At 54.2% G+C, this 929,505-nt stretch overlaps 291 protein-coding genes across 291 annotated transcripts; 145 read left to right on the top strand and 146 right to left on the bottom strand.

The window, feature by feature from the left end:
- Positions 1–1,333: 1,333 nt before the first annotated feature.
- On the bottom strand, positions 1,334–2,883 carry MRS44_001326 (uncharacterized protein; the record flags this gene model as incomplete). The annotated part of the gene is made up of 4 exons (XM_046270455.1): positions 1,334–1,429; positions 1,486–2,330; positions 2,398–2,572; positions 2,635–2,883. 4 exons carry the CDS (start codon positions 2,881–2,883, stop codon positions 1,334–1,336), a joined length of 1,365 nt encoding a protein of 454 aa, XP_046138412.1.
- Positions 2,884–3,434: 551 nt separating this feature from the next.
- MRS44_001325 (uncharacterized protein) lies at positions 3,435–5,556 on the top strand (the record flags this gene model as incomplete). Its single annotated transcript, XM_065623649.1, has 4 exons — positions 3,435–3,443; positions 3,487–3,570; positions 3,689–4,375; positions 4,429–5,556. The coding sequence occupies 4 exons, from the start codon at positions 3,435–3,437 to the stop codon at positions 5,554–5,556; spliced, it is 1,908 nt and encodes a 635-aa protein (XP_065480087.1).
- A 1,011-nt stretch (positions 5,557–6,567) lies between these two features.
- Positions 6,568–7,987, top strand: MRS44_001324 (uncharacterized protein; the record flags this gene model as incomplete). Its single annotated transcript, XM_065623648.1, has 7 exons — positions 6,568–6,631; positions 6,737–6,774; positions 6,854–6,895; positions 6,963–7,210; positions 7,286–7,463; positions 7,519–7,773; positions 7,877–7,987. 7 exons carry the CDS (start codon positions 6,568–6,570, stop codon positions 7,985–7,987), a joined length of 936 nt encoding a protein of 311 aa, XP_065480086.1.
- A 966-nt stretch (positions 7,988–8,953) lies between these two features.
- On the top strand, positions 8,954–16,209 carry MRS44_001323 (uncharacterized protein; the record flags this gene model as incomplete). Its single annotated transcript, XM_065623647.1, has 4 exons — positions 8,954–9,051; positions 9,110–11,210; positions 11,255–14,498; positions 14,567–16,209. 4 exons carry the CDS (start codon positions 8,954–8,956, stop codon positions 16,207–16,209), a joined length of 7,086 nt encoding a protein of 2,361 aa, XP_065480085.1.
- Positions 16,210–16,892: 683 nt separating this feature from the next.
- On the top strand, positions 16,893–17,222 carry MRS44_001322 (uncharacterized protein; the record flags this gene model as incomplete). Its single annotated transcript, XM_046267398.2, has 2 exons — positions 16,893–16,997; positions 17,052–17,222. 2 exons carry the CDS (start codon positions 16,893–16,895, stop codon positions 17,220–17,222), a joined length of 276 nt encoding a protein of 91 aa, XP_046138416.1.
- A 220-nt stretch (positions 17,223–17,442) lies between these two features.
- On the bottom strand, positions 17,443–18,998 carry MRS44_001321 (uncharacterized protein; the record flags this gene model as incomplete). Its single annotated transcript, XM_065623646.1, has 2 exons — positions 17,443–17,675; positions 17,723–18,998. The coding sequence occupies 2 exons, from the start codon at positions 18,996–18,998 to the stop codon at positions 17,443–17,445; spliced, it is 1,509 nt and encodes a 502-aa protein (XP_065480084.1).
- Positions 18,999–19,847: 849 nt separating this feature from the next.
- MRS44_001320 (uncharacterized protein) lies at positions 19,848–20,069 on the top strand (the record flags this gene model as incomplete). Its single annotated transcript, XM_065623645.1, has 1 exon — positions 19,848–20,069. The coding sequence occupies one exon, from the start codon at positions 19,848–19,850 to the stop codon at positions 20,067–20,069; it is 222 nt and encodes a 73-aa protein (XP_065480083.1).
- An 828-nt stretch (positions 20,070–20,897) lies between these two features.
- Positions 20,898–25,709, bottom strand: MRS44_001319 (uncharacterized protein; the record flags this gene model as incomplete). The annotated part of the gene is made up of 8 exons (XM_046267399.2): positions 20,898–21,077; positions 21,126–21,701; positions 21,754–22,198; positions 22,557–22,639; positions 22,699–24,476; positions 24,531–24,740; positions 24,796–25,123; positions 25,239–25,709. 8 exons carry the CDS (start codon positions 25,707–25,709, stop codon positions 20,898–20,900), a joined length of 4,071 nt encoding a protein of 1,356 aa, XP_046138420.2.
- A 3,220-nt stretch (positions 25,710–28,929) lies between these two features.
- Positions 28,930–29,418, top strand: MRS44_001318 (uncharacterized protein; the record flags this gene model as incomplete). The annotated part of the gene is made up of 1 exon (XM_065623644.1): positions 28,930–29,418. The coding sequence occupies one exon, from the start codon at positions 28,930–28,932 to the stop codon at positions 29,416–29,418; it is 489 nt and encodes a 162-aa protein (XP_065480082.1).
- Positions 29,419–30,538: 1,120 nt separating this feature from the next.
- Positions 30,539–31,849, top strand: MRS44_001317 (uncharacterized protein; the record flags this gene model as incomplete). Its single annotated transcript, XM_046267400.2, has 1 exon — positions 30,539–31,849. One exon carries the CDS (start codon positions 30,539–30,541, stop codon positions 31,847–31,849), a length of 1,311 nt encoding a protein of 436 aa, XP_046138421.1.
- Positions 31,850–32,076: 227 nt separating this feature from the next.
- Positions 32,077–32,842, bottom strand: MRS44_001316 (uncharacterized protein; the record flags this gene model as incomplete). Its single annotated transcript, XM_046267401.2, has 2 exons — positions 32,077–32,596; positions 32,652–32,842. The coding sequence occupies 2 exons, from the start codon at positions 32,840–32,842 to the stop codon at positions 32,077–32,079; spliced, it is 711 nt and encodes a 236-aa protein (XP_046138422.1).
- A 447-nt stretch (positions 32,843–33,289) lies between these two features.
- On the top strand, positions 33,290–34,280 carry MRS44_001315 (uncharacterized protein; the record flags this gene model as incomplete). Its single annotated transcript, XM_046270544.1, has 2 exons — positions 33,290–34,090; positions 34,152–34,280. 2 exons carry the CDS (start codon positions 33,290–33,292, stop codon positions 34,278–34,280), a joined length of 930 nt encoding a protein of 309 aa, XP_046138423.1.
- Positions 34,281–37,171: 2,891 nt separating this feature from the next.
- On the bottom strand, positions 37,172–37,561 carry MRS44_001314 (uncharacterized protein; the record flags this gene model as incomplete). Its single annotated transcript, XM_065623643.1, has 1 exon — positions 37,172–37,561. The coding sequence occupies one exon, from the start codon at positions 37,559–37,561 to the stop codon at positions 37,172–37,174; it is 390 nt and encodes a 129-aa protein (XP_065480081.1).
- A 3,257-nt stretch (positions 37,562–40,818) lies between these two features.
- MRS44_001313 (uncharacterized protein) lies at positions 40,819–43,623 on the top strand (the record flags this gene model as incomplete). The annotated part of the gene is made up of 2 exons (XM_065623642.1): positions 40,819–42,947; positions 43,002–43,623. 2 exons carry the CDS (start codon positions 40,819–40,821, stop codon positions 43,621–43,623), a joined length of 2,751 nt encoding a protein of 916 aa, XP_065480080.1.
- Positions 43,624–44,703: 1,080 nt separating this feature from the next.
- Positions 44,704–45,625, top strand: MRS44_001312 (uncharacterized protein; the record flags this gene model as incomplete). The annotated part of the gene is made up of 3 exons (XM_065623641.1): positions 44,704–44,909; positions 44,967–45,095; positions 45,145–45,625. The coding sequence occupies 3 exons, from the start codon at positions 44,704–44,706 to the stop codon at positions 45,623–45,625; spliced, it is 816 nt and encodes a 271-aa protein (XP_065480079.1).
- A 470-nt stretch (positions 45,626–46,095) lies between these two features.
- On the top strand, positions 46,096–47,028 carry MRS44_001311 (60S ribosomal protein eL15; the record flags this gene model as incomplete). The annotated part of the gene is made up of 3 exons (XM_046270448.1): positions 46,096–46,182; positions 46,454–46,610; positions 46,661–47,028. 3 exons carry the CDS (start codon positions 46,096–46,098, stop codon positions 47,026–47,028), a joined length of 612 nt encoding a protein of 203 aa, XP_046138427.1.
- A 2,022-nt stretch (positions 47,029–49,050) lies between these two features.
- On the bottom strand, positions 49,051–53,661 carry MRS44_001310 (uncharacterized protein; the record flags this gene model as incomplete). Its single annotated transcript, XM_065623640.1, has 5 exons — positions 49,051–50,504; positions 50,557–51,761; positions 51,805–52,053; positions 52,665–53,113; positions 53,410–53,661. The coding sequence occupies 5 exons, from the start codon at positions 53,659–53,661 to the stop codon at positions 49,051–49,053; spliced, it is 3,609 nt and encodes a 1,202-aa protein (XP_065480078.1).
- Positions 53,662–60,145: 6,484 nt separating this feature from the next.
- MRS44_001309 (uncharacterized protein) lies at positions 60,146–63,785 on the top strand (the record flags this gene model as incomplete). Its single annotated transcript, XM_046267403.2, has 4 exons — positions 60,146–60,272; positions 60,326–60,338; positions 60,404–60,505; positions 60,557–63,785. The coding sequence occupies 4 exons, from the start codon at positions 60,146–60,148 to the stop codon at positions 63,783–63,785; spliced, it is 3,471 nt and encodes a 1,156-aa protein (XP_046138429.1).
- Positions 63,786–64,028: 243 nt separating this feature from the next.
- On the bottom strand, positions 64,029–65,346 carry MRS44_001308 (uncharacterized protein; the record flags this gene model as incomplete). Its single annotated transcript, XM_065623639.1, has 2 exons — positions 64,029–64,997; positions 65,050–65,346. 2 exons carry the CDS (start codon positions 65,344–65,346, stop codon positions 64,029–64,031), a joined length of 1,266 nt encoding a protein of 421 aa, XP_065480077.1.
- A 2,592-nt stretch (positions 65,347–67,938) lies between these two features.
- On the top strand, positions 67,939–69,204 carry MRS44_001307 (uncharacterized protein; the record flags this gene model as incomplete). The annotated part of the gene is made up of 2 exons (XM_046267405.2): positions 67,939–68,366; positions 68,424–69,204. 2 exons carry the CDS (start codon positions 67,939–67,941, stop codon positions 69,202–69,204), a joined length of 1,209 nt encoding a protein of 402 aa, XP_046138432.1.
- A 973-nt stretch (positions 69,205–70,177) lies between these two features.
- On the bottom strand, positions 70,178–71,495 carry MRS44_001306 (uncharacterized protein; the record flags this gene model as incomplete). Its single annotated transcript, XM_046279884.2, has 5 exons — positions 70,178–70,527; positions 70,583–70,650; positions 70,713–71,089; positions 71,149–71,253; positions 71,319–71,495. 5 exons carry the CDS (start codon positions 71,493–71,495, stop codon positions 70,178–70,180), a joined length of 1,077 nt encoding a protein of 358 aa, XP_046138433.1.
- Positions 71,496–72,709: 1,214 nt separating this feature from the next.
- MRS44_001305 (uncharacterized protein) lies at positions 72,710–73,767 on the top strand (the record flags this gene model as incomplete). Its single annotated transcript, XM_046274938.2, has 3 exons — positions 72,710–72,764; positions 72,814–73,403; positions 73,459–73,767. The coding sequence occupies 3 exons, from the start codon at positions 72,710–72,712 to the stop codon at positions 73,765–73,767; spliced, it is 954 nt and encodes a 317-aa protein (XP_046138434.1).
- A 685-nt stretch (positions 73,768–74,452) lies between these two features.
- On the top strand, positions 74,453–77,207 carry MRS44_001304 (uncharacterized protein; the record flags this gene model as incomplete). The annotated part of the gene is made up of 3 exons (XM_065623638.1): positions 74,453–74,744; positions 74,800–75,045; positions 75,109–77,207. The coding sequence occupies 3 exons, from the start codon at positions 74,453–74,455 to the stop codon at positions 77,205–77,207; spliced, it is 2,637 nt and encodes an 878-aa protein (XP_065480076.1).
- Positions 77,208–78,174: 967 nt separating this feature from the next.
- MRS44_001303 (uncharacterized protein) lies at positions 78,175–78,789 on the top strand (the record flags this gene model as incomplete). Its single annotated transcript, XM_046274940.2, has 1 exon — positions 78,175–78,789. One exon carries the CDS (start codon positions 78,175–78,177, stop codon positions 78,787–78,789), a length of 615 nt encoding a protein of 204 aa, XP_046138436.1.
- A 587-nt stretch (positions 78,790–79,376) lies between these two features.
- On the bottom strand, positions 79,377–81,599 carry MRS44_001302 (uncharacterized protein; the record flags this gene model as incomplete). The annotated part of the gene is made up of 3 exons (XM_046274941.2): positions 79,377–80,600; positions 80,801–81,476; positions 81,532–81,599. The coding sequence occupies 3 exons, from the start codon at positions 81,597–81,599 to the stop codon at positions 79,377–79,379; spliced, it is 1,968 nt and encodes a 655-aa protein (XP_046138437.1).
- Positions 81,600–84,428: 2,829 nt separating this feature from the next.
- Positions 84,429–85,256, bottom strand: MRS44_001301 (uncharacterized protein; the record flags this gene model as incomplete). The annotated part of the gene is made up of 1 exon (XM_065623637.1): positions 84,429–85,256. One exon carries the CDS (start codon positions 85,254–85,256, stop codon positions 84,429–84,431), a length of 828 nt encoding a protein of 275 aa, XP_065480075.1.
- A 606-nt stretch (positions 85,257–85,862) lies between these two features.
- Positions 85,863–88,091, bottom strand: MRS44_001300 (uncharacterized protein; the record flags this gene model as incomplete). The annotated part of the gene is made up of 7 exons (XM_065623636.1): positions 85,863–86,087; positions 86,138–86,598; positions 86,655–86,712; positions 86,766–86,804; positions 86,853–87,328; positions 87,396–87,778; positions 87,829–88,091. 7 exons carry the CDS (start codon positions 88,089–88,091, stop codon positions 85,863–85,865), a joined length of 1,905 nt encoding a protein of 634 aa, XP_065480074.1.
- Positions 88,092–91,887: 3,796 nt separating this feature from the next.
- On the top strand, positions 91,888–94,565 carry MRS44_001299 (uncharacterized protein; the record flags this gene model as incomplete). The annotated part of the gene is made up of 3 exons (XM_046267406.2): positions 91,888–92,323; positions 92,373–94,355; positions 94,411–94,565. The coding sequence occupies 3 exons, from the start codon at positions 91,888–91,890 to the stop codon at positions 94,563–94,565; spliced, it is 2,574 nt and encodes an 857-aa protein (XP_046138439.2).
- A 782-nt stretch (positions 94,566–95,347) lies between these two features.
- Positions 95,348–99,336, bottom strand: MRS44_001298 (uncharacterized protein; the record flags this gene model as incomplete). The annotated part of the gene is made up of 6 exons (XM_065623635.1): positions 95,348–95,469; positions 95,539–97,307; positions 97,382–97,619; positions 97,793–97,817; positions 98,319–98,901; positions 99,185–99,336. 6 exons carry the CDS (start codon positions 99,334–99,336, stop codon positions 95,348–95,350), a joined length of 2,889 nt encoding a protein of 962 aa, XP_065480073.1.
- Positions 99,337–99,605: 269 nt separating this feature from the next.
- MRS44_001297 (uncharacterized protein) lies at positions 99,606–100,874 on the top strand (the record flags this gene model as incomplete). The annotated part of the gene is made up of 2 exons (XM_065623634.1): positions 99,606–100,379; positions 100,461–100,874. The coding sequence occupies 2 exons, from the start codon at positions 99,606–99,608 to the stop codon at positions 100,872–100,874; spliced, it is 1,188 nt and encodes a 395-aa protein (XP_065480072.1).
- Positions 100,875–101,200: 326 nt separating this feature from the next.
- Positions 101,201–103,306, top strand: MRS44_001296 (uncharacterized protein; the record flags this gene model as incomplete). Its single annotated transcript, XM_065623633.1, has 2 exons — positions 101,201–102,043; positions 102,101–103,306. The coding sequence occupies 2 exons, from the start codon at positions 101,201–101,203 to the stop codon at positions 103,304–103,306; spliced, it is 2,049 nt and encodes a 682-aa protein (XP_065480071.1).
- Positions 103,307–103,716: 410 nt separating this feature from the next.
- Positions 103,717–104,751, top strand: MRS44_001295 (uncharacterized protein; the record flags this gene model as incomplete). Its single annotated transcript, XM_046267407.2, has 1 exon — positions 103,717–104,751. One exon carries the CDS (start codon positions 103,717–103,719, stop codon positions 104,749–104,751), a length of 1,035 nt encoding a protein of 344 aa, XP_046138444.1.
- Positions 104,752–104,962: 211 nt separating this feature from the next.
- Positions 104,963–107,730, bottom strand: MRS44_001294 (uncharacterized protein; the record flags this gene model as incomplete). Its single annotated transcript, XM_046267409.2, has 4 exons — positions 104,963–105,264; positions 105,317–107,064; positions 107,117–107,560; positions 107,639–107,730. The coding sequence occupies 4 exons, from the start codon at positions 107,728–107,730 to the stop codon at positions 104,963–104,965; spliced, it is 2,586 nt and encodes an 861-aa protein (XP_046138445.2).
- A 915-nt stretch (positions 107,731–108,645) lies between these two features.
- MRS44_001293 (uncharacterized protein) lies at positions 108,646–109,788 on the top strand (the record flags this gene model as incomplete). Its single annotated transcript, XM_046267410.2, has 6 exons — positions 108,646–108,709; positions 108,771–108,813; positions 108,865–108,905; positions 108,979–109,130; positions 109,178–109,303; positions 109,363–109,788. 6 exons carry the CDS (start codon positions 108,646–108,648, stop codon positions 109,786–109,788), a joined length of 852 nt encoding a protein of 283 aa, XP_046138446.2.
- Positions 109,789–110,124: 336 nt separating this feature from the next.
- On the bottom strand, positions 110,125–112,941 carry MRS44_001292 (uncharacterized protein; the record flags this gene model as incomplete). The annotated part of the gene is made up of 3 exons (XM_046267408.2): positions 110,125–111,114; positions 111,168–111,409; positions 111,462–112,941. The coding sequence occupies 3 exons, from the start codon at positions 112,939–112,941 to the stop codon at positions 110,125–110,127; spliced, it is 2,712 nt and encodes a 903-aa protein (XP_046138447.1).
- Positions 112,942–116,912: 3,971 nt separating this feature from the next.
- On the bottom strand, positions 116,913–118,988 carry MRS44_001291 (uncharacterized protein; the record flags this gene model as incomplete). Its single annotated transcript, XM_065623632.1, has 3 exons — positions 116,913–118,150; positions 118,194–118,807; positions 118,870–118,988. The coding sequence occupies 3 exons, from the start codon at positions 118,986–118,988 to the stop codon at positions 116,913–116,915; spliced, it is 1,971 nt and encodes a 656-aa protein (XP_065480070.1).
- Positions 118,989–119,739: 751 nt separating this feature from the next.
- On the top strand, positions 119,740–120,348 carry MRS44_001290 (uncharacterized protein; the record flags this gene model as incomplete). Its single annotated transcript, XM_046282575.2, has 1 exon — positions 119,740–120,348. The coding sequence occupies one exon, from the start codon at positions 119,740–119,742 to the stop codon at positions 120,346–120,348; it is 609 nt and encodes a 202-aa protein (XP_046138449.2).
- Positions 120,349–122,439: 2,091 nt separating this feature from the next.
- Positions 122,440–124,432, bottom strand: MRS44_001289 (uncharacterized protein; the record flags this gene model as incomplete). The annotated part of the gene is made up of 3 exons (XM_065623631.1): positions 122,440–123,969; positions 124,017–124,222; positions 124,270–124,432. The coding sequence occupies 3 exons, from the start codon at positions 124,430–124,432 to the stop codon at positions 122,440–122,442; spliced, it is 1,899 nt and encodes a 632-aa protein (XP_065480069.1).
- A 1,223-nt stretch (positions 124,433–125,655) lies between these two features.
- Positions 125,656–126,504, top strand: MRS44_001288 (uncharacterized protein; the record flags this gene model as incomplete). Its single annotated transcript, XM_046282576.2, has 1 exon — positions 125,656–126,504. One exon carries the CDS (start codon positions 125,656–125,658, stop codon positions 126,502–126,504), a length of 849 nt encoding a protein of 282 aa, XP_046138451.1.
- A 446-nt stretch (positions 126,505–126,950) lies between these two features.
- On the bottom strand, positions 126,951–128,625 carry MRS44_001287 (uncharacterized protein; the record flags this gene model as incomplete). The annotated part of the gene is made up of 2 exons (XM_046267413.2): positions 126,951–128,168; positions 128,227–128,625. 2 exons carry the CDS (start codon positions 128,623–128,625, stop codon positions 126,951–126,953), a joined length of 1,617 nt encoding a protein of 538 aa, XP_046138452.2.
- A 694-nt stretch (positions 128,626–129,319) lies between these two features.
- Positions 129,320–130,465, bottom strand: MRS44_001286 (uncharacterized protein; the record flags this gene model as incomplete). Its single annotated transcript, XM_046274942.2, has 1 exon — positions 129,320–130,465. The coding sequence occupies one exon, from the start codon at positions 130,463–130,465 to the stop codon at positions 129,320–129,322; it is 1,146 nt and encodes a 381-aa protein (XP_046138453.2).
- A 77-nt stretch (positions 130,466–130,542) lies between these two features.
- Positions 130,543–131,669, top strand: MRS44_001285 (uncharacterized protein; the record flags this gene model as incomplete). The annotated part of the gene is made up of 4 exons (XM_065623630.1): positions 130,543–130,606; positions 130,670–130,875; positions 130,936–131,092; positions 131,161–131,669. The coding sequence occupies 4 exons, from the start codon at positions 130,543–130,545 to the stop codon at positions 131,667–131,669; spliced, it is 936 nt and encodes a 311-aa protein (XP_065480068.1).
- Positions 131,670–132,015: 346 nt separating this feature from the next.
- On the bottom strand, positions 132,016–135,130 carry MRS44_001284 (uncharacterized protein; the record flags this gene model as incomplete). Its single annotated transcript, XM_065623629.1, has 5 exons — positions 132,016–132,177; positions 132,228–132,406; positions 132,469–134,190; positions 134,243–134,577; positions 134,634–135,130. 5 exons carry the CDS (start codon positions 135,128–135,130, stop codon positions 132,016–132,018), a joined length of 2,895 nt encoding a protein of 964 aa, XP_065480067.1.
- A 1,153-nt stretch (positions 135,131–136,283) lies between these two features.
- MRS44_001283 (uncharacterized protein) lies at positions 136,284–137,386 on the top strand (the record flags this gene model as incomplete). The annotated part of the gene is made up of 2 exons (XM_046278197.2): positions 136,284–136,508; positions 136,565–137,386. The coding sequence occupies 2 exons, from the start codon at positions 136,284–136,286 to the stop codon at positions 137,384–137,386; spliced, it is 1,047 nt and encodes a 348-aa protein (XP_046138456.1).
- A 151-nt stretch (positions 137,387–137,537) lies between these two features.
- On the bottom strand, positions 137,538–138,272 carry MRS44_001282 (uncharacterized protein; the record flags this gene model as incomplete). Its single annotated transcript, XM_046274943.2, has 3 exons — positions 137,538–137,760; positions 137,810–137,937; positions 138,018–138,272. The coding sequence occupies 3 exons, from the start codon at positions 138,270–138,272 to the stop codon at positions 137,538–137,540; spliced, it is 606 nt and encodes a 201-aa protein (XP_046138457.1).
- An 8,244-nt stretch (positions 138,273–146,516) lies between these two features.
- MRS44_001281 (uncharacterized protein) lies at positions 146,517–146,777 on the top strand (the record flags this gene model as incomplete). Its single annotated transcript, XM_065623628.1, has 1 exon — positions 146,517–146,777. The coding sequence occupies one exon, from the start codon at positions 146,517–146,519 to the stop codon at positions 146,775–146,777; it is 261 nt and encodes an 86-aa protein (XP_065480066.1).
- A 5,261-nt stretch (positions 146,778–152,038) lies between these two features.
- Positions 152,039–153,482, bottom strand: MRS44_001280 (uncharacterized protein; the record flags this gene model as incomplete). Its single annotated transcript, XM_065623627.1, has 4 exons — positions 152,039–152,075; positions 152,135–152,910; positions 153,290–153,382; positions 153,471–153,482. The coding sequence occupies 4 exons, from the start codon at positions 153,480–153,482 to the stop codon at positions 152,039–152,041; spliced, it is 918 nt and encodes a 305-aa protein (XP_065480065.1).
- Positions 153,483–154,352: 870 nt separating this feature from the next.
- Positions 154,353–156,309, bottom strand: MRS44_001279 (uncharacterized protein; the record flags this gene model as incomplete). Its single annotated transcript, XM_046278198.2, has 2 exons — positions 154,353–155,023; positions 155,073–156,309. The coding sequence occupies 2 exons, from the start codon at positions 156,307–156,309 to the stop codon at positions 154,353–154,355; spliced, it is 1,908 nt and encodes a 635-aa protein (XP_046138463.2).
- A 617-nt stretch (positions 156,310–156,926) lies between these two features.
- Positions 156,927–159,790, top strand: MRS44_001278 (uncharacterized protein; the record flags this gene model as incomplete). Its single annotated transcript, XM_046274944.2, has 4 exons — positions 156,927–157,079; positions 157,132–157,229; positions 157,506–158,637; positions 158,690–159,790. The coding sequence occupies 4 exons, from the start codon at positions 156,927–156,929 to the stop codon at positions 159,788–159,790; spliced, it is 2,484 nt and encodes an 827-aa protein (XP_046138464.2).
- Positions 159,791–160,027: 237 nt separating this feature from the next.
- MRS44_001277 (uncharacterized protein) lies at positions 160,028–165,559 on the bottom strand (the record flags this gene model as incomplete). Its single annotated transcript, XM_046274945.2, has 7 exons — positions 160,028–160,200; positions 160,254–160,433; positions 160,484–162,493; positions 162,542–162,620; positions 162,684–162,921; positions 163,688–165,026; positions 165,127–165,559. 7 exons carry the CDS (start codon positions 165,557–165,559, stop codon positions 160,028–160,030), a joined length of 4,452 nt encoding a protein of 1,483 aa, XP_046138465.2.
- A 4,481-nt stretch (positions 165,560–170,040) lies between these two features.
- On the bottom strand, positions 170,041–172,218 carry MRS44_001276 (uncharacterized protein; the record flags this gene model as incomplete). The annotated part of the gene is made up of 3 exons (XM_046267420.2): positions 170,041–170,108; positions 170,164–170,984; positions 171,038–172,218. The coding sequence occupies 3 exons, from the start codon at positions 172,216–172,218 to the stop codon at positions 170,041–170,043; spliced, it is 2,070 nt and encodes a 689-aa protein (XP_046138469.1).
- An 839-nt stretch (positions 172,219–173,057) lies between these two features.
- Positions 173,058–174,254, bottom strand: MRS44_001275 (uncharacterized protein; the record flags this gene model as incomplete). Its single annotated transcript, XM_065623626.1, has 3 exons — positions 173,058–173,667; positions 173,720–173,958; positions 174,015–174,254. 3 exons carry the CDS (start codon positions 174,252–174,254, stop codon positions 173,058–173,060), a joined length of 1,089 nt encoding a protein of 362 aa, XP_065480064.1.
- A 2,599-nt stretch (positions 174,255–176,853) lies between these two features.
- MRS44_001274 (uncharacterized protein) lies at positions 176,854–180,373 on the top strand (the record flags this gene model as incomplete). The annotated part of the gene is made up of 8 exons (XM_065623625.1): positions 176,854–176,944; positions 177,047–177,085; positions 177,144–177,261; positions 177,315–177,411; positions 177,531–178,158; positions 178,214–178,673; positions 178,731–179,975; positions 180,034–180,373. The coding sequence occupies 8 exons, from the start codon at positions 176,854–176,856 to the stop codon at positions 180,371–180,373; spliced, it is 3,018 nt and encodes a 1,005-aa protein (XP_065480063.1).
- Positions 180,374–181,042: 669 nt separating this feature from the next.
- MRS44_001273 (uncharacterized protein) lies at positions 181,043–182,084 on the bottom strand (the record flags this gene model as incomplete). Its single annotated transcript, XM_046274946.2, has 4 exons — positions 181,043–181,156; positions 181,218–181,310; positions 181,444–181,755; positions 181,920–182,084. 4 exons carry the CDS (start codon positions 182,082–182,084, stop codon positions 181,043–181,045), a joined length of 684 nt encoding a protein of 227 aa, XP_046138472.2.
- Positions 182,085–182,553: 469 nt separating this feature from the next.
- On the bottom strand, positions 182,554–183,516 carry MRS44_001272 (uncharacterized protein; the record flags this gene model as incomplete). Its single annotated transcript, XM_065623624.1, has 4 exons — positions 182,554–182,795; positions 182,843–182,976; positions 183,030–183,123; positions 183,183–183,516. 4 exons carry the CDS (start codon positions 183,514–183,516, stop codon positions 182,554–182,556), a joined length of 804 nt encoding a protein of 267 aa, XP_065480062.1.
- An 860-nt stretch (positions 183,517–184,376) lies between these two features.
- MRS44_001271 (uncharacterized protein) lies at positions 184,377–186,135 on the bottom strand (the record flags this gene model as incomplete). Its single annotated transcript, XM_065623623.1, has 3 exons — positions 184,377–185,861; positions 185,924–186,025; positions 186,082–186,135. The coding sequence occupies 3 exons, from the start codon at positions 186,133–186,135 to the stop codon at positions 184,377–184,379; spliced, it is 1,641 nt and encodes a 546-aa protein (XP_065480061.1).
- Positions 186,136–186,910: 775 nt separating this feature from the next.
- Positions 186,911–187,594, bottom strand: MRS44_001270 (uncharacterized protein; the record flags this gene model as incomplete). Its single annotated transcript, XM_065623622.1, has 3 exons — positions 186,911–186,932; positions 186,993–187,133; positions 187,446–187,594. 3 exons carry the CDS (start codon positions 187,592–187,594, stop codon positions 186,911–186,913), a joined length of 312 nt encoding a protein of 103 aa, XP_065480060.1.
- Positions 187,595–188,301: 707 nt separating this feature from the next.
- Positions 188,302–189,213, top strand: MRS44_001269 (uncharacterized protein; the record flags this gene model as incomplete). The annotated part of the gene is made up of 3 exons (XM_046267425.2): positions 188,302–188,544; positions 188,595–188,798; positions 188,851–189,213. The coding sequence occupies 3 exons, from the start codon at positions 188,302–188,304 to the stop codon at positions 189,211–189,213; spliced, it is 810 nt and encodes a 269-aa protein (XP_046138476.1).
- Positions 189,214–190,279: 1,066 nt separating this feature from the next.
- On the bottom strand, positions 190,280–191,082 carry MRS44_001268 (uncharacterized protein; the record flags this gene model as incomplete). The annotated part of the gene is made up of 2 exons (XM_046273437.2): positions 190,280–190,723; positions 190,780–191,082. The coding sequence occupies 2 exons, from the start codon at positions 191,080–191,082 to the stop codon at positions 190,280–190,282; spliced, it is 747 nt and encodes a 248-aa protein (XP_046138477.2).
- Positions 191,083–191,603: 521 nt separating this feature from the next.
- Positions 191,604–192,996, top strand: MRS44_001267 (uncharacterized protein; the record flags this gene model as incomplete). The annotated part of the gene is made up of 3 exons (XM_046274948.2): positions 191,604–191,785; positions 191,842–191,924; positions 191,990–192,996. 3 exons carry the CDS (start codon positions 191,604–191,606, stop codon positions 192,994–192,996), a joined length of 1,272 nt encoding a protein of 423 aa, XP_046138478.1.
- Positions 192,997–193,378: 382 nt separating this feature from the next.
- On the bottom strand, positions 193,379–197,812 carry MRS44_001266 (uncharacterized protein; the record flags this gene model as incomplete). Its single annotated transcript, XM_046274949.2, has 1 exon — positions 193,379–197,812. One exon carries the CDS (start codon positions 197,810–197,812, stop codon positions 193,379–193,381), a length of 4,434 nt encoding a protein of 1,477 aa, XP_046138479.2.
- A 722-nt stretch (positions 197,813–198,534) lies between these two features.
- On the top strand, positions 198,535–199,674 carry MRS44_001265 (uncharacterized protein; the record flags this gene model as incomplete). Its single annotated transcript, XM_046267427.2, has 3 exons — positions 198,535–198,704; positions 198,758–199,494; positions 199,547–199,674. The coding sequence occupies 3 exons, from the start codon at positions 198,535–198,537 to the stop codon at positions 199,672–199,674; spliced, it is 1,035 nt and encodes a 344-aa protein (XP_046138480.1).
- Positions 199,675–200,067: 393 nt separating this feature from the next.
- Positions 200,068–202,661, bottom strand: MRS44_001264 (uncharacterized protein; the record flags this gene model as incomplete). The annotated part of the gene is made up of 8 exons (XM_065623621.1): positions 200,068–201,300; positions 201,347–201,808; positions 201,866–201,938; positions 201,999–202,099; positions 202,212–202,277; positions 202,324–202,391; positions 202,444–202,563; positions 202,631–202,661. 8 exons carry the CDS (start codon positions 202,659–202,661, stop codon positions 200,068–200,070), a joined length of 2,154 nt encoding a protein of 717 aa, XP_065480059.1.
- Positions 202,662–203,302: 641 nt separating this feature from the next.
- Positions 203,303–203,720, bottom strand: MRS44_001263 (uncharacterized protein; the record flags this gene model as incomplete). Its single annotated transcript, XM_046274950.2, has 3 exons — positions 203,303–203,374; positions 203,444–203,558; positions 203,689–203,720. 3 exons carry the CDS (start codon positions 203,718–203,720, stop codon positions 203,303–203,305), a joined length of 219 nt encoding a protein of 72 aa, XP_046138482.1.
- A 613-nt stretch (positions 203,721–204,333) lies between these two features.
- Positions 204,334–206,425, top strand: MRS44_001262 (uncharacterized protein; the record flags this gene model as incomplete). The annotated part of the gene is made up of 4 exons (XM_065623620.1): positions 204,334–204,913; positions 204,964–205,153; positions 205,200–205,792; positions 205,833–206,425. The coding sequence occupies 4 exons, from the start codon at positions 204,334–204,336 to the stop codon at positions 206,423–206,425; spliced, it is 1,956 nt and encodes a 651-aa protein (XP_065480058.1).
- A 159-nt stretch (positions 206,426–206,584) lies between these two features.
- Positions 206,585–207,532, bottom strand: MRS44_001261 (uncharacterized protein; the record flags this gene model as incomplete). Its single annotated transcript, XM_046274951.2, has 1 exon — positions 206,585–207,532. The coding sequence occupies one exon, from the start codon at positions 207,530–207,532 to the stop codon at positions 206,585–206,587; it is 948 nt and encodes a 315-aa protein (XP_046138484.1).
- Positions 207,533–208,258: 726 nt separating this feature from the next.
- MRS44_001260 (uncharacterized protein) lies at positions 208,259–209,833 on the bottom strand (the record flags this gene model as incomplete). The annotated part of the gene is made up of 4 exons (XM_065623619.1): positions 208,259–208,596; positions 208,658–209,162; positions 209,209–209,481; positions 209,531–209,833. 4 exons carry the CDS (start codon positions 209,831–209,833, stop codon positions 208,259–208,261), a joined length of 1,419 nt encoding a protein of 472 aa, XP_065480057.1.
- Positions 209,834–210,706: 873 nt separating this feature from the next.
- MRS44_001259 (uncharacterized protein) lies at positions 210,707–211,198 on the top strand (the record flags this gene model as incomplete). The annotated part of the gene is made up of 1 exon (XM_065623618.1): positions 210,707–211,198. The coding sequence occupies one exon, from the start codon at positions 210,707–210,709 to the stop codon at positions 211,196–211,198; it is 492 nt and encodes a 163-aa protein (XP_065480056.1).
- A 3,015-nt stretch (positions 211,199–214,213) lies between these two features.
- Positions 214,214–215,377, top strand: MRS44_001258 (uncharacterized protein; the record flags this gene model as incomplete). Its single annotated transcript, XM_046267428.2, has 1 exon — positions 214,214–215,377. One exon carries the CDS (start codon positions 214,214–214,216, stop codon positions 215,375–215,377), a length of 1,164 nt encoding a protein of 387 aa, XP_046138486.1.
- Positions 215,378–216,418: 1,041 nt separating this feature from the next.
- Positions 216,419–218,153, bottom strand: MRS44_001257 (uncharacterized protein; the record flags this gene model as incomplete). The annotated part of the gene is made up of 9 exons (XM_046267429.2): positions 216,419–216,951; positions 217,001–217,071; positions 217,119–217,227; positions 217,279–217,406; positions 217,464–217,573; positions 217,627–217,656; positions 217,709–217,851; positions 217,922–217,975; positions 218,030–218,153. The coding sequence occupies 9 exons, from the start codon at positions 218,151–218,153 to the stop codon at positions 216,419–216,421; spliced, it is 1,302 nt and encodes a 433-aa protein (XP_046138487.2).
- Positions 218,154–222,179: 4,026 nt separating this feature from the next.
- MRS44_001256 (uncharacterized protein) lies at positions 222,180–223,863 on the bottom strand (the record flags this gene model as incomplete). The annotated part of the gene is made up of 3 exons (XM_046282578.2): positions 222,180–222,543; positions 222,604–223,556; positions 223,624–223,863. 3 exons carry the CDS (start codon positions 223,861–223,863, stop codon positions 222,180–222,182), a joined length of 1,557 nt encoding a protein of 518 aa, XP_046138488.1.
- A 1,795-nt stretch (positions 223,864–225,658) lies between these two features.
- On the top strand, positions 225,659–227,127 carry MRS44_001255 (uncharacterized protein; the record flags this gene model as incomplete). The annotated part of the gene is made up of 4 exons (XM_046267430.2): positions 225,659–225,741; positions 225,800–225,833; positions 225,890–225,924; positions 225,984–227,127. 4 exons carry the CDS (start codon positions 225,659–225,661, stop codon positions 227,125–227,127), a joined length of 1,296 nt encoding a protein of 431 aa, XP_046138489.2.
- Positions 227,128–229,229: 2,102 nt separating this feature from the next.
- Positions 229,230–230,508, bottom strand: MRS44_001254 (uncharacterized protein; the record flags this gene model as incomplete). The annotated part of the gene is made up of 2 exons (XM_046267431.2): positions 229,230–229,718; positions 230,269–230,508. 2 exons carry the CDS (start codon positions 230,506–230,508, stop codon positions 229,230–229,232), a joined length of 729 nt encoding a protein of 242 aa, XP_046138491.1.
- A 4,509-nt stretch (positions 230,509–235,017) lies between these two features.
- MRS44_001253 (uncharacterized protein) lies at positions 235,018–235,726 on the top strand (the record flags this gene model as incomplete). Its single annotated transcript, XM_065623617.1, has 2 exons — positions 235,018–235,243; positions 235,299–235,726. The coding sequence occupies 2 exons, from the start codon at positions 235,018–235,020 to the stop codon at positions 235,724–235,726; spliced, it is 654 nt and encodes a 217-aa protein (XP_065480055.1).
- Positions 235,727–240,232: 4,506 nt separating this feature from the next.
- On the top strand, positions 240,233–242,607 carry MRS44_001252 (uncharacterized protein; the record flags this gene model as incomplete). Its single annotated transcript, XM_046267433.2, has 3 exons — positions 240,233–240,255; positions 241,305–241,886; positions 241,965–242,607. The coding sequence occupies 3 exons, from the start codon at positions 240,233–240,235 to the stop codon at positions 242,605–242,607; spliced, it is 1,248 nt and encodes a 415-aa protein (XP_046138494.2).
- Positions 242,608–243,593: 986 nt separating this feature from the next.
- On the bottom strand, positions 243,594–244,796 carry MRS44_001251 (uncharacterized protein; the record flags this gene model as incomplete). Its single annotated transcript, XM_065623616.1, has 3 exons — positions 243,594–243,626; positions 243,693–244,377; positions 244,765–244,796. 3 exons carry the CDS (start codon positions 244,794–244,796, stop codon positions 243,594–243,596), a joined length of 750 nt encoding a protein of 249 aa, XP_065480054.1.
- Positions 244,797–246,115: 1,319 nt separating this feature from the next.
- Positions 246,116–247,411, bottom strand: MRS44_001250 (uncharacterized protein; the record flags this gene model as incomplete). Its single annotated transcript, XM_046270472.2, has 3 exons — positions 246,116–246,798; positions 246,856–247,293; positions 247,351–247,411. 3 exons carry the CDS (start codon positions 247,409–247,411, stop codon positions 246,116–246,118), a joined length of 1,182 nt encoding a protein of 393 aa, XP_046138496.2.
- Positions 247,412–248,365: 954 nt separating this feature from the next.
- MRS44_001249 (uncharacterized protein) lies at positions 248,366–249,323 on the top strand (the record flags this gene model as incomplete). The annotated part of the gene is made up of 2 exons (XM_046267435.2): positions 248,366–248,605; positions 248,661–249,323. The coding sequence occupies 2 exons, from the start codon at positions 248,366–248,368 to the stop codon at positions 249,321–249,323; spliced, it is 903 nt and encodes a 300-aa protein (XP_046138497.1).
- Positions 249,324–250,051: 728 nt separating this feature from the next.
- MRS44_001248 (uncharacterized protein) lies at positions 250,052–250,965 on the top strand (the record flags this gene model as incomplete). Its single annotated transcript, XM_046280660.2, has 2 exons — positions 250,052–250,109; positions 250,166–250,965. 2 exons carry the CDS (start codon positions 250,052–250,054, stop codon positions 250,963–250,965), a joined length of 858 nt encoding a protein of 285 aa, XP_046138498.2.
- Positions 250,966–251,355: 390 nt separating this feature from the next.
- On the bottom strand, positions 251,356–252,504 carry MRS44_001247 (uncharacterized protein; the record flags this gene model as incomplete). Its single annotated transcript, XM_046274953.2, has 2 exons — positions 251,356–252,186; positions 252,292–252,504. 2 exons carry the CDS (start codon positions 252,502–252,504, stop codon positions 251,356–251,358), a joined length of 1,044 nt encoding a protein of 347 aa, XP_046138499.2.
- Positions 252,505–253,442: 938 nt separating this feature from the next.
- On the top strand, positions 253,443–260,248 carry MRS44_001246 (uncharacterized protein; the record flags this gene model as incomplete). Its single annotated transcript, XM_046274954.2, has 2 exons — positions 253,443–257,939; positions 257,993–260,248. The coding sequence occupies 2 exons, from the start codon at positions 253,443–253,445 to the stop codon at positions 260,246–260,248; spliced, it is 6,753 nt and encodes a 2,250-aa protein (XP_046138500.2).
- A 451-nt stretch (positions 260,249–260,699) lies between these two features.
- On the top strand, positions 260,700–261,104 carry MRS44_001245 (uncharacterized protein; the record flags this gene model as incomplete). Its single annotated transcript, XM_046274955.2, has 3 exons — positions 260,700–260,765; positions 260,814–260,876; positions 260,952–261,104. 3 exons carry the CDS (start codon positions 260,700–260,702, stop codon positions 261,102–261,104), a joined length of 282 nt encoding a protein of 93 aa, XP_046138501.2.
- A 633-nt stretch (positions 261,105–261,737) lies between these two features.
- On the bottom strand, positions 261,738–264,918 carry MRS44_001244 (uncharacterized protein; the record flags this gene model as incomplete). The annotated part of the gene is made up of 11 exons (XM_065623615.1): positions 261,738–261,988; positions 262,037–262,492; positions 262,600–262,776; positions 262,826–262,952; positions 263,019–263,176; positions 263,233–263,328; positions 263,377–263,459; positions 263,518–263,966; positions 264,009–264,526; positions 264,698–264,769; positions 264,840–264,918. 11 exons carry the CDS (start codon positions 264,916–264,918, stop codon positions 261,738–261,740), a joined length of 2,466 nt encoding a protein of 821 aa, XP_065480053.1.
- Positions 264,919–266,346: 1,428 nt separating this feature from the next.
- On the bottom strand, positions 266,347–269,672 carry MRS44_001243 (uncharacterized protein; the record flags this gene model as incomplete). The annotated part of the gene is made up of 5 exons (XM_046274956.2): positions 266,347–266,662; positions 266,718–269,330; positions 269,383–269,424; positions 269,472–269,523; positions 269,573–269,672. 5 exons carry the CDS (start codon positions 269,670–269,672, stop codon positions 266,347–266,349), a joined length of 3,123 nt encoding a protein of 1,040 aa, XP_046138503.2.
- Positions 269,673–269,998: 326 nt separating this feature from the next.
- MRS44_001242 (mitochondrial 54S ribosomal protein uL16m) lies at positions 269,999–270,865 on the top strand (the record flags this gene model as incomplete). Its single annotated transcript, XM_046274957.2, has 3 exons — positions 269,999–270,430; positions 270,483–270,624; positions 270,681–270,865. 3 exons carry the CDS (start codon positions 269,999–270,001, stop codon positions 270,863–270,865), a joined length of 759 nt encoding a protein of 252 aa, XP_046138504.2.
- Positions 270,866–271,265: 400 nt separating this feature from the next.
- On the top strand, positions 271,266–272,442 carry MRS44_001241 (uncharacterized protein; the record flags this gene model as incomplete). The annotated part of the gene is made up of 3 exons (XM_046267436.2): positions 271,266–271,352; positions 271,409–272,031; positions 272,094–272,442. The coding sequence occupies 3 exons, from the start codon at positions 271,266–271,268 to the stop codon at positions 272,440–272,442; spliced, it is 1,059 nt and encodes a 352-aa protein (XP_046138505.1).
- Positions 272,443–276,612: 4,170 nt separating this feature from the next.
- Positions 276,613–279,078, top strand: MRS44_001240 (uncharacterized protein; the record flags this gene model as incomplete). Its single annotated transcript, XM_065623614.1, has 4 exons — positions 276,613–276,805; positions 276,868–276,891; positions 277,132–278,960; positions 279,016–279,078. 4 exons carry the CDS (start codon positions 276,613–276,615, stop codon positions 279,076–279,078), a joined length of 2,109 nt encoding a protein of 702 aa, XP_065480052.1.
- Positions 279,079–280,586: 1,508 nt separating this feature from the next.
- On the top strand, positions 280,587–282,231 carry MRS44_001239 (uncharacterized protein; the record flags this gene model as incomplete). Its single annotated transcript, XM_065623613.1, has 3 exons — positions 280,587–280,725; positions 280,794–281,010; positions 281,070–282,231. The coding sequence occupies 3 exons, from the start codon at positions 280,587–280,589 to the stop codon at positions 282,229–282,231; spliced, it is 1,518 nt and encodes a 505-aa protein (XP_065480051.1).
- Positions 282,232–282,879: 648 nt separating this feature from the next.
- Positions 282,880–283,364, bottom strand: MRS44_001238 (uncharacterized protein; the record flags this gene model as incomplete). The annotated part of the gene is made up of 2 exons (XM_065623612.1): positions 282,880–283,174; positions 283,228–283,364. The coding sequence occupies 2 exons, from the start codon at positions 283,362–283,364 to the stop codon at positions 282,880–282,882; spliced, it is 432 nt and encodes a 143-aa protein (XP_065480050.1).
- Positions 283,365–283,832: 468 nt separating this feature from the next.
- MRS44_001237 (uncharacterized protein) lies at positions 283,833–287,975 on the top strand (the record flags this gene model as incomplete). The annotated part of the gene is made up of 11 exons (XM_046282600.2): positions 283,833–284,079; positions 284,138–284,568; positions 284,822–284,870; positions 285,304–285,440; positions 285,527–285,608; positions 285,690–285,905; positions 285,961–286,096; positions 286,148–286,415; positions 286,473–287,048; positions 287,098–287,761; positions 287,821–287,975. 11 exons carry the CDS (start codon positions 283,833–283,835, stop codon positions 287,973–287,975), a joined length of 2,961 nt encoding a protein of 986 aa, XP_046139143.2.
- Positions 287,976–293,170: 5,195 nt separating this feature from the next.
- MRS44_001236 (uncharacterized protein) lies at positions 293,171–295,735 on the top strand (the record flags this gene model as incomplete). Its single annotated transcript, XM_046267693.2, has 2 exons — positions 293,171–294,520; positions 294,581–295,735. The coding sequence occupies 2 exons, from the start codon at positions 293,171–293,173 to the stop codon at positions 295,733–295,735; spliced, it is 2,505 nt and encodes an 834-aa protein (XP_046139141.1).
- A 2,308-nt stretch (positions 295,736–298,043) lies between these two features.
- MRS44_001235 (uncharacterized protein) lies at positions 298,044–299,931 on the bottom strand (the record flags this gene model as incomplete). Its single annotated transcript, XM_046267694.2, has 2 exons — positions 298,044–299,710; positions 299,772–299,931. 2 exons carry the CDS (start codon positions 299,929–299,931, stop codon positions 298,044–298,046), a joined length of 1,827 nt encoding a protein of 608 aa, XP_046139139.1.
- Positions 299,932–300,668: 737 nt separating this feature from the next.
- MRS44_001234 (uncharacterized protein) lies at positions 300,669–300,980 on the bottom strand (the record flags this gene model as incomplete). The annotated part of the gene is made up of 1 exon (XM_065623611.1): positions 300,669–300,980. One exon carries the CDS (start codon positions 300,978–300,980, stop codon positions 300,669–300,671), a length of 312 nt encoding a protein of 103 aa, XP_065480049.1.
- Positions 300,981–302,181: 1,201 nt separating this feature from the next.
- MRS44_001233 (uncharacterized protein) lies at positions 302,182–305,419 on the top strand (the record flags this gene model as incomplete). Its single annotated transcript, XM_065623610.1, has 3 exons — positions 302,182–302,208; positions 302,352–302,710; positions 302,764–305,419. The coding sequence occupies 3 exons, from the start codon at positions 302,182–302,184 to the stop codon at positions 305,417–305,419; spliced, it is 3,042 nt and encodes a 1,013-aa protein (XP_065480048.1).
- Positions 305,420–307,622: 2,203 nt separating this feature from the next.
- MRS44_001232 (uncharacterized protein) lies at positions 307,623–309,431 on the bottom strand (the record flags this gene model as incomplete). The annotated part of the gene is made up of 2 exons (XM_046267692.2): positions 307,623–308,646; positions 308,701–309,431. 2 exons carry the CDS (start codon positions 309,429–309,431, stop codon positions 307,623–307,625), a joined length of 1,755 nt encoding a protein of 584 aa, XP_046139136.1.
- Positions 309,432–314,347: 4,916 nt separating this feature from the next.
- On the top strand, positions 314,348–314,770 carry MRS44_001231 (uncharacterized protein; the record flags this gene model as incomplete). The annotated part of the gene is made up of 1 exon (XM_065623609.1): positions 314,348–314,770. One exon carries the CDS (start codon positions 314,348–314,350, stop codon positions 314,768–314,770), a length of 423 nt encoding a protein of 140 aa, XP_065480047.1.
- Positions 314,771–320,712: 5,942 nt separating this feature from the next.
- Positions 320,713–321,693, top strand: MRS44_001230 (uncharacterized protein; the record flags this gene model as incomplete). The annotated part of the gene is made up of 2 exons (XM_065623608.1): positions 320,713–320,938; positions 321,203–321,693. 2 exons carry the CDS (start codon positions 320,713–320,715, stop codon positions 321,691–321,693), a joined length of 717 nt encoding a protein of 238 aa, XP_065480046.1.
- Positions 321,694–322,163: 470 nt separating this feature from the next.
- MRS44_001229 (uncharacterized protein) lies at positions 322,164–323,854 on the bottom strand (the record flags this gene model as incomplete). The annotated part of the gene is made up of 6 exons (XM_065623607.1): positions 322,164–322,682; positions 322,745–323,163; positions 323,214–323,282; positions 323,349–323,450; positions 323,506–323,779; positions 323,849–323,854. The coding sequence occupies 6 exons, from the start codon at positions 323,852–323,854 to the stop codon at positions 322,164–322,166; spliced, it is 1,389 nt and encodes a 462-aa protein (XP_065480045.1).
- Positions 323,855–324,155: 301 nt separating this feature from the next.
- MRS44_001228 (uncharacterized protein) lies at positions 324,156–325,230 on the top strand (the record flags this gene model as incomplete). Its single annotated transcript, XM_046280721.1, has 3 exons — positions 324,156–324,251; positions 324,305–324,567; positions 324,627–325,230. The coding sequence occupies 3 exons, from the start codon at positions 324,156–324,158 to the stop codon at positions 325,228–325,230; spliced, it is 963 nt and encodes a 320-aa protein (XP_046139133.1).
- A 67-nt stretch (positions 325,231–325,297) lies between these two features.
- Positions 325,298–326,384, bottom strand: MRS44_001227 (uncharacterized protein; the record flags this gene model as incomplete). Its single annotated transcript, XM_046267689.2, has 3 exons — positions 325,298–325,773; positions 325,824–326,232; positions 326,286–326,384. 3 exons carry the CDS (start codon positions 326,382–326,384, stop codon positions 325,298–325,300), a joined length of 984 nt encoding a protein of 327 aa, XP_046139132.1.
- Positions 326,385–327,042: 658 nt separating this feature from the next.
- MRS44_001226 (uncharacterized protein) lies at positions 327,043–329,643 on the top strand (the record flags this gene model as incomplete). The annotated part of the gene is made up of 2 exons (XM_046273479.1): positions 327,043–327,241; positions 327,308–329,643. The coding sequence occupies 2 exons, from the start codon at positions 327,043–327,045 to the stop codon at positions 329,641–329,643; spliced, it is 2,535 nt and encodes an 844-aa protein (XP_046139131.1).
- A 156-nt stretch (positions 329,644–329,799) lies between these two features.
- MRS44_001225 (uncharacterized protein) lies at positions 329,800–333,659 on the bottom strand (the record flags this gene model as incomplete). Its single annotated transcript, XM_065623606.1, has 6 exons — positions 329,800–330,427; positions 330,475–330,799; positions 330,855–330,957; positions 331,011–331,089; positions 331,471–332,940; positions 332,989–333,659. The coding sequence occupies 6 exons, from the start codon at positions 333,657–333,659 to the stop codon at positions 329,800–329,802; spliced, it is 3,276 nt and encodes a 1,091-aa protein (XP_065480044.1).
- Positions 333,660–334,818: 1,159 nt separating this feature from the next.
- On the top strand, positions 334,819–337,736 carry MRS44_001224 (uncharacterized protein; the record flags this gene model as incomplete). Its single annotated transcript, XM_046270546.2, has 4 exons — positions 334,819–334,931; positions 334,992–335,111; positions 335,477–336,560; positions 336,690–337,736. 4 exons carry the CDS (start codon positions 334,819–334,821, stop codon positions 337,734–337,736), a joined length of 2,364 nt encoding a protein of 787 aa, XP_046139128.2.
- A 983-nt stretch (positions 337,737–338,719) lies between these two features.
- On the bottom strand, positions 338,720–339,010 carry MRS44_001223 (uncharacterized protein; the record flags this gene model as incomplete). The annotated part of the gene is made up of 1 exon (XM_065623605.1): positions 338,720–339,010. One exon carries the CDS (start codon positions 339,008–339,010, stop codon positions 338,720–338,722), a length of 291 nt encoding a protein of 96 aa, XP_065480043.1.
- A 732-nt stretch (positions 339,011–339,742) lies between these two features.
- MRS44_001222 (40S ribosomal eS28 domain-containing protein) lies at positions 339,743–340,129 on the bottom strand (the record flags this gene model as incomplete). The annotated part of the gene is made up of 3 exons (XM_046280719.2): positions 339,743–339,804; positions 339,894–339,977; positions 340,069–340,129. 3 exons carry the CDS (start codon positions 340,127–340,129, stop codon positions 339,743–339,745), a joined length of 207 nt encoding a protein of 68 aa, XP_046139126.2.
- A 465-nt stretch (positions 340,130–340,594) lies between these two features.
- On the bottom strand, positions 340,595–342,675 carry MRS44_001221 (uncharacterized protein; the record flags this gene model as incomplete). The annotated part of the gene is made up of 4 exons (XM_046275100.2): positions 340,595–341,770; positions 341,822–341,881; positions 341,933–342,014; positions 342,449–342,675. The coding sequence occupies 4 exons, from the start codon at positions 342,673–342,675 to the stop codon at positions 340,595–340,597; spliced, it is 1,545 nt and encodes a 514-aa protein (XP_046139125.2).
- Positions 342,676–342,717: 42 nt separating this feature from the next.
- MRS44_001220 (uncharacterized protein) lies at positions 342,718–344,417 on the top strand (the record flags this gene model as incomplete). Its single annotated transcript, XM_046279894.2, has 2 exons — positions 342,718–343,273; positions 343,324–344,417. The coding sequence occupies 2 exons, from the start codon at positions 342,718–342,720 to the stop codon at positions 344,415–344,417; spliced, it is 1,650 nt and encodes a 549-aa protein (XP_046139124.1).
- A 224-nt stretch (positions 344,418–344,641) lies between these two features.
- MRS44_001219 (uncharacterized protein) lies at positions 344,642–346,581 on the bottom strand (the record flags this gene model as incomplete). Its single annotated transcript, XM_046270489.1, has 5 exons — positions 344,642–345,146; positions 345,198–345,536; positions 345,593–345,995; positions 346,049–346,316; positions 346,381–346,581. The coding sequence occupies 5 exons, from the start codon at positions 346,579–346,581 to the stop codon at positions 344,642–344,644; spliced, it is 1,716 nt and encodes a 571-aa protein (XP_046139123.1).
- A 3,475-nt stretch (positions 346,582–350,056) lies between these two features.
- On the top strand, positions 350,057–357,107 carry MRS44_001218 (uncharacterized protein; the record flags this gene model as incomplete). Its single annotated transcript, XM_046278230.2, has 4 exons — positions 350,057–350,445; positions 350,601–351,291; positions 351,480–356,822; positions 356,874–357,107. 4 exons carry the CDS (start codon positions 350,057–350,059, stop codon positions 357,105–357,107), a joined length of 6,657 nt encoding a protein of 2,218 aa, XP_046139122.2.
- A 586-nt stretch (positions 357,108–357,693) lies between these two features.
- MRS44_001217 (uncharacterized protein) lies at positions 357,694–359,475 on the bottom strand (the record flags this gene model as incomplete). Its single annotated transcript, XM_046272537.2, has 3 exons — positions 357,694–358,883; positions 358,940–359,389; positions 359,463–359,475. The coding sequence occupies 3 exons, from the start codon at positions 359,473–359,475 to the stop codon at positions 357,694–357,696; spliced, it is 1,653 nt and encodes a 550-aa protein (XP_046139121.1).
- Positions 359,476–359,974: 499 nt separating this feature from the next.
- On the top strand, positions 359,975–360,416 carry MRS44_001216 (uncharacterized protein; the record flags this gene model as incomplete). Its single annotated transcript, XM_046275099.2, has 4 exons — positions 359,975–360,002; positions 360,061–360,120; positions 360,175–360,282; positions 360,361–360,416. The coding sequence occupies 4 exons, from the start codon at positions 359,975–359,977 to the stop codon at positions 360,414–360,416; spliced, it is 252 nt and encodes an 83-aa protein (XP_046139120.1).
- A 765-nt stretch (positions 360,417–361,181) lies between these two features.
- On the bottom strand, positions 361,182–363,703 carry MRS44_001215 (uncharacterized protein; the record flags this gene model as incomplete). The annotated part of the gene is made up of 5 exons (XM_065623604.1): positions 361,182–361,931; positions 362,009–363,212; positions 363,265–363,278; positions 363,374–363,517; positions 363,665–363,703. The coding sequence occupies 5 exons, from the start codon at positions 363,701–363,703 to the stop codon at positions 361,182–361,184; spliced, it is 2,151 nt and encodes a 716-aa protein (XP_065480042.1).
- Positions 363,704–368,463: 4,760 nt separating this feature from the next.
- MRS44_001214 (uncharacterized protein) lies at positions 368,464–369,937 on the bottom strand (the record flags this gene model as incomplete). Its single annotated transcript, XM_065623603.1, has 3 exons — positions 368,464–368,535; positions 368,608–369,408; positions 369,458–369,937. 3 exons carry the CDS (start codon positions 369,935–369,937, stop codon positions 368,464–368,466), a joined length of 1,353 nt encoding a protein of 450 aa, XP_065480041.1.
- A 1,088-nt stretch (positions 369,938–371,025) lies between these two features.
- On the top strand, positions 371,026–371,572 carry MRS44_001213 (uncharacterized protein; the record flags this gene model as incomplete). Its single annotated transcript, XM_046283853.2, has 2 exons — positions 371,026–371,100; positions 371,147–371,572. The coding sequence occupies 2 exons, from the start codon at positions 371,026–371,028 to the stop codon at positions 371,570–371,572; spliced, it is 501 nt and encodes a 166-aa protein (XP_046139116.1).
- Positions 371,573–371,952: 380 nt separating this feature from the next.
- Positions 371,953–372,607, bottom strand: MRS44_001212 (uncharacterized protein; the record flags this gene model as incomplete). The annotated part of the gene is made up of 2 exons (XM_046267680.2): positions 371,953–372,459; positions 372,554–372,607. The coding sequence occupies 2 exons, from the start codon at positions 372,605–372,607 to the stop codon at positions 371,953–371,955; spliced, it is 561 nt and encodes a 186-aa protein (XP_046139115.1).
- Positions 372,608–374,542: 1,935 nt separating this feature from the next.
- MRS44_001211 (uncharacterized protein) lies at positions 374,543–375,840 on the bottom strand (the record flags this gene model as incomplete). Its single annotated transcript, XM_046267681.2, has 3 exons — positions 374,543–375,167; positions 375,240–375,540; positions 375,639–375,840. 3 exons carry the CDS (start codon positions 375,838–375,840, stop codon positions 374,543–374,545), a joined length of 1,128 nt encoding a protein of 375 aa, XP_046139114.1.
- Positions 375,841–376,443: 603 nt separating this feature from the next.
- Positions 376,444–377,191, bottom strand: MRS44_001210 (uncharacterized protein; the record flags this gene model as incomplete). The annotated part of the gene is made up of 3 exons (XM_065623602.1): positions 376,444–376,732; positions 376,856–377,137; positions 377,181–377,191. The coding sequence occupies 3 exons, from the start codon at positions 377,189–377,191 to the stop codon at positions 376,444–376,446; spliced, it is 582 nt and encodes a 193-aa protein (XP_065480040.1).
- Positions 377,192–380,264: 3,073 nt separating this feature from the next.
- On the bottom strand, positions 380,265–380,991 carry MRS44_001209 (uncharacterized protein; the record flags this gene model as incomplete). The annotated part of the gene is made up of 2 exons (XM_065623600.1): positions 380,265–380,616; positions 380,786–380,991. 2 exons carry the CDS (start codon positions 380,989–380,991, stop codon positions 380,265–380,267), a joined length of 558 nt encoding a protein of 185 aa, XP_065480039.1.
- Positions 380,992–381,177: 186 nt separating this feature from the next.
- MRS44_001208 (uncharacterized protein) lies at positions 381,178–382,190 on the bottom strand (the record flags this gene model as incomplete). The annotated part of the gene is made up of 3 exons (XM_065623599.1): positions 381,178–381,569; positions 381,673–382,124; positions 382,162–382,190. The coding sequence occupies 3 exons, from the start codon at positions 382,188–382,190 to the stop codon at positions 381,178–381,180; spliced, it is 873 nt and encodes a 290-aa protein (XP_065480038.1).
- Positions 382,191–383,271: 1,081 nt separating this feature from the next.
- MRS44_001207 (uncharacterized protein) lies at positions 383,272–384,734 on the bottom strand (the record flags this gene model as incomplete). The annotated part of the gene is made up of 4 exons (XM_046267679.2): positions 383,272–383,853; positions 383,909–384,039; positions 384,093–384,386; positions 384,452–384,734. 4 exons carry the CDS (start codon positions 384,732–384,734, stop codon positions 383,272–383,274), a joined length of 1,290 nt encoding a protein of 429 aa, XP_046139112.1.
- Positions 384,735–387,329: 2,595 nt separating this feature from the next.
- MRS44_001206 (uncharacterized protein) lies at positions 387,330–389,346 on the bottom strand (the record flags this gene model as incomplete). Its single annotated transcript, XM_046267678.2, has 2 exons — positions 387,330–388,987; positions 389,052–389,346. 2 exons carry the CDS (start codon positions 389,344–389,346, stop codon positions 387,330–387,332), a joined length of 1,953 nt encoding a protein of 650 aa, XP_046139111.1.
- A 1,382-nt stretch (positions 389,347–390,728) lies between these two features.
- MRS44_001205 (uncharacterized protein) lies at positions 390,729–391,310 on the bottom strand (the record flags this gene model as incomplete). Its single annotated transcript, XM_046280718.1, has 2 exons — positions 390,729–390,988; positions 391,172–391,310. The coding sequence occupies 2 exons, from the start codon at positions 391,308–391,310 to the stop codon at positions 390,729–390,731; spliced, it is 399 nt and encodes a 132-aa protein (XP_046139110.1).
- Positions 391,311–391,807: 497 nt separating this feature from the next.
- On the bottom strand, positions 391,808–393,949 carry MRS44_001204 (uncharacterized protein; the record flags this gene model as incomplete). Its single annotated transcript, XM_046273478.2, has 5 exons — positions 391,808–392,070; positions 392,407–392,537; positions 393,092–393,507; positions 393,558–393,616; positions 393,670–393,949. The coding sequence occupies 5 exons, from the start codon at positions 393,947–393,949 to the stop codon at positions 391,808–391,810; spliced, it is 1,149 nt and encodes a 382-aa protein (XP_046139109.2).
- Positions 393,950–394,986: 1,037 nt separating this feature from the next.
- On the bottom strand, positions 394,987–396,059 carry MRS44_001203 (uncharacterized protein; the record flags this gene model as incomplete). The annotated part of the gene is made up of 3 exons (XM_065623598.1): positions 394,987–395,305; positions 395,358–395,820; positions 395,954–396,059. The coding sequence occupies 3 exons, from the start codon at positions 396,057–396,059 to the stop codon at positions 394,987–394,989; spliced, it is 888 nt and encodes a 295-aa protein (XP_065480037.1).
- A 331-nt stretch (positions 396,060–396,390) lies between these two features.
- Positions 396,391–396,766, top strand: MRS44_001202 (uncharacterized protein; the record flags this gene model as incomplete). The annotated part of the gene is made up of 2 exons (XM_065623597.1): positions 396,391–396,591; positions 396,641–396,766. The coding sequence occupies 2 exons, from the start codon at positions 396,391–396,393 to the stop codon at positions 396,764–396,766; spliced, it is 327 nt and encodes a 108-aa protein (XP_065480036.1).
- A 269-nt stretch (positions 396,767–397,035) lies between these two features.
- Positions 397,036–398,125, bottom strand: MRS44_001201 (uncharacterized protein; the record flags this gene model as incomplete). The annotated part of the gene is made up of 5 exons (XM_065623596.1): positions 397,036–397,277; positions 397,333–397,600; positions 397,650–397,675; positions 397,732–397,824; positions 397,876–398,125. The coding sequence occupies 5 exons, from the start codon at positions 398,123–398,125 to the stop codon at positions 397,036–397,038; spliced, it is 879 nt and encodes a 292-aa protein (XP_065480035.1).
- A 750-nt stretch (positions 398,126–398,875) lies between these two features.
- Positions 398,876–399,546, bottom strand: MRS44_001200 (uncharacterized protein; the record flags this gene model as incomplete). Its single annotated transcript, XM_046280717.1, has 4 exons — positions 398,876–398,891; positions 398,945–399,114; positions 399,165–399,245; positions 399,298–399,546. The coding sequence occupies 4 exons, from the start codon at positions 399,544–399,546 to the stop codon at positions 398,876–398,878; spliced, it is 516 nt and encodes a 171-aa protein (XP_046139107.1).
- A 2,005-nt stretch (positions 399,547–401,551) lies between these two features.
- MRS44_001199 (uncharacterized protein) lies at positions 401,552–402,295 on the top strand (the record flags this gene model as incomplete). The annotated part of the gene is made up of 3 exons (XM_046273477.1): positions 401,552–401,584; positions 401,681–401,764; positions 401,840–402,295. The coding sequence occupies 3 exons, from the start codon at positions 401,552–401,554 to the stop codon at positions 402,293–402,295; spliced, it is 573 nt and encodes a 190-aa protein (XP_046139106.1).
- A 1,391-nt stretch (positions 402,296–403,686) lies between these two features.
- On the bottom strand, positions 403,687–405,675 carry MRS44_001198 (uncharacterized protein; the record flags this gene model as incomplete). Its single annotated transcript, XM_046267677.2, has 1 exon — positions 403,687–405,675. One exon carries the CDS (start codon positions 405,673–405,675, stop codon positions 403,687–403,689), a length of 1,989 nt encoding a protein of 662 aa, XP_046139105.1.
- A 2,869-nt stretch (positions 405,676–408,544) lies between these two features.
- On the top strand, positions 408,545–412,208 carry MRS44_001197 (uncharacterized protein; the record flags this gene model as incomplete). The annotated part of the gene is made up of 3 exons (XM_046267676.2): positions 408,545–408,887; positions 408,985–412,043; positions 412,101–412,208. The coding sequence occupies 3 exons, from the start codon at positions 408,545–408,547 to the stop codon at positions 412,206–412,208; spliced, it is 3,510 nt and encodes a 1,169-aa protein (XP_046139104.1).
- Positions 412,209–413,529: 1,321 nt separating this feature from the next.
- MRS44_001196 (uncharacterized protein) lies at positions 413,530–415,621 on the bottom strand (the record flags this gene model as incomplete). The annotated part of the gene is made up of 4 exons (XM_046267675.2): positions 413,530–413,817; positions 413,865–415,305; positions 415,360–415,484; positions 415,538–415,621. The coding sequence occupies 4 exons, from the start codon at positions 415,619–415,621 to the stop codon at positions 413,530–413,532; spliced, it is 1,938 nt and encodes a 645-aa protein (XP_046139103.1).
- A 702-nt stretch (positions 415,622–416,323) lies between these two features.
- MRS44_001195 (uncharacterized protein) lies at positions 416,324–417,119 on the top strand (the record flags this gene model as incomplete). The annotated part of the gene is made up of 3 exons (XM_065623594.1): positions 416,324–416,455; positions 416,493–416,789; positions 416,844–417,119. 3 exons carry the CDS (start codon positions 416,324–416,326, stop codon positions 417,117–417,119), a joined length of 705 nt encoding a protein of 234 aa, XP_065480034.1.
- Positions 417,120–417,608: 489 nt separating this feature from the next.
- Positions 417,609–418,775, bottom strand: MRS44_001194 (uncharacterized protein; the record flags this gene model as incomplete). The annotated part of the gene is made up of 2 exons (XM_065623593.1): positions 417,609–418,120; positions 418,619–418,775. The coding sequence occupies 2 exons, from the start codon at positions 418,773–418,775 to the stop codon at positions 417,609–417,611; spliced, it is 669 nt and encodes a 222-aa protein (XP_065480033.1).
- Positions 418,776–419,222: 447 nt separating this feature from the next.
- MRS44_001193 (uncharacterized protein) lies at positions 419,223–421,635 on the bottom strand (the record flags this gene model as incomplete). Its single annotated transcript, XM_046272019.2, has 7 exons — positions 419,223–420,341; positions 420,394–420,667; positions 420,716–420,855; positions 420,905–421,139; positions 421,192–421,265; positions 421,314–421,526; positions 421,585–421,635. 7 exons carry the CDS (start codon positions 421,633–421,635, stop codon positions 419,223–419,225), a joined length of 2,106 nt encoding a protein of 701 aa, XP_046139099.1.
- Positions 421,636–422,426: 791 nt separating this feature from the next.
- On the bottom strand, positions 422,427–424,460 carry MRS44_001192 (uncharacterized protein; the record flags this gene model as incomplete). Its single annotated transcript, XM_046267671.2, has 5 exons — positions 422,427–422,927; positions 422,978–423,178; positions 423,237–423,567; positions 423,618–424,143; positions 424,292–424,460. The coding sequence occupies 5 exons, from the start codon at positions 424,458–424,460 to the stop codon at positions 422,427–422,429; spliced, it is 1,728 nt and encodes a 575-aa protein (XP_046139098.1).
- A 791-nt stretch (positions 424,461–425,251) lies between these two features.
- On the bottom strand, positions 425,252–431,926 carry MRS44_001191 (uncharacterized protein; the record flags this gene model as incomplete). The annotated part of the gene is made up of 1 exon (XM_046279331.1): positions 425,252–431,926. The coding sequence occupies one exon, from the start codon at positions 431,924–431,926 to the stop codon at positions 425,252–425,254; it is 6,675 nt and encodes a 2,224-aa protein (XP_046139097.1).
- Positions 431,927–432,536: 610 nt separating this feature from the next.
- MRS44_001190 (uncharacterized protein) lies at positions 432,537–434,096 on the top strand (the record flags this gene model as incomplete). Its single annotated transcript, XM_046275098.2, has 1 exon — positions 432,537–434,096. The coding sequence occupies one exon, from the start codon at positions 432,537–432,539 to the stop codon at positions 434,094–434,096; it is 1,560 nt and encodes a 519-aa protein (XP_046139096.1).
- Positions 434,097–434,205: 109 nt separating this feature from the next.
- Positions 434,206–435,502, bottom strand: MRS44_001189 (uncharacterized protein; the record flags this gene model as incomplete). Its single annotated transcript, XM_046275097.2, has 4 exons — positions 434,206–434,370; positions 434,418–435,206; positions 435,257–435,335; positions 435,387–435,502. The coding sequence occupies 4 exons, from the start codon at positions 435,500–435,502 to the stop codon at positions 434,206–434,208; spliced, it is 1,149 nt and encodes a 382-aa protein (XP_046139095.1).
- Positions 435,503–436,856: 1,354 nt separating this feature from the next.
- On the top strand, positions 436,857–438,664 carry MRS44_001188 (uncharacterized protein; the record flags this gene model as incomplete). Its single annotated transcript, XM_065623592.1, has 8 exons — positions 436,857–436,886; positions 436,975–437,008; positions 437,068–437,162; positions 437,223–437,244; positions 437,294–437,390; positions 437,449–437,668; positions 437,718–438,589; positions 438,649–438,664. 8 exons carry the CDS (start codon positions 436,857–436,859, stop codon positions 438,662–438,664), a joined length of 1,386 nt encoding a protein of 461 aa, XP_065480032.1.
- A 549-nt stretch (positions 438,665–439,213) lies between these two features.
- Positions 439,214–439,969, bottom strand: MRS44_001187 (uncharacterized protein; the record flags this gene model as incomplete). The annotated part of the gene is made up of 1 exon (XM_046280716.1): positions 439,214–439,969. The coding sequence occupies one exon, from the start codon at positions 439,967–439,969 to the stop codon at positions 439,214–439,216; it is 756 nt and encodes a 251-aa protein (XP_046139093.1).
- A 1,971-nt stretch (positions 439,970–441,940) lies between these two features.
- Positions 441,941–442,520, bottom strand: MRS44_001186 (uncharacterized protein; the record flags this gene model as incomplete). Its single annotated transcript, XM_065623591.1, has 3 exons — positions 441,941–442,031; positions 442,073–442,308; positions 442,377–442,520. The coding sequence occupies 3 exons, from the start codon at positions 442,518–442,520 to the stop codon at positions 441,941–441,943; spliced, it is 471 nt and encodes a 156-aa protein (XP_065480031.1).
- Positions 442,521–444,036: 1,516 nt separating this feature from the next.
- MRS44_001185 (uncharacterized protein) lies at positions 444,037–444,546 on the top strand (the record flags this gene model as incomplete). Its single annotated transcript, XM_046267669.2, has 1 exon — positions 444,037–444,546. The coding sequence occupies one exon, from the start codon at positions 444,037–444,039 to the stop codon at positions 444,544–444,546; it is 510 nt and encodes a 169-aa protein (XP_046139092.1).
- A 2,215-nt stretch (positions 444,547–446,761) lies between these two features.
- MRS44_001184 (uncharacterized protein) lies at positions 446,762–448,432 on the top strand (the record flags this gene model as incomplete). Its single annotated transcript, XM_046275096.2, has 2 exons — positions 446,762–447,205; positions 447,266–448,432. 2 exons carry the CDS (start codon positions 446,762–446,764, stop codon positions 448,430–448,432), a joined length of 1,611 nt encoding a protein of 536 aa, XP_046139091.1.
- A 2,823-nt stretch (positions 448,433–451,255) lies between these two features.
- On the top strand, positions 451,256–454,904 carry MRS44_001183 (uncharacterized protein; the record flags this gene model as incomplete). The annotated part of the gene is made up of 4 exons (XM_046280715.1): positions 451,256–451,630; positions 451,686–452,382; positions 452,441–454,404; positions 454,458–454,904. The coding sequence occupies 4 exons, from the start codon at positions 451,256–451,258 to the stop codon at positions 454,902–454,904; spliced, it is 3,483 nt and encodes a 1,160-aa protein (XP_046139090.1).
- A 1,013-nt stretch (positions 454,905–455,917) lies between these two features.
- Positions 455,918–457,101, bottom strand: MRS44_001182 (uncharacterized protein; the record flags this gene model as incomplete). Its single annotated transcript, XM_046272536.2, has 2 exons — positions 455,918–456,559; positions 456,616–457,101. 2 exons carry the CDS (start codon positions 457,099–457,101, stop codon positions 455,918–455,920), a joined length of 1,128 nt encoding a protein of 375 aa, XP_046139089.1.
- Positions 457,102–457,753: 652 nt separating this feature from the next.
- MRS44_001181 (uncharacterized protein) lies at positions 457,754–459,139 on the top strand (the record flags this gene model as incomplete). The annotated part of the gene is made up of 1 exon (XM_046275095.2): positions 457,754–459,139. One exon carries the CDS (start codon positions 457,754–457,756, stop codon positions 459,137–459,139), a length of 1,386 nt encoding a protein of 461 aa, XP_046139088.1.
- Positions 459,140–459,592: 453 nt separating this feature from the next.
- MRS44_001180 (uncharacterized protein) lies at positions 459,593–460,544 on the bottom strand (the record flags this gene model as incomplete). Its single annotated transcript, XM_046275094.2, has 2 exons — positions 459,593–460,003; positions 460,065–460,544. The coding sequence occupies 2 exons, from the start codon at positions 460,542–460,544 to the stop codon at positions 459,593–459,595; spliced, it is 891 nt and encodes a 296-aa protein (XP_046139087.1).
- Positions 460,545–461,128: 584 nt separating this feature from the next.
- On the top strand, positions 461,129–462,022 carry MRS44_001179 (uncharacterized protein; the record flags this gene model as incomplete). Its single annotated transcript, XM_046275093.2, has 3 exons — positions 461,129–461,158; positions 461,214–461,361; positions 461,415–462,022. The coding sequence occupies 3 exons, from the start codon at positions 461,129–461,131 to the stop codon at positions 462,020–462,022; spliced, it is 786 nt and encodes a 261-aa protein (XP_046139086.1).
- Positions 462,023–462,748: 726 nt separating this feature from the next.
- On the bottom strand, positions 462,749–465,707 carry MRS44_001178 (uncharacterized protein; the record flags this gene model as incomplete). Its single annotated transcript, XM_065623590.1, has 5 exons — positions 462,749–464,540; positions 464,673–464,904; positions 465,061–465,131; positions 465,189–465,327; positions 465,368–465,707. The coding sequence occupies 5 exons, from the start codon at positions 465,705–465,707 to the stop codon at positions 462,749–462,751; spliced, it is 2,574 nt and encodes an 857-aa protein (XP_065480030.1).
- A 3,157-nt stretch (positions 465,708–468,864) lies between these two features.
- On the bottom strand, positions 468,865–470,226 carry MRS44_001177 (uncharacterized protein; the record flags this gene model as incomplete). Its single annotated transcript, XM_046267668.2, has 4 exons — positions 468,865–468,985; positions 469,061–469,517; positions 469,573–469,959; positions 470,016–470,226. 4 exons carry the CDS (start codon positions 470,224–470,226, stop codon positions 468,865–468,867), a joined length of 1,176 nt encoding a protein of 391 aa, XP_046139083.1.
- A 932-nt stretch (positions 470,227–471,158) lies between these two features.
- On the bottom strand, positions 471,159–472,542 carry MRS44_001176 (uncharacterized protein; the record flags this gene model as incomplete). Its single annotated transcript, XM_065623589.1, has 2 exons — positions 471,159–472,102; positions 472,509–472,542. 2 exons carry the CDS (start codon positions 472,540–472,542, stop codon positions 471,159–471,161), a joined length of 978 nt encoding a protein of 325 aa, XP_065480029.1.
- Positions 472,543–473,963: 1,421 nt separating this feature from the next.
- Positions 473,964–478,677, top strand: MRS44_001175 (uncharacterized protein; the record flags this gene model as incomplete). Its single annotated transcript, XM_065623588.1, has 9 exons — positions 473,964–474,628; positions 474,680–476,578; positions 476,633–476,702; positions 476,755–477,143; positions 477,198–477,710; positions 478,125–478,229; positions 478,384–478,449; positions 478,511–478,559; positions 478,618–478,677. 9 exons carry the CDS (start codon positions 473,964–473,966, stop codon positions 478,675–478,677), a joined length of 3,816 nt encoding a protein of 1,271 aa, XP_065480028.1.
- Positions 478,678–479,557: 880 nt separating this feature from the next.
- MRS44_001174 (uncharacterized protein) lies at positions 479,558–480,886 on the top strand (the record flags this gene model as incomplete). The annotated part of the gene is made up of 1 exon (XM_065623587.1): positions 479,558–480,886. One exon carries the CDS (start codon positions 479,558–479,560, stop codon positions 480,884–480,886), a length of 1,329 nt encoding a protein of 442 aa, XP_065480027.1.
- Positions 480,887–480,969: 83 nt separating this feature from the next.
- Positions 480,970–486,678, top strand: MRS44_001173 (uncharacterized protein; the record flags this gene model as incomplete). Its single annotated transcript, XM_065623586.1, has 3 exons — positions 480,970–485,756; positions 485,813–486,079; positions 486,390–486,678. 3 exons carry the CDS (start codon positions 480,970–480,972, stop codon positions 486,676–486,678), a joined length of 5,343 nt encoding a protein of 1,780 aa, XP_065480026.1.
- Positions 486,679–486,903: 225 nt separating this feature from the next.
- On the top strand, positions 486,904–488,531 carry MRS44_001172 (uncharacterized protein; the record flags this gene model as incomplete). Its single annotated transcript, XM_046270531.1, has 2 exons — positions 486,904–487,982; positions 488,051–488,531. The coding sequence occupies 2 exons, from the start codon at positions 486,904–486,906 to the stop codon at positions 488,529–488,531; spliced, it is 1,560 nt and encodes a 519-aa protein (XP_046139080.1).
- Positions 488,532–498,344: 9,813 nt separating this feature from the next.
- On the top strand, positions 498,345–499,349 carry MRS44_001171 (uncharacterized protein; the record flags this gene model as incomplete). The annotated part of the gene is made up of 1 exon (XM_046267665.2): positions 498,345–499,349. The coding sequence occupies one exon, from the start codon at positions 498,345–498,347 to the stop codon at positions 499,347–499,349; it is 1,005 nt and encodes a 334-aa protein (XP_046139079.1).
- A 2,104-nt stretch (positions 499,350–501,453) lies between these two features.
- Positions 501,454–502,225, top strand: MRS44_001170 (uncharacterized protein; the record flags this gene model as incomplete). Its single annotated transcript, XM_065623585.1, has 2 exons — positions 501,454–501,652; positions 501,741–502,225. 2 exons carry the CDS (start codon positions 501,454–501,456, stop codon positions 502,223–502,225), a joined length of 684 nt encoding a protein of 227 aa, XP_065480025.1.
- Positions 502,226–502,513: 288 nt separating this feature from the next.
- Positions 502,514–503,895, bottom strand: MRS44_001169 (uncharacterized protein; the record flags this gene model as incomplete). Its single annotated transcript, XM_065623584.1, has 2 exons — positions 502,514–503,353; positions 503,401–503,895. 2 exons carry the CDS (start codon positions 503,893–503,895, stop codon positions 502,514–502,516), a joined length of 1,335 nt encoding a protein of 444 aa, XP_065480024.1.
- A 2,389-nt stretch (positions 503,896–506,284) lies between these two features.
- MRS44_001168 (uncharacterized protein) lies at positions 506,285–508,344 on the top strand (the record flags this gene model as incomplete). The annotated part of the gene is made up of 4 exons (XM_046267663.2): positions 506,285–506,901; positions 506,959–507,459; positions 507,518–507,991; positions 508,044–508,344. The coding sequence occupies 4 exons, from the start codon at positions 506,285–506,287 to the stop codon at positions 508,342–508,344; spliced, it is 1,893 nt and encodes a 630-aa protein (XP_046139076.1).
- Positions 508,345–509,099: 755 nt separating this feature from the next.
- MRS44_001167 (uncharacterized protein) lies at positions 509,100–511,575 on the bottom strand (the record flags this gene model as incomplete). The annotated part of the gene is made up of 4 exons (XM_065623583.1): positions 509,100–509,898; positions 510,221–510,746; positions 510,817–511,313; positions 511,469–511,575. The coding sequence occupies 4 exons, from the start codon at positions 511,573–511,575 to the stop codon at positions 509,100–509,102; spliced, it is 1,929 nt and encodes a 642-aa protein (XP_065480023.1).
- Positions 511,576–512,445: 870 nt separating this feature from the next.
- MRS44_001166 (uncharacterized protein) lies at positions 512,446–514,147 on the top strand (the record flags this gene model as incomplete). The annotated part of the gene is made up of 2 exons (XM_046275092.2): positions 512,446–512,473; positions 512,532–514,147. The coding sequence occupies 2 exons, from the start codon at positions 512,446–512,448 to the stop codon at positions 514,145–514,147; spliced, it is 1,644 nt and encodes a 547-aa protein (XP_046139073.1).
- A 230-nt stretch (positions 514,148–514,377) lies between these two features.
- MRS44_001165 (uncharacterized protein) lies at positions 514,378–517,379 on the bottom strand (the record flags this gene model as incomplete). Its single annotated transcript, XM_046272017.2, has 2 exons — positions 514,378–517,133; positions 517,184–517,379. 2 exons carry the CDS (start codon positions 517,377–517,379, stop codon positions 514,378–514,380), a joined length of 2,952 nt encoding a protein of 983 aa, XP_046139072.2.
- A 9,719-nt stretch (positions 517,380–527,098) lies between these two features.
- On the top strand, positions 527,099–529,494 carry MRS44_001164 (uncharacterized protein; the record flags this gene model as incomplete). The annotated part of the gene is made up of 3 exons (XM_065623582.1): positions 527,099–527,165; positions 527,444–527,524; positions 527,732–529,494. 3 exons carry the CDS (start codon positions 527,099–527,101, stop codon positions 529,492–529,494), a joined length of 1,911 nt encoding a protein of 636 aa, XP_065480022.1.
- Positions 529,495–530,171: 677 nt separating this feature from the next.
- MRS44_001163 (uncharacterized protein) lies at positions 530,172–532,244 on the bottom strand (the record flags this gene model as incomplete). The annotated part of the gene is made up of 6 exons (XM_065623581.1): positions 530,172–530,490; positions 530,794–531,019; positions 531,163–531,549; positions 531,606–531,724; positions 531,781–531,914; positions 531,990–532,244. 6 exons carry the CDS (start codon positions 532,242–532,244, stop codon positions 530,172–530,174), a joined length of 1,440 nt encoding a protein of 479 aa, XP_065480021.1.
- A 1,545-nt stretch (positions 532,245–533,789) lies between these two features.
- On the bottom strand, positions 533,790–534,593 carry MRS44_001162 (uncharacterized protein; the record flags this gene model as incomplete). The annotated part of the gene is made up of 1 exon (XM_046267658.2): positions 533,790–534,593. The coding sequence occupies one exon, from the start codon at positions 534,591–534,593 to the stop codon at positions 533,790–533,792; it is 804 nt and encodes a 267-aa protein (XP_046139067.1).
- A 9,931-nt stretch (positions 534,594–544,524) lies between these two features.
- MRS44_001161 (uncharacterized protein) lies at positions 544,525–546,275 on the bottom strand (the record flags this gene model as incomplete). The annotated part of the gene is made up of 2 exons (XM_065623580.1): positions 544,525–545,565; positions 545,814–546,275. 2 exons carry the CDS (start codon positions 546,273–546,275, stop codon positions 544,525–544,527), a joined length of 1,503 nt encoding a protein of 500 aa, XP_065480020.1.
- Positions 546,276–547,109: 834 nt separating this feature from the next.
- MRS44_001160 (uncharacterized protein) lies at positions 547,110–547,854 on the bottom strand (the record flags this gene model as incomplete). Its single annotated transcript, XM_046267657.2, has 3 exons — positions 547,110–547,520; positions 547,583–547,659; positions 547,728–547,854. The coding sequence occupies 3 exons, from the start codon at positions 547,852–547,854 to the stop codon at positions 547,110–547,112; spliced, it is 615 nt and encodes a 204-aa protein (XP_046139065.1).
- A 4,268-nt stretch (positions 547,855–552,122) lies between these two features.
- MRS44_001159 (uncharacterized protein) lies at positions 552,123–553,815 on the top strand (the record flags this gene model as incomplete). Its single annotated transcript, XM_046267654.2, has 2 exons — positions 552,123–552,387; positions 552,446–553,815. The coding sequence occupies 2 exons, from the start codon at positions 552,123–552,125 to the stop codon at positions 553,813–553,815; spliced, it is 1,635 nt and encodes a 544-aa protein (XP_046139062.1).
- Positions 553,816–554,161: 346 nt separating this feature from the next.
- Positions 554,162–555,436, bottom strand: MRS44_001158 (uncharacterized protein; the record flags this gene model as incomplete). Its single annotated transcript, XM_046267653.2, has 1 exon — positions 554,162–555,436. The coding sequence occupies one exon, from the start codon at positions 555,434–555,436 to the stop codon at positions 554,162–554,164; it is 1,275 nt and encodes a 424-aa protein (XP_046139061.1).
- Positions 555,437–557,996: 2,560 nt separating this feature from the next.
- MRS44_001157 (uncharacterized protein) lies at positions 557,997–559,665 on the bottom strand (the record flags this gene model as incomplete). The annotated part of the gene is made up of 2 exons (XM_046267655.2): positions 557,997–558,854; positions 558,907–559,665. The coding sequence occupies 2 exons, from the start codon at positions 559,663–559,665 to the stop codon at positions 557,997–557,999; spliced, it is 1,617 nt and encodes a 538-aa protein (XP_046139060.1).
- Positions 559,666–561,010: 1,345 nt separating this feature from the next.
- Positions 561,011–562,596, top strand: MRS44_001156 (uncharacterized protein; the record flags this gene model as incomplete). Its single annotated transcript, XM_046270475.1, has 2 exons — positions 561,011–561,079; positions 561,187–562,596. The coding sequence occupies 2 exons, from the start codon at positions 561,011–561,013 to the stop codon at positions 562,594–562,596; spliced, it is 1,479 nt and encodes a 492-aa protein (XP_046139059.1).
- Positions 562,597–563,668: 1,072 nt separating this feature from the next.
- Positions 563,669–564,678, bottom strand: MRS44_001155 (uncharacterized protein; the record flags this gene model as incomplete). Its single annotated transcript, XM_046273474.1, has 2 exons — positions 563,669–564,611; positions 564,665–564,678. 2 exons carry the CDS (start codon positions 564,676–564,678, stop codon positions 563,669–563,671), a joined length of 957 nt encoding a protein of 318 aa, XP_046139058.1.
- Positions 564,679–564,779: 101 nt separating this feature from the next.
- On the bottom strand, positions 564,780–565,115 carry MRS44_001154 (uncharacterized protein; the record flags this gene model as incomplete). Its single annotated transcript, XM_065623578.1, has 1 exon — positions 564,780–565,115. One exon carries the CDS (start codon positions 565,113–565,115, stop codon positions 564,780–564,782), a length of 336 nt encoding a protein of 111 aa, XP_065480019.1.
- A 63-nt stretch (positions 565,116–565,178) lies between these two features.
- Positions 565,179–567,170, top strand: MRS44_001153 (uncharacterized protein; the record flags this gene model as incomplete). The annotated part of the gene is made up of 2 exons (XM_046280713.2): positions 565,179–565,352; positions 565,413–567,170. 2 exons carry the CDS (start codon positions 565,179–565,181, stop codon positions 567,168–567,170), a joined length of 1,932 nt encoding a protein of 643 aa, XP_046139057.2.
- A 6,467-nt stretch (positions 567,171–573,637) lies between these two features.
- Positions 573,638–574,075, top strand: MRS44_001152 (uncharacterized protein; the record flags this gene model as incomplete). Its single annotated transcript, XM_065623577.1, has 1 exon — positions 573,638–574,075. The coding sequence occupies one exon, from the start codon at positions 573,638–573,640 to the stop codon at positions 574,073–574,075; it is 438 nt and encodes a 145-aa protein (XP_065480018.1).
- A 2,587-nt stretch (positions 574,076–576,662) lies between these two features.
- MRS44_001151 (uncharacterized protein) lies at positions 576,663–578,234 on the top strand (the record flags this gene model as incomplete). Its single annotated transcript, XM_065623576.1, has 3 exons — positions 576,663–576,810; positions 576,879–577,847; positions 577,900–578,234. The coding sequence occupies 3 exons, from the start codon at positions 576,663–576,665 to the stop codon at positions 578,232–578,234; spliced, it is 1,452 nt and encodes a 483-aa protein (XP_065480017.1).
- A 1,299-nt stretch (positions 578,235–579,533) lies between these two features.
- MRS44_001150 (uncharacterized protein) lies at positions 579,534–581,074 on the top strand (the record flags this gene model as incomplete). The annotated part of the gene is made up of 4 exons (XM_046270476.2): positions 579,534–580,553; positions 580,610–580,697; positions 580,753–580,948; positions 581,005–581,074. 4 exons carry the CDS (start codon positions 579,534–579,536, stop codon positions 581,072–581,074), a joined length of 1,374 nt encoding a protein of 457 aa, XP_046139054.2.
- A 540-nt stretch (positions 581,075–581,614) lies between these two features.
- MRS44_001149 (uncharacterized protein) lies at positions 581,615–582,157 on the top strand (the record flags this gene model as incomplete). Its single annotated transcript, XM_046273473.2, has 1 exon — positions 581,615–582,157. One exon carries the CDS (start codon positions 581,615–581,617, stop codon positions 582,155–582,157), a length of 543 nt encoding a protein of 180 aa, XP_046139053.2.
- Positions 582,158–582,299: 142 nt separating this feature from the next.
- MRS44_001148 (uncharacterized protein) lies at positions 582,300–583,489 on the bottom strand (the record flags this gene model as incomplete). The annotated part of the gene is made up of 2 exons (XM_046267651.2): positions 582,300–582,497; positions 582,554–583,489. The coding sequence occupies 2 exons, from the start codon at positions 583,487–583,489 to the stop codon at positions 582,300–582,302; spliced, it is 1,134 nt and encodes a 377-aa protein (XP_046139052.1).
- A 2,624-nt stretch (positions 583,490–586,113) lies between these two features.
- MRS44_001147 (uncharacterized protein) lies at positions 586,114–586,434 on the bottom strand (the record flags this gene model as incomplete). The annotated part of the gene is made up of 1 exon (XM_046273472.1): positions 586,114–586,434. One exon carries the CDS (start codon positions 586,432–586,434, stop codon positions 586,114–586,116), a length of 321 nt encoding a protein of 106 aa, XP_046139051.1.
- A 1,002-nt stretch (positions 586,435–587,436) lies between these two features.
- Positions 587,437–588,350, bottom strand: MRS44_001146 (uncharacterized protein; the record flags this gene model as incomplete). The annotated part of the gene is made up of 2 exons (XM_046275090.2): positions 587,437–587,756; positions 587,810–588,350. The coding sequence occupies 2 exons, from the start codon at positions 588,348–588,350 to the stop codon at positions 587,437–587,439; spliced, it is 861 nt and encodes a 286-aa protein (XP_046139050.1).
- A 2,050-nt stretch (positions 588,351–590,400) lies between these two features.
- On the top strand, positions 590,401–591,636 carry MRS44_001145 (uncharacterized protein; the record flags this gene model as incomplete). The annotated part of the gene is made up of 1 exon (XM_046275089.2): positions 590,401–591,636. The coding sequence occupies one exon, from the start codon at positions 590,401–590,403 to the stop codon at positions 591,634–591,636; it is 1,236 nt and encodes a 411-aa protein (XP_046139049.2).
- Positions 591,637–591,902: 266 nt separating this feature from the next.
- MRS44_001144 (uncharacterized protein) lies at positions 591,903–593,612 on the top strand (the record flags this gene model as incomplete). The annotated part of the gene is made up of 3 exons (XM_046275088.2): positions 591,903–592,409; positions 592,465–592,654; positions 592,705–593,612. The coding sequence occupies 3 exons, from the start codon at positions 591,903–591,905 to the stop codon at positions 593,610–593,612; spliced, it is 1,605 nt and encodes a 534-aa protein (XP_046139048.2).
- Positions 593,613–593,982: 370 nt separating this feature from the next.
- Positions 593,983–596,141, top strand: MRS44_001143 (uncharacterized protein; the record flags this gene model as incomplete). The annotated part of the gene is made up of 2 exons (XM_065623574.1): positions 593,983–595,472; positions 595,520–596,141. 2 exons carry the CDS (start codon positions 593,983–593,985, stop codon positions 596,139–596,141), a joined length of 2,112 nt encoding a protein of 703 aa, XP_065480016.1.
- A 986-nt stretch (positions 596,142–597,127) lies between these two features.
- Positions 597,128–601,813, bottom strand: MRS44_001142 (uncharacterized protein; the record flags this gene model as incomplete). The annotated part of the gene is made up of 4 exons (XM_065623573.1): positions 597,128–598,063; positions 598,132–600,043; positions 600,136–601,514; positions 601,775–601,813. 4 exons carry the CDS (start codon positions 601,811–601,813, stop codon positions 597,128–597,130), a joined length of 4,266 nt encoding a protein of 1,421 aa, XP_065480015.1.
- A 3,673-nt stretch (positions 601,814–605,486) lies between these two features.
- Positions 605,487–607,826, bottom strand: MRS44_001141 (uncharacterized protein; the record flags this gene model as incomplete). Its single annotated transcript, XM_065623572.1, has 1 exon — positions 605,487–607,826. One exon carries the CDS (start codon positions 607,824–607,826, stop codon positions 605,487–605,489), a length of 2,340 nt encoding a protein of 779 aa, XP_065480014.1.
- Positions 607,827–608,529: 703 nt separating this feature from the next.
- MRS44_001140 (uncharacterized protein) lies at positions 608,530–609,183 on the top strand (the record flags this gene model as incomplete). The annotated part of the gene is made up of 2 exons (XM_046279328.2): positions 608,530–608,735; positions 608,796–609,183. 2 exons carry the CDS (start codon positions 608,530–608,532, stop codon positions 609,181–609,183), a joined length of 594 nt encoding a protein of 197 aa, XP_046139044.1.
- A 426-nt stretch (positions 609,184–609,609) lies between these two features.
- Positions 609,610–612,466, bottom strand: MRS44_001139 (uncharacterized protein; the record flags this gene model as incomplete). The annotated part of the gene is made up of 2 exons (XM_065623570.1): positions 609,610–612,100; positions 612,219–612,466. The coding sequence occupies 2 exons, from the start codon at positions 612,464–612,466 to the stop codon at positions 609,610–609,612; spliced, it is 2,739 nt and encodes a 912-aa protein (XP_065480013.1).
- A 7,639-nt stretch (positions 612,467–620,105) lies between these two features.
- On the top strand, positions 620,106–622,159 carry MRS44_001138 (uncharacterized protein; the record flags this gene model as incomplete). Its single annotated transcript, XM_046267645.2, has 5 exons — positions 620,106–620,524; positions 620,591–621,259; positions 621,317–621,529; positions 621,595–621,653; positions 621,747–622,159. 5 exons carry the CDS (start codon positions 620,106–620,108, stop codon positions 622,157–622,159), a joined length of 1,773 nt encoding a protein of 590 aa, XP_046139040.1.
- Positions 622,160–622,570: 411 nt separating this feature from the next.
- On the bottom strand, positions 622,571–628,526 carry MRS44_001137 (uncharacterized protein; the record flags this gene model as incomplete). Its single annotated transcript, XM_046267644.2, has 4 exons — positions 622,571–624,052; positions 624,102–626,633; positions 626,680–628,287; positions 628,344–628,526. 4 exons carry the CDS (start codon positions 628,524–628,526, stop codon positions 622,571–622,573), a joined length of 5,805 nt encoding a protein of 1,934 aa, XP_046139039.1.
- A 362-nt stretch (positions 628,527–628,888) lies between these two features.
- MRS44_001136 (uncharacterized protein) lies at positions 628,889–629,734 on the top strand (the record flags this gene model as incomplete). The annotated part of the gene is made up of 2 exons (XM_046275085.2): positions 628,889–628,995; positions 629,047–629,734. 2 exons carry the CDS (start codon positions 628,889–628,891, stop codon positions 629,732–629,734), a joined length of 795 nt encoding a protein of 264 aa, XP_046139038.1.
- An 8,017-nt stretch (positions 629,735–637,751) lies between these two features.
- MRS44_001135 (uncharacterized protein) lies at positions 637,752–639,789 on the top strand (the record flags this gene model as incomplete). The annotated part of the gene is made up of 3 exons (XM_046267642.2): positions 637,752–638,568; positions 638,621–639,138; positions 639,199–639,789. 3 exons carry the CDS (start codon positions 637,752–637,754, stop codon positions 639,787–639,789), a joined length of 1,926 nt encoding a protein of 641 aa, XP_046139035.1.
- A 2,990-nt stretch (positions 639,790–642,779) lies between these two features.
- Positions 642,780–643,921, top strand: MRS44_001134 (uncharacterized protein; the record flags this gene model as incomplete). The annotated part of the gene is made up of 3 exons (XM_065623569.1): positions 642,780–642,960; positions 643,150–643,588; positions 643,630–643,921. The coding sequence occupies 3 exons, from the start codon at positions 642,780–642,782 to the stop codon at positions 643,919–643,921; spliced, it is 912 nt and encodes a 303-aa protein (XP_065480012.1).
- A 624-nt stretch (positions 643,922–644,545) lies between these two features.
- On the top strand, positions 644,546–645,699 carry MRS44_001133 (uncharacterized protein; the record flags this gene model as incomplete). The annotated part of the gene is made up of 3 exons (XM_046279327.2): positions 644,546–644,632; positions 644,686–644,833; positions 644,888–645,699. 3 exons carry the CDS (start codon positions 644,546–644,548, stop codon positions 645,697–645,699), a joined length of 1,047 nt encoding a protein of 348 aa, XP_046139033.1.
- A 465-nt stretch (positions 645,700–646,164) lies between these two features.
- Positions 646,165–649,766, top strand: MRS44_001132 (uncharacterized protein; the record flags this gene model as incomplete). Its single annotated transcript, XM_046275083.2, has 3 exons — positions 646,165–646,798; positions 646,847–648,874; positions 648,925–649,766. The coding sequence occupies 3 exons, from the start codon at positions 646,165–646,167 to the stop codon at positions 649,764–649,766; spliced, it is 3,504 nt and encodes a 1,167-aa protein (XP_046139032.2).
- A 284-nt stretch (positions 649,767–650,050) lies between these two features.
- On the bottom strand, positions 650,051–651,196 carry MRS44_001131 (uncharacterized protein; the record flags this gene model as incomplete). The annotated part of the gene is made up of 3 exons (XM_046275082.2): positions 650,051–650,190; positions 650,246–650,860; positions 650,980–651,196. The coding sequence occupies 3 exons, from the start codon at positions 651,194–651,196 to the stop codon at positions 650,051–650,053; spliced, it is 972 nt and encodes a 323-aa protein (XP_046139031.1).
- A 594-nt stretch (positions 651,197–651,790) lies between these two features.
- MRS44_001130 (uncharacterized protein) lies at positions 651,791–652,666 on the top strand (the record flags this gene model as incomplete). The annotated part of the gene is made up of 3 exons (XM_065623568.1): positions 651,791–651,835; positions 652,062–652,538; positions 652,613–652,666. The coding sequence occupies 3 exons, from the start codon at positions 651,791–651,793 to the stop codon at positions 652,664–652,666; spliced, it is 576 nt and encodes a 191-aa protein (XP_065480011.1).
- Positions 652,667–653,456: 790 nt separating this feature from the next.
- On the bottom strand, positions 653,457–654,735 carry MRS44_001129 (uncharacterized protein; the record flags this gene model as incomplete). Its single annotated transcript, XM_065623566.1, has 2 exons — positions 653,457–653,620; positions 653,682–654,735. 2 exons carry the CDS (start codon positions 654,733–654,735, stop codon positions 653,457–653,459), a joined length of 1,218 nt encoding a protein of 405 aa, XP_065480010.1.
- A 1,684-nt stretch (positions 654,736–656,419) lies between these two features.
- Positions 656,420–658,028, top strand: MRS44_001128 (uncharacterized protein; the record flags this gene model as incomplete). Its single annotated transcript, XM_046275081.2, has 3 exons — positions 656,420–656,717; positions 656,839–657,364; positions 657,413–658,028. The coding sequence occupies 3 exons, from the start codon at positions 656,420–656,422 to the stop codon at positions 658,026–658,028; spliced, it is 1,440 nt and encodes a 479-aa protein (XP_046139028.1).
- A 593-nt stretch (positions 658,029–658,621) lies between these two features.
- MRS44_001127 (uncharacterized protein) lies at positions 658,622–659,934 on the top strand (the record flags this gene model as incomplete). The annotated part of the gene is made up of 2 exons (XM_065623565.1): positions 658,622–659,366; positions 659,411–659,934. The coding sequence occupies 2 exons, from the start codon at positions 658,622–658,624 to the stop codon at positions 659,932–659,934; spliced, it is 1,269 nt and encodes a 422-aa protein (XP_065480009.1).
- A 2,781-nt stretch (positions 659,935–662,715) lies between these two features.
- On the top strand, positions 662,716–664,966 carry MRS44_001126 (uncharacterized protein; the record flags this gene model as incomplete). The annotated part of the gene is made up of 2 exons (XM_046275080.2): positions 662,716–662,890; positions 663,042–664,966. The coding sequence occupies 2 exons, from the start codon at positions 662,716–662,718 to the stop codon at positions 664,964–664,966; spliced, it is 2,100 nt and encodes a 699-aa protein (XP_046139026.1).
- A 491-nt stretch (positions 664,967–665,457) lies between these two features.
- On the bottom strand, positions 665,458–668,101 carry MRS44_001125 (uncharacterized protein; the record flags this gene model as incomplete). Its single annotated transcript, XM_046267639.2, has 2 exons — positions 665,458–666,480; positions 666,536–668,101. The coding sequence occupies 2 exons, from the start codon at positions 668,099–668,101 to the stop codon at positions 665,458–665,460; spliced, it is 2,589 nt and encodes an 862-aa protein (XP_046139025.1).
- Positions 668,102–670,119: 2,018 nt separating this feature from the next.
- MRS44_001124 (uncharacterized protein) lies at positions 670,120–671,893 on the bottom strand (the record flags this gene model as incomplete). Its single annotated transcript, XM_046267638.2, has 4 exons — positions 670,120–670,878; positions 670,930–671,079; positions 671,130–671,762; positions 671,834–671,893. 4 exons carry the CDS (start codon positions 671,891–671,893, stop codon positions 670,120–670,122), a joined length of 1,602 nt encoding a protein of 533 aa, XP_046139024.2.
- Positions 671,894–673,836: 1,943 nt separating this feature from the next.
- On the top strand, positions 673,837–674,502 carry MRS44_001123 (uncharacterized protein; the record flags this gene model as incomplete). The annotated part of the gene is made up of 1 exon (XM_046275079.2): positions 673,837–674,502. The coding sequence occupies one exon, from the start codon at positions 673,837–673,839 to the stop codon at positions 674,500–674,502; it is 666 nt and encodes a 221-aa protein (XP_046139023.1).
- Positions 674,503–675,249: 747 nt separating this feature from the next.
- Positions 675,250–678,888, bottom strand: MRS44_001122 (uncharacterized protein; the record flags this gene model as incomplete). Its single annotated transcript, XM_046267637.2, has 1 exon — positions 675,250–678,888. One exon carries the CDS (start codon positions 678,886–678,888, stop codon positions 675,250–675,252), a length of 3,639 nt encoding a protein of 1,212 aa, XP_046139022.2.
- Positions 678,889–685,665: 6,777 nt separating this feature from the next.
- MRS44_001121 (uncharacterized protein) lies at positions 685,666–688,293 on the top strand (the record flags this gene model as incomplete). Its single annotated transcript, XM_046270458.2, has 5 exons — positions 685,666–686,757; positions 686,805–686,940; positions 686,989–687,185; positions 687,239–687,379; positions 687,427–688,293. The coding sequence occupies 5 exons, from the start codon at positions 685,666–685,668 to the stop codon at positions 688,291–688,293; spliced, it is 2,433 nt and encodes an 810-aa protein (XP_046139020.2).
- Positions 688,294–689,439: 1,146 nt separating this feature from the next.
- MRS44_001120 (uncharacterized protein) lies at positions 689,440–691,281 on the top strand (the record flags this gene model as incomplete). Its single annotated transcript, XM_046267636.2, has 2 exons — positions 689,440–689,673; positions 689,788–691,281. 2 exons carry the CDS (start codon positions 689,440–689,442, stop codon positions 691,279–691,281), a joined length of 1,728 nt encoding a protein of 575 aa, XP_046139019.1.
- A 2,101-nt stretch (positions 691,282–693,382) lies between these two features.
- Positions 693,383–697,261, top strand: MRS44_001119 (uncharacterized protein; the record flags this gene model as incomplete). Its single annotated transcript, XM_065623564.1, has 7 exons — positions 693,383–694,048; positions 694,112–694,653; positions 695,772–695,850; positions 695,930–696,003; positions 696,241–696,618; positions 696,666–696,944; positions 697,015–697,261. The coding sequence occupies 7 exons, from the start codon at positions 693,383–693,385 to the stop codon at positions 697,259–697,261; spliced, it is 2,265 nt and encodes a 754-aa protein (XP_065480008.1).
- A 267-nt stretch (positions 697,262–697,528) lies between these two features.
- Positions 697,529–698,554, bottom strand: MRS44_001118 (uncharacterized protein; the record flags this gene model as incomplete). The annotated part of the gene is made up of 2 exons (XM_065623563.1): positions 697,529–698,200; positions 698,429–698,554. The coding sequence occupies 2 exons, from the start codon at positions 698,552–698,554 to the stop codon at positions 697,529–697,531; spliced, it is 798 nt and encodes a 265-aa protein (XP_065480007.1).
- A 1,023-nt stretch (positions 698,555–699,577) lies between these two features.
- Positions 699,578–702,273, top strand: MRS44_001117 (uncharacterized protein; the record flags this gene model as incomplete). Its single annotated transcript, XM_046275075.2, has 2 exons — positions 699,578–701,413; positions 701,470–702,273. The coding sequence occupies 2 exons, from the start codon at positions 699,578–699,580 to the stop codon at positions 702,271–702,273; spliced, it is 2,640 nt and encodes an 879-aa protein (XP_046139014.1).
- Positions 702,274–702,737: 464 nt separating this feature from the next.
- MRS44_001116 (uncharacterized protein) lies at positions 702,738–703,449 on the bottom strand (the record flags this gene model as incomplete). The annotated part of the gene is made up of 2 exons (XM_065623562.1): positions 702,738–703,385; positions 703,432–703,449. 2 exons carry the CDS (start codon positions 703,447–703,449, stop codon positions 702,738–702,740), a joined length of 666 nt encoding a protein of 221 aa, XP_065480006.1.
- Positions 703,450–703,624: 175 nt separating this feature from the next.
- MRS44_001115 (uncharacterized protein) lies at positions 703,625–704,457 on the top strand (the record flags this gene model as incomplete). Its single annotated transcript, XM_046273469.2, has 2 exons — positions 703,625–703,627; positions 703,678–704,457. 2 exons carry the CDS (start codon positions 703,625–703,627, stop codon positions 704,455–704,457), a joined length of 783 nt encoding a protein of 260 aa, XP_046139012.1.
- A 949-nt stretch (positions 704,458–705,406) lies between these two features.
- On the top strand, positions 705,407–706,902 carry MRS44_001114 (uncharacterized protein; the record flags this gene model as incomplete). Its single annotated transcript, XM_065623561.1, has 6 exons — positions 705,407–705,489; positions 705,554–705,567; positions 705,611–705,681; positions 705,790–705,899; positions 706,044–706,375; positions 706,424–706,902. The coding sequence occupies 6 exons, from the start codon at positions 705,407–705,409 to the stop codon at positions 706,900–706,902; spliced, it is 1,089 nt and encodes a 362-aa protein (XP_065480005.1).
- A 735-nt stretch (positions 706,903–707,637) lies between these two features.
- On the top strand, positions 707,638–709,350 carry MRS44_001113 (uncharacterized protein; the record flags this gene model as incomplete). The annotated part of the gene is made up of 1 exon (XM_046267634.2): positions 707,638–709,350. One exon carries the CDS (start codon positions 707,638–707,640, stop codon positions 709,348–709,350), a length of 1,713 nt encoding a protein of 570 aa, XP_046139010.2.
- Positions 709,351–709,452: 102 nt separating this feature from the next.
- Positions 709,453–710,222, bottom strand: MRS44_001112 (uncharacterized protein; the record flags this gene model as incomplete). Its single annotated transcript, XM_046267633.2, has 2 exons — positions 709,453–710,126; positions 710,192–710,222. The coding sequence occupies 2 exons, from the start codon at positions 710,220–710,222 to the stop codon at positions 709,453–709,455; spliced, it is 705 nt and encodes a 234-aa protein (XP_046139009.1).
- A 478-nt stretch (positions 710,223–710,700) lies between these two features.
- On the top strand, positions 710,701–711,822 carry MRS44_001111 (uncharacterized protein; the record flags this gene model as incomplete). Its single annotated transcript, XM_046267631.2, has 1 exon — positions 710,701–711,822. One exon carries the CDS (start codon positions 710,701–710,703, stop codon positions 711,820–711,822), a length of 1,122 nt encoding a protein of 373 aa, XP_046139008.1.
- A 320-nt stretch (positions 711,823–712,142) lies between these two features.
- Positions 712,143–714,068, bottom strand: MRS44_001110 (uncharacterized protein; the record flags this gene model as incomplete). Its single annotated transcript, XM_046280711.2, has 4 exons — positions 712,143–712,762; positions 712,819–712,907; positions 712,964–713,040; positions 713,535–714,068. The coding sequence occupies 4 exons, from the start codon at positions 714,066–714,068 to the stop codon at positions 712,143–712,145; spliced, it is 1,320 nt and encodes a 439-aa protein (XP_046139007.2).
- A 1,129-nt stretch (positions 714,069–715,197) lies between these two features.
- Positions 715,198–717,279, top strand: MRS44_001109 (uncharacterized protein; the record flags this gene model as incomplete). Its single annotated transcript, XM_065623560.1, has 2 exons — positions 715,198–715,449; positions 715,504–717,279. 2 exons carry the CDS (start codon positions 715,198–715,200, stop codon positions 717,277–717,279), a joined length of 2,028 nt encoding a protein of 675 aa, XP_065480004.1.
- Positions 717,280–718,678: 1,399 nt separating this feature from the next.
- Positions 718,679–719,856, top strand: MRS44_001108 (uncharacterized protein; the record flags this gene model as incomplete). Its single annotated transcript, XM_046283852.2, has 2 exons — positions 718,679–719,480; positions 719,537–719,856. 2 exons carry the CDS (start codon positions 718,679–718,681, stop codon positions 719,854–719,856), a joined length of 1,122 nt encoding a protein of 373 aa, XP_046139004.2.
- Positions 719,857–720,867: 1,011 nt separating this feature from the next.
- MRS44_001107 (uncharacterized protein) lies at positions 720,868–722,744 on the top strand (the record flags this gene model as incomplete). The annotated part of the gene is made up of 3 exons (XM_046280710.2): positions 720,868–721,660; positions 721,713–722,045; positions 722,095–722,744. 3 exons carry the CDS (start codon positions 720,868–720,870, stop codon positions 722,742–722,744), a joined length of 1,776 nt encoding a protein of 591 aa, XP_046139003.2.
- A 638-nt stretch (positions 722,745–723,382) lies between these two features.
- MRS44_001106 (uncharacterized protein) lies at positions 723,383–723,966 on the bottom strand (the record flags this gene model as incomplete). The annotated part of the gene is made up of 3 exons (XM_046267630.2): positions 723,383–723,504; positions 723,560–723,687; positions 723,752–723,966. 3 exons carry the CDS (start codon positions 723,964–723,966, stop codon positions 723,383–723,385), a joined length of 465 nt encoding a protein of 154 aa, XP_046139002.1.
- Positions 723,967–724,497: 531 nt separating this feature from the next.
- Positions 724,498–725,135, top strand: MRS44_001105 (uncharacterized protein; the record flags this gene model as incomplete). Its single annotated transcript, XM_065623559.1, has 4 exons — positions 724,498–724,514; positions 724,560–724,583; positions 724,637–724,759; positions 724,808–725,135. 4 exons carry the CDS (start codon positions 724,498–724,500, stop codon positions 725,133–725,135), a joined length of 492 nt encoding a protein of 163 aa, XP_065480003.1.
- A 142-nt stretch (positions 725,136–725,277) lies between these two features.
- Positions 725,278–726,214, bottom strand: MRS44_001104 (uncharacterized protein; the record flags this gene model as incomplete). The annotated part of the gene is made up of 2 exons (XM_046279326.2): positions 725,278–725,868; positions 725,924–726,214. 2 exons carry the CDS (start codon positions 726,212–726,214, stop codon positions 725,278–725,280), a joined length of 882 nt encoding a protein of 293 aa, XP_046139000.1.
- Positions 726,215–726,695: 481 nt separating this feature from the next.
- MRS44_001103 (uncharacterized protein) lies at positions 726,696–727,899 on the top strand (the record flags this gene model as incomplete). The annotated part of the gene is made up of 3 exons (XM_046275071.2): positions 726,696–726,891; positions 726,944–727,217; positions 727,275–727,899. The coding sequence occupies 3 exons, from the start codon at positions 726,696–726,698 to the stop codon at positions 727,897–727,899; spliced, it is 1,095 nt and encodes a 364-aa protein (XP_046138999.2).
- Positions 727,900–728,107: 208 nt separating this feature from the next.
- MRS44_001102 (uncharacterized protein) lies at positions 728,108–728,949 on the bottom strand (the record flags this gene model as incomplete). Its single annotated transcript, XM_065623558.1, has 3 exons — positions 728,108–728,302; positions 728,358–728,692; positions 728,889–728,949. The coding sequence occupies 3 exons, from the start codon at positions 728,947–728,949 to the stop codon at positions 728,108–728,110; spliced, it is 591 nt and encodes a 196-aa protein (XP_065480002.1).
- A 1,321-nt stretch (positions 728,950–730,270) lies between these two features.
- On the top strand, positions 730,271–735,706 carry MRS44_001101 (uncharacterized protein; the record flags this gene model as incomplete). Its single annotated transcript, XM_046270480.2, has 5 exons — positions 730,271–730,292; positions 730,731–733,733; positions 734,483–734,911; positions 734,981–735,336; positions 735,386–735,706. The coding sequence occupies 5 exons, from the start codon at positions 730,271–730,273 to the stop codon at positions 735,704–735,706; spliced, it is 4,131 nt and encodes a 1,376-aa protein (XP_046138996.2).
- A 644-nt stretch (positions 735,707–736,350) lies between these two features.
- On the top strand, positions 736,351–736,804 carry MRS44_001100 (uncharacterized protein; the record flags this gene model as incomplete). The annotated part of the gene is made up of 4 exons (XM_046267629.2): positions 736,351–736,361; positions 736,447–736,501; positions 736,566–736,648; positions 736,711–736,804. 4 exons carry the CDS (start codon positions 736,351–736,353, stop codon positions 736,802–736,804), a joined length of 243 nt encoding a protein of 80 aa, XP_046138995.1.
- Positions 736,805–737,500: 696 nt separating this feature from the next.
- MRS44_001099 (uncharacterized protein) lies at positions 737,501–738,667 on the bottom strand (the record flags this gene model as incomplete). Its single annotated transcript, XM_046275070.2, has 1 exon — positions 737,501–738,667. One exon carries the CDS (start codon positions 738,665–738,667, stop codon positions 737,501–737,503), a length of 1,167 nt encoding a protein of 388 aa, XP_046138994.1.
- Positions 738,668–739,465: 798 nt separating this feature from the next.
- On the top strand, positions 739,466–740,729 carry MRS44_001098 (uncharacterized protein; the record flags this gene model as incomplete). Its single annotated transcript, XM_046267628.2, has 4 exons — positions 739,466–739,753; positions 739,804–740,083; positions 740,134–740,336; positions 740,391–740,729. 4 exons carry the CDS (start codon positions 739,466–739,468, stop codon positions 740,727–740,729), a joined length of 1,110 nt encoding a protein of 369 aa, XP_046138993.1.
- Positions 740,730–741,334: 605 nt separating this feature from the next.
- On the top strand, positions 741,335–742,144 carry MRS44_001097 (uncharacterized protein; the record flags this gene model as incomplete). Its single annotated transcript, XM_046273468.2, has 1 exon — positions 741,335–742,144. The coding sequence occupies one exon, from the start codon at positions 741,335–741,337 to the stop codon at positions 742,142–742,144; it is 810 nt and encodes a 269-aa protein (XP_046138992.1).
- Positions 742,145–742,664: 520 nt separating this feature from the next.
- Positions 742,665–746,145, top strand: MRS44_001096 (uncharacterized protein; the record flags this gene model as incomplete). Its single annotated transcript, XM_065623555.1, has 6 exons — positions 742,665–742,990; positions 743,493–743,783; positions 743,952–744,315; positions 744,365–744,647; positions 744,699–745,492; positions 745,543–746,145. The coding sequence occupies 6 exons, from the start codon at positions 742,665–742,667 to the stop codon at positions 746,143–746,145; spliced, it is 2,661 nt and encodes an 886-aa protein (XP_065480001.1).
- A 1,843-nt stretch (positions 746,146–747,988) lies between these two features.
- On the top strand, positions 747,989–750,051 carry MRS44_001095 (uncharacterized protein; the record flags this gene model as incomplete). The annotated part of the gene is made up of 3 exons (XM_065623554.1): positions 747,989–748,809; positions 748,872–748,970; positions 749,019–750,051. 3 exons carry the CDS (start codon positions 747,989–747,991, stop codon positions 750,049–750,051), a joined length of 1,953 nt encoding a protein of 650 aa, XP_065480000.1.
- Positions 750,052–750,391: 340 nt separating this feature from the next.
- Positions 750,392–751,389, bottom strand: MRS44_001094 (uncharacterized protein; the record flags this gene model as incomplete). The annotated part of the gene is made up of 3 exons (XM_046267625.2): positions 750,392–750,952; positions 750,999–751,265; positions 751,321–751,389. 3 exons carry the CDS (start codon positions 751,387–751,389, stop codon positions 750,392–750,394), a joined length of 897 nt encoding a protein of 298 aa, XP_046138988.2.
- Positions 751,390–752,142: 753 nt separating this feature from the next.
- Positions 752,143–757,073, bottom strand: MRS44_001093 (uncharacterized protein; the record flags this gene model as incomplete). The annotated part of the gene is made up of 9 exons (XM_065623553.1): positions 752,143–753,990; positions 754,040–754,306; positions 754,372–754,564; positions 754,950–755,035; positions 755,109–755,522; positions 755,578–756,012; positions 756,070–756,625; positions 756,691–756,723; positions 757,060–757,073. The coding sequence occupies 9 exons, from the start codon at positions 757,071–757,073 to the stop codon at positions 752,143–752,145; spliced, it is 3,846 nt and encodes a 1,281-aa protein (XP_065479999.1).
- A 2,678-nt stretch (positions 757,074–759,751) lies between these two features.
- Positions 759,752–760,846, top strand: MRS44_001092 (uncharacterized protein; the record flags this gene model as incomplete). Its single annotated transcript, XM_046275067.2, has 1 exon — positions 759,752–760,846. The coding sequence occupies one exon, from the start codon at positions 759,752–759,754 to the stop codon at positions 760,844–760,846; it is 1,095 nt and encodes a 364-aa protein (XP_046138985.2).
- Positions 760,847–761,392: 546 nt separating this feature from the next.
- On the bottom strand, positions 761,393–763,458 carry MRS44_001091 (uncharacterized protein; the record flags this gene model as incomplete). Its single annotated transcript, XM_046272533.2, has 3 exons — positions 761,393–762,249; positions 762,305–762,608; positions 762,679–763,458. The coding sequence occupies 3 exons, from the start codon at positions 763,456–763,458 to the stop codon at positions 761,393–761,395; spliced, it is 1,941 nt and encodes a 646-aa protein (XP_046138984.1).
- A 3,002-nt stretch (positions 763,459–766,460) lies between these two features.
- MRS44_001090 (uncharacterized protein) lies at positions 766,461–768,875 on the top strand (the record flags this gene model as incomplete). The annotated part of the gene is made up of 8 exons (XM_046275066.2): positions 766,461–766,609; positions 766,667–766,986; positions 767,034–767,480; positions 767,536–767,967; positions 768,017–768,040; positions 768,086–768,268; positions 768,322–768,534; positions 768,604–768,875. 8 exons carry the CDS (start codon positions 766,461–766,463, stop codon positions 768,873–768,875), a joined length of 2,040 nt encoding a protein of 679 aa, XP_046138983.1.
- A 193-nt stretch (positions 768,876–769,068) lies between these two features.
- MRS44_001089 (uncharacterized protein) lies at positions 769,069–771,603 on the bottom strand (the record flags this gene model as incomplete). The annotated part of the gene is made up of 2 exons (XM_046279325.2): positions 769,069–771,470; positions 771,519–771,603. 2 exons carry the CDS (start codon positions 771,601–771,603, stop codon positions 769,069–769,071), a joined length of 2,487 nt encoding a protein of 828 aa, XP_046138982.2.
- A 1,366-nt stretch (positions 771,604–772,969) lies between these two features.
- Positions 772,970–775,691, top strand: MRS44_001088 (uncharacterized protein; the record flags this gene model as incomplete). Its single annotated transcript, XM_065623552.1, has 2 exons — positions 772,970–775,141; positions 775,194–775,691. The coding sequence occupies 2 exons, from the start codon at positions 772,970–772,972 to the stop codon at positions 775,689–775,691; spliced, it is 2,670 nt and encodes an 889-aa protein (XP_065479998.1).
- Positions 775,692–776,166: 475 nt separating this feature from the next.
- On the top strand, positions 776,167–777,376 carry MRS44_001087 (uncharacterized protein; the record flags this gene model as incomplete). The annotated part of the gene is made up of 3 exons (XM_046275065.2): positions 776,167–776,192; positions 776,252–777,299; positions 777,356–777,376. 3 exons carry the CDS (start codon positions 776,167–776,169, stop codon positions 777,374–777,376), a joined length of 1,095 nt encoding a protein of 364 aa, XP_046138980.2.
- A 467-nt stretch (positions 777,377–777,843) lies between these two features.
- Positions 777,844–778,172, bottom strand: MRS44_001086 (uncharacterized protein; the record flags this gene model as incomplete). The annotated part of the gene is made up of 3 exons (XM_046267620.2): positions 777,844–777,871; positions 777,933–778,063; positions 778,116–778,172. 3 exons carry the CDS (start codon positions 778,170–778,172, stop codon positions 777,844–777,846), a joined length of 216 nt encoding a protein of 71 aa, XP_046138979.1.
- Positions 778,173–779,887: 1,715 nt separating this feature from the next.
- Positions 779,888–781,489, bottom strand: MRS44_001085 (uncharacterized protein; the record flags this gene model as incomplete). Its single annotated transcript, XM_046270468.1, has 2 exons — positions 779,888–781,030; positions 781,094–781,489. 2 exons carry the CDS (start codon positions 781,487–781,489, stop codon positions 779,888–779,890), a joined length of 1,539 nt encoding a protein of 512 aa, XP_046138977.1.
- A 528-nt stretch (positions 781,490–782,017) lies between these two features.
- On the top strand, positions 782,018–783,149 carry MRS44_001084 (uncharacterized protein; the record flags this gene model as incomplete). Its single annotated transcript, XM_046283851.2, has 2 exons — positions 782,018–782,298; positions 782,360–783,149. The coding sequence occupies 2 exons, from the start codon at positions 782,018–782,020 to the stop codon at positions 783,147–783,149; spliced, it is 1,071 nt and encodes a 356-aa protein (XP_046138976.2).
- Positions 783,150–783,247: 98 nt separating this feature from the next.
- On the bottom strand, positions 783,248–784,462 carry MRS44_001083 (uncharacterized protein; the record flags this gene model as incomplete). The annotated part of the gene is made up of 1 exon (XM_046275064.2): positions 783,248–784,462. The coding sequence occupies one exon, from the start codon at positions 784,460–784,462 to the stop codon at positions 783,248–783,250; it is 1,215 nt and encodes a 404-aa protein (XP_046138975.1).
- A 276-nt stretch (positions 784,463–784,738) lies between these two features.
- MRS44_001082 (uncharacterized protein) lies at positions 784,739–787,210 on the top strand (the record flags this gene model as incomplete). The annotated part of the gene is made up of 1 exon (XM_046279892.2): positions 784,739–787,210. The coding sequence occupies one exon, from the start codon at positions 784,739–784,741 to the stop codon at positions 787,208–787,210; it is 2,472 nt and encodes an 823-aa protein (XP_046138974.1).
- Positions 787,211–787,563: 353 nt separating this feature from the next.
- MRS44_001081 (uncharacterized protein) lies at positions 787,564–788,303 on the bottom strand (the record flags this gene model as incomplete). Its single annotated transcript, XM_046275063.2, has 2 exons — positions 787,564–787,850; positions 787,907–788,303. The coding sequence occupies 2 exons, from the start codon at positions 788,301–788,303 to the stop codon at positions 787,564–787,566; spliced, it is 684 nt and encodes a 227-aa protein (XP_046138973.1).
- A 78-nt stretch (positions 788,304–788,381) lies between these two features.
- On the bottom strand, positions 788,382–791,186 carry MRS44_001080 (uncharacterized protein; the record flags this gene model as incomplete). The annotated part of the gene is made up of 8 exons (XM_065623551.1): positions 788,382–788,607; positions 788,814–788,932; positions 788,987–789,103; positions 789,152–789,354; positions 789,403–790,258; positions 790,300–790,759; positions 790,814–791,016; positions 791,085–791,186. 8 exons carry the CDS (start codon positions 791,184–791,186, stop codon positions 788,382–788,384), a joined length of 2,286 nt encoding a protein of 761 aa, XP_065479997.1.
- A 1,029-nt stretch (positions 791,187–792,215) lies between these two features.
- MRS44_001079 (uncharacterized protein) lies at positions 792,216–792,762 on the bottom strand (the record flags this gene model as incomplete). The annotated part of the gene is made up of 2 exons (XM_046280709.2): positions 792,216–792,632; positions 792,688–792,762. 2 exons carry the CDS (start codon positions 792,760–792,762, stop codon positions 792,216–792,218), a joined length of 492 nt encoding a protein of 163 aa, XP_046138971.2.
- A 1,139-nt stretch (positions 792,763–793,901) lies between these two features.
- MRS44_001078 (uncharacterized protein) lies at positions 793,902–795,590 on the bottom strand (the record flags this gene model as incomplete). Its single annotated transcript, XM_065623550.1, has 6 exons — positions 793,902–794,235; positions 794,307–794,649; positions 794,714–794,903; positions 794,960–795,124; positions 795,181–795,271; positions 795,328–795,590. 6 exons carry the CDS (start codon positions 795,588–795,590, stop codon positions 793,902–793,904), a joined length of 1,386 nt encoding a protein of 461 aa, XP_065479996.1.
- Positions 795,591–795,810: 220 nt separating this feature from the next.
- Positions 795,811–799,159, top strand: MRS44_001077 (uncharacterized protein; the record flags this gene model as incomplete). The annotated part of the gene is made up of 13 exons (XM_065623549.1): positions 795,811–795,963; positions 796,018–796,090; positions 796,140–796,474; positions 796,529–796,653; positions 796,866–796,980; positions 797,442–797,545; positions 797,644–797,800; positions 797,856–798,004; positions 798,052–798,250; positions 798,398–798,490; positions 798,549–798,702; positions 798,756–798,961; positions 799,025–799,159. 13 exons carry the CDS (start codon positions 795,811–795,813, stop codon positions 799,157–799,159), a joined length of 1,998 nt encoding a protein of 665 aa, XP_065479995.1.
- A 2,785-nt stretch (positions 799,160–801,944) lies between these two features.
- Positions 801,945–803,956, top strand: MRS44_001076 (uncharacterized protein; the record flags this gene model as incomplete). Its single annotated transcript, XM_046275060.2, has 4 exons — positions 801,945–802,126; positions 802,218–802,329; positions 802,465–802,940; positions 802,990–803,956. The coding sequence occupies 4 exons, from the start codon at positions 801,945–801,947 to the stop codon at positions 803,954–803,956; spliced, it is 1,737 nt and encodes a 578-aa protein (XP_046138967.1).
- An 842-nt stretch (positions 803,957–804,798) lies between these two features.
- MRS44_001075 (uncharacterized protein) lies at positions 804,799–806,907 on the bottom strand (the record flags this gene model as incomplete). The annotated part of the gene is made up of 1 exon (XM_046270470.2): positions 804,799–806,907. The coding sequence occupies one exon, from the start codon at positions 806,905–806,907 to the stop codon at positions 804,799–804,801; it is 2,109 nt and encodes a 702-aa protein (XP_046138966.2).
- Positions 806,908–807,432: 525 nt separating this feature from the next.
- MRS44_001074 (uncharacterized protein) lies at positions 807,433–808,518 on the top strand (the record flags this gene model as incomplete). Its single annotated transcript, XM_065623548.1, has 3 exons — positions 807,433–807,626; positions 807,741–807,907; positions 808,217–808,518. 3 exons carry the CDS (start codon positions 807,433–807,435, stop codon positions 808,516–808,518), a joined length of 663 nt encoding a protein of 220 aa, XP_065479994.1.
- A 1,799-nt stretch (positions 808,519–810,317) lies between these two features.
- Positions 810,318–811,190, bottom strand: MRS44_001073 (uncharacterized protein; the record flags this gene model as incomplete). Its single annotated transcript, XM_046267617.2, has 3 exons — positions 810,318–810,722; positions 810,784–810,941; positions 811,001–811,190. 3 exons carry the CDS (start codon positions 811,188–811,190, stop codon positions 810,318–810,320), a joined length of 753 nt encoding a protein of 250 aa, XP_046138965.1.
- Positions 811,191–811,560: 370 nt separating this feature from the next.
- MRS44_001072 (uncharacterized protein) lies at positions 811,561–812,844 on the top strand (the record flags this gene model as incomplete). Its single annotated transcript, XM_046278223.2, has 1 exon — positions 811,561–812,844. One exon carries the CDS (start codon positions 811,561–811,563, stop codon positions 812,842–812,844), a length of 1,284 nt encoding a protein of 427 aa, XP_046138964.2.
- Positions 812,845–813,666: 822 nt separating this feature from the next.
- On the top strand, positions 813,667–818,559 carry MRS44_001071 (uncharacterized protein; the record flags this gene model as incomplete). Its single annotated transcript, XM_065623547.1, has 6 exons — positions 813,667–814,695; positions 814,743–816,581; positions 816,633–817,034; positions 817,083–817,686; positions 817,743–818,062; positions 818,116–818,559. The coding sequence occupies 6 exons, from the start codon at positions 813,667–813,669 to the stop codon at positions 818,557–818,559; spliced, it is 4,638 nt and encodes a 1,545-aa protein (XP_065479993.1).
- Positions 818,560–819,217: 658 nt separating this feature from the next.
- Positions 819,218–820,831, bottom strand: MRS44_001070 (uncharacterized protein; the record flags this gene model as incomplete). Its single annotated transcript, XM_046267616.2, has 1 exon — positions 819,218–820,831. One exon carries the CDS (start codon positions 820,829–820,831, stop codon positions 819,218–819,220), a length of 1,614 nt encoding a protein of 537 aa, XP_046138962.1.
- Positions 820,832–828,224: 7,393 nt separating this feature from the next.
- MRS44_001069 (uncharacterized protein) lies at positions 828,225–829,461 on the bottom strand (the record flags this gene model as incomplete). The annotated part of the gene is made up of 4 exons (XM_065623546.1): positions 828,225–828,356; positions 828,458–829,152; positions 829,290–829,337; positions 829,386–829,461. 4 exons carry the CDS (start codon positions 829,459–829,461, stop codon positions 828,225–828,227), a joined length of 951 nt encoding a protein of 316 aa, XP_065479992.1.
- A 1,656-nt stretch (positions 829,462–831,117) lies between these two features.
- Positions 831,118–833,544, bottom strand: MRS44_001068 (uncharacterized protein; the record flags this gene model as incomplete). The annotated part of the gene is made up of 7 exons (XM_046275058.2): positions 831,118–831,381; positions 831,433–831,953; positions 832,168–832,633; positions 832,695–832,815; positions 832,870–832,926; positions 833,096–833,253; positions 833,473–833,544. 7 exons carry the CDS (start codon positions 833,542–833,544, stop codon positions 831,118–831,120), a joined length of 1,659 nt encoding a protein of 552 aa, XP_046138959.1.
- Positions 833,545–835,230: 1,686 nt separating this feature from the next.
- MRS44_001067 (60S ribosomal protein uL5) lies at positions 835,231–835,872 on the bottom strand (the record flags this gene model as incomplete). Its single annotated transcript, XM_046270521.2, has 3 exons — positions 835,231–835,524; positions 835,583–835,665; positions 835,728–835,872. The coding sequence occupies 3 exons, from the start codon at positions 835,870–835,872 to the stop codon at positions 835,231–835,233; spliced, it is 522 nt and encodes a 173-aa protein (XP_046138957.1).
- Positions 835,873–836,228: 356 nt separating this feature from the next.
- On the top strand, positions 836,229–837,177 carry MRS44_001066 (uncharacterized protein; the record flags this gene model as incomplete). The annotated part of the gene is made up of 6 exons (XM_046280708.2): positions 836,229–836,252; positions 836,326–836,334; positions 836,418–836,489; positions 836,544–836,849; positions 836,908–836,992; positions 837,044–837,177. 6 exons carry the CDS (start codon positions 836,229–836,231, stop codon positions 837,175–837,177), a joined length of 630 nt encoding a protein of 209 aa, XP_046138956.2.
- Positions 837,178–837,657: 480 nt separating this feature from the next.
- Positions 837,658–839,402, top strand: MRS44_001065 (uncharacterized protein; the record flags this gene model as incomplete). Its single annotated transcript, XM_065623545.1, has 3 exons — positions 837,658–838,165; positions 838,213–838,481; positions 838,530–839,402. 3 exons carry the CDS (start codon positions 837,658–837,660, stop codon positions 839,400–839,402), a joined length of 1,650 nt encoding a protein of 549 aa, XP_065479991.1.
- Positions 839,403–839,836: 434 nt separating this feature from the next.
- Positions 839,837–840,693, bottom strand: MRS44_001064 (uncharacterized protein; the record flags this gene model as incomplete). Its single annotated transcript, XM_046275056.2, has 4 exons — positions 839,837–839,914; positions 839,967–840,495; positions 840,544–840,604; positions 840,666–840,693. 4 exons carry the CDS (start codon positions 840,691–840,693, stop codon positions 839,837–839,839), a joined length of 696 nt encoding a protein of 231 aa, XP_046138954.1.
- A 447-nt stretch (positions 840,694–841,140) lies between these two features.
- Positions 841,141–842,745, bottom strand: MRS44_001063 (uncharacterized protein; the record flags this gene model as incomplete). The annotated part of the gene is made up of 2 exons (XM_046275055.2): positions 841,141–842,464; positions 842,546–842,745. 2 exons carry the CDS (start codon positions 842,743–842,745, stop codon positions 841,141–841,143), a joined length of 1,524 nt encoding a protein of 507 aa, XP_046138953.2.
- A 1,294-nt stretch (positions 842,746–844,039) lies between these two features.
- MRS44_001062 (uncharacterized protein) lies at positions 844,040–844,963 on the bottom strand (the record flags this gene model as incomplete). Its single annotated transcript, XM_046267611.2, has 1 exon — positions 844,040–844,963. The coding sequence occupies one exon, from the start codon at positions 844,961–844,963 to the stop codon at positions 844,040–844,042; it is 924 nt and encodes a 307-aa protein (XP_046138952.2).
- Positions 844,964–846,382: 1,419 nt separating this feature from the next.
- Positions 846,383–847,659, bottom strand: MRS44_001061 (uncharacterized protein; the record flags this gene model as incomplete). Its single annotated transcript, XM_065623544.1, has 2 exons — positions 846,383–847,311; positions 847,434–847,659. The coding sequence occupies 2 exons, from the start codon at positions 847,657–847,659 to the stop codon at positions 846,383–846,385; spliced, it is 1,155 nt and encodes a 384-aa protein (XP_065479990.1).
- A 1,134-nt stretch (positions 847,660–848,793) lies between these two features.
- Positions 848,794–849,849, bottom strand: MRS44_001060 (uncharacterized protein; the record flags this gene model as incomplete). The annotated part of the gene is made up of 2 exons (XM_046282598.2): positions 848,794–849,599; positions 849,654–849,849. 2 exons carry the CDS (start codon positions 849,847–849,849, stop codon positions 848,794–848,796), a joined length of 1,002 nt encoding a protein of 333 aa, XP_046138950.2.
- Positions 849,850–850,659: 810 nt separating this feature from the next.
- MRS44_001059 (uncharacterized protein) lies at positions 850,660–852,032 on the top strand (the record flags this gene model as incomplete). The annotated part of the gene is made up of 3 exons (XM_065623543.1): positions 850,660–851,033; positions 851,083–851,209; positions 851,259–852,032. 3 exons carry the CDS (start codon positions 850,660–850,662, stop codon positions 852,030–852,032), a joined length of 1,275 nt encoding a protein of 424 aa, XP_065479989.1.
- A 674-nt stretch (positions 852,033–852,706) lies between these two features.
- Positions 852,707–856,684, top strand: MRS44_001058 (uncharacterized protein; the record flags this gene model as incomplete). The annotated part of the gene is made up of 9 exons (XM_065623542.1): positions 852,707–852,775; positions 852,828–853,579; positions 853,698–853,737; positions 853,791–854,138; positions 854,258–854,446; positions 854,494–854,642; positions 854,694–855,141; positions 855,190–855,621; positions 855,671–856,684. The coding sequence occupies 9 exons, from the start codon at positions 852,707–852,709 to the stop codon at positions 856,682–856,684; spliced, it is 3,441 nt and encodes a 1,146-aa protein (XP_065479988.1).
- Positions 856,685–857,090: 406 nt separating this feature from the next.
- Positions 857,091–857,808, bottom strand: MRS44_001057 (uncharacterized protein; the record flags this gene model as incomplete). Its single annotated transcript, XM_046267609.2, has 2 exons — positions 857,091–857,725; positions 857,805–857,808. 2 exons carry the CDS (start codon positions 857,806–857,808, stop codon positions 857,091–857,093), a joined length of 639 nt encoding a protein of 212 aa, XP_046138947.1.
- Positions 857,809–865,447: 7,639 nt separating this feature from the next.
- Positions 865,448–870,415, top strand: MRS44_001056 (uncharacterized protein; the record flags this gene model as incomplete). The annotated part of the gene is made up of 3 exons (XM_065623541.1): positions 865,448–865,701; positions 866,046–866,264; positions 866,341–870,415. 3 exons carry the CDS (start codon positions 865,448–865,450, stop codon positions 870,413–870,415), a joined length of 4,548 nt encoding a protein of 1,515 aa, XP_065479987.1.
- Positions 870,416–871,206: 791 nt separating this feature from the next.
- On the top strand, positions 871,207–874,011 carry MRS44_001055 (uncharacterized protein; the record flags this gene model as incomplete). Its single annotated transcript, XM_065623540.1, has 2 exons — positions 871,207–872,878; positions 872,930–874,011. The coding sequence occupies 2 exons, from the start codon at positions 871,207–871,209 to the stop codon at positions 874,009–874,011; spliced, it is 2,754 nt and encodes a 917-aa protein (XP_065479986.1).
- Positions 874,012–875,358: 1,347 nt separating this feature from the next.
- MRS44_001054 (uncharacterized protein) lies at positions 875,359–876,243 on the bottom strand (the record flags this gene model as incomplete). The annotated part of the gene is made up of 1 exon (XM_046267608.2): positions 875,359–876,243. The coding sequence occupies one exon, from the start codon at positions 876,241–876,243 to the stop codon at positions 875,359–875,361; it is 885 nt and encodes a 294-aa protein (XP_046138945.1).
- Positions 876,244–880,865: 4,622 nt separating this feature from the next.
- Positions 880,866–883,953, bottom strand: MRS44_001053 (uncharacterized protein; the record flags this gene model as incomplete). Its single annotated transcript, XM_046267607.2, has 4 exons — positions 880,866–881,141; positions 881,426–881,727; positions 882,535–883,767; positions 883,821–883,953. The coding sequence occupies 4 exons, from the start codon at positions 883,951–883,953 to the stop codon at positions 880,866–880,868; spliced, it is 1,944 nt and encodes a 647-aa protein (XP_046138944.2).
- A 455-nt stretch (positions 883,954–884,408) lies between these two features.
- On the bottom strand, positions 884,409–886,918 carry MRS44_001052 (uncharacterized protein; the record flags this gene model as incomplete). Its single annotated transcript, XM_046267606.2, has 2 exons — positions 884,409–885,892; positions 885,946–886,918. The coding sequence occupies 2 exons, from the start codon at positions 886,916–886,918 to the stop codon at positions 884,409–884,411; spliced, it is 2,457 nt and encodes an 818-aa protein (XP_046138943.2).
- Positions 886,919–888,940: 2,022 nt separating this feature from the next.
- On the top strand, positions 888,941–890,506 carry MRS44_001051 (uncharacterized protein; the record flags this gene model as incomplete). The annotated part of the gene is made up of 3 exons (XM_046267605.2): positions 888,941–889,468; positions 889,531–890,327; positions 890,383–890,506. The coding sequence occupies 3 exons, from the start codon at positions 888,941–888,943 to the stop codon at positions 890,504–890,506; spliced, it is 1,449 nt and encodes a 482-aa protein (XP_046138942.1).
- A 1,092-nt stretch (positions 890,507–891,598) lies between these two features.
- MRS44_001050 (uncharacterized protein) lies at positions 891,599–893,092 on the bottom strand (the record flags this gene model as incomplete). The annotated part of the gene is made up of 1 exon (XM_046267604.2): positions 891,599–893,092. The coding sequence occupies one exon, from the start codon at positions 893,090–893,092 to the stop codon at positions 891,599–891,601; it is 1,494 nt and encodes a 497-aa protein (XP_046138941.2).
- A 2,735-nt stretch (positions 893,093–895,827) lies between these two features.
- Positions 895,828–896,598, top strand: MRS44_001049 (uncharacterized protein; the record flags this gene model as incomplete). Its single annotated transcript, XM_046280707.2, has 3 exons — positions 895,828–896,177; positions 896,245–896,488; positions 896,557–896,598. The coding sequence occupies 3 exons, from the start codon at positions 895,828–895,830 to the stop codon at positions 896,596–896,598; spliced, it is 636 nt and encodes a 211-aa protein (XP_046138939.1).
- A 2,983-nt stretch (positions 896,599–899,581) lies between these two features.
- Positions 899,582–901,687, top strand: MRS44_001048 (uncharacterized protein; the record flags this gene model as incomplete). The annotated part of the gene is made up of 3 exons (XM_046267602.2): positions 899,582–900,160; positions 900,263–900,488; positions 900,555–901,687. The coding sequence occupies 3 exons, from the start codon at positions 899,582–899,584 to the stop codon at positions 901,685–901,687; spliced, it is 1,938 nt and encodes a 645-aa protein (XP_046138938.2).
- Positions 901,688–902,500: 813 nt separating this feature from the next.
- Positions 902,501–903,315, top strand: MRS44_001047 (uncharacterized protein; the record flags this gene model as incomplete). Its single annotated transcript, XM_046275053.2, has 2 exons — positions 902,501–903,038; positions 903,095–903,315. The coding sequence occupies 2 exons, from the start codon at positions 902,501–902,503 to the stop codon at positions 903,313–903,315; spliced, it is 759 nt and encodes a 252-aa protein (XP_046138937.2).
- Positions 903,316–903,968: 653 nt separating this feature from the next.
- MRS44_001046 (uncharacterized protein) lies at positions 903,969–905,626 on the top strand (the record flags this gene model as incomplete). Its single annotated transcript, XM_046275052.2, has 4 exons — positions 903,969–904,055; positions 904,196–904,666; positions 904,725–905,367; positions 905,421–905,626. The coding sequence occupies 4 exons, from the start codon at positions 903,969–903,971 to the stop codon at positions 905,624–905,626; spliced, it is 1,407 nt and encodes a 468-aa protein (XP_046138936.1).
- A 947-nt stretch (positions 905,627–906,573) lies between these two features.
- MRS44_001045 (uncharacterized protein) lies at positions 906,574–909,165 on the top strand (the record flags this gene model as incomplete). The annotated part of the gene is made up of 4 exons (XM_065623538.1): positions 906,574–906,655; positions 906,712–907,651; positions 907,708–908,257; positions 908,446–909,165. 4 exons carry the CDS (start codon positions 906,574–906,576, stop codon positions 909,163–909,165), a joined length of 2,292 nt encoding a protein of 763 aa, XP_065479985.1.
- A 226-nt stretch (positions 909,166–909,391) lies between these two features.
- Positions 909,392–911,124, bottom strand: MRS44_001044 (uncharacterized protein; the record flags this gene model as incomplete). The annotated part of the gene is made up of 2 exons (XM_046275051.2): positions 909,392–910,528; positions 910,636–911,124. 2 exons carry the CDS (start codon positions 911,122–911,124, stop codon positions 909,392–909,394), a joined length of 1,626 nt encoding a protein of 541 aa, XP_046138934.1.
- Positions 911,125–912,472: 1,348 nt separating this feature from the next.
- Positions 912,473–913,227, top strand: MRS44_001043 (uncharacterized protein; the record flags this gene model as incomplete). The annotated part of the gene is made up of 3 exons (XM_046280706.2): positions 912,473–913,037; positions 913,088–913,140; positions 913,201–913,227. The coding sequence occupies 3 exons, from the start codon at positions 912,473–912,475 to the stop codon at positions 913,225–913,227; spliced, it is 645 nt and encodes a 214-aa protein (XP_046138933.2).
- Positions 913,228–913,877: 650 nt separating this feature from the next.
- Positions 913,878–915,352, bottom strand: MRS44_001042 (uncharacterized protein; the record flags this gene model as incomplete). Its single annotated transcript, XM_046267601.2, has 2 exons — positions 913,878–914,786; positions 914,840–915,352. 2 exons carry the CDS (start codon positions 915,350–915,352, stop codon positions 913,878–913,880), a joined length of 1,422 nt encoding a protein of 473 aa, XP_046138932.1.
- Positions 915,353–917,220: 1,868 nt separating this feature from the next.
- MRS44_001041 (uncharacterized protein) lies at positions 917,221–918,243 on the top strand (the record flags this gene model as incomplete). Its single annotated transcript, XM_046267599.2, has 2 exons — positions 917,221–917,331; positions 917,383–918,243. 2 exons carry the CDS (start codon positions 917,221–917,223, stop codon positions 918,241–918,243), a joined length of 972 nt encoding a protein of 323 aa, XP_046138931.2.
- A 363-nt stretch (positions 918,244–918,606) lies between these two features.
- Positions 918,607–919,170, top strand: MRS44_001040 (uncharacterized protein; the record flags this gene model as incomplete). Its single annotated transcript, XM_046283849.2, has 2 exons — positions 918,607–918,853; positions 918,917–919,170. The coding sequence occupies 2 exons, from the start codon at positions 918,607–918,609 to the stop codon at positions 919,168–919,170; spliced, it is 501 nt and encodes a 166-aa protein (XP_046138930.2).
- A 209-nt stretch (positions 919,171–919,379) lies between these two features.
- On the bottom strand, positions 919,380–920,693 carry MRS44_001039 (uncharacterized protein; the record flags this gene model as incomplete). The annotated part of the gene is made up of 4 exons (XM_065623537.1): positions 919,380–919,962; positions 920,011–920,341; positions 920,412–920,454; positions 920,640–920,693. 4 exons carry the CDS (start codon positions 920,691–920,693, stop codon positions 919,380–919,382), a joined length of 1,011 nt encoding a protein of 336 aa, XP_065479984.1.
- A 1,109-nt stretch (positions 920,694–921,802) lies between these two features.
- MRS44_001038 (uncharacterized protein) lies at positions 921,803–922,684 on the bottom strand (the record flags this gene model as incomplete). The annotated part of the gene is made up of 2 exons (XM_046270151.2): positions 921,803–922,161; positions 922,213–922,684. 2 exons carry the CDS (start codon positions 922,682–922,684, stop codon positions 921,803–921,805), a joined length of 831 nt encoding a protein of 276 aa, XP_046138928.2.
- A 1,110-nt stretch (positions 922,685–923,794) lies between these two features.
- Positions 923,795–925,879, bottom strand: MRS44_001037 (uncharacterized protein; the record flags this gene model as incomplete). The annotated part of the gene is made up of 5 exons (XM_046267600.2): positions 923,795–924,459; positions 924,517–924,968; positions 925,020–925,486; positions 925,545–925,768; positions 925,831–925,879. 5 exons carry the CDS (start codon positions 925,877–925,879, stop codon positions 923,795–923,797), a joined length of 1,857 nt encoding a protein of 618 aa, XP_046138927.2.
- Positions 925,880–926,839: 960 nt separating this feature from the next.
- MRS44_001036 (uncharacterized protein) lies at positions 926,840–928,993 on the top strand (the record flags this gene model as incomplete). Its single annotated transcript, XM_046275050.2, has 1 exon — positions 926,840–928,993. One exon carries the CDS (start codon positions 926,840–926,842, stop codon positions 928,991–928,993), a length of 2,154 nt encoding a protein of 717 aa, XP_046138926.2.
- Positions 928,994–929,505: the final 512 nt, after the last annotated feature.

Raw genomic sequence — 929,505 nt, 5'->3', positions numbered from 1 at the left:
TGTTGGTACCTACCAGTACGGTACAGTGCTGCGCTGTTACCAGGTAACTAGGTAAGTAGACCACGGCCGCGGACGGGGCTTTTTTTGATGGGGCTAGCGAGAGGAGGAACCGAATAAAGTGCGGTCCACGGTCCCCGGACGAGCTTGTAACAGAGAGTCCGTCTCTTTGTGTGTGTGGCCTGTGAGAGAATGGTAGTGTGCGTGTGTGTGTTTCTGAGAAAGTGTGGGCCTTCATCAACCAGGGTGGCCTTTGCAGCCCTTGTTCAGTCTTCTCTGAGTGTTCCCTCAGAATTCCCTTGACTCTCTACCAGCCAGGGCAGGCCCATCAAGAGCCAATCAGGTGCCTTGCGGAGACGGCGCTCTACAGTGCGAGACCCTCTGTTTGCCCCGGCCCGGCTCGCCGTCCGCCCCTGGTAGTGGTCAGAACAATTAAGGGTCGTCCGCGCGCACTCTAGCAGGGCGTTGCTGGGGCAGTTCTGGGGCGCCTCAGCGCTGAAGGTTTCAGCAGAAATAACACAGTGCCTGCTGGCTGTTTGCACTCGCCTCGCGACCACGAGTTCCCTATTCGGAAATAACCTCTACTACTGGCAGCTGATTCAACGGGCTCGCAGAGCAGACGGGACAAAACATTCACTGCCCATCTGTGGCCGACGTGGTCAGATCAGGACGGCAGAAGAAGCTGCATTCTCGTAATGGCGCAGCAGAGGTGGTACAATCGTCACGCCCCACGAATACGATGCTGACTCTGCAAGTTTGGGCGGTACAAGCCTTGCTCTTGATGAGATGACTGGCCAGGAGCCGATACATCTTCACCGGTTCTAGCTTCGGCCTGAATCTGAATCTGCTCTGCAAGCGTAACTGAAAGTAGGTACCCCAGGTAACCAGGGGAAATGAGGCTGAAAGGTGCATCCGTTTTCAGCCCAACGTACGGGCATTATGCAGGCCTTGTGAATTTGAGGTTGAAACGACAACTCTCATTGTCCAACGACGACCTTGTCGTCAGAGGGGCAAACGGGCCATGAAACAACAAACGCCCACCTCAAATAAACAATCACTGTTGACAATGCCAAGCCGAGGAGCATGCTGCGCATTCGCTGATGCATATCTGCATGTCACTGACACACATACAACGGGCAACTACTGGCCCCGAGTTCACTCATGAACCCGCCCAGTGCCTTCGCCCACCACAGCTCATCAATATGAACCAAGCGCGGACGTATGATGTGGACCAAAAGGATTTCTACTACAAATATTGACAAAGAGGACATCCTCTCCTCCAACTCTTCTAAACTCTGACTGTTGGTACAAGCTTTTCTCTCTCTTGGACCCCTCTCTATACCCGGAGACCAATCTCCTCAGCATAAGGCAGCACGAACAGGTCACCGACAGTGGAGACGGTGGCCTTGCCCTCAAGGAGAGCCTTGGCAGTCTGTAGGCATGAGTGTTAGTCGATATTGCTAGGGGACAAATCTTGGAGAGTCTTACGGTCTTGAGAGCCTCAGCAGAGACACCCTCAATGGCCTTGGCAAGGCTGGCAGAGTCGTAGGGCTTGCCGCTGTTGACGATGCCAGAGCCGGCCTGGACGATGCTGGTTTGTCGGAGCTGGTTGGCGTTCAGGGCGGTGAACTTGGCGTTGGCAACGGCCTTCTTGACATCCTCCTGGCTGACGTTGCCGCTGGCGATGCTCTGGAGAACCTTGACGGTCTCCTCGGCGCCCTTGCGGACGGAGGCGGCGGCACCGGTAAGCTGGATGGCCAAAAGGCCGGCGTCGGAGTAGGTGAGGTTGGAGGTGTTGACCGAGAGGCCAGGGGTGCCGGCGGTGGCCTTGGAGAGGAGGCTGAATCCAGGAGCCCACTTGATGGTGGACTGGCCGCCCAGGAGGGAGGCGAGAACGGCAATCTCAGGCTTGGCAGAGTCGGCGCCAGAGCCGGGGAAAGCAATGACGACGGAGTTTCCGGCGCTGCTGCTCGTTCGCTGCTCACCACCAAAGTACTTGCTGGCCTCGGTCTTGAGGGTCTGGCCGCTTCGGGGGGCCGTGGGGACGTCCTTGAAGAATTGGCCAACCCACTTGGAGAGGGTGTCGGGAGCAGCACCGTCGGCGACGAGGGCGATGTTGGGCTTGGAGTAGACAACGTCGGCGAAGCTGGCAATATACTCCTCGTTCAGGTACTTCTGGTAGGGAGTCGAAGAACTAGGGTAGAGGGAGGAACCGAGACCAGTGTGGAAGGCGATGGCGTGGGCGTTATCGAGGGCAACGGCGGCGGCATCGGCATTGAGAGCGGCCTGCTTGGCGTGGAGGACACGCTCGACATCCTCGTGGAACTCGTGGGCTGGATAGGCGTGTCAACTCGGTCGAAGCAGCAAGGCTGACTACGCAATTGATTTGGTTTCACTCACTGGTGTACTTGGTCAGAGAGATGACCTCAGCCAGAAGCTCGGTGAAGTAAGGCAGATCCTCGCGGAGGAAGCTGGCCTCGACGACAACAGCCTCCCTGGTGTGTGAGGAAGCCAATTGACCACCGAGGAGCTCAGACTCGCGAGTGATGCGGAGGGCAGATCGTCGCTGGGTGTTCTACATGGACCGGGCAAATTAGCTCAACTCGCGGGATTCTTCTAGGTGCCGGGGTTCCTCACCTTGAACGCGAACTCGGCCAGGCCAACAGTCAGACCGGGCAGAGGCTGGTATCGAGTACCGGCCTTGGCCACGACGGCGAGCTTGGTAGTAGGACCGTGGGCATCCCGCGAGGCGACCTTGAGGCCAGTCACATCCGAGGTCTCGTATGATCCGGTCGACGCAGCGGCGGCAAAGGTTCGTCGCTGGACGCGGCAGGAGCGGCGAGCAGCCTGCTGCGCGGTTCGCGCGAGAGTCGATCTCGAGATCATTATGGAGGGTGATGGCGTAGGCAATTGGCAATCCTTCGGCCGTCGGGGTGAAGCAATTGATCTCCAAAAGAAGTGCCTCGTCGAAAAGCTCCCGTCTAATTTTCGGGCTACGGGGAACGAATGAAGATGTCACGTGATTTTCTCCGGTCAGCCAGATTTGCACCCGCGGCATTGGTCCCAGTATCGAATCGTACCTTTTGGGACTGGCTCTGGCGCGCAGCTACAAGGAAAAGACCTCACCCCACCTAGCGTTACCCTCCCTGCCTTAGGCCTACCAGCTTCCGACTTACACCACTCACTGCCTGCAGCCGCAGAAAAATCAACGATCCCATTTGCGCCGCAAAAAAAAAGCATCCCAGCCTTCTCGCCTTGTGCTCTCGTTCACGACCTCGCCTCCCAACCAGCTTTGTTCGCATTGTCAACCGCACAGATACTCAGATCTCGCGCCTACGGGCCGTATCTCTCTCTATAGTGCTCTTTTGCAGATCAATGACGCCCCGGTAGCAACTGTGGCAGCTCTAGAGATAGTGAGAGGATCTCTAGGAGCATCAATGCTCGTAGTCAGTCGAGCCATCATCCCAACCACGCACGCAATATCATCAGCTAACAGGCGCGCCCCGACAGACAAAACACGCTGCTGAGCTTTGTGCTCTCCTAGTCAACGACCTCTATGGCGAACTGCCCTCGGTATGCGATTTTCCCGCCCATATACTGGGATATAAATCTGTCTTTTTACTTGGCGTGAGATCGCGGGGCTGACTCAGTTGTCGCGAACCAGCGTATCCTGATTGCGCTTTTGACCAAGGGCCGCTCGACGATCTCCCAACTGGTCCAACATACGGCCCTTACTCCGCGATTCTTGCGAAATGGTCTCGCCGTTCTAATCCAGCAAAATTTGCTCTACCACCATACCGACCCCGACACCGACGTCACGAGCTACCAGGCCAACGCTGATGCTTGCTACAACCTTGTGCGATCTGGCAAGATTCTGGATATTATCGAGCGCCAATATGGCACCGCAGAACGAGAGCTGGCGCAGACTCTCATGCTTCTAGGTCATGCCCGCATTGCAGACCTTTCCCACGCTTTCGGGTCCCGAGCACCCAAGACCAATGGACAAACGAACGGTGATCATGAGTCACATGATGGACTCATTGAGTCAGAAAGCCACTTGAACTCTGTTCTTGTTCGTCTCATTCGGGCCGAGATTGTCGAAACTGTCCGTCCAGAGAGTTTTCGCAACCCCCAGGATGTGTACCGCGAAATCAAGGACTCTATCACCAAGACGCGACCAGGCGAAAAATCCGTCTTCACAAAGACCCAGGCGCAGGAGGAGATCCAAAAACAATACCGCACCTTTAGAGACCAGCCCCGGGTCCTGAAGCGTCAACTCGACATGAGCAGTGACTTTGGTGGACCCAAGAGACGGAAGCTCACGAACGGGTCGGCGCAAAATGGACATGCGTATGATGATGATGCGCCGCGTTTGAATGTGAGGACCTTCTGCGACAATGAAGTCGTACATTTTAAGCTAACATCTGGCAGCCCAACGTAGTTGTCCGTCTGAATCATTCGAGATGCCTGGTCGAGTTGCGGAACCAGCGCCTGGCCAATTTTGCGGCAGAGATGCTCGGTGAGGTCACCGGTGAAGTCTATCGCACCGTCTTAGACCTCCTATCTGCCGACTTCTCGAGGTGCCAGCCAGATCCTCTGATTGATGAGCTTACCGCCGGTCAACAGACAGCAGTTACAACCGTCGATATCTTTGAACACCTTGACAAATCCGTCAACGTACAGTCTGGAATCGGCAAGACTTCCAAGGACAAGATTGATTCTGAGAGCGCCGAACGAGTTAGGGAGACAGCCCCGGACACAGATGATGACTCTGACGATTCAGATGCTGGCCCTCCAGGCCGCAAAAGGATCTTTGACGCGGACGAGGAGGATGAGTGGGCAGATGACGATGATCAAAATGGCGAAGCCACCAACGGCGAACGGGAGAGCAAGGTTAGATTCGAGGATGCTGCCAACGGCACCGATAGCCGCATCTCTCAGATGCGACGACACCTGTTACTTCTCGCAGAGAGCAAACACCGATTTATCCGCCACTGTGGGACATTCGGTCGCGGTCAGTGGACGGTAGACTTTACCCGGCTGATGACACATCTGCGGGAGACTGAGCTCGACGCCATTATTGAGCAGTCCCATGGCCGCCACGGGCTGCGTCTGACACGCATTCTGCGAGAAAAGGGCAAGCTCGATGAGAAGATGCTTCCATCTGCTGCGCTCATGAAGAAGACGGATGTCCAGGGGAAAATGCTTGCGATGCAGATGGCAGGGATTGTGGATGTTCAGGAAGTGCCTAAGGATAGCAGCCGTCTGGCCAACCGGACCCTGTTCTTCTGGTATTTCGACAAGGAGCGAGCCCAGACTCAGGCCTTGGACGACATCTACAAGGCCATGCTGCGATGCCTGCAGACGCTCCAGGTAGAGCGGCACAATCAGCGGAACATTCTTTCGTTTGTGGAGCGAGAAGACGTCCAGGGCAAGGAGGAGGAGGTCATGACGACGGAGCACTACAACAAGTACAACAAACACTTGGAGGTGCAGAGCAAGCTTCTTGGGCAGGTCATGCGGTTGGATGAATTGGTGTCTGTTCTCCGCGACTATTAAGAGAGTTGGAAAACGACATGGGTGGCTGTTTGGTCTTCAACTTTTGTCGATTGCGCTATCATGGTGACTTGACATGTTGGCGTCGAGGCTTGAATGGTTCATGGGCTCAGCTTGTATTATATGGTATCTGGTCTGTAGTAACTCATAAAAGAATGGTATGTTGCTGGCTTTGCGGCTGCTATGTTATGCGTAATGTGTTTGTGTGTGCTGTGTTTCATCGGGATGTGTCGGCATGAGTCAACATGTATCATGCCAACAATTCAGAGGTGTCCTGTTATTGTTCATGCTATTTGTTGAGAAGATGAGATGAAATGAGCAGGGTTTCATCCCACCAAATTTTGAACATCGTGACGAGGGGTCCGTCAACAGACGCTATTTTCATACATGATTATAATAGAACGACAGGCTTGTAATTGAATTAGGAGACATTGAAACAATGAAGCAATTGGAGATAAAGACATCCATCTCTTGCCATCAAACCACTAGAATTGCTGGTGGTTGTAGGGTACGCAGCTGGCTCTTGTGGTATGAAAGCATTCGTCCATGATTGGCTAGCGCAAAGTGGTCTGAGCAGTGATCTTCAACCTCACCCTTGTGTGCAGTGGCTTGACCTGTGGCTCGTGAGTGGCTCAGGCGTAAAATTTGGCCAGCTCCAAAAATCCGAGCTACTGAAAGTGGGGGGCAAGAAACCCCGCCAATGCAGAAAAAAAAAGCCCATAGCCCACCCACAAGGACGACCATCCCACGCATCCCGTTCCGACGTCGGTAAGTAATTGAGCAGGGGGAAAGGAACCAGCCGCGCGCCGTACACCAGAAAGAGCAAAGTGCAGGTGCCCTGGAGTGGTGGTGGAAAAATTTCCAGTCCCAAGCGGCCAAGCCTTGTCTCGCTCGTCCGTCCCTTTGCCTTGCGACAAAGCTCCCCTCTTTGCTCTCTTCACACCTTTTTCTTGCGATACCCATCGAGTTTTCTGTTCGGCAGTAATTAATTGTTCCTTGCCCTCGTCGTTCATCATGTCTCCTCCCGTTGCTTCTGGTCGTGAGAAGGAGTCCAACTTGGCCCGACTCCTCGGTTCCGGTATGTCCTCCACTGCTGTACCCATTGACACATCCGAGCATTATTTCCAATTGCCTCGGTGCTGCTCAATGCGCGAGTAAACCTCGACTGACAAGACCTGTGCAGGTTCTGCTGGTATCGCTGAGCTTGCCATCTTCCATCCCGTATGCATCCCTCCGCCCGAGATCGAGGCTGCCGACAGCTCCCTCCTACGCCATGTGACACCTGCTAACACCATTAAAGGTCGATACCATTGCGAAGCGATTGATGAGCAACCAGTCTCGTGTAAGGAGCACACCTCAAATTCCGAGTCAACCCGAGGGAACAGTCCATTGACCTGCCATGCCTCCAGGTCGCCAATGCTAGCCAATTGAACCAAGTCATCTTCAAGGACAAGGCCAGCGCAACCGTCGGCAGGAAGTTTGTCTCCCTGTTCCCCGGTCTGGGATACGCCGCTGGCTACAAGGTCCTCCAGCGCATTTACAAGTACGGTGGTCAGCCTGTTGCGCGAGACTTCCTGGGCAAGCACTATGGCGCCGACTTTGAGAATGCCTTCGGCAAGAAGACCGGCAAGGCCATTATGCACTCTACTGCCGGAAGGTATGTCAGCTATCCGAGTTCCCTGGAAATTGGGAATTCAAGAACTAGGAACTCAGACTAAACTGTTTCACCTAGTCTGATCGGTATCGGCGAGATTGTCCTCCTCCCTCTCGATGTTCTCAAGATCAAGCGTCAGACAAACCCCGAGGCCTTCCGCGGCCGCGGTGTTCTGAAGATTGTGGCTGATGAGGGCTTCGGCCTGTACCGTGGCTGGGGTTGGACTGCTGCCCGTAACGCTCCCGGTTCTTTCGCGGTATGTGTTATGCCCTGCAGCCATGAGTAGAGCGAAGATAACTGACCTGTACAAGCTGTTTGGTGGTTCTGCCTTTGCCAAGGAGTACCTCTTCCACCTCGAGGACTACAACAAGGCCAGCTGGTTCCAGAACTTCATTGCCTCGATTGCTGGTGCCTCTGCCTCTCTTGTCGTCTCCGCTCCTCTCGATGTCATCAAGACCCGAATCCAGAACCGCAACTTTGACAACCCCGAGAGTGGCTTCCGAATCCTGGCCAACATGGCCAAGAACGAGGGCCCTTCCAGCTTCTTCAAGGGACTGGTTCCCAAGGTACGTCGGGCAGAGTTGCTTAAACACAACACAAGAAACAGGCCCCCTCCACTGCGGCCCGCCTTCACCCGTTCAAGGCCCGTCTCCACTCTGAAATGTCAAGACGCTAATGGATCTTGTGCTGCAGCTCCTCATGACTGGACCCAAGCTGGTCTTCTCCTTCTGGCTTGCCCAGACCTTGATTCCTGCCTTTGACGCTGCTTTCCGAAAGTAGAGCTGAAGCATATTTGAGGAAAAAGAAAACTTGGGATTTATGTTATAGATACAAAAGCTAGAGATGATCTAGACAGGGCTTACGTATGGATGAGGGAGACGCAAAGGGATGGGAGTTTAGAAGGGACAGGATTTATGTTGGGATGGATTTCTACGATAGACGTACCGGCATGAGGGATCGGGCCTCACTTGATCAGTGAGGCGGACGAAGGCACTCAACTCTGTATAAAATAAAGCGACTTGATTTGATTTGGCACACGTCACACACAGATCTCGTCGTGGGCCGTGACAACTGCCGTCACCAGCAGATACGCAGGATGCAAGCTGGCTCGCTACAGCCGCCAGCAAGGCCATGATCCCTGCGGATTTGGGTCATGATGTATGCTATAGGCCTGGTCGCGCAAGCCGTCCCTCTGTCCGGTGGTGTGATATGCTCTGTTGTGGCCTTTTCATTCGTAGATGATGGGCCGCGCTGGGGCCGGGGTCCGGATGTGCAGCGGCGAGTGGGAAGTTAGTTTGTTTGGCGCGGCGGCTGGTTGCTCAGCAACGGAGACTCCCCGAAACAAAAATAAACCAGGCCACCAAGGTCTGCGACGGCGGACAGACAAAGATGGAGCTGTGGCTTCCTCCAGCACCATTGTAAAAATCAAACTAAACAATGCAACGGGCTCCGAGGCTTTGACTTGATTTACTTTTACTCCGTCCATACCTCGCGCCTTTTATCCCTCTCATTTGCCTACTCTTCTTCCACTATCACCAATACTACTACCTCTCCCGCTCCCGCTACCACTACCGCTACTACCTACCTTAGTCCCAAGGTCCGAGACGTCTCCTCCATCCTCACCCTCATCATCGTCTCCTGCGCACCCAATCTAGCGTGGCTGCGGAGCCGTCCGCATTCTTGCCATCCATACCTTGGACAACTTCATTCCACACACAAGACATTCGCGTCTCCTAGGAGCCAAGCATGCCTTCCTCGGAGCGAGACAGCTCCCGAGAGGGAGACCTCCAGCTGAGACATCAACACTCTGCCTCTTCAGACCACTTCCGGGCGCTGGTCCCAATGTAAGTTCTCTTCTCTGTATACCCTCATGGCTTTCTTGCGCCGGCTGACAGGAAACAGGTGGGATAGCTCTGATCCCGAGCGCTGCCCTCCACCGCTGCCTCTGAACCCGGGATCGCCTCTGTCCTCGCGGGCCGGAACCTCGAGCGCCATCCAGTCGGCTCACGCTGCGCTTAGTGAGCGTGCGCGAGAGAGCGCCATGCCTCACCTCAACAGGAGGCTAAACGATGCCTCGCCTACAAAGAGCAACTCCCACCGCCGTCTACAGTCCTCCTCGGTCAGGGACATCAGTCTCATGATTGAGGGCAACAGCGCCAACAACTCGCCTGCCAGATCACCAGAGCGACCTAGTCGACCAGAGACGCCTTCAAGGTCGCGGGAACCCCCGGTGGACAACCGACCTATCGAGAAGGAGCCGGCACCGTCAAACCCAGGTCCCGGTCCTAGCCTGACACCCATTTTGCGGCCTGCGGTTCGACGGCCACCTCCTCAGAGCATCTTGGGTGAGAACACGCCTCCCCAGTCATCTACGATGCTGGCTCTCCAGAACATGAGCTCCCTATCACCCGCCAAGGAGCCCGAAAACCCGCTCTCCAACATCACAAACGGCTCGTCGGCTCTGGTGAAGCACCCCCAGAACCTTGAGCAGCTCTCGACCCAGATTCTCAGCCTCACCAGCATCGCCACAAATCTCCAGAAGGAGATGTCTCAGCTCAGTCGGCGAAGCAGAGACAATGCTACCGATCTCCTCAGTCTCAAGGAGGCCACCAACACAAGAGATGAGGATATTCGACGGAGCCTCAGAGAGCTCCTTGGTAGTAGTCAGGGTGGTGGCAACGGTGATGGTAACCACCGACTATCTTCCCGAGACCCCTTTGGCGGATATTACCTGGACAACAAGCCACACAACTTGTCTCCCCCTGGCTCCAAGCCATTCCAGCTCCCAAGAATCCCTTCCCCCAAGAGCTTCTCCGACTCGATTGAGAGGGGATCCATTAGCACGCCCTCTCTGGCCGGATCGGAGGCGCCTGCATCTATTGCTCTCCTGGAGAAGATCATTCGGGATATGCCTACAAAGGAGGGACAGGACTCTCTTCTTACTCGCCTGCTGGAAGTATCAAATAAGCTCTCTGGAATGGCGACGTCTCAAAAGCTGGATGAGGTCATTGACCAGGTCAGGGCTCAGTCCGAGCAGGCAATCGTGCTGGGCAACCCACTTGGAAGCCCTGATGCGAGCCGGTCTCGCAACCTAAGCTTTGGCGATGAGCCAAGCCATATGGACCTGATTCCTGGGCAGGCAAGGAGTGCCGTTTCTCAACGTGTTGAACACATCATGAAGAATGAGGCCCGGAGGAACTCTGAACCCGCCAGCCAAAGAGCTAACATCGTCAATGACGACCTCATGGCCATCATTCGTTCCGTCAAGGACAGTGTTGCCCAGGGCGGCGGCCTAACTGCTGAGGTTAAGGCTCTCGTCCGAGAGCTCCGTGGCGAGGTCCTTGGCATGGGCCGTGAGATTGGCCGCAGACTGGAGCAGCAAGCCTCGCGGAGGAACGTCGACGACCACGACAGCCCGAGCAAGGATGAGGTGGCCCGAGTCATAGATGAAGGCCTTGAGCAAATGAAGGACCAGCTTAACCACGTCCTTCGGGAGCACAGGCGCCAGTCTGCGGCCTCGGTCAACACCCAGAAGAGTGCTGTTGACTATCAAGAGATCTATAATGCCATGCGAGCGGCCATCCAAGACAACGAGGCTACCCGCAACAACATGCCCGATCTCAGCCGGGATGATGTCATTGAGGCTGTCAGGGATGCCTGGGAGAACTACAAGCCTGAGATTGAGGTTCAGCAGCTTGGACTTGAGCGTGACGAGGTTTTGGCTTGCCTGAAGGAAGGCCTTAGAGAGTTCGCTCCAGCCCCTGCTGCCACTAGAGACGAGGTTTTTACAGCCGTCGTCGAGGGCCTGAAGCACTTCGTTCCTCCTCAGGTTGAGCAGCCCGAAACTGCGTCAAGGGAGGAGATTATCGACGCGGTCCGTGACTGCTTGGAGGAGTTCGAGTTCCCTGTGGCCCCTGGCAACAATGAGCTCACCCGTGAGGACATGGTCGATGCCGTCAAGGAGGGTCTCCACGACCTGGATCTCAACTCGAGCCGTGCTTTAGTACCTGCCTCTGCGGGCAACGACGATATCACTGATCGTCTCAGAGAGAGATTATGGATTTCCTCCGACACGAGTTCAAGACGATGTCCGATGAAGCAAAGCAGAGCCGAGATACGGAGCAGGTCATTGATGCGACAAAGGACGGCTTCGAGAACCTCCGCAAAGCCATGGAGTCGTATGTTGACCGCGCAGCTGGCGTTGCAAGCCAGGAAGACTTCTTGGATGACCTGTTGAAGTCTCTAGATGACTTCAAGGATGAGGTGGCTGGTCTCGTCGCAAATGCCAACCTCCAGTCTCGCGAGCAACTCCAGACTGAGCTCGAAGGCCTCCGTGACGTGGTCAACTCTTCCATGGTGCCCGCTCTCCCTCCCCAACTTAACAACACTGAGGTCCTCGAGGCTCTGAACACAGGCTTCAACAACCTCCGACAGGAGATCCTCCGTCCCCGGGCTGAGACGAGCGAGATTCTTGACGCCCTCAACGATGGTCTCAACGATCTGCGAGCTGGCATGGACCGCGTCACCAACAAACCCGCCGATTTGACCGCAAATGACGAGATCCTCGACGCTCTCAAGACCGGCCTCGACTCTGTTCGATCCGACATTGACACTCTCCGCGAGAACAACAACGAGACAGCCGTTGCTACTCTCGATGGTCCTCCACAAGCCAACGATGAGCTCCTTGATGCCCTCAAGGCTGGCCTGGGTGCTGTGCGCTCGGATATTGAGGCACTCCGTGATGGTCATGCCGAGAAGGCCATTACGCCAGCTGAGCACAAGGAGAACGACGAGGTTCTCGAAGCGCTGAAGACTGGGCTTGAATCCATTCGCGCTGATATTGAGACAATTCGGGAGACCACCAAGGAGCCTGCCGCTGCTCCTCCCGTGGACAACACCACCAACGATGAGGTCATTGAGGCCCTTAAGAACGGACTTGACTCCCTGCGTGTCGATATTGAAGCCCTCCACAGCAGCCATGAGAAGGCACTCGCCCCCGTTGACAACACGACCAACGACGAGGTCATTGAAGCTCTGAAGAACGGTCTTGACTCTCTCCGGGTTGACATCGAAGCCGTCCGAGACAGCAGCGACAAGGCTGTTGCTCAGGTCGACAACCACACAAGCGATGAGTTCATCGAGGCCCTCAAGAACGGATTGGAGTCTCTCAGGGTCGATATTGAGGCCATCCGGGACAGCAATGAGAGAGCCGTCGCACCTGTGGCACCGGTTGACAACACGACCAATGACGAGGTTATCGAAGCCCTTAAGAATGGCCTCGATTCTCTTCGAGTTGACATTGAGGCGTTGCACAGCAGCCACGAGAAGGCTGTTGCCCCAGTTGACAACACCACCAACGATGAGGTCATTGAAGCCCTCAAGAACGGCCTCGACGCCATCCGCACAGACATTGAGACCCTTCAGGAGAACCACGACAAGGCCCTTGCCCCTGTTGCTGATACCAAGCCCAACGATGAGGTCCTTGATGCCCTCAAGACCGGGCTGGAGTCTCTCCGCTCTGAGATTGAGTCCCTCCGTGACAGCAACGACCGCGCAGTCGCCCCCGTCGATGCTGGCTCCGACGATAAGATTCTGGATGCTCTCAAGTCCGGCCTGGAATCCGTTCGCTCAGACATTGAATCCCTTCGAGATAACAACACCGAGCGTGCTCTCGGACCTGTCCTCAACGACAGGGAACCGCAAGACATCCCATTGCCCCCTGACACCGTGCGACACGATGATATCAGGAACCTCGAGGTCCTCATCACTGAGCTTCGCGTCAAGGTTGAGGCACTCGAGCCCCAGAAGGATGGCGTCCAGAAGGATGATCTGACTCGAATGGAGGAGATGATTCGCAATGTCCAGGATACCGTCGATGACATTGGCTCCCGTGAGATGATGTCCACCCGAGCTATCCCAACAGAGAAGAAGGAGCGGTCTGAGGCCGCCATCATTGGCGATCCTGAAGACGCCGCCACGAAGGAGGATGTTCAAGCCATCGAGACCATCTTGCGAAACACCAAGGGCAAGCTTGATGACCTCATTGACGGTGATCAAGCCGTTCGCAAGGACCACATCGACAACGTTGAGACTCTCCTCCTCGAGACACGTGAGACTATGGGATCCATCACTACTCAGATGGAGACGGTCTCGCGCAAGGAGGAAATCACTGGTCTGGAGACTCTCATTTCCCAGATCACCACCGGCCTTGATGAGCTGAAGGGGCGCCTTGACAAGGAAAGTGAGAACCCTGAAAGGGTTGTCAAGGCTGACGTTGAAACCGTCGAGGCCCTCGCTCTTGAGATCAAGACCGCTCTGGACGGATACATCAACACTGATCTCGCCCTTCTTGCCCGCAAGGAGGACGTATCAGGCCTGGAGGCTCTTGTTGCTCGCAAGGAGGATGTCACCAGCTTGGAAACCGTCGTCAAGGAGTTCCAGGAGAAGCTGGACACCACTGTTGAGGCCCAGACCAAGGCCATCGCAGTTCGCGACGAAGAGACTACCAATGTTGTTGAGCGGGTGAATGAGGTCAAGAACTTCCTCGAGGAGCTTCAAGGAGCCATCAACACCAAGCTCGAGGAGGGAGCCTCTGGTGTCGAGGGCGTCAGCAAGCTTCTGGAAACCATGGGCGAGAAGATTGACAAGAATGAGAATGTCCACCAGGATCTCAAGGACATGCTCGACACCATCAAGAGCGAGTTCGAAGATTCCAAGGCTGTCGTGGCTGGTGTCAAGATCGAGTCCAACGAGAAGCTGCAGGAGACCACCGAGTGCCTGGGCAACAAGATCGACGAGAAGATCGGCGAGCTCATCGCCAAGTATGAGTCTCTTTCGACCCAGCTTGATGAAAGGAGCAAGGTCAGCGAGGCTCGGGATGAGGCCGTTGAGGCGGCTGTCGTTGGCTCCAAGGCCGTCACAGACGAACTCAAGCTTCTCATTGATACTCTTGGCTCGACTGTCACTGATTCCCTTGAGAAGATGGAGGAGGCTTCCAAGACTGTCTTCACCAAGGTGGAGGAGCTCGTGACACGCAATGAAGAGACACACACTGAAGACAAGGCTGAGCATCAACAAACCCGGGACCAGATCTCTCTGGCCTTGTCTGTCGTGGAGGGTCTCAAGGGTGAGGTTACTGAAGGACAGCCTAAGATCATGGAGGCTGTCAAGGACCTCCTCCTTCTCGTCAGCGAGCACTTCGAGCACTCCAAGACATCTGTCACGGACATCCAGGAGAAGCTCGTTGAGAACAAGCCCCCGGAGATCCTCAGCACTCTTCTCCCCCCGAGAAGTACGACAACACCGAGGTCCACGAGAAGCTCAACAACCTCGTGGAGCACATCTACAATGACTCTGAAGTCCGCGAGCGCCTCGACAAGATTATCGAGGAGAAGTACGATGACACCGAAATCCGCGGAAAGCTGGACAAGATCATTGAGGACAAGTATGACGACGCTCAGGTTCATGAGAAGCTTACCACCATCATCGGACACAAGTACGATGATTCGGAGGTCAAGGAGAAGCTTGAGAAGATCATCGCAGACAAGTATGATGATGCTGAAGTGCGGACCAAGCTCGACAAGATTATCGAGGACAAGTACAACGATGCTGAAGTCCGTGAGATGCTCAACGTCATCATTGACCAGAAGTACGACGATGCCGAGGTTCGCGAGAAGCTTGGCTTCATTCTGGATCAAGTCATTGAGAGCAAGTACGATGACACGGCGGTCCGCGAGAAGATCGATTGTGTCATGGATCAAGTTATCCAGCAAAAGTATGACGACAAGGCAGTTCAGGAGAAGCTTGACTTGGTTCTAGACTCCAAGTACGACGACTCTGACGTCAAGGAGAAGCTTGGCCTTCTTATTGACCTCAAGTATGATGACACTGTGGTGCACGAGAAGCTCGACAAACTCGTTGACCACAGCAGCACCACTGACCAGGCCCTCACTCGTCTGGAGACCCTGGACAAGGTTCACGCCTCGGTCGTCCAGACAGCAGCTGACATCTCCGAGTTCCTTTCTGCCCAGAAGCAGCGCATTGAGCAGGCACACGAGGATCACGAGAAGACACTCCGTGAGACCATGGCATCGGTGGAGCGCAAGCTAGCTGAGAAGGACCATGTTGAGGCGTCCGTCAGTAGCTTGCGTGAGGAGGAAGAGAGGCTTCGACAGAGTGTCATGAGCCTGCGAACCGAGCAGGAGAGTCTCATCCGACAGAAGACTCGCCTGACGGGAGACGTCTCCTCGCTCGAGACTGCCCTTCGCGTGCGCAAGGAGGAGCTCTACGATATGGAGTCTCGTGCTGAGAACCTTGAGCGCCGCATCCTTGAGGGTGTCATGGATCACTCTCGAGTACTTCTCATGTCGAAGGCCAACAAGAACAGCGGCGACGCTATGAGCCGCAAGCGAGTCAAGAAGCCTGCCACTGAGACCGACTCTTCCCAGCCTGCCCGCAAGTCGATGGTAAGCATGGCTCTCAACGCCAAGCGAAACCTGGCAGCTCCTGCGCAGACTGGCAGTGCCCGAAGAATCGTCTCGCTCAGCCAGATCAACAACAATGTAGCATCTGGTGGTGTCAAGCGCAGTCAGAGTGTGCGGACACCAATGGGCGGTGGCAAGGCATACCGGAAGAGAAGTTTGGGTGGCCACCTCGACAAGGGTCCAGGCGACAATGATAAGGAGAATGTCGTCGGCCTTGGCGAAGCGGTCGAGGAGTTGGATGAAGCTGATGCCCGAGGTGCAGCACCACAAGCCGAAGAGCCTGGCGCCGGGGACACGACAGTGCTGCACAACGATGAGGCTGGCGACAGCGACAACGAGACGCTGCGAAGGAGCAGCAGGGGGACGGTCGTCACAAACAGTACCGACATGTACACAGAGGGTGATGATTACAGCGAGTACAGTGACGACACGGGGAGCGAGTGGACGGAGAGCGCGGTAGGAACCGACGCAGGGTCCATACAGGATCAGGGTAATGAGGTTGTGGTTTACGGGTCATAGGGGATGAAGGGAAAGATACGGGATGAAGGTACGACGTGATAGAGTCAAGTTGGGATTGATACCTGGTCATGTTTCAAGGGGTTACGAGACTCTTGATGAGGCTTCACGGAGTGTTTTGGCTGGATCAGATTGGGTCTGTTTGTTTGTTTATTCTCGTTGGTAACGTCTCTGCACTTGATTATGGTCGTTTATGGTTTTGGAATGATGGTTTCGTTTAGCATTGCTAGTCATATTTCTTTGATAGGTTACGGTTAAAAGAAATGTATGAATTCAACTCAACTCTTGAGATGCTCTGCTCTGGTCATGGTGTTGCGAAGTCTGGTGGCGGTGGAGATTGTCAAGAGACAGGAGAGGGAATGGGTTCTCCTGGACCAATTGGTCTCTAGTCATTGACTTGTAGTTTCCATCTCATACCAATGAAGCTATACAATCCTGATCAACGCCCTTTGCCTTTTTCATCCATTCCTTCTGGATTCCTTACTCGTCAAGTAGCTTCAAGTTGTTAAAGTGATGCTTTGTTCAAGTAAACAATGCAGCCCCACTATGCACACCCCTTATCTTATCAGAACCCCTCCATGTTTTTGAGGTCGCGTCCTCCGCCATCACGACTTATACCCAAACAACACCCACTAACCACCCAATTTGTCCCTCCTACGACGTGTACCGACCCGTAGAGACTCACCATGGAGCAGGGTGCACCCAGCGGGATTCTCTCCCCGCCAGAGCTCACGCCACTCGAGCAGGAGGTCCTGGACGAGTACGAGCGTCTAGCCGACAACATGAACAAGGTCTGGCACTCGTGCCTCTCTGTAGGACTGGAAACTGATGCTCTTTTTTAACAGCTGGCTACTATTCTCGAACACCTCGCGTCCAATCCTAGCACCGAGATCCTCGATAGCCTGCGCGAACTCGAGCGCAAGACGAGCCTGGCGTTTACCCTCCTCAAAGCGAGTGTGTACAGCATAGTTCTACAGCAAGAGATTGACTGGGGTGATGGCTCGACGGCGCAGTAATGGAACGAGCTTTTCTGGTGGAGGAGATGAAGAGAGTAGGATTGATACCCAGCTACGACGACCAAGAACCGACATTCATAAGATACAAAAAAACAAAAGAGTCATAACCGCGTCAATGTTGCACCACCATTGAGATTTGGCACATATCCCTCTCCATTACAGGCTACAGATACAAAGGTCGTCTTTTAATGGTGATACACGGTTGTTTCATGGGTGGGTTTTAATATACAGCTCCGCCATAGTACACCTTCCGCACGTCCACCAGCTTCTTGCCCCGGCCGATGGCGATCTGCTCCGGGTCGGGCTGGTTCGTCAGCGCCTGGTACGCCGCCTTGACCGAGTTCATGGGGTTCTTGGACCGCGGCATGCGCGCAGCCATGTCGTGGATGCCCGCCGCTCGGCACATTTCGAAGATGCGGTGGGGGACGCGGAGTCCGAAGCCTGGGAGAGGTTCTGTTAGTGAATGTGTTATTAGAAGGAAGCACTGAAAGAAGACATACCTGGAGGTCGGGCCATCAGCTCAACAACGGTACCCGACACCTTGGCCGAGACGTTGCCGTAGATGGTGCGGTTCTCGTACCGGCGGATGGGCTTCATGTTGCGGATGGCCAACATCTGCGCCGTCTCCTCAGCGACACCGGGCTCGGTGGACTTTGCCATGCCGAGACCCAGACGGCCGTTGCCGTTACCGGCAATGGCCACGACCGAGGTGCTGCGGACCTTGCCCAGACGGGTCTGGTTGGCGACCCAGCGGGTGACGAGACCCTTTGTGAGCAGCGAGCGAATCTCCTTCAGGCTCATGCCCGTCAGCCGCTTGATCTCCTGATACTTGCCCGAGTCGTCCTGGCCCTGATCCTCCGGGTCGACGGCGTGCTTGTACAGGCCGTGGACGCCGGGAACCTTGCCCAGGTCGGCGGCCTCGGCCGAGTGGGCCCGGTCAATACCCGCAGGTCCGTCCTCGATGAGCTCAATGCTCGAGGGCTCAACCTCACCCTGGCTGCCGAAGCCGACGATCTTGTCGAGCTCCTGCTTCCAGGCCTCGTCGACAGCCTCATCGGCCTTCATGGCTTGAGCGCGTGTCATAAACTCGGGACCCTTTGAGTTGGCGTCGGGCTCGGGACCGTCCTCCTCGATGATGTAGCGCTTGGCCAACTCCGGATCCCTCTCCATATCCTGGAGCTCCGCCTCGGTCAGGTCTATCAGGTCCTCGCCCTGGCTCTCCTTGACGCGCCGCAGCGCCCGGACCATGGCCCGGGTGAGCTGGTCGCTCGTCTTCTTGTCGGTGATGCTCCTCATCTTCTGGCCATAGTTGTCGATCCACTCGCTGGTGCTGGGCCACTGCACCTCCCTCGGGGTGCCCTCGATCTCGGGCTTGAGGTCGTAGCGGGGGTCGAGCACGGTGTAGTCCTCGATGTACTCGGGCTTGTAGGGGTCGTCACGTAACCGACCCTGGATGACCATGTCCTCGGCGTCGACGGCCTTTTCACCCGCCTCGATGGCCTCCATCTGCTGCTTGGAGTAGTGGCCCTTGAGCAGGTCCTTCTCCTCGGGCGTATACTCGGCAAAGTGCTCCTTCTTGTACTGGTCCATCTTCTCGGGCTTGCTGAGCAGTCCCAGCTCCTCCGCCGTGACATTGCGGAACCTTGACCTCCGCTTCGAGCGGGGAGCAGAGCTATGGAACTGGTGGCATGGGACGGCGGGGAGAGTGGTGGTGGTTGTTCGGGACGAGGCGAGGCACCTGCTGAGGAGGGTGCGCGCCGGTCGTGCGACGCTCATGGCCGGCAGGAGTCGGCGGCAGGCCGAGGTTCCAAGGGGGTATCGTCTTATTCAATTCGTCGAATTGGGGAGCTTTGAGGCGGCGAGAGGACGCTCCGTATCGGCCGTGTCGAGCGCTGTCTTTCCCTCACACGAGCTCGAGGATTTTTTTGGGACCCAGGAATACTCAATTGAGAGTTCCCCTCAAGTGGGCTAGCGTCTCGCGGCTGTAGGGGCCAATCAGTGCTGGCCAATCCTCAGGTCATCCATCCTGCCAAAAGGCCATGGCGATCACGAGAAGAGTCACGTGGGTATTCAAATTCAACTTCATCCCAACTTCAACTGCCCGTCTCAATTCAACGAAACAAGGCTCTTAATTATTGAATTCTTTGAATAACGTCTTTGAACATCTCTTTAATTCAATTACCACCAATTGTTGTCCATTTCATCCAACCAATCACAACCCGCCCTCACATCAGTCGACTCTGCCGCAAGTGTGAAACGTCTCAGTGTGGCTCCAGGGGCCAAAAGCCAAGCGTTAGGGGTCTTTCCACCGTCCTCACCACTCGCTGTGGGCCATTCATTGAACTGGGCCAAATGTGACGCCTGCGCCGTTTCGACAATCGCGACGTGATTTCCCTCCCACTCTTGAGCGCTTCTCTCTTTCTCCCTCTTCCTTCTCCTGTAGCTATACTCATTCCGTTCCTTTCCACAATATTCACTTTATTCACTGCCAACTATTTCTCTTCTTGTTCGTGACTGGCGCACGACACAAACAACTCTCTCTGTACATAATTCCGCGACACCCTTGAGTCAAGCTCGAATCAACCATCCGCGTATCGCAGCAACAACTACAACACAACAGCCCCAATGGGTCAATTCGACTGGTTCTCCGCCATCGGCGCCACGGACGAGGCTGTCGCTGTCCTCAACGATCAACCGATCCTCTTCACCATCCTTCTCGTCGTCCTCGTCGCCGTTATCCTCCAGTGTGTCCTCATCTGGTATATCCACTACGCCACCATGAAGCCCGAGCAGCGCAAGGCCAAGCAGGACAAGAAGGACAAGAAGGCTGCCGCAAGGAAGAAATGAGACAACCATATACGCCATATCGCAACTGCATCATATCGACATCTTGTCACCTCACGACAGGCCCTCGTGCTTGAAAAGGATGTCACTCGGCTCATTCGACACTTATTTCTCCGTCTCGACGACACCTCATTTCACCACCACCTTGGCGCGCCTCTACTACGGGCTTTCATCTAGCTTTATTAATTCGCCTCTATAGAGTATCTATTCTCTTATCTCGAGCTCAAATCACTCCGCCAATTTCGTCCATCCCACATGTCGCCTCCTTGATTTGACGCCTGAAAATCTTCGCCGCCCAGTCTAAATCCCTTCGTTGCCAAAAACCCAATGATCCGCAGTGTGGAAGTTCCCAGGGTCGTAGAATGTATTATCTGCCACCATCACCTCCGTGCCTGGAGGCATCTGCTCCGCTGATACCGCAGAACCCCAATCGTGCATGAGCGGCACCTCAGCAACTTGTCCTCCCATGCCATAGCTACTCTTAGTCCACCCCGGCAGCGTCGAAGACGCCGGATAGCCCTGCATGTTAGCCCATGGCTCGTTGCGAAACTCCACGGCCGCTAGACTTGAACTCCTGCATCCATAACTGGAATTCTCGCTCTTTACCAAGCCTGGTGAATTGTGTATTGCCTCCCAATTCACACTCAGTGTTGGATGCTCCTGGACTTCTCTCTCTGTATTGGTGTATGCCTCTCCCATGCTCCTTTCTGACAACATGGGGGCTAACCGTCCCTGGGTGGTCTCCCGTGAGCTTAGCACTGGTCGTGCTGGTTTCTTGGCTTGCTTCCTTTCCATTGCCGAGGGCACTTCAGTGGTTGCCAAAAGAACATCCTATGCTCGCTTTTCGATCACTTGCACAGTGTCTTCCCACTCATTGTATGGGTTTCTGGAATCGGCGCCATCCCGTTTCATATCCACCACCTTCTGTCTCAGCGCTGGGGACTCGGCATTCTTCATCCGTGCTAAACATGTAGCAATAACCGGTAGTAGCTGAGCACGATCCGATATCTTCTGTTGTCTTGTTAGCATGTTGGATTGTACGCTTCTTGTTGAGCTTACGCTGAGATAGGGCATATGAAAGACACCTGGTGCCAAGTTTGTGAGGCAGTGTGTTGAAGAACGGCCCCAGACTTGGTAGCCCCTATACTTCTTCTCCACGGCTAACATTAGCTGCTCTAGTAGGATATCCACCAGGGATAAGGACTGCAGGGTCTCCAGCACTTTCAAGCAAGCAGCCTCATCATCTCTATCTCTGCACGGTGTATGCTCCTTCCTCTTGTTCTTATTGGGTGGAAAGTTGAGGCTGGACATGAAGTTCTCGATAGCTCGTTGGTCGTCTACCTCGAGTGTAGCCAACAGATCATTCGGTTCGGTGGTTTCTTGACAGCTTCTTCCTTTTAGTTTGCCGGTGTTCCTACGCCTCTTTCTCGGCTTCTTGTCCAGGTCGCGGCTATCTGTAGGCGTTGAAATGCTGATTGGAAGTATTAATGTCCGAAAGGGCGATGTTTGCGCCGTCCGAGGGGCTATCAGGGCCGATGTAAGGTCCGGATGCTGGACTGAGAAAGACAAGAGGCCTGGAAGTGTGGCTACCGAGTCCTTGTTGTGCTCAAGCTGGAGCCCTAGACGATCCCAAACCTAGCAAGCAAGATAAGCCTATGGAGGCGGTGGTGCATGATGAAAAGCATACTGAGCAATGCTGGATTAGATCAATCGTCTTCTGAAGGCGTTCGTTCTCAAGTATCGGGCGGCCATTGACGGCAATGGATATCTCGATGCAGCAGGTACCCGTTCGAGCAATCCAGATATGCGAGCTCTTCACCACCGCTGCAAGCTCATCGATGGTCGTAACTTGGGGCAAGTCGTCGGGCAAGTCGACACAAAGCGATGGCGTTGCTATGAGTTCTAGGTTCGCTTGCTTTGCGTGTACTCGAAGGCTTGGTAATGCGAGCGCGGGTGTCATTGCTGTTAATAGAGAACCTCCACATGGCTGAAAGTTTGAGGCGAAGGCATTTTGAATCGGAGGTTGGAGGGAGACAGATGAAAAGGGCACGTGAGAGCTGGACCTCTGGATTCGATATCGTAATTTGGAAGGTGGTGGTTTATTGTGTAGGTAGGGGGGAAGTGCACCTTTCCTTCCTCAAAATAAGTAATTCGTCTGGGTACGTGTAGGTGCCGTTGGTGGCCACTGAGCTGGTAGGTACTGTAGGTAGATAGGTAGGTAGTATGCAGCGGTTTGCACCCAATTAACCGACTCTGTAAACAATGAATACCTAGGCGATCCTGTGCATGATAGTTCATAGTCGACAATTCTAATATCAAATCCTCCAAAAGGCATGCATGTCGTTGGCTGTGAACCAGAGTCGTCAAGTCCCACAAGTCTATAGTAGATTGCGCCTCCCATAATAGCACCCGTAGATGACGTACGTACATGCTCCAGTAACTCCTTGCGACCAACAATCCAACACGAGACAGGCAGATTATTTCGCAAACCAGGGAAACCCGGACTTCTTCTTGGCCGGTTCGGCAAACCCTCCAGAGGTGCTTTCCACCTGTACACTTCGCTGGTAGATATCCTGTTTGGCTTGGTTAGCGATCCATTGTAGTACAACAGCATCAAACAAAGTCGTCTTACCTCCTCATCTGTTGGCATCCGGCAACCCAGAATCAGTTCCCTCGCTGTGTCATGCTTGGATAGATTTGGGTACGATGTGCCCTGGCTCTTCATGATCGGGAGCAGCACCTCTCCGAGCACCTCAAACTTCTTCCAGTTGATTCGGTCTCCCTCACTGCCCACAAAAGTCTTGCTCCCTTCCTCTGCCGACACCAGATCGCGCCGGTGGAGAGGGATAAAGGGGATGCGTGGAAGGGGCGAGTTCTCCCACGCCAGTCGATATGCAAAATGACTCTTCTGAGTCCCCATCAATATCCCCAACCGCGCAAATCGTTTTTGTACCTCTGGCGGCACCAACGATCTCGTTTGGGTTAATCGATGAATAGCTGTGCCGTTAACTCCAGCTAGGACAGCTGCCAGTCCGTTGTAATTATTCAACTGGCGTAGCTTGAGTGCAATGTTCATAAACTTCTCCAGTATCTGCGCTCGGTGCTTAGCCTTGTCGCGCAGCAGAATCATGTTGGCAACCCATTTGGCAATGTGGTTGAAGTGGCCAATCATCCGGTTGACGTTTCTCAAGCTTTTGCATTTCTCCTTCTGCGCCGTTGACAAGCTGACATGACGCACAAAATCACGAATCCGAATCGACGAGAACATGATCCAGTCAATCCTGGTCAGCTCATCTGCGACATCGTCATCCGGAATATCCATAAATATGTGATACCGGAACTTGTTCATCGGCAAGTTGTCCGTAGGTTCCAGGACGGCTGCCGCTCTTTCATAATCGTCATACGTGTGAAAGTGCACCTGGCTCCCGGCACTGCTGCCACCCGTGGCCAGAGAGATCTCGGAGCTTCCTGACGGTCTTCCGTCCATGTCGGATTCCACTGTCAGCACGCTGACGCCTGAAGACAGCTCAGACATCTCCTTGGATAAGATCTCGCTCGCAAGCTTGTCGCTGGTCTCATCAGAGTTTGCCCAACCCGTGTCGTCATCTTCTACCACGTTGAACTGAAGATTACGCCGCATGTGTTGTGCAGCGATTGAGAAAATCGGCTCCGTGGAAAGATGTCTTATAAACTCCTCAAGATTCCGCCTCGTCTGTGGTCGTGCAAAGTCGCCGGGATATGATGATACCCACTTGGCTACGACTTCAATGATGCGCAGCTGTGTCGCCGTCTTGGAGAGATAATGCGCAGTCTTGTCGTCCCTGACCTTGTCGAGTCGGGTTAAGATGGCAGAAAAGAGTTCGCCGGGGGCAGCAAACTTGCGATATAGACAAAGGAAGACATCCGAGAAGTTACTGTCTGCTCTCGACAGCCTAGGAGCGAGAAGTCGATCGACCAATTCGTCAAATGTGACGCCCGCCATCTTGGCTTGCTTTTCAAGAATATTGTCGTCTGCTCGTTGCAGTATAGGAATGTCGTCCGAGTAGCGATATGATTCAGCGTCCGACTCCTCAACATCCAAGAACGAATCCGTATTGGGCCTGTCCAGCCGTATGCCCGGAGTCCTAAGCATGTTGCCAACTGTTTGCGCCTGACCCGGGTCTCCTAATTCGCGTGCGGAGCCCGGGTTTGGGCTGGTCCCCTGCTGGCCAGCTCTTGGGCTGCGAGAGGCCTGTGCCCGGTAACCGTCGCTAATAGGGGGGTTTGAGAATCCCTTGAGCAGGGAAAAGTCGGAGCTTGCTCTGCTGTGCTTGCTGTGCTGGCTTATTGGGCGTCCAGTGCTGACATCTGGAGCCTCCAGGTTGGCAGCAGACTGGGCTCTTCGGCGCGATACTGTTTCACCGTTTTCTTCTGTATCCATTATTAGAACATGTCTGTCGTATACTCGATCGACTTCGCGCGTACCCCTTCGATGTGCTATAGCAGCCCTCAGAATGGTGTGTAGGCATGTTCTCGCAACATCATAGTTATCTGATGCGATCTTGTATGTAGAAACGCAGGATTTAAAGAGTTGATGGTTTGCCATGGCCTCTGCGTTGACTTGCCACTCTGCCTCCGGCGTCTCGCATTTGCAGGCCACCAAGCTGGCCGGCAGACCAGAATTAGTGAGAGCCGCTAGGGATTGTTTAGCCAGAGTTCTTTATGGGGATGCGGGAGGTATGTATCATACCCAGCGTCTGTGGCAGTTCTCGAACAGACTCATGATTCGTAACATCGTATAGTATAAGGGCGGCGTCGACGCGAGGTACAATATGCCCGTTGATTTGCTTTGGCCATTGTATAGGTTGGCTGGGATTTAGTTCGAAATACTCTAGATCCAGCTCGAGTAGGGTTATGACGTGGGAGATATTGTCGACCAACATGCGAACACTAGAGGCGTTGGAGATGGGTGGTCGGGATAAGCCTAAGACGCGCTGGACAAAGGAGGATTTGCCAACACCGGTGGAACCGATGATGGCAATGTTGAAGCCGGCTTCCATGGCTGTGGGTGGTTGCGACTACAGCGCACCAGATCATGGTCAGTCCCTGGATATCCAAACATTCTCGATTCGATCAAGTTGAACCCCTGCCCCGCGAAAGGCAGGTGGGGCGCATGTTGGAGATGTAACATACCCAGTACGACGAAGGTGTGGCGGTCAGAGACTCTCGACGAGGAGGCGGCCAGTGCTGGCTTGGGTCGTTGTCATCGCTGTCGGGAACGAAATTACTGTCCTCACCGCCGCCGTTAGAATTGGCAGGGTTGGCTGTGTCACCAGCGCCGGCTTTGACAGTTGGGTGAAACTGGTGTTCGTAGTCCTCGTCGTCTAGCGATTGGTAGATAGAGCTCCCGTCCGAGTCGGAGTCGCCGTCCGAGGCGGCAGCGGCATTGACTGCTGGATCGTATGTCTGGAAGAAGGGGTCGTCGACAATTGAACCGACCGAGTCCCGATGGTTGGTACCGGATGGCGAAGGGTCGGAGTCGCTTTCGGCGGTCGGGTAGGAGTCGGCCGGGCTGGCTACGGGGTACGGATGAGAGGAGGGCGAGGTGGCGGCAATGCCTGAAGTCGGGTGAGTATATCGTGAACCAGCATGATCGGGTCGCATGGTCGCAGCTTCAGCGACTGGGCCAGGTGGTGAAGAGGAACATAGGATGGATGCCAACAGGTGGAGAGGACCGAACCCGTGGCGTCTGCGGGGAGGGAGAACTCGTGGAGAGCTAGTGGCTAAAAATTGTCGTAGAGGGGAAAGGAGAGAATGAAGAAGCAGCGGGACAAGAAATGGAAGTTGGGGGAATAACGAGAGAAGACACTAGGGCAAAAGGCTAACGAACGAGGAGGGAGACGAGTTACTGACAAGGCTTGCACTGTGAGGTAGGGATGGATACAGGCACAGTAGGCGAGTCCAGCCAGATGGAGGGAGGACGCGCAGACGCTGGCGAGGGTAGAAGCGCTCTCCCAGCCGCGATGCTTGTGCAACCAGCAACAAAAGAAACAACGGGCAGTATGTCTCACGCAGCAACGGTGGGCAGGCAGATGGGCCTGAAAGCTCAAAATAGGTGGGTAGCACAACGACTGCTGCTGTCGATATGCGCGCTCAGCGCCAGAGCTGGCAAGACCCGAGGCTCAGGACCTTGACAACCTCAAGAGAGGTCTTGAACTTGAAACCTGTTGCTGAGGCTTGGTGTTAGCCCGGCCGCGCTCAACGCGGGCAAAGGCGCTTGCACAACGGGTGTGCATCCCGTCTGCAGGCGCGGGAGTCGTACGTACGTAAGGTACTACCTATCTGTACAGGCGTTGCAAAGGTTATTATGTTTGTTGTCGCGCCGTGGGTTTGCTGCACGTCTGAGGGGCAGGCGGCTCAGGGTCGGGTCGTCAGATTCAGGAGGCGATGGGCGCTGCGATGCGCTGCAATGGGGGGCCCGGCGGCGCGGTCAGGGTGCGGAAGCGGATACCTTGGTCCGAAGGGCTTCGGCTGGTGATTTCAGGTACGCGTCTGAGGAATGAAGCTCAAAGCATCAAGCTCGACGCTGGCAAGTTTATTGCGCAAAATGGCACGAAGAGGGGAAGAGAACCGCGGAATCGGGACGGTCAACGTTTTGGGGGAGGGGGACCTGCCTGGGCCGGCGCCGACGGGACGTTTACGTTGACGTTGGGGGGGTCAGGTTGTTTCCAGTTAAGGAAGTTGGGTTCAAAGCGTCGTCCTGCTCGGCGTTGCTTCGAGGGCTGGTTAATTTGGATGTTAAGATCAACAGCTACCCAACCTGGCAGGATTGAAATTGCAGCTTGAGAATCACAGGTCGTCCTCTCCTTATTGCATCTCATTGTCAGCTGCGTTTATTCGTTTATCCTCCATCTCTGTCACAAGCTCCAATCCTCTGGTTCCAGCCTGTCTGCCCATCACAGTCGGATCCAATCCCAGGCGCTGCGTTGGCGCTCTCGTACCCATTGGCTGGAGCACGCATCGACAACAGGGGCAGGAGGGACCTTGGTGCTCCTTGCCCTGGTTCAAGAAATCGATAGTTGGGAACCGTAGGTAATCTACATCACGATAGGCGGATACATGGCACCACCAAGTGTGCAGTGCGCCCACGCATGGCTTTCACATGGCAACCGCTCGTACACCCCTACCTCGTCCCCCACTCTCGCTTGCGCTTGCACCAAAGATCACGGGGACGTCATGGATGGCTCCATCTCGACTTCTTTGACAAACACCAGGATCCATTTCAGCTGCGTAACTATCCCTCTTCTATCCATGAGACAGGCAGGTCCCCTCTTTTATTTGTCTTCGACACTTTGTTCTCTTGTTGTATGTGTTAACGAGCTCAACCGTCAAGCAATGGCTGACCCTGGTCTAGCTCGCCCTTAAAGAGTAAGCAGCTCATCCTCGGCGCCTCGGGATGATGACGACAAAGAGATCCAAGCTCCCTGGTAGGGCGCTCGTTCCAACAAACCCTTTGGGGGAGACACCAAAGAAGTGCCATGATGCCCTCTGAACCTTCTGTCCCGCACGACCCAAAACTCAAGATGCGCATAACGCTTTGCCCGTGTCCATTCCCGGTAACACGTGGGCATGGCCCGCAACTAACAACCCTGTCGCCAGTCCCCCGAACCCGATCGAGGGGTTGCGCGCACGACAATCTGCAGGTCCCCAACTGCTTTCCTTTGTTCACCTCTTACGAAACTTCCACGATTCCTGAGTGACGGTTAGCGGGCCGAGGCGCACCACCCCTGAGTGCAGTCTTTCCAGGCCTGAAACGCTGTCCAACAGAGCGGTTGATAGATGAGATGCGGCATTCCCAGGGAGCTCACAGCGTCTGGTCTATCGATATGTCAAGTTTGGCATGCCAGTGGCTTGAAGACGATGATCGAGGCCCCCAAACGCTCGGCTGATCGGCGCAGGGCTCGACTTCTGCCTCTCTGTATAGGCTTTTTTGGCTTGTCTGGAACAGTCTTGCCCTTCACAATCGAGGGTCCTCTGCGCGTCTGGACCACCCTCATCTTTTGGCCCCTTGGATCCAAGGGGCACTCGATAACCTCTCTTCCTCCGTCCTGCGATCTCTGCCAACTGCCGTGATTCAGATCCGCCAAACCGCTCAGATGGCAACATGAAATACCGGATAACTCGGCCTGGCTTTCTCAAAGTTTTCAGTCCATCTATCGTGGCGACTCTCATCTACGATCGTCCCCTGGTGCCCGGCTTGTCCACGATATGCTTCATTAGCGCTCTTCCGCTTTCGTATCCCTTGGTGGAGGTCCCAGCGGCGTTGTGATACACTGACTCTTGTGTTGAGCTATCCTCGAGATGGAGCGTCGACCGCCTCTCCCGCATGAAGTTCCCAGATCGTGCGATAAGCACGCGTGTGCGATTCAGGAGTTAGGGTCCGTCCCGGCGAGTTTCAAGGCTTCAACCTCAACAGAGTTTAACCAGCAATGCTTAGGAGCTTGGCTTGAGACTACAGCACTAACTTCGTAGGTCTTCCAAAGCCAGGAAACGACTGAGGGCTACCTTGCCTCTTGAGCACACGACAGCATACTACGTAGTAGACATACGTAGGCGTCTGAACAATGTCAAAGTTGTCATCATCCTGTTGCAGGGCATTCACACCAAGGCGGTTCTCCGGCATAACCATCAAGATAACGCCCGTTTTCTACAGCCACGAGGGTTCACTGTCACTTGACAACGCCAAGGGCAGTTGCCCCTTTGCCCCTTGCCAGGAACTGCACATGTTGAGCAAATGTTCCCCTGGTTCCTGATTTGCTCGGTCGAAGGCAAATATCTCGCATCGAGAGACTTTACGCCAATGACACGAATCCTCCCACAAATCATGCTCAACGCCGGCGCTATCCCCGAGTTCCCGGAGGCGTTCCCCGTCTGTGCCTACTACGACTCGAGGTCGTCAGCAATATGTGGCTTGGCACATTCCCAAGCGCCAAAGCTGGTGCTCCCAAACCGGCAACGCACGAGCCGCTATGTGAGTCCTGTCAGTGTCATGGAGCCCTCCCGCAAGCTGTGGCGCCGCCGATTCGGGGTCGGGCAACTTAAATCACGTCCTGGCGGCACGAACTTGCCCGCAAGAGTCGATACGTGCCAGCCTATGGATAGACTCGCGATCAAGCATGTGTTGGGCGATCCCGTCCCTTATCTTAATGGGCAAAATTACATGCGTTACATCATGGTCAGCTTCTTAAACAATAGTTGCGTATTTAACTACGGATCTTGGGGATTAAGATTCATCATCACTCTTTTGGTGTCGACATGCGAGAACGATGTGAGCCCGCGGGCAAACGGTATTGTTCGAGCGAGAGCCAAGTGACTGCATTGTTTCCTAGGAGAACACATTAAAGAATGGAATTCCGCGGAAGTGATGCCTCCGTGGGCATCAGAACGATGGCCGCTGGTTGTGATTGGACAAGTTCCGGTCATCTCAGTTCTGGCCCCGAGACTGGAATTTCATTTACATATCGACAACAACAACACCATGCCCGATTAGCCACGCTCAGCTGTTGGTGAACTGGCTCACGCCCACCTCATCGTTCCGATACCCTTGCACACCCGGTTGACTCGGCCGACCTTGAGCGATGCAAACGTTGTTGCAGTGGGGGCTTGACTACATTGTCTTGCCGTAGCTCTGGTTGGAGACAACTCCTCGGGTGCCTCATCCGTGTTCCCGGAACGCTGTTCAACGATGCTGGGATCCCGTGTGTCCGCATTTGGAGACTTGAGCAATGTGAGACATGGCCATGTTTCGTCCCACAGAATCCTGACTGAAAGCATCTTCTCCAAGCAGCTGGGTCCATTGTTCGACAGGTTGCCCCAGAGAGAACTGCCCTCCCACGGCGATCAGGGACCCCAGACGGTGCACACGGGGATCATGGCCAGCGGGGGACATAAAACACGAGACTCAGGGAGGTGAGGGCATAGCCAATTCAGTCTCGTGTATTTTGTCCCCCGCTAGCATGGCTACCACGCTGCCATGCCAGAATAACCTCCGGCCGGGCTGCCCCACACATTGCCGTCGGGGCACGAGCCATTGCGCCGTGGCTCTGTTGCGGATCGACGCCGTCTCATCATGGACCACCAGCCGATTTCAGACTTTCCCCCTGCGGGCCAGGCCCGAAAGGCTTTTTGATGCTTTGCCAAGGAAGCATAGTCGTGACCATGGGAAAATCTCGCCTCCCAGGCGAATCCGGAATACATTTATGATGCCAGACTTCCCCTGGACCACAAGGACTTGTTCCCAAGATATTCAGCACACTGCCCTTTCATACTGCAAAGAACAAGGAGCACAACATAGTCACCCTTTCTCGACACAGCTACCTTCGCCGTTCAAGGTAGTCTGGTCAACGCCCCTCCCGTCGCTGTAGTCACAGTGTCATTCCATTCCTCAGGTTCCCACACCCGTACTTCTTCTGAGGGCCCCCAAGTTGCCCAACATGACCACCACAATGCTCTACACAACGGGCGCTTCGATGGACGAGCCAACGAACAGATTTGCCAGCAAGACCAACACCTCGGGTAAGCCCAGGCACAGGCCAAAGAGCATCCAGATTGAGCCCTTCGACCCCAATGAGCTGAGCAAGAAGCTCACCGGTCTCGCTGTTGAACAAGATGGACAGCCATCGCAACAAAATCAACTTCAGGTGCCCATGTCAGCAAATGACATGGGCGAGCCGTCTCCAAGGACTATTCCGGCACAGCAGCCGGCTTCAGCCACGACATCAGCAGCACCCAAGTCTCACAAGGAGAAGAAGAACGACAAACTGAGTACACCTACTCAGGCTGCGCCATCCCGCCGAGGCAGCATCTTTGACCACCTCCGTTTCAGGGGCTCCAACTACACCGACGAAACCGAACGGCAGGAAGAAGAAGATGCCAAGAAGAAGGTCCGTTATCGACATGTGCCACAGGTAGCGGCGCAACAGTTTGCTCGAACAACTACGGTGGAGCCTCTAGCGCAGAAGGCTCAGCCCTCCCCCAAGGGGATGAGACCTGTCCCCGGGCCTCACTCCATGAATAACGGGACCATGTCGCTGCAAGAATACAACAGACAGTACAGACGAGCACAGAGTCTATGCAGCGGTAGGCCATCGGGACCCCCTGGCCGCACAAGGCTAGAGAGTACTGCCGAGGTGGACGAGGAAAACTCGCAGCAGAAGAACCCTCGAATCTCTGTCCAGGGCCAGTTCTGGAATGATTTCAAGGCGGGTGAGTCAGGTCGAAGGATGAGCACTGGCAACATGTGGGGAAGAAGCGATTCCCAACTCCAAGTCCCGTTCCGCAGAGACTCAACTGCCGTCGGGGCCGTCTGCCAGAACAACACAACCTCTGGGAGACGAGGTTCTGCCAGCTCATCGGGCTTCTCAGACGTCTCGTCGGCATTTGCGCGCGATTCTGGCCCAGCTTCGCCCTTCAAGACCGAGTTTGGCGGTGCCAACTCTCCCAACCGGCGAGGATCAGACAACACCAGCGCGGCACCTTCGCGAAGGAGCAGTCTTGCCAACATCGCCAATCCTCAGCGGGCTGCTGAGGTGCACCGTGTGGACTGGTCGCAGAGCGATCAGCCAGTCAAGGTTCGACGAGATTCCAAGTGGGCGGGCCTCAAGCAGCGCAAGGCCAGTGTGAACCAGAAGACCAACAACGAGGAGAAGCTCAGTCCTCCTGGTAATGAAACAGAGGTTCAGGCTCAGCCTTCAACCTCACCAAAATCACCCAAGGCTGGATTTCTGGGACGATTCAAACGTTAGCGAGTGAATGGACATGGGAATGGAAGAGATATGAGATGGATTATACCTGAAGAATAATATGACACCAACCAGGGACACATTGTAACATTATCATCAACTATTCAGACTCAGACCAAGAGACATTTCTTAGCCTTATGCAATTTTAAAACCACGCACTTTCAAGGTGAAATGCAAAGGGGGAGAGATGTCGTCCTTTTGGTCCTGCGGCGTGTAACGCTGATGCCCGCTCAGCGCTTTTCCTGTGCCATTAAGCGTTCGATGAGCTTTGAATCCTCCTGCGCGAGTTGCTGGCGTAGTATGTCGCCAACATCGGCTTCAGCGTTATCGGTGTTCATGAGATGCAGTATCAGCTCCGAGTACTCGCGAATTGCATCGCCCTCCTCGCCATCAGCGCGGCGGGCCTTGCGCAAAGCCTCCTTGCCATTCTGTATTCCTATATCGTGGTTCCAGGTCTCTTTCTTTGGCGGTAGGCCCTTGAGGAGGGAGGCAGGAATGGCAGACTTGGTCTCGCGTGGTGGGAGAGTAGCGGCGTGGATCTGAAGAAGCTGGTCGGGCAGGTGGGGATATTTCTGGAAGAGCTGGCGAAGCTTGTCGGAGGATTCCAGAGCGCGGAAGGGGTTTGAGGGGTCGAATGGTTGTCGCGGTTCTGAGGGTTGCTGCTGCGGTTGGGGTTGCTCGGGTTTGGGCGCGGGTTCGGGGTCGGGTGGATGGTTCTCGCGATGTGTCTTGTTGCAAGCAACGGAGCAACTTGGATGTGTTAGGACTGGTATTGATTGGCATAGGGAAAAGGAAGGAGACTCACTATGGGAGATAGCATCGTGGGCATTTGTACTTGGGCGGGTTCACATTGCACACGCCGCAGAGTGAAGGCTTGGGCGGTGTCGCATCAGAGCCCGTTGTAGCTTCAGGGGCATCTTGAGCTCCAGTGTCCGGCACGGGAGTCTCATTGGTAGGTTGCACAGCCTTATCTGGTTCTTCCTGAGTGGTCGACATGGTCGTAAAAGAGCGCTCAACGTGAAAGCAGATCGGTTGAAAGTGTGATATCAACTTTTGCGATTAGAAGAAAAAAAAAGTGACAAGGCCAAGCTCACGGCCCCGCGCGTCATGGCTTCCGACCCGCGCTCGAACAACGGAGAAAAAGAAAAAGTGTGGTCCGTGCACAAACGGGTCCCCCTCAGCCTGCCCTTGCATCATAGCACGGCAATTACTAATGCTCGGGCCTATCACGGCTTGCACGGCTACACAAGACCGAGGACGGCGGCGAAAACTTGAGAGTCCGAGAACAAGCCAACACCAAACCGCTCTTTTTTCTCTCTTAATTCTCAAAGCAGAGGCATTTGATGAATCCTTCCTATTGATACTTTGGATTGCCCCCCTATAATTCGCTCCTCGTTTCCTTTTCCCTGCCATCATCGTTAGTCCAGCTTCCGGAATTGCGTCATGGCTTCTTCCAGAGCTCCCCGAGTTGTGTCACGGACACTGGCTACCCTCACCCGGTCCGCCACGGAGACGACCTCCCGGACAGCGCCGCGATGGACTCGCCCTCTTAGCACAGTCCGAACCCAGCTTCCTACCGCTACATCCTCTTCCCGCCCTCGGGTACAACTCCGCGCCCGACCGGCGACCGCCCCAGGACTCGCCGGCGTCGGCAGCGGCGTCCGAACCATCTTCATCCAGACTGAGGGCACGCCGAACCCCGACGCCCTCAAGTTTCTGCCAAACCACCGCGTCGTCCCCGAGGGCTTCTCTACGCCCTTTATCGAATACCTCAACCCCCGAGCGACCATCTCCCCGCCGCACCCCTCGCCCCTCGCCGCCAAGCTCATGAACATTGACGGAGTCACCTCCGTCTTCTACGGCGCTGACTTTATCACTGTGACCAAGGCTGGCGATGCCAATTGGGCGCATATCCGACCCGAGATCTTTGCCCTCATCACCGAGGCAATCACATCAGGCGAGACCCTCGTCAACGTCGCTGAGCGTCGTGAGGGCGAGACCCATCCCGAAGCTGAGGAGGACAGCCTGGCATACAATGAGGATGACAGCGAGGTTGTCGGCATGATCAAGGAATTGCTCGAGACGCGCATCCGACCAGCCATCCAGGAGGACGGCGGTGACATTGATTTCCGAGGTTTCGATGACGAAGGATATGTGCACCTGAGGTTGCGAGGCGCATGCCGCACATGCGACTCCAGCACAGTTACCCTCAAGAACGGCATTGAGGGCATGCTAATGCATTATGTGAGTTTTGTTCCCTCTCCTTCATACCACGCCGTAATGGCTCGCTAATACGCCACATCAGATTGAAGAGGTCAAGGGCGTGAAGCAAGTGCTGGATCAAGAGGAGGAGATTGCTCTCAAGGAGTTTGAAAAGTTTGAGGAAAAGCTGAAGCAGCAAAAGGGACAGGGACAGGTGGCTTCGGCAGCATAGATAGCCGGATGATATGAACCCATTGTATCTGTATAGTAGTTTGGCGGGACAACCTCATGATACCCACGTATGCTCATGCCCCTGTTCCCTCCCCCATGTACCATTATTTCATTCCATCGCACGCATCGGTAGATCAAGGCTCACTGGCTTTCTCGATGGATTATGAGACATCAACAGATGGCGCTCCATTCATGTGGTGTTGCTCCTCTCTGGACCGGAGATGGCCAACTCTGCAGCACAGTAGACCTGGGTCATCGTTCACTCATGGCGCCTTGTTAGCCCCTCAAACCTCTGCAAGGATACTGTAGCGGGACTTTGTCCCGTGGCCGGATTCGGAGTAGAGGGTGTGCGAACTTTAAATGCCCCGATAAACAAGGAGCGACCTTCAGACATTCTCCAATTCGACGACGCCAAGCTTTACTGCGGGCTTGCCATTGATGCAGATGTCCTCGGCTGCAGCGCGGCACAGCCACCAACCTGGTGGTTTGTGAGGTCTCGTGCTGGACTCGAAAGGTTCCGATCGTGATGGGGCAGCATTTGCTCTTCGCGATACACCGGCATATGTGCAGGGTAACCGAAATATCCATGTCATGTCTCCAGAGCCAGGAACGTTTCGATGGCATGCGCAAGGCCATCGTGGTCCGCTGCCGTGTCCGGTCCTGAAAGCGCAATAAGATTGGCACGGGCATTGCCGTACCGGACTAACGTCAGATGCTCTGTTCCACCTGAACAGGCGTCGGGGGGATATGGTCAAGATGATAGTGCACATCCTGCTCCCTTGAACCGGTACCCTTGGGTACAAGCCTGTTTCCGTCCTGAGGCTCCACGAAATGAGGAGAAAATCCGGGGTAGCACCCCGCCAGAACCAATGGATTTGAGGTGCAACATCCAATGGATCCATCGCATGGCGGGGACACCTTCACCACGCCCATCCCATCCCAACCCATCCCATGCCGTGGCTGTCGTGATGGCCAGGAAGATGATGGCCGTTTGCCTTGCGCATGCTAAATATCCGAACCCATAGCCTCGTATCGTTTCCCATGGCATCAAGGTTTCGGCTTTTGGACTCTAGTGCTTCATGAGAAGTCCCGCAGTTGGAAATACCTGCCTTCCTCGTGGTTTGCTTGCCTAGAACCAAACAGCACTGACGGTCAACTCAGGTCAATGAATTCTCTGGGGGTTTCTGGGTGCATGCATTTCAGTGACATGCAGGCCCCCAAGGCGGCACTTGATTTCAATTCCCAAGCCCAATGATTGTCGAGGAGGCTGAGACGTTGAGGGGGTACGTGTGTGATATATCCGATCATGGCCCGAATCAACCTCAGGCCTCGGAGGGAGCGGCAAGGGCCTTGTCAGAAACAAGCTGTCTCCAGCGAAAGGTGCGCCGTGCCCGGCGTACCGGCGTCCTGGAGAACGAGTGCCGTCATCTTGCCCACCTTAGCTCAGCAAACACCACCAGGTCCAGGAACCCAGCCATGATGGCGCGTGACGTGCTGCAGCCGCGGTGCAGCTGGTTCTGCAACAATGTCTTCCTCTCGTCCCGACTGACCAAATGCTGTGAGCTGGTGGCGCCCCCTGGCATGGAGGAACAAGGTGGTTTCTTTGACGCTAAGTCGAACCAAGTCTGGTCGAGTGAGATGTTCCTGTCGCATTCATCCGCTGGCCTGCAACTTGCGCCTTGCTAATGTTCTCGGGTTGGGCAGGCATATCCAGTTTGCCGATTTACAGACAGAACGGCACCCGAAACGCCTGGCGGGGAATTGGCTCTTTAGCGCCCGCGACGAGCTGGAGACTCTTGGGGATGGTCGACTGGGCGAGGAGCCGCAGGTGAATGGCCGAAGCGGTCGCGGGGAAGGCTATTGTGCAGCACCAGGCGGGAGAGCAGGGTAATTGAATCTGCACCGTAACCCCAGCATCTGGTGAGAGCGAGTGAGGATCGACGCCTTGGCCAATGCGGGCCACATGGCGTGTCGAATCTGCCATTCCCATGTGCCGAATTGTCATGACCTGGACTTCATACATATTGCTCCAAACGGTTCAACGCTCAGAAGGCTTTGGCGTTGCTTAGCCAATTGAGGATGTTGCCATCGAGATTAGTGAACCAGTCACGGGCCTGAACGAGCTGTCGCGTAGAACTCAATGCTCGGTAAAGCCTGAAGGCATGTCGATACTTTAATGAGAAGACGGCAGTTCCTGGTGGGCGTGAGTTTGATGTTGGGAGGTCCTCTGCCATGGATTCAATTACAGTGTGAATTTGGAGGGTTGGTTACTGTCTGGGAGTGGGCGGGCAACACCCACTGGATCCATCACAGGCAAGTTCCTTCCATCCCTTGAGGTTTGGTGCGCACAGTAAAGTTTATCACATTTACACCCACAAGGAATGAGGCCGGGGTTGGCATTCCCAGACAGCGAAGAGGAGCCAAGACTTGGAGCAGGGTTTCGAACGGTTGTAAGGCTCCCCGAGACCATTCGAGACACTCAGGGATCATCTTTGATCTCGGTAGGGAGCAGGGTTGGATGATATGATGAAAGAGAAGTGCGAACCTGGGACGCAGGGATATTGCTTTTTGTTAATCGCGGCTCTTTATTTCCTCGGACTGAGACTGAACAGATCCATTGCAAGCCCAGCTCCGGAAAGTGATGTGAGGAACTCTGACTGAGAGCTTCCAGCAGATGGGAACTGCGACTTGCACTAGAGTGCGGCGGCGATCCTGATCAGGGAGTCCCTTGGATCGCATCGCTGACCGGCCTATCCCACCTATGGCACGGTCACGGGAGACGCGATCATAGTTCGTCCGGTAAGCTACAACACACGATGACGCCGTTGCCTTTCTGCGCGTCGGATGACAATGAATTCACCGGGGTGCCGAGAGGCATTACCAAAGCCATCATCATGGAGCCCAGTGGCGGCGGGGTCTTGTCCTCGAGTCGAGGTCGAGGTCGCCGGCTCCAGCTCTTCTGTGCCTAGCCCTAGCCCATGCCTCGAGCTGCAATGCCAGCCATGCCTGGTCCCTCCGCATCCCGTCCGGATTCCTCGCCTTTTCCCGCGACTGATTCACCTGATGTGATCCATGGATGCTCTGACGCTGAGCGTTCGGTTGGTCGGGGTCCTGGTGGAGTCGATGAGCTTCTTCCGAGTAGCGCATGTGTGGAGTGTCCAATCCGCTTTCATTGTAACGGCACCAAGCACGGAGCCCTGCAAGGACAGGGAGGGCATCCACCACCTTGAGCCTGGAAGAATCGACTTGTTTGCCTGCTGTGTCCCGGAGGTCGACGTCCATCATCAAGCGGCTACCTACTGTGAGTGGGTGTCCTTCTGTAGCTTCAGGAGCCGCCCATCCCCCCCTTTAACAGACTCTAGTCGCGTCCCCCCTACACAAGAGGTACGCAACGGGCACGAGATGAGGGACGTTGAAGGAAGGACAGCCGCAGAGCCAAGCGTCATAGGCTCCGTCTTTTGCGGGAGCTGTTGTTGATGCGACGAGGACTCGTCCATCCCAGCCCCCATTGAAACTGTGCATCACGAGAGGCGAATGACGCAGCCTCCCAACCTCATCATGTACTGTACTGCGCTGTGCTGCAGTAGCAGTGAAGGCACTCGCAGCACGGACGGCTGCCAATGGCCATCAGCAACTTAAAATTCAGATCATGTTGCTGCCCGTCCATGGTCGTATCAGCGGCCAGGAGAGCAGCACCCAGGACCTGTCAGATAGTTTGCGTTCCAGGAAAGACCTCATGTTTGCGTTGGCCTGCCCTTAACACGTCCAGGGTATGGATGTGTTTCGAGACCTCAATGCGCCCAGTGCGTGTGCCTTGAGCGTCGTGTCAGGGTCCAGGTCTCGCTGGGGGACTGCCAATTGACCTGGGAGAGAGCGCGAGAACCTAGGGCAGTGCGCCTGGGCTTGCACTCTAACTTGTAGTACAGTTACCATGCCTTTTGCCTTTCATGATAGAGCTCTTTTGCATCATCCTCTCACCTTGTTCTAGAGCCTCCAGTGGTCACCAATAATTCGACGCCCGTCGTGACAGTCCAGTTAAGGTAACCCAAGAGAACGTTTGCCGGCTCCTGCCAATCCGCCAGTGCCCTGGCTCTTTCCACTCCGCATCCATCCATCCATCCACCCTTTTTACCTTTGCTTCCATCACTTCCAACAATAACAACACCACCTTGACTGGCCGCCCTCCCCATCGCCGCCATTACCGCCACTTAGTTGACACCATCTTCCAAGAGGGGGTCCCCTCCTCTACATCGTCTGGAAAAGCATATCAAGATCGAGTTCCCCACGCTCATCTTCACGTTCTGCCCGCCCAGAATCGCATCTCGATATCGCGTGCCTTGCGGCCCAACTGTCCTAGCGTCAACTGCCTACCGAGCAGGCGACACAGCATTCGCCCAGCTAGCTCGCTAAGGCAGCTCTCCCCAGATCATCGCCCACTTTCCGAGACCGCCGTCGGTCACGGCTACTGCACCTTGGATGCGCCGACGTGCCTTATTAACCCGCCAGTCTGGATCGTAACCACGTCCTTGGTTTCGCGACGACGTCGGTTGCCCGAGCTCCTGCAAATCAAGCAACAACTTATCCGAGATCTGTCTCTGTCCAGGTACGAGTTTGGTGGCTCTTCCCTTGTTTTGGTGTTTCTCTGGCCTTACCTCTGGCGTCGCCCGTGCTGCAAATCAAGCCATGGTCACCAGAGGTATCGGTACCTTGCTCTAGGGCTCTCCGCTAACGCATCGTTCTCCAGGTTTGGCTGGTAACCGGACTAGGAACAGAGCGTCTTCCACTTTACGTACCCCTCAGTCCCTGATCAGAAGATCAAACTCCCGACCTACGGTGTTCCGACCGCATCTCCTTCTTCCTCGCGGTCCTCTCCACCTCGGCACTCTCCACTGGATTCTGCTGCTCCCGTGCTCCACCTTCTTCTGTTCATCAAAAGGTTGTCACGACTCCATATTCAACCTTTCCCCTCTCTCCAGCCATCCTTTCGCGACGCCGCTCCGACCTACAACTAGGACCCCTCCCCTGCTGCGCCGCCAACCAAATTCACCCATTGGAAGCTCCAGCGCCGCCACCCCAGTACCCGCAGAGGAACGGCAGTATTAGCTAGAGGCCCATACCGCCCGCCGCCAGCCATTTCGACGTGCCTCTTCAGCACCACTTAGAACCTGGTCTCGTGTCGCAACCGCACCTCGACACAACCTGAGCACTTATCGCATCGCATCGCAAAGAGCAGCGGCAGCAGTCAACAAGCAGGAAGCAGTAGCGACACGCGACGCACTGCAACGCTGCCCCGCGACACGCGAAACGAAGTCTCTCCTCATCACGGTCTACTGCCATTTTCATTTACTGTCGTCTTTGTGTGTGCGCAGCGCGACGCTGTCCTCCTCCCCGCCTTCCGACCGTCCAGCAACCACCGCGAACCCTCTCCCCATTCATCTCTCGTGCGTTCCACCTGCCGCTATCCGCGATCAGCCATTTTTTGCCAGTCTATCCCTGGCATTGCTATTGATGCTGTAGTGGTCGACGCAGGTCCAGGACTCAGGAAGCGACTAACCCAGCGACCGCCACCTGTTCGCCACCGTCGACTCTGTCGTCTCTCTCTCGTCTCTCGCCATACGGGCCACCCCTACGAGTGACCAACCCCGCGTCATTCCCTCGGTGTCTGTGGTGTCGGTCTTGCGCGCCTGCTTGCGAGCCTTCTCTCTGACAATGGGCCACGACTAGTTCCCTTTGTCGCCGCAGCACTTGACGCACTCGTCCCTTCTACACCTTTCCGACGTTGATCAAGTCCTACTTGCGAATGGGTGTCAGCCTCACGACTGCATCCGTCACCCTACCTCTCTCGACAACTTGAATCGTCTCCTTGCGCCTTGGGTTAGACGCGCTGGTGTTTAGATATTCTACTCTCTCCGACCACACTAATCGACCACCTGGGCTCGCGCCAGATTCCCCGTTGCATCGACTTGCAGATTTCCACCAGAATCGCCACTCCGCGAAGCCACATCTCCTCAATCCCGGCTGCAGCATCGTTATTATTTTTTTCCTTCGCGTTTCATCTGTTTTCACGAACTAGAATTTGGCACGTGTGACGACATAGCCCATAGACATCCTCGAGATCTGCGTCTCTGGTAAGTGAGCTGGATTTACACCTCCCCATCTTGCTTCTTTATCAGCACACCACTGCCCCATTTCCCTGCCCCCAGATGTTGGTCTGGGTGCGATATTCACTATGACTTACTTGTATGCCATCCATTACTGCGCACTGTTTTGCCCGGCCTGTCACGAGGCCTTTGTTTCCCCACCACCAGAATAACTGCCTAGCAGACCAAATACTCATGGGATCGGACTAATCAGTCATAGCTACGTTTCCATTCTCTTCTGAAAAGAACTCATTATTTCAGCCTCTTACTTCTCCACGGCTCCAGCAACCAGGTCACATCACCACTTCTACCTCTCCATACAGGACTACGTGCCCACAACATCAGCCTTGCAGAAGTTTGGAGGATATCCAGGCAGTTTCATCCTCAGGTTGACAGACAATGAGCTCTGGTTCACTCAAGACAGGCCCGCCGTCGAGACTAGGCCAAGGCTCTCATGCTGCGGCCACGGCCAACAACCAGTCACTACTTCTCGACAAGTTGCATGCTCGAACGTCCACGCCAGATTCAGAAGCTCTCGCTAGCTCAGACGACGAAGGCGACCATCGCCAAGAGTCCGCACACACAGCTACACAGTCCAGCTCTCAACCGCCAAAACCTGTCCGAAGACCTTCGTGGCTGAACGAAACCTCTCAGACCTTAGGCCGTCCTCGCAAAGGATCATTTGCTAGTAGCTCAATGTCGCCCACAGCTTCACATCCCAGCACTCCATCTGCCGAAGCTGGTGCGGGCGCCTGGGGCTCGCACTCAACGTCGTCTGTCATGGGCCGGCCAGCAGGGTCATCCACCTTTCCATGGGGAACTGGAATCTGGAACGCTGAGCGCAAGGACCCTCCCTCGAGACTCAGCGAAGTTCTGCCATCCCCTACATCAACCATGCCTCCAGGAACTGCAGGCAACTCCTTCTTTGGTGGTGACACGCAGACGTCTCCGGTATCGCGGGATTCTGGGCCCAACCCTCAAATCCCTTTTGCGATCCCCCTTCACCCCACACCTAAAACCTACCGGTCTCAGTCGTATTCAGTTGGACAGCTTGATCCCGAGTCAACGGCCGCCCCACCTGCTATGAGCTCCTCGGCTATCTTGGGGCGTGCTCGCCATCCTGTTCTTAGCCATCGACCTTCTCGCCCTAGTATGTTGAGCGAAATGGCCAACGATGGTTCAATGCTCGGGAAAGTGAAGGAAGTAGAGGATGATGACGACGAGAGCCCAAATGAATCGCTGCAGGAATCTTGGCACCAACACCAACCCTCTCAACAAACCTCTGACGCCAAAACCATCGAGATGCTCGCGCGAGAAAACGCAATTCTACGCCAGCAACAAACGCAGTACAATGCACGCATTCGGCCTCGGGCTGTGACCGGATCTGGCTATATGGGAAACGGCTATTCATTGCGAGAGACCGTGCCAGAAGAATCCGATTTTGCCATTGACGAGCTTGATGAAGCAAACGAGGCAGGCGACATGTTGGCCAAACGAGCTCTAAATCGCCGGATGAGTGAATATGGACCGGCATCTATTCGCGCTCCGTTTGGCGTTGATGGCCGAAAGGTTGATAATACCAACCTCAAGAAGGCCCTCTGGTCGACCTCGCTCGGATTCCCTGCCACAGACGTCTCGCAGAGCAGACGACACTCTTTCGCCAACATGCCAACTCGTCAGGGATCTATCAGCTCTATCCCAGACTCTACCTCAGTTCTTGAGCCTTCCGCAACCGAAATGCAGCAATCTCAAGACTTTCCTCCCGGCTACCCCGACGCTTCTGCGTTCGGAGCCGCTGCTCACGGTGAGTGGGAGCGCACACCCCGCAGCCTTATCTTGGACCGCACCCTAACATCCACAATAGCTGGTCAGTACTTCGGCGGAGCTGCGAACGTGGGAAATGCGTACCAGACCGGGTTCCCCAGCCAGTACTCGTCCTATGGCCTCCCTAACCCCTACGCGAACCGCGCGCCATCTCCTCATCGCAATGTGTATAGCATCGCTCAGCCCCGGCACAACCAGCTGCTCCACATCGTCTTGTTCAAATGCGCCAGGGCCGACGTCTTCTACATCCAAGAGGGCACTGGACTCACTGTCAAGCCTGGAGATCTAGTCATAGTTGAAGCTGATCGTGGCACTGACCTTGGGACCGTGGCCAAGGACAACGTCGACTGGCAGACAGCCAAGGAGCTCAAAGAACACTACGCCGAGGAGCAGTACAAGTGGCTTATGATGTACTCCCAGGGTGCCGCTGCTGCGCAAGAGGGAGCTGGAGCTGGTCTTCTTGCCTCTTCCACCGGACTCCAGGGGAGCGCCGTTGGGGGCATGGGACCTCCAAGCCAGCATCATGCTCAAGAGCCAAATGCTGGCGAGCTCCGGCCCAAGCTCATCAAGCGCCTTGCCCAAAGCCATGAGGTGCACGCCTTGCGGGACAAGGAGGGGCAAGAAGCAAAGGCCAAGCGGGTGTGCATGCAGAAGGTCAAGGAGCATGGACTCAACATGGAGATCTTGGATGCTGAATTCCAAATGTGAGTATGGGTGATGGACTTGCCGATGCCGATGTACTGACATGGTTATCATAGGGATTGGAAGAAGTTGACCTTCTACTACTTTGCTGACTCGTACATCAACTTCAACTCTCTCGTTACGGACCTGTTCAAGATCTACAAAACGCGAATCTGGATGTCTGCTATTAACCCAGCCTCTTTCGCCAGCCCAACTCTCGGTATCCAGGCTCCAAGCGGCATTGGCCCTGGTGCTGTGGGAGTTAACCGTGCCACCGGTGGCAGTGATCGACGGCAGAATCAGCAGAACCAGGAGTCGCACCAAGCCACGGCCTTCACGGCTGGGGCTAGAGACAGCCGTGGGTTCCGACCAACATTCAGCCAGCCCTATGGCAACGAAAGCCGCCTTGCTCAGACTCCTGGCTATCCCCCTTCCAACTACCCATACGGGCAGTTCAGTCCGTTTGGCAACCCCAACCCCAGAACCAACGTTCCTTACGGAACAGGAGCTGTCCCGGCCATGGAGGGCTTCCCTGGAGGTCAGGTTCAGCATCCTGCAGACTTTCAGTCTATGCGACAGCGCTTCCCCAACCCGCAGTCTGGGCCGAGTCCTACACCACACTCGCAGGGAGCATCGCCCCTGGCTCCCCAGAATGACTGGGTGGGATCGTTTCAGGGACTCTCGCTCAACACTCATTGATGTGGGACCTTGAAGGTGCTGGACGATGACTTGTCATGTTACTTTCGATTCAATCCCTTGCGCCTCGGGCAGATTCAGGGCCATCCACCGATACATAAGACGTGGGGGGCTAGAGATGCCTTTCGAGATTCAAGACTTAGCCCCAAGTGGTCTACTGGTGTGGCTTTCTTGTGCGTTTTCTACACGCTCGGTCAACCCTTTCGTTTTTGTCATTTTACTCTTTTTTGGGAGGCGTTTGCAGGCACTCACATGCTCTCAATTGGCAAGCTGCCAGGCGAGGGTTGTGATGCTGTCGATTTACTTCGTTTCTGCCGATACTTTACTACTCAGGATCTAGGATCCAACGGCCGTTTTCACGACAGGGAGTAGGGGAAGGGGAAAGACAGATGACAGGCACGCAATGGTTTTTGCTTCACAGGTTGAGATTATAGACAGAGAGATCCATGGCTTTCGCATTCACGGTTGTAACTAATATGCGATCAAAAAGGGACGTGTTTGGGATATAGTTGGGGACCATGTATGACAAAGATTTCCTTTACCTACTTGCTTGCTTCTTCGTCCTATTATCCAGTTTGGGGGGTCTCTTTAGGGGTTCTTGGTTCAGATGCATGAAAATGAGATCTGCTATGTGATAGAGGTTAAAGTGGAAGCCCAGTGCTTGCTTGTATGATGCCATCTACCTGGTGCAGAGCCTTCTTGATCCGTGACAGTGAAGTGGTGATGGGGTTGGACTTGAGTGAAACTGGCTCGTAGGCCTCTGTTGTCGTTATTGACACCCATATGATCGCACAAGGTAGGTAGGTTGTGGTTGTGCGTTGGCGTAGGCAGTGGTGGTAAATGATAGGAGTTGACTCGAGCGCGATGCCAAATCTGTCTGGTCTCTTGCATCTCACAGAGTGGGAAAGAGCAACGAGGCCATACCTTCCCTCTGCGTACCTTCCGCACCACCCCTCCGACCTGCCAGTCCACCACCTGACAAGCACTCAAACCATCAACACAAGACCTTTACCAATCTCAATTCATTTCCAATTCTTCTCTTGCAAACCTCGCTGCTCCGGATTCCCCCTTGCTCGCTTCATCATGCCGCCAAAGACTAGAAAGAGAAAGCCCTCTGCCACCGGTGAGTCCAGCGAATTCCTACACATCACCTTGGCTAAATCGCAAACAGAGAGCAATCACACGGAGGATGTCGCTCCGAAGAAAGCGGCTCGGGCCCCGAGAAAGCCAACTACAGGAACCGCAAAACAAGGAAGGGGCAAGAATGCGGCGAATGGAGCAGCTGAAGGGTCTGTAGTGGTTGATCTGCACCTCGCAGCTGTTTTCGGCTACTAACATGTTCAAAGAAAACTTTCGCTTGACGGCGTCGGCACCTCCAAGAGACGCAAGATTCTCGTCAGCGATGCGAAGAAGCAAATCCAGAACCGAGGGAACGACCTCATCAAGTTCATCAATAACAAAATGAAGACGCGTCCGTGAGTGGTGTCATATTCTTTGCTTGACTAAAAGGCCAACGTGAAGTAGGCCGCAAGTCGAAAAGAACATACTCAAGGAGGAGCTGTCTTCAGAACTCGGGCCTGTTCTGCCCTGGATGAACCCTTCGTCGGCGCCGCAGAAGGGGAGCCCTCAAAGCCTTCCAGAGCTCATGCTCAACACGCTCAACGAGCTTCAGAACACGGTTGAGGGCTATGAGAAGTTGGTCAAGAAAGACACCGGCATCAAGGCGCCAACCTGGATGCACTGGGAGCAGGACGCAAAGGACTTGAACAACTTGGGCCAGCAGGGGCTGAACATGGCGTCCAAAATCGTCAATCATGTCATCATGCCTGATCTACACGCACTGCCAGCCAAACCCGCAGAGAACGCTAGCGACATTGAGAAGCTGGCATGGGAGCTCATTGAGGATGCTATCCCGAAAACACCGGAGGAGACGTGGGGAAAGACGGCGCAAGAGCAGCTGAAGGCATTTACAGGCGTCCTGAAATTGCTCCCCACCACACAATAGATTTACATGATCGGCCTGGTGTATATCCCGGTTCATTGAGAGGAGTTTAGTCAAATCTGGACGGGTACCAATTCATGAGCGGCGTTGAAATTATCCGGTGTTAGACAATAAGGTCGGTGAGTAAAGGCATTTCTCGGTGAGGGTCAATCTTCACCTCGCTGACTCAGCTACACACTGTGCTGGGGCTGAGGGGCAAGTCCTATTGCGCTAGTCTATGTCAGGGCTAGCGTGTCGCTTAACCCACAAACTGTGCCCTCAATTTTTATCCTTCTCTCGAACTTTGTGACATTCGAAATTTCGACACACTCGCCTCTACTAACCACACGGCAGGAATCGTTCGACACAAGCCGGTTTGTGATCCCCTCTCCCCAGCATCAAGGCATTCGTTCTTCCCTCTATCGCTGGAAGCTTCTGCCTTCAATCTGTTCCATTGCTAACGTGTGCTCTCTGCGTCGCCGACAACAGCCAAGATGGGTGCCCTCAAGTACGTCGAAGAGCTTCAGAAGAAGAAGCAGTCGGATGTCATCGCCTTCCTCCTCCGAGTTCGCTGCTGGGAAGTACGTTAAACCAAATCACCAACTCTCTGTGGACGGCGGCGCCCGCTCTCGTTTTCCCTCGTCCTCCTCGCGTATCCGATGGTGTCGAAATTTTTGTGCGTTTTCTCAACAACGGAGGAGAAGAAATTCTTCACCGACAATGGGACACGCACATCAAGATTCGAGACGCATACATCTACGCAGAAGGAGGCCTGGGACGGGAGCGGGGTGTTTATTCACCCCGTCTCTGCTATACACTCGTTGAACGTTTGCTGAGAGTGCATCAATATAGCTCCGTCAATTGAACGTCATCCACCGCGCCTCTCGCCCTACCCGTCTGGACAAGGCTCGCCGTCTCGGATACAAGGCCAAGCAGGGCTATGTTATCTACCGCGTCCGTGTCCGCCGTGGTGGCCGCAAGCGCCCTGCCCCCAAGGGTGCCACCTATGGTCAGTCACCTTCTTTTTGACGGGATGAGACTCTTCTGACACATCAACAGGCAAGCCCACCAACCAGGGTATCAACCAGCTGAAGTACCAGCGATCCCTCAAGGCCACCGCTGAGGAGCGTGTCGGCCGCCGCTGCGCCAACCTCCGAGTCCTCAACTCTTACTGGATCAACCAGGACTCCACCTACAAGTACTACGAGGTCATCCTCGTCGACCCCCAGCACAAGGCCATCCGCATCGACCCCCGCATCAACTGGATCGTCAACCCCGTCCACAAGCACCGCGAGTCCCGCGGCCTCACTGCTACCGGCAAGAAGTCCCGCGGTCTCAACAAGGGCCACCGCTACAACAAGACCCAGGCCGGCCGCAGAAAGACCTGGAAGCGCCACAACACCCTGTCCCTGTGGCGATACCGATAAACGCCCGGCCTTTTACTGCTGGGTGGTGGTACATGCGATTCGGAGGGCGCACACTACACGTTTTCTTCCAAGTGCTGGGTCTGGTTTTGGCATTGCACGCTTGGACTCTGGGGAGTCGGGAACCTTGTTTGGTAGCAAAAAATGGAATCAAAGTAATTCCGATACGATGAAAAATATGGGTTTCCGGCTGGATTTCCTCGTCTGCTTGATACAATGTGCATGTTTATGTTTCGTGATGCTCTGTGAGAAGCTACATGGATAGAAGAACGGAATCGGCCAACTTGAGTCGCCTTGAAGTCTTTCTTCCACAACTTCCTCTGGCCTCCCAGGCGGTGGGTTGGCTTGACTTTTCCACAAAATTGATGTTTCGGTGACTACCTCCATACCTATGCCGACAAGTGGGCCATGGACTCCACGTAAAAGTCTTTCAAGGCTTTCCACATCCAATGGCTTGTCTATTCTGTGACGATGTAGTGGCGGTCTAGAACATCTGTTCAAGCAAGGATGCTGGGCAAGTTAGCTAATTGCATTCCACTCTATCTGTGATCAAGGTGCTATGCCAACTCTCCCCAAGGAGGCGTGTTACGGTGTTTTGATCCAGTTCTCATGCCATTATTTGTTGTTGATGACTGTTAGATTTGTGATTCTAGCCGATGGCCTCTCTTAGAGATGTCACCAAGATGAACAACCAATAACTAATGGAGAGCAAATTCTGCAAGCGAGAAAGATTCAATCAACAATTAATAAATAACCACTCCATCCATGGCAACTGTTGCTGCCCGGCCCTTTAATTCAAAGTCGATCCAAGAACTGCTAGGGCAGGTGTAGGGAATTCCCTCTCTATGGTTTCCCCGGGTGGCCCCATTGACCTAACCTACCCTTCTCCTGGTCCTTCATCCCTTGGCTTCCGTGTCTCATGCCGCGCATGAGTAGTGTACATATATTACTCGGGAGGTATCACTAGCATCATGATAAAAAAAAAAAAAAAGTAAAAGCGAACCCTGGATTCAAAGACCTTGTCTAAATACAGGCGGGGGCAACTTCTTCGTCCTCTGTCTGGCCAGCAAGCTGGCATATCCTCAACCCCGAATGAAAAGCAACCGTAAATTGTCCCTGAAGTCATACAACCCAAACGAAAAAAGTAAAAAACGAGAATACCGCAGATACTGCTTGACCTTTCCCATGGCCCGGTACACCAGTTGTATGGATGGTCCGGGTGAGCTGGAAAGGGGCTGAACCGGAAAGCAGCCAGGATAATCTCGGCATCAAAAAGTTCTCGCCTAATCAGAATATGACCATCTAGGTCCATCGAGGCTGTAGAAGCAGTCCTGTGTCGAAAGGAAAGAGAAGAACACTCAGTGTCTTGTCAAAACCGTACGCGTATATCGTAAACGATCATGCCGAAAGCTTGACGTAAATCGTGAGTGATGCTGATTTCAAGTCCCATATCGCAAGTGATGATGCGTATCGAAATTCCTCGTTCAAAAACATGTGTCGCCCCGGAGTCGAAATTGCAAAGACCTAAGGTAGTGAAAACAAAAAGCTGAAAAGAACCGAGTCGTCTATGCCGAGGTTTGGTTGGTTAGGATCTTACGATCCAAATACATGTACACGCCTGTTGTGATGCTGCTGACGCTCCCGTGCAAGCTGCTATTCCCTCCTCTAGCAGAAGACAAGGTGCCGTTGCTGCAAGACATCTGGCTGTAGTTTGTAGCGCCCTTCTGGTAATGTACACACGAGCAACTCTGCCGCTGCCGTGTCAACCGCTTCGAAGAGATCGCAATGGGCCTGCGCCCTTTTGGCTGTGGTTTTGAGGCGTAGTGAAACAGAGATCAAAAGAAAATCGTCAAATCATGACGGTGCCATGGGTAGCTGCGTATGCATTGGATGCATGCATGTATGCATCCATCTGCACAACACGCCGCCCACTCGACATCCGACGAAAACCATAATGAGCATCATTGTACAATCGGGCCGTACCCTGCCGTGAGTGGCAGACTTGTGGGGGAGTACAAGTCGGGTTTAGAGCCACTGAGGCTCCTCGGCCTCGTTGGCGTTGTTACCGCCAGCTACCTTGCCGTTAGCAGGGCTGGCGCCGCTGCTCGTGTTGTTAGTAGCATTGACAGGAACGCCGGTGTTGCCGCTGCCGTTGATGTTAGCACCGGCATTGACGGCGCTGTTAACAGTCCCGTTGGCTGCCGGGGCCGGCTGGGCAAAGTTGCCAGGAGCTCTCTGTCCGTAGTGAGGCTGCTGGATATGGGCTCCAGCAGCCGGCACCTGGCCGTTCATAGCGGGGTTAGGTGGGTAGCCGGGCATGTTCTGGCGCATACCATGGTTCCCCATGCCGGGCATAGGGCCGTTGGGGACAGTGTTGGGCGGCATCATAGGGCCAGTGGAGGGAATGCCGCGGGTGTGTGAAGGACGGAGAGGGATCTGGCCCTGGGTGTTGTCGGCCGGAGTGACCTGCCCGCTAGAAGCAGCGCTGCCGCGGTTGTCGAAGGCAGAGATCTTAGCTTGAATGCGACGACCGTAGGGAGTGGTCCTGATCTGAGGCAGAATAGGACGGATCGACTCAACAAGGAGGTACTTCTGGTGAGGGGTGGCGTACTCCAGGGCGGTCTGGATGACATAGTTGGCAAACGAGTCGCGGAGCAAGCGTTCCATCTCCTGGTGGCCCAGGAGCTCCTCAACAATCATATCCTTGGAAGGAGCCTGAGCGCATCGAAGGCACTTCTCAATCACGTTGGAGCTGAACTTGTGGCGGGACAGCTGGCTGATGCATCCCTGGAACATACCCACGATGGGCTCGGTGAAAGTAGGCTCGTTCAGGTCGATGATGTACTGGACGACATAGTTGCCAAAGGGGTCCTGGACAAGAACTCGGGCGTGCTCAGTGATGCGTTGGATAAGCCACAGCTTCTGATCGCCGGATGCGTGGTCGATGCAGCGCTGCAGGACGCAGCAGCCATGTCGGTGAGTGCCCACCTCGATACAGTTATGGCCGACCGCGTCAAAGATGAACTGAGCATCAGGGGCGGTGAGTTTGTTCAGACACTTCTGGATGACGTGGTTGCCGTTGAGATCCTGGATGAGTTCGACAACTCGGAAACGGAGCGCCTCGATGATGAGGTGAACCTGCTGAGGAGTGCTCACGTACTCAATCATCTTTTGAAGCGCCCGCGTGCCGTGCTGGTTGAGGGCAATGCGCACCATGTCCTGCGAAGCATTCTGGATCAAGACGGTCCTCTCGTCGTCATTGCAAAACTCAAGGAGCTTTTGGCACAAATAATTACCAAATGGGTCCGTCATGAGCTCGATGACGTGCTGGTTGGTTTCGAGCCAAATCATATGAACCTGCTCAGCGTTGCGCTCTTCAAGTTTCTTCTGAAGGTAGCGGCAACCATGCTGGTCCTTGCACAAGTCATATATCTGGCCAGTAAAGGAGTCCAGAGGCATGTTCTGGTAGCGGGACATGGCTGTAGTGAGAGATTAGCTTGTGTCTTGATGTACTGTCCTAGAAAAACTCACCTTCGTTGTCAAGCTGGCGGCGGTGCTGAATCACACGGGCCTGGCTGTCACGAGGCTGGTTGCCCTGGTTGTAGGGAAGCGAGCTGTAGCCGTTGAAGTTCTGAGGAGGATATATGTTGCCGCCATTGACGCCATTCATGTTCATGTGCTGCATACCATTGGCGATCATGTTGACGTTGTAGGCGCCGGGAGGATGGGCGACACCCTGCTGAGCCCCATAGCCATTGACAGGGTAGAATCCGTTGCCGTTGTTGAAGTTGTTGTTCACGGCAGGGGTACCAGCAGGGGAGGAGACCATCGAGGTGGGAGGAGCGGCGGTGGTAGTGCTAGGACCAAAAGGAGCAGCACTGGCCTGGAGAGCCGACTGAATCGAGGGATAGGTGGTGGCCTGCTCGCGACTCACGGCGACACTTTCAGCCGACAGCTCACGGTTGTGGCCACGGGGGAGGGCGCCAGCAGGGATGCGGCCGAGGCTGGCATTGTGGTTGTGGAAGTGCTGCTGAGCATGATTGTTGGCATTGACGTTGGCGTTGGCGTTGATCATGGACGATGTCGCAGTGCTCTTAACAGTGGGGACATCGTTGGCAGAGAACGAGCTCTGGAGCTTAGGCGGGCTGGCCATGTTCTGATTCGCAGGTGAAGACATGATTGGACCAGTCTCGACTGCGTTCTCCGAGATGTACTTGAGGTCGAGGGAGTGGCGGAACGCGGCAGGTCGACTCTTAAGGCCTGCGAGGTCGTTGACTTGACCTGAACCTCCGTTGATAGAGGACAAGCTCTGCTGAGGTCGGTGACGGTTAACAACACGGCTCCAGCCTCTGGAGGATAAGGATGTCTCGGGGTTTGGAGACGGGGACAGGGCAAGATCTAAGGCGGCCGAGGATGCAGATAGCTGGGCGAAACGGAGTGTGTCAGAAGAGAAGGCAAACGGTGGCAGAGAGGTAGCACTCGGGGGTATTGTGATGGATGCTCGCTTTGATACTTCCGCAAAAAGCTGCGCCTGATGAACAATCAGGGCGCTCAAAATATCGGGAATGAATAAGGGAAGAAGAGGGACAATAGGAGAGGGGCGTAGGGCTTTGTGCATATGCGGGTGAGAAAGGGAAAATGCATGAGGGTGAATTGAAGACAATAGCAAGAGAAGCAGAGGCACAGGTGAAGCAGCACTGGCAGAAAAATGTGGAGCCCGTATGTGAGTCTCGGAGCTGGAGCATGGAGTTGCAAACGCCCCCAGATCAAGACTCTCACCAGACAGCCACCACATCCAATCTGTGCTCCAAGAATAGGCAGAGGCGTGAGAAAAAGAAAATGAGCAGTCTTACAATCTGATCGTCGCGACGAACAAGAGTCGGGAAGTTCTCGTCAGGAGCCGCACCGTGTCCAAGCGCCTTTGGCTCGTCGTCGCCAAAAAGGAACCGAGTCGTGTTGGTCTGATCGAGACCAACGTCGTACAACCCGGTACGCGAGCGAGTCACCGGCATCGAATAGCGGTTGATCCTATCCGGCGAAGACATGGTCAGTTTGCTGGGCCAAATTGAGGAATCCGCGCAAGCTTTCAGCAAAAGATGGGATGGAAACGTTGGAGAATGCCGCAAAATAGCAGCCGAATCTTTCCCAAGAAGGTGAGGTTATATCTCAACGAGATGTGTGAAGAAAGGAGGTAGAGAAGTGTTGAGGGGAGGTGCTGGCACCTATGCGAGATGACGTTTGGTTGAAGGTTAAGGTTGAAGGGGAAGTCGAGAGGAGAAAGTTAGGAGCAGACTCGCACTGATCGAGTTCTTATATCCTCGAATATCGTGGTTGAGAGTGATTCACGGACGACTCAGCGCTTGGAGTCGCAAGGGCCTCCGCTGGGAAACGATGCATATAGTCTCGCGCTTTTAACCCAAGACCAAGTTATCAACGCTACGAATAGCGAAAATCCCAAGGCCAAAGGAAGCCCACTCTCCACCCGAATCATCTCTCATGAAACACGCGCGCTTTGAAGCACGAAACAAGTCTCTCTCACAGGCATTCTAGCCCATGGCAACTTTGAGAGCAACTCCTCGCTTGAGGCAGACGCAAAATCCGAGATACTAAATCACCATGCACGAAAACATATCACTTACGCATTGGTTGACCGGTGGCTACTGGGGTCTTGGCGAACGGCCTCTTCCTTCTCATCGTCGCTGTTCCGCCGCGTAGTCGGCACAGAGCGAGAAGGCATTTGCGTCGTGGTGTCCTCGAATCCGAAACGACCCTGCATGATACCAGACTGAGGAGAGGCAAGTTGCGAGCCGGAGCGGCCAGGGCGGTTAAAGAGACCTGGAGGGGAGGTCAAGCTGGACATCGAGTATCGGCTCGGTCGGGAGAAAATGGAGGGAAACCCAGAGTTATCGCGATATTCGGGTGGTGTGGTGGGCTCAGACTGATGACCGCCCAATCGACCCATCTCTTCTTCCATCTGAGCAAGTTCGATGGCTTCGCGCCGTTGCTGCTGGTCCAGCTTTTGCATTTCTAACTCGAAGCGCCGTCTCTGTTCCCGAATTCGCTCATATTCCATCTTTTTTTTCTCTATCTGATTCTGATATTAGTCAAATGATCCCGGTCTCTGAGCTGATTGATGTCGACGGTCTCGTGTGGTTGGAAGCAAGGACTCGAGGTTCAGGAATCGACTGGATTTGGCAGGCAAACTGGGTCGGGATACGGCGTATGAAAACATACCAATTGCACCTTGTGCATAGTCTACCACAAGACATGTCAGCATTTGCGCTTCTTCCAGCCGAGAGGGCAACGACGCAGCCGCGCGATTCGGGCTCCGGAGAGGATCTCAGAGCGCCTTACGGGCAGCAGAGTCAAGCAAGCATCACTCACGTTGTAATCCTGGCCCGGATCGGGGCCTCGCTGGGGAGAAGCCATGGCGTTCAAGGAAGAGAGTGTAGGGACTCGACCCGAGTCGGTAGTGAAGCGACGAGAAAGGTTGTTTCGATGATCGTGAGCGCCAACGTGGGATGGGACTTGAGGACCGGGCATTCTCGAGGTATTACGAGGAGGTGAGACAAGCGAGTTCATTGGCGAGTCGTTGCTCCTAGGGGACTGTTGGGAGCGGAATCGCAGGTCGTCCATGGCGGGCTAATAGAAACAAGGTGGTACACGCCGAATTGGCAAGCGGTCTCGGTCTATAATACTGCAGACATGAGAGAAACAAAAGAGCATCAGCAAATGCGCTTAGAGGGAGAGTAAGGTAGGTAGAGGAAGAAGCGAAGGCGATGGGACGTTGTTGAGAGGCGGGGTGAACGCGGTCAGTGTGGGTATGGCACTGGGCCTGGGGGACTTGGAGCCGGGCTACTTCAGGTAGGGGGGCCGATGGGCTTCTGGGCTTAGGAGGGACGCCCGGGCTAAAGTCACTGGGTAATAGGCCAGCCGCGGACTCAAAGCAGGGTGTCATGGGTAGGTCGGCGGGTACCTGTGTCGGTCGGTACATTTCCATCCTTGAGCTGGATGGACAATGGACGACGGGTTATGAATGGATGGATGGCTTATGAGCAATGAATGGGGTTTGGGGCCACACGGGCCACTCTTGACGGGGGACGACGACTTCGCACGCAAGGTACGGGAGGTAGGGAATAAAGGATTCGGGATCTGAAGCCTTGGTTGGGGAACATGCAAAGCATAAGGTAAACAGGTACCTCGGAGGCCAGGTCAGGTGGGATTTAGGGGGTGTTGGTGTTCAGGACGATGGCAGAAGCTTTTGGTCTCAAGCTGGAAAGGGTCATGGCTATTCACTCCGTCTCTGTCTCTGTTCGTCGTCTTTCGAGCAAATCGCCTTCTAGTGTCAGGTAGGGCTTGCCAGCGCAAGTCCGTCGGTTGTCTCGCCGTCTCATCGGAGCTAGCTAGCATGGGTGTGGATGCTTGTGTGTGCGTGCGTGTGTGTTGCAGGCATGGATGCGTGTTGTCGTCTACCCGCGTGTGCATCGTCGGCGGCGGCGGTGGGTGGGATGTGCGTAGTTGAAGGCGTCCGTGTCGGAAAGCAACAAGTGCCGCCCTCCCTTCCTTCCTCACCCTTGTGATGGGAAGCAAGACTGACAACGACAAGGAGTTGTAAGACAGAGACAGAGTGGCAGCACAACGACACTATTCCATATGCCAGAGCCAGTGCAGACCTTCTTTCGTCTTGGGGAAGGGGAGTGGAAGGGGATGGAGGTCGGGTTAAGCAGTTCCCCGACCAAGAGACAGGCTGGACAAAAAAGATGAACCAACCTCAAGTAAATCTGGCAGTGAGTGGGCGTAAAGGTCGAGCAGGTGATGACGCAGACACGAAATTGTACACAATCGTACAAGGCCACTCGGGCTTTTCCTAGGTGCTCCGTACACTTGTCTACACGCTTACTCTCTCACAGCGCGCCCTGGAGAGCCAGGAGCGACAAGCTGGTTGGGAGGAAGGGCGAGAAGGGGGACAGATAGCGATGGGGCAGGAGGAGTAAAAGAGAAGAAAAACTTGGCCGAGGCCAGAGGAAAAAGGATGGGATGGGATGGGAAACGCGGGCGGATGTTTGGCGTCGGCGTCAGCGTGGGGAGTTGCGCGTGTTTGTGGGCACCAGCCCAGGGTGCTATGTACTAGCAGGCAGTTGAGGCAAGTCCTTGGCGGGGGACCAGAAACGCAGGGTTCAGACACAGGCCCAGGACATGGCATAAATGGCATGGCATGGAGAAGAGAAATCCAATGCGCCCCAGGAACAGGATACAAAGACCCAGGGGAAGAAAGTGGGAAATGGGATCAGGTCGGCAGCCCGGTCCTAGGCCATGTAGGTCAGGGCAAGGGTTGCTTGGGGAAGCCAAAGTTTCTTTTCTGTGCAGCGAACCTCAGGTCGGTTCCAGGTTCCTTTATGGCTCTGTGCATGTGGTCGATCAGTCCGGTCGCCGCAGCACACGCTGTTCCGCTGGACAATATTGGTACTCTCTTTCACAGGTACCTACACGACGTAGTGCCTCAATAATAAACCGTCAAATGCCACCGACACAAACTCGATGCGTCGTTTAGTTTTTCACAAAAGCATGAGTGCCTCTTTCTTCGTCTTTACTTGCCGTCAACTGATAATAGAAATGGCGCTTGTGGGGTCCAGCGTCGTACCGTCGTCCTTTATTGCAGGCAAACACACGCAGGACAAGACAAGACAAGACACAACTGACTAGAGTGCCCAAAGGCGCCGCGTCCGTGGTCATCGGCGCCCAAAAAGGCCACTAACAAGCCCACTAGTGGGACCAGCACTCAGGCACCGGAAAAAGCAAAAATGCACCATGGGAAGGGAGGAGACATGATGTCCACTCTGAGGCAACGGCCACCAGCTCTCTCAAGCATGATGGATCCATGGATCCCCAAGACTTTTTCCAGAAGCATGAGGGCTCTTTTGGGCGCAAAACTAGGAGGCTCTGCAGTATGGGTCAGATCCTTGCTGCTACTCCTCAGAGTCTTTCTGATATAAAAAGCAGATCGCTTTACCGCCAAACCTCAACTTGCTGCCGGCTCCCACAAGCCCGATCCCGTTCAATACCCTCGACGTGGGTTGTGGGCTAAGCAGAGAGTGGCACGAACCCGACATGCTGAGGGGCCCGCCGCATGCTGTTGAGACATTCACATCAGCTAACAAGCGGCCCGTTCTTGTGAAATGCTGGGTCCGGGCAGCAGTCTGCATGGGCATCCAGACATGGATAACTCCCCTTCCACAGATACTGGTGTTGGGCTGAAGGGCCACCAGCAAAGATTGTAGACACGTCGGAAGCCACCCTGTCCGGCCTGATGCTCACTCGACAGAAGCTATGACGAGAGACAGGCAGCTGGATCGCATCGCACCGTGCGTCGGAGTGCAGGCCGACAACAGCGTGGAGGGTTGCAGGGATTCCTGCATTGGGCCTGTCACGGTCCCTGGCAGCGGCACAGTAGTCTTGTCACCGAGGGCGGGCGCCTGAAGAACCGTCGCTGCGTGGCTTTCGATGGATGTCACCTGTCCGGGGTTGTATCGATTGGAGGGAGAAAGGTCCATGGTCGAAGAATGACCGCAGACGAGGATTTTGCTGAAACAGCCGGAGTTTTCGTTCCTGCTTGTTAGAGTCGCAAGGCTGTGAACTTTTACTGGACAACCAATCTTTGCAGACCTCGGCACCCATAACTATGTTGGTATGGAGGTTGATGCTCCGAATTGAACGGTTGGTCGTTGTAAGACACAACAATGGATGTCTTGTGTGACCTTGCCATCCATGTCGTGTATCGCCTTCTCCTGCAAGAGGAAAGTCCAGCCCTCTCAGCTACCTACCTAGGTATGTACCTTCCCAGCCATTATCGCAACAAGATCGCGCAGCTTTGTCAGCCATCTCGGCTCGGTCTTTAGCTGAAGCCCACCCCCAGCACGCTGTCTCCTCACCATCGAGTGCCCCCCAGATCGCGATAGGACGGGCCTAGGCGCCGGGATAGTGCATGGTCTGGATCGGCAACGCTGGCCCTGCCTGCCTGCCTTGGACGCAATGCAATGGTTCCTCCGCGCATAGCCCGAAAGACCCGTTCCGTCTCTTTAGGCCGGGTAGATGGCGAGATCTTGGGCAGGTAAGGATAACTCTGCGCGCCAGCCGACGAGAATCCTGCCCCAATCGCACCAACCTGTCCAGCCCCTCAGAGTACACGTCAAGCGATCAATATCGTGCCCCCTGGCAAGTCCAGAGACAAGCACACACGCACAACTCTCAAGACTTGGACCGAGCGCATCCCCATCTTCCCAGTCTCCCTCGCTCATTGGTTGGTGTGTCTACTTGGCTGTTCCTACTGCACGTCACCCAAAATCCATATTGAACTGCAGAAGCTAAGCTAACAAGTCCCCAGATTTCCATTTGATGTATCAACCAGGAACGCCAACACGGAAGCTCGCTCAGACATACAGCTGTGACTGTGACTGTGCTGTCTCTGCCTCCAAAGCCGTTGATCTATTACCCGCCTGGCAAGCATCATCGTCTGTCTGGATTGCCACTCCGTCCGTATTCAAGAATAGCTGCCCGTCTGACAGCCAGCCATCCGCCACAAACAATTGACACATGACGATCCATCACCTAATTCGTTCACCGCTCCTGGCAATCCCTCCACGCGGCGCCTTCTGGGCTAAACTCACTTGCCTCTTCAACTATCTTATTGAAAGCGCAAACACCATGGTGGCTGGGCATGGGATCCAAATCTGACGGATCCATGGACCTTTGGCGCTTTCGCATCTCCTGCTAAATCGAAGCAGACAAGGGACAGGTCATTGAACGACCACTGTCTTGGTCCGTGTTGGCTTCGTTCTTCCCTCACATCTCGCGCAGTAGCGCCTCGCGACTATCGCCGACATTCCAGCCAATTGACTTGCATCCTCTCTCCAATGATTGAAGCTTGCGAGACGAGGATTGCTGTGACTCCGCCCGTCGGTCTTGGGCTACAGAGCCTGGTCGTCCCTCGGCCTGATCGGTGCGATATCCACCACCCCGTTATCAATCCCGCCACAGCCCAGGCTGGCGGCTGGGTGCATCAGTTGCATATGGGGTGCGGTTGAGCTAGTTTGGCCACTGCCGGCGGCCATCGGCCTGCCCTGATCCCAGACGTTGTTGCGAATGGCACTACCGCAGCTGCTTGGTAGCTATAACACACATGATATACTCACGACATGATATTGCAGCTCTAGGTTAGAACCCTGCTCCGGCCTAGTAGAGCCGCAAGCTCTTTGGCGATCTCAACTTTGAGCCATCTCCTGCAGCGTCCTCATCCTGAAACATTTCTGGCAAAAAGCCTCATCGAACAACAACTCGGCAGTGGCTTAGTCGACTCCAACAGCACGCGCTCTTTTGTTAACAACCGAGCAAGACCTGACAAGATCCTCCACTTGCTTCCTCTGTCTCCTCTCTGGCTGGTGCCCGCTTCTCTCCCCCTCACTTTCGAAAGAGCTCAACCCTTCACCGACTTTTACTGTCCGCCCCTACGACTGGCCCATCAGGCTAGCCGTGTTGCCGTCCCACCCTACTACGTCGCAGCTTAGGAGTCAGGGTCCGATCAAGTCACGCTAGAGGGGCTCCTTGCCAGCGCCAAGCCAGAGGTTGTTGGTTCGTCCCGCCGTGCCCGCCGTGCAGCCCAAATCTCCTTGGACCCTTACATTCGCGGGCCGCAGCGTGCTCACCTCGTCGTTGACCAGTGTCTGTGTCGGCAACGTGCTGGGAAAGACATGCCAATTCATCTCGCAGGCAGAGAAACAGTGTTCGTTGTTCGAAAGCGCAGCCGCACCGCAGGGCTTGCTTTAGATGTGTGTGCCTTGCAGATGAATATCTGCACACGCTCATAGCTATCCCTGCCGCCCTGGTCAACTCGACATGTGCGAAAACTGAACCCCACGAGCGATGCCGGAGCTATAAGTCACCCCGCGCAGTCCAGAAGGGTCAGACAACTGCGGTTTGTTGGTTGTTGGTTTCTAGTCTATTCAACATATTTCGAGTGACGCTGATGCCTCGAGTGCGACTCGCATGGTTAATTCACTGACTAGATCACCGATCTGGTGTTGATTCTGCCTGAGACGTGCTCGTCACATGGCTACTCATCATGAGCTGCATGATGGTAACCCTCAGACGAGTTCAACTGGTAACCAGGAACCTGTCAAAACTCCTCGAACCACCTTCAAAACGCCACTGGCTCGATGCTCTGCAACCTTTACTTGGCCAGGCAATCTGCAAAACAGTCGACGGGCATTGCATCGTCCCGCACCGGCGAAGTCCTAGCGCGGAGATCCTCCATCGAGCCCTGTTGCGCCATAATGCACAACGTCGCCTACCCTGAAGCCAACCATATCGCTTGGATTTGACGACCTAGGGCCGAATACGGCCAACTGATCATTGATAGTTCTTGGTCCTTGGCATATTTGCGCGTTGGCTTGCGGTGTGTCGTATGTCTTGTTCCTGGGGCTTTCGTCACTGTGGGTTGTGACCCCTTGCGTCTAGATGTATGTCATCCACCCGGAGCCGGGGCAGCCCATCATGTCATGCAGGCTTCGTCCACTCAATGGGTCCTCGTACGGTCCTAGCCGGCATATTTCAAGAGCAGTGAGGGAAATGGCTGGAAAGGTAAAATGGCAAGCATGGGCAGACAGACCTGGATGTAAATGTTAGAATCCATATGGAAGACATTATCTAGCCGCATGGGTAACAACGACTCGCGAGTGTGCGAACCTGGGAGCGATTCGTTGGCGAACGATAGCTCAACAGGTGAATATTATGGCAATTAGGGGAGGATTGGCCGACGCTAGAATTCCTAGGACAACCGAGGAGAAACGCTAATCCAATACGCAAGTAATAAAGCTGGTCCCCGACTATCTCAACTTCCATGCAGACCGACCTAGGGTAGGAGAGTGGGAAGACATACACGTGACCCACTATCTTATCGCTGACGCTCGTCCCCCACCGCGGCGCAACAGAGCAGGACGGCTCCACCTGCGACCGCGGGGCAAGAACTTTTTGCGAAGCTGTCGCGAGCTGCCCGAAAAAAGTAGTCATCGCAACACAATAGCCCGACTCTCCCGCCATAGATGTGTCTCTCGCGGTGACCATCAAGATGCCTTTGGTAGACGATGGATTCGAGGCCCTCCTGGAGCCTTTCTACAATGGAAAGAAGCTCACGGATCCCATCTCCACCAAGGAGGATAAATTCCAGCTTCTACCAGCCTTCCTAAAAGTCAAGGGTAAGCAAGCAGCCTCCATCATGCTTGACGGCAAAGATGCTAACTGATCGCAGGCCTCGTCAAGCAGTAAGTTTTGCATAGAATCAGAATGACCGGCCGCTCCGATCTGCAATTGCTGACACCAGGCGCAGGCACATCGACTCGTACAACTTCTTCGTTGAGCAAGAGATCAAGGATATTGTTCGCGCCAACCGGACCATCCGCAGTGACGTGGACAGCAACTTTTGGCTTGAGTAAGTCCTGGATAGATCGCGATATTGACCTGTACTGACATGGTTTCCTAGATTCACTGATATTAGAGTCGATCGCCCCAGACGGCAGGACTGGCAAGATGCTAAGTCGCACACCGATGTCACTCCTATGGAGTGCCGTCTCCGAGATATGACATACGCCGCACCAATCCTCGTCGATATTCAATACATTCGAGACAAGCAGAGGATCGTGCGAAAGAACGTTCCCCTGGGCCGCATGCCTGTGATGCTGAAGAGCTCCAAGTGCCGACTCGGTGGTGCCACCAATACCCAGATGGAAGAGATGAACGAGTGCCCACTCGATCCGGGCGGTTACTTCATCATCGGCGGCACGGAAAAGGTCATTCTGATCCAGGAGCAACTGAGCAAGAACCGTGTCATTGTCGAAGCGGACGAGAAGAACAACGTTATTTCCGCCTCAGTTACCAGTTCCACCCACGAACGAAAGTCGAAGACCTATGTCACCCTGAAGAAGGACAGGATTCTTCTCACACACAACGTCCTTGTGGAGGGAATTCCCATTGTGATTGTTCTCAAGGCACTTGGTGGAAAATCAGACATGGAGATCATGGAGCTTGTTGCGGGATCCGATGGCAGATACCAAGACGAGTTTCTGGTCAACTTTGACGAGGCGACAAAGGCGGGCATCTTTACACAGCACCAGGCGTTAGAGTACATCGGCGCCAGAGTGAAGATGGGTTCGCGCAAGGGTCAGTTTGGCCCTCAAGTGCGTCGCAACCATGTCGAGGAAGGTCTCGACGCCCTTGCCAACCTTGTTATTGCCCACGTTCCCATCGAGGAGCTCGACTTCTATCCCAAAGCTATCTACGTGGCTATGATGACCCGAAAGGTCCTCATGGCTGCCCACAACCCCAAGCTGGTCGATGACAGAGATTTTGTCGGCAACAAGCGACTTGAGCTTGCTGGTCAGCTTCTTTCTCTCCTCTTTGAAGATTTGTTCAAGCGTTTCACTGTCGAGGTCAAGATGTCGATCGATAAATTCCTCAAGAAGAACAACCGCGCAGTTCCCCTGGATGCTGTTCACATGATTAGCAATCATGCCAACACTATCGGAATAGGAATCAACCGGGCCATCCAAACTGGTAACTGGAGCGTTAAGCGATTCAACATGAACCGAGCTGGTGTGACCCACGTTCTGAGTCGGCTCAGTTATATCGCTGCTCTTGGTATGATGACGAGAATCAGCAGTCAGTTTGAGAAGACGCGAAAGGTCTCAGGTCCTCGTGCGCTCCAACCGTCACAGTGGGGTATGCTGTGCACTTCGGATACCCCTGAAGGAGAAGCCTGCGGTCTGGTCAAGAACTTGGCTTTGATGACCCATATCACCACAAATGTCGAGGAAGGACCCGTGAAGGAGACTATCCTGACGATCGACAAGGAAGTTGAGGCTATCGAGAAATTCTCTGGTTCAATGATGCACCGGGAAGGGAGCTACATCATCCATGTCAATGGTACGCCATTCGCATTGACACGGAATCCGAAGAGGTTCGCGCAAAGGTTCAGAACATTGCGACGAAGAGGCGGTGTTTCTCCCTTCGTGGGCATCAACATCAACACCCACTTCAACGCCATCCATATCGCAACTGATGAAGGTCGAATTTGCCGTCCTTATATCATTGTCAAGAATGGGCAACAGAAGCTGAAGCCAGAGCACCTTCGGCTTCTTCAACTTGGAAAAGTCACTTTTGATGATTTCCTGAGACAGGGCGTCGTCGAGTACCTGGATGTGAACGAGGAGAATGACGCCCTCATCACCATCTACGAAGACCAAGTAACGCAGAGTACCACCCATCTGGAGATTGAGCCATTCACCATCCTGGGTGCAGTTGCAGGACTGATTCCATTCCCCCACCACAACCAATCGCCTCGTAATACTTACCAATGTGCTATGGGTAAACAAGCCATTGGTGCTATCGCCTATAACCAGTTCAACCGAATCGACACTCTACTATACACACTCGTCTATCCTCAACGACCCATGGTTATCTCCAAGACTATCCAGCTCATCGGTTATGATAAACTTCCCGCAGGCCAGAACGCGACTGTGGTCGTCATGTCATACTCTGGATACGATATCGAAGATGCTTTGGTTCTGAACAAGGCATCAATCGACAGAGGATTTGGACGTTGCCAAGTCTTCCGCAAATACACGACCGAGCTACAAAAATACCCCAATGGTCGCCGAGAGCGCATCGGCGATCCCCAAAATGAAGAAGGCAAGGTCAAACAGCGAATCAAGAAGCATGAGGGTCTCGATGATGATGGCCTGGCCATTGTGGGATACAGAATTCACAATGGTGAGGCCATGATCAAGAAGGAAACACCACTTGACCAGACAAGCACCGGTATCGGAATGGATCGAGGACCCAGCGAATACCGCGATTCTTCAGTCTCGTACCGTATTGCCGACCCGGCATACATTGACAAGGTGATGGTATCCCAGACAGAGAAGGACACTACAGTCATCAAGGTCCAGACCAGACAGACTCGTCGTCCAGAGCTTGGAGACAAGTTTTCGTCTCGTCACGGTCAAAAGGGTGTGGTTGGCATCATTGTCGACCAGGAGGACCTGCCCTTCTCTGACAAGGGTCTGACCCCTGATATCATCATGAACCCTCACGGTTTCCCGTCTCGAATGACGGTCGGCAAGCTACTCGAGTGCTTGACGGGCAAGGCTTCCATTATCCATGGCCGCCCCGACTACGGATTTGGTGATGCCTTCCGATCGCACCCGCTTGAGGAGATGAGCAAGGTCCTCGTTGACCACGGGTTCTCGTGGGAGGGCAAGGATTACTTCACATCAGGCGTGACTGGTGAGCCGCTGGAGGCATACATCTTCAACGGCCCCATCTACTATCAGCGCCTGAAGCACATGGTTCAAGACAAGATGCACTCTCGATCCAGAGGTCCCAAGGCCATCCTGACACGTCAGCCCACCGAAGGTCGTTCCCGAGAAGGTGGTCTGCGTCTGGGTGAAATGGAGCGTGATTGTCTGATCGCCTACGGCGCCTCGCAGCTTCTGCTGGAACGACTCATGATCAGCTCGGACGGCACAGAGATTGATATTTGCCAGCAGTGCGGTCTGTTCGGATACAAGGGTTACTGCCATACATGCAAGAGCACGAGGGAGGTGACCAAGATGACGATGCCGTACGCGGCCAAGCTGCTTGTCCAGGAGCTCATCAGCATGAATGTGGGAGTGCGGCTTCAGATGGAGGATGAGTTTCCCCATCCAACGTAGAGGGGAGCTGGGCAGAGTTTTATGCATGAGAAATGGAGTCATGGATCTTTGTATACCTTACAGAAAGCATTCTTATGGGGAAATTTGAAGTATCGATATCTGATTTTATTTTTCCTGGGCCTCGTGTTGGTGTCTATTGTACGTGGTATCCATTGCATCCTGAATGCGCCGCATGTGCCCGTGAACTCCATGGCCACAAGAAGCAAGAAATCCTGGTGACCCCCCTTCCAATTATATCAAAGATTATTGCTTATTCTTGGCCTTCTTAACGTTGACCGACTTCAGCCCCCCCATGGTGACTTCAAACTCGACTGCATTGTCGAGTCCTTGGCCAGTGGGTGCTGTATGTGACGCAAAGACGACCTTCATCCACCTTCGCCATCCCTTTAGAGTGGGCGCCAGCAAGTCACTATCGTCATCTGCGTCTATAGGTGCAGCTTGCCTAGAACGGCCATAGACGGGTCGTTTGAACAAAGCGATGCGACAAGCTATCTGTGTGGACCATACAAGGCCTAGACTGGGCGTTTTGAGTGAGTAAGAGGCATGAGGATCATCGCCCCAGCCAGTGAACCAGCGTTGTTGATGGTCAAGCATCAGAGCAGGCGGAGGAGGGGGGCCGTCCGGGTCCTGTAGAGCGAAGGGGATGGAGGATGAGGGAGTGCTGGGGAGGTTCATGGAGGGAGGCGGAGGCATGCTCCGTGAGGCCAGCGGACTCTCTGGGACGCCGCTGCTTCTAGGGGCATGCTGTCGGAGGGCCGAACTGGAGGAGAAGCGGTCGGCAACCTGGTTGGCTACAACGACGGCAAGGCCATGCCGACGAGCTAGATCGCGGAGGAGGGCACCCAAACGCACGAGCTCAGCGCTGCGAGCGGCCATGTTAGAGCCGTGGGAGCCCTGACGCTCGAACTCTGCACGGTAGTTTGCGGCGACCGAGTCGAGAATGACAACCCCGATGTCGTGGCGAGAGAGGAGGACTGGGACCTGAAATTCCAGGATGTGATCTTGAGTTTCCAAGTCTGGGGTGACGGCGCTGTGGATAGCATCAAGTGAGGGGCGTGCATCTTCATCATACTGCTGGAGGATGGGGTTGGCGTTGAGCATCTGGGCTAGGCGGCTTGTGGCGAGGGCGGCCTCGGTTGAGATGTAGAGAGCCTGGCGGCCGAGTCCGTGAGGTGGAGGAAGCTGAACGGCGAGGCAAAGAGAGAGTAGAGCCTGAAGTCTTGCCGGCGCCGCTCTCACCGGTGATCTCGGTCACGGCACCAACGGGCACGCCTCCGCACAGGGCGGTGTCAAGGCCATGGTCGAGGGTGCTGATGACGCTAGGAGGCGGATCCGGGTCCAGAAGCGGCTGCTGAGGGGTGATGTCGTCGCAGAGGGAAGCCTGGACGGCAGCGATGAGGCGCTTGAGGTCGAGAATAGGTAGCCTGGTCTGCTTGGCGATGTCTGCTGGGTGGAGCGTGAGGAGGTCGGTGGTGGTGAGGGCGTTGTGCTCGATGGTTGGGAGGAGGGCGGCGAAGGGGCGGAGAGGGAAGGAGGGGAGGATCTGGAGGAGGTCTGTCATGAGGATGATGGAGGACGCGTGTGTAAGTGAGAGGAAGAGAGATGGTGAAGTTGGAGATGAAGTCGGTGGCGTGTGGAGCCCACGGAGAGCCTGCACGTCCTCGATCTGAGCCAGATGGAATTAATTATCTGGCAAACTACAGAGAAATTCCTTTTCCAGCTGCTTCCCTATCTCGACGATGCCGGTTGGTGCCGTCGGTTGGGTTGTCCAAGTCTATACGCGTTGGTGTTGAGTTGTGAAAGGCGCGGTTCACGGTGTAGCACTTTCCACTGGCACTTTAGCGTTTGCAAGAGGCAGGCACCCCAGGCGAGTGCCTATTTCAACCACCAATTGCAGCAGCCTGCTCCACTTGACAACCATCCATCTCCAACCATTCACCATCAATCAATCGCTTGATCAGTTTCTAAACACGACGTATTGGAATCGATATCGCCATGGATCATCAATTCAATACTACCGATAGCGCGGGCTAGGGAGACGTGCCGGCCACTGCTGCGTGTAAGTGTTGCCCAGGGAGATTCCGCTTGTCCATACTCATTATCTCTCAGTTTTCATGCTCTTCTTTTCTTTGGTAATCTCCATAGGAGTATCCCTCCTCATATATTTTGGAGATGGCCTTGAAGTACCTCCCGGTACGGACCACCACAGTCAATTTTCTCCCGTTGGTCACAACTGATGTGTGTGTAGCCCGAACACTTGAGTACAAGCTATTCGATATGACGCAGCGTCCGCTATTCAAGTTCATCGAATACGGGTGTGTCGCCATGGTTGCAATTACGATCCCGGTTGTATCACTGGATTCCTTGAAGCTCACGTGGTCGCATATTTGGTTTTTGGTCGGGGGCGCTGTGTTGACACTGTGCATTGGGATCAACGAGCTACGCCGATTTTGTACTCATTTTACGACTATGATTGCCAGGGGGGAGGGTTGCTGAACCGACGACTGACAGGGGGACGGGCACCGATGCCGGTCTGACCAGCGATCTCGAACCACGGGGAGGCGTCAATACTGCCACAAACAACGCTCCTCCATGGGCAGACCTGGAGACGGCCGTTGATGCTCAGGAATGGCATCGGGTCATTGGGAGCTGATGAAGGTTGAGTAACTTGAGTTTAAAACTGATCCATGCTTGGTAGGTAGCCTTTAATTCATAGGGCGTGGGCCCCAGCGTCATGTTTCAACCACGCAGTTGGTTCCACTGTTACACCAGTGCAGCGTCTCCATGATAAACATGATCATGGGTGTCATATATTTTGCGGAAGATAAGAAAGAGCTCATCGATGAGTTGAATCTGAGCAACTCAATGTTGACCATGATTTCACAGGAAAGCTATCGACGTCTCGTGCCTTCAACTGGCGGGATGAACCTAGTCGCAGATGATTGGCTGGGTACCCTAACCAGCCGAAATGGATCTCTCAAGCGGTCCAAGCATTCTTCATCTCTGCAGCCAAGACTTCGATTGTCAATCTTGTCTAGGGCTGACCTCTTGACGCGCGGAGCATTCGACGGCCGATCCATGCTCCAACACCACATGGTAACCTCATCTGAGGCTGAGCTTTCTCACGACGGAGTAACTGCAGCGACAACGACAAAAGGCTGAGGCCTTTGGTGCACCTAGTTTCTTGTGGCATTGATTGGACGGGTATCCATATGCAGGCTCCGCAAACGGGTATATGCTGCAAGGACTGGGAAGCTGAAAGTTGCTGACGAGAGGGATCATGTAAGGCCAGGATGTGCTGGCTACTGTACCTCTCACCCCGGCACTCCCGCCTCCCAGCGGCGTGTCACGGATGATGCAGGCTAGAGAGAGCTGGCGGCTCCTTACAATGTCGTTGTGCTGACGCCCGGCTTGGGTAAGGCGATGGTGGATGAGCTGCAGGGGTTTATTTTCGGACGTGGATGGCTGGCGTAACCTCCAAGGGCACTCTTTGCCCTACGGGGCTAGAGACTCGCAGGTTGGCTTGTTTCGACTGGCCTGGGAGGCTGTGCGTGGCCCACTGGCGGTCCATACATCCATGGGGATGTGGATGTGGATGTGGACGACACCATGGACCATCTTATGTTGTTTCTTCAATTGGTGTCCATCTCTCGGCAACAACTACCCGCTCTGACGTTGGAACAAGCCGAGTAAAGGGATTCGAGGCACGACTATGGCAACAGCCTTTTGCTCTGGCGCTAGCCACAGTGTGGGATCACCTCTGCTCGAGCTGGCACCAAAATTTCTCACCCGTCGAGACAGGCTGACCCTGACCCTGCGTTCTCAAGCCCAATAACGACCAGGGGAACCGGGTGTTTCTGTCCATTGAGCTTCCCGGAAGCCCTTGCCAACCGCACAGCCATATCGTTGGCCCACTCTACTGCTTACCCCGGTGTCTGCATCGGTACAGATGGAACCTGGGAATCTCTCATCACTTTAATTAGCCCTGAAGGTCGAGCAGTGACGACTCAATGTGGAGAATGTCCAGCTATAACTCTCCCATGCCTGCTGGCGGCCGTTGCCTCAGCCCCGTTTCTTCCAGTTCCTCCGCCTGGCTCTTCTTGGTCTGCTTGACTGCTTGTCGAGAGCAGAATTCAAGCCAAACTCGGCGACCATGAAGGCTTCTGAATTCGCTGCCACTATTGTGGCTCTGTCAGTCACCGCCAACGCTAGGCATCTAGCTTACCCAGAGCCTACCAGCATAGTCGCGCTCGCCTTGGACGGCGTGAGCCCAGCGCCCACCACTCCTCCGCAACTTCATGAATTCTTCCGACGAGCCAACCAAGACGACCCCAAGACTGTTCTCGTCGCCCCCGATGCCACCTGTGGCTACATTTCCGGTCGACTCGGTGCTCCGTTTGTCTGCGATGACACGGATAGGCCTTGCATCTTCATCACTCCCGAGGGGAGTCGTTCTGGCGCCATTGCTTGCTGCAACGAGGACGGCTGCGCAACTCGGGCGAGCTGTGTCAATTATGAAGAGTTCTACAGTTCGAGTAAATGTGACGATGGCTGTGCTGTTGACGAGTTCACTCTGAAGTGGTATGACGCCCTTGCACGGCGCTTCTGAGCTACACTGTAAACTGACTGATAATCTAGCACCGAGACTGAAAACCCTTACTGCAATACCATCACGTTTGATGGCGGCATTCAAGATTACTGGTGTAACAGTAAAAACTTTTCAAGTCCCCTCAAAGCTGAGACCACCTACAATTCGCAGAAAAGCAAGGTCACCTACAGCAAGCTTGTCCTAACCGACCCTTCAAGCACCTTTTTTGGTTCTACCGGCACCGACAAGCCCGCCGCCACGGTTACCAATGATGCCGACTCGGACAGCAAGGACGATAAGGAGGTGAACGTAGGAGCAATTGTCGGCGGCGTCGTGGGCGGTGTTGGTGCCATTGGCCTTGCCGGCATCCTTCTCTGGTTTATCCTCCGCCAAAGGGGTAAGAGGCAACCCCCGAACCCTCCAGGTTACCAACCAACTCTCGCCCAGCGGCTCGGTGGCCTTGGGGGCTACAACCAGATACCCCAGGGCGGGGCCGGGTATTACGACAACAAGAATCCCTACGCATTGGGTGGCCAGCAGTATCCCGCCTACCACACCGACCCTAATGCTCCTTACGACCCTCGCCTTTCCTACGCCTCACCGAGCCCCAGCCCTTCCTACCATCAAGTACCGCCTCCTGGGCAGCAATTGCACCCTGACCAGCAGCTACTAGCTCCTGGCTATCAGGGGCCTGTCATCCAAGAAGCTGGGGGTAAGGCCATTATCCCTGAGGTTGGCGGTGACCCCGTGATTCCAGAGGCTGGTGGTAAACCTGTCATCGCTGAAGCAGGTGGGGAGTCTGTCAAGCCAAAAGCCCAGGAGCTGGCATAGAATTCTGGAAAATACTCTGGGTGTTATTTCGGGAGGGCGGCTGGCGTTTGGGATCGGGTACGGGTATTTGCATAATCGTCTGGAGTTGAATAGAGGTGAATCTGCTTGCTTTTCAACGAAATGACCAAGTTCAAGCTGGGGGACATTATGGTTGATCAAAAGATGGGATTGGACGAATGAACGAACCAAGGGTTAACGAGGCCTTGATGACCTATCTATGTAGTTTAGAATATCCATGTTTGATATCATGAACTGTACATACCATGCTAAGACTGTAGTTGACATGGCATCTATTGGCTTGAAAGGCGTCAAGTTGCACATGCACTCTTGCATTAGTTTCTCGCAGTTGTGAGACAGGCCTGTCCCTGTTTTGGAACGGCTGCAAAGGGAAGGGGTCTAGAGCAAAGACTTATTGTCAGGGGGCTAAGTTGAGAAACATTGAGTATATCGCACCTAACACGTGATTCTAATAAATAATATAAACTAACCATAACCCTTCTGCCCAACAGCTCCACTATTGTCTCGGCCCAGGACAACCTCACCCCTTGTGATAGTATACCTCGGCGACTGCGATACGGTTCTACCTTCATAAGGAGTGTAATCAACATTGTTGTGAATGTTCTCATTTCTGACCTGGAACGGCTCAAGGGATGGATACCAGATGACGATATCACCATCCGAGGCTCTGGGATGGACGAGGCCTTCTTGGGATAAGCACTATACAACTTGACCGCGTTCGTACTCACCAACTCCACAAAACTCTGTGGTGTCAGGCGCTGTTCGCTCAGAGCCAGAGATGGACGTGTCTCGATCCCTTGACATCCAATCCGTTGGGTATGTAGCGGAACCTCCCCAGAGGTGCAAGCTTTTGCACGTTGTAGCTACCATTGTCCGAGTGCAGGGCGGGAACACGGATCTCGACAAGCAGGTTACCTTGAATGCCTCTATTTCGCTGCATGCTCTTCCTCTGCTCTCATCTTAATCGTTCCCATTCTCTAGTTTGAGTAACATTCCGCGTGACATGAATAATACGGCTAGTACTGTCATTATCCACATCGTTCACACCATCACTATTGCCATCTCCCGAGTCACTCTTCCTCCCAACTACAGTTGTGTTCAGTTCGTACGCAGCTGAGCGTTGTGGTTTCGCACTATTTCCACCCCCTATCGTGACAAGATCGGATCCGTACATGTTCCCGTGCTCCCCTGTGCTTTGGTCTTTCGAGAGACTCTTGAAGAATTTGCGTAGGGAGGGAAGAGAGCCGGCTAGGATCCCGAGGCTGAGCTCTACGACGGTCCAGAGGATGATGAAGCCAATCTTGTCTGTAAAACGTCAGCGTTGTCGTCAAACACGATTGATCAGCGTGACTGCGCTTACAAAGCTTGTCCGACTTTGCCGCGTAGCTCGGTATATAAGGCATCCGGATGATTGTGGCAATGGAAGCCCTGTTGGCGGCGTTAGTCAACATGTATGAACTTGTCCCGGTACACACCACAGGGGATCTCACAGTACACCCACTCCCAGGATTCCGAATGATAGCAGCTTCAACTTCCTGCGGAGCTGGAGATTCCAGACGATGAATGCTGGCAGGATGGCGACGACCCAGTCCACAAGGATATTTGCAGCCGAGAAGACGTAAGTGGGAATGATGATGACGTCGACAGAGATACACTTCCCCTGTCCGGTCCAGGAGGCTGCAAATGGGCGACACTGGACGAACACAACGATGAATGCCATCACTGACATGGCTATAGCCAGACCCGACATGGCCTGTAGTGGGTATATGTATCGTCGCTTCATGGCAACACGGATCAGGTTGGCGCAGATGCTGACCTTGATGAAGGGCGAGGAGAGGATGTAGAGTAATTGCCAAACGGTGACAGTCTGTCGAAACACTCGTGTCAGTCAAATCATCTGTGGCGTCAACGAATAAGTGTGATTACCTTTGCGCCCTCTACCATGATGGGGATATTGAGCTTGCCGTCGCGAGTCCCTATACCTGTGAAGCATCCATACACGACAGCAGCATTATGCCCCAGGTTGAGCACCTGCAGGGCCGAGCCAAGGTCAGCAAACCGACAACCGTCCATGTATTTTGTGTGGTGTTGCTTACTCCTCCAATATACATCAGATAATCCTCTGGGCCGTTCAGTCTGTGAACAGTCCGAATATACGCTCTCAACAGGAGCATGACTGTGGTGGTGATGGAGAAGATGATGGTGATGACCAGAATGCCAGCGGCGAGGCCCTCAGGGCTGAGCGCACGCCACACCGCCTGCGGATCGTCCATGATGTTGGTGATTGTTGAGAGAATCAGTCAAGACGTCTGTCTGAATTGCAAAGTCAGGGGCATTTTGTCGATAGTGCCGATGCAATGGGCTGAAGTCTTTAATAGAGACTGAATTGGTTTGTAGGATCACGACCCCGGGACATAAGCGTTTCATTGGGATACAGGATGACTCCAGGCGATCGATTCTTGCAACCTTGGGCGGATATTGCATTCATAGGGTAACGCGTTGCGATGGATGCACAAGGCACTGTTCTATCATGCCTCGTACCCGTTCTTTCTTGGTCAAAAGGCTTCACAAGGCCAGGGGGCGAGGGCCTCGGAGCAACTCAATAGAAATAATACAGCTGTAGTACCCGTTCTTTCAACCATGTCTCCCTCCTGGTATGGAGCCCAGGCAAGGACGTGATTTCCCACTTGGTTAATGTCATGTTGATCTCTTTGATATCGAACCACCAAATCCACTTCTGTTTTCAAACTTGAGGTAAATGTCACCTTCATAACCCGGGGCCCCTTTCCAAACCTATCGGAAGTTTGTTTACTCCCCGGGCCCTGCACAGTGGTTGGTTCGTCCAACCTAGGATGAAACAGGTACATGTGTTGGGAGATCTTCTCAGGTAACCCTGCTCTCGCAAGCGAAGTACCCTGTTTAACAGTTTATACTTCTGCTGCACCCTGTACAGCCGTATTTCCGGTCCCAGACCCTTGTAATCGCTTTCTAAAAGCCTCATCTTCAGAACCGTCGTGGAGAATTATTTCGCAGTTACAGGACTCGCTTTCCGAAGCATACACCTGGCTATCCTACACTTTACCTCACTTCCTGAGGGAAAGTAGATGAGAAGCGTCCCTACACTCGCTGCTTCATCCTCAAGGTAGTAAGTGATTTCGAGGGGTTCGAACGCGTCCCGGCGTTTCCATGAACTATGCGAGGCCCGGGGATGAGCCCTTCTCAAGCACAAGGATCACCATCCCTGAGGGCCAGCGTAGTAGTTGCGGTGAGCACGACGACTTGGCAAGGTCAAGGTGAAGCGACGTCTTAATTGCATATCTCTGAGGTCCTGGGTCCCTTTGCGACGGTTTATCACGCCTTGTCGTCTTCCTTATTGTGTTTATTTAACAACCCTGACAATCCCATCCATGCCTTGCGCCAACTTTTCGCTCGTTGCTACCGTAACTCGTCGTTTTCAAATAAACTCATACTTACTTTTTTGGCAAACATGACCACCTGGGAAGTCAAGGGCAAGGTCGCGCTCGTCACTGGGGCCGGGTCAGGTTAGTACCTTTCGTGCCGTCGCCATCGTCAATCGCTGATCATGGCCAGGCCTCAGCCATGCCCTGAGCAAGAGGCTTCTCGAGTCGGGCTGCTCTGTCGTCATGGCAGATCTGAAGCTGCGTCCCGAAGCTCAGGAGACGCTTGACAGCTACCCGCACCCCCCGGCCGAAGCTGGCGGCGCATCTGCCATCTTCCACCAGACTGATCTCTGCGATTGGTCCCAAATCAACTCGTTGTGGGAGACTGCACTGAAGACATTCGGCCATGTCAACCTGCTGGTGAATGGGGCTGGATTATATGAGCCTCCCTTTAGCGACTTCTGGAACCCGCCTGGCATCTCGCCTCTCGCTCAAGATCCTGCTGACGCCCAAGTCGGCATCTACAAGACCTATGCCGTCAACACCATAGCACCCGTGAGGCTGGCACAGATCGCTGTTGAGTACTGGCTTCGGCCCGAGAACCGGCACCTTCAGGGCAACATTCTTTGGCTTGCCAGCATGGCCGGCTACATCCACGGGCTTCTGACCCCTTTCTACTACTCGAGCAAAGCTGCTGTCGTCAGCATCTGCAAATCCTTGGGTTCACTGAACAGGGTTGCGGGTATCCGAAATACGGCTATTTGCCCTGGTGTTGTTGATGTATGTCCGACCTCGCTTTGATATGTCTACAGTGACTGGCTAACCTGCCAACCAGACTCCTATTTTTCACGCTCCCTACAGTCGCGAGAGGGTGCAGGCGGACGACCTTATGCTCACGGTAGATGAGCTGATTGATGTTGCCATGGATGGTATCCAGAGTCCGAAGTATGGCAATGGCAATATCGTCGAGGTCTTTTGCGGAGGCACCCAGGAAGCCCATGAGGTCTGTGTTCGGGATGTGCCGATGGAGGCCGTGTACAACATGGAAGGTCTTGTTGGCCTGGCTGCAGGCACGCACATTATTACCAAGCAGGAACAGTTTGAGAAGCAGTTGGCGGAGAAGGGACTGGAGTTTAAGAACTAGATCTTCTTATTTTCTTACTATTATATCCCTCTCTCTTGCGCTAGGCTAGATTATCTTCTCTTAGGAATAATAGTAAAAATAAAATAAAAGTAATTAAAAAAAGTAATTAAGGTAAATATTACAGTTGCGACTTCTTAGGTCACACAAAGCTAGGTAGGCAAAATGGTTGTTTTGTCCTGAAGCTTGCTAGAGCTAAGATGATGGTAGCCGTGGCGAAAGACAAAGGATTCCTTTGTACTACCCCGCCGAAAGGGCCGGGGCACGTGAACCTGTGGTTGCGCGGGCTCGAACAAAGCCGCGTAACAGTAAAGGCTTATTAATAAAATATTTATAAAAATCTTATATATTGAAAAAGATTGTTTTTTAATATATGTATATATATATATTTGAAATAATTGGGGGAGGAAAGTACTAAAAAGAACCTATTAAATAACCCTATGGTCGAGCTAGATCGGCTTAGTGGGTTGGGTTGTCTGATTTTCTCCGTCATCGACGATGACCTCATTGGCAACCGAGGTAGGAGCTAACAACTGCGAAAGCTCTTTCCGGGTCTGGTCTGCTAGCAAGCCTCCACCAAAACCGGTCGCGTTTCTTTGCTTGGAACCATCGTCCCTGCTTCTCCCTCTTCCTCTTTCTCTCTCCATATTCCCTTCAGCAGCATGCGCGCTTCTGGGATCCAATCGTCATGATCCCTAGTCGAGGCGGCCTTGCGACGGCCGCGCTCCTTGCTGCGCGCCGGTCGCTTCCATCTTCACCACGATCGCTCGGCCTTGGCCTCGTAGCAGCGTCGCATTTCCGGCATTTTGACCAGAATGTGATCCGGCGGCCCGTCAGTCGTGTTTGGGAGAGCACAACAGTCAATCCGGATGCGGCTGCTGTGCCTCCACATGCTTCAGAAGAGGGGGCTGATAAGAGTGGGCATATCGTCACCCACTCCAACGAGTCCATTCTCTTCTTCGACAGTATGATTCTTCCTAGTATAGGCCTAGATATAATGGGCTAGATCAATTGACCGTTCGCTGACTCTCGCAGACATCTTCCCACTCAAGCTCAGCAGTGTACTAAGCCGCCCTTACAAGACGGACTACGAAGTCACCGACCTGCTCAAGCGTTTCGAGACCTCCTCTCTGGGTATCTTGGACCCAATCCGCCTAGTCAAGACAGCCATACCGGAAGACCTACCGATCAAGGTCACAGAAATTCTGCCACGGCTAAAAGATGGAGGCGCATATGTCAAGTTCCGGCACGATGCCAACATAGACCCTGCAGAGATTGAAGGTATGGATGCCAAAAAGCGAGCCTTTGTTTGTGTCACTGGCTAACAACATCCTTTCCGAATAGCTCAGTTAGCCAAGAGCCTCAAGGAGAGGCCTATCAAGCCTTGGTTCAGCCTCTTTCGCCCTGTCAACGCCCGCCTTGTGCAGGGCACTCCATGGCTCGAGGACCTGTATCGCTTTCCGTCAAGCCTCATCAAGGTCGAATTTGTTCCTCCGATCCCTGGAACCGCCCCTGAAGAACTCCCAGAAGAGACCCTTTACACCCTGTTCCGCAAGTACGGCAAGATTGCAGACATTATACCTCAGCCTACCGACTCAAAGGTCACACCTCGCTATGCTCATCTTGGGTTCCCCGTGACAAGGGATGCCATCATGGCTCGCAACTGTATGCATGGCTTCATTGTGAGCGAGGCTCTTGGAGGCGGCAATAGCGGTACCAAGCTTCGATTGTCTTTTGAGAAGCGCGTCAAGGCGCACAGCATCTGGAACTGGCTGACTAGCCATCCCCGTATCGTCATCCCCGTCATCGCTGCCCTGATTGCCGGTCTCTCAGTTCTCATTTTCGACCCTATTCGCGAATTCTTCATCAAGCTCCATGTTCAACACTCACTGGAATTCAAGGATTCCAAGATTTACAAGTGGTTTAAGAAGCAGACTGGCAACTTCGGGTTGATAGGCAAGAAGAAGAGCAATGACGGTCTGAGTGAAGTTTGGAATCATCGACGTGATGCGATTGAAAAGGTTCATGGCTGGCTTGATGAGACATCCGACACATTCATCGTCGTCACTGGGCCCAAGGGCTCGGGCAAGGTCGAAATGGTCATGGAACAGGCTCTGGAAGGCCGCAAGAACGTGCTCAAGCTGGACTGCAGACGGATCGTTGAGGCTAGAGGCGAAGCTGGTACCATCAAGCGACTCGCAGCAGCTGTTGGTTATCGTCCTGTCTTTTCCTGGGCCAATAGCATGAGCAGCATGATCGACCTCGCCGTGCAAAGCACCACGGGTGTCAAGGCAGGCTTTTCGGAAACCCTCGAGTCTCAGCTCAACAAGATTCTGCAGACGACAACTGGCGCCCTCAAGGATGTTGCCGTTTCATCTCGCAACAAGAAGGATAGCGATGCCAAACTGTCAGAGGATGCCTGGCTCGAGGCTCACCCTGAGCGTAGACCCGTCATCGTCGTCGACAACTTTCTCCACAAGGGCGAGGAGAACAGCATCATTTACGACAAGATCGCCGAGTGGGCAGCAACCGTGGTTCAAAACAATGTGGCTCATGTCATCTTCCTGACCACCGACTCGGCCTACTCGAAGCCCCTGGCCAAGGCCTTGCCTGATCGACTCTTCCGTACAGTCTCTTTTGGTGACCTCGCCCCCGATGTTGCCAAGAACTTTGTTCTCAGCCGCCTCAAGGACCAGATCGCTGCTGAGGAGAAGGCGCGCCAGGAAGACGGCGATGATGCTGAGAAGCGCCCGATGCCACGCTTGAACATGATGGAGCTTGACCAGTGTATCGACACGCTGGGTGGCCGGCTCACTGACTTGGAGTTCCTGGCACGTCGTCTCCGGACTGGCCAATCTCCCAAGGAGGCGATGGAGGAGATTGTGTCTGAGACTGCCACTGATATTGTTCGCATGTTCCTCCTGGGCAAGCCCTCTGACATTGAGGGCAAGAAGTTTTCCTCCCAGCAGGCGTGGCATCTCATCAAGTCCCTTGCCCAGAACCCGAACCTACGGTACAACCAGATCCTCCTCTCGGCGCCCTTTTCCTCGGCCGCAGCGGCGGGTGCGACCGACGCAGATGCGGCTATCGACAGCCTAGCCAGCTCAGAGCTCATTGCCGTTCAATCGTATCAGGGCCGACCGATGACCATCACGGCTGGCAAGCCTCTCCACCAAGCCGCCTTCTCAGTGCTTCTCCACGATCGTGTGCTCAAGGCCAAGATGGACTACGACATCCTCAACGACTCGTCCAAGGCTGAGGCCCGTTCCATTGACAAGGTGGAAAATGAGCTGGCGCTGCTCGGCAGCCTACCCCGACAGACAGGCGAGACAGCTGGACGCATCACTTTCCTGCTCCGCAAGCTCGAGGATAGCCAAGCCAAGATTGCCAAGTGGGATAGGGAGATGACCGAGTTGAAGAAGGTCTTGAGCGAGGAGTTTTGATGGGTTTTGTAAAAATATGTCTGATGCCCTCTTTGGAGCCGTCATGATACTCAGCAACAGGGCTTGTAAAGCCAGGTTATTGCTATTTGTAGTTGAGCGCACTCATCTCAATTGAATCACCAGACCATCTCAAGTTACGATATAGAACCCCCTATCCGGGATTTAAAAAGAACATTGTCGATCCATTATTATCGATTCTTTGAGCCGTGCTAGATGTTTAAAGAATCAGCCAGGCTCTCGAGAGCATATAGGTAGTTATTGACAAGGCTTTGACATGTGTTGAATGTTGGTCGTCTGGTCAGAACATACTAGACACGACAATGAAACGGCAAAGCATCCAAACCTCTCAAAAGATATGACTTTTCATAAGCCTATATACATAAAGAGGATAATTAGAAAAGAGTATTGAAGAATATCAATATTTATCAATCTTATTTTATCACTTACACACAATCGCAACGCTCCAGTACTCTCTGACTGAACTCCATCATATATGTGAAGGATCAAGAATCACCAAAATAGTGGAAAGACCAACATCAAGTATTTCAACTCCTTGTCAAATATTAATCTCTTCAGATCAATAATATGTTTCAATTACTCTCCCATCAATCGCGTCCAAAGCAACGTCTACCTTCGTGCAACAAACGTACTCTCTCGGCACCTCGGCAAATCCATTTTCCCGACGCAACATGCGCATCCTGACCACCGCGAAAATCCAATGAGCACCACGAGCGCAAGACGACCTGGACGAGAGACACAAGGAGGGCGCTGATTTCAATTCCATCGGGCAACGTTACCTACGGCAGTCACGAGAAGAGACCTTGTTCATTGGCACGACACGATACAATTGCGACGTGAAACCCCTCCTCAACTGATCAGCCATCGACAGCACGCAAAGTCCAGACTCTGATATCCAACGACATCGACCGAAGCAACCTACCTCACATCTACACACATATCCGTCGCCATGGGCTGGCTATGGTCTTCGTCCAACAAGGACAAGCCGTCCACACCCACTGAACAAGCACCTCCCACCTCAACACCGACACAACAACCTCCAACCTCAACCTCGACATCCTCCACCACAGACCCCGAGATCCAAAAGTTCATCGACCTCTTCGAGTCCGAAAAGAACGCCAAGCCCGAAACCCCCTCACAAAAAGACCAACAGTCTTCATCATTACCGTCATGGCTCACCCTCAAAAAGTCAACACGAGCCACGGCCCCCACCCCCTCCGACATACCCCCCCGCGACGCCCTCTCCGAAGCCCTCCTCCCGACCGACATGTCATGCCGACAAGCCTTTGACCAGGCGTGGGCCTGCAACTCGATGGGCGGCCAGTGGAACGCCGTCTACCGCTACGGCGAGATGCGGTCCTGCAGCGAGCACTGGGACGACTTTTGGTTCTGCATGCGCACAAAGGGTTACTCCCCCGAGATGCGCGAGAAGGCCATCCGGGAGCACTACCGCGCAAAGGAGTTTGTAAAGTACGGCCCGGGCAAGCCTAGCAGTGAGGATGTGTGGGAGAGTCGGGAAGAAAGGGTTCCTGAAGGTTCAACATTCAACCAGCCCATTGAATAATATGGTTCTGCCGCAGCAGCTGGCTTGAGATTCGATCATTGTTGTTACTATATGGAATGAGAACATGAAGGAGATTTACTGTATACTAGAATACTACACTATGGGACAGACATTACGATCAGAGAGTCATGACTATACAATCCACTACATCCAGCCATCTCCCACTTCTGTATGGACAACTCCACAAGGGTCAAGAGAGTCAAAAAGTGTAGCTCTGCCTTCTCAAAGGCCTCTCTGCCTTGACAATAATTCATAGAAAAGACTAAAACCTTTGGTTATCTGGCCAGTACCTAACCTTCGAGGAGGATATCCAGACATGGAAGTTATGTTGTTATTAGACATCACAAGACATCACATTGTTCAAGGGAGAAATCATTCATGAATGTCTTAATTCATCGATTCATTAAAGTACAGTCCTGGGTAAACCACCGAGCTTTTCCCTGTTCATAACCGTGAAATGCAGAAAAACAAAGGCAGAAATCTAATCATCGCATCATCCCTCGATGACCCCTAGCCTCCCGCATCGCACTCCTGGATGCTTGACCATTCTAGAAGTCGAGACTGATGTTGTTGGGGTATCAAAGAATTTAGTCGACCTCCTCGACGGTAGGACCGTCATCGCCACCGTGGCCAGGGGCACCACCAGGGCCGCCAGCACCAGGGAAGCCACCGGGACCGCCAGCGCCGGGCATGCCGCCAGGCATGCCACCCTCGCCGCCGGAGCCGTAGAACTTCATCATGATGGGGTTGGCAATACCCTCAAGCTCCTTCTGGTGCTCCTCGTACTCCTCACGAGTAGCCTGCTGGTTGTCGTCGAGCCACTCAACGACCTTGTCGATCTCGGTCTTGAGCTTGTCCTTGTCGGCAGCCTCAATCTTCTCCTCGACCTTGGGGTCGGAGAGAGTGTTGCGGAGAGAGTACGCGTAGGACTCAAGACCGTTCTTGGCAGCGACACGGCGGCCCTCAGCCTCATCCTCCTCCTTGTACTTCTCGGCATCCGAAAGCATGCGCTCGATATCCTCCTTGGAGAGGCGGCCCTTGTCGTTGGTGATGACAATCTTGTTGGACTTGCCGGTGCCCTTCTCAACGGCGGAGACGTTCATGATACCGTTGGCATCAAGATCGAAGGTGACCTCAATCTGGGGGACACCACGGGGGGCGGGGGGGATACCGGTGAGCTCGAACTTGCCGAGAAGGTTGTTGTCCTTGGTGCGCTGACGCTCACCCTCGTAGACCTGGATGAGGACACCAGGCTGGTTGTCGGAGAAGGTAGAGAAGACCTCGGACTTCTTGGTGGGGATGGTGGTGTTGCGGGGGATGAGCTTGGTCATCATACCACCAGCAGTCTCGATACCGAGGGAAAGAGGGGCGACATCGAGAAGCAGGATCTCGTTGGTGGCCTTGGAAGAAGTGTCACCGGACAGAATGGCGGCCTGGACGGCGGCACCGTAGGCAACAGCCTCATCGGGGTTGATGGACTTGTTGGGCTCCTTTCCGTTGAAGTAGTCGGTGATGAGCTTCTGGACACGGGGGATACGGGTAGATCCACCGACGAGAACGATCTCGTGGACGAGGGACTTGTCGATCTTGGCGTCACCGAGGACACGGTCGACGGGCTGAATGGTGGATCGGAAGAGATCCTGGCAGAGCTCCTCGAAACGGGCTCGGGTGATGGAGGTGTAGAAATCAATACCCTCGAAGAGAGAGTCGATCTCGATGGAGGTCTGAGCGGAAGAAGAAAGAGTTCGCTTGGCACGCTCGCAAGCGGTTCGGAGACGTCGGAGAGCACGGACGTTGGTAGAGAGATCCTTCTGTGAGGGGGGTTAGTATATGTTTTGACAAATCATGACAAAGAATGCGAAGATGTGAGGAAATCAAAGTCCATCATAGGGAAGGTGGGGGCGGGGTAATGGACAGTGATTCACGATTGATTCCAAGGAGTGAAACCATGGAAAAAATCGCAAAAACTCAAAAGGAAAAGAACGGGGATGAGGGAAAGGGAATTACTAACCTTGTGCTTGCGCTTGAACTCGTTCACGAAGTGGTTGACCAGACGGTTATCGAAATCCTCACCACCCAGGTGAGTGTCACCGGCAGTCGACTTGACCTCGAAGATACCCTCCTCAATGGTCAGGAGAGAAACATCGAAGGTACCACCACCGAGATCGAAGATGAGGACGTTGCGCTCACCCTCGATCTTCTTGTCGAGACCGTAGGCGATGGCAGCGGCGGTAGGCTCGTTGATGATTCGGAGAACGTTGAGGCCAGCAATGAGACCGGCATCCTTGGTAGCCTGACGCTGGGAGTCGTTGAAGTAGGCAGGAACGGTAACGACAGCGTTGTTGACGGTCTCACCAAGGTAAGACTCGGCGGTCTCTCGCATCTTGGTGAGGACCATGGAGGAGATCTCCTCAGGAGTGAAGGTCTTCTTCTCGCCCTTGAACTCAACCTCGATGATAGGCTTGCCACCCTTGTCGATGATCTTGAAGGGGAAGTGCTTCATGTCGGCCTGGACCTCAGGGTCGGCGAACTTGCGACCGATCAAACGCTTGGCATCGAAGACAGTGTTCTGGGGGTTCATAGCGACCTGGTTCTTGGCGGCATCACCGATCAGACGCTCGGTGTCGGTGAAACCGACGAAAGAGGGAGTGGTTCGGTTACCCTGGTCGTTGGCGATAATGTCGCATCTGGAGAATGGTTAGAAGCTGTTGATGAAGAAATGATGAAGGGAAAAGAGCTTACCGGTCCTCACGGAAGATACCCACGCAAGAGTACGTGGTACCCAAATCGATACCGACGGCGGGACCCATTTTGTGTGATGTGTGTGAAGATGTGTAATATGCGGAAGAAGAGAGATGAACGCGGGGAGAAAGGAAAAGGAAATCGCAGTTGCTTCAAAGGGGGTGATGGAGGTATTTGAAGACTTGAGAGGGTATCTGAAAGATGTGTTGTTGTGAGAAGAAAATCGGATTGCGGTGCAGCAGTCACAAAAGGTGCTAAATAAAGGCGGGTGCCAAGGTTCGATGCGGTTCTGCGCTGTTCCAAAGGAGCCCACTTCCTCAGAGCTTCTGTGGATGTGCGTCGCTTCTGGGGAGTGCAGGGGGGGTCTACCGCCTTCTGGGCGCTGCTAGGCGTTGCTGGGGGGGGCGTGCAGGGGCGTTTGAGGAACCCTCTAGCAGCTGCGAGCACCTGGCAGATCTGTTGTGCCCCACCAAAAAATGGGAACCTGCGGCGGCGTCTCCTGGACAATGGATGGGGATCTCGCTGGTTTGCTGCTTCTGGGAGATTCTTGAAGCCGCCGGGTGCAATTCGAGCATGTCCACTCGCTTCTCGTTTGTTCCCGCGTCGTCTGTTCGTCGTTTGGCTCGTACGCGGTGCCTGCCTGTGTCTGCCTGTGCTCGTTGATGTCATCCCCCTCCAAAAACCACTACCAAAAACCTTCCCCTCCCGAAAATTCCATCGCGGGGCATCCGAGCCAGGGTTAGCCAAGCTCCAGGTGTCGAATACCTGATCAGCAATGGGGTGCTAGGCTCAGATTCAAGTACACGCTACTTCTGCCCCACCAACGACATCAGGCTGACCGAGAGCTCCCTCATTGACTGCCCCTCCTCGACTGACTCTGCCGCATTGATTTTTTCCTTTGTCGCTCTTCTCTCCCTGTGGTCTAGGCAGAGTCACCGTAGACAGCTTAGACTACGCCGCCATCATCGAGTGTCTAAATTGATCAACCTTTTGTGGCAATGAATAGGAAAATTCTGATATTTTCTGCTATCAAACTGGGCATCCGGCCGGAAGGCGAGGAACTGGACATCGGCTATCTTACGACCTTGATGAAACAGGTTTGAATGCCTTGCTGTCCAACTACCTAAGCTGCTGGCTACCGCTACTTTGAAAATGCAGGCATGCAGGCAGCCAGGCACTCTGAGATGCAGCACACCTATTTTTCCTGCTTCCATTCGGGACTGTCCTCTCTCGGCCTGGCACACCACCCGAGAAGAAAGTCAGACAGAAAAAAACGGGTACGTATCGCTCATGGCTGGATCCTTGCAGGACGGAGTCCATATCAATCAGGCTGATGGAAGGCTTCCATCGGCGTCCTCGCTTGGTCCGTCAGTGCCTCACTGCAACTCGAACTGTCAACAAATGCATGTTTAATCTTTAGAGACCCGTTAGGCCCCTGATTCCATCATCCCTGGGGGTGGGTCCGCCCGTCGATGCTCTTCTCTGGCCATCTTTTCCTTGCCTCCCTCTCCCATGCTGAGAAGCGTCGCATCCTCACCTTCGTGGCGCTTCCATAGCTCTCTGTGGGTTGCTGCCACGGCATCCACTTGGGCTCCAGGGCTGAGGCGTGGCGTAGCCGACCCTGGAGCCATTCGGCGTTTTTCGCTGCTGCCCAATTGAGTGTCCAGGCAACCGACAGTCAGACAATCGATTCGACGAGATGAGGCCCTGCCTGTCTGTTGTGCTTGTTGGTTTGGCAGTCCTGGGTTGGTTGGCTTGTAACTTTTTGGGTTTCACTGCGGCGGCCGCCTCCCTTTCAAGGCACCACCACCAGGTCCACGATCCAGGTACCATACAGCTGGATGGCGTCCATTGGCACTAGGTAGACAACTCGATGCAGTCAAATTCGTGGCCCCAATTGCACTTGCCTCTGCCTTTATCTTTACCATACGTCAATCGCCGTGTACTCTAAGTGGGTTGGAGCCGGCCGTTTCCAAGCAACTGGATTGCCGGTGGGGCCGATGTCGTGATGGTCCGCAAAACGAGGTCGGGATCGTCAACCTGTTTAGCTGCTCCAAACCTACCCTACCCTGAACCTGGAGGCTTCCCAAGTGCCCGCTTTTGGCGAGGTTGGACGAGCGAATGATGCATCATCATGGAACCCATTCTCCATGTCTGCTCATTTTGATGCACGATGAACCTTAGCATGCGCTAGATCGAGATGGCCGGTGGGAGGGAGTCTCTCCATTCAACAGACACCCCTCTGTTCAACGTCACTCAGTTGCCGGTGATGAAGTTAGATAACGCTCACCAATTGATTGGCTGAGCGCCTGGTTTAACCCTCCTCATGTATTCAACGAGATGTTTTCTGGAAACTTTCATGGGATAGGTATGGTATGGTCAGCTCTTAGCAAAACGAGTCCAGTCTTCACGTGAACAAGGTTAGCATCATCAACGACCGCTGCATGACATCTGCCATATCCAATGCTCGACAGCTGTATGAGGATAATGAGACGAATCACTTCCTTCCCACCTTACAGACGTCCGGATTCAAAACTTTGACAAGGAGTTTCGATGGTATCGCCATGTTGCCGACGCTTTGAGCGCCAGTCTGAGTCTCAGACCAGAGGAGCCATGGTGATCACTGCCCCAAGACAAGCCTCTGAGAGGAGGATATTCATCTCTCCCTAACGTCGAATATGTATATATATCTACAAGAGGTCAATATCTTGATCACCAGAGTCGGTGTGGCCGTTAGCTTGCAAGGTCAATATGTGATCATCATTGATACACTCCCGTAAATTGTCTTAGTAAAAAAAAATTCTCTATGTCTATAGCTTGAGCTCAACATGTAATCACCAATAAGCAAACCGCATCTCACGAGCCGACCAGCGTGCCCCAACCCCAGTCTATGTCCCTCAAAGATCTGCTACAAAACCTGACAGGTCCTCTTCCTGAATCATCATCATCTGCTTATGCGCCATCCTCGAACTCGTCTCAGTCGTCGATCCGCCCAGCCACCCGCTCCAGATCTTCTGCATCACATTGTCCGGGCTCATCAGCTTACTACCCTTGACGGCCTCGTCATCTCCCTCGCCCACCGTCAGCAGGAGCCTCTCAATGGTAGGAAATCCATCAACGACGTGCCACAGGCACCCGAAAACCTGGTCGCTCTCCTGGCGCGGATAGCCCAGTTCGGCCAGCATGCAGGCCACGTGCCGTACCCTCCGCGTGTCCTCGCGGCGCAGGAAATACACCATGGGCGAGTTGAAGCCGTACGAGTCGTAAGCCTCCAACTCGCCCGCCAGCCAGACGGCGTCAAGTGCAAAGTTGAACCAGACCCGCGCGGGCGCCGAAACGGGCGTGTCTGAGAGGAGCTTGGAGATGCGCCAGGAAAAGGTGAGCTCGTAGTGCTCCAGCGCGAGATATCGCGACTCGCGGTTGACGTGTAGGAGAACCGGTACTGATCTGCCGTGAGATCGCGAGTCGAGTTCCTTAATTCTCTCACCAAGTCGCTCATCGCGCTGCATACAGCAGACGACGACGATGCGTGGCTGGATGAGGCAGGACCATATCCTCAGGCGCAGCTCAGGAGGGAGCTGCGTGAACTGAGGAAATGCGGTGAGCGAGGAAGGCGATGTCTTCTTGGCATGTGGATGCTCCGAGAGGCCATCATCAAAAGTGCGAAACTCGAGCCAGAATCTGGGGTTCGGGCTCTGCTCCTCGTCAACCTCCATGTCCCTCATGATGGCGGGTTAAAGAGGAGGATAACGTGACTCAATTGGCCTAGAAAGGGTAGTAAACCAATATCGAGCCAGGTCTGATGGGAGACTTCACATTTTTGGCGGGGGTTTGAGATAAAATAGACGCATCGCATTCGCATCCATGTTTTCCCGTAAGGCCCAAGGTCAGGTCATGCGATTATTGCCGGGAATTGGTCCTGGCTAATCATTTGCTGCCACTGCAATACATAGACGGCCCGACGGAACTTGGCGCCCCGTGTTCTTTACTTTATCTAAGGAAACCTTGCTATCTCTGGAGGTTATAAGCTGCATTCCGGGGATATATGCGTGTCATAAGTACGGCAGAGTCAACATGTTGTAACCATCTCTTTGATACAGAGTTGACTCTGAGGCGCCGATCTCGGCACCCTGATAATCAGTGTCACCGCCCATCGTGATAACACGTCTCACGGTTGTCCAAGCAAGCTCCCTGACGCCATTAAACAAACAAAGGGTATATTCTATCTTGCGCTTGAGAAATGTCATGGTCAAACAAATCGCTGTCTAAATACTACGTCAATGCCCAACACGTTAAATCAGCTACCACTCCATCGCCCTCGATAGTATAGTCTAGACTTGCTGGTCACCCCGCTCTCCCGAGCCTGTGCTTCCTGACCATCCTCCGCCATGCGAGCTCTCAAGTCTGTATCCCGCCTTTTCAACTCCAAACTTCTCCTGACCTCTCAGTAGCTTGAGGAGATAAGAACCTTGAACCACGATGTCTGTTGGGCCCTCCGAGCTGGGAGGTCCCTGGCCCAGCTTGACATTACCAAGACAGGCTGCGAATGGGAATGCCTGATAAAAAATTAGCTGACAGTTGAGGACCGAGAGAGATGTAAACTTACTAGTGCGACAAACGGGGTAATGGCAACGAATGCCCACACAACGCCCATCTTGGCATCGTGGATGGCCTGTCCCTTGAGCTCGCTGGATGATGATGATGATGACTGAACTTCGGTAAAGTCGCTGCTGCTCGAGTCGATACCGGAAGTGTTGTTGAAGACAGTCGACATGATGGTCAACCCAATAGTGCCACCAAAAGGAACAGCAACAGACATCAAGCCGATGACCGAAGCACGGAGGTTCCTGAACAGGCCAATTCCATGAAGTGGCGAGGCCATGAATCGCATACCACTACCACAGCCAACAAGAGCCATCATTCCAAAGATGGTGCTGAGCTTATCGGCCCAAATAGCCCAGCCAAGCAGGCCGATACCGATCGCTTCCACAAGAGTTCCCAGGAACACGCAGGGAAAGGTCATGCGGGGCCATCGGTTGCACATGTAAGAGCAGATGTAAACACCAACTATATGAGCGTGAGCAATGAATTCGCAGTATGTTGGGCTACCTGAGGGGACAAACCTCCCAGTCCAGGAACAAAGTACAGGAGCTGTACACCGGCTTTGTCGGGCTCGTAACCCTGTGATATCGTCAGTTTGCTTTTTGCACGAACATAGGCCAAAAACTACATACCCTAACAGCAATGAAGTAGATATTGCAGAAATAGAACACCTATCCAAGTTAGACACGTACACCATACCAGGAAAGACCAGCACTTACTGCGTACATGCCCATTCCCGTGGCACACTCGCAGTAGAAGAGAAGACCAATGTCTCTGTTAGAAATCAAGTCCCAGGGAATCATCGCCCGCTGCCAGGGAAGCTTCTCAGCCATGGTGTTTCCAGGAGCCAAGAGATACTCCCAGTATAGAAAGACACCGGTGCAGATGACTCCAAGAACGAGGGGGACAATCACAGCGGCTGAACCCCAGGGGTAGGTTGCACCACCCCAAGTCATGGCGAGGATGATGAGGCCAAAGCCAAAGATGAACAGGAGCTGACCACCGACATCCACCGTCTTGAGCCTGGCAATGAACTTGGTCCTCCTTCCGGTTTCGGCGGTTTCGTTGAGCTCGGGGATGGGCTGAGGACCGAGAAGCTCTTTTCGTAGGATAAAGAAGATGATGACAAGAGCCACCACGGCAATGGGAAGGTTAATGGCAAAGCACCATCTCCAGTCCGCGTTGGTAAGATATCCTAGCAGTCCATGTCAGTCCCAGCTATCTCCAAAGTGACGCGAAACGACCAGGGAAGAGCAACTTACCACCGATGACAGGGCCAATTGCATAAGAGATGCCACCAACAAGCGCAAAGATGGCCCAGTTTCTGGCGTTCTCCTGTAGCGACACCTTGTCGGCCAGAATGGTACGAACAATAACATTGAGACCAGCTGCTGCAAGACCCTGGAAACCTCGACCAAGTAGAAGAACTGGGAACGCATTGGTAGGGGCGCCTGTACAGAGCGCGCTGCCGATCAGCATGAAGATGACGGCTGCGTTGAGGGAGGCGTTTCGGCCAAATACATCAGCCATCTGTGCCCAGAAGGGAATGAAGGCGGCCGATGTGAGGTTGAATGATGAGACGATCCAGTTTAGTTGTGAGATCTCACTAAAATCTCCAGCAATCCAAGGTAGAGCGCTTGCGATACTAAAAAAGAGGTTAGCATCGTTGGGGTTGCCAGGTGACGGATTGCCTACATTGTCGAGTCAAGGGCTTGAAGGGCAAAGGGTGCCACGAGGCCAAGAATGATCTTCCATCGGTATTTCGTAGCGGCTTTCTCGTCTGCAGCGCAAGTTGGGCATGGCTCATTTGAGGGCTCAGATCCATCGCGGTGAATGCATTGTGGTTGTTTGTTTGTCGTCTGAGGCCGAGTCTCTTGGAGTTCCATGGGTGGTGCGGGTGGCGTTGTTGGCGCTTTATTACGCTGTGACCGAATGGCCTTTTTGACTAACGAGATCATGATGCTTTATTCGTCTGATGAAAGCTAAGATTGAACAATGCTATTAGGGAGAGAAGGTTGAGCGAGAGGAGGTAGTCAAGGGGGCTGAATAGTTGAAGAGTTGGATATGGAGTTTGAGATGGGACGGACTTTAAGAAGCGAGGTAAAACGACTGTATTTATCATAAAGCTCAAAAACAACCTTGTTCATGGATTCATCATCAACGTCCCACAATATCCCCAAGTTGTGGGTTGTTGATTGAAGCTTGGGCAGATCCATTAGCTACTGGGAGGCTGAGGCGCAATTCTCGAACATATCTCGAATGACTTTTCCTATTCTAGAAGACAAACAAAGATTTGAGCCAATGGAAAACCATAGGAACCTCTTTTCAAGGTTGTAATGCGGTCGGATTGACTGTCCGTGTAGGATGCTATGCTCGTAGGGCTGTGAAACGAGGCAGAAGTGGACCTCGAATGGCTTTCCGAAAACGGCATAGCGCCAGTCATTCTCGAATGGAACTCCGAAATAAGTTAGCGCGTCCTTTTGACAGCTCGAATGAGATGCTTATTCTGGAAAAATCTCCTGGCAGTTTTCAATCGTAGACGACGACTCATGGAAATCATCACCATCTCCCTGTCATGGAGCTACGCGATCTTACTCGTTGCGACGTAGATGAGGCCTCCCCAAGCGAAGAACGTGCCGGTATCCGTATGATATTCATCTTCCAGTGCTGGCCGCGTAAGATCACATTACTAGATCATCTACCATCACGACTATCATGTCAAGCAGACTGGGACAAGATCAAACAGGTGGTTTGGCGTCCAGAATACTGCATGGATTTTGCGCGTTGACGAAGCTTGCCGATAATGCCAAGGGAGAGCATGAGCGGCTATGAAGCAAAGAAGTGCACCATACCTGGGTAATTAAAAGCAGATGCTTTGCGGGAAAGGAGCAATTTCCAGTCAAGAATCAGCGAAGTCGGTTGCGAACTGAAGTTAGGGAGGCTGCCATCTTATGTACAAGGTAATGATAGTGGGCCCCGTTCACTTGTCCGAAGCAGACCCATACCGTCCGGCTTTTGTTGAGTGTGGATCGAACCGGGGCCGGATCCGGGCCTCCGGAAGAGGAGCAACAGAGCCGGCCAAGGGCCCAGTTCGGCGGGACGGCTGGAGAACAACGCCGGGGTTTCGGATCAGACAATGACATCATAGAGCACGTGACCAATCACCTGACATCACCGCAAAACCTCGGTTGAAAGCCGAGCTGCAAGATATCCAAGCGCCAGCTGGTGCACGCTTGAAATAGCGTTGCAGAATCAAATTTCCTCGAGATCAAACAAGAGAATCCAGCCCCAGTAATGGAAATTCTTCTACAGATACAATGCTCATGCCGAGAGACGCCCGTTTTGAGGCGACAACAGGGTGCAAGGTCCAAGGTGCAAGCAGGAAGGTGCAAGGCAGGGTTACCCCGCGGGATCCCCCATCTTCCTTCCCCCAATTGCCACGCTGGACGAGCGCCCTCGTCAAGCCAGAATCCAAGAAAAGAAGTAAAAATTTCCCCATGAACAATGTCTCGGCCTTGAGCGTTCGTCCAACAACCTAGCAAATCCTGCAGGCCTTCAATGACACGCCATCCAGTCACCTTTGGAGGATCCAATCCACCCACACACACTGTCTGCTCTCTTCCATGGTGCCCGTCATCGGCCTGCTTTTTTGGTGCCGCTCCCCACTGCGGGAACCACGTTTCGGGGCGCGGCCATGACGAAATGAAGCTGTGGTATCGAAGCTTTTTTGCCTGGCGTCCTTTGGACCGAACCGAGAACGGCCCTGACCGTGGCCGGCCGTCCCAGCCGTTCGCTGTCCGTCCAGCAAGGCACACCCTCCAGGACCGGCTCCGTTGGCCCTCGGGAATGCGAACACTGCCCAGCAGCATGGAGACCAGTACCGCAATGTTATTCCCTGTCAGATCTGAAAGCTCTGCGCTGTTGTCGGTTCCCTGCCTTCCCTTGCCATCTCTCGGCTTGGCTCATTGCCACACACCCTTGATTGTTATCACACCCTCTTGAACAATCCTCGTACAGGACATCAAAGTCTTCATTCCGTCTCGGATAGCACCGGTATCACGGCGGAATTTTCTCGAGCAAGAAGCAACCCGGAGAAATAATCACAAGCCATGATTTTGAGGCCTCTCCGCGTAGAGCTTTACCCAGCGCTCCCGCTTGCGTTGGCCATGTTGGTCGCGAGCAAGTCTAGCCTAGAACACGCCCCGGATCGTCAAACTTGCTACCGGCACCGAAATGTGGCCCAGAGAGTCTGCGATCCCTGGATACTAATCGGCCAGGTATGAATGGGCCAGCGTCAGCCCAGGCGACGAGTGCGACCCATGACGCCGGGGCCGGTCTTCTCCAAGTCCCACTCTAGTTGTCTTGAATTCGCAAGCGACCATCGCGCCCACCCAAACATAGTGACAGCAGGAACGTCCATCAGATCAGATCAGATAACCTTTCAAACTCTGGCCGGCACATGAAAGACATCAGACCATTAGACCGCGGCACTCGACTGCCCCCCGGGCATCTCGAGGGCGCGTGCGCTCAGCAGCAGGAGGACACAAACAGCCACAAGAGAGGGGAAGAGAGACATGGCATTGCCACCTGACGAGACCCCAACTTCGGTAATGCTCTCGCAGCTGATTTCCCCTCATCACAGGCTGAATCGTGGGGTTCGGGGTTCAGCGTTCAGACTGTCATCCCAGGCCGGACACTCTCCGTCATAAGCTGGCCAAAACGCTGGAGAAGCACACCTATCCAGCCAGTTACACGCCGCCCCTCGGCCTCCAACTTGTCGGGAGTGGATCCTGTTCAGACCGTCCCCGGTCCAGGCTTAGGTCGATTGCCTCTGCTCTCCGTCACGGCTCCGAGTCTGGCACCGTTATTGTCAACATCCCGTCGTCCGAAGACAACCTCCAGCTTAGACGGCTTCTGACTGCTGCAAGGCCACTGCTCGGGAGCCTTCCGTGACGGCACAGCGCCCCTCCAACCCGAGCGACACGTTGCGGAGAACCGTTCCTGGCCTCTCAGGTACCTACTTGTCTGCTCTTGGATGCCACCCGTTTGTCCAGGTACATAGCCGGCCAGCCTCGTGCTTCTTTTGATGCCTCGAGTCCCCTGCCCTGTCGCAACCTGCCTCAGACGCTTTGTCCAGTGATACCGTCCCACCGACTCGGCATCAGCTTGTTATTACCGGCTCTCGTCTTGCTCGGGGTTTTCTCGCCTTCTGCATAGCTGTGCGCTGTGGCTCCGTCCCGTCCCCGGTAAGTCTCCGTGCCTGGATCGTTCTACCTCGATACTCCCTGCACCCACGTTCGTTCGGCACTGCTGGCTGTCGGACCTGCGGAGGAGTCTCATCACCTACCGTTTGCCTTGACAGGCCTGCTGGCCCTATCACAGCCGTTGCCTGCCCTCACTCCCCCAGAAGCCATCCCTCTTGCTCGGCTACCCCCAGTTGGGTGCGGAGGGTGTGCGGAGGGTGCGTGGCGGGTCCACTTGACTCTTGTCTAAGTCAGCGAGGTCATGGCCGTTTGCTTTATATCAGAGCCCTGTGCCCTCTCGAGTTGATCCTTTGGACTCTTGTTACCCATCAACCCATCTCTTCCAATACTAGAATGCCCATCGTGTAATGCCAGACTATTTCCTCCAAGAAAACTGTCACTACTTTTACCGCACCGCTCTCCGCGGCCTCAACGTTAGCACAAGCGTGTCACCTCTTTACGCTTAGACTTCGTTTTCTCATCGACTCCTACGACCCTCACAACTGACACCATGACTCAAGTCCGCACCTTCACCCTTCCCCAGCCTCTTGGAGAGAGACTTTCTGAGCCCACTCCCAAGTCGGCACCCATCGACGCCTCGGTTCCTCGTTCTGTCCCTGAGATCCCTGAACTTCCTCAACAACGACGTGACTCGTCCGCCAGACTCAACGGCGATTACAAGCGAGTTCCCATGGCTACCTACAACGAGTCCAAGAAGGAGGGCGGCATCACCTTCTCCGGCCAGGACAAGCTCCCGAAGCTACCCATCCCTGAGCTGGATGCCACCTGCAAGCGATACCTCGAAGCCCTTAAGCCCCTCCAGACGACCCGGGAGCACGCAGAGACCCAGCATGCTGTGAACGAGTTCCTCAAGGGCGATGGCCCTGAGCTGCAGGAGAAGCTGAAGGCTTATGCCCAGGGAAAGACCAGCTACATTGAGCAGTTTTGTATGTACCACTTCCTTCACTCTCTCAAATCATCACTAACACTTGACAGGGTATGATTCCTACCTGAACTACGACAACCCCGTTGTTCTCAACCTCAACCCCTTCTTCCTCCTGGAGGATGATCCGACCCCCGCCCGCAACAACCAGGTCACCCGAGCGGCATCCCTGGTTGTCTCATCCCTCGAGTTTGTTCGAGCCGTCCGTAAGGAGGAGCTTGCCCCAGACAAGATCAAGGGCACCCCCCTGTGCATGTACCAGTTTTCACGACTTTTTGGCACTGCCCGAGTCCCTACCGAGGCCGGTTGCCAGATCGAGCAGGACCCTGAGTCGAAGCACATCGTCGTCATGTGCCATGGCCAATTCTACTGGTTTGATGTGCTGGATGACAACTCAGATCTCATCATGTCTGAGAAGGACATTTCCATCAACCTCCAGACCATCATCGATGATGCCACTCAAATCCCCATTCAGGAGGCTGCAAAGGGTGCCCTGGGTGTTCTGAGCACTGAGAACCGCAAGGTCTGGTCTGGACTTCGAGACGTCCTTACCAGCGAGCCTGATTCCAACAACGCCGACTCTCTCGGTATTGTCGACTCGGCTCTTTTCGTCCTCTGCCTGGACTACACGGAGCCTGCTGATGCTGCTGCTCTGTGCCAGAACATGCTTTGCGGGACCAGTGAGATTGAGAAGGGTGTCCAGATCGGAACTTGCACCAACCGCTGGTACGACAAGCTTCAGATCATTGTCTGCAAGAACGGAAGCGCCGGAATCAACTTTGAGCACACGGGCGTCGACGGCCACACGGTTCTGCGGTTCGCTAGTGACGTTTATACCGACACCATCCTCCGTTTCGCCCGCACTATCAACGGCATGGCCCCTTCGCTCTGGGCCTCATCCAGTCCGGATCCCTCCAAGCGTGACCCTGAGAGCTTTGGCGATGTCAGCGTTACCCCCCGGAAGCTCGAGTGGGACATGATTCCTGAACTCAGCGTCGCCGTACGATTTGCTGAGACTAGGTTGGCCGACTTGATTGAGCAGAACGAGTTCCAGACCCTGGACTTTAGCCACTATGGAAAGAATTTCATCACTTCGATGGGTTTCTCCCCCGATGCCTTTGTCCAGATGGCTTTCCAGGCCGCCTACTACGGTCTGTATGGCCGAGTTGAGTGCACCTACGAGCCGGCCATGACCAAAATGTTCTTGCACGGCCGAACCGAGGCCATCCGAACTGTCTCTCCCGAGGTTGTCGACTTTGTTCAGAGCTTCTGGGCTGAAAACCCGGCCGAGTCCAAGATCGAGGCGCTCAAGAAGGCTTGCCAGAAGCACACTGCCAACACTCGACAGTGCTCCAAGGCTGAGGGTTGCGATCGCCACCTCTATGCCCTCTTCTCTGTGTGGCAGAGGAGCCTGGATGAGGACCTTGACAGCAACTTGAACAGCACAGGTTACTCTAGCCCCGATGGATACTCGGACCGTGTGGGATCGCCCGTCAGCAACGGTTCATTCCCATCTACAGATGGTGTCGAGGTGAAGCCCTCCTCGCGCGAGCGCGGATACAGCACCAACTCTCGTTCGCGGGATCAGAACCCCCTGCCTCTCATGTTTGCCGACTCTGGATGGGACAAGCTGAACAACACCATCATCTCTACGTCCAACTGCGGAAACCCTGCTCTTCGCCAGTTTGGATTCGGTCCTACCTCTGGAGATGGCTTCGGTATTGGATACATTATCAAGGATGATGGACTCGCCATCTGCGTTGCCAGCAAGCATCGCCAGACCAAGCGTTTTGTCGACACCCTCGAGAGCTACCTCCTTGAGATCCGCCGCATCCTGCGCATTAGCAACCGCAAGATGTCTACCGGCAAGGCCAGCCGTGCTCGCGAGGTCGAGGTCGAGAGGCCCAAACCCATCAGCCGAGTTAAGAGCCGTGGACGCCCTATCACCGCCGTTGACAGCCTCCGCTCTGCTACTGGTACAACGTCTCCCACCAACGAGAGCAGTGCCTTTAGTGAGGATGACGAGATGGGTGGATGTAAGTTTCCAAGCCAAATCCTTTGTATACAAATTGTTACTAACAATATTTCCAGATGGTTTCTTTGACGCTGGCATGCTTCTGCAGGCTCTCAAGGCTCGCCACGTGCAGTTTGAGACGACTGCAGAGACGCGGGCTTCGGAGCGGGCGGCGCAGGCACAGGCCCGTCGTCGTGATATTGGAAAGAAGTTGAGGCTGATTGATTACTGAGCATCTTATTACATGACATCGCATTGCATGGTGTTTTCGGAGCACATGTTTTGTCTTTGGACAGGCAGGAAGGGAGCCTGATGAGTGTTTTGTGTGTCTTGGGCGCCTAGGAGCAAGTTTGTCTCTACGAGTTAGAGTACGGCTTTGTTTTTTGGAAATTGCTATTTGAAGTCTGGGTCGGCTGATAAGCTTGGCTACACTTCACCAGAGTAGATGAACTCGAGGTTAACATTTTCAACCATGATGTGGATCTTTAACAGTGACCTATTTGACGTCCTACCTGCATGCATCGTGAACAAGTGTTCCTGAGTTGGTGGCGGGATGAATAGCTGAGTTGGTGTGTTTTGGTGTCTTCAAGATCCGCTCCCTAACTAGAGTGAAGCTGTCATCAGATACCCATCTCAATGTACATCGCTCACACGTCCTGCCTGAATGGATCACCGTTTGTCAATGCCAGCTCAACCTGAACGTGACCGCAAATTCATTACAGCAAGCCCAAGACTTGAATTGCCATGTTTCATGAATGGTATACAACCTAACCGCCCTAACAACACATAAATCGTAACGTCGACCTCTTGTCTGATACGACTCCCTTCGAGGCCAGAATTCAACAATGGCTTGAAACCCTCAAACCCGCACGTCCCGAGGTTACCGACAAAAAAAAAGAGGGATGCCTCCAGTAAGAAAAACTCCTTTTCCCTGAGCAGCCAGACTTGACGGCAACAGGTCCCAGTATATACACGAAACTCCTCCTAGGGGTGACAACACCGTCTCGCACACGATCATGCCATTACGGACAGTTGGGACCGCTCTCCTTCTGTTGGTTGGGATGTCACCTCGCATCCCTGGGAAAAGAAGATGCGAGCGGGCTTGTCGTAGTCGTTTGTTATGCTGTAGTAGTTTCCTGCAAGGGAGTTAGTAACTGGCAGTCTCGACACGACGGAATCAAATCAACACACCTCTTGGTACAAACCACATGCCTCCAGCAGAGAGCCGGAACGAAGCTTCGTTGACGGTGACAAGCACCTTTCCAGAATGCAGAAAGAAGACCATGTGCATCTTGCGTGAGTTCTTTGGGCGCTTATCGGAGCCCGGGGTAGATCGACAATACCAGCACCAATAAACGGCGTCGTGAGCGTCTTGGCGAAACGGAACGTCGTGTCGTGGATGTCCTTAGTCTGAATGGCGTTGCCCGCTATCGCCACACGATCCTCCATGACCTCGACAGGCTCGTCATCGGCCGGGGGGTGTAGCTCGTGCTCCGGCTCCCAAAGAATGACCTCGCCATTGACAACGCCCGGGTTGAGCTCCCAGTCCTCGAGCTCGAGCTCGACCTCTGGAGCACGTTTGGGTCTGCCCTTTGCACGGCCCTTGGCCTTCTTAACGGGCGCCTCCTCTTGAGGTTTGCGGATAACCTCCTTGATGGTGGTCAGAACAAACTTATCCCGGCCTGTCACGCCGTCAAACTCTTCCTCCTCCTGGACAACCTTGTCACCTCTCCACCAGTCCAGAGGCTTGAAAGAGTGGCGGCCAGATCTCGTCGTCCGAACCTCTTCTGCGTCGTGACGAACAGACACAAGGCCTCGCGACTTGGGCATTGGCGGGCCGCGCTGAAGAGCGGCGAACGAAGTCTCACCAGCCTCTTCCGCTGGAGCTTTGCTGCGCGGTGGCCTTCCTTTGGGCCTGCCTGGAGCCTTTGATACAGCCGCCTTGGCTGGTTTTGAAGGCTTGACAGAGGTGGTACGCTGTTTCTTGGCCTGAGGAGCGCTCTCTTCGGGCTCTTGTTCTGAAACCTCATCTTCAGGCTGCTCAACCTCTTCTGGCTCCGGCTCCGGCTCCGGCTCCGCTCTTCGTTTTCTTGATGCTGGGGCTGCTTTGGGTTGCTTGGGCTGAGGTGCAGGCTTGTTCGATTTTCTTCCTTTCTTGGATGCTACAGGTGCGGCCTCTTCCTCGGACTCCTCCTCGACTGGTTCCTCCTCCGGCTCTTGTTGCACAGGCTTAGGCCTTGGGGGTCGTCCACGGCCCTTCTTAGCTGCGACGGGCTGCTTCACGGGAGGTTCGTCTTCTTCTGATGGGGGTTCTGAATGCTCGGGTTCAGGTTCAGGCTCGGGCGACACAGAGTCTCCATGCATGGCCTCGACCATCTGTAGAGACTGCTCCAAAAGATCCATGTTGTCCGACACCTCCTCTTCCTGCTCGGGCTCGTCGGCGTCCTCCGTCTCGTCCGCATCCTCCTCCTCCTCTTCCTCGGGTAGCGAGCCGTTGATTCCATTCGCGCCACCTCGTGGGCGTCCTGAGGACTTGGCTCCGAAGTCGAGTTTTCGCGTCACGGTGGGATCACGCTCCTCGGCAATGGATCGTCGCGTTGGTGACGAGAGGTGTTCTAGGTTTCGATTCCTTCGGGCAGGAGATAGTAATTGTGTCTTTACGGGTGACCGACTGCGAGGAATAGGGTACGGTATGCTTCGCTCCTTAAGCAGGGTTCGCGGACCCGGTCCTGCACCTGTGGTCATGTTAGTCTCTGGTGGTGCCCTTGTGTGCACGGTTGGAGCTGGCGCACTCGTCTCAATGTCCATATCCTCGCTGCCTTGATCGTCGTCGTATTGATCATCATCGTCGTCGTCGTCGTCTTGTTGATTGGCTCCGGAAGGACCCCTCTCTGGCGAGGAGAGTAGGTCATCCAGCGGTTGCATGCCATACTCGTCGCGCTCTCCGGTATCTATCAATTCCACGCCAGTTTTTCTGCAAATGCCAGGTTAGGACTCTAGGATTGACGCGCATGGTGGAAATGTCGAAATTGGCGGGCGCAAACTCACCGACCACGAACGCCGAGCTGGTGGAAAGCTTGCGGCTCGGCAGCCTCGCTGCGCCTGGGGCCACCGCGGGGGGCCATGATTTTTGTGCCGTCGGTGTTCTCTTGTGTTTGTTGGTCTTGAGACTCTGCGTCGTTTGGTCGGTCGCGATGCTGGCGTGTGAGGTCGAAAGTGGGATGCGACGAGAAATACAAGACGCGCCGGGTGACGCGGTTGGTGTTGTTGAAGACCGGGTCGGGAGCTTGGGGCGTGTTTAGAGGGTCCCCAGTTAATGCTCCCGTCGCCCAGTGGAGGCCACACACCGGCACAGTGGGCCAGGTACCTTGAGGTAGTACCACTACCACCACAACAACACACCAATCAACGATTAATACGTCGAATAATAACTTGACAACAACAACAAAGCGAGTATACGTGCCTGCAGATACTTGAATCCTGCCTTGGGATATGATATATAATTCAATTCTAGGCTGAAGCCACCCTGCGCTTTGTTGGACTTGGACGAGACCTTTGCCAAGGCTCTTGATCCACGCCAGGTGTTCAACATTAAATTCAACTGATCATCTATGTCTAGAGCCATGGTGAATCATGAGGCACAAAGACCTGGGGGCGCTGTTGTACTGAACCTTTTGAACAAGAAGCCCATGACAGACACACTTCACCGATTAAGAACCAGTTATAAAGCCTGTATTTTTCAAACCACAAAGTTCGATCCAGTGGCCAAGTATTGCCTCCAAGTGCATGACTTTCTTGTCTATCCAGACAACAACATAGCGCCAATTTCTAACACGGTTCAGTTGAAACATCCATATACATACGCGGCTGCATTTATCGTTACATGCTCATAAACCCACCCCTCAAACAACCTCCTTGTGCACCATAGCTAATTATCCCACGACCGCAGCTTGGTACAATATTCTGAATTCGGCAACCCCCTCACCTCTGTCACAATCCCTTCATCCTCAATCATGTCATCAAACAAGGCCAGATCAGAAGCCTTTTGGCCCCTAACGTCTCGAGCACCCAGCGCATTCATGAGAGCGTGTGGCTCCGTCCACGAAGAACCAAAGTCGACCAGCTGCCCGTTCCGAAAATTGTCTATCCGAATGTCCCTGTTGTACACCTTTTGCCTATTTAGAGCTCTTATGCCTTTGAGTATCCTCTTTGCGCTCTTCTCGTTTACGCCAGAGTCTCCTGGCACAAAGTCCTTGACGATGGCTCTCGGTCGACAACCACCTTCGACCGTTTGCTGAAAGTCAATGTCGACATCGTCCAAGCCTAGGTCGACTCCTCGATCACTTAGTATTCTCTCGTCCGCCTTCTTCAGGAACATGTAGCCATGGCAAGGAACCGCAATTCCAGCCCTCAACTTCCCGCTCCTTATAGCGCCTTCGATTCGACCGTAAGCTCGACACTCGGCAAAAAAAGGGGTCGGTATAGTAAGCTGCAGTGTCCAGAGGCGTGTCTTCACCCAGGAGGGGGCCCCAGTAGTACTCAGAGCTCCAAGGGTCGCAGAATTTGAACTGGCCAGATCAGCAACTTATGTTTTATACAACGAAGCCGTACGTACCACTTTGATAGCATATTGCTTCTTACGTATGATAGCCCGAAATATATAAGCCTCGGCACTGGAGCCGTCACCCCTGTCTTCATCTAGCCTCTCCATCCATTGTATCGGAGATCGATGATGCTGGAACTGGTGTAGTTTCGGTCCCGTACATGGCGGTAGGTCGTTGATGGACGAGGCTTGGGTCTGGGGGCGTTTCCTCGGCATGCTGTGGTATGAACAGGTGTCTGTAACCTCACCAACCGGACAGCTCAACGATAATACCCTCATAGTAATACCCCTTCGATGATCGCTCAGGCTCGATGGCAGCGGCTCCTCCCACCTCTCGGAAACGAGGGAGCATCCGACGTGCATGGCGTGACGCTTCGGCGGCGGGGTCTCGACCAACCATGGGCGTGTATGCTGTCTCATTCAGCTCTCATCACCAACATGCAGCATCCGTGATGGTGTGTGCCGTGGGCCTCATATCAGCTTGACTTCCTAATTTGATGACAGTGTCGGGTATCTCGACCAGCCTCGTCCGCGATTTGCGTCTTTTAAATAGCCCCCTGTCTCGGAATAGTCCTCGACTGGCTGATGTGATCTGTGCTACATTCCACGAGTCGTACGCTCTCGTAGTATTTATACCCCCCCCCCGAACCCTCTTTTACCTTCGACGGAATGGAGTCTCAGCCCTCAGCAACGTCCATCTTTGAAATCCTCACGGCCAAGAACCCCGAAGTTGTTCACCCTGAGCCAGATAGCAAGCCCCTTACAGCTTCCCGCAACTTTCACTGGCCTAAAGAACTTAGACCATGGAAGGAATTCGACTTCAAGACCCTGGAGGCTGTCTTTGCTGGCTCTCTGCTGGATGACGCCCGCCGAACCCGCCGATCTCTGCCAGCTTACCCAACCCTCTTCCCCGAGTCCGATTGTATCGTTACCGACGAGAAGTCAACAACAAGCTTGATCATCAAATGGAACGAGACCATTGTCAATACGGCTCTGATGTCTATTCGAAACGAGTTCCACCCAAGTATTTGGAACTCCAAAACGAGAAAGCACAAGAAGCACGAGGCTGAACCCCAAGTAAACAGCCGGGCGAAGCGCAAACAGCCACCCAGACGCAGCTCACAATCCAATCGTGTGCAGAAACCGAGGAAGCGACACATGTCGGTGAGGCCCGACTCTGGTGCCGTGCATCACGCCTTGTCACCAGACGAGCGTGGGTCTTCAGCCGTCCAGGAGAGATTCCCCAAGGAGTACAAGACGGCATCTAAATGGTGCAGTGAGAAGTTCTTCAGAAGTGGCTTCATCGACAAAAAGGGCCAAATGAAGGAGGCATTGATACAGAAGAATTACTTCATGCCCATCAGGCAGGCCTTTACTTACTGTGTCACCCACGGGTGTCGTTACGGGTGCATCTTGACTTGTGGCGAGGCCTTCATCTTCCGAGTGAGACCGCGGGCAGCTGTTCCGAGTTCGTATTTGCAAGCGCAGTGTTTCTGAAGCAGTTGTAAGCTAATTAGATAAGAGAAAGGAGCCAGTAATAGCCACGAGGCTCTTCGAAGAAGCCTCGTGGATGATGGGCTACTCGAATATGTCTCCATCCCCTGGACGAATCATCACCAAGGCGACCTCGACAGTTACAAAGACCTGACTGTGAACCTGGCACTGTGGTTCGTACACGTTCTCGCGGGGAATTGCTATTGGGTCGACTGGAGGTACTGCCCCCTGACTGCCGAGGAGCCGCAAGTAGGTCGGCTGTCCGAAGCGACCACAGAGCCGAGCTTTGAGTCTCGAGAATCTGACGACGAGTCGGATAGCTCTGAGACTACCGCGCCATTGGGCTACACGCCCATCTCTATGAAGGATGGGGAGTTTTCAGTGGGAGAGGATGCGATTCATTTCTCCTTCTCGGAAAGTCACGACATTACCAAGGAGGCATGATTTGTCTAGCACCGAATTGAGATCAATACACGATATCGAAGCAACAATTCTTTCAAAGCTATGGAGGGTTGGCCAATCCAGATCGTTCATGACGTTGTTCTACTTTGACCCCCCTGGCCCCTGCCTTTACGCAGCTCCTAAGTCTTGTTCCTTCCTCTAAGATACTTGCGCGTTGCTGCTTCCCTATATAAGTCGGAACATGTGATCACAGTCTGCCAGTGTCTATCCAAATCTTGGTATGAGTCCATTTGAGAATCTTCAAGACTTGCCAACCTACCGCATTCTTTTGACGCCAATACGCCTTCATTATCTGTGCTATTATCATTATGTCGGAACCTTCCGAAGACCACTCTCCTCCGTCACCCCTAATTACTCTCCCGTTTGACAGCGAATACCCCAGCTCGTTTCCGACCGTAGAGATCAGGCATTCCAGTTCCGGTTTGTGCGCTACTTGCTCAAACCTACCCCTACAAGCAGTTCTCGGGGGAGCTACACCATCGATCAACCTTCGAATCAAGGTTGCCGACGTTGGAACCTATTACCAGAAGCAGCCGGCCTACCCTCCTTGTGACCTGTGCAGCCTGTTATGTGGCTCGCGCATAGACTCTCCAGAGCTTACCGAGAAACTCAACAACGATCAAGGCGGCGAAGAGCTTGTTGCGTTGAGCTTTCTCCGTCACTGCTACAACACTATCGGCCATGGGACTCCAGCCACTTGTGGCAATGACTCCATCATGTTGACACTCGCGCCATCAGGTTTCCACCGCAGCGACGTCCATCTTCTGCCTTCTGTTCGACAGGCCCTGGAACAAGGTGCAAAGAACAAAGGGTGTCTAGTTGCTCGACGGAGCGATGGTTGTGAGCCACCAGGTATCACGGCCCGGATCGTTAGCCGAGAGTTTGACAGGTTGCTGGCCAGATCATGGGTTACCTATTGTCAACATCACCACAAGCCACTGTGCTCAAGAACTAGCAGGGAAGTTGCAGGGCTTTGCTTGCTGGACTACCATTCGCTTCAAGTGAAGCCAGCTCCAAAACATGCCCCTTACGTCGCTCTGAGCTACGTATGGGGTTCCCCCGAGATGGCAGAATTGCCTTTCAGATTTGGTGGCATCACAAAATTCGGCGACCTGACCTCGCTCCCCTACACCCTTGCTGATGCTATTCGGGTTACTATCAAGTTGGGATTCCGATATCTCTGGATGGATCTGTGCTGCATCGACTAGGATCACGAGGGGGCCAGAGATCATCAGATGGAACAGATGAACCTGATATATCACAACGCAGAACTGACCATTATTGCTGCTGCCAGGAGCAGTGTGGAATACGGGCTGCCGGGAGTGGGAGCGGGATACCGCCCACGGAGCATACAGCAAGTTGTCAAGATTGGCAACATCGAAATAGTGCCAACCATGAGGCATCCTCACGCCGCGATCCAAACGTCAAAATGGTCTAAAAGGGCGTGGCCTTTCCAAGAAGGCATTCTCAGCCGTCGCCGCCTCGTTTTCACCGACGACCAAATGTACTTTGAATGCGACGGTATGAACTGTCATGAGAGCGTCACGAATGTGCCAAAAAGGAACGACCATTGGAGCAACTTGGAATACTGCCAGCAAATTGAGAGCTCGCTGGATCAGCTGCATGCTCCACACAAGCGCGAATTCGACCGCACATTGCGACCTGGAATCCTGGGATGGAACGATAGGCGGCCCTTTGGCCAACCTGTCCGTCCGGGCTCGCATGCCGCCTTTGTGCGGTTCCTGGAAATGATCCAGGTATACTCGGCCAGGGAGCTACCGTGTCCTTCCGACGCCCTCAAGGCATTCGATGGTATCGCCAGCAAGTTTGAAATTCTTTCGGACAGAATCGACCAGATCTGGGGCATTCCTTTCTATTGTAACGAAGAAAGGACCCTGGAGGAGACTTTTGTGGCCGGGCTTGCTTGGAATCACACGGGAAGGGCGGGCTATAGCCTAGAAGAGCTGCCCAGGCCAAGGCACATATTCCCGACTTGGTCGTGGATGAACTGGTACGGCGAGGTCGAGTATCGTGAGCTTGGTCTATACAAAGGCGGATACAAGTCTGCCTTCAAGAGTGCCGTGGCATCTGTTGTCCTGGAAGCCGACGACGGGTCACTGCTCACCCTTTCCGAGTACTTGGAGATTTTCCAGGCTGGAATCAACCGTTCCGACAACCCCAAGGCAGTCCGGTTAGAAGCATGGGTTTTCCCACCATCTGCTTTTGTTGTCGTCGAGGGCTCCCACTTGACGTTGTTTGGGCATCTTACATGTCTACATACATCGATTGCAGATAATCCATTCTACGCAGGTCTGGCGAGTCTGGCCCAGAGGGGTTTGGAGTTTAAAACGGAATGGATATGCATTTATCTGGGCTCTGTCGAGAACAAGAAGATCAGCCTGGTTGTCCGCTAGTCGTGCGACGGCTGGGAGCGGGTTGGTCTGCTCTTTACATGGGCCGACCAAGTAGACCAGTGGTGCGAGAATAACCCTCGGCGGATAGTTCGCCTTTTATGATTAGACATTGGCAAGATAAGCGTCGCCATGGAAGACGTGGAGGCCGATAGCGATGAGATTGGATTGTGTTGTACATGATAGAATTGAAGCGATGTTAGCGGGTTATAGGTACGTACCGATGGAGTGGAGCCAAGGTGCTTAACGCGTCTCGACGCGTCTCGCTCAACTCCAACCTCATCATGATAGCCTAGTACTCAAATAAACTCCTTGATCAGGACACATTCCCATTCACCAATTGACCTTGGTATCAGTTGTGATACCCGCTACTATTGCCCTTGGTGCTCACCGATCCGACTCTACTCTCCATCATGACAAACTCACCATCGACCGACGATGTCCCAATGGACGCCCCCCTGGACGCTCCCATCGACGACACTCCCTCCTCTTTGACCTATATCCCACCCTCAGTTCACACTGAAGCCGCCCTCGCCGGCGCCTCCTTCACCCACGTGGTCGTACCGCCCTCTCTTCTCCCATCCTCCCCCGAGGATCCCGCTTCGGCCGTCCCATGCTGCCTCGGCGTCGACGAGGCCGGCCGCGGTCCCGTCCTTGGCCCCATGGTCTACGGCGTCTTCTTCCTCCCGCTGACCATCTCGGACTCCCTCCTCCGCGACACACACCACTTTGACGACTCCAAGGTCCTCACGCCTGCCGTACGCTCCAAGCTCATGCGCACCATCTGCACCCCTGGCTCTGACCTGCACACCGAGTGCGGGTGGGCTATCAAGGCTCTCTCGGCGAGGGATATCACCGCCGGCATGCTCCATCCTACAACACGTTATAATCTCAACGCCCAGGCCCTGGATGCCACTGTTGAGCTCATCAAGGCTGCCTACGCCGCCGGCGTCAACGTCCAGGAGATTTATGTCGACACCGTCGGACCCCCCGCCGCCCACCAGGCCAAGCTGCAGCGTTTCTTCCCCACAGCAAAGATCACGGTGACAAAGAAGGCCGACAGCTTATTCGCATGCGTCAGTGCTGCTTCAGTATGCGCCAAGGTGACACGCGACGCGACCCTGGAGGTGCTATCCGAAGCAAAGGGCGAGCTCACCGAAGACGGTATGGGCTGGGGATCTGGATACTCGTCTGACAAGCGATGCACCGCGTGGATGAAGAACAGCATGCACCCGTTGTTCGGATGGGGTCATGAGTGCCGGTTTGACTGGGGCACGTCCAAGGATATGCTCGAGGGCAAGGCGAATGGCGTCAAGGTTGAGTGGCCGCTAGAGGATGACGGCGAGACGAGCAGAGTTACAGACTTTTTTACTACGGCTGATAAGGATAACGAGTCATCAGAGCTGGGTAATTGGTTTGGTACACCTGTGGGTTTGGAGGCATTCTAATTGTTTGGATTCATGTTGAAGCGTCGCAAGAGATATACATGGTTGGTAATGTCATGACAAAATAGGGGCGCAATGGAGGGGGTTTTGGTTATCAAGTAGACATTATATCCTGTTTCATTCGCTAATCATGCCCGGGCAAGGTCTAGGTAGTTACACAACTAAACAACAGAAAAAAAGAAGACAATTGACCTTTTTCCCAGGATCAATCACATCAGATATCATCGATGTCGTCGTCCCGCTGCGAAGAGTTGTTATTGACCCTTCTCCCCCGGCTATCCAAGGTGTCCATGCTGATGTTGTCCGTGTCGTTGCGGGCAGGCATGCCAACCGCCTGACGCGCAGTGTCCGAGTTGGTGATGAAGTCGCGAAGCTGCTGCTTGGCAATCTCGACGCCCTGCGTCGCCGCCGCGTTGCCCATCGACATCATAGGGCCAAGGAGGTTGAGCGTGTAAGCCACGTAGGTGCCTCCTGCGAGGACGAGGATGAGAAGGCAGAGGAAGGGGTTGCGTAGAACTGGAGGAATGGTCAGTAAACATCAAGTTGACGAGTAATCGCAGACACGTACCCATAAAGATCTCGTTCCAGCCGAGGGCCAGGAGCAGGCCGTAAAAGTACCACGGAATCTGAGCCACTCCGCCGATGGCTCCACGCTTGGCCTCGACGTAAACTCCGTCGGCCGTCTTCTTGAACCTCACCACGAGATCCTGACGCTTACCCTCGCTGAGAACAGTCATCTCCTCCTCGAGGCTCTTGCCGTCCTCCTCATCGATACCTCCGATGGGTGCCAGATCCTCCTCGTCGCTGGCCTCGACGCCGCTTGGCTGCGGGCCGACAAAGCCAGGGAGGTCGGGTAGGCTGTTCGTCTCGGAGAGTCTGAACTTGGACAGCAGAGGGACGAGGGTGAGTGTCGACTCTCGCGCCTTGGTGTAGATGCCCTCGATGTCATCGGTGGGTCGCCATATCCGTGGCACACCGGCCTCGTCGTATCGGAACTTGTCCTCAAAGTTCTCTCGAAGCTTGAGCAGGATGTTGCCCTCCATCACCTCATCCTCAATCTTCTCGCGGAGAGCAGTCCAGCTCTTTCGGCGTAACCGCCATGTGCCAATCTCGACCTCCTCGTTGGTAGCATCGAAGCTCTTGGCTCGTTCAGCGAAGCGACTCTCGGCCTCCTTGACGATGCCTGTAAAGACGTTCCAGACTCTGTCCCAAAGATCCTTCTCAGTAGGGGGCTTTTCACCCGTCTCCGGCGCGCCTGAGCCGCCTCGGCCACTGCCCAACTTGTTGAACTCGAGGCCGATCGCATCATTCAGTCGGGACTTGACCCATCGCTCAACCCGGGTCGCAAGTCGTCGCATCTCCTCCTTTCGCAGCTTGGCGCTCTCCTCATCCAGCTCCTTCTCAAACAGGGTGAGCTGCGACTCAAAGTTAGTCCAGGCCACGCCCTCAATGAACAGGCTCTGTGTCTCGACGCCAAAGATGTCCAGAGTCTTGCGCTTCTCATTGGCGACAATCTCGGCGAATTCATAGGCACCACCGGCCTTTTGGCCAGCCTTGACCTTGTTGGCAACTGCTTCGCCAAAAGCAGCGACACCGGCCTTGTGAGCCGCTGCTAGTTGTCCTTGGTAGAGAGCCTTGAGTCGAGCGTCAATCTTTCCTTCGAGCTCCTGCCTCTTACGACTATAAACGCCCTTGTGGTAGCGACTCGCTTGCACCTCAAAAGCCTTGATGCACTTCTGGCGAGCCTCGCTTCCAGATACACCGAGGTCGGGTAAGACGGTGGCAACACCCAGCGTCAATGCCTCGGCCTGCTTATCCTCGAGGGGCGCCACAATGAGATCAAAGTCAATCAAGACCTCCCTGGAAATCTCGTCGCAGCGGAACTGGGCCAGAAGCTCCTGCTGGGTGGGTAAATCGAGGTCCTTGTTGTTCACGATCTGATCCCAGATGCCCTCGGCGTAGACGGAAAAACCGTCGGCCGGGATGCGCCGGTGGTACTCGGCGAGAAAGAGGCCGCCCTCGAGCTCTTGATCGCCATGCAAGCCCGGCTTGCCGTGCCGGTGGCCCGCGGTGAACCTTGATCCCAGCTTCTGCACCTCCTCGGTGAACTTGTCGGCCTGCAGGATCTTGTGGGGCAGGGCGGCGAAACCAAAGTCAAAGTAGTCCTCGATCCGAGAGCCCTCGAGGCCTTGGGGCTTGGAGATGGACGACCAGATCTTTGTCAGGTCCTGGATCAGAGTGGTTCGGAGGTTGCCCAGGGGGGTGGTGCCGAGGTGGTCGCGGATGACGAAGAAGAGGAGGGACCTGGGAGTTGATCTAGGCAATGTTAGAGGTGGCACATGCATGCATCACACAGCGTCTAGCTTACTGCTTGTCCTTGAGGAAGAGCTGCAGGTTGACCTCGAAGACAGTCTTGAGCAGCCCCATGTTGGCTCCCTGGTACAAGCCGACCTGATGCTCCCAGATGTTGATGATCAGGACCTCGCTGGTGGCTAGGGCGAACAGGGCGCTCTTGCGCTCAAAGTCCTGGTCCTCGCCGCGCTCTCGGCCGTCGGTGCCCTCGACGTCCATGACGAGGATGTTATCGGCCATCCTGGTGCCGGCGCTCTCCTCGCGCTTGTTCTTGGACATCCAGATGCCCTTGGTGGTCTGGCGGCGCTCCGTCTCGGACATGACGGAGAAGTCGGTGCCGAAGAGGTTGTTGAGCAGGGTCGACTTTCCGGTGGACTGGGAGCCAAAGACGGAGATGAGGTGGTAGTTGAAGCCAGACTCGGCGACCGAGGTGAGCTGGAGGTACTCGTTGAGGTTATCGCTGCGAGGGAGGTGGTCGGTCAGTAAAGGCCAAAGTGGCGGTAGGAGGACCTAGTAAGAGCAGCATTGGGAAGCATACTTGAACTCCTTGTCTTCGTCGATGACCTGGACGCCATGCTCATAGCTTCCGGCGCCTGGCTTCTCGCCGACGGCAGAGAAGTGGCCGTTCATGGTCGCGGTTTGGGTGCGGTTGCGGGATGCGGGTTGTTGGTGTTGTGTGTGGGATGTAGCAGAGATGGAGGGAGAGAGCTTAAACAGCTAATAAGTAAGGACGTGCATCCAGCCGTTGACAAAGCGTGGGAACCCCTTGGCAACGGGAAATAAAGAGGTAAGAAAGGCTGATATGACGAAACTTGTGTTGCACAGACTTGAAGTTGTAGCAACAATGAGGAGATCAAAGAATTTGAGTATCTGTACTGTATGTATTTGTTGGGGCGAATAGTCGGGAAACCCGTCGGACGACCAAAAAGTTGTGACCACCTGGACAAACAAGACGGGACAGATGCAAGATCCTTGTGATGCCGCCAAGGTACGTACCCTCCCCCCTCTGTCCCGCAGCACGTACCTCAAGCAAGCCAGAGCCAGCCCCTTAAAAGGTGGGAGCCCTTTTGCTTCATCCCTGCTCGTATGTGGGTGCTTCTGACCTTTGACCACCAAAAAAAGGCGGTGCGAGGGTCCAGTCGGTACACATCACGCAGCGCAGCGGCCATGCAGTCACTGGCCAGGCCAATTCGCTGTCTCTTTCATGCATGCCTCGGTAGCACACCATGAATTCCACTTCCCAAGTATTCATGGAATGCTGTCACATGTACTTGGCTGTTGCTTTGTCATGCCTTCACATCGGGATCGGTTTATCCGTGCCCCGTCAACCATGCACGGAAAGCCCAGGATCGGTCCGTGTGCCGCTCCTGGAGACCTTGAATATCCGGCCAATCACGGTCCGCCTTCCCTTGGCTGCAACACCCCGCCGAGGGGCACGGCATCTGAGGAGGGGAAGCTCATGAAGGCATCGACAATAGCTCACCATAGCACCAAACTTCTTTACTAGCCGCTGTCGTACTGTCAATCGATTCAATTAAACTCAAAATGTTGATCAAGGAGTCTCACGTCGACGTCCCCACCTCTGCCAATGGCAAGGACAGCACTATGCGTAACTCGAATCTCGCTCAACTAGGTATTCCATGATATGACCAACTGACAGCCATGATTAGGGATCTTTGTCTTTCATCCAACAATTCCCGGATACCCCAATGCGTATGTCTCGTTCTATCTGTTCTTATAGATCTTGGCTAATCTGTATCCTAGACGTTTCCCAGGTGTATGCCTCTTTAGCGAGATTTACCAAGGTACCTATCAACTCTCTAGCATCTCACAAGATAGCTTGACAACCTGCTTGAGCAACAAGTTGACACCCATCAGTAACCGGTCCCGTTGCCCGTTTTGCACGTCAAATCGCCGGCCAAGGCTACATTGTTGCCGCTCCTTCTTCCTACCACGATTTCACCGGTCCGGAACCCCTCAAGTACGACGTTGAAGACACGGACCGCGGCAACAAGTTCAAGATCGAAAAGGTACTACTCTATGAATCAATCCTCGCACAGTATCTAACTGCAAAAAGACCCTCGAGTCCTACGATGCCGACTCATACGCCACTGTTGACCATCTCCTCTCCCTCCCAACCTGCACCGGTCTCATTGGAGCTACGGGAATGTGTCTTGGCGGCCACCTCGCCGTCCGCGCCGCTGTAAGTTACTACCATCGTCCTATCTTTCACATCATGAAATATACTCACACCCAGGCCAGCTCGATCCTCGCATCACTGCTTGCGTCTCCTACTTCGCCACAGACATCCATTCCCGTACCCTTGGTCCCTATGACGCCCCCAACACCTCTTCCACTGCACCCGAAAACAGCAACCACACCCTGGACCTTTTCAACAACTTCAAGGGCGAGGTTGCCATGATCTTTGGTGTCAAGGATACACACGTCCCCGATGCGGGCCGTGACCTTATCCGCGCCAAGCTGCGCGAGGCCGGTGTCGTTACCAGCTTCTACGAGTTCGCCTGGGCCCAGCATGCCTTCATCCGTGATGAACTCAGCAAGGGCCGTTACGACCCAGCCATCACCAAGATCTGCTTCGAGGTCCTGCTTGAACTCTTTGGCCGGGTCCTCAAGACGGATCTGGGAGCCAAGGACGGCAACGTACCCCCTCCTGAGCATGTCTGTTAAGCTGCCTCTCCGTCTCACATTTCATACAGGTGCAGTGTCTTCAGTAACCAGATGAATAAAATAATAATGATCTAATTTCTTAACTTCGTAAAATATGAGCTGCCCGTTGAGCAATCCCATAGTCTGGATTCGTAAAACCAATACTTCCGCCCAATTATTTGTGCGGGTAGCCCAATCTAGGTAATAACGGGATAGCTTGCCCAATGTTTGTTTGTTTCCATGTACACCCAGTTACCAAAATCCAAAAATCCAACCGCGTAGAATAGCGACTCCACATTACCGCCCATACATTTTAATCAGCCGTGACACCTTGCATCTCCTTCACCTCCATGTCCACTAGCGCTGAGGGGCTGGGGGTGGTCCCTGGGGAGGAGGGCCTTGAGGTGGTCCTTGCTGGGACCTGGCGCCTTGCAGGGGGTGCTGGACGTTGGTCTGGATGTGGCTGCTGCTGCTAGCACCTCCCAAGTATGGTTGGTATCCCTGGGAGCCCTGAGATGGACCGGCAGAGAGGTTAGAGTGGTAAGGCGTCGCGCCCATGCCAGTCTCAGCTTCTTCGTCGAAGGGACTATGCATGCTGCGAGGGCTGGGCTGCGTCATCGAAATGCTGGGCCGGGGCGCCGTCTCCAAAGACAGCTGTGGCACGCCCTCGCCAGCCTTGCGGCGACCGCGAGTGCTCTCACGCCTGAGATCAGTGCGGAGGGTCTCAATGTCCCTGGAGCGATGATGATCCTCGTTCGATCCCAGAGTGTGGTTGTCGCTGTTGTCCCAGGCACCAACGCCGGCGGCAGGGGGGCGAGAGTTGAAGTCATGCATGGCCTGCGTCTCGCTCTCCTCGCTGTGCTCTTGCTTGCTTGTAGGCACCATGCGGGCCTCATCCTTGGCCTTGCCTGCATCCGCACGGCTCTTGCTGGCAAATTCATCGGTAACGGCAACAGAGTATGAGGGGTTGGTCGGCCCACCAAGGGGCTCACCGCCACCTCCAGGACCGTTGACAGGCACCTTCTTCAGAGCGAGCGCCAGCGCACACATGAACTTGGAACGACGGCTGCCTCGCACGGAATCGTTGTGCCAGTTGGACTTGTGCGAGATGGTGACATAGAGAAGCAGCTTGTCCAGGTCGCCAACACCACCAACGCTAATGCTGAGGTTAGGCTGGAAGTCGCGAGCATTCTCAGGCTGTCGAACGAATTTCTCCATCTCGGATCGGAGCAGCTCAATGTCCTCGAAAGACGTATCAAAGGAGACGTTAACCTCGATGGTCTCATGCATGGCCTTGCTGCGAGAGATGTTTTCGATCCAGATGTTGTTGAGTTGAATGTTGGGCACCTGAACACTTGGTTAGCATTATTTGTTGCTTCTGGCCGAGTTTAACCACATACCTGAACCGTCTGCATAGTATCGAGGCGGTGGAAAACAGAGTAGAGGAGGGAGATCTTGTTGACAACCATCTTGGTACCACTGATGTCAACGCGGTCACCAACATCATACGGGTGCTTGACGAAAAGGAAAATGCAGGAACCCAGGAACTCCTGAGCCGTGACAGCGAAAATGAAAGAGAGCGAGAGCAGCGTAGTTCCCGCGGTAGTCAGAGTCGCAATGAAACTGCTCTGGAAGAAGGCAACTAAGTAGACGGTCAGTATACTCCCATGTCTCCACGAGTGAGATCGACTTACGGAAAATGAAGACAACAATCAGAAGCACGACGAAAAGGAGAATCTTATCGAAAGCTCGCAGAGCCTGACCGATATCCTTCATACCCTCGGCAATTGCCTTTCTCTCAGTGCCAATCTCAACAACCTTTCGGACCATCTCATCGAGGCTGATGTCGCCGTTATCGTCACCGTCGATCATGTAGAACGCCTCTTCAGCCTCATCCTTGTATGCAGGTCCGAGAACTTCCTGGAAATCCTCCAGAACGAGAGAGTTGTGGTTCTCAACGACATAAGACATCCAGATACGACGACCCATGGCCTCAGAGCTTCGGGTCTTCTCGAGAGCTTCGAGAACAATCGAGTGAGCCGAGTTGGGGTTGAACACGCTCTTGCCAGTAATCTCGGAGGCAATGTTGCCAAAGACAGAGGTAACCTTGTCTCCAATACGGCCAACTTCTCCGATAAGCTTCATAGGGGTGGCGGAACCAGCCCGCTTGTGTCCCTTCTTGCCTCGCAGCATCATCTCAATGCTATCGTTGATGATATAGTCCTCGTCGGCGAATTCTGGGCAGTGCATGGGAAAGAGAGTGCGAGAGGCATCGTAGAGAAGTCCGAGAAGGTGAACCTCGCGCTTAGAGGCCTTGATACGGTTGGCAAAGGATCGCTGGTGGTAAGAAATACCAATGAGCTGGACAATGGCCTTTTCGCCGAGGAAGACAGCCGAGGAGACAAAGAGGGCACCCAGAACGCGACCCATCGTCTGGCACCATGGCACAAACGTGCCGCTCCTGTCCTCATCCCTGTACAGATTCTTGAAGGTGACGTATGAAGCCAGAGCCCAGAAGAAGAAGGAGAATGGCAGGATGAGGTTGCCGAGGACAGTCGCATACTTCCGGGTACCCTTGCTCACAACTCCGGTAAAGAACATGAAGATGGCGGGAAGAAACCAGGCGACGACCTTGGCCACCCAAAGCGAGAGCCACATGATTTCAATCCAGAGGAAGATCTTGAACAGAGGAGGGCCGGGCTTGCCATCGTTATTTCCACCCTTAAATTTGCCAACGGCAAGCCCATTCTTCTCGCCCATGGCGGACAGAACGATGAGCGGAATGGCGAGGAGCAGACCAACAGGCACAACGTAGACGAGGTATCGGGTAACAACGGAGAAGCCGATGATCTTGTTGTACAGTCGGCCCATAGCGTTCAGGGAGGCAGCCTCATCGCCGGTGTTACTACGCGAGAGCTGAGTCTCGCCGTCCTTGCGCCGGCGCCCGCGATGTCCATGGTGATGGCCCGACTTTTCGTTCTCGTGAACAGAGGCGCTGTCGAAGCTGGTAGGGTGAGGCATCTCGGCCTTTCTGTGACCGGTGTTGGAGGCGTTGCTCTTGACCGGCGTGAGTTGGATGCCGTCCGTCATGTCGCGGTTGCTATTACCACCGCCGAGAGGGATGAAGCCCGAGTGTCGCGAGTTGCGAGGGGACAGAGAAGGATGGTGGTTCATGCTGATTTATGTTGGGACTCCAACCAGGGAGTCGGGGGGTAGGACCGAGTTCGAGACGGGAGGTATGCTTGTGGAGGTGATTCGATGTGAGACTCGTGTGGAATTGACTTGTAGAACGTGTCGAGGGTGATGATGAAACCGATAACGTCGGGGGATGTCAGATCGGGTAGTGCTAGGGAAGATGTGAGACGGCGATGGGATATCAAATCCTCAATCGCAACAATCTGCTAGGTATAGGAGAGTTTTGGTGGGAAAGTTATCCGCTGAAGGCTTGCTCCAGGCAGATGATGCCAAACCCAAAGTTGTAGTTGTAGGATATGAGATTCAAAGGAAACAAATGCAGGTGAAAACACTACAACAATCCCATGAGATATTGCCCTCTTTTTTTCCTCTTTTCCAACAAAAGAACGAGGGTGATCTGCCGTCTTCTCCAGCGAAGAACAGGCAAGCAGTTGGAGGATAATGACCTGGTAGGAAACGAGAGGGAATCCAGGAAACAAAAAGAGGAAGAAGCGAGCGATCAAAAGGAGGGGAGGCCGGGGTGGGAGGACCGCGGTTTTAGGGACTGGAACGAATGCTGGTGGAGAAGAAGAAAGAAGAGAACGAGAGAGAGGGAGAGACAAGGACAAGAACAGAACGAACAGACGCAGGTTGACGAAGGAGATTTTCGGGGATCATGGATGAGGTGGAGGTTCCCTGGCGCCTTCCTTGTCGTGGTCCTGCCCCGAGGCTCGTGCTTCATGTGGGATTGTGGGATGTGGCACTGTGCAGTGGGTACCTGAATACGCATGTACCTGCAGAGAGTGTGACTGACTTGCCCAGTGTGTGTGTGTGTCTGTGAGTGCCTGTGAGCGTGAAAGGGGGTTTTCGTACATGTACAGTACGTACCGACGCCATGATGGGTCCAGCGTGGAGAAGGGGGCAATGATCCACAGTCAGCGCGTCCTCTCCAAGGTTTGAGGAGCTCCAGAACGGTTTGGGGCGGCCAGCCACCCATCAGGTTTTTTTTCTTACTTTGTCGGTCCTACCCTCCAGGGGCCTGTCAAGAGCCCTACCAGCTGAAAGAGGATCCGCGCCAGGGCCTTTTTCTTTGCTGGCTTCAGGGGCGTCCCCCCTCCAAATGTCAGCGCTGTCCAGTAATCTCGCGGCGCTGGCAGTGTTTCCAGCGCCGGTCCAGGGGGAGGCGCCGCCCCCCGGCAGCCACTGGCGGCGCCAGCAGATGGAGGGTTTGTTTCACGTCTCCCGATCGGGCTTGAGGTGAGGGCGGCCGCGCGGGAGTAAACAGACGACAGATGCGTGATGGGCTTTTGTTTTGCATCCATGTGCTGATTTTTGTGCTTTACTGCTCATCAGACGGCTAAAACGGATGCATACAGTATACAGAGTTCGCCAAGGATGACTGAGCCGTGGCTGGCTTCATTAAATGACGGTAATGCGTGGCATCCATCTCCATGACAGCTTTGATATTGCACCACCACCAACACCAACAGAGAAAGAGAGCATCCTTCCGTAAACTGTCAAGTCCTGACGAGAATGGAAAAAGAAACGTGGGAATAAAACTGGGGAGGGCGGGGTGTAAACACATCTCAACACGAGGGATTCGCTCTCTGCCTCTCGATCAACCTCTGGACCTCTCGATTCATCCACATCCCGAGAGTCTGAACTCGTCTCCATCTTTTCCGGCCCTCCATCATCCCCCGTAGAGAGCCCCTATCATGGAAAAGATTTGCGTCCAAGATCTAGAGGGGGTCCCTTCTCATCGGCCAACCTCTACAGTACGAGGATGGACAGCGAGGTAGGCGCCATTCTTCATGTCAATCACTTGTGCAACCTGGCGTCACTGTCTTTATCCTATTCGACGACATGTGAGGTCTTCCGTGAACAGAAGCACATGAGCATTTAGTCTCTTTTCTTCTCCCACCCTTCGTGTAACGGCTAGACTCCTCCCTTGTTGTGTCGTTGAAACCACTAAGAAGCACCACCTACATGTGAACGCGCAACCTCCAAGCAGAAAACAAAAGACGAGACGAAACCAACCACTTTCTCTCCATTCGTCAACCTCGACAAATCTAGCGTCAGCGCCACCAGGGGAACTTGACTTTTTTTTTTGTTGTGCAACCACCACCCACCATCACGCCTCCAACAACTGCCGGCCCCGGCACGACGCCTCGTTCTGATCTGATCGGGACAAGGCCCAACGTCTAAGTCGACGACGACGACGATGACGGACACGTTTCCCCATGACGTTTCAAAATGGGTCCTCGGGGCGTTATTGTCTCCCGATGAAAGCAAAACAGAAAGAAAAAAAAATGCCTTGGAAACTAAAAGAATGAAAAAAAGAGGCCCGCCGTGAGTTGCCACCACCGATGAGAAACCAAGCAATTAGCCCCTGCAGGCCTGGTTTTGGTTTGCTGTCCCAACCTCTGATGATCCCATCTCTCCTCCATGTTCACACATTTTTTGCTAGACATGGTTTCCTACATTAGCCTTGGCAAGACGTGTCAGAGAATAACAACACAAAAAAAAAAAAAGGGTTGCGCAAGGATTGGATTGCTGGCTTGCATAGCCCCCCGTTCATCATTTCTCGCAGCCAAGATGTGGAATACCATCCAGCCATGCCGTTGACCCGTGTAGACGACATTAACTCGTCAGGACCCTGATATTATTATAGTCTCATAAATTGTCAGGGCTCCGGTCAGCAGAGATCCAATGCTGTTCCTTGTCTGAAACGATTGCTCACCTCCCCTATGTAGCATTCGATGGCAGCCAAGCTCGTGGCTCGACAGCGATTGCCTTCCTTTCAACAGGGAGCTTGGGGCGGTAATTGACCGCTGATTGAAGGGTGGAGGAACGGGAAGCTCGCCCCGATAGATTGGGTCACGATCTCACTTCAACAACCAACACCTTCTTCAACTTCAACTCTTCATCGTCGTCGTGATCAAACCACCAAGTCTCTTGTACATCCCCAGGGCGCAACAGTCTCACTGTGCATTCTCAACACCTCACCGCTGAACCCCTATTGTCTCTCCTTGTCCTTCCGCCCCGTCCAATCCCATCGGCCAGGGCCCGAACCCAACGACCGCCGATCAACATTGCTCATCCCATCCACCAAAAGAATTGGATCACGCCCTCCTCCTCCTTCTCCGCCCAGACCAGAATGCAACGTGATCTGATCGATCTGATCCTTCCCCCGGAAAATGCTGGCCGTGCTGCAACAACACCCGGGTTGCAGAACCCCACGGCACGCCTCTCATGTCGTATCGTATCGCCTTGAGCGGAACATCTTTTGTAAGTCGGTATGCGCCTACGCGCGCGGCATAAACAAAATGACGTCGAATCCCCTCGTGTTGAGACTTTGTGTGTGGGTGTGGTCGACCAACAGCCCAACTTGGGAATACCGCCATTGCCTGCCTAGTCCAGTTCTGGTCAGTAACCGCCAAACTTGGCCGGCCGCCGGTCCTGGTGTCCTAGCCTATCCCAATCTTTGGCAACTTCGTCACGGGTGGAGAAGCCTTTCTATTGCTGAGCGTTGATCATCCATTCCATCCGTCGGCTCCGGCGCCGGTACAGTATCCGTAGCTCGCGGGCGGTTCAATGACGGAATTCCAGTCCACGTCAACCGCTTCACTTTCCGCTCTCACGACGTCACTGGCCAAGGCCGTCTATTTGGTCTTGGCAAATTGCCTATTTACCGTGAGCAAATAGTTATTATTCACTGCAGAACCGTTCATGAAACTACTGCCAACCAGGCCGTCATCATGACTTCTTCGCTCGTGACGTCACATAAGTTGTCCAACTTGTCTCCATCGTGGGGGTATCTTATTGATCTCCGTTCAACAAAAAGATTGATCCTAGTCCATTCGCCTGCTCCTTTTTTCCGTTCATCCAGGGTATCATAGAGCACAAGCAATGCTTTCCAAATCAAATCATCAAACATATCCAACGCCAATGCCACCGGTCTTTCGCCAAACTCATATGGTATTCTGAGCCCCAGCTGTCAGCCCAACCGTGTCTTTGAGCTCAACTTTGGCCTTGTCGTTCTCATATCCGGCATCGGTGCTATGACTGTCTTCAGGCTCGCCAACGTCGAATTGATATAGAGGTTCCAGCGTCACGTCTCGCTGGAACAAGATCCATCGTCTGATCCACCACGGGAGCGCTTTGGTTACCTGGTACTTCATAAAGACGCGGGTAGGCACCGCAAAGATGTAATCGAGCTCCTCCAGCGTCCGTTGCTTCGTTTCTGGCAGCCAGAGGAAGATCATGATGAGCGCAATAAAGTTGAAGCCCGAGTACAGACCAAAGGCCCCTATCGCGTGCAGCCTGTCGAGCATCAGGGGAAACGTGATGGACAGGACAGCCGCCCAGAATAAGCACGTTGCCACGGCCCATGACATGCCAACTTCACGATGCGATAGAGGAAACACTTCGGCCGAGTATGCATACGGCACTGGGCCCTCGCCGGGTGAGTAAAAGGCCGCAAAGAGGTAAACAAACATGGCCACAAGGCCAAGATGAGCTCCACCTGTTCCAGGAATCAGGGTGCATAGCCCAGCAGCAAGGAGCGTCCATGCCATCTGGGGAAAGGTGAACAGGAGCAGAGACCGTCGTCCAAAGGTGTCAATCGTCCAGACCGCAGGCCAGGCAAAGACGAAGTTGACGAGCCCAAAGCCCATCGAAGCCAGTAGTGCCTGGTTGTCGTTGGCCCCTGATTCCTTAAAAACACTCGTCGAGTAAAACGCGATGATGTTGATGCCGCACATTTGCTGTGCGATCATGACGACGAACGAGGCGAGGGTGGCTCGGCGCACTCGAGGGATCGTGAACAGCTCGATGAAGCGATTTATGTAGTTGCCCTTCTTGATAAATTCGAGTTCGATCTCGAGCTGCGCATGAATGTAGTATAAGTCTCGGGCGGCCTGCACAGGGTGATTGCGTAGGCGAAGCAACGACTGCAAGGCGTCTCTATACCGATTCTTCTTCATGTACCAACGCGGCGACTCGGGGCAGAAGTAGATCAATATCAACAGGGGCACGGCAGGGATGAATGCCGACCCAAGCTGATACCTCCAAGCGTTGTGGCCAATCTTGGTGACGGCCACGTTTGCGCAAGTTCCGAGAAATATGCCAAATGCTGTCCACATCTGCCAGCTCATGACGAAAGCACCTCGGATCGGGGCGGGCGAGTTTTCGGCAGCAAAGATGGGGACTATCATGACACCCGTTAGCCTTTGGACGAAAGAGGAACACACACACCCAGCCCTGAAAGAGGATCTCCTTACCAGTTGACGCCTTGGTTCCCATCCCGATACCAAGGAGTAGACGACATGCAAACAGCTGCTTCCAATTGTTACACAGCGCGCTCCCAAGAACTGGCCAGAGACAGAAGTTGGCCGAGAAGAAGATTGTCCCCCGTCGGCCAAAACGTTGGTTTAGGGGGTCTGATAGCCAGCATCCGAAGAAGGCAGTACCGATGTACGGCGCAGAGTTGACGAGGCCGACGAGGAGCTTATCACGGATGCTGTTGGAGCCAATGTCGAATGCATACGGGAACTCGAGGTTGGCACCGTTTGAGCCCGTCTGATCCCATCCTTGCACGGCAGCGCCGATAGAGCAGGTAGCAACAGTCAGGTATAGGACGAAGGGGACGCGCCACTTGTGGAGGATCTCATTCCTAAGCGCTTCGATCTCGTCGTCGTTGAGCTTCTCGTCGCCCTCAATATCTTCATAGCCAGTGGGATCCTGGGCAACGAGGGCGCCCTGTCGGATGAGATGGCGAAAGTCGTTGAGGTCCTTCCTACGGCAAAAGTCATCGACGTCGGCCATTAACCTTGCCCGGGGGATGCCCCATAAAGGGTTCTTGATCCTTTCCATCCATGTCAGTCAAGTCACTAAGATTCGGCAGAGCCATGTCAAGGTCAGACGTACTTGGCTTCGACATTGGCATGCAGGTTGACATAGGCTTCTGAAGGACGACGGGCGTGCTCAATCATGGAACTGTAAGGGAATTCGTGGGGTGTCCTTGAAAGGCTGGTAGAGGTCAGCATGGTGGTTGTCGGCCACATGTGATCGTCGGACACCTACGCTTGCACATCCTCGTCACCTTGGTTCGGCGCCATTCTGTTTCAAGCCCCCAGTGGGGTATGTCACGAAAAGAAACACCAGGTGAGAATTGACGATCCGAGGCAGAGTCCGGGGAAGGGATCTCGGAAGGGAGAGGCGCTGCCCGACAGTGTTGATGAAGAGAGACTGGGACGGTGTTTTCAAGCGCAGTAATAGTAAGAGAAAGAAGAAACTAGGTCGTAAAAATACTTAAATATCACCTAGGCAAAGGTTGAGCGAACCAGTTCCCGGCGATGTCTCTCGGGCGATCGCCTTGCGGGGATGGAAGATCTGGAGACACACTGAGGCACAGTCAGGGCGGAGGCGGAGTCGGACAACGGCTGCGGCTGGTCTGTGTTTCGGAGAGTGCACCTTGTGTAGCCAACGTCGGTATTACAGACGGCCAAGGGCGGGCATGCAGGAGAAGCGTGTGTGAGAATTGGGCGCAGAGTTGAAGGAGGCGAAGTTGTGTTGTGAGACGAAGAAGTGAAGTTGAAATCGAGGCCGGGGGCGGCGGCAACTTCAGCGCCGGTCCAAGTCGGTGGCGGCACGTCTTTCGGAGGGCATCGGGGAATATCAGCCCTCCAGCACGGTCGACATGGGGAAACCTGGTCCTCCTGGGTTGCGCTGATGTACTGTATGTACGGTATGGCAATGTCTGATGGTGGTGAGAGCGGCGCCGACAACTTTGCGACAATGGCGATCCGGTCGGTTGCGCTTTATTTGACAGCCAGCAGAAATGGTAGAGGCCGAAAAAAAGACAAGGGACTAAGGACCCTAGCAAAACAAGCACGGGAGCAAGACGATCCTGGCAGCTGGGGCCTCGAGGAACCTCTTGAAGTAGTCGACGAGCAGCAGCGAGTGAGTGACAAGTGGGTTGCTTGGGCCTTTTTGTTCAAAGGCTGGCTGCTGCAGGCCTCAAGTCGAGAAGAAGTCAGTCAACCTTACCCCATGGGCCGCCGTCCCAAGGGATCCTCGTCCTTGGAGTGCAGCACCGTAGTGCAGCGCGCCAGCCATGGCCAAGGAATCCGGTCGCCCATCTCCGCATGCGAAAGCTCCCTCGGCTCCAATGGCAGGCCTGTCCTTGGCCCTAAAACTGGGGACCGCCCAGGAGGTGACGGCTGGGATTGGGTTTCATGGTGCAACGCTAGACCATCATCATGGGAACAGTTTGCTTCCTGGACCCGGGGATCTCCCAACGGGACCAGCATCGTGATGGCCATGCTGGACTTGAAAATGGGCCCAATCCCCCCCATCGAGAAGCCTCTCGACCTCCTGGTCTCGTCCTTCTCCAATATGACCTGATCCTGTCTGGCCCGGCTCCCAAATGCACCGTCAAGATGAACGAGAGCCGAGAAACCGGGGCCCCTGTCTCGCTTCCGTCACGTCACGAACTGCCTGACAACCTTTTTTGCAACGGCTCCGTTCAACGTCCCCAGATGTCTGTCATGGGAACGGTCAGACTCTGTCTTCCCCGTCGACTGCCGTTGCCGTTGGGGAGAATGCCATTTTCACGGCGTCCGCTCGATGCGTTTGCTGTTAGTCAAGGACCTGCAGGTCTTTGTACAGCCGCTCCAAACCTGCACCGGGCTTGTGCTCAAGTAATCTTGTTTCCAGGATGTGGCTGTCTCTGGTTCAAGACAGGAGACTCTTTTTGCCAAGACCAGAAACGCCTCGACTGGCGGCATCTCCTCCTTGTTCCCGGACGCCACCAACTTTGAACCCCATCGACACAAATACCAGAGCATGTTTTGTGAGTGGCTGCACGGTGAGTACCCTGATGTTTCTGTCGATTGTTTTCGTGGTTTCTGCAGAGGTTGTTCTTGCGTGGTGAGATATTGCGCCTGATGGATGCCGTGAGAAATGGGCATCTCTGAGCCTTGCTTGTCTCACTCACAAAGACACTGATGCTCCAGTCTCTTGCAGAAGCACTTTGTGATCATCTTGCTCGACGACATCTGCACCGTCACGCAAGACATGCCGTTGGGTCCTCGCCAATGTCATCACCCTCTTCGTCTGACCCCTTGTCTGTTGAGTGATTGGACTAATGGTCCACAACCCATCTTCTTCAAGTGATTGAATGGTCCTCGTCAATGTTTGGAGCTGCGATGAGTGTCGATCAATGTTGGCCGATTCCACCAGCAATCCACAATCGGAATCCTTCAGACATGGCGACCCACGATCGGTCTGTTGTCCCTGCATGGGTGTTTTCGTCTGGGCTGAAGATATTGGGCTCGAACTTTCCACTAGAGTCTCGCATTTTTCGCATTGTGTCGATGGTTTCTCACGCGCCTACGTGGCGCACCCATCAAACATCAAAGACACATCGGTCTGGGGTCAATGAACTCGGAGACGGCGCCGGGGTTCGTGGAACCGCATCACCAACCTGTCGTCCGTGTTAGTGGCCTTGGCTTGGAGCTATCACCGAGCGACGACTCCGACCTCCGCGGTCTGCTTGTCCAGGCCATCTGTAGGAAAGTGACAGCACGTGATGAGAAACCTCCACCCGGGCATTTGAATGCCCTTTCCAATGGAGCCTCAACCTTGTTCTTTCCAATTGTTCTATGAATCAACTGATGCTCAAAATGGCAAATTCCAGACTCTGTAAATATCGAAATTGTCTCCCCAGCCTCATCGTGACTTTATCTCGCGGTAGTCTTAGGGGGCTTGCATAGCCTAACCCTTGGCGCAAGGCAACAGAATTTCCTCCTCCATGAGTGGACATCCCCAGGATCTGTCCCGCCTCCACCACCAACGCCCGCATAACCTCGACAGGCAGTATCTTGCCCCGGACTCATCAGACGCTTTGCCCTTGTCTGTCTCTTCTGCAGATCCAAAAGCCTGGTTTCCCCAGCTTCTCCAGGTTTTCTTCTCCAACTTTGCTCTCCGTTTATTCGGCTGTCCAATCACGAACCCATGTTCAAACACATCCTGCTTTCTGTCTGGCGCTGACGGGAAGGGAGCACACCACCGGTCTCGGGACTCGGGTCTAGTACCGGTTGCGTGTGAATATGCAGTAGTTTCTTCTCGGAGTCGCCGTCAACACCAAGCTAGTATTATTGGCTGTCGGCCCATTTGTCTGGTAATGGATCGGTCCCTGACATCCGACAGACCCGACCAGTTCGCAACCAGTTGGAGCTCCCCTGTCAGAGTTCCATGTTATGGGAACCCAGCACCTTTGCATGTGAGGCTCATCGGACCCATGCTTAATACTTCATATACAATCAGACTCTATCTAACAGTCCGAGACCGGCCCATTGTGTACAGGTTGCAACTTATCTAACCAGCTATGCACCGAGTTGCAACCATGGAATTCACCATATATATCAAGAAGAAAAGAAACACACAAACATACCTCCCAATGCCAAATCAAATAACCATCCCACAATACGGGTATCATACCTTCCGTGAATCCCCTTTTAGTAGATCTGCCACCCTAGTCCGCAGGTCCCAAAGCCTCTTGTCCTTCTTTTGTACCTCGCCGAGGAGACTCTCATACTTGGCCTGCCACTCGCTCACAGACAACGTGCTGGCAGTCCCCTCGGCCGTCCCCATGGGACCATCGTCCCTGCGAGGTCCCTCTCCAATCAGGTCGAGGGGCACTGTCTGTTCCATCTGGTAGACGCCCCGGACGTGGCCAAACCCATACGTCCACTCGCACGCATACCGCATCAGCCCGTTTTCACGACCCATACGACAGATGCGCGTCCTCGCTGCCAGCAGATGTGAGCCTCCGGTGACAGCAGCCAAGTTTATCAAAAAGGCCTCTGGTGATGTAGCCGCCTTGTACATCTCCTCAATGGTGCTATTTGTGATTCCCAGGGCTTCTTGCATTGAACAGCCATACGACGGTCTTCCTTCTGCATCGCAAAACTCCGCCGCCAGACAGCCATGGGTCATGTAGGCAATCACTTGGTCCACGTTAGTCCGATCCTCGGCCCTCTCGAAGTAGAACCGTGGGAGGTTCTTTGGCGCAGGCACCTCGGCCTGTGGTTTGCCTTGCCCTACAGCCTCGTTTGCCGCCTTGGTAAAGTTGGTCGGCGTGGGAGTCTGTTGCGTGGGGTCCGGAGCGGGTAGGTGATTGATTAGTTCCCCATTGATGACTACTGCGGGTGGAGGTGTAGCAAGTCTAACGCTCCCAGGTGGTCGGTCGGGAACTTGTAGAGATATATTAGGCCGAGGAGGTCGTTCTGTCGCTGGTGGCGGTTGCGAGTATGGGGCTGCGGAAACTGGTACGGAGTACTGCGATGCGCCGTCTATGGCGGGAGCTACGCTGACTGGGGTAGATTGGGTGTACACCGGCGCATTGTGTTCGCCCAGGGGAGGTGTAGGAGTTGAGGATGAAAATGGAGGTAACGATGTTTCTATCGGAGTCCGGGTCATTGGAGGCCGGCCCCGCGGCTTAACACCACCGCTGACCACTCCTGGTCGCCAGGCCGAGGACACGTTCTTGGCGCCCCGGCGCTGCGTACCAGGCTTCGGTTTAGAAGGCGTCGCGCCAGACTGCGGTTCCAGCGCGTCGTCCCAGAACGAGTTTCTCGTAGTGGGCGTGACTGCAGATTGCGGCCATCGGAATAGAGGCGTCTGCTGGACCCCTTCGGGATTATTCCAAGGCGCGGCGCCGGGCCCTGCCGACAGGGCACTTGTCAAGCCCGTTCTCAAGTCATCAGTAGCAGATGGCGGTGCGAGAAAGGGCCTTTGGGCTGGTGAAGCGACTGCTTCGTCGTCGGCGGGACGTTTCCGACCTCTTCTGGGTCGTATCTGTGGGAGGAGTGCTCTCAGAGCCATGTCGTCCTCCAGAGCCACGCCATCGCGCATAGGCTGACTGGTTGGATTGGTGTCTGCCGGTATCTTGGTCCAATAGTCATTAGGTATATCCATGAGATACTCGAAAAATGCTTTAACATGCATCGAGTTCATCCATTTCTAGGTCTTGTTAGCTAACATCGGAACCCTGTCTAAGTGGCTCATACCTTTAGTCGCACACCATACTGGGCAATCTTCTGTGCACTCTCCTCCTTGCTCGGGTCAGGAGGCTCAACACCAAGTCTGGTGGTGAGTTCAGTCCAGGTGCGGATCTCATTGTCGTAGAACTTGCGGACAAGCTCATAGACGGCAAAGGTACTGAAAGTCTTGCCGCCGCTGCGTGGCGGATTGCGAAAGGCCTCGCGCAAGGTTACTGTCGGGGTCGAAGGGGTAGTCCCGGGTTACAGTAGAGCATGAAACGGACGTAGGCATCCTCGATGGTGTCGGCGGTGACACGGCGGTCCGGTAGCTCCGGCCTCACGGGGATGTCGGGGGTCGCGACGGAGCCGGGTGCCGAAGGGCCGGGTTGCTGTGACGCGGGTTGAGGCGGAGGAGGGGGAGGGGGGTGATTAGGAGAGGGCATCTTTGTGAGCTCAAGTCATAATCCTAGGCAGTCTTTCTCCTTGCATAGCGGGTTTTGGATAGTTTCACGGGAGTTTGTAAATCGAATGTGAGAGGAGAGGTAGACGAGTTTGAGACATTGAGTGGCCGATGTTGGGGAGGAACTCGGGGCAACACGCGGCGACTGCTTCTGCTTCCGGAGGGAGGATCCTACGTGGGCATTCCTGCAGACGGGACAAGACGAGAACGGCCTCTCTCAGGTCATCAAATCAATTGGCAGCGCGTTGTTGATACTCGCTCAACTTGAACCTTCAAGAGTCTTTGAAGGGGCCAAGTTCGCGTTGCAAATTAGGCCGCGACAGCGTAAACTAAAGTGGGCTAAATTTAGCAATGTGGCCGGGATGCCCGATGTTTCGGGCGCACGGTAATTTTGAAGCAGGTTTCATGTCGCTGTACAGTGCGTGTAGATGTGGTAACTGTGGTTGATCTAGTCAGATTAATTATGTTTTGTCATGTCACTGTGATATGCAGATAATCATATAGAGTCAAGGTAGCGAACTCGGCTTCAAGTGCCTTCCCTACCTACCTAGGCAAATAGGTAGGGAAGTAAGACTTACAACCAACAGATCCATCGTAAGCTCAAACCCGCCAAGAACCAACACCATCGGAATGCTCCACGCTCTCTACGAGCAACCCACTCTCAAGACCAGACAAATTTAAAACCAAATTCTTTAACTTAATTGCGAATCCAATGGATGCTTTGCCGCGTCTATCCCTCGGCAGTTAAACCCACACACATGTACAGTAATCAACAGGCTTTAGTAATCCGCCAACGCCCTTCCAACTGACAAGCACCCTACCACATTGCACCCTTTCCAAATGACGTGCTCAACCGCAGACAGGCTTCATGGCCAGTCTCGGTGCAAGATGCTGAGTGCACCGCATCTTGATTTGAAATCCAATTCTCTTGATGGTGGTGTTTGGGTGCAGTGAGAAAAAGTTATATAAAGGCACAATGAAGCCAGCTTCAATACACATTCATCATTCATCAATTTCAACATCGGCATCACTTACACGGCTTCAATCCATCAGTCATCTCGATCTCATCATATTCTAAGCTCATATCATTGAACCTCGGCAACTTCCTTCTCCAAGATCCGTCCCGCAGATCAGTGTCTTTCACAAGTGGCTTACACACCTCAACACAACCTCTAGAACCTAGCACTTCATCACAAACACCACAGCATGGCCATCTCATCCACCATCCCCCGCGGCGACGTCACCGCAACCCTCAACTACTACCAACCCCCTTCCGACTCCTCAACGCCCTTCAACTACGTCGACCAACCCCCCAAGGGCCAGCCCCAGCGCAACTTCTCCGACAACCCCCAGCCCACCGTCATCCACGATGTTCGCGGCCGTGAGGCCGACTTTCACCTCGACCAAGACGCTTTCCAGGTCATTAGGAATGTCCCTGAGTCCAGTGAAGCCGAGTTTGTCGACGACGATTCTATCAAGGCAAACTACTATCCAGAGGTTGAGCAGCTACTCCTTGATAATGTCCCTGGGTCGAACCGCGTCTTCATTTTTGATCACACCATCCGCCGTCAGAAGCCAGACGCTCATCGAGCTCCCGTAACCCGTGTGCACATCGACCAGACCGCAGCGGCCGTCGCCCAGCGAGTCCGCCGGTATTTCCCCGATGAGGCAGACGACCTTCTCCAGCGTCGATACCGTCTCATCAATGTCTGGCGGCCCCTGAACAAGACTCCCCTCGAAGCGTTCCCCCTGGCCGTGGCGTCCTCTGCCTCGGTTCCGGACAAGGACGTTGTCCCCGTCGAGCACCGGTATCCCGATGGTTATCAAGGCTGGACTGCCGCTATCCATCACAACCCAAACCAGAAGTGGTACTACCTCAGCGGCATGACGGGTAGCGAGAGACTGCTGCTTGAGTGCTTCGACAGCGAATCTCTAAAGCCCGGGTCCAACATCGGTGGCCGTGTTCCTCACACTGCATTCCAGGACCCGAGAACCAGGACTGATGCCGAGGGTCGTGAGAGTATCGAGATCCGAGCCTTGGTATTTGGCCCCTGAACTTGTTAGTTACTCTTGGGCCAATGGCTCATGGTGATGTGGAAGGGATCATGGCATATATTATGATGTAGCGGTTTGCAGTATGCGGAAGTTTGTTTTAGGACATGGGCACACATGTAGTTGATGAAGGGCTTGGTATTTCTATATCTATGTACCGAGGCCATGAATTTTGAGACCTGAATGAAACCAAAACGAGACCTGATATCCGATGTGTGCTTGACCGAGAGCCTTGCCCTTGTTCGAGTCCCCTGACTAAAAGACGTCCCTGCTACCAATCCGAAAAACATTTCAAAGAGAAAACCAAATAAATGCATCAAAGCCATCCTGGATGATTGTTCCTGCCCCGAACGTAATGACGGGTCCAGTCAATGCTGCAACACCTATGCGCCGCGCTCACAATGCTGTAAAAATGACAAGGTCCTTGGACTATGCAACGCAGCCCGAGTTCAGTTCTTGCGTCCCTTGCCGCGGGTGCTGCTGCTCCCCTGTCGGCTCATGGCAACACCTCCGGCGCTGCTCTGGCGGCTCATTGGTGCGGCGGCGCTTGACAGGGCGGCAACGGCGCCGATATGCGCGGGGCTTGGCTGGTCACGGAGGCTACTGACGGTCGGCAGGCCAAGGGCATCCCTGACATGCTCCGGATCCTCTCGGGAGGCGCCGGTGAATGCGACGTAGCGGCCTTCCTGGTAAGGAGTTGAAACGGCCTCGAGAACCCTCCGCAGACCACCCTTGACGTCAAGGTGAGCGCCAGGCTTGTGAGAAGCATCGTATTGCTTGAAGTATCCCATGACGGAGAGATCGGATTGGATGTCGTCGTTGGACAGAGGAACAGGGAAGTTCTGGTCGGCGGAACGGGGGTATGGCTTCAGATACTGCGAAGGGACAAAAGGCGGCATCTTGGGCGGCTCCTGTGCGTGAACGAGATCCAAGTTGCCAATACCCTCGTAGTTGACAACACCCTCAATACCAAGGATCTTTTCATCAATAAAGTTGTGATTGGCGCCACGCCCGCTTCGGGTGGCGTGTGAGACGGAGCGCTCCATGGCAGGGGCCGCAGGCGCAAGATCATCATGGTCGCCATTGGCATCGCCATGGCCAGAGTCGCTGTCATCGGGCGAGCCATTGCCGTTGACCCGGCTGCGGAGAATATATTGATGAGCAGCAACAGCAGCAGTGTTGTAGTTGAGAGACAGCTCTTTGTCAGTAAAGAGCTTGTCGATGCTGTAAACGGGGCCGTTCTGTTTGGCGGCGGCACGAGCCTTCTCAGACTGCCAGAGAGGTGTGGTGTTGTTGGGGTCGAGGGCGCGTCGGATGGGAGCAGGCGAACCGTCGTCATCACCACCGTTTCGCTTCCGCTTCTTGGAATCGGAGTACATGTGCAGGTCGTCGGCATCTTTTCGCAGACGCGTGGCTCGCTTGCCATGGGTGCCGCCGGGGCTTGAAGGATTCGTAAGACTGAACTGATTCGGGTTCAGGAGCAGAGCGTTGGAGTCGTTAATCTCCAAAACTTCCTTCTCCCTGTTCAATCGGTTCTTCTTATGGGTCAGGGTGTTAATGAGGCGATCGCGGAGGGTATTGGCCAGCGCTTCGTGTTCGCGCTTGGCGGTTTCGACCTTGTAGGCGTAGGTGTTCTTGTACTCTTGCAACCTTCGTTCGTAGTCGTTCTGATAGCGCATTCTGTTAGCAGCGGGATCGGCCAAGCGCCTGGCAGTGCGATCTCACCTTGGACAGCGCCAATTGAAAGTCGCGAATTTCAACTAGATCCTCGATCTCGCCGATGTAATCGGAGAAGCGGACTCCAGCCATATCGAGAAGAGGTCGTGCATCTTCAGCGTTGACATCGGGGCCTTGGGTCTCGGCGTATTCTCTCTGGATCTCGGCGATGACCTCGAGCACCCTGGGGTCGTAAGGGTCGAAGCGCTGAACCAGAGTCATGTCAAGCTGGATTTTTTGGAGTTGATCACGAAGAGTCAAGTCTCTTGTACGTGAAAACTTTTCGGTAAGGGTCATGAGTCGCTCTATGAGAGCAAGTCGCTTGCGGTCTCGTTTCGACTGGGAGGCTGAAGGAGGATCAGCTCTGCCGCCGAGGCCGCTGGGGACCACTGCGTCGTTCGCAGCCATTTTGACAAGCAAGCCAGTACGTCAATATGGTATAGACGAGTGTAGAGGTCGTATCGCGATCGTTGGAAAAGAGATACGAGCTGTGGTAAGAGGAAGCTGCTGTTGTCGTAGTGTGCTTGAAAGTGGGAAAGGCTGGGGGAATCCAAGGGTGTGGGATTTTGCCGACTTGGAGAAACAGAAGAGGAAATGATGTAAAGGGTAATTTACAAGACAGACGGAACAGGGCTCAGATTCTCATAGAGCTCGATCCCAATACGGTATTAAACCGAAAAGAGGAGATCAAGAGCAATGAGAGCAAGGCAGGTAAACGGAACGTGCGGATTGAGCGGCTCGTCTGGTATTGTTCATGCTCAAGAGTGGCAGCAACACCAACAGCAGCAGCACCAGCATGACCTCGCTGGGGCCGCCCGTCCAGTGTCCGCTCACCGCCTTCCGAAAGCGGATAATTGGCAGATAGCGCCCGGTCCCGATTTCTCAGGTGGTATCATCCGGGCCGGCGCGCGATTGGCTCAAACTCCTGAGCCCGCTGAAACGGGCAGCTAAGAATAGAGCAGTGTCGCACTGTGACTTACACGGAGCTCACTTGCATCGCAAATTCACCTCTTTCATCTCACCTTGTTGTCTCACGAGCTGCAAGTAGATATTTGGAGAAATGGTTATTATCATTATTTCCCAATCGAGCATTACTCTTCTCTCACAGTCCGCTCCTGAGCTTCTGTAACTGACTAATCAGGCCAAACCCGCCTGGCGACTTTGTGTCCTCCACCACCACGGCCGCATCTCTTGTGACACTCCCTTTGCGCGATCGCGAGGTGGGCTCCGCTTTGCCCTCCTTCTTGGCCGCCTGCTCCATTTCCTTCATCAGATCGCGATGCCTGTCCTCTACCATCTTAGCCAGGCTCTCGATAAACTTGTTCCTGCCCTTCTCCTCTGCCGTGTCCTTCCACACCACTGTGAGCTCCTTGAGCTGCTCAATCTTTTGCGCTGCCTTCTCAATGCCTTGTACAGGGTCCTCAGATTTGTTCAGAAGGTCAGAAATCTCGCCCCGGAGCTTCTTCAACACTTCTTGACCCTTGTCCTCTGAGCTCTGCTGCGCCGATCCAGGTTCCGGTGCTGATACGGACAGGAAGCCTGAGCTCACTGACACCTCGGAAGGTGGGAAAACGAATTCCATGGCGTCGCCAAACGTCTTGATAACCAAGTCGAGGCGAGATCGCACAAGCGTGAGTGTTTGTAGTTGCTTGATAAACTCGGGATCATCCGCGTTTGTTGCCCCTGTGACAGTCCCACCAACAAGGGCCGGTGTTGATGGTGCCGTGCTCTTTTCGTCCTTTGCACTTGCAGCTGCGCTGTTCTTGGCTTCGATAGCTTCCTGCAATCCTTCAGGGACAAACTTGCTGATGTCGTCGTGGAGGGTCTCAGTCATGGTCTCCTGGAGACTCAGCGTCTCGCCCCGTAGCAGCTCCACCTCGTAAGCCAGGCGACTTCCACTCCTCAGAATGTCATCGGTGAGCTGGGTCAAAGTACTGGATAGTCGCGAGGTCTGCGCGTTGAGCTGCGAGATGAGGGCCTGTGCCTGTGTGGACAGCTCGGCGAGGGGTGCGACGTCAGAACCGGACCGGCCAGGGACTGAGCGCTGCTGCAGCGGCGGCAAGGCTGAGTTTAGGAATGTTGCGGGATCAAATGTTGGATCCAGAAAGTCTTGGAGGAATTCGTCGGATGTGTGTGTCGACTTGGGCTGGATCACCGCCTTGGACTTTCGTCGTGAGTGTCCAGATCTGATGGATGAGGCGGCGCTGCTGGTTGCCCGCCGCCGACCAACTTTCAAATCGGAGGCCATTTTTAACAAAGCCCCAGGGTTACAGTGCTTTATTCCCGGTGACCTGGAGACTTGGTGTTTTATCAGTGGTTGACAAGATGAAATTCAAGACCGCCGCGATTCTAGGGATAACACCCTTGGATGAGATGCAGGAGAGCTATGGTGGCCACTTCCATGGCGAATACCTGACCATGAGCCGATGATAATCCGGCGCCCAAACCGCAGCCCACTCCACTTACAACAATGGATCAATCACCACTTTCTCTACTCACCGCGCTCCATCTCTCACTCAGGCTGCGATACTTTTCTGGTCAGGAGAAATGAGCGAGTCACAGGAAGAAATGAAGATCGACCCCTCAAGAGCCCAGGCTCTCGTCTCCCAGCTCAACTCGGTCAAGGACCGCCTCGCTGCTGTGGCGAACGGCCGTAACGTATGCATGGCCCTGGCCCTCAAACTTATCATGATGAACATGTCCTGATGCGTCTTGTAGGTCCGACTTGTTGCTGTCTCAAAGCTGAAGCCGGCGAATGACATTTTGGCCCTCCATAAAGCTCCTACGTCTCACACTCACTTTGGTGAGAACTACGCCCAAGAGCTGACTCAGAAGGCCGCTCTACTTCCAAACACCGTCCAGTGGCACTTCATCGGTGGTCTTCAGTCAGGCATGACATTCCAAATCTATTCAATACACATTCATATACTAACATCGACCCAGGACACTGTAAATCTCTTGCCAAGATCCCCAATCTTTTTTGCGTCTCCAGCGTCGACACCTCAAAGAAGGCCCAACTCCTCAACACGGCCCGCGCCAACCTCCTGGCCTCGCAGCCTGACCTCTCCAAGCTCGGCGTCCACGTCCAGGTCAACACCTCTGGCGAGGAGGCCAAGTCCGGATGTGCTCCCGGCGCTGACACCGTCGCCCTGTGTCGCGAGATTGTCAACACATGCCCCAGCTTGCAGCTGCTTGGCCTCATGACCATCGGCGCCATCGCCCGTAGCAAGGCCACTACCGCCGAGACTGAGAATGAGGACTTCCTGACGCTAAAGGAGCAGCGGGATCTCGTGGCCAGGGAGTTGGGCCTGAGCGAGGAGAGCCTGGAGTTGAGCATGGGTATGAGTGAGGACTTTGAGGGTGCTGTGAGGTTGGGAAGCAGTGAGGTGCGTGTAGGCAGCACCATCTTTGGCCAGCGACCAGCCAAGGCAGATGCCAAGATCAAGGAGTGATGCCCGTAGACTGTTTTAAACCCAAAAATAAAGTTACCGAGTTTCATGCTGGCATAACGGTTTCATTCGATCGATCCAAACGAGAGACTTCATGGTATCAACAAACAACAACTAAATCCTCCCTGCTCAGTCACTCCGCAATCTGGGGCGCCCGCATCCGCATGCACCGACGGTAGAGAGAGCCGTCATGGGGGGCATCGACGCAGGCAACTTTTCGGCCGATAAAGAAATGGCTTGAATTGAGCGCTTCATCCACTCCAACCTTCATGCTAGTTCCCCAACGCCCATATGCTTCATGGTGGTATTAAGACAACTCCGTCCCGGCCAATTATACAGAAGAATGGTATCAGGAAACCATGATGTTGCGGAAAGCGTCCGAAATCTGCTCTCGAGAGGGTGCTTCAAACTCTGGCGACGTCGACACTCCTGCAGAAAGCCGTTCCTGCATATACTTCAACAAAACAGCCGGAACCGAATCATCCGTTGCCCGAATAGTGAGTCGAATCATCTAGAGAGTGGTTAGATCCATATCATGGGCGAAAATGAAGTGTGCCTTACCTGGTTTCCATAGTTTGGCTCCAGTCTCATGAGACAGCCAAACTTGCCCCCTTCAGATGTGTGAAGCACGCTCGCACCGACAACGTTCTTTGGATTGGGGTCCACCATGTCCAACACACGCCATCTGAATCCCTCCACTGTCTTGGAGATGAAGCTCTCTGTGATCTCCCTGCCGCCGCCTTTGCCAGACAATCCAAAGATGCCTTGGGCTTCACGGGGAGCTCCACCAATCTGCTTCCACCTCCTGAAAAGTCCTCCGCAGACAAGTCTGCCGGGTCCATGAATTTGTGGATCGCCACGGGAAGCTTCAGAGTGAGGGCCTGGAGGGCACCAGCCAGGTAGCTGATACGCACTGTAGGGCTCTTCTCAAAGATCTTCTTCGCCTCAAACATGACAACCTGCTGAGACTGTCCGCCTTGGACGATGGTACTGTCAGGGAGGTTCTTAACATCCCAGGTCAGGTTGTTCTTTTCGCTCTCGTCCAAGTCCAAGGTGGTTGTAAACGAGCTCATAGTGGCAGGGGTCTTGTTCTTGAAATATGTGATCAAGCAAGCCATCTGGCCACGATACTCAGACCGGACACCAATCTGAAGTTGTCCGTCCTCGTACAGCACACCATCAGACCTGGCCAGCAGCTTGTTGAACCCAGGCTCCCATCCAGGCGACAAATGAGCAGCACTGGCCAGGTTCGGTGCCTTTAGCATCTTGGGCTCGGATGGCGTAGGTGTGTTCATATCAAGGCCAGCCAGATCGGCCGCGCCGTTGCCATGGCCATTTGCTCCAGACGCGCCTTGGCCATTAGTCTTGCCATTCAGAGACACATTGGAACTAAAGGTCCTCTTAAGAGCTCCAGTTCCCATGCTAAGCTCCCTAGCGTCGGCGTTGGCATCCTTTCCTCCCACCACCCAGGTTCTTCGGTCACTCGTATTAGCATGCTTCTGGTGCAAACGAGACAGAAGTGCGGATTGTCTCTCGGGGAAGGGTGGCATCTCATCGCAGATGGTACGCAGGAGGTCGTCAGTCGGCATGCTTGCAAGAGTCATGTACTCGCAAGCTCTCTGCTGAAGCTCCGAGTCCAGGTTGTGGCTGTGGAACTCGAACACGTGGATGAGCTGAGGCTTGATTTCCGGGAACAGGTTGACGTATTTAATGAAGCATGAGAGAATCATGGCACGAGTGCTCGACGAGCACGCAGTTAGCTTGCTCTGAAGGGCGAGGAACTGTTCAATGGGACTGCAACGAGGCTGGTCGGCAACCAAGTGACCGAACTCTCCCAGGATGTATGCACCAATCTTAACCAGGGTTTCATGACAATGGTCACCCTTGACATACTGCAACGCATTTTGCGCTGCATAGACCTGGAGTTCCTCGTTGTTTGTCACAATCTGGATCACTCGCTGCCACACCTCGTCGCTGACGTGATCTCCGGCCATGGCGATGAGCCGTAGGGAGATGTCGACGTACCACTGCACGTCAGTAGCGTACTTTTCCGTAAGAATGGCGATCTTAAGGACCATTTCTTCTCGGATGGCAAAGTCGGCATTCTGCAGGTAGTGTAGCAGTTCGCCAACAATGACCTGCGCATTCGAGGCATCGCACATGCTGTAGAGCAGATCAAGACCCTTGCGACGGACACTGATATCTCGGTCCTTGAGGGAGCCCAGGATAATTTCTTGGTGCTGCTTGATAGGGTCAAGAGTTTCTGCTCGTGCGGCAAGATGGGTCATGGCCTCCAGGCCAAGATACCTCACGTTGGTTTCCCGGCTCTGGATGAATTTGCCCAGTCTGGTCGAGATTTGCTTCATCAAGCCATGCTCAGTGTCAAGGTGAATGATGAGATTGATGGCTTCGAAAAGAACCGCATTCTGGGCGTTGTTCTGCTGCACATTCTTATTGGTCTCCATAGCCAAGTTCAGGATCTTTTGCAACGACTCTCGGATCATGTCTCGGACGTGGGTATCCTCTGATGATTTGCGTCAGCAACTACATAAAATGCACTTCAACATTTGACATACCTGATGGGGGGAAGTATTGAAGGAGGCGTAGCAGCTTGATCTGCAGCCAGGGGCAAGGAACCTTATAGTAGAGGTAATCCGTCGTGTATTCCCCATCGATAAGGATTCGCTTCAGGCGAGCAGCTGCCTTGGCATATGCTCCCTTGTATTGCTCCAAGTTGTCCTGCGCCAAGGTCATGACGAGCGAGGTCACCGAGAGAGCAACGCCGAGATCGGAATCATCCATCAGGTGGATGATGCGCTCCGCCCACTGAGGGGACACGATGTCTGGGTGCTTGCGATATAGTCGGAGGAGCGTCAATGCAGCCTTCTTCTTGACAAAGGATTTGGAGGTTCTAGTCGGCAATGATCAGTAAGTCTTGTTCAACACGGGTACACCACTGGCGCATACGGAGAGATCAGGAGCCTGTGGACCTCTCCATTGAGAGCTTCACCCATTTCTCGGCTTCCCACGTTGGCAATCGCATGGAGTGCAAGACAATTGAATAGTTCGTTGTGGTCGAGCAGATCTTTGCGAATACTGTTGACGACAAGGTGCAGCAGTTCGTGCTTCTCGTGGAGGAACAAAGTCATGGCCAGATAACCGATCTGCTTCTCAGAGTACTTGTTGGCAGAGATCAGGTTGACAGCCTCGAGATGACCAAAATCGACGTTCCAGCCCAAGATGTAGATGTACAGCAGCTTGCAGACGTATTTCTTCTTATGGTAGCCACTCAGGTTGCCATCCTTGAACTTCTGACGGATATTGGCAAGCTCCTTGTTGATTCGCTTTTCCTCGAGTTCGCGCGCTCTCGCATTTCGAAGATCGGCGATGAACTGGACCAACCCGCGCATGTTCGCATTGCTGCTGCTCGAGCGGCCCAGAAAGCCCGTCCCTGAACTCGACATGATGACAGCTTCTGATGGCGTCCAGAGTGGTAAATTGCGGAAGACCCCTGATTATGGAAGCGGTGCGGCGCGCTGGTGGCTCAGTTGGCCTCGTCCGGCGAAAGAAGCGTAAGATGAAACGAAAAGATCTCCAAAACAGAGTATGGTCGCCTATCGCAGAGATCGCATAGTCGATTCGAGTTGCCCAGACAGCTCAGGCGCTGGACACCGATTGTTCGTCGATGAGATGGATGGGAGATTGCTCGTTGGAGGGGCGAGCTAAGCGGGAGATGCGGATGGGCGGTGCGTGGTGTGGACTAGGTTGGAGTTCAGGTTGCGGAAGGTGCCCCGTGGGCCAGGGAACAAGCGGATGCGTCGGGGGGTTAATCGACGAAGGCTGCGACAGGATGAAGCGGGAGACGTGGAGGCGGGCGAAGCAACTAACGTGAGCGTGACGAGTTTGGCTGAAAGAAAGAAAAATAGGAGAAGTGACAGAGGAGGCGGAAGTGCAGTGGGATTGGAAACGGAGGTCAGGTTGGGTGCGTGTTCTTTCTTGCCCGTTCAGGAGAGCCGTAGGTCATCTCCAGTGAGCGAGCGACTCGGCCGTGCATTGGATGGAGGCCAGTCCAAGCCTAATGGGCTCCTAGGCCTTTAACGAGCCTGTCGTCTTCTTCCTGCACCAACTGCCAGAAAGAGCCTACCACGCGGTCGCGAAAAAAAACTCAGGACACGAGGACGGCTGCGCTCAGTCAAGCCAATAAAGAGTATTCACTTTATAGCCTAATTATGGCCTAAATAAGAGATAAAGATGATAAATGATATCAGAAGTATTTAAATATTTTATTTATTTACTTTTAAAATTTTTCTTGTATTTTATTTATCATATTTATGAACTCTTTTGCGTTAGAAACTCTAGAGTCTTGATTTAGTGTCTCATGGTTTTTTACGACTACCTGCCTACCGTTGGGGTTGGCCTGGTCCGTGCGTCATCCACTTTGGAGCGCAGCCAACTGAAGAGCTCCAAATTCATCATGACTTTGGTTTGTCTATCAAAATTCCACCTGCATACATCCAGACCAACTACATAATCAATCTTTCAATTGTCTGTCACCGTCTGTAGATATACTCTACAGAGCGCTGTGCCATGTCATCATGCGCGTCTTCATTATCCACAATGCGTTGTAGTTTGCGGGCATTGTCACAGCCTGCTAATCTTTGCCGTCCTATCTCAAACCAACGCTTCTACGCCGTTCAAGCCGCGGGTGCTCCCCGCTTCCAAGTCTTCAACCGGCGAACAAAATGGCTTCAAAAGGAGCGTGCTGCCGTCAACCCTGAAGAGAGCCGGGAGGCTGACTACCTCAAGGATGAGGTTGCTATCCGTCTGTCTGAAAGACTCCTTGTAAGCATCACCCTGTGTCGTTAGAGCAGCCCACCCATGTCTAACCTCGGATCCAGGACATCAACCGGCACTTCCCTCGAGTGCTGGATCTTGGTGCAAACTCTTGCAACATTGCGAGGGCTCTGGTCCAGGAGAACCCTGATCCTGATCCCGCAATGCCCGTCTCTCCACCCTTGTCCACGAGGATCGATGAGTTGGTTGCCGCAGATTCATCTCATTCACTACTCTATCGAGATGCCGATCTTGAGTTTAACAAGCAACTCAAGATTACGCGGCAAGTCCTAGACGACGAGGAGACAATTCCATATGAGTCGGGGTCATTCGATCTAGTAATGAGCTCATTGAGTCTTCATTGGATCAACGACTTGCCCGGTGTTCTCACCCAAATCAACAACATCCTCAAGCCCGATTGTCCCTTTATCGGCGCCATGCTTGGAGGTGATACACTGTTTGAACTGCGTACATCACTTCAACTGGCCGAGTCAGAAAGACGTGGCGGCATGTCCCCTCGGGTCTCTCCGCTGGCTGATGTGAGAGACGTGGGCGGCTTGCTTCAGAAAGCCGGCTTCAAGATGTTGACTGTGGATGTCGACGACATTATTGTTGACTATCCCGATACATTTGCTTTGATGCAGGATCTCCAGGCTATGGGAGAAGGCAATGCTATCCTCGGGAGGGAGATGGGGCCTATCCAGCGAGATGTCCTTATTGCCGGTGATGCCATCTACCGCGAACTACATGGTAACCCGGACGGCACTATTCCAGCGACCTTTAGAATCATATATATGATCGGGTGGCATGAGGGCGAGAATCAGCCAAAACCCCTACCTAGGGGTAGCGGCCAGGTCAACTTGAAGGATATCTTGGAGCAAAAGTAGTCCAGATGGGTGGATTGTTGTATATGTACACAACTGTAAAATCAATGGCAAAATCCCGCGCGAGGGTAATTCCGCGCGGTTCGTGATAGTCGGTTTCCTCAGTCTATGGAATTCTCAGCCCGCTCGCCGTCATTGTACATGCCATCCTGCTCTACACCCTGCGCCAGTCCGTCATGGTTCGTCCGATGCAGCCCAGTCCAGCAACCTCGACAACCTTCTCGTGCCAGCTGAGGAGCACACTCATGGCCGTCGTCGCCGGCTCGTTCGCTCCGCCAGGTCGTCCTCCGATCTGAGAGAAGCCTGTGGGCTCAGGCGTGACCTTGTTCGGTGATCGCGAGGCGTTTCCAGGGTGAACCGTGGCCATTCCCTTGTAGCTAAGGACTTTTTAAAACTGATCTCGGTATCTTGGTTAAAACAACATACATGTACTTCATGAGCACGTCCAGGTACTCGGCGCCGCCCTCGGATGCGTAGAGGCTCTTGAGCAGGGGTGACATTTCGCTCGCCTTGATCGACTGGAGAACCTCGATGATAGTATGCAGGTGGGCGTCCTGTTGAAGGACATAAGTTATTAGATCCTGCCCTTCCGGGGAGCTGCCCGTGTCGGTCTGCGGGCTCAAGCTTGACATACCTTAGCGGCATCCGTTCCATTGTAGACAGGTGTATCCAAGCATCCCCTCAAGGCGCCTTCAGCGTCGCCTCCTCTCAGAAGCTGCCGAACCTGACCCGCAAGCTGTCGCACTTCCGCCTCGTCGATCTCGGGCTGTGGGGGGTGGAGGGTCGAGGTGTCGAAGTTGACGCTGGAGTCCTCGTTCAGGGCGTCGATGTTGATGGTGCGCCAGGCATCGCTGAGTGTCGCGCTGGTGTGCTGCTGAATGATTGACATTGTGGGTGGCTTTGTGTGTCTCTCGGGGTGCGGTGGTTGTGTTTGCAGGCTTCACGGAGCTCTGGCGGTATGCTTGGATAGCTGTCGGTGTTGGCGTGTTGAACAGGATGGATGTCCACCTTAGCTGCGTCAGCGATGGCGGGGTGGAGGTGAGGCTGGACAGGTGGCTGAGGTACTTGCCTAATTCGGTGGGGCCCGACAACTGTGGTTCATGTTGGACAATGCAGCCGGTATGCTGGCTTCACTCATGAATGTCAGTAAGTACAGACGTTGGAATTGCCATGTATCTATTTGTCCTGTTGCGTCTTTCCCGGGCTATTTCTTATTTTGACTGGTGTAGTTGGGTTGCAGGTAGGCATGGAAGTGTACCTACTTGGAAGTGTACCTAGGGTTGAGTTGTCTCAGACTTCTCATCTACACGCAGGCGATTATTACAAGAAGTACCCTGCTTCTGAGAGTGATTCACATGGTGAAGTAGAGATGTTTTCCTTTCTCTTTTACGGCCTCTGTCGTAGCAATTGAGGAGAGATTGTGGAAACACAGCTGTCAGTGGACTCCGAAGTACTCTATTACTGGATTTGGGATTCTCCAGGGCGCCAATTGGGGCTTTAATTCACATACAACCAATGCAATAGATCTCTTGTGAAGATATACTGGCTCCAGTACTGTCTCGTAGAAGACGAATGCGTGGGTACGTTCATGCCTTGGTAAACACTTCAATGCAGTTGAAGGACAAGTTCCAACACGTCGATTCTTGACCAGCGCAAGAACCAACTCATACATCACGATCAACATTCAGACAACCGCGAAGAACCACAGCCAAAGAAATTTTGCACATAAACAGCAGAAACACTAGGATTGAAATGTTGGCTATTAGTCCGGCAAACTTGTTCCTCGACAAGCTCAACCATCCCATCTAGTCGCATGTGTTTGCTCAGCTACCCTAGAGGCACACACTGAGAGGATGGTGGCAGGAACGATACCTGATTGTCAGATAAATGCTCCTTCCTGGGCAAGATTTTCAGCGAAGCAAGAAGACCCCAACCATCCTTGGAACTCCAACTTCAAGCATCAAAACTCAGCTCATACATCACTCGATCGACAACAGCCGATGCATGACCAAAAGCAGTATCACACCCCAAGACCTAACAGCCTACCCGGGAGTCTACATCACACTTACACGAAACGGCACGATCCGCGTCAAAGCCCACATCTGTTTTGCTCCAGGACCCGACGCAATGCTACCCATCTGGCGGTTGTTCGGGAGACGCTGTGCCACGCTGCTTCCCCGGACTACGAAATTGCCCCAACGGATAGGGGTCGCATTTCCCTGAGTCAGCAGCCCCGGAGGCTCCAAGGCGAGACCCGGCTCAGTTCGTACCCAGGAAGCTCGACCACGGCGTGTGGCTAATCCGCAGCGTAGATCAGGCACAGGCACCCACAGCATCGACGCCCCAGAGGCTGTTGGGTTCTCTGGGCGTCGAGATCATCTCGATATCGATTATTCCGGGAGGGCGGCGCGGAAGGCATTGGATCCTGCGTCGACCCAAACTTGACTCGTTTGGCTCGGCCCATCGTCCGGGGAGCCCACCCGGCTCGAACGACACACGCGCTCACTCCAGAAAGAACAGCTGGCTTCGCAGATCGTCCTTCCAGAAGGTCCCTTACCTAATTAAGAGGCCTCTCCCTGTCCCCACACAGACGGACCAGGAACAACGGAGTTTATTAGGACGAAAATTTTTAAAATTACCCAGCGGATTCGACACGGAAGCCCTGCGCTCGCGGAAGCGGTTCCCCGGCGACATGAACCCTATCTCAATGGAGCAGCTGGCCTAGCTGGAAGTGCGCTCAAACGGTATTCCAGAGGCTGGTAACGCCAGTGATCCGGGGATGCTAGACCAACGCGATGAAGGATGATGGGCACAGCTACGGACTTGCCTCCATTGAAGATCAACCGACGGCTTTGGTGCCCTTCGTATTGGGTTGATGCCCAGCGCCCAGAGATCGCCACCGAATTCTTACAGAGTCCCGAGCTGCGAACATCCGTGACGCTTCTGCGGGTCAGACACGACGCCCTGTTCCAGCAGCCCCGATCCTGATCTGCAGGACTGTTCGCTGAGGCTTCTGGAAGGCGGCCACAGGAGTTCTGCCCCAGTTGAACCTGGTGGTTGGGCGATGGCTTTGGACCACATGTGTCATGAACCCGATAGGTGGACTTTGATGACAACCCCACCATTTGTGATGCCAAGAAGGGTCCTCATCTCAGCAGCCCGCAGCCTCTGTCTGATACCTACGCCCAGACGATTGTTGTCGCAGAGGCGTTGTACATGGTCGCGCCAGCATTGCCTCCGCGCCTGTCTAAACCGATGCAGAAATTGGAGATACAGACACAACGCTACAAGCACGATCTACAAGCAGCCGGTCTACTTAGCAGAGAAGGCTGCGATAGTGTGATAACGCAAATCGATAGCTCCGAGCTCAGTGACAACAGGATGGTCCGGGCATACGATTACGCCTTCATCCCGAGCCAGTAGGCAACATGCCAGTCTCACCCCAGCACCATCTCCACGAAACGACTCCCGGCATGCCCTCCGGGGCCGGGGGTTTATTGAGACGGTGGGCATTCGGATCTGGCTACAGGGCATCTAACCAAATGGCTTCTTCGACCACGAGATGAGGTTGGGGACGGATCGCAAAGGCCCGTGTGGAACGTCCATGTGGACGACGATGGATTTCTATCACACGATGACCCCTGGGCTGAGAAAGGAACCTTCAGTTGAAGCACATGAAGATGGCACAGCTGGGTAGGCTGACCTCCATGGCGGGTGGAGGCTTGCTGATCTCGGCAAGGATCCAGAGCGTTGGATAACAGAAGTCACATGACATTGAGGTATCACAACAGCATCCGACAGATGAGACCATAGGGCGTTCGCCTTCCCAATCATCTGACGTCGGTTTAAAACGAGACCTCATCGAACCGCCATTGAGAAGCGCCACCTGTGGATGCCATTGACGGGACGATGAGAGGGCTGGATGGAGGTTGGTATCCAACCGAATGGGCGACGCCAACCCCTGTTTCAAAGCCGAACATGGCGCTTGGAAATTGGCTAATGCAGGAACGCCGAAGGTTCAGGGCTTCGATGAGGCACTACGGTCTGCGCAAGCCGCCACAACGTGTGGGCTGCCCGGCCGCGCTAGGGCGCATGTCCTGGGGCCTACCCCTGAAGTTGCAGGACGGGAGTTGTTGGCAGTTCATCCCAATCCATGGTCGTCTCCACAAGATCAAGGCTGCCAAAATTGCCTGGTACGAAACCCAGACCGAAGAGACGTGCTGGAGCAGCTGACGCTTGGGGCCAGGTCCTGGCGCTTGAGCGTTGACCCTTTGTTACAGTGCGCCCCAGCCTCATGCCTACTGCTGGCACAGTACGAAGTATCCTCGCGTGGAGCTTCATGCCGACTGACAGCCTTCTGGAAAGTTTCTATGCAGCCCCTGTTGGTCCACCGCGATGCCCACCGAACAAGGAGTCACGGTTGACCGACGAGCTGGGATGCTACAGAGTATACCTGGAGGGTTCCAGAAGTTCGTCTCGAAGGGAAAAAGAAAGAAAAACGGGGAGCACGTGCCCAACCATTGGTCTGGTCTGCCAATAGAGGTGTTGACAACCAGCAAACGTTGCTCACAGGAGCTTGAAGCCATCAGCCGCCTTTGCACTACTGTCAACGTCAACTGTCAACGTCAACTGTCACACAGTAACGATAGACGCGTGGGGAGTTGAGGCCGGCTCTTTGACAAATGGGACCGATGAAGCAAAGCTTGCACCGGTGCAGAGTTCAAGTTGCGGGACGGCGACCCAGACTTAGGCGAGACCGGCAGTATTCCCGCTGCATGAGGCTGCAGGGTTGGGGTCTCTTGGAAAGGTAGGGTACTCCGAACAACAGGAAGGGATCCCTGGATGTCACTGACCTGACGACGTCTCATTTGGTAGCAGCTGAATGTGAAACAGCTATATTGCCTCGGTCCTCAATACATATTCTTCATCATGTTGAGGAAGCATGAATATGCTTGCTTGCTGATTCAAGCATGAATATATTCCAGGCCATATGGAAGCATTGGCAACGCGGCTCATGTGGCTGTAATCTCATTGGAACTGTGTGCAGACATCTCAAGCGCTGTCATGGCGCCATGTCGTTGATGTCTCAAGACCAGATGGCCCGAGATTCACATTAGATGCCAACTAGGCAGCGAGATAACAGCCCCAAAGGTTCCGCTTCCCTGGGATTCGGTACCGCAAGCGGGGACGCATGGTTACGATCCGAGAAGCGACTGGATGATTCGGCCGAAGAACTACCATGTCTACGATACACGGCAGTTTTTTGTACGAGGGGGGCTGCGGCTACGAATGCGAATACCGCCCTCGCGCCTCTATCCAACATCATTACATGGAATGAAGCGAAACCATGAGTGAATTGGATGTTCGGACAGTCGGGCCTGAATCCTGCGACACTCTGCTACGCAGAGTACGTACATTCAGAAACCGGACAGGGTGGGTAGCGAGGAGTCTCAAACCGGTGATGACAGCAATTCGCCAGTTTGGCCGACTGGGCCATGGCTCAGTTGCCGGTCTGTGTGACACCCACCCGTTCGGGTCAGATGAGGATAACGACCTGAACTCAGAGCTAATCGTGGCTAATTATGGAACATACGAGGGACAGGCTCAGCTAGCAGGCCCTCGCTACAAGGACAGCAAAAGTTGCGAAGGAGCAGCAAGGGCGATTATTCCCCGGCGGTGGGAAGAAACACGGAGAGAACAAGGTTGTGCAAACCACGACAAAGCAGTCTTGGATGCGGTGAATCAAAGCACCACAGGGATGCATGGATGCTGTTTAACTCTCGTTGGTTGAGAGGGAGCGAAGCAAAATGGATGAGTCTATCAACCAAGGTCGGTCAACGATGACGTTTGAATATCAACGGTTGACCTCCAATGATACCCTCAAAGTCCCCGCTTACAAAGGAAGGAGAGAGGAGAAAGGATGGATGGCGTTGCTGCATACAGGGTAACAAAGAGCCGCAGTTCTTTGAACCTCAACTTATGACGATGCCGGCATTTACTAGCGCACACAACAATAACGGCACAACAATAGGACGGCAAAGTCTTGCTTGCTTGTTCTTTCAGGTGAGAGACTATACGCCACCCGCAGATTGGTATACTTGCGGCACAGTGACCTTTACTATACGTGTTACTCTGGTTGGCGCGCAGGGCTTTACCGCATGCGCCCTGACACGTCCTGATCTCATTTTGGGGACGAGATGAGACGAGATATGAGATGAGACATGAGATGTGTGGGGATTTCAAGAACTTTGCTCCTCTGCCGATGCCGGCCGGCATATGTACTCAGTAGGGCCGCCAGCTCGGAGCTGCTGCATGACGGAGGAATTGCAGGCAAAGCAATGTTGCATGCCTGAGCGTTTAGGGCCGAGCCTCTCCTTTGGAGGCAAGGCAGAAGAGCGGTATGCAGCCGCAGGCAAGCCGCATGATGGAACATTCTTCACTGACGCTCTACAGTTGTCACAAATTACAACGGCCGAGAGGAGGGTACGTAGCAGCAACATGGCCTTTACACCACACCACGGGATAAGACAAGGGCAACGGGAGAGGAAACAAGACAAACGCAAGGTTTCAAATGTGATGAATTAAACGAAAGGATGGCGGGTAATTGAGCTGGTGGGATGGACCGGGGGTCATGCTGCTGGGATGCCGTCGCAATCGGGAGCACCAAGAGGACGGAGGACCCTGGCCATACCAGAGAAGCGCCAGAAGGGGCCGAATGGAGTGCTCCGTACCAGGGCTGACGAGGTACCTCACCGACGGGCGGTGCACAGTACGCCGACACGGCTTTGGGTACCGCTGAGGACCTTGGGTCTGGTCTGCCTGACGTCGGTCCCATCTCCCAGTTCCCACCGTCGCGGGTTGGCTTGGCTGGGTGCTGGGCTCGGCCAGTCTGGGGGATCCACCACGGGGCGCCGGGAGTACAGCGGTTTTTTTGGGGCTCATAGCCATCTCGTGGTGCACATGGCGACAAGGACGATGGTGGCTAATAAACAGACGTTGAAAGGAGAGGATGGCGGCAGCTGGGAAGGTCGGCGCAAGGCGAGGAAGGCCAGGCCAGGCCAGGGCCAGAATCACAGGCACACGAGCTTCATCAGTGGCTGCGAGTTGCTGTTCTGGACCTCGACCACACCTCCACACGGGCGAGCTGTCAACGTCACAGGCAACTTACAGTTCAACGTCCTACCTACCTAGAAGGGCAAGTGAGAGAAGACAGTGTTGGCTGCAACGGGAGGTTGCCAAGGAGCAGAGGGTACCCAGAGGGGGAGGGGATCTTTTGGGGGGCGTGGGTGAGCCAGCTGGAGGACGGGTGTGAGGAGCGTTTTGGGAGGTTTGATGGCTAATGAGTTTCCAGCCTCCCGGAGCGACACGCCTTTGCAACAAGTCCCAGCGGCTCCCTACCCCTGTGGCCCGGTGGCCTGGGTGTCCCTGGACGCGAGAGGACGGGCGAGCAGCGCCAGAACAAGGGAGGGAGTGCAGCCGGCGCATGCTTCTGGTGAAGTGCGGATCAGCGCTCCCACGGAGCCCCTGCCCTGGCGACGGAGCACTGCGATCCTTGCCAAACCCACAGACCATGGATCACAGACCGCGAAGTTTGGGCTGGGGCAATATCAGTACGTAGTAGCAGAGAGGACAGCCGAGCAGAGAAGCTCGCTCGGTGCAAGGCAGAGAAGAGCAGGGCAGGTCAGCCACGGGTTACCTCGTGGAGACATGCATCGGCCCTGGAGGGAAAGCCACGAAACATGGTCCGGCCAGGTACCGTACCGTTCTGCTTCCACCCATGGCTCCCTTTTTTCTTTTTGCGCTCTGAGCTTGTTCCTTTTTGTCACGTCCAGGCCCCCCCTTCCTCTTCCCCCAGGTACGCCCCCCAGAACGGACCCCCTAGGCAAATTTCAGCAATTTGGAGTTGATACGGAGCGCCCATAGTGCCGTACCTAGTAACGGGAGCCGTGTGAAGCATGGACATGGGCATGGCATGGACACACACACTCGCCCACACACCCGCCCACACACCCCTCCCCTCCTGGCCTCCTTGGTTCCCTTGGTTGAGATTTTCCCTATTTTCCATCTTGGGTTTGTAGTTGCCATCTGGATGGGTGGTCTGTACAAAAGCGTCTCGTTCCCACGTCCCTCCCTCGGCCCAGAACTTCACTCAACCGACTTCACGTCTCCCTTATTACAGACTCCTTTTTAATCATCCATCCGCCCGCCTCATCCTCTCTTGGTTTTCTCTCCCTCCTCCTCGACTCTGTATCCCTTTGAGAGTGAATCACTTACACAAGCAAACGATAACGACGACCAACGCCTACAAGTCGGAATACACTCAAGACAGTCATCTACTTGAGCTCACTCAACCACTCTACTACTCTGTCACCACCAACACCATCTTACATCACCTCACCTCGCCCACCCCAGGCCAGGTCCAAGTCAAGACACCCCCCGTAATAATCGGGCCCCGTTTGTCTGACCCACCCTCGTTCGACCGCCCGACCGGCGCCACCATTTCCTGCTAGCGATCCGCTTTGTGCAGTGTGTGTGCGTGCGTGCCTTGTGCCTGACTGCGCTTGAGCTGAGAAAGTAGCTGGAGGCTAGCTATTACGGCAACGATCCAGAAAAAAGTTTCCCCTTAACTTATTGGGTTGCTCTACCTCATTTGGGTTGGGCTGTTCTGTTGCGCAAAAAGCATATTCGGACGAACTCCCCCCCTTTCTCTTGAACTCAAAGAGACGCACCTGTCCGCCCATCATCATCTTGCGTCTGCGACATCATCCCTCGCTCGTGTTGCCTCTTTCCAACTCGTCGCATCTCTTCGCTCGCCTCTTGGACGTCGTCTCGTCTGTCCTCTCCAATTATATTGGTATCGCTCGCATCTTGCCCACCATTCGGCTCTCTTGTCGCCTTTCCTTTCCCTGCACTGTCTAGGTCCTCCAATCGCGACCGCATTCGCTGGATACGGCCTACATTGTCTGTCGCACCACGACAAATAATCTTGTGAGTCAGATTCGCTTGCTTGCTTGCCCAAACCGCCTCCCCGTTGCGACGAGCGCATTGACTGCGATTCGTCGTTCTCCCCATCTTTACAACATTCCTCTATATTTATCCCCATCTCCCCCCTCGCCATGTCGTCTCAACCGCAATGACTGACCAGCAACCAGGCACTAGCAACACCACATTCTTTCACTCGTTCTCCCAACAACAGCAACAATGGTTCAAGGATCATCAAGCCCTTGCAACATGGGCCGAGGAGCCTACGACACAACCGGTGTCCCCAAGCCTCCCCCTCGCCCCAAGCCTCACTAAAGAGTCTTCTCGCTTGGATTGTTGGACGAACTCTATGAGTCCCCCCAACTTTATGCGACTGACGACCACGCCAAAGCTGGGCCACGCTGGCGGTTAGGCCTGCCGGCGACGACATGACACCGCACCGCGTTCAACAGACGCGCGCTTCCCCTTTTCCGCCTGTCTTCTCTTCGACCTAAAGCGATATTCCCAACTACGATACCATTTAATCACCTTCTGATGGCTTGGAGCCGCGAGCCGCGCCACTCCTTGCTTTAATGCATTCCGGTATACCCTTTTTTAATACGCATTCCTGTCGAAAAATCATATACACAGCGGCTCGGAGCCATCCCTTGCTTCCCAGCAGCAAGTGGAATTCAAGGGGAGGTTTTTGGGGAAAACGGATACACTCGTCGACATGAGTGTCGACAATTTCTTCTTATTTTCTTTTTGGCTTGGACACTATTCGTACCACACACATCTGGGCTCAGCACGCGGCGTTTGACTATAGACGGGACAAAAATTGGGATTTGTTTTTTTCTTTCCTTTTCCGCCTGGCATCTTTTTCACCGCAACCACACACACTCTCACTCGCACACGCAACAACCCTCGGCTCGAGCCGTCGTCCTCGGTCTCCAAATGGTCTCCCTCGATAGGCAACCCGAACTTTCAGCACCACTCACGTCAAGGGCGTCTTCAGCCGGAATGGAATGCAGATCCAACCGGGATGGGAATGTCCCAGATCGGCCACCGGCGAGACAAGACAAGGGTTGGCGAGCGCAGTACGATCTGGAATTGGGCGACCGAAAGCCAAGCGAAGACAGACTGAGATCGCGAGAGACATGCAGTGAGCAGAAGAAAAGCGAGCGCCTCGAGGGAAGATGTTTTTTATTGGGAGTTTTACTCGACATGGGGATTTGGAAAGGTATTACAAAATGGGAACAGGCTGGGAGAAAAAAAAGTTGCTTTTCGGCACTTGCATATAGACTTGGGGGATCTGTGGTTTTTGCTTTTTCGCTTTCTGCTTTTTTGCTCTGCTCTCTCTTTTCGCAACCCCCTTGCTTGCAGAGGTTCCCCTTTTGGCCTGTATCTCTCGTTTCTTCTTTTCTCTTCCCTTTACTTTTTTTTTTTGACGAATTTTTTATTACTATTGGGTTAGCTGTTTGGCCTTGGATCCCTCGCGGGAGGGCCATCAGCAAAAGGGATTCCTTGCGGTTTCATGTTGGCCGGTATTCCCCTGTACTATTTCTGTATTGGTGTACAAGACTATTGGATGAGGAAGAGGAAAGGGGAAAAGAGAAGTGCTGCTTCAGCGCCGCGCTGAGCTGAGCACTTGGGCTGGATTCAGGACATTGATAGAAGATACCCCCACGCGTTTTTCCCCCTTTCAACCTCTAGACTGTATAGTATCTATAAGACGGAAGACAGCTAGCTACACAGCGCGCAAGGAAAGATAAACGTCCTGGTTTTATGAGATAAACTATAACAAATAATGGATTTACTTCAAGAATAAGCTCCTGTTTCAGCTTTGCGAAAGTGACAAGAATATCACATCTATTTTGAGACCGGAGTCGGCTCGCCGTGTTTGCCTGATTTAGCAATGTCGAGGCGAGATAAATTGAGTGGGGATGGAAATGCTTGGACGACAGAGATTGTTTGCTATGCCTGGAGCCGTGATTTGTGTGACGGGACAAGGGGAGGTGATGACGAGGGCTGGGGAGCCGAGAAAGCTGGGGTACAAATGTTTGCTACGGTTTCTGGGCGAGGATTCAAGTACAGTGTGTAGTGTGTAGCACGAACCCAAGGAACGGGAGGACTCGTTGGTTGTGCTGTGTTGTGGGTACGGGTTGGTCGGGTGCGTGCCCCTTGAATTGGAATGCTTGCTTACGACGAAGTGATGAGAGGGGGAATCACAATTGCATTTAGTGGTGATGACGCTGCGCGCAAATACGAACGAGCGTGAGGAGTCAAGCAAGGTCTAGGCAGAAGCTAATGGTGAAAAGCAATGGAGAAAAGGCAAAATAGAGTTGAGTTGGCCCCTGGTGGATTGGGCCGCAACAGGTAATCTACACAGTTGGTGGTGAAATGAGAGGGTAAATCAACGAGATGAGATAGAGGGCGCGTAATGATGGCCAGGTAACAGACAGATACAGATAGACACTCTCAAATTTCCTTCATGTTTGTTGGGCTTGGATTCATGGTTGGTTATAAGTTAATTTAGCAAAAACAGCCTCGTGCGAAATGATGACACCAGGGGGACGACGAGTCAGTCTTTTTGGTACAGTAGGTATGGAACATGGCAAAGAAGCTGCTGGCTTCGGCGGGCTAGAGCCAGTTTTGGTTGGTGTGGTGGAATTGACTTTCAGGGGGTCACAGGCCATCGATGATGGATGGATGATGACGGCGGCGACGCGGGACTGAATCCGGCGCTGGGTAACCAAGAGGCTCTAGAGGAGAATTGGAGCCTTGGAGCCTTGCGGGAAGGCTTCCATCCAGCGGGTGGGTTCCGGGGTGATGGAAGGATTTGGGTCCAATGGGAAGCTAACTACTCGAAGTTTTTCGCCTGGGGAGGGCTCGAGCTCGTTCGCTCGGGCTTCGGATTGCATCCCCGTTGCGTTGGGCTTTTGAGGCTTGCCCGTTTCATGGCCGTTGATGACGATGAATGTGTCTGTGTGTGAGTGTGGGTGTGGTGACATTACTGATAGAGAATACTACTACACTGTAGCTATGACATGTTTACTTCCATCACGATTACAGTGATGCATATGTAGGTGCTCGGTCAGCATCACCAGTTGGACATTGTGGGCTAATGGCGGTTCATAAACATGCCACTCCCGCTGCGCTTGCACCTCCCATCCCGCGCCCGCGACCTGCGCACGCACACACTTAAAGGAGATGGAGGACGGACCGCTCATTTACAATCTGTCTGTCGTTGGCCGATGCAGGCGGCTCGTGACACCACGTACACGCACGCACGCACAGAAAGGCGGAACAGCCGAGGCTCGTCCGTTTTGTTCGTTCGTTTGCTGATTCCCGCGCGCGAACTCGAACACGGACAGTGAAACACGACGATGAGATGATACGAAATGTCTCTTTTTTTTTTTTTTTTACAGACGGGAAGGGGAAGGGAAGGAAGCGCAATTAACCGCCGAGGCGACGGGACGAGTACTCCCCGAGGTAGGTCGAGGATAAGTCAAGGTAAGAGAGAACAGAGACAACTACCGACACGCCAGAAGCGACGCGGATCGGGTGTGAAGCGAAGCGAGGCAAAAAGAAAAGAAATAACCAAAAGGAATTCAAGAAAGATCCGGCGTCGGTTGGTTCGGCCGTTAAACCGGCCTCGGAGGCACTTGGGAACGGATCACAAGCGACCTGAGCCGCGGATGAGGTTGCACTTGGGGGAGACAATAGAGGAAACTATCAACATGTCTATTGAGAAGACAAGTCCTTTCTTGGCTGAATCAGATATCAGAAAAAATACAAGAAAATTTTTACAAACAATAGCAAAAAGAAGAAGCAATGACAAGGCGGAAACAAAACTATAATCACGATGGCTTTGTTGTCTCAAGCTTCTTTTCTTTTGCCTTTGCCATGAATGGACCTTTTGGGCGGAAAGTTTGGGAAGGCTGAGGATTAAAGTGGGTGTCACAGACAGTGACAAATGACGAGTCTCCTCTAATGACAAGAAAAGGCAGGAGGCAACAAACCCACGGATACTTTACGTACCCAGGCAAGGCGGAATTGGAAAAAGGGACACGCAAAAAAAGCAAAGCTTCTGGAGCCGCGCCAGAAGGAAAAGAATGGAAGCAGCAGCAAAAAAACAACCCCTGGGGGCGGAAATCGGGCCACCTCAGCTAATGCAAGATGTCGCAGTGACAGCTCGCTTTGGCTCCTCCTGAACCTGCATCTGCCCCGGCACGTTACCCCTGGACCTTGACTCTGTCCTTTTTCGCTCTGGTGCGACGCCGGACTAATGCAGGCGGAAAGCCGGGACCGAAGCGTTGGGACTCGAGTGGGGTAGGGGTGTGTGTAGAAAAGAACGAAATTGATCAAAATGGGAGCGGGAATCTTGCATGGACATGGACAAGGGACCCCTAGAGTAGAAGCAAGGGGAGGGGCGTGTAGACTCTTGATGGCTTCAAGGTCAGGGACAAGGTTGGCAAAGAGGTTTAGACGACGACGACCGTGACGGCCAAGGCGAGATTGAGTTGTTGCTGGATCGAGATGGGAGTCTGCTCGACAGAAACACGAGACAATAGGAATTGAGCAAGAGGAACAAAAAAAAAAAACTGTATATTTGTTGAGGATGAAACATTGACAGTCACTTGCTCATACAATGGAAATCTCGGCTCTTGTCAGAGTAGCAGTCACAGGCAAGGCCGTTGAGAGAATACTACCTTACCTAAGGCAATGACTGCTCCATGACGACTCAGGCGAGGCTGCAGCCGAGGCTGATGCCGACGGGGAGGAATCCCAGCCTCTCTTTCCTTCCCTTCCCTGGCACTTGCAGATTTTTTAGTCTTTTTTTACCCAGCAACTCGGGTTTCTCCTTCTTCCTCCCCTAGTCGCCTCGGGGAATAATCAACAGTATCCAGTTTTTTCTTCTTCTGCTTCTTTCGCTTCAACGTTGTAACGCTAACCAACTACCCCTTCCCTTGGAAGAGGAGACTCTTGCCAGCGAAGCAATTGTTTTATTTTGTCAAGCTCAAGCAGGGGACAGACAAAAGAATCTCTGGCGGTGTACGTGCGTCTATCCCATCCCATGATCGGCCCTTTGGGCGTATATGCAATGCGAAGTTTGCTGGCACTATCCACGACGACAGATCTTCATCTCGGCACTTGTTCACCTCTTCTCTATTTCGTTTTCGTAATTAACCTCCCTTGCAGAAAAAAGTTGAGACAAGGGGAACAAGATGCATACTCCCCGCTGTGCATCTAATCTTCAGCCTATACTCCGTGCAGCAAAAGCACACCGCTCTTAGCCAACCCCCCCGGGAGATGTTTGCTATATGCCGTACCCCCCCGGCAGTGCGGCTGTCCCGAGAGGTCGGTACCTAGGGCGGTGAATCTGTCCCGGCAGCTCGGTGCAGCAAGCCCAGCACAGCACGTCTGGTGGATAAGATAATCTCCTCGAGCCGAGTTTCAAAAAAGGTCCTGGACTCTTGGGTCACCGACAAGGCAAACAAGGCAAGGGATAGCATGGCACTTTGTCGAGATGGCCCATTGTATTTCTCTCTACGCTAACTCGCTCGCAAGCGGAAACTGATCCCGTTGGCTGGCCCGGTTCTCTGGGAACGAGCATGGATTTGGGCCCGTCTGTTTGTGTTTGCCTTGGCCAGCGTGACCTTACAGTGCGGTCAAGATGCCTCCTTTTACTGGTCAAGTATGGCGAGCGGTCAACTCGGGGTAAACATCTCTGTTGGCATGTTCTGTCAGCAATCCAGCCGCAACACCATGACATCAAGGGATACTCACGTCCTCCGCTGAAGAGGCATCTCTTTCCGGACCCTCTCCAATCCATCGAGGTCAATCTCGACGAATCCAATCTCTCCCACGGCGCCCTCTTCAGCTGTCCCCTCGGGCACATCTTTGGGGTCGGAAACGACGCCCTTGAGCTTGAGGACGACCCGGCCCCAGGGGTCAGCAACGATGCTCTGCCCCCAACTGGCCCTCTTCTCGTTGTGCCGTCCTACCTGCGCCGCAGCCACCACGTAACTCTGCGTCTCAATGGCTCGCGCTCGCAGCAGCGTCTCCCAGTGCGCGGCACCTGTGCGGAGCGTAAAGGCGCTCGGGTACGTTAGCACCTGCGCGGGACCTCCAGTCCAAGGGCTGCCCGGCCCCGGCTGGGAGAGCAGCAGGCCCGGCTCCGGAAATCGGAGGTCGAAGCAGATGAGGCTCCCGATCCGGCCGACGGGCGAGTCAAACGGCGGGGTGAGTGCGGGGCCGGGCCGCACGGTGGCGCTCTCCCGGAGATTGCCATAGTCAAAGACGTGGAGCTTGTCGTACGACGCCGAGTCGACGACGGCCCCATCGGCTCCGATGTACAGAGCCCGGTTGAGGATGCGGTGCACGGCGGCGCCGGGTTCGGGCTCGGGACGGTGGTGGATGCCCACGTGCACCGCGACGCTGTGCTCCCGCGCCGCATCCTGCAGGCCCTTTACAAAGGGCGATGTCTGCTGCGGCTCGGCGAGTTCGAGAGACGTCTGACCGTCGGGCGCGATGTAGTCGGACGCCTCAGGGAGGAAGAGTACCTGTCATGTATACCGTGTGAGCAAGTGCTCTGATGACAAGAGTGTATCTCGCCGTTGTGGAAGAGCAAGACATGGCAAAGAAAGAAAGAAAAAAAAGGAGAGACATATGGAGGGGGGTTGCTGGTATGTCTTGGAGAAATCGGCCCTTGGCCATGTCTCACGACCCAAGACGAACCGCATCTCGATCAGATGGAGCCCGCCCTTTTCAAAGCGTCTGTGTGAGATCTGATAAAACCTCCCCCTTTTCCCCAGACGTTGATCTCGATCTAGGGATGTCTCTTCTTGGCTGAACACTTGTCTCGCCTCTTTGGACATGTCAACCTCTTATACGTCGACCATGACATTTTCTTCTTCTTCTCCTTGCTCTCTTTTCACTCACCTTGGCTCCTCCACGCGCGGCTTTCGCCACCAGCCTCACACACTGTTCCAGATTCCCCTTGACAGATGCCGTGGAGCAGATCTGGCCGACCGCCTGTGCGATGAGGTCAGCTCTAGTTCATGCCAGCGGGAAAGCAGGGGGGTATCCCCCTTGTCTGTCTTGGATGCAGAAAAAAACTGACCGCAATCGCCATGGTGAGTCTGTGTATTCGAGATGTGAGTTATAACACGAAGGATTTCTTCTGGCTGTCTCCCTTGACACTGCTACTGGCTGAGGGGAGTGTGCCTCCGTGTAACGTTCCTGAGCTGGGCGTTTTTTCGGGGCTTGAACTTGTGGCGGTTCTCTTTAAGGGCGTCAACTTTGCTCACGAGGTCCAAGGGAATGGGCACGCAAGTATCTCAAGTCACTCCTTTCCAAAGTTGATAGAGGAGAGGAAGAGAGGGGAAGCGTGATGCCGCCATAGTCCCACTTTTCCACACAAGACGTGAAGCATTTGTCAGACCAAGAGTAGCCTTCACTCACTCACTCTGTGCTCCCAAGAGAGACTCTCCCTTTTGATCAACTGGAATGTTCTCGTCACGATAGAGAATGCCTCGCCTCAGATCTCTGTGTCAAGAGGTTTCCTCGTTCAATTCTTCCTATCTGACAATCCTCTCTTTCACTGACCTGACTCTACAGGCCTGGCTTGAGCTACTCCTGAGCTTGACTTAAATACCCAAAAGCCCCAAAAGGTACTACAAGAAACAGGCAAGACTGTGCTCCTTGAATGCGCACACATGGCAATGGCCGTCCCATCCTCTCCCAAGATTCCTATAGGCAGACAACATCTCGCAATGAATGCAAAAAGACTGCATTTCCCTGTGCTTTCTTCCTATGCCTCAAAACACAACACAACAAACGCCAGGCTAAGTTGTTAAAACGTCACAAAACAAACTTTGGCGCAGGGTATCTTCCCCAATTCCTCACTCCTCGCCTTGCTTGCGTCTCTCCCCCTTTTCTTCCCTCGGCTTCCTCTGCTGTCCACTTCCATTACTCGCCGCTTTTTTATTCAGCTTAGATGGCTTCACTTGGGATTTGATGCGTCCAAGCGCAGATAGGCCCCCTGCAGTGCCTTGTGCTCACGCCCGTCTCTCTCCAGCACCGAGACCCAATCCCGTAGTTGTATGTTCCTGCCCTTCTCCTTGTCCTCTCGCCATGTTCCGAGTCGGTTGCGTCCTTCCGTCGTCATGGCCATGTTGACCGGTGCCGCCGCTGCTACCGACCCTCCCGCTCCCTTACCAAGTCCGGACGGGTTTCTCGTGGGTGTGCTAGCCCCACTGCCTCCGCGTCCAACGTTCATCCAGTCGTACGTCTTGCCTGTCTTCTTCTTGCCGAAGAGGCCGCCCTTGCCTCCTAGGCCAGCAAAGAGACTGCTCGTCGTGTTCTGACTCTGGTGACTGTCCAGCTCAGCTGCCTTGGCTTGCTGGTTCTTCTTCATCTCCTTCTTGGTCATGGTCTTTTGCGATTCTGGAGCCGTGGTTCCCGGAGTACCGGGAGCCGCGCTGCCTGCACGCGAGGTCGTGCTTCCAGAGTCAGGGATACCGTCCTTGCGCTTTTGTCGCTTTCGCAACCGCGCCTCTTCCCAGTCACGTTCCTGTCGTGCAAGGTCGCGCATCGTAGTCGTCATGTAAGATGAGATCTTTGGTAGCTTGACAGGTGGAGCCCCGTTTGTCAATCCAGCACCGTCGGCAGAGCCTGTATAGTGTGAGCATGAAACTGGCCATGTTACTACGATTATACTCACGCTTCAATGGATTCGTGCCCTCCCCATCCGCACTCTCCACTCCAGCCGCATCTGCGCCGTCAGCTGGCTTCTCGATTGGCTGTAGAGGCTCCGCATTCATCGGCGCAGCGGCTGGTGCCCAGTCTTCAGGCACATCACCGTGAGAAGTCTTCTGCCGGTTCGTCGCCACAACGTGCGCGTCCTCCAAAAGCCCTCTAAGCCTTTGCTTGGATGCAATCGACAGCAATGCCAACTGATCAACCAGGTATGCATCATGAGGAATATAGGAGCCTGTCGTTTGCACTAGAGCAGCGTCCGGACCCTGCGCCGTCTTGATGTTGACCTTGGGGTAAGGAAACTGTTCTGGCAACCTCATCTTTCCCATGGTCTGGCTATTGTTCTTGAGATCTAAGTTGAGAGAGAGATGGTGCTCTCGAGCGATTTTATCCGCTCGTCGGTGAAGCGTTGCCACCATAAGGAACGGGTCACCGATCTCTTGAGTTCGCTGTACAGCAAGTCGCATCGAAGACTCAGACCAAGCTCTCTCTGCTTGCTGGGCAGCGAACTGTTCTTGAGTCTGGTCGGGTGTCGATTGAGCAGGTTGGTTCGCAGGGCCTGCGCCGTAGAAGCTCCCCTTGGCTCCCGGCGGATGGTGGGCGAATCCTGTCCTGGCTTCGTCGAACCCGGTTGAGTAGAGCTCATTCATGTATTGTTCCTCAGCGCGTAGATCAATGCCGGTACCAGCAAGCGAGTCTGTCACGTCGTACTCATAATCTTTTGTCGGGCGCTCGGCAGGCCTCTGTGGCGGCCCCATGGCTCCAGGCCCTTGAGCTGGAGCAACAACGGGAGCCACGGCAGGCGCGGGCACAGGCGTCATCGTCGCGTTTGTGTACTGAGGCATAGGCGGGTGATGCGGTGTTTGAATCGGGGGCGTCGAGTTCGGTCGGGCGTCTGGGAGGTTGAGGCCAGGCGTGGTGTGGCCGTTGGTGTAGGGCGTGGCATAGGGTTGCGGCAAAGCAGGACTATGCGCATACGCAGGAGAATTCGCGGCGGCAGGAGGCGTCCCGGTAGGCCCGGGACTCGCGGCGTAGGGAGATGTAGCGTAAGGCGACTCGGGCTGCGATGGAGGACCGTCGGTTCGGACTCGCTTCTGAGGTGGGAGTGCAAAGCTCGACTGTGACGCGGCGGGCGAGGGCGTGGGCTGTGGGGGAGAGAATGCGCGCGGCGGCACCTGCGCCTGAGGTTGAGGTTGAGCCATGGTCAAGACTCCAGAGCCGAGTGACTGAGGTGCGAGCGGGAGGCGGAAGGAAGCAGAGGTGAGTAGGTGCTAGCTCAGCAGGCAGAGGAGCCTGTCACGTTAGTCGCGACGCCTCCCATTCGACGCGCTCAATCTCGACTGGGCTCTGGGGAAAGTTGGCGATGCGATCGGAAAGAGGCAATTTCGGGTGCACAAGGTAGATCCGCCGGGCCGCGAGATGGGGCTGTTGAGTATCGTCGTGGAGTCGAGATGATGCTTCGCTGGGGGAGGCTATGGAGGAGGAAGCTCTGCCTGCAAAACGAAGGTCGCGTAGTTTTAAAGTCACGTGCACAGAGCAGAGCCTCCCTCCCAACTAGGAAGCCACAAACGGCTAGGCCGGATTTTATCCGCCTGCCGCCTGCCATTGAGCGCGTTAGCCTTTTATGCCCGCGACGCCCGCCTACCTATTCAATTCCAGGCATTCAAGCTTCATCCATCCCTGCCATTGATTGCTATTGTCATTCTTTGTGCATCACGACCCTCTGCATGCACGTGTTGCTCAGGGCCGCTCTGTACTAATATTCTAGTGTTTCCCTGGTCGATGTGACTGGTCGCCAACACCAGGCGCCCGCGCAACAATGGCATCCAAACGAAAGGCATCGGCGATGAACGCGGCGGCGGCGGAGGAGCCCGTAGACCCTTCAGACGAGCTCATGTTCCTCTGTCTGGGAGGCGGTAACGAAGTCGGTCGATCATGTCACATTATCCAGTACAAGGGAAAGACGGTCATGGTAAGCGGTTGAGAGGTCTCGAACAAAGGATCCGTCTAACAGCCATCACCAGCTTGACGCCGGCCAGCACCCTGCGTACGACGGGCTCGCAGCCCTCCCCTTCTATGACGACTTCGATCTCAGCACCGTCGATGTGCTCCTAATCAGCCAGTAAGCCGCCCCCTTCTTCCCACCCGTGCGACGATGTAGGCTGGACAGGGCGAGGGACGACCTTGATGTGATGTGATGGAACGGACAGTACTTGTCCGCGACCTGTATCGTGTTCGTGTGATATCTTCGCTTTATATGCCAGATCAATACAATACAGTCTTTCCCGCTCCCCTACGTCCCTGCTCTTTTCGTCCTTGTGATGCCGTCCTGTCCTGGAATGCCCGTCGTCTACCTGGCCAGAGCAATCCGATGAGGATTACAGCTAACAGGGCATAGTTTTCACGTTGACCATGCGGCTTCATTGCCATATGTACTCGCAAAGACCAACTTCAGAGGACGTGTATTCATGACGCATCCTACCAAGGCCATCTACAAATGGCTTATCCAGGACAGTGTCCGGGTGGGCAACACATCATCAAATCCAACCTCGCAGCCCGTATACACGGAGCAGGACCATCTCAACACGTTCCCGCAGATCGAGGCTATCGACTATCATACAACTCATACCATCTCCTCCATCAGAATCACACCTTACCCAGCAGGCCATGTGCTCGGCGCGGCCATGTTCCTCATCGAGATCGGTGGGCTCAACATCTTCTTCACTGGTGACTACTCGAGAGAGCAGGATCGACATCTGGTTTCGGCAGAGGTTCCTAAGGGCGTCAAGATTGATGTTCTCATCACCGAGTCGACTTATGGCATTGCCTCCCATGTTCCTCGTCTGGAGAGAGAACAGGCCCTCATGAAGTCCATCACAAGCATCCTCAACCGAGGTGGCCGTGTTCTCATGCCCGTTTTCGCCCTGGGACGTGCCCAAGAGCTCCTGTTGATTCTCGACGAGTACTGGGGCAAGCATGCTGACTTCCAAAGATACCCCATCTACTACGCCAGTAACCTGGCGAGGAAGTGTATGCTTGTCTACCAGACTTATGTCGGCGCCATGAACGACAACATCAAGCGTCTCTTCCGTGAGCGCATGGCTGAGGCCGAGGCTTCTGGAGATGGTGCCGGCAAGGGTGGACCTTGGGACTTTAAGTATATTCGCTCTCTGAAGAACCTCGACCGATTCGACGACGTCGGTGGTTGTGTCATGCTTGCCAGTCCTGGTATGCTGCAGAACGGTGTCAGCCGAGAGCTGCTAGAGCGCTGGGCACCTAGCGAGAAGAACGGTGTCATCATTACTGGTTACAGTGTCGAGGGCACCATGGCCAAGCAGATCATGCAGGAACCGGATCAGATCCAGGCCGTCATGTCTCGCAGCATGGCTGGCGCTCGTCGAATGCCTGGAGGCGACGGCGAGAAGGTCCTCATTCCTCGAAGGTGCAGCGTTCAAGAATACTCGTTTGCTGCTCACGTCGACGGTGTCGAGAACCGCGAGTTTATTGAAGAGGTTGCGGCGCCTGTGGTGGTACGTTTGCTCCCCTTTCTACTAAACAGGCACAAGCTAATATCTATCACAGATTCTTGTCCACGGCGAACAACACAACATGATGCGTCTCAAGTCGAAGCTTCTTTCGCTCAACGCAAACAAAACCGTCAAGGTCAAGGTCTACTCTCCTCGCAACTGCGAAGAACTTCGCATCCCCTTCAAGGCCGACAAGACTGCCAAGGTCGTCGGCAAGCTCGCCTCCATCCAGCCGCCCCAGAACATCCACCTTGACCCTGCTACCGCGCCTCCTCTTGTCACTGGAGTGCTTGTGCAGAACGACTTCAAGCTTTCACTCATGGCGCCCGAGGATCTGCGCGAGTATGCTGGTCTCAACACCACTACCATCACCTGCAAACAGCGTCTGACCCTTAGCGCTGCGGGTATTGACCTGGTTAAGTGGGCTCTTGAGGGCACATTCGGTACTATTGAGGAGCTGCCAGAGATGCGTCGTGCCAAGAACGGCACCAACGGGGATGTGACCATCACCGACGGTGAGACTCAGCCGGAGGAGGCAGATGAAGAGGTAGCCAGCCTCGTCGCGGCGTATCTAGTGATGGGTTGCGTTTCTGTACGATACCGCACAAACGGCGAAGTCGAGCTGGAATGGGAGGGCAACATGCTCAACGACGGCATCGCCGACTCTGTCATGGCCGTCCTCTTCTCCGTCGAGAGCTCCCCTGCCGCTGTCAAGCGTTCCTCGGCCAAGCACTCTCACTCGCACGAGCTCCCCGCCGCTAACCCTCACCACTCGGCAACCCCTGAGGAACGTCTCGAGCGTCTGCTGTGGTTCCTCGAGGCCCAGTTCGGCCAGGACAATGTCGCCCCCGTCGCAACACCCAAGCTGCCCCCTACTCCCAAGGAGGAGGCACCCGAGGGCAAGGTTAAGGACGAGGACGCCATGGAGGAGGATGGTGACGAGGATTCGCAGCTCGAGGAGAGACAGCGCAAGGAGATTGAGAGACTGCATAAGATTGGCATCCCCGTGCCCGGAGTATCGATCAAGGTGGATAGATTGACTGCCACGGTGTGGCTGGAGGACCTCGAGGTCGAGTGTAACAACAAAGTCTTTGCCGACAGAGTCAGGGCTGTCGTCGAGCGGGCTGTCGAGGTGACGGCGCCTCTCTGGGGTTGAAATTACGGAACAGCTCCATGGGTGTGTATTTAATGACTACAAGTCATGTAGCAAGCTTCAAGAATTTAAAAGGAACACAGGTCGTTTCGTTGGTTTAGCAGTTATCTAGTCGAACAACAAGGCTCAGGCCAGTATTTCTAACAGTGCACTATGTTACCTATGGTACAATAACAAAACAAAAAAAACCAAGAGTCTACTACTATAACAAATAGTTCACCATTCCTTAACCAGCCCGTATTATCCCAGGTAATCCTTCAACTCCTCCGACTCTTCCAACAGGGTCTGGAACGAGAATGGCGCAAAAGGCCAACCCGCAAACTCGGCAAACTTGGAAAAGGACTCGACCCAAGCAAGACGCAGAGAGTGCAACATGGCACTGGTACCCTCCATACACACCAGAATAGCAATAGCTAGTGATAGGTTAGCAACATGTCTCCAGCGGTCCAAGACGGACACGACTTACTCAGGAAGAACCACATAAAGAAGCAGACAACAATCATGATAACGCCAAGAACACCAGGAGTAGTCAGAGCGGGGCCAAGGGTCATGCTCCAGAGCACAATGCTCAGCTGCTGATGGGCCAGAGACAGAGCCCAGAGACGGAGGTAAGAAGCAGTGTGAGACACACAGTTCAGGCAGAACTCTGCAAGGGGGTTAGTATCGTAACAAACAATTTTCATAACAAAGACTTACCGATAGTGTGGATAACCTGGTGAATCATGACCTCGCTGAACTCAAACTCCTCGTGCTCCTCATCAATGTTCTGGGAGATCATAGCAACCCCCTCACCATCATCGAAGCTGTTGCCGTGACCGTTGCCTTGGGCATCATCATCATCACCATCCAAAGCACTAACTCGGGAAGTCTCTCCTATGCTACGGTAGCCCTTAGCGCGTGCTCGGTTGTGCTCCCATCGAAGGTAGAAAGGCTTAAGGAACAGCAGGATGGGCACCTGGGCGAAGGCCAGCAGCAATAGGATAACTTGCACGGTGGCTTGTCCAGGATACAGCTGCTCATCCAAGGTTCCGGGCTGCAGGAACATGTAAATCAACATGTTCAGCAGACCAGGGGGCTGGCGTCCAGTTCCAAGCCAATCCACGGACCACTTGTACACGATGCAGATGACAAGGTAGCCAAAAATGGACTGGAAGAAAATCATGCCCGGGATAAAGTTGCCCCAGATGTCAATGGGCTTCTTGAAGTGGCGGGCGTTGATGTAGGCGAAGCAGAGAGAGTACGTCATGTGCGCCCAACCGAGAATGATACTCATCTTCATCTTGTAACTGTTGCTGAAGAGAAGATCATTCTCAGTACCGTGCCAAGCATAGTCTAGACCGAAGGGGTAGCGGTGGCCATGCTCGTTCAACACGGCAGTAATAGGAGTCGAGTTAGTGTAGCCCTCGGGCTTCTTGAACTCCCAGGCACTGTCGAAAAGAGTCATCGACTTGGAGAAGACATCGTTGTAGATGAGACCGGTGAAGATGGAGAAGATAGCCATGACCAGAGCAATGTATCGACCGTAGAAGATCATGGCGAAGAGCTCGAAAGTGACCTTCTTGAGCGACTTCTCCCAGTAGATCATAGCAAGAGCAGCCGAAAGCATGATGATGGCGTGGCCGAAGTCACCAAACATGACAGCGAACAGGAAAGGGAAAGTAACAAAGACGGGAATGGCCGGGTTGACTTCCTGGTATGTGGCAGTACCATAGGCGTTGACAATGGTCTGGAAACCCTCAGTGATCTTGTTGGTCTTCAGGTAAGTTGGCGGCGTCTTGTTGGTTTGGATCTTGTTGATGATGGAGGGAACCGAGAGACCAGCCCGGTTCGTGACATCTTGCAGCGTCGTTCTGATCAGGGGAAGATCGTTTGTAGGAACCCAGGCCTCAGCGATGAGGGTTCGGCGGGCGCTGTCGTAGGAGAAGTTGTTAAGGGCACTGTAGACAGCCTTCTCCTTGGCAACGAGAACCATCCAGGCAGACAGAGACTGAGAGATCTGGTTGAGCTCAGCCTGAAGAGTAGCCTGGGTGTTTTGAAGGACGTTCTGGACGTCCTCAAGACGGTTGTTGACCTCGTGGATCTGGTCACGTCGGAGATCACTGTTCTCGTCGACGTTATAGACCTCGGCGCCCATAGACTCCGAAATCTTGCGGATCTTGGCAAGGATCTCCTTGCCGTGGGCGAAGATGACAAAGACGTTCTTGTTGATAGCCTCGTTGTTGGCGGGGTCAATCAGCGGCTCAGGAATCTCAGACTGGTTCATGTACAGGTTGCCACGCAGAGTTCGCCAGAGGATACGCTCAAAAGCGCCAACTCTGTCCCTAGCGATGACACCAGCAACAAAACCAATGTTCATTCCCGAGAAGGATCGCTCGACGTCAGCAGCCCCCTGGTGCTGTTCAACGTCTGAGAGCAGGGGAGCGTCATCGTTGTCGGTTGAGGCGCGAATCTCGTCGACATTGCCGTGGGCACGATCGAAGAAGCTGCCGGCCTCACGCAGAACCCAGCGCCACTCAGTCAAGTCTCCCTCGCGCTTCTTCAGAGTCTCGTAGCTCTCGTTCAGGGCAGAGACTCGCTGCTCGAGCTTCTGGCTTCGCTCAGACAGTTCGTCGATCTCGGAAGTCGAAGGCGAGGCCAGTCGTTCAACGTCGAGGTCGAGTTTTCGAAGGGGGATGCCGATCTTGTCCATCTGAGAGTAAAAGTATCCTGGGGGTTGTTAGGGAGGGTTTTCGTGGATGCCTAGGGATGACGTACGCAGCTGTCGTTCAACATTATCGAGGCGTCGGATCTCCTGGGTGAAAGTGCGCTGAAAGGCACTGACATTCTCATTGAGCTGGATGAAATCAAGATGTTAGATGATGTTCTCGATTGATGAATTGATGGACTCCAAGCTTACGTCGCGGAACTGGCAGAGACCAAGCTCGCCAAGAGCCGTAACGACCTCGCGGCCAATTTCGTTGGAGACATAGAGCTGGACCATGCTCATGTCCGCCGAGCGGAACGGGGTGTCCTGTTTGGGAGCCATGGTGATGCCGCTGAAGCACCAAGGCTTTTGATAGTCGTTGAGTTGGAGCTTGTCAAGGAGCAAGGCACGCTCGGCGCGGTTACGTCGCAACGTTGGTTTGCCACGGGGCCTTGTTGTTCCGGATTACAGGTCACGTGTACTCCACTGCTGTGTGGCATGCACTGCCATACCAGAGCTTGCGCCACTGACCCCTGGATAAGGCCGAAGCTTTCCAGGTCTTTGATAAGGTTGTTTTCAGAGCAATCAGAGATAGGCTGGATAACTAGGGGTGTTCAGATCTGCATAGGTAAATTATAGTCGTTGTCATTTCTATGTCGGAGTTGCTGATTGCATATAGGTCATTATTCTCACTCTGCCGTCGTTACCGTCGGAAGGGGACAAGCTCAACACATGTGATCAAAGCATTACTTGAGTAGTTGTTAAAGGTCAATACCTTTTTTTCTACTTCACTATGCATGAAATACTGCAGTTCTGCTACTCTTTCTTGCAAGTATCTGGTGAGTGGTTCCGTCAGTTGAGACCAGGTTTCGAGACCAAGAAAGCATCGGTGTGGAAACATCTAAACACTCGCTCAACACAAGTTCAACCCACATCAACTGCCAGAACAAATAAGTCAAATTGACCAGCTCGTAAAGTCATTATCTAATTATCCGCGGTTTTTCTCTATCGTCATCTTCATGTGTCAAAAACGCTTTCGCACAAAAATGACTTCAACTTTTACCGCTAATTGTCAACGCTGTACGCCCCGGATATCTGATCAAGATGCAACCAAAACCCAGCCATTCAAATCCGTGCCAGAAAACACCGTCAAATCGAACAGAGTAGAGATCCAAATCGTGATGCTGAACCGCGCATCAGCCTCGGCGGCCGCTTACAGCCGTCGGCCGAACATGAAAGTCCCGTACATGCCTCCGACGTCGGCCTCGGCTACCGGGATCTTCCTCATACCCCAGCTCTCAGCGCCCAGCTTCCACCACCGGGCACCGTTGTCGATGGTAGTGCCGTCCGAGTTCATGCGGACTAGCCAGTAGCGGCTACCAAATTCCTTCGGTGTCCACCCCACCCGTTCAAGGTTCTTCTTCGCCTTGGCCGCTCGTTCGTATGCACGCTCCTCGAGTTCGATAACATGCAGCGGGGCGGACCCTGGGTTCAGCAGCGCACTAGCACTTCCGATGATGGTATCCAGGTCAGAAACATCGAGGTATCGGAGGGAGTGGGGGATCCACTGTCCCTCCTGGTAGAGAAGCTGGTGGATATCTCGGAGATCGAGACCTCGTCCGATGGCAAGCTCCTCCAAGTGCTGGACAAGTGGAGTGAGAAGAGGGATCTGCGAGGGATCCATCCTGCTTCCCTTCAGGCTCAGGGAACGGAGGGAGGTTGGCAGACGAGGCAGAATCGCATCGACATCAGCCTTGCCGAGCAGCAGGTGGCTGCTCGCATTTGTAGCGAGGCTGAGGACGGTGATCGTCTGAATAATAGCAGGGTGCGTTGTAATAAACTTGACAACGACCTCAGAAGACAACTCCCGGCACTTGGCCAGGTTCAGGTGGGTGAGTCTCGCCGTCTCAGGCAGACTCTGTAGCGCCTTGTCAGTCACTCGAGTTCCAGCAAGGTCAAGGTGTGTAGCTTTTTCAAGCCGAGGCAGGATGGCCTCAAAGACGGAGCCCGGCAAGTTCAGGCACTTGTGGAAGGAAACTCGAGTAAGCGTCAGAGAATCGGGCCAGGGCGATGACTGGACCAGGCTCGTAAAGGCGTTCTTGAAGTAGGGAGAGGAGCAGCCACAGAAGTCGACGGCTCGGAGACGGGGCATATCAAAGAACAGCTTCTTGATCACCTCGGGCCCCAAATCCTCATCGATGTACTCCTGGGCCAGAAACTCCTGCAGGTATGGGGTCAGCTCCAGACATTTGAACAAGGTCTCGGTAGTCAGGTTCCGAGTCTGGGCTCTCTCGCTCTGAGTAGAGAAGATGGTGGAAGGGTTAAAGTGGCTAAAGTCAAGCCGCCGCACGATAGAGGCGAGCGCTGGGTACTCGGTAATGGTAGCCAGGAACTTGCGGAAGATTCTCGAGTGGGGGATCGTGATGTGACGGTAGAGAGTGTTGAGCGTCGCGGCGTGGATGGATCGCGAGGTCAAGAGAAGGGCCATCAAATCGGCATTGCGTGGTGTGAGGCCGTTTGGAGGAATCTCGATGACGAGAAGATCGATAATCGCACCTAGGATCGACATGTCAGTGCGCAGGCCCTCTTTAATAACAAGGGGACTGGGGTGCGCGAGGACCCAGGACCCCCAATTCCGGTAGTTGAATTAACTTACCCAGGACTTCGCTGGGGAGACGCTCGAGAGGAGAGGTTCCGGTCTGGTAAGTAGGGTGGGAGACCTTCTGAACGGGAACAGTTGGGGCTGGAGAGCTCCATGTCATGGACAGCTTGTGCAGGTCCTCGCAGCTACGGCTGGCGGCCTTGCCCTTGATGGGGATTTGCTTCCAACCACGGAAGTTATCCGCAGGAAACCAAAACCCATGGAGCCGACTGTGAGGCTGCGTCAGAGGAGCCTGGAACGACGGCTGTGCAATCTCAACGGAGGGTGAGGGTGATTCATCGAATACCTCTTCCGTCCCTTGAGTGTAGGAGGAAATCTTGGACCGTGTAAAGGTCTGCGCGAGGCCGTCGTCGTTCTCCCTCACGGAGGAGAAGGACGAGCGAGCCGTCTTGTCGCTGTTGCTGTTGGGGGAGTCGGGACGAGACATCTTTGCTTTGAGGAGGGCAGAAAGGTCAAAGTGAGGCACCGCGTGGTGCGTAGGGCTCAGCGGGACGGCCATACGAGTCTAAAGACGAGAGGAGAGTGCAATGGCCGACCCTGAAGAGGGCGGGAAAAGAATCAGGACGGGAGCGAGGGTTAGGAATGTGGATGCGTTCGTCGAAGAGCTTCGCCTGTTCTCAGCGAAAATCGTGAGTCCAGCGAAACGAGTCACACGGAGAGTGTTGGTTGGTGGCCAACCCAACGGCTGGCAAAAAGTTGGCGGAGGATAAAAAAGGCTGATAGTTGAGCAACTGCAGTGGCGTAGTATGAGCCACCGGATCCGGAGCCTATACGGTTATGTAAGAGTAAAAGCGAGGACCAAGGCGGGGGGGCCGATGACGAAAGGGTTTGTCGATATCGGAGGGTGAGTTTGATCGGTAGTTGAGAGAGATTCCAAGATGAGGATCTAGGTCTAGGCTTGTAAGAGTCGAAAAATCTTGACAACAGAAAACAAGGGAACAGACGAGGGCGACCAGGCGCATCGGGCTCGGGGCCTGGATATAAAGTGTCACGGAGCTAGAGCCACGACTCCACGAGCCACGAGGGGAGCCACCCCCGGCGGAGGCGAGAGTCACCTTCTGGAGCCTCTGCTGGAGCCCTCATGACGAGGGTAGGGTGTTAGAGGGTCCAAACACCAAAGGCGGGCCTGAGCGACCGACGAGCAAAAAGGAGCGCCACCCGGGGGGCCAGCCACGCCCAGTAGCCAGGGTATTTTGCCAGGGACGTTGGCGAAAAAGCGTGTTGGCATGCACGGGGCATTAGCTCAGGATCGCACAATATTGGGTAATGGAAATCGAGGACTGGATCTTTCGGGGCCGTGACCGTCAGGTGAGCAACACACCACGACCACGGGGAAGGGCTGGAAGGCTTGGAACTGGAACCGATGGGGGAGTGAGAGGAGAGAAGACGAGACGAGACTTGGAAGCACGGCCATCCGTGACAAGGAACCCCCCATGATGATCTATTTCATGGCATGGCAATAGCATGAAAAGACAGACCATACAAGGCCATGAGCCGCCAGCCTGGGCTGTGGATGGTTGAGTCTCCAAAGGCCGTTGCCGCTCAGTTTTCCAGACAAAGAAAAGATTCGACTGACTTCCGCTGGCGCCGGATCGGCCTTGGAGAGGTGGTGGGCAGGCTCCATTGGACGGGACAGGTCAAGATTTGGTAATGGGAACGACGTCGAGGCAAGCCAAGAGAGAAAAAACTCGTCGCCTCCCACAATTGCCCGTCTCTAGTTTTTTGCACTTGGAAACCATCCTAATTCTTGCAGCGAATATCCCAGACGGTCAAATCTCGCTGAGCATCAGGTGCTTTTCTCCCCAGTTGCACCATCAGCCTCACTCTTTGGTTTCGTTCCCTGGTCGTATATACGAAGCAGCACAGCACAGGACAGCAACGACGACGACGACAACAACCTAGACAATTCTCACCCCCCTTGTGCAACACTACTACACTGCACTCCGCCGCGCTCTCCCGCTCCGCTCCCGCCAACTGCGGCTTGTACTGGTCAAATGGCCGATGGCCGATGACGCGACAAGGGTCTCTGTCAACGACACCTCCCCCATCGGAAGCTCATACCGAGACAGAACGACCTTGGTGACATTTCCCCCGTCTTGGTTGCTTGCTCGCACACGCACTCGCTCCTCTGCAGAAGCGTAACGTAACGTAATGGCTGCAGGAAGTAAGTAATGGAAATTCAGAAGCCCCTCATTCATCTCTGATCCAGGCGGGGGTGAGAGGAGGAGAAGCAAGATGCAAGCCCTAGGTCTCTTTTTCATCAGATCCGCCGAGATCCTCGTGACCAGGTACCAAGCCCAAGGCATAATTCCAGCCATGCCATTCGACAATGGCCATCCGGGGGCCGGCGCTGTCACTTTGTTTGACCACCGTGTCTGTATTTTTGGAGAGTTGAGGCAGCCCTGAAAGCTTATACAAGAACCAAATCACCATGACGGATAACGGCTGGCCGAGGCATAGCAACCTGCAGAGAGGCTGCTGTAATATGCAAGGCCTCAATCAACTGCATACAGGAGAGCGTCTTCATCGCATCCCGCGCTCCAGCCACGCCGAATTCACCGGCTTACTCAACTCGCCCCGATCATGATCAGCGCCGCAATGCCGAGTCCCATGAGCAACACCATTACAAACTCCGTCCTAGCCGCCGGACATGACGGGAAGGACAGTAGAACAAGTAGAACAACGGGAGAAATGAGTAAACAGAATCACGGCCCCCTCTTTTTTTCCTTCGAGGACCGGCAGCGAAGCCGGTCCCTTGAAGAGCTAGGACCCCCAGATTCCCCAAAGGGGTTGTTTTCGAGTCAATCACCAACCGTCATCTCGCTCCCGGTGGGCGATATCGCTACCGGCACCCCGTTTCGTCCGGCCCTAGTTTGCAAGCGCCAGCTCGAGCTTAAACACGCCAGGCCGAGACCGACACACGGCGAAACGACACCGACTCCAGCCGCCGAGGAGTAGTAAAAAAAGAAGGCGAAGCAAAGCCGGCCGCCGGGGGCGCCGCTAACACTAACACAGGCGAGACGGCACTCATTACTGATGGGCGGAGTTTGAGAGGATTCTGCCTGCTCCCTCCCATCCACCCAAACCTGTCATTGTGCGATAATACTCCGGAAGGCCATCATGCATAGACAAGCAGGACAAAGGAGAGAGATGCTGCGAGAGCTGGGACCTCTACCATACGATATCCCATAGTACGACTCGCATCCCGAAACGGCGCATCTAACATGCGATTCAGCATCCAGCACGTGCCCCATATAGTGCCTGGCTTAGGTTGACCAGCAAACCCGGCTTCTCCCTACTTACGGTGTGCTGTAAATTGGATTCGCAGGGTCGAGTTTGCTTCTTTGGGTGATACTGGGGGATGTGCAGCGCCTCATCTGCTAGAGCGAGCGCTCGCTAGGTCGCTTCACCGTGAAGTTAACCCCCTGGGGGCAGGGCGGTTTGATGACGCCGAGCACCGTGACCACATGACCTCGACTTCGTGACCCGGCTGGAATAGGGGGGCCGTTGCCATCATTTGCGAAACTCGGTGCCACGATGTTGAGACCAGACGAACCCCCGACGTCGAACGCCGCAGGCACAGCCAGCTTTACTACAGCACAGCAGGTTGAGAGAGACCTGAAGTGATAACGTGAGCTTCCGCGCCAGCGGCTCCGGAGCGCGGCCCTCGCGCAAGCGCCGTGCAACAACCCGCACCCCCCGGACCCTATCACCAAAGGCCAGGCCAGGGCAGAAAAAAGCATCGACCATTGACAACGAGCCAGAACCATTTTTACCCCGGATTTTCCAAAACGTCATAGGCTGCCTTCTTGCTGCTTTTTCTAGACTTGTCACTTCCCTTTTTTCGCCTCCCCGAATCTCGCACACACACAGTCACACTCACACATACAGCAACGCCCTCTCCGAACTTCCGGGGTTCAGCTTTCTTCTCCGCTCCGTGTGACATGCTTTTGCTTCTAGCCTCTTGTCCTGGAACGTCCCTCACCTTAGCTTCCAACCTTAGCTTAGTTCTCTCTGTTCTACCCGTTTCTCCTCTTTCTCAACAAGACGCAGGGCCCAGATGTACATGGGGCCCCTCAACAACCTAGGTAAGTGCAGGAACCAGAGACAAACCGTCCGAGCTCTCGCATCACGGCTACGCACCTCCCGGAGCCCAGAAATCTTAGCACAAACCTCCCGCTGCCACAGCTTCGAATCGCCATCGTCTCGTTGGCCAATGCCTCTCGTCTTCCCCTTTCTCCTCCGGACGCCCAGCCCCAGAACTCGGGTCTCATTACCTAACACTTTGCTCTTAGCGGCCCAGGCTTTGGTTCTCGTGACACTCAAGACCCCTCCCTCGAATTCGTGTCAAGCTCCGACGGCCCGCTACTACAACACCACAACACAGCAAACAACCACACAACAACAAATTTGAGCATCGTGACTTTTTGTTTTTTCTTCCTTTCCACCTCTCATCCCTCACTAATACCATTTCGAACATGCGCCTCTATTGGCTAGATCCAATGGTGCCTTCATCTCGTAAGGACCCTCCTCATTTCCCCCGCATTTCGGTAAACCCGTGTATGATCAACCATTGGCATCTCCACGCTCGACCATACCGCTTTCTATAGAACAGACAACGAATCATCGACACATCCTCCTTCATACCTCCTCGCATTCAGAGAAAAAGTCGACAAGATGAAACTCCGCCGAACCCTCTGCCCGGCCGGCTGAACATGCCAAATCAAGACGGGTGCTGTATGGCCGCGTCCGCCTCCCGCCCAAAAAAAGAAACGCCGTTGTGTGCTTGTAGTACCTATACATGGATCCATTCTACCGGCTGTGTAATCCATTCCAGAACCAATCGTCGATCCCTCGACGAGGCCATCGTGACTTGTCCGTGACTCATGGTGCTGGGCGTCGCCTGACCTACCGGCTGTTCGTCTTCTTGCCTCCCATTTTGAGGCGCTCCTTGCAGTCTTCGCAATACCATTTTGCTACACTCCATTAGCCATCTATTCATCCGGTACAAACGTGCACTCGGCAACTCACCTTTGGATCCTGGTGCGACCTTGAGTCCAACACACTCGAGGTGGAACCACTCACGCGGACATTCATCCGCATCGCACGCTACCATCTCACCGTAACTGACACCATTGCAATAGCAATACGTCGGCTCGTCTACATCAATGTCTGCGTCATCCTCGTCGCCCTGCATGCTGCTATTTGTGTCTTCGTCTGCCAACTGAGCAACCGCTGCGTGGATCGTGGGAGCCACCTTCTTCTGGCTCTTCTTGGCACCGGCTGCGTCATTGTTTCTCGACGACCGCGACCGCGATTGAGCCGCTTCCTGGAATGTCGCCAATGCCGGTGTTGACGGCTTGCTGGCCCTTCCACTCTTGGTTGTGACTGTAACGCTCTGCGGCGCTGGTGGTACCGATTCGCTCTTACGTTCATTCTCGTCCGTCTTGGTCTCCTTCTTGTTGCTGGTCGTCGTCGGTGGCGGAGCAGGAGCAGCAACCTCTGTCCGCTCGGTGTCTTTCTTGGAGCTTTCCGTCTTGATAGGCACGCTGGGTTCCTTGACAGCGTTTGTATCAGCACCGTTTCGAGGCCAATTGGTTGGCTGTGTCCCAGGATCCGGCGTGCCAGCAGGCTTCCCGTTAGGCTTGTTAGACGCTGATGACGTCGGTCGCGCCTTGGTAGTTTCAACATTTGCGGATTGTATTGAGTTTTGACGTGCGCGCGTTGGGGCTGGGTTTGGCGTAACCACGGGCGCTGGCGAAGCTCGAACAGGAGCAATCTTCGGCTCGGGAAGCTCTGTGATGACGGGCGACGAATTGACTGATGGTGACATGCCGGCGACTCCATTCTTACTGAAATCACGGCGTTAGATTCTGGCATGGTAGTGGGGATGGATAGAACATACCTCTTCTTAGACTGGCCGCTCCCTGAGGGAAGCGCCTTTCTCTTCTTGGGCGCTTCAGGAGCAGGCGTTGCCCTCGGACTTGCGGTCTTCGGCTTTGGTACAGCGGTCCCGAAGACGGTGCTCATGGCGCGTTCCGTTGTCGCGGCCCCGTTGGTTGTCTTTTCCACCTTGCGTCGTTTCTGAGGCGGGTTGCCGTTGTTGGCTGCTGCCGTAGAGATGCCCAGGCCAACATTGGCGCTCTCGGCTGTCTTGCGAGACTTGGCCGTCTTCTTGGTACTCTCGGCCTTGTGTTTACCGTCGTGATCGTCCGCTTCGGAGTCGTGGTGGGCATTATGATTAGCGTGATTGTTGTGGTTTCTCGAGTTCTTCTTGGCCTGCACGGCTTGCTTTCGGGCATCGCTTCTAGCGGCTGCCTCTTCGGCCAAAGCCTGTGCTGCAGCAGAGATGGCTGCGGCGCCATCGCGCCGTGTACGATCAACATGTGATCTCGCGAGGCGATTCTCAGGATACGCCCAGTGGGTATCGCTTCCCCATTTGGCCTCGTCGCTGAATTCGTTCTCTAGATGTGGCCAGACGTCTTCGATACGAGCAAGCTGGGCCTGCAGCGCCTCGTTGGCAGTTGATATAACGTGGTTCTTTTCTTCGAGCGACACCAGCATTTCTTGGATCTTGACGGCGGTCTGGCGGAAGAGGTGGCGGCGAGGAAGGTTGGAGGGGTCAAAGACCAGGTCCTTGTGGGATTCGTCGACCGACGGTATGGGTTGGAGGGCGTTGTTGATTGCGATGCCGCTCGAGCTGTTCTGGGCGCTCATGGGCGCGGAGGCTGGGGCAATTCCGCTCGAGGCCTCATTGTTCGTGCGTGGCTCGGGGAGGGGAGCATTAGCGGCGGCGGCGACAAGTCGAAAGAGCTGCTCCTCGGGCGCAAAAAGTTTGGCATCGACTTCCTTGAGAAGAGTGAAATGGCGAACCAGCTCCTTGGGGAGGGCGGTGACGCAGTCGGCGAAGTGGGTGATCGCTGGGAAGATGTCGATGGGCTGGTCGCCGCCGCCGATCGAGTCTCTACCAGCACCAGAGCGACCCATAGTCGCGGTGCTTCGAGAAGGGTTCGTCCGAGCCTGGCGGACTGGCTGCGACCGGCGTTGCGACAGGCTCTCCGCCGGAGACGCCTTGGCCGACTTCATCGTGGGCGACGCGGGTAGGATGCGAGGATTGAGGCGACGGGGTCTACCAGCTCAAGCGGCGGGACGGACTGGCTGGCGACAGAAAGATTGGGTATGTGCCTGGTGCGAAGGCGACGAGATGGAGTAACGAGGTGAGTAACAGTTAAATCGACCAGATGTAAAAAGAGGTTAGGTCATTATGTGTCAAATGCCATATGAGGGGAATATGAGCTTGGGAAGAAGAGACGCGAAAGTGCAGATCTTGTTTTCCATTTGAAGGCTTCAGAAAGCGAATGCCGCGGCGGGAGTCCAAGAGCAAGTACGACAGGCAGGTACCTCTGTCTGCACTGGCACCCCCCGACTCACAGGTCCACGTCGGCCTCAGGCGCCAGGCGCCCCAACCAGGGCCTCAGCTGCACCACGCGGGCGCTGCAAATCCGGAGAAACCACCTCCCGACCTCGGATGTTTTTTTCTTATCTGATAAGGGTGCGCGTGGACAGGAATATCGTCATAGGCTCGAAACCAACCAGCTCTTCAGGTCAGTTGAGTGAGGTGTGTGAATTGTCCCGTCAGCCCAGTAATTGGATGGGTAAAAGGCTCATGTGTGATTTTCTTCCAGACAACATGTTCTTCCAACTAGCGATATTCTTGAATGTGCAGTGTATTGCAATATATTGCATCTCATCGCAGACCTAATACCCATCTCAGAGCACCCCAAACTGCATAGCTATATAGACACACAAAAGGTCTCAATCCCGCGCCAGAAAACCAAAAGACTCTGCCATAAATAGATGAAAAAGAAAGGGATTTTGTTTCCATGAACCTCGGGGTATCACTACTTCCAGTCTATCGAAACACATCATGCCGTAACAGTTACCGCCCGGACCGGCGCCTCTTCGCGGTCCTTCTGCTTCTGCCGCCACTGCCACTCCAACAAGATCCAGATGAAGTCGTGGAGATCAAAGTCGGGCCACAGAGTATCAATGAAAAAGATCTGGGTGTCCTGGTGGCACTGCCAGAGCATAAAGTCGCTGAGGCGTTCCACTCCACTGGTTCGAACAAAGATATCTAGAGGGGGGTCGCTTGCTGTGTACATGTGCTTGTCGAGCGTCTCGGCTGTGATCGTCTCGGGGTTTGGCAGCCCAGAGAGGCTGGCTGCGCTGTTTCTCGCCCTGATGCGAGGTGGGGGTGAGTCTGGGTGCAGTGTGGGCGATGACGAATCCCCATCACTGTCTTTCTTGGCATCATCGCCATCCAAGGGCTCCGAGTCCTCGGGCAGAACATCGGGGATCGTGGGCAGACCTTCGCGACCGTCCAGCTGGCGCGACAGGATCTTTTGCCTAATACGAGAAGGGGAGAATGGGGTGCTTCGGGGAGGAGTGGGAGCAAGGAACTCTTGCACTGTTGATCTGACTGCGGTGGTCATCTCAGCTCTCGATGTGTAGGGGAAGCAAATGTTCAATACGGCCCTGTCCATGCGTTAGTTCTCATTCAATGCTTCCTTGAAGATGCAAAACCAACTTGTTGTTGTGCTTGGTTCTCGCGACAGCCTTGTCAACAACCTCCAAAACATCGGCTCGAATCATATCGCGCTGGCCCAGGACGCGGACACGGGCACCGTAACGATCGAGAATGTGACCGTAGTTGGTCAACTGTTCCAGTTTGACCTTGGCCAGCTGCATAAGGCCTTCGACCTCGTATTTCGGGCGGTTATAGTTCTCGATACTGAAGGCATAAACCGTGACAACTTTCACGCCGCACTTGTAGCAAATCTCCATAATCTAAGTACACCCGGTTAGTATTCGCACAAGAGTACCGGACAGGTGGTACATGCCCTAGCCAGGGCCTCAAATCCATGATGATGACCCTCCACCGTCTCCATTCGGTGGCTTCGAGCATACCGCCGGTTTCCGTCCATCTCGAAGGACACATGTTGGGGGATAGGGCCTTGCTTCAGGGCGCCGATGAGAAGCTCGCGAAGCTGGCGCATAGCCCATTCTCCGGGAGGAGACTCAATGATGACTTTCCGGAGAAATGAAGATATAGCGTCGGACATGATGGAGATGGTTGTATTATCGAGGTCTGTGGTTGGTGTACGGGGTATTGAAAAGGGAAAAAAAATTGGTCGAGATGGCGAACGTGTCGTGTGGACGGTCGGTTGGTAAGAGCGCGACTCTAAAGTTGGACGAGAAGGGATAAATATTATGCAAAGTCGAAATAGTTATGGAATCAAAGTCGCATGGCTGATGGGAATCTCGAAAACTGAAACAGGGAAACAAACGATTGTCGGAGGCGAAGATCAGAGACGTGACGACGAGTGTTGACAAGTAAGCCACGAAGCTATAGTGGCGGAGCTGGCATCTGACGATGGGGATGGGGCTTGTTGAGGCGAGGCGTTAAGCACTGGAACACTCAGATGGAAAGAACGGCGACGTTGCCTTAGCTTTTTGTGCCTGGCACTGGAGGGCGGGAGCTTGGCGCAAGGGTGAGCCCGGGCCAATAAGCACGCTGCGCAACAACCTATCGTCATTATCTTGGAGCAACCGAGGCGTTATGACGACGGCTGGATCTCGGCGTCCTGGGCAAGCAGCTGAGCTACGAGGCCAGAAGGAGCTTTGATGCAATCGATTGTGGTGAGATTCGAGCAAGGATCGGGGTGTTTGACGAGGGTGTGACCTCGAGCTGCTGGCTATATGAGGATCCAGTGGCTCGATGTTGGTACAATCCCTACCAGGGGCTCGTGAGAGACCTCACTCACAGCGACCAATCCATTTGGCATTACCTGGGGAAATATATATCTCCTGAGGCATTGCTTTTCGCGTTTGACATGTGAATTGGATGTTGCCGGGTCAGTTTGTTGTCCTGGAACCTGGCTTTATCGATGTGAGGTTCGGTAAGCCTCTATCCGTGGATCCACGTTGGATCCATGCCACCAAGAGACCAGCCAAGCATGGCTGAATGAAATTGGTCGGATATCGCATTGAAAGGTTTCCGACATTCACTTTCGAGATTTTCCCATAACTTGATCGTACAGCCGTATTGGGTATTTAGTGTCTGATTGCGCCACTTGGTGACGACAACGAGTTGCTCGGTTTGAGAAGCTATACAAGCATCATCCTCGTTCAGCCATTGGAATGTAGAGAAGCCAGGACTACCTGGCAGTAGTTCATCGCATTCCGACAATCCAGTGACGAACGAAGGAGGCGTGTTCTTTTGCCCTTCTTTTTGCCTTCGAAGAGTGGATGAGCATGGGCTCCATATTGGGTGTCTACGGTGTCCATCCCCGGCAATTCGGGGTTGCAGGGTAGTTGTCCTGGTTCTGAAGACTCGAGTGATACCAAGTTCCAGCTGACCATCCAATCCGCAATCCATATGTAGGAGTCCTCATCGAGGTTTCATGCAAAGCCCATGGTATGGTGGCAGGTGGAAATTGATGAATATTTAAACCCGGTTGCTGGGCGGGTTAAGGGAAGAGCTTGAGGTCAATTCGTCACTAACAACCCGTTACTCTCTGCTCAATTAGAGGCAATAGACCAGACAGGATGCTGCGCCAGGCACCGTTGGACTGGCCGTTGGAAATACTACCACAAAGAGAATGGTCAAGGTCGAGTTTTTCTCAAACTTGTGAGACGGTAAGGTCCCGAACCTTGATCGAGACCACCAACACCCGGCTCTCTCAACGCTCGAAGACGTCATTGCTGCAACGAAAGCCGCAGCTGTTTTAGCGCAATCCAAGTCTGAAAACGCCACAACAATTCGGCCGGGGAGGCTGGAGCCGCTGTCGCTCACCGGTATGCGCAAACCGTCTCCAGAGCAAGTGCTTCATAACTCTCGTGTAAGCTGCTGTGTAATGCCGTCTAAGGCAACAGTAATGTTCCCACACATGGAGCGTTCCAGCGGAGACTTGGCCCCGGACAACCATTCATGTTGACCGTTTCCTGTCGTTTCCTCTGGCCTGCAGTTGGTCCTGGGCTCGCCGAGGGGCCACCGATGATGGTGTTCTTGGTGGAGTTTGAGAGCCATGTCCATGACTAGCCGTTTGTTGCCCAAGTGTTGCCATCGATGTCACTCTGCTGCAAGCATTGCTATCCAGAGACATGAACCCATGTATCCAGTAGCATCAAAGCGCGCTGCAGCCGAGAGGACACAGCGGCCGCCGTTCTCATCGGCCAGCTCAACCGTGATGCGCCATTCGTCAGCAGCCATGTGCTATCGTAGAAAAAAAGTAGAGCACCGAGACCAACAACAAACCAGGAACAAAGAGGGAAGCTACACGCCTGGTTGAGACCGGAGCTGCTAGCTCAAGCCTCAGGCACAACCGCGACAGGACTGTCATGTTCGGGTCCTACCCACCATCGTCGATCCCGTCTTGTCTCGCCCTCGTTGAAAGTTGTTTTTCCCTCCTCTCTCCTCTCTTCCTCCTTTCTTCTCTATCCTTCTCTCTCCTCCTGGGAAGCTTCACCTAACGACATCATCTCACGACTCGTCATCTTGCCCCTACTTTGCTCCTTCCCCTCTTCTCTCCCCCCACTCGTTCCAATTGATCTCATCCTCCCCCACCTAAGCAATCGTTGCTACCCCTCGCCGATCGTCGCCTGCGTCGCCCGCGTCGCCCGTGCTTGGAGCTCTCGTCAAGCAAAGCTTCAGATTGCGCCATGGTTGTTCATGACGGCCACGAGTACCTCACTGAGGAAGAGAGACGCCTCAAGGAGGATCGCGACCGTACCAAGTACTGGAAGAAATGGGGTCCTTACGTTGCTGAGAGACAGTGGGCGACAGGCATGTGACAAACGCGGCACACCCTGGCTCATACCGCCCATGATAAGCCAATTGCTAACCAACCCACAGTCCGAGAGGATTACAGCCCTGATGGAGATGCCTGGAGCCGTACGTGCAGCTTCACAAACCTTGAATATCACCGCCACTCTCTAACATATTGCGCTAGACTTCCCTCACGACCATGCCCGATCGCGAGCTTTTCGATGGGGTGAAGATGGCATTGCTGGTGTCTGCGACACTCACGGCTACCAAAACATTGGATTTAGCTTCTGGAATGAGGAAGAGTTCGTCTAATGACACCAATTAACCTGCGTCATGAGTGCTGACAAGTTTTTAGCGACTTTCTCAAGGAACGTCTCTTTGGCCTCTCCAACCCACAGGGCAACCACGGAGAAAGTGTCAAGGAAGCCCATTTCCACGTCGATAACACTCCAGTCAGTTTTCAGCTCAAGCCTCAATAGTTATCCCCCAGTGACCTCATGCTAACTCGCTCCGCAGACCGTAATAACCCCCCAGACTCGAGACCCACTATCATACTGACTTGCCATGATAGCATTCGTACATGAAGTTTCTCTACAAGTACCCGCAGAAAAAGTTCCCCTACAAAGACCTGATCGACGAGAACGCCCGCAGAGGAAAGGAAGACAAGGAGTACCAGATTATCGACACTGGTGTGTTTGACGAGGATAGGTACTGGGACATCTTCATCGAAACCGCCAAAGAAACCGACGACCCCGATGAGATCCTGTTTCGAGTTACCGCGTGGAACCGAGGCCCCGACCCTGCGCCGCTTCACATCATTCCTCAAGTGTGGTTCCGCAACACTTGGAGCTGGGGTCGAGAGCCCGAGGACAAGAAGCCTTCGATTAAATCCGTCGACGAGAACGCCGCCAAGTCCAACCACTGGAGCCTGGGAGAGCGTTACTTCCTTTGCTCCCCATCACCTGGTGTTGGCTCGAGCGGTGACGATGTGATGCCCCAGTTCATGTTCACCGAGAACGATACGAATTTCAAGGCTCTGTACGATCAGGAGAATAAACAGCCGTATTTGAAGGATGCTTTCCACAGGTACATTGTCGATGGCGAGAAGGATGCCGTCAATCCTGCCAAGACTGGTACCAAATGCGCTGCTTGGTTCAACTTTAATGAGGACGGTGGTGTCAATCCCGGCGAATGTGCTGGTAAGTACTTTGGCGCATGGAGCTTCGAAGGCTATTTGGCTAAGCTATACTTTAGTCGTTCGTTTCCGCTTCACAAGAAGAGACGATACCTACCTGGACGAGGAAGAGTTCGACGATGTGATCGAGAGCCGCAGGGAAGAGGCGGACGAGTTCTACTACAGACTCAGTCCTCTTCCCATGGCAGACGACTTGCGAAACATCCAAAGACAGGCCTTCTCTGGCATGATGTGGACCAAGCAGCACTATCATTTCATCTGGGACCATTGGGCGAACGGTGATCCGACGATGCCTCCTCCCCCGGCTTCGCGGAAAGACATCAGAAACTCAGCGTGGAAGCACATGCATTGCGACGACATTCTGTCAATGCCTGACTCATGGGAGTATCCCTTCTTTGCTGCGTGGGACAGCGCCTTTCACTGCATCCCGCTGGCCATGATCGACCCCGATTTTGCCAAGAAGCAGCTTGACTTGTTCACCCGAGAGTGGTACTGTCACCCCAACGGACAGCTTCCGGCGTAAGTTGACCCTTGCTTGTAAATGTTCCGGAGATGGTTACTGAAGTCATCTGTTAGTTACGAGTGGAACTTTGGCGATGTGAACCCCCCAGTGCACGCCTGGGCCACATTTAGAACTTTCAAGATCGAGCGGAAGATGTATGGCCGCCAGGATCTTGACTTCCTGGAGCGTGTGTTCCAGAAGCTCCTCCTTAACTTCACCTGGTGGGTGAACCGTAAGGATGCCGACGGCAAGAATGTGTTTGAAGGAGGCTTCCTGGGCCTTGACAACATTGGCTTGTTCAACCGATCTGAGCCCTTGCCCACCGGAGGTGTCCTTGAGCAGGCTGACAGCACAGGATGGATGGCTTTCTACTGTCTGTCCATGCTCAACATTGCACTCGAGCTGGCCAAGCACCGACGCATCTATGAGGACATTGCATCCAAGTTCTTTGAGCACTTCATCTTCATTAGTGATGCGATGACCTTCCGAACAGGCCACAAGGATGAAAAATCTCTTTGGAACGAGGAGGATGGCTTCTACTATGATGCCATCTCTTGGGGCGGCCCCTGGATCCAGCAGCTGCCCGTTCGATCGCTCGTGGGCCTGATCCCACTGTATGCGACCATCACTCTGGAGCCAGAGCTGATTAACAGGCTCCCGTCATTCAAGAAGCGGGTAGACTGGTTCATTGAAAACCGATGCGATCTGGCTGAACGAAACATGGCCAGTATTCGGAAGCGAGGAAAGGGGAACAGAATCTTGCTGTCCATTGTTAGCAAGGACAGGCTGGAGAAGATCCTTAAGCGAATGCTCGATGAAGATGAATTCTTCAGCGACCACGGCATCCGATCCCTTTCCAAGTTCCACAAGGAGAACCCCTTCTCGATGGATGTCAACGGACAGAAGTTCTGTGTCGGATACGTGCCAGGAGATTCCGACAGCGGTCTGTTTGGCGGCAACAGCAACTGGAGAGGCCCTATCTGGCTTTGCGTCAACTTCTTGCTGGTTGAGTCCCTGCAGCGCTTCTTCCTGTTTTACGGACCCGACTTCCAGGTTGAATGTCCGACGGGCAGTGGTGACTACATGCATCTGGGCAAGGTGTCTGAAGAGATTCAGCACCGCCTGCAGCATCTGTTCGCCCGTACGGATGATGGTAGGCGCAGCATCAACGGTGGCGATGACCGTCTCGACTTTGATGAGCACTGGAAGGATTACCTCTGGTTCCACGAGTTCTTTGACGGCGACACTGGACGAGGCCTGGGCGCTACCCACCAATGTGGCTGGACCGGTCTGATTGCTCGAATGATCCATGATACTGGGTATGTTATGTTGAACAAGACTTGTCAAGTATGTGTCAGATTGCTAACCAAGATATAGTGTCAACTGCCGTCTTCCTCACACTCCTCGTACACCATCTATCGCCATGAGCCACTACTTTGATGACGTTTTCCATCGAAGTGTCGGCGTTCCTCACCACGGTGGCATGCCTCGCATCAGGCGCTCATCGACAGCTCGCTCCATCGGTGCTCGTAGTGATTTTGATGATGATGCTCGCTCCATGACCAACTCTATTCACCACGATGACCCAGAGCGAGCCAAGGAACGGTCCGAGGCGGATGCTCACATGCATAGCTATGTTTCGGACCAGCTCGAGAGGTACAAGGATGAGAGAACTCAGGGCTATGAGCACGACGACGAGTACGAAACGAAGGCATAGAGAGCATAGGTAACTGCTGCAATGGGCAGATAGACGGCGCTATTAAGAGAAGGAAGGCATAGGGCGTTCTAAAAAGCATGACCTTGGGAGGATGTCGTGTAGGACTGGTAGAAATTCGTTTGTAGTCGGCGGTTTAGAAATGTTATCCAGCATTGAAATGAAAGTCTGTTCTTATGTGAGACTGTGATTTCTAAGAGCATCATGATGTCTCTTTTTGAGTCGTTTTTACAGTTCGACCCAAACGCTTTAAAAACTGTGAATCGTCGTCTCGCTGCATAATACCTCCTTGACGTTGTGAGCTTATGATGGAGCTCCTCAAGGGTGCTCGTACTTCCGCTAATTCCGACCAGACCTCGGATGAGTTTCCAGAACAACAGATCACATCACGAACTTTGAACAGGTCAATTGGGGAATTGCATTTATTGCACGCCCTATTCACACCCTCCTACACTATTCTTTCCATCGACACACTCTTCCCCTCCCATCCGGAGACGTAAATAAAAGTCGGAGGAGGTCGGAAAGAGGGGAAGCCCAGAAGCCGGCGGGCAACACGGGAGGGGGGAGGGTGAGAGAGAGAGTTGCCCGGCCGGTGAACGCCCAAACGAGACGACGAGATGGGCTTAAAGGAGACAACTAAACAGCTTTGTTTAACACTATGAGGGGGTGGTTTTACAGGGAGTCGGTCAGGAGCTTGTTCATCTTGGCGATGCGGGCCGAGACGCTGAGGTCGATGGTTCGGTCTCCGATCTCGACGACGAGTCCGCCAACAATGTCGGGGTTGACCTGGGTGAGGTTAGTTGTTAGGGGGCCTGGGTGGCATATCGAGGTCCAATTGGTGACGTACAGAGTTGGTGACCTTGAGCTTCTGGCCCTGGCTGATGTAGGCCGACTTGGAGACGGCAGACTCCAATCGGTTGAGGGTTCGCTTGTCGAGAGGCTAGAGCCGACGTCAGCTCAATGTTCCATCAATCCATCCATGAGTCCATCAATTGGCGTCGTATTCCCGATATAAGCCGATTGCTATTGCTCCCTCGGAGCTCCCCTCCCTCTCATCCAATATCCAAACGTACCTGGGCGCTGGTGACGGTGACCTCGACCTCGCCGCGGGCGGCAGAGATGATGGTGGCGAACTTGTCGCAGACGCCGGGCAGGAGGCCCAGTCGGTTGTTCTCGGCGAGGGTCTCGAGGAAGTTCTTGACGGTCTCGTTGCCGGAGCCGGCCTTCTTGGCGAGCTCCTCAATGATGGCCTTCTTGTCGGCCTCGGTCAGGGTAGGGGCCGAGAGGATGGCGGCCAGCTTGGCGTCCTTCTCGAAGAGGGCGCCGAGGTTGGAGAGGGCAGCGGCGGTGGGATCGAGGCTCGAGGTCTTGACGGCGGCAGTGTACTAAATTGACGCAAAAAAAATTCTTGTCAGCGACGGCGCGATCCATTGGCCCGGCCGGGGACGCATCGCGGGGCATCACGATGCCAATTGGGTTCGGAGGAGACGTTGTCGACCGGTGACGACCCCCGCGAGGCCCGGGGAGGGGGAGTGGTGTTGCTGTTTACCAGAGCAGTGGCATAGGTGCCATCGACGCCGAAGACGGACACGGGGGGCTTGACCTCGCTGGTAGCCGCGGCGGCGAAGGATCGGACGGGGACGGCGACGCGGAGAGCAGCGGCGCGCTGGGGAGCAGCGGCCCGGACGGTGCGGAGGACTTGTCGCGAGAACATGGCGGCGGGTGAGGGCGAGGTCGATGGAATTGGGGTCAAGGGAGTGATGGAGTTTCGGGTCGTCGAGCTCGATAACTTGGAGGTTGTTGCTTCTCGGCAATTTTCGGGCGTTGGATGCCTGGGCGGGTGTCAGGCATCCACTTTCGATTACATAACACGACTTGGTATTCTTGGCTTGACACCTTCAAGACACTAACAACAAACAAAGCAAAGAAGATGATTGCACAAAAGACACTTTCTTCCTGTAGCGATTCAGGTTCCATACCTGAAACTGTGTTCATCAGAGGAAGGCTCCTTTTATCAAGGACAAACCGTCATCTAAACTCGTGCCCTCTACTCTGATCATGATCGTACAACTTAAACAGCTCCCTAGCCCCTCCGAGTCCTAAACCGAACGCCCAAAAACTCCTGGATGCTAACCTTGACACACTCACGCAAATACCCGGCCCGTCTAGCGATCAAGCTTCTCCTAGTCGCTCTTCAACATGCTGTCCACCAGGTCTCCAAGGGGGCCCCAGTAGTCCCTCCCACTCGCCAAGCTGTGCTCGTCCACAAAGAGCACGTACTGCTTGAAGCTCGTGTTGAGGTGAGGCTCCAGACCCAGCTCGCGGATCACGGGGTAGTGGTGGCAGTAGATGTGCGCGTAGACACGGTACATGCGCTTGAAGATCTGGCGGACCAGCGCCGGGAATGACTTGGGGAACGGGACGCCTGGTGATGTTAGTGATGTAGTCAATAAAGGACACAATTGTAGCTACCAATCTTGCTGGGCAGGACCTGTTCGTTGTCAATGTTGGACTGCACCCATGTCATGAGCTGCTCAATGTATGCTGGAGCTGGCATCTTGGTTGGGCGCTTGTAGTTTTCGTTGTCCTGCCAGAGGTACTCGAACCTGCATGCAATCAGCTTCTGCAATGGTGTTATACCCGTGAAGGGCAGTCGTACTCGTCGGTGGCCTTCATCTCGGGGCATGACTGCGGCGAGCAAAACTCGGTGATGGCTCCGTAGAGAAGGTTGATCTGGTTGTAAAAGTCCACCACTAACAGTTCCTCATTAGCCCGCCATCTCGATGTAGGGCGCATGCTCGTCCAAACTCACTGTTGACAGCCAACCACTCGTTCTCGTCCTCGCCCTCTGGGAGCTTGACAACCTTGCGCAGGCTGCCGCCGCCTAGAGTCACCTCTGCATACTGCCGAAGCTGGTAACTAGCCGATCCACCCTTGCCCACGCGTGGGCGGAACTGGTTCCTCGTCCGTTGGTTCCTATCGATGACGGTCTCCGAGTCAGCAATCGTCACTTCGGCCACCACAGCCGGCGGTACGGGGTCTGAGGCGATGGAGACGGGGATGATGGTCGTCTCCATCTGGTGCATCGTCGACGGGGACTTGGGGCTCAGGTAGCGGAACATGTTGGCGGTGTGCGGCGAAGCCATGACGATGGATGGTTCATTCGATGGGTACTACTAACACGGTGGTCAAGAAAGCTTGAGCCATGGCGGGCAATCGACGACCGAGTCGAGGTTTTGGAGAGATGCGATGCTGCTGCTGCTGCTGCTTCTGCTTCATTCCAGCGGTTAGCGGGGCAATCGGCGTGACATTCAAGACGACGAGGGGAGGCGAACAAGGTGGGCAGAGGCTGATGAGACAAAGGGGCTTTTGTCTCGTCTCTTTTATGTACGTATATGCAGGAGTATGACTGCTGGAGGTTTTGAGTTTCGCGTCGGTGTTCGAAGAGGCTGAATATCAAAGGCGGGCGGAACGATAATGATGGCGTAGGTAGTGGAGGGAAGAGGTTTGGGTCGCCAGCCGTTGTTTACCCCATTTCCTGATTGGTGCCGTTGCTACGGAGCTCATACCCCACCACCGTCATACCTCAGGGTGTCAACCCGGTAAATCAATCTGGAGAACGGTTGTTTACTCTCGGTTTTATTGAAATAATCAACAGGGGGCATGTTTCTGTTGGGTTGGATGGTCACATTGAACAAGGCTGTGCTTTAAAGCAATTAGGCTGGAGTGGCTACACGAGCAAAGTAGTGCTGGAGATGCAACTTGGATGGAGATGCCTCTAAGACAGCACCGAGGCTGCATTATTACCGCTTTAACAACCGCTATTAAAAATCAGAGATACATACAAGAGTTTTTATGCTCGTTCTTTGATCGCCTTGACTCTGCTGGCCCATAGATCCCGAGAATTAGCACTGAATCGGGCAGAAGCCTATGGACACCCTCCATCACATCTGGCCGAGCCTGGGTTGAGCAAGCATTCCGTTTAATCAAGTATAGACCCTCACCATTACCATCTGCCTCTATGACCCCTTCCCCTTCCCCTTCCCCGCCCTCGGCCACCTCCTCGGCCTCTACCATGACCGGAGCCTCTGCCCCCGCCAAACGAGCGTCTCTCTGACTCGGCAGGGCCTTGTGCTCTTCTTTCTTGCCTCTCCTCCTGGCTCGCGTTCCATTTGTTGGTGATTCCGAGCAGCTCGCAGAAAGCAACAGTTTGCGGGCTGGTATATTCCTCCGGCTGCTCGTCGACGATTTCTGGGGCCCCGGCGACATATGGTGGAGCGGTGATCTCAAAGTTGTACGGCACGTCTAGCTTGCCCAGCTTGACGATGTTGTCTTCCACCCATTTTTGTTCAGCTTCGATGAGCGGTAGGTACTGCTCTTCGCCCAAATCAGGCGGTGTCTGAGCGTTTCGATCTCCAATGACAAGAGAATCGTGAAAGGCGCGAGTGATTGCAAGCCATTCTGGATCATACTGCAGTCGGTAACGAGGTGATTCCTTGGCTGGAGGATACTCAGAGCTCGTCTCCGATTTGAAGGGCTGAATCTCGCAGAGCTGCAGGAAGTGTCGTCCGGGCAAGCACTTGTCTAGAGCAAGGAACCGGACCTGCTTGTTGGTGATGCTAGGGGGCACTGGTTGGCCTGGTGTCTTCTTTGGCTGCGGACGAGCAAAAGATGCAGGGAGTTGTGCCCTCAACTCCTCAGATACCGCATTGGACTCTTCCGCCACCTCCTTCTCTTTGGGCTCACTCTCCTTGGTCTCCTGCTTTGCCTCTGGTTTGGCCTCATCCCCATCATCGTCGTCCAAGTCCAAGTCGATCTCGTCAGGATTCGTTTCCGCAGCCGCTACAGGCTCAGAAGCAGTTGGTTCCTTGCTTGGCTCTGGTGCAGGCACCTCTGAATCTTCATAGGTCTTGAGAGCACCGAACTTGACGTGCAGATGGGCAGAGAACCAGTAGGGCGGTCGTAGGCGGTCCATGACGTACTCTGCGGCGACACTTCCGAGGGTGCCATCTTTTGATTCTTGGCGGAAATCCCGCTTCTTCCTGAACAACCACTCCTGGTCACCATGCTTCTCGATAGCGCGCGGCCAATCGTGACTGAGACCGACATCCACCTGCGTCCGCACCTGTAGGAGTTTGCGAACATCAAACTCGCGGACATGGTACCATGACTTAACATCGTCTTGGTTAAAGGGAAGCCGCTCGTGGTGCGGCTTGCGGTAGTCAAAGCCCTTCCAGATGCCAGAGAGACCAGCAATGCGCAGTGGACCGAGACGCAAGACGTTGGCGGCGCCCAGATAGTAAATGTTGGGCGCGACCCAGCCACCGTAGTAGAGCTCCCATAGATGCGAGCTGGCTTCATGGTTGCCAGCAATGAATATGGTCAGGTAAGGAGCCTTGCATTCTCCAGAGTAGTACTTGGGAAAGTCTCCGAGCTGGCGATACTTGACAGGACAAGACATGATGCTCAAATCTGCAGCATTCCGAACAGTCTGTGGTGAGTGGTGAGCATGTGCCTAGAGAGTACCGGGATCAATAGTGAGAGCCAAAATACCTGAAAGTCGCCTCCGATAATGAGGACATCAACGCCATCCCACCTGCGATGCTTGCACGACTCGGCGACGGAGGCGTAGATAGCATCGAGTGTACCGTGGCCCTTGGAGCTGGTCAATGTTCATCCCGGTTAACAAATGAATCATCAAGAGCACTCACGCAGCCTTCAACCGCAACACGGACGCCCTGCGTCTCGAATGTGTTGGCGGACATTTTGCGTTTTCTGAAGTATTTGGAGTTGGGAACTTGCGAGCTAGCGGTCACACAGAGAAGTCTTCGATTTACGGCAGAACGGTCGCTGGCAACGTGACACCAAGCCAACCTTCCGAAAGAGAAATTGCCTCTAAATTTACATGCCATGTGCTTGACAGTAAAACTGATTAGGCATTAAAGACCAAGCTGGAGGAAGAATGGAGAGAACTAGTGGCAGAGAGGCTTTACCGACCAATAGAACAGATTTAGATGCCATAGGTACGCACTGGACTCTCTACACACACGAGATCACAGGGATGGCACATCCTCCATGATACAATATGTAGGTAGATATCACGGAATTACGACAAAATCAGAGTCACGTCAAAGAAATGTTGCCCTTCAGAAAAAGCGAAAGCTCAATGCGTCAACTGAGTCACGCAGAGTGAGAGGGATACTTCCATCTTCCATCTCTAATAGACGTTCGACCCACGGAGGAGTAGAAGAGAAGAACGCATATGCTGAAATGGGATTGTGTCACGCCTGTGTTGCCTTGGGTGAGTCTTCAAAGCATGTCTTGAATGTGAGTTCATCATCATTATTCGTAATAGCATCGATATTGCTTCTCGAATGTGCCGCAGGATCTCGTCCGTAGTGTAGCAAAGTCATCTGTATCCTTACCCAACTCCCCAACTCCGAAATTGTAGCCCTGGCCAACAATGCGAGGTGCAGATGTGTAGAGCAAAGAAAAAGGTAGAAAAGTCAAGTCCGCAGAATCTGACGTGAAGAAAATTCTTCACTTCAAGCTCATGTTTGCCCTAGCCGAAATTAGTATCAATGCATCCCACTGGAGCAGTGCGCACGGCTGGGCTGCATACTGGTCCAGGCCCAGGTAATCTGCTGCGGCCAACAGCTCAAGGCAGAGCTCGACCGGGATGTCCATGTCGGGAACATCCTCGCTGTCGCGGTAACGGTACCAGTAGTGGAAGTACTCGACGACCTTGTCCAATACCATGGCGCTGCGATTCCACCATTCATCAGCGTCTTGCTCTTCCAGTTCAGCATGCAGCCAGCAAAAGATGAGCGCAGATGAGGCCGGGTGCGGTTGTGGTCAGGTCAAGTGTAGTGAGCAATCAGCCAGCCCGACCGAGAAATATCTCAATCGTTCTGTCAGGAACGTGTCGTGAATTTTGTCATCAATCCACAGAGCAAGCCATGGCCACGGTGAGGCCATCCAAGGACTCGGGAAGACCGGGGTTGGAAGAGGCGGTTGAACAAACATGGCCAGCACGTTGATGGCATCGACCTACCTCATCTCTTGGAAGACGCACCGGGCATCTTGAGCCTCGGCGAACTGACTCCTCACGTCGAGCATGCCTTTGATGATGGGGCTGACGAGGGCGGCCTTGCGCAGGACGACAAACTCGAAGCCATCGCCAGAGACGAGGGTGATGTACTTGCTGGGCTCTGGAAAGTCCATGCTGACGGTTGTCCTGAGATGTTGCCGGTAGTTGTGATGTGGAAGGAAAAGAAAGAAGAAGCCCCTTGCAGAAGGATTTGTGAGAGAAGTGCATTTACGAGAACCCATCTGGACGAATCACGGGCGCGATAAGCCCCAGCCACATGGGAAATTTTTCGGTTGGGCACGTGCACGGGCCTCGACTCTCTTCTCGTCACTCTGACATCCGATGCTAGTGGAAAGTTTGGCGCTGCTTCAGCTTTCCGCAGTTGCCCCGTCAACATGTTTACTCGGGTAACTTGGGGCGCAACAAAGCCACACTTGAGACTTGACTCCCATAGTCCTTCCGCTCGTTTGACCTGCGCAGCCAGTCCAAACTTGCAGCAGACATCACATCTCCAACTCACCACAACTCAACTCGAGCATCCGCGATCCTCAAGAGCTGTTTTGCCTCTCAGTCGCCCTCGTCTAAAGGTCATCCATCACCTTATCATACACATCTCTACATCTCACGTTTATCTCATCGGTCGATTCCCTTCCACCCCGCATCGCTACGACGAACACAGCCGATTCTACTCTTGTATCCTGCTTCTGCAGCCTTTCTGCGCAGACGAGACGACGCACATCGTCTGGCCGACTTTTTCAATCTCCGCCGACCAGGCCACGAGGTTGACGGCTGAGACAAATCTCCACCGCCAACCCTCTGAGTGACCGCCTTGCGCCCAAGCATGGCATCATCCTACTATCGCAACTCTTACTACGACACCCTCGAGCAGCCCCGACGTCAACAGCGCACCCGCTCCAGCGAGGGCACCGTCAGCACCACTATGAGCTCGTCGACGGGCCGCGAGTCGGCAGCGACTCACGTCACAGAGGCTCCCACCTACTCCAAGAAGATTGTGGTTGTCGGCGATGGTGGTTGCGGCAAGACCTGTCTTCTTATCAGTTACAGCCAAGGGTATTTCCCAGAGGTAAGCGACACCTTCTCGTTCGCCTCAAAACGAATGCTGACCGCTCCTAGAAATATGTGCCGACCGTCTTTGAGAACTACATCACCTATCCTATCCATCCGCCCACCGGTAAGACGGTGGAACTTGCATTGTGGGATACTGCAGGCCAAGAAGAATATGACCGTCTCCGACCGCTCTCATACCCCGAGACCGACCTCATCTTTGTATGCTTTGCCATTGACTGCCCCAACTCGATAGACAATGTGCTCGATAAGGTAAGAATCCCCTCTCTTGGAGGTCAGTAGAGTACTAACCATGTCTTCGCAGTGGTACCCCGAGGTTCTGCACTTCTGCCCATACACGCCGCTTGTTCTGGTCGGACTCAAGTCAGATCTCCGCTACAAGAAGACATGTATCGACATGCTCAAGACCCAAGGACTTACGCCAGTCACTACCGAGCAGGGTATGGCTGTCGCCAAGAAGATGGGTGCGCAGTACATGGAGTGCAGCAGCAAGGAGATGCGCGGAGTCGACGAGATCTTTGAGCAGGCCATTCTTACTGTCGTGGCCAATGACCGGAAAACCCTTGAGGCTTCAGCAGTGGCTTCGAGCTCTGCCAACGAGGGGAGGTCATCACTTCCCGGGGCGGGACCCGTTAAGAGGAAGAAGAGAAAGTGTCAATTCCTCTAAGGCGTCCACAGCCTGAGATGATTGTTTTGGATTGAGGAGCTTTTCCGACTCGAGACTGTCCTTCAGTTCTTGGTCTCACCTCTCCTGGGGAGAGGGGGGTCAAGCGCAATAGAGAGGAGGCAGCAGAGCGGGACGGCATTAAAAGAGTTGTAATGACCATCGCATGAACAGTGTTTCTTATAACGATTGCACTTTATGTTATCTTTTTCCTTTTTTTGTTTTATCACTGTTCAACATCGACAGAAGATCCTACGAGGGAATGAGCCGAGGAGGTGAACCGGCAGAGATTATTGGGAAGCGCTCCCTCGATCATCTGGGGATCGCCTCGGAGGTATAAGGGACACACAGAGTGGTGTTCAGATGGATGATGGTTTGGCATGGCACGGCACGCAACGCATTGGGATTATGGAGTGATTTAGAAGATCAAGGATGGAGGGAGGACAACAATCGGGCTATTTCTTTGTACTGGGGCGGCATCTGGGCAGAGCACTTTCTAGATGCCTCTACAACTTGTTGATGGTCTTTTTTTTTCTTGTTTGTAGTATGGCACTGTTCACTCGATAGGGTTGTTGGGGTAGGGTTTTTGAAAACATCTTTAAAAGCAGCTTGTGCGTGCGTGTGTGTGTGTGTGCGCGCGCGTATCTATATCTCATTGTGAGGTGTGTGGTGAGGCAAGGTTTATGTTATATCATGAAGCATCTCAATGGCAAGACATACTTGTGTGGACTAGAATGAGCAAGACACTCTCGACATCTTCATTGGGTGGGTATATCCTAGAGAGTCCGAGATCAAAGTTGGTACAGCCAAATCCCCCAAGGTCATTTCATGCAAGAAATAGTAGCGGCTTCCCTCCAGTCCGCCCCGGACCCCGCTCGCCTGTGTTATACACATCTTCTTTATGTACAAGGTCCCAGCTCTTGTAAACTTTTTCTTTTGTCCCAGCATCTTTTAACCGTCATCATGAGAGGAGCATTCATTATACACTGTGAGCCAACGCCGACCGATAACCCTTTAATAGTACACGCAATTGCGGCCCGGGAAGGATCCCCCCGGGCATTAGAGTAGTTTAGTTGTTCTTGACGACACCGACCTTGGCGGCGCGCAGCACCCGGCCGTTGAGCTTGAAGCCCTTCTGCTGGACAAAGAAGACGGTGTTGTCCTCCTTGTCGGGCTGGGGGGCCATGAAGGTAGCCTCCTGCTCGTTGGGGTTGAACTTGTCGCCCTCGGGGTTGAGGCGCTCGAGGCCGTGCTTCTTGAGGGTGCTCATGAGGATGTCCTCGGTCATCTTGAGGCCCTCGTACAGGTTGGCGAGGTCCTGGAGGTGCTCGGGCTTCTCATCGACGTTGAGCTTTTCCTGGGGGACCATGCCCAGGGCGCGGTCCAAGTTGTCGACGCTGTCGACGAGATCCTTGGCGAACTTTTGGATGGCAAAGTCGCGGGCCGTCTTGACCTCACGCTGGGTGCGCTCTTGAAGGTTGCGGAAGTCGGCGACGGTGCGCAGGCACTTGTCCTGGTGTATAGTTAGTATATGTGAGGGATTGTGTGGATTGTCAATGGGTCACTAACCTTCCAGTCTCGGGCCTCGGTCTCTTTGGCCTCGAGGGCCTTCTTCAGCTCGGCAACAGAGTCGGCCTCGCCATTGGCGCTCTTCTCCTCCTTCTTGGTCTCCGTCTTGGCCTCCTCGGCAGGCTTTGCAGAGTCAGACTCCTTCGCATCGCTGTACCATCTTGACACGGCGGGCTGGGCGGCTCTGAGGGTGAAGGCGGGCGCCGACTGGAATTGCGACTGGATGAAGGGCCGAGGGGCGGCGGCGGCGCGGGGAGCGGCGCGAAGGGCTCGGGAGGAAGCAGTGACGACCTGGCGAAACATTGTGAATGAATTAGAGGAAGGGGGTGAATATATGGGAGTGAAGAGAGATTGGAGGTGGGAGAAGAGAATTGAAGCTGGTGGGCTTATGTAGCGGCTGTATGATCAGGAAGTTGAGATCCCCTCCACTCCGAGTTAGGACTGAAATTTTAAGCTGTCGGCATGATCCAGAGGCTGGCGCCGGCTGCGCTGCCGGGGAAGCTTCCAGCATTGGAGGGCAAGGTACGTAGCGGCGGATCAACGAAAGCCCGCCAGAGCTCATGCCCCGCTGGAGTTGGCCAATAACCTCTCATGACAACTAGCAAGGGCCCACCTTTTGCTGGCCTACGTCGTGCTCTGGCAACCTGGAGGCACGGAAGGCTAGCTATTGCTTCAGTGTGTCTGCCTCATCCAACGAAACAAGCACCATCTCGACGACAACCATTCCACCCTCATCAACGCCTTAACGCTTGCCAACTGCCCTCGCCGCCCACCCATCACCACCTACGAACACCCCTCCGACACGCGCAACTACTCCCTTCACAATGGCGGCGGCCGAATCGGCGAGGGTCCAGGAAGCACAGAAGCTCGCCAAGTCAGACCCGAGGAAGGCTGAGGCCATCTACAAGGAAATCATCTCCCAGGCCCCCAGCGCCACATCCGATGCTGCCACCCGCGAGTACGAGACGGCCTTGATTAGCCTGGGCGAGCTGTACCGGGACGAGAAGTGCGCGCTGCCTGTCAATATTCTCTATTGCTGTCCCCCACTAACGCCAACGACAGGAAGACGCAGGAGCTTGTGGATCTAGTCAAGGAGAGTCGATCAGTATTCTCTTCCTTTGCCAAGGCCAAGTCGGCAAAGCTGGGTATGCCTTCATATTGAGAGCGCTTGCGCTTACCCCCATATCCCCCAGCTAACACGGTGACGTAGTTCGCCAACTGCTCGACCTCTTCAAGGAAATCCCCAACAGCACCGATATCGAGATCGCTGTCACCAAGGACTGCATAGAATGGGCCACCGCCGAGCGCCGCGCCTTCCAGCGCCAGGACCTCGAGGCCCGCCTCGTCGCCCTGCAGATGGCCAAGCAGTCCTACTATGAAGCCCTCGGCCTCATCAACGGCCTCCTCCGCGAGCTCAAGCGCCTCGACGACAAGCTCCGCCTCGTCGAGGTCCAACTCCTAGAGTCGAGGGTCTACCACGCCCTCGGCAACATCCCCAAGGCCCGCGCCGCCTTGACCAGCGCACGCACGAGCGCTGCTAGTGTCTATACCCCCCCGCTGCTGCAGGCCAACCTCGACATGCAGAGCGGTATGCTCCACGCCGAGGACAAGGACTTCAACACTGCCTTTTCCTACTTTATCGAGGCCCTCGATGGATACCACACCCAAGACGAGGGCCCCAAGGCTCAAGCTGCCCTCCAGTACATGCTTCTCTGCAAGATCATGCTTAACCTCGTCGACGACGTCAACAACCTCATGACCTCGAAGCAAGCCCTCAAGTACGCCGGCAAGAACCTTGAGGCCATGAAGGCCATCGCCCGCGCTCACTCAAATCGGTCACTCGAGGAGTATGAGCGTGCCCTCTCTTCTTACCGCTACGAACTGGGAAGCGACGCCTTTATCCGTAACCACCTCCGCCGCCTCTACGATGCTATGCTCGAGCAGAACCTTATCAAGGTCATCGAGCCCTTCTCGCGCGTCGAGATCGACCACATCGCCAAGATGGTTGGCCTCGACACTCAGCAGGTGGAGCGAAAACTGTCGCAGATGATCCTCGACAAGGTCATCATCGGCGTCCTGGATCAGGGTGCTGGCTGCCTCATCATCTTTGACGAGACGCAGCGGGATGAGTCGTACGACGCGGCTCTGGCCACTATTGAGAAGCTGAGCAACGTGGTGGATGTATTGTACACGAACCAGGCGTCCATGCTGGAATAGAGGGGATGGGCTGGGCTATCTGGGGCGGCCGGAGTCCGCCGCGCATCTGTATGTAATATGTCACACAGTAGATCAGGCGTTTCAAGAGGGAACAGAATCGTCTATGCTGAGCTTTTTTTTTTTTTCATCGCTGCGTCATTGTTCATGTGCTTTGTACTGCTATGTCTAACTTTCATATCCTAAATAACGGTGTTTTTGTAAAAAGGGGTATGTGGCGATGTGTGTGCGCGTGGGTAGGCGTGTAACCAACAATTGCAATGCAATCAATGCTTGAACGATACAAATTGGTATCTCCTCCAAAGGACAACTCATCGAAACGCCTCATGCATGCTAGACCAGCTAATTCCCATACTTTCATAAAACTCGATTCCAAAAAAAATCTTCAGTGAAACATGACTCGTGATGACGGTCTGTCGACGACGCCTTGGCTTCTCCTCTCCTCGCCGAGGATCAGGGCGAACAGCCTCTTTGCCAAAGAGGCCTCGTCCCAGCCGCCGACTTCGGCCTTGAAGGCGTCGACGCAGTCGAGGTGCCAGCGCTCCAGCGTCATGGATTCGCCCTGGCTCTTGACCGTCTTGCCCAGGAACTTGTCTGAGCGGCGCTCGTAGTTGGTGCGGTAAGGCCCCTGGCGGCGGAGCTGGAGCAGCTCGTCCAGGAAAAGCCAGTGCTGCCGTGTCCAGACGGTCTTGGACAGCGGTTGGGGCTGTTGTTGTTTTGCAACGGGTGAGGCGTCGGACATGGAGACGTCAGAAGCCACGGCGTTCTCCTTGTTGGCATTCTGCCGGGGTGGTGGTCTCAGACGTGGACGCTGAGCTGTGTTGCTAGACTGCGATGCTGCAGACGAATTGGACAGTCTGCGTTGCTGTCGAGCTTTGGCCTGCTCGACAGGAGAGAGAACGCTGCTAGTGAACTCGACCACACGGCCGGGTGTGTGTGGTTTCAGGGGAGAGCGCAGACTAGACTTGGTTGGGGACGCGTTCTTAGGTGGGAGGGGTCTGAGAAGGGGTCGAGATGGCTCAGGGGAGTCCTCGCTGGCATTGGAAGTCTCTTGCTGCCACCTCTGGATGTCGGCATGAGAGAGCTGCATCCTTGGCGGAGTGGGCGCGCTATTAGTTGGTGCAACAGCTTGGGTTGAAGTTTTGAAGAAGGACTGGCTCGGCTGTCTTCGTTGAGGTGTGAAGTTCCTCTTCTGTGGCACCGAGGGCATCTCGTGCTCTTCAAGCTCTTCAGGTTCTGACTGCCCCTCAGTCCCCTCCTGCTCCGTAGAAGCCCCTTGTGATTCTGCTTCCTCTTCTTGCCGCCTTGATACTGGCTGCGGAGCGCGGACAGGAGAGAAGAAACCAGCCCGAGGCCCTGCTCGAGGCTGTAATTCCTGCTGTGGCAACTGTGGAAACATGGAACTTGTTGGCAGGGTGGGTTCTGCTTCCACCGGTTCGGGCTCGGCTGGTCGGGATACAGGCTTCTTGGCTGACAGAAATTTCTCGGCTAGCATCCCTGGGATAGCCGCTGGTGAAGAGAAGAAGGTAGAAAGGTCGAAGCGACTAGCCTTGACTGCAGATTCCGGGGCCCTGTTCTGCTGCTGCTGGGTGTTGCCCTTCTGAGAGAGAAGTGAGTATTCCTCTGCTTGAGCTGGCTCCGGCACAGCGTCCTCTGTGGCATCAGCGTCTGATGCTTCCGCGTCTGCTCCCTCCTCTACCACCTCCTCTGCCTCCACCTCTTCGTTGGCTTCTTCTGTGACTTCCTGAACGTTCCTTTGGGCAACTGGTTGTATCTCACGCTGTGCCTCACGACTTGTACGTTTCGTCCAGGGGCTAGGTAGGGTGCTCCGCCTAGTAGTGGGAGCCTCGGCCGTCTTCTCCCTGGAGTGTTGGCGAGCCGCGCGAGGAGACGACCGCTGTGCTTCGAACTCCCAAATATCCATATCGTCACCATCCTGTTCAGGCTCCTCATCTGCCTCGTCCGTTGCGCCATCTAGTTGGCCTCGATCGATAGCTGGGCTCTTTGCCTTCCCAACTGTCGATCGAGCAAAGGCCTCAAGCGGAACATCGCCACGAAGATTTGCGCTAATAGGGCCCTCGTTCTCCACCCAACTCATTCCATCCTCACTGCGAGGCTGGAAACGGAGAGAGCTTGCCGTAGACTCCCGAGATGATCTCCGTGACCGCCGTGGTGAAGGATCACCGCCACTTCTCTCAAGCGCTTCCATAAAGCTAGCTTGACCAGTGTGTCTGGTGTCCGTACCAAAGGGATCCTCGTATGCCTCGTTGGCCGGGGGTATTTGAGTAACTGCTGGGAAGGCAACGGATCTCCCAGGGCTGGCGCTCAGACGTCGGATCGACTGCGTTTCCCGGGGTCCCAGCTCTCTGCTCACAGAGCTCCTGAAGGGGCTCCGCAGGTGTTGCTCACGTGTCTCTGGCGAGGGAGGATCCGATGTCACGCTTTGCAACGCCCGTCCTGCTCGCACGATAGGGGAGAGTGTAGGCCGTAGCACCTTCTCCGATACTGCTTCTGGAAGAAGTGACTGGGGATCCTGAAGAGGAGACGTCATCTGGTTGAGTGGCGTAACCTCAGGCTGACGGGCGTCGTTAGGTACAAATAAAGCTGTTGGCCGCGGCTCGTTGATATCCGGTAATTCCTCGTCCTCTTCCGGCTCGTTATCCTCCTGCATCTCTTCAGCAGGTTCATCCACGACAGCGTCCTCGATATCTTCGTCGACGACTTCCTCCACAATTTCCGGAACAATCTGGACTTGGCTGGCCGAGGATTGCCCGGACGATGGAGCAGCTGGAGAAGAGCCTCGAGGGGATGTAGATGTGGCCGAGGTTCCCGACATGTGTATCGATTTTTCGGCATGATCCTCTTGAGCATCAAGTTGCGGTGGGGTATCGTCAGGGGTAGGGAGACGTCCAGCGTCCGATCGAGAGACGACACTTCCATTGGAAGCTACCGGGGGGTCTCTCTGCCCTTCCTGTTCTTGTTCCTGTTCCTGTTCCTCCTCTTGTTCTGGCTGTTGTTGTTGCTCTTGCTCTGCGTGCTCTTGTTCTTCCTCCTCTTCAACTGGCTGGGGAGGCTGCTCATCCTCCATTTCCACATCTTCATCTTCCAACAATGTCTCATCCACAACATTTCTTCGAGGTCGTCGTGGCGTCGCAGCTTCAAGTACAGCATCAGGAATTTCGGAAAATGAGTCATCATACAAATTCGACTCTTCGTGATCTGGGGGGGCCGACGATCTTTGCCCCCCAGAAGTAATAGGGGAGTCATGCTCTTCAGGTGCCTCTAGTGCCGCATCCGCATTCTCTCTCGCATTCAGCTCCAATACTTGGCGCCGTAAGGGTGTAGATCCCATCCTCCGAGGGCTTCGAAGCCACCTTGGGGACATGTTGCGATTCGGCGAAAAAGTCAGGGGAGGACGAATGCTGGGTTTTCTAGGTTCTTCTCGGGGTGGAGAGGAGGCAGGCTCAGCTGGCTTGGGGGCTTCAGCGGATTCCGCCTCCGTGTTAGGCCTGTCCCGCTCTTGCAAGGATTGGCGTAGAGATTCAAGGGTGTTATTGATGATCATGCTCGTTTCTTCGCCAATATCGTTCTCAGGGACTTCCTGGACGGAGCTGCGCAAGTTTGCCTGGAGCGATGGAAGAGAGTCCATGAAAATCATGCTAAAGTCTTCGCCAGCCGCAATGGTGTCGTTATTCATAGGTTGAATTTCGCTTTCAGGCTCGTCTGCGGAAGAGACATCGCTGCCAGCAGGTGGAAGGTATCCGTAGTCTCCAAAATCCGAAGTATCGGCCTCTTGTTCATGGTCAGGGCTTGAGGGCGCAGGCTCTCTTTGAGCTATTCGACTTGAAGGCCGTGGGGTTGGTTCGTCGTCCAGTGTTGCCATCCAAATATCCGAATCAGGCTCCGAATGCGGCAGAGCCGTATTATCGTTCTGGGCGGTATTGTTCTGGGCTTGAGTTGCTTGCAACCCTTCAGCTTCTGAAGGCGTGATGATCAGAGTCATCTCATTGTCAACTTGAGAGTCGTCGCCCCGAAGAGAGGGAAGCGCAGGAGCTTCATTCATCACTTCCGCCACTTCTTCAGGACCAAGTTCTTGCCGTCTTCTTTCGATATCATCAGCTCCTCCATCCACGTCAGTTCCCAGCTCGCTGGGTGGTTCAGCAGGTCGATTCTTGGGCGGTCGACCTCTTCTCTTTGTTCCTGGCGTGCGGCCTGCGTTGGACCCTGCCGTCTCGTTCCCCGTCTCCGTACCCTTCGATAATCGCGGTCGCCTTGGTGTTTTCTTGATTGGAGTTCCCGACTTTCTCTTGGTGCCTGCGCCGGGCAGAGGTGTTCCATTTGTTTTCCTCGGCCGGCCCCTCCTCCTCGGGGTCGCGTTTGGGTCAGCCATCTCCTCCTCAATGGCCTTCTTCAAAGGCACAGTCGTCGTGGTCGCCATCTCTCTCCGCCTGGACATTGGCAACAAAGGACTCGAAGTCTGGAACAGTTTTCGTCGCGCGCTTCCCGGGCCGGCCGTCGCGCTTGGCTCCTCCGTCTCGACCGTCACCAATAGCTTCTGGGGGGCTCGATCGTCGCCGACCTCGAGCTCAAACATCTGCTTCCTGGGCGAGGTGCCCAGGGTGGAAAACCGGCTGGACCGTTGGCTGCTGCGGGGAACGCGGCGCGTTGATGAAGGCAGGACCACGCTCGTATCGATGGTGTCGTTGAGCGGATCAGGCGACGACATGATGTCCGCGCTGGGCGTGGCGATGTTGGCAACCGAGTGCCAGCGGACTTGGAAGGCTTCGGACTCGAGACCGGACTTTCTGCGCCGTGGCATTGACGAGCAGTGGTAGAATTACTCAAAACAATCATGGATGGGTGGGATATGCCAGATACCGCGACGCTGGGCTGAAGGTGGTTAAACCCGCGGTGTGGGTGTGCGACTTGCAAGGATGAAGCGTGTGTGGCGGTCGATTTGTTTACTTAGACCTGGATGGGGCCTAGCGCGGGCACCGCGTCCGCACTTTTTGTTTCTCCTTGGCTCCGAGTTTGGAGATCCTCAGATCCCGAGTTTTGGTCGTTTAAAGTGGCTCTCCTGACAATGCCTTCATCAGGTTTAGCGCGACACGGTAAAGAGCTGGGCTTGCCGACCGGGTCTTCCCCACGTCACATGCCGGTCCAACCAACAGAAGTGGAGGGGAAGGAGGAGGTGACTTCATTTTCAGATGCGGAACATTGGCCGATTCCAGCTAAGGTTACTCGGTATCATGTCCCGACCTCGGTATTTTTAGGGGCACGGCTCCTCCTCGAGTCAAGTTGACCAGACGCCGATCCCGAGATAGACGCTCTTAAGCCAGGCAGGCCCTTAAACCAGGCTTAGGTAGGCATGCGCATGTTCTTGACTGGGTTTTAAGTCGAGCACGGCCCCGCGAAACCATCCCCTTCCCCAGGTTTTTATAAGTTCCCCAATTCCCCTTCACTTGACTCGCCTCCCACGCATTGAAGCTCAAGCCTCTTCCTGTCTGTCGCTGCTCGCTTAAGCATACCCCGACGTGCATCATGTCCGACAACGCCGACAAGGAGACCACCCCCCAGGTCGAGATACCTGAAAAGGTCGAGATCACGCCCGCAAAGGTCATCGTCACTGAGAAGGCGCCCATTCCCCAGAACGACAATGTCGCCCACGCCCTCGCCGGCGCTGGTGGTGGTCTTCTGTCCATGGTCCTGACGTAGGGCTAGTCCCCAGTGTCGCATCGCGATCGCTAGCTGACGAGTATTCAAGGTACCCACTCATCACCCTCTCCACGCGCGCCCAGGTCGAGTCCAAGAAGGCCGAGAGCAAGTTCAGCGAGGCCGTTGGCAACATCATCGCCCGCGAGGGTATCTCGGGCCTCTACTCCGGTATCAACTCGGCCCTCTTCGGCATCAGCATCACCAACTTTGTCTACTACTACTGGTATGAATGGACCCGCACCTTCTTTGAGAAGGCCGCTGCCAAGGCCGGCCGCGCCGGTGCGAAGCTCACCACGGTCGAGTCCATGATCGCCGGAGCCATCGCCGGGTCGGCCACCGTCATCATCACCAACCCCATCTGGGTCGTCAACACCCGGGTCACCACCCGCCAGCAGGAGAAGAAGAAGGACGACGTCGAGGCCGGTGCCGAGGCCAAGCCTTCCAAGCCCCCCAGCACCATCGGCACTCTGCTGCAGCTCCTCAAGAACGAGGGCCCCCAGGCTCTCTTTGCCGGCGTCATTCCGGCCCTGGTCCTCGTCATTAACCCCATTCTTCAGTACACTCTCTTTGAGCAGCTGAAGAACACGGTGGAGAAGCGCCGCAAGGTTACCCCTACTATCGCCTTCTTCCTTGGTGCTCTGGGCAAGCTGTTTGCGACCACCATCACCTACCCCTACATCACTGTCAAGAGTCAGATGCACGTTCAGAGCGAGGGCAAGAAGGAGGGCTCTTTTGCCGCTCTCCGCCGCATTGTAAGCGAGAGTGGTTACTCTGGTCTCTACAGAGGTCAGTATCTATATCCATACTTACACGGAATGGCATGCTAACAGAGAAACAGGCATTGGCCCCAAGGTCACCCAGAGCGTGCTGACTGCCGCCCTGCTCTTCGCCTTCAAGGATGTGCTATATGAGCAGACCGTCCGACTTCGCATGGCCGGGGCTGCTCGACGACGTGTTGCGGCTTAAGCGATGCTTCACAATCCCAGTTAGCTCAGGCGCGGGTCCCACCTCGACTATCTCGCAGACCCAGTCTTGAGGGCAGACCAATCGCCTTGATACCGATATCTCGGCAGCCAATACATTTGCGGTGAGAATGGAATTGGCATATCAACAGATTTTGACACGATGAAACCGGCGTTTCTTTTGTTTACTTCCTTGATTTACAGCCATTCGAATACGTATTCGAATCTATTGTCAAGTCTATAACAGGGATGGAGGACGGATGGATGGATGGATGGAAGAGGAGGCAAACTCTCATTTGGATACCCAAATGTACAACTATACCTGTGAACGCACTCTAGATTTAGCCTCATTTTATCCTTTGAATTATCATTTATCCTCTTAGGCCTCTCCCACCTCCTAGGTAGGGATTATCCGAGGCACGATCCACCAGTCGTGATAAGATTTATCCGGCGTCGGCACCTCGGCCTTGATCTTCAGTTCACCAGTTTCCTGCTCCCTCTTAACGGCCTTTTGCAGTGCCGAGATCGCTATTCCCGTCGCGATGCAGGCCTTGAGGGCATTCTTCTTGGACCCGACCCACCGGTCGTGGGAGCCTACAGAGAACGAATCCTCAGGCGTGAACTTGGACAGCACCTCGAAGCCCTTCTTAGCACCTGCGAGGGCCTTTTCTGCGTATTCGAGGATCTCCGGAGTCGTTACCTCGGGCTGCGATGTTCCTTGAGTGAATTCGTCAAAGCTGGGGAGCGTTGGCAGGCCAATGGCGGCAAACGGCCGCATTCGGAGGTCGTACCGAAGCTCGTCGTTGCTATAAGGTCTTGGGGGCACCTTGACGAGCTTCAGCCGGGTAAGAACGGTGTAGAGGCAAGACAGGGCGTCCGACAGTTCCCATGTCACGGCAGAGTCGAGCAGCATCAGCCGGATGAAGGCCAGTGATCGCTCGAGCTGGCGGTCGACGGCTGGGTTCGGGTGCTGGGAGGCTGCTCGGGACTCCTCCGCCCTCCGGATGACAAACGACTTGATCCTCTCCGTGTGCTGGACCCTCCACTTAGCAAGGTAGTTCAGGTACCAATACATGCCAGCGAGTTCGTCTGGCTGGTAGACCTCCAGCTCAAAGCCCAGTTGCACGATCCATTCCATCAGACGCATCTTGTACAGATATGTCCATGATGAAAGCGGAAGTGAGTACGTTTCCATTGGGATGCCCATGCCTGTTGATTGCCTCATCGGCCGTTCCTTGACCTTGACTTGGATGATCTGGTCAATCTCCTCAGCATCTGCCTGGAGATTCTCCCAGTCCCGGATGATGTGACAGAGCGTGCGTCGTACACGGCATCGGTTCTGGCAGAATGTCCGCAGTACATCCAGGAAGGGCTGTGCTGCTCTCTGACGGAAGAGCTCCATCTGCTCGGCCATGACGAAGCGTGGGTCCTGAGGAAACTCGATCTCATCGTTGGCACGGTCAAGCTGAAGGCTTGCCGGCATAGACACGGTAGCAAAGTCATCATCCATGATCTGGCGGATGCTCATGGAACCCAAAACTTCCATCTCGTTAAACAGGAACGTCTGCAGCAGAGTCCGCACGTATACCAGTGGCTGGGGCTTCTTGGCCTGGAAGGTTGACACGAATGTCTGTCTATTATTAGCATTAACCTCCTGAGATGGGAATGCTTGTTACCTGAAGACTCTGGGAGTCGCTGTAATGAAGCACGTCGATCAACTGAGCACCATCCTTGAACAGCCTCAACAAATGACCAAAAGCATCGTCAAACTCCAGCTTCACGATGGGCCTCGGAGGCATGGTACTAGCAAGCTTGCGTTGCAGCTTGGCGCTAAAGGCTTCGTCGACGGGCCGTCCTAGTGAGTGAGATGACTTGATGCTCGGAAGTAGTTGCAGGGCCTCCAGCCACGGCTTCCTAGCGACATCGGGTTCCCTCATGTGCTGGGGGCATTGGGTCGCATCCAGGAATAAGGATCTCAGCTGTAGCCGACGGTCAAGGGCTTCTCGAATGTCATCACTGACTTCCTCACCCAATGTGGCTAGCAGACTCCTCGCTTCTTGGATGGCTTGCTGGACAGCCTGTGGCTGTATCTCGGCAAGCAGGGTCCTGTTGTACGTGTTTGTGACAAAGTCTTCCTCCTATATACAGTGTCAGGACGATCTTGACCTTGAGTCCGGTGCAGTGATGATACTCACCTCATAGTAATGTTCAGACCTAATCCTTTCGTTCACGTAACCACAGGCCTTCAGTAGGCCAAGGCAATAAGCCCTGAGAATCTCAAGCATACTGGACCTGCTTGGGGAATCATTTGGCGCATTTCGGACAAACCGGGCTTCTCCCACACTGATTGGCGTTGGCATCAGGAGGGCCTCGGCGTAGACGCTGGTGAACAGAGTTTGTGAGAGGGGATATCCGAGGTGCCATGCCATCTAGGGAAATGAGCACAAGTTCAGTTATCAAATAGTGAGAAACACTCGCCTCGTGGCAGAGAAGCTGATCTATGACCCCCAGCACCTCCTCCGGGAGCAGCGGCCGACTGACATCATACAGCTCTTCAAGATCATCGGCTGACTTGACACAACCGCTGTCCATTTTGGGATCCATGATCTATGCCTGTGAGCCTCACCATGAGCCACAGCTTTCAGAATCATACCTCGAGAGCCGCGACGGACTCAAAAAGCGTAAAGAAGCCATCCTTGACGAGATCGCCGGGTGCGAGAGCTGCCAGTGTCAATCGCGGGGTTCACCACAGAAGCACGAGACCACGACCTACTCTGAACAGCCTGAGCGAACTTTTCGGTAATGTCAACGGCGAGGATGCCCTCGGTCTTGATATCAGGCGGCGGCGGAGGCGGCGGATCATATTCCTGGCCCAGCGATAGTCTCGCGATATCTGGGCCTCACAGTCAGACTTTTTGACGGGGTCATCACCATCTCCCATCCATCTTTTGGGTACCCACCGTCCGGGATCCCGATACCGAAGTCGGCCATGTCGACGGTTTAACGTGACGTCCGCCGCATCAAAAGGGATGGGGGTATTATCGCACGAGCGGGCGTGCGAGGGTGAAAGAAAAAGGGCAGGAATTATTAGAGAGTGAAGTTAGGCAAGGGAGCAAGATGATGGTTCAGATGGTTTAGGTTCCACTGCTCCCGTCTCTTTTGGGAGCCCAAAAAGTCACCAGATGGCAGATGAGATCGACATTCACAAATGAGCGAGAATGGCGATTGTGGTGAAATCGGTCAAGGTAAAATGAATGGTCAAGTTCTACTGTCATGAAATCTGATTGTTGACGATATGGGTTTTGTGGAGAGGCACCTGTTTTCCTCGGCGGTAGCCGGGTAGCCTCGAGTTGCGTCCCGCCGAGCATCACCAGTGTAGCAGTCGAGACGGGCACAACATACAGTCACCAGCAATTTTCCCTTGGGGTCCGTCAATTGCAGTCGTAGTCTTTTTTGGTTGATTGATAACATTGCAGCAATCGTTATTGATACAGTGGCACTAGGTGCATGCAATTGGTTGCCCTCCCCGTGAGCAGGCTGAGCTGCTCTGTTCCATCTCGTCTTGGGCCGAGCAACCCCTCGGGCGCCACGCTCCCATTATCCACGCGCAATCATCCATAAGTCGATCTGCTTTAAGCAGCGTTCTCGGCGGCGTTGGCGGCGTTGGCAGCGGCCAGGTTCTGGGCCTCACCCTGCTTGCCGTTCTGTTGAGGTAATTAACCCGTCAGTTTTCCATGTCCAGACGGTTCCGCATCGCCGGGAGGTCGCCTTACCTGCCACTTGGCGAATCGCAGGTCCATCTCGCCTCGTCGCTCGGCAGCGATTCTCTTATCCTCCTTCAAGCTTCGGCGGACGACGCGGGCGGCGACGGCCAGGTAGCGGTTGTAGCTATTCGGAAAAAGGGTTTCTGTTAGCTCTCTCGGTCTCGGGGCTCGGACACGGTCGGTCGGGGGAGTGAGAAAATCGACAGGACAGGTCCAATGGTCGAATCGGCAGGGCGAGGGGTCAATTGACGTACGTAAGGCCAGCGGCTTTCCACGCAGCAGTCATTTTGGCGGTGTTGAAGGTTGATTGGGGGGAGATGGGGATTTTGGTAGTTGGTGATGGCTGAATCTTTGCTCCGAATTACCGGTCGACGGCTGAGCTAGGATTTGTAGCCTCAGGCATCCACACACCCACCCGCTTGCAGCCGCAGCCGGTAAACAACCGGAGGAGCGTTCGTTCACGTGACTCGGCCGGCACTTGGACGGAATGAGCCGCGCATCCTTGATTCATCCCCATATGCACGCGTATCAATAAGCAGAAGCGATTCTCTCAAAGAGACAACCATGATGACCAATGCCTTAGTCAAGATAGAATCGGGTCTCGATAAGCTTAAACAAGAGGTGCCTTTATTCTGCCACGATGACGATTGTGCATCTTGACCGGCTGGGGGCGCCCAATGGGCCGCCAGACACACCATCAAAAGCCAATGATAGCGGCATCAACTTGCCAGGGGCCAACACGACGGCGGCCGCCCTACATCTGTAATTTGGGGTCAGCGACGAGAATCCTTGTCTTGTTTTTGCAGACTCTTATTTCTTTCTCGTCGCGCCCTCTTGTTGTCTTTTTCTGATTTTGCAAGCGTGAATTGTCTTGTTTTCCCTTGTCCGACGGTATCGCCATGTCCTCTAAGCCCTCCGCGAGACGGCGCCAGCCGCAGAGGTTCGCTCTGCCCAATGGCAAGGAAGTGATCGTGTCCCTGCCCGAAGATTACGACAACCTGCGCAAGAAGTACGGCAGCCAGGACGAGATACAGGTCGAAGTCGTCCTCCACGGTTCGACAGAGCACTGCAACTATCTCAGAGAGACTCGAGATCATCACGAGGGTCGTCGAGCCAAGCTGCGGGAGCGGCATGGCCCGGCCTTCGACGAGTGGGAAGACGTGCAGAGCCAGCTGGACACGTTCAACAGCGAACTGGACCGGCTCTCTACCAACACCAACGGTCTGAGCGCCAACTTCAACAAGTTTGGCTATGGTGCTGAACTGCGAACCTACACTGATGATGAGACTCCAGATTTGGATACGTCCACGTCGGATACAGTCTCCATCGCCTCGAGCTGGAGCCAAGCCCGGCTGGGAGAGACCACCAAGCTCTTCAAGAAGCCCGTGGTGAAGCAATGGTTTCACAAAGGCTTGCTATGGCGCGCTTCAGAAAACACAGAAATTATGGCTATCGAGCTGTTCTTTGACCTACTCTACGGTAATTCCCCGAATCTCACAGTACAACATCAGCTTCTAATATGTCAATAGTCGGCATCATTCACATCAACGGCGAACATGTCTGGGCTGAACCGACCGGCAAGGAATTGCTCCGCTTCGCAATCACCTTTATTATGTCGTGGAAGATCTGGGCCGATGTCACTTTGGTCTTGAGTTGGTTCGAAACCGACGACGTCTTGACTCGATTGGAAATTCTATTCGAGATTGCCTGTCTCTTAGGGTATGTTGATTGAGCCTTGGAAAGAAGAATAATCTAACTTGTCAAGATTCACCACCAACATGACGTACGCCTTTTACGACAACGAGGAACACAACACGTATACGATGCTGGTGTCTTTCTATCTAGCGGCGAGATTCAGAACCTTGGTTCACTACCTGGCCACTGGCTTCCTCCTGCCCATGATCCGAGGTGTCATGATCTGCGAAGCCATCAACGTCTTGATACCCTCCGTCCTGTGGATCGCCAGTATTCACGTCGAGATGCCCTCAAGGCTTGGCCTCATCTGGGTGGCCCTCGCCCTCGACATGTGGGGTCAGAGCATCATCACCGGGCTCTTCCGGTATGGAAGAATGGCTGGTGAGAAGAGCGGCATTGGCAAGTTCCTCGCCAAGGTCTTTGAGTTTTATCCCGCCGTCAACATTGAGCATCGAGTGGAACGCACCAATGCCTTTGTGTCACTGGTGTTTGGATACTCGGTTGTGGGCGTCATGTTCCAGAGCTATGGAGGTTATCACGTCAACTCATTCTTGGGAAAGGCCGTGCTTGGACTCGTCCAGGCATTTGTCTTTAACTGGATTTATTTCGATGTTGATGGCAGCAACATTGACATACATGCTATCAGACGTTCTATCGTTTCGGGTAAGTGCTTTCTATTCATTTTCAAACTATCAACTAACAGCAAAAGCCACCGTCTGGAACTATGCTCATCTTCCATTCATCATGGGTTACATCCTTGCCTCTGCTGGACTATCCAAGTTGGTCCTGGCAACAGACGCAGGCGGCGCCAATGCCGAGCAATTGTCGGAGCACTACTCTCACCGTGCAGAGGATGAAGTCGCCAACGGTATTCGATTCTTCTATTGCCACGGCCTTGCTATTGCGCTACTCTTCATGGGAGTCATCGCCTACTGCCACGAGCATCGCAAGCCAGCAACCCTTCGCTGGAGCAAGAATACCCGCCTAGCCAACCGTTTCGCCGTCTGCATCGTCATGTTCCTGCTACCCCTGGCCAAGAGCCTCAACTCGCTCAACCTCATCTCCATCACACTCGGTCTGACCGTCTGGGTCCTGCTGGTAGAGCTGTTTGGCAAGTCGTGCCGCAACGACCCCTTTATCGGCGAGAAGAAGGGATGCAGGGTGCGATACTCATGCAAGTGCAGCAAGAAGGCCTTTGAGAAGGCAAATGTTGATGAGAAGCGGGAGGTGTCCGTTGCTGAGGTTCTTGAGCTTGGCCCTAGGGAGAAGACTGCAGTTGCAGACGTGCAGGACTGAGTACACACGAGGAGACCATGATATCCGAGAACTTGAGTAATTATGCATATAACAGACTATATCTATAAAAGTCAAAGCAGTTCCCCCATTCTATAGATAATACACAAACATAAGAAATACATGGGTATCAACATCATCACATCCTTCACCGCTAACCCTTCAGGGACCACCAGAAGCACCTCCCATGATGACCATGGTCTGATGCATCCTCCTCCTGTCAACCTCCTTCTTCATCATCGACACGCAGCTCGCCACGGCCAACAGCTCCATCTGCTCCGCCTCTCCCTTCCGGTCCGCCCACTCCCGCAGGTCCAGTATCAATCGGCCTCCGTTGCCTGCAGTGCTCCTCCGGGTGCCTGGGGTCCGAAGTCCAGCGCTGCGGACAAACTGCGCGACTCTCATGCGGCGCTCCTCCTGCTTTCCTCCCTCAAGGGCGACGTTGGTCACCCGGTCCAGGACGAGTAGGCAATCGACTTCCTCGCCGACAGAAGATTGTGCTGCTCGGCGTTCAGCACGGCTGCTGTACCGCCATTCAAAGGTGCCGAGGTGAGTTCGCATGACGACGCTGCGTGTCAGACATCCCTTGCAGCTGAGCTCAAACTCTTCATCGTGGTCGTCCTCACCCGCACCGCCGAGAAGGCGGATCTTGGGTGGCTTGCCAGGGCCGAATCGATACGTGGTGGTGCAGATAGGCGTCTGGGCTGGGTCGTCTGGGCGTGCGAGGAAACAGGATCCCGAGTTGCGCGCCGGCCGGATAGAAACGTACTCTGCCTGCTCAAGCTCGCCCGTGGGGTTCACGCCAAAGACGTAGATAGGATCCGGACGCGGGGGCAGAGGGAAAGCGATGAGTGCAAAGCCAGGGGCTTCAATCTGGAGAAGCTTTGATGGGTGAAAACCGGATGGGTCTCTGGCAGATGAGCTAGAGCCACCGTTTTCGTAGGTGGTTGTGTATCTTGGGAGGGACTCTGCTGATGAAGATGCCGGAGAAAGCTGGGCAAGTTCATAGCCTTCGGTGGCCTCGTAGTCCGGAGGGAGGGTGGAGTGTCCCGTGGATCGCCGGTGGAGGCCAGAGGCCGGGGCCGAGATGGTCTCGATTGTTGTTGTCATTGTGTAGAAGTCCCGGTATGATACACTGAGGGTTGCTTTGGTGTTGTTGAAAATAGGTGTTTTTGTCTGTGTAGGAGGTTCTCGTAGTTGAAATGACTTATACTTGATGTGTTGTTGTTGACTGACAACTCAACTCGTAAAAGCCAAGGCAAAGGCCATCTATATATCCTCAAACCCCCACCATCGTATCCCTCGCACAAAACCCCATCGCCACAGAGCAATCACAAAACCCGAAGAATACGATGGCACCTCCGACACCACAGCCCAGGGCATATCGTCGGGCATCCTTCAGCCCTGTGTGTCACGGTGATCCTCATTGGTCCCCGTCATGATCCACGCCCCGCTTCTAATCTCGATGCGTGGAATACGATGAGTGCGAGATCTACGGAGTGGGGCCGTGCTGAGGCGGTGCCATCCCGGTGGGAATGGCTTCCATCGTGGCGGCGCAGTAGATGAGTGCCCGACTACTGTGGGAGTCAGGTGATTGTCAGGCATAGTCACACCTTAATGCCAAATGAATGATTGGTTAAACGAGTTATACGGGCTATACGCTCGTGGGATATGTTATTGGTAAATTCGAAAATATCCAACAATACATGATCATCTCCCTCATGGAAACATCCATTCCCAGGGATCCATCATCCAAAGCGCCACGCTCACAAGTCCAAATGTATCGACAGTCTGGCATATGCCCTCAGCCTCTTGTACTTCCTCCTCTTCCCTTCCTTACGGAATTCTACCAAGGCAGGTGATGTCGCGATCCAGCTGCTCCTCAATCCACATGGGCCACTGATTGTAGATCTGGTGCTCATAGTCGATGTGTGCGTTGATATACTTGAGCCAGCGCGCAAAGCCTGGGTCAATGTCGGGCTCCATGTCGCGCTCCGAGTACTTGACCGCCACCTGCTTCTCCTGCCCCGTTATAGGGGTCATGATCTCGTTGATTGCAATCCAGTGCGAATGAAGCAGCATGATGACCTGGTTATCTGGGTTGATGAGGGCTTCGAACGTGTCGTGGGGGAGCATCATCCACCAGCCGTACTGTCTCGTGTATGCTTTGTAGGCTGCGGGAACCAAAAGTCAGATCCATGCTTGGATATCACGGTAGGGGTAACAAGAACTCACCATCCCACGAATTGAGATAGAGCTGCTCAAGAATGTTAACCAGGTGCTGGTGGTATTCTATCTCCACCTGCTCTTTGCACAGCGGCTTCAGATTCACGACCGCCTCCATGGCGGAATCGACGTAGCCCTTTTGGATCAGCGGCAGGCCCTCCATGAGTGGCTCGAGGAGTGCGTCCTGCTCTTGCTCCGGCATATTTTGGAACAGAGGTTTGATTCCTCGGAACATCATCTGCATGCCCACGACCATGATGCCTCGAATAAACGTCAAAAACTCGGCAAGTCCATCCTCGAGGCTGACGGATTGGAACGTTAGAGCGAAACAGGTTGCTATCATGGCATTCGCCTCTTCGGACTCAATAGGCGCTCTGGATGTCTCTGAGAGGCGCTTCTTTATGGCTCTGATCGCCTTGACGCGGTGGCTCATGGCGGCTGTGACGATGCTGGAGTCAGTCTTGATGAGTTGAGACGCTGAGAATCCCAGAATGGCATGCATAAGAAACTCGTGCTGCGGTTGTCAGAGACGAAAGCGTAGTTGATTGAGGGATGCATACGTTGTGCGCAATGCATGGTATCTCGTGCGTCCAGATCTCTTCCTGCTTTAGGGGTGGTGCGGGTAGCATTGTGTTAGGAAGTGCTGGAAGAAGCGCATGTCCTGTAAGCTGAAAAGCGGGATTTGGTGATGCGGCTGGCGGCATGTCAGCGATGGATGACAGTTTCGGGGACCTAGACAAGCATACTTGGTGTGTGATCTGTGGCATAGCAGGGTACTCGCACTTGAGGCCAGTCTTGGTGCAATGGCCACATGCAGGGCGCGTCTCCTGGCACTGGGCATGGTTAGGTCCAGTCGAAGCAACCATGACACGCGAGATATACCTTGATACGCCTCCTCTTGCAGTTGTAGCATCCCCGACGACTCTTGGTGTGGCCTCTCCGCTCCAGCCTCTGCTTCTGAGCCGGCTGCCGCCTCGCTACCTCTGTGCTAGCGTTGGATGCACTCTGGGCATCAGAGCTCGGCGGGGTGGCCTTTCCGGACGAGTCTGACAGCCCCGTGTTGGTCTGTTCTTGGGCATTGTCGCCAAAGTTGATTTCGTCAGCCTGGAGAAAGGCGCTGTAGTCGATGTAGGGCTGGCCGTTGAACGACAGCATATCCGGGGAGAACTCCTGGGACATGTCCATGGTGGTCGGTCAGGGTGATGGGAGGAACTGTGGCTGAAGCTATCGCAGCTCTGACAAGCTGTCTAGGTGGACGAGAGAGGGGTTCAAGTATATCTCGAGGGAGTTGGTTTCGCTCTCTATCGTCCTCGTTGCTTCTTTACTCCCGCCGACTGACAAATTTGAAGAAGCCAAGTTTTGAACGGGCGAGAGATTGCAGATGTACATACAAAGAGGGCTTCCCAGTGCCGAGACAGAAGAACATGACACCATGATGCGAATCAGGATATCGCGTCGTCACGTGTGGGAGCCCGGTTTGACGATCCCCTCAGGACATGCGAGACAGATGGTGGTGGCTTAGCAGTTGGGTTTTACGCCCAGCTGCGGTTGCTCTTGTTGATTAGGTAGTAGTTTAATTGAATCGAGTGCTCCCATCGCCGTCAACCTGGTCACGTCAAGTCATTCCTCGGTGACAGTGGTGGCAGTGGCAGTGTTGCCCCTCAGGTTGAGCGGGTTGGCGGGTCATCAATCCGCCGCCTCTCGCGGCATCATTCCCTTTTAGGGATATCTGGCCTTGGCGAGCATGGCCCGTGGACTAACCTTAACCCGACGAAGAGTGTTCGGTCAGTCTGAATAGCCGTGGTGTGGGTGGACGAGCAGGCAGCATTATAACATGAGTCCAATAACGGTTCAAGGTGACATGGACTTTCTGAGCTCCGCCTTGGATGGAGTAATAAAGTGCAGCATGAATTGCGCCGTGCCGTTTGATCCGCTGCGAGTTGCCGTCGGTGGCTGAGCAGCCTATCGTTCGGTCGGCGCAATTCTGTAAAGACGTTAACAACCCTTAATTTAACTCGGCATGCTCTTTGCCGTTGACGACCTTGTTCCGACGTTAAAATGGTTCCGAAAACGGCCTCTTTAAAGTCTGATGTCATGGGTTGTCGACTCTTCACCACCCTCTCTTTGACTGGCTCCGATCGGCTCGACTGTGAAACAAACAAGCGCGCGCCTGGGACTCCCCAAAAGTCAACCGTCACGGGCGCTTCAGTTTCCATCTCAAGTCCGGCGCTTGGATTTTCCAACGATCCCCGCGCCGATCATGAACCGTTGGTCCTTTCTAAACTTAGAAGCCTCGTGGTTGCTCAAACAGCTGTTTTCGTTCTCCTTTTGTCGAGTTGGGACGGGTCATGGCCCAAAGGGCAATTGTCAGCTGCTGCTCTTGGTCTTGTTTTACAAGTCCATGCTAACGCCAGCGTCTGTACACCCTCAAGCGAGGATCCGGCGCCAAGCAGACCTCTGAATCAGAATGACGAGAACCCAAAGCGCCGCAAACGGAAGATGGTTGTCTCATGGCCATCCCCTATCCCCTTGTCGTGCTGGACCAAATAACTCCGAGTGGTGATTCAGACACGCTTACCCTACAGTACATGGCCAGATCCTGTGGGCTCATTGCCGCCCAGGACAAAGGGGGCAGCCTCTGTTTTGCAATTCGTTCTCTGGTCTAGAGACTGTCCTTCGAGTCCTGGCACAATAACAATACAAGCGGTTGTGGCCTGCTCACAGTATCAGGTTGGCCTATGGCTCGAGTGTGTCTGTGATACGCTCTGACCCGACATGCCTTACACAGATTGTCGTATGGTATGACCAATGATTCAAGTAAGCATCTGCATGTAAGTTTGAAACACTGGGGGGCGAATAGAAACGTGCCACTGCCCGCAGTCAACGGCACGGAATGCAGATAACCTTGTGCTGACATACACACGGGTAGGTCAAACTGTGATGCTCAACCGTCTGCGATATCAATAAGACGGATGGCATTGTGCCTCATCGAACCCACCACATCGTTGAGGTAACCAACATCGACCATGCAGCCCCAATGGGAGATTCCAGGTCCGATGGCGCTATATGGTGCTGACATATGATCATCCAAGCTGGGTTGGACCCCATATCCCCGTGCCAGCATGAATCCGGTCTGACGAGGCAACCAGGGCACCCAGATGGTAATTACGGCCTCACCGTTCACAGGGCCAGCCAGGATCCGAGACGGTATCTCTGCAAGGCAGCACGTGTGGCCCTGAATCAACGGAGCCAGGTGGTCAAATCTCACAGGAGTGCAATGCTGGCTTGCACAGACCTCAGCGTTGTCAAGACGTGAACTGCACTAGGACCGGCACCAGATGAACGCTGATTGCACCACGTAAGCATTCTGCAACCATGCGCATTGCCAAGAAGGGGGAGGGAGACCATTGACCAAGATCAGACCGGGACGGACAGACCAGCCAGCCAGCTTCTTTGACCTGCCAATGTCAGTGCTGGACCAATTGCATGCACCATCTGATCTCAAGCTTTGTTGCATCTCCCACAAAGACACACAAAGAGGGTTTGCAGATACATGCCAGAGATAGATCACGGCAGTCACATTGTCTGTCCTCGTGGCATGGTAGGATGACTGTGGAGAGCAAGACCTCGATCCCACCTTCGCATTCCTTTCAGAGGCCAAGCTTTTTCCCAAAGCGCTCTCACATCTTGCCCATCCGGCGGAAATCAGAAGAATCCGATCCGGCACCCTGGTTTGAACTGACAACTTGACAGGGGAGGGGAGAGGGACGCGCGGAACAGCTGGGAAGAGGGCTCCTTGGCGGGCGGGAGTAATTTCGGTTGCTGTTTCACATGGCGGATGCTAAGCAAGAATCGGAATAGTAGCCGACGTGGCCCTTGGACGTGGTTCCCGAGAGGTTGGGATCAGAGAAGAAGCCAAGACTTTTAGTTTTTGTTCCGTTGCGAGTTGTTTGCTTGTGTGTGTGTGCTTGCTTGCTTTGCATCTGATCATGAAAATTTCATCCGGTGAGAGGTTTTTTTGTTATCTGTGGCCGTCATAGGACGCAAATCGTGCATGTCGTGGTGCGATGTCGTTGGAATGCCCAGGAGCCAGAAGCAAGGTTTATTGACTTTGGCTTGTCGATAGCCTCTGGACGCGCATTGCTGCTGCTCAGATCAGCTCTGCTCAGCTCAGCCCTGGCCAAACCCTTCGCGGTCTTGGCCGATGGATACGACAAAGATCCTCGCCCAGAGCCCGCCCCGATGGCGTTCTGGAACCCGGCAATGCTGGACTGAGTGCCGGGGTTCACTGTAAACGAGTTGGTGATTCTCGCGGCCGCCCGCTAGATTTCCAAATAGCGTGTGCACGTCGGTGGAGGATCGCCGAGTCAGGCATGGGCTCTATCAGTCACTACCGATCGGTGAAGCAATCGTGGGCGGTGTCTAGCGAGGACACTAGAATGATGCCTTCTTCCGTCGATTGGGCCGCCAGCTGTTTGTTTCCTCCCACCTTCTGTTCTGTTCCTGCAGAGGGACCTGCAGTAGACTCAAAGAAGGGAAGGCGAGCAGCGATAAAAATGGCGCTTCCCTGCCCGTCGTTTCAGTTTCGCCCTGGAAACACGCCGTGAGTGGTCGCATCACCGATTCGCCGAGACTGCCACGTTGGCCCATGTTTTCTGGGTCGTGGGTCGAGCGCTGAGGTTGTTCCCTTTGAGGTTGAACACGACCAATCGGAAGCCCTGATCATGTGCCCTGTCCGGATGAGGTGTGTGTGCCCCTGGCAGAAAAGGCTTGACTGCCCTGGCGTTCCTGGCGTTCCTGGCGTTAGCCATCGGGCACCCACCAGAACCCACTGCAGTTCAGCGCCAGGACCGCACACACTAGCCAATGAGGATGCAGAAGTGCACCAAGACTTTAACCTGAACCCGCTAGAGGCGCCCCAAACCCGTCCCCTGCAGTGGAGGCTCTTGGGGCCCTTGGATGCCACTGCGGGGCACTTCCAAGTCCGGGAGAGACCCCAGCGGTGCCGTCGTATAGGAAAGTGACCTGTCTCAGGTGGAAGGAGCAGGTATCTTTTTGCTGTTCTCAACGTGGGCTAGTACATTTCATCCCACCTCGCAACTTGTACTCGCTCCCCTCCGCTGCGACCCTCACGCCTCGGCGAGGAGACTCCTTGTTCAAAAACCCTCCAGTTCCCCCGTTTCAATTACACTCCCTTCCCCTTTCTCTCCCTCATCGTTTTGTGTTGTTTTCAAGCCTCGACTTTGTCGTTTGCCCTTCCTTATTTACGCAGCTCCGCTGTCAGCTCTCCCTCCGCGTCTTTGAAAGACTGCTATCCTCTCTCTTCGGCCGTGCCGACATCTCTCACCTCGATCTTCGTCGTTCACTGTTGCTGTGTTGCCCTCATCACGTCTCGTCTCTGTGACTGTGATCCAACCACTACATACAACCTCGAATATCTGTTTCATTCATTGATTATCGGCACTGATCACAGCGTCTGACATTCTACGGCATAAGCAAGATACAAGAAAAGCACATATCAACCCACCCACACCCATCCTTCACCACCAACAAACAATCGTCAACATGATCGGCAACAAGCTCACTCTTCTCACTGCCACCGCCGCTCTCCTTGAGCCGGCTCTCGGCCTCAACGTCCACCGTCACCACCACCAGCACGTCCAGAAGCGTGCCGAGTGGATCACTGCCACCATCGACGGCCAGGTTGTCTCTTGGGAGAACAACTACTTCGGCCCTGTCTCTCAGGCTCCTGCCGCCCCCGCTCCCGCCGCTGCTGCTCCCACTCAGGTCGCTGAGAAGCCCGCCGAGAAGCAGGTTGAGGCTCCCGCCCCTGTCGCCGTCCAGCCTACCACCCTCGCCCAGGTCGCCAAGCCTGCCAAGGTCTCCCAGGCCCCCAAGAAGGCCGTCTTCAAGGAGGAAGCCCAGCCCGCTGCTACCACCACTGCTGCTGCTGCCGCCGCCCCCAAGAAGGCCACCACCAACACCAAGACCACTTCCCAGTCCAGCGGCGGCTCCGTTGGCTTCTCTCACAAGCGTGGTATTGCCTACAACGATGTCGACCTGGCCAACACCTTCGCCTCCAACTGCCAGAACTGTGGCTGGGCTTACAACTGGGGTCCTTCCTCTGGTGGCATTAAGGGTGTGAACTACATCCCCACTCTCTGGGGTGATGCCGACGACAAGGTCAAGTACTTCGAGGACAACATCGATGAGTGCCTCTCCAACGGCGCCAAGGCCATCTTCAGCTTCAACGAGCCCGACAACGGTGGTCAGGCCAACATGGAGCCCGCCCGCGCTGCTGCCTCCCACGTCAAGCTTCTCAACGGCTACTCTGGCAAGGCTCTGATCGGTGCTCCTTCCATCAGCAACAGCGGTCTTCCCGGTGAGGGTATTGCCTGGCTCAAGAGCTGGGTCTCTGCTTGCGAGTCTGCCGGCTGCAAGTACGACTTCTGCAACGTCCACTGGTACTCCGAGGTTGAGTACGGTGAGACCCTGTTCGAGCACCTCAAGGCTGCCCACGAGACCTGCGGTGGCAAGCCCATCTGGCTCACCGAGTTCGCCCCCACTGGTTCTGATGACGCTATTGCTGGCTGGCTGGAGGAGGCTATCCCCCGACTTGAGTCCCTCGAGTACCTCGACGCCTACTCCTACTTCATGGTTTCCCAGGGCATGCTCATGACCTCTGCGTCTGAGCTCAGCTCCTACGGCAAGGTGTACGCCTCGGCCTAAGCGACCACGGTCCAGGGCGCAAGGCCCCAAAGTTCGTCTTACTTCTTGTACACTCGCTAGGGAATACCCTCAACATTCAGCGCAGGCATTTTGGGAAATTGGTGGAAAACTCGGTCAAGGATGGCGCACGTCGACTTCTTCTGTACATATGTTGGCAATCTAACCTCATTGTGTGGGTTTGCCTACTTTATTTACCGGCACTCGGGATTCTAAAAAAAGGCTTTTTCAAAAACATGGTCACTTTATTTTTCGTACTCTGAAAGATAAAAAAAGGGATGCCCGATTTCATATTATAGACGCCACCCGCAGTTTGATAGACTTTATAGCACGCAGATACCCTCTTCGAGCTACGATGACAATGAATAGCGATTTGACTGCTTAGACTCTTGGTTCCTACGGTTGCGAACGTGACAATCTGAGTAATGACGCATTCCAAGACAACGTGGTGTGTCGCTATCCCCAGATGCGGCGTTGTTTCCCGTCGTTGTGGGTCACACGATCTGAGACGGTGGCACACACAAAGGCTGATCTCGGGGTGTCTTGGCCTTGTGTCTTGTCCAATGCGAATCATGAACGACACAAGAGTCTGAGACTTTGCTTGGCAGACTGACTCAGTGCCCGGCGTTCCAGAGTGGCCCCTGGTGATGTCACACGCTACCCGCCACGCTATGCTATGTCCGCATTCCTGTCAACGTGACGACTCGTGGCTGGGCTGAAGCTTCGTTTAGGATCGTGAATCTTCGTCAACATTGGTTGGGTATATACTGCGACTTGGCAACACTCAAGTCCTCCCCCCACATTCTCCTTGCTCATATCCCATCCTCTTTTCGGGCCGGACGTCTAATAACTCCCCCGTGGTATCCAACTATTATTACATTACTCAAAATCATGTGCCATCTAATGGCCCCGGATGCATCATGGCTTGTAAAACAACTCCTCTAGCTACCCATGCTCCTCTAAACAACCCACCAACGCCACAAGCAAGTAGCATGCCCAATACATCCTTCCCCATTTTACTTTTGAATTCAACATGTCGATTCATCAACCGTCAGATAAAGATTTCGTATGATGATGATTGCTGTGATGGCTTTTGTGGTTGCTGCTACCACCTGTGATGTGTGTCCGAGGAGGTTCGGCAATCTCGACGTGGTTGATGGCGAAACTCGCTGGTCGTGGTGGATACCCATATATCGATTCGTCGTCCTCAAGTCTCATGCCATTTCCGTCTCTCCGCTCCACCTCGAGTCCGAAGCCACTGCTCGGTTGGCTCTGGCGATGAATGGTGGTCGTGACTACTACGCCGCCGTTCGTTCCCGGGTGGATCTTGGCCAGTTCAGATCCGGGGCTATCAGACGAGGAGCGAGCGGTGGCTGAGGCGACAAGCGAGACCTCGGCGTCGGTGCCATGTGGTGAGTTAGGGGCGTGAGGGGCGTGTACGGGGTCGAGGGGGTGCGCCATAGACGGCCGTCTAGCGTGAAGACTTCCGTCGACGGCAGCGGCAGAGGTAGGCTGGCTCGAGGAACCAGCATTGTCGCGAGAGGTGACCCATTGGATGACAATGGCAGAGAAGAGGACTGGCTCTGTTAGCACCGTCCTTTTTGGAAGGTTACCATGTAAACATACTGTCACTATTACAGCACATAAGGCACACCCAACCGGGCTCGCCATCAAGAACCATCAAAACAGTGAGATTGCTATGAGATGTCAGCATGCAGTCCCCGAGATCCAAGTGCATACATACACAATACTGCTGAGCAAGGTACAGCAAGCACCAACGAAGGTGCGGAAGGCGACATTGCGGAGGCGGGCGTTGGCAGTGGTTCTGGGTAGGTTTTTGTAGGAGTAAAGGTCTAGAAACGTTAGGAAGCTGTTTCTTGAATACGGCCTCTTGCATTGCTTACTCTTGAGAGGAATGAGGAAGAGAAAGGTGAGGTAAACATTAACCACGGCATCAAAGGTGATGAGAGGGATCATGGAGATGCTCTGCATGCCAATAACGCATTCTCCGTTGACGATTTTCGCAATACGGCTGGGAAACGAATTTGTTAGTCGTGACAACCCGGCCAATGCCAAAAACAAAACCTACAAGATGAAGTTGAGAATGACCACAACTGTGTAGCCGCCAAGCATGCCAAACATGTTGAACAAGTAAAGTTTCGACTTCATCCTTCGTACTGTTGAGCTTCGAATGATGTACTGGTAGTTGTTAGACACAATCCCCTTCCACGGCTTGGCCTGTTGCCACTTACTGCTTTCTCGACGAGGAAAACGTAGATGAGCTTCATCAAAGTTAGCGGATGACGAGTCCCCAAGGCACTCGAGTCGGCTTACAATCTTTGTCGTTACATAGCAAACCAAACAGAGTAAGATGGCGCCATGGCAGATGTTGTAATTGGTGTTGACGCCAAAGACTTGTTGGAGCATGGCTGTGGCAAAGACGAAGCAGTATGAATCGATGTAGATAGCGAAGACAACTATTTGATGTCGGTCAGTATCAGTTCTTCCCCCATCCCAATGCCAAAACGATGACCATGATGGACTTACTCCACACAACAAAGGGTAACCTTCGCCATGACTTGACGGCAAGGAACCGTTGAGCTGTTTCTGTGAGTTAGTCTTCCGGTGTTGATAATGTGGCGATCAAAGACTGACAGAGAAAGGCCGATAAGGCGGTGACGGCGGCGAGAGTAACGATAATCGACATGGTATCGCCGCCTATGGGCACCTTCTTGGGCACATGGGCCTCGCGAGGCCCTAACGATGGAGTCGGAGCCATGTTGGACGGTGTTGAGGGATAGGGTCTGAAAAACCAAGGTCCAGCACGATACTCGACAGAGGCGGAAACATGTAGTTACCGCATGGACAGTGTAGGTGTGATATTAATAGGAAGGGCAAAGAGGGTTTCTCAGAATTCCTTGAAGGCGACCCGGCCGAAAAGTGGGAGTTTTCGAGCTGTGCCAAGCAATTCCGGGGAGAGCAGACAAGAATGGAGAGGATGGAGATCGGAGCAACGGGGATGAAGAAAGAGAAGTAACCAAGAGGCCAAAGTATAAAAGGTGGCGACTAAGGGAATATAACAGGATGCTAAGAGTGTGAGAGAGGTCGATGTGTCGGGGCTTCAGAGGGCAACCCGTAGCCTTGGGCCAGATTCCGTACCAAGTGTGGCTCTGCACAATGCCCAGACTCTGTAGAGGTTCTCGGCGTGTAACGAAATGGGGCAGAACAGCAGCTAAGGGACTCAGAGGACGCAATGAGGATCAAGCGCAGGGTGGCCAAGAGTCGGCGGCAAGGAGAAACAGAGGCTTGAGCAAGAGGGAGAAACCAATGGGCTCAAGTACGAGGAACCTCAGCAGCGCAGTGCCGTTGGAGGGTGACGTGAATAATAGAGTTGGAGTGGCGCGTGGTTATTCCTTGGGCCACTGATGGAAGTGGACGGCTGGAGGGGACCACAACGGACGGCGGGAGTCGATCGGGGACAGTGTGGGTACGTAGCTGGAATGAGATGGTGGAGGATCCAGTCGAACTCGAGAGTTTGTGTCGTTGGGCTCGGTCAATGGGCAATCTGTGGTGTTTTGTGGTCCTGGCGGCGATCTTGAAGTAGGTACGTGAGTCGAGTTTATATTGCCAAGTGGTTTAGGTCCAGAGATGGAGAAGCGGATGCAAGGGGAAAACGAGAAGCGAACAAGACGCCAAGTAGATCGAGGGACGGAAGGAGTCTTATGGACAAGTGCGGGCCTGTTCCTGGATGTCGAGGGGCAAAGAAACCAGAGCCACGGGTCCGGGAGTTGGATATCGAGAAATGTCTTGGTGTTTTTGGAGGGGAAACCACATCGACATCCGTTGGAGCAAGCCGGCCGTGTTTTCTTTTTGAAGATTGCCGGGCCTCACCTCTCTTGTCCTGCCCCTCACGACCCCGACGCCGCCTCTTCCATCATTAGATAAAAGCCTCCTCCTCCATGTTGATCATCCCGTCCCCCTCCCGTGCGGCATGGCTTCTGCACATCTGGAACAGACCCGATGAGGGAGGTGGCCGATTCGCAATAACCGGCGAGTAACAGCGTTGCAGAGCATCGGTAACTCAGACTCGAGGCTGGGCGCCACCAACACAAGACAGATGCGTTTGACGGTGAATTGGGTGCAGGTCTGCAGGAAGCACAAGCAGGCGCACACGGACAGTGGGCGTCGTCGTGGTCACTTCTCTGATTGTGTCAGTTGCAAGGCTTGGCACATGTATGGGAATTCGTGAGCGGGCGTCGTGGCGGAGACTTGGTGTATACCGCCTTTCAGCAGTCACTTGACCCCGGCTTTCCACAGTCTCCAGCAGCAAGATCATGTCCAAGAGACATTTTCAGCTCTGGTTTATTATACGAATTTCGTATTCCTCCGAAGCTCTGCACTGTCTGTTGATGGTGGTTGGGACCCCTATTCTCAATGCCATGTGCTCGGCCTCATCCCGTCCCCTCCAAACGTTTCTATTTCGCCTCACAGCCATCTGCCGCAATGCCCGTCATCGCACGCATAAGAAGATCTCAGCGACAACGCACAGCATCACCTCTGGACACTCGACCAACCAGATAACAACAGGTTTATGCTCATGGGGGAGGAGCCCACCTTTCAGACTGGCCGTTCCCACTCACGTCCCGTAGCTCTGAACCTTGAGCCGTCACCGTTGGCCTGGATCTGCCTCCCGCCTGGAATAAACCCCACGCTAGGGCTCCCGCTAGCACGAGGGAGCATGATCCGCTCCCAACACTGTTGCTTGTGTCGTGGCCCACTGCCAGATCGTCCCGCCTACCGGCTCGATGGTCCTCGAATCTGCCGAAGCCAAGATGAGAAGGAGGGGGAAGGAGGAGGACGGTGTAGAGAGGGCTCCGGAAACTTAAGCGCCAACGTCGACTAGCATATCACTCTGTCGACATGTCAGACCTCTCTCTCTCTGCCTGTTTCTCTGGTTGGGGGCAGAGCTGCCCAGAAATCGGGTTCTAGGACAAGAAACCATTGGCCCGTGGCTGCGGAATCACGGATAAGCAGGTTGTGCGATCGTCAATGCGCAGAAGCTTGACGGCGTCCGTGGTTCGTCGAGATGGGTTCCTTCTGCCGGAGGGCTACGTCGAGGGATGTCACTGCGCGTCTGCGTGCCGCTGAAAGTCAGAGCTCTTGCAGCTCTGGTGAGTGCCTCCCTCTCAGCTCTCCTCCTCCTCCTCACCTCCATCAAAGATCCCCCTCCTATGTTTGGACGCCCTCTACTAATCAACCTGCTCCTCTAACGTGCAACCTGCCATCTCACCCCCAAACTTCCTTCTGGTAGTGTTCCATCCACGTGCATCATCCCCCCCATTCTGCTGTTCCGGGGATCTTGGCGGAGATGCCTGCAGGTGACGTTCAAGCCCACTGGTTCAACAGCTCGCCGTGGCATCTCCAGATTCGTCGCCCGTCCCTCCTTCACCGACCAGAAAGCCAGAGCTGCAGCCCTGTCTCACCTCGTCACCCCCGGAACCAGCGCCCGTTTCCCCCCAAAGCTTACTTGACCGTACCTTGCCCCTGCTTCTCTCCTGCTGTGACACATGAACGCCCAATATCCCGGCAGGCATCTCCAAAGAGAGGGCAAGCTCTGAAACAGACCTGCAATGCAACACTCGACGGCTGAAGCTGCGTGGAATACAGATCTTAACCTGTGATCCCTAACGCCTCCAGATTCTCCCCGCGTCTCCCATACCGACAGCCACAGCGCCATCTTCACTGGCCTACATACCAGACGAGGTTTTGACAGCCTGCACATCCAAACGGTCAAGTTCTGTAGCATAACTGAAGGCGTCAAGCCCCAGCTACACTCTATTGCCTCGGGTGCCATCGTCGATCTGCGGGATATCTGCTTCTCTGCACGTCAAGACCAACAAAGAAAAAAAAGGCCTCATCTGCAAGTAACAATGATACCCAGGATACCTTCAACCGTCCCGCACGGTTCCCTCGGACGGGACTTCCGTTGCCTACTCCAAATCGTCTCGCACGAAACTATTGATCGCCGCTGACGGGTGGGAAGCTGTTGGCACGTCGATCACCAAGAAGCCGGTCCTGCGCTGGTGCAACCTTTTTCAATTTGCATACGCAATTTGATGCACTATCGCCGATTTTCACCATGGCTGACTCGAGTTGATAGATGATGGACCCTGGCTGGCAAATGTGAGGTTAGGCCCTGGCATCCCAAATGCGCATCGCTCGAAACGGGTTTGTTGTATCTCCATCCATCATTGTGCGCCATGTCACACGCTATTGCCTCTGTTTCCCATGATATTGACCTTCGAGTCAATCTCGGCATTGACCGCAACGGCACTTTTCGATGGCGACGTACCTGATGTCATCCAGGGTCGCCCATATGAGGGCGCCCGCGTAAGTGTATATCATTCGAGTGATCGTGTATATGCTACACTGTTTTTTTCAAACCAGTTTCCAGCTGTGACCGTCAATCATGATGCTTGGGATCGCCACTCGGCCGAGTGCAAACCCTCATTTCGTGTATCCCCTTGTAACGCCGTGCCATGCTTGCCAAATTGTCCAATCCAGAATCAAGAGCCTTCCCCCCTGCCCATCCCGACGCCGAACCTCAAGTGCTTCTCTGACCCGTGGTCGCTTGCTTGAATATCCCTTCCCCATGGAAACCTGAGGCTTCCCGTTTTCATTGTCGATCATCCACGAGCTGCACGTTCCAGTCACGTTTCTTAGGCGTGGCTATCCGTGGCCACGCGATCAGATCCCCTCACTCGGCACGCTGCATCTCCGAGTGCACCCTGGCCCCTTCGAGGCATCAACCCTGGCTATCACGATCCTCACCGGACTGGGCGCGAGTACGGATGCGGAATCTCTCCTTTAGCTTGGTTGCGAATCGTGCGCTTTGGCCTCGAGACTCGCCATCTACGGCTTCTGTTGTCTGCTGCCGCTCAGCTTCATTCGTCTCCGCCCGCATCTGCCGTAGTGCGTCAATCTGCTCCTCCACCGTCCCCTCTCGAAGCCGGTTAATGTCAAAGATCCGTGATAACCGGTTGCGATGGGATGCTAGAGAGGCATCGTTCTCCGCACCCTCGAGGGCAAGCGGCGGGGGTAGTGCACTGGTGTCCCCAGTAGCTTCATTTTGACCTTCATGGCCCTTGCCGGGGCGTAGATCATAACGGCTGTGGAATGGGTCAGCATCTAGGGCCATTGTTCGGGATATTCCAAAGGCTCCAACTTACCAGAGTGGGCACGTGCCGGACACGTTGATCAGCCAAGGGTCGATGCATGCAGGATGGAACTGATGCTGGCAGGGTAAGACTCTAACGTCTTCGCCAACCTTGAAGTCTTCTGTGCAGATGGAGCAACCCAGATGATCGTCATCCTTGCCCTCGGCATCTTCGGGTGATGATGCGGCTCTGGCCCCGGCCGAAACAGGCTCGTTATCAGCGCCTACTACCGGTGCTGCATCAGATCGCCGAGTCTCACTTAGGCGCGAAGCGGTCCGCTGCGTTGCTCCATCGTTTCCTTCAGTAGGTTCTAGCTCTAGTTCAGGATCCGGTTTTGCTGGTGTCTGGTTCCCAAATTTCACAATGGGGATGGTGTCGAGGACAGCCCTGGCAAGTCCCTTGGCTCGGCTCTGACGAGGTCGGCCACCAAGCGCACCTCGCGGACCATATCTTTCAGGGTATCGATGGGCTCTTATTGCGCCTGTCGCGATAATAGCGAGAAACAGGACAGTGATGAGGCCGGTAATGCTGTACAGAACACTCATGGCGACTGCGTTATTGTTCTTGCCTGAGTCCTCATCTGCCTGGGCATTGTCGTCGGTGGTGTTGCCCGTGATGGAAACTCTAACGCTCTCTCCGCGGCTACGGTTGAGATAGTTTAGCGCCTGCATGGCCTCTCCGCCATCGGCCATCGACAGGATGCTGGTGTATTCGAGATCGCCGGTATGGCTGATTGAACACCAGGTGTAACTTGTGGAGTAGAGCACGATGGCTCTGATGTGAGGCTTGGTGGTCATCAATTGGTACAGCATCTTTTCGGGTTGGATGTATGAGTCGTCTTTGGGTTCGTCGCAGGATAGGTACGCCACGTCGGATGTCTCGTTGATCTTGTTATAGTTGGACTGGTCTGCCGCAATCATGTCGCCGTTGATCCGAATGACCTTGATGTTCCTGTCAGCACCATTCTTTAATCATAGTCGCAGTCGACAGACGTTGTCGTCATCGTCATGTCGGCCGGGGCAAATGACGTACATCAATAACCACGCCGGTTGTATCGTTCAAGCCCAAGTTCGGGGTGAGGGGAATAACAGCGAACTGGAGTCCTGGATTCGTCGACAGGGACAGCTGCATGCCGCGAGGCTTTGCCCATTCGGGAACCTCGCTTTCGGCGGTGGTGGTGACATCTTGCTGGGCGGAGACGGAGACGGCGGTAAGGGCGAGGAAGAGGAAGGATAGTTTCCTGGCGATGCCAGGAACCATGAAGGGCCTCATGGTGGGTGATGGGTGGTCGGGTTGGCGATGGATGTCGAGTTGAGGTTGAAAACAACACAACGGGTGATGGTGGTGGTAGCTGAGGATGAGGCTAAAAGCGGGAACCGGGATCTGGTAGTGAGGCGACTTCGGAAGTCGAGGAATGGACCAGGATGCGGCGGAAAGTCAGGTAGAAGGGACACGACCTGTCAGGTGGACAGAGACGGCATCTCGATGGAGGAAGAAGAGAGCGCAACTGGCTCTGGCGTTGGCAGCGAGCGACGGGCGATGTTTGCGCGTTTGGTGGTCGGGCGTTGGAAGATGCAGAGGGAGAGAGAATTCGCCTGAAGATGGATCCCAACCGTCGTCACTCACTCACTTTGGCCATCCATCCTTCAAACATGGAGCTCCCCTTCCCGTGATGGGCATGGCTGGTTCCAAGTTGCGGGCGCTGACGGAGGGTCCGGGAGGGTAAAGGCTCCGCTCCGACTTGCAGTCCGTCACGAGCCAGCCAGTCGCAGGAGAGGGCAGTCGCGGTACGAACCAACCTTGGAAGGACGTGCCAGCGAAGACGACGCACTGAACGCTTGGCGCTCTCGGCTCGACCATCTGTCAAGCCCAGACTTTAACCACTGTCAAGACTATTGAAGGAGTTATTTTTATTGCAAAATTTGGTATTTTTCTTTCATTCTTTTTATGTAAATTATAGATTTATTTCTTTCATCTCGTCTGCATCTTCATTCACCGTCTCTCCTCGCCAAGACGTCCCAACTCATCCCGAGGAGAAGCTACATTTAAAGTGTCAGCCAAGGTCTGGGCGGATAGTCGGCAGCCAATTGCTCGGGTCGCGTGAGCGCTTGGGCTCTGATACGCAAATGATTGCTAACGCCAAGCCTGGGCTCTGCAACACGAGCTGAGCTACCCTGCACCAGATCCTGGAAATCATGATATCGATGAGAAGGACTGGAATTGCAACATGTGTTTGGTATGCTGCGTCCTTGACCTTTGGAGCAGTGGTTCCTTGGCAAATCTATTGGATGGGAATGTCGAAATGAATTGGTCAGGGGATAGCATCATCGAGTTAGTTAGGGTACCTAGGTCGCCTTAGTATAGCATGTTCTTAATACCCCGGAAAGTCGTCTTAGGAAAAATTACGAGTAATAACCCACAAACACAGCACCAGCAACATGCTTCTCGGGGTAGATATACAACGAATTTCCATATGACATAGTACTTGACACAGGCAAGTCTAAACTGGTAAAACACATCCCATTTAATTAGTAACTGGTCTCGCTTTAGTTCGGATAATGACGGGTTATCAGGAGGATTTCAGTTGTTCTCCATTGTCGGCACAAAGAACAGACAATGATGCCGTACCCTCAACATGGTTAATCGGCTCCAGATCTGCCCTCCGCTTCATACCCGCCGGCAGCTCGGGCACAGCTTAAACAGTGAATGCTAATGCACTCATCATCGTCGGGAAAAGCACCAGGTGCCTCTTCCGCCAATGCGGATATGAACAACAACTGGCATTGGTTCATCAATGTAGTATCCCAAGATAGACCAATGGCTGCATCTACACTCTAGGCGGGAACTGAATCAAGGTCCGGTTCGTTCCTGGGCTGTTCTCTAGGATGTCACATCAAAAATCCCATAAGTAACAGTGAACGAAGCCATAATGGAGTTGTAGCCTTCACTACTTCCGGTCACGTAACCTCCCCTGGCTTTACATGATAACATAGTCAAGATAGTCTCCAACGCCATCATAACACCGGTTAGCTCGACGCCAGCTCGAAAAGGCATATCGTCGTGCAATATGACTTTAATTTCAAATAGTAGACCCCCGAGGGAACTCCCACGGCCGGCACAGAGGGTGGCCAAGCAGCCCCAAGACGTCTGGTAAGCCTCAACACCCATCGCCAGCATGATAATAGGTGTTGACTGACCCTAACTTCAGGTCCATGATCAACAATGCCGCCGCACAGTCACCCGTAAGAATATAAATAAGCACTCTTGATGTTGTTTTCCTTGGCTGAACCTTTCCCAGGTCCAACCTGTCGTCAACATGGGACAGGGCTTCTTGTATGTTACCCCGTGCCATTGAAACCCAAGTACAAGGCCTGGTTAACTTGAGCTGATAGTGGCTATAACCCCCCTGAATTCATATTAAATGCTGCCAAGAATGCTCTTGATCGAGTCGACGCCAATCAATACTCTCCAGCCAAGGGCCGACAAAGCCTCAGGAACGCAATCGCCTCGCACTACTTCAAGAGCCTGGAGCGAGAGCTCAACCCAGACACCGAGGTAGTTATCACCACTGGCGCAAACGAAGGCATACTCAGCGCCTTTATGGCATTCGTCGAAGAAGGGGACGAGGTGATTGTGTTTGAACCGTACTTTGATCAGTACATCAGCAATATCCGCATGGCTGGCGGCGTCGTTCGATATGTGCCCCTGAGCCCCCCAGCAGACGGGGACACGGCGACCTCGTCTTCAGGGGATTGGAAGCTGGACATGGAGAAGCTGAAGACTACATTCAGCTCAAAGACACGGATGCTGGTGCTCAACTCCCCCCATAATCCTGTGGGAAAAGTCTTCTCAACTGAAGAGCTGAGCGCCATCGGCAAGCTGTGCGTCGAGCACAACACCATCATCATCGCCGACGATGTCTACGACAGCTTGACTTATGTGCCAGCAAAGCGCATAGCCACACTCTCCCCCGAGATTTGGAGCCTCACCCTCACGGTGGGCTCCGCGGGCAAGACTTTTTACGCCACGGGTTGGAGGATAGGATTCCTCATCGGTCCGGAACATCTAGTCAAGTACGTCACTGCGGCACACATGCGGATTTGCTATTCGAGCCCTAGCCCATTACAGGAGGCCTGCGCGTCGGGATACCAGCTGGCTGAGGAGATGGGATTCTGGGAGAAGTCGCGGGACGAAATGCAGGGCAAGATTAAACGCTTCGTCCAGGTCCTCGACGAGCTGGGCCTGCCATACACAGACCCTCAGGGGGGCTACTTTGTTCTTGTCAACTTTTCAAGGCTCAAGTTCCCGGAGGGCTATGGGTTCCCTAGCAGTGTTGTATCTCGGCCGCGAGATTTCAAGCTGAGCTGGTTTCTCATCACGGAGCTTGGGTTGGCAGCGATCCCGCCGAGTGAGTTCTACCTCCTAGAGAACTCGCATGTAGCCGAGAACTTCTTGCGATTTGCCATCTGTAAGGAGGACGGTGTTCTTGAGGATGCCAAGGAGAGACTTAGAGGGTTGAAGAAGTATCTTGTATAAGTCCTAGTAAAGTTTAGTCTATAGTCGCCCTTGATATAAAGCTTGGCACTAGTTCCGTTGCCTCATATGGATGACTTTACTCCATGAGAGTGTCTTGTTCAAAGTGCCCATCACAGGCCTCTGACTACCAACGCTGGTAGAAGACGGATAACTCAGGGGCATGAGAAACAAAGCGCTCTACCTTCTAACCACCTCTGGAGCGAAACCGCTCGGCCCTGGCGTTGAGAGAACTAACGTCAGTTGAATTCCAGTTCATCACAATAGAGTTGCGCCACATCTCGTGGGTTCCCGTCGCCTAAAATAGCCAGGAAGAGTCAAGAACGTGAAGTTAAATATGAGTTAGTGACGGCCAAGGCTTATCCTCGATACCCCTGGATGAGTCTAAACTTGGAATCTTGACTCGCATCGGCAACATGGGGTCTCTTCTTCGAGTCACGGCTTGTGCTGAGGTCTACTAAGCATGCCAATATCTATCTATATGCGCAACTATTGAAACTGTAATTATCCTTTTGACTCGCGAATGTGAGAGTGAGAGTGGGATATGAAACAAGGACTAGCTCGAACTATGGACTTATGCTTGGTTAGGATAGCTGACAGCCCGGGAGTGATAGCACGTGTATGTGTTGAAGCCTGGTAACAAGACACAGCCGAGCAACTGGCCATGTTTACAACCCTCAACCAACATAGCCCCTTTCATGTCAGCTCACCATCCAGCTCAACTCGTCAACAAACCGACTAGCCGTCCAACACCAGGTTTCCCCTGTTGTCCGGAGGGCTTATACCTCCAGAAACAGAGCCTCGGCTCCGGCCGAATGACTGCAGCAACAGTCCGCCTCGAAATCTGACCGGCTGCAGCCAGCAGCAACGCCCGCGTCCCGGGCTTGAACGGCTGGGGAGGATGGACGATGGTATGTCATTGCTGCATGAATTTCCTCGGTCCGCCGTGCACTTTTGCCCCGGCACTACACACGACAATGAAAAGGTTCCTGCAATGAACTGCTGACGAAAACTGCATAGCCAACGCAGCTCACACACACTATCTGACTGTGTCCTCAGTTTTGTGCTGGATATCTCGCAGCAGCATGCAAGGCGACACACACACACACACACACACACACCAAGAAACCGGGAAACCCCTCCCCCCTCCTTTTTTCCTCTGCAAGCCTCCTCCTCGGGTAACCATGCATCTCCCGTTTCCCCAGAGTCTCAGCAGCCGGGCGTCCAGTTTCCCATGCCTCGGCAATCCCTGAGACCTTTTTTTTTTCTTACTCTACCCCAAATGTCCCGAGAAACAAATGCGGAGTTGCCCGAAAAGCCTCGTCCCCGGCACATGAACCTGGGGTAGACAAGGGCCTTACGCCCATCGCAGCCAGCGCGCCCATGGCCACGCAACTCGACAACCGTAATGCCAAACACGACGGCGTAAATTCGACCACGACCTACATCTCCCCCATAGACAATTACAAGTACCCCAGTGACTCTTCGCTGTTGTTGAAATAAAGTTGCCCAGGGCCTTTCCGTCCCCTGAAGCCGTTGCTGCAAGAATTCACGGATCGGGAATCATGACCCCAGGGTGCTTTACCAAGACGGGAAAAAGGTGCAGGAAAAAAAAGGGCCCCGGGGAGAAGAAAGAGGGAGAAGTAGAGAATAAACGCACGACAGATCTCTCGCAGGGGGCGAAAGATCTACTTCTAACAAGTCTAGAAGCTCGGGGCATGTGTTTCACAAGGAAAGATCCGATGCGTGAAACTCGAGTCCATCGTGTTTGCTTGCGTTGAAGATCGTGGGGTCGTGATGGTGAGTGGAGCTGAGAGATACTATCACCAGTAACTCGGGTCAAACAATGCTCGACGACACAGCAAATACATCAAAGTAAACATAAACAAATCACTGATATCATAGAGATCAACGGGCGTAATTGTCTAGTCTATTTTTATTGGCCATACCTCACTGCCCCGAGCCTTGACGTGAACTTCATGTAGTCGTACCAGGCCTGTTGATGGACGCTGTGTGAACAAGTCTCGCAACGCACAAATGCGAACCAACAAGAACGCAGCCTGCAGAGAGCTTATCGACATGTTCGTCCTCTCATCCCACCATGTCTAGATCTCCTCCATGTCCTCCAAATCATCCAGAGCCGGGAAATCACCAACCTCTACCCGCTCCGGCCTCACAAAGACACCATGCTTTAGCTCCGACGGCTCACCCCAGTAGCGAGTTCCCCCGATGCTCCCGTCGTTCTTGCCCACGGGCTCATCCAGCTCGACAGCGACCCAGGCACCGAGACCGCCGGGGATCTCCTTGACCTCGCCCACGTACTGGATGATGCCGCGCCGGGTGTCTTCACCGCCCACGCGGCAGCGTCGGCCCACCGCGATGCCGCGTGTGGCAATCTCGCGGTCGAGCGCGTCCAGCTTGGCCTGCTCGTGACTGGGGGCGCTGGGGTCGAATCGGCCCAGCTTCTGGTTCTTCTTCCACGCCAGGACAGAGTCCGTCTTCTTCTCGTACTCCTCCTCGGGCATGACATACTTGTCGACGCCCGTGGTGTCGTTCAAGTTGATCCGGGCGGCCGCAGGACGTGTGTCAATCACCTGCCAGGTCAATCCCTGTCAGCCCTATCTTGAACTACTTGCAAAGATGCTGCCATGGCACCATCACGGGCCCTCTCCTGTGTTGCTAGACGGGGGCTGAGGATGGGGAACTCGTCAGGTATGTCAGGTCCCTGAGCGCACGTACGCACGCAGGCAGCTCAACTCCCACCGCCTCTCTCGCTGCCGCACCGTCATGGCTCGCTCGCTGGCTCACCGTCCTCAGCCGCCCACTTCACTTGCACGCCCCCCTCCACCCCTGGAAGGGCCAGCACAGCAAAGCACAGCAAAGCACAGCAAAGCACAGCAAAGCACAGCGCGTTGACCCGGAGTGGAAGCCGTCGGAATCCGAGGATGGCGGCGATCTTCAAGTCAAGCGGACGGGGGCGAGAAATTTTCGGGCAGCCAGCGGGTTCTGTAGTTCACGCATGACATCTCATCCCGAAAGCAAAAAGGAAAAAACAGAGACAGAGGGTGAAGGAGGTTGCAAAGCAAAGCGAAGCAAAGCAAAGACAGAGTGCGGCTGACAAATGAGGGCCGTGCTTTGACTTACATGAAGTTCGGCATATGGGGCCAAGGGAAAGTTGGACAGGTGGGTGTCGTCCTCGTTAGGCGCCTCGACGGCGATGGCCTCTGCGCCGGCCGTAGGCTTGAGGGACAGACGCTGGCACGAAGGCGGGATGCCCGTCACCGTCTCGAGCTTGGTCTTGAGCTGCGAGATAGACCATGATGGTGTAATGCGGCGCTCCGATTGCGCGTACTCGGAGATGACAACCAGCGGGACGTCGGCCATGGCTGCTGTGACTGACTGACTGACTGATGGATGGATGGATGGATGGACGGATGATGAGTGATTCTGGCGGTCAAGATCCCGATTATCGCGAGACGCCTGCGCCGCAAAAAAAATAAAATAAAAATAAAACAGTACGGATACCCGAGACAGGCCTGCAAGGTAGGTAGGGTATGAGCTTGCCGGGGCAGATCAGACTAGGGCGATGGATGCGAGACTCGTGTCGTGTGTTGGAGTTTCCAGGGAGAAAAGGCTGGCAAGAGTTGGAGCCTCGCTGGTGTTGTTGGATGAGGACAACCAGACTGATCGAGTGTGGTGGGGTTGCGATTATGCAGTCCAGGGTTTTCCAGCAGCAGAGCCCAGCTTAGCTACAAGGCTAAAGGGAAACGTGGAGGCATCATGGGAAAAGAAGCAATTCGACCTCAAATCCGCACAAATGGGGTCGAGACCTCGCGGCTGACGTACGTACAGTGCAGTACGGCACACGCGCGCACGCATCGCATCCACCTTAGCTTAGGTCTGGCTTATTATGCATCATTTTTTCCTGGGGGTGAACTCTTGAGGCGTTGTCGATAGCTCCAACATCCTTGGTTATGGAGCATCAAGACCCAGAAACTAGCGCGAACCGGATTACCCGCATGTTGAACACGTCTCTCAGCCGAGCATGCCGCCTGTTGATAGGCTGAGGCTGGAGTTTGACCTGCCGCCTGTCTTTAGTCCTGTGCTCTAGCTGTATCGTCAGCAGCAAAAGCAACAACAAGAGATTTGTTGCCGGCCCCTTGTCGGTTGTTCTGTTCTCGTCCATCGCGAGCTGCCATCTCAGCCTTGGCGAGGTCCTGGCAACTCGACGAGATCTGCCGCCGACTGCAATCTCCCGGACATTGTCAGGACCGAATCCTAAGAGTATGGGACTGTGGATGCCATATTGCCACCATCAATCTGCTGCCAGCTGCTGGTGCAGCCATGTCGCCCCTCGCCTTGTCTCGCATCGCCTCGTCATCAAGCCTTGTTTGACAGCGACCCTTGGCCAACTGCCGTTCCCGTTCCTTTTGCCTGGCTATGAGTGTGGGGAATGATCAACTCTGCATCTCAAGCCACTGACAGAGTTGCATTGATCGCTCGCCATATCTCGGTCGTTTGCTGGGGCCAATTCCAAAAGCCGCATCCCGGCTGTCTCTGTTGCTTGTTGCCCTTGCCCATGCCCATGCCTCATTCGCCAGCCAGCCATCCCGCCCGGCAGCAGCAGCAACAGCAGCGCAAACGATCCTTCCTCCGTGCCACAGTGGCTATTTGAAACAGAAAGAGGATGCTTCCATCATAGGATTCCCCTGTCTGATCCGGAAGTCCTGCTGCCAAGGGGCCCCCGAAACCGAAACGTGGAGAGCCACCCGCTGTAGCTATTACACAGATGTCTCGGGAACGTGCTCCGCAACGGGCGGGATGGATCTAGACAAAAGTGTCAAGCTGACTGAAAAACACTCATCCCTGGCAGCACCACGCGTTTGTAATCCTCTGGTTGCCACCAGGTCAAACCCAAGGCCGGGCTGAGTTGTCAGGCCTTGCTTGGTTTTGGTCTCGCCGTCGACTCGTTCGGCCCTGTTTCGTTCGCTGCTGAGGGTCCTCGCTCTCTAGGTAGGTAGTTGCGGCGGCGACCTTGTCAACCCCATCCATCTCCCGCTTGTTCGAGCCCGTTCCTTGCATTCCACCCTACCATATCCGTGTATAGATCAATCTACGCTCCATCAACTCTAGTCCTATACAATCTCGTCGCCCTTGACCGGCCCGGTCAAGTTTCACGCCGGCGATTGGTCCGGTTGGCGTTTGTCTGTCTGCCTGTCCGTCTCGTCGCGCGCGGACCCGTCCGCCTGGGAGCACGGAAGGGGAACCACCATATCGAACTGCAGCCTCTTGGCGGACCGACGCCAGATTTCGCGCATCATGTATGTTGCGCTGGGCATGCCATCAACCATAACTTATTAGTACACATATACGCACCTAGTCGTCTGGGAATAGTCGACCGACGGGGTTCCACCACCGCTGCTGCAAGCTGCCCGCCTGCCCGCCGCTCGCCTCTTTCTGCTGCTCTCCCGCGGTACCGTAGCGACTCACTTACATGCCATGTCTCCATACCAATGCTGCGCAGCAGTAGCAGCAGCAGCAGCAGCAGCAATGGCAACCGCTGCTGCATCAGCCAAGCCAAGCAACAACAAACAGGCACATGCCTGGTGTCACAAGAAAAGGTGGATGCGCGGCTCGCGGCCGTCGGGAAAACGTGGGTTGGGCGGCAGTCCTGATTATCCTGGTCGGCATCATCCCTGGTCTGCCCTCCAGTCCTTTGATTCCCCGGCTCCGGGTCCGGTTCGACCTTTGATGTGATGCCCACGGTCTTTCTCACATCACATCAACAGAGACACCAAGTGCTGGGTGGGTAGAGACGGGACAACACAGCGCTTCCTCGGCCCCATTGTTGATGCAACGATGCAATCGTCCTCCTGCAATTCTGGGTCAAGGCATCAACTGTCTCTCCTTTTCGCTCCAGTCGATCGAACCGGTTGCTGCTCGCAGTTGTCTTAAGCTTATTGCCAAGCAACCCGATGCTCTATGTCGAGTATTGCTGCGCATGCTTTCCTAGAGGTTGGATACCCGTTCCGTTGTGAGAGGAGCTCAGATCATCTCCATGGCAGATAGGGCTGACGGCGCCTTACGGAAACAAACGCGGTAACAACAAGCCTTGGGTGAGATGCCCCATGAGTTGCACTAGGATCTGGTTCTCGACCGGAATAGGAAGCCAAGGCTACTTGTGCAAACAGATGGGGGTTGACGGGATGAAACGCCTTGGCCGACATCCTCTGCAGGCCCCTCCTGACACGTCACAAACCACCCGCCGGGGGGTTCGCAGCAAGCCCAAAACCAACGGGGGCTGTTTGATTTTTTTCTTTCTCTGGCCTTCTTTGCTCCTTTGTCCGCCATCGATCTTGCCAACTTGCTTCAAGTCAAGGCCGGCCCGGTTGCAACGTGTGTCTGCATGTCTCTGCGCTCTGTCTTGGGGGAGCGTCTGTCCGTCTTGTAAGTTGAGCGAATTCCGAATCGCCGACCAAAGCACAATGCCAGGAACTTGCGGAAAGCACATGATGTGATTCGGCTCTCAGCTCAGTTCGCCCAGTCCAGCAACCGACGAATTGTCCATATGTAGTGTGACACAATGTGAGCAACCACTCGTCAGAAGTTACATCCATCACGCTTCACTTGACCTGTGCTATAGGTCCAGGGAACGAGTACGATGCCATCTGATTCGCTTCATCGTTCGGTTGGCTTGTCTGACGTCAAGTGAGATCCTGGCAAAGGAATATTCTCAATGTCATTTGTGTCGGAGGCTTCGATCCCCGAGGTGTCATGGTCTTTCACCGAGGGCACTCACCGCTCCATCGGAAACAGGATAGGTGACGGGGAACCGCAGATTGGCTCATGGGAACAGGGAAGGATAAAAGGCAAATTATGTCGAAACCCGCACTCTGTTTTGCTTTGCCCAGAATCCTTCTGACGAAACCGGTTGGCAACGTGGAGCCGCGAGCCCTCGATCTGTGGAGGAGTTTTTTCCAGCTCGTCAACCTGGGTGTCCAGTGCACCTAGTGTGCAATCTAACTGACCCCTGTATTCTTGTGAGCACCACTTGAACGGAGACCTCAGAGGCTTGGGTGTGCTTATGAATTCCTCCATAATAGCAACAATTGACTGCAAAGGGATGTGATAGATTAGGTAATTCTTCAGATATCACTTCACAAAACTCCTCTCCGGTTGTTCATACCGGCAACACGGTCAAAGATCGGGGTTCATTTGAGGCCTCGGTGCTGGGGGTATGCCTATCGGGCCTGCACTCGCAGCATCAAACATGACGCTCAGCGGCAGGCTTTCCTATGTAGATCTCCACATGCTTGGCGTTGACCGACTTCAGAGTGGCTTGACGTGAGATGGACTCGTGGCAGACTAGAAGATTGCCTGTTGTCAGCCGTTTCTGCTAATGAGGCACCCTGGTCCCCTTGCTTCGACAATGCGACAGATGATCGTGAATCGGCTCATGACGTCGCTGGCAGAAATTGCTTTCCTCGGGGAAAGGATATGGGGTACGAAGGTATTCCCGGTCCCGGGCAGGGGTTTCGGAGGCTTGCATCACAGCCAACGCAGTCATGGCACGTACCTTGGTCCTTGATCGAGGCGGCGGTGACCAAGATGTATCCGTACTCTCGCCAATATTTCATGTGGGATGGCCAAGATAGACGCAAGTCCCATCTCCGGGACACCCCCGTTCAATCTCTCCGTTTACCGACTCCGACTCCGCCTCCGTCTCAAGTCCCCGCAGGAACCTGGCAGCGCCCATTCCCGCACTCCGCCAATCGAGTCAAGGAGAGAAGAATCCTTGGCCTTTCACCGTCAAATGAATTCAGAGAAACGGAGCAGCCTTCTGTGCCTTGCTGGCTGCGCCCTCTCTCCAGCCATTTTGTCGTTAGTTAAAAGATGGCCCACCTGTGGGCTGGACGATGGCTGGAGGAACGACATACGCACATGCGCCGCAGCTCACTTGACACACGATCCGCAGCTTGGTTCGTTGAGGATGGTTCGTGGGTGGACTTCAAGGCCTGTCCCAACGACATTTGCAATGCCACATCTTTGAATCTCAGAACGTGGATGGAAGAGATCCAGGTGCCCATGGGGCTCGGGATGCACCATTATAGAACATCCGGTCTATTATCCAACGACGCTCTGACGTGAACCAGGAACGCACCCACACATTCTAGATCGCTCTTCAGGCGTCCATGTATCAAAATGCGCTGCTGTGACTGAGGATGAGGGCGTGAGGCCAGAACAGCGCTGGGAGCCGCGACAAACGGATATGGGAAAATCTGGCGACTTTGCTTTGCTCGGGCACCAACAGCCAAATCTGTCCTGGGGCGATCAGCTGGCTCAACGTAGTATCCCGTCATCGACTCTGCTGGACAAATCTCTGCCAAAGAAACCACCGTCTTGGCTCGACTTTGTCGCAGGTTCTACGGGTCTCGGCTTCGACTTCATCCAGCCAAAATGGTGGTGTCGACGACCGGTCCCCGATGCTGCAACCTGGAAGAATGTACGCGCCCATTCTCAGCCCTCTACCAGTTTGCGCTGCGCTGTGATGCTGAGCCATGCCAGCGAAGCCATGCTCTGCTGCTCCTCCGTTCCGCCCTGATCCCTGACTGCAGATCCAGCTCGTCCCTCCACCTCATCCTCGCAGTTCGAGGAGGGGCCGGTGAAGCACTCATGCTGGGTGAGTTTGGCCTAAAGGAAACCTTACTTAGCCCAATAGAGGTGGGAGAGTGCCCAAATTAAGATGCAGAAAGAAGCAAAGAAGAAAAATTCTCTTCATCGATGTGGAGGCGGTCACCTTGCCAGCAAGGTGGAAACCCATCCATCCATGCTGGAGATGTCTGGCTGCGGGCGACCATAACGTGGCGTTCTCAGAAGGGCCCGAGGGTCAAGCCCTATCACGGAAGTAGGGCTCGTGAGGTGAGGGGCTCAAGTGGGAGATGCGTCAAGTTCAAGAGAAATTCGAGGAACAATGCCGAAGTCCAATCTTAAAGGGCGCGGGGCGGCGGTTCGCTGCTGTTGCATCATGTAGACAGGGTAGCATCAGCAACGGCTCCCGCTCGACGCCATCTCAATCTTCAGTGTCTCCACTCTTTGGTACACTCCGAGGGCGAGAAGAATGTGCTGAATAAGATCAAGCTTTGGACTGATTACCGACCAACCGGCCGGCTGAGCGCTTGAACGGAAGGCCAAGAGAATTCTTTGCAACAAGGTCGTCGGCCAAGGAAAGTGGGCGGGTGCCAAGCGAGACAACCATGTTGAAGGTTCGCTGTCAGAGGTATTTGCGGATGGAGCCTGGCTTATCGCCGCAAAGTGCGTTCATAGTGTGCAGTCCACATCAACCAGATCGTATGCCTTGCCTTGCCGTGCATGCTTGACCGAGCTTCAGTACGACTTTGAGGGCGGTGCTCGGACTCGACAACGCATAAATAACATCAAGTCGTCGCATGATCCGTGTTCGAGCGACCCATAAGCGACGAGCCATGATCCATGGAACCAGCAGAACTGATCCTCGGTCACTCACGATACCAGCTTTGCCAACCACCAACACCAGCCGCCAGGGGGAGCGGGTATTTTGCTGTTTGCCTATCCATCTGCCGCAAGGCCTTCATTCTCTGATGAATCAGTTCTCTGACCGCCAGTTCATCAGCGGAACCAAGCACCGCCCCAGGGTATTCCCGGCAAGCCAACGAATAGCGGAAGCGGCGTGGAGCAAACGAATAGCCGTGGAGCAACACGGAGCGGAGCATCGTGAAGGCAAGCCCGCAGAATTTTTGGCATCAAGCAAAGAGCCTTGCTTCTCGTGGAGTAACGCACCCTCTTGACCTAACTATTCAGGGTTCTCAGCTTAGATAGCGTGCTTGTTTCCAATTCTATAGTCGCGAGGGGGCTGGCTGGTTCAAGCTGGTGAGCTCCGCTTGATGGGCACGGCTCGTTGTTTCGGCTGCCCATGTCGACAGCTCGGGCCGGGCCTTCTTGTGTTGGCTCCAAGGTTCAAGCGCCCAAAGTGAGGACGTCGAGGCCGCCATCGACCTCCAGACACAAAGCCCCAGCCGAACAGAACATCAAACGTGCAAGAGGCGTGTACCTATGTGCAAGTGATCTGTGAGTGTGTCGAGTGTGTCTGGGGCCGGGCAGCGCACAGACGGACGTTAGGCTCGTGCTCCAAGCTCGCGCCGTTATCCAAGTTGGGCAAGGCTCCAGGTGGTGATGAAGAACAAGGTGTGGTGCTCCATGCCGAATCCGATGTCAATTGTGCTCTGTCAATCATGGCTGGCTCAATGTTAGTGGTGTTAGTGCCAGTTGCAAGGGGTTTGGCAGATGCCAGCGGGTTAAGCCACTCACGAACGGATTCTGAGCTTGCGCCTCTGCCAACCGCCGCCGCCGCCGTTGTGCGCCGCAATTTCTTGAGGGTTCGTGAGCGGTTTCAAGTGGGAACTCGTCACATTCGATGGAGATGGATGCAGCCTGCGCAAGTTGGTCGTGTCCAATTCGTTCTAGAGACTTGCGTGGAATAACGTGGTCATGTACGGAGTAGAATGGACTGGAAGGTCAAGGTTGGTACTACGTAGGTACTGCCTTGGGCATCTGTCCGTGCCTTCTTCCATCGTGAGAGCTCAGCATGAGGCAGGTGGTTTCCATGTAAGAGGTGCTGTGGTTCAGGGAAGGTAGGTACGGAAGTACATCCGGCCGAGCCCAACGGGCACAACCAACCCATTTGCTCATCCCGACTCAACACTGTCCATCCTTCCCAGCACCTACCCAGCAGGCCAGCTCCCCGCGGACGATCCCACCCCATCGATCACCGCGCGCTGACGCTGACTGACGCTGACGCTGACGCTGATCGATTGTTGGCGCCTGTGCCTGGCGGCCTGGCTGGGCTGGGCTAGGCTGGCATCTCGCCGGGATGATCAATGCGATGATGCAGTCGTCGGCCCTGGCCTACATGCTATCCCTGCTTTGTTCTCCAAATCGATATCACGATTAGACTTCTCGTCAAATCTATCAAAGAATGCGAACGAGAGACCCTGGCCTAGCGTGCCCAGCCTTGTCCCGTCTAGAGTGACCATCGTCTCTGCTCTTCACAACGCGCAAGCCAACAGCAGCCAGCTGCCAAACCTTCTCCACTGCACATCATGACATCCCTTCTCCACGCTTGCCGCCGGGTGATCTCGTCTCCCGGGGCGTTCCTGGCCCTGCTAGCGCACCTGTACGAGAGATTGGGGTTAAGCCTCTTGTTCCCCTTTGCCTCACACCACGCTGTTGCAGAATCGCACCTCCGCATCTCGTTGGGCGTGGTGACTCGGGGCCAGGGCTTGCCAGTTCGAGGTGGAGATGCCCAATGGCAGCACCGTTCCCCGCCGCCTGGGGTTCTTGTCCGCTGTTGCGAGCTCCAGCTCAGATATCGACCAACCTCTGGCGGCGAACTCGAGCCAAGCCTCAGGTCCGACGAGGGTGATCCTGGCACCAGTTGTTTTACAGCGCGTCGTGACTGACTTAGCAACCTGGCTCGAACTAGGCGGTTCGTGCGAACGCCCCTCGGCTGTCGTCGCGCTGGAGCGTGCCGGAATGGAGCAGCCCCAATCCAACGGTCTCCAAGTCACAATCAACAGTCGCATGTGCGCTATTATTTGGCGCGGCCGCTCTCTCAGCCAGCTCCCACCTTGACCTTGCCGGGAGCCCGAGATGCGAGCATCGATGGCGACTGGGGGCGTAAGGCGCGTATACTTCCCTCTTACATCCCAGACGTCCCTGAAATAAAGATGAGTCGCGAGCCGTGGGTCTGAGCCAAGGACTGATACGATTCGAGCCTTGAAAGCTGAGACGTTCCCGCCTCAAGTGGCTCAATACACGGAAGGCCTCACGACATCGAACTACTACGTAGAGCAGCCAGTTCGCAAGTCGGTCAGGCTGACGGCGAGCCAGCTTCGCCATGCCCGGAGGATGGATCGCCTGGTCAAGCCCGTATTGACGAGTCTTTATGCAATGCTTCGTGGCATTGCCTCAACGCGGGATGCTTGAGATTGGATGCTGGCTGGGAACCGGCGGCGAGCGACCTTGAACGACGCCCATTCATTCCAGCCCATTGTCTCCCTCGCCTCGACACCTCGAGGTGCTCGAGGCCTGCATGGCCCTCCACATCCCACGCGCGCAAGCTCTCTCTGGATTCCTGCCTGCAGAGCCCCCAAGCCTTTAGAACCTGTCCTCGTTGCCCCAGCTGTCAAAAGGCGAGGATGAAGAAAAAAACCGGAGCCGGGAAGCAGATGGTCCCCCATGCGAAGATCGCATCGCTCAACCTAGACCAGAGGGCGTCCATGATGAGTTGGTATGGAACCTGAACAGGGGGGGTGTGCGGCGGCCTCGACCCTAGCCTCAAAGACCACGATAGACGCCAACGCCCCCTCAAGGCCAAGCAAGGCAGGGCAAGACCGCGGCTGTACGAGGCGATGAGGTACAAAGCGTTGCGGTGTACGCCGTCGCACAGCAGTACCTGCCTACAGTACATGCTCACACACAAAAAGTCGGACATGGTTGTTGGTTGCTGCCATGGTACTGACAGGTGCCAAACTAGCTGTCTCCTGGCAGTTTTTGGACCTGTGCCTTGGCCGATGCTGAGGCCATAGTCGCATGGCGGTTGGTCGATAAGCTGAGGTGTTTGGGGCGAACAAAGATCATCGGGAATCTGGCCGAGACTCACAAAGGCGAGACTCGGACAAGTCGGGATAGCCTCTCTTGGAGCAGAGCCAAGCCATTGGGCATTCATTCGCGCTGGCCGCCGTGTCGCATCGCTCTTGAGCGTTTCGTTTCTTTTTCCTCTACGCATCCTCGCCCATCCTTCGCTATCACGGGAAATTTTTCACCTGCTTCACTCTCGCTCAGCGGGAGATCCATGGAGCCAGTGGATGGATGGCCAGCAGGGCCCTCTCCAGAGTCTCCATCCATCTATCCCCGGCCTGGCCTGTCGATGCCCTCTGCCTTATTGCCAAACAATCGACTCCACCTCCACCCACTTCTTCATCCTATTGTCACTCCTGACACGCCTCTCTCTGTGCCATCCCCGGCCCCCAAAACACACACCCCTCCCCCTGTCCATGCTTGCTCATTGACCATGCCGTTCGCTCTCGACAGCTGGTGCTGCTCTCTTGTTGTTTCCTGACATTATAGCCCGGGCCTCTTGCTAAGACACCATATCTGGGCTTGTCACAGCGCTTTCCGGGGGTCTTGGATGTAATCAGACCCTGGCTTGCGCTCTGCATCGTCGTCTCCCCACACCGTTAAGTCGCTGCCGCCGCCTCCTTTCGACCCGAGAACTTGTTGGACTTCCATCTAAAACCAGTTCTCCCGGGTGAACTTATTTCTTTTTCCTTTGCCCCTCAAGTGCACCCCCTAGCTCCATCTAGCTCCCCATCTAGTTCTGGCTCATCGTGTCTCGACTCCGGCCAAGACCAAGAGAAGCGAGGCAATCCCAGCGTGGGTCCTTTTCGTTCTGCGCATATACCAGCTCCTCGAAGTCATACTAGTAGGGCTCGACGGAACGTCTGACCGACGTTTTCTCTTTCTTCAAGACAAGACTACCCCCGACCATCTTCCCTTGCCCTCCTGAATATCCTCTGCCCCAAGATCGAACCAGTCTGCTGCCTCCTGGGTCGACAGATAGCTGCCTACAGGACAACAAGCCTTGCCTTGGCTTCGCTCACCTCGATTGGCGCTCCGCGATTTGCTCTGCCTCACCATATCATCCTGTTCCCGTCCATTGGTTCAGCGCACCCTGGGCATCACCAATCACAGGGGCTCTCACTTCGTCAAGGCCTCGAGCCACGCTTCTTGATCTGAACAGCCATCGCTGCGGCCTCCCGAGACAGTTCTTCTCCTTTTCACATCTTCTGGAGGCAACTGGTACCTGACCGAGCCCAACTGTGCCGACACCTAACCCAGCTGCCCACCACTACGCAGCACTCATTACGACGCGGCTTTCACCTTGACACATCTAATCAGGAACCCTTTATTACCGGAGTGCTTCGGAGCTCCTAGCGTGTCCGACCTTCACGGCCATCCTTCTTTGGGTTGACTTGCAACGACAACAGACTTGGAGTTCCATCAAGCCTTGATAACGGAGCTCCCCCAACAACAACGCCAGGCTTTTCGGAGCCGCCGCAACAGCATAACTTAGACGAACCCAGGAAAGTCGCCGAGCTGGCCCAACTCAAGAGCGAGTCTCCGCTCTGCCTCCTGCGGGCAGAGTTGCCGTCCATCGCGGGTGTGGAGGACCGTCTCTCTCTGGGACGCACTCCGCGATCCTATTCCAACGGTCCCCACGCGGGCAGATTGGATTTTCCAGCTGCCACGGTGGATATCGTGTCTCTCCTCAAGGCCCCCGACTCGCATGAGTCTTCTGTCTCTCCACCTCGCCAAGTCCAGCAAGTTGCTCAACCACCTTCGATCAAGGCCTCAACCGCCCCGCCACGGCCTGCTGCGCCTGTTGCGCCGCCGCCTGTAGCTCCAACACAGATGCCCGCTGGCAGGCGAAGCATGCCTGCGCACGCCACGGACCAGCAACCCGTCAAGAAGCAGAGCAAGTGGTCCCCAGAGGAAGATGCACTCATCATCGAACTTCGAGGGAGTGGTATGAAGTGGGAGGACATCTCCAAGCGTCTGCCAGGCCGGAGTGCCATTAGCTGCCGCCTACACTACCAGAACTACCTCGAAAGACGAAGCGAATGGGACGAAGAACGCAAGAACAAGCTTGCCCGTTTGTACGAGAGGTAAGCATGCCACGCTGAATGAAGCGAGCCTACCTCGAGTGGCCCTCGCGTTCCAAGGCAGAGCTAACATGAAGCCAGATTCAAGCCAGAAATGTGGGCCAAGGTTGCGGAAGAGATGGCAGTTCCCTGGCGAGCGGCCGAGGCCATGCACTGGCAACTCGGTGAAGCGGACATGGCTCGACGAGCAGGTGTTATCCCCTTCTCCCTAGCCGCCGTCAACGTCGACAGCAACAGCAGCCACCGAAGCTCTCCCTCACGCAGCCACGTCCACTCCCAGTCCCAGGGCAGCATGCCTCGTGACCTCGGAGCTCCTTCGCCTCGAGCAATGTACAGCAGAGCACCCCCGATGCCAGTTGCCAGCAGCCGAACCATTGTCCGCCGAGAATCTATCCCTCCACCGCCTCCTCCTCCAATGGCCATGGGCCCGGACCACCCCAAGGAAGTCCACTACGTGCCAGGACCAGGGCTGGCCCCGATCCAGAACCAACCGCCACCTAGGAGTGCGGGTATGCTTCCCGGTGTTGCTGAACTCACTACTGGTGTCAGCCCATACAGCACTCCCGCCGGAGCCCCCAGTGTTGGATCCATCGCAGCAGCGAGCCAAGGACCCCTCTTCTCCAGCCTCGCCAGTTACTCGATGGAATCTGCTGGATCAAAGCGACGGGCTTCAAGCCCAGACCGACTTCAACACGAGGCGAACCACCGACGACGCATGGCATAAGACAGTCTACTCTGTTCATATTGATTGACAATGGGACGAGCGGGCGAACACTGGAGTTGGAATTCTTGATCTTTATCGGCATTTCCTTTGCGGTTTGATTTTGCAAAGGATGGTGTTTTGGTCACTGCGAGCGACGATGGGTTTCACTACGATGGTACGGATATGAGGAACTGCATGGGCTGCATGGGCTGCATGGGCATGGAACGACATGAGAAAGGATCTTGTCTCTGTCTTCCGGGAGTGTTGTTTCTTGATTTCTTTTCTTTATTGGATCTGGTTGACTGGAAAGAATGAGTGGGCTTGGGCACAAAGATGAATATTCACTCGACTTACACAACAGCATATCTACAGATGGATGGCATCAACCGACGACGGGATGAGATGGAATAAGGGAAGGATGACTTGATGCGATGAAAAATCCCGAAAAAAACGTCGGACTTTAAGTTTTCGATTCTTTGACTTGTCTTTTTTACTAGCTACGGCCTTGTTTTATTCTGTTTGTGTTTATTATTTCTTCTGCATGGGTCAGAGGCGTCTTGAGAGGAAGCGAAGGATGGATGGATGGTTGGTTGGAAAGCATCTGGGGTCAGGGGGACTCGGCCAGGGGGTGGCCTTTGGAAAAAGGAGTTGAAAATGCAAGGTTGTTTTCTTTATTTGTTGCACAACACAGCATCTGTCTTGAGTTGAGAGAGAGGTTCTGACGAAGAGGGAGGGGAAGAGCCTGTTGTTTTTATTGTCTTGATAGATCATGTCGAGGATAGAGGGAGACTAGTGGATATCTTAGTGTTGTACAGTTACTCATGTTACGTATTACCTTTAAAAGAAAACTCTTGGATGAGAAAGGTCGAGTCACGGCGAGTTACAGTTCCTACTTTGTGCGTGTGTATGGCAAGCATCCGTTTGCGGGAGCGGAGTGAGCTCGCCTCGGGGAGAAGAATAGACTTCAAGTCGGTGAGTAGGTATCCGAATATCAAACGCCTACGAGTCTACCTTTGTAGTGGATGGATGCTCGACTCGATCTTGATTCCCATTGTAGCACCTTTGGCACTGCGGTGCCCATCTCAGGCCGCCGGCCGACTACATACCACCCACCAATTGTCCCTCTCGTAGCCGCTCTCCTCAACCTTGCCCCCAGCCGCCACGACGTCCTCCTCGAGCTCGCCCTCGCGGTACAGGTGGTAGTAGCGCTGGTACGTGCCGCCCGGCTCCTCGCCCTTTGGCTTGCGCATCACCCACGAGACGAGCCTGTCCTGGTCACTGCCCGTGTCCCACCCGCGGCGGCTCGACGCCTGCTCCAGCGCCCACACGTAGACGAGCACGCGGCCGGCCTCGGGGATCACGCAGTCCAGCAGCGCGGCGACGGCCTCTTGCCGGCGGGCGCGGGTGGACATGTGGTGCACGACAGCGATGCAGATGACAAAGTCGGCGGCGGCCCGCCGGTAGGGGAGGGCGAAGCCATCAGCGACGGCAACGTCGACGTCCGAGACCCTTGGGTCATCGTCCTTGCCATCAGCACGAGGCCGCCGCAGCTCGGTCCGGGCGAGCTTGACGAGTGCAGGGCTCCGGTCGGAGCCCAGCAGGTGCACGGCCGGGTTGACGCGCAGGTACTTGCCGTTGCCACAGCCGACGTCAAGGCCGATGCTGCCGGGCGGCTGGTCTTGGAGGAAGCTGGCAACACGAGGCCAGGGCTTGTGGCGGGTAGCTGAGAAGTGCGGCGCGATGGCCTCGTAGACGGCGTGCACGTGGGTTGCCTCGTATGTTTCGGGGCCTCTGCCGCCTCAGAGGGCGAGAATACTTCTGTAGCGGATGGTTCCTGAGGTTGGGCGCCTTGTTGATGCTGAGGGTTGGGTTGCTCGAGTGGCCCGTCCCCTTGATCGCCAGCCGGCGTCGCCGACGAACCACTCGCCATAATTCCTGGGGGATATTTTAACAGGGACCCTTGTTTATCAGAAGCCTGAGGAGGGGGGCGTGTGAGAGCTGGAGGAACAGCTGGAGTCTGATATGGTTGTTGGTTGTGTTGGTGAGATGGGGTTTAATTTCTTGCAACTTACAGGCGTGGTGGTGTTTTTTTCCTTAGCGGAGGTGTGAGTACCTAGGTTGTGGCCCGCCGATTAGTGGAGTAAATGTTCTGGGGCGGCTCCGCGTGGCTGAAAGAACATGCATTCCGTTGAAGATCTGGCCCTGCCCATGATGGAGCGACTCTGCGACAAGGACATTATCATAGTTTCATGATTCAAGAGTCTCGACGGTTGAGGTCTCTATATGAACCGTGCGGGAGGAGCGGTTATTGCAAGTTGGTGGTTGGTTGTCGAGTTGAACGATGGACGTCTACATGGTCAAGGTTCTTCCTTCTGTTGCTGTGATGAGATGAACAAGAGACAGTTAGTTACAACAACAACGTCTGTTCACCCCCTGCCCTGTTGCATTTGATGGATGGTCCCCTTTTTCACGAGGCCCCCCAGTCACGAACACCTCGGATCCGCCTCCGCTCTCAGGCACAGGCATCTTCTTTTTTTTTTTACATGCACTTGCCTTTTTCAGGGTCCCTGGCTCGGGACACGATGATTCTCAAAGCAAGGGGGGAACGTTAGGTAGGGGAGGGGCGATATTAATATCCACTCCACAATCTCATCTCTCTGTCTCTCTTTTGCTCATCACATCACCATTGGCATCATGTCACCCCATTCGTAGGAAGGGGAGAGAGCACGGGGATCATCAGCCACTCCGCCAGCCGTCCATCAAAATGAACCATGGATGATGGAACTCTTCTCCCGTGCTTCTACGCCCGCCCCCCTCCATCGCCCGCACACACACACACGATGAAACCCTTCTCGACCTTTGAGGCCTGCTCTTCTTGACAAGGGGCCCGAGCGAGGATGTGATGTGGGCATGGGTGCTCCCGCTCGCAAGAGATGCACGTCATCTCCGATCCGCCGGGCTGAGACTGGAGCCTCGACTCTCTTCCTCAAGCGAACCGAACCGTCTCTCGCTGACTCGAGAACATGCGGAATGGTTCCCCGGTCCGGGCCACGAGGGAGCCACGCGGTCTTTGGCCATCCTTGCGCCTGAAGGACAGGGTCAATGCAACGTGGGAATCTACGCACAGGCTTGAAACGAGTAATGAATCAACAACACATGGCCGGCCAGCCTTCTTTTTGCGAGCTAGGAAGGAGGGCGCTTTGATGAACGCATCATGGTCAGATGCCTGCCCTGTCGCTGTTGTTCTCGAAGCGCCCTTCTTCTTTAGCCCTGTCAAGCTAGCCATGGATATCTGACATGAACCATCCATCTCGGTCATCCGCTTGTAGCGCCGGCATAGCCCAACCCCGGGCTGTTTAGCCTGTGCATATTGTGCAAGGTGCCTGGGTTGTGTTGTCTTATTCATGATGATAACCTAGGTAATATTCAATGCCTCGCTCAATATAGGCTCACTACCTAATACACCAGCATATTCCTGCTCCAACTTTTTTACGTTTCGTCATTACAGCATGGGCCTCATAGCCTTCCTCTAACTCCTGCCCTTGTTGAGGGGGCTGTTGGCGTCAAAGACGTCAGTAGAGATCAACTCGGGATACGTCACGCCGCCCTGCTTGAGAGCGCTCTCCATCGTCTCCATGATGACGATGCTCTCAGACCAAGGAATCGAAGGGCTCTCCTTCTTGCCGTCACGCAGGCATCGGGCGCACTCGTCGGCCTCCCAGAACATGCCGTGTCCCCAGTTGTCCCGCTTGGGGTCCTGAGGAATCGGGCAGTGGACCACTTCGATCTTGCCGTTGCCGTCTGTCTTGATCACCTTGTACTCTGTCGGCCGGTACGCGGGACCCGTCACCTGGATCTCGCCCTTGGTGCCCTGAATGCGGATGGCGGGACCGCCGGTGTACTTGCCGTCGAGGTCGGTGCCCACGCGTAGACTCGTGGTAGCGATGCCCATGGTCTTGTGCTTGGGGAACTGGCAGATGATGGTTGTCGTCTCGTCGGCGCCGGTGTGGTACTTGTTGATGGCGGCCACAACGTTGGGGGCCTCCTTTTCGGCCTCGGGCTGGACGTGGTACAGAGACTGGAAGACCCAGGTCAAGGAGTAGATGCCGAGATCGAGCAGGGCACCGCCGGCGAGGTCGGGGTTTACCATTCGGTGAGAGTCGTCGAAGTCGACCTTGCCGTTGCCGATGTCTTTGCCGAACGAGAGATCAGCTGAGAGAGTTAGTTAGCTATATCCAAACAAGTCATTGTTAAGGGGGGCCAGCTTACCAAAGGTTCTGTAGACGGTGCCAATGGCGCCCGACTGAATCAGCTCTCGCACCTTGATGCTGAGGGGGAAGTATCGTGTCCAGACAGCCTCCATGAAGAAGATGTTCTTGGCCTTGGCAGCCTCGACAAGCTTCTTGGTCTGGGAGGCAGTCACAGTGAGGGCCTTCTCGCAGAGGACATTCTTGCCAGCCTGGATAGCAAGCATGGCATTCTGGAAGTGGTGGCTGTGAGGTGTAGCGACGTAGATGATGTCGACATTGGGGTCGGCGACGAGCTCAGCGTATGAACCGTACAGGGCGGCAGAGGAGGGACCGTCGATCCTCTTGATAAAGTCGCCGGCTCGGGAGGCTGAGGAGGACGAGGCGACAGCAACGATCTCGTGGCGCACGTCGGTTACATCTCGCACGGCAGGATCAGTGAGGAGATCCTTGCAAAAGTCTGTCGTCAAGAGTTAGCAAGTTGGCTGTATGTCGACAAAGCAGTGGTGTAGCTCACGCTCGGCGATGCCGCCGGTGGCCAGGATGCCCCATCGGATTGTGTAGGGAGAGGAAGCCATGGTTATAGGAGATACGATTCTTCACGGTGTTGCTTGCAAGAGGAGAAGGAGATGCAGTTTCGCAGAGGAGGCACGTAAAGTGACGTGAGTGAAGAGGGTCTTATTTATCCTGAAGCTGCAGCTCTGGCGGGGTAACAGAAATCAATGTCCAGTAGCTTCCCGTCGCTGTGATGGTGGGTGGAGGAGGGGGATGCTTCCCTGTGGAGGACGACTCGGAATTGCTTCACTGAGCATGTCCGGCCGATGGCGTCGCACACCCGTTTAGGCTAGTATCGCCGGAAAACTCGTCCCAATTCTCAGCTTGCTTACCAAATCAGCAGAATATTTAACCGGGTCGGTGTGACTCAGGCCTTCTTCAAGCTGTCAATGATGGGATTTACGGGTTTCCCCTTGGACTCGCTGGTGTCTGCCCCGCGAAGAACCCCGCGCGAGCTTCGTTCGAGGTGGGGGTTCTTGTGTGTGTGTACGGGCATCACTCCGCATCTCCGACGTCATCTTGGGGGCGCTTGCTGTTACTAGAAAAGGTGGGAAGCCCAGCTCAGCTCGCTGCTAGCTTTCCCGAGCTATTTCTCACTTGGAATTGCCCAAGTTTTCGTTGTTGGGCGGAACAAGTGTAGAACAGGCATCATCCTTTCGAACAACTCTGTCTCGGCTGGAACAGATATTGACAAGACATGAAAGCCTTTGTGTTTACTTCTATGATTTGTGATGATCAACTGGGCGTTTAATATGGGGCGTCTTGTGATTAGACATACGATTGGCCACTCATTGTGATTGTGCAACGCCAGCAACCGTATTGGGCTGAGGCTCAAGGTGTTGGAACTAACACTCTCAACTCTGACAACCTCGCTCAGCCTGAGACATATCTTGAACACGGTTCACACGAACGGGAAAGATCCGATAACTGCCATCTGACACCGTTGCTCGAAAAGTAGTTTAAACGTTCATTCCACAATGGCCGCCAAGCTAGCAAAGGACCTCAGCCTCAAGGGCTCCTCCACCACTTTGCCGAAGCTGGTCTACGGCACTGCCTGGAAAAAAGACCGCAGCGCGGACCTTGTATACACGGCCCTCAAGAATGGGTTTAGGGGAATTGACACGGCTGGGCAGCCCAAGCACTACAATGAAAAGGGCGTGGGCCAGGGCGTTCAGAGAGCCATTGGTGATGGCATCATCACTCGTGATGCCCTCTTCGTATGCCACTTTCGCTCAAACTCAATAAGAATATAGTCGCTAACGCAGTTAATAGATCCAAACCAAGTTCTCTCCACCAGGAAACCAGGGCGAAGATGCCCCCTATGACCTTAACGCACCGCTAGTCGACAAGGTCCATCAGTCGGTTCAGTCATCGCTCGCCTTCTTCACTATTGAAGGCCATGAGCCGTACCTTGACAGTGTACTCTTACACAGCCCTCTTCAAACCATAGACGAAACCGTCACTGCATGGAAGACTCTTGAAACCTATGTCCCCCACAAGATCCGTAACCTGGGCATATCCAACACCAGCCTTCCTGTCCTCCAGGCTCTCAACGATGCAGCCACCATCAAGCCGAGTGTCGTGCAGAACCGCTTTTATCGGGACACTGGATTTGAGACAGAGCTCCGAGCTTATTGCAGACAGCAAAGCATCGTCTTCCAGTCATTCTGGACCTTCAGTGCCAACCCACGGCTCGCAGCATCCAAACCGGTCAAGACAGTTGCAGAAGGGGCGGGAGTCCCACAAGTGCCCGCGTACTACGCCTTGGTCCTTGGCCTCGAAGGGGTCACGATATTGGATGGAACAACGACTGAAGATCACATGAAGGACGATCTTGAGGGCATTCCGCGGGTGGCCTCCTGGGCCGAGGGGGATGGTGCAGCAACTTGGGCATCTGCGCTGGCCGAATTTAAACAGACTATTGGGGAGGCGTGAGGACTGTTAGAATTTTCAAACAGATTGAAAACTCTGTAGAGATTCAATAGGAGACCGCAGCATTCAATAAAGTTGAACTCAACTGCATATGAAAAGCTTCATTATCGCACCACAGCAACCAAGGCAACACTGCTGTTTACCTTGATGCTTGTAGCAATATATTATCCCTTTTCGTGTTTTCATCCCGTTGCGATTTAATCTTCCTCTTTTGTACACGTCCTGAAAGATCCTGGGTTTTCGTTCATCTCGAGTTCACGAACACCTACCGGCCGTCTCGCACCCTGACAGCTGTCGACACTGGCAGAGCACCACTGCCGACAAGTCCAGAAACGGGCATTTGTTTGATCCTAATCTTCCCTTTTTGGGTCAATAGAAATCGACCCTATTGTCACCCGCACACATTGACTGCACTCGCTCGCTGCCCTGGCGCCTTTCCATCCTCACCACATCACTTCATCTCGCACTTCTGCATCATCGTCTCGACTTTCTGCACCTTTCGCTATCATCTTCATCGCTCGCACGAATCAATACCCAGCGTCTCGTTGATCTTTCATCATCCGAGAAAGCGAAGATTCCTTGGTGTTTATCGTTACCCTCATCATCTCAACATCATCCGCATCAACCCTGAGTTGACTTTGCTTCGACGAGCCTGCGATCGTGATACCCAGCTACCAACAACCTGCCTTTTGAAGACAAAGCTACTGCTATCTTCTGCATTTCTATCAAAAATGGCCGGCAACAACAACATCGCTGCCGCCCAGGGCAACAACGACCGCCCTAGAATCCGTAAGTCTCGCGCTCTCCCTCATCACATCACAACTATCGCTCACCATTCTGCATAGGAATTAAGCTTCTACCTCGCGGCTCTCGATCATCATCTGCATCGGGCTCAAAGTCTCCCAGCGACGACGATCAAAAGGTCCTTGAGACCGCTGCTGTTTTGGCGGCCATGAAGCACCAAACGATTCCGGAGGAAAGCTCCCTGACTGTTTCTCCTGTCAGCGCAAACAACTCTTTTTCTTCACCCGAGCAGAAGCCCTCCAAGAACCCTTCCCCAAACAACTCTTCCGACAAGAAGAAGAAGAAGCCTGCCGCGACCGCCAAGACCAAGACCTCTAAGAGGCGTAACAGCGACATGTCTGACAACTGGCCCCCATGCCCCATCACCAACCCCGATCCCTCTGGCATCGCCCTCTGGCGCCAGGGCTGCGAGGCCGTCCAGCGTCCTGACGGCTCCGTTGACGGCCTCGACGTCGTCAACTGGATGATGACCCGACGTGGCGGCGTCGCCAACCCCTGGCCTCGCCTTGAAGAAAACCGGGCCGCCGTCAGAGCTATGGGACGCCAGCGAATCGATCCCCTCAAGATTCTCCAGCAGCAGGAAGAAGAAGCCGAGATCGCTAGACTCAAGGAGGAGCGCCGCCAGGCCAACAAGCGTCGATACCGCCCACGAGGCCAGATTGCCAGGGAGAAGGCCGAACGAGCTGCCGCCGCTGCCGCCGCCGAGAAGGCCAAGGAGGAGGCTCAAGAGCAGGCTCAAAAGGAGACCTCTGGTGCCAACAAGCGACCTCTGAACGACGAGACCGAGGCCGACAACGAGGAGCCCCAGGCGAAGAAGGCGAGGCTCGATGTCGCCGCCTAGACGCAACTTACGCACCTTACGACTTATGACTACTGGATGAATAGATTTACACTGAAGAGATTCGGGATATGACGCTGGATTAGCGAATGGATGCACCATGGGCCTTATTGTTTGTTGTTTACTACGAGTAGACCAAGTAGCAAACCTAGGAGTAGCCTTCAGAGTAGCATCAGAATAACATCAAATTGCACAAACCGCCGCTATTTTGTATTGGTGATGTACCATTTTGTAGTTCTATCACCCCAGAAGTCAACTTCTAAACACCGTTTTCGTTCAATTGCCCATGTGATGTTCAATTCTCTGCAGATTTGCTAATATCCTTGGCAAAGGTATTAGCTACGATGAAGGGGAAACAAGCCGTCGCCTCCATGTAAACCTAGAGATGAGCTGTCAGTATTTGACGACCAATACATTAGAAAAGGGTAGCCAGTTTTTACTGACCTTGACGTTATCGGCACCGATCTTGATTTTACCCCACGAAACAGCCTCATCCGGTCTCGCACCGGCATCACTACCATCAAACTCTTGCGCAGTGTTGATGTAAACGGCCGACTCAGCGCCATTACGCATCAAGCATGCGTTGGCAATGTGATGCTTGACGACGCCGCCACCGAGGATGATCATACCGGCCCGCTTCGCGCGGACAGAGATAGTGTTGATGCGACGGATGTCCTCAACGAGATCGATCTTGAGCTGCAGGGGCGAGGACTTGAAGGTGTGGAAGTAGAGCATGTCACCAAGGCTGCCGTCGGTGATGGCCGGGCAGAATACAGGGATGTTGTTCTTGTATGCCCAATAGTAGACGGATCTCTCATCGTTGATCTCCTTACCCAAGCGGTGGATGACCTTGGACGGCGTCCAGTTGATCTCGTCGTCGGTCCCCTTGCTAGCCTCTTGCTCCTCGAGCATCTTATCAAGGATAGGCACAACCCAGTCCTCAAAAGCACAGTAGTTTGCGTTGGGCACCACTAGGTTGCCGATACGGTTGAGGCCCTTCTTGCGGAGGTCTGCGCCAGGTGTGCTGAAGGAGCCGACGTAAGTGTCGCCCAGGCACTTGATAAAGTCCTCCTCGATACCACCGGCGGTGGTGACGATGCATGATACGTGGTTATGCTCGACGAGCCAGCGGAGGACGCCACGGAGGCCGGATGAGATGAGGTTTGACGTGTAGCCCAGGAAGATGGTAGTCTTGTCACCCGTCTCTGGGTCTCGCCAAGCACGCTGAAGTTATATGAGCAGTTAGTCAACAGTCTCCCTTCTCTTGCCCACCAAGCCTTAAATCATGGCGTATTCTTGTCTCGGAAGACCACAAAAGGTGGAGCTAACCATGTCGTTGATGATCCTCACGGCCTCGCACATGGACGAAGCCTGGAAACCCATGTGACGCATTCCCTCAAAGAGATCCTCGGCCGTGATGGGGCCCTTGAGCTTGTTGAAGTCGAGCTCCTCGACCTTTTGGGCGTCCTTGGGCATCTCCTCAGACTTTACCAGGACGGCATCAGTGGCCGCTGCCGGGGGCGCATGATCGTTGGAGGCCATGATAAGTTGAGTGAGGGGAGTTTGTGAGTCGTAAGTCGTGAGCCGTGTTCGTGAGGATGAGTGAGAATAGACAAGAGAACGTTAAAGGAATGTCAAAGTATCGCAGTCGGTCCTAGAGAACGTGACCCGGTTCATAAATGGATCGTCGGCCGTTTTTCCTTTATTTTTCATGACTCCTCTCCGTCCCGGCTCCGCATACAACCGGCGGGGACCCACCGGCGGGCAGTCAATAGGCGGGCGTGCATGTAACGCGCTCGGCGAGACATTTGGGTACATCCGCTTTAGGACTAGCCCCTCGCGGCAGTTTTGGTTCAGACTTTCCATTTCAAGGTCCCCCTACGGTCCCCTACCCCCAGTCTGGGTCCCTCTCGGCTAAGCGCCACGCGCGACGCTGTCCATTTTGCAGCAGGCGCAGGCTCGGGCTGAGGCAGCGACCCATCTTCAATCCTGCAACCTTCAAAACGCCAGTTGGTTGAGCATCTCCATCCGTCGCCCTGCGTCTTTCATGTCGCTTTCGTCTGCTGTATCGAGCTCAGATACTCGGCTGACGACCCACCAGCGACTTCACCATACGTTTTAGCTGCTTCGAAACTCCCCTTTTGTGGCTGACGCGCCCTTCTGCGGAGCCGACACGGGCAGCCAGACCCTCGAGGCTTCAAGGTTCCACCAGAGCCTGTCGTGTTCAGAGGCAGAAACACTTCTCGACCACGTTTCAACCTTGCCGGCCCGTCTCATCAGCATACTTTGGCCACCTCACTCCAGCTTGTACCGACTTGTTCTTGGGTGCATGGGCTGATAATCACTTCTCTGGCCTTTTAATTTGGGTCTCCGCGACCCGGTCGCTGCGCAATGTTTGTACCCTCGCCGTCTTCGCCTGCACCATTCCACGGCTTTATTCCTCAACCTCATCAACGAGAAGCGTGCCGCGTCTTGCACAGATGCCTCGGAGACGCTTTATCGATGCTGGGAATCGGGGCTTCAGTCGTTCATCGTCACCCCGACCATCCAATACTAATGATTATGCTAGGGCTTCAAGATACTCCAGATACGAGCGATCGCGATCGCCACGCGACCGCTCACCTGACCGTTTTGATAGGGCCTCACAGTACGGTGATGGCGACAGGCGACGCCCTTCCGAGGTCCGGTCCAACAATGGCGGCTTTCCTCCCAATCGCGACTCATTCGGTGACCCTCTGAGGAGGGAGCCTCCTCGTGGCCCCAAAGCTCTAATCGATGCGCCTAGTGGTCCTCGCGGTGGAGGGTTTGGAGGCGATTTCCGAGGAGGCCGCGGGCGTGGTAGAGGACGTGGATGGTCAACGCGGGATGAGAGTAGGGACCGTGGACGGGATCGAGACATGGATTTCCGGGATCGCTACCGTGATGACAGAAGCCGCGAGCGTGATCGCGACCGCGAAAGGGACAGAGATTGGCGCGATGCCAGGGATTTCAGGTCACGTCGCTCCCCCATTGGCCGTGCGAGGTCACCAAACCGAGATTTCCGGGATCGAGATCGAGATGGACCGCTTGGAGTCGACGCAGATAGGTCTCGGAGAGGTTCTCGTGATGGCGGACCCCCTTCAGCAGGATCCTCTTCGTCCGACCCTCAGTTCGGCATGTCACCGTATCCCCGTGGCGGTGGATTTCATCGTGGACGTGGCAGAGGAAGAGGTGACTGGTCCGCAGATCGAGGGAGGGGTAGAGGACCATATATGGACGACAGAGGGGATCGCTACCCACGAAGCAGGTCTCAAGAGGGCCGCTGGGGTCGGGAACGCGAGGAAAGGGACCGCATGGATCGAATGGACCGATATGCCGACCCGGAGACCCGACGCGATATTCGAGATGACCGCGATCCTCGAGACCGTGAACTCTTTCGAAACAAGTTGGAAGCACGCGCGAATGCTGGTCACGACTCGGGCCCTCCTAGTAAAGAGGTTTCGCCACCACCCGTTGCACCTTCAGCTCCCGCTTTTGGTTCCGTTCCGAGTCGCGCTTTGAGTGTGGGTGAGGGCTACGTCCCAGCAAGTGCTGCGGTCAAGGTTCCTCCTACCGCCCCCAGAGCTTTCAACGATCGACCTCCCTCGGCTGGACACGAGCCGCCAATGCCCCCAGTTGGACCAGCCAAGTCACTTCACGATAGCCCTCCGATCCCAGTTGGACCCCGAGCTCAGCAACCACCACCACCAAGGCCGTCCAGCAAGCAATGGATCAACCCAAATCTGAAGAAGGCTCCCGACTCCCCGAAGATGATGAGATCCCCGAGCTTTGTCCAGCAACGACCACCACTCCGACGCGACAGTTCACAGTATGACCATTATCACGATGACGACAGGCGACCGCGTAGTAGTGATGCCAAGTCTGACTCGCATTATTCGGCCATAGACAACCGAGCAAGATCAAATTACAGCGCGGAACCAGGAGAGATTACGGTCCGGTCCGAGCGAGAGTCTCAATCTGCGAGAGCATCAATGGACAGGGATGCTCGGCCAACTAACGCTCCTAGTGCTCCCAGGGATTCTCATCGTGGTGGACCTGTTCCGTCGCCAACAACCGACAGTCTTCCCAGGTTCGGTCAACCTACCGAGCAGCGCATCAGAGAGTCGAGAGAACCGCCCAAGCAAGCACCCAAGCGAAAGCGCAAGCTTCCTGTCGTTCCAGTTGTGAGATTCGCACTGCCACCGAAAACAGCGCCTCCTGAACAAAATTCCGAGTCCGACGATGACGAAGACATGGCGGATTATTTTGCCATGGAGATTGCAAAGACCGAGGCTGAGCTGAGTAAGCTAGAGAAACCCAAGCTTCCCACACAGATTATGGCACGGTTTGCGGCCTTGTCACATGGGGCAATGGTGAAAATAGTCAGCGAGGGTGAAGGACTGATGAAGATGGTGGAGGAACTACCGGAGACGGTTAATCAGCCTGTTGTCGAGAAGATCGAGGAGCCCACGCCCGTTGATCAGCAACCAGAACAGGACACAGAGATGACTGACGCTGTCGTTGCGTCAAAGGCTACCCCAGAACCACCAGCACAGCCAGACCATGAGCCTGAAGCCCCCGCCAGTGTGGGAAAGCCCGAAGAACCGCCTGTGGAAACCGTGGATATTCCCATGGCAGAGAGCGACCCTGCGCCCCTGATGCCTGAACCTGCCAAGGAGCCCAGTGAAAAGCCCGTCGAAAAGCCCATCGAGAAGCCTATCGAAAAGCCGAGTGAACAGCTGGACGAAAAGCCGAGCGAAATGGCCATTGAGGAGGAACCAGTCGAGAAGCCCGACGAGATGATTGTCGAGAAGACGACTGAGACAACCGCCGAAGCCACTGTCGAGAAACCCGTCGACAAGACGACTGAAAAGCCTCGCGAAGAGGCCCCCGAACAGCCCGTGAAGGAACCCGTGAAGGAACCCACGCCGCCTGCGCCCCTACCCGAGCCTGAAGCTGAACCCGAACCACAACCTGAACCCGAACCGAAGATGGAGGACACCACCAAACCAACTGCCGAAGTGGCCCCTGCGGCTCCTGAGACAGCCCTGCCTACCGTGGAAGAAGCTGTGAAGGAAGATGAGGCCACAAAACCGGCTGAGGTGCCGGCCCCTGAGCCAGAGAAGCCGAACGAGACCCCCCGCGAGGAACAGGTTGAAGTAACTGCCGAGAAGCCCATGGATAGCAAGCCAAGTGAGCCTCCTACCGAGAAGGCGATCGAGGCTCAACTCCAAAAACCGAGCGATGAGGTTACAGAAAAAACCAGCGAAGCGCCCATCGAGAAGCCCGAGACAACTTCCAACGAGCATCTGGCGACTGAACCTGTGTCTATCGCCGTTCCCTCTCCCAATGCTGTTCTTCAAACAACTGAGACGGCATCAAAACCTCCTAGTACACCATCTCAAGTTGACGACGATGAAACAGAGTCTGAGGATGATTCATTCATGAATATCGGCGCTATCCGCCAGTGTATGAGCACGCCCCCGATTGACAGCCTTCCCGACTTTGGCTGCCAGCCATGGCACGAAGACAGGGAATTCATGGGCTCTTTGGACTCGGACCCTGGCATTTATGATTTTGTCATGGAACACCTGGACAGGCTGCACCTGGAAAAGACTGCCGAGCAAGAACGCGACCGCAAGATCTACGCCGATAAATATGTGCGGTATCTGGATTTCACAACATCGAATGACCCAGCCGCGGTGAAGAGTCGCGGAAAATTCTCCACTTCGACTGCTGATGGAACTGGCGCGGTGACGCCGGAGCCCAAGCACGAGGGCAGCGGCCGTGGTCGTCGTTTTGCAACCGAACGAGACCTAGAGCGGGTTCTACAGGCATCTATGAGAGAGGACGAGGAGAGAAAGGAACGGGAGCTCCGCATGCAGCAGGAAAAATATCGTACCGATAAGGACGCCGTTATACCTGAAATGATTTGGACCCAAGAAGAGAAGGACAACATCAAATACCTCGACCATTCCGGTTTCACGCCTGTTGACAGGCTCGTGGGAGCATGGCGCGTACTTCCGCCTGTCAACAACTTTTCCGAAGAGGAAGCCGGGCTATTTGAGAAACGATACTTGGAAGCACCAAAGCAATGGGGCAGAGTGGCGGATGGTATCCCTCATCGCGACTTTTCCACTTGCATTCAGTATTACTACATGAACAAGAAGGACCTGAACCTGAAGGAGAAGCTCAAGAAGCAACCCAGGAGGCGCAAGAAGGGTGGCCGAGGCAAGCAGCGTTCTAGTGCACTCGTTTCTGAACTTGGCAACGGCGAAGGCGAGACGGAGGAGAACCACGAGACTGGAGAAAACGGAGAGAGAAGACGACCAAGGCGAGCCGCTGCACCAACATGGGGCTTCGAACAACCGGCCGTGGACACAGACAACTCGACACCTTCTGCCACGCCCGGCAGACGTGGAGCGTCAGCTAAGGGCGACCATCCAGAGAAGGTGGATGGGAGGAAGCGTGGACGCAAAGCTAAGGACAAAGATGCGAAAGCGCACAAGACGAACCAAACGCTGGCAGCGGCTCCAGCTCCCGGAAAGGGCCGCTCGAGGTCCAACTCGAGGGCGCTCAACACGGAGACACAACCGCCTGCGCCAGCCGAGGTTCATCGCCTCCCCACTCAATTCGAGCAACAGCCGTCGGGAATACAGCCGCCATTCCCTGTTCAACAGCAGCAGCCCATACAGACCATGGATCGACCTCAGCCTATCGCTGCCTCCTCTTCCATCTCGGAGGTTATGGCAGCGCCTTCGCTTCGACCCGAGCCTCCACCCCAGCCGGCCATTACCACATTCAACCTGGCTCAGCCTCAGCCAGAGCGCAAGGCGCCGACCCAAGCATCGAGTTACTGGAGTGTGTCTGAATCTAATGACTTCCCACACCTACTGCGCTCATTTGGATCTGACTGGACTGGGATCGCGGCCCACATGGGGTCCAAGACCGCTGTCATGGTGAGTTCCCACATGTTTTGAGTCACACTTGTTGATGCTAATATTTGAAATAGGTCAAAAACTACTTTGTCCGCCAAAAGGATCAAGGCAAGGCTGAATGGGAAACGATCGTTCAAGAGGCCGACCGGAAGAAGAACCGTGGCGAGAAGCTGCCTGATCCTCCTCAACCATCGCAGGGAGGTCGTGGGAGAAGATACGACAACTCAGCTGCGGCGTCTCGACCTCTTGCCGTTGCTCCTGGTATCGAGCTTCACAACGAAGCAGCCCAAGCCGCCAAGATGGAGGCGGCTGCTCAAGCTACTCGAGGCCAGCCGTTCTCCAACTATGGCGTGCCCATTGCTCAGGCTCCTGTGCAGCAACCTCTTGTTCAGCCACCAGCACAGCCCTTGGCGATGCAACAGCACCCTGTTGCCGCCCAGCCTGTCTCTCAGGCAATGTCACCGAGCGCACGGCCTTTGCGAGCACCTGTCCGGCAGTTTGGGTTCCCCGAGCGAGAGCGTGAACAAGGCCAGCGAGTGCCGCTTCCTCCAAAGGCGCCCTCTGGTCCTCCCGTTGCAGAGCCACGCGAGCGACCTTTGGCTGCTGCACAGCCGCCTCTACAGCCGGCACGGACCGATGCCATATTTGAACAGCACAACGCTCAAATTGAGCGGCAGAAGGCGGAAATGCAGATGCGTGAGCGGCAGGAGAGGGAACAACGAGAAAGAGAACGAGAGAGGGAGAGAGAAATGGCGCGCCAGTCGGAGCGGCAGACGATGCGGGTTAAGCAAGAACCGGAAGTCGCCCCTCCACCGCATCATTACGAGCAGTTTGGCCACCGACAGCAAGGAAGCCTTGGTGGCCAGCCTCTCGCGAGACCACCACCGCAAGAGCCAGGCCGACCTCCGACATATGCTCCTCCTCCTGTGCAGCAGCAACCGCCCCAGCAGCAGCCTCCTGCGCAGCCGGTGAGGAACTTGCTCAGCGAGCAGCCGCAGGTCCGGTCTCCTCAGATGGGAACGCCCACCAGCCGGCCCGTGTCGTCACTTCAACATAGGCCATCATCTGGCTCGCTGCAGGAGGGATATGGCTCAACGACACCTCAGGCAGGGACGCCAACTCCAGTGGCGGCACCTCCTCGTCCATCGGAGCCTCGCAAGGGAGGATTCAATATTTCCGCCTTGCTCAATGATGATCCTCCGCCGGCGGCGCCCAAGCGCATCAGCGATGTAGCCAGCACGCCTATGAGGCCTTCACCTACACCCCCGCCTCCAATCATGGGTCGCCCTCTCCCTGGGCCGGGGCCAGCGCCGCCTTCGCAGATGCGTCGGGAGCCGGAGCCATATTCACCTTATGGACGAGCACCATCAGGAGGAGCCTCAGCGATGCCTTCACTCAAGCCCACATATACAGATTCTCCTCAACCCCAGCACATGGGAGCTTCGAGGGCTTCAATCGGGGTCTCAGTTGAGGCTGCTGGGGCAGAGAGAGACTTTTACAGGCAAAATCCGTACCAGCCAACTTCTCAGAGTGGGACAAACTCCCCTCAGAGCGGCCATCGTTATCCTCCACCTGGTCCACCCAGCCAGATGTATCAGGGTCAGGGGTATCCTACGTCATACGGTGCCGCAGCTCCTCCCCCTCACACTGCATCACCAGGTGGACAGTACGCGCTGCATCCGTCGGCGTCTCGCTCGCGAGAGGTTCCTCAGAGCAGCCGTGATGGTGGATGGCCAACGCCAACTCACCAACAGCCGCCAGGCAGTCTCCCACAGGCGACAGGGTGGCCATCACAGCCCCCCAACACTTCCCAACCGCCGCCGTCGCAACAATCTTGGCCAACACAGCACCCAGCGTCCAAGCCTCAGACGCCTGCTCCATCATGGGCCCCATCACAGCCACCACCGCAACCGCCTCATCACATGCCCCTGAGAGACGATGGACGGGGAGGGCCGTACTATAGCTCAGGAGGTGGACTTCCCCCACAGCAGCATCAAATGCAAGGGCGATACCCGCCACCTGGTCGTGGACCAGAGCCAGTGCCACCTCCTTCACAGGCGTACCCGCGCTATGCTTCTACCCCAGGCCCTGCTCCGCCGCGAGACCCTAGAGATATGCCGGGTCGGAGCTACACGCCAGTGGGCGGGTATGATAACCGTGGACCACCTCCGCCAGGAGGCCCTGGCTACCCAGGCCACGAGGCGCAAAATGTACAGATGAGAGATGCCCGGGATCCTCGAGACCCACGAGATGGACGAGATCCTCGTGATATGATGAGAGGATTGAGGCCACACGAGTATGATAGGCACCCGGATCAGTACCGGAGGTGAAGGATTTAAAAAATCTTGAGACATTGGAGGGTTTAGTAGCATGATTGCACAGGTAGATATTATCCGCCAGCAAGGCGTGATGTGTGATATTTGGCGTACAGCGAGGGTGGATTGATTGGATTGGATTGGATTGGTGGTCAAGGTTTCATTCCATCTGGAATTGCGTATGCATTGTATGCATTTTGAGTTGTAGGCCTATTTACTAGATATTGATAACATTGTTTTATTATTTACTTTAACTGCTTGCTTGGACTTGTCATGATTGCTTCTGGTGTTCTGTCATGAAACTTGAAGAGCTGGGTTGGGCTGGGCATGAGCCGACCCCACTATTTACCTTAAGAACCCCGCCAACCCCAGGCACGCTTTGGATCATGCATGCTCCATACAAAGACGCGACAACCTTTCAACGACGACTTTGACGATGGCTTCCAATCCGAGGTCTGCGTCCGCAATGGGCGGGCACGAAAAGACCTACTTTGAGCAGCAGCGAGAGGCCCTCATCGGCGAGATTGCCATGGTATGTGCGTGGCTCTGTTGACATGTGACGGGACTGACGGTCGGGCAGAGCTTTGAGCATGTGCTCGCCAACATCAACAAGCTGAACCGATCCCTCGAGGCTGTTGTTGCGGTGAGTTCTCTATTGACTCTACACTCTTTTAGAAGGGTGTCGTCTTTGAAGTTCATATAGCTGATGGCTGTACAGGTCGGCAACGAATTCTCGTCGGTCGAGGCGCTGTGGTCGCAATTCGAAAACGTCATGGACAAGGAGGGCGAAGGAGAAGGTGATGGAGAAACAAAGCAGAACCAGGAGGACTCGGAGGAGGAGCACGAGATAAAGAAGAATCAAGAGGCGTGATGGGCACGGATTGTCATGATACCCCCAGATGAGATAGATGATTACAATAAGGAATGATTACGACTGAGGTGGTTGTCATGCGATGATGGTGAGGAATCCACAACAGAGATGCGTGACAAAGTTGGAGGAAGAGAGTCAGCTCACGTTCACAAGAAAAGTCACTGAGGCATTATGTATCATAACTCATTCATTCGTACTCTCAAAAGAGCCTCGATCGGGGTATAATCCTCCTGGATCGGAAATATCATAACAATCATAACAAAAACCCTTTTCCGGGGCGCCTTTCTTCCCTGGCTGCCCTATTCATCATAAACCGTTTCCCTTTTCCCTGTGATACCTTGCCATAAACCGAGGCTATAAAAAACAACAATGTCAAACAAAACCGTTCCCTTTTCCGTGAGTCATGATGAGAAAAAACAAGATTGCGAAGCCATATCCCTTGGCTGAAGAAAAAACAGAAGAACCCTCCCTTTCCGATGGTGCAGTGTGTCCTGCCCGGGTCGTGTGGTGACCGAAAACTCTTAGTAGAGTATAGATGAGTGAGGAGAAAAAGATGAAGAAAGAACTCGCAGTGGAATCAGTGGAAAAGACAAAGTGTGGTGTTTTCGTCAGCACGTGCGCTCAAGCTGTTCCTCAGCCAGCAATGATATCCGTGTCGTGACGATGTCGAAGTGTTGTGGTGTGTCCCTCGAGGGGATCTCTGGGCAAGACTCCTCTTCCTGATGATGGAGGTGACAAGATGTCTGCGTGTGTGTAAGAAGAATCGATGTGAAGAGTTTGTAGAGATCCTGTCTGTTGTCCAGTGTATGTGATCTGGTGTCGCAGAGTCGGATCGAAGGAGTTGTGTCGGTAGTTCGTGATTCGTTGTTGTTTGTGGTGATGCCCTACATCTGTGAGTCGAGCTAGGCCGTCACAAGAGACCGTTCAGAAACAAGAGTTAAGAGCGTCCTCGACATACTCGAGGCTGTCACCAGCCACCATTTGTTCAGCTGCCCATTCGAGCTCGTTGGGAGTGTGGTTGCCAAGGCCGATGTGTCGTGCCTCGTCTTGGACTGCCTCGACGAGAGCCTTCTCGCGATAGAGAAGTTCGCGGTAGTGCTCGCGCTTCTCCACGCAGCGAGACATAGCCTGAGCAAGCTCCGCTCCGGTAGTCTTGATGAGCTGTGAGACCCGGCGATAAATCGCTTGACGCTTGCGGACTGCCTTGGCCTCGTTCTGCTGCTCGAGCTGTCGGACGAGGGCGCAGAAGCGTTCGAGCTGGGCGCTGCGTGCATCGATTCGTTCTCGTACCTGGCCGAGGTCTCGATCAAGCCTGTTCTCCTCTTCATTTCTTTCAGCGCGGAAAAATGCGAGGTTGCAATAAGCGTCCATAGCCTTCTGGGGGTGAGCTCCAGCAATGTGGCGGGCGTGTGGATGATAGAGCGCTTCGGCCAGTTCATCCTGCGAGTCAAGACAGTTAGTTGGGGTCCATCGAGGGGAGGGGGTTGAGGAAGACTTGCTCTATCAAAGTCCATGAATTCGTCCTCATCATGATCAATGTTGTGAGTGTCAGGGGCGTCCTGCTCAAGGTGTGGTTGCATAGGCTCGCATGGAGCGTCGATGGGCTTCGTGCCCGTCTGGCGGTCAAGATTATCTTGAACCCACGAGTGAACGAAGTCAGGGGACTCATAGACTGTCACAAGTTAGAAACATCTCACGGCACTTGGCAGAGTTGTTCTTACGCTCAGGAAGGACGGCAGTAGGGCGGGATCGATGGTCCATGTCGATGGAAGGGTTCAACTCAATGTTCTTGCCCTTGGCGTCAGAGGTGTGAAGGCGTTTCAGAATCTTGAGATGCTCCTCGAAGCCCTGCAAGCCGACGCGTTAGAAATCTGGTCAAAAGGCATGGATCAGTTGGCGGGAAGCGTCTCTCACCTGTCGAACAGTGTCGGGGCCGATGTTGGGATCTCCCCAGTGAGTCGAGGCCTGCGCCCACGACTCAAGGGCCGCCATCTCCTCAGTGAATTCGAGCTGTTCAGGCTCAGTGAATTCGGGTTGCTCAGGCTCAGAGCGAGCATCGGCGTCGTTAGGTTCTGCAAGACGTTAGACAATGTGCATGTACTGTGCTGGGGTCAGGGCGGATACTCACCTCTCAGGGTGTCACAGAGATCAGAGGTGCGTGTTTGAGCACGCTCGAGTTGGTCATATTCACCTTGGTAAGCGGCGACAATCATGTCGCATTGAGCTAAGTTGTTGTGGATTGAGTTAGTGCTCCCGGTGTCCATTGACTCACGAGTAGACAGCTGATGGAATGGCTCTTCATCGGCATGAGGCTGGCTCATGGCATCCTGATCATTCTCATGAGACTCATGGATGCTGTTGTCAAGTGTTAGCTTCAAGTGACCCAAGCGAATCTCATCCAAGGGGGACTTACCTCTCAGGTGCGCGTCCAGGAAGCGCGTCGTCGTGTTCATCAACAATGGGTGTGGTGACCTTGTTGTCAGCAAGAAAGAATCGGCGGGCGCCGTGTTCAGTCTTTTGGATCTTCTTGGAAGATGCCGAGACGATTCTGTGCTTGCGACGAAGTTCCTTGATCGGGCGCAAGATCAAGTTCTTCTTGGTTCGGCCCTCGATGACCTTGGACATGACTCGACTGATCTGAGTCATAGAAACTGGTTGAACGAAACGCGCGTCAAGGTTGTTGTCATGGTTTCCCATGTTGTGATTGCGGTTATCAGACGACTCCTGGACGTGGTCGCTGGGCTCATTGTCGTGAGCCTCACTGTCGGAAATGATGTTATCCGCGACAGAAATCGGGGCATCATTGTCAGCGACATTCTCATGAACTGTCGAGGTGGTTCCAGAAACTTGGACGTCGGCATTCTAAGCCTCAGTCTGCACAGTCTGAGTGGTATTGAAAGGAACTGGAAGTTCTTTGTTAATCGCTCCAATGAGCTCGTCGTAAGTGGAAACGCCGATCTCAGGGCTACACTCAGCCTCGGCTTCTGGGGTCACAGGCTCTTCATAGACGGTATGGTGAGTAGAAGAGGTGTCGAGAGAAGTAGAGCGAGTTGGGTGGAAACCCGCTGGGCGTCGGATCAGGACGGTGCCGTGATCAGAGATCGACCACTCATCAACCTCGTACGAAGCGTCGTATGAACCACTTGTGCAGCTGTAATACTCACGGGAGCTGACAGTGGCTTCGTAGACGGCGTCGAGAGCCTGGTTGGTCCCAACGCTGAAGATCCTGGCATCTTCATAGGGTTGCAGAACGAGCTCGAGCTCAGGAAGCTGGCCGGTAGAATCGCTCTGGGGAGTTGGATCCGAACGCGACCGCTTGTGGAGCTTGCGACCAGACTTTGTGTCAAAAAGTGTGTTCAAAAGAGAGCGCTTTGCAGGCTTCGGAGAAATGGGGCCTTCAGAAGAGATCAAAGGCTCCGACTCTGTTGCAAAGGGGGTTAGGGGTGCCAAGGGGGGATGAGAGTGATGAAACAAATGACTTACCATCAAGACGAATCCAAGACTTATCCTTTGAGAGCGTAAATCGCTCTTATCATTTAGGTCAGCGTGCCATCAAAGCGATGAAATCGCGTGCGTTTGGGGTCAACACTTACTTCGCAGGTCAGCCTTGGCGGCCTTGAGAGTGCTCGATAGCATGTTGGTGTTGTCGTTGGATACGGGATAGCCTGTAAACGCGTAAATGAGAAGAGACATCTTGCGAAGGGTATCGGAAGGCTGTGAATGTAGATGACTTACGTGTATCGGATCGATGACCTCGAAAGAGATCGGAAACCCGACTGCCTAGGGCAGAGGGAAACGATGCAGATGTCTGCATCGTCGCGATGGAGGATGAATGATAACTATCGTCTACTATTATGATGAAATAGTGATGATAGAAGGAGGTGATGATGAATAGCGGTTGCGCTGATGATGGAAAGTGATGCTTTGTCGATCAAGTGTTGTGGTGTTGATGCAAGAAAGCGTGGTGTTGAGGGAAGAAGATTGGGGGCCGCGGTTTGGAGGAGGGGTATAAATATTTTTAGCGGGGCCCTCTGTGGCAGTTTCTGATTGCAATGCATAGCTTGTTTTCCTTCGACGCGCGTTGCAGACGCCGCGGGCGTGCTGGACGTGATGGACGTACTGGAAACTCAGGCATCTATGGGCGTTGCTCCCTCCTGCACCACTAGCCGCACGCCACGGCCAATCAACTGCACCCCCTCTATTTGACAACTCGGTCCCTGGGACGATGCCCTTTACCACACAGTAGGTGTGCTAGGCGTGCTAGAAACCCAGATGTCTATAGGGGAGGTTGCTCGCTGCCCGGCACCACTTACTAACCACACGCCATAGCCAATCAGCTGCACGCCTTCAATTTGACAACTCATTCACTGCTATTATGTCCTTCGACGGGAGTGCGGGCGTTGGAGAAACTCATGCGTCTGTCTCGAGAGGTTGCTCGCTGCCAGGCACCACTACCCACACGCCACAGTCAACCAGCGGCGGCACACCCTCGAGTTGACAACTCGGTCACTGCGGCGATGAGCCTTGCAGCATAGTCGGAACCACGGCAACGTGCGGTTGGCACGGCTGCTTGACCTTGTTGTCCTGTGTTGACTAGTTGCCCCTCACGCGTCGAGGCCTTGGACGGCCACAGAGCCACAGCTGTGGGCACGTCGCCATTTTAGATGACTTGACTACGTACAAAAGTGCTTTCATTGTTTCGTAGATCCGAACATGCTAATAAAATACATTAAGAATGTTTCGAGGGACAAGTGTGTTCGCACAAAGTCGCCCTTGATGTTCACTTCGTCGAACACCACCATTTTCGACCACTTCACGACGGCCTCCTCCACAGCCTCGTTGCGTCAATCATCTGCAATAATCCTCTTCATCTCAATAGCTACACACAGGTATATCAAGATGTCATGTCGAGCTGAGTTGGACAATAAAGGGCTGATCACTCAGGGGTCAACCAAGATATCAACCAACGACAACACCAGGTTAACAACCACCAAGGAACACGTACGATAATCATTCATCACGATGCGAATACCAATACTCTAAAGAAACTTGTTTCATTACAATACATAGCCCGAGTCCTCGATGCCCTGGGCTCCTTTTCCTTGTTGTCATCGTACAAATGCTGGTCACGTGCCATCTCTAGTCCTTATTGGCCAGGCAACTTGCAACACCCGGCTCCATCTAACTGGATAGATACTCTCAGACATCCTTGCGTCAATAAAAAAACCGTCTAATTATCCCATTACTTCTTTCCCTTGCCCTTAGTTCCTGTAGCCTTGGCCTTGGCCCGGCCTCGCTTCGGCTTCTCCTCGTCATCGTCGTCGGCAGCCGCCTTGGTGGCCTTATTGGTGGCCTTCTTGGCCTTGGGTTGTTTGATGTACTTGTCCTTCTTGAAATCAATCTCGTCATCATCCTCGTCAACCTCTGGTGCTTCAGCAATGTCTGCGTCATCGTCCTCGACAGCCTCCTCCAGGTCAGGAACCTCCTTGGGCTGAGCCTTGGGCGCCACAACGTTGCTGGCCTTCATGAAAGGAACAGGATGGGACATTGCGTTGTAACTAAAGAGTCCATGTTAGTCGTGTGCTGATTAGTAGGCTACATATGTTTACTTACGTTCGAGTGAATGCGGCCTTGGTCTTGGTCTCAATCTTGACTCGCTCCTCATCCATTGGACCCACGCCGAGCTCCTGAATCGCGTCAAAGTCTTCTCGTGTCAAGAAGTAGCTATCCATGAGGTCGATGACTTCTCCAACGGCATCGTTGCCCTCATGCTGCAGTCGGTTGACAAGCTGATCCCAGAGAACGGGCAGGTATTGCTGGCGAATCTCATGATGATCACCCGAAGACCTGAGTCGCATGTGAGAGTGAATTTCGCGGATGTATCTGCCCAGCTTTCCAGACTTGCTATTGTTGCCAAGCCAAGATGTGAAGTTGGAGCCCATCAGTTGGCCTGCAATAAAGCTCGCTGGTCGAACTGTGCTGAAGACCGCGTGAGTCGGCATCAGACTCCAATGTTGCTGAGAGCCATGAATCATGCGGTCGACTAGATCTCCGTCGCTGATGCTCTCCGCGGCGTTGTCAAAAAGCTCTAGAGCCTTAAGGTTGTACTCTCGTTGGGTGTATCCCTTTCCGTTGAGAGCCATGGGCTTTGTTCGAAGATAGTTCTCCTGAATCATGAGGAAGCTGAATTCGTGATCATTGAAGTACAGCTCAATCTTGTCATTGAGGGTCGACTTGCTCGCGGGCGCGAAGAGCCCACCAGCGAGCATCTTCTGGCAGATATCCCATGGCTTGAGGATGACATGCTTCTCCCAAGCCTTGGACATGGCCTTGCTCTGGTCGAAATCCATACTCGTCTGATCCAGTTTCGCTGTCGAAATCATGTTGATGATCTGTCGGATGTCTTTGTTGCTGCCCTCAATAAGAGCATCCACCACAGCGGGGGGCAGCTTCAGGCCTTCTCGGTGGCAGATGGTCATGATGCGGGATCGGACTTGATCCACGGTCGGGCGGTTGAATCGAATATCAAAGGCCACATGATCAAAGGGCTTCATCTTGGGCAGCTTTCGCTCGTTGCAGATGAGAATCAAGGGAATCTCTGTCTTTCTGCAAAACTTGGCCAAAGCGCCAACACCACCACGATCACCCGCAGACATACCATCCACTTCGTCCATAATGAGAACAATCTTCTTCTTGGTAGCGTCAACATCCTTGCCATCGCCAGCAAAGTAGCCAAGAAGTGACGTGTTGTTCATGACATCACTGACTCCGGACTCGACGAGCTTCTTGCTGCGAGTGTCACTGGCGTTGCTCTCGAGGACATCGTATCCTTCGAGTTTGGCCGCCAGGTGCGCAGCTGTCGTCTTTCCGATTCCAGGGGGTCCAGAAATGATAATAGCACGCTCACCTCCCATACCATCAGCGCCTCGTCGCTGGAAGTTATACTTTTTAGACTTTGGCCAGTTCCTGAGCCAGTTCTGGATCTTCTCGACCTGGGCCTTGTTGCCACAGATGTGACTGAGTTGTGTTGGCGCGTACTTGGATGTCAGCAGCTGCACAGGAGGAGCGGCTGCTGGTGCCTTTCCGGCTGCCGGTCCTCCAGCTGCTGCTGCTTTCTTTGCAGCCTTGGCTGCTTCGGCCTTTCGAGCTTTTTCCTCCGCCTCCATCTCTGCGACTTGCTTCTTCACCTTTTCCTCTTCGGCCTTCTTCTTTTCTTGGGCCTTCTGCGCTCCCTTGCCACTTCCTCCGTATGCAGGAAGCTTGCGAATCAGGTCAAACAAGCCATTCTCATCAATCGTCTTGATGCCGTGGGACTTGATCTTTGCCAGTTTGCTGGGTCCGGCATCATCGCCAAGAACCACAAAGCTTGTCTTGCTGCTGGGCTGACCGACTACCTTGCCACCATACCTCTTGACCAGCGCCTGACCTTCGTCACGACCGATAGTCTGCAAAACACCGGTGAAAACAAAGCTCAGACCAGAGAGACACTCATCTTCGCCCTCGGGAAGCTCAACCCCTCCTTGCGTCGGTGGAGCAGCCGCATTGCCACCTCCGAATGCGTTCTTTCGCCAGTCAAACTTGGCATTAGGGTCCTTGGGTGGTGGTGTAGGGGCTCGGACAGTAGCGACGCTATTGAGAATATCTTGAATCTCGGTGTCCTCAGGTTCATCCTTCTTCTTGGTTGTCCGAGGTGCTCGAGGCTTGGCAGGAGCTGCCTTCTTGCGTGGAATCTCATCCTCAGACTCATCAGAGCCGTCGACTGGAGACTTTCTCTTCTTGCTTGCAGGTGCAGCCTTGGTCACCTTCACGTCGTTATCCTTGGCTGCAGATGGACGTCCCCGTGTAGCTACCCGCTTGGGCTTGGGGAGCCCCTCCTCCTCCGATTCGTCCTCCTCATAGTCATCGTTCTTCCGCTTGCTGCGGCCCTTGGCATCGGCAGCAAAGATGTCATCATCTTCTTCATCGCCATCATCCATGTAAGCGTCGGCATCATCATCGGCCGCATGGTGAGAGTAGGAGGTCGTTGTCTTTCGTTTAGCGGGAACTGTGCCATTTTTGGCAGGTGCTACAGGCTTCGCGGTTGCAGGTTTGCCTCGAGGGCTCGCACGTATCGGGACGTCAGACTTGGCTGCAGGTTTTTTGGGAGTCGCTGAACTCGAAGCTTTGCTGCTCTTTGTTGACGCAAAGTAATCGTCGGCGGAGATAGCTACACCCTTTGGCTCATCCCTGAATTGGGTTAGAATAGAGGCAATTGGGGTTTTCAGGAGGAACAACGCACTTTGTCTTCTTCTTGGGTGCTGGCTTGGCTGGTTTCTTCTCTCTAGTTCGGCGTCAGCAAACGTAGTGCAAGATGACAGAAATACATACTCAACGACTTCATCTTCTTCATCCTCGCTATCCTCAACAACTCGACGGCCCTCTATTTTTCGTCAGCATTATGGGAAAAGATAGAGAACATTGGAACTTACTGGTGCGCTTGGTCTTGGCCGGTTCCTCTGCCTTTTTGGCTGCAGGCTTTGGGGGTGCACCACCCTTTGGCGCAAAGAAGGACCGGATGTCAGAAGGCATTGTTGGCGATGATTATTTTGCCTCAATTCTGACGATATGGGGGCAACGGCCCTCACTTATACCATGCGCGAGTGTTGCCTGGGGGAAGTGGTTGTCCGACAATCTCAGGCAATCGAGGAGCAGCCTAGAAGTTCGAGTCTGGTGACGTGCACGTCCGCTCCTACCAAACGCGAAGCTGACGCGAGATCCGTGACTGCAGGCTAAAGTGGCCCTGCCATATGGGCCTTGATTTTCAGGCCACAACTCCACCCCATCTTCGGCCGGGGAAGATTTTCTGGAGCTCGGTCATGCGAGGCAGCTTCAAGACGACAAGCCCGATCGCCGCCATGAAGCCCGCCAACACATCGGCATTGCTCAATGCCTTTCAGGGACTGAGGATATGCGCTTCCTCGCCCCTGCGACAACTCCGCGCCCCTCTCCAGCAGTCCTCGAAGACTCTTGATGCGACCCGACGGCTCCAAAATGTCCGCGCCTTTTCGACGACTTCCTCGATGTTGGGCAGCTGGCTCGAGCCCAATCTGAACCGAAAGAAGAAGATGGCCAAGGGACGCCCCCGTGTGGCCACTGGAGGCTCGACCAAGGGAACGACTGTGATCTGGGGCGACTACGGTCTGCGAATGACGGACCACCACCGCAGAATCAGCGCAAAGCAATTGAAGATGGCTGAGGATACCATCAAGGTGCGACTTCGAGGACAGAAATACCGACTGTACAAGCGAAAGAACTGTAACGTTGGTGTCTACGTCAGCGGTAACGATGTGAGAATGGCTTTCCCAATGTTCGGCAGGACATGAGCTCATGGCTTTGCAGATGCGTATGGGTAAGGGTAAGGGTTCATTCGATCACTGGGCGACCCGAATGGCTGTGAGCCAGATTCTGTTCGAGATTCGAGGACGACTTCACGAGCAAGTCGTGAGGGATGCATTCCGTTTGGCCGGCAACAAGCTGCCAGGTAGAGTTCCAAGGGCTCCAGATTTACACCAATTGGATCCAACTAACAAGCTATAGGCCAATGGGAGTTTGTGAAGAAGGGCGAGGCCCCTATGGTTGGAATTACCAAGCTTGATGGCATAACTCTGGAGGAGCTGAAGAGGCCGAGACGGGAAATTGCCCCTGCTGAGCTGCTCAAGGCTTCTTCCCCAACGACTGAGACTCAGGTTGGAAGCACACCTGCAGCTTCTGGCTCCTCTTAGAGGAGAATTGACGAGACATAGACACTGTACAATAACGAAGTGTAAGGATGTTGATGTAAACCTGTATGAATACAATATTCAAGACCTGGTAACCCTGATTAAACGTAGAATTGGTTCTTATCCCAGCATACCCTATATGAATTTCACAACTTTTATCTCTACAATACCCTGTCAGGGTTGGTAGATGAATATTGCATAGGTTTCCATCCATTCCATCATGGTTTCCAGGTTCAGAGCCTCATAGCGCCGTTGCCTGCTGAACGGCTCCAGTCATATAAGTCGGACGCACGGACCACTTTTGATTCCAGAGACCATCCACTTTACGCGACGACGCGTCTTCCCGCAACCCAAAAAAGCTGTCTTTCCACGATTCTCAACACATCACCAAGCAGCTTCTACAATGGCTCTCATCGTCGACAAACACCGACCGCGGTCTCTGGACTCCCTCACATATCACCATGAACTATCGGGTCGACTGCAATCTCTCGTGAGGAGCACACATAGAGTGAAGGGGATGACCACCACTAACCTCAAGTATCACAGGCCCAGAGCGGCGACTTTCCTCACCTCCTCGTCTACGGTCCCTCAGGCGCAGGAAAGAAGACTCGGATAGTAGCCACACTGAAGGAGCTTTACGGCCCAGGTGTGGAGAAGATCAAGATCGATGCCCGAGTATTCCAGACGACGAGCAATCGAAAGCTCGAGTTCAACATTGTCGCCTCCATCTACCACCTCGAGATCACGCCCTCCGACGTCGGTAACTACGACAGAGTAGTCGTTCAGGACTTGTTGAAGGAGGTGGCGCAAACACAACAGGTTGACCAGTCAGCGAAGCAGCGGTTCAAGGTCGTGGTCATCAACGAAGCAGACCACCTCACTCGAGACGCGCAAGCGGCTCTGCGACGAACAATGGAAAAGTACTCGCCAAACCTGCGGCTGATTCTCTTGGCGAACTCGACAGCCAACATCATCGCGCCTATCCGCTCGAGAACCCTTCTAGTCAGGGTGGCAGCGCCAACCCACGAGGAAATTTGTGACGTGCTAGCCGTGTCGGCCAAGAAGGAGGGCTGGCCCGTCGTCAAGGGCCTGCACCAGCGAATAGCGGAGGAGAGCGGACGGAACCTGCGGCGAGCCCTCCTCATGTACGAGGCTGTACATGCCCAAAAGTAGGTTACCCCAACGGAGCTTTCGGCCGAGGCGTACGAGCAGGGACTAACCCGAGGTACAGTGAGAAGGTTACAGACAGCACGCCCATCCCGCCGGCAGACTGGGAGGCCCTCATCGGACAGATTGCGAAGGAAATTTTGGAGGAGCACACACCAGCCAGGATCCTGCAGGTGCGGTCAAAGCTGTACGATCTTTTGACACACTGCATTCCCCCCACCACCATCCTAAAGACCCTGGCCTTCAAACTGATTGCTCTTATCGACGACGGTTTGAAGGGCGAGGTGATTCAGTGGGCAGCTTTCTACGAGCATCGGATCAAGACGGGAACCAAGGTCATCTTTCATCTGGAGGCGTTTGTGGCAAAGTTCATGAGAATCGTGGAGATGTATCTGATGAGCATGGACATGTAAACATGGCAGAATGTGTGGTTGGCGTTCAGGGAGGTCTACGTAGCACAACCCCCGTGCCACGGGAGTTAACGGAAAACTGCATCTAATTGTCCCCATATCGTTCACTGGCACCCCAGGCTCGTGGCCACCTCGTGTGGCCTCCTCTTTGAGCCCCGCCTTAACATATGATAAAGAGCAAAAATCTTTCAAAGCCAAGAGCTGAAGATGGAGAACCAGAGTTGACGAGGGGTCGCCATTGAGGGGGCCGACCTGTCAACCAATACTTGTCTCAACCTGGTCCGTCGTGGAGCCCCGGAACTGAGGGGTTGACGAGGAGCGGGGAATGGGGAAATGGGGAAACGGAGCCTTGTTTAGTTGCAAGAGCTTGCCCTGACTAGGACGCATGGAGAGACGGAAGTCTTGAGATTGGCCCTGGGAGGTTGGGTTCGTCCGGTCGTCTGGGAGGTATCGCATCTGTTGCTTACTGGCCGCCTCTCTACCAGGATGAACCGAGCGGTCGTTGAGCGTTCACATCCTACAGGACGCCCAGTCTCAGGTTTGTGTATCCAAGCCGGGGTTAACTTCCATCATGGGCGACGGCGAATTCTTCTACATCCCGATGCCGAGGAGTTGCGAGAGGGAGCGTCAACTGCCCGAAGCGGAAACAAAATCAACACTCCGGTTGATTTCGGTGCTAGAATCAGAACGACCAATGACTCCCCAGCATGGAGAGCTCGAGGGAGCTCGTGGAGGGGCAATCTGAGGGGAAGGGTGTGGACGAGTCAACAAAGTGTGTGGGTTCGAGATGACGCAGAGAGGTGAGGAATAGCCGCGGATCTCGAGCCCTTCGGCTGGGTGAGAGGAGCAAATCAAGGCTGACCAAGACTAGGTGAATGAATGGGCGAGAGGGCATCCATCACATGCGGAAGGGAGAAGCAAGGACGGTGCCGACATTTCAAATGGACAAGTTCCGTTCGTTGCATCACTGATGAACATCTCGGTCGAGTCCCGAAGGTACGGCCAGACGGCAGCAACCATGTTCAAACGCCGTCACAGATGTGGCTTGGGCCGGCAACAAACGCCACAGCCATGATGCAGCTCCTGTGGCTTCGGTTCAAGAGCTGGGCTTTGGCCCGGCCGTTGGGGCAGGGATGGGCATGGAACAAGGGTCGACGGTCGACGGGCGGGTTGGGGATGGGCGCTCGGGCGGCGTGTGGAAGTGCCGATTCGGGATTAGCCACCACGAGGGGAGAGCCCAGCCCGAGCTAGCGGCGAGACGGATACGTCAACAGCAGAGTCTCACACATTCGCTCTAATCTCGGTATTGGAGGGTGCTTAGGGGGTGTGAAGCTTTGAGCAAGAGAGCTGCCGCTTACTTGAAACGGACGGGAGTCTCGGGACTTGAGCGAAACGGCACGATGAGCGGCTGAAGGACAAGTACTCCGTAATTGGTGGCTATATCCGGAAGACGACGAGGGAGATTCTCAGCACCGAAAGATGCCGCAGCAAGAGGAAATGGTTGAGCGCGACAGGCTTGAAGGATGGTGTTGAGATTGCAATCCTAATCTCGACCAGCACAAGCAATTCTCCCCGAAACAGTAACTGAGTGCCTCGACATGGGCTGAGAAGGATGTACCAGGTACCTAGTAATCTGCAGCGCCCTGGCGCAGCGCCGTCTCGAAAACGGAGTGAACTTTGTTGAGGAGCGTGGGAGGTGAAAATCGGAGGAGAATTAAGACCCTGACGGTCTAGCCTCTGGGATGTTGCCGTGGAGGGGCATGCCGGGCTGGCCAATCAGGAACCGTGCAGACTAACCCCGAAGATTTTGAATGCGGGGGGAAGTTATGAGGGGCAGCTGCTGCACCTGCCAACCTGCGCCATTGCACGGGCGGCGGGCATGCATCCCGTTTACCGGAAGTGGTTATAAGGCAGATGAGACGGCGGCAGGAACGAATACGCGCCTAAAACCTCAAGCGTCGAGCTGCGATGACAGACTCTTGCCATACTGGGGATATCTTCAATGATGCCTCAAAGGCGCAGATAACTCATCCAGCGACTTCGGACGCGGCGCTTAGACAAGTCAGCCTCTCTTCATGAGGGGCCGTTGCCGGCGTGCTCTCCTCCTGCATCGAGGAGACGCCTCGCATCCCTGAGACTCCACCGTCCGTCCCATGGATGTTAGAGCCGCGCCCTCCGCATACGGCCCAAGATGCTGGCCTCCAGCTCCAAAAAGGCTCCACTGATTACCACGGTCAATCACATAACACGTTTTTCTGGGTGGGAGATCCGGTGCCCGTTTCGGGCAAGGGACACCGCAGCTCCAGCTCGAGCCTCTTCCGCGTCCGGAGCCGTAACGGCTCCGTCATGACATCCTTTCCCCGGACCGTGTGCCTCTCGATCTGTCTCGCCTCCTCCCCTTGGCTGGGGACCGACGATTCTCCAGTCTTGGCCCTTTCAAGTGGCAATACCGAATTCCTTCGGGTAGCCAATGTGCAGCATCAAGGCCCTGTCCTGGCTTGCGATGTCTGTCGTGGCCAGCAGGCATTCTCAATGGGGCCGGGAATGGAGCCAGGGACGAACCTGTAGTACCCAGTACTAAAAGTACCGCATGCAGGCCTGCCCATGGTGTAGCTGCACCATCAGCCACCGTGGGAGGTCTGCCGCACATAGCTCGGCATGGGGGCTCAAGGGTAGGGGATTTCAGGAGGAAGAGGGCAGAAAAAAAGTCCATAATCCTGGAGGGGCGCCGGGGGGTTAAGAAGACGGTCAAGATGGCTTCACAGCTTATCATCACCACAACCTCGACAAAACCAGTGTCTAAAGTTTCTTCTTGATGAGCTAGGGCGCAAGGACCTCGGCTCCGCCAGGAACACAAGCTCCAGTTTAAGGGACCACAGAGAGCTACGGTGTATCCAGTCGTGGATAATCCACCGTCAGCATCCCAAATCGCAAGACGGTGGTGGGTGGGTTTTGAAGCTGGCGCCCCCGGTGTTCGGGACCCCACCACACCCAGGAAAAGTCGCGATGGAATTAGAGGCAGACGCGACCGAGACTGATTGATGATTGCAGCTTGACTTGAATGAGATTACAACATTAGATTAGTATAGGGAGCCCGTACAAGATCCCTCAGGATATCCGCCACTTCAACGGAGGATGACAGGACGAAAGCAACGCTGCCATGGGGGTGCTCGGGTCCGTAAACATCGATAGACGGTACGGAACCGGAAGAAGAATTAAAGGCAACCACCTCCAGCAGGCATGTACAGAGCAGGCATAGCCAGAACAGCCATCCGTCCATATCACACCTCGGGCGTAGGGCAACGGGCTACCTCCGTTGCGCCCTGGATAGACATGGTGGGATGGCAGGGAGATACCGACCGTAGACACCATGATGGCGGCGCATGGCAAAAGCTCGACCTGGAATAGGGCCAGGACTGCCGGCTATGGGTGGCAGCGCACGGGCAGCCTTGCGACAACATTGGACGTCAAGTCACCCCTGCTGTGTTCTGGGGTTACCAAGCATTTGGATGCTGGCCAGATGCTGGAGTGAGTGCCGGACCCGAGCGTCTGTGTGCGGGAGCGGCGAATGGCTGTCTTGCCCGATGACGATGCATGGGGGGGCAACCGTCAAGAGCCTGGCTAGGCAATGAATGACTCTGGTAGTCTGGCTGGCCGACGGGAGTTGGGTGCTGGGCTGGCTGTGGTTCTTCGGGACATGGCTCGGGGGAAAGGATCACGGCGGTGCTGCTACGGCTCTGGGCTGGCAATGGCCCCCCCGGTTCGCCGGCCGCCGCTCGCCGGTTGGTGCAGGTACCAGTGACAAGTTACCGGCCGGCCTGCCAATGGCGATGTACCCAAATTACCATAAAGAATCAATGGTCCCCCAGCTCCCCCGCAGACCGGACCTTCTCATCAAACCTCTCGCTCCATCTCAACTCAACTATTTCTCCCTCGTCCTCCCCTCCATCTTTGACCAACTTGGACTCTCCTCTTCATCCACCTCTCTCTTCTCCCGACTCCAACTGCGCATCCTCGGCCTCTCCCCCGAAGAGCAACACCGAAAGCTGTCAGTTCTGACAAGCTCCACGGTCACGCTACCCCGCATCGACGTGGCATCCGCATACGCATCTGCCCGCGTCCCTCAACGAAAAAAAAAAAAAAATCTTTTACAAACGTTCCCCAACCGTCACAATGGCAACTGTCGAGAACCCCCAAGTCCCCGTTGAGCCGGCTGTGGCTCCCGAGGTCCTCCCCAATGAGACCGTCCCTGCTGCCGCTCCCGCTCCTACAGCCAGCCAACCCGTCGCCGAGAAGACTCTAGAGGCTCCTGCCCAGGAGACCAAGGCCCCCGTGGTCGCTGAGGCCCACCTTGTCGACACCTACCGTAAGCTCGCGTGCCCGGCCGGGTTCGGCGCCCATTGGACTTGTTGCTAACGACTCACATAGACCCCCCACAGCGGATGTTTGCCAGTATGCATTACCAATTACCCCTTTTTCTTTTCCGTCGAGACGAGATTACCGCGGCACCCATTGGCCCTCGCTCGTCACGCCTGTTGTTGTTTTCTTTTCTTCTTTCGTCTTATTACGCTCCGTAGACTCGGTCTTGCTAACCCCGTTACCCGACAGAGCACCCCCACAGGCCCCACCTTGCCAGTAAGTTAATCCCGGAATCCGCACCGGAGCCTCAACAGTCTCTGACCCACTCTCTAGACCTCGAGGAGTACAAGCGACTTTACAAGGAGTCCATTACCCAGCCCAACAAGTTCTGGGCTGAGCGCGCCCGTGAGCTCATCTCATGGGACCGCGACTTCCAGACCACCCGCAGCGGCAGCCTCCAGAACGCCGACGTCTCGTGGTTCAACGAGGGTCGCCTCAACGCCTCTTACAACTGTGTCGACCGCCACGCCTTTGCTGATCCTGACCGTGTTGCCATCATCTACGAGGCCGACGACCCTAGCGAAGGCCGCAATGTCACCTACGGCGAGCTCCTCCGCGAGGTTTCCCGCACCGCCTGGGTCCTCAAGCAGATGGGCGTCCGCAAGGGCGACACTGTTGCCATCTACCTGCCCATGATTCCCGAGGCCATTGTCGCCCTCATGGCCTGTGTCCGTATCGGTGCTGTCCACTCCGTCATCTTTGCCGGTTTCTCTGCCGACTCTCTCCGCGACCGTGTTGTCGATGCCGGCTGCAAGGTTGTCATCACCACCGACGAGGGCAAGCGAGGTGGCAAGTTAATCGGCACCAAGAAGATTGTCGACGATGCTCTTAAGCAGTGCCCCGATGTCGAGCACGTCCTCGTCTATAAGCGCACTGGTTCCGAGATCCCCTGGACCTCCGGCCGTGACTTCTGGTGGCACGAGGAGGTTGAGAAGTGGCCCAACTACTTCCCTCCTGAGCCCATGGCTTCTGAGGACCCTCTCTTCCTCCTCTACACCTCTGGTTCCACTGGCAAGCCCAAGGGTGTTTTGCACACTACTGCCGGTTACCTACTTGGCGCTGCCATGACCGGCAAGTACGTCTTCGATATCCACGAGGGCGACCGATACTTCTGCGGTGGTGATGTCGGTTGGATCACTGGCCACACCTATGTTGTCTACGCCCCTCTGATGCTCGGTGTCTCTACCGTCGTCTTCGAGGGTACTCCCGCCTTCCCCAACTTCTCCCGATACTGGGACATCATTGAGCGCCACAACGTCACCCAGTTCTACGTCGCCCCTACTGCCCTGCGACTGCTCAAGCGTGCCGGTGACGAGCACGTTCGAGGCAGGTTCGCTCACCTTCGAGTTCTGGGCTCTGTCGGTGAGCCCATTGCTGCCGAGATCTGGAAGTGGTACTTCGAGGTTATTGGAAAGGAGGAGTGCCACATTGTCGACACATACTGGCAGACCGAGTCCGGTTCTCACACCCTCACCCCTCTTGCCGGTATCACTCCTACCAAGCCCGGCAGTTGCTCTCTGCCCTTCTTCGGCATCGAGCCTGCCCTCATCGACCCCGTGTCCGGTGAGGAGATCCACGGCAACGATGTTGAGGGTGTTCTGGCCTTCAAGCAGCCCTGGCCCAGCATGGCCCGCACCGTCTGGGGAGCCCACAAGCGATACAAGGAGACCTACCTTGATGTCTACAAGGGCTACTACTTCACCGGTGATGGTGCTGCCCGTGACCACGAGGGCTTCTACTGGATCCGAGGACGTGTCGATGATGTCGTCAACGTCAGCGGTCACCGTCTATCGACTGCCGAGATCGAGGCTGCCCTCCTCGAGCACCACGCCGTTGCTGACGCCGCCGTCGTTGGTATTGCCGACGAGCTCACCGGCCAGGCTGTCAACGCCTTCGTTGATCTCAAGGAGAACGTTGATTCGACTGACGCTCTCCGCAAGGAGCTCATCATCCAGGTGCGAAAGAGCATCGGACCCTTCGCCGCCCCCAAGGCGGTGTACATTGTCCCCGACATGCCCAAGACACGAAGTGGCAAGATCATGCGCCGTGTGTTGAGAAAGATTGTCGCGGGTGAGGAGGATCAGCTTGGTGATATCACTACTGTAAGTTGCCCTTACTATCCAAGAGTTGAGGCACATTGACTAACATGATACGCAGCTGTCTGATCCCTCTGTCGTGGAGAAGATTATCAAGAGCGTGCATGAGGCCAAGCGCAAGTAAGCCCTCGTTGAATGATGTGATGAGTAAAGAGAAGGGATGAGATGGTGCATTTATCTAGTGGAGTTTATATACCATGGATACAAGGCAAACGGGATCTGGATGAGAGAGGTCGAGAAGCGACCCGGAATTAAATGGACGTCCCGTGCGGTGTTTTGGGGTTGATGCTGGGATACAATACAGCCACGACACTACCTGAAAGAGGATTTTCTCGATGGCTTGGGAACCGTTTTTATGAAGCTATTTTATGAGCATTGCGGTTTTGTTTTGTACACACAAGATTATTTCAGGAAGACAAAAAGAAACGTCTAGAAATGAGCCATATGAATCAATGACTGAGGTGATGTGTTTATTGCTCGGTCAACAACGGAGGCATCAACGGCTTTACGGATAATACTACCTACTTCCAGGTTGCTAACCTCCTCAATTATGACCTAGTTCCCACTGAGAAAGGGGGCCTCGGCCTGGCTGGGCTGGGCTTGGATGGATAGTCCAGATATTGTAGCTAAAACCTAGAGACGTGGCCTCTTCTTTTACCCTCCCGGTGAGACGAGTCAATCGCCACCACTCAGCCAAAAACTCGAACGTCTTTTGTCTGCTCTGTTGACAGGGTTCGCCTTCCCATGCGCCCCTTCGTTCGGAAGATAATATCCCGTTGCGGCTCAATTGGGAAAGTGTTTTTGCACGTCCGTCGACATTAAGGTTCCTCATTTGAGAGAGGACGGGAATGAATACGTGGAGCTTGGGGTTGCAGCCATGATAGACACGTAGAGGATGGACAAGAGCTGGAAGCGCATCAAGTCTACTAATTCGGCCTGTTCAACAAAGTTCTAGAGCTTAGCACTCCGGATTTATAAGGATTAACGCCAGCTGATGCCTATGCCGTGCCATACCATGCCATACCATCCATCCATGAATGGGACCCGGCGATCCAAGGTCCCTACAAGCACCGCAGCACCTGGGGGTGAAGGTGCAGGTGGGGTGGGCAGGTCCCCTTCCAGGCGGTGCAGGGGCCCTCATAGGCCAGAGCTGCCCTGAGGATGCGCCACAACCCGCTGAAAGGCCCACTAGCCCGCCCCCTGGAGGGGCCCATGGGGCCGTGCTGCCAACTGCAGGTGCTCAGGGCAGGTCCGGCTGGTGCTGCCCGCGCTGCCTGGGCTTGATGATCAATCCAATCCAGCCGCCAAAGGGGACACTTGTTCAATTGAGCCCCTCCATCCATCCATTCATCGCCCCCCAGCCCACCTCCATGTACCCAGACCCCAGCCCAGCCGCACGTCGCAGCCGCAGCAGCAGCTTAGGTACAGCCTTGACTGAGTGCTTGAACCACTGACTGATCCATTGGATTACCTGTCCTCAAGTACAAGTACAAAACTCTCCGCCTCCATCTTCCCATCTCGAACATCTCCTCCTCCTTTCCTTCCTCCCCCCATATCATTGACCTTTCCCTTGCCCGTCTCCCAGCGAAGCCCTTCTTTGTGTTTTCTAGGATACCCATCAGACGGCCCATCATGTATCACAAGCGCATCGCCTGCGGCTTCATGGCGGCTCTGGCTGCCTATGCCTCCGCCGCCGATTCGGATGTCCACCAGCTCACCCAGGACACCTTTGACGAGTTCATCAAGTCCAACGACCTCGTCCTTGCCGAGTGTAAGTCTCGATTGACACCCCGCCTGCTCTCCCCGCCTTTTGCAGCTTGCTAACATGATCTCCAACAGTCTTCGCTCCCTGGTGCGGCCACTGCAAGGCCCTCGCCCCCGAGTACGAGGAGGCTGCCACTACCCTCAAGGAGAAGAACATCAAGCTTGCCAAGGTTGACTGCACCGAGGAGGCCGACCTCTGCAAGAACTTTGGTGTCGAGGGTTACCCCACCCTCAAGGTCTTCCGTGGCCTTGACAACATCACTCCCTACAGCGGTCAGCGCAAGGCTGCTGGGTAAGTCGACCTGTTCTAGAGACTGTCAATAGCTCGCCTGCTAACATGGCATCTTCCAGCATCACCTCCTACATGATCAAGCAGTCCCTCCCCGCTGTCTCCATCCTCACCAAGGACACCCTCGAGGAGTTCAAGACTGCCGACAAGGTCGTCGTCATCGCCTACATCAACGCCGACGACAAGGCCTCCAACGAGACCTTCTCCAAGATCGCTGAGGGTCTCCGCGACACCTACCTCTTCGGTGGCGTCAACGACGCCGCCGTCGCCGAGGCTGAGGGCGTCAAGGCCCCCGCCGTGGTTGTCTACAAGGCCTTCGATGAGGGCAAGAACACCTTCACCGAGAAGTTCGAGGCTGAGGCCATCGAGTCCTTCATCTCCACCTCCGCCACCCCTCTCATTGGCGAGGTTGGCCCTGAGACCTACGCCGGCTACATGTCTGCCGGCATCCCCCTGGCCTACATCTTCTCCGAGACCGCTGAGGAGCGCAAGGAGCTCGGTGACGCCATCAAGCCCATTGCTGAGAAGTACAAGGGCAAGATCAACTTTGCCACCATCGACGCCAAGGCTTTCGGTGCCCACGCTGGCAACCTGAACCTCAAGACCGACAAGTTCCCCTCTTTCGCCATCCAGGAGATTGCCAAGAATCAGAAGTTCCCCTTCGACCAGGAGAAGGAGATCACCCACGACAGCATCGCCAAGTTCGTTGAGGACTTCTCCGAGGGCAAGATTGAGCCTAGCATCAAGTCTGAGCCCATCCCCGAGACCCAGGAGGGTCCCGTCACCGTCGTCGTCGCCAAGAGCTACAACGACATCGTCCTCGACGACACCAAGGATGTCCTGATTGAGTTCTACGCTCCCTGGTGCGGTCACTGCAAGGCTCTCGCCCCCAAGTACGATGAGCTTGCTACCCAGTTCGCTGCCTCTGAGTTCAAGGACAAGGTTGTCATCGCCAAGGTTGATGCCACCCAGAACGACGTTCCCGATGAGATCCAGGGCTTCCCCACCATCAAGCTGTACCCCGCTGGTGGCAAGGACGCTCCCGTCACCTACCAGGGCTCCCGCACTGTTGAGGACCTCGCCGAGTTCATCAAGGAGAACGGCAAGTACAAGGCCTCGCTCTCCGCCAAGGAGGAGGGTACTGAGGAGGCTGCCCCCGCCGCCAGTGAGGAGAAGAAGGAGGCTGAGAAGGAGAAGGAGGCCGATGGCCATGATGAGCTGTAAACACATGATGTCATATTAGTATACTAAAAGGGGCTTATCTGATTTCACGGGCGCGGGATTTGATGGTGCTGTCGTTTGATGGCACCTCTGATGAGATTTGCTACTAGTTTCCGTGGCAAAATTGGACAATGATGATTGACTACCACTTGATACACTATACTGCTTGTTCCTGAACCGAACCGTGACATGATCTGTGGCAAACATGAGGAATGTGGGTGAAAGTTGACCATAACTGCGTGGTCTGTCATTTGCTCGGCCCCAACGACTTGAAAGCCGAGCACACAAGAGACTGATGGTTTGGAGGTTTCAGGATCCGTCTATCCGTAGCGCACTAGACCTCTCAGTCTATGGTCTGTCTCCCATTCTTTACAATCAAGATATGAGTCTAAGTCATGACTGCAGCCCAGCGTATTATCGGATTGCGTAAGTCGTATATGTTTATGAATCGGGCTTACAAACACGTCCTCAACGTGGGACAGAATCGTACAAATCCCTCGATCTCTCCTCCTCTTCGCCAATTGCCTCGAGATGTCAAGAAATGTGACCAGGCCATTCTGATTCCACCACGTCAACCTGGCAATTTCGAGGAGAGATCCGCCCTGGCCTGATCCCCCTTTTATACACTTTTCCACCTCTCTTGTTGTTGTATCAATCCATTACTTCTTGCCCTGCGTCTTTGTCTCCAGGGCCTGGACGTAGTTGCTGAGGCGGGTGACGGAGGCCTGGAGGGTCTGTGATGGTGGGGTCAGCTTCCGGATCGCAAGGTCGGACGGGGTTGAATCGAGGTCGTTGCTTATCAATTGCCTCATCCCTTTGGTTACGCACGTAGATGTCCTCGGTCAAGAGGTCGTTGGCCGTCTTGTACTCCTTGAGGAGGTAGCTGTAGGCGGCGCTGCCGGAGAGGAAGCTGCCAAGAAGGAAGCCGAAGAGGCTGGCGGACGATCTGGTTAGCCAATTCCGATTTCCTCGAGCTGGGGATTCTCGGTCCCGACTCACCCTCCCCGGAAAGCTCCCATGGGTTTCCGGGCCGGCAGAGGCGCGGCGTCGGCCATTCGTCGGGCGGAGGTGTGGAAGCTCCGCGCAGCGAGCGCGCGGCTGCTGCTGGAGAGGAGGACTCTTGACGGCAGGGACATTGTTTCGTGGGTGGGTGGGCGACGGGGGATTGCGGTGTTTAAGAGGCGAGAGAAGCTGGCTGTGATGGGCGATGGACGTCAGAGGTGCTACCCGTCGGGTGCTCGGAATATTCTGAGCGGTTGTGCTTCGCTGGACAGTTCTTGCGCGTGATTGGCTACGTCACGTCTTGCGAGGGGAGCAACGGCTCCGGCAGATTTTCCGACCGGTATGAGTTTGATGTGTCTACACCCCCATTTGCTCACACCTTCAAAGCTATCAGCCAACCACAAGACTTTGAGCCGTACGCTAACCCGGACTTGGGATGATTGAGGCCCCACTACTCACAGAGCTCTTATCATAACCTATCTATTGGACAAATACCTCTTACGGGTGTCGAATGTCGAGGGGTCGCTTTCGCGAAACAAAACGTTGGAGCATCCTCACGAGCCAACTTCACAAGCTTTTAAGGCATCATCAGCAAATCTGCAATGAATAACTTTGGAGTGATCGAGCTCGCCAGCGCCAAGACAACATCGGCTCCCGGCTGGGCCTATGTTCCCGACAACACTATCGCCAGCCGCTCGACGGCGCCTACCAACAGGAAGCGCGCCCGGAATGCGCCTGGCTTAACCCTCAGCGATTTGACGGCGCGCCAAGATACGAAGATACGAAAAGAGGTCGAGGCATTGGATAAAGATGGTGGAAGAGACAATACTATACCGTTGCCGGTCAAAAGTGGGAGAGGTATCTGAATGATGGTCTTGCTCGTCGGCTCTGGAGCTAACTTGAACAGCTCAAGGGAAGCACACGCCCAATGTTCGCAAGATCTTGCAGTCGCAAAAGACCTTTGGCAATCACCTGGACGACTTCCTCGCGATGCAAGCACTAGCAGAGTCGAATCCTGCTCTCTCTCGATCCAACACGGCTGGCGCAAACAATAAGCGGTCCTCGGGCAGCAGGAGGGATACTCCCACATCATCTCGTCAACCCGCACAGGACGAAGACATCACAATGACCGACGCGAACCTCCCGCCCGTCCTCTCGGAATCCTCAAAACCTCCCCCGACTTCACACCCAGGCGATGACGACCCGCTGCTAATGTCATGCGTGCCCGAAATGCCGTCCGACGAGGAGCTGCGCAAGCTTCTAGCTCACCCACCTCTAAACTATGGTGAAGCGATGGGCAATTGGGATCCGAAATACCCGACGAGGGTGTTTTGTTCAGTGTGCGGGTATTGGGGACGTGTGAGGTGTATGAAGTGCGGGACAAGAGTCTGCGCGCTGGACTGTCTGGAAGCGCACAAGGAGGAGTGCGTCACACGGTATGGGCTATGAGAGAGTGCTCGTTGTTTGTGTGTGCTTTGTATGGGATTTATGATACGATGATACGGTAAGGAGTTACGGAGCTACTGGGTTAGAGAATGGCCTGATACCCCTGGTTGAGCTTGGAACAAGGGAATTACTGAACATGAGTCAGATTGCGATTTCGGATCTGAGTCTGGGTGTCCAATATGTCTGTGATGACTGTACATGGTGTTTCGAAGCACTGATCATTTGCGAAATGATCCCGTTGTGACCGTACCAGATCGATACGACGGTGAGAGAAGCTTCAACATGATCTCAGGAGGCCAATGATATGAGGCCCTGACAGACATGCAAGATTGCTCTCAGGAGTCAGCCCCAAAATAGCATACAGACGGACGCTCAAGGCCGAGATGAAGGCGCCATGATGGTCAATAGTTGTCAGTCCAGGCTGGTTACGGAGACAGAGTGGGCAGATTGATTGGCCACCGAGGATCTACCGATAAGACTGAGCCGCCGATAACAACACCAAGACCCCTGTCAGACTCGTTCAGTGACTCAACCCCACCTAGCGTTTAATGCCCCCTGTGCCCCGCCATCAACAGAGGCAGACCCAAGACCGCAACTTCTCCCACCACAACTGCAACATCTTGCAAGTCCTCATCATGTCGTCCGAACAAGCTGATGCTGTGAAAGCGGCCGAGGGCGCCCCCGAGCAGAGCCTGCCCTCCCGCCCCGCCAAGCAGCCCAAGGAGAAGAAGCCCGCCAAGGGTGGAAAGTCTTCTGGCCTCGAGGTTTGTGCCCCTCCCTCTGCTGGCCACCCGCCGAGAGAAACATGGCATCATGGCCATGGCGACCCCATTGCTAACCCACGTCGTAGCTACCAGATCTCCCCGAGTTCATTCAGCACCGACTCGACCTCTTCGACAAGATCAAGGCTCGACAGGAGGCCGAAATCGCTGGTGCGTGGTGAAGAAAAAACTATCCTATCCGGCTTTGCCACGACTCGCGTCTCGAATCGAATCGACTGACCACGACTGCAGAGAAACCTCGCGAGGAAATCATCATCTCTCTTCCCAATGGCAAGGAGCACACCGGAACCTCGTGGGAGACCACCCCCTTCTCCATCGCCAAGGGCATCTCCAAGTCGCTCCTCGAGCGCACCGTCATCTCCCTCGTCGACGGCGAGCTGTGGGATCTGACCCGACCCCTCGAGAAGAGCTGCAAGCTCGAGCTCCTCGACTTTGAGCACCCCGAAGGTAGAATTGTATTGTAAACTCAAGTGCGGGGTGGCGCGGCTGACGCACGAGACAGGCAAGAAGGTCTTCTGGCACTCGTCTGCCCACATTCTCGGAGAGGCTGCCGAGCGACGCTTTGGATGCTACCTCTGCAATGGACCCCCCACTGAGGACCCCCCAGGTTTCTATTATGATATGGCCAACATGGGAGAGTATGTTTACTTGGTGCTACCCTTTGCAGTCGCATACTAACAAGATAACAGGCAAGTGATTGCCGACGAGGACAAGAAGGCTCTGGAGCAGCTCTCCAACAGCATCATCAAGCAGAAGCAGCCCTTTGAGCGTCTCGAGATGACCAAGGATGAGCTCCTCGAGATGTTCAAGTACAGCAAGTACAAGGAGTATTTCATCAACCAGCGAGTCCCCGATGGCACCAAGAGCACTGTCTACCGCTGTGGACCCCTGATTGATCTGTGCCGAGGACCTCACGTTCCTACCACCGGCAACATCAAGGCCTTTTCCGTCCTCAGGGTACGTGTTTTCTGGCCTATAAGCTTTTAAACAGGACACGGGAGCTAACAATGACAGAACTCTGCCGCCTACTGGCTTGGTGACAGCAACAACGAGTCCGTCCAGCGAATTGCTGGTATTTCATTCCCCGACAAGAAGCAGCTCGAGGAGTATAAGCACTTCCTGGCCGAGGCCGCCAAGCGCAACCACCGAAAGATTGGCCAGGACCAGAAGCTCTTCTTCTTTGACGAGGTGTCTCCTGGATCCACCTTCTTCCTGCCGCACGGTGTGCGCATCTACAATGCCCTGATGGATCTCCTCAAGGGCGAGTACCGAAAACGTGGCTTCACCGAGGTCATGTCCCCCAACGTGTACAAGGCGGATCTGTGGAAGATCTCTGGTCACTGGGGTCACTACGAGGAGAACATGTTCACCTTTGACGTCGAGAAGGAGCGATATGGCCTGAAGCCCATGAACTGCCCCGGACACTGCAAGATCTTTGCCCACTCGGACGTCACTTACAAGGACCTGCCATGGAGGATGGCCGATTTCGGTGTGCTGCACCGCAACGAGTTCTCGGGTGCCCTGTCTGGTCTTACCCGAGTCCGTCGTTTCCAGCAGGATGATGCACACATCTTCTGTACTGTGGACCAGGTGCGTGAGACTAAACCGTTTGTTGAGTCGAAATACTGACATTAGACAGATCCGAGATGAGATCGAGTCTGCCTTTGACTTCCTGAGCGCCGTGTACGGCCTGTTTGGCTTCTCTTTCAAGCTCAAGCTTTCTACCCGCCCTGAGAAGTACGTTGGTGACATCGCCACCTGGGATATTGCCGAGCAGAAGCTTCAGGAGGCTCTGGAGTCGTTTGCCCAGAAGAACGACGCCAAGTGGGAGTTCAACCCTGGTGATGGTGCTTTCTACGGCCCCAAGATCGACATCACTCTATACGATGCCCTTCGCCGAGACCACCAGTGCGGTACTATTCAGCTCGACTTCAACCTTCCCCGACGATTCAAGCTCCGATATGTGGCCGCCAAGGACGAGAGCGGAGTCAGCGACGGCAGCGACCCCTCGGAGGATCTCCCCGCGGGATACTCGCGTCCTGTCATGATTCACCGTGCTGTGCTGGGCAGCTTTGAGCGAATGTTTGGTGTGCTGGCAGAGCACTTTGCGGGCAAGTGGCCTTTCTGGCTCAGCCCCCGACAGATCCTGGTTGTCCCCGTCATGCCTGCGGTGAACGACTACGCCAAGGAGATCCAGCAGATCTTCCAGGAGAAGGAGCTGTACATTGATGTTGACCTCAGTGGCAACACCTTCCAGAAGAAGATCCGTACTGGCCAGCTGGAGCAGTACAACTTTATCTTTGGTATGTTTACAATGACAGGCTATGGTTAACACGGGTCGATGGCTAACTCGATGATGTAGTGGTTGGTGCTGAGGAGGCCAAGTCGCGCACCGTCAACATCCGCAACCGAGACGACCAGGCTACTCAGACCAAGGGTGAACTGGTGCCGATCGACGAGGCCCTCGAGTCTCTTGTCAAGCTCAAGGTTGAGCGACGTCTGGAAAACAAGATGTAAAGAGAAGAGACCCGGTTATAGAGAATCAAGGGTGGGGGTGGCGGGCGAGCAAGGGTAAAAGTAGATGGCGTACTTGAGATTCATCATTCAATGACATTGAAACGAGACATGTAGATGTATGCCATGTAGAAGTATCGATCGACTTCAAGGAGTGGTCAATGGAGAAGAATACCCGTGAACAGCATTGTCACTGGGAGTCTATGATGGTTCCCTCAAGGCCCAGTTCAGGTGAAGCTGAGAATGGGGCTGAAGTGAGAGTCTGGAAATGGGGAGGCAACAATCAGGAGAGGCCCCCACGATGATGGAATCGGACATCAAGACGACGGGCAATTGGAGAGGAGCAATTGAGCTCGTATGCATCACAGAGAGTCACGAGGAGATTCGGATGTGCGGTGCCATGCATTTGTGGTGACGGGGGGGCAAGACAGGGACGAAGAAGTAGACGAGGATCGGGATGTGGGAGGCCGAACTCGGAAGAGAGAGATCCACCGACGAAAAGACGCGGAGATGCAGTCGATGACGGGGGATCCTCGAGGATCGGGGGCAGAGTGTGCTGTGCTGTGCTGTGCTGTGCTGTGCTGTCGTGTGGATTGGAGAGCAATAAGCAACAGATTGAGTGAAGCCAAGGAGGGAGAATGCGAGATGACGACCAAGAGATGAAGGGGGATGCCCTGTCAGCCTGTCAGCCCTGTCGAGATCGATCCAGCTGTGCCGTGTCTACGTTTGTTTGCCTGCCTGCCTGACTGTGTGTATGTGTCTGTGTGTGCGTGGGTGCGTGTGTGTAACACGACCCAAGATGGTGAGTGACCCATTCATCATGTCGGAGCCGCTCCTTGGTGTGTGGGTTTTTTTTTTTTGTGCCTTGTGCTTTCTTTTCCCTTGTAGCAGAGTCGTTGACCTGCCAGAAGTTGCTTTTTCTTGCCTCCCCAGCCTTCAATGAGCGGCTGGCAACAATGTGGTGGTTCCGCATTCGCTTAATAACTACCTAGTTTGTTTCTTTTGTTGGTTGTTACGAAGATGGGCGGCAGGGATATGGCGTTGGAACAAGAGACAAGGCAGAGTGAAAGAGTGAGAAAGTGTGTGAGAGTGCATAACTGGAATGCGCGTCGGCCTTGAGAGATAGCCGGGCCTGGTGGTTTATTCGCCAGCCGGCAGAGACATGATGTATCGTTTCTGATGGGCGCCGACAACTGGGACCGGTGAAGAAATAGTCACAAGCAAACACGGAAACCAACCTCAGCCCTCAAGGGATAGTCTCATTTTTTTGAGGGTCCCTCGGCCCTCCATAGGGCAAAGAAAGGGAGGGGGATGCAACGCGGGACGGAGAAGAGCGAGAAGAGAAAGATGATGTATCAGTTTTGCACTTTGAATGTTTGCCCTCAAAGCACGGGGTAAAACTGAGGATGTGATATTTCATCTATTCAGAGACAGGCAGAAGAAACGAACGAGGCAGCAGACGCGGGTGAGACTGCAGACGGTGAAAAGTGCAGATGCTCAGGACCTATGGATTGCTTCAATCTGCTCGCCTGGGGTTACACGCCCGAGGTCGGTGGCTACCTGGACATTGTTTGCATGACGAGCTGCCCATCATCAGCACTTCCAACCTGGCTGCCTCCATACCTAGGCTGGGTACTACTCGCTGACTATCTATGCATGAATAGTAGAGAGTGTATCCAAAAGGACCGCATCTGCATCTGTGCATGTTGGTCCGAGGACGAGCACGGCCCACAAGAGGATACGGAAATCCATGGATAGATGACGATATACTACGGATAGTACCAGGTATCACACTGGGGTATTACCTGCTATTTCGGAATGTTACGAGATCCATTACCACCCCGTTATTAATAGAGCCAAGTTGCGAACTCGCGGTGGGCCAAAGGGTTCAAGTCAACTTGTGCTACAGTACCTAGGTACTGCCCTGCACCCAGCGCTGGGAACTCTTGCGTTCCAGGTTCGTGGGATTTGATTGCGTGGTGCATCGGGGGACGGGCTGACGCTGACCCGTGACCCGGGGGCATCAGCAATGCATCCCATTCAATGGGGTGTGGTGGTACAAGAGGAGAGACATGGGAATTCCATTTGTCTCCGAGGGATAGAAGAGGGGGTTGACGATGGCGTCGCAACCGTCGTGGGTCGATGGCGGCTGCAAAGAGCGCGATGCATGACGGACGCGGCAAGCGATGCGTCATGTAACGCTACATCAAGATGCAGCGAACGAGGGGCAGGCAAGCAAGACAAGAAGAAGAAGAAGAAAAAAGAAATACTTAGTAATGGAGCGGAGATTCCGGAGGAGAGCGTTGCTTGAAACAGAAGCTGGTATGTAAGTTGGTAGATAGCTTCACCAGGCTGCGTGGAAGGCCTCTCTTTTTTTGCCGTGTCATCTGTCATAATAGACTATCACGTTAGCGGACGAGACGGATATCCGATCCAGAGCAGCCATGGTTCGATTCTTACGATACCAAGGACCCGACGAGATGTCATCCAACACCTTTATCCAATGCTCGTGCTAACGGCGTCCACGGGCTACACCATGCTAGCGTGTCTCTAGCACTTGGTCCCTGAGATTCTCAATCTGGATCCAGACTCTCTCACCATCCATCTCACACCATGGATAGGTGACGGGCAACAAGACCCTGGTCGTGCTTTTTTTTCTGGGGTGACACAAGGTTGTGCCAGGTGAGAAAACGGTGGAGTTGGTCATGAGCGGGAGGGATATTTTTTTTTTAGCACTTTGAACAGCAGGGGATCTCACAGTGAGCTGAGGTGAGTTGAACTTAAGAACGAAAGGGGGGGCGCGGCTACGACGATGATGATGATGGCGGCGGTCCGCCCGGGCCTAGGGGGGGTACAGTGCATATCATCATGGCCGATGGATGAGATCCATCCAATACACACGCCAAGCAGATGTTGCGCGAGCAAGGCAAGGCAAGGCTCTCCAGATGCGGATGTTGGAGCATTGGCCAGATCTGCACGTCGCTCAGATGGTGCCAGGAGGCGGAGGCGGAGGCGATGGGTGGGTGAAATGAATGAGATCTGCTGTAGATGGGGGTGGGAAGGGATCTCATTACCAAGCAATGACAACGATATGCCTGGCTCAGCTATGGAGTTTTATTGTATCATGTATTTTGCAGATTCATATGTCTGTATGTGCCAAATTGGAAAGAAAAAGAGGACATCATCATCATCGTCAAGGGCACAGACGCTGTGTGTACGTACATACATAAACTGCAACGTGGAGATTGATAAAGGCTGGGCTGAGCTGATGAGACAACCCTCCCTCATCAGTCAGCATTTAACCGACAATCTCTTGTCCTTTTTTTTTTCCCTGCTGCCGCCCCCGGATCCATGTCATCTCTCAATCGGGAATCCTCCAACCGCCGGTGGGCACGCAAAGAGGAGGAGGTCAGGGGATGGATGGATGAACGCCAGGGATCCTGTCCTGCCGTCCAGCGCATCAACAGCGATGAAGATGGTTTAGCCTGCCGCTGCGCTGCGAGACGTGAGTGATCCTCAGTGCATAAGGGGGATATTATGTACATACATAGTTATGCCCTTCCATGCTATCATCAGGAGGGGATCTTCTCTTATCCACCCCGTCTCTTTTGTCTGCAGGACAGTTCATCAAATAGCAACAGCCCGCAGGCATTGGCATTCGCTCGGGATTTGCGTACCTATCAAAGCAGTCAACCTCTCTCTGAGCCAACACCAACTGACCTCCATATCGTCTACCCCCTGTCTGCTCACCCGCTCCCTGAACGCTTCCCGCCGCTCAGATCGTTCGCTAGCGCCGTCGGAGGCTTTTCTGGGCTCCAGCTCACGTCTTGGACCATCCCCCATCCGCAACCACATCGACCCATTTTTCCCCTCCTCTGGACAGGACCCTGGGGCTTGCTCTACCGGCCCCCCAGCACGGGCAGGCTCTGATCGTGGGTTGAGCCCATCGTGGATTGGATGCCATAGGCGCACTCTTGGGCACGCACACAGCGGCCAACCGCCAGATAGAGCCTGTCTGCTGTTTTCTGCAGGGCACCCGGCCTCACCAGCGCCTGAGCACAGTACAGTACAGCACGTAGCACCTTCCACTTGGGAGCGGAACGAAGTAGGTACAGTAACTCAGGTAGCACGTGTAGAAGCAGATACAACGGAGTGACTGCCATCTTGGGTCAACCACATACACCACCACCAACACCAACGACAACAAACGACGACAAAAAAGGGCTGATGCTGGGCTGATGCTGGCTCATGCCCGCTCATGCTGGTTTGATGCTGAAACGGGCATTCCTAGAGGTACCTCCATATAGTACCTAACCCACGGCGATCCCCGGAGTCGATCCCTCCCATCTTCGATGCGCCTGCTTGGCTTCATCATTTCTCACCTCGAGCGATCTCTATCTGGCAACTTCAGCGACCGAGGACGACGAGACAAGACGAGGACAAAGCCTTCTTTGAAAGTGCATTTATCCCCTTGCTCACCGCGCCCGCTTTTTGGCTTTTGCTTCGCCTCCCCCAATAGCACCGTACCCTTGCTCCTCCTGCTTCACTATTTGCCTTCTTGCTTGCCTGCCCGCTTGATTGCCTCTCGTCTCCATTGGATCCTGACAGAACCCTGTCTTGCCTGCTGCTGCGCTGCATGGGGAGAAGCGTTAGTGAGCTGCAACCCTGGCCATCACGCATCACGACTAATACCCGCAGCGAGGCCAGCCCATCCAGAACAGGCCTACCTCCAGCGGCATCCACTTCATCCTGCCTCCAACAACAAAACCGGCCTTCAACCCTTCCTCCTTGATTCTCCATCGCCCATTGCCGCAACGGCTAGATCAGATACCCAGCTACGCCAGGCACAGCGACCGGGTTTTATTATTACCTGCTAGCCTGCGACGATCTTCTGCTCGCCAGCTGCAGCCCGGCTTACCTCGAGGTGCCTGTTGTCTCTGGCCCACGCTCCTCAGTCACCAGCGCCAAGGCCCCTCCAGCGAGCGCCCAAGATCCAAGACATTTGCTGCCTCTTGTCTCGCTCGCCAAAAGCAACGAGGAGGCCATCGTCCAGACTGCCAGACCGCTAGCACGCGAGCGACCTCACCCCCCTTCTCACTCTCTCACCCCTTTGTGAGCTTTTCCGGATGCAGAAGGCACCGCTGCTCGCTGTAGGGCTTTAGAAAAGTTCGGGTCTCCCCCTTCGGGCCTGATTCACGATGCGCCGCGCTGCACTCAACAAGTCCAAGGCCAAGCTCAAGGATCGACCACGAGACGACCTCCCAGCTTCTCCCACTGCTACTGCCACCGTTGCCGTCGCCGCCTCGTCCGTGACTGCCGTAGAGGCCCTCCTGCGGGATGAGGGCTTTCAGGCTCACAATCACGAACTCCTCGATCCCTCCGTCCCCGTGCCGAACCAAGCTCCCGTGCCTCCGGCTCCGGTCTCCGCCTCGGTCTCCGTCACTGCCCACGACGCCGTTCCCGTCCCCGTCCCCGACCTGCTATCGCAGCTGGATCATGATCGGCAGCTCCTCGTCCACTCCGTCGCTGATTCGTCTCATGCCGCCGTCTCCTCTTCAACGTTGGATGCGCCCATGACAGATGCGTTCCCCGCCGAACTTGACGCCGTCTCCGCTACCGCTGCCGCTACCGCCGCCACCAACACAACTTCTTCCGCCATTGCGACTTCCGCTCCTCCAACTGACTTTACACCTTCTGTCGCCGCCCATCTACCGCACCAGGACGGCGACGACGACAACGACCAAGTCACCACCGCCATCAGCAACACATACGCAAACACCTCCCAATCTGTCGAATCCGACCACGACGACGATATTGAGCTAGACCTGGACGCGTCCTTCCGCCCTCCTATACTCGACGACCTCTACATCCCCACCAGCAACCCTAACCTCGACCCCGACTACGTTCATCACTACCACGCGGAGGATTATGACCTTGATATGAGCGACAGCGACGGTGGTGCTTCTCTCGACGACGACGGCATCTACGTACCTCAGCTCCAAGCCGACCATCACTCCCATCCCGCTCAACCTCAGGAGGACGATGATGCCCAGGCTCCCTCCTCTGGTCCAGTCAATTACCTCTTACACACTTTCTTCAACGTACCCTCCCTAGCAGGCGCCGACATCGTCATGGACGCCGCTCCGCCTCCCGGGCCATGGGCTCCCGCGCCCAACAACGCCCCCCTTCCACTGCCACAACCTCCTATTCTAATCGAACCCCTCGATCTTGCCCCGATCAGCAACCCCAACCCAACAATGCTGGGGTCCGAAAACCACGGCTTGATTGACTTCCTCTGGCATTGGTCGCGCGAAGCACGCATTGCGCACTCATATTCGATGCGAGCATATGCACCTTGTCCCGAGGACATCCGCCGGCAGGCGCAGATACACATGAACGAGGTTCGGTACGACGATCTCCACGGCGACCAATATGATTTGCAGGGCATGGATTGGGATTCAATGGGCACTACTCGTGAACACGCCCGCCGAAGGCGCCTCGACACTTACAAGAACTACGTCAACAAGGAGGGATCTGATCGGTTGAATGTAAGTGTCTATTTGCACTTAACTCTAGCTCATGGGCGGGTAAGCTAATACGGATGATAGCCTCACATGACCGATGTCAGGATCCCCGCTACGGATAGCTTCTTCAGATTCAGGAAGTACCTAGTTCGCCGGGACGTCTACCTAGCTCACTTTCAACTGCGCAGCGTGCTGGCATGCCCTTCACGCTCACAGGCCTACTACCCCGGGGGCCGAGGAGTCAACCATATGAACCCCGTCTCGGGCAAGACCGAGCTCTTCCTCAACAACAGCGATGTGACGGGCCTCGGAGCTGTCATCTCTACTCTCGACGCCAACCACGGAGTCTTGATGGCCGGCACCTTCAATGGGGAGTACTACCTCAAGAACTTGTACACCGAGGACAAGAAGGACTACTCTGACGGTCAGATCACACCGAACCTGGGAGGAATCACCAACCATATTCAGATTCACAAGCCTCGACGATCCTCTAGCCCCGTCGCCGCCATCTCGAGCAACGATGAAGGGTTCCGTGTCATGGATCTCGCAACGGAGAAGTTCCTGCTGCAGACCCGGTATCGGTTCGCGCTCAACTGCTCCAGCATCTCTCCGGACGGCCGACTGAGGGCCATGGTTGGCGATGACTTCAAGGTCATCATCTCGGACGCCGACACTGGCCAGATCCAACAGGAACTGGCTGGGCACCGCGACTTCGGCTTCTCCTGCGACTGGTGTGATGACGGCTGGACGGTGGCCACTGGCTTCCAGGACAAGGGCGTCAAGATCTGGGATGCTCGCCGGTGGTGCGACTCAAGGGGCATCAGCACGCCTCTCTGCACCATCAGGTCGGAGATGGCTGGTGTCAGAAACCTACGTTTCTCGCCAGCCGGCAGTGGTGCAAGGGTTCTTGTGGCAGCCGAGGAAGCTGACTTTGTTAACATCATCGACGCCCAGACGTATCACACGAAGCAGACGATCGACATCTTTGGCGAGATCGGAGGCATCGCCTTCACCAACGGCGGGCAGGACTTGAACGTGCTCGTGAGCGACCGGAGCCGTGGTGGCCTGCTCCAACTCGAGCGATGCGGCGTAGGACCCGAGCCTTTCTTCAACAACTCGTGGCGAAGGTTTACTGACCGCGATACTGATCAGTGGCGCTATCGGGTTGACGAGAATGCACATAAACATGAGCCTTACCGCCGAAGGCCTACCTCTATCGACAAAGTAGCAATCTTTTGAAAGAGAAGCATATCCCTCTTCTCAAGCTGATACCCAACGGGGTCAAGGATACCGATACCCGCAGCATATCTCTACACTTGTTGCTTGACCTTGCTCGTCACTCATATTATTCGAAGCACACGACACGACTCTCTCGATTAGCATTATACCCCCTTTTGTTATCGTTTAATCAGCTTATTCACTATCCATCAACCGGGGAGCGACCAAATGGTCTATGACGACACGCCACCAGCAAATAGGCGACTACGCATTTTTAAGGGGAGAGGCCAGAGCATCAACCCATCCACCTAGCTTCAAAGCGTTCCACTCATGTCTCTTTGCATGTTTTCACATTTTCTTTTGGCTTTCCTTCCCTCTTCTGTCACTATTATCCTGACGGCTCGGAAAAGCCCAGGCGGTCTTGGGGATACTAGATACAAGGACATCGGCAACGGGAATCTTCTGGGGGTCCTTTTTTTCCCCTCTTTCTTTTCTTTTCTTACTGGGAATTTGCATCGACAAGCGGGAAGCTATCATGCTGGGGTGTTAACTATACTTTCTGCGGGGATGTCTGAGCATCAAGGGTGAGTTTTTGGGGGGTTACCTGGAAAGGAGGTTCAAAGCCGTTGTATATCTATCTATATTGCCATGTTGCACTCAGTATTATTTTGATTCTTAATCAAACGATGACGCCGAATAATGAAACCAAACCAAAACCACTTGAAGTTCTCTCATTACGGCTCCGTCACATCTCATCCTGTCCCCAACCGTGGTTCACATGGCGCAGTCTCGAAACTGCCGATCTCTATGGCCAGGTCTCAGATTGTTGGGAGGGGGTTGTTTTGAGACACGACAAGCATCCTCCTCTTCTCTGATGGGTCGGGCCAGCCACACGGGATCCGAGACATGAGGGTTTCGTCACCATTCCAGATGCCTGACCTTTAAAGTCTTCACCGCTCAGGACGGTGAGGGGGGTTGATGATGTTGACGACAGGTAAGAGGACGAGTGCTAATTCGACGGGATGCGTACACGCGCCCACGTGCATATCCCAGCTGCAAAACCTTCGCTGTTGGTCACATCCCCCCTCCTCTCAAGCAAGCCTCTCCGTTTTTCGGACTTGCCGTCGTCTCTCGTGCTCTCTCCCCCAAGACATGAGATGGCCTTTGTCTTGGGTTTGGGCAGCGCCGAGTCATTGGGAGGAGGGGGGTTCGGCGTGTCTCACCTTTTGGTTCCCGCCCCCCTCATGGGTTCATTCATTTTTGATTGTTTTCGCTCTTGTTTTCGCGTGGATCAGACAAAGGGTTGTAGTTGGTTCAGGGACGAGACGGGACAGACATTACCTAAGTAACTGACCACTGTTCCATAAGATTAGAAGATGTTTTGCATGTCTTGACATAAGGTTGGCAGTGTCTGTTGACTATTTAGACAAGTTTAATGATAGTCTCACCATTAATCATCTCAAGTCCCGAGAGATTGGAAAGTGTCATATCGTGCTCATGGCATCCAAGAATTGCCCGTCATACGCTTAGAGATACATGAGCTAGAGGCTGACACAAGGGTATTGAGTGACACTGTCGAGCACTGTGAGCACTGAGAGCACTGAAAACGCATACCAACAGGCAGTCCAGTCACTCAAAACCTTGTAGCATTCAACAGAAGAGCCCTTCATAACTCGGGTCACGTTCATTCAAGGTCGCATTGCCGGAATCAATAAGAGGAAGCGTGATTGCCAAGTCACAAGGGCATGTTTGTTGAGAATAGACACTAGTAAATTACAGCATTATGAAGCAGAGGCTGAATGACAACCCGGCTAGATAGATCATGCATACAGATCGTCCCTCCCAGATATAATTTACCTCCTCTTGAAGCTCAGAAGCCATAAGTTGCGTGTACCGTGAGAAGTGTTATCGCAAAGACCACATAGGGAAGACAACAGCAACACAAAATAGACAAGAAAAGATCATGTGTCGAGTGAACAAGTATTCAAGAAAAGAGTCCTCCACCGCCCGACCCGCTTCGGTTTCCCTCTGTGTTGGACGAGCGCGAGCGCGAACCACACTACCCCCTGCGGCGTTGTGTCTATAGTTGACCCGAGAGAAAGAGGACCGTCGGCTTTCGGACTCCCCCTGAAGGCTTTTGCTGAGGTGAAAGGTGATGGATTATATGTGATGGGACCAGCCGAGAGAAAGAGGATTGCTGGGGAAAAGGAGGAACTGAATGGCCGGGCGGTGTTGGAGATGGTTCATGTACATTCAGCATGCCGGGGATTGACGCGGGCAGAGAACGTTCCGCATGCTGTAACCCGAACTGAAGCTTCTCGAGCGTCGCTTAGTAGAAGGCGCTCTTGCAGCCCCAGCTCTGCTCACAGTTGCAGGAGCCGGGCTCCTTCCACTTGTCATCCTCGTAGGAGAAGAAGACGGTCTTGTCACCGCAGCTCTCGCGGATGGACTTGATGGCCTCGGCCTGCTCCGACTTACCGGGGCAAGCAGAGCCGTTGCAGTTACCCTCAGAGGGCCAGCCGCACTCCAGGTTGATCACGTCGTTACCCTCGCAGATCTTGCTGAGGAGATCGAGCTGGCCAGAGACGAAGGTACCGGCGTCGGAGGGGGTGACCTCGGCGTTGAAGTAGGGGTGGATGTTAGCACCAGTGACATCAACAACGTCGCAGATGGCGGACTTGGTCTCGGGCTGCTCCCAGATGTTGAGGGTCTCGGCGATGGTGTAAGGACCGGTGTAGCCGGAGCACTTGGACTTGACAACAGTGATGAGTTCGCGGAGCTCGGCAGCAGAGCAGAAGCCGTTCATGATGGCCTCGTTACCGACAACGAAGAGCTTGACCTGATCCCACTGAGCCCACTCGGCGATGGCGTCGACCTGCTCCTTGATCTCGGGGGTCTCGTAAGAGCAGCCAGAGGCCTTGACAAAGACACCAATGATCATGTCAATACCGTGCTTCTTGCAAGCACCGCCAACAGACTTGAGGGTGTCGCAGTCAGTAGAGTAGGATCGGATGATCTGGAAACCAGCCTCCTTGAGCTCAGAAATGTCCTGGTCAACCTTGTCGGCGGACTTGCAGTCACCGTTGGAGGACTCGTAAGGGGTGTAGGTGATACCGTAGTGGTCGTTGCCACCTCGGAGGGAGCCGCCAGTGGAAACCTTCTTGGGCTGGGCCTTGGGCTTGGGGGCAGCAGAGGGCTTCTCATAAGCGGGCTGGGTGTAGGCAGGGGTGGAAGGCTTCTCGGTGGGAACCTCGTAGACGGGAGTAGAGGGCTTCTCCTTGGGGGCCTCGTAAACAGCGGTGGTGGGCTTGGGCTTGGGGGCCTCGTACGTGGGCTTAGGAGCCTCATAGGTAGGCTTGGGAGCCTCAGGAGCCTTGGAGGAAGTAGGGAGGCCAACCTGAGAGTAGGGGCAGACGTAGACGTAGCCGGTCTCAGTGACGGTCACAACCTGCTCGGGAGCAGTGTAGGTGCCAGGAGCGTAGCTGGTGGGGACGGGGTAGACCAAGACGGTCTCCTCGGTGCAGCTCTTGGTGACGGGAGCGATGGTGTAGGTGCCAGCGGTAGGGCAGACGAAGACGGTGGTCTCGATGACGCTAGTGACCTTGCCCTCGTGCTCAGTCTCCTTGGCGTAGGGGCAGGTGATGGTCGTGGGCTGCTCGACAACGGTGGTGACACCGCCGAAGGTGTGAGTTCCAGAGGGAACCTTGGTGGACTCGCCGACGCAGACGGTGGTGGACTCGGTCACGGTCAGGGTGGTGGCGGGGAAGGTGTAAGTGCCGGGGGTCGGGCAGTTGTACTCCTGGGGAGTAGGAACAGGGACGACCGGGACCTCGACGACCTTGGTGGTGGTGGGCTTGGGCTTGGGAGCCTCGTAGGTCGGCTTGGGGGCCTCGTACGTGGGCTTGGGAGCCTCATAGGTAGGCTTAGGAGCCTCAGGAGCCTTGGTGGTGACAACCTCCTTGGTCTTGGGAGCAGGAGGGGGAGGGTTGGGGATGACTGTTTCAGCATGTCAGCTCACTTAACTCTCAACTCAACGTGACCGGGTTATGCTTCATACGAGTGGGCTCGCCGTAGTAGGTGGTCCAGATGGTGGTGCAGCTGGGGACGCAGACCTCACCACGACGGAAGAGGTCGTGGGCGCGGCGGTGGTGAGGGTAAGCGGCGTGGGCGCCAGTGGCCATGGCCGCAACGGCGGCGGCAGCAATTCCTCCCTTCATATTGAACAAGCTCAAACAACAAACAGATATATATGCGGTTATATAGTTGGCGTTAGAAACGAATGCCCGCTAAAAGAGTGAAGCGGTAAGTGGGAGATGGGAAACGAGAAAATGAAAGCAAAAAGTTAACGAGGCTCTCTAGATTCTCGACATGGACGGAACCGTGAGGGAAGGAGGAGGAGAAGGAGAAGAAGAAGAGCAGAACAGCGGCATTATGAGCAGATCCGGTGTTATTGCTGCTCCTGCGCCTTAGTTGGGGAGGACCCGGTTAGGTTGTTGTGCCTTGCTTGGCTCCAGGAGTCGTCGCATTGGCAAAGGCTGATCTAGCCAAGAATAGCCACTCTGATGGCACCTGAGACTCACACTCAGGTACCCGTCCCCAAGCCGTCTCTCAAGAATAGCAGGGGTGTCAGTCGCCAAGTCCCGACAAGAGACCACCGCGGTCACCGTTGGTGCTATGCGCCTATCACATATCCCAGCATGCAGCCGGGGTTCGCGGGCGAAAAGGGGAACGGTGTGGAGCATGGGCAAGGTGTAATTTCGTCGCCTGGGCCGGCCAAGGGGCATGCGCTTGTCCAAGTTGCCGGCACCTCCCCCAAACGAAACCATCCTCCAGCGCTCGAAAAGGGGAACTTGGCGGTGTCACGGGTGCTGCCCATAGAGAGAGGCTGGCGCTACCAGCAAATGAGCAGTCAAGCCTGGTCTCGCTGGGGGATTCGCTGTGAAGCGATATTATGTCAATGGAACGGCATTGCTTCTGGACGCTGGTTGGTTGGTTGGCTCAGCCCAGGGGCTCCGAGATGACCACAGATGGGTGGTTGATGAAGACCCCGCTGGGAGATGAGCCTAGCCTCGCCTCTCTCATGTTTATCGCGGTCTGCCTCTGCCATGCCATGCCGTGTCGTAAAAGTCAAGTTGCTGGCCTTGTGGAGGTTCTCCATCAAAGGATCCCCGTACATGATGGAGCGGCCTCCAGGCTGACCAACGGCTGGCTGCTGCATCCAAACCTTGAGTCCCATCGAAGTCCCTTCCATCAAGGAAGCATCCATGGTGAATCAGCCGGCTCATCGGCCTGTGGGTCGCGAGATTGTTCCTGCATCTGACACGGCCCCCAATTTGCCTTAGTGTGAGTGGCTGGCGCTTCTCGGCGGTCGAGGGCCCTCGTGTTTGTTTTAGCGACCTTTTGGCCATCTTTGTAAGTGTCGTCACTCTCCGTAGACCGCTTAATTCCCTCGAGGACAGGGTCGGGATTGTTGCCCATGGCCATCCATCGACTGGTCCAGCCCGTGAGGCGCAGGTGTCCCTCTTTTTCTGCGGGGGAGAACAGCCAGCAAAAGCCGGGGCGAAAGCTTGTCGATCGGATCTTTGGCTGGCCGAAACAGCTAGAGCCATGGCGTGCAGGCGATATGAGTCGGCGCGCGAGCGCAGATTGCCTGCCCCCTTCAGATCAGATCGTATAATTTGCTCTTCGTATTCTGTCTGGTCTGGTCTGGTCGCACGGCAGTTGATAGCCTAGGGCCCTAGAACTTTCTGGCTTTGCGCATTGCATCGCATCGCATCTTCCAAGACCACCGACTGCCCCCGCAGGGTTTCATAAACCGACTGATTCGAGCGCAGAGTCTGTTGTGCTGTCACCCAGTCCCGCTATGTCTTTGTTTTCCAGCCAATCCTCCAGGTCGCTCGTAGCGGGATGGACTGGGGTCTCAACGGGGGCAAGGTAATGTCGATCCGTCGGCTGCTTGCTTTCTTGTTCAAATCAAAAGCTATTTCGCCCGTTTCTTGGCCCTTGGCTCTGCTGAGGTTGCCCGATGCAAGCCCCTATTCCGGAACAGCGAGCGAGGACTTTTGCCGAAGGATTAGCCATTAGCCTCTGGTGTTGTCAAGTATACGGCATGGCTCTTGTTGGCATTTGTTGTCGATGTATTCATTGCGAGCACAAATGACTTGGCATGCATGTCATCCGAAATAGCACCCTTCAATGGATGTTCCTGGATGCATCCAAGGATGGATGGATGTCTCAAGACACGTTGGCTGTGTGGTGTTGTCGCTGAATATTCAAGCCATCATGTGCAGCTTCCGAAACAAGAACTGACAAGGATCTTAATGGAAGGAGTGGCGGGAAACCGTTGTGAGACGCCACGTCATGTGACACCGCGAGACGCATGAGCACCTGCTTAACGCGGTGTGGCTAAAATTTTCAGCCTCGTAGGTACTGGGGAGGCATTGACGACCGTGGAGATAGTGAAAAAGATGCTGCGATCATCAACCCGTCGGTATGTGTGTCGGAATTGCATTTCCCATAGTCGCAATGGACCTGGGTCTTCTCTCCCGTTGTTGGTGCGCTCATTGAGTACAGCGCAAAAGGTTGGTTCTTTCTTGGTGGCTCGCACCAACATCAGTTAATCTGATTTTTCTTGCAGTATTCCACCACAACCCAACGTCTTCAAAATGGCTTTGGACCAGCCAACATCCCCAAATCTAATCTCCAGCCGCCTCTGCCGTCCTCTCTTCGGAGCCAAGGACCCATTAGAGAAAGACTGCAAGGCTGGGTGCCCGAAGAGGATGAACGGATTACTCAACTCGTTCCCGACATGACTTTTTGGTCCAAGGTGACCAACAGTAACACCCGTCCCCAGTCAACAGGCTCGACAGAGATGGATCACTTCAAGTCTGATACCGCCGGCATGACCGAGACAGACGAGGCGTTCAACAACGAGGATGTTGAACTTGCCATTGTCGGAACCAAGACCAGAACTCCTGGTGATCTCGTCGAGATGAAGTAATGGTCCCCGTCTCTTCATCCTAGCTCAACAGCGACTAACACACTAGCAGACAACCTGGCTCTAGAACTCCCCTTTTTGGTGTTTACCTGGGATATTTCGGCAGTCGTCATCACTTCTACACAAACACGGGCAAATGGGTCATCAGCTTGGGATTTAATGCCCTCTTCACCATCTCCAAATTTGTCCCCGCTGATGACTTGAAGCCAATTCTGGCCTTGATCCCCAAGGATGTCACACCCGATGACTTTGAAGAACTCCGCAGGGAGGACAAGGGCCCTAGCCGTGAAGCCGGTGCTGACCTGATTCAAAAAATGCGGGCTTTCACTTTGGATGCTGACAAGGCATATCAAGTCAGCCTCAATAGCCTGGATAGAGCAAGGTCCCTGGTGTCGGATGGCAAGCGGACCAAGTACCTGAGCCTATTCGAGCTCGCCGACATTCTCTTGCCTCAGTCCCTCAAGAAAGGCAAACGATTTTCTCCCGCCGCTCTGTACGCCGTCCATACCGCCCTCTACCGGAACGATTTCATCTTCCGGCCTCTCAGCCCATCTGCGGATTGTCACCGACGGGATCATCTTTTCGAAATTTTCCCGTATCAAGATCTCATGATGATCAACCGCGTTTCACTTATGGTCCGCGACTATACCATGACAAGGGGCAGGAACCTGAAGCCTCCCACTGACGAAGAACTCGCATGGACAGGGTTCGGTAGCTTTGTTCTCAAAGCAAGGGAAGTTGTTCTCGCCAATCGCCAGAAGCGATCCTGGACACCGTACGGGGTCCTCGCCCCTTCGCCAGGGGTAACTATCGAGACAGCGGAATGGTCAAGGAAACAGCTAGATTTCATACGTTTCTTGGAGTGGTGGGCAAGCTACGACCTCTTTGAAGACTCGTCGCGCTTCCATGCAGATGGTTCTCTGATTCTCCGAGCTCTTGACCTCTACGATAACGCCACTTTGGATCAGCGAACCGCCTGGACTTTCCTTCAGGAACTGGGCATGATTCCACCATGGGAGATCCCGTCACGCTACAAGGTTCGATTCCCCGGCGTCAAGATCGAGGGTGGAGGCGGCCTCCAGAGAGAGGTCCCAGCCCGGCTAGAGGACTCGACACGGCCAGACATTGCAGAAGGCTCAAGAAGACAGTGGACTGACGACATGGTCTTTTGCATCGACGCTCCTGAAACCATGCTCATCGACGATGGTGTCTCACTGGAGCGTACAGAGAAACCAGACGAGTTCTGGATTCATGTGCATACAGCCGACCCAGCATCAGGGATCAAGCCAAACTCTGAGTTGGGCAAGTTCCTGGAGCTGATTCCAGAAAACATTTACCTGCCGGGACACTTCCAGGCCATGTTGCCGGCTGATATCAGCCTGGACCAGTCAGGAGATTACAAATCGGAAAGCCTTGTCGACCAGTATTCTCTGGCTGCCGGTCGACCAGCTCTCACCTTCAGCGCCAGAATCAACGAAAAGGGGGATCTCCTCGACTACAAAGTTGAGCCAGGAACCCTTCACAAGGTCACATATTTGGATCCCAAGGACGTTTCCAAATTTTGCAACGAACCTCCGCCTCCCCCAGCATCCGACAAGAGTCTTGCCGTTGGACAACTGCCGGACAAGGCAAAGACGGTGCCAAACCGGCCCATGATGTCAGCAAAGGATCTGGACGAGAAGAACAAGGAAGACCTCCTGACGCTCTATCGCTTGGCTGAGGCGATTAGAGGAAAACGGCTTGAGAAGGGAGCGTGGCCCTCGTTTCTGCCCGGCGCCTCTGTCACGGTTGCCTTTGAGGACGTGCCAATGACCCAAACCGCGGGGACAAAGGTGCTTCCCCCGGACCCGTACATCAAGATCGGCTACGACTCGTTCAATGGCGCCTCGGTTGTCTCCAACACCATGGTTCTGGCAGGTGAGATCGCGGCTCGGTGGTGCTCTGACCGCAAGATCCCGGTCCCATACCGAAGAGATGTGCACTCGAAGGACAACATTGAAGCTATCTATAACTACGCCACCAAGGAGCTATATCCTCCCCTCGAGAGGGGTGTGCAGCCATCGCTGGCGCAGCGTCAGCAGCTCTCACGCCTCACAGGCGGCGTCGAGATGTCGACGGAGCCCGGGCCATACTTCATGCTGGGTCTGGACATGTACGCCAAAGCCACGTCGCCTCTCCGCCGCTTCTCAGACCTGGTGGTCCACTGGCAGGTTCACGCGGCGCTGGCACACGAGCGGGAGGTGAAGCGGCGGATTGATCCCGAGGTGGACGACCTGAACGGCATTCTCCCGTTCACTGCCGAGACTCTCCCCAACACCATCAGCCTGCTACACATGCGGGAGAAGATGGCGCGGACCGTCTCACAAGGCACCAAGGAGTGGATGCTCATGGCGCTCGTGCGGGCCTGGAAGTTTGAGGGCACGATACCACAGCGGATGCGCTTCAAGGTCGAGTCCCGGTGGCGGCAGGGCGTGCTAGGCAAGCTGGACCTGTTTGACCTGGATGCCATCATGACGGTCGACGGCATCGATAAGCTCATGCTCGTCAAGGACATCAAAGTGGGCGATCAGTTCGACGTTGAACTCTGCGACATCAACGTCCACTCCCGGCAGATCTTTGTCAAAGCGCTCAAGCACAACGGCCAGGGTCAGAGCCAGAGCCAGCCGGCGCACTCCCCGGCCGCCTCGGCCCCGGACCCAACCCCGTGAGCTACGCCGCAAGGGCTTTTTTCCCCAGCTGGTCGCCGTCACCGCCTGGGGGGCAAGATGTGGGCTTTTCCGGAGCGGGCTGGACTTGACGGTCAGCACAGCACAGCAATGTTTATTCCGGCTCTTCCTCAACGTCAGCACACACCCCTTTCCAACGGTCAAACGTGGAGCGCCCCGACCGACGTGGAGCCTCCCCCGCATTTGCACATCGTGCCCCCCTGCGTCAAGAGACATGGTCCCCTAGTCGGCCTCCCCAAGACGCCAAACCGCCAATCTTTCAGTCAGCCTGGGGGCACTAAGACTGACTGACTGGCATTGGCATTGGCACTGCTCGACGGACCCTGATGCGGGAGCTTGTGGTTGGATGAAACTGCTGCACTGTATACTATGATTCAACAAAATCTCCCCCCCCCCGGTACCTGTCCGAGCTTGGAAGCTCAGCGGAAGATTTGCATTCCCAGACTAGGACCCTGCTAGAGACGTACGTCACTATGTACGATATGCGTGTACGATGAACAGATGGTGACTGTGGAAAATAACGATGGAAACGAGATGTACAGTAGATCACCTCACCTTTTTTAAAATAGAGAGAAACAAACAAACAGACGAGACAAATCGGTCCAAACATCAGGCGTCGATGCCCAGTGTCCATTGCATCAGCTCGCCATCGTTGGTTCTTTTGATTCCCCCCGCACACCCGTAACCCGTCCACCGCCAGACTTTCAAGGTCAGCAGTCTCACATCCTCGGCTCTCCAGTACGCCATGTCCTCTATCTCACCTTGAGCTTTCCTTTTCACCTTGCAGCTTTGTCTTTTACTCAATTGGACATGGGAGCCTGGTGTAATTTGGGGGCACGTGGAATGAGGTCACGCGCGCTGAAAGAACAGACCAGCCTGCGTCCAATTCCCCAACAATTTTTTCACACACAAATCGGGGTCGGTCCTGAAATGATCCACGTCGACCCGGTGTTGATTGGCCCTGGGTGGTGGCAAAGTCAAAGTCATAGTGTACCCCGAATAGGCAACCGGAGCCAAAGTACACTCTGAATGGTTGGCGTTGACACTGACTTGCTGAATGACTGACAACACAACAAACAATGGCAACAATAACCACTCTCATAGTAGCAAATAGCTAATATTAATGCTCATTTTCATGATATTATTCTTGTTTCCATTTTAACGCTTTTTGTTTTTGCCAGTCCAGTCCGGCGAGCCTGCGTGCGTAAAGAGCCTAGGTACTCGACTAGGTAGTAGATCCCATCCCTCCTATGTACAAACAAACACGCCAACGCAACGCACTCAAGAGCCTGGTCCTGTTTCCGTTTGCCCCCCTCCGATTCCGCCTTTAGCCAGTAACTCGCCCCTTGACCGTTACCGTTGAATCGCCGTAGTCGCCAGAAAAAAAACCAGTGATGATCCCTTTGCCCTTTGCCCTTTGCCTGACCGTTCCTTTCCTTTCCTTGCCCTGGGTCCGTCCGTAATCGCCCGAGAACCGCCCTCGAGTCCCTAGTATCCACTTTCCGATGGGATATCATGAAAAAACCTGCCACAAAGGAGAGGATGGAAAAAAAAATTATAACGCCGAGTATTCCCCGGTCCCTTGACCGCGTGGTCCGTCGATATCCGTTTCCTTCGCCCCGACGTAGAGGGCCGGGGCTTGGGCCTGTCGTGTCACAAGGCAGCCTGGTCCCTCGGTAAGAAACCAAGGCGACCAATTGACTGTCTCATCAGGTGTCGATATCTTTGTAGATACCCAGTACCGCCTGAAGAGTGGTCCACGATGCCTCGTAGGATCCTCCTTGTTGTCAGTCACCCGACTTCCACCACTGAGCACCTTGCTTTTCTTTAACCGTTTCGTCTTTCTCCGCTTTGTTTCGTCCAGACCGTGTATGATGAATTCAACTGAAAATCCAGTGTCGCTTTTCCAAGAGTCGTAAGGTCGCCGGCCTGAGGGTTGAAAGCCCCCAAGGCCAGGACAGGTAATAAGCATGGTTAGAAATGCCAATGACTCTCGGAGATGCCAGTATATAGTGATGCGCTTTTCTTGTTGTCTCATGGCGTCGTTGAATCTCACAGCGTGTATGTGTGAGTCACAAGCTTGATAGCTTGGTCGAATTCGAGATGTGTCGCTAACCAGGGCCGGGTGCCATGGACCACGCGTGGTTCAATAGCCTGTCCGGCTAAACGCTCAAGAGTTCTCCCATTACTTCCTCCAGCCGACGTTCCAGATGACGTGGGCGATGTCGCGAGCGGTGTTAACTGTGTCGATAACACGGCCGAAGATGCCGTCAGCTGATGCTGCCTCTCCCTCCTCGTACGGCATGAACATGCCCGAAGGCGTTCGTCGCATGCCAGCAGGTTCCTCGCAAAGGCTGCCAGAGGAAATCGACCTGTGAAGGCCGCCATTGGTCTTCTCTGCGGGTGATGACCAGCCAGGGCTGGGGCTGCTGAGCAGCGCATCGTCAAAGCTGTCTTCGTCATCATCCTCGCCCATGAAGAACTTGCCAGACTGCTTCGAGGGTCGAAGTGTCTCTTGTGAAGATGAAGGGGACATGATCGGGCTTCGAGAGTGTTTCATAGCCGTCTCTCGCGGTTCGGGTGTGTCTTCCCGGTACTTGAGTGTGGTCGACGGCAGCATAGCAATCGTCTTTCCCTCAGTGGGCTTGGCCTTGATAGTCTTGCGTCGGAGGATTGGTCGCTTCTTCGTCTTCATACGCTTCATCATCACACCGTCGTCGGAATCGCTGTCCTCTCCAAAACGGTCCGTGTCCACGTCCTCATCGTCGTCGCCCTTAACATCGACAGCAATGCATTGTTCGACTTGTTCATTGAAGTGAATGTGCTTTCGTTCAGAGTTAGGAGATGTGATTCCAGATGACTCAGTCGAGGGAGCGACACTGCTGCTCTCCCCACTTAACCGTCTCGCTGGGAATGGATAGGCCAGGTAGTCGGTTGTTGAGCGCCCAAGATGAGGTCGTAAGATTCCTCTAGTCTCCTGTGCCTTGACAGCCGCTGTGGCTTGCTTGAGCAGAGAAGCTGTTGATAATGATCGCTGAAGCATCACTTCAGACATGCTCCGCTTCTTCAGGATTGGCTTCTTGGAAAGGTTCACAAATGAGTCAGTCTTGGACAATGACACACTGGAGGGCTCGGTCTGAGTAGAGTGCAGGGCCTTTTGGCCCGACTGCAGAGGGCCATAGAGCCAAGTCACATCGCAGTCCTTGAGCCTTGAATATGTAAGCGTTTTCGTTCGGCAATGCACAGATTAAAGGGCTACAAACCAATTGAGCGACTCGGGAGAAATGGTTTTGAGGTTGTTCTTGGCCTTCATCCACGTTCTCCAGGAAGCATTTTCTAACCGCGCGCTGTTGGCAAATTCTCCACGTCGCGTCACGACGTATCGCCATGACGACCAGATATCTTCCTCCTTCCACTCATGGGATAGGTAGTCGACTTGGCGAGAAGGCCTGCTTGAAACAGCTGTGTCATCCTCCGCATGCTCAGCTTGATCAGGTTGATCAGGAGTGTCGGGTCTTGAGGTATCGTTGGAGCTCTCTTCCGAGTTCTCATGGTCCGCAGGTGAGACGGTATAGGAATCACCGGTTCGAGGACTGGGGGGTGGCTCTAGGTTGTCGTCATGGTGAATTTCCGGGCGGATCTCAGGGTGAACATAGAGCTTTTCTTGTCCAAAAGTGGGAAACATGAAGTGGTCTTCAGGCGATTCCGAAAGGCCAAGGGGGTCGTCGTAATCTGAGGCAATGGAGAGGTTGGTTACAGGAGTGGATGCGTAGGAAAGGTCGGCGGAGTCGGCGTGGATAGTACGGGGGGAGGAAGGAGCAGAGGACGAGTTGGAGGTGGCGTATGACTTGGACACGGATTTGTAGTGATCGCTAAGACGAGAGGTCGAAGGAAAGGCTGCAGACGATGACATGAAGTTGGACTGTGAGTGCGAGCGCCTCAGGGAGGACGCGGCGAAATAGTCGTTGTCGTCGGAGGGTAGAACGACGGCCATGATGACAGATGAAGTGAGGTCCGCAGATGGGACCTGATTGACGCCGCAGCACCCGGGAAGGAAAGGTGAAGGGGAGGTTCGTTGTAGTTAGAGACTCATGAGTATATAGAGTGCAGTTGCTGGCGGATCGAGTTTGGATGGATGGATGGATGCAAGAGAGAAGAATTCGGCGTGGGTACGAGGTATTGAGGATGGGATGGGGATTGCCGACGGGGGTGGGGGCAGGCTTATAGCAGTAGCGCAGGAGCAGGAGCAGTGCGCAGTGACAGAGCGAGCGTCGGCCGGGGCCCGGGGGCAGGTGGTCAAAAGTCGTTTGGGGCTAGCTTCTAGCGTACGAAGTAGCCTGGTGGACTTGGGTGTGGACGGACGGCGAGCGAGTGATGGCAAGGATGGGCCTGAACCTGGTCGAGGCGTGGTGGCGTTGGAGCGATTGTGTTCCCCCCAGTCCCAGGGCGGTGACGACTTTCGTGGGGCAGGCGTTGGCACTTCGGTCGCAGGCCGGGTGCGGAGACTTGCGCCCGCTGTGCTGGTATTGGGCAAGCTGGCGACAGAGGGTGCTAGGGGTGTTTGCCCTGTGCGTGCGGTGCCGTGCAGTGCAGTGCGCGGTGTCTTGTCGGTGGACGAAGGATGGATGGTTGACCCTCTCGATGATGGATGCTTGAAAATTGGTAGAGGATTGGAGGAGAATGAGGGCAGAGATAGGGACAGGCCGTAGCGTATTATAGATGAGGTAGGTACAGCAGGTAGGTGAATAAGAAAGAAGAGAAGCGAGTGGGTGGGACGAAGAGGGGAGGGGGAGAGCCAGAATAAAGCCTCCAGTCCAGTCCAGCTCCGGGGAAGTACCAACACTAGATGGAAGGGAGAGCGGAAGAGGACACTGGCAAAGATAAGGAACGAGACCAAGCGCACTGCCGAAGAGAGTACTCACTCTGAACTGTGCTCAGAACAGAGACGAATGGATGGTAAGGTACTGTGCTGTAGGTACACGACCGAGGATAGCAGAAAGTCAATACAGGTGAGGGACCGAGGGCAGGATCCAGAGGGCGTCGAATTAAAGAATGTTTAATCCAAGATAGCAACCCACGTACGTACCTACCAGTACGGTAATTGAGGGAGAGAAAGAGGGGGAGTGTCGCAATTCAAGAGGAGAAACCGTGTGTCTGTGACTGCTACTGCTGCTCGCTGCTACTGGGCGGGAGAAGACGGGATCGCTCCTTTTGGCGGTTTCCCTAGGGGCCCTTTCTTGGGGTTCCATCCATGGATTCAGCAATTCTTACTCTCAAGCTTCCATCCCAGGCCGATGTACATGGCCGGCAGGTCAATGCAGAAGGCGTGCAGACGTGCAGATGCCGGGGTAGAGCGTGCTGAGATCAGTGAGTTTCAAGGCCTCTCTGGTGTCTATTTTTTGGCCCGGATTCTGTCCTCTTGCTGGGGTCATCAAAGACCCCCCTGCAAACGGTCCCAAACAAGCACCGACAAAGAAGAGGCTGATGGTACCCAGGCATGCTTCCAGGCCAGGCCAAGCCAAGGGACCCCAGGTCTCTCTCGTAGGTTCCTTTTAGCTCCTCCTGGCGGATGTCTCGCAAAGTGGAGGTCTCGCTTTTCGATCCATGGGTGCTTCCCCACTGGCCTGGCCGCTCGGCTTGAATGGCGAGCAGGAGACGGGAGCCACTTGGGGAACGAGGGCGTCTGTCTCGTCTGTACCGTAACACCGGACGTAGCCCTATACTGTACGGAGCCCGAGTCGAGAGAGGGGTACATAGGCGCGCGCAGTAGGGCCAATTCTCTACGGTATCCAGGTGCGCCGGCGGTCTACGCTTGTGTGGACAAAACTGTGTAAGATGGAGATGGATGATGAGTAAGGATTCGAGACTGGAGAATCAGGAGAAGTGGACGGGGAAATCTGGAGATGGATGGAGCGTGGCCAAATTCAGGGAGAGGATAAGGGCGAGACTGGTCAACGTCTTGAAGGTCAGGCGTGGGATTAGGAAGTTTTGGAGCAGCAGCAGATCAACGGCGGCGACAACAGGGTTGGTATCAACCAGGCTGGATGTCGCGATTCCAGCACGCAAAGCAGCTCACGGACTCGCACCATGGCATGGCAGAGAGACGAGACATGATATCTCTGGTTACACAATATCTCCGGGGGGGATGGGGGGATGAGCGTCAGGTAGGTAGGGGGCGTGGGGTGTGTCTTTGAAAAGCGTGGGTTGTCCCAGCGTGGGGGAGTGTCGTGATGGTGAGAGACAGTTAACGGGCTTTTTTATTGACAAGAGAAAAAGAGGAGATTTGTAGGCTGCCCACGCGTCTGTGTGTGTCTGTGTGTCCGGGCCAAAGTTCATGACCATGATGCGCGCCTGAGTGAACCTAGGGATATCCGGCTTCTCCAAGCAAGTCGAGAAATGTGCTGGATATCCAAGGCGAGTGTGATAATCACCAAAATCAAGCCTCAAATTCATCATTCCGTTGCATATCTCGAGCTCCCTCGATGTTACATACAGTCCAGCCGCGTCGACGTAGAAAGGACCAATCCGGACAAGATGCCGTATCCCTTTGGCCCGCCCTGACTTACCCATTGAAGTTCTCGGCGCAGGCTCAAGGCTCGAACCTAGATAGGCCGGTGGATGAGTGATGTTTTCATTACTTGCTCTCAAACAGAAGGACGGCAATGTCTGTTAATCCATGTCATGCGCGCTTGATGCGACGTGATGTGATATGATGCGGACAAGATGGCACGCTGCACAACACTCAGCTAGGTGTTCAAAACTCCACCACAACTAAGCCCTCCGAATATTGCGCACAGCATCTCCATGTGAGTAAGAGCGTCCCGTCCCTTTACCGAGTGCCCAAATAGGTAGGAGTTTGGGGTCCCACAGTGACAGCAATTGAATCAATCATCCATCTACAACCCCCATGACTCTCCCCTTCTCAATGCTCCCGTGTCTATGGATATGAGATGAAGCGACTAGGTTGTTTGCGGGGTCAGAGAGGCCCAACCCACGGCTAAACAGTACCAAAGCAATTTGCTACGAAGGTAGCTCTCCCCACCCCGAGGCGATTGCAGGGGAACCCTTCCGGGCGCACCGTCGCCGCGAAGGCTCTGTGGCTCTGGTCTCGGACGTGGCCGAGCGAGTGAGCAAGAGGGCATCACGAACAGAGAAATCACCAGTCAGTCTCCTGACCGACAAGGGCGCCGTGTAAGTGAGGGTTTCGGGACGAGGGTGCGCGTGACCAAAGAGTCGCCGAGACGGGCCTTCTGAGCCTCCGAGGCTTCCACTTCAGCCTCACTTAGAAGAGAAGCGGAGGGCAGAAAAGCACGACATCGCATCGAGTCCCACGCGACGGGACGGTCACTGGGTCAGGTCTTGCTTGTCTGGTTATTTCGCTCCGTCTCGTCGCCCCGTGCATCCGCTCTCCTGGTTTTGCCTGGTCCGGGCGTTGTCGCCAGGTTAAAGAGAATTTTTTTCTTTCTTCTTTAACCCTCGTCTCCCTAGTTTCTCTTCGGGTTCAGGTTCAAGTCCGGGATCCTCTCCCCGGGCGGAGCACCAAGAGGTCTCGTGCGAAGCCCAAAGCGGAATGGGGATACGATACAGATACATGATCCATCATGACAAGCAACTTGTTTTTTCTTGGGCACGAGGACAATGGGCGACAAGATCCAGATCCCACTTCACAGCATGCCTGCCATCAGGACATGAAATGAAGGTGTTTTAACCGAGGACGTTCGGACATTGGAGGGCATTACGACGAAATCAGAAAAAAAAAACACTCGGTCCAACAACATAGGTAGGTACAGTAAGAGCCCGTCCGGGTCGAGGTGCCGGGCGAGTCACGATGCAGTCCCATTTCGGCCTTTCTCGACTCGCCATGTTGCTCTCGTTCATGTTTCGCCTCTGCAATCGCATATCCCATCTGCGAATGAGCAAGCCGATGTTCCTCCCTCAATCTCTCTAAAATTTCAGCCTCCTCTGCTCCGTTGGAATGGGCTCGGGTACCAGATTCGAGACAAACTGGGGCGGGGGTGCGAGGCCAGGGGGGAGTAGCCAGAACGGGCCCAGCGGAACGGTCCAAGACAAGCCGCCATGCCAGACCGGGGCTCCGGGGCCCACGCTTAGTTCCCCCGACCAAGCCGAGTCCAGCGCATTGGAGACGGCCCTGGACGGTGGGGAGGGTTTAGAGGCAGGGAGGGTAGAAGAGACGAGGGCCCAAGACTGGAGAGGGTCACAGCCCGAGAAGACGACGATGCGGATTCGTCCAAATTCTCTTCAAGGAGAGAGGGGCAAGGAACATTGTCGGTTCTTTTTTTTTTTTTTTCTTGCCCTCGCCTGGCAGGCCTGGCCTTTGAATTGGAAGCGAAGCGGGGATTCTCAAAGTTCCAGAAGCCGCTCAGTGCCCACCAACATCCCTGATGCTCAAAAGGCAACAATTTAGTGCTGGCATTGGGATTGGATCGCATCATCAATTGGGCGGGACACACTCAAAGTCAACCCTCAACCTACAAAGGAGGCCGGAGAAAAGCGACATAAGAAAATCCCCGAAGAGAAAAAAAATTCGAGCCTCCTCCTGATTGATGCGATCCACAACCACACACACACACTTTGCTTTGCCAGAGGTTCGTCCGTTGGTTGATGCCCGCCATTGGCATGTCTCACTTTACAGTATGAAAATCCCCGGCGTCATACTGCGTGCAGACTTTGCATCCTGAATGGCTGATACTAATGTTTTTTTGCGTGCTGGGTGGCGTTTGCCCTACCCTTGACCTCCATATCGACATGTGCACAAATCCAGGGGTCTTTGGAGAAAAAAACGGCTTTTCGAGTCAAAAGTGCTAACTAACCTGTGATGCCTAAATATGGATGCGATATTATGCGAGAATTAAGGGTCCTATACATAAACTCTAATGCAGACATCAAGTCATGTACGTCGACTACTCGCTACAGTATTGTCGTCGTCAAAGTCAAACTTCTGGAGATGCGGCTTCAGCACTATCCGCGATGGAGCAACTCCATTTGGGTCGGCCCAAGGTAGCTCTGGGTCGTCCGGCGCCGGTATGCCGACGACAGCTCCGAGGTGATGTCGCACAAGAGGAGGAGGAGCCTCCCTCCTCAATCGATCAATTGCGCGTTGTCAAAGAGACGCAGCCCAGAGGCTGGCTTGCTCGGCGGCGCCCGGGAACCAAGCCGGAACCTTGCTGGCGCCGGCCAACTCAATTCATTGGGGTTGCGACGCCAAAGCGGTATTTGTTTCTGAGGCAGTACGAATACGGAAAGTCAGTACTCATCTCTCGAGCTGCTGCGCGCGCAGGGTGGTTTCTGATATCGCTCGCACGCACTTGGTAGAGCAAGCAACGAGATGCAAAGGGAGCCCAAGAGGCGTTTCTTGGTTGATACCTGGTTATCACGCCTCCGCGGGAAACCCCGAGTGCGCCAGGAAAGCCAATTGAGTGCGTGGGAGGCCCTTCGTGTTATACAATGGTGGCAATCCGTGGCACGGCTTCAGAGCTTCATCCCATCTTATTTGCATGCCGGTGTTGAATCATCATGTCCTGCGTCTCATCTCCCACGCGGCCGTCGGTCCCTGCAGCAAGTTCGAAACAGCAACTCCGAGCATGGCTTGGGCCCTTGTCTCGCCATCAGCACGCCGCCGCCGCCGCCGAGGAGGAGCCTCAAGAAAGCGTTTTCGAGATGATATCAAGCGTCGCCCATAGCTCCTCGGCTAGGTCCAGGGTGGTGCTCGTTGCATCACAGGAATGCACGCCCAGAGTGTGGTGTTGTAGCCACAGTAAGTTGCGACACTGGGCCGCTAGGGTTACAGCATTCCAAGTCCTCCGCTCAGCTATCAACGGTACGGTCCGTGCGACCTTGATGATCGACCTCTAGGTCGATGCCTCGATGATCTACCGTCTCCATAAGTGGGAACCCGAACCTGGAGGAGAAACAGCTCGACTGGACTGCGGATACTGTATCTATTCAATGTCTGGGCCCCCGTTCTTGGCCGAGTAGCCGTCCAGCTTTGCAGTATTGCGTCTTTCCATCACTTCAGAAATCGAGGCTCTTGTGTGACGTGGAGGTCCTCCTTGCACTCCACTCGGACCTCATCGTCATAATGACATTCCGATTGCCCTGATTTCAATCCCACGTCGGAGACTCGGCCACCATGGCCAAGCCGACCACGAGCATTAGCAATTGGCAAGGAGCATGTCTGGATGACGGGTTGTCTGAAAGGCGTTCAGGGGCCGATGTGATGATGGCTGCCACGGCCAAATCTTCCGAGAAGCCGGCGTGCTGCCATCGTCAAGGTGGTGGCCACAGGGTAGCTCTTTGGAAGGCACCGTGGAATAACAACAGAAGCCCTGCTTGTCCCTGATCCGAATTCCCATGACGGATGGCGGAAGTCTTTTGCCGTGGTGTTGTTGGTGGCACCAACAGCCATCCTTTGATTTGCACGTTGGATTACCGGGATTTGATAATTTTTGCACACGTACCTGGCATGTTTCCAGGGCAAACAAACAAGATACTCGTCGAGGAACCAACACGCTGACATCCAGATTGCCTCTCGTCAACGCCATGTGTTTCCTCCCTGGACCACATTGTGTCATGCTGTAGGGGTATCTCCCACCAACAACAGCTTGCTAGCCGAGTTCGGGTCAACGGCCACGGCAGTCAAGCTTGCTCGCGACGATCCCGAGCTTTCCTAGTTGGTCTGTGAGTGAGGCAAGAGAAGCTATCATAGCGACCAGCGTCAATTGCCCTGTTTCAGTTACGCCATGTTGAAGAAGACAAGGACAGGGTTGCTGCCGATCCCGGCAACAGCAAAAAGTAAAGGTCAGAATACGTAACATCCAATCGATGGCGGGCTCTGTTGGCGACATGAGATGATGGCACTGGCAGTGAACACTGGGCTTGTTGGAGTTTGGCAGCCACCACCCACTGGGGCTCCTGCCCAGACCTCCATCCAAGTCCACCCCCTCACAGCGAGAAAAATCCCCAGAATCTCTCCCCAGGATCCATCTCCCCATGGATCACAAACACCCCCCGGGGATCTTCGCGCACCCCCGGATTCATCGTGCTTGTCTTGAGCAACCTCTACACAAGGCCAAGGGGCTATCCATCCATCCATTGCTTGCTTATCTCTCTTATCAAGCATCTCGCCGTCGTTCATTCTCCAACTACTCGCCATGTCTTCAACCACCCACGTCGATACGAGTCACACAAGGCGCTTATCAGACCTTCTCTGGCGTCTCCGCCATCGCCTCCATCTTGCTCCATCTCTCGTCTCCCTGCCTGGCTTGGCTCTTGGTCATGGTGTTGTCTCGTTCCCTGCAACGTAACTCGGTCGGTTTCCGATAGCTTCTCTTGCCACACACGCACCTAGACCTAGGTACGCAGGAGTAGCAATGTCGGGGAAGCCAACTGGAACACTCAGCATCAAAGTCGAATCATTTTGGGTTGCCCTCGGACCTCTTGCGCCATGAACCATCAAGCACCAGCCATGAGCCACCATCAGACCGCCCTGGTCAGCCCCGGGTAGGTCATCCTGTTTCCTGACAGCCCCCCAGTGTTTTCAGAGGGGAAGCTCTGCTGTGAAACGCCCTGCAGGCGACCTCGACGGCCAATCCACGTTGACACCTGCTTCATGTCTTGTTCGCTCTAGCCCATTGGCCACTGTGGCTTGCATCTGGCTTGCGTCTTGCAGGTTGCATTTGTCTCCGCAGACGCGGCTATGGATGCGGGCGCGGATGCGGATGCGATGTGGCTACTGTAGGGCCATCCTATCCCCGCCCTCGCAAAGGGTTAGCTACATCAAATTGGAGCAGCCTGACAGTAAACGAGCTGCCCGGAGACGAACAAGGTCGACACAGGCGCCTCTCAAGTCGAGTGTTGGCGGCTGCCACGCACGAGGAGCTTGACCACCAGCCACGGTTGTCGACAGCCGAGATGCTGGATGCAACTCTCGGGTACGGTAACACAGTCTTGAAGAGCGCCTCTCATGCTGTGTGAGCTTGGCTGCGCCCTCGGAAATCGCCTTATCGGCCGCTACGATCACGATTCAAAGGGCTCCTCATCAATCTCAACTCATAGATTACGACGCACATAAGCCAAGTATTAACGGTATCCAAACACCGTCGAGTTTATATGGACACATCCTCTGTTCCACCTGTTTGCCTAGGTATCCAGTTGCTCTGGGCTAAACGTTGCAGTTGCTTGGGCTTGGTTGGACCTGGCCCAGCCACAAGCACGCCTCTCATCTCTTCGCTGAACTCTGGATGACGCCATCTGCTTCTCTTTTCGTGGAGATGCTGGCATAGCTCGGGCGCTGTAGCTCGAGGCTTTCCGGGGGCTGTCGTTTCATGAGCGTCTGTGCGAGCGAATATTGACCTGTACAGGTTAATTGCCTCAGTTCTGGAATTGCCGCTCACACAATTTGCACAGTATTTATTAGGTAAATATGAATATCCATGGTGTTGAGATATTTATGGATCGAACTAATCACCTATTGATGGGTCAGTTTCGGTCCTATCTCGCGCCGTCTACACAAGCACACAAGCTCGCTCACCATCCACGCAAGCCGCCTCGGATGAGCCTCGAAACCCACTCATGCCCGCTGTGGATATCTTGCTCGCCGTCTGCATCTCGAAACTCTGATGCGCAGGATGCACTTCTCGTCACAAACCGGTACACGACAAAGGACCCTGATCGGCATGCTGCACATCCGTCACTTCCCACCTCAACACCATCTGGCCTTACACAACCCAGCTTGCTCGTTTCTGTTGATTGCACAGATACTGCTTGTTGAATGCACGGCAGTTTCGTAACGTGAGCGGCAGAGGCTGGCTGAACCTCGTGCTTACTGCTTGCCGCTCTTTCAACACCAACCTTCCCGCGGAACCCGTCCGTTATAACGATGAGCTAACTCAAAGATCTAGACCCAAGTTCTTATCCAGATCGGCTGATATGGCCCGTGGTTGCTCTTGTCGTGTCCCCACCAAAGAGTAAGCTTCGGCTAGCTTCACTGGCGCGACGACTCGGGAGCGTCCCTGCTCACAACGAGAAAGGATCTCCGACGATTGCTACGCTGCATGCTGGCGGCAGATTCATGGTTCGTAAGAGTAGCATCACCTGGCAGCGAACCCAGGCCTTCGCACTTTTGCGTACTGCCTACTGGCAACGCATCGCGAGCTCCCACGACCTGCACAAATACAGGGATCTTCTGATGCCTCATGTTTAAACAACGGGGGCGTGGAGGATGTCGCAAGGGTCCTCAGGTTGACCGATGATGAATGGTGCCCCCCAAATGCTAGTCTCGGGATGCCAGGCAAGGCAAGCTTTCCATCCGTCGTCTATCATCATCTTGGTTCAGCCAGTACCTGAGCTTGGAGTTGCGATGTAGCGTCTCACTGAACAGCTGCTTTGCCCCCTCGCCGTTATCTCATCGGCTGCCTGGAGAGGTGTTGATCATTATGACATGAAACTGGGGAGCCTCTGCAGCAAGTTGTGTTCATGGGCATGAAGCAAGTTTTCTGGTGTATCTCTCCTGTTTGCCTGGCCTATCACATTTGGTTGCTGGATTACACTTCTCTCCCTGCTCTTGGTCTTTTCTCTTGAATTCTGGTCTTTTCTCTGTAACCCCATCTTCTCTCTACGTTGACTACCTATCATTGTCGCCCTCACACCTCCAGCCCTATAAGACACCCAACTAAGAACTCAAAACACAGGGATCAGTGCCGATTCGATCGGGCCAATCGCGCCTTCCCCTCACCCCTCGTTGGTCAGCAGCCGTCAACTGGAGTTGCTTGTCATCAGCCATCGGATCGGCCGAGACGGAGGACTCAACAAGTAGCAAGTCCGTCGGTCCGAGACTATTGGAACTTGTGCGTGTGTGCGTCTCCAACGACAAGAGAGAAGGAGAGTCTTGGCAACTCGTGGCTCTTCAATGGCTCCTGTGCTGCCTGTTGCAGCTTCTGCAACCAGTTCTCGATTCTTCCTAGTATTGTGGCTCCCTTGCTGGGGTTGAGCCAACGGACCCAGGTATATCGACAGAACGGGTTCTCTGGCATGTGAATTATCAACTTTCAACCTGTCACCAGCATATCCAAATTGCAGGGGCCAACTTACGAGTTGGACTATCACGGGCATTCCAGATGTGGAAGCTCGTGGATAGCCCATGGGGATTTTCCTCTTTCCCGACTTGGCGCAAAGCACGCATCTTCTTGCGACATCTAGTCCCCTCTGTTATCATCTTGATCGACCGTCCCGTTGCTATCTTTACGCCTGCAATAGCTGGGCTGCAACCCTCTCGGTTGCGAGTGTGTTTACTAGCTCATCGACTTGCATCCTCAGCCTCCTACTCGACTATCCACTTTGCTTCATCCCAAGAGGCTCTCCACACCCTATTCGTTCCAAGCCCCGGCTTCCACCGTGCTGCAGCAGATCATAAATGGAGATGGCCCCTGGTGCAGATATGCGATGTGTGATGTGCGCTGCATGTCAACCAGGCAGCGGATGATCCCCTTCAGCCTCCTCTGGTGGCTGCCCCAAATAGCCCGTTGCTGTGGTCATGTCTCGGGTCATGGTGTTTGATATCCCAGTCCCTGGAGCTGGACATCAACTTGAGGGAACGGCATCGAGCTTCCTTGTCCATACTGATTCACATAAGCGATTGAGGCCCCGCAACGGCCCGCCTCAGAGGGATCAAGGGGTCATGGTGACCCGTGGTGGGCTGCACTTTTTCCATGTCAGTTGCTCGAATGCGGATTGCCTCGCAGTCACCGAGAATCCGGAGCCTCGCCGAGGTCTTGGGAGAGAACAATCAATTGCCAACCGAAATGAGTATCGTTATTCTCGCCACCGGGTTGAGTCTTCGGAGTGAGTACCGGTTTCTCAATCCATCGCCGTCTCGCTTCGAGACGGGGCCTATCATGAACGTCGGCACGGATCATGAGTTCAGTGGCCTGGCGCAAAGGACGACTGTCGGGCCTCAGCGCCTATGAAATATGACCATGTTCCCCTCTGGAGTTTTGCTCCGGCCGCGAAAAGAGACGCTGAACGGCCCCCCACCCTGAGCATGGGTGTTGATATCCCTGCTCGATGGAGCCGTTAGCTGCGGAAGCGGCATGGAATGGCATCCATGGCTGAAGGGTCCGCCGTCGAGCCGACGTGACTTGTCGAAGGAAGCATTAGTGCTCATTTGATTGACGGTAATTGTCTGCGGCCTCAAGATATGCAAAGTGGAGAGGATTGTTTATCATTCATCTATTCACCACAAGCACGCAGTTGGAGGCATGATCTCTCACCGCGCTGTCACAAAATGGCTGAAGCGCATCGATCGGTCAGGGGAACTTGCGTGGGATCGCAGCACCCTCTTCTCCATGGCTGCTGCGTGGAGGGTTACGAGACACCACACCGAGGTTGCCCGGGCTGAAGAAACCCTGGACTCGGAGAGCAGGGAAATGGGAGCATGGGAACAGAACAGGCGTCGAAAGAAGGATCCCGAACATCTCGGCATAGGTAGGTACCAACGTCAGTCAAAGCCGTCATGGGCTCAGCCGCCTGTATCATGGCACGACGTTGACACAATGCAGCCACATCAAGAAGCTCGTGGGCGCTACCGTTGGAATCGGCAAGCCACGCGCAGTAACGGCGCAAACATTTCTTTTTCCTTGTCTCATTGTCTCATCTCACTGTCTCAAGCAATCGGTTACCTTTCCCATTCCCCATGGGTCATCCCCGACTTGATTTAGGTACAGACAGCATTACTTCCCAGTTCCACAGCAGGAGAGAGCATGGCAGGGCAGGGCGCGTCAGCTCCAATGCATGCAAGACGCAGTCGAGCAGGCCGACTGTCCAACGGCGCTGCGGTGCGACCGAGCTCATGCGTAGAATCCAGGCCGGTGCTTCGTCTTGGTGTTTGCATCTGTTGGTTGATGAGGACCTGGAGGGGTGCTTCTGAGTTGTCCTTGTCGAGACGTCCATCCACTGACATTGCTCCCCCATCCCAGGGCTTCGGGGTCGACCACGCCTTTGACTCAGAAGAGGGTGTCGAGGCTGCATCTCTGGTGGTGGGCACCCGTGAGCATCCGGGGGCCACAGCACGTCCTGGGCGAACCAACCGTCCCACGAGCAGGGGGAGGGATGGATGGAGGGGAGGGGCGTGCCACGACCTGGCATCTGCTGTTCGTATCGTATCGCATCGTCGATCTGCCAGAAAGTCCCGGGCGGCTTCTCAACGTGCGTTGACCGGCTGCATGCGAGGCTGTTGTTAGTTAGTGCCTTGCCTTGCCTTGTCCTGCGCTCTGCTCTGTTTTGCTTTGCTTTGCATCGCATTGGTTTGCTCAGACGAGGCCGGACAGGGTCAGGGTCGGGGTTGCCCGAGAGAGCCCCACGGGCCGTTATCGCGGCTATCATTCAAGCGTCATCGTGCCTGAACTGGAGGCGGGGAGAAACCTCCCGGACAGACGAGAAGCAAGATATCGAGCGATAAAGAAGCGCCTACGGTACGCACTTGGTCTTGACGGAATACGGCCCCGTTGGAATGCGACCCTGCTCACTACCTAGGGACGCAACGAGCGTCGCATCGGGCCAGGGCTCGCCTCGCCTGTTTTGACTTTTTCTTTTTGTCTCCCTTCTCAATCGTGTCGTGTCGTGTCGTCTCATCTCATCCCACGCACGGAGAGACCGTCTCGAGAACGCTCCGGCCGCCCGCCAGCCGGGACCCGAGATCAACCGGGGCTATCTAGGCCCTGGCGGCAAAGGCCACCTCGCGCGGCAGCCGGAACGAGGCGCAAAACATGCGTTTCGCAGGCGCGACGTCGCGGACGTCGTAGATAAGCACCTCACCTTCTTTCTCAGCATCGCCCGGCTTGAGCATGACGCCGATCTCCTTGTTTATCCGCTCACAAATGTCCTTGAGCGGCGTGTCGTCGTCCGTCTTGGCCGAGAAGCAGTGGACGTGGACAATGGGGAGCTTGGTCTCGGTGTGCGGCTCAAAGAGGTCCTCGTGGCCGTGGTACAGGCCACGGTAGTTGTGGAGGAACTCGATGGCCGACGCCGGGAGGTTCATGACGAAATGGGAGATGGTCGGAGGCACGGGCACCCGGACTGGCTCCGGGGGCGGCGCTGTAGACTTCCTTGGTGGCCTCGGTGGCTTGATGACGGCACAATCACCTCGTTTGGATGCCTCAAGGACCAGGTCCGCGGATGTGCGGATGAAGTCATGCCCGTCATAGTTGAAGGGCTTGACGAATTCCGAGACCTAGAATCAAGTGTCAGCAATCAAATATCAAGGCCTGAGAAGAGGACTGTAAGGGTGTCTACCTTGTTCTTCCGGATCGCATCCTCGAGATAGCGATGACTCTCGGGGTTCTTGTCGTTGGCCCAGACGAAGACACCCTTCTTACCAGCGGGCACGGCGAACGGTCCAATGCCGGCCATGACATCTGCCACAACCTCCCCAGGCTTGAACAAGCTTGTGATTCTCTTGTGCTCCGTATCAAGCTTGCTGTTCCAGTATACCTTGGAGTAGTCGAATCTGAAGGTACAGCCAGCCTCGCTCACCTCGACGTTCATGTCGTCAGGCCCGCCAAGGACCTCGTAAGCAAAGGTTCGAAACTCATTCTCCGAGCCGACATTATCGATCTTGTTGATGACGGTCTTGATGTGGGGGTTCTTGTCCAGAAGTACCTGGGCGATGATGTTCTTGTACGGTAGGTACTGGTCCCGGATGTTGAGATGGGCTGTATGTGTTAGGATATGACTTGACGTCTTGAGACAGATATCAACTTACCAACATGTCCTACCGTATTAAAACCACTTGGAATCTCGCCGTGAAGTTCCTCTGGGAGGATAGACTTTACTACATCAACTTTGTTTGTTCTGTTAGTCTTATGGCCGTTGAGTGACGCACGTCTGAGTCACATACAGTAATTCCAGAAATCATAGGTAATCTCAAGATCGTACGGAACAACCTTGAGCTCTCCAAGCTTAGATGCTTCTTGAAGAGTCGGACTCCACGTCTCTGGCGCTGTATCATGTTATAAGTTACCGCACCTGACATGGGGGAATTCAACTCGACTCACAGGCAGGCTTGATCTGAGGAGACAGCACAATGCACTTTCTCCCCTGAGAAGCAAGCGACGGATCCGGATCAGGCAGGATAGGGTTGAACCTCTCCATGAACAAGACCTCTTGGGTCTTTTCAAGCTCCTTGCGATACTTGGAGAGCAGACGGTTCTCCGAGATGGACGCGGCGGCAGCGTTGAGCGTCTTTGCAAAGATCGACCTGTCTAGCGTCTTTGCCGCGCGTGCGGCGGGGGCTCTGAACAGGTTCATGTCTCTCAGCTGCGAGTTCTTCTGTTAAAATAATTATCTCATTAGTCTTGGCCCTCTTGATACAAAAATATTACTTTCTGTTGGACTAACATCCATGGTCGATATATCTATCCGTTGGGTTTGGGCGAAAAGCACTGACTGAGACAAGGGTGCTGAGGCTGAGATGAGTTTTAGGGCTTGGGTAAGGCTTAGGTTTGGGGAAGGGGGTTGTGCACCGCCACAAGGAAACGCCACATTTCTTGATGGACCTGCGCAAGGCTGGGAGTGATGTCACGACTTTCAGTGTTGATTAATTCGAATAAGACGGTATCCTTACCACAACCATTCTTTCACTTGATGATTTATGTGTAAGCTCCCTATAGAGGTACCATCTCAATTTCACGCCCATAGACGCATCATGTCCAAGAAACGAACCCTTGATGCCTTCTTCAGCCCTGTAGTCAAGAAGCCCCGGAATGAGACCAATGTCAACAGTGAGCAGACTGTCGAAGAAGTAGGCACATCCAAGGCTATATCTCAAATTGGCCAAATCTAACATATTTATAGGCTACTTATTCGAAACATCGACACTATCCTCATCCCATCAAAAACCTGCCAACTTCCATCAGCAACGAGTTGGTCACTCTGCCAGCTCGACCTGGACGGGAGATCAATGACCAGCCCGACCTGGACCTACTATACTTTGAGCCGTTTATCCCGGGTCATGTTTCTCGAAAACTGTTTGAGTTCCTCCGCGCAGAACTGCCGTTTTACAGAGTTGAATACAAGATCAAGCGCGGTGGCATAGAGACTCAAATACGAACACCGAGGTAGCAAGACGGCCTTTGCTTCTACCTCTGAAGCATCGCACTAACTCATATATCTCAAGATGGACAACAGTCTTTGGCATTGACGAAACATCAAAGTTCAACGAAAAGGGTGAACCAATCGACGCCAGCACCGGCTCCAGAGCGTCGGACAAGCGATACGACAGGTATCCGCCCCGGCCCATACCGGGATGCCTCAATGAGCTCCGCTGTCGCACCGAGGCGGCTACAGGCTGCCAGTACAACTTTTGTCTCGTCAACTACTACGCCTCGGGCGCGGACAGCATCAGCTTCCACAGTGACGACGAGCAGTTCCTGGGCCGCGACCCCGCCATCGCCTCCTTTTCCCTGGGAGCCCGGCGAGACTTTCTCATGAAGCACAAGCCGCCGCGTCCAGACGCCCCTCCTCAGGAGTCGAACCCCTTGAAGCTGCCCCTGGGTAGTGGTGACATGGTGCTGATGAGAGGCAGGACACAGTCCAACTGGCTGCACTCGATCCCAAAACGGACGGGCAAGAATGAACAGGATGGAGGGAGAATCAACATCACTTTTCGGAGAGCTATGGTTAAAGGAGGAACAGAAAATTACTACAACTACAATGTGGGAACGGGACCAGTGTACAGATGGAACGGGGAATCTCGTGAGATGCTTGTATGGAAACCATGAGTTTTGATTTGGAAAAAGAAAGATGTAGTATGATGAAAACGACAAAGAAACATTAACTGGTAGGCCTCTATTTACCGCGGCGCATCTGGGCTCCGCCGTAATGTTGCAGGGCCTTGAGGAATACCTGGTAGCCGACCCTCTCGTTATCTTGTAGACAGAAGATCTCGGTCAGTCTGATCTGCCAGGGAGGGTAGCCTGAGAGCTCGAGGTAAGGTCCAAAGGTGATGAGGAGATCCGGCTCGGCCATGATGCCCTCGGACAGCTCGGCGTCGATCAGCTCCATCGAGATGTCCCTTGGGGAGAGCTTTCCCTTCTGGGACATTTCGGCCAGGGTGCGGGTGAGATCGACCATGGACTCGCGTCCATCCTGCTGCGAGATGAGGTGTAGTCGCAGATGCGACTTGGGGCTCTCGCCAAGAGTGGTCGGGAAGTCTTCCTTGTGAGGTGACGTAACAGTGAGGCTGGGGTGCTCAGGGCCAAAGTAGAAGGTGAATTTTTGGCTGACGGCGTCATAAACTCGGGGCATGTGCTTCTTGAGGATTCCTACGTAATGTAAGTATGTATGAAGAGAAGTTGGAATCGTGAATACAAACCTGTCTTCTCATAGACCGAGAACATGGGAATCTCAACACATGCGCACCACGTCGCAATCTCGGCCACTTCATCAAGAAGTCGGTCGAGGTCGGCCTTTGTCCGATGGTTCTCCTCCAACTTGAGAATAACACTCAGATGCTTGGGCATCTTCTTCAGTGCCATGACGTCCTTCTTGATGTACTGGGGCGTGCCGTGGTGGTACTTGAGAACGGACGAGGTCTGGTAGCAGACCACATTCCACATCTGCCGGGTCTTGATGTAGAGGGAGAAGATTCCGTGCATGACGGCAAAGATGAGGATGTGGATTTGGTTCAGGACAAAGCGACGGAGTCCTAACCGAGACCTGCGCTGTGTTCGCGAACTGGTAGAGATAGTAGGCGGGGGATCGTTGGGCGTTGGGAGATAGGACTAGGTCTAGTTAGCACCAGGTCCAAGCATATGAGCGCAAGCGCCGCACATACCTTGAGCATCCTCTGCCTCTCCTGCTCGGACAAGAGCGTGTGGTCCTTCTGATCGTCGGCCCTGTAGGCCTGGCGATCGCGGGCGGTCATCATGGGCATGGTGTAGTCGGCGCAGCCTCGAGAGGCTGTCTAACGGGATTGGCGATGGCTTGTGGTGTTTGGAGGCTCAGGTATAGACCAGAGAACTAGAGGTCGTAGGGAAGGCTCAGGATCTAGGATTGCGACCGCGAAGCGACCGAGGGATGGTGCCGCTTATAAAGGAGCTTGGACGAGCGAGCGAGTGTGGGCAGACGTGTCTCTGTCTTGGTATCAAAAGCTCCAGCTGCCAGGGAATTAATGAATGGATTGTGGCGGTGCAGCCATGGGTTACGCATTGACTCCACTTGCCGAGCTCCTTGGCGTGTTCCTCAGCCACATTACGCAGGGCTGTCGTCGCATGTGCTTGCTGTGCCTGTGGCTCAGCTCAGCTCAAACGCCTGGAGGCAGGTACGAGCTTAGTACCAGCGCGGGGCTGGGGCAGGTACGTACCTCGCGCATGAGCCCCAGCCAAGCAAGCTCAACTCAACTCGAGACAACGAGGCAAGCATCGCCATGACCATGAATGTTCCATGATCAACTTTTTGGACATCGACCACGCGGCCTCGCGATCACGACGACTTTACCTTTCTTCGACCGAGCTCACAAACCGACGGTCGATTGCCCCTCCCCACATGTAGCGCCTCTACCTCGTTCAGCGTCACCAGCTTAGGTTCCCACCATGGAGCGGTCCGCTTCGGGCCCCAAGAGTCTCTTCCCCAAGGGGCCGAACTTCACTCTCGACGACTTCTCCAGTAAAGAATTCATCGTCCGCGACTTTGTCGATAGCCTTGCAGAGAGCGCCGTACCTACGAACCGCCGATCTGGCGGCAACACCCAGGCACCTTTCGATCCCAAGCCCCTGATCCGTACATTCGAGAGTAAGATGTCGCCGGGTTACACACATACATTGTCGAGGAACCGGCCATGCTGACCTGGTGCTCCAGATGCACTCGACCAACTTGGCTCTCTTGGAGCTGAGCTCCAGGACAAAGAGTCGGAGCTCACGTCACACGTGCGCCGTGCAGAGGCCGCTCACGATTCAACCCTCGACACGCTAGGTCGGAAGCTCGATGAGTCCATGCGGGCCTTTGAACAGCTTGACCTCTCCCTCAGTCAAGACCACCGCCGTGGCAGGGGTCATACAGGGGGCAACATAGCCGTCCAAATAGGCGAGAAGCTGGAGGATCTGGACAAGAAGCGACGGCGCGCCAACGATGCCATGTTTCTGATCACCTGCTGGACCGAGGTCAGCGAGACAGGGAAGTTGACTTCACTTCAAGATGTGCAGAGGCAGGGCGGCTCTGAGAACAAGGTGCGCTGCGCAGTTATTGTGCGGCAGCTCATGCGCATCAGCCAGCGACTCGACCCGGCATCGTGGGGTCAGACTAATGGTCACAGCCCCCGGACCGGCGTTACAAACGGCGTTGTGGGAAACAACAGGTCGCATAATACCAGGGAAGTTCTCGAGAAGTTCTGCGAGACGCTAGAGCAGGAGCTTCTGCAGCAGTTTGAGAACAGCAGCAAGAAAGGTAACTACGAAGACATGATGGAGTGCGCAAAGGTTCTCTACGACTTCAACGGAGGCGCTAGTGTCATTGCAACCTTTGTCAACCAGCACGCCTTCTTCCTCGACCGCGACCAACTCCTGGCAGATGAGGTCGCCATGGACGGCGAGACGTGGGAGCAGCTTGCGGACCCCGACTCGGAGCCCCCGACGGTCGAGCCCAGTTTACAGAACCTAGTGGACGAGGTCAAGATCGTCATGCAGGACGAATCCAACCAGATCAAGCTGGCCTTCCCCTACTACGAAACCGTGCTCATCAAGTTCATCCAGCGAATATTTCAGCAGTCAATCCAACAGAGGCTCGAGATGGTGCTGGATGAGACTGACAAGATCTCGTCACTGGCATTTCTGAGGGCATTGCACTCGTCGAGGAGTTACATTGGATCTCTGGTCGAAGACCTCAAGTCTCACGGCTTGACTGAGCATCCAGAGCCTTGCTCGGCTCAAATATCACAGACACTCGACCAGCAGATGGAAGAACTATTTGTGCCATATCTGGTTGGAAACTCGTACATCGACCGCGAAAGGAAGAGTCTTGAGGAAATGTACAGCTCTTTGCTGTTCAAGTTTAGTATTTATCACTCACGGCGCAAGAAGGCGCCCACCGGCTTCATGGCCTCGCTTGCCCAGCAGGGCACGCAGCTGATTGCATCCGCAAAGGACGCCTACCTCGAGCGTCTCGACTCGTCGGAGCTCACGCCCACACAGAAGCGCATGATGCTGCGCGTTGCCGGCGTACAGGACAAGGACAAGGACAACAAGAACGAGATTGAGGTCTCAGAGGAAGACGGTGCCCTGAGTATCCCTAACGCAAAGCGTATGCTCAAGTGGCTGGCCGAGAGCGTCCAACGTACACTGGAGCTTGGCTCCCAGACCGAGACTCCCAAGGACGTCAATGTTCTCCTTAACCTGCTCCTGACCAGCATGGGCCGGGTCTACATCGAGACGGCACTGGATGCTGCCCTCGACCAGGTCTCGGTGCTGGAGTACGCAAAGACCGAGCCCGACCTGTCCTACTTGCCAGGACTACAGCCGGCCGTCACCATCACGAGTCTCATGGATCGGTTCATCACAGTGGTTCTCATCCGCCTAGCCGAGTCAAACACAACAGTCAGAAGGAGTATGGAAGCGCAAAAGAAGGTAGCGATTGATAACATTGAAAAGAAGACCAACAACGTCATGAAGGGCACCATCGACGTCGTGGCCAACTGGGTGACCAAGTCGCTGGGCGGCCAGAAGAAGCAGGACTTCCGGCCCAGGGACGGCGAGCTGGATTCTCTGCAGACAGCGACTTGCCTCAGCATCTGCACATTCCTGGGCCGCGCTCAGCGACTCGCCCGCCAGGCCGTCGACGGCCAGAACGCTGAAAAGTTCTTTAGCGAGCTGGCCCTGGTGATCCTGAAGCTGCTGTTTGAGCACTTCAAGAAGTTCCAGGTCAACGCGACTGGCGGTCTCATGGTGGCGCAGGATATTGCAAAGTACGTCTCGACGATGCGCGAGTGGCCGCTGACCAAGGAGGTCGGCTCCACTGTCGAGATGCTCACCGAGATCGGTTCCCTCTTTATCGTTGGACCTGAGGCGCTCCGCGAAAAGTACCGCACGCTGGCCACGGTGGGCATGAGAGGCAAGCTGTCCAGAGCCGACTTCCGAGCCTTTGTCCAGAGGCGTGACGACTCGGGGACCGTGGCTATCCAGAGCGTTCTATCTGGTCTTTGAGCGTCGATTCGAGAGTGTAAGAGGTGGAGCTCTGTGTAGCCTTGTAGTAGAGGGTGTGTTTTTATGTAGCATTCATGAGATACCATGCTTGGTCGTTTGAAAGATGCAATTCATCGTGCATGGCTCATGGGGATAGTGACGGGCGTTTCTGAATCTTCATAGGTCTCGTCTGAGGCCGCCAGTTCTCCCCGTCTTCTCATAAATCTTGTCATCGAGAAAGTCCATGATCTCGCATGTATTCGTCAACTTCATGAGCTCTGCACGCTCCTTTTTATCCAGGAGACACGACTTGTCAGGACCCATCCCGGGTGCAGTCATCTCGATGATGTGGTGCTGCACCAGTTTGAAGGGGAGCGGGGCGCGGGCAACGTTGCACATGAAGGTCTCGATGGCCTCCCAGGGGCAGGCTGCGTAGCCGGCGAACATGGCTGGGTTGGCGAGCAGGCCGCGGGCGGACATGAAGCCGGAGAGATGGGTGTTGCTCGGCTTTGGCAGGTTGACGGCGGAGTTGGTGTCGTTGAGGACCAGCTTGTCCAGGGACGGCAAAGGGGCGTCATTGTTGGTGGTGATTGTGGGCTGGAAAGGGAGCGTGCTGAGGTCAAAGACGTCTCCTGATAGGAGGATAGGGAGCGTGCCAGCATACTTGGCCGTCAGGATCTCGAGGGCCTCGGTTCTGATTGGGACGGTGGATGGTGTTGATCTTGTCCTTGGGTGGATAGTAACCCAGTCAACTAGGCGGTTCTGGGGATGCCCTATCACGGTGTCGAGGAAGTCCATGGTCTGCCTATCCTCGAGTGAATCACAATATCTTACCAGTGAAGGGGAACTTACCTCAGATCTTTATGTATTCTAATCTTGACACTGACGCTCCGGCCCTTGGGGTTTTCCATATCGGCCTCGAGGCCAACTCCCCATCCGTCACTGGCCAGGCGCTGTCGAGTCTCGACGACCATGTCGCGGACCAACTCGCGATGGTTCATCAGCGCGGCTCCCAGCTTCTCAGCGCAGGCCCAGGACTGTGGACACCCGCAGTTGAGGTCGACGCCCTGGGCGTCGGGCGCAACAAGGGCAGATGCTCGAGCCAACTCGAGGGGGACGTTGGCTCCGAACTGCACGATGGTTGCAGGCTGGTTGGGCTCGCTGGAGATGGTCAAGTCTGGTTTCACTTATTAGCTTGTGCGCATCTCCATGTGTGATGGACTAAAAGTTACCGCTGTCTCGAGCAAAGCTATTGCGGTTGAACTCCTTGGCCAGAACCATGGGAGTCCAGCAGAGGTCGACGCCATACTTGTGAACCGTCTGTCTGAAGGCGAGCTATTTCTTGTGAGCAGATGAGGGAAGAAGAGATTTGATTGCCTGCAGTATACCTTTCCGTACCGCACCATAGGCGCAAGAGCATATAGAAAACGGTCCTGTTTCCGAGTGACATCGAATATCTTGAGGGGGCTGTCGAGGTGTTAGCAAAGCATACCCTAGATGTGCTGATTTTGTGTGACCTTACTGGAAGAGACCCCCGTATCGCCGCCAATGGACATTTTGCAAGAAGGCGCTTCAGGATAAATGTTGCTATTGGTAGGGAGAAGCGTTCGTTTAGTGATGAGGTTTATTGAGTCCCGCTTTGTGGTGTGGCGAGTTGAGATGGACATTGAATTATACACACCAAGTAGAGGTTTTTTGTGAGCAATGGGCCCACGTGATTGGACCCAACCGTCAACCATAAGCTACCTGTCCATGAAGAAGTAGTTCAATTCACACCTTCAACAACAAAAACATGGACCGTGATGAAATAGGGGTTGTTATTTTACATATACACCTCAAAATGCTCACGAAGCTGTGCCCACAGCCTCACGGGCATCCACAAACTCCTCAGACTCCCTCCCGAACAAGCTATCAGCGTCCCCTTCAACCTCCTGAACCTCCCACTCACCCAGCAACCTCTCCCTTTCCAAAATAACAACCTCGAGCCACTTCTTCTCAGCTGCCATCCGTCTCATCATCTCCGCCTCCTTCTCTTTGTAGGAATCGCTCAATCTGTGCTTGGCACTGTACATGAGCTCCTCGCGGAATGTCCTATTATCCTCGAGTGAAGCCTCATACTTCTTCAGCTCCCCAGCTTTCCACTTCTGCCACGAGTGGTGCTTCTGGTCCATGCGCTTCTTCAGAGCTAGCATGGAAGCCTCGATCTCCTGTTCTCCGTCCTTCTTGTCCTTCCAGTATTCTTGAAGTCGCTCGTGGTAGGCCTCCTCAATCTTGCTCTCCTCGGCTGCTCGGATCTGAAAGTCCTTGTTCAGCGTGTACTCCTTCTCAGCTATTTTTGTTCTCATGAGGGACTCCAAATCAGACCGCTCGGTTTCGTGCTTCTCTGAAAGCTCTTCCTTTGCAGCCCTGGTCTCGATGACCAACTCCTCAGCCTCCTTTTCTTGATCGACATCGACCAACACTTGCTGCAAATCGTGCAAATCATCAAGTAAGACACGCAACTCCTGATACTTGAGTTCAATATCCCTGCGGCGGATACTCTCTTGTCGGACTCTTTCCTCAAGTTCGCGTTGTCGACGCTCTTCTTCCAGCCTCTCCTGCTCCTGACGCAGCAGTTCTGCCTTGAGGGCTTCTTCTCGTTCAAACTCCTCAATCTGAAGTAGAATTTGGCGCAACTCTTCGGCTTCAGCCAGTTCTTTAGCTCTTCTCTCAGCACGCCGAGCCGCTGCACCGTCCTTGTGTGCAGTGAGCTGCTCCATCGTGCAGCCGCATGTCCGCCATCGCCGGCAGCAAACATAGCAGAATTGAGTACCGCATCGGCAAGTCATGTGTTGGCAAGCCTCCCTGTGCTCTACCAGGGCGTTGCAGTTGAAGCATCTTTTCCATCCTTCCTCTTCAGCCAAGAGATTGGTAAGGTTCATGTCATTGTCCTGCGGGCATTCCTCTCCTCCGTGAGCGGGAGCACGGCATATTGTGCATGTCACATGAGAATTATCGCAGACTCCTTGGCGTCTACTGGCATCGATACGCTTGGGACTGATCCAGAGGCTGCAGCTTGGGCTGCTGCAGTAAACACGTTCGCTGACGGGGATCTCCCACTCCTTGGATCGGTCGTCAAACGTCTTCTTGAGGTCGGCCGGGATGAACCGCAGGATCGTCTTGAAAGGGATCTCGTTTAAGCAGCACTTTGGAGGCCATTGTTGCTCATTTTGGCACGCAGCAGTAATGAGCCGGACAAAACAATCATGGCAGTAGCTGTGGCATGTTACCCTGATGACGTCCTTGGGGTGGAAGTCGTCGAGGCAGGATACGCACTCGCTGGAGGATGTTAGTTATGACGACACTACAACCGGACTCCCAACTTACACCTCTTCCTCAGGGCTCGGCTTGGATAAGTGACCGAATCGACTAGAGAATGGCCCTGGCGACTCAACCTGCTCTCGTAATGCCCCGAGAGCTGCCCCAGTGGCACTACTTTCACCCTTCTCATGCCTCCGTTGGAATAATCGACGGAGCGCAAACAGACGCTTCTTGTTGGCCTTTGCTTTCGTGATGGCTTCGGGTGTGGTTGTGGTCACAGGTGAGCCGATTTGACATATGATAGAGACCAGTGGACTAGTATCCGGTTGAGCAGAAGTGTCGGCTGGAATAATGATGGGCAGATATGGCTCCTTGCCCTTGCCCTTGTCTTCCTCGGCCAGCCTCCGCTGCTCCTCAGCTTCTTGCTTTTGGCGATCTTCTTCGAGGTTATTAGCCTTGACATTCTCGAGTGACGTCCAAAGAATATCAAGCAGAACTTGAGATGTGATATTGGGGGTCTTTCTGAGTGCAGCTGGAGGGTCGTATTTATGCCAATCGATATCAGCGACGTCGATCTCTGAGAGGTTCTTTGCCGACCAGGAAACAGGCGGCTCGCGGTCCTTCCAAGCAGTCTGAATCTCATCAAGTGCTTCAAAAGGGTTGTCGTAGAAGTCAATGTAGTCTTCAGGCCCAAAGGACCCTGGCATGAGCTGCTGATCACGCCTCAGGCCGATCATGGTTGTCGGCGCCTGTTTGGCCAACAACACAAGTAGGCAAACACGGAGGTGCCCCCGCAGGCATACAAAGGGGATGCCTTAGCGATAGACAAGAAGGGCGAGAGTTTGCGGGTGCTAATAACAAGGAGGAGCAGCACCACTTGTACGAGGCGACCAAAGGTGTCAACATCAACTGCTCATGCGACAGGAAGCTATATAAAGAAGCAAAGGTCTAGGAGTGCCTTGGCCCTGCAGGCCTTCGGTCAAGATGGTAGGACTGTTGGCGTCCCAATCGAGCCTGGTCGAGCTCGGGTTGGTTGGCTTCTGTAAGAGCATAGAAGCCTCAGGGATCTGCGTCTCCAAAGGCCTGACAGTGGAGAAGACGCTGCAGACAGCAGTTGACTAGCACACCAGGCAGCATGTTAAGCCCAGAATCAGCCCCGGAGGCGCTGTCCCAGATATGACGGCGAGGTGCTGGAATGCCTTGGGATGGAGCTTGGTCCTGGGCAAGGCCAAGGCCTGGGTAGGACGGGGCCAATGGCATCTCGCATGTGGTAGCACGCCCGCATTTGCCTGGTCATTCATGGACAGCTCCCGCACAAGCGGGCAAAGCGGCACAAGCTGGGGCGGAGTCTCAGCTCTGTATCTAGCGCGAGCAGGGGGAGCGCGTGGTCTGAAGCGATCGTCGGGGGTGTGAGGCAGTGCTACTGATGATTGCTGATGATGGAAATGGAAGCAGATGAGATGACAGAGGACGTTCCCTGTGGAGCGAGGTTTAGCGGTTAACAATGGAGGCACCTGGGGCTCAGCACACTCACGCTGACTCTACAGGGGCTCATGGCACCCATATCTATTCCGTCAAATGTTGCACCAATTCCGCTCTCCTAACCTGTTCTTAGGCTTAGAGCCCATAGGTGAAAGTTGATATTATTAGATCCTTATTATTGCTACCATAGAACATTTTTTCTCGTCGTTGTAGAGCAAGTCATCGGACATGCTGCAACCTGACATCCGGCCGAAAGTCCCCGGTCCCACATTGACGGGACGGGAATGATTTCAACGTCGGCCCGGGGAACTTTTCTACTCTGACTCAATTACATCAGCATTCTTCATTGACAACCGCAATACTACCTGACAGCTCCAATTGCACCTCAATTTTTGGCCCATATAATCATTCCAAATGGCTCGTCTCTCAGGATTGCAAAAGGAGGTTCTGGCCCTCTACCGTAACTGCCTCCGGGAGAGCCGCAAGAAGCCGCAGGCCACTCGCCCACACTTCGAGAACTTTGCCAGGTTTGCCCGCTCCATGCCTCTATCAAGTCATATTCAATGGGTGTTTAACAATGCTACTAGAAATGAATTTGCACGGAACCTGAAAATCGACAAGCGTGAGTTTGCGGCCATCGAGTTTCTCTTGCGGAAGGGAAGACGCCAGCTCGAGGTCTACGCTTCTCCTGGCATCAAGGATGTTAGGTAAACTGTCTAACCGACCTACCTACTTTTCAGGAAGCAGTACCTTCCTTTCCACTTGGTAAACCGTGGCTGGACTCAGTAAAGAAGCTCCTGCCATGGAATTCTCTATCTACCTTCCCGAGCAGGTCTACGGGAACACCGTTCTGCCATTACTTCGCACTTCTCTCTCTCCTCTCACCAACTTCTTTAACTACACGCTTGTATCATGACACAGAAATTCGACTCTATCTCGACTCTTTTCCATTTTGAATACCCTCCCTTGGAACACATTATCCCACTCGCCTCAAGATGGTCACGTTAGCATCTAACCCCAACTCGCACACCTCGTTATCGCCCTCCAGTACACGTGCTGTTCACGCTTTCAGACTTGGCTCCCTGGACACGGCAAGCTCTCAAACTCATGTGGTAGGATTGCCACGACGTCCTCTACATGTGCAGCTGCGAGGCCCTCGAACACGACATCGAGCCAGTTCTGCGCCTGTTCATCAGATCCCTCCTTTGGTTTATCAGTATGGCAACACTGGAAGCGTGGAGACCATGCAAAAAGCTGCATCCAAATACGATTCGAGCCAACCCACTAAGAATATGAACTCGAATATCGATCCGACAGCCAAATCTGGCATTGAACCTCAACATCAGTCTCCCTCTCCCCGCACCTCATCCTCGGTCCAATGTTCTCCTTCAACTTTCAAACCCTCTCCAAAACCTGACCCACTGCTCAAAGAGATATCCAACATTACAAATTCTACGCGGCGGGCAACTCCTGCACCAGCAACACCTAAACAGAACGCGTCCGATCCCAGCTTCAGCGACCAACCGCACAACCAGTTCCACGCCAAGTTACCCCTGAAAAAAGACATCGCCCAACTTCCCACTGGAGATGCAACCTGCGAGGCTTCAACTCCGAGACCACTAGAAATAAATTACCAGCTGATAGAAGCCATCTCGAGGAACATTGCGCAGCAATTACAGATGTTATCAATCAAGAACGAATACCAACTTGAGCAGCATGACTCAAAAAGAGCCGGGTCGCCAGTCACAGATGATTGCGATAACGAGTCCAGGACTCCAAGTCAAAGGGAGGCTCTTGATCGTTTCACCCAGGAACTTCATCGCTACGCCGAGCAGTCTGGAGCCAAGAACAAGTTGCCGGTCTTTACACCAACACCTCCTCACTCGGGTGCGACGGTTCATACAGTATCCGCCCTCCTTCCCTTTCGTTCCGAGTTCACAGCTGCTAGTCTCGCTGTCACGTCCAAAGACCAGACAGGGCCATTTTCTTCTCCAACCAAAAGGGGCAGAATTCGAGCTGTCAAAACTCGACCGTCGCGATTTCACTCCAAGCGACTGCATCCTGGTCAACTGGATAGGAACGAAGGGTGCCAGAGCTCGAGCACAGAAATCTCATTTACTGCCGCTCCAGATATGGATGACTGGAGACATGCCTTGGTAGATCAGGTTCCGCCGCGAGGGCAAATGAGTTCCCCTGATGAACAGGTTCCTAAGTCTCCATGTGTTCCTTGCCTTCCAAACGATAGCAGCCAGTGGAGAGATTAGAAATGCTTTCAGCTTGCACAGAAACCGAAGCCGCGGCCTGAGGACCATGCTCTAAGCAACAAGGCACAGCCACTCTTGACCGGGCCCAAGTCCAAGATGCCCAAGGTTCAAGCAAAGGCTTTTCCAGAATGGCGCAACACGGCACCTCGGGATGACAAAGTGCTCAAGTATCGAAAAAATGTCAGGATACAGGCAACGGTGCCAACCAGCGCGGCTGGTCAAACAGTGAGGGAGAAGCTACATCCGAGGCCGGCCTTTTTCTCGGGGCCAAAGAACAAAGTCGAACCAGTCAAGCCTTTCCCACAACAACTAGCCAAAGACCAGGGTACCAGTGCTGGACCGATTCAACCTATAAGGGGTCAACCTCCTGAAGAGCCAAATCAGCCTAAGCTCGTTCACCCTTCTCCTAGGCGCTATCAAAGCTTTCCTCCTGCACTTCTCGCTCCGCCGCCATCCCAGATGACAGGAGTATTCAAACCCCTGCCTGATCTGCCATCACCAGATGGATCTCCGGCACCTTGCTGGGATGCCTGCAGGTTGCGTGTTGGGGCTGCCTTCGCAGAGGCAACAAAAGGGCAAGCCAGTGAGGAATGTGCCAGTCCATCACCAACCCAGGAAAGGCACGGCGACTCCCCGGTCATCGCAAGCCATGTCACTCTGTGCTCTCGGGAGTTTGCCAGCCAAAAGGTTGCTCGACCAAACGTGCCTCAGAGGACATCATCCATACGAAACCTCCGTATGGCGAATCAGGGGTACGATCGAGGCGAAATCATGGATCGTGATGTCCTAAGGGGTCTTCATATTGCAGCTTCGGCGGCGTGCAATGAGCAGATCGATGCATTTATCCGTGAACAAACTGGCTTACACATACGGCGGTTCCTAGCTGACTTGATGCCGCTCGAGAACCTGGGCGATGAGCCGCTACAGGAAGTCAAGGCAAAGCGGACGAGAAGGCGGCAGGCAGAGTTGAGGTTGGCTAAGCGGCGAGCACGGATGTCTCGACAATTGAGAGAAAGGGACATGTGTGGGCTCGATGGAGTTGATGCCGTTACGTGTGCTAGGACTTGACCATGTATTATTAGTTGACGACTCTTGTATACTTGATGCCAATGCTTTGATAGACCATGATGCATCTTCACATCAATAAACAATGCTTCCTTTGAGCCTAGTTAATCCATGAGCTGCCCTACAGGGGTTGGTTGTTTGGGTTTATGCCTTCCCCGCACTGGGTCAGCCTTGATGATAACTCAGCCACAATGACACCTTTGCCTTATCTTCATACTGATGATATTTCTGCCTGGAAACTGATTGTTTTGCTCGATATCCTTCATCGCAGTGACTGAAAATGAATGCGCCTTGGCTTTCCTCTGACGAAATTCAAGCTCTTCGTGCCAATTTCAGTCAGGCCGAGGACCAGGATGAACATTTCCGTCGCTGTTGGTCCAAGCAGACATGCCACAATTGCCTCGCAGCCTCGCAGTGCAGCTGGTGTCCCTTTGTAGGTCCTCCGTTCTCATCCGGTCTGTCTGGAAGCGACTTATCAGGAACTCCTCGCTCATCAAGTTTGTAGACATGGTCCTGTGTTCCAAATTCTCACAAAATCCCCCTCCTGGCCCCAGCGTATGACGAGAATGTGTGTCCACACTGGGCCGAGCGATGGGAGCTACGGACACGACCTCTAGGATGCCAGGTCTCATCGATAACGAGCATCACCTCCATCGTCTCGATCACATCTACTCTCGTCTTTGTCCTCTTGGTCTTTCTCATCGTGAAGGGCGTTCGCTGGTGCCGCCACTATCACAAGACGCATCCTAGATGGTGGCGGCAGCTACACAGGTATCGCTGGTACAGGATTTTGACACTGAGAGACGGCGAGTACGAGCCCTTGCTGCCGGGGAGTTGGCCGGGGAATTCGGGCGACGGGAGTCCTTAGGAGATGGTTTCTGCATGACGAGTTCTTGTGCAGCTACGAAAGTCTTTGGCAGATCATCACGTCACAGATACGGGTGCACGGGGCGAGCTTCCATGCAATTTGACGCGCCTGATATCCTTCAACCAGAGCTGACGGGAGGGATGATGGCCACTTCGTCTGCTTCCTGGATCACGGTGTCGTCAACGCCCTCCTCGCTGGACAGTTCTACATAATCGAGGTTGACCGTAACGAGGCACGAGTCAAGGATCTTGCCCTTGATGCCGGGGTACCTCGACTCCAGCTCTGCAAAGAGCTGCTTCAGCGACATGCTTGCGGGCAGTGCGTCATAGTCCTTGCCCGTGAAGGAGCTGGCAGTCGCAAAGTAGAGGACGTTGAAGTGGCCAGGCGGAGGCTTGGGTGCCGATGCCATTGTGGAAGTTGATGTGCCTATGTACTCTTTGGATATGTTAGCCGACTGTAAGGATCACGAAGTTCGACGACATTTTGGGTGGAAGGAGTTTGGGTCAGAGATCTTGGTGATAAAAGGTACATCAATGTGTATTCAGGTAATACATGCTTTTAAAGCATCATTCCAAGGAGGTGTGTATGTGAATGAAGACAAGCTGACTTACCAATTGAGTTGTGGGAGTTGTAGAAAGAAGTTTGCGTTCCCTGAGAATGATGAAGAGAAAGAAAATGTTTTGGCCGCCCCGCCCAATTTGAGGTTGGGAGTGTTCACGTGACCAGATATCACAGTGAAGCGAAATTGAAGAATGACGATGTTAGCCCCATAACGAGCAGACGCAATTCCTATTGCAATGTCAACAGTCATGAAAGAAACAATGCGGTAGACGTAGTCGTAACACGTGTGTCGATTTGAAAAGACATAGTGCTGCCTTGATGTCTCGAGGACGGGGGCGGGACGTGAAAGAGCCCAAAAATAATTCACTTTTCGTAGTAGTCGGATTCCATGCTGCAGAAGAATTGCTCTGGATTTCGCGATGCCAGATCCGTGACTCCTTCTAACAAATGAAACTGGAGTGCGGGTGACGCAGCCCCAGGCAATGTCCCAGTACAAGGCGCGCCCGCCTTATAGCATGCAAAGACCATCCATCCGTCGTCCGTCCAAGAAACCACCCTTGTTGCTCCCCAGAACGCACATTTATCGCAACCGCCGGGCCTCACGCTCGGACTCGAGCAGGCAGAGGATGTCGTCCTCACGGACTGAGTTTATATGTCAGCACCACACTATTCACTGGCTCCTCCAAGTCGCCCTCATCCGGGGAGGGAGGGTGCTTCGTTGTATCTCGTACCTGGGCCCTTGACGTTTCGGATGATCGATCGGGACTGGTCGTCCATGAACTCGACGCGGACCTGAGTCACACCACCGCGAGAACCTAGCCAGCATGTCAGATTGGGGTTCCGTCGATGTAAAATATTTCGAAGTTGTGTCTTTTTGGCATCAAATTCGAGATCGTGGGGACGCACCGGTTCGGCCGAGGACTCGGGTAACCTTGACGAGCTTGACGGGCTGCTTGGAGGCGTCCATTTTTTCGACCTGGGGGAAATGTGAGCTGAGGGGATTCGCGCGCGTGGGATCGAGGGGGATTGTCGCCGTACTGTGAGGAATTTGGTGGATAGGCTGTGGTCGCGGACGTGAGCTGGAGATTGGGGCTTGATTGGGGGGTGAACTTTTTGGTGAGTTTGTCAGGGTTTTCGTGTGCTCAAGCCCTTACCCCACCACAGCAGCCGAAGCGGCCAGCGGTTGGCTCTGGGGTTTGGACTAACTATTATCCGAGAGCTCCGAGCTTTGGGCTGGGTCGTGGTATAGCACCAGCCACTGTGGCGTTGACCGCCTTCTGGAGCATCCAAGCATCTTACACAGGCTCTACAGCACATGCTAATACAGCATCACAGGCAGCTTTTAGGTGATTGTTAGACGAACTTCATTAATATGACTCTGCTCATCTATCACAAGATTGTTTAATAGGGTATCTGACCAATGCATCATTATTCATAAATCCTCCATCCTCTCCTCAAGGTCCTTCACCCACTCCTCCATGACTTTCTTGTTGTTCTCGATAGACACACTGCCCTCCTTCATGGCAGCCTCAATCTTGATTAGTCCCTCATTCCACTGCTTCAACTCAGCAGCCATCTCTGTCTGCTGCTGTTCGATACGGCTCAGCGTATCGCTTGCTGTTGCGGCATCTACGTGGATTGCCCTCAGGGATCGCAATCGATCCAGAAGAGGCGGCAGAATAGGGGTTAGATTCTCAATCGTAGGCAAGATGCCGTAGAGGGCGTTAATCTTGGCCTCTTGCTCGGATTCTTCGGCTGGGGCCGTAGGGGCGCCCCGGCCAAGTTCTTCCCTTAGAGACTTGGCCTTCTCTCGAGAGTCATTGAGCTTCTCTTGTTCCTGAATCAGGGTGCGCACTCGTCGACTTATAGTGTCGAGGTTGGCTGTAGAGGCCTCGGCAAGTGTAGAAATCTGCTTGTTCATAGAATCCAGCGTAGGCAGAATGGCTCGGGGAAGTCCATTAACGTCAGCTTCTGGCATCAGCGAGGCGTTAATTCCCAAGCCCTTCTCCAACATCAACAGCCGACGGTCAAAGTCGGCTGCCTTGGCGAGAGCGTGGCTTTGCTCATATGTCGGTGCGTATGTCACAGTGTACGTGGCGTCGTCTCCTGCCGGTACATCAGGCTTCTCTTCCTGGCTCGTAGGTGGAACTGCCTTGGAGGCTTGGGCAGTAACCCGACGTCCTGTAGGTTTGGATATCTCATCCAGGACTTGGCTCAGAGATGCCAGTCTGTCGTCGCCTTTGGCAGCGTCGTCGTCTGCTTGCGCTGAGGCTTCCGCTTTTCGCTTCGCATATTCGTCCTTTGCCTCCTCTACTTCACGCTTGAGGCGAGCAATGCGCCGTTCCAAGCTCTCGTCATCATCATCGTCGGAAAGGTCGCCCAGCTCTTCGGTGCCATCCTGGAGAATGCGCTGTCTTCGACTGGAAGCCTTGTATGACTTTCGTTTCCCATCAACTCTGTCCGAAAAGTCCACGCCGTTTGCGTCAACGTTTGCGGGTAGAAAGCGGGAGCGGGCTTCGTTTATTCGTAAACGGGATCGCGAGATGCCAGGGGTATCGTCTTCCACATCGTAGAATTCATCATCAGATTGGGTTCGAGCGGCGGTGGTCTAAAGCTTGTGAGGGCAAGATCAGACAGAGGAGAAGATGGGCGAGCTCACGGGAACCGTAGAGTTGTCGTCTGTGAGCTCAGGGGTTTCGTAGATATCTGGAGCGGAATCCTAGCCAGCAGTTAGAAAGCGAAGCAGCTGGTGGTAGGTCTGGGAGCTCACCAAATCTGGAAGGGCCGCATACTTCCGGTTCAGGGCCATTGTCAGAGAACAGGGCGCGTAAGTGACGTTCTCAGCTTCAAAGCTGTCGGCAAGACAGATGTGCAGACCAGTTTTCTAAAGATGCGACCCAGGTCCAAAGGGTCATGTCAAAGGCCAGGTGCTGGAGGTCGCGTAGTCAACGAACGGGCAATGAAACGGCCCGGAAATTCCCCCTTTCAGATTGGAGCACCTGCATTAATGAGAGCTGCCCGGCCGGGGCCCGGGCGTCCATGTGGAAGCGGGCTCCCCGCGCCCTGAACCCCAGCGACTTTAGCGCACCTACAGCGCTAATGTCAGCTGCTCAGCGGGTGCTTGCAGTGCCCAAGCTTCTCATCATTTGACAACTGGCAGGAAGCTGCCGGGTACGGAGCGGGGGTTTGAATTGCCTGGACCGCGTGTGTACGCGTTTGGCCGGCAAACCAACTTGAACCTCTCTTGTCAATGAACCATGCATCTCAACGCCATGAGTGAATGAACCCCCTGCAATTCAAGTCTTCGCCCATCAGTTCGCTTTGCTTTCTGCTTGCCTTGCTCTTTCCCATCTCATCTTTGCTCTTCGGCAAGGACTCTAGACTACACATTTCTTCTCGTGCATTTCGCAGAATCAACTCCCACGTCGACAGCTTCATTCCTCGAGGCAGGAGTGCCACATCCGCTGCAGCAGCACCAAAGTAGCTTTCGTTGTATCCCCTCGCCATAGGCATCGTCTTTCCCAAGAAGACGGGCCAGGGGAGACCGGCGCGAGGATGCTTGGCTTGAGCAGAAACCAACGTCCCAAGCGGCTTCTCCGTCAAATCGGAGGCAAAATCCAGCCCAGCCCTGAACCACAGGCCGTCGAAGATGTTTCCGCTCCGCCTTTATCTTCTGACAATGAAGATGGCATTCCCGAGGCTGCTTCACTGAAGCTAGTGTCGAAAAGCACCAGTCGCCAGTCTCCTGCTGAGGATTCTGAGCCAGATGAGCCAGCTCGGGGTGATATGAAGCGCACACGGTTTCCCAAAGGCACCAATACATCTCAGAAGGACAGTAGGCAGGCTTCTAGTCGACAAGGCCTAAAACACTCAGTGGGCGAAGATACCGATGAAGCATCATCCTCCAGCGCCAAGCGAAGAAAGCTAGTCACCAGTAAAGAACCCGCTCCAGCGAAGACAAGTCCCTCCAGCTCAGCCACCTTCCTCAAGGACGAATGTGGTTTTACCAAGACTAGAAGGCCCAAGGCGACCTATGGTTCGAAAGGCAGGGGCTCGCAAGGGTCACAAGGATCTCAAGTGTCAAAGAGATCACAGGACACTCAAGCAAAAGGTTTGGGCACTCGATGGCCACATTTCACAATATCACTGACTCGGAATCAGGCCCGACAAAGACTTCCAAAAACACGATTCGTGATGCAGACGAATCTGGACTCTGGAGCAGCCCTGAGAAGTCAAGGAAGGCCAAGTTCAAAGCGCTACCAGACGATACCCTCGGTACCCCAAAGAAGTCGAACAAGGCCAAGCTGAAGATTGCACCGGGGGACTCATTCGATTCTCCTGAGCAAGAAAACAAGATGAGACCTATTCCCAAAGACGAACCTTCTCCCTCGCCAATAAAGGGCGGGGTGCTCAGGCTCTCGCAAAACGACGATCTCAGCCAGAGATCTTCCTCCTCGCAACAAAGGAAATCTATCTGGAGTAGGAAACTAATTGAGAAGAAAGCGCGAAAGAAGGCCAAAGAAGCACCACCCAAGATCGAGCGTGCACAGTTCATCGTACCAATCGACATTGATGATGCCATTGGGTATGGAAGCACAAGAACTCTCTTAGATACGGATTCCAGTGACGCGGAATCTGTCAAGGATGAGCCAGTTCAGGAGGAAGAGAGTCTTGAAAGCGGACTAACGAAGTGTCCATGGTGTCAAGATTTGGTATCGGCAATGGCCCTGAAGGAATACTCCAAGGGAAAGAAGTTGCTGAATGTGCAGATGCAAAAAAGATTCTGCGAGAAGCACAAGAAGGAGACGGCCATGGAGACATGGCGCGAGCGAGGCTACCCCCATGTTGACTGGGAAATGCTGGAACGCCGGTTTGGCGACCACCGAGCTTACCTATCGAGGGTCATTGACGGCAAAAAGTCACACTTCCGTGACATTCTGGCGGAAAAGATCGAAACCGGCCAAGGTAGATCACTCAAGAAGGAAGGCAACCTGAACCCCGGGTACTACGGTCCGCGGGGTGGTAAACTCATGCAGGATTACCTTGTGGAGGAGTTTAGCGAGCTGTTGATGGAAAAGGCTGTGAGCGACCATGTCATTGCCGGACGTGGATCGGCGGCTTTCATTCAGTCTGTGTTGGTTGCCGAGCTTGCTGTCCAACTCATCATGGAGGACATGGACGTGTCTGCCGCAGAGGCGAGGGGGATCATGGAGGAGAGCAAAGCTGTTGGCGAGATGATACATGAAGAGGTATGACGCGATTTCGGATGTAAGGGAACAACTGTCACTGAGGTGTAGCATGGCGTGCAAGGTTTGGACTCTAGTTTGCACTTGGCACCAGCAATGATTGCTTTAGAGGTTCTAATGTCACTAGATGTAGCCGTGGTAATCACGATTCCATGAATACCATGGTCATTCTCTGAGCTGTCTAGGGGCTGTTTGAGGTCAAGACTACACTTGATGCTTCCTCTAGCTTCTAATTACAGAAGAACTGCAAAGGCCTCGCAAGGAGCAAGCTGGATCTCCCCGCCATTCAGATCCTCCAAGGTCCTCCCAGTAGGACTGATCAACACCTCCCGGGCCTTGGCGGGCAAAGTCCACGAGACCGTCTCGGCCGCAAAGTTGCACACGACGAGCGCAGCATCACCGTTGTCGGCCTTCCGGGAGTACGCAAACACCTTTTCGTGCGCCTCGTCGACCAGCTGGAAGTCTCCGTAGACGAAGATGTCGACGTGCTCCTTGCGCTTCTCGAGCACACGGCGCCAGCAGTGGTACACCGAGTCCGGATCCGACGTCTGCGAGGCAGCATTGATCTCACGGTAGTTGTCGTTAACGCGCATCCAGGGCGTGACTTCGGCTGCTGTGAAGCCCGCGTTGGGGGATGCGTCCCATTGCATAGGGGTTCGGGCGTTGTCGCGAGACTTGAGCTGGTACTCAACCTTGTAGGAGTCGAGGGTTGCAGCATCGGCGTTCTCCTTGTGGGTGCTGGCCCAGTGTTAGCTGGCGATTGCCTCTTGTCTAGGTTCTTTCACTTACTTCCAATGGCTGAGGCAGTCAATATCCTTGTACTCCTCCAGGGGCCAGTCCTTGGGCACATTGGTCATGCCAATCTCCTGGCCCTGATAGATGAAGGGCGTGCCCGACTGGAAGCCGAGGAAGACTGCAATCAGTTTGGCGCTTGCGACACGATTCTGGGGATCATCATGGACGAAGCGGCTAACGGATCGAGGCTGGTCGTGGTTCTCCAGATATAGGGCGTTCCAGCCCTGGTTGTCGTACATGAACTTCTGCCACTTGTGGGTGGTGGCCTTGAGCTCTGACAACTTCCAGGTCCTGGGTGTGAACTTGCCCCCTGGACCGTGGTCAAGATCCATCCTACGCCATGTTTAGTTCCACTGAGGTGAGAAAGCCATGTGAGGATGTTGACTTACAGCTCAAAGTGGAAAATCATGCTCAACTCCCCGCGGTCAGCACGCACAGCCTTGATCAACTCGCGCTCATCGTGAACGCACGGCATCTCGCCGACGCTAAAGGCATCGTATTCCCGCAGGATCTCGCCAATCTCCTTGAGGTACTCGTGGCATCTCGGACCGCAGGCATAGAACTCGTGACCGCGGAGGACGGTCTGGTTCGAGTCAGGGAAAGCCTGGTCCTTGCTCACAAAGTTGATGACGTCCATGCGGAAGCCGTCGGCTCCGCGGTCGAGCCAGAAGCGCATGATCTCGTGGACCTTTTTTCGGACCGCTGGGTTCTCCCAGTTGAGGTCTGGCTGCTCCTTGCAGAAGAGGTGCAGGTAGTACTCGTCTGTTGCTTCGTCGTACTCCCATGTGTCTCCTTTGAGCAAATGTGAGCTTAGGGTGCGGGTTCGAATCATATGGTGGCCTCACCTTGGAAATGACCCTGCCAGTTGTTGGGGGGCTGTCTATTCCCATCTGCATCGTACTTTGCAGGTCGCCAGACATACCAGTCACGGTACGGGTTGTCCTTGGACTTGCGAGACTCCTTGAACCATTCGTGCTGGTCGCTGGTATGGTTCACGACTAGGTCGAGGACTAGCTTCATTCCTCGCTCGTGGAGCTTGTCCTTGAGGACATCAACGTCCGAAATGTCCCCGCACGGAGGATCGATAACCTCGTAGTCGCTGACATCATATCCCTTATTTGTTGTTAGTATCCCTAGATCATGGCATTGGTATCCAGGGGCCAGGACAGTAACGTACCATGTCGACCTGGGGGCTTTTGAATATTGGTGAAAGCCATACAATGTCGACGCCCAAGTTCTTGAGGTAATCGACACGGGATATGATGCCCTTCAGGTCTCCCACTCCAGTGCCTTTCGAGTCTTGGAATGATGCAGGGTAGATCTGGTATACCGAGCTCTCTTTCCACCAAGCACGGGGGTTCTGGTTTGAGCTGCCCATGATGATTGCCGGGGTCTTGATTTATCAAGTTCTCAGTCTGAGTGTTTGGGGATGCCCTTGTTGCAAATATGCCTGCTTAACACGACGTCAGCTACTGCGTTGAGGCCACTGATAAGGGGCTTGATACTCACGACTAAGAAACGAACACGCTGCCGGTTTCTAGTATCTAGGTATGTTTCTGACTTTGTATTTTGGTTCCAGGACGTGGTAATCAACTTGCAATTGGCGCTTCTTTATCATTCCTGTGCAGGTGACATCAACCTTGCGGGGTCCGTGGAATCGTGGTGTTTCCTTAGTGGAGGTGGCTTCGTCACACGGCGTCTCGCCCGCTCAGTGAGGAGTTCGCAGCAGGTAGCTCGCAGTGGGACGACAGAGAGAGTGAAGGAGGATAGCGGCGGCATCTTGCGTTTTAATTAATAGGGTGTCACGGAGTATTTCCCGGGGAATATATGCAGATCGATGGATCGGCCTGCCCCTCTAGGGTAAATTGTTCGGTTGCCGCTCACAGAACAGAGATAAGTTGAAATCATTCATTGGAGCTTAGCTGTGCGAGGTCACGAGCCGTCTCTCGTGATCAACTTATCGCATGCTGCAGTCGCTGCCCGTGGAGGCTATGTGACAATATTAGACAGAATGCACCAAGGTCTCATGTAGAGCGAGGCCCTCTAGGCCAACACATAGTCCGCTTCAGATAGAGCATACTAGCACAATTATTGTTATTCGCGGTTTCGGGTTTCAAAAATGACAACCTGAAGCTGAGGGTGCGCCAGAGATTCGAGATCGGCTGCGGGCCACGTATGAAGCAGGCTAGGATGGAGTAGTATGTACTGTAGTTGTGGTTGAGGGTATTGTAGTGGCGGTGTCGACAACACCACCACCAGTTGTATAATTGGTAGGGCTGCAGCATCTATTCCCTCCATACAGAGCAAAGCAATATGAAACCCTCTATCGACGGAACCAAGTATCCCTCCCGCAAGCTTTGACAGGCGATTCAGATCTCCCGTCTATTGCCTCCCCCGCTGCCACGTTCCGCTGAACGGCTCGTCTAATAATAATAAAACCCATCTGCCGGTTGCGAATGCAGGATCTTACTGCATGCCGCACTGGGATCCGTGCAATCATGTACATACGGGATATCCGTATTGCCAGCCCTCCATCTGCCGTTGACAGTCTGGGGCCAGCAGAAGAGGACGCACAGATCGCCCAAGGGACATGACGCGAATATTACTCCGTACCTTGTGGTGTTAGGTAGCGTGTGTACGACCAACGGATATGCAGCTGTTGCACTGGACGAACATGAGGGCGGAAGAGGAGTAGTAAGACGAGAGGAGAGACGACTGGAGAAAGGTCAAGAGACAGACAGTGCTAGGTTCCACCAGAGTCACATCAAAGGATGGGCCTTGCCCTTACGAAACACACACAAACGACACGATACAGTCGCGCCATTGTGTTTCTCCCTCGACAGATGGGCGGAGATAGGGCTGGGCTCGGTGCTTAGATGCGCCCACAGGCAGACAGGGCTGGCTGGCTGACTGCAGCGGGATCAGAGGGACCCGACGAGAATGGATTGGATGGAGGAGGGTTTGCGCTTGTCCAGTTGCATATAATGGCTCATCAAGGCAGGCAGCCATATTTCTACTTTATCTCGGTCCATCCATTCCCATACCAGCTTCATACTGTCCTGGAGGGAGGTATTCCAAGGCGCCGACTAACATGACAACCTACCCACATGAAAGGATCCCCCTTGTCACGGAGGACTCAACGTTACAGCGTCACCGACCGGGGCACAGAGGTGGTGACACACGTGAGAGCCCTCAATGAAGAAGAGGCTGGAGGATCAAGACACCCCTGTAGAGGAAGGGAAGTGAAGAGAGAGAAATCCTCAAGTTGAAAATCCCATGGGGATCCAACCTATCCGGAAAAAGCAACGATAGCTCCCAACTAGAGACCCTGAGCCCGGGCGGAGCATGGGCCGTCCCCTCTTGGTGCATGATGATATGGAGCCCGCTGCCAGTGCCAGCCTGAAAACGGGCTAGCTGGGCCGTCTTTTTGATGGAATTTTGATTTTTCTCTCTGATCTCGTACCTGGCTGGCGTGGACATGGGGATTCGCACACTGGGGCTTGGAGGTTCGGTATACTTCGAGCGAGATTGGGAGAGTCAGAGAAGGACAATTATGTACCCATAGAGTCAGACCTCAACATATGATAGTCCAAGGCTCCATATTGCTTGCCTCTCTCTTCCATGTGGAATTTGCTGCCGGCAATGGCCAAGGCATGGAGATGGAGCTCTACCCAAGGTACTGGAGTGAGCATGGTACGTGCCATGCCGCGCCTGTGTCGCCCGATTGCAAGGTCGCTACTTGGCGATACCTGAGCCGAGGTATTCGATGCTTTTGACTTTGCCCCGACCTGTCGTGACCTCGAGCGGTGCATCTTTTGCGCCCGACATCTGTCTGGGCTGCTTGGTTCGTTCCTGGCGAGCGGCACCGAGTCAGAGGAAACCTACCCTTCCCCTGGCTGCCGCGTGGTAGCAATTAAGCTCTGCAACCCCATCGCATCTCCCCTTAGATCAAGATCAACAATATCGCTTCCAGAGACGGAGCACCATTCCTCGGTCGCTCAGGTACACCTGAATCTCTGCTCAGGTGTCACCTAGCGGTACCTCTGTCGGCACCAGTCAAGCAAGCCCCCCCCTCCCGGGCGGTCCCCTCACTCTCTGGCTTCCCTCCCCTCCAGGTCTCCCTCGTGGATCCCATCCCATCCCATCTCAACCAACCAACCAACCATCGTCGTCATGCCCCCCCAAGCAAGCACCGTCCATCATTTTTCTCTTCTCACACCCCGGTCGCCATCCCCCGGGCGGCGGTAGGTGCTTGCTGCACCGTCCAGTACAGTACAGCCCATACAGCAACTAGCTAGCGCCCCCAAGACCGAAGCAGCCAGCATCGTCGACGCTTAATTCCATGTTGGGCGATGGACCTAGCAGCAGCAGGCGCTCGCTGGCTGCATTCGCGTTTGCCTGGACTGCAATCCCGTTTGTTTGAGTGAGCTTTCCTCCGCACCTCACCTTAACCTACAGGACCACAACCTCCTCCTCCGCGAACCTCAGCTCAGCCTCCCGTCTCTATCACCGCATAACTCGAGATACCATCATCTGTTCCCTCTTCGGCTCCCCGTTCCATTTGGCCACTCTTCGAGACATGACTTGAACAGGCATCGCTTCTCATTTCCGCTCCGGCAGCCCTATAACCAAGCATCATTTACCTTTGTCTCCGTATCTGGACACCCCCCGCCCGCCAGCCCTTGCGACTCGACTCGCACCCCGAACCCATCCCATCCCAATCCCCATCCAGTCCACCAACCTTGGCCCTCGCCCTCTCTCCACCGCGTATGCTCTCAGCTGCCCCGTGCTGTCCTCATCCGGACCTTATGGCCTAGGGCCCTGCCATCAACGCCATCTACGCCCCGGCGACCATGACCAGGAATGAGGCCGGCAATCGCATCAGCTCCATCACGAGCTCTAGCACAAGCACCGACAGCAGCACCCACTCCGCCGTCACCGTGAAGCCCTCATCGTCGCTGTCGTCGTCCACCACCACCACTGCCACTGCCACTGCCGCCTCCTCCACTGCTCCCGCCTCTGCCACCTCCACTCCCATTCCCACTCACTCGCCTACTCCCAATCCGGACCATACTACCACTACCACTCCAACTCCAGCTCCGTCTTCCGCTGCTACCGCTCCCGCTGTTCCAGGAGCTTCCTCAGCTTCCACTTCAACCTGGGCCCTCCCCGCCACATCTCGCTGGCACTCTCACCCTGCTCGCTCCAGCGCCGACGACAATGCTTCTTTGATGAACCAGTGGTGAGTCGTCCATCCCGCCATGCCGCCTCCCGTGCCCGTGTTCATCCCTCCTCGTCCCCCGTTCTCCCTGCCCGTCGGCGCTCGTCTGACCTTCATCTCGCCTCCCGCTCCCGCCGCCTCCCGTCTGCCAGCTAACGGCTTCCTGCGTCTCTCAGGTCCTCCCCCAAGGATGAGCATCAGGTCTCCCCGACTACCACCTCGTTCGCCGCCCGCGGCATCGCCAATGTCGCATCCAAAGACCGTCGCATGAGCGACCTCACCAATTACCGACGCGAGCTTGCCGTTCTCGAGACCCGAATACCTCAGATTCAGCACAATCCGCCCACCGCAAGCCCCAACCCTCACATTGCTCCGTGGATGAACCACAACGGTTCCTCCACGCCATCCTCCACCATGCCGACCAGCTTTTACAACGACTCTAGCGACAATCTGTCCCTCGCCTCCCAGCTCTCACCGGGCCATCCTCCCAACCACCGCCAGGTCGCCGCGTCTCACGATCCCCCGGATGCCGCATACTTTGATGGCAGGCGTCCATCTGCTGCCAGCATCCTCACCGCGAGCAGCCAGGGCTCCAAGACCAGCGTGACCCGTGGCGGTTTGCGTAAGTTGCAGGGCTTCTTTGGCGAGGAATTCCCCGGGCGCGATAGCTCCGAGAGCAGCCTACCCACTTCGCTCGTGGGCAGGGACCAGCGGTCGCGCTCATACAGCCACAGTCGCCCCACACACAGAGATCGCAACTATTCCAATGCCACTGATCATACTAGAGATGGTTCCCCGTCATCATCGAGACCAAGAACACCAGTTCCTGCACCAGAGGTGGTGCCGTTCTTGTATCAGGACAACACTGTACGTCCGCCATGCGCCTCCCTGTCTCATCACCCTAGCTACTCATGCCCCCCACTGGCCTGGTCCGCGATCGATTCATTCCTCTCCAATCTCCCTCCCTTGACCTGTTTCGCATCATCTCAGATCCCGATGCTTTCCCGACAGCGTTCCTGCTTGCCAGAGTTGACTGGTTAACCTCGCTCGAATAGGACATTGCGCGATATGGCGAAGCCCCCGTACGGGATATCCTAACTGGTCCCGATCGAGATCGATACGTAAACGACGGATCCTCGCAGGTCCCTCCAAAGACATCTTCCTCGTCGAGGTCCGGCCATTCCATAGTGCATATGCCCGGCCACCACCGACATCACAAGAGTAATGATGATCCCCGGACTTTGCGACCAACTCAGAGCAGGGACGACACAGCCATTGGCACACAACTTCAGCGCGATCGAGGAGGCAGCAGCGTTGCCATGTATTCGACGAGGTCAAGAGGGCAGAGCCCTACGCCCAGTACTAGGAGTGGAGGAATGACATGGGGTTCGAAACCCAGCCAGTTGGACGGACAGACCTCGCCTGGCCACCACGGCAAACGTGGATTGCTTGGTCGGTTTCGACGACATCATAAGGACAAGGAAGATACCGCCAGGCTCCGCGATCTACCCCAATCTACAAAGTCCCTGCAACCCAAATCCTCAAAACCCGACCTCCACCGGCCAGAGCTATCACCTTCAGTATTACCACTCTCAGGGACATTTGGCCCTGGAGACCAGAGCGATGTTCCAGATTCGCGACCTGGGACGCGGGGCGCAGCGACCTTCAACAACAAGTTCCCATTCTCCAAGAAGGGGCGATCTCACCGACCACACGATTATGTCGACGAATCGATTGGCCCGACAGACCGTAATGATCCCGACAAAATTTACCACCTTGACACGAACCTGAACGACATGGAGGGGATCTTGACCAAGCCTCCGCCTCTCACACCCATGGACATTAGCTTTGTGAACAATGTCGAAGCAGATCGCACCGACTCGGTGGTATCGATAGCTCCTAAGGGTCGATGGGACGCCCCGGATAGTTGGGCGGTGCGGCGTAACACCGAAGACAACTCATATAACGGGCCCGATCTCGACGAGATCGGAAGCCCCCCTCGGCCAGAGGAGAAGACGGCGCCGTACTGCATCCGAATCTTTCGCTCAGACGGGACATTCTCAACACATTCCATGTCTCTGGACTCAAGCGTCACGGACGTCATCTCACAGGTCATCAAGAAGACATATGTGGTTGATGGCTTGGAGAATTACCATATCATCTTGAAGAAGCACGATCTCATTCGGGTGCTGACGCCTCCTGAGAGACCGTTGCTGATGCAGAAGCGTCTGCTGCAACAGGTTGGGTACGAGGACAAGGACAGGATTGAGGATCTTGGTCGAGAGGACAACAGCTACCTCTGCCGCTTCATGTTCTTGTCGGCACGAGAGAGCGACTTCCACGCCAAGACCACTGACATGGGTCTAGCTCGAGCACAGAAGCTCAACTATGTTGACCTTTCTGGCCGCAACCTCATCACTATCCCTATATCGTTATACTCCAAGGCCGCGGAGATCATCTCGCTAAACCTTTCGCGCAACCTGTCGCTTGACGTTCCTCGAGACTTTATCCAGTCTTGCAAGCATCTTCGAGACATCAAATTCAACAACAACGAAGCGAGGAAGCTACCACCAAGTTTGAGCCGGGCCAACAAACTGACTTTCCTGGATGTTGCCAATAATCGCCTGGAGCAGTTGGAACATGCCGAACTCCATATTCTGACGGGGATACTCAAGATGAACCTTGCCAATAACCGACTCAAGCACATACCATCTTACTTTGGAGCATACCTGTCACTCCGCTCTCTCAACATTTCCTCTAATTTCCTCGACAAATTCCCCCTATTCCTCTGCAACCTCCCGAGCCTGGTTGACCTCGACCTAAGTTTCAATGGCATTGCAACGATTCCTCCCGAGATCAGCGGCCTGCAAAACTTGGAGAAACTTCTAATAACCAACAACAGACTGACACACGCCGTGCCCGCTTCGTTCAGACAGCTGATTAGTTTGCGCGAGCTGGACATCAAGTACAATGGCATCACGAGCATCGACATCATCTCTGAACTCCCGAAATTGGAGATCCTATCCGCCGATCACAACTGCGTCTCGTCTTTTGTGGGACAGTTTGAGTCGATTCGCCAGCTGAAGCTGAACTCGAACCCTCTGAACAAGTTCGAGATTGTGGCACCAGTCCCGACGCTCAAGACACTGAACCTCTCGAATGCGCAGTTGGCCAGTATTGATTCCTCCTTTGCGAACATGATCAATCTTGAGCATTTGATCCTGGATAAAAATTATTTCGTCTCCTTACCCCAAGAGATCGGTACTCTTAGCAGGCTTGAGCATTTCAGCATTGCCAATAACTCGGTGGGAGAACTGCCGGCACAGATCGGCTGTTTGAATGAGCTGAGAGTGCTCAATGTGCGAGGAAACAACATCTCTAAACTCCCCATGGAGCTCTGGTGGGCGAATAGACTCGAGACTTTCAACGCCTCCTCAAACGTCCTCGAACACTTCCCCGCGCCGGCCTCCCGGGCGCCGCGGATGCCCGGCGAGGAATCGCAGCCAGCGCCACCCCCTGTTAATGGGAGAGCCGCTCCCCTCGGGACGCTATCGGCCACGCCGAGCTCAGAGGAGCTCTCTGATGAGAGAAGGCCAAGTCAAAACTCGAGCACACTTCTCAGTGTCGGCCCGTCTCCCCTGGCTGGTGACCGCAAGAGTTCTGTAGTGTCTGTCTATGGGAAGGGTGGCAGGAAGACGTCGGTGGTGTCGAGAGCGACTACACCGTCAGTGACCATGTCCTCAGCGAACCCCAGAAAGGATTCCTCATCTAGGTTTACTAACACTTTTGCCGGATCTCTTCGAAACCTCTACCTAGCCGACAACCGTCTTGACGATGATGTTTTCGAGCAGATCAGCCTGCTCCCGGAGCTCAAGGTGCTCAACCTCTCATACAACGATGAAATTAGCGACATGCCACAGAGGTCGATGAAGAGGTGGCCGCAGCTTGTCGAGCTCTATCTGTCTGGAAATGGACTCACAACATTGCCGGCAGATGACTTGGAGGAGTCCAGTCTGCTCCAGGCGCTGTACATCAACGGCAACAAATTCACTAACCTGCCTGCCGACATTTCTCGGGCTAAGAACCTTGCCGTGCTCGATTGCGGCAACAACTTTTTGAAATACAACATTTCTAACGTGCCATATGACTGGAACTGGAACCTCAACCCCAACTTGCGGTACCTGAACCTGTCCGGCAACAAGCGCCTGGAGATCAAGCAGTCAACATACGGCCCCAGTGGACCCGGGGTTGTTGATCGTGAGGAGTACACAGACTTCAGCCGTCTGCTTAACCTGCGCATACTGGGTCTTATGGATGTTACACTTACTCAACCGAGCATCCCCGATCAGAGTGAGGACAGACGTGTGCGCACCTCGGGATCCCTCGCCGGCCATCTGCCTTACGGTATGGCCGATACCCTTGGCAAACATGAGCATCTGTCCACTGTCGACTTGGTGGTACCGAGATTCAATGCTTCCGAGACCGAGATGCTCCTGGGTTTATTTGACGGACAGGCTCTCTCCAGTGGAGGATCCAAGATTGCCAAGTATCTCCACGAGAATTTCGGTCACATTTTTGCCTTGGAGCTGAAGTCACTGAAGTCACAGACCAAGGAGACCCCGATTGACGCTCTTCGGCGTGCATTCCTCGCGCTCAACAAGGACCTGGTCACGATCGCTATTCAGCACTCGGAAGAACGGCCGCTCAAAGTGCATAGGGGCTCTGGCCAGCCCGTGATTCTGACCAAGGAGGATCTCAACTCGGGTGGTGTTGCCACCGTGATCTATCTCCAGAGCACAGAACTATACGTTGCGAACGTGGGCGATGCCCAGGCCATGGTGATCCAGACTGATGGCACCCACAAGATGCTGACTCGCAAGCATGACCCTGCTGAGCCCAGCGAACGATCCCGCATTCGTGAAGCTGGTGGGTGGGTTTCTCGCAATGGCAGGTTGAACGACCTTCTCCAGGTGTCACGCGCTTTTGGTTATGTTGATTTGATGCCGGCCGTGCAGGCGGCGCCGTACGTCAGCAACATGACTCTCAAGGAGACGGACGATATCATCCTGATAGCAACCCGGGAGTTGTGGGAGTACTTGTCTCCTGGCCTGGTCACCGATATTGCGAGAGCAGAGCGTGGTGACCTCATGAGAGCGGCCCAGAAGCTCCGCGACCTCGCCATCGCATATGGCGCCTCTGGTAAAATCATGGTCATGATGATTAGCGTCGCCGACCTCAAGCGGCGGATGGAGCGGTCCAGGAACCATCGCGGGACCACCAGCATGTCCCTTTATCCATCCGGCATCCCCGACGGGGCTCAAGTTCTCTCGACGAGAAGGGGCCGTAGAGGCAAGGGAGATGTTCTCGACTCCCAGCTCAACCGACTCGAGGCCGAGATCCCGGCGCCCACAGGCAACGTGTCTATCGTCTTCACGGATATCAAGAACTCGACAACCCTGTGGGAGATGTATCCTAGCGCCATGAGATCGGCCATCAAGCTCCACAACGAGTTTATGCGTCGACAGTTGAGAAAGATTGGCGGATACGAGGTCAAGACTGAAGGCGATGCTTTCATGGTGTCGTTCCCGACAGCTACATCTGCTTTGCTATGGACATTTTCAGTCCAGACGGGGCTCCTCGATTTGCCCTGGCCATCCGAAGTCTTGAACTCGGTGTCCTGCCAACCGGCGTATGACAAAGACAACAGCCTCATCTTCAAGGGTCTGTCAGTGCGAATGGGTATCCATTTTGGAGACTGCGTGAGCGAAACAGACCCAGTCACCCGACGTATGGACTACTTCGGACCCATGGTCAACAAAGCATCCCGAATCTCGGCTGTCGCGGATGGAGGACAGATCACTGTGTCGACTGATTTCATCTCGGAGATACAGCGATGTCTCGAGAACTTCCAGGATACAGACCGGAGCAACGCCTCTGAGGCTGAAGATTCGTTTGAGGACGAAACGTATGCCAGCGCCATCAGGAAGGACCTGAAACACCTCACTTCTCAAGGCTTCGAAGTTAAGGAGCTGGGCGAGAAGAAGCTGAAGGGTCTGGAAAATCCCGAAGTTGTCTACTCGCTCTACCCCCACGCGCTGGCTGGACGTATCGAGTTCCACCAGCAGCACGAGAGACGAGAGGAAGGCGGCGGCGACAAACCAGCGATCCTCGCTCCTGGAGCCGAGCTCACCTTCGACCCAGATATGATCTGGACTCTATGGCGCGTGAGCTTGCGCTTGGAGATGCTCTGCAGCTCGTTGGAATTGCCGCGAGACGAAGCCCCTGGGGGCCTTCAATCTCCCGAGACAGAGTTGCTCGAAAGGATTAAACAGCGTGGAGGAGAGGTGACGGATCGATTCTTGATCAACTTTATGGAACATCAAGTGAGCAGGATAGAGGTGAGTCGGAACTGAAGCTGTATACATCATGGCCCCACTAACACTCGGTAGACGTGTATCTCGACACTGGCAATGCGCCACCTTGCTATTGGCGGTGGCGTCATCAAGGAGCTTGACGAGCTCCGAGGGCCCATGTCTGATATCCTGGACGAACTGACAGCTCAACGTAAGGAACTGGAGCGGTACAAGAAGCGATACGGCAAGCTGCCCAGCCCCGAAAGCAGCGACGATGACGAAGATGACTATGATACGGATGAAGGCAGCGACACGGAGCAAGAGTCCTAAGTCCTCGCGGCTGACTCGACGTGGCGATGTTTCTCGCGCTTGTATATATGCTATAATCACCCTGGACGCGGCATGGGCATTTCGAGCTTGGGAGGCTTCAACTTTATAGTTTGCTCGGGAGCTCAGGAGAGGGAAGGCGAGAGGGGGTCTTGGCATGGATGGGCAGTGTTTTTGTTTTCTGGGTTGCGAGCTTGTCTATGGGAATCATGGCCCCCCTATTCTGGGGGGTTTGCTCTTTCGGGTCCAGATACGTGTTGGGAGAAACTACTCATGGGGTTTTTGGGATGGAAAAGGCATTCGAGGGAGAAGAAGTGCACGGCGTTGGGGGATGGGAAAGCCATGGCTCCCCTTTTTGTAACTGTCGAGTTACCTACCTACCTGGGTCTGGGTCAAGGTCTGGTTCTGGTTGTTGGTGAGATTTATATTGTAGGCATTGCCTCATTTGGAGTTTTACGAACCGCGTCGTATGCCTTGGTTTTAACTGAAACGATAGCAAGTACCAAAAAAGCATTGCATTGATGTGTAGCATATTTTACAACTCCCCATTCCATGTGGCTCTATGGAGTAGCCTCCTGATATGATGCATCTATTTGCCCTGGTTCAAGATTCGGATCCGGGGCGACATTCGGGGTCCGATCCACCACCCACCTGTGTACTTTCTGACAAAGCCCCGAATGGCGGCGATACGAGCACCTTGGCCCAAGACCCTTTCTTTCTCCCGGCCAGCTTCGTCTTCCCCAGCAGCTGGACTCCCCGGCTTGAGGATCTCAATGCCATCATAGCCCATCACCACCCCTAGAACTTGCCACTCACCTAGCACCTTGTTTCGGTCTTCGGCCAAAACGTAGTCGAAGCGTTCCCAGAAGGATTGCCAAAGGAGCTGGTCTCCCTTTTCCGTCTTGTCAAACAGCAGCACAGGTGAAGTCGCCTCAGGCTCTGGGCTGATGGGAAACGCGATGGGGTAGCCCAAGGGGTTCTGCCCGAAGAGCGTGAGCCCTGTCATGCAGGTCAGCACGTCAGCGTGAACATCGACGATAGGGGAAGGATCATCGCGAGATATGGCGTAGACCTCCCTCAAGGCGTCGCCGCCGGGATAGTTGAGAGAAGAGAAGAGGAGCATAACAAGACTGGCACCAAAACTAGCCACGGTGGAGAGGACGAGGACCAGGGTTATCGCTTGGTTCAAGGCGGACTTGACAGCACGCACGGCGATGAAGTTGGCACCAAGTGCGGCAGCAGCGGTCAGAGACGGAACAACATAGAAGATGAAACGGGCCTCTTTGTGCGGCTGGAGAGAGTAGATGGCAACGAAGAGTATGTTGGGGATCAACAAGTCTCGAGCAGCACGTGAGGTACCTGGCTGAACAAGAGCGAGAACCATGAGCAGCGGTAACATAGGATTAAGCAGAAGCTTTGGCAGCGCCGAGCTGAAGTAGTAGTACCAGGGGGAAACCCCCCACTCCGAGGAAGACCCAAGAATGGCGTTGAAGTAGAAACCCCAGAGCTCAGGCCAGAGGGGCTTCTGCCAGAAGTACGAGTCCAGGGGCACCGAAACAGCAAGTGCAGCGGTGAAGGAGCCCAGGAAGACAAGAAAGAGGGTGCGCAACGAGATGCGATGGGTGGTAAGGAGATAGAGGGCAGTGGTGATGAGGAGAATGGCAACTTCGGAGCGGAAGATGGCGGCCGAGATGACGAGGAGGGCAATGGCCTGCTTCTGACGGATGGAAGCCATCTGGGGGTTTGCCTGGGGTAGAAGGAACGCCGAAGCAAGAGTTGCTGATTCGTGTAAGTCGAGGTGAAGGCAAAGCTATTACTAGAGATATTTGACTTACTCAGGCCAAAAGCATACATGTTTGGCAAAGTCCGCGAGAGGTAATAGTTGATGTGGAACTGGCTGGCGATGAAGAGAGCCCACCACCCCGCCACACCAGGTCCATAGGCTCTCTTGAGAGCATTCTTGAAAGTCAGCAGGGCAGCGACGTTGGCTGCGGCGAGGATGCCGCGGACAACGAGCTGGGCATGTTGGAAGCCGACGAGGGCGACGATAGGCTGGCCTAGGCCGGCGAGGAGCACAGCACCGAGAAAGGTGCGAGGCACAGCGCCGGGGAAGGTGAAGTGATCATACGAGTCCGCGAGACGCTGGTGAACATCCTGAGTTGGGGTCCCGTAGATGAGGATATCGTGGACTGCCTGCAGGTTGAACGACTCCTCGACCTTGGTATAGGGAGACGCGAGAAGATGGAACAAGGGAGCCAAGATGAGGAGACCAGTGAGTGAGATATCTAGAAGTTTTGGTGAGCGGACTACGACAAAGGAGGGGAAGGATGATATGGAAGAAATGGAAGCAATACTGACCGAGGGCCCTCATCTTGAACGAGGTTTTGTGTGAAGACCAAGGCTGACGCTAGGTCTGTTGGACGTGAAAGGAACGACTTGAAATAGATGGAGAGACGGCAAGAAGCGAAAACGTGCCTTTTTAGGCGCTTCAATTCAATGCCGTGTTAACAACAGCATTGAAATGAAATGGATCAAGGCTGAGATGTGTCAAATCTCAGATTCCAGGTGTAAGTTGAGCCCGTGTGATACTCAGGTAAGTACACAGAGGGAGCTCTCTCAATGAGGAAGGGGCAAGTTTGGGCCACCATTGGCTGGTCTCCACCTCAGGGGTCGTCGGATCGGCCCAACTGATCCCCCGCAGCCTCTCCCCCAGGTCGAGTTCAAGCCACCATGGCAGTGGCACCCAGGCACCGCAAGGCAGGCAAGGTACCCAGGTACCTAAGATAGTTACACATCATCGCCAACTCCCTCCCCTCCAGTTTCTGCGCCGATAACCTCTACTGTCTCTGCACCTTCTCCAGTTGCCCACAATGTGGTTCTTTGGAAGCTTCCTCTACGGTCAGACTCGATTGCCTTGCTCGTGACACCCTGACGCATCCGTACTGACCTGTCGCAGTCTGCGTCCTCCTCATCAACGCCGTCGCAGTCCTCTCCGAAGACCGTTTCCTCGCTCGAAGTACGTCGCCCGCCTCAAGCGCATATAAGCAACTCCTCTAACAAAATTTTCTAGTTAACCTCTCTCCCGCTTCGTACGATCCCGCATTCGGCTCTGGTCCCGACGCGAGCATCAAGGCCAAGATCATCCACCTCATTGCCAGCGTCCGAACCATCATGAGGAGTATGTCTGTCCCGTGCACCGAACCAACATTACTGTCGAGTCTTGTATAAAACTACGTGAAACTGACCCGGTGTCTAGTGCCCTTGATATTTGTCAATTCCGTCATTATCCTGTACGAGCTCGTCCTGGGTTAATCCAAGGGGGAAAATACGGCCGGCATGTGGAATTCGAGAGGACACGGTAGACGTCTGGAGGCATAAATGGAGTCTGGGAAATCTTTGGAACTGGAGTTATTAATCTTTGTACGACTCACGGCAAACCTTGTATGAGTGTGTGGGAGCTATACTACCTACTGGACATGAATTCGATACGAAAGTTTTGTCTTGCTTCACTTTGCCATGACACTTATGACATGTGCCTGAAAATGCCGTGTCACCTCGAGCTCTGCTCGAGTCTCTTGTTCTTCTTTCTGAACCCAACTTGCTAGACGCACAAACGTCTGAGCCGGGCTATCGCTATCTGTATGTATATATGATACAGCCGTTGGTGACGGCGTCGCAGGTTTGACCTTGTCACCCTTCAACTACCCACGAGAACAAAAACAGAAAAGAAAAAAGATCGCTACAGTCCCCCACCACAATTCCGCCCTGCCTTCTTCCTTTTTCTCGAGGTTCATGCCTGGGCACGTTCCCTCTTCTGGCTCTAGGCCATACAACAGGTCTAATCCTCCAAGAGCATCGTCGACTGGGCTGCAAGACTACCACTGAGAGACGGTCGAAATGAGAAAAACCATTACTGCCCAATGCCTCTGGTGCCTTCCTTGTGCTTTTCTTTCATGTAATGGCAGCTTCGTTGCAAAAAAGTGCATGGGTATCCTGTCATCCGTCCAAATCCCCAAAGACCATAATGACAAAAACACCCGGGTACCCCCCTATATGTACGCTGTACTGTAAATGTGTTTATGACTGTGAAAGCAGGTTTGTGCTCTTCTTGCGTCCGAGCCCGAAACTGAGGCGATCCTTGAGTTTCTCGTGCTTCTCGCTCGCGTCGCCGTTTGACGCGTCCTGAAGAGCCTGGGCAGTGCCCTTATCCTTGTGATGGAAGAGAGAGAAGCTCTTCCTCGACATCGATTTGCTGCCTCGTTTGGTCCGATCAAGGAGTCCGTGGCTGAGCACCGTTCCATTCTCCTTCTTCCTCGCTGCCTCTTCCTGCACCGCACTCTTCTTGCTGGCCTCGAGCACCTTATGCAGTTCGTCTTGCTCGTTTCTTCGTGCTTGTATCATCTTGGTTTGCTCGTCTCGTCGTTTCTTTTCCTCAAGTTTGGCCTGCTTCTCCCTCTCCTTTTCAGCCTGCTTTTCAGCCTTCTCCGCAGCCTCCCGCTCCTTCTTTTCCCGCTTCTTGTCCTCCTTCGTCTTGACCTCGGTATTTGTGTTCGTGTGGGTTATGCCATTCGTCAAGGGTGTTGCCGGAGCTGCCGCGGGTGTCGGGTCTGGAGTTGTTGTGGGCGCTATCGAGGATAACACCGGTGCCGTGCTTGAGTGTGCGAGTTTTGCCAGTACCTCCTGATCCGGAGCTGGAGTCACTGGCTGTGTGGCTTGTCTCTTGAGTGGTACCGACTCTGCCTTTTCGCCATTCTCCTGGGCCAGGCTGGCCGCTTCGTTGGCAAGCTTGACCTCTTCCATGCCTTCCTTTTCCATCTCTTCTCGAACCTTTTCAAATGTGGTTTCTTGGTAGAATAGGACGTATGCGGTTGCCATCCCTGGCTTGTCGCCAAAAAGTTGCGGACAAAATTCTTGTCCACGGGCTCAACCATTTCGTCGTCGAAAAGAACCCAGCCTCGGCCAGGGACCTTGATGATGGACACGTAATGCCCATGATAGGCGTTGCCGCCAATGTGAACCACGACAGCGTACAGCTCGTAACCACGACAGCGTACAGGTGGATCCCCTGCATCTTCTGTTGTGTTGAACATGCGTAGGTGATAGGGATACACAACACGGTGAAACAGTTTCTGCAGGCGGCTGTAGTCCTCCGTGTACTTGAACCGCTTCAGGTGCAGCGTCAGGATCTTGGGTAACCGCTTGACCTTCATTCGCTTCTCAGCTTCCTGAAGACCGCCACAGTGGTCGCAGTGGAACTTGTTTCTCTCACAGAGCATCTCTTCTGCAGAAAACTTGCGTAAGCAGGAGGTGACGGAGGAATGCTCCTCCAGATCAATCGATAGATCTAGAAACGTCTCATCCCGCTGGGACGCTGTCTCGCACGTCAGGCACTTGGTCTCTGATGTCAAAACGCCCTCAAATATGTCATGGACCCAGCCCGTCCCCGGGGAGGAAGCCCCTGACGCGTTGTTAACCATGGCAGACCCAAGGGCGTGGCCCACCGAATTTGCCAGCCCGTCGAGGCCGTCAGCAGGAGCCTGTAGCTGCATTTTGCGGGCCGTTGCCTCAACACTGTTAATGACATCATTCAGCACCAACCCGTAAAACTCATGGGCATCCTGATGCATTGAGTTTCGGAACATTTCGTTGTCGCGTTTGAAAATCTCGAGGAATCGCTGCGGGCTGAGAACGCCTGTGTGTGTGTTGCTTTCCAGCAAAGCCAAAAATATATCCTTGAGCCCAGTGAATGTGCATTCGTCCATGCCGTAGGCGGCCGAGTTTTCTTTGGCCAGTTCCAGGATAGGTCCCTTGATCATGGCTTGCTTCTTCTTATATTCGGGGGTGTCTGGCTTGTCTTCGGGCCGAACACCAACCTGCCCAGGCAGTTGATGGTTCATGGCTTGCCGTTGCTTGATCACTTGTGATGTGCTGAGCCCCTTCTGCTTTGGGAGGTTGACCACTGGGTCAGTGGGCGGGGGTCTGATGGTGACGGGGACTCTAGGCCGAGTGCCGTTCGGAGTGTCAGAGGGCGAGCTTGGGGGGTAGTTGACGACATTGTTTCGAAACGATTCGGAGTAAAAGAGGGCCTGGACAATCGAGTTGCAGTAGCTGTTCCGAGGTCAGCGTCACGGCTTGGTTAGATGATGCCTCGATAGCATACCATGTGTTTCCAAACTGTGCCAAATATTAGCTTAGTGAATCGGAGAGTAGCTTGATAGAATAAGAGACGGGAGAGGGTCCGGTGGTGGGAGTAGACGGCGGGGACATACGTTCTCGAGGCCGAAGAATCGATCAGTACCATCGTCTCGCAAGGGCCCGGCATTCTGGAGCATCTTCTCTAGAGGAGTGAGGTCGAGAACGGGCTCCTCTTTCTTCTTCGCGACGGCATCTTTGTGGGATGGGGAGGAAGAGGCCTATGAGTATGAGCCGAGAGGCATTTTGTCAGTCATGGAAGGTCTTGGCGCAAGGCGGGAGGGCGCGTGGATAGCTGAAGCTGGCGGGAGAGCTCCATATGTCCAACGCCGAAGGGGGCAGCGGGAGTAGTCAAGCCGACGACGTACCGTGTTGGAGCCCTTGATCTTGTTGAAGAAGCCCGCCATGGCGGCGTTTTGGTGTCGTTGTGGATGCTAAATAGTAGTAGACGGCGGGCTTGGTGAGCCGAGCGAGCGAGCGAGCGAGGGACGAGGTCGAGCGGCCGACCGCTACAGCTGCGCGGCAGCAGCTCAACGACAACAGACACAATTGAAGCCAAGGATCATGCGCAGGAGCTTCTACTACCAGAGGATGATAAGAGAAGCGCGCGAGGCGGAAGGACAGAGAATCGCAAGCTGGGGCCGATTTCGAGGTTGCCGAGTCGTGGGCGAGGGATGGCGCTCGGCGCTGGGCTGGGGAAAGCGAGGCGCGAGTGTGTGGCGTGGACTCTGATAGCGCCGGGTTGAACTACTGGTCTGGGCGAGCGACAGAGACGAGGCAAGCTTCGTTTGGGGATGTTGTCTTGGGGGGAGGACGATCCGATGGGCGAGGCGAGGCGCGTAGTAGTCGACAGAGATATCGAGGAGCAGAAAACCCGGCAGAGGGCAAGAGAGTCAGAGATGGGACCAACAAGCCAGAGAGCACAGGTAAGGTACCTCGAGGCTGATGGTGGCGGGAGGATGGTCTGCTTCTGGATGTCCGGGGGAGGGAATAGTGGAGGAGGATAAGTGACTCCCCGTTGGATGGTGCGTAAGTAGGCGAGGAGGTACCGTGCCCAAGTAGGTAGGTGCTGTAAGGTGTCGATGGCAGGTAGGCAAGATTGGATTGGATTGGATCCAACAGCCTGGTCTGTTGTTACCTGGACCAGGCCTCTACGCTACAAGTACCTACCTAGGTAATGGATTCCATAACCCGTGGGATGCTGTCTTGGTCAGCCATCAGCATCAGGCATCACGTCCTCAACGAAACTGCTAGAGTCCGGAATTCCCCTCATGCGCAATATATCGACTCGGCGAGAGCGGTCATCTTGGCCATGGGGAACCGTCCTTCACTGGCCCTTCATCCACCTCCACCAAACGTTAACATCCGACGCCCGGAGATGCTGCAGCACCACCACCACAAGCTCGCAGTAGGCCTGCAACCGCTGCAGTCTCCTGCAGCGAGGAACGAAATGGGCGTCGCGCGACCCCAGTTTGCCCAGACCCCCGAAGCCCCCAAATGGTCCCCTCCAAGCCTCGATGGTGGTGCCTTGGTGGGCCCCTAGCGACCACCCCCAGAACCGGACGCGCAGGGGGAGAGTAAAGTCCTGGGCTGTTAGGCCAGAAGGTACACAGCTCGTCACCCACGTAATCCCTAGCCCGAGCAGTCGGTGTCTGCCACAAGGCGACTCTGTCACTAGGTGACTAGTGGGGATAATCCGTGGAGGGGACCAGGGGAACGAGGCCCGGCTGGCGTGGTGTGGGCGGCTGAGAGACGCCGGACGGTGGTCCCATACAGGCCCAGGCGGGCGAGGGGCCTATTGGCTGCTGCGACAGGGCAATGAAAGCTCTGGAAGACAGGGCCACGAGGTATCGACAAGGGTACTAGACGCAGATGTCGGGCGTGATCAGTTATCGAGGCCAGGATGGATGAGCAGCAGCAAGGCAAGTGGGCACGGAGCTCAGAAGCACGGAAGATGGATAGAGGGCTTGACACTGACTGATCCCGATGGTTTGTGGGGATGGCAGTTGGTGAAAAGTTGGGTGCAAGATCAATGATGGGTCGTCGATTTAGTGTGAATGGATGCTCCCAAACCAGGCAGTTTGCTTGGGGAAGCAAGTACCTACTTTAGCTCATGCATCTCAGGATGTGACCGACGGCAGGTCCGACGCAGATAGTGAGTTCCATCCAGATTTCTTAGTACTGGACGGGTGAAACACCGTCTGAACGGTAGCAAATGAGACGAATTTTCTTTTTTTTTTCCATCTTCAAAGTCCACATTGGCAATGAGTAGGTGGTCGAAAAAACAGCCACGCAAAACGCTCACCAAGACCATCGGCTTTCTGGGCGGCACTGGCACTACTGTACATGGCCTCTTAACACTTCTCCGCCGGTTCGAGAGTCCAGATCCTCCGGGAAAATCCACCGTCCAAGGATGGTTGTTCCAACCGGCGACATTTCTAAGCCCGAGTAGGGAATCTAGCTGCAACTCACGAGTCAACATGACAGCGACAAGCGCTAGCCAACGGCGCCACGACGCATCGGCTACCGGCCCCTGGCGCAGGACTGCCTGCAAATCATGGCATCGTGTGCGGTGAGAGATGGATGGCTGGTTTTCTCGTTGCCGAGGGTTGTTGGGGGACTTTAGCCGGACCTCCCCTTGGTTACGAACGGAACGGACGCCGAGACGGATCAACGACTGCCAAGAAGTCGGATACAGCTTTTCGGACGAGACGGTTGTGCTGACAAAAGCAGCTTTCATCCTGCCTGCGTCCACTGCAAACCTATGTTAAGACTGCATGACTTGTCCCAGGAACAAACTGCCTTAGGTAGGCATCGATGAGCCCGAGGCACAGTTCCGAAACCTGCCTACGTATGACCCACGGCCCACGGCATCGCCTGAATCTTGACAGAGGACGCGGGCACCAACAACAGCTCCTCGATGGACTACTACCCAGACGAAGGATGGAACTAGGATTCAAGCCAGCACAAGCTATATTGAGGCAAGTCTACCAGCCCTCGCAGGTCGGTTGTTGGTTTGCGATGAGCTGCTTGGTGGGAAATGTCAGTTCCTCCACATACCGGCTGTGTCTTGAACAAGTGCAGCTTGGTCCAGTCTCGCCACCTGCAAGGTAACGTGCCTCGATCAACTGGACGACTGAGTGGTTCCAGGGACAGCAGGGCAAGGTGGGAGAAAACCACGAGATAGGGCACAGTGAATCAAGCCTAGGGAATCGTCGCCCTGGTCCCTGCGTGCTCGGTACATGGTCAAACAAAACAGCCCCTTGGAATCATCAACTCGATCCAGTGGTCGTGTTTAGAGTCGTTTTCATCGGTATACCTTCAACACTCGCGTCGTCGGCAAATTGCAGAGCTCAGGTCGCTACCCAGGTTGCCAGCCGCTCGTCACCAAGAGATCAGAGCTAGAGATATCACCCGTCCTCTTGTTCGACCCCTCATTCGAGGCATCAAGATGGTGGAAGCGAACGAAGCAAGTGTGGGGTTGCCATGCGGCACATCCCCGTATCCACTGACAACCATCACCAATCACTCGGCCCAGAGTGTCCAACCGCGACGATGGTATCCTATCACCTTGATTCTCCTCCCATCCTGATCGCCGACCAGTCGGTCCGTTGCTGTCGATATGCCCTCCCTTTCGTCTCGAAAAGGGTCCCTTGACCGTTGGATGAGTCTGGTGCAACCACAGCACCAAAGTACTTCACGCCAGTCCGATGATGCGTCTTTCCACCAAGGTTACCTCGAATTCCGGGTCTCACCAGTTTATTCGGCACCGATGATGCTGAACATATCCGGGACGGGACGTCCTGTTCCTGTCGACTTTCGGGTTTGCTGCCCAACAAACGTGAGAGAACAACTTTCGCTCTCGATCTCGGTCTTTGAATTACACCGACTCCAAGACATGGATCGATTCGGAAATAGTCCGCTTGGCCCTCGTGCTGTGGCGTTCTACGACGGCCCGCGTCTGCGAGTGTGCAGCAATCTCTGGACGGTTTCTTGCTTGGCTCGGCTCGCCAGAGCTGGAGAGGGGGGTGATGCTGCAGCCAACGGACCTCGCGCCGCTAATTTTGGATGGAGTTTTCCATCTGACCCTGGTCTCATTGTGACGGCTTTGCAGTGGCATTGTTCTGGAACAAACGTCACTGGCGCTAGCGTCGGGTGCGTGGGTTCGCAACGCAACCACGCACGCACACACGCATCGCATCGCGCGCTGCCGTCCCCATCTTTTCCAACGCACACGCAACCGCGCCGTTCTCCCCGCCATTTGATCCTTTCCACTTCATGTACCATGACGGAATGCGTCCATTTTGGGCGACCGTCGGACCGTGTGGCGCTTACACGCAGAGTCCATGTCGCACTGTGTGCTATGCATCTGCTTTAGAGGAGGTCGCCCATCAGCTAACCACTCTGCAACTGCCTTTCAGAACCAACATCAAGCTGATCCATGCTCGATCATGAAAAGCAAGCACGGCAGTTCTCTCGAGAGGTTATATTAAACCATACCCACCTCGAGGCCGTCGTAATCAGGGCGACACTATCCTCAGCCTTCACAACTGCCACCCCACGCTCTGCTATCAGTGGACCATGTCAGCACGGCATGACTAGATCATGATAGAGGAGCAAGAATCCCTGCCTGTCTGAGCTCGGTCCACGGTGAAACCTGCCTGCACTGCGAGCAGCGCATGGATATTCCCTTGTGCGCTTCCCGATGCTCCCGCTCGGAGTAAGACGCTGCACTGTCGATTACGCCTTGCGCCCTGCAGGTTTCCTAGATTCCCGTCCGATCAACTCGTGTTATGCACGGAATGAGAACGAAAAAGGCACTCCGTCTCTCGATCTGATGAGCGGGGCGCTGCTATTTCCCGTGACAGGCAACGGTGGAAGCGGCCAAGTCTTACAAAGGATCACAACCGAGTGAGATCAAAGACACAGCCGAGCCCGGCTGACGTGATGAGCAATCACTTCTGGCAAAGGTTGTGTGACGTCTGGCGGTTTAACTACTTGCTTAGGAATGACTTGTTGATGGGACTCCTAACCCTGCTCTCTCTCACCCGTCATTATCGGCCCCTGATAGTTTACATGAGAACTGGGGACAACTCAAGACAATTGCTCGGTAGTCCATCGTTTACTTGAGGACAAGGTAACAACCAAAGGGCTAACTCTAACACGTCTATTCCGTCTTCTTGGCCGGTGGCGGAGCGCCGCCGGTGGTCGGGAAACCCATGAAGATCTTGAAGTAGTCCTGTTATTCGTGTCAGCGCCGAAACTCGAGACTTGAAGCTTTGCTAGGGTCCAGACGACGAGAAATACTCACATAGATCATCCACTGGAGTCCAGTAAGGGTACCGATCATGACGATTCGCACAGGCAGGCCGTTCCAGAGGCCGCTGAAGCCAATGTCCTTGTATATCCTGCTCAGGGCACCGCCAAAGGCCTCTCCTGGTGCGCGGTTGGCGTTGAGCTTGCTGACCATGACATCGGCAGGGTGAGATACGATGGCGCACAGGATGCCAGCCAGGTAGCCAGCGGTGAAGGACACGCCGGTCTGAGCAGCCTTGCCATAGTCCTCCTTCTGACCAGGCAGGCGGTCATAGAGCATCTCGACAATGGTCTCGAACGAGGCAAACTTCATCATGGTATAGGGGATTTGGCGACCCCACAGAGGATACAAACCCTTGTACAGACCTGCGGCACCCTCCTTGGCCGTGACGGAGCTGATGCCGTTGAAGGTGCCGGTGTAGGGGTTGGGAATGGTGCCCTGCATACGGACCTTGACAGCCTCAAAGGGGCAGAGGGCGATGTCGGCAAGGAACTCGGCGGAGGCGGAGGCGGCGAGGTACAAACCCGTCTTGTACTTGTGAGCGGCCTCAGGGCCGGCCATGTCCGAGTATGTCTTCTTGAAGTATTCATACCAGCCGTACTTGAAAGCTCCCTGGGCCGAGTATCCAAAGAGGGTGGGGCTCCAGCCGGTGAAGATGCCGCGGATGCCCTCGGCGCGGTATATCTTGCCCCAGGCCTGGAAGTTGCTCGTGTAGAGCTTGGAGTCGACCTGGCGACGGGTCTTGACGAGATCAAGGGGAGTGACGGCAGCATGAGTGAGGCCCTGAAATGAAAGCTGTTAGATGTCGAGACGAGGCAATGGATAGATGCTGTATGAGACTTACACAGGCGAGCAGTCCACCAAAGGTGCAGGCGGCATAGTACTTGCCCGAGTATAGCTCAATCTTTCCCCCATTCGGCTTCGCCTTTGAGCTCGCCTTTTCGAATTCTGCGGTGGCCTCGGCGCTCAATTGCTTTGCCTTGTCCTTGGCATTGTCGGCGATGGAGTAGGCGCTGTATAATTCGGGATGGGCCTGATAGGGCGTGCGTGAGGCGGGTGAGAGGGGGCTGTATACGCTGCCCTGGAAGGCATCCCTAGGTGGATGTAACGGCGACATCGTGGCCGTTCTCTGTCTGCCTCTGGTGTGAGCGCGTGTAAGTGGTTGATGGAGGGTGAAGCTGGGCAATTGGCCAATCTCCGGGGCAGGAGATGATGCTTGAAGAGGTGATGGAGGAGAAGGGAAGGTGAAGCAACAAGGTGAGTCGAGCAGACATGAGCCGGAGTTACCGGACTTGTGCTCTGCGACCCGGGAAGAAAGACCCATGATTGATTACATGAAACCTTACCTGGATACCTAGGTACCTGATACCTGATACGATGTCTCGAGATACAAGGGATGGGTGTCGCGGAGGCCAGAACGGTTGCTTCTTATCACCTTGTGAAGTCTCCCGGGCTACACTTTTGAAAGAGATGATGAGGGGAAATCACGCACGGGCAGAGAGATTATCATAGGACGGGATGGACGATAGAAAACAGGAATTGGATCAAAGACAAGGACAGGCAGGACGTGTGACGGATTTGGATGTCGACCTGGATGTCCAAGTCCGAGGGATGACGCCCAGGGGGGAGCTCTGATTGGGTGTGGGCGGTACATGGACGGATTTCAATCATGACATTGATGAATCCCATGTTTTTGAAGAGAGATGATGAGATGGACAGTCCGAATTCCGATGGCGATTTGGTTGAATTATGCTGTTTATATCAGGTTGATGGGTCGCGGGTTTTGAGTACTTCAACTCTTTGCAAAGTGGTTCTGAGATCAGTGCCCAAGGTTGTCGAGGTACATGTATGTGTACCTACCTACCTGAGGTGAGGGTGGTGACATCACGCAGCTGTCCATCACATGTCGTTTTGAGCTTCAAGCTTGGTTGCTTACCTAGGTAGGTAGGTAGGTTGCTTACCTACAGGTATGGACAAGAGGGATCAATACAGCTGAAGCTATGAAACACGACACGAGACATGCTGCCTTCTACGGCCCTAAATTCACTACGGTAACTTCTCTAGGTAGTTAGCACGCCAATGCAAACCGGGTCGATCTAATCCAGGGATTAACTGACTGAATTGATACGGGTCCCGTCTTGCGTCCGTCTCGTGTGGATGTACATCTGGCGTGCTAGCGGGGCTTGTTTGGCCATGACAGTGGAGGAAACGACCAAAAAAAAAAAAAGATGATGTCCTTTTTTTTCTTCCAACCCCCCACCAACTCGAACCACCTTTTCTGTGACCGCCTAAAGCCTGCCCCGCGATCCCTTCATACTCCCGGCCGCCGACCTGTCAACGTTGCTCATCAGCTGCATAGCTTGCCCATTACATCATTCCCATTGACTCTTTGTCTGACAATACTCTTACAACATGGCTACCGCTACTGCCACTGCTACAACCTCGACGCAGCCCCTCGTCACCAAGTGGTCGTCTCGATATCGCGGGGTATGTTCTCATACAGCCTCCCTAGAGTCCAGCTAACAAAAGACAGGCCACCGTCGAGGACCTCGACCCTCCCGCCGCTCTCTCCCTCAACCCCTCGGACGCCATCTCTCTCGCCCTCGTCTCGGCCTTTGAGCGCGACTACACCCACCTGACCATCGTCGACGCCGACACGCGCGCCCTCCTCGGCTACATCTCCATCCCCCACCTCCAGTCGCTTCTCGACTCGGGCAAGGTCCAGCCCGGCGACCAGCTCTCGGCCGCCATGACGCGCTTCCAGCGCCGCGGCCGTACCTACCGCGTCATCACCATGGAGACGACCCTCGAGGAGCTCGAGGACTTTTTCCGCGCCGGCGTGCCCGATGGACCTTGGAAGGAGGAGTTTGCTGTCATTACCGATGAGAAGAGGAGGTTTGTCCTGGGTGTCGCTACTGTCCAGGATCTGGAGGAGTTTGTCAAGAGGAGGCCAGAGTAAGGTGTCACTCTGCGGCGAGGGGAAATGGCATACCAAAAGAAGCAACGTTTTCGAATCAATTACACGACAAAGGCAGAATTCTCTTTTTTTTCAAGCATCATGATGGGCGTTTGGGGGGTTTAATGATCTAAACATCAGGAGGATTATCGTATTGAGGCTCAACTCGAGCCAGTTGGGAAAAGGGCCGCTTTCAACATAGCGCAGTACTTATGAGGCAATACACCTTGATGGACGCACACAGTCGCAGGCAGAGTCAGTCATTCGTTCATGATCATCAATTGTCCTTCATGTCGTAGCTAGGGTATCCTGCTAGGTATCCTGCTAAGTCCTAAGGCTCCTGTTCTAGGTAGGTCGCAAGTCTATATAGGTATAGAGGGTAATTACTCCTGCTGGTAGTCGTACACGAGCTTGGCCGTGACCCTCTCGCTGCCCTTGGTCACCAGCACATGCCTCACGTACCTCCTCTCGCCGTTGACCTCCTCGAAGCCCCAGATCTGGGTGGCGATCCATCCGTTGCCCTGGCTCTCGACGTAGCTGCGGATGAACTTGGGCTGGTCGGGAAGCCAGCCCTGCTTGAGGAAGTCGTCGTCGATCTCGTCGAGCGTGACAAACTTGGAGCTGCCCTTGACGTTGCCAAACAGCCAGTCCGAGTGCTCGCGGAACGTCTCGTCGAGGCAGCGGTTCTCCTTGGTGCTCGTCAGGCCAGAGGCCGACTGCACAATGTCGACGTGGGTGACGAGGTCGGTCGACGTGTTGGGCGGCTTGGGCGGGGCCGTGTACTGGTTGATGTCGAGGGTGATGGTGGCAATGTTGATGCCCTTGCGCGTGAGGTAGCCGATGCCCTGGAGCGCGAGGATGGGCTCGGAGCTATCGGAGAGGGCCTTGTTCTGTGGGCGTGGATGTGGTCAGCATTAGATCTGAATGAAGCCTTGTTGGCTCAAGGTGGGGGAGGGGCAGCAATTAATCAGGAGCTTAACTTACGAGAAGCCATTTACCGTTGAGGTCGGTGATGGTCTTTTCAGCTGGAGCAGCCATGTTTGCAGTGTTTGGTATATGAAGAATAGAAAAAAAAAGAGGTTGTGGTGAAGAGTGTAGAGAAGAAGAAAGTATGCAAGGAGCAAGAAGAGGTGAGGTGAGCTGGCTTTGGTGGACCGAGATGACGCTATCAAGAATATTGAAAACCAATCGATCGATAGTCAAGGCAAGTACCCAGCTGAAGGTCAACCACGCAAGCCACAAACTAACAACTAAATGCACCAGATCTTGGGAGGTGAATGGTCAATTGTGACGAGATCCTGTTGACTTGCTGATACTGTAATAGATGTGGGATGCGAAGGCGTCTAATATGCGTCAACAGAGACGAGGCTTCAGCGTCTCTATCACAAGCAAAGGCCGAGCAGTGACGCAGCCGCCGAGGTCGACTGATGCAGACAAGAAAGAGCCAGGTCCAACAATCACATTCATCTTTCGACTTTTTTTTTCCCTCGTGCTTCAGCTCCCTCTCCAACAGGTGGTGCCCCTCGTTCTCGGCAGGGGTACACGTAGAAAGACATTGGCCCACATCTAGAGGTAGTACAGAAATGTCTCTGGGTCCCCAAGAGGAGCGGCGGCTGAAAGAGGAAACTTGTTCGACGCCTGGAACAAGCTCTCAACGGGGTTCGATGCGAATGGGGAAGTTGATGCCGTTTTTGACGGGGGATGGGCATGGGCAGGGGCCACTTGCCAAGAAAGCGGAGGTGTTTTCTTTTCTTTAGTTACCTATGATCAAGTGGAATTGGGATTGTCGTGACTGGGCATCTGAATATACGAGGGCCATGATACATCCTCCATGTCATGATGTTGTAGAGGTAGGAGATGGAGTACAACCAACCATACATTCTCTCTCACTTTGCCTCTCTAAATGTCTGTACATCTCTGGATGTCTATCTGTTTCCCCCTTTCAAATGTTTCATAGCCCAAATAAGAATTGCCATTGTATCCAATCCAAGGGTCATCTACACCACAAAGGTACCACCACACCATCACCACCACTCTTCACCACAGCCACCTTGACAGCCAAGGCCGAGCCCAAAAAGCCTCGGACACAACCGCAATTCATCCATTGCCAAGCCAAAATTGGATCCCTCGTTCAACTCAGCTTGGGACAGATGCACCGCCTGATGCAACCATCCATCACAAACCGCCCCTTGCAGAAACCATCCATCTTGACGACTGACTGACTTGCTCGTCCGAGGTCTAATAAAATCCATTGGATCCCAACCAACAGAATCGGCCGAAACATTCTGGGGCCCCGCGATTCGCAATCTCCACGCCATGTCCCTCTCACTTCCACATGTCTCTCTCTGTCTTGCTCTGCCTCATGTCCATGCAACCACCTCGGCTCATCTGTTGCGCAACCTTGTCGTGTCCACCCCCCCCCTCTGTCTATCTCCAACCTCCAAGATTCAGTCCAATCCATTGTCAGACCCCCTCTCGTACCCTTCACGTCACGACCACTACCAATAACGCACGACAAAGCAACCCTCTCGAGTCTTGTATCCAACATAGTAGTATATTTATTTGCCCATATTATTAACTGGCCTCCCATCAATGTGGGCGCCTTGACCTCCCCTAGAACTCTTGTGCGTTCCAGTCATACATCACTATCCTCGTCATCTTCTCCTTCACTCTCCTCTTCTCTCCTCTCCCCTCCCCACCCCGGGGCACCGCTCCCTCGATGGGCTGCAACTCCTTCACCCCTTGTCCAGTCGCAGCCTTACCTCGGCCTCGCCTGCTCGCGGCTGTTCTTCAGGTCCTTTGTCCTCTCCTCCGGGGTATCGTCTCTTCCAACACCAGGCGGACTCTTCGCTAAGCCGAGTCCATGCAAGAAACAAGTCAAAAATCCACGCCGTTATCCATACATGTCTCGACGTCGTCATCCCCGTTTCCCTCTTTTCGCAGTCTGGGTATACTGAGTCCTCCCTCACTTGATCAAGGCCACCAGTTCATCCTTCGATAACTCTCAATCACCTCTTCCAATAGCTCCTTGGTCATCTTGGGCTTGCTGTACTCGAAACCCAACAACGTCTTGAGTCGGCTCCCCTCCATGCTGAGGTCTGTGTCCTTGAGCAGTTCCTTCTCCATGAACGGCGTCAACGGTCCTGGTCTCGTGATTCCTGCGTCGGCAAGAATGTCCGCCCAAGGTCCCAGAAGCTCATCGTTGACATCATCCACAACGCTGTCCAGGTTGAGTCGCGCAAACGTGCTGATGAGCTGACCCTGGAATCCCGTCTCGATCTTGAAGATCTCGCCGATAATGGTTGCGATGGTGCCCTGACTCGTCGCGCCATCGTCCACGATGTTAAAGATGGGGATCTTACCCATGCTGGCCTCATCCCAACCCGCCTTGCCCGCGTCGTACCAGGCCGCGAGCATCCACAAGGCGCGCGTAACGTCGTCAATGTGCGCCGTGTTGGTGCGCAGGTCCTTGGTCCATAACCACTTCATTTCTCCCTCCAGGTGCTGATACGTGCGGGCCATGGACAAGGCTGTCGCAACCCACTGGGAAGCATATGGCCCATAGACGTGCGGTAAGCGTACGATGACGAGGTTGAGGCTATGCGCCACAAACTGTTAGCAAATGACGCCCCAATTTTGCACCCTTCATGAGCTTCACGAGCCAACTCACCCTTCGATCTTGGAGAGTTCCTCCTCCGCCTGCAGCTTGAAGACGGCGATCCGGTTCCAAGGCTTCAGCTTGTCTCCTTCCTTGCTCGGTGACGAGTCCGACTTGTAAACCATACCCGAGCTCAGCTCAACAAAGGCCTTGACGCCTCTCTTGGCCGCCTCCTGGCCTAGCGCGATAGATAGGTTCAGCGACCTCAGCTTGTAAACTTCGTCCTCCTGCGAGTGTCTCGTCTCGCCGCCACAGTTGAAGACATAGTCCCATTGCTTCCCTTCCGGGCGGTCAAAGATTCTCGCTAGTCCCTCTACAAAAAAGCAGAAAGGGTCCCTCGTTAGCCACTGGTCAAACAGACTTGACAACTACAAAGGGTACAGGCCGTAGGATAAGTGGCGCGAGACTTACCAGGTCGGCTGGCATCAGCTTGCATAAACTTGTCCTGTGAACAGGCCTCGGAGAACTCGGGAGCCAGCCATGCGAGTTGAGGAAGAACCTTGTCGACGAGCCGCACCTCGGAGGCGAGTTCATTTTTGTGGATGTGGAGGGCCAGGAAGCGGCCGATATAGCCAAGCCCTCCAATGATCAACACCGAAGGCTTTTCGGCCATTGTCGTTGTATCTTTGACAGTCGTCGAGTCGTAGTAGGAGAGTCGCGAGAAGATAACGTGGGGTCGAAGGTCGTGGACGGTTCGCCGGCGGCGCAAAGACGGGGAGGATGCGAGCGCGGGGTGGAACGGCCCGGTCAAGGACAGGTCCAGACAGTATAATGCAGTCGGGTTCTTGGATCAAAAAGCTCGTGCGCGCCCAAGGAATTCCGAGGGAGGAAGCCGGAGTAGTGCTGTCGGGGAGACTTTGTCTGGCCTCAGGGGGTGGATAGTTGAGGCCCAGGAAACGGTGCGTACAACGCAGAGGACCCACGAGGAGACCAACGCGGTTGTATATGCGAGGATCGGGGTGCTTTAGCGTTTGACGAAGCGAAGCGGTTCGGGATTCTCCAGCGGAGGACGAAGTGGACGGGCAATGACCTTAGTAGCTCTGGGTCTAGGCGGTTGGGCCAGGTTCAAGAGGAGGAGCCGCAGCCTAAGAAGGGGTCACGCAAGTCAGTACAGGGACGTCAGAACGGGTAGCGTGTGGGTTAAGCAGGCACCTTATTAGACCCGTCGGCGGTACGACACAGTAAGGTACAGTAGAGTGAGTCCCTGGGCAGGCAATTACTCTGCTGAGCCCAAGAGTGCTGGTGTGGCGACGGCGTAGCGGCGGTGCGCGGGAGCAAAGGGAGCAGCAAGATCCAAGGCGGGAAGGCCACGGGAGGACGGAAGACGGAAGACGGGACCAAATAGACGGGAGGTGGGAGTGGAGGGAAAGACGATCAACAGGCGCCCCAATTTGAACTTGCGAGGCACGAGGCGGCGCACCAGCCGCTTTCTGGGACGAGCGATGGAGGAGGGACTGGGGGGCTGATGGGAATGGATGGAGATGGGAACTTTGGGACCAGGTGGGCTGCAGAAGTAGAAGCAGAAGCAGAAGCAGGAGTAGAAGCGCGGCCAGCCAACCAGAGAGGCAGCTCAGGACCAAGAATCAAGACCCAAGCAAGACCAAGAGACCAAGCAAGGACACGATGACCACGACCACGACCACGGCGGCGGGGACCCGAAGACGAGCCCAGCAGAAACAAGACCCTTGAGCCCTTTCCAAGCTGCCTTGATGAGGGGTGGATTTTGATAGCTAATGCGCAGAAATGACAGAGTAGGTGAGTGGATCAGCTGTTGGGGAGGTCCAAGAAGGGGGGGCGAGAGGAGAGGAGCCCAGTGAGCCAGTGTTAGAGTGCGTGGGATGCAATGTGGACTCTGCTCCTCCCAGCAAAAGGGGTCCGAGTCTTTGATGCCGGTTGAAATGAGGGGTGTGCTGTGGATAGGTACATAGCTCTGTGGGTGTGAAATTTCCCTACCTAGGTGCCATCGAGTTTACTTTGCGCCCTATTTCAAACATTCAGGCACCAAACCTACCTCTGCTGCTAGGTAGGTAGGTAGGTACAGTAGGCGCTCATATGCCTCGTTCATGTCTTAGCCGCTTCTGAAACTCTTGGTTTCAGGGCTGCTCTCTTCTGGTCTAGCGACTTGACCCAGCACCGTTCTGCGTAAGAATAGCGAAGCGGCGGGGGGCTCAACGATACGTATCCATGTCGCCATGAAATGACTGAGCGAACCGAAGGGAGCGAGAGAGCCTGAAAGGTGAGTTAAGAATGCACGAGTGTGGGCTGTGGAGGGGTTCTTCCAACTCCCATGTACCAAGTACGACTACCAAGTCTGAAGGGAGTCCGCTCCCGACCGCTCCATTCCTGGCCTGAGCTTGCCTCTCCTCCCCTGCCGGTTCTTGATGGCAGTCCCCTCGGTGGGTTGATGTCTTCATCAATCGATGGGCACTGGCCTCTTGTTGTCTCTTTGCGCCCGGCAGCGCTTAGTTATAGCTCTCGACGCCAGGTGTCCGGTCGGAGAACCGATAGCGACCGAGTCAGAGCCGATGGCTGCAAGCTCAGAGACCGGGCGCATCCGTCAACATCTCTCTGCCTCTTGATGACGATAGCCCGTGGCCGCCATCAAAGGGGCGCCAGGGGCATCTGGGGCGAGTTGGGCCATGCGGCTGGACCAAGAGCTGCAGGTTGGATTTGCAGAATGCCCCGTTCATCATATCGCCTAGTCGCCGGACTAGCACCTAGCTACCGAGCTTGCAGTGGACCTCCATGTTCGTCATTGTCATTGAAGACAAGGGACATGCCGACAGGGGACCGGGGGCAGGCGACCCGCCCATGGAGGATGACAATCATCGCCCAGGCCTGGCATGGCCCTAGCTCGTCTTAGCATGTCCGGTGTTGAGTGCCTCTCATCATCACCGGTTACCAGAACTGAAGGATCGACAGCTGGCTCTCCCGGGAGCTCGAGCATCATCAGCCCAACTCCTGAGGCCTTCAACTGTGGCTGTTATAGACCCTCTGTACTCTCGGTCCAGGTTCAAGGTTATTGAGCCTTCTTCCGTGTTGCAAGTCGTTGGTGTCGGCATGGCTCCAAGCTAGGTAGATGAGGCCTCACTTGGCCCGAGACCCACGCCGCCATGTGCTGTGAAGACATGAGCCTCCCCTCTTGAGGGGTTACCCCCTGGTCAACAGTAACTCGTAGAGGCATACGACAAGAGAGTAGCCAAAGGGAACTGGTCATTTGGCGATGGCGTCTCTCCTCCAATCCGACTCTAGCGTCCGAGATCGTGTATTACACCCCCAAAAGCGGAACGCATGTCCGGGAGCAAGCCAGCGAGGCGTTTATTCGTCTCATCTGTCACCTGCAACACGGAGAGTGTCACGTTGCCCTCCCGCGAAATCTGACGTGCTGCACAGCGCCCAGTTCGGAAAAAGAGAGTCGAGGAATCCTGCATCTATATTATGGTTCGGGGAGGAATATCTGCAGCATGTATGTCGGGCATGGACAAGGGCGCTTTGTCCCAACTCGCAACGCAACATGGAGGGACCCAGGGAGCATGCTTTGAGGGGTAGAGCCTCGAGCCTAGCGCTGGAAGCCGGCATGCGCGTCGATCAACGATCCCGTCCGGGCCGCCAGCACCAACAGGGCCTTTCCCATTTCCGTTTCTATCCATTTCCTCGAAATTACGGAGTAATACTCTGTAAGCCTACCAGTCAGTCACCAGTCTATGCATTGCACATTGGCATGCTCACCTGCTGCCGGTCTCGTGATTCATGCGAGCACTCTACCGTCGTAGCATTTCGGTGAGCCTCACCCCTCCGCCTCAGTGGTGAAGCCACACCACACCACGCGCACACTTGGTGATAACGGGGTTCCGTTCCTGAGAGGGCTGGAATTCAGGGGCACGGCACGCGTTTAGCAGGTGGCAGGAACAGGAACAGGAACGGCACGCGTGCGGGGCTCTCTTCTAGAAGTCTTCCATCTCGTGTAGCTCCCCCAATGAGAGAGAAGCAAAGGAAAGCAAAAGAATGGCCATGATTGAATGATGAAAAGACTTGGATGGGAGAGGTGTTGATGCTGGGGAGTTCCCAGCAGCCTTGTTCTACTATGTAGTAGATGGATGCCAGTGTCAGGACTGCACTTTCCGCCCAACATGTTGGGTCTGCCATGATACCGTCTCTACCTAGCACTAAGGCAGGGAGGGTCGGGCAGGGTCGACTAAGCGCCGTGCCTTCCGATAATCATCAGTATTGAAACCCCATCAAGGCATTCATGAACGACCCCCAGCTCTTCTTGTCATTCATGCCAATGCATCTGATCCCAAAACACCTCGATGTTCGACCAATCCAGGGCAGTCCTGGCGATATCGACGCCATCACCAGAGCCAACACCACGAGAGCGTCCGAGCGTCTATCGATGCATTGCAGCATGCGCACGCGGCGCGTTACAGCACGCGCTTGGAGCTATTCAGACTTGTGTGCAGACTATTTACAAGCCTGCCGCTGGCTGCCCATGCCAATGATCAAGCCCACGCTCAAGCTACCTAGGTACTGGACAACAAGGCCAAGGCGGCCTGCACCCGCACCCGCACCCGCTTGCGCGCTTCTCGTGTGCATTGCAGGCCATAGGCCTCCCTCCCAGTCTACCTATCCGTGCTCAAAGGTGGGTAAGTGATCGAGAGGATCGCGATCCATGCTTTTGGGATATGGTATCGAGTCAGTGGCTGAATAGACGGCCACAACTCTGCTCTTTCTAGTATTCCTCGCGACAGACCTTCCAGCCCGGATCGACGAAACCTACCGTACTGTACATCAGATAATTAACACCAAGGTGGTTGTCGTCAGCTGCAGGATAAGGTTTCACTGGCTTCGACAACGTTGGCTGTCACATTTACACCATGGACGTGGGCTGTCGCGCATCGCAACCCCTTCCGTGGACAAGCTCCGTCAACTCGCCCTCAAGCTCGCGCCCACCTCCACCATGCCGGGGTGGAACCCCATGACAAGATCCTCCCAAGCACTTCATCCGGCTCTGAACTTCGCAGCACCACGACCTCTCATCTAATCCCTCAGCGTCATACCCGCGCAATTCCGCAGCACTTGTGATCGGCCTGACTCAGGACATGTGCAGTCTGCATCCATTAGCGCAGCCTGGCGCTTAGCAGCAAATCGTAGGCAAGCCACGACCCGCAACGCAGCAGAGTCCTGATGTCCCGTTTCGACAAGAAGAGGCGATCCTGGACGGGGTATGATGTATGTATTTCCAGCAATAATAGCCCAAGCACCAGGTCGCTTGGTTGTTTCCTTAAACCAAATGTCAAGGGGCTTGCTGGCGGCCTCTGGTGGCCCATGTCTAGGTACTCCACCAGTTCGCAACTCGGAGACGTCAATACGCCCGGTGATAAGACGCGATCTACGCCAAGGGTCAGCTATGTACGAACAGCGCCGCATGTGCCCCCAAACGACGTTGTTTTAGCACGACAGATGTCTCGACTCGCGATCTCAGGCTTTCAAACATGGGCATTTCTCGAGTTTGCATGTCTCACTCGACGGGAGGACGGGCCGGCCCAAGCGCTCTGTACCTGATTCCGATACAGGCAGTCATGTCCCTGACCACGAATTCACCCACCCGAGTTTCGTCTTTGATGTCGGACTGACAGTGGCGTTGGGATGCCGTCTTGCTGACTGTTATCATCAGGAATCCTTCTCTAGATTGCTGGCCATGGCTGCGGATCCCGGGCATGTCGCAATTCGCAAGGCGTATGAACTGGGGAGTGTCTGCAGGCATGCTCGGAAAATATCTTGATAGAACCAGGTTTGTACAACGGTCATCCACCACGCCTAATCTAGTCTTTCTGCATGGCGGTATACCGGACCGTGCTTGTCTGCTCGTTATGCGATCGACATGTTCTACCAGGGCTATCTATCAAACGCATCTTGCTCTTACCAAATATAGCATATCATGTCCGAGGCATCATTTCCTCATGCTTCCAATGAGCTCCCGCTGTGCCTCACGATCCCGTGCGCCCTCGCTCAGACTTCCGATGCTCCTGAGATCACCGACCACATCCTTGGCCTTGCCAAAGTACACCTCCTGCAAGAGATTTCGCATCTTGAGCTCCATGTCCTCTACCAACCGCCCCACGTTGGCAATGTGGCTGTCGTCGTTCTCGACGGGGAGGTCCTGCTCCACCTGGCGTGTCATGTTGCCGCTCAGATCCATCTCACCGAGGTTTCCGCCCGCGGTCGCCAGCGTCAGGATCACGGTCGACGTGAGCTTGTAGTGGGTGCTTCGGCCTCGCTCAATGGCCTCGAAAACGTGGATCGAGTCCCAGACTCCCTCGGTGCTGCCGCCCTGCGGTGAAGCTAGAGACAAAGACGTGGATTAGCTTGGGCGCACTCCAGTTTCGGGGATGATGTGACAGAAGTGCGGACGAAGGCAGGCTATTCAGTCGGTGGAGGGTCCTACCTTTCTTCAGAAGCACCACACCTGCGAACCCATCGTCGAGGTTCCAGAAGTAGACGCTGCTCACACCACCCTCGTAGTACAACTCGCGGTAAAGGTCGAATGCCTCGTTGGCCTTGACCTCCATCTTGCGGACGCGCTCACTCGGGATGGCACCCTCGCCGGCGCCCTCACTGCCCCCAGCGCCTACGCCGCCCACACCGCTCTCGTCCAGGGGCGGGTCGAACTGGTTGGACCAGGGGGAACGGTAGCTGTCGCCATCGCGGTTGTAGTCGCAGAGCAGGTAGTCGCGGCCGGTCTGCTTGCAGCGGCGGATGGTGAGGGGTTGATCGACTGACGAGAGGAGGTCTTCGGTCAGGTCCGGAGCGAGCGAGATGATGGCGTTGAGGTGGTCGGTCGTCTGCTTGGGGTTGAGACGGCGAAGGAGGTCGCTGAGGAGAGATGGACGCATCAGCCTGCGTCATTGCGCAGGGGAGAAGGGATGATACTCACAGAGCCGAGTCAAAGGGATCGACGGCCATGGTTGCGACGTTGCTTGGCCTTTGAGGTTGAAGGTTTGCGCAGGGGGGACGTCGTTGATTAGGTATTCAGGTAGGTATAGATGGATGTCTGGGTCTGGGTCCTGGAGGTGAAGCTCTTGGACGTTACGGAGTGGCGGGGTTGGTTGGCTGGACGGAGCTCACCTCACCTTGGGTGGAGTACGTACCTCCGGTCTGAGCTCAAGTCCCTGTCTCCAGTCCTATGAGTGTCGATATTAGTGCTTGGTCAAGAAAAAGGCCACCTGGGGTTATCTAGAATATTAAATTAAATTCCAAGTATAAAAGATTCTACATTTGATCATAGTCTCAGGTGCTTGCACATGAAGTACCGTAGGAAGACTTGAAAGTACAACAAACGTCATAGGCCATCAACTATCAAACTACATACATGAAAACAGCTTCGAGAAGGGAACAAGGAAATCCATTAAAAATAAACAGGCAAAGATACATTCTTGCAGAAAACCTTAATAATAGCGAGACAAAACTACTGGCCAAATCACAAAGGCAGGTCAGCTAGTAACATGCTCAACCTCTCCAAACCCAATCAATACTTCCTCTCACCACCTCGGTCCATCTCGAGCTTTCCAACGAAAGATTTCAACGAAAGGTTTTCGCTTCCCACGTCCTCTTTCTTTTGCAGTCATCCCCTGCCCCCTGTCCCGTGTATAAGAGAGAAATAAAAAACACCAAAGCACACATATTCCTTCTCCTTCTCACAAGACCCACAGCCAGACCCGATACCAAACAAATCGCAGTACATCCCATTGTTTCGCCTCCAACGCCGCGCCCGGAATATCCATCAGTGGGCGAATCGCCAAGAATTTGACCTCGGTACAAAAGAAATCGAACACGTCGGCCGTTCAAATAAGCCCCTGTAGATCAGGTAATTCGGCTTGGTCGTCTGTGTTGATTGCTGATGGCATCAACGTTGGATGCCATGCCGGCTCTTCCGAACAGAACAATCTCGACCAACCTACTCAACGTTGCACCGCTCCCCGAAAGGCAAATAAGCCCTAGCAGGGGGACTTCCCCGACATACGCTCACATCTCCTTGGTGGTGGACTCAATCAATGACAACACCGCACAAGAGACAGTGGGCCTTCTCAGTCCACGACTTTTCGCCGCCCGTGACGTTCTCGCGAAGATCACGGATTTCCCAGACTGTAGGTCCCTCGTTCATCTTGAGCGTCGCCTCGAAAAGTCCTTGGTAGGGCTTGTAGTCCATGTTCTTCTTCTTGCGACCCTTCTTGGCAGATCCCTTGGCTGATGCAGTGGTCGTTCTCGAGGGTGTCGGCCCGGGGGTTGGTGTATCCGTGTTTCGAGGGGTTTCTCGGGTTCCCTTTTTCACGTGGACGTTATCCTGAGTCTCCCCAGAGCGAACATCAATTGTTGGTTGAGTCTCCTTCTCTTCGGCATCGGTCGGCGACAGAGGGCGCGTGGCCTCCTCGCTAGACTTTTCTTCCTTGACAATCGTTCCTTCGGTTCGGTGAGGCTTAGTTGTACCCAGGCGTTCGAAAACCTGCATGAGGACATCGTGGCTCAGACACTCGCGATGCATCCACTTTCCACACTCAGAGCTCGTGCATCCTATCAAGGTCTTGTCGGGGTTCGCGGGTGTTTGGCATTTGCACATAAGATCAACAGACTAGACACGATTAGGCCATTGCAAGTTTCAGCAAGGTAGATATAGCGCGACGTACCGAGAGCTGGGAGTTGCGGCAGTCGTATGCTTGACGCCAATACAACGCGTCTTGGATCTCCTCATCATCCGACTCGATCCATTGGTTGACCGTGGCGGGTTGTGTAACGCTAACAACATTGATTACATCCACTGGTGGTGCATGTCAGTCGCGCTACCTTTTGTGTAGAGCTTTCATCACTTACTATGGTTTGATGCGATCAGCTCGTTCTGGCCGTGGTAGGGTTGGCGACCCTGGACTGTCTTCTTGCCATCCAGAGTTCCGGAAGGGAGCTCGTCGGGCCAATACATCCAGTAAACGCGCGCGTAAACATGGTGCTCGTCGGCAGCTCGGATCTCAAGGATGCGCGCCACCCAGTCATCGTCAGATTTCTTGAGAGGACCGACACTTCCCAGGGTACCGGCGGCACGCTGTCGCTCGATAGTGGCCTCGTTGGCCACAAAGACGAAGCCCTCGCTGTAGTATTTGATGCCATTTACTGCCAAGAGTCATTCGTCAGCCCCTCATTTTTTGAGGACAGATTCCCTCGGATCGGATACTTACGGACGAAACTGTTGTAGCGCGTCATGTCTTGCCATCGCTTAGAAGGCTCGACGGTGTAGTAGAGATCCATGGTGTCGTGGGTCTTGAAGCTGCCGGTAGGCGAGAAGGGCGAGATCTGAATTTGAACCCGCTTGTCGTCATCCTGACCTTCGCCGCGCTTCCGCTTCTTGTTCTTATGTCGCTCCTGCTCGGCGCGTGACGGGCCGTTCGCGTACCCGATGGTAAAGGGGCATTCTGCGCGATTCTCCTCCGCGATGGAGCGCGATCGCTTTCGATTGCTCATTGTGGTGGCGAGTTTGAGGCGGTTGGGTATGACCGCGTCGAGGAGTGGAGAGAGAGGGAGGGGTTTAGGACAAACAGCGAGCGAGTCGCGGCAAGGGCGAGGAAAAGAGCAAGGTACCTAAAAAGAAGAAGACGAGGAGAAAAGGAATCTGTGAGTACCTAAGGTAGGAAAATGTGGTATATACCGAAGAGCGATAATCGCGTCTGACCCGAGCCTTGCCCAAGCTGTCTTGAAGCGACAAGCCGCGGCCTGCGATGTCCTGTGCGCAAGAGGTATTCGATTTATTAACTGGGAGCAACGTCGCAATCGGCGGGAGAACTGACCCAAAAGCCCAAAAACTCTGGGTCACGTGACATGGCCGGGGCCACCCAACCTCATCTCAGAAACCGACGCGTCCTCCCTCTTGTGGTCAAATGCTGCGAAGCCAAGTTACACAGACTCTTTCATGACGGTAAAAAGTTGTACAAATAACGACAACGCTGTAAAGACGATCAAGTACCGAAAACAGGAATTGCAGTGTTGCACGCATTTGAAGCCAGAAGCGAGGCTGGTAAACTCGCGACAAATCCTTCCTGTATCCATCGTCACAGAGCATCAAGAAGGGGCCAAAAGCAATTATATATCCTTTATTTATACGGAGGAAGCTTTTAAAAGTTCTCGGCCGCCAAGGCGCTAATAATAGCTATAAAAAAGCAAGGAAAGTAGGTTTAAAACCCCGCATATATAAATTACCTAGAAAGGGGTTTTCTTAAGCTTCTTTTTAATTTCTAACCTTCTTATTAATAGCCCTAATATAGATATCGCGACCTAGGCCTTAGTAGTTTCCTTTAAGTCCCCCTGTGGGGGAAAAACTATGTAATGAAGTGGAGGCTCACTTTAATGCAATAGACCTAATTGACCGTTAAGCCAAAAAGATCTATGAGTAACCGCAATTGCCCGTTGCGGTTGCTCTGCCTCACACCACCTATAAGGGCTGGCTCGTACGAAGGGCTATGCCTTGTAACAGGCCACGTTACAAACTATTACTAACGTAATTAAGATTATAAGGCTCTTAAAGAGCATAATTAATAATATCTATGCCTAAGTGATTACCTAAGGGTTTAATCCTAATTATTAACCTCTTATTATTTAGAATTCTTTCCTTAAAGATACTTCTTGGCTTAGCCGCTTAATAAAATAAATAAAAGAAGTAAAAAAGATAATTATTATAAAGGTATACTATAACTAATATAGCCAGGGAAAAACCTATGCTAATATTACTAGGGACCTTAGCTTAGAAGGCTATAACCTCTTAGCTATTATAGCCTAAAGGATCTGTAAGGATGTGGGTCACGTGCGAGGTCACGTGACCACGGAAGAGCCTTATAGATAGAGGTGTGGCACAGTTGGGCACGTTGTGCCGCAACTGGTTGATCTTTTGTAAAAGAGGTCTATTGGCTCAATTAGCATGCCACCCAAATGTGTTACAGGATCCTTAAGGCTATTAGCTTTTATAAGACTAAGCCGATAAGGAAGCCTAGGTTAATAAAGAAGATAAGGTGAGAATACTATAAATAATATATTACCTATTAAGATTAGACTCTTAAAGATTAAAAGAATATTATTTAATTAAATAAAACCATTATTATTTTACTTTATTACCGAGGAGGTTAATATATATAGAGATAGGTTAATAAATGTTTTATTTTATAGTTATATTTAAGAGAGATAAAAAAGGGCTAGTAAGTTTATATTTTAGGTTATTTTTCTTATAATAAGAAGGGTTTTTATTATTACTAGGCTTAGAGATTATAAAAGAAAGGAAAGAGTTAAACCTATAGCTTAAGGAGATTAATTAAGAGCTTAAGCCGATTATAAAGGAAGAATAAGAGCTTATAATAGGTATATAAAGGCTAAGGCTATAAGCCCTACTAGGTAAGAAGCCTTAGTAGAAGTAAAAGAAGGTAAATAATAAGCTAATAAGAGAATTAAGGAAAGGTATTAATTAATAGTGCTATTAATAAATAATTCTTTTTCTAAAGATACTTCTTTTTATAAAGGAATATTAAAAAGATAAGCCTAATATAATTATTTAAGAAAATAAAGTACTAATATATAATTATTATACTTAATATTATATTTATAACTTTTATAATATATAATAGCTTCTTTAATATAAAAATTCGCTTAATTTAATTATAATTAAGCTAGCCTAGCCTTATTTAAAGAGAGTAATTATATAGAAAGGTACTCTTAAGAGCTAATAAGAAGCTATCTAGGCTTAGTAGGTAACTTAAAAGGAGCTTCTATAAGAGAAGATCTAAGCCTAGATAGAGAGAATTCCTATATAGATAAAGAAAATTATTAAGCTTAAAGGAGGAAATAAATATAAGGAAGGCTGGGAATAGTCTTATAGTAATTTATATGTATGTATATTTTTCCTTACTTTTTTTCCTTTTTTGGGATAGTAGTGTATTTAGCGCGGCCGAGAACTTTTGAAAGCTGCCTCCGTATCCGAACCCATTACAGCTTCCGTCCATGTTGTCTAAAACCCACATCACCACCCAAAGAGCAGAGTAGACCTACACAAAACGCCGCCGCTATGCCATTGCCCAGTTAGTTCGCTGCTCGTCCATTAACAGCCCCCTCCTCTTGTTCTCTCTCATACTCTGCCAGCATTCCCCGGCTCTCAGGCTCAGGGTCGTCTCCATCATCTTCCTGACTTGGAAAGCCCTCGATGGTTTCCGCCAGCTTAGCGCCCTCTCGCTTGCCACGCTCAACGTTGATGAACCAGATGAGTGGCGCCGGTAACCCGACCAGGGCTGCAAGAAACCAGAATGCAGGTCGGATAGTGCCAGTCTTGTCGATAATGGCACCGACAATCGTTGGTCCGAACACGCTGGAGCCCTTGTCCGTGATGGCATACAGTGCATAAAATGCTGCCTCGGATCCTGGCGGGATGAGTTCGCCGTACAGAGACCGGCAGTATCCGCTGAGACCGCCGAGAACAAATCCATAGACGGCTGCCAGAGGATACATTTCCCACGGTTGCTGGAGGCCAAAGACCCCCCAGTTCTTGACGAACGGGAGATATCCCATCAGTCCATAAATGGGAATCAGCTCAAACAGGGCGATGCAGACGAGAATGGTCTGATGAGCCTGAAGATTAAAGAGCCGCGATATCCAAGACCATCCGAAAGCGCCGAACACCCCTGCCAGTGTTGAAATGACATTTATCATCCCGAGTGCCCACGGCCGCATGTGGAGTTGAGTCTTGGCAAATAGAATTGCAGTAGATGACGTGGTTGCGATGGCATCTGACAAAAGAAACCATCCAGCGAGAAACAGCACGATATCCAGGAGGCGTCTTGCTAGCTGAATTGTGGTGAAGAGACTTTTCCAGGCATAAATGATGTATGCGAATCCCGCCATGAAGCCCTTTCGACCATCATCGGCCAAGGGCGGTCCTGGTCGGGGTCGCAACCACATGGCCGCAGGGATCGTGAAGATGGTCCACCACAGTCCAACCATGAACAGAACGACTCTCTGGCCCCAGGTGGAGTTGTGCATCGCGATGAGGACGCCAATGGATAGGCACTGCAAGAATAGAGCAGCGATATATCCAGTGCCAATTCCAATGGCCGATATGCGTGTGGAGAGCTGGAGCTCTTTCGATGTGATCTCTGCATGGCTTGCAGTCGGCTTTAGCCGCTCGCCGTCCTCGGGCAGCAAAGGTGAAGTTGTTGTCACCATTGATGCTTCCAATTCATCCACGGATTCTTGCAGTTGGCGAGACTCAAAGTCAGATTGGCCCAGGTCGGGGGTGCTAACAACGTTGGCCTCGATCACCTCGGGATGATATCGCACCAAGAGCGGGAGGAATGAGTTGAGCAGCACAAATGAGGCGCCGAATGATGTGTTGGAGATGATGGTCAAGAGAGCGCCCATGATATAGTTTTCCTTGGTGATGAAGATGTAAGCCATCACCGCAAAGCTGCCGATCCATGCGAAACTGAGGAGGAGCTTCTTCCGATAATTGCCATGGTCGGCGGCGCAGCTGATACTGACGACAAGCAGTGCTTGAACCAGGACGCTCACGGAAAAGGTGTACATGGCGAAACTGGCCGTGTTGATCTCCATGCCCAGCACCCAGACAATGCATTGGCCGTCATCCTTGTCCTTACTATAGCTTGAGCCGCATGGTGTCTTTCGGTCAGAGAGCAGCACGCCATTCTCTCGGGCGAGCGTCTCGAGCAGGATGGGGATGAAGGAGCCTGGACAAGCGCGTTAGCAGCCGGGATACGGTCTCTGTAGTCCAGAAGCTCCAGAATAACCTACCAATTCCACAGATCACGTACGTCTCGGCCGCAAACGCGTACGCGTACCATCCGAGAAGCTCCTTTCGACTCGTCGGACGTGAATCATGGCCCGAGTGGCTCGGTATCACCGGCCGGCGAAAGTCAGCTTCGCTATTGCGAGAGCTCATGTCGCCGTCGGTCGAAGATCGTTCGTCGTCTGCCTCAAATGCTGATGTTGTGCAGCTCCTAAATGATCGTTTCGAAATTGCCGAGAGACCCGACCAGAGTCTATGGTCTTGAAGACGCGGGCGTTGGGGTTGTAAGTTCGGGGCCATGGCGACCTACCTACTTAGGTAGTTACCTAGAACAGCTCCCGTGATCTCACCCAGTGCACGTGATTGTCGTCACACGGCCCAAAACAGCTGAGCCAAAGTTCACCTCCAAGTCTCAGTATAATCCCCAAACAAGTTCGACGATCCAGAACCGGAATAGAGCGCCGGTTGCTCTTGATCAAGAATGTGATGCGCCATGTACTCTGCCAGCAACAATAAGGAGTGTGTGCTTCCGGAATGCACCTGTCGTCGGGAACAACACGACCCGGCGCGAGAGAAGGAGATGTGAACGAGGCTCTGCGAAAAGAACAACCCAAGAGAACAACAAGAAAGACCCTTGATCGCTATCGGAAGCGCGAATGGTCGTATTCTTAAACATGACTGGCACTTAAGAACCAGGAGTCAACACGGTCATATCCCCAGCTCCCAGCCTGCGTCATGAGGCAACACGGGCAGCCAACAAAGGACCCATCTATGCTGAAAGAGGGTTAACAAGACATTACTCGCAAGAATCACGACGGGCCTGCCACGGCGTTTATTCGCTGCTTTTGGGTCTCGTCTCCGGGAAAGATACAGGCCGAGCGAGGGTAGCATAATCAAGGCCACCTTGGGCGATCTTTGGGCTGCTCATATCAGGGTCTTTGACGGACACTTCGGCACTAACAAGGAGCCTGCAGTTTCTCTTAGTCCAGAGTTGCATTTGCGCCGCGCGAAACTGGCTTAGCCCGGAACTTGGAGAGACAAGAGCCACAGGGAACAGCCAATCCGGGAATATCGACGTGCTCTTTTCAGCACCCTCAGACTCAGCTACGTCCACGCTAAACGACCCGAGCAATGCCTTGTGCGGGATGAACTCGGTTTCCCGTAGTGCAATTGTCGGCTCATTTCACGTATCAAGACTTGCAAAGAACGACAGATGAGGGGAAGTGGAGACAAGGGTCTCAGAAGACCAGGAGGGATCATCCTGGACGAGGATGCCCAACGTCATGTCAGCGATCTTGGGCCTGTTCCGTGTCCCTGGTGTTCCTATTTCAGCTTGCTCGTTGACCCTCTGAGCTGACTCGTCTTGTGGGAACGAAGATCCAAGGGTTGGCAGCTGTCAGGTATCAGTGCCAAGGAATCACGAGAACCGCAGGATCTGCGTGTGGCCACAGGCGGTGTTCGGCACTTGATCACACCAAGTACCCAGGGCAAATGTTCTTCTGTTCTATGCGCACTCGCCAGCGCCATCAAGGGTAATCAAATTGATCAACGGGAAACCATGATATCAGGGGTATCTCAAGTCCAACATGGCCTTAGGCCAGCACAACGCTGCCCAGGGGGACTCAGTCTGTCTCCTCCGTACTCATCGTCGCAGTCACAACTCATCCCAGCCAAGAGAGACCCTACTTCTTCTTGCCTCCAAAGAGCATGGCCTTGAGCTTGTCGGCGAGACCAACTGGGGCCACAATTGCAGGCTTCTCGGTCACTAGCTTCTCCTCCGACTTTCTCTCGGCGGCAGCAGCCGTCTGAGCGTTACCGGCACCGCCTCGGCCGGTGTGGTAGTCTCGGCCGTCCATGCTCGGCCGAACAGCAGCGTCTGGGATGATGTCCTTGTCCCGACGCTCGGTAGGCTTGGTACCAACGTCAGAGATGTTTCCGGCGCCTATGATTAAGTTTGGTCGTGTCAGCGGCGCGAAACAATGCTTCTTGGTCAAAACTGCAATTGAGAGGCTGCGCGTCGGAAACATGGAAGCAAAGGCAGAGGGTATGTCATGCCTGAGCGGAGTTGACGACAGCATACGACCAGACTTCTGATCGAAAGGACCAAGGAAACGTCAATACGTACCACCTCGACCGGAACTGAATGCGCCGTCACCATGGCTACCCTCGACACCTGTGCGAACGACCTCGCCGTCGATGTACTGGGTGTCGTCTGGCTGGAAGTTGCCTGCGCCGCCGCGGCCGTGAGAGACTTCAGTTGACATATTTGCTGAAATGAACGGTTTGAATATTGCACTTCGAATCCGGATATCTTGCTATCAAGACGTGCCGTGAGAGTTGACGGCTGCGCGAGCCCAGGGCATGGCGACAACTTATAGCTGAGGCCGGGGGAATGGCAGCTCAGCCATCAGGTTAAGCTTGTTTTCTGAGAGCAGGTACAACCTCTGATAAGGGCTGGTATTGGATGGACTATGGCATCATGGCAACAACCAAACCCGTTATCTATCAGCTTCCGAACGATATCACTATCTCTTATCAGTCGTCACAAGCACCCCCGGACTGCCACCAAAGAGGCTGAAGCCACTAAGAGCCCAGTGGGAGCCACTAGATGCGGGATGGTCCAGCGCGTGCAAGGCCCTGGAGGCTAGGCGCCAAGCAAGGAGCCATGAGAAACGAGAAGGGGTGTGGCAGTGATGAAGGCAAAGGCAGCCAGTAAGAGGCCGCGCTTGGGTCTCTGGTTACGTATCCGAATTTGGTGAGTTCAATGGAGCTCGCCCCCATATCGGGTGTGAGACGGACTGCTCATCTCCATCTCCACGGCCACGAGTCGTCTCCTTGTCTTGGCTTGGCTTGGTTCCGGGCTTATCAGGAACCTTGCATTTTTGACATTGGGCCTCGCAATGGCGGAGAAAAGTGGGATTCCCCAGTTTGCCTGGGCAGGGCATGGGGGAGAGGGGAGTTTGCAGCGCAAGATGGAGATGAGCCTGTCAATCTTCTGGTCTGTGCCGTCTCCGATCTTTTGGCCTGTACTCGGTAGGTTGTATGCACGAGCTTGTTGGTCCGTGGAGTTTGGGGGAGAAGGTGAGCGACCCCTGTTTGAACATCGCTACTGAAATACGAGCATGCGAAGGAGATGGTTTCCCGTACGATTGCTTCTGAGTATCTTCTGCCAGGTGACGGATGGTCAAATCTAGCACATGAAAAATCGAATGCAGGCATATCTATCCAGCACGACAAAGGGGCACAAGAACGTCATGCGGTTGTAAGTGTCACCCAAATCAATTCGGGTTCCACGGGCACGCTCATCAATGCTTGGTTGTGATTCATCTGACGTGTTCTTCCATTAGGAAATAGACTTACATATTCCCAAGCATCCAATCTGTACCGGCCTCATGTAGGCAGCGATGAACAGGTTGAAGTGCCCCCAGACGTGCGTACCAGTCTCGCTCATTTCTGTGCAACCGCTAACAATTCCATCAAGGTCAAGCAAGCTACGAATTAATACAGAGTCACCCCAGTCTTTTCCACGAATCCTGCCCTGTCCGTTTAGACCTTCAGCTCAACAATCTCGAGGTAGACGCTGTATTTGGCCAGCTTCTCATCAGCCAAGCGCTCAGATGGCCGAACAGGCAGTTTGAGGGGCAGGGGTAATTGCGTGTGCGTCACTCACCTCACTTCATTGCAGACATGGGGTTGATGATGAGATTGTAAGTTAAGCTTTATTATCTCTTGTTGAGAGAATTTCACAATCAACTGACACCAATCATACCCGTTGCACAAATGTTGCCTTGAGTCACTCAGGCAGCACTCACAACTCAATCATTGGGAAACATGCATTCATCATGAATATGAATACCTACATATCCAACAATAATCAAATCAAGGAAACATGTCTGTTACACCCCAACAAAATACCCAGAATAGCCCAGTACGCAATACACCATTCTTGCTAATCCGCCGAGTCCCATCCGCCACGCTGCGCTGCGGATCTTCCCCCACAGGCTCCTTAATCCAACTGCTCGGTATCTGCGTAACAAAATCATACCAGTAGTCGCCGAACAATCGATATCCCTCGTTCGTCGGGTGCACGCAGTCTCGCAGGTCTTGGATAGGATACGTGGAAAAGTCCACCGCCAGCACGTGATGGCCGGCCTGCCGCCGCTCCTGAACGACACCCGGGATCAGGGCCTGGTACTCTGGCGTCTTTGCAATCTTGGTGGTATCGCATGTTCCGACGATGACTGCGACCAGGATGACTGCGTCTGGGCACGCCTTTATCATCTTGTCGATGAGCCTACCCAGGCGCACTGCCGCGTCTGCTGGGGTTTCTGCCTGTGTGAGTCGAGATCTCGAGTTCATGTCGTTTGTCCCTGCGTGGAGGAGGATAATGTTGGGTCTCTGCTCAAGAGAAGGGCCGATCCTGTCACTTATGACCTGTATCGTCTTCCCCGGCCAGGCCGCCTGTCGAGTTGGGTGAGCGCAACGTCTCAGTCGTGAGCGGGAGCACTTACAAAGTAGCCGTCCGTCATTGTACCCCCTTCAACCGTGCCCGCAAAGACAACTTCATCCACTATTGACACCGAGTCAGTATTCACGTGTGGCCAAAGACAAGATCCGACCTACCCGACAAGTCCTTCTGGAGTTGACGCCGATAGCCATCGCCATCCCCACCGTCCTGTTCGCTCTTCCACCCAGAAGTGATGGAGTCGCCAGCGCAGAGGATGCGCAGCTTCGTCCCCGGCTTTACCGGCCGGCCTGGCTCAGTGGCAGTGTAGTTGAGGACATCGTAATGTGAAAAGTTGCCACTGGACTTGCCAACGCTCAAGGTTTCCTGCTTGGCCCGAATCTCTGAAGATGCTATCACTTGAGCAATGATCACACAGAGCCATACAATATATCGCATTCTGACATGGCACAAGATGAGCATACAATGGAAAAATGTAACAATACAAGACGTGTCCCAAGAAGAGTGATGACGGATGCTATGGAAACAAGTACTAACTAACTTACGCTGCAGCTGAGCTGCAGATCTCGTGTGGATAAATAAGCCGGCTCGGCCTCAAGGATCATGGAATCTGCTCTGGCAGGCACCTGTAATTACCTACATGGGAAACCTCTTGGCCTTGTCGTAAGTTGCGGGCCTTGCGTGTTTCCGGTCAAGTTGTTTCAGAGCTCTCGAATGTTGGTTCCAGAACCAACAATGAATCCACCGGATACGCCGGGTTTACGAGGTAAGCATCCATAGTGACGACTGTGATGTTCATCTGTGGGTCTTTGCCATGGATCTAAAGGGGCGTTCTGTCAGAGATAAATATAGTAATTCGCCGCCATGCGATACACGTGCGTTCAATGCAGTTTGCTCATACGTTGGGTAGCCGACTTTAGCCTTGGTTAAACTGAGACAAGAGCATTGAATGAGCATTGATAACCAAGCAAGATAACGATCAAGTGTGCGAAACGAGATCTCGAAAGTCAATTCGAAAACCCCTTGAGCATAGGCCGCAAAAGGAGCATTGTGTCCGAACAAGGTTTGTTGAGGCAGTGTTGATGTATACAAGCATTAATACGAAATCATCATGCGTCATGCCCTATAAACACTCGTTTATCTTCAAACTTCTGAGGAAATGGCCTTCTACTCTATCAATGGAAGGCATGAATGGTCAGAATCTCAGCAACTCCCTTGTTATACCACTCAACTACCAAGGTTCTTCAGACCTCACATAGGTACAGACCAATAGTCAAGTTTCATAGTGCATCCTTGTCATTTTGGTTCTTCCTAAATCTCTTAATCCTATCCATAACCTGGCCTTCTCCCGCTCGCTAATTTCACTCTCCAACCCGGTAAACACACTTGGCCAGATGTAGCCATCATCTATCAACGCCCTTTCAACCGTCACCTAAACTCCGTATCATGCTCAATTCTTGCCATTCTTGACGCACTCATGCCCTTCCAGCCCGGCCAACCTGTAGGATCTCGCCCGTCAGCGCCTCATCCCCCCGCAGCACCGGCCACGAACTTCCGTCCGACTTGGCGAGAACTAGCTCCAGCTTTGTGCCGAGGATCTTGAATGAGGACTTCTCCGTGTCGATTGACGCAAAGAGGGGCACCTCGGCCGTGTATCGCTTGGGGGTTGGGTCGGTTGTCGTGAGGTCGAGGTTCACTTGCTTGGTCTGTAGTTCGACCTTGGCTGTCTCCTTGTTGATCTTCTTGAGGAAGAAGGAGGCGATGACGTTGGCCGGGGTCTGGTAGAAGTCGTGCCTGTAAACTGTGAGCATCATGGTTGATAAGCCCTCGAGAATCCAACGCTTACCGAACAGCAGTTAGAACCTCCTCAGCGCCGCCACCGCCGTTGCCATTCTTTCCACTGCCCACGAACAGGTGCTTTGTCTTGGTCTTGCAGCCCTCAATCTTCATGAACTGGTCAAACTCCAGCACCCTGCGCTTGCAACAGGAGTAACCCTTGCTTCCCTCGTGGAAGATGGGCACACCGGGGTGATGCACACACTCCTCATCGTCTCTAGAACTGCCCTTCTTGTAGACTGCACCGCACGTCTTGCGCTTGCAGGCAGCGCCGTCGGGGATCTCGAGGCTAGGGTCGTCATCTTCGGACTCTGGCGGCGGCGGAGGGGGAGTCGGGGCGTGCTGGGCAGTCTGAATGGGTGTGCGGGAGGGAGCAGCAGCGTTGAGGGCGTCGATCTTCTGTGCGAGGGCAGCTTCGTCCTCCCGAGGCTTCTCCTCCAGCTGGGGAGGCTTGTCGGTCGTCGAGTGTGTACCTGTGGTGCAGGGGGAATATCCATGAACTCGTCAAAGGTCAGGACTCGAGGCTTGCAGCACTTCCATCCTTTACATGATGAATTAGCGTGTGCGTGGGCAAAACATAAAGGTTGCTTCTTGATGGATGCTTACCTTTCTGCCCCTCGTGAAAGATTGGCGGACCGGGGTGGTACTCGCATTTCTCATCAGGATCCGTAAACTCCTTTCCACAACCCTGATGGACACACTTTTGAGCCATCTTGCAGATTTCAGGTGGGTATAGCTCTATGATCTCTCGAAGAATTGCAAAAACCGTCTGTGAATAAGGGGGAGCAGAGGTTTTAGAAGTTGTCGAGTCTGTGGGGTGGGAGCTTCTAGAATTCCAGCGATGACGATGCGGGAGAGGGAGCTTCAGGTCCACCGCCTTCCTGTTTGGGTGCGGGGTCAGTGATGGATGGTTGGCAGTTTGGTGCAGCTGAAGATGAAGCTATCGACCCATGTTGTTATTCCATTCTCAAGCCATTGACATTCCAATCAATAAAATTCTATTGTTCAACCATCTTGATTGCCATTATTTAGCGCGGCTCATCATGTTTGCCACTCGTCGCCTCCTCCAAGCCACCAGAATCACATTCTTCACCCGCGACACCTGTGGCCTCTGCACCCAGGCAAAAAGCGTCCTCTCCGATGTCTGGGACAAGCGGCCATTCGCCTACACGGAAGTCAACATTGACCTTCCAAAGCCCGAGTCGAAGAAGTGGAGGGACCTCTACGACTTTGATGTACCTGTGGTAGGCAAAACGTAATCACAGCCACGCAATCCGTTCACACGCGCAACAGATACATATCAGCAAGGCAACGGCACCAGAGGAAGACCCTGCCAAGGTCGGCAAGGCCATCAAGCTGATGCACAGGTTCACAGTCGATCAGGTCGAGGCCCAGATGGACAAGGCTGAGAAGAGCTAGCTAGTATCATTGGTAGCCGATAGAAGCGTACCTATGCCTGCCCCCTGAATCCCTTCAATTTCAATCTAGGGTAGTTAGTAATCGCCGTTTTCAGGATGTAAGTTTAGAAGCCCCAAGAGTGGACGCTGCCCGGGCATAAAACCATCACAGAACCATTCCGAATGAGCTCGAGGGTGTGGTTGCGCTCTTGTTTCTCCCTGTTTGTTGAGCGCTCGTCCTGCAATGCTATCTACAAGCTAGATCGCATATACTATGCATCTCCAACTGAATTAAGGGTTCCCCTCGGCGAAGCTGAGCTGCTCCTTGGCCACAACGCCCAGCGCCGTGTAGTCCGTCACAACGTTCATCATATCAAAGCCCTGGTCCGCGAATAGTTTTGCCTGCTCGCCTCCCGTGCAGTACACTCCCGTCTTCTTGCCGGCTTTCTGACCTGCAGAGAGCACCTTGGCGATGGCATCTTTCAGCTCCTGTGTCATGACGCCGTTTATAATGGGATGGCCAATGTTGTTTCCTGCTACGAGTCAATACGTTTTGCAGAAGCTGGCGAATGGCCGAAAGAAGCTGACCTAGATCGAATGGTCCAACAAACAAGACATCGATGCCCTCGACAGCGGCAATCTCGTCAATGGACTCAAGCGCCTCCTTGGTCTCAATCTGGACAATGGTCAAGAGAGAGTCGTTGGCCTGCTGGAGGTAATCTGTGAAACTTGGGACTGGGTTGAATCTCTCTGGGGCAATTGGAGAGCCGAAGCCTCGTTGGCCCAAGGGTGGAAACTTGGATGACTGGACGAGCTGCCGAGCTTCTTCGGGAGTTCGTAGTAACGGCACGACAATCTAGACGAAGTCAACACCCTGAATGCCATAATTTAGGCTCAACACCTACACCATGGGCTCCGCTGTCGAGAGCACCTGAGAAAGGTTAGCATCATATTCAGGTAGTGTAGTATATCTTCTGAGGTCCTTACGCTTCACCATCCAACCTTGGATGTCGGGCAATCTCACAATGGGCGACACCCCCAATGCTGCAATGGCCGGGACAGCATCGTGCATGGCGCCATCTAAATGTTCATCAGCGGTGCTACTTCATTCTCTCGACCAAGAATCCCCACCATCCAAGTTTCCATGCTCGCAGTCAACCAAGACCCAGTCAACCCCAGACCGGGCCAATACTCGCGATATGTTTGCGCCGGGGAGCATCTGCCAGGCACCCATAGACTTCCTACCCTCTTTGAGCGCCGTACGCAACCGGTTTGACGCCTGCATCGTGGTTAGATGTCTCGCTGTCCCCCGCAACCGTAGTGAGTTGCCAGCAGTGAGAGCTGGTCTCATTCGTAGAGCTGTCGATGACAAGAGCTTCATGTTGGGCCTCTTCTTGGCGGTGGGTTAGAGGGTAATGTCAAATAGGCCAAGAAGATAGAGCGACAGAAGAATGTAGAAGATGTAAATCGTTAAACATTCAACCTCTTGAGTCCTGTATAATATATGTATCCCTGGATGTAGATCCCAGGCACAACAACGTGGGGGGTGCTATCAGTGTGGGGTTCTGGGGGAGTTGTCAGCCGATCAAAGACTGCAGCCAACGCCGCATCTCGGCTTCCAAAGCCGTGGGACTTGTGTCAACGCTTGTCATAGGGCGTCAATGACTTGGGGTATCTGCTTTTCAATTTGTAACTGCGTCAACTTGCGTGTAGCGTCTCTAGTTAGCCACTTGCTGCCAGATCTAGACAGACAGACAGATAGATAGCACTAACTGCCGCCAATCCCTTCACAGCAGGCTCTATGTCTGGCATCTCTAACTAAGCATCTGCTGCTACTGCCGCAGCCATCTTGACGTTTAGTAACATCAGTGAGTATGACGCTCTGCTTTCATTGCCCCCTCAACCAATATCATGTTTTGTCAGAAATCCAATGCCAGCGCCCAACCTGTCTTGCGCCAATTCAATTGCCCGAGAGTTCTGCACAACTAACCAACAATCTGTTGAGGGCAGCTGTCCATATGGCGGATGGTTCTGGCAGTGTCAGTTGTGCCGTGCAAGGCGGTCCACTAGCCAGTAGAAGCTTCAATCATCCTAGTGTTTGTGTGAATTCATTCATCATCACGTTCGAGTATTAATCCTGGAGGCACCTGCGAGCAGCGTTAGCATTGAGAGGAGAGCCGAGACCATGTCATCTGCGTACCCCAAGTAGTCCTCCTTGATGCTGCCAATAGCCCACATCTCTCCGACCTCGGTTCTGGTACCAATGATTTTTACGCGAACGTGGGTATCGGGCTCAATGACTGTGTCCTCATTGTTGGTGAATTGGGGTGGTGTCGCGTTGGGATCCCACTTGATGTCGCTGGGAATCAACTGTGCTGATGGTTAGAAGGAGCTCCACCTCGGCGCGAGGCTCAACATACATGCGCTGATACAAACAGTTGCAGTGGTCCTGCTCGAGCAAAGAAACCCTGAGGGTTGATCGAGTACACGACTGCATCGACCTGGGTCGTGTCAGACTCCGGTATCGTCAAGAGCCGGCAACTGCAGCCTTACCGTCTCGCCCTTGAAGGGCCGCCATACGACGGCGCGATAGCCAACTGTGAACTCTGCCAGGCCGTTTCCAGGGAGGATGCGGCCCTCGGAGATGTCAAAGGTGTCCATGATGGAAATGATGAAGTAGCTGCCGGCGCATGTGCCCTCGACGTCGGTCAGGAGCTTGTGTGTCACGAGATCGTGCATATTGCGACCGAAGAACGATGGGTGCAGGGTGACCCTACGTTCCAGATTGTAGAGAAAGAACATGATGAAGGGTATAGAGTCGTATCGTATCGTATCGGGGGCGAGTTTTGCGACAAAGGGCGTTCAGTCGAGAGTCGAGATGGAAGCAACAAAGATGTGATGATGGAGGAAGCACAAGATCTAGCCGAAATTTATCGTTGGAAGCGGTTATACGATCGTTCGAGAGGCAGCGACAGGTGCGCGCGCGCGTCGTTGAAAGGCGTAGAGGAACAGCAACGGAAACCGGACAACGCGCGACGACGGTTTGCGGGTTTCGGGAGATGGAGAGGGAGGAGGAGAAAGCGGAACGAATACAGAGATAGACTTCACGTCGTCGCGTCAAACTAGGGCCGCAAGCCTAAACGACACGGGCGCAAAGAGTGGCCAGGTGATAAAGGATGCCTGGTGAGATGCAAAGGTTTGGAGACATTCAGCGGCGAGGCTGAGAGGTGTTGCTGGCGCAGCAGAAATATTTGCCCAGTCAGAGGCCGAGCTTGTCGCGCCTCATCTTGGTGGAGACTATTCATCAGCCACAGGAGTGGCAGACAAAGAAGTGTGGCGCATGTCTTCTTTTGGCTCTGGCATGGCGCACAGCGAGCGGGAAGGACTGCAGGTGCGGCAATTCCCAGCTCCACCACGGCCGGGCCTTGATAGTGACGGCCCGGAATCAGGCAATGCAAGTCGGGAAAGGCCCCCCAAACTGACCATTCAGTTGCTGCAGAATGTAAGCCGGCAGTGAGTGGCGGACGACATCAACAACCGGGAGGTATGGTGGCCTCCAACGTGGGTATCAATCAATTGGCGGGTTGAAGTGGACGGCAAGAGCGGAGAACCAACAGTACTGAATGGAAGGGATCTGAGGTTCGGCGGTACTGTCTCCGTGTCATCATTTTGGAGGGATGGATAATACGAGGGAGCTGTCAGTGGAGGCCCCGAAGTGCTCGCTCCCATCCAGTCCCCGGTGCCATGGATACCGGTAGTGGTACGATGGCCTTTAAGCGACGCTCCCCAAAACCTTGTCCCCTTGCAAAGAAAAAACCAAAAAACCCGGGGAAGAAACAAGGGGCAATGGCAGTGCGCAACCAGTAGGCATGATTCCAGGTGTCCTTGGCGAGTTTGCTCTAGTCAAATGAAGGGTCTGATGAGTTTGGAGAATGGGCACACGACCATGACGGCCGTTCTCTAACAAGGGCATGGGCATGGATACCAGACAGACAGACATGGGATGGAAGGAAAGAAGCTCCAGTTGATCCGAGGCACGGACACGGACCCTGCCCCACATGGGAAGGTGCAGGTGTGAGGTGAGGTGCGCTGTGGAAGGTGCAGGCAGGGCAGGTGCAGGTGCCCCCAAACCTGGGAGTGTCTCATTGCTAGTGGACACAGAGTGAGAGGGAAAAAACCTAGCACATGCCCGCCAGGACAACACAGCAAGTAATTCATTCATTCATTCACTCACTCATTGCCGGCCTGCGACAGGCGCTCTCACTCCATTCACTTCCAACCTCCGTCCACCTCGGCCTCTTCCACCTCCTTCACCTCTTTCCCTTCCATCTTCCTCCTCCCCCTCCTCTTTTTGGCTTTCGTCTGTCTGCATCTTTGGCTTGTTCGCTTCTGCTCTCTCCTTTTCTACTGCTCCTGTCCGTAACGCGCCACCGTACCGTACCGTCCAATAGGCCTCGGCTCATTCCCAAAGAGAGTCGGTCACCTGGCTGCACTGCGCTGCGCTGTCTTTATTTACGTATCCGTACCTTCTCCTAATAACCTGGTCTGTGACGATATCAACATCGCATCATCGACCAGGCCTTCGTCTCCTCTCCGCCTTATCCCGCCCCGGAATTTCCTAATACCGCCAGATCCACAACCGCAGCCAGCTTAGGTTCCAGCCAAGGTCTCGACTCAACTCGACTCAACTGACTGTATCCCTATTCTATTGCTCAGTTGTTGGATCTTGTCCTTTTCTGCTTGCGTCTGTCGTTTCGGTTTATCTCAACTGCCGCCTTCTTCTCTGCCAAGCCAGCCGTCGCCCATCATGTCTCTAGACCTGGAGCAGCACTTGACCTTTGTAAGTCCCTCACACGGTCTTTTACTGCTCAAGCTCTATTGCGCTTGAGTCCACATCGATGTCATATCTTGAGTCCGCTAACCATGCTCTGTCCAGTATGGTGCTTACCACCATAACTCGATCAACATCGCCATTCACATGGTCTGCGTTCCTCTCATCCTCACCTCGGCCTTTTGCATGGTTCGTCTTATTCCTTGATCTCTCTCATTGCTGATCACTCATTTACCGCGAATATCTGCTCACCGGTACTTGCAGGCCACATATACTGGCACTCTCATCCCCACACCATCCTGGCTCACCATCCCCTATCTGGAACTCAACCTTGGTACCATCGCCGCCAGCCTCTACTCCCTGCTGTATTTGCTCCTCGAGCCCTTTGCCGGATTCCTTCTGGCCGCTTTCTGCATGGGTGGTGCCGCTTTTGGCAACTACCTGCGCCAGCAGAGTCCCGAGACGACCTTCCAGGGCGCCTTGGCCCTCCACATCGTCTGCTGGATCTTTCAGTTTATCGGCCACGGCACCTTTGAGGGCCGGGCCCCTGCCCTGCTCGATAACCTCATCCAGGCCATCTTCCTTGCCCCCATGTTTGTGTGGCTCGAGATGCTCTTCATGCTCGGTTACAGGCCCGAACTGCAGGCTCGTGTGAACAAGAAGGTTCAGGTCGAGATTGAGAAGTTCAAGGCCAAGTCCAAGAACGGCAAGGCCCAATAAAGGGCGATGCCTGGATCTGACTTGTAGCGTCATCCTTGAACCCCATGTCTTGGCAGGTGGTCAATTACCCAAGAATGCGATGCATGTCAGTTCGAGTGCCAAGACAAACCGCGATTCGAGCCCACGAGCCTGGCCGAACCGCCATCAACATATGAAAGTGCCGACTTTTGTGTCGCATTTTACGGATGGAAAAGTCCGCGACGGTCTTTGGGCCACTATTGGAGTGCAAGGTGGTTTTGGTGATCTCACCCGTATCATCTTCTCACACGCTTCATGTTTACTATAGCAGTTTTCATTTGCTTACACGGCTGTTAGGTTGCTTTGAGAGCCACACATTATCAATCAAATTCAGCATGCACAGTTTAGGGAAGGAATCTATCCATCTGTACGATGAACGGGGCCATGTTGGCTGGCGTCTTGAATGCCGCCTGGAGTGTACGGAGTTATGCTTGATAATCGAGTTAGCATTTAAGAAAGCACCATCTATCTATCTATTTATACCATCATCTACTTCCCACGCCCCCTATTACAGCTGGACTTGTTCCGCAGCGGCCAGTCCTCGATGGGCTTGGTCCTGCAGCTCTCGCAGGCCCTATTCACCCGCTGCAGAGGGTTGGGCAAGTCGTCGCAATAGCAAGGTGGCCATAGGCAGTCTACCAAAGGACTCAGACAGTAGTAGTTTCTCCGCGGCGGTACCCTCTGACATGGTATGCGCTCACGACCCATGTGGCGACAATGATATAAGGACATCTGATAGCACATTTTGGAGCTCCTGCGTTCCGCAGTGTCCACGGCCTTGTTGTTGTGTTATTGCAGGATAAGCGGATGGTGGTAAAGATACAGATCTACGGGATATTAAAAGTTGAATGCAAGATGAAAAAGGTCTGTAAGAGGTCGCAGGGGTTTCTACTCTGGCAGGAGGCCGACCATACCATCATATATATGGAGGTTAATGGAACACCAAAGCCTTTGTTCGTCGAGCACCCAAAAAAGCCATGGCAATGAACGGAACACCAAGTGTGCTTTGGGTTATTCTTCACCAATGGCACCAGAACAAAGAATCATGTGTAAAGCAAGCACAACAAACTTGTTCTATTTAGGGTGGCATTATCAAGAGCTACCAAAGCCCATGGCGGATGACGAGTAAAGACACAACTATCTATTCCCAAATACTCATGGGGCAATCAAGGCGAGGCGTGAGTGTAATAAGCAACTGATAAGACATTTTGATGAAATAAATCCTGACTGACTACCAAGCTGGCTAAGAATGAAAATAACGTTTGCTAAGAATAGTGAATGAATCCTTCTCTCCCCTTTCTGTCCATCTTTTTTTTCTGTCCAACTCCTCCCCTAACATCCAACCGCCTCATCAAGCATCACAGGCCGAGTCCCTAAGCAGAGACAGGGTCAACGGCAGCAACAGCCTCCTTAGACTTTCCCGAGGCATCCTGAGCCGCATCCTTCGCATCACCGGCCTTGTCTTCCACAGCCTTCTTGATCGAGTCAGTGGCAGGGAGCTTGATAGCACCGCTCAGGACGGCCTTAAGAATTTCCTTGAGCCCATCGGTAGGAACATTGGCAGCGGCTTCGTGGTTGTTTGCCACCTCGCGCTTGTCCTTGCTGTTGTCCTTGCCCTTGTTGTCGGTCTTGCCCTTCTTGGCACCCTCGAGCTTCTGCTGAATGAGGGCCTTGATGATCTCAGGAGTGAGAACGATGGGGTCTCGCCGCTCAACAGATGCTCCGTCGGCGACAATAGGGTCCACAAGCTCCTCAGTCTTTGGCTCCTCTCGCTTTCCTGACCCCTTGGTGAGCGGCAGGAGGTTGAGGCTAAGAATTCTGCCAATGCCAGCCACCTCGCGCTCAGATAGCTCCTGTCCATCTCGCTTGCCAAGACCACCCAGCAGACCGGCGAGCAGTTCCTCAAGAGGCAGTCCGGCAATGGCCTCCTCGCGCTTAGGGAGGGTCTTCTTACCACTGTTGCTAAGTCCGCCAAGAAGACCAAGGAGATCCTTGACAGAGATGGGCAATCCAGCAATAGCCTCCTCACGCTTGGAAAGCTCCTGGTTATCTCTCTTGCCGAGCCCCAGCAGACCGAGAAGATCTTCAAGGGAGATAGGCAGCCCTGCGATAGCCTCCTCACGCTTAGAGAGACCGTCTTCGCCACGCTTGCCAAGTCCTAGGAGACCGAGGAGATCCGAGAGAGAGATAGGAAGCCCAGCAATGGCTTCCTCGCGCTTAGAAAGCTCCTGGTTATCTCTCTTGCCAAGCCCGAGCAGAGCGAGGAGATCGTCAAGGGGGAGGGGCAGCCCAGCGAGAGACTCCTCACGCTTTCCGAGTCCCTTCAGAATAGCAAGAATGCTCTCAATTGGTAGCCCAGCAAGAGCCTCCTCGCGCTTAGAGAGTTCTTCGTCTCGCTTGCCAAGCCCCAGCAGAGCGAGGAGATCATCAATGGGGAGCGGCAGTCCAGCGATGGAATCCTCACGCTTAGAGAGACCCTCCTCGCCACGCTTGCTAAGTCCTAGGAGATCGAGGAGATCGTTGAGGGAAATGGGCAGCCCAGCAATAGCCTCCTCGCGCTTCCGCTTGTCGGATTCCTTCTTCTTGTCGTCTCCGTCTTCACCAGACTTTCCGCCAGCCAGGGCACCCAGCTTTCCGGTGAGCTCTTTGGTAAGACCTCCGGCGCTGCCGGTAACATCACCAAGCTTTTCAGTAAGCTCCTTAGTAAGGCCACCAGTCGCGCCGCCCACAGTATCAGTGAGCCCCTTGGTAAGTCCTCCAACGCCTCCGGAGCCGCCAGCGCCGCCAGTCAGGCCGCCAAGCAAACCTAGGAGCTCGCCGAGGAGGGCTTCCTCGCGCTTCTGCTTATCGGATCCCTTCTTGTCGGCACCGTCTTCACCAGACTTGCCGCCCGTAAGCCCACCAGTCAGACCACCCAACTTGTCGGTAAGGTCCTTGGTAAGGCCTCCAGCGCTGCCAGTAACATCACCCAGCTTCTCAGTAAGGCCCTTAGTAAGGCCACCAGTCACGCCGCCCACAGCGTCAGTGGCGCCCTTTGCAGCTCCTCCAACGCCTCCGGAGCCGCCAGTCACGCCGCCGAGAAGACCATCTAGGAGCCCACCGAGGAGGGCTTCCTCACGCTTGGAAGGCGCCTCGCCGTCGCGCTTTTCTTGGCCGCCGAGTGATGCAAGGAACTTGTCCAGGTCAGCCGTAGCTCGTGCAACGAGGGTGTCATCGCTAGCCCGTGGGCCAAGGCTACCGCCCTTCAAGTCGTCGAACAGGCCGGCCTCCTCGCGTGCGGATAGGCTAGAGTAGGTGGATTCGAAAGGAGCAGCCAGAGCGCTGCTGAGGAGCAGGGTGAGGACGAACGAGATGGACTTCATTTTGCTGAAAATTGTCGAAGTAAAAAGGGAGTGATATGATCAAGAGGCTGATGAGTTGACTGAAGGAGAGACTGGAAACTTTGGGAGCAAATGCCAAAGCTCTTTGGGTGAAGTAGTGATGAGGGTGGTTGAAGTGGTTGTGATGGTGATGGTGATGATGAGTTTAGTTTTCGAGGCGAGTATGCTGCCATCTTATAGCTACAGCTTTCGAAATATCCGGCCATCAATCAATTAGTATAGACTGTTGTCTCGGTGCGTTCTCGGTGCCATGATCCACGGGGTAGCGGCGAAGAGCAATGAGAGCTCTATCGATATTGACCGAAGGTGTAAAGCCTGCGACATTTTGCATGCGGGTATGGAGGGGGATTTCCCAGGGCGGCAGGGTTGAAGTGATGGACGTTGCTCGGTGCTATCATGACTAGTACTGAGAGAGGCTATTCTGCGAGTTTCGAGGGGGTATGATTTGCAGGGACATCAAGGACGGAATGCCAACTACGGTCATTCATGATGAAGTTCTCGGTGATAATCCTGTCTTTTGAATGCCAAGCAGAAACGGCCTGGTTTCTACGACGACTGTTAGCCACCGCTTGGTATCCTTCACTTGAATTGAATTGAGATCATCTGTGACCCAGCACGCGTGAGCCGATAGCTTCGGAACCGTTAGGTCCAGCAGCGCTTGCGCCTGGCCTTCTAGCAGCTTTGTTCTTGGCGATGATGATGTCCATGTTGCGGTCGTTCTGCTGCCTTGTGGGTACGGTTTCTGGAGGAGGGAGATGCCCTTGAGGCGGCTCGTAGCTGGAACGCGGGAGACTCTGTATTAGCCGAGGAATGCGGGTGGAGTTGAACGAGCAAGTCCTTCCTAAGTAGGTAGGGAGGGAAGGAGGGAGTAGTCGGGGGTGGGATCAACTATTTTCCGACATCTGGCCAACCCCTACAACCGCATGAACGGTTGTTTCAAGGCTGAGATCACATGCAGTCCGACATGGGCAGGTACGACGAAAATCTCAGTAGAGAGAGCTCGTGTGAGAGATTGCCTGCGTGATGAAATCACCGGGACCGGAACCCTTCCCGATGGCTTCGGCTCTTGGGCGGCTACCCGCACTAATATGGACCGGGCTTGACAATTGGCCAATGGCGTATAAGTAAATCATGTAGGGTAACCCCTGGTACAGGAGTTTGTTTTGAGATGGGTGATTGTATGGATATTGATACATCCAACTGATAGCATGATGTGAAAAGGTGGCATCCATGACTTCACATGGTATTTAGTTTTCCAGTCGCACAGGTATTCATGTTGCCGTTGATGCTACGCTACTAATCTTATGCCGCGGTAACACAGTACTGTACTTGAGACTCAGGGCTTCACATGCATGAAGACACGTAAGGATTGCGCACGATTTATACAATACCGTTATCGTGTCCAATGAAAATTGACACACCTAGTTGAGTGAATAGAAAACTCATCAAATCCGAATCGGACATTTGGACATGACTCAATTCCTTCTTGCAGGGTTTTCAACGTCGTCACAGGTCCGAGGAGCGGCGGGGCTGGGCGTTTTGTCCCCGCTGCCTCCAGTTTCGGAGACGCCTTCGGGCGGGATGCGGTCATAATTCGTTGGTTTGCTCGGAAGCCATCCCCGTGCTTCTTCGAGCTTTGACAGAGAAAAAATCTCAAGGTCTATGGCCTTAAGTTAGAGAGGTTTCCGCAACAAGAAAAGCCCGGGTAGCTCAATTGGTTAGAGCTTTCGACTTTTACGTAAGCAAACCTTCCTAATTTGGAAGTTGCTGTACCATCGAAGGGTTGCGAGATCGAGACTCGCCTCGGGCGTCTGCTTTCCCCTTCAGTGGGCTTTTTGCTCCGCGTGAGAGCTATTCTTTTTGCCCAACGGCTTGCCAATTCGCCGGACATTGGATCTCACAAGGTTGCTTGCGCAAGCTGCGATCTCGCAGCGGGCCCTAGCTAGTCAAGCTTGGAGCTACCACATCAGTTTGGACCAAGTGTGATGGTCGAGAAAACCCCATTGAATCGGCAGACAACAGACAAGATTACATACTACCTTCTGCAGTGCCATTGACGTTGTGCTCCGAACAAAATTTGACCCGTGTTAGACAGGGATCCGGCTTGTGTCCGACCATCGGCCATCGTCAGGCCCCATCTGCTTGCTAGCTTTATCTGGGGAGCTCAGCGATGGAGAGCTGCAGGGCAAATGTAACTCCCACCTCATACCTGATTCGGCATCTGGCTGCAGGTACCAAGTACCAAACAAACATGGGAGATGTTACAACAGTCAAATGGACATGAAAGAAATGGACACAAACAAACTGTGAAGCTGTCTGAGGGGAGAAGAATCTGCACCGGCTACTGTATCTAACTTATCTGTGCACCAACAAGGGCCTACCGCCGCTACTAGTGACGGCCGATCACTTTCGCTTTTGGATAATTCTCTCAACCCCATCCATCCCGCCCTCGAGCGAGGAGGCCGAAGCAAGACCAAGCAAAGACCAAGGCCACCGATCCGACGCCAAAATGTTGGGGCGCCTACAGATATCTGACCACTGAGGACTCTGCGTCGAGATGCCTGCGATGCGTCACCGAGACTGGGAGTCACACACCAGAATAATTTTCAGCCCAGGGGCCCCCTCCTTATCTTATCAGTACCGCCTTTTTCTTCACGACGCCGCCCTCCACAGCTGCTTTCTCATTCCCCCCGCCAGAAACCTTCACAAAAGAGTCACCGGCGCTCACCTCCTTCACGTCGCAAATTCCCAGACGACCCTAGGATCCGGGACTCAGAAGGGCAAGCTTGCCAGCGGGACGGTGCCAAACACGCATTGATCCGCCTGCAACACCGCCGCCATCGCCATCGCCATGCCTGCGAACCTGGTTACCACCCTCGCCGGTCGAGCTCCGGCTCTGCTCCGACATGGACGCCGAGTCCCGCGAGCTCTGCCCGTCCGCTCCTTCTCCTCGGCCACCCTCGCGGCATCATGCCGTGTCTCAATGGCCACCGTGAGGCCGGCTCAGTCGAAGCGCCTGGGATCCGTCAAGGTGATGCGCGCCTACAGCTCTGCCGCCCAGGCCGCCCCGAACCCCAAGGCCTATCTTGACAGCGGAGTCATCAAGCCTACCCAGGCTGTTGATGTCAAGAAGGTCCTCGTCATTGGCAGTGGTGGTCTTGCCATTGGCCAGGCCGGCGAGTTTGACTACTCAGGTTCGTGCTATCAATTGCGACTCACTCAATTGACCTGGATATTCCCGTGACTCACTCGCAAATGAGTATCCTGGCTAACCATCGAACCACTTTACAGGATCCCAGGCCCTCAAGGCCCTGAAGGAGGCTGGCGTCGCCTCTGTTCTCATCAACCCCAACATCGCTACCATCCAGACCAACCACAGTCTGGCTGACGAGGTCTACTACCTCCCCGTCACTCCCGAGTACGTCACCTATGTCATCGAGAAGGAGAAGCCCGATGGCATCTTCCTGTCCTTTGGTGGACAGACCGCCCTCAACCTGGGTGTCGAGATGCAGCGACTCGGTCTCTTTGAAAAGTACGGAGTCAAGGTCCTCGGCACTAGCGTCAGGACCCTCGAGCTGTCTGAGGATCGTGACCTCTTCGCCAAGGCTCTGGAGGAGATTGAAATTCCTATCGCCAAGTCGATCGCCGTTGGTACCGTCGAGGAGGCTCTCGATGCTGCCGAAAAGGTCGGATACCCCATCATTGTCCGAGCTGCCTATGCCCTGGGTGGTCTCGGCTCCGGTTTCGCCAACAACGAGGAAGAGCTCCGAAACATGGCCGCTCGATCCCTGACCCTCTCCCCTCAGATCCTTGTCGAGAAGTCGCTCAAGGGCTGGAAGGAGGTTGAATACGAGGTGGTCCGCGATGCCAACAACAACTGTATCACCGTGTGCAACATGGAGAACTTTGATCCTCTTGGTATCCACACTGGTGACTCGATTGTCGTTGCCCCCAGTCAGACCCTGAGCGATGAGGAGTACCACATGCTCCGAAGCGCTGCCATCAAGATTGTCCGACATCTTGGTGTCGTTGGCGAGTGTAACGTTCAGTACGCTCTCCAGCCCGATGGTCTTGACTACCGAGTCATTGAGGTCAACGCCCGTCTTTCGCGATCTTCCGCTCTGGCCTCCAAGGCTACCGGATACCCCTTGGCTTACACCGCCGCCAAGATTGGTCTCGGACACACCCTCCCCGAGCTGCCTAATGCGGTCACCAAGACCACTACCGCCAACTTCGAGCCTTCTTTGGACTACATTGTTACTAAGATTCCTCGATGGGATCTTTCCAAGTTCCAGCACGTCAAGCGCGACATTGGCAGTGCCATGAAGTCGGTCGGTGAGGTTATGGCTATTGGCCGAACCTTTGAGGAGTCTTTCCAGAAGGCTATCCGCCAGGTTGACCCCCGATTTGTCGGATTCCAGGGTGACAAGTTTGAGGATCTCGACTTTGAGCTTCAGAACCCCACCGACCGCCGATGGCTCGCCGTTGGTCAGGCCATGCTCCACGAGAACTACTCTGTCGAGAAGGTTCATGAGCTGACCAAGATTGACAAGTGGTTCCTGTACAAGCTGCAGAACATTGTCGACTGCACCCGAGAGCTCGAGGCTGCCGGTGGCCTCCAGAACCTGAAGAAGGATCAGGTTCTCAAGGCCAAGAAGATGGGTTTCTCCGACCGACAGATTGCTACTGCCGTCAAGAGCACTGAGGATGAAGTCCGTGCCCACCGATTGTCGCTCAACATCCGCCCCTGGGTGAAGAAGATTGACACCCTCGCCGCCGAGTTCCCTGCTGACACCAACTACCTGTACACCACTTACAACGGCTCTACTCACGATGTCACTTTCGAGGATAACGGAACCGTCATTCTCGGAAGCGGTGTCTACCGAATTGGTAGCTCGGTCGAGTTCGACTGGTGTGCTGTCAGCGCGACCCAGGCACTCCGACAGATGGGAGAAAAGACCGTAATGATCAACTACAACCCCGAGACTTACAGCACCGATTTCGACACTGCCGATAAGCTTTATTTCGAAGAGTTGAGTTACGAGAGGGTGATGGACATCTACGAGCTCGAGAACGCTTCGGGTGTGGTGGTTTCGGTGGGCGGCCAATTACCCCAGAACATCGCTCTCCGACTGCAGGAGACGGGTGGGGCTAAGGTTCTGGGTACCGACCCTAAGGACATTGATAAGGCTGAGGACCGTCAGAAGTTCTCCGAGATCCTCGACAGCATTGGTGTCGACCAGCCTGCCTGGAAGGAGCTCACCTCTGTCAAGGCTGCTGAGGAGTTTGCCGATGAGGTTGGCTACCCCGTTCTGGTCCGTCCCAGCTACGTCCTGTCTGGTGCCGCCATGACTGTGATCCGAAGCCAGGAGGACCTCAAGGACAAGCTCGAGGCCGCCAGCAACGTTTCCCCTGACCACCCCGTTGTCATCACCAAGTTCATCGAGGGTGCCCAGGAGATTGATGTCGACGGTGTTGCTTCCAAGGGCAAGCTTGTCGTCCACGCCGTTTCTGAGCACGTTGAGCAGGCTGGTGTTCACTCTGGTGACGCTACCCTTGTTCTCCCCCCCGCCACCCTCGACAGCACCACCATGGAGCGTGTCAAGGAGATTGCCCAGAAGGTTGCCGAGGCCTGGAAGATCACCGGCCCCTTCAACATGCAGATCATCAAGGCCGACAACCCTGAGGGTGGTGAGCCTCTGCTCAAGGTCATTGAGTGCAACCTCCGTGCCTCTCGATCTTTCCCCTTCGTCAGCAAGGTCCTTGGCACCAACTTCATCGACGTCGCCACCAAGGCTCTTGTTGGCAAGGATGTTCCTGAGCCTACTGACCTCATGGCTGTCAAGCGTGACTACCTTGCCACCAAGGTTCCCCAGTTCTCCTGGACTCGTCTTGCTGGTGCTGATCCTTTCCTCGGTGTCGAGATGGCCTCCACTGGTGAGATTGCCTGCTTCGGCAAGGACCTTGTCGAGGCCTACTGGACCTCTCTCCAGTCCACCATGAACTTCCGCATGCCCGAGCCTGGCGAGGGTCTCCTCTTCGGTGGTACCATCTCCAAGCCCTGGCTCACTCAGGTTATCGACTATGTCGCTCCCCTCGGCTACAAGCTGTACGCCGCCCGACCTGAGGTCAAGGAGTTCATCGAGTCCAACTCGAAGCAAAAGGTCGAGGTCGAGGTCATCGAGTTCCCCAAGGAGGACAAGCGAGCCCTCCGTGAGGTCTTCAAGAAGTACGACATCCGCGGTGCCTTTAACCTTGCCGAGGCCCGTGGCAAGACCACTCTTGATGTCGACTACGTCATGCGCCGAAACGCTGTCGACTTTGGCGTTCCTCTGTTCATGGAGCCCCAGGTACGTGCTTCTCAACCCGATAACCAAGCGTGAATAACCAGCTAACCTTGTCACTAGACCGCCATCCTGTTTGCTCAGTGCATGAGCGAGAAGCTCCCCCGACCCGAGGGCATCCCCGCCGAGGTCCGCCGATGGTCTGATTTCATCCACGGCAAGCCTCTGTAAAAACATCAACAACGATACACACCCCCCAACCCCCCAGCGAAGCGCCTGGATGTAAGGGAAGATGACTGGCGTTTTGTTTCTGGAAGTTTCATTATCGATACCATTCTCTGGATTCAGGGATTAGTCAAGGATAATATAAAAAAAGCATCTGGGGGTATGGCAAAAAGGTAGCTAGAGGTTTCTCCCACTCTTTACAATCTCTAGATTAGGGATTAGTTAAGGATAGTAAAAAAATGGTTTAAAATTATGATGAATGACTCTTCACACCTTGCGTATGTTTTAGTAGAAGCATTTTCCTAAACTTAGTTTGCATATCACTCGTGCTGTCTGATTCTTAGGATGATTGTCTACTAAATTGGCAAAAGAATAAACGGAACATCCTCCATGTGAACCCGTCCATGTCAACCGCGTACCAGGAACTAGCAGCGGCGACTCGTATCCCTGTAGCAATGGACTACGCGCATTCTGCCGGGCAAGTGGCAGAGAGAGGGTGCTGGACTAGAATTGCCCCCTTTATGTTCTGTCACAACAGTGAATGGCCTTGCCATCCAGACAGGAATCCAAGAGGGCAAGGAGGCCAAAGATATCACAACGATCATCTTTCGACCTATACAAAAATCTCGAAGCGCATATTGGCACGCACTGCCTTGAGTTTCGAGACGTTGATGTGGCTGTTCAAGGTCAGACCAACGAACCGCTTCAAGGGCTCAGGCTGAAAGGGAAGACCATGTACCATGAACCACCTCTTTTGAAGAGCTTGAGAGATAAACCTTGGGGCATTTCACCCCTAAGCAAGTCTTCATGCAACCCAGAGCAGATACAAACTAAAAGGGGGTCGCTTCACCATGCCCAAACCTTTAGAACATTGATCTTCACTATACGACTACGGCAGTCGCTTGTTACCGTAGATTATGCACTCCTATTTCACCAGGTCTCGTGGTTGTAGAGCCGTACTTTTCTATGGTATTGCCCATTACTTGCTCGTCATATGCCCTACGTAATACCCATGTGAGCGACCTGGTATCCGGCCCAGATATGAGTATGTCCATTAGACCGTGCTGCTCCTCCGTGAGTCGAGTTAGGATCGCTCACATGAACAAATCAAGTCAAGCAAGCCTTCCCAATGCATGCCACATGCTCCGATTCCCATCCCAAACGCCGCCTCAGCCATAGAGGCAATAATAATGTCCATCCATATCGTTCAAGAGAAAACCTGACGAAACACCTGCCGGCCCATAGTCCTTCCTTTTAGCCTCCCCTCACTGATCCTCGCTCAACCTCAACGTCTCCCCTCCTCCCCTTCACTGTACCTGACTAATGACTAGGGCGGCGACGGATGGGCGGACGTGGCACCGCGCTCGTTCAGCCTGAAGGCAGCAAATCGCTTAGCAAGGGGCTCACCCGAGTCGCGAACAGGGAGTGGGAAGGGCGACGTGGAAGATGAGGAGGGTTGGGGATCATCGTCGCACTCCCGCTGACGTTTAGGGATTCTCTCACCAGTCGATTGGAGGATGGCCTGGAGGGTCTGCCATCCTTCGGTGGAATGGAGCTGGAAAGTGTCGGCGAGGTCGTGTTGACTCGCCACACGGCAGAGCAGGGCTTCTTCGTCCTGGGATTGCGTTAGTCGTGCCTAACAACCCGATTCATAGACCATACCTTGGAGAGGACGCTCATCTGGTGAATGAAGCACAGGAGATGAAAGTTGGACACCTCCTGTCCAGTTGGCTGCTTTCCGGGCGATGACTTGATGAACTTGGATAGCGCCGAGTGCTCTTGGCTTTCACCAATGTACTCTCGGTTCTCGATAGGGAATCCTTGCTGGGTGAACATGGGCTTGGGCTCGGCAGGGAAGCCGTGGGTTAGTGTGACAAAGAGATACTCGACGGGGAAGGACGGTTTGGCGTTCTCCTGAACGTTGGCGCCGTATTCGTTGACTCTGCGGTAAAAGACCTCGGGGATGTATCGAGTGCGGCTGACGGAACCATCATCTTCCTCCTCGTCTCGCACGAGCATCACGTTAGGATCGGCGGATGGCTCGACGATATCGGCGCGTACCATCTCGACTGACTCGTTGGACATCTGGTAAGACGAGATGGAAATCTCACCGTCCTCGTTGCCTGTGATGATGCATGTCACAAAGTTGGAACCAAAACTGCCCGTGTCACTCCACTTGGAGGACTTGGGATACTGTGCTTGTAGCCTCGACGAGAAGGTAATCTCCAGGGACGAGAGAAAGTACGAGTCAGCATGACGTCTGCAGATGACAGAGCCATCTCCGTTGCCAGCATCTAGCAAGTCGGTCCAGATGACGCCGACGGGTTCCAGTCCGCAATGCTTGGCCACGGCGTCAATCTCCTTCTGTGACTCCCATGCGTTCATAGTTATGCCATCAAGCTCATCGATCTGAGGGGGCTCGTAGATGGCCTCCACAACGGCCTTGACGCCAAGCGGAACCTCGGTGTATTCGGCGTACTTCCCATAGAGATAACCCAAGCGCTGTGAACCCGTTTTCCGCCAAGTATCAATGAAGCTGTCAATGATGGCAGGTGACGAAAACTCCACATGGTCGACCATGCGGAATTGCTGAGGCTGTAGAGTGATGGCGCTAGGCTGGCACTTGGTGCAGATACCCTCAGGCCATGCGGGATGACCGGATGGGCATTCGTGCTTGACTCGATAGTAAGGCTCGACGAGGGGAGGAATGTACGAGGCCCCCAGCTCGGGCTTGTTCGTGGCGGCGTTGATCTTTCGTAGGTATGAGTGGAAGGACAGGTACTTGATCTTCTTCTCTGCTAGGTAGCCCTGGTCGAAGGGGTCCAGAGGCTGACAATAGTCGCACATGCCCTTGGGGCCATGGCGGCACATGCGATCACGACCCCGTGGAATCTTTCCATCTAATCGATCTAACCGGTCGTCGAGGGCCGACTGACGGACCACCTCCCATGGCCTGGCGATTCTCTCGGGCTTCGGGTTGATGGGTAGGTCTTCGGTGGGCAGGACGGGCTTTCCGTTGAGCCTGGCTGAGGTGTTGGAAGCCGCGACGTCGCCGTTGGTGGTGTCGGCATGCTTGTAGGTGAGGAAGATGAGGTCGCCGTGCCTATGGAGGTGTTAGATCTCCAGGGTCATGACGCACACATGGAACATGACATACTTGAGGCCGATCTGGCCAACCTTGAAGTTGATGATGTCGGCCAGTCGCTTCGAGTCGCCTCCGTTGGGTGCGTTTGACAGAGAAATGGTGGTCGGGTCGACTGTCTTGGGGAGCTGATCGAGAAGCTGGAGATGGCGGCGTTAGCGGGAGACGATATGACAAGACAACAACGACGAACCTGCTTCCCCAGATCTCCAAAGGTGGTGGTCGGCTCAACGGTCAGACGGGCCATGCCGTCAGGGCCCCGGAGACGCAGCAACATGACGGGCAATCTGTACAGGCCACGGCCCTGGTGTCGCTGGCTGTTTGGTTTGGTGGGGTTTCCCTGGCGTGCTCTTATTCTTCTCCGCCTCTTTATTCAGGCTCTTGCGATGGTCGTTATCTCGGAGACGGGACGCAGTGGACGGCGTAGGATCTGAACGAGGTTGAGGGAGACAAGGGAAAGAAGGTTTGTGCAAGAGTGAAGAGGAACAAGAGCTCAAGGCGTGGCGTGGAGTTGAAGCTCATTGAATCAATCAATCAATGGAGAGAGGAATGGATGGAGCTCCCGTCCCGTCGACAAGGCAGCAGGTACGTACCTGCCTACCCACGGCATCCGCGTTAATGGAGCGTCATCCTGCGGTGCCTGGCTTACCTAACGGCCAGTGACGTCGCACCTCAATTAAAGGTGACTGCGCCACAAGTTCTCGGAGGTTCTACAAGCCACAGACAGCCAAGGAAGAGACATCTGGCCTAAAGGAAATCTTACATGCGCCACACCACCAAGTGGTAGTGGTAGTCGTGTCGTGTCGATTAACATCCATCCATGCAGTGGCAGCAGCAACTTTAAGGACTAATCCACCCAACGTCCGAGTACTCGACTTGTTTGCGTGCCCTCGCGGTCGGCTCAGATCTTCTCTACGCTCTTTTTCTACTATAATCGGCTATTTTTTTTCGTCCTTGATTATTTACCTTTTCGCCCATCATGATTGACATTGACTGGAAGGGCCTTGCCCTCCCTTTTGCCTACGTCCTCGTCCTCGGCAGCGCTCTCATGACATTCTCGACCATTTACCGAAAACGAAAGGCTGGCAAGTCTATACCGCTTCAACTTCGAGTTGGAAACCTGGCTAACACTGTTACTCACAGCCCAGAACGCTAACCTCGCCCCGTGGTTCGGCCCTCACCTCCAGCGCAACGTCTACCTGTCCCTACTGCACCTCACGCCCGAAGACGGCTCCGAGAAGGGCCCCAAGATTCCCGATAGCGTCCTCCGCGCTGCGCTGCTGCGTCGCGCCGTCGAGGACATCCGTCGCCTGATCCAGATCAAGTCTGCCAAGCAGGCCTGTAGCTCTCTGCTGCAGCGCGGCAGCGTTGGTGATGACCTGTGGCAGCGCTTCCAGCGCGCCGAGAAGGAGATGGAGGAGGAGCTGAGGGATGTTGTCACAGAGGTACTGCGCGGCCCTCGTTACACATACTAAGCAATTCTTGCTAACAACTACCAGGCCAATGCCCTTGCGCCCAACTGGGGTCAGTCAATCTTCCAGTCCGCCCACGAAATGGCCGCCAACGCCGCGATCCGCACCCAACTAGACGAGCTCCTCTCCCAGGCCGACTCGGAGAAGGAGTGGTGGGAGAAGCGCCGCAGCCAGATCCAGTCCGACTTCATGAAGGAGCTGGACGGTTCCGAGCAGAGCTCCTCGGCCAAGACGGCCAGCGAGGAGGACGCGGTGCTAGTCGACACCCCGACCAAGAGCGGCAAGAAGAAGGGCAAGAAATGAGTGAGAGATTGAACGGGGGAGGAGACGACGGGCCGAGCTTCAACTATGACCATACAACCCAGCGTCAGTTGAACCTTGCTTGGTTTGTACAACACACTTGACTTGTCAGATAAACACTCTGGCAGGCTGAACGGAGAGAGGTAAGAAGGAGAAGTAGGGAAGGGAACCAACATCCATATATAGGCGTTGAGGTTATTTCTTGAAAATAATGGCATGGGGCTTCTTTTCTATCGAATCCTATTAACCGTTTCTTTCCGCTCTAATACTCCTTTGAAAATGCAAATGCAACACCAAGTAACGTAAACCAGCGCGGACCAGTCCGCAGCAATAATGCAACCAACCATGCAACCCTCTGATGAAATGCAGAATAAAGGCAAAGTAAAAATGGCAGACACGCAAAAACTCCCAAGGCAACAAAGACGATTCCCCTCCCTCCAGTTCAGACGCCTGTCCTGTTCGTGTCTTGAGAAAACCCCAGGTTGTTGATGGTCAAGGATAATGCTTCCGCCGCCACATCTCCTCCTCAGTCAACCTCGCCCTCCTGGCCTCGTCGAGTATCTCCTCCTCCGACTTGAGCAGGATAGGCGAGTCGCATCCCCTGAGGCCGATAAACTTGCCCATCTTGCGGCGCTTCTCCTCGAGGGGCAGCTCGGAGCTCCAGGTGATGGGGCACGGGTACTGGTTCGTCCAGGGGTTGGGGGTCCTCTGGTGGTAAAAGTGCGCCAGGGACTCGAGCTGGTCGTCGGTGAGGAGCCAGAACTTGAGGACCGTCGTGGGGAAGGCCGGGTGTATGGCCCCCGTGGTGAGCTGGACGAGGGGTGCCAGGGGAGCTCCATCTGCGCCAGCTTGCGCTGGAGGCCCGGGTTTTTGGCCAGCCGTCGTTGGCACAGGGCCTGGCGGTGCCTCGAGGGGATCTCGCCTCGCATCATGGTGACTGGAGTTGGAGGGTTGTGAAGAGTGGTGCTTTCGGTTGAAGCGGTTATGGCAGTGTTGCCCGTGGTCTTTTGTATGTATTATATGCCAACCCAATAGTCACTAGCTCTTGTAGTAAAGTCGCTGATTGTGTGTTCTCCAAGTTGTTGGTGAATTGTCTCTTCTTATCGACTGACGACTCTTCCTCTGGTTGTGAATGAATGGCAACACACTTTGTAGTCGATTCTGTGACTAGACTTGTCTTTGTCTTTCTTGGAGCGGGGGGAGGTTGGAAGCAGCAAAGGAGAGAACACAGAGAGTGAGAGTGATATCTCAAATTAACCATGAACTCTCATTCAGCGAACCCGGGTCCTCTTGTATGAGACGACCGCTGAAGCCCGGATCGCCGCACGGAGCTGTTCTAGGCAAGGCGGCTCTTTGTCGTCACGGACCGACGCTTTGAGTCGCTTTTCCCCCTCCTCTCCCCCTCCTCCCGAGAAAGCTTTCGTCAAAAGAGGACCCCCTCCCAAGAAAAAAACTCTTTGGACGGAGCCGGCCAGGGTTTATTTTGGTGTGTGGGCGTGTACTCCGTAGTGTGTAGTGCTGCTGTAGTGTCCGTGTGTGAGTGAGACAACGCTGCCTTTGGCCTTGGACGGAACTGGGCTTGGGCTCGGGCTTGGACTGGGCGGAGGCGCTGAAATGAGAGACATGAAGGTGTTGGCGTGGAATGTGACTGGTGGTCATGACTCAAAGCGAATCTCTCGAGGACAATGGCTTCATTCATTCATTCAATTAGTTGGTTGCTCTACCGCCATTTGCTGTTATTATCAAGTTGTTCTTTCACATGATCTCTTTGTGGCAACCTCCGCTGCTTCAACTCCTGCGTGTCTCGTCTTGGGCCATGCGTTGGCCCTCATCCCACGCCGAACCTCGCCTCCCAGCCACCTGGTGTCTCACTCCTTCACTCACATGGTCGATACTGTCTGTACATTACGTAGCTGTTCTAGTCTGCCCGTTGAGACCTCCCATCGGATCCGGGCGTCCGACCTCGGTTCCAGCTTCTTTCTGCCTGTTCTCGGAATAACACTCTCGGGTCCTTTCAACACAAAGCATAAAGACGACTTTTGTTGCTTCCGGTTGTTCACCTAGTTCCCTTGTCTCTGCTGCTGACGGTGAAACATCCTTCTCTTGTTAGAGCCACTTCAGCTTGGCAATGTGGTCCGCTTTCTTCTTGCTCGCTTTGACGAATCCCAAAGCCCTCAGCTCGGCCAGTCCGCGGTAGAACTTGACCAGTGTCTTTCGCTCGTCTGCCTCGTCGTCCCCGACTAATGCCGCAAACGCCGCCCACAAATCTGCCACGTTGATGAGGCTGCCGGTTTCGAGGTATAGGCGGTAAAGAAGCGCTGTCGCAGGCAGCATTGCAGCTGTGTCTTGCTCACCCGGTTTACAGCACGAGCATGAGAGGTAGTCGTGGGGTCTTGTGAGACTGCGCTCCAAGACGGCGCGTGGCCGAGGCACAAAGACATCTCGCGAGGGAGCTCGAGAGTCGTATAACCAGCTTTCAGACAGCAGAAGAGAGCTGGGCTTGGGTGCATGCACATGCGTCGCGAGAAGCGCCGTTATGTCGTCCACAATCCGAGTGAGCTGCTTGCCCTCTTCTGTCAGCGCGGCCGAGTCGCGGCTCAGTTGGACTCTTTGTGCGATAACCGTAGTTCTCATCACTTTGCTCTGGCCGCTGTACTTGCTTCGCAACGTGATGCCTTGCTCCTCTACCCTCGAGTGTAGCTCTTCAAGTTCCACAAGATGTCTAGTCAAAGCATCTTGTAGTTCGATATGCGCTGGTTTCGTTGCCGGCACGAGGAACAGGTCGTTTTCTCCATCTCGTAAAATAGCAATGACCTTGCGTACCATGGCCATCAGCTCATTAATTTCCATCCGTCGCACAGATTCGATCGCTCGTGACTCTTCAGAGATTGAGATGCCGTCCTCCATGGCCGCAACGTAGGCTCTGGAGAACTCGCCGTCTTGGGCATCAGTCTCCTGTATTATCAACAGAGCCCGCAAAAAGTCTTTGATCGATTCCTCCCTGTTGGCCAGGCTCTCTTCCATCCGAGCTGTAAGAAAATCGTCACTTTCAAGGAAGTCCTTGGCGTATTGTATATGCTCAAGATTGCCAGATTCGACAGCCTGTTCAACATGTTCCCGGAACGAGCTCACATGCCGCGAGGCCTCTGTATGCTCTGCTTGCAACGATGAAGTATGCCCGAGAACACTGAGAGGGTTGGCGTAGAAGTGGCACATATAAGCGTACTGTTTTGCATCAGCAACGGCATGATAACACTCTAACTGGTGCAGGACTCACCTTTAACGACATTGTGAATGTCTGGATACCTGAGACTTGGTCATGCTGCCGGTCCAGCATGCTGCGGAGAAGAGATGTTCCAAGGAGGATTGGAGCATCAGCTGCAGCCACAGCAGCTTTGAAGACGGTCTCGAGGATCGCCGAGGTCTGGATGACGTCGAATTGTGCTCCGTATATCAGCTGACATGCTGACTTGAGCAGCCGGGCTTGGAGAAGCTCAACAGATGTGGCGATGCCGAAAAGCAGAGTGAACGGGATGCGCGGGCGCCAAGAACTTGAGAGAGTTAGCAGATGTTTTCGTGCTAGGCAGAAATTGACATACTTGAAGAGAATGATCAGATCAGACAGAAGGCTGCTGTCAAATCCTTCACTGTCCTGGAATGCCACAAAGATATGCTCACAGCCTTGAGGATTGACAAATGCATGCAATGCCTCAAGGTCATAGTCGAGATATCGTCGGCCCTGTCACGAAGTGAGCCCTGTACTATCAACTGCGGCTCTGAAAACTCACATTTCCGCCATCTCCAACATGCAGATCGTCATCTTCCTCGTCAGAGACCTTTGCTGTGACATCGCGGATAATCTTCTTCAGCGTCGCCTTGAGCGTAGATGCCTCTGACGACCGCAACCTCACAAACTTGCTGGGGGTTGCCTGCTGGAGGGCATCGGATAGCTGCTGAAAGAGAAGATCCTGTGACGCAATGTTGGGGCCTGTGATGATGAACGCTGAAGGGATTCTGTCCCCACTGTGCATGGTCAGTCAAGGCCGAGATGACCAAAGGGGAGGCTGTCTGTTACCAATCCGTCTTTGCATCTTCCACAAAAGCTTTTACTTGGTCAAGCGTCTCCGAGTTTGAAGTTTTGAGGATCCCCTGAGTTGAATGAGCAGAAATTCATTCGATGCAGCTTCACCGACTCACCTCGATGCGGTCACCAATCTTGGCCCAGCTCTCCTGGAAAAGGGTCTCCCTCAGCTGCACGAGCTCAGGCTTCTCGGCTCCATTGAGAAGCGGCACAAAAGGTGATGCATTTTCAACAGCCTCTGAATCCTCCTGAGCTTGTTTGGATACCCTTCTGCGCTTGGCTGGCTTCTGGCGTGTCCCATCTCCCTCGGGGTCAAATATGTAGGCGACCTGTCTATTACGTTAGTGTCCGTTTCCGACCCCAGAAAGATGCAATGGAGTGACTCACCTGATGGTCTTCCTGGCTATAGGTTTCTTCCTTTCCAGCTTCTCGGGTCATTTTAACAGGTCCTGAGATGGTTGGAAAATGTGTCTGTTGCTCCTGAAGCTTGGATATCGAGTAAGGGAGTTGACGCGTTTTCGGCTGGGGGACGCGTCTATACACACTGTACCACACACTGTATACAAAGCCCCTTGAGACCATTAACTCCATCACCAACATCCATACATTCACTAAGAACTCGATAGACACCAGCAAATCAACAAATTAACAGTATTCACTCAATCATAATTAATCTCTAGTTCTTTGTCCCATTGATCATTTGTATGCTACTTCGCCAATTCTCATTCCCATACGCCTCTCTCAAAAGCCGTCGCATTCTTGAACATCATCTTCCGACCCATGAAATCAGCGCAAGATGCTTCCTCCGCCAGTCACCCTCTGCCTCGCTCTCCTCTGTCCATCCTGCCATGCTTGAGGTCCCGTGTCGAGTCGGTCACCCCTCTTCTGACATGGCAGATAATCATTGTACAACCGGAAACATCTCGCCACCCTATTCACATCCCGCAGAACTCGTCGTAACCCCGGCGACCCGTCGAGAGCTTCTGCCACCAGCTTTCCGTCCATGGCAGATACTCGTACAGAAGCGGAAAAAGAAAAACAGATGAAATCACTTTTGCCAGAATAAAGAGTGAGAAAACACAAGACCGGAATTCGACAGACCTAAACCCTGACGCCGTGAAGAAAGTCGATCTAAAACACCACGAGCCCGATCAGACCGTAACAAACCATCCTCATCAACTAAGCCTCGGTTTCCATAGGCTCAGGAGGGGCAACGGTCTAGTTCACAGTTAGCTTCGCGCTTCCTCATACGAATTGCCAAGAAAGCTTGCCTCATCCTTCTCGCTCTTCACGGCCGCTGGCGCCTCTGGTGTTGCCTCAGGCTCAGCCTTGGGCTTTCCAGACTCCTCCGCCTTGGGTTCCTCAGTGTCCTCTTTGCCACTATGCGATTCTCTCTTCTTCTCTGAGTGTTTGGCTTCGGACTTTCCGTTAACTCCGTTGGCGGCGGCAGCAGCAGGCTCGTTGGCCATCAACTGATTCCACTGATCCAAAAGCGCTTGGGAGCGGTCCTTGAAATGGAATTCTTCCTCACGGGGAATGGTCTGGAGCTTCAAGATGGCCTTGAGAACCTTGTTGATCTTGGTCGAGCGGATGATGGAGACCTCGAGATCCTTAAAGTTCTCCAGCATTGTCACGTACTCGGACATCTGCTTCATCTCAGATTCTTGAGGCTGCTGGTCTCTTGTGAGGAGTCCACGTTGAAGCTTATGTCGGAGGTAGAGAACTTCCTTCTATGAGGGCGTTAGTGATAGGCTGCAGTACGCAGTGCTGGGGATCTTACCTCCTTGCGCTGCCGACGCTGCTCGGCCGTCATCTTGGGCTCCTTGGGTCCCTCGGCCTTCTTCTCAGAGGACTTCTTGACCTTGAGCTTTGTCTTAGTAGCTGATTCGTCCTTGCCCTTGGGAGTGCCATTGGCCGCCTTGGGGGTAGAAGTGTTGAGCTTGATCTTGGGCTTCTTGACCGAGTCGGACCGTTGAGGTGTCTGTATAAGCTTTGTCAGTATGTATCATTCTCAGGAAAGGGGTTATTGGTGCACTCACGCTGGCGTCGTCTTCGGCCTTCCGCTTCTTAGACTTGGGCTTCTCTGGAATGTCGTCGTCCACATCATCCATCTCCAGGTCATCAGCTGGTGCCGCCTTGGCCTTGCCCTTCTTGGACTTCTTGGGTGTCGCAGCAGCCTCCTTCTTTGCCTCCTCCTGTGCAATCAGCTCTTCTTGGAATTGCTTCAAGACGTCTTTGTAGTAATCGATGGGGTTGTTCTGGGAGGCGAGCTCAAAGGCTTCTCGCAAATCCTTGCGCATCTTCTCGGTGATCGAGTCGGAGGCCTTCTCGGGGGTAAGCTCTGTAAGGGATGTGTTGGGAACCCAGCCACTGTGGAAAATGTCAGAAAAAGCATGAGCATGGTCTCAGGGGATACATACAATTCGTTCGTGTACAGATACATGACAGGAAAGCTTCGGTCGTTGACGCGCTTGCCGCCGTCGGCATAAGCCTCGTTGTAGGTGCCATCGCGTCGTGCCGCGGTTACGGGGCGGTTGACGACGAGGGCCTGGGGGAGCATTGACTCGTCGCAGATGATGGCTGGCCACGCGGGGAAACCCTTGAGCTTGACCAGGAAGTGGTCGCCAGGCTTGGCGTCCAGGTGTGTGAGGCGCGCCTTGGAAGCCTTCTTGCTCAGGGTCTTGCCTCCAGCCCCGCCCGTCGACTTGCGTCGGTTGTTTCTCCCCTTGGCCGCGGGAGTCTCGGCTGCGGTGTTTGCAGCTGTGGTCTCGCCATCAGCAGGGGGAGCCGCGCTATCAGCGGTGGCCTCCTTGGCAGCTGGTGTCTCGGTCGCGTCCTTCATCTCCGTGTCTTCGTCCTCAGCAGCAGGTTTCTCGCCCTCCTTGGGCTTCTCGGTCGCGTCTTGAGCTTCGGCGGGCTTCTCTGAGCTCTCAGCTTCCTTGGATTCTGAACGCGCCATGTGGTCAGCATAGGTCTGGCAAATGGGAAGGACGCGCCCGCGACAACAGAGCATTGCCTTGGACTAAAGCGCGATAGCAGGAACGATGCGATCAAATGCGCAAAAGACGTCAAGTGCGTAAAAATGTAAACTTACCCTCGGCGGCCTTGTCGTTCTCGTCGCCTCCCTTGGCTGTCTCGCCCGCGGGCTCTGCCTTGTCCTCAGCTGATGGGGCCTCGGCAGGCTTGTTCTCGGTGGCAGGAGCTTCCTGCGCGTCAGCAGCAGCGGCGGCGACCTCGGGCTTCTCGTTGGGCTGGTCGGCCATGGCGATGGAGGTGACGATGCTTCACTGGTCAGAAGTCACAGGTGCCTGAAGCAGGGTTCCAGCCGGGGAAAAGATGGTTGAACGCGTAGCGGGTCGTGTATGGCGCGCGTCAATGGGGCGCAAGATTGGTAGCGCGATGAGAATCGGGTTGTGACGATGAGATGCGCAATTGAAGATGAGAAGCGCCTCGCCGAGTTGTGCCGGGATGTAGGTTGGGGTGACGAGAGAAAAACACTGGTGCGAGTTGATGGGCTGGCAAGGGAAACACTTCAACGTCACCAGAGGATAATCACGTGATGTGTATATGCCGCCCACGTCGGGCGGCGTCATCAGCAACCCCAAGCACACACGACACCAGCCCCAGCGCGTATTCATCCCTGATTCGGCGCCTTCGGATACAAACCCGACGGCTGGACGCGTTCCAAGCATCTGCTTCCCATCGTCTTCACGCCTCATCACTCTTGCTGTGGTCGTCCACCACCTGTGGCTCCAGCCGTGGTGAGGCGCGTCCCTGGCGTTGCCAAACAGCTCATCTCGCCCCTCGCGCCTCATAACTCGCGTTCCACCACTTCATGTCCACACAACTTGGCTTGTATCCGGATAACTGGTCTCAGGGGGCACATCTCGATCACATTGAATGTCCTGGGTCATGGTGCCATTTGAAGGGTTCGAAAATTAACACCCTTTACTCGCGTTCGTAGGTAGTCTGCATCTGTAATAGGTAGGTAGGTAGGGTAGTGTACACAGCCATTCTTGGCACCGAGTCGCTGCTGGAGGGAGCTTCTGCGCTCCTACTCCTCGTCTTCGTCCGAGTCCTCCTCATCGTCGTCCACATCCATGCCCTCAGCTGCCGTTACCGAGAATTCCCGCTCTTGGTCGACTCCAACATAACTATCGCTCATTAGGAACAGCTTCAGGTCGTGCTCACCTGGTGATGGCACAGTGTACTCGAGCCGGACGTTCAGTTCCCGCCCGATTGTCACTCGCTTGATGGCCAAGAGATTCTTGGTCTTTTCATCACCGACAACCAGCCACCAGTTCTCCATCTTCTTGACGGGGTAGAATGGCGCATGCACTGTAGAATCGTAATCGCCATCCTCCTCCTCGAGGTTGCGTGCAATCTTGATGCTCAAGTGTGCTGGCTCACCAGCCCTGATTTCGTCCGCGTCCAGAATCTCCTGCTCGAGTTCCAGATCAGGGTACTTGTCGTTTGTAAAGTTGGCTGCTTCAGCCAGCTGCTTCTGCGACAGGCCAAGTCGCTTGACAAGCTTGTTGTAATCGGCATTCTCGTCTGGGTTCATCGCCTCCATGAAATCGAAAATGTCCTTGATGCTATGGGACTCGTTAGTTGCCATGTCAATTTCCATATCAAGTTGTGTGACATACCCAAAATCGTTCGCCACCTTGACAACCTCTGGAGTAAAGTGAGGAATCTGCTTGAGAGGACTATCTCGATCCCACATGCCTTGCACGATCATTTGTGACATCTCCATGGCGTTCATGGCGTTGAGATGACCGTCCGAGGACAGGATATCGACCATGGCACTGAGGAGGCTAAGGACCTTCGAGATCAACACCTCCTGGTCCTTGGCAAGATCAATCGGCAACTGCATCCGCGAGAAGTGAGCCTGGAGTAACACAAAGGCCTTGAAGTGTGGTGAGTCATAGACTGGTTGAGACATCTTGACAGGGACCCGGTCGTAGATGCGTCGCAAGAGACCATCCTCGTGGCGTCGAATTTGGATCGACTCAAACTCAGTCGCAGATGTGACGATTTCCATGATGCCCTTGAGCTTCGTACGAGCGCTGAGCGAGAGCAGGAAGGTCTGCATGGTAATGTACGAGATGTTGTAGTAGGCGGCAATCATGGCAGCGTTCTGCGGCGATACGGAGCCGTCCTCTTCGTCAAAGTCGATAATCTTTGACTCGCTAAGCTCACGCAAGGTCGTCTCGACCAGATCAGACATGTAGTTGCTCAGGCCCTCGTGAGTTGTGCTTGTCAAGCTATAGTAGCTGGGGTTGGCGAGCAGTCGGCGGTAGAAATAGGTGAATGTCGTCCAGTTGATCGCGTCATCACCAGACTCGATCATCTTGGTGCTGATTTCAGTGACAAACGCGTCGTGCAGGTAGTTGTGAAGATGCGACTCTACTGGAAGAGCCTCATTCAGGAACTTCTTGTAATACTCACGCTTCACTTGGGGAAGCATGAGGACACCACGGCCGCGACCATCCTTGGATGGACGAAGGGCCTTGCCAAACATGTGCAGCACCTCGCTGAGGGGGTAGTCAACATATCGATGCTCGCGGCCCTCAAAGTATTGAGTTCCCATGACGATGACGAGATGGGCAGTGCTGTTCAGTTCCCAGCAGACATCTCGGGACGCAACGAGAACCTGAATAGCGCCGTTGTCGTAAAGATGCTTAACAATTCGCCTGTCACTCTGGCTGAGAGCCTCATGGTAGTAACCAACACCATGGGACAGTGCCTCTGCAAGCGCTTCCTCGTGGATGCGCTCAAGCAGGGGCTGCATCTGCTTCACTTCGGCGTGGAGGAAGCGATCCTCGTCGTCGTCGGCGAAGCAGGCAGCCAGAAGGTCACGGGCCGTTGCTCGAGTCTGCTTGCGGCTGGGCACGAAGATCATGGCGGGCTTGTCGGGAGACATTTGTGTGATAGCCAAGTACGTGGGCTTAGCCATCGCCAGCATCAGAGACGGGAAGTGAGGGTTGGTGAAAGACTGGAGATGAAGCTCAAGAGGTACAGGCCGAACGTGGGGGCTGAAGTTGTAGATGTCGTGCTTCTTGGCATCAATCCACTCGCCGATATCTCTTGCGTTTGCAAGCGACACGCTGAGAGCGATTATTCGCATGGGGAGCTCCGTCTGGCTGCGGATATAATGCATCCGGGAAACGATCGTCTCATACACATAGCCCTGGAAGCCTCCCAGAAGGTGGATCTCGTCAGCAATAAACAGCTCCACGGTCTGAACGTTCTTGCGGCGCTTCCATTGTCTGGACAAAACATCCCATTGGGTTGGAGTGGCCAGGATCAGGTCGCCCTTCTCCAGGAGCTTAAGATCGGTGGCTGTCTCGCCAGTGAGCTTCACAATCTCCTTTCCACCGTTCAGACGGCTCAGTCGCTTCTGCCAGTCCTGGAGGCGAGAATCGACAAGCTCCTGGAAAGGCGCAATGTACACGGCCCGCCCAGAGTCAGCCTGTGTCCAATGCCGAAGAAGAGCAAACTCGGCGCAGACTGTCTTGCCGCTGCCTGTGGGAGCTCCAACAAATACGTTCTGGTCTGTCTTGTACAGAGAGTTGAACGTTTGAGTCTGGATCCTGTTGAATTGCTTCCAGTCAGGGTAGAGGTCAACGTAGCTTGCCACCTTAAGAGCAGAGACAGGCAGAGGCTGAAGCTCGAGAAGTTCGGTGTGGGGAGGGAACTTCTCGGGCAGGATCAGCTTGTGGAAGGGCACGGGAAGCCTCGTCTCAGAATGCATCCATCGGTCAGATACAACTGAGACGAAGTAGTTGGGAGGCATGGGGTCTGTGATGGGCACCGTGAAATCGACGATGTGCTCATTCGTCTCAGACTCGGCATACTCCTTGCGGAGCAAGAAAGTGTCGTGGTAAAGAATATCCTCGCCGTCACAGTCTTCGACCAGGATCCAGAAGTTCTCGGCAGCTCCATGGACAGAATCATCCCATTCGAAGTTGGGAGTGATACTCAATTCAACACGCAGCATCGAGCGGGTCATGGGCTGCACTTGAGCCTGGACTTCAACACGAGGGAACTTGGCGACGAGGCCGCAAACAGTTCGGCCAGCTCGAGGCATACCAAGAAGTTCACCCATGCGAGGGGGGTCCAGGTCGAAGTAACTGCTCCAAGCCACGTCGATTCTCTCTGCCTTTTGAACGACATCCCGAGGGCATGAGGGAAATTGACGAAGGGGAGACATGGTCGGCCACATGCGCTTCTCGGCCATCTTGCAAAGATCCAGAGCGGTCTTGGCAACAGAGGCCCAGCCCTTCTTCAACGCGATCTCAAAGATGGCGCGGAGAATACGGCCGGCAGACTGGGTCACGTACACCATATCCGCCATCAAGGCCAGGCCATCAAGCTTGAGGCGCGAGATGTACGCTTGCAACAGCACATTAATCTTGGCATGGGGCTCCTCGATACTCTCCTTGACAGGAATCGGCACGCGACCCAGGAGCTTGGCCAACTCGAGCTTCTCATCTTGTCGAACAGGGATGTACTTAAACTCGGCGCTGAGAGCAAAGACGCGGAACAGCTCAATGGTTGTAATGGAAGGCTGAATTAGGTTGTTGTAGGTTTCCATGGATCCAAAGGTGATGTAGTAGTGAGAAGCGATGCGACCAAGTTCAGTTGACTGGAGCTTTCCCGTCTTCTCATCGTACTTGATGAGGTTGGATTTTCGGAGAACCATGGCAGCAGAATGAATCAGGTCAACCCGCTTCTGCTCAAGAGCTTCATCATCTTCATACTCGGCCCCAACCTGGTACAGACCAGGCGAACGGAGCATTCGGACGAACAGATAGGTATATCCCAACCACTCAACACCTTCGTCGCGTGTTCTGACATTGCCAAGAACGATCTCGGCGTTCAAGTTGTCGACCAATTTGCTCACGAACTGACTTTCAATCGGAAGCTGCTGGTTCAGAAGCGATAGGTAGTATTGCATCTCGCTTTGTGTCGTGATGATGATACCTTCACCGTAGGTGTCGTACTGAGGTCGGCCTGCACGTCCAAGCATCTGCAGAACATCCTGTGGGCTCAGCTCAACCCAACTACCCTTCTCAGGAGAGTAGACTTGTGTTCCCTTGATGACGACTGTGTGTGCTGGCAAGTTCACACCCCAAGCCAGTGTCGCAGTACATACCAAAACCTGGATAGCGCCACGGGCAAAGAGGTCCTCCACGTCTGTCCTGTCTATCCTGCTCATACCAGCATGATGGATACCAAAGCCGTAGGGCAGGATGTCCTTGAGGTCTTTGTCGGTTGCTTGGGATGATGCCTCGTTGAGAACTTCTCGACTGCCAGCGTCGTGTCGAAGAATCTGGTTGATCGTGTCCATCTCGAGCGCCTTGTCTCGAATGTAACGGGCTGTCTTGGCAGTCTCCTTTCGAGAGTGAACGAAAATGAGCATCTGGTTTCTGTTCGTGCCCACGTGCTCGATGACTTTGTTGTAGCACACATCGTTCATCGTCTTGAGCTGCTTAATGGCCTTGCGATCTGTGACTCCAACAAATTCCTGACGCAGGGGGCATGGTCGGAAGGAGCCGTCAAAGTGGAAGAGGCCCTTCTTGGTGTCCACCCGCAAGAAGCTAGCAACATCTCGGTAGTTAGGTAGAGTCGCAGAGAGACCAATGATACGAACGGGTTCACCAGTCTGTTCGGTCTTGCGGATCGTTCTGCTAACGATGCTTTCCAGCACAGGTCCACGGTCATCGTGCAACAGATGGATTTCGTCGATGATGATCAGGCGCACCAGGTTTGTATAGGTCAGGTCATTTGACTTTCTGGTGATAACATCCCATTTTTCAGGAGTGGTCACAATGATTTGCGTCTCGGCGATTTGCTGCTTGGTGAGCTGACGATCACCAGTCAACTCTGAAACTCGGATACCATAGGGCTCAAGACGGTTTCCCAAGTTGCCAACCTGCTCCTGTACCAGGGCCTTGAGAGGGGCGATACACACAATCTTGAATGCATCAAGGTCGATATCACCAGTCTCAGGGTTGCGGTGCTTGCCGATTTCGCGAAGGATAGCGAGCATACCAACGTTGGTCTTTCCACTACCGGTAGGAGCACAAACAAGCAGGTTTCCATCATCTTCAAATGCTGAAGGGTAGCACTTGGACTGAATCTTGTTCAGGGACTGGTTCTTGCTGAAGGGATTCCGAGACCACTCTGGCATATCGGTAATGGGAATCAAGACATCGCCGGGCTCGTTGCGCTTCTTGGGGGTAGGAATGTGGATTTCCTCATAGCCCTTGAATGTTCTCTTGGTCGAGCCTTCAGGTAGTCGGACCTTGGGGTTTGTCATGAGATGGTTTCCTTGATCAAACACCAGGTTGTCGAGGTTGATGAGCTTCCTGGGCTGGAGCCCGCCAACCAGCTGGCCTTCGGCACGCTCAGGCTTAGGGGCCTCTGCGGTGAAAGAGGCCGGGACGTCGATATCCATCTTAATGTCCATCTTGCCCTTCTTGCCCTCACCTGAACTGTGGCCCTTCAGCTCGTTGAGAATCCACTGCAGACCTTCCGAGCCCATCTCTCTTTCGACATCGGCGCGTTGTTCGGGAGTCTCTGCGCGAGCCAGCTTGGTGAGCCAGAAGACCTTCTCTCTGTTCTCAACGAGCTTCTGGACCAACTCGTGGTGTTCAAAGTCGAATAGTTCCATGAGGTCGTTTTCGATCTCGCGCAGCGACTTTTCCTCGCCATCGTCCTCGTCTGGCTCGCCTGAAAGAATGCGAAGCGCCTCCTTGGTCTTGTCGGTCTGCTCGTGAGCATCGGGGTATAAGATACCAATTTGGCGTTGTAACCAGAAGGCGTCAATGTCTCGCGCAGGCACGCTGTGCTTCTCTTTCTCGGCTTGTTTGCCTCCTGATGGTGCCGCGTCGAGGATCATTTCATCACCCACATCGACAACGGCATCCTCATCCTTGGCCTCGGCATTCTCATCCTTCTCTTCCTCTTCCTCCTCGTCATCGGACGATTCGTCGCGAACTTCGTGAACAATGCCGCCTTCTTCATCGTCTTCGTCTTCGTCAAAGGCCACAGCAACACCTTGACGTTCGTCGATTTCGGCGTCGTCACCATCAGCACCTCCCATGGCGACATCCTCGTCATCATCCTGGGCATCGTAGTCTGTGATCTTCTTTCCTAGATTTACCAACTCGTTGAACTGCTTGGGGTTCAAAGCCACGCCTAGGATGTCATCGATCTCCTTCTTTTTATCCAGGTCCTTCAAATCGTCGTCCTTCAAATACTCCAACACAGCGTCCGCCGCGCTACGCACGACCTCGTGGGGTACGTCGCCGAGATTGTTTGCCACAATTGTGATGATTAGATCGAACGTCGCTCGTGTCGCTGGTGTGCGCGGTCGGTATGTGATGCCCTCCACCAGAAGGTCGTTAGCGCCGAGGACGCCGGCAGCCTGGTGCGCTTCCGCCTTCCGCCTTCGCTGTTCTCGTGCCAGGATATCTTCGCCTTCTCTGAGACTTCCCCTCTCGATATCTGGGAGTCCGGGTTGTTTCTTCGGCTTCGGCGCGTCGTCGCGGGCAACTCGAGCGCCCATGTCCCGGATGCTCAAGCGCCCAGCCAGCGACTCTGGATCACCAGTGGCCTCATCGGTTCGTCGCGTGACGAATCGACGGTCCGCCTGGAGGACCAGGTTCGACATGGCCGAGTACTTGTACTGCGAGACATCTCGATTTGCTTCCGACATGGTGGCGGTGGTTGTGAAGCTTTGTTATTGCTGGAGAACGCCGATGTTCTCGACAAAAGCCCGGGGCACTGGGCCGTTAAATAATCATGGATTTGCCCACCGACGCGACTTTTCGGATATGTAGCCGCTGCCTAGATGACTCGAAGTATGCGATCGATTGATTCGCAGTTGTTGTTGTGGTTTGTATTCGTTCCCAAGGTTTTAGAGTGAAGTCGCGATCGCAAATTTCAGATCGCAGCCTGGAAGGCTGAGACGCTAGGTCACGTTTGGGCTAGTGCCATTGGAGCGCGTCTGTGGCTGGGTGAAGGTGTGGCTGCACCCTCCACAGCCTAATCCATTCCATCCTTGATCTTTCAGATGGGTACGGATTTCAAAGATATTCATCTTTTGTATTTATAACGAATGTTCTAAATTTTCAAGACTCGGCGCTTTTGAGTATTAAATATCGCAGCAAACATACAGGGGAAGCGCAGCATCGAAATTCACACCAGCCACACCTAAAGCAGCCGAGTGTTGACCAGGGGCGCTCCGCTATTTACTCCCATGAGCAGAGCAACGAGCCCAAACAAATCCTCGACAGCTTCTCACCGACAAGCCATGTGAAGCCAAGATGGCGAATTCATCCAACACTGCTGAAACATTTCAAAACACTCTTGATCCGTTCATAAAGCCTCGGGAGCAAGTCAACTACATACGACGGGTCTTGGCTCTTCACCTCGGGTCCTGTTCCCATGATGGCCCAATCAAGCAGCCTGTGTCCCTGACAGATACAGCACACGATGTGAACCTCGACCCCGACTCTAAGGGAGTATACAGAGAGTATGTTGAGGCTCTCAAGGCCAATGTGGAAGCACGACGGAAATATGACGACATTACCCAAACCAATGTTTCCCGACCCTCCTCATCCCAAGAAACACCCTCCAACGGCAGCGATTTACTAGAGGAACGTGTTGCACTTTTAAAACTTCAGACGAAACAAGAGCGGCTTTTGGCGGTCCAAAATCACCTCGATCTTCTCATGCAGAAACCCGCTGCCGCCCCCGAATATCTTGACCCTGAAGACATGTTTCATGAGGCAGCCAGTCTCCCCAGAGTACCCAAGGAAGTTGTGAATGGGCTGGTTGTGCAGCAAAGCACGAAGAAGCCTGATCTGACGGAACAAGTTGCCCAACTGGAGAAGACTGTTCTGAGGGCAAAGCTGCTCTTGCGGCGGGAGGAGCAGCTCCTCCGCGAAACGAGGACCAATGCTCAAAACATACCGGATGTCATCAGTAATGGCACAAGGCTGTATGCTCTAAATACGACTCGCAATGAACTCATCTCCTGGATCGAGACTGAGCTCGGAAAGGCATCGACGGATGAAGACGGTGATGAGGACGCCGGGGGTAGCGCCGGAGGTCATGATCGAGCAACTTCAGATCAGGCTTCGATAAACGCCCAACTCGATGCCATCAAGGACAAATACGCCAAGTACCTCGCTGCTAGGCGATCCCTCCTCTCCACGGTTGCCGAGCGATCTGATTCATCTGCGGCACCTGTCCTCGCACCCCCCGAGTCCAAGCAGCAAGTGGGTGATGCTGATCCTGTGCCGAGCACCTATCTCCTCACGCCATACATCGAATCTCTGCTCTCTCTTTCTAGGAAGCAAAAGGCCATGATCACGCAAAAGGCCCATATAAATTCGACACTGAGCAAGGAAGTTAAGGATTCCTGCCAGTTGCTTGGTCATCTTGCCGAAGAGAGCCAACTACTCCCGGCCCATGCCGTGGCGCCCACCTCTCGAAGGAGGTCAGGTTTGGGAGAGGTCCTAACCTCTACCGAGCGACCTGGATTCACCGGCAAGGTTCAGCCCTGGGTCCTCGCAGCGGACTCAGCCAAGATTGCAACCCTTGAAAATGTGGCGGAACAAGTTGAAAGCGGACAACTTGCGTTGGAGGCTTCCATGCAGACCCTGCAGGAGATTGATCACCTCTTGGGCCAGGGCGAGGTGGAACAGGATGAGGAGCCTCAAGCTGACACCACGGAGGATGACTTTTGGCTGGCAGGCTCCAAGACTCCAAGCAAGGCCAGAAAACATACCGAGAAAAAGAAGGATTCGGAACAGTCGAGGGATGCATGGTCTGGACTGCACGGCAATCTGGGTCTGATCGGCCAGGAAGACACAGCGTAGAATCATGCTTTAAAGTACAAGATTTTAATATTTTGGTGGTATATGACCAGCTCAAACGCCAACACCATATCTACCCCCAACTCCGTTCCTCATCCGAGACGCTGTGTACTTATTTTCCCGCCATGATAGCCGACACCCTCATAGCCAAATCAAGGATAGATAGGTGCTCATCAGCTCCGTCTACTAACCGTTTATCCACTTCAGAGAAGATCAGGACGATCTTGTTCTTCTGGGGATCCGGAATGGTTTCATCGTATGTAAGGGCTTGGTACAACTAGAAGGGCCGTTAGAAATGTCTTGTCAGGCAGCCGAACCACTTACCTGGCCAACAACTTGCCCTGCGCTCCAGCCATCTGCAACCATATCTTCAACGACTTTAGAGACGTTCTGATATGAGGGCCCTGAGCTCTTTGGGCGTATCGCCTGAACCAGATCTTCAATGGTGCTCTCGGGAATGACACCGGCAATGTCCTCAACGATCTTAACGGTCACTGCCTTCTTATCCACATCCATGGTATCAGCACCATCGGCATCCTTCTCTGGGGCACCGGCGCCCACGAGTCTAGCAGCACTCTGCAGGAAGGTAATAGCCTTTCGAAGATCTCCCTCGCTGCACTTGATCAGTGTGTCGACGGCGCCGTCCTCCAGCGGAACGCCCTCCTTCTCTGCAATCTCCTCGAGCCTCTTCTTTGCGTTGCTCTGGTCGAGGCTTTTGAATCGAAACTTGCTGCATCGACTAGCAAGCGGGTCGATGATACGAGTGACATAGTTGCAAATCAAGCAGAAACGGGTAATTTTGCTGTATGTCTCCATAGTTCTTCGTAGTGCGCTCTGCGCATCTTGTGTCATGGAGTCGGCCTCGTCGAGGATAATGATCTTGAAAGGGGGGCAGGGATATTTGTCCTTATATCCAGGGCTCGGGTTGGTCAATTGCATGCGGGCGAAATTCTTGACCTTTTCTCGGACAATGGAGATGCCACGCTCGTCGGAGGCGTTGAGTTCGAGGACGCGGGACTTGATCATTTCGGGGCCGTACAGTTCCTTTGCCAGCGCGAGGACAGTCGAGGTTTTACCTGTACCGGGGGGGCCGTAGAAAAGCATGTGCGGGAGCTGAGAAGTTGTCAGGGCCTGGATCGATTCAACCAGGTGAGAGGACGAACATTGGAGGATTGCAGAGTCCTTTGGAGAACATCGACGGTGTGATCTTGAGCAGTGACATCGCTGAGGGTCTTCGGTCGGCTTCAAGTCTGTCAGTCTTGATGCTAACAACGGAAAATGGGAAGTGCAGACTATTTCTCAACCCAAGGTTGGGTTCGGGGATTGGTGGACTTGTCCTGCTTCTGGTCGGCATTCGCATTGGCAGCGGCAGCCGCCTTCCTGGCTTTGAGGTCGAAGAAGCTCGCCATGTTGGCGCAAATGATCGGCGTACCGTGAGCACAGGTGAGGCTTCGCAGCTTGCGCAGGAAATTTCGATGTTGAGGTTATAGGTGGTGATAGCTTGGTTTGTTGAATTGTGTTGGAGTGAGCTTGGAGAAAATCAATTTACGCGTTAGGAGACGCGAAGCGCGTTCTGCAGCACCTTGGGAAGCTGCCATGGAGACGGGCCCAGCGCCGGAGCTTTTGGCCCCACTGAGTTCCATGGTTGCCTACCCCTACATAGGTCGGTAGGTACCTAGGGTACTCCCGTCCGTAATACGAACTTCTCGGTGAGTAGAGAATGAGTAATTGAGCACGCCTGGATATGCCTATACGCATGGTATCTATGCATTGCTACTTACTCGTTCTTAACCAGTCATATTCTTCTTGCTGTTAGGCTGATCATAAACATGGCAAATCCTGGTTGGATAGGTGTTCAAGTTGGTCATGGTATCATGCCCACAAGCGCTGCCATTCACAGTGGATTCTGTGTGCTGGCTAGTTTGATGCGTGTACAAGTCCATGGGTGTTTACACATTTTCACACTTTTATCAGGAACCCGGTTTCCTCATCGTGTGCTCGTGGACCTTGTCCATTGATGTTGTCTGCTTGCGTGAACCGTAAAAGAGGAGACATGTGAGGCTCATGCGCAAAGATCGCAGGTTGCTACGCCCGACCTTCTGGTTTCCAACTTAAATCCCCCATAATAATCATAAATCAGTCAAGAGGCTCGCAATCGCCCGACAAGTGTCAGTATTACCACCCAAAACCCCTGCATGGATCATGGCAACTTGCATGCGAGTGTTGGCTGATGGACGCACGTAGCCGCCCAGTCAGTGACTCCTACCCTATGTGCTTGGCAAGACTGATCTATACCTACCATACCAACTCTTCGCTAACAGTCATTTCAGGTGTTTGCGTGTGATAAAGGGAGAAACAGATATGAATTACATTTGTTTGCCATACCCTGCATTCATGGCTTTATTCACGCTCGAATAGACTTTATCCTCCTCACCTGCACGTCGTCGCTTTGAAGTCTGTTGCCTGCCCTATAAATGGTTAGGCCCAAGCCAGCAACCAACCTGCCCGGTCCATCCCCGCCATTAGCCTGACCCTTGCCCCCCGCCAGCAGCTGAAGCCAAGTGCGAGTGACTGCCCACCTTCACTCCTGCCGTGCTCGGCTTAAACAATCACTCTCCCACCTTGCACCTCACCTCACGATTACAACTTCAAGTTGACCATCGAAAGCCCTCAACTTTATCGCGGCCTGTCCATGTGCGTCGCGCTCTGCAGACAGAGCATTTTCACAACATCTTTCATCTGATCTGCATCCCACCAGACGCCATGGACCAGTCTATCATTCGCATCTCCAAGGTTACTTGCCCCGCACTCGCCTTCACCATCCCATCCCTTGTCTCGTCTTTGCGCCGTGAGCTCTCTGGGTGCTAACCATGACGTATAGGAGCTCAGCGACATCCAGAAGAGTTCCGACTTGTGTATGTACGCCCATCAAGTTTCTGCATTCATTATCTAACGTCGCCGCGACCGACTGTAGCACTCGCCGTGGCATGTCGCGACATCGATGTTCGCAATGTCAAGGCTCTCATCATGGGCCCTCACGAGACCCCGTACGAGTTTGGCCTTTTCGAGGTTGGTCGCCAACGATTCAAAAATATGCCCAAGTCAGAAGTAGCTAAATGAGATATGCAGTTCGCTATTCGATTCCACAAAGGTTGGGCTTCCCTCCTCACACTGATGCTCTCTCTCACCTCCATTTGTAGATTACCCTTCCAAGTCCCCCACCGTGCACTGCGTCACTACGAACGGTGGGCGCTGTCGGTTTAACCCCAACATCTATTCTAGCGGCAAAGTCTGCCTGTAAGTTATTGCTCTCTGGCTGGTGACGTTCGAACTGACCGTCATAGTTCTATCCTAGGGTAATCGACAACACCTCACCACCCCGAGCGACGACTGACATAAAGAGTAGGACGTGGCGTGGAGAGCGCGGAGAGGAGTGGTCGTCAGCCCAAGGACTGGAATCCATCCTACTCTCCATCCAGAGTCTCCTGTCCTCGAACCCATACGAAAACGAGCCAGGCTTCGAGGATGCCAACGATGAATCAGACAAGAAGGCGCAGAAGGAATACGTCCAGAAGGTTTGCTTCTGTGTCTAGTTGCGCGATCTTATCACCTAATCATTGCTAGATCCGCCACGAAACGTTGCGAATTTCGGTCATCCAACGCCTCGAAGGTTACCTCGGGTTGACCGCCCACGGCCCCCCACACGTCGGAGAAGAACTCAGCGACGGGGATCTCGACGATGACGATATCGACGAGTCTAGTGTGCCATTTGAACCATTCAAAGATCTCTGCAAGCGTCGATTCTTGTGGTATTTTGAGTCGTACTTGGCGGCGGTTCAAAAGGGCAAGTCTGAAACCAGGGACGGCCAGGTGTTCGCTCGAATGCCTTTCGAGTCGCCTGGGAGCAACAGTATGGATGGAAAATTCAACTACACCGAACTTGAACGCCGTCTACATACTATCAAGGCCGCCATTGACGCAGAACCCCAGAAATGGGCCGAGGAAGGCCTGGCTTCCAAGGCACGAGAGACCACTGTGGCTGTCAACCTTCAGCACCAGTTTGAGCAGGTCGTCGAGGCGTTCAAAAGGGGAGATATGCCCCATAACGTGTTCCTTGAGGATGACAACCCCTTTGTATGGGTGATTACCTATTTCGGGCGCCCAATGACCAATCTTGACGGCGGTCTGTTCAGAATCAAGATGAATTTCAGCCCTCGGTTCCCCGAAGAGCAACCTCGAGTCAAGTTTGAGACCAAGATTTTCCACCATCACATTGCGTCAGACGGCACAGCGTGCTATACGCCCAACCCGCTCAAGAGAGAGGATGTGAGATCTCACATTGAGGCCATCTTTTCCTTCCTCGAAGACGACGAGCCAGCCTACGACCCACGCAAGATCGTCAACCCCGAGGCGAGCAAGATGTACTGGGGAGCAGGGGCCGACGACAAAAAGAAGTACAACCGACGGCTTCGTCGGTCAGTCCAGCAGAGCATGGAGTAAGTTGGCAGTGTCTTCATATATACTGCGCAGGAACGTGGCTAACCCTCTACCACAGGGACTTTCCAGAGTGATGTGCAAATCATCTTTGCTGGGATTGCTCTGGGGGTTTGCTTTGGGAATTCAGGAGAGGCGTATGAGGCGAATAAGGGAGACATCTTCCGGATTTCACATGGCGTTTAGGTCTGTGACGATACACAAGGGAACTCGGCGTGGTTGGAATTCGGACTCCTTCTTTCAATTATGGATGGTTAGCCTGAAGTGAACCGGTCATTTAGGCTTCGCGGTGCGGATGGGGGAGGTTGACCTGCCAGGAGCAGTGTCAAGAGAGCATTCACTATTGTTCATACCAGTTGGCTTGTAGTGATGTGAAGATTTGATATCACATTTGGGACTCACGGAACTTCTCAGAGGGCCGAGGAGGCATCCTAGTGTAAAGAAAGGAAAATCCATTGCAAGGGGCTATATTGCTAATACCCTCTGAAGCGCCATCCGGTCTAATCATCAACGCCGATATAACAGATGCAACAACCTGGAACCCATTCCCGAAACATCGCTCAAACAAGGCAGGCAGAACTTGGTCATCATCCTCTTTGTAGTCGTGATCGTGTCATCATCGCTCATCATCTCTTCGACTTGGACTTTTTGCTCAGCCGTTCCTGTGTGGGGGCAAAAGGCGCAGCGACACCTGCGTATCTCTCCTGCTTCCCCTCTCCTTTGAACTCGTACATGCCGTTGGTGCCCACGACGGCCGGTGTTCCCTGGCTCGGGCGCGCAACCTGCTCGTTGTGCAGCTTGTCTAGAGAGTCGCCCACGACGGCATATTGCGACCAGTTGATGGGTGGGCAGCGGACCACGTTCTGCGGTTGAGGGAGGTTCGCCCATGCCCGCGGCTCAGAGGCGATGCGCTGCTTGGAGGGTCCCTCGCCCGCATTGTCTTGTTTCTGATCCGCAGTGTCATGCCCATCACCATTTTCGTCGTCGCTGTCATCGTTGGCCGGCGCATTGATCTTTCCTGCTATGAGATCCTTTACAAAGGCCTCAGGGTCTTGGACGGCCTCGTCCTTTGCGCGGTTCAGAGCCTGAATGTCGGCGGTGGCTCGCTGTCGCTGGATTTGAAGAATCGATATGGCAGACTTGATCGCGATAACGTCCGGGTTGGAGTCGAATGCGATCGGCACGGGCGCGGGCGGTGGGACTCCTGTCTGGTCGGGCTGCGAGTGCGTGAGACTCGGGCGACCGCCGGCGCCGGCGGCTGCAGCAGCCCCGGAGAGCTGCGCGGAAGCCAGCGTTGGAGTGAGGGGAGAGATGGGTGGCCTGTTGGGCGAGGGAGGCCTGTCGCTTGGGAGGTTGTCGGTGGAAATTGTCAAGGCGGGCATGATCGAGGTGCGCGCGGGGAGAGGGGTCAGGCTGGTAGGACGGATGTTTGCACGGGCCTGCGCGTCGGAGGCGGAGAGGCAGGCCGAGCTCGGAAAGAGGTGATGGCGGCGGCAGCAGTGGGTGACGAACCCGAAAGGGAGAGGCGTGCAGGACGCGACGACGGGAACAAGCAAGGGAGGGAGGGAGGGACAAGAAGAGTGATAGGGAAAAGGGAATGTTGCACCAGGCTAGAGGATACTTGGGATGTATGCGATATGTCTCAAGAAGGCAGGCAGCCCCCTCGCAGCGGGAGCTTTGGCGGGGTCGGAAGGCTAGCAGACGGCTCGAGGCGGAGACTAGAGGGACCGAGTGCAACGCTTGGCCACCGCGGGAGCCTATTTCCAGGTTCAGGTTCAGGTCGAGTCTAGTGAGGGTTGGGCCGGCCAAGGAGAAGAGGGTTCATCAATGAGCGCGCATGAGGAGAGGTCAAAAAAGCATCAGGCATCATGAGGCTTCGACGACTCGGGCGGGGTGAAGTCGGAGGGAAAGTGGGCCAAGGTGGTATCGCCTGGCCCCACACCCGGCGATCGGACAAGATCTTGCGCCAGTTCCGATCAAGAGCGAGCACGGGCCACCTTGCGTTTTGACGCACACTCACACACAGACAGCCATACCCCAATCCACCAGGCACAAGCACGCTCAAATGTCTTGTGAGTCTCTGAAGGCTGGGTTGGGTGTGTAGGGCCCATACGGAGTACTGTCACAATGACGAAGCCACCAGAATGAGACACCCTTCACCTTTTGTGTACTGGATGTACGGAGTCTGCGCACCTCCTATCCCATGTCCTCTTCGCAATGAGAGAGTTTGCACCGGCGTCTGTCCCGTCATCACACAGCCGCACGCAAGGGGTAATGGTCCGTGGAGGTGAGCTATCAGGAACACAACGGCTTTGTTATCTTTCTTGTCGTTAACAATGCTTCTGAGGTACCGGCATGGTGGTTGACGTTGTCAACGGCTTGTCGATCCTGGGATCGTCATCGAGCCGATGGACCTTCTCGAATGTCTACCCGAGTCATTATGCCACAACTTCGACGTCGATCCCGGCAACCCGTCGATCACAGGCAACTTGAGCCTCATCGTACCAACCTGCTGGAAAGGGATAATATCCCTCGGTTTCAGATCCTGCGCCCAGAAAAGCTTGTGCGCTTGTCTGGCTTGGTGTTGCAGCGCCTTGTCTGTGACCACCCACACTCGTTGCATTAGCGGCTGTGCGCCGCACCAGACTACTCGGCTTTGAAGGGAGCTATGGCTGCTCTGAACAATGTTTTCTGGGAAATGAGTCAGCTGTCACCAAGGACATGGTCAATCCCATCACTGTTTTCTCTTCTCGTCAAGAAGGTCATCTTGTGATGGGCTGTAATGTCCTGTTTCTCAGTCTATGCTCCGTAGCAATCGAGTGGTCTAGATCTGGCCCGAGCCTAGGCGCAGTCGTGAGCCAACGAGAACCAGGGGCGCTGGAAATAGGCGGCAAGCCAGCCCTGCGGTGGGAGTCCAGGACCCGTCGTCAGTGACGGGACATTGGCGGGCTGTTTTGCGTTCTTGTAGTAATGACTCCAGTCTTGCTTCCAACTGGTTCACCGTGGCGGCTATCTGCACGGGAGTACAGTAAGACAATGGGAATCTTGCTTTTGCCCATGCCTGTAGTCCAGATTGCTTTTTCCGATGCTGAACCCGCATTAGACTCGATACCGCAATGCCGAGGCCCTTGTAGAACACCAGGCCTTGGGAGTTCCCTCCTGAGAGCTCCTCATTTTGTTCCATCTCATCTGTGCACCGTCCATCTCTACCCTTCACCGTCGATAATCTCCCATCTTGACGGCGGAGCCACTCGCCTGCTGTCCCATGTCGAACAAGGCTTGTAACCGTCATTCGAGAACACAAGAGTTCCCCAGCTGACCCGCAGGTTCCACGCGTCCGGAAAGGTCTGGATTCAAGACGGATCTCCACGTCTCCATGACAAATTTGGGCCCTCGACGGCCTTTGCAAGGGAGTCGTAGACTAGGAGATTTTCGACAGCCCGGCTGCCAGGGTACAATAGTGGACTATCAAACCTGTCGCTGACTGGATCGCCGCTAGACCGGGACGGTATAGCTCCTGGGAGGGTCGCTCAAACGTTGATGCCATGATGTCGTAAAGGCCGGCATTGATGATCCCGTTTCCCTCAGTGATGGCCCTTCTTAGCTCAGCCTGGGGCAACATCTCGCTGGACGAGGCGCCTGACACTTGACTGTCGACCGACCGCGGCCGTAATATGGGGGTTGATTCAGCTCCAGGCATCTTGGCACCGTTGACATGAGACTAGACGTCAGTAGCTCGATTAGCTGTGCGCAAAACTGCGAGAGCAGAGATGTGGCACATGCGCTAACGGCAGCTCCGGCAAATGACGGGCCAGGATTCACAAGAAGCATCTGGCATCCCGGCGGTCCAAGGCGGGCTCTTGTCCAGGCACTCTGGCCAGGAGAGATTGAGTTGCTGGACGCACCGTCGACGCCACCTACCGAGACGTCCATTCTCAGCTGTGAAGAGACGAAGCCACAGGCACCCACCGTTGCACCGTTCTGCCCTCCACTGCAGCTCGACAGGGCAGCTCAAGGAAAGGCCTCGACTTGTTGTCCCTTGTTGGTGTCCCCAGGCCCAATTACAGACCCATCCACACTTGCCGGATTGCCTACCTGGGCCACCAGCAGATGCCAGCTCTCAAATGTGAAGCCAAGATGTGGGTAACAATGCAAGTCGACCCGCGAGGGTGTGAAGGATTGTGATTTGTGAAGGTGGGTGTGAAGATGACGCCGGGGGCTTCGAAGGAGGGTGAGGCGGGAGCAGGTTCGTGGTTGGTATAACGGGGCAGGTACGCAACTCCCATTCCCTCCTTCCAAGTTCCTCCCCCAGTCCCTCGGCTCCTTCCTTCAAGGCCTCCCCCCTCTGCCTTCATTTATTGTCCTCTTCTTCCCAGCCTCATCTTCTTCTCTTGACATCCGTTTCATTCGAATCCTCACTAACCTCACAATTCTTTTCGCTAACGAAGCGCCTCACTTCCGCTTCCTTCTTCCATTTCTCCGCCAAGTTTCCGCTGCCTTTCTAGTCGCAGCCAAAGTGTCTGCCACTTACACCGTTCACGACTCGTGCACCTCGCTCACCGTTCCACCACTGTTCTAAAGGCCAAGGCCTAACGAATCGACGTTCCACTGCTAGAGACTTGACATCGGTTCCTGCATTTGTCAAGACCTGGAATCTGCCCTCCCTTCCGGTCTTTGGCTATACTTGTTCCCTTCTACTCCGGTCTTGCAATTCAAGCAGATCTCTTCGGTCTGTTTCCGCTTCTGTTGGGAGCAAACATTTTCACCTTTCCTTGGATGAAGGATTATGCCTGCCTCGGATACACCTATTGATATCAATTATCCACCCATTCAGATTCATCCCCAACCACCAGCATCCAGCAAACCAGTGCCCGTGCGAAATTTCTCATATCCTACCTCTCTTGGACTACCTCGTCGTGTCCTGATCTCTCATACCCAAGACCAAGAGGAGATACCACCCCACTGGCAAACCCAGACCTCGGCCCCATCCAGTTCGCACGACGTTCAAGTAACTGCACTGCCCTCAAAGACCTCGCCTCTACCATACGTCGGTTAGAACCAGACAAAGAGACGTCGAAAGAGTATTATCTTTGGCCGTTTCACGCTTTCGGACCCATTCGAGACTTCACCAGTTGTTCAAGACGGAGACTGGACAAGAGCGAGTGCAGAGACGGCGCGCCCAGCCACTTCTCCGTACATCTTCAACAGCACAATCGACACCTCCGGTTCTTCGAAATCACCACGGACAACTCTCGTCCAGCACAAAAATACACGATCTCTAAATGCGAAAGTCCTAATTTCTCAGTCCTTTCGTGATACGGATTCAGCACACAAGTTACACACGAGAGAGACGGACACCGATTGGAGTCCTTTCTCAAGCAATTATCAGACGATATCGGCATCAATCGACCTTAGAGAGCTTCATCCAATAACACCAACAATCCCAACCATGGCCATCCCAGGAGGTTCATCGCCCGACACTTTTACCAGCTCAGGCACATCAATCCTCACATCACGTCCCTCGCAATCCGACTATGACCCTTCTGTCAGTGGGGACGAGAGACTGCGCAGCTCTCTACAATCCTCAGATAAGCACAAGTCCAAGTCAGGGAAGCCAAGGTGGTTTACTCAAGTCAAGGACTGGCTTTCTGTGAGTGAGCCGTCCGCGCAGGCCATGAAGGAGCAGAAGAGGAACACGTACAAGCGACATGGCATTGATATGAACGACCCTCGGGCAGCAGCCAAATTGCATTTGCCAATTGGAAAGATCCCCGAGAACGCCATCACTTCTACGAGCGGCCCAAGCCCAGAAAAGGCACTGAAGCGAGCACAGCAGCAGCAACAACAGTCAAGACAGTCTTACTCGGGGCTTAGCCAAGCGTCGCACTCGATGTCGAGCAGTATCTATTCGGTCCCGAGCGCCAAGGAATTCAATCCGGTCGCACCATGGGAGACTTGAGTGCCACTTATAATCTACACCTAATGATGAATGAGGACCTGGAGGGAGCATTTCTTTACCTTGATTTATTTCCTATGTCAGGAACACAGCCCGGAGTCAATGGGGAAAAAGGAGTCTGGAACAATGGAGACGGGATTTAATATACCCAACAATACCTAGCTGACTATGGAATTCACACGACGAGATACACACCGACATCCTCTGTCTCACTGCCTGTTGTTTAGTTGCGACGATAGCTAGAGAATGGACTTGGCGCCATACAGTTCAGAATGGAGCAAGCCACTTGAGACGTTATCTGATGAGATGGCTTGAGTCCTTGACTCGGGCATCAGGTGCTGTACGGTGACGAATGGCCGGTGTGATGAGAATCCGCGTGGGCAGCTCGCGCCCCTGTTCCTCTGGTCCGAGGATCAATTAGTTGGCAATCTCCTCGCGCCCATTCCATGTTAGTGCCCATTTGGACAGTGACCCTGTTGCTCTTTGATGCCAATGCTGAAGAAGTCGTGATATGTCCGACTGAATCTTTTTGGTAGCTCTTTTCTCACTCTCAGATTTGGTCCTCGAGATCCAGCGTGCGCTTATCCCATATTGCCCGTTTCTCTCTTGGCCAGGATAGTACATAGACTTTTGTGCCTTGATAGACGCCCCAAGCTTGGACTCTTTTATAATAGGGGTATGCTCGGCTTTGAGCTGGCAATAGATTGAGATACTTTGCTTGAGGATCCTGGTGTTTTAGTACAGGTATATCGAGTGATCCAACGTGAAGAGCCGATACATCATGTTCATACTTCTCCAAGACCCCGATACTTCAAGCATGAGGAAGATACTGCCTTGGATTAGTTGTAGGCCTCCAAACTCACTGATAATTGCTCCTCATGATACTGGTACTTTCCATGGAGCTGTCTGTACCCCATCTATTTCCGCGTGCTGGCTTCTACCCATCTATGCTGCCTACATGAATTCAATTTCCTCGCAGCTAAATTTAAGAGGCGACATTTACACTGTCATTCATCTCACTTACTCTATGGCTTCTCTCGATCAGATTTCCTTGTTTCCCCTTGCTCTCCTGCGTCTATATAACTTCTGATGAAGTCCAAATTCAGCAAGCGTCATTGGTCTAGGGGTTAGGATTCAACTCTTCCATTGAGATAAGTTGAGGCTCGGATTCGAATTCCGGATGACGCATTGTAACTTTTCTTTTGCTGGATTGCAAGCAGAGAGTCTTTTTTTGCTCGCATCGTGCTCCTTGTATTGTCCTTTTTTGGCTTTTTCTGGTGTAGCATCACTCACTGGCAGGCTTCATTGGTCCATGGCGGCGACGGTTGTTCAATCACGTGGGTTGTAGCTCGTGGTAGTATTTGTACACCAACTACATAACCAGGCAGCCAGATGAGCAAGAATGGAGACAGCCAAGGGCGCAGCCGTTGAAATAAGGTGTCGCGGGATTCCTGCTTGTGAGGAATGTGAGTGATGATGCTGAATGCATGTCATTGGAGCTTGCGTAGGCGGGGTGGTGATTGTGTGAGAGTCATGTCAAATTGAAGAATGGGAGGGAGATCAATGGCAAATACCGACTGTAGCCTCATGGCGGAATGAGGAAAAGATTATTTTCTCCCTCTTCACGTTACGACTCTTCAATTTGTGGTTTGAGTAATCAAGCAAGCAAGCTATTCTATGATCTAGAATGCCGGTTTCAGCCTTGGACTGCTGAAGTACCGTACCGACAACCTTACAAGAGCTCGACGCTAACAGCAGGCTAGAGCATCTGGATTACACACAGCACGTCATCGAAAGCTCTCCATCGTCAACCTCACGCAATCCAGCCCTTCTGCGGCTCTGTCAAGATTGCGCCGATGCTCGTGGGGTTACGAAACCATTCACACAGGAGCTCTAGCTCAGCCCAAGTTCCCGAACCCGGAGGCTTGCGTCCGCTCGCTAGTGTTCCCACCGAGCGTCGCCAGCATCATTGATTGGTGACACGGCGAGCTGAGTTGGCTGGTAATGACGTATTCTACTTTTTGGCATCGTTGATGGTGGCCTTGGTATATAGCCTCTGGGGAGGAACAGGGTGAAGCTGGCATCCAAGGGGATTTTCTGGGTGCTTGCATATAATTGTACGACTACCAAGACAGATCGATCGCTTCACCACAGAGACTGGTTCTTACACAGATTGGAGCAGGCGAAGCATCTATTCGCAGGTTAAACTACGCCCACGATGCCCATCTTTGCTAAGAGAGATTCGAGCGAGGATGGCGAGGATGGCAGGCACACGAATGGTGCCAATGGTGCCAATGGTGCCAATGGCGTCGAGCGTGAGGACGGAGAGCACTCAGCGCCAGATGAGCACACGCGACTCCTCCCCAACCGCGTCAACTCTGGCCAAGGCCTGCTTGCCCCCGACGATCCAGCAGTGACCCCATACAACCTATGGAGCATCCGAGTCTTGCGATATCTCTCAATCCTCTTCACCCTGACCACCCTGGTGTGGTGGGTCTTGCTGCTCGTGTCTACCTTTGCGACGCCGCCTGGTATACAGACTCGAGGCAGCGTGTGGTTTGCCTTTGGATACACCACCTGGACCCTTGCCAACTTGATCTTCACCCTCATCTTCTTCGAGGTGCCATCCAAATCTGTCAAGATACTGGCCATCTTCATGTCGGTACGTTTACGAAGCACAGGGTTTCTACACGCCATTGAACAGATCTAACCCGAAATGCAGGCCATCTTGTTCCTCGACATGGTTCTGATCTTGTCCGTACAAAAGACCCGATACGAAGAGAGGTGGGTCGGTGTCGTCAGCGTCATCTGGGCTCTTCTCACGAGCCTTTGGACCCTTTTGATAGACCGCATGGTGGAATGGGGCAAGGCAGAAGAGGAGGAGCGATTGACCGGTCGAGCCGAGACGCGTCGAACCCTGTTCGAATGGTCCGGGGTGATGGCCTCAACCATTGCCTATGCCATCATGTCGGTGGCCGTCTTCCTCATCACTCTCACTATTATTCTCCGGGCACTCGACGCGGGCGTGGCGCCTCCAGGAAAGCTGTACTGGGTTGACAATGACAAGTATCGCATCCATGTGTACTGCCACGGGAACAAGACCGACTCCAAGGGCAAGGACCTGCCCACGGTTCTGTTTGAGGGCGGCGAGCGACCTGTCGAGTACGAGTTCTGGGACTTTGCCGAGAACGCCCTCAAGAACGGGTCTATTTCTCGATACTGCTTCACAGACCGTCCTGGCTACGGCTGGTCAGACAGCGCACCCTCGCCGTCATCGGCAGGTTTCATAGTCGATACCCTCAGCGAGGCTTTGATCGGCGCAGGAGAGAGAGGCCCATGGGTTCTGGCCAGTGCGGGTATTGGATCGATTTATTCCCGAGTATTCTCGTCGCGCAACGGAGACCACGTCAAGGGTCTACTTCTCATAGATCCGCTCCACGAGGACCTTCTCGGCGAAGTGGGATCGCCCGGCTGGGGATTCTTGCTCTGGCTTCGGGGTGTCATCTCGCCGCTTGGTCTCGAACGACTGCCAGGTGCCATTTTCCGAGGACGAACGAGCCGAGACCGAGTATATGGGCGATCCGCCCAGCAGGGAGGAAAGCTGATCTTTGCAAAGCTGCAGGAGAGCCTCGTGGCGGGTTCATTCACACGACGCGATGCCCAGACCAGCCGCCAGATCCAAGACAAGGACACGCCGCTGGTGGTGATTAGCTCTGGAGTGCATATCAAGCGAAGTCACACATGGGAGAAGAAGCAGCGAGACCTGACCAAGCTGACGGACAAGTTGAAGAACTGGGACATTGTCGATGGAGCGCCCCACGAAGTTTGGCGGACTCTTGATGGCCGGAACAAGATTGAGAAGCGGCTGAAGGAGCTGGTGCATGGTTGAAAGTTGAAACAGAGCCGCGGGAGCATCTTGCACGTGAGTGAGTTTCAAGATCTGGTCAGCTCCTCCCGCAGCGACTTCGGATACACCCGAGATGTTACCAAAAGGATGTTATTGGCCGGGATTGAGCATCGACGATGCTTATAAGACGGGTACACGAGACGAAATGGACGAGCTCGGCATTCTCAGGGGTTGTTGGGTTTTGGACAAACCATCCATCAGCAGCAGGACAGGGCAGGGCAGGGCAGGGCCTCCCCTCCAGTACGACGGGGACGGGAAGAGTGTGGGGACCTTGATTTCCCGTTTGCGCGTGTGTGCATGATTTGTTTCTCTTGGCTTTACTGGCGCGTCTTCTAAAATGACGTCGAATGATGGGGGGTGGGTGAGGGAGAATATTTGTATGCTATAGGCTTGCTGCTGCGTTATAGCATTGTAATTGTAATTCATGCTGCTGCTGGCGAGAACCAAGCAAGGGCCGTGACTATCCCAGAGCCCGGAAGCCACCACATTCCGGGAGTTTGACTGATTTGGTTGATGAGCCGGAATGTTGTTGTTCTTGTGTAATAAAGACGTGCAATCATCCATCATTAGCAGCTGCTCATATCCGTCCGTGGCCCAATCCATGGACGAGAGATTGCAGGGGACAAGAGTTGAGAAAGGTTCCAAGTAGACCAAGTCAGCGATGCAACATAAATTGCGACAGGTAAGATGGCAGAAAAACTACAGCACGCTCCCACCCGTCGACATAAATATTCGCTGCTCATCAGTGCGTACTCAATGGCCCGTGACATGTTTTATTTTGACTGCTCTCATCCATCTCATGCACCGTCTTTTTAGTAGACACATGCCTTGACCCTCTTGCAGCTTAAACCCCCCTAGGCTCCTGCACACGTGATGAGATCTTCATTGCAATTTCAAGAAGGGCAAGGTTATGTGCGGTACCAGGGCGACTCTGACGGGGGCTGTTCTCTGGTTTTTTTTCTCTCTCAAGGAGCCAAAGCGGACCTCGTCTGAAGGCGGCCGATCCATTGGACGTGTTCCATGTCTGACAGGTCCGAGGGAAATCTGGGGACTGGAACTGACCTCATCAACCCATGATGAATGGTGAGAAACCTGCGAGTGTCAGGTAAGCCGGGGGGCTCTGCCCAGGGTCCGTCATGGGTAACTCTTGGGAGCAGCACTGTAGCAGTGGTAGTGCACCCCCAGCTTTGACCGCGGATGGCTAATGCGATCGTCTACGGTCCAGGTCCAGAGGCTCAGGCAGACTTCAGGCTCAGGCTCAAACGCCTCAAGACCCATCCATGCGATGGAGACATTCCCACTGCTGCAGCAATGCCTTGCCTGGGTCCTGTCGGGTCGGGTCTCGAAGGGGAATAGGCGGGCTGAGAGGATGACTTTGGGGCTCCATCTCAGTGACATTGGATGCCATAATATGCTGACGGCAGTCCTAGACATCTGGAGCCCTGCTCAGCCTGAGCAAGCAAGCAGAGGAGAGGAGAGGGCAGACTCGAAGGCAAAATGGCGGGCTGCCATCCCATCTGATCGGTCCAATCCCAAAAGTATTCTTTATTGTGATTGCCTACTAATAATACCCGCCCTGGCAGGCAGTGCTGACGGCGACCTGCACCTGAAGGAAGCGACTTTCGAAACCTCCACCGTTTATTTTTATTTTAGTATCGCTACCTCGACGTGGCTCCCCGTGGCCGGCCTGGAAATTGCAGTATCCAACGCCCCTAACGCCTAAACACGCACAGGGTCCGGCCCGTCAGCAGCAGCAACCTAACCTCCATCCATTCGCATTGCGTTAGATGGGCCGCCTCTCACCAAGTCAGCTCTTGCAGGAGCCAGAAAAAATTGCGCTATCAGGTTTTGCGTATGCCTTGTCTCTCTTCTCTATCTGCCTTGTTGCCCGGCTTCCATCGTAAAATAATCTATACCGGGCTACCCAGTGTAGGTGGGACTCCTGCTGCTATCCGATCGCCCAGGAAAGTACCTCTACCTCGACTCCCCTGGGGCCATCTCTTACCTAGCTCCCTGATCTGGCGGCGCAGAACCGCTAGGTAACCCCCCGCCGTTAGGTAGGTACCCAAGCACCTCGAGGTACCTGCCTTGGCCCCTATGTAGCCCGTCCTTGGTGCTAATCCCCTATTGTTGGTGAAGGTACCCTCTAAGCGGGAGTCTCCTCCACCTGGGCTCCTCCACCACCACCACGTTCTCCCCCATCGTTTCCACGACTTCAGCTCCCCTACCACCAAGCGCCTCCTGCTACTCCATACCTTACTCTCCCACGACAGGCTTCGACTTTACTCCCACGCTCCTTCATCCACGCCGCCGCAGACGCGCTGCGCCGCGTCTCGTACTGCATCTTCTTCCATTGTCTCTGTTTTTCTTCGTTTCAGCCTCGCTGTTTACATGCTCCAGCCTCGCATGCTACCGGGTCCCTGCTGTCTTGTGCCGCTTCACTTCACTGCCACCGACTTGCTCCTCCCGCCGCCTCCTCCATCACCCCAGTCCGAACTGGGTGGCTTATCGTTGGGCCGTCACGCGAACACCAGCCCATACTCGCTCTCACCTCTCCCTCGACTGAGACTATCTTCTGCTGCGTACCACATCACACGCCTGCCCTCGCCAATTGGCATCGATACCTTCGTCGTCGTCGCCGCTGCCGCTGCCGCCGCCCACCACTGCTGGCGCTGATGCCGACCGCTGCGAACGCCCGTCGACTTCTGTTGGACATTCGGCGCCGAGAACCCATTCGCAACTGATTAGTTTGGAGTTTGGAGGGGGGCTTGAGCATCTCGACGAAGTTCCGGATTGCTTCTCATCATGGCGTCGGGTTACGACGACGCGATGCTGGGCGAACCTGGTCATGGCGACCAATCCCGCGACCATACAGGCTCCGACGTGCCTCCGCACCCCGATTCAAGCTGGCAGAACGGTGGACACCGGACGAGGACGCCCGACAGCAGCTATCGCCCTAGGCCGCCCGCCTCTGCACCGGGCACTCCTAATCCTCCTCCCCCCGGATGGGCTGAGGATCAGCCGCCCCGCAAAAGTGGTGAGCGGAACAGGTCGCGAGGGCGAGGAGGAAGATCTGCCAGCGGTCAGACGAGGACCTGCCAGGCGTGCGGTGAGCCCTTAACGGGCCAGTTTGTTCGAGCCCTCGAAGGAACCTTTCATCTCGACTGTTTCAAGTGTCAGGTGCGGCGCCCAAGGCACCCCGTATTGTTCTGTGTCGATACTAACCAAGGGACAGGACTGCGGTGAGATAGTAGCATCCAAGTTCTTCCCGGCCGACGACGAGAACGGCCAGGGACAGTATCCCTTATGCGAGACGGACTACTTCCGCCGGTTGGGCCTCCTCTGTTACCAGTGCGGGGGTGCCCTGCGTGGCTCATACATCACCGCCCTAGACCGAAAGTACCATGTCGACCATTTTACCTGCTCATTATGTTCGACGATATTCGGCGCCCAGGATAGTTACTACGAGCACGATGGGAATGTTTACTGCCATTATCACTATTCGACACAGTTTGCGCAGCGCTGCAATGGCTGCCAGACAGCCATCCTGAAGCAGTTTGTCGAGATCTTCAGGAACGGCCAGAACCAGCATTGGCACCCCGAGTGCTACATGATTCACAAGTTTTGGAACGTGCGCCTGGCGCAGCCCACGGATTCACCGCCCGCTCTCCAGAGCTCGGATGACCGTGCGGGCAGAGACCTCATCCGCGAGGAGGAGGAGCGCATGGAGGAGAAGGTCTTCCGGATATGGAGTGTACTCTCGACCTTTGAGGAATCATCGGCCGCTTGTATATCCGACATGCTCCTCCACGTTAGCAACGGCGCTTATGTCGATGGAGTTCTGGTTGCGAAGCGCTTCATATGGCACGTCGAGATCCTGTTCCAATCGGCGGACCGACTCGACGCGACAATGGTGGGCCTGAATGAGAAAGGTAAAGACAAGACCCTATATGTGCCCGAGACGATGTGCGCCAGTCTAACTTTGGTCAGGTATGTCTTACGGCCGAGAAGCCAAACTTTTATGTAAGAAGATTGTGTCCTTCTTCTCCTTGCTGTCAAAGACACAAGACAGCGGTGGCCACAAGCTGGGTGTCACACAGGAACTGCTGTCCCTCGTCACTGGTCTCGCCCACTACCTCAAACTCCTCATCCGGATCTGCCTCCAAGGGGCGCTGCGCCTCGAGCGCGAAGCCAGCGCCTCCACCGGCCTCTACCAGTTCCTCGACGACCTGAGCGACCTAGACGCCGTCAAGAACGACAATGGCCAGCTGCAAGTGAACGCGGATGGTTCGCGACTATCATCGCACGACTCGGATCACTGCACGCTCTGCCATAGATCTGTCGAGGACGAGTGTGCCAAGAACGCCGACATGAGGTGGCATCTGACCTGCGTCAAGTGTACAAGGTGTGGACGTGAGCTCGGCCGTGCCTTGCAGGAAGCCCGTTACAACGCCTTCGACCGCAAGATTTACTGCACAAACTGTGTTGGCCCCAACGCCGAAGCGGCAACGAAGTTTGAGCATATTTCCAAGCTGCAGCAATACGTATTCCTTCTCCGGGTTGCTCTGGCTCGCCTGTTGGATATTCTAAGAGCCAATGGAACCCTTCCGCGCTCCGGCGAAGACCCCAACAGTAACGGTTATGGCGCAGCTGGTGGCCATGACAACGATGCAAGGCCGCGTGCTGATTCTCGGTCACGCGGCCCAGGTGATAACAAGGACAGTCATCGTGAGTCGTCTTATGAGAACACTCTGAATGATGTACGCAGACTCCGGAGTACGCGATTAGATCGTCACTTGTCATCTAGTGTACGACAAGCCCGAACCTCTCGCGTAATGGATCCCGACGGTCGGGCACCACGCCCCGGCTCAGCTGGAGACGGTGGGCAAGGCCATGGCCCCCAAGGTTCTACCGATCTCATGTTTGGGCAGAATGACGGCATCACCCTCGATGACATTCCGAGGATAGTAGCTGTCGAGCAGTCCCGAGAACAGCAGCAAAGGACTCCCCAGCCCTTCTCTGATCGCTCTTTTGACGCGCCAGGCGGCCCAGGCCATCAGCGAACGCAGTCGGCCGATCGTGAGCGAGAATTCCGTGGTGATGCCTTCCCCGAGCGAATCGGCCGCAAGTTCTTCTCGGAGCTTTCTGGCCTCGAATACTTCAACGTCCGCCACCTCGCCGTCCTCACCATGCAACCCATGATTGAGCAAGAGTTCACACTAGATGAGCTTCTAAGCTTCATCGAGTCGCGTAAGCAGGCGACCTTCTGGAAGAATCTTGGAAAGGCATTCAAGAACGACAAGAACAAGAGCATCAAGAAGAAGGGCGTGTTTGGTGTGCCGCTCGAAATCATCATCGAGAGAGACGGTGCAGAGTCAACAGACGGTGTCGGACCCGGCACACTTCGCATCCCAGCCGTCATCGACGACATCGTGTCATCGATGCGCAAGATGGATCTCTCAGTTGAGGGCGTGTTCCGAAAGAACGGCAACATCAAGAAGCAGCAAGGCCTGGTAGAGAAGATCAACACTGAAGGCTGCGACGTGGTAAACTTTATGGAACAGCCCGTCATCCAGCTCGCAGCTCTTCTCAAGCGTTACCTGCGAGATCTGCCGGACCCCCTGATGACACACAAGCTGTACAGGCTATGGATCAGCGCAGCCAAGATCTCAGACGCAGAGAAGAGGAAGCAGTGTCTACACCTCACATGCTGCCTTCTCCCCAAGAGTCACCGAGACAGTCTCGAGATTCTCTTCAGCTTCCTTAAGTGGGCAGGGTCCTTCCACCAGCTGGACGAGGAGGTTGGTTCCAAGATGGACATCAGGAACCTTGCAACAGTTATTGCACCCAACATCCTTACGAACCCATCCAGAGCACCTGCCCTGGATAGCGAGGCTATTTATGTTATTGATGCTGTAGAAATGATGATTACGCATATCGAGGAGATGTGCCAGGTAAGATGCCTTGGTTGGTCAGCCTAGCGGAACGTTTTCTGACATTGATATAGGTTCCCGATGAGATCCTGGGCCTCCTCAACGACCCCTACATCTTCAGCAACAGCGGAGAAATCACAACCAAGGAGATTCTCAAGCGGTTCCAAGATCGGCGGGGGCAGATCTCGATCACCGATGTGAACGAGGTCTACAACCGTCAAGACAACTCTACACGACCACCAGCCCGGCGAGTAGAGACGGACCCAGCCCTGTGGCAGGGCGAAGCCAGTGTTCGGCCCATGCAAGATCCTCCTATGCCCTATGCCAACAACGGTCCCGGCACGCCCCCGACACGCTGGAGGGGTCGGAACGATCTAGCCAACCCTTCACCGTACGGTGCCAACCAGTTCAACCAGTCGGACAGCCAGCTCGATAACGCCGAGCACAGCAGGCGACGGGAGTGGCGCAACTCGGGTCTCGCCCGACAAGGCAGTGGGCTCGGTGTGTCGGGCAACTCATGATACTTTCCAACGATATCCTTCACCTTCTGGGCCAGGCAATGCCCAGTCCTAAGCTTCATTTCGTTTCCCTACTCAGTTCAGGAGGCATGATTTGGGAGTAGAGTCATTTGCATAGTCGACGGCGTTCCTCTTCGCTTCCCCCTCCGCCTGTTATTATCAATCACCCCCTTGAAAAAGGAAAAAGCAGATCGCCAACAAGCCCTTAACCCTGTTCCCGCACGATACGATGGACCTGGTAGTTTCTCGACTTTTGTCTCCTCACAAGACAGTGGATGTTTGTCTCCCTGTCTTGTTCACTTCCCACCTACTGCTCTATGCGGTTCCCTTGCTCCTCCTATCACCAAGGTGACATGCAAGAGCTTGGTTCTTTTTTTACCCTTTTTTGATTCTTGACTAAGTTCTTATTCTTTTTTGGGGGGCCCGGAGGTTGATGCCTTTTTCATGAAACCAAAAAGGGTCAAAAGGGGGTGTTGTCATCTTTTGTTTTTCTTGTCTTCTTTTCTTCTATACCTGCGTTGGATGGAGTAACCATGTGAACGGGTTGATTCCCTGGCGAGACACGGAAGCAGAGCGATGAGGATGCACAGAACATTCCTCTCGCAGGTGCGTGGATGATGGGTCAGATGTGAGGATGCAACATGTTGGCTTCATTCTGGGATCAGAAGGGGTTTTTGGTCACGGATGGAACATGGCATGGATGGATGGACGGATGGATGACAGAGAGATAGGAACAATAGAATCTGTTCCGATTGGGTATTCACGACTTGACAATCGAGTACCAGCTGGTTCCTTTGCGCTTATTGCTGTATGGGTGTTTATGATCCTTTGTGAAATGATGTGTGCGTCAAAAATCGAAGCGTCTTTGTTATATTAAACCTCGGCTTGTGTGGATATAAGAGCCAGGTATGTACATTCATGGCTGGAGATGGATTTTTTTTTTCTCCCTCGATCCCTTTTCATTAGAGCCCTCCTCTTACTCGTTTGCTCGTTCTAAGCTTGGCCCTGATCATAAATCATGCCTTGGCAGCAGCAGCCTGCTGTCTGTCCTGCTCAGCGAACCACTCCACGCCGCGGTTGATGCCCTCCTGCAACGTCCACAGGGGCTTGTAGCGCAGGACACGCTTGGCCTTGGTAATGTTGTAGTAGCGGGTCATGGAGCTCATAATGATGGCCTTGCGGGTGAGGGTCGGGGTCTTGCCCAGGATGCTGCCAAACACCTCGCTGATGAAGCCGAGACCGATGCCCAACTCGCGCGGCAGGGTCCAGGTACCCTCCTTTCCCTTGTCGTGGCCGGCGGCGTGCCAGATGGCGCGGGCAAAGTCCCAGAAGTAGACGGGCTCGTCATTTGTGATGAAGAAGGCCTCGCCATCGACGCGCTCGTGGTCGAGGGGGACAGTGGGGGAGGCGGCGGTGACGAGAAGGAGCTGGGCGGCGAGGAGGTGGGAGTGGGCAACGTTGCCAACGTAGGTAAAGTCAAAGAGGTTCTCGTTGTTGCCAACCTGGACGTTGTGCTTGCCGCGCTTGTAGACGTTGAGGATGCCGGCGAGGGTCTGGACGTCGCCCTCACCAAAGATGCCGGCAGGGCGGATGGCGCAAGTGAGGAGCTTAGAGTCATCCTTGCGATTCGCCTTGAGGACGAGCTCTTCGGCAGCAGCCTATAACGGGTATCATGTTAGTTGGGTTCCTGGCGAGGCAAGACGCGACGACGGACCTTGGTCTCGGAGTAGTACTCGGTCTGCTGATCTCCACGGATCAATGGCCACCGCTCATCTGCGTTGAGCAGATCAGTGACATTGTCGCTGATGACACTGGCAGAGCTGGTATAAACAAGAGCCTTGACGCCTGCCTTTTCGCAGGCATCAACCACAGATTGTGTTCCGTCGACATTGACCTTTTTGAAGATGTCGTTGCCGATCTTGGGGTTGTTGGCGACGGGGGACGCCGTGTGGATGACGACGTCGGGCTTGAGCTCCTCAATCAGAGACAGCAGGCGCTCGGGGTCGGTGATGTCGCACTCGCGGTACTCGGCGGCGGGATTGCGGTTGCGCTCGCACCGCAGGTCGACGCCGAAGACGGCAGTGGTGGTCCACGACTCGATGGCCTGGTTGACGATGTGGTGGCCAAGGAAGCCGTTGCCGCCGATGACGACGACGCGGCCGAGGGGGCCTCTAGACTTGGACTCTGTAGATTCTGACATGGCTGAGATTAGGCGGAGGAGGACGTAGGAGGGGAATTGGAGAGGGACGAGGAATCGAGCCAAGTGTCTCGGAGGAGAGCGAGCACTTGATGGATGGATCCTGGGGTAGTACTAATCTGTCGTCGATGGTGGATACGTACCTTTTTTGGTGGTTGAGCAGGGGTCCTAGTGTGGCTGATTGAGCGACCTTAGGCTAATGACACTGACCATTAGGCTGTTGTGTGGCTTGACCTATAGCGGGCCTGGCACCCGTCAACCCGCTGGAGATGGAAGGTGCCAGGTGCTCTGGCCTTGCCTTGAATTGTATGCATGGCTTGAATCTTCAGCGGCGTCTACTTCAGACCGTGAATCTCGTGCGTCACGAGACCTCACTCCTCCACTATTCATCAACCGCCTTCTCCATGTTTGCCTAGGGATTATAGACCTCAGGCTCTTCTCTAGTCTCTCAGGACTTGGATCTTTTGTTGCCTGGCCCTTCTATATCCTTTCACGCCCATGACTGGCGACTGGCTCGTGCTTCTGGCTGCTGTGTCTTGGAACGACGTAGATAACAACATATAACTGGCAACCCACCCGAACCACGTCTCTTTCTTCTTCTTTTTCCAGGCTCACGCATCCATCGCAATGCTTTTCTGCCTCCAGCCCTCGAATCATGGCCAGCAGCAGCAGCAGCGCGGAAGACACCGAAATCCTCGTCCACATCACCGCACCCAGCCGCACAGCCGATGATGTCGTCTACCGCCAGCTCGCACGGGCATATCTTGCCTTTCAGCCCCAAACGCGCACGGCGCTTCCGTCAACGGAGTCGTGGGTGAATGCGCAAGCGCGCGTTACACAGCAGGAGCAGCCGCGGGCTCGCGCAGTGCCGTCGCCCAGCGAGGGCATGGCTGCCGCATCGTTTGGGCAATCCTTTGAGATCGGGTCCCAGGATTTGAGCTTTGAAGGTGCTTTGGATAATCGCTCATCACCTTGCATACGGTACACGGCGCCAGCTGAGAAAGGGGTCCCGATGTCGTCTCAGGAGGCTGGAAGTGGTTCTCTCAAGTCCTGGTACGCACCGCCCAGTCAAATTAGTGACTCGTACCCCATGCCAGATGCCGGTCTGCTGAGCGTTTCGCCTTCCCGCGTGCTACAGCGTTATATAGGCCGGGCTGGGTCGCCACAGGCTTCGTCGACGTCTCCATCTCCGACTACTTGGAAAAGACTCCCTCTCCCGTCAGACTCAGACAAGGTTGACGTGCCGTCCTCTTTGCCGATCCCTTCGCAAGATGAATCGTTACCACTTGAGCAGCCCAGATATCTAAAGCGCAATACCATAATTCCAAGGACACCGCAAGTGCCAAAGGCGGCTGAGGCGCCAGGGGCTTCAGACAACACTGAGAATGCACTTCTTGAGGATCTGGGCCCTGACATCACCCACATATCAAGCAGCATAGTCAGTTCTCGGTCACCAGTTGCATCACCCCGTGCTGGCTCAGAACCTCCGCCGGCCAAACGCCCCAGGGTGAACCACCCACAGCATGGTGATCTAGTCCGAAGCTCGAGCGACACAGTGCCGACGCTGTTAGCCAGAGGGTCTCAGGTGGAACAACTCAGCAACAGCCTCGAGATACGGCCACCCTCTCCGCCAGTTGGGGTAGATGATGTGGACCCTTCCGATCTGATCTCAGCGAAGCTCGCCAAACTAGCCCGAGATTTGTCGTCTCGATATCGTCCGGACCCCAAACGGGCTGTAGACCCCTTCGAACGGGGCTACTGGCTGCTTGACTGCACAGACTGGAGTGCTGAGATCCGTTTCGAGACATGGGGGTTTCTGAGCAATTACCTGCGTAGTGGCCTAGCAGGCTGGGGTACATGGTGCCGTCGAGACAAGAGTCACAACTGGATCCGCCTGTATTGTTGGGGGCACGTTGCGAAGCATACATATCTTCTCCTATACTTGGCTAGTGGGAGGCAGCTCAAGGCAACGGGGGCGAGCTGGTATGGCGCAGACGGGCAGTTGGCCATCGAGGTTCCGCCATACGAGAAGCAGGCCTAATTATGCAACCTGCGGCGGTGAACTGAGGGCTTGCGGAATGGCCACGCCTGGGAAACATACGGCTTGTTGGGTCTGGGAATCCTTTCAACATGAGAAGCGAGGCGTTGGTTGGCTTTGGGCTATATCATGATTATCGATACTTGGGGAACGGTGGGTTGGATTAACGATGATGACACGAGAGCATGAGGCAGCATTTGAATGAATGAACCACGCTATTGACATTGTGTTTTTATGTTATCATGAGCATCACCGCGTGTCAAAACCTTCTTGCGTAAAAATCAGCCAGCATCAGCACCGTACACTTAATTTCATACAGTTGCGCGTGCAAAATAGATATCCCTCTCCCTTTATCCGGTCAACCCAGAGCCCTGCATTTCCGTTACCTATTGTAGCCTCGGTGAAAACAAAAGACATTGTACACACTCTCTTTCTTCAATTGAGTGACAATCCCGTCTATTTCTTGCTCTTGGGATCCGCCTCGGCCTTGATGGCATCTGCGCGCGCCTGGATGACCTCCATCTCAGCTTCGTACTTGGCCGAGGCTTGGGCGGTCTTCTCCTCGTAGACAGCTTTCTCGGAAGGGCTCAGGGCCCTCCAGGCCTCGCTGATGTTCTTGGAACCATCGATAGCGTCGCTGCCCCCGAGGCGCGGCCAGTTCTCGACAGTGAAGTTGGTGTAGGAGCTCAGGGGCCTCTTGGGCAGGCGGTCGTCCTCAAAGACTCTGTAATTCTTGTCTGTGATCTTGGTGAGGCGGCGGCGGGCCTGGTTGGCGATGTGAATACGCGCCGGTTCGTGGGTCTTGATCCAAGCCTTGAGGTTGGCGGCGTTCTTCTCACGGTTGGCCGCAGCTATGTTCTCAAGGTTCTAGAGGAATTCATGTGTTAGCTTAGGATCGGATACTGCAGGGGCAGTTGAGGGCGCGCACGCTAATCTCGGCAGCAGAGAGACTCTGGAACTTGCTGGAAAGACCAGCCATATGAGGACCAAGGCCGGCAGAGCCCTTTAGCACGTCCTTGTTGTCAGCGACGAACTGGGCCCATTTGGTGTGAGGCAGCGTGGCGGGTGTGTCCCTGAGAGCCCATTTCTTGAGCTGACGGATCTCAGCCTTCTTAATCTCCTCGGGGTCGACCTCCTTCTTCGGTCTCCCGGTGGTCTTCTTGGCTACGGGCGCGGCCTTCTTGGTCGTCGCGGCAGGCTTCTTCTTGGCGGCGGGCTTCTTGGCCGTAGCCTTGGACTTCTTGTCGCTCGCGGCGGGCAGGTGGGCGGGAGCAGAGGCGGAGAATGCCCGGATGGGGAGCGCAGAGGCTGCCGGGGCCTGGCGGAGGAGCAATTGGGCGGCGGCCGCGGGGTGGGCAGATGGTGCTTGGATGCGGCGGGCAGTGGCCCTGCCGACGGCGGTGAACATTTTTGTCTAAAGAGAGGGACCGAGCAACTTGTTTAAAAATGAAATCCGGTATCGCGGGAAGGCGACGACGCGATTGGAGGCTACAATTTAGTGTCGCGTGTCGAGGAAGCAATTTGAAAAGGTCAAGATGAGGCTGAAGAGGATGAGATGGTGTTGACGTTTTGGCTGGGCTCCTTCCCTTCTGCAATGCCCGGAAAGCTGCAAGGGCACAACAGCTCTATGGGTATCATGTACTTGAACAGCCCCGCCCACACGGGCTGCATCGCCTTGTACCATTTACATGGGCGAGCTGCAGCTTGACCAGCTTCCCCCGCCGAGCCAATCACTGTGGCTTATGTAACCCCCCGCCCCCATCCGCGCCTACCTCATCCGCTGCTTCGTTGCAGGCTGCCGTAGGACGCGACAGTTAAGGTCAATCCAGCGAGTACCTACCCACCTAACAACCTCCCATCATCACCAAAAGCATCAGGCTTTGCTATCGGAACGATATCCGTCGCAAGCCATCTCTTTTAATTTCTTCATTCTAACTTCTTCGACGACGACCACGCAACTCTCTTCCCTCTCCATCCTCAATCACAGAAGCCATGGATCACCGTCCGCAAGCTTGGGGCCGTGTATGCCTCTACACACTGTACCTCTCCTCTAGGCCATGTGCTAACTACTCTCCAGCCCAGAGACGATGTCTATGGTGCTTATGATGCTTCCTACATGGGCGATAACGGCCCCAAGCAAAACACCCAGCAGCCCATCGTCACTGGTACCTCCGTCATCGCCGTCAAGTTCAAGGACGGCGTCGTCATGGCCGCCGACAACCTAGGTCCGTCATTGCTCCTCCTCCATCAACATTCATAGCTAACCATCCTTCCACAGCTTCGTACGGATCCCTCGCCCGCTTCACCGACGTCAAGCGACTCCGCTCCTTCGCCGACTCGTCGGTCGTGGGCTTCAGCGGTGACATCTCCGATATGCAGTACCTCGACCGCCATCTCATCGAGCTCTCCCTCGATGAGGCCTACACCTCCCCTGACGCCCCGCGCCTCAACGCCGCCAACCTCCACCGCTACCTCGCCAAGCTTCTCTACCGTCGCCGCTCCAAGTTCGACCCTCTGTGGAACCACCTCCTCGTGGCTGGCCTCGACGACGACGACAAGCCCTTCCTCGCCGCTGCCGACCTTCTCGGCAGCACCTACAGCTCCCCCAGCTTGGCCACTGGTTTCGGCGCAATGCTCGCCCAGCCCATCATGCGCCGCCACGTCCCCGACGAGGAGGCTGCTCAGAATCTCGACAAGGACGGAGCTGTCGACATTATCAAGGAGTGTATGAAGGTGCTATTTTACCGTGACGCCCGCAGTCTGGACTCATACTCCTTGGCCATCGTCACCAAGGATGGTGTCGAGATTACCAATGACCTGAAGCTCGAGGCCCAGAGCTGGGCATTCGCCGAACGGATTAGAGGATACGGTACACAGACCGTCTAGAACCAAGGGAATAGATGGACGAGTGGCGCAGGAATTGATCTGTGGCGCAGGCCTAGTCACAGTTGTAATACAAACAATACACGTATAGAGAGCTTCTCCTGTCCATGTGCACTTGTTTTCTTTGCTTGAGTACAGTCGTACCCAGCTAATAATGGCCTAATAATCTAAGCGTATTTTAGGTAAATCTCATGAGGGTGCTAAGGTAAGAAGTAGCAAGGCACGGAGATGAATTTATATCATTCTTCTCAGATATTAGACTATCCTTAGCTAGAAGAAACCACAAGCAACAAAACGATTGGTGTTCTTTTATTCCAGTGACCCATTAGTAGAAGCATGTAACAACATACAAATCACAGGAACTTCATGCCTTATTGGATCTTTCTTCATTCTCAATATCTTCATGATTACGTTGCCTACAGCTAGCTTATCATAAAACAGGTCAACTGCCTGTCGTCTTTACCCATCTAACATAACCAGCCGGATCCCTGGCCTTCCTCCCATTTTCTCCATTCATTGTGTCAAACATGTATCTCATGCAACCAAGCAAGGCAGGCAAAAAGAGACTTGATTATCCATGTCAACGCAAGCCCAGTTTTGTCCGGAAACCAACTCCAAATGTTATCATAAACCTCGTGCGCACCAGCGCGACGAACTAGGTACCCAAGCAGCCGCGCGCGGCACTGCTCGATACCGCCCATCAAAACCCATCAATTGACGGCAAGCACCTTACTCGACAGTGACCGACTTAGCCAGGTTGCGAGGGAAGTCGACGTTGAGACCCTCGAGCACGGCCAGCCAGTAGGCGATGAGCTGCAGGGGGATGACGTTGAGGAGACCCTGGAGGACGTCAACAGTCTTGGGGATCTCGATCTTCTCAGCCTCGGAGGCCTTGAACTCCTCGTCATCGGGGTTGCAGATGACAATGGGCTTACCGCCACGAGCAATGACCTGCTGGTAGGCGTTGAGCGACTTCTTGAAGAGGTCGTCGCGGGTGAGGATCATGATGATGGGGAGGTTCTCGTCAACCAGAGCCAGCACACCGTGCTTCAGCTCACCAGACATGACGGCCTCGCAGTGGAGGTATGAGATTTCCTTGATCTTCAGGGCACCCTCAAGGGCAGTGGAGAACTGGCTGCCACGGCCGAGAAGAAGAAGAGACTTCTGATCCTTGAAGGTCTTCTCGCACAGAGCCTTGATGGACGAGTCAAGCTCGAGGATCGACTTGATCTGACCCGAGACGTTGGCGAGACCCTCCATAATCTCCTCGCGACGGGCCTTCTTGGACGCACGGTCCTCACTAAGAGACAGAGCGAACATGACCATGGCGATGAACTGAGATGTGTAGGCCTTGGTGGAAGCGACACCGATCTCAGGGCCGGCGTTGACGTGGACACCGCAGTGGGTGAGGAGAGAGATGGAGGAACCGACAACGTTGACGATACCGACGGTCAGGGCACCACGCTCCAAGCAGTAACGGAGGGCCATGAGGGAGTCAGCAGTCTCACCAGACTGGGAGACGAAGACGCAGGTGTCGTCACGGAAGACGGGGGCCTGTCGATCAAGGAAATCCGAAGCCAGCTCAACGGCGATAGGGATCTCAGCAAGCTCCTCAAAGATACCGCGGACAGCCATGCAAGAGTGGTAGCTAGTACCGCAAGCAATGAAAATGATGCGGCGGCATCGGCGGATGGTAGAGATGTAAGAGCGAAGACCACCGAGGGTGACGGTCTTGTTGGCGATGTCGAGGCGACCACGCATAGTGTTGACCACCGACTCGGGCTGCTCGAAAATCTCCTTCTGCATGAAGTGGTCGAACTTGCCCTTCATGATCTCCTGAAGCTCGAGCTCCAGGGTTTGGATGGTTCGGACGTTGGAGCTACCGTCGGCCTTCTTGAGACGGTGAATGTTGAGGGAGCCCTCGTGGATGTGGGCAATATCGTCATCCTCAAGGTACATAACCTTCTTGGTGTGCTCGACGATGGCCGAGGGGTCGGAGGAGAGGAAGAACTCAGTGGGCATGGGCATGCCATCATCGGTCATGAAGGCACGAGACTGAGATCGGTGCAGAAGAGACTTGTCAGCGGCGCCAAGGCCGGCATCAGGGACAAGAAGATCATTCTTCTTGATAGCGACGTTCTGGGCGGCAGCCTCAGCGGGGAGGGCAGCGTTCTCATCAGAGTACTCGACATCGACAAAGTCGACCTTCATGCGGCGCTGGGTCTTGACACCAATGACAAGGGGAGAGCCCTTGCGGGCGGCAATGACCTCATGAGGGTAGTGAACGGACTTGATGAGAAGACCGTAAGCACCCTCGAGCTCCTGGATGACAGCCTTGGCCAGGTCGGTGAAACCGATCTGGGGGTGCTGGTCGTGGATGTACTTGGTGAGCTTGGCAATGCACTCGGTGTCGGTGTCAGTCTCGAACTTGAAGCCCTTGGCCGAGAGGAGGGTCTTCAGCTCCTTGTAGTTGGTGATGATACCGTTGTGGACGACGGTGAACTCCCAGGTGGGGTCGGATCTGCATTCAGGGGGAAACAGGTCAGCAAAAGATGTCTCCAGAGGCACCCAATCCAGCGCCAGTTCCAAGTTTCAAAAACGGGAACCAACACCACGTCTAAATCAGGACAAGATTTGCAGGCTAAAAACGTACCGGTGAGGGTGGCAGTTGATGGTGGAGGGAGGACCGTGGGTGGCCCATCGGGTGTGGGCAATACCGGCGTGTGAATCAAAGATCTTCTCGAGGTCGATGTCCGACTCATCGACGAGCTTCTTGAGCTTGGCAACCTTGCCAACCTCCTTGAAGGCCAGGACCTCCTTCTTCTTGTCGCCATCGATGGCTAGACCGGCCGAGTCATATCCTCGATACTCAAGACGGGACAGACCTGTTGAACAAGTTATGTCAGCAATACGAAGCTTGTGTCGTCTCACCATTGACTGGCGGGGCGGGGAATGGCTGATGAAGGGGCGGTCGAGGGGCGTTTGACGTTGTGAAGAGGGGCAGCTGAGGAGGGGAAGGGGGGCAACGTGGGAGCACTGACCGTTGATCAGAGTGTCGAGGATGAACTTGCGATCCTTTTCCACCAGGTAGTTGATGTATCCAAAAATGCCACTGCAAGTCGAGTGCAATTAGCCATCGTGTTCTTGTCAATTGGGCCCTTCCATTGACCGCCAGCTCCATCTCCATCTTTCCGCTTCGCCCATGGCCATCATGACCATTCCCTCCGTCTCTTGTTGCATCTCTCGGAGGCAAGAGTCGGTGGAAACGCAGTAGGCGGCGGGCGACGGCGGAGAGGGGGAGGATAGAGCTAGGCGGCAACAAAAGCGGTGACGGGGAAGCTCCCTTACCACATCTTGACTGAGCTCTGTGCGGGAGGAAGACGTTCGCAATGGGGTTCGGGTTGAAAGGGCGGTCGGGGTGGAGAGCGAAGCGCAGAGCAGAGCGGGAGAACAGGCGGATCAGTTGAAAGGGGGTATCACGAAGCAGAATGTATGGTATGAGAGGAGAGAGGAGAGGAGAGGAGGAGGGAAGAAGGGAAAGCTGACGGGGGAGAGCTTGTTGTATATGTAGTCGTTTGGTGGTCGGGACTGAGAATGGCGGGCAAAGCGGTAGGTACTGTACAGTAGCAGCAGCAGTAGCGGTATCCATGAGAGGCTTGGCCCCAGCTTCCCAATGTGGAGTATCCATGGTGAGGTAGGTACGGCCCTGGCCCTACTGCTTCCAGTTGCCTCCAATGGAAGTGCCTGGACCTCAGCAACGAAACATGTCCTCCCCTCCCTCTCTCACCTTTCGGACTCTAGCTTCTGGCCCGCCTCAGAAACCCGAGGAGCAGGCTCCTGCGTCTCTCACCCTTAGCTGGTGGGCAGAGTGGGGTTGCGGATGACAGTGGGAGGGGAGTGGAGGGGTGTGTGCTTGACAGGGGCTGCAGATGGCTTGCCAGCCCTTTCTAGGGGCGAGAAGGAGAGAGATTCTTTGATTGTTGATTTGTTTGTCCGGGCTGACTATCAGAGGGAGTTGACCGGTCCCCGACCAGTAGGTTCCAAATCATTCCTATATTCCTGACTATTGATGATTGAAAGCTGACAGGTCAAGCAGGCCAGAAAGAGAGAGCTAGAGCTGTCTCTGGCCATAGCGATAACCGTCTGTGGGGGGTGTGGCCCCCCCTCAAGCCGGACGGCTCACCAGTTTGAGATGGCTCAGGGATATTCCGCCATCGGGTGTTTTGAGTTGAGTCGACTCTATGCTGCTGCTACCAACAATCACTCGCCCATTGGCCGTTGTTGTCCTCGTTGCACTGCATCTCATCAGAGCACAAGAATGTCCCCAGTGTTATCGTGGTCGTGGCTCTCCCGTGTCATCGATGGGCGAGTCAGAACGTGATGGAAGCCAAGGTCAGCCATCATTCATGGTTGCATAAGGGTCCAGATGGGGCTCTGGCTCAATCTTGGCCACCACTCTATTACTTACCTCTTACACTCGAGTAGGTAATCGCAAAGACCACCAAACGCGGCCAGCATGTTTCCATGCTTCTAAGAATACCACTTCGGGTCTTGCCTCGTCGACGCTAGCTCCATCATGGCCCGGTGGGCAGTGCCAGGCCGAGTTCATGGGTCTGCAGAAAAAAGACAGCTCTAGCTTCGCATCATGAAAGCTTTTGTCACGGCAACGCATCTCGCCGAGCCGCCCACACGGTAGCCCGTCATGGCAAACCCAATTTGGCCATTCGTTCGCGGGACGCGCCTTTCGAAAGCTTGATGGTACTGTACTGTGCGGAATCACGCCTACAGGGCACCTGCTGAACGTTTGCTCCGGGGTCCATGGGGGCAAAGAAACATCAGTCGAGCCCAATTGTTTACCGAAACACTTGCCTCAAGCTTTGTCTCAATACTACCCTACCGATGCGTGCCCGCATGCAGTCTATCACCTATCATCATCAACAACAGCCAGGTGCATCATCACCACCACCACATCACCAGCCGCACGGGGTCCCCGAGCCCTTGTCCCGCCGCTACGGCAGAGCCTCCGTCAGGCACGCACCGGAAACTTGCATCTCGCTTCTCCAGGACGCCTCTCCACCAAGAAACCGGATCTCAACAACCATCACGAACCAAAGATCTGCTCCTCCATACGAGCTCTCAACCTCGCGTGTTCCTTATCACTACAGGAATAGCTTCTACTAAAATAAAGCATGCATCCTGTGGCGAAGCTCGCCTCTGGACTTGAGCCGGTATTTGTGTCGCCCGATCCTGCCCGGCTCTGGACACACAAACGTCATCATTCTCGTTCGTATTTCTCCAGGCTCGGACCTCTTAGCACCACCAGTGTCCCACTCTCTTCTCTCGGCACTGGCAGATCCCCTGCGTTGACCAAGACGCAGGCCCCTGACCCTCGCCCCCGAGACAAAAACGTCACCCAGAGAGAGACAAGACAGGATCCCCAGGGGCAGCCACCAAAACCGTCCTCTGGGGCGGTGGACATGGCGCCAGATCGTCCCCAGGTCGTGGGTCTCTGTTCTTCTCACAGCCTCAATCGCCGCCTCCGGGCTCCCCTACAAATGAAAAGCCTCCAAGAATAGCACTCCTAGCGCCAGTTCCGCTCGGCGTTCCCTCCCCTTCTCAAGCAAGCCAAGCGCAAGCGCGGGCGGCGTTGGCAATGGGGATACGGATGCGGTTCTTATTCTCCATCTCAAGCATTCCTCGGAAAGAACTTTGCTTTTCTCTACCGGGCTCTAGGCCTTGTCATTCTACCGCTGTTGCTATTGTTGGCTCAATTGTCTCGCCTTGTGGTGCCACCATCAGACGTCATACTCTTTGGTCTTGTCCTTGACGTTGGTTTAGATTGTACGCTCCTCACAAAGAAACAACGGCGAGGAAAAGAGCCATCCACCATTCATCAGCCGCCAGCAGCGGGCCGTCAACCAGCCATCCAGCTCTCTGACATCAGCCACGTTGCCTGAAGAAGGGGGCGTGCGAGTCCCCGCTGAGCTGACTCCCGTCATCAAGCAAATGATCAAGTGGGTGTCAGCCCCAGCCAAGGACAGGGCCCCGCGCGTTGCTGCGGCTGTTGCTTGTTTAGGAGCTGGAAGCTGTAGAACCCAAACAAACGCCAAACGCCAGAGTTGATAACTACCTAATGATACAGCTCGCTACCAAGATGCCTCTTTCACGATAGTCCTAGGCTGGCCTTAAGCCGCGGCACCCTCAACTCACAGAAACAACTTGCCAGGCGCTGTAAGCACCGTACGAACTGAGCCAAGCTTGACACAGACCGCTCGCAGGCGTGGCTTGACCCTTAGCTGGTGCCAAAGATGCTCAGCCCTAAGCTAAAGAGAGCCGTCGACATTCCTCGTTTGGTGTTCTAGACGGGTCCTGATGCGCGCCCTTTTCTCCCGTCACTCTCATGGCGCTCAGCAGTAAACCGCGTTCAGCACCCTCAGCCGGCCGTGAGCTGACTAGGGGCGGAAATTTTGCATGCGAGAATTCAGCCTTGCGAACTCGAGTGGGGATGCTCCGTTGCTCGCTGACAGGACGAAACGTCTGGCTGCTTGGCTGCTTACACGGACATGGATCTCGGGGATCTGACGCTCCCCATGTCCTATCACATCACATCCCGACCGTAATCGTTTATCCAACGGTTGTTCTTCCGAGACGCCATGTGCATTCCTGCTTCTAGGGCTAAGCCAATCTATAGCCGCCGGCCCTGACTCTATTGTACAATCCAGTCCAGTTCAGTATTGGTGGATTGATTACCCAGCGACCCTGTATCCTTCAACCTCCATCATCCGTGGAGTTTCTCCCCGCCGTAGTATCATATTCATCTTGGCGTGCCGTACTCCCTTCCCTGCTTACAGCTTCTGATACTCGAGCTTACCCTCGAGCTTCTTGGCCTCGGCCACCTTGCGAACCGCCTTGTTGAAGTCATCCTGGTTGATTGATTCCCGATAATCCTTGATGGCAAACAGGCCACTGTTCTGTGTGTCAGTAATTCGGTTCCAACGTGGTTTCATATGAGCTCCTGGTTGGAGAAGAGGGAGTGCTTACGCTTCAGTAACCACGTTTCGCAAGTCAGCACCGTTCAGTCCGTCACTCATCTTGACCACACTCTCAAAGTCAATGTCACCATCAACCACGACGCTTTGAGAGTGAATCTTGAGAATCTCGAGTCGCCCGACCTCGTTGGGCAGCGGGATCTCAATCTTTCGGTCCAGACGACCAGCACGGAGCAGAGCGGGGTCCAGCGTGTCGGGTCTGTTGGTAGCCATGATGATCTTGGTCTTGCCCAGGTAGTCGAAACCGTCAAGCTGGTTGAGCAGCTCCATCAGTGTTCGCTGGATTTCGCGATCGGCACTTGTACCCTCGGAGAATCGTCGTCCACCGATGGCGTCAATCTCGTCCATGAAGATGATGCAGGGCTCGTGTTCCTTGGCATATCCAAACATCTCGCGGATGAGTCGCGCCGACTCACCAATGTACTTGTCGACAATGGCGGAGGAGACGACTAGCTCATTGTTAGTTCGGGGTGCGCAACACGAGATTGGATGTAGAAACCGTACCTTTCAGGAAGTTTGTCTCCAGACTGCTTGCGACTGCTCGCGCCAGAAGAGTCTTGCCTGTTCCAGGAGGTCCATAGAGCAAAACACCCTTGGGAGGCTTGATGCCTACTCGCAAGAACAACTCGGGGTTCTTGAGGGGAAGCTCAATGACCTCTCGCAGCTCTCGGATCTGATCGTTCAGTCCACCGATACCGGCAAAGCTCACTTGACCGGGGTCCTCCAACGACATGTTGTACACCAGGGGATCGACCTCGCGGGGAAGCATTCGCATGATCGTGAGTGTCGTCATATCGAGGGCAACACGGGTACCTTGCTTCAGCTTCACCTTGTCGACCTTTGATCTGCAGCCGACGACATATCGTGGTCCGGAGGAAGCCTTGACGATGACTGCAGAAGTAACGATTAGCTTTCGTCTCCCTCGTTGATTCGCCTCGTCGTCTCACATCGTTCATCGTCGAGCTGTTTTAGGACCTCGCCAATAATCTGTCCCACGCTTTGCAGTGCCTTGATGTTGTCCTCGGTCCTGTCAAACTCCCTCTGCATGTCCTTGATCTCCAGACGTAGGCTCTTGAGCTTGGCCTCCCACTCTCGAGACTCGAGGAGCCTCGCCCGGTACGAGTTGAGGGCGGCTTGGCGCTCTTCCTCTGCGGTCATGGTCGCAAACGTAAATCTGACGGTTTAAATACTGAGAGCTTTCGGGTACGGCTGAAGGGGCTCGCGAGTCGGGTATTGGGAGGTTAGTTGCTTGGTGAATGGGGAGGTGTTGTGTTTGGCTGGCCAAGGTGGTTGCTCATGGCAGATGGAGAGCTTACCTCACCAGCTGGAGCCTTCCGCTAACCCCTGCAGGTCAACAGGGCAGCTTGGCCCGGCAGAATCTCGGAATTTGAACCGTGCTTTTGGGCAGATCTAATCGTGAAGTTGCCTACCCTGTATGACGATCATCGCATTCGAAGGCGTCCAAAGAATGGCCACCTATTCTTATCGTTGAGGACACAGGCTGAAGTGATGGCTTATTCCAGATTGCCAGGTTTTTGTTCTTGGCACTGAGAAAGAGGGTGTGGGAATATGAGAATCTGGGACACATTTAGGAGGCACATGTTTGATTGAACATCTATGCAATCTTGTTCGGAGTATATGGCAGAGGACCATACTAAATACTACGAAACCACTATACATGCTATACAAGATCCCCAATTCAAAACGCTCCTCCCTTTACCACCATAGAGCGTGACGTCTCCAGGGCGGCAGCTCGTCATACTGGCCCGATAAACAGTCTAAGACGATCGTGCCTCGAGGGCCCAACTCCATGACGGAGAATAATCAATAGTGGCCTCGACGAAAAGTCCGAGCGTCATTAGACTTTGCAGTCTGGGATTATGGTGGACGGTGGCGTGATCTAGGCCGCAGGTTTGTTTCCAAGCTCATCTGAGTTGGCGGCTCGAGACGGATGTGAGCTGTCGTGGGTGCATTGAACCGCACCGAGGAAGTTCTCCATGAAGTTGTCTCTGAGGCGGGGGTTGCGCCCAACAGGGTCGAGTATTTGTCCAAGGTTCTTCGTCTAACAGCGAAATAGACGACAGGCTCCATCACTCCTTGTCGCCGTCCTCACCCTCAGCAGGAGCCGCGGCATCTGAGGCTGCCTTTGGCTCTCCCTCGGCATCGAAACCGAGGGCATCCAACTCTCGGATCAACTCGTTAATCTTGATGACCTTGGCGATTTGCTCGGGTAACAAGGCCTCGCCGCCCTCCTTCTTGTTCTTGAGCTCCTTGGCCTGCTTCAGCTTCTTCTTAAGATTGCGTGCCTTCTTCTCGCGCTCAACTTCGGGGTCGACTTCCTCGGGCTTGGACTCTTGCGCCGCAGCTGCTGCATCGTCGCCTTCCGTAGCAGCCTTGGCCTTCTTCCGGGCCTCGCGCCTCTTTGCGTTCTTGTTGCTGGCGGCCGACGACTGCTCAGTCTTCTCGTCCTTCAGCCCCGCGGCGCCGGGGATGCCGATCCTCTTGCCGCGCTCGCGGAAGGCCTCGGCGGTGCGGTTCTTGTACACCTCGACATCTTCCGCGGGGCGGTAGCCGGGTCGGATCTTGATTGCCTTGCGGGTGCTGCCATCGGCGCGGACGGACTGGGGGATTTCGCGCTCGCCGCTGGCTTCGTCGGTGACGATGCCCGAGTTTGTGGGTTGCGACGGCATTCTTTCTTTTCTGATAGGGAAGCGCGAGTCTGTCGGGAGGATGGAAACTCGGACGTGATTATCGTCGTTGGGCCTGGGGGGGTTTGTTCGGCAGGTGCCGAGGCAAGCTAAAGCAGAGCAAACTTGCGCTCGAAGCCTGGAGTTTTGGAGGGGTTGGAGGGGTCGATGGTGGCTGAGACTGAAGCTCGACTGAGCCACAGGTTGACCGTGGCTGGTGAACAATTGCTTCCCAGCTGAGGCTGACTTCTCGTAAGCGGGTGGTAAGGCATGGTTTTGTACCAAGGTCAGAAGTGTACTTGTCAGATCTACGTAAAAGAACATGACCTTTCTCATTGATTGTGATTCTGGGGTGATTTTATGTGTGCTTATTTGACATTGTACTTGTTGTTTGATGCACAGAAACGAGCACCTCGCAAAGATGACCGCATTCCATGGAAATGAGAATAAACTGTTACACATTCAACGGGAATGACACAAAAGTTTACACATTTCATGTGACAGGCCTTGCACAAAGTGCTTGCCCTTTATTATTCTCGAAACATTTGTTCTCATCTGCCGGAAATACATGCCACCCCTGGCGATGGATCTCAAAATGAGCTTATTGGACTTTGGCTCGACGCGAGGGAGCTGAGATGAGGTCGTTTGACCAAAAGTGTAAAAACTACCGAGCTTCTTATTGGATGATTACTCCCTGTAGCTTCCTGGATCCTCCTTGCTTTGGGGCGCCCCGTTTATAAGTCCCCGTCTCACGTAAAACGTCGTCCACGTTACGCAGGACGTCCATTGTGTTATTTGGAGTGTCACTGCATTGATTCTGGGGTTATTCTGCGACCGAGACTGACAGACCGGCTTGGGTTGTTCTTGAGTTGAGTCACCCAGGCCAACGCATAGGAACAGTGTCATCCATATCTCTGGTCAGCCCGAAGGCCTCCAGGTGCGTGGATGTCAGGCATATGACAGGCCGACCAAACAAGCAAGCAAAATTCATGACAATGGGTCCCACGAAGCGGTGTAATACTTACATACCCAGTATTACGGCACACTCCTTCTTCTCCTCCCTACGCGGTATTCCGTACCCGTACTCTCGCTGATACATGGCTGGCTGAATCCCTGCAACATAGTGGGATGATGGCTTGCCGTGTTTGATGAGCAGCCCCTACCCGAAATCGTCAGCACTGACCAATGCTTTGGACTTTGGAGGAGACTCACACGTCACATCGTCCAATTAGAATGAGATGGTCCGTCACCATCTCATGCGTTGATGAACGTGGCAGGCCGACAGTCCACGCAAAATGTGCCTGAATCAAGCCTTGAGAGAAGAAGGGCTCGGTTATGGTGATGATGGATCCAGGGCGGAACACTGCGGATCAATGCTTCCCTAGAGCCGGTGACATGGAGCCTTGGTCTGGTACGCTACTGTCCATTCACTAGGCAAGGCATTCCATCAAGTTTACTCAAGCCACCCACTTACTCTCACTCCCTTGGATAGTTTCAAGTTTTGGCCGAGGCCACTCTCCCTCACACGTAGTGATCAACACCCTCTTCTGGCACGGGGTCATGTCTCCGTGTTTGCTGTAAATACCAAACGACGAGAGTAAAAACAAGGCAATGAATCATAGTGTGACATCATGTCCTCCCATGATTGTCCGTCTCTGCTGGCAACCAACCGCTGCCGCCTCACGAGATGCCCTTCCGCTGGCGTTGTCCCCAGTTAATCAAAAGCCAATCAACCCTCCCGTGCCCCTTGATGACACTCATTAAGCTTAATCTCTGTCTTTTGTTAGCCCGGCCTAGATTAAGGCCTAGCTGCCCCTACGCCCCGTCGTGCGCCAACGTGCGCCTGATGCCTGTCTTGCAGGTGGTGCAGTGTTTAAAGGGTAATATCAAGAGATGCCCAAAAGCGTCCCTGCTTTGAAAACAGCCGGTACATAACAAGTACCTACCCTGCCCCGTTGGATCTGCCTTGTGTGATGCAGGAATCCCACCGCCCGTTTCCCAACTCTGTTTCTATTTCTCCCGACTCCCCCAAGCTACACGGGGAGGCCTCTTCATTCAAAGGCAGTGCCTTTTATGACCACGTTATTCGGCTACGAATCTATTTTACGAAAAGCACCGATGGGCTTATAAGCCGGTGTTGGTTACACAGCTCCCACCCCGAGATCGTCGACCATCTATTCTATACCTCCACCGTCATCGCTGCCAAGAATGACGGCTCCCGATACATCGCAAAAAGCCAAGACGGCCGGTCACGGGCATGCGGCCCCCAATACCAATACCAAGACCACTCTGGTGGATACCTCGGATGCCCTGACCCCGGATCCAGGCACCGAGGACATGTTCAAGGTTGAACACAACAAATTCGCCTTCAGTCCGGGCCAATTATCCAAGCTGCTCAATCCAAAGAGCCTCAACGCCTTTTACGCCCTTGGCGGTATCGATGGCCTCGAGAAGGGCCTGAGGACAGATCGAAATGCCGGTCTCAGTGTTGAAGAGTCGACACTCGATGGCGAGGTCGCCTTTCACGATGTTGCGCCTGAGGGGACCCCAAGACATGGCACAGCTGGAGATGCTGTCCCAGAGGCCACCACAGAGGCTGCGGTCCATATTCCTCCCCCAGAGGATCCCCATCCTACAGGCATCTTTTGCGACCGTAAGAAGGTGTTTCGTGATAATCGTCTCCCCGAGAAAAAGACAAAGTCCTTGCTTGAAATCGCCTGGACAACATACAACGACAAGGTTCTTATTCTCCTCACTATCGCTGCCGTCATCTCCTTAGCTCTGGGCCTGTACCAGACTTTTGGTGGTGATCATAAAGAAGGCGAGCCCAAGGTTGAATGGGTTGAGGGTGTGGCTATCATAGTTGCTATTGTGTAAGCCAGGCCACCGCCAAGAACTGGGATGCGTTAACTAATGGTGAACAGTATTGTCGTGCTTGTCGGTACCATCAATGATTGGCATATGCAGCGACAATTCACACGACTCACCAAGAAGACAAATGATCGCATGGTAAATGTTATTCGCTCCGGAAAATCCCAAGAGATATCCATCTCGGATGTCATGGTGGGAGATGTGATGCATCTCGCTACCGGAGACATTGTCCCGGTTGATGGCATCTTCATCCAAGGCAGCGCCGTCAAGTGTGACGAGTCCTCGGCCACGGGAGAGTCTGATCTGCTCAAGAAGTCGCCGGCGGCCGATGTATTCCACGCCATCCAGAAGCTTGACGCCAAAGAGGCTGAGAAGCTTGATCCCTTCATCATCTCGGGAAGCAAGGTCAACGAGGGCAACGGAACATTCCTGGTTACCGCAGTTGGTGTCAACTCCAGCTATGGTCGCATCTCAATGGCGTTGCGTACTGAGCAGGAGGACACGCCGCTCCAGAAGAAGCTCAACATCCTCGCGGACTGGATCGCCAAGTTCGGTGCTGGCGCTGCCTTGTTGCTCTTCATCGCCCTCTTCATCAAGTTCTGCGCCCATCTCCCCAACAATCACGGCACTCCCTCCGAGAAGGGTCGAGAGTTCATGAAGATCTTTATCGTTTCTGTCACTGTCGTCGTCGTAGCTGTCCCCGAAGGTCTCCCCTTGGCTGTCACACTGGCGCTCAGCTTTGCTACCGTCAAGATGCTTCGTGATAACAATCTTGTCCGTGTCCTCAAGGCCTGCGAGACCATGGGAAATGCCACGACCGTCTGCTCTGACAAGACCGGAACTCTCACCCAGAACAAGATGACGGTTGTCGCCACTACTCTCGGCAAGAGCACCAGCTTCGGTGGTACTAATGCCCCCATGGACAAGTCGTTGAAGATCGACCAGGACGCTATTACTATCCCCAACGTTTCGGAATCCGAGTTTGCCAATGGGCTCAGCCAGCAAGTCAAAGAAATTCTCACACAGTCCAACGTGCTCAATTCGACCGCCTTCGAAGGCGAGCAGGACGGTATCAAGACCTTTATCGGATCAAAGACAGAGGTAGCTCTTCTGACCTTTTGTCGAGACCACCTTGGAGCAGGCCCTGTTCAAGAGATTAGGACCTCTGCCCAGGTGGTTCAGACGATCCCCTTCGACAGCAAGTATAAGTACAGTGCCGTCGTTGTCAAGCTGGCCAATGGCAAGTACAGAGTGTACGCCAAGGGTGCCTCTGAGATTCTTCTCGAGAAGTGTACCAAGACCCTAGAAAACGTGTCTCAAGGCGAGCCGACCACAGCCTCCCTGACAGATGCAGATCGAAACATGTTCAACCTGATCATCAGCTCCTACGCTGGGCAGACGCTCCGAACTATCGGATCTTCATACCGAGACTTTGAGTCCTGGCCACCCGAGGGAGCAGTATCCAAGGAAAACCCCAGCCAGGCTGACTTCAACGCTGTTCACAAGGATATGACCCTAATTGGCATATATGGTATCAAAGACCCCCTACGACCAACCGTGATCGACGCCCTCAAGGATTGCCGCCGTGCCGGCGTGTTTGTGAGAATGGTCACTGGCGACAACATCCAGACGGCCTCTGCTATCGCTTCTGAATGTGGCATCTTCCGCCCCGACGAGGGAGGTATTGCAATGGAGGGTCCAGACTTTCGCAGACTTCCGCCCGAGGAGCTCAAACAGAAGGTCAGGCATCTTCAGGTCCTCGCTCGCTCAAGTCCTGAGGATAAGAGGATTCTGGTCCGTACTCTCAAGGAACTTGGAGAGACTGTCGCTGTTACTGGTGATGGAACCAACGACGCTCCCGCACTGAAGATGGCAGATATTGGTTTCTCCATGGGTATTGCTGGCACTGAGGTTGCCAAGGAGGCATCCTCTATCATCCTGCTCGATGATAAGTGAGTTGACGCTCTCTGGAGATTTGCAATGACTTGAATACTGACAATATTTAGTTTTGCATCCATCGTCAAGGGTCTCATGTGGGGTCGTGCTGTCAACGATTCAGTCAAGAAGTTCCTCCAGGTAGGCTTGATGTCCCAAGAAGCTTTCACTTGTCTAACCTGGTGACGTCTAGTTCCAATTAACCGTCAACGTCACAGCTGTGGTCTTGACTTTCGTCTCGGCAGTGGCAAGCAGCAAGCAAGAGTCTGTCCTGAATGCTGTTCAACTGCTCTGGGTCAATCTCATCATGGACACCTTTGCAGCACTTGCTCTGGCAACGGATCCTCCCACTCGTAGTGTTCTTGACAGGAAGCCTGATCGAAAGTCCGCCCCACTCATCACCTTGAGAATGTCCAAGATGATCATCGGCCAGGCCATTTGCCAGCTTGCCATCACCTTTGTTCTGAACTTTGGTGGTAAGAAACTTCTTGGCTGGTACGATGACTCCGAGCACGATGCCAAGGCTCTGAAGACCCTCGTCTTCAATACCTTTGTTTGGCTGCAAATTTTCAACGAAATCAAGTAAGTTGTCCAACACCTGGATGAGGTTTTACACTCGCTGACTGAAGCCTATAGCAACCGTCGACTGGACAACAAGTTGAACATCTTTGAAGGTCTTCACCGCAACATCTTCTTTATCGTTATCAACATCATCATGGTTGGAGGCCAGGTCCTTATCATCTTTGTCGGTGATCAGGCCTTCGAGATTGTGCGCCTGAACGGCAGGGAATGGGGTCTTTCGATCGGACTTGGAGCCATCTCTCTGCCTTGGGGCGCACTCATTAGAATTTGTCCTGACGAGTGGGTTGCCGCTTGTCTCCCTGGCTTCATCCACAGGAGGTGGCTGGCCCCTCCTGCTGAAGAGCTGGCATCTGAAAAGTCCCTCGATTCCGACGATGATGACTTTGCACGACCGCCGCTGCGTGTCATGAGCTCCATCCGTGGACCTCGCGTACAGCAACACATTGGTTTCCGAGAGAGAATGCGTAGATACAAGGAGAAGACCCAGGAGAAGGCGCAGGAGACAAAAGAAAAGGCGAAGGAGGCCAAGGACAAGGCGAAAGGAGCTGAGTCTGAAGTTGCTGAGAAGTAGAGCAAGGCAAGGGCCTTGGAAACCTAATTAGACTAGCTTCTCTCGCAAGGGAACTATTAATCAGTTTCATCTTCCCATGGAGATCTTTTTTCGATTCTGAAGTGAGCGTGACACCTCGAGGTGATGTGTAACTCTTGGCTTCAAGTAGCAGTTTCGAGCAAAGCCACGTAGGCAGAAAGATTTCTGTTTACATAGTCGTTTTCGTTTTAAGTCAATTGGTTTTGTGATTCTCATCAAAGATGAAGAATTAGATGTAAGCTAATGTTGATGGCGATAGCTTCGAATTGAGGTTGAATGCTGAAGAGCCGAGAGAAAAGTGGGGCTCGGAATCGCTGGCGAAGGCAGCCAATCAGGAGCGACCTAAAGCTGTCCCCGGAACTTCGCGAATTTCCTGGCCTGACAATCTCTAGACCCTCTCCAACCTTCAACCGAAGCCTCAAATTGCCGGTCGCAGACGTCCATCACCCACTTGAAGTCGTGTCCCAGACGCTCAATTGCGCTCGATATCCAAGATGGTAAGTGCCTCGCACCCTTTAAGCCCCCTCCGCCGAACGTACCGGCTAATCGCGCACCCTCACAGGCCATCACCAGCACCCTTTACAGGCAAGTCCACCGACGACGAGACGACGAGACCGACAACGCCCGATGCTAATACGAATTGCTTTACAGGAGCCTGTTCTCCACCAACTACCTTATGCTCGCGACCGTCTTCACTGCCGGCTTCGCCTGGGAGGTGTAAGGACTGCTCTCCGCCCGCCGCCGGGCCAGCGGGAACGAGATGCTGATTGCGATACAGGGGCTTCAACAACGTCATGGACAAGGTTTGGGACAACCACAACCGAGGCGTACGTCTTGTATCACGGCAAATATGAGAGAGATTTGGGTTGCTAACAGTGGCTGCAGCGACAATGGAAGGACATCCGACACAAGTTCATCGAGGGCGGCGACGAGGATGAGGAATAAAGAGAGGCCGACCGACGACGTGATTATCCATCGAGCAACGGGCGAGGGATTGATTCTGTGCCAGTAGCCGTGTACAAATTAGAGGAGAATTAGAGGCAGGATTTCACACATCAACGTTTCCCTATGTCCTGGATGGCATTCCCGCTTCCCTGGAGGCCGTGAGAGATTGGCCAGGCCACTGTTATGGGCGGCGTCTCCAATGTCGCCTCCCGCCCGTGTCAAAACATGCATCCCATCCATTGAATGAAACTCGTTTTGTCTCACTCATCAATGCCGTCTGTGGCAATCATTGCTTTCGCCTTTCATCTGCCGTCCATGTCCATGTTGCAGGAAAAAGAGGGCCACGCAAGTCTCTGAGGCATTGAAGGTCGCAACTGACGTCGGCAGCCCTGCAACCTGGAACCGGCACCTGAGGGGCAAGACCTGCCACGCCAAACACGCAGGCAAGCAACCGTTCCATCACACCTCGAGCCTCAGGATACAAGCCTGTGAATGTGGGCTTTAACCTCCATCTATCCAAGCTGAATAAGCCCATCCCGCCCGTCTCGAGCACACTCCAACATCAACCCGGATTTTTAATCCATTGATTTGATTCATTCGCCTCTTGACACACACCTTGAGAACAGTACAGCTGTCTTTTGCATCTGCACAGGATTTTGAGCGCTGACTCGACCGTTAGTTATCGCTTGCGGCAGCTTTCAGCTGTTCCACCGACCTTTCTCCAATATTTGCGGATCCCCCACTTCCATTGCTATTACTATCTATCTGCCTGCCTGACGACATCGCCGACACCGCAACCGTCTCTCTTCTTGCTTCCCCATTTCACCCAACCCAACCCGAACAAGCCTACCATGAAGCTGGTCTGACCATGGATCACAACATGTCGACGCAGGAGCAGCAGCTCTGCCAGTTCTTGGCGGGGCTGCCCGCCCACTTCAACTATCGATACACCGAGGAGGCTTCGCGGGAGCTGCTGCGGAGCTTGTTCTGGTCTCTGGCGGGCGGCAGCAGCGAATACATGCGTCTGCTCTTCCCCGAGGGCAGGCCTGGGGATACCCTCAAACTGAGTGACGCCCAGGGTGCTGTTGAGGGTGCCGAATACACCGAGGCTGCGCGGGGGAAACGATGCGGGCACATCTTCAAGCCTGGTGAGGCGAACTACACATGCCGGACCTGCGGCACCGACGAGACCTGCTGCCTGTGTGCACGCTGCTTCGACTCGACCGATCACACCGGGCACATGGTTCGGATACAGATTTCTGTGGGAAACAGCGGCTGCTGCGATTGCGGAGACGACGAGGCCTGGCGGAATCCCATGTTCTGCACCATCCACTCCGACTTGCAGGCGGGCGCCGATAAAGGGAAGGGAAAGGAGGCAGCTGGCCTGCCCGAGGATCTCGTGGCGAACCTACATATGACCATCGGCCGGGTCTTTGACTACATCTGCGACGTCATCTCTTGCTCACCGGAGCAGCTACGCCAAGCCAAGACTGAGGAGTCGATACTCGAGGATGAACAGTCTTCACGCCTGTCCTCACACTACTATGGCCCAGACGCCGAGCCGTGCAACGAGTTTGCGCTTATCCTGTGGAATGACGAGAAGCACACCGTTCAGGAGGTGCAGGACCAGGTCGCAAGAGCCTGCCGCAAGAGTCGGAGGGCTGCAGCCGAGAATGCTTGGGAGACAGATGCCATAGGACGGAGCATCTTGACATATTCATCCGAGATTGACCGACTCCTACATATGGCGACTATAATGGAGGCGATAAGAGTAACGGTCACGATTCGATCTGCAAGAGATACCTTTCGAGAGCAGATGTGTGGAACCCTTGTGGAATGGCTGAGCGACATCTCCGGCTGCACCGTCGGCCATGATACTCACATTCTTCGTCGCACTGTCTGCGAGGAAGTCATGAAGCCATGGCGTCAGGGTAGCGCGGCAACTCATACGCTGGGCCTTATCGACGATGAGGAGGAGGATGACCAGGCAGTTGCGAATCGACGCCGGTTCGATGGTATGAATGCGCGTTTCATCTTGGCCTTGCAAGCTGCTGCTGGAGGCAACGGTCTTCAAATAGAAATTGACGACGACGACGACGACGACGATGATGACGAAGACGACGATCTCGACGCCGACATGGACGACCAAGGCCATCATTCCCGTCCAGTTCCGTGGCTGGGGGTGACGAAGATGAAGATGACGACGTGATGATGGTAGATCGAGGAGAAGTTGGAGATCTTGGAGTCAACTGGAGAGACAATGACCAAGCTCTGGAAGAGGACGAGGCCACCATGGCTGGATATCCTCCCCCTCCTCCGCCTCCCCCTGCTCAGGCCCAGGCCCAGGGGCAGACTCAGGAGCAGGCTCAGACTCGTACTACAACGCGAGATAGAGAAGCGACACCCTCCGACTCTGATACGGCCGAGCCCCTCGTTGCACCTTCGATCTACGCCAAAGCAAATGCTGAAATCCCAAAGACGCCTGGCAAAACCGAGAAACTGACAGCTCGACCTGGCCGCTACTGGATCGAGACACCTACAATCTACACACAGCGTGAGAATGTGCCCCCGGCCGAGGATGTCTTTCGACGTGTCCGTCTCGACTGGCTTCTAGTTTTCGATCTGCGCATGTGGAAGAAAGTTAGGAATGATCTTCGGGCCCTATACATATCCACTGTTGTCCAGATCCCCGAGTTCAAGCGAGTGTTGGCTCTCAGATTCGCGAGCTTGTACACGATTCTAGCTCAGCTCTACCTGGTTGGAGACCGAGAACCGGACCACTCCATCATCAACCTCTCTCTTCAGATGCTGACGACTCCCTCAATCACCGCCGAGGTTGTTGAACGTGGAAACTTCATGACCAGCTTGCTGGCGATTCTCTACACCTTCCTAACAACGCGTCAAGTCGGACACCCCTGGGATGTCTCTCCTGATGCCGTCCTCGCCTTCGAGAGTGGCTCTGTAACCAACAGGCGAATGTATCATTTCTACCAGGACTTGAAGTACTTGTTTGGTGCGCCTCATGTCCAAGAGCGCGTGCGATGCGAGCCCCGGTACCTCATGCAGTTCCTTGATCTTGTCAAGCTTCACCAGTGCATTGGCCCCAATGTTCGAGCAGTGGTCGAGCATGTGGAATACGAGGCCGACTCATGGATCACTGCCTCGCTTGTGACAAGACAGATCAATCTGCAGGCTCGAAACCTCGCCGAGGCATTCCGCAACTGCCCATCTGACGAGATTCATTACCTCCAACGAGCCATCCGCTTCACAGCAAAGACGGTGATCCTCAACTCGATCGGTGCAGAACGCCACCGATTCAAGCAGGGTGAAATCAAGGATGAGGTTCAGTTCAAGAATCTCAGCGACTTTGAGTTCGATACCGAGGCTACTTCTTATGACGTGGTCAAGTTTGTCGTCGAGAAGGATGCCATCAGCTTCCATCACGCCCTTCACTATACCCTATCCTGGCTCATTGAGTGCGGACGATCGCTTCCTGCATCTACCATGAGAACTCTGATGAGCTTCACGCAGCAGGAGCTCAAGTCCAAACCCAAGTTGATGGGCAGGCCTCAGGTGCCAAGAAAAAACTTCACATCTGAGGACTATCTTATCGCAGCATTCGATTTCCCTCTCCGTGTATGTGCCTGGCTTGCCCAGATCAAGGCCAATATGTGGGTTAGAAACGGAATCAGCCTGCGGCACCAAGCAAGCACATACCGCGGCGTTGGCCAACGAGATGTTTCGCACCACCGAGACATATTCCTTCTGCAGACTGCCTTGGTGGTCTGTAACCCCAGCCGCGTTCTCGCGTCGATTATCGACCGCTTCGGAATGGAGAGTTGGGTCAAGGGCTTGTTTGAGCTCAAGTCGGAGGCTCAGGATGACGCCCAGCACCTGGACGTGGTGGAAGACATGATCCACCTCCTGATTGTCCTTCTCAGTGATCGTACCTCGTTAATATCGTCTGAGGACGAGACCAAGTCCAGGCTTCTAGCAATGCGCCGGGACATCACTCACGTCCTGTGCTTTAAGCCCCTGTCGTTCAATGAGATCTGCAACAAGCTCCCCGAGAAGTATCAGGAGCAGGAAGATTTCCACCGAGTCTTGGACGAAATGGCTACCTTCAAGCCGCCCGAGGGTGTTTCTGATGTTGGCACATTTGAGTTGCGTCCCGAGTTCATTGAGGAGATCGATCCTTACATCGCGCACTACAACAAGAACCAGCGAGAGGAATCCGAAATGGCGTATCGAAAGAAGATGGCCAAGAGAACAGGAAAGACAGCCGAGGAGGTTGTGTATGAGCCCAAGGCTCGAACAGTCCCATCGGGCTTGTTCGAGAACCTGGGCGCCTTCACCAGCACAGGCATGTTTGCCCAGGTCATCTACTACTCGCTCCTCTACCCCCTAGTGGCCAACAAGTTTACCCCTTCGGTCCCATTCACCCGGCTAGAGACTTTCCTACAGGTGGTTCTGCATCTCATCCTGATCGCCATTTTAGAGGACAAGACGAGTGACGATGACATGAGCGAGGAGTCGACAAAGTCGTTTGTCTACATTGCTCTTACCAAGTTTGGTCGCAGCAACTTTATGCCCGAGGCACAAAGTTCCAGAACTATCGTGTCCCTCTTGAATATGATGTCTACCAAGGACGAGTTCAAGGCAGTTCATCCCAAGATTGCGCTCGTTCTCAAACGATTGCGACAGAAGCGCCCCCGTACCTTCGAGACAGCGTACGTAAACCTCGGGGTCTCGGTTGATCGCATCAACACGGCCTCACCAGCAAACACTTCTGCTGAGGAGGAGCGGGAAAGGAGAAAGAAGGCGGCGCTAAGTCGCCAGGCCAAGGTCATGGCGCAGTTCCAGCAGCAACAGAAGAGCTTCATGGAGAACCAGGCAGCGTTCGACTGGGGTTCGGACCTGGATGAAGACGAAGAGGAAGAGGAGCAGACAGAAGACCGGAAACACAACTGGAAATACCCTGTTGGAACTTGCATATTGTGCCAGGAAGAGCCAGACGACCGACACCTCTACGGAACGTTTGCCCTTTTCAACGAGAGCCGGATCCTTCGTCAGACAGACTTCCAGGACCCTGACTTTGTCCGCGAAGCATCACAAACACCTTGCAGTCTTGACCGATCCGCCGAGGAGGTCAGACCATTCGGTATTGCCCATGAAAACAGGAGAATGGTGGAGAAGATCAACGTGCAGGGCGAAACTTTCCTCGCGGAACGACAAACCATTGGTAAAGGATTCCCGTCCAACGTCTGCCTTCCAGGCCCCGTGGCAAGTGGTTGTGGGCATATGATGCACTACCGCTGCTTCGAGGTCTACTATGAAGCAACAGTGAGGCGTCACGCGCATCAGATCGCCAGACATCATCCTGAGGACACCCGTCGGAATGAGTTTGTGTGCCCTCTATGCAAGGCGCTTGGAAACGCATTCGTGCCCATCATCTGGAAGGGGATAGACGAGTCGTACCCAGGCTACCTTCAGTCTCAAGGCCCCTTTGAGGACTTCCTGGAGAAGCAGATGGGCTCCGCTTACTGGATCGGCGGAAGCAAAGCACCCGAGGATGAGCCATCGTTCCCCGACATGTACACTCCTAGTCTTCCTGGAAGCCTTGTCGAGTCTCTACTACCAGCCCAGACTCAGGCCGAGACTTCATGGGGAAGGGAGGATGCCGAGGCGCAGTCATCAGCCGTGGGCACACCCGTCAGTTACGCATTCTCTGACCTGAATACGCCTGAGCAGAGCCATGCTCAGCCAGCTGCTACGGATGGCAACCAGTTGATGGTAGAGCTGCTAGCAGCATATCGTCGACTGCGAAACACTCTTCGCATGAACGGCCTCCGCACCAGTCACATCATCGATTCCAAGGGCGACAACGCTGGCGAGCTCTGCGCCAGTGATACACTAGTCAAGGCCGTGGGCTTCACCATCTCTTCCGTGGAAGTCCAGCAGCGAGGAGTGGAAGCTCAACCGGGCATGAGCCTTTTGGAAAAGATTCCTGAGCACATTCTCACACACTTACGAGTCTTGTCAGAGACGGTTTCGTCGTACATTGCGGTCGGGGCACAGAATAGCGGAGCCGAGAGCAAGATTGACGCCGAGTTCAAGAAGGATAGCGAGAGACAACATTGCCAACTCTTCATGTCGCGATACTTTGGAACCGGCACGCCTTATGCTCGGCGGCCATTGGATGTATATCCGCCTCTGCTGAGCATGGATTCGTTCTTGTTCTTGGTCGAGTGCTCGTACGGGCTGGTACCGGCACAGAAGGCTGAGATCTCGCACGTTCTCCGACTGTGCTACCTGGCAGAGCTTGTGAAGCTCGTATATCATATGGGCCGAAACATTCCCGTTGCCAGCTGGGTTGGCAATCTGACCAACAGACAAACTCAAGACCCAGCTATCAACAACTTTGCTGACTTTGCCCTTGCCGTAACTAAGTGTGGCCTCGAGTTCCACGCCGCACAGTTCCCGGAGGGCGTCGAGTTTGGCGAAAACCGAGGGTTCCAGCAGCCTGGCGTGGATACGCTGGAGAGTTGGTACACGTTTGCAAAGAAGTATGCTCTCACGTTCCTGAGGAAGAGTCTCATCTTCCTCTACGTCAAGTATGGTGTGGACTTCAACAGCCACATCTCGCCAGCACCGGAGGCGGATGAACTAGAGCGCCTGACCGAGAGTCTCCGCGTTCCCAGCTTTGACGAGATGTGTGCCGCCGTCACAGACAACGCGGCTGCTTGCGGCTGGCCCCAGACGACCTCATCTCTTGTGTCGGGATGGGTCAAGCACCAGGTCATGTGGCCAGGTGACAGCAGTGACATGCCTCGGTCAGCCATGATGAGCCATCCTGGTATATTCGAGCTTATTGGCCTACCCAAGAACTACGACGCCCTCATCGACGAGGCGACGAGGCGGAAGTGCCCGACGACAGGCAAGGAACTCGCGGATCCTGTCATCTGTCTCTTCTGCGGCGAGCTCTCGTGCAGCCAGGGCACATGCTGCCAAAAGACAGACACCTCTTCTGACCGTATAGAGTACACCAAGATTGGTGGCGCGCAGCAACATATGCGCAGGTGAGTATCACTTGATCTGATGATTTACAGAGCAGATTGCTGACTGGATATTCCAGGTGTCAACGAAACATTGGAGTTTTCCTCAACGTGCGCAAGTGTTCGATAGTGTACCTCTTCCGTCTGTCGGGGTCCTTCACACCAGCGCCATACATCGACAAGTATGGAGAGACGGATCCGCAGCTGCGTCATGGGCGACAGCTCTTCCTCAACCAGAAGCGATATGACTCGATGATCCGCAACACGGTGCTCAATCATGGGGTACCGAGCTTGATCAGCCGGAAGTTGGAGGCGGAGATCAACAATGGTGGATGGGATACTCTGTAGTGAGTGGAGGAAAGACCTTAAGGGTAGCATTTATGAACTTGCATCGACACGGGGTTTACGGGTTTACGATTACTGTCTGGTCAAGGTGTAAGGTTGCGTTTTTGTTTGTCGAATCTTAGCTACCTAGCATGGAGAGGACTTTCAAGTATCTATAGAGACGAGGCATTTACAAGGTTTATCAGTGATGGCGATTACTACGATTGAGACCAACTTGTATAAATCGTCTGGAGGTTGATGGCGATGCTATAACAGTGTATTTAATACAGTGTTTGGTTGAATACACACAGTAAGTGGGGTCACTACCTCCAGCCAATCATGTCAAGCGAATGCCGCGGCGCGTCTCGACCGTGGCTCAAGCCTTGTTCTTGCTGGAAAGAACGACGCAAAGCAGAACCAACGAGGGCAGGAGCGCAAAAATAACACAGACACTCTCACGCAAACCTCCAATCCCACCCCCTTTGAGCCTCATTTTGGCTGGCCCTCCCTCCCTCAACTTCCCTTTCCCGCCTTGCACGCACACACAAACAAAGGCTCCTCCCCTGTGACACTCGATAGACGGACGGGTGGATGCCGCATCGTCACTGCAGCGAGTGAGTGAATCATGGCAGGCAGACGTTCAGGTCGCGCTGCCGCCAAGCGGGCTGCGGCTGCTCTAGGTGAGTCTTGAAGTGTTTCGTCGATTTCGCCTTCCAATCCCAACACCATCCGCCAACAAACAATCAATCAATCAATCAATCAATCAAAGAAACCTCTGCAAGTGCAAACCTCGACCTCCTTTTGCGCATCTTGGACGCAACCGTCGCATTCATCATCATCCTCCATCATGGCGCCCCGTCCAAGGATCCGCCTCAAGCTGACGCGCAGTTCCCAACCCGCAGAGAGCACGCCAAAGACGTTTGCCGATATCGAGGACGAGGCCATGCCCGACGCCGACTCGGCCGCTGACGATACGAAGCCTCAGGCGGTTCCCGACCCCGACGACGAAAAGGATGAGGACCACCAGCCCAAGGAGGAGTCTGGCGACGACGATGATGCAGCCGACAAGGACGACGAGTCGGCCAAGGAGCCCACCCCGCCACCTGTGCCAGTCATTAGAAGAAAGAGGCTCGGTCGCCCACCCAAGAACCGGCCCCCGGACTGGGACAACATGATTACCGTGCCCGCCGACGAGGCCAACACCCCGCGACGCCGCGGCCGCGGTGGATGGCGAGGGCGCGGCGGTCGCAAAGGTGGTCCAGCAGCGCCCAAGGCTGAACAGGTCATCGACGCTGAGGGTACTATCGCCGAGATCGCCAACGACGAGTGCGTGCTGCCCGAGGACCCCGAAGGCGAGACCAAGGTCGACAAGCTGGGCAACCTCCAGGGCGGTCGCGACTACCGCTGTCGCACATTCACTGTGACGGGACGGGGCGAGAGGCTCTACATGCTCTCGACAGAACCGGCGCGATGTGTCGGTTTCAGGGACAGTTACCTCTTCTTCACCAAGCATCGCAAGCTCTACAAGATCATTGTCGACGACGATGAGAAGCGGGATATGATTGAGCGAGATATCATCCCTCACTCGTACAAGGGCCGCTCAATAGGAATCGTAACAGCACGCTCCGTGTTCCGTGAGTTCGGCGCCCGCATCATTGTCGGCGGCAAGCGTATCATCGACGACTATAGCGTTGCTCAGGCTCGTGCCGACGGTGTCGTCGAGGGCCAGCTCGCAGACCCTGATGATCACTTTGTCGAGGGGGAGCCGTACAACAAGAACCAATACGTCGCATGGCATGGAGCCAGCGCCGTCTACCACACCAACGCTCCCTCGGTGCCCATCCCCAATGGCAAGGTCGAGTCCAAGAAGCGCAAGGTCAACGTCAATGACATGAACTGGATGCTAGAGCATGCCCGCGAGGCCAGGTACGTTCCTCAAGTTGGCGAATAGCAGCACTCTGTCAAGAACTCATCACTAATATGTCACACCCTAGTACGTTTAATGCCGGCATTAATGCCATAAGAAAGCTCAACAATGCCGGCGTGTACGACATCCACACCAACGTGGTGCAGTACCCAGCAACGATGCAGCCGACGCGCGCCCGCATCGAGCAGGTCGCCCCAGAGGACGAGCAAGCTACCAGGGGCAGCAGCGTATTCCCTCCTCTCCCCGGCAAGATGGCCCGTAACTTTTACATCGCCGACACCTACTTGGAGACGTCGTCTGCGGGTGTCATCTCAGCCTCGGGAGTGGACGATACGGCCGGATCGGCCGACTTCCTCGCCTCGTTCCAGGGACTGAGCGCAGTATCAGATGAGATCAAGGATCTCCTACCTCCCGAGTGCCGAAAGGCCTTTGACAGCGCCGTGGACAAAGAGACATCATGGCGGTCACAATGGGGGCCCGAAAGCGAAAAGATGTCGCGCCGACAGCCCGTCATCGACAAGGCCATTGTGCCGTACAGCATGACTTGATGGGAACGCAGGGCGAGGGCGAGGACTCGACTCCCTTTACGACGGGTGGATCTATGTCTGTTATGCAACTGTACACTGGCCTTATTGCTCTCACGGCCGCTCCCTGGTGTCACGGTCGGCGATTGATGTGTGCTTTTTGGTGGTTATGGATGGGGAGTTGAGTGTGCCATGCCATTATATGCCATGCCATGCCGGGCAGGCTTGGGAGAAGGAAAGCAGGCGTTTGGTGTCATGGATATTGATGTGTTTCTTTTTTTCTACCTGCACATTTCTGGTGCGGCCTCGCGTTGTTGGGGATTGTGTGTACCGAGCATTAGCGAGGACGTCTCTCCCGGAGACGAAGTGGAATACCATAAGCTGTAATTCCGGATGATTCTGTTATGGACATGGGTCTCCTCTCGTCTAGACGATAGGTATGTGGTGTCGAGGACAGCAATGTGTGCGTGCGTGTGTGCCCTGATGAGAATCAAAACAAGAAAAACCTCGGTCCTGTCGGGTCTTCTCAACTCGTCGCTTGCGAGCAAGGAGATGCAGCTTGCCTAGGTTGCCTTGCATTAACCTGTTGCACTCGCGCCGACAGTCTCTAACCGCCGGTAACGCGCCTTCGACAGTTCGGTAGCTCCGAGCCCCGGCTTCGGCCTCTTTGCGACGGGCTACGGACCTTGGCACACGAGAGCAACCGTCAAGATGGGAAGCGATGCGATGCGAGGAAAGAGGCTTTTTTTTTCCGCCCCCTCCTCTCGGTCCCCGTCATGATTAGCTTCGTTCTCTGCTCTTCTGTCTCTTCCATTCCGAGGCCCGTGATAGGTACGATCCTGCCCTGCCTCTCTAGTCTCGGGGTGGATTTCATCGTCCATGTCGCCAACCACTTCGCTCTGCTCCGTGGCCCCCGCTTCGCTTGGACTTGGTCCTCTTTTTCCCTCTTTATTCTGTGTGGCTGGCATTTCCTGTTCCCTCCCACCCCACGCGGATCCGATGGACAGATGGTTGCAGTAGGGCGAGATAATGGTCCAAAGTATTTCACGCAGAAGAAAGAAAAAAAAATTGTTCAATTCCCCAATACGGGTGTTGGCAGGTGGCGACCCCAGCCAAACTGGAGGTCAAGCCGAGAGAGTTGGAGCTAATGTTAAAGAGAAAGGGCAGACGACCAGAAACCAGGGTCTCGATCGCCGTGTCCAGCGGACGCTTGTGACGCAGGTGCTGATTAGTTGGCATCGACTACATGAGGCACATTGACTTGACCGGTCGGACGTCGCCTTGCAATGGATGATATCCCATGTGCGTGTATTCGTACAGATGCCTGCTGTAAGCTGCTGGATCAACGTGCGGTGGTGACGACGACGACATGGTCAGGAATATTGTACTGTACCGTAGATGACGACGCGAGTTGGCCTGTACGGTACTGTAAACCGTAAGTCTTGACTCTTCCGGGGGCGTCTGGCTTGAGCCATGTATCAGAGATATTGCCATCAAGACGTCAGCTCAAGCACTCGTGACTGTGATTGTGACTGCGAGTCTGACTGCTGCCTTGGTTACATAACCGACCGTGACGGGTCATGAGTAAGATGAGGACGACGTTGCTGCTTGCTTGTCGTCCGTAATGCCTTTCATGATGGGATGCCGACTCCTCCCACGCGGCAGCCACCTCATGGAGTTTGCCAGACACAGCAACCCCCGAACTGCCGAGATGCACCAAGTTACACGACGAGCCCTGATATTGTACAGTACTGTACATGCGTACGGTTCAGTACACGCATGCAGCGTCGCAGCACCGGCGTCGGGGCACGGGGAGCACGGATCGAAACACCACCCACACTGGCCGTTGTATTGATAATCATGGATGGATGGCATCTCCTGTGCCTGGCAGGCACCCGAGGGCAAAGTCAAATGCGCTGCTCCCAACTAGGCAACGAGTCGGACGCATTCGCCTCCTTCTTCGTCATCTGCGAGCGATCTTCACTGCCGGATGTTGAGTGCTAGATGCACAGGTTGGCGGGTTCCGCCTCCCGGGGGACGGGATCAGTCTCGCCGGTGAACAGTGACGGTACCCCGAAGGTAGGTACGTACAGTAGACAGCAACGGGCAGGGTTGCTCCGGGCCTGGGGTTCGGATCCTCACAGGAGTCCAGAGGTGGCCTGTCGTTGGCTGATCAAAAGACTCATCAAGTCAGGACAACTGCTCGCCAACCACCTGGTGGAACCGCTGTGCTGGTTGCCCTCTCTGGGGATGCACTGTGACGCCCAGCCCATCCGATGCCTAGGGACTTGGGCTAGACTCTTCCACACGGTTGGGTTCCATGGGATATGGGATAGCTTTGGCTGGAAACTGCGGTTCGGGTCACCCATTTGATGACCCAGTTAACCTCGCTTCACACCCAACTGCACTGCATCAGTCTGGATCGCAACTTGATACTCTTCCTCAGTAGATGCTCATACATACGCGCCCGCTCGTGGTCATATGCATCGCCCATGACACCCAGGTTAGTTTTGGGCGTCGACTACACCTCAAATATTGCCCGGGGCGCCAGCTCGATGCCGCGGGTTCTTCACCTCGCGGTATAGGGTAGAGACATGTGTTGGTCGCTATGTAATTGGTTCAACAGATGATGCGGCGTGTAATACCGGAGGGCAATGGATTGTCATGCTAGGTGGCGCACCAGTATCCGTACGCCGGTATGATTTGGGTCCGGTCAGGTTGTCGGACGGCCGAGTCGTGTAAACTCGTAAGGCTGATGAGCAAAACTCTGGTGTTTTCGCTCCCATCAGGCTCTGTTCACACATGTTCACCATGGACGGATGACCATGTTCCATCGAGCCTCTGCTTTCTCACCGCCTCTGCCCATATACACCAACTCTTTCTGATCAAATCGCCGCCACAGCATGCCTCAAGATGCGGCTGACACTTCTCGAATGTGAGGCCAGCTGACATGCCAGAATATCTACCCTGCATGCCGTACAAGTGGTACGGGGTTTGAACAGGACCGAAGAAGTTGGCCGTGCGGCCGTGTTCCTTTCTTTTTTTTTCCTTTTCTTTCTTGACCAACCATCGGCGCTAACCCCAAAACAAAGGGAGAGGAAGCCAAACCACTTCATCTGTTTTGTGGATGTTGAGTTGGCAGAAATAACTCGGCTGCACGTCACGGCTGGGGGATGAGTAGCATGGCGCTTAGGCGATGAGGGGTTGACTCCATTGTGATCCATCACAGCAAAGCCCATGGGTTCGCCCCCACGAATATCAAATGCTTGGCTGCCATCCAGCGGTAGAGGTCGGGCCCTGGAAAACACAAGTACCATCACGCGAGTGAGAAGGCGCTTGTTGCGGTGAAGACGAGATCCGCCAACAGCGCTCCGCTCCGCTGGTTCCAGTACACCACCAAAACGAGCCCAGACACGACGGCGGACTAAAGGATTCGCAGTTGGACCTGGACCTGGAGCGAATCAAGATTCGAGGTGAAGCTTCCATTTCCTCTCTTTGGCAACGACACTTGGTGATGGGGTTGTGCTCAGATCTGGCTCCGCTGGCCCTAGGCCAACCGTGTTCCGTCTGCTAGGCTAAGATTGCGGTGTATCCCCATGTGATTCGGTTCACATTTGGCAGTAAGAGTTTGCTTGGATAGTTGACAGACAATCAAGTCCCAATGTGCCATCCAGAAACAGTCGAGATCCCAAACAGCAGACAGCCGTCAACACAGAGGACACCGAGAAAAGACAAGCCTCAAGTTTCCATACTGCATTAGTACTAGGGCGTCAGTCCCTTCAAAGCGGAGACTGTCTCCATCACGATTAGCGTGCTGCTGGTGGCTTTGGCCGTCAATCGCCGCAGCTGCGTCTGTGTGTTGCGGGTTGTGAATGGTCCCTGCTCAACGTCCCACATACAACGCTCCAACCGTTGTTTGTACTGTCCAATGCGAAAATCCGGGTGAAGATGAAATAGCACCGAACCATCACCAGACAGTGGCCAGCTGAGGATATGGATTCGGCGGCGGCTGACTGGCAAACACATTTGCCTAGGTAGAAGGCACCCGTCGATTCATGTCCTGTATTGAGCCGTCATGAGGCCGTGCGCATGGAAAAGACCCTGACAATGAACGGTTGCCAATTCTGTGGCCCCAATTGGCAACTAGGACTTGGCGGCTCTAGCAACGCTGGGTCGATGGGCTGGACCCTAGACCCATAACTTGTCGTCTCGAGCTTGTTCGATGCACCATGGCAGCAGCCACCGGTACTTGTTCAGCCTAAAGAGTCTGACTCGGAGCGTGATCCTGGGATAACCATATTGGACGTCACAGGATAACATGTCCCCTGAACGAGTCAACTCATTAGAGTTGAGGCCTTCACCAGCGCGTTTTGGTGTAGGCACAGTACCAACGTGGTGTCAGGTCCATGTCAGCCGCTGCCGCCAGGCCCGGAGGTTGCAGATCTCCACGAAGCCGCCCTGACCAGCTCGCCCGCCAGACCCAGGCACATCAACAACTGACATGCGTGCATGTCAAACTGCACTCCACACCATGATTAATGTTGGACAAAAACACTGGATAGAAATCGAGATGGGACTCAGCCCTTCTGACAAGTCAAGATCCAATCTGCCCCATGGCAGAATGGCATTCCGTCTGGTGCAGGACAACAGAACTGCAGGAAATCGCATCTCGAGCAAGCCTGCGATCCATGTCGACCAACTGCGGGAGCAGGGAGAATCCGCTTGTGTTGAACACATGTTTCGCCTCATGGGCTAATGCCACAGCGCTCACATGGCAACCTGGCCCGGACGGTTCGAAATGATTGACCAAGTAATCTCCTGGGGGAAACGGCGCTACTGGCCTGCAACGCGACACCTGCCCTGACCTGTGGACCCAAATCTCCCAGAGCAGGGCCTGTGTGGCCAGTCAGGGAACCGTCGCTGCAGTATCGTTGGTGGCAGTGGTTGAAGACAACAGCGGTGAACAAGTTGGGGAGAAGAGAGGGGATGAAGCGCGTTACGTACGCCTCTATCACCGCGCACCCACCCTGGCGCAGTTGTCGAGCAAGTACAATGTACTGTAGATGTGCTTGATCGGTGGTCCGCAGTGTGTTGCTGCGCGGGAGAAAGGGGTTGCTGCTGCACGTCCGACCCAAGTGTCCCTTCACCATCGAGCTACACGCCGGCAATGGTGGACCTGAGGCATTTCCCTCCGCATGTTCGGGTCCAGGATGCTAAGGAGCTGGTTGCTAGTCGCCTTCTGAAGACTTCGTGATCAAATGAGCGAGAGGGGACGCGGAGGCTTCACATGCAACGCAACTGGTGTTTAATCGTCTGCGATTCTCGGGGGCGTTTTCATCATGATCCATGAATAGAACCCCCTGATTTGTGCTCGCTGATTGTTTGTTGTTTTGGTTTATTTTTGAATTCTGCTGACTGGGCATTGTACGTGCCAGCCCCCCTATATGCGGCCAAACTTTGAGAGATGTGTTGAGATGGAGCGGATATACTCCTCCATTCACCAGTTGGTGGTCAAGCGCTGTTGCACCTTGGTCGATCGAGGGAAACCGACTCAGCCATCCAATTCCTCTTGGAGTGCGGCCAATTCTGGCAACCCTGGAAGGGTCGTTCCACTGGGCTTGGGCTTCAAGAACCGCTATGCTCAAAAGGCTGATGGGCCATGGGCAGCGTCGAAGAACCCCGGCCCACTCTGGGAGAAATTCTGCACCGGTGACTCGCTGGGCAGTGTCTTGCATCCTAGTCGCCCTCGAGAACGGTGAGGTCTGATCGACGGCGTCGGGAATCCCTGCAGCCAGCGGTATTTTCGTACCTGGGTGCCGGGGTCGACTGGATGCCAAATCTCCTCCTCCGCCCCGTTTTGTGGTGAGTGGAAAGGATTCTGGAAGCACGCCTCGACAAGTCGGTTGGCCACCCCTACCTGGGCAGGCTTGGTAAAAATCCGACCAACCAGAAGTCGGATGAAGACGGGGAGCACTGAAACGGGGACTGGCCGAGGCACCGAGACGACATGATCTCATGAGCGTTATTCTATGAACTTTGTTATTGTTGTCGTCGTTGCTGTAATTTGATAATATCGCGTCTCTGCATTTGATTGGGATGCTGGCACAGGGTTTCGAGAAGGAGCAACATCAGTCTCACTCAGAGGACGGCCTCTGTGCTGCGCCTTGCTAGAAGATTCAGACAGGACGGTACTGTACATAGGGCACGGAAAGGGGTAATGAAAGAACGACTTGTGTGGTGTTGATCAGCAGAGGAGGGCAACGAAACCTGATGATGACGACGAAGTTGACTGTTGGTGAAAGTCATGTCCGAACTCTGACGCTGGACGAATGAGCAGGAGGTGAGCCCGGTGATCGCTTGCCACGCAGAACCTCCTGGTGGGAACCTGAAGGCACCTCTGATGCACTCCTTCCAACCTTTTTTTTTTCTTTCTTGCCCTGACGGTCAAGTCAAGCCACCCAACACCAAAGAAAGGAGCCAAAGAAAATAATGACCATGGCTGGCGGGCGGGTTGGAAGGTTGCTAGTGACGTTCTCCAACCACCCCCAAAAGCCCTCAGGCTACTGCACCGCGAGGCGCTACAATTGCACCCTCTGACGCAGACCAAGCCCCCGAGAAAAAGGCCATCAGGAGGTTAGGCCCTGTGGCCCTGGTTCAAGTCCCGTGTCATCGAAGGCACGATGGAGGAGCAAGAGGGACGAGCAAGAACCAAAACGAGGCAGGCACATGGGAGTCTCCACATGCGGCCACGATGGGACGTCGCTGAGTGGATGGGCAGATGAAAGGTTTCTGGATCCTTTTGCCTACTGGCTGACCCGTTGAGCGTCGAGCATTGAGGTTGCGAGGGGACCCCGTGAGTGGAGGACCTCGCCTCTGTCCGTGAAATGGCCCCCGACGGCTCGGATCAGGTGAGGGCTCATGACTGGCCAGCCATGCCAGAAATAGTGTCCACAGCCCACAGCCGCCTCGGAGTTGGCGCCAGGGAGGGAAGCTAAGGCAGAGTGTGAACCAGGCCGAGCGAGGGTCCCGTTGTCCCCATCGGCAAGCGCAGGCAAGAAATGGTTTTACCACTTGGGGACAGCCTAGAAAAAAAGTTGCTGATGGATGTTGTTCGAGCCTGGATCTCTACAGGTACCCTGGCCAACTTGAACACGTCGATGAGATGAAGGCTGACGCTGCTGGCGAGGATAGATGGATCGGATGGGTAGGGTTACGCACTGTGATAGCAGCCGAGCTCATGGATCACTCATGATCCGAATGCCCGCCCATCCATTCTCCCCATGACTGCGTGAATACCTAGACAAAACCCCGGGACAGCCACTGAGCCGATGCACAGTACCTTCACTCGTTCGTGCGTGCCGGTCGACTGAGATGTTTCGTGGGCACCACCGTATCTGAAGCGAGCCTAGGTAGCTAGCCCAAGCAAGCCCAAGCCCAAGCCCAAGCCGTGGAACCACTGTAACGACTGCGACGCCAACCCGGGAACAAACCCTGGGGCAAAGGGACAACCTACAAAGGCCGACGACTCCGAGATCCCGGCTGGGAGGAAGAGGAAGAGACGGATGCCCGTGATGGAGGTTTGCTGCTGCTGCTGCAACTGAGGCGAACGTACCCGGCTCTCCGTGGCCTTGCCTCCCCTCCGCGCCAGATTCGGGAGTCTGTGTGTGCATCCATCGTGCGCACCTTGGCACTTCGTCCATCTGGAAGGAATTCGACTGCTGACAATCGGCTGAACTCACATCGTAATCATGGAGACGGGGGGCTGCGAGTCACCGGTACGTACACACACATGGACATGGACGACACGACCAGACCAGGAGGACGCACAACCGCGGTGGGAGTGGTGGTCATGACCTTGCACCTTGCCCTGGACAGGACAAGCCTGTTGCATGGCTCGTTCGCTGATTCGACCCCACTCAATTTTTTTCTTGCTGGGTTCTCACGCATCCATCTGAGGTTCCACTCCCTGACTCCCCTTCCATCATCCCCTCTGCACCAGCTCCCACTGTCATTCGTTGTCACCAGCCGTCAGCCCAAGGAGTGACCTCTGCCTGCAGGTACTCCAGGGCGGTAATGGCCGCTGGATGGTACATGGATTCTCCGCCTGTAGGTACTGCGCAGGAGGTACCTCTGCCCAGTCCCGTCCTGCAATAGCGTCCCGTCCATCGAGTCTTGCCCCCTTCCAGGCCTCTTCTTTCAGGTTCCCACGGGCGGGCAGCCAACCCCATCCCATCCCATCCATGGCCGTCCATGATCCATTGGCTCAGTCTTGCCATGGGCTCTCACTCGTCGGCGACTCGCTCACCCCATATTTTATTTTTCGTTGCTCCACGCCCTCCACCGTTACAGTACAGACAGTAGGTACTGCGTACTCGCTCTTCCTTAGCCATGTCTGCCATGTACCCGTAGCCGTGCGTGAGTGAGGTGCGCCGCGCCGCCCACCTTGCCATTGGATCCAATCCACCTCGCCATCCACGGACCCATCCCATGCCTGTCCGCCTGCCTGCCTGGTCGGTCCCGTCGGTCCCCCATCATCATGCTGGCTGGGGCCATCGCATCGAGTGAGAAGAGACTTGGCTGGGACTTGACGGGCACTGCTACAGACCTGTACGTAGTAGTAGCGCACGCCCACTACAACAGTGGTGGACACCTGAGCCCGCCACGCCCTCCTCCACACTAACTGCATCATCCCCATCTCCCCATCTTGCCATCTCCTGTCCCTGCTCGAGCATTCTCTTCCTTCATCCTCTCACCACTCCCTCTCTCATTCTCTCTTTTCCCCTTCTTCATCCTCATCCTTCCTCCTCTCTTCCTCTCCTCCACGACAAAAACCGAATCCGCCGAATCCCCCGACAAATACTAGTCACAGACCTCGCTGGTTTGTAGACGTCAGGATTCAGGTCTTTTTTCGCGCGAGTCTCTCCTTGCCCCGTCGACCGCCTACCCAGCCCGCCGCTGTTGTAGGTCGCTGTATATCAACGAACGGTTCCTGTCCACTTTTTGGCTTGCCCTCAAGTCAAGTGCAGACCCTCACCAACACCTTTCGGAGATCGCAGTTTCGGGTTCTCTCTCCCTCTCTATTTCCTTGTTCACCCTCATCCGCCTTTCTCTCCTCGGTGAGTGCTCCTCTTGCCTCCCGCCCGTTGTTGCCGTTCCATCCACCGGCCTGGCCACACCTTGATCCGATTGCATGCCGCCGAATTCTCCCCTCTACCTTTGCAACGGACAACGCGACAGCAGCCACCCGATAGTTTGTCTACACGACCTGAATTTCGATACTCATGTCGATATCGCTTCGACAACGCTACCCGATTACCGCCAGTCGCTGTCAACCCAACACATGGGGCGTGCTGGATCGATCTTGTAGTGGCCTCGGTCGTGGATGTGATGACAATGGACGGTGCAATTTCCGCACCATGTTGCTAACCAATCTCTCAGAGTACTAGTTCCCAGCACTCATCGGATTTCCTATCATCCTCCCCGCGACACTGTTTTCCTTCCCGTTTACGACAAAAGCAAGTTTCCTTAGGTCGCTGTTGGTCGACCATCCTTCTACGTTAAAACCGATCCGTCCCGAATTACTCTCGATCTAGACGTTTTGCCCTTATCCCCAGTCGACACGACATCGGAAATTGAGGTGCACCGTTAAATGGCCTGTCAAGCCTACTAGATACACGTCGATCCTCGCTCTACCGCCATCAAACACACGCTCACACCCACGGGACGTTTTAGCTGTGGTGCTCATCCACAGCTTTCCTTCACGCGTCCCATCACCGCTCTCCTCTCCGACAAAGGTCGCGTTCCGATCTTCGTCGGACCCCCCTCCCAACCTTCATCATGCCCGGTGGCGTGTGTGCCGTCCTCGATTACGAGGTCGACATGATGGCCGAGTACGTTGCTGAGATGGCGCTGCGAGTTGTCACTCCCGAGGCCTCTCTGACCTCGCCCTTCCGCAAGTTCGTGTCTCAGATCCTCACCTCGACGAGGCTCCCGAGCACCACGATCCTTCTCGGAATGAACTACCTCGCCAAGAGGATCAACACCTTGAAGGGCCAGGGTCCCTACAAGGCCTCCGAGGGTCAGGTCTGGCGATACCTGACTGTGTCGCTTCTGCTGGGCAGCAAGTTCCTCGACGACAACACCTTCCAGAACCGGTCCTGGTCCGAGGTTAGCGGTATTGCCGTGTCGGAGCTCAACTCGCTCGAGTTTGAGTGGGTCGAGTCCATGGGCTGGCGCCTGTATGTCAACCTTGACCTCAGCAAGGACTACCAGGCTTGGCTCGAGAACTGGCGTGATTGGCAGGACATGAAGAAGCGACAGGCTGCCCAGGCCAGCCGCGAGAGGCTCGCTTCTCTTGTCCCCGCGATCGACACGGAGCTCGCCAGGTACTCTGGCCAGCGCCAGTCTCCTCACTCGCGCTACCTCCAGGAACAGGTGGCCGAGTACGAGCGTTACCAGGCTATGAAGGCACAGCAGCAAAGCTACCGCCCTCGAGGCGAGGTTGCTTGGACGCACAACCCGTGGAGTGCTCCCCTCACGCCTCCCGACTCTGGCTATGGCACACCCGATTATGCCATGTCCGCTTCGTCGAGCAATGCTCGCTACAATGAGTGGTTCTCTCAGGCTGCTGCCCAGTACACCAGCCGATACCCTCAACCTCCCGCTCACAACTCGTTTTACCCCAACTCCCGCCACAATTCATACGGCGGTCACTACCCATACACCCAGAACATGTGGGAGCACGGCCTTGCTGAATGCAGCTGTGCTGGCTGCGTCGACCCGATGAAGCAGCAGGTCCCCTACTTTGTTCCTCACGGCTACAGCCAGCCAGTTATGGGTTAACGTCACAAAAGTTATATGTCCTCGTCGATGGAGGATTAATGGCTCTCTGACCGAGGGCGTTCGGTCTTGGAAAGAAGAAAAAAGTTAGGGATTTCATTTTTTTACGGCCACGATTTTCTTTTACACGCATCCCGAGAACGATACATTCGCATCTTCAGATACCCAGGCACGACAAAAATTGTTCATCACATGACCTTTCGGCGGATCATTCTCAGGATTTTTATCACATCGTCGCGATTGGCAAACACGAAACGAATAGCTGAGCTTGGCCACATCCCGCGATGTGCCATGTCCCAGTCTCTTTCGTGGACCAAGACAAAATAACGCGGCATTCTCCTTTTGTCTCACTGGTATACGCTCTGTAATGGTCATCTTCGGCGTTCTGGTTTTTTTCATCATTCACATTATACGGTCCGGTTCCGATAGACTTTGCGGTTTTTACGGTTTCCAAACGGCTTTGGCGCTCTCTTTTTTGAGATGGCATATGCGCTCAGGGAATCACCTTGGACTTACTGCTCTACGACAGCAGTGCTGCCCTGGATCGAGAGCCAAAAAAATACCCACGATGGGACCGGCTCAAGACACGAACCAGTGGCCCGAGGCACAGTATTCTCCACTATAGATGGCGGAAACGGCGATTGATTAATCGCATCCACTCGCTTGGACTCATTTGTGCGGCATTCGATTCGCACTTCGATTTCACTTTCTTCTCTGTCCCACGAGGCTCGCATCGGTCGCACCGACCACGGCTCCGCAGCTATTCGTGCCGCGGCCGCCGAGCGGTCTCATCAGTCAAGCTTCGATCGATCTTGCGGGCGGTATATATTTTCAACTTGTCTTTGTTTGTTCTTGTACGTGGCAGACGGTTCTTGACCACGGAAATGGGTTTATATGACGGGGTTTCATGCATTGCGTTCAGCGGGTAAAATAAGGATCTGGGACGGTTTACGGGGTTTGACATTTGCTTCTTCCGTGTTTTTTTTTCTCTGCCTCTCCCATCTTGGCGCTTGGCTAGGCTCAAGTATCAGTTTGATACTAGCTACCTAGACAAAGGTCATGGAGTCAAGGAGGCTTTTTTTGGTTTCTTTTTTCCATCTTGACGACTCCGGCGCTGTCTTTTCTCCTGGTTTTGTCTTCAGTAGAGAGGGACATCGGGATATTTTTGCTTCTTCGCGTCGGTTTAATGGGGATTCGTTTCGATGGCGGTCCTGTGTGACCGAGGGCATCAGGGTTTTCTTCTCTTGACGAATTGGGACGATTCTTACGGAACATTGAGGGCGATATCAAAGGCACAGGACGACAAAGCATGCGAGCTCAAGCTGCTTCGAACCTTGATGCTGTGATACAACGAGACGGGTATAAGTTGCCCGTGGTATCTTTTGACAGCAGCGCAGAATAAAAAGGTGGTTTGGAAGCACGCTTCATTTGTCCATGACCTCAGTGGCCCGGGAACCATTTATCGATCGGCGCTTACGAGATTCGAGGATGTATTCATGGAATGGACGGTGTGTATTGATTGTGAGACTTCAAGTTGGCTTGGAGTTTTGTTTGTCAAAGCAAGCAAGCACCTAAGGTAGGTAGGTACTCTGGAACAAGGTCAAGACGCGGGATTCATTCGTTGTCTTGCTCCGTTCACCGGCAGGGCATATCCCTCGCCTTAGGTCTTCCTCGATCAGCAAATACAAAAAAGAAATAAAGAGACTTGTCTCGGCCCTTTGTCCCTGAAATGTTTGGTGTGTGATGCATGATGTTTAACCTGAGTGAGATTTCAGGTGTGAATACCTGCGCCGGTAGATTATCGGATGATTCCGTCATCTCATATCACCTTGAAGTCTCAACTTGAGTAATTCAACACCTCAATGTTTACGAATCTGCTTTGCCCACCTCATCTTCCCAACATTGAGATACAGGAAGTTGCAGATTTGTCTAACTTTATCTTTGGTGACTCTGATTGAAGCCATTGACCCTTCATCTGTCAACTGGTCATCTTTTGTTTCTCGCCACCTTGTGCTGGTCGCGTTCTCATCACTGCTCTTTTATCCTTAACCCCATCCTTGTTTCTACACGCCACCTCGAGACTCGAAAGGCACGAGAAATTCTAATCATGTCTAACCGCTTTGTATCGGCGGGGACAATTGGCTCCTCAGGGGAACTTTCTAAAGACACAGGCGCCACAGCAGCGCCGACTGAGCAGCCCCTGTACGACTCTGCGAAGAATAAGGAGTGGGAGACAGTTCAGAAGGAGCTCGATGCTGAGCGGCGCCGGCGCGAGGAGCAGCGCGTCAAGGCCGCCACCGGCGATGGTGAGCAGAGCCTGTATGACATTTTGCAGGCGAACAAAGGCAAGCCGACACCCCCCTGATATTGCCCGTGAATTGTAGAGCTGACCAGGAACTGCAACAGCGGCAAAGCAAGCTGCGTTTGAAGAGCAGACCAAGCTGCGCAACCAGTTCCGCGCCCTGGATGATGACGAGATAGAGTTCCTGGACGATATACGCGCCAACAAGCGCGCAGAGGAGGAGCGCGTGCGGCGCGAGACGGAGGAAGGTCTCAAGGCGTTTAGGGAGCGGCAGAAGGGCGATACTGGTGAGAGGCCGCAAGATGAGCCTTCTGCAGAAGGGGAAGGGGAATCGTGGGAGGTTGGACGGAAAAGAAAGCGCGTCAAGGAGAGGGACGTCAAAGGTCTGAGGAGAAAAGCCAGTGCCGTAGAAGAGGATGACAAAGATGAGGAGCCGGCAAAGCAAAGAGAGACCAAGGCAAAGAAGCAGCCAGAAGAAGCAAAGGCAGAGAGCAAGGCCGAGACAAGTACGAAACCGCCCGAGAAGAAGGGCCTCGGGTTGGTGGGTTACGGGAGTGATTCAGACGAGGACGATTGAGAAACCAAGATATAAGAGATTCGTAACTCTTGAAGGGGAGTAATGCCTTGGGATTATAAAGTACAGTGAGCCATACCGCAAATACCATCCCTCGCTCTATCGTAGATGCAACATAGATATGGAACCAAGCCCTTCGCCCTTGGTATGACATGGGTAGATAGATATACAAGAATAGTTTTCCTCGTCGCGCCTCCACCGGGTTATTGTACATGAAACCACATAGCAGCGTCCTTTTTTTCATCACGTTCCTTTTTTCGCGTTTTAGCACATGGCAGGATAGGCTCCTGTTCACTCGTCGTTGTTCACATCACCGACATTGGGCCTCATGGGCTTGGCGTTCCAGGAATCAACTCCCCAGCGCCAAAGGCTGCGGAAGCTGCCCTTGAGCCATCCCTCGATCTCCGCTTCAGGGACGACAATCTGAGCAGCGCGGGCCTCGTCCTCGGGGCTGATCTCGAACCGACGCATGCGCTGCATCAGGCGAGCGTCCACGACAAGGGGTGACGCCCAGATCTTCTCCTTGACGGGGACGGCAGGAGCAGCAGCGCTGTCGTCCTCCTTCGGGGCCTCGTTCTCCCACACCGATTTGACCCAGTCCTTCTCCTCATGCTGTAGGACGAGCTGCTGCTCGTACTGGCCGTCAACCTCGCGCCATTCCCGGGAGGAGGCGGCGAAGCACACGGCGGCGACCTCGCGGCCGATCTCGTCGGCGAGCTTGCGGCGGTTGAAGAAGCGGTTGAGGCGGACAAAGGTATGGCGGAAGCCGAGACGGTGGGGGAAGGGGATGGGGTTGGAAGGGGAGAACTCAAAGGGGATCTGGGCAGGGAGGCTGGCCAGAGAGTAGTCGTCGGGGGAGTTGTAAGGGGGTGGTTGAGGTGGTCGTTCAGGTTTCTTTTCATCCTCCTTCTTCTCGCCTTCCTTCTTCTCCTCCGGATTCTCTCCCTCTCCCTCAGTCTTTACGCCCTCAGGAGAACCCTCAACAGCGGCCGTTGTCGTCTCGGGCTCAGGTTTAGCGGGAGGATCAAGAGGTCCAAGCCAGCCCTCGTGCAGACCTCTCACGTACTCCTTCCATGTATGCCGTCCAAAGATGATATCACCCTTTGTGCCCTCGTACTCCGGCACACTATTCTTTTCCTCAATGCCTCGATGGTAGCTTCGTCTGTTTGTAGATCCACCTCATCTGGTCGCTCATCCTTTCTCCGCGCTCGGCGAATCTTCTCTGCCACGGCGGCTCTCACGTCGCCCTGTTGCCTTCCCTGAACAAACTCCCAGTCCAGACCCGAAGCCGCGAGGACGGGCTTCGCATACTCAATAAAGTGGTCCTGGGCAACGCGCAGACCATCGCCGGGGGGCGCCTCGAGGTAGATGGTCAACTTGCGGGGAAGCTGGCTCGCCGAACTGATGGTGTCCTTGGCGAGAGGGGCGACGACGTGCTTCCACTTTGCTGTGGCTCGCTTCTTCTCGCGCTTGTCGTAGATGATGGCAGCGGAGATGGTGCCTGTGATGGCCCAGAAGATGAGCCAGTTGCGGGAGGGCAGCTTCCGGGGGAGGTTCGGCAGGCCCATCATGCGAAGAGCCGGGTTCTGGGTCGGCTTGGGAGTGGGCGCCTTGTAGGTGGCTCCGGTGCCGGCGGCGGCGGCGGGCTGCGCGGGGGGGTTCTGCTCGGCCATTGCGAATCCGGTGCCGCGGGAGTTGTCTGACGAGGCTCGCGGAGGGACGAAACGCTTCGTCAATGGCGTCTGAGGGGTCGTTTATACGACGGGCGGGCGATCTTGATATCGGCCTGGCGGTGGTAGTTCGGACCGCTTAGAGGGAAAAAAATGATGGCGATAAGCGGCGATGCGATAAGGACCGGGATGGAAATACCCAGGCTCCGGGCACTAGCTCTGGAAGGGTTCACTTGGGAATTCGTGTGGCTCGGATTGACTTTGCGAGGCCAAAACAGAAAGAAAAGTTGGAAACCTCAAGTTGATCTCTTAAGAGTCTCTCATTCCTGAAGTTTTCCATGTTGCTAATTGGTTTTGTAATGGCGCTGCATGGTGTTGGGATTGAAATTGACAACTTTGTCAGATATTTTCTCCCCTGGATACTCGAGCTTCCACAATGCTTCTGGAAGGTGTCGGGACCCCCGGTAGGACATCTCGTGTCTATGGTTAATAAGGTTATGAGTGTCTAGTGTTGTCTTACTGGAAAGGTGCCCGAGATCTGATGTCTGCGACACATGGCCATGTAGGACCTGTGATCAGAGAAGGCCATGCTCATGACAGCAGCCCAGTCTCATCCGTCAGTCTCACAACAGTTGACAACAACGGCGATAATACTCTCCTCGTCCATGGATGGATCCCTGGGGAATTGCCATGTGGGAAGCACAGGCGGCGGATGCAACCACACGGGCCGGAACCGAAGCGAGCGTGGCGCCTTGTCATATGGGAGCGTATTAATAAAAGCACGACCCAACTTGAGACATCAGGTAGAGAGGCTCATCTCAACTGGATGGTTTGTAATTATTCGCAACCCAAGACAGTCCGACCCAGAGTGCTGAGCCATTGCGGTGAGCCGTGAGCCCCGTTGGTCACCGCATCCAGAGACGCAAACAACCTACAGCGAGAGGAGCAACCCCAGTAGCAGGCGCAGTCCTCATGCAATCCATCTTTGTCTGCCCAACTGGAGTTGAGGCTGGGCTGGCTGCAGGTGCAGGTGCCAGGTTCACCTGAGGCTCAGGAGTCATGGTGGAGAGCCAAGACGGTGTCTGGGGAAACACAGCGGCAGGGGTGCAGCCCCTGAGGGACACGCCCCGAAATCGAGTCCGTTCGTTGCCCGATGGGTAGAGAGCCCGAAGGAGGAGACTGGCGGGTGCCGAGCCAGAGGGTGGCCAATCCACGGTTGGTTGACCCCCAACACCGCCGCTCTCAAATAATATTCGCTTGGAGAGATGGGTGAAGGGAGCATGTATTGGAGCATGTGTGTGTTGGTTAAGTAGGAGGCGGCAAATGAGAGGAGGGAGATGGCCTGGTTATGAATGAACCATTTGCCTCGAGCTGTCGTGTCTGAGGAAAAGTCTCACCGATGTCGATAATTATAGTTGACTGTCAGCGAACGAGCATCCATCATCCCTCCAAGTTCCATCCCGTCTCTGCCTGCAGGATACTTGCATGCTGTAGCACCTATATTGGGTACGGCCGATCGTCGCATCTGATCCATCCATTCCTAGGTTCCATAGATACCAGACAGATCCCACAAACACTTCCGGCCCAGCACTGCCTCTGAGCTACCCAGGCGGATTTCTGGTGCGTGTATCACGGCGGGAACTGGACCCAAGCCCCTGATTAGTAGCCGGTTGACGGGAGACTCTTCATCACCGCCCAGCAGCCGTCAGGGGCAGCGGTTGAGCAGTGGCATTGAAGGATGGATGGTAGCAGTTGGCGGCTCGGGGAGAAGTTATAGCGGCCACAGCGGCCACCACCACCGCTTCCTAGAGCACCACCTAACTGCAAGCAGCACGTCCACTGCTGCTACGTACCTCCCTAACCTGCCCCGGTCCAGGCCGCCCGCCGCCTGTGGACCCTCGACCCCTCGGAACCTTCCCCCCAAAACACTCCCGTCGTGTGCCAAAACCAAAACGTTCACGGACGATCCCTGCGCGTTTCGACCTGGAGGAGGCGCCGACTTGCATCTGTCATCAGCCCGGCAGCACTACCTAGGTAAGTACACGACGGGGCCTTCTCTCCCTCTTGCGCATCCATCTCTTCTCTTCTTCAAGTCATCACTTCGCTGCCTCGTGCGTGCTGTTCATCGCTGGTTGCGCTCTGGACTCGAGTCTTTTGTGCCCAGAGAGACTCCAGCCCGCCGCTCTACTAGCTCAGTCCCGCGCCCCTCGCTCCCGTCCCCTCCACAAGTGGAAGCAAGCCCCTGGACTTTGTCCTCCCCTGAAACTCTGGTTGTTGGCCATCTCCCACGCCGCCCTCATCCTTTTCTTCTCTCGCTGTCTGCTGTCCGTCACCGACTGCTCGATACCGCATAGCACGATACGAGGCGACCGCGACGTCGCAACCAGACAGGATGGATTCCAACAACAACCGCCTGTTCCTCAACTTTGGGAACAGCAATGACAGGTTGACCGCCTCGGATCGGGCCGCCTATCCCACCACGCCCTCGACCTTTCCTCAGCCTGTCTTCCCTCCCGCTTCTGGTCAGCAGCCTGGCCTACAGGCTCAGCAGCAGGCATACGCTGGTGGTTATGCGCCCCAGGGTTACTTTAACCAGAACCAATACGCCCAGTATCAAGGCCAGCCGCTGAACGACTATGCCCAACCTGCTGGCTATCAGCCGCGATCCAATACCCCGGGCACCAACGATCCCAACACCGGTCTCGCCCACCAGTTCTCCCACCAGAACCTCGGAGGTGCTGCTCGAGCGCAGGCTTACGCTCGAGGGCCCTCGCCTGGCCAGCGTCCCAGAACCGCCGGCGCTTCAGGACAGCCAGCCTATTCCGGGTACATGAACGCTCCTCCCATGCCTAACCAACCTGCTGCTCCTGTCGAGGAGTTCCAGCGAGCGCCCGAGAGAAATCCCGACCGATATGGCACCAATGCCAACAGCAACCAGAAGAAGTGCTCCCAGCTTGCTGCCGACTTCTTCAAGGACAGTGTCAAGCGTGCGCGCGAGCGTAACCAAAGGTATGGCATGCACTCTGTTGTCTTTCCAGTACTGTGTAGCTAAACGTGCTGTTATAGACAGAGCGAGCTGGAGCAGAAACTCCAGGATCCCTCCCAGGGTTCTGCCAGACGCGAGCAGCTCTGGTCTACCGCTGGAAGAAAAGAAGGCCAGTATCTGCGTTTCCTGCGCACCAAGGATAAGCCCGAGAACTACAACACGGTCAAGATTATCGGAAAGGGTGCCTTTGGAGAAGTCAAGCTGGTTCAGAAGAAGGGAGATGGCAAGGTCTATGCCATGAAGTCCCTGATCAAGACGGAAATGTTCAAGAAGGACCAGCTCGCCCACGTTCGATCAGAGCGTGACATTCTCGCCGAGTCTGACAGCCCCTGGGTCGTCAAGCTGTACACCACTTTCCAGGATTCTTACTTCCTCTACATGCTGATGGAGTTCTTGCCCGGTGGAGATTTGATGACGATGCTCATCAAGTACGAAATCTTCTCTGAAGACATTACACGGTTTTACATTGCCGAGATTGTCCTCGCTATCGAGGCTGTACACAAGCTGGGCTTTATCCATCGGTATGCGCCACCCCTATCCCTCGGTATCCCCCCTGAAACCTGACTGACTCTGAAACAGTGACATCAAGCCCGACAACATTCTTCTGGACCGTGGTGGTCACGTCAAGCTGACTGATTTTGGCTTGTCGACGGGTTTCCACAGACTCCATGACAACAACTACTATCAGCAGCTGCTTCAGGGGCGATCTAACCGGCCGCGCGACCGTACCTCGGTCGCCATCGACCAGATCAACCTCACTGTCAGCAACCGATCTCAGATTAACGACTGGCGACGATCACGAAGATTGATGGCGTACTCGACCGTTGGAACTCCCGATTACATCGCCCCTGAGATCTTTACTGGACATGGTTACACCTTTGACTGCGATTGGTGGTCGCTGGGAACTATCATGTTCGAGTGTCTTGTGGGATGGCCCCCATTCTGCGCTGAGGATAGCCACGACACGTACCGAAAGATTGTCAACTGGAGACAGACCCTGTACTTCCCCGACGATATCACACTGGGCACCGATGCTGAGCATCTGATCCGAAGGTAAGATATTCAATGCATCGAGATGATGGACGAGGTTGCTAACGTAAACCAGTATGGTCTGCAACACGGAGAACCGTCTTGGCCGTGGAGGTGCACACGAGATCAAGAACCATGCCTTCTTCCGTGGCGTTGAGTTTGACAGCCTGCGCCGCATCCGCGCACCTTTCGAGCCTCGCCTGACCTCCAACATTGACACGACCTATTTCCCCACTGATGAAATCGACCAGACGGATAACGCGACAGTCCTCAAGGCCCAGGCCATCCAGAACGGCCGACAGGCGGAGGAATCTCCCGAGATGTCCCTGCCCTTCATCGGCTACACCTTCAAGCGGTTTGATAACAACTTCCGGTAATTCGCGCCAAGAAATCTTTGACTCCGGCATGTGTTCATCTTGGAGAAGGCCCAGTTCTGTGAACGGGCTTTGCTTCACTCGAGCCGGGAAGGGGCAGCACTCTGGAAGCGCAGAGACGACGCCTTACAACACTCAGCAATGGTTTGACGGCCGATCAGGTTCTTGGATGCTCTCGGGTCTTGGTGCCCTTGAGCTTTGTGCTTTTTCAAGATGCCTCCTTGAAGGCTGTAATTGCAGGGCTAGTCTAGATAGCAGGCTTCTGGCTCGGGCAAGCTTTTTATCATGTATGGATTTCATTGTACTGAGCATGTAACAAAAGAGGGTAGTTCAGACCTTGCTGAAGAAGTCAAAGACTAATAAAACAAGTTGAAACTTGAAGGGGCATTTGCATCGTCTCTTGTGATTATCGGCACCTGATTAATGGTGTATACATGACAACATGTAGTCATGTCGTGTGAGCTTTGGTATTGCACTATTTACATTCTACTACAACTGGAAAGGCCTTGGTCAGCGAAACTCTTGGTTGAAGCAAGATTGTCCCTTACTCTTGTACATGGAGAGCCCGAGATTGAGCCTCAGCTCGTATCGACCGTAATAGCAAATTGTGGATGACAGAGCTCATGTAGCGCCTTGACATGGCGGACGGCCAATCTCTGCGCTGTCATCTGCCAAATAACTATCCTTCAACGCCATATCCTAAACCGTATAACCTTTTGATTACTCCCGCCCAAAAGAAACCGCGATCATATCCGTATTCATCTCCGCGCTGTCAGACCGGGTGCTGCGTTGAAGCGCTCCTCACGCTCCGTCATAAACATGACCTGGATCCAATACTCCTTGGCGTCGGGATCCCAGAAGCAAAATTGTCGGTCCTCGCGCTTGTCCAGCTCGCGGGCTGGGATCTTGAAGCCAACCGTCTCGTAGGGCTCGGCGGCGACGAGTAGATACTGGAAGTTCTTGTCGGGCTCCTCGATGTGCTGTGTGAAGGCGTTCATGACCTGCCACTTGGGTGTGGTCTCGGGGGTGGCATCTGGGTACTGTAGCTGGAAGAGCAGGCCCTGCTGGCGCGTGACGGGGTCTCGGATCTTTGTGATCTTGTATCCAGGGCGGCCGATCTTGACGACGTTGCGGCGCTGTGCGAAGCCAGCTCCAGTGACGCCGACGGGGAGCCCCGTGGCAGGGTCGACGGCGCCCTGGCGGCCCTCCTTTTGCTCGCGGGCGGCACGGCGGGCGAGGTTGGTCTGATGCTTCTTGCCCTGGGTGTGGGCGAGGTAGGAACCGTCGTTCTGGTGAACCGTGAGGCAGAGACGGCACTCGAAGGAGCCGACATGGTTCTTGAAGAAGTAGGGGTCCTTGTCGAGGTCGATGGTCTCGAGGGCGAGCTTGCGGAGACGCTCGCGACGGTCCGCGTTGGTGGCCGACTGAGACGCGACGCCGCCGCCGCCAAACTTGGAGCCCGCGCGGTTCTGGAAGTCCATTGTATAGAGTCGCGGTTGTGGGTTGGGGTGTGTGAGGTTGCGACTTGTTGCGATCGAGGGTTTGGCGATTTGGTTGCTTTCGCGAGGTTGAGGATGGGGGAGGATGAATGTCGCGAAAAGACAAGGTCAGAGAGGCATTGAACCTGGAGCCTCACCGAGGTGAGAAATAATTGTGGAGATGCTGTCAAGGTGGCTGACCAATCAAGCTCTGCTCTCCATTGACACAGCTCTTACAACTAAAACGGACATGTAGTTCACACATTTTAGTTAGGTAGTTTTTGTAAGAATGAAATTATTACAAATCTAGCTTTGCCCGAATCTACAGTATCTAAGGTCAAGGAGTGCAGTTCACAATATCTGCGTGTCTGGAAAGCCATGCCTGCACACATCCCACGAACCTATCAAACTCAGAAGTTGGAGTCTCGAGCACAAGGGCAATGAAACCTCTCCGCACCAGCCAGAATCCTTCCTCCATCATCTCAAGCCAGAAAAGGTCTCTCAGAGAGTCAAGCTCTTCGACCTCTCCAGATCTCTCAATGGCACGAGTGCCGTTCCTGGGGAAGTGCACACCCATGATGGTGCCCAGCCCGGTAAAGACCACTCTGGTACCCTTGGTCACCTCATTGAGCTTGTTTCTCAACTCATCGCCCTTGTTTGTGAACTGGACAGCAACCTCGGGGGTGTAAATCTTGCTCAGGCCTGCGTAGCCCGCGTGTGTCACCAGGGTGTTGTTGTTGAAGGTGCCAGAGTGTGCGAGAGCACCAGGACGTCGGGGATCAAAGGCTGCCATGATGTCTGCTCTGCCGCCGAAAGCACCGAATGCAAGTCCTCCGCCGAGCCACTTGCCAAACGTCTTGAGGTCGGGGCTGAGACCTAGCAATTCGGCGATACCTCCTCCAGACATGCGAGAAGTCATGACTTCGTCTATGATGAACAACACGCCCGCCTACATCTTGTCAGCTAATGGGCCGTGATGTTAAGAAAGCGAATGAACTTGCCTTTGCTGCAGCTTCTTGAATTCCCTTGAGAAACTCGGGGTTCCCTGGAAGACCACCTCCAGAGCCCTGCATTCCCTCCACTAGAACCGCGGCGACACCTTCACTCGTGATGGCATTGCGGGCACTCTCAAGGTCATTGTACCTTGCCACGATCCAGTCGTCCAGGTCGACATTGTTGTCCTCAGGCTTCCCACCCTTGAAACCTATCACAGCCCCGTGGTAGCCGCCGCTGAAGGTGACGATCTTGCGCTTCTTGGTGAATGCACGGGCTGCCGCCAGAGCATGCAGGTTGGCCTCGGTGCCAGAGTTGGCGAAGCGCACCTGCTCTATACTGAAGCGCTGGCATATCTCACGAGCAAAGATCTGCTCCTGGGCTGTGTTTGCGCCGACGTTCAAGCCCGTGTTGTCTAGGACGTCCCGGATGGCTGAGAGGATGACGGGGTTGGAATGCCCATAGAGAGCTGCGGTAAACTCGCACGTCAAGTCTGTGTAACTATGGGTTTGTTAGCGATGTGGCACATGCTCGGCCTGCTTGAGACTTGCGTGTGTCCATCCTCAGATGTGACCTGATATCCCTTGCCCGACTTGATAACCACCGGGAATGGACTGGCGTAGAGGACTGTGCGAGTATTTCCTCCAGGCATTGACTTGATGGCTTCTTCATGGAGGGCCTTGGAGCGTGGGTTACGAGTAACATATTGAGTTGTGGCCGCATCAAGCTTGGCCTGAATAAGCTGTGCCAACTCTGTAGCCATGATGAATAAGGATCACTCGAATGTGGTAGTGGTAAGATGAAGCAATAGTTTCGTGGTATAACTGAAGATGAGAGCTTCTGTTATATACTTGCTCGACTGGTAGTAGAGTGATCTGGATCCGATGTCGCTTCACCCCAAGGATGCTATTCGTAAGTGAGATAACAAGCAACTGGACCCCGCAGAGTTCAGGCCATTTGCGATAATCCAGAAGTCTCTATTGGCCGCCATCGAGCATGATGGGATACCTATCGCCTTTCGGACCGGGGTTGGCCCAAGTCGGAGCCATGATACCCGTGTCTACCTAGATTATTCGGGTCTCGGGTTTCGTTCGGGTTTGGACATGCGAGGCGCATCTCTGTAAGTCTTGATAGATTTTATAATAGCTTAGCAACCGAAACATTAAATTCAACTTTGGCTAACACATCTTGTCAGTTTTTTTTCTACGATGGCCTTGTATCGTTCAGAAGACTATCTTCTGGTGGTGAAACTGGATGAACTACTCGTCTATTGGTGGTTGAGTAGGGAACAGCCATGATGGTCTGGAAACAAACCCAGTCAACTCGAGCTTTAACATTTATATCAAAACGTTCACTGCAAGCCCTAAACATAACTACAGTCAAATATTCTAAGATCCTTCCACCAACCTCAACCTCATGGTGTTTAGATCGATCTGGGCTGCTGGGATGATGGGATCTTGGTGGAGTGGAGGTACGTACCGTTCAAACACCAATGTGGGGAAGCAGAAAAGCGGTGTGTGAAAAAAGCCGGCAGAATCGACATCCCACTTAATTTTTTTGCCCAATTTTTGAAGGTGCTCGTCTTGCCTGGAGAAGAGAAAGAAGCCAAGCCGACGATATTCGATAATTCACAATGGCCGGCTCAATCAACAAGCCCAAGAGTCAGTATACCCTCTCGCGGACTCAAGTTGGTGATCAATAGCCCCTAACAACTCCCAGAGCCCAAGTCCAAGCGGACACCCGTCCGCCTTCGCCACAAGATCCAGAAGGCATCCGTCGCAAAGCAAAAGAAGGAGCGCAAGCTCGCAAAGAAGAACCCGGAATGGCGAACGAAGCTCAAGAAGGACCCCGGCATCCCTAACCTGTTCCCCTACAAGGAGAAGCTGCTCGCCGAGATTGAGGAGAAGCGCCTGAAGAAGGCCGAGGAGGCGCAGAAGCGAAAAGAGCTGGCCAAGGCTGCAAAGACGGGCGCCAAGGATGAGGAGGTGATGGAGGATGTCGATGCCGAGGACGACGGCGAGGATGATGTCGATGAGATGGAGGACGAGGATATGGATGAGGACATTGACGAGTCGAACCCCATGGCCGCGCTTATTGCCAGCGCTCGCGCTGCTGCGGCCACCTATGACCGACAACTGGCCGACGACGACATGGACGAGGATGACGATAGCGAAGAGTCCGACAATGAGCGCGGCCCCGAAATGTCAATTGGTCAGGCCTCTTCGAGAAAGACCTACGACAAGGTCTTCAAGTCGGTGGTCGAGCAGGCCGACGTCGTCCTCTACGTCCTCGACGCCCGCGACCCAGAGGGCACACGCTCTCGCGAGGTCGAGCGCAGCATCATGGCCGCTGCGTCTGGCGGCAAGCGCCTCATCCTCGTCATCAACAAGGTCGACCTGATCCCTCCCAAGGTCCTCCGGGACTGGCTCGTCTACCTTCGCCGCTACTTCCCGACCCTGCCTCTCCGGGCCTCTAACGCCGCCCCCAACGCCCACACCTTCAACCACCGTGACCTGACCGTCCAGAGCACATCTGCCACGCTTTTCAAGGCCCTCAAGAGCTTTGCTGCTAGTCGTCAGCTCAAGCGTGCTGTGTCTGTTGGTGTCATTGGCTATCCCAACGTGGGTAAGAGCTCTGTTATCAACGCTCTTCTCTCGAGGATGAGTGGAAAGGGTAGCTCCTCTTCAAAGGCGTGCCCTGCTGGTGCTGAGGCTGGTGTGACGACGAGCATCCGATCTGTCAAGATCGACAGCAAGCTTACTCTGCTCGACTCCCCTGGTGTCGTCTTCCCCTCTTCCTCCTCGACCCAGTCTGCCGGCCTCGTCTCACTCAAGAATGCCACCGAGGCACATGCCCACCTGATCCTCCTTAATGCTGTCCCACCCAAGCAGATTGATGATCCCGTCCCTGCCGTCTCACTCCTCCTGCGACGTCTGTCATCGTCCCCCGAGCTCATCCAGAAGCTCACCGATGTCTACGATATTCCTGCCCTCCTCCCAGACCGCAAGGACGGCGACACCACAACCGATTTCCTCGTCCAAGTCGCGCGCAGGCGAGGCCGTCTCGGCCGCGGTGGAGTCCCCAACATCAACGCCGCCGCCATGACCGTCGTCACCGACTGGCGTGACGGCCGTATCCAGGGCTGGGTCGAGCCCCCTGCCTTGGCTGTCGAGTCCAGCACCGCGCCGTCCAAGCCTGCCTTGAAGAATGCCGGAGAGGATGAGGTTGCCGCCGACCAGAAGCAGATCGTCACCGAGTGGGCCGCCGAGTTCAAGCTCGAGGGTCTCTGGGGCGACGACGGCAACGCTGACAACGACGATGCCATGGAGCAGTAAGAGAGGGGGAATTTGGACTTGAGTAAAAAACGTGACGGACGGTACATGAATTCTTGACTGGAAAGTTTGGCGTTTCAAGGATTGGCTGGCAGAACGGACCTAGACCGTGCATATACCTTTATAAAAACAATCTGTCTTCCCAAACTCCTGCGTGATTCACCCTGTGCTTTGTAGATTGTGCATCATGCCATGTACCTGTACCTCTAACTACCTAATACAAATGATCCCTCTTAAGCCTCGAGCAACTCCATCTTGACACCCCGCTTGCCCGTCATCTCGTCCTTCTCGTCATGGACTCTAACCTTGACCTTTTGAAACAACTCCACCTGCACCTCCCGGCTTCCCTTGGTAGTGAGCGTAAACGTCTCAGGGTCAAAGTCGGCCTCTGGTTCGGGCTCGGCGAGATCCCTGAGTCGGATCAAACCTTCGATGCCGAAGCGCGGGACGAGGACGACGAACCCGTTGCTGAAAATCTTCATGACAAACGCCTCCTCCTCAGCGACCTTGCCCTTGAGGGCCTGGCCGACGTAGTAGGCAATGCTGGCGCGGCCCGCCATCTGGGCGTTGCGATGTCGCACGTTGATGTTCTTGCACACGGCCTCGAGACGTCCCCGGCTGCGGACGTTGGGGTGGACAGCCTCGTAATCGATGGCGGCGGCAAGTTGTCGGTGAGCGAGGAGATCGGCGTATCGACGGATAGGAGACGTGAAGTGAGTGTAGATCTCAGAGGCAAGACCATAGTGACGGAACTCGGGGTAGGCTTGAGTGCCTGAGCAGAAATACTCTGCACTCATCATACAGCGTGTCGCCATGATACGCACCAAAGTGTTGAAGAAGGGTTCCTTGGCATCGACACACTGATCCAACGAGTCGGCGAGGGCCTTGCTGGAGTCGGTGCGAAGCTCCAAGCCGCGCTTAGTGCGCAATTGGTTTGCCAGCTCGTCAAAGTTGGTCTTGGGAGGAGCGGCGTGACGACGGAGGATGGCAGTCTGGGGGAACGCCTCATAGATCTTGGCTGCGACGCTGACGTTGGCGAACAGCATGAACTCTTCGACCAGCGAGTTGGTGTCGAGGAGCTGCTTCGTCTTGACATCGATGGGATCAGATGTCTCGGACTCGGTCTGGACCTTGACCTCGGGCGACGAGAGGCTCAAAGCACCGGCGTCCATTCGCTTCTTCTTGAGCTTCTTTGACAGCATGAGGAGCATCCGCATGCCCTTGGTGAGGTCGTCTTGCTGAGAATCGTCATCGATTCTGAGTTGAGCCTGTTCGTAGCTGAAAGCCTCACGGGACTTGATAACAGACTTTGTGAAGCGAACGTTGACGATGTCGGCATCGTCATTCAGCTCCCAGAGCACCGAAAAGGCATATCGTTCCACATATGGCTTGAGAGAGCAAAGGTCTGTTCCAAGCAGTGGCGGAAGCATGTCAATACGTTTGTCCACCAGATAAACAGTCGTGCCGCGAATGCTGGCCTCAGTGTCCATGGCGTTGGCAGGCTTGACGAAGTGCGAGACATCGGCGATGTGGACGCCAACCTCAAAATTGCCGTTCGGAAGCTTCCTGGCGTGGAGAGCATCGTCGATATCCTGACAGCCGGGGGGATCAATACTGCAGATGAGAAGTCCTCTGAGATCCTCCCTTTGTCTCCAGCCGGGATCCTCCACGCTGGCTGGCACCCTCCAGTCATGGCCTTCCTTAGGGAGACAGTCAAGGACAGTCTTGGGGAACGGTCGGTACTGGACATCCCATTCTAGCAATAGAGCTTCAGTCTCGGCCGCCTTGGTCTCCAACTCTCCCAAAGAGCGTACAAAGTGTCCGATGGGGTGTCTAGAGTCGCGCTCCCAGGCATCGATGGTAACCAAAAGTCGCTTGCCGAGTAGGTCTGCAACTTGTCGTGTACGAAGTCGAATCTTGGGAATCTTCTTGTCCATGGGGATGAGGAAGACGCTGTCCTGCTTGCGGCCCTGGCTGGACGCTTTGCTCGCAGACGAAGGGTCGATGTGGCCAACATACTGGCGCCAGTTGCGCTTGATTACGCCGACAACCTTGGCAGTTGGTTGCGGGCGACCTTCTGAGAAACCCTTCTGGGTCTTCTTCACCTGCTCTTGCAGAGCCTTGCGCTCCTTTTCCGACACAAGGTCTTGGCTCTCCTCCACGTCTGCGTTCTCGTTCTTTGTGATGGCTTCCTCCTCAATGATCTTTGTCGAAGGCTCCTTCCACTGATCTTGAGGGAGAACCTCGACAACGACCACGTCGCCGTCAACAGCACGGTTGATGTTCTCGCGGCCTAGGACCAGCAGAGGTTTGGGGAATGCCGGAACCTTGATGGAGCCCTCTAGATAGTTGTATGGTGAGACGTTGAAGATGCCCTGGTGCATCAAGCCAGCCTTGACCCCAGTCATCATCCTTGAGAGTGTAAAGTACTCGGGATATAGCATCTGCCCCTGTTTCTTAAACGACCCTTGGTTTTGCGACTCTGCTACCATGTCGAGCAGCCTCTCGCCATCCTCGAGCCCGCTGACATAGTCTTTGAGTGAAGATGCGTGAAGCCCATCTGCCTTGGCTTTGCGGAGGTTGTCTTGGTCGTCGCTCAGCATCACCACTGCAGGGAGTTTCTTGGCCTTTGTGCGCGCCAGATGCTCGCCGTACCATTTCACAGCCAGTCGCACAGCCCGATCATTTCGGTCATTGACAGTTTCATTTGCCTCGCGATGGACAAATGTTTCCAGTCGAAAGTCGTTGAAGAAGACATAAAATCTCTTGTCCTCGCTCTTGGTGAGTCCTATTAGCCGATTGTAAAGCGGCAATGACCGATTCCGTAGCTCCTCAAGCACAGTCTGCAAGATGATGACGTCGTAAAAGGCGGAGCTCTGCTCAAACAGATCCATGGCGTTGAGCAGCGCGTTGGTATCAGGGACTAGGTAGTGTCCTTGGGGGAATGCTTTGGTGCCTGCTGGCTTGTCCGAGAGGACAAAGGGCTGAGCTGCATCTTTGTCAGTATATTGAAAAAGAGGGAGAGATACTAGAACTCACCCTGCTGAGCGGCATTTCTGGGGGCATACTGAAGACACGCCTTGCAGAGCTTGGAGGAGCAAGGAATGTCTGTTCGCAAGTAGACTTCTCTAACAATTTTCTGCACCTTGCCGCTTCGAGTCGAGCGCACGTAGACCTTGCTCGAGATGTTGGATGCTAGGGCATCGCCTTCCTGAGATCTTTTTAAGCTCGCCATCTCTTCTCGACTTCGTCACAAGTGGTGAAGCAGATTGTGAGTTGGTGATGAAAAGTATGTCGTTGAGCAAGCATCTAGTTTGGCAGGCGAATTGAAAGTGATAGTGGGGCCGTTATCGATAAGGCCCAGGTCAAAACAAAGTGACAGTCAAAACCTCGACTTTATAATGGATGCGTAATTGCTTCAACATCAGCATTTCAACACTCTAGAGCGATCTAGAAAGACACCAACGTTTCCATTACCCATGGTACGAAGTTTCCGAGTCACGTTTGGTAAGCAGCTTGGAACACGCTCTCGGCCTTGGAAGAAGTCATCACATGACCAGCAAGAGCTACTGTGGTTGTCACGTGATTGAACGACCACTTCAACTACCTGCCTACCTTCCTGGTTCGCCCTTCATTATTAATCCTTATTCTGCGGCACTTTCTTCAGCTTCAAGGCATTTGAGAGAATAATCTGTGGTCAATTTGATGTCCTGTGTCGGTCCTAGAACAACAGCCCTGAGTTCTTCGGCATCCGTTTCGTCGTCAGGAGCAAGAGATATAGGTCCTCCACTGCAACCACCACCTGCCACCAGGAGTCCTCCACCTTCAAGTACAAGAATATAGGACTAACTATCTCTCTCAACGCTCTTCTCGAATTAGAACTCGAAATGCCATGATTACTTTCATCATCTGGATACCCCGGCTTTGTCGAGTACGGTTCAACATCATCAACTGAACTGCTTGATGGGACATGGAAACCCACGGTCTACACTGAGGCGTCTAGCTTCCAGAGAACACGCAAGAGTGACAGTCGCAATCAGCCATCCGCTTTACTCTCTTTCAGCCGCACATCAACGACGCGTCCCGGCCCTGGCAGATATCCCGCTCTCATCAAGGACCAAATTATTAGCAACATTTGCGAGTCCTCATGCAAAACGCACTGGCCTCGCATGGACGCAAAATCCTGTTTTTAAGTTTCAAATGTGCGTTTGCTATTTGGTGGGACGGCTTCAGCTTCCAGTCGTCTTACCACACCAACCGCTAGGATGTTGGGAAAGCTATGGTGTCTCAATAGCATCCAACTACAATATTCCTCAAGGAACAGCAACATAGCCAAAAACTCTGATGGAGAGTCGGCAAGGAGATAGCGAACTACAGAGAAAGACAAGATCAGAGTCAGGCTCGCCACACGCTTCTGGGTGTTGTTGGCCAGTGATGGCAGTGGCGAGTTCAGGATGCCTGCCGCATGATTATCTAGCCAAGTCTTCCGAAGTACCAGTCTTGGCTGTGTAAGTGCGGCCTCGTATGATGAGAGTCGCGCAAGACTTGACCAGGGTCTCGAGCAGTATGTCGATGATCTTGGCACTAAAAACATGATGGCTTCACGACGTTGGCGTCCCAGTTGACAGCACAGCCCGGTACAACTCGACTACCATTCAAGTCAACCGCAACCTTTCATATCCCTCAAGTGCATCTCATGAGTTGACTGAATATCCGACTTGATAGATGTCTCCAGTACACGAACCAGGCCATTCCAGATAGCCGCGCGCCCCGAGACGGTGGGGTATGCGCTTCTTTTGAGGCCAGATGTCTTCAAGCTCCAAGCCAACGATATTGCAGCCAGGTATCGAAGCGAACTGTCCAGCTAGACAACGTCGGCTCGCCCGGAGGTACCAGAGAATAGACATGCAGTGACATGTCGACCACTGTCGCAGTGGGGAGCAAATGGGTGGGCTCTTCGTCCAGCCTCAGCATGCACGCGAGGGTCAGAACCAATCGAAATGGCGTCGTGAGCGCCTTTCTTGAGCCACCAAGTATCCCCGGATGGTAAGAGGTATCGAAGCTGCATTCAAACGCAGAGTGTCATCACGAAGCGGCTGCGACCTGGGCCGTCGATTTCGACTCTAGACAGGGGAGACAGCATCAATCTTTGAGCAGGTGATTATAGCTTGCATGGTTAAGAGCAGAGGTGTATCAACTTGACCAGCGTTATTCAGGTACGTGACAAAGAAGGCAAACCTGTTCCTTGACGTGCTGAAGAGCAACTAACAAGGTCGCCGTTACACAATGGGACAGGCAAAGTGGACAAGATACATGATGGCCACGGTCACTACCTATTCGTCGCACGTCCTGCTGCAATTGCATACAAGTACCGAGTCGCTTATGCGGAATCATTACGCTCACGACTAATCCGTTTCCACCTCGTCGAGACATCAATACACCCACAATACCTGTACAGGCACTCTTTGGGGTGAAGAGTAACATCGGCGGGCACAGAGCACAAGTCAGGGCTCGCAAGCTGGATCATGATTTCCTGCTGAACGGTGGAATTGGTCATCATTCTCGGCATCCTCACTCTTTGGGATAGCATGAAAGAACGAAGTTCAGCTGTGGCGGCGGAATTCATGTCACTGATGGCTAGCATCCCGAAGGGCAGGCCAATCAGGCAGGATGGTCAACATTCAGAGCTTGGCTCCGCCATTATTGTCAAGATCCCTGCAGCCTGGTCCTGATTCACTGGAAATACCAGGATTGTGACTGAGGGGCATCGCGAGCGAGATGGCAGACAGCCTGGTGACGAACGAACTCCACGGAACCTAACCCATGAAGCCTGCCCGACTGAATTTTGGAGTCGAGGACGAAAGGCACATAAAACACCTTGAGAGCGAGTTCCCGACTTCCCTACGTGCACGTCAAGGCAAGGCCAGCTTTCACAACATTCAAATATATCGGCGGACCACGAATGACGGACAGATCGGTGCCACCTCTGACTGTCTCTCTGCTCGGGCCCGCCTGACAGGACCGAGCGCGACCAGTCGCGATGGAGCTAGCGTTAGTTCAAGCAGATGAGAGCTGCGGTGTGCTAGGACTTACAGTAGCGACGCATTCTGATGGGTCTTGTCATACCTGACTTGCTTGACGAGACAATGCGGGCGCGTCAATTCTGTAAAGCTCTTGGGCTCTCGCAGCTTTATCCCTACGGCACATGGCGAGCAATGTCAGCATCGGTAATATTTCACCCAAGCGTGGCTGCGGCCGGTGAGAGGATGCCCTGGCCCGGCGCGTCGATCCATGTGATGGCGAAGGGGGGAGAAGCAAGCTGCTGGATTGGGAAATGCATGACGCCGGTTGCTCTGCTAGACCCGGCGGTTTGCGAAAGTGGCCCTCTCGGAGCTCCCCTCGAAGAAGCCTGATAACGCGCCGCGTCTTGACAAGAGCTCACGAGGTCGCGTTTAGCGTGCTATGTGCATGCATCTGGGAGTTAGAAGTGGGAGAGGACCGACACGCTGGACGAAGGAAGACGCGGCTCTCGTGGCATCAAGACTGACTGTAGTCTGACCTCATCTTTGACGGCTTCAACGCGGACTGGGCATCGACGACTCTTACGGCAAGCCGACGTTTGCTGCTTGACACCAGTACCTTGTCAGTGTGGCGTGGTTGCTGAGATGTGACTCGCTGAGCCGGCCAGAGCCCGTATCCGCCCTGATGGTATCTGTAGGTACTGGTATCAGTGCCTGAGCAAGTAGACGCTGCTGTCTCTCTCACGATAGCCGGACCTTCAACGCGGGCACTTGCTTCGATGCTCATGCAAGAGGCCAAAGCTGAACGGAACAGCATGTTCTGATTCAACAAAAGGATACGGATACGGGTCCAGACTTGCGGGTGCCAAATCCAACACCATGGACTTGAGCAATCTGAGCAAGCAAGCAGATCCAGCAGAACAAGGGTCTTGGGTGTGAGGATATGGAGGAATCGAGGGCCGAGACAAACGCCTCTTGCTCGCCAAGAGGACCCCAAGCAAACGATGCCACAGACGAGCCGGCCGCACGGGCCGATATGATTGGCCCCGTACTCGCAAGTCAGCCAAAGGGAAAGCCTCCAGCCGGTCAGGCGTCACAAGACGAGGAGCCGAGGGGAAGCTGGACAAGGGTGATGCATCAGTATGATGCAATGCGGGCCCGGATTTATGGAGCAGGCTGATCTATTGTCAGCGGGTCAAGAAGGACGACCGAGACTCTGGTGCTCGAAGACGGAGAGATTTAAGGAGGAGACGGAGGGAGACGGCCAAACAGAAGAGAGGAGATTATGTCCGACCAGTTCAGCGAACCAGGATACCGGCGAGGGGAAATGCAGCCACCTGATGGTGATGTTCCCTTTGAGATAAAGCCGAGGCGAACAAAGACTGGGGGGAACCGGCGCCGGCAAAGTTTCACGTGCGGGCCGGCCGAGAAAGCAACCTCATACGACGTTGGCTAACATGCAAGCGAGAGATCTACGTGACGGTTAAGGCAGGTACTCGAAGCACCGCGTCGGGTCAAGTCTACAGAGATGAGTTGGGGATCGGATCGAGTGGACAGCAAAAGAGGAAGCGAACTATGGTCACAGATAAGGCCAATAGGCTTGCATGAGGTGAGATCCAAGCGACGACGATTAAAAACGGCGACAGGAGGCCAAGTGAGATCGAAACGGCCCCAAGTGCTGGGTCCATGGTTGGTGGGATGGTGGCGGGCCAGACATGGAGTTCTGGGCGAAGGTGAGGGGGAGGGGAGGAAGAGGGTGGCCGGCCTGGCTGACCCTCCTCCAGCACTGTTAAAGCCGCGGCGGGCTAAGCTAGTGGGCGTGAAGAACGGCGCGGAGTGCATCGGTGATCGATAGGCCCCGCCCTGAAGGGGACTGTGGCTTGTTGGTTCGCGGGCGTGGATGGGCGTGTCGGAGCGTCAAGCAACGCCTGTGAGTCGCTGGATTCGATCCAGGAGTGGGTGAGCTGAGCGTCACGAGGAGGCGCTGCGCGGGGCAGAAATGTCTCTGGCAGAAGGGAAACAGACCATGGTTCTCGCGTATCTCGCCTGCTAGTCACCTCGCCGGCGGAGTCTGTGAGCCTGGGGGTGAAGAATCGGGATCATAGTGCATGGCATGTGGCATGGGGATCCTGGATCTAGAGCATCTTTGGGGACACTCGCATGGCTGGCTGGCAGGCAGGGCACGCAAGGCAAGGCAGGGCATGGCATGGCATGCAGAGTTGCAGCCTCTTGCTGCCGCACACTTCTCCAGGATTTGCAGAGAGCCGAAGAGCGGGAACTGTGCGTGGGCGGGGACCGACAGCGGGCGAGGGATCGTTGAGCTCGTGGTTGTGGATGGTGGGAAGATGAGAGTTGGTGTGGTCTGGGGTCTTGGGGGCGATCGCTCCCGCACCTCCCCTCCCACGGTCTGCGTGCGCCCCTCGTTGTGTTGGGTTGGGGAGGGAGATTGGCATTCCCCTTGGGGGTTGATCTCTGTCGGAACTCTGCTAATTACTGTGTAGGCTGTCAAGGTTGCGTCGTCAACAAGTCGAAGCAGGTTGCATTACAAGAGCTTGGTTGACAGGGACAAGGGGGGCTTGGTGGGTGACGGTGGAGCGGATCATGAGCTCTGTGCTTGCTTCAAGCAATGCTTCTGGGGTTTTTGATAACCAATTTGTCTGGTCTCTGGGAGGCCCGGAGCTGCTCTCCAAGCGCCGCATGGTGGCCGGAGTTTTTGGAGACGCATGGCCGTGGTTTGCAATGGTTGACAAGTAGGTTGGATGGCTACTAACCACGAACTAGCGCCAGTTGCAGGCATCGCGCCGCCCTGGTGCGGATCCTAACGTCTACTGGTCTTTCCAAAGTTTCATTGTTCAGTTGAACTTGTCTTTGAAGGTCCATATATCTTGGCAGATAAACGCCAACATGGTCACGCTGGAGTTCTACAACAAGTGGACAAATAGATCCTATCAAAGACTTGAAGGCCCTATCCGTGGATGCATCTGTTATCTCCAGCGGAGACTCACAACATGTTATGACAGATAGGTCGGTTGGTTCTCGTCCAGCCTCATCAGCCCACTAGTGACCTGCAACGGCTGAGCGACCACAGCACGATAACGGTTCGTCCGAATGACGTTTTTTCATTGCAAACGCGGGCTGGGAGAGACAACGGAAACATGGCCAAGGAAACGCACAACCAAGTCTTCAAGATGGTTTCTCTAGGCGCTGAAGTGAAACTGGGGTTGGTATGCGCTCTGTGGAAATGTGTCAGACAACAACCTGACAAAGGCACTCCAAAACATGAGACACGACATCACGGGAGAAGCTGAGACATGAGACAGTTCAATACGAGCGAGCAGCATCTGAAGGATGATGCCACTAGCCCGAAGCGGAAGAGAACTCGGTGAATGTTGGATGGGACACTGTCGCGTCGCTGAGTCCTTGACCGAGAGAGGGAGGCATGTAAGTGACAAATGCGCTTCATGGACGTGGGGAGCGCATGAAGGTATGCAGCAAGATTCTGACACAGGACCAAGGCCTCGCATAGAACAGGCCAACGGCACAGCAGAACAAACAGCCCAACGACAGACAGCAGCATCGCATGAAGACGGTGATTCAGACGTTTCATGTCGTTGAAGAACAGCTAGCCATGTAATGGAGACTGTATGCAGTTAGCATGGTCGCGCACAGGGCAGAGAAAGCCATGTCCTGTACGCAGCACGGGCTGGAACTGGAGCTGCAACGACAGTACAGGCGCTTGGTTGCTTGCCCACAGTCTTGCAGAGCGGAGGCACACGCACGCCACCCCCCGTCACAAGGAACTGAGCACGGTGCGACAGTCAGACCCGGCAACGCGGATCGGGGGCGACAAGGCTCTCGTGCTGGAGTTGACGTTGACAGCCCGGCCAGGCCGTGTGTCTGTCTGCGTGCTTTGCAAAGAATGCGTTCTTTTTTTGCCGTTTTTCAACGGGAGGACGTATGCCATTAGAGCCGGGCTGCTTGATGGCTTGGGTCTGGGCCTGCCTATTCCTGGAAACCAGGTCTTTGGATGTGGAGCGAGGATAGAGATTGGTGCGCAGTATTATTCACGATGGGAGATTACACCAGCCTGGGATGAGTCCGTAAAAGACGCAGTTGTTGGTAATGTCACTTGCTGGTTACCTGTCTATCCGGATATCTGCTGATGGTTGAGAGCAGATACATGCAGCAGTCAGAGACACCGCGATACCCGTTACGAGATGCTGACAATTGATGACATCTATTCATTGACTTTAGCCTACGCAGTTCGGGGGAGGCTTCAGCCGTTATCCCATTCCCTGGTTTGGGTTTGGGTTTCTGCTTTCTTTTTTGGCGCATGCTTTCACCTACCTTGCACGGTGACATTTCACTGGGCTTCCGGGCTCTGGCTGGTCTGCTCTATTGGAGGATCATGATTGATGCGGGTGCTGATGCTGCTGATGCTGATGCTGATGCTGATGCTGATGCTGCATTCTTGCTCTTCTTTTTTGGGCAATTCTACGGATACTTTCCTTTTCCCTCTTCAACAACATCCGCCTCACCGTCCGTCTTGGAAAGGCATCCTCCTTGTTTCCCGCCCGAGCCGCCCACACTCCTCCTCTTCCTCCGGGCTCCTCCATCTATGCAATGCTGTAGACAACATCATCGCCATCTTCAACCACCGTCGGATATCCACCTCGCCTCGGCCGGCCTTCTCCTCTTTGACTGTCTGTCTCACCCCTGATATACACACGCCTCTCCTCGCGCAGAGACCAACCAGGGTATTCTCTCCCCTGCTCAATCAACTCACCCTTGCTCCTGTCTTTGCCTTGGCTTCCATCTCCACCACGTCCCCTCCTCCCCCGGCTTGCGCCATCTCAACCAACCATCCTTCGTCATCCGTCTCCCTCCATCCGCGCCGCCTTTCAAACGGTAAACCCTTCCCCCCTCCACTCCATCCTTCTCTGCTATCCCAGCAGCCTCTTCGTCCCACTCCTCCCTCCTCCATCTACCGAGGACGGATACCATCTACACACAAGCATCTATCAAGGAGTCAACCGACGACACAGGGAGCATCATCAACAACAACAACAACATCGGCATTACCCATCACCAACAGCTTCTCTACCCTCTACCCTATCCGGCACATCTTCCATTGAGCAGCACCACCATCTTCAGCAACAGAAGTTACCCTTCGTCGGCAGCGCATCATCATCCCTCTCTAGTTGCCATTGTCTCTCGGACTCGAGGGACACAGCCCGCGCGCGCAACACGCGCAAACCTGTGCAGCATCAGGGAAGCGTATCAAGTCTCGGTTCCGTTTTTTCATGAAACCCATTCCTTTCCATCAAAGATCCTTTCTGTTGCGCTCAGCCCCGCGCAACTCACATTTTATCTGGCGTTTCTCTCCATCACGTACTGATTGCGACTGGCGCGCCGTGCTTGTCTGCGCAATCGCATCGCATCGCATTCATCATCAACCTTGAACCAGAGGTCCCAGCTGCTGCGCTACGGTTGATACAAAGGCACTAGCCAAGCTCCGCTTCAGAAAGCTCGTTTCTCTTCTCCACATTCACGCGCGCCTCCTCGGTCGCATTATCTCATACGACGCTATCACTCGCGCGCACTCGCGTCGGGACCCTCAATCAGAGTCACTCACCGTCGCTGACGCCCCCGCTGCGCCGCCGCCGCCGCCTCCTCCACCTCCGCCTTCACCAGGCTTTTCTGGCTTGGTGCTGCTAGGTCCCCTCAGATCCCGGTCGTCACTTCTGGGTCCTGGTCCTTGCCTTGTCTGCTCGGACCAATCTCTGCACACCTGCCTGGCCGGGTGATTGGATCCTTCCAGGGCCTTGCTCCTGCCCCCCGGAGGAGTGGTTTTTGCCTAGCTTCCTTCCCGGGTCTCAAAGTCGCCACTGCACCTCGCTGCAAGCAAGTGCGACTGACTGCAACTGCAACTGTAGCTCGCTACTTTAGCTCGCGCACCCACTACTACTGCACCTTCCCTCCCACCCCATTCATAGGTTCAGCGCAATTCCATCCCGTCCCCTCCACCTGCCACCATCCATCATCATCATCCATCCCACCACAACCACCACCACCTCCACCACCTCCATCGCCATTTTCTCCGCCTTCCGCCATCACACACACACACGCACGCACGCACGCATACACCCGCTCCATCGCATCGTCTAACCATCCACCTTTTGATCAACGAGCGCACGCATTTTTCGAGCTTTTTTGCAAGGCACGCACGCGCATTTTATCATCGCTTCGTTACGCGACCACCGTTTGGTCTGTTTCGCATCCGTTGCGGCCCTTGTCCTTTCCATTTGAACCGCGAGCCTCATTGACGTCGTTGCCGCCGCCGTCGCACAACGCGCTCCGCGTCTGCATCCCGTTCCATCACCACACAAAGGTAATTCAGCATCCCGTTCCGCTCCTCGTTCCCTCTCTGTGCCCCGTCCCTCCCTTCCAGCCTTGCATCCTGTGTTTGTCTTGTCATCTGGCCTCGTCTTCGCCTTTTTCTTTGCACGCCCGTCTGGACTGGAGCGTGCAGCCGACGCCGCCGCAACCGCGCCCGTTTCCGGATTCCTATCTTGTCTCGCTTTGGATCACTAGCCCATGCCTGCCTCTGGGAGTTTGCGCCCCAGCCTGCGCATCCGCCAGCGCCTGAGCCTCCCCTCCACGATTCCGAGCCTTGGCCTGGCCGGCCAAGTCTCATCACAAGACGAGGCCAGTCAGGCAGGCTTCCCACCTCAACGCCCGGCTTATAACCTGCGATTCGCCATTCGTAACCAACGACGCGCCTCCTCCAGGCGGCCAACCACGTGCGACTGATGTTGCCCTCTGCATCTCCTCCAACCCTTCGGCTTGTCAGTCCAAACATCTCACGACACGTTGCCATCGCCATCACCGTGGTCGCTATCCTCGTCGCTCCCTGTTGGCCTAGCCCTCGGTCATGTACTCCGCCCAGCAAAGCGGCGCTGATAACGCGACGATCAATCCCGCCGCTCTCAACTCGCCTGGTACGTCTAATAGTTATTTGCTTGGTACTAATTGTCGCCTCACACCACCCTGCGGTCTGCCTTTTCCCTCTTGTTCATGTCCTGCCTGCGCGCAAGTTCAGCATCACTGTCTTGCGCTTCACATCATGTTGAAAAGCCGAAACACCCCACCTTCTCCTGCCTACTCTTTTCATAGCTACAGTTGCGACATAGGCCGAGTGCGCGCGCGCTCAGCGCCGCCTCTCTCTTGCGCTTTGCTCCCATCACTTCATCATGCTGATCCTTCCCCTTGATTGCAGGTATCTCTCACCCGCCACTGCGCAACCTTAAGCGCAGCCACTCCCCGGACCTCTACGACACGCCGCAACCCGGCAATGACGGTATGTCGGGTCGGATGAAGCGAAAGGAGCAGCTTGGCGCTGCACTGCTCTTGCCGCGCCCGGCCTCCTGCCGCAATCCGTTCGCGATACTTGCTTCCGCTGTGATTCCGGACTCTACGCCGTGCTCTTTGCTACATACATCACAGCCTCATATGTCATGTTAAAGATGGAGGTTGGAAAACATGCTGACTGATCTCACCTTTGCAGGTGATTCTAGGCCGCTTCGGAAACGAGGAAGACCGATGAAGGCGAGAACATCAGGGAGCATTTCCGAGGCTCCCGGACAGGCTCCGGCCTCGCTCCCCCAGGCGATTCCCCCGCCGCAGACACCTCAGTCTCAGAACACAGCATTGCCGCAAGCCAGTCCCGCGTACACGCCCGCTCCGACGCAGATGCCCCCCAAGACCACCCCGACGAAGTCGACGCTCAAGGCGCTACCAACCGTTCGAGATCATACGACCGACCAGCTCAATGCGACCGGCGATGAATACCTCCCGCGCGAGATTGACGAATTTGGAGAGAAGAAGGTGCAGCCCAATGGCACACTAAACGGAAATCGGGAGTACAAGTGCCGGACCTTCTTGGTCCCTAACAGAGGGGATAAGCTATTCATGCTTGCCACCGAGTGCGCAAGGGTGTTGGGCTACCGAGACTCGTACCTTTTGTTCAACAAGAACAGGTCCCTCTTCAAGATGATTGCAACCCAGGCCGAAAAGGATGATCTGGTCCAACAGGAGATTCTTCCGTTCTCGTATCGCTCGAGACAAATCGCCATTGTCACTGCCAGGTCCATGTTCCGACAGTTTGGAAGCCGTGTTATTCGCGACGGTCGAAGAGTTCGGGATGACTATTGGGAAACCAAGGCCCGGAAACAAGGCTTCACCGAGGCTGATCTTGCTGGAGAGAAGCGCCCCGGCGCAACCAAGGCCAGAGAGGCGGCTGAGGCCCAGAACAACGTCCTGCTGGCTGGCCCGCACCCAGAGATCGTGTACAGCAATAACCCTGGACCCTTCCCCGGCCCCCCGCAGCCGCACCTCGTCCAACCAGGTATGATCGGACCACCACCCGGGACCACCACCAGAATGCCTGGATTGACACTAGGATCAGAACTGAGCGATTCCCGGCCACGCGATTACTCGGGAATCCTCAAAGGCGGACCTCGCCAGGAGATCACCGGCCCTGCTTACCAAGACCAGACCCGTCCCTCGCCTCTCGGAGAGCTCAACGCCCAGGCTCACCATGCCGCCGACTTCAGCCGGTCAGTTAACCAGCAGCGGGAGATGCGCAACGAATACCTCACAGGGATGTGGCGACGATCTCACGAGCAACCGTCTTCGAACCTGACACAGCAGCCCGTGGCACCGGCCGACACGACGTCGGTTGCTACCAGCAGGCCGTCGCATTCACCACATACCACGGCGACGGCCATCTCCCAGCAGCCTGGAATGGTTTCTACGCAGAGTCCGCAGATGATGATGACGACGGCGCCTTATTCTCAGTCTATCAGCGCCCAGAGCAACCTAACTCAGGCGCCCATGAGAGGTATGGCCCACTCTCCAACGCAGTCGAGCACAAGGCCAACACCTACTCTCCCAGGTTCGACCAGCTCCCTGTCGCAGGGAACGCCCAGCTACAACTACCAGTCGGGCCAGAGCATGTGGCCGCAGGCTCAGACGCAGCAACACACGTATGGTAGTTACACGGCGCAGTCGCAAGCGCCCCATCCATCGCAGTCGCCTGCGTCACATCTGCGCCAGTCGAGCTCGGGACAGATGCAGACCAATATGCAGTTCCCCGGTATGGCAAGCATGCAGTACGGTGCGGGTCAGAGCATGTACCCGACAGATCAGACGCCTCGGCAATACATGCCCCAGGGTGGAGCCGGAGGGCCGGCGGTCACTCAAGGCTGGTCTGGTCAGCATTCGCCGGCGCAGCAGCAGTGGTGGACTCCCGGGCAGCAGCCACAATAAGGGTTGTGACGACATGTGCTGACGCGACATGACGGAATGATTTGACATACGATGACCTACCTACTCCTGGTTTCACTGGGAGATTCGACTTAATTGGTGCGGTGCTGTATTGTGTCGGATTCTTATTTTTGGATATATGTTTTATGGAGAGACTTCTATCCTCTCTCTCATCGGTCTGAACTCCTTCAGTATTCCTGGACAACCACGCATACACCACATTGGAGAGGCTATGTGCTTTTGTGGGCTGATTTGGCTCGATGAATTGCAAATAGCGATTGGGCTGGGTGGGATAGAGGAGTCGGAGGAATCAGGAACCGAACATGGGCATTCCTATCTTGTTATTCTTGGGCGGTTTGGTTGGATGCAGAAGGGCTGGGGTACATGCATGGCTCGTAACACATTTTGTCCTTCCCGTTTGTTGATGGGGTCTTGGATACTCATGGGTTTCATTTTTGAACTTGTTTGGAGGCATTTTCGGGTTTTTCCTGTTTGGAAAGTCAGTTTGTTTTGTTTGGCTTGCGTCTTGTCTTGTCTTTTTGGACGAGGGAGGTTCTATCGGCGGTTCGCTTGTGCGTCCCTAGGAGCCGTTTGCTGCGTTGGCAAGGCAGACTTTTATCGGGCTTTCATTTTGATACCACGTCACCTCTTCGATTCGTTCTTCCCAGCACCATTTTTATCTATTCCTTCTTCTTCTTCTTCTTCTTCTTCTTCTTCTTCTTCTTCTTCTTCTGCAGACACGCATTGTTTCTTGTTGTTGAGCGGGCACGATGTGCAGCCACCTGGGCAGACCATGTAGTGTCGCATCTGGGAGGATTCAGGGCTTGAGGCAGGTTTTCGGCCTGGGTTGGATGCGACACGTGGTGACCATGGTGTTGTTGTTGTTGCTGCTGCTGTCCTTTTGCTGCGCGTCGGCCTTGGCTTGTTTGCCGAGTTTTGATGCTGTTGATCAAGTTCTCTTCTTCTCGCTTGGGGAGGTTTCTACTCGTGTAACTTTTGCTGCCTGGACGGGAGCATATATTTTTGTCACCCCGGTTAGTACATCGCGAGTGCGGTCGGCATTGGGCGGGTCGTTGGATCTGGCAATGAGAATTGATTTATTTTGATCTTGTGCAACTTGTTCATCTTTTGACTCGACGAATGATGGTGAGGCTACGCTTCATGGAGGATAAGGGAAGTGGATATTGTCATTATCAACCCAACTCACCTCCATCTCAGCTATATATTCCCTCATGCTGTATAACAAGGTCTTGCTTAACCTGCTTTCCCCCAATTCCCTTGCCTGCCCTGCCGCCTGCTGACCTGACAGAATGTCTCAAAACGACCCAGCGAATCGGGCTGTCCGGGATACCTACAGGAGGAGGGGCTCGCACGAGGTGGACAGGCGTGGTAGCACCCGTCGGGATGTTTGTCTCGGGGACAAGTGCCTGCGCCCTACGAGGCTGGCGTGTCTGTGAGAGGGCAGGGTTTCGAGATGTGATGGGTGGGGTGGGTTGCACGGCGTCGGGAATGCTAACAATAGGTTCGCCTGGGGTTGTCAAGTTGTAACGTGCTTCTGAGACTTGGAGAGACAGTATGTTGCAAGACGGGGAGGCTAGACAGGTAGCCAAAGATTAGAGCAATAGTACCGCTACCGAGGGAGTGGCTTATCCAATAGGCCACATTAATCACTATCATCTCCATCCAAAGCTTCGTCCCTTTCTTCCTTTCCTTCTTTGATCTCAAGGGCATCCTGGGTCTCGTCGCCACTAACTTCACCCTCGTCCTCTTCCTCTTCTTCCTCCTCAACCTCATCGTCATCATCATCCTCAGGCACAGGCTCGTCCTCCTCCGTCTCGGCATCGTCCTCAACTTCGGCAGCCGCCCCGGCGCTGGCGGGGTCGACACGAGCACGCTTGGTGCGAGGACCCGACGCCTCAGAGGCGAGGGTCGTGTCGGGATCCACGTCAGTCTCGACGTGGGAAGTGTCGGGCATATCCGTGTCAGGTCCGTCGGTCTTCTTGGCGCGGACCTTTTGGCGGTAAGATGTGCGCTTCTCAGTCTGGATGGCGTTGAACTCTGTCACAATGTGTCAGCGTGTCCTTGGGGATATCAAGGTTAGAGAAAGGACGTACTAGCAAATTCGGCTTCCAGAGGGGCGCGAAGGAAGGAAAACTCGGTGTCCTCTAGGGCCTTGAAGACGTCTGCCGGGGCGATGGTCTTTTTGCCAGCGTTGATGGTGTTTTCGTTGGCACTGCAACAAGATGTGAGTTATCGAGTGAACAGACCCCGTTAGAGGGTGGGACGTACTGCGAGGCCAGATAGTTGATGAATACTGTGGTGCTCTGACTCAAGGCCAAGATGGCATTGGCCTGAATCTGCGTGTTGGGCGGGAGAACGCCCTTGGCCAAGCGGGTTATTATCGATTTGGGAAGTGTCAGGTCCTGTCGCAGAGTTAGCTAGTTCTCGAATCATCACCACCCTTCCACTTCATCATCCCCTAGCTTGGCATATCTCACCTCGATAGTCACGGCATCCTTATGGTCTTTGTCCTTATCTTTGTCCTTGTCCTTCTTATCCGCCGCCGACGCTGTGGGGGACGTGGTGTCGACCGCCTCGGCAGCCGCAGGAGCTGGCGTCGAGGCGGGAGCAGGAGTGGCAGCAGCCGCTGGCGTAGGGGCCGGGCTGGGCTCTGTGGGTGTTGCGTCGTCCATGGGGACGAAGCGGGCGGTGGATGTGTCGCTCTTGCGCGGGTTGGACTTGCGCGGCGGCATTGGGAGTGAGGGCTGAGCGGTAGTGGTGGTGGTGAAGTGTAGAGGTCAAGGTTTGGGGAGAAAGAGGCCGGGTGAGATGCGGCGAGGGGAGCAGAAGAGCAGCACTTCAACAAGGCAACTCTATTGAGCAAAATGATACAGCCCAGACACCGCGACCACTTGGCCTTTGCTGTGATGTCGTTTCTCTCCTTTCCGTTGAGATCCTAGCGCGACGGGGGGAGATCACCAGGAGCCGTTTCTCATTCCTCGATATGGATGTGTTCCTTTGATGGGATTCAGAGTATGTATAGTTCCTCCTAGGGATACGAGGATGTGATGGCAATGATTCTTTGTTGAGTGAATGAAGCCTTGACAAGCGACGTTTGGTGTTGGTGTCTGTGTCATGTCAAAGTTGAAGAAGCGCGCGTCTGTGGGTGGCGACGCGATGCCCCGCTGTGAGTGGCCGAGCACGCGTTAAGTGGTTGTAGTGGTCCGGCTGCGGCAGGTACTACGAGCAATGGCTCTTACAATTGTAATGTCATGGTCAGAATAAAAGTTGCCAAGAAGTTTTGAGGGTTTAGAACAGCTTTATTGCTACAGCAAGGTAAGACTTTGCTATTCATTACTTAGAATGCACGAATCAATTGGCTACCCATAGTTCTTGCTACACCTGCACGTGCCGTTATGGGAAGAGATAGAATGGAGGCGAGTAACTACTATGCTTGACCAATAGCTTCAACACCCAGCAATCACTTAACTTCGCGCAAAGAAACATTATGGGTTCAATCTGTTCGTCAATTGAGTCGAGTATATATGTATATATATATCTTGCTAGCCGTCCGGCTGCTGGTACCCTTTCCGTCATGGACATGTATATCTGTCTTGTTCCTGATCATACAGGATACTTCTCATAATGCCGGGCGCTAGCCCTCCAGCATGAGCTGTTGCTTCATGTGCGGACTGTTCATAGTCCTCTCATGCCGCTTGCTTTGGTCGTCATAACGTGGTCAAAAAGTAAAGGAAAGTTCTGGGGTATATCCATCATAAAAAAAAATACACAAAAAGCCTCCGTGTCCCGGCCATCATAAGCGCCAGCACGTAAAGTAATCCTCCCTTGAAGCGTCGAAAAGGGATTAAACGAGTCGATCTCTGCCGACTAAGAGTAAGAAGAAGAAGAAAAGATGGGGACTCTTGGTTGTTTCATAAAAAGGAACGTGAGCATGAGCTTTGTTGCTTGGGTAGGCAGATAGGTAGGTTGGTAGTGTTGTAACGTAGAGTTTGGGTGGGATTCGGCGAATGAAATGAGATAATCTCTCTTGCTCGTCATTGTTGATGCAAGAATCCATCCATCAGTTCATCGCACTTTGATTCCCTTGTCCCTGGTGGTTTCAAGGCGGTCCGTCCGAGATGATCGGCCCCGCCTTTCTCGGCACAACGGGGATCGACGGGGGTTGAAACAAGCCGGCGCCGAAACCGTTGATTTTGTTCACCTCGCATAGCAAACAGGCCAGACCGGGGTTACTGTCCGGCGTAGGAATACCGAAATTGAGTCTGCCGTGTTCTGGCTCATCCAATGGCCCTGCCAATTTCCGACTTGCGGATCAGCGGCCGGGGTGAGAGCCCGCCCAGGAATACCTCGTCATCAAATGACATCCTTGAAGGGCTGATCATGGAGTGCATCCGGTGGTGTTGCCGTCGGATGTCAAGAGACCGGTTTGCTCGCGGAATGTACTCGCTGGAGCTGCGAGGGCCGAAGACGGAATCGGGGTAATGGCCGTGCCAAGGATCGCGAGGTGAGATCGCACTCACGGTGCTGCTGCGACTGCTGCGTGTGCGACCATGGCGAGAGGCCGAAGGGGGAAGCTTGGCCAGACGCGAGGGCTGGCGCTTAAGAGGCGAGATGAAGGCATCGTCGCCTTGGACGGTCTCATCAGTGAGACCTGGGCGTGAGTTGGGGGCACGGGCGAGGAGCGGAGTCGAGGGGACATCGATGCTGCGCTTGTGATGAAGGGAGCGAGGTGAAGAAAGCTCCTCGTGAGGGTTCGGGCTGTTGTAGATGATGACACTAGGCGGTTTCCGGACCGAGCTCACGGATGTGCTCTTCTGACGCTGGTGCTGCTGCAGCTGTTGCTCCAAGTCATGTCCATAGTTGGAGGTGGCCTCAATGATCGGTGTCTTCTCGAGAGACTTGTCGGTCCTCCAAGACTCAATCTCCTCATCGTCGATGGGGGTGATGCCTCTCTTCAAGAACAGGAAGCGACGTTGGCGTTGACTTCGGCGGTAGAGGAAACATCCGACAGCGGTGATGGCGGTCAAGGGGACCACAGTCGCAAGGACGATGACGATGATCTTGATTTCCGAGTCGTTCATAATGACATTGTCATCGCGAGTCTGTGAGCGAGTATGGTGAGGTAGGTGGTGAGGGTGAGGGTGAGGGTGAGAGGTGAAAAGATGTCGTGAAAAGAGGCTCTGCTGGATAAGTCGCAGACCAAGATTGATTGAGAAGTGAAAGATGAGCGAGCGAGGTGCTTTCAACGGCAACGGTTACCGAGGAAATGTCCACGGGGCATCAGAAAGCCAGGAGATTTGCAATGCTTGCAACTCGTGAACTAGGGTAAAGGCGGTCAGTTGCTGTGTTGTTCAAGGGTATGAGCATGAGGCGAAGAGTGAGTGCAATGCCAAGGCTGTCCCTGAAAGATGAGCCGCAGGCTTGCCAGTAACTCGGATCGAATCCAATGCTGATGATTCGTATAGCGAAAGGGTAGACCAACGTGAAGACGGCACTCAAGGCGAGAGTTGAGATGATGCTGGATCAAATCGATTCGACCAACTCATGAGACGGTACAAGTTGAACCCCGTAAATCCGGCCGCCGTTTTCCAAGTCGGCGTCGGTAAGGCAGAGAGAGGCGAGGGGAGGGGGGGGGGTAACGGGCCAGGAACTGGACGCCCTGTATATGGCACAGACAGGACGAGGGGCGGCAGGTTGGGGATGGGGATGGGTTGAAGCTATATAGGGACTGGGGCCTTTCAGAGAAGCGAGGCAGAAGAGCGGAACTAGGGTGTGGGAGGGTGTGCAGGGTTGCAGCGGCGGCGTGTCATGGGTAGGGACGGGATGGATGGACCTGGATCGTCATGAGCAGCATGGGGGGATGGGATGGATTCTGAAGCAGGGGTGTGGAGAAACGGGCGAGCGAGGGTGTGAGGGCGAGAAGAAGCTGATACAGACCTCCATTGAGAGACGGATGGATGAAAGATACTTGGTGGACTAAATCCGTCCACAAGCTGGGGTCCAGTACGGAGAGGGTACCAAGTGTACTATGCTTAGCAGCGCCCAGTTCCTGTTTCGTTCAGGTACATGTACATATTTCTGGATGCTCCTGCTTGCTCCTGCATGTGCCTTGCATACAGTTGAGCTGGGCGAGGCGGCGAGCTCAGGCAAGGCGACCAGGAGAGAAAGGTCAATTGAGCAGAGCTGCAAGGAGGGAAACGCAGGCCAAAGTCCCTTTCAATTTGGGCCTTGTTTTCTGGTCTGGTCTGGCCTGGTCAGACCTGGTCCGGCCTGGTCAGGAAGGATAATTCCCGCAGAGAACCAATACAACCCGAGTCGTGCCTTGCGTCTTGCATCTCGCCGCGTGTGTGTGTGAATGCTGTGTCGAGTCAAGAGCCAATCGACCTCCCACCAGACAAACAAGTCAAGACCCCCTGCGGCGACGGCGCTGGACGATGGATGGACGTGGATGCGGGGCGCACACGGTCCAACGTTTTAGGGGCACGTTAGAGACCAAGACTAACCCTGACGAAGCTCCATAGACTGGGAGGGGCGCCACGCCACTTCCCACAGGGGACCTCGTCTGCTCGTCTCTGACCAGGCGGGGGACAGGGGGCTCTTCCACTTGGAGCCATGGCGCCATGGATGAAGCAGCAGCCGAGGGAACGTGGCACCGCCAGGGACCGTTCTTCCATTTGTTTTCAAACGGTGACGGCAGAGAGAAGGGTTACGGTGAGCATGATGCCCTGTGCTGCTACCGCAGCAGGCTGTGCCGTCCAGGCTGGGCATCATTGCCTCCGCTGTCTGCCAGCTGTCATCTCGATCGATCCAAACAATGTCCACGACATGGATAGATGTGATGTGCCATTGATATCCGTACAGTTATGAAAGGACCATGCTTTGGCCAATTCCCATCCATTCATCCATCAAGCCCATATCACCCCCTCGCGTCGCTTCCCATCCCATCCCATTGCATCGCCTCTGCGCTGCGCTGCAACAGTCAAGACACGGCCTGATCTGATCTGAGAGGTCCAGGTCCTGGTCCAGATGTCCTCCATCCAAGACATGTGTGTGTGTGCGGCCGAGCATTCTCTGGTCCAGAAAGGGAGAGACACTACTACTCAAAATCAAGTTAGAGAGCCCAGCCACCAAGTACAGCAGCAACCTCGAAAGAGAACCTCGCAATCAAAAAAGCAAAGGCGATACCGCACTGCGCTGGACTGGGCTCGGCTCGGGCCCCTCGGTTGGTTCCTAGCCCGTCAACGTCCAGAAAGGCGAGGCTTCTGTCGGTCGACAGGCTGCAAGGGAGATGGATCGGTGAGAAGGCGACTTACATGATGGCCTCGCTTTGCCTGGTCTGGCTTGACTTAGCCTGGAATGTAAAGAAATTGGGCAGTTCCTCTGCCGTTGATCCGCACGTGAAGCCTTTGTCTCACCCTGTCTCGTCTCGTCTTGCTCTCTGTCTACGATGCGGTCTGTAAAATGAGCGCGCGATAATCAGGTTATCGCGACTCGACACCTCTCCACCATCTCCAGGCCCCCGTCTGAACGAATACGTATACCAGCTCCGGTAGAGCAAGGGGAGACAATCACGGCTCGGCAGGTCGACGTTGGGCCTCGGTGGCAGCTGCAACGGACTGCCGTGTGCATTTCTGGAGCCGTTGGGCCATTTTTCGATAGTACCAGATGCCGTATCCATTCATGGTGCTATATCTCTCTGAAGCTCTCGCCATGGTTCGTCAAGACCGTGACTAGTCACATGGAGCCCTCTCCCAAAACGAACCACCTGGGCCGGCCCGGGTCTTTGTCGTTGTGCCTGCCAAGGACCGGAGTCACAGAGGATATGCCCATTTGTTGCGCCGTGAATCAAGCTATCGCGATACATATTCACAGGGGTTCAGGACATTTTGCTTGCTTCTTTGTGACCCGTGTCTGTGATGGGATGGGATGGGATGTTACTTTTTTGCCGTCACTGTGCAGCCGATCACTGGCGGGAGGATCTATGCGAGCCATTTGACGTGATGAGGCTACGGGATGCAATGCGAGCCATTTGCAACTGTCTGTCGTAGACCGGCTGAGTCTACGCTACATGATACGCTACGATGCGATGCGATGCGGCAGTTGACGCTGTCTCTCCCAAGACGGCTTCACTTCAGCACTTGCATACATCCATACATACGTCCGTTCAGCCACAGAGACAGACAGATAGACGGTGAAATAACTGCCGTGTCAAGAGGCGACGCCATCAATTAGTTTCCCTCTGGCTAGAACTCGATCCAATACCACCTCCGAACGGATATCCCGTCCTCCGACTCTCAACTTGCCCCTTTGGGCAGGGGGATCTTGCGATCGAGCCTATCGCATCGCGTGCGTTTTTTTTTTCTTCATCCTCTAGTCCGCAAGACCGTTCAGCCGCGATACCCTGGTCGTGTCCGTCTACATCCCGCGTTCCTCTCGCTCAAACTCTTGGCTTTTCGGGGGAGCGATGCGACTAGTTCTCAATGGTAACTGCGCCGGTCAGGAACACCAGAGACATTGGACATCAGGTCGGCCTCAGACTAAGGTTGTCAGGCTCAGACCCTTTTTTTGCATGTTGCAGCTGTCACCGCCTTCTCCGCTATGGCATCGCTCGTCGTCGGCCGCTGTGAGATTTTGAGAGAGAGGCTAAACTTGGGAGGTCAGCCGCGATGAAGACATGAATACCCTCACGGGCAATGATCGACACGGCCAGGAGGATGATTTGATAAGAGGCTGAGCGAGGGCACGTGCTGACGAAGGCTTCGGCATCTCTGGAATCTACTGTTCCTGTTCTGTTCCTGTTCCTGTGCCTGTTCCTGGATCCTCTTTCTTGTTCCTGGTTCCTGGCCTGGGCTCCCCCATGGCTTGGTCACGCCACCGACTTGGACAAACACCATCTCCACATGGAGACCTGGTCCGTCCTCTTCTTATCAGCTCCCCTCTGCGAACACGACTGAGCTACAAAACGGTGGTGGTGGTGGATGGTGGATTTGGGTTGGGGGCTTTTTTTCTCGCTTCTAGCGGTGGTGTTAGTGTTAGTGCCTTGGTAGTGGTTGGTCGGTCGGCCGTTGAGTGCCTTGGAGGAAGAGGCTGGGTTTCGCCGTCCGTCAAAGAAGCGGTGTAAGAGGGACGACGACGAGATGGAAGAGTTCACGACGGCATGGGCATGGGCCCCTGATCTTCCTTCTCCACATTCAACCTCAACCCTGGTTCATCCCGTCCAGATGTTGGCTTTGCTCAGCCTGGTCTGCCAGCCTTTTAGGTCATGAGGCCACAAACCTCGTCCCCCTGGCCCTGGCTAAATCACTTAACGCGTCTTGTCAGCCTCCACGGGGATGATCCCTCGATGGGCATTTTTGCGAGAAGGATGCGCCATCATGGTGTCTGCTCCTGTACGTACCTCACTTCAGAAAACTTCGATAGATGGGGATCCAAGATGCCATTAACGAGTGGGGATGCATGGTTCGGCAGACGGTGGATCCTGCGGGAAAAAAAGAAGCGAGTTTCTGGTCACGAACTTGACGAAAAAGCAGCTTTAGCTTGAGATGCCGCGCTAGAAGCAGGAATGGCCTCTGAGACCGGCGCGAGACAAAAAGAGGCTTAGAACCAAAGGACCATGGCCGAGGAGAGGGTGTGGGCAAGTCCGGGCTGACCAAAGAGAAGACGAGCTAGACGAAAGATCGGATTGTGAGCCGTCCCGTTGATAGGCTCGTCCCGCCCGTTTCGACCCCAGCTTAATAGCCATCATCCAGGAACGCTCGGGCTTGATGTTTGTCCGTCCGTTTCGTCTGCGTTTTGAATGATACGGTGAGCGGACGTAGATCGGGAGACGATCATGATCATGATCATGGGTATCAGAGGGTGATGGGATTGTCGCTTCTACGAGAACATGAGATTCTCCGTCTGCAAGACCCTATCCACCCATCCTCAGGGTCCAATTGATGTATCCTTGTGTGTCTGCGCTGCATGAGATAGCTGACGGTGAGATCCGACTGCTCTTGAGATGGGGTCTTGCATGACGGATGTTCTGAGAGTTGAGAGTTGAGAGTTGAGCGGTCGCCCCCGATACTGCAGGTCCACCACCACCACTACCGCCGCCCAGTGAGTAACTAGACCTCTGCCGTCTCTTGCAGCTACAGTGGTGGGCCTCGCTGGCACTGGTAGTTCGTGGGTGGTGGGACACTGAAACCCATGCCTTGGCCTTGGCCCCTCCCCTCCCTCTCAAAGATCGTGCGTACGTGCTTCTTGCTGCAAGGCACGCAGCCCTCCTCCTCATCATCTCGAGAGAGCTGCGAGGGGTAAGGTCCTTGTACAGTCAGACGGGCATACAGAACGGCTGGTGGTTGGTCCCCCCTCAGTTCCCCATTCCGACCTACACCGAAGAGGGCCTTTCCCCCTCTCTCTCTCGAAACCAACATCGTCCCGTGTCTTTTCGTGACGGCACCATCAAAGAATGACTTGCATCAGTAGCTCAGCGCCCGTCGTAGCATCCCCCTCCCCATCCAAGACCCAACCAAACATGCACTCGAGAATATCCTCCCCTAGGCCCAGAGCGGCACGAGGCTGAGCTCGTGACATGGAGGAGTTTAATTACACTCGGCCTCGTGCAGGAAGAAGCAATTATTCATGTCTCTGTTTGTCACTCAACTTACAGAACGAGCAACAAAACCCTACCTAACCTGGGTTACCTAAACCCACCATCTCGCATACATCAATTTCCACCCCCGCCAAACACACGACGCACATCATCCAACGTCGTTGCGGCCCCCGCCGCAGCTGGTGATGCCATGAAACCATGGAGTTGACCGGCGAGCGGGGGGCGGAAGGGAAAGGTGAGAGACATGACCTCATGAGAGGCGCTCTTTTTCTTTTTCCTTCTTGTTGAGACAATATTGATGGCCTCAGCGTGGTGGATTAAGCCGTCGATAGCAATTTAGCAAAGTGGTTGCATACAGGGCACGAGGAGATCCCGTCTGCCCGGCTTATGGTGGCTCAGAGTGCTCTTGAACACTGGATCCAAGACACAAGTCAGTACAATGGCTTACAGTGGTCAAGCAGGGGGTGCCCACGTGACATTGGGGGCGGCATATCACGGCCTAGAGGCTAGAGCCATTGCCAGCCAACCCAAGACGACGTATGCACACCACACATCCATCGCATCTCATCAAATGATCACACGTCCAAGCTGCACAGCCTCGTCGTCCGACAGCGATTGTCGTTCCATAGCCCATCACATCTCACAAAAGAGAGCAGCAGCAGTCTCCGTCTACCGTGCTACGCTGCATCTGTGGGGCCGTGTGTTGGTGATGCTACAGCAGCAACCACGGGTTCGATATCACATTACGGATATAACCCACTTGCCAAATGGATATCAATGCATTGGATGTTTCCAACGGCCCCAACGTTCGTTCGTCTTGCTTTCCCCGCCGTTTGAAACGCTGCTTCTCCACCGATCCGCGACGTTGATGATGATGATGAACGGGATCCATACTCCGTTTTGGGCCTTCCGTTCCGCACTCTTTGGAATGCCTCGTAGGGTCTTGGCTCTGGGCACGGCAACGGCAACGGTCTTGGATTTCTAATCTTTGTCATCGAGACGACGATCATCCTCTCGCCTGCGGCCGGTCCGTCTGCGCGATGAGACGCTGCGGCTTGCTGGTCAGCTTCGAGTCAAGCGCAGGAGACTACGCAGATGTACTGTAGGGATCGGAGATGCCAATGGATACTTGATTACGACAGCCGAGCTTGCCCATGCCCACGGAAGCACCGGACTCGAAGAGATGGTATATCGGTAAGCCGAGATGCCATTGCAGGACTCGAAACAAGAGGTTGTTCGCAAACGACTCTGCGCTCCACAGCGAATCCTCCTCAACTTTGCCTATCCTGTGCTTCACGGCATGACGGCGCTCTATTGCGTCCGGCTGTCCATCAACCCCGGACCTGTCCCCCTCGCAACAGAGAGCCAAGAGACCCATCTTTTGTCGCGTGGCAGAGCAGCTCTTTTTTTATTCCCATTCTCCTCCATTCTTCAACCGTTTCTGCGGCTGGGGTGGTATCTTTACAGGGGCATCAGACAAGCATATCCCTGCCTGGGAGTGATCGATTGGCGAACAAGGTCCGGAGCTTGTGTTTGAGATTTTTCCCAGTGGAAAAGGCGCAGAGCAGCATTGAGGGATCTCGATTATGGATGGGATGGTTGTTTTGGACTGGAAGTAGCATTGTCCGTCTCATGGGGGTGACAAAACCTGTTTCGCGGAATCTGTTCCATCCATGAACCAACAGACAGAGTTACACGAGCAATTTTTCTTCTCTTGTTGCATACTCGGTACATACACCAGGCCTCGCTCGACTCGACTCGACTCGTTGTCCCTCTCTCCACATGGGCCTTCACGGTGGCCAATTCGATACCTACAGCGCAGTCAAAACAACCAAGTGCGGCGAGGTACACCAAGAATAGGCCGTTCAGGCGGGCCAGCTTGCCGTGCGTGCTTCTCGACTCCATCTCGTGGCATTCACGATCTGACTCGCATTCACGCACACCAAAGCTGTCCAATCCAGCAGAGACACAACATGCACCGTGAACACGAAAAAGAAGACGACTGCTGCATCATGCGTCATCAGCAAACAAGCAGCGGCGAGTCCGTAAGTCGCCCAAACTTGTGAGGCAGAGTTTACTATCCAGACTCCTCTTATCACCACCCATCATGTTCGGCTCTGCTCCGTCGGCAGCTAACAACAAGATGCGGCTCTTCTCATCCGGATGGGTGGTGAGAAATGAAATTGAAAAGGCTCCCTTCTGTAACAGTCTCGCCGTGACAGAGCAAGGATGCCTCAGCAAATCACGACGGCAAACCCCATCTACAAGCCGCCTGTGGTGCCAGCGTATGACTGCATGGAAGAGCCCTGCGACCCTCTAAGCGTCCCATCCTGCCATCTCCCCTTCCCAGGGCCTCGGGTTGGGTTGTTTGCTGGCTTTTCTTGTTTAAGGCTGATGGGGCCTCGAAAACCGGCCGCATGTACGAACTTTCAGGTACAGTGCAATCCGTTGGCTGGCTGTCGTTCCTCAAAGGGAGCAAGAGAGGTGGCCGCACATTTGGCCGCATAGAACGTGGCATGCGGATAGCTTCAAGCTTGCTTGGGCACCAAGCTCCTACAAGCCAATCAATGGCAACCCAGAAGAAAAAAATGCCTCTTTTTTTCTTCACTCTTTGCTAGTTCGTCAATTGCAACCGGGACTATTGTAGCCGAATTGTAGCTTGGTTCTTTGACAGCCACTTCAATTGATCCAATTGCTAGCTCTCACTCTGGCTCCAAATAAGCGCGTTTCACGATTTTTTTCTTCACCTGTCAGACTCGACTCGCGGCCATACACGTGTGTCACCAGCCATCCAACGTTTTTTCTCCGGATGCGCGGGGATTTTCCTTGGCTGTTGGAAAGTTAATTCACTCATTATGATGTCTTTCTCTCGATCTTGGGTGGCGACTTTCTGTATCAGCTGCCTTGGAGGGTTGCACGCCGACTCAAGTAATATAGAGATGGACATCTATAGCAGGTGCTCACGATACCACATGATGAGGGCATTGTGAGAACACTTGTTAGGCGTTAGAGACTAACTAATGCGAGTCTCGCCCTGCAGTTCAGTCGTGCAGCTCCAAGTTCCTGCAAGCAAGCAAACTTGTCTCTGCCACGCATCGAACCAACCACCTCAATTAGCAGCCAGGCAACTATCGCTGGACGGAACTAACGTGACCTAAAGAAACCGGTTATCTGCTATCAAGGAGCATTAAGGGTCCTTATGTTAAGCTATAGTTTCTCGCATTAACTCCCCCATCAACTGACTCGCCGTCTGAGTGCTAACGGCTCGAGCCCACTTTGCCGTGTCATTGCCGTGCATGGTCCGAAGAGTCGATGATGCCAAGGCATGTGATTTTCCCGGGAACAGGCTCCATGGTCTCGTTTCAGAGAGGACTGGACCGTGAGGAGTCAAAGGGCGGTGAGGTTTGCCCGGTTTTCCTCATGTTGAGGCATAGGGTAGGCAGCTTTGCAAGAGTACCTAGGTTATGAAGTCGATAGCAAACATATGGAGTTGATCAAGACCGAATATGACTGAGTATGAGTATGTTTTGCAAGGCCAGGGCTGAGGCTAATTTCGTGTGGAGGAGCACGTGTGGTGAGGTAGGTATTCATTAACAACCCAAATATGAAGGAAGACCATACCCCAGAGTGTGGACAATCACCACCAGATTGGAACTCAAGCATAGTTCCATCTATAACACACGAAATGGCCAACTTAGCGACAGAGCAAATGCCCCATGCTTCAACTTGGGTTTATAGTATGTATTCATTGTTGATACCTGGCCGAAATGGCCATTGAAGAGTCCAGAGAGGCCTTGCCCAGTGTCACTAGCTTTCCTACGCTCACTCGAGTATCGTCCAACACGATGCAATAGATAAGCAGACACGGACAAAGGCTCACACAAGGCGGATATCCAGAATGGACGCCAAATGAAGTTGATGTGTCAGTGACATTCCTTCCCGTGAACAGGAAACCCATCGACTGCTACCCCTGGCTGCTCACAGAGTCGACCACAATAGTCGAGATGCCATCAGTACTGTTCAAATGTGGTACTGCTTCAACACATAAGATTCGGACCGTCTAAAGACCGTGTTGCACCCAGTCCTGCCGCGCAACCCACTGTCAAGCTCACTGCACAAATAGGCAGTTGTCACGTAGCAACGAGTTTAAATGCGCTCGCATTCAACATCAGCTGTTAACAAGACTAGGATACAGAAAAGTATTAAAGACAAACCACTAGATTTGCTCCAATGACAATAAAATGAAAACAAATGAGAAAATACGAATGATAGTCCCTATCAAAGGCACCCAATGTCACTTGACGCCGCTTGCTCACCCCAAACTCCAAACATCCACCACTGCCTTTCAACAACACTTGTTGTTATCCAAGAGGCACTCGCCCCCGATCCATCACACTACACTAGAAACGTTCCCGAGTCTAGTTCGCGTCATATATGTCCTCAGAGTCGTCCTCATCGCTAGCTCTAGAGGAGCCACCCCCCTGGTTGATGTTGAAGGAAATCTCGGGAAGATCTTCGAAGAGCATGCACTGATACCAGGCCTCCTCGGCCCTTTCAAGACGCTTCTCGCAAATCTTGATCTCGGTGTACATGCCAAGATCTCTCAGCAGGTCCACGACGTCGTACGTACACTCATCCGAGTGATCGTCTCTGGCCAGCTTGCAGAGGACTTCCATAAACGCCGAAGGGTCTGCGTCGCGTGCCCACTCGAGCAGACGGCATTGGATCTTTGTCCAGGTTACGACCCATTCCGCATCCAAGCTGCCACCCCCAAGACGGCACTCGATGGTACGTCGACCGCCTCTGGAGCGCTGGTCGCCCGGGGTCATGCCTTCGAGCGTGTTCGCCGCCCAGTTGCTACTGGCATACCGGTCGTCCTCTTCATTCCTGCTCATCAGCAGTGCAATCTGATGAACGCCGGCATCACAGGAAAGAAGCTCCTTGACCCCCGGCCAGGTGGGCTTCCACAACTTTGCGGCTGGGTACCATGTCGGCTCATCATGCCGAGCCACGATCTTAGGGTCCTCCAGAATCTTCTCTATTTCGAGTTGTTTCTGCCTAGGGCGTCCTTCCTCCAGGAACGGTTTAGGCGTTGAACCGGGTGAAGGCGAAGGTGGAGGATCCAGGCCGACCAGGTCAAAGTCAACTTGAGGAGGTAATTCGCGTGTGATGGATTCACCATCGAGCCGCGCTTCCTTCTCCGGCGTCAGCACGAAGTCGCCGCCTGGTATCCGCCGTCTGTGTCTCCGTGCCCGAAAATCCGGCTTCTTGGGCCGGAAAAAGGGCTTGCTATTGGGAGCCTCCCAGTCCGAATCATCACTGGGACACTCGGGATCCAAGGCCGCAAAGTCCTGATCCCGACTCTTTTCCTGTTCCTCGATGTGTTGGCGAAGCTTTTGACGCGACACAACGGGGGCTTCCCCAATTTCCTCGTTCGCCCGAGATATCGAGGAATCCAGCTCGATGCGTGGTTAGCAAGGATGTCGTGAGCCTCCTTGGCATCCATACCTTTTGAGAGGTCAGTGTAGGCGAGGCGGCGGTTAGAGTTGGAATACTTGGCCGCACTCCTGCCTGGGCAGTGAAGGGTGGACAAAGCACTGTCCGTTGCCCAGATGAGAGCAGCATAATTCCTTGCAGCCCTCATGTCTAAATGGTGAGGACCATTCCCGACGTGAACATGCATTCCGCATCTTTGATTGACCCGAACCCGGAAGTTGGTCGTCAACAGTCGGACAACGGCCGCGAGAAGCCGGAATGCTTCATCACAAGAATATAGCGGTGGGCTATTCAATTCAACAGACTCCCAACCAGTGGCACCAAAGGAACCGTCATCCGGCACACCGGGTTCCGACACCGAGCCATCAGTGCAGACTAGCCACCCAAGGGGACTAGATTCATCACGGTCGTCTTGTTCTTCTTCTTTTGTATATGCATCTAAGCCGTGCCCCCTCAGCATCTGAGCTATCCTGTCTGTGACCGGTATTTTGGTGCATTCTACGGATGGGAGGCCGGTTGCACTTTCGTCGTCAACACCATTCATTCGATAAAAGACGAGAAATTCTAGCTCGACGCCGAAGCTGACGTGTGGAGGACGTGTATACTTGTCCTGCTCTGATGATGAAGGCGGCTGTGGTCCGTTGGGCGCCGTACCTTGATTGTTGGTGTTCATGATGCGAAGTGTTGGTCTGGATTACTTGTTATCTGTAGAGGTGGTCAGCTGTTGAGAACATCCAGAAGAGGTCTGCTGAGTGAGTGAGTGAGAGAGGCTAACTGTATAACACTCTCTGGAAGGACACTTCGGAATATATACTACCTTAGCACCAGGCCTTTCTGGGATGTCTGTTCCCCATCAGCAGCTTGTCCACTCCACTTGACCGTTCATCAACCATTGTAGGCTTTGTTCACCATCATTCGCCCAATGAACACCAGGCATGATGAGACGGAATTTGAATCGTGCTTGGGGTAACCATAGCCTTGAACAAACAATTCCTTTATCCAACGGGGCATCAAGGGGAAGAGAAGACTGGAAGCCAAAGGTTTCTTTGTTCTTTGTTCAATATGAAGTTTTCCTACTCCCTTTCGCCTCTTGCTATGATTGAATTGGAAAAAGTAAAAATAAAGCACAAACATCCACCACCCCAAAGTGCGACTTTCCCTTTGTTGTTACCCACGGGGCAATACAAAGCAGAAAGTCGCACTGCCGCAGCATGAAGCATTCAATCCGTCAACCATCAGTCCAATACGCCTGAGCGTGTCATTACCTCGTCAAAGCTTCGAGGGAAGCTTCCATCGTCGGGTCTTTACTCGTCAAAGGTATCGCGTTGCATGTCTGGAAAAAAAAAATGTGTACTTGGTAACAAAAATGGGTACGAGAAGTGAAAACAGGCGTTCGAGGAAACGACGTCAACCTGGCACCCATCGGTCCAGCACCTGTAAACAAGTGCTAGAACCTGTGTCGTGGCGCTGCCAATAGAGCACCGCATACGTAAACCTCTTTCGCTCGTTAGAGCAGATAGGCCAGCATGCCGAGAGCAACAGCTGCAGCAGCACCCTTGCCCGCTGGCGCCATAGTAGGGGCGGCAAGGCCATCGGAGCTGGTCGAAGTTACGGATTCTTCGGTGGCAGAGGCGCTGGCTGCCGACTGAGTGGCCGACCGGGTGGCAGTCGAAAGGGTGGTCGTGGCGTCATCATCATCGTCGTCGTCGCTGGCAGTGTTCTTGGGAGGAGACCGAGTCGCACAGAGGGCCTGGATCTTCTGCTTACAATCCCGCTGGCCACTCTGGCTGCCGGCATTCTGCGAGATGCACTGGGCGAAGAGCTCCTGGCAGATAAAGGTGGGCATGGTCTGGGTGTAGTACTGGAGACCGGGAGTGGAGCTGTTGGAAGTGCAGGCGCATTCCCACTTGAGGGTTTCCTGATAGCGGCATTAGCTTCCATGACCATACAACAGATAGGTGTGTTGAGCAGTGCACGTACCGCAGTGCAGTCGTTGTCCTTGGTGTCGTCCTTGCAGAGGGTATCGCAGGTGTCCTGCTGAGCATTGCACCAACCGGCTAATAAAATATACTGGTCAGTATAATCCTCTGGTTTTCTGACCTTGCTCGGCGGCTTTGGTACATACCTCGTGTTCCGAAATCAACAGTGCCTGGGTCAATGGTCATGTCCAGGGAGCTCTTGTAGGTTTGGACAGCAGTCTGAGCCGTAACGGCCGAAACGGCCAGGGCGAAAAAGGCGAGTGTGGATCGCATTTTGGATGATTCTGATGTTATGGATGAATTGAGACGGATACCGAAGAGTGCGATGAGGAGACGGTGCGACGAGCAAGGTCGAAGATCACCAGGTGGTATGATGATGTTGATCGATGGATGCTCCGGGGTGGTGTTGTTGTGTTTGCTTGGTGTGGTGAAGCAGGCGGAGTGCTAGGTATTTATCTTGACCCAGAAACGGGAAGCTTGATGCAAACAGGGACGGGAGGGAAGGGGAAGGGGAGCAGACCAAACGCGGAGGCTCAAGGGAAGGTGCGTTGGGTTTTAAACGAGGGAGCAGGGAAAAAAGGAAGCGATGATCGGATTTGGTCTGGGCAGGTGCGGTGCAGTGCTGTACCAGTGCCAGTGGCCTCGGTTTGATTAACGTTTTGCAACAGACGATGCTTCCAGACCTTGTCGGTCCAAATCGGCCGGCACGCACCCACAATCCGTAACCTACAGTACCTACAGAACATACCCACGCGGCCCATGGATCCAACAAAACCCACATCCATGAGGCCCATGAGCCAACATGGAGCTCCGGACCTATCAGTCCAGCTGCGCATGAGCTGCTGCTAGCTGGGCCTTGCCCGCCAGCTCTCCTCGCTCCAAACTCTCAAGGGCAACGACGCACAGGCACAAGCCAGCTAGAGGTCGCATCGAATCGTATCCACCCCTTGCCCGGCGCCCGCTTGCAGCCACTCACGACATGCCCCTGCTCGCCCTTGCCGGCGCCATTTCCGTTCAGTCGTCATGACTACCACCACCATCATTGCTCCGCGCCAGGAACCATCCCATCCCAACCATCATCCATGGCATTCACTGCTGCAACTGCCTGAAATGGCCATCGAGATTCTGCCGCTGACCAAGACACCAAGGCCAAGACCGGGGCCGGGAGGCCGCCACGCTCGAACCTATCGAGGGAAATAACCGGGCCCACGAGGTCCGGAAAAGAGGTTGGGTCCGTGGGAGGCGGCAGCCCACGACTCGACTTGTTGCGCACAACAAGGATTAGACGCACTTCGATAGACAATCGGTGGCCTGGTAGCAAAGTCTCGGCATCACGCTAGCACCGTCTTCTCTCGTCACTCTCGCTCGTGTTGAACCTGGGCCCCAGCATGGAGCCCAATCTGGCCAGCACCAGTTTTTGCCAGCTGGAGATGCCCGGCTCAACAAGCGAGAACTCCATCCGATGCCGAGGGCCCATATCTGAGACGAGCCAATAATCTCGAGCACCTTGAATCACCATTGTCTCTAATATTTGACACGGGCCACCTTGGCGACCATCTGTATTGCCTCATCAGAGCTCCGTTCCTCACAAAATGGGCATGACGGCCACAGAGTGTTGTCTTTGTGGGTTGATCCCAAACTCCAACGCGTTGGGCCTCGGCAATGTCATCTCCACGTCGACGTCGAGCACTCGGTTCTTGGCGCGAGGTTGGAGCTGCAACTAGAGATCTGCTCGACAGCGCCATCTCCGGAAAAGACGGGACGCCCGGAAAGTGGAAAGGGAAAAGTCCATCCATCTTCCGCGTCCATTTGGCTCATCACAGCCAGGGACGCCAAGACGACAATCTTTCTCCAACAGGCTGGGTATCATCGATGGCATCCCAGCTCGGATGTATCAAACGCCTGGTCCTTTTGCCCACGCTGGGTTATCTCAATCTAACCCATGTGCATGGTGCGCAGTGTCACAGACAGACAGATACACATATTGGGCTCTGTGCGATCCATGCAATAGCTGTCATCGCATCCCAACGCTGTACCGCTGCAGGCCCTACAGGAATTCACCACGCTCAAGATGCCATCTAGAAATTTTCACATTAAGTGGATGACCCTTTGGAAGCGTACAAGACAACCTAGCATGCAGCTGCCAGCTTGTCCCGCGCGATTGACTCCACCCGGCCCCATCTTCCCTGTCTCGTCCCATCCAGAATGCGTCACTTTCATCCCCCCTCCCAAGCTAATCTGCCCATTCCCCCGTCCCTCCGACTAGACTGGACTGGCCTTGCTTTGCCTATCATCCATATTATCCATATTGCAATTTCTGATCATGTATCAAGTTTGATTGTGGCCAGCGGCAATCAAATTGGGCCGGTTCTCGCCTCGGAGCCATTCACTGTTCCTCGACAATGGATTTTGAAACGAAGGAGACCGTCAACGAGACCCAGGAGCTATCGCGACAATGCTGCGACAAGCTCCTGTGAGCTTTCGCCAATCATATCACCCAACCAGCGCCCCAGACCGAGGGTCGAATGAGACGCCAGTCTGAACTTGAGTAACACTGCGCGTCTCAGTCGCCAGGTCAGCGAGACAGCAACACAACGGCGCCACATGCTTAGCTTTGCAGATCGGCCAACGTGAGAGGCCATGATAGCCGCCTTGCGGAGCACCTGTCATCTGTTTGGCCTCGAATCTCCAATACTCCAACCACTCGGTTTTGGCCTCTTCTCCATGACACGCGGGGAGGCTGGGCGACCCGAGTCTATTCCCTCTACGGAGCGCTTTGTGAGTTAGGGCTGCAGAGGCACCTCCACACGCGCGATACCCGTACTACCGACTGGCGATCGATCGGTTCCCAACCCCTCGGGCTTTCTTGTTTGACTGCCTCTCGTGCCACAACAGTGCGTTCTCTAGCAGTGTCGCGCAATAGGCTAAGCGCGTGGTACGGATTGGGCTTGCTAATGATAGGACGTTCAAGGTTTGTTTGAACCTGTTCAGGCGTGGTTGTGGGCTGAGCCGTAGGGTTTGTTTGACTGGCGATCTTTTGGCCTCGTCCCTATGATCCACTCGAGTCCTCGGTATCATTGATGAGCTTGCAGCTGACAAAGTTTGAGCCGCCATCTTGGTAGTCATATTCGAGTTTCCCCGAGATGCACAGCAGCCGCTTGCGTCTAATCCCGAATGTGTCAATCAGAGAGCCTCCATAAGCCGCGCGGCCACGTCTGAGTGTCTTCCGGACGGGCAAAGCTCGAGTTTACTTGAGCGTCGGATCGTGTGCGAGTTGCCATATTTCCGTGCCGATACTCCGTCAGGTGCTCTTTACATTGCCTATGGAGAGTGAATGCTGCCGACTTCTCCGTTGCTAGGCTCGTTATTCGTTGTCAATCTTGTTGCATTCCCCGCTAGCCCGGCAACGTCTTCCGATCTCTGTTGATGGGTTATGGGCTCTTATCAACCTTCCCCTCCCTCTCGCAGTGAGACCTCGTCATTATGAAAAGGGGCTCAATGGTGTCTCACTGGTGCCCTTTACGTATCCATCATATTGCAGGGCTCTGTCTTTTTTGTTCCATATGTGGAGGGGTGGCGTTGTCTTTGAACAGTTACGATCGGGCCTAGTTGTAAATGCCCAGCGAGTATATATCGTCCCTTTGCTATGTCTTCCTTATCGGTTGTCCATGGCAAAGGGCCATTACCGTAAATTGGTTTGCTCGACACGTGCCAGCCTTATACGGACATCCAACACAACCAGCAGTGTTTGGTGCAGATTGGACTGACGTATTACAGTGGGATGGGGGAGCTGTGATGAATATGTTTCTGGCGTCATTGAGTGTCACGGATGTACCTAGGGATCAAGGCCGGTCTTTGTTTTATGGTGCCATGTTCATCGTTCTGGTGTGGATTCTAGCTAGGACACAGTCACTGACTCAATTGTGTATGTTGATCAGTATCTAAGTGCTTGGTGGTTTTCTTGTGGTCTGAACAACATGCTTGGCAGCTGAAGGTACGGGCTTTAGTTCTCATCCACATGGTGATGATCGGGAGCCGGTAGCACTTCTAAAGCCCTCTATACCGGACTACCTAACGTACCCTACCAGACCGGGCGTGTTCAGAATGGCATGCCGGTGGTCGAAATATCACAAATCAATCAGAACAATAAATCATGTCACCCGAAATTCAGCACTTCAAGGTCAGCTCTAGGGTAGCCAGGTGGAAGTCAGCACCTAAAAGGACGGGATCAGCGGGGGTGGGGGCTCTCAAGACAACCAGGTCCCTGCATCCAAGAGCGGGACGATCCATGGTTAAGTCAAGCACCTCCAAGCCAACAACTCCACAAACGCGGCGCCCAGTAGGTAGCCAGTGCTGCTTATCAACGACATTCATCCATCATCGAACAGCCCAGATCACCCAGCTACTCGAGCAACGTCCATTCGGAACCACATGTTTCCGCCGTCATAAGCTGGCCCTCAATGCACTGCGACTGCCGCTAGCCCTTCTGTTGTCGCCATTGCATCTCGTGTCTCCCCTCGAACCTCACCGACGCCTTCATCATGGATCGACTACCCCGAGAGCTCATCGATGCCATCCTCCAACAATGCGTATTCCTCGGCCCAAAGAACAAAGTCCTTTCGCTTCGCCTCGTCTGTCGTGTCTTCGACCATATCCTCAAACCCTTTGCCTGCCGAACCCTCGACCTGGATTTCTCGCGCCTGAGCAAGACGAGCGGCGTGCCGCATCCGCAGATGGATGCGCTTCAGACGGTCGGATACCACTGCAAGAGTCTCTACATTGACCTGATGGTCCTGCGAGATGATCGTAAGCCCATGCCATCGTGTCCCTGGATGTGTAGTCGCTGACATGGATGATTGGCTAGTCGAAGTTGAGTTCCTTGATACAGTTTTCGCGCGGGTCCCGTCCATGACCGACTTCTGTCGAACGCTACACAAGAAGTACTGCATGAACGAAACGTCATTCACGGAAATAGACTACTACCGTACCGTAGAGGAGATGCTCTTCTACTGCCGCGACGTCGACCGTCTACGTCTCAACCTCCCCTTTCAGCTCGTCGGCCGCCACTGCAATGCCGCCACCATGATCCTGGCCAACACCCTCAAGGCGTTTGCTCAGCGATCCGAAGAGGACTCGGCCAAGCTCAATACTCTGGTCATAGAAAACGTGACCGATGTCGCGATATGCCACCTGTGGATGAACCCAAGCGATGTCATGAACATCATCAGAGTATTAGAGGTGCTGGAACATCTCGTCCTGACATTACGACGACACGAAAACGACCCGCAGCGTGTAGGCCTATTTGGATCGTGTCTCTGGAACCTGGTTGAGAATGCGGAGGAGCTCAAGAGTCTGTGCTTGATAGGCATGGATCACGACGACCGACCTCCACGAGGATTGAAGCAGACCAAATTCTGGCAGATGCCTGTCGAGGAGTGGCTTGCTAAATCGCTGCCCGCTCCCTACATCATCCTCTCCAACTTGACATGCCTGGAGCTCAAGAGAGTTGAGGTGTGCCCAGAGGTTTTCCTTCGGACAGCAGAGAACTTTGGACCCACGCTTCAAGAGCTATACCTGAACGAGGTATATCTCAAAGTCGAGCAGTCGAGGGATTGGAATGAGGACTCTAAGAAGGTCCTCTGGGTAGGAATGCCGAATCAGAGACCCGGAGAGGATTGCCATTGGATCGCCATGGCGTTGAGATGCGCTACACCACAGCTGAGGGTCTGTCGAGCATCTTTCCTGGCCTACGATCACTATCTCAGAGAAGACATGCCTACCCACCCTGAGTTTGACCTCATTGACCCCTGCGGTCTTGGCAGAAGCATCTCTCAGCGTTTCGTCGAGGTTGTAATGGGCATTCGCCAACCCACGACAGCTACTAAGGATCCTGTCGAATATCTTCCCGCAGACGCTCACTTTGACAGCCTCGTACACGACCTTCGAGTTCGAACCCGTGCACTTGGGGTAGTTGAATATGATGCAAATGCATATCAGACGGCTGTTGCGAATCCGACGTCGGAGTGGCAGCGAAGCATTGACGGCGTCTTCCCTAACTGCAACTCAAATACGCTCGACGAGCTACACTACATCGCCGAGACAGCGTGTCAAGGCATGAACGAGATACACCAGCGGCGCAACGAGTGGTCCACCGAGAGCAGCATGGCCAACGAGTTTACCGAGAACCTTTTCAGCGTCCCTGCGACAGACGAGCAGCAGGAAGAAACGATTTGACGAGTCACAGTTCACATACGCACACACATGATCGCATGGAGTTACACGGTTGGCAAGTTCAAATACCTTGGCGCACTTATAGACGATTGTCAAGTTGAATGATAATATTAGGTAGCTTGCCATTATCAAGCACCAATACCAGAAATGATGCAAATCGCACCGTTTTTTAACCCTTGTCGCTATATGAATGCCCGCTCTCTCTCAGGACTTTGTTGAAAGTCCATCACCCTCTTTTTTGGTTTCAATGCCTCATGGCATCTTCAAACAAAAGAAAACAAATCTCATCAAATGTCGTCATAGGTCATCTAAAGAAGCAGAACTCCATAAATATCGAGCACACACACGCTTAGTGCCCGTTGGAACCGTTAACGCCGTTGGAACCGTTGACACCGTTGGTCTTGGTCTCCGCGACAGCCTTCGTGAGGGCCTGCAGGACGTCGTTCTTGAGATCCTCGGCGTCCTCGACACCGCAGCTGATGCGGACGAGGTCGTCAAAGATACCCACCGCCTCACGCTGATCCCTGGGAATACCGGCGTGGGTCATGCTGCTGGGAACCTCGACCAGACTCTCAACACCACCCAAACTCTCGGCGAGGGTGAAGATCTTCGTCACCTGGCAGAAGCGCTCAGCGGCAGCGTGGCCGCCCTGGATGCGGAAGGAGAGCATACCGCCGCCCATGCCGTCGCGGTGCTGCTTCTTGGCGATGTGTCGGTGGGGGTGAGAATCGAGGCCGGGGTAGTTGACGGCAATGACGAGGGGCGAGGCCTCGAGAGCCGTGGCAACAGCGGTCGCGTTGTGGCTGGCCTCGCGAGCTCGCAGGTGCAGGGTCTTGAGACCGCGGTGGGCCAGCCAGCTGTCGAAAGCAGAGGGGACGGCGCCAATGGCGTTCTGGAGGAAGCCTAGGCGAGCCTTGAGCTCGTCGCTGTTGAAGGCGGCAACACCCATGACGACATCACTGTGGCCGTTGATGTACTTTGTCACGCTGTGGACGACAATGTCGGCGCCAAGGTCGAGGGGGTTCTGGACATAGGGGGAGAGGAAGGTGTTGTCAACGACAACCAGGACGCCGTGCTTGTGGGCCTCGGAGACGACGGCACGGATATCGACGAGACGGAGAGTCGGGTTGCTAGGGCTCTCGATCCAGATCAAGCGGGTCTGGTCGGTGATGTGCTCGCTGATATCGACCTCGATCTCAGGGGTAAAAGTGACCTTGACACCGTGGGCCTTGGCGACCTGGGTGAAGTATCGGTGGGTGCCGCCATAGACATCAGAGACGGAGATGACATGGCTGCCGGCAGCCAAGCTCTGGAGGATGGTGGCAGTGGTGGCAGAGCCAGATGAGAAGGCGAGGGCGTACTTGGCGTGCTCGAGAGCAGCGACGGCAGCCTCAAAGTTGGTGCGGTTGGGGTTGGCGGAGCGGGAGTACTCGTACTCGCCGACGGGCTTGCCAACGGCAGTCTGGGCAAAAGTGGTGGAGAGAGAGATGGGCTCGATGACGGCTCCGGTAGCGGGGTCGTGTGGGGAGCCGGCGTGGACGGCGAGGGTGCCGAAGGCGTGGACGGGGGACGGCGGGCGAGGCGGGGTGGCCACGGGGTCCGAGTTGAGAGGGATGGCGGACATGATGTTGTTGTTGGAAGGAGGTAGATGTATGTCGGTTGAAGAGGAGAGCAGAGAAAGAGGTGAAGAGGCAAGAGGAATAGGAACAGGAACAGAGGGCTGAGTTGATGGACCAGCTGTTATATATGAACTCGACGAGAGCGAGAGCGCCGGGGTTAAGTGGAGGAGGTAGCGGGGCTCAGAAGGAAAACTTGTACCTATGGATAGGTTGCTATGCCGTGTTTCCCCCTGTCGGGAATGGATATCAAAGAGGCCAAGAGCAGCTTCTTAATGCGGCCAAGTCAGGCTTTCCAATTGCAACTGGCGGCGGTTCCTTTGTTTCTCTTGGTTTGACGCGATCCTGGGTCGAGATGATGCGCAAAAGGCGGTTAACGGAGCGAGGGGGTCCGAGTTCCAGAGGCGCGGGAAGTCGTTTGTTCGTTCGTTCGGGAAAAGGTTTCAAATTCTTAAACCTTGACGATCACGTCAACGAGCACCTTTTTTTTTCTTTTGCAGCAAGGGAGTGCCTTTGCTTGATAGGAAAAAAAGCAAAGAGAGAAGATGACAATGCAGGTTGAAGAGGAGGAAGAAAAAAAAAGTAAAATTATTTGGCGACTCAGGCGCTGAAAAATGAGGTGCTGGTCTATCGTCGGTTATCGGCTCTCGGTGTATCCAAGTACTTGAACAACCTGGATGGTGGTGGTTGTATCGGATTACGGATCTGAGAAAGAGCCCAAGATTGTGGAATCATTCATCCAAAGGGTCCACGAAAGAAAAACTGGGTTCTCGTGTGTCTAAATAGTCGTTTCATGTATGATTGATTACACAACTGAATCCATTGTCTTCTTTGTTGCTTCCATTCCTTCCCATGTCTACTACAATTTGTAAGTCAGAAAAAAAGAGGCTGATGACTCTTCCTCCCCCGGCGCCGAGCCAATGTCACCATCCGCGGCGCACCTCAACAAAGATCTCACCGTCCATTCGGGGTTCACTCCCCCCTGCTTTGGAAAAGATTAGAGGTACATGTAGAGTACGGTCTGGATGGCTCGATGGCGCACCTCGATCAAAAGTCGTCATTTGTCGCTGGCGTCATGACCCGAGAGAGAGGGGTGCGGATTTAGGAAAAAACGGCCGAGGAGGGAATATCCACCGTGATGCTTCCAGCCGCCGTCAGGTGCGAGAGAAAAATCAATGAATCGACACACACACATGGCGGCGGTACCGGGTCCGTCGCTCAATTCGACTCAATGACAAATGCAACTGATCTGTAGCTGCTTATTTACACGCCAAGCACCAGGGCTTGTACCGCCTCACCGTCCGTGCCGGGCACGAGTACATTCAAGTCAAATTCTCCTCCCCTCATCCAAAGGGTCCTTGCGGAACCAACCTGACACTGCGCGAATAGAGAACTCCGTCCGTTTGGTGGCGGGCAGAAGCGGCTCATTCGGGCTAATGGTGGAGGGGGCGTGTGTGTACCTAACAAGATACCTCCGAATGATGCATCTATCTGTAGGAGCTTCTCTGGTGTGTGCAAGAGGCGGATAGCCACGAGGGGAATGTTGGAGGAGAGAGAGCTGGACTTGCATTACTAAGGTCGGCCTTGTTATGTAAGAACAGGGTAGAGAATGCGCCAGCTGTGATCGGTGAGAGAGAGGCATCGGTATGTACCATGCGTGTGACTCGTATCATGGACGATGGGAATCTACGCAGGACAGTTGAACCACAACTCGGACACCAGGAGGTTTCCATCACCTACTGTAGCTTAGCTCACGCCCTTGCGTACTGTAGCCCTACCACTGTATCCTGCTACACTGACGTCTGCTGTAGCTCTGCGAGTTTATTCTCGTCACAGCCTGGAACACGGCCGAGCAGAAATTGGCTTTGGAATCATGGATGGCATGGGCGATACGGGCCTGGTCGGCATCCGCAAATAGCATCCACGAGCGACTTCCCGTGCAGGGAATGTCGTGGTGTGAACAACCTCCGTCAGAGTGTGGGAGTACAACAAGCCAGCATGATGAATAACGAGTGCTCTTCTTACTACGTAGTATTTTTTCTTGCTGACTCCCCCGCAAAACTCAGACGCCGAGGTAGCTGCCAAAAAGGGAGCACCGGTTCCTTGCAGATCGATGTCGTGATTGCTCGTGTCGTCAAGGGAGAGCCGAGTCGCCGTCATAGTCTCGGGTCAGCAGATCTGAGGGTACTCGGCTACCCGTAATGGACAAGTCGGAGGCTGGGTGAATTCTAGAACAAACATGGCGGCTCGTCTATCTAAAATGAGATGTGCTTTTTTTATGAGGCCCGTATCACAGATTGAAGATGAGACATATGGAGCAAAGTCCAACGTTCCCCGGATTTGCTTGCACTTGCACTTGCACTCAGACATGATGCGATGCGATGTGATGCGATGCGCCTTTGCTTGACGCCTTGATGCCTTATCCTCCTGCTTTTCTGCCTTATCCGAGAGTGAGTGTGGAAACTTGGGTCTGCGCGTGGAGCCCAACTGCACCCTTTTTCTTCATTTATTCGTCTACAGCGATTCAGTCATAATTCATGCCCACTCTACGAGGCGAGGCGAGTCCGCTCAAGAGCCAAACTGCTTCACAATCTGAGCAACCTTGTTGGCGAGCTCGTCAGCCTCGGAGCGGGTGGCAGCCTCGGCGTACACACGGCATGCGTTCTCAGTGCCACTGGCGCGGGCAAAGGAACGGGCATTGGTGTACTTCCTAACACACTGGTCAATCTCATCCTGGGCACCGGCGGGCTGGCTGAGTTTGCGCTCGGCATCCGTGGTTTGGAAGAGGTCCTTGTTGCCGACCTCGACGCGGACGAGACGGTTGGGGAGGTCAGTGTAGGTCATGGCCCAGTCCTTAAGAGTCCATCCCTTGTGAGCGAGAATGACCTCCACCATGAGCATGTCCGAGATGGCGTCGCCGACCGTCTGGTTGATGAGGTCGCTGACAGCCGCCAGCGTCTCAAGCGCATCCTTCTGCGCAGGCGACTGGGGTTCCGTCTCGCGGAAAGCGCGGATGGCCTCCTGGGAAAAGACAACGGTGCCGTGGCCGTTAGCCTCAAAGTAGACGCCGACGTCGAACTGGCAGGCGACGTGGTGCAGGTGCTTAACACCAGTGGGAGTGCAGACCACAGGGAGCTGGAGGTGCTTCTCAATGTAGTTGGTGCTAGCACCGTTGGCGTAGGCGGTCTGGACGACGCCGATGCGGAGGTCATCGGCGAGGCCAGCAGAGCGGACGAGGTCGCCAATGAAGGAGGCGTTGAGGGACGAGATACGGTCGCCGTCGAGCATGAAGAAGCCAGTGTCAGGGTCGATCCAGTAGTAGATCAGACGGTCGGCATCACCATCGAGGGAGCAGCAACGGACACCAGGGATAGGCTTGGGGCTGGGAGGAGCTCGCTGCTTGGTCTTGACGTAGTCGGCACCGGCCTGAGACGCTGTTAGCAATTGTGATCTGTACCAGAGTTCAAGCTAGACTTACATCGAGGTTGAGAACCTCGGGGCGGAGCACATCGTCATTGACGACCTTGATGTCGGAGCCGGTCACGTCCTGGGGAATGACCTTGAGCAGCTCCGTAAGCTTGGGGCCTCCAACGCCATTGGCACAGTCGACAATGAGCTGGCCCTGGAGCTTCTTGCCGCGAAGAGCGCGGACAAAGGCCTCGGAGAGCTTTTTGTAGTAACCAGCCTCGCTGACCTCTCCGTAGGCCTTGGGAGTGCCCTCGGTGTTGATGCAGCGGGTCAGGTAGTGAAGCTGGGGGGTGGTAAGGATCTTGTAGTCGGTGTACTCGGTCGAGGTGGCCTCGAAGGCATCGGCGAGGGCAGCGACGAGGGAGTGGCCCGAGGGACGGGTATCACGACCGTAGACGACGCGGCCAGGGGCAGAGAGATCGATCTTGAGCTGCTCAGCGAGGGCCTTGTAGGTGTCGAGGAGCTCCTGGTCGGAGGGGCAGTTGACAAGACGGGTAGCGTAGGCCTCCCACTCCTGCTCAAGCATCTCGCCCATGGGGTCGACAATCTTGACACCGTTGTCAACGGCCGGGTTGTGGCTGGCGGTGATCATAACGCCAATGGCCTGACCATTGAGCTTGCGGCTGCGCAGGCCCGACAGGAGACCGACACGGAAGGCGACGCCATCGAGAAGGTCAGCCTTCATGCGGAACCCCGCAGTGCCATACTTGTAAGTATGGTTGGGCACAATAGGGTGCTTCTCAGAAGCAGCGAGGATCTGGCCGTCCATTCTACGGAGGTAGGTCTTGCGTAGATAGGATGGTACAAGGAGGTGAATGAATCGAGAGCTGAGGTGTGAGAAAGGTGAGAAGAAGAGGACACAGCTTACGATGGATTCAGCGCGGTATGGAGCCTCTCGAGCCTGCTCGATGGAGTGCTACGTAGTAAGCTCAAGATGACCAGGACCTCAAGGTGGGGGTGCAGAGAGAAAGGACCGGAACAACAATGGACCCGGCGGCGCAACAGATTTGGCGAGATGCCCCCTTCTGATTGGATGTCTCGAGTCGTCCAAAAAGAGAGACCTCATGATACGATTCGGACCACGCAATATCCGACAAAGGGACGGGACGCCTCAATGCGGGAGGGGAGAGTCCCAGTTTCACGTCGATTGCCCTCGTGGCAATTCTCATCCATCCATCCATCCATCTCATCCAATCGCTACAACTCCATTGTGTGCAATTGCCGTCCTCTGGGCAGCAGGGACCCAGAGCTCGAGGGTCCCTTGAGCTGTCATGTCATGGTTTGAGGAGCCGCCCGTGGGCCACCCCCGGACGGCCTGCGCATTGTTGGCGTGCAATATATCCGACATTCTTTTTGCTATTCCCTTTGTCTTCCTCTCTCTGATGCTCTGATACTCAACATTTCCTGTCGGCCCGGCCTCCCGCCTGCTGCTCCCATCAGTCCACCTGGCCGTCTACGTGGTTAACGCAGACCCGGACACACAAGGGCTTACAAGGGCACAAGCAGCACCAGCATCAATTTACTGCTCCACATGGATGCTCCGGCGCCGAAGTCGTCAACATTATGGACACCGACTCGTCCGTTCTGCGTTGCGAGTACCCCTGCTGTGGCAGTGCAGCCTCTCTCCCATTCGCTCCCTCACTGGCTGCCCTGCCGACCGCCCCTCCATGCGCATCCCCATCCCATCCCCATCCATGCGTGCCATCCTCAACTTGTAATCCATCTTTACCAGTGCCAACACCCGATCTCCCCCTTCACCGCAGCTCGCTCAGCTCAGCAGCGCACGCAGGCAGAAACAACCGTGCTCAACCACGCCTTCTCGCCTACGACGCTTTTCTCTCTCTCTTTTGTCTCGACTTTATTTTTTTCTCAGTGTCTGCGTGCGCGTCATGGAACTCTCACCTGAATAATTTCAACACACAATTGCTTCCTCCCCTTTTACCTCAGCTAACCGCACCCGAGGCCTCCTGCCTCTGCGGCCATGCTGCGACTGAGCTCACCATCAAGGGTCCAGTCCGTGTGTTCAAGTTATTTTCTGAGAGCTAGGTGACGACACGTGAAAATCTCGTCTCCCCTACCCCCCTTTGTACTCGTCCGCTTCAAGATAGTCAACCATGCCGCCTCGTCGCTCTCACAAAAAGTCTCGCGCGGGCTGTCGCAGGTGCAAGAATAGGAAGATCAAGGTATGGCGCCGACCCTTGGACTCATGCTTATCCCTCAAACCTCCAGTATCCATCCGGGCTCCGCTTGTTTACATCTGGGCTGACATCAAACTCTTGTGCTGAAATAGTGCGATGAAGTCCACCCGCGATGCGGCAACTGCGCCAAACATGGCGTCCCATGCGACTTCAGTAATCCCGATGTCCTTGAACAGCTCACTGCCGCGACGCCTACTGTGAGCGCTGAGAGCAGCATCGGCGCTCCAACTCCCTCGCCTTCGGCAACAATCAACGCTCCCAGGACTCCTTTGACGCGTCCACGTGCCCCCTCAAGTCCGGTCAGGGTTCCAAGGCCAAACCCTTCTCCTCCCACTTCTGTCTACTCGCAACCGTCAATAAGCTCGGCAACATCGGATCCAAATCATGGCGACAGAATGCTCGAGTTGCGCCTCATGCACCACTATACAAACGTCACGTCGAAAACCCTCCTGACCAACTCCCCTGCCGCTGAGGATATCTGGCAGCGTGCTGTGCCTCAGATGGCATTCTCCGGCAATGGCAAGACCTATCTCGCCGACGCCATTCTCTCCGTCGCTGCACTTCACCTGCGCTCCATGGCCCCTGACGACAAGTGCTTGGTGCGCGCCTCACACGCCTATTCAGCATCCTCCCTTTCCGCTTACTGCGCATCGCTGGAAGCTGGCATCACCGCCGATAATGCCGAAGCACTTTTCCTTACCGCGACTCTCATTGCCTTTCAAGCGAGTGCTTCTCGCCTCTTCATTAAGGACGACGGAGATACCGACCCCAGTGACTCGATAAGCAGATATACGCCCCCCCTTTCTTGGTTTCACGCCTTCCAAGGCGTCAAGACTGTGGTCGCAAGTTCCTGGCAGTGGATTTGCCACAGCGATATCGTCAAGGTTGTGATTGATTCTCAACCAAGTTTCCAGCTCAACCTAAATCCGCGCTCACCCGATTCTTACTTTGGACACATGCTTGAAGGGCTGGCAGACGAGCTTATGAACGAAGACCCCCGCTACGTCGCTGCTACCACTCAGGCGTACTCGCATGCTGTTAGCGTCCTCAACTGGGCTCACAAGAACTACCACGCAGCTGCTGCGCTGGCTTTTCCCGCAACAGTTTCGAGGAGATATGTCGACCTGGTGGATGCCAAGCGGCCACGCGCCCTCGCCATTCTTGCCTGCTTCTTTGCCCTTCTAAAACGAATGGACAATGTCTGGTGGCTACAAGATGTATCTCGGAGAGAGGTGATGGGCCTTGTGGGCCTGTTCGAGCCTGGTTCCAAGTGGTGGCGCCATCTCGAATGGCCCATTCGTATTGCTCTGCTTGACGGCAGCACAATACCGCAGGACATCTGGGGCACCGAGTTGGAGGAGCAGGCTCCGGATCAGTCAGGGGTGGTTGGCTCCATGGTGCAGCACATCGAGCTTTTTGCCGGGATGCTGAACCAATCACATGTGCAGCCTCCTATTCCAATCCCAGACGAGGATCTTATCGTGCCCGACTCCCCGGACTGAGGGGGTGGGCTCAGGCTCACGAGGCCAAGACAGGGGCTCTGGGGACTGAAGCTGGTCTTGAGCCCCGTCCAGCAGATCAGATCGGCAGTCTTGCAACATATTTTCTTTTAATCATGAGCGCAGCGGATACTGTTCTGGGCGGCCTATCCAGGCTTCAACTCTGGTGGGAGCCGACGGAAAATCTTCAAATTCAACGTTTTTACGACTCACGGCTATCTATTCTTTCGTTTATATACACCCGGATTATGCCCTAGATGGGGATACTGGTGCATAGGTTTGGAGTTTTATCAGAATCCTGAACGAGGGGGTGTACGGTACCTGGGTCATGGCGCTTCTTGGGATCATATCCCTCTTCGTCTGGGAACGGATACCGCCCCAGGCTGGAGTTCTAAAATCCTCCTAATCAGGTGCGGTGAAGGCGTTTTTCTGGTACGTCAGGACGAGGATGCTTCCTCTATCGAGAGAGACCTTGTGCGTTAGCATTAGGTCAACCTCGTGGAGCAAGCTGGGCTTTAAGGCTGAAAAGTCTAGGTCACAGCTCATCATCTCATCGTCCTCATCATGACCTCTACGAGCTTCCAGGCGAGTCCGAGGTCTCGCCATGGAATAGCTCTTTACTCGGGACACTGGGGCGAACATCTTTATGTATATGCCTATAGACGGAGACGGATCCCATACCCATCGTCGAGTCATGTCATATAGCACGTTACTAGACGAGATACCATGGACATAATGCATAGTACTTTTATGGGTTTGCTGGCCCTTTTTCAGCATGCTTCTAGGCTCACAAGATGAAGTATCTTGATAGCTTACTCTTGCTGCTTTATCGTACTACAATTGCCAGGCAAGGACTTGCTTTCGGCGGAACAGGCACGCAAGATATTGGGAATGTCGGACAATAGCATGTTGAATCGCCGAATGACATGATCTTTGTGTCGTCGCAGCTAGATGATAGATACAAGAGACAAGAATAGTAATGACGAGTTGTCGCTCGTGCATAATAAATCGACACGGCCTTCCTAGGTAGGACCTTTTCCCAGACGCCCAACTCCGAGCCCGCAATGCCGCACATCTATTGCTTTATCCTCTTGGCATCCTCCTCGTCCTTCTCGACCACGTCCTCTTCCTCCTTCTCCTTGCGGCTGCGCTTCAGGCCCTTCATCTTGCGAAGCTGCAGCTCGCTCAGGTCCTGCTTGCCCAGGTGCACGCGACCGATCTTGTCACCCATAGCATCGGTCGTGATGTTCTTCTTGGTGCGCTCCTCGATGCCGCGGGGCTTCTTCATGGCCTCCTTGAGCATCGACTCATCGGCCTCGCGGATACGGCCGACGCGGAAGTCCATGCGGGGACCAATCTCCTCGACCTCGACGCGCGGCAGGCGCTGGCCGCTTCGCTTGGTGCTGATGGTGTAGACACGCAGGTGGATGGCGGGCTTGGCGTCGCCTTCGCCGGTGCTCTCCTCGGCGCTGATGGAGACGATGTACTGGAGACCCTCAACGTCAATCTTGTCGCTGGGCTCGCCCTTGAAGAAGTCGATAAGCATGCTCTTTGCGAGGGTGAACTCGTTGGAGACGGGGCTCTCAAAGGCGGTGCCGGCAAACAGCAGCATGGGGCGCAGGCCGATGGCGAACTTCTTGGTCTTGAACTGAGCAATGGTGCGGAAGCTCTCGGGGTCGAGGTAGAGCTCGAGCATGTCGAGGGTCTTGTACCCAAAGGTGCGGATAAAGGTCAGGGTGTGCGGGCGCTTCTTCTGGCTGCTGCCAAAGAGGAGCAGGCTGGCGTCGTTCTTCTCCGAGAAGAACTCGAGCGACGCGGTATCGTCGAAGGGGTGGATGGCGTTCTTCTTGGTGAACTTCTTCGCCAGCGGCTGGCGCATCTGGTGCAGGTCGTTGAGGGCGTCCTGGACGATCTGCGAGCACGTTGTTCCGCGGAGGAAGAGGCACGTCTTGGGGTTCTCGTTGACCTTGGACTCGCGCTTCTCGACCGCCCGCTTGGAGCGGGCATTGCGGGGTTTGCTGGAGGAGTAAATTAGCTTGCGAGATACTCAAAAGGGTGCGATTGAGCATACACTTGGCGGAGCATCTTGAAGTGCTGTGGTGAAAGATGTCCTGCTATAACAAGGCTTTCTTGAGGAGGTTGGCTGGCTGGGACACCTCGCGAAACAGGACGAGAAAAAAATATCCTTATCGATAAGGCTGCTCCTGCTGGTGCTGCTCACCGAAGAGGAACGGTCCTTCCCAACTTCGGTGAAAGCACCCTGCACCTGCCGCTTGCCCGATTTGGGCAATACTTTCCCCCGCAGTCACGTGCGATGCCGAAGGGACCTTTGCTGATCGGCCTGCCTTTCCGAACACGGCATCCGGCGGAGCCTCGGCATTTTCCCCGCCAAACGGTGCCACCTTCTCCAGGCCCAAGACTTCGATCAACTTCGATTTGTAAACGACCCAACCTGCATCGACGTCTCCCCCTCCGCGCATATCAGGAGCATCGTCGCCAACCGTCGCCATCGATTCTTTCATCGCGTATACTTCCTCCCCGATTCGTCCGAACCACCGAAATCAATCGTACATATCGCCAGCACCATGTCGTTCCTGAGCGGTGGTGCCGAGTGCTCTTCCTCTGCGAACCCCCTCAGCCAACTTCACAAGCACACACAAAATGACAGAACCCTTCAGCAAGACCGACTCGTCGGTCGAGGCCCCGGCGGCCAATTAAATGGGTTCAGAAGCCAGAGCGCAAACGCTCCTCAAGACGAGGTATGCCCTCGAAGAAGGCCAATGGACGAATTACTAATGCACATATCCTTGGTATGATAGATGATGAATGGCTTCCTCAACCAGGGCCCCAGCCTCCAGCAAGAGTTTCCTATGCAGCCAGGTCAGATGCCGCTTGGCCCAGCCCAGAGCCACATGCGCGCCAGCTCAGCATCGCCAACATGGGCCCCCGACTTCAACGGCCAGGCCGCCATGGAATCGGCCTTCAAGCCGCCGCCTGCCGCAGCAGCGCACTTCAACACTGACGAGTTTGCCCGTTTCCAGCAGCTAAACGGACAAAGCTCTTCCTCAAGAGCGAGTCCCATGCAGAGCAACGTTCCAAATCAGATGAACCAACAACGACCCATGATGAGCGGCATGATGAACCGACCCATGGGTTATCAACCCATGTTTCAACCCATGTACCAGAACCAACAGCCTATGCATCAACAACCCCAGCAGGACGTCAAGGGCAAGGGCCGCCTTGTAGAGCTCGACGACCACAAGTGGGAGGAGCAGTTCGCCGAGATGGAGCTGCAGGACAAGGGCAAGGAGAAGGAGCAAGAGGAAGCGACCGCCGCAGAGCGGGAGCTCAATGAAATGGACAAGGGCTTGACGTCCGAAGCTAATGAGTTCGGTGACTTTGAATCCATTTGGAAAGGAATCCAAGCTGAGACCGCTGCCAATAGATCCATGGTCAACGACGAGATGTTCGACCAATTCGATACCGAGTGGAGCAACAACATGATGCCCGACTTCGAGGGCATGGGCGACTGGGGCCGCCTCGGCGATCCGGCCGTTGAGAACTACCTATTCGAGGAGGACAACTTCTTCCGCGACGAGAAGAACGCTTTCGAGGAGGGCGTGCGCATCATGAAGGAGGGCGGCAACCTCTCGCTGGCTGCTCTGGCCTTTGAAGCCGCCGTCCAGCAGAACGCCAGCCATACCGAGGCGTGGGTGTATCTAGGAACGGCCCAGGCGCAGAACGAAAAGGAGACGGCGGCAATCCGGGCGCTCGAGCATGCCCTCAAGCTCGATCCCAACAACCTGGCAGCCCTGATGGGTCTCGCAGTATCGTACACCAACGAGGGCTACGACAGCACAGCATATCGCACCCTCGAACGGTGGTTGTCAGTTAAGTATCCCAATATCCTGGACCCCAAGGACTTGCACCCCCCTGCCGAGATGGGCTTCACGGATCGACAGCAGCTACACGATAAGGTGACGAACCTCTTCATCAAGGCAGCACAGCTGAGCCCTGATGGAGAACATATGGACCCTGATGTGCAAGTCGGCCTGGGTGTCCTCTTCTATGGCGCAGAGGATTATGACAAGGCCGTTGACTGCTTCCAGTCGGCTCTCCACTCCTCGGAGCTTGGCACCTCGAACCAGCAGGAGCAGCTTCACCTCCTCTGGAACCGACTGGGTGCGACGCTCGCCAACAGTGGACGGTCCGAGGAGGCCATCGCAGCTTATCAGGAAGCACTGGCTATCGCACCCAACTTTGTGCGTGCCCGTTACAACCTGGGTGTCAGCTGTATCAACATCCACTGCCACCACGAGGCCGCCTGCCACTTCCTGGCGGCCCTGGAGATGCACAAGGCCATTGAGAAGTCTGGCCGCAGCAAGGCCTACGAGATCTTGGGCGACAACGCCGGCAACGTCGACGAGACACTCGACCGCATGTCGGCGCAGAACAGGAGCAGCACTCTGTACGATACGCTCCGCCGTGTCTTTACCCAGATGGGCCGCAGGGACCTGGCCGAGAAGACAGTTGCTGGTGTAGATCCGGACATCTTCCGACCAGAGTTTGAGTTCTGAGGCTAGAGCGGATATTTGGAATCAAAGAGGAGTGTGTCCGTGTTGAAGAGGATGTTGCTTTGGGCTAACTATTGACTTGGGATGTATTGTTGGGACTTTTGCGTGTATCGAATCAGGCTGGGATGTGACATATGAGAGACATACATGACCTTGTAGGTCATTGACGAATATATTATGCAACGCGGAGACCATTGTCTCTGGCAGCGGCACCTGTTATGGGTAACTCGATATGCTTCCCCTCGAATGTTGGTTCCGTGTCTCCATGTTGTCTCCCCTGGAAAGTTGTCTGCAAGTTTCTACATCTCCGTAATTACCTGTGGCTAGTGATTAGTTCTCGGTCAACCAGTCGGGCATCGACATGAGCGAGCCCCTCATAGCACGCCCGAGGTGACAATAAGCGTTATATGATCGAGTCAGTTGTAAATAAGCATCGACACGGAGAAGGAGTCAAACGGCTAGCGTACCCCGAAGCCTCCCGGGTAGTCTTCCACCGAGACTAAGGGACGCACCAGCTTCTTTGCTCTAGTGATTCGGGAAATGTTACCCGACGCCTGTCGCTCTCGGACGAGAGCTTAATAATGTCTGTATCACGGCTGACCGACTATGTATCGCGAGTCAGTTGCTGAGACGAGAGGCTTGCAGATTGAATCCCTGGTTCCTCGACCACAGTCAAGAGGGTGTCATGGCGCAGCGCAATTCCCTCGTTATTCCCTGCAAGCTCGGGCGGGTTCTCTGATTTCTTTCCCCTCCCCGCTAGCTAGCTGCCTTGGCAGTAAGCAGACGCAGAGTATCGCCGTCCACCTTGGGACGGCACTTGTACGCCGGGCTTGGAGGACGAGGAGCTTCCCGTAGTGGATGATCTCTTGCGCGTCTCGTCAAGGCATCCATCCTTGACCAGCCCTAGGCCCGTTTCCTGCCGCGACGTGCGCCATCGCCAGAGGGGACGCATGTCTCGCAAAAGAGGCCCATCCCATGCGGGTGCTATAGAAACTGGATGGTCTCGCGGGAAAGGGAACACTGGGCCTGAGTGCCGTGGGCTTGAGAGCACAGTACCCCTCTCTCTTCCCCCTCGGATGTGGAGTAATGGGGCTGAAGAGACGCAAGGGGTGAGGGAGACGAGGTGAGTGAAAAGCAACAAACAGGACGGAAAGCAGCTGGGAAAAGTAAAGTGAGTGAGACAACAGAGCGGAACAGCGAGGCTAGGGCTAGGCTGTGATATTCCAGCATCGTCTGAGTGAGATCACAGTCGTCTCAGGCACTCGGCCGGTTTGATTGGGCCTGACCAGACTTGCCAGAGACAATCTGGTGTACCACGGGATGGATTGCATCCTCCCAAACCAGGCTAGATGCATAATGTTGCTTTGTTGGAACGGTGAGTGCCGTCCCCATCGTCGATGCTGGTGGTGTATGGAGTACAGTACAAGGTAGGTACCGAACACATACACTCGAGAGGGTGTTTTGACGTCTCCTAGGAGTGCGCATCCGTGTCTGCTCGAAGCCATCTTCACCAGATACAGTAGGTACTGTGCAGTACTGTAACCAGGCATCTCGGCGGCATATCTAGACGCTTGAAGTTTCGATTGGGTTTGATAGACGGCGATCCCCCAACGGCCGGGTCCTCGGGTCGGCGCAAAACTTCAAAAAGTCGAACCTGACGGGCATATAGAAGAGGGATAAGAGAGAGCACCATCAAGACATCTTGACGCCATGAGGGGAACAAAGTGGGTAGAAACAGACGGCTCTCCGAGGCATGCTGGTGGAGACGGAGGGCGTTGAGCTAATCATCTTGGGGCCATGGGGGGCTTGGCTTGCTTCCCAAGTGCTTGATTGAGTGGCGGATATGATGCTGACTAGCCCATCGCGTAAACTGTCCAGGAAAGTCCGGGTAGAAAGGATACTGTGCTGCGAGCGCGATCGACATCGATGTCGTGCTGTGCCGTTGATTCATGCTCGCTCGGTGACCAGAACTGCCGCCCGTTCGTTAAGCAAGAGAAGGAAACACACACCTTCCGTGGGCGGGTATATCGAATTTATCAAGCCTGCCCTGAGATCTCTTGCTTGAGACGATATACCGTCGAGTCCTCTTGTCTCAGCGACTTGTGTCAAAGACTCGGTCCGCCTTGAGACGGTATCTGGATACTGATCCCCTTGCCCCGCGACATATCTTTGCCTTGACCAAAGCAGTCTAGAGATGCCGCCATTTCGATGAGACATCTCCACCGCAGGCTAGCTAACTGACAGCCAGCCTGCAGCGTGGTAGGTATCCCTTCAGCACAGGTAGACAGTCCATTCTTCGCCATGCCTCTTGTCTCCCAAAACCTGTCGGGCCTCGCGCCTTCATTCATCCTCTGCGGCCGTTCCATAGCATCACCGCTGGAAGATTCCATCCCGTTTCTTCAACGGACGCCAAGTCAAAGCAAGCTCGAGACCTCGCCATGGTGAAATCCTGTCGAAATCTTTCAGTACGTGCCTGCCTCGGGCTAGTCTTCAAGTTACGCCTCTTGCCTAAGCCCGGGTGAGCTTCCGAGTGCGAGTCCACTCACAGATCAGGCATCCCGAGCATCTGGATCCAAGAGACCATTCCACCCGTCACACTTAGGGAACCGTGCGTCAGTACTGTACTGTACACACACTCTACTTCGCCTTCCGTAAACGAATAGACGCGATAGTCGTTGACCAGGGTGTATTGCTTCAACAAAAAGAGAGTTTGTGTGGGTAGCCGGCTCCCCGCTGTGGATGAGGGTTGCTGAGCGAGATTGGTGGAATCCGATGTCCCCCTCTTCTGATGGAGACAAACAGGAGGTACTTTGTGCAACCATGGAAAGCTGAGCACGCCCCAGATCTCGAGTCTCTTGTCCCGCAGGATCGAGAAAGGGCCATCTGCCTGGGCGCCTGGGCTTCCAGCCATCCCGTCCTTCCCTGCCCGGTTCTGGCGAGGTTGTACCCACCACCGTGTCAGTGCGCAGCGCCAATCTGATGCTAAGGTGATGAGTAGCAAGTCCAACACATGATGAACATGGAAATAGCACGGGGGAGGACCTAGACCCGTCGACGTGCTGCCTGGATCACTACCCGAGCGGACAAATCGTTTGTTACGTTGGGAACGCAATGTATAGCCAACAACAAGCGAAGCTGTGTGTAAAAATGCAAGTTTGTGCTGCTGTTGTGCGAGTTGTCTGGTTTCACGAGCGGTGTATGCACTGTGACAGCATTGGTAGTAGTGCAACATGGTGAAGTAACACGACGCCTCAAGATATGGGACCTGCTCAGTGGGCGATCCAGAGTAGACGCGGCCAGACCCATGATTGCCAGGGCTGGCCGGTTCAACCTCGAATACCGATACAGGAATCATGGAACGAGATTAGGGAAGGCTTGGCTGGATCTGTCGCGTCTTGTTGACGGGGCGAATCTCGAAGATGGCGCCGAGCAAAGCTGCGGATTGGAGATATCCATGATAGCATAAAACGAACAACGGCTACGGACTCGACAATGCCTTGCCGGACGGTGCTTTGTCGAATCGTATCCCGGTGACAATGCGCCGCTCTGCGCTAGTTTCAGTGAAATCTCTGGTGGCTTGCCCAACAGCTCGAATCATCACTCTCCCTGACGACAGCGATTAACGAGTCATCCCTAATGCTAGTGTCTGCTGAAATCCCACATGACAAGTCGGATTTCGAGACATGAGGGCATCTTCCACTTCAGCTCATCTGACATGATGAGGGACCTGGTCGACAGAAGGGCCGAGGATTGACAAACACGGGTGCATGCCGATCACTCATGCTATGGCCAATGTATCTGTCTCGAAGGACCAGCAATGCAAAGGTGGCTGTCAACCATGGAGATAGTGGCATTTGTAACCACCCTATGAAACCTGCCCCTGGGACCTTCGTTATTGTCGTCCTCCTCAGGCTTGGTCGGCCTCGTCTGGGTTACCAAATAAGAGAAACCGCCGAGGTTGTTGCTCTTGGAAAACTGCGGGTTGCGAGTCTCACGCAGACCCCAACTTGTGGAAACCACGGCCAAAGTTTGAGGTCAGCAAAATCTAGAATAGGGCTGAGAGGCTTGTGAAGTCAAAAGGGAAGCCGATTCGATTCCTGGACCTACAAACAAGATGGCGAATTTGAGTGTCTATGAACCCAACCAGCTCGAGCGCAGGAGTTTGACTGTTGGTTTGGGAGCGTCTAGTTGAGCTTCGTGGTGTTGTCATACGGGGGTAGAAAGATCGAGTATGTACCGGAAGTTTGGACGGGATGTCTCATCTGATAGACGGGTGATTGATTGATGGGACAGCAAGGCAAGGGTGAAGATATCGCCATAAGGGGTGTGTGAGACTCGCAAGTTGGGCCAAGGCATGGCGGATAGCTGATTGCCCGAGCCAGTGGCTCAACCGATGGGTCCATCGTAGAGACAAGCCGGGAGAAGCCGTAATGGAGCCGGAGTGGGTAGCGCTGTCGGGTCATGGAGAGAAGGGGATGTTTCTCCCGCTTTTTGTGCAAGCAATGCTCATCCCACAGCGATCTAACCGCTCCTTTGGCGAGGCTCGGGTTGCACAGAGAAAACGCACGGGTGTGTGGGGGGCGGCCCATGCTGCGCTTTCAGATATATTCGGCGGGTGCTAATAACGGGAGCCGGAGGAAACTATCATGGTCAGCTTGGGATCCATGTGTAGAGTGGTCACCATACCCGCGTTTCTTGAGCACCCTCCTGTTTCGGCATGACTGCTCGAGTGAGGTTTGACTGGCTGTCACCTCATCACCACGTGGAAGGGGAATTTGTTGCTTCTCCACCGGCAGTTATGGAGGCTGAGATGCAGGGGCTCGCCGAACGATGTGCCCTCCATGCATATCAGGTTCAAAGTGTTGGAATTCGCAACAAAGTTCATTGCGCTTTGACGCAAATCGCACCGTTGCTGTACGGAAACCCATTTTCAGTTACACCCAGCCACGGGCCATCTGAAAGAGGCGCCGATCGCCGATGGGAGCGCGCTTGGGTGGTGTTAGTCGAGAGAGAGGTAATGAGGATCCCCGGGAAGAATCCCCCGTCGGGACAAGTCAGGCACATGGGTCCAAGGGTTTGGGGCCGGCGTGAAAAGCACGCGAGGGGTTTCTTGTCGTGGGATTGCTAGAAGCGCCAACTGGCACTCCATCTTCTTGACCTGTGCGAGCGAGGAGGAGGTTGGGTTGGACAGGCTTGCTGCCACCGCGTGGGCGGCACGACGACAAGGTCGCTGGAGGCTGTTGCTCTGAGTTTGCACCATGTCTCGGCACAGTTGGCTGCCATGCATGATCAGCCAGGCGGTTTGGCGTCGAAGAGAAATTCAGGGGTTGCTATGCGGATATTCTGATGAATGTTTGTTGGAAATTGTGCAAAAAGCAAGCTGCCCACGGTCGTAGGAGCGACTCTTGCCATGTTATTCTCTAGTTGATAACCAATTGGGCTATCAGCGGTAGGACGACTGACGAGATACGAGACGGGGGGGTCGAGACACTGTCTCGGCGGAAAGACAACTGAATCTCTTGCATCCTCTTTTGCTGGGGGATATTGGGGAGATGGATCTAAGTTGTGAATGGCTATTGGTACCGAGAGGAGATCTTAGATGGATGGATGTCCAGAGAATGAGATTGCGACTCAGGGGTCGCTCTTGCTATGAACGTTAAGAGAGAAATGCGCACTGTAAAACAGAGCGATATGTTTGCGCCATGTACAGTGTCAATCCGAGTTTTCGGAAAGAGATGCACATCGCACTGTGCAGGTGCTCCTTCTCGCCCACAATCAGTTCGACCTCGTGCTTGTCGGCCGATCTCATCAATCGCCAGACCGTTTTTCTGTTTGAGTGTTTTCTTTTTCCGAATTGTTTGCTTTGGCCTGGCCTGGCCCTGTTTCCTTTCTTTTCTTGTCCCTCTGCTTCCTCTGGCCACCTCAGCACACCCACATCAAGCCTTGAAGGGTATCCTTGTCACCGAGACGGCTTGGCCCATCCAGATTGACGCCCTCCCTGGTCGTGCCGGTCACCAGGGCGGCTAGATCTTTTGCGTGCGCTTCCTCCATCCGCGTCCGCGCACGTGTCGGGGAGCAGGAAAAAGTCAAAGGTGACCGACGCTGGGTTGACGCAAGCAGCAAAGATTGACCAAGACTGAAGCCTGCACAGGCATAGTCTCCCTTGCACAACCTACATAGTGCTGTTTCAAGCTAATAGTGGGCAGCAGCTGAATAGATGGCTTTGGCAAGAAATCAGGTACGACACCACGCTGCGAGCGACAAGCGTACGGCGACAGCCATCCTGAGGTATCCTTCAGGTATCGAGTACCTCGGCGCTGCCACATGGCAGCTCACGAACACCGCGCGGCAGCTGTACCTTTGCACATGCCAACGACATCTTACATGAGATGAGGGCGGGATGGAGACAGTACGTACTCTGCAGGCAAACGAAGGAACCAATTGCTTCGCGGCGCTATCCTCTCGACAAGATGCGCCTCACGTGGCGGCGGAAGATCGCGCATGTGGTGCTGGGTTGTTTAGTCGCTCCGCCCATCGCTCATCAAACAACGGGGTCGAGCCCAAGCGAAGGTTCCAGCTGGGGTGCGCCGGGGGAAAAGACTGGGGGTGAGACGGAAGGAGGAACAAAGCTTCACCAAACGAGCCAGTCCGGTACAAGACAAAGGGCATGGGCCCCTAGACAATTCTTGGACCTCGCGGCATGGACCTCCAAGTCCATGCTTTTTGATGGGGCCATGGATGCGCTAGTTGACGACGCACGAGGTGCCCCGGCTCGGTGCAAGCCACACACCCACACGTTTTCCAGTCCCGTTTCTTGGGCTGACGAGCATCTCAGCATTGCACAGCGCACCCTGGAAATCGTCCACGCAGTGCAAACAGACAGCACACACGAACTTCCCGAGGTCTAGGGATCCTAGCTTGCTCAACCACAAGCTCCAGCAACCCGCAGGCACTGGCCTCGTGGTGGCCCGACAGGATGTTGCCAGTTGCTGGGAACATGGGCTTTGAAGAGTTTTCTCTTCCTGTTGTCATGTCCTTCGATTTGCTGAATCTTGCTTTGAACGTCGCCCATCGTCCCATCCCTAAAGGTGACCGCGTTGGAATGGACCCTGTCTATTCCTCAGCGGCAACATGTCGGCAACAAGAACGTGCTTCGTCTTGACCATCTGTACTGTACCGGGCCTTTGGCGACGACGGTCGAAAGGTGGCATGTGGGTGACGGCATCCCGCGTGGTAGGTAGTTTGGCAGGCCATTAGTGAACTGCCTACTGTACTGTGATGCCTTTAACTGGGCGGCTATCTAGATACTGACGTACAGGCAAGACAAGAATGGCCACGCCCAGAGGGATCGTGTTGCCATCCTTGCGGTTTCGATGAACAACCACCTTCGAGATTGTCCCATGTCAAGGGAATAACTTCACTCTGCAAGATGTAGGTGACAAGTGGCTCGTAGCTAGCTGGCTTGCTTACTGCAGGCGGTATTGCACAGACATCATTGAGCCTGCTCCTCGGTCCGTTGCATGCAAACAATTGCAGGTTTCCCCTCTTTCGCAGAGGTTCCCATCTGAGCGGCTGGACGAAGGGAATAACAACAGGGTCTGAGCTGCATCTTTTCACTAATGTATCCCGCCATGTCCTCCGACCGGGACTGCCATATGTCTCTCAGTGCAGCGTTTCGGAGATTCAGCCTTGGCATTGAGATGGGCATGATGCCAGAACCCGCCCATCGCCACTCTTCCTGGGTCGGGCATCGTCGTCCGAGGAAGCGACCTTGGCCGGAAGCAGAGGTCAGCTGCGTATCGCACTGTACAGTACCTGAGGCTGGCTGAGGTCAGAGGAGGCCAATACGGCGCCTTGATGGTGCCCTCTTCCGTCTTCTGCCCGGTGGAAGCGCCTCCACGATTTGCATCCAATGCTCTCCGCACCTCCACGTCTTGAAGGCCGTGGCAGAACAAGGTTTTCGGGGGGAGCCAGAGGGGAATGAACAAGGGCTCCACGGGTGGAGGGTGGCTTCACAGACCGTGGGACCGCACGCCCCAGCAGTCCATCAGTCGCTGAGGCTGGCGACACTCCCAAGAATAGCGTGCTGCCGGTCGGGGGTATTGAGTCGTGGCCGGGTACTTTGACACATGGAGCGATATCCCTGTGGGGGCTACGAGGAAGACAGGTACACGATACGGGCCGAGTCCCTCATGGCTGCGTTTCAGGGCTGCATTGGACCGCCGTTCAGGGCACTTGGTCGCCCGTGTGAGCCCTCAGATGCGCCTATCCTTGGACTCGCGCCGAGTCTCGGGTACTGCAGACGGGGGTATTTTAGCTGAAGGTTTCTCGCGCCAGTAGCGGTTGCTTGTCGACCCCAGGTACTTGTGGCTGCGAGTCCACGCGCGCGGACCACGCATTCGAGTGCACCATGACCAGCAGGGACCGCCCCCCGGGCACGGCATGGGCGGGAACCTGAAGTGATGCTGTACTTGGCCACGCTATCACAGGTACCTCGAGTACTGGGCACAGGGGGTACACATTGAGCACAGCACAGCACAGCGCAGCGAGGCACTTCACCTCACCTTACCTGCCGCACTTGCTGGAGAGGAGATGGACGGGGCGCCCAGTTGCTGAGGACAGAGTCCACTGGGGAGTCTAGCTGACCGCGGCCGCCCGCTGCACAGGCCCTAGCTCCCCTGCGGCTTCCACTGGGGTTTTGGTATCGCGCACTGGCAGCCAGCGCAGGTCGTTTGCTGTGCGCTCAAAGGATGGGACATTAACGATACCGCCATGGTCGCTGCTCTCAGGTACCACACGCATGTCTCTCCCGAGTCTCTCTGTCATTCATCAGTCCCGTCCTGTCCTGTCCTGCCCATCCTCGATCCATCCCATCCCATCCCTCCCCATCTCTTCTCTCTGCGGGTGGCCCAAGACCAAGCAAGACCCCTCCCAACCACTCGCTCACTCGCGCACTCTCCCTCTCTCTAGGTGGCTCTTTTCTCACGTTCTCCCACAAGTCACACCCACACCCATGCTCAAGTCCTTCTCCTCCTCCTCCCCTTCCTCGCCCGCCTCCGTCACCTTCACTAGGGTCCGTCTCGTGTGCAATTTTCCTTTTCCTTTCTTCACAATCCGCCATTACTACCACGCATCCTTTCGCCGGCTGCTGTCACCATCATCGTATTTCGACCCTGTCCTGGGGCTCTTGCGCTGATACGCCTGGCTCTCATCTTAAATCACCGCCCTGTCGCGCTCCTCTCCCCGAATACCAGTTCTCAGCTCTCGACAATCGCCTCGCTGCACCGCCGCTACCTACTCGCCTCCTCCGTACGGCCTCGGTCTCGCCGTGGCTGCGACGAACCGATCCCCCCATTTTATTCAGGAGACAACCCTTGGCTTTTCTGGCGACCGGATTGACCCTGTCCTCCACGCGACCCGTCTGAGTATCGCCCTGCCGTATTCATTCCAAGCTGGCGTTGGCCTTGTTATTCCCGTCCTCAATCTTGGCCAGCCATGGATGCCCATAGCCAGCAACGCGCACCGGCTCCCAAGTCAGCTGGACTCACCAACATCCTTAACAGCGAGCACGCATCAGCTTCCGCTCCTAACGGCCCTCCGCATATGCGAGATTCGGGCTTCTACTCGAATGCAGACGCCTCCAGTAAGCGTACGCTGCTCGTCGTTGTTTGCGCCAATGGCCCAGCTCCTTTACTGACCCGACTCGTCTAGACACATCTGCAGCCTCCTTCAACGTCAACGGCCTGAGCCCAAGCGGCTCTGGCTATCAATCGTCATCGCAAGACAAAACCCCGTCGCCGATCGCCTCCAACATGGTTCCTCATGCGCTCGTATCGCCCTCGACGACCAACATGAGCGTCGCTGCCATGGTATCCCCCAGCACACCTGGCAACCTCGATCCGCGTCGGGACCGGCCCACCTCGATCGAGTCCAACGGAACTGGCCCTGTGATGGGCGAGACGCTGGCTCCGGGAATGAGTGGTCTGCGGCGGGAGAGCGTGGATAGCCGCATTAACCAAGGCTTCAGTGACATGCGACTTGGCAATTCGCCCTATACATCCAACAACCCTTCGACTACATCCATCCAGAATACCCTTCACACGCAGCGGAACCCGCATCACCTTTCCGTTCATCGCATCTCAAACGGTTACCAGCCCAGCGCAGAGCGAAACCCCGAGCCCAAGACGATCAAGACTGCACCCGCGATTACTGGTCCCGCGACAGGGCACATCGCCCGAGCGGCAGAGCCTACCAAAGGTCAAGCCTGGGCTTTCCCAGAGGAAGAAATCCAACGTGTCGGCGCTCCCCCGTACAATGATTCAAGGCGTAGCAGCATCACCGAGTCGGTCGCCAGCAGCCAATTCACGACCGAGTCGCGCCTACCGCCCGGCCAGCGACGATTGAATGAGGGCGAGTTCTCACGCATGTCCAACGCCTCGGATTTCCTGCCAGTCCACCACCACTCGATGCAGCACAAGCAACTGAGCGATCTCCAAGCAGAGGAAGGCAATGGACCCACCGGCTCCCAGCCCTACAGCAGAACCCCTGAGCTCAGAGTCAGCCACAAGCTGGCAGAACGAAAGAGGAGGACGGAAATGAAGGAGCTGTTCGATCAGCTCCGGGATCTAATGCCACAGGAGCGCGGCTCCAAAGCATCCAAGTGGGAAATCTTGACAAAGGGTGAGTATCTTGTCTGCCGGCTTTCAGGGAAGGCGTGCTAATACCGAGACAGCCATCGCCGAACACCAGAGACTCAACGATCACAACCGACTTTTGCAGTCGCACTACAACACAGCAATGGCAGACAACGAGATTCTACGTCGAGAACTCAACGCTCTGCGGATGGAGGGAGTGCAGCTACGGGGAGATATCAACTCATCCTCGGGTCACCCTCCTCCACCTCCGCCGGCGGCACCTCACTCTGGACCATACCCTTCTGACCCCTACGCCGGTTCGACACGGCCGGAGCTGCCGCCTATCCGTTCGCTCAACAACGGACCAGACTCGATGACGGGCGTTCAGTACGATACCCCCCGTGTCAACGGTTACCGCCAGGAGAGGTACTGAGCCAAGTGACTGCACTGCACTTGGCTGATAAACCACCCATGTCGACACACGATGTGCACCATTTTATTTTGTCAGCCACTTAACGAATGAATGACGGTGAAAAAGTTATGATACTTGGGCACCAGATACCCACGCGAGATGCGGCACAGGGATCCATCGCTGGACTCGGTCACAACCGCTGCCGCCATCGTCACCGACGCCCGGAGCCTCGAGCTCACTGTGCTATTAGATTTCTCCTTATTTTGTCTGCTCTCTGGCCGGCACTGCTCTCGGCCAGTGTCTCACGGCAAACGGACTGTGGACCTTACCTTTTTTTGTGTCATTTTGTCGATGCCCTGTCCAGTCATTTTTAGTCTTATTTCTACATCTACCACCTCGGCAACAGACGAGGTTGTTGGGAGTTTTATTTGTTGCTCATTCGGGAAAGGGAGGCCATTAATCGCGTACGGGTACAATGGGGTTGGCCGGAAGGGAAATGTTCGGACATCTGGTTAAGAAGGGTGACGGGCGGGAGGTGAGATTGGGGTGGCGCGGGGGTGTTGCAGGGCGTATATACCCATTTTAAAGAAGGTAAGGAAGGTCATGGATGTTTAAAGGGGACCGAGTAGTCGGTCCAAGCTGGTTTGAATGGGGATGGGATGGGATGGGATGATTGGGGATGACTGGGAAAGGGGCTTGCTGTGCGGCGTCGGTGTCTCTGCCTCGGAAAGGGATTAATCCGCAGGAGACAAGAATTCAATAAGACGTGATTAAGAGTTACAGTGCTCCAGAAGGCTCCGTTCTTTTCTTGTGGTGGTGGATCGTGAGACGAAAGCAAAGGCGAGACGTCGCATGTCGTGATGACGTATGTATTTATAGGTATTCCACCAGGAAGGATCCGATAAGATTTGTAGGTAGCGTATCGTGAAAGGATTTGACAGCTCACAATTGACACGGCGCTAATGCCAACTTACACAACGGATGTCTCCAGACTGCTCCGGGGGAGCGAGAATGCACATTCGGGTCGGGGTGAGCGACGGCGGAGTTGCGGAGTTGCGGAGTTTGCGGGCGGAGGTTTTTCGTCCGATTCGGCCGGAGACATGATGGGTTCGGGGCAACATTGGGGCCGGCCCGTGTGCTTACTGCTTGCATCAAAGTCCGCCAACTTGGCTCCTTCTTATTGAAGCAGGTCCCGCATGCTCCGACGCCGTTGAGAACTCCGACTCTTGGACACTCTTGGTTGGAAGAGAACCTGGTCACAGTCACCGCCCTACTACTGCACATAAGAGGCGCTGCTCTCTTTGAACAAGAAGAAAAAAGATGGACTCTTTCAGTCCGCTCGCGATGCGGAAGATGGACCGCGCTGCAGCATCGAGACAAAAGAGCTGCAACGCCTGCGTTAGAGGAAAGCGCAAGTGCGACAAGAAGATTCCGCGGTGCACACGCTGCGCGGCCAAGGGCTTGGACTGTGTGTATCAGAGGTTGCCACCGGGGGCGAGCTTTCACGACGAGGATATCGGAGGCGGGGCGACAGCAGCCAGCAACCTGTCAAACGAGGTGCCCGACTTTGATATGGGCTTTGATATCAACAACAACCTAGGAGCATCAAGTGCGAGCGCAAGCACAGCGACGACGACGCCCGAAAGCCTGGGCACAAACGTTTCTTCTATCCAGCTCGACTCTCCCCTCGACTTTTCCATCATCGACCATCTCATGGCCAACGACTCGACGGCCGGGTCCGAGCTGTGGAACCTCGGCGACTATGGCAGCAGCAAGATGGATATTCCACCGGTGCCGGCGCCCCTCGTGTTGAGGGACATGTCGCTTCTGGAGCAGGCCCAGCACTGCATGACAGACTTTAACCCCCTCGACGTGCACGATAAGCGCACCCGGATAGGCTTTGTCGTGGACGCGGTGAGCCATCTATACCAAGACTTTGCTCGTACGCGCACGCTGCCGTTTATCCACCCACGACTCTACGGCTCAAGCCTCCCGCGGACCATGATAGCGGCCTTTTCAGCAGCGTCAGCATACGCAGCACGCACGCCCGAGAACAAGGCTTGGGTGTACAAGCTCGTGACGGACGTGGCCAAGGACATCCACCTCGAAGGCGAGCGGGCGTCGACACCCCTGGAGAAGCTGGCTCGTGTGCAGGCTCTGGTGGTGCTCGACTCGATCCGCATGTTTGACGGCGACATTACGCTGCGGGCGGCGAGCGAGCGAGAGGCGCCGCAGTGCCTGGCGTGGCTGGGTGCGTTGGAGGAGCTGAGGGCTGAGCTCGAGGGCAAGGACGATTCGATTTCTTCCTATTCTAGGGAAAAGCCGCCGTCGTCGTGGGAGGTGAGTACAGTAAATGCATGTGGCGTGAAGCTTGCTTGCTGACGTTGCCGATGCAGGGTTGGATGCTTCTCGAAAGTATACGCCGAAGCCTCATGATGGGCTACTCTTACTTGTGTGTGACATATATCCTGAAGTCTCAAGAACGTAAGTGATTAGACTACCACGCCCTTCATCCAGTATGCATCTAACACCTCTGCAGCACCATACAGAATCTTCGAGTCCCCCTTTGCCTTTACAGCATCCAAGTACCTCTGGGAGGCCGACTCGTCCATGAACTTTTTCCGGGCGTGGCAGACCAAGCCGCAGTTCCGCGTGGCAAACATGGACTTTAGAGACGTGTGGCTGCATGCGCAGCCCGGGGACGTGGATGACTTTACGAGGCTGATGCTGACTGCGTGAGTTTTGCCAAGAAGCGTTGAGGAGTGTGTGTATGATTCTGACCGTGATGCAGGCAAATGGGACCCGACGCCATCGATAACTTTATGCATGGGAACATTTCAAACATTTCTGTGGCCGTTTGAGCACGAGTTTGATCTGGGTTTAGGTTTAAGGAGTTGACGGGATTAAATTGGTTCGAGAGACCTGGAGTTGACGGGATAACTGATTTTAGTAACGACGGTATAGAGAGCCTCATGAGGGACGAGGTCCAAGGGATATTATTGACACAATCTGACTTTAATAGATTCGAGTATTTAACTGTGGTCCTGTTCAACAAGAACTGCATCTGCATTACGCAAACTATCACGGCGTTGACTACATTTTCTTCATGGAACATGTGAGAACCTTGATCCTCCCGGTCAAGCTTGTTGAGGCACGAGAATTGGGTCACCAAAAGTCTATGGAAGGTGCGGCCGGGACGACGCAAAACAATGCAAGAAGGGAAGGCACGATGCGCAATCTACCTCCAGGGCTATCCAGGGCTATTATTCCTCCTTCTTCCCTCTTCTCTTTTTCTCTCTTCCACTTTCATACAACTTTTCCCATTCAGCATCTGTTTACTATCACTGAGGACACTCGCCATCATTGCGACCACATCTTAGCCAGAATCACAGCTATTCAACATGGACAACGCACACTCCAAGGAAATCCATACCTCATTTCCCGAGTTCCAGTACTCGAATCCCGAAAACGATGCGCAAATGCCTGATCAAGAGCCCAACCAACCACAGTCAGACAAGGCCTCTCACCAGACGACGCCTAGCACCACCGGCTCCGGACCCTACTACCCTTTTCCCTATGAGCCCCGGACACAGCTTGCCCGCACCCTTTTCTCCGCAGTCACATGGTTGAGGGTCCTGCGGTCGCTTTGCTGGGTCTTTGAAGTCGACCTGGACCCCTGGATTGGTCCTCTTCGACACGTTGTTGTATTGGACTCGTTCATCCACTTGGTCCTAATTGCTGTCTGGCTCATGCAACTTCTCGTTCGAAAGTGTGAAGCCGGCCTTGCCTTTTTCAAACCAGAAGCGGCAGCTCGGGGGGATGCTGGTGCCAAGGCGGATTTCGAGGCTCTTCGGGAGAAGCGGGATTGGAACATGCTGTGGAAGCAGAGGTCGTTTAAGCTACCGTGTATTTTCGGTGCTAGCAAAGGAGCGAATGAGCTCTAGATCATCATTCTCTTGTTGGACTTTTGACGAATCACTCATCGTGTTTGGTATCGAGATGCAGCGCTACAACTAGCTCAGCCAGCAGTTCAAAGAGTCATGCAATCAAAGCATCATGTTCTCTCTACCCATGCATCCTCGCTTATTAATCATCCGTGCCTGCGATCCTCCAAACAAGCTTCTCACCACTGACCTCCTTGTTCCTCAAAATGTCGACTGCCTTCTGGGCCCTCTCGACAGCCGTCGCCCCCTCGACAACGCGGTACCTGTTCGGAGACACTGCACCGTTCTTCAGAAGTGCAGGGATAATCTCAGGCTGCATCTTCTCCTTGAAAAACTCATTCTACTACTATTAGCCTCGCATTCTCCGTGTATCAAGTTGTATGAGTGTTGACTTACAGAAAGGTAGAAATGGGTGCGCACTCCACGGACATTAACGCCCTCGGCCCATTCTCCGACGAGAACCTTGGATGCATCCATCTCATACTCGGGCTCCTCTTCCACGGTGGCGTCCTTGAGAATGACTGGAAGCATTACGGCCACGATACTGCCGCGTTGCGCAATCTTTGTCAGGGGCTTGAGGGTGCCGTCGAGGGAACCGATGCAGTCTAGGATGTAGGGCAGCTTGGGCTCGGAGCGGTCGCCAGCATACTCGAGAATCTGGTCCACGACATCGTCCTTGCGGTAGTCGAAGCATTGGGTTGCGCCAATCCCGCGCAGGTACTCATGGTGCTTGCCACTTGCGACGGCGAGGATGTTCTTGTAGCCCCAATGGTGGAAGACCTGTACGGCAAAGATGCCCACACTGCTGGCAGCTCCCCAGATGAGGATGGGCTCATCGGCCTTCTTGGGTGTGTAACCCTCCGGGATAGGCCACGGCAGCTCGAGATTGAGGTCCGCAGTCGCTGAATGGAACACAGTGACGAGGTTGACGGGTACCGTCACAGCCTCCTCAAAGGATAGATTCTCTGGGATTTTGGAGGCCAGGTACGCAGGGATGGTGATGTACTCCTGGTGGTTGGACTCCTTGCCGCCGTGGAAAGCAAAAGCACTCACTCGGTCCCCGACCTTTAACCCCTTGAGATCCCCTCCTTCACCAACAGCGACGACAATGCCTGCAGCGCCGCCATTGCCCATGAGGGCTGGATATTCGGGGATGAGGAGACCGCCATCTGCTCGGTGGAGGTCAAGGGGTGTGGAGGCTGTCCAGTGAACGCGGACGAGGACTTCACCAGGTGCTGGAGGGTAGACAGGGACGGTGAGGGAGCTCAGAGGTGTTCGCTTTGCCGGAAGGACAACAGCTTGTTGAGTTGATGGGATAGAAAAAGACGACATGGCGTTTATAAGGGGTGGGGTTCAAGTTTTGGTATGATGTGTGTAGGGCAGTTGACCTTCAAGACTGGCTCTGTATTATCTATCATCTAAACATTTACTAGGAAAAGGCATTCCCTTAAATACTCTCGATTCATCAGTGCGATCAACTCTGAACCTACTATAACGAGTGTTCGCGTGTATGTCGCGAGGTGGCGTGAGGGGCCAGGATTTGTCATGACCAAGCTCCGTGGAACTCCTGCAAAGCCGAAAGAGGCAACTGAACCTTGACGTTTTTAATGGGGCGAAGGCGAGGCATGTTGGTTCAACTCGGTCGGGTCCTGCACATGTTTTGGAAGCTGTAGTTGGATCTGGAGCCATTGATTATGTCAAAGGGCGTTGGGTAGTTCCATATGAGGCTGATGCTGATGTAATTTTGCTTTCTTGATCAAGGGTTGAAACTGGTAAAATGATCCGCGGCATTTGCCACCATGTCGTATAAGTCAGATGACCGGGAACTCGCCACCCTGGGAACTCGCTAGCCCCACTTTAAGCTATAATACTAAGGACTATAATTATAATAATTACTTATATTATAATAAAAAGAGCTAATAATTAGCTAATTTAAGTAAATTAGCAATATAAATAGATTAAATAATAAGGTAATTAGCTTATTAATATGCCTCTTTTTTTTATTCTTATTATATTAACTCTTATTATATATAGCTTTTTTATCTTATATATAGCTTAATAAGGCGGTTTCATAACCTTTTATATCTTTATAATATATAATTAGCTTATATAAGCTTTTAATTAGTTAGCTTAATCTAATTTTATTACCCTTTTAAGAGTCTCTCTCTTAGCCTCTTATTAATTATATAGTAAAAAAGCCTCTTAGTTAAGGTTAATTTCTTAATATAAAAGATAGCCCTCATAAGGTTAATTATATCTTTAGTCTACTTAGATATATAAAAAAGAGATAATTTAGGCTCTTAATTAGCTACTTATAGTATTAAGTTATTTTCTTTAATAACTTAAACCTCTTTTTTATCTAATATTATATATAGACTTAAGAGAGGCTTTTAAATATTAATTAGCTATAGGCTTAATCCTTGCTAGCTACTCTTAATATTAGCGTTTATAAATATAGCGACCTAAGCTTTATAATAATATTAAAAGAAGATTACCTTTATTATTAGGCCTTCTTTAATTAATAAGGCTATAAAAGAGAGCTTATTTTAATAATTTTCCTTAAAAATATTAAAATATAATAAGTTAAAAAGCTAAAGGATATATAATATATATATTAATAAGTAATAAGGATATATATTTACTTTAAAGTAATTAAAAATAAAAGCCTTAAATAAGTAATTATTATACTTATTTAAGAAAAAAAAGCTTTTTTTATTAATTTCTTTTAGCCTAATATATAAAATAAAGACCTTTTTAAGCTATTTATAGCTAATTATATTATTAGTCTAGCTCTTTAGAGATATTATAAAAAATTAATTATTTAAAAAGAAAAAATTCTAAAAACTATTATTATTAAAGCTCTTAACTTTTAAAAATAATTAAAAGGGAAAAGGTTTAGTTATTTATACTTATATACTTAGTAATAATAACTTAATTATATAACTTATAGTCTTTTTTAATTATTTTTTTCTTTAATTAGCTAGTTACTAGGCTATTAAGCCTAACTCCTTAGAAAATATTAATTTTATTTATATTTTAATAATAATAATATTAAATAATAATAACCTTTAGGTTCTTTAATTAATTAAACTAAGACTAAATAATAATTACTTTTAAGTTTCTAATTTACTTAGTTTTAATTTAAGTTATATAAAGTATTTTAATTTATTAATTATAACCTATAAACCTTTTAATTTAATATTTACTAAATAGCCTTAAGTCTTTTTAAGCCTTAAGTATATATTATATTAATTACCTAATTTAGAAATATATTAATATAATTTCTAAAGTATCTTAAACTCTTAGCTAATTATAAATCTTCTTTTAAGAGTATAAAAGAGTTACTATTAGCTCTTATAAGCCCTCCCTTTTAGCTCTTTTCTAGTAAGTTAATCCTAGAGGGAAGATTAAGGAACTAAGTACTAATTAGCTACTTTAATAATTAATTTTTATTTTTAACCTTTTAAATTACCTTATTAAGGTTTTTACTTATATATTTAGGTATTTTAATTTAATATAAAAATTATTATATAAGTAATTAGCTTAATAAGGGTTATAGTATTAAAGGGAAAAGCGGGGGGTAGCGGGTTCCCGGTCATCTGACTTAACATGCGCATTTTCATAGATATATAACCAGAGATGAATATGTTGAATTGGCAGCATAGTAGGCAATAAGGGAAGCACCACTAACTAAAGTGGCGCGCCATGCTTTTTGGCCTAGTGGTTACTTTCCGACAGAATAATACGTAAAAGAAGGTATTATTAGACGTTCGACTTGTTGGCTTCCATAAAACTTGATCCATCCTTTCGCTTGCAGTTTCCTCCCAGATAACCCAGCAGATAGCCAACAAACATATTCCAATTCCAGCACACAAAACAGAAATAACGCCATCCAAAACACAGGTATCTCTCTCTTTCTCTCTTCCCATTTTCCACCCTTGACTCCCAAAGCAATTTCAAACAGTCGTTGAGCCCATAAGGGCCGTACGAGGCGCAGGCCCGACGTCGACGTGGTTAGGCGTAGGCCTCCCCTCCATGGCGTCGCTCCTCGCGGTGGGCGGGCGGCCGAGGTCTGCCACCACGTCGCGGACGCGCTGTCGCATGCCTCGCCGCTGCTTCTGGACGGGGTCATTTGGCAGCTCATTCTTGGCCAAGGTCTCGGTGATGGCTTCGACCTTTGCTGGCGGTGTCGGCTGTGCGTCCTTGGAGGTGGAGAAGACGGTCGAGCCCGAGAGGGTGGAGGCGGCGTCGGAGCTTGTGGAGGGACGATGATCCATGATTTCTTGTGGGAGATGACTTGTGCAATGAACAATGATCGAGGGTCACTTGCGATGTTGATGATGGAGATTCAGATCTTGAGTGCGTGATATTAATCAATGTCGTTGTTGAGGGAAACACGGGGGGTGGGAAGGTGGCGCCGCGCTTTTTGTATGCCCGTCCTCTCGGGAAGGAGGTAGAGGTACCTACCTACTGTACCTCCTGCACTTAAGAGAGCAAGGGTCTAGAGTGTTTTGACCAAGTTAGTACCCCGCGCGCTGGCTGAGGTGCTCATAGCGCAATCCCACCACATCTTCAGCCCTGCGTGAAATGACCTGATATCCATCTTTATCACTCTTTGTGTGTAACCATATTGAAGCCTTCAACAGGCCAAGAGGCCAAGACGGGTATCGCATGTTGTTCAGGGACGCATCCATCTTGGCGATTGCCAACGCCAGTATACGCTGTGTGTTGTTGACACTGTCCCTGGCTCTAACTGATAATGCACTCATGCACCAGTGAAGCCATTGATAACCAGCCGCACTCGATGCAACCCTCCCCAACCGAACTGGAAAGGAACCCAACTGCTGCACCCAATTACTACCCAGATAGGGAGTAGCCAGGATAACCGAATATGATTCGCAAAGACTTCCAAGTGGACCTGCTAAGCTAAGGATTTAAGCCTATTCACGTTTCGCCCACCGGCACTACCAGTGCCGTGGTACAAAACGACGATCAGCAGCTTGCTCTCAAGGATACATAAACTTGTTCATTAGTTGGGCTATAAAATACATCATCTTGGCCAACGCTTTCCAGCGCCAACTCGAGGACCGGCTATCATCAAGATCCACAGCCCAGCACCATGATTCGCCCTATAATATAGCAGTGATAGACCCAGACGCCGAAACTCCCAGCCATACCTCCAAGCCCAATCCAATTCGAACCCACGGTATATCGTCGTGCGGGTGCCCAATAAGATTGCACAGGCCGTAAAACAAGACAAACGAGAAATGCTGATTACCTTAGTGTGCTGCTCCGCCCTTGACGAACCGTTCAGAAACCTCTACCCGCTTGTTTCCGAGGTCAACAATCTTGGCCACCAGCTTGTTCGCATTATCCATCTCGACAATGTCATCAGCGCCTCCGAGGCTCACACCGTTGACCATGATGTTGGGAACGGTCCTTCGTCCTGTAGTCTCGAGCAGCTGGTCTTGCAGAGCTTGACCCTGAGGGTGCTCGTCAAGCTCAACCACGTACGGCTCAGGTGTGATGGCGTATTTCTCGAGCAAAAGGCCCTTGGCTCTCTTCGAGTAGGGGCAATAAGACTTGGAAAAGATGATCACTAGGTGGCAGTTAGTCAAGCCCAAGCCGTTGTTATATCCAAGATCCACTTACCAGGCGACTTCTTGAGGATAGAATCGAGCTCATCTCGCGCCTCAAGCTGCTCCTTGGTCTTGGTCTCGGCCTGGGGCTGCTTCTCCTTGGAAGCACCAACAACATCTTTGCCCCCGCTGGCAGGTTTGGCGACCTTGTCCTTGTCCTGACCTTCTGCTGAGCTTCCAACACCGACAACGTTGCGCGGGGGATCGGGTCGCAGTCCACCCTTCTCGTTGGCCTTGTCCTTGGCCTCCAGCTCGGCTGCCTTTAGGCGCTCCTGCATCTGGACGGCCATCTCCTTGTCGTCCTCGTCAACATCGCCATCCCCATCCTTATCAGCGGGTATGTGCCCGGCCTTTTGCCCCGTTTGAGAGTCTACCACGGCTTGCCCAGGCGGCGAGTTCCCGCCCATTGCATGCTGCGTCTTCTTGATAAATTCCTGGTTGCCATATGCCTCGGCATCGCGGTGCGAGTCGAAGCCAGAGGTGTAGAAGAGGATAAAGATGAATGTTCCCAGGGTCGCCAGGATCAGCAGGCGCACTCGGCGTGGAGAAGGCATGATGGGAAGTGGGAGGGCGATGGCGAGACCAGGGTGGATGCGCTAGGGAGCTTTGGTGGGTGGTGTTCGGGGCGTCGCGTGAGGCCGTGCAAGATCAATTCGACATTCGAGGCGTCAAGGAGCGTTGGGAGAGAACGAAGGGAAGGTTGAAAGCGCGACAAGGAGTAAGTCGGCTACCTAGTTCATCAGAGTCTGGTAGAAGAAGGCGACGTGGACGTGAGGGAGAGGGAGAGAGAGAGGGATACGAGAGACAGGCCAGAAAGGGAGACGTGATCATAGCTCCCCCAGACCGTGTCCAACCCGACGGGTTTAATTGGGGCCTTGGGCCAATCATGGCGCGTCGTTGATTTGGACTGTGCGCACAGTGACATGAACTGTGCAACCTAGCTTGAAGCTCTAAAGGCACTGGATGATTAACATAAGGGAAGTTGATTATGTTGTAACTAGATAGATATCGATAGAAAGGGTATTGACAAAGTAAATGTTCCAGTTGCGCCCAAATATCAGCCCGATTAACCCCCGACTGACCCGACCCGTTCTTCAGTCCGTCACCCATTTTGCTCCCGCAACACTTCCTACCTTCCGGGTTAATAATAGCCTTGCGTATTCTGGAAATAGATGACTTACTAATGATTGCTCACAATGTCACACTCTCATCCACAAAGCGACCTTGGACTCTTTCAATGTCATTGGCTTCGGGTACGTTCGTGTCCCCTGCCCGAGCACTTTCACTGGGCGCTTGAGCAGGCTCAAACAAGACATGAGGCGCACCGTGAGAAGAGCGAGATCTCAAGTGTTGGTGGACATGCGTGTGTCGAGCGTGTAGGCTCCGGTGGTTGTGGTTGTGCATGGCTGGTGCAGCCTGAAGCCCGAGGGCCCAGAAGAAAAAGGCGAGGAAGATGGAGAGCCTGAGAGAAAGCATCTTGTCCGGGATATTGCTCGAGAGGAGATTGAGGATTGTAGTGGCTTGTTTGGATTGATGCCGCTTCTGTGCTTGTCGGTGACTCCGAAGCTGAAATGGGACTTGATGCTTTATATGCCTTCAGCCTCCAGCCGCTCCCTTTCCTGCATCAGGACCATGACGACAGATGGGTCGTTCGCATTAAGCCCATAGTCACTCCTTGCTTTCTGCAATCAGCCTTTGGGATGTCGCTCGTGACCCTCCAGCACAGGAATTCGAAGGGTCCTGAGCCGCGCCGAGACACCATGTCTCTCCCTCTGCTCTCGACAGAGGCACCATCTTTACCCGAACCAGCCCCTGCGGCCAATGCGCCAGAAAACAAGGCGGATCAGGTGGCCCGAGAGCGCCCTGCTCCCGGGAGGATGGCATGTAAAGTCAAACTATTGACGTTTGGCAATGTCTTATCCTGATGTCACCCGTATGCCAGGTCGTTGAAAACGTCCTTAACGTCGGGCGACCCTCATTCAAAGGGAAGGCTGGCGGTTGTGAAACATTCCCAATATTCGCAGTCTACCGCTACCCTAGGCTCTCTACCACACGATAGTAGATGTATGGGATCATGATTCGAATCGAGCATTGGGACAATCTTCCCTTTGCGAGAAATTATTGAGCTTCTTCTCCCTCTGAAGGCGACTTACAAGGCAGCTGTCCTTACTCAGCATAGCCGACTGTGGAGCCAATCAAAAGTTGCCAAAGTGCTCTATGCGACCTCCACGGTGGCACTTTGAAGTTGCCAAGTTGCAAATCAGCAAATCCACCAGTACAATTCTAGCGACTTCGATTTATGGGCGAAAATAAGTGTCCTCTTCAAAGCGCTTGACTCATAATCATCAACTTGTTTTTATTATTTAAAATATATTTTCTCGAGTAGATACCCATTTCCAACCTTTAATTCTGCATCTTCAACGACGGGCCGATTTTACTAAAGCCAAATACGCCCCGTTTTCCACCCTCCAACCTCTCCTTCTCCTCTAACTGAAGGGTTTACCACCATTTCGCCCCCCTCGTCTCACTTATTGGACACGCTTCAACACCTTCACTCATCCCGTTCCCTAGAGATTCGGGTACTCAGACATCTACATCGTCAAGATGACACCCTTCAGGGTAAAATCTCTCCCGCTTGCTCTCGCCCTGATATTCGGCATCCTCACTTGCATCCTCGCCGCACCAACAGTCGCCTCAAAACCATCTCCCTCGGCAGATGTCGACCTCATCTGTCACACCGACAACCCCCAAGACTGTTACCCGCGGGTGTTCCAACCCACAGATGAATTTCAGATTGTCCACGATGATCAGGAACTCCCCCATGGACTCCATGTCCGTTTGAACATGGCGACTGGCAAGAAGGAAGCCAAGATCAATGTACCTGATGAGAGCGACCCGGCACTGGAAGGTCTACCTGTTGACCAGGCAGTTCTTGTCGTTGACCCAGAGCAACCAGAGACCCCCCAGATCCCCAAGGGCGCCCCAGCGTATGATGCTGTCGGGAAGATTAAGGAGCCAGAGAGTGACTACGAGGGCAAGCCTTTCTTTGAAGCCATGAAACTGTTGAGGAGCGGTGTCACCGACGGCGGCAAGGAATTTGATGATGCCCTCGCGGGAATGGAGGAGCTTTCTCACGACATCTATTACGGCCTCAAGGTCACCGAGGAGCCGGCCGTTCTAAAGTCGCTGTTTTGCATCATGGTTGATCGTGATGTTCCATTTACACCGGGCGTCACTCCTCGAGACCAGCAAGCAGCCGCCATCCTCGGGAGCGCATTGCAAAACAACGCCGCCGCATTGAAGGAGGTTACTAAGGAATGGCCACGCCTCATGGAGACGACCTGCCCCAAGACCAACAAGTCCTTGAGGGAAGGCTTTTATTCGACCTTTATCCCCAATGACGTCCCGTCCCCAACCAACAACAAGATCCTGGCGTCAAAGGTCAAGGCCAGAGTCGGAGCCATCAACGGCCTCCTCAAGAGCGACCTGATCCGGGAAGAATTTCTCGCCAACGATGGCATGCGGAGGCTCCTCGAACTCCTCACCGTGGACATCAAGGAGTGGGCACCAGCGCACCGCAAGGTCGGCCAGCTGGTCCTCGACACGTTCCTCGACGAGGACATGGGGGCCAAGCTGGGCCAGTGGCCTCGTACGGCCCGGGCCACCGACGCCGAGTGCCGGGTGAGCGAGACGCAGACCGAGGAGGGGTGCTGGGATTACCATGTGGCGAGGATCATGAAGGCGAATAAGCGGGATAGTAGCCATTGGAGTCGGGATTTGAATGACCGACTTGCCGCGTTGCGGAAGAGTGGAAAGATTCCTCCTCGAGTTGAACTATAGAGCGTTGTCTGAGTAATTACGGTTAAATGAATTAAAAAAAAATATGCGTGCTCAAAGACTTGTAATTGTGTTCAGTCGTGGTTTTTTAAGAAAGTCATGATACCCATTTTTGGTGTTGAGGCGGCCAATTGATTGCCCAGTGCGTAAAGAATTTCATGGTTTGAATTCTTGCTCTTCCGTTTACGCTCACAACACCACTCTCAGCAAGGCGATTTTTCATCCCATCTTTGATTACGACTATCTCATAAACAACCTCAAGAGACAAAATGCAAGACTCGCCACCCTTTCAGGTCAAGCACCATCTCAAAGGCCGCTGCCTCATCGCCAGCAGATCCTTTACCCCAGGCGACACGATCCTCACATTCACGCCCACCATCCTCATCCCCTCATTCTCCCACGCAGGCACTGTCTGCAGTCACTGCTTCAAACCGGGTGAGCCCCGCAGCTGCTCGCGATGCCATGCTGTTGCCTACTGCGACGCCTCGTGCCAGTCGGCGGCCTGGAAAGCCATCCACTCCAAGGAGTGCAAGGTACTGCAAAAGGTTGCTGCACAGGGCCGGCCAGGTCTTCCGACGCCCGTGAGAGCTGTTGTTCAGGCGCTGGTCAAGGCAGACGTTGGCGCTGCGCTTGAAGATCTGGAGGGAAATGACTTGTGCTGGAGAGGAAGTGATAAATGGGCCGACATGGAGATGATGGCCATGGGCGCAAGTGCGTTTGCTGGTCTGGGGACTACCCAAGAGGCTGTCAAAAAGGCCTTGAGTCTTCTATGCAAGGTATTAAATGCAGCACTCTGAGATTGTGGGTATGTTCAGTAACATAGCGAGGTAGATTCAAACCAATGCGTTTCATAGATACGATGCGGATCTTGGTCAAGTCGGCATCTTTCTAGAACCAAGGCTTGCCATGGCAAATCACTCGTGCATTCCAAATGCCACAGTGCAGTTTGTCGGCAGGAGAGCCATCCTCAGGGCAGAGAGGCCGATCAAGGCTGACGAGGAGATTGAGATCTCTTATACAGGTCTGTTTCCATCTTGCTAGCATCCGAAGCGTCGATTAACAGGTTCTCAGACTACAACTACCCCCTATCCAAACGAAAGGAAGCGCTTGCTCCCTACTTTTTCACCTGCGGGTGTCCTCGGTGCAGGCAAGACCTGATCAACTACCAAGTGTGCGCCCAGTCTCCCGTCGTCGACATGAACCGTCAGGGTCTCGTCTCGGACCTCTCAAAGCTGCGTGAGCACCCAGCAGGCGTAGACTGGGACAAAGCTTCTCTAGGGAGAGAACACAGCGAGAAGCTAGTCGACCTCATCGATTCAAAGGAAACGTCTGGTTCGTTAGAGGAGCGCCGTGCAGTTCTACAATCTTGGTATCAGAAATGCCAAGGGCTGATTTCTGAAAACATGTGGGCGGTATCACCTCTGCCGCAACTCTTGACCGAGATATCGATTCTCTACGCAGAGGAGGGCAACTTTGTGTACGCCTTGGCAACAGCATGCCATATCGCTACGGCCTGCGACCCATATCGACATGTGGCGCCGTTTCACCCGGTCCGTATAAAGGGTCTCTTCCTCGTCGCAAAGCTTCTCGCCAACACGGCAGCCGACACAGCCTCCCTGGGCAACTCACCGGCTGTTGCAGCAAGAGGGGGCCTTAACCAGCGAGCACTGCAGGCCCTCCAGGACATTGATCAAGTATCGTTGTGTCAGATGCTTCTCATCATGGTGGTCCTCAAGTCAATCCCAGCAGAGTACGTCCAAGAGTGGGAGCTCTCCATCTCAGCAAAGCAGATGCTGCAGATGCTGGACGAGATCAAGCAGCTGCCAGGCAGAGGCCAAGAGCAGTCTTTGATCAGCCTGTGGGAAGAGGACCCTGAACACGACCAGGCGCAAGCGTTCTTCAAGTATGCTGTGTTGAAGCAAGTTGATGCTCTATCAGACCTTGGGTTGGAAATGCTCAAGATGGACTTTGGTCGATGAGCTTAAATAGAATAGAAGATAAGATCAGGGCCCCAATAGCACTTTCTGAAGGCCTCCTATTCATTGCTCGTTTGAAACAATTGAATGTGATGTCGTGTTAATCGTCGAAACGCGTAAAGTAGGTCGCGAACTATCACGACAAAGGCCCCACGTGATTGGTCGATCTTGCATCCGCTTATCTTATCGGAGAGCTCTGTCCCCACCTTCCCTCTTCTAAAAATCGAGTTCGCGAAAAGTACGTACCTTGGTTCGCATGGAAATCTCAGCTACACTGCACTCCAAGCTTCGCAGCTTTCCTCCCTCTGACAAACATCTTCTTCACGATTCCAATCCAAGCGGCGCCCAATTTTTGCGCTCGCATAAATCCAGCATGGGTAAGAAAACGAGGAGAAAGTCCAACCGGCCCATCGACAAAACCCTTACCGCCGCCCTAGGAGCTGAACCCGACCTCGAGCCCAGTCAACAGGCATCCTCCGCCGAATCTCACGATGCGACCCAGCAGCTGGAGAAGCCCAATGATTCCGGAGATGTAGCGCCGGTTGTCGAGAAGGATACTCCGACCCAGAGCGACGGGAGCCTCAAGCGCGCGACGCCCCATGATGCCGACGACGAGGATGGAGGGTGGCAGGTTGTTTCGCGAGCAAACAAGAAGCTCAAGAAGATCCCCAAGCCTGGCAAGAACTATCCCACTATCGCGTTCTCGCCCAACGCCCGACTCCAGTCCAAAATCAACATCTCGCAGTTGCGAGACCTGGTAACATACATCTTTGCCGACGGTCCTGGCCCCCAGTGGATCGGCATCACCCATCGTCCTGCCTTTCGCAAGATCGTTGCCATTATGATACCCGGCCTGGAGGAGGCCATGTTCAAGGATACGGTGGACTTTGCGACATACAATGACGTCGTAAGAGGAGAGGTTTCCATCGGCACATCACCCGACGACTATTATCCTAGGGTACTAAAGAAGGAGCGTTTACCAGAGGTGCTGCAGCCATTTGCAGACATGTTTACACATCTGTGGCCCGTCAAGACGCCAGGTGACGACAAGCATGGAAAGATGCACTCGCCAATGGCAGCCTTTCTAACAACACCCATTCCCAAGGACAAGATCAACAAGAAGGGCGTCAAGCCAGCATCAGAACCCCAAGGGTGGAAAAACCAGAGGACCCGCATCACAGAGTTCCTCTGCACTGCTGATGAGCTAAGTGATAACGGCTATCTAGTTCATCCAGCTTTGCTACCAGAGGGCGTCGCCAGGGATGAGTTTGTTGCCCCCGAAGGTTGGGTGGTGACCAAGGTGGACAAGCTCGAGGATGGGGAAGTCCCTGAGGACGAGGTCCAGCAGGGCAGCATCACGGCGGGCCGAGAAGTCTTGGCTCTCGACTGCGAGATGTGCATGACTGGCGAGAACGAGTTCTCCCTGACGCGCATCAGCATAGTCAACTGGACCGGCGACGTGGTGCTTGATGAGCTGGTCAAGCCCGACAAGCCCATTATTGACTACGTCACCCAGTTCTCTGGCATCACAGAAGAGATGCTCGCACCTGTAACAACTACCCTGCGCGATATTCAGGAGAAGCTCCTGGAGATTCTACACCCTCGTACAATCTTGGTCGGCCATTCCTTGGAGTCTGACACCAAGGCCCTCCAGATTTCTCACCCTTTCGTCGTCGACACCTCCATCATCTTCCCCCATCCTCGCGGACCTCCTCTCAAGTCCTCCCTCAAATGGCTTGCGCAAAAATACTTGTCCAAGGAGATTCAAAAGGGCGGCGCCAACGGCCACGACAGCATCGAGGACGCCAAGACCTGTCTCGATCTGGTCAAGCAAAAGTGCGAAAAGGGCAAGGCATGGGGCACGTCGGACGCCCAAGGCGAAAACCTCTTCCGCAGGCTGGCGCGAGCAGGCACCGCATACAAGGCTCAGGGGGAGAAGCCGGCGGGTTAGAGGTTGGCAAGACGAGCGCTGCTGTAGACTGGGGCGACCCGTCCAAGAGCGCCGGAGGCGGTGCGACACATCAACTCGGCTGTAGGAACGACGAGGATGTGACCAACAACGTCATCCGCGCCGTCAAAGGAGACGAAGACGGACTCGAGATCCGCGGTGGAGGCGTCGACTTTGTATGGGCCAGGATGCGTGAGCTCGAGGCCCTCCAAGGCTGGTGGAACCGTAACCGCATCGACAACCCCAGCAGCGATGGCGGTCCACCACAAGATGGAAGCGACGATGCATCATCGTCCTCATCCAAGTCCCAGTTGGAGCAAGCCCTCGGCCGCCTCACGGAGCGTCTCGGGCGCATCTACGAGGCCCTTCCCCCTTGTACCGCCTTCATGCTGTACAGTGGCTCAGGTGACCCGCGCGAGATGTCCCGCCTGCAGAAGATACAGTCGCAGTGGCGCAAGGAGTACAACACGCCCGGCAAGAAGTGGGACGAGCTGAGCGTCAAGTGGACCGACACCGAGGAGCAGGCCCTCAAGGCGGCAGCTCGCAAGGCCCGGGCCGGCATCGGCTTTGTGAGCGTCAAGTGAATGAATGATTGATTGATTTCAATGTCTGGACATGTATTCTAAAATGGACGGTCTATTATGTAGAGGCTACATACATGTAATGAAACAAAAGGGCCTGGTATTGATAGGAAAGGGGGTATATGTAGTGGCAGTCCTAGAGCCACTTCCCTTGTCTTGTCTTGTCTTGACATACATATACTTCATATTTGTCTTGGTACAAAAAGCCCCCCAATAGAGACAAATGAAAAGGATGAAAGCAGCTCTACCGTGACGGATTACAAGGCATATCATTACTACTTCTCATGAGAATTCAACCAAACGTGAGCCGCTTATTTTTCCCTCCCATCTCTGCTCGCTCTCGAAGATGGGAGACATGAACAAACTCTCGCAGGAACGAAAAAACAGCACAGCAACAACATCAATATATATGCCACACCACCCCACTAATTTCTCTTTCCGGTATCCGTACCGTCCTGCCAAACAAAAGCATCCATGTGCGTGCTACAACCTTCCTTTACCCCTTCCGCCTCGCCCTCCATTTGTGCGTTTGTTTCCCATCCGCCCCGTTATCCCTAATGGCCCAGGTTTTTTGTTACGCCAACGCTAGTATGGACATTCTCAAAAATGACATTTCCCAAAAGAGACAAAGGAAAAGGGGAAGACTAATAAAAAAAAGACAAAGTGATGGAATCAATCGACAGATGTTGAACCGATAAAACGCCTGCTTGTTCGCTATACTTTCATGGCCCGGGTCCCTCCCGAGATTCTGTGCCGTCGTCTCCAAGCGAGACGACCGAGTTGGCGCGTGTGTGCGCGAGTGCAAGGTGCTTGTGCTTGTGCACCTTGTTCTATAACATGGATGGATTACATTGTAGTTGGCCTCCTCCGAATCATAAAGAAATATTAAGGTGTAGTCCCGTAAAGGGAGTCTTGTGAGGTCTTGTGGTAGAGTGTGTAGCGAGGGTCGTGTTTAAGTAAAAAGGGCCGTGGCCATGTAAGAAGGAGCATCAGGTCCGAGGTCTTCGTGGTGCTTCATCAACCAGCTCTGCCGAGCTGCCAAGGAGATCAACATCGCGGTGTAACGGGTCAACTCGGCTGACACCGTGCTGTGATACCACTCCAAAGCTGGCTGGTCGCTCATCGCGCCCTCCGTGGAGATCAATCTGAGAGAATTCGCCCGGGAACTCTATCGACGAGTTTGACGAGAGTCGCTTCTGAGAGTTGGTGCGCTCGAACGGTAGTCTTGACGATGCAGAGAGCGTTGCCCGGTGATGACTCGAAGTACGGCTTACTGCGTCGAGATCCCGCAACTGAGAATCAAAAGACAGTGTCGAGCCAGGCATGTCGATGTTGAGAGACGGTGCCCGGCTGTGGTCACTTCCTCCAAAGTGGCCAGATGCTCTCTTGGAACTCTTTCGAGGAATCTCCGGGGCGTCCTGTTCAGCAGCCTCTCGAAGTGCAATGTGCTGTGGTTTCTTAGACAGCACCTTGCTGGGCTCCCTTGGGAATCCGTTGCCGTCGCTGCTGATGCTGAAAGTCCGTCGAGGTCGTTCCAGGACGGGGCTCTCTGGCTCTGAATCTTGAGGATCGCCGTTGTCATCTAGCAGGTCACCCTCCTGATGTCTGCCAGGGGAGCGTCTTGGCTGGGGCTCGTCGTCGTCGTCCGAGTCAATAGGTCCGTTCCGCAGCACCCCCATGGCCACAGGGATGCCCTCGGGTGGTGATTCACCACCGTTCCGGGCCATCATCGCCGGCGGCATTCGTGAGCTTCTCACAACTTCGAAGCCCTTGCCCTTCTCCTTCGTCTTGCCGCCAAACAGGCCCCGGAACCATCCTGAGGCAGTGGCCACGGGTCCCGTTGGATCAGCGGGTCCGGTTCCGAGCTTCCGGCCCGGGCCATCCGAGTTCAGGGCCGGTCCGCGGACACCGTAGTAAAAGTCCACCTCACGGGTCGCGTAATCCGGACGGTTCGGCGGAAAGCTGAGCTGAGAATATCCGCAGCAGGAGGCACAGCTGGAGTTGCACCCCGAGAGATCTCTGCAGCCATATCTGCGGGATCGCCCAGAGTACCACCTGGGCCAGGTGGCTTGGTTTCTGCTGTTAGGGAATCGTTCGGCTTATCCGAGTGGATTGACTCGTTCATAGTCTGGCGACGACGAGGTGGTCGATAATAGGGGTCGGCTGCGTCCATTGATTGTGAAGGATGGTGGCGGACCACGCCGGGCGAAGGCAAAAAGGAAAATGTGCTGGTCTCTCCAGGCGTGTTTGGCATGTACGAGCTGCCACTGTCAACGTTTTGCGGCATAGCAGAGTAGACGTCGATGCTATCGAGTGCCGAGCTGCTCCGATGTCGAGGGATACCCATCATTCCACCCAGGCTTGCGCCAGATTCGCTTCGAAGTCTTCCGCTCGGCATCACGTATCCCGACTTGCCACCATCGTCGGCGTCCAACATGGCCGCTGTCGACAATTGGCTTGCTCTGGACGGACCAGTATTACGGTGTGTGACCCGTCGGGACAGTTGTCGCATACCAAAGATCTTGGAGAGTCCACCACGGGTCAGTCCTCGCACATCGTCTCCGCCAGCGCCGAGCATGCGAGCCACGACCTCGATAATGGTTTGCAGAGCGTTGAGGAAGAAGCCAAAGATCAGGGCCACACCGTGGATGGCCAGGATAACATAGCCAATCCATCCCTTCTCTCCCTCGGCCACACCCAGCGTGGGCACAAATGCCACCATGAGTAAGATGGAGAAAAGTCGGAGCGAGCAGAAGAAAGTGTGGTACGCGTTCATCGATGTCGCACGCTGGAACGGGCGGAAGGCGTGGATCGAGAGGACGTGGATGACTTCGCAAATGGCGAGAATAACCACCTGCGCAATACCGCTAGGCTGTACCGCACCCACAGCAATGCCCCGCAGGAAAGTCATGAAGACGGGAATGAGAGCAAACGCAGCGGCCTCGTCAGAGTATGTATTGTAGAGCGGGCCATAGAGGAGGACGGTCGGTAGGTCATCGTACAGAACAGACTTTGGCCGTGTCTTGATAACAAGCCAAAAGAGATAAGATGCAAATATGATGAGAAGAACGAGAGTGACGACAGCCAAAGCGATGGTGTAGACCGGAGAGCCGCTCGCAATGACAAGCTGGAAGCACGACAGGGCGACAATAGGGAACAGGAAGTAGTTGAAGACGATGCGGACGACGTTGCCGACGGAAAAGGGGACATTCTTTGACCGGAGATCTTCTTCGGGGGTGTTGTTGATCTTTCGATATAGCCACTGGACGAGAAACCCGGCCTGGATCAGAACCGTTACGCTTCCGATGCAGACAAAGAGCCAGACCATCATGCCAGCCCAGGCGTCTTTACCCTCCGACATGCCGACCAATTGCCCCAGCCTCTGCAGTCCGTAGGTCCCGTTAGTGACGTAGATGCCATCAACAACACTCTGCCATGGCGGTGCATCTGCAACGAAGCTCTGGTTGAACATGAGGGTCGACCACGCCATCTGACTGACAATGGGCTGGTAGAAGCCGGGGTAATCGAGGGTGAGGCCACCGGTCAGAGCAACGAACTGGATATACTGAAGACAATCGCCAAAACCCGGCGTGACCAGTCGAAGCAAGTCGGCATCGCGGCCATAATTAGAGGTCCAGTGAAAGACGTCAGATGAGCCCCATGGACTGAAGATTGCCGCAAAGCAGATTGCGAATCCAGTGAAGAGCAAAATCACTAGAGGCAAAAACTTGAGAAGCCAAGAAAGACCACCCAGGTCTGGAGTTAGCGTAACAGTGGCGCATCCAATGTGAGTGGCCTTCCGGTCACCATCAATAACGAGCAGTGTCGAGGCGAGAGACGCAAACGCATAGGAGGCACTCATATCGTGGGAAAGGTTCACCGAGGGGAGCTTGCCGCGGGCATCGCTATAGTTACAAGTGATCAGCCAATAGCCCATATCAAGTCCCCAGGTCAATCGTTGACCTGGATGAGCTGAATCAACGGACGGATAACCTACCTGTACTGGACCTCCCCGAAAACGGGAGGGAGCGGACAAGAGCCATTGACCAAGCCCTTGTCACAGAAATCCGCATTGTCGTAGAATGGCCGATACGAGAGGAATTCCACCTTGCGGATCAACGTGGTAGCTGTTTCAAAACCCTGTTCCGGAAGCTGAACAATCTTGCCGTTCGTCTTGTTAGGATCTTTCCAGTAGGGATCATCAGCTGGAGGGAGTTCTCCTGTGGTTCGTGCTCCCGTGACATTCCCCCAAACGGTGAGCTGGAGATTATGGCTATCGTTCTTGAGGTCGAAAAAAGCCTCCGCGTACAAAGGAACCCACTGCATCAAGGCTGGGTCGTGGAAGCGGTACGAGTCATCGAGGCAGTTGCTAACGGAAACCCTGACGGCGTGGGCGGAGGATATGTGAAGAGCAAAGAGGATTGCGATTATTAGGTTGGTGGTAAGCCGTGATATCGTGCCAAGTCGAGGGGGCCATGCCCTTTGTCGAGGATAGATCCGTGACATGATCGAGGGAGAAGAGGGCTGATATGAAGGAGTCGAAAAGCTAGGAGAGCCCATGGTAGCGAGTGTGGTGGGCGCAAAGCCAGAAAGTGGACGTTTCGATAATGGTGCTACATGTCGCTTCCGGGGCAGGTCCTGGCTAAGGCCGCGATCGTGGGCGCGAGGGCGGGAATCCTGCGAGCAGTCGGATAGGCGTTGAAGTGCCAGACCAGACGGCATAGCTCTTTCGAGGTTTGTCCCAGTTGCGGTGCTGAGATTAGTAGAGAGGATTGGGCTGCCAGAGGTGAGAAGAGGAAGCCCAGGCAAGGGGCGTGAAGCTGGAACACGAGCAGGCGGGATCGGGGGATCGGGGTGGCTCAGACGACGGTCATCTTGGTGTCGAGAAGGGAACCTGACCCGGCGGTGGTTTGAGACCGAGGAGAGCGCGCGGGGGAGATGGATATGATTGCAGCGAAGCGAACGACGTAATCTCTCGACGTGGGAACGGTGAGGTCTGGATGGCGTGGGAAGATGTTTCGTAGTAGAGTAGTAGGTGATGGAGTTGGGTGTCGAATGGACTGAACGGCCGACAATACGGGAAGCGAGCGAGTGAGAGAAGAGAGTGTGAGGGAGAAAAAAAAGCGTCCAACAAAAGATAGGTAGGAAGCGACCGAGTTGGACCAACCGCAGCAGAGTGCGTGTGCTGTGCTTCGCTGCGCTGTGCTGTGCGGGTGTGTGCGTTGCTTTGCGTGCGTTGTGTGTCAGTTCTGCGAGTGTGCCTTGATCCGCAGACCGTGATGGGGATTGAAAGGATCCATGGATTTTGGGGGGGCGAGAGACGACGAGGGATGGGGGGTGTGTGAGGTGGTTGACGATGGGTGGATGTACCCAGTACTTTTGGCCGTGTCAGAGGAATTCCCAGTGTCAGCACGGGGGAAATGGGGCTCCAGAACGGTGGGTGGGATGGAGCTGGATGCGGCCGGGGACTACCTAGGTTGCTTCACGAAACCCGCCCGCACTCCATGCTGAGCTGAGGTACGGGAGCTGCTAGGACACGCTATAATTAAGCCGCAGGCGGCCCTGTGAGACCTGTGGGCGTTTCCCCCCCCCCGGACTGGACGGCAGTGGATGGAACCCAGTAACAGTAAGCGTACCTTAGGTAGGGGGTTCCATCTCGTACTGCGAACGGCCATGATGGACGATCCCCCTGTGATGTGATCTGCGAATTATGTGAGCTCGAAGCCTCGGTCGTTCATTACGAGTTTCCAAGGTCCTGCGATTATAATTCCCGATGGCAGGACCTTTCATCCCCCGTTTGCATGAAATTCCAGGGACGAGAATTTTTGTGGAAGAAAAAAAGGGACTGGATCTTTGAGCTATCGGTACCTCCCCGTCCTACCTAGTTTGGGGCGTTGTGGCTGGGTTTGACGCTAAAGATTGGATGTCCTATCTTTATCTCAGGTCACCCTGATTCAAACAAATCCAACAGCTGCATTCCCTCCTTGATCCTGCTTCCTAAGAACAGAACAAAGGTTGCGTGTATCTTAATTTGAATAAATAAAGGGTCCCTCCCGTAATTGCCTACATGCACAAAATCCTCCCCGAGCATCCCGCATACGATGAAACTCTCAGCACTTTTTTTTTTTTTCGTCTGTCAGATGTAAGAGTTGCCCTGAGCCTCCCCGTCGAGCTTTTTAGCGCCAAAGGAAGTACCGGGTACATCGTTCTGCAGCTCTCGTAAAAGGATGGGATCCTGGAACGTTTCCCACAGCACACAAGTCCGAGCGCTAGACCGCGACGGGCCTGTACGTCATGGCGTGCGGCTTGGATTTGTGCTGGCGCGAGCGAAGCTCCGAAAACTGTCGTCCGTCTCTTGCTCAAACGGGAAACGGCCGGTCTGTAACTGAGGAAGAAAAGACGTGATGGCGACGTTTTCGTCGATGTACTTGAAGATGACTTTCAATCAATCCTCTATCAGTCGTTCTTCTTTGATCTGCTCGAACTTGTCAAACTCTTCTCAGCTCGAAATTTCTTTTTCTTCCAAATCATAACCCCAAACATGCAGGGAGCCGATAGTCTCCACGGATCCGTTCCCCATCGTCAGCATCAGCCACAGCCACAACAAACGCGTGGGCTTCTTTCTTAGCTGCTCCCAAGCCCTTTTCGCTTCCTGCTTCAGCTGTTCTGTTCCGTTCCGTTAGGTCTGGTCCTCATCCATCACGCAACAACGTTGTATTTCTTGGTGCATGGCATACGGAATGGCCCGTACGGTTTGCGAAAAGGGTCACCGTAACGTGCTTTTGCTGACTGTCTCTCGCCTCTTACAACCATCACCTCACCTCACTCTGGCAGTCTCGACATTTATCAGCGTCAAACCACGTGTTTGCGCTGACAGATCTACTACGTAGTAGTCACGATGCAGTGCTAAAACTGGAACAGCAGAACATGAACCTCCCCGTCATGCCGCGGTCGAGTAATTCGCCAAGTCCCTCTCTCCGCCTCTGTCGCCTCATGCCGCCATCCCGTCAACCGACGGAGCATCCATCATTCATCCCCTCTGTCGGGGCGCCGGCCACTCACCAGCAGCTCCAGCTCGTGGTCCATAAAATTCCACGAGCAGCAGCGCAGCAGCAAGCGCAGATACGAGGCGGGCAAGCTGGGCTGGGTGCCCGTAGGTGGTGCCCTACTGTGCTGGTCTCTCGGGTCCAAGTCCTTGGCGGGTCCCCTCCATCCATGGATTCGCCCGTGCCCCCATTCGCTCGCTCGCTCGCTGAATCATCGACGAGGGTGGCCTGGTAAGCTTGGGTCGAAAATAAGAGGGAAAGGAATAAAAACAGCACCAGACGCTCTATTTTGAGAAACAGCTCCAGTCGGCCGCCGTTCCGGCCATCTCTTTCTTCTTCTCTCCGTCTGTCTATGACTCTTGTTTGTTTACTATCGTACATACAGTACGAGGTTTCTCTTCAGCTGCCATTGCCGGTTGCCCCCCTTTTTTTCTGTTCGGTAAAAAAGTAACGAGACGGCAGTCCCGTCGGATATCCATCTCGACCTGTCCGATGGAGTCGAACCATGCCATACCGTTGGTTCGATCAAGGATCCATTCATCCATCCATTCGGCCAAGACTAATGCTGCATGTCGTATCTTATCAACTCGCCGCCCTCCTTGCTTGCTTGCTTGCCTGCTTGCTCAGTCAAGCCATTCGTATATGCCCCGTGCTTCGTCTGATTCACTCATGGCTTTAAAACATGGGGAAATAAATCCGCACAACAAGAACTTCCATCATATTCTCTTCTCCCTTCACGTCACGTCATCATCATAGAGTCTTGAGAGATCCATCCCACGACACCCTCTGCCCTGGGACTGTCTCACTCTCACACACACATTGCTGAAGCTTTCACTCACTTGCCCACCACTTTGGCACACTGAAGATGGCCCATCCATCCATCCTTTGCCCTTCTTTGTTCAAGAGCGATTATTAGGGTCCCGCCGGCCGCGTGGCCGGCGTACAGAGACCCAAACTTTGTCTCTCCCATATGCTACACGTGCTCGTCCACCAAGACATATCCCAGCTCAGGTCGCACCTTGACAGCTTCAGAGGGGACATGTAATTTCTCTCAAACTTTGACATCTAATCCCATACTGTCTTCTCTACACTCGCTTCAGCAATCCCATCTCCAGCTGCCTCCACTCTTATCTCCTTGGCGTGAGTTGTCTTCTCAAGCCCAGCCTCCAGTTACATTACATACACTATCCCTGCCCTTGTCTTGTTATTCCCCGTCGCCATCCATCACATCACCCCACCACCACCTCCAATCGAAACCTGCCCGATTCTTGCACCCAGCCAAGTCCCAGCTACCTTACAGACCAACCCTCTCTCGGCTCCCGGCAGTCACACTAGCTAGATCGGGCTTGTCTTAGATTCAATCATTCCCGCCGTCAACTTAGTTCCATTCACTAGCGACCTTGTTAGTCCTCTAAAGTCTGTTCAGTCCAGTGCTACCCTACTTAGTTGCCTTGTCCTCCAGCCAATCTCCCATCCTCTCTGCGTTGCCATGGATGCTTCATCAATTCATTAATTACAACCGTCTTTAAGATATGTAGCCGCCGTCATTAACTCCCTTTGGGTCCATTCGGGAGAGATACCGTTACGCCTTTACCCGAGACAACAGCCTATGCTCTTGATTTTCCCTTCGCTCCAGTTCGCAGTGTGTATTCCACCTCAACCGAGGGCCTCTCTCTCACCCACGACCCCACCACCTCTCGTACAAGCTTGTCCACTTCCTCCACCTCGTCCATGCTCTTGAACTGCATGCCTGACTCTCTACCTCGTTTCTCTCCATGTCCCGAGGCCATATGCTTCGAGATCATCCGGTTCACGTCGCTCATTCCGACGTTGAGTTTCAATACAAGACCCGTTGTGACGTAGTCCTGAGGTATTGTCTCAAAAGGAAGTCTCTTTGAGCCGAGGCGTTTCAGCCTTCCCCCTGCGTGCAAGAGCGCTGTCGTTTCATGAGAAAACGTCGGGGATCTTGCTCCTCCTCGCCTTGTGATGATGCAGTACGTGAAAGAACTCGTCGAAGTTTTGCCGCCCTTGTCGAGCCCTCGGCCTCATTGCTTTCTGGTGCTAGGCCCAGATCCCCACGTCTCCCACTCAGGGGTTGTCTACCCAGCCTTGTCTCGGGCGGTGGAGGTGTCCTCATCAGTAATGTCTGTAGAGTGTGTGCCCACAGGGCATTTCCCTGAGGCTGGTGCTCGTCCGATTCTCTTGCAATCTCTGGAAAGACACTTAAACTTTGAGTCCCCTGGCCCGCGCTCTCGCCTTGCGCATTGATCTGAGAGGAAACAAATCCATGGCCGAAAGGTTGCTAGCCTTCCTGATCCTCTGCATGAGCATGGCTGCCGTGCAACACGTCCTTAGGGTGTGCATCTGCGTCATCGTGACCAAGGGTCAAGGTGTTTCTTCGACCCGTCAACTGGCTCCCGTGCCGTCCATGTTGCACTTGACGCCTGCTCAGCGAGCCAATCTGGCCGTTGTCTAAGACTGACCGACGCCTTCCGTGATCCGCGAACCTGTCAGTCGACAGTCTGGCAGCGTTCCGAGGCGACCTTTGGCCTCTGGCCAAGCCTTGATTGATTGGGCTCCCAGATGGACCACCACGGTACGGGTGATTGGCACGCGCAGGATCTGACGAAGGGGGTGTCCGAAGGGCAGAAGGCTCTTCTGAACGCAACGTCGGATTTGGTGCTGGTAGTGGTCTCGTGAGTGGTCTGAATGGGATGTTTACCAGAGGTGAAGGAACTGCATGACGTGGAGATGTGGCCTGGCCTGCCATGTTGCGTAGCGGCGTAGCGTTTTGCTCGGCGACAGGGAGCTCGATCACAGGCTCATCATCTTCTTCCCCCTCTTCGTCTTCCTCCTCCTCCTCTCGGGGTGTATTCAGATCTGATTCTGTCAACTCCATGAGTGGGGGGCGGCGAATCTCAAGGCGACCCGTGGCTGTGTTGGGATTCGACACATGTTCCTCTTGCATTTTTTCCAGCGTAGCTGTTTCATCTGTTGCAATCTCTATTGGTTCATGACGTTTGGGTCGGAAATATCGACCAATGTCTTCAGAAAAGCGGATGGGGGGTGACTCCTGGCGACGAGAGGAAGCTGCATGTCTTCGTGCAAGTTGTACCGGGATCAACCCTTCTGTACCACCTAGGTCGCTTGAGTTGCTGTCGTTCCGGGAGAGGTTGACCACAGCCTTGGTTCTCATCGTTGCTGAAACTGTTCGTGGTTCTTCGGTATCAGCAGCCTCGTTCCGATAGGCAGGGCGGGCAGTACTGAGTGACCGAGAACCGCGAGCCGCAACAGGTGAAGCAGCATTACCACCTTGAGAGTTGTTGGAACTAAAGCCAAGAACCCTTTCGAGCTTATCGTTAAGAGCCTTAACAGGGTCTAGGCCGTTCATCGTGCTGCTTCCTTGGGTGTTGCCTTGGCAGTTGACACCAGTTGGCTTCTCTCCTGACCCCCGTGGGGTCACTGACGTCTGGGGTAGCGAGGCTTCTCTCTGCATCTGCCTTGTGATGCGCACATTGCGTTGCTCCTCTCGCCCAGAAGCCATTCCTGTGGTCACAGAATCCTTCCCTCCGTAAACTTTGTCACAAAGGGCCTGGAAGCAATTGAGGATCGCTGGCTCGTCCTTGAAAAGCACCTCGTCCTTGAGTGGTGATACATTGGGGTCGTAGGAACCTGGTTGGCACCTGATGCTCAGTTGCATGAAAGGGTTTGGGAGAGACCGTAAATCCTTAGTTGAGGCCAAAGTCCGCGAGATGCTCGCCTTGAAAATGGCAACAATCTTCTTCCCTGTCCCAGTTGAGGAGGAAATGGGCCGTGAATCCACCGAGATGAAAGCCCCCTTGCCCTTGACTATCTTAGCCTCGCTCCCGCGGCTTGGGAGAAACGCAGTGAGAACAATCTCTTGTGACAGGTGGATCGCTGGTCCATCGGTACCTGTGCCTGATGAGATCTCATCGAGTTGAGTGACGAGTGCATGGCCAAAGACTTGTGTAATAGCCTCTCGCGTGTTCATCAAGGAACAGGGCGAATACAACCACGGTTGGCAAGGATCGCCAGGAACTTTGAAAGATAGTTTCAGATGTGGCAGCGCTAATGCGTAGCCTTCCAGGAGTTTCTTGATGTTGGTTAGTGTTTTGCGACTCCCTTTCAAGGCAGTCTGCTTCCGCACGGGGATGTTTTCGAATAGCTTCCAGGCTTGGACTGTTGTTCCCACCGGGCTGGATATGGGCTGCTGCTTTTCAACTCCACCCTGTCCGAACTTTAGGAACAGAAGTGATCCAACGGGATCTTGAGCAGTTCGAGTTGAAACTTTGATAGTTGCCAGAGAGTTGGCACTAGCAAGCGCCTCGCCACGGAACCCTAGGGTAGTGCCACCCTTGAATTCTAGCTCGTCGAAGCTTCGGAGTTTGCTTGTGTGAGCTCGGCGGCCCAGGTACTCGTAGTCCTCGAGTCGTATTCCCCGGCCATTGTCCCGGACCTGAATCTTGTCGACGGTGTTGGATGTGGTGGTGATTTCGATAGATGTGGCACCTGCGTCAATGCTGTTGTCCACGAGCTCCTTGACCAGGGAAAGAGAGTCTGCGATCGCAGACGAGGAGCCTAAAAGGCTAGCTGTAGATGGGGGCAGTGCTGATATTGACATGATGATGTGAAGATGGCTTGGAGATTGTGAACAACGATATGAGATCTCTCGAGTGGCTATGGTAAATTGAAACACAGCATCTGGTTGCCCGAGAGACTACATGGATCATGTGGATAACATGCTGGTGGAGTGCTTAATATGGATGAAAGCAATATGAGCAGGGGATGTGTTGCAGCTGAAGGAGGGAAAAACATGAGGTTGCAAGGCGTGATTCATCTTTTCTGCCTGGATCACGAGGTTTGAAGCTTCTCGTAGAGGGAAAGAACGTGGTGGATTTGCATTCGCGTAGGTTAGGTAGTTCCTTCCCAAGCGAAGTAGACGAAGGCCACCTGGGCCGGGGCCGACCATCGCCAAGCCAGGGCAGGCGCGATCCGCTTATCACCACCTGGCACCCACCAGGCACGGTAGGTACGTACCTTCCACCAGACGACCTCCGTCCTCAGTCCCTGCATTCCAAACCCTCCCCTGAGAGCTGCAGAGGTGCCCGCGCTGTGACGTGATGTCCGCCAACCCCGCTATGAGCTGCCGCGTGGCCCCGCACCCACCAGCGGCCACATCCATTCATTACCCAAGCTTGACAAACCATCCTTCCTTTCAACTACATCCACCAAGAGGCAGTTCACGATAGAGTCATCGCCATTGCCCACGAGAAACAACACACCTGCATATCGTACATAGCCGAAAACATCTCCAGCCAGCCACAATGTCTTCGCTCAAGGGTCCCTCCCCTCAACACCACGATGGCTCTAACCTGCGCATCGCCATCGTCCACGCCCGCTGGAACTCTACCATCATCGAGCCCCTCGTCACCGGCGCAAAGGAGAAGCTCCTCGCCAGCGGCGTCAAGGAGTCCAACATTGTTGTCCAGTCGTGCCCCGGCTCTTGGGAGCTCCCCATTGCCGTCCAGCGGTATAGCCCTCTTCTCTTTCGTGTGCTGTCATCACAATGCTGACATATCCGGTTCCTTAGCCTCTTCTCTGCATCCCAGATCCAGGGCACCGCTACTGGCGGTCCCTCCGCGACCGACCTTCTCGCCTCGTCGACTCCAGATCTCTCTACTCTCCCTGCGTCTTCCGGCCCCTTTGATGCCATCATCGCCGTTGGCGTTCTCATCAAGGGCGAGACTATGCACTTTGAGTACATCGCCGAGTCTACCTGCCAGGGCCTGATGCGTGTCCAGCTTGACACTGGCGTCCCCGTCATTCTCGGTGTCCTGACCGTCCTCACCGAGGACCAGGCCAAGGCTCGCGCTGGCGTTGAAGGCAAGGGTCACAATCACGGCGAGGACTGGGGCCTGGCTGCTGTTGAGATGGGTGTCAAGAGACGGGAATGGGCCAACGGAACCATCGACGGTTAAGCCCAGCAACATCAGAACAAAGCTCGAGCAAAGGAGCAAATAGCGATGACTGCGGGACTCTTGAATATCGGCGTTGAGTAACAATTGAAAAAAAGAGACAATAGACACCAGGCGGCTGAATACATCACCAAACGGCCTTGAACGATCAGATTTGAGACAATTCCAATAGTGACCTCCCAATTAGTCAATTACCGGCATAAAGGTTTATCTATCATGCACGCGACCTGATCCCACAGGCCGGTGCCCATCATTTCTTTCCATACGACGCCCAAACGAAAATCAGAGTTCTAGAATATACAAAGTTTGTATGGGGTTCCCAGCTGACGCTCGAGTTGGGCTAGTCCCAGGAATCTCCAGATGCAAAAGTAGGGCGTATAAATCCAATCTTTCCTCCTTCTCTTTTATAAACCTCGTGAGATGACCCCCTCAGATCATCGTGCCTAGCTCACTCCCGAATCCCTTCTTGCTCTTCCAGAGCGTTCGCTTCTTGTCTCGCTTGGCCTTCATGGCTTCCCAACCCTCCTCATCGTCGTCATCTGACCCGTCATTGGCAGTGTTGACTACGTTGATGGTAGACTTGGACTTGGTCTCATCCCACCGGCCGAGTGCCCCGGACATGGTGTTGGTCCGGCGATGGGGATCAGCCATCATGGGATCGACAGCCTGAGACACGGGTCGGTAGCGCCCAGGAAGACCGATGTTGCTTCGCTCAGACGGCGCAATCGACGGAGTATAGCCCATCGGCAGTCCTCCGGCAATCGAGCCAGCATATCCAGCAGGAGGTGGCATCTGCATAAAAGAAGCCGAGCTGGGCTGGACCATGCTCATGGTGCGCATGCCTGCGTCCATACGGCGAGGAGGCTCCAGAGCCGGTTCGAACATCATTGAGTGCCGTGATGAAAGATCGTTCATAGACTGCGTGGCGGGCAGTCCGCCATATGGTGGCTGCAACTGAGCCATGCCGTTCTGCTGCTGCTGCTGGTTGTTGGTTGCCATCATCTGCATGAACTGCATCTGCATCTGCATGAATTGCGACATCTGCTGGGTCATCTGGAGTTGAGCCTGATCTCCCACAGTGAGCTGTGGTGGAGGCATGGGCTGAAGCATGGGCTGCGACATTCCCATAGTGGGCATGTTGTACATGCCGCCCATCCCACCGCCGATTCCACCGCCGTTGCCTACGTTGTTTATCAAACCGTTGGGGTTCTCAAAAGATCCTTGTGGCGCATTCAGACCAGGAATAAGTTTGGCGCCATTTGCTGCTGCACCACCACGGCGCATGGCCCTCGTTCGCTCCTCGTTGGCAATCACGCCAACGAGACCACCAGGAGGGAGGGGACCCTGTTGTTGTTGTTGTTGAGGCTCCGCCGAGGCAGGGATACCGCCGCTGAAGGTCAACGATTCCCGCACAGCAGGCTTCGCAATGCTGGCACCAACAAACGGATCCTGAGGGAGGTTTCGTGCAAAAGCAGGAAGCATCGAGTGTCGCTGAGTCGAGTTTTCGCCCATAGCTGAACCAGGTCTCGGGGGCTGTAGCGAGGCAGATGCACGCAGGTTTGGATTGGAACCCATGGTGCTTAGCCGGGTTGGAGGTCGGTTCTTATTAGGGAAACCGTGAGCCTGCAGAATGGCCAAGGGGACCTCGTCATCGTCATCTTCGTCAGAAATGCCAGTGGGAGGCCCTGGAGATGGGGTCTTCTTCATCAGGTGCAGCTGGGGTGCGCTCATCGAAGCGGCCAGTCCAGGGCGGTCAGGCGGGTGCATCTCGGGCTGCTCGCCGGTCACCTTCATCATCTGTTGTCGGTAAACAGCCATGTGAGCCTCCTGCTTTCTCCTCTGCTTCGCCTGCTGCTTCGACTTTTCGATTTCATCTTCGTCGTCGTCGTAGTTGATCTCATCTTCGTCATCATCGTCATTGGCAGTCGCTTGGTGAGCGGTCTCGTTCGAGTCCTTCTCCTTGTCTTGCCGGTACTTCTCAAACTGAGCAGGAGTCATGACCTTGTTTCGTGGGGGACTGGGGGCTCGCGAGGTGTATCGATTGGCGATGCGTGACGAGTGTGCCAGGGTTCCTTCGAACATGTTGTCATCGCCCTTCTTGAAGCTGGAAGTGAGAGGCTTCCTGGTGAATGATGAAAAGGAGTCTTCATCTCGTCGGTAACGGCCAGAGGGCGGGTTGGAATCCGAAAGCATACGTCCTACAGCGATGGAATCCTGCAGGAGTCTGGCATCCTCATCTTCGATAATATCGGACGGGCGGTTCGAGGTCTTGAATGAGCTCTGGTGGCGTGGCACAGGTGGCGGCACGTCGATTTCCGGAGATGCCGGGGTGGAACCGAGAAGATTGTCATCCGAAGTGCGGCTGTTCCATGATTCGGGAGCGGGTTCGACATTGGCCGTCTTGTTGATGCTCAGGGGCGCGGGCTGGGCTGGGCGATTGCCTGTCAAGGATCGAGGCGCAGCAGATCCATCGGTCTTCAAGGTAGCTACGCTGGCCCTCTTGTCAAAAGTGCTGAACATGGAGCCGAAATCTCCACCGAGATCCATCCCTCCGTTTTCCAACTTGGGCGGTGTGGCAGTGCTGGTCGTAGATTCGGTCATGCCCCTGGATCTTCCACTGAAGTCGTCGTGCTGGATCGAAGGAACGGGCGGTACGTCGGGGATCTCGTTCTTTGGGGCGGAGGCGTTGTGTTTTTTCTGGACGCCAAAAGAAAAAGTTCGACCCGCTCGGTTCAGAAAGCCGGACCCGCTCGACTTGGGGGCGTTTCGAGAGCCAAAGTCGTGCAGCGCCTTCTTGTGATAATGCTTGGGATCGTCCTGCCCCTCGAGGTTCGTCGAAGAGGGAGCAGTCGAGGCATTGCTGTGCCTTGATGAGGTATCAGTCGATGTGGCCTTGGTCGTATTGGACGCCCCACTTCCCCTGAGAAGGAGTCAGCGCCACGGTGCATGACTATTTTTGTCTCTGATGACAGAGCGAATGAAAAGTCGTGAAACAGCCCTGCGAACGAGTCGTACACGAGAAAAAGAAATGGACTCACCGGTTGCCACTCTTGAGATCAGCAAACATGTTATCCTCGCTGTCAAGATCCAGCTGGCTGGGCCGGGAAGCGTGAGAACCAGAAGCCCTCGCCATCCTCGCACCTCCGTCAAACGACTTGCCGAGAGAGGGGTCGTTTCGCTCTATGACTCGGAAAGATGATTGCTCCGGTGTCACTGAGCCATGCTGTAAATCTTCCGGGGTTGCGGTTGACTTCCGCCTGTTGAACGCGACACCGAATCTAGGCATGTAGAAGGTGGATCGAGAAATCGGTCTCAATTACTTGCAACCCATAAAACAGACTCTGGGGAGACCCAAGTAGATCAGTCAAACAGAGCTGGATATTTGCAATCGTATACGTTGGGTGTTTGATGCCCGAGAAGAGTAAATATCGAAGATTTGAAAATCAAGAAGAAAATGATTCAAAAACGAGATCCTAGAAAGGTCCGATGCGAGGGTATTCGAGGCGGATCGTGTCAAGGAACAAATATGCGAAGTGAGATGGGTAACTGCATGATGGTAGGATCGCAGGTCAGCAGAGGCTAGAGAAACCAAAGGATGTAACGATGCAGTCGTAGCCGTCACTCTAGAGTGAAGTAAAAGGAGAAGGCAAGAAACAGAGCTGAAAATCAAAGGGGAATCCTGACGAGCGAGCGGGCGTCCGTCCGTGTGGTGTTGGGGGCAACCAGGCTTTATCGGATCAAGCCAAGCAACGGCGAGAGCGGCTTGGAGCTAAAGCCGTGGACGTGAAACTGGGTGGTTGGCGGAGAGCGGGCGGCATGTGTCATGGAAGGCAAAGAAAGTTGAGACTCACATTAATCTCCAGAAACGAAAGACGGATGGTTGGTATTAGGAGGAGGAGCAAAAAGTGGCTGGCTAGCCGGAAGAGGACGGACGGCCAAGTGCGAGAGCGAAAGTGAAAGCAGAGGCGGCAAACGAGTCGAGTCGTCCAAGGGGCGAAGGCAGCGGCTAAATGTCGACAACGTGAAGAAATGCAACAGTCGGAAGGCAGCGGCTGTGATTAGGGGAAAAAAAGCGAGTGGTGGTGGTGAGGTTTGAATGAGAGAAAGATGGCGAACAAAAGCGAGTGGCCCGACAGGTGATGGATGGGCGAACGAGGAGCACGACAACGGGGACCGGGCGTTGCACAGTGCGCGGGCACAGTGTGGCGTCAGCGGTACGGGTCTTGGGTCCTTCCCCCCGTGGCTTTAGGTGGCTACGGCCTGGTGTCTCTGCAGAAAATCGTTCGGAGACAGCGAATGTGGGCAGCAGGAGGAATGCGCTTGCGGGTCGATACGACGATTGTGTATTGCCGGGTTTGTATCGACGGTCACCACTGTTCGGCGGAATAATAACGAGCGATCGATCGAGAGAGGGCGAACAGACGGACGGATGGACAGACTCGAGCAAGACGCTGCTGCTGGCGACCAGAGGGTTAAGGGGTGGCGGCCGACTGGACTTGAGAGGGACGAAAGCAAGAGGATCAAAAGTGGCTATCGGCTGGGGGAGCGAAGTGTTATTATTTCCCTAGACGCCGCCAACGCAGCGTCGTCCCCTTGGGGGGCTACATGAGGTCTAGTCAGATCTCGTAAGCCCCCCAGCTCCAGAGCGAGCGAGGTGCCAACGGACGGAGACCCAGCAGGAGAGGCTTGACCAAAGGGGTCCCTCTGGCTCTTGGCTTTGAGGAGTGCAGAAGCGGTGCGGCGCTGGAGGCCCATTCATCGTCACGTCCAGTCCAGTCCGTATCCTGTCCCGACTACCACCTCGCTAGCGGCGTTGCTCCATGGATGGGAGCAAGCAAACCCCCCATGTCGCTGGGACCATGGTCACGGTCACGGCCGCTGAACCACGGCCCACGGCCATGACCATGACCCTGCTGCCAATGGCATGGCCACGGCAATGAGAGTCTGATGTGCTGCGGGCTAGAGAGGGTGATGCTCAGCCGGCCCAGATGCCAGCCCAAGCCCCAGGGCCAGGTTCAGCTAGAGCCTTGAGTGGCTCCCTGGCCAACCACCCCCAGAAGGCAACATGGGATGATTGCTATTTTAACTGGCGGCCAGCGTGTGAGGGTTGGAAGAGGGACGCTAGTCTCAAAGACGTCCCCGAGACAGTCTTTTTTTCAATGGACTTCCAGTGTGGAAGACTGAGCCCGGAACAATGAGTGAGGCGTGGGCCAGGCCAGGCCAAGAAGGGGCAAGACATGATGGGGTCTTCCATCACCAGCTACATACAGTACAACCGGAGAGACGCAAAAAAGAGGCGCGAGAGACGAAAGAAAGACAACCATCCTAATGCACCCATGGGAACCGAGACGCCAGGGCCGCCAGGGGATCCAGGCATGTGCCTGTGCCTGCACCTTTGCAGCAGCAGGCAGCGCCCACATGCTCCAGTAAATTGGGTGGCATCGGAGTGAAGCAATACTTTGCCGATAGCGTCCTCTGGGCGTGCGTGCCTTGCCTGGTACGGATGCGTCCCGTGCCGTGCTCTGCCATCTTTTCCTTGGTCCTCCCGGTTCTGGGGAGGGACGGCAGATGGGCTGCGAGTTTGATCACAGCACGAGTGAGTACAACAAAGTGCAAAAGAACAAGGGACAGCGTCAAGTAAGTCAGTGAGTGAGAATGAATGAATGAGTGAACCAGGTTTGCCCGGAGCCGGTGGATGTGGATACTTGAATGTCTCACAGAAAGAGCAACGGCATCCGTCCATCGCTGTCGTTGCGTTGCTGCATTATGCTGCTAGCGTCGAGATCCATCTTCGGCTCTTTTGCTCTTAACGACTGGCTCCTGTTGCGTCGCGAATGAGATTTGTCCGCTTTTCGAGTTCTCACCAGCTGAACGATAAGGACAACGAGATTTGGGCTGACGAACTATCATTGCCGGGCGCCTAAAGCTCTCTAGGGCTGATTCGGCAACATGTTAATGCAGCAACGGAACGAGCGTGGCCAGGGCAGCCCAGGGCCCGGGGGACAGGTGGAGATTTTTCCTTTTTCATGATTCAATATTTGGCTCGACGAGTTGAGTTGCCTGCTTGCTGGCTTGGGTTTCACTCATTTAATGTCCACCAGCCCCGGAAGAGTTCCTGGGGCTTCAGTCAGTGCCGAGGTTCTACGGAGCGACTCCAGTTGAGTGCCTGAGTATCCGTAAAATGCACATGCACAGTATACATCCACTTGGTTCAGACAAAAGAGTTGCGGTTTCTATTTCAGTGCCCATTATCTAAGCTAACTAGTACAGTATAACGTCAGGGTCAGGAAAAAAGAATGGGGACGGTTGTGGAGTTGATGGGCAAGGTCGTTGAGAGTTGCAGAAGACGATCGTCCCTCATACTGTGCAGGTTGTGGAAAAGAGAGAGACCCTCCAATATTATTCCAAGTCAAAGAACCAACACGTTGGGAAAGAAGGTGATTATTCTGGCACACCGGAAGTGCCAAGTCCACCAGGTGCAACCCGGCGGCTTCGGATATTGGATCTGTCTGAAAGAACTCAAAGACGTGGGCGTGGCTCCCGCTGTGGCCTCTTTTTCTTTTTTTTTCCCTTTGGGCTGGCCGGGGTGGTTCAGGCCAGGCCCAGCCAGGGGACCATTGACAATATCCATGGAGCTTGTGGAGCTCATGGTGGATGGAAAAACAACACAGCAACAACAACACGACGGGCAGCCCTGAACCAAAAAGAGACACGAACCAGAGAGTTCCCACTCGACAGGAGCCATGGCCCCATGCGGGAACCGACCCCGGCCTGTCGATGGATCTTGGACTTTCCTTCCATCTTCCGGAATCATGGAATCATGGATCGAGTCGCTCTCTTTCAAACATGCCCTGGTCTACGACTTTGCTGCCGCTGACGTTTGCAACGGGGTGCGATCTACAGGAGGGAGTTGTCGATCACCAACCAGCACGAGAAGGGAAATCTCGGGCTTCACGGCGTGTGTCCTCTCTGTCCTGCACGAAAAACTTGGTTTAGAGCCCCAGCCCAACCCGGACGAGACCAACGTGAAGGGGAAGGGAAATTTTAATACGATGCGACGACGGCGACCATGTGCGCCCGTTCACATCCATTACTGTACTCTGCTTGCACTGTGAAGGTGCCTGGCCGGGCTTCCCACTCACACACACTGGACACATGGACTCACCCCCCCATGCCATGCCCTCCATGCAGCCGAATCGATGCTAGCGAGTCCAATATTCTCAGAAACTCAGGCCTGATCGGGTCAAGTCAGGTACGCGTCTCGTCAGTCGACAATCATCACTCACTCAAAAGAGAGCGAGGGCCCTCCTTTTTTCTTTTCTTCCCTGCTGCGCTTCTGCAGCAGCTCGCTCTTCTCCCCCTCCCTGTCCTCCAGGTGGACCGGCTCGGCGTATTTAGATCAAGACTTGGCCAATGTTTGCCTCCATCCAGGGGGCCCAACCGTCTTTTGTCTGTTCTCCATCGGTGATGTGCAGAGGGAGATGTGAGATTCGTATGGGATGGGAGGAGAGTGTGCCTGAAGTTAATTATTCGCACCTCGCCCTTCCATCGTCGGTGTCGCCTCGAAAGAAGGGAATATTGTACTTGGAAACATCCTCGAGCCTGGGACAAGTGTCACGCTGGATTCCACGCTTCCATCCGCAGAAGGCCTCCCTCTCCGACGGTTGTGTGCCGTGCCACGGCAGCTTTGCTTTTCCGCTTCTGCACGGAGTACAGGCAGGGCTGTGTTGTATAGGGATCCAATGTGGATGCAATAAGGCTGGAGCGGCTTGATTGTGGCTGAGCAGTCGCAGAGCCCAGCAGGCAGCTGAGATGCAAGCTGACAGTTGTGGGCTGGCTGACGGTCCGTAAACGTTATTATCACGCTGATGCTCATCATTCATTCAATCTGCTCGGCTCGGGGCCTCCTGGCCTGGTCGCCGGCTCGCTCGCATACATCTGGCCTCGATGCAAAACGGCATATTCAGCTGGTCCCCCGGTGCCGGGCGCGGCTCGCTCGTCTCACGTCACTCCCAACCCGAGCGAGCGAGAGCCGCCTCGAGCGGACGGAGCAGGTACGCCATTACACAGTACGTGGAGAGATTCGGTACGTGTTCAACTTGGCTGCTATTAAAGGCACAAGCAAGCATCGAGCTCCCGTCACCCGATCCATGGCTGGTTGAAGCTTGTTTTCGAATCCCTTCTCCAGTTTTATGCGACCCCCTCTCTTTTCCTCCAACTGCCCCAAGGTCCCTGCAACATTTCGTATGGTTGGCCCCATACAGTAGGTAGCAATGGAGGTGCAGAGGAGGTCCCGTCCCCACCAGGCCAGGGGTCAAACAGTACAGTAAAGAGGATCGCTGTGAGTGTGTGTTGTTGTTGCTCGCTGTGTGTGCTGTCATCAAGCGCGTCGAGTTGAGGAGGACCTATGTACAATAACAAGGGGCATGCCCTGCAACACGTCAATAAGGAACAAGCGGACAAACCGCAAGTCGCGGAGCCTTGCCGATTCTCTCTTGTACGCCGGCCGTTATTAACAAGGGCTATGCCCCCTTGACCCCTTCAAACCCAGTCATCGTCATAAGCGGCCAACTTTGTTCTTTTGGAGAACTCGGTGACGGTTCATCGTGATCATGTTCCTGGTAACTAACTGGGGGCCAAACCAAGGCAAAGGCAAAGGAAAGCATGGGGCTCCACCGCGGATACTTTGTTGAGAAGCATTCTTCGATCCATTGCTTGTGCTAGTGCTAGCCACTCGCCCGGGTTCGATCACCGCTGCTCGATGTCGTCGACAAGCGATGTGCGCATCCGGTTGGTTCCCATATATCGAAGGGGACTTACTTGTGAGACAGAGCAGCAGCTTGAACAATGCCGATGCACGTCAAACACATGAATTGCGCGGCCTTGGTGGATCTTTTGCCCCTCCGATGCACTAAGTTCCAAGACAAGACAGAGACAACCTAGATGTGTGCCGCACAGTGTGCTGGAGGGATTGGACAAGGGTGATTGTTGACAAGAGAGTGCAGCCATTGTTGCATTCCGCATATCTAGAAGAATGGGCGTTGAGAGGCTCTCGAGCTCGAGCACGCCTCACGGCGCTGCGCTGAAACATCAGAACGAGGCGAAAGCCTCAATCAACAATTCCACATGGTGTTTGTAGTTTGTAAGCGGGCTTGCAGCGTACAGCACCTGGGCTTGGCTGGAATGGATGTGACCGTCCAATGCTAATCTCGGAGACCCACGAGCCAAAAACCGGCCGTCGGATCATGGTGATTGGAAAACCCCATGTGAAGGTTAACTTGTTTTGCCAGGGCGGCCAAGTCAGTCAGCAACGCTCCCACCAGCTAGCCATCCATTCAACAGCAACTCAACTCTCAGCAGCTGCTGCATGGTCAACAGCTGAGAGTCAAGCAGAGAGGCGACTTGACCAGCGATTGGACATGATCCCGCCACCCCGATGATGCGCCTGCGCTTGCGGCTGTTGCAACTTTGAGTTGGTTGGCCCTTGTGCATGCAGTCCATGGCAGCAAAGCCACGGAGGCCGTTGAAACACGCAGCGTAGAAGCTTAAGCGTGAGATGCTACACGGTGATGTGTGCATGATGATGATGATGGATGACCGACTGTCTCCGTGGTCTTGGCCGTACCCTCTCGATTAAGCACAGCACGTCCGCTCTCCGACGGCTTCTGGCGGGAAGTTTGAGGCACGGTATCATTGCCCAGTCACATCCAACCAGCGACATCATCCGATTAAAGTCCAGATGCCATTCCTAGCTTCGTGCTTCCCCGTTGGCAGCAAAAGTTGCGAGCGCAAAAGGCCAGCCTCGTATTTTTTTTCTCCTTCCTTCTTGTTACATCATTGGTAGGCTTAAACCCCCTGGCTGTAAAACCCTTGACATATATGGTGGAAACTGGGAAGAGGCGAGCTGAACCGGACCATTAATACACCGACTTCCTGGATGGGGTGGACGGGACGGGATGCGGGATGGGATGGAGTTGAGATAAGGTAAAAGATTTGACGATTGAATTGAAGAAAACGGGATGAAAATTGCTTTTCAGGGCATAGCACGCCTTAGTCAACATGTACTAAGCTTGCGTCTATCTCGAGTTTCATTGAGACCTTTTGACTTAGAATGAATAAGGTAATGACTCCATTCATACCCACTCGCCAAGCGCCCCCGGCACGGCCGGCTAGAGGAGAAAAGAGACCCCTGGTGGATCGCTAGGTGACCTAAGCTACCTGTTGAAGCTGAAGCTGGAGGCGGGCCGGCAAGTCGCCTCGCTTTGCTTTGCTTTGCGTGATGCATGACGCAGATGCAGCCAAACACCCAAAAACACCAAAATGTGTACCTCGAGATATCGCCATCTCTGCAGCCGCAACGGCCACTTTGTAGAAGGTTCACCGCCACCACCGGGCCTCCCTCGGGGGGCTCCATTATAGAGCGACTCAAGTCTCCCCTCTCAACTTCTAAAGCAGCCCCTCAGATGAAGCCTTTCTAGTCTAGAGCCTATGGGCCAGGGCGTGGCGGAGTAAACCAGCATGTGGGCGAATCGCGGGCATGGATTGGATCTAATCAATCTCTCAACCCTTTCCCTTTTTTTTCTTTTCCTCGCCAGGCCCGGCTCTCAAGCTTGAAAGCCTTGTTTTGTATCTTTTTTTGCCGCTGGCTGGCACTACACTCTGCTCTGCACGCACTTGCACTTGGACCCTTTTTTCTGTGTTTGAGCCTCGGAGAATCGGAAAAACACCAAGAGCTCCTCCTCTCCTCACTGCTAGCTTAGGTTTGCTTCAGCTTCAGTTTCATCTTCCCCAACTCTTTTTTTTTCTTCAACTGCGCCAACCTCAACCTTGTTTTTGTTTGTTACCCCTCTCCTCTTCTCTCCTCTCCTTGCGCCAGCTCCCTTCGGCGCCTCTTTCCTCTAGGCGCGACCATTGTGCTCGCGACCATGAGCTCTCCTAGCCCTTCTAGGCCAAGCCATTTGAGGCGGCCTTCGCTGCTCTCCAACGATGAGAGCCACAATCCCCTGGGCACTCGTAGCGGCCATCTCCAGTCCCTCATCCGCAGTCGCTCTACCCAGAGCATGCAGAGCGTAACTGGCTCTCTGCACTCGCACCACTCTCACCACTCTCATCCGACAACGCCCTTTTGGATGGGCCCAGACGACGAGGAGACGGCGCTTCTCCATGTTCGCCCTCACGACAACGACGAGCTTGGCAGGCTGCTCAGCGACGAGCGCCGCCTCACCCAGCTGCTCAATGGACCCCAGAACCGCAGCGCAAAGCTCATCGGTCGAAGCAACCCCCGATATCGCTGGGAACAGTACTGGAAACCAGAGGAAGAGCTGGCCTCCATGTCCAAGCCCCTGTGAGTCCACATTGCCGTAAATGGACGGTCACTGTTTCGGGCTGGAGCTGACCAAAGGCGCGATAGGCGCGAATACTACGAACGTACCAACGAGCTAATCCAGCAATACCTCTACATTGATGCTCTCCTCGACTCGGCCATTCCCCATGAGCTTCTCAACGAATACCAGACCGAGCTGGAGGCCTCGGCCTTCCGGCCCATTGATGTACCGGACACCATCAACGAGGAGCCATCCACAACCTCCGACTCGCCCCCCATGAACGGCTCGACCCCGGCATCCTTTACCCCAGGATCCTACGGCACCGTCAAGGCGAACAACTCTTCCACTAAGCTCCCCGCGACTCGCACGCCCAAGGACATCTTTCGCTCCTCTGAGAGCCTGCCAATGCTTCAGCGCCAGGCCGGAGACGACGATGAGGACGACGAGCCGCCTCCAGCGCCTGCCAGCCAGGAAGACGGCGCAGGCCCCAAGCCCAACTTGCCATGGTTGGAGGACGCTGAAGTCGACAGCGATGACCCAATTGTGACTCTGGCTATCTGGGTCAACTTTATCGCCAACGCCATCCTCCTGGCTGGAAAGCTTGCCGTCATTGTTTCCGTTCCCTCCATGTCCGTCTTAGCTAGTTTGGTCGACGCTGTGCTTGACTTTCTCAGTACCGTCATCGTTTGGATAACTACACGTCTCATCTCGGCCAGTCACCAGGACCAGTACAGTTACCCTGTCGGTCGTCGAAAGTAGGTCCTACTCGTGTGTGGTTACTGCCCAGAACCAAGTCTAACCCGTGTTTCTAGGCTTGAACCTCTCGGTGTACTCGTCTTCTCCATCATCATGATCACCTGTTTCTTCCAGGTAGGCCTTGAGTGTATCCAGCGCCTCATGGACCCTGCGCACCACATCCTCGAGCTCGGTATCCCCGCCATCGCCATCATGGTTTCCACCATTGTCATCAAGGGCGCCTGCTGGGTCTGGTGCCGTGTCGTCAGGAACTCGAGCGTGCGAGCCTTGTAAGTCTCATGTTACAGTGCCTACATCACACACGTGCGCGGCCAAGATCTGACCATGGCTGCAGGGCCGAAGACGCCAAGACAGATGTAATCTTCAACACGGGCTCCATCTTGTTCCCGATTAGTGAGTAGCCGCAGCCCGCGATGCGCGATCGGACCGCTGCATCCGCATCCCTGAGCTGCACCATGAACCCCTGCTAATCCTTGTTTCCTTCAGTCGGTTTCTATGGACGTATCTGGTGGCTTGACGCTGTCGGCGGCCTGCTCCTTTCCATGGTGGTCATCTTCAACTGGAGCGAGACGTCGGCCCACCACGTCCGCAACCTCTCGGGCTTCTCAGCTCAGCCCGACGAGCGTAACCTGCTGCTGTACCTCACGATGCGATTCGCGACGGCTATCCGCCAGATCCAGAACCTGCGCGCCTATCATGCCGGAGATAAGCTCTTTGTCGAGGTCGACATTGTCCTCTCTGCCGCCACGCCCCTGAAGGACAGCCACGACCTCAGCGAGGTTCTCACCTACTTCCTCGAGTCTGTCCCCATCGTCGACAGGGCCTTTGTCCATGTCGACTACACCAGCTACAACGCCCCGACCCACATGCTCAAAGGGTCCGCTGCAAAGGCGAAATGAGGTGGGTTCGGCAGCGCCCGTGAGTGAGAGCGGAGAATATCCGTCTCATTTACCTTGCGTCTAAGCGAGGAGGTCAGAGGGGCCGGCTCCCCGGATGCCTTGTAGTAGTAGACTCAACTGAACTAATCTCGTCATCATATCATGGCTGGGCTGCCCTTGATAGAATGGGATCTAGGACGAGTGTGTAGGATAGTGTGGACCGTGTCGTGTCTTGTTTGCTTTGGATATTGGTGAAAGGGTTGTGTACTATTATAGAAAAGAAACAAGACTAATTACAGTAGGTAGAGCTATGATGGTTCTTGTATTTGACCATCTTTTAAAAGTCGGAAAGAACTAGATAGAGAGGGCGTATCGCCATAATATCTCGCCACCACAGCCAGTCCGCCTGCGTCTCCTCCCCGTCGCTTATCCTTAATAGGGAATGCCGTTGGTCAGGAGCTGGAACTGGTCGTAGATGCCCGTGCTGTAGCTCGAGTAGCTTGTCTTGATGAGGTGCTTCATAAAGTTTGCCGCATCTCGCTCACTCTTGTCCAGCACGAAGCGCTCCCGGAAGTGCTTGACGCTCTCAGGGCGGAAGCAAGGCAGGCCGCTGTCCATCATGAGCCAGACGATCTGGCTGAGCTTCTCGCAGTACTGCCGACTAGCCAGGAAGGCCTTGACGCAGAGCTCCTCAAAGGCCTTGAAGCTCTGGTGGTCCATGGAGCCGCCCATGACCGCCACCATCTCGGTGGTGAGCTTGAAGGGGGCGCGCTCAAACTTGATGCCACCGGGGGCAATGTCGAAGCAGAAGCCAAAGTCGATGTGCAGGATGTGCCCGGCGTCGTCGATCATGATGTTGCCGTTGTGACGATCCTTGAACTGGAGGAGGTACGAGATGACCGAGTAGGCCGCCATCGACTTGACAAAGTTGCTGCGGGCGCGCTGGAACCGGAGCGAGTTCTCGTTGCCGTACTTGGAGATGAAGTAGTCGTACAGGCCGTTGACAGCCTCGCGACCGAGCATGTCTCGCGAGATGGAGTTTGGCAGCACGTCAATGACACCGCAACCAGGGGCCGTGGCCGTGACTCGGTAGGGGAAGACATAGACGTCGAGGCCGACATCGTGGAAGATGCCTCGGAACGCCGCAATCATCTGGAGAGCCAACACGTCCTGTCGACAGTCATCACCGACCTTGAAGATGGCAGACTGCCACACTTCAACCGTCTCCTCAGGGGTCTCGTGGTCCTCTCCGTCCTGCTCCTCCATCATCTCGTCCACCTCTGTCGCGCCGCCCTTGTTCTTCTTGATGCGGAACGTCGCCATGTACGGCGCCTTGGCGTGACTCTGCAGGGGTTTACCCGACTTGCGGTCGATACCAATAACCACGCCGTCGGGGTTACTGGGCAGATAGACACCGACCTCGACCTTGATCTTGCGCAGCTCCTCCTCGATCTTCTGCTTCTTCTCGGGCTTAGATCGCTTGATATAAGGCTTGAGCTTGCCCGAGATGCCAGTCACCTCGTCAAAGAATGCAAACTCTCGCTCGTAAAAGTCTCGGTCCTCAACCGCAAAGCTATCAACCATCTTGCCCATGACCGTGTCCAGAGTTGGCTTGATCTCATCTGGGATCTGGGCATCATCATCCTTGTACGAGTTGGCCTTCATGTTCCAGATGATCTGATGGGCAAACAACTGAGAGAACTGGGCGGTTTCGAGAATGTATCGCTGCACGTAGCCTAGGGCATCATATCGAAGCGACTGGACAATCTGGGGGACGTAGAAGAAAGTGACATCTACCGAGTGGCTCTCAAGAGCACGCATAGCGTACTGGATAGTGAAAGGATGGTCCTCGTAGGCCGGCAAGAACATGGTAACGGCTGTGACAGGGTTCACAGGCTCCCAGTACAGAAGATACTATCAGAGTTAGTTGGTATACCCAGAGATGACCATGTTTAAAACATACCTTGAGGTGCTGCAGGGCAACATCTTCGGGGAGGAGTCCTCCAAAGATCAGGTGCAGAGCTTCAGGCTCAGAGACAGCCTTCTCCGGCATAGTAAGAAGAAGGAACCTGATATCACGCTGAAGGCGAGGGGATGGGAACCTAGCCGCCAGCTCAAGAGCAATAGCAGGATCCTGCCACCAGGCCGTTCGCACAAGAGGCATAAGCGCAGCCTCTGTCGCCGCCTTGTTAGCTGCCGGAGCCAATGACTGGCCTGCCGCCGTGTTGAGAGGGTTGACCCAGACGGCCAGACGAGACTGCTCGTTCCTGACCAATAGATCAAGTAGCTGCTCCTTGGCCTGGAGTGACTTGGTGTTGCCAGCAGCCGGAGCGCTAATGAAAGAGACTTGCTGCAAAGCCGCGAGGACATCCGAGAGGAGTCGGATCTCGGTCTTCATCTGAAGGATGTTGCTTCCAAACGACCATTTTGGTGAATATTTGAACCAGGCCAGGCCAGCCGACAAGAGTCTTTCCTTGAGTCTCCATTGCGCACCCGGTTTGAGAGTATTGCTAGTTCGCAGAACTCGGAGACCAAACAGAACGATAGAGAATCGAATCTCTCGGGCCATGGGGTGGGTTGCAGACTGCTTGATAGCATCGAGCGTCAGATCAAGCATTCTCAGGAACACTCTCTGGATGTCGGGGCTTCCATGCCTCGTAGCGTTGAAGTGACTGGCGAAGAACTGAAGGAGTCGAACATGAGGTGAGAGAATGTCATGCACAAGTTGCTTCTTCTTTGCCAGCGCATCCAGCTCGCTAGGCGCGAACTCCTCCTTCAAGAAGAAGGGGTCGATATGGTTCAAAGTCGGGCTGAACAAGCCAACCTTTCTGGTGAGTGTGAACTCCCATTGCTGAGCGATCTCGTTCAAAAGCTTCGGTTCCAGTCTTGGGTTTTCGTTCATCACACCAAGCCATAGAGAAACTCCCAGCTTGATAGACTGCTTAGTGAACAGAGCGAACGGGATGCTCACGAGGTAATGGGCAATAGCAGCCTCGTCCTTCTCGGTGCGACACAGCAGAGCTGCTGCCCTCCGAAGAATTTCTCGGACCTCGGTGATGGCAGCACTCTTCTTGCTCAGAATTCTAGCCTCGACATGAGCAAGCGCAGTGGTTGCGTTGGCGCTCTCCTTCACAGATGACTGCACGAAGGACAAGCGGCGGTTATGATTCATGAAGCTGATCAGCTCTGTGCCGCGGTCCGGAAGGGTCTCGCCGTATCGGTACTCTTGGCGAGTTGTGTACTGTGCCACAAAATCCGATGCCGTGTTGATGCTCGAGTTACCGATCTTGTCCATCGACTGCAGTCGGTTGTCCGTCGAAGGGATGATAGAGCCAAGTTCAAGAGCAAACGATCGCCCAAGAGAAACATGACCGTAGGCCCCTTCGTCGCTGAATTCGGAGAGATAGGTCTGCAGAAGCCCCTTGACGTCGAGAGGAGCCAAGTTGATGGCAGCGTTGACCCAAACCTTGGCTTTGCGGTTGAGAACATCCACTGTCCACCTTCGGAAATCGTAGTCATCTGACAGTTGGACAGTCACACCCCCAAGCTCAGATTCAAAGATGGACCGAGGATCATACAGATCCGTCTCGGCCTCCAAGCAGCTAGACCACATGAGAGAAAGGAGCTCCAGCAAAGCAAACAGAGAAGATCTGTGGCAAAGAGCCGCAGGGATCTCATGAAGAATCCGGTCTGCACAGGCAAATGCGGCTTGCTGGACTCGCTCAATGCGGTGACAGCAGCTACAAAAGATCGTTGCAAGCTGCTCAGCGGCGTACTGAGCAGAGAAAGTCGCCTCGCCTCCTGCCAGGGTCTTGTCAATGTATCTGTCAACAACGGCAGCACCAACACCCTCCATGGCACTGCTAACGTCGCCCTTTGACATGCTTGGCTCCAGGAAGTAAGACACAACCTTGGTGCAGTCGCCCGAGTCGGCGCGGAGGTATTCCATGAGGTACGCAGCCTGCAAGAAGATGACCTTGCGGTAACTCAGACTCTTAATCTCGTTGGCCTTGCTAGGAACGAGGTCGCTCAGAAGCTTCTTCTGCAACGACTCCCGGTCGTTGCTAAAGCCTCGTCGCAGAACGGTATTGAGTTCAATGTCACTTTCAACCTGCTCGCCTCGTTGATCCGCGACAAGGGGTGGAGAGTGAATGGCAATGATCCTCAACTCATTGAGATACTGCTTGCCACGGTCTGTGTTGGTGGTGAATCCATGGACCACAATGTTGAACCAGGCATCTCGAAGCAGAGAGTAGGTCTCGTCATCAGTAACAGGCTCAGAAGCAAAGTCATTGCTGGCCATGAAGGTTGCCAGGGGGTGCAGAAGCTCAGCAATCTCCTTGGCAGCCATCTGCACGTCAGATTCCTTGGCATGACTGGTTGAGTGAGCATCACCGAGACCAATGATGCTGTCTAGCAGGTGCTCCAAGTAGATATCAAAGAGCTGAGAGTCGCGCCGGAGGTTGGCAGAGATGAAGGTGCGAGCGTTCCTCACCTACAGTTGTTAGTGAGTTGATATTAACAGAATGGATCGCACTTACAGCTTCCAGGAGGAACAGCTGGTTCTCCACGACGCCAGTATGGCAAAGTCTGGTGAAGAGCTTGAGCAGAGAGCGGAACTCAAGTTGTCCACCCTCCAAGGCCAAAGCAGCTGCTCCACTGATGATGCGAGCATCTACACCAGTGTTCACCTTCTCGAGCTTCTGTTGTAACATGGACTGAGCAAGGGCGGTAATCTTCTCATCCTTGAAGGCAGCAGCGATTCCGCAGATGGTCTGCACAACGTTGCCAGAGACTACCGCAGTTTCCTCCTCGCCATACATCTGGAGGGAAATCGAGCTGCCAATGGACTGACGGTTGGTATAAATAGGGTTGAGGGCCCCATCGCTGGCTGTTCCATCCACTTGGCCATTGGTGAATGCCTGCTCAGAGCCAGGGCTGAGCACATTGCCCAAGGTGTAGAGGGTGCTGATGACAGCATCCTTGGAAAGCATCTTGAGCACGTATGCCAGGCTGTTGGAGGCAATCTTGACAATATCCCTTTGGGGGGCATCCTGGACGATGAATCGTGGCAGGATTCGGCTCACGTTTGACGAGAAAGTTGGCGAGATCTGGCAGATCAAAGCCAAGCAGCGCAGCGCGGCTGAGGCCAGAGTCGGGTCCGCCATCTGCACAGAGTCATCCAGGGTCTCTTGAAGCCAGGTCATAAGAATCTCCGAGTCAGCGGCCTCTTCATTCAAGAGGGCACAGTTGAAATAGGCGATGAGAGCGGCAGCCTTGACGGCATAAGCCAGGCTCTGTTGGTCAGGCGATCCCATACGGATGAAGTCGGCACCAGCTTCGATATACTGGATCTCTTCAATGGCGAAGCTGGCATAGGCCTCGACAGTCCGGAAGTCAGCCTCATGGACTTGTGAGTCTGGGCGTAACTTGTCGCCTTTCGAGATGTAGATGTCCAGAATATGCTTCTTACGCAGGGCACGAGGGTCCTGGGACATCAGCGAGGTACTTGCGACAACTAGCCATGCGAAGCTTCGGTGTAGAAGCATGGCTCCCAGGGGTCGTCCGGACGACGCATACTGGCGCAGATATCTCTTCCATTCCTTAACCTCGCGATCCTGGCTATGGCAGTTACGGATAGTTGAGAGGGCCGTTTCGACTGCGACAAGGAAGGGTTCTGAAAGAAGCTCTCTGATCTTCTGGATCAGAGCAAGCCGACCTCCAGCCCTCCAGAAATCTGCCTGGGCGGCCGCGGCATCGAGGAATCCAAGCAGCGCAACAGCAATTGTTGCAGTTCGAATCGCGTCCTCGAGGTGGGGGTTGTCAGGGTCTCCGGCTTGGGGAGACAGAATACTCTCGGTAGCTCGTCTGCAAGAGTTCACAAATGCCCAGATCTTATCGGCGACGTTCTCCTGGAGCTCATCGTAGTTGATGCCAAGTGCCAACAGAGCCCCTGTCACATGGAAAGCGAGTGCTTCGGTCGGAGACGGATCGATCTTTCGGAAGAAGGGCGACGGAACGAAAACCTGGATGTGCGCTTCGAGTATGTACGGGAACAGTTGGTAGGAGAGCCTCTGTGCGCTCTGGCTGGACTTGATCTTTGGCGCCGTCTTACACAATGCGATCAGGACCTCGAACTCGCGGATAGACTACAATACAAGGGTTAGCTTCCGACAGAGTAGCTCAAAATCTATGGCAAACCCACCATAGGAACCCGTCCTAGCGAGCTCTTGTTCTGGTAGCCATTGACATAGTCCTTGCTCTTGGATCCTGCATGGCATGCCCTACAAAGCCGGTCAAGGTCGGATCGGTCGAACGACGTCGTGGAGCTAGTCGCAGACAGCGAAGCTATCTTCTGCAGTGCCTTGGAGCGGATATCGGCCGTCATGTTGGACGTGTGAGCGGCGCGACGACCGCAGATGAAATCAAGACAAATACTGAAGCTTGAAGCAACAATGTCAACAAATTCGTTTCCCAAATTGGAGGCTGGACGCACCCACGATGGAAATGACGAACTGCGTGTTAGGAGGTGAACCCCTGTCGTTCCAGCTTAGTCATCGTGAGCTACCCCAGCTCCAAGCGTCGGCAAGGCTGCAAGCTTGACGCGTGCGTCGTCGACCACCTCAGCTAAGGCACAAGGCAGTATCAACCACCAAACATCAACCACCGAATCCGATCCCATCGACCCTGCACATCGCGGAATTTTCTACTTTTCGACCTCTCCATATCCTCCAGGACAGGACCGTAATCATGGCTGCCATGTTCAGCCAGAACCCCCTCATGAACGGGCCCAACTACTCCTTCTCCGATGCTCCCAAGACCAACAACGGCGAGTTTCGAGAACATCGATTCAACCCGTATATCGCCCTCCGCCCGAATGTTTGAGCTCCTTTCTGACACTGCAATAGCTACACCGACAATGGCGGCTCGACCCTCGCCATCTCTGGCGCCGACTTCACCATCATGGCCGGCGACACCCGCCACACCAGCGGATACAGCATCAACTCTCGCATGTCCCCCAAGGTCTTCAAGATCGGCGGCACCACAGCTTCCCAGGACGACGCCACACTAGTTCTCTCGGTTGTCGGCTTCGCTGCCGACGGCGAGGCCCTCCGCGACCACCTCGACACCATCTGCAAGATCTACCGTTACCGCCACGGCAAGCCCATGACGGTCAACGCCTGCGCCAAGCGCCTCTCCACAGTGCTCTACCAGAAGCGATTCTTCCCTTACTACTCGCACGCGATGCTCGGCGGTCTGGATGAGGAGGGCAAGGGTGCCGTGTATTCCTACGACCCCGTCGGCAGCTACGAGCGGGAGCAGTGCCGTGCGGGCGGTGCTGCGGGCAGTCTGATCATGCCCTTCCTGGACAATCAGGTCAACTTCAAGAACCAGTACATCCCCGGCAGCGGAGAGGGCCACGAGCTCAAGGAGCGGGAGCGACGTCCCCTGACACGGGCCGAGGTCGAGACCCTGATCAAGGATGCCTTTGACGGTGCGGTGGAGCGTCACATCGAGGTCGGCGACAACCTCCAAATGGTCATCATCACCAGAGACGGTATTGAGGAGACGTTCTTGCCCTTGAAGAAGGATTAGACGGTGTTGGGGGGTGTTTGAGCACGATGTATAACACGAATTTCTTAGACGCCAGGGAATCAACGAGCCTTTTCCAGCATATGATTATATGTTCTGCCATGTCTGACGCTAGGTGCGCATTCTTGTGCCACTTACACTTGTTTAAACAGTTCCTGTGTCGTGAAGAAATAGGCCGGGAGTTGATCCCAGTCTTGATCCGCCTACTGACCTACCTAGACGAAGGCTTCAGCACAAGCCATCTGTAAAATTTTATGAATAGCATGTTCGAAGCTATGTTGCATAGGTTCAGAATCAATCCAGCGCACAATTTACTTTTATGCAATGTCCGTTTCCGAGCCCAGGGTCCAGTGTTGTCACTGGTTCACTGTAACCGGGTGTTGGTTCTCTCGTTTCCAGCCTCCATCTCTGCGGAGAGAACACGCTCAGCACGAAGGATCGTCAAGATGAGTCTTGTCGCTTAAATCGCTTAACCTGCACAAGCAGGGACTGGCCGGTGAGGGTAAATCTACCTTCCTATAGACATTCAACAGCCACCAGAACGGGCGTCAAACTGGCTGTTAATGCTCACCTACCTACCTACCTACAAGAATGACTGCTTTCTGTATAGATAACAACCATCTACCGTGCAGTGTGGCTTGACATACTGACATCCTCTCTTTCGTGCTCTTCTACCTCTGCGTCTATTCTCGTTCCCCTCGTCATCTTCCAGTCGTCACCCGCCTTTCTGGTGTTGGAACACACTCAATAAACATAACCCATCAAGACCTGCACATCGCTCAATCAGTATCAATAGTGTCAACCACAGCAGAGTGATTTGGTCAGAGGGTTCAGAGATCATGGGTCAAATGGTCAAAGGGAATTCAAGGGTAGATGGCCCCATCCGTTGAGGATGGTAACAATGGAAAACCTCATGTCTCACTCCCATCAGTGTCACAACACCCAATGTTGAAATTCCATTGGCCTCGATCCTTGGGCAGCTAATGTTATCAGGCAACGGATACAATCCCTCCCGGTCGGTAGGCATTTCGGTAGTTGTATTCCAAGACCGCATCTAGACTCTTCTGGAACGTCTCCATAGCACCACAAGCGCGGCAAATGGCAACACCACCTTCATTCAAGACAATCTCTCAGCACACGTCTCGCTGTGTTCAGCTGTCTTTGCACTTGTCTTTCCTCATAGCCAAGGAGCATGGCTACGGGGCCAATATTCATTTAAGCTCGACGATCGGTGATCCATGATACACAGCTCGACTAGAGCCATCGGAAGGTTCAATGTCTTGTTAACTGACGTCGACATCGGCTCATAATGGCCTAGAACGCCTGCTACATGATGGCCCGGAGGGTTGGGAGCACGGGGCGGCCGGAGCCGAAGCTCCCTGTGTGAGATGTGCGGCCCGCGCGCCATAACTTAACGAATGCCGTACTCCGGATCCAACTTTAGATTCTGTGAGGCTCGTAGATCCCTGAGATTCTGCTGAACGTAAAGTGGTATGGCCAGAGTTGTAAGGCGATCTAGCCCATCATTGGTAGCGCCTGAAGTCTGAGTTCCCTTCAAGATCTTCGGCATGGCCACTTTCCGATGCGAGCAGCAAGGATGTCGATGCATACCATTCTCCAAGATACTGGCTACGAATACTGTCTGGTCAGCTCGTCAGAAGAGGTGCTTTGTACTGTACTGTAGCATCATGGCCTATCCTATCAGACCACGGCATCCATCACCCTGAGCCATGTATCCAACGGCCATACACCGCCCCGACGATATTCAACACACCCATGAATCTAGCATGTGTCTGAGCTTATCGGTCGCTCCTCTGCCAGGCGCTATTTCGGCTGTCCGGGGCCCAAACTCATACCATCCTTGCTTTGAATCGGTATTGGTGCTTGAGAAATGACTCCGGACATGATCATGCAGCAGCCATCACATTTGGCTTGGACTAGCATATGCAGTACATGTTTCCTAGTTTGGTTTGTGGACAGTCTGTCTGCCCTGCAGAAATCCCCTCCTCTTCATCAGACTTGGCGGTTGGCACGAGAGGAGGGAAGCGCGGGCGGTCAACGGCACACTCTCCCTATCCCTTACTGTGATATCGTCACAGCTGTCATCTTCCAGATAGATGTGTATTTTCAGCCTCTCATCCAGGAGATTGAACACATTACATTCGGGTTCGGCGTGCATCAGCAGTTAAAACACCATGCCCGTTTGTAGTGTAAACTCCGTCGTCCGACCGCTAGGCTCCAACGGCGGATATTACCAGACAGGGAGAAACGCAACGATACAGTAGGAAACCAACTGCTGCAGCCTATCCCAGCGCTTACTCGTCCATGTCGAATGTGGGCTCAAACACACGACGGCTCGCTTGAACACGCCCCTTGGCTAACCGAGCCGTCAAGCTCGACAAGACATTTGCCACCATGTTGAAGAAAGACAATGCTGATTCACAGAGACGGGCTAGTATGCCAAGCCAGTGCGGACGGAGTCGAAAGTCATCTAGGGCCGACACGCATGTCAGGCCCGGATCGCCTGCAACGTTATGATGAGGCAGCCAGAGCTTGAGAAGGTGCCACAACCAATCAACCGGGACAAAGAACCCGCGGCAGGTAATGTAAGAAGCAGGGAGGTATCGACATGTTCCCACTCGGGGCCATGAACGTCTCCGAGTTGCTTCGATTCGTCCTTGTCTCTAGGCGGTCCACGTCTCCAACCCGCCAACCAAGCCTGTGCAGTGCTTTCCACGACCCGGATCCTGAAATACTCCGTCAGTAATAAGCTAATAACGGGGAGCCTTGTGCCCCTGACGTGACGGGGAGCTCGGAGGCTTAGCTTTGATCTGAACCACCAAAATCGTAAGGCCTGAGCAGTGATGGAGTCAACGTAAACACTTGGCTCGACGGCAGATGCCACTCTGCGGGAGCTGCCAGGCCCTAACCAGAAACTGATCAGTAAGCACTTGAAGTGCTTGCACAACCTAGACATTTGGGTTGAATTTTGCCACCCATTAGGCGTCAAACATGTGATGAAAAGCAAAGGCCAGGTAGCTCCGTTTTGGTGAACGGTTCGTGACGTCTTTCGCAGGGCTGAAAACGGAACAGAAACATGGCCGAGGAGGAGTGTAGCAACACGTTCTAATTCTAGAAACAAAGGCCAGCAAGCCTAACCATTCGCCACTTTGTTAAAGCTGCCGAGTTGCTTAAATAACCAAAGCCCTGGGATGAATGCTGTACTGGGGTTGGCTGAAGCTTTGTATAATGACGACGGCCGAGTGCCATGATCAAGGACGCACCCCGGCAGCTCTTGAGATTCGCATTGCATTGGCTCCCGGGGTTTCGGGCCTTCAAGCCTCAAAGGGGCCACTGCGGCTTACACGTCGGCCCCCAGTTAGATGGCCGACGATCTTGACGACGTTTCCCTCACAAGCCACACGGACCCTTGCTAAAGAGCCTGTGTCGAGGCCAATGCACCAGTATTTTTTGCCATCGCCGAAGGCGCCTCTGAGCCAAGGAAGCGCAGCGCATCGTCGTCATGTCGTCATTCCTGCTTGTGCGACGGATGAAAGATAGGCGTGACGGGGCCTGAAACGGTGACGATCGGCGGTAAAGGTCTGGACCCCTGTTGACAGCAGGGTGGCGAGAGCGCCAGACAAGGAGGTTGCCCTCTATCTAGGTGTCCAATGGCTTGGAATCAAGGTCATCGCTGTGCCACAACCTTTGCACTTCCCACACTCAACTCTGGTGCCAACCTTCGGCACTGCCTCGTCGTGTGCAATTGACCACTTTTTGGCGCTCCATCCGGGAGATTTGGCAATCAAAAGGGCCCGCGCAATTCAAACCCTAGGTATTTGTGTTATGAACCAGCGGAGCTTTTCGTCCGGCCCAGATTAGATGGGCGTTTCATTGGCCTGGTGGCGTCTCAGGGACCCTTCAAGGGTCCAAAAGGCACAGCTCGCGGTAGGGCACGCACATGTCGTTAGTCCGGATATAGCAGTCATACGACAGGGACCCGGGTGCAGTGGCCGACAATTGGGACGGGAGCGTACATGGGAGCTTGAAGGACAAGGACAAGCTGCGGCAGAGCTCTGTAGCACGGTAGTGGCGTGCCTGCGTAACTGCGTGAGAGATGACTGGCTTTGGTGACGGACACGAGAGATTCTGGGGTTCGACCGGGATGGAGATGCGAGTGAACACGGTCGAGACAGCATCGTGAAGTGGGAGAATCCCATTGTCGATCAATCCGGTCGGGGCATGACCCAAATAGACCCCAGAACAGCCCAAGGGTAGCCCAAGTCGTGATGACGGGGCAAGGGCCTCCAATGAGACGTTAGTGTAGCGGGAGGCTTATCGCCCGGACGGTGGGCTGGTGGGTATTGACGGGATAGATCGAGGGTTGATGGGACGTCTGGTTGCTGGCCGTAGAACGACGTTCAGAGATGCAAAACAAGGGCTCCAGGATTGAAGTGGCTCTCCTAGGCAAACGGCGGCTCTCCACATAGTAGTTGTCAGCTGGACGCCGCCCGTTGCATCGCAGGGCGACCAACGCCATCAGCGCAACGACACGAGGCTTGTCGATCTTGCCAACAAGGACTCAGCATGCCGCGCAGACATCGAGGTGCCTGGCCCACGGTCAGTGCCGTGGCCACGGGCCAAGGAAGAGGCTCTGAAGCACTTGGGCAGGATGGGTCGGGTACCTGGGAGGAGGGGAGTGGCCGCATGGACGGGGTTAGCAGGAACAGGAGAATGCGGGCGTGGAATTTGGGACCCAAGGTCATGGACCGGGCTGGACCCTCCAGAAGTGGTCCGAAGCCCCGTTGAGATGGTCCAACCTCCAGACCGAGGACTGCGAGATGCACCAGTGGCAGAACGCCGGGGCAGGGTGGTAGCAAGCGCCGCATTGACTGGGGTGGTTCTTCTAGTCGAGCACCTGCTGTGGCCATCATCGAATGGGAGAGGGCGGACATTGTTCCATGCTGCCCGACTTGTCCGTTGACGGCACAGGGAATTGACTTTTGATTTCTGGACGCTCGCAAGGGCACAGGCGGGCCTGTCGCGTGTCGATCGGATCTCAGGGACCTCCACCCTACCGCCTCGGCTATTCCCTGTCTCGCAGATCCCTGCTTGCTGCAGCTCACAAGTGGTTGTCTCGAACCACCGAGTGGCAACGGCTTCACGTGTCCCGAACGGCGGGCGGATGTGCCTTCTATTTGTGGTTTGCTGGCACAATTGACTCCCCAAAAGCAGTATGTACGTCGCGCATATCCTGGAATGTCGAGTATGTGCCAAGGAACTGGGGCCTCGCGGAAGAGTAAGTGGCTGTAATCGATGTGCGTGCGTACGCCTGTATGCAGACTATTGCCATGCAAAGTGAGGCCGGGGAGATAAAAATGGGTGTAGGAGCGGACGCCAAATTCAAAATTGAATGGCGGCAGTAAAGTCGTGCCTACCAAGCTGATAGGCAGAGTTAAAATTCCGGGGCAGGAACGAGAGACATCATCCATTGCCCAAAAGGAGGAGGCCATCACGGGACGGTGGCGAAAACGGTTCGTCAGGCAAGCGGGACGGGGAGTCTTACGTTCCCCTTCCATCTCCAACAAAAAATCCTTCGTCCACCAACGAGATGGAGCTGGTTGATGACCGTTTAATGTTTCAATGGCCATCGCTCAACACCACATCTAAACGCCCAGAGCATTCAGCCACCGTCAGCAGAAACAAGGAGCCAGATCACCCCATGGCAGGCACCTCTGCACCAGGCCTGGCCTGGCCTGTCCGTCCGTTCTTACACTCCTAATGGATACCAAGAGACCTTCTCGTTTCGGAGGCAGACGGTGGCTCCCCGTGGAGCCGTGGGACCCTTCAGGGACCTTTTGCCTCTGAGACAAGCCAGCCTAGGCAAAGAAAGCAAATTCCCACAGCAGAAATCAGAAGTGGAAGTCCAGCTTACGCCACACCTCGCTCAGACCCGGGGTCAAAATAGTCTCCAACCATGCTCGCTCCACAGCTGGATTGGATCCTCCCGGTAGCCCACCCCTACCACCTTTCCTGGCGCACACCCCCTCTCCTTGTCTGATGCTGGCCAAGTCGAGTTCTACTGTGGCTTTACCTCCCGGACCCCGTTTCCTTGCTGTCGGCGCCGTTTGTCGGCTCCCACACGCACCTCCAATCCCATTCACAATCGTCTCTTGTCTCATCCCTCATCACGAATTAGTGGCACCCGGTACCTGAATGCTCCGTTGAGAGATGGTGGGTGGGCAGTGGCGGCATCTCTTGCTACCTCTTCAGCCACCATCGGCTGATGGGTGGTGGTGTTCGAATGGATGATGGATGCGGCCCAGCTGGACAGGGGATTTCTGTTTGGGGTGGACGGGCGACAGAATAGATTATCGGAAACCGGGGCCTTGATCACTACAGGCAGTAGTGTACCAACGACCTGCAGCACGGCAGCTTTACCTCGACTTGTACCGCCAACTTACAGCACCTCCATCCCGGTGAAGCTGCAGCGTTGGCTGGCTCGCTGGGGCATCGCGTGGCTCAACTCGTTCTCCTCCTCTTGGGTCCATGATCCGAGACTATCAACTTCATCTTCCTTCTCCTTCACCATGTCTCTTCCCGCCTAGCTTGCACCCTCTCCCCACCGAGCTTGAGCTCCTCCGCCTCGTCCTCCACCACTTCCTCCCCTCACTCCTCCACCCAGTTGACCCGAGCAATTCCCATCCCAGAGTTCTGGTGACTTGAGGATCGTCGTCCATATTTCCCCATCTCTCGTATCAAGTCGTGATTCACGCCCCCTTGTATCTATCATCCCGTCATCTGGTCTCTTTCTGATCATCTACCCCATCCCTGCAGCATACCCTGCCTTACCGTCCAAGGCTTCCTTGAGCCCTAGCTCCGGAAGCTTTGACTGTTGGCCACTCGCTATCCCCGTTTTTGAAGCCTCTTCGTCTTGTCCTTGGCCTGCCACATGGGTGTTCGCCTCCCTCTCTCGCCCCTTCTAGAGCTCCAAGCCTCACAAGCCTCCGGCGTCTTTCTTTCTTTTGAAGAGCATGGGGCTGTTGAATTCACCTGCTTCGTTTGCACCTCTTGAGCCTTCTGCTACTAGCCAGCCCTTTACTTGCGCTGCCAGCGTGGTCCGACCCCAGGTCATCTCCATAACGCACCCCATCGTGCCTGTTTCCTTGGGATTTGTTTCGCGCCTCAACGTTTCTCTGATCTGTGCATCTCGTTCTCTCTCTAATTACTGCCCGTGCGGTAAGCCCTCTGTGTGGCTGACCGCCGTCTGGGGAGGGAATTTATTGCACATTTATTCTCAACTGCACCAGTCTTGCTTGCTGGTCCCTGGTCGAGCCGGTGTCCCTGTTGCGCCAAAAGGAAACACGGCAACATTCATCAATTCTTCTTCAACCTCGCCGTTACTTTCAAAGTTCTCGTCCACTCTCTAGCCACTTAAGATTTGGTTCACTGGTCTTTGACGACTCAAGCAGCCCCCCGTGGGGCATCACACGCCTTTCATCAACTACCTTCTTTCAACGACTGTCTTTACCACCATCGCGTTTTGTTCCTATACTCGAATATCACGACTCTCCGGTGAATAAATCGACAAAAAATCCATCCCCATCGTTCAGAGCTATCTTCCGCCCCCTCCCCCACGCATCAAGCGGCACTGCCCGCTCTGACACACATTCTCGGCCCCAAAATTGTTCGAGATTTCCCCTCTCTAACCACTCCTTTACATCAACCAGTCACAGCCACCTAGCGAGGGCTTGGGTAGTTGCTTGGCCGGAAAAAAAACATCCCTGTTCACTTGTGGCTTCTTTGTTGGAAACTACACAAGCTCCCGCCTCGACTCCTGGCCTGCTTCGGATCGAATGACTTTGGACTAAGAGTTGCTCGTTGCGTGAAAGGTTTGGACAGGTTACAAATACAGTTCTCTGACTCAGGTGTGCGAATCATCCTCTCGTTGGCCCCCAGACGGGCCAGGTTGCTAACTAACCAGCTCATAGTCAAGATAATCACATCTTCAACAGCTCAAATGGGAGATATATCCGGTGCCCAGGCCTCAGACGTGGGAGCACTTGACAAGGACACTCCAAAGGCTGGCGATCCGGGGGTATCTACCAGTCCACCACCCAGTCACGACGAGTCTCGAGCTTTCCCTGAGCATGACCCCTCTTCCCAACCTCAACAGCATCCTATAGCCTCGCAACACGCATTTACAGCTCAGTTCGACATGTCCCAGCCTCCCACAGGCCATCGTCCTGGGCCCTACAACATGGGCCCCATGGGAAACGCCCTTCCACCCGTTAATTATCGGCCAGGGCAGTATCCTCACGGCACTCAGCAGCGATACAACCCCGCGAGCTCACCACCCATGATGCAGCAAATGCCCCAGTTCTCGGGTCATCCATCGATGCCAGTGGCTGCCCAGGGATACTACCTCCAACAGCCACAGATGGCGCAGTACTACGGGAGCCAGATGCCACAGGCTCAGCCAGGATCGACGATGGCTCCGAGGCAGAACATTACATACTACCCTAGCCAGATGATAATGAGTCCTCAACAGTCGGCATATTACTACGCCCCTGCTTCCCAATACCAGCCCGGGGCGCATCCTGTTCCCAATACCATGGTCGCCGGACACTACATGAATGGGAACCCCGGAACCAACGATCCCGGGACCATGATGCAGCCGGCAGAGACGGGTGGAAGTCATCCTCAGCCTCCCAAGCAGGGGCAAGGTAGGGCTAGGAAGCAATCTCGTGTCAGGAGCGAGCTAAAGCAGAGCCCAGATGGAGCTGAGAGGCGCCAGAGTGTCGTCCGTGGCCCACCGCGAAAGCCGCGACAGAGTGGTAAGTCAACTTACTTCGATGACAGTCAATGCTGGCTAAGAGTTTTTTTCAGGGCATGCCATTTGGATTGGTAATCTACCACCGCAGACTGATCTCATGAGTCTCGTCCACCATGTGTGCAAGGAAACGACAGGCTTGGAGTCGCTGTTCCTCATCTCCAAGAGCAACTGCGCGTTTGCCAACTTCAAAGATGAGGAGACCTGCAGCGCGGCACAGCAAAAGCTGCACGATTCCAAGTTCCAGTCGGTTCGTCTTGTTAGTCGACTGAGGAAGAGCACAGTGGAGGGTGCTACCGGTGTAACGGCTCCGACTGGCCCTTCAGTGGCGACAACTACCAAGACGGATCAAGTGTCAGATGCCACGCCTATGCAAAGTGGGAGCCCAAACCCAGCAGATGAGCCGACGACGACGATGACTCCCAAGGCCGAGCCTGCTGGAGAGGCGACACCGCAGAAGGACAAGTTCTTCATACTTAAGAGCTTAACGGTCGAGGACCTCGAATTGAGCGTCCGAACCGGCATATGGGCCACCCAGGCACACAACGAAGATGCTTTGAACAGCGCTTTCAAGGTAGGTGGCGCATCGTTTCAAATCTGTCATGGCAGTGAACTAACCAGACCGGTCAAATAGGGCGCTGATAGCGTCTACTTGGTCTTCTCGGCCAACAAATCGGGTGAATACTTTGGTTATGCTAGGATGGTTTCACAGATTGACGAGGATCCCGCGGCGGCTATTGAGTTTGCGCCGACATCCCAGACGACAAGCGACCTCGACCTCCCAAAAGCTATACCGACCGAAGCGACCGAACACGCTCCCAAGGGGCGAATCATTGACGATTCCGCCAGAGGAACCATCTTCTGGGAAGCCGAGCGGGAAGAGTCAGAGGCATTGTCTGATGCCGAGAGTGAGAGTGAGATGTCGAGTGGGAAGAGTAACAGTGCGGAGGAGACAGGTACCAAAACTTGGGGCAAGCCCTTCAAGCTTGAGTGGCTTTCGACAAGTCGACTTCCGTTTTACCGCACGAGAGGGTTACGCAACCCCTGGAATTCGAACCGCGAGGTGAAAATCGCACGAGACGGAACTGAGCTGGAGCCTTCAGTCGGTCGAAAACTGATTGGGCTCTTCAACCGAGTGCAGAGCCCAGGGCCAGCTCATGCGGGCATCCGCGTGCCCATGGCCATGATGGCGGGCTTCCCCTCGATGCGGCCATACGGACAGTGAAGACTCGATCGAAATTGAGACAGGTTCTCGACATGCTACTCTCGATACTGGTCCACTGGATTTTCTCTACAGATGCATTTATGGCTACGATAATTCAAAGAACCGGGAACACAGGTTTCGGTTCTATGCTGGACATAGTTGGCATATTCACGACAGGCACGGATCATTGGCGGCGGCTCTCGATGTAACTATACAACACGATTCACGTCTCATGATGAAAACATTCGAATTTCCAGAACAAGTTCGCCGCTGCCCCATGACGGGGCTTGATTTTTCTGTTCAACCGAGGAGCTGTCCATCTTTCAGGCTACTGCTAATTTTCGAAAATGACGGGTCTTGGAACCAGCTCCAACAGCTAGCGGCCAAGCCATAAGGTGGCTCACTAATCAAGGCAAAGTGGCAACGGAACGCCCGGCCAGCAAGCTCTACCGCCATGTTACATTGGCGGGCCGCGATTACAATGTCCGAGAGGTTTCGGGAACGCCATGCTGGTTTGCCTGTCTCCATATCTGGGCGATGGACACGGCAGGCTTGAGGTTGGCGATCGCGGTGGCTTACGATTGTGGCTGAGGGGACCAGAATCGGGCGGTGGAGAGATTTGAAGGCTCCTATTAGCTGGACGACGAGAACTAATGCCAAAAGACAGTCGAATTGGCCACTGCCAGGGCGGGTTCTTGGAGTTCTCCTCTTGACTTGCGTTAGCTTGCTTGCAAGTTGGCCGGTTCAGAAGTTGCGCATCCTATCACGATGACGTCAATTGAGGTTCCTCTTGGAATCTAGACCCGGGTTTACCACAACCAAGTTGCCAACTCCACATTGTGGGGCCGGGAGTCCTACCTTCAAGACCCTGGCACTTACAACCTCAGATGCGACTTGACGTTATCTGAGGCGAGAAAACAAGCCAACAGGGACCAACAGGGATACAAGCGGTCACAGTGAATCATGGTTTCAACGGCTGGCCAGAAATCCTGTTTCCCCATGTCGGGCCCTTTCTTGTCCTGTCGAACTTTGCACGGCATAACTCGTTGAACCACGATCACTTCGTTACGAGACAACACATCCCACAGCATTAGGCACTTCGTCAATGCACTGACAACAAATCCAACTAATAATTCTAACCTGGATCCCTGTGCTAGCACGAGTCGTGTGCGATGTCCAGATTCTGCTGGTATATCAACTTGCAAAGCTGAAACCTGGTCCGGCCTTGAAACGGAGACATCCGAGCTATTCGACACGATGGTGATCAGTCCGTCTCTTTCGCGGTAGACGGCATGGATATCTACATCGTTACTTTACTAGCCGACAACTGTTGCCGAGCGGTAGGCCCCGTGAGGCCGCGAGAACCAGGCTGCTCCAAATGCGACTCTACAGCCGGAACTTCTACTACTTCTCGGGATCATACCAATATGTCGATAGTGCGTCTCCCCTGATGTCAAACAGCGACCCCAGTGCCGTTAGTGAATGAGGATATTTCAGGGTGAGGAGCTGTTGGTAGTACGCGTTTTCAATACTACGGGGCTCCTCTTTCGGTTGGGTTCCTGTCAAGAGATACAATAACAGTTCCGGCAGCATGGCCGCTATGGTCCAATGTGGAGTTGGAATCCGCACTTTCTCTTTGGGGTAAGGTTATCTTACTTTCGGGTGTTCTGAATTGGAGGCAAGGACAGAGTCCACATGAGCTGGACAAGGCAAGTATGTAGGTGAGAGGTGTTTCTTGGGTCAGAGTATACTGCACATCTCTATCTCGGTTTATGTCGACTTCTCTTTGGGTTACCGTGGCCACTGCTTGGGACTTGCAGGCGGTGGCCTGCTTCCATGGTTGGACTGGCTGTGGTTGTGTTGTAATTTTGGCGAGGACAGAACTGATAAGTTGCCATTGGTATCGGTTCATAAGCGGGGTTTCAGTTTCAGTAAAGGGGAACACAGTTCTCGTTCTCGACACAAGGTTGGCCTTGAACCCAAAGCCGCATAACGCCGAGGGTGTGAGTTGCCCTGTTGGGGTGTAAACACCACCCTCTGGACATCGGCTAGTGGAGGGATTAGTGCTCCGTTCTGGCTGGGATAGCTAGGTAATCCCACGAGTCAGTTCTAGGTGGCTCGGCAATATTTCAAGCCAAGGTTGATCTGTGGGTGCTTTAGAGTTTCCGATGGCACTTGTGCGGCTCGTACTCCCCGAACAGGCTGGCGTCTGAAATTCTCCGGCTGGGCTTGTCGGGGAGGGGTGGGCAAAGCCAGTACATGGCCCCTTGACTGAATGTTGTTGTCGCACGGAGGGGGGTTCATTGGACTCCCGTATGTGGAATTTCTGTTCTAGAACCCAAGTCTTCCATCTCATTTTAGGGTTTGTTTCATCAGAGCAGTTATTATCGTGGAATCGCCTGTACTTCTTGAGGTGATGACCAGGCGAACAGTTTGGGTGGTAAAGTTCCGACACTGCTACTGAGGGCTCCCGAGTCGATGCAGTATGAATGGCTGATTCTTTTCAGAGGGTTATTTAGAAGCAGTTTCAGTGTGTACACTGTGCTAGTCTCGTCCCGTAGTTGGGGCATGTAGTTGAATCCACTGTGCTGGGCCGATTTCTTCACATCTGAATGCGCATCTTGATTGCATTTCATCTACGTCGGCACACTCGATATAGGTAGAGCTTGCGATTACCACACAACCAGAAAAGTAAGACCAAAACTCATCAAAAGGACTCGATTTCTGATACACAAAGACTTACAGAAAGAGGAAAACCATGAAAAATACATGTATTCAACCTGCATTGCTTGCTTTCTCATGTTTGGTGGTTGGGATAAAGTCAGGTCTAGGGTATCCACCAGGTCTTGCATTGTATTGTATTACATAATCAATCTCAAGACCAAAACTGACAAGGACCCTCTTCCATCTTAACAATCTATCAGACTCTTGAAAACGACAATTGATTAGAGTGCAATGCTGATTACCCTTTTCGCTCACTCCAATCAATCATAGAATATGCAGGAAGAATCATGAAGCAATTACGAGACCATGGAATTTTCAAGGTCGAGTGCCGAGCAAGCTCTCGTCATCGCGTGCACTGGCGGAATTTGCTGGAAGTTTCCACCACCGTCTACCAGGTGCCTGCAGGTGCCGGCAGCAACGGGCATGCACATTCACACGATTTGATGTCAACATCACGCCTGATGCTACGTAAGCCTGCGTGTGTTACGTCTTCTCTGCCTGTCTAAGACGGTCGCGTCAATTCTAGAAGCTCCAAGTGGAAGCCTTCGCGAGCATTCACGAAGGCCTGGGAAACAGCCATCTCGATCTGTCCTTCATCACCCCCAAGTATAAAGCAAGGCTTTACATCCCCCAAAGCTGGGAATCTTTCTTCATCAGAACACACACAAACAAACAACACAAGCAACATCTACAAAGCTCTCTTGCACTTTGCAAATCAACTCCTTCTTCAAGCTCTTCAAGCAACCAACCTGAAGCAAACCACACTCAACACCATCACCTACCAACCAAACAAAATGGCTTTCTTCCCCCGCAACTTCTACAACTCCGACGCCTCCTTCACTCCCCTCTTCCGCCTCCTCGACGACTTCGACAGCTACTCTCGCCAGGGACAGGGACAGAATGGCCGCCGCAGTGCTCTGAGCCACTGGCAGCCCAAGTTTGATGTCCGCGAGACTGCAGAGGCCTATGAGCTCCACGGCGAGCTCCCTGGAATGAGCAAGGAGGACGTCCACATCGAATTCACCGAGCCCCAGACAATGCTCATCCGCGGCAAGACCGAGCGCACCTACACTGCCGGCACCCCCCTGCTGGCCTGGTTGAAGACACTGCCATGAGCGGTGCCATCACCGAGGGCAGCGACGACGGCAAGAGCTCGCACAAGGCCACAGTTGAGGATGAGGCTGAGGCCAACGCCCATGAGCAGGGCACCGAAGTCGTTCAGCAGCCCAAGGAGGAGGTCCAGAAGAAGCCTGCCGACTCTGCCAAGTACTGGCTCACTGAGCGCAGCTTTGGCGAGTTCTCTCGCAGCTTCAACTTCCCCACCCGCGTCGACCAGGACACCGTCTCTGCTACCTTCAAGGATGGTATCCTGAGCATCGTCGTCCCCAAGGCCAAGAAGCACGAGTCTCGACGCATCACTGTCAACTAAACGACACAAACAGCAACACCACACCACTACCCAATCATGAGGTGTACCTGATAACGAACCGCGGAGGACGAGCACCACAGATGATTTGATTTGCAACATTCCTTTTCGAGTCAAGGCTGTTAAAGACTCACACTCTCTGTATTACTCGCATGGACTGGTGTTTTAGCAAGTTTTCTTTGATGATTGTCAATCACAAGTGGCCTGCCTTGGTCCTTTCGCTCTCTTGTACAATATATGAATAATAATTGAAAAAAGTCAAACAAAAATCCATCCCAAGTGCCAAATCGTGACATGTGATATCCAGGGCGAGATGAAAGCCCCTTGAACACACGAAGCCAATAAAAATGATGTTTTATTTAGCCAAGCTCATTCCAGCTGAGCTGAGTACTGATCTGATGACGATCCCTGTCATCGAGCCTGTCATTGAAGCATGTAATCTAAATCACGTGACTTGGCGTAGCGAGGTGGGCGCTGTTGCCTTCCACTAACGCGTCCCACCGCGCTTTCCATCAACACCATCCCCCTCCTCCTTTGCCTGATTACCAATTTCTCTCCTCACACTTTCAATTCACCCTGTGGTCTCGCTTGTCTCAACAATTGTATTGAGAAATCTAGTCAATCAACATGAGTGAGGAATACGACGAGGCTCAGATGGGTGAGGATGGCGGCATGCCCGGCCCTGGCGCCCCTACGCCACTCTCCGCCTTGGAGGTAAGTATTCAGTATCTGGAGATTGCGGCATTCGCTGACCATTATCTACGCAGGGAGTCGCGGGTTTGACGAAGCGCGATATTCAGCTTGTAGTTGATGGAGGCTACAACACGGTCGAGTCGGTCGCCTACACACCACGACGGGTGCTGGAACAAGTCAAGGGTATCTCAGAGCAGAAGGCAGCCAAGATTCTGGCCGAGGGTGCGTGAAAAAATGTCGAGATCCATGATGGGATGGCAGCTAACATTTTTATAGCCTCTAAGCTTGTTCCCATGGGCTTCACGACTGCTACGGAAATGCATCAGCGACGTAGCGAACTTATCTCCATCACGACCGGATCCAAGAACCTGGACACGCTCCTCGCCGGTGGCATCGAAACTGGCTCAGTCACCGAGCTCTTTGGCGAATTCAGAACTGGAAAAAGTCAAATTTGCCACACACTTGCTGTGACCTGCCAGCTGCCCTTCGACATGGGCGGTGGCGAGGGGAAGTGCATGTATATTGACACAGAGGGCACATTCCGCCCTGTGAGACTGTTAGGCGTCGCTAACCGCTTTGGTCTCTCCGGAGAGGAGGTCCTGGACAATGTTGCCTACGCCCGCGCATACAACTCTGATCATCAGCTTCAACTTCTCAACCAGGCTGCCGCCATGATGTGTGAGACGCGGTTCTCGCTTCTCATCGTCGATAGCGCAACCTCACTCTATCGAACTGACTTCTGCGGCCGTGGCGAGCTCTCAAACCGACAGACTCATCTTGCCAAGTTCATGAGGACGCTTCAACGTTTGGCGGATGAGTTTGGTATCGCAGTGGTCATCACGAACCAGGTCGTGGCTCAGGTCGACGGTGGGCCAAGTGCCATGTTTAACCCAGATCCAAAGAAGCCGATTGGTGGAAACATCATCGCTCATGCCAGTACAACCAGAATCAGCCTGAAGAAGGGCCGTGGCGAGACCCGTATTGCGAAGATCTACGACAGCCCCTGTCTTCCAGAGAGCGACACCCTGTTTGCGATTGGTGAGGAGGGCATCGGTGACCCTGCCCCCAAGGACATGGATAAGGATTAAATGGTCGAATTTAAAGTCTGTATGAGCGACGGAGTATGTGATCATGGTCCTTCGGGTTGTTGGCGTTGATTTTCGAGGTCTTGTTTGCCATGTTTTCGAACTCATTTTCAGGGTGCAAGGGGGCTTGTTTCGAAGTGCATCTGTGGTTCAAGAGTCTTTCTCATGGTGTAAAACAGTTTCTTGTACTCTATTAAACCGGGAATATATTTAAACCACTGCTTTTATGTGAATTCTTGAGTGATTCAGCGGTGAGGTTGGTTGTCGCGATGCCTGTACATGTTGTGTAGAGCTGATTGCCATTTTGGGTTAGCGCAGGCGCGACGCCCAAGTTCCACCCAGAAATTCTGCCAGGCAACGCGACCGCATCTCGCTCGCAAGAAATCGATTTGCGCCTACTTTCGGTATCGCATCCAACTCCTAAACCACCACCCCCATCCCACGATCGAGCCGATTTATGGAGGCGAGATGGACTCAGGCGAGACGCAGTATCTCTTCAAAGAGACTCGTGTGAATCTCGAGCCTCCAGCTCCTTCCAACGTTGTCACCATCCGAGTACCCTCCAATTCGATCCACGGTCGGGGCCATCGCAAACCAGCACGAGACGGTTCGGGTGAGGACGAGACGAGCTTTCGATTAAAGACCTTGGCGACATCGTCGTCCATCTACCATCGGCAATGGCACGACACGCCGCGCAGCTTCCTGTGGCGGATCCTTGAGGATGGCACTCTGTTGAGCATCCGGGCTGTTGATGTCTGCAAAAAGACCCAGGCCGCTGATGCACCTCTGGTGCTCAACTTCCACTTTTCCGTGCCTATCCAGCCGGAGTGCGTGGCGTTCTCAGACCCAGAGGAGCATGATTCACTCTGCGTATTCGTCCTCGACCAGGCATACCAGCTTTACAGCTTCACTCTGCGGCCCGACCTGTTCAGGAAGAGGGCTGCCGTTGATGCTGGGCTCTCAGAGCTCGGCAAGGTTCAGGCGCCATCAGGCCTAGGCTTCAAGAGCCCTCACCGTATGGTGGCTGTGACAGCGGAGACGCTCCTTGTGACGGTCAACGACGGTGGAATGATCCGTCTGGACAAGAACAAGTCCCACGAACGTAGGTTGATGGTAAACATTAATGGTACGCCTTTACTGACATCTATAGCATCTGCGCCCCTTTGGACCGAGTCATTCTTCAATGTGCAAGGATGGGCCCAGAACCTCCGAAGCCTTCTGCCCTTCCAGGGAAAACACACGATAAAACACGGCAAGGTCAACATGGAATACAGCTCAGCCACGTCGGTCGAGGTCACCAGTTTTGGGCTTGATGATGCTCTCTTTGCCATCACTGTCTGCCTGGATCATAGGATGCGTATCTGGAACATCAACGATGGTCAGATCCTGTATACGGGCGACATTCTGAACGCCGAAAGGAACCCACAAGAGATTGGCAAATGGGCCATTGACCCTTCTCAATCCAACTTGGTCCAAGTTACTGGGCGGAACCGAGGACAACGTATCTGTGCGACCTTTTCTCCTATCGGCGCTGGAGAGTTCAAGTTCTGGAAGATCATCGCCAAGGACCCCCACACTATCATCGTTGAAGACCTTTCTCCTAGCAACGCCTTGGTCCCAGTCACGCCGTCATCCTCAGATGTGTGGACTCTGGCCGATTTCATTCTTTCATCCCCTGCCGAGAGCTCTATCCAACTCTGGACCCTTTGGAAGAACAACATTACCTACAGGGTACAGAGACTCGAGGTGGACCGTAAGAACATCTCGCAGAGTTGGGATGAGAGTTGGGACGGTGTCTATGCGGACCCTACGGTTGAGATTGCGGAGGAGTCTGGACCCTGGGATCCAACCGACGTCACTGAGAAGTGGCTGCGAATCATTCTCAAGCCAGGTCGTTTCACAAAGGCTACACTCGAAATAGCTTTGACGATCTATGAGCGCGGACTAGGAACTACAAGAGAGTTTGCCAAGGGCCGTGGATTGGCAGAGTCGATATGCTCTGTCCTTGGTGCTGCCTCGACCTTGGACCGAGCCTCATCTGGAGCTATGGACTATGCGGCATTCCGAGCGTCCAGCGAGTCACAATGGAAGAGATTTTACCGACTGCTGCTTGAGATGGATAAGCAACGAGGAGAAGCTATCGGCCTCTCCCTGGATCCTAACACTGACATGACTTGGGTGGTCTGCGCAGACTTTGTCTCAGCCATCAGAGACTGCAGCAACCTGGAGCGACTTTGCTATAACCTCTCCACACCCGAGGTAGATCACGTCGCTCATGCTGCATTGCTCGCTTCAGGCCTTAGCTTTGTGGATGGACTCGCGGATAAGTACACACAAGTCTCAGAGGCCGTGCTGCGACATGAGTTGTTTGAGGATTCATCCAAGACGGATCTTGAGAGAATCCAATACTTCTCCGACAAGTCTGGATTCTGGCGGGGAGTCACGGACGATGACGCCTATCAGGTCACGGATACGCTCGGTCAGAACTTTAAGACAGTGACAGATGAGCTCTACGCCGATGTGATGAACCTCATCGCCGCACCAGCAGAAGCCAAGACCCGAAACCTGAGGCATCCTTTGACCGAATTTGGAAGAAAACTGGTTGTCAAGGCGGTTCAGGACAGTATCGAGTTGCAATGGAGGGCATACTTCAGCCAGCTCATTCTTCTCGTGCATATGGAGTTCGAGTTTGACAATGAAGCGGACGCTCTCCACCACCGCGTCGACATTGGACACGTCTTTAGACAACTCGTGGCGGCTCTTCGAAGGCTAGAACTTCTCAAGTGGCTCGCTCACACAGAGCTATCAGTAGCCAACAGCCGGGAGAAGAGCGAAACTGGCACTGCCTCCAAGAAGAGCGCTGAGGATGTTCAGTTGGTGACGGCTCTCGAGGTCAACCTGGGACATCTCCTTGGGTTCGCCAACAAGAACGAGTCACTCGCTGTTGGTATTACCGATCTCGTCACAAACCTATGCGCGCCAGATAGTGATATCGAGGTCTCGCCATCGCTCATCCAGTGCTCCCTCATCAAGAGAGAAAGGGCAGACCTGGCTCTTGATCTGGCTCCCTTCTGTGACCAGAACCCCTTTCCCACCTACATCCAGGGTCGTGTTCTACTAGCACTCAGCGACTTTAACGCTGCCGCCATCAACTTCAAAAAGGCAGCCATTGGCATGAGTGAGTTTACTGCTTGCCATTGTCTTCAGGATTAGCTAACAGTCTATCAGGTGCTGAGAATATCGAAAGCGACCGCCACAGCAGCGGACTACTTGACGATACAGAGTGGAACCTTCTGAACCACGGGCCTGCTAAGTACTACTCGCACATCGTCGCTCTGTTTGAGAAACAAAAGGCCTACTCGTACGTGGTTGAGTTTGCCCGTTTAGCGATACAATTCTTGGGTTTCAAACAGGATGCCACCTTCACCAAGACGGACATGCAAAGCCGGCTATTCAACGCCGCGGTGGCGACATCGCAGTTTGAACTCGCCCACACCACCCTGCTGTTGATTAAGGATCAGGCTATGAGGTCTTCCAGCCTCCGCAAGCTCGTCGACAGAATGTGCGAGACATACCACACCATCGAACTTGTGGCTCTGCCCTTCCCTGGCTTGCAACAACAGGTGGATGAAATTCTAGCACAAAAGTCCAAGGCTACCTTGGATGTTACGGAAGGGTTCCCTTACCATCAGGTGCTCTACTCGTGGCGGATCAAACACAACAACTACCGTGGTGCGGCCTCGGTGGTGCTGGACCGGATTCACAAGCTCCGGGGCGCTGGCGAGGGGGATGAGGTGACAGGGGAGGACATTCTCGACACTCCCGTCACCAGACAGTACCTTTTGCTCATAAACGCTCTCAGCTGCGTGGACCCCAAGCAGGCTTGGATCTACGACGAGCCAACGGTACCGACGACAGGATTTGGGCGGAAGAGCGAAGGGGCTGGAAAGCGCAAGGTGGTGTCCTTGGCGGACATCCGGAAGCAGTATCAGGATGAGCTGGACCGAATCGCGGCCATTCACAACAACCAGTTTGGATTCGAGGCGGACGATGTCATGGAAATTGTATGAGCGCCGAGTGAGAGGCGGGAGGCGGTTCATGTAAACTAAACAAACGTGTTTGCTTTAAAGACTCACAGGGGCGCGATACCTAGGTAGGACATGTTTATGGGATCATACCGGATTGATTAATTGTTTCATATGAAGGATGACTTGTTTATACGAAAGGACTGCACTAGTTTCCATCACCCGGTTATTCCCATCTTTGAACCAAACGCCAGAACCGATGCTAGAAAACGCGCAGAGAGCTGACAAGAATATACACCGGATCAACAAGAATGACATGTAAGTATCTACTATGCCTGAACAGCAGCGCTTATCTGCTTGTTCTCTGGGTGCGCCGCCAGCGCGTGGGTGCCCGCGTTGGGGAGAGGGGCGGCATCAGGGGCTTGGCGGTAAAGGATGATTTCAGATTGCTTAAAATACCGTCGAGCATCTGGGATGTCTTGTTAGCAGGTTGCTCAGAGCCATGGGTGCGAATAGCGGCTTACCTTCGTCGATGAGAACCAGGCTCAAGTAGTAGCGCGTGGAGAACTTCTTGTTGACGTCGCGGAACGTAGGTGTCAAGTCGAAGCCTCCGAGGAATAGTCGGATGGGAATGGTCTCGCCGCGCGACGGTGAGCCGTCCATGATCTCGAACCGCACCAGGGTCTCGCTCTCGTTGTACTGGTTGGGGGCGGCACCCGTCGTCTCCCTCCGGATGATGGACAGCTCCATGTGCTTGATCTTGAGGCGGACCAGCAGGAAATAGATGCGGCCGACGATGACGTCCTTGAGGTGGTACTTGGACTTGCTGTACTCGAACTCGATGTGAAGGCAGTCCTCGATACCCACGTCCATCTTGATGCTGCTGTTCATCTCGGGAGGAATGCGGTAGCTGTAGACCCAAATATCCTTCTCGCGGATCACATCGGCCATGCGGCGCGAGACGGTGACGCGAACAAAGTAGCGCAGCTTGACGTTGATGCCGTTGTACGACTCGTACTGCTTCTCGACGTTCTTGAAGTTGAAGTCGAAGGTCTGGGGGTGCTGGAGCTCGCCGGGCGCGGCGAGCTCTTGGTTGAGGGAGAGGAACTCGTAGTGGTTTCCGCGATCAAAGAACATTTCTGCGTGGCGGGTTAGCATCTGATGGTTCAGATAGAGAAGCTGGCGCATCGAGAGGTGAGGTTTCAGGGGCTAGGCGGCAACGTCGGTGCCATCATGTCCCGCGCAAGGTGCCGCGTACCTATCGTGCCGATAAACTGAACCTTGATACCGGTGTGCTCAAGCCTCTTGCCGTCCTTGGGCCTGACGGTGACGGCGCCCTTGACAGACTCGCCATCCATGAAGAGGGGCGCCTTCTCGCGGCGGTTCTTGTCGAGCTTGACATCGACCATGGATCGGTCGTCGGCATCGTCGAGGACAATGTCGATATCGACGGGGGTCGCGAAAAAGTACGACATGACGGCGGGCGAGTCTCTATCTGTCGTTTGTTTGAAGAAGGGTGGGTGAGGCTGCGAGGCTGAGGCTGGCGCGGATGGGGTTGGGCTTTTGGTGGTGAGGACGTCGGAGGTCGGCGGCGCTGACGTATCGGCCGGGGCTGGGCAGGGGACCGGTGGGGACCCACCCGAGCTCTCCGTTGCATGAGGTCCGAGTTGGAGTGTAAAGATGAGGGTATGGATGTCTAATCGTGGTTCAATTGCGCTGAAATTTAGACGAAATAATCAAAACATTATACAGAAGTGTTACTTAAGTTATTATTCGTTTAAAAATGCCGTATCATTCTGATTTCCACTCACAAAGCTGTTTCTCGTCCTCTTCTCAACCCACTACAGCCTCTCATTGGCTGGAGCTCCCCACGGAGAAACAAAACGCCCGGATCCGCCAGCTTTAGGTTCTCTGCCCACACGAGGGGCACACGGCACGTGACTCCTCGCACACGAAATTGCCGTCTTTTTTTCCTCCACGACCCGCACCAAGTCGAAATCAATTCGCGGCCGATTCTCCCAGATACCCTCAACCCCTCGACATCAACTAACCCTCCCACAGCCGGCAGGATGAAGTACATTCATTCCCAGGAGCTCCTTGACATCCCCGAGGGGGTACGTTGCGCCCTTTCCCTGTTGAATTCTCAAAACGTCGCCGATCCTGGGATCGATTTCCGACAGAGCTGGAATTTCTTCGCGATGGAGTTTTTGTTTGCGCCTGCGCATAGCATGTTCAAAAAAGATCCTCGTGGAGCTCCGGGCTATTGGGATTGTCCACGGACGGCGTCGAAAGAATTGAGAGAAGGAACGGAATACTGACATTTATCGTCTTATAGTCAAGGTTGCCATCAAGTCGCGAATTGTCACCGTCGAGGGCCCCCGAGGCAAGCTGGTCAAGGATCTCAGCCACCTGGCCGTCAACTTCACCGTTCCCAAGAAGAACACCATCTCGATCGAGATCCACCATGGTGTCCGCAAGAACGTCGCCACCCTCCGAACTGTCCGCACCATCATCAACAACCTGATCATCGGTGTGACAAAGGGCTTCAAGTACAAGATGCGATACGTCTACGCCCATTTCCCCATCAACGTCAACATCTCCAAGAACGCCGAGACCGACCTGTTCGAGGTTGAGATCCGAAACTTCGTCGGCGAGAAGCTCGTCCGCCGCGTCGTCATGCAGCCCGGTGTTGAGGTCGAGGCCTCGACCGCCCAGAAGGACGAGCTCGTCCTCTCCGGCAACGACATCCAGAACGTCTCCCAAAGCGCCGCCGATATCCAGCAGATCTGCAGAGTGCGAAACAAGGATATCCGAAAGGTAAGGCAAACCGACAGAGGGTCGAATCCACGCAAAGCCTCAGAGCCACGATTTGCTAACACGGTACATCATAGTTCTTGGACGGTCTGTACGTTTCCGAGAAGGGCAACGTTGTTCAGGATGAATAGACGCGGACACGGACACGGATCTTGTTTCTTTTGCGTTTCTGGGTCTCAGGAGTGGCGAAGGTTCATCGTTGCATGTCACGTAGCAAAAAAAGGGCTACGAAACAAATTTCAAAAAGCAAAGAGATGATGACTCTGGTGCCGGCACAATCTATGAAATCTCGCCAAAAAGTGCGTTTTGTGACGTTTGTGGAGCGAAGCGGAGGAAGATTCATTTTAGACGAGGGTTCTGGCCGCCTGTTAAAAAAAAAAAAGACAATCACCCTCTTGTCATTGAAAGACGATGATGATGAGTTAGCTACCTACCTGAGAAGCCAGCGCGACCTTGGATCTTTGATCGTATAAAAAACGAGCAATTGAAGAGGTCGCTCGCTAATCCATTAATGAACAACAGACACATGCAAGGTGACAATAAAAGTGGGCAAAAGTTGGGTGTGAAAATGAGGTTTGCTTTCTTTAATTCCATTATGCCGTGCCTCATCGATATATTCATCTTTATATATCAAACTCGTGAATTTTTCTTGACCATTCGTGGTAAGTCATCTCTACTTTCCCTCGTGACGTGATCTCTTAAAAAAAAACATAACCGTAACCATAATCCATGCGTGCAAAAAACAATCGTGGTGAAAAATAAGTGTCGAGAAGGGGGTTGCGGGAGGATTGGGGGGATGGGAAAGGAGGAAGAGGAAAAAATCAACAGGAGACCATTATATACGAGAAACCGGAAACGCCAGTGGCCCAATGTGCGAAGCAACAAGTCGAGCGTATATCCATTTCAGCTCGAGTCCCTATGTCAAATGCGAAGACATGTACAGATGTGGGAGGGAGATGGTGGTGGTGAAGGGTGAGTGAGAAGCCGCCGTCTCAGATCAAGGTCGAGGAGAGCGGGAGTAGTATGACCTCGAGCGGCTGTCTCGTGTACGGCGGGTGCGGTGTGTTCGTCCACCAGAGCTTGAGCTGCCTGTTTGGGTTGTTAGCTTGAGATGCATTGATTGTTGTGTTCAGAAGCTGGACTTACTGGGGCTGGTGCCGGTGTAATCACTGTATGAGTAGTAAGAGTCGCTGTATCGCGAAGACCCACGGGATGACCGCGCGGGCTTGGTGCTAGCAGGTCGCTTGTCCTTCTTGAGGTTGAGCAGAGCCAGGAGCGTAGCCGCGAGACCGGCGATGCCGAGCCACTTCTTACCGCTCGACTTCTTCTCGCGGCGGTCACCGGCTGCGGATGGGGCACCGCTCATGCGAGACTTGCGAGAGTACGCCGAGGGCGGGGGACGGCTGCCATGACGGGAGTAGCGCTCCTCGACGATGTCGACTTGCTCACGACTTTCCTTCTTGTCCTTCTTGCCAAAGAGAGCGAGCCAGAGACCACGGGCGATGCAGCAGAAGCAGAGCAGCAGCAGGAGAGCGACACCAGCAACGGAACCGATCACAATACCGGCGATGGCGCCAGCACTGAGACCGCCGCCGCTGGTCGAACCCTCACCAGCCGCAGCCTCATCGCTGGTCTCGGTGGCCGTGGCCTCAGAAGTGGTCTCAGTCTCAGTCTCGGTGCTCTGGACGCCGCTAGTGGTGATGGTGGTGGTGCCAGTGACTCGGTAGGGAGCTGAGTAGCGGGTGGTGACCTTGCCGTCGCTGGTGATGACAACAGCAGTAGGCTCGTCGTAGCCAGGCTTCGCCGAACACTGGCCGTCGTACGCGCACGTCTGCCATCCGGCGCAGCAGATGTAGCCACAGGCCTCTTGCTCATCGTTCTTGGGTACGCAGTCGACGCCCTCGGTGGGTTCAGGAGCAGGCTCCCAGCGGGTCATGATTGTGCTAGTGTATGTCTTGGTCTCGGTCCAGGTGGTGGTGAAGGCACCGATGTAGCCCTTGACGCAGTTTGCGACGCCATCGGCAGTCTGGCAGACCTCGTTGGAGCCACAGCAGTATTGGTTGTCAGAGCCGCAGTAAGAATCGCAGGCGCGGGGCATCAGATAAGAGTAGCCGAGATCGTGTAGATCATCTCGGGGAAAAGGCTTAGCAGATCCCAAGCCAGCGATGGCGAGGAGCACCAGCTGCCTTGACAAGCGCATTGCGGCGGCTTCTTTTCTGTGGTTGGTTGGTGCTCTCGTTTCTTCTCTTTCCCTGCGCAGTGCGCCTTGTCGCAGTGGATGTTGTAGAATCCAATTCCAGTCGAAGCTCACACCGATGGCGAATTGACTCGAGGTTTTAAATGGATCTCGTGTGAGTCAAACGTTGCGAGATTAATCTGTCAGGTCCTCGCACAAACGGTTCTGGAATGCGGCAGAAGCGGGTGTGTCGCGGGGGTGAAGAGAGGAATGCGGGCGGTGAGGTCGAGTGCGTAGTATTAGGTATTAGTGCCCAAAACCTGGAAGTAGAAGTGCGGCTCGTATAGGCGGTATGTGAGGGTGAGGATGACGAAGCGAGGCCCCCGGGATGATGCTGAGTGAGGAGACGGAGTGAGAGAGATGGGAATGCTTTGAGTTACGATGGAGGGAGAAAAAATTAAAGTCGAGAAAATACCAGTGCCAAAAGCTGGGCGCTGCAGCAAGACTTTTAACTAGGCGGCTGGTGCTGGTGGTGGGCTGCGGGAAAGGCTTCGTTCTGGTTCCCAACCTCCCACTTACACCCAACCTCTTTGATTTCTCACGACGTGTCTGTCACCAGGCACTTGACACGCACGCGGGAAATAAGGGGTCCCTGGATCCACACTGACGAGGGAAAAATCAGCGAAATTCAATACCACGTTGGAGTGCAGGGGAAGACTCAGTCCTTTTTCTCTTGTCGGTGTAAACAGGTCTTGTCCGTTGAAAAGCTTCACATGCAGCTCAGGAGTCGAGAGTGACGTTGGTGTCGGACAGCGACGAACAATGGCGGGGTGCCAGCTCATGACATCTCCACTGACCAAGCCTGTGCTCGCTCACTGGACAACTATCGATAACGTAGCTCAGGGCAAAAAGCGCCTGGTCCGCGGGATGGACCGGGGGGGTGTTCTAGAGCCGACAGCTTCCAAGGCCGGGCGTCGACAACTGGACGAGAACCCTGCCGGGCCTGCGACCTGTTCATGGCCGCCCTGAAGCTAGACCGCCTACAGCGCTTGGCCCTGGGGAACTTGAGACTGACACGAGGGTACGTACACCCATCACCACTTTACACCCTGGGATGGGATAGGATGGGTCAGGACGAGCGGTTTTCATTGCATGGCGGGAGGCGCGAACGCGTCTGATGCATGCTCTAATTAATCATCCAGGGGCCAACGTCCCTGCAACCGAGGGGTTCCACCATCTCATTGGGTATTTACGGGGTTTTGGCTAAGGATGTGGCCGTCAGACGACGACATCAACAAGAAAACTGGGAGGTTGGGAGGAGTGACCTTCAGGGATCAATTCCAAGTTGGGCCTGGAGAGCCTTTTGGTCAGGCAACCAGCTCAAGCCACATGGCTTGCCGCGCACTAGCCACATGATGCATGCAGCCACATAAGCTCGAGCCACACATGATCGTGGCTTGATTTGTGGCTAGGTTAGCGCCCTTTTGAGCTCCAGAGTTTCCAGGTTCCAGTTGGGTTGGCAGCTGTGACGCTCCGCGCGGCTTGCTTGGTTGCATCACCGGCAACCTCATCTCACCAGCTCAGCTCGCTCTTTTCATCCGTTTTCCCATTCGAACCCCCGTCTTCCGTCAACCCCCTCGGTCTCCTCCCTTGGCCCATCGTCCGACCGCTCGTATATTCTGCTGCTCGCAGCCGCGACGCCGTCATCATGTCGCTCGACCCGCCGACGTACCTGGCCTCTCTCCAGAGCAACATCCGCCAGCGACCTATCCCATGGGACGGCGCCGTCAGGGCAGGCACCCTCACCGAGGAGCAGTATGCCAAGATTCGCGCCGTAGACAAGGCCAAGAAGCCTGAGCAGCGAAAGGAGATTGTCTCGGGGGATATCGATGGATACCGCGTCTTGTTTGTTGGCGATTCGGGAAAGACCAGTGTTCTCGAGACGGCAGGAAAGCATGCCAACGTGAGCCAGTACATCCTCGTTTTGCTAGGCGATTTGCTTGAGGGTAAGTTCATCTCGCACTTGCCCACGCGCGACAAGAGACAGGGATGCCAGAACCCTTTGCGTCTATCGCCACTGTTCTATCATCGAGACTGCAATTGATACTAACCTACTTCTCCTCCTAGCTGTTCCCTCCCTAGCCAAAGCCCTATTCAAAACTAAGGAGCCTTATCGACATTTTTTGCCTCTGCTCAACTCCACCAACCCTGAGGACCCTATTCCATTGCTTACTGCCCACGCCCTGACCACCCTCATGGCTCTCGCTCGAGACGAGTCCCAAGCGACACTCCAGGCTCTGCCCGTGGTGCTCTCTTACCTTTCTGGCTTGGCCAAGAGCTCCGATGCCGGTCTGCAGGATATCGCCGTGCAGGAGTATTCATCCCTCCTCCTGGGTCATGTATCAAGGGTGCAGTTCTGGAACCAGCGAAGCGAGACGATTGAGCCCCTCATCAAGATCCTCCAGACGGCAGCTGGCATTGGCAATGGGGGCAACTCATCTGCCAGTCTCTGGAGCGGCAACGCGAGCACTCGTTCCACCGGCTTCGAGGGTTCGTTGGGCGGCGGAGTTGGCCTGCAGCTCCTCTACCATGCTCTCCTTGTCATCTGGCAGATAAGCTTCGAGGCCGAGGACATTGGCGACGACCTCAACGAGTAAGTCCCCCGATCGTACCCTACAGTATTTTACTAATCGCTCCCCAGTGAATACGACATTGTTCTGCTTTACACTCAGCTGCTGCGCCTGTCGCCCAAGGAAAAGACAACCCGACTAATCTTGTCCACACTCTACAACCTCCTCGAGAAGAACCAAAAGTCTCTACTCCCTACCGCTGTTCTCGCTCGTCTCCCCGCTCTCCTGGACAACATCGGTAGCCGCCATCTGACTGACCCTGACTTGCTGGAGGATCTCTCAAGCCTCAAGGAAATGCTGGAGGAGTACACCAAGACCAAGACCACATTTGACGAATATGTGGCCGAGGTGCAGGCTGGCCACCTCCGATGGTCGCCACCTCACCGAAGCACAGTCTTTTGGGCTGAAAATGCCCGCAAGATCCTCGAGTATGAGAATGGAGAGATCCCTCGGAAGCTGGCCGAGATTATGCGACAGCCATGGGAGAACGATAAGCAGGTGCTCGCCATCGCCTGCAACGACGTTGGGTGCTTGGTGAAGGAGGTTCCTGAGAAGCGATACCAACTGGAGAGAGTGGGACTTAAGAGACGGATTATGGAGCTCATGCAGTCGGATGACGAGAACGTGCGATGGGAAAGTCTTCAGGCACTGGGATGTTGGCTGAAGTACAGTTTTGAGCAGCAATAAGCTGTCGGCAGACTCAAGCGAGGCTCTGCTGCGGTGTCTTATTTTGTTAGGTGGCGTCTGGTTGTTGCTCGGTCAGAGTCCGCGCGCTTAGAGGAATCACAGTAGACGAGCCGCGGCGGGGGCATCAGCTGTAATTGGCATACTTTTTGGTTATATGTAGTCTCTGGGCCTCATTGAGAGGCACCACTATATCGCGCGCTGAGAATGAAAGTTCAAAAACACTCAACCATGATGCAGATACAATCAATGCCAAGTGAGCCAGTATTGCTCCGTCCAAAAGTGCCGAGTTGCGGGTTTTCCGTCGCTCGGAGCTCGGAGGGCGCTCCGGGGGACCGGGGTCGGTTTTCGGAAGGAAAGACCGTGGTTGATGGTTGATAGGGCGCGCGCGGCAATCCGAAGCCCCGCTGATGAGAGTTAAAGGTGGTACCGCAGGTGCAAGCGCGGCCCGGAGTACGGTTAGTAACTTTCCAGTGAGTAAAAGTTGCTGAGCGCCCTCTCGGCCTCTTGTTTACTTGCTTCCTACATCCCCTCATCTTCCTCTCCATCGATCAATTGACTCTTTTCTTACCACCAATACCGTCAATTGGATCATCATGAAGGGCCTCAACATGGCTGCGAGGGCTGGTCCCCGTCTTCTGGCTTCCGTCACTGCCCGTCCTACGTCATTCGCTGCCCTCCGGCTCTCGCAGCAGAGCGTTCGGTGCGCATCCGGTGCTTCTTCTGACCTCAAGAAGACGCCGCTGTACGACCTGCACGTCGCTAAGGGTGGAAAGCTGGTTCCCTTTGCTGGGTACTCGCTCCCCGTGCAGTATTCCGACCTCTCGCTCGCCCAGTCTCACCACTGGACCCGAAACCATGCCTCGCTCTTTGATGTGAGCCACATGGTCCAGCACATCTTCAAGGGCAAGGACGCTGCTGCTTTCCTCGAGAAGGTTACGCCTTCGGACTGGGCCAACCATGGCCTCATGCAGAGCAAGCTGACGACCTTTTTGTGGCCCGGCTCCGGTGGTATCGTGGATGATTCCGTCGTCACCAGGCTCGGTGAGGATGAGTACTACGTTGTGACCAACGGCGCCTGCCTCGATAAGGACACCAAGTACTTTGACGAGGAGCTCGGCAAGTTTGGCGGTGACGTCCAGTGGACTCGCCTCGACAACTCTGGTCTGGTTGCTCTGCAGGGTCCCCAGAGCGCCGAGGTTCTGAACGAGGTCCTCGCCACCGATATCAACCTCAAGGAGCTCTACTTTGGCAACGCTGTCTATGGCGAGCTGAAGCTCGCCGATGGTAGCAAAACTCACCCCGTGCTCATTAGCCGCGGTGGCTACACCGGCGAGGATGGTTTCGAAATCTCGTTCAACGGCAAGGAGTATCCTGCCTTTGAGACGACTTCCCCGCCATCGAGGCCCTCCTGGCCAAGGCCGGTCCCGAGCGCCTGCAGCTCGCTGGTCTGGGCTCCCGTGACTCTCTCCGCCTTGAGGCTGGTATGTGCCTCTACGGCCACGACCTCGACGACACCACGACCCCCGTCGAGGCGGGTCTAAGCTGGATCATCCCCCAAGCCCGCCGACAGTCTGGTGGTTTCCACGGTGCCGAGGTCATCCTTCCCCAGTTGACACCGAAGAGCAAGGGTGGTTCGGGTGTTACACGACGACGAGTTGGACTCGTCGTCCAGGGAGCACCTGCTCGTGAGGGTGCTGAGATCCACAAGGATGGTGAGAAGATTGGTACCATCACGAGTGGTGTTCCCAGCCCTACTCTGGGCAAGAACATTGCCATGGGATACATCAAGAATGGACAGCACAAGGCCGGCACCGAGGTGGACGTTGTTGTCCGAGGAAAGAAGCGCCAGGGTGTGGTGACCAAGATGCCTTTTGTGCCGACCAAGTACTGGAAGGGCGAGGCTTAGATTAAAAGATAGGAATGGTTTTAATTTGGACGATTGAAATGTACGGTACGAAGCGAGTCAACATTTGGTATCTGGGATCAATTCAACATGGGGTACTTTTGGGATCATTAACCTTCAGTGCAATTGAGTGTCAACTGAGTGGAAAGGAAATATGCTTAAGCGAGGTACTCGTGGGACTCGAGGATGTACTCAAACTCAGCTCAATGGTTCGGCAAGCAACAAGGGGTTGTTGTCCTACTTTGAGGATCCGATCCGGTGGATAGGCTCGGAAGTTTAGACCGCGCCATGGAACGGCTAGAGGCTCGGAGGCTCTGCCGAGCCTAGCGCTATGAGCTAATTGATCCGGAGGTCTTGGTGTACTTCCGGATTGTGATCATGCAAATGGAGAGCTCATAACCTCCAACCGACGACAAAGCAAGCACATACGACCATAGCTCGTAGAGAATACGGGGTCCCGTTCGCTCCCCCATAGTCAAGCTGCGAAGCGCTGAATTAGTAGTTGGGTCGGTGACGACCAGCGAATCCTCGGTGTTGTATGTTTTTTTGCTAGTGTTCCTTTTTGTTGATGTTGGTGATGATAGTTGTGGGTTTCGGTTATGGGAATAGAGACAAGCGAGGCAGTCCAGGAAAAACCATGACTTTTTGCACTAGCTTCAGTGTTTGGAGGGGTGCCATGGGTTCCTCGGTTCACTTGCTCAGCTACCTGGGTAACTGTATGTCACGCAGTCCCTGTTGACTCTGCACAAGGTGAAGGCCATGTGTTGAGGTGAAGAGTCAAGTCAACCAGGCACTCTTTTGCATCCATCACGGATACATTCGGCACAGGCAATAAGACTGGCAGTTGATACACGGCGAGGACATCACCTCGGGGAGTTGGTGGCCAGTTTCACAGGGTGTAGTAGCACAAGGCATACCGACCCTTTGGAAGCATCACGAGAATTTCTACGAGCAGAGTCATGTAGCCACGAAAAAACCATAGGAAGCCATCACACAAAAACGTATGACCTCCCTCAAACGAGCGGCGAAATGGTCTAGCAACGGCCTCCCCTAAAAGATGAGCACCCGTGGAGGAAAAAACGGAGATGATCGAGACGCCAGCTTTGGATGTTGCCAGCGCCGTCGAGGAGACAATGTTGCGTGAAGAAGAAAGAAGAGAAAAAAAAAGCAGTGAGAAAAAAAAATAGGCGGTATATTTGTCAGTGCTAGCGTGGAGCTGTTAGCGAAGCGTCTCACGCACTGTGCGCGGTGGGGCTAAACTACCCTAGAGAAGCGGATGTCGTGCATTGGAAATGGTCACGTTCTCCAACATGTCGCCAGTTCAAATGATCTGGACCGTTTCGACGATGGGGGTTCACACAAGTTCAGAAGATGCATTGTCTGACGGGCATCGTGCCACTCTGCTCACGCGAGCTGATCCAGTTGCCTTGGCTGCTGCCCACAAGTCCGAGTATCTAGCCGCGATATGCCGCTTGCTGACCGCTTGGATTCCCACAAGTGAGTTTCTCTCGTTGACAGCCATTCAAAGACTCGGGGGGCATCACGAGGACACACATGTTCGGGGAGTTGAGAAGATGGGGTTTGAAGTCGGTGTCCAATGACACACCGAGATACACCACACACTCTGAGCCATCTCACTCTCACAGCAAAAGAAACCGTGATGAAGAGCCCACGCGGTACCACACAACTTGCCTGTGCCCGCCCACAGCCACGCCCGACAAATCACTTGCGCAGAAGAGGACCGTAGTGGATGCGTCCTGTCGTTGTCGGTTCGAGCCCGAAGAAAGGGATGGATGGATGGGGTCGAGCAAGCAACCTTGATGGGCTGCTGTGGGCCTCACCCATGAACATTACGTATGTGCCGCTGGACCACCCCTGGGCTAGGTATGTGTCTATTGGCGGTTTCTTTGAGGTGAGTTTTGGACCCTGAAAATGAAACTGTCTTTGTGCTGTTGAAGGCGAGGGTGGAAGAGAGAGTGTGTCGAGTCAAGAGACTAGACAAAGATGACCAGCCAAGTCAGAGAATGACAATCAGCACACAAAGACATGAGTATCCTGAAACTGGTCGTGTGCTTCATGGTCGATCTTCTCCTCCCTTTCACCCCTCACCCTCCTCCGCTGTCATTCAGCCGGTATCCAGTCCATCAGCACACGTGTAGGTCGGCCCGCCCAAGATTGGTTCTGGATCCGACATCACCGGGCGCTTCGACGTGAACACACGGCGCACGAGCTGCCCAGGCGGGTTGGGGAAGATGCTGGTGCAGGCAGTCACAACGTGGGGGAGGGGCAGTTTTGGATATTGTTATTGTGCTTTTTTTTGTCACTCTTCAAAACATAGATATATCCATCCCTCTCACTCAAGATGTAATGGCCCTGCCATCTTCTCGAATGCGAACGTGGTGGCGGTTCACCGAGCGGTGGAGTCTCTCATCAAACAAAAATTTCCCCTACCCTCTTCTCCAGTGAAATTGCACAACCTCTCGCCCTGCAAAAGCTCTGTAGTCCCCTATTGGACGCCTATCCAAACCCGCTGGAACGGACGTGTCCGAGACTGACAGGGGTCCCCATCGTTTTTCTCTTTCCCTGCAGGGAATGACCTCACGCCTGCCTCGCCCTACTACTCAATCTCAGCCTCAGTTGTCCTCGACATTTCTTACCTCTTACACCATCAAACTTGACGACTTTTCGCGACGACTTCAACAGTCATCGAACAACCATTGATCAACCGACGTACGAGATAAAGACAGACCTCACCGACTGGACACAAGAGAAGGCATAGGCAAGATGCCACTTATAGGCGCCCGACTGCTCGTGGCAGCCACTCTCTTCTTCCAAACCGTCATCCCATCCCCAATTCTCAACGACGATCAAAGAGTTCTCAGCACGAATTCATTCGCGACACCGCAAAATGCGCAGCAGCCGAGCAGGAAGCTAAATGGGAAATTTCTTCACATAACAGGTACGTGTTTCCCAGCGTGCGTCGCTGGCAACCTCTGGTTGGTGCCCTTCAACGGCATTGGCCTTGCTCGAGAAGTGGTGGTGTGCTCAACGTGTTCTTCCCCTTTCGGCGAAACCTACGGCCATTGCTAACGTGAACTCAAACTCTACAGATTTTCACCCTGATGAATTCTACAAGCCCCATTCTTCCACCGCCGAGGGCGTCGCATGCCATCGCAAGGAGGGCACAGCGGGCACATACGGCGCCGAGACTACCGACTGCGACTCACCCTTGGCTCTTGTGGACGCGACTTTGGACTGGATACGCGCCCATGTAAAGGATGACGTCGACTTTGTTGTATGGACTGGCGATACTGCGCGTCACGACAGCGACGAGAAGCTTCCTCGAAACTCTGGCCACGTGCTGGGAACGAATCGACAGGTAGCCCAGAAGATCATTGACACCTTTTCCGACAATGGCCAGCTCGACATCCCCGTCATTCCAACCTTTGGTAATAATGACTTCCTCCCGCACAACATCTTCTACCCCGGCCCCAACAAGTGGCTCAAAGCCTACAGCGAGATATGGCATCGCTTCATCCCCGAGGAGCAGCGCCACTCGTTTGCCTTTGGCGGCTGGTTCGAGGTCGAAGTTATCCCGAACAAGCTCTCCGTCATCAGTCTGAACACCATGTACTTCTTTGATCGTAACGCTGGTGTCGATGGCTGTGCCGATACATCCGAACCTGGCTTCAAGCATCTCGAATGGCTGAGCGTTCAACTGCAGCGCCTGCGCGAGCGCGGTATGAAGGCCATCCTGATCGGCCACGTCCCACCTGCGAGGACCGAGAATAAGCAAAACTGGGACGAGACGTGCTGGCAAAAGTACACTCTATGGCTAAAGCAGTTCCGCGATGTCGTGACCGGCTCCGTCTATGGTCATATGAACATCGATCACTTCCTATTCCAAGACACCAAGGATATTGATCTGAGCCTCTACGACCAGGCTGTCGAGCGCGAGCCCATCCAGGACGACTTTTCTGTCGAATCGAAGAGTGATTACCTCGTTGAGCTCAGGGACTCATGGACCGACTTGCCTAATGTGGCGATCAAGGACCTGGAAGCGGATGCCGAAGATGACGAGTCTGACACCCAGGACGATGAAGTGGATGATCTTGGAAAGAAAAAGAAGGGAAAGAAGGGCAAGAAGAAGAAGGGCCTCAAGAAGATTGGCGGCAAATACGGCGAGCGATACCAGCTGTCTTTGGTCAGCCCCAGCGTGGTTCCCAACTATTTCCCCACCATCCGTGTCATCGAGTACAACATCAGCGGCCTGGAGAACACTCCGGTTTGGTCCGATGCCTTTGACGTGAACGCAAAGGTGCCTGAGCAGATCACTGAAATCCCGGAATTCGATAAGCCTGAGGACGAGGGCCGACAAGAGCTCAAGAGAGACCTTGAAGCTGAGCGAAAGAAGAAGAAGAAGAAGAAGGGCAGGAAGGGAAAGAAGAAGCCCAAGAACCCCCAACTCGTGGTTCCAGATGATCCGCCCAAGGGATCGCTCCCTGGCCCTGCGTACTCTATGCAGCCCTTCACTTTCACCGGATACACTCAGTACTTTGCCAACCTCACCTACATCAACAATGACATGACGGATCCCGCAGACGGGTCCAAGTGGCGCGACGGCGACTTTAGCGACGAGGTGCCCAACCACGATACCCCTCAGCCGCGCGAGTTCAACTATGAGGTCGAGTACAGCACTTTTACCGACAAGATCTTCAAGCTCCCCGACCTGACGGTTAGGAGCTACTTGAGGCTGGCGAAAAGAATCGCAAAGCAAGAGGAGAAGAACAAGGCCAAGCCGGCCGATGAGGTTGATGAAGATTTCGAAGACGACGATGACGATGATGACGACGAGGAGAATCCCGACGGCTCTGCCTCTGACGTTGACCAGTCGAGGAGGAAGAAGAAGAAGGGAGGAAAGAAGGGTGAAAAGACCACTCGCAAGAAGAGCAACAAGGTCTGGAAGCACTTCCTCCAGGAGGCCTTTGTCAACACCATCCCCGAGAAGCAGCTCAAGAAGTGGTCGCGCACATGATTTCCGTTTTCGTTTTTTCTAGAGAAATTCTTCATGTTTGGCATTTTTAGCGAAGGGACGGACTGGCATGGACCTCTTGGATAAAGAGAATCGGCGTTTTTGGCGCAGCGAGATATACAATTTTGCCCATGACTCTTCCTGTCCTAGGACGGATCGGTCTTGGGGGGCTGGCTGTTTTGTGTACACAAGATTGTGTGTTTTTATACGGATCGGTTAGACAGACGACGTTATGAACAGATCAATAGCTACAAAGACTGGTTTCATCATGCCCAAGTTACATGTATATTGTGATCAAATTCTGTTACTTGGTAGTATACCGCCCACTGCAAGGGCGGACGAAATAAGGGGTATCAGCGAATGTAGCGGCATTGAGAAGGCCGCCAGCTTAAATATATCGTCAACATCATCACCCGGCCTACAAACTCGCCGGAATTAAACACCATTCTTTATATCCCTCAAGTATCCCTTTTAAAACATCTTGTCCGTACTTGTTACTCTGCGCCGTTGACCACCCGCAACGCCCTCCTTGGTCCCATGACAACACTGAAGAAGCTCGGCTCTTGACCCTCGAGCAACCCCTCTGTTGAACCTCCGCTGCCGCTCGTCCCAGGCCTGACATCCTCGTTGGGCTTCGGTACTCCCGCACCGCTGCTGGAGCCCATCGCACTGGGCGTAGTGTCGTCTTCGTCTTCGGGTCGCCACTTGGGCTCCGTGGTCCACCCCTGCTCGCGGCTGGAGCCGACCCAGCCAAAGAGGCTCTCGCGGGAGGAACTCCGATTTGCACGGGCAGCAACAGCAGCACCAACGGCAGTGGCGGCGGCTGCGTCACCGGATGAAGCCGGAGATGGGTCGAATGTGCTGTTGGAGATTCCTGAGTAACGGTTCGTCACAGCGAGATGGTGTCGATATGCCCTGACTTGACGGCGGTAAAGCCAAGCGCAGAAGCCGAGATATAGAGCCAAAGCGCCGAATATGCCAGCAATGACACCCGCAGCAACGAGGCCACCGTTAACGCCGCCCTTGTCATCATCTTCGGGTGATGCCGTCGAGGTGCCCGTCTCTCCAACTCGGACCGTAGCAGTCGCCCCCTGCGTGATGGTGAACACGGGCGGCTTCCCCGTGGCAAACGGACCGCCGGTGGCCGGCCCCGCAGCGGGGGTCGTCGCCGTAGCTCCGCCTTCACTGTCTCCACCCACGACCTGGTGCACGGCGTCCGGGACTTGGTACCCAAAGGACCCGGCGAGGACGAGATTTTCCGGGTGATGGTCCCTGCCGTGGTCCGCGGCCTGGAACTTATCCTTCCACTCGAGCGACGAGGCGTCAAACACGTACATGCCTGGATCGCACTCAATGTCCTTGCCCACGCCGCCCACCACCACCATCTGACCGTCGTACATGGCGCACGAATGACCTGCACGCGCAGCTGGCACGTTTTTGCCCTTCTGATCGACCTTGATCCATGTGAAGGAGGGAATGGTGAGGATGTACATATCGTCGTATTGTGTCTGACTCCCCTGTCATGTGTAAGCAGGTTGGGTTGCAGTCATGAGATTTAATACGAGGACTTACGAATGGCAGGTTCTGTCCACCAAACATGTAGATCTGGAAGCTCGAGGCATCTGGCGCACTGGCGATGACGGCGCAGGGATTGACACGGACGCTCGGCGTGTCTCCAGATGTCTCCTGGTGGAACCATTTGGAGTTGGCGATATCGTAAACATCCAGTGTCTTAAGATCCTCTGTGAAGGTCTCGTTGGTACCTCCGGCGAGTCCAATTAAAACTCCCATGTCTCCCCATCCGGGAACAAACACGAGAACACCATCTGCTCTCTCGGTGAAGTTGCCGCTCTGGACACCCGCCTTGGTGATGTTTCGAAAGGTACCACTTTCGGGCGCGCCCGAGCCGGTAGAGAGCTTGTCAACACCCGAGTTTACATAGCCTGGGTGTGTGAACTCGAGCAGGCTCTTGAGGTATACCCTGTCGATGTCGCGCGACCACCCTGGAGTGGTGGCCCAGTCGAGATGACCACCAAAGTACCAACTGAGACCGAGTTCGGGAACAGAAAGGCCTGCACCCTCAGCGGCACGGTGAACAGGTTGGTTACCAGACTCAGACTCATTACCCGTAGAGGTTTTGGGGTTCTTGAACTCGGTCCATGTGCTGTCGGCGATGGAATAACGCCAGAGGGACTCGGGACCGGGCTCGACGTATGGCGAATCAGAAAACTGACCTCCGTATAGGTAGAGGTTGTTGTAGTCGTGCCAAAGATAGCCCATGGACACCTCGGGAGGACCATCGGGTCTCTCGAGTCCACTCAGCTCAGGTGAGTCAACATCCCAGTCCTTGGTGAGATCCAATGTTAGAAAGTAGTTGTTCCATGTATCCTCCGTCTGGTCTGCCTTAGACCTGGCTCGACCGCCATACAGATAAAGCGTGCCGTTCAATTGGGCAGCTTGCAGGCCCCATCTGGCGCAGACATCGGTGGGACTCTTATCTCGACGGGTAATGGCACCAGCGCTGGCGCCATTGAGGTCCGTGACTGAATGCCCATTTCTCCAACTGAAAGCAGGAAGTACAATGGCAATGAGCAGTGCTATCATGGTGAACCGATGAAGGCCGGACATGCCTGGAGATGCACCTGAAGTGCTCTTGATTCTCGGCCGACCCTTTGTGTTTGCTAGCTTGGCGTACCAGGTCTTTGGCGAAGATAATGATAACTGCCGTGAGCGTTGACGCTTGCTTCCAGATGAGTCTTCTCCGCTGCTGTCGTGATCCTGGTCGTTTTCTTGTTCGTAGTCTCGCTTATTTGACTGAGATGTTTGGGCAGGATCTGAGTTGTCGGTAATCTCTCTTTTGCTATGGTGGGTAGTAGTATGTTGACTTTGTAGTAACGTGGGTGCTGATGATGGTTCCGGATACTCCAAGTCATCGTCCAATCCAACCTCTTTAAATACGGATCTTCTTCCCTTTCTGATGTTGCCCCCCATCTTGAATGGTGGTGTGATAAAATTCGAGCTTTCTCGCAAGCGATCCGAGGTGCGCTGTGAGTTGAAACGGGGACGAACAGGAGAACCGCAATTCGGTGGTATTAGAAGGGCCGCGTTGGCTGGGGTGGGAGATTTAAGCATAGACATGGTGAGTAAAAGTAGAGTAGATGACGGCTGGTGGCGACGAGTGTCTTGAAATGGGCGTTCCCAGATGGTGGTTCGGATCGGCGAGTGCTATGATGTAGCCCACCCTCAAGCAATGGATGGCACGCTGTAGGGGGTCATAACCTGTGCTGTACCGTACTGTAAGTGGAATGGCCTCGAACACGAGGGATTGCGCTTTTTCAATGGCAACCTTCGCAATTGGAGGTTCCTTTTGTGAAAGGAGGGGGGAGAGGGCCACAGGGGAGCACGACTTTATCCATGTTGGAACACAACGGCTCTAAATGCATTTGGCTCAGGTAACCAAGGACCAAGGGATCGTCGGTCGTCAACATAAGCCGCAAATCATCCCGATAGTCGACAGACAGCAAAGCCGCCGTCGTTTCTTGACCCCTGACCCACTACATCATCGACTGCTCGAGGGCGAGACAAGGCGAGACGGGGGACACAGCCCACGCGAGCAGGGCGTGGAGTAGTTGTTGTGGAGGGTGCGGATACAGTTGATATGGATTGCTGCAATGCCAGCGTGGTATCGTATCGTCGCTTGTACACCTCGACCAGAAAAGTATTTCTCAAACGCTGCAAGCTAATACTGCATCACGCCCCCTCGGTCAGAGAGACGAAACCAGGCGGGCAGGCAAAATGGTTGCGGTGAGGGTGAGCCATCTGCATTGCATTGATTGCACTGCTGCGCTGCACACGGACGAACCAGGTCAAAAAACCTGGAAGACGCCCTTGACGACTTGGCGCGGCTTCAGCAGTTCCCTGCTGCCAAATCCATCAGGACCGTGATGATTGGATGACTTCACTCGGTCCGACCGCTGCGCTGGCTGCAAGCACTGGTTTGTCATTGCCCTGCTTTCGAATGATAACGGCCGTGAGCAAATCCGGGGTAGGAAGCGAAGCGAGGACGACGCGCTAGAGAAAGCTGCAGGGATCGTGCAACAGGAAAGCACCGTCACGATCGAGATTCCAGAAGCGGTTTGAGACATGATTGAACAAGAGAGAATGTGAATCAGTCCAACGAGACGTGGTTGGCTCGGATATCCTACGACCCGTTTCAGACTTTGACGTCAGATCACATGCCCGACTCTGCGCACTGTACATCTACACTCTATTTCTGCGAGTGGACAGTGTGGATTACACACTCACCGAAAACACCATCTTCCAAAAGCCCATCCAAACCATCAGAATACGATCCCCATCAACAAAATTTGACCCAAAACCCGGTCGAGGCCTCCAGAATTCCGTCTCCGAAAAGCTAAATTCTTTTTTCCCTCCCTTGTTTCCATTTCAAGAAACCGCTATCCGACGCCAATTCCCAACACGAGAGAGACGAGCCACGTCTCTCCACTGCCGCCACCCGCCGGACCCATGCTCCGCCTGTTGATCATCCCCTTTCTCGTGGAACGTTTGCCTTGGGCCAGATCCTCTCGCGTTTTCGGTTGATTGGCGTTTTTAGCCCTCCTTTTCGGCCTGGTTTGAATGCGGAATTCTCCTCGTCTGCTCGCACCGCCACAAGGCGTCTCCGGAAGCCCTCTTTCCGCCATTCGTCGCCACAGCTTGACCCCGACGATCCTTTCGTATCATTGTCTCCATATCCTATTTTGAGGCTTCTAAGTTCAGCTCGTGTAATTAGACGCTGGAATGGGCCCGGCGGCTAAGCTATGTCGCGAGTTGAGTTGTCCCATGCCTCATTCTCCTCTCGCATCACGGCCTCTCCTGACATCCCGGGTCTCACGAGGTGCGCCTTGGGCTGTGGAGAGTCCCAATAATGAGGGACTGAGCGGCAAAATTCCGCCAGTGACGTCTGTGTAGAGTTTTGTTGTTTCAACCCAACAAAGGCCCACTGAGACAGATGCAATACCCCTGAAGATCTGCAGTGGATGCATTCAGTTGTTGCGAGTTCCCAGTCGAGAAGACCCCTCACCATGTCTAGATGGGTAGTCAGTTTGGTTGAGAGTGGTCAAGTGTGAGTGTCTGCCAACAGAGCCAAGGATACCTCACATCAACCCGGCACTTTTTGGCAATGGGTCAAAGGTTTCGTCCTCAACCAACTCCAACGGTGCTTCTGCCTCGGGGGGCAACACTGATGCTCCTCGGTTTACCCTTAGCGCCTGTCGAACTCCAAGCTCCCTGCCTATGAACCGTAGTGTCTTCTCTGCGCTTTCTCGCTGCTCTGGAAGAGTCGAAGACACGAGGTACACTGCCGTGAGAGGCCATATCAGTTTCAAGGCATCAAACAGGGTCCTTGGAGATGGATTATTCCGGAATGCCCCTGGGTCCAAGTTCCGGGACACTGCATCCATAATCTCTTGTGCTGATCCACGCACCAGCCGGATGCAGTGTGCGCGGATGGATTTGAGGACGTCAAGCGGGATTGGAGAGGCGACGTGGTGGGTTAAAAAGTTGGCAAAAGATAAGACGACTTGATAACCCTTGACGCGGGCCGAGTTGAGCATGTTGCGCATGTATGGGTCAAAGTCGTGGTCCACATGAATGTTGAATGTTTCAAATGCTTTCAGGTTGTCCTCGGCTTGGAACAAGATGCCGATCAAGTCGTAGTATTTAGCCGAGGCAGCATCAAAATCTCGAGCCCGAAGGATCTTCAGCATGCGGCATTGCACGTGCGCAATCTTGGTGATGTAGGAAGAAACCTCGAGTGCCCAACCCTCTTGTGGATGTAGAGTCTCTTTGATTGCAGAAAACCATTCTTCAGACTCTGGAGGGCACTCGATGCTTGTCAAGAGGCATTGCACTTGCTTTTGGGTTGTCAACCTAGTGTCTAGAGAATAGGCTCTCGAAGTACGTACCACCATGTTGTATGCTGGCCAAAAGCCAGCTCGGCCATTTTCTCTCTTGAAGTAAGCGGTGCCTCTCGCTTTGAGAATACTGTACAGGCCTCGTGTGTGGAGGTGCCACGGACTCATTGGCTCTATGCGGTTGATGGAACCCATGAGAAGCTGGAAAACTTAGCATCTTGATCAAACGGTACAAGTCACCATAGTCTTACCTCGTAATTTGTTAGAATCCATACTGTTGCAAGCACGTCGTCTCTGAGAGCGCCACCAGGTGACTTCAATGCCTCTCCAACAGAGCTCAAAGTTTTACCGAGATATGTGCCCAGCTCCTTTTCAGTCTCTGTAATAGATCCATTGTCGATGGCAGTGGGGTATCGTAAATTGGTGACATAGGTACGGGAAAAGAGATGGGCAGCCCAAACAAGGGGGCCGTTGACATCATTTTTCCTATATGTGTCATGGAGGAACTCTAGGGTGGAGTAGACGTTGAGAAGGATAGGGATGGAGTGAGAGGTCCAATGCTCGTTCATGGATTGAGGAAGGATGATAGTTGTGTCAGAGCCCGCAGTGGAAATAAGGTCAGTCGAGGTTGAAGAAACAGGACTTAGTCCAAAGTTTTCGTCCAAGAGAGTTCCGGGAGTAGCAGAGTCTCCGCTTGAAGAAGACGAGTCGGAAAAAGATATGACAGAAACCTCACGGCTCGCCTGCTGCTGTGTCCTCTTCTTACGCTTCTTGACAGTGGTTGGATTGGCATTGCGAAAGACAAGCTCATGCTCATCCCGATAGCCAGGACATTCAGCTCCATATTTGATGCATCTTTGACAAGATGGCCTGCCAAGATCGCACTGCGAGACAGTCAGAAACTGCATCTGTAGGTGGGGGATAAGCAGAGGCGTAAGCACGAGCAAGCACTGACCTTGACACGGCGCGACCTGCAGAGATGGCAGTCCTTGCTCGGCTTGCCCGTGTTGGGCATGGTGATCAATTACAAGGACTCGGCCGGGGGACTCCAGAAAGACCAGGTACTGCACCGATAGTTTCTGCAGAGCCGTTGATGGAGATGAATGGGGGAGAGTCAAACGGGTAATCCTTTCGAGGTCCGTTTAGACGCGGTGACGTGGTTGGCTTTGGCGCCGGCACACCCCTGTTTTGGGACTAGCGCTGCCGCAGGGCTGAGATTGCTGGCTTTGTAGGGGATCACGTGGGAGGACTAGAGCATGTGCCTGGGAACTGGTGAATTGTGAGAGGACGAGATTAAGAAATAGACGGGGTATATATCACTACACAGCAGCGATATAGGGGTGTTTGGTATAACCAATACTAGGAGGCCGTACTTGGCACGATCCTCTCTTTGAACCGCAATCTCCTCACGGTGAATAGCACAAGCTTAAGAGAGGACCACCATTCAATAAACGGTTCTGATGTAAAACTCTCTATTCTTTGTTAAAACATCCGTCCATATTCTCTAAATTGCAATATCTTCCAGGTTGTCGCTCTAGTTCTTACTCTTTTAGCTTCCGTGATGTTGCACACCTCCTCGCCGCAGCAAGGACTTCTGCCAAACTCCCCTGCGTTCCCTGTTGTTTCGTATCCTCTTAAAACATCGCATCATGATTGTTTAATTCATCTTGTCTATCAGCCCTTTTTATTCACACCAAACGAGCTACCTAATCAACTTAGGTACCCTCTCCGCTTCGTCTACAGTTGAGCAGTTGCTAATAAACCAAGGTTCTGTTTCATCCTTTCTTTCTTGATTTCTATTGGCATCTTTATAGGTTAATCCCACACTCTACATATGGATACGTCATGTCATCTCACTTTGGCGAGAGCAGCATCTCCGATAAAAGTTGTAATCTGGAATTTGACCGGGATGGCGATATATATATCTCAGGATCGGCCGCACTCCACCTGTACAAATACTAGTTTGCACAGGAATCATGCGTAAGTCCTCTACGTTAGTTTCGGCACTTGTTTCCGCTCTCATCTCGAGACACCGTCCTGATTATTGCCGTAGTTGGGCATGGGGGCGAAATGAAGACAACGAAGCATCCGCCAACATCATCACGAACCTGACTTATGATTAGCCGAAACAAGTCGCATTAGGATTTTCAGAGGACATCAAGTATGAATTCGTGATCAACACGATAAGCAAACTTGGCTGGAAGCACATCTTGTACCTTGGTGGCAATTTCACAGACAGCCCCAAGTGCGCCAATATTTGAGAACTGTGCATTTTTATACAAATAATAGCATTGGATATCAGTGACTGTGATTATTGTCAGCCTTAAAATGAGACTATGCGCCTTTCGAAGAGATCTCCGGCCCTTAAACAGTCTTGACCTGGCAATGTTGGACAAGCAAGCGGCCGGAGCCAAGGGGCAGTGGAAGAGTCCGATTTAGAGAAAGCAGCGACGGCGAGGGGTGCCGAATTGAAGCATACAGCATTCAAATAGCCATTTTCTTGTTCCCTCTAAAAAAATTGAGTCGCGGAGCATCATCAATCGAGTTGATTTTAAACCAAAGTGTCGAATCACATTCGCTCTATCGTACCTCGTTTACCCCATGACCCCCCTTCCTAATTAGGCGACAAAGTCCATTCTCACTGGTCAGCGCCCTGTTGCTCCGCTTTGCACCAGGGCTGCCAGGTGGTCAAAAAAAAACGACGCACGCCAAGCGGCACGACGAAAATGTTGACAACACCATAGTCAGAAGCATCCTTGCAAGGTGTCTGGTTATTTTGTGACGGGTTTCTCTGTGCCTCATCGTTGAGTAATATTGGCGGTTGCCCCCCTCCTGCGCACACACTGTTCACCATGGGTCGATGTAAACCGCGCCCTTTCTTTCACACACCAACACACAGTCCCTCTTCTCTCATCCCCTTTCACCTCTCCCGGCTTTCTCAAGACTCGAGCTACAATCATGTCGACTCACTACTCCGAAAGGGACATCTTCCCCCTCGCTGGCGGCTGTGCCTGTGGCCTCATCCGCTACCGTTTCAACCTTCCCCCCATCATCGTCCACGCATGCTACTGCACCGGTTGTCAACGTCAGACCGGCACCGTCCTCGCCCTCAACGCCGTCATTGAATCCTCTGCCATTGAGATTCTTCCCTCGGCGTCTCCCACCGTCGCCGGCTCGCCTGCCAACCCGGAACCTGCACAGGCTGGTGTCGCCCCCGCGTTTGCGCGCATCACCGCCGCCGAGGACCCGACGCGAGAACCCAGGCCCGCCGCTGACACCGTGGCCGTGTGTCTGCCAAGTGAGTCCGGCCTAGGCCAGACCATTGTGAGCTGTCCGGCATGCCACACTGGGCTATGGACTCACTACGCCGACGCTGGTCGACACCTCTATTATGTCCGCGTCGGTACGCTGGATCAGCCATGGCAGATTGAGCCCGACGTGCATATTTACACGCGCAGCCGTCAGGCCTGGATGGCTGCCAACGACGGCAAGCCATCATTTGAAGAGTACTATCCCGACCGTCGCCCGCTACTTAGGGAGGATGCTCTCAAGAGGTTCGAGGCGGTACGTCCCAAGGCCCAAGAGATGTGGGCTGAGCTGAAGCCTGCTCTTGGGAGGAATTGATAACGTCATGAAGCAGAGGAAGGGATGAAGCGATGTCCAAGAACTTGGTCCACGCTTTGGATTAGTGTCTTGCTCAACTCATATAGACAAGATAGCCTGTCATTACCACCATGTCATTAACCAGCTGCTCCAAGAAAGTCAGAAGAAAATCCTTCTGTATTCACCCACCCCCACCACGTCCCCATCCAATCTAATAGTATATACACAAGAGGTGACCCTCAGCTAACCAAGCACTCCAGACCGGAGACCGCGTTGGCCATGACATTGCCAGTATCCCTCCGTACCGTCCTAGTGTTCGCCCACTCCCCTCCGCCGAATGAAGAAATGACCAAGTCCAAAATGACCCTTGACGGCTTGGTATATAAAGGAATGAAAATAAGCAAATAAAAAGCAGGCCAGTTATTGCTCTCCAACGCCAAAACTTTGCAATCAAATCAAAACCAAATAGTGTTGAAAATCTCCAACACATGAGCAAATCAAATCACTCCGAGTGATTCGTAAAAGCGTGGCATATTCCATGTCTGTCTAAAGCCCCGGGTCTGGTGGCATTGATGCGAAGAAAAAAGACCATGAAAAATTACCCAGCCATGGCATGGTATCCTGATATTTGTTTGTTTGTTTGTGTAAGAGAAAATGCTTCCAACCCCACCGTTGATGCATGGGTATATGAGGCAAGGAAAGAGTCGTGCAGGCGATATTATGACGCAAGTATGAGCAGCTCAGCAACTAATTGCTCTTTGTGGGCTTCTAGCCACCGATTTTGCGGAACCCCTCGACCGACAGGAGGGGAATTTCCACATCGCAAAGATCCTCGATGCCCTCGTCACGACGGCGCTCGACAAAGTTGTTGCATTCAAAGATGACCTGAGCCCACTCGGCGAGGGCTCGTCCAGAATAGACCATGTTCTTTGTGTAGAAGCCGGTGGGCTTCGCGGGGTCTACGACGCCATCGCCGAATGAGCTCATATTCTTCTTGGGCTCCTCCGAGGTTGATGACGGGGCAGGGCTAGGGCTTCCCTTGATACCCGTCCCGGTGGGCGATCCATTGCCCAATTCTGAGAAGGAGAGCTCCGTCTTCCAGCTTGGCGAACGGTTGAGGCTGAGGGAGAGCCGCCTTGGTGACTCATCCACAGGAGAGGTGAGCGGGCTCGCGTTCTTTGCGCTGTTGATCAACCCCTGCTGCGGGCTGCCCGAGTACTTTCGTGTCGGGGCCGAGATTCCAGTGTTGCCAACTCCCAATGGGCCGCTGATGCGCATTTGCGCTGGTCCAGGAAGTCGGGGTCGGGTCAGGAAACGCTCTCGGAGAGGCGCTTGCTGGTGCTGCCATGCCAGGATAAACTTGAAGACATACTTTTGCTCCTCGTAGATCGGCTGCGAATACAAGGAATCGTCTTCGGACGCACGGTTCTTGTTGCCGTTTGTCTTGATGGACGGCGCGCTGCCCAGAGAGGTTCGCGCCTCAGCCGTCTCACGGCGAACAGTCTGGAATTCGTCATCCCATCCAGCACCTGCTCCCGTGTTACCACCGGTGCCCCCCAGAGATAGGACCTTGCCCAGCAGCGACCATCGTTTCTTGTTGTCGTTCTTGGCACTGATATCGGTTGGCAAGGGCGCGGCAGCGGCCGTGTCATTGTTGGGAAGCTTGGAGAATGAGTCAAATCCTCCCATGAAAAGTCCAGTCTGAGGAGGGTTAAGCTCTTGTCGGATAATCATGAAACGCTTTCCTGGCGCTGGAAGCACGGGAGCAGTCGAAGGCGGCATTCTTTGTTCTTGTTCCGCGGTGTGCTTAAGGTAGAGATAATGTGACCACGTCGTCTGAAGTCTTTCGGCCACGAGCACAAAGATTTGGCCATCCACCTCGTCCAGCGATCCTGCGTCTCGGCACATTCGCCAACACAGCAAACGCTGGTAGTATGCCCGGACCATGGGGCACCAGTGGTTGAAGTACTCATTAAAGGTCTCTTCGGTGAGAAGCCAGTCCTTGCAGACGGTCAATTTGCGTATCGGATCCTTGGAGATAGCGTCCCAAATGGAAAAGACAAAGGCCATCATTCGAACTTCTGACATGGTGTTGAAGGAGCTCATGATCTTCTTACAAACGTCGAACCAGAAAGTCCAATCGACGTAGCTCGTAGAGCAATCTGGGTCCTCAAACTCGCTGTAGAGTACCAGAACCTCCTCCAGGAAGTCGCACAGAGTGAAGCACGCATTGTGGTTGAACTTGGATGTCCTCCGCGTCGCTGCCTTCATCATAGTAGCAAAGGCTTCCGCGAATGTATGTCGAGCACCCGCAAGCTCAAGAGACTCGTCTGAGAGGAAATCCTTCAGCAGCATGATAAGTCGGTTCTCAGACATGCCCTTCATGACGTTGCTTGTAGGTAGTGGCATGGTCATCGAAGCATCGGCGCCGGGCATTGAATCCATCGCGTTATAACCAACATCCATGGGTGTCTGGCGGTGAATTGTTGTGTCCAGGACAAAGAGCAGCTGAGCGTGGACCAGAGCAAACGCGGGAGATCTCGCCTTCTCGAGCAGGGGTAAACCCGCAGGCATAAACTGCTCGGAAAGAATATGGAAGTATTTGCAGAAAATGAAGAAGACGTCCGTGTCGCGGCCCTTCCAGCGTGGCACCCAGGGACCCGTCCAGGGGATCCGAGACACGAGCATGGGCAGCTTGGGAACCTTTTTGAGGCTATCCCATACTCCCTTGGGTGAGGTCCAGCCAAACATGCCCAGGCTGGGCGGGAACAAGGCCACAATGTCCTCGCTCTCCCCCTGGTTTTTGCGCGGGAGCCCAATCTCATCGGCGACTCGTCGAATGAGTTCAGGGGAGAGACCCCAGAGTCGAATCAGGATGTCCGCGATGCCGGGTGCGAAGAAAAAGGCGTATGCGCAAGCCTTTCCAGCGAAATTGATGAGGCTTATAGGAGCGTGACGAAGCGACAGCTTCTCGACAATGAACGACATCTGCTTGACCAGGTTGGAGACGAACATAGTTCTGATATTGTGCTCGGAGGACTCCTCGAGGAAGGCGGCCTGGCTGGAGGTGACGGACGAGTTTGACGAAGTCGTGAACGATCGCGCTCGCACCCGCTCAGCCGGAGACCGGTCGGCGAGGGGCAGGAAGTAAGAGGTAGCCTGTCGCCATTCGAGACGCATCATGAGGAGCGTGGCCGCATCGAAGAGAACAGGGCGATCAACGCCGGGAACGGGTTGGGGCGCCTGTCCCTCCAGCATCTCCAGGATGGTAACCCACCACTTATCGAGGATCGTGGCTCGTCGGTCGACATCTTCGGCGAAGAGGCGCTTGGTCGATTCGTGGTTCATGGTTTTTCGAAGAAAGGGGATAAGCTGGGATTGGATCTGGGCGATTCGCTGGGCGGTGCTCTTGGCGAGGAACCCCTTAAAGTCCACATCAAGAGTTTTAAACGATGACCAGAGGACATCTCGGTTCTGGGGCGGCATCTCGATGGAGGATTCATCGGTCGAGGTGGTTGCAGTGGTGGTGGTGTCGTAGGTGGAGGATTGCGGTGTGCGGCCGTCCGTGCTAGTGGGAGGTGCAAGGCTTGTCGCGGACGAAGCACAGCTGTTGTCAGAATCTGTGTTTGTGTTGAGCTTTGCCAGGCTGGACTGCTTCTGTTTGAGCTTGCTGAAGTAGCCACTGGCCCGAGAAAGACCCTTGGGGGCGGCCTTGAGTGAATCAGTTGACTTGTTCTTCTCCGCTTGGTCAACCGTCAAGCCAGGGCGCTTGCGGGTCTTGGTCAGCTTAATCGAGGTTGAGCTCTCAGCTCGGCTACGCCCTGACGATTTTTCTTTAGGGGAGTCGACCTTGTCCATAGGCGAAGGGGAGCGAGAGGATCGCCATGATCGTTTTGCAAAGCCTGCAAACGAGTCTGACGCTGTCGAGCTCCTTTCAAGTGGCTTGAGGTCGCCCAGGGATCCACCGCCAAAACTCCTGTCGCCTGCTGATGTGGTAGGGCGAGGAGGCTCCTCAGGCTGCATGTCAGCTGCATTTTTGGAGCCGGAGAGCCATCCGCGAGACTCTATAAGCGAACTGGTCCTCTTTCGGGCGTGCTTGGTGTGCGGCGTCTCATCAGGCACCTCTTCGGTTCGAACGATCGGAGGGAACGACTCGGGCGCAACCTTGCCGGCTTTTTCGCCCGTCAGGAAGACGGAGGTGTCGAGCTTGAAGTCGACATCGAACGAGGGGAGGTCGAATGTTGGCAGGCTCGGTAGAGACGGGAGGGAGGTGACGCTCTGGCGCTGGGGATTGTTGAGGGCCAGGCTCGGGGCAGGCTTCTCGAGGGTCGAAAGCGACAGTAAGTCCGGGCTGGAATGAGAACGAGGGAAAGAGGACGAAGTATCCACGGCCGGAGCCATGATCATAGTTGAGCCACCCATCTCATGACCAAACGAAGGGATCAAGGGAGCCTTCCGCGCGAGAAGCGTGGGCGGTGCTCCTCAAGCTGGAAAGACGACCGGACCGTATAACGACAGAAAGGAAGCAGGAGCAAGTAATTCGTAGGTCTTTAGTTGAACATCACTCCGACGCTTCTCTGGCCGGCAGAGGGATGAGGGTATGGAGAGCAAGAGTGCAGGGGGGAGGAATTGGTATGGATGGTTTGTAGGAGGGGAGAAGGGGAAAAGTGATGCTCTCTCGAGGCTTCTATCGACAAAACTGCAAGGCGAGATGATGCCAGGCCAGGCTCCTCCTCGTACAGTACCTGGTCCCTTTGCTGGCTGGTGCGACCTGCGTGCGAGCGAGCGAGCGACCTTGCGACCTCCACACTCAAGATCGCCACGGGCTGGCCGGGGGGCGTGCAAGAGGTGACGGGGGGGAGTAGAGCAGAGGTGATTGACAAGGGGCTTAGGGAGGCCGAAGTATCCGTACAGCGCGGGCGTTGTGCTAGAGAAATGAGGCTAGCCCGGAAGGGGTAGGGTGGACGTCAAAACGGGACAACGGGCGGGAAAAAGAGAAAAGAGACAGGGCGATTATTGCTGTTGTTTTTTTTCCGCGGGCAATCGACCAGGGTTACTTCGAAAGCGAATGGTTGAAAAATGTTGGATCAGATCACTTGCCTAACAACTGGAGCCCTGGCTGTGCTGGGCACTGCAAGTCGCTGAGAGCGAGCGGAGGTGGAGCTTCAGGTGTTTGGGGTCACTGAAAGAAGGGTAAGGGTGCTGACAAAAAAGATCAAACACTAAATAAGGAGCGAGATCAAAAACTGACGACCTAGCAATCTGGCGGCGGCCCGGGAAATGAGAATCAGAAAGGACGTCACCACTAGACATTGACGGCGTCGAGTCAGACGGTCCGTCCAGGGCTCTCCCGCCATTGTCCTCCATCGGGAAATGGCCTAGAAGACTGAATCACAGCGAGAAACAGACACTGGATCTCGATGGCCACGGCCGTGCAACAAGAGCTTACATGAAAATCCAAGGACGGTGTTCCCGCCAGCTCGGATCTAGTACAACAGAGACAGACAGCAATCAAGGCACAAATCGATAGCAACTAGCGCACCATCTCATTCTACAGAATCACCATTCGTCCATTCGCCAGTAAGCTACGGCACTCGCAAGGAACAAGGGGGTCGAAGCCTGGCGGCACGCGGAGCTGAAGTGAGCCGATGCCGTTCATGGCACACAATACAACGCAAGGCAAGGCCGGCATCGAGGTCAGCCTTGGTTGTTGGACCAGGACTAGGTATCATTGCAGCAGAACAGAAGTGAGATACATGCTCCGTACATACAATGCAACGTACGTCAACTTGACCGACAACTACTGTATCTACTAACTCGAGCCGTCGATGCAATGCAGTGAGACTGTGGTTTGACGCAGTCCATCTGTAATTGACCGGACGCCCGGAGCACTCGGGACCAGAGACAGACACGAAACAAGCACGGCAGCGGGGAATATCCTCATTGTCCTATCCTGTCCTCCCTCACCAGGTGTGATCCCGACTTTTTTTGTGTGCCAGGTTGAGTTTTTCTGTCCAACATTCATACCACGCTGGAGACTGTAGTCACCTCGTAACTCCTCTTCTGTCGTCTTATTCACAACTTTTTTTCGTCTGCCCCAGAAGATCCAATAGAGGCTCTCGGTGGCGGCGGAGGAGGCGCACAAGAAGGGGGGAGAAATGTGACTTTTTTCTAAGCGGGTCATTCATTGACAACCGTCGAAACGTTGTCTCGGGCTGGAGAAGCAACGAAAGCCAGCCTCTGCCGTCCGCGTCCGCGATGGATATCAAGCTGAGGCAGATGATGATAGACCGCCTTTCTTCTCTCCCTCCCGCTCCTTTGACTCGGTGAATTGCTGGATACACGTGCCCTGCATGTCCAATTCCTCCTCTCCCGTTCCCAATTCCTTCGCCAGCCCGTCCCCCATGAGGATTGATGTCTTGGAAGCGAGATCGACGATTTTGCGCCATTCCAACCCCCCTTACCCGCTAGTGTCGAAAGGTGCTGCCGCCAGCTTGGCCGATGGAGATCGTCAATTAATCCCTTGCCGGGCTGGAGTTTTGTGGGTACTGCAGTGCAGTGTGGTCTGCGGTCATGGTTCCTGGGTGTGTTTGTGGCCACGACACGACACCGCGACTTTTTTTTTTTGTTTATTAATTAGCAACTCGAAAAGCATATCACTCATTCTGCAGATAGAGCAAGGGGCTGGCAATCATCTGCAGCAGCAGGAGGAGTTTCTGCACACACAAACACAAACTGCGGAGCCCGTTCCGCAAATGGAGGTCACAAGAATTGCCGGATCAGTTAACCGCCGAGTAGACACAGGTGAATCTCTGGAGTTGTCCGAGATTGCGGGACAGCAAAGAACCCACCCGCTCGAAAGACAACAATACAAGCACGGGGCAGCTCCCTTTTTTTTTTTTCTTGATATTCCATCAGTTCGCAGATGTCTCCGCGATGGGCAGATTGTGTGGCTGAGAGGAGACGTCCCCCCAAAAACAGCCTTGCCCATGTGCTAAAACAGCCGCCGTTGAGGTCAGTTCAAAGCCAATCGCCCCGGACCATCGTCATACCCGCCGACCGGCGGCGGCCGCATACTCAAGGCCTTCACTTCAGCTGCCAATCGCCAACCGCCATCTTCTGTTTACGGTTCTTGTTTCGTTCGCGAGGCTCCCGCGGTGATTGACAGGCAGGCTTCCTTCTATCAGGTCGCGTCAACAAAATGCCTCCCAGCCGCCCAAACATCAACAAGACAGCTCAAAGGGGCAACAAAGAGGCCAAATGGGGATGGCCGTCGGTCTCTCAACCTCTCGCGCTCGCTCATGCACATGCGGCTGCACCGCACGCACAGCCAGCTCATTTTATTTATCGAGGCCCCCACTACACCTCGCAAGTAGAGGTACAGCTACACTTGTTGATGGAGATGACGTTCGGTCGGCTTCCCTACAGAGTGTTGCCCGATCAAGCCTAGAGCCCCTGGCTCAAATGTCCGGGGCCAGCGCCCAAAGACATAAACGGCACATGCTAATTTCAGAGCTGAAGAGGAGATGGCCCCTGGTGTTGGCTTCGCTTCGTCTGCAAAGTTCATCTGATGTCTTTTTGTCCATGGTGGTGGTACTGTACTTGTTGGCCCGCTCCTTTTCATGGTCCCTGTCATGCAATCGTCTCCGATCTCTGTCGGTGACGATGGACGTATGGAGTCGCAGCAGAGAGATAAGCCTCGTGGCTCAGGCTGCTAAACACTCTTTACCTTCATGCTGATGTGATATTCGCCGCGCCCAGTGCGACCACACGTGTTGAAGCCATTGGCCAATTATTCCGGGGGACAACGTCTGGATCTCGTCCAGAGGCGGTGCTGCGCGTCTGCGTCTCTGCCACTCCTGCGGCTGCGGCTGCGCCTACAAAGTAATTCTGTGCCTGATAGTGTCACACGGTGTCGCTGCCCCCATTCGGTCTTTGCTACATGAGCGAGCGGCATGAGCTACATACATGATGCTGTAGAACCTCGGGACGCGGCTGGGTCTCTCCCCTTGTCACCCCATCTCGAGAGTCTCTCAGCTCGCTGAAAACGTGCATTAGCTCGGCCTGCCCACGTCTGATTGGTGATGGGTTTGCCTTCGAGGCAATTAGACTCGCGAGGCAGGAATCGGCCTGATGTTGACCTCGCCAAGATGTCGCCAAACTACTGCCATGTGGTCCCTAGCTTGATGACCTGAGGCGCTGGCGTTGGCCCCAGCCTACGGTGTTTTTCTGGCGTCCACCAGGCCTGTCCGCTGTCCTGTCGTCCCGTCCCCTGTTCGGCTGAGAGACCGATGCAGAGTTCCAGGCTAACCGGGGGGCCGTATGCACCGACCACGCTGTGGTCTTTCCCATGGCATCCGTGATGTGACACGGTTCTTCCACCGCCAATTCTCTCGCGCGCCAGGCGGGTCGGTGGTGTGGGCGTCTCGCCAGTTTGGTGGGCGCCAGTTGGCGTTGGATTGTCTTGACCTGAGACGCTCAATCCATGGTGGGAGCTTGGGACAGCTCCTTTGTCATGCCCATGAGATCCGTTCTAGAAGCTTGGGGGGCCAACACTCGACCTTGAACCTAGGTGGTCATGTCGAGATTGCTTCAACGCCTCAGGGAGACGTGAGGCCATTGGCAGCCCAATGGCGATGGCTGCAGGGCGTTGGCAGTTGGTCCCCTCGCATAACACATCAAAGAACCAACACAGCGGAGCGCAAACAGGCCACGCGAGGGAGAAATTTTGAAACAATAGCACCATCACCAGTCGTCGTCGTGTTCCTGCATCAGACAGCGCAGGGCGAATGTGGACTTGGACGATGAACTGTTTGGTCTCGTGGGACCCAGCTGCGTGGGAAATACAAAGTTCAATGGTACGATGTGGATGTCGCCCTATCTTCATGCACCAGTGTCTTTCGGATTTGCAAGAGCAGAGGTGTTTGGTAATAGTAGGGCATTTTGATCTTGGCACGTTAATATTCCTTCAGCAAGGCGAGCATGGAAGAGCTCATTTGCTGTACACACAAATGCCGTTGCAGTCGAGGACTGCGCTTTCACTGTCACTGTATCACCGAGTACCTACCTCTTGCCGGGACGACTCGTATTCCTGATCTTGTCCGTTGCTGAGTATACCTGAGGGAATACAGATCGACGAGTCGGAGTCCGGCTTCCAGGTTCATGGACTGCGAGCGAGTCTCGTTGAACGTTGGATTGCAGAATGATGCATACTCCAGTTTGCGGGAGCCATGGTCACCGTGAGTCGCACATCCCATATTTTTGCGGTACTCAACGGATCCCCTTGAGTATCATGGATCTGAGATTGATGAGAAGTTGAAAATATTTTCGACGCGACGTTAAATCTATAAAATGGGTGCGTGTGCTTATGTAATCGTACTCTCGGGTGGGGGCTTGGTCTTGGCGCAGGCGGGAGTGCAAGGTACTAAGGTCGTAGATAGAAACCGTAGCTTGAACTTGTGCTTTCATCCTATATTGCAGCCCATGTATTGCCCTGGATCGTTAATATATGTGATATCGCCTCGGGGCCGTCATTGGTCTGCCCTTCTTCTGATTTCGGATTATCTTGATCCTAGTCAAGCCGTGTATGGGTAGGGCTCAAGGAAGGCTGCGACTTTCAAGGTTCGGATGCTGGCCATGTTACGCTACACCGAAATTGCCAAGGGAATACACACCTCACCGTTCCATGGAAATCAAGAAATGAATGAGTTGCCTCGCATACCATCCACAGATGCCAGACGAAGTACATCGCCTCTTAGCTGGGGTCGCAACGAGATGGATGTTCATGGCGACATTATGAACCAGAATCCCCAGCTGGTCTAGGGTATCTCGAAAGGATGAAGATGACGTCACACAGGGAGCTCTCCCAACTGTCATTTCAATCTTGACAAGACCCGCGCCGTAGCACGCCGGGATTGATAAAAGGACAGACCCGGACAACTGGAGCCCGAAAAAGGAGTCGGACCGGACGCCACTGACACGAGGCCTCGGCCGGGAGTCGTCAAACAATGGACACGGAGGTGGCAGCCGGCAAATCAGCAACAGAGTCGCAGTGTCACAGCACAAAGGGATCCATGATCCAATGGATCGTCGCGCCTTCGCACGAGCACTGTCCAAGATCGTGGTGGGGTTTAAAATTGGACGGCGTCCAGTGTGGGTTGGGTCTGTTTCACGTCCCCTCTCAAGAGTTCATGAATCTCACATGATTTGATGGCATTGGAAGAAGCACGCATCGCAGTATTTTGCCCATTCCGAGTGCGAGAAACAAACCCCAGTGACATATTTCAACGTTGAATGGTGCACGGCTGGTCCAACGGCTGCAGGTAAGAAACGTTGTCAGATTATACTGTAGATGTTGTCAGATAAGAAGGGGTCCAGGCCCAGCTAAAAGAAAAAAAGGTTGAGCGGCCGCCAACGCCAGTGCTGGAGAGATGGAGCTTGGCATCCAAGAGGTGTTTGGATGTGCTCAAGGATTGCTGCCACTTTATCCGACTGGGCCAATGGCAAGCTTGATTATTTTGCTTGGCAGCATCGTCCACCACACATTTCCCTGATCTACCCTCTTGGTACTTGGTCGCTGGGCTGCCTGGCTTGCTTGTGCAGAGCTTCTCGTAGCTGAAGACGATGGACGAGCGAGATTGCAGCTGGCGGTCACTGCTGCAACAGAAGCTTCCTCCCTACCAAATGCCGGTACCTTTCCTCTTATTCCTCGCAGGTAGTTACCTTTCTGGTCGTAGTCTCCTGCTGATGACCTTGTGACCCCTGTACCTATCAGCGGGACGTGTTCTGGTTGCACCTGCGTCATCATCCAGTTGTGTTGTGCTTTTGTGTCGTGGTGTCTCACCCAGAGATTGGCATCTTTTTTTCCATCAACATTGGCACTCGACTTTTCTTTTCTGTCGCAGACATCATCACCGATTTGTTTTGAATCCATTGCCTGTAGCTACTAGACGCATCGGACTCACAGCCTATCTGCATTGTCGCACAGTTGCCTCGACGCGTCCGCGACTCGAGTGTGGCAGTGACGTCGTTTTGGTTCCTGCACCGTTTGTTTGTCTACAGCCACTACACATCTTGCGCCCACAGCAAAAAATCGAGGAGGCCTCCTCTCTTGGTCGCCCAAAAGTCGACGATACCATCCTTCGCCTCTACTCTTCCGTCCTAAACCGAAACTGATCCAAAAAGATGGCGGACAGCAGAGACAGACCTGTGACCAGCGAGTCGCAAAGGAATCCGCATGCGTCAGCCAGTCGCTGGCGTCACCAGGAATCGACTGCCTTTGCGCAACACGCCGCACAGCTCAGTGGCCAGGGGGCACCGCGAGATCCTCACCACGTTAATGGCAACACGGGCGAACTTGCAGACTTCCTCAATGACTCCCGCGCGGAACCCGAGGACAGCGATCGTGTCGTTGGAAAACACAGGCCCATCACTGTTGCCGCTGGCGACGACAATGGCAACCTCATGAGCGATGATGTCCCCCAAAGCCATGCTGCGCAGACCACCCCAGAACAAGGGGCGCCCGATGGGAAGCTGATTGTTTGTGGCCCTCTCCTCAACTACCGCCGCATGGAACAAGGTCGATGGTATGGAAGCGTTCTTGTCGTCGTCCAGGGTGGAGGCAAGATACCTCTACACACCCCTTCCTTGACATTGAAGCAAGCCGCGCGTTCACAAACGACCGATTATTCAAACCCTACCGACGCCATCGGTACAGAGCCTACTAATGGAACAGCTGAGGAGACGACGGTCGAGGGACGTTGCCTTTATTCAGACCCCCGCAACACGTTTTGGGCTTTCGACATCAACGTTACCCTTCAAGATGCCGAAACGAGCTATGAATACGCTCTTCCCGGTCTGCGCTTCTCGACAGGATACAAGCCGCAGGTGAACAGCTTCTTCGTCCCCGCTGTGAAGGAGTCTATGCGAATCATGTTTCACTCGTGCAACGGTTTCAGCGTAGGTACTGACGAGGAGGCTTGGAGCGGTCCGGCGCTGTGGAACGACGTGGTACGGAAGCATCGTGAGGCTCCCTTCCACGTCATGGTCGGCGGCGGCGATCAGATCTACAACGACGGCATCCGAGTTGACGGCCCCCTGCGCCAGTGGACCGACATCAGCAACCCTAAGAAGCGTCGAGAGTATCCTTTCCCCGAGAAGCTCCGTGCTGAATGTGACGACTACTACCTCAAGAACTACATCCGCTGGTACAACACGGAACCCTTTGCCCTAGTCAACGGCCAGATCCCCCAGATCAACATTTGGGATGACCATGACGTGAGTCGAAGCGGGTTACTTGTAATTCTGCATTGCTAACCAAGTAGATCATTGATGGTTTTGGGTCATATGTTGACCACTTCATGCGATGCGATGTCTTCCGTGGAATTGGCGGAACCGCACACAAGTACTATATGTTGTTTCAGCACCACCTGCCACCTCCCGCATCGACTTACACCACTGGTATGCCTACACGGCCGCTGGATAGTTGCCCATGCTGACCGCACTTAGATCATGCCGCTTTGGAAGAGGTTACTCAGGGACCAGACCCCAACCAGCTCATTGATACATATGTGGCGCCCATGAGGGAGGAGTCGCAGTACATTGTGGGCGACAAACCAGGTCCCTATGTAGCTGAGCGCTCATACAACCTATACGCTCGCCTTGGTGCTCGCATTGCACTGCTAGGGATCGACGCGCGAGTCGAGGTTTGTTGCGTGCCTGCCCTTTGTTGGCAGCTTGGAGCTAATGAGTTGTGTAGCGTACTCGACACCAGATCAACTATCCCGAGACGTATGAAAAGGTTTTCCAGAGGCTTCGGTCAGAGCTTGAAGCCGCCGCAAATGCGGGTGAGCCCATCAAGCATTTGATTCTGCTATTGGGTATTCCCATCGCGTATCCGGTATGCTCCTCGTCCAAGCTGGTGAAGCGGTGACTGACTGTTTATAGCGCCTGACATGGCTCGAAAACATCTTCCGAAGCCCAGTAATGGGTCCCATCAAGATGCTGAACCGACGCTTTGGTGTGGGTGGGAGCCTGTTCAACCAGTTTGATGGGAGCATCGACCTGCTGGATGACTTGGACGACCACTACACCGCGAGGACACACAAGAAGGAACGCCTCGACCTGATGGAGCGGCTTCAGAAGGTGGCTGCCGAATTCAACGCGCGTGTGACGATTCTCGGAGGTGATGTGCACCTTGCTGCTCTGGGACGATTCTACTCGAACCCGAGCCTCAAGATTCCTGCCGAGGAAGATCACCGATACATGGTCAACGTCATTTCGTCTGCCATTGTCAACAAGCCCCCGCCGACAGCAGTGGCCAACCTCCTTGCCCGGAGGAACAAGATTCATCACTTGAACCACAAGACAGACGAGACGCTGCTTGACTTGTTCAACAAGGACCCCGGCGATTCAACCAAGACAGCCAACCACAACCATTGTACGATGCCAAGCCGTAACTTTGCGACAATCACAGAGAATTCACCAAACCGTCCAGAGAGCGATGTCAACAGCAAGACGCTCGTAAGCGATGATGGAAGTGGTGGCGAGCCGCAGGAGCACATCTTTGTGGGCAATGACGGCCACAAGTTCCTCCACAGGGGCGAAGTCAAGGCTGGCACAAAGCACAAGGCGGCGTCCAGAGAGACTCACGGCAAAGGCAACGACGGGACGCTCGACGTGTGCATCAATGTGGAAATCAACCAGCATGACCCAGAGGGTCGAACAGACATGTATGGGCTGACAGTGCCTTTGCTCAACTACCGTCAGAGAGACGAGCCTAAGACGCCGAGAGAGTCTAGAGATCGGTCCTAGAGGAGCATTAGGATGTCTTGGATCAGGGCTAAACGGGGACGGTGAGAGAACTTGAGATGATACTCGGACTTTGGCAGTCGGTTTGACTGTTGAGAAGTGAGCTGTGGGCGGCCGAAGTTTTATACCCGGAAGAAGCGATTACCAGCGATACCTTTGTGGATTTGTAAGTGGTTTTGGTTGTAGCTGGTGAAGGGAGAGTATAATGATATGTGGGGGATGGATATGTCTCAACAGGGACGACAAGACAGCGTAGAAGAGTTGATGAGATTACCCATAATGTACGTGGTTGTCAAGATATCGAATTGGGTACTCGGTATGGGGTATTCAACGATAAGAAGGATCCATATGTGATGGGAGCCATTGATTTCCCCAGTTGATGCCTACCTATGCAAGCCATCCACATGGGCGCACATGACCATCAAAGCCCCCACGTCGGCAAAGCGCGGCCATGTCTGAGCACGCGAGTATCAGCGATTCATGGTCAATGAAGGGAATTGGATGCTTATCGGCATAGGATGACCGATCAAGCCGAGCAGGGAGAAAGCGGCGGGGCATCCAGTCCCGGCTCAAGAAAGATGAAATCCCTGAACCAGGCAATTCCATTGCACGTATTACTATTCCAGACTGCATCCGTACCGGTCTTGGTGAACCGTCCCTGTCCCGGTGCCGCCGGCCGGCGGCTCTTCGCGGGAGATGCGCCCCACCTGCCGACACCGGCGCCAAGGGGGACAGCCATTGGCCAATCAAGATCGATCCCCTGCTTGGGGGAAGCTGCGACGTCATGTGCTAGCTCGTGTCTCCCCGCCCCACGGGTGGCATTTTAGGCCGTGATAAGCCGAAAGAGCTACGAAAAAACCCCCATACTGTTTGTCTTGTCTTGCAAAAGAGAGCTCGCGTGGCGGGTGGGAATGGGGATCATGGCTGTCTGGGTGAGGAGGTTGTCTATGTTACGCGAGGCGAGGCTTGTGTCGTTCCTTTTTTAGGTAGCCAGTGACCACCTGACTGATTTGTTTCTCCTCTCTTCCTTTTTCTACCTCCTCTTCTTCATCTTTAAATCGTCTTCTTTTTCCTTTTCTTTTCTTGTGATACCCTCGAAGACAGCGAAGATCATCAAAACTCTCCCTTCCCTTCTCTCACAACCCAACAATGTCTTCCATGATCCTCAACCGGGCCGGCGCCCAGGGTCTCCGCAGCGCGGCGAGGGTCCAGCAGATGCGCACCGCCGCTACGCTGGCCACCTTCAAGACCCCCAAGGTCTTCAACGAGCCCAACCAGCACTACGTCAAGGGCAGTCAGCAACGGGAGGGTCTGACTGCTGCCATTGAGAAGCTGCAGAAGAAGCTGCCCGTCGAGGTCCCTGTTGTTGTCGGTGGCAAGGAGGTATGTCTGGCCTTTCCCGTCCTTATCATGGCTCCTATCATGTTATCATGAGCTGGGCTTGATAAGAGACCCATGATATCTCGAATCATTGCTTCTAACACCACAACCTCACAGATCAAGGTTTCTGCTCTCTCCAAGCAGCAGAACCCCGCTGACCATGCCACCACTGTCGCATCTTACCACACGGCCACCGCTGCCGATGTCTCGGCTGCCATTGACGCCGCCCTCGCGGCCAAGCCCGCCTGGGAGTCCCTCCCCTTCGCCGACCGAGCTGCCGTCTTCCTCAAGGCCGCCGACCTGATCTCCACAAAGTACCGCTACGATATCATGGCCGCCACCATGCTCGGCCAGGGCAAGAATGCCTGGCAGGCCGAGATCGACGCCGCCGCCGAGCTGGCCGACTTCCTCCGCTTCAATGTCCACTACGCCGAGCAGCTCTACAACACCCAGCCCGAGCACAACTCGCCTGGTGTCTGGAACCGCCTCGAGTACCGCGCTCTCGAGGGCTTCGTCTACGCCGTGAGCCCCTTCAACTTTACCGCCATCGCTGGTAACCTTCCCGGTGCTCCCGCTCTCCTCGGTAACGTCGTCGTCTGGAAGCCTAGCGACTTCGCCATTGCCTCCAACTGGCTCGTTTACCAGATCCTGCTCGAGGCTGGCCTCCCCAAGGATGTTATCCAGTTCGTCCCTGGCAACCCCGTCGAGGTCACCAAGGTTGTTCTCGAGCACAAGGAGTTTGCTGCCCTCCACTACACCGGTAGCACCGCCGTCTTCCGCAAGCTGTATGGCACCATTGGTGAGGGTATCGCCTCGGGCCGCTACCGATCCTACCCCCGTGTCGTTGGCGAGACTGGCGGCAAGAACTTCCACCTGATTCACCCCTCGGCCGACATTGACAACGCTGTCAAGCAGACTGTCCGTGGTGCCTTTGAGTTCCAGGGCCAGAAGTGCAGTGCCACTTCTCGACTCTATGTGCCCAAGTCCAAGTGGGCTGAGTTCAAGCAGAAGCTGGTCGCCGAGGTCGAGCAGATCAAGATAGGAAACCCCACTGACCATGGTAACTTCATGGGACCTGTCATCCACGAGGCTTCCTTCAAGAAGCTCTCGGGAGCCATCGACGAGGCCAAGACCGACAAGGACCTCGAGCTCGTTGTCGGCGGCAAGTATGACTCCTCCAAGGGCTACTTCATTCACCCTACCATCTACGCCACCACCAACCCTGCCCACAAGTTCTTCTCGACCGAGTTCTTCGGCCCCATCCTGACCACATACATCTACGACGACGCTGCCCCCAACGCCATCGCCGACGTCTGCAAGCTCATTGAGACTACCTCCGACTACGGTCTCACCGGCGCCGTCTTCGCCGCTGACCGTGAGGCCGCTCGCTTCGCTGAGGAGCAGCTCCGCAACGCTGCCGGCAACTTCTACGTCAACTGCAAGAGCACTGGCGCTGTCGTCGGTCAGCAGCCCTTCGGCGGTTCTCGCGCCTCGGGCACCAACGACAAGGCTGGCAGCCAGAACCTCCTGACCCGCTTCGTCAATGTTCGCGCTATCAAGGAGGAGTTTACTCCTACCACCCAGGTCACTTACCCCAGCAACGAGATCTAAATGCCAGGGCGGGATGAAAGACCGAGGATAGAGCGGGTGGAAGCCGAGACTTATGACACGATATGAATGACTGGAACAGCGTGACGGAATCAACCGGATGGCATTGGGATGATAGGGCAAATTGCCCATACAAAACAAAAGGGAACGGAATACGTACCTTGCAGCGCACTCAGATGTTCGAGCTCGCTGGGCGTTCGGCTCGGCCATCAAGTATAAGCCAGAGCAGGAGATGGAGGCCACCCAGGGATGTTGAATCGTGAGAGACAAGCCTCAATCGTAGGTCTGTGGCGAACCAGGGGTCGCTCTGATCAGAGCCGCCCCAGAACCTTTGCCCCCACGTTGGCTGGCTCGAGACGGTGATGGGTGGGATTCACCTGGGATCAGGGAAAATGACGGGATGTATGGTAGAGAGGAAGCGTCCTTGTTGAGGGTGGTTGACATCCGGCAGACACACGCACGTGCTCAACCATGTCTACAGACGAATAATAAAGCCCGATTTCTAGTTTGCAAGCCTTGTGTCCCCCGCCCCCTGGTCGATGGAAGCTCGTTCAAACCCTTGTTTCCGTTGCCGTTGTCTCCGGAGCCCTGGGCCTGTGTGTGAGCGCCTGGGGTCTGCGAGGCGGACACGTGCCCCTCTGCACTGGTTGTGTCCTTTCGCCATGATTGAAGCCTCAAGTGTGTGCCATTGCCCCTTTGGGCGCCATGATCTGCTCGTGCCAGAGTCCTCTCAATGGCTGGTGGAGTTGTGCTGGGATGGGTGGAGATTCTAGAGATGGTGGAGGTGGAGAGACCCCAAGTCGAGGGACCGTGTGTCATGAAGATTGGAGAGATTGGAGATCCTGACCACGCTCCGTTCGTCCTCTGGCTCACGTTCTGGTTCGAAAGGAGTGAGAGAGATGGTTGGATGAGTCGACGTCTTGGTCTGTGCGATGTTTATGTCGTAGGTTACTCGCCTTGTCTCTTTGTGCTGTCGAGTCCGCAGAGCCCTGGGCATCTTGTCTCTTGTCGTGGAATTATGCTTAGTCGCCTCGGTGGACTCGACTTACACCATCGCCATCTTCATCATGAGCAGCCATCTCAACCACGCACAAGAGTCGAATGGTGCCAATGCTGCACGATGCCAACCCTCGTGCCCTCCTGTACACTCCCCAGGCGATTGGTCTTCGTTCCCCATCAAAGAAGGACGCCAATCCAAGCTTTTTCTTTTGCTTCTGAGACCGTACCCCTGCCCACCAAAAAGCCCACCGACGACCACATGGGCGAATACCCCACGCTGATTCGTCCGTCGCCGGAGAGAGCACGCGACCATTTCCTCGATGATGCTTGGTCCATGAAATCGCATCCCTTCAACCTGGGTCGGTCTGGGTCAAGCTGGACCGCTCTGGGAAGACGACCTGCAGCTCGCCGCGCTGGATTGGAGGGAAGAAGCGGGTTCATGGGTTGAAACTCTTTTGCCTTTGGGACCTGGGGAGGCGTGGTTGCGCGTGTGTGTGCATGTGTACGGTACCGGGTCCGTAGCTGCATCCGCTGGAGGATATGTTGCAGTCAATGTACCGTGCTGGTTGGTTCTTGGCCAGCGTTCTCGGTGTCCGATTTAATATCTCTTCCCCGTATCTTCTTATCCTCCGCCGCTGAGACTGAAACTAGACCGTCGTTAATCGAAGACGGCCGGCCTCGAGCTTGTTGATTACTCGCTCGTGCTCGTGCTTGTGCTTGCGACGACGACACCGACACACCCTGTTCGCCGACGATCGACGAACCCAACTCTCTCCTCCACTCCATTTGGCGGCTGCATCTTCCTTTCTTTTCTCTCTTTGTATCTGATATCCAAGACAAAGGGTTTGGCCCCGAACTGGACCTTGTCGCAGTGGTGTTGGTTCCCTCCATTCGCTTGTTTCGCACTCTCGGCCTACCACCATTTCCAAGAGAGCAGCAGTACTTTTCCACGAAAGGCCTCACTCTCCTATAGCCATAGAGCCGTCACCCACATACTCTCCGGGCAGCTGTTTCTCACAAGAGCTCCTTGTCTGAGCCAAAGGGCTCAAGTTCTTCCAATACCAAGACCGACGCGGCAACCTCTCAGATCACAATCACCACCAAGATGCCTCGACCGGGCCTCCCACTCACACCAGGTTCTTCATCCGACATCAAGGGCAAGGACGGCACTCAACAACTCGCCTCCTTCCAGCTTTCCTTCGAGCTGCCGCCCCCAGCTATCCATGATGCGTCTCGCATCTCCCCCACAGCCTCATCATCTCGGGTCTCACCCACCGATACCAAGTCACACCCGCTAGTCACCACTTCCCCCGGGGCAACATTTCCCATGCAGCCAGCCGAGACCGTAAAGGCGCGCCGCCGCTCTTCCGCTGCCAAGGAAGCAAAGGAGAGCTCGTTCGCCCTACCACCTCCCCCAACACGATCCCGGAAAATCATCCAGATGAAGCCTCGAGCGCAGGACACCAGTGGCGACAATGGTGGTGGTAAGGAGAAATCAAAGACGGGAGGCAAGGGTTCGGCAGGGACCAAGAACACATCAGCGACAAGTTCAAAAACAACTGGTTCAACAGCTGGAGATGTCGCGGCAGACGAGAAGGGTAAGAAGAAGCAACCCAGCGCCACGAGCGCGGCAGGACGAAAAATCGCGAGAAAGACGGCCCATAGTTTGATCGAGCGTCGAAGGCGAAGCAAGATGAACGAAGAGTTTGCAGTGCTCAAGAATATGATCCCGGCCTGCACTGGAGATATGCACAAGCTCTCCATTCTACAGGTGAGGCCACCTTGCACGCCCATATTGATAATAGAGTGACTGACAGGGTTCTTGCAAACACAGGCGTCGATCGAGTATATCCGGTACCTCGAAGATTGTGTGTCCAAGTTGAAGGCACAGCAGGAGGAAGAGAGCGCCCGAACCGAATCCGGCAGGCAAACGCCCACGGCCCGAGACCGTTTGCCTTCTATCCGCGAATTCCACCCAACGTTTCGAGGTGATCCAGCCGGCTCTGTTGACGAAGACGTCGAGATGGAGGATTCGGATGTCACATCGCCTGCCATGACTGCCATGCCAGATCAGCAAACCCGTCATCCATCTATATCACCAGCCCTACCCCCTCAGGATTCTCGCCATCGCCACCACTCATATTCATCCGTATCAACAGACCATCGGCGGTACAGCTATAGCGTTTCGGCAGGGACGTCGCCTGCTTTTGGTCCGCAAGTGTTCGGGGCGCCTTCATACAGCCGCGGTGATGCTTCGGCGCCAACCTCAGCCCTAACAAGCCCAGCACTTGACCCCCAGAGTGAGCTTGACCAAGAGGCCATGGCTGCTTTGTTGATGCTGAATAATGATCGTCGAGACTCCAAGGGGCGGGGGCTGTCAGTGCGTGATCTCCTCAGCACATGAGATGCTGACAGGAATGGACTTGGCGAGTCATGGCGTTTGGAGTCTGGTAGGGAAATGTGTCTGTCATGAAGCTTTCTCGAAACGTCAATCTGACAGGCGCCTCGTTAAGAGCTGAAAGGGCTTTCTGGAATGGGCTGATGCACCAAGCAAGCGGGTTTGGGGGTGTCGCATTGACGCTCCAAAGAGGCTAGGGTATGGAAAAGTTCCAGGCTCTGGAGTCTCAGCATCTCTACCGCTTGAAAGAGTTGCATTGAAAAAGAGGATGAAAGGATGGAATGAAACGAAAAGTGATGGATGGATATCCTGGGATGAATGTCAAGGGAGGAAACCCATAGAGGAGGATTTTTTGCTGTTGCCCACTTTCCTTCCCTTGGTTCGATCGGTCCTTCTTTCACATGGAGTTGGAAAGAGCGGATGTGGGGGCGTCGTTTGATCTGGGTTCCTTCCCTTTTGGTTACTTCACTTATGACATGTTTTGTTATGTTCATACGCCGCACAAGGGAAAAGGCGTGAGCGGTTATTGAGAGGGTTCGCAGCAATTGCCATGGGTGTTTTATATTACCTATAGAGAAGGAATGAATTAGGGAATAGTGCATGGGTAGTGAGAGCTGCGCCTGACGAGAACACATCTTAAGATACGCCGTTAATTCATCGTCGCTAACAACAAGTACGATGCAGTTGAATATGAAGATTCGGAGTGTGTATAATCAAACTTGAAGTATCTATTTAATGATTTGTATGTGATCAATGTTTGTCATCTTGTAGATTATGAGTTAAGCTTCACTTGATGGTTAACAAGTAACTGCTACCGGGTAAGACTAGATGGTTGATGATCTGAGTTGTGATCCTAGTCTTGAATATGTCTATATCCTCCTGAGTTTAAGAGTGGAGATATGCGAGTGCAACCCTCAACCGTCGCAGGATGCGCCGTTGGTGATACTCACCCTTAACCCCCGACCTCGCTAGACAACCACCGTTTGATCGCCTCAAATCTTCAAACACCAACCTGTAACAACACCCCTGTGGTTGTGACTTTAACTCCCAGCGCTTAGAAACCCAAAGAGAACTACTCCTAATCACTCATTCACAGACGCTTCCGTCCGCCCGTCCGTTTTGTGGCTTACACGGAGGCCGGAATGCCGCCTGTGCCGTTTCAATACGTGGACTCTGTGAGCGACACGACGGTTCATCCGTTTCACAGGTATATGCCATCGTACGAGCTGATGAGTTTCTGGGACCACTCGATAGACTGTAGGCGATCTGCGCGCGAAGGCTGTCAATCTAGAGGTTCAAGATAAGGTTCACATTATGCGCATGAACGAGTATATAGACCGGCCTCAACTCCAGCATTGAGAAGAATTCATCATCACCAACTCAGTTCAAGCAAGCCTTCAACCAACACAGCCTCCTCTCCTTTCCTCCTCTTCCCTTCACGGCCTGGTGCCCAACTTTATTCTATCTCTTTTGCTTCCCATCTAATCCACTCTCTCATCCTCCATTGCCAGCAGCGCCGGCGTGGATAATCCAATCCTTGACTCGTTCTGTCTTTGTATCCCTAGCTTTCCCAGCAGCCGGCCGCGGGAAAGCGAACCAGCTCTCCGTGAACTACCTACCTACTCCGGTCCCGCACTCCCCGATCAACCCTACGGCGTCTCTGCCGGTACCTGTCTCCCCCGAGTCCTCCCGCTCAAGCCCTCCGGCTACACCGTTCAGCCGCCGCCGTACTACCCTAGCCGGACAAACAGTCTCGAGGTCAAGCCTCTTCGTCTTGTTCGTGCATCTCGCAAGCGCCGACCTCCCAAGCGACCGCCGCCGCCGAGCTATCAGGAGAGCTACTCGCACACTCTGTACCAGTCCGTGACGACGCTGAGCTTTGAATCACCCGATCCACCTCCCCCTACTTTGAGAAAATGGCCACTCAAAACATCATGCCCAAGGTCGGTACCACGGCCCTCCCATCGGGCCAGGGCGCTCCGGGCTCTAGCCCCGGAGGCAGCCCTGCCCGGTCCGCCGATAACATCCTGGCTGACCTGCGCCGGCAGCTCGACGACTCGGCTTCCGAGGTTTCCAGCGTCGACTCTCAGGGCCGCCGCCGACGCCGCCGCAACAACAAGCAGCTCGCCACCCGGGACGGCATCAAGACCGGAGCCGTGCTGCCTCGTCTCGCCGAGACCAAGCCTGTCCGCCTCCAGCTGGGACTGAACTTGGATGTCGAGGTTGAGCTCAAGGCGCGCCTCCAGGGCGATGTGTCATTGACTCTACTGTAAGTCACCATCACAGATTGCAGCCCGATGACATGTATCCGTGAGCTGACGAATGCGACCAGGCAATAGAGTAGAAAAGAAGCAGAGCGTTCGAAAGTCCACTGAGCTAAGACCCAACTTGGCTGGAGAAGTGTGTGCAGAAGAGATCTTCTTCATGCGTCTGGGCACGATGCGTCTCCGTCAGAAATGGCTGGATCGGGAGGTGAGCCAATCGCTCACTGCGTCGTTAATGCTGGTCATTGGCGTAGCTGGGTTTGTCATTGGGTTTCTCTCATGTAAACTGCTGGACTCGAGGAGGTTCATCAGTGCCGAGTAAACTAGGGATACCATTAATAAAAGCAATTTGGATGGGACATTGGTGCTTCATTTCGTGCTTGATAAACTACAAATATTGAGGCGTGAATAATGTTACTTTTCATGCTATTTCCGTTTCATTTCTATCACCGACTCAGGCCTTTAGTCGTTGGTTATTAGATATATCGTCCTGGGCATCTTTCACTAGGAAACTGCGCCGAGTTAGCTAGGTAACAATATGATTGATAGAGAAGCACTTACTTGTACCAGAGAATGGTTGGTCCAATAGTCATGAGATGCCACAAGCTGTGGGCATCAATGCAACCCAACCAAGGGGAAAATCGAAGAGCTCCATGCTCATGGCGAATATGACCCAGGCCACCACAAAACCAGGCCAAGCCGCCCAAATACGCCTTGATTTCCTATACCTATCAACACTGAACCAAGTCCAGAGGGCATTCTGTCCAATGCCGGCGGCTACGTTGGCCGCCATGTTGTACGTGTAGTCCCAATGAATAAACTTGAGGTACGAGACGTGGCATATGTAGAGGAAGACGCAGACCAGCGTCCAGCATCGAAGTACCGTTCGCCTCCGGGGAGTGCGCTTGTCGAGTCTGAAAACCCGGACGGTCGTGTAGTACAGGCCGTACAGTACGCTGGCGCCAGCGCCAAAGTAGTCGAGCTCCTCGGTGATCCGAAAATCGCGAGTATGGAAGATGGAGCTGAAGACCCATGAGGCAACGCCGATACCCGCCAGCCACTCATAGAACGGAAGCATAGAGTACGACTTGGGTATCTGGGCCCGGACCTTTTTCCAGCCGTCCCAATGCGCCCACAGGTTGCCGAGCGAGAAGAGGACACTGAAGGGCTCCTGCATGCCAAGGAAGCGATAGAAGGGCCATTTCCCGTAGAACTGCTCGACAGAGAGACCCGAGGTCATGCGCTTGTTCGTAATTATGTGCTGGCAGGCATAATCGCATTCGCTGGCGCAAGTCCAGAAGAGTAGACGGTGGAGGACAGCTGTCGATCGCGGAAACAGACATCAGTCGAGGAAGCTCAAAGACGGGATCGCGGGCACGTACGGATTGGAGTTTGAGGTTTATTAGGGGCGCAATTCTCAGATTTGCAGACCTACACCCACGCCATCAGTTTCTGGTGGCCAGCTTGGCAATGTGGACGAAAAGCTCACCTTGAGACAGTTCTGGAACTCTGGCAACTTGTCGCCCGTTGAAGCACCAACGGTAGCAACAAAAGCGAGAATGAGGACGGTCAGGGAAAGGACTCGTGTCCATGGCCGCCCCCTCTGAGCTGCCATTGTAGAAGCATCGACCTCTTTGCGGAGGAGACGGTGGAAAGAAGAATTATGCGACACGGCATGTGAGAGAGGGAAGATTGCTTGTGTCCGGGCGTTGGTGATGTGGAAGTTACTGCACCTCCACTAGACGGGCGCGGGACACAGCAGTACCCCATAGGGACATGATTGGCCGAGTGCTGCCAATCATGATGTCCACTGCACCAGCTCCAGGGGCTGCTTTAACTCGGGGGCCGGTAGCGCCCCGAAAGGCAGTTTCCAGTTTGGCAGGAGGACGGGAATATGTGGGGAAGAACCTAACCAGCTTCCATCACCTTGTTGGTTGTTCTGTTCTATTGGCTGGGTCTGGTGTAAGTCCTTGGCTTGTTGCATTTGACTGGCATCTCGAGGGATGGGCAGTTAAAGCAAGGGGCAATGTCGATGGAGTTGTCGAGAATGTCTCTGAGTGACCGTTACCCAGATCAGAATTGGGTCTTGGGCATTTCAGGGAATTAGTGGCTTTGTTCTGGCACGTTTTATTACAAACTTGATAGCTTCTGCATAGCAGTGCTCAGGAGGTGACTTGGATTGTAAGCCTCGAGTCTCCATATTCCTCGGTTCTTCATGCCAGAAAGCCATCAACTCCTGAGTAATAATCTACTACGAGGACACGCGCTTTGCATATGCCGTCTCCCTCGAGAAAAAACATCCGTTTCTCGTACTAATCACGGCTTGTTGCTTCCTTGACCCGCTGCAAGGCTTAAAAACTGGCGTTGTTCGACGCCGGTTGCTGGGCAACCAAACCCTCGCTAATTGGCCAAGCTCTCTCCATACCAAAATACAACATTGTTCTTCCATCCATCTTCCCTGACGATGTTCCCTGACGCGACGCATGAACTAAATTTCTGGTAATTTTGTCCTGGACCAGATCATGGACACAATCGTCGCGTAAAACATCTCTTTACTCCTTCACCAACTAATCACCAATTCCTCACCGCTTCGATCGTTTCTTCGCCCAAACGCGCCCAACGTCGCTCCAACAATAACATGGCGGCTGCCTCACCCACGCCCATGGGGAATGGCCTCGTTCGGAGGACCTCGCAACGACAGGGCCTCAGGAGACTTCCATCGAGACAGGCTATGAATCACAACGAGAGCTTCTCTGCTTCCTCGGGCTCGTCCGCGCCCAACGGTTACCACCCAAAGCCACAGCAATTCCACGATGACAGCTCTGAAGACGAGATCCCCGTACCTATGAAGCTCAGCGCTCTCACCAAGGCACTACTGAATGACGGTGCCCCCGAGTCTGTCCAGCGACCTCTATCCCCCCCTCGAACAAGAAGACGTACCAGTGCTCTGAACGCGTCGACCTCCTCAGCCACAGAAACCCGCCGACACTTGAGGTCCGGAAGCGTCCAGGCCCACGACCAAAGGTCCTCAAGACCGACTAGCCCAGCACCTGCAAGTCGAGATATAAGTCCCGTCAGGAAGCGCGTTGTCCGCTTGAGCAACACTCCTCAGAGTCTCAACCAGATGAAGCCTACCAAGCGACGATCAACCTCGGTGTCTCGTTCGACAACGCGATCCCGGCCCCGGAGCCGCCCTGGCAGTCGGGACATGTCCTCTGATGAGAGACATGACTCTCAGCAGGAGATTAACACCCCAGCACAAGGTGGACGCGTCGTGCGGATAAATGCTGGGTCTCCTTCAAACCGAAGCCGCGTCTCCACTGGTCCTTCTTCAGGGAGGTCGATGGAACGGTCTGTGCTGGACAAGTCTGCCCTTGACATGGACAATGATCAACCTGAAGAGCCTGCCACTGTCGCACGGAACCCCCCTCCCTTTCACCATGGCAGTGTTTCCCGATATCCATCCACAATCACCAGGACTCGACCCGAAGATAACCCCAACTTACAGAGCTCGATGCGCATTAAGCGTGTCGGAAAGGTTGCTGGAAGCTTTCTCAGTGGACCAGCCCGGCGAGGTCGCCGACGACAGAGTGAGGAGGACGGCGAGGTGAACGGAGATGGCGAGATCGTGTCAAGCCAGGAGCCAGAGAGCCAGCCTACCGATGATCAACTCGCCCCGTCTTACTATGGTGATGGTATTCGGGATTTCAACTCGGGCAGCCCAGTGAGCGGCAGTGCAGCTGCTAGGGCAGTTCATCGAAGGAATGCGTCAAATCTCGACTTGCGCATGGGTTCTGCGAGAACATCTCCCCGAGAACCCTCTCCCCGAGAGCCCACACCAGAGCCAGTACCCGCTCCTGAGCCAGAGACCAAGCCAGAGCAGAATGAGGAGGAGGAAGAGGAAATCCACTATCGCCTCCCTGCTCCTCCTCGCCCTGAGCTGCCCTCTGGTCGCGACCAAGAGAACAATGCCCCGCCAAGTTACAAACGGACCAAGCCTTCAGTCGATGTGCTTCTGGACAAGATACCCAAGCGACCTGCGAGTGTCGACCCTGCTGCTATGAGGGCAGTTTCACCAGAACGCAAACCACTGGCATCCATGGCCCGAAACACCCCCCTTCGTCACGCGCCTCCGCCCCCTCCCAAGATGTCTGTTCTTGAGGCTGCCACAGCAACTGCTGGTGCTGCCACAACTACCCAGGCGAAGCAGCGACGCAATATCCTGCGAGTTAACGGAGTAGCCTACACTCGACTTGATTGTCTTGGTCGTGGTGGCAGTGGAAAGGTGTATCGAGTCGCGGCCGAGAATGGCAAGATGTTCGCCCTCAAGCGAGTCTCGTTGGAGAACGCCGACGATAACACCATCAAGGGCTACCTTGGTGAGATCGACCTATTGAAGAAACTTGGCGAGGTGGAACGTGTTATCAAGCTGTTTGATTGCGAAATGAACACCGAGAAACAGATTCTTACTTTGGTAAGCTCCCCCCGTCCTCGCTTCTTTGGAACCAGACTTGCTAACGTTGTATATAGCTTATGGAGATTGGAGAGCTGGACTTTAACACCTTTTTGCGGAAACGCTACAACCCCGAAGCCGCCAAGTTTGATCCAGTTTTTGTGCGATTCTACTGGAAGGAGATGCTCGAATGTTTGCAGGCGGTTCACCAATGCGATATTGTTCATTCTGATCTCAAACCGGCCAATTTCGTCCTGGTCAAGGGTCAGTTGAAGCTCATCGACTTCGGTATTGCCAACGCTATCCAGACGGACGAGACCGTCAACGTACACCGCGAGACACAGGTTGGCACACCCAACTACATGTCCCCCGAGTCCCTCATGGACTCCAACAACCCCCGAGGAGGCCGCATGCCCGGCCGGCCCAAGCTTATGAAGCTGGGCAAGCCTAGCGATATCTGGTCCTTGGGCTGTATCCTCTACCAGATGGTGTACGGCCTGCCCCCGTTCGGCCACATCGCCAACCAAATGTCGAGATGCCAGGCCATCATCAACTGGGATCATGAGATTGAGTTCCCTTCACGTGGTATGGGAGGCATGTCCGTCCCACCTTCGCTTATCCGCACCATGAGACGGTGCCTCAACCGAGAGCACCACATGCGACCAACATGCGAGGAGCTGCTTCACGAGTCGGACCCCTTCCTTTATCCTGCTGAGCTTACCGACAAGGCTCTTCCCATCGACGAGGAGCTACTTGGTAGAATCATTCAGAGTGTGGTGACGAGGTGCCGAGAGCGGATGCCAACGGAAGCCGAGAGCATGAGCGTTTGGCCGCAGGCTTATTGGGCCAGCGTTAAGAAAGCCATGGCCGGCAGGATGTAACAAAGACGAGGCATATTGTTTGAGTTGACGACGAGGCGCAGCCTGCTGCTGGATGAACGAGTTTTATGACCAATTTGAACTTAACGGAAAGATGGCATTTCATAGCTGGGTGTTTGGGAGTACCTTTCTTGTCTTTCGCTGCATAACCACATACCTTTTTGTACTGAGAACGTACGCACTTGGGGAGTCTTGTTGTAATAGGGATGGGCTCATGATAGAAATGGCGTCCAGAACTGGCCCTGCATTAGAGCGGGTGAATCGAGCATTTTCTGCCATCCTCGTTGTACTCGTGAGCTTCCGCTGTCTTTACAAAAGGTGCTTTACTATGGTACAGCCAGCTGTGTGCTGGTAATGATACAGCGTATCGAGGCATTGGCCGATTTTATACATGTCCAACGTCTTCTTTTAGGTTGAATCAGGTTCCCAGCAGTTGCCCCATCTCATATCCCACATAATTCTGGCATTCATTCAATGTCCTCCCCACTGTTGATGTTCAACTCCGAGATCCGCAGGATGGTGTATCGGTGCTTGCTCTTGGCCTGTCTCTTTCTCCTCTGTCTCCGCTTCTTCTTGATCTTGATCCGGAGGGGTTCGGATTCGGTGCCGACGACGGTGGCCCGGCACTCAAAGACTCGCTCGTCGATGTGAGGGGCACCTTTCATGGTGTAATCCCTGCTGCCGAGGACGCTCGCGCGATTCAAGCGCAGCACGTCACCGGGGACGACGCCGGGCATGCGGAAGGGCAGACGGACCTGGTCGCCTTCGCGGACAAGGTAGGGGAAACCGTGGATGTGGACGGTGATGTAGTGGTCCGGCTGCGCGGCGAGGAACGGTAGGAGGGTCTTGACAGAGTCTTCCATGGGCTTCGGGGGCGGAACCGGATGGCTCTTCTTAAAGGCAAGAGGTCGGGTCTCGTTTGCTGTGGGATTGGCGGCATTCTTGATGTGACGGTCGAGGACGGGCTCGACGATTGGTGCCGTGGTGTTGAAGGCGCGGGAGCGAATTGGCAGCAGAAACGAGGCGGGAGTCGCGCGCTGGGGGCTCGAAGCTCCAGCGCGGAGCGGAAGAGTGCCCTGCTCATGATGGACCGCAGTGCCGTTCGGGCGTGGGCACTATTGCTGGTCAATTGGTGGGAATTGCCGTTCGGTCGTTGGATACCATCTTGAAAAAGTTCATGGTGGTTGCTGCAAGGGCCGGCCGGATAAGGGTAATGCCGAGCCCCGTCGCCGCTGTTTGGACGCCAGCGCCGCCTCCCGATAAACCGCCGCTTTTTTTTTGTCGCCAAGGGAAGTTTCAACATCACATCCCCGCGAGACAAGATAAAAGTCCCTGCCTGGGCGATACCGACAATATGGTATGAATCGAATTGAAATTGAAGATGGACGAATTGCTGACTCCTTGTAGCCTCAGAACGAGTATATGGAAAGGTGGCGTAAGCTGCACGGCCGCCGCCTCGATCATGAAGAACGAGTTCGAAAGCGTGCCGCCCGTGAAGGCCACAAGGCCTCGCAGGATGCTCAGAACCTTCGCGGTCTCCGAGCCAAGCTCTACCAGCAGAAGCGACACAAGGAGAAGATCCAGATGAAGAAGGCTATCAAGGCCCACGAGGAGCGCAACGTCAAGACCGCCGACGAGAAGGAGCCCACGACGCCCATGCCCTCGTACCTGCTGGACCGCACCAACCCCTCGACGGCCAAGGCGCTGAGCAGCGCCATCAAGAACAAGCGAGCGGAGAAGGCGGCCAAGTTTGCGGTGCCTCTGCCCAAGGTTCGAGGTATCAGCGAGGAGGAGATGTTCAAGGTGGTCAAGACTGGCAAGAAGGTGCAGAAGAAGGCCTGGAAGCGAATGGTGACGAAGCCCACCTTTGTCGGACCCGACTTTACGCGACGCAACCCCAAGCACGAGCGCTTCATCCGACCCATGGGTCTGCGATACAAGAAGGCCAACGTCACTCACCCCGAGCTCGGCGTGACGGTGCAGCTGCCCATAATCAGCGTCAAGAAGAACCCTCAGAACCCCTTGTACACTCAGCTGGGTGTCTTGACCAAGGGTACCGTCATCGAGGTCAACGTCAGCGAGCTGGGTCTGGTGACTGCTGGTGGAAAGGTTGTCTGGGGTCGATACGCCCAGGTCACCAACAACCCAGAGAACGAGGGCTGCATCAACAGCGTTCTGCTGGTCTAATGCGACGCACGACCGACGGACGTGTGCTGGAGGTTGATTTACTGATGTTCAGACTGCATGTAACGGCGTCAGGGCGTTTTTGGTTACCACGCGAAAAGAAAAGGCTGCGTCAGGTGGTTGGTAAACGGGTTGGTTGTCGACTGAAGATTCCCAGTTGCGATGAAGAAGACGCACTCGAGTTATGGGCCACATCCTGCTTCTGGCGGGACATGACAAAGGTCATAGATAGATATGAATATAAGAATTGGTGCTTGAACGGTGTTGAACGTTGGGTTCATCACTGTTGGCACACGTCAACCAATTCATCCGCCTTGATGTCTGAGACCGTGTGAACTTGTCCCAAATTGAGTTGATAAAGGTACCTGCAGCCGCGTTGCCCGGGCAGATGCACAAGCTCGCAGTTGCTTATTACTTGGCACCGTCCAAAGGCTCTTGCAAGTCTCGGGCCCGTGTAAGATTGGATCCTGGCATCGTCTCCACGGTGGTTGATCCACAGGGTCTCGATCTCGCCCCCAGGATTCAGCCAATGGTTGAAAAGCCGCGACTCGCAGAAAAAGAAGCAGTGGAAGGAAAAGAGAAGTTGTCAGGTGCCACACCAGAAGCTGAACGGGACAAACGACTCAGGTCAGCGGTACTTTGTACTTTGTATCCAGGCTGCCAGATTTGAGCTAACCGAGAAGGTGCCTGGTGCCGAAAAAGGGTCCCTCCCGGTCCCTCCTTCTTCGCCGCCTTCTCTGTAATCGGGCGGTGACGGCGATAAATTATTTTCTGCCCGAACTAAGAAAATCGCATCCATCTCTTTGTGGTCCTCCCGCCTCAAGTTGTTATCCTTGCTTGCGACTCGTCTTTCTTCTTTTTTCTCACTCCTTCATACCCTCCGCTCAACACCAACAATAGTTCCTCTATTCTCTGGTTCAAACGACCAGAGCTTGAAAACAAAGTAGTCAAGATGAGCGGCGACAAGATGGAGGTCGAGCTGGCCGAGGAGAAGATGAACTCGATGGAGCACAGCGAGCAGCATTACTTTAAGAGGTTGGTTTGCCTGGCGCTTGGGATCAGAAGTTTGATTGTGTGCTAACTCTGCTTCGCAATACAGCTACGACCACCATGGTACGAATGCGTAATCTTCTTTTCTGCTATAGAAAAGCCCCAGGAACTTTGAGAGAGAACCTCTTTGCTGACGACGATTCTTGCACCGCAAAAGGCATCCATGAGGAGATGTTGGTATGAGCTTCCCCTCCCCCTCCCCCGCAACCCCAGCGCTGGCTCTCGCGCTGGCGCTGTGTTGCGCGATGCAATCACACGCTGACCAGGTTGTTTCCGTGACTACAGAAAGACGAAGTGCGCACACGATCGTACATGAACGCCATCATCCAGAACAAGCACATCTTTAAGGACAAGGTCGTTCTCGATGTTGGCTGCGGTACCGCTATTCTCTCCATGTACGTCCGAGAAGAAAATCTTCGATCCTGCCCCTCGTTGAGCCCCGCGCTCGCACAGACGATATTCTCCCACTGCTGCTTGGAGGGGAACAGGCAGGGATGGGAGTAAAAGACGGAATACATATTAACGCTGGATCTTTGCAGGTTTGCCGCTAAGGCCGGTGCCAAGCATGTTATCGGTGTTGACATGTCCACCATCATCTTCAAGGCCCGCGAGATCGTCAAGGCCAACGGTCTCTCCGATAAGATCACCCTCCTCCAGGGCAAGATGGAGGAGGTTGAGCTGCCCTTCCCCAAGGTCGACATCATCATCTCGGAGTGGATGGGTTACTTCCTTCTCTACGAGTCCATGCTCGACACTGTTCTCTACGCCCGAGACACCTACCTTGAGAAGGATGGTCTTATCTTCCCCGACAAGGCCACTATCTTCTTTGCTGGTATTGAGGATGGCGACTACAAGGACGAGAAGATTGAGTGTGAGTTTTCCTGGTCCGCGACCTGTCTACCAAGCTAACTGTGCCCAGTCTGGAACGATGTCTATGGCTTCGACTACACCCCCCTGAAGGCCACTGCTCTGTCTGAGCCCCTTGTCGACACAGTGGAGGTCAAGGCCGTCGTGACCGACCCCGCCCCGGTGCTCACTCTAGACCTCTACACCTGCACCACTGCCGACCTGACCTTCCAGATCCCCTTCAAGCTTAAGGCTAACCGTGACGACTTCATCCATGCCCTCGTCTCATGGTTTGATATCGACTTCACTGCTTGCCACAAGCCCATCCGCTTCTCCACTGGCCCCCATACCAAGTACACCCACTGGAAGCAGACCGTCTTCTACTTTGAGGACGTCCTCACCGTCCAGGAGGGCGAGGTGGTGACATGCAACCTCGATGTCAGGCCCAACGACAAGAACAGGCGTGACCTTGACATCCAGATCGCCTACGACTTTGTGCCCGAGGACGGCAACCGTTCTTCCAAGGGTCACATGGTGTACCGCATGTGCTAAAGTGCTTTTTTTTAGCCAAAATACTTTTCGCTAACGATGACACGAAACACGGGGAACTGAGCGGCAAGGAAAATGATGGGAAGGGGAGTAGATACATTTGCAATCTCGGGAGCTGTGTACAAGGCGGCCGGCGTCTTACTTGCATCTTGGACGGGGAGGGGATAAAAACACGTTTTCTTGATACCTAGATGAAGAGAAAACCATCACTACGAGGGAATGGCGTGGCTGGTTACTGACCCCGTTATGAGTGATACCACAACTTTCAGCACTCGGGAGCTACCTAGTCTATAGATCGATTGCTTCAACATGATGGATTACATGCACTTTTATTGAGTTTCTAGTCAAGCTGACTTTTAAAACATCTATTGGAACCTCTAGCTCTGAGGGAAATGACATTGATGAGGGGTATCAGACAGCCACCCGCTTCAGGTGGTAATAGTCGCACGCTGAACCGTTGACGCAGGTGGGAGCTGCAAAGACGTTTATTGGCTGGAGCCTCACACCGTCGTTGCGGACCGGCATTCCCACCGGTCACGTGTGTTCGTGTCTGCCTTTGCCTCGCGTTCCACATCCTGAAGCATTCAACGCGTCTCAATGCATCCACGGAACAAGAAGTGCCAAGTCTCGACTTGAGTCACGCGTATTCTCATGTCCATGCCGACATCTTTTTGGATCTGGATTATGGAACCGCCAAGAACCTGATGCTTTCATCTGGTCCTCTCTCAAGCTGACAACATGGACGACGCCGACTGTGCCAACCCCCAGTTGCTGGCCTGGGTTAAAGAATGGCTGGATCTGGCTCGCGAACGCAACTCCAAAGGCGTAACCACCTACAGAAACGCCTATGAATCACTGAAAGCATGCCCAATCACGTTTGAACACCCGGCACAATTGCAGCAGCTGAAGGGATTTGGCCCCAAACTCTGCGAACGCTTGGAGGACAACCTCAAGAAGTACTGCCAACAAAATGGCCTCCCGATGCCCCCACATCCCAAGTCTCGTAAGGCGGCAACATCTGCTGGAGGCGATGATGGTGAGGGCTCTGCAAGACCCGCGAAAAAGGCCCGTAAGCCCAAAGCATATGTACCGGCTTTTCGATCTGGAGCCTTTGCCTTGGTGATCGGCCTATCAACTCTCGACGAAAATGCCTCTGTTGGAATGACCAAGGCAGAGCTCACTGAGGTTGCTCAACACCATTGCGACTCTTCGTTCACAGCACCTAGTGACCCGACAAAATTCTACACTGCCTGGAACTCGATGAAAACTCTGGTGCAAAAGGAGTTGGTGTATGAGAGAGGGCGGCCACTACGGAGATACGCTCTGACGGATGAAGGCTGGGAAGTTGCAAAGCGAATCAAGGAAACCGATCAATGGCAGTCTGAGACAGGAGGAGTTAGGGAGCCGACATCAGCACAGCCCGCTATCGCCAACTTCCAACCTGAGCCTGTTTCCCGGCCAAGGTCGCCATCTATTGAGGCTGCCGAGCCCACGCGAGTGCCTTCAGAGTACCAAAATGTTGTGTCTGATGGACCAGCAATACCAGACGACAGCTCACTACCCAGCTTCACACCAATTCGCCTCCCGCCGGGGTCCTTCTCTGTTCATCTGCTGCTCGATGTTCGCGAGGTTAGGGCAAAGACCGATCGCGACTATATGCAAGAAGAGCTCGCCAAGCAGGGAGTGAAGCCAATCATGCGGAGCATGGAACTTGGTGATGCCCAATGGATTGCGAAATGCCACGATCCTAACCTCCTTGCGGCCCAAGGTGCTGAAGGGGATGAGATTGTTCTGGACTGGATTGTCGAGAGAAAACGTCTGGATGACTTGATTGGAAGTATCAAGGACGGCAGGTTTCACGAGCAAAAGTTCCGGCTTAAACGTTCTGGTGTGAAGAAGGTCATCTACATCATCGAAGAGATCACCATCGATCCGGCATCAATTCAGAGGTATGAAGAGGCAGTCCGGTCAGCAATTGCTTCCACGCAGGTTGTCAATGGTTACTTTGTCAAGAAGACAGCCAAGATGGACGACACGATTAGGTATCTAGCTCAGATGACAAAGATGCTGAAGCGGACATATGAGAGCAAGACGTTGAACGTTATTCCCACTCGGGTCCTCACATCTCAGAACTACATGCCGTTACTGTCTCATCTGAGGGAGTCGGCACCCTCGTCGGGTTGGTACATTACTTACCCAGCCTTCTCATCATTGGCTTCCAAGTCTGAGTCGATGACTTTACGAGATGTGTTCCTGAAGATGCTCATGACAACGAGAGGCGTCACGGGAGAGAGGGCGCTCGAGATCCAAAAGCGCTGGAAGACGCCATACGAGTTTGTCAAAGCCTTTGAGGCATGCGGGACTGGTGAGCAGGGCCTGAAGCGCAAGCGGGACTTGGTTCTTGGCCAGACAAGTCATCTCGTTGGGCGAAAAAGTTCACCAAAGCCCTGAGCCAGAAAATTGCCGAAGTATGGGGAGATGCATGAGAAGACACATTGGGAAGGTTAGGAATCATGATACCCAGGATATGATATTGAAACGATTGAATACTTTTCAAGACTTTGCTCCCAGTCCCCGTGCGACGATTCTCTCGACAATCTTCTCGATGAAGGGGAATGAGGCGGCAACACCAGGCTCTGAACCAGGAACACCGCCCAAGGACTTTTCAGCGTACTTGGCCATCATGTCGACCTCGACGTTGACTGTGTCGCCCTTCTTCTTCTGAGCCACCACGACTCTCTCCTGGGTGTAGGCAATGAGCATCACCTCCCACCATGCCTCCTCATCATTGACCTGAGTCACAGTCAAGCTAGTGCCATCAATGGCGATGAAGCCCTTGTACACGATGTACCGCAGCATATCCCTCCGTGCGGGCTGGAAGCGGAAAGTGAGGGCATTGCCGTCCTGCTCTACGGACAAGATCTCGGCCGTAGTGTCGACATGTCCCTGGACAAAGTGACCGCCCATCCGAGTATCAGCACGGACAGCACGCTCAAGGTTGACATTGCTATTCTCGACAAGAGTGCCGAGGTTGGTGATGCGCAGTGTCTCTGGAGCGACGCCAATGGTGAAGGCCTCGGGCGTGAAGGAAGTGACTGTGAGACAGACGCCGTTCACAGAGATAGAGTCACCATCGTGGCAGTCGGAAAGGAGTTGTGACCCAGAGGGGATGGAGATGGTCAGAGAGGTGCCCCCAGTAGAGTCATTGGTGTCGAGCTTGGAGACAACTGGGACGTGTGAGTTAGTTGCTTAGACCCCATGGGATGGATGCTGGACACTGGGCAAGACTGACCTCCAACTTCCTCTACGATTCCGGTAAACATGATGGATAACAAGGTACTTGCCGCGGTAACCAGAAGCTGTACGGTATGATGCAGATAGGTAGCAAGCCTCTATGTATTGAGCGCGATGACAAATGCTCCAATGAGTAACTAGGACCAAACAAGGTGGACGATGCCGGTGATGTCCCGCTGTGCCCCGCGCCTGCCCCGCAGACGGTGGAGGTTGAAAGCCGTTATCGATAACGCCCCAAATTTTTTCAGTCGCCCACTCAACCAGGAAAGCAAGACACAGGTTGACGGGACTGCATAGAGCACATCAATCCGGAACCATTCGAGATAAGAAGAGTGATTCCCATTCTTTTTCAGTGTCTGTTTTTCTTGCATCAGATACCCTCTTCAATTCTCGAGCGCATATTCCCAAGAACCTTCTTTCCCTGTTTACTGAGCCACTGCTCATTCAGAGGTTCAGCTAATCCATCCATCTCACCTCTCACAAGCTCCCCGCTCCATCGACGAAACCATGGCGCCCTCGAGACCCGACAACAAGACTTCAAAGCCCGACATTGCCAAGCTCATTATCGATGCTCAGACTCAGCTCGAGATTGGAAAGCTAGATGAGGCTGCTACCCTCGCACAGCAGGCCCTCGACGCCACTGGCCAGGGCGGCGACTTTGAGCTCAGCGCCGCGAACCTTCTCGGTACCATCTTCATTGAGTCGGGCGATATCGACGAGGCCCGAGCTGCTTTCGAGCGCGCAGTCTTCCTCGACCAAGATGGCACCGCAGATGAAAAGATTGGAGGCGGCGCCGAAAAGTTCCTCCTTCTCGCCCAGCTCAGCGAGGAGGGTGGCCTCGACACTGTCCAGTGGTTTGAACGCGGAGCTGCTGCCCTCCGAAAGCAGATCCAAGCCTTGACCGAGATCCCACGGAAAACCCCCGAGCAGCAGCTTGCGTTCAACGAAAAGCAGCAGAAGCTCGGTGGAGTCCTCTGCGCTGTTGCCGAAGTTTACATGACTGACCTGTCATGGGAGCCCGACGCCGAGTCGCGCTGCGAAGCCCTCATCACTGAGGCCATGCTCATTGCTCCCGCGTCGCCCGAGACATGGCAGACGGTCGCCAACGTCCGTATCTCGCAGAACCGCGCCAACGAGGCCCAGACTGCCCTGCGCAGGAGTCTCGAGCTGTGGCAGGACCTTCCTCCCGAGCACCCTGGTGTCCCCGAGTTCCCAACCCGAATTGGTCTCGCTCGCCTGCTACTCGAGACCGAGCTGGAGGAGGAGGCCTTGCGCGTGCTGGAGCGCCTGATTACAGATGATGATTCCAGTGTCGAGGCCTGGTATCTTGGCGGCTGGTGTCTCTACATTACTGGAGAGAAGCTCCGTGCGGCTGCCGCCAAGCGATCGAATGGCGCCAGCGGTGCTGACGAGGAGTGGAAGGAGGTCTGGAAGTCGTCGCGGCAGTGGCTCACAAAGTGCCTGAAGCTGTTTGAACTTCAGGATTATGAGGACGAGCGACTTGGCGAGCACGCAAAGGAGCTACTAAAGAACATCAACAAGGAGCTCGGTGAGCCTGCAGAGGGCGAGGAGGATGAGTGGGAGGACGCAACTGACAATGAGGACGAGGATGCTGAGATGCAAGGTTAAAAAAAAAATCTGGTGTCGGGCTCGGATGGAATGAATAAAAGGCATTTAGACGGCGTTTGGGAAGATAAATGGACATGTCATGTTTGGAGGAAAATCTTGTAACCTCTGGTATATACGTAGGTAGTGGAAACTCGGAGGGTTTCAACCCGAGATCTATATCAGCACCCATGATATTGGGCACTTTTATGGCAACTGTACCTAGACAGCTTGTCTCTGCCGCCTCTTCTCTGCGTATCTTGTGTCATCTCATAGCAGGCTATCTGCTTTTTCATTGTATCCAAGCCCAAACTCCAAGTAATGCACCCCGCCACCGACTCTTTCTACGCCTCGACCTTGAGCTTCTCGACAGCCTCGACGGGAATGTCGTCATCCTCCTCTTCACCTTCACCCTTGCCAACGAGACCTCTCTCCCAGAGCTGCTTGCCCGTCAAGCGAGCAGGCTCCTTGACCTTGGCTTTCTTGAGCTCCTGGAGGCGCTCGTCCTCCTCACGCTGCCTCCGCTCCTCCATCTCCTTGAGGAAGCCCTCGCGCCACTTGAGGAACGTCTCGGGAGTCACTGTGGTGCCATGAAACTTCTTGTTCTCTTCAGCCTCGGCGGCGAGGAGGGCCTCCTCGTGGGCCTTTTCGACAGCGGCCTTGCGGTCCTGGACGAGCTGCTCGGCCGTCTCCTTGAGCATGGAGACTAGGGTGAAGATCATGGCCATGCCAAGATTCTCCTGGATGGTCTCTTCGAGGCTGGAGAGGAGTTGGTCGCGGTCGTCGGCGACATTGAAGTGCTCGTGGGGAGTTGCATTGGGAGGGGCGAGGATGTCGAGATGAGGAGGCTTTTCGGGGTACTCGTCTGGGTAGCGGACCTGGAGGAGCATCGTAGGGGGTTCCTCGTCTTCTTCATCGGGGATGTCCAGAGCGATTGACACTCTGAATTCAGTTTCAGAAATGTCTATAAACGTCTTGTTAGAACGGAAGATGATGGCATTGGGGTTTGTGTGGCCGCACCTGTGATCTCATCTGGAAAGATGGACTCGAGCACCTCACGCTCTTCGATTTGGTCTTCGCGCCCCATGTCGACGAGATGCCTCAAGGGTCTTGAACTACAAAGTATCGCCTGTACTTTTGTCGCACTCGAGGCTCTTGGGATGACGACCTAACGTGAGTGCTCATGAGAGTGGGGAGGTTTCCTGGCGGCGGGGTGCACGACAGAACAGGACTAGCGCGGTGCTGACCGCCCGGCAGTTTGAAGTGAATCTACACCACTAGATCTATTTCCAGCCAAGCGTCGTTGCCGCTTTAAGACTCAAATCTTCTATGAGCATCTGCGACTCGAGAAATGTCCAAGGTTCAGTCATAACAAACAGGTTCCTGATTTTGATACTCGACTACCGTGCTATTACTTTTGTTGTCTCATGTCATGCCTCAGATCTCATGTACTGTGTCCCTTTCCCCGCATCGGCACCATCCCTGTGAGACTCGATGCAATCTATTACTGACCAATAATTGCGAACCCTGATCGCATGTTTTTTGCTCTTTCATGTACGCCGTCCGGGCCGATCAATCCTCGCACCCTTAGAAGCAGACCGGCAGGATGGGCTCATTGCCCGTCAACCCCTTTGCCGCGAGTCTCACAGCCCGCCTGTCGAGGTAGCCCTGGTACAGCTCCTTGGGGATCCGTCTCTCCTTGTCCTCCCACACCTCGTAGCCGACTTCCCCCAGACCCGGAGCTGGTCCATGAAGTTGTCTCGCGGCTTGACTTTGCGTCGAGTCCTGACCTCTGGGAGGATCACGTCCAGGCTCTCGCCGCGGCGGCGCATGAGGTATGCTATAGCGACAGAGGCGGAGCGGGACATGCCTAAACGGCAGTGGATCAAGATATTGGGCCCCTTGGTTGGCGCTTCGCTGGGTGTTGAAGGGGTTGAGTCAAAGTCGAGATCCTCCGAGAGAAGGGACGAGGGCGATCGTGGCCGAGACTGGTGGCCGAGCTGTAAGTCGATGAAGGCGCAAATCTCGTCCAGGAGCGTGAGAATGTCCATTGTCGAGTTGTCTAGGCAAGGCACAAACAGATGGCACTCTTGAGGCACAATCTGTCTGTTCCTAGGACTGTTCCATTTCGCATATCCGCCGTCGAGGAGGGAGACGATGGCCGTGATGTTGTGGTGCCTGAGAACATTGCGATTCAAAGAGCTCGCGACGTTGCCCACAAAGATGTTGGGTGAGATCTCAGAGATGGAGGGAGGGTCCAATTCGTCCATGTCTGCCATGTCTCGAGTATTCAACTTGTATGAAGCTCAATTGAGTCTTTGGGATGAAGATTGTTTGTTTCTCAAATCCCCCAGAGTCGAGGCCGGGATCGGGAGGGCCTGGGCGGTTTCATCTTGCATGCAGGCTCTCCTCACGTGCAGCAAAAGTCTTTTGTGGCAACATGCAGGACTCTCGTGAGGCAAGACTGTCTGTCAATGGCCTTATTTTCCTGTGTCCATTGTGGCACCGGGTCGAGACTCTCCAGGGGCAAGTTGATCTGCCGGCTAGAGTTGACTCTTGTGCTCGGGAGTTGATCGGCATCGCCAATACTTGATGGATAATCCTCTCTCTCTACAAACTGCAAGTGAGACATTACGAGAGCGTCTCGACGTTCTCCCTTTGGAATTTGTTGCATTTATTTGCTTTTGATGCACATCATGACTGATGGGCAGGGAGTGTCTGTCATGGGTGAGGGCAGCCTGGTGCGGAGCAAAGGATTCATAAAGGGATGGTGATACAGAATACGGTGCTTTTAACGGAGGCACAAAGGTGCCTGAGAAGACGAATCTGGTAATTGCATAGCGAGCCTTTGTGAAGATGGACAACCAGACTCATAGACTGCCCCACTAACAACTTGCTTCATGGGTCTCCCTGGTTTGGTGGTTCCTGATACAAGCTTCATACCTTGTTCACAATCATTCAAAATAATTCTAGGCGCTCAAAATAGGCGAAACAAAGTCTTTTGCTGCAGTTTTCACGGTTTCTTGACTACCTATTTCTCTAAATACTCTCTTTCTTGGGGCATGAATGCACAGACTGGTAGAGATGCTCTCTCAAGAGCTAGAACACGGCAAAACTACCTACGTTTATTGGATAGATAATAGAATCCAACCAAGGATTTATGAAGGAAAGAAACATGTTTCGGTTAAATCAATGATAGACATAGGTATCGCCTTGTATAGGACTATCAAGGGTTGCACGTGACGAGCTCTTGCGCTTGACTAGAAAAGTGGATCCTATCTTATCAGCAACCAAAGCGGCAAGAACTCTTCCTTATCGGCTGGTTCAGAAAAAAAAGTTGCTGGGTCTCTCAACTGCGACTCTCCATCCAACGATCTCGACCCGGACAAGACCACGACAATGGCTACGAAAACCGCGGAAGTTGGCAGCAAGCGAAAGTCCGCTCCTGGTGGAAAGGCCAAGCCTGAATACCAGGCTAAGAAGTTCAAGATTGACAAGACCAAGTCCAAACGAGCGCCAGCCAAGGAACCTGAAGATGGTTCGGAGGACTCTGAGGATGGAGGTGTCGACCTGAACGAAAAGAAGGAACCCAAGCCTTCCGATGGAAAGACATTTGAGCGAGGCATGTTTCCAATCATGATCGCGGCGCTTGTATAACTTGCTAACCAACCAACAGGTCAAACCTCGCGCGAATCCCATGCGAAGCAGAAGCAGCTCGCCCAAGAGCGCAAGGCCGCGAAGCCTCTCGCTGACGAAGTTCAACGTACAAAGAAGCTGTGGGAGCGTCTGCGACGGAAATCGCACGTGCCCAAGGAGGAGAGGCAGACTCTGGTCGACGAGCTGTTCACCATCATCAATGGGCGCATTCGCGACTTCGTTCTCAAGCACGACGCCGTGCGAGCTGTGCAGACCGCCATCAAGTACGCGACACCCGATCAGAAGAAGCAGATTGCCCGAGAGCTGAAGGGCACATACGCGCAGCTTGCCGAGAGCCGATATGCCAAGTTCTTGATCGGCAAGCTTCTGGTTCAGAACGACGAGGAGATTCGCGACATCATCATCCCCGAGTTTTACGGAAGAGTGCGCAAGTTGATCAACCACTCCGAAGCGTCCTGGATTCTCGATGATATCTACCGAGGCGTTGCGACAAAGGAGCAGAAGGCTATTCTCCTCCGCGAATGGTACGGCCCCGAGTTTTCCCTGAAGGAGCTTACCAAGGACACGGAGCCCACGGCGGATCTGAAGACCATCATCGAATCCGAGCCCAGCAAGCGAGGCCCTATCATGAAGAGTCTGGTTGAAATGATCAACTCGCTGGTTCAGAAGAAGTTGACGGGCTTCACCATGCTCCACGATGCCATGTTCCAGTACTTCTCCAACACCCAGCCCGGCACTGAGGAGTTCTCGGAGTTTATCGAAATGGTCAAGGGAGATGAGGGCGGAGATCTTCTCAAGAACATGGCTTTTACTCGCAATGGCGCCAAGCTCACCTGCTTGCTGCTTGCCTACGGATCTTCAAAAGACCGAAAGCAGATCCTTAAGACTTACAAGGACACCTACCTCCTCATGTCGGGCGACCCCTTCGCTCACCTTGTCATCCTGACGGCATACGATGTTATTGACGACACCAAGCTCACGGCCAAGACCATCTTCCCTGAACTCCTGGGCGAGGGCGAGAACGTTGCCCAGAACGTCGTTGCCGCAGCCAACAACCCCTTTGCCCGAACAACCATCCTGTATCTCTATGAGGGTCTAGCCAAGTCTCTGTTCCCTCCTAGTCAATCATTCGATGTCGAGCTCCTCAAGGAGGTTCACGAGATTCGCAAGACGACAAGTAAGAAGGACGAGGACGCTCGACGCAGCGAATTGATTGCTGCTGTGTCGCCTCAGCTCGTCTCTGCTGTTGCAGAAGCTTCGTCAGAACTAACTGCGACCGCTTTTGGTTGCCAGTTCATCACGGACGTGCTCCTCTCGGGCGTCGGTGACAAGAAGCAGGCTCTGGAGGCGATCGCAGAATCCGCCAGTGGAGATCCCAGCCAAGAGCCGTCTGAAGATGACTTGCAGCCTCAGGTCCACATCTCTCGAACGCCTCACGGTGGTCGGATGCTCAAGTCACTGATTCAGGGCGGCAAGTATGACAAGGCGGCCGGCAAGATCATCCCCGCCGACCCGCCCCTGGAGTTTTCCAACATTCTCTATCCAATCATCAAGCAGCACATCCTCGACTGGGCAACTGGTCCCAGCTCGTTTGTTGTCGTCGGTCTCCTCGAGGCCGGCGACTTTAGCGAGGCGGATGCGCTTAAGAAGACTCTTAAGAAGAACAAGAAGGCCCTAGAGAAGGCGGCGACGGAGGAGACGGCGGAGCAAAAGGCGGCTCGCGAGGCACACGAAGCTGCACCCAAGGGAGGCAAGAAGGGGAAGAAGAAGGGCGACAAGCCTGTCGGTAATGCGGGTAGCAAGCTGTTGTTGGAGAAGCTGTAGGAGGAAGAGTCTTGTAGACCAGGTTAGAGTCAGGTTTCTTGCATTTGGCGTATAAAACTAGGTGTTTTCAACAATGATATCACGGACAATGTCATCTTGGTTTGATCGCGTCCTGATTTGAGCTGCCGAAGAAATCTGTTCCTGGTCTAGTCTGGGCTGTCTCGCATAAAGAGGCAGCCTTGTCACACACATCTGCAACAAGGCCACCAGAGTAGTACGAACGAGCAAAGAATTGCCTTCCATATGTCCTGGTAGAGTCCTGTTTTTTTTACGATTTGAGTAAGTGCTATAGAAGAACAATGGAAGTGGGCTCGGCCGAGCTATGCGAGCCCCCGAACATCTCTCTACGATTAGGGGTTGATTCACCGTCGCTGGTGCTGTGTGTGCCCCTAACGGAGGGCAATTTGGAATTACGCTTCATGCAGCTGCCTTTGTGCTTTGTATCTCTATAGTGTAGAGTCGATGAGGGAGGACAAGGAAAAGGAGTGGAGGAGCTTAGACGGGTATCGTGATCTATTTGGGAGCATGCGTATAACATTGTCACGCCCGAAGAGGGAAATGTGTAACCAGAATTAGACGTTTCATGTTGCTATTGATGCAAGGGAGAGAAGAATCTGGGGGTTAAATGCTGATACTAATGGGGGAGTCGATATCGACAGGAGTTGCTTTTACAGCCTTGGGCAGTGGCGAGCACTGCAACTGTCAAGTTGATATTGTCTGTGCGACTTCTTTCTCTCAATTCCAATCTGAGTCTCTCTCAACATGCACCTCTTTGCATTTCCTATGATCCGTCCTGATTACCTGTCACAGAGCCTCGGTACTCCTATCCTACTCCCCTAGAGGAAACGCTTGGCCGAGACTCGGTCCCACGACTCGTTTGCTGTGAAGAGGGAAGAGGGAGGAAAACAGTTACTCGAGGCGTCATCATTTGCTACTGTTTTCTTCCTTCTGTGCTCTACGGGCCGGTCGGCGAGATTTGGCCGGCAGCTGTCAACACCTGGCACAGAAGCTGAGGCTACCTACACCTACGGCACCAACATCAGACAAACGCCTGCCTTCCTTTTCCTCCGTCACCAACACAAACGTGACCATCTCCTCCGACTTCATCTGTTGTCTCGTTTTTCACTTCGCCCTGATGCAGAAGTCCAAAGCAATATCATCGGCCTTGGGCGCTGCGACCTTCTAAGTACCAACCGCTCTCGGGTTTCTCCCCAGATTCACGGCAGCTGCGACCTGCTTGTTGCAAACTGACCGACTGGTTGCCAACGGCACGTCGCTCAAGGTCACAAACATGGGGCCCTTGCTCTTTTTCCCCTTCTCCCCTCTTCTCTCTTCCTCTATTGTTCTCCATAATCGACTGCTTCCTCTCTGTCTGTGTTTCCTCCCCCTGTTTGTCATCATGGGTGTTACCAGCGCCGCTTCCACCACCACCAGATGCGATCCTGGCGAAAAGCACTGGGACTGCAGCCCAGACATGGACTGGTCCGGCTGCTGTGGTTACGATCCGTGCCTCCCAGGTGACGGCTGCATCTTTCTCAACATGAAAACATCCTTCCTGGAGTTCATCACAGAGAGCGGGCATAAAACCAAAACCGGCATGATCACGAGTACCATAACCCGGCCGACCACTACAGCCGACGAGGAGGACTTGCCATGGTCGACCATCTCTATCGACGAATCGACCCAGACCGATGATGCAACTGCGACAGAGACGGAGATGGAGGAATCAGCTTCGAAGAGCATGACCGACTCGGGCACTACCCGCACGATCCCAAACCCGAACAAGGTCACCGTCACCAAGCACACTCTCATCATCACCGACAAGACACCAGAGTTCTTGCCCGAGGTCAGCACCAGCTCCTCTTCTTGGGTCGATGAAGGCACCTGGCCAACATCTGGAAGCACTGGCATAGGTTCCCCGGCTCAGACGAATGGCTCAGATCCCTTTGCTGGGGATGACGGTGACAGTTCGCTCCCGACGGGCACCATCGTCGGAGCAGCCGTTGGTGGTGCCGCTGCCCTGGCCATCTTGGCCGTCCTTGTATTCGCTCTCCTTCGGCGTCGAAGACTCAACCAGGACAACTCTGGCATGGCCGATGGTGGTGACGGTAATGGCGAAAAGAACCAGTGGCTAGGCTATGGCGTCTCTCCCCATACCACGGGGACTCGGGAGGACCACGATCCCTTTGCACCTTTTGGAGGTATGCTCTGACATTAACAAATGCCTTTGACGCAATCATGTTGACTCTTTTCGCAGGACGGGCTGACCGAACGGATGATCCTTTCCGGCCACCGAGCAACACATACGAGATGGACGGCACCAGCAACGTCCCAGTTGAGCTTCCTGCAGTTAAGTTCAGTGACGCCAGAGAGGATCCTCGCCCACAGTCTCAACCACAGTCTCAGTTTCACTCAACAGGCTCCATGAGCGCCACGCCTTCATACGGACATCCCGTTCAGCCTGCAGGTCCTGTCGATCCACGGGCCAATCTCAATGCCTCGCTGAGGGAACGGCAGCAGCACACATATGTCAACCATTGGAACCAGTATCGGGCTCTAGGTCAGGATGAGCGTTAGGAAATGCAGGGAGCTAGTTATGGAAAGGGAAGGAGAGGTGAGGGGCCTTGGCGTTGAAAGGTGGCTTTTGACAAGCATTTGCTGGCGTTGCACGTCGTCGATAATACCCCATTTTTCTGTACGATACGGCTTGGTATTATGGAACGCGAATAGGTTGAAACAAAAGCCCATGTGGCGTAGATCTGCCCTGCAAGGCGCCTCTCTCGTCATGTTGATGATAAGCAACTTCTTGGATTGGATCAAGAGGGAGATGCATAGGCACTCGGGTCTTCGGCTCTCCCGCTGCGGCCCGCTCTATAGCGGAGTCGGGTGAGCATCCGTATCCGCTGTATCACTCTCGCAAGCTCGCAAGCTCGCAAGCTGACAGTCTTACAGGCCATGATATTTCGGGCTCCTACAGGGATGGATGTCAGCCTGCGTGAACTCGTCGATGCCGAGAGCTGAATCGATGCCATTTGCTCATTGAGCAATTGGGCGTTCTCTTGGCCTAGAGAAAGGGCTCGCTCAATGTTTCCTATGGTGCACTTCTTGCATCTGATGGTTTACACAGCATCTTTGCCGCTCCGAGATAGTTTCACCACAGCTTGCCTCATTCTCGACTCGGGCCTATCAGGGCATCACAATCCAACACAGTCCTCCGCCAAGATGAGGGGGCGAACGACTATCGAGCCGTTCTGGGACTGCCGACTGAGACACAACAGCGCGGGGGCTTGAGCTGAGTCGCCCATGTCGACAGCGGAAAAGCCCTCAATGCGGGGGAAAGAAGACAGTATTCGAAATAATGTAGACGGTCAATGGTGAATCTTGGGCGAGAGATGCGTCTGTATTTGTGTTGATGGTGTTGGTATGCCGTGTTTCTTGCAGACGCCCCTTGACGACGACAGTCTGACATAAACCTGAACAGGTCCACGATGAGGGTCTATAAAAGCCCCAGAATGTCTGCTGTCAGCTTGACTTCGTCTGTTTCCTCCTCATCCACGAGCAGTCACCTACATATACACATCTCTCGCAATGCCCTCTGAGCCAGTATCTACCTCGCAAGGCTTCTTGCCATTGGGCGACGAGTCACATCACGACTCCAACCAGGACGGCTCTGCCGCACCGAAGCGTCTCGTCATCTGCTGTGACGGTACGTGGCAGTCGTCCGTGTCCGGGCTCAAGAACATCCCCTCCAATGTCACCAGGATCGCCCGTTCTGTCGCCCGCAGCGGCAAGGACGAGGACGGAAAGGTCTGGCAGCAAGTAGTCTACTACGACGCTGGCATTGGCACTGGAGACCTTGCTCAGGACGAGCAGAACCGACAGGGCGGCTTCGGTGTTGGCTTCGTCGGTAACGTCATTGAGGCTTACAACTTCCTCGTCCTCAACTACAACGTCGGCGACGAGGTCTTTTGCTTTGGCTTCTCGCGTGGCGCTTACACGGCTCGCGCTGTGGCAGGCCTAGTCACTGACATTGGCATCGTCTGTCCCAAGGATCTCCAAGATTTCCCAGACCTGTATGCCCTCTACCAGAAGAACCCCGATGGCCACCACTTCCGAAAGAGCCAGGCTTACAGGGACTGGGTCAATGGAATTCCCGAGAAGCAGCAGGCCAACGGGAGCGCCCAGGGACTGACCAAGTGGCAGCGGCCTCCTCACCACGACGCCCCTGAGGCATCTCGTGTTGTCAAGGTTGTTGGTGTCTTTGACACGGTTGGCAGCCTGGGTATTCCAGACCTGCCCTGGACGAGATTCAACCTCAAGTTCCTCGAGAAGACGATGGGCATCCAGGACCCTGGCTTCCACAACATTTCCCTCAGCCCCTGTAGGTGTTGACGAACAAATTAGTGACAACTCCTTGACTGACTGTGATGCAGACATCCAGCATGCTTTCCATGCACTGGCTCTTGACGAGCACAGAGGGCCATTCTCACCTTCGCTCTGGCACTACCCATCTAATGATCAGCGCCCAGCAGAGCCAGCCAAGGATCTCAAGCAGCTCTGGGCTGAGTGGCAGGCGGCTCACAAGAACCCAAGCGCCAGCCCGAAGCAGCTGCAGGACACTTGGTCAGCCGTTGTCGACGGTGAGATGTACAAGCAGCTCCGGGATAACAAGTCGGAGCTGCTGCAAGTCTGGTTCCCTGGTGTGCACATCAATATTGGAGGCGGCAACGATGACCTTTTGACGGATAAGAAGGGAGATTTTGAACGTGAGTTGCGCCGCAGAGTCACAGCGAGATATCGTACTGATCATGATAGAAATTGCACTTATCTCCTTTGCTTGGATGTGTGAGCAAGTCGCCCCCTATCTGCAGTTCATCGAAGATGGCAGTCTCGCTGGCCTGGGTCAGTCAGCGGTTGAAGATCGATACAACCTCCTGAAGCCTCTCCTGGACAACATTGAAAAGGGCGAGGAGAAGGACTTTGGCAAGGGCATCATCACAAGCCGCCTCGCCGCCGGACTGGACAGGTCGGGCATCAGAAAGGCAGACGTCCGTTCGATCCCCGAGGAGACCATCACAGGTTGGGCGACTGGCCCCATCGTCGACAGCTTCACAGGCGCCATGATCGCAGGCGGCTCCATCGACCGGACGCCGGGCCAGTACCGCAAGGACGACAAGGGCCGGGACCTCGGTGAGACGTATGAGATGATCCACCCGTCGGTGCGGTACCGCATGAACAAGATCTCGAGCTACAAGCCCAAGGCTCTACGAGGGTTCGAGCGGGCGGCCGACGGCAAGACGTACGTGTGGAAGAAGGGAGGCGTCACGATCCCCGAGTTTGTCATCAAGCCAGAGGACGCATTCTCGAGGCACGTGGCTCAGCAGGATCGGGGAAACAATGGTAACGCGAAGGAGTTTATCGCCGAGATTGACAAGTTTGTTGGCGCGGCTGCCAAGGCTGCTTAGATGAGTGAAGTAGTGTGAAGCGCAAGATAGTCAGGTCGAGCTTCTTTGTCTAATCAACTCTCAAGTCAAACGTGTCAGCTTAACTCTTGAAAGTGATTCCATGATAAGACTTACCCCAGGCAACTCGAGGTACTCCATGATTGTTCATAGGCTCCCTGGCCAACCATATAAAGTTCTGAACTCTACTCATAAGTGTGGTAGGCCATACAACGTTAAAAGCAGCTCCATCAACAACACCTTGACACCATAATGGCACCCTTCCCCATCATACAATAAAGCAATCGATTTAAGTCTTTGCGTCGTAATATCGATAGTACAAGAGATTGCCTACAGCTCTGTCCAAGCACGGTTGTCGTCGAAGTCTCCCACATCCCATACCATGCCCGTGAGGCGAATCGTCAGTGTAATAGGTAGTTGTTCAAGTTATGCGGTTTGCCCCTTTCCCGCTATGCGCCTGAAATGCAAAGAGAAAAAAGAAAAGAGAAGCTCTCGCCCTCAAACCTTGGCCACGTTTCGTTCCCGAATCTTATCTTCTTTTTTTATAGCAACCACCCAGAAAAACAACAAAAAAGCAAAGTCCCAATCGCCGGTTCTCGTAGTAAATCAATCTCATCCTTCTTCTTCTGTTGTTTAATGCTTCACCTGTTCTGAAGCTTGGAAATCTCGTCGAGGAGATCCTGGAGGTCCTCGTCCTTGATCTTGTCGGCCAGTGACGGGATCAGAGTCTTTGCCTCGTCGGCGTTTTCGCAGCATAGTGAACCTAGATCAATGTCAGCTGGCCCTCCGCCGCGAATATTGCTGTTGAATGGCCGTACCCAGCTGCGCGCGCTCAAACTTGGCCAGGTTCTTGTGTGCGCTGAGGAGGCGCTCTACAGCCTCGACATTCTCCTTTTGCGTGAATCGGGCGAAATGGTCGAGGTAGGTGAGGGTCTGGTTAAGCATTCTAGCCGGTAGAACCACATGTCAGCCTGTCCAATGTAGTAAGCAAAGAAACAGGGCGCCATTACTCGGTCTCGTTGACGTTCTTGCGGTCGTTCCGTCGCTTGGCGACCAGCGCGTTCAGAACCAGGGCGGCTTCCGAGAGGGTCAAGGTGTCGACCTCTTGAAACTCGCCGAGGTTGAGGACCGTGGATGCCTCCTCGTTACCCGGGGGCGGAGGCTTGGGGCGCGAGGTTCGGGGATGGTTGATCCTCTTTGGCTTGGGAGCCTGGCCGTTCTCCATGGTGGTTATGGTGGTAAGCTTTTGGACGTGTGGTTAAATTGGAAGCTTGTATCGGATCGCGCGAGGCTGACGAGTATCGTTTACGGTGCGCGACGATATGCGCGAGGTGTGGTTTCGGAGAAAGACGTGTTTGATTGTTTGCTGTGTCGAGGTTGCGAGAATGAAAAAGAGGATGGTTGGCTTTCTGAGGTCAAAGGAAAGGATGGATTGGAGGGCGTCCTTGGTTCCTGGTGTACGTACCCCAGCTTAATGAGTGGGGCCCTCTCAATGCCAGCTGGAGTGCCAGTGGATGGAGTCGCGTGGCGGTCCCAGTCCCAGCCAGCTCGTCCATCATATCAACCCCCCGAGGAAAGGAGACGATAATCAGCGAAGCCTGAGAGCATCTAGAGATCTTGTTTGTGTGATTAAACCTTTGGCGATAACTACGCGACTTGGTGTGTACCTATACAAACACGTATTCCCTGCTCACGGCTAACATCTCATAGCTCCATCTCATCCTTCCCTCTCACCCTGGCTCATAGCTGGTCTCCCATGATATCGACGGACTGGTGAGCCTCAAGGGCTAGCGGAGCTTTACATTATACAATTAATAGGTCGTTGCATAAACAAAACACGATGTAAGTGTATGTCTCATCACTTGGTCATCGCAGCATTAACCCAGGCTTAACAGGACCGTCTTTGCTCTCATCATCATCAACAAGGCCGGCGGCTTAATCTTCAACAAGAACTTCCAAGATGGCCTCCAACAGATCAGCACAAACGACTATCTAGTTCTTGCCGGTACATTCCATGGGTAAGTCCCCCTCTCGCATGGGGATATCACCAGCTCACAACGCCTCAGCGTCCACGCCATCACGGCGCGCCTCAACCCCGTCAAGAACCTGCCAGGCTCGACACCCCCAGGCAACAGGCCAGAGCCCTCATCAGGCCTGGAGGTGCTAGAGACGGAAAACTTTCGCATGCAGTGCTTCAATACCATCACAGGCACCAAGTTCCTGCTCTTCACCGACACCACACAGGCCAACGTCGATGTCACCATCCGCAGGATCTATGACCTCTACGCAGACTACGTCATGAAGAACCCCTTTTATTCACTCGAGATGCCTATACGCTGCGACATCTTTGACCGGAAACTGTTGTCTTATATCAGGGAGATCAATAATCGATAGACATGGGAATAGCAAGACAGATTCACCGAGTAGCAGAGGATAATGTGTGGTTATGGCTTTCATGTTCTTGTCGTCGTCTAAACCCCTAGCCCGTGTCTATTGTACATGTACCGCGGCGTCGACATAGCTGGATCGCAATCTACTATGAAGTATCCATCTTGTCTCCGTCGCCTTTCTTATCGCCCTTGTCTTGGCCCTTCTTGTCGTTGGATCCGCTGCCCTGGCCGGATTCGTCCTCCTCCTTGACGCCCTCCAGCGATGCCTTCTTGGCAGCCTCCTCCTCCTCGCGCGCCGCCTTCTCCTGTCGGGCCTTCTCTTCCTCCATACTCATGCGCAGAGCGAGAGCGAGTTCCGGCTCCATCGCGGGGTCAAATCCAAACTCAAACTCCTCGTTGCTGCCACCCGCACCTCCAGCGCCGCTGGATCCGCCAGCATTCTCGCCCAGGAGGATGGGGGTCGAGATCAGCTGGTCGCTGAGGAGCTTGGCGCTGGGAGGGATGACGACCAGGTGGGAGCCTTCACTGGTCTTGACGGTATCGATAAAGAGCTGGAGCTTCTTCTGGGTGGTGTCGTCGTCGAGATCGCCAAACAGGACAAAGTCGATAGTAACATTGGCCTTCTTCATCTTCTTGGCCAGCGTGGTGAGTTCCTTCTCGGATTCCTCGATAGGGGAGCAGACGAAGACTATTATTCGCTGCTTCTGCGATCGGTTCTGGCGGTGCTTCAGAGCAAGCTATAGGAGGGGTCAGCATAAGTCGACAGAGGGCATCCGGACAACATCAACGTACAGCAGCCACCTGAATGCCTGTCTTGAGGTGGGAGGAACCTCCAATCTTCTTCTTTGTCCGATGCAAGCCCTCGAGGATCTTGCCCTGCTCGGTCGTGAGAGTCACCAGCACCTCTGGTCCCTTGCCGCCCATGCTCATCAAGCCCACAGAGGACTCGGGGTTGCCTTGTGTGATGGTCTGGAACGTGATGTTGACGGCGTCTACTTGCGAATCGAATCGGGTGGGTTGGTAGTCGCCATTTCTGCTGCTCTCGCTGTTGTCAACGACAACCATGACCGCCTCGAGAACCATCTTGGCTGCCTGTCGGGACGCTGTGAGAAATGTCCAGGTGGTGCGAGTATAGGAGGAAGATTGAAGGGGGATAGAGAAGACAACAGATAGAGGGTGCGCTGGTGTTGGTGTTGAGCTTGGATGGAGGTGAGAAGGCTAGAGGCAAGCGAAGCTCCCCAGTGTCGTAAGGCAGTTCAGCCTGGCCGTGTCTTGAGCTAGGTGGGTGGAGGTACAGCTACCTGTCTACAGCAGTGATAAGCGCTAGCTGGCGGGTAGCGATACCTGAGAGCCTCCGCGCATTCAATGCTTGCGTCAGGGAAGCTTGAATGCTTACCTAATTCGGAGAACCCGCCCAGCTTTGTTTACTTCCCAAAGGGCTCCACCAAGATCTTAACCAACTTGACATACGCGCCCGGGGTAGACAAACCCAGCGACTTCTTCATCATTCTTGTCACGCCAACGCATTCTACAGACGCGCATTGCGCCTCAACGACAAGACAAAATGGCTCCCGTGCGATCGAAGAAGCAAGCTTCAGAACAACCACTCACATCACCGAGAAAGCTGGCCATGGCCGAAACGGTTCCTCTGCGGGCAGGGAGCCCTTCAGCATATCCACGAAGCCCTATCAAGAGGCGAACACCGGGTACAATCACCATGCAGCAGAAGCAGGCCATGATTGATAATATGCAGCTTGAGAGTACGCGATTTCAATATCGCATCCAAAGACGCGCGACTGACCTGCATCCCAGTCACCGAACGCGCTCGACGATTGAGAGCCCAGTACAGTTTCATGGCAACCACCGTCCGTTCACGTGTCGAAATGCGAATCAACAGAATACCCATGTCCATGAGGCACGTCAAGATGGGTGACCTACTTCAGAAGTTCCTAGAACAGGAACAACAACGAGCCACAAGATCTGCGGCTCTTAGGAAAGCGGTTGCGACTCGGACAAGCCCCCAGAAGCAACTTCATTCCACTGCACACGCCGCAAGGACAATGACGCGTACCAAGAAGCGTATGAGGTGGGTGTTTATCCAAGTAATTGAGCCAATAACAACAAACTAACACATCCTTCCTAGCGATGCCATCTCAGGAGACAAGGAAAACGAGGTCGAGCACAACGAGAATGCGAAAAAGAGGATTCGGGGTGCACCAAACCCAGACATCGCTCACGTTCGACCTGCGCAGATTCTTTCGCCAACATCGTCCAACTCGAGGCTGGCGAACCGGTCTCGGCCAGCCTCCCCCGTCAAGTCTGGCATTGCGCGTCCAGCCTCGCCGCTGAAGAATTCAGGAACTGCACGCTCAGCAACAGCCACAAGCATGCTTTCCAGCATGGTGGAAAAGGCAAAGGCCACGAGAGCAGGAGTTGCACGCAAGGTGACGACCGCTTCAACTGCTAGCACAAGCTCAACCAGCACCACGGCCGCTACTCGAACCAGGCGGGCAGCAACAACGACAGCTTCTCGAGCGCCTGCTTCCAGGCCGACTACGCGGACTGCTCGTAGATCCCTTGCTAACAGTGAGACAAGCGAGGCCAGCTCAGGAACCGTGGTGAGGAAGGGGGCTGCATCCCGAGGAGCTGCAGCCAAGAAGACTGCTGCGAGCTCCGTTCGCAAGGGCACAACAACAACTACCAAAAAGACTGCTGCGAAGTCCACTGCGACCACGGGGACGGGACGAGTGCTGCGGAAACGCGCATGAGGCGAATTCTGATGAAGCATGAACTGGGGTTGGAAACTGTTTGATTTTCTCTGGATCGGCGTTAAGGGGATGGCGGAACACGGTGTACAGGAAGGGTTTTGGGTTAGCATACATGAAAACTGCGAACGCCCAGGGGAGACAGTATATGCGAGCATTACAATGGCCAGTTGAGGCCTTTTCAATGACGAATGGCTTTACACGCGCTAATCTATGCGCCTCCCTTCTTCTTCTTCTTGTCCTCGACAAGCTCGATGTGATCCTCTGGTATCTCCTTGTACTTTTCCATCAAGAACTCCTCCAACTCCACGCTAACATCACCTTGCACCACAATTTCCTCTCCTCCACCAGGGAGTTTGGTTACCGAAGAGCCGGTAGCAAATTTCTTGCCAAGGTCCTTTGCAACCTGGGACCGGTTCAGTACAGAGACTTGACATGTGTGAAAGAGTTCGCGGACTCACCTTCTTAAGTTCCAAACCGAATGCTTCCAGGCCTATCACGGCCGTGACAAACTTCTTCTTGTTCCGCTCGATACGCTTGATGGTGACGACGCTCTTGGCCAGTTTATCGGCCTGCTTAGCCTCGGCGGCCTCAGCCTTGGCAGTCTTCTTCTGGGCGTCCTTTGCGGCTCGCTTCTGGGCCTCTACGGACAGCGACGCGGTGGCAGCCTCGAGGGCCTCTAGCATTGGGGTTATCGCGTGATCATTGGCGTTGGTGTCTGGGGGTGGTGAGGCGAACCTGCGGACCAAATCTGCTCGTACAGGGCGGGCTCGTGCTCCTGCAGCCACTCCTGGCACTTTTTGACGGTGCCGCCATACTCGCAATACTACTTGGACGGATCATTCAGCTCGGGGGGGTCTCTCTCGAAGCGTGGAAGCTCGTCAGGGGGGAGGTGTACCTCAGGAGGCAGGGTGCAAACTGTAGGCACATGGTCAGATATTGAGCTCCTTAGGAATCGAGATTGGATGAAAGATAGGAAAGCAGACGCGTACCACCGCAGTAAGTGACATGACGGCCCTGAGGCTCGCCCTCGGGCTGTTCTACATCGGCCATGGGTATTGTGGATGTGGGTTGGGGTCAAAAAGTATGGGTAGCAAAAAAAGCTGTGCTGTGTTTGTATGGCGAGACGCGTTGCTCGTGCTGGATCGACGACGACCTTCGGCCCATGGCGGGGTAAATTTCATGGAGGGGCTCGCATTGAGCTGGGCTGAGCGTGCGAAGCCGGGCCGGGGACGGCGGGGCCGTGACGGAGCCCAGCTCTAAGGGCCTGAGGCAGCACGGTCCTTAACAATTTTCTCGATCTTGGTGAATGTCTGAGGCATCAAGATCTTGTTCTGCACGACCTGTCCTGTTTAAGGCTCTGGCCAAGTCTCTCACATCGCATGTCACAACCAAGAAAAACGGCTATTGATGACGCTAGAGACTGGGGCGCATTGGAACAATATGCGCGCATGCAACCTCGCGGAACTATTGCTTCTTGAGCCCCCCACCGATGCATACAAACATCACACTCTTGTCACGCACAGCGGGTAGAATCTACCACCCGTTGAACCCCATTGAACCGGGATCCATTGGATCCCAAGGCCAAGTCACACGGGAGGGTCTCGTCACTTTTCCCTGCTTTCCTGATTTGTTTCTTCAGCCCTGGTCTTTTCAACCCTGCTCGTCTGCAATAGGCATCTTACGGTCCAGGGTCTGGATCTTGCGCTGAAGCCTCCGCCACTTCGCCTACGACACCCTTGCTTGGCAAGACAAACATTCGGATCAAACTCTTGTCCAGCGGGCCGGCTTGATCTCTCCGGTCATCCATGGATGTTTTGATCGATCAAACACGGCCGCCTAGGTTGGCCTGAGATTTCACCTTGGAGAGTTCACAGCCACTTGACAGCATAGAGTCCAGACCACCCATGCTGAAGGGCAGCCATATCGTTCGGCGACCACCCGTTCGGGCCGGCTCTGCTGCATGACTTGTATCAATCGAGCGACCGCATCGTCCCGTCGTGAACACCCGTCATGCGTTCAAGCTGGGCTATCACAAACCGGTACGGCGTTCTCGCAAGTCGACGTGATGCAGGCCAAGGAGATTAGCCGCCGAGGAAACGCGCTACACTTCTCATTGGCTGCATAGATGGATTCGACGGCCCAATCATCTCTCACGCCCGTCACAGTCATCACAGCTTCGCGCGCGCAACCAAGCTTGACCCCTGTCAACCGCTGTCATCTCAAAATAGCAGTCCACGATATTGAATTTTATTGGTTCTTCTCAGTTACTAGTCGCTCGATAGCGGGGATTAACCAGCCCAGCGACCGGGAGTCGATCCCACCTTGACGCAACCTCTTCTGTGTCTTGTCTACCGCCAGCACGACGCTCACCATGGCCTCGCCGCTCTTTGCCAGTCAGCTCCTCCAACAGACGCTGAAGATGCCTGTCCCCGCCTCCGCCTCGCCGTGCCCGCCGCATGCAACCGGGTCTGTCGACGCATCGGCCCACTTCAAGGCCGCTTCGAAGACCTAGACTCGTCAGCTTAGATCTGCCACTGCAGCTTCTTGCCGCCCATTCATTTCGAATAGCCGCCCCAGAAGTTTACGTTAGGCTCGGGCAATTCTGGGCCAGTCCTTTGCCACTTAAGACTATGGAAGTCCCCCGGCCAGCGGCCTGGCCCCCATTCCTCCACATTCCCTTCTTCCGCCTCAGCCCTTTCTCGTTTTTGTCAGTTTGCAGATCACTTTATAGAAGCTTCGTTGACCGAAGCATCCTGTCGTTTACACAATACCCTAACCACGGCGCCGGCCGTCGATTCCACCGTTACTATCACGACTAATACACACATCAGCCTTGCGTTTGGCCCTTGGCCTTGAGACAGATATCGAGGATAGCTGGCTTGGAAACGCGGCAATGGCTGATGCCCAAAACCGATACTACCCCCTGGACTCTTCGCTGGCTCGAAGACACAGGGGAAGACTTAATCCCATAATTGAGGAGGACAGCGACGATGGTGCGGGCCAGAACAGGGGCAGAGCGAGACGTACAGATGAACTCAAGATCGAGGCATGGCTCACACCGATAAGCGATCACTTTCCCACGCCACGAGGAATTCATTATCTGTCTGCTCCCGTTCTCCCATCTTCGCCCTCCACCAACTCGGTTACCGACACCTCCCCGACGGCGTCCACCAACCCCTGGAACCGCCAGAGCGTCATGACCGAGGCCACCGAGTTTGAGGATCTCTACGATGTGACGGATGAGGATGAGGAAAGTTTCCCTCCATGGAGGGACTCTCTGAAGTCGAGGCAGGCCCCGACTCAGCAACCCTCAACCAAGCAACCGACACGGCTTATCATCCCCCAAACACCTAGCAACTCTGTTGAGACGTGGTCCGCCGTAGAGAGCATCAAGAAGACGTTGGCTTCTCCAGTGCCTCTAACTCCTTCCGCCAAGCTCCCAATGTCACCAGCCCAGGTGACATTCATGGACCAGCAGCATGCCACCATAACACCAACCATGTCAGCGCCTCCATCTCTCGACGGTAGCTTGACATCTGAGCAGCTCGCGGCCATGAGCGCTCCCCCGACTCCTGTCATGGAAGGTGATGATACAGCCGCTGAGGATGCTTGGTCTGGAGTGCAGCTGCAGCCTGGTGCTCTGGCTACTCTCCATGCCCTCTCCAGTGGAGAGAATCCTCACGAGCAACCCGCTCAGGTTCTTGAAGTTCCCCAGCCTGAACCGGCTATCAGCGAGATGCGACAACACCGACCACGACTGATGACAAACCTCCACCCGCTGCAGGTAGATGGCAGAAGCTTCTCTCCCAGGCGAAACCGACAGTCGCTCGCCGAGCTGACAAGACTCGACATTCCCTCGCCAAGCAACTTCTTCTCTGGCTTGTCTCCCCGGTCCCGGAATACCTGGCACATCCCTTCCAGGACCCCAGAGGAGATGGCTCCTCCAACCTCGACAACCGCTGAGCAGTTCTACCGATGTCCCTGGAACACGACAAACACGACTACCTCGGTGCCTTCCATTCCCGTTCGCAAAGACTCTGCCGAGGAGTTCTACCGCAATGTCAGGTTCACACCCGCTGCTCCCTCGGAGGCCATTGTTGAGCAAGTCATCGAGTTGAAGGAGGAGGATGACTTCTCGGATGATATGCCCACTGCTCGCCCTGCCTTTGCGCACAGCACGGCCGCCTCTACTGTCGAGACCCCCAACATGCCGCCTTCGCCTATGGTCGAGGACGCCCCTATCGAGATTGTCGTCGATTACGATCCCGACTATGCTCGCAAGCAACAGAAGGAGGCTCTCGCACACTTTGACCGTACTGAGCTCTGGCTTGGTGCCCAGCGAGCCTACCTCCGCGGCGTGCAGGACGATACCCCTGAAGACGAGGGTGGCTTGAACACTATTGCTGAGGAAGCTGAGGAAGATTCCCCGAGAAGCCCCAAGATTCAGCTCCAGCTTAAGCCTCAGCTCCAGCCTGAACAGCCCGTTACTTCCAATAGGAAGACAGTCCGCTTCTCCAACCTCATCTCGACGTCGGAGCATCCCAAGCGCCTGCCTTCCATGCTTGTTCGACGAGAGTCTGCCTACTACCGAGCCTTCCAGGACTATGTTGTCCGCATCCATCGCCAGGATGTCTTTGTTCACCAGCTCGCCCGCTTCGAGGCCATCCAGGCCCAGCGTGTTTCCCTTCGCGATGCTCACCGCAACCAGCTGCTCGGAAAGTACCAGCTCAGCGTGGTTCCTCAGTCTGCCAAGAAGCGACTCAGCGCCAACGTCGCTCGTGGTGATGACACCATCGTCGACGACCCTGAGAAGCTCCGCCGGGAGAAGGAGGCCGAGGCCATGAACCAGATGACCGTTGCTGCTTGGCATGTCGCTGCCATGAAGATGCTCAACGGCGGTCGTCTCATCTCTGCCCCAGTGACGAAGCGACTCGCTCGCCTCTCTCGGGTGGCTCCCAACGAGAATGGTGTGACCCGCGATCGCGCCAGGGTCTTGGATCTTGGTGGACAGGCTACCTGTGACTGGGCATGGCACTGCGCCCTCCAGTTCCCGACTACCAAGGTCTACACCGTCACCACCAAGGCGATCCGCCAGTTGTCCAACTGCAACGTGCGCGGACCTCCCAACCATCGCCAGGTGGCTGTCGAGCGATTGTCTCGGCTCCCTTTCTCAGACAATTATTTCGATCTCATTTCTGCCAGGGAGCTTCACAGCATCCTCAAGTTTGTCGGCGAGAACGGTGAAGATGAGTGGGAAGGCTGCCTCAAGGAGTGCATGCGTGTGCTCAAGCCTGGCGGCTATCTCGACTTCTCCCTTCTCGACTCGGACATCATCAATGCCGGCCCTGTTGGCCTGGCCAAGAGCGTCGAGTTTGGCTTCGCTCTCAAAACTCTTGGGTATGATCCCAACCCAACCAAGCTGTGGCTTGGCCGCCTGGCTCGCGCCGGCTTCCAGGATACCCGCCGCATCTGGATGTGCTTGCCGATGGGAGCCCGGCGAAGCATGTACAGGCCACCCACCCCTCCTCTGAAGGACAACGTCAATGGCGAGGAGGCCAGGACGTGTAGGCTCGAGGCTATGGTGATGGGTAGCAGCGATGACATCGCCAGCGCGTGCAGCCTTGTTGGTGGTTGGAGCTGGGAGCGGTGGCTGCTACGCTGCGAGATGGAAAAGGTCTCTGGCGAGCTTCGACTTGCTGACACGGTGACGACGGGTGCTGCCATGGAAGAAGCTGGCAAGTGTCTGGATGGCGTCGCCGCAGTGTTCGAGGAGGGTCGAAACTGCAAGTCAGGCTTCCGCATGCTCACCGGCTATGCTCGGAAGCCCAGAGCTGGTGAGACCATTAAGATTGGTCTACGCGGGTAATTGGGGAATAGTCTTTGACGACTCGTGGAGGATCTCCTTTGTTATATGCCCTCGCTTGACAAGTATTATATATAGACGACTGTTTGCTTTTGGGTATGGGACATGGGACGGGATATGGGATAGGGGATACATGCATGATATGGGATACAACGGATGAGGCATGATGAGGGATGAGATGATGCGTGGACGATACCTTCACGCTTAATTGGGGGGATAGGCTACGATATCCTTGTTCTTGGGGCATGCCTCTTTTGGCGAATGGGGTTTGGATACATCCATGTTGTGTACTTACAGATACCATTGTTAATAGTGCAGGGCGTGGTGGTTCTGATCTCGAGATACAGATGGCTAAATACAATGCCTTGTCTGGCGATTGTTCAAGTTTAAATATGTTTGTGGTTAACTTTCTCCTCGCCATTAAATACTTTCATATGGAGGTTACCTTATAGCTATGCTCTCTCGACTTTTAAAGTAGTGAGTTGAGCACGCATCTTGAAGTCATCCAGATCAAACCCCAGCCAGAAACTCCAAATTAAATGAGGGACCCGACTGTTCAGACTAAGTTTAATGAAACCAATTGAATCGCATACTGAATAATATCTAGAGTTTACTTAACAATAGCTTCAAAAGCCAAGTTAGTAGATGACTGACTGCATGCTGCAAAAACCCGTCATCTCCACCATTTGATGTAGGGTAGGTAACTCGAATCAAAGGCAGGTTCAATTTTGCTGACCATTCACAACCTTCAAGACGGGAAACGCCGGCGAAAAACCGGACCCACCATCGAACAGCTTCCCTCGAGCAGCTCCATCACCATCATCGACTGCCCACGACATATTGAAAACGACCTCCCAGCCTCGGATCGACTCTCCTCCCCTCGCGACGGAAACAATTCTATTATGTCGGGAAACAACAACTGGCAGGAGGAAGCTATGCGGCGTCTTCGGCAGATGCAGCAGGCCCGCGGCGGCTATGGTGGAGGCGGCCCTAAGATGCCTCGAGCAGCCGGCGGTGCCGTCTTTGCCAGTCTGCTCATCGCTGGTGGTGCTGTGGTCCTGTCCAACTCGCTGTTCAACGTCGATGGTGGTCACCGGGCTATCAAGTACCGGAGGATAAGCGGTGTTAGCAAGGAGATTTACGCTGAAGGTAAAAGAGATGACCCTCGGGCGATTCGGTAGTCGTGATCAAGAGCTGGAGGCTGACAAAACCGGACAGGAACTCACATCAACATCCCCTGGTTCGAGACCCCGATTGTGTACGATGTCCGAGCGAAGCCGCGCAATGTCGCCTCGTTGACGGGCACCAAGGACCTGCAGATGGTCAACATCACCTGCCGTGTGCTTTCGCGGCCCCAGATCGACGCCCTGCCCCAGATCTACCGGACACTAGGCGCCGACTACGACGAGCGCGTGCTGCCCTCGATTGTCAACGAGGTTCTCAAGAGCGTCGTCGCTCAGTTTAATGCCAGTCAGCTCATCACCCAGCGAGAGATGGTCGCCAGGCTGGTGCGAGAGAACCTTTCCCGACGAGCTGCCCGGTTCAACATTCTCCTCGACGATGTGTCTCTGACTGTATGTATTATGCAATTGGCTCTAGTGTGCACAGCTAACGGGATACTAGCATCTCGCCTTCTCCCCCGAATTCACTGCCGCCGTCGAGGCCAAGCAGGTGGCCCAGCAAGAGGCTCAGCGAGCGGCCTTCATCGTCGACAAGGCGCGACAGGAGAAGCAGGCCATGGTTGTCAAGGCGCAGGGTGAGGCACGCTCCGCCGAGCTGATTGGCGAGGCCATCAAGAAGAACAAGGCCTACGTGGAGCTCAAGAAGATTGAGAACGCCCGGCAGATCGCCGCCCAGCTCCAGGAGGCTGGCTCCAAGAACAGGCTGCTGCTCGACTCTGAGGGTCTCGGCCTCAACGTGTTTGAGAATAACGAAAAGAACTAAAGGCAGTAAAGAAAGAGAACGGGTGGTGTATCATGGAGAGGTGTGCCCGGGTTTAATGCAAATCTCCACTGTATGTCTATCAATGAGGGCTGTATTATTATGAATAACGAGGTAGTAAAAGAGACTACCTATTCTGCTCTAAGTTGTTTTCATGTCAGATCGGTTCGTTTCATGATGGTTATATGATTGAGTACCAACCTATGAATGCCTGTAGTTTAAGTGAGCGAACCACAGTCAGATACTCAAACAGATCGAATGCATTAATCATCTGCATCAACACACCATTACCATTCATCGTACGACAACGATTCCCAACTGTTTGAAGCCTGAATCGCTGGCACGTCAAGATCCCAGCAGCAAACAAAGCCCACCTAAACAGGCATCCATCCCGCTCTACCAGGGTTGCCCCTCCTAGTCTAACCTTCCAACCTAGCGGGAAGGGAAGGCAACCAGCCCGAACTTAGTAAAACCCCACCATCAATCAGCAGCAGCACCTCACTCGGCCCAACTGCCTTCTGCTTCCTCTTAACATCAGCCTCGCATACTTTTTTCAAACTTCGCACGACGACTCGTCGCATCTCGAAAGCAAATCTTTCCCTCGAAACATCCAGACTTGAAATTCTCCCACTTCAACAACCGCAAACATGTTGATCAAGTACGTCACGATACCGCTTCCCGACAGCTCCCATAACCCCCACCACGTCATGACGACCGAGAGAGCTAACCGCTCTGCAAAATAGGGTCCGCACGCTCACCGGCAAGGAGATCGAGCTCGATATCGAGATGGACTACAAGGTACTGCCGCGCGCGCACTGAGCTTCAAGGCAAAAAGAGTGCATGGACTGACCGCCCGCTGCAGGTCTCCCAGATCAAGGAAAAGGTGGAGGAGAAGGAGGGTATCCCTCCCGTTCAGCAACGTCTGATCCACGGCGGAAAGCAAATGTAAGCTTTTTTACACTCCTACAGAATATGGAGGACGAAAATGCTGACAAACATGACTCTAGGACGGACGACAAGACGGCCGCTGAATACAACCTCGTCGCTGGCGACACTCTTCACCTCGTCCTCGCCCTTAGGGGAGGACGATGGCTGGCTTAGACAAAATCACCCACAGCGACTTAGAGACAACCGAGAACCCTCCTCCCTCCTGATACGGCTATCTGCGCTGGTCATGGGAACAACAAACATGAGGCTGCATTTCACCGGCGTTGGACAAGGAGGGACGATGCGCAACATAGAACAGGTGGACTTATTGCGTGTGTGTGTGTGTGTGTGGTCGCAAGAGGCCGGCCAGCATCATAAATGACTTGTGATGTGACGTTGAAGGTGAACCGCGGCACTGCGCAGCATGCTGTTATGAGTTGTGTGTTGCTTATACCCAACAATCACCACCACGGGCACGGGGAGAAGCGCTGGGAGAATGCGCCCTGCAAGCTGCTGTCGTTTCAACGCGGGTAGTTCTCTGTCAATTCCAGTCATGCCTCTACAGAACTCGCTCGCTCCAATATGTCCCCGTTAACCCTTCCACATGTTGCCTTCTGATATGATACCTGGTACCCAGTGTCCAGATCCTTTGCCATATTTCCATTCTAATAACCGGACTGAACCCATGATCCGAATCCACTTCCCGTCCTTGAGGATAAATCAAACGCTTATACCTGTACCCGTTTCCTCTATACTACACCCGTCTGTAGTCTCTGGCTTACAACCAGGCAAACTGACCCATTAATCCCAAACAACGCCGTTGATCCGTGGCTCACAGAGAGCGATTGACAAAGAAAATAAGAATGCACTTCAAGCCCTCTTCTTTGGCTTCATGAACACATCCACCGCCTTGCGCTTGCGAGGCATGGGTAGGGGTGCTCGGGCAGGAGGAGAAGATGACGGCCCAGGGTCGGCACTCGGTGGAGGGGAACTCTGTGTTCGAGGGGGTCGCTGCGAGGGCATGGGTGGCTCTGCTCGCGGCTTTGAAGGCGCTGGTGCAGAGGATGTTGTGGTTGACGGCTTGGGTCCTTTGTAGCTGTTTGAAAGAATACCGGGCCGCTTGGTCGGAGCCGTCGAAGTCCGGAGAACACCTGATGACGAGCCGGGTCTCTTCTTGAGCAGTGATGTGGCAGACGACTTGGCGAAAGATTTGGGAGCTGGCTTGCGAGGAACGGGTTCGGGCTCATCGTCCTCATCTTCATCAAACAGATCATCGCCCTGATCCGATTCAGAGTCCGAAATGAAGGTAGCTCGCTGCTCATGAGCCAGCATTGCTTCAGAGGGCTCCGAGGCTTTAGGAGTTTTGATCAAGGAGGGCAGAGTAGATCTCCGCTCGTCATTAACCATGGCGGCGGGTGCCCTCCTGAGCGCTGTGATGGCGTTGGACGCAGCGGTTGGCCTAGACAGTTTGCGGTGGATGTTGGAAATCTCCTGTGTCTCGCGTCGGATCTTGCGCATCGTCTGCGCGCCCGTCTTTGTCTTTGTGCGACTGCCCTTGTTGAATGTGAAGGTGCTGCTGGAGGAATCACGCTGGCCCCATGGCCGCCTCGGTCCGATCTTGGCTGCCAGGCCTGGCAGCAGTCTCCTGTCGACGATCTTGCTGGTGTTCTTCTCCTTGTCCTGCCTGAGCCCGGCGAGGGCGTTCATGAGTTTCGCCTCGCTCTCTTGGAGGGCATTATCGTGGTCTTTCTTGTACTTTTTCCAGACGCGGAACCAGCTCTTGGGGTTCTGGGGCTTGTATGCCTTGGCTTTAACTTCCATGGGGAACTCGCGTTCGATGATCTTGAGCCAGATCTCGCCCGTCTCGCCCTCGACCTGGGGCGAGTTGAGCTCGATCTTGCGAAGCTGATGTGCATTGTCGATGCGGAGGAGGATGGGGCGGACGGTATCATAGGGGAGATAGCCGACACCTTCAAGCTCTCGGATGTTCTTTATGCATGCCAGGGTGGCAAGCTCCATGAGGGATTTGGGAGGCATCTTGGACTTGGTATATCGATTTCGAAGACGGATTGATATTCTGATTCTTGCGCTCGGTCGAGTATCGGTTGGACTTGTCTGTCTTTAGGATGGCGACGGGAATTCGGATGGTGCTGACTGGAGAACCGGGGTTGGTTAAGGAAGTCGAATACGCGGCCGTTGAGTGTGTCTGAGTGTCTGAGAATAGAAGGGGAATGGATCAATCAAGAAGGGGAAGCAGGTGTAAACAAAGACACCTTTGAAGGATGTTAGGCAACTTTGAATGACAACACCATGATGACCTGTAGGCATGAAATTGGTTGGGGGATGAAGGATGATGTTTAAAGAAAGGCAAACACCTTTATATCGAGGCTGAGCCACGACGTAGCCGTCGTGTCTGTGATAGGCAGGAAGGTGATGCGGGTGCGGGAAGACAGGTACGTACCCGGTGAAAGAGCACCTGCAGCACGGGGGAAGAGTCTAACCCCGTTGGGACTAAACCGCCCAAAGGCCGTGAAGCTTTCTCCGCCGGCGCTGGGTGGCTCGTGCGCCCGGGCGACAGCCTCAGCGAGGATGAGCCGCTGCTGGCCCATTTCGTCACTGCGAGACTTGGATTGCCTGTGAGCTTCTTTGTCCTCCTGCATACATCACCAGCCGCCCTCACGTCTGGCCGTTCATTTTCTTTCTCTCTGGCAAGGTTTCGGTCGGCCTTGTGACTCCTCTTTATACCACTTCTCCGCCTCCGACACACTCTCAACTTTTCCTCCTTTCACTCTCCAGCCAGCAGCCGTTCGCTACAATCCTCACATACCAGCCAACATGACCGAACCTTACATCAAGTCGGAGGGCTACATCAAGCCCGACCCGGAGAATTCTGGATCGCCCGCTCAGGTGGACGAGGATGATCTCTACGAAGATGCCGGCGATCTCGAATTCTTCGACAAGAACGCGGCGAATCGCGCCTTTGAGACGCTGTACCTTGCGCGCGTGCCTCGCTACATGTGGGATGCCTGGATTAAGCTGACGGAGCGATTGGGCGATGACGACGAGATCCGGATTGGAACTTTGCGCACCTGGACCGAGCAGAAGCCCGACGGCAGCGCAAATGTATGCATTTCGCTCCTGACGGCCAAGTTGCTATGCTGACACATTGATAGACCAAGCTGAGAATGCTTCTTTCCGATCAATGTCCCGAGCACCAGATGCTGCCGCGCGAATACGATCTCGAAGTCCTCGAACCCAACGTCAGCAATCATTTCATCTTCAGTGAAGAAGATTTGCCTGGCTACAAGGCGCAAAACAAGGCGCGACACGAGGCAGTCAACGCGGGCATTCCGAACTCGCTCCTGAGGAAACCCAACAACAACGGAGGCTCGGATCGCCCCAGCTATGATCGGAGGAGCAGATACCAACCATACTACCGCAAGGCTGTCCCTAGTGAGTTACGCCGAACCAAATCTTCAAACCATAGAACTGACTCGTGGCAGAACGCACAAAGATTTTCGGCAAGATTCACTATGATGTTCGTGTCGAGCCTCGTGACGTGAGGGAAGAGGAGCGACTTCTCGCTCAGCGCCTGCAGGATGCAGAGCAGTCCAAGTCGAAGCTCAAGATTATTAGCAGAAACAAGGCTTCGTCCATTATCAACCCTGGAGCTACCGGGTCAGCCAGCTGGGGAGGAAACTTTATCGTAAGTCTGCTATTCTCTGCCTCTGAGTGTCGGCATTGCTAACCGGCAATCCAGAAAAATACTGCACCCATCAACAAGCCCAAGAAGGGAGAGGTCTTCAAGGCTGCCCGTATCCCCGAGAACCAGCTTCTGGATCTCATTTTCGAGTGTTTCCGTCAGTATCAGTATTGGTCAATGAAGGCGTTGCGTCAGAAGCTGCAACAGCCCGACCAGTACTTGCGCCAGGTGCTCGAGAAGGTGGCCGTACTCAACAAGAGTGGGCGATTCGCAAATCACTACTGCCTGAGCGATGCCTACCGTGACAAGGGAGGCGCAGAGTCCAAGGAGGCGGCTGCCGAGCCCATTGACGACGACGATGATGAAGAGATGGAGGATGTCCTGCCTGTGTCCTAGTACCGAGGCAAGTCTACATCTTTTTCGAGGCTGGGCAAGTTGAAGTGTTGTGTTATATTGGAAGGGACCAGTTTTGGGTCGTGTCGGAAAGAAATCAGGACCAGGGGTTTTAGAGCGTGATACCCTTTTTCTCTCACAGATTATTACTTGCTGGATGTAATGAGTCTACCTAGCGAATGTTTTGTTGCTACTACCAGAGCCAGCGCTTCCAGTTGATGCAATAGTGGGTGACTAAGTTGGGCTGCTTGGCGAAGGAGGCCATTCATTTCTCGTCATGATCCAGATCCACTCCTCCCTCTCTGAGGAGTTGAAGCGCACAACTACGTAATGGGCTTCCCCGCAGTTACAGCTTCCAAGTTGGTTAGAGGGTTTAAGAGAAAATGAAAAATGGCTTGATCAGGTGGTTTACGTTGTTTACGTGGTTGAATCGAGGCGAGAGTTGCTTTATAAGGTCTTGTCAAGCCATAACCTGGCCTCAAACCGACGGTTGCAACCCTCACCTTCTCCATCGCCATCAACATCACTATCCAAACTTCAACCACCAGCACCGCGCACACAACAACTTTGATTCGGCACTTGGCTCGTTATCAAGACCCTTTGCAAAGATGCATCTGATATTCGACTTTGACGGCACCATTACTCAGCAAGATACAATCGGCGAGCTTGCGCGGTCAGCCATTGAGCTGCAGAGACGGATCAGCGGGGATGACCTCCAAGCCTCGTGGGACCAAGTGGTTCAATCTTATGTCGACGACTATCGGAGCTATAAGAAGAGTCACCCCGCTCAGGAAGACGCTCGTACTTGTGTCGACGATGAGATTCACTTCCTTTCGGGCTTGAAGGACGTCGAGGAGACTTCCTTGGCGCGTGTCGCAGAGTCTCGAATCTTTGCTGGGCTAGACGCCGAGATATTGTCGCAAGCCGGTGCCGAAGCTGTCAAAGAAGGAAGAATCAAGATCAGACAAGGCTTTCCTGAGATTATAAGCCTGGCGAACGAGCGAGGATGGAGCGTGAGCGTCGTGTCGGTGAATTGGTCACGCGCTTTTATCCGCGGAGCTCTTCGGCCACACATCCTTGACGTCGTCGCCAACGAACCTGCAGCCGATGGTTCCATCACGGGCCCAGAGTTTCTAAAGGGCCGAATGACGAACGCCTGCGAGAAGCGCGAAGCCCTGGAGCATTTGGTCAAGGAGAAGGATGGTAGGGTGGTTTACTTTGGAGACTCGACGACGGATATGAAGTGCCTACTGGGAGGAGGAGTTGTGATTTCAGATGAGGACGATTCTTCACTGTTAAAGACGCTGCGGAGGGTGGGAGTTGCTGTTCCGCACGTTGGCGAACAGGCTGCCGACGTCACGGTATCTTGGGCAAGGGACTTTCAGGAGGTACTGAAGAGTGGCTTGTTAGACGGATAGGGCGGATTCGTTGGACGGATTTGTTCTTTGAAGCTTTGAAATAATGTTTGCTCAATAAAGACAATGGCTAAACAACCAGCAGTTCCTCTGTGATACCTAATACCGGTGGTGTAAATCTATCGTTAGGTGAATATCATTAGCAGAGTACGGCAAGACAGATTTGATGGCAATGATTTACAGCAGTGACACTTCAAATACTAGAAAATTGGTATTTGTTGGTTTCCCCTGAGTGAAGCTGGAGAAACCTTCAGAAGGCTGAAACGTTTACTGATGTCCCGAGCCGATGCATTGTTCTGCTTCACACCCAGATATGCCTTGTTCACGCACGCTGGCGGATTGAAAGGAGAACAAGGAGTCTGTGGAAGTAACAAAGAAGTTATAAAATGTTGGACATCATTCAAGTAGAGACAAGTTGCTGAATCACGAATGGTCCATGATGCCAAGTTGTCAACTCACACAAGAGAAGCCCTCAAGACAATATCCTCGCCATCTTACCAGACATTTGAGCCGTCGCCAAAAAATGTGCCAGTACTCACAATCCGTCTTCAGCTGCTACCACAAGCGCTGGGGTCTCCGAATGAAGCTCTGCAAAGAGGCCGAAGATTTCATCGCCGGAAAGACTAAATGCGACTGTGGTATCCAAATGCCTTACCCGCCGACATCGCGGAAGTTGCAGTGCAGTTGCAGAGAGTGTGGCCCGATTGATGCGAAGATTGCCAAGGCGAGGAAGATGATTGGGAGTATCCGAGATATGATGGGGGAGGTCGAGAGGAAAAGGGAAGAGGAGAAGAAGGAGAGTGTTAATCACGGCGAAGATGATGAGAGTCACGAGGGGAAGAGAAGGAGGTTGCAAGTCAAGGCCAAAACGAAGAGAACAGTCAATGCGAGAAGAGTCAAGAGACAACAGAGATAATGGAACCAAGAAACGAAGAGGACCAACAACATGGTATAAGCCAACCTCCGACCTAGTTCAATCTCAAGTCTTTGACCAATACAAAACATGTTTAATTTCCTCCAGTCAAATGCATGAGTAACTGTGACAGACCCTGGATAAATAACAGCCTGTTACAGGGCTCAACACCAACAATGCCAAGACCGTAGCCCAACGACACTATGTCGACAGCCTCGTATTTATCAGAAGGAGTCGGGCACCAAGGCTCAATCATAGATAACGTTGCAGAATCGATCACGGGTCGAGGGATTAATTAATAGCCCGAGTTCTAGACCTTGAGCTTCGCCTCAGCGTTTGTGCCCGAGATGACCCCAGAACGGAAGGAACCAGGAACAGGCAGCCCCCACGTGAACACCTGACCCGACGTCTGTCATCTCTCTTCTCTCCACATTCTAGAAAGCGAAGCATCTCCATCGAACCCCCGGATCTAAGCCACCGCCCCAGCCCCCTCCGTCTCCTTCACGTCCGAGAATCTCCGGGGCTCCGGGCCGTTCTCATTCGCCGTCGACGGTCCGGGGTGCCGGGGTTCTCAGCCGCATCCTCGACGCGATGCTACCCTCACATGAGCAACTCCCAACCTGCTATCTATGCGCCGCTCCTACGGAAGATTTGGGCCCGAGCGGTTCCCCATGACGCCGTCATTGTGCATTTCGCCCAACTGTGGTGGCTTACTCGACGTGACCCCCGGTCAGCTTGATCGACAAGCCTCTTGGCAAACAAACCCGACCAAGCTTATAACACGCCGCGACCCGCTGGACAATCCTGCTGAAGAGACACGCACACACTTCATCCTCCGCCCTTCTTCCCCTTCCCCTTTTTCTAGTTTACCACATTCGTGTGATCCCATGTTTCCAGAGTTCTCCGCCCCGTACAAGAGGGTGGCCGTTCTTCTCAAGTCTCGCAAGACTACACTGTCGGTTTCCGGCGGTGGAGCTCAACCGCCTTAATGAGGCTGGTTCATCACGGTTTGGACCTTTTCAACTATGATCAGAGCGTCTGCTCCAGCCAGGTTCTGATCACTGCCAACGGCACACCCTCCAACATCGAGTACGACGAGTACGTTGTCTATAAGCGGCCTGAAGAGTCGGGGCCGGCCACGCTTAGAGAGCATGTAGTAGAGGAAGATGAGCATATTGCCCATCACTTTACGCGTGATGACGCTCCTGGAACTGCCCTATTTGACAAGGCATTTCGTCACGGGTTCCTCCTTGATCGCAATGTGTGTATTTGACGCGCGATGAAGCAATACTCGACTGACCCAATCTCAGGGAACCTTTTGCAAGCCAGACAAGGATGAATCTCCATCAGCCGGAATGGAAGGCCGTATTCGTAGAGTGCATGTCTTTTCAAAGCCCAGCCTTGGAGAGTCGTGTTCACTGACGCCCTGCAGCATCTGCTTTAAGCGCAAGACCATCTATGACGGTGGCCGCGACATTCTCAGCATGACCGTCGATGATCTGGCAGCCATGGACCTGCATCCTGCTACTCTGCAGTACTCGACCCGTACGACCACAGAGTCGAGGTTCTGGTCCAAGGACGGATCACGCCTGAGTGAGCCTTGCATCAAGTGTATGCAGAGTATCGGCAACTAAACAAGCATAGGCATTATCCTCGCATTCTCCGAGATGCCCAAGACTCCCTGCGACTTTCTCTCCATGACTTACAACGTCAAGGAGCGCACAGCGACTATCCTAGTCCGTCAGTCCTGGGAGCCAAGACGGCACAACCTCGACGACCTCGATGAGTACGACCACCGCCTCGAGTCATGCAGGACTCACTGGGCGCACCCCCTGATCACGCCAGTGGTGCTGCTTCAAGTGCAATTTATGCGATGTGAGGAAGCAGTCATTGAGAACAACTCCAATGTCGCCAACCTCGAGTACGACGTCAGCAACATCGCCGGCTTTGAACAGCAGGACTTGCCAGGGGGTAGGCGCCTCAGCCGGACCTTTAGCAACGGCAAGGACGGAGCCAGAATCGCCTGGGGACCCATGACCATGACGAAGCTCATGAAGAGGGCGCACGAGGTTCTTAAGGACACCATCAAGCTGCTGGACACAATCCGTTGGATGGAGCGTGCCGTCAAGGTCTTGATTCTCGCTGGTGACGAGCTCACTGAGCGCATGGGAAGTTCTGTTCAACCGTTTGGCCAGGATCTCAGCATGTTGAGCCCTATCCTCATTGACCCTGAACGAGGACCTGCTCCTGTGAGCCCAGTTCTGCCACCCAAGAACCTTCCAAAGCTTCGACTGCCTGATGAAGATAGCGATGGTGACTCGCTGGGGCCGCATTGGCATGAGATTAGGCAGTATCTTGATGGATTGCTGCGTCTCTGCATGGGCCTTGAGACGGATAGGCGAATGTCAGAGGCCAGATGCCGTGCCCAGATTGACATGGTGAGTTGAGGTTGCCACCCTCCTGAGATATGCCTACTTATACGACATAGATCTACAGTAAGATGGCCCAGGAGGACAACATCCTCAACGCCCGTATGGCAGTGGCATCAACCCGCGACAGCTCTTCCATGAAGGCTCTTGCTGTCATCACGGCCATCTTCCTTCCTGGCGAGTTTCTCGGCACGCTCTTTGGCATGTCTATGTTTGACTGGCTTGGACCCGACGAGGAGGATAATGGAGACGAAAAAGCGCCGATGGCCCAGTCAGTGAAGGTGAACCGGTTCGGGGAGAACTTCTGGTACTACTGGGCCACGGCGATCCCCCTGACGTTGGTAATCCTCTTCGTCTGGCGTGCTTGGTGGGTGACTCAGGACCGCTACTTTCGTCGCCACCTCTCGCAGGAGCTCAGCGAGGAACGGTACTGGACGGCCGACGGAAAGCCTCGCCAGCTGGAACGAAGCTTCCTCTGGGACTTTTTCTACCTGTCGGCGAGGCGCGACGAGCGGCCCCGACATTCGGAGGAGCTGGCCGACCTCGAGACCATCGACTCTGGGAAGAATGGCTACGAAGGTCAAGCTAGCGCGAGGCAACGACAGATTCTGGCGACGAGGAAATGGAGTCTTAGCCAGAGGGCTGCGGCTGTATCTGTGTGAGGAGTGACGGATTTGACTGACTGGGATTTATAGTCAAGAACGCAGAATGACAAGTTTGATTAATACACAGGTTCACTTGAGACGTGCGCTACCTACTAAGAGACTCGTTGAAGCCCCTCAAGGACAACACAGCCGGAGGACACATTCGAACGAGAAAAGAGGGCATCTCTTGCAGACGTTGATTCTTACTAACTTCAAGTTGTACGAGGCACTGTCTCGAGGGACCATGATGACGGTGTGACAATCAGAACGGCTCCAGACAATGCATTCATCACAAGGGCGGCCATGCGTGTCTCATATCCGAGACACGCGGAGAATACTCGCGACGAAACCAGGTAGCTGAGTCGGGTACGCCCTTGATTGGAATGCAACATGACAAGGGAGGAATTCCTTGAAGGGGTTCGAGGCGGTGGCTATCGACGATGGCTTCAATAGTGTCTAGACGCCTCGCCGAGGGATTCACCTAGAGGCCTCTCTATTGAGGGAACCGGGAATCTGTCTATTTCAAATAATAGAAGCCCCGAAATTGTTCGCTCCTGGTTCTTGAGCTGGGCCTGGCTTCCTGTCCGTTGGATCAGCAGGTCAACGGCAACGGCGATACCATACCGAACCCCAGACTCCACGGTTGAGGTCTCGACTTTCTGGTTAGTAAACGATGTTGTTTTTCTTCGGTGAAGCCGTCGTCGCGATGCCAAGTCTCGTTGTGCCGCGTTCCTGACGAAATCCCCTGCGCCACTGAACGATATTCTTTGCCCTCGTGGTGAAGGATGGGTTTTGAGGGGCGAGGAGGCGAAAAGTGAGACATTGGTCCATGTGGCCAGGGGACTTTAAGTGCTTTGTGAGACATATGAATCCGGCGTCATCTGATGGTGGTTGACGAAAGCGTTTACATCGGACGACTTTGAGGTGACGATTCTCACGATTCTCGACGTATTTTTGATATAGGGACTCTTCAAAGAACCAGATTCAAAGCTGTAGAATCAAAGTCGATCAGATGGATGGCAAAAGGCTTACGCAGGAACAGATCTGTCCCTGGATGGCTTGCCCCTGGTGGAAAGCCACTTCGTCCACCATGGACATCAACACCACGATAAGACGCACGGGACATTCCCTTGAACAGGGCCTCGCAAGACTCCCAGAACTCTATCGTCAATATCCACCACTAGCCGGGCCAGCCCTCCCGCAGGTGTCCCAGCTAGCGCCGGACCTGACTTCAAGGGACATTCCTCAAGGGAGCTTCAGACATGCCAACCCACGTTGTTCCCTATTCCCCACCGTGTCTCTAGATCCCTTCCGGCCCTGATGGCTCTGCCCTCCCAGTCGAGAACGGGTATCGCTTGAGGCGGGGGCTGGCGTCGTTGCTTTCCGCAGTTTGATCGTCTAGGCTCCTTGCATCTGCCAACGTATCGCATGGTCCGGTCATGTATTGGACTCTCCATGCCAAAGCCTCTTGGCGTCTGCTACTCAGGCCCTTCTTAAGGCGGCTTCAGGTCTCCTCATGTCTCACTTCCTTCTCGACAAGGTGGTTTCACTCTTTTAAAGCTGCTTCCTATTCTATCACGGCACTCCTCACCTTGTTTCATTCTTTAAAGTGGTTCAGCCATATACTTCCGGCTCCGTCGAGTTCACCAACCTCTCTATTCTTCAAAAGCCGGCTTCAGCATCTTGGCTCTCAGTCCTGAGCTGACGTCTGGAATCCTCTGACTGTACCGGGGTATTGATCGACAAATCTTGATAAAGAAGCCCTGCCGCTCACTTGAATCTACTCGGCCTTATTCAACACCACTCATTCTCTACCAAATCGTCCACCCCTTCTCACACACCTTCAGCTTCACGCTTAGACATGCTCAAGCGTCTCATCCTACTCGCGCCTCTCCTGGTGCAAGCAGTCCTCGCTGCTCCCGGACTAGAGACAAGACACAAACACCTCCATGATGAGGTACACCATGGCCACGGCAACCGGAATACTCCAACCACGACTGCCGACTCTGCCGACCAAACAATCGACGCCCGCTGGGTCAAGGCCAAGCTGGGATGGGTCAAGGCCCCCAACAAGTCTCAGAGACCAAACAACAACAAAGACAACTCGGACGGCACCGTCCCTGAGTTCATCGCGCCGAAGCAGCCGTGGGTCAAGGTGCCCAACAAGTCCAACAAGCCTAGCAAACCTCAGGTTGACGACTCTGTCGGCTCCAAGGACTCGACTGTCCCCGAGTTTATCCCTCCCAAGTTCTTCCAGGTTGCAAAGAAGAAGCCTCAGGACTCTGACCAAGACTCGGCAGACCAGCCTGCTGCTACCGCAGATTCTGACGAGGTCAAGGTCGAGGAAAAGGTTCCTGAATTCATCCAGCCCAAGGGTCCTTACCGGGGACCTCAGAAGTCTAACCCCCCTTCGTCGGACACCCCTGAGGAGTGTACGGTGCCAGAATTCATCCCTCCTAGGTCGCCATTCGGCTACAAGAAGCCACGTGCTGTTGAGGAAGATGAGACTGACATTATCGACGATGACTTTGACTACTCTGACGAAGACTTTCCTGGCGTGGACACAGCCGAGAGCCCTGCCCCTGAAGACGACTTGTCTGAAGAGGAGCAGGCCAACGACAACACTACTATCTTGGAGACTAGGGGCGTCAGAAGGAGAAACATTCTTTACTTTACCAACTGGTGAGTGGCCCCGCATGGTGTCGAGGGTTGTATTACACGAGGAACTATGCTGATGAGATAAGGGGAATCTACAGAGCCAATTTTCAACCTCAAAACATCCCCGCTTCGGAAATCACCCACGTTCTCTACTCTTTCCTGGATATTGCCCAAGATGGAACTGTGTATGTGCTTGACTTGTTGAAGAGTCTACTGTTGCTAATCTTGTCCAGCAAATCTATTGACACTTGGGCCGATACCGACAAGCACTATCCGGGAGACTCGTGGAACGAGGCGGGCAACAACGTATACGGCTGTGTCAAGCAACTCTACATTCTCAAGAAAAAGTACCGCAACATGAAGGCCCTCATGAGCCTCGGCGGGTGGACGCTGAGCCCTCACTTTGTCCAGCCCGCAAGCACGCTGGCGGGGCGAAGGAAGATCGCCGCGAGCGCCGTCAAGCTGCTCGGCGACTGGGGCTTTGACGGTATCGACGTGGATTGGGAGTATCCGCAGAATGCCCAGCAGGCTCAGAACTATGTCGACCTGCTCAAGGAGATTCGTCTGGCCCTTGACAAGTTCTCTAGAGATAACAAGCTCAACTATCGTTTCCTGCTCACTGTCGCCACGGCTGCCGGTCCTGCCAACTATAACATCATGAAGCTCAAGGCTATGGACCAGTACCTCGACGGCTGGCATCTCATGGCCTATGATTATGCTGGTGGCTGGGATACCACTACGGGCCACCAAGCCAACGTCTATCTGTCCTCCAGCAACCCCCTGTCAACCAAGTTCAGCACCGACAGGGCCATCAACGACTATGTCCGGGCCGGAGTAGCCCCCCAGAAGATCCTCATGGGTATCCCCCTCTACGGCCGTTCATTCGCCAACACAGCCGGCCTTGGCCAGACCTACAATGGCCTCGGCGGCGGCAGCAACGAGAACGGCATCTACCTATTCAAGGACCTTCCCCGTCCCGGCGCAAAGGCGGCCATCGACAAGAACCTCATGACCATCATCACCTACGACAAGCAGAAGCGCGAGCTCGTGACTACCGACAGCGCCGACTCTGCAAGGCTCAAGGCGGCGTACATCACCCGGAGGGGCCTCGGCGGCGCGTTCTACTGGGAGGCCAGCGGCGACAAGCTAGGGGCCAAGAGCGTCGTCTCAGCGGTCAAGAAGAGTATGGGGCCCCTGGAGGTGTCTCAGAATCTGCTAAGGTACCCGACGAGCGTATACGACAATATCCGTCGTGGGATGCCGTAAATGTTGGTTCTCCTTTTTTTCTTCCTATTTTGCATGTTGGGAGTTTTGGGGGGTCTTTTGCTTTCCTTTCTTCTTTCCTTTGTGGAGATATCCTTGTAGTATACTTTATAGAGCATCGAAAAGCCTTAGATTATCTTGATCAATTCACTTTGTAACCTTTATATGAAGCCTTTAGGTCTTGTCAATATATATTGCTCGTGGATATTGCCCATAACGACACAGGTTGTCACCACTCATGAGCGATACTGTAGCTTTGGGATGGACTGGTATTGGCCGTCAGGTTTCTTTTCCATAATTCTATTGTGCCGGATCTCCTTGATGTGAAGCTACATCCACTCGTTTACACAAGGATAGCTGCCCCCATGACGAGAACTGATAGACACAACAAGGCCCCCGGGCTTGTATGATGAGCGGCAGAAGGGTCCTCGCCGGCAGAAGCAGACTCTGCAACTGCAGTTGCTCCTGCGCGAGTGACGCTTGTAAAGGTCGTGGCGTCGGCAGAGTCAGAGTCGGAGCTCGAAGATCCACCCTCTTCTTCGTCTTCCTCCTCCTCTTCATCTTCATCCTCGTCCTCATCTTCATCATCGCTGTCTTCATCGTCTTCGTCATCGTCATCATCGCTGTCTTCATTGTCTTCGTCATCTTCGTCCTTATCATTGTTCTTGCTGCCCTCTTTCACATTGCCCCCTGATCCTGATCCTGATCCACCAGATCCCGAGCTTGGCAAGACGGTTGTAGAAGCACCGGCCTCTGTTCTAGTAGAGTTGCGAATGCCGGTGAAAGTTCCATTGCCTGGTGTCAGGATGGCTGTCGGAGTGGCAACTGGTCGTGGGGTGCTGACTATCCTGCCATCGGCCGTGGGAGTAAACGAGCTGGGTGAGCTAGGTGAACGAATCGAATCCTAGAAAGTTAGAAATAATTTCTCCAAAGAAACACCCAGCACTTACGGTCTCTGAGATGCTTGAAGACTCCGCGGCATCAGATGATGCCAGGCCAGGAAGAACAGGTGGAACGCTTGTATCTACCAACAGCTTCTCCTCCGAAGTTGTGGTAGGCACTGCAGTCTCCGATTCAGAGACAACTCCGTCTGTTGTTTCCGGATCAAAGGAATCAGTGAAGCTGAGTGCTGGGGGAGGCTGAGAAACAACTGTCTCGAGGAGGATGCCTCCAGATAGCACGGCGGTTTCGCTAGGCTCATCTAGCGTTGAACTCGACTTGAAGATGTTAGTCATTGCACATTATAACAACGTTGAAAAGAACTGCACTTACTGGGTCAATGATCAACTGTGCCGTCGCGACTCGTAGGGCCACAAGCGCAATGCAACATCGTGAAAACATTTTGAAGTGTGGGAGTACAGGGGACAATTAAGGGTCTAGAGATTAACGAGTAGATGCTCTGAGATGCAAACGATGGGTAAAAGGAAAAGAAGGAGAGATGAAAAGAAACTGCCCAGCAGAGAAGAAAGTGAATGAAGTCGCCCAGCGCTTGAGGAGCCAAACACTGAGACTGGACATCGAGAGGGTAGATATACCCGACTTCAACAAACAACGCCTCGGTTCGAATCAACCGAGCCGTCGTAAAACATCATCCTCAAACTTTGCCAAGCCATCTAGGCCAGGCCAAGAGCTCTTACGAGACCGACATTATGTTTCAGCCTCAGAGAAAAGAAGCTCTGATACAACTCCCCAACCCCCTGAGCGACGATCAAACACCCACAACCCGCCTCACCTTAACTTGAAACTCTAGACAAGTCGTTGCAGATCAAACATACATAGCCCAAAAAAAGACCTCCTTTGTTTAGCATTTTCCCTGCCCTTTGATCTACTGATACTCCGTAGTTGCTACGGTATTAAAACAACAACAAAAACTTGACTCTTACATGGCAAAAAACAAAGAACCAACGTCACCTTGTCAGGAGGAGGAAACAGTAAGCTCCCCTGACACAACGCACGCCATTCTCCGACGTTTGAGCCCCAGCCCCAAGCCTAAGCCGCGCCTCCATCTACGGTCCGCACTTTACTGTAGCTAGCCCCGGCCGTCCATACAACCGGCCCCCTTCTCCAGACTTGTCACATGCCCATGCCCAAGCCCTACATGTCAGGGCCCTGTCCCGGAGTCCCGGAGGCTTCGACGCCGTGGAAGGCATCGCCAAACGCCGAGTCCTCCATGTCCATACTGAGATCCAGACCCTCGCCAAGCTCGCCTGCCGAGCCGTCCAACGTCGGCCCATCAAAGCCAGCTAGCGCATCTCCTGCCGTATCCAGGTCGCCGAGTGAGCTAAAGTCGTTCTGATCAAATGATAGAGAACCACCTGGTGTTGCAGCCGCTGGCGTCGCCCCTGCAGAGGCCGTCTTGGGGGCTGCTGGCTTGCCTTCGAGCCCTTGTGCATTGGGAGTGTTGGCATTCGCAGATGCTGTACCCGACCCGGCAGCAGCGTTAGCAGGCGCATTTGGGTCAGGAGTGGCGCCGTCCTTAGGCACGACAACCCATTCTCCACTGCCAGTTCCCTGATCAGGCGCTGTGGTACCTTGGTCCTTGGCTGCCTCGGTTCCACCCATCGTCACATCACCACCGCCTGGTGCTGATGTTGCCCCAGCCTGGCCGGGAGCAGGCGATGGGGCATTGGGGTTCGAAGGAGTCCCGGCTCCCGACGCTGTCAGGTTCGGCTGAGGGGTTCCAAACGTGTTCATGGGCGTTGATGTGGCTGAGATGCCCGTATGCATCTGGTCAAGCAGTCCGGCGGCAGTGCCACCCATATCGACATCAGATTCCCCAATCATGACACCGCTGTTCTGTGAGCCAGACTGCGAAGCCTGACGAGACAGCTGAGCCGCAGCCTGCGTAGGTTCCGGTGCCGGTGCCTGATAACCACCGTCTTGAATACGAGACACCACTGGCTTGCTCACAGCCTTCTTTCCCGTGGCATTTTCGACCTCTGACACTATCTCTTCGGCCGTCTTCTTGCTAACAGGACGGGGAGATGGATCATCGTCGTGCGGGTCTACCTTACCCTCAACCCGCCAGATCTCAGTGCCAGTTCCCTCGACGACATTCCGTAGTTCCTTCTCCTTGGAGTCAAAGATGGAGTTCGCCTTGAACTTGGCGAGAGCCTCAGCATGAGCCGCTTGCATCCTCTCTATCTCAGCCTTGGTCGACTCGATGTGCTCAGTGACTCGCTTGCGGAACTCGTCTGCCTTTTCGGGGTCTAGTCGGCCGATATAAGGCTTATCGGGTCCAGTTGCAAAGGCGTCGGCTCCTTGAGTGGGAAAGATTCCCTCTGTCAATGACGCCAACTCGCCCTTGAAACCAAGACCGAGGTCGGCCGGTGTGATTTGGCTTATCCGGTACGGAGACGAGAGGATCTCCTCCATCCACTCGTGATTCTGCTGGTACCGACTCAAAGCAATCTCTCTTGGCGTAAGATGGTCAAACATGTCGCCCCTTGAGACATCTTCGTCGTCATCAAACGCCGCATCTAGCTGAGGCATCCCCGGGATGGCAGCCTGACCACCCTGGCTCGCCGCGTGCCTCGCGCGCTTAGCAGGAGGACCGGGCGTGGCCTGTGGAGGATATGCCATCTGCTGAGGAACGCCTCGAGGCGCCATCTGGGGAGGGACTTGTTGGCGGGTAGGGTCTGGTAGGGTGGGCCAGTTGACTCGGTCGGACAGCATGAACTCCTTGCGGCGAATCTGACCAGCTCGCTGCAGAAAGTGCCGCTGCTGAATGAGGGCGTTGACGCGCTCGTCGTAGGGGATCATGGCGATGGGAATCCTGTCGTTTGGCTCCGACGGCCCGTAATGCACAATGAACAGGCTGACATCTGGCTGAGGAGGGTTGGGATGGCCGGGGACGGGGACTAATCGACATCGACGACGGGCGTGGAGGGCATACTGCTCACCGGGGACGTAGCCGGCCTTTTGGTAGTAAATCTCGAGCATCTAGACGTGTCTTAGCATGCATATCGTGGCAATGACTATCCCACCTTACCAATCCGTTGCCCAGGTCATGCTTGTACAGCTGCTCTGGAGGAGCCCAGACGTATCCATCCGTCGCAAACGTGGACCCGAGGCGCTGGAGAGGCTGCCAGGTCAAGAGGATGGTGCCGTCGGTGGGCTTTTCGAGATATGTCCAGAAGAAGGGAGCTCGGTCTCGCGCGACCTGGGGGGCACTCATGAGCCACTTGGCGACCTCGTTGAGGTCGAGCCGGGGCATCGCCGGGTATCGAAACGCCGAGATGAGGTGGACATGCTGGATCTGCGAGACTGTCAGAGGGGAATTGCGACGGCCGACGGTGCGCGCGCATGGTGGTGTTGACATACGAGGTCCTGGGGGACGCCCTGGCTAGGATCCGGTTGAGCCATGCTGGAAGTCGAATCGTCGCGGCTGACGAGGCAACAGCGTGTCGACGCCTCTGATGATGCGATTGAGTATCTACAAAATTGCGCGTCGCTATCGATTCGGCGCTGGGAGAATTCGATGAGCTGATCGGCCAGCAAACGGCGACGAAATGACCTGGCGCAATGCAGCAAGTAAGAATGCGATGGAGGTGTTAGAGAGAGCGACGAGTCCTTGCACGGCCCCAAACTTCTCGCGACAAGGCTGCGAGCATGTGACCAATCAGAGGTCTTCGTATTGGGGGCCAAAAAGTGGGTCCAGCCTCAACCGCGTCAACCAAATTACCATGACCAAAGAGGAATCTTCTACCACTCTAACTACTACGTACAAGACTACAACACACAGTATTACTCTTTACTTAAATACTCAGTGATCATGGACACACAGCATCTTCACTTCAGCTTACAAATACTTAAACTTGTTTTATTTTGTTCTTCTTGAGCTTATATGGTCCCAAAATTCATCACTTGAGCCTCTAATCCCTAGCCAGCTCAGTCATTACCTATCCGTTGCAGCGCCTGCGTGTTCCTGCGTTCCTATTCGACGCTTTTGATGTGACGCAGCCTTCGAGCTTCCCATAACTCGACCCTATTTAACTTAGATAACCATTGCTACCCCATTCACAAAACATCCCTTATGCCTGGTAGGTAGAGGCCGACACGTTGCCGCCGCGGCCAGTCCAGTTGACGTGGATGTCCTTGCCGACGGGGTACTTGTCGCTGGCGTTCTCAGGCTTGATGTGGAAGGTGTGGGCACCGAAGTAGTCGCGCTGAGCCTGGAGGAGGTTCGCGGGGAGGTCCTTGGTGCGGTAGCCGTCGAACCACGACAGAGCGGTAGAGAAGGCGGGAGTAGGGATACCAAGGAGGGCAGCCTTGGCGACAACGTCTCGCCAGCCGGGCTGAGCCTTGTGGATGGCCTTGTGGAAGAAGTCATCGAACAGAAGGTTCTGGAGGTCAGGCTGGTTGCGGTAGGCAGAGGTGATGTCCTTGAGGAAGACGGATCGGATGATGCAGCCACCACGCCACATGAGGGCGATGGAAGGCTTGTTGAGCTTCCAGTGGAACTCCTTGGCGGCCTAGAAATTATGTAAGTCATGGTTCCACCAAACGTCTTGTTGTGGACAAGCTTACCTCCTGCATGAGCATGAAGCCCTGGGCATACGAGATGATCTTGGAGGCATAGAGAGCCTGCTCAAGATCCTCGAGGAACTGCTCCTTGTCACCCTCAAAGGTGGTCACGCGGCTGACAAACTCAAGCTTGGTAGAGGCGACAGCTCGCTCGTCCTTGATGGCAGACAGGCATCGGGCAAGGACGGCCTCAGCGATCAGGGTCACGGGCTGGCCAAGGTCCAGGGCGTTGACAGCAGTCCACTTGCCAGTTCCCTTCTGGCCGGCCTTGTCGAGGATCTTCTCAACGAGGGCAGTGCCATCGTCGTCGTTGAAGTACATGATGTCACGGGTAATCTCAATGAGGAACGAGTCCAGAACACCCTTGTTCCACTTGGCAAAGACATCGCCAATCTCCTTGCTGGAGAGACCGAGGCCGCGCTTCATGATGTCGTAGGCCTGTATTCACCCAGTCAGCCTCACGCGCAATTGGGTCCGCATGATGGAGTTCCATACCTCGCAAATGAGCTGCATGTCACCGTACTCAATACCGTTGTGAACCATCTTGACGTAGTGACCAGCACCCTCGTCGCCGACCCACTCACAGCAGGCCTCGCCGTCGCTCTTAGCAGCGATGGCCTGGAAGATGTCCTTGATGTGAGGCCAGGCCTCCTCGTTACCACCGGGCATGATGGAGGGGCCATATCGGGCACCCTCCTCACCACCAGAGACACCAGAGCCGACGAAGCGGATGTTCTTGCCAGCAAGATACTTGGTGCGGCGGTTGGAGTCGGGGAAGTGAGAGTTGCCACCATCAATGATGATGTCGCCCTCAGCAAGGAGAGGCAGGAGCTTCTCAATCCAGTCATCGACAGCCTGGCCGGCCTGGACGAGGAGCATGATACGGCGGGGGGACTTGAGCTTGCCAACAAACTCCTCGACGCTGTGGGCGCCGACAATGGACTTGCCCTTGGCCTCGTTTTCCAGGAATCGGTCGACCTTGGAGACGGTTCGGTTGAAGGCGCAGACGGTGAAGCCGTTGTCGGCCATGTTCAGAATAAGGTTCTGTCCCCTGCAAGGTGTGTTAGTAACATGGGATTTCCGGCAGCGCCGGACATTTTGGGAGATTTCACTTACATGACAGCGAGGCCGATGAGGCCCAGATCCGCACTTGGAGCATGGTCAGCATTCGTGGTATTTTGAACCGCTGCAGAGCTTAAAGGTGAGGTAGAGGAAGGGGATTGTTGAGCTCCGCCCAGCTTGAGGTTCGCAAGACGAGCTCTGCCTCGAGAACCATGAGCCAAGTTCACGACGAGAGAGCTGAACCAGGCCGCTCAGATACACCAGGCGCAAGCTCATCGCGGCGATTGCCTCACTCTCGCAGCGCCCGGAGCGCGCGGAATGAGGCCATCAGAGCATCACCATGGGAACTCTGGGGCGGGGTGGTGGGGTAAATCGTGAGGAACGAAGGTAAAGGTGCACGATGGAGGGGTGAAGTGGACTTACACAGGGCCAGACATGATGGGCTACTTTTTGATGCTTGATTGACGCTCGACGGGGTATAGAAGGGTTGAGAGCGGTTGCAGAGTTTGAGGAATAAAAGAGGAAAAGGAAGAAGAAGGTGAGAGATGGAAGAAGGTTGTCGAGAAATAGTGAGGACCGTGGATCAAGGTGGGAGGGAGCGACAGGGCCGTGTTATTACATATGCGCCATGCTGTCACAAGCAAGCTGGCGACACCCCATGGCATGGATGGTATGGAACTCCGCCGGTTCGGTACCTTGCGCCGTAATGCCCCCGCTGTCTCCGTACATCTTTCCGCTCTCTCGCTCAACTTAGCATTACCGCACGCTGAGGGCTCAATTGTCGGCCGTCCGTCTGAGGGAGCTCGCTCAAACATGGTCAAGTTTGGCCGGGCGCGGCGCCAAGAATGGGGTGGGTATCCGCAGTGATTGGCGGGGCTTCCCAACTGCGTATCGTCATCGTCGCTGCGGTGCGGCCGACGAGTGTTTTCTTACATTTTCCTTTTAGACGACCCAAACGGAGGATTGGGGAGACGAGATGCTTGCTCCCTGGCTGGCTTGATAGGCAATTACAAATTATTTGCGCCATTTATCTATCATCTCTCTTGCTCTTCTCCTCACTGGCATCAATCTGATTTGAGCGTTTCTCTGTTGACAGCCCGAGAATACCACTTCTCGATCCAGCATCACATCCCACCTCATCATCATGACTGATGCCCCTCCCCCTCCTCCTAGTGCTGTGCGATAACCAAGCTACCTCACCTTGCAAGGATGCGGTGCAGCACAAGCAAGCACCTTGTAGGGGTCCATTCAGCCACGGACACCGAGTTCCAGGACCTCCCCCCATTCACATACCCTCTAGCATTGCCCCTCCAGCCCCCCCTCAGCTCCAAAGTTATGACGACTTGGCGGTGCTGCCACGGCGTTACCCCTTGGTGCAGCAGTCTCACTCACCTGGAGCTTACCAAGAATTTTAAAACCGTGACACAAGCAATACAAATCTCATACAAATCTCGCCGGATACATGTGCCTGACCTTTTTGGCTTGCCGCGTTCCGTCTCAGAACTTGTTTGGCCAGTTGGCCCCCTCAGTCTCAGAACCTCCTCAGTTGTTATGCATGGCGCGTCTCCCTTGCTCTGACTGCTCGCTCGCGGCTTGTTGGGATACACCGTCCCATGGCTCATTTTTTCCTCCTCATGGCCCACGTCCTCGGAGCCATGTCGCCCGAATGTTGGGACCCACGTCTCCGGGACCGTCCTTGCCACTGCCGTGCCAATCGAGTCCATCATCGGACAGTAGCCCGAGCCCCAACACGCTCTAACCTGGGATTCTGAACCGATAGCCCCGAAAAGGAAGAAAGAAGAATGGAGGAGGAGCCCAGAAAAGGCCGCACGCCCAGCAGCATGGTTCTGCTTTGCGATGGATGCTCCTCCCGTCTGACCAAGCATTGGCTCCACCTGCGGATTTTCATCCGGAGATTCAGGCGGGCGTTGCATCGCTCGTGCGGCATTGGCACCGAGTTTTGACACCCATCCAGTGCCAGCCTCATCAATGTCCGAAGTCGCTCATGACGAACCAGAGGCGACGATGCCCAGGCGAGGCGGCCTCTTACAAATATGAGTGGCCAAACGAGTCTCTTTCATCCCGCGCTGACTGGCTCAAGTCTAAAGTCCGGAGTTCAGATTGACTCGGCTCCTCATGGAGCCGCCCATAAACCCAACCCCTCTCCAAAGTTAACCTGTAAGTGGTAATTCCTTCAGGCTTTCTCTTCCATGCCTCCAATTAGCCGTCAACTTCTGCCGCCCAGGACTCGTCGATGGGTCAATCTCGCGGTTTCAACATCGCCCGGCGGCCAATCGACATGACCAGTCTGGACACTCATTCAGTATCCAGTGAGCCACATGCTCCCCAACGCGCATCTTTGAGTTGAGCTCCAAAACCTGCCCAACTGGGATGCGTTGAAGCCTCACCAACCCCCACCCCCAAGGTCAAGGTGCCCACAGCACCATTTAGCCACAGGACTCACCGTTCTTGCATATCCATCCATCCCGAGTCAATTCTCCCGTGGAGACGTGCCATTATACGGGGCGGCATGCGCCAGGTCAACGGGCAGTGCACAAGCCGGAGATCCATTTTCCGGCCAAGTATAAAGAACACCCCATTGCTTGCTCTGCGGAAACTCCTGTTGCACTTCCAACGGATGCGACGGAAACCAATGTCCCCCCTAATTTGGACGGTTTAAACGGAAATGAGCCTTTTTCTTATCCGTCGCAGTCTCGTTCGTGATAGAAATCCTCACTTTTTGTCAATCCCAAGCTTTCATCCTGACCAGCCTGCATCCAGTTGAGGTGAAGTTCGTGGGGGTCACCTTCTTCACCTTGACCTCCATCACGTGACAGTTACCATTCACCGAACCCATTTTTTTCTATGCCAAGCACTGGCCGAGGCTGAGGCGAATCGTAGAAGGCTATCAACCATCCATTTTCTTCCATACACCAGCCACCATCATCAACAACGACTTGACGTTGCAACACCGCAACACCGCCTCGACATCTCCAACGACCGGCTGCAGGTACTGGGCGACTTCTTGAAAGAGGAACTTTGAGCAGAACTTGGCTCAAGGTACGTTTTCACACGCAAACACACACCGCCTCCCGTTTTCTTCGCTGTATTCATCATGGCGTACCCTCCCCCTCCAGGCATCAGCAACAGCTCTCTCCCACCGAGACCTCCAGCCTCCAAGGCCGGCTTCAAGCCCGCGTTCTCTTCAGCGGCTCAATCCTCGAAACCAGCGTACTCGAGCGCCCCGCCGACATACTCCGGCCCTTCGAGCTACCCGGCCACCACCGCTGCTCCGGCTGCCCAATATGCGCCCTCCTACTCCTCCTATCCGACCGGCTCTGCTCCCGGCGCGGTGAGCTCGGGCGCGCCCACTTCCTACTCATACCCTCAACAGCCGCAGCAGCAGCAGAACTACGGACCCCAGAGTTACGGCGCCCAAAACTACGGACCTCAGAGCTATGGACCTCAAAGTTACGGCGCGCCAAGCTACGGCGCAGCTCCGCAGATCCGAAATCCTTTTCCCACGCCCGGCACGGCTAGTAATGATTACGACCCGGAGATGGCTGCGCAGATTGCCCAGTGGCAGAGCGCCTACGTGAGCCGCGACGCGGCTGATGGCAAGAGTGACAAGCCTGCGGGCCCTAGCGCACCCAGGCCTGATACCCAACCCGCCAGTGCCGCGAGTGCTGCTTCTGCTGGCCAGGAGAAGAAGAAGACAGTTGTGCGCGAGGGCGGCGGCAAGAAGTGGACGGACGATACACTGCTCGAATGGGACCCCTCCCACCTGCGCCTCTTTGTCGGAAACCTTGCCGGTGAGACGACAGACGATGCCCTCCTCAAGGCCTTCTCCCGCTGGCGCTCGGTACAAAAGGCCCGCGTCATCCGCGACAAGCGTACGTCCAAGTCCAAGGGTTACGGCTTCGTCAGCTTTAGCGACGCCGACGACTTCTTCCAGGCCGCCAAGGAGATGAACGGCAAGTACATTCAGAGCCACCCTGTCGTGGTCCGCAAGGCCAACACCGAGATCAAGGTGGCCAACGCCAAGGACAAGGATAGAAACAACAGGAAGAACAAGAACCACAAGAAGGGTGGTCATGGAGGTGGTGGTAGCGGTAATGGTGGCTACGAACCTAGCCTGGGCCCCATTGGCGGCGGCGGCGTGGTTAAGCCTGGACAGAAGACCAAGAACGGTCTCAGGCTGCTTGGCTAGGATATTAATATCTGGATAAGGTATTGGTTGGTATATATTATATGGTGTTTGGCGTTGCGTGGGTTCCCTCATACCCAGCCGTGGAGTGTGCAGATTCGAAGGCTTGGCCACCGGCAGTTAGGAAACAGCTTGAAAACATGACATTCAATACGATGAAATTCTTAACATCACTAGACTATGCCTAGAGACGTGATTATGTGAACGAATGTCTATGATCATGATCCAGTTCTCATAGAATCAGTATCGGGGTATCTTGGGGTCCCTGGCCTGCTCTGGTCTCATGCCAAGCTTGATATCCATGTCTTCCCAAGTATGCGTCTCCATTGCCCATCCTCTCCTTCTCTTCTACTGTCCGTCTTTACATGACGGATCACTCCCTCCTTTCTAGATAATCACCATGCCACCCCTGTGGCTCACTTGTTTATTTATATAGTACAAAATAGATGGGGTCGGGATCGGGGCTTCATATCGATAAGTAAGCCAGCCCGATGAGTCGTGATACACAAGCCATAATATCCAAAAGAAATAGGTACGCTAAACGAATGCTCAGTCGGATCTATCATGCCGACGGTCATTGGCCGTTGACGTTGGTTGTAGCAAAGGCTGAAAGTCGCCGTCGGCTGTGACCGTGTCGAGTCGGTCGATGCTGTCTCGCAAAAAGGCGGCGTTTTCTCCATCTGTGTCACCATCACGGTCTATAATGCCGCTGCTCTGGCTCGATGGAGAGTCGGGCTCATCTTGCTCGGCGAGATGGCGGCCGTGAACATCCTCCTGTGCCTCTTGTCGCATCTTTCTGATCTTTATGTAATTATAGGCGACAATGGCAGCCATGGTGGTGAGCAGACCGATAAAGTTGATGAGAGTGAGGCGGTCGTGGAAGACGACAGTAGCCGCACTGATGGTGACGACCTCCTTGAAGATGCCGGCAATGGAGAGTGTGACGACAGATGTACGCTGCAGCAGAGCGAACTCGGATGCCGTCATACAAAAGGCGATGCATCCAGGGAAGAGGAGGAACAGGGGAGCCATGACAGCGCCCCATTCGTTGGCAAGGACCTTGAAGCCTTCAATGAGATTTCCAATACCCTCTACGGGAATAGCCAGGGAAATGAGCACGAGGAACATGACGGGAGTGAGGAAGAAGATGCTAGAAAAGGGATTCGAGGTCGCAGGGTTGCGGAGGAGGAGGATCTGGGTCAAACCCCAGCGGAAACCGGAGAAGAAGGCGGCCGAGATGACGAGAACGAAGCCGCCCAGCTTGAACTCGACTTCACCAAAAACCATGAGAATGACACCCATGGTCATGGTGGCGATGATTCCAACGAGGCGCCATGTTGGAGTTTCGAGACGGAAAAGGAAAGCAAAGATAAGGACGAATGCAAGGGATGAGGACTTGCACATGGCTGTGAGAATAGTTAGACACACGAACGATCAGCAGTCAAGAATTCGGTCACATACTGTAAAAAGTAAGGCTGATGAACTTCAGAGACGTGTTTCCCAGTCCAATATCAAGACCAGTGGCGGCGCCACAAGGGCCAATTCTCGTGAGATAAAACATCTTGGTCATGCCATAAGATTTTGGCTCCTCGTCGTGTCTTGACCTCCCCAGATCAGACTGATGCCCGCCGCGACCCGGCCGCAGTGAGGGAATGAAATACAGCACGAGGCCGGAGAGTATAAACTGCACCACCATGTGCATGGACGTGGTGAAGAGCGGAAAGGCGAAATTGAGGCGGTCCTCGTCAAACATCCACTTGTTGTACTGGAGCCACATTGTCAGCAATTGAAACTCAAAAGAAGGGGGCGGCGTCGTGGGAAAAGGGGGGCCGTACAATGGATATTGACAAGGAAAAGAGATACCACAAGAGGATTAGAAAGCCATTGATGAGAAGGCTCCTGATGACGCTCTTGTCTGCTTCTTTGCGCTCCTCAGCCGAGATGTCGTTATTCCCCCTCGCGATGCGCTGGTCCAGCTGGGTATTCCTCTTGCGCTTCTTCTGCTTCCTGTGCCGGTCCTTGCGGGTCAGACCCGTCTCCTCGTCGTCCTGCAGGTCCTCGTCGCTGTAGCTCTCATCCTCCGACTCGTCTTTGCGGATCGCAAAGCCATTGGCGTCGAGATCTTCCTCTGAGATCTTAGGCTCGTCAGATAAACCGTTTGACGCTGGGCCGCGACCAGATGTAGCGCGGGATCTGCTAGGTGAGCCGACGGGGCGACCACCAGAGCTGATCTGGCTGCTTCGACGGCGACGGTGTTCGGCGAGGGGCTCCATCTCGATGTCGTGGTCGTCGGTGTCACTGTCGTAGTCTTCGCCAGTGTGAGACCTGGCGGCCGGTGAGCGAGACGGACCGGCCACTACTTCGCCTCCTCCTCTGGACCTCAGTTTTGCTGATCTTCCTCTTGAAGCTGGGTTTGTTGATGTTGATGGTGATGATGTTTGTGCTGAAGGATCGAGGTCCGTGGAGTTATGGCCAGGGGCCTTGTTGGTGGCTGACACAGGGAGAGGTGCGTCGACGAGGAGAAGAGGTTCGGGGGAGGCGGAGGGAGAACGGGAGTCGGTCGGGGGAGGTGGTGAGGGTAGGAGATTGTCGGATCGTGAAGGGGGAGCGGTCATGATGGAGACCCAAGAAATGGAGACGGGGACGGGGCTTTCATATGCGAGCGACTGGACCTGTTGGAGTGGATGGGGAGGGAAGACGGACTGGACTGTACGGTACGGGCGATCTGGACTCGGCTGAGCTGGCTGGCTGGCTGGTTTGTGGGTGTGTTAGCCAAGAGGAGGCCAGGTCTAGCGTATGCAAAGGGCGGAGCTAGTACGATTGGAGTAGTCATAGAGCTGCGGTCGCTGGGGTCGCGGGGCGGTTGTAGGGGACCGGAGCGCGGGCATGCCCAGCTGTAGCCTGTAAGCCCCAGGTTGGAACTGACTGTCAGTCACACCTCGCCTTGCCGGGAATTTGATCACTGGACACTGGAACACCGGGAGGATGAGACATGGGGGGAGCTTGTCTTCCATGGGTGGTGATGCTTCCCTGGTACCTGCTCCGTAGTTCTGCTGCGTATTCGGCCTCCTTCATAACGTCAGCTGGATGCTCACCTCTCTTTCGTCTCTTCCAAGGAGCCCGTCGAGTCCGCTGCCCGTCGAGTGGAGCTACGCGGAACCCCGTGGCGCACCGTCCGTCCGCACGCGACACGGTATCCAGACGGTTGGAAGAGCCATGATTGGCCGGGGGTCATGTTCTTGGTCCGAGGAGAGCTTGCACAAAGTGCATGGGTTCGCCGCCTTTTGGGTAGGACCATGTTTTTTTACTTGATCATTGACTTGATCGGATGAAATAGAGGTCTTCTATGCAGTTGCGCTGTCCAGTGTCCCCGAGTGGTGAATAAGGCAAGTGAGCTTGTCAAGGGAAAGACTTCTGCCAAAGACGACCTAGGTACTTGGGCAGCAAACAAACAAGACGCCTCCAGATTGCAGCCACACCAAGGCCAGAAAATACAACGACGAGGAATAGCGATCGCCGTATGACCTCTCAAGTCGCACACAGTCCGATCGACTCTGCGGGGTTTGAACGGCTAGGGCTGTCGGTCTTGTGTCTGTCTTGACCTGAAGAGGAGAAACATTGCATCAACGATCTTCAATGAGCCAGGCTGCTGATCACCTCCGCACGTGTGGACGCTACAACAGCAGTAGTTCATGTGATGGCGTTAATGCATGCCGCTGTGTCCGTCCGTGTACTTTCTCTCTCTCTCGCATCAAAAACTGGACTTTCGGACTCCTGTCCCTTTGCGTTCATCATCCGTCATCCCCCCTATCCTTGCCATCAAATTCTCGGCACTTGGGCTCTTCTCATGCGAAATGCTTCAGTCTGAGGCAGCCAGCGGGTCCCGTCCCTTTCAGGGGTGAGGACAGAACCCCCCCGGCTCGTATACGGATATCGGAACGGCCATGTTAGACCCTGCATAAAACCAGGCACCATCTTGATTGATGAATGGAAAGTTCCTGACCTCCCAGCCTCTTTTGCGTTTGTAAACCGTTCAGCTCAACGGCCAGGAGTTGGTTCTTTGCGACAAGCTAGCTACTGTAGCTCCGGTCCAGCCGGGGTCCAAGATCCTGGTCAGCCGTCATGCAGGCTTCTATGGGATTTTGCAAAGTTTACGACAATCATGAATTTGGCCATTTCTTCAGAGTTAATTGCCAGGCAAGTATCGAGCAGCTCGGATAGCGGTCCTTTCATCTGCCCAGCACCAACGAGCTCATGTCTCAATCATCGGAAACTTGCCGTATTGACTCCGAGACCCTTTTTTTGCGCCATGGCGTTTACTTGGCACAACAATGGCCGACCTTCCGCGTCCGCGTGCAACAGTGCTTGGAACTTGTGGTCATAGATACTGTGTCTTTATCAATTGCCATTGTAGGTACTATGCGGATGTCAACCAGGTTGTCCGACGATGTGCACAGAATAGAGGCGGCTACCATGCATGGGCAGTATCCTGGTAAAGAACCGATTGGGTTGATTAAAGATCCAATAGTTTCTCGGCAATTCCCATCTTCAATTCTTCGTCTTCATCTTCATCTCACCTAAGCGCCCATCTGAATCGAGGTATGTGCCACAACATGGTAAAAATGTGCTGGATAAAACCGGCTTACCTCCATGGAACCTTGTATGAGAGTAGCGTTTCAGCGAATTGGTCAAAAGGGCCCCTTGCTTCGATGGCTGTGGCTTTAATACCTACCGACTTTCGATCAAGCTGAGGTCGAATCGTTGACTGCCAGGTCAGACCTCCACATACATACCGGGTAGCCAGCCATGGTGCTCACCATATGAGCTCCATTGGAGACGTACTCCCTTGCCAAGTCCTGCCCGACTTTACTGTGTTCACATACATCCCTTAGTAGATTGATTGAGGCAAGAGGGCATGCGATTCAGGTAGTCATGAATTCGTTTCATCATGAGTGATGGAAGCAGAAGAGAAGACGCTTTAAAGCACCTTGATTCAAAGAGCCTAGGACATAAACGGTGAAAAGGTGCGCCATCTTGCTTTCTGATAAATACCTTAGTAAAATTCATGTAATGCCTTCTCCAAGTCTTTATAATGCCCAAAGTGCGATACCTGCATACTGACTAAACCATCAGTGGCGCTCCCAGCAAACCATGGCCATTGGAAGTCAAGTCTCAGTCCCCAAGTCTCGGCATGCGCTGCTTGTCAGACTGGAAAGAAGAAAGAATTGATTTGTTGGTCAGCTCTTATTAGTCGTCGAGTTGCACGTGGACAAGAAGTTGGGTGCTGCCTTTGGCAATGGTCGCTGTGATGGTCTGGTCACCCACACCAAGCTTCGAGCTGCACTGGGCGAGCCAAGCATCGTGAAAGCTTATAAGCTCCATCCCCCGCATGCTCTTTCAGCTCTCTTTCACGATCTCTCTGGAACCTCTCAAGGGATTGAGATAGTGTTACTGCTCAATCTTTCCCGTATATCCGCAGGTCCAGTTTTTTGCTTCGCCGGGACTCTCGGGCGGCACGATTCCACTGCGGAAGCACTTACACAGTCCATTACATCATCCCCGAGCTACCCAGCTGCAGAACCTCAGTTGTCCATCAGCTCGCAACATCTCACCGAAAATGGCTTCTCAATGCTCTGCCGCTCATCCAGGAGGCTCCCGTCGTGCTCAGACGGGAGGATACCTCCCAATTGAGGACTATGGAATGATTGGCAACATGCACACCTGTGCCCTTGTGGGAATCGATGGGAGCGTCGACTTTATGTGCTGGTAGGAATGGCATTTGGACTTCAACCTCAGGTTCCTCGGCTAAAACTCGTTCTCCAGGCCCGACTTTGACTCTCCATCTGTGTTCTGTCGGTTGCTGGACAAGGACAAGGGCGGCCACTTCTCCATCTCCCCTCCTGATGACTTCAACTGTACAACAAAGCAGCAGTACCTGCCGTCGTCTTGCATCCTTCAGACCAGATCCATTCATGAAGATGGTGTTGTGGACCTGGTGGACTTCTTCCCTCGCCCAAAGAGTGCCCAGGTCATGACTAGGGGCTACAAGCTGAACGCTTACCGAGAGGCCACCAAGGTTCAGGAAGAGCTCAAGAAGTGGCTGGTCCGTCGAGTGGAATGCATTCGAGGCAGTCTAACTCTTGGTACTATCTCTACTATTTTCAGAGATGGATGGAACTGACGTGACCAGATGTTGAGATCTTCCCCTCGTTCAACTACGGAAAGGACCCGCATGAAACCATCCTCTACCAGGAGCGTCACATATCATCTGATACCAAGAGCAAGGTCGCCGCTTTCCACAGCAAGGACTACAAACTCCAACTCGATGTTGCACTCGAGAAGGGAGAGGAGGAGAACAGCTGCCCCGCCATCACCTTCAAGAAGGAGAAGCGCTCCGGAGTTCTCGGTGAGGGCCTTGTTGCTCGCATCCAGATCCAGGAAGGCCAGGCCATCTCCTTTGTCCTTCGAAATGATATCAACAACCATATCACTGAGCATATCTCCACCGAGGTCCTGGATGCTCAGCAGCACGATACCCAGACTTTCTGGTACAACTTCATCTCGCAGTCCAAGTACAAGGGCCGATGGAGAGAGGTTGTGTCGAGAAGCTTGATGATTCTCAAGATGATGACATACGGTATATATGCCAACAAAATTCATATTTCCCCTGTGTTCATGCTGATTCATTTCAGAACCTACCGGCGCGATTATCGCCTCACCCACATTCTCCGTCCCCGAAGCCATCGGCGGTGTGAGAAACTGGGACTATCGCTACTCCTGGATCCGAGACTCGAGCTTCACCATCTACATTCTTCTCCGTCTTGGCTTCAAGGCCGAAGCTGACGCCTACATGGAGTTCATCATGGAGCGCTTCGTCCACTCGCGAGGCCCAGATGGTGGTCTGCCCATTATGTTCACCATCCGCGGCGAGACTGACATTCCCGAGCTCACCCTGGACCACCTCGAGGGATATCGTGGCAGCAGCCCTGTTCGTATTGGTAACGGCGCAGCGTTTCATCAGCAGTTTGACATCTACGGTGAGCTGATGGATGCCATCTATCTGTACAACAAGTACGGAAAGCCAGTTCCTTGGGATGTCTGGAGGGCTGTGCGTGACATCCTTGGTAAGTCAAACAGCCATCTTGTTGCTTAAACTCTACTAACCAATCGTAGATTACGTCTTGACAATTCTTGATGGTGAGTAAGAGGCAGCATGAAACAAGGCTTGTTCTAACAAAACAGATCCCGACATGTCCATCTGGGAAGTTCGCAACAACAAGCAGCACTTTACTTACTCGCAGATCATGCTTTGGGTTGCATTCGACCGTGGCCTTCGTCTCGCAGAAAAGAGATGTTTCCCCTGTCCCAACCGCGCCAAGTGGATGGAAGCAAGAGACAATCTCTACGAACGTGTCATGGAGAAGGGTAAGATCCATCGCTCCACGGCCATAGGTCTGAACGAACTAACTGTTGGACAGGATACAATGAGAAGATGAAGTCCTTCGTGCAGAGCTTCCAGAACAACACCATGCTCGACTCTTCCATCCTCATTGCGCCCCTCGTGTTCTTCATCTCACCTTGTGATCCACGTTTCCTCAACACACTCGACCGCATCCTCCTGCCCCCTGAAAAGGGCGGCCTGACGAGCACCGGCTTGGTATACCGCTACGACACTGAGCTCTCCGACGACGGTTAGGTCCCCTGATATAAGAACCCCCCCTTTGACAGAAGAGTAGCTAATGTAGCGGGATCGTATTTAGGAGTAGGCGGCCACGAGGGCGCATTCAGCATGTGCACCTTCTGGCTCGTCGAAGCCATGACCCGCGCATCCGTCTACGAGCCCAAGTACTTGGTTCGGGCGGTCAACCTCTTTGAGAACATGCTGGGCTTCTCCAACCACTTGTGCATGTTCTCCGAGGAGATTGCGCGCAGCGGCGAGCAGCTGGGCAACACGCCCCAGGCTTTCAGTCACCTCGCCTTGATCAGTGCTGCGTTCAACCTCGACCGCGTGGCCGAGAAGAGGCTCAAGTGATGCGGGATCTGTGGTTCAGAACAGTGAGCCGTGAAGGGGCACTTTCACTTATCCAAGAATGACCCTGTCCTGTTAATTGCGCACTGTATCATCGTTGCCTTGGGTAATGAATGCATCAAAGTATCTCATTGACGTATTCACATGTATCAACTGCATAAATCCGTTTCCATCTCTTCCCAAATCATCCAACGACCTAGTCTCTCGGCTTCACAGACACAGAATCTCCAACTTCAATCGTCGGGTACTGCGTCTCCTTCGTAGTGCAGTCGCCCTGGACAAAAGAGTTGTGTCGCATATGAACCCCAAAGTAGACCTTGCCGTCGAAACGCCTTGTCTTCGCTAACGTGACAAACGGCTCTTCCCTCTTCTCCCCTGTCTCTTGATCAATGCAGACCATCTGGCATCTGTGACACGCACCCAAGAGCTTGAAGTTTTGGCGGCCAATGTGTACAGAGCCCCAGTCATCTTCGGCAAAGGCTGTATATGCTTTGGTGCCAGGAGCATGTTCCAGAACAACATTGGCCCGGAATGCTCGTTCTTCTACAGGGCTGCCACCTCGGCTCATGATTTCCCTATTCAACTCATCCACACTTGAGCTGTGTATCATGAGAATGGGGCTCTCATTCGAGAGCAGAATCTTTGCTGGCTTTTTCTGTTCCGAGTCAGAGTCGGGGGGCGACGGCACGTCTGGAAATGCCCCTGGAAGAGTCTGAATCCTGCTGGGCTGCTGATATCGTTGTATCTGTGCCTTGGAAAGGCGACTTTTCAGACCGAGACCACCCGGAGGGAAGCGTGCCAGGACACACGGAACCCCTAAAACGCTCGAGAAGAAGCCGTTGATGCTTTCTGAGGTATAGAGCTGCGCGGATACCTCTTCTCCGCATACTCTTGATCGTTGTCGGTCGAGTGTTGAGTCGATAACTGAGGGATTGGCCGACAAAGGTATAGAAATCTGATGCAGCTGGTTGTCACGCCGCTTTCCATGATACGATACCACCAGCTCTCCTTTGTCGAAATCAATGCGTGGCCGTAACAGAGCCATCCTGGGGCATCTCTTTTGGTTAAGCGCATGGCCAGAACCCTGGTGTACTAAGCACCATTCACGATCCCAGGCCAGTCCTTCAGGACGAATCTCCCAAGACACCCGAGGCGGAATAGAGAAGCCAGCGCAACTCTTGATTGGGTATATGGTAATGGTTTTAACCTGGAGCCGGGGGGACTCGAACATAGCTGTTGGGCTCGTAGTGCTGATGAGGGGTTCGATCTTCGGTAACGTGGTTTCAAGATAAAACTCCTTGATGAAATCGACGAAGCGATCTACATCTGCCTTGGTACTCATCGCACCTAAGCTTGCTCGAATGACGCCCGTTGGCTTCCCTGACATGATATCGTTGTCCGCTCCGCATCGGAAGCCTGCAGAAAAGTTTCTCTTCATCTCCCAAGGTTGTAACCCAAGAGCTGAAGCAATACCCGCTGGACTGCATAATCCGCCTGTTCGGATGTGCATCTTTTTCAGATTTGCAAGCTTCTCGAACTCAGTCAGGCTAACCCAGGCACCACGGCTATTCCTCAGATTAAAGGAAACGACAGGGCCAGTTCCCAATGATTCGATTCCAGACGAGTCCTTGGTATAGACTGCGCAGACGGGCTCGCCATTAGCATGGCGTAACTCGCTCAGTTCCTTTAACAGTCGCCGGCTGAGGTACGAGGTGTGGGACTTGATTTCGTCCATGGTACCAAACAATCGCTCGTGTACTTCCATAGCAATATCGAGAGCAATTATACTATGAAATGGAAGCGTGCCGTCTTCCAATCGTTCGTGGAGAGAATGCGACTTTGGTGCATGCCATTTCTCCTTTCCGCACACAACCATGTCCACGGTACCGCCACCAAAATACTTTCGATGATCAAATACCCATTCGGCAGACCGCCGAACAAGCAGAGCACCAAGGTCGGGAAATCCGAATATTTTGTATAAGCTGACGACGATGAAGTCGGGCGTAATATTAGGATCACTTAGATCGAGACGCGAGGTGGCGGCAAACGAGGATGCGTCCAATAACGTGAGCAGACGAGATTTTGAATTTCGGTGAGCCTCTTTTAGATCTCTGCTCCATGTTAAAGGGTATCTTTTCCCATCCATGTGAGACTGGGCCGAGTATGAGAAGAGTGTCGAGGGTGGTGAAGGGTAGGCGGTATCCATGAAGGGAGAGTTCCCCTTTAACCAAGATTGAAGGCTGCCATCATCGATCAACGAACTGTCGATAGCTTCCTCTCGAGCCCCAACTAAGCTGGTATGACAAGCCTCGTGGTAGGCATATAAGAAGCCTCGGGGCAGAGTTCTCACGGCGTCAACTACCAGTTTCACACCAGCGGTGGCATTGGCAACAAACACCACATCGTACTCCGCTGGGTCCGCTCCGAAGAAGTTTAACAAATTCATGCGAGCATCTTCGATTCGGGAGGTTGAGTTCTGGGACGATGGGGAGGCAGAGTGGGGGTTGCCATATATCGTTTCCATCATTGAGGATGTGAAAGCGTCCATCAAGGACTTGGAGCATAACGTTGTGCCGGCATGATCGAGGTACACAGAGTCTAAACAAGTTAGTGTTTAATATGTAAACGTTTATTTCAGACACGAACCCTGTAGCATAGGGTACTCTCTCGCCCTGAAGTGCTCTACCGCCACATTATAGCGGTAACTGTTGATGCCGCTATCCGTGTCCATTTTTGCCATTTCTGACGGTAGAAACCCCAAAGTATGAAGGAGAAAGATGTCAGGAGTTTTGAATGCTCTGAAGAGTTATTCTTCTAACAGCCATGGGCTATCCAAGGGTTTCATATGCTGCGCGACCTCTTATCATACGTGGAAGGCCGGCGCTGTATCATGGGCAAGCAAGAGTGGGGCGGTCGTGGGGGAGGAGCTATCTGCACCAAGCCGAGGATGAAAGACAGAAGACGATGCAGAGTATTGAAAGAGCTCGATGCGCAAGTGGATGTGGTAATTATTCAAAAATATTAGAAAATCGCATTGATGTGACAAGTCGAAGCAGAGCCACTTCTGATGGCGGTCAGCTGCATTATTGTTTGCCTCTTGTTTGCAAGAGTGGGAGAGGCTTTGCCAGAACATGATGTAAGAAATCACCCCCGGATTGTTTGTTAGGTGCAGGCGGAGATCGCCACGCTCCTTCCCAGGCACACTCGCCGGTTACCGACCGATACCAGAAGATAATTGGCCCGACAGAGGCCGGAGATTCCCAGGGAAGCGGCGACCGGGCAATCAGTGATTGCCCCAATGCCCCAAGACGGGACTGGTGAAGCAGGTACGTACCTGCCGACACCTTCCCCGGAACGGCTGCATCAGGGCCCGCAGCCGGTCGCAAACGTCCATCCATCGGAGGAGCAGGAGCCCCCCTTGTCAAACAATCAGGCCCCACTCAAATCGCGCGCGCGCCGGGCCAGCTCAGCAAACCAAACCTCCAACTCGCTCCCAGCCAACCAACGTAAACTTAGTTTCTTCAACTTCACTTGACCTCACTTCCTCGTATCGGTTTATCGCCCCGAGGTGAGGCCTGTTGGAGCGCAACTTCCTCTAGCTCAGCGCTATCTTCATTGCCAAAGTCGCGCTCATTCAATTAGTTTGTCTCCCCCATACTCTTTGAGTATCCTTCTCTCTCTTTCCCTTCTCCCTCTACAACGTTTCAAACCGTCGACTCAGCCGCATCCGCAGCCTCGCGTTGTCCCCTCAGCCGTCCCTGTCCTCCTGCCACCATCATCATGCCACATTCATTCTATTCTCATTCTTCTTCTCATCTCTTGTCATTCGTTCAGGGCGCGTCGCCCTAGAGCCACCTTCTTCATGGCGCCTCTTTGGCATCCCTACTTGTTTTCTTGCTTCTGGCTCTATTCCTTGTCCAAACATTCTTCAGGATCTTCTCTCTAACCGCAATCATGTTGCCAAATAATAGGCACTACCTCGACAAAGCCCGAAATTCACTTTCAGACAACCGCGCCCCGAAGCATTGACTTTCGTTTCTGCCTTAAAGAGCTACCTACTCCCATGCCACGTCGCGTCCTCCTTGCCGAAACCAACAATGGACTCGTACACCTCTTTTCGAGATGCCTCGGCTCGCTCTCCCGTTGAGAGAAGCTGGAGTCGCGATGACTCGCGCAACCGAGATGATCGCGCCGATCGAGGCGATTCCTTTTATCGTGGAAGGTCACCAGGTTCGTCGAGCAACCTCGAGTCTTTTGGACTTGATTCGTATCAGACTGAACACCACCGCTCACCATTCCCAGGCCACGAACGTCGCGACCGCCGCCGATCTCGCTCACCCGCCACAGTTGATCGCTATGAGCCGCGATCTCGTCGAGACGATCGCGATCGTGACGACCGACGTCGTATCACCTCGCCCCCCGCCAACATTGATCGATATGTTCCTGGCCAGGAGGCTAGCTCCTCCGGCAATGTCACAGTCAACCCACTGGCCGATCCTGTCAAGCTCCCGTACCAGGTCGGCTTCTCATATTTTGGTGAATGGTGGAGAATGAATGAGAAGATCAAGGAAGAAAAGGAGCGAATTCGCACTGGTCGTCGACGTGAACCCGAGAGAGCCCGTGGCCCAGAGGACCGTGAAAAGGAAAAAGCCAAGATTCAGGCGGCCTATGACGCTTACAAGGAGGAGTTGCAGGCCAAGATGGCTCGGGCGTTTGTCTCGGAGCACAAGAGGGAGCAGTGGTTCAAGGAGCGATATGTCCCCGAAATCCGTGATGATTTCCGGGCGAAACTCAACGAGCACCGACGTGGCGCCTACAGTCAGTGGGAACAAGACCTCGAGTCTGGCACCTTTGATGATTTCTCTTTGGAAGGTCTTCCTAAGAGTGAAAGCAATGGCAGCGGGGGTGTTGTTGAGAAGGAAGAGGGCGAGGCCACGGCCACTAATGAGATTCTTGGTGTTGGCGATCTCGTACCAGCGAACGGTGCTGATATTCGAGACGAGAATCAGTTTCAGCCTACTCTTTTGATCAAGACTATCGCCCCCCACGTCAGCCGTCAGAACCTTGAAGCCTTCTGCAAGGAGCATCTCGGAGAGGAGGAGGGAGGCTTCAAGTGGCTTTCTCTTTCTGATCCAAACCCCAGCAAGCGCTATCACCGAATTGGATGGGTCATGCTTCACCCTTCTTCAGAAACGGCACTGCCAGTTGACCGTATTGACCCTAAGGATGAAGACGGTGATGAGCAGATAACGTCGCCTCAGCCAGTATCAACCGCTGACAAGGCCCTGGAAGCCATCAATGGAAAGACAGTCAAGGACGAGGTTCGGGGTGATTTTGTTTGCCACGTTGGAGTTCACAGCCCACCTGTCCACCCTCGCAAGAAGGCTCTTTGGGATCTTTTCTCGGCACCTGAACGCATTGACAAGGATCTGCTTCTTGTTCAGCGAATTGTCAACAAGTTTGAGGAAGAGTTTGGCTCTGACTTCCAGGCCACTCTGAAGATTGAAGAAAAGGTTGAGGACCTGAGGAATGCTGGCCAGCTTCAGCCGGCCGTTCCCCCGACTCCGGTCAAGAAGGTCAAGAAGACGCGCGAGGTGGGCATGGATGAAGCCATGGACGAAGAAGAAGATGGTGTGATTGAAGTTGAAGAAGAGGAGGAAGAGGGTGCCGTGGACGACGAAGAGGTTGATGACGAAGATCTCCTAGTCAAGAAGAAACAGCTTGATCTCTTGATCGAGTACCTGCGCCGAGTTTTCAACTTCTGCTTCTTCTGTGTCTTTGAGAGTGACTCGATTCACGAGCTTACGCGCAAGTGCCCAGGCGGTCACTTGCGCCGACCACGCAGCACATTGTCTTCTGCAGCCAAGGCGGTAGCCCGGGCCAGCGCCAATGGTGAGCCCTTCCCTGGCAAGAAGCGAGGAGAAGGAGCCGAGGAGCCAGAGAATGAACCTGCCGAGGGGGACAAGAAGTTCCGAAACGCGTCCAACAAGACCGAGCAGCAGCTTCTCCGGGCCTTCAACTGGGTCAGGACGTTTGAAGACAAGTTGACCCAGATCCTGGACCCTCACTCTGTCGACATCCGGAAGCTTGGCGGCCGTCCTGTGGATGAGGCTGTTGATGAGGAGCTTTCCAAGCATGTCAAGCAAGAGGATGAACACAAGTGGCGGTGCAAGGCACCGGAATGTTCCAAGCTGTTCAAGGAGGAGCATTTCTGGCGCAAGCACGTCGAGAAGCGCCACTCTGAGTGGCTCGAGAGCATCAAGCAAGAGGTTCGTCTTCCCCTACTCATACCTGAACAACACCAACTGACTGAATCTCAAGTTTGACCTAATCAACGCATATGTCATCGATCCTGCACATATTGCACCATCAAGGACGGATGCCAACTCGAATGGTCATTTCCCACCTGCCAATGGCCAGTCGAACACCGGCACACCCCGTGGTTTCAATCTCCAGAATTTTGCCATGAATGGCATGATGGGCATGCCTGGATTCCCTATGCCCCCTGGCGGCTTCACTCCCATGTTTGCGAATATGCAGTCTGGTGGTTGGAACCCGATGGGTGACGACCGTTCTGGAGGACCCATTCGCCGAGGAGGCATGGGCGGAGGCCGCGGCCAGTATCGATCTGGTCCGTATGACCGCCGTGGTGGAAACCGTTACGACGGTGGCCGCAACCGTGTGGGCGGCTCTCGATGGGGAGACGGCGCCGGCGGAGCTGCTGGAGGTCCCCGTGAGGCGGTCCAGGGACGAAGCCTGAAGAGCTACGAAGACCTGGACCAGGTTTCTGGTGGCGGAGGTGGCGAGCTCAACTACTAGACTGACATATTGCTTACAGTACAAGCTCATGAGGAGGAGCTGGAGTTGGTTGCATTCATATTGGGTTCCTGGGCAACTGGATTCAGGTGTCGTGGAGACGAATATCTCGCGATATTCCGTGTAGATTATGCCATTGTTACTACTTGCTGATTTTCGAAGTCGATTCGTGAGCTTCGATAGGCCATGAAATTGCATCACATATTCCCATTCTAACGTTGATTGCTTTCCTTGAAGCTGAGTCTTTGTGTACGTTAAATGAATCGAGGCTTTGATGATGCATCGGTGAGCCTCGGTGAAAGGTGAGCTAGCGGATCTGGTGGGGCCATGCACATTCTTATCGGCCAATAAAAACCTGCGATAAGATATTTTTCGCGACGCACATCCCCACCGCCCACCTCTTTTTTCTGTAGTGAACTCTCCAACGTGCACCCGTTCAAGCCAGCGATTGCCTTCTTCAAGCCTTACAGTCGCAAAGATGGGACTCCTTGCAGAGAACAAGATGTAAGACTATCGCATTGGCCAGGCTCATCTGCGACCGTTTGCTAACCTGCTGACTACAGCCGACGAAAGATCAACAAGGATCCCAACAACACCAAATGGACTCGAGACACCAACACCTTTGGGCAGAAGATCCTTCGTGCCCAGGGCTGGCAACCGGGCCAGTTCCTCGGAGCTGAGAATGCGCCGCACTCGGAACTGCACACGGCTGCAAACGCCTCGTACATCCGCGTCGTTCTCAAGGATGATATGAAGGGACTGGGCTTCAGCAGGGCCAAGGAGGACGAGGTTACAGGACTCGATGTCTTCCAGGACCTGCTCAGCAGGCTCAACGGAAAGACCGAGGACCAAGTTGTGGAGGACCAGCAGGCGCGCCTCGCCGTCAAAACCCATCACTTTGTCGAGCAACGATACGGACCGATGCGATTCGTGTATGGCGGTCTCCTAGTTGGTGACGAGATGAAGGAGAAGGATGATGAGGAAGCCAAGACACCCAAGGACGAGGACGAAGACGTGGTTATGGAATCCGCTCCAGCAACAAAGGAATCTAAAAAGGAGAAGAAGTCGAAGAAGCGGAAGGCCAGCGAAGAAGACGAAGACTCTTCCAGCCGAGAATCCGACTCCAAGAGCAAGAAGAGACGCAAGGAGGAACGCAAGCTGAAGGAGAACGACAGCAGCGCCGACACGGACGACGCCAAGGCCAAGAAGAAGGATAAGAAGTCTAAGAAGGACAAGTCGCGCAAGAAGTCTGCAGAGGTCTCGGAAGAAGAGTCGGAAGAGCGCTCCAAGAAGCGGAAATCCAAGTCCAAGGACAAGAGCCGGTCTCCCGAGGACTCGGAGGAGGACAAGGTGAAGGATAAGAAGTCCAAGAAGGAGAAGAAGGAAAAGAAGGAAAAGAAAGACAAGAAGCGCAAGAAGGAGGAGGCCGCGGCCTCAGAGTCGAGCAGCACCGTTGCTACGCAAGAGTCGACGCCTGTGCCATCTATCCCAGGAACCGGGGTGACGACACCATCTGGAACATCAACTCCTCGGGGAAGCAGGAACTTTGTGCGGTCACGATTTATTGCGCAGAAGAGGCAGGCTGTGTTGGATACCAAGGCGTTGAACCAGGTCCGTACAACCCAGTTGTTGCCTTATTGCTGGTCATTTTCGCTAACAAGAAGCAGATTTTCATGGTCAAGGCTTAAATCAGTTTTTCTTTTATCTGGAATCGGAAAACAAAAGCGTTTGAACGGGGAGTAACCATAGACCAAGGTACGGGAGTGTACGTGACACTGTTTAAAGGACCAACGTTGGGTTGGAGGCACACAAAGCTAGAGGAATCCGTCAAATCTCTTGGAGTTGCGGGAGAATCGCCAATCTCAAGCCCAAGACTTGGCTTGGTTTCAGTATCGAATCATGGAGGAGAGCAGCGAAGGTGTGCCTGATGATCACACCCAAGGAAACACAGGAGGAGGGAAGCATAGCGAATTTTGATGCAGATCATTTACTTCATTTATTTACTGCTCCTACAGCTGAACTCGCTCTCAGCATTCACCTCTGTGGCCAAATTACCAGCCCATTACAACGAAAAACAAGAGCACTCAACCCAACACTATTAATACACCGATCGTTGCCTCTCGAGTTGATCGTTTGCTTGTGAGTTTTCGATCATTTATTTCTCCGCGTTCTTGCCAAAGTTGCTGCGGCATGTTAGCTCTTATCATGAAGTAACATTGTGATGTGGTGATGACGACGACGCACTTGTGGAAGAACTGGCTGAAGATGCCGCCCTTTGCTGTTTGGTCCGACATGCTCGCACGACGGGCTGCGTTGGCCTCGGAGCCTCGCTTCTGCTGTTGGAGGCTTGCGAAGGCGGGCATGAAGCCGGAGCTCTGGTATGGTCATTAGTATCAGGCCATTGAGGAAGGGGACGAGAGACGTTACTCGGCGGCGACCGCTGGCGTTGGTGTTTTGGTTGTTTTGGGGAGCACCAGAGTCCATGATTGCGGTTGTGGTGAAGTTGATGATGTGTGGTTTGTCAAATGTCCTTGTATGGAGGACACAGTCGTGGTCAATGGTTGTTTGGGACAAGAGTTCGATTGAGGTTGAGGTATGAAGGCAAGAAGAGCTTGAGAAGGAGGGGAGGAAGCTTAGCTTATATGTGACAAGGCGATCAGACAACTCGCCGTCGATCTTCAGGTCAGGAAGAAACGAGGTACGTAGACAAAGCTTCCCGCGGGCGTCCTTGCTGCACCACGCAAAAGGGCAACGCCATCATCACCACACACACACACACTCTCTCTCTCACTGTAGCACAGGAGACAACCACACTAGCTCGTCACCTCCGCCGTGTCAACCATGCATGTAAGTGACGGTAGCGACAGTTCGATAGGCTGGACGCATCCATAAGCTTTGCGCCCGGGGCCCTCCATCCGCCATCCCACATGCTGGGCCATGCTCCTTTGGAGGAATGGCCAAACGAGGCCATGACTGAGGTGGCGTCCCTCTTTCGCCTCTGGTCCCTTCTTTCCCGCTGTGCTCCAGCAGAGGGGAGTGAGCCGTCTCGTCCTCCCAGCCAACCAGGTCTCTTCGATCGTCAGACACTGGGGAGCTGGGTCTCTCCCTCACTTTGAATCAGATGCAAAAGAAGTCCCTTTGAATCATCACCTGCCCCAGAAGCAAAGGAGGAGGGCGAGCTCCCTTGGAAGCGGGGAGGGTGGAATGTCCGCCCTCGCCTGTGAGCATCATGGAGGCTTTCCCTGAGGCGCTGATCTTGACCCGTTTTCCCCAGACCCAGACGCGGAGAGGGCTTGTCAAAGCAGGTCACACCACCACACTCGGCAGGGGAATTACTAACACCAAGACAGAGTCCAGGCCAGCCACAGAGCTACAGCACCCCTCAGCCTGCAGCGTTGCATTTTGCGGAGGTCGGGAGGGGACCAGCTGTCCGCGGTTGCAGGCGAGCTTTCATGGATGCAATTCCCCCTCTTCTGGTCAAGCATTGATTATGATACCACAACCGTCAAGAGGGATTGGCACCTTCTCTACCCTCAATGACGACGTTGAAGTGGGAATTGGGGATGCGTTCAGCAGAAGCGGGGCACCTCACCTGGCGTCGACGGGGCTCGAGGTCCGGTGGGGCCGGCCGGTTCGGGGCCTTGTGGGGCTGTTCTTGGGTTCGTTCCTCCAAGTGAGAAAGGGCAAGTGCCGGAAGCGGGGGAAGGAGACTTGGCAAGCAAGCAAATCAATTGAATTGTAAGCAATGCAAATGCGACAAGAGAAGACAGGGGTCACATGAAAGATGGTGACTAACAGACATTGGATGATAGTCTTGCAGCGCTGAAAAGATTCAGGGTCCTCCAAACGGTCATGTCGTGTGCGTAACCTTCCAAAGTCGAAGACGTGAATGGCTTCGGTAGCTTGCTAGTTGTGGGGCAGGACCCTCGTCTTGGACTTCAACTGACGACATGACCCGTCTCTAGATCTTCGATTCCCGTGTCTAGTCAGGGTCCTTCCTCATCAGGGGCTTTCCATCGTTGTTGTTGGAACCATCCGGGCTTTTTTCCTTTTTATTTTGAAAATTTCCTTTCGTCTAGTCATGATACTGTACGACAAAATCACGCCCCTCCCTTTCCTGCACCCCGTCTAGATGCCACAAGTCCACCTCTAACACAAAGTCGTCTTTTTTGGTCTCATATACACAATCAACCCCCGGCCTACTCCTTCTCTAATCTCACCGCCGGGTTCCTCTCGATAAAGTTGAGATCCACCTTGTGGCCCAGCAGCTCTCGGATGTTGGAGATCTTGTACTTGATCATGGTCGGCCGCTCCAAGCTCAGACCCCAGCCAAACACCCGCATGTCCTTGGGCAGACCCATGGGCTCCAGCATCTCAGGTCGGAACATGCCACTGTTGCCAATCTCCACCAGCTTGCCCAGACCCTCGTGGTAGCTGAAGATCTCCATGCTAGGCTCGGTGTAGGGGTTGTACGCAGGCTTGAACTTGAGGTTGGTGATGCCCATCTTGGCGAAGAAGACCTCCATAAACTCCATCAGACCTCCCAGGGTCAGTCCGTAGTCGGCAATGACACCCTCCACCTGGTGGAACTCGGCCAAGTGAGTCGCATCCACAGTCTCGTTACGGAACACTCTGTCGATGGAGAAGTATCGGGCAGGGGGTGGTCGTCCATCGGGTCCCTTCTGCGCAGCCAGCTTGTACAGCATCGCCGTTGAAATGGCAGTGGTGTGTGTTCGAAGGACCAGTCTTGTCGACTCATCGGCCGACCAGGGGTATCTGTAGCCGATCGATCCAAACTTGCCGTCCTGGTGCACCTCCTTGATGTTCTCCCAGTACTCCTCCGTGTTCTGACCCTCCTGCTCTGTCCGCGGCTTGTCGCCCACCTTGGGGTCCGAGATGTAGAAAGTGTCCTGCAGATCACGGGCAGGGTGCTGCTGAGGCACGAAGAGGGCGTCAAAGTTCCAGAATCCGGTCTCGACGAACTTGTTGGTGGGCATCTCCTCGAAGCCCATCTCGAAGAAGATTTGTCTGAACTCGTGTCGCACCTTGTTGAGGGGGTGGAGAGCGCCGGCGTTCTGGTCGGCTCCCAGGGCCTTGAAGTTGTAGGGCTTGAAGTTGGCCGTCTTCCACGAGCCCGACATGATCATGTCGGCTGTCAGGTCCGTCTCCTCCTTCTGGATCTCGAGGGCGAACTTGGGGCCCTGGGCCATCTTGAAGCTGATGACCTTTTGCATCTTGATCAGTTTTCGCTTTCGCAGGTCGGTCAAGATCTTGGGCTCGTGGGTTCGGGTCTCCTTGATCTGCAGGAGCTGGGCTCGGGTGACATCCTCGATCGACTCGGCCTGAAGATAAGATGTTAGCTATTATTCAAGGGCACCGCTTGCTTCAAGCGTTACGGCACTTACAGTAGCCACAAGCTTTCCGTCCTTGCTCTTGGAAATCCACTTCTCCTTAAAGGCCTTGCCCTGGCCGACCTTGGTGACAGTCTTGTCGCCAATCGCCTGCTCCAACTCCTGAATGGTCAAACCCTCAACAGCGCTGCGCAGAGCCTCAAAGACACGCGCCTCGTGGCTGCCATGCTCGGCAATCTTCTCGGCCTCGGGCTCCAGGGCAGCCTCTTCTCGGTCAATTGTTTCGTAGGTGATCATGGACCGCGAGGCCAGACGATCGAGGGCGGCCTTGATGTCCTGGAAGGCGATGGTGGGGAAGGCCTCAGCGGAGAGGAGGGGGCTCTGGGCCGAGAGGGCCTGGAGGATCTGAGAAGTGAGGTCCCCCGCGGGGGCAGAGCTTGAGGCTGTCATGATGGGCACTTGTCTCTGTGTCTGGTGAATCTGAGACGAGTTTGCTCTTCTTCTTCGTCGTCGTTGTTCGTCTGAGTCACGACAGAAATTATTTGGGCCGGTGCTGCACCACCCACCACTGCACATCCGATGGCGGGGTACGGAGGTACTTTGGCCAGCTTCAGTGTGTCCCGCGTTTCTCGGGGTTATCCTTTCTCCGATATCCGACCTCCTTGGCCGTTGGCCTGTCGGTACTCGTAAGTGTCAGTCACATATGATCCCTGCAATCCTATCATGGCCTCTCCCAAGCTCCAACAACTCCGTTCCCACCTCTCCAGGCTCCCATAAGAACTCGTATCTTGAATTTTCTTAATTTCAGCCAGTCGCTTTCTCATTTTTTTTGTCGATCCGATCTTCTGAGCTTCCATCAATCACACATCACCCACAAGAGTCGCCCATGATCTGCACGTGCTCTTCCTGAGCTATCGCCCTGCTCATGTGCAGAACTGGCTCGTCCGCGAACCCGAGAACAGATGACGAGCCCCGAGAATGAGCCATGATGCCTCGCCGAGCTCTACGGCGCGAACCGATGCTCCTCCTGTCGAGCCTCTCCCCGCGTCCTCTGCCAACCGTGTCACCCGGGATCTGCTATCGCCTGAGCAGCCCAGGTCCCGGTCGCGCGCCCAGTCGCACTCGCAGCGCCGCAAGAAGAAGAAGAGCAGGAAGCGGCGCAATCCCGGCCTAGCGAGAAAGTTGGAATTCATTACACATTTGCTCAAGAGTCTTGATACCCTGGTGTTTGCGGAGTTAAGCGCGCTGTATTATATGGAGTACGTTACCATCCGCCCTTGTTTACTTGCCCGGCTTGCGCTTACAAATGTCTGCCTCTAGATGCTCCATGTTTCGATTTATCCTACGATCTGTCGGCCAGTACATGTATTTGACACCCAAGGATGAGTCATTTCCCTTCCTCACGCCCGCCAGTCGCATACATGTCGTGTTAGTCGTCATTCCCAACCTCATCTGCATGCTCCTTCATCTATTTGCTTCGCTCCCGACTGGACCAGACTACCACCGAGGGTACATGCACGGCGGCTTGGTCATTGACTTTATAGGTCAGAAGCCGCCAACATCGCGGATTTACTATCTCCTTGCCGATTTTGCGATCCTGGCCATCCAATGTCTGATGCTGACGGTACATACGGAACGGGAAAGGCTTCGCCTGACCCTCAAGACATTTCGCCCTCTAATCCCGGACGTCGCCCAGGAGATGGGCCCCACCCTAGAAGACCTAGATGCAGAAGAGCGTGGCGTATCTCGGGACATGCCTGGCTCGTTACCAGTGAATGAGACAGAAGACATCGAATTGCAACCGCTAAGGCCCATCAATGAAGCAGAAGAGGGCAGCTCGCAGTCGGGAGAACCAGAGCCGCCTGCAAGAGAGTCGCCAGCGGACGAGCCGACAAGGACCTATCTGTCGGACGTCTTGAGCTCTGGAAATGCAGTCATTGGCGAGTATCACGTCCTGCATTCTCTACGCAATGCGGCGATGGACCTCGAGAGGACGGCAGCACACTCCTTACGCACCATTAGCTATGGGGCGACCATGGCAGCCATTGAAGCCCGCAGGCGGGGTGTCACCGTACCAGCTCGCCAGGGGCAGACTGATAGACGGCAATGAGATGCAAGAGATAATTGTCAGCGACTGTGCCATCGATTGTTCCGAATGCATGATGAACTGAGTATGAATTGCTTCAGAAATGAATTGCTTCCTTTGCTTTACGCTATCTTCCTGCCAACATTGCCAACGCCAGTACCCTTAACAGAAACAATGATATCATTGGTGTCGTCCTCGACATCTCTCAAGCCCCAGCTGCTCGCGCCAAATGTCCTTAGATCCCTAGCCAGTCCAACCATCTCTTCAGTTCCAATTACGTCGCGGCCGATCCTCAGACGACCGACATCTTCTGATCCCATGGCCATGAGAATGAGAACCGTCTTGGCAGAGGTCTGAGTAACGCATCCGCCCTGCGAGATGGTCTCGAGTAGCTGGAAGGCGCATCGTCTGCCAATGTCCTCAGGGACCACACCACCTGAAGGCGGAACAACCACGTCGGCCGAGTAGAGCACACCGACTGCGCTCGACTCGGCGACCAAGCTCAGACCAAATCCAATTCCTAGCCGCCTCTTACTTCCTGCCTTGTCACCGGTGGGTACGAGCGGCGCCTGGTCGTACTGGGCAGCAACATGGATATCGGACACCAGGGGGTTGAGGATCTCACGCGCCGAGTGGATCATTCGGGCATTGTTCGAGGCAGACACTCCAGTGCAGTATGCGACACCTCGAATCCTTTTTATCCGGCCGGGGCTTCGGTTGAGATGTAGGGTCTTGGGTAGTCGCACTTGACTCGCGAATCGCAGCTCGACGCATCCACCGCCGCCTCGTCCGCCGGGTCCCGCGCAGGATCGCTGAAGCACCCTCAGCTCTATCCTTGCGGGAGGGATGCCAAAGAGGCCGAAGAGGGGGAGGATGGCAGTTCGGAAGGAGTCGACGGAGATGTCGCCCGTCTCGGTGGAGGATGTGATGACGCCGGGGCCCGAGATACGGACGTTCATATGGGCTTTTGAGAAGGGCGCCAGAAGGCAGAGAGGCATGAGGTAGTAGGTGACGCCTCGCGTGTTGTTCATGGAGATGTTGTGCTCGATGAGGTCTCCGTCAGAAGCTCCAAAGCCGGCGATAGTTCCTGTGATCAAACCAGGGTGATATGTGATTGTGGTACCCGAGTACGAGATCTGCATCGAGCTGCCATTGGTGACGGCCTCGAGCAGGCGCAAGAAGGAAATCTCATGAGGGGCGAGACCGGGATTCGTGGGCGACGTGCTTCGAATCTTGGAGATGTGAACAGGTCGACCGGTCAGGGTTGATAGAATCAACCTCTGGGTAAAGTGCCGGTGGCCTGTGAACCGGAGGAACTCTGGCGAAGGGTTCGACATTTTGCTGTGGTTGGGGTATCTTGAAGTCGCAATATTGCAGCTTCGCCAGCGGTAGAGCAAAAAAATATCTTTCTGCCGCTGGAAAAGTTGTATGGGTCGCTCAATGGGGAAGGCGGTAAACCCCCCACCCACTGGAAAGAGCAAGACTTCAGCGTCTTCAGCGTCTTATCGATAACGGACCAATGATTGAATTGTGCCCGCCAACTGCTCGAAAAGTTCGAGATCCTCACGTCAACGAGGCTTCGATACTGCCATTGCGCACTTCAGCCATTGAGGATGGCGGGTCGACCGCTTTTATTCGAGCTACGGTGCCGGAATGAGACAATATGTCGCTCATGTCGATTGGCGATCCGGCACCGGCCACAGCAGCCATGGATATCAGCAGCTGCATACAGTTCGAAAGCCACGGCGCAACGACCAGCTAACGACGCCGTATCCCGAAAGCCGAGCAGGTTCGAGCTCAGGCAATATCTCGATCGTATCAAGGCGCTTCGAAATCCCAACAAGGGTACAGACAAGACGTTCAGCGTTCGGTTCTTCGAGCAGGAGGACAATAAGAGGACAGAGCTGCCCAGTGAGGAAGCTTTTGGCGCATCGCTACACGAGGTCGATACTTCAGGGCTCAAGGATGCCTTGATAGAGATCAAGAATGAGATGGGTGGGCAGGATGAAAAGGCAGCCTTCCAAGAGGTTGTTGATCAACTGGGCCAGGACTGGGACAAGATGAAGACGGCCGACGACCTAGAGAGGATTATTGCCAAGCTGGACGCCTACACGGCGGCAATCGATGAGGAGATTGACAAGACTGGCGCAGACCTTCCCAAGGAGATATTGGAGGAGCTGGACTTGGAGCTACCAGGGTTGCCCGAGATGGGAACCCTCGGTTCTCGAATAGCCCTACCTCAGGTCCCAGAGAAGCCGTGGACAATCAATCAACGGAAAAAGGTCGCCCGCCTCAACACTACTCTGGCTCGGACGGCAAGGGACATGCGCCGAGGGACGAAGCTCACCACCAAGGCTGTGCAGGGGTTGTTCAAGGCCTACCACGCGGCCAGGCTTTCCCTCGCCCATGGCTGGAGCCACGTTCCCCTTGAGGTCTGGGATCTGCTTTGGAAGGTCTTTTCGGCGGACGAGTCTGTCAACATCCATCGACTATCACATCTTGCTCTCTTGTCGCGAGACATGAGCGAGGCCAAGGTCACACTGAGCCCTGCACAGCAACTGTTGACCATTGAGGCCGTATTCGTCGATGGATGGGAGACAAAGGCCATCGAGAACTGGAAGCGGTGCATCAGCTCGCTAGGTGACGAGAATGCCGTGACGTTCCAAGAGTTCTGGGAGCTGGGCGTGAGGATGTTCTGTCGCGTTGGCGATCTGGATCAGGCTCAGCGAGCCGTCAACAAGCTCATTGAGAAGCAAAAGGACCCCCGCATCCTCATGCCCCTGATTCGAACATGGTCGGAGCTCGGGACGGAGGAGGGCCAGGAGAAGGCATGGTTGGCGTACCGGCAGCTCCGCGAGCTCCTTGGACACGACATGAAGCTCACCGACTACGACCAGGTGATATCCTACTTCCTGACCACGAACCAGACCGAGAACGCCCTCTACGCATTCGTCGACATGATGAGCGACGGTAAGATCGACCTGAAGAAGCAAAAGTACATGCCTTCGGTCGTGGCCAACAAGTTCTTCTTTGGCAAGTGGCTGAAGAGGCTCATCGGAGCGGGCGACCTCTCGGGTGCGCAGAGCGTCGTCGAGTTTATGAGAAAGAGGGGCATCGAGGCATCGCCCATCCAGCTGAACGGCCTCATCGGTGCTTGGCAACGGTCAGGGGGTGCTGAGGATCTGGATAAGGCGGACCAGATGGCTTGGGGCATGATTGACTCGCGAATTGACTTTGTCAAGGCTCGAGGAAGTGGCGGCTCCTCCAAGGACAAGGCATTAGAGGCTGCTGGCATGAACCCATTCCCTCGAGCCACTCTGGAGACGTTCTCCCTCTTGGCAGAGAACTACCGTCTCCGCGACCTCCACGAGCGTCTCTTGATGCTATGGGAGGCGTTCCGGGAGGCCGAGATGAAGGCTGACTCGTTCGTCATCAACCAGCTCCTCGAGTCGTACATCCAGGCGGGCCAGTCCAAGGAGGCGCTCGAGCTCTACGATACACTCGTGACGGAAAAGGGCGTCGAGCCGGATCCGTATACCTTCAGCGCGCTGTGGAAGACGCTCGCCGTCAACCGACTTCATATGCCCTCAGCTGGGCATATCCCCGGCATGGTCTCGTCGACGCGCGACCTCTTTGCTGAGACGGCCAAGTTCCGGCATGTTTTTGCAGCTGACGGCGGCATGGATGGACAGCTCGCTCGCAAGATCCTCCACACGTTCCGGCGCGTCGGTGACCGTGCTGGCTTCGTCGTCGCTCTAGCTGCCCTCCGCGACATCTTCAACTTCCTACCGCCCGAGACGCTCGTCCTCGAGATGGTCATGGGCACCACAAAGCTGGCGTGGGATACGCCAACCCACCGTCGCCGCCTCGTACACGCCAAGCGGAACCTCGACCGCGCCTTGCTGGACTGGGCTGAGGGAGACGAGTCAAGACTTCAGGGCGATCGCCGTGGCGAGGCCCTCTTTGAGTATCTACAGAAGCAGTACTGGCCCGAGGAGGACCAACAGGGGCAGGTGTTTAGGGAGGCGGCGAAAGAGATGGGAGTGTACGATATGATGAAAAAGGGCAAGGGAAGCGGTAAATAAAATGTGCATGTATCGGCGCTTGGGGGGAATCATATGGCATCTCTCCAATTCAAATAGAGCGACGAGGTCGTCGCATGTTGTATACTAGCACTACGCATACACGCTCATGAGAAGCGTTGGAAATGACTTCAAGATGGATGATGCAACAGCTCAACGGCCTGGGTGACTCGAGTGAGATATCAATATTAGTTCAAGATGTATATCTACAAGCCCATCTCAAAGACTTTCAAAAGCAACCTAGAAACACACAAGGACCCCAAAGAGGTCTGTCTTTTGGACCCCGATTCCATTCCACTATCCGTCCTCTCCGAAAACTCCATCGCTATGCAAAAACACACAAATCGTCCTCCATCCTATGACAAGTCCATCTCGTGATCCAGCCGGTCTCCCACAGAGCTCAGGCCCGACTCGTCGTCGCTAGCGTGGCCGTTTTGCTGAACCGCCTTCTGGTTATGCTGCGGCGGCAGCTGCTCAGGCTCGGGGCTGAGTGAAGCAGATGCTCTGCGTTTGGAGATCCATTCCGAGATGCTCGTGTCTGGGCCGCCTTCGACTTGTACCTCTCCTGCATCGTGTCCCCTGCCTAGAATCGTTCCGTGGTACTTGGCGTCTTCGCCCGTTTTGCTGTGCTTCTTCTTAAGAGCTGCATCACGATCATTAGCACGTCGTCTGCAGAAACCCCAATGCAGCAAGACTCACCATTGAGGTAATCAGTCGCATCCATTTCGCCGTCACCGCTACCAACATCCATCATCTCCTTCATGCGCTGTCCCGCAAACCAGGCGATGAACTCTTCGAGACCGCGCAGGTCCTCCTTGTCGTGGAACAGCTCTTCGGCGGGCAGTCGCTCAGGCATGAGAGCGCCCGCGTCCTGCAGGGCCATGCGGATGTCGACAATGGTGAAATCTGCACTGTCACCCTGGTTGTGCGCCGCGTGATCGGCCGTGCTCTGGCAGAGCAGCGAGAGGTATCGGGCGGCGAGGTCCGTCAGTGAGTCGAGCACGGCCGGGCGCGTCGAGTGGTAACCCGTCGAGCGGAGGATCTGAAGTATGGAGGGGCGGAGGAGCGCGTGGAAGAGGGAAGGAGGCGTCGTCATGATTAAGGATGTTCGTCTTGAGCGGTAATTTTAATCGTCGCGAAGCAAAGAAAAGCTTAGGTGGATGGTGGTGGTGCTCTACTCGTCGTCGCCTCGTTTTCGCCGTGTCTGAGTCTGCGCCTTCATCGGGTTCAAATCTGGAGTCTCGCAGCAGCGCATGTCCGAACCCAAGCGCTGTGGGATCGCTCCTGCTCTAGCGATTGTGAAGCTATTCGCGATGAAGCTCTTGTTGGTGTTGGTGTTGCACGTGCTTGAGCTTGGGGAGAGAAGAGCTTCCATCTCATGGATCCCAACGAGGTTCAGCCTGTCTCAGCCTAGCTAGGGAAAAAGTGGGGACCCTCACACCTGAGAAATGCCCTGTTAAAGAAGGAACAGTTTTGGTTGCATTGATGCAGGTATTGTAGTTATTCAAACAAACAACCTCCATTATTATCCAAACTCATTCAATTTCAATCTCAATCATCCGTAATCTTACAATCACGCGATAGGGCAGCTCCTACAAAGTCTTACATGGTCAACTTGCCCGTCTCCTTCTCCAGCTTGGACTCATCCGCAACACCACTGTACTTGTTGATCCAATCCAGCACCTCTCTATGCCAAACCAACGAGTTTTCGGGCTTTAGCACCCACTGCATATAAAGTCAGAAACTGAAATCGAGTCTACTCATGACGTAGATACTTACGTGGTTCTCGTCGGGAAACATGACAAACTTGCTGGGAATACCTCGCGCCTGGAGCACGTTGAACATGGCCAGTCCCTCTGAGATGGGGAGACGATAGTCAAGTTCGTTATGGATCACCTATCACAGAATGAGCATATTAAAGAAACCACAGGAAAACATACTCACCAGCTGAGGAGTCGCCCATTCTCCAGTGTACAGAGAAGGATCCCACTCTGCATATCCAGCTCGGTTCTCCCAAAGCGTTCCGCCAAAGTCATGCTCAGGGAAGAACAGCTCCTCGGTCGACCACTGATTCTGCGTAGAAAAGACACCGTCGTGGCATACCAGGGCCTTGAACTTGCGTCCAAGGTCGTGACCTTGCACCCAGTCTAACTTCATGTCAGCACACCAACATCTCCATGGACACTACGACTCACTGATCATGTATCCGCCGTACGACGCTCCCAGGGCAACAGCTCGGTCCGTGTCGACATAGCCCATCTGATTTTCGATATACTCGAAACACTTGACGAGGTCATCGTATGGAGCACCTCCCCAGTTGTTGGCAATAGCATCAATGTGGGCTTGTCCGTAGCCTGTGCTGCCTGTCGGGTTGGGGCACACCACCACGTATCCCTGTTCAGCAAAGATGGCCGGGTTCCAGCGAGTGCTCCAGTCATCAGTCCAAGCCGACTGTGGTCCTCCGTGGATCAAAAAGGCCAGAGGGTACTTCTTGGACGAGTCAAAGCTGGAGGGCAGCATAACCAAGGCGTGGTTGTTGTAACCAGTCGACCCAGGATACCAGATCTCGGTGCACTGGGACTTGGACAGGCCAAAAGACTTTCCGTTCTTAGAGCTAGCCGAAACCACCTTCACCGACTTGGTCTCTGGGTCAAGTACACCGTAACTTGAGCTCTCAATCCGGGACTTGGATGTGATGAGGAGAGAATCACCATCTCCCAAAAGATGGGCCTCGACGACAGATCCATCCTCATGGATAGGCTCTGGGAGCTCCCGGGCCTTGAGGGGATCAGAAGGTAGCTTCCAGAGCACCATTCTTCCGTGCTTTTCGGCTGCGACATACAGCACCTTGTCGTCTTTCCTCCAGACTGCCCAGTCTGGCCTGAGATCCCAGCCACCCTCGTCATCATCCGTCTGGTAGAACTCTTGCACGTTGCTCAGGTCAGTGACATCGGGGATCACCAACAGCCTCGTCTTATCAGACTCGTACTGCTGGTGCTTCATCCTGGCGAATACAAGCTTCTTGCCATCATTGGAAAGGAGGGGGCCACGCTGTAGCCCCGGAGGGTGCCGGTGTGGACGATTTGAGGAACTGGAGGCTTATCGAGCCAAGACTTGAGAGGCACATAGTAGAGATCAGTCTTTGTGTTTCTCGCAGGGTTCAGCTCGGGGTCCTTAGACACAAAAGCAATGCCCGAGGCCGAGATATCAAAGTCACCAGCGCCACCAAAAGGAGGCACGGGAGAGCTTAGGCTGGTGCCGGCCAGGAGGTTAGTAAGGCCGGACTGCTCGAGAGCCCATTTACCGTCCTTCTTTGACAGTACACCATACCAAAGCGAGTTCTGATTCTCGCTGTTCCAGGTATCCCAGTGACGGACAAAGAGGCCGGTGTAGATCTTGGCCGAGGTGTACGTCTTAGTCTCAGCCGCAGGCCAGTACATGTCTCCCCGGGGTGTGGTCAAGGCGGAGCAGCAGAATGCAACCTCATGGTGAGAGATGGATTTGGCCTTTGGGTTTGCGATGCTGCCAGCAAAACAATGGATCATGTGTGGGCTTGAAGTGGTGTTAGTCCGGTTTACTACAATGGTTCGGTGGAGAGGTTCTTACGCCGATTTGTCAAAGACGTGCTGAGAGTACAGCATAGAGCACCCATTGTCACTAGTCTTGATAAAGGCAATCTCATGCTTGCCAATCCAAATGGGGTCGCTGGCAGCCGTGTCCTCAGAGATGAGGTGGGAAGAGCCATCATTGATGCTAAGGACGCGGATCTGAGAAGACTTGGCGTGCTTATCGAACGAGTAGGACGAGACCTGGACGCGTCAGCAAACGGGTTAATGGCAGAGCGGCGGAATTGAAGCCATCGTCAAGGCTGACGCACCGTGTAGAGGACGAGCTCGCCGGTGGAGTTGGGGACGCCGGTGGAGCGGCGCGGGGCCGACAGCAGCACCTCGGGGGTGAACCGGGTGGCCTGTCTCGTCATCATGGAGAACTATTGAGGGAGAAGAGGTGATGGGATTGTTATAGGGTGATGGAACATACAACTAGAGTGTATGCAAGAAAGAAAGAAGAATACGAGGCTGAGTGATGAGAGATGTTGGAACTGTGCCCCGTTGAAACATCCATCATAGGTAGGTAAGAGGTACCTTGCCCCCTCTCTTACCTTACCTACTCCTCATCACCACCGCCCGCTCGGCCCCTCTCTTCCGTCCATGCCAGCATCTGCCCAGTAACGTGAGATCTCGTGTTTTGTTTCAGCATCAAGCAGGTCACTTTTGTCATGTTTACTTTTACAGATATTCCTCATCAGTGCTCTTATCTATACCTCTAATTACCCTCAGGTACCTATCCAGTAAATACCATCTCTTTCTCTCCTTCATGCAAGACCCCGCATTGTATCCGGCAGCCTCTCGACGATTTGCCTGTAACCAGCAAGGTTCAAGCTCCAGGGAGCGGGGTGGCGTTACCAGTGCCATCATGATACGCGTTGCTTCAAGAGCTAGCTCCTCTCTCTCCCCCAGCTTGGAGCTCGTTAGCTCCATCTCTAGCTCTCGACAACCCTGTTGCCGGGTGGTTGGTACCACGTTTGTTCCATTCCCAACCTCCAACGGAGCACGGGATAGCCTCGAAGCATCAAGCATTCTCTTGATAAAGTAGACCTCGGTAACTTCACTTTGACCGCCTCTAGTAGACACCATCACCCATCATGTCCCTGCTAGTGCCATCACGGAATCTGGTTCGCGTCAATCAGATCTCTCTATTGCGAATTGCCCTCTTCAGTTCCAGTAAACAATGCATTTATAATGCCCGGGTTACACCATTTCAGAGCATTAGAAGGATCAATGAGTGTCGCGTGACACTATCCACAAGAGGCAACTCGTTCAAAAGCCTCTCTTGGACATCTAGCTACCGGACAAATGCCCTCCCAAACGCCGCTTCAAAGCCGTAATTCCAATTAAAGTCCATAACGCCAGGCCCAGTCCATTCTTACAAGCACAATTCCAACAATGCTTTACCTCCGCTGTGCTCCAAAGTTTGTCCTCTTCTTGCTCGCTGCTGTGTCGTTCTCGCTATCCTCGTGATCCACCGTCTTCTTCTTCGACTTGTTCGCGTTCTTACCAGCAGTCGCCGATGTTGGTGTCGGGTGGTTCGAGGCTCCGTCTCGGAACACGGCTGACGAGGGTGTCACGCCTGAAGCCGGCGTTGAACCTCCTGATCCAGGAGCGATACCTTCCAGGTTATTCGGTCGGTACGAAATGGATGATCTTGAAAACACTCTGTTCTGCTCCATAGTTCCGGCCTTGCGTCGCTGTGCCGCTGCGCCACTGGTTCCCTTCATGTAATTGTCGAAGCCTGTGATGATGTTGCCGCTCGGTGTGCTGTCGAGGTAGGCGGTCTCCTTCTGGGCGATGCCATCCTCAACCTGCGTCTATTCAAGGGTCAAAACAAGAACTTATCGCTATTATCTGGGATTCAAAGCTCACCAAGCGCCTCTCGAGAAGCCTGCGCTTCTCAACAAGATCCCGCACGCGGGCTTGCGCCTTCTTATACTCAGACATGGTCACTTGTCCGGCCCCCGATCCAACAGCGTTTCCTGTCTTCCTTTCTGCCATCCACTCAATCTATCAGATGCTCTCGAATCGTTCGGATCGGTATCGCGACGCGCTGGTGGGATGCGTCAAAGTTCGAAGTCGTGTTCAGCAAAGGAAATCAAGTTAGGCTGCCTCTGGTTGAAATCGCGGGGCGCGGCTAGAGGCGCTTACGCGTCAAGGGTAAAGTGGGTAATCGCGCTTACGCTTGGACCACAGCCGCAACGCCCAGGTACCTAGTCCGATCACCAAAAAGAAATGGAGGCATCTCAACCATCCCATTCCTCCTCCAAACACCAAAAAGATAATCTCATGTGTTGCACATGGGGCGAACTCTCCCGCCGGGAATTGAACCCGGGTCTCAAGCGTATTGTTTTTTGACAAGCTTGCATACTGACCACTATACTACGGAAGATGGTGGTTGTTGAGCAACCATTGTAGTGAGGTTCGATGTCACGTGGAGGACAACATCTTGGTTATCACCTCTCGTAACACCCATCTTGCAAAAGAGAACTCACCTCTTCAGAACCAGGCAAAAAAGATATCGTGCGTATCGCACGGGGCGTCTCTCCCGCCGGGAATTGAACCCGGGTCTCAAGCGCGTTGTTTTATGACAAGCTTGCATACTGACCACTATACTACGGAAGATGATGGTTGTGAGCAACCATTGTAGCGAGTTCGGTGTCACGTGGACTTCGGAATGGTGTCTATAACCTCTCCGACGGACCTCAAGATACTGCCACCCATGCGAGGCGAACAAGTATCTCCTTCAGTCAGTGATGATCACAACGTCCCAAAAATCATGTTCTTTTATTTATTACTCTAGATAAAACCCATTCTGCTTTTGACCCAATTCCCCCCTTTTCACGCCCCAACCCCAAACACTACATATACTTAGCCACGAGCAATCGGTGTGAAGGATGCCACTGAGCAGCACTTGCGTTGTTGTTAGCCTCGATCCCTGAAGAGATGCTCTCGGATGGTTCTCATCTTTCCTGCCATAGGCATGGATTCATGGATGGCCGTAATTGGCCAAGACTCTACCGCTGGTTATCGACAAGAATCAGCACCTTGCCCCCCAACATTTTCATGCCCAGACTAACCTCTCGTCAAGTAGATGCCGCTGGTTCTGCCTCGGGCTTGGTTGGTGGGGCACGAGATTCATCTTCAGAAACATCAGCTAACTTGTCTCTGGCCCTTGAGCGTGAAGAAGCTGAAGAACTATTGCGTCGTCGACCGCTGGGCGATTCCCGTCTCTTTGCTTGACGTTGGCCACGCCGTCCAGGGCTGGGTCGCCTTTGCCGGCGTCGATCGTCCTCCATGTCTGAAGAGTTATCTCTTCGACCCTTGCCTTTTGACCTTCGGTCGTGTGCCGCACTGCTGGAACGGGAGCGACTACGGCTGCGGCTGTAACTGGGACTGCGGCCTCGACTCCGACTTCGGCTACGAGACAAAGAAGTCCCCCTAGACCTTGAAGAAGACATGCTCCTTGAACGACGCCTCCGGCGATCTACCGATCGGCTTCTTGAAGAAGAGTATCGTCTTCGCTTTGGAGAAGGAGAGCGTCGCTCGGAGGATGCAGAGCGAGATGCAGCAGCTCTACGCCCTCCCTCGTTTCGACGGTTTGCTCGGCCTCGGTAGGTGTCGCCACCGGGTGATCGTGATCTCTTTCGCCCGTCTCTCCGTCTTCCGGGTGATGAGGGCCGTCGCCGACTGTCAGATCTGTTTGTGCTGCGCGACGCACTACGGCCGCGCGAGTTCGATCGAGATGAGCCAGATGCTGAAGGCGATCGAGCAGGGGACCTTCGTCGACCAGGTCCAGCTCTACCGCCGCCGCGCCTCCCACGAGGCACGTAACTGTCGCGACCGTAGGAGTCCCTCGAGTCGCGGAAGCGGGGACCCGGAGATCGAGACCTCCCACCTCCTCTCCTGAAGCCTCCTCTTCCTCGATTATCGAATTCGCGGTCGCCTCGTCGCCCTTGCCAGGTATCCCCACGAGCCGATGCTCGATCTCGACGATCGCGATCTTTGAGGTCGGCTACTTCGCGATCACGGCGATCCCACTCATCTCGCCTCTTCTTGGCGCTCTCCGCGGCACGATCGGCTTCAATCTGTAGAAAATGTGGGTTAGAATGAAGATACGCAGGTGGCTGCTGTCTCAACGTACCTTTTCCTGGATGAGCTCCAGCTTTTTAGCTTCGAGGAGCTCCTTAGGCACGCCTTGAGGACTGGCCTGGGCGCTCAACAGTAATCTCCATAGGTCTTTACAGAAAGACGCAGTATCTTTATCGAGGAAGCCCGTGAGTTGGATCTGGAGTGACTTGATGTCTGGCTATCGGCGAAACCATCAGCATGTGTTCGAGGTAGGTCAGGAGAAGTTAGCCATACGTATCGCGGGCCTTCGATCAGATTAAAGCAAAGCTCGATCACTACGTCGTCTTCGTTCCCAAGGATATCGGATATCTTGCCCGCGATCCATCTGGCCAGACAAGTTAGCACGGGGATCAGAAGCGCGATGGGCCTAGGAGCACTCACTTCTTCATGACCTGGAGATTGACCTTTTGCATATCAACCTTCTGGCTAAACTCGGGCGGGAACTTGGTCGACTTCAAAAGCCGCGCATCCACTCCGGTAGCCATGTTGGGTCGAATCGCAATGTCAATGTCTGTGTCGAAAGGGGGCGCGTTGTTGGGAAAAAAGCTGCTGCTGGGATGAAAAAGTGACGTCGCTGAGCACAGGCTCGAGTCCACGAGACAGACAGCGGAGGGAGCGCCGTGGTCGGGTGGTGCACGGACCATCTCTATGCACTTTGCACAGTAGGAGCTCCCTGAGCAGCTGAGCTTCAAACGAAGGGCCTGCCCCGCAGGCTTTCTAGGGGAGTTTGCGCTGTGCAACCACTGAAGCCTCTACAAAGGCGCGTCACCAATCGCAGCCTGGGATCCATGAAATCCGTTTCCTATTAAACATCCATCTCGTGTTTGTCGCTGATTATCTGTCCGAGTCAAGGACTACCTCAAGATGAATACTCTACACGCCCCAACTGTGCCCTCTGGTGAGACCAGCGCTTCTATCACCAACGGCGATGCGGGGCATCTGAGCTTCGCCGAGTTGGAGCGAAAGAAAGATGATATTGAGGCCGAACTCAAGGCGCTCGGCGGAGTGCTTGACTCGGTACCTATGTTCAACACTTGAACCTGCGGTATCATGTACTAACAAGAATTTCAGCATGGCGTGGACATGAACACACCTCTCTTGACCAGAGATGGATTCCCTCGTGCAGACCTTGATGTTGCTCAGAGTATGGCTTCCAAGTCATGCTTAACATCCCCCAACTAATCGTTCCATAGTTCGAACCACAAGAGCCAGAATAATCCGTTTGAGGAATGATTACACGGCACTCATGACCCGGATTGAAAAGTTCCTGCATGAGCATTTTGCCAGCCTCGATGAAAACGATGCCGAGCCAGCGCCGAGCTCTGGTACAACCCAACTCGTTTTGCCAGACTCTTGTTCTGCACCCTTGGATCCTCCGTTCGCCAAAGTCAATACCGTCGCCGCGGGAAGTCCGGCAGAGAGCGCTGGTCTGAAGCCCGGTGACGAGATCCGTAACTTTGGCTACGTTAATCGGGCCAATCATGACAACCTCAAGAAGGTAGCAGAGTGTGTACAAGGAAATGAAGGGGTAAGTGGTCATGATGCCGTAGCAACCCGAGCATGCCAGCTAATCTTGCGTCAGAGCAACATCTTTATCAAGGTATCCCGCTCAACAGGCGTGGCAGAGCAGCAAGAGCTACGCTTGACTCTCACCCCGAGAAAGGATTGGGGTGGTCGAGGAATGTTGGGCTGTCATATTCTGCCTCTGTAGGCATGAGCAGGCAATACGCGATGATAGGCCAAGGCGTATCAAAGGAAATTTGCAAGGCGAAATATGACTCTGGTTGAAGATTTGCTCACGTAATGTACGATTAGGTATCATGACAGCAACGACGCAAAAAAGGCAGTCCATCCATGAGCATCATTTGACCCAACATTAGGAGCCTAATGTGTTGTCTACTTGGACTTTGATGTCCCAGTGATTTGATGCCAAGTCAACAGCCAATCTGGGTGCCTTACATAAGGCATCGCATCGCGGCGCAGTTCATGATTACAAAGCATCTTGGGACTTTAGACATCAACGTAGAGGTTAAGGTATGCTTGGCACTCCTATCATGATGCCAATATTGATGTGTTGGTGATATGACAGACATAGACGAGTTGGCTAGGGACAAGTAGCGACCGATCGAGTGACGTGCAGTTTATCAGATATTCAACGAGGCATCTCTGGGTGTGCTAATGACTACCTTGGTAGGTAGACCAGCATGTAGATGGTATCAACAAGCCGACGACATATGAAGCTGAATAAGTGTAGCAAGCGTAGATTGACGGATTAAAGAATCCATTTTTATCTTCCTGTTGATCACAGGAGCAGAACCCATGCATGCAGAGAAGAGCGAGCTCGCTAGCAAGGAGGACGCTCTTGTTTCCGATAAGGTGATGATTGTGGCCAAGCACGAGATCTTCGAATCAAACTCTCGAGATTGCCTCTACCATTGCTACCTAAAGGCTGCCTGGACCCTTACCAGAAAAAAGGCTGACTAAACACATGCAAGCAAGTAAAGATGGCAGTGTCCCGAGAGCAGGCCGCCGCTGGACCGATCTACGATGACAAAAGGAAAGACGAGCTGGGTAAAGCTGCCGATAGACCGCCTGAAATGTCACCTTACATGGATGGATTTCTTTGTTGGGAGCGAGCAAGGCCTGGGCAGCCCAACTCAGGACAGCAGGTACCCAGGTACTGTAGCCAGACCCAAGGCACCAGCAGGCAGCCCGGCGCACCGCCCGCGGAGCAAGCCGCAGCGAACAGGAGAAGGCGTGCGACCGAGTCAACTCGGCGGTGCCCAATGGCAAGAGTGGAATGTTCCAGGCGGTGACGGCGATAGCAGGCCATGGTGACGCTGAATCGCTGACAGTGAGTGGGCAGCCTTTTCCGCCGTCATGGATCCGTGCTGCAATATCACGTGCAGGCAGCCCACCCTGGGGCGACTGAATTTTTCGCTTTGAGGCCCTTCCCCTGCCCAAAGAGTTCCCCGCCGCCTTCAAAACATCAGGTTGACCAGCTCTCTTTGAAAGTTCGTCAATCAACCTCGTACCCACCCCCAGCGACGCTCTCCAGGTATTTAGAGCCCCCCATCTCCTCGCTTCCCTTGGACTCTCTTCCAGTTCATCACCCCGAACGACTCTCTCTTGCGCCGTGCCGCCCGCTCTGCACCCAGCTAACTCCCGCATCATCGCAGCACCCCGCTTGTTTACATCCTCTCCCACCTGTCGCTACAACACCACAGGCCCGACCATCAAGATGGCTGAGCAGCAGACCCCCACCTTCAAGCTCGTGCTTGTCGGCGATGGTGGTACCGGAAAGGTGTGTAGGATTCCATGACGCAGCGCCTCTTTCGCGATATCGTCGACGGTCGCCGAGCTTTCCCCTCCGCCCTAGTCGAATCCCGAGAGACGTGGAGCGATCCCTTGCAAGTCATCAACAGCGACTAACCATACTTCCTGACGACAGACCACATTCGTCAAGCGCCACTTGACTGGTGAATTCGAGAAGAAGTACATGGCCACCCTCGGTGTCGAGGTTCACCCTCTGGGCTTCACCACCGTAAGTCTTTGCTTGAACCCCACGTTGGACCTGTGCGGGGCGCTAACCCATGTCCCAGAACTTCGGTCAGATCCAGTTCGACGTTTGGGATACCGCCGGTCAGGAGAAGTTCGGTGGTCTCCGTGACGGTTACTACATCAACGGCCAGTGCGGTATCATCATGTTCGATGTCACCTCCCGCATTACCTACAAGAACGTCCCCAACTGGCACCGTAAGTCGACCCTGTTCACATTACCAAGGGCCACGCTAACGATTTGATGATAGGCGATCTCGTCCGTGTCTGCGAGAACATCCCCATCGTTCTCTGCGGTAACAAGGTCGATGTGAAGGAGCGAAAGGTCAAGGCCAAGACCATCACCTTCCACCGAAAGAAGAACCTCCAGTACTACGACATTTCCGCCAAGTCCAACTACAACTTCGAGAAGCCCTTCCTCTGGCTCGCTCGCAAGCTTGTCGGCAACCCTCAGCTTGTAAGTGTTTTTACTTTTTCTTACTCACGTGGTGTGGAGCTCCGATGCTAATCAAGTTTGCAGGAGTTCGTTGCTGCTCCCGCCCTTGCTCCCCCCACTGCTCAGGTCGACGAGAAGCTCCTGGAGGAGTACCGCAAGGAGATGGACGAGGCCGCCGCCATGCCTCTGCCTGGCGAGCTTTCCGACGATGATCTGTAAATGACTCGTGCGGTCACGGGATACTTTGTTGAGGAGGATGCTGCCGGGTGCCAAAGGAACGGCACGCGGGCAGTGTTTGAGGATGGCACATTGGCAGCCGGAATGACCATTTATGAGGAACGGGGCGAAAGTCCTGGAGTTTACAGCAGCGTGATTATGGGGCGGCACAAAAGATTGGCCGCTATGCCTCTCTTTGATGAGGCAGAAGGGACAGTGCCACTGCAGAGAGCAGTGTCCTATTTAGTTTAGCTAGACTTCCTTCAAAACAGCACCCAGGGCCAAGTTTGCGTGGCTTGGCTAAGACAAAGACCATTGGGCATTTAAGAGGCTTGGTACTTAAGTGATGAGTGAGACCTGGTTGTCCGGGGCAAAGTGTGTAGTTGTTTCACTGAGGGCAGTATCCGGGCTTTCTATCCCTTGAGTAATTTGAGAGGATCACTGACTTGGGCTCTGGATCGGGCCACTGTTTGATCAACGTAGTGTTTAATGCACCGAAGAGGACTGGCCTGCAGCTCTGTGCAGATATACATGGACCAGATCTTGTGAGGGCAACCTTGCTGGGCGGAGCTCTAGATGCAGACCTGGTGTCACCAACGGACCAGGCGGTCTGCATCTCATGGATGATTGGACAATGAATGCCCAAACAAGACTCGCGTTTCGAGAAGGATGAAAACATGCCCAAGCTTGTCGTTGGTTCAATGTTGACCCAATATATCGTCTGCAGATATCCATTGTTGACAATGGGACCATGGAAGAAAACTCGACTGCCCACCTGTAGTATCTACCCTATGGCAGACGATATCCAGCTTCACAACTTGGCACCGGGCGGCGGGTAATGCAATGGATGCTTCTCTGCATTCGATGCAGCCACACTGACGTGATTGCGTTATTCATAACGGCAACGTTGAGTGGTGGCTCGGGATCGCCGTTGAGGGTGTTCCGAAAACATCCTCAGCTCTTGTTATTTACTTTTTGATGCAGCAGCCAGAGCTGAGACGCGCCTAGAGTGCCCCATCAAAACACAGGCAGGGTGGGTGGCCATACGGCGCTGTAGTGAGATGGGCGGCGACTCTGAGGCAGATAGCAGCGCACCGTCATCTTGTCATCTCAAACATGGCAAATGCATTCTGGAACGCGACTTGTCAAAGAATTAGATGGCCAGGACCGGCGACGCAGGGATCCGTGTTGATGGAAGAATGAATTCGAGATTAGCCTTGGCGCCGTGATTTAGTTAAATGGATGGGATCCATGGATGGGATGGCGCGCAGCAGCACCCCTGGAGCCGGCGTATGCAGCCACTTAATGAAGCAGGGGTGTCAATGAACACGGCCATGAGATGGCCCCCGGGATCATTAAAGCCGTTCACTGATGCGTGGGGCACAGATGGGGAGCAAAGCAAGGACGGATGGTAATGGGAATGGATGTGATTTAAACAGGCCCAGATGAGTGGACTGCATGGCAGTCGTCGTTGTTTTTTCTTGCTGTCAACAAGATTAGACGTGTGGGCTGGGCTGAGATGCAAGCAATAATCAGCTGCAACGAGTAGAACGATCCTTTGGCGCCGTGTCTTTTTCAGGTCAAAGAGGGGAATGCCTCGGACGAGAAGAAGAATGAGGAGGGCTCCCCGATGGGATGTCATGTACAGCACAGCAGTGGATTAAAGATGGACGGATGTGAACAACAAGCGTGAATACGGGCTTTTAATGGATCAGCAAAATAGAGTTATGTCTCAATGTGTGCACGCGTTGTTGGTGGAAAAGCGCGTCTTTTTGTGGTCGTTGCGGGGGAGATGCATCTGAAAAACATCCATTTGTGATGATTTGATGTACTGGATGGGGACGAGTCAGCTCCTCTCGTATCTACCTCAAAACAAGCCAATGCACAACAAACAACATGAGGAAAAAACAATACGAGGCGCGACACACAGGACTACACTACTTGGTACAAAGCCGTATATATACATCCTTCATCGCGTCTTTCCAAAAAGACGGTCAGCATCTGGTTTAGTAAACTGAAATGGCGGGAAAGACGAGACGATTCGTGAAAAAAAGAGCCGAGCACAAAATGTCGAAGGCTGGGAGGTTGGGACAAGCACCTTTGTTGTTCTGTTTTTTTCCCCAATGTATGTACTTTCAGCGGCCAACCCACTGAAGCTGCAGCGATAAATACAAGAGGTGACAGGGGGGCACGTGCAACGCGTGTTTACAGGGTTGCCCGATTGGGATACAGTAGCGCCAGGCGCGCGGCGGGATTGGTCAGAAACAGGGCTAGGGAAAAAACGCGGAGCAGAGAAGCGCCAAAGACAGAGGGACCCAGGCGCTTTTCCTGGAAGGGGGAGGGGGTAGGGGAGGGGGGAGCCACAGGGAGCCACAAGGGCCTTGGAAAAGGGAAGGGACGATGGGATGGGCTGGGCCGCCTCGTTTTGAAGCATGCCCATTTGACATTCCTCCTCTCCGCGGTTCCACGTCCACGCCTCACGTACGTCCCACTCCTACACGTCCCTCGCTCCAGCCCAGCTGCACGCACCCACGACTTGACTTGACGACAACCTCTTCTCTCTATTCTTCTCTTTTTCCTTCCTTTCCCCTTTCATTCTTCCTCTCATTCTTCATTACCCAAACCATCTTCCACCTCTCCGCCCGCCTCTGCCTCGCGCTCGCTCACCTCGCCACGACATCATCCTCCATCCATCAATCTCGATTCGCCTCCTCTTTGACCGCCCTCCTAGGGATGCATATTCCTCTCCAATAAGGCCATTTCCATCTCCCTCTTCCCGCCCGCGATCATGGCCACTTCCACAAACTCCCCCTTCGTCGCCGCCACGCCCGACAAGCACGCTGTTTCGGCTCCCAACCACCATGAGCCCGTCGTCACGCCCCAGAGCCTTCCCCCTCTGGTCGATGCAGCAGTACCCCGGCCTGCACCAGAGACTGAGAAGCATCCCAAGGGAAAGCGAAAACGTACTGCGTATGTCGACGAAACCCGCCAAGCCACAGCCGTTTCTGCGGCCGCCCTCCTCGACGTTGGACTGAGCTAATTTTGCATCAATTGCATGCAGGGCCAAAGACAAAATGATTCTCGAAGAGGCGTACAGCAGCAACCCCAAGCCCGACAAGCAGGCGCGTCTGGAGATCGTCCAGCGCGTGTCATTAAATGAGAAAGAGGTTCAGGTATGGCGGACCCTCTGATCGTCCCTCCTTGATGGCTCCAATGGCAATGCCTGCATTTCGTGCCCGCACTCGCCTTAATGTGCCACGCGTCATTCAATGGTCTTTAGAACACTCAACTGACATGATCCATTCTAGATCTGGTTCCAGAACCGAAGACAAAATGATAGAAGGAAATCTCGCCCTCTCTCGCCTCAAGAAGTTGCTGCCCTTCGATATGGGGCCATGCACGTCATCTCCTCCGACCCAATCACGAACACCACCCCGAGTAAACCTGAAAAGACCTTCCCAGCATCCGACCCCGCCAGTTCTCGAGTTACGGATCCCATCTCAGCCTCTCCCCGAACTCTTACCCGGACTCCTTCCATGCCGCGCTCCCACTCAGACCTTGTGAATAGCACCCCCATCTCTAACCGCCACGAGAGCACCCCTCGGCTCCCCGACATCACCCCAAGCCGCATTGATCCCGCCCTCTCCCAGGAATCCCATGATGGTTCCCTGTCCAGTTCCATGTCCAGTTCCCAAATCGGATATCTCTCCAACCGTTGGAACAACGTTGGTAGTTCCTTTTCCACCCCGCCCGCGTTCGGCCGTGGCGGTGATGACTCCTTCAGGTACGCCATCTTTACTATCCTGCATGGCACTAGAAGCTAACAGGTGCAGATTTGAACCTTTCCCGCCATCTTCGTGCACATCCGAGGGCTCTCAGCCTATGAGCCAACCCCAGTCCCAGTCTAAAGTCCGCCTATCACTCTCCCTGGAGGGCAAGGCAGAGCTGGTTTCCAACCAAGGCTCTCCCACTCGTGATCTCCCTCCTCGACCATCTTCCACCACACCAAGCCTGCCACAGGTGCGGCAACGAAGCCTGCAACGCAGCCACAGCGCAATTCCAGCCATCACTCTTCCTCCCATCACAACTCTTACCAACTCCCTGCCTCCAAGGCTTATGCGAGGTCGGTCTCGTGACGTGCATGCTTGGGAGTCCTGTGCGGATGCTGAGAACCGTGACGAGCTGACAGCCCAGGCCGAGCACGAGTCGAATGGATCGGCCATAGCTGCTATCAGTCTTCTTCGATCGTCGAGCGGGATCCTTCAGCCGAGCAACGCTAAGCGCAATGCTCCCATGCCGAAGCCTCACCGATCCCACCAGGCAAAGAAGGCCAAGCTGAACCGTAGCGGATCGAGCGTGGCGCGACTTGAAACGGACCCCGAGGAGACCGAGAAGGCCGACAGGGAGTTTGGCAAGGTGAAGGTCTCGATGCTGGTTTCACCTTCAGGGGACTCGGATAAGGAGAACTGGAGCCCGGATGAGGATGGTAACCCATCGGATGCCTATCGACGACCTCTGCCGCCTGCGCCTCCCAAGAGCCAGAACCCCCGTCGAGTCGGCCGAGTTCTTCAGGAACAGAAGAGCCCCAGCCTCCTGGCAAATCGTGCCAATACCGCGCCCGCTCGCCCTAGATCAATCATCAAGGAAGGCATGGAGATTTTCGAGGATACGCTTAAGCGGCCGGCACCCCGAGAAGATGAAGTGGATAGATTTATGCGAGGGTCAGTCAGCCCTAGCAAGAGGCCCGACATGGACTGCGTGGCCGGACTGCTCTCTCTGAGCCAGGGTGCCTGGCGATGAGATGTGTGCTATATTGAACCTCATGGACTTAATGGACGGAGGAACGCCCCTGAATGACTTTCATATCATGTCGGAGGCTGTTGGAGTACGATCCCAGAAAGGGTGACCGAAAATGTTTGCATTTACACGACCTGCTATTGTCTCGGTTTAACGGTTCGGGTACGGATGGTGTTTTGTTAAGTGTCCTGGCTTGATGATGGTGGGGAATTGGCTCTGGGCTATGTACGGTTGGGTTACTCGGATGGCTTGGTCTGTAGATATTATCGACATTCGCCCGAGAATGCTTGACTTGGTATGGCCAATGTTCGGCTTCTCGAATGGAAATGAATGCAAAGATTGACATGATAACCAACTTATGAAGCGCAATTGGTGCTGGATTGGTTAGCGGTATAGCGGTATATCTGACTACACATGCACGCTACGATGAGAGACAATGAATTATCCGTAATGTGGCCCATAGACCTGATGATCGAGGCTAGGGGGGTTCACCACCGAGTTTATTAAGCTTAAAAAAAGCATAACTAGGAGCACTTTCTTAGCTGGGGTCTTGATGGCACGTAGTTGTTGACACCAAATTGGTGTTGGATATGGCCTCGGGCCCATATCTTGATTGTCTAGGTATGTAGTAGATATCTAAATGTCTAAGAAACCAGTCCTTCTTATTCTTGTTATCTCGGCTTTCTTCCTGCCAGATTGAGGTTTTCCCATCACCCTCTATGTCTGGGTGCTCAAAAGAGAGTATTAAAAATGTACCAAAACGCCAACAACTCCTTGCCAAGGCCCAACCCTTTCCAACAATACGACAAGCCAGCTAGCGGCAATCAGAGAGCCCGAGTGTTTCCTTAGAGTCCAAGGAGGCTCATCTGACGACGGATAGGACTTGCGCTGACGCTGCCCTCTTCGCTCGCATAGCAGGCACTGTCGGTATCGATATCCCAACCAAGGTCGTCCTCATTGTCGTTCTCTGCGGTGTCGGCATCGAAAGGCTTCTGTGCAGCAGCACGCACGTTCCAGCGGAGAGTGCGGCTCACACTGTCGAACCACTCTGTATCGGTACGTGTGACCGTGGGGAACGGGTACTGAGAAGCCGTGATGGTGACGTGGTCACCCTGGCGAAGCTCAAGACGACCCTTGCCGTCGAAAGCGCAATAAGCGGTAGCTCGAGAGTTGCGCGGAACAGAGACGCGGAGAGCCATGGTATCAGAGAGGACCATGGGCCGGAACGAAAGGGTATGGGGGCAGATGGGTGTGAGGAGAATGGCAGGAATATCTGGGTGCACCAAAGCACCACCAGCGGAGAGAGAGTACGCAGTGGAACCTGTCGGGGTGGAGAAGATGCAGCCATCGGCCTGGACAACGGTGAGAAGCTCGTCGTCGCCGTACAGCTCGAGGTTTGAGACATAAGGGGAAGGGCCTCGATCGATGACGAGCTCATTGAGCACCTCAAATTGCTCAGATTCTTCGGGCTGTGCAGCGCCGCGAGCACCGGGCCCACGATTGCTACGGTGAACAGTGCAAGTGAAGCGCATGCGGAGGTTGATCTTCATGCCATCGTCACCCATCACTCTGTTCAGATGCTCCTTGTACTTTTCAAACTCAAAAGTGGTCATGAAGCCGAGGCTACCGAGACTGAACGAGAGCACCGGGGGCACGATTCGCTGGAAAAGCCAAGAGGTGAAAAGAACGGTACCATCGCCGCCGAGGGTCAGGACGAGATCGAACTTTTCGGGCTGGCTCCAACACAAATCAGGAGTCCAATACTTGAGCATATGCTGGAACCGCGGATTCTCGGCGAGCAGTCCAGATGCATCGAAGCGTCGGGAGCCACGAAGCTTCGCGTCGACATAGACGTTGACGCCGAGGTCGGAGCCGTAGCGTGGGGTTCGCAGGAGCCAGGCGGCGAGCTCGCGAGTGAGATAGACGAGCTGGTTGTCGCGCGCCTTGGTGACAATCATGATGTTGCGGACGGCACGCTTGATAGGACGGCGCTGAAGTTGCTTCGAGACTTCTCGAACGCCAGTTGCAGTAGCGACGAGACGGGAATGCGACATGGAGACATCGTTCTTAATCTCCTCCAGAACCTTGCCGATGTCGACGGCATCTGCAAATCGCTGATGATAAAAGCATGGCGATTGCAGCGTCGAGGCCAGGATTGTCGCAGCTACATCGGAGGAAGTGGTGTCGGCGCTGGTGGTGGAAGTGTAAGTCCGAGCAGTGGTGGGCGTAGGAAGGGTCGTGGGGGTTGAACGGGATTTTGCAAGGTCGTTGAGCGCATCAGTCAGGCTTTGCGAGGATGCGGCGCCATTTGAGGCATTCATTGCAGCGTTTTGTGCGCTGGACAGGGCCGAAATAGGACACGAGGTCGACGGAGATTGCGATTGGGATGCTTTTTTCTCGCTGGCTGAAAGCATGTTGTTGAGCGAAGCTGGTAGCGCGAGCGAGAGAGCGTCGGGTTTATGTTGTCGGGAAACCGAAGAGGCCATGACCTTCGGGGCAGGATTGGCCCGATGAGCCTGGGGTTGAAGTGAAGCGTAGGATGAAAATGAGGCAAGGGAAGAAGGAGGCAGAGTTGAAGGAGGAGAGAATGGTGAAGGTGTGTTTGACAGAGCCGTGTCTTTTTGGGGAGATGACAATGCAGCACTTGAGGGTCCACAGTCTCCTACAGCGGCGGCAGAAGGCGACCGAGAGTGAGGTTTTATAGTGTCCCTGGGTAGGCCTGCACGAACGGGCGACGACAAGGACAAAGGAGAGGGCAACGGTGTGCCAACATTCGCTTGTTCAGCTGCACCCCGTGCTATCTTATCCTTGTCGACGTCGTCGGCGAATGCGCTGTGGTTGTGAAGGATAAGAGGACAGGACGAAGGCGAAGGAGTTAAGCAACCGCCTTCCCGGGGGCTGCCAAGCGGTGGGTGGAGAGCCGTGGGCGACGGGGCACAGAGCACGCCTGTCATTTTGCCGGTACTGGTGGAGGACAGGTGGACTAGACTTGGATAGACTTGGAGGGGGGCGAAGGAATTGGTGGACTTGATCAACGGAAGCCGCCCAAGTCTTTCCTTTTTGTGGGTTAGAAGTCGAGAGAAGCGAAGAAGGACCCCGAAAAGGATCAAAAACCAAATAAACCGGGGGGTTGATGCAGCAAGCACGCGATGTGTCTCGCTGTCGTCCAGTTTTGTCTCGTGCTTTTCCACTTTCTTTGCTGGCCCAGCCTTTTCTTCAACTCGTCACCCCTTTCTCTCTCTTCCTTGTCAGCCGGCGATAGCAACAGAAACTCCCTGGTGCAAAGTCCGACGGGGGGGTCAAAGGGCGGAGAAGAAGCGGAGTCTAGCGGAAGATGCGAACAATGCCGTCGATGTATCCGTATCGGGTACACAGGTGCGCTGCGTCCACGTAGGTAATCCGGTAGGTGTGTCGCAACCGATCAATCTCGCTCAGGCAGTAGAAACCCACCAGGGGCCGGCCCGACAGGGAGGATACAAATGACGTCGCAGCGCGAGTTTCGTCTCGATCTCGTCTTGTCACCTCGCGTCCTTGTGATTCCCCAGACGGAACACAAGGGTAAATGGGAGATTGAGTCAAATCACCTGGCCATTCCCGTTAGCTTGTTGGTCACTCAGATTGTATTAATAGCCGCCATGCAAATGCCTCGACTCGGAGCGGTGCGGCTTGCCAGGTAACACCCAATTGGGCAGAAAAACTCACCCACTCTTAGAGTCTTCGTCAATCGAAAACTGATTCCCGAGACCCCCGTGACAACTAATTAGAGACCGTTGTCAAATCTCGTCAGAACCCCCGTCGGTTGCGGGGGGCCACACACAGACAGTGAGATGCGCCAGGGATGGCAATGGCGTCCAAGGCACGCACACAACAAGAGCCGAGCCGAGCGGGAGGGACTCGCCGCGATTGGTGGTGGTTGTGATGAGACGACTCAAGCCGCAGAAGCACCAGGTGCACGTGGGTGACGCGAGGAATTGGGACCAAGCACCAAGAAGCCGGGTCGCAATGTTGGTTTCCCCTTGTTGGTTTGAACTTTCTCGGTTGCGGGCGACGTTGGCGATGTCGCTCTTCAAGGAGTGTTGGTCGTTACAGCGGCAAACTGTGGACTGGATATGGAGGCGTGCAGGGGTTGTCAACGCCAACAACGGTAAAGGCGACAGTTAACGGGGCCAAGGAAGGAAGAGGCGAGGACCACGGCCGAAGCAGGATAGAAGCGCAAGGACCAAGGATCCAATGCAAGGACTGCTTCCTGGCTGCAGAGTGCAGGATGCAACACGACGCAGCGACCAGTCTCAGCTGCAGGCCGCAAGATGGATGCGATGCAAGATGAGAAAAGGCGCAAGCAACCCTTCAACGACCAGCGAAGAAGTCTGGGGATGAGGCGTGAGGCGTCCGGCAGCGCAGCACGCGAGCAAATGGGAACAGGAGAGGAGAGGCTTGAAAGAAGCCGGCTTCTCGGTTCACAAAGCGGATGCCAGCGCGCAGCGCCAACTGAAGTCGCCCAGACCACAGACAATTTGATAGAGCAAGGGGTTGACGGTCAACAACCACCTGTCAAGGGACAGTAATCAATCTGTAAGCGAGCGAGCGGCTGAGCAAGCAGAACAGAGCAGACAAGAAAAGTGAAAGTGGGTGTGCTATGCAGGAGACTCCAGAGCCTCTCACTGCGTCACCTGGAAATTGAACGAATGTATGAATGAGGGAGATTAAAACAAGATGTAAAAGAAAGGTACCGAGTAGGTGGTTGCTGAATGGAATGGTGAGACCTGCTGCCGTGGACCAAGACAACTGTTTCTCGAGGGCGCTCCTGCTGTCTTTAATACTCTATTTTCTGTGGTCTTGCCTTGAGTCGTCGTGAACGCTGGGTGTTTGAGTCGCAGCTTCCCTCACCGTTTTCTGGGGTTTAGCGTCACAGAGACGAGATACAGCGATGGATCCCAACCCCCTTCCAAGAACCGACGCCGACACCAAAACAAAGCCCCTTCTTTTGCCTCCTTGTGACAGCTCGTCTCCTTCGTCTGGCGCCGGCTGAGACGTAGATATCGACGACGTTGCAATCTCTTGGTCAAGGGGGCTTATCCCATCGTCGTCCTGTTACTCCCTTCCCGGCGGGTGGATCCTGGATCGAATCGGCGATGGGTTTCTAACGGTCTGGGGCTGTCGCAGATTTCCGCGCTCGGTTTAGCGACCTTATCATGTGGCTGCGGTGGCTGAGAGGTGTGAATTATGCACATTATGCATTGTATCCATGGTCCTTTGATGGTGATGGTTGAGCTGGAGTTTGTGATGAAATTTCTGACCGCTTGCGCCCTGATCTTGCTCATGATCTCAGTAACACCGCAATGCTAAACAGGCATTATCTATTTTTGCCAATTTTACCTCGAAAATCGGTGAGCAAAACAGTCATTAGATGTTCCAAATCTTCTCGCCTCCATCCGCTGCAACTCCAGCTGTCATGGATGTTTGGCAGCTGTGACATGGCGGATCAACACCCACAAAGCCAAGGACAGCCAACACTTGGCCGTCGAAGCGCATGGCCGAACTGATAGGCTGTGGCGGGATGTGGTGAATGTCACATCGATAGGGTGCCTAGGCTAGGGCAGACTCGAAAACACGGCCTGCTAATGCTGTGGCAGTCCGTCTCATAAGCGCTCTGCGTGACCCCTAGGTTGCTTTCATGGAAGCGATTCGAGAACTTGCAGCGAGTCAGTTACCATGGAAGACACACTATCCCTTTTGCTATCTGCAATAGTTGGCTCTCGTCACAATCCGCTAGATGAGCTGAAAATAGATACTGGTGGTCTTGTTGCTGTCACGCACATCATCACAATCACTCCAACCAACCCAACCCAAAAACCATCACATTATATCACATCGCGAGATAAACGAGCAAAAATCCAATGTAGCTTTCGCTTTCTTCCTTTCTATGGTATCGCAACGGTATTGGCAAAACGGGGTCCTTGGAGTTGGTTTCGAGGCTACCCCTTTGGTGTTTGACGCTATGGTGAAACACCGCCTGGTTCTTAACCAGAGAGGAGCTATACCATAGATTTTTCGTCCGCCACCAGCCCGGCTAGGAGTGCCGAGGCTCGAGCCGCTTATGCTTGGCGGTTCTCGAGCACTTTGGGGTTGCTGCTTGGTCATTGGAGGTTGGATCAAATCTCAGATTGTCGGAAACTGCCAAGCATCTGCGGCTGGCCTCAGAAGAGCTCGGTTAGCAGTTCGCCGCGCCCTGGTGCTGAGATCCATATCAATGCACATTTGAAAAGTGATATCTCGTTAGGCGCGGTCAAGGTTTGATGCCCATCTTGGCGGTAAGTGGGAGTTAGAGAAACCCGGCGGATCATCATGCACTGGATGCGGCACGTCACTTCCAGTACAGGTCTTCTGCCACCTTGGCCTCCATGACGGATCGGATGAATTGCGTCATGCTCTTCGACTCCAGGTCGTTGCTCGTCATGTTTGTATCGAAGCCGGGCTGTTGGTGCTCGCAGCATATGCGCTGCCCAAGCTGGAGGACTTTGGCCCACTCGTCAGGGGAAAATGAACCCTCGCTCTCGGCCAGAAGCAGCTCATCGTGTGAAGTGAAGCCGAGGGCATGAACCGACTTGGCGTGGTCAACCTCAACCGCGGTAGGGTCAACAATGATATCCTTGCCCTCCTCCTCAGGGATGGCAAGAACAGTGGCTGCACCGATAGCCTTGAGGGAGACGGCGGCGCTTAGGAGTGCTAGAATGGCCGAGTGAAGAAGTGCCGGAATGATTGGGAGGTTCTAGGGTGAGGGTCAGCAACTTGACGCATTACGGCATGACGTTAGAGAGTCTGTTTCTTACTAGCTGTGACTGAGATAGCTTGGTGTTGACATATGCGTTCTCTGGCGTCTCGGCGACCTGAAGAGTGATCTGAATCACACAGCGAGGATAGTCTCTCACAGGGATGAGCTGCCTAAGGGCGGCCTGTAAGATCGACTCGAGCTGCCTCTCGCGGGTTCCTGTGATTAAGCGCATGAGAACGGGTTGTCTTGAAGCCGAAACATGTCGGGGATCTTACCTCCTACACCCGCGGCGGGTCGGACAATGACATCCACGAGAGCCTCAAAGGCATTCTCGTCTCGCCGCTGAGCTTCAACGGGGCCGTTGACAGCGGCCACTATGGCATATCCTCCATAAGAAAAGGCCGCAGAGCCATCGGCCTTGGGCAAATGCGACAGCTCTGCAGTTGGTTCAGCAGAGGGGGCCATTGTGGTTGGTGTTGATATGGTACCTAGTAAGAACCGAGTCGGGAAAATTTCCTGAGGCTCTCAAGAACCTTGTCTGGATGAGCTCCAGGTACCTAACGTTAGTTACTCCCCGCGCTGCAGTGAGCGGTGCGAAGTGGGCAAGGGTGCCAGAAAAGGTTGGACAGTGGGGAGAGCTGGATAGAGCACTAACACAGCTTCGGTCCTCAAGTCACATGTTCTTGTGTCTGGCTTTTTTTCTTCGCCACCTTCTAGTGGGGTTCAATGGTGGCTGTTGATGACATACAGCCTCCCTCTCGCGAGGTCCCTGAAGCTGCAAGCCTCCAACCTTTATCTTTACATCCATCCTATCAATCTGGAAAACGTCTACGCCATGACTTCGCAAGCTCCTTCTCAGACTGCGCCTGCTCAAGGCGCGGCACCCTCGATTCCAAACCTCAAAGACCGGCTACCCAAACTCGAACCTCGAAGGCGACGTCAAACGCCAGGGAATCCAACTCCCATCCCCGAGACGCCCGCCCTTCCCGCACCTCCCGACACGTCCAGCTGGACCTACAAGACGCCGTCACGCAGGATTTTGTCAAGGGAAGATCATGAAATTTTCTTGTCCTCGCCGACATACAAGCTCATCACGGGATGGGTCTTTGGTCTTGCAGAGTCTGTGGTCGACGTCCCCAACTCGTCCGTCCGCGACAGCGATCTTAGCAGCCCTATCAAGACCATTTTGAGCATCCTCGACGAGGCAGAGCAGCTGGTAGCCAAGTCACCACCAAACGAGCAAGGCGGCTCACGTTTCGGAAACAAGGCGTTCCGTGGATTCCTCGACCTTGCGGAGAAGAATAGCCCGGCCTGGCACCGACAGCTTGGCCTGGAGAACGACGAAGCCATCACCGAGCTCTCGACTTATTTCTGCCAGTCTTTCGGCAACGGCAACCGTATCGACTATGGCTCTGGACACGAGCTAAACTTTATGATATGGCTCCTTTGTCTTTACCAGCTCGGGGTGTTACATAAATCCGACTTCAAGCCTCTGGTCCTGCGTGTCTTTGTACGCTATCTCGCTGTGATGCGTATTGTTCAGATGACCTACTACTTAGAGCCGGCTGGATCTCATGGAGTCTGGGGACTCGACGATTATCAGTTCCTCCCATTTCTGTTTGGTTCGTCACAACTGCTGCACCACCCATACATCACCCCACGCGCCATCCACCAGGATCTCACCTTGGAGGAGTTTGGCGAGGAGTACATGTACCTGGGCCAGGTCAGCTTTGTGAACAGCACAAAGACTGTCAAGGGCCTGCGGTGGCACAGCCCCATGCTTGACGACATCTCGTCGGCAAAGTCGTGGACAAAGATCGACGGAGGAATGCGTCGCATGTTTGTCGCCGAGGTACTAGGCAAGCTGCCCGTGATGCAGCATTTCCTCTTTGGGTCATTGGTGCCAGCGGCCGACGGCATGAGCGAGGAAGACGCGGCTGGCTTTGAAGAGGAGGAGGCCGAGCATGATCATTCTGGTCACAGTCACACTGGCCTGGCACACGATGGAACGGGTTGGGGCGATTGCTGCGGTATCAAGGTTCCAAGCAGTCTCGCGGCCGCTCAGGAGATGAAGAAGAGAGGCGCAGGCCAAGCCTTGCGGAGAATTCCCTTCGATTAAAGGCGTCTCCATGTATATTGGGACCACACTGCCAAGGTCTCGAACTTCTAGAAGCTCACATGATGCGACCCTGTAGGTATGTTATTTTACGTGCCACTCGTGTTCCTCGTGGTGGCGCCCTGTCTGGCGTGGATGGGCCTCAGGTCTGCCAACGGCAATTTGAGCCTGCATGACTGAGGATGATCAAGATGGATGCTAACCTATATAGAGACAACTCGACACGAGGCGGCCGCTCGCATATGAGACGACGTGAATGGAGGGTCGGCATTCGGCACTGTCTGGGCGTTGAGTGGGCCGAAATAGAGTCGGCCGCTCCAAGCTAAAAGGAGCGTCGGTCGTATTGGCATCCTTGTCGACTGGAAGGCTGAGCACTTTGAAACGCGATTTGGGCTGAACAAACTCGCCTGTTTATCCGTAGCTTGATCTCCCCCGCTAACAAGAAGGCTGAGTTGTTGGACACGAGGGATTGACACCTACGGCGCTGGGGCCATGGGGCCGAACCGCATCCATGGCGTTGAATAGATGATGAGAATGACGATCCAAGTTTGTTTCGACCACTGGGACGTTTCAGACAACATGCCTATAGTGTTGGTGTTGCGCGTACTCTCGCTACAACACATGCTCCCACTCTTTGACCGGTTGCAGGGATCATGTTGTTCGTGTTTGTTTGATCAGCGATAATTACTCGCCGAGGACACTGGCATATATCTTCTGATGCATGTCTTGGCTTTTCTTCTATCCATCGGAACCTATCCAGCAACTTCACTCGTTACCTCATTACTTTGCCAAGAGACATACTTCTTCTGTCTCTTGTAACTCATCATGGTCTTCTTTGACCTGCGAGCCTTTGCTCGCCAACTTCGTGCTCTCATTTACAAGAATCTTCTCGTTTCAGTTGTTAGACACCCCATCGGGTTTCTCCTCTCCGTCTACGGAATCCCTCTCGCTATTCTCGCCGTTCTCTGCTCCATCCCTTCGTTCCTCTCGTCCTCGAATGTGTTCGGTATCGCCTCTCCTGCCCTCGTCAAGACCCTCCCTGAAACTATCCACGGCAAACTCGTCGTCGTGAAGCCGCCGCGGCTCGGTCCAGACGTGGACCATGTTGTCAACACATTCACCAAGGGCATCGACAAGGATAAACTGCTGTTCCTCGACGACGAGTCCTACCTGACGACCGTGTGCCTCGCCAACCTTCGCGGAGTGAGCGACTGCCACGCTGCCGTCACCTTCATTGACTCGCCCCTGACCAACATCACCGTCAAGGACAGCCAGAGCGACCACCATACCTGGCAGTATGTGATTCGCGCGGACCCGGCTCGAGACGATACACACTTCGACGCCAAGGGGCACAAGAGCGATCAGGAGAACCTTTACCTCCCGCTGCAGCTCGCCATCAACAACGCCATTACCAACTCGACCGCCATTCCAGAGGTGTTCATGTTCACGGCCGAGACACAGGAATCGCAGGACCTCCTGCAACGTCAGAGTTCGGTACAGCTCATCGGCCAGGTCTACGTCTTTGCCCTCTTTGCCTGCTACTTCTTCATCATATACCGCTTCACTGGTCTCATCACCGCGGAGCGAGAGTCTGGCATGTCGCAGTTGGTTGATGCCATGGGTGGAGGCAGCGCAGTTGCTGCTCGCGTACTCAGCTGGCTGATCGTCTTTGACTTGCTGTGTCTTCCCTGCTTCATCGCCTTTGGTGCTCTTTATGGACACCTTATGTTTCCTACCTCAAGCCTTGGTATGATCATTGGCTGGCAGATTCTTCTTGGTTTAGCCGTGAACAGTTCTACCGTCTTTGCTGCAGCCTTCTTCACCAAGTCCCAGTCTCGGCCATCTATGTCATGGGTGCCTTTCTCCTCCTCTCAGTTGCAGCTCAGATATACAGCTTTCAGCTCCACCCCAAGCCGCAGTTCATTGGAGCTCTCCTCCTGTCATTGTTCTTCCCCAGCTCGAACCATGTCTTCTTTACGCAGCAGATGTGCCTCTGGGAACTCAACAGTACAAGTGCCGTACTTGATAAGATCCCCCCTGAGGACGCTGGAATCAACTCTGAGTCCTACAACGTCACACAGCAGATGATGCTTGGCTTCCTCGCCATACATATTGTCGTGTACCCCATCGGAGCTATACTGGTTGAGCATTTCATGCATGGCATTGACTTCCGCAAGAGGACATTTGCTAGGAACGCCGCAGCCGTGGAGGGGGTTGTCGCTGCGACCTTTGACCTCAAGAAACGGTTCGTCCCCAACTTTCTGGAGCGAATGTTTTGCTGTGGAAAGCGACGTCCTGTTACTGCTGTCGACGGAGTCAGTATTCAGGGGCATCGAGGCCAGATCCTATGCCTTGTTGGGCCGAACGGATCTGGAAAGACGACTACTTTGCATATGATGTCTGGCTTCATAACACCAACAGAGGGGTCTGTTCGACTTGATGCCCTCCCTTCGCAGATTGGTCTCTGCCCCCAGCGAAACACTCTCTGGGAGGAGCTCACTGTCGCGGAGCATGTGCGACTATGGAACCAGATCAAGGCAGGACGCGAGTCATCAACAGAACTGGACGAGCTCATCAAGGCCTGCGATTTGGATCTCAAGCGCAACAGCTTGGCTGGAACCCTCAGTGGAGGCCAGAAGCGCAAACTCCAACTTGCTTGCATGTTTGTTGGCGACTCTTCTGTATGCCTTATCGATGAGTGTACCTCTGGCTTGGATCCTCTATCACGCCGAGTCATCTGGGAGATTCTTCTTCAGCAACGGTCTAAGCGGAGCATCATCTTTACAACACATTTCCTCGACGAGGTGGATGTCCTTGCTGACCACATTGTCATCCTGTCCAAGGGCAAAGTGAGATGTCAGGGAGCTGCCGCAGAGCTGAAGAATCTTCATGGCGGTGGATATAGGGTTCTCGCGCCTGCTTCTGCCCTTAGACTCGACCTTCAGTATCCCACGACAATGCATCAAGACCACATCATCTACACAACCCCTGATTCTCGTTCGGCTGCTGAGCTCTGCTCCTTCTTGGACTCGAGGGGAGTCACGGATGTCTCTATTTCTGGTCCTCAGGTTGAAGATGTCTTCCTTCGCGTGGCAGACGAGCCAGAGCTTGAACTCACCAAGAGCCGCGCCGCAGTGTCCGAATCCGGGTTCGAGATGACCCCTGGAGAGGTCACCAGCTTCTGGGCTCAGGTCAGGTTCTTGTTCCGGAAACGACTCACTGTCCTCAGGAGGTTCTGGTGGCCATATCTCTATGTCTTGGCCCTTCCTCTTATCATCACGCCCCAGTTCAAGAATCTCCTCATAGAGTACAAGCAGCCCTCTTGCGCCACGATCAAGCCGGAGCTCAACCCTCCTCAAGCACCCACTCTCTCTTGGACACAGAACTGCGTCGACTATGGTTGTGACACTCTCGCCTTGGCTCCTCCTTCTGCGAACAAGACATTGTACAATATTGTCAAGGAGGGGTTCTACGAGGTTGAGCAGGTGAACCCTGATCTTTACGAAGGATTCCCAGTTCTCCTCAAGGACCGAAAAGCGTTCATCGACTACGTCGCTGAGCATAGAGATGCCGGACCAGGTGGCTTGTATATGGGATCTGGCGATGAATCTCCAGTGCTCGCTTACCGGCTGAATACCTTTGGAAACCCTAGCGCTCCGATGTTGATGAACCTGTGGAGTCAGATGACGTCCAACGTAGAGATTATCGCTTCTCAACAAGGCTTTGCCGAGACTCGCCGTGTAAGTTTGCTATCGTTATTCTTGTATAAACAGTTGCTAACCAAAGTACAGTCTGCCAACAATATTGGTGTTGTCTACGTCGTCTTCTTCACCTTGCTACAGACCATCTACCCTGCCGCCTTCGTCCTATACCCAGCCATCGAAAAAGCACGCAAGGTTCGAGCTTTGGAATACGCCAATGGAGTCCGACGAGGACCCCTCTGGGTGGCATACGGCATGTTTGACTTTATCTTTGTCCTGGCGATATCCGCGGGTGTCACAGCCACGATAAGCACCCAGTTGACCTGGAACGGGCCAATCTGGATAATGCTGCCCATCCTGGCGCTATATGGCCTCGCGGCGATTCTCCTGGGCTATGTCATTTCCCATTTTGTCTCTGGACCGCTCAAGTCTTTTCTGGCCATGGCTGGAGTGAGCGTGCTGATGTATGGCATTGCTGCCATTTCCTTTGCTGTAAGTCCCCTGAATACCAAGTGTTCACACCAATACTGATGGCAGCAGGTTGGCTCTGGATACTCTGATGCGGCTCAGATGGATAAACTGACGCTTGGTATCGCATTTGGCGTGTATCTCATCTTGCCCATCGGAAACGTCTTCAGGGCGATGCTCATTGGTCTCAACGTTCTCGAGGTAGGCTGCAAAGACGGTGAACCCACGCCTCCAGCATCAATCTACGGCTATGGAGGCCCAATCCTCTATCTTGTCCTTCAGATCATCGTCTTGCTCCTCGTCATTATTTGGATCGAAGGTGACATTGCTCTGTTCCGTCGAAAAGGGAGTCGATCCACCTCACCCTTTGACGCAGAGAAGGACGCTCGCTCTGCGGTCAGCGATGAAGTCAAGGCCGAGGTGCTCCGGGCGGAAGATTCCGATTCAGATCTTCTTCGAGCTCTTCACTTGAGCAAGACTTTTGGCTCCAACAAGGCCGTCGACGATGTCAGCTTCGGCCTGCCCCAGAGCGACGTCATGGCATTGATTGGACCTAATGGCGCTGGCAAGTCGACTCTCGTCAATCTGATTCAGTCTGAGCTGTCGGCGGATGCTGGAAAGGTCTTGCTTCGTGGCGAGGACGCAAGGACTCGTTCTGCGCAGAAGTATCTTGGAGGTATGAGCAAACATAGTAACTATGCTTGATCAAGCCAAAGCTAATCAGTGTCACAGTGTGCCCGCAGTACGATGCTCTCGATCTCATGAGCACTCAAGACCATCTCTCCTTTTACGCCCGTATCAAGGGCATCAGGGATGTCAGGGGCAACGTCAACCACGTCATGAAGCGACTCAACCTGACCCCCCACGCCCACACGCTTGCCTCGAAGCTCTCGGGAGGAAACAAGAGAAAGCTCAGCCTTGCTATCGCGCTGATGGGCAAGCCTCCCGTTCTGGTCCTTGATGAGCCCACGTCTGCAATGGATGCTGTTGCCAAGCGAGCCTTTTGGAAGATTATCCAAGAGATTACTCCTAACCGATCCTTGCTCCTCACTGTATGTACCACTCTTGCATCTTTTAGACGTCCACCTTGCTAACACCTTCACAGACGCACAGCATGGAAGAAGCTGATACCCTGGCCACCCGCACCGCCATCATCTCTAGGCGCCTCCTCGCCGTCGGTACCACCCAGGCTCTGAGGAAGCGCTACAGCAACGTCTACTACGTGAGTCTCCTCCTGAAGACGGCGCCAACCTCGACCGTAGAAGAGATGGAGCGAGTACGAAGCTGGGTCCTGGCCGCGCTGCCTGGCGCCCAGCTCGAACGAGACATGCTCGGCGGTCAAGTTCGCTTCACTATCCCCGGCGCAAGTCCCGTTGCCCGGGTTATCGAGTTACTAGAGCGTTCCAAGGACGAGGTCGGTGTTGAGTATTATTCTATCGGTGGAGCCACGCTCGAGCGCGTGTTTCTGAGTGTTGTGAGGGAGAACAACGTCCAGGAAGAGGACGGTGTTGAAAAGGGCCGTTTCTGGAGATTGCTGGGACTGAAATAGGGTTTCTAAACTCGGATCATCTGTTTTATTTCATATGTCATTTACCCACAATCATTCATCTGTACCTTAAACCCCGCATATGAGTCAAGACATGCTGATCTTGGTGAGAACTTCGGACATTGTCGTGTTTAAGACATGATTCGCATGTTGATCTGGTAACCACTATGATTAGACTGACCACATAAGAGACTGGACAACGTAATAACTGTCTGAAAGACATCATCAATTCAGTTAGGCACAAAGGGCTATTCCCTCGGCCATGATGCATTGAGCATCCACATTTGTTCATGCATACGTTGCCACTTGATGGCTGATAAATCACACAATGCCGCTGATCCTCCCTTGATGTAGGTACATAAACATATCCGTCGTAGTGCCCTATTGCACTTTTCTCATACCATCCGTCCCTCCCATCCGGCATCCATAAATAGCCGGTTCAAAAACAATCCGTGACGCCCCTCCATGGCTGTTGTGAATCATTAGATTGAAAACTGACTGTAGGCCGCCCTTGAGGTATCTTGCGTATAAACGATGAAGAGAAACAACCGTTGACGGGTAATATCGGGCTCAGTTAAGACCCGCTTGAATAAGAAACAAAAGAAATAGTCGTGTAAACATGGTTCGGAATAGTTGAACCTGTCGTGATTCATTTTCAGTCTTAGAGAACTCCCAGCCTCTGCTTCGGCATTGGCCCCGTCTCTTCCGAGAGGTGAGACTTGTATTGAGGCTGGCGAAGTCGGTTCGCGACATGGGTATCAATAAGCATCTCCACGAGTGCTTCGGCATCCTTGTGGATGCTCGCGAGCTCAGCAGGGCTAGAACTGAGGCCGGCCATGCTTCCATCAACCCGGGGTGTGCGATACGCGGCGAAGACGATGCCACGGTCTGTCTTCATGGACTGCGCCGAAGAGGCTGAGTGTCGAGAGATATCGGATTCCGCTCGTGAGTACTCGCCCGTGTAAAAGGCGCAGGCATACCCGCGGGCGAATTCATCGTCCCGAATCTCTGTAGGTCGGTACTCTGTCCAGCCTGGAGTGCGCAGGATCTTGCCATGTGCGGAAGGGCAAATTTGGAACGGGGACTTGACGTTCTCCAAACCATAAGCTGCGAGAAGCCGGCCAGCCATGGTCTTTGGTTGCTTGCCCGACGACAAAGGGTTAAAGGGAGTCGCATCACGATCCGAGTCAGAGGTTCGAGATCGAGCGTGGCCAGGCCAGAGGTTGACAACATAGACAAAATCAAAGTTGTAGCGGTTGGCGATCCTCGCGGCTTCAAACGCGGCAGCTGTGGCAGGCGTGCTGGCGTAAGGAGGTGTTAGGGTGAGAAGAGATTGACGAGGAGAATCGGTGGTAGAAGGGGCCGTCGAGGAAGTTGGACTATCATCTAGGTCTTCGAGGCCCTCAGGGCCCGACTCGGCAATGTCATCGTCACTCAAGTTCAGAAACTCATGAAAGTCAGGCTCTCGCAATGTGGAGCTGCTAAGGGAGAGCCTGCTGGTTGAAGGTGCCAGGCTCGACTGACTGGCGCTTCTTCGAAGCGATTGCTGATCCAGAGATTCAGCCAGCTGGCGACGAATGTCCTTGTAGACGGCCTTGTTGAGAAAATCAATCGACTTGGACCCTTTCAGTCGTGAGTCTGGAATTGGGCGAAGCTCTGGAGAAGTGTCTGGGGTGGGAGGTTTCCTTTGCGGGAGCGCTGGAAGCTCCTTGTTAAGGAAATGTCGAGGACCACGGATGTCATCATCATCGAGGTCTGATGAGGGAGGGGTGTCGAGTCTGGAGACACCATCATCGCGTTTGTTCAAAGATCGGGGCCGAAAGCTACGCTCGCTGGGTGCCTCAATAGATGACTTGGGCTCACAGGTAGAGATAGTAGATGTTTCCCCACTATGGGTGGGAGGACGGGGGAACTGGTAGACATCGAAGCCATCCAGAAAGGAATCCGTTTCCGTGGGCATGAATGTGGTTTTGAGAGGCAAGTATTGAGCCTGGGATGAGTTTGAGGATCGTGTCGGACTCTGCGCGTTGCTGAAGTCCATCCTCTGAGGGGAGATGGGAGTCGGGAAAGAAGGGACTCTGCTGGCTGGCTGCTTTCTCACCTCCTCACGAGCAGCCATTCTACTCGTCTTGGGGCGGATAAAGGAAGGTGAGGGGAACTGAGGTATAGTGGGAGAGGCAACAGCTTGAGCCATAGGCTCAACTTGATCAGCTGAAGCAGCTGGCGTCTTCTTCTTGGCGAAGAACCGCTCAAGGCGGTCGAAGCCGTTGGCCATATTGCGCTGTGTTCAATGAACGAGAAAGACGAGGTTGCGCAGAGTGCCTGGGTGAGATGGTGTTAGCGAGGTGAATGTGAGCCGAGGGCTGGCCTCGTGCTTGGAGGTGCACGAAGAAAAGGCTTTGCATTGCAACGTACCAGTGAGAGGCGATAGAGTGTTGTGAGCGGTGGGAGAAAGAGGTTCAAGGTGAGATGTAAGTGAATGCCACGTTCGAAGTGAACCAGAGCCACTCGCGGTGGAAATTTGGTGTTTGGCGAGATCAGGGAAGAATGGTCGAGACTGGAATTCAAACGAAATCGCACCAGATATCTCAGAGTCCGGGAGTGGCTGTATCAAACAGCAGTGAAAGAAGAGTACCAGATAGAGCAGTTCATCACCACGGTGGCGTCGAGGAGGGATGCGCCTAACTCCTGAAGAGCTGTTGAGGAGCTGTTCGTTGCACGATACAACAACGGGTGGCCTCGAGGGGCGCCCTTCGAAGATGCCTAGGTCTGCTCCTTTGGGCAGTATCTCGCGGGTATGTCGTTGTTGTGTTGTGTTGTGTTGCTCTGCGCTTGCCTCTTTCGCTTTGAAGCTGCCGTGTGGTGTAAATGCCCTGAGCCCTATGCCCACTGCTGTGTGCGAAGTCGTGCTTCCAGTCCGCTTTGCAACCGATATCGAGGTTCAGATGCTAAGTTGAAGTGAGAAAGGGAGTGAAGTGTATGTGTGCGAGGTGTGCAAGCAGAGGAATGAAGGAGGAGAAGTGAGGGTTGGTTGCACGGCAGGCACAATGAAGGCGAGTAATGGAAGGGAAGGAAGGTTGGTGTGTGGTTGCACGGGGCAGGAGCTGCTCAGATCGGGAGGCGTTCTGTCACTGCCAGGCAAGTGCCACTGTCACTGTAACTGCCGATGCCAAGCAAGTGAAAAGCTGAAAATTCGGAAGGAGCGAGAAGAAACAATGTATGCTCTATAGGCTAGAATCCTTCTCTTTCTTTTCATCATTCATTACCTTCAAACATGCTGGGGCTCAAGGGAGACTTTAAGCATCGTCCAGCAAGGAATGCCCACCTCCCAGCGCCGAGACGTTGGAGGAGGATCAGTGGCTTGCTGCGGGAGCAGGGATAACGGCGCCCTAGTAAGTCCCACTTGGCACGGGTTTAGCACGCCCAGAGCTAACGCCCTCACTCCTCCCCTCCTATCCTCTCAATGGATGGAGCTGGAGGGCTCACTCCCTTGATCACCTCCTCCCTGGAAACGCTAACACCCCCAGCACCCTCCATGGCACCCTGGCGAGTGTAGCCAACCCTGGATCCCCACGATGCGTCACAGCTGGGTACATTGATTTGGATGTCTTTCTTTCTTTTGCTTCTGGGGAGAAAGAGAGACAGCAACAGCGAGACATGCGCAAGAGACATGCAAGCGTCCCAATGCCATGCCGGATACTCTCACGCCAGCTACCTACCTAAATGGCTCCCGGGCTTTACATGCATCTCTGTGTCAGTGGCCAGGTGAGGAAGCTGATGGAACCTTGCTCGCAATCGAGTAAACAGAACAACAGCCGACAAGTATTCTGTCTCCTCTTTGGGGAGGAGATGAGAGGGGGGATGTGCAGCGCGTTAGAAAGTCGGCTCTTGTCAGGTCAAGGCACGATTTGCCCGCTGATGCTCGTCTTTGTTTCCCTCTAACCCTGGTTCCTTCTTGACCCTTGTCCCCTCTGTATTCCTCCCTCTACAAAGATAATCATGTGCGCAGTGAACAAGGCGACCACCCATCGAGCCATCCATCTCGTTGATCGGGTCCTTGCCATGTAAATGCATCACTTCTCGGATCTTACTACTCCGGATGGGGATCTGATATCACAGGCGGCGCCCAGCTAGCTACCCAACTATCGTCCCCTTAGATGCAGGGAGTACGGCTCGCTGGCCCCTCCCCGAAGCGGCCAGCCCGTGGCTTGTTTTCTCCCCACGATTTCCCCCCTAGCTACCGGCGGATGGCTTGCTTTTTGCATCCGTTACACCATCTCGGCTCGTGGCTGTGGCCGCTGAAGTGGGCGTTCGGGATGGGCTGGCCTTCGGAACACCCGTAAGCAGGTCGTCCTGTTAGCCCTGGCTGTGCCATGATTCGATCCATTCGCGACCAACTGTCACTCGCATGCCTGTGGTTCAGGTTGCAACCTTCCAAGCATTCCGATTCAAGAGAGCGGCGTGTCAACTTGGCCATCAGAATCTAACTTTCATTGACAACCTATTCGGCTGCCATTATTACTCGCAGCCTCTCAATGAGCCATCCTTTAAGGAGACGGCGATCCTTTGGCCCCAAACATCAACTGGGGCCACAACTCAAAGGCCGGGCCGTTCGTTTCCCATGTCTTCGATTGCTCTCGAACCCTCCGAGATTGTTTGAATGACTATGGCTGTTGTGTCCAGGGAAAAAGCAATCCCGACGCGTGCTACGACGAACTTTCCAGGGCTCTGTACCCATGGGTTGGTTCCTTTCCCTTCTTGATTCCCTAGTGTCTGCATTTGGCGGCGCCGGGTGCGGCTCTGGGGCCTTGCCTAGGCCCATGGCAACCCTGGGCGACTGACTTCTCGGTCCTTGTTTGCTGTCGCTCACCTTTCTCAAATAAGAGGCGCTGCTGGCGAGACATTGCTGTTAATGACGGCGGAGGCCCTTGGCTCAGCAGCTCCACCACAGTGAGGCAGTGAGAAGTCACCAATGTTCAGAATTCAACCTCGCTGGAAAACTCATAATGCAGGGCCTCGGGAGAGATATCTGGCCTCTGATGGTTGTGCCAAAGGCCAAGTGGATTGAGCCAGGATGCGAAATTCAGCGGCGCGTCTTGCAACAGGCGCCGGTTCTTAAGGCCCCCACTCAAACTGCGAGAGAGCTGTCATTTTCAGCACTCACCTGGGGTTTGAAAACTTTGATCAAATTGATCTGGGCATACCGGAATGCCGTGGTCTTGTTCCTCGGTTTTTGATGGAGCTCCCAGCTTTGACCTCGTGTCGGAAGATACCAGTCACAACGCCGAGTCCATGAAATCAGGGACTTCGCACCTCGCCTCGTGCTAGACAAGCAGCCGCGTTCATGCAGCCAAGAGGATGATGGGATGGACATCATTTGCCGGTTCGTCTTGTCAAGCTCGCCTTTGCCTCATTCAACCCGGCCGCCCCAGCGTCCCGGACGCACAGGCACTACCCGAAGCTTTAGTTACAGTCCCTACTGTACACACGGGCAGATGACGGCTTGCTTGCCACTATCTCCTGCGAACCGTCACGTATCGATGCGCCATGATCGCGCACATACCTTCGGCCCGTGTCTCAAGGAGGACTTCTAGTATCCGATGGCGACTTGAGGGAGCTCCTGTCAGATATCTGGCCCGGGGAGGGCGGCCTGTCAAGTTGGGTTCAGCGAACTTGGTATCGAGACTGAAAGTGAGAGGCTCAACGCATCCAGTTTCTCCAATCGCTGCAGCTACAGTCAAGCCGAATATTGCCCGGTATCAATCTCGGTGATGACGGCACAGTCCTTGTTTTGGATGTTATACGAGCACAACTCCCGGAAAACAAGACAAACTGGCTATTGTCTGATTACCTCTTGCTCTTCCCGACTCTCCTGTTGTACGGTTCATGGTACGGATATCCGATGCTGAACTGGATTGAAACACGGGTCCGAGTCAGTGGAACAGATGGGCCAATGAGCCCGAGACGACTCCCGATTCACTGAGGTCATGAATAGTTGCTGTACCGCACCGAGACGGTTCGCGGTGCATGGCCCGTCGGTTGGTGCTTGGTGCTTACGCGCAAAAGCACCTTGTCTCCTCCAGCACGACTCGCGGTGTTGGCCAACATGGGGATGAGATGGATGTGGGCTTTCCGTAACAAGTCCCTTTGGCCCTGGTCTCTTCCCTCCACTAGACCCTTGGAGGGTGGGGAGCATATTGCTTCTTTTGTCCCTCTCATCTCTGTTCATTGGCTCCCCTCGGTGGCAGAGTGCATGGGACTCCCCCGCTCGCCCGCTGCTCACCTTGACCTGTGTCCAGGCATTTTCCCTCTCAAGTTGCGTGGGCATCACTATCCATCCATGCCCTCTTCCCGTCGACTGGCCTTCAGACTATATTGCAGCTGCCGACATAACGAGATCTGTGCAGGTATTCTCAGCTCATGATGCAGGAAGGAATGCAGAAGTCGTGAGTTTTGCTCCTGGCGGCATGCTCCGAGTCTCTCTCAAGGTCATCCATCGGCACGCAGCAGATGAAGATTCATTAACCGACGACTTGACCAGGGCATTTTTCATGTCCGGCTGAAAAGGGCACATTTCTCGAGCCAAGGTGCTGTTGGTCTCTGGCGTCAAGGTTCACACGTTTCTCTGTCAGATCCGCAGTCAGATCTCACATAACATTTACATTGCCTTCTGTCTCTTCCAGGCTTCCGAAAGTTGGTCCTGATCAATCAGGGATCTCGGTTGATGGGCGAGAAGTTGGCGGCCCCACCGATGACATCTCGTGTCGGATCGATTACTGACAGAATTCCCCCTTGCTTTTTTGGTCGTACGAGCACTGAATCGCTCACACGCACAAGAAGGAAAAAAGACGCCCTCCAGCTGTGAAAGGAAATGCTCGCTGTCTCACTCCAGGACCTGCTGCTTACGCATTGCTCGTCCACGAGTGGCGACAGGGGAGGGGAGACGCGATATGCACAGCATCCATCTGAGTGGCCATCTCGTTCCCTTTTTCGTCTTCCCTACCTTCGATCTTGACTAGTTCCGCCCACCAGAGAAAGGCCATTGCCGAGTGGTATCGGGCTCGTTGATGCAACGACATCTCGAGCAGTCAAATCGAATTTTCACGTCACATTCGGACTGGGGAACCGGCTGTATCTGGACATTGTTGAGCAGCCACCGGTCATGGCACTGCCTGTTACCCTTGACCAACCGACATTGCAATATCTTTCTCGTCAGTCTCGAGGCTGCCAGGTGGCTTCGGTTACCTTCCTCTTGGCTGAATGAGAATGCTACTCTCCATCCTCGCCGACCTGACGCCTTGTCACACCGAGGATGCGCCCCTTGGAACTTGACATCTCTTCCCGGTTGTCAAACTCACCCAGAGGCTCCCCGCTGCCTGTCGTGGAACTTGAGCACAAGACATAGCAAACGCCATTTCCCTATGCCTTCAGCGAGAATATTCAGCTACGGGTGGAAGGGTGATGGGCGCACGTAATGTGCTCATGACCTGTACAGCAGGCCGAGCCGAGATACTGGCTTCAATGGGTCAAAGGGGAGGTGCCATCTGCGAACAGACGCATCTACTGCCCCAGCTGTCGGTACCAGCTCTGCTTGACATGTCACAGGGGGGCGATGGATGCGGAAAGAACTTGATGCTGCATACAGAGCACTTGTTGGGTCGGCCACTACGGAATGAGATTTTTGACAACAAGGACTCATACTGCGACTGAGGGAAGACTGAAGGTGGACACAAAACAGCAGACTCGATGTGACGCATCGTCAAGGTGAGAGATATCGAGATTGGTCCTGTCTCTTCTCGGTCAAACAAACCACTTTTGGCGGCCCCTACGGCAACCCGCAGGAGTGACACTATCCTGGCAACTGCTTTCAGCTCTGTCTTGCTGAATACCGCTACCTCGTTCGCTCTCTGGCGTGCCTCATTGGTGGTCTTGTGTCTGACGAGCACGACGGGGGCTGTCTGCAACTCAAAGACATTGTGCTGGATCTTGCGACAGGCTTCCCCATCAGCACGAGGACGATCAACATCCGGACGGGCACTGAATCGATCACAGGTCAGAGGATGAGATCGGATCGAGGGCCCAAGATCTGGCCTCGGGAGCGAATTGACCCTTGTCGGCGCAGCTGCATACGAAGCGGAGAGTGCCAGACAGGGTCAAGATATATCAGATTTGGGAACGTCACGGACTGCATTGGGCAGGGCGAGGTGCAGAAGGAGAAGAGAGCTAGTTGGAGGAAGGAGGAAGTTGTTTCTGTCGAGGTGAGCGTCCATGTGCTCAGATTCGCCTCGTGGAAAAATTTCTCGTCTGCAGATGATCCAACGTGTCTCGTCAACGGCAGCAGCAGGGAGCAGGCAAGACGGAAGTCGATATCTGCATGAAGCTCAACAAGTCTTGCCCTTGTTCAGAGACAGATGGTTTGCCAGCGCTCCCCTTGCCTCATGCACATGCTTCCAGAATTGTCGACGGCCGTCAGACGTATGGTATCTTGCTCAGTCTTGATCCCTCGCATGGGCAGCCATCGTCTGGACCCAACAATCTCCACCGTCGACGGCCACAATCAGCCCCCGTTGATTATTGCTTGCACGCCACGCGCCAAGCCAGCCGCCGTTGGCCACGCGATATGGACCGACCACGCGAGGCGGAGGCGGAAACGGCAATGGCCACGCCCTTGCAATGCCCATGCTCATCATGCTTATTGCTGTATGCCCTGCGCATGGCCACGCGGAGTGTATGTATGGGCATCCGTAGTGTGGTCTCTTCTTGTTCTCTCTCTCCGCCGCAGGTTGATTGGGATACGCAATGCCTCGCATACAAGGTGCATATCCTTGTCTCTTGTTGTTGTCGCGCAGCGGTACGGTAGTCGAGACGACTGGTCTGCAGCATCACCGCCGCAGGAACCCGAAGCGCCACTGGTGGTCTCTGCAGAAGAGACTGCACTGCACTGCAGAGGCATACTCTGCTCTGTACGCATCATGTCATGTTTGACGGCTAGTCTGCCATCCTGACTGGCCTCCCCTTCTGCAAGAGTTGCGGTTTTTTCTCTCGAGGTTTTTTTATCTTACAAGGGTTCCCGTGGGTCTCGTCTCGCTCGCATTGAGGCCGGCTGGTTAGCCTACCGTATCTGCATGCCAACCAACGGCTTCTTCAAGCCCTATGATGGGCTTTTGAGCACAGAATCGCATCGAGTGCAAATGCCGATTACGTTTTCGTCGATGGATGGAGACGTTGGGAAGCCTCTTTGTTCCCCTTTGGCACACCCGGACTGGCCAGCCAAGTCGTGCATGTCATAGGGCTTTGCTGATCTTCAAGGATGCCCCCGTTTGGCTCGTTTCTGATTTCTCCCAGGTACCGCCCTTTCCGAGCGATGAATCTTTTACAACACGGCACAGGCTGTAAACGTGAAGAAAACCAAGCGTACCAGTCCATCTGCAGAGCCTTGTCGCGTGGAAACGGCATCCAGAAGCCCGATGGGCCGAGTTTGACCAGATGGCGTCGTCTAGCCAGGTGCCAACAGAGAGAGTTGATTGCTTGCTCTCTCTTTGTTGTTGGTCAACTGCCACCATTCGTCGTCACATCACATCAAAGAGCAAGCCGTTGGGCCTTGGACAAATCGAGGATAGCCTGTGACATGTTTGCTTATCGTGTCTTCGTAGCTCCTTTATGTGTGTCTATAGTCTCGACGAGTCTGCCTCCTCGTCTTCTTCCCCAAAGATGTTGAGGAATGCAACGTGCACCTCTTCAGTCAAGTCACTGGCCTGGAGACTGCGGCCCTTCTTAGCAAAAGCCAGACGAGAGCACTCCTATTGATGGTGAGCATGTGATTCTTCAATGCGGCGCTGACAGATGCATCCAGTTCAGGAGCCGGGTCACCCTCGAAACAAAGAAAAGAAGATCAACCTACTCTTGTAATAGCGGCACCACCAAAAGCTGCCAGCCCAACCAGTTCATGCTCGCCGAGAGCATTCTGGCCTATATCCCAAAGACGGTCGAGGTATGCTTTCCTCCACCCCAAGAAGGTTGCAATGGATCCCGTCAGGGTATCTCCCTGTCCACCACTTCTCTTCCTGCCACCCTGGAGATCGACCGTAAGGGTTGTCTCGCCATTGGAGATGTAGTCCTTGGCACCTTTCTGAATAACCGTTACGCCCTCGAGCGTCTTGGCCAGAGCCTCAACCCGCGCCGTCTCGCTCGCATCTTCGCCGACATCGACCTTGAGCGCCTCGCACAGCTTGGCAAACTCGACGACGTTGGGCGTCAGCACCGCGCCATCGTAACCTCTCACCAGGCCCGGGTCCTTCTGCACCAGTATCAGAGCATCGGCATCTAGCACGACGGGTGTACCTCGATTGCGCGCCGCGCGGATGACGCGTGCTACGGTAGCATGCATCAATGGATCGCGGCCGAGGCCGGGCCCGACGACGAGGACGTGCAGCCGCGGGAGAAGGTCAATGATCTGCGCCGAGATATGCTCTGGGTCAGAGTCTGGGTCCTTGGATGTGTCCCGGGTCGTCGGATCTTGGTTCGGGTTTGGGGCCGGGCTCTGACGCATCAGAGGATGGACCATGAGGTTCGGCGAGTATGACTTGATGACGGTCGCTGCTGCAGGCGTGCAGATGACGTGGGACTGCGAGGAACATTGGTTAGCCAAGTTGTATATCCCAGGGTTGAGGACCTGCTACTCGCCATGTCGCATCCTAGTCTTGCGCTCGCCATTGCTGAAAAGTACGGCGCACCCGTGTAGTTCTCGCTACCTCCTATGACGGCCACTCGGCCCAGCTGGCCTGCTCAAATCAGTCAGTCCACGCCGGCTGAGCCGCGAAGGTACGAACCCTTGTGGAATGATTCCAGCATCGGCGGGATGATGCGCCGCACCTTGGCCAGGACATTTTTCGTAGCGGCAGACATGTTGAGGTCCTCGGTCGACATTGCAGGATCTCGGAGCCGGTGATTTGTGTTGGAGAGAGGTCAAGTTGGAGTTGTTCGTTACGAAGGTGGGGGAAGATCTAATTGGGATGGTTGCAGTCGGATCAGAGGATGAGCGCAATCGAGACTTGCAAGGCAATTAATTGGTGCTTTCTTTGAGAAATGGGCAAGTTTATCATGTTTCGAGACTCATTGACGCTGAGCCTGTTTTAAACGACTTGACAATTCATGATGTCACTGTTGCGAGCTTTACCAAGCTCCCACTCCCACGTGGATCAAGAGCTCTATCCAAGAACGGCAAAGCACGTCTTAACTCGTCTAAGGTTAGGACTTCAGGATGAACAGACTTATATAAAAATGTCAAGATAATAGGCCATATTTTTCATAATAGTATATATATTATTTATAAGTTTTATCTCATCTTCATCACATTTACATCCTAAGCGTGCCTAGGGTAGGTATGCTCGCACTTTGGCCTGGGTCCGAGAATGCTCCCCCACGCAACAAAACACCGCTGCAACACCTCAACAGTCGATAGAGCCCACGTACAACTTTGCTTGGAATCCAGGCTTCTCGAAGAGAAGGACATACACCGCCTAAACTTTGGTGATATTTGGTGATAGGCGCTGGTGGAAGGAAGTGGAAGAAGTCGAGTGACGGGGGCCTGGAGTGCGGCAATCGAGTTGGGGCATGGGAGGGGGAGGTGTATCCGACGGGTGCAAAGACTGCAGAACCACCGCCTCCACCACCACGACACGAGGATATTGAGTAGGCCCGGGGCGAACGTGAGTGGTGTTCAAGAGCAGATCTGGTCGAAAGCCTCTTCCTCCCCAAGGATAATGTTGTAAATGGGACAAACGAATCTTTCTGGGGCATCCACGCGGATCGTACACTAGGTGTTGCCATTGACGAGGTCCCGCAGCTTTTGGGAGGTGTCCATCTTGTGTGTTGTGGAACCCAAAGAAATGATGACGGAAAGAGGCGGAATGCTCACGAGCCCAGGCCTTGATGAACTCGGTGGCGCCCGTCTCGAGCTTGCGGTGCCTCAAGAGATGATGAAGGAGGGAAGACAATCCATGATGTCAATGTTCAGAGAGCTTCAAGCTCCCATGCAGGCAGGTTAAGAGGTAAACCGAGCTAACGGCAGAACGACACTAACTCCTCTAAGGCTATGACTTGATAATAAACAAATTTACATAAAAGTACTCAAACAATAGGCAATGTTTTCATAATCTTACGTAGATTATCTATCAATTCTAGTACATCCTGATCATTCTTCATAATCATCATTAGACGAGGATTGTCTCCGAGATCGCTCCCCCACGTAGAACACCGCTACTGCAACAGCTTAACAGCACATTCAACGCCAGTCTCACTTAGGAATAGGCGGCAGGAACAGTATTTAGGAAAGTTGGAACAAAAGGAATCGAGGGCGTTCATTGAGTTTTGTGCTCTATTTTACAAGTGGCAATACGACGGGTGAATCTCCCTCAACTCATCCCGCCGCTCCTATCAGGCGCGACCCCTCGACTATTCCCTCCGCCTCAAGAGAGAAAACACGACTACAGTTATTCGGTATAGATAGCGACATCCCCAAAAGCCCCCGTTCTTCTCCGCGCAAGATGCTTTTGATTATATTTAACCCAGGAAGCTCTTGACGAATGTCTGGACGACGTCACGGAGCTTGGCCTCGGTCTCCTTGGACAGGGCACCCTCCTTGTCAATGGTGGCAATGAGGTCGGCCTCGTTGGTCTTGAGGTGGGCAAGGAAGTCAGACTCCCACTGGAGGATCTTGCCGACGGGAACGTTGTCAAGGTAACCGTTGACACCGGCGAAGATGAGGGGAACCATCTCGTTGACGGCCATGGGGGAGTACTGCTTCTGCTTGAGGAGCTCGGTGAGCTGTAGAGTGATTAGTATCTGTTTTCTTCTGGAATAATGGATTCAACTTACACGCTCACCACGGCTCAGAGTCTGCTTGGTGGCGGCATCAAGATCGGAACCGAACTGGGCGAAAGCAGCGACCTCACGGTACTGGGCCAAGAAAAGCTTCAGGGAACCAGCAACCTGCTTCATGGCCTTGAGCTGGGCAGAGGAGCCGACACGCGAGACGGAAAGACCGACGTTGATGGCAGGTCGGATACCCTTGTAGAAAAGCTCAGACTCCAGGAAGATCTGACCGTCGGTGATGGAAATGACGTTGGTGGGAATGTAGGCAGACACATCACCACCCTGGGTCTCAATGACGGGAAGGGCAGTCATGGAACCACCACCGAGCTTGTCGTTCATCTTGGCAGCACGCTCGAGGAGACGAGAGTGGAGGTAGAAAACGTCACCGGGGTAAGCCTCACGTCCAGGGGGACGTCGGAGAAGCAGAGACATCTGTCGGTAGGCGACGGCCTGCTTGGAAAGATCGTCGTAGATGACAAGAGAGTGTCGGCCATTGTCACGGAACCACTCGCCGATGGAGGCACCTGGTCAAACAGTTAATAAGTTGTTCTCATGTTGTTCTGAAGCGCAACAACAGTTGTTGCAATGTGTTGCGAGATGTGGTTCTGAAGTTCAGGATCTCGCTCGCGGATGATCCATGTGGCAGGAGTGTCCATGTTCAGGGAAGGAGTATCCACTGGAGGATTACATAAAGCAAAACAAAGGGCTGGAGCGACTTTGAAGCAGCAAGGTACATACCGGTGAAGGGAGCGAGGTACTGAAGAGGAGCGGCCTCGGAGGCGGTGGCAGCAACGACGATGGAGTACTTCATGGCGTCGTTCTCCTCAAGAGTCTGGACGAGCTGGGCGACGGTGGATCGCTTCTGGCCGACGGCAACGTAGACGCAGTAGAGCTTCTTCTTCTCGTCGCTGCTGTTGTTCCAGCGCTTCTGGTTGAGGATGGTGTCGAGACCAACGGCAGTCTTGCCGGTCTGACGGTCACCAATGATCAGCTCACGCTGGCCACGGCCGATGGGAACCATGGCGTCGATGGACTTGAGACCAGTCTGGACGGGCTCGTTGACAGACTTTCGGGGCAGAATGCCGGGAGCCTTGAGCTGAGCACGGCGTCGCTCCTTGGTGGGGATGGGACCCTTGCCGTCAATGGGGTTGCCGAGAGCGTCGACGACACGGCCGAGCATCTCAGGGCCGACGGGGATATCCACCTAGAGGTTTGTGTAAGTCTATATGATCGCATACCAACGGTTGAGGTGGGGTTGTGCTTACAATCTCGCCGGTACGCTTGACAGTCTCACCCTCCTTGACGAGACGATCGGAACCGAAAAGCACAACACCGACCTGGCCGGCCTCGAGGTTCATGCACATGCCCTTGACGCCAGAGGCGAACCTGTTGTTGGTTGTTAGATGCCAGCTCGATGATCGAAGTCCGATCGGCACTTACTCGACAAGCTCCTCAGCCTGGACGTTGGCCATGCCGTGCACACGGGCGATACCATCACTGTGGACGCATAGTCAGCATCGATTGGGTCCCAATTGCATCTTCCCAGGGCATCCGGAGGGGCGGGGGCGTGGTTTGGTGTCGTGTTGTGTTGCGATGTGATGCTGCAAAGAGCTCACAGGATCCATCCCACAGCCTCGTTCCGGATGCTTCCTAAAGATCCACATACCCGACGGAAAGGACACGGCCAGTCTCAGCGAGACCGGACTCCTCCTGGACACCACGGATTCGCTGCTCGAGGATGGAAGAGACCTCAGTGGGAGTAGCCTTGGCGTCGGAGGCGTAGTATCGGGCAGCGTTGATGGAGGCGGGTGCGGCATTTCGGACCTGAGTGGTGAAAAACAAGTTAGCCGAAGCCCGAAAATGGGACGGCGGTATGAGCAGCGACAGCGGGCCAAAACAGCTCGAAAAAGCTCTTGCGGGCGATGGAAGCTTGGTCCGACGACCCAATTGAGCTCGCACGATGGATTGGCGATGGTGCAGACTGTTTGGAGTCGCTGGTCGATGGCTCTGAGGCCGATTCGGGGCTCGGGGAGCACGACTTACCGCGGCGACCCTGCCAGCAGCAGAGACAGCGCCGACGGCGCGCGTCGACTGTCGGAGGGCGTTCCGGAACATATTAAGAGAGGTACGGGAGGTTTGGAGATGAAAGGAGAGCAATTGCAGCTAGGTGCAATTGGAGGGAGGGGAGATTGGGGAGTGCGGTGCTGCCTTTGCAGGAGAGCAAATGGAGTTTTTTGAGGAAGGACGGTGATGGAGAGCAGAGTCTGTCTGAGGGATAAGGTGGGGCTCAGCTGGTCCGACCGCCCAATCAGGGCCCACTGCGCGTTTTTGCCTGGAAATCCCGAGGCAGCCTTAACAATTTCTTAGCTCGCTTTCTTCTAGCCGCTCCATTTCGGAGCTTCATTTCGTCCGCCGAGCTGACGTCCGACATCAATTGCAGGTATCGAGAGCTGCTCTGGGGGTCGAGGGGGTCAATTGATTAGATAGAGGCCTCTTCTACATGTCAATTGACTCGATCTGAGATCCCCAGATCTCCCTCACGTCCCTCCTGGCGGGCTGCTGGCGCCGCGCCGAAACTCGCATCTCAAGCAACTCCCGTACCGCCGACCGACCGGCATTACCCGGGTAGGCCTAGACAGTTAGTGCCTGAGAAATGCGGTACTGAGATGGGCCAGGGGATCTCGGAGGAGCTGTATGGCCCAACGAGCTTCCATCTTTGCGGTGGAACCCTGGGGCTGGCCTGGCGACCGGCTACGGAGCAGGACAGAGCAGTGAGAGAACAGCAGCGACGCAAGCTTACAAGCAGCCAAGCCAAGACAAAGCAACAAGGCCAAATGCCCCCATCCATCCATTGATCAATCAATCGCAAGCTGGGGTGGCTGAAGTTGTCGTGGTCCGTGAATCCCGCCTTTGGTCCGTGATTTTTCCGGCAACCTGTTTCATCTCTTTGTCATCAGAAGCTTTGTGCATCGTCCACGAGTGTCAAGGAAGAGGAAATAATAAAACAGTAGAAAGAGATCTAATGTATTACCTGTTATCAGGATATCTTTGTATGGTTTTAGTGTATTTTATATACCTTTGCTCATAATATTTGAGAGGATTTAGGATGAATTCATCGTGATCGGTGTCTCATTTATTTCTTGACCCCCGTACCGTCTCACAGAAAATGTGCCCCATGTCCCCAAGTAAAGTTATCAAACGTTGAATCTGGGGTGCACCTCCGCATTGTGGAATTGGTCTACAAATTGTCGGGGTTGTTGTGTTGATGACGGTGTGATGCTCTCTTGTTGAAATGTTCCATACCATGACAACTCATCATGTTCGCAAAGTAGACCATTGTAACATGACGGTCGGTGGGTTGTGGATTATGACCAGAGCAGGATCACATACTCGTCTGACACTCTCGAGTACATCTGGTTTCCTCGTTGAGGTCCCTACGCCATCTACAATATTCATACTTCCAATGGCCTGATGATGCCTCTTAGCAAAAAGACATCATGTGCCAGAAGCAGAGCTTCCAAGTCCCATAGGGACAATGTTCAACACGTCTCACGTAGACGCAAAAACGATAGGCCAAGTAGACAAAATACCAATAATCTGGCAAGAATGATGGCATATGTCACATTCAAAGTGAATATCGGAAAGCCGGCAGAGTGCCGGTCGGTCTCTCAGGCCGTGGCTCGACTGAATTCGGTCGAGCTGATGCAGCAGCAAAAGGCAACAAAATACATGCCCCATGTGATTTTTCCCCTCAATATTCGCCGTGACCATCCGTTAAAGACAATAAACCATTCAATCCATTTATCGGACAATACCGTCGAAGCGAGACTTGAACCACTTGACGGTCTCCTCGCGCTTGATGCGGTGGCCGGAACCGATGCGGCTCTTGGTGCGTCGTCGGCGGGTGACGCGCTCACCAGGTCGGGTCATGCAGCAGTAGAAGTCCATGCCGTAGATACCGATCGAGGGGTCGTACTTGATACCAAGATCGATGTGCTCGCTGATACCGAAGCCGAAGTTGCCGGTCTCGGAGAAGTTGCGCTTGCGGAGCTCGTACTCCTTGACCTTGAGGCCACGCTCGAGAATCTCCTCGGCCTTGGGACATGTTAGCACCTGATCTCGCTCGTCGTCTTGTTGAATTGTTCGTAATTACCTTGGGGCCTCGGACGGTGACGTGGACAGCAATCTTTTCGTTACGTCGGATACCGAAGGTACGGACAGTGTAGCGGGCCTTGCCTGTAGGAAAATTCGGTCAGGGAAAATCGCATCGCCTCGGTTCGTGATGCGCAAAAACTTACTGTAGACGGGGGTCTGACCAGAAAGCTGCTCGAGCACCTTGGCGGCACGGGTAAGTCTGTCACCAGACTCGCCGACGGAGATGTTCAGAACGAGCTTCTGAATCTTGAGCTCCCGCATGGGGTTGCTGGTCTTCTCGGACGCCATTGCTGCGGTTGATTAGTCGGACCTGGTGATGAAGTTGTCTGTCGAAGATCGCGAGGTTGCGGAGAGTGGATTTGAGATTTTGTGAACCTACAAAATTTTGAGGGTTTGTCTGCCCTCAAGCGAGCCGTGTGCCAAGGTGGGGCATGGCTATGACAAATACGGCCTAGCGCCAGTCCGGTACATTGTCGGTGTACCTCTCAGCCTTCTCCATCAGGCTCCGCAGATTTTGGACATCATCCTCACCTTCAGAGCTCCAGGCATTGAAGGCGATCGCGCGCGCAAGAGCTCCGCGATCAACCACCAATTTTTGAAATCAAGAGGCACTGCGCTAGCTAGTCCTCGCAACAGCCGCCAAGATGTCGAACAAGCAAGGAAAGATGGTATGTTACTCTGGCCCCTCGTCACGCGTTGAGTGCTCTTTGTTGTTCAGATGCTAACCTCTTTGCTCTCCAGGCCGGTTACGTACGTATATCCCGACGAGCGCATGAGGCTCTACGGCTTCATGCTCCGCGATTGCTTGTTCCAAGCTAACGCTCTCGATACAGATTAACTGGCGGATGCGGGTTACCCTCAACGATGGCAGGGCAATGACCGGTCAGATGCTTGCCTTTGACAAGGTTCGATATGCCACTTGACTGCGACGCTTCAGACCAGGGCTAATCATATCATAGCACATGAACCTCGTCCTCGCCGACACCGAAGAGTTCCGACGCGTCAAGCGCAAGCAGAACAAGCCGACTGCCCCTGGCGCGAGCGGTTCCGCGACGCAAACCATCGAGTCGGAGGAGAAGCGAACTCTGGGTCTCACGATCGTCCGAGGCGCTCACATCATCTCCCTCTCCGTCGAGTCGCCTCCCCCCGCCGACCCTAGCGCTCGACTTGGAAAGAGTGCGCCTGGTGGAATCTCTTCTGCTCTGGCGGCTGGTCCCGGTGTCGCTCGCCCTGCTGGCAGAGGAGCTGCCCCTCCTTCTTTGGCCGTACGCATCCCTTGTTCCATATCGAAGTCATCTAGCAAGTTACTGACTCTCTACTTAGGGCCCTGCTGCCGGCGTCGGTGGTGCTCCCCCTCCTGGCTTCCCTGGCTTCCCCGGTGGCCCTGGATTCCCAGGCGGTCGAGGTGGTAAGTTTGCCAACTCTCGCTATCGAAGAAGATTTTCTAATCATTACCAAGCACCCCCTCCTGGCTTCCCTGGAAACTTCCCTCCCCCTCCAGCTGGATTCTCCGGAAACCCTCAGTTCCCGCCTCCCGGCTTCAACCCTGGCGGTCCCCCTCCTCCTGGGTTCCAGCCCTCTTCGAGAAGATAGGTTATGTAGGCGCTGGATACCTAGGGTAAACTTAATGGTCTGAGAGGACGGACACGGACATTGCGATACCGTCACCAAGGACGAAGAACGTCTGGCTTGCCCTCCGAATCAGAGAACCGTGGGCGCAGGAAGAGATGTCGAGATTATGAGTTTGGGTCATACAAAAATGTATGTGAAATTTCCTCACGGAGTTCTACCGTCCTGGCATCAATGTTAACAAGACTTGCCAAGACCTTTTTACGGAGCACATGAGGCGCATTCATGGTGTAAGGGACTCGGAGGTTTCGTTTCGTTTCATGGTGATAAGATGATTAAGTATATGAGTGACGGGCTACACGCCTAGATGATTATTTGAATACTAGGAGACACTTCCTATCTGGCATCTTGTGAAGGTGTTGAGAACTCGTTCAAGTCAAGCTTGCTAGTGCTGACTAATGCTTGACTATCCGTATCAATGCCTCCATCCATCACCCTTACAGCATGAGCGTAAATTTTCACGATACCGTTCCCGATGCACCTTTCGGGGTTCAAGACACCATTATGACCGATTTCACATTCGTAGTTTCAGACGGCATCTCAAAACGGCCTTCAGCGTCCACCAGGAGTCACGCAGTCAAGAGCGGTTTACAACGCAAGAGTCAAGCAATAGATCCTGGGGGGTCCAAGGATTCCCAGCTCACCATCAGGCAAAAAGATACACTCAAGGGTCGATTCAGGATCTTGAACGGGCCGAGTAAGGCTCAACAGGCTTCTCAGTCGATCAAGGAGAAACAAGCCGCCACAGCATCGACAGTCAGGACTCTCCAGTCACGGCTTACAAAAGACTCTGCCAACTCATCAGGGGATGTCACCGCTGACCACCTTGACGCCGGTCCTAATCCTAACACACCATGGGATCTTGTCAAAGCTCCCAGCCAAGGTCGCGGGGATCCTTTCAGCGCGTTTCCCATTCCTCTAACCGACAATGACGACAAGTTGATCAGATTCTGTACGTTGACTCAGGGGCAAACCGTTCGTCCTTATTAACAAGGGTAGTCATTTCTCGATTCGACCTTCGCGCTACCATTGCCTACATCCGAAAGCAATGGTGGGAAGGCTACGCCTTTTCAGATCCCTTGCTCATGCATACAACATTGGGCCTGGCAGCAGCTCTCTGGTCACAGTTGCTGCCGGATCCCAGAAAGGTGGCGAACGAAGGATATAAGCAAAAGGCCCTAGTAATTCAGGGCGTCCGGGAAAGACTAGCTAGGGGTGTCAATGATATGATACTGATCGGGACGATCGCCAATCTTGCCAACATCGAGGTCGGGGCTTTGTGCTGCAGTCTTTGCATGGTGCTGACTATTTGATAGGGCACTGAAGGAAACTATGAAGCTGCCTGTGTGCACCTGAGAGCTGTTGATCTATTGATCCGAGCGAGACGAGGCTATGATGAGCTCAAGGAGAATGTCAACGTCGCTCGCGTGATAAACTGGTGGGTTCGTCGAAGGAGATCACCCTCCATCTCTAACGTTGATAGGTCCGACATCCAAGCCGCGATTGGGCTTGGTACGAAACCCATACTTCCCATGATCCTTACTATGGATATGATATCGCTTCCACTCCGTATACTTGACGCTGCCGATACCCCGAGCCTATCGCATTTAGGAGTATTCGAGTCCCGCTTCGACGACACAACAGTTCAGGACAACTTCTCACTTGTACGGCAGGCACAGTATTCATTAAAGTCGAAAGACATGCCCATGCAAGACTTTCGTGTACTCATCAACGTTGTTGACCACCATCTTCAGACAACTCTAGGGGGCGATGGTCTCACGTCTCAAGGACGCATCCTCGTGACGGCAGCTCACGCCTTTTTTTACTTGATCATTCGGGAACTGGCCCCAAATCATCACCTACCTCAGGCGATTCTTGGGCGACTTAGGGAGCAGTTACAGGAGGGCTATTTGATGCTTGCTAGTCGGCCCGTGTTTCAACCTGGACTGCTCTGGTGTCTGGTGATAGGGGCATCCGCGGCTTTTGAGTCTGGCCAAGACTGGGATTTCTTTTCCGGTAACTTGTCCAAGGCACTCATCTTACTGGGCGTTTCGAATTCTTTGGAGCTCGAAGTGATCTTGGCAGACTTTTTATGGCATGAGAAGTTTCCTGGGAAGTTTCTCGCCCAGTATGGTCAAAGGCTGTTTCCACTGATGTTGGGGGCTTCATGGGATGCTTTACGAGGGTGAGATAGTGGGACAAGAGTTTGAAGCCTGATTGGAAGGAGAGATGGGTCTCATAGTAGAACCCTTGCCAGAGTCCACTTGATATGTCATATTTGAGATGGAAGTTTCAATGTGGAATCTCTCAGTACGGATATAAGGCGAGATCTACTTCAGGGGTGTATTGGGAACAACCAACACTAGCAAAAGAGTCCATATACAAAATTAATACTTACGACATAAGACTCAGAGCTGCTGCTGTCTTTGCAATTCAATGTCCAAGCAAAGTTGAATTCTAGGTTCCCGACTAAGGCTCGTTTATCGAGTCAATACGCCTAACCAACAGCCCTCATTACTTGACCCTCATAACCCAGAGAAAAGAGAATACCCGTCCTTCAATAGCCAAGGGTAACAAACTCCCAGCGCCCAACCATACCGCAAATTCTTCAAGAGTCTCTAGCTCAAATACCAACGGCATGGCTAAACACCCTTATAGCCAACTGGCTCAACAGCTTGGCCCTGTCATCCTGAGGAAGTTCCTGCGAAGAACAGTCAGCTTGAACTTACACCACAGCGTACAAGCAAACATACCTGGAACACAGCATATACACTCTTGCCCCTGGCATCTCGGATGGCCCCTAGCCTGTTTCCCGCCACGGCGCCAGCGACCATGCCCGGCACGTTGGCAACGATGAAGCCCAGGGCACCGCCGCTCACGCCGCCCAGCATGCTCCAGAACTTGCCCGTGGGGTGGTTATCCCCTCCCTCGGCCATGCCCTCCTCCCGCATCATCTCCTCAAACACGTCGCTGAACTGGGCATTCTCCGTCTGCTCGCGGTCTTGCGCGTTGGCCCCCCCGGCCTGGTTGGTGAAGAAGTTCCACGCCCACGAGTATGCGCTCTCGGGCGCCGCCCCCTCCTCGCCCTCGGGGATGTCCTCCTCGAAGGGGTCGGCCGGGGTGCTCGTGTTGAAGAGCTTGCGCTGGGCGTCGTACTCGCGGCGGCGGGTGTTATCGGAGAGAGTGTAGTAGGCATCGTTGACGAGCTGGAACTTGCGGGTTCGTTCGGCTCGGTCTGGGGAGGTGCTGGCGACGCGGTCGGGGTGCGTCTTCAAGGCAGCACTGGTAGGAGACGTCAGCAAAGTTTCAGGCGCGATATCTCAGACATACCGCTTGTAGGCATCGCGGATCTGCTGAGTGGTGGCCGTATCAGAGACCTCAAGGATGGCATCTAAAGTATTCGCCGTGTTAGCTGTCGGCGCATTCCATAGTGGGGTTGTTGTAGAGCTCACAGTAGTCTGGGGGAGCTCCGGTAGTCATTCTGACACTGTAGACGAGTATGGGAACGAAGAAGCGGTCTAGCGAGTGATGTGTCTAGGCAAATATTCAAGGTAGAGGCCAGGTTGTTACTGAAGTAGGTAAATTTGTATTGGTGGTAGGTAAGTACCAAGTAGAGGCTGCTATCGTCGAGGCCAAAAAGTGTCAACGTCATTGTGGCGGTGCACACGTGGCTGCAGCCAAGGTCATTTTCAACCCAGGTCCATACCAACCCTTCCCCTATGAACCAGATTTTGATCCTCCAAGATGAACTAGGCAGGTTGTTGCTTAATAAGTAGTTGTAGTTGTTGTTGTTGGTGTGTTTGAGGATTCGACTCAAATCATTAAAAAACGTATTTCGACTCGCATGATATGTATGCAGCCCACCAGGTATCCCACCCCATTCTAGAACCGCCAACTCCAAAGGACACCGTATCACGACCCAGAAATTCAGTCAGGCCCTTGCTCCAGGTACAGCTGCGCCCTCGAGAGGGCATCCGCCGTGATGGCATCCGCGTCCCCCTGCCGCCCGGCCTTTTGGTAGTGCGCGGCTAGCACCCACATGTCGCGGATCACGCGCAGGTTGTTGAGCGTGCCGTGGGCCGCCTCGCGCTTGTAGATGGCGTACTGCAGGTTCTGCTCGGCCGTGTCCCACTCCTGCCGGTCCTGCTGGACCCGGGCGAGCATCTTGCGCGCGTACGCGTGGAACCGATCGCTTGACCTGGACCCCGTCCCCGTGTCGGAGCTCGTGTGGTTGAGGAGGCTGAGGGCCAGCTCCTCGGCCTTCTTCTTGTCGCCCACGTCCATCTGCGTAAACTCGAGCCGCAGCGCTTCTATTCGTAGCCGGTCAGAGTCTTCCACCGTGGGGCCGTGGTCTTGTGCCTCGGCCATTGTTTCGAGGGCGTGGTACATGGCGTCCTGCCTCTTGGCGAGCTCGCTCCCTTTGCGCAGCCGCGTTCGTCCATCCCAGATAAGTTGTTCATAAAGCCAGAGCCGTTGTGGATCCGAGGACTCGATGTGCTCGGCCAGCATGTCGACGTTTCGCATCCAGGCCTGACGTAGTATATGGCATAAGTAACTCCTCCCTTGATCTGAATGATAATCACATGCCCGTAGTTGCTGTAGGATCCGGAGGAGTGGATGTTGAGCTGGCAGTTGTCGTTGTGCCAGAATAGTAGCATGATCCAAGAATAAACCCAGAAGTTGAAGATGTCCACGATCCACCATGTCAAAGATGGTGTCTAAGACGTGCCATACGAGGTCCGGGTGGTCCTCACTGAGGACAAACTCAAGTACATAGAAGCCTCTCCGTGCAGCCAAACCAGCAAGGTTCCCTTTTCCGTGGTACCACAGATCGAAAACAAGCTCAAACGTCCGGTACATTGTCCGACTGTCCTGGATAGGGGGGTGATTTGGGTTCGCCAGATATCTCGACATGGGATCTGACGCAACGGGGTATGCGTCCAGCTTGGACTGACTCCATGAGAAGACGCTGCCGAGAACCTGCTCGAGATTTGCGTAGGGCCCTACATTGTTAGAGGGCCGGATGAGGGCCATGGAGGTGTCATTGGCCTCTTCTGGAGACTGCTCCTCGGGCGACGACGAGGACGCCGCTGTCTGATCGTCAACTGTCTCTGTCTCTGCTGCTACTGCACTCTGGCAGTATGCCTCGGCAATCTGCGCAGGAGTGGAAGCTGTGGAACCCGAGGGGCTCTTGCGATATGTGCGCTTCCTGAGATTCCACTTCTTTAAGCGCTTCTTGAACATTTGCTCTCTATTCCGGGGCAAAAGTCAAAGGACGCGAATCAGCTCAGTTCTTTGATTTCTTCTACTTAGTCACAAAGGCTGCACTCACGTCGCTGCAAAGCCGTGCCTTGCCTGCAGGATGGCCATGGTCTCGTTGAGCTTGCGGTTGTCGCGGATGTACAACCTCTTGATGACCTCGCGCATGGCTTCCCACTCCTCCTCGGTGTGCTCCTTGGTGTAGGTCCTGTCGTCCACCGCCGGCGGGCAGCCCGGGAGGCGGGGGGCCAGGACCGGCAGAGTGGTGGACATGATGGGATCATGAAAGCGGCCAGACAGGGGAGAGACTCGGCGGCCGAGATGGACAACGGCGGAAGTTGATAAGCTGTGCGGTCTCTCTAGCTGTTGCAGGATCCGGTTGGCAGCGTCGGCATCGGCATCGGCATCGGCATGCCGGACCGTTGTATGTGCATGGCGAGCGGGATCGATCTCGACTTGTCAAAGGCGCCCCCTCCTCCGCCTCATCGTCCGGCACATCACGTCGTTTAAGAAGGGTTCAGAGCCGGCCTCGTCTGATTGGGCGAGATAGTTCCCTGCATGAGGAGCATCGTCTAGGCCAGTTGCGGTAATGGTCCAGAGTTTATTTGCCAGCCTTAGGGCCTGGAATCAAGCCCATACCTGGTGCCAGCCACTGGCCTGGTGTCAAAAGGGACGAGGTTTGGTGAACGTTGAGCCAGATTCGCCCGCCTCTTTAACCTCTTCAAGAGTATAACATTCGTGAGTGTCAGCCCGTGGCCCACAACTTTAATTCGACTGGATGAGCCCAGACTCCCCACCTTGAGGGAGCAGCCCACATGGTGTCTTTAGAACCGCAGCCTTCGGATACAGCTGCCGTTTTGGGCCATGGTGATGACCTCACAAGCGACCCCGATAGTTTTCGGGTTGTGCACTGAACATTTGCTCTTGAAACTGGGTTAAAGATTGCCACTAGTTATGGCCTGATTGTTTGCCATTTCCTGTGTCTACAACCCATTAGGCAACTCACATAGTCAAATACGACCTTTTGCTACAGCCCAAAACTAACATGGCACCCAACCATCAAAGCCGAGACCCGACACCCTCGTAATTCAGCAAATCAAAGCCCACGCAATTCAGGAACAGGCTCGTCGATCAAAATGCACGGTCATGTGTTTCAATTTCAACTCGTGGTATCGTCCAGTTTCACGCTGATACTCCATTTGCCCATACCGTCAGAAAACACCAGTCCAACTCTCCATCAGTCACGCCAAGAAACCTCCCGAACGCCAAATCAACTCCCCCTCGAACGCCATTGATACCAAGTTTTCGACTAGACATATTCCAGATGTTTCGACGTTCCTTAGCTCCATAGCCAAGCTTGATGGCCGCGAAATCCATTGCTGCAGGGGTCAAGCGCTTGCGTCAAGTGGTGTGCGTTTCCAGGATCCCGGATTTCCCTAAATTCCAAATTGCCATCGCTCATTCGTCGTGTTTCGAGTTCCCCCATCAACTCCCTTGCCAGTCATCCCAACTCAGTAATGTCTGGGTCGTGTTCGATATTGATCCCAGCCTTCCATGTCATCCACCCCTAAAAGGATCGGTACTTCCACAGCAAGCTTGCGCCTTCGACTTGCAGCTGCAGAGTCTCGACTATTGGTGGCTTGTCTCGTAATCGTTTCGTCAGCGTCGAGTGCGCGGCCTTTAGGAACCGCCTCTTGAACCGTCTCCAATCCTCGTTGGTAGGTTTGCGGTTCAACTCTGCCGCCTCCTCCTCGCCATCCGTCCCGCTCTCGCCCAGATCGTCATCGTCCTCATCAGCCTCCTCCGTCTGGAGGGGGTAGTACTGAAACTCATTCTGGTGAAAGTGCCACGGGTTGTTGATGCTGATCCCCAGCTCGTTGTCAAACTTGAACGAGTAGTTGTGGTGAAAGAGCTGCAGCCCGTAGGGCCATTCGGCCATGGGAGGGTTCGGGTGAGTGCACTGAAACTCCTCGTGAACGACAAATAGGACCTTTTTCAGTCGTGGGAACCGGCGAAGCTTTTTGATAAACATGGTCATATTGTTCCTCGATACCTTTCCGCTGAGCATGGGATGAAAGATTCCCGTCGCAAAGCCATACGACGTCCCGAGGGCCACTTGGCGCATGTTCTCTCTCAAAAACTCCACTTGTGAAAGAAAGTGCAGGGCTCTTAGAAGCCGCCTGATGAGGAGGTAGGGTTCAAGCAGGACGACATCCCGTACAGAGTCGATGTACTTTGTTGTTCCAGATAACGTCAGCCGCTTGTAGCGGTGCAGCACGTATGCCCGCGACTCTCTGCATACGGCGGCCAGCACAGGCGGGGGCTCATTCGAACTATTCGCAAACGTGAGACCTGCCGAGGCTGGAGTTTTGAAGTTTGAGTGCGGAGTATCGAGGACTTCAAAAACCCGCGGCTCTGGTAGGGCATACGCCCATACCATGGACCGTAGCTCTCCTGGTAGTTTGACAAAGGACGGGAAACTCGTCGACATTTCTTCCTCGCACGATGGAGGATCAAGGTCAAATTGACTCACCTTGACTCCTCACGATGATTCAAATACCCGCCAGGCCAGCCAAGGAGAGGGGACCATCCTACTATCCCGGCAGAATGGCGTGGCTGCTCACCTCCGCAATCACCCCACGATTTGTCCCCATATCCTCTAGGCGAGCTCTCCCCGCTGGACAAGTCATTCACCTCGGCTCAGGAGAAGTAGGCGCGAATGAATGCCTATCTAACTACGCCATGGAGGATAATGTTGCGTAAACGCCCACGTTTTTGCACGAATGGCGGGGGAGTCTTTTACATCCGCGCTGCTAGGTTGGTGGTGCTCGGGAAGCTTGTTTCGGGTAGAGGCCGATGAGTCCATAGATATTGGACGGAGCAGATATCTTCCGCTGGATCGAGGTTGTCACTGCGACACCGGTTCTTGGCAGTATGCTACAGAGAGTTGCAGTCTTGGCCTCAATGATCTGCGCTGTAACTGGTGGCGGCTTGCAGCGGGACGGGCCATGTGCCATTGTAAATGGGATTGAGGGTGCAAGATAAGTGATGGTGGGCTGATTCAACAACCCACGATGTGTTGGTTGGTGCTCGTCTCGCGAATCACGACTCGGAAATTCCGACACCGGAGTCTCTAGAGACCGAAATAGAGCGACTTGAAAAGCAACATGGATTCGAGGATCTTGAAACGACAAGGAACATCGACGATTGTTGCGTCGACCAACAGCAGCTTACATCGAAATTCGAAAGTCTCCTGCCTACCCTGGAGCGGATACCATAACAATTTCGTCTAACCGGCGATATACTTAATCCGAGGAGCCTACCTGACTAAGCAGGCTCCAACCGTGCGAAGCGGAACCGCATAAAAATCTCGATCGCGAGCTGAAGCTGCGCTTCTCTTTTCTCTTTTTCTTCTTCGTGCGGCTGGCATGACCTGAAATTTTATATTCTCCGTGTTGCTCGAATCCCTTACCAATGGATCAAATCGCAGCGTCAGTTGTGCCACAGATTAATCAAAATTGCAGGCCCGCCCTACCATCGCTTGGTTCTGGTGCTTTTGATGCACCTCAGTCGTGGTTGGGAGGCAGGACATATCTAAACCCAATGCTCTCGTGAAGTGAATATGTGTGTACCTTGCGTAGGAATGCGCAAGTTGAAAACGGCCCTGAGGATCGCAATGTCGTCCTAACTAGGAACGAGAGTGCGTGAATGCTTGACGAACCGACGTCTTGATCTCTATTCTCTACCTGGACAACGACATCTTGTGCTGCCTCTTTGTTATTGAAACCCCAATTACATTCTCCTTCAGCGCATGGTCATTTCACTCTGAATCGCATTCAGGTGTGTCCTGGTATCGTCACAGGAACAAAAAAATATGTGCCAAGCTTAACCCAATTCTTCATGCATAACATTACTCGTCTTCTCCAACCTTCTGCAGCTTACCCATCTCGCGCTTGGCTCCAGCCTCGCCAATGAGCTTCACCCGATCAAGCCGGACGGTCTCGCCATCACCCTCGCCCTGCTGGACGTAGACGATTAGGGTTGACGTCTTTGTGAACTTGACAAAGCGCAGTCCAACATTGACCGTTCCGTCGGCGTTCCAGTCCTCGGCAGGGATGTCGATGATCTGTGTGGGCTCGGTCTCGTCGGCCTCGCTGAAGTCGAGGTTGTGGGGACGGTTGATGTACAGGTGGATGATTCCTGGTCGCATTGGCGCATCCTCGTCGTCTTTGGGGGGAAGTGAAGTAAGCTGCGCATTGGTTAGAATGGTAGTCCAGTAAAAAAACACGGCGCAACTTGCCTGGAGGGTGTGCAGCTTGACGGTCGACTGGAAGGGAATGAACAGGAGGAGCTGGTCGTCGGCGCCGCTCTGAACAAAATCCTTAGCCGTTCCCTTGCCATTGCTCAGTCCGCTGGGCTTGGACTTCTCAAACAGAACCCTGACGGAGCCGCTCTCCTCATCAGCGTTGAGGACCTCGAGATCTCGAACCTCTATTTGGTCTGTGATGTCGCTGTAGCCTCGCGGGATCTCCGCGCCCTTCCAATTGCCTCCGCTGCCAGAGGCGGCGCTCTCGCCGAGCGAGTCCACCTCGGCCGCCAGCTTCTGAACCATGGCTTGGAGCTTGGGAGGATTGGCGCCCTGGACCTTGTCGATCTGCTTTCCGTCTAGGAAGAGGAGGAAGGTTGGTAGGGCCGAGACCTGGTATCTTTCAGACAGCTCTCCCTGCTCTTCGCTGTTGATCTTGACAAAGGTCAGGATGTTTTCGCGGGATAGTTCGTTCGAGAGTGATGCGTAAAGGGGGGCGATCTGCTTGCAAGGACCGCACCAGTCGGCGTAGACTAGAGGAGGAGCATTAGTTAGCTTCTTTCCAGGCAGAAGGCGAGACGCGTTGCGGTGTTGGACAAGTTGCCCCAAGCCAAGGGCATGGCGGGGCATCTCTGGCGCAGAGGCAGTTACTCACAGTCAGCGACGACGATGCGCGACGACTTGAGGAGCGCATCAAACTGCTGCGTAGAGCCTATCACGACGGGACCCTTTGACATGATGAGAGCTTGCTTTGCGACGGTTGCGACTGGAAAGTATGACGGTGTGGCAGAGACAGTCAGGAACGGGGTGAATGCTGATGAGATCCCTCCAATCGCCGGAGCCGTTTGGAGGGGACATCGCTGTATCGGGGCTGGCGTCATTTGAACAACCCGGGTCAAGGTCTTCTCTAAAGATGCTCAATAAAATAAAATAAAATTAGGTAAAAGAGCTTTGAAGTATTACTATTCTTATACTTTATTTCTTAATACTTTCTATATTTTATATAAAACTTTTTCTTAAATTTATGATGTGTTTGTTAACACTCTGCCGTCCTCGTATCTCGCTTATTTCTCAACTGACGTGCCAATGGCGGACTTAACATCTACCACGACAACTCCCTGCGAACTATCACCGGGTAGTACTTGGTCAATTTGTACCCGGAGGTAGGCTATCCCGCTTTTTTTGCCTGTTTTGGTCAGTAGGAAGTCCTCTAATATCTGCTTTGCCTTAGATAGTCTGTCCCATTTTGGATTGCTAGGTTGTGATAAACATGAGCAGACGTCGATCAAGATCAGCTAATAATACACTCTTTTGAGCCCTCAGTTGCCTCCATCGCGGTTCCGTTGTCAAAGTTGTGTCAGCGACATCTTGATGCGGGCTGATGCTTCCAATCTCGGTTCTAGAATGGAACAGTCTAGAGCCTGGGGTATGTGTCAGAGAGGAAGATATGATATCAAGGGGAAAGTGATGCGTACCGTTGCCAGTTGTAATGTTCACCTCCTAAGTGAAGCCGATTCTAGGCAGAATGTATTGGACTGTTGTGAATGGGAAGGTAATGGCATTCCACGCGCGAGATGTCAGAGAAGGATGGGGCGATTGCCGCGGCATGGCAAGAGAAGGAAGAGGCGAATGCCTCGAGTGATGAGTGCAACAAGAAGGGAGTGAAGGTGGGTGTCGGGTCTGACCCAACGTGGGTGATGAATGAAGGTAGAAGATCTGTAATGAGATGAATGGATGCCTAGAAATTTAGGTACCCTGGGTAGGTAGGCGGAGGCAAGGTTGGAAGAGACCTTGGTGCCTTCCCGGTTAGTCTCCAACTGGCATCCCATCCATGGCAGGCGGCAACAAATGCCCGATTTACTCGCAGTGATTCATCACAAAGGGTACCTAGGTGGGAAGGGATGTATATTCATGGTGAGGTGCTCTCAGTATGAAATGGATTGATAATACCACTACTGTAATCACCTTTGCAATACACAATTCTCTCCTATTAGTAGCCTCGCCCCTTGCTCAGTTCAAGCAGATGTCGAGGCAGTGCGTCGTGGTACCACCTCGACTGCTTCAAGGGGAGGAAGCTGAAGTTCTCCTTCTGAGCTTCCTCCCGAGTCTGCTCCCAGGTCTTCTTCCAGGTCTTCTTCCGAGTCTTTCCTCCAGTGCTCCTCCAAGGCCTGCTTCAAACCAGCCCAATGCAGCCGTTCTCCCTTGTAAAAACAGACCCTCCGCTGGTCGTTGTCACTAATATGAAGGAATTCAACATCGTCTTCGTATGGTGGTTCCCCATGCGACATGACCAGTATCATCCGTTTGCAACTAGGAAACTCGACCAACGCGTCCGCAAGCCTCCGCAAATTCGATTCGTCACATCTGCCACACCAATTGATAGCTACGTTCTCAATCGTGGTGAAGTCGCAGCCAGAGTAATAACTTTCGTGTTCAAGATACTCAACCAGCATATGGTCCAAGTACAAAATATCCTCGGAGGGCCTGAACCAGAGGGTCTTGATTGCGAGGCCTTCTGCACCAAAGAGAAATTCTCCGCATTGTTGGAATAGATGACGAGACTCTCGGCACGCTGCACCCGAGGGCGGCGGCCTGTGGTCGACCATCATCGTAGTCCATGTGGTGCAAGGAGCCAGACGAAAGACCCTGGCACCCCCAAAAGAGTACTTCCAGATCATATTTCGCACCTCCGGAGGGAGTTTGATGAACTGGGGAAACGACGAGGCTGGTGTTTGACTCGCGCTCGAAGGCGCTGAAGTGACGATCGGTGGTTGTCCAGCGGGCCCTCTGATTTCGGTTCGTAGGCACAGCGGTTGAGTCCCTCGCGATCTGTTAGTTCACAGTCTGGGAAGAAGATGCGGTGGGACGAACATACCGTTACTAGGTGTAAACGTGAGCTCAGAAATAATAGAAAAGCTCATTTGTGAAGAGTGAGAAGCCGGTCCCTCGGGAGAGGTGTGAAAGGTCTGCGATACTAGAGAGGCACGTCTGGTGGGAAAGGCGCAAATGGTATCGGATGCTAGAGAGATACGCCTCCCGGGAGACGCCATGCCATCTTGCTCGGCGGCCATCTTGATCGTGATGATGATGATATTGAGGGTATTGGAAATGATCAAGATGTTAATGTTGATGACAAGATGACGAAGAAGAAGTGCGAAAGGTGAACTGTTGTTTTCTCGGCAGAAGGAGGAGAGTGGCAATGGAGTTGCGGATGCACTGCGTGCTCGGGCAGCTGTTGACAGCTGCAAAGCAGTGCTCGCCCTAAGTAAATCTTCTCAAATTCGCACGTGTTTGATTTTATTTTACTGGGAACAAGGCAATTTGCATAGCAAATCGTATGCTGCCGGCGTATTAAGTAGAATCTTGAAGCTGTTTGGTGTCCAACAACACTCGACTTGATCAGTTTGTAACTCTGTCACCCTCACTCTACCCATTCAGATCGACAAACCGGAATAATTGGAAAACAATATCTTTGTATTGCTAGACCCATCACAATCTTGCATTTCTATGGCCCTCCAAACGGTGGCTGGTGCAGGTATCCGTTCGAGTGTCCAGAAAGGGTGATTCACAAGGTGACCGGCCGACGGCTGGCAGCTGTTCACGACCTTGATAACAGTGAAGGGGAAGAAACCCACAGTTTAATGAATCACAATCATGCGCACTTTTTGACCTATAAAATCCATCAACGCAGACACGGCACAAGAGCACCATTGTGCATACTCGTCGCTTCGTCACTCCGAGGTTGGTACGCCCTTTGCATGCGCTCACTTTCTTGTCAGCCTTGAAGCTCTTCAAAACAAAGATTTTCCTGGACCAAGAACTTCTCAACATCCATTCCATTGTCTTTTCTTCTTTGTTTTGATTCGCAGACAGCCGTCATCATGGATCGCACCTCGATCGATGGGAGGCGAAGGACCAAGTCTGCGACTCCATCTGCGAAACACCCACGCAAAGCAGAGACTCCAGTCAAGCTCCGGCCGGCCTCGCCTCCAAAGAGCAACCCATGGAGCGTAGCGAACAAGAGAGCGGCCAAGCCTGCCACTGACAAGTTCCCACCTCTCCCGAAGCCGCAGATGGATCTGTCTTCTGTCGCGACGTCCACGACGGGGAGATCCCGGAAATCCTCAACATCGTCATTCGAGCCACAGTCTAGGGACGAAGTAGCGCTGGTCGCTGCACCTGGATCTCCCTCCTCCAACACGTCTAGCACGTCTCGGCTCATCCTGGAAGCAGCGGCATCCAGAGCAACAGCCAAGTCAGTTGATGCAACCACTTGGTTGGGCCAATTACTGACATATCACCAGTCTCTGGAGGTCTCCTTTTGGAGCCGATGTGGTTGTACGTGCTGGAACCATGGAGTTTCGAGTCCATCGCAACATTGTGACACCTGAATCTGGCTGGTTCCATGACCACTTGCCACCACCAAACACGGTATGACTTGATCTTCTCTTGTGGTTGACGACGAACTGATTGTTGCTAGGATGGTACACCGGTCGAGATTCACATGGATCTTGCTCCCGAAGCAGTTGGACATTGCTTGCGATTCATCTACACAAGGGGTGAGTTCTGCCGGTTTGACACCCCTCAGAGTGAGCCCACGGCTGACGAAGTGATAGAGATCGAAATCTGCGAATACAACCATGAGGATCCTTGGAAGACGATCCACCTCCCTCGCTGTGTATTGGGATATTGCGCGGCAGTCAATCTGCGAGTGCCCAAAATGATCCGCTACCTTCTTCGCATTGTCGAGGACACATCGGTTCAGCTTGGAAGAGTGGTCAGGGCTGAGTATCTGCACCGACCCTTGGGGTGCTCTGAATGGAGCCAGTTCTCATGGTACTACCAAGCCGCACTGGATATCCTCGCCTGGGAGCGGTCCAAGAAGCTTATGAGGCCCATGCGACTGGCTTTGGCGAGCGTACTGGATGCCATCCTCTTTTGGTTGATGCGGCAGCCCTTGTTTGTCAGTGTTCTTCAGACGACGTGGCATAAGGTCTTGCGGGCCAGCGTGATGGATATTGCTGAGTACCGGCAGCTCACGAGAGATGCCAACCCCTTCACCAACAGTACTCTTCCTGATGAGGTGGCACTCAGAAAGATGCTCGACGAGGTGGAAGAGGAAAGAAAGCAGTTTAAGAGACAGACCAAGAAGAGACGAGTCTTCACAGAGAACGGCTTGATGTTGCAAGACAGAAAGATGGAAGCTTCAGGAGCTGAATTGGAGGGCAGCCGAGGCAGACGTGGCTCTATGTGAAACGGATGGATGGATGCTTCCTTGAGCATGATGCGTTCTTGCGGAGAGAGGAGACGATGGCCAACGAAAGGGAAAAGCGAACGAGTGTCGCAGGGGAGGAAGCGTGTGTTTGAGACTTGGCCGCATATTGAGGCTTTTGTATAAATCCCCTACATAGACAGGTACATAGACAGGTACATAGACAGGTACATAGACATAGATTCATCGAGTTTAGAAGAGCTCTCAGTTTATAGGTTAACAGATGGTTAAAGTGACACGCGAGCAAAGAAATAAGCGAGACGCCAGAGTATTAAGAGGGTTACCTGACTCATTATAAGTATAATAAATTAAATTATAAAAACATCATAAAATAATATAATAATCTAGAAGGTTTTTATCTATTTAGTATATTTTATTAACTATAGATAGTAGAGAATATACTAATATATCTATCCTCGTGTCTCTTTTTTTCCTTGACCCAGGTGAGTGAGATTGCTCGACGTCAGCGTGTCCTATACACAGCCCGATGATCTTTCAGCCGTGGCGCTAGCGACCGTGCCTGGACATGGATGCATGATCACCCCAGTAATCAATAAAGGCGGGTAAGCAGACTTAGCAGAGCGATATTTATTTCTTCATTCTACCTTGATTATTCTCAAGTACGCCTATTGTCAATTAGATCTGGCCTAGTCATCATGGCTGATCCGCCAGAAGGCCAGGGTCGCTCTTCCCACGTCCGATTCGCGGATCAAGAGTATTCCGCGGTTTGTTTACCCCGACACAACAACACTCTCACCCTCAGCTCATGCCCTATAGAGACCCCGACGACCTCATAGGCAAGATTCTAGAACTCAGTCTAGACGCGGCACATATGAGAGAGTCGAAATACCCACCGAGAGGCCTCGGTTCCGCAATGATAGCGGGGATAGGCCAGGGCCCCCAGCCACATTCCGAGGAGATGTGATAATGGTGGGAGCATCACGACGATCTCGGGATGAAGCAGATGTGTATGAGGATTACGAATTGCCTCCTCCTGATGCTTCGCCTCGGAGGCAATACGAGTCCATCAGAAGGTTCACCGAGTCTCCACGCCCAATTGAAGATGAGGAGGATACTAGGAGAGATGCCAGACGAAGACACTCATACAGCCGTTCCAGAAGCCGGTCAAGATCACCAAGCCGCCGCATCTATGGGAGTCCTCCCAGGCGCGATAGGTACAGGTCTCGAGAGACTTCGCGCACACCCGGATATGATGGCGACAACTTTCGTTCATACAGGGCAGGCAGCTTCTCGAGTGATGAATGGGATCCATACGACAAGTTCAGTTTCGCATCGCAGTCTCTATCCATGACGGAATCGTCAAGAGACGGGGATTCTGATGCTGAGACTCCCGAGACTGAAGAGCAGCCTCCCCCAAAAGTCGAAGTAGCTTCGGCTTCTAGTTCCCAGCTGACGCTTGTTCACTCCTCGTTGTATACCGGCAATGCTGAGATGAGTGGTTCCCATACCGCAACTCTCAAGGTGGTGCACGATTCGACAGTCCAGAAACACCCTCTATTCAGATGGCTGTGAGTTTCACTGTCTTTTTGATTGTTTGAGCTGGGGTGGCGGTTCAAGACTATGTCCTGGACGTCACTTGGCCGAGCTCACTGCCATTTTGATTGCTATGAGCTAACCCTTGAGCAGTCATATTCCTCAAGATGTCATGAACTTTGACAAGTTTTGGGTGAGATCCTAAGCCCTTTAGGTAAGGGCATGCCTCTAATCCTCTAACTATAGGTTGAGATCTCTCGCATTTCTGGCCTCACAGCGCTAGAAAAGAAGGCCATCACGAGACTCCGTGCCGATGTTAAGAAGACATGTGCAAAGTCAAGAATCAACCCCAAGGGTGCAAGGGTTGGATATCTTGATCCAAAATCTATCGAGGTGCCTCTCAAGACATTGAAGCAAGGGACAACAACAACCGACCCCGTCACCGGCTCGGCCCGATGGATCTGTATCCCTTACTTCTCTCTCGAGCCGTATTCCGGCTTGCTGGCAGCCTCCAACACGTCTCTTTTCCCTCCTCAAACGCTACTCCAGCTTCAGTACTCTCAGATCACTGAGCCCAGAGATATGGAGCAGGCTGTATGTCGGTTGGGCAACGCAGATCGTGGGGAGTGTTTTCACATCTCCCAACTTTGGTGTCTCGTCATCGATAACAGTAAGGCCTGATACCTATCATGTCATGGAATGACTGCTGATAGTCATGGAAACAAACAGGTTTGCTGGTGACCTGTGGAACAATGGCGCGAGATGATCTGCTCGGCCAAGCTTTGGAAATCAAAGAACAGCCCTCCCGTGCGCTAGCCACTGAGGCTAAGGGGAGAATTCTTGTTGCCTATGGTGAGTCGGTAGTCTGGCTGCTCGAGGCAGAAGAGTGTCAAACATGGTTTGTGAGTCTGCTTTTGTCCCCTGACTGGGATATTACTGACAGCAACAGACGTTCTTGTCAAACTTTCAGGCATTTTGGCCCAAGATTCCCGAATTCTGGCACAAAGACCAGGTGATCACAGCTGAGACATGGCCAAAAATTCTCAAGTTGGCTTCTACAGCTCGGTCGTTATCGATCAAGATTATCATGAAGCTGGGGTATGCTGCCGAAGCATCTGATGGATGAAAGACACAACTGACGTTGTACAGCTCCCAACCTGATCCACCTCCACGCTCAATCCTTCGTCCAGAGCCTCAGATTCTGCCAAGCTCCTCTAGCAAGAAGGGGAAGCCTAAGACGAATAACTTTTTCCATGTTCTCACGTTGGCTTCAAGAGGTCTCACCACCATGGCCGGTTCAGCGACCCTCGAGGCTCAGCTTGAGGCAGCTGAGAAGTTCATCACGGCCGAGACCACTTACTCGAACCGGAAAACATACACATCCTGCAAAGAGTCGACCAAGATGGAGTGCTACTTGTACTTGGCTGGTCTGGCGGATCGTGTCGAAGCCCAGGGGAGTGACCAAGTGCGGCGGGCGTACGAGGAGAAGATTGACATTTTCAACGCTGCCGACGTCATCTACAATTTCTTCCTCCCGGAAAACTTTGAAGGCCCGATGGCAGGCAAGTTTTGGGGTGCTCTTCGAACCATGATCGAGGTGAGTTAGGCCAGTTTGTTGATGGCATTGGCAGGCTAACTTTGGAAGCTCTCTATACTGGAGCCTGGCTTCATTCAATCGAGCTTTGATGACACCCTCAATGACGTTCGGACGTCTCTTCGGAACTTCACCCAAGATCTTTTCGCATTTCAGACCATCATGGCACATTCAACAGAAGAGGAGCGGATTGGGGTTGACCTGCCGCCTGAGTTCTCCACCGCCTGGCTCTACGTTGTCATGGGCATGATTTATGGCTCCAAGGACGACTTCACCTGGAATAGCCGGATTAACCGAGCTAAGGATCTGGTTGAAAAGGGGTCTAAGAAGCTGCTTCAAGGCCTCTCTAACAAAAGCCTCCTGGACCGAGCCTCCGTGTTGCCTCTTGAAGTGTTATCGCTTGTCACAATGGGCCTGCTACAAGATCAAGTCGGAAAGTCTGATGACATTTGCGACACATATTCACAGTACCTCAACTCCCTAGTATGTGCAATCGATGACTTTGTTACTCCTAGTTACTAATTCCTTGCAGGACAATTCTATCACGTCACAGCCGTCAGATAGATCACTCCAACGCTACATTGACCTGGTTCAGCAAGAGCTAGTAGCAGTGAAACGAACGCTATGGAAGCAAAAGAGCATCATCTCTCGTGTTCGAAACTCTTTGACTGCAATAGACACGCAGGACATCGTTATCCGCCAGCTTGAGCAGTCGATGTTTATGAAAGACAAGGAGAAGCAGTACAACAAACGCTACTATGCAGAGGTCTCTCCCCAAGCACCGCCGAACCCACCACCACAGTCGTATGGACCGGAGGAAGATTATGCGCCGCGGGTCGAATATGCGTATACCCAAGAGGTGACACCACCACAACCGGCCAACGACTACATGGGCCTAGATGATGACTTTCTCTACGACATAACGACGTCGTCGAAGCTCTCACCTACGGATGCAGGTGGTCTGCGTGCCCTGTTATTTCTCGAATGCTCAAGACTCATTGAGCAACGTGAGTTCGAGTTCCGGCGCTTCACCGAGTTTACCAAGGATCTCGAACGTGGATTCGCATACAAGATGGACTTTACGCGTGACCGACAGGAGCGCGCCATCTACGCCTTTACGCTTGTTACCATCATTTTCCTGCCTATCAGCGCCGTGTCCAGCATCTTTGGCATGAATACAACAGACATTCGTGACATGGAATATTCACAATGGCTGTATTGGGTCGTTGCGATTCCTCTGACGGTGGTGGTCATCCTGGCTGGGTTGCTGTTCATGGGCGAGCTGGGCAACCTGGCTCGGTGGTTCTTGAGACGGTCAGGACAAGGAGGGCAGGGCATGTACGGAGGGCCTTCGATGATGTCTCAAACAGCCGAGTCAGCGGCATTTTGGCCTCCTCCTCCTCCTCCTCCTCCTCCACCGCCTCCAAGAGAGGAGTATGCGTCGCCGTATGAAGCCGGCCCTGGAATGCAAAGGACACAAACCCAGATATACTATCGTGCTCCGTCGACAAGGGTTCGCCCATCTCGAAGAGTGGTAGGATACTAGTAAGAAAATAATTTGGCATTGTTGCTTAAGTGAACCTATCCTATACAGTCCAGACGACCCCCCTTGCACTTTAAAACAATCATAGACTCATCCTAAGCATAACCCTAACCAACCATAAACCAAATCCTAACCACACCCTAACCATAACCCTTATCCTAACCTATCCCTTGGCTAATGGGGTGTCAAAGGGGGTCGGCTCACAAGGGGGTCGGGGCGTTGGGGGGTCGTCTTGACAAAACACTCGTTGCTTATAACTCAAGTTTCAATTTACCTCGACTCCTTTTGCAATATGTACTCCGTCTTATCCATTTAACCATCTCGCCATAAACCCAAAGTCATCAATCATGATACAAGGCCGTCAAAAACATCAAGGTCCGATTCTATACTCAGAACACAGGTTGTCTCGTTATCGTCGGTAGTACTCGCGCTCTCGGTCCGAGATGAAGATGCGAGTGCGATCGTCCTCGATCATCCTCCTTGGGGGAGACACCCTTCGAGGTGGTGAAGGAGCGGGCAGACACCTCCGAGGTCCATCGACATAACGATACGTGTCATAGCGAGGCTCGACAGGGACCGGAACAGGGACAGGGACGATCCTCTCGCGTTCAATGACACGCTCACGGTCAAGGTCGTGAGATCGGTGGCTGTGTCGGCTGTGGGATCGGGACTTGGGCTTCTTCTTCTTCTTGTGAGGTTCAACGTCGACGGCAATGACCTCGATGGGCTCCTCTGGCGGGGGCGGCGGGGGCTTGGGCTTCTGGACGGGCGCAGGAGGAGGGGGAGGAGGGGGAGCGGGCTTGACCTCAGGCTTGGGCTCAGGCTTTGGTTCGGGCTTGGGCTCCGGCTTCACTTCCGGCTTGGGTTCGGGTTTGGGCTCTGGCTTGGGTGGAGGCGGCAGCGGCGGCCGTGCGACGACGGGCGGAGGCGGAGGAGGTGGAGGTGGAGGCCCGGGGATGATGGTGGTTACCCTTCGGCGGACGATGCCATAGTCGGGCTCAGGGTGCTGAAGATAGAGGCGCTTCTTCTCATAGTGCCTGGTAACTAGAAGTGCGAGATGACGTCAGTGACGGTTGGGTTGGGGCTGGACGGCACGGCTACGTGCAGCGAAGGAGAGACATACCCATTTTGATGGACAGGGACGAGTCGTAGTATAAAAAGTTTTGAGACGCAGCGGCAAAAGCCAAAGGAGGCGGTTTGCTTGCCTTGAAGTGATGGACACGGGTCGCGGTGGGGTCTGCTGGTGATGAAGATGGTGGATGGTCGATGGGGAGAAAAGACGAAGGATGACGATCTTATATGCAAGAGGTTTGGGGGAGGGACAAACAACAAAGACAAAGAAGCACGCGCCATCCCATGTAAAGTGAGTTGGTGCCGTCCAAGGCCCGACCGAGAACGGCCCAATGCCTTGGTCCAAGCCATCCCGAACTTGGAGGTTGTCACTTGAAGCTCTATCGGTGCCTGTCCTGCCCAGTCACAAGCCGTCACAGGGCAATGACGTCGCACATGCGCATGCACGTCAGCCCCCCCGCTCCCTAACAAACCAGATTTCCATCCCGACTGCGACCAGGGGTGCATCTGCTCTGGCACACCTTTTTCAACGCTTGTGGATCTTGAAAGGGCCTTGTGACTGGCTTCCTTCGAGGTCACGCCTGGAGAAAGAACAGCTGGACCCTGGACCCTGAAGTCGAAAGGAAGAGAGGGGAAAATGGCGCTGGCAGGGCTGAGCTGGCTTCGTTGGGTAGTGGTCTATGGAACAAGTGATAGAATCTTGGCCGAAGGATGCCCATGGCGCCATGAGCTTACTCCTCTTTGGGAATTTCCGAGATGCGGAATTCCAACCGTGGGACGCAAAAGAAAAATTCTCATGTTGTGTTTTGCTTGGGCATTGAGGCATGGATGGATCAGAGTTGTTGATGTCGGTGGGCTCTTGATGATGTGGCATGAGGTTGAAATTGCCTCAGCCAAGAAAGCACGACATCTTTTTCTGTTAACCGAGGACTCTTCTTTCTTGACGCCCAAAACCTTGATAGGATGAATATGCCGGATGTGCCGAATCACGGCCGGAGCTGGCTTCGGGGATGTGGGGTATCACGCGGCGACGCCTCCCGCCCAACAGTCTCCAGTATTCCGGCGCCTCGTCCGAGATTCTATCAGCTCGGAGCCCGAGTGCTCCTTCTCCTGGGCTCACCCCACGGAAGGCTTGCTCACCCTGACGATCGCTGCATCCCACCGCCTCCTGAAACCGCTCCGATCGAAGCGACCAACAGGGGCCCTAAACCACAACCTGGTCGATTTCATTGGGGGTCGCGCGGGGGGTCCGATTTGAAATGTTATCTCTCCCAACAGGCAAGCAAGCAAGCAAACAAACAAACAAAGCAAATACGAGCTCATTTGCAGCTGTGGCTGGCTAGAGCATCCATTGAGGATAGTAAAACCCCCAAGAAGCTGACCAAGATGGTACGAAGCAATAGATTGCCTGCCACAGAGAGACCCTTGCTCGGTTATCCGGCGACGGCGGTGCGGCCGGTGAACCAGGACAAAGTAAAAAAAAATATTCCGTAATGAGCAGGATCAGGCTGTCGTAAAATCGTGCAGAGATAGAAGCCGGCCGCAACTGGAAAAAGAAAGCTGCTCCGCGAAAAAGAAACTCAAAGAAACAGAACCAATGATATCCGTAGCTGAAGGTCTTGGGCTAGCGAGTTTGGGGGAGCTGATCTCTCCTGAGGCTGCGCTAGATGCGGTTGTTGACGAGGACCCTTGATTCTTGGCGATGTGTCTTGATCCCAACTCAAACGCGCTACAATCTTAAGGAAGCCCGTTCGCCATGGGAGTGCAAACTATATTGTAAATGTAGTTGCACACGGTGTTTTGGAAATCGCTCTCGTGATTAGGAACTCATTAGGTACTCTAGGAACTGACTCTCCACCCGTTCTCAGCCACCAAGCGGAGAGGCGATGCAAGGCTTGAGCGGCTCGAGGTTAGATGCAAGCCTCCATGATTCAGAGACGACTTGACTGGTCAGTGAAAGATGCGGCTGACTGCTCAGTTTCAGCCCCCGTTAGCGATGAACATGTTTCGAAACAGCGTTTGGCTGATGGTGAGCGGGATATTCACAGCTAAATGGGGATACATGTCTAGGAGAGTAGGAATAATAACACCCTGATGTTGAGCTGGCTGTGTTTCCATAAAACTTGAACAAAATAGGCCATGCAGTCATTGTGTATTAGCATGATGATATTGCCGTGGTGGTTGATGAGTTCTGTCGTAGTGACTGAGAATAAGAAGTCTCACAGACAGAACACAGGGGAGCCTCTCATGCAACTCACTCGAGGAAACCTGCCCTCTGCTAAATTTGACAGAGACGAATTATCCTCTTCACGCACGTACTCTTGCCGTCTCTACTATCGAAAGTAGGTTGCAGAAATCGAGACGTTTGCTCACACTTTCGCGTGTTGACACTCAGCTTTGAAGACCAGCTGCCTGTCCCAAGGTGACATTCATCAAGCCCAAGGCAGTGATTAGACTGCGACGGACATCCGCGGGAAACTGGATTAAGGAAATCTGACGGAAATCCGGGATGGGGGACGTCCCGAGCCTGAACGTTTACTGAATGAAGGCGTTGTCTGGAGAGGCAGGTTACATGACTCTTGCGTTACGAACTTACACAGGATATTCTTCATCGAAGGCCTAGTTAGAAAGATGAAGCAGGCCGGGCCTGAGTCCATCAGGTGATTAGATGAGAGAACATGGTCCATATGTGTATAATAACGGAGCATGACAATTGAGCACGTGGTGGGTTGATATGGATGGCAACTTGACGAGGAAGCTGGGCAGTAGGACCAAGACCGAGTGAGCTAAGTCATTACAATAACTAGTTATCCAGCAAGTGAGCTTGATTTCCGTGTGATTACTGATACCATTATTGAAAGGGACTCAATAGGTTATGGTAAGTGACCTTCAACTCTGAGAACAACCTAGTACCTCTGTGAGTGTTCGAGGTACCTCCGTAACCAGATACTGATAACCTAGACTTCAAATGATCACAATCGCAATGCCGAAATATGACCAGTAGTAAGGAAAATGCCTGCAGCAGGATACCATAGAAATGGTTATACCGGCACTCCCATATTAACTCAACTCAATTGCCGGCATCTCAACCTCGGAGTCGATATGCATCCATTCCAACGACGTTGCGGCCCGCTAGACCGTAGCTGCGGGCGGACCCGCACCAAGAGGGAAAATAAAGGGTCGGATTGACTGCACCTCAGGGACCAAAAGGTCACTTCAATGCAGGGGCCAAAGAGCAAACGTGGACGCTAGAGGGCGACCGTGGGGAATCTAACAAGACCAATTCGACTCTTTGATGCACGCTGGCGATGATCCAAATCACAACCACATATCGCGACGTCGCAGCCACCACGGGCGATGGGACACGCCTAGTGCACTGTCCACGAAAAAAATGGCATACCTCGTAAGTACTCTCTACCTTTTTAATCCACAGAACCATAGCATAAAAGGCTTATGATGATAAATATAAGATCATATATAGACTTTAGAGTATAATTTATTTATTTCATATTTTTATTTATTTATTTTACTCTAAATTGCGTTCCTATAGCCCGGCAGAGTTCTCGTTGCCTGCCTCCATTTTTTTCTTGGTCTGGGTGCACGCTCATGCCTTGGACCCGGCCCGGCTTGTGCGTTGTTGAGGAGGCGGCCGATTCATGGCTCGGCACTGGATGACAAGCAGAGCAAAAAAGGGGAGGCTCATCCATGGCAAACATGGAGAGCCTGGCTCGCTCAATGGCAAATGAGGAGCTCCCTGCTCGATTCGTCCTCATCACACTTGGCCATCACACCGCTTTTGCGGCGACTCTACTACGTACGTAGTGATGGTGGCATATCATCTGGGCGACCATTCCACTGGGTGAACCGGGCGACCGTGACCTCGTCAATTGCCAATGATGCGTGCTACTTACTATATTCCCACGTGTCCCTCAGGAGATGCTGTGTTGACAGCTGAAGCCCAGCATTATCCGAGACCAGCTGGAGGAATTCTGGCCGTCCCCAGGGCACGCGAGTCAAGAGGCTGAGAACCCAAGATTTACCCAGCTTTCTATTTTTTTCTCCGGAGCTAATAGTAGAAGAAATAAGCCCTCTCAAACATTTGAACATGACCCGTGTTTGAGAAGCTTTAAGATGGTGTCTCACATCTCGGTCAAGGATATCACAAAGGCACCAATGACACGGCCCCAGTCTCTTTGTCAAGCCTCACTTGGCACATTCTGCCGTGCATGGACGCGATAATTGGACGACACGGGGACGAGATTCAACCTGAGTCGCGTGAGACATTTCTCGTGACGAGAAGCTCTGTCTCTTGCTTGCTGCAGGGAAGAGGTGAGAAGATGAATGCCCAGGGCGCCACTACGAGAAGCAAAGCAAAGCAAATGCGATGCATGCGACTTCCGGTTGGGTTCCCTTTGCCTCTGCAAATGAGGCTTGAACCGATTACCCGAGTGTGACGATTTGGAGGTGGCTTGCAGTTGATTCAGATGCACCGTCGTGTTTCTTGCCCTGGATACGCGCCCAATGGACGCCTCATTGCACATGCTCGATCCAGACTGCACGTCTACAGTACCTACATGTGCAGAATTGCTAATAATAACTTCAATAATCCGACTCTATTGAAGCGCCCTGTGTTTCTGTCAAGGTTCAAGAGTAAAGCCGAGCTGTTGTTATTGCTGCAGGTCACGTCAGTGCTCAACCTGGCGGCTAACCTGAGTGGCCTCACGGGAGAAAGAGCCCGGACGGAGCCTCTTTTGATGGGATGGGACGGGATGGATGGGTGCATCTCCGGGATCCGGGCCACCTCGAGATGGACCACAGATGGTACCTGCAGCAAGTGGACTTCCTGTCCTTCAAGTGACCGACTGATGGTAGGACACGTGCGGCCTTCTGGCAGCTGCATCCTGTACTCGAATGAGGGTTTTGACCAGAGACATGGATGCTGCTGTCCGTGATTGATCGATTGATTGACTGACTGGCTTGTTTGATTCATGAGTCTGAGAGACGTGGAGCTTTGTTCTTCAATATCCATGGACGTTGACCTCTACAGTAGCAGTGCTAACGCAACCTGTATGTAGTCCAGTGGGCCTCGTCTGCCGTGCATTCTCAGGCCATTCCATTCCATCCATTCCATGGATCCATATCCCATCCCATCCCATCTTGTCCAATCCATTCACTGCGTCTCCATATCCCTCCCGCCCAGAATAGCAGCATCATCCTGTTCCCTCCCCTGCGGCGTCTTCTTCTGTTTCTCTACCGAGAGACGACGCCTCACAAATCCTCCGCCCAACGACCCTTGCCCCATCACAAGAATACCTCGCGACCCTTGAGGACCACCCGGCGCGTTTGACTGTGCTGCATCCGGCAAGGAGCTGGGCTTGGGGGCTTCACTGGGGTCCGGCGTCATAGCGGACCTGGAGCCTCTGATTGGGGGGAACATTTGTAGGTCGTCGAGACGTCAAGGGGACCATGCCCGCCCAGGGGAGTCCACTTTAAATTAAGGCCACCCGCAGTCTGATATTTGGGCCAAACGACTTGTACCTACGGAATTGAGAGAAGACAAATCGAAAAAAGGGATCCATTGATGGAAAACGTGCCAGCGCTAACAGAGGGCCATCAAAATCTCCCGTCGTGAGCTAGGTATTATTCCGCTGTCATGGTAATGAGCCTCGGAGCAACTCGCGTGGCTGACGTGAGGATCCTCGAGATGCAAGTTGACACTACACTATCGCAGAGGCATTGCTCGCTCACCCCCTTCAAAACACGGAACGAAACACGTTTTGACATTTTGGCCTCTCCCCCTGACCAACAACTTTGGGCCGAGCGTGGATTCAGCCTTTGGCACTAGAACGAGCGTTGCCCTTTTGTAACGGGAGAGACTTCTCGCAACGTCCCGTCATCCCGCCGCAGTCTGCGTTCCAGTCATGTTGCAGTTTTCGTTCCAGCTCCCGCCCCAGGTTCTAGATCTTTGTGGCTTTTTCCCTTCCCCTCAGACCCAGCCTCCTCGGAGTGTGGTAAAGTAAGCCCACGGTTTCTGTCTGAAACGACGGGAGCCATTCGCCTGGCGTGGTCTAATCTTGGAAGAACTGTCTAATCTTGGCTGCGAGAGAGCAAAAGTGAAAGCCATCGGGATAAATCAACAGCCATCTTTTTCGATGGTGGAATCAAATAACTTATCAAATTGTTCCCCGCAGCAGCCGCCCGCCTTGCGTCAACTCCAAGCCCAGGAACCCGAGTCAGCCAAGCCCATGCCCAGCGCCAGGTACAGGTTCACAGCTCGTGATCCACAGTTCCGCAGCTGGGGTGGCGCTCACATCGAAATCCATCCAGTCGACGATTTTCCTTCCTCCAGAAGAAGGCGCCTCATCTTGTTAGTGGCAGTTAGCGGAAACCTGACCTCGGCGCCGGGGGTGGTACCGCTCCTCGTGCCCTTTCTTGGGGACCACCGGCCGCTGGGTTACCCCTTATTCATTGTTCCTGTCAATGCCGTCAAAGTATCCTTCCTGCATCAGGACATGATGCTCTACCTATTCCGACTAGGCGCCCGGGGGAGGACTCCTCTTCTGTCTGTGCGATGAAGGGGGGTCATTCTCTGGCGCCAGCTCGCTCGCGAAGAAGAGAAGGGGTCCCTCTTCTGCTCCCCCCTTGACCCTTGTCCTACCTGCCCGTTGCTCAGAGCTGTTGAGCCAAGTGGACGAACGACTCCATCGTCTCAACCATCCTGCGTGCTCAGCCGATCTCTGCTGGGGTCGAATGTTTGCTTGCCCTGAATCACCACAAAATCTGCTGTAGAAAACGGTGAGACGACGACCTGTTCCATGTCCCCGGAGATGATACGTAGAGATAAAACCTGCCCCAAGGCTATCAAGGCTAAAAAAAGGAAGCGTGGAAAGTCAATGATTCAAGCATTCAGCTATTACCGTTTTGGCGGCCGTTTCTGCTGCCCGTTTTTTTGCCCCCTTTCCGAATTGGGTGGCCGCACTTTTGGTGCAGTCGGGTGCAGTAGTCAGTCATGGAGGAGGTGCAATAGGCAAAATCACCAAATCAGCAAATCTCCCCTAGGTCGTCTCTCCAGAGACGACAATCCCTACCTCCCTTTTACCTCCAACATCCCTTCAGCGCGGGCTTTCTCTCCCTCTCTCTTCTAGCTGCTCTCGACCATAGAGCATTGTATTGTATTGTCCCTTCCATGCCCTTGTCCGCCCTGCGTCCGCTGCCGCCGTTCGCTACAGTGCCCGCTGCCGCCCGTTACGCCTGAGGTCACCTCCCCGTCCCCGTCTCCGTCTCCAGTCGCCTGGCAAATCCACCTTTTTTTCTTCCTTTCGCGACCTTCCTTGCGACAAGGCTTCCATCCCAGTCGAGTCGTCTTCGCCTGCTTCAACCCCCAGTCAGCAGACGATACCAAACTCCACACCCACCGAAACCCGCCCGTCAACCACGCAGCAGCGGCCCTCTGTCTGCTATTGATACTCCCGTCTCTGCTATTACTACTACACTACGCTGTACAGTGCCAGTGCCAGTGCAGACTGCGCCTGCGCTTGCGTTGTGCTCCGTTGTATCGCGGTTACAGTTGCATGTAACCTTGCTCGGGACTATTCCCACCGCGCGCCAGCCGGCATCTTCGAAACCTCACCGTCCCGGCCTGTAACCCATTGGCTGATGCATGCCTCCCGGTGCATGACAAAGACGTAGCGCACCATGTCGCGGCTTGCGCTCCAGAGTGCTCAAGCCTCTGCCTCTGCCTCTGCTCCTGCTTCCGACTCTGTCGATGTTGCTACCACAACACCAGTCGAGACCACCACCCCAGCTTTCGGTTTCGATCACCACCACAACCTCAACCGCGCCGCCTCCCCCTCCGACGTCCCCGTCGATGATAGTCCAACCGTCGGTCGCATCATACACTCTAACCCGGCCGTCCCGTCCCTCGGCTCGTTATCCTCGTCGGGTCCTAGGTGAGTGAGCATGTTCGTCCCAAGTCCGCTCTCGGTCCCCTCTCCACACGCCCCCCCCCGGCCGTCGCTGACCCCGGACCTCCTCCTGGCCCCCTTCGCCGTTGCCTCTCACAATCTCTCCTCTCCGCCACACATCTTTGCTTTCCGTCATCTTTCAAAATCAATTACCTCCCCTACCTCGTCCTTCTTTACCCCGGGTTGAATGTTGTGCGAGGCGAACACTGTACTTCGTGCGCACTCAACCTGCCTTTCCACATCTGGCCCGGGTCCATCTTGCGCTCTGTCGTGCAACATTTCACTGTGCTAGATCCTCTGTCGCCTTTCTGACACGCCTGGATATTTAGATCCCCTCGACCAGCCATCTCCAGTCCGCTTGCAACCTCGCTCAACTTTCCGTTCGGGCCCACGAGTCCCAGTCCGAGATCCATCAGCTTCCCTCTTCGACAGACTCCAACGCCGACTTCTCTAGCCGAGCAGGCCGCCAAGAAGACGGCTATTGTACGACAGACCTCGTTCTACAGCGACTCATCCGACGAAGGATCACCAGAACCCCGGAGCCCTAGGTTCGTCTCAAAGCCAGTGGTGCAGTGTACCGCGACCATCCGGCCTCGGGCGCCGCAGACTAACACCATTCTACAGACTGGGCTATCCAGGTAGTCCGAATGAGTTACGAACCGTCTCTGACCCCGTGACTTTGAAGCCTTCCCAAGGCTCAATCTCGAATCCCCGGCCGGCCATGGCTGGTCCGGTAGCTGCGACTCAGGCCGAGTCCTCCAAGACCATGCCTCGAAACTCGTCCATCGACTCGGCGATTTCTGCAATCTCAATAAAGTCGGGTCCCAATGGCAACCAGGATGGTCAGCATGGCGCCGATGACATTGCGAACCTCATCAAGACGGCGGGAAGCCCCGAGGCACTGATCCAGTACCTGCTCAAGGAGAAGCATGCTCAGTCGCAACAAAATGGTCAGCTGTGGCGCCTGGTCGATAAGCAGCGAGCCATGATCCTCGGTCTCAACAAGGATCTCGAAAGAGCCTTGAAAGACAAGGAGAAGTACAGGAAGAAGCTGAAGGAGGTGATGGCTATTCCGGCTGTTTCCCAGACCCCCATTGGGACTGGAAAGGCTCCTGCTCAACCTCCCAGACCCTCCGCCCCCCGAGTCGATATTGAGCGAACAAAGGAGCAGGCAGTCACTCCAGATTCGCCAACCCTCGAATCCGACAGTCCGAAGAATTCTCCAATTGACATCAGCATGGCACCATATCCGATTACACCGCCGGCTGACCAGCCCAGTGCTCCTCATTCAGCAGTGGGTGAATTGTTGAATCCTGCACACTCGATGCCAAAGCCTCAGGATCACGCTCTAGACAAGTTCGACCACGAGGCAGAGGAGAGGGCCGCCGACCAGGCCCGCAAGGAAAAGAGCGAGGAGCCTCTCAAGGACATTGCCTTCAACATTTCCATTCCTCCATCGCGAAGCCTGCCTAGCGACCCGCCGAAGATGCCACCGCCAAAGCCTCCGACCGGACACCTCCCGACTGTTTCTATTCTCGAGGCGACGCCCAGGACTGATGAAGGATTCTCGCAGTTCCCCGCGCCCCCGCCGAGAAAACCCCCGCCTGCGCCCCTTCAGTTGATTCAGGATAAGAGACCAAAGTTGAGCCCTTCGCCCGAAGATGAAGAGACAGACTCGGACTACGATGATATCCTGGAAGTTGACGAGATTGTCGACGATCGACGCGGCCGACGAAGAACGCGGGAGGAGGACGATCGGGAGCGAGAAATCATCGCTCTCAAGGAAGCGGCTGCACGCAGTGCATCCAAGAAGAGCAAGTCTAGCCAAGCTGGATCCCCGAGGGACGTGCCTCCAACATCTCAGTCAGAGTCTGAAACAGCCTCATTGGCACAGATGCTCAACGCGCCCAAGGCAAGGGAGATCCCTGCGCCTTTACTGAGCCCTGGCCTGCCTGCCAGCCCTCGCCCTTTCAACATGAGCTCGCCACCTTTGTCCCCAAGGACCGCGCCCTTCCAAGCTGCGCCTTTGTCACCGCGACCCCCTCGGGCGCCTATCCCATTGCCTCCAAACACTCCCTTGGCAACACCGGGAGCAACCCCAGCCAGGACACCAGCGACCGCACCCGTTATCGAGGATCCTACATCGCCGAAAAAGCAACCCACGCAGGAAGAGAGTGTTGGCTACGCGGATAAGCCATCGACGAGAATGTCAAGTCCGACCGAGCGAACAGAAGTCTACAAGGGTTTGGTAACGGAGGAATATCCTGATCTTCTTCTCCCACCCAACGCGCTTCCTTCTGTTGAGGTCAAGGTGGCCTCATCGCGCATGAAGCCATCCCGAGCGAGCATGCTTTCGCTCACACAGCTCGAGGAGGATCCCGTCTTCACTCTCGCCGTCCTTTCACGCGCTGACAACGGCGAGCTCTGGCGGGTCGAGAAAGACTCGGCGTCACTGACGAAACTGGATCAACGATTGAAGCAATTCTCTTCATACAAGGCAAGGATGCCGGAGCGTTCATTGTTCAGTGGACATGCGCCAGCCAAGCTTGATGCTCGCAGGGCGATTCTGGAGCAATTCATGGATGACCTGCTCAACACTCCATTCGACACCAACACGGCCGTTGAAGTGTGCAAGTATCTGTCGACGAATGTGCTCCCGCCCAATTCTGATGATACAGGATCTATCGGCGACTCAGGATCTGAGGTCAGTGGCTCCAAGACTGGGGCTGATGGCCGGCCTCGGCGTAGCGGTTACTTGACCAAGAAGGGCAAGAATTTTGGCGGTTGGAAGGCGAGATTCTTTGTTCTCGATGGACCGCATCTGAAGTACTACGAAGTACCTGGTGGCGCTCACCTGGGAACCATCAAGCTTCAGGGTGCGCAGATTGGCAAGCAATCTCAGAGCAACGACAATCAATCCCCGGCTCGCGGAGCCACTGGCGAAGACCTCGACAACCAGTTCCGTCACGCGTTCCTCATTCTGGAGCCTAAGAAGAAGGACTTGAGCAGCCATGTCAAGCATGTGCTGTGCGCCGAGAGCGACAGGGAGCGAGATCGCTGGGTAGAGTCGCTTCTGCAGTGGATCGATTACCGCGATCCAGACGACTCTGAGCCCCCGCCTTCAAGAAGTGGCCCAGTTCACGACCGACAGACATCGCTGGGTGAACGTGCAGGCGGAAACAAGGTCCGAAAGGGGCCGCACAAGTCTCATCACCATCCTTCCGACTCGGATACCCTGATCGGTGTTCGATACGGTGACACTCAGGCTGGGGATGCCCCTCAACTTGCAGCCCCAGCGACTCCTGCGCGACCCAAGACTTCTGGCGGTTTGCCCGACCATCACCACCACCACGGTTTTGATAGCTTGTCCTCGCAGACTGGCAAGCTCATCTCGGGTCCCAAGGACCCACAGCCGATCTCTGATGCTGGTGCTTGGGGCAACAAGACAGGTCTGTCACTTCCGACCAACGAGGAGAAGAAGCAAAGGAAGCGAAGCTTCTTTGGGTTCGGTCCAAAGACACGCTCCTCCTCTGAAGGACAGGACTCGCTGTTCGGCGGCAGTGAGGGCGGCTCCAACGCAACGCCGCCGCAGAACGCGTACCAAGGTCCCGTTAGGCAAGCCTTTGGAGCTCCCTTGGCAGAGGCTGTTAGATACAACTCACCCATGGACGTCAACGTGCCTGTCCCGGCTGTTGTCTATCGATGTATCCAGTACCTGGATGTGAAGGACGCTGTGCTCGAAGAAGGAATTTTCCGACTCAGTGGATCTAACGTGGTTATCAAGCAGCTCCGGGAGAGGTTCAACACTGAGGGAGATGTCAACTTGGTGACTGATCCACAGTACTACGACATCCACGCCGTTGCTTCTCTGCTCAAACTGTACCTGCGAGAATTACCGACGACAATATTGACAAGAGAGCTTCACATGGAATTCTTGTCAACGATTGAGATTCCGGATCACACCAAAAAGATTGCCGCGATGAATGAGCTGGTTCAGCGGCTTCCCCAAGCCAATGCCACCCTGCTCAAGTATCTGATTGGCTTCCTGATCAAGATCATTAATAACGCGGACATGAATAAGATGACTGTGCGCAATGTCGGTATTGTCTTTTCACCCACGCTCAACATTCCAGCACCCGTCTTTGCCATGTTCCTGCAGAATTATGAGGGCATCTTCGGCATTGATGCCGAGGCCTACGAGCTTCCATCACCTATCTCTGAGCCTGACCTGCACGCTGGCGGCTTCCCTGATGCACCGCCACGATTCGAGCTCCCTACTCGACCGTCTACATCAGGAGGCGCCTCTCCTCATGGACAAATGCGCAAGGATTCGATCCAGAACTTGAAGCGATCCACCCCTACGCCTCCTCTGTTGATGAACAATCCTGCAGTGCGGGCGTCACCTCCATCGAGCGCCTCTAGACCAGGCTTCGACCCTTCAAACCACTACGACTCACGACCACTCTACGATGGCGGATATCGACCCCCTCTGGGCATGATACCCGCGGCGGATATGACCGACGTATCTACCAGGCCTCACACGAGGATCTGGGCAGTGCCTCGGCCGCGTATGACCAGAGCTTTGTTCCCAACAGACGCCGCGAGAGTGCCATCTTCATGGGCGGCATCGTGGGACCGCATCACCAGGGATCAAAGAGCCGCCTCCGAGAGGAAACGCGATTCTAAACTGTACATGTGACTGGTGTTTTCTGTGTTTTGCTGTTTGCAACATACCATACCCACTCGTTTCGACACGCGATGATACCAATTTACGACGATTCTATACTATTAATATTTTTTCTCATTCTTTTTGCATCCTGGAGCGGAATCAACGGTGCCTTGAAGAGGCGTTATTGTTACAATTCGGAGTGCTATTTGCCTTGTTTGTCCTGGGTGGGAGGGGAGGCTCTTGGTTGCTTTTGCTAGTTTACGAAGAGGTTGCCTCGAGGGACTGGGGAGATAGCACGTGTATAATCAGCATGCGAGACCCTGCAGCGGAGTTTCAAGAATTTCAGGATGCCGGGGAGGCTGGGTGGTCTGTCTGTCTGTCCGTCGTTGACAAGGACAGTTGAAGTATTTCGACTTAGCATGGCGTTTTGGATAGTTTGCAAGCCACGTCAAGTTGGCCTCGTCGTGGATGGGAGTTGTTCATCCATTCATTCACTTTGGGGACGATTGACGACTCTTTATGCGAGCAAATGGGTTTGTTTTTGAATACTCTCGGCAGACTATAGTAATGAGAAATGTCTCCATATACACACCATTTTTTAGTGATTAGTGATGCATCACATTGAAGTTGTCTTGGTACAACATGGGGAGCGGAGGATAGGAGGCGATGCTCCGACGGCTGCTTAGTCATGAACCCTTTTCAAGGTAGTCCCTCCCGGAAACGTCGGAGGACGGGGCCAAAGATTGCCGTGCTCTCCATCGCAAGCGTCATGAACGGCCAAAATCGAGACTTGACCGGCCGACATTATCGACGAACCCCCGATGGAATTGGATCCTCGACTCGGAGCAAGCAGCGGCGAACGAGCCTCTTTATTGACCAACAAAAACAGCGCCGCCGACGGAATTGTTAGGGCGTCGCCGTCCCGCCATGAGCCTCCCCCCAGTGGCGTCGCCCTGATGTCGCCAGCTCACGACGCGCGCCATGACGCCGTCGACAACAACGGCGACGGCGCCGATACACCCGACGCGCCGACCGGTTTGACACCACAACAGCAACAGCATCACGACACCGATCCCGATGGAGGGGACGCCAAGCGGCCGAGAGCATGCGAGGCGTGTCGTGGGCTCAAGGTGCGCTGCGAGCCAGACCCCAACGACGAGGGGCCCTGCAAGCGATGCCGCAAGGCTGGGAGGAGCTGTGTGGTCACCATGCCCACGCGCAAGCGCCAGAAGAAGACGGATAGCAGGGTCGCCGAGCTGGAGAAGAAGATTGATGCCCTGACGGCGAGTCTGCAAGCGAGAGCTGCGCCGCCTGGGGGCCACGGACACGGCGTTGGGGGCTCGCCGACCGTACCACACAAGCCCGATCCTGCTACCGCCGCGACCCCGGCATCTTCTTACAATATCGCCTGGAGGAACCCCAACCAGTCCCCCGCCTGGGGGTTACCTACACCATCACATAGTATTATGTCTGCAGCGCCAACAACGGAGCAGGGTGGGAGGCCGGACCGACCATCCCCTAGCCAGCCGATGGGGGCATCCAATACAGCGACAGCTGGGCAGAAGAGGAAGTTTGAGGGTCGCCAAGGTCCAGATGAGCAGCAGCAGCAACAGCGTGCAGAGGAGACGCCAGCAGAGGCACTGGCGTCGTACCTGACGAGGGCAAAGGGCGGCGACATTGTCGAGCGTGGTATCATCAGCATGGAGAAGGCGGCCGAGATGTTTGCGCGGTACAACGACCACATGATCTTTCACCTTCCTGCCGTCATCTTCCCGCCGGGCTTTACGGTAGCCGAGCTCCGCAGGACTAAGCCAACGTTGTTTCTAGCCGTCATGGCTGCAGCGACGGCCGAGTCGCCCGTTCTCCAGAAGACACTGCAGAAGGAGCTGATGCTGGTCTTTGCTGAAAAGGTGATGCTCGCGGGCGAGAAGAGCCTTGACATGGTGCAGGCACTCAACGTGGCCGTCATATGGTACTGGCCTCCGGAGCATTTCGAGGAGCTCAAGTTCTACCAGCTGGTGCACATGGCTGCCGTCATGGCCATTGACATCGGTCTCGGCCAGAAGGTCAAGCAGCGCCGTGGCAAGGTGATACCTGATAGCTGGCGCACCGGTCCCCTTATTGGCCCGGCTCGGAGATGGGCTCCGCCGGATCCAACGACCATGGAGAGTCGTCGGACATGGTTGACGTGCTACTTCTTGGCGGCTAACACGTCTATGGCTCTGCACCGGCCGAACCTGATCCGCTGGAACCCCTTCATGGCTGAGAGTGTCAAGATCCTCCAGTCTTCCCCAGATGCTGCGCCAACCGATGCCTACTTTTGTCATCTTGTTTGGACCCATCGTCTGTCCGAGGAGGTTGGCGTTCAGTTTGGTCTCGACGATCCTACGGCCAACATCAGTATCACCGACCCAAAGACCCAGTATACTCTCAAGGGGCTCGAGCAGGACCTAAAAGACTACCATGAATCCATCCCTGCAGATCTCCAACAGTGTAAGTTAAGTCCTAGTTCAGCCACCTGGAACATGCATTGACAGACTTTAGCAACCCTTCAGATGAGTTTCAGCGTCTTGAGCCTCTACATGCACGAGATGGCCCTGCATTCAACTGCCGTGGAACCCCTGAGGCCCCCCTTCTCAGCCGACTCCCTCCGCGATGGCCTCGTGAACAACGAGAAGCTGACGGCTGCCCACATTAGCGCAATATCGACATGCCTCAGCTCTATCAACAGCCTCCTCAGTGCCTTTCTCGCCATGGACGTCTTCAGTGTTCGCTGCCTCCCCGTCTTCAACTTTGTCCGCGTCGCCTACGCCGTTGTAATGCTCATCAAGCTCTACTTCTCGGCCTCGGCGCCGGGATCGGAGATTGGTCGCATCTTCAACAAGAACGACATGCAGGTCGGCCAGCACCTTGACGCCCTGCTGGACAAGTTCCGCGCCACGGCGGCTGATGATCGTTGCCGCCCCGCTGCAAAGTTCCTTGTTGTCCTTGTCATGCTGCGCAGCTGGTTCTACAAGCAGTCCAAGGCCGAGGCTAAGGAGTCGGGTTCAGTTCCTCCTGCGCAACAGCAGCAGCAGACGCCCACTCCAATTAATAACTCGTCGTCGCAGCCTTCAGAGCGCCCTTCGACCGCAAACACCCCTCTACAACTCCTCTCCGAAGTCGCTACAGGTGCCGGCGCCGGCGCCGCTCCCCGGAACCGTGATCCCTCCGGCGGCCGGCCCTCGGTACTCGGCTGGGGCACGGCCATGCCGCAGCCCCCACAGCCATTCTTCCACGACAGCACCCAGTCGGCCGACACGGCCGGCTCTTCAGGTTCCTCCCTCCCGCCCCCGGGCCCGGCCACCATGTCCCAGCTCGAGCCGCCTCTCTCGGCAGATCTCGCTGCGGCTATGGCCCCCGTCATGCCCACCCTCCTGCCTCCCACGTCGGGCGTCGGCAACGGCTTCAACGCCGCCGACATGCAGGACTTTAGCCTCGCGCCCGGCTGGGACCTTGAGGGCATGGGTATGGGTATGGGCTCACAGGGCATGTGGGAGGACGGCATGCGCATCTTCCTCGACGAGCCGTGGTTCAACGACGTGTTCCAGGGTCTTCCCGGGTCTGGCAACATCTTTAGCTTCTAGCCCGGTCTTTTCTGATACCCGTCACGGCAAAAACGTTTGACGCCTTTGCCGCCCAGATCAAACGATGTAGACTTTTTTCCTGTAACCTTTTAATCCTTCACAACGCCCCCCTCCATCCTCTGGAACGCTCCCGAGTCGCCTCATGCACGATGCAGCCAGCTGCACGCTCCGGAGTATCCGTCCTAGCGCTCGCTGCGGCATGTGGGCTTGCACGTGGGGAGAGCGGTGTGTGGTTGTTTTTTCTTCTCGGTCGGGTTGATGGATGGATGGATGACTTGGCCCAAGGGGAGTCGAGGGCTCAGGACACGAGAGCGAGCATATCTTTTGATAACGCTTTCACATGTTTTTTCGGGTGCTGGAGTCTGGGATGGAGTTGGTTTGGGGCTGTCAATGGTGTTCTAGTTACCCCCCTTTCGGACAGGTCTAGGTCTGTATTGTATTAGCTTAGTTGTTCTCTCTCCCATCCACCATGTACATGATATCAAATAGGGCTCTGAACAGATACTGTAATCGTTATCGTTACTTGCTGGCCAAGGAATCACTCTTCATTACTGCATCACCGTCTTAGACAATTTAAATGGCATCAAAGACCAGTTCCCATTCATTCTAGTGTGGTCTAGACCTTGCCCTCCGCGCTCAACGCCTCAGCTATCCTCCCTCCCGCCTTGATGCCCCCTTCCAAATAGTTACCAGCCCATTATCATGGACAGCCGCCGCCCCAACTCCACCGCTTCCTTGGCTCGACGTCTTGAAGTGGCAAATGCCCTTCTTCACGATTTCCTCCCAGATACCATTGCCGGTTGATAATTGATAGTCCTACACGTGCTTGACGTACCTGTACTCAAACACGAAATCATAAACGCCAACAATCACAAAGTCCAAAACTCCCCATGCTCGCTAGTTGTCGTAGTGTATTTGTCGTCAGTGCGACCCTTCCACCAGTTCCATCAGAGTATGCTCTGCCAAATCATTCTGTCTTCTTCATTTCCTGTACGCCATCCGTAGATTCCGTGTAGGTTGCATATTTTGAGCTCGAGTTTTCCAGCGTTTTCCGAGGGACGCCGCGTCCCAAGAAGCTTTCCTTGCTTGCAGAACACATAAAAAGCGCAGAGAAAGTAGCCATGTGTTAAGCGAGAGGGATCTCCTTGGAGGGAAAATTGGCTGAATGTGCAAAGACCGAATCAAGAACGACATTGCGCAGTGCGGTCCGACATGGTGAAAAACAAAAAAGCAAGTCCAAGACGGCTATTATAGGCGTCGGACAGTGGTGGCCAAGTGGGCGGGTCGTCGTCATTGTATCATCATCATCATTGTGGTCGCGAGACTCTGGAACCTGTGTGTCACCACTCAGTCCATGTAAAAGTCTCCCTTCAGGATTCTCTCCTGGAAGGCATCCGGCTTGGGCCGCTCAGGCTGCTTTGGCTGATGCTTGACTGAAGCAGCTTGGACCGGGGGCTGGGGCATCTCGGAGACGGACTTTGCCCGATCGTGGATCGAGTTGCCGCGGGGTGGAGAGGTTGACGCGAGCGAGAAAGAAGGACGAGCACCGGTGACGGAGCTCTCGGCGCGAGACCTAAGCTGCTCGGACCAGTTGAAACCTTGCTGGTCTGGGCGCGAATAACTGTCAGATGGGGCTCTTGGATACTTGGTGTTGCTTGCCTGTGGGAGAGAAGAGGCGATGCTTGGACGGCGTGCCGACGACAGGGCGGCCGAAATGCTCGACCCCTGCGCAGGTGAAGCCGCAAGCGACGCCCTTCGTCCACCATGGGCCGTTCGCCCATTCTGAGAGGAGGGAGGAGAGGATGGGCTATTACCATTTCCGGGACTGCCGTTGGGGCGAATGTTGCGCATGTTGGAAGTGCCAAAGCTCATTCGTCGGACGAAAGGCGTAGTGGGCGCGGTCTTAGCGGACCCAAAGAACGCATCGTCGTCTTCAATGGCGTTCTCGTCAATCGAGTCGGAATTGTTCGAGTTGGTCGACATGCTGCCCCGTCGGATGAAGGAGGAGTTGTTGGTGGGCGAGGTGCCCGAAAGGCCAAGGGTGGTGACTGAGAGGCGTCGGCGGCCAGTATCGACTGGGCCAGAGGCTTGGCCGGGAAAACCGCTGCCATTGGGGACCGAGTTCCCTCGCTGGAACAGATTGGTCAGGGCGGCCTGAGTGATTGATCCTCGTCTGTTGCGTGTGTACATTTCGCCGTTGTTGGTGGTGGTTTGAGCTGTATCGGTAGACATGATGGGCAAAAATTCGAAACTACCGTCGCCGGTAGTTATAGTCGTGGATACGGTGTAGTATGGGGAGACGCCTACGGCAGTGGCGCGAGAGTGGTTCGAGAATGGTATCAACAGCGTAACACGTGAATGTCAATTGTGTGATGGTGATGGGAAATATGTGGGCTGATGGACGCTGCTTGTGCAATGGAAACACTGGTGAAAATAATAATGTATGAGGATGAGAAGCGAGTAGATGGGCTAGAAGAGAAGAGAAGAGGGAAGAAGGGGAGAGTTTAAGAGTGCAAGGTGGTGATGGGGGGCACCGAGGGGTTGATAAAGACAAAGAGGATGGATGGGAATGGGACGAGGACACGAAATGTGAACGACGCTGATCAACTCTAAAACAGGGGAGCAGCCAGCCTGTTCAATGATCAGAGATCGCCGTTACCGATTCTGGTCAAGCCCAACTCTGAAGAGGGGAATCAAAGCCAAGTGGGCGGCGATTTTGAATAGCAGCGACACCGGCGGGCGGTGCAGAGACGGATCAGAGTCAGCGTCAGAGTCAGTCAGTCCAAGCTCCCCGATATCGAGGGGTCGATGAAAGTCGAGAGCCAGAGGGGAAGACAAGCCCCATCCGACCAGGGGTGTTTGGTTAGCCCCGGCGAACGCTTCAACTTGGTCGTCAGTGGACGTGTCGGCTGGCGCTGAGATGCGCTTGCATTACACGGCGGTAGGTACGTATCGACTAGCCTCTGAGATGGGGCCTGAGACGGTGGGCGACGTGGGCGAGACCTGCGGGAGAGATGGGGCAAGATTGTGGACAAGACGGGGGGAAGATGGGGGAGAATGGCAAATGGCCTGGGGGCAGAGTGACGTCGTTCGTGCTGGGTGGAACCTCGCGCCGCGATCGGGCAAGGGTTGGTCGGTCTGGCAGTCAATCCCCTGTCGGCGTCTACTACATCTGCGTCTGCTTCTGCGAGGAGGGTTGCCTTCAGGGTTCAGGGCTGTTGTGGGACGAGGCCCTCCAGCCCAGTAGCATGGGAATGGCAATCGCTTTTGGGTGTTGGCTCTGTCTTGTCTCGCTTCTCTTTTTTTGAGGCTGACTCTTGGCCTGTCTGGGGTGCAAGTTGGTGGAGTGCCGCTCAGCTGGAGGCTGGATCTCGGGGTTTGTCAATTCGACTCGAGTTTCCGGCTCCGAGTCTCCGCGGATGTGATGGATTGTGGCAGCCTTTCCATGTGCTTTGACTGGTCCCGTTTTGCTGGTACTTGGCGCGAATCCCTGACCCTGCCCTGACCCTGACCCAGGCGGCAAATCTGATGTCGATGGTGTTTTGGGGTGGTGGCTCAAGATGTGTGTTTGTTTGGTATTCGAAGATGCAGGCGCAAGAGGCGTTTCGAAGAGCAGAGAAATGGCCTGACTATTCTCTACCTTTTGTCAAGGGAGAGTGAAATCTGTTGAGCAAGGTGACGTGAGTGAATGAGAAATGAAGCAAAAAGGCCGATGAGGAAGCGAGACAGAGAAGCAGGTACCAAGGGTATCGAATGATTTCTGGAGTTGCCCGCAGCCGTTGAGACAATGACAAATGTGTACATGTACTGTACTTCAACTTCCACGAGGAAGGACCGATGGTCCCGGGAGGCACGCACGCACTCCAATGCAGACACTCCTCGTATCATCCAAAAAGGCAACGAAGGGGAAGTGGAAGGAGCAGCCAAGGGACCATGAGGTATGCGGCTGACGACTAACCTCCATTCCCATCCGCCAATGCATCACCACGTCTCTGTTTCCACTGTCAAATGTTTTGTTACTGTCCGCGATTGACGGGAGACGATTTTAACCACTTCTAGCTAAATCATCACTCAACAAAGTACCTGCAGTCCGTATCCCTGGACAAAGCAAGTCAAAATGAGGGGACGGAAGCCTGACAGGACGGTATCAATCAACCGCATTCCCCGGGCGCCTTACCAAAGACTCCGAGTCAAGTTGTCTGGTACCACCTTCCTGGTTACAGTTGTCTCCCGCCTCTCAAGCCTCCTTCCCTTTCTGCATGGCACCTGCCTGCTGCCTCCCCCTCTGAGTTTCTGCATGGTACCTGTCATAATCACGTGGAACTCGTCGTCATCCCTTTTCTGCCAATTTCCATCTTCAAGTCTTAGCTGTCCTCATGATAACCTTGAGATAACCTCCAAGCTCAGCTGCTGCAGCAGAGTGCGTATTGTGGCGCCCTGGATCCAGCGACAAGGCCTCGTATGCAAAGCCCATCTGACGATTCGAATTGCCGCCCGTCTTAGCATCTTGCATCTTCGCCTGCATTCTTGGTCCCTACACACTCTGCACTTCTGCATCCATCGCCTAACTACCCGACCACAAAACAAACAGATGGACCACGCTCATGGCGGCTCAGGGCAGTGTGGGACCCCCCTGTTGCTCCCCGGAGCCCACGGCTCCACGCAAGCACGCACGCACACACGCTATCGCTAGCGTAATGAAGCCCGACTGCGGAGGACGGGGGTGCCAGAGGGTCCGCCCCGAGAGAAGCCAATCCCAGAGCGGACAAGACGCCTCGTAGGGTCCTCGCAGCGCCTCACAGTGCCCACAGCGGGCAACGCCTCCAGGGCACCGACGTCACCCACGCGCGCTGGAGATGACGGTTTGCTTTTTTTGCGGGGTAGTAATCAAGCAAGCAGATGAAGCGCTGAGACAACCTCGCATGCAGTTTTGCCCCCAGGCCCAGGGTCATCTGGCTTGCTGACCTGCTGTTTGGGTTGCTTCGCCTTCCAGGTACAGAGAGAAGTTGACAACGAAGCAGCAAGATAATGAAAGGGAAAGGGGGGGCTCGTTGGAAGCCTTCATCCCAAGAGTTGGTTGCTTTTGCTCGCGTACGCACAACGGTACGCTACTACAGCACCTACTGTACGTCGACACGCAGGTAGTCACCCAGTGTTGATCGCTGTACAGTACCAGCAACGCAGCCCGCAGTTATGGAAGGACGAGGACCTTGGAGGGCAATGATGGGGATGGATGACGCCTCCACAAGCTCTCGTTCGGTCAGCGCCTTTCGCGTCAGATGAGGCCATGTGCAGGACGCCATCACCAACAGTGGTGGGAGGGGAGTTGGTGGGTGATGATGATGATGGCCGGACGTAACTCAGAGGCAATGGAGCAAGCACACAACTCAACCATCTCAACTCCATCATCAAGCGACGGAGGTGCGTGCTCCTTTGCTATTCTTGGGCAGTCGTCAAGACGCTCCGGCACCTCCTCAAGTTGCCCAACCAACTCTGGCCAAACTATCCGCACCACCACGCCATTTCTTTGGACATGACTCTTGTCAAACATCTGCCACACAGTCTCGCTGGCTTGCTAGCGTGCGGCATCTGAGATCAAGTGATGCTACGATGGTAACCTCCTGCGAAGATGCGATCAGCATCCGTCCATGGCTGGGGTGGGAGCATGGATCTTTCGGCATTCATCAGCATTGCGGTCCGCCATGGGGCTCGTCACCATCACAATGTTGATTGATTAGGACCTCAGCCACGGTTGACGAGCCGAAAGACACCACATTCCTGGATTCGCCAATGGCTCTTGGTGGTCTTTTACCCCTTCTGCATGTTCAATTCCTCATTCTTTGTTCCATTGCCCTTCTCTTTCTGATTTACCCTTTTCGCTTTGACCTGTCGCAGGGCTAGTGCCAACTCTACCTACCTAGTCAATCCCCTGCAACGAACTGCTAGACTGCGTGTCGATGGCCACGTTCTTCTTCACCTCATGTGGAACGCACGGCCATGCCATGCTCGATGGCTTCACGATCCGCCAGAAGCCACGCTCGTCCCTAACGCAACGCTTCAGTTCTCCGCTAAGGCAGGAAGGCTGCTCCCCGTACGACAGGACAGGCCTGTTGCTGGTCTCTCTCTCGTTTCTCGACCCCTGGGCCAATCATCAACCGTACTATTACCCCGCGTCCATGCACCAGCTCCCGAGACCGGCTCACGGCACCCCGGCCGATGCGTTGGCGCCTCTGCTCGCTTGCTGCTTGGCCTTGGCCTTGACCTTGGCCTTGGGCAAGATTCCTCACACCCACACACTTTGACACCCTTTTCTCTGCATTTGGAGTGCTAGATTTAGCTACTGGTGCACTCCATTCTACGACGTTTTCGGGGTTGAAGAGTGCTCATCACTCAAGACCGTTCCAAGGCGCGCTCCAAAAGTGCCTGTGCATGGATGGCTCTTATCTCCGTTTCCACTCGCTGGTGAGCATGTCCCCTTGACAACGGAATGTGAAGGCACCATGGTCTCTGGCTCTGCCTGAATCGTTATCAATCAACGGGACTTGAGACCTTCAAAGACCTACACCGGAAACTACACATGTTATTTGAAGCCTTGAAGCCTTGGTTATTAGAATGAATGCTTCTACTGTTTAACTGCCCATTACAGCCAGTTGGTTCTCCATCGCCGATTCCTTGTTCCACCCTTGCCCTCGCAGCTCTCTCCTTTCTCCCCAGTCTTGGCCAACCCCCCACCAGGAGATTCGCGAGGTCGGTGGGCGGCGTGGCCCGCCTATCAGCTGTTGCAAGATTCTGATGGTGCCAGTTAGGGTGACACACTCGGACTGGAGACTCTCCACCGTGCCGCAGCGTGCAGCTCACAGCCGAGAAGGAGGGAGATGGGCGGGCGAGACGAGACGGACAGAACGGATACTGTACTGTAGCTGAATGGGGCGGGGCGTTCCTGGTGGTTGTGTGGGGGTGCAACAAGGTGTCGAAGCTGCAACACCACGACTTGGCTTGCCTTGCTTCCTTGCGACAAGCCCGCCCGCCCTTTCTTGGGCCAAGACGGTCTGGACCTCGGTGAGCTCTGCCGATCTGACAAGAACTGCCCAATGAATAGGGAGTCTTGTGCAGATTGCCGTGGAAACTAGCTGCGAGTGTCTGCATCCTCAAGGTTGTGGCATTCCCAGTGCTACATTGCCCTTTCGGGAGTTGAAGGTTGGGAATATCTGGCTTCCCCCAACGTTGACTCTCCTGCCTGTTCTCTCCTCCTCTTTCTCAACCTTTTCCTTTCTCCTCCTCCCCTCCCCATCGCTCTCCTTGTTCTTACATCTCGTCCATCACAACTCAGATTCTTCCAGTCTTGATCATCATTCCTCCCCTTCATGCCTATCGTTGATTTTCTTCCATCCACCAAGAGACATGCCTTACTCACCGCCATTCTTGCATGCTCTCGTTCTCCCATATTATTCGCCCTCGCAGATCCACGCTGCATAGCTACTCCAGCGCAAACGTCCTGTCGCCTGTCGATGCGCCGCGCGTAGCCTCTAGGCTTTCCGTCGGGGACTCGGCCCGCGCCGCCTGAAGACATTTCTTTCACTCCTCCTCCGGGGTTGTGAATCTCCTGCCTCTTTCCACCGCCGTGACGTGAATATTCAAATTTCGAGCTCACCGACCGTCTTTCCTGGGGCTCCTCCACCCCTCCAAGAAGACGAGTATGTCGCCATGTATGTTCAGCTGTGCGATCGGTTCACCGTGAAGAAACATGTTTCCATGGGCATATCATGTAAGTAGCTCTGCCATCCTACTCATGTGGCTAGATGCCCCGGATCCCCCTCTCGCATGTGAAGTATCCCTGGATTTATGAAGCGCCGATCGCGGTCGAGACACTTCACTCCACCAAGGCGCTGTGATCGACCTCCCATCACAGCTCGATCGTGCATGATCTCGTTGCACTTGGCTGCGCTAGAGTTATGTGAGACATTGGTTAGGATGGTATGGCCTTTGGGAGAAGCTGCTGTAGTGACAGCGCTCACAGTCAGTAGGACGCATCGAACGAAGGCCCAGAGGATGGACAAGGAGGAGGAACAGAGGGCTGATGGAAAGATGAGTTGGCGTCTAAAGGGGGTTTTGTTTGTGAGACGGGAGACCAAAGTCACGGTATCGAAGGTGGAAGGAGATGCTTGTCGTTAATACTGGGATGAAGGATGCAAGATGTTGAGAGGGCATGATTGTCCGGAATATCTTCAGCCAACTGCTGAATTGATGAATCGTCCATGTCTGCGATCCTCTTCGTATTGAACCCTTGTAAACATCCGCTCTCTCGCATATCATATCATTGATCATTCGTGGATATCCCGGAGTGTGCAAACATGACCGTCAACTGACAACCTATCGTAGCAACCAACAGGCTCATAGACAAGAGGAAGGAGTTGATACAGCCCCTCATTAGCCGTACACCGACCTATCCAGCTTGGACCCTTCTTTTCCCACATAGTCCGCACACTCCGCAGTCACTAGCGTTATGATACTGCGTGTCCTTACACGAGTCGCTCAAACATGCCCACGAGCCCGGTGCAGACGAAGGGTCAAGCACGTTGGCACACATGGCACATGTGAGTGCCAGACCGAGGTTGGCGTACGAACACATGGAGCATGTTGTCTCGGCTTGGTTGTTACGCGAGAGAGAACTACTGCTCGCCTGAGCTGTTGCTGTTGTAGGTAGGCTGCGTTGACTCTTGACCGCCGTTGAGCTGTTGCTTGAGGCATCGTGACGATCTGCGATGGGCCTCACTGGTTCTTTGATTCCTCCAGGCTCGTGATCGAGCTCCTTCTTGACCGCGATGGCTGGTGCCTTGGCCGAAGAACTGCCCTTTTGGACGCCAGAGTTTTGTGCCTTTATCGTCCTTAGAGCTTGCGGCTCGGGATGTTCCTGCTTAATCCCTCTGATCATGTTCTGAAGCTCCTTAGATTCATCCCTCGCTTCGGGGTCATTTGCGTCCTCATCCTCGCAGACCCTGACCATCCCTCTTCCTTGTCCATCAACGAGTCTCTTGCCGTCGACATCAACCGCGTCCTTAGAGTCGGCCCCCGCTTCATCTTCATACTCGCTGTCAGAGCCGGATTCGGTTTCGTCTTCGTCCTTGGTGGGCTCCGGCTCTGTCTTCTGCTTCTCGAAGCGAGCCAGAGCAGCCGCTGCCCGGAGCTCCCGTCCTCTCATGCTGCCGGCCACTCGAGGTTTGGCCTGAATCTTTTTTCCGCTCTCGAGCTTGACCTTGGTCTCCTCATCCGCTCCTAGTGCGACTCCATTCTTGCCAAACTTTTTGAGAATTCTCCTCTCTTTCCTCTCCTGATAAGATAGTTGCGGCTTCGCTTTTCTCTTCTTCCGCGATCTGTATGTACCTCCACATAGGTGTTCTGGCAGAATGTCATCAGCGAGCACCGTATTCTTCTCCCAGGCGCCAGTAGCCAGGTTAGCACCCCTTCCCCAGAGACCATCTCCAGTGTAGCTCTTGGACCACAGGTCGTGCATCTGGGCAGCGTAAGAGTTGCGAACAGCCCAGAACGCTCGCGAGTGGTTCATCTGCTTGCAATGGGCCAACTCATGCATCATAACCATCTGGACGTAGTTAAACGGCAACCACCGCCCGGTACTGGGAGATTTGAGGACGAGCTGAACAACTTCGCCGGCGTTGAAATTCCGCCCAACGAATTCACGATTGGGCTCATACTCCTCCAAGGAGGTTACGTAGAGGTGGTGTTCTCGCATGATAGGGCCTTGTGACAAGTGTTAGCGATAAGCTGAAGGTAGAGGTAAAGTAGTATCTTACGGCATTGCGCTGCTATTCTTTCGAGGAAATCCTGGGCTATCTTCTTGTCTGGGCCTTCCAAGGGCTTGATGAAGACGATGTTGGGATTAGGCTGCGACTTCTTCTCGTTCAGCCGCTGCCATCCGGCAACCATTGCAGCGGGGTAGTCGTGGTGACCAAGATTTGAGCCGATAAAGAGGTTGCTATGATGGTCTCCGATGGATTGAATGGATTCACGTTGGTTCAACAGCAGAAGGGGATTTGAGTGAATGACGCAGGGTTACAAGGGGTTCCTGAGTGGAGTCTACACTGGAGACGCGTAAAGTGGGAAATCTCCTTGCGCGAGATCATGTGACCACCTCCATTTAACAACCCCCTTTAAGAGAGGCCTTGGAACTTCGTCTCCTGAGCAGTTGAGATAGCTAAAGGAAGATGACTCTATCAAATCTAGAAAGTCTATTGACGTAAATCATAATATATCGCATGCCCCGTCTCTCGGGCTTCTGCAACATCCAAGTCAAATGCTCGCTCCTATCCATGCTATCTGCTCCAACATCAAAAACACCCGCTAATGCCGCTACGCTGTGCGCCTTTCGTAACCAAAATTCTCTAATCAGATGCTGCGCTTCTAAAATCCGATCTTGCTTCAACATTTGCGACTGCACTTTGGAGTGCACTCGTCAGATCGACGTGGAATAGGGGCGTGTCCAGACCATGGACCACTGCACCGCGTCGTCTCTGTTTCTCTAATTCTCCTGGCGACATGGCACCATATGATTGTCCAGGAGAGAATCCGCCAATCAATGCCTCCTCTTCAGTTGGGTCCGTATGCCTGGGAAAGACGTCATGGTAGCTTGTTTCCCGAGCCAGCGCTGCAGCAGAGTCTTGCCCTCCAATCTCTGCCACACTAAAGATCGACTTCCATCCATGTTGGGCTCCCTCGCCGTCCGGTTTTACGCCGAAGCCCGCAGATACAAGGGCCCGCTTTGTCCATCTATTGTTGATGCAGGCAAAGTGCCAGTCGACCATGTCAGGGGCAACGTACAAGTCGAGCTGATTCCGAATATCGATGAGCCGCTGGACGGAGGTGATGTCGACGTTGTTAACTGAGCTGAAATCCATAATTACCGCCTTCAGTGTTGGCAACCGAGAATCCGAGTCGACATGTGCAGGCCGCTTCGCAGATTTCCTCGGTCCTGGGTTGTTCCAAGGCCTGTCCCCTGGACGTTCAAAGGCCTCAGGGCTGCTGCGTCGAGTCTTCGCCTGGATAAAGTCGGTGAGATAATCCAATGACGAGTTTGCGTTTGGATAGTTGAAGCCTTCGGAGAAGCGATAGATGAAGACTCCTGGATATGGGTGGTCAACCTTGACTTCGGGGTTAGAACCATCGCCATGGTCGAGTGGCAAGAAGATGTTCCTCGCTGAAGTCTCTGGGTTCTCAAAGGTACCGTATTGCCCCACGACTTTTCGATGATCATCCCCAATGACGTGGTCACCAATGACTGAGTGAACCTTGACTTTGCCGAGGAATCGGCCGTTGGCTTTGAGGATCCGGTAGATAAGAACGGCCCCTGAGAGACAAACAGTGGAATACAATCCATCCTCAATCTGAGCAAATATGCTGACGATAACACCAGTGAAGAAGATAAAGACTTCGACTGGGGAAACCCTCCAAAACTGGTAGATGGTGTTTGGTGGCGTGACAAGATCGCCAACAGCATGAATAATGACCGCTGCTAGGGCAGCGCTCGGGATATAGAAGAAAACGGATGTCAAGAGATATGTTGCAAGTAGAACAACAATACCAGTAATGATACCCGCAGCAGGCGTCCGCACGCCAGCCTTGGACTGGATTGCCGTCCTACTAAAAGACCCCGTTGAGGGGTAGGCGCCAAGGAAGGGTCCGATGAGATTGGCCATGCCAATCGCAACCATTTCCTGTGATGGGTCGATCGTGTAGTTGTTGACCCTCCCAAATGACTTGGAGATGGCAATGTGCTCGACAAGTAACACAATTACCGTGGCGGGTAGGTGTGGTCCAAACTCAGAGACCAGTTCAGATGTTATCTTCGGTGCACCAACATTTTGAAATCCTATAGTGTCATTAGCCTCGATGCCCTTTACCATGGAACCAAAACAAACTTACCCTTTGGAACCGTCCCCAGAATTTTGAAGAGGGGATCATCTCGTCTATTCATGTTGAGAACCCAGCTGATAATCGTGTACACCAAGATGACAAAGACGGTCCGCATTGTATTAGCGAAGAACAAGACGCGTTTGTGCTTCGGAAACCGTTCTGCCGCGGCGCTGAAGCTCATGCGAATGAAGTACAGGACGGTCAGAGCCGACAAGCCGACGACAGCATCAAGTCTTGCTTCGACGAGGTGCTTCAGTGTGTTGGTCAGAACTTGATAAGGAGATTCGCGGTTGGAGAACCCTGTCAGTCCCAAGAGAGCAGGCAACTGGCCAACGCAGATGGTGATGGCTGAACCCGTCATGAAGGCGGAGAGGGAGGTGATGGAGATAAGATCGACTATCCAGCCACACCGGAGTAGTCCAATAAGAAGGACGACGCAGCCCGCGACGATAGACAAAGCCGATGCAATAACATGTGCTGGGATATCATGTCCTGAGGATTGGATGTCTTGGATTACATTGCCAACCACGGTGGAGAGAACAGCGACGGGGCCGATAGAGATGTCCTTGGAGGTGCCGAATATCCAGTAGATCAAAACGCCGATGAATGATGAATAGAGACCGAACTGGGGTTCCAGGTTTGCGAGCATGGCATAAGCCATCCCCTGGGGGACAACGACAGCACCGATGGTGATGCCAGCAACCAAGTCTCCAGCAAACCACTGCAGGTTATAGTGGCTGATCCATGTCAAGAAGGGGAATAGAGAAGTTCCATATTCGGCCAACTCGTCAAGCGACGGGATCTGTTCTCGAAGCCATTCTGCTGATGTAGGCTCTCTCTCGTAGAAAGAAGTATTGCTCTGGATCGACAGAATGGATTCGCCTCGGGTGACCTCGTCCTGTGAGTCCGGCTTTTGGTCATCGAGCTGGATACCCAGGACGTTGGCCAGGCCGAGGCCAAAAGTGGTGGCGCGGCCTGGCATCGGGACGGCTTGAATATGTTTTACACGGTACCAAAGTATGGGATATCGTTCAAGACATGAGATGAATTAGTTGAGAAGCGGTGTGTAAGTCTCTGTTGACGCGTCTCGGTGAGTGGAGTAGATCAGTTATATGATGTGGGCTATTAGAGGTCTGCAACGTGTCGGCAGCGTTTCGTAAGAGGTCGTTGGACGGGGAGATCAGGTACCTGAGAGTAGCTGGGACACGTCGTGTAATATGCCAAGCAGTCGGGGAAAGCAACCAAGACCCCCATTCATAGGCAACTCCCCGAGACACGAGATGCAATCATCAGGGCAGGTTGGCGTAACTGATTCGACACAGGAGCGTGGAGGAAGATAGGCCAACGAGGGTGATGTAGTCCACAAAGGGGTGTAGAGATGATGTCCTGACGAATAGGACGGCAGTATATAGGTTGTTCCTGGTCTTGTGGTCTGGGGTCTCAGGTCAGCCCGATGACGAATATCGTGGGGATAAAGACGACATCGCGAGCCCAAGCAAGGAACAATTAAAGAAATGGGGAAGAAGAGACGGGAATACGACTTTGGGTTTCAAGCATATGGATCCTGCGTCATGAAAGAGATGTAATCAATATTACAAAGCAAAGGAAAAATTCAGAAGAGTGAGAGAGAATGGCACAGGGTTATTCCACTGGGAATGGCAAATTTCAAACCCGACGTCCAACTCGAGAGCCAACAACTTTCATCGGAGCATCGGTAGTCGGTAGCAAGGCCCTGCGAGGGCCCATAGAGCATGGAGGGCAGATCGGGCCGTCGCGGCCTCTGCATTGGACCATGATGGATGGCATTATCCATCTCTACCCACGCAGATGACGAAGTCGCGCGGCGCTCGGGCGGCTTGTGAGAGCTCTTTACTCTGGTGGTTTGCCTGGCATGATCGATGTCGCAATCGCCGCCTTGCCTTTCGCAGTAATAGCGCTGCCGTTTCCCGCGCCTACGGTTTGTGTGACCGACTGTGCAGCTGAGAGAACAACACCAAACCCCACGCTTCATGTCCAATAGTTGCTACTTGGATTGGGGTCTCGGGGAAAGAAGTGATAGTCTTGGTATCATGACAAATGCTGCCCATGTTTGCCGGTTTGCTGGTATACAGATGCGCCTGAGATGAGCGTCATGGAACAGACAAGAACTACTAGTGGAGACCAGTCAGCAAGACACATCTGGAAGATGCTTACAACTGTGCCGTCATGGCCAGGACTAACATATCTTGTCATGACACCCTGGTTCGTTCATCTTCCGGGTTGTAATGATTTGCAGGTTGATATTGTTCACACCGAAGTCACGAAGTCATGATGTGCCTGGAGAAGGAAGCATCTGTTCTGTGGGTGGGCCTTGATCATCCAGGACTTTCTTCCTGACGGCACGTGGGAAGAAACTCCAGGACCCAGAAGCTAAGCCTGCAATATCTCAATCACACATTATTCCCATCAGCCTCATTCAAAAAGAGCCAGGATCAAGCTGTGCGCATCTCAAGGTCGGCGAATCGGTACACTAACCCCCGACTGTAACCTTACCGACAGAGCCCAATGGCCACCACCCCAGCCTCTCAAATTGGTCCTCATTCCAGGCCAGCAACAGCACAGCTGGCATCAAGTAGACAGAGAAAGACAGAAGTCATTCCCAGCTCCACGGATGAACTTGAACACCTTTGAAAGAAAGTATAGCAGTTGACTCTCGCTTACTTGCACTTGCACCGTTCTCGCTGGCTGCTGGCTCAACGCGAAACAAACACGATGCGCGCACTTTGTCCCACCAAATATTGAAACCGCCAACTCCCATCAGCCGTCAGCCAGCCTCCAGCCTCCCCGCTAACCTCTTGAGCACAACACAACTAGTTCCATGCTGATTTTACTCTCGATCTTCACTCTGGCATCGCCATCAGCCCTAATTCACTACCAGATTTATCCATACTGAAAATTCCTCCTCTCCCTCTCCATCTTGCCCTCCGCAATCCTTCCATGCCCATCCAGCCATAGCATCGCAACCATGTCGGAGCCCTCCTCCAACGCCTCCAACGCCTCCTCAACGAAGCCCGCGATCCCTTCGCTCCCCGCCTCCATCACCACACAGCTTCAGCCCCCGCCATCACCACGAACTCACCGCGTCCTCCGCCGCCTCCAGTCTGCGCACACTCTTCGCCCTCAGAACCCTCCCTCGCTCATCTCGCAGCAGCGCCTGCGCGAGACACAGACACAGCGCAATGTCTCGCCCACGAGATCCTCCCCCGTGCCCGGCGCTGGCCCAGCCGCCTCGTCTGGCCCGCCCCCGAGCATCAATCGCTCGCCTCAGCGCGGCCGCGCTAATAGCGACGCCACGCCCCCTCTCGTCCACCAGATGAACGTCGTCACGGCTAGCAAGCGGGCTGGAAGCAAGAAGCCTGTCTTCTCGCATGGACATCTCTCGCTGCAACAAATCATCCGCGAAGGTCCCACCGACGGAGACTTCCTAGGCGCCCTGGAGAGTGCGCGATGGAAGGTCATTGATGGAGGAGTCAAGAGTGCTGAGGATGGCATGGTAAGATGAACATTGGCGTCTACTTCTCTCGGTTATATCGCTAACGACGCCCTTTGTTATAGTCAACACTCAGGATATACGTCTGGCTGGTTCTCCTAGACGCTCCCATCCTCTCGACCGACGACTACCTCGCTCTCATCCACCGTGGCGCTTCACCCGCCTACTCCAAGATCCGAAACGACACCTTCCGCACCCTCACAACAGATCCCCTCTTCCGTCGCCGTGTCAGCGAGGCCAGCTTGATCCGATTACTCAACGCCATTGCATGGAAGCTCCACGACGCCCGCGAAGAGCAGCGCCAGAGCCGCCCAAGCAGTAGCCGCGCATCTCTTCCAGGAGACAGCAGCGTGTCGGGTCATTCCCAGGCCAGCACATCATCACCTACTGCTCGTAATCGCGCCCGCGCCCTGACACTTACAACCGAGGGCTCTGAGTCCGGCGCGGGAGCTACGACTCTCGAGCCCGGCACCTACGTACAGGGCATGAATGTCCTGGCCGCCCCATTCCTCTACGCCGCCCGAAGCGAGGCCGAAGCCTTTGTCGCCTTCCACTCCCTTCTGACGCGCGAGTGCCCAGGATACATCCGCGGTGCCATGGACGGCGTTCATCGAGGCTTAGCACTTGTGGACAAGGTCTTGGCGATCGTAGATCCCAAGCTGAGCATGTATCTCACGGCCAAGGGGCTTTCGGCCGAAATCTATGCCTTCCCCTCAGTCCTCACTCTGTGCGCCTGTACGCCGCCCTTGCCTGAGGTGCTGCGGTTATGGGACTTTTTGTTCGCATATGGGCCGCATCTCAACATTGTGTGCATCGTGGCACAGCTCACCATTATGCGATCCCAAATTCTTCAATCACCAAGGTATGATTTTGCCCCGTCTTGTCCTGGTTGAAGTATGGTTCTGACACGATAATAGTCCCAACAAGGTCTTGAGATCCTTCCCCCAACTTAACGCCGATCTCGTCAAGTCCGTCACCATTGGTATTATTAAGAAGATTCCAGATGACGTCTATGCCGAGATTGTATCCCATGCTCTTTAATAAAGGGCATTTACTGGTGGTCCGAGCAACTCAAGATATCCCAAGGTACCTTGGTACTTTGCTCAAATGCTGTTGTATGACACCACCACCACACCAAGCGAGACCACGAACCAACAGGGATCCTGGCCGCGACCTCACTGACGTGCATTGCCGCCAGTCGGGGGTCATCCTCTATGCAAGGGGCGTGACTCGCAAACCCGAGGGTCCCGCAGCCTGGCCGGCGCCGGCACCGCGCCATGCAAGTCAAGATAGACGAGCCGAGCCGGGCCGCTGCGCCTGTAACGGCGTCCCGATGTATTTATGTTTTAACGGTTTATGATTGAAGGTTCAAATGCGTAATGACTGGGGGGGGGGGGGGGGCACAGTACATATTTGTATGATTATAGTTTTCTGGCAAGGTTGAATGAATATGGAATGATGGAGTGGCCCTACGATGGACGACTCTAGGATGAATGAATGAATATATGAACGCTTTCGTCTATTATTAACCTTAAAGCCCGAGGCGTAACGAGGCCTCGGTTGTTTCTGCTCATACACATGATTCCGTGAGTGTCTACTCCCGACACGTTCCCAGTCTCCAAGTTAACGCCGGTTTACATGCAATTACTTTTCGTCAAACGACATGAGGCTCCCTCTGGTCTATGCTGGACAATGAGAGTCAAGGTGATCTTCTGCTTTGGCCACCTCCATAGGTAGCATCCAATATACCAAAATTGCTTGGTCGATGTAATACACCGAGTTGCGAGGGCCATTCCTCGTAAAGGTGTTCATGAGATATTGCAGGAGATGAGGGTGAAACCTCTTTTCCAACTCCATCACCTCCCAGACCGCTCATCATCCGAACATGCCAGGGGATGTCATGGTGGTCTGCAAGGTTGTCCGCCATATGGTGCTTCGGTGTGCGAATATTTGCAGGGTGCAACAACTGTGTTAGTTGTTTGATTGGAACCAGGGCTCCATTCAACAGCGCCTGCTCGGACACAGAATGAGGCGTGTTGAGCGTCGTCATTCTCAAGCCTATTAATTGATCTCGATAGAGGTCTAGAGAAAGAACACCTCGCGCAAGGCTGAAGCTAGTTGCAGCTGATGCCTCTAGTACGAAGGGCAACCAGCCTCCGCTCGAAGGAAAGCATTGGCAAAGAAACTTTGCATGGCTGTATAGTGGAAAAGGATGCCACCGAGGACAGCAGCATGCCAGAGGTTGTGGCTTCCACCCACGTAGTCGAAGCAGCCGGGGAACCATCGCTCGGGGATCTTGCTGGCGTAGACCACGGCGCCCGTGAAATAAACAAACATGGATTTGGAGATAGGAGAGTAAAAGTCGTAGACAAAGTCTGGCCCGTGAGACCACCCGAGCTGAACCATGGGCATGAAGCCGGTCAAGGCCAGGCCAACATAAAAGGCAACGCGGGCCCATGCCATGTCGGCGCCGTTAAACCGAGGGTGCCATGGGAGGATGACGCCTCCTATTCCGAGGAAGGCCGTCAGGCACATGTAGATCCACCGACTGATAGGATCGCAGTAAAAGGCCGTGTACTCAGTTGTCATGATAGAGGCGGCGATAAGCAGGGAGATGCCGGTGTAATCGACGCAAGCAAATATGGAGATGGCGTCGACATCGGCAACGGCATTCATCGTGTGCCAGACGGTTGAGCAGACCAAGGTCAGACAAGCCATGACGAAGAAGACGCCTGCCACAAAGACGTCGGTCTTGGTGCTCAGCGTAAAGTTGCTGCTGCTCGGGTAAAAGTAGAGGGCGATCGCCAGAACCAGAATAAGGCCCAGGGCGTGGGACCAGATGTTGACCAGCTCGTTGGACAGGTTGAATGCGGAACGAACACACTCGAGCTTGGATTCGGTGAAGCGATATCCCTTCTTGATGTGAGGGTTATTCCTCCAGGGCATGGGGAGGTCTTCGTAGCAAATAAGGCGGCCCTCCTTGGCCTGAACAATGGCTTGCTGGATGTGCTCCTCCAGAGACAGGGCAGCCTGAATGGCACGTTCAATACCCTCGTTGGCGACCCGGCGGCCTTCATCCATGAAAGCCTCGGCGGCGTTGGCGGCATTTGCAAAGCCCTGCTCGCGAAGTTTATAAGCGCGCGTCTCGAAATCAGAGAGCATGTTCTCGAGCAGGTCCACGCCAACACGAGCCTTTTCGTTGAGCGACTCGGTAGCCTCGAGGGTCTCATGATATCTTGTCTCCAGGGTCTCGACCATGATGTGTAACCGACGTCGTCCTGCGCCGAGGACTTCTTCGGAGGCATGGGAACATCGTGTGCGGACGGTCTGGAGGGTGGAAAAGGCGCGGGAAATGCTCGAGTCCTTGCTCAGGTCGACATAGTTCTCGATAAAGTCGAGACGGCGCTCGAGCTCAGAGAGGAACAAATCCACCTTGAGGAGGAGGCCCTCTTCGCCATCCATGATATGGCCAACGATAGATCGTCTCCGGGGAATGAAGAAGGAGTGTCGTCGCTTTCGAGGTTCAACGCGGGGACGAATGTCGGATCCAGAAGTCGCAGCCAAGCTATCGTCGTCACGAGCCTGGTAGGCACAGGCCGTGGTGATGGCGGTGGTAACATCGGACATGGCGGCGGCTGGTAACTCGGGGCGAGGCGCCGTGGTGTATATGCCGGCGACGGCTGGCTGACGAGCGTTGGAGTGCTGAAACAGTTACAGTAGAGGCAGCGAGTGGCAGCTCTTCCAGTTGGCGGTGCTGATTTGCGGCGATAGGGACTGGCGCTCTACATCCAATGCGTGTATGGCTTCGTCGAGGCCACGAGCGAAGAATGAGGAGAGCAATTGGTTGCTGAGACGGACGGCTATATCTATCGGGAGAAGTTGGGCGCAGCGAACGCACGCCTGCGGGCCCTGTGGTTGATTGGACGCGGGGGCAACGATTACCGAGTTTGGCGGCGGTTGGGACTGGAACTTTTTTTTTCCTCCTCTTAGTATGAAACGTTGAATAAGGATCTGCAGGTAAGCCAAGCCTTGGGATGGATAGAGGATGTGATATAAATCTGGGGGATTGATTGTAAGTGGGAAAGGAGAGGAAGTCTCGCGGGACAACAGCAGCAGCAAGGAGGGACGGGCTACGGGTTACACGGAAAGGAATGGGGAGAGAGTGAAGGAGCATGAAAGTAGAGAGATTGGACTGAGCTATTGATGAGGGAAAGGGAATCGACAAAATGGAGCCCAGTAGCTGAAATGACGGCTCCGGGGGCGGCCTTGGCGTCCATCCATCCATGGCCCAGAGGGAACCCCGATGGTCCCTTGTTGGGCATGGAAGTTCTTAGCGGCCGCCACCCTGAAAAACCGCCTGCAGAGACGATTGGGCAGTCCACGGGCATCGTTGGAGAGGACCTACGACGCAGCACCGTGCTTCCGCGGGTCAACAAGCCCGGTACGTCAGAGCTTGGCAATTAAAATCATCCACTCTAAGTCAAACATCCGTGTCCGTCACCTCTACCAGAAATCACATATCAGCAAAAGAGACGCAACTTGCTGATCCTCCATGTCTTGAGTCTTTTTTTCCAATACGGGTACCTCGGCTAGCTACCTATCAGGTATCCTATCCCGTGCAGCACCTCCTCAGCTCGCCACGGCCCGCCTGTGGGTGTTTACTTGCACCAATAGCGCACCAAACCCAGAGACGCCTCCGATGTCCCCCACGAGCCGATGCAGTAGGAAGGGATGCCGCCCGGGTTGTGGTTGGGCCCCTGTTCCTGGACCAAGGATGATGGATCGGAGTGAGAGAGGGGTTGCTCAACACATGGCGTGCCCAAGGGGGACAGCAGCTGGCCTGAACGTTAACATCACCAGTCGACAGCGTAGAATCTCCAGCTCCAGGTGATACACGATTTACTTAATTAAAGCTGATGCTAGCCCAAACAACTTCAAGCTTAGTTGCGCCCAGTTCTTGCTTTCTTCTCGACTCCCGAACCTCGTAAGCAGCCGAGAACGGGCTAACGCTGACTAGGTCCCAGCGTTTAATCTTGGTCACCTCAATTAGACAGGGGCTTGGGGTGATCCAGAGGCCGATGCCCGTGATTCCAGGCTGATTCAGACAGCCATCTCGAGATCATGAGTTGCACTCCATCACACCACGATGCCAAGGTGGAAATGACGAGGTCTGAGCTCGTCTCTTTCACATGCTCTCGTCGTCCAAGTCCCGAAACAATCCAGTCCGAGCAATCAAGCCCCAAACAATGACTCCTTGCGCTGGCTACCAAGGGCTGAGAGCGCGTTTTCTCCTTGACCTCATTCCATCGTGAATGTCCCCTCCTCCTCGCGTTTCCCCATGTCTTGAAAGCCGTCACGGGACTGAGTACAGTCCACACCCATAGCCGAAACCTCCAATTCCTCACGTTGACTTGGATAACCAACGCCCAGCTGAAGCGGGTAAGGCACGCCAAGCCGCTCCCTTTTGACTTATTGTCGATCACAAATCCCAAAATTATGAGTCCGGGTGAATGAATTACTGTACAGAGTAACACATAATGAAAGTCCAGTTTGCGATGTCCTAACAAAGGCGTCATTTGCCCACCTCCCAAAAACCAAAGAATGGGGAGCATGCTTGGCGGCAAGATGGACCCAACAAGTTCTGAAAATATCACACAAAGATGCCGGGTTGGCGTTTCTATCATTGCAATTGAATGCAAGGGCGAATACAGTGATAGCTAGACCTTACTGCCCGTTCTTGAGTCCACACCTTATGAATGCCACCAAGAAGCATATCGACTTCTACCAGCAGTGTTTTCGCTCTCAAAGTCGTCAGAAGCCGAATAGAAGTACACATGTCTCTCTGCGAACAATTTCTGCTCCTTCAAACTTCTCAAAGTTCACTTGTGTAACAATGGATAACTATTGAACAGCCAGAAGTCTTTACAAACATCTGAAAGAGACTCGAGTTGCTCTTAAGCAGTGTTAAGGTACATAACGAGAAGGTGAAGGTGTCATCCCCCAAGGGAATAGAAGAAAACAATCCTTCCGAAATCTTAACAAACTTTAAAGCCTTTCGAATACTAATCGAAACCCATCTGTTCCATAATTCGGATTATTCCAACGCTTTTATAACTAAATTATATACGTTGAATTCTCGAGGTCTCGCCCTCTTCAGTCCAGCCTTGGCCCTGCTCCACTTTTCCCCAGTCTCACTTTCTGTCCCTGCAGGAACACAACAAACGGCCTTGTCGCTCGGGACTTCCGGAGCTCGGGTCATTTCATTCATCTCTTTCACCAGGAGCCATTTCCCCCTCTGGCACACCGCATCTCGCCTCTCGTTACCTTCGGATATCACATTATCACGATCAAAGCCAGCAATCATGGCTATCGACAAGCTGGTCAAGGAGCCGAGTCTCGTCGCGGTCCTGCAGATTTCGGATCAGGCACGCGACCAGGCGAGCGCTCTCGTCAACCTCGCTGAGCAGCCACACAATGAAGCATCCGCACCGGCCGAGATCCAGTCCGAAATCGCAAAGCAGCAGAAGCTCCTCTTTACCACCATGGCCCACCTGCGGGGACTGCATCGCAACGCCAGCTTGTCCGCTCGCGAGACCAAAGCCGAGACTGCTGAGGCGCGCCAGGAAGTCGATCGCCTGCACCTCCAGCTCCAGAACCTGTACTATGAACAAAGGCATCTGCAAGGAGAGATTACTGCCTGCGAGTCATACGAGTATGCGCCGTCGCCTTCCACTCAAACAAAGACGAGTCGAGGCTTGCCTCCGACTAACACTTCCCAGCCACAAGTATCAACAACTACCTCTCATCCCCGTTGAAGAATTCCTCGCCCAGCAACCCGAACATCAAAATGACGACGAAAACACCCTCATGGTGGCTCGCATCGACCACGAACGGGCGGAACGTGAAGCCCTCGAACAGCAGCGCCAGGAGCTTCTAAAGCGCAAACAGAAGCTCATTGCTGATAACAAGAGACGAAAAGATGACTTGGCCAACCTGGACAATGACTTGGAGAAGTTCATTGACGTAAGTATTACTCGATTTTTTCGCACCAAGAGGGCGCCCTTTATCAACCAGGTCTAACCTCCTGCCAGGCCGCAAAACCGATCCAGAAACTTTTCGATAAGGCACCTTAGGCATCGCAAGCCAAAACGCGAAGAGAACGGAAACGGTTGAAGGGGCAGGTTCTGATCCAACTGCAGTGAAGGGTTCATTACCAATGGCGGATGCTCCAGAATCCGCCCAGTGCAAAAGAGTTGGTATAGAAAGGTGCGTATAGTTCCAGAACTGGCGCTGAGGATCACAAGTTGAACAAATCAAGGCAGGGGCTCTCTGGATTGGCGCAAGGCGTTTGGGGGAGGATCGATTCGGCTACCGGAAAACATGTCTCATTCGACTGGCCTCAAGGCACTCGGCGAGATATCAGATACCCTTCGAGATTATCGAAATACCCAAGGATTCATCATAATTTACGTGATCACCAAGACTGTCCCTCAGCCGCACATTGGTGTTTTCTGAAATCGACATGATCAACAAGGTTCTCTCATGAGGGAGCATTGATGGCCGATTTTCTCAAGTACTAATGGAACTACTTACATTTCCCAGGGAATAGGAATACCAGCTTTATCAGTCTTACGCGAACTTTCTGCCATGGTTCACGACAGCCCATCACGGGAGCACCCTTTTTGACGGCAATCTACGGGGCACACTTGAACAACCAATTCTTCCCCTCCTCAGGTCTTCTCTGTACACCGCCACATGGGCGCCGATGTTGGGGACTGATCAAGAATGGGGCCTTCTTTATCTCGAGGGACTTGATTCACTAACAATTGATTGAGGCGGCGGTAAGGGTGAGAGAGGACTACAATCCTTAAGCCTTTCCGTCCTCCAGCCTTCCAATCTCCCAAGGGTCGTGGCGGTGGAAGCCCAAGCACAACACCATGACGATTATCCATCTAACGTCGGTTACGGCGCGCCGTCGCTGTCGCAGCGAGTTGACGATTAACAGGGGGAGGTTGACAGAAACGCAGATATCCAATCACTACGCCTCGTGGGCCAATAACAGCCAAGCATCGACGGGGGACTGGTAGAGGTCCATGGGTTGGTGTCGACTAAATGGGGCCCACAATCGCCGGGTGCAACGACCATTGTCTTTCACGCGCCTGAAAAAGAAGCTTAGGAGCTTGTCGCTACTCCCTCCCGCTCCGCCAAATTTGAGCCCATGGCCCAACGGTTACATGGCTTTAACGGACCAAGAGCCAGTGGTAGACACGCGTGTTGTGGCAATGCATTGCGATTGACGAACGATGTCTCGGCAACCAGAACGGTCCCAAGGCGGCGTCACAGCGGCCACACACAGGCTACCAAATCGAATGAGCCTCGTGGACACAACCTCGAACCAGTGAACGACGGCTGCTTGTCAACGTTGCCGAGCAGACGCAGACCAAGGGCCAGCCCCATGTCACTCGTGATCTGTGTTTGATTAGGATCGTGGGTGCTGGAGAATGCGCCCATTCCTGGATGTGAAGGTGATCAAGATGGCGATTTTGGAGCAACGGGACTTGATACGATCGGCTGATTGGCTATGCCATAATGTTTAACAAGCGACGAAGCGACGGTCCCAGGTCAAACAGGCGCGTGAGCGGTCGAGTGCTATCACAAGTGAACAGCAGGGAAGGATTCAACATGGCCAGCCCGATTGTCGCCTGTCTCCATTATTTGGATGTCGGCGAAACGCTGCCCAACGAGCCCCCTCGCCATCTGGCCAAGGAAAGAATTCGAAAACAACCCTTAATCCGATCTTCCTGGAGGGAGCACAGAGCAAAGGCTGGCAGTTCGTTTCCGAAAGCCAATGCGAATATTATGCCTATCCGAAACCCACATGGGTCGAGACCCCACATGGGAAATCCAGGTTCTGCTAGGCCTTGACGCCCGAAGGAAAAGCCAAAAAGGGAAATTCGATGTACGCCGATCTATACAACACAATCTACACTTCGTGGCCGTGCAAATTTTGGCTGCCCACCTTGTCTAGGCACAATAATATGCTTGGCTTGCGGACATGGACACATTGGTCAGCTCCCCGTCATCTCGTTCAATTGCCTGTGTGGCCTTGAAGTTGGAGGTTGAGACTTGGTTCGAACAAGGGCCTGACAACCCCGGCTTGGATCTGGGTTCGCGCATCTTTTGGACAGGGCTTGAGGGACCCTGCGCAACGCATCTCGAATCATGGGCCTCTACTTGTCTGTGACTGGTCGAACTGAGCAGCATCCGGCATTTCTAAAGGGAAAGAAACACAGACATTCAAGGGTTCTCCAGCCACACTTTGTTCGGCTTCCACCAGGGACTGTTTGTTCTGCTAACCAAGTATCAGAGGTCTACTACTCAATACTTTGATCTTTAACGCTGGCATTGACTCGTCGGTGTACGTTCTATATCGCTCAGAACGAGATCGGCTTAATCATGAGATGGAACATGGTTCTGTTATCCATGGCGGAAGAAATTGGATCATGGGTTAGAAATCCCCCGTCCCATCGCCCTGCTTGGTTATCGGCAGGCCAGGTTGGGAGCCCAAGGCTACAGTACTGCCGTGTGCATGGAGCATGAGCTGGGAGGTAACCATACCCCCGCGTGGTATAGTGTGAATCCGCATGGAGCACCTTGGTGGTGAGGACGTCTTGGCTTGACTGTTGTCTCCTCTAGTGTTGGACCCTTGGATGCTCGCTTTGCCGATATCTCGACGCCGCCTCCCCGTTCTCGCCTTCTCCTTTCCTCACTAATATTGGCTTCCCCGTAGTAGCTCACTCATTGGAGGTTCTGTGTTGTCTGACGTCGTCAAGCTCAGCCTTGCAGGTGCACGCGAGGACACCAGCACCGAGCTCCCCCGAGTTGCACCGGTCCCAGATTTCTTCATCTGCTCCCTTGCTCTTTCCACCTCTTTTTCTTCCTCTCACATCGAGACTTCCTCTTACTGCTCTGTGAAAGGTTGTGAGAAACCATCCTCCTTTCCCTTCCCTCCTCCTCGTTGTCGTCTATCCACAGGCTGCCTCTTTGGCAGTTGGAGCCTTTTCGGCGCTCTTCAACCTCTCCCGTCGAGCGCGCGCCCGCGCTCTTGTCTCGAAAATGTCTCTCTTCACTTGGTGCGCTCAACGCGCCGGTGGTCTGAGTATGATCGTTTTGATTGCGCTCTGCTACTGGGTTATATCGCGCGAGTCGACCACTGAGCAGCATCGATACAAGTATGAGCAACCCATCAACCAGGGCACGTATTACTCGTCTACATCTACGACGGGCGCGGGCATTTGGACCTACCTCTTCTCATACTATTGCCTCCTTATCCATGTCCTGGTCTGCGTCTTTCCTCTCCGCGCGTGCTGGACTGTCTGGACCCTCACACAATCGTTGAAGCGCGCGGCGCAGAGCCATTCGCTCCTTGACCTGAAGAAGCTCGCCTCGCGCCGCGACTCGTACACGTCAGTATCGAGCTCAGAGACCCTCATCTCTAGCCACAATGGCGGGTGCTCCTCGACCACTAGCGAGGCCGGGGATATTGACCCTGAGCTTTACACAGACGGCGTGTCTGGGGCTGGCGATAATGTTATCCACGCCATCGTCATTCCCAACTACAAGGAAGAGCACGACACCCTCAAAGAGACGCTCGAGGTTTTGGCTTCTCACCCTCAGGCGCAAGACTCGTATGATGTAGGTTTTCTCCTTTGCCACTCTCAGCTCTCTCGTTTTCTATGATCCAGAGCCACGATGGTTTCTCTATGTCCTAAGCGGCTAACCTTTTGTTTCCCCCAGGTATATCTCGGAATGGAGCAGCGCGAGGCCAATGCCGAAACCAAGGCCTTGGGTCTGATTCAGGAGTTTGCAAAAAAGTTTCGGTCAATCGACTTTACGCTTCATCCATCAGACATCCCTGCTGAAGCAGCAGGAAAGGGTAGCAACATTGGTTGGGCTGCGCGCAAGCTAAGCGAAAAGTACTCAATGGGAGTGAGGAGGAACGTGATTATCACAGGAATCGATGGTGAGATCCGCCTCATGAAGCCCCTTTAACTGAAGAGACCCTTACTAACTCGGGATGTGCATCCAGCCGACAGTCACCTCTCCTCCAGCTACTTTACAATTCTCACCAACATGCACTTGTCCTACCCCGAGACTGCGTTGACGACGGTGTATTCGGCTCCCGTCATTTTCGACCGCAACGCACACGCGGTTCCCGCCCTTGTCCGCGTGGCTGACATTCTCTGGTGTGCTGCTGGCATGTCAGGCCTCTACCCTGGCTCTACTATCTCCCCTCCCACATCTGTCTATTCCCTCCCCTTGGATCTGGTTGACCGTGTGGGTGGGTGGGATTGTGGCAGCGAAGCCATCGGCGAAGATCTTCACATGTACATCAAGTGTTTCTTCACTCTCAATGGCAACTTGACTAGCCGCGTCATCCACAGTCCCGTCAGCCAGAGCAACGTCACTGGTGGAGGCAGCACCTTGGGCGACGTTCGAGCCCGGTACAAGCAGGCCCTCCGTCACATGTGGGGAGCCCTCGACACAGGGTTCGCGCTTCGCAGGCTGGTTGAGATGTGGCAGGACCGAAAGCAGACTTCTCGAACATATCAGCCCCTTCACTGCACTTTCGCCGATGCCAACAGCCTCGCCATCCATGAGAGCCAGCTTGGAAGTGAGGGCAATGGCCAACCATGTGAGAACGGCATCTTCTCGGATATCACCAAGGACACTATCAAGGAACCTCACTGGGAACATGTTTTCTACATGATGCATCGGCTTTTTGAAGCGCATTTCCTCCCTGTTCACATGGCTGTCTTGGTGCTGGCCTCGACTATCTATGTCAAACTTACAGAGGGCAATGAAGACCCCCATGACCTTGCATGGGTTTTCAGCTGGTGCAACGTAATCCGCATTTTTGGCTTCTTCCAGATCAGCATCTACGTCTTCTTATACGAGAGCTTTCACCGGGTCGGTGTGGCAAGCCGCGAGAGGGAGATGGTCAAGGCAGGATTGGCCAGCGAGATGGACTTCTCTCGGCGATCTCTTGGAAAGAACTGGGTTGACTACCTTGTCATTCCCGTTGTTGCTCCCCTGTACGGCACCATCCCCAGCGCCCAGGCTCTGATCTGCCAGCTGTGGGCTCAAGACTTGGTCTACACTGTGAGCAAGAAGGCAACACGACGACAAATACCGGTTGTGAGAGTGGACGAAATGGCTTAGACGATGGGGTAAGCAGCATCAAATAATGAGGAGGACTCGGACTGTTGCATGAAGAGACTTGCGATGACCGTGAGATGGGTGACGATGGATGGCGCGACGACAGGGGCACCTGTATCGCATGGCATAATGACTTGGTTATTTGTGTGGGTGGACTTGATAAAGGCATGATTAGGAGTTGATGATCTCTTTCTGAGAGACTCATTCGGAGTTCAGGGCACAGAATAGGCATGCAGGCATTTCAGGGTGTTCGCAGAGAGAGCCTCTTGGTTTTGAGGCGAGAGAGGTATAGATGGATTAATAAATGGTACTCCAACATATTTATTACCCTATGCCTACATAACTATTCTGATTGCATGGATATATCTAGGTAGTGGCCGTTGCTTCAACGCCTGCCTGGTTCGACAGCACTCGAGTACAAGCAATACATGAAGTGTGTCTCATGATGGTGGAGCATGGATCGGAGGTTGCTTGAGGTGAGTGGAGGTTGTCGGCGCCGACTTGACATGGAAGTTCCGTAGTGCTTCGGATGTTAAGCCAAGTCAACCAATCACAGCAACGCCAAGAGACGGATTCAGCATTTGAAGAATCGAGACTTGCAACCACTGCACTCTCTACATGCCGAGTTGATTCCAGGACGAAGCGGATCGGAGTATAAGAGATCAGGAGACGCGTCAGTAATTTGAATCAAGAAGCCCGAGTATATAATACAATAATCTGGTTCTGTGTCCTGCTGTTGAAATTCTCAACTCTCATGTCCCATTACGACTTGTCAACTCGCAAGTAGATAAATCTGGAGAGATATCAACTACCGCCATGGCATCCAAACAGCTACGAATCGGCGTCTTCGTCCCCACAGGCGCACAGTTCCTCGACGTTGCGACTGTCGATGTGCTCGCCTCCATGTCCAAGGAGTACCTTGGCGGGCTTCCCCACCTCCCGGCGCACATCAGCGAACTGGCACCAAGCACCAAGATCATCTACATCACATCGCCGGAGCTCTTCCCGGACGTGCCCTTGACAGCCGACCTTTCGATCCGGGCAACACACACCTTTGAGGACGAGGCCGTGGCGCCAGGCAAGCTGGACATTGTCGTGGTGCCTGGGCCGGACCCGAGCGCCACGTTTGGGGATGGCGCGACCAAGTGGCTGAGGGATCAGTTTCACGCCAAGGGTGTAGATGTCTTGAGCGTCTGTACGGGCGTGTTCCTCTGCGGCGCGGCGGGCATCTTGGACGGCAAGACTGTGAGTGGACCAAGAGGGTTGCAGAGTGAGATAGTCAAGAGACATCCAAAGGTGAGGCTGGTGGGAGAAAAGTACCGATGGGTTCAAGACGGCAACCTATGGTCAAGTGGTAAGTTTTAATCAAGTCTATCCATACCACAACGCTCGGCTAATGCAATCTCTCAGGCGGCGTGACCAACGGCAACGACCTCATGGTTGCGTACGCCCGTGCGAGCACAAAGCACTGGCCTGGCCCCGTAGCCGAGATGGGCGCCATGTTGACCGACGTGGGTGACCGATCTCAGATCTATGGCGAGGGACAGAGCAGGTTCGTGCTGGGAGTGGCTTGGCAGATTGTCAAGGCGTGGTTCATGAGCTTGGGGAAGGGCAAGGCGAAGGCGAACTAGAGGAGGACAGGACAGTGTTTGATCAAGGAGGGTAACTTGGCACGTGTTAATTAGTGAGTTTCTTTAATATCATTGTTGCATTTAACAACCTAGGTTGTCAATGGGTAGGGAGAGATCAGTGGATGAGTTGACTCCATCAGGAGCTCAACATGTTCATCTCCAGGCTTGAAAGACGTCGGCGGCTCCGAGCATTCGTTGCTTGACTCGGTAGCAGGCCACAATGGGCTGAGAAGTACGTACTCGGTCCGTAACTGACCGTCTTTTTGTTAGCTTCAGAGTGTTCGTCTGTTCCATTCGCGGTGGAAACTTGCAGCGGGAAAATCTGCACTACAGCGGAGACCATCTGGTTGCTGAGACAGCGACCGCCCCGTCACGATAAGGTCCTTATCGCGGCATCTAATTGGCGCTTTCTGTTTTGCGCGGTGGGGTTGCCTGCTCGTCCCCAAAAAAAAATTTCGAGCTCTCTTCTAGCAGTTGCTTCTCGACTTCTTCTTCGTCCGTCGTCGTGAACGAGAACCTCTTCTTCAACTTCCATCCATCCCAACCAACCCTCTTCTCTCTCCTGCTTCTCTGCGAGGTTCATCCCTTCGTTCACGATTTCTTCATCCATCGTATTCACATCATCAACGAACTCCTAATATCCCACATTCAAGATGTCTGCTGTTCCTGGTCCTGTCTACGGCCTCGAGGTCCCGCCTGGCGAGATCTTGATTCCTGCCGCCATGGAGTTCCCTGCCTCTGTGAGTCGCCGTCCTGCTTCCTGAAGACGCTGCTGGTTCGACGCGATGCAATGCGCTGGCTTGTTTTGGCTTGTCGCGACGCTTGCGACACCATCGCTTCGCCCTTTGGAGCTCGACTTGCTAACCGTGAAAAATTGCAGTTCCGCATCACAATGGCTGCCGTGGATCCCACCCAGGAGCCCGAGGCTGATGCTGAGGGCAACGTTCCCGCCGTCCCTCGCGCCACCCTCCGACTCGTCAAGCGAGCCTTCCCCGGTCTTGATGACGAGGACGAGGACGATGAGGTTGATGACGAGTATCTGAGGGCCCTCCTCGCCGGAGAGGACGATGAGTCTGATTCCGACGAAGAGGCCAACGGTGGCCCCAGCGACCCCGCCAAGTCCAAGAAGCAGAAGCAGGCCGAGGCCATCAAGAAGCTCATCGAGTCCGCCCAGGCCGAGTCTGACGAGGACGAGGAGATGGAGGATGCCAAGCCCAAGAGCAAGGGCAAGGGCAAGGGCAAGGCCGTCGAGGAGGACTCTGATGAGGACGATGAGGACGACGACAGCGACCTCGACAGCGAGGGCGCCGACCTTGAGAACTTTGTCATTTGCACTCTTGACACCGAGCGAGTAAGTCAATTGCGTCCGGTGCTCTCCTGAACACAGCCAGCTAACACCTACCTTCCAGAACTACCAGCAGCCTCTTGACATCACCGTTAACCACGGTGAGAAGGTCTTCTTCGTCGTTACCGGTACCCACACCGTTTACCTCACCGGTAACTACATCATGGATGACGATGATGACGAGGATGATGAGGATGAGGACGACTACGACCTTGACCCTGAGGAGCTCGACTACGAGCTTGGTGGCGAGGACAGCGATGAGAGCGACGAGCTCGATGGCCTTGAGGACCCCCGCATCCAGGAGATCGACTCTGATGAGGAGGAGGCTCCTAAGCTGGTGCCCGTCAAGAAGGGCAAGAACAAGCGCTCCGCTGAGGAGGCCACTGAGGGTCTTGATGAGCTTATGGCCAAGGACGATGCCAAGCTCTCCAAGAAGCAGCAGAAGAAGCTCAAGAACAACAAGGGCGAGGCTGTTGCCGCCGAGGACAAGAAGGACGCCAAGAAGGTTCAGTTCGCCAAGAACCTCGAGCAGGGCCCTACCGGCTCGACTGAGAAGGCCAAGCAGGCCAAGGCCGCCCCCAGCGTCAAGGTTGTCCAGGGCGTCACCGTCGACGACCGAACCATTGGCAACGGCCGCACTGTCAAGAATGGTGACACCGTCGGTGTCCGATACATTGGCAAGCTCCAGAACGGCAAGCAGTTTGATGGTGAGTGTCGGTTCAATTCGTGACCAAGACGTCATAGACTAACACATCGGTAGCCAACAAGAAGGGCAAGCCTTTCTCCTTCAAGGTCGGCAAGGGCCAGGTCATCAAGGGTTGGGACATTGGTGTCGTCGGCATGTCCATTGGCGGTGAGCGCCGCTTGACCATTCCCGCCCACCTTGCCTACGGCTCCCGAGGCCTTCCTGGCATCCCTGCCAACAGCACATTGACCTTTGACGTCAAGCTCCTCGAGATCAAGTGAGCGCGCGGATAGACGCCAAGGGCAAAATCCAGCGTCCGCTCGTCACGGGCCGCATGTACTAATACCCCTTCTGTGGCCCTGTGCCGAGTCTTGCGAGGAGTTGATGAGTACGGATTTGGCCGTGTTTCATGGGACTCCCAAGTTCCCATCTACTGCTCGGCCAACGTCATGTTTCATGCTATGATGAGGAGCCCTAGACCTTTGCCTTCTGCGAAGAGCCGGTGTTTGTATAGAAGAACACACGGGGAGCAGCATCGGCGGCAAGCAGGGATGATGGGGCGAGGACCTGCATCGCATGGAATTGGCGTATGGCAAGAAAAGGGATCTTTTTGCGTTTGTTGCCCACAAGATGGTTAGGTAGTCTTGTGGTTTTCTAGTTAAAACGGATGGTTCGAGGGTTGGTTGTAAGGTTGTGCAAATACAGACTCTGATTTCTTTCTCTCTTACCCACGATGACTTTCCAAGTCTCAATTGGCAAGTATTCATGTGCCTTGGTCCTTCTCAACTTGGACTTTGTATGCTTTCGCTTAGTGATGCATGGTCTTGGTCGCGCCTTTCCTCTAGGGTGGTGGTGATCTACACCTCAGGAAGGCACCACCTCGTGTGATATCTTCAACTCCAGTTGTTCAACTCACTCAACCTTGTCCATCCACACGCCATTAACTACAACGGTTTTGCACAATTAGCCGTGAGCTCGCGGTCAGGTTTTGTCTCTCTCTTTGCTAGATAACCACCCCATCTTTCTTTTTCCAGCAGCCCAATAACTCTAACATTCATGCAACACTGACTTTCAGCATCAGTTACCCTGCAGCATCATGGGCCCAACTCTGGTCGAGAAAACAAGTCATCAACTACTACACTTTTCGTCTGGTGAATCTGGGAACTCTCCTGGACCATCTCTAGGATCCACCTAGAATGGGGAAGAGGATGGAGACGGGAAACATGTCATGGGCCTGCGTCGTACCGGCTCCAAAGTATGGAAAGACATTCGCGGTGTCATTAGGGCGATTGGGAGGAGTAGTCGCAGCGGTAAGGAGATCCAGCACCTGCTACTTTGCGACATCATACTCATCTGCCCTACACAGGCCTCGAGGTTTCTGCAGACTCGGATACAGCCCCCGCGGACTCGACTAAAGCCTCTGTACTGGCCAAAGATGTTATTCCACACCACGCTGAGGAATCTCCCAAACGCACCCCCAAAGGTATAGGCGCCAAGGACCTCATTCGAAAGCTTAGGCTCAATCCTGCGGCCTTGGACTCCAATTCGACTCTCATACAGCGAAGCCCTTTGAAGAGGGCACGGAGCTCGCTTCTGGTCTTGCACAGCGCCCACTCGAGCGACCTGGACACTCCATGTTCGTCTGGAGCAAGTGACAAGATATCAGCTGCGGGTGACGATTCAACAAGAAAGACGTCGATCGACTCCCGTTCCTCACAATGGAATAAGGAAACTGCCATTAGACGACACAGACGAAACCCGTGGACTCGGTCAAGCCCAGAAGGCCGCGCTCTCAGTACCATCCCCGAGGCTGGTGTTGTACAGGCTCGGCCTACTATCGCAACTGTCGAGAAAGCTTCTGCTGCAAAAATATTCCTCGAAACATACTTCAATGAGCTTCTCTACAAGCCCGATACCCGTGCTCTAAGACGGCAATGTTTGGAATCTCAGTTGTGCCACTGTCTCTACTTGACCCCTGACCAGAAGGAGGTGATCCGGGCATCCAACGACTGCCAGGAGACGTGGCACTTGAGAGAGTTACGGGTGATGAAGTCCAGAGCTATCTCACCTGCTGGCAGAAAGGACGGTAACCCGTCTCCCGACAACTACGAGCCCCTGCAGATTTTGGGCAAGGGAAGCTTTGGAGTCGTGAGATTGGTACGTGAGAGGCCTGCTCCGGGACATGCTTTCCCAGGACAAGTCTATGCCATGAAAGTTATCCGAAAATCGGAAATGCTACGCAACAGCCAAGAAGGTCATTTGAGGGCCGAAAGGGACTTCTTGGTTGCTTCCGAGGGCTCACAATGGTTAGTGGCCTGAAAGCCCCGATTTGACAGTGACTGGCTAACCGGCACCTTGACAGGGCTGTTCCATTGATAGCCAGTTTTCAAGATGCTGCGAATCTTTATTTGGTCATGGAATACATGCCAGGCGGCGACTTTCTGGGACTACTCATTCGCCAAAATATCCTTCGGGAGCATGTTGCGCAGTTCTACATTGCCGAGATGATTCTTGCTGTGGAGGAAGCTCATCGCCTCAACTTTATCCATCGAGATATTAAGCCCGACAACTTCCTGATATCTGCGTCTAGTCACCTGAAGATATCCGACTTTGGGCTTGCGTTCGATGACCACTGGTCCCATGATGCTGCGTACTACAACAGTCATCGATATTCTCTCGTTCGGAGATTAGGGATCAATATCAATGGAGACGAGGCTGATCAGAAAAGCAGCAAAGACATTCTGAAGCAGTTCGAATGGTACCAATCTCTTGTATCAGGACTCGACAGACATGGAAAGTATCCCCTGGCAAAGGATGAGGACCTACAGAGCCTCATCGGCTGGAGAAACCGACATGGCAACCGCACTGCGGCGAGGTCAGTTGTTGGGACGAGCCAATACATGGCCCCAGAGGTTATTCTTGGCCAGCAGTACGACGGGAGATGTGACTAGTAGAGCATTGGCATCATCCTGTATGAATGCCTTTACGGGCAGACGCCCTTTTTGGCCGAGGAAGGGCGCAAGCAGACCAAACAAAACATTGTGGCGAGTACGCCCAGCTCTGAGGAACTGCCTACAGCGTGAAACTGACAAAAAAGTAGGAATTCAAGAATCACTTCTCGTTTCCGCATCGGCCTGCGGTTAGCGAAAAATGTAAAGATCTCATCTGCCGCTTGATACAGGAGAAGGAGTACCGGCTTTGCTCGAGAAAGTATCAGATGAGATATCGCGCCCCATTCGACGGCACTCGTTCTACAGAGTATGTCGGACGTTATGTCTTTGCCAACGATGCAGAAGACATCAAGGCGCACAGGTGGTTCAGGAATATCCCATGGGATCGGTTGCAGTCCATGCCGCCCCCCTTCACTCCGCACCTACAGGGTGACGATGACGCTCACTACTTCGACGAGTCGGAGCCCTTCGAAGACTGGTCCGAGTCAATGCCCTCGGGCGTGTTCCTCAACTCGGAGGACGTGAGAACCCTGCTCTGTGGGTTCGAGACTCATGTTCAAGAGAAGGCGATGGAGCTTGTCAAGACACCATTTGACGCAGCCAAACTTCGAGGCATCGACCGCGATCTTGATGCCTCCAAGGAGCTACAACCCAACGAAAAGCTTGCGCTAAAACAGTTTGTGAGATTCTATGGCCACAAGGAGCGCAGGCGGCCACGGGATATGCTTCTCCGAGACAAGGATACCAGAAAGACAGTCATGAAGATTCGAAGAGAGACGGCCTTTATAGGGTACACCTGGCGAAGGATGAGGCCTGGAGGATATATCGCCCTGAGACCGTCGGATTCAGGAAACGAGCTGGAACATTGATAAATAAGACCTCTTCTGGTGACGTAGAAGAAGAGTCGGTCCCAGGCAGGGGCCAGAGCGAGAATTGGACTTGGATAATCATTATTGGTATTATTATCATTAGAAATTATCAAGCAAGCTTTGCTTTAGTAGTAGTATACGTGTTCTATCCTAAAATCCTTGCGTTCATGAATCCTGAACCATAAAGTCATTAACTGGGTAATAATTCGATCAAAACATCGTTCCGTCATTGAGATGATTTAGGTCTTCGTCCAGGACTGTTCTGAGTCTCGGCCTCTGTCAAGGCGACGAGATCACCAGCTGCCACGGCCTTGGCATTGCGGATCTCCCATTCAAACTCCTTGAGGGCCCTGATCTCCCAGGAGAAGAAAAGGAGGGAGAGCAGACCGTCGACCACGCCAGCAGCCAAACCCAAACTGCTGATAAGCATAAGGATGAAGGCGACGTAGTTTCCGGGGCTGAACCAGACGGCGACCAAGCAGGCGAGCCAGACGAGGAGGGCAACAAAAAAGTGAACACCGCGCCAGTAGCGTTGACGAATCTCACGGGCATGATACGACTGAATCATGGCCAAGACGTCGTCGTAACCAGACATGGGGAGAGAATCATGATCCGGGAACCGGCCATGATGGAGTTGGTCGTCGGGATCGGGAGATCGACTGGCATCGGCAGAGTGAGTGCTGCTAGCTGGGCTACTAGGAGCTAGGTATGCGCCAGTCTGGAGGGCAGCCGAGGGAGTTTCGACGCGAGGTCCAATTGGCCTTGAGATTGGCGAAGGGGTGTGTCGGGCGAGGGTCGCCTGAACAGCAAAATGATCCGAGAGCGAGCAATGGAGTTCAGGATGACGCTCGGTCATGGAGACGATCGCAGACTTGATGATCCATCCTGGAGTCGTGGCTGGAGCATCAGGTTCGACACCCGTTGAGGTGAATATGTAGTCGAGACGCTTGCCACGGGGATCGATAGCATCGGGCGACACATCGCAAGCTTGACCTGCCCTCAGACGGTTCTGCTGGTTCTTGGTCCACCGCCATGTGTTGTAGACGGAATCACTAGTTGCGCCATTCTCGAGGAGGTTGAAGTCAGCGGTGGGAATCGGGCGGCGGCGGGCCTTCTCGGCGGGGTGGTGAGCAGGGCCGAGTGCGCTATCAGGGTGGAGGACACGCCAGACGTCGCGGACAGGGGCGTGGGAGGTGATAAGGCGGTGGGCGAGAGATAGGGGGAGCATGTTGAAGTCGCCCATAGCGACAACAAGATGACCGCGTTCAGCGGCGCCGCGAAGGAGCTTGGAGAGTTCCCATGCCTGGGCGGTACGGTGGCAGATGTAGGTGCTCTTGGGTTCAGGCTCGTAAGGGGCGTGAGTCTGCGCAAGCGATCGAGTCAGCTGCTGATAGAATATTTGGAGGGGTCCAACAAGGCTGCGGAGACCAAAGGCCAGAGACGTCAAAGCCTGCATAATAATCGACTTACATGTGTGTTGAAGACCTCAATAACGTCCTTTCTTCGGGGTCCATAGCGAATCTTGGCGCATGCGACACCTTTACCGACATACCAGTCTCCTCTCCAGAAGGCAGTCGGGCGGCCGTTAAGGGGATACTTGAACATGGTACTCTCCTCGATAGGCCAGCGACTGAGGATGGCTAGACCGCCACCAAAGGCGCCGCTGTGGTAGAACTTGCCATAGGGGAGGATCTGGCGAGTGTGTCGGCGGATCGCCTGGTAATCCTCCTGAGTCCAACACTCCTGTAGAGCTACGATATGGGGTACGGGGGCGAGAATGGCGAGTTGGCGACCGATCTCGTCGAGGCGAGGCGCGCGGAGGGTCGAGATGTGAAGGAGACCCCAGCAGTTGAGAGTCAGGAGGTTGAGTTCGGTCGGGAGGCCCTGAGGATCCTCATCAGGGATGACGGTCGCGGTAGGCGTCGTGACATTTTCGGTGGTGTCGCTCGAGATGACCATGACGATAGTGGGATGTAGGCGAGATATTATGAAGACGAGTATTACCTAGAAGAGGGGAAGGAGAAAAAGAAAAAGAAGCGAGACTCGCAATGATGCGACGACGTGGTCGAGGAGAGGGAAAGTGGGAGGACGGCGCGCCGCGGCTCGGCTGATGATGGACCGGCAGGATATTAGTTAATTACGATGTTGAGCCAGACACCGTCAAATGGAAGATCTCATCCGTCACTAGCGGCAGGCGCTAACAAGCGTTGAAAGGAGATGACGATAAGCCGAGACAAGAAAGGAAAAAGAAACAAGATGATAAAAAGGGAGCGAACTTCTCGATGTGATTGTGTGGGGGAAGTTTGAAGCAAGAAAAAGAAAAACCATAATTGACGATAATTTACTCTTGTATCACCCCCTGCGACTTCCCTACGCCTTGGTTCTTTCCTTGCCGGTACTTGTTGTTTCGTACCCTTCCTTCCTTCCAGTTCATCTCAGGTACGGCGACCGGCGTGGGGCCCATGCAAGTGGGGCCGACCATGCCGAGAATGGCGCGGCCAGCTCCGGGGGGGGTTTCTTCTAGTAATATCGAAGCTGTTCTGTTCTTGGCAGCTGCGCCGTACATACTCATCTTGTAGGGCTATATTTGCCGTGATATTGATGAGTTGAATGAAACCACTGACTGATGAAACAGCACAGCTACACATACATGTTGTCCATCATATCCCGGACCTTTGTAACATCATAGTTCATCCACTGAATTCCCCCCTCACACGCCCCAAAGTAACATCCCATCCAAGCTTCTCGTGAACCAAACAGAGCTCTCCCGTCCAATCTGTCCTTTTTAGCTGAGCCACACCTTTCTGCGAGAGCGGGGAACAAAGCTTCCATACACACCCCTTGCTAGAAAAATCTCCGGCTTTCAACCCTCGCCATGCCACCATACAAACAAGGTCCTCCCCCTCACCGAGCTTGACACACCACCCATCCGAGCATCACTTAGCTCGGGCATCATCGGTTCCCCTCATCTCGGAAGTTCGGGAACATTCTCGTAGAATCGTATTTGGAAGTTGACCACGTGAAACTCTCTCGTAGTCTCATGAGGGCACCAGTGGCAGCTCATTTACTTCATTACACGTCTCCCTGTAAATATATACAGCTTCGTGTGCCTCGATGAAACATCCAGAACAGATGCCTTTGTGCTTCCCCAGTTGTTCAGCCTACGTTGCTTGATCGGCGTGTCACGTCATCTTATACGACTTGTCATCCATATCGACCCCCCCAGCACCGGCTCCAAGCCTTACAACACCATCTACAGCTACTACTAACTAGGCTCTATCGATTAACCCACCATCGGATAGTCATCATGGCCGCCATCTTCGAGTCGTTCCTAATCAAGTTCAAGCCTATCTTCGTAACTTCCCCTGACTCACCTCCCGCCGCCTTATCCTCCGTCACCGACCAGCTCAAGGCGATCCCAGGCGTCGAGTCCGTCCATCTGGGCCACCCGCTCGAGAAGCCCGACCACTGGGTCCTCGGCGTGCGCTGGGCCTCACGCGCCGCCCACGACGCCTTCATTTCGAGCTCCGCCGCAACGGAGTGGAAAGCCTCGCTGCGCGCCCTGCTGGCAGAGCATCCCATCGTCAGCCCTGCCGCCGAATACACGGGTGACGTCGGGGCTGCACTTGCTGCCCCCATTACCGAGTTCTGCACGTGCTGGGGCGCAGACGAGAGCTTCACCGAGAACAATATGAAACCTTTCGCTGAGGCTTGCGACGCCGGGGGTCTAGCCGGCTTCCATGGTCTGGCTTATGGCCAGTTTGTCCAGGCCGAGCATGAGAACCCGTCCGTCATCCCTGGCCTTGCTTCAAGATTGCTCCTAGGTTGGGATAGCAAGGAGGCCCATCTGCAACACAAGAATGTTGGAAGTGGTAAGGAACAACATGGGTTTTGCTGAGTGGCACTGCTAATCTTGATTCAGTCATTGACGACAACGTATACTACCTGCTTGCTCGGAATAAGAGTCTGGAGATGGTAAGACCTCTGCTTTCACGTCCACATCATGAACAGGACTGACTGACACGTACCCTCTAGTACCATGTTCCCCTTCATGTAATCTAGTTCTCGAGATAAACATGCTCGAGTAGGCTTGCTGTGGCATCGCTCTGCTTTGATACCATGTGTGATTTGTATTATATCAACCACAAAAACAAAACCAATGAGATGAGACCAACCTGGGTATGCGTCACCAAAGGCCTTTTGCATCAGTGAATTAAAAAAGAGTTACTCAAGTCAATGCGCCGTAAAAAGCAGATACCTCGGGAGCTGTCAGTTATTACAGAGATGCTCCCGGCTCCCCTACCAAACATCCCGGTCTTGCTTGTTTGTTCGTCCCGATGAAATGCGAACCCATCCTTTGACACCATTTCTATGCCATTCCACCCGCCCTAGACCGCCCTGCTGCTTTGAAGCCTGGGATCAAGCACAATGCTATGCTTGCCGCGTGCGTATCGATACGATCGTCGTCCGTACGTCGTCCGTTGCGGGTATTCGATCTGGCCTTTCCGTACTCGAACCCGCTCCAAACCAACTCCCCAGCTCAGAATGTCAAAACATGCTTCATCCCCCTTTTAACGTCTTTGCTCCCTCAGATATACCGAAATCATCGTCGTCCGCAGTTCGCCCCGTAGTGGAATGTTTGTCGTATTCGCGTAAGGAAGGGTTAGATACGGTGTTTCTCGGATTCTATCAAGGTCGCACACGTTAGAAGCTTAGTTGTTGCCAGTTCTGTTTTGAACCTCACCAAGTCGAGAGTAGAGCATGTAAAGAGCCATTCGGTTGCACTCCTCTGTTCCAGTGATTGTCACGAGTCGCTCATTGCTATTGTCCTGCGGTTCGTTAATCTTGATCACGCTGTTGCTCATCTGCCGAATCTCGTTGATCTTTTGTCCACCCTTGCCGATGATAGCGCCAACCATGTCATTGGGAATGTAGATCTGTTGAGTGATGGGGCCGCCGGGGATCGCGCCACCCATGGGCTGAGCCTGAGGAGCACCGCCGTGAGCCTGAGGACCTGTGTGCGGAGGCATGTGCGGCTGAACGTGAGGAGCGGCTCCGTAGGCACCACCTCCTTGCGCGCCGCCATAGTGCATAGGCATGGCTGGGTTAGCCTGGGCCGCGGCGTGAGGATACTGCTGAGGGTAGGGCGCAGGAGGCATGTGGTGCGAGCGACGGTCGTTGTGGCGGGCATAGTTCTCGCCTCGTCCGTAGTGGCCCGAGGCCGGCTGAGGGCAGTATGGCACAACCTGCATACCTCCAGGAATGGAACCTGCAGGGGCACCACTTCGGGTCGCATATGCGGACGCAGCAGGGCCACCGAATCTGTCGTTGAGCTGCTCTAGAAGGGTGCTACCCACGTAGTAAGTCGCAATGTGAACAGCATCAGCAACGCCCATCACCACCAGAGATCGCTCGCTCGACATGGGGAGGCAAGCATCCGACGCGTTCAAGCGGGCACCAGAGGCCTCCTGAATCTCGCGGATACGAGCACCGCCCTTACCGATGATGGAACCGATCAGGATGTGCGGAATCAGCAGGCGCAGAGGATACGTCTTGGAGGACGAGGTTGATGATTCGTTCAGCGGCTCGTTGTTGAGGGTTCGAATGATGAGACCGAATGCCTTGAATCATGTTAGTCACAAATTTGCGATAGCAACATGGGAGACAATCCTACCTTAGCTACAGCGTCCACTATTCCGCTGACAGTGAGGATTCGCTCGACGGCGCCCTTTTGATAGTCGCTGACGGTACACCTGGCGTTGGAGAGCTTCCTGATATTGGAAACGTTCTCGCCTCCCTTTCCAATCACGGTAGCTGCCTCCGGGCTAGAGATGACAGCACGGATATGGATCCAGGTTGTCTCATCGAGTGCGGTGGCCGAGCTGACGGCGTTGGACGAGGAAGCAGCGACGGCAGTAGCGGCAGCCGTCTTGGTCTCGGACCCTTGATCCGCAGCAGCATCGTCATCCGGCTCGGATTTGGCAGTGCCATTCACCTTGTCGTCGGCGTGGCGGTCCTCAGCGGCGATGTCAGCGGGAGCTTCAGGGACCTCGGCGTCCTCGTCGTGCTTGATCTTGTCGAGAGCTGGTCGCTTGGCATCAGGCTGGTCGCCAGCGCGCGAAGGCGACGAGGCCTCCTCCAGAGGGCGCTTGGCCGATTGGGTGGGTTGGGATGGCGAGGCAGACATTCTTGCTTGGATGTAAACGATAATTCACAGACGTACTCTTCCCAGGTACAGTCGAAAGTACGAAACTTTGTTTATTGCTGATCTTGCTTGTCTTATATACACTCAGGGGTTTTCGAAGGAAAACGTGCTGGTGTAGTGACTTCGATGGGATGGCGACTCGGTGAAGTATTCGTGAAGTGACTGGTGTCGCGCTGGAAGAGAGCGGAGCGGAGCGTGCTGCGAGCGGGCTGGATGGAAGGAGAAGGGATTGATTCGAGAAGTCGGGCTCAGGTCAGGGCGCGTTCCAGAACTCTTTCAGCGGGCGTCGAATTGGGGGCCCGGGAAGATCTCCTAGACGGTGGGCGGGAAGGAGGAAGGGCGGAGACAGATAGATAGATGATGGCTTGTGATTGATTGAAATGTTGAGTGGTTGTGAGGAGGAGGTGAAGCGATCGATGCTGGGACGGACTTCTGAAAAGCAGAAAGGAAGAGGCACAGTGCTCAGCTCAAACCTATTGACCGCGTGCTCGATCGGGTTGTCGCAGCGCCTCGATGGGATTGGATATCGCGTCGCGAACCGTGGACAGTAATGCGAACGAGGATGGGAGCGCAGCAAGATGAGCAGGGTCGTTGGATCGATGACTCTCCTCTGTTTGCCTGTGGTGTGTCGCAAGGGAACGAAACGAAGGCGCCAAGGCTGGGGAGGAGCGATGACCAATCCAAAGGGAGGAAAAGGGACAAGAAAAAACAAGGGGCGCTCAGAGACGATTATTGATAACCGCTCAAGAGGCAGAAGATGAGAAACCTCACGGGTTGAATGGAAAGGGAAGAGAGAGATGACACGAGGTCGAGCGATCGATGGATGGGGTTGGGGCGAGAGGAGAGTTTGGGAGAAGGCGGGAGAAGCAGCAGCTGAAACCAAATCGCTCTCTGTCGAATCCTAGGACGGGGATGCGCTGGCCTAGGGTCACGTGCGGCCCCCGCTGGTGAGAGAGCTTGGGCCCCTAGCAAGCCACGGCAGAGGCACAGTGCGGAGATGTGGTAGGGGTTGTGTTAGTGAATTCAGGTTGATAGTCCGAGCAAAATAGGTAGAAACAACTTGAACTTGTCTTCTATGTATCTCTGGGTTCAAATATCACTCCAGTTCTCTCCTTCTCTCGTTATTCCGACCAAGGTTGACCAAGTTTGCACAAGCCAAGCATTGTCCCATCTCCACAGCCTGGCTACACCACGGCGCCCTAAATTCCGGGGAGCCAGGAAGGCTGCCGTGATTTTCAGAGCCACTGAGACCGTCGTTTCAAGCTTGCATCGCTGAGCAAAGTAAGCAACATTGGACAATGGCGTGACACGAGAGGGAAGCCCGAATTAACAAACCTCTTGCGATTGATGGGATTTTCAGCCCAAAGCTTGCGCTTGCTTCGTATCAGGTCCATTGCGTCTCGTGGTTTCTGCATCGGTAGGTTGCTTGTCTGGCCATTGACTGTGCAGCGCACGGTACATACCTGCAAACCACACCTCACCCACTGCGACTTTGCGACGCGCGCAAAAATGAGTATCACATAAACACACGCCCGGGCACCATCCATCCAATCTGCCTCCTCCGAGCAGTGTGTCCCCCAGACAAACAACCAAAAAAGAGGCTTCACATTGGTCCACTTGACTCTCAAGAGAGCCCTTCACGTGAGGCCGCCTTGATACCATCCACAGGCATCTCGCGTGCGCATTCCCATCTGCCGGACCCCCAACTCGCATGATTTGAGGCGCATCCTCCTTCGGGCCGCGAAATTCTCGGCCACCTTGTTCTGGACCGTCCTGTTGCAGCGTCTGCTTGCTAGAGTGTAAAAATAGCTCTGGTGGAGCTACCTACCACTCCTTCACTCTCAGAAAGCATGGATGAACGATCGCGGCGCGCCGAGGCCCAGGCGTATACGGCCAGTCTCGATCAGACACTGAAAGAGCTTCAACAAAAAGTTCGTGAGCACGAGAACGACTTGGAAAGGGTATGATATTCTCATTACTTGCAGCCCTCATCAAATCTGACCGACGAATAGCTCCGTCCAGGCCAGGATGTGCTCCCTCAGTCGGTAGCAGGCCAGGCGCGGGTCATCCAGACGGCCCTCAAGGAGGTGACGGATTCCGACCCCTTTCTGCCTTCTCCAGGATCTCTGCTCCCGGCGTTGCTGGCTCTGCGCAAGACTCATCAGACTATCCAAGAAAGCAATGCGTATCTCGCCTCGCAACGCGCTAGCCACGAGCAGCTGTCGCGCCAGCTCGAAGCCGATCAAGCGCGCCTCAAGGACCAAAACCTGCTCGGGGAAGCCCTGAGCGCAAGAATTCAGTCTCTACGCGATGAACTGGACGCCAACACCAATGTCACTCCAGCAGAAGGGGTAAGGGAACGCCTGCAGGAGCTCCGGAGCAAGAAGAAGAGCTATGACAGGGAGACGTCGAAGCTCATGAAGGTGCTCCTCAAGTTCATCGACAACCAGCTGGCCCCTATGCTCGCGGCAGAAGAGCTAGGTGGCCCCGTCGTTGGTGACCTGATGGATATTGACAACGAGGATCTGGCCGCGGGCTTCAACGCGCAAGGGAAGCTGAAGAAAGCCAAGGAAGGGGCCGGCCAGGACGATAAGCGGCAGCGCAGGATAGACGAGATCTGGGGCCAAGCCGGTGATGAGGCCGGGGGACGCCAGGACGAGGTCACAGGGGCGGCCACCGAGATGAGGCAGCTGACCGAGGAGCTCCTCAACACACTCGCAGAGGCCAACGGTGATAATTCTGCGTCATATGTGCGGTTGCCACGCGAGTCGGCGGCGGCGCGGTTCCTGGTGAGGTCCAAGGTTGCTCAGTTTCACCCTCGAGATGCGACGAGACTTAGACTGGTTGACTTTGGACGAGATTTGGAGGCTTGAGGGCCATCCATAATCACCTTGGATATATATCGTAGAACTTAGTTTTACCATTATGTTCGCATCAAACCAAATACCACATGGCATATCTGCCAGAAATAAAAAGCATCCTACCTGGTCTTTGAGCCTAATAGCCTAGAATTCTCCCTATTTCATCTCATCTATCGCTTCCATGATGCTGGTTGCCAGAGAAGCAACCACTTTAACCCCCAGCCCTCTCATTGGTCAATTGACCCAACGCGTGGTCCGCGTCGCGTCTCCCTCCCAACCAAGATCGGTCCCTAGTCAAGCTCCCCTGTCACTCTCAACCTCTAGATATTCAATCCCCCCTTCTACAATTCCCAACTTTTTTCCCCTTTGACAATCATGACTGCCGACGCTACCAACGCTACCATCTCTTCCCCTCCCGCCAAACGAGTAAAGACCGCCGCTACAATGGAAGCCCCTCACGCCCTTCAGATCAAGAAACTCTCGGACAAGGGCCGGCTGCCTACTCGTGGCAGTGCCTTTGCTGCTGGCTACGACATTTACGCTGCGCGCGACACGACGATTCCTGCCCGGGGAAAGGCCCTTGTCGACACCGACATTAGCATGGCTGTGCCCGCTGGCACCTGTGAGTAGCTCTATCTACAGAGTGCAGTTTGATGCGGATTGCTGACCAGACTGAATCCAACAGACGGCCGCATTGCTCCCCGATCTGGTCTCGCCTCCAAGCACTTCATCGACACGGGCGCTGGCGTCATCGACGCCGACTACAGAGGCCAGGTCAAGGTCCTGCTCTTCAACCACGGCGAGTCCGACTTTGAGATCAAGGAGGGCGACCGCATCGCCCAGCTCGTCCTCGAGCGCATCTACACCCCCGAGGTTGTCGAGGTCCAGGAGCTTGAGGAGAGCGTCCGAGGCGCTGGCGGTTTTGGAAGTACTGGTTAGAGAAAAGAAACCAGGATCTTAGTTACTGGTTCTTGCATGATATAATGAAAAGTCGAGGGATATTACGGCACTAGACTTGGCTGGTAGGGGATATGGATGAGGATACCACGGGGATGTTCACAGATAGACTCAAAGAAACAAAGAGTATGCGCTCTTTAAAACACGTCTATTCCTCTTGTTCTATATCCAGGTTCTATATCCTGACCTTTCTATATCGCCTTGGCATGGTATTCTGTCGACGGCGAGCGTAAGCAGTCTAGATTCCTTACAAGCTGTAGCTCGGCTGCCTTGCTCTTAACCAGATGAACCTTTGTGTCGTTGGCGCGGTCCTGAGGCCTCATCTCGGTAAGGGTGCGATCGACGACGCCGCGCATGCCCTCGCACGTCTTAGATAGCACCTCGTGCATGCTAGCTAGGACCTTCTCGGCGGCGCGGGCGAGGGGTAGCTCGACAGCCGAGACCGAGTCGTCGCTGAGCCAGCTGGCTGTGTGACGGAGGCTGTCGTTGGCGTTGTAGACGGCCTCACGCATGCGGATCACCATGAGGGCGCCAAACATGTCACCGGTCCCGCTAAAGTAGCAGTCAATGGACGGAAAGACAATCTTGAAGAACCGAGCCTGTCCGGTCGACGTCATGCTTGAGCCCACCACCGACAGGTGTGAAGGCGGGTGGTCGGGAGCTTCAAGGTTGACTGAGGTGATGACGATGTGGGGGACCTGGTACTTGTCATGCATGGCCTGGATGGCCTTGTGCAGGCTATCCATGTCGTGGATCTTGCACTCTGAGAGGAGCCTGGTCGAGTTGTTAGCTCAGGACTTGAGCCAAGTGAAGAGTCCCTACTCTGCCTCGAACTGATTCGGTAGAATGAGATCGGCGTCGTGGAGGAGCTTCTTGTAAGCAGGAACGACCTCCTCCGAGACGTAGAGCCTACCGTTGTCGCCCATGACGGGGTCGAGCACCCAGAAGAACTTGCCCGGGGTCTCGGCCGCCTTTTGCTTGAGCTCCCGGCCGATCTGCCCCACTGTGTTGACGGCCTCGGCGCCGGGGATGTATCCCGAGAGCATCATGTCAAAGTCGTCTAGGTACGACTGCTTCAACCCCTCGTACAGCTCCATGATCTCCTGCGCCGAGACTCTGGTACCCTTCCATTGCTTGTAACCGGTATGGTTGCCTTGGCGTTTAAAAGATCATCGGTCAGACTACATGCTCTTTCGACTGTTTCAAAGAGGCCGGCTACTCACTAAACTGGACGGTGTTGAGGGCTGCGACGTCGCATCCCAGAGACTGCAGCACAAAGACGGCGATCTTGTTCCCTACATAACTGGAACCCGCGGCAAAGAGTCAGCTTCTGCGGATGACGACTTGGATCTGGAACTCTGGATTCAATTTACCCCGAGACAACCTGAGACGGGTCGGACATTTGTCAGCCAAGGAACTGGAGAATGAGAGACGAGAAAAAGAGGTCGTACATGGCTGGCGACAGCGAGAACCCGCGTGTCGGGCACCGGAAGAGCATCAGACATGGTTCCGAGGTGGTATTCTCGGGGGAGTATACAAGGTTTCTTCTGTTCACCTTTTCTTCCTCTTCCCTGAGCCAAGAAGTAACCCCAGGTTGAGACCTTTGGTGTCGAGACGTCACTGGACCAAATGCTCTCGCCCTACGTCAGAGCTCGGAGAGAGATTTGAGGTGATTTAAGTGACTGGTCGGAGAAACAAACGCCGAGGCTTGAGGTATAAGCAGTTGAAGGTTGAGAGCGGCAAGTGAGTGAATGAGCAACAAGGACGGAGCCAAGTCTAGATTTGAGTCAGAGTGGTTGTGTCTATCGATGGAGGTTGAAGGTTGGTTGGTTGGTAGGCAAGTAGTCACGAGGTAACTCGAAGCACCCGAGTCTACCTTAGCCTGCGTCAAGTGGGTAAGGCAAGTCAGAAAGGCAGGTACCTTGGGGACATGCACATCGACGACGTTATATGGATCCTTTCTTCCCTTGACTCAATCCCGCCCCTTCCAGTTTTTTTTTCTGCTAGCGACTTCCATCCCGTCCCGTCTGCCCCGCCAAAAAAGAGGCCGATGCCGTCCATTGCCCCGCACTAGGGAAATCCTCACTGTTTGTCTCGTTGACTGTGGCCTCACTCCGCCGACTCGGGCTGTCGCTTAGGCCTTTGAGTCAACTGATGTGGCCTGTTTACTGCAGTAGACAACATGAAACTGCCGTGAGGACCGATAGCATGACAATATGGACACCGATAATTCCAGTGTTAGCATTCCATCACAACGGGGACTCTTCACCTGCAACCTGATGTCATCCATCATGATCCATGGCAACTGCAAAGCATGTATCATTATCGTCAAAGTAGACGTCTTGTATGGCCAGGCTATCATGACACGCTTGCCACAGTCTAGCCTCTTCATACATAGTCCTTCCATCTAGTCCGTCCGTCCCAATCACCCAAACATTCCCTCCGTCCCTGATGAGTCTCTCAAGAGTTATATCCCTGGTATTCGTATCCCCGGCAGATTCCCCACTGCGCGTACACATCGCAGCCACTTCACCGCATCCTCGTAACCTCAACGCCGGGCTTATAGTCAAGTAGGATGGTGTCGTATCATGTTTTTGGTCGAGTTTACTCCTCGTCACCAATCTGTTTTACGGACCCATGTTAGTAAGCGAAGAACAATAGTGCTGAGTATGGGATGACTTGCCTTAGGGGCGAGGTAGAAGCGCAGGTGGCTGGAGCCTGCAATCTGGTACTCAACCAAGAGTGGCACTTCGTTGGAGAGGCAGATCTTGACCTGGTTCGAAAGACCGACCGCCTTGCAGAAGTTGACGAGGTACTTGAGGGAGAAAGTGAGAGAGACGGGCTCTGTCAGCTCAATGGCGACGTTGTTATCAGGCTTGTCGAGGTCGGTGTGGGTGCGCAACATGACAGAGCCGTTACCAATGTCACCACTGCATGCAAACTTAACACCGTCCTTGGAAGCCTCGATGACGACTGTTGAATTCTGTTAGCAGGGTAGTGGTGACCCTTCGAGTCTGTACCAACCTGATTCTGACATGGCCATCAGATCCGTGCAGATGCGTCGAAACTCGCCCGAGGGCATCGCGATAGTAGCGGCATACTCGGTGTCGGGAATGCCCAGGTGCTCCTGGTCAATGTCCATGAGCTTGAGATCGTACTCGCTGATGCGGTCGTTCTCTGCGTTCTCAAAGGCCAGGTTGAGCACGTCGGGCCCATCCTCAGCCTTGAGGGTCAACTGGTCCTCGTTCTGGGCAGCGCGCAGCACCTTGGTCAGCGAGGTGAGGTTGACACCCAGCGAGATGTTGCGATCGCAGCGGTAGGGAGAGAAGGCCTCGGCCTTGAGCATCATGGAGACGAGGGCAACGTGCGAGTTGTCCATGGCCTGGAGGGCGATGCCAGTGTCATTGCAGTCGAAGTTGCAGTCCTGGACCAGGTCCTTGATCGAGTCCACCACCTTTTTCAGGACCTGGGCCTGGTCGAGTCGTGCTTCCAACATGTCTGCAGCCGTGATCTTGTTAGCCTGTGCTGTGCTGTGCTTGTATTTGTGCTGCGATGCTGCTGGTGATGGGTGATGATGGGTTTTGCGCGAAGCTGCCACGCAAGGGGCGGGGCAACCGTGGGTTGCTGGGGAACAACTGACTGAGAGAATAGACTGGTGATCAGATTAAGACGAGGAGAATGGAGCCGCAAGAGTCAATGGGTTGATATGAGGAAATTGGCGATAGAGACGGAGTTGTCTAGAGTAGGGGAAAAATTAGAGATTGTTGATGTCGTGAATCAAAAGGTGGAAAACGGGAATGGATCTAAGATTGGATTGTAGGCAGGTAGGCAGCTTACCGAGTACCTGCCTTGCCTCTAATTTAGCACAGCGCCTGCGGTAGCCACTTAACGCGAAGGACGCGGGCGCGGGTAGGAGCTAGCACGGCGACGCGTCAAGACGCGGGGCATTACACGTGCCAACCTATCACATCAACCTCTTGACTCTCATTTGTAGAGGATGGAATAGGCAGGTTCTTATTCAATTAGACCTATCAAGGCCCTGTTCTTCTGTTACCAACCTAGGACGATCCTCTATCATACATCCAAGTCTCTGACAGCTAGGTAGTTAATAATCATTATCTTTAGAATGCAATCAATCGATCCTTGACGCAAAGAAACAACCTGGGCACAAAGAGTGTCATGTACAGGTATGTGTGCCGTCAACCTCGTGCAACGGTTCTGGTACACGTTGTCCCAGAATTCCCGTTTGACGAGGGAATTGCAACGGCCAAGCAGCCCGGTTCAAAAGCGAAAAAAAACATTCCCAATCCCAATCCCCTGCGCCGTTGCCTAACCTTAACCCTTCTATGAAAAAGCGCCGCCCACAAAGAACTGACCATGTCGTCGTGACGCTGCCTTGATGCTGGACGTTTCTATCGGTCTGTGTCTGTCTGTTTGTTTGTTCCGGTTTGATGTATACGTGATTGAAAAGCGAGTGTAGAAAAGTGTGTCCGTCCATGCCTGGCCAGGTGATGGTGATGAGTGAATGGCGGGAAGCGATGACAAAAAACTGGCGGCGAAAATGATCGTAACGTTGTGATGGTCGACAATATGAAAGAGATTCGTCCTACATCGACACAATCCTTCCTGCTGGTGCGCTGGCACGCGTTCGTGGTCGTAGATTAATGACTGTCTCCAGCTCGCGGAGCATTCCTTTGGTTGCGTCGATGTGCTGTCGTGCGATGGCCTTCTGTTCCCTCTCCTCTCGAACCTTAAGGATTCTCTCCTCTCTCGTGAGCATGCTTCGCGGTCGTGGCCGGGCGACTGCCTCAAATACTTCGAGCGTCTCGTGATCTGCAGACCCGGCATAGTCTGAATTTGGAGGAGATTCGCCTGTAAGGGCCTTGAGCGCTTCGGCTGTTCCGCCACCTTCATCCACAGTCGTCAGTCCGCTCAGGGAGCTTGCAGGCGACAGCAGGGTGCTCATGGATGAGAGCCTCTTTTCGTTCCTATCGATACCGAGTGCTAGAGCTGCTCTACCTTCCTCCCATGCCGCCATCAAGTCTTTTAGGTCCATGCCGATTGACTCGAATTGCGCCATGAGATTCGGTCCGAGCTCCGAAATGTCGTTGGAATCGTTGAGTGTGCGATCTGACTCTTCTCGGAGTAGTTGAAGCTTCGCTTGTAAGCCCCTTATTCCGCTTGAGAGTGAGTTGAGTTTTCGTAGTTGAGCTCGCCAACGTTCTCGTCCAGGCGTCAGAGCATGCTTTGGCGTTGGTGGCGAAGTGAAAGCTAGATAACGTGTGTAAGCCAGAGAATCAGGTGCGGGATGTTGAATCAAAAACTCACTTTGTTCCTCGCCCAAAAGAGTCTGCAGCCTAGCAGATGCAGAACTGGTCGAGGCATTGAGGTTGAGAAGGGATTCGACAGCTGTCGTCCAACGAAGCAAGTCATTGGCATCGCCGCTGGCATCAAGGGCCAACAAAGCGCAGAGAAATAGCTTGCGGACGATGAAGAAACGGGCAGACAGGATCTTGAGCGTTCTCAACGACTCGGGGTCGTCAAACTCTTCTTCGTTGAATCCACGGCGTGCATCTGACATGTCGAAATCGGTTATGTCGTATATGTCGTAGTACTTCTCCAAGTCTGTCTGTTCCGCGAAGCCGTTGACTACAGTGCAGACTTGGTTATATGCGTCAAGAACCTCGGCCAAGGATTCCTTAGCCGCCTTGCGCAACCGAACACATTTGCGTGACTGCGCGCGATCCTCGATGCGGCTAATGGGAGGCAAGGGCGCGCTTCTGTGAAATAGTTAGCAAAGAGCATGCCAACGAGGCTATCAATAGACTGACAGTCGGTATCCTCTGGAGACCAGCTCAACCTCCTGTATAAGAGAAAGCGCAGCTCCGGATGCGGTATCGAAAGCGTGCGAGTGCTCAATGAACGCTGTGATCTCCAAAAGTGATTGTGACCGTCGATAACGCAACCATTGTCTCCTCATATAAACTTGCCCCAGCAACATCGCAGCCGCGCACAGGATGAGCAAGAAAATGAGCCTCTTTCGCGTAACGCCACTTTCCACCACCCAGCTCAGTATAACTGCAATAGCAAGAGCCGCAAGAATTGATGCTAGAATGCCTTCGGTCGATAACAGAGATTTGGCTTCGTCGTGTGGTGGTCCGTTGGGGCCATTGGCGGTGAGCTGGTGTTGTCCCAATCCCGAGTGACCGCTTAACAACTGAGAGGCAATGATGGTATATCGAAATTGCTCGAGAAATTTGGCGTTATCCGCTCGATCGATACTTGCTGCCACGGCGGCCTATGGAATGGACATTATGAGCGTTGTCGAGGGATAACTTGAGGCCACATTGACATACCGAGTAGTTTCTCCGCATGGAGCGCAACACCGAGGGCTTGGGAACGTCTAGTTGGAGAGGGTTGGGCACTTTATTACGGAATCTTGGCTTCACCAAGGGTCGGCCCGTGGGAGCGAAGGGAGATGGACTGGAGGGTGGTGAAGGGCTGGATCGACCGGCGGAGGATTCTGGTTCTGGCGTTGTCGCGCCAGGCGCCCAGTCCGACTGAGGCTCATCTCCCCCATCTTGTAAAATGTCAGCCATCAAGGCAAATATGTTGGTGGACGAGGCTGAGGAGGGAGCTCACCTCTGAGGTAGTCGGCGAACGGGGTCTCGTCATACACCACGGGCTCCATCTAACTGCTGTGTGACGTAGTCGGGGGCGATACGTGATGACGCAAAGCCATCGAGCGTGTGACGGTGAAAGCGCAAGCGCGGACAGTCTGTATGGTTAGCGTGTTGTTGTGGTGGTTTCGATGGGGAGTTGTTCAAGTGCAATGTTCAGGAGAAGGCGACACAAGGTGATAGACGACAGTGGAGGACAAGGACAGGACAGGCCAGGCTGGTGGTTGAGGGTCCCGATTGGGGAAGCTCCACGGCTACCGTACGGTCCGCGCGCTTCAGCGGTCAACCCGGTATCGACAAGGATGGCGGATAACTAGACGACCGACGGAGAGATGCTAGAGACCGGTGATGCACAGAAGCGAAGTATCAATGTCAGGGCGAGCGAGCCGGAGCATGGACCGTTGAGCTCTCTGGTCCTGGGTCAAATTTCGGGGCCGAGATTGATGGGTATCATTCGTCAACGCATTGAACGCAGACGCAGGGAGACGCAGGGACATGGAATCGACTGCAAGCGGGAGAAATAACACGACGTATCAGCGCACAGCAAGGGGCTTCTGGGGCGTCCTAGCCGCATGGGTTTGGCTGTCAAGTTCGGCCAGCCTGCTTGTGGTGGCGGAGTCTTCAGGGGTTTGCCATTTGGGGCGGGAACATGCGCGAGCTGCGCTAAAGGGGTGGAGTGCATTCCAGCAGAGGCAGAGGAGCTCAGCTCGGAGTGAGGAATAGTGTTTATCCGAAGTCCCTTGGGGTGCTTTCTCCGACGGCAGCTCGGACCCGCCGGCGCCTTACCTAAGCCCGAGACTCCGGGGTAAAGCCATGCTAATCGGCTCTTCCCTGGTTGGCTAGCCCAGATTTTGAGAAACTTCAGATGCTACCCCGAATAGTACATCCCACCTCTCGAGCCTCCCACGCCTCCTCGCCCGTGCTTCCACGGCCCCGACTTTGAGCCCCCTCCCTGACCGCAATGAGGGCGGATGCCTGTGACAAGGTCCATCACGCGAGCTCGCCCTATGCCCCTACGATGTGCCGTTGCGTGCTGTCGTTCGGGCATACACCACCCTACCTCTCCGAGCTCGCCAGACGCCGTCTGGATCACCAATGCCGTCCTGAACCGAGCCATTGAGCGATTCCACCATGCCCATCCGATTCCATGCAGGCGCCTCAGCTCCTGCCCGGGTCCGATCGAGAGCCGGCGACGTCTGGGCAAGCGCCACATGACCGCCATCCTCCCCGAATCTCGCGCCTCGCCTTTACCTTGGACGATCGATCTGCCCTACAACCTCGGGGAATGGACCTGGGAAGCTCCTAATGCTCCAGCAGACCGCCACAAGAAAAAGCTGAGCCGCTTCGAGCGGCTCATCAGATGGCTTGAAGGACCCGCGCAGGAGGACGCTTCGATACCTGCTCCCACACCCACAAACCCAGCGGAGACGATACCAGCAGAGACCATATCAGAGGCCCAGGAAGTGCTGGCTGGGTTTAGAGATGCTCTCGCTAGCCTCCAAGGGAGACAGAGCAGAGCGAGTCTCTATAAGGCGTGCGGACCCTACAAGAACCGACTTCTTGAATTGATTCGGTTGAGAGCGATCTCCCTCGACGACATGACATCGGCCCTGGATCCATTTGACTCGCGCATCAGGGAAAAGGTGCCCGTCCAAATCCTCGACTGTATCCACGCATGGTACCTGCAAGAGGTCGTCCACGCTATACGTGTCAGTCGAACCGTACCGTCACATGATGCATTCGGCAAGGAGTTTTGGGACCAATTCTTTGACCTGGTGATCGCATTGACACCGCAGCGACCGACATTCCGTCTTTTCCAAACACTTGTTATCGAGGGCGTACAAAATATATCTTTCAGGACGGTTCCCGAGTACTATCGGCGCCTATTCCTGGCGCACATCCTGCATCAGGCGTCTGTCCCTAAACAGAACCCAGCCCGAGCCGCAGAACAACATGCAACGCTTTTCGAACAAGTCAAGTTTTTCAGGAAGGGAGGCCTTGTCGAGTTCTGCAACAAACTGATCGAATCCTGCATGGAGATCCCAGGTGACGACGAGTTTCGCAAAAGAATTGCCTATCACCTGCTCCAGACCTTGGCGTATATCATTCCCCTCAGCAAGTCGACTTTCGGTCGGTTTGCCAGTCGGATCAACGGGACAGCCCCCTGGAGACAAGAGGAGGCCTTCATCCTCGTCAGAGCCCGCCTGCTCTCGAAGGCGCGCAACCGAATCAATGTAGCAGCATATTACCACCGATCCTTGAACATGCGCGACGGTCACCACTGGACTTGGCTGATCAAGGCTGCCCTCGGTGACAGCTCGGAAAGACAACTCCAGAACCTGCGGACCCTGACTCACTCCTGCAACGTCGTTGGCAACCTGGACGCGCTTCTCGCGACAGCAGCTCGGATGCCAAACGGCGGGTCGCTCCTCCGAGATATCTTGGTTGCAAGCCGCGACCCTTATGTCGCTGTCGCCGCGTGGGCGACGTACAACGAGGGACGAGAAACAAAGGCCAAGTGGGGCTGGCATATATGGCTTCCCTACATCAGAGCCTTGATAGAGGACCCTGAGATCGACGTCGCCCTCATCTGGGACGCTGTCGACCTTTTACCGTTCAAGTCCATGCAGAGATTGCCCCCGAAGTACCATTGGGAAGGCATCGGAGACAGAATGACGTTGCTGGAGAGGATGGCTGACTGGTTCATGTTGAGGACCGACGTCACTCCTCGCCAACAGCTCAGATTCGTCGAGAAGTGCATCGCGCACGGCCAGGTCGCAGGAGGACCCATGTCGAAACGCCTCATGGCCAACCTGGCCAAGCTCGTCATCAGGGATCTGGAGGAGGGCAGCCTGGGTCGCACCGCTCGGCTGCAGTACCTGATCAAGATGGCAGAATTGCATCTGGGCCCAGAGGAAGCGGCAAAGGTCAGGCATCAGCTGGAAGGATGGAGATGGATCGTCGTCAACCAGGACTTTGGCAACAAGCCCAAGACCAAGTTTGACCTGGAAGAGGAGCTGGACGAGCTGGGAGCGGAGATGGATCAATACCAGACCCGCCAGGGACTTTTGGAGGAGGAACTGATGTCTGATTCTGAATATGACCTTGAGGAGTATGGGAGTTGAAGAGACGATTCAATGAGCAATGTATACTTAACCAAAAAGCATTATAAGGCATGACGTGTAAAGAGGGGGGCGTTTGGAACTTGAATCAAGGCAAAAGCGATGGGCGTTGGGACCAGCGTGGATATATGCCCGGGTTTGACGCGAGTAGTCAACTTCCTCGGAGTATTTGTATGTATAACAATGTAAAAAAACACCATGTATGAAGTATACCAACTACAAGTTGTTGATCAAGTGAGGAAGCAAATTCTTAAAGTCAAGATCAATCACCATCAAGTCACAATTGAACCAGAATTGAACAACCAAAGTATTCATTTGAACGTGTCAAGTCACACCATCATTACAACAAATCTAGCTACATGTCGGGCCCAAGAAATACAACGACTCATAAGGTGAGAAGCACAGGGCATGACGAATACAAAAACAGGGCTCGAGAGTAAAAAACAGTAAACGGAAAGCCGGCCGTTAAGAAGGAAAAAAGAATAAAAGTAATACAAGTGAAAAAATAAGAAGAG

The sequence above is a fragment of the Fusarium solani genome, assembly GCF_023522795.1.
Source record: "Fusarium solani strain SB1 chromosome Unknown bctg00000000, whole genome shotgun sequence".
Classification (NCBI taxonomy): Eukaryota; Fungi; Ascomycota; class Sordariomycetes; order Hypocreales; family Nectriaceae; genus Fusarium; species Fusarium solani.
The sequence above is the reverse complement of the archived record's forward strand: the minus strand, read 5'-3'. Positions and strand labels throughout refer to the sequence as shown.